Source organism: Penicillium psychrosexuale (genome assembly GCF_028828465.1).
Source record: "Penicillium psychrosexuale strain IBT 29551 chromosome Unknown utg000002l, whole genome shotgun sequence".
Lineage (NCBI taxonomy): Eukaryota > Fungi > Ascomycota > Eurotiomycetes > Eurotiales > Aspergillaceae > Penicillium > Penicillium psychrosexuale.
Window position 1 is genome coordinate 4,225,915 of NW_026643187.1, and position 1,070,528 is coordinate 5,296,442.

The following is a 1,070,528-nucleotide window of genomic DNA, read 5'->3' on the forward strand; positions in this document are numbered from 1 at the left end:
TGAACAGCCAATATAAAGGAGCTAGGATACACATGATAGGCTAGTAGTATTACTCATAAAGTCGTAGTCTAATAACAGGGTTCTTCGGGCACATTGAACATTCTGGTATAAATAGGGCTTCCCTTACCACCCTTCCCTATATTTTTGGCTCCTCACGAAGCGTAAACATAATTTAACCCTTATCTGCGTCCTCAACTACGATCGTAGGTATTTTCCACTCAAACCTTTTTCTATAACTATTTACTATTCCCAAGAGCAATTGCTATTAAAATGGATAACGCGATGGTATCATTTTACTATAGCCTATCGGAATCCAACGGTGCCTCTTATAAGTGGCCGCTTTATAGTAACATCTACGAACTCCAAGATCAGGGTCATAGAGCCGTCTAGCAGCAGCAGCAGTAGCAGTAATGACCATTCATTTACCTGAAAACATCTACCCTCACAAACCGTGCACTCTCTTCTTTTACAGAGCCACATTGATATACCATTCAAGGAAGATACCACCTTGGCGAGAGTTGGGGCGAATACATATATATAAATGAACGCTATAGCCCAGCGCAGAATAAGGCTACGTGATTATGTTCGATCTCAGCTCGTACCATCCGCGCTATATCCCTTAGACCGTACTATAACTCGGATTCAACACACATTATCTCTCTAAGCAACTAGTCAGTACTTCTTAACTTAGTTGGATCTTTCAGAACACATACTCGGTTAAGTATATTAACGTCAGTAGCAGTTAAATTCAAGAGTCGGTTTAATTGGGCGTGGTCGACCGTCGATTAGCAAAGATATATCAGGACCGCATCTCGATCCCATCCCTTTTCCTTCAACCAGAGTTAAGGGTTTCGGGCTCGAACCTCAGTCAATTTATTACACACAGCCGACACTGTCCGCATATATGACGGCAAGAAATCTGTGTTAAGAATACCTCGGACCTCCGCCCGTCGATTAGTCAGAATTTCTGCGATTGCCTCATGCTTATAGCCCCACATTGCAAAAACAAGCAGCACTGCTGTCTCTTCTTCGGTCCATATAACGCCCGCCATATCAGAAGCACCAGACATGTCCAAAAAAAAATCCAAGACCTACGGTCAGGTCCCTTTATCTATCTCATGAGCTAAGTTGAAAAACTGTGCTGCACTGTTGCGCAGGAGTTGCGCAGCAAGTCTACCATCGCACGGGACAACGACAACCACTGAAATCCTGGTATATGGCGCCTTGAAAAGACGCCATCATAAAGTCTATAGAACTAGTTAGCGTCTTATAATTATGATTAGATACAGGACTTTATCCTATAGGATCGGAATCCTTACATAGGAAAGTAATTTCAGGTGATCAGCCTATCATATTTCATTGACAATGAGAGGCAAAAACTTGCTTCCCCTCACAGTACCAACAAATAGGCCGCAAAAAGCAATACACAAGAGAACAAAGAGATGACCAGCAAAAGTAATAAAAATTAGATCAAAGACAATCAATAGTCCACCCAACGCTCTACTCACGGGCGATCAATGATATTAATGTCAAACTCGCCGTCGGTTACAGAGGCTGGGGGCTCATCCCCTAAACACCCTAGCCCTCGAAGTGCATTGTGGACATCCTCAACCCAGGGATTAAGGATTTCTAATTGGTACTTCCGGATTTTTTCGACAGTACTTCAAAAATATTAGCATTTTATAGCAACCATAGTAAAACGGGATACCATGACTCACGACTTCATTGCATCTAATCTGTTTTTTATTCATTATTAGAATATCCAAAAACAAAAGAACGACTAGTAGAGATATCCAACTCACTCTAGCTTCATAGCCTCTTACTGCGACCTCTGTGATTCGACTAGGAACTTTACCCAATATACCATCTCTAGAGCCTCATTTATCTCGGGCGCAGACGTAGGGATAGAATATACCGAAGACAGTTCATCCAATCGTAGACAAGGTAACGTATCGGGGGAAGAGGACACCTCCTCTTCAATTAGCGGGAGAGGGAGAAAGGAGAGCAGGCTTTCCGGATCATTTGCAATTAGTACCAGTGTTAGATCATAAAAAGAGTTAAACGGTACGATATCGGGCATCTCTTCTAGGTTACTCAGAAAGGTTTCAAACGGCTGAATGTCGCTGCTCTGATCCAGGCCTTCCAAAAGGCGCTCAAACTGTTCATCAGTGAAACTTTCTATAGTTGATCTTGAAATAAGTAGTAGTTAAGGTAAATAAAGTCATCTAGTGTATTACTCCGTCTTTTAAATCTTTTCGAACCACAATTTACTAGCTAGCCACTGCTAAAAAAAGCGTGGTCTTCAAAGCGGCTCTATGATGAGTCTAACATACTGCCAACACAAGTCCTTGGTACATTTTGGGTTAATCACATACATCTAGTTATCACATCTTATCACTCTTAAAAGACTGAAGCGCTTCCATAGGTTGCTTTCCAGGACCCTTCCGCCCGCCTCGAGAGAACCTTTTTTTTTAGAAATCATAGAATTAGCCCAGATTGCCAATAGTACACGCTCTTGCGATATCAATTATTAAAGTATCTAATTTGCCACAGATATAGACCCCGCAAAGCTACTTAGCAACTTCCAATCTCTACGAAGACTGTATATAGAAGACCAGAAAACTATCGATAAATTAAAAAAGCAAAATCAATTTCTACAACAAACGTTAGAGGAATATAACACAGCACTCTTACAATGCCTAGCTGCCCTTAAGAAAGATCAGAAATAATATCAGATATCTATATATTTCCTCTTCCTAGGTCTCCCGGCTTATTGTCCTTCGCATATAGGACAACCCCTCTACAAGAAGTTTGCATAATGGTCTAGAGATCCAAAACTCTACTCAAGCCCTTACTACTCGGTAAACCATTGCATATTATTTAGAAATGCGCTAAGATGGTATTACTCGCCGCCGAACCGCAGTAATAGCGTTATTATATCTCCGATATCTTGGATAATAAATCGAACTAGTCGGAAATATCGGTCGCAATATTGGCAAATATCATTAGTGGTCAATAAAAGTCCTAGATTAATTATATCCTTATAGAATTCTTTAGGGGTAGAATCCAATTTATCTAGACATTTAATAATATATTGTACTAGAGCACAGCATCGAATTGAACCAGTACATTATAGTAGACCAGAGAAGTATTCTAGCTTAGTATCTAAGTAAAAGAAGAAGGATATAGCTAGTAATAATATAGCTACCTCTATCTATATCCGATCACTTAGTAATATATTAGTATAAACAAGACTAGACAGTCTATCCATACATTCAGTATTATCTAATCTAGGCAGTCCGCCAGGAATCGGTAAGTTAAAGCGGAAGTAGTTGTCTCGAATCTTTTTATCTATCACACCTAGGAACTCCCTCTAGTTATTTTATCCTTTAAAAGATAAAGATACTGATCGATACACACGCGGAAGCCATCTATCGAGAAATATATTACGGAATTTAGAAACTATTAGAGACTAGCTGTAGGTAATAGATCCTGTTCCGAGAGAAATGAAAATATCTGGGTTAGGGCAATTAGGCCATAGATATTTTGCCTTAGACAAAGCTAGATTGATAGGATTATTATATCTTCTTATACCGCTATCTTAGAAGGCTCTAAGCCTAGGGATCTTAATGGTAGGGAACAGCCTATAGCGGGTCAATATTAAATTAAGAGAGTTAGTAAATAGTCACTTACTATGGTACAGCTATAGTAGTACAACCTCTAGGATATATTAATAAGAAGTATATACTGTAGGAGCTTAGATAAATCTACTTACACTTACTAGATAAATAGCTTACTCTTACTATTAGGTCTAAGCCTACCGTATACTATAAAGACCTTAGTATAATTTTTAGCTTAATAAGAATAATTTTAGATAATAGACCTGATTAGACTCTGTAGGGTACTACGCTATTATAATTTATGAATATAAACGGTATACCTGCCTTAATCTCACTTGCCGATACAGCTACTTTCCCAGATAATAAATAAGCTTATAGTATATCAAACATTCTCCTAGTTAGGCTGTAGTGATCCTAGAGAGTACTTTTAAGAGCTTTAGTATTATATAGACTATTAGAGAGCTATGATCGGAGTAGGTACTTTTTCTTTATTAGTGAAAGTACCTTCTTGGCCAAATCCTGAAAGAGTTCTTTATAAGATATGATATCTATACGAAGAATAAATTTAGATAGTACTATTAGCCTACTAGAGCTACAGCTAACTGTAAGGTCAATTATATTATAAAGAGAAATGTCAGGCCCTAAGAGCCCTTATAAGATCTTGAGATTCTTAAGGGGGATAATGCTACGTGGTCTACCGCTATTAATACTTAAAACGCGAGTAGCACAAGTAGCTAGTTTCATATAAACTGTAAGAAGCTTTTTAGCTCTATAAAGTTTGTATCTTAGAATAACATATTCTTCCTCTACCGATATAGAAAGCTCCCCGAAGATCTTAATATAGATATCATAGATAGAGTAGCCGTATAGGAGTATATACTCTAGACTTCGCCTAATATATATAAAATATATCCTATTAGACTTCAGCTATCCCTAGTACTTATTTTAGCCTCTTAAATTATCTTTATAAACAGCGGCAGACCACATATATCCTACTATCATATAGTTAAATAGGATTTAAAGACAATCTCTAATTCGTTCACATTAGATTCTTACAAGCTTATCTATACTATATACCATTCGATATACTAGATAGTATATATCGTAGTAGAGCCTTTCAAATATTATTTTAGGAGAAAACACTATAGTATTATTAGTCATAAGCTATATAGGTATATCTAAGGGAAAGAGTTACTAACAATATATTCCTAGGGGATATATGTCTATCAGGATAGCAGAGGCGATATAAGATACTATACCATCGTAGGGTAAGGTAGCCTTCCCACTTAATTTCAGGAAGTTAGTGAGGTAGGAACTAAAAGCTCTATCGAGGGAATTTTACTACCTGGTAGCAGCGATAAAATCGAATTAACCAGAAGGAATATAACATATTTGTTAAGTGGCCAATTTAAATAGGTCACTTAGATAAGTTACTAAAAATATTAATTTATTCCTTATACAATTGAAGCGTGTATTATGAAGTTACTTTAAAATGTCTGAGCTGAGTGTTAGGAACCAAGCTTTAGTAGACAGTTCGTCTAATAGGAGATAAGAAAATCGGATATCAGAAAAGACGTTATATAAATCTAGGTACATCGATTGAAGTTTAAAGAAGAAGTCGGTCTTATTAAGTATATCTTAAGTCACGCTTTTATTACTATTACTACTTATAATAACAATGACTCTTAGTCAGATAGAGTATAGAAGAGAAGATCCCGATCCGATACATACCTATACTAATAATATATCATATATAGTATTAAGGCCTCTAAGATCATCTACAAAAATATAAATCATATCGATAAATATAAATAGTAGGCGGCTTAGGATAGTATCATACAATAAGTAGTCCTACAGCAATTCGCCTATTAATAAGATATAATCTTAATAATAGCCTCTATTCCCTACTATTATTAGCTGTAAGCTTTGTAATACTAGGTCATAGTCGGTAAACAGGTAGGAATATAAAGTATTAAGAGTGCGATTATCAGTCCGGATATTCACAGTATATTTCCGTCTTAGCCCCTTATAGTTGCTATCATACAGTATTCTCAGTACTTTCTCTTTAAGATAGCGACCTAAAAAGAAGGTGATCTGAGGCGATTGCTCAGAGGGATTAGGTAAGCCTTTTACAATTTGCGGAAGTCTCCAGCCATAACTTAGTAGAGGCCCTATCTCACCCTGCCAAAGCTCAAGCCATACAGTATGGTCGCACCTCGCCATTGTAAAAGATCGGTTAAAGATCAAAGATGATAGAAGGTAGAGCAAAAGACTAGTAATTTATTTGTTTGCCTACCACGACTTTGACACCAAACCACGATTTGCACCCCACACCACGGTTTTGAGCCCTACACCACGACTTGAAAATATACCCAAAAATAAATTCAGAATAGTGAGGTAGGACAGAAGTTCGGAATGCTACCAAATCCAGAAAAGCACAGATCATAAGAGAGAGGTTGAAGAGATACGCGACTAGGACTATATTAGGGTGGATCCCTGAACCATCACTCCAACTCTAGCCACACGCAATGTCCCCTAGGTCGGCAAATACTGCGCTTTAGTATCTGAGAACATAAGAACCACAAAGCTGCACTACCCCAATATAACTTAGTCAGATCTCGTATTGAAATAGATCCAGAATGGAAAATCACCTCAGGGGCACTAGGTAATTGGCTGTGAAATTTCTGGTTCCACTTACAATAACAAAGGACTATCCCAGTCAGTGAACGACCTCTCCAGGGCTACATAGCAGCCAGAGAGAAAGGGTATAATACATAATCTTATTTAGGTTCCTCCATCTCTTTTACAGCGCGTCAGAAGATCTTTACCGCTCCCTAGGAACATAGGTATTGAATATCAAGGTCAAGTTCTCCCAGGTCTCATATAGAAATTAAGCGCGGAGTGAGACTAGCAGACTCGCCTCAGAAGGTAACCATTTCATCATGACTTTGGGAGGAAACTGGTTAGAACTTATCGTTGAGGTACCTAGGTAGGTGCCCTTGATTATAAATCGCTGGACTCATAATGGGTATCTGCGCTAGAGACATAAAGGGGAAAGTACCAAGAGCGCTACAAAGAAGTGGGGGCACAGGTTGAGATAATCGGCGATCCATTCCAACGGCGCGTGACGGATACATGTCGAATGATCCGGCCGATCAAGCACAAGCTAACTCTATACCGCAACTTCTGTTTCGGGTCTAGCGGTACTATCGCGGGTATTCAGTATAAACGCGCTAGCAACAAAAGGAGAAAAGCACCAAGAATCCATACAGGGGTATATATAAGAAACCATAGTGACATCCTTATCCCGTTAGCCTCTTAAAAAGCAATAGAAAGTGGGTTACATAAGACCATCGTCATATGACTAAGTGCTATCCGCCATACTATCAGCTTACCTCCCGCTGATTTAAAAGAAAACGTTAACTATCCAAGGCCAGATCGATGGCTGGTTATTCCTAGACCGAAGAAGAAAAAGCCCTTATGATATGGTTTGCATCTATAGGGGTAAATCACACAAATATCGCCAAATTACTATATAACTGTAACTTTAACCGATCTATAACAGCTATTCACAATAAGATCTCCGAGGTCTGTAAGCAGTATAAACTAGGAGACGCTTTGAATAAGTTAAACTTTTGGGAGGTTGATGAATGGATAAGGCAGTTATCTCTAAATTATAAGCCTGCTGCTTTGCTTATGCCCACACTACTCGACTAATAGTTTATTTCTGAGGTATATAGAGATCGAAGTATTGATTCAAAGCGAGGGCTAACCCTAGTATAGTGCACAGGAATGGACGCTATTTCAATTCACACCCTTCGTTATAGTCCGACAGAAGATTCCTGTATCTGATATAGAAGAGAGTCATGGCTCATAGCTTGAGGATTGGGGCTTAGGACACTTTCATGATTCTATAAGGACGAGGCTTTGACTCTATTTTCTCCTTTTTCCGCTACATATCACCGAAGTTTGATAGTGTCCAAAGTTCTGGCCTAGGCCAATGATTCATCTATTCAATGTCAGTAAATCGATTCTCTCAGAGAGGCTTTTAATATCATACCACATTTTCTATGTCAGGAACCCAATCCTTTTTAGGGTGTGAATTGTACGTAGTATAATAAACCTAGGATTGCTTTGTACTCATAACCAAAATATAGACACAACGATCACAGCCAGTGTCTAGTCCATCAACAAAAATATCATTTGCTTTCTTAAATGAGGACTTCTTAGCTCGATACCAGCACATAAGATCCGCTTTCTTTCGTTTATATAGGTCTGACTGTGCACCATGTTTTTTTCTATTATCTCTCCAAAAGGTTGTGGGTTTAGGTGTTTTCGGCATTGTATAACTTGGGAAATAATATTGGGGTCCATCAATACTATAGCTTTGCTTTATATCTCCCAGCAGCATTAATTAAAACGGGCATAAAACACATACTATTTTTATCATCGGCGTAACGATCATCCCTTGTTCAGCGTAACGACCATAAGTCTTGGGTAGGGCTATCAAGTACTTCTGCTTCAGGATTTAATAGAACAAAAACCATGGTTCTCTCTATATTTACAATAAATAACAGTCCACAGATCCTAATCCTTTACTTCTTTTGTTCTTAAGACACTAGCGGATATAGAGGACATCGGACCGTTTCGGATACATCAATGGATTCAGCCTAATGCAGTAGGCATGGGTAAGTATTTGTTCCTTAGAAAACGTTGAAATGCTTATATAAAAAAGGTTATCACCGAGAGACATCTGAAGAAATTTCGGTCAAAACCGAAAATATAAGCTCTAAGCTTAATCAGGAAGTAAGCATCTTACAAACCCTCTCCGGAGGTATCGGATTCCCGATACTTTATTGGTTCAGAAAATCTTCTAACCAAAAGACTATGATTACCGATACGCTTAGCCCTTCTTTAGAAGAAGTCTTTAACCGATACAATCGATATTTCGACATACAGCTAGTACTGGAATTTACTAGCTAATTCATCTTTCGTCTAGAATAGATATACTCGCACAACGTCTCGCATAGCCAGTTGACTCCGGCTTCGTTTACTATAGGAGCCTTAACATAGTAGATACCGCAGGTCATTCTTACCGAGTTTAGAGATATTAATATATCTAAAGATTCAGCTAAGAAAGACCTCGAAGCAGTGGCAGATATTCTTATCTATCTTACTATCGGTTCTCTATCATAGGATCATTTCTAAGCAAATAAGCCAAAGCATTCTAATATTCCACCCCTTTTAAAGGGATTCCTATTAATAATACCCAGTAGAGAGATCAACCCCGCCGACTATATTATACCTTAGACATACTTTCATACAGCACGTCGAAGTCTACCAGGACGGACAATTCTCAGTAGACTAGGTTCTCCAAAGGAAAGGAACCTCTGCTTAAAATATCTTACTAGTAGAAGTACTAGTAACCTATTTAAAGCTCTTAGATCCAAAATAGCAGCCGTTAGGAAGGCTGTAGGGCATATAGTATAGGAATAAGGGGAAGCCAAGTTCCTAATAGGGTCGCTTAATGAGATCATAGGAATTTATTTTATTCTTTTGATATAAGATAAGCCGTCGCAGAAGCGAAGCCGCTACCTAATAGGCGCGTTTCATCTACCTAATAAACTATAAAGGGACCTTCGATGGTATCTATACATAGCGAAACACGGATCTCTCCCATTGCAAAGGCTAATAACTATCACCATCTATAAGTATATAGGTATTTTGCTCGAAATGGTTCCAGCCTACAATAAACATTGGATAAAGATACTGTCGGACACCGCTTATTCACAAATGAATATCGATAACGACTGCTCCCAGATGTGGAAAGATACATAGATCTACTGGAAAAAGAGTACTTATATCTTAAACGAAAAATAAACAATCCTGTATACTTCAATTTATAGCAATTCAGCAGTATTTTAGGTTAGTTCTATCCAGCAGCTATAGAGAGTCACCATGAATGATTTATATCAGTAAAGAGCAAACCATAAGTAGAAAGTCGTTAGTGATAAAGCGGATAGATAGGTGAATAGATGATTTAATTTACACCGGCCCTTAACAAAGCGAGATACGGGCTAAATTACTATATCTATCCGTATACATACACGTAAGGTCTGAAGAGGCTTACCGTGACCTAAATCCACCTCTATTATCAAACTACCCCTATGGCGCGCGACCTCTAAAATATGACTCTCGGCGAATTCTAGCAAAACTTGACTGTCTAAGGCCGTAAAAGGTATGTAGTTAGTCTTCCTCGCCCCCTAGCAGACTAGCCTCACTGTTAAATCCACTAGAACATAAATGGCGTTCTCTTACACTAAGTTCGCGCACTCCTGGCCTATACGCAACTGACAAACAACGGAAAATCATAGCTCGAGGTCGAAATCGTGGCTCAGGGTCAAAATCGTGGCTCGGGGTCAAAATCGTGACTAGGGGTCAGAACCATGGCCATAAAGATAATTATTTAAGACACGTACTCCATCGTTCCTTTTAAGAAGCGCAGAAAGGAAGAATATGTCTGGGCAACCTAGTGATAGGCCCTACAAGGGCATTCTACCGGAGGGTTCTTCGTCATCTTCGTCTAAGCTAGAAGGGCAGGGTTCAGGGGCGATGCAGCCTAGGGCGGAGTTTCATCCCAGTACTAACGGAGATAATAGGGTAACGGACGAAATAGGTAGAGCTAATAACCTCACCCTAGCACAACGTCAAGCGATAATTCAAGATATCTTGGCAGCTCCCAATAACGTCGCCTCTATTAGGCACACGTAGGAGAAGAACATTCCCCAAAACTTGGACATCAATTACAAACAACTGAAAGTTGTTCTTCACCCTAACAGGTTCCACGATACTCAGGATAAAGAATCGGCACAATCGGCGTTTCAGAGTAAGACAGCGAACAAATAGGATACAGGATATTCACTGATCGAATAGTAGGAGTACAGTAGGCCGAAAACGAAACTTCGCGACTCTTTCCGGGTAAGGTTAATAGGAGTCAGAATTTCTTTCAGGGAGGCCCTTCAGCTGAAGAGCATATTAAGGAAGAGCTGTCCGAGTATCACAGGGAGGCTCATAAGCAAGCTACTCCCCATTTAAAAGAACTATATCTTAGGGTCCAAAAACACCCACATGCAAACCCCTCGGCGGCTAACTGCACGAAGGAAGTTGCATTACCAGCCGCAGTTCTCAATAAGATCAATATCAAGATCAAAGAAGAGAACTCCAAGAATCAGAAAGATCCCGACCTTGGCATTATCCGTTACCAACAAATAGCGGGATTATGGAGAACATCGATTGCGGAACCATCTATGGCCCCATTCCAGGCCCAAACCCTCAAATTATTTTGCGAAAAATTTGCATATCCAAGTCAATAGGCCAACTTAAATGCTAGTGAATTACGGGGTAATACACAGCCAGTACAAACACAAGCACAAGCACAACAAACGCAAGGGCCGCAGATACCACAGATACAAGCACAGCCATCGAGCGTAACAGCCCTTCAGCTAAATCATAGATACACCGGTAGTCAGATACACACAATCTCGTTAACACCCCGGAAAGTTATACGTTCAATCAACCCTAGGTATACATCGACTGGGGAGAAAATTCGCATAATTCAGCCTCTTGGACGACAGATAGGTGCACGATTTGTGATTGAGGATGCCACTGGAAAGATACGCCTTATATCAAGTACAGCTGCTAGTGGCCAGATAGCTATCGATGGAGCTAGATCAACCGGCATCCCTGATACCATACAGAAGGAACAGGAGATAAACAATCTTCGGGATTACGTCAGGACTAGGGCTCGAGGTACACGCGGGTTAAATTAGGTAGCCGTCGGGGAGGTTGACGCTGCCCATAACAAACTGTTGAATAAAAGAGAGGCTGTTTTGTATGGTACGAGTAGTAGGATACTGGACCAAAGGGTAAAATGAGTATAATTGTGAAAAAGGAGGGTTCTCCTCCGAGATCTATCTTAGTGTATATTTATATAATCGGTACACGTGGCTGCTGACTACTAATATACCACCAGATATAAGGAATGTACGGAAGTGCGTTATTTCTAGTCGATATATCCCCCTAGAAGCCATATTATAGCTCCTAAATTCGTCTCGTCTATTGTCAAGCTATCTGTCTATCTACTAGATCCTAGATATCCACTAATCCTAAGGACTAAATAAACTTTTTGTAGGACTATACTAGTAGTAACTTAGTAAGCCTATCTACCTATATATTAGTAGTGGCTACCTACTGGATTGAGATATAGCCGGTATTAACCTCTTAGTATAGCTAATGGTTGTAAATATCGATATAGCGAAGCTTAGTTTATAATTATGGTTATTCGCGGGTAAGTAAATTAACTATCTATTAGTTATTGTAATTAACGATAAGATCAGTCTAGTAGTTAAGATTAACTGTGTAGAGTAGCCGTTCCTACTATATTACTGACTTTCTAGCCTTAGAGATAGTAAGAAGCTTAGCCTTAGTTATTAATATTATAACTATATATTACTTACTAGCCTTCTAATCTATTACTACGCTAAATAGTTTATAAAGGAAGCCTTCTAAGCTTTTCTAGTCGGAATAGTCGCTAAATAATATATTATTAGAGAAGTAAAGTACTGGTTATTTATATAATAGATAGTACTTGAGAGCTATATATTATATATTATATAGATATTAGATTAAGCGATTAACTACCTTATAATACTTAGGTCCTAGGTTAACTAGGAATTTAGTAAGATAATTTACTACCTTTACTATATTAGGATGAGTTATAACTATTAGATAAAGGGCTAAGCCGAGCTTTTATTAATACTTGTAGATCTACTCCTTTATTATAATCCCTAAGAACTTAGTTATTTTATTTATAGGAAGTAGGGTTTTATACTTATAACTACTAGTAAGTCTATACTTAGTTACTATTAATAAGATATAAGAATCCTAGTATAACTATAGTTTATGATTTATAGTATCTTAGAGAATATAGATTCTAAGAAACCAGCTTACTTCCCCTATCTTATAAAGCTCCTAGTACTATTTTAGTTCTTCTTTAAGCTAAAGTACTTCCTAGAGCTAAGATCGGTAGTAAATAATAATAATATTATTAATATAGAAGAAGATAATTATTCTATTATAGGTAAAGAGATAAGGATCTTCTAGAATAAAGATAAATCCTAGCTTTTCGAGTACCTAGGTTACTTCCCTTTACTATAGTCTAGGTAACTTTCTAAGTCTATAGAGTACTTTATAAAGCCTCTATAATATACTACTACTTCGAAATCCTTCTAGTATTTAGATATAGACTATATTATTAAGATCGCTATTTAGGAATATATTTATAGTATCTATCTAGATTATACTAAGATTAAATGCTATAATGAGTATAAAGACTACTTATACTATATAGGCTGCTAGTATAGCTGTATACTTTTTGTTAGAATTAATATTCTATAAGTCACTATAAATATAGATCCTTGCTTTTAATTTTATAAGAAAGCTATTACTATTGTATTTATATATAAAGACCTAGGTTAATAGTAGTACCTGAATTGCCTAGTCTCTAGGTTAAGGTTTAACTTCGAAGGTCCTATATTACTTAATCGATTAGACTTCTAGTCCTACTATAGCGAGGAAGCCTTTATAAAATAGATGGTTAAGTATATCCTTCTATATCTATGGTTTAGGAGGGAGGTTATTATCAGGACCCTAGTACTAAGAAGGCTGATGCCTGAGGTATAAGCCCTATTATAGGGTATAGAGCACCTATCCTAGGTATATAGGGGACTAGGGACTGGATAGGAGTAATATATACTACCTATACAGCCTCCTTAGGTTATATGACCTATAAACCTATATATTATCCTTATATACTACTTCTTTAGGGAAGTAGCTATTAGTTCTAATATACCCTATATATATTACTATCTCTATTTCCTAATCCTCTATTATATATAATATTCCCTTAGGTATTCTATACCTAGGGGTCTTATAGTTCTAATAGCTCTTAAATACTTAGATTACCCGATAGAGACTACCCCTTATTTATATTATATCGAATCCTTATAATATATAGTCGTAGGGACTTCCTATAATACTATAGCCTAATAAATAGGCTTTAACTGATTAAACCCTTCCTCTTATTATAAACTATCCTCCTATAGATATCTTAGAATTAATATAGGAAACTACTATACTACTAGATCTAATACTAGTATAGTACCCTATAAACCTATCCCTATTAATACTTAATTAACTAAGGAAATAAGTTAAAGAAGCTAAGGTAAGAGAGGAATACTAAAACCTCCTTATAGAATTAGAAATCCTAGAGTAAGCGAAGCCTCCTACTCTAATAAGTATAAATAACTGTATTATACTATAGGTTATAGAAAAATACTATATTTATATACTAAGAAAGCCTATAAATATTAAACTATTCTATAGAAATATAACCTAGGAATACTATACCTTTATTAACTAACTTTAGTTATACTTCGATAAGTACTAGTAATAGTACAATTTTGGCCTATATAAGGTAGAGGCTATAGTCGAATAATTAGATAACTAGAGGAATAATAATTAGTAGTCTTATATAAAGATATTTAAAGAACCTACTACCTAGTAAGACTTCTAGGACTTCTACCTATATCTTATAAATAATCCCTAAAATATCTACTAAGATAGTATACTAGAGTATAGTACTCTATAGTAGAAGTAATATTAATCTATATAGATATTTATAATATAGCTTAATACTATCTATTATTACCTAAAGTACCTATATAGTTAATAGTACTAAAAGGAGTACCTTTAGGCTAAAGTAATCGATACTATTTATACTAAGTTATTAAAATAGCCTACTAAGCTAGAAATATATAAAGTATATATTAGATACCTTTCTATAGTAGAAAGCTAAATCCCTAACTAATAAAAAGTACTTTATATATAGAAAGAGAAAAGCGCTAGTAGTAGTAAGAATAATACTACTAAAATAGATCTAAGCCTAGATACTAGTTTTAGCTCTTATACCTTATTTATATTAGGTATAAAGAAATATAAGGATAAGTCTAAAAATAAAGGTAAGGATAAGTAGGGCGAAAAACCTAATAAGAAGTATAAGTATAATAAATAAAAAATAAACCCTAATAGTATCCCTTATAGTAGCTACTTTAAATATAGAAAACTAGGTTACTATATAGATACCTATAAAGAGACTAAAGGGGATTTATAGTTAAAAAACTAAGTACCCTAGTATTTATAGTATTAGTAGCGTTAGGGCTTAATAGTATTAAGTAAGAGTTAGAACTTACTTTCGCTTATAAAGTTAGTATTAAAACTAATAATAGGGAGCGAACTATATAAATACTAATAGATAGTAGGGCTAAGAAAACCTTTATTAGTTAGAACTAGGTTAAATAGTACCTTCTATATATAGATATAGGCCCCCCGAAACCTATTATAGCTATAGATAGTTATATAGTCTATTCCTATAGCTCCTATAAGCTAAATAGTAAGCTATAAGATAATAGGGATATAGTATATAACTATATACTCTCCTATAAAGTAGTTAAGATAATAGGTTATAATATAATTATTAGCTATAACTAGCTAAAATCTATTAATCCTAATATTAATTAGAAAAACTAGGTATAGTATTATCGCCTATCTAGTAAGAAGATTAAAAAGATAACTATAGTAGCCTTTATATAAGAGATCTTCTATAGGGCCCTTATACTTATAATATATCTTTATCTAATTATAAAAGGTAAGCCTATCCTACTCTTTACTATAGTATAGGGTATAGAGAAAGCTTTACCTATCTAGTATTTAGACTAAGCTAATATCTTTAATCCTAAAGAGATAGGGAAGTTACTAAAGAGTAATAAGTATAATTATACTATTAAAATAGAAGTAGGTAAACAAATTCCCTATAAGTTAATCTACCCTCTTTCTAAGATAGAACTTATAGTACTTTAAGATTATATTAAAGAATATATTAAGAAGGGCTAGATTAGGCTATTATAGAGCCTAGTAGGTATACCTATTTTATTTATACTAAAGAAGGATAGAGGGTTATATCTATATATAGATTACTAGGAACTTAATATATTAACTCTTAAGAATCGGTATCCTTTACTACTAATTAGTAAGACTATAGATTAGCTATCTAGTATAAAGATCTTTATATAGCTTGATTTAAAAGATATATATTATTATATCTAAATTCGTAAGGGTAACGAATAGAAAACTATATTCTAGACCTAATATAGTTATTTCGAGTATATAGTTATACTATTTAGATTAGTAAATATACCTATAATATTCTAGTTATATATTAATAGAGTATTAAGTAATCTACTCAATATCTACTATATTATATATCTTAATAATATCCTTATTTATTTATAAACTAAGGAGTAATATATATATAATATATATAAAGTACTAGATAGACTATATATATATAAGTTATATATAAAAATATTGAAATATACCTTCTATATAAAGTTAGTAGCTTTCCTTAGCTTCCTTATTATACCTAAGGGTATATCTATAGAGCTAGAGAGGATTTATACTATCTTAGAATAGCTAGAACTATAATACTTATATAATATATAACAATTTATTAGCTTTAGTAATTTTTACTAATAATTTATTAAGAATTATTTATATATTACTATATCCCTATCTAAGTTAATAAAGGGTACTCTAAAGAAGAAGGGTATAAATCATTAAAAGTAAGGCTTTATCTTTATACCTAAAGTAAGGGTAGTTTTTAAAGAAATAAAGAAACGTTTCTTAAGTATACCTATATTATTCTACTTTAACCTAGAGAAACCTATATAAATTAAGCTAGATACTTTAGGATTTACTATAGTAGCAATTACTATATAGCTAGATTCTAAAGGTCGCTAGTACCTAATTACTTTCTAATCTAGAAAGATAATTAGTACTAAAATATACTATAAAATATATAATTTAGAACTACTTATAATTATTAAGTTATTTAAGTATTAGAGATACTATCTTAAGGGTAGTAAATTCCCTATATTAGTACTATCTAATTATACTAATCTATAATACTTTATAACTATAAAGGAGTTAACTAGGTATTAGGTAAGGTAGGTAGAGAAGCTTACTATATTTAACTTTATTATTAAGTACTGCTTAGGAACCTTAAATCCTACTAATATACCTAGTTGCTAACTAGACTATATACCTAAGGAGAGAGAGTTCTTAGAGAACTTACTTTTACCTATTCTTTAGGAAAAGCTATAAAAGAGTCTTAGTAATAATAAAGAAGTAGTATAAAGGTTATAATCTACTCTAGTATATAGGATCGCGGTAATACTAGACCTAAAATCATATATCTCTATAAGGGTAGCTAATATAATATTAGTACCTAAATCTAATTATCTATATAGTATAGTAGAGGACTATAGTAATATAGTATATAATACCTATAATATAAGTATTATAGATAAGTATTATACTACTAATAATATAGGAATTCTAGACTCCCTAGTACTATACCTAATAGCTATAAGAGCTTTTTAAGGTAAAATAGTATATATACTAGTACTAAAGAACTCTATAGTAGAATTACTCTATATAATATAGGATTATAATCTAATATTATAGGATATCTATATAAAAATAGAGGAAGATAGTATTAGTAAATAAAAGCTAAGTAATATACCCTAGGGATTAATACTAGATAGGCTACTTAGGTTTAATAACTATATTTATATCCTAAGAGAGACTATAATCTTATATAAAATCATAAAGATATACTATAATAACCCCTAGGGGGGGCTATTATATTAGTAAATATACCTTTAAAGCTATCTAGTATAAGTTCTATTAGTATAGAATTATAAAGGATATAAAGGAGTATATATATAACTATATAAGTTATTAATATAATTCAGTTTGTAGATATAAGCTATATAGATTATTATAGCTACTACTAGTACCTAAGAGGCCTAGTAAGTAGCTTAATATAGATTTTATTACTAGAATACCTCTATTATAGTAGAATAGTAAGGTATATAATATAGTACTTATCTTAGTAGATATATTTATAAAATATACCCTTTATCTTCCTTATATAAAAGAAATTAATATACCTAAGTTAGTAGATTTATTATATAAATATATAATCCTAATCTTCGGTATACTAGAGAACCTAGTAAGCAATAGGGGTAGCCTATTTACTAGCTAGTTCTAGTTAACCTTCTATTTTCTTCTTATAGTTAAGCGCTAGTTATCTACTATATTCTACCTATAAACTAATAGCTAGACTAAATACTAAAATTAGATATTAGAGTATTTCCTTTAGTTATATATTAACTAGGAGTAAGATAACTAGGTATACTAGCTACCTATTATAGTATTTATATATAATATAATAACTTATAGTATAACTAGAAAGTCACTATATAAAGTATTAATAGGTTATAACCTATCTATCTAAGATAGTATTAAAGAGTATCCTAAGGAGTACTATATAGATACTATATAGAGAGTATAGGAAATCTAAGAAATAAGGGGCTTTATAAAAGAGTAACTTACTAAGGTAAAAGAGTTAATAAAGTACTATATAGATAAATATTATATAGATAAATCCTTTAAGGTTAATAATTAGATATATCTTAAGAGTAAGAATATAGAAATAGATAGGCTAAGTAAGAAACTAGATTATAAAATACTAGATCTATTTCTAATTCTTAAGAAGATCGGTATATAAGTATATAAGCTATATCTATCTCCCTATTTTAGATTACTATACCTAATATACTATATATTAGTATTAGAATTATATTATAGTAATACTCTAACTAATAATAATACTCCTAAACCAATTAAGATTAATAATTAGGTAGAGTATAAGATTAAATATATCCTATCCTATTAAGGTAAGAAGAATAAGTCTTACTTAGTTAAGTAATATAGCTATAATAATATTAAAGTAACCTAGGAACTATAGTCTATAGTTAAAGAGACTAAGGCCCTTAATAACTATAAGGCTAGGTTAAATATAGCTATAAAGATACTAAAGAAGATAAGGACTAAAAATATATACTTAAAATATAAGAAGCTTTAATTATAAATTAAAAATTAGTACTATACTCCCTATACTTAATAGGATTTATATATAAGTATAGGTAAGGTTAGTATATCTAGCTAGACTTAAATACTAATAGGATAGTATTAAAAACGCTATAGAGTAGTAAAATAGACTCTATAATTAGGGTATCCTAAGAGGTAGGGGCTAAGTTTATAGGGGTAAATAAAGTATTATTAGGTATACCTATATTAGGAACTATACTTTCTTCTACTAAACTAGTAGGGATATTAAAGAATTCTTTAACTTTAGAGATATCCCTTACGTTTTTTATAACTTCTAGGGCTATAATAACTTTAGTAATTACTATAACCTCTATAACCTCTATAGCTTCTATAATAGTAGTAGCCTTTTTAGCCTTATTAGCTATATAGGTTAAGCGCTTAATACTCTACTTAATAATATATACTTAGGGTATATAAGTAGATATAGGTAATATATTAAGAGTAGTATAGGTAGTAGGCTAAACCTTAATAGGAAGCTATATTATTATTAGTAATAGATTCCTCCCTATAATAATATAGCTAACTTATAGGTATATAACTATACTTTACTAAAGTATAGTAAGTACATTTAGTATAACCTATAAGGGTCTTATACTTATAGTTTAGATAGCTTTATAGCTAGAAAAAGTACTACTAGTAAGGTAGTAGTTCCTTAATAGGCTTAGGAGTTACTAGATAAGGTAGTAGAGTTATAGGCTAGCGGCCTAATATATAATAGCGCTATACCTATAGATATAGAGTTTTATCTTCCTTAGAGAAGGGTGGTATAGGATAATAATATACTATTACTATACTATAAATATAGTTAGTATATAAACTAGAAAATAAGGCTATTTCCTATAAAAAAGGGATAGATATAATATTAAAAATTCTTAGTATACTATATAGAATATAATACCACTAAATTTAAATATATCTACTAACTAATAGTAGTATTCTAACTAGAATAGTTTTATTCTAATAGAAGTACTATTAAATTAATAGAATTTTAATAAAAAAACGAACTAGGTATACTTATAGATTAAGTAAGATAAGAGGTTAAAGAAGAGAAGAAGATACTAGGGTATACCCTAGGTATATATAGGTATAATATCTCCCTTTATCCTAACTATATTCTCTTACTAGTAAATAACTGCTTAGCTAACCCTTATATATATAAGATACCTAAGTTTATAGGTATTAGAGACTATAGCTATCTGATTTCTTAGTATAGTTATATAACTATACTATATATAGACCTTATTATATATACTATACCCTCTATTTATACTTCTATTATATTACTTTTTATATTTTTAGAGTATTAAGGCTAGATACCTTTCCTTATATACCTTTTTACCCTTACTATAAGGTTTTTTAGATATATAGGTTTTAATAGACTAAGCTACTCCTTTATTCTTCTCCTATTCTAAGCCTATAGGGACTATATACTATAAGGAGGGGGATATTATTAGGACCCTAGTACTAAGAAGGCTGATACCTAAGGTATAAGCCCTATTATAGGGTATAGAGTACCTATCTTAGGTATATAGGGGACTAGGGACTGGATAGGAGTAATGTATACTACCTATATAGCCTTCTTAGGTTATATAACCTATAAACCTATATATTATCCTTATATACTGCTTCTTTAGGGAAGTAGCTATTAGTTCTAATATACCCTATATATATCACTATCTCTATTTCCCGATCCTCTATTATATATAGCATTCCCTTAGGTATTCTATACCTAGGGGTCTCATAGTTATCTTAGTAGCGCTATGGTTCTAGGTATCCTAAGGATAGTATGGTTACAAATACAGCGAGTACTACTGTATAGTCATCTTCAGTATTATATATAAGATAACTTACCATATCATAATCTTCATATGGTTTCTACTTATATTTTCTATGAATAATATTCGATAGGGTGATATCTCTATAAATAGTTCTTCTATACTATTATTATAGGAAGCTTCCTAGTATTTATAGAAGAGGAGATAATTGTTATTAGGAAACTACTTACTATATGGCTACTTACTATATAACTATATACTAGTCTTAGCTATGGTAGACTAGTCTATATATTAGTTTTTTAATTATAAGTCTTTATTAACGTTCGCATTCTCTTAGTACCTAAATTTAGACTTAGAACGGTCGGTTAGGAGTGACTGGTAAATATAGTACTACTATTAATAGTATAACTAGTTAGTATAGTACTACTATTAAGGGTATAACTACCGCTAGGGGTAGTATTTCCTATAGTATCGTTAATTCCTCTTAAGTAGGGTATAGTAATCCTAATGGTATTATTAAAGGGGAGACTTACTTACTTAGTAGGAGTAGAAGATCGGCTAGGCTTTATAGAAGTAGAGGAAGAGAGGATATACTTAGTATTAGTGATAGCGTTATATACTTACCTAGGGGGTTTAGATTTCTATAGTTATTAGAGCTACCTATTTTTTAGGCGAAAACTAGGCTACCTATTTTTCGGGTAAAAATATACTAGTCTTCTATTAGCTAGATAGACCCTACTTCTTATAATAAAGAAATTTCCTCTATTATTATAGTCGCTTCTTCTTCTTCTCTATTTTATATTTTATTCTAGATTATTAGTATTATACTAACCTAGTGAATTACTCACTCTAGTTCTATATCTAGTTTATCTTTATTAAGTACTTTAGTAAAGTCTATAATCTGGATTCTTAGTAGTTCTATAGGATAGTTCGTAAAGTTAAGATTCTTATTAAAGGTAGTATCCTAAATATACTTACAGCTATTTATATATAGGAACTAGACCTTCTAGATATTACTTATATAAAATCCTACTAGATACCTAATCTCTACTTAGTTATATATTTTATCTAATAAAGGAATTCCTTAGATCCTAATATAGGTATAATACCTATAAACCTTTAGATTTAATAGGTTAATTAGAATAAAGGTACCTATTCCTTATTAGTAGAATTTTTACTAAGATATAATCTACTTTCCTAAGTTTAACTTTATTAGTAATCTATTAATAATATAGATAGTAGCTTATACTACTTCTAGTTAGAGGTTCTTTAGAAGCTTCGATTCTTAAAGAAGTAACTATACTCTAGTAATAATCACCCCCCTAGATTATTTAGTGAAACCGTTTTATTCTAGTATACTAACCATAGTCTATTAGGTAATAATCCTATTTTCTTTTATAAAGTCTATTATCTTTTAATTAATTAATCCTTTATTATTAGAATAGAAAATATAAATTAGTAAATTAAACTATATTTATATTTATAAGATAAATTTAATAATTACCTATTAGTAACCGCTCTTCTTCTTATATATTAAGGCCTAGTAGTATCGGATACTATTAATATAGAAGTAAGAGATCTACTTATTACTATTATATACTTTAGGGAGTATAATAAGATCGAAATATATCTAACTAAGTAGTCCGAAATTTATACCTTAAATATAACGAGAGACTTACTTAGGTATTCTACTAAGCTAATATATCTTATATAACTCTAGGTTATTTACAGTACTCTTAGTATTTATATATAAGGAGGGTTTTATAATCTAAATATCCTTAACTATTTTAGTAAGCTATTCTATATACTCGCTAAATATATAGCTAAGTCGCTAGTACTATCTCTCTACTATTACTTTTAAGACTAATAGCTATACTAAACGCTAAGTTATATTAAAAGAGGTTATTATAAATATTACTAGAAATATAAAGTCGGTATATAGGAGTATAAAGAAGTTCCTAATCTCTTCTATTTTTATAAAGGTCCGGCCTATATCTTTATAGATAATAGTTAGATTATTAAAATCTACTTTATACCCCCTCTATTTAATTAATACTACTAAGATAAGATTATAGTAGAAGCTAGGAGAGTACTTAATATTATTTAATATAAGATTAATAGATCGGCTATAATAGCTAATAGTTTTAATCTAGACTTTACCGGTACTATAGACTTTAGTAAATATATTACTAACCTTTAGCTTTCCTATCTTTTTATAGAATTTAATAAAGAGGCCTTAGTTATTTATAATATATCGGCTAGTTACTAAATTAATTAGCTAACAATCCTATAGGGTAGATTGTGAGTTTATTAGGAAAGTAGTATCTTTAATAGCTATTAAGTAGTCTTTATTATTTAGATCTACTTCTATAAAGTATACTTAGTCTATATCTTCCTCTTCTACTAGTTTAGCTAGAAGTTAGTTTATATAGTCCTTTACTTTTCTAGATAACTTATTAACCTTTCCTTATATATTCTTTTAAATATTAGGATTAGGTTTCTAACTAGATAGGTATACTACCTTAACTAGGTATAGATATATACTAAAGTAGTGGTTTTCTCTATATATATAAGCTAGGAGAGATATTAATATCTTCTTTCCCTTTATAGTTATAGTAGTTATTATAGTTATAGTTACTAGTTTTTTAGCTTCTCCCTAATCCCTAAGAGTTATAAAAGCAGCCTATAGTACCTTTAGCTTTAATAACTTCTTCTAGTTAAAGAGCGACTATTCCGAATGGTATATATTTACTATACTAGTAAATATATATTTTCTATTTTATTTAAAGACCTTCTAGTACTAATAGTAATAGAATTAAGGCTTAATAGAATCGAGTACTATTAAGAAATTATAGATTATATTTTGGTTATTAGTTATAAAGCTTACTTTTATAGCTGTATATTCTATATAGAGATTCTCTAATTTTATTAACTAGCTATTAATTACTATATTTTTAATTAGTATTATTACTATAACTATCTACTATCTCCTAATAATCTAGACCTACTTTATATCTATATAAAAGAAATATAATTATAGGGTAGCTAGTAGCTTACTAGTCTCCTATACTTTAACTATTAGATTCTAGATCTCGATAGTAAGTATATTCCTTATTCTCTCTAAGACCTTATTAAATACTAGTTTAATTATCTTATACTTAGATAGATTATTATTATAGTCTTTCCGATCGTTATTATAGTTAAGTTAGCCGTTTATTATTAATCGACTTATTATATTATAATTATACTTTTTATTATTTTTATTTAGTCGAATTAGCTTTATAGGTAGGATAGGCTACTTTTCTTCACTAATATTTAGATTAATATAATCCTAAACGTCGAGATTTTTAGTAATTATCTCTACCTATATAAACTAGGTTTACTATTAGGTTAAGTTCCTTAGAATAATATATACTCTAGGTATACTTAAGACCTATTTAGTGATCCCGCTAGGATTATCGTAAAGGAATAATATCTCATTTTCCATAGCTTTCTTATATAAGTTAGTAGAGGACAGACAGGAAGTGCTAGGTAAGCAAAAGTACTTCTATACTCAGGGGTACAGTAGCTCGTGGAGTAGACCGCGGTAGTATTTAATTGCAATTGATATACTAGTGAACCGGGCTTATAACTATTGAATAAAAGAGAGGCTGTTTTGTATGGTACGAGCAGTAGGATACTAGACCAAAGGGTAAAATGAGTGTAATTGTGAAAAAGGAGGGTTCTCCTCCGAGATCTATCTTGGTGTATATTTATATAATCGGTACACGTGGCTGCTGACTACTAATATACCACCAGATGTAAGGAATGTACGGAAGTGCGTCATTTCTGGTCGACACAAACTTCCATATATGGTTGTCGGCTTTTATCTTAAAGGACCCGGTGGAAACCCTCCCCAACAAGAATATGGTCTCTCGCGATCAGCCCTCAAGAAAATACTGTCATCAAAGGAAGCAGACAGACTCATATCTGAGGCAATTACTTATGATCCTGATATGGCTTTACAAGATACTATTTCCTCTATATCTGGCCTAACTATAAGGTCTAGGATTGGGTTATCCCGCAGTTTTAGGGCAAGCAACAACTATTGGCATCCAATGCTCGACCCAGCTTCCAATATGATCCAGCCAGCGCTTTTGCAGCAGCCAGGATATCACAGTCTACCCGGCTATAGTTCATCCAGGGCCCCGAGATCATATGACCAACAGCAATTTATGCAGCCATCGTTCATACAGCAGGCGGGCCCGCAGCATCTAGGCATACAACCGCAGTCTATGATACCACCACACATGCAGCAGCCGGGTGCGCAGCATCTAGGCATACAACCGCAGTTTATGATACCACCACACATGCAGCAGCCGGGTGCGCAGTATCTAGGCATACAACCGCAGTCTATGATACCACCACACATGCAGCAGCCGGGTGCGCAGTATCTAGGCATACAACCGCAGTCTATGATACCACCACACATGCAGCAGCCGGGTACACAGTATCTAGGCATACAACCGCAGTCTATGATACCACCACACATACAGCAGCCGGGTACGCAGTATCTAGGTATACAATCGCAGTCTACAGCATTGCCATTCATACAACAGCCGTTTTTGCTACCGCCATCCTCACAACAGCAGGGCGCGCAGAATTTGGGAATGCAGCAGCAGTCTTTATTGCAACCGTATAGTGAGGACGTAGATAAAGAACTCTAGATGATCCGACCGGGTAGAATAATGGGTGGTTTTCGGTAATCTCTAGGAATTATCAGAGTAAGAGGGACGAATAGCTAGATAACCAAATTGAAACTCGCAGCACTTCTTCGTGGTATAGAGATACTAAGAGCGATATATAGAAACTGACCATCTAGGAACTGTAAGCCCTTGACGTGCCTTAGATAGAGGCACTGATGTGCCGGCATCATTGCAGGTATATACTGTCGAGCATAGGTTGGTAAAGAGAAGGAATTTGACCAAGAGATTGAAACGCAGTTCTAATTACCTTGAAAGCCTGTTCTAGATTGTAGGAGTAAATAGGGAGCTTTATCTTAGTATAGGCAAAGCAAGGTACATAACTAGTTACATCATTGGTCTCACGGCCAAGAGCATCATATCTCTCATGTCACACGAAGACGTTTCGAATCAATTATCTCTGGTTGACGTAGTCGTTTTAAGGCTCGCGGCCGCTGCAAAGTCGGTCGACATTTCAATGTAGAGCGGTAAAAGTCGATGATCATCGCCCGCCCAAGCTCTTCATTCCACAGGACATTATCACGCCGAAGGTCTTCATAGATGATTCCCAAAGCTCTAATTTCCTTGTTCGATTAGTGGATCCCTTATAGAAGCTGGGGCGTCAACTCCATCGATACCGTGCTTTTCCCCCCCAGCCCATCACGAGCATATGGCGAATCTCTCCAGCCCCGTAAAGGAAATAAATTTTCGCCAAGTCGATCGTACCCAGGAAAACGGGCACAGCGGATCCTTACGCCTTCTGCAGAATTCGGTATACCTTTACTTCGCGAGAGACTTCTTTCCACAGCGCCGACGTGGTTCCTTTTCCGATGACGGTATAGCCGTATATAAGACAAGTAAGTTTAAACAGCGCACCGTACGCCCCGCAACCTCCAAGGGGTATACATCGGTCAATGTTTTCGTCCAATTGTGCTTTTAGTAAATACACCAAATCTTCGGAGGTGATCGGATGCTGCGGATCGTCATTGCTTCGACGATAGAGCATCACATTTGGACAACAGTTGTCTAGAAGACCGTCAGACTGCAACCCGAGTAAGCATCGCTGGGTACAAAATTGCGCATCGCGGTAGCGGGACTGGCTGTCTGGTTTTCTATCATTATTTGTGTGTCTTTGTCGAGCCACGCGTTCGGCAGATAGAGAAGATAGAACTTGGCTGAAGGTCCGTTTATGGTATATTACTGGTTTCGAATCGGGATCTGGCGATTGTAACGACTGTGAGCGACGTCTCACGTCGGATGGGGCACAGCTAACTCCAGATCTAGTAGACACTTGACAAGCTGTTAAGTCAGGGGAATCTAGCGGAGATAACGATAGTTCATATATCGAACCAGTATCTAGGCTTGGAAATTCTAGGGCGGTACTATCAGAGTTAAGAGGAAGTTACCGGAATTCGTCTTCGGGAATGTGAGAGCGAGTGTGATCGAAACTGGTCTTCCATATTGGAATATCTGGTCTTACAGAATTCCTCCACTCCTAACCTCGCACAGGCGAGTGGAATGCCATCAGACACAAACACAGTGTTCTTATAACAGAAGTATTTGCAAAGGTAGCTTCCACTTCCATATTCACTTCACTGTTAGGGTCACATAGAAAGTAGTAGAGTATACCAGGATCGTTTTATCGCACACGGAGGAGGACCCGGGCAATCCCATTAGTCACATAGGAGTACTCAAGCCCTTCCTGGATCATTACATGATACTCCTAGACAAGAGCGGAGCAGACAAGTCGCTCTGCATTATACCGTAGCTTCGCTTCCTGGTTTATCGGAATTTTGTTTGATCTGACCATATTCTTCCATAAGTACATTGGTCGGAGCCCCATACGAAAGGTAGCGACAGAGAGCTTGTAGGGGGGCTTATACTCGACAGATATAAGGAGAGTGGTTGTGTTGTCGTCGACACGATAGATGCAGAACTGATCGGGTCTTAGGTAGTGCACATTTAACGGTTAGCTTACATCCGCTTCAATAGTATCGTTCACGTTTAAGGAATTCGTATAATTGCTGAACTGGATTCCATCACCGAGGCCGAACTCATCACGAGCAGCGGGTAGTTTACACAACTCTATTATTATATCGTAGACGTGTTCCTCCACGGCGAACCGCTCATAAGCCTCCAGTTCTTGTTCGCTACTTATAGGCTTACAACCCAGTAGTCGGCCTAATCCTTTTAGCTCAGGCAAAGATAAGAATAAACGCCGCGCCCCCCTAGTGCCAACTGCAGGTAGCTGTAGACAGAGCTGTAGAGCTCAAACTGTTACGCTAGGCAGTCTGTCCAATGTTCCAACCGTGTCGGGCAATATTTCCCCGTGGGAATGGGTATTTTCCCGGTAGTCAAGCGAGATAGTGTCTCGACTCTCAGCGGTCGGGAGAGCAAGTCATAGGAATAGTACAAGAATTCCACAAAAGTGGTCGGTCAGCTGAGCTCTTGAAGTTGCTCTCATCTCTCTTTCTCCTGTCTTCCTTCATCTTCGGCCTACTTCTATCGCTCTTCAGCCTACCTCCTCCTCTCTTCTTCTTACTTACGTCTCTCTTTCTCTCGTCTTCCTTCATTTTCTGCCTACTTCCTTCTCTCTTCTTCCTACTTGCGCCTCTCTTCTACCTGCAGGAAGAGAGCCTTATAATCTAGCGAGTTGTCGGCCATCGATCTGTCAGAGGGGAAATCGCTTGAGATAACCGCGACAGGTCTCGATTGGTAGGTGCCTTATCTAGGAGGCTGATGTCAGTTGGTCACGGTTTCTGGTAGAAGTATTTCCCCGAGAAATGACGCAAGGTTTCTGCCGGTTAATTTTGGTATCTCGATGGAAATAATATCTCCCTTATCAACAGACACCGCTGCACTCACCAAAATTGGATTTTCTTAGGTTCCAAAGGGACTATGCGCTGGGGTCAAAGTCGGTTCACTGGGTTAGTCGCCTTGTACTGAGTCGTGGGGGTTGTATCCGTCTTAACTCAGATTGCTTGGGATCTGCTGGCTGGCGGGTGGAACGTAGGAAAAATGCGCCGATTTGGAGTGGAGACAATTGTCTAGCTAATGATATTCAATCAACACCCTACTTCTTTCAGTTATTTAAAAAAGAAAATTAATTATATATAATTCTGTTTCAACCCTCCTATTTCTGACAACCGATCTTTTAATTAATAGCTGCAAGTTTGCTTGCCGTTGGCCCTCGTTTCTCATCACTATAGGCCTTGTACTTCCGGTTAACCCCCAAACGATCGTTGGTTGCATGTTATTTATTGTTTATTAATATCATGTCTCTTTAACCGGTATCTTTGTACTTAGCCCGCGTTTTAATTTGTATTCCAAATATTGATTATGTATAGTTACCAGGTTCCGCTTTATAACTATCCGTATGTGAGAACCTCATGTTCCTAGTATTATATTCGAATCTAGAATCCATAACATAGTTCCTAGAGGGCCCACAGCTCCCATAAGTGGACTGTATAGCTCTGGGGAACGAGAGGTAGTACCCTGGGAGCGTTGATTACTACTTTAGGGGGTAACCGATAGTATGCCTAGGAGTATGGAACCCCAGAATCCAGAAGATTTAGGCCTTTGCTTCAATTAAGCTGAGTCGGAGCTCATCTAGTATTGAATATGTCTTAGGATCTCCTAGTTTGAGGGCACGGTAAAACTTTCTGTAACCTACTTGCAGCTGATTTTTATCCAAAATATCTATACCGTCGATATACTCCAACATATAGCTCAGAATAGCCAACTAATAAGTCTCGTAGGAGGAATCGTAGTCACGGCAAAGCAACAGAATCAGGGCTTTACAATAGATAGGACTGTACAGAACACCGTGCTATTAATCACATGATAGTCCAAAGTGGCACGTGATGAGGGGTTATGCTTTGGGGCGCTGACCAGGACACGATAATACAAAATATTACCTGCAATGGTTCTACTACCTTCAGTAAGTGGAAAGAGGCAATAAATCAAGGGAAAACTGATTATAGTAACTATGTATCTACAGGATCCGATCAGCTGAACTTGCCCCTTTAAGACATATTTACCTTTATCCTCGGATAAGCGATGCCATCTAACGAAACGACATACTCTTCCATCGATAAAGGTCGACGAAAAGCATTCTCACACTGGTTCAGTACTGTGTCCTTTGAAGCATTTGCGAAAGGTGTATCCTTATGTAACGACCATGAACTGGGACGGTGGGTTTGGACTCTTTTAGTTGACAGCGGGGTTTACGAAGAGGTATCTACTGTAACAAATAGTACATTATGTAGAAGGCTGACCACTAAAGCTATAGGGATTTGAATATTCTGTATGGAGAACTGAGGTATCATCTCAATTTAAGAGTAAAGCAGGCTCTGGCGATCTTATTGTTCTTTCGGGGACTCCGCGAGTGGGATAAGGACACCCTCTACTACTGGGATCAATAACCTGTGTAAGTAACGAAGATATTATACACCTGCCTATGGACTGCATTTATGTTTCTAGTGTAATAAAGAAAAAATGAATATATGACAACTATGGCTAGGAAGTGAATGTGGCGATTCGATTCGGGAAGTGTTGGAAAGTCTATATCCCTTGGCATGACTGCGTGACCGAATCTTGTATATGCCGATTCTCTCCATTTGTTGTTGCTAGGTGTTGAATTGCGTTTGGTAGGGTATATCGGAACCAGGCTGTTGTTGTGATTGTTCAAACTGGTCCAGAAGATCATGTAGTATGTAATGCGACCGAAGGGATATATCAATTCTCTAGGGCTCGGCATCGATATATAGGCCTTCTTGACCCTCAAATAGCAATGAAGACAACATATTATAAGAGCAGAGTGATGTATCAACGACTTACAGCTCACCGACCCCTGCATATTGAGCACCTTAGCCAGCCGTAGAATACTGTGACAGATATGCGCCAACAAAAATTTGGTTCGATAGAGTGAATTGAGAATATAGCTCCAGAGAGCCATCGCTCGTTACCAAGTTGCCATACAATCCGTTAGCCACACCAGTCCTTCCTATCGGTAGAAGAATTACTTCATCACAGACAGCTGCATTCGACACATTAAGCATTTCGCTGATCGAGGTACCTCGAATTCCACTAGAGGTAGGCAAATCCCGTTCGAGAGATCCTATAGCAGCTCGTCGGAAGTGTAGGGGAGATTGATAGTCTGTAAAGCTTGGTAATGGTTCTAATAGGAGGATAGCAGGAGATATTATTTATCTAACAATGCCTACTTGACGTCCTGGTCTATAGTAATCATTCATCATTATCGATAACCTACGTGAATCATCTTAGTAAATTTGGGGGAGCGAACATACTGTCTAACGCCCGCGGACTATATATCGGATCTGGACTAAAAAGCCGAAGTTAATAGTCACATGTCACTTACTATGGGAAACCCTCAGGGCTTAGATTCCTACTCAAGGAAGCTCTCTCCTGGTCTATAGGAGTCAGCATCATTTTGATAGATCTCATTACCCGGAAGGCTCACCAGATAGATTTAGAATGAAAGCATTAGAATCTTCCTCAGAGGTTGTCTACAGTTATACATTGGCCGACAAAATTGGATTGAGAGACGGGTCGTCTAGATTTGAATCAATCCTACTGTCAACGCGACGTCTTTTCCGTGCTTCGTACAATAAATCTCTTACAGGCTGCGAGTCCTTTTCAGTTTGGGATTCAACCCCAAAGTCAGCTTGCCTATCCAAGGAAAGCTGATGCACAGGAAAGAAGAGCCTTTGTCTTTCCAGTTCATCCATGGCATCTGTACCAAATGGATCTAGGTACCATTTTGCAAACGATTCCAGAGCAATATCAAAATTGCAGTATAGAACATTATACACGTCGGAAAATCTAGGCTAATTATAAGTAAAAGGCGACAGGCAAAACGGTTTATAGACGTACTGGACACTTTTGCCAAATATACATTTAATAATGCACAGAACAGAGAGATGGTTTAAGTGCAAACTCGCTAGGCCTTTCTTATATTAGTCTTCTTTCAGACAGGTAGTAAATATAGGTATCGATTTGGTTGCTTTCGCCCAGTACCTCAATGAAGTAAAGGTCGGGGTAACTAGATTCATTTATCAGCTCCGTATAAACCAAACTAGCAAAGAAGCCTAACAGTAAAACAATATATCACCACTTCTGATATCCCAACCGCTCTCAGTTTAGAGGCGGTCAATTGCCTCGACCCCCCAAGCCGCACCATGCCGAAGTTCCTAAAGATAGTTGGCTCCGCCTTTTAAAATACATCTCATCATCTTATTCACCAAATCTAGGTCCACCCCTAGACAACATGCAACATAGCAAAGCGCACCTAACAAGAAATTCTAATAGGATGATATCAATCTCGCCCACTTCGCATTATTAGCGCATTTTTGTGCGAGTGAAGCATAAGCCCCAAGAGTTTGGATGATATCTAAGTGACGAGAACGGATAGCTGATATTAGGGAATCACTGTCTTATAGGTAATCTTCGCTTTGGAATAGTAAATCCAAAATGGAAATTCGAGGGGAAGATACGGCACTAGACTACTTGTCTGCGTAAGGAATCTTGTTGATAAAACTTTCTAATGGCTTTATCTACGTTTCTTCTGACCGAGATGAACCTGATAGCGAAACCCTTTTACACTGGTTTACTGAAAGTGTTTGAGAGCTAGGAGGCTGGAGAAGTTGAGATGGTATGGTTTCGAGTGGAATTTGAGATTGTGTAAGGATATCAGGTAGGATGTAAGGCGTCCATTTTCTCAGTATCCGCTGAAGGTAATAAATGTATCTCTCCAAATCGGCGACGTAGTGGATAGTATTGCTGGATTCCATCTTATAGACAAGCGAAGCTATTCAAAGATAACAGTATGATATAGAATAGATGATTCAGTCCTCTTAGGAAATAGCGGGGAAGGAGAGTTAATACAAAAACTACTAACAAAGATTGATTGGGCGTGACAGGGGTATAGGCTCCCAGCCCATACCCCTGTCACGCCCAATCAATTGCGGCGCATATATACGCCTACCGAATGAGCTCACATACGCATTAGCAACGTTAGAGAAGCGAAAAATTGACTCAAAATACGTGGACAGAGTATAATACTAGTGCCTTCGGACTTTCGAGACTACCCAAAAGAATGGATCAAAGAGAGTCCACTCATTATTTCGCACAATATCTCGAGCATCGCTCAAGTTTTTAGAAGGCTATTTCTCATTAATCTAGAAATTTTGATTAAAACTAACTTTCACCGTCCTAGACCCATAATCAGTGGCATATACAAAAGAAATGACAAGTCTGCTAGATCATCATGATATAAACTACTGTCTCTCATATTTATCTAAATCTTTGACCAGGATTTCACTACTGCAAGACCATGGTCTGCTTGAGCCTACATAGAGTTCGTTATGGTTTTTCGAACTACATATCCTCCTTTTTCTTTTCCCCAGGCAACTCGCGCGAAACGCTTTTATTTAGAGGCCCAGATCCCAATACAAGTAACATACATGAATGTACAAAAGGCACCAAGCCTGACAATAGTATTTCTACCAGAGATTCAGCGCCAATTTACTTGCACGTAAGCTGTCCTTTTCCCCATATTGACCACTGAGACCTAACCCAACAAGACTGTGCGGATTTTTTTTTCCAACGACATAACTCAAATTATAAAAGATATCAAAAGAAATAGCCTCGAGGATGTGGTTATTAATACCGTTCCCTTCCAAAATCTTAGCGCTCAGCATCCAGCCCAAGATGGGCATAGCAATACGAAGAATACATTTCCAATAGATCTTACGGTACTTGAGTCTGGTATTATACAGGTTCGGAGGAAATATAGGATTATAAAATTCATTCCCTTAAGCAGCGATAACCCAATTATCTTACAACAACCGGCAACGGACCCTAACTTAAAGAAAGCTCTTTATTACCAGCACCTATACTCAAAATACCTACAGGAATATAGAAAAAGGCGAGACTTAGCAGAAGTCTTAGGATACGAGATACCCAAGTATTTAAAGAACTGGTATAATAACTGTCTCCGAGACATTATAAGGCGACTAGAACAACTCGGATATTTTTAACCAAAGAATATATAATTCAATTCAAATAAGCAAAAAGTCAAAGTTTAGAGGCGCTATTTCACACATAATGCTTTGGTATCGATCTTAAAGTATTTTCCTAACTTCACTATCGTAAGGCCAATTCAAGAAAATAATCAAGCCCTACAATGCTTCAGAAGATGAAGTATTAAAATGCCAAGTCATTAGCGCTAGTATTAAAACAGTACCATAACTGAGATCAGATAATATATTTCCCACGTGAAGGTGTAAGTCATTTTCAAGATAGGGTTCCTAGGTCCTCCTGCGTTTCAGAGTATTACAGGCATCTAGCAACATTTCAGCATCTTAGCTAAGATTTTCCGAGGGCCTCCGTTCCAAGAGTAACGGAGATACAATTCTCAAGAAGAGCATTGCCTCCAAAGCAATATTTGCCGGCCCATAGAGGATTTGGGCAGGAATCGGGGCAGGCTTCTGATATAAGCATACCATCGTCACCAGAGAGAGGGACGGGTACTCACCATAGCTAGATCTTTGGTTCAATAATAAGGTACGATAGATAGCGCCTTAGACAGTAGAAATAGGCACCTTCCTAACCTACTAGACTTAAACCAAGAAACACAGCTAACATTTGAAGCCTTCCATCTCTTTTGATATTTTCTACTATATATTACTCTACATTACTCGAAACTGGTTGTCCAACTGGCCTTATACACTGTCTTCCTTCTGGGTGGCTTCGGGCTCCTCTTCTAAACTAGATACAGTGAATTATTGAACTTCCTGATATTGTATTCATCGAAGGTAAGGCTTATTTGTACCGCGAAAGAGGAACCTAGATCGCCCGAAAAACAAACGTCTAATTGTGATTATACTCATTTTAAGAGTGCCGGGGCTTGATTTTGTCACAACTTACTGCAAAAGTAGCCAGTCTATTCAGTCTCATACATCTTAAGACTGATTTAATTGATCTCATAGCAAGGACCATAGGATATAAATATGAAAACGTCCACTCTATAACTATTCCACATGAAATTTTTTCTCAGTCTCCTTTATCTTCGGCCGTTCACTTCTCGTTACTTGATATGGATAAAAACAAGAAAGACGAACACTCTCAAGGTAGCGCTCCTATCACTTCTCAGCACCATACGAAGGATATGGCCCTCTTTTTACAAGATAAAGTAAGTTTTAATCAAGAAAACTCTAAGAGCTTATCTTCTAGCTAACTAATTGGCTTTAGCTATAGAACCATTCCCTAGACCTCGTTCCTCAAGGCGAGGAGGAACCAAGTCGACAAGGTATCGCGATATTATCCCATTCCTTACTACCCTTACTTAAGAAGACTCCTAATATTAAGCCCCCCACCCTATAGGTACTTCCTCAATCCACTCTGCGCATGGCTTTTTTAGAATGAAAATAGACGAAAGTTCGTTTATATTCAATGGCGACACCAGAGGCAGACATCCCAATAGGACTCAGTTCCACGTGATCAGTGGTAGGTCTATAACGAAGAACAGCACCCTAGTCAACGGCGATTTAGACGCGGACAGTTTAAAAAAATTTATCAGCAAAGAGAACTAGGATGACTGAATCAGAACAATATGTAGCAGGTCATCTAAGATTTACAGGGTCGATTCAATTTACTAAAGGGTTGTAAATATATCTGAAAGGGTCTCGTTTACAAATAAAGCCCAATCACTATACACCTAAAGCAGATAACGTACAAAACTGTAGTGGTCTAGCTCATAATCTGTTCCAATCCAGTCATTTCTTCCACATTCTGGTTAAACATTAACTATTCAATACTTGCTCTTCGAGTTTAAGTAGACCGAAGGGCAATGGAAACCCATAGCATTATTGCTTCGCCATATAGGACTTCGTTAAAACCACTCTGTAGATTATTTCTCCTTCGACATAGCTTGATAATCACTAGAAAAGAATCAAACCATTAGAAAGTAACAATACATACAAATAATACTCTCAGCTAGGAGGTAATCTATTTTAGCAAGATCGGTGCCGGTAGGCGATCAGTAGGGTATCCGTCTAAAAATAATGGCCTCATGTTTTAGCACAGGCTTTTAAGCTTCGAGCAGGCTTAATTTTTCCATCGCAAGCCAAATACATCGGCTTATTAGAACTTCTATACCTATTTTTGTGATGTATCAGCTCGTCTAGGCCGTTCTAGGATAACGAATAGCTCCAGTATATAAATAGAGCAAGTGCCATTTAAGTATATAAAAGCAAAGACCTTACCTAGCGATATTCTTAAGAAAAGCAAGCGTCAGACTAATAGAAATGGACTTCGCTCCTCATAGTATACTCTCTAACCACATTATTGTTATAAAGCTAACTTAAGACCCCCTAGATCCTGATAAATTCTTACAAGAATTTAGAAGAATAAGAACGGGAATTTATAATACTCCAGATGGTTAGGAAAAGTATATCTATTAGGTTAGACTATATTAGCTAATAACTCACAGACTTTATTATAAGATACAATACAGACAAATCGCCCTCATTTAAGCCTATCGATGAAGAATTATAGAAAGCGTGCGCTAGAAGCAGCGTTATTACCCATTTTACACTTAACCAGGTATACGAGGCCCTCCAGACCTCTAAGGAATGTAACCACATTTAGACACTATTCGAACGCATTTTTTCAATTTCCCAGAAGTCGAAGAAAGAAGAAATATACTCGATTAGGCCAGGTATCTACCAAGTTCCCAGTGGTAAGAAGACTATTATAACATTGTTAAGTTAGAGCTGGAGACTAATATATAATAGACTTGATAATAATGCGCACGAACAGACAAGCCCTAATAGGAGGATGTTCTTATAAACTCATTTCGAGGAAGATACAAAGCGATTGTCAACGCCTTTATACACTTAACCGAAGTGGAGATAAACTTAGGTTTACTAAGATTTACGCGGGCCTATGGATCCTCGGTAGACACTCGAGGTCTATATTCTCAGAAATGTCAGTTATCATAAGGGACTAGCTTCAAAATCAGGAGTTTTCTATTACAGAGGAAGGGATGTTAACCAGGCTTATCCTACAACTAGGGCGGCCTATCAAAACCCAGGGCATTGCCAACCTTATAAAAGGGCGGGTCGTCGAAAGCAGATATCTTATAACTAAACTTTTGCGGGACAGAGGAGACCATTAGTATGCCAAGTGCCAATCTCCACACTATTAGCAGAAACCAAGTGCAACCTTGCGAGAACTTATTAATACTTTGTATTAAACGACCTCCTTTTATATCTCCTTCAGTATTTTAAGTCAGTCTATACAATCTTATCTCTCATTGCCCTTTTGCCCCACAGAAGAATAGGTGGTTTATAAGAGGCTCCACCGGGTCTAGTAGATAAGTCAAACCCAATTCGGGGAATCCCTCACGAACTAAACCAGCTTTACACCTTCTACCCGTCATCCTTCTGCCCGTCATCCAGCTGCGGTAATTCACTTCAGAAGCGTATAGTCGTTTTTGTATCAGAAGATCGGCCCAAACTAAAGTGAGGGCTTACATACAGTCGGTCTTTACCCTCACAACCCGTTTGCAGGTAATACATTCTGAGGAGATCACTGTCGGCCATACAGTTTGTAGACCTCTCCGTGCGGCATTCCTTTCCCTTTATTTTTCTTCCTCTAGCAGACAACTTACCGGCAAACGCGCAGCTTGCCGCATCGGCGTTCTCTTTATATATCTGCAGAGATACTTCTTATAACGGGCCAGGGCCCACACGGGATCACGTATCAAACACGTGACCTTCGTCTACCCTTATTTTCCCCCGTTTATCGCCACGAACTCCATTTCCTCTTATTAAGCTTTTAGACAATAGCAAACGGCTTAGTTAGCTTGAATCCAATCTAGCTTCGTCCCTTCACACTTTTCTCATGTTCTAGTAGATAGAATCCGGCTTACTTTGTGGTACAAAGCTATATAGACAGGCTTCAGTATAGTAGCTAGTTTGGCATCTTCCATCATTATCAACTTTTGCCATCTGGTTAATCACTTCTTCCCTCGTAGTCAGAACCTCTTATCAGCAGGTCTCTGAGCCTTTAGTCAAATCATGACTGCGAGCCAAAAGAAGCTGTAGCCCACTTGGCAAAATGAAGAAGGCTGAACTGTTTGATAGTCCAGGAGTAAATTGAAGCACCGAGAGCAATATTTGATAGACCATGAGGCGAGATCATAGGGGGCACCCTCTTTTATTATATTCTGGCGGCTTATGGCATAGTTGTAATCTCGGAAGAGGTTCCACTGAACCTCGATCTTCTGCCGTAGTGATTGGCTTTCTAAGGCAGTTTTAATTGCATTCTTGATCAAATATTACGGGTTATCTTTACTGAGTTCTTGAAGAAACAAATGGAGGGCCTCGTGGGAGCCGAGAGGTTTTAGAGAGAATGTCGGACTCAATTGCAGACTGTATAAGATCTAACGGTAGTCCCTCAATTTTCTCGAAAAGTGAAGGACTTTTAAGGGGCATTTTAGGGGACTCATCATAAGCAGGCATTTTTCTCTAACAACAATAGTATAAAACAATGCTAAAGTAGGTTGAAGTATTGTTACGAAGGAGATTATCAGTGGAAATTAAAGGTTTTATAGTGGATTCCAAGCAAGGGATCAACGCTCAAAAGACAATACCATTCTCAAACATATCAGTCTGTGCTCTCGTAGACCATCTGATAATACAGGACCTTTTACAACATTGCCCCTAAGAAGCACCATATTCCAGCGTCTATCATATATATCTCAGGGCGTGGATTGCCCCACTAAGCGTTCCACTCCACTAGCGTAGATACCAGAGTTCATACTTTTATTCCTACACGCCAAATGTTTGATCAATCTATACTACCCTAGCTTATAAATAGATTATAGTACTCGACATAAGAGCTACACTTTATAAATATCTAGTTTTTCCCATTAACACGCTTAGTCTACCATAACGCAACCCGCGGCGAATCTGTTTAAACTACAGAAACTAAACCGTAAATAATCTAGATAGTATAAACAATCTGCTGAATTAAAAATATATCGAAAGACCCTCCGTTAACGCCATATAGGCAAACAAGCGTCTAGTTTACAAGCAAAAACAGGCATCCACGGAGATTAAATGATCTTCAGATACATATTTTAGCCCCTAGCTTGGCCGAGTACAACCACTAATACTCCCCTATTATATAAAAAGCCCCAGAGATTTTGTCACCAATTCCAGGCCAGTTTCCCCCGCTTGAGCCTTAATGTCAGCCACTCGAGCAGTCGTATCCAACCTATGAATTACTTAGATCTTCTGAACAGCAACCTTTTCCAAACATACTTTCTCCCTTTGTAAGCGATGCAATTCATCATTGGAGCATTCGCCCGAGAGCATCAAATCACACACCCAACTATTAACACATGTTCTCCCGACAATTGTGATTAAAAGATCCTCAGAGAGTGTACGGCCCGTGCGGCCCGTATCGTCTCTTCTATATCCCGGAGGCGGGTGTTATATAAGGAATTCAAATATTTCAGCGCTCTCCCGCTCCTTTTTGTCGGCAGCTGCAGATAGAGCTTGGCGCCAGTCGTCGTAGCTTTTAGAATGGCACGAGATCCACCTAGCTCCGGCCACGCAGTTGCGTCTCGCCGCATAGGTCAAGAGGTCTCCGGGGAGCTCTTCGTCATGGCCCCAGAACCAATCTAACATTGGTTCAGGGTTTTGTTAATATAAAAGGTAATGCCAATTCGGAAGTCCGTTATTTAGATTGGGGATTCTAAGATCCACACCTCGACGTAGCAGCTAACTTACTAGATCTATATCGGCAAATTTGCACAGATTCATTATCTCCGTTGGCCCAAGTCTCAATTCAATTTCAGGTATTGATCGAAGACGTTTCCAGCAGCCCTGGAACAGCTGGGCATCCTTAGTAGTAAATTGTAATATCGTCTTGTGTCCCTCTACCGAGATAGGTTTAAGGAGGTCGAGGAGCTCTATCTCAGACATTATCCGCTCTATCAAACTGGGGTTTTTTGAATTTACCGCAATCAGATAGAAGGATTGCCCATCCCGACAAAAAAAGGAGGGACAGATTGTTTGATAGTCAAGTAGAAACGTAAAGCACTGAGGACAATCGATGATCGCTTTTAAGGCTAAATCATAACGAGCGGTCTTATCGAAAATATACCGACACGTCTTCGTATGATCAAAGTCAGGGCAGAGTTCCCAACTAGTCTCAATTCTCTTTCGAAGCGAAAGGCTTCTAAGAACAGTGTGAATCCTAGTCTTAAAGATAGAATCCGTCTCCTCCTGGCAAAAGGCTTATAGAGTATATAAGGCATTATGTGATCCAAGCAACTCGGAAAAAACACCAGCCTCGATAATAGAATCTATAAGCTCTGTTAGCAGTTTTTCGATTCTCCCAAGGATACTGTCTAAACCTAGAGAAGACTCTGCATTCTCTATGCTTTTATTAACAGCAGTATCTGCTAGAGGCTCTGGCATTTTCCAAAAGTTCATGATATTTAGAACCTCGATATTTAGAAGCTCGAGTATACTGTCTGACTCAAGAGATGATTCAGCGTCCCCTATATCTTACAGTGAGTAAGAATTCCATTCTTACGTGGGCTTCTCCAGCTTACTGTTTTCTTGATCTCCCCAGACTAATAAGGGATTGTCTTGAAAGAAAAAGGGACCAACCCACTTCAGAAGTAGGCTTCGTACTGAGATAATAGGGAAACAATCCATGGGCCTTTTTTATTATAATTATCCAGAGGAGCAAATGAAATCAGACTAGAAGAGCAACTCCATTATATTTATATATTCACAAACTAGAACAGTTTCCCTTTAACCATTTCAATATAGAGATATAAATCCGCCACTTACCCAATTGTGGGGATATAGGGCTCGAACTTATCTCCCACCGAGCATAGAAGGCCACACAACTCATAACGTGATCCATCAAATCATATTCATTAACTAGGTAATAGTCCTAAAAGTCCATTCTTTCTCCATTCATCGGAGAATCAACATCTAATTATAAGCTGAACAATTTTCATATAAGAAAAAATCATCTCCCCTAGGCATTCAATGATTCCACTATCTTAACGGCTCAAAATACAGTGGCTAAATTCCCATAGTCGGGCTAACAGAGATATTATATCCTTCCTAGTTAGTATTCTATCTCAATATCCACATTATCCACAAGATAACGCATAAGGTCCTCCCCATTATACGAGTAAAGTATACGCTTAATTGATATACGTAGAGAACTGGGCGGCAGGATATCCATCATCAGCAGACTGTATAGCACAACCATACATTCCAAGTCCGTATTACCAGCATTTGACCCCATTAGATTCTTAATAAACGTCGGAGGGGCATATCCTATATACCGAGAAAGAATACAGGATAGCAGATCGGTAGTAATAGGCCCATCATCACACGGGGCCGAAGAGACGATATAAGTAGCGACATCGCTGTGTTCAATCATGAACTAAGGGTGATCCATTTCACAGACTAAATAGTTAATTAGATATCTGCTACGTATTAGATCAAAGAAAAACATACAGAATTGACTTATAACCCATAGCAATTGCGCGGTAAGGGGCTTAGTAGGTATTATTGGCGTTATTAACATAACTTAGGAAAAGAGGAGGTAAAATGCCATATAACTGCGATAGCTAGGAGAATATTTACCTAGGAATAGAAACACTTTATACCTTTCTACAGGTTCGCCTAATTGATAGATATAAGCAACTGTTCAGGCTTCTTTAATATAAATCGCACGAAAACAGACTTAGGCGCTAATTGGATAAAGAAATGGCGAGTTCTTATAAAGATACAATCAACTCCAGGAAATTAAAGGGTTAAGATCTATAAAGAGTATAAAGGAGGGAACACCTTTTCTAAAAACCTTAAGTGGTTATTTAATTAGATAATTCCTACATTACTTAACAAAACTTTAGAGAGCTGTTATCTCGGTGTTACCAGTCCAATCAATGTCTTATCATTCAGATTCACACCATCAATTTCCTTATAGCTTCACCGTACTCATCAATAGAGGCGAGAATAATCCTCGGCTTCAAAACTCAAGCCTTAGCCACAGGGCACTCGCCACATCGATGCTTAAAATTCTGTTTTCTTGGTAGCACTTCTCCCATTATACAGAGACCTCTGGTAACCTTATCGATACATGGGAATAGCACAGTTTCCACGCATCCGCATCCATATATGTAGGTATATTAAAAGCACATGATACTTCACTATGATCTATATTAGCCTCAGTCTATACACTTTAGATTGATGGTATCGCGAACCTCAATTATAAAGGCCTATACAACAGTCTGTTGATTGCTTGCGTTAATTGCTTTCAATGGAGATCTAAGGCTCGAACTAGTTGCAGAAGAAGTAAGTCAGCACATATCTAAACACATAGCTCGCAGGCTCTTATATACCTAACTCCAATTGTAGAGAAATGAGAGACAAAAGTGCATATAATATAAGTATAAAGCAATAGGAAATAATGGTCCTTCAATCCGGATATAGGGCACGGAATATATATAACACAAGCGAGTCTCCTCATTCCAGTAGCAGGGCCTACTTTGCGGCTATAGGACCTCAATCAATCTTGAATATCAACCAAGTCTAACATCTCAAAATTATTTTGGCGGTAGAGGCGGGACGCCCGGCTTCTTGACTCCCGTTATATCGTATGCGCCACATCTATAAAGCTCAGCTTAGCTTAGTTGAAAGACTCTAGTAAAGACACAACCTACCTAGCACTAGACATACTTCCGTTAGGACTAATCATAACTAGTTGGGCTCTGCGTTTTACGTGACTATCGAATAGATAGCGCAGAGTGATTTACCCAAGGAATAATGATAGAAAAGCCTGGCTCCTTCTTTTACTTCGTTGATCTCTCTATATACGAAGTCAAGTAAGTTTAGATTCAAGCATATAGCTCACCGTTTTATATAATGGAGGTCGATTGTGGAGCAAAAGGAGGTAGTAAAGTATACATAAAACTAGAAAATAGCAGCAAGAAGGATCGTAAAATGTAATCCTATAGTGTTTAGCTCCTTCCAGGAATAAGCAAAAATCAGACTCAATATGATTGCTGTCTCAAGTATAATGTTCTATATGATTGCAAGAGCCAAATTATAGCGACCTGCGTTAGATTGACCTCGGGATTACCGTTTTGGGGTCTAAAGGTAAATTGGGGTAGTCATAGTATCAATCATCGAAGATCGAGCCGATTTGATGGGAGTAGGCTGATTAGTAATATATGAAAAAAACCGCATTAACATAAATGAAGGAGTATATCGGTGATATGGTTTTCGAGTAACGGATACTTCCGTGAAATAGTGGCTAGTAATATTTTGACTAAGTATTGGGGTCCACAAGAGCTTTTGGGTTTCTCTGGCGAGCTAGGAATCGTCTAGAATAAAGAGAAAAGAATCAATCTAACTGGGAAACAGGACTTCGTAGCGAGGAACCTACTGGTTATCATACAGACCTTTTAATTGAAATTTCCTTCTTCAACCACAAAACGTAGAGACAGAAAGGATTAGCAACTACTGATACCAATCAAATGATTAGTTAGGAGAGTCTACTAACATAACTATTTGAATCAGAACCCTGTAACTTCGGTTTGATTTTACTTGCCTATATCTAGCAACCTCTACACAAACGGCTAATCAAATTGTAAACCGTTAGGTCTTAGCACTAACCCTTACGACTCCCCTCAAAGTAGCATATCATCTGAAAATGCTTCTATCTAAACGACTCTATAATGATCCTACGAGTTACATCATTTCATCATATAAAAGCAAGAATATACCGCTCATTGTAGGGATCATCTGCTAGTATACGTGCAAGATCTCCACGAGGTATCGTAGGCAGATATAAGACTGATGATAGCAAGCTGGTTGAAATGTGACTTAAAGGGAATTCTACTAATGATTCCTAAAGAAAGAAGGCGAAAGCAGATAGCTGAATTGTCCCATGATACAGGACCAGGCGTATCCCCGGAAACACAGGATAAGAGACGGGATAAGACACAGCTGTAATCTCTTCAGCCTTTCTCTCAGGGCCAAGAAACTCATAGAGATCTTAAATCAGGTTTTCTAGCGTACCGGGTTCTAATATCAGAGTCTCGGGAACACGAGGCTTACGTGATGCGAGCTGGCGCCAAGTATTTTCCATAGGTATGATTTTCGGGATATATATCGTTGTAACTGCACCAATCCGCCCAACAGTCTCCTACTAAACCTACTTCAAGAAGCGCTGAAGAGTTGCTTTAGGCCCATATAGAGTAATAGTCTCTTATATCCAAGGGGGTACGCCGACCGTCCCACAGTCAAGCATCAGCATTTACATTTCAAAAAAGAAAGCTATTAGAGTATACCTACTAGAGTGATAGTGATTGGATATATCATCGATTGGTGTTTAGGCCTTTTGAGAGAGCCGGCAGGGTCGCTGGCATAATCATCGGATGGCATAGCCGTAGAAGGTCCCATAGCCAGTCACATATCGACCTCGTGGTAATAATAAAGCGTTTAACTTAAACACCAATTTCAACAACAGGAAATTGAATCTCTAGAATAGAGAGTAGTCGATACCTTCCTCTTTAGATAGCCAAATGAATGCTTCCGGTGTTTGGGCTAGATGACCTATGATCTACTTTAAAAGAAGGTAGTTTAGCGGAATGAAGGCAGAGTCCGTAAAATGTAAGATTTCCTTTCGAAGGGTCAATACCTTATAAGGGATCACATAAAACAAGAAGATCCACAATCCACCAAGAAATATGATAAGAGATCTAATGTCTGGAGAACACCCGCAAGGTAAGCGGAAGTGGGATAAAGAGGGAGGTATGCGGCAAAAACCTGTATTAAACCGAACATGACAGAGGAGCGAAAGTGCGATGAATAGATAATAGGAGGTTTGATTTTAATAGTACAGATTAGGCTTAAGCTAGTTTAAATACAGGCAGAGCCAAAGGGCGTCTATTGATATAGAAAGCTCTGCTGACATTATTTGCTAGAGGGGCCATCGCTCACTAGCTGTAGTATAAACAGGAGTCGAAGTAGGTCATTGTCATATCAATTTTCTTATATATCACTGGCTAACGAAGACCTGTCGATCAACCGCACTAAAGTCAATAGGCACTCGCTATACTCTGCACATGGTACCCAACTGTCTGTTATAACTAGAAGGTAATTCCTGCTCAGATTGGGTAACACTGCCGTATAGCTAGTAGCTGGAGACATTTGTTTTCGAGATACAAAGGTAATTTCTCCAGATTTTCAACCTCAGTTATTAATCCGCCAGGCCAACAAAATGAGGATTTTGAATAGGTGAACATAATTTCGAGTTTCTCAATTGCCAACTTTTCGCATTCAACTTAGCCCGTTTCCTCGCTTCGAAGTACTTGGATCTAAAAGGATGCGGACTGAACAGTCAGATTCAAAAGATCTATAATAAGAGTAGGAACGTAGGAACCTTTAAATCTGAGTCAAGTCTATCCATTGCTTCGAGGAACATTCTTGTACTTTCTCTATTTTGGTATTTTGCGATTTGTTTAACGGCATAGCGAAGATCACGCGTCTCCATAAAATGACTTGTCAACCAATCCATAACTCCTAGTCGATTTAAGAAGAGCGCAGCGTTGTACAAATTGATCTTAGCGATGGATTTGTAATACTCATGATCTTTCAATAGATACTCCAGGAATGGTTTTGGGTCCACACGGTATACCATAATGCTTTTCAGAAAAGTAGTTCTTTTTTCACCTTGGCCCGAAAGCAACGTCTCTTTCAGAGCGCGAAGACTGTTAGGGGTATAGTGTTTGAGTCGAGGGTCATATTAATATAATACACGCTCTTCTGGAAAGTCCATATCGACTAAGCCTAGTATCTAATATTTAGGTGATAATGAAAATGAGGACTAGATACTAGTCCTGTGGGTGAAACGAATTATATATCAATACTAGTACCGAATGGCGCTCGCAAGCTGCATTAGACTACCTACTTTCTCTATAACCTTTCCATAGTACAGCATTGCCTACATTCTCCAAGACCCCAGAAATTGCAGGTAGAGATCTATCACCTATCCGTATTCACCAAAACTTTAGCTTCAGGGACAAAAAATTCACAGCTTCTAAAAAGGACAACAGCCAGACGGACGTAACAGCTTTCATCGGAATCATAAACTCCATTGGCGAGGAGTCTGTTCTGTGCTAATTGAAAAGGAACTAAATTTCTAGATAAGGCAAATTGCCATAGACGGTCTGCGGCCCAATGTATAGTTTCTGCGAAGGTTCTTTTCAGTTTCACTAAAAATACACAATTTCATAATCTCCAACAATTAAGATAAAGTCGTTTGTAGGCGAAGTTGGGGAGCCTCAAGAGAAGAATTCACTCATTCATACAACAGGCTCCACAGTTTACCACACCGAGAGATAAAAAGTGCGCCAGCTACAAAGAGAATAGCGGGGGCGACGGCCATAAGAACTCTAGATTCCTAGCACAGTATTTTCTATGGTCTTTCTTCCAAATCATATTAGAGCTGCCCAATATCCTTATATTGTAATATCCAGCATTTGTGAATAATCACCTCGTAGTGATTCCCTCTAAGACATAGATACTGCCCGATAGAGTAAAGATACTCTATCCTTTCAAATTCATCGTCGGGGATCTCATTATAAGGGCGAACACCCGTAGTAATCTCAAAAATAAGACACCCAAGAGCAAAAATGTCAGTCGCCTGAGACCTCGGGGAGTCAGGTATCGTACAGTATCGATCTTCTTCCTCTACAAGGGGAAGCTAGTCGCCGATCGAAGAACCAGAGAAATCACAAAGTTTTATCGATAAGTCGCCAGCCACAAGGAAGTTCCAGGCGCTAATATCGGCATAAATAACACCAATACTATGAAGTGAGGATATAGCACTCACGGCCATTTCAACCCACCGCTCTCGAGTTTCGGTTTCGACTTTTTCGTTATAGAGTTCAAGATATTCGCGTAGATTGCCGAGTCGCAAGAAGGGGAGGTGGATAGACGCATCCGTAATCGTGATAAAATCGAGTATATTATCATTCTTTAGTAAAGCTCGGTAGATAGACTTTTCACGCTCAAAACATAACTGAGCATACTCCTAGTTATACAGAATTGTAGCCCTAGTTTCTGTATCACAATTGCAAAGGTCATATCTGAGAGGGGCTTTAATAACTTGGTCGGGAAGACAGGAATTTTGACAAATGATCCCTATAGCCCCAGTAGCTATAATACAAGAGCCACCCTCTGGTCAAAGAATTATGGGGTATTGGTCCATTATGAATTTAGCTCAAGTGGTCCGAAGTTGACCTGGGAGAGGATTAGACCAAGTAGTCTTTCTATATCTAAGATCATATGACTATCATTTACCCCTAGCTAGAGGCAGAGGGCCCGTGCTAATATTAGACCATCTAATTAGGTTTAGTGCTGTTTCTCTTGAGTAGGGCCGAAATAATAGAGATTGCCAATCAAGGGGAGAAACGAGGCTCAGCTTTCACACCCTTAATTCATTGATACATATCAGAATCTAGGATAAATACTGTCATTTTTCATCCCTGATACAGTTAGGTCACGTGACTGACCAGGCTGGTTTGTTCTGCAGAAAAACCAACTCAGATAGTTTTTCTCCCGAAAAACCAGTCCCGCAGTTTTTTCGCCCAAAAAACATCCTTTCATTTTGTTTTGTTTGTTTGATTACTAAGTTATCCATCAGATTATCATGTTTTCCGGACTATTGTCATTTTTAGAGAGTTAGAGAATTGATTGAGATTTTTCTGCCACATATACATTCGCCTTACCACCGTTTTTCCGTCAATACATACTAAAATCGACACTAACCAGTTTTTTAACTTAAAGTGAAAAACATTAACTCTCAGTGATATCAGAAACTAGATCGACACTTGGTTTGATTGCAGTTATTTTAAATACAAAACAAGGGCAATTTCCAAAGGTAAGCGCTGGCCTAGCCGTATACTAGTAAGATAATGCTTGGATTTTAGCCGAGTGACCATTTCGTCGAAGTTATTTCAGCTTCTCGTCCTCAGGAGCTCCTCTGACTGGGGTAAGCGTATGTATTGGTATAGAGAGAATTGGCTACCTACAGGGCAGTCGGGACAGTTTTGCTAACGGTTTATTTTAAGCCCAAGCCATTTTTCCTTCGTGATAATACCGCAGTCGGGGTCATCGCATGGCTCCACTGAGCTTATATCCTTTCTATAGCCACATTTGTATTTGGTAGGAGCGTGAACCATAGTGCACATATTGGATATCTCATACAGGAGTTAACTGGTAAGGGGAAACAATGACAGCCGTAACGTGTGTCTTTAGGACTTCGGGGGCGGGCTCACAATAATGAAAGATATTGTGTAAAGGTAATTTTTTGCCTTAAGTGATAATAGGTATAGCGATCAATTTATTTGATACCTCCCTAACAAGCTAGTCAGCTTATGCTTTAGGCTATTGTACTCTAGCCATTATAACTTCCGCCTCCAAATTTCGGTAATATTTAAAAGCGCAATGACTTCTTAGAAAGGTTACATATTGTCGGAATAGGATTTAAAGACGGTCTCATGATTGTGTAGACCTTTGATAGGCAGCTCCAAGTTCCTTCTAGCAGACTTGATATTATGTAAGCTTTGCGAAAAGTGATTGAGCAAGATAGAAGCTCTCTAGCTCATTAGTGACTATTATTAGGTCGATGCAAATATTTGAAATTATAATCACAGGAAAAGAAGACGTTAATCATTGCTACTTTTGAATTTCAAGGCGGCTACAGCGGAGGTCCTCGTAGGTCTAGACAGGGGAGATAATGCGTCTGAGTGGCACATTTGTAAACTTAGGATATAGTGACACGTCATAATACATATCATAAGGACTAACCAATTTCAGATACCCGCAATGCGTTCATCCCAAAATGGACTTTCTCTCAAGGCCAGATATGTAGTATTTGACTGGCGAGTGGTGAAACCAAGAATCTCATCTGAAAATATCGTATTAAACTCTTCTACCAGTGCAGTTTTTCAAAGCCAGGGCGGACTGCTCTGCTTTCCACTCGCACACCAGCAATCATAGGGATTAGAATGATAATCCGTGGATATATCAAAAGATAGTAGTGAAAAAGAAATCTAACTACTTACGTATAGATCGAAGCGTGAGTAAAGGCGGGTGGTAGAGCCTTTAAATGTGGTCAACCTACAGCTAAGCACGGCGCACGGCGCACAGACCCTCTTTCCCCGCTTAACGATCCATGAATCGCACAAAGCTTCCTTTCCCTTTACTACTCAGTGCGTCCTAATAGGTTCCGCACGATTTTTACAATATCAGGGTAATACCCCTACTTATATCAAGCATCTTAAGTTACGCGTCATTTATTTAGAAGCCACACGTGATACCCCCTCCTATCTGGATTCTCAAAATAGTCAGCACCGGACAGACGAGCAGACCAAGTTATGCGATATTTGCCAGACCCCCGATCGTTACACTGGTAGTTCGAGTATTTATGCTACTAATACCGCTCACAATCAACCGTATCTAGACGAAACCTGCAGTAACAACTTACAAATTGAATTTTGGAAACCCAAGGAACAAGTTAGCGGCAAGTCCACTACAAAGGGTAGAGCCTCGACAGTAGATAATACTAAAGATCTACCGGAGCTTTATTCCAAGTTTAAATGCCTCCCACAATCTGGTAGTTAGAAAGTTTTGTTATTTTCCGACGATATTCAAAAAAAGGAGATTGTTCATCACTTGATATCTAGCCTAGCTCCATCAGAGAGCATTTCTTCATCCAAGCCATCGTCTGCTCCTCTGGTATTAGCCTTATCGGATTACAGCAAGTCTATTAGTACAACAAGTTCGGCAAAAAAAAATCGGTCATTCACATATTTTCGAGAGCTTGTCTTCTGTTCCATATATACTGTTGCGAGAACTGTTATACAAAGCGAAACCGTGTATAACATCATGCGATCCGTTTATAGGTCTGACGCAGGCTCGCAACGGTTCAGAACCCTCATTCATGGTACAAAATGGGTCAATGAAGCTATTTACCATCTATCTCGGACTACATGGGGTTCAAAGAGTTAGGATATTTTCTACACCGGTATAAGGCCCTTTCAGGAATCATGGTAGCAAGGCTAACTCAGAATGATCTTAAAGTTGAACGGCAAGTTGACTTCTTCACTCGAATACATTCTTCCATCAAGCCAGATACCTTCGCGAAAGGGCTGAAGAAAGACTTTTACCCTAACAAGCCTTCGAAAACATCAATGCCCTTTGCAATTCCTTCCATAATAAGAAAGATTTTCAATTACAAAGTGCCGTAAGTCACCTGCTCGAGATGTAGCGCATTGGCTGATATCATCGCTTCAGCCTAGAGCATATTTGTGAAGTTTTGGGTCATCCATTTTCCGATTACCAAAACCTTGACCTTATTAGTCTTAACCAGTTTCTCGATGGCAGCAAAAGACGAATGGCGGAGACATCTGACACTTCGTCAAAACGGCACTGTGGCAGTCCACCTTCTTCATCGGAAGGTAAAAATAGCCTCAATTTTCATTACCTTCCTAAGAATATCTGTACTAACGATTGATCACGACATTTTCACAGATTCACCGCATTCGTTGAGCACTACCGCTTCTTTATCAGCACTCCAGTCACCTATACCTTCAGAATCACTAAGCTACATCGACGAAAACCAGACGAGCGCATCGACCTTAATGGAAAGTCTACTTATCAACGCTACAGTCAGATCAACTGAGGAGATCAGAGATACAAATATTAGCGAAAGATACCAGACCAGCAATTTCCCAACGTCGGATAGCATACCTTCCGAGCATCCCACTCCAGGGAATGACCTGCCAAGATTCTCTATATCAAGAGATATACGTAGACAATCATCTTCTCCGGTGGCCTATTTGGAATCAGGGCCCCAACACAATCAGCCTTTTGTAGAAGGGAATCCCGCTACTTTTTCACCCCAGCCAGAAGGTATGGCCTAAAAAATCGTCTCTCAATCGTAAATATTTAGCTAACATTTCCAGCTTATAACAATTGTGTTTCTGAACAGATCGCTCAAGGCCTTCTCCAATCGACTGAAAATAGAGATTGTTCTAAATCTTTGTTTTCAGGGGATCCTGGCCAGGAGGATGGGCTATTGATTTCTAGGTCTACATTCGATACCAATACACCTGGCAGACTGACAGTAGATTCTAGGATATTTAGTGGGATTCATGGTCTAGTAGAGAAAGGATCATTCGGAGTACATAATTGCCGCTCTCGAGAAATTCCAAGGGATTATCAATCACAATTACAATCGCACTATCTTGAAAAAGGCGCGCGGCAAATGCTGGCTTCCGCCGCAAATCTTCAGTTCACAGATACAAGTGACACATCACCCAGTCAAGCATATTCTAGTCCTAAGACTTCACCCACAGCGGATAGCAGGTACAATGAGGGGCCCTTAAGCCATTGTCAGGTATCGAAATCTCCGATAGACTTCGCGCGCGAACGCAATCTTATCACTAATGACACTACGATATCATACCATCCCTTCGATACGTCAATACCGAGTATCTCTGACCTATCACCTTCAGTTCACTAGAGACAGGAAGATGTATTTGAGAGGAGGCTCAACCTTCCGCAGCAAGGTTTAGATGGTTCTTCGTCAAGCCCACATAGCGCGCTACCGCCGGTAGACCTGGATCAGCTCTATGATTTCCGTATCGATGAGTTCAACCCAGTTTCGAGTACGCCTTTAGTAAGCCCGCATAGCGTGCTACCGCCGGTAGACCTGGACCAGCTCTATGATTTCCGTATCGATGAGTTCAACCCAGTTTCGAGCATGCCTTTAGCGGGCCCGCATAGCGTGCTACCGCCGGTAGACCTGGACCAGCTCTATGATTTCCATATCGATGAGTTCAACCCAGTTTCGAGCATGCCTTTAGCGGGCCCGCATAGCGTGCTACCGCCGGTAGACCTGGACCAGCTCTATGATTTCCGTATCGATGAGTTCAACCCAGTTTCGAGCATGCCTTTAGCGGGCCCGCATAGCGTGCTACCGCCGGTAGACCTAGACCAGCTCTATGATTTCCGTGTCGATGAGTTCAACCCAGTTTCGAGCATGCCTTTAGCGGGCCCGCATAGCGTACTACCGCCGGTAGACCTAGACCAGCTCTATGATTTCCGTATCGATGAGTTCAACCCGGCCACAAAGATACCCCAGCAACCTCCAAGCCGTCTTTTAGCAGGACAGCCGCCCCATCCATTCGCTTAGGACCGTGGTCCAACTATATTTTTCGGTAATAAGACTTCGGTCTCCATTCCTATTACATACAGAATTTAATTTGTATAATACAGAGAATTATTACATTTATGGGACAGATTACCAATGAAATTTCTGGGAGTAACGCGCCCAAATTACTCGGCGCTCAGATATTAGTTAGGTACAAGAAACAATCCAGTAGCACCCGCACCCAAGACTGGCTCGTTATCGACTCGTATGTAACGTCCTACCTCTAACAACCCCCCGGGGATCACATTGATTTCATCAGATAGTAGTATAAGGTATCCTTGCTTTGGGTGATTCACTAATTTTGTGGACTTGGACCAATATCTTAAACGCCCTTCCCATATCTAAAAAGATGAAAAGAATCAGTACTTATTAAACATCCCGTCTATCCCCCCCAACAAAGGAACAAGAAGACTCGCGAACCGTACATACCTCGTCAATGTTTAATTCAATTTTAATCCGAGAAATCAATTCCGAAAGAGCATCCCCACCATACTTTTTGTTTCCACTATCGTCTTCGTGGACCACTGTTACTGGTGATAGCAAGGCCTTTATTTATTTTCTGATCTCCTCGGCTAGAGCAGGTAATAGTCGGGTTTCCATCAAATACCGAAGAATTTGATCACAAATAGGTGCTTTATATATCATAAGTAAATAACCATCAGTTGCAGGATATAGACGTACATTTTAGGGACCGGAAATTCGAAAGCTATTATCACATCGCTGTGAGTTAAACTTAGGAGGGGCAAAAGATTTCTGGGCAGCCAGACGATATTAGGTAAAAGATCACATAACGTTTGAAACCACCTGGCACCTACCAAGACCCCGCACCGCGTGACCTACCCCTCATATCCACATGACAATAAATCCTATGGTGCTTTGCTTAGGCTTACCAGGCATATAGCCGTGCCTTCCCATGCCACCCCCCACCGCCTTCGTGACGTCCGAAACCACCACATATCCCACCGGCTTTCCGATTAAAGTCGCCAATACCTAGACGAGCAGTCTGTGCAGTCAGCCCATGAAATCCTCTCCTGCTCACCTAGGCAACACCCACCGAACTTTCATCGAGCATATATGATTACCTGCTTTATATAAGAGATGAATCCATCGACTTGATTATAGAACCCTAACTTAAGATATTGACTGCGTTAACGATAACTGGCGCTGGTAGGGGAAATAGTTAGGCTCTATCGGTACGTTGCGCCAAAAACACGGTAAAACCGTCCACCGGATATAACTCACTGCAGCGCTTTATTATCAATACCCGCTTTATTATCAATGCCCGAAAATAATAATATTACCATACTTCAGAGCAAACTCAAAGTTCCAAATAAAGGCCAACTTAATACATTCGGGTCATTGCGTGCAAATGCCAAGAGCCCAACTGTTTCCAGATCGGGCTCATGGCCCAATGATGTGCTAGCTCAGCTAAGAGGGTCAATACAGCGATCGCGCCGGCCCGAAGGTTCTTTCTTCTAATACCCGTTCAATATCCACAGTGCAAAAATATATGCACAACAGGCTCATCATATAGGCGACCACCAAGGAAGAGTCTCACGATTTGCGAAACCATGGTCTCAAAACCGTGGTCAACCACGGTTTTTATATACCTCGCATAACAGTTAAAGTTAATACTGCCGTTTTCAACTCTTCTCAATACACCGGGTATATCGAAAAGCCTTCCTACAAACCTCGGCAAAATGCTAGCAGGTCTCTATCAGGACCAGATTCGGAACGCCGATAAAAAGGCTAAAGCAGTTAAAGTTTCCAAAGGTAAGTCTTCTTCACTACGATCATTGACGTTAGCTTTAACCACATAATAGGTCGCCCACAGAGACTTAATAAACCAAAACTATCTCAATATCATCTAGAGGCACACCATAAAGCGACTCCATATCTATATACTCTGTATCTTACTTTAGTTAACAATCCATTTATCGGCTTTTACAACCCAATCACAGAAAACCAAATTCCACCTAAAGCAGCAAGAGACGCCATCAGGGAGCTTAACAGAATCAATATCCGCCTAATAGACAGAAACATTGCCAACGATTTAGACCTAGGTCTCGGTCAAATCCAGTGGCAGTGCTTTATTAAAAAATGGAAAACGATCATCTTCGTGCTAAAGAACACTCACCAAACCGGAGAACCAGAAATAAAACCATTCATACTCGCCCTCTCGAATATATATAAAGAATACGACTATCCAAACGCATGGGCCAGTATACCTCCTAGTGAGCCAGCAGAGGCCCATAGAGTTAACAAGATCAAGACCGAGTAAGCATTACTCGGTTTCTACATGACTCCCTTACGAGCTTTCGTTCAGATTCTCTGGTCTTAGTATAGAAGAGGTATCGAAATATATGAATTTAGTACATCGTGATCGTTATTCTATACCGCTTAGTAATATAATTGAGTTTTTCACGATAGAATAGGTATGCTTAATAATACTCGAAACAACGTCTAAAATTTGGAGATAAGAATATCAACTTGAAAAGGACTAAGCACAAATATAATATCGCAACTTCTATCTGATACCGCATACATATCTTACCCTGCAAAAGGGTAGCATCTAACATATCCTGTGAATGGTACTCGACAAAAAGGACACATCTTCGGCGTTTCAAGATTTCCTGCGCATGACTCGCAAACCATATATCCACAAAGAATAGTCACCCAGTGATCTGGCTACATATAGCAGATCTTACACTCTAGTTTAGGCCTTTCCCTTTCCTAGGAAAGCGCCCTTTAGGTATGTTTGTGCGCTTCCCTCTCGAGGTAAAGTACATCTTGTAATAGTTGAATATCACAGTCAACTGCCTTTCGGAGCTCTTCAAAAGCGTTATCCTAGCAATTGTTAGTTCAGAAAGAAGAAGATACTGTAATCAGGGGGAATTGGTACCATTAATAGCTCCTTTATTTCGGTTCTTTTGCATTTGCGTAAGGGTATTGTATCCGCCTTATCAGCATTTAATTCAACGATCATACTCTCAAAGTCCCAGTATCTGTAATCACGGCGTAGGCCCCTTCGAGGGCATAAACTACCTGGCTCGAGCCTATGAATCTCCTCGTCGTCATCGATAACAATCGTATCAGAAGGGCTTGCCATTTAGGATCTTTAAGATAGGGGAGGAAATAAGCCGGTCGGATAAGGGGAAAGGATAATCTAAGAAAATATCACCAGCGGGGGAAAGGAGGCGCTTTATATGCCTAAGGGTCAGCGTTAGTGGAGTCAGCCTCGGGGAACCATTAGATAAGATACGTTCGTAATAGTTCCAGCGGCATTGTAGGATTAGGCCTCGAACCATAATAGCATAAGACTAGGATATAGCGCTATCATACACTACCCCAAGGCAGACAATATATGCCCATACCGATTAGGAGAACAAGTTCCCCGTTTAAACTGAGGCCATGGCTCTTTCACCACCTCTAACAACAACGAATCAGAGCCCTAGGGCTACAGATAGAATCTAGTCGTTTTACCTTCTATCTTATCTCACAAAACGACTAGTACTTAGGATACGCGCAGAGAGCAGGGCTGTATTTACCTAGAATAGAAGTAAGGCTTTATGATTTCAAGCCTACCTTATCATAGATAAAACGATTGGCAAGCGGTCCCTTAACAGTTCTTGCCGTTTTAGTTTAACGCTTACTAGAAGGTGTCTGCCTTACTATCTCGTTAGCAAGGCGCAAATGACCCTGAGAGTCATATAAATATAGGCTTTCTGCACATGATTTCCAGCCATCAAGAGTTCAATTCAATTGATTTTTTCCCTATGCATTCTCAAACAAGCATGACACTGGAAAGCCGAGGTATAGGGATCAATCCTCTACAGATATATCTTAATAACCTAAGTTCTAGAACCTTATTGTTCTACAGAATGTATGATCTACAACGCGATTCACCTAGCCGATTACCGTAGCTCCAATTATAACCCAATCGCGGTTATCAATAAGAGCCATTATAACAACCGTGTCTTTGACCGTAATGACTGGCGTGGCACCAACAACATGCAATCACCGGCCTTTCCTTTAGGTTCAGTTCCCAATCATATCGCAGTTCCTAAGGAAAGCGACGGTTATCACAGAGACTACGACACCGGCACCAGAACTTATGGGCACCAGAATGATTTCTTTAAATCGAGCTTTGATCCCTCTCTTTCTGTTCCTCCTTACACTCAAGGGCCTCAATACTTTGATTTGAGTCCTTTGGGCTATACCCTTAACACCTGGAGTATAATGACACCAGAGCTCTATCCTCCTTCTCCTTTTCCTTTAGGTGGAAATGCAATAGATCTGAACGAGGCCAGCAAAGACTATTCTAGCTTTTATACCAATGGTAGAAGCCAGGCTATCTCTTTCCCGTTCATCCCATTACCGAATGCAATACTAGCCTACGAAGACCATAAAAGCCTTCAGGTCTTCGGGCAATCACCTACAAGCAATCCATGCCTAGTGGATGAAACTCTGGATATTACAGGCATTTTTGATTTACAAGCCTATTACTACGACACGGGGGCTAACCCGTTTCAGAAGTCTCCCACCGGTAAGCTGAAGCTAGAGTCATATAAAGAGCTTTTTTTAACAGGTCTTAGAAAGCAGATACACTTGGTCCACAAACGAGAATACCACGTCAGAAGAAACCCTTCAAGTTACTCCGCCAAAGCTTAGACGATCACAGCGTTTAATCGAAAAGTCTAGAGCAGCCTAACGGCCTTTCTGGTTTTATTCTCTATCTCATTTAATTCGTTATTTCTATTATCACTTGAATATATACTACATTTAGATCTACTAAATAAAGAATATGTTATTACAGCCCAGCTAAGTAGCAACAGAGGAAGGTATATATTTTCGTGGTTACCTCGGCAATTGATAATATCCATGTCAAATATAGTTTAGCTACATAATGCTACTCACATAAAAAGCGTGGTTTAATTTTATAAATAAAAGATAATATCACTTCAAATAGAAGATTTAACATAGCTTTATAGTTACACTCTAGCACCGAAAATGTGATTATACATAATGGACTCCCTAGGCCACCACTTCTGACTCATTATATACCCAAGCTGATACTAATAAAGCACCTGTCACGATTAGCACGTGTAGAACTCGTACCTTCCCGTTTGGGATCGTACCGTTGGTCGTTTGCGCAAGCAATCGTACCTTCCTTTATGGCTAAGCGAGGATAGGGCTTTGCCCCCGAAGGGGTATAAGGACCTGTTTGTTATTTTACGTTTTATTTTCTTTTCCTTTTTTCTTTATACTTGATATTTGATTAGAATGTACTTCTTTTGTTAAAGAGAACCTGGTATATAATATAATATCAAGTATCACCCTAAACCCAAACTTTCGAAGCCGTATAACTGTATAGATAATCATTATAATTAGTCCTAGTCCGGTTTTACCCTACCTATCCTAAAACTAACTAGAATAGGACTAGCTATAGTTCTACTATAATAGATCGCTGCGATCGGTAAGGGAAAATAACCTGTAGTGCCGGATTGTCTTATAGAAGAAGCTATAAACCTTAAAACCCCGACTCCTACTAGAATATAGGACCTAATTAAAAGTATTAAATATAATAGTCCTGAGGAGGGTCCTTCGACTCCTTCTATCTAAGAGATTATATATATAACTCCTAGTAAGGAACGATTTGTTAAGCTAGCTAATTGGTTCTAAATAGTTAAAGATAATAACTAGATAATATAAGATAAAATCTAAATCCTAATTATAGAGAATAGAAAGTCCGAAGAAGCTATTAAATGAATTATAGAGGAATATAATCGATTCTATATAGAAAGGAATTGCCTTATAATAGAATATAACTAAGCTATAGAAGAATATAATAAGGCTACTACTTATAGAGATATTACTATATATAAGTATAATAACCTTACCTACTACCTTATTCTTACTTAGAGCGAAATAAACTAGGCTTAAAGTAATATACCGATTATAGGAGTTACTGGCTAGAGATCTATAAAGATACCTAATATACTAATACTAAAGGATAGAAAGGAAGTCTATTTCGAAATATAAGAAATAGTTATTAGATAGAAACTTAAAGTAAATACCGATTACTACCTACTACTAGTTTACTAGAAGCTATATATATAAAGCTAATATAAAGGTAAAGTATAGCTATATATTACCCTACGAATAAGTGTAACCTCTAATAACCTATATATCGATATAGAAGATATTATTATCTACCTCTATACTATCTTTATAAACCCGAATCGTTATATAGAAGTATATACAGCCTACTATAAACTTAAGATAAAACCTAAGGAGGATTTTACCGACTTTTTAGCTAAATTTATATAACTTATAGAGGAAGCTACGGTTATTAAAGAAAACTATAAGTATAACCTATATTTAAAACTTCTATATCTATTATAGAGCTAAGTTATATAGGCTATTAATTAGGAAACGGTTCCTTTCGATACCTTTACCTAAAGTTATTAGAGTATATCCTATAAGATTAGTCTCTAATAGGAAGTAAAGGGTACTATATATACCTATATAATAACTATATTTAGAAGTAGAGCTAGGACTACTACTAACTAGTCTAGTTTTATCCTATATATAAAGTATAAAGGGGCTACCTTATCGTCTAGCCTATTAGCTATAGAGTAAGAGACTCTTATAAAGGAGGGTCGATACTTCTACTATAAGGAGAAGGGGTATATAATGTTCGAATACCTAAAGAAAAAGGCGAATATAGCTATAAGTACTGTTACTATAACTAACTAGACCTATAGCTAGTTGTATATAACTAAACTCGAAGAATTAGAGGATAATATAGACCTAGGAAAAGTAATAGCCTAGGAGAAGTCTTAATCTATAAGACCCCTAGGTATAGAATACCTAAGGGAATGCTATATATAATAGAGGATTAGGAAATAGAGATAGTGATATTGTGATCCTAGACCCCTGTCATGTGATCATATATAAGCACGTGCCTCGTTATATGACCATTACGTGCCTGTGCGGTCCTATATAGACCATTCTATATACTTAGGTACTCCTAACTCCTATACTAGATTGTACTTAGTTATTAGCTTACCTAACCTAATAGAAACTATACGATCCTCTCTGTATTATATCTAGTAGTATATTAGTTTAAGCTAACTCCTACGTTAGCCTAGGGAGGTGTAAGATAGTAACCGCGGCTGTACAGCTAAGGTAAGATCAGTCCCTCTTATACCATCCCGATATATAATCTAGTAGACCTAAATGCTAGGTATTGTAGATTCTTATCCTATTGCTTCTCCTATATACCCTCCCGAACCCTTATAAGATAAAGAGGGCGTTAGGGCTATATTACTATAGCTAGTACCAGAGAATAGTAAGAGAATGGTCGGTAAACTGACTATTATTAGCTAATATTAGATTCTAAGGCTATAAAGGTATCTATAGATACATACCCCCTAACTAATACTAAGGTGTATAACGGCTACATATAACCTAATCCCTCCTCCCCTTATATAGCGGGAGGGGGGGGAATACTATATATAGCTAGACCATACGCTGTTAGAGTATATATTATTATAAACTAGGTTATATAACCTAGGGGGATCCTAAGCGGCAGCCTATTATCTAATACCTAGCTATCTAGCCAGATCTATATCTAGGCGCTACCACTATAAAAGGGTAGCTTCCTAACCTAATAAGAGGAATAGAAACCAGTTAATTTCTACCCTCTAAGTAATAAAAAGCTCTAACCCCTAATAAATATATCTATATAAGTCTCTAAAGCCCCTACTTTAGCCGAAATCTATGCTAACCTTCTAGATAGTATTAATAAAGCCCTTAACCTCCTAACTGAGATAGAATGTGATATCTATATTTAGATATATAGGAATCCTATAATAACTAATATACTAGTCTACCCCGCTGTTATTTCTACTACCTAAAAGGCCTAAAGGGCCCTAGAAGTATAGGAAGAGACTATACAGCTAATTGCCTAGTATACTAAGGAATAGGCTGTATAATAAGCTACCTACAAAATAGTCTAATAGGCTACCTAGTAGGCTGCTTAGTAGGCTGCCTAATAGGCCTAGTAGGCTGCTTAGTAGGCCGCCTAATAGGCCTAGTAGGCTACGAATAAGGCTATAGATAGGGAAATATATAAGTGTTTTATTAACAATATATACAGTATCGCTAATTATAAAGGCGAAATTACTAAGGATAGTGCCTAATAATAGATATACGACTACGACTGCTACTTCTTAGAGCTAGCCTAGCTTATAGGCTATATAGCTCTGGATAAAGTAAAGATCCTCTATATATCTAGACGACTTATAGTAAATATATAAAAACGTCTGGAGTAATATAAATAAGTTTATATACTAATTAGAACAACCTATTTCGAATCATAGTAGGTATTTAAGGACTAGGTAGAATAGGAATTTACTAAATACCTAAGGTTAGTAAATATTTACTAATACTAGAAAGAACTTATATAAGGAAAAATATCTATCTAGAAGTATACTATAACTCTATAATAGATAGCCGCCGATCTACTATATACTATTCCTAAAGGACTTATAATAAGCCGCTTTATCGATAGAACTAATAATATATATTATACTAAGTAGGCAGAAGAATAGAATAAGCCTAAAATAATAAGAGAAGCAGTCTTACATTTTACCTAGTATAAACGGGGGCGAATTATAGGCTATATAGTAGGAGCTACCTTATTATAGGACCTAGATATAATAGAACTTATAGTAGCGGAAGTAAGGCTAATAAAGAAGCGTAAGGATATAAAGTACTTTAACTATAGTAAAAAGGGCTATCTTACCTATAATTATCGCTAGCTAAAGATAGAGGAGACCTAGTAGAAGTAAAAAGAAGCTACTGAATGATCTAAGGTAAAAAACTAATATAGCTATATAACGTCGAAGTCCTTATCGGCTATATTTAAGAGGCTTCTAAGTAACCGCTATTTAATATAGATAACCTCCTTGATCCCTATTATCCTATAAATATACTAGTACCTGCTTAGCTAGAGTTATCCCTATAGCTATAGGATAGGGGGAGGAGTAAGAAGAAAAGAATTTAAATAAAATATAAGTACTATAAGAAATAGCGCTATAAAAAACAGTTATTTCTTAATACCTCCCTTAATATCCTAGGTAATATATTAACGTTCTATTAGGGAAAGGTCTTTACTCTTAACCTAGTATAGGTCTATATACTTCTCAATAGTAGATTAAGCGATATATTTATTATTCTATAAGTCCTTAAGAAAATAGGCGGTAATATTTAAATCTATAAGCCTAGGATACCTCTAAAAGTCACTATTACTAATAGTAAATACCTCGATACAGCTAGTTATATCTACCTACTAGTTAAGATTAGAGACTAGACTGGTTAAATTAAGGTATAGGTCCTTAATATAGAATATAACCTGATCCTTAGTCGCGATTTCCTCTATAAAGAGAACCTAAGGATTAACTAGCGGATATTAGTTATAATGCTAATAGATCACTACCACTATATATATATAGTATACCCTATAAATAACGTTTATATAATTATAAAGGGTAACGTGTATACTAATTTAATATTAGCCTAGTATATTAGCCGGCTAATATAGAAGGCTAATTGAGAAGCCTACCTCTTTATTGTCTACCTAATTAAGGATAGGGCTAGAATAGGAAACCTAGCCTTATTCTAGTACTAAGATAAGGAAATTAAGTGTATTATATAGAAGTATAAGGACTTATTCTATATAGAGCTCCCTATAGTACTACCCCTAGAACGTAATATTATATATAATATCGATATAGGAATAAACTAGCTGGTAAATATTAATATATACCCCCTTTCTACTAAGAAACTTAACGAGTAAGTAAAATAAGTTAAGGATCTTATCTATAAGGGGCTTATCTACTACTCTAATAGCGCTTAGGGATTCCTAGTAGTCTTTATATAGAAGCCTAATAGGAAGTGGTATATATATATCGATTACTAGGCCCTTAATCAGATATCCGAAAAGAATAGATACCCTCTCTCCTATATCTAAGAGCTACTAGATATCATAGGAAACGTATAAGTCCTTTCGAAGATTAACTTGACTGTAGGATACTAGTAGATCTATATAGGGAAGGGATCTATTAAAAAGATAGTATTTAATATAATCTAGGGTAAATATAAATGGCTTACTATACTATTTAGCCTATATAATATACTAGCTACCTTCTAGTCGATTATTAATAATATATTATGCCTACTTCTTAGGTAGAATATAGTAGTTTACCTAGATAATATCCTTATCTTTTTAAATTTAATAGAGGAGTATCGAAAATACCTTAAGTAAGTGTTATTACTCCTCTAAGAATAGTAATTGTATACTTTACCTATAAAGTATATATTTACTATAGAAGAACTCGAGTTCTATAGATATATTATTAGGAATAGGAGTATTTAGCCCCTTCCCGCAAAAATTGAAACTATTAATATATAGCTATACCTAAAAACGGTCTATAATATATAATAATTCGTCGGACTTACTATATACTACTAGAGATTTATTTATAACTTTATAAAGATTTATATCCCTCTCTATAAACTTCTTAAAGAGAGTGATACTATATTATAAAAGAAGCGCTTCTGACCGATTATCTGGTTAGAAGTATATGAAAGTATATTCTAGAAGGTAAAGGAACTCTTTACCTTTATACTAGTCCTAAAATAACCTAACTAGAATAAGCTATATATAATTAAAACCGATACCTTAGAATAGGCTCTCGGAATAGTCTTAATATAGAAGGATAACGAAGGTAACCTTTACCTAGTTACCTATAATAGTCGAAAGCTCTATAGCGTAGAGCTGAACTATCCTATATATAAGAAAGAGCTCCTTACTATTAAGGAAGCTATCTATATATAAGATAGGTATATTAATAGTAATCGGTTCGAAACCATTATTATTATAGATAACGCTAGCTTATAATACCTTAATACCACGAAGGAGTATAATAAATACCTTATATATTAGGTTACCGAGTTTCAGTAATATCGGCTAGCTATCTATTACCGAAAAGGGTTAGAGAATATTATTATAGATATAATTAGCCACTGTCCTAACTTTATCGGAGACTTATTAGCTAATATAAGTAAAGAACGCCCTATATAAGACGCTTATTTAGTAATAATAAGTATAGTTTATAATATTCTAGAAGAAGACTAGCTTATAGCTATAATTCGGTTCCTTAAGGATAGAACTGAATCTAAAGACTATATAACTGCTTAGGTTATAAAGAAGTTTACTATATACCTAAGCTTTTAGGATACCTAAGCCTTCCTAAGGGTATCCCTAGAAGAGAATAAATAGATTATATATATATATAAAGATAGAACAATTTCGCTATATCTTAAGCTCCCGTTTTAAGCTAATCTTCTTTATAATACCTACTACAAGTTCGGCTACCTAGGCTTCCTAGGCCTTAACGGTATTGTCTGACCTTATAGCTAGTAGCTAACGATCTATACTAATATAGAGGATATAGTTAAAACCTATCTAAACTACTAAGTATCCTAAGGCTCCTATAAAAGCCTAGAATATAAGGTAGTGTAATATATAGTTATAAGCGGTATCTGCCTATTTAAATAATAGGGAATCGACCTTATCGGCTACTTACTAACCACTCTAAATAGTAACCGATAGATTATAACTACAATCGACTATATAATAGGCTGGCCGGTTACCTATATAGTCCTAGATATAATAGAAGAGGCTCTTATAGAATTTCTTTACTATAATATCTATATATATTATAGAGTGTTTAATAAATTACTTTCTGATAATAACCCGAACCTCTTATCTAGTGTAGTGCGATACTTTATAGGCTTACTGAAAGCTTATTACTATATAACCACTCTATATTACCCCTATACTAATAGGAAAGTAGAAAATTTTAATAGGTTAATTGGTTATATACTTATAAAATACCTTATAGAGAAACCTATATACTTATAGGATAAGTTCCTTACAAAAGCTATATTTACTACCTAGGTATATAAATATATAATCACTAGGAAAAGCCCTTATTTCCTAGTTTATAGGGTCTACCCCTATATTATTGCTAACGGTAGTGACTTATTAGATAAGTTATCTAAAACTAACTATAATAAGTAGATCTAGAACCTTATAGATATTCGCTTAAAAGTAAACGAACTCCTTCTTATTTATATAATTAAAAAATAGAAGGTATATAATACTATAATTATAAAGATATCCTTTAAGTTAGATAATTAGGTCCTAGTAAGAAATAAAGCTAAAAAGAAATTTGAGAATACTTGGTTTAGGCTATATAAGGTAATTCAGTTATATCCCTTAGGTATATATACTCTAGCTAAACTAAATAACTATATTCTAAGAAACCTTATTAATAGTATAAGACTAATAGATATAAACGTTAGTAATAATCCTAAATTATAGGCTTTACTAGCTAGCCGTTCTATACTCTACTATATAGGGTAGAGGATCGGCTACCCTAAAGAAATCTGTAGAATCCTTAATAAGGTTAAACCCCCTCTGCTAACTTATACAGACCTTTCTATATTTATATATAAAGAATGGTAGGAATTCAGGCGTTTAGGATAATATACTGAGTTTATAGGGGAGGAAGTTATAGCTAAATGTATTATTACGAAAACACGAGTAGCTATATATAAGAGATAGAGAGATATAACTATCGACTAGATACCTATATAGGGCCTACTAGATACTAATAAGTAGAACTTAGAAGTAAATAACTATAAATCTAAAGACTTAGACTCTATAGAGGATTCTTATAAGTCTTTAGGGTATAAATCGATAGAGGATACTTATTAAGAACCTATATAAGGTTTAGATTAATTAGTATACCCCTTTACAGTCGTTATTCTACCCCTATTAAGAGATATTTAGAGATATATAAATATAGAGAGTTTATAAATTTAGAAAAGTATTATATTACCTACTCTATAAGGGACCGGAAGGGCCTACCTAGAGGGTATAGGCTAATATAAAACTAACGAGAATATAGGTAATCGGCCTAAGAAAAATAGAAATAGTAAAACCTATTACTTATAGGTATTTAGAATATCACTATTATTATCTCTATCGTCCTTTCTAGAACCGCTATAATCGGAGTTATCTACTATAGTCTACTAACTATATACCACTATTACCTCCTATAATTGTCTATAATTGTTATTTATACGATAATATATAGCCTAAAGATATATAAAAATATCAACTACCTACACTTAGTTATATATCCTATATACTGTAAGCTAATTAAACGGAGTATAATATATCGAATTATTATATTCTAGCCTAGAATACCCTATTATCATTTCTATAGGAGGAGGGGGAGGAGTTATTTTCTTCCTAGATATCTTCTACCACTTTAGTGACTTAGCGACCTCTATAGGAGCCGTAGGTACCGCTATAGAGGCCTTAGCGGCTATATACTTCTTTAATAACTCTTTTATTACTATTAGAGGTTATTAGGTAGTAGTATTAGGCACTATACCGCTAGCCTTCTATCCTACTATATCCTTTATAGCTACTATATCCTTAATAGTTACTATACCCTTAGTAGCTACTGTGCCCTTAGTAGCTACTAGTTCCTTAGTAGTAACCGCTTCTTTAGTAGCTACTTTATTTTTAGTATACTATGGTCGCTTTTTATAAGTAGGCCTAGACAGTCTAGCCGCTAGAGTAGGAACTACTCTAACTATATTTAGACCTATATCCTTTATATATTATACTATAGCTAGATATAAAAGAAGATAGGAGTCTAGTTAGACCTAATAAATAAGGTTAAATACCTATCGAGAGGAAGTTATACCTATATAATCGGCCCCTATACTTATAATTAGTAATATACTAGTATAGTCCTAAATAAATACTTATATAGCGAGCATTTACTCCTATTACTAGAAAACTAATACCTAGTATAGCTTAGTTTCTACTAGAAACCTAAACCTATAAGGAAAACGATATAATAAGATTAAAACAGCCTATTGGTTTTTCGATAGGCTGTATAACTCTCCCTAATAGGAGCCTTATAACTAATTAACTGCCTAAGAGTAGTATGAATTGTTATAGTAGTACCTAAATGTACCTTTATAGTTACCTACTAATCGATTACTCTATATCGCGATTATATAGATACCTAAACTTAATCGCTTATACTGCCTAATAGCTATATTAATAATAGATACCTATCCTAATTAAGGCTATCGCTATTACTAGCTACCTAGCCCTAAATAAGAGTTATAACCTCCTTACTAGTCTATATAGAATAGGACTAGCCTATTAGACTATTATTATAATCTAACTATAGAATTAGAGATAATATAGGTACTGTAACTATACTGTTATTTCTATTAAGAGGGAGAGCCTTAGGACTATCTGAAGATATAGTATCTCTATAATCTATTAAGAACAGTTAGTATAATACTATAAAGAAATGGATAAATATATATAAAAGAGACTTATAATATCTATGATTAATAATAAAGATATAGAATTTTTTTTTCTAAAGCGAAATAGAGTAGTGGTTAAGAATTAATTTAAGTATTTATAGTAACGAACTTAAGGGGATTTATAGGAGATTCTTATCTCTCCCGTTATCTTACCTAGAAGAGTGTTTCTTTATCTATATTTCCTTATAACTACCCCTATCCTTTAAAGCCGGTATACTAACGCATTCGCTAATATAGCCCCGTTTAGGCCTTTAAATACGAAATAAGGCTTTATACCTAAGAGCTATTTATTAAGCTCCTTTTGACTTTCCTTTTATTAATTAAATATAGTATTTTAAATTTTTCTTCCCCTTTTATTATTATTAAATATAATATTTTATTTTTATTTTTTTCCTTATTATTATATATAATACTGAACAGTCCTGGTCTAGTCTATACTGACCATTCCGTCCCTTTTATATACCCTTATTGTTCCCTTTTAGACCTATATATAGGAACTTAATACCTTTCCTTTTTAGTTTCTTCTGTTTATATGCAGTTTGAAGAAACTGAGGTAGTTTCTACCTTGGTAGGGGAGGATGTGATCCTAGACCCCTGTTATATGATTATATATAAGTATGTACCTCGTTATATAACCATTACGTGCCTGTGCGGTCCTATATGGACCATTCTGTATACTTAGGTACTCCCAACTCCTGTACTAGATTGTACTTAGTCGTTGGCTTACCCAACCTAATAGAAACCATGCGATCCTCTCTGTATTATAATATATATAGGGTATATTAGAACTAATAGCTGCTTCTCTAAAGAAGCAGTATATAAGGATAATATATAGGTTTATAGGTTATATGACCTAAGGAGGCTGTATAGGTAGTATATATTACTTCTATCTAGTCTATAGTCCCCTATATACCTAGGATAGGTATTCTATACCCTATAATAGGGCTTATACCTTAGGTATTAGCCTTCTTAGTACTAGGGTCCTAATAATATTCCCCTCCTTATAGTATATAGTCCCTATAGGCTTAGAATAGGAGAAGAATAAAGGAGTAGCTTAGTCTATTAAAACCTATATATCTAAAAAACCTTATAGTAAAGGTAAAAAGGTATATAGGGAAAGGTATCTAGCCTTAATACTCTAAAAATATAAAAAATGATATAATAGAAGTATAAATAGAGGGTATAGTATATATAATAAGGTCTATATATAGTATAGTTATATAACTATACTAAGAAATCAGGTAGCTATAGTCTCTAATACCTATAAACTTAGGTATCTTATATATATAAGGTTTAGCTAAGCAGTTATTTACTAGTAAAAGAATATAGTTAGGATAAAGGGAAATACTATACCTATATATACCTAGGGTACCCCTTAGTATCTTCTTCTCTTCTTTAACCTCTTATCTTACTTAATCTATAAGTATATCTAGTTCATTTTTTTATTAATATTCTATTAATTTAATAGTACTTCTATTAGGATAAAACTATTTTAATTAGGATACTACTATTAGTTAGTAGATATATTTAAATTTAGTGGTATTATATTCTATATAGTATATTAAGAAATTTTAATATTATATCTACCCCTTCCTTATAGGAAATAGCCTTATTTTCTAGTTTATATACTAACTATATTTATAGTATAGTAATAGTATATTATTATCCTATACTACCCTTCTTTAAGGAAGATAAAACTCTATATCTATAGGTATAGTACTATTATATATTAGGCCGCTGGCTTATAACTCTACTACCTTACCTAGTAATCCCTAAGCCTATTAAAGAACTACTACCTTACTAGTAGTACTTCTTCTAACTATAAAGCTATCTAAACTATAAGTATAAGACCCTTATAGGTTATACTAAATATACTTACTATACTTCGGTAAAGTATAGTTATATCTCTATAAATTAGCTATATTATTATAGGGAGGAATCTATTATTAATAATAATATAGCTTCTTATTAAGGTTTAGCCTACTATCTATACTACTCTTAATATATTACCTATATCTACTTATATATCCTAAGTATATATTATTAAGTAGAGTATTAAGTACTTAACCTATATAGCTAATAAAGCTAAAAAGGCTACTACTATTATAGAAGCTATAGAGGTTATAGAGGTTATAGTAGTTACTAAAGTTATTATAGCCCTAGAAATTATAAAAAATATAGGGAATATCTCTAAAGTTAAGGAATTCTTTAATACCTCTACTAGTTTAGTAGAGGAAAGCGCGGTTCCTAATATAGATATACCTAGTGATACTTTATTTATCCCTATAAACTTAGCCCCTATCTCTTAGGATACCCTAATTATAGAGTCTATTTTACTACTCTATAGTATTTTTAATACTATCCTATTAGTATTTAAGTCTAGCTAGGTATATTAACCTTACCTATACCTATATATAAATCCTATTAAATATAGGGAGTATAGTACTAATTTTTAATTTATAATTAAAGTTTCTTATATTTTAAGTATATATTTTTAGTCCTTATCTTCTTTAGTATCTTTATAGCTATATTTAACCTAGCTTTATAGTTATTAAAGGCCTTAGTTTCTTTAACTATAGACTACGGTTCCTAGGTTACTTTAATATTATTATAGCTATACTACTTAACTAAGTAGGACTTATTCTTCTTACCTTAATAGAATAGGATATATTTAATCTTATACTCTACCTAATTATTAATCTTAATTAGTTTAGGAGTATTATTATTAGTTAGAGTATTACTATAATATAATTCTAATACCGATATATAGTATATTAGGTATAGTAATCTAAAATAGGAGGATAGATATAGCTTATATACTTATATACCGACCTTCTTAAGAATTAGAAATAGATCTAGTATTTTATAATCTAGTTTCTTACTTAGCCTACCTATTTCTATATTCTTATTCTTAAGATATACTTAATTACTAACCTTAAAGGATTTATCTATATAGTATTTATCTATATAGTACTTTATTAACTCTTTTACCTTAGTAAGTCGCTCTTTTATAAAGCCCCTTATTTCTTAGATTTCCTATACCCTCTGCGTAGTATCTATATAGTATTCCTTAGGGTACTCTTTAATACTATCTTAAATAGATAGGTTATAACCTATTAATACTTTATATAGTAACTTTCTAGTTATACTATAAGTTATTATATTATATATAAATACTGCGATAGGTAGCTAGTATACCTAGTTATCTTACTCCTAGTTAATATATAACTAAAGGAAATACTCTAATACCTAATTTTAGTATTTAGTCTAGCTATTAATTTATAGGTAGAATATAGTAGATAACTAGTGCTTAACTATAAGGAGAAAATAGAAGGTTAACTAGAACTAGCTAGTAAATAGACTACCCCTATTGCTTACTAGGTTCTCTAATATACTAAAGATTAGAATTATATATTTATATAATAAATCTACTAACTTAGGTATATTAATTTCTTTTATATAAAGAAGATAAAGGGTATACTTTATAAATATATCTACTAAGATAAGTACTATATTATATACCTTACTATTCTACTATAATAGAGGTATTCTAGTAATAAAATCTATATTAAGCTACTTACTAGGCCTCTTAGGTACTAGTAATAGCTATAATAATCTATATAGCTTATACCTATAAACCGAATTATATTAATAACTTATATAGTTATATATATACTCCCTTATATCCTTTATAATTCTATACTAATAGAACTTATATTAGATAACTTTAAGGGTATATTTACTAGTATAATAGCCCCCCTAGGGGTTATTATAGTATATCTTTATAATTTTATATAAGATCGCAGTCTCTCTTAGGATATAAATATAGTTATTAAACCTAAGTAGCCTATCTAATATTAATCCCTAGGGTATATTACTTAGCTTTTATTTACTAATACTATCCTCCTCTATTTTTATATAGATATCCTATAATATTAGATTACAATCCTATATTATATAGAGTAATTCTACTATAGAGTTCTTTAGTACTAGTATATATACTATTTTACTTTAAAAAGCTCTTACAGCTATTAGGTATAGTACTAGGGGGTCTAGAATTCCTATATTACCAGTAGTATAATACTTATCTATAATACTTATATTATAGGCTTTATATACTATATTATTATAGTCCTCTGCTATACTATATAGATAATTAGATTTAGGTACTAATATTATATTAGCTACCCTTATAGAGATATATAATTTTAGGTCTAGTATTACCGCGACCCTATATATTAGGATAGATTATAACCTTTATACTACTTCTTTATTATTACTAAGACTCTTTTATAGCTTTTCCTAAAGAGTAGGTAAAAGTAAGTTCTCTAAGAACTCTCTTTCCTTAGGTATATAGTCTAGTTAGTAACTAGGTATATTAGTAGGATTTAAGGTTCCTAAGTAGTACTTAATAATAAAGTTAAATATAGTAAGCTTCTCTACCTACTTTACCTAATACCTAATTAACTCCTTTATAGTTATAAAGTATTATAAGTTAGTATAATTAGATAGTACTAATATAGGGAATTTACTACCCTTAAGATAATATCTCTAATACTTAAATAACTTAATAATTATAAGTAGTTCTAAATTATACGTTTTATAATATATTTTAGTACTAATTATCTTTTTAGACTAGAAAGTAATTAGATACTAGTAACCCTTAGAATCTAGCTATATAGTAATTACTACTATAGTAAATCCTAAAGTATCTAGCTTAATTTATATAGGCTTCTCTAGGTTAAAGTAGAATAATATAGGTATACTTAAGAAGTATTTCTTTATTTCTTTAAAAGCTACCCTTACTTTAGGTATAAAGATAAAGCCTTACTTTTAATAATTCGTACCCTTCTTCTTTAGAGTACCCTTTATTAACTTAGATAGGGGTATAGTAATATATAAGTAATTCTTAATAAATTACTAGTAAAAATTACTAAAGCTAATAAATTATTATATATTATATAAGTATTATAGTTCTAGCTATTCTAAGATAGTATAAATCCTCTCTAGCTCTATAGATATACCCTTAGGTATAATAAGGAAGCTAAGGAAAGTTACTAACTTTATATAGAAGGTATATTTCGATATTTTTATATATAACTTATATATATATAGTCTATCTAGTACCTTATATATATTATATATATACTACTCCTTAGTTTATAAATAAATAAGGATATTATTAAGATATATAATATAGTAGATATTAAGTAGATTACTTAATACTCTATTAATATATAACTAGAATATTATAGGTATATTCGCTAATCTAAATAATATAACTATATACTCGAAATAACTATATTAGGTCTAGAATATAGTTTTCTATTTATTACCCTTATAAATTTAGATATAATAATATATATCTTTTAAATCAAGCTATATAAAGATCTTTATACTAGATAGCTAATCTATAGTCTTACTAATTAGTAGTAGAGGATACTAATTCTTAAGAGTTAATATATTAAGTTCCTAGTAATCTATATATAGATATAACCCTCTGTCCTTCTTTAGTATAAATAAAATAGGTATACCTACTAGGCTCTATAATAGCCTAATCTAGCCCTTCTTAATATATTCTTTAATATAATCTTAAAGTACTATAAGTTCTATCTTAGAAAGAGGGTAAATTAGTTTATAGGGAATTTATTTACCTATTTCTATCTTAATAATATAGTTATACTTATTACTTTCTAGTAACTTCCCTACCTCTTTTAGATTAAAGATATCGGCCTAGTCTAAATACTAGATAGGTAAAGCTTTCTCTATACCCTATACTATAGTAAAGAGTAGGATAGGCTTACCTTTTATAATTAGATAAGGATATACTATAAGTATAAGGGCCCTATAGAGGATCTCTTATATAAAGGCCGCTATAGTTATCTTTTTAATCTTCTTACTAGATAGGTAATAATACTATACCTAGTTTTTCTAATTAATATTAGGATTAATAGATTTTAGCTAGTTATAGCTAATAATTATATTATAACCTATTATCTTAACTACTTTATAGGAGAGTATATAGTTATATACTATACCCTTACTATCTTATAGCTTACTATTTAGCTTATAGGAGCTATAGGAGTAGACTATATAACTATCTATAGCTATAATAGGTTTTAGGGGGCCTATATCTATATATAGAAGGTACTATTTAACCTAGTTCTAACTAATAAAGGTTTTCTTAGCCCTACTATCTATTAGTATCTATATAGTTCACTCCCTATTATTAGTTTTAATACTAACTTTATAAGTAAAAGTAAGTTCTAACTCTTACTTAATACTATTAAGCCCTAACGCTACCGATACTATAAGTACTAGAGTACTTAGTTTTTTAATTATAAATCCCCTTTAGTCTCTTTATAGGTATCTATATAGTAACCTAATTTTCTATACTTAAAGTAGTTACTATAAGAGATACTATTAGGATTTATTTTTTATTTATTATACTTATATTTCTTATTAGGTTTTTCGCCCTACTTATCCTTACCTTTATTTTTAGACTTATCCTTATATTTCTTTATACCTAATATAAATAAGGTATAAGAGCTAAGATTAGTATCTAGGCTTAGATCTATTTTAGTAGTATTATTCTTACTACTACTAGTACTTTTCTCTTTCTATATATAAAGTAATTTTTACTAGTTAGGGATTTAGCTTTCTACTATAGAAAGGTATCTAATATATACTTTATATATTTCTAGCTTAGTAGGCTATTTTAATAACTTAGTATAAATAGTATCGATTACTTTAGCCTAGAGGTACTCCTTCTAGTACTATTAACTATATAGGTACTTTAGGTAATAATAGATAGTATTAAGCTATATTATAAATATCTATATAGATTAATATTATTTCTACTATAGAGTACTATACTCTAGTATACTATCTTAGTAGATATTTTAGGGATTATTTATAAGATATAGGTAGAAGTCCTAGAAGTCTTACTAGGTAGTAGGCTCTTTAAATATCTTTATATAAGACTACTAATTATTATTCCTCTAGTTATCTAATTATTCGACTATAGCCTCTACCTTATATAGGCCGAAATTATACTATTACTAGTATTTATTAAAATATAACTAAAGTTAGTTAATAAAGGTATAGTATTCCTAGATTATATTTCTATAGAATAGTTTGATATTTATAGGCTCTCTTAGTATATAAATATAGTATTTTTCTATAACCTATAATATAATATAGTTATTTATACTTATTAGAATAGGAGGCTTCGCTTACTCTAGGATTTCTAATTCTATAAAGAGGTTTTAGTATTCTTCTCTTACCTTAGCTTCTTTAATATATTTCCTTAGTTAATTGAGTATTAATAGGGATAGGTTTATAGGGTACTATACTAGTATTAGATCTAATAGTATAGTAGTTTCCTATATTAACTCTAAGATATCTATAGGAGGATAGTTTATAGTAGGAGGAAGGGTTTAATTAGTTAAAGCCTATTTATTAGGCTATGGTATTATAGGAAGTCCCTATAACTATATATTATAATAATTTGATATAGTATAAATAAGGGGTAGTCTCTATTAGGTAATCTAAGTATTTAAAAGCTATTAGAACTATAAGACCCCTAGGTATAGAATGCCTAAGGGAATACTATATATAATAGAGGATTAGGAAATAGAGATAGTAATATATATAGGGTATATTAGAACTAATAGCTGCTTTTCTAAAGAAGTAGTATATAAGGATAATATATAGGTTTATAGGTTATATAACCTAAGGAGGCTGTATAGGTAGTATATATTACTTCTATCTAGTCTACAGTCTCCTATATACCTAGGATAGGTACTCTATACCCTATGATAGGGCTTATACCTTAGGCATTAGCCTTCTTAGTACTAGGGTCCTAATATAATCCTAGGTAGGAAATAAGTATCGCTATATATACTAGATCTATATAAGCTTTTGGGAGGTCTACGAGATAGTTTAGTATTTAATATAAGATTGACTTATAATAGACATTCCTTTATAATCTTAGTACTAGTAGATACTAGAGTAGATGGCTTAATATTTATTAATATAGAACTGGTCATACTACTCGGTAAGAAATTTAGATTATATACCTATAAGCTAGACTACGAGTATCTGGTTAGAGGATTTAATAGTAAATTATCCTAACTAATTATATATACTATTATCCTTATACTAAGTATAGATAACTAGATCTAATAGTAGATTCCTATACTAGTAGTGGATCTAGGCAGATATAATATCATTATTAGATATATATAGTTCGCTGAGAATGATATCCTCCTTAACTACTAATAGTATTATATGATCTAGCTAGATAAGAATACCCTTTTTAATAAGGTAGTAGGACAGTTAGCCGTACTAGTACCTATAATAATCCTTAAACGGCCTATATAAATTAAGCTAGATTACTAGAAGGATATAGAATAATACGATTATCTCTTTAAGAAATAAGTCTTAAGTAATCTATAGTAGGACCCGAAGACTTAGAAGCTATACCCTATTATAAGGGAGTATTAATATAGATACTAGTAAATTAAAGAGTATTATAAGATAGTATAAAACCTAAATAATAAAATCGAACTAGTACCTCTCTAAATAGAGGTACTAGAGGAGGAAATAAAGGAAGTTCTCCTATTAATAGATATTAGTATTATCGGCTAGGTAGGATTTAATTATTTATAAATATAAATGGTTATCGATAAAGATATCGAAGTCTTCTAGACCTTACTCTATAAAATCGATTAGATTATTAATATTAAATCTATAATTATAAAGGATATAGAACTTAATAAGATTAAATAAACCCTTCTAAAGGAATACTATAATCTTATAGAAGTATTCTCTAAGAAGAAGTCTAATAAACTACTACTATATCGCCTAGAGGTAGACTATAAAATTATCCTTAAAGTAGAGGTATAGCTAGGATACTATCTACTCTATAAATTATTATTAGATAAACTAAAGGCTGTAAAATAGTATATCCTTAATAACCTCGAAAAAGGATTTATTATACCTAGTTTAGCTCTATATACCTTACTAATCTTAATAGCTAAGAAGCTAGGTAGTGGTCTATATTTCTATATAGACTTCTAAAGATTAAATATAATTATAAGGAAAGATTATTACCTATTATCCCTTATCGATAAAGTACTCTAATAAATAAGTAAAGCGAAGTTCTTTATAAAGCTCGATATCTATTAAGGTTTCTACTATATTAGATTAATACCGGCTGTAGAAGATCTTATAATATTCTATACCTAATATAGATTATTTAAGTATAAAGTAACTCTATTTAATCTTATAAATAGTCTAGTAATATTCCAGCGATTTATAAATATAGTACTTAGAGACTATATAGATAACTATATAGTTACATTTATAGATAATATTATAATCTATAGTGAGATACTCGAAGAATATAAGAAGTATATTAAAGAAGTCCTTAAATAATTATAAAAGGTAGGATTATAGGTTATACTATCTAAGTATAAATTCTCTATATAGAAAACCAAGTTCTTAGGATTTATTATAAGTACTAAGGGTATCGCAGTAGATCTAGAGAAGATTATAGTTATTAGGAACTAGAAGATACTATTAATAATTAAGGGAATATAATCCTTCTTAGGATTCTATAACTTCTATCGATAATTTATTAAGGATTATAGTTTCCTTTCGAAACTATTATACTATCTTATATAATATAATATAGTATATAAATAGTTACTAGACTATAAGTAAGTATTTATATAATTAAAGTATAAGTTAATAACTATATCTATCCTATAGTACTATAATCTAGACCTCTAGACCTATATAGAGATAGATACCTTAAATAGAGTTATTAGTACTATTCTCTTATAATACTATAAGGCTAATAATTTTTAGTATCCTATTACCTTCTTCTTAAAGACTATATAACCTATAGAGCTTAATTATAAAATTAGGGATAAGGAATTCCTTATAATCATTCGTATACTCTAGGAATAGCGCCTAGAACTTAAAGGACTCTCTTATATAGAATATTTCGAGATCCTTATAGATTATCAATCTCTTAAATACTTTATAATAGTATAATAGATAAATTAATGATAAGTATAGTAGAGTGAGTTCCTCTTATAGTTTATAAGACCCCTAGGTATAGAATGCCTAAGGGAATACTATATATAATAGAGGATTAGGAAATAGAGATAGTGATATATATAGGGTATATTAGAACTAATAGCTACTTCTCTAAAGAAGTAGTATATAAGGATAATATATAGGTTTATAGGTTATATGACCTAAGGAGGCTGTATAGATAGTATATATTATTCCTATCTAGTCTATAGTCCCCTATATACCTAGGATAGGTACTCTATACCCTATAATAGGGCTTATACCTTAGGTATTAGCCTTCTTAGTACTAGGGTCCTGATAATATCCCCCTCCTTATAGTATATAGTCCCTATAGGCTTAGAATAGAAGAAGAATAAAGGAGTAGCTTAGTCTATTAAAACCTATATATCTAAAAAACCTCGTAGTAAGGGTAAAAAGGTATATAGGGAAAGGTATCTAGCCTTAATACTCTAAAAATATAAAAAATAATATAATAGAAGTATAAATAGAGGGTATAATATATATAATAAGGTCTATATATAGTATAGTTATATAACTATACTAAGAAATTAGGTAACTATAGTCTCTAATACCTATAAACTTAGGTATCTTATATATATAAGGTTTAGCTAAGTAGTTATTTATTAGTAAGAGAATATAGTTAGGATAAAGGGGAATACTATACCTATATATACCTAAGGTACTTCTTAGTATCTTCTTCTCTTCTTTAACCTCTTATCTTACTTAATCTATAAGTATACCTAGTTTATTTTTTTATTAATATTCTATTAATTTAATAGTACTTCTATTAGGATAAAACTATTCTAGTTAAGATACTACTATTAATTAGTAGATATATTTAAATTTAGTGGTATTATATTCTATATAGTATACTAAGAAATTTTAATATTATATCTACCCCTTCCTTATAGGAAACAGCCTCGTTTTCTAGTTTATATACTAACTATATTTATAGTATAGTAATAGTATATTATTATCCTATACTACCTTCTTCTAAAGAGGATAAAACTCTATATCTATAGGTATAGTACTATTATATATTAGGCTGCTAGCCTATAACTCTACTACCTTACCTAGTAACCCCTAAGCCTATTAAAGAACTACTACCTTACTAGCGGTACTTCTTCTAGTTATAAAGCTACCTAAACTATAAGTATAAGACCCTTATAGGTTATACTAAATATACTTACTATACTTTAGTAAAGTATAGTTATATCCCTATAAGTTAGTTATATTATTATAGGAAGGAATCTATTACTAATAATAATATAGCTTCCTATTAAGGTTTAGCCTACTATCTATACTACTCTTAATATATTACCTATATCTACTTATATACCCTAAGTATATATTATTAAGTAGAGTATTAAGTACTTAACCTATATAGCTAATAAGGCTAAAAAGGCCGCTACTATTATAGAAGCTATAGAGGTTATAGAGGTTATAGTAGTTACTAAAGTTATTATAGCCTTAGAAGTTATAAAAAATATAAGGGATATCTCTAAAGTTAAGGAATTCTTTAATATCTCTACTAATTTAGTAGAGGAAAGTATAGTTCCTAATATAGGTATACCTAGTAATACTTTATTTACCCTTATAAACTTAGTCCCTACCTCTTAGGATACCCTAATTATAGAGTCTATTTTACTACTCTATAGTATTTTTAATACTATCCTATTAGTATTTAAATCTAGCTAGGTATACTAACCTTACCTATACCTATATATAAATCCTATTAAGTATAGGGAGTATAGTACTAATTTTTAATTTATAATTAAAGCTTCTTATATTTTAAGTATATATTTTTAGTCCTTATCTTCTTTAGTATCTTTATAGCTATATTTAACCTAGCTTTATAGTTATTAAGGGCCTTAGTTTCTTCAACTATAGACTATAGTTCCTAGGTTACTTTAATATTATTATAACTATACTACTTAACTAAGTAGGACTTATTCTTCTTACCTTAATAGGATAGGATATATTCGATCTTATACTCTACCTAATTATTAATCTTAATTAGTTTAGGAGTATTATTATTAGTTAGAGTATTACTATAATATAATTCTAATACTAATATATAGTATATTAGGTATAGTAATCTAAAATAGGGGGATAGATATAGCTTATATACTTATATACCGACCTTCTTAAGAATTAGAAATAGACCTAGTATTTTATAATCTAGTTTCTTACTTAGCCTACCTATTTCTATATTCTTACTCTTAAGATATACCTAATTACTAACCTTAAAGGATTTATCTATATAGTATTTATCTATATAGTACTTTATCGACTCTTTTACCTTAGTAAATCGCTCTTTTATAAAGTCCCTTATTTCTTAGATTTCCTATACCCTCTATATAGTATCTATATAGTATTCCTTAGGGTATTCTTTAATACTATCTTAGATAGATAGGTTATAACCTATTAATACTTTATATAGTAACTTTCTAGTTATACTATAAGTTATTATATTATATATAAACGCTATAATAGGTAGCTAGTATATCTAGTTATCTTACTCCTAGTTAATATATAACTAAAGGAAATACTCTAATACCTAATTTTAGCGTTTAATTTAACTATTAGTTTATAGGTAGAATATAGTAGATAACTAGTACTTAACTATAAGGAGAAAATAGAAGGTCGATTAGAATTAGTTAGTAAATAGACTACCCCTATTACTTACTAGGTTCTCTAGTATACTAAAGATTAGAATTATATATTTATATAATAAATCTACTAACTTAGGTATATTAATTTCTTTTATATAAGGAAGATAAAGGGTATACTTTATAAATATATCTACTAAGATAAGTACTATATTATATACCTTACTATTCTACTATAATAGAGATATTCTAGTAATAAAATCTATATTAAGCTACTTACTAGGCCTCTTAGGTACTAATAGTAGCTATAATAATCTATATAGCTTATACCTATAAACCGAATTATATTAATAACTTATATAGTTATATATATACTCCCTTATATCCTTTATAATTCTATACTAATAGAACTTATATTAGATAACTTTAAGGGTATATTTACTAGTATAATAGCCCCCCTAGGGATTATTATAGTATATCTTTATAATTTTATATAAGATTATAGTCTCTCTTAGGATATAAATATAGTTATTAAACCTAAGTAGCCTATCTAATATTAATCCCTAGGGTATATTACTTAGCTTTTATTTACTAATACTATCCTCCTCTATTTTTATATAGATATCCTATAATATTAGATTACAATCCTATATTATATAGAGTAATTCTACTATAAAGTTCTTTAGTACTAGTATATATACTATTTTACCTTAAAAAGCTCTTATAACTATTAGGTATAGTATTAGGGGGTCTAGAATTCCTATATTACTAGTAGTATAATACTTATCTATAATACTTATATTATAGGCTTTATATACTATATTATTATAGTCCTCTGCTATACTATATAGATAATTAGATTTAGGTACTAATATTATATTAGCTACCCTTATAGAGATATATAATTTTAGGTCTAGTATTACTACAACCCTATATATTAGGATAGATTATAACCTTTATACTACTTCTTTATTATTACTAAGACTCTTTTACAGCTTTTCCTAAAGAGTAGGTAAAAGTAAGTTCTCTAAGAACTCTCTCTCCTTAGATATATAGTCTAGTTAGTAATTAGGTATATTAGTAGGATTTAAGGTTCCTAAGCGGTACTTAATAATAAAGTTAAATATAATAAGCTTCTCTATCTACTTTACCTAATATCTAATTAATTCCTTTATAGTTATAAAGTATTATAGGTTAGTATAATTAGATAGTACTAATATAGGGAATTTACTACCCTTAAGATAATATCTCTAATACTTAAATAACTTAATAATTATAAGTAGTTCTAAATTATACATTTTATAATATATTTTAGTACTAATTATCTTTCTAGACTAGAAAGTAATTAGATACTAGTAACCCTTAGAATCTAGCTATATAGTAATTACTACTATAGTAAATCCTAAAGTATCTAGCTTAATTTATATAGGCTTCTCTAGGTCGAAGTAGAATAATATAGGTATACTTAAGAAGTATTTCTTTATTTCTTTAAAAGCTACCCTTACTTTAGGTATAAAGATAAAGCCTTACTTTTAATAATTTGTACCCTTCTTTTTTAGAGTACCCTTTATTAACTTAGATAGGGGTATAGTAATATATAAGTAATTCTTAATAAATTACTAGTAAAAATTACTAAAGCTAATAAATTATTATATATTATATAAGTATTATAGTTTTAGCTATTCTAAGATAGTATAAATCCTCTTTAGCTCTATAGATATACCCTTAGGTATAATAAGGAAGCTAAGGAAAGTTACTAACTTTATATAGAAGGTATATTTCGATATTTTTATATATAACTTATATATATATAGTCTATCTAGTACCTTATATATATTATATATATACTACTCCTTAGTTTATAAATAAATAAGGATATTATTAAGGTATATAATATAGTAGATATTAAGTAGATCGCTTAATACTCTATTAATATATAACTAGAATATTATAGGTATATTTACTAATCTAAATAGTATAACTATATACTTAAAATAACTATATTAGATCTAGAATATAGTTTTCTATTTATTACCCTTACGAATTTAGATATAATAATATATATCTTTTAAATTAAGCTATATAAAGATCTTTATACTAGATAGCCGATCTATAGTCTTACTAATTAGTAGTAGAGGATACTGATTCTTAAGAGTTAATATATTAAGTCCCTAGTAATCTATATATAGATATAACCCTCTGTCCTTCTTTAGTATAAATAAAATAGGTATACCTACTAGGCTCTGTAATAGTCTAATCTAGCCCTTCTTAATATATTCTTTAATATAATCTTAAAGTACTATAAGTTCTATCTTAGAAAGGGAGTAAATTAGCTTATAGGGAATTTATTTACCTACTTCTATCTTAATAGTATAGTTATACTTATTACTTTCTAATAACTTCTCTACCTCTTTTAGATTAAAGATATTGGCCTAGTCTAAATACTAGATAGGTAAAGCTTTCTCTATACCCTATACTATAGCGAAGAGTAGGATAGGCTTACCTTTTATAATTAGATAAGGATATACTATAAGTATAAGGGCCCTACAGAGGATCTCTTATATAAAGGCTGCTATAGTTATCTTTTTAATCTTCTTACTAGATAGGTAATAATACTATACCTAGTTTTTCTAATTAATATTAGGATTAATAGATTTTAGCTAATTATAGCTAATAATTATATTATAACCTATTATTTTAACTACTTTATAGAAGAGTATATAGTTATATACTATACCCCTACTATCTTATAGCTTACTATTTAGCTTATAGGAACTATAGGAATAGACTATATAACTATCTATAGCTATAATAGGTTTTAAGGGACCTATATCTATATATAGAAGGTACTATTTAACCTAATTCTAACTAATAAAGGTTTTCTTAGCCCTACTATCTATTAGTATCTATATAATTTACTTCTTATTATTAGTTTTAATACTAACTTTATAAGTAAAAGTAAGTTCTAACTCTTACTTAATACTATTAAGCCCTAATACTACTAATACTATAAGCGCTAGGATACTTAGTTTTTTAACTATAAATCCCCCTTAGTCTCTTTATAGGTATTTATATAGTAACCTGGTTTTCTATACTTAAAGTAGCTACTATAAGGGATACTATTAGGGTTTATTTTTTATTTATTATACTTATACTTCTTATTAGGTTTTTCGCCCTACTTATCCTTACCTTTATTTTTAGACTTATCCTTATATTTCTTTATACCTAATATAAATAAGGTATAAGAGCTAAGACTAGTATCTAGGCTTAGATCTATTTTAGTAGTATTATTCTTACTACTACTAGTACTTTTCTCTTTCTATATATAAAGTGATTTTTACTAATTAGGGATTTAGCTTTCTACTATAGAAAGGTATCTAATATATACTTTATATATTTCTAGCTTAATAGGCTATTTTAACGACTTAGTATAAATAGTATCGATTACTTTAGCCTAGAGGTACTCCTTCTAGTACTATTAACTATATAGGTACTTTAGGTAATAATAGATAGCGTTAAGCTATATTATAAATATCTATATAGATTAATATTACTTCTACTATAAAGTACTATACTCTAGTATACTATCTTAGTAGATATTTTAGGGATTGTTTATAAGATATAGGTAGAAGTCCTAGAAGTCTTACTAGGTAGTAGGCTCTTTAAATATCTTTATATAAGACTACTAATTATTATTCCTCTAGTTATCTAATTATTCGACTATAGCCTCTACCTTATATAAGTTAAAATTATACTATTACTAGTACTTATCGAAGTATAACTAAAGTTAGTTAATAAAGGTATAGTATTCCTAGGTTATATTTCTATAGAATAGTTTAATATTTATAGGCTCTCTTAGTATATAAATATAGTATTTTTCTATAACCTATAGTATAATATAGTTATTTATACTTATTAGAGTAGGAGGCTTCGCTTACTCTAGGATTTCTAATTCTATAAAGAGGTTTTAGTATTCCTCTCTTACCTTAGCTTCTTTAATATATTTCCTTAGTTAATTAAATATTAATAGGGATAGGTTTATAGGGTACTATACTAATATTAGATCTAGTAGTATAGTAGTTTCTTATATCGACTTTAAGATATCTATAGGAAGATAGTTTATAGTAGGAGGAAGGGTTTAATCGGTCGAAGCCTATTTATTAGGCTGCGGTATTATAGGAAGTCCCTATAACTATATATTATAATAATTCGATATAGTATAAATAAGAGGTAGTCTCTATTAGGTAATCTAAGTATTTAAGAGCTATTAGAACTATAAGACCCCTAGGTATAGAATACCTAAGGGAATACTATATATAATAGAGGATTAGGAAATAGAGATAGTAATATATATAGGGTATATTAAAACTAATAGCTACTTCTCTAAAGAAGTAGTATATAAGGATAATATATAGGTTTATAGGTTATATAACCTAAGGAGGCTGTATAGGCAGTATATATTACTCCTATCTAGTCCACAGTCCCCTATATACCTAGGATAGGTGCTCTATACCCTATAATAGGGCTTATACCTTAGGTATCAGCCTTCTTAGTACTAGGGTCCTGATATAGTTCTACTTTATAATTAAATACCGCCCTAGGAAACAGAATATCATCGCAGATATCCTTTTAAGAAAGGAAAGTCCCTATATAGATATCAGTCGATACCTTATATTACTCCTTAAGGAATATTTTGGAGAAGAAATAGAACTAGTACCAGAAATTAAGGTATCCCCCTTATAGATAGAACCTATATAAGATACTAAGGTTCCCTTCCTATTAGTTAAGACTATATAGGACCTAGATATAACTAAATAAATCTAGTTAGTAAACTGCTAGAACCTAGAGCTAGAAGTATTCTAATAGATTGTAAGAGATTAAATGGATCCCTATTAGGTAGTATAAGACGAATTACTACTATTTAAAGATTGTCTAGAAGTACCTAATAAAGGGGATCTTCGAGTACAGTTACTTAATAAGATATACTAATAACTACTAACTATATACCCTAGTATCGAGAAACTTAAGAAGCTTATTATAACTAGATACTATTAGCTAGGATAGGTTATAGATATAAAGTAATATATAGATAACTATCTAATATATAAATATATAAAGACCTAGAGAGATCGTATACCTAATCTCCTATACCTACTACCAATTCCTAAATAACTGTAATAATATCTATTAATAGATTTCCGTTCTTTCCTAAAGGATAGATATAGCTATAATATAGTATTTATTATTATTAACTAACTAAGTAAAAGACCGATATCAATCCCCTATTATAAAGATACTAATATAAAGTAGATAGTATATCTATTTATAGATAATATTATATAGATTATAGGAATCTCTAAAACTATTATATTAGACTAAGGAGGATAGTTTATCTCTAAGTTCTAGATAGAGTTCTATAGAATCCTAGGAATTAAGTAAAAACTATCTACTATATACTACCTATAGATAGATAGCTAGAGTAAAATTATAAATTAGTTTATAGTATAGTAATTAAGACTATATATTAAATATAACTAGGATAACTAGTTAGAATACCTACCGATAGTAGATTTCGTGGTATCAATTCTTCTATAGGATATAATAAAGAGGTCCCCTTTCTTTATTAAATAGGGTTATAAACTAGTAATATCTTTCGACTAGAATTATATAGGACTAATATATAATAAATAAGAAGCGGCTAATTGACTCTTAAAGTTATAATAAATCTAGGAAGATATATATAAATAAATTGTAAAGTTATAGGAACTATAAATATAGTAGGCTAACTATTATTATTACGAAGAGGACTTTAATATTAGTAACCTGGTCTTTATTACTATAAAAGATTAGCTATAGGACTATCTAAGTTAAAAACTCTCCTATATAACTAGTAAACCCTATAAGATTATCGAAAAGGTTAGGAATATATATAAGTTAGAACTACTATAGTTAATTAATATCTACCTAGTATTTAACCTAAGTAAGCTGTAGAAGGTAGCGAGGATAGAACCACTTATAGGATAATATATAGATCCGCTACCTCCGATATAGATAGGATAGACTAATAAGTAGGAAGTTAAAAAGATCCTAGATATAAGAAAGTATTATAGGAAGCTATAGTACTATATATAGTAGTTAGGATATAACCTAGATCCTATATAGTACCTAGCCGGTAACTTTAAGAATACTCTGGAGATAATTAAGGAATTCTATAATACCTATCTAGCGAAGCCCAGACTGCCGATATATCTATAAGAATAGATCGAGGCCGCGCGGGATAATCGAATATTAGATAACCACGTAGATAATAAGAAGCTAGTATTTAGGGACTAAATGTATTCTCGCCTAGGGGTTATATCACAATTAGTACGTATAGAACTTATACCTTCCCGTTTAGGATCGTACCGTTGGTTATTTATATAAGCAATCGTACCTTCCTTTATAGCTAAGTGAGGATAGGGCTTTGCCCCCGAAGGGGTATAAGGACCCGTTTGTTATTTTATGTTTTGTTTTCTTTTCCTTTTTTCTTCATACTTGATATTTGATTAGAATGCACTTCTTTCGTTAAAGAGAACCTGGCACATAATAGCACCACTACTATTTATTACACTCTCAACTTTCCACCCAGGGCCAAACTCCTGGGATAAAGGTCTTCATTCATCCAGGTATAAGTCTTAAATCATTTGTAGCAATACCATCTTCCTTCGTATCCAAGAGTGACTGCAACTACAACCCCGCGGAACGGCAGTTTTCTTGAAGTATCATATTTTATACTGCTGCCATCGTCACTTACAACGTTCTAGTATCGGTAGCGTTTATATAATGTATATATATATATATATATATATATATTTCACGATTCCTCGTTTTCTTAATCTCTTGAATTGGTCGGCAAACTATATTGCAGCGGCACAAGTTTGTATCAGGGCCACTAAAATCGGTGAAGTATTCCGAAAGAGGCGAAACTACGATATTTTTCTCGAAAATATCCAACTTATTCAAGAACACGATAAAGGGCTTATACTTGAATTGTTCATTAGAGGACAGACTCCTTCCCCATTACTACATATAAGGCTAGTAGGGCTCCTAAAAATGCAGCAACTTTTGAAATCCTTCAGATCGGACACTTCTCATGGGAGCACGCAGCTTCTAAGTACTAGACAGCTTTAGCCAATATCGGAATTCAGCACAGCTCGACAAAAATCAATATTCGATAATCAATCATCAAGACCCTAGTATCTAGCTACAGTCCACATTCACTAGGACTCCCTATTGGTTACATTATATGGCATTGAATATAACGACAAATCATCTCACTAAATCGACATTAAACTACGAAAACGGAGGATGTGGCCAACTTAGTCAAATCAAATTCACATTACTCAATACTAGTATTACGCCATCTAGTTAGAATGAGCTTGGTATTATATTAGGAAAAAATCGAATTGGTAAAAAGGATAAAAACAATACGGAGACGAGCATTGCCATAAATGCAATAAGCCAACGCAAGGCGAATTCACATTCGAGTCACTGACTATCTGACCCTTTTGGTCAATCGTTTAGACCGTCTTAGTTCAGGGGAAACGCCGTCAGTATCTAAAAGTTTGCGTTTGGCTGACCATCTGCCATAAGAGCCATAAGGTAGTTTACTCGCAATACATTTAGTGGTACTATATAGTGCTTCCTGCGTCTAAGATTGATCCGCTATCGGGCAGGTATCCGGTATATCGCAAACCGGACAGTTATTATCTTTGTACTTATTTTGCTCAGTTTCTAGCAAAGGTTAACGAAAATTATATTAAGAGCTAATGGCTATAATATACCTACTTAGCTAGTTTAACCATAGAGAGTAACAGAGTGATCTTCTATTACCTTAGGCACTCTGTCCTTAGTTGCTTTATCATCCAGGTAGGGATAATTCTACTTAAGGATTCGAGGCTCTTCTAGATCCTCGCAGCCTAGTTATATAGTAGGGGATAGAATAGAAACAGAGTTAACGTCTATACGCTCATTTACTAGGATAGGAAAGCTTTTATCGATCAAATTCTCCCAGAATTCCGGTATAGCTATAATCTCAGTATCAGCATTAGAACTAAGTTGCTCTGCCTTATCATAGCCACAATCCTTATCAACATAAATCATTATAGGGTTAGAAGCCAAGCCTAAAGGTATAGGATCATCTCTAATTACTATAGGATTAGCCTCAGTGCCTAAATCAGGAGAATCGATAAATTCGTATATGGCCAGTATAGGCTAGTCCGAACACTTATTGGGGATTGATACTTCGCAATATAAAGTTAGTAAAATCTATAAGGCTTCTAGAATATCCCTTACCGGAGGCCTCGCGCGCATTATTTATAAAAGAGCTCATACTAACTAGAGTAGAAAGAAGAGGCAGGAACAAATACTTAATAATTGTTGAACAAAAGAGAGGCTGTTTTGTATGGTACGAGCAGTAGGATACTAGACCAAAGGGTAAAATAAGTGTAATTATGAAAAGGAGGGTTCTCCTCCGAGATCTATCTTAGTATATATTTATATAATCGCTATATATAGCTGCTGACTACTAATATACCACTAGATATAAGGAATATACGGAAGTGCGTTATTTCTAGTCGATATACCCCCCTAGAAGCTATGTTATAGCTCCTAAATTCGTCTTATCCGTTATCAAGCTATCTATCTATCTACTAGATCCTAGATATCTACTAGTCCTAAGGACTAAATAAACTTTTCGTAGGATTATACTGGCAGTAACTTAGTAAGCCTATCTACCTATATATTAGTAGTAGCTACCTACTAGATCGAGATATAGCCGGTATTAACCTCTTAGTATAGCTAATAGTTGTAGATATCGATATAGTAAAGCTTAGTTTATAATTGCGGTTATTTATAGGTAAGTAAATTAACTATCTATTAGTTATTATAATTAATAATAAGATCGGTCTAGTAGTTAAGATTAACTGTATAGAGTAGCTGTTCCTACTATATTACTAACTTTCCGGCCTTAGAGATAGTAAGAAGCTTAGCCTTAGTTATTAATATTATAACTATATATTACTTACTAGCCTTCTAATCTATTACTATACTAAATAGTTTATAAAGGAAGCCTTCTAAGCTTTTCTAATTAGAATGGTTGCCGAATAATATATTATTAGAGAAGTAAAGTATTAGTTATTTGTATAATAGGTAGTACTCGAGAGCTATATATTATATATTATATAGATATTAGATTAAGCGATTAACTACCTTATAATACTTAGGTCCTAGGTTAACTAGGAATTTAGTAAGATAATTTACTACCTTTACTATATTAGGATAAGTTATAACTATTAGATAAAGGGCTAAGCCGAGCTTTTATTAATACTTATAGATCTACTCCTTTATTATAATCCCTAAGAACTTAGTTATTTTATTTATAGGAAGTAGGGTTTTATACTTATAACCACTAGTAAGTCTATACTTAGTTACTATTAATAAGATATAAGAATCCTAGTATAACTATAGTTTATAATTTATAGTATCTTAGAGAATATAGATTCTAAGAAACTAGCTTACTTCCCCTATCTTATAAAGTTCCTAGTACTATTTTAGTTCTTCTTTAAGCTAAAGTACTTCCTAGAGCTAAGATCGGTAGTAAATAATAATAATATTATTAATATAGAAGAAGATAATTATTCTATTATAGGTAAAGAGATAAGGATCTTCTAGAATAAAGATAAATCCTAGCTTTTTAAGTACCTAGGTTACTTCCCTTTACTATAGTCTAGGTAACTTTCTAAGTCTATAGAGTACTTTATAAAGCTTCTATAATATACTACTACTTCGAATTCCTTCTAGTATTTAGGTATAGACTATATTATCGAGATCGCTATTTAGGAATATATTTATAGTATCTATCTAGATTATACTAAGATTGAATACTACGATAAGTATAAAGACTACTTATACTATATAGGCCGCTAGTATAGCTATACGCTTTTTGTTAGAGTTAATATTCTATAAGTTACTATAAATATAGATCCTTACTTTTAGTTTTATAAGAAAGCTATTACTATTATATTTATATATAAAGACCTAGGTTAATAGTAATACCTAGATTGCCTAGTCTCTAGGTTAAGGTTTAACTTTAAAGGTTCTATATTACTTAATTAATTAGACTTCTAGTCCTATTATAGTAAGAAATCCTTTATAAAATAGGTAGTTAAGTATATCCTTCTATATCTATAGTTTAGGAAGGAGGTTATCTTAGTAGTACTATGGTTCTAGGTATCCTAAGGATAGTATAGTTACAAATATAGCGAGTACTGCTATATAGTTATCTTTAGTATTATATATAAGATAACTTACTATATTATAATCTTCGTATGGTTTCCGCTTATATTTTCTATAAACAATATTTAATAGGGTGATATCTCTATAAATAGTTCTTCTATACTATTATTATAGGAAGCTTCCTAGTATTTATAGAAAGGGAGATAATTATTATTAGGAAACTACTTACTATATAGCTACTTACTATATAACTATATACCAGTCTCAGCTATAGTAGACTAGTCTATATATTAGTTTTTTAATTATAAGTCTATATTAATATTTACATTCTCTTAGTACCTAAATTTAGACTTAGAATAGTTAGTTAGGAATAACTAGTAAATATAGTACTACTATTAATAGTATAACTAGTAAGTATAGTACTACTATTAAGGGTATAACTACCGCTAGGAGTAGTATTCCCTATAGTATCGTTAATTCCTCTTAGGTAGGATATAGTAATCCTAATAGTATTATTAAAGGGGAGACTTACTTACTTAGTAGAAGTAGAAGATTAGCTAGGCTTTATAGAAGTAGAGGAAGAGAGGATATACTTAGTATTAGTAATAGTATTATATACTTACTTTATAGGTCTCCCTAGGGGGGGTTTAGATTTCTATAGTTATTAGAGCTACCTATTTTTTAGGTAAAAACTAGACTACCTATTTTTTAGGTAAAAATATACTAGTCTTCTATTAGCTAGATAGACTCTGCTTCTTATAATAAAGAAATTTCCTCTACTATTACTTCTTCTTCTTCTCTATTTTATATTTTATTCTAGATTATTAGTATTATACTAACCTAGTGAATTACTTACTCTAGTTCTATATCTAGTTCGTCTTTATTAAGTACTTTAGTAAAGTCTATAATCTAGATTCTTAGTAGTTCTACGGGATAGTTTATAAAGTTAAGATTCTTATTAAAGGTAGTATCCCGAATATACTTACAGCTATTTATATATAGGAACTAGACCTTCTAGATATTACTTATATAAAATCCTATAATATACCTAATCTCTACTTAGTTATATATTTTATCTAATAAAGGAATTCCTTAGATCCTAATATAGGTATAATACCTATAAACCTTTAGATTTAATAGGTTAATTAGAATAAAGGTACCTATTCCTTATTAGTAGAATTCTTACTAAGGTATAATCTACTTTCCTAAGTTTAACTTTATTAGTAATCTATTAATAATATAGATAGTAGCTTATACTACTTCTAGCTAGAGGTTCTTTAGAAGCTTTAATTCTTAAAGAAGTAACTATACTCTAGTAATAATTACCCCCCTAGATCGCTTAATAAAACCATTTTATTCTAATATACCGACTATAGTCTATTAGGTAATAATCCTATTTTCTTTTATAAAGTCTATTATCTTTTAATTAATTAATCCTTTATTATTAGAATAGAAAATATAAATTAGTAAATTAAACTATATTTATATTTATAAGATAAATTTAATAATTACCTATTAGTAACCGCTCTTCTTCTTATATATTAAGGCCTAGTAGTATTAGATACTATTAATATAGAAGTAAGAGATCTACTTATTACTATTATATACTTTAGGGAGTATAATAAGATCGAAATATATCTAACTAAGTAGTCTAAAATTTATACCTTAAATATAATAAGAGACTTACTTAGGTATTCTACTAAGCTAATATATCTTATATAACTCTAGGTTATTTATAGTACTCTTAGTATTTATATATAAGGGTTTTATAATCTAAATACCCTTAACTATTTTAGTAAGCTATTCTACGCGCTTACTAAATATATAGCTAAGTCGCTAATACTATCTCTCTACTATTACTTTTAAGACTAGTAGCTATACTAAACGTTAGGTTATATTAAAAGAGGTTATTATAAATACTACTAGAAATATAAAGTTAATATATAGGAGTATAAAGAAGTTCCTAATCTCTTCTATTTTTATAAAGGTCTGGCCTATATCTTTATATATAATAGTTAGATTATTAAAATCTACTTTATACCCCCTCTATTTAATTAATACTATTAAGATAAGATTATAGTAGAAGCTAGGAGAGTACTTAATATCGTTTAATATTAGATTAATAGGTTAGCTATAATAGCTAATAGTTTTAATCTAGACTTTACCGGTACTATAGACTTTAGTAAATATATTACTAACCTTTAGCTCTCCTATCTTTTTATAGAATTTAATAAAGAGGCCTTAGTTATTTATAATATATCGGCTAGTTACTAAATTAATTAGCTAATAATCCTATAGGGTAGATTATAAGTTTATTAGGAAAGTAGTATCTTCGATAGCTATTAAGTAGTCTTTATTATTTAGATCTACTTCTATAAAGTATACTTAGTCTATATCTTCCTCTTCTACTAGTTTAGCTAGAAGTTAGTTTATATAGTCCTTTACTTTTCTAGATAACTTATCGACCTTTCCTTATATATTCTTTTAAATATTAGGATTAGGTTTCTAACTAGGTAGGTATACTACCTTAACTAGGTATAGATATATACTAAAATAGTGGTTTTCTCTATATATATAAGCTAGGAGAGATATCGATATCTTCTTTTCCTTTATGGTTATAGTAGTTATTATAGTTATAGTTACTAGTTTTTTAGCTTCCCCCTAATCCCTAAGAGTTATAAAAGCAGCCTATAGTACCTTTAGCTTTAATAACTTCTTCTAGTTAAAGAGCGACTATTCCGAATAGTATATATTCACTATACTAGTAAATATATATTTTCCATTTTATTCGAAAACCTTCTAGTACTAATAGTAATAGAATTAAGGCTTAATAGAATTAAGTACTACTAAGAAATCATAGATTATATTTTAGTTATTAGTTATAAAGCTTACTTTTATAGCTATATATTCTATATAGAGATTCTCTAATTTTATTAACTAGCTATTAATTACTATATCTTTAATTAGTATTATTACTATAACTATCTACTATCTCCTAATAATCTAGACCTACTTTATATCTATATAAGAGAAATGTGATTATAGGGTAGCTAGTAGCTTACTAGTTTCCTATACTTTAACTATTAGATTTTAGATCTTAATAGTAAGTATATTCCTTATTCTCTTAGAGACCTTATTAAGTACTAGTTTGATTATCTTATACTTAGATAGATTATTATTATAGTCTTTCTAATTATTATTATAATTAAGTTAGCCGTTTATTATTAATCGACTTATTATATTATAATTGTACTTTTTATTATTTTTATTTAGTTAAATTAGCTTTATAGGTAGGGTAGGCCGCTTTTCTTCGCTAATATTTAGGTTAATATAATCCTAAATATCGAGATTTTTAGCAATTATCTCTACCTATATAAACTAGGTTTACCATTAGGTTAAGTTCCTTAGAATAATATATACTCTAGGTATACTCGAGACCTATTCGGTGATCCTACTAGGATCGTTATAAAGGAATAATATCTCGTTTTCTATAGCTTTCTTATATAAGTTAGTAGAGGATAGATAGGAAGTACTAGGTAAGCAAAAGTACTTCTATGCTCAGGGATACAGTAGCTCGTGGAGCAGACCACAGTAGTATTCAATTACAATTAATATACTAGTGAACCGGGCTCATAACTATTGAATAAAAGAGAGGCTGTTTTATATGGTACGAGCAGTAGGATACTGGACCAAAGGGTAAAATGAGTATAATTGTGAAAAGGAGGGTTCTCCTCCGAGATCTATCTTGGTATGTATTTACATAATTGCTACACGTGGCTGCTGACTACTAATATACCACCAGATGTAAGGAACGTACGGAAGTGCGTCATTTCTGGTCGACAATAATTAATATAGGGTAAGAGTAACGGCTATAATCAAGATCAAAGACCTAAACCAATTCTTAACTATTATTATCAGAGAAACAGTAGGCAAGATACATACCTTTATATCTCTTATCTAGCGGATTACACCTTATTCAGCCTATAGGCTGAACGGGCACCTTCGTCTAGGTCTCAGCTTCAGACGACAAGATCCAGTAAGATCGCTTCTAGACGAGGCCCATCTGTCAATCGTCTCTATATCCAATGCATATTACATAGGAATACCTTACGAATGACCAGCTAATCGTCCATTTGATCCAATAACATCACAAAGCACTGTTACTATTTACGGAGGACTGCACTCCTACTCATCGGCCGCGCCCTATAACATCGCTACCGTTTCGATTAAGCTATATTTGCCAGTCATTCCATAGCCCAGAACAGAAGACGAAACATACGAGACAGACCAACACAGAGACTAAGGACCCCCTTATCATCTCCAGTCCACACAAGGCAGAGGCTATAGGAATGAGTCTTGTTTTCTTATTGATCCATATCGCGCTCTATAGAAATCAACCGTAAAGCCAACGAGGATTACAGCCACAGAGCGCCTTCAACGAGAGGGGTCAGGACTACGGAGATATCTAGAATAAGGATGACGACAACCCAGCGGTCATACCACAATATTGCTACTATTCCTAAAAAACTGCAGGTATACGCATCGTCTGCGCCCAATGTCATCACCACTGGATTGATTGAGCTCTGCTCGCCGGTTCTTCCATAACTCGAGACAAAAGACGAAGCGCAAAAGAGTGGACCAATGAGGAAATACACGCTACCTCCATCTCCAGTCCGCATGACCTATTCCTTGTCCTTCTATCTCGTCCTCTGTGCCAATCGATCGTAAAGTCAATTAGTTCGGTTACAAAGGCCCCTTAATGATATGGATCGAGACGGCGTAGATCTCTAGCATCGACTACGGCGTCGCCTCGCGGCTTTGTGGACCTGAACGCCGTGGATATTACAATCATCGAAATAATAAAAAAACTGCCCCCGGGTTAATCGCTAGGTAAGTCATGAATCGCGGCCGAGAAATCCGATCCCGGTCATCTTCGGTTTTGAAGTAGGGCGAGCGCTATCAGCCAAGGTTAATAAAGCTCTCACACTGTATATCGGCACCAAGGCAAATTAGCAGCCCCGCTGCATAGGGACGCTTTCATGGAAGAATGTAGGGTGACTGCGCCTACTTACGCAGAAGCTCAATTGACATCCCGGGCGGTGAGCCTGCCGGTCGGTGTCTGCCGGTCGGCGTCGCGCAACAAGGGTAAAGGCGGTCTCATCTTAAGCGTACCCGTCGGAGCTGAGGAAGACAGGGAGGGGCTAGACGAGGGCGGGCAACGCAGATTGCATTCGCACGATCGCAGAATAGCCGATGAGTCACATCGAGGGATAGGGGGTGGCGGAGCTCAGGAGCTCGGTGATCCGGATCAATAGCAGAAATGCCTCACCTGCAGAGCACGGACGAAGACGAAGAGAAAGGAAAAGCGGGCGGGCGAAAAACAGCGAAAAGTTGAAGGGGCTATGGAGGGATTATATAGAACCACGCACGGGAACGCACACGGACAAAGAGCGCTAAACCCAAGAGGTCAGAACTAAACCTAAGAGGGTAATTCGCAGTCCCCCTCCGATATGGGGTAGTGGTTAACCTAGCGGATTTTCAGTATCTGACCTCCGCGGCCCCGGGTTCGATTCCCGGTATCGAAGTTCTTTTTTTCTTTCCTCGCCTCTAGGCGAGTCATATGATTTAGTATGCCGTGGACAGCTACTGCTTAGCGTGAAAGATCTAGTTTTTATTGCTCAGTTGGACAAATCAGATTCACATATGTGCCGGATAATAATTAAGAGGAGTTCGCAGTATACCAAAGCCTTGACGAACTTCGGGAATTTGTCCACGTGCCCGAGTCCAGGGCTGGCCCGTGATATCACGGCATGTCCAATGCCCCCTCACATCTATACAGAGGGGTTGCCTGAAGAACCGACCCCAGTTCCCGCATGGGGGGCTCTTCCACTCGACTGAATCATGTCCAACCGGCCAGCTTCATCGGTGTTTTGGGCGAGAGCTCGGATCTGAGCAATAATGGAGTCCATATTGACACAATCCTATATTGTAGAATAGAAGGTTGATGAGTGAATATGAAATTTCTAGTGTAAAGAGGTTTTATATACCTCGTCTCTCTCATATAGTTCCTATAGTAGATATCCATGCAGGCCGCGGAACTTCCGCGGATTCGCCGGCCTTTGATTGGTCGGTTCTGTCAATTGTCGGCATCTCGCCACCATCTCACACACAACACCTAGAGCCCAACGGAGATTGCCTTAAACAATATTCGGGGTAAAAATGTCTCGAGTCGAGAAACAGTGTATTAGATCATCACGCTCGCGACCGGTGTCTTGCTACTTCTGTCGATTGAGGAAACTCAAGTATAGCCGGCAATTCCCTTGCTCTAACTGCACTAGTCGGGGCAAGACTTGTCAGCTCTATCCTACTACAGAATTGCCTTCTAGTCCTCAGAATCAGATAGATATATTACCTAGCAATGATCATTCAGATATACTAGCCCGCTTGTGGAGGCTAGAAGAGATCGTGATTACCAATGGACTAGTACCTAGTCCTGCGGCATAAGATACTACCTAGGCTTCGTTACTCTATTCTCCTCCTACCTAAAATCGAATCAATTATCCATGATTTATAAAGGTTAATCATATATATTGGCTGTAAATTGGCTTAAAGGCTAGATATTATCGTTGGGCTCGCTGGTACGCCGGCCTCGATCGAATTTATGGGAAATCGGCTGATAAGAGTATATAGGGTAATATTTTTAAGTATGAGATCGAATTTAAAACTTACCCTATTTGTAATATAGTGGGATCTGAACTAATTATATATTAAGCTTAACCTATAAAAAGATGTATCTGGCTGCTACTTTATAATGAAGTGAAGATAATAGTGGAAAAGTATATCATAGAAATCACTTTCCTCTACTATGTGGTTTATATCCCCTTAGTGTATACTATGGTAGAGGAACTGTATTATGATCTCTTAGAAAGTAAGCTGGTTAAGATTGGGTACATTTTATTGCTCCTTAGTATTCTCGCTAGTACTATATCCCTCTGGATTAAACGCGATATATATAACCCTATATTTTCGACTGTTGAAGAAGCAGTTGTATAATCTATATAGTAGATGAGACTTGTGTCGGAGATAGTCGATTACTTGTATTATAAATACTTTAAGTCTATTAAGGATATCTAAGCGATGATTATCCTTATATTTATAACTGCTAATACTATAGGGATTACCCCTTAAGCCTAATATATAGTCTCTACTGCTATATTATTTAGAAGAGAACTTTCCTTATATCGGATTGACTATCTATATAATTCCTACCTAGATATACCTTTGCTATCCTCTGTAAAAGTAGAAATATATAGAAGAGTATGGTGGTATCTTATAGCGACTGATTAGTGAGTATTCCTCCTTCCCCTCTTATTCTTCTATAATTATAAGCTTATAGATAATAGGTAGATATTATAACTATCTAGTCTATAGAAGGGTATATATTTAATTGATCTATGCTATATAATGACTAATAAACCTTATAATGTGAATGACGAAGATATTGTGGATAGGATGGTTAGAGTTAGAAAGCCACTTATCTACCTAATATCGATGTCTTACTATCTCTAATAGATTCGATTAGGTGAATTTTGCCATGAAATCATAGATTATACTCTGTTTAGAATATTAGATCTAGGAAGCCCGGACTATAAGTATATGAAATAAATTGATAGTAAGATTTATAAATTTATAGATAGTCTGTTCTTCTTATTAGACTATAGGTCGGATGAGCTACTAAATAGCGATCCTTGGAGATCTCCTGGAATAATCATATAATAATATATTATTAATTTTCTGCTTTATATCTAAAGATATAGGCTTTACTTGCCTTATTTATCGCGAGCGTCTAAGGATCGTTTATACGATTACTTACAGAAAGTATACCTAGAAGTAGCTTAAATAGTGATTTGTACTAAACGCTAACTCTTACTAGAGGTGGTTCCCTTTATAATAGTGCGGCTAAGACTTCTAGGCTTACTATATTCTGTCTATATAGCGATTATTATTCTCCTTATAGACTTTAGTAGGAGTGATTACCTATAGGAATAGGAAACGGAAATCTTAGAGGTATTTTTAATCCTAGAAAGGGCTAAAGAGGAACTCCCTTTTATAGGAAGGCTGTTTAAAACCTTTAAGACAGCTCTCCGTCGGTATAGTACTTTGGGCTCGGCTGTTAAAGAAAGTATAATAATGTAACCTACCTTTTAAGGCCCTGAGGCTTTATCGGGTCTTGCCTATGCCTCTCTAGTACCTATAAGCATATTATATCCGATAGGTAGAAGCTTCGATGAGCTTATTATAGACCCTGCATTGCCTTCTCTAGATGACCTCTGGCAGGTCTTCAATGAAAATGTGGACTTAGGGATAGTGGATTGGGATAGCTTCTTTGCCGAGTCGGATAGTGCATTTCTATCTATGTAGCATTAGTAGTAATTTTCGATAGGTCTTGGCACTGGGAATTGAAATCTATAATATTATGACGTATGAAGGCTCGTCATTACTACAATATTCTAATTCATTATGCCCCACTTAGCTATCGAGTCGTTTCCACATTGAGATCGACACGGCACATCGGTTTAATCTTGACCGCCGTATATAATACTAACGGGTGGAGGCGATCAGCGAAGTAACATATTCCGTACGCTACGGTGTATAATAACAAAGATGAGGTTGTAAATCCACAAAGTCAATTTTAACCTTGTCTGACATACTCTCTCTATCAGATCTAAGACAGCCGGTTCTACGCCAGCTTTTCGATCGATTGGTCGGGTTGCATGGGGGATTGATTTAGTTCCTGAACACATTCGTACTTTGCCCCCTGTATACCTATGTAGACTGCCTCTTGTGTCAGCTCCTTCTGGGATCTTCACCTATCATGTCCTAAATTTACGGAAGATATTATATAACAGGTATTATAATGTGACACGATTAATGAATCCCAAGTCGGGGGCCTCGTCGGATGTACGATGAATAGAGACACGCGTCGCTGTGGACTGTGATATGTATTCGCTGCGGAAAAAAGCTCAGTCTTATAGAATAAGTATAGAGCAGTGCAAATGGTAGGCGGCTAATAATTCCAAAATGAGAGACTGTTGTAAATGTGCCATGGTTGAATGATATAAAAATAGGGGTCGAATCCGGGGGTCCACTTCCATATTGTTTAATGATGACACCCGTGGAAAATCCGATCCAATCTCTTGGTGCGTCTTTCATCATACTTATAAGGTGATTTATGCTGTACTAGTGCCTCTATCCTTTGCTATACAAGTCTAGATTGTACACTTAGCGGCTATCCTTCATATGGATAACACAAAGATCTGCAGTTGTAATATAACTGACTGTCTATATGTACGATGTATACTAGCTACTGGATCAAAAATTGGAGCATTAGTATCTTGACGAATATATCCTCGACTACCTAATAACAACAATGGCACCCAATTGAATGGCTTGAGCCTCTTGGAGGACTCAAATTGGCAGTAATATATGGGAAGATGCATATTGCCACTTTCAATAGGGTTGCCTGGGCGTAAGCAAGACAGTAAGTCTACATCTTTCTCATAGTGACCATTGTCCATGTCCCCAGATCCTGCTCTTAAGTGGAGAAACAAGCATAGTCTTATACTCTATCTCTCCACACCTCTATCAACTGGGTCTCTGTTTAATATGACGTTTGTGGATGTCCCAACGTATCTCGCTCCGGCTGGTTCGGACCTACTATTGTCTACTCTCTGAAACCAGGGTTGGTCTATCGGAGTTCTTCCCCACGGTCAACGGCATGAATAGCTGACAGTATGCAGTTTCTCTATGTTTTTATCTCGGGGACTTTGGCCGGCCATATAAGCCCTGATGTTATATTCTGTTTGATTCGTTTGGGATTTTAACCCCCACTGATGCCTATAAAGATGTACTCTCCCTAAAACCTTACTTCCTAAACTTAAGCCACTCTGCCACCATAACTCTACCGGTATATATTGTTAGGTCGTTCAACTGCTTACGATATTCTTAAGAAGGGGTGCCGTGTTTATTTACTAGCTAATTAGCTTATTCACATTCGCTGAATAGTAACTATAAGGAATATTATTACCGTCGCTGCCTTTACTGCCGGCTCTAACGCCCTTGTTGGCCGTGCCGATAGCTGCTGCTTCTACCTTACTTCTTCCAGCGGTACCTCCGGTATACTTGGCTAGCTAGGTGATAGCTAGAACCGTATTGGCGATAGTAATCTGCTACCCGTATAGTACTGTATCGACGCTAATGGTAGTATCACTGACTCTAGTGGCCGTAGGTGCATCCTTACTCGTAAGTGAATTAATCTATATCCTATATATCAACTACTTAAGGATATATATCTAATGATATGACAGCTCCTACCACTTAACTCTAATGTGATAAGGGTGTAACTGCTATACCCGGTTTCTCTGTCAACTCCTAGGGTAAACTCGAGTATCATAACAGCCCTGACTTCATTGCATGTGCTACCGGCGAGAACGCTGGTCTGAATGTCTATACTACCCCTAATAAGATGGATGTCACTAGATATATGAATGTGCAGATGTCTGCCGACTCTTGCTCGGGCACTGGTCCCACTCCCGGTCCTATACCTGGTCCCGCTGGTCCTGGAGGTGGTGGTGGTGCCGGCCCCGGTCCCGCTCCTGGTCCTGCTCCTGGTCCTGCTCCCGGCCCTGCACCTGGTCCTGGAGGTGGTGGCGCTGGCGCTGGCGCCGCTCCTGGTCTCGCTCCTGGTCCCGCCCCCGGCCCTGCTCCTGGTCCTATACCTGGTCCCGCTGGTCCTGGAGGTGGTGGTGGTGCCGGCCCCGGTCCCGCTCCTGGTCCTGGTCCTGGTCCTGCTCCCGGCCCTGTACCTGGTCCTGCACCTGGTCCCGCTCCTGGTCCTGCGCCTGGCCCTGCTCCTGGTCCCGGTGGTCATACTGCCACGACCACGGTCACTGTCACTGACTGCAGCTGCCCTACATCCGGTGCTCCTGGAGCCCCTGGTGGTGGTGGTGCCGGGCCGCAGCCCCCTACTACTGTTACAGTAATATATCCTACTCCCGGCGGCGGCGGTGCTGGCCCTGCTACTGTGCCTACTCCTACTGGCGGTGGTGAATCGCAGCCTGGTGCCTCTCCTACTGCGCCTTCCCCCGGTGGCGGCGGCGGAGGTGGAGGCGGTGGTGGTATCTCTGTTAGTGTTCCTCCTTTCTCCGGCGGCGGGGGCTTATACCCTGGTGGCTCTGCTACTGTGCCTGCTCCTACTAGCGGTAGTTCGCGGCCTGGGACCTCTCTTACTGTGCCTCCCCCTAGCGGCGGCGGAGGTGGTAGTGGTTCGTACCCTAGTAGATCTGCTACTGTACCTTCCCCTACCGGTAGCGCACGTCCTACTAGGTCAGTTACCATTCCCACTACCTCCGGTGGTACCTCTTATCCTACTGGCTCTAGTAGCGTATCCGTCCCTGCTAGCCCTGCCTCTCCTACTACGGGCACTACCTCGGCTACTGGGACCTCTGGTAGTGCTTGTCCTACTACCCTCTCGGGTAACTATAAGATCCCTTACCTTATTGTTCCCGTCGACTCGTCCTTACCTAATACCCCCGCTGGAACTGGGCTTAACGGTAGCGTGAGCTTGACTACCTCGACTGTGTTTAACTTCGATATCCTAAATTCTGACTCTGGTAAGACCTGCAGCCTTATATTCCTCTTCCCTAGGATTGATGAGCTCGAGACTTTATCTTATACCTTTAATAGGGATAGAAGGATTGACTTCGCTTAGCTCTCTTCTCCTACTGATTCTTTAACGTTATTTAGTAATATGCCCTCGGTATCCTAGGACCTCGGTACAATTACTGTCTTCCTAGGTAATGTATACGTTATCTCTACCTTCTCTTATCCGGCTGGCCAGTCTGTTACCTATAAGATAAAGAACGCTAGTAGTACCGACTTTAACTTCTTTAAGGATTAGAACCCCTCTCTGTAAGTTTTCTTACTACTTTTCCTTTTTCCTATATATTAGCTAATAGTACTTTTAGTCTCGGCCTATTTATCACTACTTGCTAAATAAGGAATATATGCAATTTGGCTGTTGACGACTATGGTCATATGATTCCTAGGGCCATTTTTTGTGCCTTGTAAACTTCTATTGATACCTCTTTTACGTCGATATATATTTGATATTTTTCTCCTTTTGTTTTCAGATTTCATGGTCGGGTATCTATACGGAAGTAAATCTTTCTTAAAAGCTAACCGTCTATTTGAGGGATCGGAAAATATAGCCATTTCTGGTTGATGTTGAAAGTTAGGCGCATGTACATAGCGTCGACGTCCCTTCAGTTTGTGTAGTAGTATAGTGAATTCACTCCTTCCAGTTTTCAAGTAAATAACCACAGAGAATATGTATATGTAGCTATACGTATCCCTCTTCCTGGAGATGAGTTCCCAGTGATTCCGGACTATCTAATTCCTGGCGAAGAAGCCGTAACAGTATAGTAGCTGTGACGATCTACTCGTCTTCACATGCTCCTGTTTGACTACATGCTTGCTAGATAGTTAAGCGAGATGATTCGAGGTTTGCATCGTTTGCAAAGGGGGCAGCTATATCAACTAGCTGTTTCCCACTTTACAACTTGCTTCCTCTCTCTCCCTATCTTAGTTATTTTGAATTCAATGCGCTCTTCCTTTGCAAGCCCTGGCACGTTACAGAAGCTTAGGCCTAGTCAATTTCGCAAATTTCACCTATATGGAGGCCCTCTCACACCCCCAGGAAGATTCCAGGATAAACCCAGCCATCCTTCCAACTCCCTTCAGACCAAGCTCCATCAAAATTGTCAACCTCATTCGAATCCACCCTCATCTGCCTAACCACGTTCCCGCAATCGTCCAAAAACACATGTAAAACCCCTCCGCCGCACTGAGCCTTCGCGTCCTCAATAAACGCATGAGTCACCACACAAGTGGCGTGATACATCCAGTACGTCTTACACAAATCATCAGAGTTCAAGGAAAATTCCTCTTCGCGTGTGCCTAAAGTCTGCCCCTCCGCTTCTTCGCGCATTCGTAAGAGATCTGTAGCTTATTCTCACGCCCGTCGAAATCCTCTAGCACTGAATTATTCGTCACGCGCTCTGGGAATCGCTTAAGAACACGAGCAATATCTGCATTCGCAAATAACCCTTCGTCCTCGAGGACTAGCGAGTCGGGTCCGATGAGTTGAGAAATGTCCACGTATTCATTCCAGAGCGTTTGGTGGGCTTGTTCGTTTTCCGCGTCATAGTTCGTGTGGATCCACATGCCCTCGGCACCTGTCCATGATTCGTATCTGGCGGCATAGCGGCGGAGGGATTTTGGAGTAGTGGGCGGAGAATAGTATCAATTTGTTGCTGTGTGGGCTGGGCAGGCGCGTACGTCTGCGAGTCCTCTCTAGTACGGTTATAGTAGGGCTAAGATTTGGGATTAGAGGATCTTTAATAGAATAAGAAGCGATACAGAGGCAGATAGGAAAGAGCAGCGAAAATGTGGCAATCAAAACTAACCTCTCTACCCATCGTCCCAATAGTCAGCCACTGGCGAACGAGGCGTTCGCGAGCCTCGTTCGCGACGCTGGTCGGTAGTTCATTAAGCGAGTCGGGATAAGGAGTATCCCATTGTTCCTGGATAACGTTAATCAACTTGACAGTGCATGGAACATTAGGAGAGAAGGTACATACAAGAAGATAGAGGTCCCTCGCACGATTGAAAATTGAGCTTCAATCTCCAAAAGATATCATAATGGAGCTAGCAGTACCGGTTAGTGGGCACATAATGCAATTTAGGGATACCAAAAGTGCTGATAGTTGTAGGGATTGACGAGTGCGATACTCCGAATGAGTGTAGATCTAGGACTCCTTCGCTTTCTTATAAGAAGTGATGCCTCCCTGACTATCATAAAAATTGCGGAGCTAACTGGAGCGTCTCCTCTATTATTAGGTAATGCTATCTGAGACGACTGTATTTACGTCGAGTTCTAAAATAATTGTTCTATTTAGAGAGAATTCTTCGGTACCTAGCTGTAATAGATATGATTTAAGAGACCGGAGTTAATGAATATACTGTAAATAAGGTCACTTATATCTTGGCTGATCCTAAGGGCGAGGCTATAATATACCACGGGTAGGCTACAGTCTCCTATATCTAGTAAATATCCCTGCTTACTAGCCTCCTTATTAGATATGATACGATAGGACCTGTGTTATAAGCAATGCCTATATTCTTCGCTGAAAATAACTATCAAGATATTACCGTTAATACCAATACTCTATTCTAGAAAGCCTATAATATAAAACTTACTTCGTTCGAGTGGCTTATCTAGTAACTAAAGTAGTTCGAGAACCTGTAAAAGATCATGACTGTACTTTAAGGATCAGAATGGACCGAAGGGTTCAAACTTTTTGACGATAAAGCCTATAAGGTTCTATTTAAGGATCAAGAGACACACAAAAATGTCAACCAGGAAAGTGGATTCGACTAAGGATAAGAAAAGACCAGCCCTCGAGGAGGCCGGTGGGATTGAGAAAAAGCTTATGACTAATCCAAATCTTAACCTACACGCAATGGTAGAGTCATATCCTATATCCCTTCGCAAGAAAGATTCAACTAATTCACTTATACTATAGAGTCACTCCCAGATCGCTTACCATAGCTCACTTGAGGTTAAGGATAAGGAAAACCCTCTGCCTGCCTGTGTGGACAAAATGGTACAGGAGGCGCCATTTCTCAAATACGATACTAAGAAGAATATGGCTGCCAACGAAGGCGGTTTCGACATTTTTACAAGGATCGAGAAGCTCGAATCCCTGACCCAGAAGCTCGAATCCCAGAACCAGAAGCTCGAATCCCTGACCCAGAAGCTCGAATCCCAGAACCAGAAGCTCGAATCCCAGAACCAGAAGCTCGAATCACATCGTCAGAGCCATTTGGACCTTCGGCAAAGGGCTATCTCTACATGGGTACGAGATGCGTTTAGCAAGGTCACAGAACGTCGGAATGAGGAAATCCGCAGATTGAACAGAGATATTATCCATGGCGGCGATGTTCGATCCGATGCTATGGTAGTCAATGAGCGCTATAGCAGAAACAGTACCGAATGGAAAAGATTCAGTACTCTATATGGCCTCACCCCGGACAATGTGGAAGACCTCGGTATTGTCTACAACTTCTCTTAGCGCTGTTCTTATCGCTAATATATTCTAGACCAACATAAGTGCTATAGTTCTCTACAGGCCTTGGATAGAGCAGCCTCTATCCTACTGAAAAAAGCTCAGACAAACCTCCCTAACGAGGCGATTCGGAAGGAACGCGAGGACCTTGTCTCCCTGCTGCTAGAGAAGAGATATAAAGAGGCTGAGAAGATGAGTAGCAATTTTCTTTGTGAGAAAGAGTCGTCTGTGGCTGAAGAGTAGTCCTAGTCTTGGTCAAATGCTAGATATTGCTATCCAATGAATCGCTTTCTAAAAAAAGTCCATCTTATGATCACTTATAGTATTTCCTTCTTCTATTCCTAGATCGAGAGGGCGATCTCCTCGGTTGACCATATTCACACCTCTTCTAATATATAAGTAGCGCCAGCCTCTATCAATCTTCCTTTCTCTCTAATACTTCACTTTTTTCCCTTGATCTAATCTTCCGTAAGGTATGCCGCGCTATCTCGTAAAGCGTTACGGTTTTAGATGCTGGCAATACTATACGGTTAATAATTAGAAGTCGATCTGGAGGTTAACTAACTTTCGGTTTAATATTAAAGAAGATGCTAACTAAGAAACAATCTTTCAGGGGGAGGAGTACATTTCATTCAATCGATCGATGTATTCCGTTTTCTGAAACTTCATCGAACCGGGGCGACCATATACTGATTTTCATTCGGGACACCGAGTTTTTCCTTCAACCAGGTATGATCACGAGATTTCCAGGTAATGATACGCCTGTCAGCTTCATGCTTTCTCACCAACCTATGCCAAGCCTGAGCCCCTAAGCCTCCAGGTACTTGTACATTCCCTATGTCGATCAAACCCATTGACTGATGACCAACGACTATCAGTCCGTCTCGTGCCCGGCTAAGGCTCACACATTGACGGGGAAGGTTGTTAATAAACCCCATTCCCCACGGCTTCCCTGGCCGGGTGGTCGATAAGATGACAAACGTGCTTTCCGTTCCTTGGGCAGCATCTACACTCGAGATGCGGATTTTTTTATACCCTAATTTCAGGCGGATCAGCTTATCGAGAAGGTTCCTTTCCTCACTGTAAAAGGAAAGGATGAGGATGTCTTCTTGCAAGAAATTCTTTAGCATAAGCTTCTCTACAAGCTGGCCGATGAATTGAACGTAATCAGGGTTAAACACAGATGTCCCATTCTTCTGTTTCCAGAGAATTGAATTGTTGACTGACACAAAGTAGGACGTACCAGGTTCAATTTGAACGAAGGTTTTAGTCATGAAATTTGCGAAGTGTAGTGCCTTTGGCCTGCCAACACAGGAAGTGTGGGTTTCTAGCCTCCCATGATAATACTGAGTACTGACGAAGTCACTGATGTTCTGCGCCATCCGATATTGGGTATTCAGTTGGACTGTTGAACACCCGGTTTGAAGCATGCGCTCGAACAGGGACATCCTGTCTGAGGGAAAGCATTCATTTTTGCCGGCTGAAATCACAACCGGCGGGAGTTGTTGCCTATCGCCACTCAGAATGACCTTTTGCAGCTTTGAGTAATTCCTCATGACTGCAATGAGGCATGTTGGCTCTATGATCTGTGAGGCCTCTTCAATGAGGACAATTTGGGGTTTGAATGTTCGTAGAGACTTCCGTCCGGCGGTAGAGGCCGTGCAAAGAACCACCTTAGCTCGGCTCAAGTAGAACTCCTGCAAAGCGAGCCACCATCTTCGGTAATTTTGCACAATCATCTGATGAAGACTTTGTCGGTCGTCTTGATCGCCTTCTCGCGCACGGCCATGTACCTGTACAGCCAGAGCGTCCTCGTAGTCGGCTGGCTCCAAAAAGGTCCGTCCCTCTCGACGTAGTAGTTCCTGGAATGTGAGGAATTCCAGCATCAACTGCGATTCTTCATCTAGTTTGGCCTGCCTGAGGCGCCCGGAACTGACAGCTTCGTTGATACGCGACATGATTTGGCGCCCGAGAGATGAGCTTCTACCGGGAGCGGTCATTGAATTAATTGCCGATGTCAAAGTCGTCCAAATGTTATCGGAAATCCCACGCTCTCGAAGCTCCTTTTCAACCTCCTGAAATCCAGGACACGAGCTAGGATTTTGGCGCGTTGCATCAGTTCCCTCGGCGCCTTCCATCTCAGGAGACATCTGCATCTCCGGAGTCTCTCCGAAGTCAGTGTCCAGTCGGTAGAAACCGATGCCTGTAGGGTCATCAATGTTCAGCACCTCCCGAATGCGGTTTGCAATGACATCCAGCCCGTAGTTGGACCCACAGACAATCAAAAGAGGCTTGTTGTGTTTGAAGCAAAACTTAGCAATGACCGCTGAAATCTGCGTCTTGCCTGTGCCAGGTGGGGCCTCAATCAGCCCCATGAAACTTCGAAAAGTGGCACCAAAATTGAAGGCAGAGCTGACCGCCCGAATCTGTTGGGTATTCAGAGTTCTCTCAGACCGTAAAAAGATCTCGGCTTGACGGTCGATTTTCAACTGAGACGGCATAAAGAACTCGATGTTTGTGTTTTCGTTGCCCAACAAAAGCTGCTTCATCTTGTTCTCTCTTGGGATTTCGAAGTGATCATTTCCGTACATTGCATATCTGATTGCCTTGCGTGCTTGGACGATTGCCACTTGTGGGTATCCAAATCGAACATGACCTTCGAGCCTCAGAACCCGTCCAATGGAATCTCGATCCTGGGCTCTTTTGATTTGAATGCAAATAGAGGTGAGAGGGGTCTTCTTCACGCGATCAAGTACGGAGCTTGATATGACTTTTCCTACCCACTTTCGACTCTTGGAAGAGCCTCTCATCTCTGGCGAAATTGTCTCACAAGGATCGATCTCTACTGGCGTTCCAGGCTCTGGAAGAGGGAGAATTTGTTCCAGATTGATATCTTCGTTGTGTATTGTCATCACCTCTAGAACAGCGTAGTAATAGTCGGAAGGCTCGCCTTGCTTTGTGTTTGATCCGGGCATGGGAATCAGCTCAAATTCGTATGTCCTGTTGAACTGGTGTATGTACGCCTCTTCTTGTGCTGCGGTCTCCCGAAGGAGGCCGATCATCTTCACAGCCTCGTACTCCCTTTCGTTGATGAATGTGAGAGGGGCGTTGAGAAAGAAATTCAGCAATTGCATTTCCGGCTCGTATTTGTGGTCTCCCAAGGGGGCATTTTGCCAACCTAGCTGTCTTTTGCGATGATGGATTTGGATGATCTCATCAGACACCGATGGAATAGTATCAATAACCGAAAAAATGTCGCTGGCTTTGACGTAGGAACAGTTGTAATAAGGGTACGGAGGTGGTGTTGGGTTCGGCATTGCAGAAAATGCGTTCCAGTCCATCAGAAGATGTGCTCGAGCACGGGTAGTCACTGTGATCGACCAACCATTTCGGCCCAGTTCTTGGAAGTCGTGCACGCTTTTTCTCTGTCCGGAATCGAGGCTTTGAAGGACACTATTCGGAAGCATATGATCGAAGCAATGAGGGCCTTTCGTCCACGCCCATGAGATAACGTATCCTTCGGCACCCTCTGACCCTTGACATAGCTTGGCCGTCTGATTGTCAAGGATGGTTTTGGAAATCGTGACACTTGATAATCTTGCCGACAGTGTTATCGGAAATTGAGTGTCCGCATTGAAAGTGGGCACTCGGTTGGTCAAATTGCCGTCACCGTCCCATGCTGTCCATACCATTCGGAGGTTGTTCGTAACTTTCTCTCCTTTCAGCTTAAGAACAAGCTGGAGATACGGGATCTCCGCCCCCCCACGGATTGAGAACTCGAGGGGTGCGTTTGAGATTGAGGCAATGATCTTAGGTGTGGTCGAATCGCGTACTTTGAAGGTCAAGTAGCACCCATACGTGTCGACCCCGGATTGGTATCGGTGGAGAGAAACCTGACCAGCCCTGGAAGCGTGGAGCTTTTTGGGGCGCATTTGTGTGTAGATATTGGGATCGACAGGCGCGTAGGCATTGTACCATCGCAAATTGGACTCGGACCGCGTTAGGTCTCCCGTAAAATTGTGTTTCCCATTCGAAGTCATACTGTGGAAAGCATGTATGACCTGTGAAAGGAAGATTGTCCTGAAGAAACGATGAATGCACAACTTGAGTGTGAAAATGGTGAGTTGTCCGGATGAAGAGACGAAGAGAACAAGAGAAGAAGAGAAGAAGAGAAGGTAGAAGGGGAAAGGGGGAACAGACTAAGAAGAGAAGAAGAGAAGAAAGAAGAGGGAGGGGAGGTGGGGGACAGACTAGGTACACGTTCATTGAAACAATGCAAAGGTTTCCTCTCTCGGCTCGAGTCCTGCTTGTCTCCGTCCAAGTCCTCACTGTCTCGGTCCTCTCGGCCTCTTTAGATCTAGGTCCTCATATTTCTTGAACAAACGCTATGAACTTATAAGATGACAGCAGCCTAAGTATATTTTCTCACGATATCTTCAAATCGTGTTCTAAGACGCTATCATCTTTTCCACAAACAGTGAGAATCTTGAGATGCTTAAGAATGCTAATCTTACCAGGAAGCTGAGCCAGGCTCTCTACAGTGGAAAAGTCGCGCGGCGGTAATGAAGATGCACGGGGAGTGGGATGATAGACTATAAATAGCAGGGAGAGTAGTTTGTTTGATACATCGCTTGATAGAGACAGAACCAGATTCCCACGTTCTTTCGCCTATAAGCCAAATCGTTCAAAAATATTTACTAATCCCCAATTTTCTATCCTGGCTAGACCCCTCTCGCCTCCATCCTGGCTCGCATTGCCCAGACCTATGGAGCCCGAGGGAATTGTTGGTCCTCGCTCGTCAGCTAGAATAGTTGGCCGCATGGAAGATCTTCAGCAGTGGTATGAGGAGTACGAGGAAAAGTGTCCTATCTTGACCCGGAAAGATGCGAGATTCATGATACAGTTCCCACCGGAGTTCAAGCTTTGGCCCACGATGTTTTATGAGCGGTACCCAGGGCTCCGGCCAACAAGGAACCCCCAGCACTATTGCTACGGAACAAGGGAGGAATTCGGTTATGGATGGCATTTACGTCCGGGAAGATACCTGGCTACGTACGAGGGTGAATTCTACGACGACTATTCTCGATTTGTCCGGCTATGGCCTACGCCAGAGAACCACGGGAGAAGAGTCAATTGGAAAGAAGCACAAGCAGCAGTCGCTAAGGACGGAAGTTCAATCGTGGGAACCCTCCTAACTCGAGATGAAGTTAAGCAAATCCCACCTCAGGTGATCACTAGGAAGCGGTCACAATTCCCAGTCTACGATGGTTGGCAGGAGCTGGACCCCACGTGTGACCGAACTGTGATTATTGGAACGATTGGGTCCACCACGTCTTCCTCCCCTATCATTGTATCTGCTGATCAAGATCTTCTGGATCGACTGCGACAGGCTAGACTCTTAAGTCTGTCAACCTCTGCAACCCTTGACAATAGTGGATCCCCTTTGTCCTCAGGACCATTTGACCCCTCTGATAGTGGAATAACAACGTCTTCTGCTCAACCTCGCTCGTTCCAATCATTCTCTTCTGGTAGTGGCAAGTCTCTCTCCTCTGTGGTTCATCCAGTAGGAGACCTGCTACTCACGTCTTCGCCTATCTTTGCTAAAGCTCACACTCGCATCATCAGGCGAGACCCTGATTGGGGAAAAGGACTCCGCAGGCTAGCTCCTCATCAAAACCTCAGAACGTCAATCGATCATCTCAAGAACAAGAGGCTGGCTGAAGGACGGCCTCTTATGAGTTCTGAAGGAGAAGTCAGTGAGCGGCAAGCAAGAAGCCCCTCAGAGGACCAGACACCTCCAGAATCCCTTATCTACATTAGTTCCGCCTCCATTCCTTCTTACTCCGCTCCTGAAAGAGATTCAGATTTCCCCCACCCCTCGGACAAATCCAAGCCACTGGCTCAACGTGATCCTGTCTCAGAGCGTTGTCCTACTCCTGGAGCAGCTCAACCACCAATGAGCGGATTTACCAGTCCCCCAGGTGCAGCTGCACCTGGTGAAGATTGGGATCCCGACCATGGTCTCATCTTCAACCCAGATATCCTCAATAAGAGCTCAGCCGAGATTTTTCCTGTTCGAGCTGCCACCAGAGGTGGAGGAAAAAGCCTCCCTGCCTATGACCCTAGCTACGACCATCGTCTCCGTCAACCTTCTCGAACTCCTACGAATCCATCGCCTAGCGGTCTTCAGCACGACCCAGCCACCTTCTACTCGCACCCTCAGATCAGCCAGGATCTTGGCAATCAGCTATTCGCGAACCCCAGCTTGTTTGCCGCCTTCCTCCAGTTCCAATCCAGCATGAATAACCCGGAGCAACTCCCACCTCCACCCCCTAAGGTCCAACCTGAATCACTACGAGAGATCCCGGCCCGAGAGGATGACAATGTCAATTGGACGGAGGTGGTGAAGCAGTTGACTACCAGGATCGGGGAGCTAGAGCAGAAGAACCAAGCTGGACCCTCTAACAAGGACTCGACCTCTACGGCGTCGAAGCAACCTCCTCCGAAAGAAGTCCAAACTACTCCTCGTCGACCTACCCCAGCAGTTTCCGAAAGGTCTCGACTCAGCGACACAAGATCGGTTCCGAGGACCTTAATACCCCGTGACCAATCTTCAGCAGAAGAGGAGCGAGGGTCTGCTTCGTCTCCAGCTTCCCCCCTTCTTGTGACCCCGAAGTCATCTACCCAACCAAAGAAGCCACCCAAGTCACAGGGAAAGCACAAGTCACGCCAGTCCAGCTCCACGAAGCTAGTCAAACGATCCGTCAGTCCTTTTGACCCGAACCTGATGCCCAAACTGAAGAAGATGATGTTCAAGCCCAGAGAGATCGTCCAGAATCAGGAAGTGATGAGCATCTTGGACAAGAAGGAGATCGGGAAACCTCTAGCTGCCTACATCCGTGACATGGCGGCTCCTAATCGACCCACCCGATTCAAAGGCTGGAAGGGTAGTGACTCGTTACCGGTGTCCCTAGAAGGCAAGAAAGACAAAGAACTTAGCACTGGAGAACTACAGACTCTGATGGATTACGGTCCAAGTGTCCGGAAAGAGTTCAAGAAATCCTTCAGAGGAGAAGGAAACTTGCGGAAAGCCCTTCACGACCAGCTGGATTTAATTGAGGATGGGAAATTTAACCGCCCAGCTTTAGCCCTCAATTCTCTGAACTCGGATCTTATTGCAAGCTTTGTGTCTCGTTACACTGCAGTGCCCCGGGGAGATAGTGACGAAGGGAGCGACCAGGCTGAGGAAGAGCGAGAATCAGATGGTGTTGGAATATATGTGTTCCTGTTTTAATGATGTAATTGATGATGTCATTGATTGCTTACTTTGTTACATCCCATCTTGCTTTGTTACATCTGAAGAAAGTCATGATTCATCTGAAGAGAAGTCATGAATCATCTGATCTTTGATTTACCGAGTTATCCGCGATGTTTGATTGCTATAAGAAAGCCCCAAATTGTACTGAATGTTAGTTAGACAAATTGACTATTTCATCCCATGATATACACTTTGATCTCATCTTTGACCTGACACCTTGACCGCCTAGCTGTTTATCTGTTTAAACACTACGCATTTGACCCCTCGAGAGTGCATTACAAAGCATTGTGCCTAGTTCTACCACACTCTAACAGTTATGAGCCCGGCCTGACCCTTTTATCTAAAGCCAATATTAACTGTCCATCTGATCTTATCTTATCCAATCTTCTTCTATCTGATTTTGCCACCATGATAGAAGTGAAATCCCTAGTTACACTTAGTCAGTAATCTAATTGGCTAGTCTGGTATATATATATTAGATCAATTGCCGTTAGTTACCGACTATGGGATTATGTTAATCCGGAAGAAACAATGACCTAACCAATGCCAACTGAACCTATTCGTCCCATCTTTGCTGAGACATTTGCAAATAATGAGACAATATTTACTTTGACCAATCATCAACTTTCTCTCTAGTAAGAATTGAGATAAGAATACGAGATTGATTATAAACGATTTGAGACGATTGATAATAGGGCTCGAGCCCTATTCTATACCATTATTGGATTAATTTCAATAAATAATAGACGACTAATTAGTAACGCCACAGCTAGTCGAGATACTTTATCTATACTATATAATATCTATGTACTAATAAATGAATCATAAAAACGTCACGTGATACGCTAATAGTACGCTTTACAGTAAGGACTATTATATAATCGATTGATCGAGAAGTGGCTTATAAATTAGGAGAATATCTATATAGAAGTATCCTAAACTGAAATCGCTAAAGCTATAGGATCATATGCTTTATACAACTTTCTTGAAGCTGTGGGATTGTTATCCCTATATTTTACTAAGTATTAGACTAATCATTTTATAATAATCAAAGAATCAGGTAGAATATTGCCCGATTTCTATTTACTGATTAAAAAATACTGCGATTCTATTTATCTGAACCTGCTAAAGATTGTAATAAAGGTTGTATATACCACTTTCTAAGGTAATAAATAAAGCGGTAAAGACTAAAGCAGTAAAAACCAGTAGAAAGATCAGACGAAACCGATATATGATCTCTAATGCCCTTACTAAGAAGACCTAAAGTAAGGAAACCATATATTTGACGACTGCCACTATATTAATCCTAAGAAGAGACTAAACGATTGGAAAGCGTTACCTGATATAGAAGAATGCTTCGAAAAAGCCTGTTAATATGAAGGTTTTAATTATATGTATCAAAATGCCCTAAAAAAGCATGCTTTAGATAATAAAAAGAATAAAATGACGATAATGATAATACGATTTAGTAGCTATACTATTATATAAATATAGAAGTTATATAATAATCTCTTACGTAATCTCTAGGTATTTAATATAGGATCTAATACCTATCTGTGTAATAATATAAGCAAGTTTATTAATTATATACCGAATTCATCCTATGTTTCTATCGGAGATATAATTATAAAAATTGATAGTTTTAGGACCGTTTTGGTGGAACCCACTGAGTCATCTGATTAAACTGTGTTTAAATTGATAAATATGGTATATTCCCTAGGTTTTTATCTTAACTTGATATCAGCCGGATTGGTAGAGAAAGTAGGTATATGGTATAATAGATGAAAAAGCTGCCTTAAAAACGATAAAGGAAGCCTTATTTATAAGGTTAAGAAGGATTCTAACCTGATTTTCGTCTAATGGCACTAAGATTCCCTCAATTACCTATTAAAGATTGATAATTAGATTGATATAATTGATTCATCTGATCTTATTAATCATATGACTGTACTTAATGTCTTATATATAATACGGTTAGCTGATCCCTATATAGTAAGCGGGTCATATGATCTATGGTATACCCGTTTAGGCCATCCTAATATACAAGTGCTCGACTATCTCGAAAAAGTAGCTGAAAACGTTAAAATTAATAAGAATTTAACCCTTTCTTCTTATGAAATATACCTGATTTCTAAGGTAAAAAGATAGATATCCTATCGACCAATTATAATGGGAGAAAACCTATTTAAAGCTGTTTATTAGGACTTGATTTATATAATAGAAGTATATAATCACTATAGATATATCTCTTATCTAATCGATCCCATGACTAAATACTAGATTTCGTCTAATCTCAGTTGTAAAGATCAGGTAATAGACACAGTTTGGATGAAATTTGCCCTTATTGATACCTAATTTAATATCAGACCAAAGGTTTTGTATTGCGACAGAGATAGGAATTTACTCCTATTCCTTATAGAATGCGAAGAAAAAGGAATTGAAGTTTATATGACCCTACCTTATTAACCTGAGCAAAATAGCTACGCTGAGAGGTTAGGTACTTTGATCTTAATTATAGCGTGTACCATGCTTATTAATACCAATTTATCTGTATATTTATGGCCTAAGGTAGTTAATACTACCGTTTATATCTAGAATAGGCTCTCTAATAAGTAGCTGAACTGGATATCTCCCTAATAAGCGCTAGTTAGCCGAATGGTAATACCCCTGGTTTATATGGTAATAATCCTATCTTTATTAAATATTAAGATTTATGGTTATAAGGCATACGTTCGAATCCTATTAATACCACGTTTATTTAAAATAAGTGTATATATATAGATCGGCTATCTCGTCGGATATAATGCTTCTAATATATAGTGTATTTAGATACCCTAATCTAGGAAAATTATATACGCATGTGACGTTGTCTTTAACGAAATAAGCTTCTATACCCTGGAATGGGAGAACAATGTTCTAGTGGTAAATGAGACCAATGAAGTGATCTTAACACTAATTTAGTCTGAATTCAACCAACTAATTAATGAAATTGAGGTTACTAAAGAAATCGATATACTAGATGAAATATATGACGAATAAGCAGAAGATTAATTAATGACTAAGGCATCCGAATAACCTAAGGTAGAAGAAGTAGAACTAGATAAAATCCTTGGCAATCTACTAGTAATACCAGATAAAAGCGAGCCAGACGAAATCCTTGGAGATCAGCCTATTATACCATTGGAAAGCATTGATAATCAACCATATAACGACGGTCTAATGGTATTTATTGATAATTCTAACTTTAATGGAGATGATTATATATCTCTAAAACGACTATTCTTACTAAACGATGACGACGAAGACGAAGAATTACCTAATAAGAAATATCGGACGAATCTAATTCTAAGCTATTTGTACGTGTTTTTAATAGTATTACTCTCTTAACCAAAGAAGATACCGGTTGATAGTTTGCTAAAAGAACCAGATAACTGGTCAGAAGTACAAGTTCATACCTATAAAGCTAAATAGTACTATGTAATATAAGTTGAATACAATAAGCTGAATAAGATAAATGCTTGGATGCCTGAAAAAACTGATCATATAACGCAATTACATTCGTCTGAATGTAGAAATATATCTTAGAATACCTGCCCTAGGCATTAAATTCTTCTAATCCGATGGGTATTTAAATATAAATTAGACGAAAACGGCTTTTTAATATAGTTTAAAGCTTATATTTGTGTTTATAGTAACCTTTAGATCATTGAAGATAAAGAAGACGTTAGGGCTATAACCCTAGTAGCCTATACCCTGTGTATATTGCTAGTAATAGTAGCTATATTTGATCTAGAAACCTTCTAAATAGACGCGGTGAATGTATTTCTTAACAGTTCTCTTTTACCCTATCTATACTACCAGTTTCTACTGGGATACCGACGATAAAGGTATGTTTTACGACTAAACCAAGCTCTTTATGGCTTACGAATCTTGCCATGTTTATAGGAAGAAATAATTAAATTAAAGCTTATTAAGATAGGCTTTTATCCTATTCCTAAAGACCTATGCCTTTTCTTAGATGGAAAGGTTATATTGATGATCTTTATTGATAATCTTCTTAGTATATATCTTGTAAAATATTAAAAATATGCCGAATTCGTTAGAAATTGTCTTTATCAGAGCTTTGAGATGAAAGACTGTGGCGAATTGACCTAATTCATTGGTATATATGTGATTAGAAACTAGATGAAATGGAAAATCTGGTTGAATCAAGATATATATATTGAGAAGATATCCTATCGATTCTATCTAACTAATAGGAAGCCACTAAAGATACTACTTCCTAGTGAAAATCTTATTTATATATCACCTGATACGTTATCATCTGATATATTATCATCTGATTATAAAGCTTATCTATAGCTAATCTAGTACTACCAATTATTGGTAGGATTAATTGGTTTTGCTGCGGTTATGATATAACCCGACGTTGCTTTCGCATATCAGATGCTTTCTTAATGGCTGATAAAGCTAGAAAGAAGTTATATGATCGCTATAGAGTAAATAATCTCATACCTTTATAGGACGAGATATTATTCTATTGAATTTAATGGGTCATATGATCTATAATATATCTTTCGAGTAGCTTTAGATATAAGCTTTACTAATAATATTGGACGAAAAAGCTTGTAAGGCTTCATTTTCACCCTATTTAGTAGTCTAATTGATTGGTTAGTAAGAAAACAGCGAGTTGTTATAACGTTAATAATGGAAGCTAAATTGGTTATACTTTTAGAAGTAGCTAAATACCTTCTTTAGATGAAAAGACTGCTTAATTTAATTGAATTTAACGCCTAACACGATCTAATACTGTTATATAATAATAAGCAAACGATCGATCTGATGACGAAATCCAATTTGCTGTATCAGACGAAACTGCGTCACGTGGATATTAATAAACATTGGTTGCGAGAAAAGGTAAGAAATAGAGATATATATCTCTAATGGATTCTAATAAATACCATGATTGCCGATGGATTAACGAAATACCTTTCGTCCCAAAAACACCTCGAATTCTTGAATCAGCTGAATTTGAGACGATTGCCTAATCGGGTAACCGAATTCGACAATGTTTGATCTGTTCTTCTCTCTTTCCTGTTTTATCCCATGTTTACAGCTTTTGACTAAGGTCAAAATCTGAAGGGGTGTATTGGAATATATGTGTTCCTGTTTTAATGATGTAATTGATGATGTCATTGATTACTTACTTTGTTACATCCCATCTTGCTTTGTTACATCTGAAGAAAGTCATGATTCATCTGAAGAGAAGTCATGAATCATCTGATCTTTGATTTACCGAGTTATCCGCGATGTTTGATTGCTATAAGAAAGCCCCAAATTGTACTGAATGTTAGTTAGACAAATTGACTATTTCATCCCATGATATACACTTTGATCTCATCTTTGACCTGACACCTTGACCGCCTAGCTGTTTATCTGTTTAAACACTACGCATTTGACCCCTCGAGAGTGCATTACAAAGCATTGTGCCTAGTTCTGCCACACTCCAACAGATGGGGAACCAGAAAGAGAATCAGATGGAGAATCAGATGGAGAATCAGATGGAGAATCAGATGGAGAATCGGATGGAGAATCGGATGGAGAATCGGATGGAGAAGCAGGTCGGGAATCAGAAAGCCCCCCACCAATCTCGAAGGAGTCTACTCCCAAGAAGTCGACCAAGAAAGCCCTTCCTAAGGAAAAGGCCACCAAACCCAAGGGAACCAGGTACGAGGAATCCAAGCTTGGAGACCCATCCAAACTCCGAGCCAAGCTCAAGGATCTTCGTCGGCAGTTAGTTGACACTCGCAAGCTGGCCTTAAGCCATGAGGCACTCATCCGGAGCCAATGGAAGGAAAACAGGGAGCTACGAGATCGCGTTCTGCAGGGAGAAAGTCTACTGAAAGAATACCTGCATACCAAGAATCAGGTCAAGAACTGGGGGCCGGTCCCACCTCGAACCACTATGCCAGAGTTCATCAACCTGGACAGTGATGACGAAGTTTCTTCTCAGAATTGATGAAAAGGACTCGGTGGAAGTCAAGAACTACGGATTCCAGGTTAATCCGTCCCGGCGGAGGACCCGGCAAGATCGGGAGTATTTATACTACTGGTTGTTTTCCCCTCGCTCAGTTAATGCTTGTTTTTAATTTTATCCATTTAGCCATTGAATTCGTGCTCCGTATAGCTGGCTTAGCCTGGTTTTGCCTAGTTTGTACTTGAAGCCTATCCTGAATGATTCGTTTGCCTTGTCATCAGCGGTATTAAATTAGGGGATTGGTAATATCACCCCTCCCTTGAAATTACCCCCCCTGCCTGATCTTTCAGGCAATTTTACCACCGCCTTCCTAATCGAGTACCGCATTTCCTCCGCCACCAACTCCTATCTTTCCCTCTCTATACCGCCTTCCAATTTTGTATACCGCCTTCTTAGTAAACCTAGGTACCTGCACTTTGTATGTAAAATCAAGTCAATTTAGATCAAACAGATTGACACCTTAATTCTGCTTTATGCCTTTCAACCATAACACCCAGCAAGGCAGTACACAGCAAGGCAGCACCCAGTAAGGCAGCACCCAATCTTCGGCAGACCCTCTTACCCAGGAACAGGATCGATCTACACAACGAGATCCCTCGGGATTCGAATATATACTAGCGCAGAGACGAGGACGAGGTCGGGGAGCTACCGCTACTAAAGCTACTGCTACTGAAGCGACCTCTAATACGGGACGTGGCTGTGGCTGTGGCCGAGGACGTGGTCAGGGACGTAGAGCGAGTATAACTATGACCGAGGGTACTGAGGATAGTACTGAGAGCAATGCTACCGAGGCCAGAGGTCGGGGACGTGGTCGAGGACGTGGTCGAGGTCGGGGACGTGGAGGAGAACGCGCGTAGGGGGCTGATTAGATCAATTTAGTAATCAATGAAATATATGATTTTTTCTGACCAAAATGCATATTTTTTTTCTATGTAGGCAGAATTCGTGGCAAAAAAAATAAAGTATGGCAGTATTCTTGGTCGTGATTAATTAGGAAGGCGGTACTGAAAAATCAGGCAGGGTGGGTAATTTTAAGGGAGGGGGGGGTGATATTACCAATCCCCTTAAATTATATAAAATATAAATGCTAGTATTATAAAAGTTTTGTTAGGACTAGCTACTAGCGTATCCTGAAATGGAGGTCTGAACTAGAGTAGAGGTTCCCAAGATGGCTCATACAATTGAGTAGACTAATCGCTAAGGTTCTAATTAGACTTCGACACAGCCCGACTAGGCCCGACCCGACCTAGCCCGACCCGTGGACGGGTTGGGCTTTGGGCCTGACTTCTCGGCCCGTGGTCGGGCCACGGGCCTGACCCGTTTTAATTCAAGCACCGAATTTCTACCGTTATAACCGGGTTATCATTTTATCCGGTATCGTTATAAATAGGTTTTACTACAAGTAGTCCCGACGCCGCGCCGCGGCGCGGCGGACTGGCTGCAAGTATCATACTCAGCGTCGAGCAAACTATCCAGTTAGTTATCTATATATTGAAGAGCAAGAAGAAAATGCAAATAGCAAATAAGAAAGAGGCCAAAGAAGGCCAGAGCGTGTTTTGATGGGGTGCGCAAGTGGTCTGACCGGGCCACCGTACGGCGGTCTGCAGACACGACAGCCAATGAGAGGCACGTACCCGGTTCTCGCCAAGCAACCCAATCCCCATTCGGGTATTGGGTTACCACGGCTAGACAAAAACTCTTGCTCAACGCAAATTTTGAAGAACGCGTCAATTTTTTTCTCCCCCAATAACGCCTATAAAAAATCCTAGAAAATCCTAAAAAATACTCAATCGATATTTACATCATCCATAGGTGGAATCCATGGAATAAACCGGGGTCCTGGGGTAGGGGTTTCGTCTAAATCAACAGGCTATATACCCTGCTTTTTTAACTGCCTTATTTCTTGCACGTATTCCTTAGATTCTCGCTCTCGGATCATTCGATTTACATCGCTAGCAGTAAGTAGACTACCTATATTGATCTATCGCTTGGTGATACGGGTCTCCTAAGCTAGTTTATTATATAGAAGGTAGGTATTGTCCTCGGCGAGCTGAGTAGCTAGCTTAGCCGTAATTCGAGTACTTTGATATAATAACTTTACATAATGTTAAATAGAGGTATAAAGCTTACTATCTAGTAATTTAATGTCTGCTTCCAATTTGCGAGTACTTTTAGTAATACGAGCAGGCCATAGGGGGGGGAATTAGTGATTAAACTTAGGAAATCAATCTTAGAATTATCGTCTTTACCGAAAATAACGAGATCTAGACTATAATCCACGGTTTTTTCGAGGGGATCGAGCACCCTATAGTAGTCAAATAGGTAAATACCATAATTTATAAAGCTAGATTTAATTACTTTGGTTATAAGGGTGTTTCGAATAGAGACAATTTCCTGGAAAAAACGCATTTTCGTTCGATAGAACCACCCATTAAATAACGTTATTATTATTAGACTGGTAGTAACCATTTTAGCAGTAGGCGGAGAGAAAGTATTATCTAGCATAGTGATCCAGCTAATTATTACTTCTTCTTGATCGGGATTTAATACTAAATTGGGGGGGTAGCGCGTCGAGCGAGAAGGCCGCCCATTTATCCTGGCGTATAGGCGAGTATAAGGAACGTCGAATTCACGCGCCAATAGCGCGATTTTTGGTTTTTTTCTAGAATTCCAGGCAGAAATAGCAATTTCTAACCGAGTCTCCAAATCTTGGGTTTTTTAGGTATGCTGGTGGGTAAAAAAATGGTATAGAAAATGGTAACTCTTCAAAATTTGCGTTGAGCAAGAGTTTTTGTCTAGCCGTGGTAACCCAATACCCGAATGGGGATTGGGTTGCTTGGCGAGAACCGGGTACCTCGCGACTTTCCGAATAGATAATCGTCTTATTGTGCACTAGAATCTGTCACTAATTCATTGCCTCCCACTACTCATTATCGGAGCCTAGTCCAGTCTTGGTTCCGTATGCCTGTATTTGCCCCAAAATTCGTATCCCCTTGGCCTAGAAGCCCGATGTGATACAGACACTGGCAAAGAGACACTCCAGTCGCACCTGTCAAGCTCCCTTGGTCATCGTTGTAGATAACAGGTGAGTACTCTAGAACCCATTTTCTGTTGATGTCCACCTTGCGGAGAAAGATGGTTTCGTGGTAGAGCGTCAGAACGCCATGCTTGATCTCCGTCTCAAGCATGTACGTCGCGACTTGACCTATATCAATCTATGTTTTAGTAGGTAAACAGATGTTGTAAGGGATTGGCTTACCTAGCAAGTGCCAAAATGACGTTTCTTCAAGCGCGTCAAAGCGATCAATCGCAGCGCTTAACAGATGCTTCGGTATCCATGGTACCTTGGCTTCCTCAATGACCTTTATCAAGCCGGATCGATTCATGATGACAAAATCGGGAGCCTTGCGATATCCAGCATACGGCAGCTTGGCGGCTTTGAAGCTGCTAAACGTAAGGTCCTGCTGCTGGGCTTTGAATACGGCTCCGAGAACTTGACCTGCGCGCCCGAAAAATCTCCCTTGGACATCTGTCTCGCATGAAACAACGACATGTTCCTCAGTGGTTGAATTAGACGCATTTGGCCCTGTAAACTTGGCGTCTATAACTTGCTGGCTCCAGGTCTGAACATTGCAAGTATTCAAGACCTCGGCCTGGAAATTTGGCCATAGCCGTAGGGCTCCTGTAAAATAGATGTCATGCAGGGCGGAGCTAGTGGTGGTCTTAACGCCGATGTTCAGGTCTGGTAAAGGCTCCAGGAGGGCGTTGAGTGGGGCGAAGGAGGTGAGGTTGTCCATCGTGATGATTTAGGACGAGTTTTCAGCTAGACGGCGAGTTGACAAAAGATAAGGACGCGTTGGTTACGAGCAGAATATTTTTCAAAATAGGACGAGCAGTTCTGATGTCCTCTATATGCGTACCTTCCATATTGGGAAACAACGTAGATGGCAATACTCGAAATGGTATGGTTACCCCAGTTAGAAAGGCTTGAGCATGTCTCACCGCCTGTTGTTATTAATTTCTTACAATATATGCAATACGAAGAGTAACGAGGCTATCCGGAAGGGGAAGGGGGGGGGGTCACACAAAGTTGCGATTGACTAGGGAAATAGACGAGGGATAGGCGGGACGACGAGGAAGGCCGAAAGGGGTGAACGCAGACCGAGTGTAATACGCCCTATAGTCTTAAGTCACCCACATCCAAGGTTGCCAAATCTCCATCAAAAGACCTCTATAGATGACATACAAACATAGCTCAACCTAGCTAGATTGGCCATAGAAGAGCTATATGAACCTACCAAGAACCACCAACCTAGAAACCACCGGGATGTTGCCCTCAATCAGATTGCCACAGCAAATGCTAGCCTGACCTTGACGCTATTTTCAATGGTCAGACGTCAATCAGGGTAACAGCCTGCAACCAAGCTCAGAACGATGTATTATGGCACAGGTGGTCCTTGATCGGGATCCCCTTTTTCAAACAGGCTGAACAGTCCGATTCAGATATATGCCCGAGGACAAACGAGTCAACTACATGGTCAAAAAGGAGTATTGAGCAGCACTAGAGATGAATAGCGGTCGCTCTTTACCTGCTGCAAGGCTATCCTGATAGTGAGAGCCTACTAGGATTGGAAGTAGAGTTGGAGTACTCAGCCCAGGTAGGTTCTTTCTAAGGGGATTATGCGATATCCGCTATCGAAATTACGAGAAGTGAGGAGTGTTACTCCCAGACGCGAGATATCAAATCAATGTACTGGTATTCAACTAAGCAACTAAGCACAAGACTAAGAGAGAGAAGGGAGGAGGACAGATGGCCAGCGAGCTATGTGAATAGTAGGGATCTATGCCTTAGGAACCATACATAAACATCAGGCATTAATTGACAAGTATGTGAATCATAACACGGGGCTCTGTGGCTAATTTAGGGACTAGGAGAGCACCTCGGCCTACGTACCTATAATGACTTCGCACGGTTTGCGGCTATAAGCCTTTGATCTTGCAGCTTATTGTTGCTAGAGGGGTAAGTACTGCGATAGGAGGATAAGGAAGACTGGTTTAAATTCATTTAGGAACTCTGCGAACTGATTAAGAGGTAATTACACTAGGTCTTCCTGCAAATGTCTTCTTTGCCACATACTTCTTTATCTAGCGAAGAAAAGAAAGCATGATAAGACCTTGAATCAAGCTTGACTACCTCGAAAGGTCGCCTTCCTACAGCGAGATCCATTGTTCGGCTACTTCCAATATCGAGATTCTGCTCTGGGCTGGAAAGAATACTGAGAATTAAAGCATTGTGGCAATTGTAATGCCATTCCTAGCGCGGACCTCCTATCTTTGAACCGGCCCAAACTACCATTTCCATTTTGTGGTATCCCGGTCCCATCCCTCTTTGAGCCATGCATGAGAGTTCGGCTCGACGAGCTCGAAAAATGCCAATTGTTTGGTTATGTCAAGAGCCGGAGGTGGGGTTTGGGTCTTGGTTATGGTGCAGCGGAGGCGAAATCCGATAAAGTAACTAAAGATTGTCAGTACGAGTATTCCCTGGTACATATGGCTCTGCTTCGACAAGTAATAGGTAATGCTTCAACATACAGGGTTCTTGAATCTTTATTCCATACCAGGCTAGTAAGCCCGACGTTATCAGGGAAATACCCGATTGCCTGGATCGCCCTAGTATCAGTGTTAGTTTGTTAGTTATGAATGTAATGAAGGAGGGATGGCGACTTACTGGATATTTTTCACGAAGCATTGCCGGATTTCCTCTCTCTCGGGATATTGTAAGGCCCAGAACTCGTTCGACCCATCCATATTACCGAGGCGTACTCCTGGCACTTTCTCCCATACTAACCAGACCGCGAATCCTCCCGGAACTGGCCCCGACTTATCCTGTGTTGAGATTTTGTATCCGAGGAGCTTCGGGGTAAAACCTAAGTCTTGGGCAGTAAGGTCCTGGTAGGCGAGTAGCTCTCTCGGGATGTGTGTGATAGCCTGTTTAGCTCTTGTATCCGCGTTATCTATCTCAGTACCACTGTAAGGAACCTGGAGATAGATTCGCATAAAGGCAAGGTTTTTAGGGTGCTTTGGGTCACAACATAGGAGCTTGGTGACAGCGAGAGAAAGGCGTTCACCACGGCGATACTCAGCTTCGGTAAGTTGCCGGTCATTCTCACTCAGCTTCTCGACAATTTTCCATCTTGAAGGGACGGGCTTGTCGAGGCTGATAATTGTGCCAGGGTCGACGCCTTTCCGAAACCAGGGAGGCATGCTGAAAGCGAGAAGGGCGTAAATGTAAAGGTTGATGACGTATGGAATATGTAACTGTAAGCTTGGAAGTGGGATGTGGGAAAGAGGGCTGTTGAGGGTGAAGGGACTGAAGGGTGGGGAGAGGAGAGAAAAGAAGAGAGAAGTGGATTGGAGAGCTGAATCAACAGGGAACCTAGATGTTATGAGGTGACCGCATATGAAGCTATCGTAGAGAGAAAGTTGTGGTGGCGGGGCCAAAGTTACGGGTGGAAAGGCAGCCGTTTCTGGCAGAGTTCCGCCCAGGAACCCGACATTTGGCGGCTCTGCTATGTCAAATCCGAATTAGGCTTAGTTGCTTTTCTTATACTCTAGCTTGGCACCCTCCATCAGTACATTTCCTTCCTCCCTTTTCATCACTGGCATCAAGTCTGTCTTACCTTTCATCAGCTTATCGCCTTTTTTTCATCTAGCTTATCTACTGGTATTGCTCTTCTCCCAGCACCTCAATAGCCTGTCACCTCTTCTTTCATCCAGTTTGATCAGCGCTTCGTGTTCTTACCTGCATGATACCGTCAACATGTCAACCCTTAATAAGCCTGCCGAGCCCCCCGTAATCCCCGAAAGAATATCATCTCTTATGGCGCCTTCTCGTCAGTCGGCGTTATGCACTTATAAGCAAAGGTCTGTGAGTATAGTATCCCGCCTTTCGGAGATGTCGGTCGACTCCATAACGTCCGATATTCTTGAATTGAAACTCGCTGTAATGGAAAGCGAACTCGAGTACATTCGTTGTGTCCGAGACGGTCTGAATAAAGCAAAATAGATGGGAAGGATCTCCTATGACGCCTTTTAGTGAGAGATTCAGCCCTTCTTGAAGTCCTTCCGCACGTTATTAGCAAATATTTAAGTCCTGAAGATACAGCGCCTACTGATCATCGAAGATATTGATAAAGAAGTTTCAGCGAAACGGCAGAGGATTGAAGGACTGGTTGACTAAAGCCTGCTTAAGTATACTTACCGCGATGCTATAATCTCCTGTATGCTGGGTGTAAGTGTAAAACAGAAGGGTCCTAAGTTTGATCAACCTGCGTTTAAGAAGGGAGTTTATGTGTACTATGGTATCAATGAGTACTATCGCCCTGGCTTTAGGTAGTGTTATGTATTAGGTACTGTACTTCCCTAAAAGTATATTAAAGCTGCCTATCTTATACCCAAATCTATGATATCCAAGGAAGTTTCCTACCTATTTGGAGTTAGTAATAGAGTTCTTGGTAACCCCCGAAATGGTAGGAATATTCTCTTTGTAGTAAGGGAAATGACTGACTTATATAAATTAGGTATCACACTGGTAGATAATATTGAGCTACTTTTCGACTAAGGTACCATCGCGATTGTACCTATGCCCGGCCTAATGGAAAGCCCTACTTAATAGGGGTATATTGTCTTAGATGAATTAAAGAATAAGGATACTATTAGTATCTTTGGTGGATCGTATATAAAACTAAAGGTCAGTATTATAAAAGCTAGAGTTAAGTATTATATTAATGATATAATAGGAGATTGACAATAAGCTACTAACGTTCCTTTCCGACAACCGTCCTCGCTGACAGTATTTATACTTCTGCTTCATTGTTGCGTACCTGAATGTAAAGAGCCGAGGCGCCGGTAACGCCGTTGCGAAAAAGGTTGAAGCCACGCGATTTTGGCCCTCCGCCGGCGAGTACCTTAACCGGTCAATACTGGTCACATTAGCCCGTTGTGTTTTAGGATCGGAACTCCCTAAATCCCTTATTTAAGATAAGACGTTTGACTCCGGCGATACCTCTACTCGTGACGCTGACGCTGGAACTGTGCTTGGAGCTGATGTCCGTGACGCAATTCTTGCCATGAAGAGTCTCTAGATCATTGCTATACTGCAGCCCTGGAGGACAAGCCACGGATTGCTTTTTTCTTTTCTTTATTTTTACTTTCGCTTTTGCGTTTATTCAGCAGCTATGATTATTACATTCTTATTTCTCTATGAATGGATAGTTTCACTTACTGACAAAAGTTATATCTAGAAATGTCGTTTTCACCGTGTAGCCTTTTTGTAGCCTGTATTAACGTCATCCTCGATTCTTACTAAACAATATAGTCATTATCACAACAAGTACCCGCAATTGATTCAGCTAATATGTCCAGCTGTTTGGTTTCAACGACTGAAATGGTGATTGAATCAATGGCCGGTACCCAAAACAGCCAGTTTTCCACAATCACTTGGGGAACTTACCAAGTAGGGGCTTAAGTTATCCAGAGAATAGTACAAGGCCTAAGTCATCCTCCGGTTCTGTATGTGACGATCGACTTGCACACTGGCGAGGCCGAGTAGGACGGTATTTATGGTATATGGTATACACAGTAATATTGAAGGCAACACTAGAACGAAAAAAAGATACCTAGTGCAAGACTAAAACTCAAGGAACTACCCATACTCCTGGCCCAGCTTACACGCTAATATTGCTAAACCCCGGACCAGAATGGAAACGGTCACTCATTCAAGAATACATAGGGGATCTATAGCATGCATGATAAGGCGGTTGAACGTCTCCTAGCCCACTCTCGGGTCAATCACGACAGGGTGGTTGGGTGCTTGGCACGGTTACCACTTGGTCTGATTAACTAGAGGGGAAAGGGGTCTTAGTCAAGCAGGAGCCCAGCGGTAAGTTTTCCAGGTGCATCCGAAACCCCGAGGTATCGGGAGTCCTTCCTGCTCCTCGTGCATGATCTCTATGGTCATTCATTATACAGTAAAGATCACGATAGGATAAACCATTGGCTAGTAAAACATGGTCATTCATTATATAGTAAAGATCACGATAGGATGAACCATCGGCCAGTTTTACTAGCCAAGTGATATCAAGCATTACTACAGGACTTGCCCGAATTGTCAGTTTACCTGCCCAATCTTCTTCCTAAGACAGTGCTAGAACCGATGGCCCTATTCCCAATCGACTACCTCGGGCCGCTTTCTCCGCGATACTCAATAGAAACAAGTATATTTTTTTTTGATCGAAGCAGACTACTTCAGCCAACTCGCCATTGCTCGAGCAGTTCCAGACGCTACTACCGATATAACCTACAACTTCCTATGTAATGACGTTGTATCCTGTCTAGTACCTCCCATCCAAGCTCGGCTTCCTATCCAATCTCGACCAAACAATTCTAACCCAGGTACAGAGAGTCCAAGTAGCAAAGGCTTTCTCAGTTCTTTACTGCAAAAAGGCCAGAGTCGAACCTGGCAGCATCAAGCTTTCGGCGCATCTCATTGGGTGACCCCACTTCAGCCCAACCTGGGTCATCCTATCTAGGTGGTTCTTCCCGCCTGGAACATTCGACTCCCTTACCCGGCCTCGAGTATTACTACCCATGGTCCTATCAACCCAGGTCCTGCCACTCTAGATCCTCCCACTCCAGATAATTATCGATCCGATCTCTTTACCCTAAGACCCCTGGTTAATATTGCTGAGCCCTCTCTGCCTTCATCCAACCCCATTGTTTCTCCCTCGTCCCACACCCCACCCGCACTTCAAACTTATATCAGATCACCACATTGTGATGTCGTCAGTCCTGCCATTGTCGTCCGATCTTAATAAACTGTTTTCTTTACCAAATGGTCAACAGGTACTTGGCAAATCCGTGTTCGAAATGAGGGACCTGGGTCCAGTCTCCGGTGTTAGCAAAAAGGCCAGCCGAATAGGTGGTGGATTGTCATAGGTCAATCTTATCTCAGTCAGCAAAGGTTTACACAAACTGGTATTAATTCCTTCGTATGGCAGTGCAGGCAATTCATACCCGAATTATAGACATACACGGGTAAAGCACTACTCAGATCCTATTCGGGTTCCAACCCCGTTATGGTGGGTCAAGCTCAGTTGAAGACCAGTTACTAGCCCAGGATATTACCCACAGCTGAGAGCTGAGATGCGCTCGCCGAGGAGCAATGGACCTAGGCAATGAATGAGTATATGTACTAACAGTGATATGAAACTACCATACGGAGGAGAAGCCGGAATGAGTGATACATGGTATATTCATAGATACTGAGGTGAATCAAGCAGAGAATAAGGAGCCGACTGATCTCCACAGTAAGGTATATAATGGATGCTAGATACCAAGCCGTAAGATGAATGAGGGTGCAGATAGGAGATCTTCATCCAGCGCGGCTGGTGGGTGGATAAATTGACCGGAAGGAGCTGGATTTCGTGGACATGCCGCCGAACCTAGCACTTCATGGAGAGAAGGCGTGCTAGGGTCCGATTGAAGACCAGACACCTGGTTATTCATATAGCCGGTTTGCTACCAGACTGTTGGTGTTGGAGGTAAAGAGCGGACCAAGCATCAGTGGGAGTTACTTGCAGAAAGTGCGGGCTTGCGTGTGGAACAGATTTACACTTATGTTGCTTCAACTCATACCGCTCTTCTCGTTTTGGCCGCCCAGTGAGACAGACATCGCCTTGAGCGGAAATTTGGACTTATCTAGCAAGTTATCTTATCACTCTCCTCTCTTCATTTGTGCCCTCTTATTACTCCGAACGTGGCTTTTTTCGAGATTGATGAACTCCTGCCGTGCGGTTGGTAGGGTTGTATTGTAGTCTAAACCGTTATGATCACCTTTTGGTAGATATGGAGTATCTCGGCGGCACATTGTGAAATAAAGGAGATCGAGGATGGGGCTATGCAGTATCGCCAGATTATCGAGTCTATGAAGGAATTTTGGTGTGATGTTGACGAAACGACGGGAACGGGGTAGATACTAAAGGCAGGCCTTGACTTCGCTAAAGAGCTTAAGCAGACGGAGAAGTCACCTTAGGCTGATTCAATATTCGTAGGATTCGGTGGTATGTGACGTGGTTATAGATGTGTGGATGGGTATCTAAGATGAGGAGGTGTGGCGAACTGTATACGCCTAAGAACTGGTAAATATAAGTTAAGTATATTATATGATATCTATTTCCTATATATATTGGATACTGTAGATATATTGATAGTAAAGACCCTCTGTATATCTTTATAGAGCAATATTCTTTATTAGCTACCTAAATTCAAAACGCCTTGCTAGCTGAGTAAATCACACGAAATGTAAAAGGCGCTGGGGAGGAAGAGGACGAAATCTAATAAGTGAAAGAGAGGACTGAAGCCTCTGAGACTAATGCGAATATAGGTTGTGAATTATGCTAAGTAATATATTATAGGTTCTTGATAGGGTCTACTTAATGGTTACTTTCGGAGGTGGTCGAATCATGGAGTATGGGTGGTGGACCACGGGTAGTAGTCGCCGATTCTGCCGATACCATTCGGATTCCCGGCGTCCGCTCTGTCGGCGTTAGAGGTTTATTATTGTTGGTATCTTGGGATTGCGACTGAGTCGGTGTTACCGGAGAGGCAGTTATGGGACTGGGCATATTGATGTTGATTGAAGGCGATTGGTCGATAGGTGGGAGTTGTTCCGGTTGTTTAGTCTGCTCTATAATAGGACTTTGATATATAGGGGCGTTACCCCAGTCTAAGTACTTGTAATCTGGAGGTGGAGGTATATTGAGTATCCCTAGATCTCTATCGTTAAGTCGGCCTGAGTCGTGTATTATGGTCGGAGCCAGAGTTAATTGTTTAAGCTTAGTTGAATTCTGTAAGTCACTTATGATTAAGGAAGAAACGGATTGTCCTTGGGTGGATAGTTTAAAGGATTGTGTGGCGGAGTCGGTTTGTAATAGCGGTCGGCTGTCTGAATCGTTTATATCAGAATTGTACGAGTTAGCTCGAAGTTGTGATCTATTATGGCGAATACGTCTAAGTTTAGTATAGGTAATACTAGCGATATGTCGGTCCTGCTCTCTTGACTAATACTCGGTTAGGACTGTGGATATATTGACTGTACTGTTGGTTCCTGCCTGGTAACGTTCTGTCTAAGCCTAAGTCTTAGTATTAAGCTGCTCTAGGTAAGTAAAATCCCCACGCGATTAGGCTTCTTATTACTCCTAACGGCGCGCTTCGCGATCGGCTAGTTCTTAATAGTACTGTAGGCGAATCTGGTATATAGCCTCTATCTGTTCCTCCTAGCGAGTTTCCTATTCCTCTGCAGTCTCTAGGTATTCTATAACTATATCTATTCTACTGTATTTACTCTCTTAGGCGATAACTTATTCGGTTGGCTTAGGGCTTTAGGAATAAGGTAGGAGGGTTATAATCGAATAGATTAAGGTATCGCGGCGGATGCTATCAGTTATCTGCATTTCTGGTACTATAGCTCTACGATAAGAGGTATCTTAGCGACTTCTTTGATTTAGGACTTAGCTGTATGATATACTTCCTAGGCCCCAGTTTTTCTATTTTTACTTAAGGTATTTTCCTAGGAGGTATTTTGGTTCGTAGTGATATTATCGCATATAACGGAATAGGAAGTAGATGCCTATATAGACCGCGATTGCAAATATAATGCTTACATAATACTATAGGTAATAAGGTTAGCGTTAGGGGAAGAGGTTGGAAGGGTCGGAAATGACATATAATGATAACTATGTTGTTCTTATTCGAGTTATTTTAATGTTTTTATGGAATGTATATAATTGTTGGATAGGCAACTGAGCCTAGAGATTCTTAATAGAAGGTATAGAATAAAATCCCTGGATTTCAAAAGAGTCGAAGAATGAGAAAAAAGACAAAGCGCGTCAGCCTCGGAGGGTCTCAGAGGTGGCTGGCTATTATTATACGCCAAGCAATGAAACGTTAGCGTGGCCCTGCTGTGGAGGCTGGACAACTTCGGCCTCTCGCTGAAATCAAATTCTTCTTCGTAATTTACTGGAGTGGCAATGCACTTCTCTGCTGTTCTCTACCATTATTATGAATTCATATCCTGTCATTTATCCTTGTTTTGACTCGTTTCCCCGGCGATCGTTCTGCGGCAGATCCCTAGCCGTTCTAGCCTCTAGAGACCCTCTAGCAGCTCAAACTATTTATTGACCTGGATTTCATTATTGATTTTCGACCGTGGGAGAGGAACTGCACAAGTCCCTTGGTTGCAAGGGAAGACCTTATACAAAAATAGATACGCCCCTTGGGTTCGGAAGCAGCCGGTATGAGTCTTGAGATCGGGCTGAGCATCAAATCTCGATCGCGAATCGCCAATTTCCCACCGTTAGGGAAAGTATGAGGAGCACCCATAGAGAATTTGCAACAATGAATAATTTAGCTGCTATTTCCATTTCCGATGAGTCTAGGAGGAGAAGATGAAGAGAACTGATAATTTCTTCGAATGGGAGTAGATAAATGCGGTTTTTAACCCTAGCTGGTTCTTGGCTGCATCAGAATTTGGCTTGATACAGGTTGAAAGTAGCTGGCCAGAAGTTCTGGCAAAGTATGCGCAAGACTTTGATGTACCTACTCATATTCGCCAGATGCTGGGCTCTATACCTGGCAATATTATTATTATTTAATAAGTACTTCCTTTCCATCTTCATTAGAAAAGAAGTTATTCCCGAACCTGCTTCCTCTGGTTTTTTCCATGGATCTCTTAAGACTGATCTAATTCCAAGCTGCCTGACGAGTAACGCTTCTTCAACCCGGGGAAACTGCTGTTCTGGCTCCAACCAAGATCTCCAAGACGCACAATCTATCGATTTAATCGAGGCACCACGGGCCAAGACACCCAAACGGACAAGAGCCCATCCAAAAGTTCAGACAGTACCTTTGAGCTCTACAGCATACCATCAGTTATCCAAGTCCTGGAAGAAGCAACGTCGCGTGTCTGTCAAAGCCAATAAAATCGGAAATGTCTACCCAGACTCGGTCAAGTACACCAGGCCCATACCCAACGACCAAACCGAAGGGAATCAGTCCACCCATTGAGATCGCTAGTCCCTCCGTAAGTACGCCTTCTGGCTCGCTTATTCTCGTTCCTGTCCAGATTTATCCCTAACAGCTCTCCCATGGTAGGCTAAGCTGCTAGACATAGGTCTTCTTAAGGATGTAAGAAAATTCATCGAATATTGCGGGATTATGTATGATCATAACTCAGTCGATATGAGTTCTGTCTACAAACCAGACATTATTTTTCGTGTGGCTTACAACGACGGATCTTCTGGCATTGTGCGCTGTGGTCCATGGATCCACGGGTGCATAAAAAGCATGCAGGAACTTTTTTCGCTTCATATCAAGGTTTGCCATGCTAAAGAAACGGTGAATTGGGCTTACTTGGGGAAAAAGTTTGGACTTAGGAAAGAGAATATGCTACGCCTTTCATGGCCGAAAGCAGACGAAGTCCCGTGTTCTAATTAGAGCTTCTATTACTGTTACTGGAGCAAAGAGCCTGTTGGTCTTTTCTCATCCCAGTTATCTTTTTCTACAGCTTCCTTACCTGCCTCTCCTTATACCTTATAGCTATTGAGTAACACCGTTATGAAAACAAAGCCCCTAGGTAGACGACAACAATACTTTGACAAAGACAGTGCAAGCATAGAGTTTCGCGGTGTGATCTGTTAAAGGCATATGAATACGATAACGCGGATGCCAGTATGTTAAGTGATATTTTAGCAGGAACTATAAAGTAATAGAGTGTGAGTAAAGAGGTAAAAATAATCAAGTGCTATCAGGCAATTAACAAATAGTAGAGCAGGCAGTGCATCCGGACAGGGAAAAGGCCTATCCGTAGGACAATAGCCTGACATCTCAAATTGCCAAATCCAATGTATTGCAGTTATATTTTGGAGATAAATTTATTTTGGTAGTCTTAGAGCTCAATTATGCTTGATTTTCGTGGATCTTTTACCACTTGTAGAAAGAGCGTCGTGAAATTCCTTTAGCCGAAATAGACCTGTATGTCACAACCGGGTTCTTTTATGCCAAGATATTCGTTCAAGCTCGGTCACTTCATATGCAGCCGTGTAATTTGACTGTTTTGTTACGACTTTCGGCGCTCTAACGCTAGACTATATAAAGTGATCGTTCTTTCCTGGACAACTCGCACCGGCCGTCTGCATCCTGATATTCCAATCCAGTATTGTTTTGACATTAGACTCCTTAAAGCCAATAAATTATCCACAGATTTCCCTGCTACCTATACAAACCACGATTTGTCGATATATTATCGCTATGGGCTCCAATGAACTAAATATCCCAACGCGTGGGATGAAGAGGTCTGCTTCGGCCTCCGAAGAGCCCCTAGGCAATGAGGTTGCTCTTGTACGCTTGCTTTCTGTGACTGCCAAACTTGGTTTATTCTTACTGACATGGTGATACAGCCGGCCACACCTCATTATCACTCGTCATTTCCTTTTCCTTACACTCACTACGCAATGATTTATCTCGATAACGAGAGCAAGCTCAAGTATTACGAATCTCAGTCTATTCAGGAACAAGACGCCATTGTGTTTACTTCGGAAGTCTGCCAGAATTTTCTCGATATTCTAGGCAAACCGCTCAGCTATCACCAGCCCGCTCACCGTAATAAAAGCCGGATTCTGATTACAGAACCCCTGCTAATATTATATTGTAGAGGAAATGGATCTATCTTTTCGTCGGCTGAGGCACCGCAAGAGGAAAGCATCTGCCAAATCTGCTTTCAAAAAGCCACTGGATAAACAGGACAGCGAAAAACCTTTTACTGGTTCGACCGAACTAGTCCCTCTCAGAATTGGACACCAACGGAAGGTTATGGATTATTATGAAGGCGCCCTCGGATACTTTCAGCAGCTCAACTGCCGCGTCATCGCCAAGGCATTTATCAGGTTCATCGAGCCGGGCAAACATATCAAACACCCTTACAATAGAGGAAAACCACCCCCAGGATCCCCCCCAGGCACCAAGGGCGACCCCGAAAAGACCAAACCCAAATGGTGGCCCTATACTGTAATACATAGGGAACCTGACCACTTGAGGAAAGGAGGTAATCTTATCTGTGAAGTGATATAGCATATTTCCTGCTAACATCTTATCTAATTAGACCGCATCAAATTGCTAGTTCACATTATCCGCGAGCTCGGTGGCCGTAAAATTACTGCTGACAAGTTGAAGGAAGTTGCTGGAGATACCAAGCGGAACTTGGAGCACCCAAGCGATGTCAAGATCATCTATGAGATCCTTCGGGTTCGAAAGACGGAGGAACGATTTGAGCGAAGTGAAGTTAGTAAGTGCCGAGTACTCCTAGAGAGTGCTTTTCGGTAGCTAACACTTATCAGGTGCTGACAAGGTCGAATACGTCACGTACTATAATCCTAGCCCCACGGATGATGATGAGGATGAGGAGGAGGAGAAGGATTATTTTGCTGAAGCAGCCTCAGCAGCTGCCGGAGAGCCTCTACCAAGCAAACAGGAACTGGCTGCCCTGACCACAACAATTGAGCCTCTCCATCCCACACCAGTCTACTCCCTCCTAGGTAGCCTCTCCATGCCCAACCCTCTGAACTTCGGGGTTAGCGGTCTACGAAATAATCCTTACTACAATGTGGTACCCCAATACACTAACGCCTATCCTATGCTCGGCACTCCCATGGCTTCAAATATGACCAATTCACAGGACACTCCGGTCTTCGAATACTCTATTCAGAACCCTATCCTAGCATCCACCTCTGTTCATGATCAAACTAGAGATCCAGGTTACTACGGGCGCAGGGTCAATACAGACAGTGACCAGGACGTCTCCAACCGAGCGGACTACAGCTCACCAGAAACCGGTCAAAGAGTTCCACCTCATCCGATGCAATACCACCGATATATAGCCCGTGCGCATTTGCACCACAACCATTCCCAGATCCCAGGGGCTCTATAAGTCAAAGCTCTTAGTCCCTCCCCACAGGATCAATGGGTCACCTAGGGGCTGCTACTCTACCACACCTTTTAATATTTACTGGCACTGTGACATCATAAAATATGAGGAACTTTCTGTTTTATTAATGTTTTATCTTATGTTCTTGCTTTCTGGTTCCACATTTTTCCCACAGTGCAAGTCTCTTGTATATTTCTTATTCCCTAATCGAAAGTTAATAGAAGTTTTTACTTGACCTAAGAGGATTTACTTCAGAGGAGTCTGGCTGTATCTTAATCATCCGAGGAATGCTCTTAAGGCATACAGTTTATATGTCTAAATGATTATTTGAGACCGAAAGCGGAAAGCTGATAAACAACGTAGGACATATATGCTATTGGAATACGCTACCAAGTGAAGGAGCAAGTACCAAAGCAAATCCATATGAATGGTAGTTCCATGGTTGGTTTACTAGAAATGAACATTATCAGAGAGCGTTCCGGGCCATCGCAACATTTAAAAGTGCATAGACATACTTTGACCCCACTTCAACTTCGACTGTAACAGCCTCCCCCTCCCATATTAGTATATCATGAATACAGCTGTCCCGTTCTGAACCAATGCGAGGATAGGTCGCCAAGCAGACCCTCAGCAGTAACTGGTGGGTTTTGGCGATTAGGCACTGTCGATACATGTAAGGGAAAGTACATGTAGGTGCCCAGGTGGCTTAAGTCCTCCCGTGCTGCTGACCCAGAAACCTGGAAGGTTACCAAATGGGTATAGGATAGAATGCATTCCCGCAGAGTTGATTGCGCGAAATCCAGGCCCGTTCAGACCCTGTGACAGTTGATACATGCCCCTGAGACAGGTATCTCTTTTGTCATGGCTCTAGTATATAAGGTATACGTCTCAGGCCGACCCAAGAAGGTTTGGATCCATATTACACCTACCAACGGAAGATTCCATTGCTTCCTACCTCAAAATCCTTTCTACTACACACCAGCGTTACACGTTTCGACGAAATGACCACAATAGGATCACTACCATTTGATATCATATCAATAATACTCCATACTCTCGATTACCCCGCTCTCAAATCACTTTGTTGCGTCTCCCAGCGTTTTCGAGTTTGGACGCAACCCCTCCTTTTCAGGAAATTTCAATCAAGTTTCAACCCAAAAAAAAGATTGATCCGGCTGCAAGCGTTTGGGAATGCTCTTAAAGAAAAACCATCTCTTTATAGAGCGATCCGCATCATCCAAATCACCGACTTCCTAGGCGACAATGCCAAAGTTGCTTGCCTACTCGATCCAATCCTCGCTGAAGCCTCAAATATTTGCAGTCTTACCATTCCGGTTAACCAACATACCTTGAAATCGCTTCAGAATACCGTGTTCCTATGCCTTCAGGAGTTTGAAGGCAGAGATTTTAGCAGCTGCTCAAAAGAAAATAAGCTATGCCAATTGCGGCCGTTCAAGCTTAGTCCAGCGTTATCGTCAATCCGTTTATATGGCCTCTGCCAGGACGAGGCTCTCGAGTTACCTGGTAGACTGAACCTCTGCCATATTAGTTTTACGGAGAGTCATTTCAACCATAAAGCTATCCACAAACTCTTCGAGAACTGCCTATATCTGCAGTCTTTTGCATATACTTAACCTATAATTTATAGGCTTCGAAAAGGGACCCACTTTACTGCAGCCCAGATCACCCAGGCTCTTCACGCTTCTAGAGACAGCCTTAAGAGACTCAGCTTGAGAATTCCTTGTGATAATGATTATGATTTTTCTAATGACGATTATTTTGCTTGGGAGTATGATGAGTATATGGCTACTAAGGATGCTGACTCTGATCAGTACCTTGGTCCACTCACAAGCTTCTCCTCTTTAAGATATCTGTCGGTGGATCAAAATCTTTTATCTAGCGAAGCGGCACTGCCTGATTGTCTAGAAGAGTTGGATCTTATTTTGCGAGATCCTCTCAGGATGGATCTTCTTAGCCACTTGGCTCGCGCCAGTCATACATTACTGTCACTCAAATCAATTGATTTGAGAATTGACGATGATATTGATGGTAGTGATATTGATTTAATCTATTCATCGTGTGATATTGATTTCAAGACCGTTGGATTTCGTGAAAGAACCATTGCTGCCACTTTACGGAAGCCCGGCCTCAGTTCCTCAACATATCCAACTGCTCAATAACTGTATTTTCGATCAGTCCGTTACACCCAAAGTGCTTCCTAATTCACAAGCATCCTTCTAAGACCCTCGAATAACATAATTGACTGCCTCCTCACTCGTGTTGAAATTTTGAATATCCCATATGAACAAACTTATTTCTTCTGGCGTTCCAGAGCGAAGTCTGGCCACGGTACGACGGAGAGCAGTATGGAGGTTCAAAAGCTTGGCAGTACAAGCTTTTCGCCTACGATCACTGCGTGGGTCGTATGTGCATTGTCGCTTTTCGGTCGCGCATTTTGTACATGGCGTCGTACCGGAGCACTATAATAGTTCTATCAGCGTTATCGTCAATCGTGGGATTGGTGGCTCTGACCTTCGTTTTTCTCTTTTGGCACTCAGCGCAGGCAAGAGAAACGTTATATCGCTTCCTCTTTGGGGGGAAGTTTCTCGCGAGTAATTTTCTTCTGTAGGCAGGAGCTGGCGTAGCGCCCGATATTACGGCATCTTAGGATAAGATGAGACGTAGGCAGATACCTTGGAACGAAATCGATAGACAGGGAGAGAAGCTTAAGATTCTAAGGCTAGATTAGGGGATTTTCAATGGGTCGCTTTTACTTAGCTAGAAGTTACATTTGTTTGCTAGATAAAGAAGCAATTTCTTGCTAAGATAGTAATTAAAGAAACCTAGGGGACTGACCTACTTTGGCCATAATTCTAATATATTATTAGCTGTATTCCCGTTATATATCGACTCTAATTAGCCATGCTTCTCCGACCTAGTAATGCAAATTATACTTATTAGTTCTATATGATACGACGCAGCTGGTTGACAATTTAATGTCCCTTTATTAATTAATCATTAGGGTCTAAGGATTACAGCCTATAGATTATCTTGAAATTTAAATAGAGAATACCTAGGTAAATTAGCTTTTTGAGGGAGTTAATAGATATATTTATATAACCTAAGAGGATTTACTTTAGAGGAGTTTAACTGTATTCTAATTAACCTAGAAATACTCTTAAAGCATATAGTTTAAATGTTTAAATGATTATTTGAGTCTAAAGTGAAAAACTGATAAATAACTAGGATATATATACTATTAGAATATACTACTAAGCGAAGGAGTAAATACTAAACCAAATCTATATAAATAGTAGTTCTATAGTTAGTTTACTAGAAATAAACTATTAGAGAGTATTCTAGGCTATTATAAAATTTGAAAATGTATATATACTTTGACCCTACTTTAACTTCGACTATAATAGTCTCTCCCTCCTATATTAGTATATTATAAATATAGCTGTCTTATTCTAAACTAATATATTCGATTGTATATCTAGATTTGCCTTATTAGAACGGCGCCCTCTAAGACATTTTCTAACCGAGAATTATATATCCTACTTCTGATCTAGCGAGTTAGTATATTAAATTCCTTATATTAGTAAGACCGTTCGGAATATATACCTATATAATAATATTAATATTAGCGGCAGTTAAGTTTAAGAGTCGGTTTATATATATCAGGACCCTAGTACTAAGAAGGCTGATACCTAAGGTATAAGCCCTATTATAGGGTATAGAGCACCTATCCTAGGTACGTAGGGGACTGGGGACTGGATAGGAGTAATACGTACTACCTATACAGCCTCCTTAGGTCATATAACCTATAAACCTATATATTATCCTTATATACTACTTCTTTAGGGAAGCAGCTATTAGTTCTAATATACCCTATATATATTACTATCTCTATTTCCTAATCCTCTATTATATATAGCATTCCCTTAGGTATTCTATACCTAAGGGTCTTATAGTTCTAATAGCTCTTAAATACTTAGATTGCCTAATAGAGACTACCCCTTATTTATACTATATCGAATCCTTATAATATATAGTTATAGGGACTTCCTATAATACTATAGCTTAACGAATAGGCTTTAACTAATTAAACCCTTCCTCCTACTATAAACTATCTTCCTATAGATATCTTAGAATCGATATAAGAAACTACTATACTACTAGATCTAATACTAGTATAGTACCCTGCGAACCTATCCCTATTAATATTTAATTAACTAAGGAAATATATTAAAGAAACTAAGGTAAGAGAAGAATACTAAAACCTCTTTATAGAATTAGAAATCCTAGAGTAAGCGAAGCCTCCTACTCTAATAAGTATAAATAACTATATTATACTATAGGTTATAGAAAAATACTATATTTATATACTAAGAGAGTTTATAAATATCAAACTATTCTATAGAAATATAACCTAGGAATACTATACCTTTATTAACTGACTTTAGTTATACTTTAATAAGTACTAGTAATAGTATAATTTCAGCCTATATAAGGTAAAGGCTATAGTCGAATAATTAGATAACTAAAGGAATAATAATTAGTAGTCTTATATAAAGATATTTAAAGAGCCTATTACCTAATAAGACTTCTAGGACTTCTACTTATATCTTATAAATAATCCCTAAAATATCTATTAAGATAGTATACTAGAGTATAGTACTCTATAGTAGAAGTAATATTAATCTATATAGATATTTATAATATAGCTTAATACTATCTATTATTACCTAAAGTACCTATATAGTTAATAGTACTAAAAGGAGTACCTCTAGGCTAAAGTAATCGATACTATTTATACTAAGTTATTAAAATAGCCTACTAAGCTAGAAATATATAAAGTATATATTAGATACCTTTCTATAGTAGAAAGCTAAATCTCTAACTAGTAAAAAGTACTTTATATATAGAAAGAGAAAAGCGTTAGTAGTAGTAAAAATAATACTACTAAAATAGATCTAAGCCTAGATACTAGTCTTAGCTCTTATACCTTATTTATATTAGGTATAAAGAAATATAAGGATAAGTCTAAAAATAAAGGTAAGGATAAGTAGGGTAAAAAACCCGATAAGAAGTATAAGTATAATAAATAAAAAATAAACCCTAATAGTATCCCTTATAGTAGCTACTTTAAGTATAGAAAACTAAGTTACTATATAGATACCTATAAAGAGACTAAGGGGGATTTATAGTTAAAAAACTAAGTACCCTAGTACTTATAGTATTAGTAGTATTAGGGCTTAATAGTATTAAGTAAGAGTTAAAACTTACTTTTACTTATAAAGTTAGTATTAAAACTAATAATAGGAAGTGAATTATATAGATACTAATAGATAGTAGGGCTAAGAAAACCTTTATTAGTTAGAACTAGGTTAAATAGTACCTTCTATATATAGATATAGGCCCCCTAAAACCTATTATAGCTATAGATAGTTATATAGTCTACTCCTATAGCTCTTATAAGCTAAATAGTAAGCTATAAGATAGTAGGGATATAGTATATAACTATATACTCTCCTATAAAGTAGTTAAGATAATAGGTTATAATATAATTATTAGCTATAACTAGCTGAAATCTATTAATCCTAATATTAATTAGAAAAACTAGATATAGTATTATTGCCTATCTAGTAAAAAGATTAAAAAGATAACTATAGCGGCCTTTATATAAGAGATCCTCTATAGGGCCCTTATACTTATAGTATATCCTTATCTAATTATAAAAGGTAAGCCTATCCTACTCTTCGCTATAGTATAGGATATAGAGAAAGCTTTATCTATCTAATATTTAGACTAGGTTAATATCTTTAATCCTAAAGAGGTAGAGAAGTTACTAAAGAATAATAAGTATAATTATACTATCGAAATAGAAGTAGGTAAATAAATTCCCTATAAGCTAATCTATCCTCTTTCTAAGATAGAACTTATAGTACTTTAAGATTATATTAAAGAATATATTAAAAAGGGTTAGATTAGACTATTATAAAGCCTAGTAGGTATATCTATTTTATTTATACTAAAGAAGGATAGAGGGTTATATCTATATATAGATTACTAGGGACTTAATATATTAACTCTTAAGAATCGGTATCCTCTACTGCTAATTAGTAAGACTATAGATTAGCTATCTAGTATAAAGATCTTTATATAGCTTGATTTAAAAGATATATATTATTATATCTAAATTTATAAGGGTAATAAATAGAAAACTATATTCTAGACCTAATATAGTTATTTCGAGTATATAGTTATACTGTTTAGATTAGCGAATATACCTATAATATTCTAGTTATATATTAATAGAGTATTAAGCGATCTATTTAATATCTACTATATTATATATCTTAATAATATCCTTATTTATTTATAAACTAAAGAGTAGTATATATATAATATATATAAAGTACTAGATAGACTATATATATATAAGTTATATATAAAAATATTGAAATATACCTTCTATATAAAGTTAGTAGCTTTCCTTAGCTTCCTTATTATACCTAAGGGTATATCTATAGAGCTAGAGAGGATTTATACTATCTTAGAATAGCTAGAACTATAATACTTATATAATATATAATAATTTATTAGCTTTAGTAATTTTTACTAGTAATTTATTAAGAATTACTTATATATTACTATATCCCTATCTAAGTTAATAAAGGGTATTCTAAAGAAGAAGGGTATAAATTATTAAAAGTAAGGCTTTATCTTTATACCTAAAGTAAGGGTAGCTTTTAAAGAAATAAAGAAACGCTTCTTAAATATACCTATATTATTCTACTTTAACCTAGAGAAGCCTATATAAATTAAGCTAGATACTTTAGGATTTACTATAGTGGTAATTACTATATAGTTAGATTCTAAGGGTCGCTAGTACCTAATTACTTTCTAGTCTAGAAAGATAATTAGTACTAAAATATACTATAAAATATATAATTTAGAACTACTTATAATTATTAAGTTATTTAAGTATTAGAGATATTATCTTAAGGGTAGTAAATTCCCTATATTAGTACTATCTAATTATACTAACCTATAATACTTTATAACTATAAAGGAGTTAACTAGGTATTAGGTAAGGTAGGTAGAGAAGCTTACTATATTTAACTTTATTATTAAGTACTACTTAGGAACCTTAAATCCTACTAATATACCTAGTTACTAACTAGACTATATACCTAAAGAAAGAGAGTTCTTAAAGAACTCGCTTTTACCTACTCTTTAGGAAAAGCTATAAAAGAGTCTTAGTAATAATAAAGAAGTAGTATAAAGGTTATAATCTACTCTAATATATAGGGTTATAGTAATACTAGACCTAAAATTATATATCTCTATAAGGGTAGCTAATATAATATTAGTACCTAAATCTAATTATCTATATAGTATAGTAGAGGACTATAGTAATATAGTATATAATACCTATAATATAAGTATTATAGATAAGTATTATACTATTGGTAATATAGGAATTCTAGACTCCCTAGTACTATACCTAATAGCTATAAGAGCTTTTTAAGGTAAAATAGTATATATATTAGTACTAAAGAACTCTATAGTAGAATTACTCTATATAATATAGGATTATAATCTAATATTATAGGATATCTATATAAAAATAGAGGAGGATAGTATTAGTAAATAAAAGCTAAGTAATATACCTTAGGGATTAATACTAGATAGGCTACTTAGGTTTAATAACTATATTTATATCTTAAGAGAGACTATAATCTTATATAAAATTATAAAGATATATTATAATAACCCCTAGGGGAGCTATTATACTAGTAAATATACCCTTAAAACTATCTAGTATAAGTTCTATTAGTATAGAATTATAAAGGATATAAGGGAGTATATATATAACTATATAAGTTATTAATATAATTCAGTTTATAGGTATAAGCTATATAGATTATTATAGCTATTACTAATACCTAAGAGGCCTAGTAAGTAGCTTAGTATAGATTTTATTATTAGAATACCTCTATTATAGTAGAATAGTAAGGTATATAACGTAGTACTTATCTTAGTAGATATATTTATAAAGTATACCCTTTATCTTCCTTATATAAAAGAAATTAATATACCTAAGTTAGTAGATTTATTATATAAATGTATAATCCTAATCTTTAGTATATTAGAGAACCTAGTAAGTAATAGGGATAGCCTATTTATTAGCTAGTTCTAGTTAACCTTTTATTTTCTCCTTATAGTTAAGTACTAGTTATCTACTATATTCTACCTATAAACTGATAGCTAGACTAAACGCTAAAATTAGGTATTAGAGTATTTCCTTTAGTTATATATTAACTAGGAGTAAGATAACTAGGTATACTAGCTACCTATCGTAGCGTTTATATATAATATAATAACTTATAGTATAATTAGAAAATCACTATATAAAGTATTAATAGGTTATAACCTATCTATCTAAGATAATATTAAAGAGTACCCTAAGGAGTACTATATAGATACTATATAGAGGGTATAGGAAATCTAAGAAATAAGGGACTTTATAAAAGAACGACTTACTAAGGTAAAAGAGTCGATAAAGCACTATATAGATAAATACTGTATAGATAAATCCTTTAAGGTTAGTAATTAGGTATATCTTAAGAGTAAGAATATAGAAATAGGTAGGCCAAGTAAGAAACTAGATTATAAAATACTAGGTCTATTTCCGATTCTTAAGAAGATTGGTATATAAGTATATAAGCTACGTCTATCTCCCTATTTTAGATTACTATACCTAATATACTATATATTAGTATTAGAATTATATTATAGTAATACTCCGACTAATAATAATACTCCTAAACTAATTAAGATTAATAATTAGATAGAGTATAAGATTAAATATATCCTATCCTATTGAGGTAAGAAGAATAAGTCTTACTTATGAGATCTGACGGCCACTGCTCCGCACGGTTACCCATTAGACCAAAAGGTCATAGCAAAGTCAGTTTATAGGAACTGACTTTACTGCAGTGGTATATATATATAGGTGCCCCACTACATGGGATCACATCCTCCCCTACTAAATGCAAATCATACCTGGGATTTTTGCCTAATTTTTAAGGTTAATCTTATTAATCCTTGGGCCGGAATCGGTCAACCAAGCCGGAAGATTACTATCTCTGGTTTCTTAGTAAGAGAGGCCACGTGTATATATATATCGCCCTCTAAGGGACCCATGTAAGAGCGAGGCAGAACTCGAAGCAGCTTAATGTGGACCTTGTCCGGGTTGAGTATTAGAGGCTATTATATAATCAATCTAAAGGCATGATTATAATAATAGGTAGATAAATTCCATACGCGCCGGAATCGAACCACAACCCTCTAAGACCCGGTCATGAACTGACTTTATGAGATCCGACGGCCACTGCTCCGCACAGTTACCCATTAGACCAAAAGGTCATAGCAAAGTCAGTTCATGGGAACTGACTTTACTGCAGTGGTATATATATATAGGTGCCCCACTATATGGGATCACACTTGGTTAAGTAGTATAGCTATAATAATATCGAAGTAACCTAGGAACCGCAGTCTACAGTCAAAGAGACTAAGGCCCTTAATAACTATAAGGCTAGGTTAAATATAGCTATAAAGATACTAAAGAAGATAAGGACTAAAAATATATACTCAAAATATAAGAAGCTTTAATTATAAATTAAAAATTAGCACTACGCTCCCTATACTTAATAGGATTTATATATAGGCGCAGATAAGGTTAGTATACCTAGCTAGACTTAAATACTAATAGGACGGTATTAAAAACGCTATAGAGTAGTAAAATAGACTCTATAATTAGGGTATCCTAAGAGGTAGGGGCTAAGTTTATAGGGGTAAATAAAGTATCGCTAGGTATACCTATATTAAGAACTACACTTTCTTCTGCTAAACTAGTAGGGGTATTAAAGAATTCTTTAACTTTAGAGATATCCCCTATATTTTTTATAACTTCTAGGGCTATAATAACTTTAGTAACTACTATAACCTCTATAACCTCTATAGCTTCTATAATAGTAGCGGCCTTTTTAGCCTTATTAGCTATATAGGTTAAGTACTTAATACTCTACTTAATAATATATACTTAGGGTATATAAGTAGATATAGGTAATATATTAAGAGTAGTATAGGTAGTAGGCTAAACCTCAATAGGAAGCTATATTATTATTAGTAATAGATTCCTCCCTATAATAATATAGCTAACTTATAGGTATATAACTATACTTTACTAAAGTATAGTAAGTATATTTAGTATAACCTATAAGGGTCTTATACTTATAGTTTAGGTAGCTTTATAACTAGAAAAAGTACTACTAGTAAGGTAGTAGTTCCTTAATAGGCTTAGGGGTTACTAGATAAGATAGTAGAGTTATAGGTTAGCGGCCTAATATATAACGGTACTATACCTATAGATATAGAGTTTTATCCTCCTTAGAGGAAGGTAGTATAGGATAATAATATACTATTACTATACTATAAATATAGTTAGTATATAAACTAGAAAATAAGGCTATTTCCTATAAGAAAGGGATAGATATAATATTAAAAATTCTTAGTATACTATATAGAATATAATACTACTAAATTTAAATATATCTACTAACTAATAGTAGTATCCTAACTAGAATGGTTTTATCCTAATAGAAGTACTATTAAATTAATAGAATTTTAATAAAAAAATAAACTAGGTATACTTATAGATTAAATAAGATAAGAGATTAAAGAAGAGAAGAAGATACTAGGGTATACCCTAGGTATATATAGGTATAGTATCTCCCTTTATCCTAACTATATTCTCTTACTAGTAAATAACTGCTTAGCTAACCCTTATATATATAAGATACCTAAGTTTATAGGTATTAGAGACTATAGCTACCTAATTTCTTAGTATAGTTATATAACTATACTATATATAGACCTCGTTATATATACTATACCCTCTATTTATACTTCTATTATATCACTTTTTATATTTTTAGAGTATTAAGGCTAGATACCTTTCCCTATATACCTTTTTACCCTTACTATAAGGTTTTTTAGATATATAGGTTTTAATAGACTAAGCTACTCCTTTATTCTTCTCCTATTCTAAGCCTATAGGGACTGTATACTATAAGGAAGGGGATATTATTAGGACCCTAGTACTAAGAAGGCTGATACCTAAGGTATAAGCCCTATTATAGGGTATAGAGTACCTATCCTAGGTATATAGGGGACTAGGGACTAGATAGGAGTAATATATACTACCTATATAGCCTCCTTAGGTTATATAACCTATAAACCTATATATTATCCTTATATACTACTTCTTTAGGGAAGCAGCTATTAGTTCTAATATACCCTACATATATCACTATCTCTATTTCCCGATCCTCCATTATATATAGCATTCCCTTAGGTATTCTATACCTAGGGGTCTCACAAAAAAGTAAATAATAAAGTTAAAAATAGCGTTAGAAATAGAAAAAATATAGATAATTGTCTTATTAGTATGATTATAGGAAATCGATAATACTGATATTAAACTTACTATCGGTTATAGAGGCCGGAGGCTTATCCTTTAGGTAGCCAAGAGCCTAAAGTGCATTATAGACTTCTAAGACCTAGGGGTTCAGACTTGTAACTTAGTATTTGTAGATTTGTTTAAAGGTACTATAAGATTCTATGATTAGTAATATATATAGCGATTATGATATAGAACGCTCACGCTTTTAATTTATCTAATCTAAGTTATTGTTAGAAAAGTGGAAAAAGACGATAGGGATGCCTAACTTACTCTACCTTTATAGCTTCTTACTATAACCGCTACGACTCGACTAAGAATTTTGCCTAGTAGGCTGTCTCTAATACCTTATTAATCTCGGGCACAGATATCGGAATAGAATGGGCTGAGGTTAATTCATCCGATGGTTAGATAGGTAGTGTATTTGGAGAAGATACCTCCTCTTCAATTAGTAGGAGCGGGAGGAAGGAAAGAAGGCTTTCTGGGTAGTTACTAATCATCGGGACGAGGGTTAGGTCGCAAAAGGAACTGAATGCCGCAATATCCGGCATATCCTCTAGGTTGCTAAGAAAATTTTCAAACGGCTCGCTATCAGTATTCTGATCCAGGCCTGCCAAGAGGCGCTCAAATTGTTTGTCACTGAAGCTTCCCATGGTTGATCTAGTGAACAGAAAAAGCGTTATGAATCGGATGATTGCAGAGTTTCTACCTTTTAAATCTTATTGAGCCACGATTCCCAAGCGGCTGTGCCGCAAAGATCGTGGTCTTTACAGCGGCCCCTTCCTGAGTCTAACATACTGCCAATATGAGCCCTTTGCATATCCCTGTCTGTCACATGCAGGTGTGTATCACATCTCACCACTTTTAAAGACGAAGCGCTTCTATGAGTCCACGAGATTTCCAGAACCCTTCTGTATACCTTCCTAGAAAAAAATTGTACCCCTCAAAGATTACGAGACATCCGCGGATTGCTGAAGGTTTGCATTTCCTGGGCCTAATTCCTTCTTATAGATTCTGATTTCTTTTATAGCTATGGACTCCATAAATCCAGTATCTGAGCTCTAATATTTACGAAAAGCGCTTATAGAGAACCAAAGAACTATCGATGAATTGAATAAGAAGATTTAATATCTGAAACAGACATTGGAGGGCTATAACGCAATACTATTGCGATGTCTAGTTGCACTTAGGCAGAATAAGAAGTAATCAAATATCTGTATACTTCCTTTTCCTTGGCCTCCCGGCTTACTGCCCTTCATATATAGGATAACCTCCACGAGAGTTTAACTTATGATCAAGAGACCTAAAACTCCATTCTAGTCCTTATTATTCAGTAAACCATTGAATCTTATTTAGGAAGGCACTAAGTCGGTATAGCTCGCTACCAAACCGAAGTGATAGTATGAAAGTGTCCTTTATATCCTAGACAATGAATCGTACTGGTCGGAAGTATCGATCGTAATACTGGCAAATATCCTCAGTCATTAATTAAAGACCTAAATTTATTCTATCTTTATAGAATTCCTTAGCGGTAGAATCAAGCTTATCTAGACATCCAATTATATACCGCGCTAGAGCTCAATAGTGAATTGAACTAATACATTGTATTAGACCAGAAAAATATTCTAGCTTAGTATCTAGGTAAAAGAAGAAAGACGTCGTAAGTAACAAGATAACCGTATCTCTCTATATTCGGTTACCTAACAGATTATTACAGATAAGCTTTAACAGCCTATCTATATATTCGGTATCGTCCAGTCTAGGTAATCTACTAGGAATAGACAAGTCAAAGCGAAAGTAATTCTCTCGATAGGTATCATCGACTACCCCTAGAAATTCCTTCTAGTTATTTTAGCCCTCAAAAGATAAAGAGATAGACCGGTAGATATATAGAAGCTACCCGTCTAGAAGTATATTACAGAACCGTAGGACTATCGGAGAGAGGCTCTCAGTTTCAGATCCTATCCTAAGGGAAATAAAAATATCAGGATTAGGGCAATTCAGCCATAGATACTTTACTTCTAAGAGAACAAGGTTAATTGGATTATTATATCTTCTTATACTACTGTCTTAGAACAATCTAACTCTATCAATTTCAATAGTAGGAAATAAGCTATGGTATATTAATATAGTATTATTAAACTAACATTAGAATCTACTTACTATAGAGTAGTAGTAGTAGCATAAGCTCTAGAATCAATTTAGCGGTAATTATAGTATTAGGAGATTATTTACTTATACTTACCAAACAAACAGTTCGCTTATACTATTAGGCCGGAGCCTCCTATAAGCTATCGATATATTAGAATAAAATAAGCTTAGAAAGTATAACCAGAAATCAAACCTAATTAAGCCCTATAAGGCGCTACCCTATTATAGTTAGTAAATATAAACGGAGCCCCTACCTTAATCTTACTTACAGATACAGCGACCTTCCCAGCCGATATATAAGCCTGTGGTATATTAAATATACGCCTTATCGCGCTATAATGATCCTATAAAGTATCTTTAAGAGCCTTAATATTATATAAACCATCTGATAGCTATAATCGAAGTAATTATTTCTTTCTTACTAGCGAAAGCACCTTTTTAGCCAAATCTTGAAAGAGGGAATTGTAAGATATGATATCTATATAAAGCATAAACTTTAAGAGTACTATAAGCCTACTAGAACTGTAACTAACTATAAGATCAATCATATCATAAAGGGATAACTCAGAACCTAATAGTTCCTATAGGATCTCAAGGTTCCTAAGTAGGATAATACCACACAGTCTACCTCTATTAATACTCAAAACCCGAGTGGCGCATATAGCTGGCTTTATATAAACTGTTAACAGCTTAGTGGCCCTATAGAGAGTATAGTATAGAATAAGATACTTATCCTCTGCTAACAAAGAGATATCTCCAAATATCATAGCACAGATATCATAGATAGAATAACCGCAAGGAAGCATATTATCAGGACCCTAGTACTAAGAAGGCTGATACCTGAGGTATAAGCCCTGTCATAGGGTATGGAGTACCCATCCTAGGTATATGGGGGACTATAGACTAGATAGGAGTAATGTATACTACCTATATAGCCTCCTTAGGTTATATGACCTATAAACCTATATATTATCCTTATATACTACTTCTTTAGAGAAGTAGCTATTAGTTCTAATATACCCTATATATATCACTATCTCTATTTCCTAATCCTTTATTATATATAGCATTCCCTTAGGTATTCTATACCTAGGGGTCTTATAGTTCTAATAGCTCTTAAATACTTAGATTACCTAATAGAGACTATCCCTTGTTTATATTATATCGAATTATTATAATATATAGTTATAGGGACTTCCTATAATACTATAGCCTAATAAATAGGCTTTAACTAATTAAACCCTTCCTCCTACTATAAACTATCCTCCTATAGATATCTTAGAGTTAATATAGGAAACTACTATACTACTAGATCTAATACTAGTATAGTACCCTATAAACCTATCCCTATTAATACTTAATTAACTAAGGAAATATATTAAAGAAGCTAAGGTAAGAGAGGAATACTAAAACCTCCTTATAGAATTAGAAATCCTAGAGTAAGTAAAGCCTCCTACTCTAATAAGTATAAATAACTATATTATACTATAGGTTATAGAAAAATACTATATTTATATACTAAGAGAGCCTATAAATATCAAACTATTCTATAGAAATATAACCTAGGAATACTATACCTTTATTAACCAACTTTAGTTATACTTTAATAAGTACTAGTAATAGTATAATTTCGGCCTATATAAGGTAGAGGCTATAGTTAAATAACTAGATAACTAAAGGAATAATAATTAGTAGTCTTATATAAAGATATTTAAAGAACCTACTACCTAATAAGACTTCTAGGACTTCTGCCTATATCTTATAAATAATCCCTAAAATATCTACTAAGATAGTATACTAGAGTATAGTACTCTATAGTAGAAGTAATATTAATCTATATAGATATTTATAATATAGCTTAATACTATCTATTATTACCTAAAGTACCTATATAGTTAATAGTACTAGAAGGAATACCTCTAGGCTAAAGTAATCGATACTATTTATACTAAGTTATTAAAATAGTCTACTAAGCTAGAAATATATAAAGTATATATTGGATACCTTTCTATAGTAGAAAGCTAAATCCCTAATTAATAAAAATCACTTTATATATAGAAAGAGAAAAGCGCTAGTAGTAGTAAGAATAATATTACTAAAATAGATCTAAGCCTAGATATTAGTCTTAGCTCTTATATCTTATTTATATTAGGTATAAAGAAATATAAGGATAAGTCTAAAAATAAAGGTAAAGATAAGTAGGGTAAAAAACCTAATAAGAAGTATAAGTATAATAAATAAAAAATAAATCCTAATAGTATCCCTTATAGTAGCTACTTTAAGTATAGAAAACCAGGTTACTATATAGATACCTATAAAGAGACTAAGGGGGATTTATAATTAAAAAACTAAGTACCCTAGTACTTATAGTATTAGTAGTATTAGGGCTTAATAGTATTAAATAAGAGTTAGAACTTACTTTTACTTATAAAGTTAGTATTAAAACTAACGATAGGGAGCGAACTATATAGATACTAATAGATAGTAGGGCTAAGAAAACCTTTATTAGTTAGAACTAGGTTAAATAGTACCTTCTATATATAGATATAGGCCTCCTAAAACCTATTATAGCTATAGATAGTTATATAGTCTATTCCTATAGCTCTTATAAGCTAAATAGCGAGCTATAAGATAGTAGGGATATAGTATATAACTATATACTTTCCTATAAAGTAGTTAAGATAATAGGTTATAATATAATTATTAGCTATAACTAGCTAAAATCTATTAATCCTAATATTAATTAGAAAAACTAGGTATAGTATTATTACCTATCTAGTAAGAAGATTAAAAAGATAACTATAGTAGCCTTTATATAAGAGATCCTCTATAGGGCCCTTATACTTATAGTATATCCTTATCTAATTATAAAAGGTAAGCCTATCCTACTCTTTACTATAATATAAGGTATAGAGAAAGCTTTACCTATCTAGTATTTAGACTAGGCTAATATCTTTAATCTAAAAGAGGTAGAGAAGTTACTAGAGAGTAATAAGTATAACTATACTATCGAGATAGAAGTAGGTAAATAAATTCCCTATAAGCTAATTTACCCCCTTTCTAAGATAGAACTTATAGTACTTTAAGATTATATTAAAGAATATATTAAGAAGGGCTAGATTAGGCTATTATAGAGCCTAGTAGGTATACCTATTTTATTTATACCGAAGAAGGATAGAGGGTTATATCTATATATAGATTATTAGGGACTTAATATATTAACTCTTAAGAATCGGTATCCTCTACTACTAATTAGTAAGACTATAGATTAGCTATCTAGTATAAAGATCTTTATATAGCTTAATTTAAAAGATATATATTATTATATCTAAATTTATAAGGGTAATAAATAGAAAACTATATTCTAGACCTAATATAGTTATTTTAAGTATATAGTTATACTATTTAGATTAGTAAATATACCTATAATATTCTAGTTATATATTAATAGAGTATTAAGCGATCTACTTAATATCTACTATATTATATACCTTAATAATATCCTTATTTATTTATAAACTAAGGAGTAGTATATATATAATATATATAAGGTACTAGATAGACTATATATATATAAGTTATATATAAAAATATCGAAATATACCTTCTATATAAAGTTAGTAGCTTTCCTTAGCTTCCTTATTATACCTAAGGGTATATCTATAGAGCTAGAGAGGATTTATACTATCTTAGAATAGCTAGAACTATAATACTTATATAATATATAATAATTTATTAGCTTTAGTAATTTTTACTAGTAATTTATTAAGAATTACTTATATATCGCTATACCCTTATCTAAGTTAATAAAGGGTACTCTAAAGAAAAAGAGTATAAATTATTAAAAGTAAGGCTTTATCTTTATACCTAAAGTAAGAGTAGCTTTTAAAGAAATAAAGAAATACTTCTTAAGTATACCTATATTATTCTACTTTAACCTAGAGAAGCCTATATAAATTAAGCTAGATACTTTAGGATTTACTATAGTAGTAATTACTATATAGCTAGATTCTAAGGGTTACTAGTATCTAATTACTTTCTAGTCTAGAAAGATAATTAGTACTAAAATATACTATAAAATATATAATTTAGAACTACTTATAATTATTAAGTTATTTAAGTATTAGAGATACTATCTTAAAGGTAGTAAATTCCCTATATTAGTACTATCTAATTATACTAACCTATAATACTTTATAACTATAAAGGAATTAACTAGGTATTAGGTAAGGTAGGTAGAGAAGCTTACTATATTTAACTTTATTATTAAGTACCGCTTAGGAACCTTAAATCCTACTAATATATCTAGTTACTAACTAGACTATATACCTAAAGAAGGAAAGTTCTTAAAGAACTTACTTTTACCTACTCTTTAGGAAAAGCTATAAAAGAGTCTTAGTAATAATAAAGAAGTAGTATAAAGATTATAATCTACCCTAGTATATAGGGTTATAGCGATACTAGACCTAAAATTATATATCTCTATAAGGGTAGCTAATATAATATTAGTACCTAAATCTAATTATCTATATAGTATAGCGGAGGACTATAATAATATAGTATATAAAGTCTATAATATAAGTATTATAGATAAGTATTATACTACTAGTAATATAGGAATTCTAGACCCCCTAGTACTATACCTAATAGCTATAAGAGCTTTTTAAGGTAAAATAGTATATATACTAGTACTAAAGAACTCTATAGTAGAATTACTCTATATAATATAGGATCGCGATCTAATATTATAGGATATCTATATAAAAATAGAGGAGGATAGTATTAGTAAATAAAAGCTAAGTAATATACCCTAGGGATTAACGCTAGATAGGCTACTTAGGTTTAATAACTATATTTATATCCTAAGAGAGACTGTAATCTTATATAAAATTATAAAGATATACTATAATAATCCCTAGGAGGGCTATTATACTAATAAATGTACCCTTGAAGTTATCTAGTATAAGTTCTATTAGTATAGAATTATAAAGGATATAAGGGAGTATATATATAATTATATAAGTTATTAATATAATTTAGTTTGTAGATATAAGCTATATAGATTATTACAGCCGCTACTAGTACCTAAGAGGCCTAGTAAGTAGCTTAGTATAGATTTTATTACTAGAATATCTCTATTATAGTAGAATAGTAAGGTATATAATATAGTACTTATCTTAGTAGATATATTTATAAAGTATACCCTTTATCTTCCTTATATAAAAGAAATTAATATACCTAAGTTAGTAGATTTATTATATAAATATATGATTCTAATCTTTAGTATACTAGTATGATCCTAGACCCCTATTATGTGATCATATACGAGCATGTACCTCGTTATATGACTATTATATGCCTATGTGGTCCTGTATAGACCATTCTGCATACTTGGGTACTCCTAACTCCTATACTAGATTGTACTTAGTTGTTAGCTTACCTAACCTAATAGAAACCATGCGATCCTCTCTATATCATATCTAGTAGTATATCAGTTTAAGCTAACTCCTACGTTGGCCTAGGAAGGTATAAGATAGTAACCGCGGCTGTACGGCTAAGGTAAGATCAGTCCCTCTTATACTATCCTGATATACGATCTAGTAGACCTAAATGCTAGGTATTATAGATTCTTATCCTATTGCTTCTCCTGTGTACCCTTCTGAACCCTTATGAGATAAAGAGGGCGCTAAGGCCATATTACTATAGCTGGTACCGGAGAATAGTAAGAGAATAGTTAGTAAACCAACTATTATTAGCTAATATTAGATTCTAAGGCTATAAAGGTATCTATAGATACATACCCTCTGACTAACGCTAAGGCGTATAATAGCTATATATAATTTAATCCCTCCTCCCCTTATATAGCGGGAGGGGGGGGGAATACTATATATAGCTAGACTATATACCGTTAGAGTGTATATTATCATAAACTAGGTTATATAACCTAAGGGGATCCTAAGCAGCGGCCTATTATCCGATACCTAGCTATCTAGCTAGATCTATATCTAGGTATTACTACTATAAAAGGGTAGCTTTCTAACCTAATAAGAGGAATAGAAACCAGTTAATTTCTACCCTCTAAGTAATAAAAAGCTCTAACCCCTAATAAATATATCTATATAAGTTCCTAAAGCCCCTATTCCGGCCGAAATCTACGCTAACCTTCTAGATAGTATTAATAAAGCCCTTAACCTCCTAACTAAGGTAGAATATAATATCTACATTTAGATATATAGGAATCCTATAGTAACCAATATATTAGTCTACCTTACTATTATTTCCGCTGCCTAAAAGGCCTAAAGGGCCCTAGAAGTATAGGAAGAGACTGTACGGCTAGTCGCCTAATATACTAAGGAATAGGCTATATAATAAGCTGCCTATAAAGTAGCCTAGTAGGCTGCCTAGTAGGCTGCTTAGTAGGCTGCCTAATAGGCCTAGTAGGCCGCTTAGTAGGCCGCCTAATAGGCCTAGTAGGCTATAAATAAGGCTATAGATAGGGAAACGCGTAAGTATTTTATTAATAATATATATAGTATCGCTAATTATAAAGGCGAAATCACTGAGGATAGTACCTAATAATAGATATACGACTACGACCGCTACTTCTTAGAGCTAGCCTAGCTTATAGGCTATATAGCTCTAGATAAAGTAAAGATCCTCTATATATCTAGATAACTTATAGTAAATATATAAAAATGTCTAGAGTAATATAAACGAGTTTATATACTAACTAGAATAACCTATTTTAAATTATAGTAGGTATTTAAGGACTAGGTAGAATAGGAATTTACTAAATACCTAGGGTTAGTAAATATTTACTAATACTAGAAAGAACTTATATAAGGAAAAACGTCTATCTAGGAGTATATTGTAACTCTATAATAGATAGCCGCCAATCTACTATATACTATTCCTAAAGGACTTATAATAAGCCGCTTTATTAATAGAACTAATAATATATACTATACTAAGTAGGTAGAAGAATAGAATAAGCCTAAAATAATAAGAGAAGTAGTCTTACATTTCACCTAGTATAAATAGGGGTAAATTATAGACTATATGGTAGGAGCTACCTTATCGTGGGACCTAGATATAATAGAACTTATAGTAGTAGAAATAAGGCTAGTAAAGAAGTGTAAGGATATAAAGTACTTTAACTATAGTAAAAAGAGCTATCTCGCCCACAATTGTTACTAGCTAAAGATAGAGGAGACCTAGTAGAAGTAAAAAGAAGCTACCGAATGATCTAAGGTAAAAAACTAATATAGCCGCATAATATTGAAGTCCTTATTGGCTATATTTAAGAGGCTTCTAAGTAACCGCTATTTAATATAGATAATCTCCTCGATCCCTATTATCCTATAAATATACTAGTACCTGCTTAGCTAGAGTTACCCCTATAGCTATAGGATAGGGGGAGGAATAAGAAGAAAAGAATTTAAATAAAATATAAGTACTATAAGAAACGGCGCTGTAAAAAACAGCTATTTCTTAATACCTCCCTTAATATCCTAAGTAATATATTAACGTTCTACTAGGGAAAGGTCTTTACTCTTAACCTAGTATAGGTCTATATACTTCTTAATAGTAGATTAAGTGATATATTTATTATTCTATAAGTCCTTAAGAAAATGGGCGGTAATATTTAAATCTATAAGCCTAGGATACCTCTAAAAGTCACTATTACTAATAGCGAATACCTTAATACAGCTAGTTATATCTATCTACTAGTTAAGATTAGAGACTAGACCAGTTAAATTAAGGTATAGGTCCTTAATATAGAATATAACCTAATCCTTAGTCGCGATTTCCTCTATAAAGAGAACCTAAGGATTAACTAGTAGATATCAGTTATAACGCTAATAGATCACCGCTACTATATATATATAGTATACCCTATAAATAATACTTATATAATTATAAAGGGTAATATATATACTAATTTAATATTAGCCTAGTATATCAGCCGGCTGATATAGAAGGCTAATCGAGAAGCCTACCTCTTTATTATCTACCCGATTAAGGATAGGGCTAGAATAGGAAACCTAGCCTTATTCTAGTACTAAGATAAGGAAATTAAGTATATTATATAGAAGTATAAGGACTTATTCTATATAGAGCTCCCTATAGTACTACCCCTAGAACGTAATATCGTGTATAATATCGATATAGGAATAAACCAGCCGGTAAATATTAATATATACCCCCTCTCTACTAAGAAACTTAATAAGTAAGTAAAATAAGTTAAGGATCTTATCTATAAGGGGCTTATCTACTACTCTAATAGTACTTAGGGATTCCTAGTAGTCTTTATATAGAAGCCTAATAGGAAGTAGTATATATATATCAATTACTAGGCCCTTAATTAGATATCTAAAAAGAATGGATACCCTCTCCCCTATATCTAAGAGCTGCTAGATATTATAGGAAATGCGCGAGTCCTTTTAAAGATTAACTTAACTATAGGATACTAGTAGATCTATATAGGAAAGGGATCTATTAAAAAGACAGCGTTTAATATAATCTAGGGTAAATATAAATAGCTCGCTATACTATTTAGCCTATATAATATACCAGCTACCTTCTAATCAATTATTAATAATATATTACGCCTACTTCTTAGGTAGAATATAGTAGTTTACCTAGATAATATCCTTATCTTTTCGAATTCAATAGAGGAGTATCAAAAATACCTTAAGTAAGTGTTATTATTCCTCTAAGAATAGTAATTATATACTTTACCTATAAAGTATATATTTACTATAGAAGAACTTAAGTTCTATAAATATATTATTAGGAATAGGAGTATTTAGCCCCTTCCCACAAAAATCGAAACCATTAATATATAGCTATACCTAAAAACGGTCTATAATATATAATAATTTATTAGACTCGCTATATACTACTAGAGATTTATTTATAACTTTATAAAGATTTATATCCCTCTCTATAAACTTCTTAAAGAGAGCGATACTATATTATAAAAGAAGCGCTTCCGACCGATTATCTAGTTAGAAGTATATAAAAGTATATTCTGGAAGGTAAAGGAACTCCTTACCTCTATACTAGTCCTAAAATAACCTGATTAGAATAAGCTATATATGATCGAAACTAATACCTTAGAATAGGCTCTCGGAATAGTCTTAATATAGAAGGATAATAAAGGTAACCTTTACCCAGTTACCTATAATAGTCGAAAGCTCTATAGTATAGAGCTAAACTATCCTATATATAAGAAAGAGCTCCTTACTATTAAGGAAGCTATCTATATATAGGATAGGTATATTAATAGTAATCGGTTTAAAACTATTATTATTATAGATAACGCTAGCTTACAGTACCTTAATACTATAAAGGAGTATAGTAAGCGCCTTATATATTAGGTCGCTGAGTTTTAATAATATCGGCTAGCTATCTATTACCGAAAAGGGTTAGAGAATATTATTATAGATATAATTAGCCGCTATCCTAACCTTATTAGAGACTTACTAGCTAATATAAGTAAAGAATGCCCTATATAGGATACTTATTTAGTAATAATAAGTATGGTTTATAGTATTCTAGAAGAAGACTAGCTTATAGCTATAATTCGGTTCCTTAAGAATAGAACCGAATCTAAAGATTATATAACCGCTTAGGCTGTAAAGAAGTTTACTATATACCTAAGCTTTTAGGATACCTAAGCCTTCCTAAGGGTATTCTTAGAAGAGAATAGATAGCTTATATATATATACGAAAATAGAACGATTTCGCTATATCTTAAGCTCCTATTCTAAGCTAATCTTCTTTATAATACCTACTATAAGTTTAGCTACCTAGGCTTCCTAGGCCTTAATAGTATTATCTAACCTTATAGCTAGTAGCTAACAATCTATACTAATATAGAGGATATAGTTAAAACCTATCTAAACTACTAAGTATCCTAGGGCTCCTATAAAAGCCTAGAATATAAGGTAGTATAATATATGGTTATAAGCGGTATCCGCCTATTCGAACGATAGGGAATCGACCTTATCGGCCGCTTACTAACTACTCTAAATAGTAACCGATAGATTATAACTATAATCGACTATATAATAGGCTGGCCGGTCGCCTATATAGTCTTAGATATAATAGAAGAGGCTCTTATAGAATTTCTTTACTATAATATCTATATATATTACAGAGCGTTTAATAAATTACTTTCTAATAATAGCCTAAACCTCTTATCCGGCGCAGTGCGATACTTTATAGGCTTACTGAAAGCTTATTACTATATAACCACTCTATATCACCCCTATACTAATAGGAAAGTAGAAAATTTTAATAGGTTGATTGGTTATATACTTATAAAATACCTTATAGGGAAACCTATATACTTATAGGATAAGTTCCTTATAAAAGCTATATTTACTGCCTAGGTATACGAATATATAATTACTAGGAAAAGCCCTTATTTCCTAGTTTATAGGGTCTACCCCTATATTATCGCTAACAGTAGTGACTTATTAGATAAGTTATCTAAAACCAACTATAATAAGTAGATCTAGAACCTTATAGACATTTACTTAAAAGTAAATAAACTCCTTCTTATTTATATAATCAAAAAATAGAAGGTATATAATATTATAGTTATAAAGATATCCTTTAAGCCGGATAATTAGGTCCTAGTAAGAAATAAGGCTAAAAAGAAATTTAAGAATACTTAGTTTAGGCTATATAAGGTAATTTAGTTATATCCCTTAGGTATATACACTCTGGCTAAACTAAATAGCTGTGTTCTAAGAAACCTTATTAATAGTATAAGACTAATAGATATAAATATTAGCGATAATCCTAAATTATAGGCTTCGCTAGCTAGCTATTCTATACTCTACTGTATAGGGTAGAGGATCGGCTATTCTAAAGAAATCTACAGAATCCTTAATAAGGTTAAACCCTTTCTACTAACTTATATAGACCTTTCTATATTTATATATAAAGAATAGTAGGAATTTAGGCATTTAGGATAATATACTAAGTTTATAAGGGAGGAAGTTATAGCTAAATATATTATTATAAAAATACGAGTAGCTATATATAAGAGATAGAGAGATATAACTATCGACTAGGTACCTATATAGGGCCTACTAGATACTAATAAGTAGGACTTGGAAGCGAACGACTATAAATCTAAAGACTTAGACTCTATAGAGGATTCTTATAAGTCTTTAGGGTATAAATCGATAGAGGATATTTATTAAGAACCTATATAAGGTTTAGATCGATTAGTATACCCCTTTATAATTATTATTCTACCCCTATTAAGAGATATTTAGAGATATATAAACGCAGAGAGTTTATGAATTTAGAAAAGTATTATATTACCTACTCTATAAAGGACTAGAAGGGCCTACCTAGAGGGTATAGGCTAATATAAAACTAATAAGAATATAGGCAATCGGCCTAAGAAAAATAGAAATAGTAAAACCTACTACTTATAGGTATTTAGAATATTACTATTATTATCTCTATCGTCCTTTCTAGAACCGCTATAATCGGAATTATCCGCTATAGTCTACTAACTATATACTACTATTACCTCCTACAATTATCTATAATTATTATTTATATAATAATATATAGCCTAAAGATATATAAAAATATTAACTACCTATACCTAGTTATATATCCTATATACTATAGGTTAATTGAACGGAGTATAATATATCGAATTATTATACTCTAGCCTGGAACGCCCTATTATCATTTCTATAGGAGGAGAGGGAGAAGTCGTTTTCTTCCTAGATATCTTCTACCGCTTTGGTGACTTAGCGACCTCTATAAGAGCTATAGGTACCGCTATAGAGGCCTTAGCGGCTATATACTTCTTCGATAACTCTTTTATTACTATTAGAGGTTATTAGGCAGTAGTATTAGGTACTGTACTACTAGCCTTCTATCCTACTATATCCTTTATAGCTACTATATCCTTAGTAGCTACTATACCCTTAGTAGCTACCGCGCCCTTAGTAGCTACCGGTTCTTTAGTAGTAACCGCTTCTTTAGTAGCTACCTTATTTTTAGTATACTATAGTCGCTTTTTATAAGTAGGCCTAGACAGTCTAGCCGCTAGAGTAGGAACTACTCCGACTATATTTAGACCTATATCCTTCGTATATTATACTATAGCTAGATATAAAAGAAGATAAGAGTCCGGTTAGACCTAATAAATAAGGTCGAATACCTATTAAGGGGAAGTTATACCTATATAATCGGCCCCTATATCTACAATTAGTAATATACCGGCATAGTCCTAAATAAATACTTATATAGCGAGTATTTACTCCTATTACTAGAAAACTAATACCTAGTATAGCTCAGTTTCTACTAGAAACCTAAACCTATAAGGAAAATGATATAATAAGATTAAAACGGCCTATTAGTTTTTCGATAGGCTATATAACTCTCCCTAATAGGAGCCTTATAACTAATTAACTGCCTAAGAGCGGTACGAATTGTTATAGTAGTACCTAAATATACCTTTACGGTTACCTACTAATCGATTACTCTATATTACAATTGTATAGATATCTAAACTTAATTACTCGCGCTGCCTAATAGCCGTATTAATAATAGATACCTATCCTAATTAAGGCTATTACTATCGCTAGCTACCTAGCCCTAAATAAGAGTTATAACCTCCTTACCGGTCTATATAGAATAGGACTAGCCTATTAGACTATCGTTATAATCTAACTGTAGAATTAGAGATAATATAGGTACTATAACCATACTGTTATTTCTACTAAGAGGGAGAGCCTTAGGACTATCTAAAGATATAGTATCTCTATAATCTATTAAGAACAGTTAGTATAATACTATAAAGAAATAGACGAATATATATAAAAGAGATTTATAATATCCGCGATCGATAATAAAGATATAGAATTTTTTTTTCTAAAGTAAAACAGAGTGGTAGTTAAGAATTAATTTAAGTATTTATAGTAATAAACTTAGGGGGATTTATAGGAGATTCTTATCTTTCCCGTTATCTTACCTAGAAGAGCGTTTCTTTATCTATATTCCCTTATGACTACCCTTATCCTTTAAAGCCGGTATACTGATATATTTGCTAATACAGTCCCGTTTAGGCCTTTAAATACGAAACGAGGCTTTATACCTAAGAGCCGTTTATTAAGCTCCTTTTAACTTTCCTTTTATTAATTGAATATAGTATTTTGAATTTTTCTTCCCCTTTTATTATTATCGAATATAATATTTTATTTTTATTTTTTTCCTTATTATCATATACAATACCGAATAGTCCTAGTCTAGTCTATACCGACTATTCTATCCCTTTTATATACCCTTATTATTCCCTTTCAGACCTATATATAGGAACTTAATACCTTTCCTTTTTAGTTTCTTCCGTTTATATATAGTTTGAAGAAACTGAGGCAGTTTCTACCTTAGTAGGGGAGGATATGATCCCAGACCCCTATCATATGATTATATACGAGCACGTACCTCGTCATATAACCATTATATGCCTATGCGGTCCTGTACAGACCATTCTGCATACTTAGGTACTCCTAACTCCTGTACTAGATTATACTTAGTCGTTGGCTTACCCAACCTAATAGAAACCATGCGATCCTCTCTGTATCATACTAGAGAACCTAGTAAGCGATAGGGGTAGCCTATTTATTAGCTAGTTCTAGTTAACCTTCTATTTTCTCCTTATAGTTAAGTACTAGTTATCTACTATATTCTACCTATAAACTAATGGCTAAACTAAATACTAAAATTAGGTATTAGAGTATTTCCTTTAGTTATATATTAACTAGGAGTAAGATAACTAGGTATACTAGCTACCTATTATAGCGTTTATATATAATATAATAACTTATAGTATAACTAGAAAGTTACTATATAAAGTATTAATAGATTATAACCTATCTATCTAAGATAGTATTAAAGAGTACCCTAAGGAGTACTATATAGATACTATATAGAGGGTATAGGAAATCTAAGAAATAAGGGGCTTTATAAAAGAGCGACTTACTAAGGTAAAAGAGTCGATAAAGTACTATATAGATAAATACTATATAGATAAATCCTTTAAGGTTAGTAATTAGGTATATCTTAAGAGTAAGAATATAGAAATAGGTAGGCTAAGTAAGAAACTAGATTATAAAATACTAGGTCTATTTCTAATTCTTAAGAAGGTCGGTATATAAGTATATAAACTATATCTATCCCCTTATTTTAGATTACTATACCTAATATACTATATATTAGTATTAGAATTATATTATAGTAATACTCTAACTAATAATAATACTCCTAAACCGATTAAGATTAATAATTAGGTAGAGTATAAGATCGAATATATCCTATCCTATCGAGGTAAGAAGAATAAGTCCTACTTAGTTAAGTAGTATAGCTATAATAATATTAAAGTAACCTAGGAACCATAGTCTATAGTTAAAGAAACTAAGGCCCTTAATAACTATAAAACTAGGTTAAATATAGCTATAAAGATACTAAAGAAGATAAGGACTAAAAATATATACTTAAAATATAAGAAGCTTTAATTATAAATTAAAAATTAGTACTACACTCCCTATACTTAATAGGATTTATATATAGGTATAGGTAAGGTTAATATACCTAGCTGGACTTAAATACTAATAGGATAGTATTAAAAACACTATAAAGTAGTAAAATAAACTCTATAATTAGGGTATCCTAAGAGATAGGGGCTAAGTTTATAAGGGTAAATAAAGTATTATTAGATATACCTATATTAGGAACTATACTTTCCTCTACTAAACTAGTAGGGATATTAAAGAATTCCTTAACTTTAGAGATATTCTCTACGTTTTTTATAACTTCTAGGGCTATAATAACTTTAGTAACTACTATAACCTCTATAATCTCTATAGCTTCTATAATAGTAGTAGCCTTTTTAGCCTTATTAGCTATATAGGTTAAGCGCTTAATACTCTACTTAATAATATATACTTAGGGTATATAAGTAGATATAGATAATATATTAAGAGTAGTATAGGTAGTAGGCTAAACCTTAATAGGAAGCTATATTATTATTAGTAATAGATTCCTCCCTATAATAATATAGCTAACTTATAGGGATATAACTATACTTTACCGAAGTATAGTAAGTATATTTAGTATAACCTATAAGGGTCTTATACTTATAGTTTAGATAGCTTTATAGCTAGAAGAAGTACCGCTAGTAAGGTAGTAGTTCTTTAATAGGCTTAGGGATTACTAGGTAAGGTAGTAGAGTTATAGGCTAGTAGCCTAATATATAATAGTACTATATCTATAGATATAGAGTTTTATCCTCCTTAAAGGAAGGTAGTATAGGATAATAATATACTATTACTATATTATAAATATAGTTAGTATATAAACTAGAAAACGAGGCTATTTCCTATAAGGAAGGGGTAGATATAATGTTAAAATTTCTTAGTATACTATATAGAATGTAATACCACTAAATTTAAATATATCTACTAACTAATAGTAGTATCCTAACTAGAATAGTTTTATCCTAATAGAAGTACTATTAAATTAATAGAATATTAATAAAAAAATGAACTAGGTATACTTATAGATTAAGTAAGATAAGAGGTTAAAGAAGAGAAGAAGATACTAGGAGATACCCTAGGTATATATAGGTATAGTATCCCCCTTTATCCTAACTGTATTCTCTTACTAGTAAATAACTACTTAACTAAACCTTATATATATAAGATACCTAAGTTTATAGGTATTAGAGACTATAGCTACCTGATTTCTTAGTATAGTTATATAACTATACTATATATAGACCTTATTATATATACTATACCCTCTATTTATACTTCTATTATATTATTTTTTATATTTTTAGAGTATTAAGGCTAGATACCTTTCCCTATATACCTTTTTACCCTTACTATAAGGTTTTTTAGATATATAGGTTTTAATAGACTAAGTTACTCCTTTATTCTTCTCCTATTCTAAGCCTATAGGGACTATATACTATAAGGAAGGGGATATTATTAGGACCCTAGTACTAAGAAGGCTGATACCTAAGGTATAAGCCCTATTATAGGGTATAGAGCACCTATCCTAGGTATATAGGGGACTGTAGACTAGATAGGAGTAATATATACTGCCTATATAGCCTCCTTAGGTTATATAACCTATAAACCTATATATTATCCTTATATACTACTTCTTTAGAGAAGCAGCTATTAGTTCTAATATACCCTGCGTATATCACTATCTCTATTTCCCGATCCTCTATTATATACAGCATTCCCTTAGGCATTCCATACCTAGGGGTCTTATACATATGCTCTAGACTTCTTCTAATATACATAAAACAGGTCTTATTAGATTTCAACCATCCCTAATACTTATTATAAGGTCTCAAATTATCATTATAGACTTAGGTAGACTAAGTAGATTCGAGCCTTATATATTTAAAAAGTGTTTCGACCCATTTCCCAATTCATTTATATTAGAATTTCGCGAGCTCCTCTATAATATATACTTCTCAGTATACTAGGTAGCAGGTCTCGTAGTAAAGCTTTTCAAATAGGGCCTAAGGAGAGAAAACTATTATATTATTAGTAAGTAGGCAACATTATATAAGGAGGCGCCATAGATAATACATCCCTGGTAGATAGGTATCTATAAGGATAGCTGAAGCAATATAGGATATTATGCCTTTATACAGTAGTGTGGCCTTTCTACTCAATCTAAGAAAGTCTATAATATAGGAACTAAAAGCTCTATCGAGAGGGTTTTACTGCCTTATAGTAGTAATGAAATCAAATTAGTCAGTAGGGGAAAGGCAGACATTTTTAGTAGCTAATTTAAATAGATCACTTAGATAAGTAGTAGAGAATATTACTCTATTTTTAATACAGGTAAAGCGTGTGTTATATAGCTGCTTTAAAATATCAGCGCTAAGTAAAAGAAATCGAGCTTCAGAAGATAGCTTATCTGATAGTAGACAGTAGAGGCAGATATCTAAGAATACTTGAAGTAAATCTAGATAAGTAGAGTTAAGTTTAAAAAAGAAGTCTATCTCGTCAAGTATATTATAAGTCATACTATAGGCTGTGTTACTAATAACAATGATGACCCTTAGTCATATGGCTAGTAGAAGGGAAGATATAGATCCAACACATACCCACTTTAATAATATATCATATACAGCATTAAGCCCGCTAATATTATCTACAAAAATATAAATCATATCTACAAATATAAATAGTAACCGGCTTATAATAACATTATATATTAAGCAATCCGGAGGCAACTAGCCTATCGATAAGATATAGTCTTTATGGCAGCTCCTTATACCCTCTATAATTAGCTATAGGGCTTACTATATTAGGTTATAGTTAGCGAAAAGCCAGGGATATAAAGCATGCAGTATGCGATTATTAGTCCTAATATTCATAGTATATCTCCGTTATAGCCCTTTATAGTTACTCTTACAAAGGGAACGAAGTACTTTCTCTTTAAGGTAGCGACCTAAAAAGAAAGTGATCTAGGGTATTTGCTCTAAGGGGCTTAGTAAGCTCTTTATAATCTATAGAAGTCTCTAACCATGGTTTATTAAAGGCCCTACCTCACTTTACCAAAGCTCAAGCCATACAGAATGATCGCATCTCGCCATGATTGAAAAAGATATGAGGTTGTGTAGAATACCAGGAACTTTTTGTAGCGGGCAGAAACTGTACCTTTATTTGTTTTCCTACCACGACTTTCTTGCACCATGGTTTTGAATCTCACACCATGAGTTACACTAGGACCTCGGAGAGAAATAGAACAGAATGTATTTCTCGGCCTTATAATAAAACCAAACCAATAGGAATCCTCATCTATATTAAATCAAAATTGGGTACCCTGCAGAATTTCTAACCCAAAAAAAAAAAAAGAAAAAGAAAAAAAAAAAGAAAGAAATTATAGTGAGCCTATAAGAGCGGTTCCCTATATGACTTGATTAGTGAATGAATTCTGAGAACAAGAAAGAAGAAACCAGAAATAGTATGAACATAGAAGAAAATTGCGCTCTGTACCTCGGGTATAAACATGATTGAGGGTTTCTCTAGTTCCATATTCACGTGCAAGGGACTGTGTATTATGTTAGCAAACAGCTGGGCAATTAGGGAGGGGGGAAGGCCGGGTGATCAATGAAGGGAGGAATGGTATGGTACATAAATTGGCTCGATTTCTTCCATTTCTTTTTTAGCCCATCAGAAGACCTTCGTCACTAAACAGGAAGATAGGAATTAAATAAGGACGCCAGTTCCTCCCAAGTATGATATGGGAACTGAGTTCGCAATGAGATCAAAAGGCTCGCTTCAGAAGCTGACCAGCGAGGTGGTTTCATTGTGCAATTTGAAAGGAAAGTAGCTTTTTTTTTTTGGCTAGCAGACCTGCCCTGGCCCTGGGTCTATCCTGTTTATAACATACTGGACTCATTATGAGCTTGGCGCTAGCGCCGTAAAAAGGAAGGGATCAAGAGGCTTTAACGCCACCAACAACGGAAGATAGCTGGGCCTCTCCTGAGACGGTCGGCAATCTGTCGCGCGCATCATAGCTGAGGTGATAAACTGGATTTGTGGAGCATACCAGCTATCACCAACACAATCATTCGCGGTAACTCTCTTTTGGTGGTAGCGTTGATTTACCCCCTCATACTAGCGGCTCTACATATAACGCTAGTAGCGAAAACAGAAAGGTACCAAAAGCTCCCATAAGGATAGATGTAAGCCAGAAACCTAGCCCTTGGGACTTTTGCCCACTTAAATTAGTGCGACGGCGTAGGCGCATAACGATAGCATCAGGTGACCGCGATCTAACAGTACCTACATACAGCGTGGTTTCCCAGAGTTCAAGGTCACTGCCAATATCCCCACCCTCTGAAATCTAATGACTGGTTATTCCTAGACCGAGGAGGAAAAGGCTCTTATAGTCTGGTTCGCATCTATTGGGCTCACTCACTCAACTATATCCCAACTCCTCCGGTACCGCAGCTTTAAGAGATCCATAACGGCAGTCCGGAACAAGATAGCTGAGCTCCGCAAGGATTTTAGACTTGGTTGTGCTTCGAATAAGCTAGACTTTTGGGAGGTCGACTGTTGGATAAGACAGTTACCACTTAACTGTGATCCCGCTTACTTGCTCATGCCTATACCGCTTGACCGACAAATTATTTTAGAGGTACGACTTGTGATATTGACTCAAAACTACGGACTAAGCCTAGTATAGTGCGCTGGAATTGAAGTTCTTCCTATTTATTACCTCCGCTATGGCCTTTCAGAAAACAATCACCTCTGGTATATTCAATATTCGCATCGACTTCACAGATGTGCTAATATATAAGGATTAGTGACTATAACAGCTTCGCATATCATTTGATTTCGTGGTATCTAGTTCCTGTGTATATTGTCCGAATCATAGTCAAGGCTTAGATCTTAAGAATAGGTGGCCGGGACACTCTCATGGCTTTTTTTGTTCGACCTTTTTTGGCTTCTACTATTTCTTTTTGTTGCTGAGTATCATCAAAGCTAGATAGGTCCCAAAGTTCTGGTCTAGGCCAGTGGTTCATCTAATTAAAATGAATAATATGGTTCTTTAAGGTAGTAGCTATTTGATCTTACCACGTCTTTAACATTTGGAATCCATTCCAGTTCAGGGTAGGAATTGTATGTTGCGTAACGAACCTAGGATTGCTTCGTGCTCATGACCAAAATATAAACACGCCGATCACAGCCAGTATCTAAACCGTTAACAAAAATATCATTTACTTTCTTGAATAAGGCCCTCTTGGCTCGATACCAGCGCATGCGATCTACCCTTATTCTCTTATAAGGGTCTGGCTGTGACCCGCGCTTTCTTCTGTTCTCTCTCCAGACAGTTATATTTTTAGCTGGTTTTGGCATTGCGATTGATTTAAGTCTTGATTTCTCATTGAGCCTTCTCCCTTACTTATATCCTCTAACCCCTTCATCGAAACACGACCGAAACGTGCTTGCTATTTTTGATATCAGCGTAACGCCCATACCCCTAAGGCGTTACGCCCATTTCCCCTTAGGCATAATGACTTTTCCCCTAAGGCGTGACGATCATAAGTCTATCTATGGGTCTATCATAAGTCCATTCATTTCAGAGTCCCGTGGCGATAAACCACAGCATATCAATTGAAAAGTCGTGGTGCGTGAAACTTATAATAAGTGACCTTGCCGGGCCAGATATACAAATCTAAGAACTCTTGACGATATCTCCCGATATAGACGATATTGGACCGTTTCGTGTGAGCCAGTGGCTCTAGTCCATGGGGGTAGGCATAGGTAAGCTCACTTATTTTCAAGAGGAACAAAATTCTAATATTTTAAAGGTTACCACAAAGAGATATTCGAAGAAGTCTTTATTAAGACCGAAAGGATGGCTTTAACCCTAGATCACGAGGCCACAATCTTACAAACCCTGTCTAGGGGCATTGGAATTCCAATACTCTATTGGTTTAGAAAAGCTTATAACCAAAAGACGATGATTACCGATGCGCTCGGACCTTCCTTAGAAGAAATATTCGACCGATCCAATCGATACTTTGATATGCCGTTGGTACTAGAAGTTATAAGTCAACTTATATTTTGACTTGAATGGATATATTTACATCACATTACATATAGTCAGCTTAGTCCATTTTCATTTACTATAGGAGCCTCTACATAGCAGATACCATAAGTGATTCTTACAGACTTTACAAATATCAATAGTTCTCAATTTTCAATAAAGAAGGACCTCTAAGCAGTGGCGGACATACTGGTCTATCTCGCCATAGGGCCTCTATCATAGGATCTATTCTAGGCGCGAAAGCCGAGTTTAACAGAAATTCTATCGCCTTTAAAGGGATTTATATCAATAATCTCCGATAGGGAGATGAATCCAGCCGACTATATTATACTTCGGAGGTACTTCTATACAGCACGTCAGAGTTTACCAGGGCAAACTATTCTTAGTAGGCTGTGCTCCCTATAAGGAGAAAAATTATCCTTGAAGTCTCTTATAAGCAAGAGTACTGGGGACCTATTCGAGAATCTTGGTTCCAAAATATCTACAGTTAGGGATAGCGCTGGTGATCCAAAAGCACTATAGGGCCGAGAGCAGGCGAAGTTCCTTCTGGGATCTCTGAATGAGATAATGACGATTTATTTCGTTCTTTTGATACGGGAAAAGCCGTCTCAGAAACGCAGACACTATCATATAGGCGTATATTATCTTCCTAACAGGCTGTAGAGAGACCTTCGTTGGTATCTATGCATGGCAAAATGTGGCTCCCTCCCTTTGCAAAGGCTTATCGTCCTCACAATCTACAAATATGTGGGAGTCTTACTAGAGGTGATCCCAGTATATAACAGGTACTGGACCAAAATTTTATCGGATGCCGCCTACGAGCAAATGAAACTTGATGAGGACTGTTGGCGGATGTGGAGAGACGCTTGGATGTACTGGAAAAATTGTGCCAACCTGCTGACGAAGAAAGATATATAATTCGTGTTCTGTTCAATGTTGCAAATTAATGATCCAAACTTGTTGTATTATCACTGTCTTTTTCACTTTTTTTTTTATTTTTCCATTTTCCACTTTGATAAGGAGATATTGCTAGTCTTGCCAGAGGACACCCGTGGATATCTGTGCCAACTTAAATAAGCCCATCATGCATGCTGCAGGCTTTTACAATAACCATTGAATAAGTAGTGTCTGATATTGAACGTGGGCAAAATAACCCCCCTTTTGTCGAAGGCTTGGTAGCTATAATTAGCGGATGACGCAGAGTATTGGATCATCCGGCTCCCACCCTTTTGCAACTAGCCCACATTATCTAAAATCCAACTGATTTCTTCTATTTTGAGGAAATAGGCAGACGTATGAGAGTTCTGTCTAATGAAAATATAAGACTCTAGTTTACGGGGATCATTTGTGATTGTGCAAAAAATAGAAACGCGCCGTAAGACTCAATAAAGGATGGCAAGTACGGTATCGTTCAAAAACCGTTACTCGAGGTCGAAAGCGTGGTTGTCGAAGAAAGCATGGTTTTCGAAAAAAGCGTGCTCCAGCATCATCTATTTAAGACGAAGCCCAGTCCTTCCTACTACTCCTTCTATTCAGAGTCAGAAAGCAGCATCAAAAGAAAAACAGAGAGAAACATGTCAAAGAAGCCAAGCAATGAGGCGAGGGCCGGGGGACTTCCCGCCCAGGTGGTGCCCGAACCGACTGCACCTCCTGCGATAGCACAACCCTCTCCTGCTTCAGAGTCAATGTACCCTGCTCTTCCTTCTCTCTCGGAAGAGTCTTCCTCGGGGCCATCTACTCAGGATGTTAACAACAAGGACGCTGACGGGGATACAGACATGGGATATAAAGACTTCAGTCATAAGGACCGTGTGAAGCTGGTCCAGGCGATCCTCAGTGCTCAAAAAGACCCATCCGAAATTAGGCGTGCGTGGGAAAACGCGATGCCTCAGAATACGAGCGTCAAGTACAAGGAACTGAAATTCATTCTTCATCCTGACAGGTATCCAGATCCAGAGATGAAGAAAAAGGCAGATGCGGCTTTTGGATGTAAGTGACTAAATCATTCCGCGGCGCTTTTTAACAGAGTACCAGTGGTACAGTGGGCCGAAACAGGGTCCGCGCGACTCTTCCCAGGAGAAATCAACAAGAACGACCAATTCTATCAGGGAGCAGCTGCAGCTAAGCTACACGTTGAAGGAGAGCTCTCTCCATATCATAGAAAGCTTCATACCGATGCAACTGGTACCCTGAGAGTCCTTTACTCCGGAGTCCAAGAGGACCCAAGACTTGATATCAAGAGCGCAGCTTACCCGGAGAACATCAAAGCTTCTGTGAAAACTCTCGACGATGCGAATGCATACATGAGAAAGAAGAACATCGAGGGAGGAAAAGATACAGACCTTAGGATTATTCGTTATAACAGCTTATTAGGGCAATGGAGAGTAGCCGCTCTTCAACCAGAACTGAAGCATCTCATAATGCAAGCCGTCGAACAGTTCTGCCAGGCGCAAGGATACCCAAGTGAATGGGCAGACTTATCTCGTACAGCTACCAACTCGGCGGAAGGTTCTCAGAGAGGACCAGCAGCACAAGCATCTCAGTCACTATTGGCAGCACAAGCATCTCAGCCAGGATCGGCACCACAAGCATCTCAGTCAGGATCGGCACCACAAACATCTCAGCCAGGATCGGCAGCCCAAGCATCTCAGCCAGGATTAGTACCACCAGGATCTCAGCCGGGGCTGGTGCCACAATCGACCAAGTCAATGGGGCTTCAGCTACATCATACATCTGCAGGAGGTCCAACACGCACAATTACATTAATACCACGAAAGGTCAGCCGTTTGATCAATCCTGGTTATACCTCTACCGGGGAAAAAATTCAAATGGTGCAGTCTCTTGGAAAGGTCGGCGCACGGTTCGTGACTGAGGATGCAAACGGCAGAGTACGTCTTGTGTCAAGTGCAGCAGCTGGAGGCCACATAGCTATTGAAGGGGCAAAATCTGTCGGTATTCCTTACACCATGAGAGGCGAAGAAGAAGTGAGGGACCTCAGTGACCACATTCGGAGTAGCAAAAATTGCGAGCACGGCCTGAAGTGGGTCGCAGTTAGGGAAATAAGCCCTACACGCGATAGATGTCCATATATCGTCGTTGGATTCTATTATCAAGGGAATGACGGGAACTTTGAGGGTCCGGTTGGCCTCTCAAGATCATCACTGAAGAAGGTTCTCTCGGCAAAGGAAGCGGACAGAATGATTACGGAGGCTATGGGCTTTGATCCTGATATCTGCTTAGAGGATGCTATATCGGGACTGTCTGGCCTGACGTTAAAGCCCAAGAGATACCAGTCACAGCGTGGGATATTGGGCTTACCTAGTACAGGAGATGCCAACTACTTCCCTCCCATGCAACAACAAATTGAAGCCGGTTCCAGCGTACCCCAGATGCCGCAATTCCCGCAATTCGGACATAGTAATTCGCAAAATGGTCTGCCGATAAGCACACAGCAACCGCTTAATATGCAGTAATTCATGCAGCAGTTTATGCAGCAATTTATGCAGCAGCTGAACATGCAGCCAAACATACAGCAGCCAAACATGCAGCAGCCAAACATGCAGCAGCCAAACATGCAGCAGCCAAACATGCAGCAGCCAAACATGCAGCAACCGAATATACAGCAGTACCCGTTCCAGCAGCCGCAACCATTCCAGCAGCCGCACCCGTTCCAGCAGCAGCAGTTCCAGCAGCAGCCAATGCAGTATACGAATATACACTATCCGAATATACAGCAGCCAGGCAATAATGATGATTCGGAGGAATTATGATGGATTTAAGAAATGATGTTCGCTTATCATGTCTACGCTTTGGAAGGACAGAGACTTGGATATATAACACTTGATTTAGCTCAACCAGAATGAACAATGCAATTGCAGGCGTGCCTAGCCAAAAATGAATAGATGTCAGTTCATAAGATATTTGAGCATAATAAATATATAGTATCGTTGATTTCTTGGATGCTCGGTAGACGCGGCGGGAGAAGATAAAATCGTAATGCGAGTGAAACATGTATTGATGTTAAAGCTTCGGCGGAAAGTAGATTCAATTGCAACATAATATTATAGGTAATCTCGTAGCTTTTATGCCAGGTTAGAATTATTTGTAGTTGAGTCTCTCTTGTATGGTGACTCATAGTACATACTCCAGAGAACCGCGCTCAAGACCTGGAGCTAATATAGCCCTCCGATTAGCTCCGCAACCTGGCATAACATGAGCGAAGGCATAGCATACAGTATTATACAGTATAAGTCAGATAGATCCCTATTTTTCCAGTACAAGCAAGTTGTATCATCCCCTAAACCACTTTTCAACGTATGGTTTCCTCAGCCCTCAAGTAAAGCCTTCAAGGTATCAGCAGGTGTACGCTTTGGAGCAGCAAGCTTCAGAACCTCCTTGCTTGTAGTAGAAGTCGAGCATTTCCCTTCCCACACGGTCTCGGCGGCCCGCGTCATTGAATAGATGACGTTCTTCGATTGCTTGGTTGCTGCATACTGGTACTCATACAGCATGTCGATAAACGAGACATCTTTGTAGCTAACATCTTTGACGGGCGCACCAATGTGCTGCTCAACCATTGCGACAATCTGCCTTCCAGTGATGTCCTCGGGTCCATTTAGAACGTATTTGGCCTTGTTATGGGCGGAAGTGTCGTCCTGAGACAAGAGATAAGCTAAAATAACACCAACCTCGTCAGGATCGATAATGCCGATGGGTGCATCCTCCGATAGCACCAACCGAAGTGTATCCTGCTCTCCAGTTTTGCGGTATCTCTTGATGAATTCCGCAGCAGGTGACATAATGAATTGTGAGAAGATGTTCGGCTGAAGAGAGGTCCACTGCAAGTTGTCGAACTCAGGTGAGCCGAGGAGAGCCTCGATGGCCCAGTGCTGGCGCGGATAGTAGGCAGGGCAGTCCGGGCGGACATTTGCAGCCGTAGTTGAGATCCGCACGACATACTTAACGCCGGCGTTGAGGGCATTGAGATGGAAGGTCGACTCTTCCGCAAATTGATTGGGCTCAGGGTGGGATGCAATGAACGCTCTAGCGACTTGATGTTCGCGGAGCCAGTCCGAGGTGATCTCAACCCAGTTCTGTTCGATCACTTCGACTCCCTTTATTTTGCCAAGCTCTTGTGCCACTGAACTACCCGAGGAGCGAGTGAGAGCAATGATACGGTGCTTAGACAAAGTGCTGCTAGATCGAAGCAACTTTGGCAGTGTTTGGGCGACAGCTCGGCCGGTATTACCGGTGGCGCCGACGATGAGGATGGAAGGAGTCATGATCTCAGAAATGTGATATAGTTCACACAGAGCAATGGGTCTATGGGTCAAACATCGAGGAGTTTACTTGATATTTATACCCGGCTTTTGCCCTAGTAATACATCTCATAATCTCAATGATTAGGAATCATAATAAAGGGATAAGAGTTCGAGGGATTTGATTCGTAGAATTACTAACGGCCTCACGCTGCCCGTCGGCATCCCACTGAGCTGAGAATGTATGAGTGCTCGTGCTTTGCCGATGCCGAAGGGAAATTATCTGCAATGCGGCTCCCACCGGTATCCCACCGGCTTCCCACTATCAGGACTCCGCTCAGCCGACTTTCGGGTGCTGCCATCTACTACTGTACGTGCGGCCTTTTCGTAGGAGAGATATTGTCCGGCCATGATTTATGGCAGGATATTAGCAAGACTGGCTTAACAGACCTTCTTTATTGGCCATGAAGTACGCCATAAACATAGCCTTTTTCCCTTTAAGTCTGCATTGAATTTTTTATATCGAAATTACGTGCAATATCGCCAATTAAAGGCATAAGCTCTGTGGTGGAATGTTTCTTTAAGCTATCTCATTTATATCGAGATCTCAGTAAGGTTTGACATAGTATATCGATATGAGGATTCATCGAAAAGAATAATCGTATCTCTTATTACATAGCCCTACTAGTCTGAGATTTAGCAAGCATCCTTGTGATCTAGAAAGCAGCTGAAGCTCTGTGTGCGGCATTCGTAAGGAATAGAGAGGTGTATATCGACCTAGAAGCGTATGTAAGCTTTCAAAATCCCCACGAAGGTAGATAATAGGAGTGCGCACATCTATCGGCGAATCTAAGGGGAATTTTGACTCAGTTACACGCATTGAGCCGTGCTTCTCGCGAACGATAGTAACATATACTGCCACCAGCCCAAATTTTCGATAGACGCGAGCAAGGAGGTTCAGCATTTTCATTCAATCGAATATGTTGTGAAAGTAAATCTAGTGGATCTCTAGCAGGTATAAGTAGAGTTATTTCCAATATACAAGAAGGAATAAATGCCACGGTTTTTATCACCCGAAAGCGCGAAAGCGTAGCGGGCGCTAAGCTTGCCCTAAGGCTAATAGCTCAGTGACAAATGTAATAAAAGCGTGGTTTATGTACCACTCCGTTGGTGGTTTCTAGCGTTATTTTTTAGCTTCGGGGCGCTATGCAGAGGTCAGTTTGAGAGATTTTCATAGACCTAGGTGACCCGCGCATAGTAGGAAGTGTCGTTCACTATAAGTAACTGGTAAGTAAATGGACTGACCGGCTACTCTACTAATAGTATGCGCTCTAAAATAAGCGTTGAGTCCTAAAAATTGTGTCAGCATCAAGCCTGTGAGGGCAAAAGTCTATTAAAGAATACTGTTCACTATAGGGAGGGAAGATGGTTTGATAGAGGTATAAACTAGCAATTCTGATTCCTGCATATTTATCTGTCTAGATCAAGTACTCTCATTGAGTAGATGAGATATCTCTGATATATAACCGAGCATTATGCAACCAAAGGAATGTTGTTATCCGGTATAAAGAGGTTTCTTATTTGCTTTGGGGGTTGAAACTTGTGCTCAAAGTAATCGACACGTTTTCCTTTACTTAAAGCAAAGCTTCTACAGTCATCTTTTGTATTAGAACTCGCGGATACTCCAAATCATCAGGATAGATTTAGATATATGGTAGCTGTGGTCTTACCTGAAAGTAGAACGTTGCCAGAGAATTTCCTAAACTCTTCTTCCAAAACCGTCTTCATATGCGGGTTGCTAAATACCATGCGTCCACGATGTGCAATATAAGTTGTATCTATCTTGGTCTTGGAATAAGTGGTCTAGTGGAAGAGCTTTTGAATCAGTTTTAGGTCCTCAGTAGATTTGATTAGAATACCCGCTTACCATGTATGCCGCGTCCACATCTAGTAAGTGCTGTACCTCATCTGTTACCCAATCTCTGTGCTCTTGATTTCCTTTTGTCAGCGCCTTCCTTATTTTGGGATGAAAAGCAGCCTACGGTCATCCTCAACAACCCAGATGATCGAAACCCTACTTAGACGGCAAGGATGACGTTATAAATCAATCAGCTCTTTCAAGTAAGGCATTTGAGCCGATATACCAATATCTGTAGCAATAAAAAGGAAGTTGTCCCAGTATCTTATGTTCAGAGCTTTTCCGTATGGACTGTCCACCAGTACCCTAAGTGAGCCGTACGGGATCGCCGATAAGTCTTTAGTAAATCCGGAGTGGACCCTAGAGATAAGCTGGATCCTGCTTGCCCTACCAGATTTGTCTTGGTCCTACCATATGATATTGAAAGGATGAGACTCCGCGAAGGATAATGGATGAATACCTGGCGCTCTGAGATAGATGTAGTTACCCGCATAAACTTCCTATAGACGAGGAGGCGTAAAGTCTAACCTCACAGTACCTGCTAAGGGCGTGCGCTGGGTAACAGTCATAACTTGACTTCTCGTAATATTGCGAAACAGCTCGCGAGCGCCATAAAACATAGTGCTGATGATAAGTAGGCCAATAGCAGAGATCAAAAGCTTGCCATTTAAGCTATATCTGTCTTTCATATAAATCTAAACCATCACCACGGCAAATACCCCTATAGAGAGATACAATTTCATACATACTTCGTAAGTAAGATAACGGATGAACGGAACCACTGCTACAGTCGATACCCTAATAGAAACCATAGCCTAGTTATATATGATTAGTACCACCCTTGAAGATAATAGGATTACTCACAATCAGTCTATTCTTCTGGTACACTTCTCGTAAGTCAAATAGGGATATCTAGGTAGATAATATTATATGCAGCACGCTCTAAAAAATAGCCATAGTACCTATTCCTCTATAGAGCTGGTGATAAGTATGAATAGAAGTTCCAAAAAAGGCGGTACTAAATGCCAAGCGAGGGACCACAGGCAAAAGAGATAGATGTAATAGGGCAAGTGATCCAGCACGAGCCCGAGCTTTATCTAACTCTGTAGCCCCAAGTATATTGCATGTGACAGTGCCACCGATGTAAATAAAATATACCATTGCTTGTAGCCTCGTCATAGGACCCCATAGTGCTCGCCTTCGGAGTAAATAAGGGAGTATTATATGTCGCCTAACTAGGCCGTATATGCGACGGATACGGGAAGTCGGCCGAGGATGAAAATATTGCTGAAGAAAAAGTAAAGATAATAGTGCTGCCATGACATAAAGGTAAACTAAGAAAATATCCATTTAGATGAATAAATTTAGTTAGAAAAAGGACTTTGGAAGGTGATGACCTTTATTTAAAGCGTACCGCCTGGAAAGTAGGGCAAAACCACAATTTTAAATCTCAAGCATTGCGTATATCACTGATAAAAGCCCACCATTTCCCTTATCCTTTTTAATACAAAGTTTCAGCAAAAATGTCCGCTCAGGAGGGTACCAATCCCAAAGCCTCCTATAATCGGGTCTCTGTCTTTCCTAGGTCCGATGCCCGTTTGAAGCGGCCTCTAGCAGAACCTAAATCGATAGTCCAAGGAACCAAACAGGGTGCGCTTAAACTTCAGAAGCAGTGTCAGGGGGCTTTCACTGCACTGTCAAAGACAGCTTGCAACCCTTGGGGTCGATATCGAAAGAGCTTTAAGATAAACCAAGTAGGACGCGGATGGGTTATTCATGCGAACAACAATACATTCTCGGAGGCTATTATTAAAGAGGTGAAAACCACAAAATCAGAGCTATCAAGAGTGATCACAAGCCCCCATAAAAACTTTGTTGAACTACAAGAGGCAATATATTACGAGGGCGCCATATTTCTGGTCTATGAGATCATAGATATTTCCTTAGGTCAAATTTTCAGCTTACCCCTTGGTCGCCTTCAGCTTTTTGAAGTGGCGGCCTTTTTACGGGAGATTTTGGCAGGCCTCGAGCATATTCACAAACGTCTGAAGATAACCCATGGAGATATATCATCGAGCTCTATTCTTCTGTTAGTAACGGGTGCCGTCAAGATAGGTATGCTGTCATGATAAGAGAAGTCAATTAAATACTAAATGAACTAGGAAATCTAGGAACCTCTATGCTTCAAAATAACGATATTAGGGACTCACAAAGTGACATTGAGTCTGTCAGCAACATAATCATTGAATGTCTTGAGCCGAGTACATTCTTGCGAAAAGTTGGCTCTCTCGTGTCTGACTGGGGATCTAACGCTATAGATTTTGTTGAGTCTACCAGATCACAGCCTGCCAGTCAACTCCTGAAAGTCAGTTTTCCTTCTTGGGTATCCTAAATCCAGTTTAACGATGACTAGCATGATTTTTTACAGCTCTCTCCGGGAGCCGCGTGCCTCAAGCCATATATTCGGTTTTCCCGAGAGGTAGCTGCTAAGGAAGTAGAAGTTATTTCTGAAGAACTTAGGATGAAATAGAGAAGAATACATATAGCTTGTTCATTTCTATGTTTTCCAAACGTGAGGAAAAAGAAGAACTCTATTTATTCAGTTACGCAATACTTGCATACAGCCGATCAAACAGTATTTTAACTAATCAAGTAGTATATGAGATATACATTCAGTGGGCGGAAATCGTGGTAAAACTTGGGACAAGTATTATCTCATGATCCTTTTGATTCGTGGGATTATCAGCGTGGAAGAAAATCGTAGACTATTGATTGCAAACCAATTATATGGTAGTTGTAACAAATTAAGTATTATCTTAGATACAAAATCAATTCTTGTTTGATTCAGCAAATGATTCAAGTTGGGGAAATGGTGGTAAATCTTAGGATAGATATCATCCTATGATCTTTTGGACCCTGAGAATATCAAAGTGGACGAAAATCGTGGTGTTTCTTAAGATACCGGTAGTCTGACGGGTGCTTGATTCATAGGGAATCGCCGAGAGTTACAAAGGATTGTGACATTTCTTACGACAGAAATTGTCGTATGATCTCGCGGTTCGCAAGAGAATCAGAGCTCGTGGAAACCGTGGTCTTTCCTGTGATAGCGATAATCAAAGGACCCTCGGGTTCGCGAGAAGACCAGATTTACAGAAACCGTGGTTTTTCCTATAATACAGATAGTCTGATGATCATTCGGTTCGTAGGAGCTTAAAGCGCGCGGAAACCGTGGGGTTTCCTAGGATCTGCCTAGTCTAACGATATCTAGGCTCCCCCGAATAGGCTTAGAGTAAAAGAAATCCGTGGTTTTTCCTATAATAGAGATGATCAGAAGACCCCGGCCTTCGCGAGAAAATTATAGTTCGCGGAAACCGTGGTTTTTCCTAAGATAAAGAGAATCGGACGTTCTTTTGGTTCATGAGACACTATAGGCGCGTAAACCACCCAACTAATTGGTTCATTAATATATGGCCCATATATCGCCAGTTTTTATGGATTACCCAAACCACGACTTTGATCTATAAGAACCACGGCTTTCGTATTTAGAATGAGATTTCCTGTATTATAGGATACTCCAGATACCTTTACGGCCGGTTCTTAGTTATCGCACAACGCTATCCGACTAAGTGCTAAGTTTTCGGCATAGCGACTAAAGATCTAGAGACTACTTGCAAATTAACCGTAGCCCACATCGGCTCTTTCAGAGTCAGAGAACTAGATCAACTTTTATTTGAGGGAAGTAATATTTATAGGTCTCGAGCCTTTAGACAGTTATATATTGATCGTCTTATTCATCGATTCGAGCATAAGGGGTATTAACGACTAGACCCTCTTACCTAGATCCTATGCGAAGTGTCTTCTACAGACCTAGGCCACTTACTTAGTAAAGGCTTACCCGTTAGTTATTTTAAGGATTTAGAGCTGCCACAGGGTCAGAAGCTACATTACTACTAGGGGCAACACCGGATTGCTACTACGCTTTAATGGCTCGACCTAGGCGATTACTAGTAGGCTTTCGATTTATATAACTCTGCAAAGTTAGACGATGACTATCATAGGAGATTACGCGAGTATGATCAAAGCTCCCAGAGCTTTACAGATAGAGACATTTTTCGCAATACACGTTACTACCAGTAACGAGGAGAGACAGAAGCCGCTAAGGAGTGGCTTACAAAATAGTTACCTACCAAGTATCGCGAATTCAACAGAATTTACCACCCTAAGGAAAACAAAGACGCTTTTCTCAATTTAGGGCAAAAGCTAGACTTACTTCTTCAGTTCCTAGTGTTATAGAAGTCTTGGTTCATAGGGACACACCTCCCTAGCCTCAAATGCCCCGAGGTATAATATTCCTATAAGATATTATCGCCATACTAATGTTAATAGGAGCTTATAGATTCTTTGGGAGAGATTTTTGAGGTATGGCAGTCACTAACGTACCTCAATCCCGTGATCCTAGATCTAACAACCCTTACCTTATTAGAAGGTAGATACCTACAATTATCTATTGCTGATTGTGAGTATATTAATTAAATATTCTAAGATAGGAGTGCCTTTTAAGATATCAGAGACTATGCTATAAGGGCCCAGCTCCGATACGCCGCTTTAGGATACCTAAAAATCATACCTTCACTTCAAATATTTCTCAAAAACACTAAATACCTCAAGGCTATAACTGATATCATTAAGAGGGTGCTCCCTCCAAAATTTAAGGGCACTATAAGGGAGTTAATGTTCAAGTACTACGTCTGTCCTTGCGACTTGAAACATTAAGTTCAAATTTCAGAAAACGATTATATTCAAAAAGTAGGGTTAAAGGAATACAGATTTTAGGCAGCCTACAGACAGTTATTCCTTTTCTCTATACGCTATTTCTATGGCCTTACAGATTCTCGGCCGCTTGGCGTAGGCCAATCCCCTTTAAAAGGAAGGTTCGATACTTCTGAGCTATAGACGCGGTTTAAGCTGTATATAAACAATATTGGATTTATCTTTCTAGGATCAAAGTTCCTTAAAAATTCTCATCCAACAGGTTCTATCGAATTTGCCACCATATATGGAATCTTAACTCAGCTACGCCCCCTAGAACTCTTTATATATAATGAGTTTAGAGTCAGGGAATGTAGTAACCATATTACCGCTATTCTTAGGGACATGGTTCCACGTAAGATTGACAACCCGCTAGTAATCCAAAGTTTAGACAACCAAGACGACTGGGCTTTAGAGCGACACTGTGGGATAACAACCTTAAGCACCTTCCTCTTTGACCAAAGGTACCTATTCCTACATAATGTATACTCAGCAGATCAGCCTGCTCGCGTAAATATGACATCGTTCACCGTTAAGCGCGATATCTTTAGGTCATTCTTTCTAGATTTCAATAATAGAAATGCTCTAGACCTACCGATATCTTCTATGCCTAGGCCTACTAATAGTGGGTCAACTCCTGGCCAGATTGATAGTATAGTATATGTTACACCAGTGGATCCAGTGCCAATGAACAATACGCCAATGGATGATGTACCAATGAATGTTACACCAATGGATGTTACACCAATGGATATTACACTAATAGACAATGCGCCGATACAACTTGTGCTAATAAACACTGCCCTAGTGGTATATAAGCCTTAGCGTATACCTCAGTCAACTTTACTTCTTCCAAATGTTAGGCCTTCCCACAATAAAATATCCATTATCAAGCAGTTATCGAATATCTGCAGCTATCAACTCAATATGACCCCTAAGTCATTTTATGCTTCGTTCCAGCCACTTTCGGATAGTTGCTAGTTTATTATCTTCTTCTTTCTGTCGGACAGTATCGTTGACTTTGTCCGTCACTACAAAGACGGCGTACTTGCCAACCTATGTGAGGACGATCGATGGTTTGCCTAAGCCCGTGAAGACAGAGAAAAACTTCAAATACTTTCCGTAGATCAGGTCTCTAACAGGTGCCGCTAAGGCCCTTATCTGATAGTTAGTGGAAAAGGCTATTTTAACAGCACATTACAACTGGGTCCTATTAAGAAGCTGTTTCTTCCGATATATAACGAAAATACAAATCACTGGGTACTGCCAGCTCAATAAGTCACTTAACGTTTAGTTCTACACCTTAAATCCGCATTTCGTTCTTATGCTATTCGTTAAGCCACTTTCCTAGTCTAACCCTACAATCGAAGGGCTCAACTGATAGTATATATAGATATAAGCAGTTCGAATTCGTCATACAAGAACTCTGCCATTTCATCTAAGTATAGGTCCGGTTTCTCTAGCAAGTAGTGGTATAGCCCTTCTAGCATAACGGGTATGATCACACAAGGACAGCTACCGGGAATCAAGGGTGCTCGGACATTGCTAAACATTCTTAGGTTCGCACTAATGGTTATAATTGAACGTATACTACAGCCAGCCGCTTCGGCTATCTAAGAAGTAGTCAGCGATCTACTACTAATCGTATCGCGGATCATCTCAAGCTAAGAGGGTGCAAGTTAGGGCGCGATAATAGTCTTTATCGCGCTGTTAAGCGACGAAGTTAGAAAGGTGGCTACAGGCTGTAGGGTACAAGGGTAGGACTCTCCCGGGTCAGTTCGGGCCGACAGTCGAACCAATAATAAGCATCCACTGGGTCTGTGTTCTTATTAAGGCATGATTAGTCAATCATATTAGCACCTGAAATAGAGTCTCCTAAGCTTACCCCTCTTAGTCTCCTCAGATAAGCCCTTCCTAGAATCCCAAACCCTAATTTTCAAACTTCAGTCGCTATCGCGCCTACCTTGGTTAGCATATTGGCCTTTATACCATATCCTTCTAAATGGATGGAATATCCTCGGCTGCGAGCGTTATCGCGGTTATTCAACTGACAGGAAGCCTCGTAAAGCTTTATAGGGGCTATATTTAAGAGCTTAAAGATACACAAGACGAAATTCTTTCTCTATAACGGTCGATTAAAGGCATCCAAAGGACGCTCTAGGACCTGCAGAAATTTCTTATGGGTAACGACGGAAAGACCCTATCTACCTCCTTACGACTAGCAAATACTATTACCAATTGCCTCTCCGACCTCCAGGGTTTAGAAATAAAACTTGATCCAGGAAAGGGAAAGAAGCTGATAAGAAAGGTGGGACTATAAGCATTGAAGTGGCCCCTAAAGCGCGCAGAGGTAGAAAGTATGATACAGAACCTAGAGAGATATAAATCTTTATTCCTTTTATCCCTACAGGTGGATCAAACGTATATTTATCCAACACGAGTTTATGACTCTATATATTAACTTAGACTTCAGATAGCTCTCTGATCGTCGGTATGGTCCAGAATGCCGATCGGATTAACTAGAATATAGATCTTACAAAGTTAGACGGTGCGATAGAGGTAGGGTTTGAGTCATTCTCCAATCGGAACGAAGCCCAATGTCTCTAAGGCACTAGAACCGAGCTCCTTCAGAAGATCACAGACTAGGCTTTATCACTATCTTATAAAAAATGCATTTTCTGGTTAAAGGGAATGGCGGGGATAGGAAAATCCACAATATCTCGGACTATAGTAAGGTCGCTTAAGGACACCAACTATTTAGGCGCCAGCTTCTTCTTCAAGAGGGGTGAAGGGGACCGAGGTAACACAAGGAAGTTTTTTCCGACATTAATAAGGCAATTAATTTTCAGGATCCCTAGGCTAAGAGCTAGCGTACAAAAGGCATTCGATAAGGACCCTAAAATTGCGATAAAATCGCTTAAGGAGTAATTTAAATAACTACTCCTCTAGCCGCTACTTAATCTTAACTAACCCAACCGATACCCTAAAACCACTGTTATTGTGATTGACACTCTAGATGAATGTGATCATAATCAAGATATCCGAACCATAATTCAATTACTACCTGTTCTATAAAGGGTGAAAGCAATTCACCTTCGTATCTTCTTAACCAATAGGCCTGAACTCCTAATCAACCTTGGCTTTTTAGAGATTGCAAATCATAAATATCAGGACCTAGCTCTTTATAAGATACCAGAAGAAGAAACAGAGCACGATATATTTTTATTCCTATAGGACCAATTTGCGAAGATCAAATACAATAAGAACATTTCTGAAGATTGGCCTAGCAATAACGTTATCTAAGCATTAGTCAATATATCCGTTCCACTGTTTATTTCGGCTGCTACTGTATGCCGTTATATCGAAAATTCAAGATTAGAACCTAAATCACACCTCTCGGAACTCCTAGCGAACCAAGCTAAATATATATTAAGAATAGATAAGATATACCTACTAATCCTAACTCGATTACTGGACAATCAAGATAGTAACGAGTCAGAGTAGCAATAGCTCTTACAAGAGTTCCAAAAAGTAATCGGTATTATTATCCTTCTTACCGTCCTGCTGTCGATCAATACGCTGTCGCTGTTTCTTAAGATAGGAGTAGATCAGATTAGTAATCTATTAGATTTATTTCAATCGGTTTTAAGTATTCCTTCTAACCGAGATCAGCCTATTCAAGTTCTATATCTATTATTTCGGGACTTTTTAGTCCGATCTGGAGGCGAGTTTCATGTAGATGAGCTAAAAATGTATAAAGATATTACTAGGTCCTGTCTCAAAGCTATGCGGAGTCGTCTACAGAAAGATATCTACAATCTAGTAAGCCCTAGAACGTATAGGGCAGACATTAACCCTCAATATATCCACCAGTATCTCCTATAAGAATTACAATACTCTTATTACTACTGGATACACCATCTCGAATAAAGTCGGGATTTATCTTCTAAGATAGAAGATGTACAGTTATTCCTCCAGAAGCATTTTCTACACTAGGTGGAAGCCATGAGCCTACTGGGTCTTATATCGGAGGTAGTAGGTATGCTTAATCATTTTTATATAATGATCCTAGTAAGTAATGTACCACATAGCCATTTAAGATATATACTAATATATATAGGGTGACGGCAATTTAATGATCTCGGATTTTTTATATAACATAAAGCGCTTTGTTCTGAAAAATCGCTAGATAGCCGAAGAAGCACCACTCCAGATTTATTGCGTAGGATTAGTATTTATACCTCAGACTGTAGTTATTTGTAGAGAGTTTAAGTCAGAGCTTCCTGCTTTAATAGGCCAGTTGCCATAAGTTAACGAAAAATGGGGTATGGAATTATAGGCTCTAGCGGGTTATTTAGACTAGGTTATATCGGTAGCCTTCTTACCCGATAGCCACCTACTAGCGTCCGGCTCTTAGGATAAGACAGTATGGCTCTGGGATATAGCGATGGGTAGCATATAGCAGATTCTCGAGGGTCATTTAGACTAGGTTATATTAGTGGCTTTCTTACCCAACGGCCGGCTACTGGCGTCCAGTTCCGATGATAAGACAGTACGGCTCTGGGACATAGCGATAGGTAGCCTATAGCAGACTCTTAAGGATCATTTAAACTAGGCTAGATCAGTGGCCTTCTTACCTAATGGCTACCTGCTGGCGTCCAGCTCTTATGATAGGACAGTGCGGCTCTAGGACACAGCGACGGGTGGTATATATTAGACTCTCAAGGGTCATTTAGACCAGGTTATATCAGTGGCCTTCTTACCTAATAGCCGGCTACTAGTATCCGGCTCTTAGGATAAGACAGTGCGGCTCTGGGACACAGCGACGGGTAGCATATAGCAGACTCTTAAGGGTCATTCACACTAGGTTATATCAGTGGCCTTCTTACCCGACGGCCGGCTACTGGTATCTAGTTCTAATAATAAGACAGTGCGGCTCTAGGACCCGGCGACGGGTAGTATATAGCAGACTCTCGAGGGTCATTCGGAATAGGTTATATCAGTGGCCTTCTTACCCGATAGCTAGCTACTGGCGTCCGGCTCCAATAATAAGACAGTATAGCTCTAGGATATAGCGACGGGTAGCATACAGCAGACTCTCAAGGGTCATTCACACTGGGTTATATCAGTAGCCTTCTTACCCAACGGCCGGCTACTAGCGTCTAGTTCTAATAATAAGACAGTACAGCTCTAGGACACGAAGACTGAGGGCCTATAGTAGACTCTAGAAGGCGATTTAGGATCGGTTCAGTCGATAGCCTTCTTACCCAACGGCCGGCTACTAGCGTCCGGCTCTAATGATAAGAGAGTGCGGCTCTAGGAAACGGCGATAGGAGTCCTACAGCGGACTCTTAAGGGTCATTTAAACTAGGTTCAGTCGGTAGCCTTCTTATCTAATAGCCGGCTGTTAGTATCCGGTTCCGATGACAGGACAGTACAGCTCTGGGATCTAGCGACTAGCGCCCTATAGTAGATACTCGCGTGTAATTCTAACTCGGTTATATCGGCGATTATATCGGTGGCATTCTCTCCTAATAGCCGGCTATTGGCGTCTGGCTCCAATGATAGTATAGTATAGGTCTAGGATACAGCGACAGGAGGCCTTCAGTATTCTTTTAAGGGCCATTGGAGCTCGGCTTAGTCGATTGCTTTCTCGCCCAATGGCCGCCTACTAGCATCCGGCTCCAATGATAGGACAGTACAGCTCTAGAACCCGGCGACCGGTACCCTACAGTAGACTCTCGAAGGCCATTCGGCTTTAGTTCAATCGGTGACCTTCTCGCCTAACGGCCGGCTACTGGCATCAGGCTCTTATAATAATACAGTGCGGCTCTAGGATACATCGACAGGCGTCCTACAAGAGACTTTGAATACTAAGGGAACTGTCAATAACCTCGAATTTTCTCAAGATTGTTCGTATCTATTTACCGATATAGGCACCCTCGATATTCAGTGCGGACATGAAAATTATGCTTCTCATTCTACCTATAGGAACCTGGCGATCTTTATTAAGCAAGGACACTGGATAAATCTAAACGGTAAGAATATACTGTGGCTTCCTCCTAACTTTCGGCCTAGTTATTACGCGGTTAATAGGGATTTACTCGCCTTAGGGCACGCATTAGGGCAGGTTTATTTCATACAATTTAGTATATAGTAAGTATCAATGTTATCCATTTTCCTTCCTCTATTTTCAAATCTCAGAAGAGCCTGAGAGAAAAACAGAATTTTTAGGCCATATAGTGCCGATGGAAAGTACCATTTACATAAATTCAGCAAGTTTCTAAATCCTATATAGTCTATCAGGTTATGGTTTACCATATATCTGGATACCGAGTCAGTAACTAGATCTAGAGTGCTCTACGCTAGCATAAAAGTAAGTATATGTCATACCCTACTAAGCAGCACCCATTTCCTAGGCTAGAGTCTTAGCAGTAGGGCGCAGATCTAACGAAAGAGTATAGATTAGTGAAGCTGGTTTTACACTTCTCTGTATTAATTATAGATAACCGCTATATATATTAGTAAGCGCTGGTAGCGTGGGAAAATCCGTAGGGACATTTGGGTATACACTACTACTAGCGTAGCGCGTAATCGGCCTAGACCACTATAGTAAACGGGCGGGTAAATCCTAGTTAGGGAACCCGCAGTGATTATATAGCACTAGGGCGTTATGGCCTATTAGAATTTCGCTCTCAGTACTACTCTTAATATATAAACCTTTCTTTCTAGTGTGCTACTTATACCCTTCTATTTCTCTATTTGGGTTTATATAATTGTTTCCACTTAACTCCGATCATATCGGATAGTGTAAGAGAGCAGATAAATCTTAACAGTCCCCTACTACCACTACCACCCAAAATTCCTGGCTCAAAAATCTCTAGTTATATCTTAAAACTCAGAACTGCCCCTTTAGATTACTTTTTCTAAGCACCAAACCCACCCCAGTATATGGACCTGTTCGATACACCTACTAGACCCTATTTCTTCTATGGTACGTTGACCGATCTGTCTATGGTTCGTGAGATTTTAGGGCTGGAAAATGAGCCCAAGCTGCGCCCAGCACATTTATCGGGCTATAAGTATATATTGCGGGGGTAATACCCTGTACTATTAGATGCTCTAGACTCCGTTATCAAGGGCGCAGTATATCATATTAGAACGGTTGAATATAGGGAGAGGCTTGCTGCATATAAAATAAAAAACTACCAAGCTAGCCCTTACCGTATCTACTATACTAATAGGAAGGAGCCTACGGACGATATAGGGTATATATTCAAGTTTAAAGGGGATCAGAATAATTTAAGCGATAGAATATTTGACCTAAGGGTCTGGTTAGAAAGAATAGGAAGAGTGGCTACAGTAAAAAACCTCGATACAAAGAAAAGCATAACATAAGGTAGATAATACATTAAATTCTGTCGAAATAGTAATATTATCCCTGTTCAGTGGTAACCTTTAGTTTATCTACAGTTAGATTCACTAGGTTCAAACCCCGTTATATAGTTTTACACTAAGCTCAGAGTTTTATTAAATGTAACTCGAGCTACTATGAAAGGGACTCGGACCAGGGGTTTAATACCTTCTTAGAATAGTGTATAAAAATGGTCGGCGTAAAAGAAGAGAGTACCAAAGCTAGATTCGACATATAGGCTTAAAGTAGAAGCTTAGGATAAATAAGTCTTATCTTATATTCAACGGTATAAAGTAGAAGTAAAGCGCGATATAAGATCAAAGGGCGTTAACAGAACGTACCATATGCCGAGGCTAAGTGCCTAGCCCCACCAGGATGGCAATTAACAAATACCTTCATAGCACGAGCTTTTTCGTGGCATAATGCGCCGTAGGTAGCTGTCTATATCACGGATAACAAAACCTACTGGCTGCAGCAAACACGTATCCTAAATTTCTCTTCCAATTAAGTACGTTTATCTACATCAAATATGAAATCTAACCGAAAGTGCTACTATATGTTCGATCGTAGGTATATCACCTATAAGGAATCCCATAGTGGTCTTTCTATTAAAGGATATGGCTTTTTATCTAGCTAAGTAAAGGCTATATAACCAAGCTAACGCTAGATAAAGGTGGTTATCTACGAAAGATCAGTCTACTTTTATTAGAAGCTCTATAATCTCTGGCTTGAAAATTATACCTAAATCCTATTAAGATAGAAAATTTATAGTGAGTTTGAAGCTCAACTAATAAAGTCTATATTCGTTACACTTTTGCATTTAAAGCTAGCCCTAGTATTTCGAGAAAAATTTAGCTTTTAAGGCTAAGCCTAAACTTATACCTATTCTCACCAAGTTCTCTTCTATCTTTCAAATATCGACCTAATTCATAGCTAGAAATTTTAAGCAGAAGTATTAGAAATTAGGAGAAACAGCTTACCTATAGAATGTATTTCCTATATAGAGCTCCCTGCCACATTAAAGATACCTTAATATAGCAGATCTCGTTTATACGTCATCAGAAAGAGAAATGAGGCGCTCTGCGTACTCTTCGAAATGAGTAAATTCAGCTTTTACCAGGCTAATAATAGAGTTTACTGCTAACTGGAGATCCAAATTTTGATAGTATGCAATAAGTGGTACGATATTATCAATATGGCCCGTGGCCTACTCTTATCTTAGCTACCAAAATATGTAGAGGGTCTTAAGAAAGGGCAGTTTACAAATTCAACGCTAAATAAAAACAGGTCATTGATACTTTCAAGTGGACAGTTAGATTAGTAGGGTTAAGTAATATAGGATTATGGCCTTACTAGGATATAATTCTAGCCACACAGTCTTTCAAAATATATATTACCTTATGCCCTGCGATCCAAGCGGGAACTTCAAAGTCATTGGCGTATCTAAGAGATATTAGTTAAGGACTATATAATAGAGAACCTTTCATAACGTACTCAAACAAAGACATTATTAGCTTTATAGCGGACGAATATTTTCGAATTCTCCAATATTCATTAATACTTGATATACTCTCCGATTCATGGTAAATTTGCATGCCCTATATAGCGTGAACGCTGTCTAATAGGTCATCCTTAAACCGTTATACACATTCTCGTTAAATATTAGCCTAGAGACTTAAACTCTGGAGGAGAATAAACAAGAATTAAGGAGAAAGCATATATACCATTACTATACGCAGCCCTGATTACTTTACCTATATCACTGAAGCAGTTAACTGTATCCCATTTAGAACTGAAGTGAGTTAGTGCTAAGGATATATTATTTATTGGCATACAAGTCTGTAGACAAGCAATCATATCATTGGTATACCTAAGCAGTCTAGTATTATCAGCAGTTAGTAGCCTACAATCAATAACTAGAGATAGCAGAAGTCTATTAGGTTAAAAAAATCGGGAAAGAGGATAATTTATTACTATACCATTATCATATAAGAACTCCTACTTATATATTAGCTTACTGGGCCAAGTCAACTTCATATAGGAAACTCTAGGTCGTAACCCTTACCTAGACTATACACTTTAGAACAGTCAAATATCTATCTATTAGGACGTCCGGGAAAAAAGTGGTACCGATAAGCACTAGGTTTCTAGCAATACATTTGCGTTATAGCTTCTTATCTTTGATCTAACTATACCGGTTAACCTACTGCAGTCTCATTTACGAAGGCAAATACACTAAGTCAACCAGTCATACAATTGCCTCGTCGATTTTTCGTGATTTTTATTTAATTTGGGTTTCTAGCCAGGAAGCAGGCAATATAGGTCTAGTAAGGTATACTCCTAGCCGTTAAGCTTTTCGAGAAGTTTCTGCTTAGGCGATCGAGGACAACCAGAGTCCTTAATTATAATCATAGGGGTTATAATCATAGGGCCTAGGAAAGATAAACGGCGACAAGGTGTTATTTTAGTAAATAGATAGTCTTTCGAGTCTACTGGAGGATGCTAAGGTATTTCTTATACGTCTTCCCCTTCAAACGTCGGTGTATTGGCTAGGCGTGATGGTAGGGGCCCATAAGTCATCTAAACAATACAGGGTGCCTCAGCTACTCCACCTTCCTATAAATAAGGATTGGAGCGGTAAGACCATATACTTCGATAATCCCTAGAAGCAGATCACCTTAACAGACCCACAAAATGCTATAGCATTTTTCTCTCTAGGCACCTATCAACTATTAACCCTATAAAGCCTACCTTATATCTCAATTCTGTCATAAGTACCCTAAGACAACTTCACTCTAAATTTCAGTCACACATTTTGTAAGATACAATACTTTTCTTTTCGAAAGCCCTCTATTAATTTGGCGCTTTCTATATCTAAAGTCTTCCCACATGATCACTGACCAATTAGGATCATACATGGTCATAAGTGGATGATCTTAAGAGGTAGACTAGATAATATATCATAAGACCCATAATAAGTGAATTTTCGATTGCAGTTATAGTACTAACGTATGCGTTATATAACCGCAAACAATTTTGCGCCCGGGAATAATCTATTATTGGGCATCAGTTCATACAGACCCCGTAGTGATACAGCAAATTGATATAATATTACCAACCCTTTATTACATAGCTCTGCCTATTATGCGTTATATAGCCCTAAAGTCCTTTTAGGCTTAATGATAAAATAGAGTAAAGTCCACATCTACTAAGGATAATTGCCCTTATATCAGCTACACTTACTTTACTCGTTATAGTCTCCAAACAACATCTCCACCTATATTATTAGTATCTAAGTAAGTTTAAAAAGCAGCCTTAAGCAACTTTCATTATTATCAAATGCGGCGGCGAGCTGTTGTGATAATTATTCTAATCGAGCGAAATTCGCTACTATAGCGGTGAAAGGCCTTTTTATTAGTATATTCCGAGATTTTTCGATACTAAGTAGCTCTTACTTTAAAATAGATAAACGAATAAACCTTATACGGGCTCGCCAAAGGTGAGATCTAAAATTGAGATCTACCGAGAAGCTTAAGGTTAAAAATATTTGGCTTTATCGGGGTTGTTATAATAACTTTAGAACTATTCAGCTTCAACCGACCGCGATAGGGCTGATGAAACCGCAGTATTCTTTCATGATATACTCTGATACATTTATCAATCTCTTTACATCCCTTAGTATCGTGGTCAGTCAAAATCATCTACAGGTCTCTATAAAAGCTTCCTAAAGAAACGGCAGGGCGCTCTGATTGCTTTAAACCTAACCTACAATCTACTTTATCACCCTCTCTATTCATTTCTAGGCCTATGGTACTGCAAAGTATCTCGACTATGGTACTGCTTTTAGGTCGCTCAAGGGAAGCTCTCCTTAGAGATAAGACGTCTCTATGATATATACAGAGAAGTAGTGCAAATTACACCGAATAAACTTTTATATAGTGCTGCTGATACTTGGAAGTTAATATACAGTAAAAAGAGTTTCATCGTTTGACCTAAAATAGCTGACTGTAGATTAAAGGTCGAAATATATAGACAGGTGAAGGTTATACACCCTCGACTATTAGAGTCATTTTCTCGAAGGAGCCTACTTTATACAGACCGGTATTCGAATATTCTAAGACTTTAGTAAGTCTTTCCATATTTAGAAGAAAGCAATTTTCCTAATATCCCATTTATTCTAATAGGTTGATACAGAAGGAGACGATTATTCCTATCAGAGGCGAGCGATTGAATAAGCTTTTACCAGAAAATCGCTACTTTTAAAAGAAGAAACTCTAAAGTTCTATATGAACCAGACAATTGAAAATACCCAATCCTAGCTCGAGATAATGGATGTGGTTAATATTGTTTCTTTATTCAGAAATACTCTACTTAATATCAGCTGTAAACTAACTGTGAACGAAGACCTCGGGGCCATCAATCCTCACGGTAAAACTCACTACTCTATCAACTTACTAACCTTGGCATTAGAATGGCTATATATTCCGGTAATGGTCCAGCGGCTCCTAAGGCCTTTTACGTATACTCTAGAGAAATGTATAAGATTCTTTGGTAAAGGATTATTATACCTTAGCCCTATCGGGTCATTAGTATCAAAACGGCTAGAACAGGGAGGATCTAACAGTGACTTCAGTATCAGTTTTCTGTTCTTACAATCGAATACTTTTCACTAATATGATACTAGTATCCTTTATAAATCGGGACACAAAGGATGGTAAGACTAGCTAAACGCATTTTATTAGTAATACCACTATTTTAATAGCAGCGAGCACTGAAACTACCGCCTCCCTGCTATGTGGGGCTGTGTATCATATCTTATCAAATCCTGCAGTTTAGACAAAACTTTACCAAGAGATCCGATGTGCGACTAAAGATCCATCCGAGTTAAACTTAGAATTGATCGATAGCATAGACTACCTAAGTGCTTGCTTAGACGAGGCAATAAGGGTATATCCTCTAGTTCTAGGAACCTTACCTCATATTGTCCCTAGGGGCAGAGCATTTATTTACAAGAAGTATGTCCCCTAGGGTACAGTAGTAGGTATTAATCAGTGGGCTACTTATCACAACCCGAAGAATTTCAAGAACCCAGACGAATTTAGGCCCAAGAGATGGATTATTACGGAAGAGAGTGAATATACTGGAGATCGTCGAAGGGCCTTATAACCTTTTAGCTATAGGCCTCGAAGATATATTGCCAAAGAGTAAGATTTATCTCGATACTAGTCGATTGTTTTAGGCTAAATTTCTCAGACTGTCTACAATGAATTTAAAATTATTACTGGTGAGGCTTATCTAGGAGTTCGAGATGGACTTGGATTCTATATCGCATGATTAGGCGAAACAGAAAAGCTTTATGACCCCTTATAAGCCCCCTTTATAGGTAAAACTCAGATCACGCGCTAAGATTAAAGAAAGGTCCTTCCTAGGGTGAGGAAAAGCTTTCGCGCGCTGAATAGTATATTGCTTAGCATTAGACCATAATACTCGATATCACAATAATCTGTTAATACTTAATTCTATATTTTTGGAATTCTGTATTCATACACTTGGACGTCCTGCTTCAAGTGAGCTACTAACAAACACATAAAACTATATAAACCAATGAGATTAGAACCACTTAAATAACAGGGGTTTAAGATTATCCTACCTAGTCATAAAACTATACCTGGCCAGTCTACTAAGATAATTAGACATTAGACTTTATCATATTATTTTCTGAGGTCTTTAATAGGCAGCTGAACCAATACAAATAAATAATAAGGTAAAATGACATATATATATAATTTATCCTCTTAATATATATACTGTATGCTACAGCGATATTCGAAAACAGTTTACTACTATCTTCTATATAGTTTATCGATATCTATAGTCGAAGCTTCTTACTAAGACGATACAGGTGGCTCTACGCTAGCAGCTGCTTCTCTACCACTATCCAATCAATACCATTGCCTTCAAAGTGCTTGGTAAGATCTCGTTTGGTACAGTCATTAACAGATAATATTAGGGCGGTATCATCGAGTCTAACCTATCGACTACGGGCTATCTTCCGTCATAGAATACCCTCGGTATCCTCCTTGATTTGCTCCTAATAAGAACTAGGAGGGAGAGTTAGTTCCTGTTCTATATCTTTAAGAACAACTCGGTTATTTAATTTAACCCTCCACTCGATCTAGTAGTGAATACAGTCCGAAGCTTGTTCATTCCATACACTTCTATCTTCACCTTCAACTGCAGAATAGAAATTCAATTACTCGGACGGAAGTGATTGCAAGGAAGGTAAACGTTCATGAACTATTTACCAGTTTCAGGACGTACTGTAGTGCTATTACCCTAGATCCAGTCATTCTATGGACAGAAGACAAAACGCGCAGGACGGAGCATCACAGAGACATACGCCCTCTTCATTATCTCCAGTCCGTATGACGCTGCTATTATAGGAATAAACCGTATTTTATCCGTTTATCTTATCCTCTACGCCAATCAATCGTGAAGCTAACGACGATTTTAGTCACAAGGCGCCTTTTAATAATAGGGGTAGGGACTAGGCAGATCCCAAAAGATGTATGCGACCGCGTCCCCGAGATCATACCATAACGATGCTACTATTCCTAGAGAACTACCTGTCTATGTATCATCTGTACCCAGTATCACTATCAATGATTTGAAGGGGCTCTGTTAGCCAGTCGTTCCATAGTTCGAGACAGAACATAAAACGCGTAAAACTAGACTAGCACGGAGACACATACCCCCTCTATCTCTAGCCCGTATAATAGGTTCCTTATCCTTCTATCTCATCCTCTATATAAATCACTAATAGAACTAAGTAATACAGTCACAAGGCGCCTTGATAATATAAGCAGGGACGCGTAGATATCTAGAATAGAGTACGCGATACATTAGTATAAAACGAGGGGAGAGGATGTTTACGCGCCACCTTAGGCGTTACCTCGCTGCTTTATAGATCCGAAAGCCGTCCTAGGCCCCGATATGACCACTGTGAACTATTACAGTTATCGTAAAAAAAAAAAAAAAAAAACTGTCCCTATTTTGTCACTTAACTACACTAACCAAGCAAGAACCGGCTGACACGACTCACAGCTAAGACAGTCTAATCAGCCTATTAAACCGAGTAATCCGATCCGGTCATCTTTGGTTTTAGAACGCTATCAGCCAGGGTCGACAAGGCTCTCGCGCGGTATATCGGCCATAAGGCAGATTTACAGTCCCGCTACGCAGGGATGATTATCCTGAAATAGTATAGGGCGAATGCGCCTATATACGCGGAGGCCAAATATAGGTTAGCCAATTGACACCTAACGCCGTGGTCGGGCCTAAGAAGGAAAACAGGGCCAGAGGAGGGAGGGCAGTTCGAATTACAGACGCCGGGTCGCAGAAGAGCCGACGAGTCAGATATAGAAAAGGGGGTGGCGGAGCTCAGGAGCTCAGTGATCCGGGTCAATGGCAAAAATGCCTCACCTGCGAGGCATAGGAGAAAGAAGGCAAAAAAGAAATTAGGGGCTGTTAGATAGAGGGGGGAGAGCAGGGGACTATATAGAACCACGCACAGGGAGGCATAAGGACAAAGAGCGCTAAACCTAAGGGGTCAAGACTAAACCTAAGAGGGTAATTCGCTGTCCCCCTCCGATATGGTGTAGTGGCTAACATCGCCGTCTCTCACACGGCAGCCGGGGGGTTCGATTCCCCCTATCGGAGTTTCTTTTTGCTTTTTGTTCTGTTTCCCTTCGCTCTTGTCTTTTTGATTATTTTCTACAGGAACGTAATGGTGAAGAATCGCTTACATTTCAATTTTATGCGTGCCATTATTATCCCGTAAAGTTCCTCCAATCTTAGGTTCACCGCCTTCGATATCGCAACAGGACCGCAATCTGGACCCTTGAACTTTTTGGAAGATCCATGGATGTGACGCGATGCCTATTTGCATCGAGTGCTCCTATCCAGTCTCTCACCTGTACAGCGCCTACAGTCGTGCTGATGACCGGTCCCAAGGCAAGGGCGTGCGACTGACGCAATGTCCCCGGTGCCAGCGGTTTGCCGATAAATACGTTGAATATGACTTTGTCGTGCTCTTCATTGATTTGGTGCTCATTAAGCCCCAGGTAGGCATTATACATGTCCTCCTCGCGACCGGGCTGACCTATCTGGAAACAGGTCTACCGACATCTCCTCTTCAATCGGCTCGGGCGAGACGACAACAAATTCGATGTGGGTATACCATCTCAAACGATTGTGAGCTACTTACTGATAAGGTGACCTTTCAGCGGTCCATCATTCGCCTCGGAGTTCTTCTGCTTCTCTTCGACGTCTACCTGACCTGGGCACGCATCGAGAAGGACCCATCCCTCGCAACAACCTTCCTGTCACGCTCCCCTATCATCGTCCAGTACCTCTTCTTCCTCAGCTTGAATGCAGCCGCAACCCTAGCTCACCACCTCACCGTGCGCCTTTTGGCCTCAATGCTCGTTCCAAAGTCTCGCCGATACAGCGGACCAGACAGCAGCAATGCCAACACCAATCCTAGCACAAAGTCTACTGGAGATGCCACCCCTTCCGCTCCCCCAACGCCAACAACGCATCCCTCGCCATCCGGAGTCTCAATACACCCGCACGCCCAGAACTCCGCCAACCCCCCCGCAAGCCTGCTAAACCCAAACCCAACCCCAACCCCTAGCTCATATAGCGAGGTCACCTCCCCAACAGACCTGTCCCCACTACCGCAAGGTACATCAATGGGACCATCACCCTTACCCGCGCCGCCCCTGCGCCGGGCATCAACAGCCCCGCTGCAGAACATTCAGCCCCTACCTCCTCCAACAGCCGCAAGCCCAGCAGCGATCAGCACCGCCCTGCTCGTCAGCAGCTGCGCAAAGCTCTTCCCAATCCTGCTAGTAATCTGGGGCGCTGACGGTAGCGGCAACCTCTCCGATATCCCAGCGCACAGCCATACAGCAGCACAGATCCGGTCCGCGACGCAGTCGGCTATGGTATCGAGCGCGGTGCATCAGAGCCTGTTCGCCACAGCCACGAAAACGTCTTCCCTGTGCGCGACAGCGGCTATATCAAGTCCGCCGTCGGCTGCAGTTAGTTCTTCTTCGTTTCTGGAATCGTGGCTTGGTGTCACGGCTTCTTCGCTTCGGACTTCTACGCCGACTAGTTATCTGACGGGGCTTTTTGACTTGCTTGCTTCGTTGCTTTCTCTTGGTGTGGTTGATGCGCACCTGGTGCTGCTGAGTAATATTGAGGCCTTGTATATCTTGCTTGGTTGTGGGTATCTGCGTGCTGTTGCTGTTGCTGTTGCGGGCCAGATCGCACGGTGGGCGGTGCAGAGGGTGATTCTGGGTGCTGTGGGAGTTGGTTAACGGAGTGATTCTGATGAATACTTAGGTACTTGATATGAAACTAATTTCACCTAGCTTTCCTAGCGTCCATGTTGCTTAGGGTACTCTACGGCGTAAATCCATCGGTCGACCTCGCCGATTAGTACATAGATATAGTCGTAGGCAGTATTGGACTAGTAAAAATGACCTAAAAGGGTATGAATGCTTTCCATACAAAAAGAAACCGGCCAACTAAACAAAACTGAATCAAACTGAATCAAACAAAAGCATACACATAAAACACTGCCAAGAAAAGGACATCTAGGGAAAGCTATACAAAAGCATGAAGCAGCTACGAACTCACACAGGTTCGCAATACAGACCAATTCCACAACCAGCCCGGTACCAAGCATACGGACAGAGAACGAGAAGCAGCCTTCATTCCCCTCTAACCCAGGCGCATCGCAGAGCGGGATGGGATAAATCTAACATCATCTTATAATATCCCATGACAAGAGGAGACAATATCTCACAACCGACAGTCTCCAAAGTGTCAGTTGACAGAATTGACGAAAAACGCAAGAAACCAAGGGAAATGCCTTTATTGCGGTACGCGATCAGGTCTGATGTCTGACCGCTTTGGTGCGATGAGAGGGTGCCACTGTGAGAGGAAGACGATTGCTATATTGATTATGTTAGTATCTACACAGATCATAGAGATATGTGGTTAAAGAGCATGGGTAAGAAGAAACGTACCCCACATCAAATAACAGGAAACGAAGGTAAGGATGAGCGTGCTGCGGAAGAGGCTAAGGAAAGCAGAGTCAGTATTCTCAAGTGCTTGCAACTTTGAAAGGAAGGGCCGCTGGGCTCGCCCAGTATGCAAAGAGGGAAGCATAGACCCACGTCTGATTATCGCCCTTCGGGCTCAGGAACCACGCTGCTGTCGAGAGCGCGACAATGATAACCAGGCCAATTAACAAGCTCCAGCTGTTGAAGTTTATGTTAGCGACTATAGTCTTTTATCGAGTAGAGTATCCGGGGGTCGGGGCGTGGCGGGATAGATCGAACAATGCGAACACCCTTAAGCAAGTAATCATCGATCCATTGCTCGAGATAGATATGCATTGTTTATCCCATCACTCCGACAGAGGGAAAACATACCCGTTTGCCATTTTGTCGGTATTTTGTTATTATCTTCGTTCGTCGGAGTAAAGCACAGCCCAAGTGGAGATCACTCGGTATGTTATGCGATTGTCGATAGGGCGAAGAGCGGGCGAGCTAGGGAGGAGACCACAGAGGAGGCGGATCGTTTACTTGATGGTATAAATTCTGCGCACGAGTGTTCTTGAATGTCCGGGTCTTTTGACGGCGCGGGTAGACGGACAAGTAATCGATTGCTCGTTGCAGCGTGGCACGATTAGGATCGACTCGATGGTATTTCGGGGACGTGTTCAAGAAACCAAGTATCCGGAGGTCCTTCTTGGGAATGATGTAGCTGTTAGGTATGTTGCGAGCTAATAAAAGGCGACCTGGCGAGTTGGAGTATCTCCGTTGATGTCGGAGCTCCTGGAGCTAGCATGCCTGAGGCAGAATTGGCGGGCGGTGGACCATACAACATCTATACAGCAATGAAGATGCATCTTTTCTACTCCGTACATTTCCTTACAATATTAATTTTATGAGAATACACATAGGAGCTTCTTCTAGGTCCAAAAATACAGACTGAATGATCTGTTGGGTGGGCTCAGCTGAAGCAAAGCGGCTTAGGTACAAAACACAAGGCCATGGCTCGGGATAACAGACAAAATCGAAGCCAGACAGAAGGATAACAAAAGAAACATGGCATTCAAAACAACACTTAAGCACCCTCACGGATCTTGCGGTAGCTGGCCTAAGAAAAAAAACTGGTTAGATGTGATAGACATGTAGAACGAGCATCACCGAGAACTTACCTCCTGCTCGACCTGCAGTGCATCTACGGTTGGAGCAAGCTCACTGAGAATCTCATATGATTTCTTGTGGAACTCGAGCTGAGCGGCGATCAGATCGGCCAGGTTGCGCAGGGGCTCGGGGGTATCAAGGACCTTGTTACAAGCAATGTTAGTACCACTGGACAGATTTCAGAACACAAAAACAGAAGATCAACCAGCACTTACATTTTTCATAACGCTCACAGCCTCCTCAGTCTGGCCAACAAACTCATCTTCGGCCTGCTCGATCTCCGCGCGGGCATCCTCGCTCAGGTTATCCAGGTCGCCGTGGGCGCCGGCCTTTTTGCTAGCCTTGATGGAGTCAAGCATCAAGCGGGCGTTCTCAACATTCTTGCGCGCCTTAGCAGCGAACATCAAGTTAGTGTTGAGGGTGGTGTTCCAGCCGGCCAGGAAGCGAGACTGGATCTGAGCATCCTGGGCCAGGCGAGCCTCGCCCACCTGCTCCTCAGCCAGAGCATACTTCTCCAACGCAGTGGCGAGTGGGTCTTCACCCTCGGTGCTCTGTGCGAGTGTCTGGGAGCCGGCAAGGGAGGCACGGGCGATCGCGTGGTTGAAGGTCTTGGGTTGGGGCTTTGCGGAAGGCGGGGCTGTCAGAGCAGCTTGTGCCTCAGCAGGCGAAGCTGCCTGGGACAGGAGCTGGACTTTCTCGCTGATCGTGCGGCCCAGGTCATTGAAGGATTCGCGGATGTTTGGAGGGTAGTCGTAGGCCTCATTGGAGTATTGGGAGCTGCTCGCGAGAGATGGCACCGGTTAGCACCAGTGCGGAGAGCCATCCAGAGCGCAGAAAGCAACAGGAATTACTCACGTCACCTGCAACAGCTTCTGGTGGACAAGCTTGAGCGCATCGACGCGCTTCTCGAGCTCGATGTATTCATCGGGGAGTTGGGTCTTGTCGTCGGCCTGGCCCAGCTGCTCCTTGATCATTTGCTGAGTACGCTGCGCAAAGGGTGTGAAACTCGCACTGTCCGTCAGAAAACCAAAAGGCAAGAAGATGTTAGCAAAGCGACCGAGCACAAGTCGAGGGGGATGGAATGAGGTCCGCGGGATAGGGGGGCTATGACGGTGTACTCACCTGAAGTTCTTTCCGAATGCCTGCATTCGATCCATGATTGATATATTTTTAAACGTTTTAAGTTAGAAAGAAAAAAGGAGGAGATAATGGCGAGAAACGGATGGGAGTGTTGATGGGATATTACCACATGTGCTACGCGGGCGGGATGAAGCCTCGACCTTGCACCGCCTCATTTACGCCACTTATCAACTTATCAGGCACTATCAGGCACCTTCCTTTTTCCACCTTGATACTAGAAGACATTCAACTCCATGTCAAATCCATGTTTCCTCTAAAAGCAACCCCCTGTAAGTATCGAGTGTTTGAAATTTCAATATTGTACTTGGAGATGGTCTGCAAATTGCTAAAAGATACATAAAAAACATCCGGAAATCCCCATCCAGAACCCAGAACCACTGAGTCAAATTAAAATCATAACATCGTAATTCGCTGGTTCAAAAGCAAAGCATGAAAGCATGAAAGCATGAAAGCATCAGGGAAATTAGGTTAGGTCAGAGTGGCCATCATAGCACGCATGATGCGGGAGTTGGGTTCTAGAGAAGGTCAGAATCACCGAAGGGGTATGTATAGTAATCTGTGGCGTCGTACCTGAGCGCTCCTGCCTCCGGATCTCAGTAACCTCCTCCTGGTTGCCTCTTTCGTCAATGATATCTGTTTCGCGTTGCCGAGTGATCTCAATCCCACCCTGCCTCTCTATACGAAGAAGTCTTGTCTCCTCTTCCAGATTGCGAATGTACTCATTCACGTCGTCATCGCTGTCCCGTGGACGAACGACAACCATCGAGCTCGTACGAGGACTATCCAATTCCCGCTCCTCGATGTACTCCACGGGAGACAAGATACGGGGTCCGCGGTCATGGACTGATACAGCTCGTCGCCGAGAGATCCCTCGCCTGCGCGGCCTCTCGACAATCTCCTCGTACTCATCTGCATAGTGGCGTGACCGTGACCTGTGTCGGGAGGGTGATGCTTCCACGATGAATGCCTGGCTCGTGCGGGGAGAAGCATCGACACGCAAGTGTTCTGTCGTCACCCGCTCGCGTGTACGTTCCCTTAGCGGAGGAGACGGGGCAAATTCGACATATTCGGCTGTTCGAAAAAAAGGCCAATTAGTATGATCTTCCTCATAGACTTGGGGATCCGGATACGCATGTATATGCCACTCACCTTCCACGGACGGAGGCCGCCTGAACTCGCGGCTCAAGCTAAGAACTTCGTCGATTTGTTCCTTCGACAATGCCTTTTGAATGACGATCACATCATCCTATCTAGGTCAGCAGCCGACAACAGCACTATCGGAAATCAAAACACCAACCTCTTCCTTGAACGGGTACCCTAGATCCATGATGGCGTGAATATGAGCAAGGTGACGAGGAACACGGGTCTTCCCTTTGCGTGGGTAAGGTTTCTCCTCATGATGTCTGCGAAGAGTACTGCTAGACCGGCGGCGACGATCAACCATATCTCGCTCACTGATATCTCTAAATTCTTCATCACCATAGTAGTCGGGTTCGGCGATCCTTATATCTTCGTAGACTTCCCGTTCGCGATAACGGCCCGGAGAGGGGAGGTGACGAGGCGGAGCAACAAGAGGTACACGGGGAGCGCGGGGTCCAACATCTCGGGCATCAAAGTGTTCCATATTGCGCCTTGGTATGCGGTCAAAGGTATCCAAAGACGACTGCCGCCTAAGAAGTTGAGGACGACTGAATGAGGGACTATCGTCACCGCGCCGACGCCGATCATGCGCCACAAGAGACATGGAAGGGGGTTGGTGGTCTAGATGGTCATCCTCATAGAGTCTCCCGGGTGCACGAGCAGGGGGCCCATATCGATCTTCCTCATGGAGGCGTGATTCAAAGCGCTCTTCGACATGGCGGGGTCGTTCGGCCACGGGGGGACCCCGTGAGTATCGATCATATCGATCGCGAGAGCTCAGTGTCCCCGTTGACGAGCGGTAGTCATCATAGCGAGACATCTGAGAAAACACAGCAAGGATGAACCGTGGATGACGCGAGCGGCTGACTTCCGTGCCGAGGGTGGGGTAATTCGAGTAACCACGGGTGAAGAGAGACCTCGTGAGAATGATAGGAAGAGAGAGAAAGACAGAAATGAGCCGGGAGGCAGCAATGAGGAGAGAGGAACTGAAAACAGAAATCAAGAATCAGCCTTGGGAGAGAAGAAGAAGTAAGATAAATAAAACGTCAGGCAGAAGTCGATCAGTGATGACATTGGGTCGGATGTTGATTGCATGTGGGGATACCCGGACACCTATTTGCGCCACATGTTTGGACAAAGTACGGGCACTACTGTATGATGCGACTGTATGTTGCGCTTAATGTATGTACTATGTATGTAGACACGGATGCATTGTGTAGTTGATCCAATCCTAAAGCTCCAAATTCGCAATGTCCTCTTCCAAGATGCCCATAGCCCAATGCGCTCGGTCCGACTTGACTGGCACAAACCGACGATCTTTTACCTCATGCAGCACCGCCTCAGACTGTGGCGCATACATTAGCTTGGATGTTGAGGGCCAAAGATATCCAATAGATGTACTTACCTGACGCTCCTGTTCCCTTTCACGATCTCGGTCAGTCTTGAATGACTGTTGATAGGGTGGCCCGCGACCTTGCTTGGCAGCGGCTATCCAAGCTTTCTCACAGCCACCTGCGATAGCGTCTGCGCTCTTCCACCCGGTCAGGCGGGAGATGTCACGTAGTGTTGAAATCGTCCAAGCTCGCTGTGTGGGATCACTATATTGCACAGCTGCAAAGAATAGCGGCACCGACATGTCAGTCAACGAAGAACCCAAATTCGGATTCAAGCTTCCGGCTTCGAGGTTAAAACGTTGCGGGTAGTAGACACCCGCCAGGATCTTCCCAACAATCTGCGAAAATTCAGCTGTCGTGGGAGCAGAGACTCCAGCTGCGACCATGATAGCCGGTGGCATAGAAGGATGAATCCGGTTCAGCAGCAGGCGCATGGCATAATAGAACCCCCAGATCACGGCGATGGTATGGGTACGGTATTGGAGGGCAGGACCGAACGGTGTAGATATTGGGGGCGCGACGTCTGATGGCAAAGGCTGGAAATCGCGGCCCAGCGCTTGGTATAATATTTCCATGGCGACGAGGATCTCTTCCCATTCTTGTTCGGCTTCGTTGTAACTCACGTCGTGAGCGGGGTCATCCTCGTCCGGTGACAAACGAGGCTCACGCGGTCTATCTTCGAATCCCCGGGGAAGACGTGCAGGCGGTTGAGGGGGTATCATTCCGTACATGGGGGGACTAGGGGCCGAGGTCGATCCAGGGCTTGAAGAAGGAGACATCCCAGTAGGTGGGCCAGGTGGACCCCCTGGACCGAGGCCGCCAGATGGTCCAGGTCTTTGGCCGGGAGGGCCGCCAGCGAACCGACCCATGAATTTAAACATCTCAGGGCCTGGCCTCCAGTTCACCCCGCCTGCCTTCAGGGTTCTCAATTTTCGCTTACGGTCACGGAAGCCAAAGTCTGTGACCCGAGCGAGCAGCAGCCACAGATGATCTGCGGAGCCGTATATGGCATCTAAACGGCCAATACCTGCTCGAGGTGGGCATTGGCCCCATTGAGAGTAAGGCATTCTGGTTTGCCGATGAGCAAATCGCCTGTCTAGTAGCCGTAGGTGTAGACTTACAATAATTTGTTTCCGCCGATAAAACTCTGGAATGCATCTTGCTTTGCGTACCACCAGTATAGATCGCATTGAATCCGGAAAACCTCAATGTCCTTGCGGGTGAAATGCTTCTTGGAGTGCAGCATACCCTCTTCATTGATACCTCCAAAATCGTCGTAATTCACTGCTTGTCCCATAATGGCGCCTATGAGATCTTCGTCGATGCTTTCCTCTTTCTCGGAGAAGGGATCGTCTTCAGAGACCTCACCAGACATCCCCCACCACGAGTTCGCCCAGCCTGACTGGCGCCGCTGCTCGTGAGATCTACGTCGATAGGCCCGTAGGTCTCTGGTGGTCTTGGCGAAATCGATCTCTCGGATCAAATGGGTGGACCCACCCAGGTGGTTATTCCATTTCGAGTGGTCGGCAGATATCACCTCATAGTAGCCCAGTAGAAGAGTGGCAGCCAAGGTACCGACTTGTTTGCGTCGGAGAGGAAGACCAACTGCGGAACTAACTCGTTTCAGGGCGTAGTGATAGTGCTTCAAAGATACTGTCGTGGGAGCTTGCTGTAAATAGGCAATGTGTAAGCTGCTGACAGCCAGTATTGCCTGTAGAAGAGCTGGATGCTCTAAAGCTTTGAGGGCAAGCGTATAGACCCATAGACCCTGCTGTGCAGATGGGACAGCCGCTCCCAGAACAATTGAGGAGTCAGTAGGATGCCGTTCAAATATAGACAAGGATGGACCAGTCGAATGAATGAAGTGAGCAAAGATGCGGGCAGTCTTTGGGTTGTTCAGCGGAGAAGAGCCAAGTGTAGGACGGTATGAGGCAAGCACATTGGGCTCGTTCAGGTAAGTCGTGAAGGATCGAAGTTGTTGCTCGTCGCGGTTAGCAGAGGCCATAATGAGACTCAGCTGGTTGAAGCCTTCGGCCTGCGATTGATCCACCATCTCATCATCCGAGTCCACGTCGTAGTAATCCTCGCTTTCATCCTCCATGTATATCATTTGTTGTTGATGGGGTATTTGATAGGGTATATATTGCTCATGAGATCGTAATTGCTGCGGTAATTGCCCCAGCGGTGGCTGATAATGATATATCGTCGGCAGCGGCTGGGTCATCTAAGAAATCGTACTCAGCATACCAGTTGCTAAAGACAGAGATAATGACAATACATACCTGAGGAACCGGGTTGGTCTCGCTCTCCCTCCTTCCATGCATTGAACTGGAAGCTAGCATGGGCGAGAGATTGGAGGCGTATTCTTCAGCTGTCTGACCGATCGGACTGGCGATCTGGGGCACATTTTGTACGCTTGCATGGGGCCTATGTAGAGCGCTTGTCTGGCCTAACTGAACTGATTGCTGTCCTTGCGAGAAGTCAGTCACATTTGGCGGAACTAGCGTGTTCTCCGTTTGAGCTATCGGCTGGATGTGCCACATATGGCTCGATGGCTGCACATGAGCTGGATAATAGAAGGAGGGTGTATTAAGGGGCTGTAGTTGAGCTGACGAATGCATTTGGGACGGAAATGAGGGATATCCCATCACGGCTGGATCAGCAGGTCGCGGAGCTAGCATTGGATGCTGAGCAGCGGCTGCCGCTTGTTGGGGAGGGAGTTCAGAGCCATAGTCGTTGGGCATCGGCCCCCTCATATGTTGTTGATCTATCTGCAAATCGTGGCTGTGGCCATTATTGAAAGATCCGAAGAGGCCTATGGGGTTCTTGAACACGACCCGCTGGGCATATCCCTCGCAGATTCGCTTGGATTTCACGCAGTTGGTACATATTGGCTTCTCTTCGCCGCACTTGATCCGGCGCTTTCGACAAGCTATGCTTCGTCAATGAGGGAACCCTATCTCCAGTGTTCTGCAACATACTCAAACAGCCAGTCTTGGTTCGTTTTTTCGGGAGTCTGCGGGGACCTTGTCCGGTTGAGGTTCCCGCAGAACCGCCAACAGTAAGATCTGCTGGAATATCCAGCTGATCCTTCAGGTCGTCAGCCATAACCTTGGAAGGACTCAAGATTGCGGAGTGGACATGTGCGAGGACATTGTGGGGCTAAAAGACACAATAATCAGATAAGTAAGAAACAGAGCTAGGAGGGAAAAGCTGCCTAGCAACGCAGATCACCCGCGATACAATGTGGTTCATCAAGGGGGGATATACATATTTGCAAGGTTGCTCTTAACACAGTCAGACTGCTAAGTGTCCACGGATATTGACATTTATAATTACAACTTACGAGACGCTTAGGGGCGTACAACGTTGTCTTTGTGGCCCAAGAAAGTCACACTATAGGCATACATCAGTGCCTGAGGCACCAATGTGTATGTAATCTGATAGTAAAATTACCGATAACGAAATTTTGAGAGTTTTTTTTTGGAGGTACCGTTTCCCCTACCTCAAAGGCATTGGACATTTACAACCAATCCTTCGGAATTAATTATGTTCGCTGTTCCAGGATGGTCCGTTGAGAGCTCTGCTCTGAAGTCACAGACTCAAGCGGCACAGCCTAAAAACGACTCTCAGCCGGAGAAGAATGCCTCCAACGATGCGAAGAACAATAAACGCAAGCGTGCCAATGACCGTGTCACTGCGGGAAATGTGGATGAGATGTACCGCAGACACATCGAGGGTACCTCCAGGAGTGGAAAGCATGGTGCAGATGATTCTGTGAAGCCAGAGAAGAAGCAGAACAAGGAAAAGAAGCAGAAACAGACACTTGAGACTGCCACCCAGGAGACTACAAGTGAAACTGCCACTACTGCCGAGGCAGATGCAGATCAAGCCGAGGATAAAGCACCCAAGAAGAAGCAAAGGAGGAACAGGAGGAACAAGGACAACAAGGACAACGCAGAGGACAAGATCGAGGCAGACGGCGCTACCACTACCCCGGCTAAAGAAGCTCCTGCTGCTGCTCCTGCTCCCGCTCCCGCTGCACCCGCACTCCCACCAACATCGAACCTGACTCCTCTCCAGCAGGCGATGCGACAGAAGCTGATCTCCTCTCGGTTCCGCCACCTGAATGAAACCCTCTACACCACCCCCTCCGCGAAAGCACTCGAAATGTTCAGTACCAACCCGGAGCTGTTCGACGAGTACCATGCCGGATTCGCGCGACAGGTGAAGGAGTCCTGGCCCTCCAACCCGGTCGATGACTACATCAAGACTATCCGTACCCGCGGTGCAATTCCGCTCCCAAGGCGAGGAAATCCCATTAACCCTGCTAAGGGCTACCCGCTCCCTCGTCGTCCCACTGGACTATGTACATTCGCAGATCTGGGCTGCGGTGATGCACAACTCGCGCGCGCTTTGACATCCTCCGCCAAGAAGCTGAAAATCAAGCTTAACAGCTACGATCTGGCAGCGCCCGATCCACTGATCACCAAAGCCGATATCTCGAATCTTCCTTTGGAAGATGGGGCGGCGGATGTGGCTATTTTCTGTCTAAGTCTGATGGGAACCAACTGGGTTTCGTTCGTCGAGGAGGCATGGCGTATTTTGCGCGGTGACGGCAAGGGCGAGTGCTGGGTCAGTGAGGTCAAAAGTCGATTTGGAAAGGTCCAACGCAAGAAGTCTCAGATCGGTGCGATGAAGCCCGGCAGCAAGGCAGACAAGAAGAAGCCCAAGAAGAAGGGCGGCGCCGATTCTGATGACGATGAGGCTGATATCTTTGCTGAGGATGCGCGACCGTCTGACAATAACGATGAGACTGATATCTCGGCGTTTGTGGAGGTGTTCCGGTCTCGTGGGTTCATGCTTCGCCAGGAATCCGTGGATAAGTCCAATAAGATGTTCGTGAGAATGGTGTTTGTTAAGCAGGGTGGTGCGCCTACCAAGGGTAAACACGCTTCGGCTCTCACTGCGCCTGCCCCTGGTAACAAGAAGCGCTTTGTCGACCGCAAGCCTGATTCAGAGTCTGGCATGTCGGCTGAACAGGAAGCCCAGGTGCTGAAGCCTTGTGTTTATAAGATCCGCTAGACGTTGCACCGGATCTATTTATATGTCATTGTACATAACCAAAATCTACCACACATGACCACTATGTTTGTGGATCATATCCCGAATGCAACATACGACGTAGTTAGACCAGCATGTAAGCGTTGGATGGCATCGTCATTATTTTTCTATTGCTCCCGACATAAATACTAGCCTCCAAATCAAGTCCAAGGAGCCTCTTCGAAGATATCTTAGACACTGATCGCCCTTATTGGTTCCCACCGAGCTGTGTGACAGCTTGGCCCATCTCCTCATCGTTGTAGATACGGAAACCCTTCTCCTTGGTGACACTGGCCAACTGGACATTCTTGGAATCAAGCTTCTCCTCCATGACCTGCTTCAGTGTCTTGAGTACCAACGTCTCGGCCTCTGCTAGAGTCAAAGACCGATGGTATTCATTCTGCAGCTCCGCCTGCGCACCTTCGCTTCCCGAGCCGATGGCCTTGGCATCATACCGGTAGAATGTGCCGGACGGTTCAGCGTGGTATCTAGCAGAAAAGATGAGTCAGTGAATATATCAGACAAAAGAAATCTGCATATCTTACAGTTGGGGCCCGTCCTCGTCATAACCAGCGATTAACAGCGCAACACCAAACGGTCTGCTCATGACACTCTCCTCGTCATCACCGCTCTCACCAAATCGCAGAGCCAAATCGCAAATTGCCTGCGTGGTGCTCTCGACCCGCAGAGGCTCGGCATAGTGGAAGGCGTGGTTTTGGCACTCGACTCGGGCGTGCTCGACTAGGTTGCGGGCATCGGCTTGCAGACCGGACATGGCACAGCCGATGTGCTGGTCAATTTCAACGATCTTCTCGACGGACGACGCTTCGAGCAGCGTGGATGTGACGCGCTTCTCGACACCGAGAATCACACCCTCGGAGGTTGCTACCTAGATGAGTATTAGAAAAAACGGTTTCATAATCGCATTATCCTTGGTCTTGCGCTCCGATAACAGTACAAAGATCACTCGGTGTAGTGGTTTGAGGACTTTCTTGAAATCGTAGAGCAAAGAGGAACTGAGTTGTATGACATACTCCGATCGCGGTGGAGCCTAGTTTGATAGCTTCAAGAGAGTATTCGACCTGGAACAAACGACCTTCGGGGGAGAAGGTGCTGCGGAGGGGACATTGTCAGACAGCGGGTCGGTATAAGAGCGCGGATTGTTATCGGAGAACGTACTTGATTCCACGGTCTGTCCATAGCTGTTAGTTGATTCCGCGGTGAGGGGAGGCCCTGATGAAGCTTACCATATTCTGATCGTGCAATGAACATATTGGATTATCTGACGGGATGGGAGAGACTTGTCAAAAAGAGAAGCAATGAAGCAATATAGAATCACGATGGAGGAGATAATCAGTTGGAACGAAAGAGGAGCAGAGGTGGATGTCTTAAGTGAAGCTCGGGAAGGGAAGCTCTCGACGTACGCAAGAGGTGAGGTGCCTGGTTGATGCCTTTGTGCCTGAGGCAATTATCGGCCCAAACCAAATGTGGAGTTGTTTGGATACTTGCATCTTCTCCTCATATACATTGTCTCTGCTATTTTTGTTGCTGATTTTTCGATCTCGCGCCTTTCAATCGCCTATGCTGCATGATTCAATTGTCGCCCTCGCGGGATTATGTCTGCCAATGACCGCGCCGCGTATATGAACGCTTCACGACCCCGCGCGGTCTCCAATCGCGTCGATTCCGAAACTCGCGGAGCATCGCCGTTACAGATCGAGAATAAGGATCCCTTGCGCCGCAGCAGCTCAAGTCAAAAACACAGAGCATCCCGAGATCAGAAGAGCATGGCCGATAAGCGCTCAGAACGCATGGTAATCACATCACGGGAAAGGGCAGTGCGAAGGAACCCTGTGAACCCTGTTAAGGAATCTATCAATGCGGCTAGCAGAGGCGATTGGGATAAGACCCGGCCCAGGAAGCCTGTTCAACTTGATGATGGGAATTCCAGTTTCCGAACTGGGGAGAAAGACCTGGCTGATTGTGAGTGCTGCGTCGCAGTTTGTCGTGGAGTGCAATGGATTTGCTGACCATGATTTTTCTCTTTACAGCACCATGGAATCCCCAAGCATCATTGATTACTCACTCGACAGCTCCCCTCGCATGTCGTGTATCAGTTCCTCCTCTAGCTTCGACGGCTCCGCAGGCCCTTCATCCTCGGCCACTTCGAGAGCTCTCACCCGATGCCCAGGAGGCGGCGATCTTGGAGGACTTGTTGTTCGTGTTCATGGGATTCGAAGGTCAATATGTTCACTACGCTAGCTCATACGACCCATCAATCGAGAAAGACCGCCTCACGGGCCCGATCTTCCAGATAGCCCCAGGCCTGGACCCGACCCTCCGTGATCTCATCCAGTCCATGTTGAAAATGGCGACTCACTACAGTGCCATGGAGGCATTTGTGGAAATTCAAAGTCGCGCTGAGTGTGGTGCTGTCAGTCACTCACTATGCGCATCTATTCGAAAGCTCCTCAAAGATTACCTGATCCTTATCGCCCAGCTCGAAGGCCAGCTGCTGAACAATCCTACATTTACCTTACACCTTCTTCATCTCCACACAATGCCTACCAGTCAATGTTTATCTCAATTATATTCGATGGGCCAGGAACTGTTGCTCAAAAATGGTCTTCTAGATGAGGAGCTCGAGGAGTCGATTGATGACTTCGATGAGGATGTTGACAATATACTTGAACAACTCAAAGAAGGGGGGGACTTAGTGCCAGGTTCTATGGCCCGCAAGAAAATGTGCAAAGGAGGCAATATTCTCGGACTCCTAACAGGGCGTCTGGCTTCATTCTCGGGTGATCCGATCACTAAAACCTTGCTTCAGACCTTACTGCGTGACGCCAGTCGGCCTTACATGGCCATGCTGAACGAATGGTTGCACCATGGCGGTATTAGAGATCCCCACGCCGAGTTCTTGGTCAAGGAACAAAAATGGATCAAACGCGAGAAACTCGAGGAAGACTACACTGATGAATATTGGGAGAAACGCTACACGATTCGAGAGAACGAGGTTCCTCCTCAGCTGAAGAGCGTGCAGGATAAAGTTCTGCTGGCTGGAAAGTATCTCAACGTGGTGCGTGAATGTGGTGGTGTCGACGTCAGCAAAGAGGTCAAAGATGTGCCGAAGACGCTCGACGATCCACGCTTCTTGGACAACGTAAATTCTGCCTACACCTATGCCAATGCTTCCCTGTTAAATCTTCTTGTCACAAAAAACTCCCTCACTACTCGATTCCGCTCCCTGAAACATTACTTCTTCCTCGATCGCTCTGATTTCTTTTCCTACTTCCTCGAGCTTGGTGCTTCCGAGCTACGAAAACCGGCACGTGCCGTCAACGAAGGGAAGCTGCAGTCACTATTGGATATTGTCCTTCGACAGCCTGGCAGCGTTGCAGCACTGGACCCGTTCAAGGAAGATGTCAAGGTGCGGATGAACAAGATCGGCCTCACGAAATGGTTGATGCAGGTTGTGAATGTTTCAGGCGTCAACCAAGAGGGCGCAGAAGCGGAGAAGCAACAAGTCTCTGCTGTCCATTCCGCTGATGAGGACAAAGATATTCTTGGATTCGATGCGCTTGAGCTGGACTATTCAGTTCCGTTCCCCCTATCGCTGGTCATTAGCCGCAAAACCGTTCTGCGGTACCAACTTATTTTCCGCCATCTTCTCTCGCTGCGCCATCTCGAGACGTTGCTAGTCACGTCCTGGGCAGACCAGAACAAAACCATCAGCTGGCGGCATAAATCCTCCGATCGACGGCTTGAAATATGGAAACGGCGGGCGTGGAACTTGCGCGCGAAGATGTTGGTTTTTGTTCAGCAGCTTTTGTACTTTTGTACGGCTGAGGTCATTGAGCCCAATTGGGTGGGTCTGATGGATCGTGTCAACAGCGTTGACGCCGACGCATCGGAGGTGGAGGAAAATTATATGAAGCAGGTCAACCGGACAGTTGATGAGTTGATGCAGGATCATGTGGACTTCTTGGATACATGTTTGAAGGAGTGCATGCTCACACAGGCTAAACTGTTGAAAGTACGTTTCTCTATACAGGCGGTGGTATTCATACTAATAACTATATAGATCCATTCGAAACTGGTGACTTGCTGCACCATGTTTGCTTCCTGGACTGCGGCATCACTTTCACGCGCCTTGGCTTCAGCCGATCCTGACTTGGCTGGAGGCAAAGTCCCTGGTGCTGATGCCAGAGGATATGATCCAACGCGGATTGGAAAACTCGAGGACACACTGAAACGATACGAGGACCATTTCTCGCGCCATCTCCGCATTTTGATGGACAGGTGAGTTATTCCCTCAAGAATTTGATTTGGTTATGTGTTCTAACACGATTATACAGCTTGAACTACTTCGCCGCAACGGAGAGTGTGGTGCTCCTGAAGCTTGCACATTCTTTGACCTCTATTAGCCGAGAGGAGAGTAAAGAGGATTGAAAGCTTGCAATGCCTTGCTCCGTGTCTTTCCCACCTCGATATCATTATCACCATAATCAACCCCCGACAGAGATGCGGTTGAGTGCTTTGATTATGGGCACAAGAAGCAAAGTGCTTCAGACCCATAATGCTTGCTCGCTGTCGCCTAAAACTCGGTGATTCCGAGACATATGCCACGGACTTCGGACTGTGGATTTTCGAACTCCGCAGCACTGAGACATTCACCGGACTCTCCCAAATAGGTCCCAATGGGCTATATCACACTCTATCAAGCCTCTCTGTGGGGTCGTGGAAACCCAGATCACTGTACTTAGAGCCATGAACCGAGTCACACCAGACATCGGGATTAATGATAATACGAGTAGCATTTCGGAACGAAATCCGGACTTACAAACAACGTGAAGTGAAGTGTATAACGAAATCTCTCAAAAGACGGAGCCCGCAAATTCCTCGGGATCGCGTCAGCAAGCGGCTTCTCACGTCAGCCGGATTTGGCCATCCAATGCCGTCAAGGTTCTTATTATTTAATTTCAATGGAATCTCTGAGATATTTGTAACCAAAGAGAAATAATCAAACACCCTACGGGACTCCAACAAAGCCGATCGACGCAAACACCACAAACATGCCAATAACCACCCTCACCTCCGTCCTCCGCATCCCATTCCCGCACCCCAACACAGCACAAGACCGCCTAACCTTGGCCCTCGGCGCCGCAGCGCTAGTCCTCTCGACCCTCGTCCTCCCCGCCGCCTACCGCGACTACAAAATCTTTAAATCCTACGGACCGGGCGGGCCACCGAACAACGCGCTGGGATGGGTAATCGTGCGCGCGCTGTTCCAGCCATTCGGGCGCGAAATGTTCAGCACGGACGAGTACGTGAAACGCGTTGCGGCAGCCGATGGCCACGGGAAGGGCGATGATGGGTTTTTGTTCTTGTCCGAGGAGCAGCTGGGGAGTCGACGTGGGGAAGAGAGGCCTGTTGTTGGTCCGCACGTTGCACCGCAGAGGCAGTTGACGCAGGTACCGGATAAGGCTGTTATGGAGGTATGTTGCGTGCCCCTTTTTCGATTAGGAAAGAGAAGGCGAGGGGTGAAGAGCTACTTGCTGATTATGTTCTTGTGCGATAGAAATTCCGTACTGTGTTCAGCGCCTTCGGACATCGGAACCATCACCTCGTGAAATTCCAAAAGTCCAATCTGGAACGCCATGCTGATGGGCTCTTTGTCGCGGATCATCTTCCTGTATTCGGGATTGCGAAAACTATGGAGCGGGAGATTGCACATGTTCATACTGGAAATGACCACTCGGTTCATGTGATTCTTGCGCCAGCTGACTGTATGATTTTCTCAATTCGTTTATTTGTTCGTGTGCTAACGTTCCTTAGGTATCAAGGTTATTGAGGCTGGTTGGGGCCAGCGTCATGCTTTCTCGGGTACATCTGCGATCTCGTTTCTTTCGCTTGGTACGAGGCCTGATATCCCGGTGGAGTATGTTTTGATATATGCGCCGCGGACGGAAGCGGAGATTGAGACGGTTATGCAGATTATCTCAGCGGGTGTCGAGTTTATGACGGGGAGGGAGGATGTGCGGTAGGTCAACGAGTGCTTTTTGGACTGATCTTATACTTGAAGGGAGTACTGGTGGTGTTCTAAGGTGGATGCATTCTTCTTCCGGTGTATGGGTTGTGCTTGGTTTCTTCCTGTTCTCTGTCTAGCTTTATATACCCTCACTCTTCGATTTATAGAAATTCATGCTGTTCATATGAGCATGTCGCAGCGACATTGCTCTTAATTGAGACTAGTACATCCTGTTGTTGGTGATGCATGTATAAGCTAATGCCCTGGAATGGCTCTATGGATATGGCATTGTATCATTGGTAGGAGTGTCTGGATATATACTATGATTAGATAGTGAATATTATGTATAGTTCTATACCGAGGAATCTACCGACCGTCATGCAATGTGATAACTATATTTTTCTCTCCTCTGTGCTAGTATCTTAAATAGTACCACGGCGACGCCTCCACGCAAGTGGATCTATAGCGCGATTGCACGCATATGGCTAGTGGAACCGAGGGAGTGGTCAAGTTCGTATTTAATAGGCAAAAAATACACATATCCACCCAGCAAATGAGACTACGAATGATATTTATCTTTTCTTTCATTTTACTACTCCATACGTATCATTGTGAAAGGAAATGTGCTTGGCGGTTGTCATGCCCAATTTAGAATGGGGCAATGAACCCGCTAGGAGCAATTCCAAAATTACCCGTTATATTCCGACTTACATCCGACGTAGGTTCCGATACTTTTTTTGGGGTTTCGGAAATAGGAAATAGGGGGGACCTTTGAAGTACAGGAATGATATTGATCTAAGAACTCCCCCAGGTTGAAGCCGAAAAAGTTAGTAGGTGGCTCCCTTACCCGAGAGATGAACCATGGCGCTGGGTTTTGAGCCAACGGCGGAGCCGGACGGGTAAGCCCTTGTCGAAATCCCGACAGTATGGATCTTCGTATATTGTACTTTGTATATGTAGGTTTCTTTCTTCCTTGCTTCGACCTGAAGAGTCTTTTTGACACGAACTTAAATAGTGCTCGGACCACATATTCTTGTATGGACCCGAGGTATAAGCGGCACTTGGATGGAAGGAACGCGTTGACATGTCGTCATGTAACTAAGTGTTATGTGAGAAGTAACCACATGCAAGTCTTCGGAATATACCCCACGACCGCAACTGAACCTTGCCTTTGTTATGGACTGTTGCTGCGGCCATGTGGGACCCGATAGCCTCGGATAATTGACCTAGAGTGAAGAAAAGCTAGTTAGCAGTACCTGCACTTAGGCATTAGGCCAGTTGAAAATAATTTCGAAGATGTTTTCTCTCGGTGAACTCGGACACCGAAGTGGATATCGCCGACGTTGTTGTGTTGTATGTTGTATGCTGTAATGTAATATTGCATACTCCGTATCTTCTCCTAAAGGCAACAAATATCCACACACGGGATGGGTATCTTTCCCGCTGCCCATCACTCGCTTTGCACCAAGCAAACAAGGTAAACGGGTGAAGTATCCAGAAGAGGGCAACGGTAATATCGATCCCTTGCCTCGGAGGTACTTCTGTCATATTGTTTTGCAGAATCTGGAGACAGGCTAAAAAATCCCTGTAGCAAATCTCCATAGTGTCCGCCACCCGGGCCAACAACGTTGCAATCTTGAAACGCAAAACCTCCAGACAAGCGGTGAGAGCGAGAGCAAAATAAGAGGGGCAGGAATAAAATCAATAAAATCCAGTGTCCAGCCCATCTGAATCCCGAGGGAATGGATACCGTAACGAGGAAGTTGCTGATCTCGTCTGTCGAACCCCACTCAATTTGAGGGGCTGTTGTTGGGGCAATTTGGGGCGTGAGATTGGACTGAACCAGCCACTTTACACCCACAGTACTGCACATTGGGCCAAGGACACGGGGCGTGGCGAGTGTCAGAAACCTGTCAAGCCGTTCGATCCAACTGTTGGGTTCCTTGTTTGCATTCCTTCACTTAAGTGACAGCGGGAACCGACGGTGATCCGTTTCCATGCCTTTGGAATCCGTGATGTAGGGCTCATTTGGCCTGTACAAAGTACATACGCAAGGGCTGGTGTGAACTCCGATCCCACGGGCTTTTCTTTTTGTCCTTGTTCTCAGTCGGCTCTCTCAGAGCCAATTCCTAACCCTTTTGTTCTCCGTATGGTGTCTCATGTCGCACAGCGGCTGTGTTGTCATTGTTTCAACCTAACGACGAAATGTTGCATAGTTTGCTTCAATCGATGGGTGGCTTTTTTTTTCATTCTCCACCGAGTTCTTGTTACATTCTTCGCTAGTCAACCCCTAGAGACCCATGGAATCATGGCGAGCAGCCTGAGCAAGGTGCGATTCAACTTTCTGTAGACTCGGACTTTCCAAGGTTAACCGCTCATGACAGCCGCGGAATTACCCACATATTACCCACCATGTTTAGCAATGCAACGATTCTTTGACGGCATGGAGATCCCAGTCTTATGGGTTTAGTCGTGGCCGGATTTGTACTCGATCCACATCGTCGGGCGCTCTTGGACCCTCCAGGAAAGTAGGTACTATGCGAGACGGCGAACTGTGCATTAGTTGACGGCACCGCCACCTAGTTTCAAGGTTCGTTAGCTTGGCTTTAAGCGGAACCAAGTCATGTCTATTCTGATACCTACCCATTCTGGTGTCAATAGCCCGGGATTATTCGTGAACTCTTCGGCTAGTCTACCGACCCGCATTTTTTTTCTTTCGTCAAGCCTTGTTGACGTACCAGTGTCCCGGAGTAGCAACAAGAGCCTCCCGTGAAGATTGTCTCACGCCATGTTTAGTAGTTCCGCTAGCAAGGATGTGTGTTTCGGAGTTGGCCCCAAGGAACGACATGAACGATCCGGAGAGGAGTTGGGAGTCCGCATTGATCGTATTTGGTTACCCATTCAGGACCCATCCGTGCCAAATCTTCGCCCGTTAAGCACCTCGTGTCTTCACAAATCCAGTATTGCATCTGGTGTGATCTTTAAAAGAGGAAATTCGATTGGGTGGACCGCTGGCCCTCCCATCCGCACAATTTGGTACGTCCCTTGTATAATTAGAAGCCCCTCCATTCAGCCTTCGCGAGCAGACGCCCAAGAGCGAATAATCCTCGCGCGAGCCGCCATCCTCTCCGAGGGTACCGCCGACGTCTTCAAGCGGCACCCGATCGCTCCAATGAAAACCCCAGCACATCAATGATCAAATCTCACTCCTTTTTCGGATATTGTGATTCGAAGCAAGATCTTGTCCTCGGGCAATTCAACCCCGCCTTGGCCAGACAAATCAGGATATATCAGCTCGGATTTTTCCTTCATCCACAACACCACTCGATTCAGGGTGACGATGGCGTATGCTAGTTCTCTCCGTTCTTTCGGGCCAAGGGCAACTGACGTTCATGGCTGCCAGGAGTCCCGATTCTGAAACGATAGAGTTAGACCGTGAATACCTCGATACGGTCACAGTCCAGGGCCGTGAGTATCAGAAATATTCGATCGATCATCGTACGTACTTTGGACCGGTCGATGAGGTAAGTCGTCCAGATTTATGTCGTGGGCTTCTCACTGATAGGCTGAACCAGGAAGAAGCACAACGACTCGAAGACCAGCAACAAGTTTTCCAAAGAATTTTCGATAATCGTTTGATCTTCCCCCCAATCCATCGACTGAAAAGAGTTCTGGACTGTGGGCATGGATCCGCATCCTGGGCCGTGGATGTTGCTGAGCAAAACCCTGACTGTGAAGTAAGATGTCCCCTTGACTGCGCCCGACGACATCCTAATATTTGGTGTTTCATAGGTCATCGGCGTAGACATTGCCCCTCACATGAGTCCAGACGACATGCCTGACAACTTATGGCTCCAGGTAAGTCAACCTCACATTTCACCACGGGGTACGGTGTGGTTTACATCATGAAAAGGCTTGACACTGCCTTTGACTCATGACTTTGTGCTTCGGGACCTCTGTGTGATCTGTCAATCTTGAACAACAGTTCTGTCCAAATGTGTAACCTCCTGAAAGACATTCGCTGACTTGTGCCGAATAGGTCGATGACTTGAACCGCCGTTTCACCTTTCCTGCAAACCATTTCGATCTTGTCCACTCTAGACTCCTTGCGACCGGTATCAACAGATCGCGATGGCCATCCTATCTTCTTGACATAGTCAGGTGCGAATACTCCAGAGCAGGTTGACCTTGCCGACATTCCAAGAGGCAGAATTTCTCCAACTGAGATACCAAGACTAACGTCAGCGGTAATCAAGGGTACTGAAGCCAGGAGGCTGGGTCCAAATGGTGGAAATATACTTCAATGTTCAATCAGACAACGGCTCAATCACTGATGAGCATGCTTTGAGGAGATGGAGCACAAAATACATGCGTGCTCTGGAGGACAGGAAAGATCTTCGGATCGGATCGAAGCTGAGGACTCTTATGACCGAGGCGGGGTTCGTCGAGGTAGACACGAAGATGATTCCTCTTCCTCTGTCTGCGTGGTCGACTGGTCGGTATTGGCTACCCAAGAAGAACGAACAAGACTGATTGAATCAATGCAGACCAACGGATGCGAGAAATCGGCCGATACAATTGTCCAAACATGCAGCAACTTCTGCGATCACTTGCACTATATCCATTGACTCAACGCTTGCATATGTCCCCAGATGCTTTCAATTCTTTGGTGGACCAAGCGCAGCAAGAGGCAGCAGACCCCACACTGAAGGCATATTTCCCACTGTAGGTATTGCTCCAATATGAAACCGAGAGACAAATTCTGACAGAGTAGGTATGTTTGCATTGGCAGGAAGCCATGAAGACATCTGTCTGGGGAGATCGGCAGGTGCGATGGCTCGATAGAAGCAACCTCTGTCGGAAGGGGGAAAAATGCTCGCAAGACAACTGGGCCGGTTATCGATGCCATCCCTCACCCAGCATATCGTACAGCTTTGGTTGTTTTGCTGTGCGCATCCTGCATTAACATGTCGCATTAGCGGAAAGATGGTTAGTTGAATGAGTGTTTTCTAATTCCACCTGTTCTTTCCTTTTGCCGTTTGTAATGCAACGGGGATTCGTATCAATAACCGTCGCTGTATGTTTGCTGAAGTCTAGCGGAGAGCTTGAGAATCTCGGTATGATTCATCGAAAGAGGACTGCATGGTCGCACAAGAACGAGTGAGACGACTCCACGGCGAGTGGAGTGAGAGAAAGCTCGTAGTCCACCGTGGTTTCTGCGGGAAGCCAACAATTCGCACATGCATCGAGTCTTGGCTTTAAGAGCCTCGTATCCACTCGATATCGGTGTTGGGGTACTGCCCAACGCGGTGGGAAAGCGAAGGTGTATTGAATGGAACACGGGGTCGAGGCATCGCTACCCTGCCTAGGGTAAGTTGAGCTTTTAGTTGACTGCTCCCAGGCAAAATGGGAGTGAAACGAAACAGGAGAAGGTTTTGAGCAGGAGGCCTGGGGGTGCAGATTAAGCTGTTGAGATCGTGCCTAGTGCGGGATACCCGACACCGTTGGCTCCCGATCCGACCTTACCCTTTAAAGAAGGGGGTTTTCGACCTCCTTACACTCCAAAGGATATACCCGATGAGCAAAGTTTGTCACGACGAAAGATGAAGAACATAGAGGAAGATGAAACAGGAGGGGACTTACCGGACTGACGGGAGAGCCAGGGAACCACCGACTTCCAGGAACACATGATTTACACCCATCTCAGACAGTATATACGGTTTGACTGACCTCAATATCAATACTAGCTGTTAAAAACGTCCATACCGACTTGACAATTGGACAGCTTCGCGCCGTCACGCCATCACGCTCTCAGGCTTCGGAGCAGACTCTCATGTTGAGAGTGATAGCCCTGAGCGACGAGCTCCCTCAAGCCTTAATGAACATCCACAACATCCGTTACACATTAAAGAGCTATCAATCTCGTGTCTTACCGATATTCTCAATGGCCGCAGGAGCTCTTATAACCAACACCCTCTTCACCGTGTTTCCCGTACGGATGTACCCAATCATAACCTCCAAACAACCAACAACTAGGAATCTAAGCTGCATATCGGGATCTAACTAGCGCTGGATCCTTGCTGATTTGTTGATTTCCTTCTTTCCTTACTCGCGAAGCGGCCATGTCGCCTCTTAGTTTCTTATTAGAGTTCCTCCCGGATGCCCCTGGCGACGCTAGCTCGAGGAGTTGCGGTATGTTGATTGCCGGAAAGACCCACAGAAGCTCGAAATGCATAAGCTACACTCTCTCCTCTTTATGGATGTGTTGGGGAGCCTTGAGGCGACAATTGGGCACAGATCTACCGAGAATGCTACCTATCGCAGTCCTTCCAAGATTCTGATTGGTCTCCTCCAGGGGCTCTAAGGCCAAATCAACAATGAAGCGGAGAATTCAGACTAGACAGCTTGCAGTTTCGATTAGTACCATCAACTAGGGAATATTGGTGCTTGGAAAGACTGTACTAGTCGATTTATGCCGAAGACTTTTCTTTTGTCTGATATTCATTTGTTTGTCTTTCCTGTACGGAGTACCTGAGACCAAAGTACCCCTACTATATGCCGATAATGAGTGACCACCAACTTAAACTACTCTTAACCATCGTTGTAATCCTTATACATACTCCGTACGCAGCAGAAATTAGCGTACAGCTAGCTAAGAGGAAGATACGCAGGCTTGACCCTGATCTAGATGTGTTGGTGCCTGAACTGCAAGGCACAAAATCCTACCCAATCGGGGAAAGCGGGGAGAAAAAAAAGTTGGCGCGGATTTTCATTTGAGCTCCGGAACAGTCGCCCATTCTTTTTCCTATCAAGTCACCACCAACAAGATGCCTTCAACACACAATAAGGAAAAGGCCTGGGATACGGATGACATCGATAAGTGGAAGGTAAGTCCAAAGCTGTCCTTCTTCCATTAAAAAATCGCTACTGACGGATCCTCGCAACAGATCGAAGAATTCAAACCCGAACACAATGCCGGAGGCAGTTTCGCCGAGGAGTCATCCTTCATGACACTATTCCCCAAATATCGTGAACAGTACTTGAAGGAAGCATGGCCGGTGATCACACGAGCGCTGGAGAAGCAGGGCATCGCCTGCACACTGGATTTGGTCGAGGGTAGCATGACAGTGAAGACGACGCGAAAGACCTACGACCCAGCAGCGATCATCAAAGCCCGGGATCTGATCAAGCTGCTTGCACGAAGCGTACCCGTGACACAAGCGATGAAGATCCTCGAAGACGGCGTGGCATGCGACGTGATCAAGATCCGCAACCAGGTGCGGAACAAAGAGCGATTCGTGAAGCGGCGACAGCGCATTCTCGGCCCGAACGGTTCAACCCTCAAAGCGCTCGAGCTGCTCACCGGCACATACATCCTGGTGCAGGGTAACACCGTGGCTGTGATGGGTCCGTTCAAGGGACTGAAGGAGGTGCGACGCATTATCGACGACTGTATGGCGAACATCCACCCAATCTACCACATCAAGGAGTTGATGATCAAGCGCGAGCTCGCCAAGGACCCGACGCTGGCGGAAGAGTCCTGGGACCGGTTTTTACCTAACTTCAAGAAGCGCACGCTGTCCAAGCGCCACGTGCCGTTCAAGATCACCGACAAGGAGAAGAAGACGTACACGCCGTTCCCGCCTGCGCCGGAGAAGAGCAAGGTCGATTTACAGATCGAGTCTGGAGAGTACTTCTTGTCAAAGGAGGCCAAGGAGCGCGTTCACAAGGAGGAGGTTGTCGAGCGACAGCGCCTCAAGCGGGACGAGAAGATGCGAGAGCGCGAGAAGGATTTCGTGGCGCCCGAGGAGGTGACGCCGGCCGATCTCGAGGAAAAGAAGAAGAAGGAGAAGAAGGAAAAGAAAGAGAAGAAGGAAAAGAAGGAAAAGAGCAAGCGGAAACGCGAGGCCGAGGAGGATGTCGACGCCGACGAGGCTGCCGAGCGCAAAGAGAAGAAGAAAAAGAAGAAGAGCAAGTCCAAGGAAGTCTCTTCCGATGGGGAATGATCTGCTCTTTGATTGTGGTATCGGTATCTTGTATCGGAATTGGCGCTTATGGCAGTGCATAGGTCTGGCGTTTAAATGTCTTGTCTCCTGGTTCTTCGTTGCAACGTTGCAACCCGTGTACGCAGCTGGTGTGTACATTTACAAAAAATATTGTTCAATACCAAGAAATGATCTACTCTACGCACACTGTTGGAATGATAATTCTGTAAAAAGCATAGACCTATTCATCGGAAAACGACAGATGTGGCTAGTCTAGCCTTGTTATTCTCTTAGGGCTGATGGCCGTTGAAACAATGAGGTCCGTCCTCTATATGTCTTTCTATGAATCGTGATATCAATGATTGTCGTGTATGAATGTCCTCTTTCCCATCTATTTCCCAATGCAATTGTGCATGTATCCCAAAAGGTATCGGAGTATCTCCAAAAACCGCAGTGTCTATATAGACAAAAACCAGAAAAGGTCAACCGCCCATGACAAATCTGAAGACAGTAGTTCAGACTGCCGCGGAAGTCTCGTCATCAGAGGACGAGGCGCTGGCATTCAGGCGACGCAACTTATCGGACAAGAACCTCTGCTGCTCTTCCTGGCTCTTCTTTAAATCAACACCCCAGAACAGAATCAAAAAGCTGGCAACGCTCAACCCAAACAAGAAGTAGAATGGCAACGAGACATTACCCGACGGGCTCGCGTCGATAATTGCACTTGAGACGATGGGTCCAATAAAAGATGAGGTTTTGCCGATGATGCTGAAGAGACTGAAGAATAGGAACTCGTGACCGCGGGGTGTAACCTCTGAAATCATAATTTGCGAGTAGCTGTACCAGGGACAGATGAAAAGGCCGTAGAACGCTTGGTAGACCTATAATCAATCAGTTAGATATTACGCACCATATGGCAGAGCGGGATTGACATACCCAGACTTCCCATGCATGATGGAAGCCGAACCTCTGGGTCCAGATACCGATCATGCCCCAGCCATCAAGTAGGATGATTCCAACGGCGACGGCGTTGAACATAGTTTTGGTTCCGAGCCTGAAGCGTTGCTGGATTGTCCAGAATGCGTATATGCCAGCACCCTAAGAGAGATTTGTCAGTTTGGAACAAATTCGCTCGCGGAATTAGAGCTCACCTGTGCAGCAATGCCAACAATAAGCAGGTATGTCAGTTCCAGAGTATTATACGAAACGATGCTGTTCTGCAAAGTTCCAATAACAGTCACAGTGGTGTTGAGAGAGTCTCCAAGTAAGAAATAACCTATTGCCACCGTTAGCCCCGTATAACCACACAACAGATAGTAGGATAAAAGTCTTACCAACTAGATAGCACAGACTCTGCTTTAAATGCCAGATCTGCTTCATAGCATGCCACAGCTGCCACATGCCTGCAACAAGGATCGACCGTTTGCCAGGGTCTTGACCCGGACGGCGTTTCTCAAGAATAAACCACGGAATCGAGACGAGCAACCACACACCAGAGACGAATGCGATCAGCACACTCACTCCCCAGTTGTTATTAGTCTCGCTATCATTGACCTTCAACCCGAACATGATGCCCACGATAATGGCCAAGATAAAGATTTCTCCGACGGACTGAACATAGAAAGCGACATTGGCAAGTTTGCTGCGCATCATGGTGTCCGCATAGTCATATTCCTCACGAGTGATGCTCCCGGCCACATATTTGTCGGCCTCTTCCTTCAATTCGATAGAGTTGCGCGCTAAGCCCGGGAACGCAGCGGTCCAGAAAGTGAGCGTGGTTTGATAGGCGATCAAGCCTACCATATATAGACCCACGCCGATACGCCACTTATCCGGGGTATGGACACCCAACCAGCCGAAGCCAATGCCCCAGGCAATAATCGACAGCGCAATCAAGATGTTGGGTCGCCAGTAACCGAAATCGGCGAAACTGCCGATTATGAGGAACACCACGACTTGGATGGCGAACGAGATTCCATTGGAGAGGAGCACGATGCTGTTGACATTACGTGGTCTACCGAGAAAGTCGAGTAGTCCATCGGCAGGGACTGCCTGGGAGAGCAAGTTTTGAAAAGCAGTCGGTGCGAAGTCTAGAACGGGGTCAGCTCCTGCCTCATATTAGATTGGGGAACGCGGATAGACCCACTGAATAGTGACAAGCCATTATTTCCAATGTAATAGCTGCAATCGTGGTTTAGTTTCCACACAGGGTCAATTCAACAAGCCACGCACGCATAATAAGCCCAGATTTCCGTCCGGGTCGTGCGATATCTCTCGTCGAATACATCCGGTGCAATCGGGTCGTCGATCTTGTTTTGGGGAAGACCATCCACCTCCACAGTGGAATGGATATTGTCTTTCTGTTGATCCATGACCGAGAAAGATAAAAGGTAAAAAGGACAAAGAAAGAAAGAAGAAAAAAAAAACGACGGAATTGGACGGGTTAAATGAAAGGCCTACAAAGTCGCCCCGCGTGCTAAAGCCATCTTGAGATGAACCAGTTGCATTGCAATTACAGTGCCGATCACGATAACCTGGATTTAGTAGGTTGGACTATATCGCGTCGGGTCTAGTTAGGGCTATCACTTGCAGAGACTTGAAAAAAGTTCCGGCCTCTCCGGTCTTGAAGTGCTTGACTACTTTATCTCGTCCTATCAGATCGTCGGATTTTGCATCTTCCGCATTTGGTGGGTTAGGTGGGTTTGGTGAGATTCGGTGGCTTCGCGAACGGACATCGAATGTCTCAGCGCCGATATTAGGGCAGGCAATAACTAGCTACGGTGTGGGAGTGAGAATATTGTTCTCTGCATCCGGGCAGTCGCTAGATATCGAAGGATTGAAGCTACAACATAAAATGGCGTGGAGCCCGAGTGAATGGACTTGAGAATAAGGTTGTCGGTGTAAATCGTATGGATACGAGGAGTTAGAGGCTAGCTGAAACATAACTGGACAGTGGCGGTGGGCTCATATCCTATCAACAGTCCAACTTCAACCTCGCGCGTCATATATGAGTAGAACCTTGGAACTACAATATCTCGTCACTAAGCGAAGAAAATAGCCCTAGGCTACATGGACTCAGACCTAAAATGTCGCGAGATAGGACTTGGAATTGTTACTTTTAATATAAACCATGTTATAACCTCAGAAGTATAATTCTAGACAGGAGTAAACAAAAGCAAAAAAATATTACAGAAAACCAGCCGATCACCGACCATCAAATGACAGACTATAGTATAAGTGAGTGAGTATCATTCAACCAATCACTCCGAATCGCCCAAGGAAAACGACACGCTTAGAAAGTGAAAGCGAGAGCGAGAGCAGCAACCAGGGCACCGGCAGCAGAGCCGGCGACACGGGTAGCAGAGCTGACGGGGACGCTTGAGGAGGCAGCGGCAGAGTCGGAGGAAGAGGAGCCGGAACCAGATCCTGAGCCGGACTTGCTGCCACCAGTGGCAGAAGCGGCGGATCCAGAGGCAGTGCGAGAGGCGAATCCAGCGGAAGCGCTCTTGGACTTGGGCTTGGTGGAGGGACGGGCACCGATGGTCACACCAGGGGCGGAGGCACTGACGGAAGAGGCAGCGGGAGAAGAGCCGGAGGCAGAGGCAGAGGCACCAGAGCCGGAGCCGGAGCCGGAGCTGGAACCAGAGCCAGAGCCAGAGCCAGAGCCAGCAGTAGTGGTGGAGGCACCGGCGGTAGCAGTCTTGTCAGCGGCCGAGGTGGAGGAAGCAACAGCAGAGCTGGAAGATGTGGAGGCCTTGCAGCTCAGGTCGTACAGAGGGGTGGTGTCGGTGGATGAACCAGTGACACCGAAGCTAGGGGCGGTAGTACCGGCATCCTCGAGAATGTACCACCAGGTGTTGGTGTTGCCCAACAGGGGGCAAGCAACCTCGTCCCAGTACTGCTTGGCGTTGGCGACGCTGGCGACAGCGAGGTTCTCGGTAGAACCGGAAGTGGGCCAGCCGGTCTCGGTGATCCAGATCTCCTTACCACCGGCAACAGCCTTGGTCTTCTCAACGCCCTTGTTGAAGAGGGACTTGGCGTCGTCAATGGAGTTGGGGTCGGTGTTCTCGTAGTAAGGGTATCCATCGAAACCGAGCCAATCAACGGCCTCAATGACGGCAGAGTTAGAGCTGTTGGTCCAGGAGTTCCAGGTGTCGACGTGGCCGATGGGGGCACCGCTCAGGGAAGTGCCGGAGATGGCGGAGCGGACCTGGGTGATGTAGTCGACAAGCTCGTCGGGGTCGATACCGAGACCAGCCTTGGCCTTGACACCAGTGACGGAGTTACGGTAAAGATCCTCACTGCCGACGGAGATACCGACGACCAGGTCTGTGAAGTCATCGCCGTAGGTGCTGATGGCGGATGTGAGGGCAGCAATCTCGTTGCTCATGTCACCGCCGGAAGCCCAGAGACCCAGGAGAAGGGTGGTCTTCTCCTTGATAGCGGCGGGAATGGCTGAGATAGGGGTGTTGGTTGTGTCACCCTGGATCATGGTGTACAGACGGGCACTGGTGAAGGCATTGTCGGTTCCAACGAGATTCTTGGCAGTTGTAAACTCGGTCTCAAAGTCGGATTGGGTCTTGACGCTGCCATCGACCTTGGTGGAGCCGTAGTTGAAACCCTGAGAGATGGCGTCGGAGGTAGCGACAGCCATCGCGAGGGCAAAGAATTGAGCGGAACGCATCTTAAATGATTGAAAAACGAGTGTTGATATGGGAGTAAGTGAAAGAGAAAGAGAGGAAGAATATATGAGAAGAAGGACCTGGATTAAAGGAGTGTAACCAGGGAAGTTCTGTACAGTTAAGATGAAGGTAGAAGTGGAAGAAGAAGTGAAAGTGGGAAATGCAAACGGAACAGAAGTAACCCTCTAAAAGCCCTCGAAAGACCGAAAGCAAGGCTGGTTCTGGCCATGAAAATTCAGTCTAGATTTCGCCACAACGTAGTTGAGTGGGTTGAAGTGGGTCCGAACACGTTGGCTTGTCCACTTTAATTCTATTTTCCGCCCTTCCATTGGTGGAACCACCGGTGGACTGATTCCAAAAATATGCATGAGAAGTGGATCTCGATGAATCCCATGGGTCCCGAGGCTGCATTCGATGATTTTGTCCGATCTCCCCGGATCTTTCCATCCGGCTTTGGAAAGTTTTTCGCATTTGAAGATGAAGATGAATAAAAGGAGATCTCATTTGTCGCAGTTGCTATGTACAGTAGTGGGTCATAGACACCTTAGAATACTAGGTAGACCCTATGCAAAGGAATATGATAGAGACACCTTGGTGGAGCACCGTGTCGTTGCATGATCGAATCCAATTCATTCCCTGGAAAGTTCCATCAGGGGTTTACTCCGTACTAATCTCCCCTATATTGTTCTACGGCAACACATTCGGTCTATTATTAACCCACCCCTATTAACTAAGCTCAACCCGTGATACTCCCCCGACCTCATTGATTTCCAACCCTTTGTACGGGGTCATTTAGAACGATCTGCTCTCGGGCAATCCTTCGACTTTACTCCGTAATGAGGTGTGATTATAGATTAATTATGGGCCGGTAGGGGGCAGGGCGTTGTCTCAACGCTGTGTTGTCGATTCTAGATGTCGAACAATGGCATTCAATTTGGATTTTCTATATGTCATCCCGTTATTATTGTTCCCTAACTATAAGTGACTATGCAGATGACCCCTTGCAGGATATTATTTTGATCTTACCACACCGGTTAGAACACGTTGTAGTGCGGACTACGTGTAGACTACTCTGTTCTTGCCCAAGTCGACTTGACCGATCATACCTGTTCTTAAGATGACCAAAAATAGGTATTCACACTTGTGTTCGAGGTCAGCAGCGTTGGTACCGGAATGTCTTACCCAGCGACTTTGGCCTTGCCGATCTTTGCTTGAGTCAAATAACATTATTTCAGATGTATGTTGTAGGTGAGGGCTATGAATAGTTCATAGGAGATATCTCCCTGTTCGGCTCTCTCTACATGTATTTTCCATCTACTTCGTGCTTCGTAATCCGAAATGGATGGGTTACATTCTTCGATAGGGGCCTCAATGTCCGTTACCCAACCCCAACACGAGCCTTTTAGGTCATTTCCGTCCAAATTCACATTATAGTCTCGCATTGAATCGAGTGACTGGTAGTCCAATACCAATTTGTTCATCAATATTTGTTATGTATGATTAGGCATGTATTGTTCACTGTAGCAAAATGCCTGCTATCGGCGATAACCAACTAGAAGTGGGGTAATTGCCCACGGGGACCTAAGGTAACATCGAAGGTGTCTCAATTCCCCTTTCTCTACGCCCATCTGAAACCATGGCAATTGACGAAAAGGTTCAAGCGGTCTTGAACAAAACGGTCCTCCGTTATCGCGGCCCAGGAGGTGCCATCGCTGTCGTCAAAGATGGCGAGGTCATCGGCCAGCGTGTCTGGGGATTCGCCGATCTCGACCAGCGAATTCCCATGACAGCTCAAACGCAAATCCCCATCTGTTCGATTACAAAACAATTTGTGTGTGCGTTGTTGATCGACCTGGAGCGCAATCCAACCCCAACACTAGCTGCAAAGGGCGATGTCCGGAAGCAGCTCTCAGATCATCTCGCCGAAATACTAAGCCCGGAGCTCACTTCTGACGGTGAACTGACAATTGATCGCTTATGCGACATGCAATCCGGCATGCGCGACTACTGGGCTATGACCACACTATGGGGGTCCAAACCCGACGATGAGTTCCTGATAGCTAGAGACTGCGGCCCACTGCTTGCCCGAACCAAGTCATTCATGTTCCAGCCGGGAACGGAGTATTCCTACTGCAATGTCAATTTCCACGTCCTTGCCCGAATCATCGAGCGAGCTACGGGCGAGTCTCTTGCCAAATTGCTCGAAGAGCGGATACTCCGACCGGCTGGTATGAGCACGGCATTCCTTTGCCCCAACACCGCACATCACCCACCGCCCTGTGTCGGGTATGAGGGCGACGAGCAGCACGGCTTCACAGCCGCTGTCAATAGGATGGAATGGTCCGGTGATGCTGGACTAGTGGCTTCACTCGCTGATATGATCGAGTACGAGAAGTATCTCGATCGCTGTTACGCTGATCCGCAGAGCTGGTACCACACCGCGATCGCTGCTCCGAAGTTTAAAGATGGCACTCCTGCAAAATACCGTTATGGGCTAGATCACGCTGACATCGCCGGCGTGAACACCATTGGACACGGTGGAGCGTTGCGAGGGTATCGACTGCATCGGCGACACGCTCCACGCGAGCGTTTGTCCGTCGTTGTTATGTCTAACAGTGACTTCGGTGCATTCGGCCCCAATATGGAGATCCTCCACGAGCTCTTGGGAATACCTAAGCCTGTGGCATCAACCGTCCAGCCGGCCGCGGACTGGGTCGGCGCGTTTCTTGATCAGGATACTCAGCTGTCGATTGTCATCACCAAAGGCGCACGGGATGGAGAGGTGGCTATCAGATACGACGGGTCGTCCGAGCCTATCAAGCTTAGTGCACCGAATCATGGGAAGTCTGATTCCATGGTCGCGACGATTGATGGAGATTTTTTGAGTATTCATCGTGTGGTAGATAACCGGATACTCAGTGCTCGGCGTATTGTCCCGAAAGAATCGATCCTGAAAGGGACTTCTTTCCAGGGTGTCTATCACTGTGCCGAGATTGAATCTACCTTCCATTGCACTGGCGAGGATGGCATGCTATACGGTGCGTTTGATGGATATCTGGGTCAAGGAAATGCAACTCCCATGAAATATCTGGGAGATGACGTCTGGGTGTTGACTTGCCCACGTGGTTTGGATGCGCCAGCTCCGGGAGACTGGACCGTTGTCTTTTCTCGGGATGAGCATGATGCAATCCAAGGGTTTACTATTGGTTGTTGGTTGGCGAGGAGGCTTGACTATGTGAAGAGAGCCTGAGGCTTCTATTCTACTATGCAGAGAAACGATTATTCATGTCCTTGATCCTCTGTCCCTTTGTATATATGAATTACACGCAAATTCCAAGATGCTAGCGACTGACAGCGACGCACTAAAAAGTGTCAAAATCGCAGTCGTATTTAGTGCCTACATATAAAAATATATACAGTATCAACGGTCATTGTCAGAAGACACTTTCTGCATGTTTAATGCTCAGAAACAAAGATACCGGCCATCCCCATGCCCTATTCAAAACAATTAGTATATTTCAATACTTGAGGTCGTGATAATCGAAGGTAACTTACAGTGCCCACACACATCGAAGTCACAGCAATCCGCTTATCCTGTCGACGCAGCTCAGACAGAGCAGTGACGACCTGACGTGCACCAGTGGCGCCCAGAGGGTGACCAAAAGCACTTTGAGACATCAGCACGGCGTCGATCAAATCTGGTCGGAGATCACTTACATAGCACCACCACGCGGGTTCACCTTGGATTCATCCAAGCCTAGCTTGTTAACACAGTAAACACCCTGTAATGACGTATGTTAGTCTTGCTTAATGTAAAGTCACATGGTAAACTTACCATTGAGGCAAAGGCCTCGTTAATCTCAAAAATATCAATGTCATCCTTGCTCAGGTTGAACTTATTCAGAATCTTAGGGATGGCAAGGGATGGGCCAATCCCCATGATCCTAGGCTCCAGACCAGAAACAGTAGCACCACAGAACTTGGCAACAATCGGCTGACCGAGCTCCTGGGCGCGCGAGCGTTTCATGAGAACCAGCGCAGCAGCACCATCGGTAATCTGACTGGCGTTACCGCCGGTGGTGGCACTAGGGGCCCACTGCGGGAAGGCAGCGCGGACCTTGCCGAGGGACTCAGGGGTCGTGCCGTAGCGGATACCGTCGTCGCGATCAACGACGATATCCTTCACCTCGCCGGTCTTGGGGTCCTTAATTTGAGTCTTGACGGGTACAATCTCGTCATCAAGCCATCCGGCCTTCTGGGCGCGCTCAGCCTTCTGGAAACTGTTGGCGGCGAACCTGTCGTGCTGCTCGCGCGTGATATTGAACTGGTTAGCTACATTCTCCGAGGTCTGGCCCATGGGTAGGGAGTTCTGGGATGCGATCGGGTGCTTGGCGATGCGCTCGGACATTTCAGGGGCGCCGCCGTCGGCGTTCTTGCTCATGCTCTCGGCTCCAACGGCCACTCCGACATCGATGGATCCGGCGATGATTTGGTTGGCGATGTTTTGCACGGCTAGAAGTCCCGAGGAGCAGAATCGGTTGGCGATGGAGGCGGCTGCTGTTACGGGATAGCCTGCTGCCAGCACCGCGGAGCGGGCGACATATGCCGAACCGGGGCAGAGGACGTTGCCAACGCAGACATCTTCAACGAGGTTGGGGTCCAGATTGGATTTCTCGCGGACGGTCTGCTTGATGAATTAATTACTGCAATTTTCGCCTCTAATCATGGAGGAAAAAGTACCGTGAGGAGTGAGATGAGGAGATCATCTACGGAGGTATCTTTCAATCCACCTTTGCGGGCCTTGGTGAGCGGCGTACGGGCCAGGTAAGTGATAACCTGCCGATTATTGATTAATTATGGCAATGAAGTTGTAGCTGCAATCGACGACATACCACATCATCTGGGTTCTTTGCCAAAAGCTTCTGGCGGGCTGAGCCAGGAGCTGCCAACTGGTTGGCGACGGAGCTTAAACGTTGTTGCGGTGAAGACATTGTAGGGTATCAAGCAGAATTATGAATGAGCTCAAGAACAAAACAAAGAGAAAAACCGTTTTTAATATTCGCTGCAGATATATATCTCTTACTAAAAAAGAACCGCGGCTTCTCCAGACATCTTCCACTCCGAGGACTCTCATCGTACAATTTGAGCCGACTGGAAGTGCCGGGACTTCGGGGGTCACACGGTGTATGATACTGTAATTTAGCGATCCTCGGCTTGTAATGGAAGACTGTGATTGGTAAGTTTGTGGATTCGTAGACGTTTCATGGTCCCACATGTACGTGTACTTTGGCTTCAGTGTTGATCAAGGGGTGAGGATATTGAGAAAGACATGGGAGAAGTCAAGAATACTCTCATATCTTGTCCTTAGTACCTTGATGTGACCTCATCTCCCAAGAACAATCTTGAAGCCCTAGAAGAAGTGTTAAGCTCTTAAAACCGGGGAAATCTTAAGCTTTCCCGGGGAGACCTCGGGAGGATTATGGGGGATTTCCCGTAGACCCCACTGTGAATTACATTGTAAAGAGAAGATCCTTTGGTAGGAACGGCAGATCAAGTCTGGCTAGCTTCCGTTATTAGGGCTATGCTTGAGCATCTTTATATCCCTTGCCATGCCAGTTCCTGAGAGCTTCGAATTTCCACTAGGCAGAGAATAGGGGAGACACCTGCGAGGCACCCGTTGGAAAGAAATCACCCATTTTATCGAGAAATTTGTCTGGTGATTGACTTGACAAGTATTTGACTAGAAAGAACTCGGCCTTCTCTCTCCCAATGGACATTTTCTCTGAAGTCAGCGCGCCTGCTGTAGTCATGGCATCCGCCATGTCGGTGGCCGCTGGTGCTTATCTGAATGCGAAGCTTGCCATTGCCACTGATTTGCGAACAATATACAGCGACAAGGCTACTGCGAAGCGGCTAAACGAGCGCATTGCGGAGCTCGACGGCTCAACAACCATCTATAAGATACTCGAGCGGGCGGTGGAGGTTGAAGGACGGGCTGCTACCGATGCGCTCTGGTTTGAGCAGAAGACGTGGTCATACAGTCAACTGAAAGACTGTCAGTATATGCCTCTGTCGGGAGAACACATCGCATCTGATTGCTAATGCGCCTGTCTGTAGTGGTCGACAGAATGGCTGCTTTTTTGAAGAGCCGTGATATCAACCCCGGTGATACAGTGGGTGTTTTCACTACCAACTCACCGGAGATGGTCGTGACTGTGTATGCTCTGTCAAAATTAGGTACTGTGGCAGCAATGATCAACACCAACCTGCGAGGTTTGTTAACCATCCAATTCCAAGCTAGAAGAATACTGTTGACATTAGTGATAGACGATACTTTTATCCATTGCGTCAACGTCTCCGGCTCTAAGTTGATCATCTCAACAGCAGATTTGTCTCAAGATGTCTGCGTCGACCTACCACACTTCACACTCAACCTGCACTCATTCGAAGGCACCGAAACAGATCCAGTCGAGCTGATCTCCTCGGAAACTCTGCAGCAATTCTCTCCATCAGGACTTGCAGCAGCCAAGCGCAGCCCAAAAGACCTCTCCCTCCTGATCTACACATCGGGAACAACTGGAAAACCCAAAGCCTGCGCGATCCGCAACATGCTAACCCTGATCACCTCCACCCCGCTCTCAGCGGACGCCAACAACCCCTCAAAGTACCACCCATTCCGCGTCTACTCTCCTCTACCCCTCTTCCACGGCACGGCCTTCTTCATCGGCCTATGCACCGCCCTCGGTAACGGAGGCACATTATGCCTCGGGCGAAGATTCTCCGCCTCACGGTTCTGGAAGGAGGTACACGACTCAGGTGCAACCCGCATACTCTACATCGGCGAGTTATGCCGGTATCTTCTCGCAACGCCGCCATCACCGTACGACCAGGACCACAAGTGCATCGTGGCGAGCGGGAACGGGCTGCGCGGGGAGATATGGGAGAAGTTCCGTAAGCGCTTCAATGTCCCCGAGATCCGCGAGTTCTACCGCTCAACCGAGGGGGTCGCCAAATTCGACAACCATGGTGTTGGAGCTTGGGGTGCGGGCAAAGTCGGGTTTTCTGGGCCCATCCGCCGCTTCTTGGAAGATGATACTTTCGTCGTCAAGTATGATACCGATACGGAGATGCCGTACCGTGATCCTGTCACTGGATTTTGTGTGAGGGCTGCTCTCGGACAGGAGGGTGAGGTAATTGGGCGCGTCCGGGACCGTGGGATGCTGATTGAGTATCTGGGTAATGAGGGTGCGACGGAAGAGAAGCTTCTGCGTGATGTGTTTCGGAAGGGGGATCTGTTCCAGCGGACTGGTGACCTGGTTGTTCAGGAGAAATCTGGGTGGGTGAAGTTTCAGGACCGGGTTGGTGACACTTTCCGCTGGAAGGGTGAGAACGTTAGCGCAGGAGAGATTCGGGACCATATTTGCCGGATTGAAGGTGTCCATGATGCTGTGGTATATGGTGTAAAGTTGAGTGGGTATGTATTCAGGCCGTCTTGTTCTTTCGTTTTGGTGAGATCGCATTACTGATAGTCTCCACCAGGTATGATGGTCAAGCTGGAGCCGCTGGTATCACGCTGGTATCCCCAGCAGCTGAGACAGAATTGATGTCGACCTTGTACAAGGCACTCAGGAAGAAGGGTGTTCCTTCGTACGCTTTGCCTCGATTGGTCCGACTCACTGAGAAGTAAGCATTCCCTTGATTGCAATAATTTGGCCGTGGCTAATCAAATTATAATATACAGGGTTGCCACAGGTGTCACTTTCAAGCAGGCTAAAGGTGATCTGGCGAAGAAGGGCTGGAATCCTCGCCAGCATTGTGGCGGTGATATTTTGTACTGGTTGGATGGCACAAAGTATCAAAAGTTGGAAGAACAAAGTTGGGCAGAGATTGAGAATGGCAAAGCCAAAATCTGAACCTTGACTCTTTATGATAAATCCGATGCTTGTCGTCTTGTTAAACAACCATACCCATAGACTCGGATGAACAGAAACCATATTGTATCTGTCGCAAGCAAATACTAATAAGGTTTTAGTAGGTGGATCTATCCAAGTGGGTCCAGTACATCCATCCATGGATACTGTAGGAGATGAATGGCAGCGATAGTGGAGTCCGGGGATATATATCCATGATGTAGTACTACATGTAGCAGTGCCTACATATGTAGATGCTCCTGAAGATCCTCTTCTATCGAGATAAATCGTGCCTAAAAAGTCGTGTAGACATGTGGCACAGAAACTCGCACAGAAGCAGCAAATCCATGATGCTGTATAGGAAGATCTGGACTAGTAGTTCCATCATAGGCTTTCTGCGCGGACATTACAAATGCTGGCGAAGGAATTTCAGAGAAGGACATTACTGAAACGTTGCTTCTGCATTGGCTAAAGAACTGCATCGTGACGGAGGCCTGGTGCAATTTTGTTCTCTGCGTTGAGATGACGGAAGTAGCCAAGGAAATCAGTAGTGCGCTGGAGCTAAGCAGTCCATCGAAAGCTAGAAATTTATTTTACCTGCAAAGATTGATCACTGAGGCATCTTCCAATGATGGATCCTCTATTCATTGTATCTTCTATAGCGGCCGGATACTCATAAAGTTCGAAGGAATACTAATTCAGATTCCGTAGCAAGACGAGAATGGCTTTAGACTCCTCCTACGACGAGTCATCACCGAATAAAGGCTGTACATACACAAGTACCTATTGTTCAAGGTGTTTCTCGACTCATGGTAGCTTATTAGGTACTCCGTAATATTTCTGACGTCATCTTTAGAGAACGCGGGCGAAGAGCTTTGATTCGTCTAGAAGCGATTTCTGCGCCCATCTCGCTCTTTTTTCTGAACTCATTTCTGAAGCAAGTTAAGCGCAGCATGAAACTTCTTCTTCGTATTAATCGACCACTGACTTTGATTCGTGATTTCATTCTAATATTCTGGGGTACAATCTCTAAAAGGAGTATTAATTAATCAACTCGGCCTTAGTGAGACTACCTGTCCTAGCGGCCTTGTAAATGAGCTCATCGATGGTCGATCCGACGTAATAAGATGTTTTCTTGTGGTGGTTGTGGGTGGCCCACCCATGTCAAGGGATGCTCATGACTTAAGTCGGATGTTCGAGTGATGCGGGAAGTTCAACAACTAAGAGAACAGCTTCCGTAGCTTGGAATGGATGTCACTTTAGAAATGAGATGATCAATAAAAATCCCTGGCATGTTTAGGTGCTGTGCCTGGCATTCGGATGCCGATCATTGATAAGGAACTGGAGTTCGGAGTACGGAGTACCTATAGTGGGTCGGATCACCTATGTTGTAGCATGGGACGAATGTTCATGTGTAGTAGAATAAGATGAAATTACGGACTGGTATAGAGATAGAATCTCTCTAGCAAGGATTCTTGTATCCCTCAGCCACACCCTGCAGGTACATGAGGCGTAGAACCATGGGGCTACAGAAACGGTATAGATCTGCCGCTGGGATCACGTGTGGAGGCGTCATCAAGTGACTCTCTTTCTCCTCAACCCCAACTTCTATCTCCTAATCCCAACTCCACACCTTGTCTGAGCTGGAACCCACTCTTTTCCTGACATTCGACTGCACATACCTGAGTGACTTACCTTCGTGGCCATTTTCCCGACCGAACTACAACGGTCACAGCCATGAAGTTCTTATCAGCCGCCAGCCTCCTGGTTCTTACCGCTCCTCTTGCAAATGCAGCCGCGTTCTCTATCTTCGATCCTACGCAAGCTTCACTCAAGGTGACCGATAATGGGAAGTATCCAGTCAATGGTGAAAATCCCTTGCAGTACTGTGCCAAACCAGACAATTACAAGCTCGAGATCGAGTCGGTGGATCTGGCACCCAACCCGCCTCTACCGTACGTCATCCACGAAGATTGTTCTCTAAATGTAGTAGATTTAACTAGCTAACACTTTGGCGATAACAGAGGGCAGAAGTTGACAATCTCGGCCAAAGGTACCTTGCTCGAGAGAATCGAGAAGGGCGCTACCGTGAACCTGGAAGTGAAGTGGGGTCTCATCACTTTGATCAAGCAGACCGTCGACCTATGCGACGAGCTTAAAAATGTGGATATGGAGTGCCCCCTAGAGAAGGGCGAGATGATCTTGACGAAGGAGGTGGAACTGCCTAAGCAGATCCCACCGGTACGTTGTCTTTACAACCGTTTGAAAGTTAAGCAAGCAGCTAATGTGTTCATTAAAGGGCAAATACTCCGTTCTCGCCGATGTTTACGACAAGGACCAGGAGCAAGTCACCTGCCTCAAGGCAGATGACATCGTGTTCCACCTTTAATCCTGTCTATCTTAGACATTGCTTTGCATCCACTTACCAGGTGGCATCTCTCGATTTGCTGAACTGTCAATGTCATTAGCTTATGTGCTTGACTGGGGTTCAAACATCCGCAATGCTCTTTCCATGCCCCTCTCATGACTACTTCAATATTCGCATCTGTTATTTCAAGTTCTATAACGCTTTGCAGTACATTCGGATATCATTTGGATTTTTTCATTTCTACGCTCTTTGCATCTGCTATCTTTTTACAATCGTCTGTATACACTTTAGCGAGTACGACTGTAAACGTGACAGCTACTACCTCTGTCCGTGGCTACAATTTACAATCACATCTCCACTGATTACGCAACGTATGTTAAATCAATTCTGTATACGGAGTAGGCGCAAAGAGAATATATGTAAAGGGTACGCAAACTCGTTCCAGTTGCGTTGGGTATCTTCCCTATCTGATATTTCCATGTTTCCTTTCCAATTATACTCAAGCGCCGACATCGTCAATGATGGGACCGCAGGTGTTGTAAACCCTGGAGGCGGAACGGCGCCACCAAATCGCGATTTCCCGGCTAAATGACAAAGACAAAGACCCATGTAAAGCAAGCCTACTCTCCAAACAGACGGCGGACACGCTTGAGAACACTGTCCTTCTCCGGGTCGTAGGGGTGGTCTTTACTGGGAATTTCAAGGACAGCTGGGAACGGATCGGCGAATGCGTCGACGCTATGGCGGATGCGTTCTGCGATCTGAGGTTGAGACACTCGTTAGCGGATATGTAGGCAATGAGATGGGTGCACTGAAATAGTGCAATCTATCGAAAAGCAACTCACATGCTGGTTAATCAAGAGCACAGCAATGTCTTTCCTCTCCTGGGTGAAGTTCTGGAAGGCCTGTTCGATCTCCGAGGTCTCGGTCTTGGAATCAACGACAAGGAAGTTTCTCTGGGAGCCTGGTGGTTCGGTAACATGCTATTAAAAGAGCCAGCACATTAGAATGGCTTCTCATATAAATGTCATAGAGACGTGACGTAGATGGGGTAGTGAACATTATCATACCCCGATGCCTGCGAGCAAAAGACCAGTAACCGAGCTGCATGATAGGTTGAGCTAGTTAGCTGGGCGCGATCTTTTGGAAGACAAGCAATCTGGACGAAGGGTCTTTACTCTTCATCACCAATGACAGCAAGGAATTGCCGCTCCTGGTGTACCGAGTTAGCGATCGGAGGGGTCATTCCATTGAATCAATGCCAGGTACCTTGTATGTTGCGGCCGATACCGCCATGACGAGAAAAAAAGAAAAGAAGGACCTGAGATTTCCGAGATACACAATCTTCGAACTGGCAGTTCGAGATGGATCAAGTAAATGACAGATCTGGTGCAGCTGTCCGTTGATCGCCGTGGTTATCGCCGGGAGCTTCTCATTACATAAGCTGATGCAATTTCTCAGATTTCAATGTTGTTTACTCCAGGGCTTCATCGTCCGCAACACAATCGTGCAATAACTCTTGACTCAACTGCTCCTCACCTTTGATGTCTTTGAATTACCTTCTTAACTAAGACGAAGCTGCTGAGGAACAGCTTCCGTCTACTACGACCCCCGTCCTCCGACATGCCTCGACTTGTACGCCGCCGCCCGCTCTCCGAGCGCATACTAGCACGCCTGAACCCGTATGACTTTCTGCTTTGGCTTTCCGAGGAATTTGAAGGTGGTGATTGGGACCAGCTAGAGAAAAACTGGGCTTTTCCCATTGGTATTGCGCTCAACGTGATATTCCTCATCGCGCGAGCAAGTAGCCGATCCGGTGGTGGTAGCAGGGCTTTTGACGATGTGTTCGGCGAGGACGATGGCACATCCCTATTTGGGTGGCTTGTAAGTCATTCTTCCCGGCTTTGTACCTTTTATGTTGCCTATCTTTTCACGAGATTCATGACAAGCTAATCGGCCGTGGTTGTTCTACCTAGGCCTCATTCATCGTCCATCTGATGGCCCTTGCCTCTACGGGCAATGCTATCTACACATTCCAGAAGAAGAGACGCTATCGCTTGTTTGAGAACTCTATTGATAACAACCCGGCGACACCATCAGCACATCGTGTACGGGTTGATTCAAGCCCCGTGATGCCGTCTCCGCTGCGCTACATTGCCAAGGCGCTTTCAACAGAACCGGCACACTCGAGGGCCCACCCTGATGCACAGCGAGATGTCTGGGAGCTTGCAATCTGGGACCCTTCGCCACTTTGTCTCCGGCTCTTTTGCCTCTTCAGCCCAGGGCACGTCTTGGTATATTGGCTGTTCCTTCCGACGCAGCTCTCAGATCCACGCCCCAGCGTGACGATTGTGACGACGATCGTTTTGACCGCTCTTCTGTCCGTGCAGATGTCCTTCATCTCTTCTTCTTATACACAGCAAGCTAAGGACCAGAAGATTGTACACCAAGAGGTCTTCAAAGAATATGACACTAAATATGTGCAACCTCGGACACATCCGTTGATGAGAGATGTTGGGACGCAGTTCTCGGATGAACCACCAAAGACCGAGGAGGAGTGCAATAGGGTTGAGACTTATAGCCCGGCTCACATCATTAACCGTGGTTTCAAGACCAGTCCCAACCCTAATTACCTCAAGCACGTCGATCCAGAAGGTTTCACCCCAGTCCGTCAGCCAACTGCATCTACTCCCACCTCTATATTCCAAGGCCCACCCACCTACACCCCGAGCATGTCTCGAGATGGCTCGCCCATAGCTCGAGGCACTAGCCGCACAACAATGCGACAACCGCAGTTCCGATCTACTGCAACAACATCAACAGGTGATGGAGGAAGTCTTGGTATTTACAGCCATGCTAACTCTCCACTGAGGAAGTCCGCGACAACTTCATTTGATCGCCGCTTACAAAACAACGGAGACTTTGTTTACAAGGAGCGTGGTACAACTCCCTTGATGCGGAGTTCCAGTCCGCTGAAGAGAAGCAGTGTACCGGGAGGAATGAATCCAGGTGGCCCAGCCACCGTCAATAGATCAGATAAGCTCAACACTCGGTACTAAGACGAACGAATGACCAATTCCATCTCCACTAGCATGAAACGTCGTCGATCCAGATACGTCAGATGCGGAGTCTTCTCCAAGCCATGCGCACCAATGACACGATAGCAGCACCCTTCGTACATATATCCCATCGTTAATTGAGGCTATACCCAATACAGTCCATTTGACGTTTTGTTTCATGGCATTCATTCAGGTCCACCACGCTGGGGAATGCAAGCTGCTTATCTAGAGATTAGGGTCCAAGGCATTTGCTTTCTTTGCGATCGCTCGATTTTGATCTCTGATTTGATTGACTTCGTTCATTGTATTAAATCCATTGGGCGGCTATCTTGCCTCGGAGTCCTTAAGTTTGCAGTCCACTACGTCCACTAAGTCTGGATCGTGCTTTCTTTTCAACGTTCAGTCTTCGCAACTTCCATGCACAGATGATGCAATCTATTTTTAACATGTGGGAGGAAACTGTCATTCCAGATGCCGGTGGGACATTTCAACCGGCATTCACCCCAGGGGCTGGCATTCCTAATCACCGACCTGGCATTCCGATAAACCAGGGTCCAGAGCACATTATTCTTACGCGTTATGAGCACGATCACCTATGAAGATCTCTCAATAGCCAGTCTTTTTGGATCGCCCCGCTCCCCTGAGTCTCATATCCTCTGACTGTCGCCGACCGACATACATCTTTGCTCAGAAAAACCAGCACAGGGAAAGACCACTCTCTCCTCACTCCTACACGGCATGGGCTAGGACAACTAGACTGTGCTGTGCCCGTAGCATTTGCCACCCCGACCACAATCGCTGCCAGCTTCAGCCCAAAATGGACGATGCTCATGTCAAATTGCCCGATGGACACCTGGTGAATCTCTCACCACGATCTATACGCCTAGGTGCGTACAAAGCGTATCGAGTTGAATACAACCCCTCGAAAGAGCTCTCGGCAACACCTCCACCTCGATATCCGCAAGAAAAAAGATCACCAGAATATGCCATCGCAGGAGGCACACCGGCAAATATATCTCAACTGCCAAAAGCTACCAAGCTGCCTATTCCGAGGAGTTTCACTGAGAGGCTTAACGATAATTCGAGTCAAACGCCTAGTCCGACTGCACTTCCTAAACTGACCCCATCCAGCCGCTCCCTGGGACGGCTCGGTGATCAGTCTAAAACATTGGACAAAGGTCATGATCAATACTGGAGAAAAATCCGGGATAAATTGGAGGATTCGCCGTTGTTAGCAAGACGTGCCAGGAGCAAGGGCAGTGACATTAGCCAATCTCCTAACTCGCGCATCTCCTATCACCGCAGCAGACTCCCGGCAAGCACTAGCCAAGATCAAACAAGCTCCCGGGCAGGTAGTGCACCATCAGGCATTCCGGGTCCAAACACTGTCAATACCGGTCCCGCACAGGGGTCGAGGAACGATGCCCCCACTACCCTTCCTGTGGACGGCCAAAATAAATGGCGGAAGGAAGACGACCAATGGGTCATCTTGGATGCCACCGAAACATCACCCCATAAATCTGTGAGAACAGACGCAACGAGCAATTCCAGCCTTCGATCTCATCCTTCCGTTTCGCCAGTATCCGCCGAGGACAGTTCTATCACCGACTGGGAAGACCGATTCGTTGTGAATATGCCAACTGCAAAAGATCCCAATCCCCCAACGATGACGGCGCAACAAATTGCCGAGTATCAAAGAAGCATTGAAAGAGTACACCGGGACGGTGGCCAAATGGCAGACCCGAACACAGTGCCTAGTCGTAACGTGTCTCCTGAGATCAGATTCAACCCTAGCGAACAAAGAATCCAGAGCCCAAGGGAAATAACCACATATGATGGGGCATACGAGAGGCGTCAAGTGCCGATCTTGTCGCAGGAGGAACATTACTCCTCGCCGCAGCCTCAGCAAAATTCTCAGCCGGAGCAACTTTCACAGCCTCAACCCCAGCAACCCCAGCCCTTGACTGCATCGCAACGCCAAGTAGCTAACCACTACTACAGCCCTGATGAGATCGGGTATAATCGAATTAGCACAATTTGGGAAGAATCGCCCACAAAGCTCAAGGATAAGCGACACCCCCAAAACGCCGACGGGTCTTTTTTAGGGTGCCGGGAAATATCCGGGGAGAAGAATCCAGACGAAATCCTCAGGTTCGCTTCCCTAGACGATGCGAGTCTGCATCCACTCCCATTGGCCCTGGGTTCCAAGAAGAAGCAAAAGGCGTCGAAGGAAGTGAAGATAGCAACAGACCGAGAAACCACCAACAGAGTCGAGGAGACCGTGATCTCTCAAGAAGACCGACTACAAACTTCTCAGAATTCGAGACCTGCCCAATGCTCGAAGCCGTCAGCCATGTACCAGGATCGGAGTTTCTCCCAGAACCCGTCCCCAATCCCGCGGACGAGGTCACAGGACTCGAGCAAGGAGAATTACCATCCTACCAGCAATACACCCGAGCGATCCGGAAGTCTAGAAGAAAGTCGGGGAGACGACGATGTGTTCATTATCACACCCACTATCACACGCACTATGATTCCCACGCCCGACAAGAAAGCATCTTCGCCAAAGCCGCAAGGGTTGCGTCGTCCTGGTGGCACAAACACAGTCACCGCCGAGGCTATCAAAGCCGTTCGGGCAAAGGCCCAGATGGTCTCTACACCGTCGGGGTTGCGGCCCGGGGGACCCAAAATGGATATCAAGCCAACAGGGCGTACCTTGACAACTTCCCAAACGTTGCCACTCAGCAGCACATCCGCCACACTGAAAAGCCAAGACGACGAGAGTCGAAACCAAGATCATCCGCAAGATCGCAATCCGGAACGAGCAGCAGGTACAACGTCGAATACTATCCGTGGCTTCATCCGTACCACCGGGCGGGCAAAACCTTCCGGGCTGGCTAGATCATCTACAGATAGCCTTGCTACAATCCTGCGCAACAGGACCGAGTCCCTCCGTACACGCGCCGAGTCTCTGCGGAATGGTTCGGGGTCGCCCCAGCGTGCGAACCAGAAGCAATCGCCAAGTCCTCAGCCGATTCTTCCGTCCAGGGACAATTCGGAATCATCACGATCGGAACGGTCATTTCAGTCCAAAGAAACCCCAACCGCCACGCCAAACAGGCCCCCTTCGCCAAACAGGCCCGCTTCGCCGCCCAAAACTGCTTTGACGGAAAACAAACCCGACGAACCTTCAGCACGACCGACTGCACCAAGCAAACCAGTTAAGAAAAAGGTGACCTTATCGGAGGGATCCCCTTCGTCAACGAAACCCGACAAGCCTCCTACATCAACCAAAAAGATCTCCGCACTAGCAAAGCCGTCTAAGTTGGATAAAATCCCCAAGCCTACAAAAACAGCCGCGTCTGAAAAGCCTCCTCCCCCGAAGACGAAGACCCCTGATACTTCACCAAAAAAGGAAGTGCAGGTGAAGTCCCTGCCTCGTCTCCAGACCTCCGGTAAAGTTTTGGAAATCGCGGAGCTCGATGGCCTTCAGGTTTCGAGTCCCAAGGAGTCTCTTCAATCCAACATTACAGACTTCTCTACCGATATAGGCGACATGCACTCCGAAGACAAGGATAACTCCGAGGGCCAAGGACTCAACCCTTTGGCCCTTTCACTTATTTTCAATATTCTTGTCGTTGCCGTCACCCAAGTGAACAAAGCTGTGCGAATGGGCACTGACAACCCTTACGTCAAATGTGTGGCCAATAACACCCTGAACATGACCAGTCACTGTTGGCATGTCTCCAAATGCATATATACCGTGGTGTCTCGCTACCGGGCCACAGGCACCTGGCCCAAGCCTCGCAGTGACCAGGCTATCAGTCGGTTCATGGTGGAGCTTCTTCAAGCCATTGTGTATCTCTTGGTTCTTGGGTTTGCGGCTATGCTAATAGCCCGTACTATTGGCTACGTTGTTCTCGTGAGCAGCTGGATTGCATGGTTTGTTCGACCGTTTGCATGGGCCTTCCAGTGTGTTGGTCGTGCCCTGATAATGTAAAATTAGACAGATATTTAGCTCTATGCTTGTACAAGATTGTTTCTCTGGGAGTCTGAGTTTGGAAGGGGGACGTTCGTCGTTTTTGGTGCTTTCGGGTCTTTGTCCTGGTCTCAAGCGGTTCTACCTACTCACCTAATTGTGTCTTTCGGCTGTATTCCTAGCTTATCATTAAATAGGTCTCAAACTTGGATATTCTATATGGAATCATTCCTCCTGTAGTAGTAGGAATTTATATTGATCTTGATCTTCTTGACTTAAAACCTAGAGACAGAAGCCGAAGACCCATGTTGAAGAGGGAAATAAAATGACATCTAACTTTTCTCGTGTCCCCCAAATCCGGAATTCAATCTTGTGTATGATATTCTCTCTCTTTTTCTCTTCCCGTCAAAAAAAAAGAAAGCCAAAACAGACCCAACTCCGTCATCCTGGTGTCGAATGGTCCTGTATGCTAGCCCGGGATAATCTTGCAAAACCAATGCCAAAGCAGAGAAAATAGAAGGAACTTAAAACATATAAAGTTGCTTTCAGAAACATTTTTCATGTGTGGAAATGCGTTGAGCAATTCTTTTTTTTCGGTTCATGCGAACGAGGTATCCATCTAGCCGAGCTGCAACTCGGCGTTTTGTGAGATAAAAGGAGCATTCTAGAAAAAAGCAAGAACCGAAAGATGAGAAAAAGAAAGCAGAAGGAAAAAGCAGGGCTGGGCTACCGTGGGCAGTTCTAGCCGTCACTGCGAGCTCTATGAAATGAGACCAAGCGCAGAAGAATAACGAAGACGATAAGAACGAAATAGGCCGTGAAGGCATAATTATGTTGAATTTTTGTTCTTCTTTCATTTTTTTTTGGGCCATCCATTCTTCTGGATTGTGCTAGTCCAAACAGAAAATATGATATAATCCAGAAGAGAAGCACTGGGCTTGGAGAAGAATAGACCCGAGAAAATAAAAGAGAAGCCGATCGATGAAGCGCCATTGTTAAAAGAGACGGGGTATCGGTACATTATGTTGAAATGAAAACGCTGAGGAAGAAATCGTTGAGAGGTCTTCAGTCGTGACGCCATAAGACATTGCAGGGGGAGCCCGAGATGTGTTGGAGTAGTTGTTTGTATGGGCTGTGTTATCGTTGAGATGAGTGATGTTGAATTAGGTTAGGATGTTGAGTTGGTGTTATGAGAGGTTTGCAAAGATGGCATACGACCGAGGTAGGGGGTCGAGGGTGTGAATGGATAGCAACCAGTTATGAGTTGAGGGAAGCTGCTTTAATTGCCAGCAACGCCATTTTGCTCGGCATTGCCGTTGTCCAAGGGCACTCCAGGCATCTCGACGTTGAGATCTTTGACCTCGAGGCCATTGAATAATTCGAAGACAGCGTTAGATCTGTGGAAGTCGTTGTCAACGATATTGACCAGATACCAGTCGTCCATCACCTGGTGAATCAGCTTGCGACTAGGGCTCGCTGCGTCATAACATTTGGACCAGTGCTCGCCCAAGAGGTATGCTTCATCCTTCCAGGCCAAGAAACTGACTGTCTCGACGATTGTAGGCTGGATGATCTCCCGTCCGGCAAAGATACCCCATGTGAGGGCATTCGGGCTGTCACGTGTGTTGGTCCTGAGCACGCCCTTCTTGTTAGTGGCGTGGTAAGTCAAGTCATCGTTCTTCTCGATGCGAGTGATGAGCTCATCGATCAAGTTGGAGGGGACCAGAAGCTCAAGGTAGGCTTTCTGGTAGACGAAACCGTTCTTGGGGCCCCATCCGTGCACAGGATGGCACGACTTGACTCCATTGACAGCGGGCTGAGAGTTGATTGTCAGGAATCCGCGCTGGTTTAGGTTGAGCAAATCCTCCTGAATCTCGCGCGCTTCGGTCGTGATTGGCGAGTCACTCCACGGCAGTCGGTCGAGCTTGCCGGTCAAGAACTTAACAAAGATGTCCGAAATATCCTTGATCGATTTTGGCTCGCCCCAAAGTTTGATGTTCTGTTCATTTGTACCCTTCAGGCCCACGCCGTAAGCGTCGAGTTCACCGAACGCAGGTGAACGAGAATCGGTCCAGCGACCGTTAGGGTACTCATCCCATGTCTGGGTACGAGCAACGTATGATGAGTTCCGGTTGCGCCAGAATACTGGTCGCACATCCTCTGTCCTTCGGCCGAGGCCAAGGGAGGGCCGCCAGGGCAGCGCACGTTGAATAGGGGAATCGTCCGACGGGCAAAGATCGAGCTCTTTGAGAACCAATTGAGTCGCCTGAGCCAGGTTCATGGTATAACTAGGCATTGTTAGGACATGTCGGAATACCAGGATTGAGAAAATTAGTGGAGCCAACTTACAAATGCAGGTGCTTGATACCAGCTGTGACCAACTGTCTGCACATATTGGCGATCAGAGTCTTTCCGATCTCTCGAACCGCAGAATCGTCGTTCTTGACCGGCTCAAGGGCCTCCATCCACTCAGAAGGCACCTTGACCTTAGTCCAGTTGGACCGACGAATGAAAGATGCGTATGTCTGGATAGGCATGATACCGGGGATAATGGGGACAGTGATGCCCTTGGCTCGGCACTTCTTCACCCATTCGATGAAGTTATCCGCATCATAAAACATCTGTGTGACAACAAAAGAGCTGCCCGCATCAACCTTCTCCTTCAAGTGGTCGATCAATTGGTCCACATCGGTGTTGTCATCGGCACCCTCGGGATAGCCACCCACACCAATATCAAAGTGGTTGCCATATTTGTCCCGTATGTATTTGACCAGATCCTTCGCATAGCAGAATCCATTGTCCGTGGCCTCCCATGTCTCCTTGTCTCGCGGTGGGTCTCCTCGAAGAGCCAGAATATTGGTGCAGCCAGATTTGTAGGCAGCTTGGAGCGCTTGATCAACCTTCTCTAATGGCATATCCGTGCAAGTCAAGTGCATGCAGGTCTCCAAGCCATATACCGATTGTGCCACGCTGACCATCTCGCAAGTCAGATCCGATAAGCGACCGCCAGCACCCCAGGTGATATCGATGAATGAAGGACCTAACCCATGCATGCGGTCCATCCGGTCGTAAAGGTTCTGTACACCCTGGGCGGTTTTAGGAGGGAAGAACTCGAAGGAAATTCCAATCTTTCCTTCCGCCTCATTTTTGGCAAGCTTCTCTCGGATATGCATTTTGTTGTGTTAATCTAATATTTGTAAGTATACCAACATGCCTAGGTAGATTCCATCAAGGGTCTTCGTGCTCTGAACAAACATACCGAGGGCAATAACTAATTAGATCTTTTGTGGAACTGGAACACCCGTGCAGATGAGACAGGCTTACTTCTGCTGTCCGAGAACCCGAGCACAATCCCTGTGTACTGTGACACCTCAATGTCTAGTACCGAGGAATAGAGGGCAACGGATAAAACACAAGAAAAGAAATGGAGAAAAGTGAATAAAACAAGAAATTGTGAGGCTCCAAGGAGAGTGAAGGAGAGGAATTGAGGAACCCGGTGAGCGGAACATTTTGGGGGACAACATTTGGCGGGGAAGGCCGGCCATCGGAGGCACGTGGTTTATTTCTTTAAAGGGATATTAGGGGTCCAATTGGCAGGTGAAATTAAGAAAAAAGGGCATAGTATAAGGGATCATATGGGTTTCTTTCGTTTTGAACTCTTTATATTAGAAAATAACTATCAATTGGACTTTTATAGCAGAAATCCGTTTCTCAGACTTTATAAGGCGCGATATGAAGCCATACCGCCTGCCCCTCCATAGACCGGCAAAATTTTCTAGTTCGGGTTGGTTTCGCAATTTGACCTTGTTGACTCTTTGACAACAGCTTCAGTTCTCTAGAGAATTACCTACGACACCCCCAACTCCAAAATGTCGACTGTTACTCCCCCATCTGCCGATCAGGACTATAAGTCCACCCTCCTACCCCTCCTCATCTCCAACAATGTCCTCTCGTTCGGCACCTATGTTCTGAAGTCTGGCCGTGAATCACCCTACTTCTTCACCTCTTCCCTCCTGCACACTGCACCATTGTTACGCGCCTCCTCTGCCGCATACGCTAGTGTCCTGTCTGCCGAGCCCTTCGTCACCACCAACGCCGACGGCACCGCTCAGCCCAACTTCGATATTATCTTCGGACCCGCATACAAGGGTATCCCCATTTGCGCATCTGTCACCAACGAGCTCGCTGTGCGGGACTCCCTGTCTGGAAAGACCACTTGGGACAATGTGAGCTACTCCTTCAACCGCAAGGAGGCCAAGGCGCATGGCGAAGGTGGAAACATTGTCGGTGCCCCGCTGAAGGGCAAGCGGGTCGTCATTGTGGACGATGTCATCACTGCCGGCACTGCACTCCGCGAGGCTGTCGGTATCATCGAGAAGGAAGGCGGTATCGTCGCCGGTGTTGTTGTCCTGCTGGATCGGGAGGAACGTGTCAGCGATACCGAGTCCAAGAGCGCCATCGGCGTTGCCCAGCGTGATCTTGGTGATAAGATCCCCATTCGCTCAGTTATTGGTCTCCACGACCTGATTGAGAAGTTGGGTGATAGCATTGGCGCCGGCGAGGTCCAGCGGTTGAAGGACTACCGTGAGCGCTACGGTGCCCAATAGACATCGGCTTGTGGAATCCGCCAAATCAAGGCATGATGTATGAGCAAAGACAGCAGGATGGATACCAGGATATTTTGGAGTTGCTCTGAATATATTATTACTTGAACATTACATTACATATATTCAAATCAGGAGACGGACACCTTCCTTGTGGGCTATTTGACCTGTCCTCGATAATTGATCTAACCATATTTAGACTAGCTAGCAGATGGCTTTCCCATTGGCTCATCTTGGGCCAATATGATATAATGACAAGCAAACTTACTTACACTGTTGCCCGCGAAGGTTCCAGGGAAAACAGGTGATACCGGTGCTCAACCGGAGGTATTCAAAATATACTCCAATCGGGAAACATGGAGCTGAGTATGCAAGCTCCCCGGTCTTCAGTTTCGCTAATTATGTAGCGAATATATTCATGGGTGTGTTTTGTACTCTCTGAATACTTTACCTATGTTGTACTCCAACACACCCCTGAACTGACTAGTTCCACTCGGACGCCGGAATCCCTGCCAGCAAGACAATGTTCCACATGAACTCGAAGAAATAGATTGTCTGGATTTAAGTATCTTGGCAAGCCAATAATGATGATTGCGCGGCAATCGACACGCAGCACGGCAGATGCTACCACTGCTAGGTTGTTTTTAACATCGTGCACATAAGCAGCAATACAATTGCCTCATTGAGAATGAACTGGACAGTCTATATATGTAGCAAGATGTATTATCAAATTCTGCACTCGGGCAATATGTATCTACTAAGTTCATAACTTGGTCATTAAATGATTGGGACATACCTTGACGCAGTAATTCCTAAGAAGCTCAATAGACAACACGTTTGTTTTGCGCAGCTTCGATCTATAACAATGTGGAGATCAACCGCTGAGTACATATATCTCAATAGTCAGGTTTTTTATGCAACCTCCAAGGTTCCCCCTAGATCCTAAGTGAGACATCTAATTGGTGTTATGTATACCTCTAATATATGTTCTACGGTAGCTCCGGTGATATCCCAATGGCTGTCTGCGTTTCACAAAGAGTAACAGCGAGAACCAAGACTATTTTGGTATTTTCAAGTTATTTTCGAGTCATTAGAGATCACAAACAATTATTGCTTAACTATTTCCAATTAATACGTCGAATGGCGGAAGCCTTTCAAACATTCGAGATACCATTGCCTCAATTCAACAGCAATTAGATAGTGAAGAGCCTCATTGCTATATATATCTTCAGAGCACAAAGGCCCTCTAATAGCTTCTTCTCAACTAGTAAGACAAGGGAAATCAACATTGCAGCTCCAGCCATCTGTAATTATTAAGGAACTCCCAAGACAAACTAAAACACATAGACCATGATTCAAGAATGGAGTGTCTAAGGAAACTAAGAAACTAATCAGAGCGTCTTTCAATATTCTCCCACTTGAGGGTTGGGAAAGCTACTTGAGTAGAAGTGAAATTATTCTATGCAATAAAAGCTCTCCATTTTGTCACTATTTTGTTACATTCCGTATTCCAGAGTATAATATGCCGTAGAGTTCGTTAGTGTGGTTAGTGAATACACATAAACCCATGACCCTTTTCGCCCAATGAATTACAGGTAACATGGTGTTACCTCTGTGCTATTGGGCTCTATACGTAGGGAAAATCTCTAATGTAGCATCACATGCCATCTTACACTTAACCCAGATCCCATCAACAACTGAATTGTTTATATATATTGCTTCAACTACCGTCCTCCTCCTAGGACAGCTCCGCCTAATCCTAGAACAACTAATAATTCCGGTGTCCAACATGGAGGTCAGCTTGCATTTAGAAATAGCAGCATATTTAGTTATTATTCCCTTGTTCAGAAGGCTTACTACTGACTTGAACAACTATTAAAGCGACTCAGCTTTCACTGGGATAGAATATAGCTAGACACAAGTATTAGAAGTCCGTATAAATTAGTACAAAGTGCAGGGTACAGGGAGGCTCGGACCCTGTACACCTATATACTCCATACCTTTATGCAGGCCGAATAATAACTTTGGAAATGGGGACTTACCCCAATAGAAAATGAAGATAACTTGTTTTTATATGCACTCACCACTGAGCTAACCTGTTATTTCTCTGGTAGACACCATTCTAGAGTTGCTGCACGTTAGACGGAATTCCTGATACAAATGTTGTCTTCACACATCCAGGACTGTAGAGGCAATGTTCGAGACCGCGTCGATGATTCAATATCAACGATTTAGTACTCAGGTATGTACTCCAACTAAGCAAGCAAATTAGTTTAGTTTGTCTACCGTTGAGATTTCAATTGGACCAAAATAAGACTCGATGTGTATTCCGCGCGGCTCGGGATCCCCGCTGCTCTAGACACCATCCATAAGGTAGTCTCACCGAATCGCCGTGATACCTGTAATGCATGGATTACTCTATTAGCCTCGTCGAGCCACGGCCATTCCACGACGGCCGTCCCATGCAGAGATCTATGGTTATTGCTCGAAACCCGAGCGATGGTGACGCCTCGTAAGACATAGATATTCGCCGCCTGAGTCCCATGGTCTCTGTAAATAGCACACAGCGGTAATTAGGATGTCAATCAACACGCGGGCAGAGCTCCGTGTACTTTGTATCTTTTTGCCTCCTATCAGCTGCGCCTTCGGCTCTAACCGTTCATTCCGGGCTTCAAGGAGAATTGTCGAAGTAGCCTATGCCTAGTTTTTGGAACCAGAGAGAACACCAGGAGACTTTGTTGGGAGAACCAGACTGTGGAGTATCATGCTCCCTTTGAACCACGTCGAGTGATTTTACCACAGCTGGCAGTGCTCTACTATCTCTCAAACATTCCCAGGTTTCTCTTATTTCTATTAGCCATTCCGCAGCTCTCGATTTCCTTTCTTTCTCCACCTTTTCTACTTAGGAGAGCTCCTATAGATTGGAGACTATTGGTCATATTCTACTCGATGGAAAATGCTTAAAGTCTCTCGTTGATATTAGTCCTTTTTCCTCGTCATCAATACACCACCCTTTCGCAACCCCTGCGACTTTCCGAAAAAGCAAACTGTCGATTATATGCCCTGTTAGTATCGTTCCTTTTCAGGATACCTGAGTGGCAAGATCCGATTTGGCATTGGTACCTGTCGGGTACATGAGCCTCTTTCTCATATCCCTTTGAAGCAATTAATGGACCTACTAACAGGGAATGGTGAAACATAGTAGCTGTTTCTCGGAAACCCCAGTCGGATCAACGGTCTTCCTCCAATTCTACCTCATATTCGACACATGCTACGATCCTAAGTTTATCTGAAGCGGCTTAGTACATTGTTTGTCGACCATGAATTGGAGATATAAGATCCCAGTCCTTGCTCTTCTCGCAGCTCCAGGAATCAGTTGGCCCTACGACGAGACTCTCACTGATTATAACATCAACGAAAACCAAACAGCGACCGACCCCTTAGACTACTGGGGAGAATGGCCCGACCACACCTACTTTCCTTCTCCAGAAAATTGGCGCTTTCCTGTATATACGCTTTTCCTTGACCGATTTGTGAACGGTGATCCAACAAACGACAATGTAAATGGGACACTCTTTGAACATGATATCAATTCGAACCAAATGCGACACGGAGGTGATGTGGTTGGTTTGCTGGACACTTTGGACTATTTACAAGGAATGGGCATCAAGGTTAGCTTCATGAATGGACCTTGGTGCATATCTAATATCAACTGACAGTTGAACTTCTAGGGACTTTATCTTGCAGGTTTGGTATTGATGAATCAGCCATGGGGGTCTGATGGTTACTCAGCGCTTGACACTACTCTACTCGACCAGCATTTTGGGACAATTCAAACGTGGAGAACAGCTATAACGGAGATTCACAAGCGCGGCATGTACGTTATTTTTGACAATACGGTCTCAACGTAAGTCTTACGTCTAACCATCTTCTCTTATCGTGTGACAAGAATCTAACAGCACTAGCATGGGAGATCTCATTGGGTTTGAAGGGTATATGAATACAACCACACCATTTTCGGTCAAAGAGCACAAGGCTGCCTGGAAATCGGACCGTCAATATGTTGATTTTCGATATGGCAACACCTACAATGAGACATGTGAATATCCTCGCTTCTGGAATGAGACCGGATACCCCGTGGACGAGTATGTCAATTATGAGCTCCGCGGGTGCTACGACAGTGATTTTGATCAATATGGTGACATCGAGGCCTTTGGTGTCTATCCCGACTGGAAACGAGAGCTCGCTAAATTTGCATCGGTGCAAGATCGGCTGCGCGAATGGGTGCCTAGTGTCAAAGAGAGAATTATTCGTCATTCGTGTATGATCATCGCCTCTTTCGACATCGACGGCTTTCGCTATGACAAAGCTACGCAAGCTACCGTCGATGCCCTTGGGGATATATCAGAGGCATATCGGGACTGTGCTCGCCGTGTGGGAAAAGACAATTTCTTCCTTCCGGGTGAGATTACAAGTGGAAATACTCTGGGCTCTATCTTTCATGGGCGAGGACGTCAACCTGATATGAAGTCCCAGACGCTTGATGAAGCGTTTATGATGACGAATGCCTCTGATCCAGATTACTTTATTCGTGACCATAACAAGCAGGCGACCGATGCTGCCGCTTTTCATTACTCCGTCTATCGCTCCCTCACCCGGTTCTTAGGTATGGATGGTAACTTGGCTGCTGGCTACGACGTTCCAGTCAATTGGACCGAGGCCTGGTATCAAATGGTCCTCACCAATGACATGATAAACGCCAACACTGGCAAATTTGATCCACGCCATATGTATGGAGCGACAAACCAGGATGTGTTCCGATGGCCGACCGTTGAATATGGCGTTGAAAGGCAACTTCTTGCTCTTTTCATCACGACATTGCATATGCCCGGCATTCCTATGCTTCTATGGGGCGAGGAACAAGCGTTTTATATTTTAGATGCTTCAGCTGCTAACTATATCTATGGCCGTCAAGCGATGTCTCCCGCGACAGCTTGGAAAAATCACGGATGTTTCCAGTTGAATTCGACTCAATATTTCCAGTGGCCCATCAAATCGGGACGTTCGGGATGCCACGATGAGACAGTCACGTATGACCACCGTGATCCAGCTCACCCCGTGCGGAACATTATCAAACACATGTACCAGATGCGACAAGACTTCGGTGCTCTCAATGACGGATGGTGGATTCAGCTACTCTCAAACCAAACACGCAACATATATCTCCCAGGTTCTGACGGAGTTGCAACAGAAACTGGCATGTGGTCTGTCCTACGCAGTCCATATTACCAATTGCAGGATTTAGGAGAAATGGGCAATCAAACGGTCTGGTTTGTATATCAAAATGACAACCGAACGGTGAACTATGAGTTCGACTGTTCTGACCCAACTGCCGCATTAATTGCTCCATTCGGTATCAACACCACGGTGAAAAACCTGTTCTATCCCCACGATGAGTTGACACTGCAAGAGGGCCCAGTCAAACTTGGGTTGAACGGCTCTGACGAGTACAACGGTTGCCTTGACAGTATGAGGCTTCGACCATACGAATTTAGAGCCTACATCCGAAAAGAGAGATTTGTTTCCCCTCGTCCTATGATAACCAAGTTCATACCTGGACACGACACTCCGTTGCTATCTGCTGTCGCGCCAGATGAAAGTGAGTCAGTGGATATCAGTTTCTTCTTCTCCACAGAGATGAATTGCTCTATGGTGGCCGAGTCAATATCGCTTGAATCGTCCACTGAGACTGGAGAACGGCCTTCTTTGGACCTTGCCAGTGTTAATTGTGGGAGTGTTGAACCGGAGATTACTTCTTGGACAGGACAAATTCCATCTACTTGGTCTTGGACAGGTACCCTGACTGGTGTCTACAATGGCGTGCATAAATTGACGGTGAACAACGCGACAACTCCCGATGGGAGGGCAACCAACGCCGTCGACCATTTCTTGTTCCGAGTCGGGCAGTCTGATAACCCCATGATCTTTACCACGGCAAATTACTCCAGCAGCTTGCTTCACAGCCGCGATGATGGTACTCTTTTCATTGCACAACATGCAGCAGGGGCAGATCAATATCGGTACTCTACAAATTGGGGTAGTACTTTCACTGAATGGCTACCATACGAGGGAGGAAACCATACCATTGAAGAACTGCCTTGGTCTGGAACAAAGAAGCAGGGATGGGATGGGAAACACGTTCGGGTTGAGTACTGGAGTCGCCTTACAGGTAGCAGCGACTACGTCCAAGAGGGTGACGGACCGGGCTGGAGTCCTGCTATCCGACGTCGGTTCCCTCATCTCTTTTTTAATGGACCTTTCAACAGGTACGGATATGATGCCGGCTTGGATAACGTCGTGAGACAAGATACCGATGGCCTGTGGAAATTCCGCTTTATGACTGAATGGCCTGCCCAGGGTCAGCTGAATGTCTGGGGTATCAACCCCGATAATCAACCGGACCAAAGTTACATCTACGGAGATTCCGATGGAGACTCAATCCTCGACCGTCTACCGCCCTCTTCGCTAAGTGTGACAAGCATAAACATCACTCGGCATCCACCGAGCCCGCACCTCGCTTGGAGGATTCAACTCGATGACTCAAATTTACAGTTCAAGCTTGTTCCTACAGGCTCCAAATACGTTCAAATGGCTCTTTTTATCCTTCTTTGCATTGTTCCTGTCATTACAGCGTCAACCTGCGCTTATGTGTTCATGAAAACATTCTATCGGATCAAGTTCAACCAAGTCGGCGTGAGTGAAAAAAAGACGCTCATTTCAATGGATTTCATCAATAAATTCAAGGTAGGCCACGTGGAAGATGGACAGTCTAGAAACCCATTCAGACGACTTGCAAGTAGGTCAAACTTCCTTCAAAGTACTTCTGCTTTTGGTAATCGCACTGCCCACCGACGAAAAGTCCTGATTGCAACCATGGAATATGAGATCGACGACTGGGCTATCAAGATAAAAATTGGTGGCTTGGGTGTTATGGCACAGTTAATGGGCAAACAACTCGGACATCAGGATCTTATCTGGGTTATTCCCTGCGTGGGTGGAGTGAAGTATCCTGTCGATAAACAGGCAGATTCGATGTTTGTCATGATCTTGGGGAATTCGTACGAAATCAAGATTCAGTACCACCAACTGAGGAACATCACATATGTTTTGCTGGATGCGCCTGTTTTTCGCCAGCAATCCGTTATAGAGCCCTACCCAGCCCGAATGGACGACCTCGACAGCGCTATTTACTACTCTGCCTGGAACCAATGCATTGCCCAGGCGATGAAGCGGTTTCCAGTTGATCTGTACCACATCAATGACTATCACGGCTCGGTGGCACCGTTATATCTTTTGCCCGAGACTATTCCTATTTGCTTATCGCTTCACAACGCCGAATTTCAAGGTCTATGGCCTATGCGAACACAGAAAGAGAAAACCGAAGTCTGTTCTGTTTTCAACCTTGATTTGGATATTGTCACACGCTATGTTCAGTTCGGCGAGATCTTCAATCTTCTTCATGCCGGGGCAAGCTATCTGCGCCTTCATCAACAAGGCTTTGGTGCCGTTGGTGTGTCGAAGAAGTATGGAAAGCGGTCATATGCTCGATACCCGATCTTTTGGGGCTTGAGAAAAGTTGGAAACCTACCGAATCCCGACCCCTCTGATACAGGCGAGTGGGATAGAGCCTTACCTAAGGAGAGAGATATTAGCATCGACAATGACTTCGAGATCCGCAGAGCCGAGCTAAAGCGCCAAGCTCAAGAATGGGCTGGTCTTAAGCAAAGACCTGACGCGGATCTGTTAGTCTTCGTTGGAAGATGGTCGATGCAAAAAGGTATCGACCTGATAGCTGATGTCTTGCCTGGTATATTGGAGAATCGAGGAAACGTTCAGCTGATCTGCATCGGTCCCCTTATTGATTTATATGGCAAATTTGCCGCGTTGAAACTGGATCGAATGACGAAGCTTTACCCTGGTCGAGTATGCTCTAAACCCCAGTTCACGGTATTACCCCACTTCATCTTCTCTGGTGCAGATTTTGCACTAATTCCATCACGCGATGAGCCGTTCGGTCTTGTCGCTGTCGAATTCGGTCGGAAGGGTGCCCTTGGGATTGGCGCCAGAGTAGGGGGACTTGGGCAGATGCCTGGCTGGTGGTATACGGTTGAGTCCACGACTACCTCCCACCTGTTGAAACAGTTCAAATTGGCCATCGACAGTGCGTTAAACTCCAAGCCCGAGGTGAGGGCGATGATGCGCGCAAGGTCTGCCAAGCAACGATTCCCAGTTGCCCAATGGGTCGAAGATCTTGAGATCTTACAGTCCACATCGATTCGAGTCCATCAAAAGGAACGAACCAAATCCCACAGCCAGTCCGCTGCTGCTGGCGCATATAATGCCATCTACGGGATGATGACGCCGCAAACTGCGTCAACAAGATCGGGCGTATCAACACCTCCATTACAACCCTCAAGTCGCCCGGGTACTGTAGGGTCACTACAGCGAAGCTCTATAATCTACAGCCGTGATGCAAGCCCGGGATTTGATGGGAGACCTAAATCGGGACTAAGTCGCCAGATATCTCATGGTGTTCAGCCGGTATCCGGCACCATTGAGCCTCGTGGTCGGCCCGAGGTCGGGAAAGTCGGTGTTATCGAGGGTGATGACAGCGCTGGTGGAGCCTCCCCAGAGGCCGAAGAAAATAGCGACGATGAAATGATGGCTACCTGCTATAGCGATGAGGATTATTCCATGCCACCCGAAGGAGCAGACCTAGGTCGTGCACAAACTCCTCAACCCGGTGTGACGCTCACCAAAGAGGCTCTCTCGGCCCAACGCGCGAGTCAAAGCTCCTTGTTGGCTCGATGCAGCAACACGCCCTCTAGTTCAGCGGCACCGAGTACTGTCGGGACAGATGATACCCTTGTTCCCCCTTCTCGTCCATGGGCGGAGCCAGGAAACCGTCTCAGTAACGCCTCAGTCTTGTCTGTCGATTCAGTTGTTGGAGAGAAGAAAGACTTCAAACTTCAAAAGGTTGACCCGTACTTTACCGACAGCAATGGCGAGTACTACAGAGTGTTTGAAAAAAGACTCGAGGAACTGAATGGGGCGAACTCAGACACCCAACTGTGCATTGAGCAATACCTCGAGAAAAGCGAAAAGAAATGGTTCAACAAATTCCGTGATGCACGCCTTGGCCTCCATCAAGGATCGCCAGCTGTGTCAATGAATCGTGGCAAAGCAGAGACATCCCCGACGGGGTCAGTTACCAACGACGATGCGACATCCCATGAAAGTGGTGAGCGCGTGAGAAAAGGTGCTCCGCCTGATGAATTCCTTCTTGGTGATGACTACGTGCCACCAACAGGGCTGAAAAAATGGATGCAAATGCGCATCGGAGAATGGCCGGTATATTCTCTCTTCCTCGGACTAGGCCAGATCATTGCTGCCAATTCCTACCAGATTACCCTTCTCACCGGTGAGGTCGGTCAGACCGCTACAAAGTTGTACGGAATTGCGACGGTTTACCTGATTACTTCTATTCTATGGTGGTTTTTCTTCCGATACTACAAATCCGTACTCGTTTTGAGTGTGCCGTGGTTCTTATACGGAACAGCCTTTTTGATCATCGGAATGGCACACTTTGAGCCCGACTCACACAATCGCGGATGGATTCAAAACGTTGGAAGTAGTGTCTATGCGGCTGCATCATCGAGCGGTTCCATCTTCTTCGCCCTCAATTTCGGCGATGAGAGCGGTGCACCGGTCAACCAGTGGGTATTCCGTGCTTGTCTTATCCAGGGCACGCAGCAAGCCTATGTCATTGCTCTTTGGTACTGGGGTTCAACTTTGACTAAAGCCACCAACGCGGGAATTACGGATGTGCAGGTCAGCGTCACCAATACCTGGAGGATGACGTGCGTATAACATTGAAATCTTCATCTCAAGGATCGGAGAGTTGCTAACCATTGTCATAGAGCAATATGTACACCAGTCGCTCTCTTTTTATGGGCAATTGGCCTCATCGTATATTTTGGCTTGCCAAACTACTATCGCCAAACTCCCGGCAAAGTGCCATCATTCTACAAATCTGTCTTCCGGCGCAAGATTGTACTTTGGAACTGGGTGGTCGTTATTCTCCAAAACTTCTTTTTGAGTGCTCCATATGGTCGAAACTGGAATTGTGAGTATCCATTGGGCAGACAGTCTATACGGGTCTTCTTCCTTCCTATTCCTCGAATTACGCTAATGATTATCACAGTCCTGTGGATTACCCAGCACGCCAGCTCGTGGCAAATCCTACTTCTCTGTGTTGCATTCTTCGGCTTTGTCTGGATAGCAGTTCTCTTCCTGCTGGCTAGGCTATCTAAGTCCCATAGTTGGATCCTCCCGGTTCTCGCATGTGGTCTGGGTGCACCTCGTTGGGCCCAGATCTGGTGGGGCACATCTGGGTCTGGGCTGTTCCTCCCCTGGGCTGGAAGTTATACCTCGGGAGCTCTTATATCCCGCAGTCTTTGGCTCTGGCTTGGAGTCTTGGACGCATTACAAGGCCTCGGATTTGGTATGATTCTGCTGCAAACACTGACACGTATGCACATCTGCTTCACCCTTCTGGTGTCACAGGTCCTGGGCTCTCTCGCAACTATTTGTGCAAGGGCCTTCGCACCAAACAACATTGGCCCAGGGCCTATCTCTCCAGATATCACGGCTGGTGCGGGCGCTTTGGGTAACGCTTGGTTTTGGGTTGCTCTTTTATTGCAGCTCTCGATCTGGTATGTGCGCCCTTGTAAGGATATTGAGAATCCCGTCTAACGTCTAGATTGAAGTGGTGGCTTTCTCCTTTTCTTCCGACGGGAGCAATTATCGAAGCCCTGAACAACAGCGCATTTGTTTTTGCTGGAAGTGGGCGGAATGGATTGATGATTCAAGCTCTGCAATTGTGGTTTCGGATTTCCTTGCGTACATTGATGATATAGTTGCGTGTTGTTCGAGTGGCTGATTTGCTGTCAAGCAGAAATGGCCCGAAGTATTTAGTGTCTAATATAATGATACAATATCTGACAAGCGACCGTGGCCACACCTAAATAAGAGTTGAGACCCACTTAGTGGGACCCACTCAACCTAACCGTAAAATTCTAAAATACCTTAATATATCTTATTTGTGGTATACTAGTTGAATTGAGAAGTCCTTAGTGATGGTAAATGATGACGATAGTGTGCCAAAAGGGCATTCGAGACCAAGAATGTCTCGGTACCATATTTGCGACGTCTGGGATATCAGTTGACGACGGGGTATTCGCCTTGGCGACGATGCTTGGCAGGACGAAGCACGAAGCGGGGGGGAGATCCGATCTGACAACGGCTACTGGCCAGTTGTACGGAGTAGTATCAGACTCCGTTGGTTACAATTTCGAGGTGAAATAGAAAGTGGGAAGAGAATTGGTAATAAGGGCCATTCCAAACGGAATATTCCTCAACTAGGGCATCCTATCTTTGATTTCCTTTTCCATTTTATGAATCCGCCTCCACAGTAACCAAAGCTTAAGGTATTAGCTTGGTTTTCAGATTAGATCGCAAAGCTCATACCTCAATGCGCTGGTATATAGAGGCGAACGCCACTGAAAGAATAAAAAAATAAAAGATTTTGACAGTCAGGTCATCGTCCATTGTGACGGTGAAGGTAGGGCAGGGATAAAGGGATTCTGGCAGCTGGAGCGCAGAGATAAGGGCAAAAATGTGTAGTTGAGCGAGCAGAAGATAACGAGGAGTTTGAGAATGGGAAGATTGAATTATCATAGACATCAGTATAATTCAATAGTTGCAGTCTACAGGATAACCATGACTTGCGGCAGTTTCCCAATTGGGATTAGTCCCACAAGAACAATTTTAGTTCGCCCTACACATTATTTACGCAACAATGTAGAACGAGGAATATTGTGTTATACAAAGTACAAACCCACGATCATAATTCATTCTCGTTGAAATTCGTAGGCTACCCAAATTATAAAATAGCCCATGATTAGCATAGGGCAAAACAAAACACAAACAGTAGCCGCAACAAGTAGGGGAATATGATTCTAAAATCCAAACATGACACAAAAATGAATTGCCGCAGTGCCAAGAGCCAAACCCAGGCACTTGACAAACACAAAGAACAACTTTTACCACTCAAGGGGCTCGTTCTTCACATCACCGCGGTTGGTCTTGGGGACGGGAGCGGCCTCAACCATAGTCGCGCCACGGCGGCCACGGCGGAGGTAGGCACTGCCATCCAACCAGGGGGTATCGAGGGTGCGCTTGGCCTCGAAAGTGCGGATCTTGGACTCCATCTGGAGAGTAAGACCAATGTCATCCAGGCCGTTGACGAGACAGTGCTTGCGGAAAGCTTCGACCTCAAAGGCAGTGATCTTGTTACCCTGAGCATCCTTGATCTCCTGGTTGACAAGGTCAACCTCGACCTCACGGCCGGCACGGGCCTCATCGGCGATCTTCTGCAGCGCAACCTCATCGGAGACGATAACAGGCAGCATGCCGTTCTTGAAGGTGTTGTTGAAGAAGATGTCAGCGAAAGAGGGGGCGATGATGCACTTGATACCGAAGTCGAGCAGAGCCCAAGGGGCGTGCTCGCGGGAGCTACCGCATCCGAAGTTGGGGCCGGTAACAACCAGGATCTTGGAGTTACGGTAAATGCCCTGGTTCAGGATAAAATCGGGGTTCTCCTTGTCGTCGGTGTAGCGGAGCTCATAGAAGAGCGCAGTACCGAGACCTGTGCGCTTGATGGTCTTGAGGAATTGCTTGGGGATGATGGCATCGGTGTCGACGTTGGCGCGCTCCAAAGGCGCGGCGATACCCTTCAGGGTGGTGAACGGGGGAAGACCGGTGCTCTGGCCACCGCCGCTAGCAGGCGCCAAAGTGTTTGTGTGGGGCTCGTTGTCTTCAGGGAAATCCATGACACGCTCGAGTTCGTCCTCGCTGTCGGGCGATTCGATCTCGGGCTGGACGTCGACCTTAGGCGAGGCCTTGCCGAGGACGGGGCTGGCTACGATGTGCTCACGGACATCAGCGAGCTTGCCGACAATGGCAGCAGTGGCGGCCATGGCGGGGGACATGAGGTGAGTACGGCCCTGGGCACCCTGGCGACCCTCGAAGTTGCGGTTGGAGGTACTAGCACAGCGCTCCTTGGGGGACAGGATATCTGGGTTCATACCCAGGCACATGGAGCAGCCAGCCTCACGCCATTCGAAACCGGCATCAGTGAAGATCTTGTCGAGGCCCTCGGACTCAGCCTGCTCCTTGACGAGACCAGATCCAGGGACGATCATAGCACGCTTGATGTTGGAGGCAACCTTACGGCCCTTGACCACCTTGGCCGCGGCACGCAGATCCTCGATACGAGCGTTTGTGCAAGATCCAATGAAGACCTTGTCAACCACAACCTCCTTCATAGGAGTACCAGAGACAAGACCCATGTACTCGAGAGCACGCTTGCAAGAGTCCTTGCGGTTCTCATCCTCGAAGTCATCGGGGCTGGGGACAACACCAGTGATCGGGACCACGTCCTGGGGAGAGGTACCCCATGAGATGGTGGGAATGATATCCTTGCCATCAAGGAAGACCTCGGTATCGTACTTGGCCCCAGTGTCCGACTTCAGGCTGGACCAGTAGCTGATGGCCTTTTTCCACTCTGCGCTGCCGTACTTGGGGGCCAGAGGACGGCCCTTGAGGTATTCGAAGGTGATCTCGTCGGGCGCAATCATACCGGAACGGGCACCACCCTCAATGGACATGTTGCACATCGACATACGGGCCTCCATGCTCAGTCCACGGATGACGGATCCGCAGAACTCAATAACAGCACCGTTACCACCAGCAGTGCCGATGACACCGATGATGTGGAGAACGACATCCTTACTGGTGACGCCGGCGGGGAGCTCGCCATCGACCTGGATGCGCATATTCTTGCTGCGGCGGGTAATGAGTGTCTGGGTAGCGAGAACGTGCTCGACTTCACTGGTTCCAATACCGAACGCGAGGGCACCGAAGGCACCGTGTGTGGAGGTGTGGCTGTCACCGCAAACGACAGTTGTGCCGGGCAGAGTGAAACCCTGCTCGGGGCCGATAATGTGGACAATACCCTGGCGCTTGTCGCCCATACCGAAGTAAGTGAGGCCAAAGTCCTTCACGTTCTGTTCCAGGGTTGTGCATTGGAGACGCGAATCATTCTCCTTGATGAAGTCACCGGCATTTTTGAAATTTTTTCGTGAAGTGGTGGGAATGTTCTATCCGAAGAAAACGTCCAATTAGTCGCGAGTTATTAGTAGATATGGGATTGAACATACGTGATCAACTGTAGCCAGAGTGCAGTCTGGTCGGCGAACCGTGCGGCTGGCGTTTGTGAGTCCCTCGAAGGCCTGAGGAGATGTAACCTCATGAACCAGGTGTCGGTCAATGTAGATCAGGCAAGTGCCATCGTCTTGCTCGTTGACGATGTGGTCTTGGAAGACCTTGTCATACAAGGTCTTGGGTTGTGAGACGGCAGAAGGCATGGTGGTGGAGAGTAGAAATCTGCTGGGAGAGAGGATATAAGAGTACAAGATTTAATGAAGAGAGAGAGCAGATAATAGGGAGCTCTGATGAAGAGCAATATAGTAGTAAGTAGTAAGTACCGAGATCTGGGCAACTGGAATGGGAATGCCTGTTATATTTTTCTGCGCTGAACATCCGCGATGTCGCTGGAGAGCTTCTTGAGGGGCAAGGCCGATCTCGGCCGGTCAGCGGCGAATGGTACCAATTTTATTGGCCGATGTGGTAGCACAGCGGATGGCCGATATCGGTTGGCGTTGGACGATCCAAAAAGGGGAACGCGGCTAATCACGCTTTGTGGCGGATACCCGTAGACCGCTCCGGCCCAAGTAATGCAGGCGCACTGATTGGCTGTACTTTCGCAAGGTTCCGCCTCCGATCGGCCCGCCATTTTTTGGCTCGACGCTTATACGCTTAGCACTGTGAATACGCATCCGGGGAGCCTCAATATACTCCTTCATCGGCTGAATATAGGTTGTATACGGGGTACTCCGTACGTTGATCTGGCTTCTCATTCGAGAGTCATTTCACAATATCAGATGCATTCATATTCTCGGAAACATAACTGTCAAGTTTTTTGAACTTGTTCATGATCTAACGATCTACCTAAAGTCAGATATCAAAAAACGCCAATCCTGTATATCTCTAAAGCAAAATTTCATCAAGGAAGAAAGCACGCAAGCCCGCTGTTCATAGGCTACCGAGACGAAGCGCCCAGGTCGACCACGATCCTCTTTCCAGACACTGAGCCACTCCGCAATGTCTCGAGTGCCGCATTAATACCCTCCAACCCACCCTCTGCATGAACAATCTCTGGCAATGTAAGATGCGTCGATTGCAGAAGATCTTCCAACCAGCAGACCATAGCTTCACCCACTGTGGGGGCTGTATGGAAGAGCTTAATGGGCACAGTGTGATATTGTACACCGGGATTCTTCTCTTTGGGCAGACCGGTTAATCCAAGGAGGTGAGCGTGGCCATCAGGATTCAGCGCCTTTTCAAGCTGTGTTGCTGTCTCTCTTCCGACTATATCAATGGCATATCGCAGCTTGCCCCCGGTGACACCGCGGATAATTTCCACTGCGCGATCAGGGTCATGTCGATCGACTATTAGATCTGCACCGGACTGTACAAGCTTGGCACCATGTCGAGCTGCATCGGCCACGCAAATCACGCGTAACCCGGCGAGTTTGGCGAGCTGAAGAGTAATCAAACCAGTCGTTGTTGAGGCTGCAGTATGAATGTCAGTGGTCAGTTCATAGGTAGTAACATCGGATTGATTCTTACCTCCCCAGATAGCAACCCAGTCTCCGCGTTGTGGCTTTTCTGAGTCCAATAATGATGCGAAGCATTCTTCATGTATGTCGGCGGGTATATCATTCTTATTGAGGTTTTTGATGATATTGGGCAAATTAGGACCGGGCACTTGTGTGATGAGTGAAAAGTCTAATCCAAATGAGACACCCAAAGCCAACACAGCTGCGACGAATGCGACTCCGACAGAAGCTGAAGCGTGGATAGATGTTGAAGCAGGAATTCGGGCAGCATTGAAGTCGGTGGCAATGGCGTATTCTTGGAATGCTGCTTTCCTAATATCCCGGTAATCTGTTGATGGGACCATCACAACATCGCCTACACGAAGACGGGATGACCCTTTGGGGACTTGCAGCACAAGGCCAGCCAAATCCCGCCCGTTGATCCATGGCAGGCTAGGGATACCAAAGTTGAATGCACTGATCAATTCGTCCGTTAGTCATGCACTATAATTGTCCAGAATAGTACAACTTACGGTCCCTTCCAGTCGATGGGGTTGAGGCCGATGGCAAGAACCTGCAGATCAACAGTCAGCATCTCGTGTTATACAAGATCCAGTGGCCTGTCGTACCTTGACAAGGATCTCTCCCTCATGCAAAACCGAAGGAATGGCATGATCATCTACCAGGGCGTACTGTTCACGGGCCCCCTTGAGAAGCAAGACTCGTTGTCTTGCCGCCTCAGACCGCGGCGACGGGGGTTCACTCTCCGACCTTGACACATCAGAGTAATCTGAGACAGACTCCGAAAACAGAGTAGTCGGGGTCTTCTGCAACTCTTCGAGTTGGAGGCAAGTAGAGGTAGTCGACATGGTGCACGGGGGTAATAATGGCATGACTTGGAAGGTAGATCGCAGAGAAAACGCCAACCCAACTATTAGGCTTCTATCTATATTGCGCTTCGTCCCAGTCTATATAATCTCTCGGGCGAGAAGATAAAGACAAAGCACGCCTCAATTTAGGGCGCGGGGCAGTGGTCCGAATCCCTCCCATGAGCACGTACATAGGGTTGGAGTACCTCCACTAATCGCTTGGCTCTGAGATTTCTTGCAAGATCTATGGGATAATTTCGTCTCACATTCGCGCAATGAGGACATTTCCGCACTTCCGGGGGCCTTATTCGTAGTCGTTATCCATTGCTCATGGCGGGGCATCTATGGCGTGATAAACTAGATGGCCGAGGGTCGATCCAACGCTCTTATATCTGCCGAAAGATGGGGGACTGTAAGGATTGGAATGACCAAAGGATCTAATAGAAATTTGATTGGCTATATATATGCAATAGATCAATAGAAATTGAATATTCTCGACTCTGTTGAAGTACAAAATCGAAAAATTGGATTCTCGAATCTCGAATTTCTGAGTTTATCCAAACTGATGTGATCGCGGCTTGCGATGACGAAAACTCGCAACCTCTAGCCCTAAGATGTCAACACCAAGGACCTGAATCACGAATATCCGGGGCTTCTGAGATCTGCTGGGATATTAATTTTTATTTTATCTATGGAGTACGGAAGAAATTATTTACCGACTTAAATCCAAGGTACTACAACATACGTAGTTGATGATTGTGGATATGGAATATATATGTGATCCCTCAGGTTCGTTGTAGCTGTGCAACATAAGTTGTAACTGCATATCCTTTTATAGTGATTGGTACAATAAAGCTCCGAATATCACTTGCGTATACTAGTAAGGAGTAATTCGCGTCTACTTTACGTACTTATGTTGTTTAGAATACAAGCTGGGATTCAATCGGTATCTCCTCCATGTTCCCATGCATCCATACTCAGAATTCCTTGGATTATTATCAATTCCATTGATATTACCTTCATTGGCAAGCATTGGCAAGCCTCTTCTTCACTAGACCTAAGAACTCTACTCTATAAACTTTCCAATTCGGGATATTCGCCTGCAGGATTTCTGCCCATCTCCTAAGAGTCCCGTGCGAGCACGTAATTCCACCGTAGAACGACAACATTGACTGGGTGTCCAAGCTCGAGCCGTTGGAAGCTAGACAGGGGTCCAGCAAGGCGAAATAACCAGTCTTTTCCGCTATTGCCATTCGCGGAGCAGATCGTTCGGGGCAGTACAGCCGACAACGTGGTATAGACCTCGTGGGCGCGAAGGTTATAAACCACCACAACGCCTGTGAAAAAAAATAATTATTCACTACTCAATTATATCTTCTATTTTATTATGACGAACTCAGAAAAGGACGCTGTCCCGAGTGAGAAGGTGGACAGTGCAGGTTCTATCACCTCGCCCGTTGGTGGGCCACATAAAGGTGAGTTTGGAACAATGTTCCTGTCTAACGTCGATGAAGCTGACTTTGACCCTGATAGTCAAGTGGTACCGATCGACATTCTACAATGCCTTTATCCTCGGTCTTTGCAACTTCCTCGCCCCTGGAATCTGGGGCGCCATGAACTCTTTGGGTGGAGGAGGTGAAGAGAAACCCTACCTCGTCAACGCAGCGAACGCCTTGACCTTCGGTCTTATGGTCGTCTCTTGCTTCTTCAGCAGTGTCCTCGTACGATTCATCGGCATCAAATGGGCACTCATCGTCGGAACAATGGGATACGCACCTTACGCAGCGGGGCTGTACACAAACAACCGATTTGGCGTCGAATGGCTGGTTCTCCTGGGCGCGGCACTTTGCGGCATCTCGGCCGGTATTTTCTGGATGGCAGAGGCAGCAATTGCACTTTCGTACCCCGAGCCATACAACCAAGGCCGCTTCCTGGGATTCTGGCTCAGCTTCCGTGTTGGAGGACAAATCCTCGGCGGTGCCATCAACCTGGGCATCAATGCCAATAGGTCGAACTCGGGCTCTGTCTCATACACTGTGTACCTGGTTTTCATTGCGCTGCAGGCACTCGGCCCCTTTGCTGGTCTGCTGTTGAACAATCCCTCTCAGGTCCAGCGAAAAGACGGAGTCCCTGTTAACCTGCAGGTGACAAAAAGTATCACACATGAGCTGAAGAGCATGTGGAAGCTTTGGATCAATCGCAAGTTCCTGTACATCATTCCGTTCATCTGCCAGGCTGTGTATACAGAGGCCGTGATGTTCTCATACGAGGGATTGTGGTTCTCGGTACGAGCCAGAGCCCTCGGGTCATTCCTTTCCGGTGTGGTCGCTGTGACTATCGGCAACATTCTCGGAGCCTTCCTTGACAGCAAGCGGGTATCTCTGAAAAACAGAACTCGATACGCGTTTTACTTCGTTGTCGCATGGCAAGGCATGTGCTGGATCTGGGCTACGGTGGTGACAACCGAGTTTAACGAAACACACCCGACATATGACTGGTCTACTCCAGGCTTCGGGAGAGCCTTCGCCCTCTTCCTGTTCTGGGTTGCTGGCTTCCAGCTCAACTATATGTACCTGTAAGTTGAATTTCCATGGGTGACTATTCAGTCCATGTTACTAACTGATCAGGTTTTTCTTGGTGGGCAACCTTGCCGATGATCAAGAAGAAGTCGTCCGGATTGCGGGCTTGTTGCGTGGAACTGAATCCGCAGCTCAGTGTGTCAGCGTACGTACACCTCTTATCTCGCTTCCGTGCAACATGAATACTAACGAGCTATCTCTAGTATGGTCTAAGCAGCGTGAACATCATGGCCGCGGTGGGGAGTATTTATCTCAACTTTGGCTTGTGGGCTATCGCGATAATCCCTACCTGGATCATTATCAAAGACATCGGAACAGCCTTTGAGGATAAAAAGATCGCTAGAGAGACTCCTGGTTTGCGCGAGGCCGTCGATCAGGAGTAATTTATTTGGAGCAATTTGTTTGGAGCGTATACTGGCGCAAGTCTATTAAAAAGTTGGTACAGCACAAAAACATATAATTTAGAATTTGGTGTATCACCTTGTCCGTGTTCAAAATATATACATTGAAATGATGATGCTTCTATGATGAGCCTGTTCCCGGGGTTCTCGCCACCCAGGACACTTTTAAAGCTATGCGATAAAACCGAATTCCCTGTTATCGTGATGGAACACGAGCAATGCAAGGCGATGTCTGACGAACAGACCGAACATCCCACAGGCAGTTTGTACTGCAACCATGTGCCACGCCAGTTGATCTTCTCGCATTGGACCCACCCACACCAGCCAAAGATTCAAGATGGTAAGATTACTGGATTCAGTAATTCGACCATTCTTGTCTTGGGTGATTCGCACCAGTTTCAAGGTGTGTAATAAGCGCAGTACGGTATCGATGAAGTGCGAAGGAGGACTCGTCCACTCCGTGACTGAAGCGTCCAGCAACCCAGTGGAAGCGTGGAACTTTGGTAACCGATGGCGAGGACAAGGAATGAGGTGGAAGAGTTGGGGGGTGGAGTAAAGGAAATTGAAGATCTGCGGAATGAACAGCAGTAACAGGGTTTTGCTGAAATGCCCTAGGATACCAACCACGGCAAACACCATTCCTGCGAAATAGCAGTAGGTATCGCCCACAAACACCTTTGACGGATACCAATTATGGCATAGAAGGGCTCCGGATACACCGATGAATGGAAGCAGGAAGTACATCGACAACAAGTGCGAGTCGGTGGCAGGATGCGGGTATGGTGTCATAGGTGCAAGGTACATCGCATCATTGAATAGCAATTGGATCGCAATCACCAGTGACTGAGCTACCTCGATACCATTAATGCCTGCCAACATGTTGATCGCATTTGGACAGAAGATTGCCACCGCTGCCATGTACATGTAGTACAGCCATCCAAGATCGACAACATCACCTAGGTAAGGTTGCAGCGGCACCGGCACGACGACTTGAGTGACGCCAAAGTCGACAAAGTACACAATGAGCATGGGGATTGCGGAAAAAGCAGGGATGAGGACTTTGTGTCTCCAGCGAATGTCGAATAGATCATCACCGATTCCGAGAATCACGACGGATTGCAAAGACAGAAGACCAGAAAGGTAGGACGCGAGCTATTCAATTGCACATTAAATTGGGTATGCCTCAGTCAATAAAAATCAGAACTCACCTTGCCGTGTGGAAATCGATGAAGGAATCGGCCGTTCTCAATATGTTGCGATGGAACCACAACGTCACGGTTTCCGCCTCCGGATGTGGCTGCAACGATATCCTTGTAGAAGGCAAAAGGAATGAACATAATGAGCGCCATCAGATACACAACTGCGCAGACTGCACCCATAGTTTCAGGTCTAGATCAAGATATTAGTACACGCTATGAATATGATCTCAAGTTCAAGAGCCATATACATACATCTCGGGCCGGCTAGGCTTTGCCATATCCTTGCCTTTAAGTCCTGCTTTCAAAAATACAGGCCCGAGCCACCTGATCAGACTGAAAGCCACAGCAAACACTATGCCACATAGTGCAATTGAAGCGACTAAAGGCGCTCCATCGCCTTGGAACGTGGCGTTGAGTATGGCTAAACCGGCCCCCACGAGTGCCAGTAGACGCCAAGTCTCCTTACGCGAGAGGGTGCTTGGGTTGTTCATGGCGGACACACGACCAAAATTGCACGGACAAGGTCCCTCTGCTGCAAGGAGAGATTCACAAGAGATTCACAAGAAATTAACCTATACAACAAGAGGGAAAGTCCACGTCGACCGCAATCTGTCTTCATTCTTCGATAAGCTTATCGTGTTCTGCCAGAGTTATCCTACCGCCAATTTTAGCGGTGAGATGATATCCCGTGATGCTTGCAACCAATAAAGGTAAGGCGACGTCAACCAACTGTTTCATACCTCATACGTGCAGATGCATGAAATCCAAATCCTCATTGGCCGAGCTATTTAATTCGTCAATCTTCTAGCCAAAGTCCGTTCCGATGGGGGCAGTGGAGCGCCCCGAGGTAACGGCCGGATTTGCCGACTTCGACGCTGGCCATCGGGATCTGGTCACCGTCACCAGGTTTAACTTCTATGGCAACCGTATTGTCACCGCTTCTTCTGATCACCGGATGAAAGTTTGGGATCTACAGGATGGCAAATGGCAACCGATAGACACCTGGCGCGCGCACGATGCCGAGATTCGCGATGTATGTCCCCAAAGAAGCTAGGGCCAAGGCTACCATTGCGGCTCGTACTAAACTACTATTTCAGGCCACATGGAATAGTCCTTTCACAGGCCAACACATTGGCAGTGTTGGAGAGGACATGAAGTTGAAAATCTGGCAAGAAGATGTCACCCAGCCATTAAACACAGGACGGCGGTTCAAGTCAATCTACCGCATGACTGCACCACAAAGGCATCCATTTGTATCACTCGACTTTCGCAACATTGACCTGGAGTCATGGCTGGCCGTGATCACACGGGACGGCTACCTGATGGTTATGGAACCTGTCAGCCCCGATAGCCTTGCAGATTGGCAGCCTATTGACCAGTTCCGTGTGTGCACTGCCCCGGAACGCGGCGAGGAAACAAGTTTCAAAGTCCAGTTCCATCACGATCCTACCGACATTACCCACACTGTCTTACCGGAGTCCGATCGGAAGAGCCTGTCGCTAATTGTGGCTGCCATGGACACCATCAAGCTCTATCGCACTGATGCAAATCGACGATTCTACCATGCAATTGAACTCAATGGGCACAGTGGTCTTGTGAGAGACATCTCCTGGGCCAATGGTTCTGTGCGTGGTTATGATCTTATTGCGAGCGGCGGCAAGGATGGTTTCGTCCGCATCTTTGAAGTGTACACGACACCAGCTGGCCAAACACTACAGATATTCAACGGCCGGAAGGCAGAACTTCGCAAGCAGCCCCAATCGCAGTCACAGTCGCCCCGAGCGACATCGCAATCCGGGATCGGCTCTGCTCTAGCAAACCGTGTGCCTGCGTCGGTGACTGATCGCCAAGCCAGCGGGGAGCCACAATTTCGGCACTCGTTCAAACAGGTAGCTTGCATTGACACCAAACACCTCGATGTGTGGCAGGTTCAATTCTCGTTTTCTGGTGAGTATTCTTTATTTATCTATTCAAATCTTTTCGCTAATATACTGCCAGGTGACTCGTTGATCTCCTCAGGAGACGATGGAAAAGTTCGGTTCTGGAAAAGATCTTTGTCTGGAGAATGGCTCGAGTTCGCCGAAACAGACATGGCGTCTCAGTGATGTTCTTCCAAACACTGCAAGACCTTATTCGGGATTCTTGAAAATGCCCAATACTTGTCTCTTCCTACGCTCTCAGCCATCAGGCCCATTTATTTTCTTCGCAATCAATGATACCCTCTACCTTTGATTTTTGCTTACTCCTGTGATCTCACTTGGTAGTATTAGTGGAACTAATGTGCTGGATTTAAGGTCGATGTTTTTGCTTTATCTGTATCTCCATCATACGAGGAAAGAACGATGTTAGGAGATGCCGTGGTTGGTCCCTTGACAATTTTCCTCTCGAGCCAAACCACTCTCAACTCTCTATCCTCGTCCCTATAACTGCTTTATTATCTATATTCATTGTTAATTCACTATGGCTGTCGGTCCGACCATCGGCACTGGTTTGTTCATCGGCGCTGGCCAGGCCCTCGCGGTTGGCGGACCTGCCTCGCTACTCATATCGTACATAATCCTATCTTTTTTGACCTTTGCTATGACCACGAGCGTGGCCGAAGTATCCAGTCACATGCCATCGCAACATGGCACACTCGTTACCAATGGCTACCTGTACATGTCAAGCAGTCTGGCATTTGCTTCAGCATACCTCCGCTGGTATACCCTCGCTTTGTTTGTCCCATACGAAATTACATCGGCGATGGTCAATCTTGGCCTATGGAAACCGGGTTCCACTATCGCAATCAGATTGACTATCATCACGACCATCGTTGTTGGCTTCAACTTTCTGCCAGAAAGACTCTTCAAAAGTTCCGAGCGAGTATTCACTATGATGAAGATCGGCACAATGGCGACCCTCTTCGTGCTCTCTGTGGCCCTGGGTCTTGGGGGTGTGGATGCACAGCCCCCATGGGGATTCAAATACTGGAAAACTCCGGGTGCCATGAACGAGTATCTAGTTCGAGGCATATGGGGACGACTCCTGGGTTTCTTGCAATGCCTCCTTGATGGCTCCATCGCTTTCACGTTTGCCCCTGAGCTGATTGTGCACCGAGCGGAAATGCCAGCATCACTCGTGCCAGCATCACTTGGCGAAACAGCGATGCTAAGCGCCGGCATCGCCGGTAGAGTCACGTCCGACGTTGCTCAAACGGCATTGCCGTATATCATGAGCTCCCTGGCCATGGGCGTTATGGCTCCTTTCAATGAGACGCGCCTAACGAACAACGGAACAGGTTCTGGGCTTTCCCCTTACCTGATCGGACTCAGAGATGCAAAAATTCAAATTGTACCTACGATCGCGATGATTGCAATCCTGCTCTCCGCGGTGGCTTCTGGGCGATCCTTTTTGTATCTCTCTTCTCGCACACTTTGTGCAATGTCAGAGCTCGGTCATGCGCCCTCGATATTTGCCACTCGCAACCGTTGGAACGTTCCGTATTTGGCCGTTGTAGCATCCGCCCTGTTCTGCTGTCTTGCATTTGCTTCCGTGAAAGTGCCGAGTACCATCATGAACACCTATCTCCTTCGCCTCGTCACGAGCGCCGGTTTCATTTCCTCGCTTGTGTCATGCAACATCCATCATCACTTCAATCGCCGGCTCCGATTGAACAACATCGCCAAACGGTATAGTTTCTCTTCACAGCCAGTCGGTACATACTTCGGGATGATCGTCAGTACCCTACTGCTGCTGGGCGGCGGATTGTGGGCAGGACCGAAGGGAAATATTATTGGGTCCCGAGCAGCCAGACTGATCACCTCATATGTCAATATCGGGGTATTCGGCCTGCTGTTCTTGGTCCATCGATTGCAAGACTCTTTGCCCGCTGTCGAAGTTGGAAGACAAGAGGATCTGGGTGGACATAACCATGGCGACCATGAAGGACCAAGAGATTCTCGGACACAGAAGACATATCCGCATCGAGGGAAACTCGACGTAATCCCAGAGGGTTCCGGGACATTTGAGTTGCGACTCAGCCAGACCACGTTCTCGGAGCCTTGAGTGTACGACATAATCGCCGACGGAGATTAAGCGACATGCGCGATGGTATAGAAGGCTGCGACCTAGCATTGTTATTGTTATGTGTTATTATTGTTATTATTATTAGCGATTAGTTGTTCCGATTCAGTTCATTCTTTTTTGTTATAATAACATAAATAGAAGAACATGCCTGATTTAACTAGTGAATGCCAAATATAGAATACAGTAACTTTTATATACAACAAACATACTAAAACTGACCGGACAATTTTTTATTTTTGTTGTACCTTTTGTAGTGGCAAATGGCGCCAAATCACAAATCATATCGGAATCCTAACAAAGCCCCCCCTTTTACCACTTGGGACAACTCCGAACCTCTCCAACTTCCTTTCCCTTTTCTCTCTGCCGGCTTTTCACGTTTGATATACAATCCACGCCTGAAACCTTGTCGTACAAGAACAGATGACCCCTTTGCCCCCCCCCCCCTCTTTGAAACCATAACCTTCCCCATCTCCTCCGATCCCTCCCAAGCATTTTCCGTGTTTTCCCATGTCACTTTTTACTTTGCTTCTTCATACTTCCTATACTCCCTCATACTACCTGGATACTTCATCGGCCCGCCGGAACTCTCCCTCATTTGCACTTCTAATACTTCCCCACAGGTAACCCAAGTCGCCTCCTATTCTCCCTTACTTTCTCACGGATTTCTTTCCCGAGCCGAGTTTATGGGATTTCCTTTGTCCTCCCTCAAGCAGATTCCCGTCTCTATGAGATTTGAAGGACGGCCGGATCACAACCCTCCCAGCACATTCAAGACCTATATCATTTTTTTGGGATCTTGGTCGCTGTGAGATATCTCGCTTTCCAAGGTTACTACATGGCCCGACATGGCTTTTATTATACCCAGGCTGCCTCTTGATTCATTTGAGGATATATGTATCCTTCATTTTTCATATCAGTTTCCTACTCACCCATCTAGATGCTAACCTTCACGATTGCCCCGTTGATTCCCACTGGGATGCCTAGGGCACCCAATGACATTCCCGTGACTTGCCCCACTGCGGTGAATGCCGCTAGTCCCTATTCTGACTAGCGTGTTCCATGGCTTACTGAGAACAGTCGGTTTTGCAGATTACCAAATTACGATACCGGTAACCTTGGAATTTTTCCAAATTGCCAGGAAACCTGCCCGGGGGTGTCTTTCTTTTCACAATGAAATCCAAGAGAAAGAGACAGAGCAAGAGAGAGCGACCCCTCGGATGGTTGTTTTCGGGTCGAGTCCTTCCCCTCCTCCCCCACCGCCCTCGAAGTCCTCTGGTTTCTCCCAAGTCCAGACATCGCCCCCTTTCACCCTTACGCACATGGTCTCTCTACCAGCCCGGACCGCCCATTCTCTGCCTTAGGCCCCCGTAGCCTCCTCCTTCCTCTGTCTCCAGTTCCTCAAACTCGCTCTCTTTTTCCTCTCCTTTCCCCTACCCTCTCTTTTTTCGCGCTTTTCTTCCCTTCTTCCTTGTTTTCTCTCATTTAATCTTTGCGCCAACCTCTTCTAATCTCTTTCCGATCATCGATTCTACGACTTCCTCACCCCCCTTTCGCTTCCTTCTTGTGACCGCACCGTCTTCAACTTTCCAACGCGTTCACTGTCCTAGCGAGACGAGATTGGAAAGCGACACGACCACGAGAAAAACTGATATGCGACTGGAATAGTGACAGCCTGGCTACGCCTCTGTCGAGAAAACATCATTTTGTCTTCGCCTGAGAGGGGGTTATCTGTCGGCGATGACAGATACCTCCTCCCTCGCCATCACGCACGCCACCACGGATTCCTATCCGGTCCACGCCCATCGCGGGTCCCCTGCTGCTGTCGACGGCGCCGCCTCTGACTCCGGCGCACCCGATGAAGAACCTTACACCATCAAATGCATTTGCTCGTTCGATGAAGATGATGGCAACACGGTGTTCTGCGAAGGGTGTGAGACATGGCAGCACATTCTCTGCTACTACCCGGATAAGAAGGTACCAGATGTGCACAACTGTGTCGACTGCGAGCCACGGCCCCTTGACAACCGTCGTGCCCACGAACGACAACGGCAGCGGCGGATTCGAGAGAAAAGCGAGGACGGCGACCGGAAAGCAAGACGATCTGGGCCCAGAACACAAAAGAGAAAGTCCAATGATGCTGATGTGAATGCCTTTGGTCATAAACGACATGACTCGGGTTCCCGTGAGCAGCCACCGTCGAAGAGAACAAAGGTGTCTCGCGGGCCATCAACTTCACTGAGCGGTATTTCGGTTCCCCCGGGTCTGTCGGCCGAAGCGCGAAACCGACGATCCTCTACCTCGGTTGCGGTGAGCCCAACAGGCATCCCTGGCCCTCCTATTCCCCATTATTCGGAAGAATTTATCTCTCTTTACGACCGCGATGATCAATTTGTTGAATCGAAGAGTATTCTCAATTACGGCGTGGATTTTGTGAATGAAATTGTGGCGTGGCTGAAGGACCCACAGATCTTGGCCCGAGTTACCGATGGACTCAGTGTTGAAGACTTCGCCAAACGGTCCGAAGAGGCCATGGATCGGTCTCATTGGCCCTCATTGGTAACGGAAACTGTCACGGACTCGACAATTGAGATCGGTGGTAAGCACCCCGTCCACAAGATCTTGAAAACAAAGGATCCAGTTCAGAAGGACGATGTCGTCGGTGAAATCTTCGGCAAACTAGGCCACGTCAAAGATTACAAAAAGCTCCACAGCAACCGATGGAATGAATTGGGGCACGCCCTGCCTTTCGTGTTCTTCAACCGACAGCTGGACTTGTACATCGACAGTCGTCAGGAGGGAAACGAGCTCCGCCACGTTCGGCGGTCGTGCGAGGCCAATGTTAACTTGAAAATCTACATCACCAATGGCCGCCAGTACCATTTTTGCTTCGTTGCGAAAAGAGACATACCTGCCAATACGGAAATTACTACCATGTGGTATTTCGACGATTCTTTCTTTCCTTCCGATGCGACAGTGAAGGAGGAGTTCAAAGACAGGGTGGTAGACCCGACGGACGCCGCTATTTGCATTAGCACCACATTGGCGAACTTCGGTGGTTGTGCTTGTGGAAACCCCCAGACTTGCGTATTGAACAAGCTTGATCGTCGCGCCAAGCCCCCTCCCAACAAACGCTCCAAATCGAAGCTCAAGGGCAAGACCAGGAAGCCAAAGTCCCTCGGCCTCCCCGCTGATATCGGTCGCGCCGGCAGCGAAACCACCAAGCATGTTGATGAGCACGACCCTGCGGCCGACGCCCGATCAACTTCTGGCTCCGCGCGTGGTAGACATACTGGCAGCAGTCGCGATCTCAGTCCCACGGCGTCACAGCTAACTCTGCCAGAGCTCTCCAGTCGCGAAAGACGTAAGATAGCGGATGCCGAAAAACAATTTCAACAGCTAGAGCAGGTTAGGAACGTCAATGCCAAAAGGAAAAGGCGCTCTAATCGCCCTCCGACACGGTTTACCCCCGCGACACAGTCGAGCTCAACTCAAACTGGCGAGGACTTCAAACCTTACCACGAGTTTGGCCCTGATCGAAAGACCCGTCAAGTTACCTATGTTGACGCTCAAACTGAACTCTACGCCGATGATGTTGAACGCTCGTTCTTGCGCGCAGAACGTCTGAGGCGAGGATACAAACTCGACATGATCCATCCTACACTTATGCATAAGATTCGGTGGTGCGCGGGGCATCACATCACAGAGGACTTGGCCCAGCGAAATGCATGGGAGGCCGGGGACTTGAGTGTCGTGCCATCTGGGGTCATCCCCTGGTGGTACGGTTGGTTCCCGCTCCCAATCGACGACAGGTCTCATATCGAATTGCTTAAGGAAGATTCCGACCGAATGGGAATACCTGCTGATCACGGTCCCCTTGCGATGCCCCCTCGGTGGTCTTTCCACCAGTCCAAGTATCTCCAGTCTGAATACAACTACCATGGCATTGCGATCAGAGGAATGCATTATGACCCTCCAGCGCGACCAGTCCAAGGTGATGTTGATACTCGGGGCGCTCTCTCATACAAACGAGGATCCTTCGCATCTGGCTCTAGCAGTGATTTGCTCAAGCTCTCCATTTCACCTTACTGGCCATCCACTGCAGCGCATACCTTAAGGATTCCGGGGGCTGGCAATCGTGGCTATCTGCGTGTTTCCATGCCACCACCATCGAACATTCCGTCAGTCCTTAGTCCTGGTTCCATGTCCACAGGGAGTCTCGCATCACCTAGTTCTCGTGACACGGCCTCCCCAATCTCTCTTGTGCCATCCTCTGGTTCTACACTCGCAGGTACGCCTGCCAAGAAGAAACTCAGTCTTGGTGATTATCTGATCCGACGTGGCACAATGACAACCACCCCGACTTCGGAGCCAGCTCCTGCCCCACCTCCTGGTCCGCCTCCCGACGATTCACGTCTACGTACTCAACACTTTCTGGCTATCACTTCGGTTTTTGGTGATAATCATCAACCTCCTAAGACCGACCCCGGAGACCAGAACCAGTCTCCGGATATCATTATGACGGACGCACCGGAGGCAACACCCACCAAAAATCCATCTATCTCTTCGTAATACGACCATCCACGTGGTAGTAATGGTGGGCCTGTGATAAAGGGAAAATTCCGCAGTGGATTTAACGTTATCTTACGACCCAAATTTCTTTTCTCGTGTGATTTCATTTCGATACCTTACAGCGAGGCGGGCACGGCGTTCGGACTTCAACTTTTTTTTGGCTATCTGTGCCGGCTTCTTTTTTCTTTTTTTTCTCTCCGACTTTTCGGACTCTGGATGGCGTATGGCGTGGTTTAGGATTGGTTGGGAAATACCATTTGGGTCAGGGTCTTTGGGAAGTGTGTCTGCCTGAGTTGCAGCACTTGATCTTTCACGATTTGTCCAGTTTAGTCTTGGATATGTATGGCCTCTTTTCGAGATGCTAGATAGCTTGTATGAACAATGTAACTTTTTCCGTCTAATGTTTTCGACTTCGCATGTTTTATTCTCTAGTATTTCTCTCTGTGTGGCTTTTCCTATTCAAATTAAGTGGAGCTTCTTGTTTGACTACGACGGTGATGGGTAAGATGACTCAATCATCATGAGGGGAACGGGGAAATTCCTCACCCGGCCCTCGTTTCTTCTCTTATTATCTGTGATTTCTCCAACTCATATCCAATGCTTATGCCATTGATTCTAAAGCAAAATGAACAATTCCAACGATGAAGGCCTCGTGCTGGACGAGATGCATCCCAGACCAGCAGAAGTCCCCGAGATCGAGCAGCCCGCTCTCCCTCCAGCAGACGGAGGGAAAGCCGCATGGCTGATGTTAGCTTCATGCTGCTTCATCCAGCTACCAGTCTGGGGTCTGTCGTGACTGAACCAAGACTCTATCTGCATGTAAACACTAACACAACATCTAGGGTTCTCCACCGTCTTCGGCGTCTTCCAAGAGTACCACTTAACACACGACGTCCTAAAGGGAAGCAAGAGTGACCTAGCGACAGTTGGAACTACTTCGACCGTACGCAACTGATACATATGTCAACGAGGCCGGCTGTGCTCTAGTCTAATGCTTTATGTTATCCCTAGGGACTGCTCTATCTTCTCTCGCCTATCACTTTTACGCTTTTAACGAGATACCCGCGTCTGCAGTATTATTGTGCACCCGCGGGCTTGGTCATCACCGTGCTGGGATCTCTGTTGTCCTCGTTCGCGGTGCGCGTGTGGCAGTTGATCGCTACCCAGGGTGTCTTGTGTGCCATCGGCAATGGGCTCTTGTTCAGTCCGTCTTCCTTGTACCTTGATCAATGGTTCTTGCGCAGGAAAGGCCTTGCGCTTGGGACTATGTGGGCGGCGAAGAGTATCACAGGTGTTGTTTTGCCTTTCGTTGCTAGTGCTTGTCTAAATAGGTTTGGCTCGAGTACTACGCTAAAGGCTTGGACTGTCGTCACGGTATGAGCTACCTCTTTCCTCGGTTCGATGTTAAGCATAAGATGTGTCTTGGGTTTGATACCGAACCATGGCTGACAAAATCCATCAGTTGTTAACCACCCTCGTCGCCTTGCCATTCATGAAACCCCGTATTCCAATATCGCCATCTGCTTCAGCCCGTCGCTTGGATCTGAGCTTCCTCACACAAACCACTTTCTGGATGCTGCAAACGGGCAATATCATCCAGAGTTTTGGATATTTCTTGCCGACGACATTCCTCCCTTCTTATTCGACAAGGACGGTCGGGCTATCCCAGAACACCGGTACAATGCTGGTCTCGTTGTTCAACGCAACGTCTATCGTTGGCGGGATAGCCCTGGGAGCACTCTGTGACCGCTTCTCCGTCACAAACATCATGCTGCTGTCCTCGGTTGGCTCAGCGTTATCAGTTGTTCTCTTCTGGGGTCTGGCATCATCGGCAGGCTCGGACTCGTCGCAAACAGCCATTGCCCTTCTAACTGTCTTCTCCATCACGTATGGCTTCTTTGCCGGTGGGTTCAGCTCCACCTGGTCTGGGGTTATTACTCAGATCAAGCGTGACTCGGCGCCATCCCTGGATACCGGGCTTGTCTTTGGTCTTCTTGCTGGTGGACGGGGTATTGGAAATGTTATCAGTGGACCGTTGAGTACGGTGCTGATTCAATCTGGGTCTTTGGGAGAGAGTGGTCTGAAGGGCAATACTGGTTTTGAATCCCAGTATGGAACGCTGATTCTTTTCACTGGCATCACGGCCTTTTTCGGTGCCTGGAGCTGGATGTGGCGGTATATCAGCCCTGCACTGCGGTGTCTCTGTTGATCGTTCGGAACAGTCTCGGAGTAGGAGCAGAGAATAGGGGTTGGTAGTGCATAGTAAATTTGAGGGAGGAAAAATGTAAAGCGCCGTGAGTAGAGTCAAATAGCAGCTATGTATCTATGGAAATGTTTTATTCAAACTATTATTTTCTGAAGAATGTCAAAAGGTGACTCGAGATGATAATACCGTGTCACGTGCAGTCCGCGGAGCTTCGACTCCAAATGCGCGTTCCTCAATCTCAGCCCCGACAACTTTCTTACATCTACCTGCTGCAACCAAGGGCCACTGCCCTATTTTACAACAATGGCAACCGAGGCCGCACTCCAAGATCCTCTCCTGGCACTGCGACGTGCGATTGCCTCTGGCAACCTCCCAACGCCGACGACCTCGTCCGAGCTCTCCGACCAACCTGCCACAGACGACCTGGCCAAAGCCACACACCTCTACTTCGCCCAACCAGCCCCTCAAACAATCGCTTTGTCAACCCTTACACGATTCATCTCAGCATCTACCAAAGCCCCTGTTGACCTGCGCAGTATCCTTTTCGCCTGGCAGAACAAAGATGTCGCTATCCCCGAGTACATCGCCAAGGCGCAGGAATTCAACGAAGCGCTGAAGAAGCAGACGCCAGAGGGTGGCAAGGAGGAAAGTGTTCAGATTCTTATCTTCCTTGAGCGCCTCGACCTTTTCACCTGGCTCGAGGGTGCCTCCGACGACAGCGAACATATCAAACCCCTCGAGGGTGCTGCTGCCGCTGCTGAGGCCGCCGCCGCGGCTGCAGGTGTCGCGCAGGCCGATAATGCCGCGGGAATTGCCGCCGGAGCCATTGGCGGCGTCACGTCCGTCCCCAGTGGAACCGCAGGAGCAGTCCAGGCTGGAACTCAACCTGGCCGCCCACAAAAGCAGATTGACCCTCGACTACAGGAGATTTACAATGGGGAGCGCAAGACCGGCGACCGCAACACAGTGCTACGAGGAATCAAGCCGACAGTGAGTTACTCTGGCAGGATGCGATAGACGGTAGCAAGCTAACGCCTCACTTCCCAGGACTTCTCACACGTCCGCAAGAGCGCCGAGGTGTTCCTCGACCGCAACCGTAATCGTCCCGGGCAGCCAGGCGTCAAACCAGGCAGCAAGGGCTCCATCCCAGCTCCATCAGCCGGCCTCTCGATGCCATCATCGCGCAAGTCGAGCTCCTCCCACTCTCGCCCTGACCCCATCATCCTAATCTCACCCTCCGCCTCCTCCCTCATCCGCATGTCGAACGTCAAATCCTTCCTCGAAGAAGGCATCTTCGTACCCCCGGACCACCCAACCCTCACCGGCACCACAGACGCCAACCTCGTAAAGCTAGAGCGACCACTCCGTCTCAACGGCGACGCTTCGAACCCCGCGAGCGCAAGCTCCCGCGCCGGCAAACCCACCCGCCCAACCAAGTTCATCGTCGTCGACGGCACGACCAACTTCAAACCGGAGTACTGGAACCGACTCGTCGCCGTCTTCACGACCGGCCAGACCTGGCAGTTCAAGTCGTACAAGTGGTCTTCGCCGCCGGAGCTGTTCAAGCACGCTACCGGTGTGTATATCGGATGGCGCGGGGAGGATATCCCTAGCCAGGTTAAGGGCTGGGGACGTGGAGTTGACACCTTTGCTGTTGAGCGCTGGGACGAGAAGAACGGTGTCCACGGTGGTGGGCGTTGGCGGGATCGGGAGGTTGTTGAGGGTATTTGGACTGCTATTGAGGAGGGCATGAGACTTCGTGGATGGGGAACTAAGTAGACTTTTTTTTCCTTTTTTTTTGGTCTCGGTTCCTCTTTCTCGGTTTTCCTGTCATCTTGTTTATCTCAATACCCTCAATTCTCTAAGAATATGATGACCATCGGCATTCAAGGCGCAGTTTTAGGCGTTGTGGTTGTCTTTTTTTCTTCTTGTTCCTATCATGTTTATGTATTTATAGCTGATCTGGATTTTCAATCTGTAATTTCGATTCATATCTGGTATAATTCGTGACAAGCACTTCTTCCTCGGGCCAATATAGCCTTATCTAACTCCTAGAACACAACATCTGCCTACATTCCTGCATACTCCATTAACCATTTACTTGCAATATATGATAATATAAGACCGTATTCATTGCAATTCCCAATTGAAGGATAATATGACATACACAAGCAGACCAGAACTCACTCGCTGTGCCCGGATAGAACGATGCAGGGAAACTTAAGGGAAAAATGACAGATAGGAAAAATGGAAATCGAGATAAAAGAAAAAAAAGGACAAAGAGATATGGAATCATATAACATGCTCAAATGAAAGCAATAAATGCAAAAGATAAAGATGATGCGATGTATGGGGGGACAAGAAGGACATGCAATAAACAATCAACGCCGGGTCTGATGCTCAAAAGGAAAAAAGAAATATAAAAAGAAACAGCCTCCGATCTTTCAGGTTTTCAATGTTTTGTTTTTTGTGGTTTTCTGGTTCTGTGTCTGTTTCTTTTGGGGGGAGGGAGAGATGGATATGGATATGGGGGAAGAGTGCGAAGGGAAGAAAGAGTAAGGGAATAAAGGAAAAGGAAAATAAACAAAACAATGCCATCCAAATATTACAAATATTTTCCAGTTCCGGCCTTTCTCTATAACATGAGCCATCGATCATAACGTCTTTCGTTCAACTGAGAATCTCGTGACGAGTGGATTAAAAAAAGGAAAATGGAGATGGCAGCCAGCCCTCATCGAGAGAGACTGTGGCTGGACTGCATGCGGAGGAGAGAGTAAATAACTTCGTGATCGGGAACGATCGTGGGGCGAGATTGATCAAATTGGGTCTCAAGGTCGACCGGATATTGTGTCCCCGTTTTGTATAGGGTGCGGGGGTTTCCGTGTTGGGGCCACAAGCATGAGAGTGCAGGGTTGCAGTGCGGTTGAATTCGATCTATGCCTTGGGGAAGGCGTTCGAATCCGGGTTGCTGGACTGCATGTGTCGAAATGATTCGGGCTGCTGCAATGCACCGAAGGGCTCATGAGGAGTCGGAATCGCAGTGGTACGAATCGTCTTCGAATGGGTTGCGGGCTATGTCAATGCTTGTGGGCGGTGATTGTCAGGCACGGGCAGAGCGGCTCATGCTGCGTTCTGGGATGGCGGGCGGAGCGGGAGGAGCGGGTGGTGTGGGCGAGTATGAACGCGAGCCTCCGATGATGTCGACGTCGTGTTCCTGTAGAACAACGGAGTATTTGGGGTCGCGCAGGAATTTGGGGACAGAATCGCTTGACATCAGCTTGAACACGGAAGTTTGAGCAAGCTCGAACAGGTGCACCACTTCTTGGAGACTCTTGAACATGGACTCGTCGTCTCCCACGGCCTTGGTCATGCGGCTGGCGAGGCTGTTGCGGAGGGCATGGTCGATGTTTAGCTCGCAGGGTGAGCCGGGAGCCAAAAACGCGTTGTACAATCCGTATGCTGCAGCCAAAGTTTCCCGCACTGAATCGACCTTGTTGAATGTACCCATCTTCTCGGCCTTATGGTAATTGGTGGTGAACTCCGATACATCGAGGTAGAAAGACAAATTCTCTTCACACAGCGAGTAGCGAAGGAACTCACGGAAAAGCAAACGCAGAGCGGGATCCTGAAGGATATGGGTCAATCGGGCGTTATTGGAATCGCGTGGCATCCCACGACTGTCGTACGTTGGCGCAACCTCGCGGGTCTTCTCGCGGGCAATCCATCCACATACGCGCTGCCCCCGTTCGGTAATGCCGTAGATGGCATACTTGGAAGGCTGGAAATGAGCATTGGTCCCAACATCCGGGAATTGTTTGTCGTCTTGAATCATCGTGATCAAGCCATACTTCAGGAACAGCTCGGAGATCAAACAGGTCTCCCGGCGCTCGATAGTAGTCGAACAATCCATCAACCAGTCCACCGATGCCTTTCCGGTAAATGTATTGCTATAAACCTTTCCATCCAGGAGTTTGCGCTCCCGAGCCACCTTCACTCCAACCAGGCCGTTGGTGTAATCACTAAGCGAGTCCGAATCCGAGGTTGAAATACTGCTTTTGATGTTCGGGCCATCCTGACCAGCAAAGCGGCGGAAGATCACCTCGATCGTCGCGCGATCATGGGACAGCTTGTCGGTATCCGTGTCCCGCTCTAGATTCACCAGCTGCATGGTATTGCGTGGCGACTCCAGTACATCCATCACGTGACGAGCGGTAATGCCGTTACGCTGGCAGAAACGCTGCAAGATATTGATACCCTTTGGGGTAAGCTGGAAGAGGGCGCCCTTGAGCGGGAAGATCAAAAGCTCCCTGCCGTCAACGGATTCGATGAAGCGCGCATCGACAAATCGCTGGCAGACGGATCGGGCCATTTCCTTGGCCATAGAGAATGTAGTGGTCGTAGTAGTCGTAACTATGCGGGATGGGTCCTTGGGATCGGGCATGCGGTTGGACTGGGAGAATTTGAGCGAGCCCAAGTTGTTGATGGCCTCTTCCGAGGTGAATGTGTGGTCATATCTGGTGAAACGAACGCGGTGCGAATCCAACTTCAAGCTGACCATCAATGTGGAGAACAAGTCCATGAAATCCTGCGCTGATCAGCCCAATTGTTCTAATTTTGCAATCGCATTCCAATGTGAGCCTACCTTTGTGAATGGGCGCTCATCCTCGGTCATGCGCAACAACCTTGACGACGTCTGATGCATTTTGGGTGCGGGCGGGGAAGGACGGGTTTCGTGGGGAGGTGTAGGAAGACGCTGAAGAGTCAAGCGACGCTTGAGCACCGAATTGGCAGGATTGTCGACCAAGGCCGGGGACGAAGGGCGCGAGGTTCCCGTCAATTGCTCGTAAGTGTCGCTGTCGAATGGTGGGGTCACAGGGGTTGCGGAGAGCTTATGCGGTCTCGACAGGCTACCGTATGAAGTGGTGGAGCGTAATGTACTTCCAGACAGACTAGCAAGAGCGTTGGAGGTCTTTTGAGCTAAGGCAGCAAAAGAACGACGATTGCGTGAGATGATACCGCCAAAATCAGAATCAGGAACTGAAGGGAGAGAATATTCTCGGCTGTGGCTCCCGGTTTGGGTTGGCATTGAATGGTTTTGAGTCTTCGGGTTGAACCAGAGGGAGGAAAAAAGTGGATTATGCCAAACACCTGATACCGGAAAAAAACATGGGAATTTGGTAAAATAAAAAATAAAAAAAAATAAAAAAGAATTAAGTGGACTAAGTCCTCCAAGGCAAAAATGTAAAAAGGGTAAGAAGGGGGACAGCAAGGAAATTATACACTATGACAATTTCCCATTAGTATTATTTTCTCTTTTTTTTTTTTCGAATCGATTTCAATAGAAAAGAAAAGGAGGAGTAGAGGGAAGATGGGGCTAAAGGGGGGAAGAAAGAGAACGGGATTGAAGAGAAAATAAGAAAAATGATTTTTGCCCGAATAATTGAAAATGGAAATGAAAAAGAAAAAGAAATTAAAAAAAAAGAAATAAAAAAGAAAAGAAAAAGAAAAGAAGCGCCATTCGGCCTGTCAGCCTACAACATATGATCCACAGCCCACGCGTGAGCCCCGAAAGAGTTTGGCCTGATGCATCCAAACAACGTGGGCCATGAAGATCGGTGGGTTCTGGGGTCTGGTATTATATGTATACCATACCATACCTGCATATTGTTTCCCTAGGTCTGCAACGGATTTTAGCTAATGAATAGCTCCCTGGTAATTGCATGCAAGGGGGGTTATAGTATACCAGAGCCAAATGGCTAGGAGATGTGAATACCCTCTCTATAGTCCATAGTCGATACTCATGGTTTGGGCGATTCCAAATCAACCTATGGAACCAGAGAAAGAAATTAATTAAAATGGATCCGCAATCTTTTTCCAATGATTTCATTGATTTTTTGCCCGAGTTCCAAGGTCGACCGAACAAATCCGTAATACGTGGTACTGGTAATACCTGTACCCTGAACATTCAACGTGGCCTACCTTACTGCCTTAGGACTAGTTCTCTGCTTTTGAGCATCTGGAGCTTCGGAGTATTAACGGGTGAATCCAGATCTAAATCTTCAGTGTTACCATATTAGTTTGGTGTCTTTCAATAGCCTTCTCCGGCTTCAATGGGATAGATCTAACTATGTCATTTCACATTCGATGTGTAAGCTAATCCCGACAAAACAGGTAATGATGTGAAAGCTTGAATCCACGTGGAAATCCCTACACTTCCCGAAATCTAAGGTTATATTGCTAATTATGATACATATCTATGTTGAATAATCATCAATAATAGCTACCATGGGAGTCATTCTAACCTTATCAAGTAGCCCTTGGCAACCTAGATATGACAACGGGACATTCTTTGCTTGTTCCTCATCCAAGCCACACCAAACCTGGAAATAGATCAGAAACATTGTTCTATATTAGACACATGGTTCCGGGCTGTTGCCGGAGAGTGGGCATTATTGTACCTATTTATGTTGTCTCCAGAGAATCAGAAACATCCTCGTACATACATTGTTGTATCACATGTCGCCATCGGATCAAAGACCCCCACTTCACTCCGATCGTCCAATGGTGGGGCAATTAGGAACTTGGCACGCTTTCACACTTCTTCCCTGTTTCGTACCGAGCATTGCGGTGTTTCGTCTTGTCGCTAATCCTAATTTGGAATGTCAGGGAGGTCCCAATCCGAAACTATACTAATTGTACAGCGCAAGAAGACAACATGATGATTAGTTAATAGTCAATATATAGTTACTAATCAATATATAATCCTCATTGTCATACACAAGGTTAAACGTTCATAGTGGGGGGAGGGGTATATTTCCCCTTTGAGGACCTTGCGTAACTAGAAACATCTCAAGGCGGTCAAAATAGATTAATAATAATCCTGATCTCCAGGCTTCCATGGCAATTCCAAGCGTCTTCTTTTCGTTTGGTGTGCATAACCCATGTGGTCCCACGTGGGCACACGTGGAGAGAGATGCTTAGCGTCTGACCGCCGAATCCGCTCTCAACTGTTTTGCGCATAGAAAGGAGGCGCAGCCTCGCGAATCTTTGCCGAATGTCTCAATTACGGGTCGCGATGGGCAGCTAGCGCTAACAAGTTCCAGGATTTTAAGCGTGAAATTACCCTATCATTCAACGGTTTTGGTTCGCGTCTCCGGTTCCTGGAAAAAGCGGGTTTCAGGTTTCCCGTCCAGTTTTCGCGAAAACACGGGGTTTTACCGCCTTGACGAAACAATTGACGCCATCCAATAATACCAGAGACGCCCCTAGTGTCGCATACCCGCGGATCATGATCGTCAATCATCGCGTTATCATTTCCTCATGGCTTGAAATACGTGACCAATACGCAGTGAGGCAGGGGTCGCTAATCTCCGCGGTCGGGGACCAACGTCAGCGAGATAACGCTAAGGGTTAACACGAGAGCCTCATCTTACACCTTGTCCCCGAAACAGCGCCCCAACACGCACAAAGACGGCCCTAAGGATTTCACTTGCATGAACCGCATTTAATTGGAGGTTTCAGAAAAGCCATTCAACGCCCGGGGTCAAGCTATCAGACACGTTAGCAAGACCCGTGCTGACCAAGAAACAGTACTGGCCAACCAAACCTCCTGGAACATGTCACGCGAAATGCAAGACGTTAGTGCGAGTTTCACCCGCCATATGCCGACTTTCCCTTGACTAACCAACAATTTCCTACGATACGAATTACCAGTTTAGTACTCGCTATGGAGTAGTACTAAAAAAAAGAAGGTTTGGACTCCGCTCAGACGCGGCCGTAGAGACAGATTGAGCAAAGATACTCCGTGATATGATAGCATATGATATGAGATTGGCTCCCCCGCAAGACGAGATTAGCCAACGAAAGTTAAATTGGATAGCGCAGATCGAAGAACTCATTCTACTTTGTACAACACAGGACAGAAACCTTGGAAGGAGATAAGAACATTCGAATAAGCGACACGTCATATCGACATACTTTGCACTATGTATTGAGATCTATCGAGCAGGATCGATCACAAGAACGCGATCAAACGGTGCCACGTGTATGGAAGGGGGATAAAACAGTTTCTCTTCTAACACGGGCAGCTCGCCGGAAAGGGAGTCTCCGGTCGCATCATCTCGGCTCAGCCCTGTACGAGCAATGCCGATTTGGCTCATATCACTCCCGTGTGGCTCTATTGAGAATGATGGGTTTGCTAGTTGGTTTCAAGGAGTCTGACAGAACCAAGTGAGCAATTCAAGGAGTGGGTTAGCCAATAATTCGATATCATCGTACGGGGTAACTCCGGAATTCGTATACGTATATACTATGTAGATTACTTTCAATACGATTAGTGCTCGCACATCAGGTCCATTATTGCGAGACGCTAAACTCGAAGAGAATTGGTGGAAACTATCCCTGTCGCTTTGTTCCGCCAGGCATGTCGAAGTGGATTGAAGCTATCCAAAATTTAGCCCCGCTTACAGATTGGCTCGCGGAGGTTTTGCTGTTCAGAGTCTAAAATTGCGGTCAGACGTTCAACGGTAAGTAGAAAGATATCACTTGAGCCGAAGGAGACTCCAGGGACCCTCTTGACGTGATGAGGTATGTATCGTTGTATCTAGCATTACCTCTATGTAATTTAAGCCACATGGTATTGTCTTTGTCCAGGGTGTCAACATCCCTGGCGGCCACGCGACAAGGGACTCCTGCAGGCTTGCATTGTTCAGGGGTAAAAGACACCATCTGCATATATGTAAATTATAACGTGGATTGTACAAGATATACGTTTTGACACGAGTCATGAAAACTCAAAATCACCCTAAATCATTTCAGCTGCCAAGATGTCAATCCTATTCTTTCGGACAAGTCTGCATCCTTTGTTTCAGGGCCAGTGCTGTCCCTAGATGTCGATCCGCCAAATGAAAAGCTTATGTACATTAGCTAGCTCTATGACATACCTTGCCTAAAGATAGAAGGGAATCTCATATTGTACTCCCGTATTTGACACAGGCAGCTTACTTTCCTAGCCACATATCACCTCCTTGCCTATTCGAGGGTCCCTGCACGTAGCAGGTGTGCTTCGTACATACTCCGAACTGCATGGTTGTATGCAGATCTCCACGGAATTCAGGGACTCAACATCCGAGAGTTAATTCCTGTTCTGTAGGAATGTGGCTTGCGCGATTGGGATCCGAGCTATGCTCTGATGCTCCTTGGGCTGACCATGCTAAACCCTAAACATCTAAAACCTGGCTCCGGGGTGATTGCTGAGTAAAGGATTTAGGTTTTGACCAGGCCCGGGGTAGAGAAGGGCCTAGATGAATCTCGACCTTCGCCTTCACTGCCCCTTGATGCACATCCTATACTGAGCTCATTTAGATGTTCTAGATCGCAATATCATATCAACCTTCAATATAGGGTCGATCTTCGCTCCCGAAGACCCATCAGCAGTCCAAATTTAAATAGGCCAAGAAATCCCGAGGCTACGTATCACATTGCAGAGGCCGAAGCTGCCGAGAGCTACGAATGTGGGGGAAGCATGACTGATGTTACAGTGCCACGTGAAATGCCGGAGAGGTCGACAATTTAGACCTCGAGCACAGATCTATCTGATCATCCTCTAGTAACAGTAGGGCGAAACTTGTAAGCAAGGTGTCGACCTATCCTTCGCAAGTATGACCCCGTAATGGGACCATGTGGCTTGCGCAGCGGCCTACCCATGTCTAGTGAAAACCCTGACAAAGTATGTTGTAATGACAGAAACTCTCCTTGCGACTAGCGAAAACACTAGTAGAAAACAATCGCGTGCACGCAGCACTTCGTGAACAGAGCCTCATGCCTCATCGGATCTGTTGCCTATTCGGTAGCATGCTGGGGGAGATTGCACATATCTATCTCTCTGGTACGGAGTAGCGGCGGCGCTGATCCTTAATTTTTTGAACCCTCAACAAACTTAGGGCTTTCACCGTGTAATTTTGCCTCACCTCAGTTCTTCTCGGACATCCCGATTTTTTGCAAAATAGTCTGAGTGGGTCTTTTCACATATGTATATGGCAATGCAAAGACCAAGGTTCTGATCTGCGGCCAGATACGGAGATAAGAGAAGGATCTTCGATGTAGCGAAGTTGAACTCTGTTTTTCACAAATGGGAGCAATTCAAGTGCACACATCATACTCCCGAGGTCCTTATAGGCCGTTTGTAGTAATATCCCTTTTGCCGTGTGTATTATACCGGTGTATCATACCGCCACCTGTATATAGAATACGAGGAATTCGACTTTACCCGTTCGTGATGGGCTCCACCTGCTGAAAACAGGTAGTGTAGGGTGGAGTGTAGCAGTGAACCACGTCATAGACTTTGGATAGTTAAATTATTGAACCAAGACTTTAAAAAGATGGCCCTGAATCATGTACGCATCCACAGTCCCGGGTTTACGTTAACGGCGAAGTCCGGCGTGGCAAATCTGTGGAAACGCTAGAAGCCTTCTAGAAGGATTCTAGAAGACGCCAAGAAGCCGCGTTTCGGGCGATCCATGGTTCAGCGGGCCAATATATTAACTGTTTCATCTGTTTATCCCCTTTCTGTTGATTATGGGGCTGTATTTTGGGAAAAGTCTATTCTGGTTCCGATGCGTTGTTTCAATGTTGTTTTTCTCCTGTTCCTGAATTCCGACTGATCTCGGAATACAACTGAAGATGAGGGCTTGGCAAGTGTCAATTGTAAATTGTCGAACTATATCCGCGCTAAGGATTACTTAAATGTCTGTCAAACCAATGAGACATCTAATAACATACGATACAGAACAAATTCATACCCAAGAGTCTCATGTTGGATCTACGTTACTTGTAGATCTACAATGTACGTAAGAATAAGGCCGAAAGCGAGAAAACAACAAACCTCTGATGGGGTTACCATACGATCTACGGAGTACCTCTTACGGTATGGAGTACTTTGTATACCCACTGGTCCACCTTCACGGTAGACACGGCAGAAGAGCCACACGGGAACAAAAGGACCTTGAAGTCCACGTGGCAGATCGGCAAAACACCGGTGACAGAGAGAATAATAGCCGACCTACATATCAACTATAGCCCTAACCTGGTTAGCCTGTGAGGTACTAGGGATTAGCTAAATTATGGCATAAACGCGTGTATTCCGTTCTTTCCATCTTTATTTTCTTCATGCTCTCATCTACTATGTTCTAGTAGTATATTCAAACAATCGGGACTCAAGTCAAGTTCTTTCTTGAAGACATTCATCCAATACTCATTTTTCATGACTCCGCTCATAACAATGATATCAATTTATAAAAATATGTGTTGGGCATCCCAACAGCCGCACGAGCCCCAGGACCAAAACAAAATTACCTAAAAGACATGTATCGTTCCAAAAACGCAGCTTCACCGCAAGACCAAAGCAAATCTAAGGCCTGGTGAAAGTCTGCGGGGCCTCTCCAACACCCTTCCAACACCTGCCCTATCCTTTTTGGATTGAGCAGCCAAAAGTGCCTGCTCAGGAACAGCATGAAATTGTGCTGCTAACTAGGTAGCGAATTGGTCGGGTTGCGCGCTACCTTTTTCGCAGCCATAAGCAGATTTGACCTTCCAGGATTCCTTATATAAGCGTCCGCAGCATTGAGGGCTTTGTACATGCCATCACCCGTAGGCTCCCGTAGCTTGTTACACATACTTGGTGGGCATTGGTAATCTTTAGTTTCCGAAATATCCGTCATTATTTGTCTCTGTGTAATGCTTGAGGAAGTGAGGAATCTTACGAAGGTCTTGCTGGCGCATCAAAAGCGCATGCTTGGGTCTGCCGCTGTTCGGATTGCTTGTTCCACAGACATTCGAATAGAAATTGTTCCGCATATCAAACCCCGATGGTCCTATACGCGAGTGACATCTCACCTAACGACGAGATTGGATTCTGCACTCGGAGAGCCAAAAAAAGTACCTGGCATTGAGTCAGGTTGGAGTAAATCATAGAACGCATTAATGAATGATGTGATCCTTCTATTGGTCGGTGGGAACGGACTGTCGCTATCCTTGAGTGGAGTCTCAGCCGTCGAGCGAGAGTCGTGAGTGGTTTTTTGGAATCATATATACGGAATCGAGATGCCGGTGAAGAGCCAGAGAGGGACGGGAAATTAGTTCTTCATTCAGTCATTATGATTTTGCCTCACGAAATGTCCATATCCAAGCTGATACAATGTTTACTTTACTAGGTTTAGTGATCTCATATCGATCTTACATTGAAATCCTAGTTGAGAGAAAAAGCAAATCTGTATAATGAAAGTTCGGCCTGAGATGAGAATATATACTAACCTATAGTGTGGCAGGCTAAAAAAATCAGGACTACTAGCTGTGAGATAGCTCTATGTGAATTGATATAAAATTGAGGTGTCTAATAGACAGCCTTAGATGATAATTGCTAATCTGTTATGCTTGTTAATAAGCTACGCATTCTGAAGTCTCTGTAGACCTCTCCTAACATGCCATAAAAGCTCCATTCAACTTCCTCTTTGCGTTCAATTCAACCTCCAAGCGCCTTTGTTGAGACCATTTCTGCCTCAGGTTGATGAGACCTGCTATCTACCTTGTTTGATCTTCCTTCTTCTCTCTCTCTCTTAGCCAGCTGACACAACATAACCCATGGTTTCCGTTATCAACAAGCAGGATCATTTCAACAAGCATCCTATGTCAAAGTAAGTTCTACTCCACTGGCATCAGGGCCACTGTCTTGTTAACTGATCACCTATTCTTCAGAGGCCACAATCATGGCCTTCGCCAACCAGAAAAGGAAAACTACAGCCTAGAGCGACAAGTGAAAGGTTCTACATCTCGTCAGACATATCTGATTGGACTGAGCTTACGTGCAAACGTCCCAATCTCTCATTCAGCTACTATAGTCCAACAACCCCGAGCAACCAGATTCATCTCACCTCGCCGCAGGTGTCGATGAAGCAGTGCATATTCTATTTCTGTCGCTTAGCCAGTATCGCCAACCCTAAAAACTCCATCTAAGACCCGAAATCATTGCGTCCTCTTCTACTGCCTCCGAGGCTCATATGCTGCGATCTTACATGACTCAGATGGCCCAGCACATTCTCTGTGGTCTTCGGCTGGTCAATATGTTGAATCGAGTGGTTCCAATCAGCCAGTACTGCAAACCAGTGCTGTTTTTATATGGCGGGTGTTGCAGCCTACCAGGGCGATTAAAATGATACTGGATGGCGGGTTGGCTTCACCCACTGCCTTTTCACGCGAGGAAGCAGTCCAAGGAGGGAGCGCTTTGGAAGACCTTACAGAGTCTCGTCAAGAACAACTAGCTTGTTCAGGTCGTCAGGCTTTTGGATGATATGTTTAATTAATTTTACTATACTTATTTTACCGCTAATTTTTATCGTAGCTTGCACCAATAAGGGGGAAAGTATCCAAAAAGACCCCTAAAGTGTACCGAAAAGACATGACAAGGCCGTATGACAGTATCATTTTATCGCGTGGATCCCTAGTGGATTTTGAACTATATCAGTATGAAGGTTTCAGGGATCAGCATGCAGTTATCGCATTTGCGATAAATGAGTGGGACTGTCGTTGCCGAATACACCAAACTCTCCAAATGACTTGCATCGTTATCTTGTGGAGCTTTCACCTATGTGGGTGCTGAAGAATGTAGATCAGTCGGCATTGTTTGATTTGTCATTCCTCAGTCACTCGCATTCGCACCATGGTATGACCAGAGACTTGCTCTGCCACGTCCAGCGTAGAATTCGGTGATGACAGCCTCGACTTGCGATACAGTAGTTTTGCGAACAATCTTTATGCAGATAACCGTGTCTAGGATGTACCTCGCAAGGGGACCTGAGAAGTTGTATACGTTATATGATACTGCAGGTTTGGAACTATAATCCGTACGCCATACATAATAGTCTAATTCGAAGCTTAATGCTATTATCGGTACGTGGCAGGCCGCTCAATTACTATTGACGGAAATATTTCCATCAACGACATCAGCCCATTTGAAATACGTCGGTGATGCTTGACCGTCGTTTTCCGCTACTGCAGGGAAGACGGAAGTTGGCCGATGATCCTAAGGAAACCAAATCCAATCAAATCACACTCCGTGCACGCTCTTCAGTTGCAAAGTGCCGAGATCGTCGTTGATATCTGTCCGACTTGAGATATACCTCCGATCATCCACTTAATTTGACTTTCGTTATCCCTGCAAGCGCAAAACTAGCCGTCTTAGCGGGTCAAGCCACGAAGCCTGAAGAAATGCGAAAAAGGACCATTCTAACTAGAAGGAGACGTTCTACTTTTGTCTCTTCTGACAAAGCGGGGCAGTCAGAGTGAAGCCGGTGAGGAGGAGATGCTTGACGTTCGCTGTTCTCGTACGGCATTGCAGTGGATTATGCATTTTGCTATCCTTCCCTAGCATCTTTGCATAATTACCTATACGTTGCACAAAAGCTCCTTTTATTAACATGTCGTGCCAGGTCTAATTTACCTTCTGAAACCGAGTCTCCTATTTCTGTCGCAACCGCAGTCCGGCCCCTATCTCAACTGCTGCAACATACATACTCGGAAAGGGTATTTTGGGCTATCGCATGGTCCAATGCCATTCGGGATTTGCTTTGCACAGCCAGACTGCGTTAGACACATGGTCAGCCATGCTTGGTCATGCTCAGCAATGCCCAGACGGAAGCGAGCATATCGATCTCGACCGACAGCTGGTCGAATGTTAGAATGGGACCGCTAATTTTTAGCGCCTCTTGGCCCAGAGGAACATGTATTAATCCGAATTCCGAGAGCTCGGCGAATGTCAGACATCAGCGAATGTCGGGATTCTTTTAGGGGTTATAATACCCTAGTACAGAAGAAGATAGGATTTAGTAGTAAAGATAATACTGTAAATAATGATCACGGGGTCTTTATGAACGTCTATTATAAGCTATGAAGACATCCTAGTGTAAAGAGAGATCTCGACATTCGCTAAGACCCCTCTGAGCAGATAGATGGTCGAAACGCGGATTAACACGGATTAATATATTTTCCTTCACGCTAAATTAGCGGTCCCATTCTAACATTCGATCAGCTGTAAGCCCCATATCGATCTGCAACCTGCAGCATGACCTGATTATTAACAACTAGTTGAGCTCTGGGCTCAGAGAGCTAGATTACTCCGTATACATCGAAGTGCATCAGAGCCATGCGAGTATTACAGGATTGTGGAGTCTACAACTTCCTCGCTGTATTTGGCTCCACTACTCTTCGTTTCACTTCCAGTTATCACGACGTCACACACATCCAATGAATTGTAACCTAAGTATCAAAAATAAAGCCTCTCCGCCATGTGAATTGCCCTTGGCATCCTGCAGATATCGCATGGTACCCCAGTGGTCGGCGTCCTATGTTGTACATGCAGAGTAATATATGCTCAACGCACAACTTACCATACTAACACAGCAGCCCCTCCTTTTACCATTTGTGGATAAAGATATGAGAATCAGCCATGTCACTTTGAACACATGGCAAGCCACATGCATATGTCCAAAGGCCGCGTGTTTGAGGGTCCAATTAAATAGAGTACAGAATGTCAACGTAGAAGGACAGCATTTACGGGGTACACATTCCCACAATAAATACCTTTAACTTTTAAATGACTGTATCGTGAGCAAGGAGATCAACATAAGGCAGTAAGATTCGAAAAGCTGCCAGCATTCCCATTGGCACAGTTGCCTATTAGAAGTACAGACTACTAGAAAACAAAGAAGATGAAAGATTTGTCTTTCTGAAGAATCAACCAGCCAGTTTTGAAACTATCTATGTTGTACATGGTATCCATATCCAAATCCCGATATCGCTATCACTCTTTTATATATGTCATAGGCCTGCGCAGATCATCAGATCATCAAAGGCTAATCAAATGACATCCACTGCACTGTCTATCATCTACAACTAGCTTGAGTTATAGCAGTATTACGTACAGACCCCCTCAGAGCTCACGGGTACATGTACTCCGTATCCCAACAATGCGGGAGTGTGCATATCCCATCAAAGACAAGGATGACGTGACTGACCATTCTCAACAACTAGGATAGACGATGGAAAATGATGATCGCCAGATTTAAATGGTGGTCAGGTAGGTTTGGGACTAGTGAAGTTTTCTAATAACTTGAATCATGGAGCTGGGGGGTACTTGCTTGGTGTTTGTTGTACATGTGGTTATGTACGAGTACATCGTGTTTTGATATATCCGATACCGGCCGTCGGCTTGAGTTCGAGGCATATGTTGGGGCTGATATAGATCCCTTAGGCTTGGTTGAGATGTGTATATTTCCTTCTGTAGAATTCCGGGGACTGCTTGTGTGTGTGCGATGTGTTTTATGTTGTATTTGGTTGTGTTGTGTTGTTCTCTTTGGGACAGCATAGGAGCACTTGATATCGATTCCAGGCTGGAGAATTGGGAAATTAATTAAGATGTTTTCCGACTAGCAACTCATATCATGATAGACGGATAGTCAAGGCCAAATGCCATGCTTGTCACCGGCCCAAATAGCCCAACACAGTTACACATGCTCGCAATATCCAATTGCTGACAGGTCTATCCGCGCCACCACTGGCCCAAAGCACCCCCGGAGCCAGCCATTTCAATGACCTCCTCGAAACTGATTTCCACACGGAACATCTGCCCGTCAGCAGTGCCGTTCCCACTGCCCACGGGGGTCACGAGTCCCCAGCTGAGCAGTCTTTCCCAGGACTCTCGGGCCACATCTCGGCCCCAGACACGGCCTGGTGTGGCAGAAGCTCCCGACACCGAGGCAGATACCTTTGCGGATGTTAGGAGCCGAACGTATTCTGCATATGCGGCGGGGAATGAAAGCGCAAGTGGTCCCATACTCTGGGACTGGGACCCGTCGTTTCCGGGGTCGAACAGGGCTGCCAGGCGTGTTGCGGCTACCAACAAAGCCAGTGGCAATGACGAGGGACTGGATGATGTGATGGATGTGGAGAATGGGAGAGGTGCTGGGTCTGGGCACTCAAGGGATTGGGAAGAGAAGCTTTTCGGGGTTGGGACTTCGGGTATAGGTGCGTCGGCGGTCGAGACACTTTGTAGTAAGTCACTGATGGGGAGAAGCGCGCTGTTGAAAAACTCCTTTGCTGATTTGGTTTGGTTGTAGATACGCTTGAGGTGGAATTGGAACTCGTTGTCATTCCACAAATGCTATTTTCAAGAGAGCGATTTAGCAAAGATGCAATTGATTGGATAAAGGAAAATACAGATCTTACCTTCAAATATTCCTTCCATCCCCCAAGCAGTGTATTCCACTTGTTCGACTCTACTAGAATGCGTTCAGACCCAAGTTCATCTGCAATATCAGCCATTTCGGCGTCACTGAGATCCAGGCTCCCTAGGCAGATATCTGAAAAGGTCTCGAAGGATCGAGGTAGAGGAACGTAAGTATAACGATGACTAAATCGACTCTTGACACGCTTCTCGAGCATTTCGGTTACGTCGACCTTTGTCGTGAGCCCAATCACCGCGATGGGGGCTTTGCGGGCTTGGGCAATATCGAACAGATTATACAACAAAGTCTGTCGTGGGTGAGTGACGAATAGGTCGAACTCATCCAACAAGATCACAATGGATTTCGCAGCAGTCTTCGATCCTGGGTCCCCAGAAGTCCCGAAGAGTTCCTCTGGGTGTGACAATAAAGCCAAGAGCGTGGCCATCGTATCCGCATAAGAACTGACCTTAGCCGCATCTTCCTCGGTATGCGTCTCACGGCCAAGTTGGCGCCACATTTCTCGCAAAGCTAGACGGTCGTCTGTGTGCAAGAACCCATTGAGACGAACGACGTGGAACTCATTGCAATGCTCCTTTCTAAGAGACGAAATGATAGATTCCACAATCGCCGTCTTGCCGCATCCCCTGGATCCAAGAAGAAGCATGGAGTTGCCCTCTCCGATAGAGACGGTCTGTTCAATGAGCTGATGAACCTTCTGGTATTCAGCTTCGAGTCCCCGCACTGGAATCTGTCGTTTCCCTGTCAGCTTTTCGAGAAGAATAGTCGAGAGAATGCGCATTTCGTCCTCAAGGCCCGTCTGACAGAGCGCCTGGAATTTTTCAGCATATTCTGGCAACGGCTCGGAGACATCGATAGTCTCATGCGCCTCCGGCTGGTCATGATAAAGGTCTTGCTGGAGTTGTATTGTATCGATGCCATCCAAGCCGTCCTGATACCCAGGCGAAGGTGACTTCTCTTTCGGCTCTGCGGCCAAGGCTTTCTTAGATCTAGGCTTCGCGGTGCTTCTCTTCGATCTGGTCCTTGTAATTGTACGAGGGGCGGGTTCCGGGGACGGCTCGTCGAGGTCCATGTCATCATCGTCATCATCTTCCTCCTTAAATTCAGGCTCGTCTTCTTCTTCGTCTTCCACCGGGAATTGTCGCGGCTTTTGCGCGCTTCGTGTGGGACGCGCACTTCTCGAAGGAGTGGCTGCTGGTTTTCTCCTCGATGAGGGTGTTACGGCTTCTTGGTCGTACCTTTTTGGTGTTTTGCGCTGCCGCCCACTTGACCGTGTCCCAGTCCGTGCGGGAGTTTGTGCCTCATCTTCCCCAACCTCGCCGCCTTGGCCTGTCGTTACGGGGTCTGGGTTGTCTCCGCGGGAAGTTTGACGCCGCGATGCACTTTTCACCGGTGTGGGGGAAGTTCCGTGATTGTCGGGGGATGCCGGGACGGAGAATACGTCTTGATCATCATTTCCCATATCGATGTCTCCATCAACGTCCTCGGAGACCCTTCTCCTCTTCGATGCTCGGGGCATGGTTGTGGTTTGAAGAAATGGAATAGCTGGTATCGGGTACTTTCCAATTCGGTGGAGAGAGGATTTCGTGAGGGTAAAGGACTCAAACCGGGAAGCTCTGGCGGTTTCCTGTCGGATAAGTGTTTGCGCCTATGTCAATTAGAATCAGATTCAATCAACGCTGTTTATTTCCGACCAGCCTGAGTCCAGAGCTGTCCCACCGAATGTAACGACTTACAAAGAGAAAATCAATAGCGCATTTGTCGTTAATCAAGGCCAACAGGCGCAGCCCGTCTGAATCAGATTCCAACAGAAGACCGGGATTCAATTGCTGGTCAATTGCTCAAAGGGTCGGCCCGGACAACAATTGGCCGGTTTTCGCCTCAGGCCGAGACGCGTGACGCGAAGTCAGGTGCTTCCCGAGGTCACTTCGACAAGTCGCAACTTGGAATTGCTCTTTCGTTAATATTGTCTTACTGTATGGACCAGAAGTCTCAATAATCGGAAGTCACAGACAAACCCGAAGAACTGGAGTCGAACTTTACCGACTACTAGGGGGCGGGTATAGCAATTCTCCTGAAGACCGCGACATCATTTGTCAACGCTACAAAAATATGACTGCCAATATCCCGGAGATCATCCTGCTCTGCCAGGATGCAGACTTTATCACCGCCTTTAAAACAGCGCAGCAAGAGCACTGGCCCGAATTACCATCAAAGCTCACGATCACCCTTATCAACTCGCGCCTGAACCGCCTCGACCCCTCAGTAACCTTCGACCTGATCGTCTCACCCGCGAACTCATATGGTCGTCTAGATGGAGGCTTTGACGACGCCATCTCATTAGCCTTCAGCCCGCGTGATGATTACGAAGCTCTAACGCGCGCAGTGCAGCTGGAGCTGTACGAGAAATGGCGAGGATTCGCGCCGCCAGGCACATGCAGGCTCGTGCAGTTCCCTGTGCCGCTTTTGCAAAATCCCCGTCGCTGTGCCTGGGTGGCTATCTGTCCAACTATGCGAGAGCCGACGAATGTCGTCTGGGACCGGGAAGTTGTCTATGAGAGTGTCTGGAGTTTGTTATGTGAGGTCGAGGGGCGTAATCGGGCTTCTGAAGAGAAAATTAATCGTCTCTTGATGACGCCCCAGGCTGCTGGTATTGGGAAGGTTAGTAAGGAGCGTTGGTCGGCACAGATGGTGCTTGCAATGAAACATTTTGTGGACGCAGTCGTAAGGCCGGAACGGTGGAGTCGAATGCAGTGGAATGAGATCATGAAGGATTGTGACGAAGTTGCGACGACATGGAAGACAAAGGAGCAGCATAGATAAACTCGTTCCCAATTGTCCTTGTCGTCTTAGGTCTGTATGTAAGATCATGGCTAGCCTGAATGTTACAGTTCTGTTTCCTACATTCATGAGATGGAATTCGGCCGTGTTGATGAGGCGCTGTGAGAAAACGATGACAGCCCAAAGCTACTAACAAGGCCACTCATTAGTATCCATGGATTCTATGTGTTGCGGGAAGATTAGGTTCTCTATAGACTGGGCCGGGGTTGAGCCTGGGACTCTACAAGTGGATGCCAAGTATAGCTTTGCCGTTCGTGGAAATCAGATTCGCGAGGAAAAAGAATTATCTCGATTATTTGGGATATCCAGATTTGTTATAGCACAGCTGGTCTTTGTGGAGTACTAGGAAGTGAGGTTACTCATGGCGGATATGTCCAACTGCTCCTGCTGTGTCAATGTACGATGGAGTTGGAAACTGCGTAAAATGCGACAGTTGGGGAGATTCTGTGCCTGAACCGAACCAATGAATTCCGTGACACTAAGATCTCCTGTAGAGTTGAGCTTTGTCCAGCCAATATGTTGAATTGGAGCAGAAAGCATCTAAAGCTCGTCAGCGAAGCCGCGAGAAGGGATATTTCATCTACTGCGTGGATGGCAGGCTGAACGTCAGGTCAAGTCTGGGAGTAGCTGCTATAGTATATATTGAATTCGGAGAGATGAACTCATCCCCAATTTAAGCATATCTGATCCGTTCGAGGTCGGCTTCACCACAGCCGAGGTCCAATATGATGATCCGAGCTACGGCTGTGGGGTTTAGCCTTAAGCTACTTCTACTCCAACATTTCTTCCCCCTAAACCTTTCTAGTGCTCTTTGCATTTGTCATTCCTTTCAGATACCATGTCACATAACGCAATAAGCGCTCCGCCCAGGCAACTGGACGAGTTCGAACAGCTCGTCTATGAGTATACGGCGCGCATGGGCCTGGGGAACGAGGAAGTAAGTACCATACGCAGCAATATTAAAAAAATGAATTGCATCCCCCGCCTATACAGCGCCAGAGCGCATAGTTGAATCCCATCGCTTACCCTTATTGAAGCACTGGGACATCGATGCCCGCGGCTGTAACCTCCGCTTCGAGTCCGCAACCCGTGGTCCTCCGGCTACAGTGTCGTTCCTCTTGACGATCACTCCTGCACTGACCAATTACTTTGGTAACCTCCATGGGGGCTGCGCTGCTACTTTGATCGATGTTCTATCCACCGCTATCTTGTTGGGCGTTTCCGAGCCGGGCAGGTTCTCCTTCGGAGGTGTCAGCCGCAACCTCAAGATCACATATCTGCGCCCTGTGCCTGCGGGAACTGAGGTGCGGCTCGTTTGTGAGGTTATCCATGTTGGCAAGCGGTTGGCATTGCTTCGGGCTGAGATTCAGAGGGCGGAGAATGGTGATGTTTGTGTAATTGGTGAACATGAGAAGGCCAATACCGACCCGGAGGTGACACAGAGGATTTGATTTGATGTGATGACTTCGTTTCTTTTTTTGGGGGTACGTGTGGAAGACAACATGGATCTTCGAATTTTTAGGAGGCAGCCACTGGGATATAAATTTATATAGATCTCATTTGCATCAATAAAGGTGCCAAATTCAAGCCATTGTACGAGCGAAGAGCATAGTAGTGACCAGAATATTGCGCTTCGTTTGCTATGATAGGGAAGGACGGACAAAGAACAGAGAGGCTATCGCACATTCTCAAGAGAAATATAATCAACCAATCTAAGCAGTACTAGATTATCCGATTGTAAGTCAAGTATCCCTCTTTACTCTGTGGCCAGTTGCTGGTCTTCGCGCAGACCCTCAACCTTCAACTCCTCGCCAGTGGCACGGCGGTACACATCACGGACATCATCTGGGGGAATTATTAGCCAGCTATTAATATATTTTCAATCACAGAATAGCTTACCGGTCGTAGTCTCGAAGTGTGATGTCGCGTCATAGCTCTTAGAAATGAAGATGTTGGACTCCTCGCCATTGTCGGTGGGCTCGTAGAGAGGAATGGGAGGTCCCATGAACTTTTCTTCGATCTTGCCCAGACGCTCGAAGCCAGGCTCAAGCTCAAGGTGGTGGTTAGCATCGTTCTCGGCGATGGTAGACACAATAGCGACGTAGTAGCCCTTGGGGCAGACGTTATGCGCGGACGAAACCATGGCAATGTAAATATCTGGAGAGGTGTTAGTGCCTGTTGATAATGACCGTATATATATAACTCACCGTGCTTGCGTCCAACCTGGGACTGGGGAATGATCAGCTGCACAGAGTCACTGCTGTCGGTCTTATCGATAGGGTGGTTCAGAATGCAAATAGCCTTGAGCAAGTATCCGGTGACCTTAGTCTTGTCGGGGAAGTAAGAAGGATCAGCGATGATCTTCTTAGTCTTAGTCTCAAACTTCATAGCTTCGGATTGGTCGTCACGGTCCTTCATGGTGGCCTTGATTCCGGAAACCTTGCCGTTCTCGTAAAGCACCTCGTCGACGTCGGTATTCAGCATGTAGGTACCGCCGTAGATGGCAGACAGACGAGCGAAGCCCTGGGGCAGCTCGCCGAGGCCGTAGAGAGGGTAGATATAAGGCGACTTTCCGTAGCGTGCCATAGAGTTGACATACAGACGGATACGGTTAATGGTTTCAACGGCAGCGCCAGTCTGGTTGATATATTCGTCCGAGGGGTACAAAGCCATGGAGTGACCGACGAAATCACGAGTGTTATCCTCCAGGCCAAACTTGTCGTAAACATCCTTCATCGTGCACGCGTGAATGTCCAATCCTGATCTCCATTAGCTATCCGCTTCGACGAGCCCCGAATTGACCTAGGTTGCAAATACATACCCTGGTGACTGGCTGGGTCGTCTTCCTTGAAATCACCAACCCACTCGAGGAACTTCTTGGCGCGTCGCTTTTCGAACAAGCCCATGAGCGACGAGCGGAGAGCTTCACCAGCATCGGAAGGCACCTTGGCCACGGTCGCCTTGGGACCCTTGCCTTGCTGAACGTAGCTGCCAGCAATCTGCTTGAACTCGAGGTATCGGGTAACGTCCGTGGACACCAAAATGTTGGTCAACTCTCCATTGGACATGAGCAGCTTGGGGACCAAGTCGATGTTCCAGTCATTGACCCTCCCGTATTTCTTCCATGGCTCCTCGCCGGGGGCAACGTTGCCGTATTTCTTGAACAGCTGCAAAGGGTGTCAATAGGGTAAATTGGGAATAAATCGGTGCACATACTGCTTCGATGTTGACGGAAGCTGCTTCTCTGTGGACATTGTGAGCTATTTTGATCCTGGTGCCATCATCGTGAGCTTCGCCGACTTACCCTCCATAGTGATCATTGCGATCGATGTGAAGGACCTTGTTACCCTTCACACTGAGGACACTGTAGTCGAAAAGGATGAGCAAATGGTGGAATCATCAAAGCCCAAGCTCAAATACCTACCCAGACAAAACACACTCGGTCAGACCTAAACGAAATTGGTCAGTTGTTGACGTTTTGAGGGGATGGCGGGGTAGCAACATACCAGTGCCGAGCACCACAACATCGTATTCTGGGGCGATCTCATCCATAATGAATATGGAAGTTACTAGAGGTAGAGAAAAATAGAGAGAAGATTCAAGAGAATGAGGAGAAGAGAAAGCTGACTATCTCCCCGCGGATCGGTGAGAAAGGGGAACTATTTGTCGGATCCGCCACTAGTGAATTACCTCATGATATTAATGACATGGGATATTTTGGCTTCAATGAACCCCTGAATATATTGGATTGTTTCAGCTCAGGGGTAAGTCTGATTTGATTCCCGATATTCTTAGGTACCGGGATAAGTTAAAAGGGGATTTGTAGTGTCAGATGATGGACCATCTCTTATATATTCTATGTATAATTTGACATGCGCACTACTAAAATCACCTTGGAAAGCTAATGTTACATACTTATTACCCCTGGAGATTCGGCTTAAGTCTCCCTCGACCGGGGCTGTGTCTTAACCCTCTGGTCATGCTTATTGTTCCTTGCCTTGGGCTGCTTCGTTGGGCTCCTGCTCGATCTCAGCATCATCGAGCCCGTAGAAGTTCTCAGGGCGGTATCCGCGCTTGTACATCCGTGAGGCGTCCTCCCAAGCATACCAGCGTTCACGCAGAACGTGCTTGATGTTCTTCATGGTGCTTCGAATCTATGATGAATCAAGTGGGTCAGTCGAGTTCAAATAATCTGGACCGTCAATTGATGGTCGGCTCTGAAGTAACGAGGGAAAGTCCTCATGCAGCTTTCCAATATATGTAGATGAACGAGATGGCCTATACAGCCGGGGAAAAACTTACCACCTTGTCCCGTTCCTGAGATTCGAATCCACCGTAGCCAGCCTGGATTCTTTCTCTTTCGAAATCTGACGTAGCAATGCGGTTTCGTTCACGGACGCATACATGCCACAGACCGTGCAAGTCCTCCCAACTCCGTTCGCGGAGTTCTTGGATACCCCACGGACGACCTAGATTCCTAACATCAGCACTGTCCATAGAACACTATAGATTCGAGATCCAGCAAACTAACCATGAGCGTTGTCATAAGCCGGGGTAGGTAATGCCTGCCGGTTGGGGGGGAAGAAGGCCCAGAGTCCATGGTTGGGGTTTGTTTCCCGCGGCTGCATATCTTTCGGCGACACAGGTTTGGGCAATGGCCATTTTGACACAGTGAATGGTGTTCTGGGACCGGTTCGATGGATGGCCGATACACCACGGTTTTTGCTCTTGTCGCGTCGAGGGTTGGCGCCGACGGAGGCAGTGGAAGAAAAGCTCGAAGACTGGATGGCTGACAGGGTCACGGAAGGGTGAAGTGACGGCGCGAGGTAAGTGGGAGGCAATTCAGCCATAGCCAGCCCTCTCAGGCGGCTAGCAATGCGTGGAACCTGCTGCATGATTGTGATGGCTTTCCCCAGGACGGTCCGAGTCGGAGATTGATGGCCTTTCTTTTCGCGAAGGCGGCAAGGCTGGTCACGTGACAAACCAAACCAAGACCAGCTTGGATGCTATTAGCCTTGGGTTCATCGGGTTCTTCACGTCTTTTTTCCCCGAGTCACTCTTGCTTGTTTTGATTCCATCTTTAATCCAGCAAACGACAGTTTCAAATATCTATCCTTAAGATATCTTTAATCTTTACATTTTAGGCCTTGAGCTGCGGTTAATTGCAGACTTGGCCTGTGCACCCGCGCGTCTAATCACCCAATCGACTACTCGGCGGAGCAGTGCCGCATCAAGCGTGAGCAAGAGGCCTTTGTGGATTGCTCTCCCCTCCACAGATTCACCTCCGGTCTATTACTCGGCCAGTCTGCTTTTCTGATTTTTGACGACTCCTGGGGTATCGGAAATTACCCTCTTCTTAAGAAACATCGACTATGAATAGGCCAGGTTCGTCATTTTCCTTCAATGCCTTCGCGATCCCTCATGCCTCTCTTATCTTGCACCTACCTCCGCGGAATACTTGATATAAGTCGTACTTGCTTCTGTGCTGCGATATACTCTCCTTGGTAGTGGGAGTTACCCAGCATTGTGGAAGCGCTGGGGAGTCCAATGGCAAGCCTTGGTGCATATTGTTCTACATTTGCGACCGAGATATTCGCAAGGACATGCCCACACATTCCTATGGTGTTGATCTGAGCAGCTCTTGATGCGACGATCGTGCTGACTTGTCACGCGTGTGTCAGGACCTGGCCCGCAGCCGCTAAGAGGCATGTCCGGATTCCCCACGCAACAGCAAGCACAAGCTCGAACTGCATCATTAGCATCCACGCGATTGTCAAACGGGAAACTGGGTGCGATTGCCTCGAGTCATACTTTCTGGACACTCAAGATGATTTGTATGAAGGGATGCTAACATGTGACTCGAATAGGCGGCGGTGCCAATTGGAGCTTCAACCTACCTGTTAGTGGATCATCTGGCCTACCGGGCAGTCAGCAACGCACAATGGGGACCATGGGAAGCTTTGCGCAAAGTCTTGGAGGATCTCAATCCGCAGCACCACTTGATCTCTCGTAAGTGCTCTTTTATCATGGTTTGCAGTGGTCTCCTGTATCTCTAGGCCTTCCGATTTGTCTCCGAACTGACTAGGTCGGTGATTCTAGGGAGTTCCCTTCGCTATCAGGAGCATCACAGCAATCACAGTCACAAACTCCCGGTCAGCTAATGTGGGCCAACGCAAGTCAACGCGCTGCTCAGCAAACACCTGTTCAAAGGCAACAGCTCCCCCCAACATCGCAAACCCCCTCCCGTTCCTCCCAACCCCAAGGCCTTCCTACACCCCAACAATCTCAACCGCAGCATGATGACATGTTTCCCTCTGGCTCGCAGTTTGCCAATCGACTCGATGACTTTAGAAATGGTGGCCAGGGTATTAGTAGTCAACTTGGTGCAGGTGGCCAACCCCAAACAGGCAATATCGAAGAGTTTCCCCCTTTGGGCCGCAATGCTGCTGCGGAGCTTCCTCTCGGTCGGACTGGTTCGTTGATGCAAGGTGCAGGCTTTGGGGGTTATGGAACTGGTCTAGGGGCACCCCGGTCACCAGTCAGTCAAGTGCCTAATGGCATTCTAGGACAAGAGAAAGCAGTATGTGTCTACAATTGACTCACTTTTTAGGCAGCACTAACTTCACAACAGGACTTGAACAACGGTGTGCTTCCAGGCCAGCGTAACTTTAGCGATCCACAACAACTGCAGCAAAGGCAGCCAGAAAATATTGACGGACAAGATGTTTCTAATGCGGCTCAGAATACTGAGCAACCACCCCTCGCACAGATGAGTGAACTTGACAGGTTTGGGCTGGCGGGTCTGTTGCGCATGATTCACAGCGAGAGCCCTGATGTTGCAAGTCTGGCTGTTGGCCAAGATTTGATGACACTAGGATTGGACTTAAATCAGGCAGAGTATGAGCTCCTTTGTTCCCATACCATCTATAATACTAATTCTTTGCATAGGCCTTTGCACACATCGTTTGCTTCACCATTCGTGTCGTCAATGTCAGCAGTCCCTCTGGAACAAGACTTCTCTTTGCCGGGTTGTTATAATGTGGCCAATATCCAACCCCTCCAGTCTCGCATTCCTGGGTTCAGCGACGAGACACTATTTTTCATCTTCTACAGCATGCCTCGGGATATCATGCAGGAACTAGTGGCCGAGGAATTGATGGGCCGCAAATGGCGGTACCACAAGCTTGAGCGGTGCTGGCTAACTCGTGATGAGACATATCCTGGGCCCGTTGATGTGGAGCGTGGTGTGACGGAACGCGGCGTGTATCTTCTATGGGATTCCTCCGCCTGGAAGAAGGTCCGAGTAAGTAATCTTCATCCCTTGTTGGAACTTGAAGAACTGGTTGAACTAATTTTTATCACAGCGTGAATTCATCCTTCGATATGAAGACTTGGACAACCGGTTGGATCCTAATCGAGGCGCCGCCCGCCCACCTGGCGTGGTGCATCATGCCTCATGATTTGAACTTGATACCAAGGCGCATGCAGAATACAAGCAATCAACCATGGCGTTCGGTTTACTGGTCTGTGTTATATTGCTCAGGGATGGCCAATAGTACATTAACCTTCGGGAACAAGGCGTGTTGATTTCTTTGGTATTAAAGGGCTATGTGGGAAACCAGGACACGATATTTGAAAATCAACAGCCTGTGTGATTTTGGCACAATGCTGTAAAATGCTATACATCGCTGTAGACCACTCTATCCACTACCTGAATGGATTATCCATCTAGCAAGACTTGCGCGCTGTAGACAGAATAGCCATCCAATCCGTATCGATGTTCCCATGCCCGTAAGTGTCTTCCAAGTACTTCTCTACCGCCGGGCGGACCTTATCCGTGTTTTCCTCCCGTTGCTTCTCAGTCCAGAAGGATTTCATCAACACGGGAAGCATCATCATGATCATCTCCACCAAGATAGGAGATGTCAGGGTCAGTTTTGTTGTTATTTCGCGGACATCGATGTCTTGAAGCCCACGCTCCTCGAGCTGGGACTCGATCCAAGGCTTCGAGTGCCATTGCCCATCAGTGATGACCCCCAAGAGTTTTGGGGCCTCGGCAAAAGGCAAGTTGTCTGGCATGCTTTCAATCACTTGTCGAGCAATGGAGATCCAGCCGGCTGTTTCATGTCAGTGAATCTATTACCCAAGAGAAGTGTTCCAATACTTACGTTGGATCCAAGTTGAGAAAGCAATAGTCCCGCCGGGTTTCAGCATTCTGACCGTCTCTAGTGGTTTCTATTAGCCTTGAATATAATAAGGAAATGGGAAATGATATACTTACCATTGAGAGCCTTGAGAGACTCAGGGAGTGTCATATAGGCTGCAAAAAGGACATAGCAGTTAGCCACTGTCAGAATAGACCGGAGTGCATCCATGAACCCACTCACCAAAAGCAGTGAAGATGTGAGAGAATTGACCGCTAGGTAGCTCAGGATTCTGCGCATCCACAATCTTTGTCTCCGTGTTCTGCCAGCCCTCTTCTTGCATACGGTGCATAGTGTACTCGATCATTGCCGACGAGATGTCTCCACAAGTCAACTTCCACATCTTCTTGACAGTGTCATCAAGCTTGCCATTGAGGGTACTGGAGATAACACCAGTGCCACAGGCATTGTCAAGGACCACTAGAGGCTGATCAGGGTTGGCCCTGGACTCGGCGGCCACCTTGCTCTGCTCAACCAGCATTTCCGCGAATGGCCGGGTGACCATCTCCGCGCGTTTGAACGAGCTGGCATATTCTTCGCTCTTGAAGAAAGTATCCATGTCGACTTTTTCAGCCATAGTTGGTAAACTGCAAGGTAATTGCGTATCGTAGTGATTGAAGTTGAAAAGTGCCTGTTTAGAAGGAACCCTCAATGTGATGTGATGTGATGCAAGACCGAGATCATGAAAAGATAGAGGTCCTTCTGGGTCCAGGCTGTTCTTTAAATAGTCTGCGGTCGCCTAAAGCTCACATGGTTTCTGTACCAGAAATTGTTGTACGATATAGAAAGTGTCCGAGAATGTCTCCGCGAGTGGATTTCAGTTGAGGCATTTGTAAAAACGCACCTTCAAGGGGTATGTAGTAACTAGAACCCCTTACTGCGCCATATTTCAATGCTACCAATGGAAATTATTGGTTGGGGGCGACTCTTACGCAGTCAACCCCAGGGTTCCCTCTTGGTAGATCGTGATCATTATGAGTGTATTGGCAAAAGAAGGAGCCATGCGGAGTCGAAGTACAAGCGGCAAAGTCCTTCTCGGACACCAGTTATCAAATCCACAATTTTAATCGTCCCAATGTCAGTTAATGCAGAGAGGTTTAATCTCCAGTCGCCGAGTGCCATTTTTTCATACTTCGATATCACGTGAGAACAAAGCCCCCGCGCTGACATCAGCAAAACGACGCCAGACCCAAATGGGCAAACCATCAACAGCGGGTGCGGGAAAACAATCAATCCCCTCCACTCCCCATCTGGTCGACCTATGCACTCTGCTAGCGAGCAGAACGCCGTTTCGGAGTCGCAATCATGAGGATTACTGAAATTGTCATAGATGTGAGTTTCAACATTGCTCCATCGTTATTCACTGCGCTAACTAGGTCGTCAGGGCTTCAAATCGTACGCTGTGCGTACGGTGATCTCGGGATGGTATGCAATCCACCGCGTCTAAGCATGAATGAAATTATAGCTTTGGCTTAATCTTGGGCCGATCGGATTTGCTAATCGCGCAATACAGGGACGAAGCCTTCAACTCGATCACCGGCCTTAACGGTAGTGGTAAATCCAACATCCTCGATGCCATTTGCTTCGTGCTTGGTATCACCAACATGACTACAGTGCGCGCGCAAAACCTCCAAGATCTCATCTACAAGCGCGGCCAAGCTGGTGTCACGAAAGCCAGTGTTACAATCGTCTTCGACAACCGGGATACTGCGAAGTCGCCGATCGGATTCGAGGAGTATGCGAATATCTCCGTCACCAGACAGATTGTGCTAGGCGGCACAAGCAAGTATTTGATCAACGGCCACCGGGCGCAGCAACAGACTGTTCAGAACCTGTTCCAGAGTGTCCAGCTGAACATCAACAACCCCAACTTCCTTATCATGCAAGGTCGCATTACCAAAGTCCTGAATATGAAATCGGTCGAGATCTTGTCGATGATCGAGGAGGCAGCCGGCACACGAATGTTTGAGGATCGAAGAGAAAAGGCAAACAGGACAATGGGAAAGAAAGAACTGAAGCTGCGCGAGATCGAAGAACTGCTGAAGGAAGAGATTGAACCTAAGCTCGAGAAACTTCGGTCGGAGAAGCGAGCCTTCCTCGACTTTCAACAGACACAGAATGACCTCGAGCGCTTGACCCGACTTGTTGTTGCCCATGACTATGTTCGTGGCGGCGAGCGGTTGAGAGTTGCAGGCCAAGAGTGCGAAAACAAAAATAACAGAGCGCAAGCCCTCGAAGATAACGCGAACAAACTCAAAAGTGAAATTGCTCATTTAGAGGAGGACGTGAAACGGGTGCGCACAGCTCGCGACAAGGAACTTCGAAAGGGTGGCAAGTTCCAGGCGCTTGAAGATGAAGTCAAGAACTACTCACACGAGTTGGTCCGACTAACCACGGTCTTTGATCTGAAGAATGCAAGCATGGATGAAGAGAAGGAGAAACGACAGACTATTCAAAATACTGTCACTGATCTTGAAAAAGTCTTGAAGGAGAAGCGCAAGATCTACGAGAAGCTACAGGCCCAGTACGATACCGCCAAAGCCGAGTTGGACGCACAAAACGTCGAAGTAGAGCAAAAGGAGGAACTGCTTCAAACATTGCAGACTGGTGTCGCCTCAAAGGAGGGCCAAGAGAGTGGTTACCAGGGTCAACTGCAAGATGCTCGTAATCGCGCAAGCAATGCCGCCACAGAACAAGAGCAAGGAAAGCTCAAAATCAATCATCTTGAGAAACGAATCAAAGAAGAGGAGCCTCGCGCAAAGAAGGCAAAGGAGCAGAACTTGGGGCTTTTGCGTGATCTCGAAGGGTTGAAATCGCAAGCGAACAAGCTAGAGTCCGAGCTGACTCGGCTTGGGTTTGAGCCTGGGAAGGAGGAGCAAATATACCAGGAGCAAACCGAGCTTCAGCGGGATATTCGCGACCTCCGCCAGCGGGCTGATGGGCTCAAGCGACAGGCAGCGAATATCGATTTCAACTACGCAGACCCTCACCCCAACTTTGACCGGTCCAAAGTCAAGGGCTTGGTCGCTCAACTTTTCACCCTCAATAAAGATCAAGTTCCGGCTGCGACTGCTCTGGAGATCTGCGCCGGTGGTCGTCTATACAATGTGGTCGTGGACAGCGCAGAGACCGGCACTCAGCTGCTTCAGAAAGGCAAGTTGCGAAAGCGCGTGACTATTATTCCCCTTAACAAGATTTCTGCCTTCAAGGCATCCGCGGAAAAGATTGGAGCTGCTCAAGACCTTGCCCCTGGAAAGGTTGACCTCGCTCTGTCCTTGGTTGGATACGATGAGGAAGTCCTGGCGGCGATGAACTATGTCTTCGGCAACACCCTTATCTGCCAGGATGCTGAGACAGCTAAGAAAGTAACATTTGATCCGTCCGTTCGGATGAAGAGTGTCACGCTGGAAGGCGATGTGTATGATCCGTCCGGAACACTTTCCGGTGGAAGCTCCCCCAATTCTAGCGGTGTTCTCGTGACTTTGCAAAAGCTTAATGAGATCACCAAGGAGCTACGGAGCAAAGAACGACAGCTTGCGACTTTGGAAGATCACATGAAGAGGGAAAAGAAGAAGCTTGATTCCGTTCGCTCTATCAAACAAAATCTGGATCTCAAGAACCACGAGATTAAGCTTACCGAGGAGCAAATTAACAGCAACTCTTCGTCTTCAGTATGTGTTTCTCCTAATCTATCCCCGCAATTTTCAATTAACCTGAAGTAGATCATCCAAGCCGTTGAAGAGATGAGAGCAAACATTGAACAACTCAAGAAAGACATCGCCGACGCTAAGTCTCGCCAGGCCGTCGCATCCAAGGATATCAAGCAAATTGAGAAAGACATGAGTGAATTCAGCAACAACAAAGATAGCAAGTTAGAGGAACTGCAGACGACACTCGATAAACTCAAGAAAAGCTTCATCAAAAACTCTGGCTCGGTCAAGGAGCTGCAGAAGGAATTGCAGACTTCCAGATTAGACTCTGAACAGGTTGGAAGCGACTTATCCGCGGCCGAGGAGCAATTGGTTGAGTCAGACAACACCCTCAGTGCCCAACTAGAAGAGATTGAAACACAAAAACGCGAGCAAGCACGGCTGAAGGTATGCCATGCCCTCCCAAGACTACTTAATAATCATATAACTGACAATTCCAGGATGCCCATGACATCGCGCAGGCTCAGCTTGATGATGAGAGGGCCAAACTGACCGGCTTTGACGAGGAGTTGCGAGAATTAGAATCAGCCATGAAAAGCAAATCCTCCCAAATCACTGAGGATGGACTAGAGGCGCAGAAGCTCGGCCATCAGCTCGAAAAGCTCCAAAAGGATCAGCACACTGCTAGCCAGGCCGTGGCTCACATGGAACAAGAACATGAGTGGATTGCGGACGAGAAAGAAAATTTCGGACGCGCCAACACTCCTTATGATTTCCAGAACCAGAACATTGCCGAGTGCAAGGCTACCCTACGCAACTTGACAGAGCGATCCCAAGGCATGAAAAAGAAAATCAACCCGAAGGTCATGAACATGATTGACAGCGTCGAGAAGAAGGAGGGTGCTCTGAAGAACATGATGAAGACAGTCATCCGTGACAAGCGAAAGATTGAGGAGACCATCATGAACCTGAACGAATACAAAAAGGAAGCTCTCTACAAGACGTGGGTCAAGGTGAATGGCGACTTCGGGCAGATTTTCAACGAGCTTCTACCAGGAAGTTTTGCCAAGCTCGACCCTCCCGAAGGCAAAGACATCACAGACGGTCTCGAAGTGAAGGTGTCCCTGGGCAAGGTCTGGAAACAGAGTCTGACAGAACTGAGCGGTGGCCAACGTTCGCTCATTGCTCTCTCATTGATCATGGCGCTCTTGCAATTCAAGCCCGCGCCAATGTACATTCTAGATGAGGTCGACGCCGCGCTAGATCTGTCACATACGCAAAACATCGGTCGACTGATCAAGACCCGTTTCAAGGGATCTCAGTTCATCGTTGTCTCGTTGAAAGATGGCATGTTCCAAAACGCCAACCGGATTTTCCGGACGCGCTTCAGCGAAGGTACCAGTATTGTTCAGGCGTTGACCCCTGCGGATTTGAAATAAGCGTGCACATGAGCTTGGTTGTCTATAGTTTCTTTCTTGGTGTCCCCGGTGGAGTGAGATGATTATGTCCGGCCTTGGTGTTTGGTTGTCTTTGGATGGGAATGGACTCTCTCTTATGAATTATGTGTAAAGACTATTTCAATTTGTTCATAAATATAAGATCCTGCACAATATGCACAATATCAGTGTCAGCGTCGAAGACTGGAAACTTCCAAACTCGGAAACTCCGATACCCGGCACGTGCTCGATTCTCGACCTGACCCGTGCCGCCTTCCAACGCGCATGGCGATTTCATTGAAATCACCTCCATTGCGCCAATACCTAAGTGTCTCACCTGAACATCACCTATATTAGACCATATCCGACTCAGTCTTGCCTTTTTCAAACCCGTTACGGCCAGATATCAACACTGGGGACCTTGGACACCTCACTCAACTTGTGCTCTGCCAAAACAAAATGACGGACGAGGAACCTTCGCTGAACATACCGTCGCTCCTCACTCTAGCGGTTGTATCGTATTTTGTTCTCCGATGGTTCTTTAACCGCGACGAAAGCTCCGCGGGGGAAGCCGAGGTAGGGGGCGTGGCAATGTCGTCGATCCGGCGCAGGTGGAACAGATCGCGCAGATGTTCCCTCAACTGAACACTCGGGATATAATGTGGGATCTGCAGCGTAATGGCGGCAGTGTCGCCGCAACGACAGAGAGAGTCCTGACTGGACGGGGGCTGGAAACGGTACGTGTTGCGCTGATGCTGTCATTGATTTCCCCACCTTATCTGTGTCTCAGACAACTCGACTCGGCCACAGGCTTCAAATATCAACTGCAAATAGTCAGTCATCGAAGCATTGACTAATCCACTTTCTTAGCCTCCTCCTTCGTTCCAACCTCCGGTCGCAATTCCCCCCACCAATATCCCGATGGCGCAGACCGCCACGCCCGTACAGAAAGCGGACGCACAGGACTTGATATCTCGGTACAATTTGAGTGCAAAGGTCGAAAGCCCTGCTATAGAGTCAGAACCCGAAAAGCCTTCCAAGTCCTCCTGGTCCCAGAATAAGGAAGAGCGCCAGCGGATACTGCAGAAGCGTCGGGACGACATGATCTTGGCGGCGCGGAGAAAGATGATGCAAAAGAGCCAGGGCAATGTATGATATGAGAATTATCACGCTTGCCTGTCGACAACGTGACTTTCTGTACACTGCTTTTGACGACGATAAACCTGGCCGAACCCGGCACCAGTGTTTCCCGGGGGCCAATATACCCTCTCCATCCTTTCGGTTTTGTTTCGCGACATCGGTCCTCTTTGTATTAAAGCGTTCGCATGCTCTATGGTGTTAGTCAAATTGGAATAGTTTCGATTATAACCGTTGGTCATTGTATACGGAGGGTATATTGGATTATATACATGAAAGTCGTTTTGGGCATTGGTCTGCGTCAGGTATGCACCGAATAACTCCGAATGAAAGGTACCGCCAAAAAAGGGAAAAAAGCAACAGCCTGGGATGATTAGAACTCCATGTAATCTTCTTCGTCATCTTCGTCCCGGGTGCCATCGTAGCCACCATTTGCTCTCTGCTCGGCCATCTGTTCACGCCGAGCCTGTTCCTTGGAGGACCCAATTCTTCTATGAGCCAATTAGCAACGAAGCCCCCCAAATATTCGGCTATGCAAGTATTCGAGAATGGGATCACATACCGAAGACCATCCACCACACCAGTAACAAACCCCCGCTCCTCTCCCAGCTCCATAGAACCGACACCCGTCAGAGCAACACCACCACCACCTGTCGCCGCAGCATCCAGCACATCAACACCCGACCTCATTTTCGCCATGCGCACCTCACGCAGGTCCTTCAGCAGTCTCCGTATCTGATCCGGGTCCACGAGATCATCGCTCGCGGCGTCAAGCAGCATATTCCCAACCTCAACCCAGTGATATGGTAGTGAAGGGGGATCCCGTGAAGACGCCACGGTCTGGGCTGTGTTTTGGAGTAAGAAAGGCGGCGCTGCATAGTACCGATTACCGTCTGGTGTATATTGCGGCCGAGCAGATGGCAGTGCATCGCGGTCCAGAACACTCGGTTGACCAGGCAGGGGAGGAGGTGGGGAGAAAGCGTTTTTGTAGTCTTGGTGCTGGGATTCTACTTCGAGTATGAGAGCTAATGGCTCTGGGTGTAGCCATGTTGGTGGGATGATGTTTGCGCGGCGTTGGCGTTTGAGAAGGATGGCGAGCCAGAGGGGGAGGGATGCGCGTCGGGGCGGTACGAGAGGTTCAATGGGGCCCTGGGGATGGTTAGCTTTGAGTATTTCAGATAGAGCAGTTCGGAGGCGCATACTCCTAGTAGTTCGAGGCCTTCTAGGCGCTGGCGAGGCACAATTGTTACTGTTTCCATCTCCGCCAGGAAGGCGATTTCTGACGCCGTGACGCCCCGGGGAAGAGGAAAAGCCATTGGGCGTGTGAATAGGAAAGCGAACGCAATTTCAATTAATCACCAGAGTCGCGATCTCATCTCTCTTAGGATGATCTAGGTCTTCTTGATCGTGCGCTCGACTTTGACCGTTTGCTCTGCGTTTCTTTCCTTTCACTTTTTTTCTTCTTCTTATTAGACCGTTTCTCTGCTCTTAAAATGTTCAATTGACTTTTATTGGATGTCTTCTTTCAAGTCGCGTCGAGATGGCGACGTCGAAACGTTCAAAACGTTTGAAACGTTTGCATCGGATGAGCTCCACAAGCTCCGACTGGGACCCGGTGGCCGAAGAACTGAAGATCGTCTGGCAACTTTACCTGCTTGCTGCAAGTGATTATTTGCACAGCATGGCCAATCCTCTAGAATCAGACCTTAGCCGGAGTGCTCGATGGTTCGTTCCGTTTGGCTTGGTCTTGATTCTTTTGTGGGTGATTCTTGTCAATAAGACTGTCCCCGAAGCCTACCTCGACGAAGTCTTCCACGTCCCGCAAGCACAAGCATACTGGTCGCATAAGTGGACGCAATGGGATCCAAAGCTGACAACACCACCGGGTCTATATCTGTGCTCATATGTCCTCTTCGCTATTGTGTTGCTGCTGCGCGGAGAGCCGACAGAGCTCACTCCACAGGTCCTACGCTCGACGAACGTTGGTGCGACAACCGTTATTTTCCCCTGGAGACTCCAGAAGTTGCTTGATACGCTACAGAGAACGACAAATACTCGGCCATTGGGAGCGAACGTGTCTCATACCGTGCTGAACATCTGCTTGTTTCCCCCGCTATTCTTCTTCTCCGGTCTGTACTACACAGATGTTCTTGCTTTGGTGGTTGTCGTGGAGGCATACAATTGGGACTTGAAGAGAGACTTGGAGAGAGACCAGCAAAGCGACTCTGGAAACGACGCGACAAAAGCGACTCGCAGTGGTATTCAGGAGACACTGGGATTCCTGGCTTTCGCGCTGGCTGCATTGGTCTTCCGACAGACCAATATCTTCTGGGTCTCGGTCTTCCTAGGTGGACTTCAGGTAGTCCGCAAGATTAGAAAGTCTGCCACGCCATGCATGTCATCCGATGTGTCAACTATCGTGAAACAAGGCCTGCAGAATGAGGTGTATGATCCTCTCGTTTCGGAGGCTTCCTTGGAAGGTGAGTTGATCTGTTGGATATACAATATGAAGTAAGCGGGAGACCATTCTAACTCAATCTATAGATTACCTGAAGACCGCCGTTTCACTTGCGACTGTCAGTCTGAAGCAGCCTTTTTCTCTCCTGGTTTCTGTCATTCCTCACATCATCGTCCTCGCGGCCTTTGGTGCATTTGTAGTTTGGAATAATGGAGTCGTCCTAGGTAAGGGTGACTTGTTTTGTCACATCAAGTGCGATTTTACTGACGGTTACTATTCACTAGGCCACAAGGAATTCCATACCGCGGGTATCCACCTGGCTCAGATGCTCTACATCTGGCCGTACTTCATCTTCTTCTCATGGCCTCTTTTCGTCATTCCTCTGATCAATATTCTCGCCCTCAAACCACTCCCCAAATACTTGAACCTCGGTCTCCCGCCGAAACAGAGGAAATATCCCAAGCTCAAGGCTGCCCTGATTGTGATCCCACTTATGCTTGCCGTGGTCCACTTCAACACCATTGTGCACCCCTTCACCCTTGCTGATAACCGACACTATGTGTTCTACGTATTCCGCATTCTTATGCTTCACCCAGCAATCAAGTATGCTGCAGTGCCAGTGTATTTCCTCTGCGGATGGGTCGTGATCTCCGCCTTTGGGTTTACCACCATCCAACGTCCGCCCAAAACCTTGCGAGTTCATAAAGCTGCCCCAGCTGCGCCCCCAGCTCCGACTCCGGCTCCGGCTCCGGCTCCAGCCCCAGTAGCACAAGAGCCCAAATCTACTCAGTCTTCTGCGCGCAAGCCTTTACAGGCGCACCAACAGCCACCAAAGGGAACGAAGAAGCCTAACAGGTCCAATTACAAGAAAATCAAGAAGGATGACCCAGAAACCAAGAAGACTGACTTAACTGAGCTACCAGCGGAGATTACGGATCCAAATGATCCCGCGGTCCTGGCTAGAGTCCAGCAACACATCTTCACGCGCCAGAGACAATTACTGGAGGCACCACGCGTTAGCTTTGTCCTTGTTTGGCTGGCCGCTACCTCCTTGTCTCTCATCACCGCACCCCTTGTCGAACCCCGCTACTTGATCATCCCGTGGGTTATGTGGCGTGTGCACCTTCCTCCTACGCCATGTCTGTTCAGGGACCGAGATATTCGCCCCCGCACAGAGGAAGCTAAACGTCGCTCTGACCTCATTGTCAACGGACCGAAGTTCGTGGAGACGGTTTGGTTCTTGATCATTAATTTGATCACTGGGTATCTCTTCCTGTACAAGGGCTTTGAGTGGCCGCAGGAGCCTGGCAAGATCCAGCGCTTCATGTGGTGATATCTCTGAATCTTTTTCTTTTGATATTAGTCTTGGCCTGCCTTGGTCTGGTCGCTTGTACAATAGAAATTTAAATTTGCTAGTTTACTCTTTAAAAAGCCATTGAGTTTTGTTGTGGTACGTTATTGAACTTATCTTGGTGTATCCAAGGCGAGCTTCATTATGTTCGGTGATACCTACATGTCCCGCATTCCAATCAACTATCTACCAAACCAGAAAGTAGACACTCTTCCCTTCCATCGTAAATTGCGTCTACTGCTGGCTCTTCCACGCGTTATATATGCGGTAAATATCATGGCGGAATGTTTGCTTTAGCTCAGCCACCAACTCTCCATCGACCGGCAGCGCAGCCTGGATGGCACCGACACCACAGAGGTTATTCTTCCGATCAATGAACCAAGTGAGAGTCAAACCACCACCCCAAGTCAACGTCCGCTCGCCATACCAGCCGTCAACATCCTCAAGCGTCAGCAAACCGCCAAGGCCATAGCCAACCTTCAGTTCCGGGTCTGTTCCAACGCGGAAATAGGGTCCAAGAGGACTAGCAAGCGCAGCTTGGTGGCTTGCCGCCGCCTCGGGGCCAAGGTGTTGCTGAAACATATTGTCGACGACAGCAGGCGTGAGCAACTTGCCATCATTAGCTAGCAGCGAGCGCAGAACCTTAACAAAATCCGAGCCAGGTAAGAACAGCCCATGACCACCAAAGGCACCACGGCCCCGCAGGTTCATCTCGCCGCCACCGCCGAGCACGGCACTACCAACAGCACCGGGGTCACTGGGATTGAGATCGACGAGACGGGCGCGCAGGTCCTCACGGGTAGCGGGATAGAACTGAGCATCGTTGATACCGAGCGGGTCGAAGATACGCTTCTGCATGAAGTCTATCAGCGAGCCGCCCGTGACACGCTCCACCACGCGGCCAGCCCAGTCAAGACCGGGCCCGTACATCCAGCCGGCACCGGGCTGGAAGCTGAGCGGGTAAGTGAACATCTCCTCGACGAGGCGGGGGTCGTCATTCTCAGGGTTCCCAAACTGCGCGCGCCACTTGGCGATAGGCGGGTTCAGGAAGTGGTAGGAGGTGCCGGAGCTGTGCGTAAGCAGCATCCTGAGGGTGATGGGGCGGGCTGGTGGGTCGAGCTGAGGGCTTCCATCGTCGGCAAAGCCAGTGAGAACTTGCTTTGCAGCGAGTTCTGGGGCGATGGATGATAGGTCGCCATCTAGACTTAGTAGGCCGTCTTCGACGCACTGTAGGGCGGCGATGGTTGTGATCAATTTCGTGGCTGAAGCTAGGTACAGCACGTCGTCGAGCTGCTGTGGCTGCTTTTGGCCTGAGAGTAGAGTGCGCTCTCCGATCGCCTTGTTGTAGACAAAGTGGCCTTCGGCATCAGTGGCACAGATAACAGCGCCGTGGATCTTGCCGGCGTCGATGGCGGATTGGAAACTAGCTTCCATATTTTTTGGAGAAGATGATATTGATACAGAGGGTCTACCGAGTCAGCAGGAGGGCTTAAATAACTATGTAGAGTACCTACAACACAGGTATCAGTTCGGCGTCTCTTTTTGGATGCTCGGGCTCTCTTTTTAGACTAAGTCAAAAGGTTATTGTAGTACAATATAGTTACATCGCATTTTTAGGCCGTTCTCACCGCCTATATTCTACCTATAACCCCAATAAGGGGAGAAGAGATATCTAAACAGAATGTCTGATCTAAGAACATTTATAAGCACAACCCAAAACATAACCAAGATAGACAAGCGTATATGTGTGAAGTATAGTGCCTGCGTGGCACAAGCCTGTTAGGCGGTCTGGTTCTGCCATTCTACTACTATTTACCTAATCTAGAAGGCGGTATCTCTATGCAGAAAAGTGGGGTTGTATTGATCTATAAGGATGTCCTTTCGCCCTTCGGGGCATACGGTGAAAAGAAAATATACAGAGAAGATTAGCATGGCCCCTGCACTAAGGATGACACGCTCAATCAAAGAGAAGTAACCCATTTTTTTTTTCTTTTACACAAGCTTTATTGATGAGATAGAGTGTAGGCTCTTTGTATACATTAACCTACTACTCCGTATATTCATACTACGTATACTGCGTATATAAGTCACGTGTTCGTCGCCGTTCGACTCTGCACGTTGTCGGAAATGGAAGTTTTATTTAAGCTCTACCGGGTTCACCTGTTAACTCTTACTCCCAAAGATGAGTACGCCAATAGGTGTTCCAGCCCTATCCAAGTTTTGTTTATACATTCATTCTCATCCCATTGTTTGTCATATAATCCAATACCAGGGTAGGGACTAAAGTGATGCGCTCTTCCGCCAGAAAAGGCTGTGAAAAAGGTGTAAGATATGTAAATTGAATTTGTCTCTGCGATACACCAATAATCTCGTTGATCTGACCATCATCAGAACAGTATAAGGAGCCCAGTATATATTAGTACAAGAGTTCAAAGTATAGAGAATGATTTGGAGTATAGAAATTAAGCTATGGAGAACATGTATCACTGGGTATACTCCGTACTGGGGTCTGTTTTAGAATAAGGTTGTTTTATGTGGGTCCCAGGGCCACGGGATAACCTTTGAAGGAGATTTACATGAACCTTGTTAGGATATTATTCCCTAGCTAATCATTTGAGTGCTGCATCATGGTAAAGTGTACAACATACTTCCGAATGTCATTGAAATTGTTTTGTTCTCATATTTCCAAAACTTCATAACGGACTAGTCATTAACATGCAAAACCCAACAGCAAATCTATTTTTTGGCGCACACGAAACGGAAGATTCCACGGGTATCTGTGTCCACCTAGTCTTCATCCATCGACTCCCAGCCATCACCACCACGGGGCTCACCCTCATCACCCTCCTCTCCCGAATCATCAGACTCGTCATCATCAGCATTGATACCAACCGTGCGCTCCGGGACATCACCAGCAAGGTCAGGCATGCGAGACACAAACGCACGACGGACAGCGCCGTTAGTCGAAGCATCCCAGATCTGCACATTACCCTTGCTACCAGCAACTGCCAGCCGGAAGCTGACCTCCTGGTCGGGCGCGAAGGTAGTAGAGAACACCTTGCCGACCTCAAGCTTGCGCGTGACAACCAAAGTGGGCTTGTCATTCTCGACGCTCCACAACTTGACGGTCTTGTCTGTTGAGCCGGTCACCAAAAAGCCGGGGATAGAGCTGTTGATGTCGAAGGATGAAACGGAGGAGTCGTGTGCTTGCAGAGACCAGACGGGCTTGGACTCGGCAGGGGTGGCGGGGACATTGCGCATGTCGTAGCGGTAGACCATGCCGCCGTCGGTGGTCACGTAGAAGAAGTTGGTGTCATGCGGGTCCCAGCGCACACACTCGACGTCTGCGTCGACGCCCCAGCGCGCCTGGGCGTCCGGCGCACGCATGTCTGCTGCCACTACGGTGCGGTCGTAACTGCCGCTCAGCAGGATGGTGGACTCGGTTGGGTGCCAGTCTAGTGAGCATACCTTGTCCTTGTGGTTGGAGTAGGACTTGGCGCAGGTGGCGGTGTTGAGATCCCAGAGCTTGACGGTCTTATCGGCTGATGCCGAGGCAAGCAGGTTGCGGTGCTGACGGTTGGCGGCCAGCGCCAGGACGGCATCGATGTGGTACTCGTCGTTAGCCTTGGCCTTCTTCTTTTGCTTCTTCTTTGGCTTCTCGGCGTCCTGGCCACCCTGTCCGAGAATCGCGTTGGGGTACATGCAGTCCACGACATCCAGATCCCAGATCTCGATATCGGGCTCCATGGTTCCAATAGCCACGAAGTTTCCTTGCGTCCGACCTTCTGGGTTCTTGCCAACGGGGATATCAAGCCACTCTGTGCAAAGTGGGATACCGGGAAGCATGATGTCGTGGTGCACATAAAGGTTGTCCGCTTTGTCTTCGTAGACGTAGACTTCCAAGTGCGCAACTTCGTCCTCCACCTTTCCGGCCAATAGAAGGTTGTCGTAGGGCATAATCTGGAGCTCCTCGCGTTCTTCATCATCCTCGTCTTCGGGGATCACGAGGTACGGGTCTTCCTCGTTGGGCTGGTGGTAGGCCAGGGATTGGACATTGCCGAACATGGTGATCTTCTCGCCATCGTCATCAATCTCCTCCTTGTCGTAGTTATCCATGTCGAATTCCTTCAACACATCATCATCGCTGTAAAATCCGATTAGCATGAGTTGAATCTGCGCTGCGCTCAACATCACTCACGTCTTTGAATCGGTGTCCTTGGCCGAGGTCTTCTCCTCAGCATCATCCTCCATAGCATCGTCACATTCATCTTCAGAACCATCCTGGGCAGCATTCATATCATCCTTCGCATCCTCGAGCTGCATGCGCGCAAGCTTAGATATACGGCTCATCTCGGCCTCGTCGATCTCATATTTGGTAGGGAACTGGGCAGCGACACCACGCCGCACCCATGTCGTAGTTGTAATCATGGAAGACATTATGAAAATGTTGTGACGAAACTAATCACATCCGTCCACTTTTTTCTATCGGCGATATTTTTTTTTATCGTGCCTGAGGGGCTGTCCGCCCGGCAGAATCCGGCCGATCTCCTTACCGCCCAGACGTTTTGCGATGTTCTTGCTTTCGTTGATCATACGATTGAACTTGAATTATCTTTCAGTTTTTCAGACCAGTGCCATTGAAATCATGCATTCCCATCTTCACACCTCTTACAATGCCAGTACGTCGAGTCGACCATGCCCGGGAGATCCATCTCGCCATCCCATACCGCTGTCCATACTGACTGATATCACACAGATTGCGAAGAGATCATGACTGCTCTAGATGAGTGTCACGCTAAGGGATTCCTACACAAAGTCATCGGGAGCTGCAACGATATCAAGGTCGACGTGAACAAATGTCTCTCCGCGGAGCGATACGAGCGTGCAAAGCGCAACCGAGAGGAGGCGCGCAACAACCGCCGGCGTATGGAGGAGATCTGGGCCAAAGAGCGCGAGCTTGATCAAGAGCAAGGAGGGCCTGCGCTTGCGGCTGCTAGGGCGGCTACTGCGGCGGCGGCGGCTAATGCTAGTGCTAGTGCTGCGAAGCAATAGACTGTGTCTTGGATGAGCATATGCCATCATGCCATCATGTTTGGAACTGGAGTTTGGGGTGTGCTTTCAATGGCTATTCTTCGATTTGGCTCAGACTTGAAAGATAACACTGCTACTTTTTATTAATAGCCTTCGGCATGGCCCCGATTTTAATATGTTCACATGAGAACATTGAATGCACGGGACAAGCAGACCGAGGCCGAATTATCTCCTCTCATTTCATCTGGGGAAGAATACTTTGTACGATATCTGAACGTTTAAATGTACATATAGCCGACTGGCCTTCGCTCTGTCTTGTTTGCCATATTTCATCTGGCACCAATGTCCAACACTTAATCTACGATTTGCTGAGATTATAAGATCTCTTGAATGATATCAGATGTACATTACTATTATGCACATCAGCTGAACTTTTAGATATAACCCATCCGATCTGAACGCCGCACCCCAGAAGTGAAATAAGGTTGAGAATGCATGCAATGATAACCAGCATCATGAATCGCCTATGCCGTAAAGATTCAATCAAGCGTCAACCTCCGTGGCCTCATTAGGCTCGGCGGCCTCCTCGAAGTCTTCACGGGGACCACTCTTAGCATGACGACGTTTCCTCTTCGGCTTAGCCGCTGCAGTATCATCGCCATCATGTTGCTCCGTTGCATCTGTGACATCAACCTCCTTCCGAACAGGCTTATCCTTCTTCGGTGCAGGCGCATCAGTCTTCTTCTTAGCCTTCTTCACACTGAGAGGATTAGGCGCCTTGACCCTAGGACCGCGCTTCTTCTTAGGTTCCTCCTCATCAGCACTCTCTCCATCAGCCTCGCCATCCCTCTTGCGCTTGCCCAGCATGGGATCCGCATCCAATCCAGCGCGGAACTTCCCACGCTCAACACCATCCCGCACCATCTCAGAAGCACTGCTCATCGGCTCGAGGACCATAACCGAGCGCTTAACGTATATGATAGGCACACCTGGAATAGAGCGAGCGCCGGCGCGTAATGCGCGGGAGCGGCGCATAGCCTCCTCTTCTTTACGATCCTCTTCCGTCTTCCGTCTGCGGGGCTGGTTCTCGCTATTGGTCGTCTTTCTCAAGATTGGATCCGCACATGCGAGAATGTAGTGCTCCTTGTTCTTCTTTGAGTCTGCGTTGGGTGAAAGCAGCGAGAGGAGACACTCGACTTCGTCGATGGGCGTGGAGTCCGCGTTGTGCGAGCAGTGGCGGAGAGGGAGTTCTGTGGGCGGGGGAAGGAAGAGAGGTCGGTATGGCTTTTCGGTTTTGGGGTTGATGGGTTGTGCGGCCATGATAGCGGCGAGTGAGCACTTTGTTAATACTGTTGAGATGGTTAGTTGGGATGTGTCTTGGCGGATGGGAACTTTGTCTGGTGAGACTCACGAGGCTTGACCTTGCCTTGGATCGTTCGTTCAAGTGCAGGAATTAGTTCCATCCTGAAGGAGTCGGTGGCGCGAAGGAAATTCGAGTCAACTGTTCGAGCGCAAGTCAGTACTGTACATCAGAACAATACATTGAATGGGACATACCTAGGACCTGATAGGCCTCTCGGAAACCGAAAGTGAGCTCATACTGGTGCATAAGCTTGCGATACTTCTTTGAACGTTTGGCCCTCATTGTGAATGGTGAGTATCAAGTATTTGAAGATTAAATGCAGCAAAAGACATGAGCTTCTGCGTCGACCGAAACTTTTTTCATTCTGCCGGGCGGGAGCGGCGGTGATGTGGTCTGTGCTGATGGTGAGGTACCCAATACTTTGTCAAGTGGGGCGTCTAGCCTTGAGATTAAGTACCCTGTACTTAGCATTTACTGATCGCTGCAGACTTGAATACATGTAGTTATGAGAATGTATTGACTCAAGGAAATATTATTATTTGTCTTGTTTAGACTCAAGTAACTATAAACGATGGACAGACTAGCCACACCGCGTCAAGTAATGGAATCCCTCATGGGTAAATCGTAAGGAAATTGGTCTCAAAAGTGATAGGAGGGTTGCCATAGGAATCATCAGCTTGACCGGTTGGCATCATGGCTTCGGTGCAAAATATCAATACACAATGTGGGCTGGTTAGAAAGTTGCCTGAGCCGATTGAAATACCAACAGGTGGGGGCATGATGATGACCAGGCATAAGCAATCAAGCTTCGCGCTGGAGAACTCGGGGATACATAGAGTAACCCAGCTGACATGGAAGCCATTTCCCGTGGTTTGATGGGGTGAGTGTTTCACTGCAATGCATGTCCGGGTCCTGATTCGACGCTTGCAAGGCATCATAGCTGCGCAAGAGCGATGTAGTTGGGACAAGCTTTTGGCGATAGATATGAGAATCTAGATGCTAGACGGAGAACAAGAGCTTGCCTCGTGCGCCGATGTCCGTCAATGGCAACTGGCACACGTCCGAGGCAAGCAGATCAAGACGCGGAATTCAAGATGGATATTTGTGAAAGCCTGATCGTAAAACCAATGGGTGCATCTCATCCATCCCGTTTCTTGCAAGATGCAACCACAACAGAGATATCGTCCATTTTGCCTCCTTGAATAGCCAGACCCTCATCCACTGCCTTCTCCATGTAGGGACTCTCCGCAAATGGATCCTGGGCAATCGTGAGAGCAGCATTGAGCAGTTCCCTGGCGACATAGACATTGCGGCTATCAGACAGATGAGCGTGCTGCGCAACATTTGTTGGCGCCGCGCGCTCTTCCTCCCATTTGTCAATACTGTCCATAACGATCTTCAGGACCTCATGCTCCCATAGGTTATCCATGACGCCATCCGAGAAGGCCAGGACGATGTCGTCCTCCTGCACCTCAATTTTGGACAAGACTGCATCCTTTCGGGGTGTGTCGATACTGTTTGTTCCAAGCTGCATGGGACAATCGAACCAGTGCCACTGCTCGGCTGTGCGGAAAATGACCTTTTTCTCGCTCGGTCGGATCACGAGGATCTTGCAATCGCCCAGGTTCGTAACGTATAGCAATGGCTTCTGTGTGCCGTCTTCGCCCTCGATCCAGTGTATTATGGCAGTTACCGAGGTTGTCGTGCCGAGCCACTCGGTAGGAGATGTGGTTGCCCGCAGGGTCTCCTCGAATGCATACTGCAGGTATCCGACCGGGTCGATGGCAGGCGTGCTGTGGTCGAGATTCCTTTCGACCTCGAGGGCCCAGAAGTGTAATAGCAGTCTAGACCAGAGTCTGTATCGGGGAAGGAAAAAGTCAGCGATCGTGGCATAGGATAGAAATTGAAATTGAGACCACTCACGCAGCATGACCACGAGGTTTCGTAGCCCAGGCGCCTACGCCATCGTTGACACCTATGAAGTTCTCTGCGACGATGATGGCATCGTCTCCGTTGTTCAGGCCACGGATTAGCTCGCCCTGGACGGATAATCTCTTATCCTGGCTTAGCCCGTGTGTCGTCAAAGGATCCGAGAAGGATGAGGAGGGTGGGGAGAGGAAAGGTGGAGGGAAGGGTCGTGAAGGTCGTTTGGCACATAGAGCGTAGCCAGTCTCGAATCGAAAAGGCGATTTGGGAGAACCGACTGGCTGGTCGGGAGCGGGAGTGGTGACGCCGTAGGAGGGCCACACTGCCGCCGCGTGATATGGCCGTGCTGTGCTCGGTTGTCGGAGGCGGGCACTCTGGACTGTGGCTTGATTTATGCTTATGTTCACGATCCACTTGCTAATGGACGTCCATGATGATGATAGTGAGTGTGACACGGCTGCTGCCTTGGTCACCATCCCTAACTTGGCTCTTTGTGCACCAAGATGGGCTCGGCGAAGGGGCTCTGGGGCATTAAGGCATGAAAGGTGCAAAATGAAGAGACGGAGTACAAGAGAACAGTAGAAAAGAAGTTTTGACTCAGACCTGGGCTTGAGGGAGAGAAAAGAAAAGTGCGACTCACCGGTAAAGGCCGAGGGTGTCTCGAAGATATCACTGGTCTGCGCCGCCGACTGTGCCTTACACTACGTAGTATCTCTGAGAATATGAAAATCTTTGAAATCGCGAGTTTTCTGGGATTTATTCTTCTTCTTACTTCATTCTTTCATTCCTTTTTCATTCTTTCTCTTATTTCAGTTACATTTGTCCAGAATCTATCTTTTTTTCAGAGCAGTTGAACCCCGCCACTCTTAGGGCTACATCCACTTATCTATATCCCTGCCGATCCAATGATCCGCTCAGAACTTGTCAGAACTTGTCTATATATATCCCTGATTCGCCCCATTGGCACACATGTTGCAGAAGAGAAATGAGAGCAATCTCATAGTTCACATGCTATCAGCCAAATCAGAGCAACTACATCATGACCTCAAAGTGAACCACAAAAGCATACATAGCGAGGAATCCGACGCTAGCCCAGAGAGCCCAATAATTCTGGATAAGAACAGACTAATGATCATCGCCCACTTTCGCGGGTGGCTTCAAGCAGCAAATCTATAAATGTCTTTTGGTCTTCATCCAATTGCGTCATACTTAACCACTACTACTATATTTTAGGCGGCGGCGAAGCCTGAGCTTCCGAGGGACCCTGTCATGTCACATTCTTTCTGCTTCATCCATTGGTCTCTTCACTTATTCTATCATACAGGTACTCACCAAGAAGTCTTTCTCTCCTTATTCTTATACTAACCTTAGAAGCCTTCTGCGAAAGAATCGTGGGATTCTCGAATAGGAGTATGACTTGGCACTTCGCGGGCGAAACGGATGTCTGTCTACAATACGGGTTAAACACAGAATATCTCTTCCGGTTCCGAGCCACGGACTTATTTCTTGCAGAACATGCCCTACGTGAAGTAACGCAGCGTGAGGAAACGTTACACCATAGGGTTATAGCCTTACAAAAGGCTGTAGCTATCGAGTCTAATAGGGCAACTTGAAGAAGCAAATAAACAGCTCGAAGAGGCTCAAGCGCAATACCTAAAAAAAGAATACGCCCTTTACCAAGCAGAGTATGCCCTTGATATGCACGCTAAAGATGCTTATAATAGCTTAAGGCGTGATGCTAAATGGTTTATGCGCGAAGAAATGGTTCAGGATTGTTCGGATCGAGGCGGCTGTTGTAGCCGGGAATGTGGATGCTGTGAACAGAGATATCTTTCTGAAAGGAAGAAAGGTAGAGGCCATTGCACTGTAGAGTGCGGGTGCTGTATCAGCTTTCGAGGATTCGAGCTTCCGAAGAAAGACAAAGAAGAAAGGAGCAAGGACTTGAAAACTAGTCTTGAAGGATTGTATTCGGCCTATGCTTTACATTTGGCAAATTGCTATTTTTGCCCATTAAGGAAACCCTGGTCTACCTAACAGATCCTCATCATATGCTTCATGTTTACTTCCTCGCTTATTGGCTTACTTACTGTTATCTTGTTTACTTGAATAGATTGTTTGTTAGATAGCTAAGCGAGAAGCTTTGAGGATTGCAACATTTGCAAAGTAATCAACTGGCTGCTTCCAACTTTACAGCTTGCTTCTTCTTTCTCTCCATCTTAGTTATTCTATATTGAAAGCGCTCTTCTATCTTTGCAAGACCTGGCACGTCACAGGTGCGGTGAGAAATAGTTATGATGATACCTATACCTTGCTTCAGAATCATTTGCTAAAATAATGGACTCGTTTTATTGCTCGAATTATACTCTATACCTACTCACTATGATACATTCGGCTGCATAGATGTGTTCGTACTTACACTTGAAAGAAACCATCGCCGGTATGATCTCTGGTTCTTCATCTGCAGAACCTCAAGAATGTCAGCAAGGCCAATCCATCTATCACACCGCGATAACCATTGACGGTCTGATTGGTATTTCCAGAGACGGCAAACCTGCTCTTAACGCAGATATGGTCCAGTCTGTCGACCCATCTACACAGGATGGCATCGCAGTTGTCAAATAGCGGGAGTGTCCGCCAAGGCGCCCTTACTCGTAGAGGCGCTCTACCAGTGCGGGTTGAACGCTATCGATGGCAGCCATGGTATTCTCGCCCCGGCTATATACACCTGTTACCTCTCTGTATACATGAGAATAGAAACCAAGAAGAACAATCAGGGAATCAAAATTCTATTAATGATACCAAATGAAAACACAAAAACCAACGAGGCCTTGGGAGACTATGGGTATATAAATAACAGACAAGAAACACCGAGGCCAAACCAGGCCAAACCAATAATATGTACATGATGAGCAGGGGGTGACGGCCTGCGGGAGGAAAAGGATGAGCGGATCCACCATTCGGCCGGTTCCGGGGTAGGCGGTTGGAATAAGAAAACAAAACAGAACATAATCTTTTCTGAAATATCCTCCTCTTGCTAGTGCCGTGGACGAGGTAGTGGAAGACGTAGGCAGCATAACAGAACCACCCCGACCACGGCACCACATCCTTCTCCCAACACCTAATCACGCCCTTGTCTTTGAGGGCGTGGAAGATGTCGGGAATGGTTCCGAAATCTCCGGGCTGAGGAGCCAGGCGGCATCCCTGCGGTGGCACGGCAAACTCCACTGACTCACAGTCTGCCTTTTGCACCAGGGGGAGATCGTCGCCGGCGCAGTTGTCGTACGGGACGATAAGACGGGGAGGGGTAGGCTTCTTCTCTTCCGCTTCCTGCTCGTCCGCGTCCATCTCGCTTGTCGCGGGGGACTGGGCCGTGCCTGGCTGAAGAGATGGGGCCTCTCGGGCTAGAGTCAGGCACTTTTAGTGAGTATAGGTATCTTTTCCAAGGCCTACACCTCCCACGGGCACTTTCAACTTACCTCATCAACGACTTTAGCCCAAGCTCCTCGTCCTTCTGTTCGAAATAATTCCGTTGGTAGTTCAGGAGGCCCTCTGGCCATGGAACCTTCAGAAATAACTGTTAGCACGACAGACATAGCAAGAGAGAACGAATGAGACATCACATACCGCACCACCAATATCACAACCAAAACCACAAAAGCGAGGCCAATTAGGCTAATGAGGGGGGCTTTCCACGGCTGTGGGTATCTCTCCGGGCATCGGCATTGGTTGGCATTCGACTCCATTTTGATATGATAGATGATGTGACTTACAGGCCTACCTATAGTCCACGGGGGGTGGTCTTATATACCCATGAGCAGGTATACCCAGAGGCAGGTACACCTGGAGGCAAGTGCACCCGGACCTTCAAATCAAAGTGAGTATCGCTTGGTTTGATCTCAGGGCGACTAAGTGTGCCACCGGTATACTTCTAAGGTTGAGTGTTTTAGATACAATTGCTTCAACTGGTACATTTTCTATTTAAAGACCAATAGGTAGTACAAAAACCAAATTCGAAGTCAGTATAGACACTAAAAAAGACATCAGAAAAGCCATATATTGAATCTGTTAATCATACTGTCGAGTCGTAAACAATTGAACCGTGGGTAAGCTTAATAAATAGACGAGGCTCTAGATACCGACCAATCAAAATGCAATTATCTCCAGGGTTGGCCGACCTTATTTTGACCTCATCTCCACAGTAGTACGGTTTGTCTAACTTCGGCTGCATCCTAACCGGCCTGGCATCAATCGTCGATCTGACTGAAAGCTGGAGAGAGCTTCAAAATACCACAAGATACCGGCGAAGATTATTTCCTCGTCAATACTGAGCTATTATTATTATTAAGGTAGGGGATTCGTGAAGCCGGGTAATCCAAAATCTATCACTTATTATGGGTCCCACAAGTACAGCCTCGTGCTCTATTGTTGATGAAGTTAAACCGTCGGATATGGGATAGGTGAGTCTGTACGTAACATGGAATAGCATCTGGGGGTTAATCAATTCATTTTGAAAATGGATATGTAGACCTCTCGTGGTCACTTCATCAAATAAATGACATGGTTCATGATCAGTTTCATATCTGTCAAATGATATTATTTCCCCTTGGCTTCCCCTTGCTTCCCTTCGATTGTTTCTCCCCAACAATCCCACGGTGAGATTGACTAACCTTTCCTCCTTTCCTCCTTTCCGTTGTGACTTTGTTGTTTGCTTTGAAACGCCACTTCTCTGGGAATCCTCGCTTGTAGTCCATCAGCTGAACTGAAATGTGAATCGTAAATCGTAGTCATAGCTGCAGTCGTAATCGTAATCGTAAGTCGTGGTTAGAGTGACAGGACTGCGATCTTAGAAGCTTTCCTGGGAGCCTCCCCTGGAAGTCATCTCGCGTTCCCTTGCAATCAACAGAGAAAACAGTTCGAAAGCATGGTTCAACACATTGGCGATATCAGCAGCCTTGACATCACGTTTGAGCTCAGCCAAACCTTCGAAGAACATGCGAGCAGTGGTAGAAGCAGTAGCAGGGAAAGCAGGAGTTGGTAGATTCCGTCTGTATGCAAGTCCACGCTTGGCCGCCATGATGCGTACATGTCGTTCTGCACAAGGACAGTCGCGGCGATTCTTGTCGGTACACTCCCAGGAACATCCACAGATAGAGTTGCAAATGCACTTTCGTCGCCTGGCAAGGTTGTAAAGTCTGGGGATAGACTCCGTCCTGCGCAATTCTCCGATAGTTGTTCCCAGACCTTTAGCAGTATCCGACAAGCGGTTATCTTTCACAACATCCGTGTCCCAGACAGCCGTTGGCACATCTTCCAAGGGGATCCATGGCAGCTCCTCGAATGGAACGTCGTCAGGCGGAATACTCACTGGAGTCATAGTGAGATACTTCTCCGACATTACTGCCATGGTCTCTGCTGGGATGAGGTCAAAGAATGGAATGAGTCCCTTCCATTTCTGACAGTAGGCCCCCTGTCTGTAGGAGACAGTTCTCATTGCAAATGGGCGGTATCCGAGGGGGTCAAAGAAAGGGACATCGTTCTGGCTCTTCTTTTTCATAATCTGGTTGATGTATCCTTGTTGGAAGTAGGCGATAATGTCTGTCCGAAGGATTGCGCAGATCTCTGGAGAGTCCAGTACTTCCTTGAACGCTAGGACGATGCGGTAGAGATGATCAGCCTCTGGCATAAGGAATGGCATCTCAACCCGCAATGCACTAGTGTCGACTGGGTAGGAACCGCAGAGCTCAATGCAGGCCAGCTCAATTGTGATGCGGGCATATAGGGCATAGTAAAGGTTTTCGACGGTGTCAACTAGCACAGCAATCTTCTGGGAGCGAATGTTTTGCTCGCTGCGTCTGATCCAGTATGGCAGACCGGTCTGGTAGTTGTCCGGCTAAGAGTGGAAACTCGGTGTTAGCTGTTATATTTCCAAGAAAAAAGGCGTAAAAGTATGGGACAAGAGTAAAGTTGTAAGCTCAAAATATACCTCGGCGCCGTAATACAAGAGGATAATCTCCATCATCTTCGACATTGTATACAACTTGCCGAAAATGCGCACGATGACACCGAGATGAATCGATTCCTCAACAGGATCCATGTTTTCGGGGACCACGAGCTTGGTTGGGGTTGTGGGCGAGGGCACTGATGGGACCATGACCCAGTCGTCACTACTGACGGTGTAGAGACGAAGACGGCGCTGGCCGCTAGACGCGAGCTATCACAGGTCAGGGTCAAATCTCTCAAAAGTGAAACCAATGCATGGTGCCAAGTCAGTTACCAATGTCTCAGAGAATCCTGATCTGTCAACAAGCGAGCCAAATTGGAAGGGTGTTCTTCCCTCAGATATAGTGGTTGAAGTTGAGGAGATCATTGAAGGCATGGTCGAGCTGCTGGGAGCTTCGGCCTTCCGGGGGTGATCGGTACCGTCTGAGACTATGGACAATGCTTCCTCCACAATTGACTGGCAGTATTTGTAGAAGCGTTCCTTCATCCGTTCAATCTCCTCATGTGGAGGGGCCTCTCCATCTTTGACGCGGGCACAAGCCTCTTCCATAATGGCCTTGGTGGCCTGGGCATACGCATCAATACAGTTCTTACCCCGTTGGATAAACAAATCCAAGTCCTTTCCGGACTTCAGAGCATTCAGGCGAGCCATGGAAATGGTAGAAGCCATTGCTAGAGGATCAAGATTGGCATTGTCCGCCATGGGGACAGTTGGGAGAGGAGTAGGTGGGAACATGAATTCAGAATAAACAGGGGCATCGTCCGATACAGGGCGCTGGAAACGAGGATAAACAAGCTGCTTGTCCTGGGCAAGCGCACGGGGAGTCTCTTGCTCACGTGTAGCTTGGGTTGCAGACTGCGAAGACTGCGAAGACTGTGAGGTCTTTCGTAGTTTGCCGAGAGCAGCTCCCCATATACCAGGTTTGTGGTTGTTAACCATGTTGAATTTCTGGTGTTTTTGTTTTTCAATCACAGAATCTTTGCAGTGTGGGATTGTTGGAAAAGGAAGAAAGGAAAGGGCAGGTACGTGGGTATTTATACTTGCCCAGATCATCAGTACAATTGTCCACTCACTCGATCAACTATGGCGAACGGTCCATATCAGGTAGGCGCGACTCACCACGGCAAACGCCGCAACACATTTAACCTTAAATGGGCAGGACCAACTGCGCGCTTCGAAGCCTCACGACACATTGTGCACATAATACAAGTATTCATAGATGTAAATAGGACATGATCTCGTAAACGCGTTCTTCGAACACTGGAAGCGGCTGGAGAACCTATTCGAGTGTTGGCTAACCTTATAAACCAACCTTACAACCGAAAATACCTAGGTAGATCCATGGATGTATGATGCTTGCCAAATATACCGGCAAGTCAGTGCCAACACCTTTCCAAGTCAGGTCCGTATGAGACTATCATCAACGGAGTGAAGCAAGAATACCAGACACCAACACCCGGTGCCCATGGGGCCTCATCTTTATCCCGAGCTTAGCTTTGGGCTCTTTTTCGGGGCTTGTCTCGGTTCCACGCACCTGTAAGGCCGATGTTTCCCCAGCCCGGTGTTTCAGAGGCTGAAAATCCGCAGATCAACGCAGTTCAATACCACATGCTATATACAACCACCCTACCAGCTTATCAGAACCGGAGACTGTCTTCTAAGAGGGCAACATGAACATCCACCTGTGTACGTTCCAGATCGCCTAGGAGCAAATGTGCTGCTAGGTAGCATGGGAACAAGGAAAAAGTATATAAACAATAACAATAAACTTGAATTGGCTCATACAAACAAAGAAACTCAAGGCTCTAACCCTGCACTCGGAACGTACGACCACTAGCAGTCTTGCGCTCACGTTCTTCATTCTCGGGCCGAGCTCGGTTGAGCACTGTTGTGAGTTAGCAGTGAACATACTTTCTTTGCTCGGACGATACATACCCTGGAGGAAATCCGCTGTCCTCTTCCTCATTCGAGTGTGGATGTAGGCCTGCAAAATGTTTAGTGATCAATCCCTAAACAAGACCGAGAGAAACCGCATACCTTTGAGGCTTTGATGTGGTAGTGGAAATAATCACGGAAGGTCTGGATGTGAGAAATGTTTTCATAACGACGCTGCGGGGTCAGGTGTCGAGGGAATAGAACTGCAAGCCGAGTCAGCACTAAAATGGAGATTGATAGCGCAATATGCATCCATACCGAAGGTGACATAGCTAACTTCGCCTCCAGTAGCATTCAGACCAGGAACGTTTGCAAGCTCAAGAGGAGGGTCGTTACGGAACAGGACCTGGGGGGCGTTCTGAAGTGTCAAGACACGTCGCCGGGCGTCGACGAATTCCTATGGGCTGTCAGTCAGGGGTTCTCATGAATGGACCAATTGTAGCAAAGTACGAACCTGCAGGAAGACCTTTCCAAAGATCCGGTCTGTCTCTTCGCGGAACACGGTGCTGAAGATCACTGTGACTCGGTCCCAGTTGGCCTTGATATAGATGGCCTCCTCTTCACGGTAGTGAATCGCCATAACTTCACCGCCTTCCTGGATACCCTGTGGTGCTGACTCTGAGGTGTACCTGGAAGCCTCCTCGGCGAGCTTGTTGAATTCGTCGAATGCTTTCTCAAAGGGGGCAGCCATTGCATTCCGTTTCAGGAGGGCAAGGTTCATAATCAGGTCATTTCGGGCCTCCTCCTCTGCGGGCAGGTTTTCAAGATCGATTTGTACCGAGAAATCATAGCCAGGCTCCGGAGATACAATATAAGGACCGTATTCTCTCTCCAATACCTCCTGAGCTCCATACTGGACCAGTTCCTTGTAGCATTTCACATTGATCGAGATGAGGATCTTGGTCTTAGACTCGGGGGTAGAAAGGTGAAATGTCACACCGTCGAAGTCGGAAACCACTTGGTCAATGGAGGTTGGGGGTGCTCTGAGTTCGGCTTGTTAGCTGGGTGCCTGCTTCGGGGTTGTGTGTATACAATGCGCAGGATCGCATTGCCGAGGAGGAGGAACAAAACATACCCAGAAAAACGCTCCGTAAGGAGTGACTGGATCAAAGCATTCTGATAATCTAAGAGTAGCATGACGGGCAGGACAATGGATGGTATTCAGTGCAGATAGGTGGCTGTTGTGAGGTCGACCGTGATCGTCATGGGCGGTGGGGGAGCCGGAGAGGTCGCTGTCGCCGACCGTATTAATTTTGTCCTATCGATAGCAATCGGAGATTCCAAAAATTTTCCCATCCACCCTCAACGATGGTGAAATCATACTTGTACGTGCGATTTTCTGTGGTTTGGAATCCTCTGATCTGAGCGCTAACCCTTACACAGTAAGTTCGAGCATTCGAACACATTCGGGCTCATCGCCTCGGCGTCTTCGAATGCGGTTTGGGCCAAAGATGACCAGATTGGCATTGCACGCCAGACGGGCGCCGGACGAGCAATTGTCGGCGCAGGTGAGGAAGTTCTGTGTTGGGATGTGAAGAAGGGAGAACTTCTTGGAAGATGGCGCGATTCTGTCTGCAGAGCGCAGGTTAGTGTGATCACTCAGAGCATGACAGATGAAGATATCTTCGCGGTTGGGTGAGTGTCCTCTGGTGTGACCTAGTCGGATGGTTTTCTCTAACTATTATGTCCCTTCTCAGCTACGAGGATGGAAGTATTCGTCTTTGGGATTCGCGCACCGCTACGGTCATTATTTCTTTCAACGGTCACAAATCCGCCGTCACCAAGTTGGCCTTCGACAACGCCGGTGTGCGCCTCGCCAGTGGTTCGAAAGATACCGATATCATCCTCTGGGATTTGATCACTGAGACTGGTCTTTTCAGACTTCGCGGACACACCGATCAGATCACATCACTACACTTCCTATTCCCCTCCCCAGAATTGCTCACTGCTTCCGGATTGAATGAACACTCGGGATTCCTATTGACCACCGGAAAGGACGCATTGATCAAAGTATGGGATCTTGCCTCTCAGCACTGCATTGAAACACATGTGGCACAATCAAATGGCGAATGCTGGAGCTTGGGTCTTTCGCCTGACCAAGGCGGATGTATCACAGCCGGTAACGATGGTGAACTTAGGGTTTGGTCGATTAACGAGGCGGCTATGATGGAGATCTCCAAGGAGAAGGTGGGCGCGGATGGTCGCCGAATTCTCACAGAACGAGGAACTTTCTACCGACATGGCAAAGACCGCACAATTGGCATCCGATTCCACCCCCGCTCAGACTACGTTGCATTCCATGGTTCCGACAAGTCAGTTGAGGTTTGGCGCATTCGCTCTCAGTCGGAGGTACAGAAGAGTATGGCCCGGAAGAAGAAGAGAAGAAAGGAGAAGGAGGCTCGCACCGAGGAGAACGCACCGGAAGAGGATAACGATAAGCCCGAGGATGTTTCCGCCGCTCCTGTATCAGAAGTCTTTGTCCAACATGTCATCGTGCGAACTGGTGGAAAGGTTCGTTCCTTTGACTGGATGACCAATAAGTCAAGTGGCTTGAACCTTCTTGCCGCAACAACCAACAACCAGCTTGAAGCCTACAACATTGTGCCAGCGAACAAAAAGAACACCGACAGCGAGGATCCGGACTACACTCGGAGCTTGGCAGTGGACATTCCTGGTCACCGAACAGATATCCGGTCAATTGCATTGAGCTCCGATGACCGAATGCTTGCCTCTGCTTCAAACGGCACTCTCAAGATTTGGAATGTTCGCACCGAAAGCTGTCTACGAACACTTGAGTGTGGATATTCCCTGTGTTCTGCATTCCTTCCTGGTGATAAGATTGTCGTTGTTGGTAACAAGAACGGAGAACTCGAGGTATTTGATATCGCATCCTCAACATTGCTCGACACTATCAAAGCCCACGACGGACCCGTGTGGTCACTTCACGTGCACCCAGATGGCAAGTCTATGGTCAGTGGAAGCGCAGACAAGACAGCCAAGTTTTGGAACTTCCAGGTCGTCCAGGAGGAGATCCCGGGAACCAAACGTACCACTCCCCGTCTCAAGCTGGCACACACCAGGACGCTGAAGGTCAACGACGATATCCTCAACCTTCGTTTCTCTCCGGATGCACGACTTCTGGCGGTTTCTCTCTTAGACAACACCGTGAAGGTCTTCTTCGTCGACTCCCTGAAGCTTTTCCTCAACCTTTACGGACACAAGCTTCCTGTTTTGAGCATGGATATTTCTCATGACAGCAAACTAATTGTCACTTGCTCAGCTGATAAAACCGTTCGACTCTGGGGTTTGGACTTTGGTGACTGTCACAAGGCCTTCTTGGCCCACGAGGACAGTATCATGGCAGTGGCATTCGTTCCTCACAACAAGGATGGAAACGGTCACAACTTCTTCAGTGCAAGCAAGGACCGCATCATCAAATACTGGGACGGTGACAAGTTCGAGCAAATCCAGCGCCTTGTTGGTCACCACGGTGAGATCTGGGCACTTGCCATGAGTCGCACTGGTGATTTCATTGTCAGTGCCAGTCACGACAAGAGCATCCGCATCTGGCAGCAAACAGACGAGCCGCTGTTCTTAGAGGAAGAGCGTGAGAAGGAAATGGAAGAGGCTTACGACAGCACACTCACCGCGTCCCTCGAGCAGGAGGACGGCGAGGACGGCGAGAAGGCCGAGGCCGTCGATGCTGGCAAGCAAACGACCGGCACTCTCATGGCCGGAGAAAAGATCATGGAAGCTCTGGAACTAGGCCTCGAGGATCTCGAAGTCGTACGCGACTGGCGCAAGGTCAAGGCTGCCAACCCCAACGCCGCCGCGCCTGATCGTAACCCAGTTTACCTGGCTCTCAACAACGTCTCCGCCGAGCAGCACGTTCTGAACACCGTCCAGAAGATCCCCGCAGCTGCGCTCCAGGACGCTCTCTTGGTTCTACCATTCTCCAAACTCCCCGCTCTCTTCACCTTCCTCAACATCTGGGCTGATCGCGAATGGAACGTGCCCCTCACCTGCCGCGTGTTGTTCTTCATCTTGAAGACCCACCACCGTCAGATTGTTGCCAGCAAGATGATGCGCCCTATGCTCGACAGCATTCGGGTGTCGCTGCGTCGGGTCCTTGCCCGGCAGAAGGACGAGATGGGCTTCAACCTTTCCGCACTGCAATTCATCGGCAACCAGATCCGCGAGCAGAGTGTCACGGACTATATTGATGAGGATACCTGGGAGGAGCAGCAAGCCTCCAAGGGCACGGGCAAGAAGCGCCAGTTTGTCAGCGTTGCCTGAGTTTAGGATTAGGTTTGTGTACAAGCATGTCTATTGGCGTTGTGATCATTTTCGACCTCGTTACCTTGGAGGTTTTCTCTATGTTGGTTTCCATATAAAAGTTTTATATCCTTGGGAGTTGAAGAGAATATAAGGAATGTATTATAGTTCAATTTCGAAGTGAAATATAACCTTTTCTCTGGGATAATTGTCTACTGAATTTTCATAGACCCAAGGGTATCAAAGTAATAGAATAATTTATTCAATTGGTCTAGCTATTATATTCTTCTACGTGCAACAATCCAAGCAATCGATAATACCGGAAACGAATCAGAAATCTGAATTGCGAGAGACATCGTTAGCGATTTACTCCAAGCAATGTTGATCTGTCCAAGACCACAAAGAAACAACAAGCATCAAAGACTCTACTCAGGAGAACCAATGTAAGCATCGACGACAGGGATTTCAGCCCCTGTCATACCTCTTCCGGCTCTTCCTATTAAAATTCCGGTTCTAATGCGAATCTCATCATGATAGAGTCTGTTTGGTGCGATGTTTCCTTGTAGTCCTGTCAGGGGAGTTTAGTGCCACATACCTATTAGTGGGTTCTTCCAGCTTGGACCGAAGGTCAATCTCATTTATTGATCTTGGCCCACGCTGGACTTTGGTGTTGGTTGGAGCTAGAGAAAAGGAAAGAGTTTGTCGGGAGTTTTGTGAGAAAATTTGGCCCGGTGGAGCTTTATTAGTCATTCTGGTCACGTGTTGCTTTTGTATGGGGCTCTAGGTACTAGTGGATACGGAATTTGTATAAAGATTTGGATAATGTTCAATATTCAATCATTATTCATTTATATACCGGCATTTATTTCATAACGGTCATGATTCCATGTACAAGAAATGTGGTGGTGAAAAATCTCGAGGTATGGTCAAGAGGACGGCTTCATAGTCCCACAGCAAGAACATGTCCACCACTGGGTCTCCATAAAGCTACTGCACGATATGCAAACCCATCCAAGAGGCTTCTTATCTGCACCCCGGTCCAAGGATTTGAGGGTATCCAGTGCACGGGTTCGGTTCTTGAAAACAAATGTATCCCCGGGACTCGCTTTCGTCTCTTCCTTTCGACCAAGAGATAAACGCCTTTTCTTCGAGTTTCGTGACTCCGAACGCACTGGCTGGGTAGAATGGCGGCCAGAGGCGGATGTGGATGGCGTGTTGGTCGGAGGTGGTCGTTCTGCTGCACAGGCGTCACAACATAAGAAGGTGGACGGGTTCTCGAGCGTGCACATTGGGCAGATCCAGGGTGTCTCGTATGAGCTATTATCGGCTGTAAGATCAACAGCTTCATTGCGATCTGATGACGGGGCTTCTTTTGGAATTACAGGCAAATCTTCGGAGACTGCAGGTGGAATGTCGGAAGCAGCAGGTGGCGGTGACGATTTTGTCCGAGGTCCTGCCGGGTTTTCTTGACTTGGCGTAACATACGACGACTCATATTTCTCCCTCTCTTCTTCCTGTATCAGTTCAATGAAGGCCTCCATGATGGCCCGCTCGTTTGCGTCATCTTCCTCAGCCTGGGTTCTGAACCCATGCGAGGCCTCTTCCGCAAGTTCGGTGCTTCGGTCTGTACCAGAAGCACAGCCCTGGGTCACTTCAATACGCCGCTGGGCAGCGTCAGCCCGGAGCTTTCGCATATCTGTTCCTCGGAGCACGCGGGTGCCGCCTAGCTTCTTGCCGGAATTTTTGGCAAGAACCCTTCGCTGTTCAGCAGCGGCACGAGCTTGACGTCGAGCTTCATCCAGCGGAATTCTTTGGCCACCCAGACGCTTTCCTTGAGATAAAAAGCCCTCTCCAGTGTAGCCTTTTTGGGCTAGTTGCTCATGCTCATCGCGAAGTTGATTCCACAGCGCATGAAACTGCTGGTTGTGAGGACCGATCACGTTGTGGCAGAGTCTAAACTTTATTAGATTTTGTATTTGTAGGATATTTAGATGTAAAATCACTCACTCATGAAGCATGGTATCCAAAATCTGTTCAAAGGGGAGAAATTGCCGTTGGTCCGAGGGATACCGCAATCTTAGACAAATCTTCTGGCCCGCGTTGACGTTCAGACCCAGCAGGTTTCGCTGCCGCGGATAAAATTCACAGAGCGTGGCCACTCTCCAGGCGCGCTGTCGCATGATCGGTTTGACCAACGATGCGACTTTGCGCAGGATCAAGAGAGCCTCGGCTTCTCGGGGGAGGTTCTTTTCATGGCGATATTCTGATATTAGAGGGTCTAGCTCCCGCATTTTCGAGATTTTTGATCAAGACCTTGCACGATATGGTAAACAGTACACTGCTGGTAGGTTACTGCCTTCGTTGGGATGGCCTCCTCCGAGGCCAGGATCTAAGCAAGAAGATTTCATCAGAGCATGACCTATATGGCGGTGTAGGCAGCCAGGAACAAGTCAAAGGAACATAGCCAGTGATGGAAATTCCAGAATGAATCCAAGTTTGGAACATCCATGGATGCCCTGCATAACTAACGTCTGGATTCACCGCCTGAGATATCAGGTGGTGAATTCGATCACGTGACATGAATATACATCAGATGATGTTTTCTCAGTCATATACTTGTAGACACAATTCTGAATTTAATTGGAAGTGCGCTATATCTAGGTAACACTTGAGCTGGAGGATACTTGGAATGTAATTTCTATCATTTTTGGAGTCTCTTGTTTGCAGTTGGGGCCATCTTGTATTCAGATATATATTCACAGTATGTCAAATTAATACGATAGCTAAGTTCTTAAACCCAACAATCTGATACATTTCACTGCTTCCAAGCAAGAAAAAGCATAAAAATCAGGGTGAAAAAGCCGTAAGACAATGACTAGTCCTGTATACTTCCGGCGGCTTCCCGCCGTCGACTGTTTTATACAACCCGCTGCTCATGTGACCTTTCCGATAACACCGCGAGTGTTATCAGCATCCATCTTATCGAACTTTCGCTCTTCTTTTTCATTCCAACTTGTTCTCAAATAAACAAGATGACGAGCGACGACAAGTTCTTTTTTGACTACGTGAGTATGATAGAAGAAGACAAAGAATGCTTCCGGCGCTGATACTTCCTTACCCAGCTCTCGTCTATCTCCAATGACGTAAGGCGGTATTCTCTCGACGTCGCAGACTCGATCGACCGACAAGTCGACTATGCCGCGCACGCGATCAAAGATACGGTAGCCCAGCAGTCATGGATACCAGCCACTATTCGTCCGGGTCGTGCTCCCCCAAGAGTGCGATCGCAAGGCATGACGGACCGAGTGGAAAGCTGGATGACTCGGAATCGCGCATGGACGGCGGCTATCCTCGCATTTATCGGAACCGGCGTTGTCTTGTACTATGGAAACAAAAAGTTGCACGGAAAACGGAGAAAGGCCAGGAGGGCGAGCAGCGGCGCGAGGAAAGAGATTGTTGGTATGTGTTGCTTGCATATGATCTGCATTAGGATCCGCGTGCTAATTCTGCGATTATAGTGGTTGCCGGATCGCCGCACGAACCGATGACAAGGGCTATTGCCATGGATTTGGAACGTCGAGGATATATTGTATATGTGACTGTGACTTCCGCGGATGAAGAGCATATCATCAAGTCTGAGAACCGTGTGGACATCAAGGCTCTCTGGTTGGACCTTACAACTGTAAGTGCTGTTTGTGTATCCTTTATTCGCGAGAAATCAACTAACATTGTAACTAGACATCCTCATCGCCGGCCGAAATCCATCCTTCGTTGCAAGAGATTCGCTCCTTGATCAGTCAGCCACAATCACCCATCGCCGGAGTGCCCCCGCACACCTGCCAACTGAGTGGTCTTATCGTGGTCCCATCGACCAACTATAGCGCAGGCCCTGTCGCAACCATTCCGCCGTCATCGTGGGCCGACACGGTCAACACCCGTCTCCTCTCGCCTATTCTCACAGTGCAGGCATTCCTCCCCCTGCTGACTCTCCGCAGCAATAGCAGCACTATTGTCTTTGCCTACCCCTCCATATCATCCTCGCTTTCCGCGCCATTTGCTGGACCTGAAGTCGCCACAAGCCGAGCAATCTCAGGCTTCGCGGCCTCGCTTCGTCAGGAACTCCGTCTCCTCGAACAAGGCAATGTGGATGTCGTCGAGCTGCAGCTGGGCAATATTGACCTAGGACCTACATACCGACATGGTCAGAGTCAGATAGCAGGTACAGAAGTCCTTGCGTGGAATACCCAGCAGCGAGCCCTTTATGCCTCACAGTATCTGTCCAGCGTTGAGCAGCGCCCAGTTGCCTCTGCTGGTCCCAGCACCATACGCGGATCCCCGGCGCGGAAACTCCATCACGCTATTTTGGATGCTTTGGAGCCCACCTCGCGGGATATCTTCGGCCGTAAAGCGTCCAAGAAATCTGTCATGTATGTGGGCCGGGGAGCTCGGTCGTACAGCCTGATCGGGGCCTGGGTTCCCAGTGGACTCGTGGCGCTGATGATGGGGTACCGCAGTGGGAATGGGATGAATCCCGAGAGCCCGAGTGGCAGCGGCAGTGAAACCAGCTGGGAGCGGGTTTAGACCCGTGTACACATCTCGCTTCATTGGCACTCCCATCTTTAATATATCAAAAGCACTCGCTTTGAATAATGCTTTTTCATACATAATATCATTGGAAATACTCTTCGCTCTTAATGATTTTGTTATCCACACCACATATTGACATAGTCTTAAAAGCCATAGAAACTTTTTAGATTAGTCGCTACCTAGTTGGGATATCATTGATATGATGCAGCGCCATCCCCTTTGCTATCAGAAGAAGAAAGAAAACAGACCTAGACCGGCACAACCTTCCTCTCATTGGACGACTCACCAAAACACGCATCGCTAAAAGCCTCGTGCGCGCACAGCGGGTCCCGTCTCGCCCGCTTAATCCCACCGCGCGTCAAACGACGACGCAAATGAATCAGCGCCCAGGAAACGACGAAGAAAACCAAGACCGCAGCCAAAACGCCGAAACAGTATCCCGTCACAAGATTGCTCTTCTGCCCGTGGTTGCCGACGTCGAGGAAGGAGTACGGGTACCAGCCCTCGGTTTCGTGCGTGATGTATGCGACGCAGAGGTACAGCAGGAGTATGAGGAGTAGGAACGGGATCGCGATGAAGGGGTGCGGAGCTGTGGCTGGGAGGATGATTTCCAGTAGGGCGTAGACGGAGTTGAGGACGTGTTGGGAGATCTGGAGATGTGGGTTAGCTAATGTGCCTTGTATTCGATCCTTTTTTTTGCTTTTTGTCTCCACATCTGCGGAGTAGAGGAGTGTTGCGGGGTTGGGGTGGGGTTGGATTGTGATATGAGCTCTGTTCATGTGGCGGGGGATATGTTGGAAAGGAAGTATAGAGGCAAACTCGAAAAATATACGTACATTTTGCCAGCGGGTGAATGGCTCCTTGTACCACGGCCGAGCGAAGAGGATAGCCCAGAAGACAACCGTAACGAGAATCGGGAAGGTTGTGACTGTCACATACAATAGACTGTGTAGCACGCGGAAGACCCGTGGCCAGCGGTCGAGGAGAACCGAGTGACCCGTTCGTACGTAGTAGGCTGTATGGATGGCGGCGAATAGCATGTAGAAGCCAGTACCCCAGTAAGTTAGCCAGGTGAAGTAGCTGAAGGAGTGACCAATGGAGGCGGGGTCATCGTGGGTGCCATACCAGCACCAGAAGATGAAGATGGAGGCGAAAATGTACAGTGAGATCAGACCGCGAAGACCGGCGAGGACGGCGGGGGGTAGGATCCAAGATGTCTCGAAATGGTGCTTGACATCGGTAGTCTGGTCAACCCCGAAGAGAGTTGCCAGCGAGCGTCGAGGCATGTTGTTGCACGTCTTGCGATTTCGTTGTGCACTGGGAGGATTGAGGCCGAAGAAGTAAACAAGCAGGAAAAGCAAGATTCAGCTGTACATGTAGGTAGGCACTGTTGGGATTGGAACTGGGGTAATTAATGCTTGCTTTTTCCCGCGATATAGGGCGACCTCGCAAGCCGTTTTGCGCCTTTAGGCGTTTGTTCACGAGGACTAGAGCCAGTCGTGCAGGTGCTTTGCTCCCGGTCTCACCTCTATCCCCACAAGCGCTGGCCATACATAGCGAAATGACTTTGAAGGCTTGTGATTGAATCTGACATTGAATCAGAATCAGGGGTGAGTCTTATAATGTATGACGACATCCGAGACTTTGTCTCTCGGACATATAGCAATAAGTTAGATACAGGAGTAATTTATGCCATACTACTACTTATAGTCTCACGGTGGATACAGACTGGAGTATAGTCTGAAACAAAGTCTACGTCTAGTCAGGTCTACAGGCCAAATATATGCGAAACAGATTGGTGTATTCACGCAGTAAGATCCTTAGCCGTGAAAATAATATCTCTTTCACTCATACTAGGATCAGGCGGGTGCCGCACAATGGATTTGAACTCTAGCTCTAGCGGAGCATTCTGAACAGTTCCTGAGGTAATAACGCTATCAAATGGCTTCAGCGACATTTGAATGCAGAGAGAAGCTGCTACGCGTCGATCCAGCCAATCTGCTCTGAATCGGATGGCCAGACATCAGAAAGAACCTCGAAGAACATGTCTCGACGACTTCTTGGAACTTGTTCACCGGCCGCGGTCTGGGTCGTAATGAAGACGCCCCGGTTGTCTCCCTTGAACATCCGTCTCCTGCGAGATAAACAGAAACTCTTTAGAAGTTGAGTTACCCGTTTGGCATCGATAACTTACTGATTCCAGGAAGTCGTTCTGAATGAGAGCTTCGATTGTCTCAGATCTGAGATAGAACATCGGCTCTTAGGGCGGCTATCTCATGATATTTGAGATTGAGTTGACCGAAAGATAGGAGGCCCGCGCGTGAACCTAACCCAGCCTGAAGCTAAAGGTTTAGTGTCTTATAAGAAAATAGTGTGTGATGTGACATACTCTGAGGTATAGTTGGCGGCTATCTCATAATATTTGAGATTGATCTGACCGAAAGATAAGAGGGTCGCGCGTGAATCCCACCCACCAGCCTGAAGCTAAAGGGTTAGTATCTTATAAGGAGATAGTGTGTGATGTGACATACTCTGAGGCATAGTTGGCGCAACCTCCGGTAGAAGTTAATCCATTGTTCGGTACTTGAATTCATCAAATCATTTGTGTGATGGTGTGTGCGACGATGTAAGCGATTGGAAACATCCAGAGAGAAAGAGTGCAAATAAATACATTTATAGTTTGCTCAGTTTGTCGTTTGCTTACTATGGCATCACAACACAATATCTTACTAGCTCTGTATTGTGTGGTATGTGTATCTAATCATCACGGGTTTCAATACGGTAGGTGCTTCTAGGCTTCTACTTCTATAGAGCTGATCTTATGCAGTCTTACTTAAGGTTGTTATCAGCTCTACTCCGTACAATAGACGGTATAACTAGGCAACAATTATACAGTTATGTATTTTTCAAAATGATGTCTCATATTATTTGATGTTTACCTGTAATATCCATTATTAACTGGTGCAGTGGTTAATGAGCAAAAGCCTTCTGATAGAGATCCTATACGCTTTTATCGGCTGTTCGGAGACAAACTAGAAAAACAAATAAGCCAAGTAAAATCTATAGCAAAATTATTTAAAGAACTAGAAGAAGTGAAGCAAGGAGGGTCTATTTGTCACTTCTCCCATGCCTCGGCCATGATCCATCAAGGTTGGCACTTCGTATACAAGGTTTAGGCCACCCGTGGACCCGGGGGTGTTGCTGAGTAACCTGCAACATTATGCCTAATTGGGGATAGTGCAAATCACGGACCATGGTTGAGTTAACTCGCAAAGGCCGCGTATATAATTTCTATGGCGACATCTGAGGTTGTAATATAGTAATTGCACTATCAAAATAGAAAAGAAGCCATTATACAACGGCCGGAGGATAAATCCCTTGAGGCTTTATATCCCCATCCCATTCGGAACCAGTTGAAACCCTTTTAGTAGTGTGGTACCCGCTCTCGTGGCTTGCAATCTAAGTAGGGGATGGTCTCACTTCTCTCAACCATTGGTAAAAGCTCGCCCGTCCTGATTTTTATATGTGACTAGGCACCAGTTTCTTCCATGTCATAATCGAGAGCAGGCATAACTCATGTGAGGTGGTTTCTTCAGATCAGCATATGATGAAACCACCCGTGTGGGGAGAGACGGCAGAGCAACTAGGATTCTAGAAGATAGCGGGTCAACAAAACACTCAGTCCTAGGGAGTAGGAGAATACTTAGGGAAATCAATAGTAGGCTTCCAAGAGTATATGTTCCAATAGAAGAATCCGTAGCCAATAACAATACATAATATGCGTCTGAATGTTATTCTTGGCGACCCTCCCCCCTGAATAAGTGTCCCCCCTGAGACGATCCCTTGTCAAATGTCGAGACACAGTGGAGTGCGACTGTTTTATTTTAGTGCACGGGGCGCCTCTATTTACTACTTGCCCTCCCAAGGTTTGGCAATTATGATCGTCCGCCCTTCATTTTTCTCCTTTCTCCTTTCTCTCCTCTCTATACCTCTCCCCCAATGCCCTGATCTTTCATTTGGCTTCGATTCTGTCTGTAGGGCTGTCATTCCTTTGGCTCTATTTTATCGCCTCCCCCGCCCGAACCCCCTTTGTGTGATCCGCAACCCCGACCTCGTTCCAGACACTCTTCTAGACTACTTCGATGCTTCCGGCGCAAATCTCGAATCCAACCGAATCGGGATACATGATTCACTAGCCGACTATTAAATATTCATATACTCATCATGGATATGCGAGGAAAACTGGGCGAATATCGCTCCAACTCCCACGATAATACCCTGCGGAGTGGCTCCCCACGGGTGGCGCATTTTGACGGCGAAGTTCCTCCCGCACTTTCCCCCCCTCGACGCATTCGCCGCTCAGAGTCGATTTCTTGCCCGACAACTCGATGAGTCTCGACGGGGAGACCGCCGTATGAGTCGGCTGCCACCGGCGAGTGTAGCTCGATCTCTTTCGCAAGGCCGGCCGGGCTTCTACCGCTCCAAGTCGTCGGTTGATCCCCGCACCCGCACCGAACTGACCCGGAAACCTACGCAGAAGGGACTCCCAGAGTATGAAGAGCCCAAGCACCGCCCTATATCCGAACATCCTCGATTCAGCTCCATCTCCAATGCTACCACCGAGGCTAGCTTTTACGAGGATAATGATAATGTGACGCCGCGGACAACGACGCCTAATATTAGTGAGGAAGCGCATGAAATACCGCGCACCGAGTCACCAGAGGATTTCACGTCACGTCCGAGTGGAGCGGAGGGTGCGCCTGTTGTTGTGGCGGTTGCGGATCCGCAAGGTTCATCGATCGACTCATCAACTTCGCGACTGCACATCCCACGCACCTTGGCACCGCCGGTGTCACCGCGGACGCGTCCATCCAGCAGTGCCAAGGTTACACACCATGAGAGTTCTGATGATGAATACAGCAGCTCCAATGGTGGGTCGACGTTCTCCAAACCTCGCAAGCTGTCAGACGGAAGTGCTGTGTCATTGCCGTATTCTCCCATGTCGACATTCCCTGCACGACCACACCCTCGATCGCCGTCCTTGAGCTCGGAAACATCAGGAACGGGAACGAACCACCTACCCCGCCCTTCTTTTAATTTCTCTCGACCGCTGAGTCGATCAAGTACGACCTTGTCTGCTCCTGGATCTTCGACGCCTACTGAACCGATCCTTGCCTCGGAATCGAACCATATGACCCGTCGCGGCAAGCCGACTCCGCTTCTCTTGCAGCTTTCGACCGAAGATGCTGCTGCAGTGGAAGCCATGGACGGCGAGCCGTCGTCCGCCATGTCGTCTTATATGTACGCCAAGTATGCGCTTCCGCGCGGACGCTTCCTTTCACGGGATTCCGTGGTCTTTGCAGGCTTGCAAACGCCTCATTTCGAGTGGGAAGAGCCCATATTTGAGAAAACGCCTCCCCGGCATTCAGAGGAGCCAATACGTTTGGCACGGACGCCATCCCCTACGCCCCCTCGCCAATTAGAGCACTCGCCCAAGCCTCGCTCGATGCACGAAGTCCCAGCTTCTAAGCCTCAATCTCCACCTCAATCCCCGCCTCACCCTCAGCGCCAGCCTCAACCTCAACTTCAACCTCAAACTCTCAAGTCTCGGCCTGTTCCCGACTCACCAGTGGAGCCGGTATTACGGCCCTCTGCTGAGAGCACCCGACCAACGAACAATGACAGGGATGAAACTGTCTCTTCTGCGGATTCGGCTAGCACAGTGCGACCCCAAGCCCCCACCGCTCAGGTCTCAGCTTCCGGCCTTACAGCCGACGAGCACGTGGCCAAGGGTATTGAATGCCACGAGCGAGGATCTCTGAGTGAGTCGACGTATCATCTGCGGATTGCCGCGAAGCAGGACCATCCAACGGGAATGCTGCTTTATGCGCTGGCCTGTCGACACGGTTGGGGCATGCGATCCAATGAGAAGGAGGGGGTACGATGGTTACGCAAAGCTGTGGATTCTGTCGGATTGGATATGTTGGCCGATCCGGATGCTCCCGGTGCATCGAAGGCGAAGGAATTACAAAAGGCTAACCGGGTTCAATTTGCTCTGAGCATATATGAACTAGGCGTCAGCTACTTGAATGGTTGGGGTATCAAACAGGACAAGGCTTATGCTCTGCGCTGCTTCGAGATCGCCGGTCAATGGGGCGACGTTGATGCCATGGCCGAAGCTGGATTCTGCTATGCGGAGGGTGTTGGCTGTAAAAAGGATATGAAGAAGGCGGCACGCTTTTACCGCCAGGCTGAGTCCAAGGGTATGAGCATGGTTGGAAACAGCTGGTACGTTCTTCCTGATATTTACATCCCGATCGACGTCATTAACAAGTATAAAGGATCTACAAGGACAAATACAACGAGGAGTCCAATGGACGCGCCCCCAGTGGACGCTCCCGTGGCCGAAATGCCAGCGGAGAGAAGGACAATAAGCCACGCAGCAAGTCCCGCACTCGCAGTATCTTCCAACGCAAGAAGTCCAACATATCAGAGGCATAGACTGTCTTCTGTTCTATTCACATTCCTTTATCTCGACGCGTTCTGGAGTTATCGAAGTACCATCCATTTTGCATTTTGCATTATGTTTGGAGCGTTCTGAGCTGATCTTTGATTTTTTTTGCTTTTTTTTTTATAGTCGATTCTTCGACTTACATTCCTTCACTTTCTCATGTTCAAACTTTTCCTTTTATTTTCACATTTGCATCTTCATCCTTTCTTAGCCGCCTGGGCAGCTGTTATCGAGCATGGACCGACTCTGTGGTCCACATGTCTCGCAGGCTTAATACTTCACTTCTCCGTGTATACCCTTTTTCGTTTCCTCCCATCATTTGCCATTTTTGTCTCTCTATTTTCATGGCACCTTCTCTTACCAATTCTCTTCTTGGTCATATTTCTTGGGTATGACCCCCTGGACAATTTTGTTTGTCATATTTGTTCTCTTATTTTGCTGGATGCCTCAGTGTGGCGACTCATGAACTCATGACAGAATCAAGACAGCGTTGATCTGTATCTTTTGGACTTCCTAGGAGCATTTACTTGATCTTCTCCAAATTTTCAGTATAGAAAGCAAGTAACAGGGTCTCAACACCTGACCCCCCGCATTGTTCCCCGGCTTTTGTCTCGGAGCATTGACTAAAAAGTGTCTAGATCGGCCTCTTCTCCGGGCTTTGACGCCCTAAAACACACTGGCGTCCTTGGGGTTATGTTTAGCGCGGATTATTGTGGATTAGCGGGGGTTCTGACTGGACTAGCTCGGCTTTTCTCGCCGTATAAAACCTGTGAATACGGGGGCACGCTCCTTGCATCCAGGGTCGCCTCCCTTGGCAGCACGCTATGTTGCTGCTAGTGTCGCCGTCCACCAATGAGGATCTTGCTCATTCAATAATCAAGTGTAACGGTACTCTATATGAGTATTTCTGAAAAGTCTTAATCTCCCACGACATTTAGGAAACGCCCCGGTAGGACAGATGCACGCGTCCTGGAATTGTTGGTATTTTAGTCCACCTCGGCTCTTGTCTTTCATGTGGTGATGATTACTCGTACTCGTAACCTGATTCTAAACATCTTGATCGCGTCTTCCCGGAAATCTGGAGTTCCCCGCTAAAGTGCCACCTGGACTTCTATTCTCCATATACAATTGGAGAAATAACAAAACAGCAAAATAAAAGGAAACCAGAAGAAGACTCTATCATACTGACATGCATCATATTTCCCCTTTCTTTTTGTAATTGCATTTGGTGGCTTTTTTCAGGTCTATAACATGTGACGCTAGAATATACCCTGTTAGTTCTTCATTTTAGGTCTCAGTCTTTTATTATAAAGTACGGATTACTACCCACGCTCTTTCAGGGGTGCTTGTATCACTCTCATTGGTTTTCATTCTTTTTTCCCCCTCGCTTCGAAGCTCTTCTCTCTTTTTATAGGTGTTTGCTCGACTCGACTCGGTTTGTACATGTCTTGCGTAGACTCTTACAGTTACAATCCCTAATGCAAAAACCACAGTAACAAGAAGATGTCGACTACAAAGCCCTCATTCGTCGAACAGGAAGCCAGCGTAACCCCGACGCAAACGAAGAAGAGCTTCGGCGCGCGGCTCGTCGCCCATTTCAAGAAATGGTGGTGGGTGCACCTGATTATATTCATCGCCTGTTTCCTAATCATCCTACTACCGGTGTAAGTCCACCCTTCCTGATATTCTCAACCGTCTTGACCTTCAGACGGCCCGGAAGGAATCATCCCACTCACATACAACTGCCCCGTCTAGCGTCTACGTCGCCTACCCCAAGATCGCACAAGACGCCGTCAACGACTCGACCCTCGCCATCACAGAGATGATCCTCAGCGACCCAACGCCCAACTCCTTCTACCTCGAGCAGAGACAAGTCCTCGGCTCGAAAAGCTCTTACCACCCCCAGATCTACGCTTTCAATTCGTCGGTCTCGCTGGCCGGTGCGGCGGCTCCGTTCGCGTATGTTACTGTCCCCGCTGTGCAGTCGAAGGACGGGGCGGAAATCCACTTCGAGCAGAGGGTTGATCTGACGGATGCCGATGCGTTCGCGGATTATACTACTGCGGTTATGTTGAATGAGGAGGTTTCGTTGAATATCTATGGAAGGCCCGGGTTGAAGCAGGGTGGTTTGCCTAAGACGACGGTTGATTATAACAAGACTGTTGTTATGAAGGGTATGTTTTTCTTTCTGGTTTCGTGATTCTGGGAGTAGAGGAGAAGAGGAGGGTGTGCTAACTGACTCGATTAAACAGGCTTGAATAAACTCAAGGGCTTCAATGTGGCCGAGTTCTTCATCATGTTCCCACCAGTGAACGGATACGGGATGAACGGCACCGTCATTATCCCCAATGCCTCGGTCATGACCATTCCAATGGTGATTACTCCTCTTTCCGTACATCACATCCCATTATTCATCCCCACGACACTAACCCAAAGAAATAGGGCAACGTAACCCTAGACCTCCAGCTAGACGGAAAATCAGTAGGAACAACCTACCTAAACAACCTCGTCCTCAAACCAGGCAACAACAGCGTGCCAATGCTCGGCAAGGTCGACCAAACCGCCATCATCACCCTGCTCACATCAAAGTCGAATCCCTACAAAGACGGCATCCTGCCCTTCGATATCACTGGAAATGAGACATCGTATAACGGCAAGGACCTGCCGTACTTCACCAAGGCGCTGGCTGCGAATACTCTGTCGATTAAGTTGGATGTTCTGAGTGCGCTGAAGGCGGCGGGCATCAATCTTACGCTGTAGTGTATACCATTTCTGTTTATGCTCATGGTTCATGTTCTACGTTCTACTTTCTATATTGCACTACCGTGACCGGTAAACAGATTTGGTGGTTGGTATGTGCTGCTTGGAGGTTTGTTCACGTTTGTGTATATTTAATACCCTTTTTTTGTTATCAGCATATACGATGGATATAATTTCCAGTATCTGGGTTGTTCCTTAATAAGAAGTCTAGACTGAGGGATATGGTGCTCGAGGTTTTGTGGACCATTCATGAAGGATTGGCCGGCGTAAATCGAGTAACGAAATATCCCGCTCTAGCTTGTCCAGTATAAAAAGACCCATCGTATTTCCAATTCTCGACTTCAAGTAATCAAGGGTGTCTCTGTAAAACAAAATGAAGTAATCTTGAAGCCAAGAAAAGAATAAGAATGACCAGGAAGAAAAGAAACGGAAGCCGCATGACTCTCCAGTCACCCTGGTCTCCTATCAGTTGGCATGTGCGGTTGTCTGATTAGTCGAAAATAGAACATATCCCACAAACCAGCCTGCAGGAACTGTTCGATATCTGTCCCCCATCCCCCTCGAGGGATTTTGGGGCACTGCACTTGATATCCCCCAATCCATGAGATGACGCTCAACAACTCATCCATGAAGAAAAGGGTAATTGGGGGAATTTTGGGACGGAGCTGTTGAGATCGATGGAAAAGAAGTTCAAAGGGATATCACAAGTCTCGATCGATTCCCATTTGTTGTATTATATTCAGTAACCACATGCATTCAAGGATTGCTGCGTCAAATGTGAAGGAGTCAACTGCTGTGCTGCTTCTTGCAATCGTTTCTTCTTGCAAAATGACCAGCTAATCGGGCCCGGTCCGTTGCGGTGGCGTTCACTACGGCTTCCTTGGCAAGCTGCATGAACTCAGCCAGGAAATCGGAGAAACTCCCTCTGGGTTTCATCTTCAGAGTAGTGCACGTCTTGGCATGGTGGTTTGGGTTCACAAACAGTGTCCTTGGAATCAAGGTGCTCGAGCTGGAACCCATGCATCGAAATCTTCCTCACGGCGATGGCAGTTCGTTTGCTGTATTTGCAACTCTTGAGATTTCGCAATCCGTTCACGCGTGTCCCGCCAGATGTCTCGTAGCTTCGAAAGGATATCCATTGCTTCCTGTTCGTTGTGTGTCGGGTTCGTATCCCTCCAATAAAAAGACATTGTGGGCTCGTATCCTCGTACGATGAAGAATAGGAAAATCTCGTGGTACCCTGTGGGAAGATCAATGCTGCAAAGTCCACCATGGGTAGGAATTCTGACAAATTATCCTGGTTGGATTCCACGTACGGCCGTAGTATCTGGGCCATATGCTGGTTCGCGATTGCGCTCCGGCCATCGGTCTGCGGGTGGGAAGTTGTTGATGGTTTCTGCTTGACACCAGGGATTCTGCAGAATTCCGTCCGCGGAGTATGATGTGGAACTAGGATTCTCCTTCGTAACAGCTCTGCACGTAGGCTCTGTCCTTCTCTTTTCAACGCGATCGAGAGTTTTCGGTAGACGGGGAGATGGGTGATCCGGGTTGGCTTCTAGCTTCTGGCGGATCACCGTCTCCCAGGTTTTGAAGAGAACTTGGGGCGTCTGGCATCTTGTCTGACAGAGGTACGTGATTTGGTACAACCTTTTGCAGCCTCAACCTAACCACAGACACACCCCGGCTCGTTCATGAAACAAAGTATGTGAAAGCTCTGAGGAATCTCAAATAGTCGCAGATCCGGACAATCTCAGTTTATATCAATGGAGTACAACAGCTTCGATCATGGGACAGGCTGAGGCCCGACTTCGGAGTTAGCATGAACGCTCGATTTGGGGAATGGGAAGCCAAGACGATGAAATGGATATTGCATAGATTCTCGCTGTCAGTACCTGGCTTCAAGTGGAAGTTGGGAAGTCAGGCTTGGAAGTGGAAATCATCATGGCCAATGCAAGAGTGGGAAAGACGATGTGAGAGATGAAGAAGTGGAAATCTAGAGAGATGGTATTTATATGGCAAGGGCAGAAAACCAGGCAAACATGGGATTATCTTACATGTGATTTTTCTTCCACGTGAGCAATGTGAAACAGAGGTAAATCAGGGGATATGTAGTTGTCAGTGAAAATCCAGGTATTTTACAGCAGCCTGCATATCCAGAGACTGTCTCTCATAGTTCTACCAGGAAGATGGTAGGTACGGCACGTTTTAGATGTCATCGCGCCAACCCATATAATTTCTTTACCGCTTTTTTTTACCGCCTTGGTCTCATGACTCTCTCATCTGGACAGCGATTTTACTACTGGGACAGAGGTCGTTCTTGGTACTCCATTTTCAATATGAGTGCCCTTTATTATGGTATCGCCACTGTAAAAAGCACAGCATTTGAATAACTAGCATGCTTAGCCCTATTATTAAATGATCTGATCACCCGATCTGCTAAACATGATACGATCTGTCAAAAATGAAGCTATTCAGAGCTCACCTGATCTGTCGAAATCACCCGATCTATCTGAGATCGATCACATGATCTCTCGAACATCAAAAATCACGTGATCTGCCGGGGATTACCTGATCGATTAAATACGAGTGATCTCGCCGGCCTACGGCCGTCGAGATAGTCGTTGCAGAGCAAAGCGACTGATTCCAACTTCTAATGCTGCGCAAGGCCCCCCTCTTACTGGCTTATTGGCTTTACAGCGACCCCTCGGCTAGATTAATTCCCCTGCTTTTGTCATAATTCTATGGAGAAACTTGGTCAGGTGACCGGGTAATGTCACGTGAGTATGATTAAAAGTCACGTGATATTATATTATTTCTGGCCCCCTGAGAAGAAAATTGGCCACGTGACACGTACGTACATACCTAGGTACGACCTTCTGATTTATAATTGCTTCGCTTCGCTCCGCAATGAAGCTATTCTGTGATCCCAGACCCCATATGATTATGTGCGAGTGTGTGCCCTGTTATGTGGCCATTACGTGCCCGTGCGGTCCCGTACGGACCATTCTGTATACTTGGGTACTCCTGTACTAGATAGTACGGTACTTAGTCGTTGGCCTACCCAGAAACCATGCGATCCTCTTACCGACTACTCCGAACGGTAATCGTTGGATTATCACAGCGATCGACTATGCAAACCGCGCATTACATTCCTCTTATTGTATCATTCCTGCTAAACTATTCCAACGCCCTTCACCCACGAAAAATTGAGCTAATAAGAACCTCAACAAATGCCACCACAAATTTCTGTCCGTCCTTCTGAACCTATAAAGGCCCCCAGATATCCCGGCCATTTTCAACAAGAATCCGTACTTCTTGAATTCAGGACTAGCACATCATTGTCTTCAAATTACGGTCGCACTACTGTCGGGTATGGGTAACGTAATTCACAAGCGAGTGGCCACCACAAGCGAGTGGCCATCTCCAAAACACATAGTAAATGTGATAAATTATAACTTAGTATCTCAATAACGGTAGTCTATAGGGACTTGTCTTTATAGCATAGTACTTTATATATGGTATCTAGCATATCTAGGGAGCTTCAGGAAAATTGATGGCTTTATAACTACGATATATATATTTCTAGCTTTTAGGGACGTAATTTTCGGTAATTTTTGAAATAATAGTAAGATAGTATTCTATTCTCTTTGAAATTGATATATAGTACTAATAATTCTTATCAATAACTATCGACAAAAGGGGAGATAGGATGAATACATGGTTGTTGAGATATAAATGTGGAATATGCTGCATTTACTACGTGTTTTGGAGATGGCCACTCGCTTGTAGTGGCCACTCGCTTGTGAATTACGTTACAATCAGCGCGATTTTGTATAACGTAATTCACAAGCGAGCCGCCACCACAAGCGACCCGCTATCTCTAAAACATATAGTAAAAGAGATAAATTATAATATGATATTTTAACAACGGTTGTCTATAAGAGTTTTTCCTTCTAGCATAATGCTTTTTTCGTGATATCTAGCCACTCATTAGAGTATGGGGGGATTTAATAAATCAGTGATTGAGATATATATACTTCTAGGGTTTAGCGATGTACATAGTGTTCAAAAAGTCTGTTCCCACTGCCCCACTTGCTATCTCCCTAACAACCATCGTGTTTTTTTTTCTTCTTCCTACACACCCCCTAATGGTATTAACCAAGGATATTCTTGGTTTAGGTCGTACAAAATCAGGTGAGCTATCCCTAGCACAACGCTTAGCTATTATTTATAGCTATCAGGCCGGTATTACCCAGTCAAAGCTAGCACTCGATTTTAGGTGCTCCCGCCGAACGATTTACAATACTTTGAAACGGTTCAAAGAATATAATACTGTTAAATCTCTCCCTCGAACCGGTCGCCCAAGGATCTTTAGTGATCGAACTCGCTATTTACTTTTTATACTCGCCCGCCGACACCCCTTTTAGTCCTATAAAACGCTGAGTTATACTATACCTGGTCATCTATCCCGCTCTACTATTATTAACGTTTTAAGGCTAACCGGTCTTCTAAAATATAGGACAAAAAGGAAGATTCCAATCGGAAAGGAATTAGCTTAACGACGATATCGTTTTATTTAAAAATGGCGCTCTGAGTGGTCTAGAAATAACATTCAAAACTAGGTCTTCTCGGATAAGTATTCTATATAACGAACAATAAACTGCGGACCACAATGGTATTAGCGCTTTCGGTTAGAAGGCTATAGAAAAGATCTTATAAATGCTAAGGTATACGTTAAAGATATTTCACAAATGGTTTAGGGTACAATCTAGTTAGGTGGTCGATTAGAGTTGATTATTATAAGGTAGGAGAATATTATTAACCCAGAATTGAAGAAGACAGGATATACTGCTATTTCCTATATAGATACTCTCAAAGAAGGTCTACTTCCATTCTATCGACCCTACTCTATCTTTTAGTAAGATAACGCTCGGATCTATACTACTAAAATCATATAGGAATGGTTTAAAACTTATAGGATATATATAGAGGAGTAGCCGCCGTACTTACCGGATTTAAACCCAATTGAACCTGTATAGCGGTAGCTAAAGGTTAAACTTTTTGAGTTATTTCCTAAGCTAATATATATAGGAAGGTCTGAGGAGGATTGGATAGTATTCAAAAGGTGTATAAAGATAGTATAGGATGCTATTCCGCAGTCGAAGATTGATTCATTGATTTTGAGTATAGGGCGCAGATATATGGCAGTACGGAAGGCAAAGGGGTATTATACAAAGTATTAAATTTAAATTTTACCCGAGATTGGCATAGGGTTTAACCCTGTTTTATTCGAAGTAAATTGAGTAAAGTATGGTGGTGCTATGCATAGATATATAGATATATATATTTCAATGTTCATGGGTGAAAATGCGGGTGGGAACAGACTTATTAAACCCCACTGTATTTTTCGATACCATAACAATGCATGTTCTCGATTTATTCAAAACTGAGATATAATACTAAAAATGCTTATCAATTGCTATCAGCGAGGGATGAAATTAAATAAGAGCGTTTGTTGTTGAAATATCATGTTGTAATTTATCGCTTTTACTATGTGTTCTAGAGATGGCGGGTTGCTTGTGGTGGCGGCTCGCTTGTGAATTACGTTACGAACCGATATGAATGTTCAATGAAACTCGTGAATTGATTTGAGGTATGAGATCAAATCTAGACAAATTGATCACTTCACTGGACTGTTTCAGAGAGTGCACCTGCAAGCTGCCGTAGACCAACACTGACATCGCCGGGCTGAATGCAGCACTCCAAGAGGGCTAGTTTCCATGGCTCAAAATTGATCCGATCTAATGCTGATAGTAGATCGGCTTGTGTTTTGATTTGCATCGAGAAAAATGCCGGATTGAGACCCCGGTCTTTGTCCAATTGAGATGCGAACGGGTCGTTGCATGTTCTTGTATGCTTGGGTGTGCACATGGCGGAAGCGAATTTGGCATAGTTCCAATTGGCGATGTAATTATAGGGTCCATCATGAATGGCAGACTAGAAGCCGACAAGAAGGATGGAAAAAAACATTAGTAAAAGAGTCTTGCTTAATTCAAAAATGGAGAGGAAAAAAAGAGGATCTAGAAGCAGGATATGTAGCCTTGAAATGAATCGTAAGAACTTACCTCGATCTGATAACCCAGATTGTTGAAGACAAAGACTATCATGTTGGCTCTACTTCGGATGGCAGTACTTAGCTCTTGAGCAGTCATTTGAAAAGCGCCATCACCAATCATGAGGATTGTTCGCCCATCTGGGCGAGCTAGTTGGCAGCCAAGCGCAGCAGGTAGGCTCCATCCTAGAGACGCATAAAGTAGCTGAATTTGAAAGTTCGCTCCCATGGGGAGCGAAATATCGGCGGCATTGAACCAAGCATCCCCCGCATCAGCTATCAAGGTATCTTTGCTTGTAATTAGCTGTTGGATAACATCCACGATCCCACGCACTGTGAGAGCTTCGCCAGGCGCAGGACTGTTGACTCTGGTCTGTTCACGAGACTTCCATTGGAATGAAAGAAGTGTTTCTCTTTTGGGGGGAATTGAGGACCGCAGAAAAGCGCCAAGAACATCGGCTAGGCATAAATCTTGAAACAATCGACCAGACGGCATTCGTATGGATGTTTCCTGGATATTAATCATACGTCGGCGCTCCTCTTGGATATTGAGACCTCCCACCGTGTGCAAATCAGACCAACGGCCTCCAACTACCACCCAGAGGTCAGCGTCCATCACAATATCTCTACATTCGGGCTTGGAAGCAATGGCCCAAAATGTGCCCACAAACTGAGGGTGTGACTCTGGTAGCGTTGATTTGGCATCCGGCTGGCAGAAGACGGCGCAACCCAGCTTTTCGGCAAATGCTATCAGAGCTTCTGTCGAGAGGAAGAAGCGTGCCAGAGCACCAATGATCAAAATCGGCCGGTGCGCTGCATTCCAGATGGCAATCAGTGGGGATATAATTTCATCGACGGCCTCTGATTGAATTAATGATGGAGGCGGTGAAATCTGCAAAGGAGTTGCTGCATTGCCCACAACCCCCACTATATCGGTGGGAATCTCAATGTAGACTGGCAGTGATTTATGAATGCAATGAGAGAGGGCTTCATCTAGGCGGAGTGCGGCATGTTCACTGGAATCTAGACGGATTGAGGTAGCTGTGAACTCTTGGAATACACGCAGTGCTTGGTCCTTGCTCGCTCCACCTGTCGTATGATGAAGGAGACTCCCCTCTGTCAACAATTTTGAGCTTGGACAGCCTGAGATAATTATGATCTTAAGTCGCTCAGAATAGGCTCCTGCAATTGCATTAAGCAGTGATAGGCTCCCAACAGTAAATGTGACTACCACAACCGCAACTTTGGTAGGGGAACTTCGCGCGTACCCATCTGCAGCGTAGCCAGCATTCAACTCATTGCAGCACCCAATAAGGTGTAGGCTTGGGTTTTTCAAAAGTTGATCAAGTAGGGTCAGATTTGAGTCGCCTTTCAATGATAGTAGTTTTAGTAAGCTTGAATGTTGTGAAATATATGGGAATCTTGGCGCAAGTACCTGGGACGGCAAAGAAGTCCTTAACTCCCAGCTCTTCCATTCTATGGGCCAAGAGGGTGCCGATATTATGGTCTTTGGGTGAAAAGCTCGGGGTGATCAATGGTGGCATCAAGCTCGGTCGGGCAAATAGCTCAGTCATGCCCGCACTTTCAGGCATCCTCAAAACTATTCGACCTTTGATACTTGCTGAAGAGAAGTTTACGTTCCATGGTCAGCCTGGAGCGCGTAAAGAATTTAGTCAATTGAGAGTAAGGCCTCACTTACCTTTCTCCATCATATCATAGACTTGAGGTAATTGCTCAAGTTCCATGATCTGGCATTGCATGGCGAGGTTTTTACGAAGGAAGAATTTCAGTGCCTCCTCGGTATCCTCTCTGGTGCCAACATAAGATCCCTTGATAGTGATCATACGGATAACGACTGAGAAGAGGTCGGCCTTTATGACTGCCCCTGGCGGCAAGCCAACTAACACAATTGTTCCCCGAGATCTGATGTACTGCAAAATTCAGTTTAGCTAAATCACTTTTCCGGACGACTTATTACGTGGGTGCTGTTAGGAAAAAAAGATTGGAAGAGTTCATGTATCATCTCACCTCAACAGCCTGGGAGATGGGACGATCATCTGATGACACCACTACCACAGCATGAGGACCTCCGTTGGTAAGCCTCTGGATATCATGGGTGAGATCCTTGGAGCTTCTATAGTCCGCAAAATAGTCCACGCCCAATTTCTCACAATGCGTTCTCTTCTCAGCTCCACTTGATATTGCAAGTACTCGAAAACCCATCGCCTTCGCATATTGGCAAGCTAGGGTCCCGAGCCCCCCACCAGCACCAGCAATGGCTAATATAGCTCATCAGCAGTGAACGTGGATAGTTATAATTGATAAAATCACGACGAAATAAACGAAATCATACCAACGATATCACCCGACTGGGCGCCGGTCTCTTGAAGGGCGCGATAGACAGTTACCCCAGCGCAAAGAATCTATATTCAGGCGATTAGAAACACGCCATATTTGAGCTGGATATTTAGGTAAAAGAAACTAGATCACTTACGGGAGCAATCTTGTCTAAAGGCGCTTCTGGAGGAATTCGAACGGCACAGAGTTCCTTACAGACGACGTATTGCTGAAAGGTGCCGTCTCTGGTGTACCCAGAAAACTGAGCACCTGCACACGACCTCTGATCATTGGAGTCACAGGACACACAAGAACCACAGATACTGTTGATCCACTTTATGTCAAGTGGGCTCATTTAGTATACTTGAAAGAGTGGAAAAATAAGCAACAGGGACAAGCATTCTTCTCTCACCTGTATTCCAACATGGTCACCCACAGCTAAATCTTCAACTCCCTCTCCTGTCTTAACAACAATCCCCACGCCCTCATGACCTCCTTTAGGATGTCAGTATGGTCCTTTTGACACTTAAAAACTGGATAACGCCAATCAAGGGCATTGAGAGATCAGGTGCTTACCGATAAGACCTTTCTTCGGATCAAGTGGCCAGCCCCCTTTCCACGCTTGCAAATCCGAGTGACACACTCCGGAGTATTTGATATTGACGAGCACCTCGGTAGCGCCGGGCACGGGAACAGGTACTTGGGTAAAGTGCAACGCTATAAATATTAAACAACGAACGTAAGTTGTAAGGAAGAATGGGGCTTTGAAAAGGAGTAAATTTATTACCTGAACCACTGGTCTCAAAGACCTGAGCCCATTGTCTCTTTGGAATTTCAGTCATTCTTCCTGCTTTCAACTCGAATTATACTGTATCTGTCGAAAGGCTAGAGAAACGAATGTTGGAAATCGCACCAATTTTCGAGTGGAACTGATGGTGGGATAAGGAAATGGAATGTTGTCATTAAAACCAAAATTGGCCTGAAAAGAGTCTTCTTATAAGTTGAGCAATAAGTATGACCATGAATCCTGGGATGCAGGTCGTGCTATCACTATTGGATCGAATTGAGTACTCCGGTCTTACCACCCCTCGTCCTACCCTCCTCCTTAGATTCTTCTGCATTATATACCAAGACTGGAAGTGATTGTCTTGATCGACACCGTTTCAGTTCCTTTATTTGTAATACAACTTACTTATCTGCGGCATTTATGATTCAACTGTATACATGTGCAAGATAGAAGTCTTCAAAAACACCTCATTGAATGATTCGTTATCAAGCTAGATGCTATTTCTGAGATCCTAAAGATGGACCTGGGCATCATACAACAGAATTTCCGCAGTATCAAAGTCAAAAGTATTATACTCTACTTTTAATGGCCTTCTTGAAACCGTTTGATGTTACAAAGTAATATATTAGTTGGCCGTTCTACTGCTATCTCTATGTCTTTGCACATCTAACCTCGCTACCACACTAACGTGCGTGCCTACTTTCGGTACCACGCGAATGCACATGTCTAGTTTCGGTTTCTGGAGGCGGACCATCTCCTGCAATCGTCCAACAACAGCATAGACAAGAGAATTGAACCACATAATGATATCATTTACACATCTAACCTTGCCACCACACTAACGTGCGTACCTACTTTCGGTACCACACGAATGCACGTGCCGAGTCTCGAGTTTCTGGAGGCGGACCATCTCCTGCATAATGATATCAGGTCGTGTAATGGCTTTCGTCGCACAGATCATTCTCACGGCTTCACGTTTTGTCTGCCGATCAAATCAAAATGCAAGTCAAGAATAGCTATTAGATGAGTCATGTGTATTGAAAGTAACTCCATATTCACAAGCGTAACATACATCATTGAGGCTTGACCGTACACCATTATAAAAGTAGCCTAAAATATTCCCTCATATGTTTGAAAAGTGAACCCCATCATCCCCCCTCGCCGTATAGACTTTACGTTTTGCATCCAGACTTGAAGGCGGTATCAGCACCTTTGCCCAGAATGTTTCCTCGGTCACTCAAGCTTCTACGTGATGAGAGCTCCGTCAAGTACAAACACGTACATTGTACAACTATTGCAAAGAAGGCATTGCAAGAATCACTCAAATCGCCAGTTCAATCCTCGGGGCTTCATACTGGGATCTCAAAAACCGTCCAGATAGCCAACTTACCATCGAAAACGACCAAGGTTCTTGAAATGAAACATCGAGTGGTGCCAGTTCGTCTTTCGGGGTCTTCTATATCTACCAAGTCAGGTGGACAACTTAAGTATACCCTCGATCGATCTCTGATGAGTATGACTGGTGGCCAGATTGTGTGTGAGATGCTTCGAAGGCAAGAAGTTGATTCTATCTGTAAGTTGATCCTAAGCAAGGGAGAAGGAATTTGCTTCCTATTTTCTATGCACATCTCGATGATATAGGAGCTGACTATATAAACAATGAGCAGTTGGGTATCCCGGCGGGGCTATTCTGCCAGTCTTTGATGCTCTGCACAACTGTCCTCATTTCCGATTTATTCTTCCGCGACATGAGCAAGGGGCAGGCCATATGGCGCAAGGATATGCCCGCACATCCAGGAAGCCAGGAGTTGTTCTGACCACTTCGGGGCCGGGTGCGACGAACCTCATCACGCCTTTACAAGACGCGCTAAAAGATGGCACTCCACTGGTTGTTCTCACCGGCGAAGTCCCAACCTATGCCATGGGCACGGATGCCTTTCAAGAAGCAGATGTGATTGGCATTACGGGCCCTTGCACGAAATGGAATACTGTGGTACGAGACATCCGGGATCTTGCCACGCAGATCAATGATGCTTTTAGAATTGCCATGAGTGGACGACCGGGCCCTGTTCTAGTGGCGCTACCCAAAGACGTGACCAGTGCGGTTCTTGAAACCCCCGCTAGAGTGGCTTCATCCCAATGCCTCCCTAAATTGAATAACCCCATTTTACGATTTGATGCTCTCAAAGCCAACCGATCAGCGAGCATCAAAAGAAGCGCAGATCTTATCAACAAAGCTCAGAGACCTGTTCTTTACGCAGGTAATGGAGTGATTTCGTGTGCCGAGGGCCCGAAAGTGTTGGCACAATTAGCTGAAACTGCCTGCATTCCAGTTGCCACTAGTCTTCTTGGTATTGGATGTTTTGATGAGAACGATCCAAAGTCACTTCAGATGCTAGGAATGCATGGTACTGCATATGCAAATAAGGCGATCCAAGCAGCTGATTTGGTGATCGCTTTGGGCGCACGCTTTGATGATCGTGCCATCGGCGACCCCGATTGTTTTGCTCCTGTTGCAAGAGCGGCTGGTAAAGATCAACGGGGCGGCATCATACACTTCGAAATCCACCCCCCTCATATCAACAAAGTCATTCAGTGCAATGAATTCGTCCAAGGAGATGTTACCGCCAGTCTCACTGAGTTACTTCCTCATGTCCGGAAGGTGGAGAGCAGACCGGAGTGGATGGGCCAGATTTCTAAATGGAAGAAGACATTCCCGATCAAGCCGACGCCTCCAAAGCAAATGACACAAATATCTCCTGAGTGTGTTATTAGGCTTCTAAGCGACCTTACCGAAAAATCAAGGAAACAAACCATAATTACCACTGGTGTTGGGTCCCATCAGATGTGGGCGGCTCAGTTTTTCCGGTGGACTGTGAATCGCTCGCTGATCACTTCTGGGGGTGCAGGAACCATGGGCTTCGGGCTTCCTGCAGCCATTGGCGCCCAAGTCGCACGGCCTGACGCAATGGTCATTGATATTGATGGGGATGCATCGCTGAGTATGTCGATACAGGAGATGGCCGTGGCCGCGGAGTTTGGGATTAACATCAAAATCTTGGTACTCAACAATAATGAGCAAGCTATGGTCACACAGTGGCAGGCTCTTGATTATGACAAGCGATACTCCCACGCGCATCAACGAAATCCAGACTTTGTGAAGGTGGCTGATGGAATGGGCATCAAAGCTCAGCGATTGGATGCTGTGTCTGATGTCGCAGATAAACTTGAGTGGCTTATTCGCTCGGAGGGCCCAGCCTTACTGGAGGTGAAGGTGGAGGAAAAGGTTCCCGTGCTTCCATGGGTTACTCCCGGCAAGGCATTGGATGAGATGATCATCAATGCCAGCCAGATTGACACTAGTAGGAAATAGGTTGAAGATCATTTTGCGATAGTTCTTGCTGCGCGATTTCTTTTCAAAGCAATGAATAGCATAGTTTTATTTGATGTCATATATCGGAGACATTTAGGCTGATCTTTGCCTTATTCATCGGACTAAAGCATATTTGCTGCACAGACGAGCCGAGCCGAACGGCACAAAGTAAAATACTACGTCGGAGATTTGGCCGGAAGGGAGCTAAGACCGAGATAGAATCTAGAATCATCGGCAGACCACACTCGGCTCACATGCGAAGCCTGTGTATCGGGCCGGAATTGGCAATGAAATGCAGCTCAGATTAGCCTCGCGCATATGTAAATTACGTTGCGCAAAATTTAATATGCCGTTGGAGTGAACCTGCATATTTAAAGGCATAGTATGGTGTGGACGAATTAGTACGACATCTACTATTACATATATCCTTGTCTAAAACAGCCTTCATTGGTCCAGTACCAGAAGCCTTGCCGTCGCAGGGAGGCAATATTAGCTCGATATAATGGTTGTTCTCCCACAAAACCTGCATCCTCAAAATTATTGGTAGCTGGTATGGGGGCATAAGAATGTGAAATACTTCTGCAGTCGAACCTCGGACCGCAAAAGTCTCCGTACGGTCGACCTCTGGCAAGGTTTCAGTGGTTGGTAACGGCCAGACCGTAGCGTCATTTGGGTCCACTCCACCAAGGCCAGGGCAAACCACACCCTCTCGCTAAGTGGTGCAGTTGTCGTCCCGTCTGCCGTTTCGTGTAACGGCCACGGTCTAGAGACCCCGGAGCGTCTCACCTATCTCCGGGGTCAGATTTTCGGCTAGGTCTAGCTAGGTCTTTTAATCTCAAAGATTGCTTGGCACTTTAGTTTATCTAAATCCACAATTCAGTATACCATTGACTAAAAACTTCTTTGCTCAACGCAGCGCTACTAGCGCAAGAAAACACCAATCTACGCGCAGCGAATGAGAGGAAATGCCAGAAACGTACACGGTCAAATCGACAAATCCCACATGAAGGGGAGCTATCGGTTGAAGAAGGTCTACAGCTAGCTCTACAGCTAAACCAGCTAGTTGAACGTGGCTAGGTAGTATCGCTAGCGCAGGGCGATTTGCCTATTCAGCAAGATGATAATACTTTAGTAATCCCCCTTGGCAGCCTCAGGCCTTAAGGCCCTCACAAGAGTTGACGGAGATAGAGCAGATTTGCTTCATTATTTCGATTCTGCTCTTTGACATCTGCGTCACCTGAGCCACTTTTAACTACAGAGTGAAGAGAAATGCTCATCACCCAAGTTGAGAAAGGGCGTTGATGCCAACGATGGCATATTATTTGGTGTGAGGCTCAGGAAGCTGAGAGAGTGAAGAAGAAATTGATCATCAGCAAACAAACAAACAGAGAGCTATCTGGTTGGATAAAACTTATCAAACAGGACAAAAATGGTAGGTCATTCAACATTACTTAATGAAATTGTGGTGCTCTTTGCTCTTCCCTTTAGCCCTGTATGAACTATGGGTACTTTATACTTCTGATGACTAGTATTTAACTATAAGTATCCTGGGCACTTCCCTACTTGCTTCTTTCCTTCCTTCCTACTTCCATCTCTTCTCTTCCACCCATCACCATCATCACCATCATCTCCTTTCTTCCATCACTTTCATTGTCGCTTCACATTATGGCATCAGGACTTCCTACACACGAGCTACTTCTCATCTCGCCAAAAACGAGTCCGATAGATTCCTCGCCTCGTAAACGGAGGACGACCCCGTCTCCCGAGTCCATCCTGCCCAAAAATGTTGTGTTGTTCTCTCTCCAAAATTCCCATCTACAGCCCCTGGTAGCTCCGCCCGGGTATGATTTTCAAGTCATTGGTAAGTGATACCGACTATTTCAGACATGCAAAGCTAATTTCATATAGATTTCAAACCTCCCCCATCCTCTTCAACCAATCTTCACCGGCATCCCTCACTACATAGTCATCCCGATCCTGCAGCAGAACCGTGTTTACCTTCCTCGCGTGAAATCATTTTTCCTTTCGACCTGCGCCAATCTCCGTGGATGTTTTCCGAATCTCATATCCTCAAGCTTCTGATAGATCTTTTTCCAACTACACAGGCGGTTGAGTTTGATGACAGGATTCTGATCTTTCGCGTCGAAGTACTGCCACCGAAGCCCTGGCCAAAGCGAATTGCAGGTGTTCCGTGTTATCTGACGGACAATCCGAACGATAAGGGCCCAGCCATTCCCTTCCGCTATCGAAGTCGTTCGAAAATCCAAATCTCACAGGACCTTGATCTTCGAAATAAGAATGACTCACTGAACCTCATATCCGATCTAGTACGCCAGTTCTTTGAACAAGCTCGAATCCCAATCACTGAGATTCAGGTGTGGGGCCATATCGTCGTCATTGTTCTCGAAGATCGAATTGACCACGATGAAAATGCTATGGATAAAATTTTGCGGTCTGTTCCCCGTTCTGTTGCCCGTTGCACCTGCTTGTACCTTTCAGAGCATCACATGGATCGCCCCCGCACGCTGCCTGCTCAACGACTTCAAACCGCCTCTCCATCGCGATCTGACGGCTCCCAGTACGATATACTGAGACCAGGGGTGATGGTCAGCTCCGGTATAAATCTCAAAGGAGAGTCAATGCGTTCGTCCTCCGGTGTCCTTGTCCAAAATAATCTGGGCCAGAAATTCATGACTGTTGCTGCGCACGGGTTCCCTGCCGATGGAACCGTTTACCATCCTCATGCCGGTGGCAGGACAATCGGCAGACTTATTATGGAACTCACGCATACGGACGTTGCCTTGGTTAAGCTTGAAGATGGGGTGGAGTTTGTAAATGAACCATTCGAGAACACCCTAACGCCAGCAACTTCATTCCGACTCCGAGATTTCATTCGGATTGCAGAGACTCAGCAGCATGATCTGGTATACTTTGATAGTCCCTTCTCCGGTCTTGCTGAAGGCGAGCGAATGTCTAGAAACACCATGCGGGTTCCATCCGACGACCCCCAAGAGCCCCAGCAGATATGGTTTACGACACAATGGAGCTACATGGGACAAGATTCGGCTGCTGATATGGTTGACGGTGTTTGTGGTTCTGCCATTTGGAACGATGACCATAGAGTTCTCGGCTTTTTCTGTTACGCCCCGGTTGAAGGTTTATACAAAGATTATTGCCTGAGTGTTGCTGCAGATCATCTGATCGACGGAGGATACAGTGTGGTCTAGCCCCGTCCTTTCTTTCAGTTGTTTGCTTTCTTTATTCGAAAAGTCTGAGATCGATGGAGCCTGGGATATTCTTACTGTTTGCTGCGGAATTTGCTTAGTGGAGGCTTGCATTTTTTTAATTTTCCAGTTCATAATTTGCCCTTAGGGAAGGAATACAACTTACCCACAGAGATCTACCCTTGCTCGGTACCCCATTGAGAACGGAAGGGTTTGAAACTCATTAGTTTATCTCTCACTTATCTCCTACTTATCAATCACCTCATCTTCACTGTTGTGATCCTGCTCCTCTAAATTGGTGACCGAAACCCCAACGAAGCTCGAAGAAGTTTTATAACACTATATTCTTTGCGAGATGGTGGTCACCTGACCACTCTGACAGGTGCGGAAGGCACCAAGCCCCTCGGACTAGATAGTGGGCGTTTCGCCTAGTAGAAATACAACTCTCTCCCTCTTTCTTCCGCGCCACACATAGTAGCCCCTCAACATATATCAATAAGCCTTGATACCCTTACCTAAATGTCGGTGCCCTTGCTGTCCCTGTTGCAGGGTCCCCTGTTCACTATAAAAAAACGAACTTTCTGCCGCGATTCTACTCACCTTATATAACTATTTCCTAATACGAAGAAAATTGTATTTCATAGCTATCCCTTGGTGTTTTTGCTCGGCTACCCCTAAAGCCGTGGCCGGTAACTATTGCCGGAGTCTAACCATATTTCATAACGGGCCCGAATGATAAGGGTCTGATGACTAGCTTACAGCCGCTGTCGCTTCCTCGTAGATCGATCTTCCAAGAAAGTCCACTCCTCAGACGGCAATATGTGCTTCGCCTAGCGGCTTATATTTTGGTCCAGCAAGCACGACGATCTGTCTCTTTCCAATACCCGACATATTTCAATACGCACAGTCTTGCAAATTCCATCATCCATCTTAGTATAAAAAAGTAGGAAATTTTGAGCCGTGGGGTAACACTCTAACATCCCTCTGTATTCAATGAGGATTGCGATGCGGGGCGGCGTCGTAGGTCTTATGTCTTGGTTGGTGGTATCCATCAATCTGTTCACTTAGCTACAAACATGGACAGTGACTTAGGGTAGAAACATACCCTTGTAGAGAAAGGAAGGCCATGATGTCCAGGTATATTCGTCTGGCGGTTCCTCCGGGAGAAAGATATCAAGTTATAGAACCACGAGGTGAAGGATAAGACAGGCCACTTTGCACAGGTGGGATCTTAATGATTGAAGGCGTATCGTATGCTAGTAATCGAGGGTATGTGGATCGTTCGAAAATGTCTATCTCGGCGACTATCTCTTACCCCGACGTAACGTTCTCAATCCCTAAGAAAGACTCAATGGAGGTATTCCAATGGCAGGTCGAGAATATAGACTTGGTAAAAAGGAGACACTCAAAGAGTTTGATGAGAAAGCCCATGGACTCTGAGCCTATAAGGTGATCTGCCTTGTTGATGGCGATAGGAGAACTCGCAGACGCAGCACAACACGGTAAAATGTCCGAAGGCAAAGAGGCTGCTATTAGTACGCGCGATCAATATCCCTGGATTGTACTAGTATCCTGCATATTACCGCAACTATCGTAATTAGCTATGGTTCTCCAGGCTCAGGGCTCGCCGCTGTATGGTTGTTGTTTTCTGCGTGAGGCTAGCCATACGGATTTGCTTTCTTATGGCGGTCAAAGCGGGATTTTGATACAGACTTTGATGTATCCATCGTCGAAGTTCCGGAGGCTTAATCTCCATCTGGTGATCTAAAGATCTGACAGGCTACACGGCTTACTACATACACTATTGAATTCGTGGCGGACACAGTAGAATTCCAAGACAGTATACAGTCTATACCTTAAGCACACACACTTTTTTTCTCGGTCTGCCTAATAGAGACTCGGGTACTGTTTACTCCGTACTGCCCTATCAACGCATTGTCTCCAACTCATTGTCCCTCACCAACTCGTTATCCCCCGACAACGAACCCCTAACCGTTGTAGAGAACGAGAGTCAAAATTCTGTTATTTTGGTAAGATCTTGTTTTCCTTTGAAGTTCGACATGGTAGTATCTAATTCTTGAGAGTTTTCGAGTTTTGTTGTTTATGTTGTAGGGTTTCTCGTTGGGCAGCCATGCCTACGGAGAAAGGATCATCCGTTCCCGCCAATTTCTCAACCTCTGTAAGTCATGTGATCTCATTGCGCAATTAAACACCGAATAACTACACATAGTGTCAGAAATGGCATTGATCATGCCAAGAAGATGATATGGGAGGACAGGTCTTGGTGACAGGAAGTCTATACATGGTAGAAGCCACCCTGGAGATAGTCAAGAATGAGCCTTTCTAGAATCAGCTTGTGCCCTGTCATCGAGGACTCCCGAATGATAGATGGATTAGCGCTAGCGCTATATCAAAGTCACTCCCCAGATTTTGAGAGAAAGATAAAAAGCGTCATATTTTCATTTCAGTCTCTTGCTGCAATAGCAGGCCTTCCACTTTCCTTCGCAAGCTCGTCAAGTTTGTCGAGCCAGGCAGTTCCCTTTGAGATCAACAACAGTTCTCGCGGTAAACCAACTTTTTACATCTCATCTTCCTACACCTTGCTGTCATATTCTCGCCTTGTAATCATCTATCTCTAGGTAAGGCTCACTTCTATCTCCTTGTCAGGTTCCTACCCTGTGAGCACTGCATATTTCCCTTCTGAGATCAATGCTCACTTCTCTAACTATTCTTTCATTTAGATCCCATGCATCACGACTTGAGCCTTTTCATCATCGTTGATCCCATCGCAACTCAAGCTCCTCACTCCCAATTACTTCCCGTCACTTGCTCATCCACGCAGCCCAACTTACACCTTGATATTTACAATCGGGCCTGGAACAGACAGTTCCTGAATCCTCTGCATTTCTTCAATATTCACACGGCAATCTAACAGAATCGCCCAATATGTCTTCTAATGGGCCACTGACACCCGCCCCGCTCAAGATGGTCCTCACAATCACCACCAGGATATTGCCCCAGAGGACGAGACCTAGTGAGTACACATTCCAGGTATATTTAGTCCAATGGCTAATGACACAAGCTGCCAGGCCGAGGAACCCGGCCACCACACTGTTGGGGCTCCCCTAAGAATCCTTGCTGGACAGGCTGGCGACGCAGATATTGCTCCTGATGCCTGGGCTAGGTTTGCTACGATGATACCGTGGCAGGTGGCTCGAAACGGGCGCCACATCAAGACCAAGGCTATTGCCTTGCTTATCAACGCCGTGCCAGCGAGAGAGCCACTTCAGCGATCAATCACTAGAGAGCGATTGGACGAGCGTATTGGAAGCAAGGCCGCAAAGTTTGAATCAGTTTTGATTCAGATTGTGGGGGAAATTCCGGACAGGAATGCACACACTGCTCGCGAAACAATGGGCCCTGAGCAAAATGCATTAGGTTTCTCGACATCGACCGCATTGTTACAGCCTGTGGTAACTGTCAGTGGAATGTCCAGGAGAAGCGTTGTGACTATTACAGCCACCCACTAGTCCTAGATACTCCCCGAGGCCACCAGCGCGGCCGCTCGTCGCGCTCCTCAATCAGCCCTCTGAAGCTTCGACTAAACATAACCACGCAAAAGGCCGATGCTGGCATCGCTCTGATTAAAAGAATGGAACAGGCTGTTCGCAAATTGCAGGCCGAAATTGCCATTGATGACCGCAACGCAGCCATCCATGAGGCGATACACGCAGATAACTATACCGAGCTGATCGTTCCAGCTCGGGCGTTGATCCCAGCGACAACTCCCGAACAGCGTACAAGGCAATTCGACGATATCCTAGGAATGATTGCAAACCTGAAGGAGCTTTACTCCACGATCCAAGGCATCTAAGGGAACAGAATGCAAGGACATGGGGGATTTTCACGTTTCGATCATCCTATTGCTGCTCGGTGTCTACGGTTTCGTCGACAGAGTGACTACCAATTCACCATTCGACCAAGCACTATCAATTTTGCCCCGGATCAAGGTCTCTCCGTAGTATTCATCATTCTCGAATTCCGCAGTGCTGGCACCCTCCGGTAGTAGGCCCCGTTTGTTTGGGAGTGGATCTCCCTTGAGGGCACAAGAATCAAAGTTGATTATCACTGCCGTCTGGCCCTCTCGATCTGTAAACATAACTTTGCTTGGTGGATATCGTTATGGGCACATTAAGGAATGAAGATGATTGATGCCCGCCTTAACCTGCCGGAAGTTCTACCGAGCGGTCTGCGAGCGTCTCCGCGTACTTTTGGAAGCAAAGCCCAGTAATACAGCCAGAGTTTACCGTACAGCCCAGGGCGACATTTTCATGATGATTATTCTATCCGAAGAATTGAGTTCATTGGAAATTATATTGAAATGATAGTAAGACGCACGTGGGCTATCACAATCATTCTTCACGTATCTTTGCAAAATGACCTCGCACTTGCCAATCGAGTCGTTCCTTCCTGAACTGTAAGCGAGGTCGGGGCTTGCATGGTTTGTGGCGAGGGAGAGCACAAAACCCAGTTAAGGAGATCGTAGATTATTTTCTTTTTCTTTCCCTTCTCTGTACTTAGAATTCAGAATTGATTGTACTCTTTTCTTCTGGAAAGAACTGGCATATAACACCTGGAATGAATATTCGATCGTACCAAGCTGATGAGATTTCTATTAGTCTACGCAGAAGCGTTCAGGGTTCGAATCGGCTTTTAGGAAGTATTTTGATGCATAAATTTTTTAATTAGCACCGCTCGTTATACCGTCTATACAGGAATAAATGATCTTTGTATTAAATGAAGCTTTCGGCACCATAAAATTCATGTATCTCAATTTTTGGAGGTCATTGGCAAGCTCTCTCTCTGAACCACTTTGATTATTAAGGCTTATGGAATGGTATTTCAGGCACAAAATAAGGCATCTAGGCATCAAATCCTTCCTGAAGAGGGTTTCGAACCCCGAACGCTGTGTCTGCGTACCCCGGGGAGGGTCCTCTGACAGAGAATTAGGGCCCACTACTCCGTACTCTGTAAAGAAACCGACCAAAGAACCAAAACATCTGAGTCAGAAAGTCGGTCTAGGCTTTTGGAGATGAGTCATTGCCAAAAGCACAACTGTCAGTACTCCGTACATCAAGAACTGGTTATGAAAACGAGATGAAGTCGAGGTCGCCATGTAAAGGATACTGGCACCTCCCGTCTTAGACCAATTATCAAGGATATTGAAACCAACGTGCCACTAAAAATGTCAACCTAAAAGGCTCTCCAGCATAAGGTACCAAGGTTGACATGTCAATAACCCCACCTCTGTGTTTCGCCTGCATCCACATTTCGGCATTCTCGGAGATGGCTCTATCAGGTCGGTCTCCAGTGGCGACCCTAGACCTTCTTCTCGGGATGGAAATCAGTCAACTATCATGATTTCATAGCAACACGAGAGGCTTCCGTAGACTCGGAAGCTGTGTATCTAGGAACAAGCGAGATTAGGAGCCTTTTGATATAACTTTGTATGTAGACGTAATATACAAGTTGTACATCGTAACCTTGGAAACCATAAAGCCCTCTAAGAAGTGGACCGAGCTTTTAAGATGTGGAGAAGAGATTGGCGACGCAATGTGATTGGATCAGATTGGCTGACTCAGCTTGGATCGTACGAACGTTATGGCATTATCTCGGATTATTGACCGGCCCGGTATTTGAGCGGAAAAAAACCGGGTATTCGGTAAAGTCGATGATCGGTTCTGTTATATTCTTTCCTCCTTAACAGATTCATTGACCTCTTTCCTCTTTGTCTTGAAATCGAATTTCCTAATCCCTGAATATTCAAGATGATTACGTCATACTTATTGCCCGCCGACAGCTTGGTGCTTGTTACAGGTGCCAATGGTTTCATCGCATCCCATACCATCGACCAGTTGCTTGCGAAAGGTTTCAGAGTGCGGGGCACAGTTCGCGCTCCTAAGCCTTGGCTCAATGCCTTTTTCGATGAGCGATATGGAAAGGGGCGCTTTGAAACCCTGGTTATCACCAACCTCGGTGATGCCCAAGAATTGGACAAGGCAATGAAGGGAGTTTCAGGTGTCATCCACATGGTCAGTTCTATACACAACCATTTAAGAAGGCAATAACTTTAAGTTTCTAATCATTTTGTCAATAGGCATCTGATCTGACTTTCAGCTCCGATCCTAATGCCGTCATTCCTTGGGTGAAGGATTCTGTGCTCAAGGTTCTTGAAGCTGCATCTCGGACTGAGACCATCCAAAGGGTGGTTCTCACTTCGTCGTCACGAGCTGCCTTTACCTCCTTGCCCGGTACCACCAAGGGTCTTACTGTAGAGGATAGTAAGTATTTCGCGCATTCAAGTCTTACCCATTGCAAGAGACGCAAACTAACACCCTTCAGATACATTCAACGACGATTCAGTCAAGGCAGCATGGGATCCAGATACCCCAGCGGACGTTAAGCCTTTTGCTGTGTATTCTGCGTCTAAGACAGAATCTGAGAAGGCCGCATGGGAATGGATGAAAGAGAACAAGCCCCACTTCGACTTCAACACTGTGCTTCCCGACTTCAATGTGAGAATTTCCAATCCTAAAGAAAGCCACGAACTTTACTGACCAAATGTCTTTTCATGGTTTAGACCGGAAAGGTCCTTCACCCAGAGATTGGTGGCTCGACCATGGGCTATGTGCGCAAGCTTCTCAAGGGAGATAGCAGCCCCTTCGAAACTTTCCCTCCCCGTAAGATCCCTCTTTCTCATTTCCCAGTCTTTTTGAACATTATCTAATATTTGGTCCCTACAGAGTGGTATGTCGATGTTGAGGACACTGCTCGTCTCCATGTCATCGCACTGCTCAGCCACGAAGTGAAGTCCGAACGGCTCTTTGCTTTCGCAGAATCTAAGAACTGGACAGACCATGTTGAAGCTCTTAGCAAACTGCGCCCCGACAACAAGTTGATCCCCAAGCCTCCCGTGAACGAAGCTCGCGACGAAGCAAATGTCGTTCCAGCTAAAAGAGCCGAGTCTCTACTCCAATCATTCTACGGCCGGCCAGGTTGGACTCCATTCCACGAGAGTCTCGCAGCTGGCATCGAAGGCTTGGAATAGATGTGCGATGAAGAGTTTCTTATGTGTTGGAAATGAGGGTACCAGCTAGTATATACTAGTATTCATTTTGAATGCTGCATGACCTCTGCATGGGAAATAGCTCACAACAATACATATGTACCGGATAATGCCTGGCACTCAAAACCTTTCCCTTTCCGTTTTAGTGCTCACCTCTTGCCACTTTTCGATCACTGAGTAAAACTGAGCACGCCCCTGAGTATTCTGGCTTGATCACGTGCCATTACATAATCAACCTGATCTGCTCACTGAGCATCACCTGATCATCCCTGAGCACCCTGATCCACTCACTGATCATCATCTGAGCACTCTGATTTGCTCACTGAGTGCTCGCTGAGTATAGGGATAAGCGGCATGAGTAAGCTACATCAATAAAATGCGACACGCTAATCCCATCACGTGCAACCATTCCCATGCCCATCAAAAAATGTTGGGTGACCGGAAGGCGGTCACCCATGTGGGTCCAGATCACTAGATAGCTCCGCTCCCTCTTTCTCTCTCTCTCCTCGTCCATCAGATCTTAGCGAATCCACACTAGTTGTTTTCCCTTTTCAGGCACAACGTAGTTAGATACGCCATTAAAAAAGGACAGGCACAATCAACGTGACCGTTCGTCCTAGCGGTCTCGATCCTATCTAAGTAAAAAATCTCACAGTGGGGCTATTCAATTGACCCGCCATTTTACTATTTCAGCCTATGTTCCTACTCCTAAGCACGGAATGCCAAGAGATCAATCAACTGATAATGGATAGGGGAGAAGTCTGTCTTAGTATCTACATGGATATATTCGTACTGTAAACGGCGGACCTGTGAATTACTACATCGGGTTAGTTTTGCCTTTTTGGGCTTAGCGCCCCAATACGCTGTCAACCAACCTTCAATGCCGACATAAAAGACCCGTCTTGGCGTCCTGTTCTCTTCTGCACCTTCGGCACAACAGGACGCTAACCCCACGCGTCCGCCACTCGAACCCAATAATCGTTCGGACAGTGGGTCAGGTGATCAGCTTATGCTCTCGCCACAGGTCGATGGCACGGGAGATTCAGTGTATACCGTCACATTGACCATTCCGTTGAGCGTTGGGACATTGAATATTTCCCGCACAACGGAAACGAAGATGATGGCTCAGCTGTTATTGTGTCAATTGCAAAATTTACATCAGGTATGCCAGGGTCTTGATCGACGGGTCCAGGGTGCTGAGAATATGCGGGGAGAGAAGAACCTATGTGCAGGGTCCAATGCGCAGCTCCTAGAGAAGGTGGACGAATTGCAACGTGTGTTGGCGGCGGTCTGTACGCAGATACCGATGTAGAATATGTGTGCGACTTTTCAAGAAACAGGAGTGGCATATTGATGATCTGGTCTGTAGTCTCCAGGCTTCCTCTTTATAACGTTCTTCTTCTTTTAGGCTGTAGTCATGGTCTCAATCGTTGGCTATCTGCCCCGGATTCGGACGCCTTTTGGCCACCTGCGCAAACCCGTTTCATTTCATTCCTGACAAAGCCGCGTTCAATCCTGGACACACTCCAGTTAGCCAAGACGAGCGTGGGAAAAGAGGGACTCGGCACAACGAAAGTGCGTTGGCGAGGGCTATCTCGTGTTCTGGCTGGGTCTAGCACCGCTCGCGTTGGCTGTGACTTGGCTGTGACTTGGCTGTGACTTGGCTGTGACTTGGCTGTGACTACTCATATGATGAAGACGCCGAGATCGAACCCCCCATTTAGACTGTCTGCTTCTGCTCATTGAATAATCCAGACTCAGCCGCAATGGCGGCCTCACTGCGCAAGCTCATGGGACGAAGGCATTTTGGGGCGAGGAACAACGGGAGATGAACTTAAGTAAGCTCCATGTGGCCTTGGAACTACGCGAAAGACACCTACGGCAGCGATGGAGGTGTCGAATCGAATTGGGTGGCTATACTTTCCACTGCAAGCAAAGCTAGCTAGGTAGAGCAATGATGACAGGTATATATCTCTTCAACCTCCTACTCCCACTTTCTCCTTCTTTCTCCACTATATCCATGGACAGCTCGTCCTTCTAGTATAACAGCGACACAAAACTGGGAACAGTAACAGCAAGTATGACTTTCTGAAGCAGCTGACCGGCTCTTCCTCTCGGACAACGTTAGCTTGAAGATCCCCGCAAATAGTTCTTCCAGTTGCTCCCTTGTGATTCCTCAGAGGGAGTTGCATATCTTGGCGGCAAGTCAACGATGAGATCCAAAGGGTTTTCGTAACTACCGGCCATCAACCCTAGCAGAGAAGCGGTCTTTATTCGATTGTAATACCATGCACGGATAGATTTGTAATCAAGTTTGAAGGACTCCCGGATTTGGGATTTCTGCTCAGGGTCGAGTGCAAACCCCCGGGCTCTCTCGCAACAAGAACATTCCACGGTGCAATGACCAACTGCAAATTTCCGTTCTGACTGGCGATGAGAACAGCATCCACAGTCTCTGCCACAACAGCCTCCTCTCCCTATGCAATCTTCCACAAGTACTTGATGCATGTACCATTTTGGCTGTGAACGCCAGAAATCGATACCTCTGGTCAGCGGGCCGTCGTCATACGAAGACCTAATCTCCCACCAACGTCGTTCTAAGGCCCAATATTCCGTCGAAAGTGTCGACAATTCCTCCTGTAAGTCCTGAAGAACAGTCACGTATGTGTCTTCCTTAGCGAGATGCCCTATTTTCTCTTTCAAGGCTACCTCGCGTTGAGTATTCTCCCGAAGTGCAACTTCTGTCTGCAATAGCCCCCTTAGGTTAATGGGGCACATGGGTGGATTATCTTCGTCGGTGAAGGTAGCGTATCGGTATCTTTGAAGAAGACATATATCTCCAGAGCTTTCTAGATCAAGCTCTTCGTCGGATTTGTCACCCCACATGTAGTAGCGCATCTTGAAATATCGTTTTACTCAAGAATGTTAGGATGTTGGGTCTGCTAAAGGACCTTCGGATTGGAGGTTGATGTGGAATCGAACAGATTACCTGTTGAGTCCTAATTGCAGTGGAGACATTTCCAGGGATATCGGCTAAAAGTCAAATCGCCGGGCCTAAAAAAGGAACCGGCCGTGGGCTAGTATTATCATGAGAGCAATCGTCAGGATGACGGGTATATAAAATTGAAGCCAGTGGTGAGCAGAGCATACATAGGCTTCTGCAACTCTCTAAGACAGAAATTTGAGTGACACACACGTAATAACGAACCTATCTATCAGAAGTGGCGGCAAACAGACACATCAGAACGCATGATGTGAATACTGATGTCTTTTCTTTCTCCATGAAAGGAGAGAGGGCGCTGCCATGCTACAGGAACTAAGCAAAACGTGACATTATCCAACATCGTCAAAGACGAACCCTACCTAGGTAGTGAGATGCCTACATAGCAGGACATCCTCTAGTCCGGATTACGGCTACACCACAGTTTTACTTCCTCGAGGGTTGTATACTTTACTAAACCGAATATTACTCTATAACATAAACGGGTAGCTACTATCAATCCCCAAAATATAACGTGTTTACCAGTACGGTTAACAGTGGTTTATGTGACTTTTATCACAATTGGTCTCACTATGGTACAAAGGTAACCTGGACTAGTGGACTTAACGCTATGTACAAGTAAGGGTAAGAGTGAAAGAAAGACTATAGAAGTCAAAATAAAAGTAAAAGAAAGGTGAATAAAAAGTATAAAAAAGTAATAAAAAAGTGAGTGAAAAAGTGAAAGAAAAGTAAAGAAACACTGAAAAAACTTGGCTTTCGGCATTGACGGCTCATCGAACTCTAGATCCAATGTTAGTCGTTTCCATTGCCAGGCAATTTCAGATAGAGGATTTCGCCGTGTTCAGACCTTGGTATGTATGTTTTATAAAATGCAAGTAAATGGCTTTTATATCTGTTTCATGTTAATGCTTAAGTGTACTCCTTACTTACAATTCAGGCCCAGCCTTCCTCCATCGGAGTCATCCGGTTAAACCGGCGATTGCGGCAATCTTCGCAGCCGCAGGTTACAGAGTGGCCGAGAGTTATGGCTGGCAGCTCGTTAATGCGCCGGAGGCGATGTCGGAGGTGGCTAGAGGTAGATGCAGACGCCTGAGGTTCGTTCCGAACGGCGTCTGGAGGGCGGATGGGTGGCACTGGGGGTATGTCGGCCACGACAACGATGTCGGAGCACTCTGGTACTGGTCGGGCTGGGGGTGCCTCAACAGGCAGTCATTGCTCCAGGTTCTATCCGGTACGGATAAGTGCATATGTACCCCGTTTTAGTGCTCACCTCTTGCCGCTTTTTGATCACGGCACATGTACACTAGGGCATGTGTTGATAGTTCAGTGATAGTTGCCCTCTCGGCTTAGGTTTCTGACGTGACGCGCTGATCACGATCTGTCCACGTGGGTCCCCGGATTTTCGTGGGTCTATATATTAAATCGTGGATGATTCACGACCTACTTGAACTGAGGGTGAGAAGTTATGATTAGTTACTCTTTGGAAAGTTTTCGACGCATCGAAATTGAAATCTAGCATCTATGTCGCGTACTAGACTCGGCCATTCTCATTACAGACCATAGACAATAGCAAGCACAGGCCCAACAATTGCCAACGCAGGTATTTCACGGCCAGCAGCTAAGCCAGTCGAAGTCGCACTCGCTCCTGTCTCTGTAGCAGCGCTGTGAGAACTTCCAGAGCCATCTGACCCGGTCGTAGCTGTAGCTGTAGCTGTAGCTGTCACAACATTATCCGTCGACGACACCGTAATCGCACGCGCGAGTGTACCCAAAGTCCAAGTAAAGGTAGCCCCACTCACAGGAGACGAGACAACACCACCGGTATTGTACAACTTCTCCGTCCCATTTTTAGGAAGATTGTCCGGCGTGTAGAAAGTATCTGTACCGCCCGCAACCTCATCCCCAAAACCAAGTTTCTTACAAGGGAATTTTTCCATGTAAGTACTACATGCTTCCCCATCTTCTCCATCCTTCAACTGTTCAAGCCAGTAGTCCGCTCCCAGAACACCCGGATCTGTATTAGGGCATTCGTCCCAGATGGTGGACACAATCGCGCTGTAGGAACAGCAAATGCAGGCCCGGCCATAGTCGGACAATTCGTCGGCTGTAAGCTGCTCCAGTGCCTTGTCGTCATTCCCGCACGTCGTCAAGTGGTTGTTTATCTGGGTGGCTTTGAGGTCGATTTTCGCGAAATTGCAGGAGCAGCCGCCCGTCGCGTTTCCAGGAAAGGGCCAGAAGGGGATTTGTTCAAGGTCGACTTTCGGGCAGAAGTTGACTAAGTTTTCGCCGGTTTTTTGATATTCGCAGGAATAGACCTAGCTGTAGTGTCAATTTATTGCAGGGTATTCTAGTTTGTAAGAATTACCTGGTTCCAGCAGCTCTCAGCCATGCAATCGATCTCATTGGCATTCTTGATGCATTCGCAAACATTGATGCAGTCAATACCTAGGTTTGGGCATTGAGAAGCCATGCATGAACTATCGCCATTGCATGCTTTGTAGCATGCAGGGTCTCCGCCAGCGCAGTTGTTATTGATGCAGCTGGCGTACCTGGTATCCGCGTCTTCGTAGCATGTCTTTAGACCTTTTGGATCAGCGCAGACCGACGAATCGTCAAAATACCCGACTTTCTCGGCTAGCACAAGTCTGGAGGCCGCCAAAGACAGCAAAAGAGACAATTTGAATGCCATTTTTTAAGCGCACACGAGATACAAACACAAAGGATGTGAATAGGGTATTTATCTAAAAATTCATGACCTGTAAGCCGCAAGGTCCAAAAGGCTAAAGGGTCCCAGGATCCAAAGCGTGGCTAGTGCTTACGCCCAACACCTGACCAATGGGGCTCTAAAAAGACTTGGCACTCGGCGATCTCAGTTTGTTTATAGCTAGTCCGAGACGCTGCTTCGTTTGATTTTGCCTGAACTGGCTTAATTAGACGCTTTGCCAAGATCAGGAGCCAATTCCGGGGCGGAAAAGCCACGTCTTGGCACGGGATTTGAACTGACTGATTTTTCTACAGCCTCGGGCAAGTTGCTGCTTTTAAATGGCTCGCAATGTGGTTTCAACATTGGTAGCTTTAAGGCTTGTATGAGACTGATAGCGATTTTAGGGTTCGGAAGAGGAAGGCTTCGGAAGACCATCTACCTAGGGCTTGGATGTGGTCATCCTTTAAGCCTGCGTTGTGGGTGTATTGTGCTGGCCCCTCCCGGAAACTGTAACCCTTTTATCCCCGTAGTATCTTCCCCGGCGCGGTTAAGCCTGGAGATGACCGCAGTTGAAAGGCGGGTGACGTGAAGGGGCCGGAAGAGACTGTAAATAAGGGAGCAGTCGTAGGCTTTGAGTCATGGAGGAATAGCCTAGAAAGGCCTTCGACGGGGCAGGCTGCATCTTTTGTCGCTGCAAGGACAATACTGACACTTTCGTGGTTTCGGTCGAAGACTTCGGTGTTTCTAAGTTCGGCAGCTGAGTATGTGAATTTTCCGACTCGGAGGAATCCCGCGAAGGCGACCCTGGCAGCGGCGGCAAGATTAGAGTCATTTTTCTGGGCTGCTGAGAGCCTTAGCAATTGGGTAGGGAGGTGTGAGATATTCCCTGGAAGGGTTATGACTGAGGCGGGTGAGATTGGGTTGCAAACTGCGCAGAGCGATATCCTCTTCTGGTTGTCTGTGCAAGGCCATTCCAGACCAGCTTTGCATGGCCAGCATTCACGAAAATAGGCTGTAGGGAGAAATAGGTAGGCAGTGGCGCCTTTCCTATCTGGGCTTGCCCCTGATTATGACGATCAAAGAGAAAGGCTTCACAGGGCTATTTATTTTGTGTTGAGTTTGTGTTTGTGTTGAGTCGTTCTGGTATTGAGTGTGTTGCAGATATTTGGCTGTACTCGTTTTCTGGAGGATCCCATGCCACCAAAAAATGCGTCGTGTCTATCAAAAAGCAAATAAAATAGAGAAGGTCATCATATTAGAATGGTCTAATTTTAAAAAGAAAATATCGAGCCGCTCGCGCACGTTACGCTGGCTAATCAAATGACATACTTTAAAACTGTTAGCACCTCTCCACCCAGAATAGCGGTATGAACTTACTGGAATGAACAGGTAGGGGACTTCTTTCTCGTAGCGCTTCCAGGCCTCGCCGTACTTCCTACGGCATCTGTTGCTGTCCCTGTTGGTGCGATGGATGATCATAACCATGAAGAAAATGAAGTAGAACCAAGGGAACGGGCTCCTATCAATAGTAGTTAGTTACCACAATATCTCGGCTTTTTACACGAGAAGTCTTACTTGAAACCGGTAATCAGACCCCAGGACATAGAGAAGAACATGTCAGGAACGTAGTTCGGCTTTCGGATAATCGCAAACCAGCCATCGACCATGATATGGTCGCCCGCATCGGTTTGGATGGTTTTGGGGTTCTCGATAGCTTGCCACGGTACTTGAGGGAAGGTGTTCCGTGTTATGAGCTGGCCCTTTTCCTTATGGCGGAATGCATTCTTCTGACCATTGGCACTGTCCCACATCCAGTAGAAGAAAATGTACAGAGCAGAGAACACTGCGAGAGCGTAAGGATTCCAGTGGTATTCGGATGGGTGGTGGTTGGCCAAGTAGAGAGCACAGTGGCAATATGTGAAGGGCACACCGGCCATATTCCAAAAGGTGAGCAAAAAGCCTAGCTTTTCAAAATACATGTCCCTGGTAGGTGTAGTGTCAGCTCAATTGTAACTATTACTCTAACATTTTATTGACTCACCAGCTGGTAATAATCATCTGCTCAGCTTTGGCACAAGCATTGGTATATAAGTAATGTGCTACTACTAAGAATATTACCTCGGGCGAAACGTAGCCGTAAGTTTCGTACTGGCGAGCAGCCACGGAGCAGGTGATAAGGAACAGAATGAACCACGGGATCCGGACCTCGTAAAACATTTTAAAGTCCAAGATTCCAATACGGGGATTCAGCTCAGCGCCCATAAAGAAATCGTAGATTGGAGAGCCCGACAGTCTGTGTGTTCGACCGCGTACGATAGCTTGGATATAGACTATAAAGCTGTTCAAGAAGCCAGAGAGGATAGCGACACTCATGATAGGTCCAAACTCGTCAATCAGCGTGTACAAAGGGAATACACGAGTAACGTGTAGGATAACAGCGATGGCGAGCGTCGCATAGAAGCTGCAATAAGCGGAGCAGTAGTAGGGGAGCCTCTTGCCGCCTTCGTGCCTCAATGGCCGGCCGAAATTCGAAACACCGGGCATGTAGCAATACATGAGTGCCTCGAGGATAAAAAATGTCCAGTATATCGCCCAGGCTTTCGCGCTTGGATAAGCTCCCTCGTAGACCAGCTGACATAGGTGACGGCCAAAATCAGCCCAGGTCTGGTTGGGCTTAGGCATAGGAAGCATGCCATCATAGTACGTGGCACCGATCCACATGTACCACATCAACAAAGGAAATCCCGTCATCAACAGCGCAGCACCGAATGAACCACCGAATTCGAATTCATCTGACGCGCCGTCAGTAAACTTGGTCGGGGTAGTTGATCCATCCTCCTTGCTCCTATTAGCTGGAATAGAAGCAACCGGTTGGGTTCTCTGTCTTATGGTCATTGCGATTGATCGACGTGGGTGAGGGAAGTTGTCAGGATGTCGAAAGAGAATTGGCCCCTGATATTTTTGCTGGGATTAGATATTTAAGGGCATCAGGTGACCACGCGTGCACTCGGGTATTCTTTGGTGGCTTGGGGGCCAAAACATCATTTCACACAAAACGAGTACCAACTCAATGAAACCATCATTTCAACCTATTCCCCTATAGTAGCTATAATAAATTTATATTACATAGGTCCCTGAGATCCCGCTCTATCCTTCTGACTATCAATTTCCTTGTTTTTCTATACGCGTGCTGAGAGATCGGCCCGAGTAGTGGCGGTTGTAATATACGATTTTCGCGCCGACCGAATTACTCGGCGCATCCCGAGCAAAGTGGCGCTGGGAAAACGATTTCAATACGATAAAAATTAATTTTCTGGGTGGCAGAAAATAGTCAGCTCGCCATTAGTCCGCAGCTGTAATGAGTAGACAACAATTTACCCCGTACATTTTCTCTAATTACTAACTTTCCTACGGTCGCATTGAGCTCAGATCCTAAAGATATAATTAAAATACCTTTCCTAACAATTGTATACGTTTTGAACTAAATGCGACTAGTAGAAGCCGATCAGCAAGCACGGAGCAAGCAAGTAACCAAGTAAGGAAGTAAGTAAACCGGGCGTCGGGGCCGTCCCGAGGTCTTCCAAGGTTCCCATCCACCCGTAGAGGTAAATGTGGGTGGAGAAGAAGAGTCTAATATTACATACCGGGCCGAGACCATAATTACAAAGGCGGTGATTAAAGCGGTGAGCCAAAAATAGCCATCCCTGACTTTAGCGCCCTTTTAGGTAATCCCTCTTGGCATTCGGAATCAAGAGATGACAGACTTCTCCCTTTTAGTCCTATAACCCTGGCACCCCTATGGCCATAGGATAGCATTTCCTGCGCAAAGCTGTTAAGTAATCAGAGAAATAGTGGACTTTTGTTGCCTTCACTTATGACATGGTCTACCATTAAGTTAACTAATAAATTATTTTAAGTGAAATAATATCTAGTCCATATTCCTGCTTCACACCTCACCCCTGTGTTCTGCCCATCTCATACTGCCAATTGGAACAACCGGCCCCATTCCTGGACCGCCGTCGGATCAACCTCACACAATAGCAACATGTCCCAAATGACTGTGCTCACCGTATCCAAAACCACCACGCCGTGCGTCTTTTCCCAGTAGTCCACCCGCTGAGCAGCTCGAAGATTGGTACAAAAAGTCGAAATCACCTGCACCTGGCGGCTCGCGAGATCGGCTACCATCTCGTCGAGGGTAGGCTCGTCAACGTCGGCAAATGAAGTGTTCCTCGACAATCCAAGATGGCGTTCCTTGCTGCAATCCACGCCAATTGTCTTGTATGTCTTTATAATGGCCTCCTGTACGTTGTCCATGTACGGTGTCACAAGCCCCAGTTCTGTAGCCGAGAGCACCTTGAGAGCTTTGTTCAAGGCCAATACGGATGTCGTGGCCGGTATCCCCGTCGCCGCGGTAATGAGTGTGCACAGCTCTTCATCGGCGGGGAAGCCTAGCCACCCAGATGACGTACCACTCCAGCCAATGATGTCGACGTTGGCGTCCGCCAGCAGCCTTGCCGCGGCCAGAATAGCTTCGTTTTGAAATTGCTGGAGGGCATCTTGCTCGAGGCTGATCTTCAAAACGGTAAACCGAGAAAAGTGAACCGAGACATTGGGGATTTGAGCGACGACTGCTTGCGACAAGGGCTCGAGGCTGGTATTGGAGGAGGGTGTGAGAATTCCGAGGCGGATACGCTTAGCCATTGTAGAGTGATGATTTATGAATGCAATAATTGACAGCTGAAGAATTGGAGCTCAAGAGGAAGAAATAGAACTAGGATTGTAATCAAATCATGAAAGATTTCAGCTTCCGCATTCCCCCACGCGGGATACAATCAGGAAATGTATATCGCCCGATCTTTCAATCTTTCATCAATTTTCGGCCTTTCACCGAGATATTATTCCCCCACATTTCTGATTGGTCTCCCAAGTTACTATCAGTATCAAGACTCCAACTAGTCAGAATGACCCCAATCGTTCTTTCAGGAAGTATGTTGATGATTGGGGTTAGAGATGGCTTGATAAGAATCACACTGTCCTCTTATTTCGTGGGAGTCATCGTCGTTGAACTAAACAACCCAAAATGTCGACAATAAGGCAGCGATTTACAGGTGCCAAGCGGGCCTTCTCCAGCCGGCGTGCGCTATTGGAAGCAGTTCGTACAGAAAACGACGGGGAGGCTGGCCTCTTCGGCAGCTGGTCAAATAAAGATTTGGACCCGTCTCCTCCTTCTCAGAGAATATGGACACGTTGGTCCTTTTTTGCTTTTCAGTTTAGCATTGCTTTTTCGCCAACCACGTACAATGTCGGGGCTAGCCTCTACGCTGTCGGTCTCAACTGGTGGACCATCTTGATAGCTTCCTGTGAGACCATGTTACATACCTGGTGGCTCACATCGCTAACTAGAAACAGTCATCGTTTCTTTCTTAGTGGGTGGAATGCTTTGGTTGAACTCTCGTGGAGCTGCGATGTATGTAACTTCACATCTAAGTCTAGCATTCCATGTCTAACGATGATTTCTACAGATACCATGTGGGATATCCAACTTACGTGCGGGCTTCCGCCGGTATCTATGGATCCCTTGTATTCATCTTCCTCCGAGGGGTATGTTGCAGCACTAGCGAGACTTGAGAGCACATCTGATTCCACTCTGCAGGCGGTCGCCATTTTATACATGGGAATCCAGACTCTATACGCCAGTTATTTTGTGAACGTTATGCTTCGTTGTGTCTTTGGTCACAAGTGGACTGACCTCCCGAATCGTATGCGTGCCTGTCGTGTTGTCCGTTCCAGAGCTAACTATGTCTTCAGATCTTCCCAAGTCAGCCGGTATCACCTCGGGAAAGTTGGTTTCCTTCCTTATTCTTTGGCTTCTCCAGTTCCCGTTTGCATTTGTCCACCCGAGCAAAATGTCAAAAGTGTTCATGGTGAAGTCGGTTATTGCACCAATTGGGATGATTGTGACAATGATCTGGGCAATCGTAAGCATACTCTTGACCTTATTTAGGTGTCGTGGCTTACAATCTGTTAGATCTCTAGCCATGGTGTCGATTTCCACGGACTCGGACCTAGCAATGTGTCTGGTGCCGTCTTGGGGTGGTCTTTTATGAAAGCTATCAACAGTATTGTTTCTAATGTGATTCCTCCGTTGGTTAATTCTCCTGACCTGACGAGATATGCGAAGTGTCCACGCGACACTTTGCCCTTGTCCATTGGAATTATCTTGAGCAAGCCAGTTGTGGTGTTTTTGGGAATGGTCATCACAGCCGCTGGATACAAACAGTTTGGAGAGGTAATCTATACATCCAGTGCTTGCTTCAGGAATCCGATACTGACTTACAGATAGGCATATTGGAATATGTGGGATCTCTATTCTAGTATCCTGGACCATTACTGGAGTCCAGGAGCCCGAACGGTTGTGTTCCTTGGTGCGGGTATTCAGGTCAGCAACCTATTCCGCAAGATACAATTGCCCCTACTAATAACCTTGACAGGCATTTGCTACCTTTGCTACGAACCTCACTAGTAACTCAATTCCAGTCGGATGCGATCTTGCTGGTCTGTTCCCACGGTACATGACAATTATCCGTGGCCAGGTGTGCTGCTTCTTATTGGCGTGGGTAGTGGGTAAGAAATCAGACTATCACCATAGAAATCCACCAGTCTCAAGCTAATCACATTGCACAGTTCCATGGAAAATGACCTATTCCGCCGCGTCCTTCCTGACATTCCTCAACTCATACCTCTGTTTCATGTGCCCCATTGTAGCCATGATGATGTACGTTCCCATATTTGCCCCGGAATATTCAACCACTAACGAACCCTCTATCAGTGTTGATTACTGGATGGTTCGCAAGGGAAACATCCATGTGCCTTCCCTCTACAACGCAAAACCCGGCTCTCCCTACTTTTATACTGGTGGCTTCAACCTACGCGCATTTGCAGCGTGGATCGGGGCAATCGTCCTCGTCATTCCTGGTGTCTCTGGCGCTCTTCACCCTGGATCGATCGGAGACGCTGCTGTCAAGATTTACAACATGGGCTTCCTGATTTCTACCACTTTCGCGGCGCTGTTCTACTATATATGCTGCAGGATTTGGCCAGTGCAAATCTATCCTACCGAGCTGGGGACAAAAGACATTAGTTGGGAGGCTACGAGGTACACAGAGGGCTTTTCCCCCGAGGATGAAATCGTGCCGGACTATTTGCAGGAAACTGTGATTGAGGGGGTGACAGTGGGGCCTTCAAAAGGCTCGTTGGAGGTGGAATCCGTGAACATGCGGAAGGAGGGAATGTTGTAATGGCTGAAGGGCGATTTTATGTGTTTGATGGATTTTATGGATTCTATGGATTTTATGTAGCTTTTGGATTTCAACCTACGAGTTCGATACTAAGTGCCTTTCTCCAAACCAGTACGTAGTAATAATAATTGTTAATCATATTTCCTTGTTAATCGGCTTCTGATAATTTTGACTTCTTCCCATCTCCATTGCTCGTAAATGTTCTCTTACGTTTCTACCGTAGCCCCTCAGCCTATCCTGATAATAATGCCTCGAGACTGTCAAGGCAATTACCATCTAAATGTCCATATGAGGCAATCGGGTCTTTCCGCAAAGATAAGGCCGTGTCCTTGGCGAACGATCGGGCGATCGGGCGACTGATCGGGGAGTTGATAATTGTGTAGATAATCGGATATCGGACCGAGAGAGTATTTAGCACCAATGAGACTAAAAGCTAAGTTTTCTATCAAAGCCTCAAAGCAAATTCGCAACAATGAATTTGCCCTCAATGGCTAGCAAATTCGATCTGGTGGTGCTCAACGGGAAGGTAGTCACTGCCAGTGACATTTGGTATGTTGTTCTCCCCTCTAGACTGTCTATAACGTACTAACAAAGCGAAGCGACTATTGCATTGGGATTAAAGATGGGAAGATCCAAACCCTCGCCGAGAGCTTCTCGGAAGATGAGATAGCAGGCGCCGAGGTCATCGATGCTGAGTTCGTTCCAAGTAGGCCTCATGACGTGGATGTGGAACTCTAACCATTGCATCTATAGAGGGGCATATGTGATGCCTGGTGGAATTGACGCTCACGTCCACTTATGTCAAGATTTAAAAACTGGTGAGTTGGTACCTCGTTTACAATAGACTTTTTCTAACGTTTTACCAGGACCACACGGTCTAGGAGGTGAATGCGCCGATAACTTCGAGACGGGCTCCCGGAGTGCAGTGGCCGGTGGCACAACGACGATTATCACTTTCGCGACACAGACCAGAGGAGAAGAAGACCGAAGCCTAATCAAGGTCGTAGAGTCTTATAACGCGCGTGCCGAAGAGACGGGCAGCTACGTGGACTATGGGTTCCATATCATTATTGTTCGCAATGATGCCGACGTGCTGGAGACCGAGCTCCCAGTTTTGAAGAAGGACTGGGGCATTAGCAGCTGCAAGCTCTTCCTGACGTATGAGACACAGCGGTTGACGGATTCGCAACTTTTGGATGTCATGTGGGCTGCTAGGAAAAACTCCATCACTACGGTAAGCATATTTCCTAAGAGAAACGAACGACGCTGATTTTGTAGATGATTCATGCAGAGAATGGGGACATGATTGCATGGCTTACACGTAAGAGCGGTCGAGCACGGTGGAGAATGAGAAGCTAATCGGATGATAGAAAAACTCGAGGAGAAAGGCATGAATGGTATGTCTATTTACACTCCGGTCTGTTGAACTTCTGCTGACATGTTATAGCTCCATACTACCACGCCTTGTCTCGCCCACCTCTTGTCGAGGGCGAGGCGACTAATCGCGCCATTGCCTTAGCACAATTGATCCAAAATCCGATTCTTTTCGTGCATGTCGGCTCTGCAGTATGTCTATCTCTTTTCATTCCAGACCGAAGCTAATTCTATCAGCTTGGGGCGGCCAATGTACGTCGAGCTCAAAATATGGGATTACCGGTGTATGCTGAAACATGCCCTCAATATTTCCACCTGACATGGAACGACCTGGTAAGGCTCCTACATCAATTGACAATTGGCAAGTCCTAAGAGAAGCTCTAGAAACGGTTCCATTCACCAACTTGTTTCGAAAACAGCAAAATGATCTGCTCGCCTCCTCCACCCCCAGATGCTTCTGACCAGGAAAATTTGTTTGTGTAAGTCTTGTGTATAAGAGTTTGACCAGTGAAATCCTCTAATTTGCATAGTGGCCTTCACAATGGAACCTTCACGATCTACTCATCCGATCACTGCCCTTTTCGCTACAATGACCCCCACGGCAAGGCTTCTGGAGTGCTTGAGCACGCCAAAAGCATGGAGGGGGAGTCACCGCATGCCTGCGATGATCTACATGACCTCTTGACACGCAAGGAAGGGTCATTTAAATTGATTCCTAACGGCATTCCTGGTGTTGAAACTCGACTCCCACTACTCTACTCTGGGGCACTATCGACCGGCCGCATATCGCCACAACGCTTTGTGGAACTTACGTCTACAAATCCAGCAAAACTGGTAAGTATTCTTCAAATTAGTCTGTCAACCCATGACATCGCTAATTCAATATAGTACGGGTTATATCCCAAAAAGGGGACACTGATGCCAGGATCTGACGCCGATTTGGTGATTGTGAGTTTCACTTTCCTGCTACAACCTCCGATTCGAGTTTCTAACATTGCGAAATCAGTGGCACCCTGAGAAGACGTTTGAGGCATTCCATCTCACCAACGCCCAACTCCACCACAATGTCGATTGTAAGGGATAAATTCACACCGTATTTATGCATTTAACTGACTCTTTTTACATAGACACGCCATACGAAGGATTTAAGATGCTCAATTGGCCTCGTTATACGATTCTCCGAGGCAAAGTGATGTGGGCCAACGGTAAGATACTTGGTAAGGTCCGGGATGGCCAGTACGTGAAGCGTGGTCCAAGTCAACTGAGCCAAGGCCTTCCTGGAGCCGATCGAGACCCACGACGCGTTGCAGCTTGGCTCTATGAATGAAATAGGGTGTAATGATGCACATACTTTGGCTTCGTCATGGACTTATCTAGCTGAGACAAACACGATCAATATAGACAGGAAAAATAGAGAATACAAAATGGGATTATGCCTATCCCACTCATCGTGGAAAACGGGAACATTGGCTCTCCTTCTATAGTCCAAACTTCATCCTTATTATTCTTCTTACGCAAAAGTAAGAATTACGTAAGGTCGTACCTTCCGAGATTATTCCGCAGATAAGAAGCTTATCGCCCGAAAGATAAGGTTTCCCGTATCCATGGATATCGCGCGAAAGAGAAAGTCAAAATTCCCCTATCACAGCACCTTCCGGGTATGGCATGGTAATTCGGGTATGTGCAGGAAGAACTGTCAATCGGAAAAGGAAACCTTGGAAGAATCATCCAACTATCTTACTATCAGGTCAGCCTTCTAATAGATCCATGGATACTTCCAAGCTCCTGCGGCTATTCCAGCAGACGCGGTCATGTTATGTGGCTCACCTCGGCTCGTTTACCATATAAGCTTATCTTCCCAACTTGCCTAGCCTGCACAACAATTGGGTGGCAACCGTTAGCCTCGGTCGCCACGACCGAGGCCAGGCCCATGTAGTAGATAGCTCCCTCCTCATTTCTCTCCCTTGATTTTCCCTGTCTGCTCCACTACATACTGGAGCAGCACAGTTCTTCTCTCACAGAGATCCTCATTGTGTAGCAGTCTCTAGAACAACGGATCTCTCGTCTTCCTTCGTGCCGTCGATGGCCTGTCCAAATGGATCACTCTGGTCCAACCGGGCGTGCATATAGATCGAAGATCAAACGGCCTTGTGACCGATGTCGACTCAGGAAGACAGCCTGCGTCCTTCCAGAGGGCCCACCCTGCAGGAGTTGTTTCACTAATAACAAAGAATGCACTTTCAAACTGCGTCCCAGATTGAAAACCCGGCGCATGAGTACAGAAAATCAAGCTCCTCACGCTACTGCGTCTTACGAGGTGCCAAATCCAACATTGCAACCCAGTCCTAATAGTACTCGATTGCACCACGACCCGTTCGACCAGGACAGGGGCTACTCCTACAATGATCCAGTCCAAATGTGGCCGGGGCAACATGCTCAAAATGAGCCTCAACCTGATCTCATGACCCGTCATACCTCAATGGAATCTATGGATGACCATCCTATCAGTCCGGATCAAGAGTCACCACAGCAAATCGGGGCCATTACCAGTCCTGCATCGCAGCCAGTCCAGCGCATCCGGTCGCTAGATCTCATTGAAGGATCGATCGCGCAGTTCTACGGCATGTCCTCGGAGTCAGATCCGTGGCTGCTTCGACATTGCCGATACGATGAATATGGCATGCGCAGCCTGCATCGGACTCACATCCGTAATGTCGGCGGCGTCCCGGTTGAAGGGCTGGTACCGGTCCATTTTCTTGAGACCGAGAAGGATCTTATGCTGCCAAAGGGCTCAGATATGGATACTCGGTCTCAGAAGGACGTGATGCAAGACCGGAACCAACTCAATGATATGGTCTCCCCGGAACATGGCAAGAGGCTTCTATCCTTATTTCTTCGATTCGTGTTCCCAGCCGTCCCAATAATATCCAGGTCCCAGCTTGGTATTACTTCAGGAGTGTCGACTGCTGTGTTGGAGAAGATCCCCGTTCATTTGCTTGCGGCGATTTATGCCTTGGCCATCCCTTTCGCAGTCCATGACTCGGTGCTGTGTGTATCTGCCGCATATGGGGAGCTCTTGTCCGAGAAGCTGTGGCATACGGTCTACGAGCTTATCCTCCAGGAGACTCACACACCAAAGCTGGCAGTTTTGCAAGCATCTTTGCTCTATCTGCAACAAATTCCCGCCGGAAGCCTGAAAGCCCTCCCTGATGGGCCATTCATTTGGTCTTTCCTTGGGTCTACAGTGGCCCTGGCTGTCTCCCTCGGTCTTCATGTTGAACCCCGGCCATGGGGGATTCCCCCGTGGGAGAAGCGCCTGCGGAGAAGACTGTGGTGGGCAGTCTACGTAGAAGACAAATGGCGGAGTCTTCTTACGGGCCGGCCTTCATTTATCCACCCTGATGAGTTTGATATCTTTGACCTTAGTGCCGGTGATTTCATCCAAGATGAGAAAGCCGACGAACATGACCATAATTGCCAGCCGCTTTTCTACTACACTACAGGTTTGGCTCGGATCATCGAGAATCTGTATCGGACATTTTAGTAAGAGCAATCCTCCACCCTGGTTAATTCTGCTATTAATTGAACAGTACCATAAAAGCCTCTCAGAGAGTATCAGATGACTTTCGCGCGTCCATCGACGCTGCACGACCCATCCGCGCCCAGCTTCAACAATGGTACTTATCCCTTCCCGATACTCTTCGACTCAAGCGTGGCTCCGTTTCAAATAGCCACATAGCATCTGACCCAGTAAAGGGTGCGTCCGACCTTCATTTCTCATACTTGGTTCTTGAGATGTTCCTTTACCGCGCCATTCTCCGTCCTCTTGCCCAATCACCGCCACCGCCACCGATATCAGACGACACAGATCCAACCCCGATGGGAGCTTTCTGGCTCGTTGAAGACCTAACGTTCGACACTCACGGCTTCGATCAACTCCCAGCCATGAATTCCATGCAGCTTGGCGAGGCTGAAGAGGCTACCCTCAAGGCTGCGGAAAAGTGTGCGGCCATAATCGTCAATTTTGTAGGAGCCTTGGCGCCCCATGAGTTTGGCTCCTTCTGGCATCCTTGTAGGTTATCCGTTCATCCGCTTCTAATGTAATGATTGAATTGTATACTGACTATCTATCTGCTAGGGAACCGAATCTGCTTTGCCGCAGTATCCAACTTTGTCACTCTGCTCCTTGTTCAAGCGCCGACCAGGCAACATGCATTGAGATCGAGGGATTTGCTTGAGCTGTGGTCACACACGCTTCGTTGCCAGCATTGGAGCCATGAAGGCCTAATGAAGCTCGGTCTGGTACGACTAAATCAGATGCAGATCGAGGGATTGGAGAACATCTTCAATTTGCCTGCGCATGTATCCGAGATATTAAGGGATACACAGCATGCTTAAATCCCCGGTTTCGGATATATGGTGTACAATAATGATAAAAACACAGGCAAGCTAGTCCACATTTTCAGAGACGACAAAGGATATGGAACGATTTTTGCCGAGAGACGCAAGATTGCAAAGTTGAGACGGTCTGATTATTCTGATATATTATGCCTAATATGACTCTAATTCAAGCTGTACGATACTAAACAGATAACTGTCTTTCCATAGCCCAAAGAACAAACCCTTGATTGTAACCCCAGGTAAAAGGAGGATAATATTGTTCCCCCACGACGCGAAACCCCCTTTTCAGCCAATAAGCACCCTGGATCTCGCGAATAGATCTGAGCGTGATGCACAAGCGAGACAATTCAATATGCCCCACAAGAGCCATTCTCCTCTTGAGCTCCTCTTCACAAGCCCTGATTAAGCATTCCGCAATGCCTTTCCTCCTATATCGAGGATCCGGCTTGATCGCAACAGCTACAAGCTCGAACCCTCCCTTCCAATGCGCATCCCGATGTTCATCGCCAGAACTATCCAGCACCGCAGGGCTCGCGGAGAAGATCTCATCCGCAGTGAATTGTTCAAAATAGCCCGGAAACTTCCACGCGTCATCGGGGTCTGGCGAGCAGGCTTTCAAGCTCGCAGTACCGATGATGGAATTTTGAGCGAATGCAATCGCCGTGAAGCCGGTTTCCTGGAGCTCGTCGGCAAGTTGCGTGTCGCTTTTGAGTCGAAGTCCGTTCTTTTTGTAAGAACTGGCACCCGTATCGTAGTAGCTGGCGTTGATGACATCCTGGAGCTCATGCAGGAAGGTCTGCTTGAGGAGATCGCGTTGTGTGAAGGTTTCAGTTCTGTAAGAGGGTGAGCCTTCTACAGTGGTAGACATTCTGTAGACGAGAAAGACACCAAAATGGAATTCGGCAAAGGGTATAGTTGTATGATATGATATTTTATTTCTGTTGGAACTATAATTAGAAGAATGCAACTTGTCAAGCGAAGAGTCATAAACCGTAAACCCCAATTACCCCAATAGCAGCGAGTCTGTGCGCTTCTCCACGGTTTCAGAATAAGCAAAGCTAAAAGTACAGGCCAAACTATGAAACTCTCCTATAGTCCCTCTGTAAGGTGCTTGAGAAGACCATCAGAAAGGAAAGAGCGATGGAACCAAGACATACCAACGTTATCACAGTCTACAAGGCTTGAAGTTGTTATACATCAAAACGAACGAAAAAGTAAATATTTCATTAACTAACTATTGCACTATAAATCCTTACCCATTGGTATCTCCAAATACTCAACCATTCTCTCCCTCGCACGCTCAACCTGATCCCGCACATCCAGATCCCAAAGCCACTTAAAACGCCGATCAAGGGTATCTCTCAGCTTTACCGGATCATCACGAAACCCCCTCAAGGCACAAACAAAGAATATCTGCATTCTCCTTGCTGCTAGTAACAACCCTCTGACTCCGCGGCCGACGAATCTCATCATAAGCCTTGAAAGCCGCGACCACGTCGTCGACAGAGCCGACACGGGAATCACTCAGTAGTTCGGCGAGAACATGTGCATCTTCGATAGCCTGGCCAGCGCCGGCACCCTGGTGCGGCGTAGACGCGTGCGCGGCGTCGCCGAGGATGGCAATTCTAGAGCGGGTATAGGTTGAGAGGTGTGGATGCTCGAAGATGGCCCATTGGGATGGGTCGGGCATATGCTAGAATAGATAAGGTAAGTTATTCAGACCAAACAGAAACGAAACATAAATCATACCTCAACAAGAGCCTTCACATACCGCCCCATATTCCTCGTATCCCGCTCCATATCCTCCCTCCTCGCAGGCCTTACCCAAGACTCATATTCCCAATCCTCCGAACTCAACACATAAATACCGACATTAACCAAACGAGCCCGCATAATAGGATAAGAAATAGCATAAGCGCCCCGCGCGACATACATCGTCGCGACTCTCGCCCTCCTCTCCCCAACCGCACTCACCATATCCCCCATATCCAGGACAGCGCGGTATCCATACATACCACTATAAACCGGTTTCGCGCGCAGCGAATATTCCACCGGAAACATGCACTCCTTAACCCTCGAGCGAATGCCATCACAGCCGATAACAACATCAGCATTCACGACCTCGCCATCCTCGAACTCCAAAACAACACCGTCATCACCTTCAACGAGCGTGCTTAGCCTCTTCCCGAAATGCACGATTTCAGCCGGGACGAGCTGAACAAGCGCGTTTAGAAAATCCGCTCTTCGGAGCGCTGTCTGACCTGAGGGTAGGGCTTTGAGATCCATTAGCACGTCGCCCTCTTGTGGACCTGTGGCCCAGACGAGCTCGAACCAGGTTTGTAGGTAGGACTCGTAGCCGGGACTGTCTGCGTGGGTTGTTATGAGGGAGTCGTAAATTTGTTGGATTTGGGGGTGGATTAGTGGCATTGCGCGGTATGCGGCTAGGCCGAGGGAGATGCCTAGGCCTATTTCTTTGAAGGTTGGGGCTGCTTCGTAGATTTGGACGGGGATTTTGCGGAGGTGCAGGCCGGCTGCTAGGGTTAGGCCGCCTATTCCGCCGCCGATTATTGTTATTGTGGGTTTGGACATGGTGGGTTGGAGATAGAGATTAGGATGGGGGATGTGTTGGTGATTGGAGGTGTTAGTTAAATATTTCTGCGAGTTGTTCAATTAAATTTGTCGGGGATTTTCGTGAGAGTTTACTTGTGTATAATGTCGATAAGGTTAGAGCCATAATGTATGTACTCCTTATATCCCACATGAGCGTATGGTGATATACAACCGGACTAGTACCACAATGACTGTATGTCCGACGTCGCGGAGTCAGATAGAGGGGTGCAAGCTTTCGAAAATGGGAAATTTTCGAATGGAAGATAGGGGATTGGACAGGCCAGGGAAGTGGGCTATCAGACATCCCGCGGTGGCCCTTGATCTGCACTGTTAGCGCGGTGCGTGTAATTTGCCGGGAAGTGCACGGCATGGACGAGGGGTCTACATCGTAGGACGTCAACGCTGTTACAGGGATTGTCTTGAATGGAGAAATATGACATTAAACCTGGAAGGTAAAAGATATCGCCAATCGTCACGCGTCACGAATCGTGCGTTTGCGTGTGCAACTCTAATCTATCGTGTGTATCCCATTCCATGAGACGAGAGAGCGGACATGTGCTCGACATGTAGCGCAGCGCGGTGATCGAAGTCGCGATCCTGTCGCGGGGATGCCCCTAGGGGTCTGAAATGGCGCATTGGCATGTGCAAAAAACGACAATCCTGAAGTACATTGTACTCTTCAGGAAGTCTAGATATATGGGAAAGAAAAGAAAATCCGCTATAAAAAAACGGGGAAAGTCGCGTATGTTGCAACATGAAGAAATCAAATCATAGGAGCGGTCACTACCCGCTGACGCTCCCACTTTGGAGGACCGAATGGATCATCACGGGAGTATATATCCGACCGATCCCAATCGGAGTCGCTGTCCGCAATACCAGTGTGCTTATCATCCGACCGCAACGGGGGAGAACTGTTAGAGTCATCTAGCGCGCGACGGAACCGAAGGAACTGCCGCGATTCCATATTCGCGGGCTGCATCATGCCCATTCCCATGCCCGACTGCATGGACTCGAGTGCTGCACGCTGCAGGTCGCGAATGTCATTGCGCAGACCGCCGACCTGTGTTTCTAAGTTTCTGCGGGCTGTTTGTTCGCGGCGCAGGAGCGTGACTAGCGTGCTATACTGCTCGATTGAGACGCCGTGGTAGTCGGACAGGGATGTGGCTGATGGGACGGGGCGAAGGGTGCGCGTGTTCATTGTGTCTGCGCGGATTGTGCTCGTGCTGGAAGGGCGGGCGGGTATGGTCGGGAGGGGGCTTGGGGAATCGTCGCGGTCGCTGGTGGATAGGAATGCAGTTGGTTTGCTGCGAGGGGGATAAGATTCTGCTGAAGGGGGATGTCGTGGGCGGGATAGCTTCTCGGTGGGCTCGGGACCGTTAGTTTGCATTCGCGCAATGGCGAATTCCAGGTCGATTAGTTTCACTTCGAGCGTGGTCAACCGTTGTTCTAGGGTGACACCGTCATCTTGGTGCATTGTGTTGACTAGATTTGCGACATTTGATGGAAGGCTGGGTTGTTCTGTAGGCTGCTCGACTTCCAAAGATGGTGCAGCGGACATTCGCGTCACACTCGTTACTGTTGTCCCCGACGACCGCCTCCTCGACTGCTCACTATTAGAACTTTCATCTAATGGCGGGGACTGCGAAACAACCGGGGCTGGCCGCGCCGGGGCGGATGGTGTGGGTTGCCAAGAGCTTAGGGTCTCTGGTAGGTTATTTGTCATTTCGCGCAATCCATCTGCGCTCCTTGATAAGCGGTGCGAGAGCAAGCTGTGCCTTCGCTCTGGCATGTAGCCCCTATCCTCTTGCGGATCAGATACTGCCGACGCGACGGCAAACCGAGAGTCATCATCCGAGAAGACCACACTGGGAAGCGTTGCCCGCCTTCGGCGTGGCATGCTACCGGGAACTGAATCACGAAGTGTTGCAGAGGAGAGGGGAGACAGCGGAGACAAATGTGTCTCTGCGATCTGGAGGTTTTCCGCCGAGAGTGGACTGCGGTGTGAATTCGAATTCAAATTCAAGGGCGGCGGAACAGCCGACGGTGATTTCCCTTTCGGTTGTCCACCTCTCCGCACCGGTGGCATGGGCGGCACCGCAAAAGTAGATTCGTATGGGTGCTCCTCCAATTCATCGGCTTGACTTTGTCTTTTGCGATTGAAGATCTTGCGCATGACCGTCTTCAAGGTGCTCCCGGTTCGGCGGTGGGCAATAGAGGGCTGTGAGTGATGGGAGTGGAATTCCATTGACGGCAGCGCCGTGTCGTCGTCTGTCTTGTACGATGTAGGGTTGGCGGAGCAGTCTGCCCGGGCGGGAGGGGTTCGCTGTATACTCCGAATGGACTCGCTGCCAGCGCTTGCTATGGATCGGGTGGGGTATCTCGACATGGTGTGTGGAGGGTCGCAATGGACAAATAGGCATAGAAGGTAAGGGTAAGGACTTGGATCATTACAAGCTGGGTATATGGCGCAAAAGAAAGAAGGAAAAAAGAAAAAGAGTTCAAGCGAGTGTGAGAATGAAGGGTATAAGGGTATCAATTCGAATCAAGGCTGGATTTTAGTCGAGTGAGACTATTGAAAGCTATCAAACGCATGTTAGCTGAAGAACCAGGGTGGGACAAACGGAACATACAGTGTTATAATCAGGAACATAATGAACACCCAGATCTTCCCGTTTGCTCTGAACAAAGAGAAAAGAATGACTGAAGAAGAACAAAGGGGAAGAGAAGTTGGAGAAGATTAGGGAGGGAGGAAGAGGGAAGACAGCTATTATCCCCACACCGGTCTTTCTTTATGCCACGCCAGAATAGATGTGTTGACTACAAATACAAAGTGATAGTTAACTATTTAGTTAGCTAACTAATTGCTAAATGCTTCATAAATGGTTTATAGAATACTAAATACTCTACTCTATCCCATTCTACCTACTTCCCTCCCTCCCGTGAAAGATATCTGAAACACGCCGTCCCCAGGTGACACGATGCAGTTTCAACTTCAACTTCACTTCAACTTCATTTGTCCACGTAGGGTCTTTGATTAATGTCATGCCCCTCAGTAAGAAGAATCTTATTCTCCATTAGGAAATCCATCTCCGGCATTCTTATCTTCGTGTCAAGTCAGTATTTGAGTTCTTTAGGTTCCTTAGGGTGTTCTACCCCCTGTTTCTCCCTTGCATAGGCCGTGCACTAATTTATTTTCGACAGCGATCGGCGTTGTTCTGGAACTCCCATCTATAGCAAATCTCCAGCGTCGGGATATCGCAGATCGGCATTTTCTTCGAGAAACGCCATCCAGTGCTTCAGGAAACTACTTCCGCTGTAAAAAGATCAGCATTAAACCCTCAAACTAATGGTGCATCCTGTACGGAGTACTTACTGACTGATCGTCTCCGAGTCTCCGCAAATACACAAATGTCGCTTGGGGCGCGTCATGGCGACTATACACAGCATGGTTAATATTTCCGCTGTAGGTACAATGCCTACACAGTGGGCAAAAAAAAAAGAAAAAAATAAGGGAAAATCATACCATTCAATCGTCGTTTTTCACCCAGGAAACCCACTTCGTGCTCCGTATTGCTGCGCACTAGACTTACTACAACGGCTTCTTTCTCGCGGCCCTGGAATCCATCCACACTGCCAAGTTCAAGACCGGGATATTTCTCTCGTAACATCCGCGACAGTAGAGCCAATTGCCCGTTGTAAGGGGTGATCACAGCAATGCTCTCGGGCCTGACGCCCGCATCGATCAGATTATCCACATGTCTAGCAACGACCATAGCTTCCATCTCGTTGCTTTTGCTGTCTCCAAGCAAGGCTCCTTTCTTGCTGATCTCATCCTCTGCTTTTTCGGGGAAATCTCCGCCTTGCGTGTCCCAGAATACGAGAGGTTCCTGCGTGTCGTCTGTGCCCTCTACTTCGTAGGGTAGGTCGATTAGTAGACGGGCTTTCACCGCGTCGCTGGCTATCAACCTGCCCTCGTAGAGTTCATCCGAGGGGAATCGCATGATCTTCTCATGCATGCGATATTGCGTGGTCAACATGCGTTTGATCCCCGGTCCGTGCAGGGCTAATAAACGATCAAATAATGTGCGTTCGAGAGAGACACCCTTCAATGTCTCGGTATCGGTGTTCGTGTCGGTCTTTTCCTCGCCCTTGGAAGTTTTATCTTTCTGTCCGGTAGATTTGACGGTCGGTGGTAATTGCAGATGATCACCGGCAAGGACCACCTTCTCCGCACCCAGAAGAGAAATCCAACATTGTGCTTCGAGCGCTTGACTCGCCTCGTCGATGATCACAACATCAAACTTCTGGTTCTTGAGTTGGTGACCGCCAGCCCCGTGAAGAGTAGCCAACACCACGCTACTCTCGCGCACCAGATTATCCACGCATTTAGACTCGCGCTGTCGGAATTCTTTCCGTAGCAGCTTCAAATCATCGTAAATACCTCGCCGTTCGCGACCAGACCTGGTTTTGCGAATACTAGCCTGTTTTTCATCAATCTCTTTGCGGATATCTTTCACAATACCCCCAGCATCTGAGGTCTGCGTAAGAACTTCAAGAGAATGCTCAAGAACAGAAGGAAGCAGACGAGCCGGATGCCCGATGCGCACAACAGGAACCTTCTTAGGAGCCAGACGTTCCACGATATTATCAACAGACACGTTCGACGGTCCGCACACAAGAACGCGCTTTTTCCGCTGAACCAATTGTAAAATCAATTCAATGAGCGTATGTGTCTTTCCCGTCCCGGGCGGGCCATGAATCAAAGCAATATCCCGGGAAGCCAGCGCAAACCGAATAGCATCCTTCTGCGAATCATTGAGCGTGGGATCAAGAAACTCCACAGTTCCACACGCCTCAGTATCCAGTTGCAGCGGCGTCGTATGTCCAAACGCAACACGCATGAAATGCGAGTAATCAGACTCTGTCATCTTCTCCATCTTCTCCATAGTCTGCCTCATCCTAGCCAGGAGTCAGCAACCAAGCAATCCCGAACCCAATAATCCAACAACATACCTCCTATACGTAACATCATTAGCAAGCTTAATAGCCCACAGCTTCTTCCCCCACAGCTCCTCAACCGCCTCATCATCCTCCTTAGACGTCGCCCCACCCTGCCGCCCAAACGCAATCCACACGGCGCGATCACCAGTCCGCGTAACAACACCCTCAACTCCCTTCTCCGCATCTTTCTCTTTCTCCTTATCTTTTTCCTTCCCCGCCTTCTTCCCCGCTCCCGCAACATCACTAACACGCACAACGTCCCCGACGCGAATCCCATGCGACCCAAGACGAGGCGTCCCATCCGCTGCCCGTGACTCATCTGATGCGATTGCTGGGTCTGGCGCGAACTCGCCGACGACGCGGCCGCCGAGGCCGGTTCGGCATTGAGAGAGGATGAGGCCTGTGAGAGCGTAGCCGGTTGCTTGGAGGGTTCGGCGGGTGGAGGGGGAGACTGTTGCGGCTGTGCTGGCGAGTTTGGAGGAGGAGACTTCGGCGGCGTGTTCTTCGAGGAGGAGGTTGAGTTGGGTTGAGGCGAAGAGGGGGATTGGGATTGGCGATGGAGGGGGCATTTTGGGCGGCGTGGGTTGTTTGGAGGTTGTAGATGGGATCTTTGGAGAGACTGCGCGCACTGGTGGACTGGCACTAGGTTTGGTTGGTGCAGATTGAACTTCCACTATAGAGGAGTTGTTGAGCTTTCGAAGTGCGGGGATAAAGAAGCTTTAGTCGCTTATATCCGAGCTCGGGATGATTTTATTGGCTGTAGGTTTAGGAGCTTCACATGTATTCTACAGCAAGAGAACAACCACAACCAAGAGCCAATGAACTGACGTTTTTCGTATCCGAGACAGCACTACTGGGGTGAGAAGCCTGCCAACCGTGCCAAGTCCGCATTCGATTCACTAAGTCACCGACTTTCATGTTGCCCGGCATAATTTTAGTCATCCACGACCTGTATAGACCGCCTTGTATACCGCCTTCCCATTTAATATACTGCCAGGGTGTCCCGAGGTTCATAAGGTTGCCCCACTCCCCAATTCCCCAATTCCCCAACTCCACAACATACCTCCCTACAATATACAGTTCTTTCTGCGACTTCCAAACCACATCCCCTAGCGCAAGCTGATCATGGCGCTCCCTTCGGAATTCGCAGCGCATCTGAGCCCCAACTGAGTTTCCACTCACGGGGAAGAGAAATTGAGGAGACTTGGTAGACGACGTTCCTATCATTTCATGACACCAATACCTATCAGATTTCTAAAATCCTACGTCAACTACATTCCAACTATCTATCACTTCCAATGTTTACAAGGCAGTCTTGAGGAGCACGCAAGAACTGCATCATTCAATCTATCAATAGACATGACTAAAATGTCTTATTTACAGGCACTGCTCTGGCCTGTAAGTTTCATCGCCTTTTTGGTTTTGTTCTCTTTTTTTGACGTCTTCCTAACGTGTCTTAAGAGGAGCGCCCAGTGATGCACTATTCTGAGGCCGAGCGCAATAATAGCGTAGGCCAACTTGCGAGGCTGGTTCGTCGAGTACAGTCGCATACCTGCAATACATGTTGCCAAAGGAAAAACAAAAGGTATACCAAAAGATGCCGCGAAAGAAGAAAACTGGGTGGCCGAATTGGTTCGCCTGGCGGGAGAGGAGGGCCCCCGCACCATCGTCCTCATCAAATTCATAGTGGTGGGTGGCACTCTCAAAAGGAACTTTCGTGGCCAGCTGAAGACCCTCCCTGTCTGTCGAAAAAAAGTTCCAGTGCCCCCTCAAAGCTCCCAACTCTTTCTACAGCTGATAAGGCATTACTACAATCAGACGACGCAAAAAGATTCATGTACTTCATTGACACAGTCGCTATGGTTACTCGCTTAGTGCTTTCCCTAGCCTACCAATTTGGGTAGGAAGCCAGTACGTCCATGCAAGCGAAAGAACACCAATAGCCGAAGTTGTCTAGCAAAAACCATCCCTTGCGGAATATTGGTGTCTTGACTTGTGATGAACATGCACAACCTGATATACGCGTTAGCACGAGTGAGTTACCATATACGCTTCTCTTAATCGACTCTTTATATACTAAATTTCTACAGCACTTCAGTTCACTGGGGGCCCTTACCGTTCTTCACGTACGGAGCCAGACCTCTTTGTTCGATCTTGCTACGACTATCTTCCGCCTTTTATTATTGAGTCAGATCGCATTCATGGTCTGACGGGCGATCGAGAGAAGACCTGGACCGCCGATGGTCAATCCATGCCCTGGCCGAGAGCACTGCTGCCACGAGGCTACGATTATCCAAATCAGACTTCTCGTCTAATGGACTGGTCGACCACGCTGCAAATCTCCTAGATAATTTAACATCGGACCGAGAATCCTGCAATGCATCTTCCCGCCCGCTCATTTTCGTCGCCCATAGCCTTGGAGGGCTGGTCTGCAAGAAGGCGACGCTACTATCGCGAGACAGTCCGGAAACATACCTCTAGGGGGTATTCCGTGATCTCAATTCCTGCCACTACGTTTGGTTTCGTGGAGTCTACCAATATGAAGTTGCTAGATGTCGGCTATGCGCCCCGTATCATATGGGCTGATCATACCGATCATAGGAACATGGTCAAATTTGTGTCGGTGGAAGAGACTGGTTTCAGGAGGTGGAATTATCAACGAGCTAAATCGGTTGACCCCTGAAACTGTTGCTGTCTCATGTCAGGCCACGGACGCTCGGTTAGACCTCGTGGCTACAATCCTTTGCGGCCTGATGTATAACGATAGCATGATAAGACCGGAGAAAGGGGTTGAGGATGTCCAGGGTTCAAACAGTGGTGAACAGTAGCCGTCCAATACCATTCTTAGGCTAGGGTGCGAGATTGTATAGTTTCAAGTACAAGAAGAGGTGGGGATGGCTTAATTAATAGAGATGGTATTTTCTATGTGGCTTCCTTTAAGGATAGCCACTGTTTCTTGATACAGTAAACCTCTCCTCTATATAGACCCTTTAATCCTCCCGGGGAATTTTTGTGCGAAATGTCTCGTCGGCGCCGAGCAAGTGATGTTATCTTCTTCCATGAGCTTCACGAAAAAACGGCCGTCTGTAACAAACTATGGTATTCATTTTCTAGTGTATCTCCTAACCTGTCTTGTAGTGGAATGTCCTCCGAGAAAAAGACTGGTGACAATAGTCCGGAATTTAGTCGCCAGTCGGTTGAGCATTCTATATTCGGATGACATTCACGCATATCTCCGAGGAGGCGTCGTGTAGTTTAGAGATTGGTTCCTTGCTCAGCCCCGTCCTAGGTTCCAGGGTTGGTTGGAGCACAGATTTCATTCGTCTGTCGGCCATCGTGACCTGTCATTGGCGACGGCGAGGTGCCGAGTAATTGTGCGTGACAGCCACCAGCGGCAACGGTGGCCCAGGAACACAACATGGCTGCTCCCGTGGGCACAACTTCCAAACAAAGGAATCTTCGACGGTTGGATCAAAGAAAGATTAGCGTTGTCTGGTCCGTGCGCCATGTGATGATTCTAATTCGAAGCGACAGTTTCAAAGGCTGGAGTTTCTTCGACGAAGAATCATACCAGACCATTATAAGAAAATCGTATGACGCCAGGTTCTCTTATCCAGAGGATGAAATGTATAAAATGAACCAGTAATCCACAAGTAGACAAGTCAATCAAAGAGCCTCGATTTTGACCTTCGGCTCATCGACCGTAGGACTCCTCTTAACCCTCTTCACTGTCGGCTCAAGCCCTCGAATCTCGCTCTTACAAAGTCCCAAGCCCGCAAGATCACAATCGCCACAGCGACGCTTAACGGGCAAGCAAACCGTCTGCCCAAGCCCAACAAGCAACTTATTGATCTCATGCCACTTCTCATGTGGCAACCACGACTGCAGCGCCTTCCTCGTCTCCTCCGGCGTCTTAGTTTTATTCCAACCCCAGAGATTGGTAATGCGATGAACATGCACATCGACACCGATTCCCAAGTGTTTACCCCATGCCGCGCTCAGACAGAGGTAAGCCATTTTGGGTCCTACACCGGGGAGTGCCATGAGACCCTCTGGAGTCGAGGGGATATCCCCGCCGTACTGGTCTCGCAGGATCAGGGCGGTGGCTTTGATGTATTTTGTTTTGTTGTTGTGGAAGCCGACTGTGCGGATTAATTCGTTTAGTCGCGTTGGGTCCACGGCTAGGATGTTGGTTAGGTTGAGGGTGCTGTCGGTGGGTTTTGAATCCTCGTCTTCTTGTTTGACTTTGATGTCTAGGGCTGGGGAGCCGCCATCTCCGAGCTCGGTGTGAAGACGTTGCATCGCTACTGCCGTGACTGTGTCTTTCGTCTGGGATGAGAGCATCAGTGCGATGAGGGTCTGGAAGCGACGATCTTTTGGTGATGACGCGCGCCAGTATAGCTCTGAGCAGCCCATTGTGTCTACCGGTGCAGTTGGGTTGTTTGCCCTCATTTCTTTCACGATGTTGTACATCGTCTCCCAGTTGGACGGGGGTTCGACCTTGACCGAGCCATCTTCGTCGCGGGTTTTTCGGGCAGGGAGTCGTCTTTGTTTGGGTGCCGGTGTTGGTTTCTGATCGGGCTCATCCTTCACTATGACCTTTTGTGGTTTGCGGGGACTTGTGCTCTGCTTGAGGACGCGTGAGGTTATGGGGCTCGCGTTGCGCCTTTGGCGCTTCGTTGGTGGTTCAAGGAGGTCTTCGATGTCGGCCGTGTCGGCCTCAGAGAGATCGGAGAGCTCGGAGAGGGAAGATTCATCCTCACTTTTGACGGCAGACCAACTCGGAGTCACTGAGACAATTTCTGGTTCTATCTTCACGGTCGGAGTCGCGTTTGGGTTGTAGGCGAAACTTTTCAAAGCGCTGACATTGCAGCTACGCGTCTGTCGTCGGATAGGGGGCGAGAGGGCCTGCAGCACCTTCGCCGTGTCTTTTGAAGTGCGAGAAGTGCGCATGTCTATTTAACAGCAGTTGAACTCTAAGACAGTCAATAGCCAGTCGAAACGGTTGGAAAGTAATTTCACGTGAGTGTCCTCGGATGATCGATCCACGGGCCGGCCAGAACTTCCCCAACCTCGGTGCTTACAGTGCCGACCGACTTTCCCAACTCCGTGGGGGCGCACTTCAATACACGTCTAATTTATACCGTCTACCATATTCGACATGCAGTCTCAGGCCTCTCCTTTTATGGCAGCAAAGCGGCTCTCGAAAGAGCTGGAGACTTATCAGGAGGAGGGAGAGAATGAAATATTCCTATACCTACGTCCCGTCGATGAGGCCGACCTACTACTCTGGGAAGCTGTATTGAAGGGCCCAGTTGGGACACCATACGAGGGTAAGTTCACGAAGTCCAGATCTCGATCTCCGGTCGGGTCCATTCCACGCAGTCAATCTAATGTGGCAACAGGTGGACTTTGGCACCTTACTATTGAAGTCCCGCCGACCTACCCTAATGCGCCGCCGACCGTCCAATTCACGACTAAAATCGTGCACCCGAATATCAAATTCGACACAGGCAAGGTCTGTTTGTCGCTCTTGGATGACGATTGGAGTCCGCTTGGGGGTCTCGCGGCCGTAGTCAAGGCTGTTCAGCTGCTGTTGACCGAACCAAATCCGGATTCGCCGATGAATGTTGAGATTTCGATACTACTGCGCGATGGGGATGTGGCTGGTTATGAGAGTGTTGTCCGGTACTTGACCGAGGAGCAGCGGTGGGTGGAAGATCTGGCTGTTGGACGGTGACGATGGTTTCTCGAACCAGACATACCCTACCGCTCTGCACATTCCGATCATCTCATCTCGTCTCGGATACCCTGCGCTTATTATACATACGAGTCCCCAAATCCTCACATTCTGGGCCACGGAGTTCACTTTTGGCATTCCTATCATCTTGCATACCTTGCACTTACCCTACATACGAATCGACGAATCAACGAGTCAATAAGCTAGGAGTTTAATAATTGAGCACAATTTTTGCATTATCTTCAATTTTAAAGTGAAGATTGAGACTAAAAGTAATCACATGAAGACTAGCGTGTGCTATGCGCTGTAAATGTTCGAGACCGCTGTTAAAACCCGAGAAACAAAAGGTCAAATGCGGCGGAATAATGAATGCCAGCCATAAACGCCCAAGAAAATAAGGAGAGACAAGAGCAGGGGTCGTCACGGGTCATGCGGAGAGATAGTACAATGACAATTGTCATGAAGATGCAGAGCCAATGCGATGTGCTGAAAAACGCCGTTCGAAATGATAGAGATGCAAGTTAGGCGAGAAGGCAAAAGGTGTTCATCCATTAGAGGGCCATTGCGACCACGACGGCGCCACCAACCATGGCGACGACCTCACGAGCCATACCGGTAGCCATCGCGGCGGCATTGGTTTGCAGACCGGGCTTGCCGACGGTGGTAGTCGAGGTCTTGTGGGCGGCCGTCGGGGTGATGACTGTGATAGAGGTGATGGTGCTCAGGCTGCCATCGGGCAAGGTGCTTGTGCTCTTAAAGGTGGAAGTGCTCAAGCTGGTCTGCTCAGTGGTTTGGGCAGAGGTAGTTGACTGATTGGTGGTGGATGAGGTGGATGAGGTGGATGAGGATGTGGTGGATGTGGATGAGCTAGACGAGGACGAGGACGAGGTGCTCGTGGCAGTGGACAAAGTCGAAGGGACACTGGTAGTCGACTGAGTGGACTCGGTAGTGGTAGTCGAGGACGCAGTAGTGGCAGTGGTCGGCTGAGCAGTGGTGGAGGTTGAGGCTATGGTAGAGGTTTCAGTGGAGACCGATGCAGAGCTGGTGGAGCTGGTCTCACTAGTAGAGCTGGCATTGGTCTCAGTGGTCTCACTGGTGGAGCTAGCCGTGGTTGGCTGAGCGCTGGTAGTTGGCTCAGCGCTAGAAGTGGTCTCACTAATCGCAATGGCTGAGCTGGTCTCACTAGTCTCGCTGGTCGCACTGGCTGAGCTGGTCGCACTGGGTGCACTGGTCGCGCTGGTCTCACTGGTCGCACTGGGCGTAATTGTCTCAGTCGCACTGGTCTCAGCAGCCGAGGTGGTGGCGGGCTCAGAGGTAGATTCGGCGCTGGCTGAAGTCACAGTAGACGCCGGCAGCGTGGTTGCCTCCGAGCTAGCAGTAGCATTGTCCTGGCGCTTGGCCAGTCTCATCAGGCTGGCAATGACGGGTTCCTCACCTTGCAGAGCTTCGGCGGCATGAAGGTCAGTCTGGAAGATTCCATGACGGAATTTGGCGGAGAGAGCATGCAAGGCATCATGGAGCGAGGCTGCCTTGATGTCGGCATCTTGGAGAGACTCACGTTGCGAGGTCCCCTGCACTAACTCTGCTGCAAAGACTGCAGACAGAGCGAGCAGCGTCACAAAGAGCAATTGAAGCAAGCTGATACGCAGCATGGTGAGTAGTTGAAGATCGGCCGATCTACTGATAAGGTGGATGGGTGAGAAGAAGAGGGGGAGAAAGAGCAAAAGAACAAAGGTGAGATTTTAGGAGAAGAAGAGTGGAAGAAAGCACCCAAGACCCATAGTGGCGATTATATCGATTTTTCGTGTCTTTCCTGATTTTTCGTCGCACTAGTGAAGATACACCCGAGCATCATCGGCGTGGCTGATTTTTTCACCAGTCACATATGTCGGATCGGCCCCAAACGAACGCTTATACAGAGCCGATGTGAACTATTTTGGACGTTATACTATATTTGTACTATATTTGTGCAGGCCACGACTACAGCGCAAAAGTAAAAAGAGGCCGTTCTCTACTATAATTGGCCGGGTCTCAGCCCTTTAGGGGGCTAACAATAGCAACCGTGGAAACAAGAATAGAAGTGTTGTCATGCAATATTTCCTTTTTACTCCATTGGGAGATTTGAGCGGCAAAAGGGGTATGTATTTCCCCTGGAGCTCTGATTCGAGCGTCATTAGTATAATATCAACTTGAGTCATAACACCCTGAACTAGTTAGGACCTAACTGTACGAATAACAATATCGGAATCCGGTCGGATCCATGACCTCCCCGACCGATCGAGACCGATCAAGAACCCCGAACTCCATCTCCATATCAAGCGTAACAAGCGGCGCATCCGGCGGATTCAGAATTCGATTCGTACCGTTGAGTGCGAACCGATGCTCCTCGGCCTTCGCCTGCCAGATACTCCACGTCCGATCGATCATACTGTGGTGCAGCATAAAAGCCGGGTCCTGTGGAGACGTGAACAGATCTTGCAGGGTGGCTCCGAGGCTGAAATGCCCGCCGCCGTGCACGCCCAGCACCCCGCCCGGCCGTGCGGGCCAGTAGTCCATGACGGTTTGGAAATCGGAAATATTGGGCGCGGCCAGGAGTCGGTCGACGATGGTCTCGTTGTCGTAGTTGCTGCTGACGAAATTGTTCAGACTTCGGTTGAAACAGTGCGGGTTGTAGTCGAAGCCTGGCGCGGGGAGTTTGGTTAATGAGACGATGTTGCGGTCAAATGGGCCCATGTGCACGATCATGTCTTTGAAGGGTCCGCATCGCACGCAGCCACCGCCCGATCCTCGGGGTATGGTTATTGTGCCGCCGGAGAGGTTTTGTTCGTCGGGATTGTGTTCCCCGTCGCCCGAGAGGGAGCTGTCGCTGCAGTCGAAGAGCGGGCTGGCCTTGAGGTTTTCCGACCATAATGGCCAATTCCAGTACCTGGTTCGTGTTATTATAATTTGGGATCGTAATCAATGAGTGACACTTACGGCAGATATCCAGAGTAACCACACTCGTCTCGCAGGGCTTTCTCCCAGAGCCAGAGGAAGTGACGGTGCCACGGGAGAAACAGACCACTCAGGTGGACATTGAGTGTGTAATTGACATGGGTGCTTATGGTATGTTAGTACTCGGTCTTCAGCATCGATGAAGCAGGAACCTACGCCACAAAATCATCGAATCGGTTCCGCACGCCTGGGTACTCTTCTCTTGGAAGATGCTGGGGCTTCGCTTGCAAACACAATACCGCATTGGTATAGTCGATCCGCTCAGCTCGCTCCAACTCTCCCCTATATAATATCAGTCTCAATTGGCCCTAAAAAATACCAGAAAACACAAACCATTCCTTCCGCTCAGCAATATTCTGACTTCCACACAATTGTTCCGGCAGCGAGATGTCGATATCGATACCGAACAGGGAGGACTCCGCCGAAACCAAAGCCCCCAAGACAATAACCAAGAAAGACGGATAGAAACCAATCATCCTGCCAATCCCACAAAAATCCCGATCTGCGTTTAAAATTGTCGCAGGATCTCCCTGCCCGGTCCATGAACAACACTATTTATAAGTAACCCCCGACCCCCCACTATCGAGCCAATAAATCCTGCTCGCACCCCTTGTATGATCTGTAAGTAGACGGATTATTTAAGATTAGCCTCTTTAATGAACTGCAAAAATACTTGGCGGTGCGGGTTCCAGGCCTGTTAGTGTGAGCTGTCACTCGGGGCCAATGTGCCTACATCATACATGCCCCATAAGTGGCGATGCACATCTTCCCCTGCATGAGACGAAGCGATAGGGGCTCTAGTTGTGCACTGAAGACCCTCCCCAAAGCCTAGCCAGCTAGCTCCAAGCCAATTATCTTACTTGTTTATGAGATGCTTTATCGTCAGATCTATGTTGTACCTAGGCGAACTGTCAGAATTTGATGTGCATACTTGGCCCCATATTCTAGCGGTGGGGGAGAGGGGTGGTCTAGTCGGATTTTAAATTAGCTGCATTTATTGTTACGCGACAGATTCTTTCTAACAGAAGAAGTGCATTGTCTAACGAAATAACAAGTATAGAGAGGAAAGGAAACGAAAAGGAATCGACAGGGCCGTAAGGGAGTTTTGTGGGGTCCTTCTAAGTAAACGATATAAAACTCGAACGCTCATTTACATTCGCTTACGGATCGGGAAGGTACTAGATATGACCTACTAGACGCTGGATCGTGATATAACCCCCGGGCAAAAGTATGTTTAGTTCCTGAATGCTAGCTTCTCGTTATCCATATAGTCGTCTAATTGTAAGGCCCTTAGGTGCAGTTGCCTAAGGATACTTAGGGATAATGGTGGATCGGGAAATAGAGATAGAACATACAAGGGTGGTTGTATGTGAATTTATAGCTGCCTCTCCAGAGAAGCAGCCTGTGGGGATAATACCGCACCGACGGAATCAACTCCGAAGTGACTATACGGACGACCAAGTTGATTTCCAATCAACTTGGCTCAAATAACAACTCATTTCATACCTCTGAATTACAACCGGTCTGTCGGGCGAATCGCCATTCCGAAATTAGTCAGAATCCAACTGGCGCCTCCCTAACAGCAGTAGTCCGTGGACCCATTTCACTAAACGGAAACCAAAGTCTTGTGGAAAAGGTTATGTGTGACATCCTCGGCTGTACTAGTAGTCCTCATGACTCTTCTCTGCGAAAACAGGCTCTGCTTTATGTAGGAGGTGAATGTGGGGTGGGAAAAGGCCATATCAATAGAGCGATTGTCGCAGCGATGGTCCTGGTTCACCGCAAGGAATAAGTCATCCTTATGGCGCCCACAGGAGCAGTTACTGATGCCATTGATGGTAGCACGTATCATACCTCACTCGGAATTTCGCTCAACCGATACAGACGTGATGGGGTTAGTCTCCGAATTCGCAGACTATGGGCTCGGAAGACAGTCATGACTATAGACGCGATCAGCATGGTCGACCTGGCCGCATTGTCTACACACTGCAAGACTGCTCGATCCCTGGGTAGATCATCAACCGATCAGGACTACCCTTGGTGATTCTCATGGGAGACTTTCATCGATTTCCTCCAGTTCAGGGCCAGCCCTTATGGAAACCTCCGAGGAACGACACGGAACAAGACGGTAAATTAATCTGGGATCGATTTGACACCCAATTCAAAGGCCATTTCTTCGCTCTCCGATCCACAATTCCAAACATCACCGGCCATCGTCAAATTGAGTTCGTTGCGGCATGTCATAAAACGTCTGCAAATTGAACGTTTTGCTCGTGCCAAACGTCAGAAAATCTTCGTTTTTCCAGCCCTCCACACTCGAGCAAAATCCTTGGGCCCTTCACCCTTCGCCTGCGAGCTGATGACTTGCTTGGTTTGATTAAGGCGCTAAGGTCCCATTTCCTGGGTTCATTATACACTGCTTCCATGCCTGATGTTGATGTGCCAAAAGCAGATTGGCCGGTTCATAAAGGAAAGGTGGGGATGTTTGATGCCAATATGACTTATATTGAATACAATTGGCTACCAATTTATTTTGTGGGCTGGTCTTTCGCTAGAGGCCACTCTGCTGGCCTCCGTCGCTATACACCACATTATCTCGCGGATCTCTTGAACCCATTCTCGATTTTTACCGGTCTCTTAAATATTCGGTGGCAATAAGACAGCTCTAGATTTGAAAGCCTGCCATTTGCGGCTCATTGCAGCTTTTACCGATGATGTAATAGCTATCATCGTATCAAGTAAGTGATGAACCAATCTTAGCCATGCAATGGTAGCGGCACCCACTCCAATAATCTGGGGATCTGGGGAAACATCCATGGCTAAACATGTTCGGAAATGGGTTTTATCCTGTACGAAGTATATTATTGGACTCCGTTCTCACAATAGAATCCATCACGATGGAATGTTCCAGCCGCGTCATCATGTCATATATTGTGTTCCTCCACACTTCTCTCAAATCAAGAGAAAAACCAAAGTAATTCTACCAAGGAATACCATAGGTAGCGCGATGTCACGAGCGAAAAATTTGAATATATATTCGTTAATCCATGTTCTAGCTGTCCTCGATAGGAATTGAGTAAAATTGAACATCTCCCATCAATTACACCTTCTCAAAAAATGTTCTTCCAAAGATCCTCACTACTTGCGTTCATTTCACTGTATCTGGGCTTCATTCCAAGGACCGCCGGTCAAGTGCAGGCCAATTGCCTAAGTCAACAGATTTTGAAAAATGATTTGAATAATTGTATATGTGCTGGGGGCAACAATGAATGCCAGAATCAGTGTCCAGTTGGACCTGTTGCGCCAGTTATGCCAGCTCCAAACTGTGGGAGCCATCTACTCGGACACCTGCACTTGGATGACTGTGAACACCATTGCTTGACAGAATCAAATGACCTCTGTAAATCCTGTTGGATCTGGAACCTACCTCTCTGTCTTTGCTTGCAGAATGGTGGATGCCTGCAAAGCTCCAAAAACGCGCCTTACTGGGTCAAAATCACCTCGACACTAGCGACCACGAATTTAGCAATCCCGGACATTTTGAACCTGCAAGAAAATCACAAACTCCTGGCTGGATACGGGTGGGATTTTGGGCAGGAGACGGCATCCGACCCAAAAACCGAGTCGCTGGTTATCAACTCAGCCTACTCGATCACGGAGAATCAAATTCACATGCACGTTTGTAACATTAATACCAAGATGCGCGACTGGTTGGCTACCCTCTATCAAACCTCCCCTTCAGCCTATCAAACACTGGTTGAAATTCCACCACCATATCCTGCTGGAGAGAAAATGTTCTGCCGTGCGTCGCAAACCGCTGATCAGACTATCCCGGGGGATTCGATCTCCGATGATATCAACTCAGTCATTCAGCAGCAGCCTGTTTGCAAGTACTTTGTGGGTGCGGCCGTGATCAGAGATTCGAAGCACTATACTTGGGTATGTGTGACGGCCGATCATCTTAGTGCAGAATATGGAAGATTCTGTGCCTGATTTTGCTGGAGGCATCAGTCAATTGTCGGAGTATACGGACCGGCATACCGGAGGATTAATCCCATGTGTTTTGTAGGGAATTGCTAAGGGCACAACAGCTTTTTGTCGGAGTATACGGACCGGCATACCGGAGGATCAATGAATCCCATGTGTTTTGTAATTTAGTTTTATGTAGTTAATCATGGCCCCGTATAAATTGTGCAAGGGGGCCAATACGGATATTTTTGCACATACAGCCCAGCTGACAGTTATGAGCCCGGTTTGCACTGGACGAGACTACTATTGATTGGTATAGTATCTAGCACCCAGCTAGAAGTATCTCGCGAAGCCACAAGCTATACGAAGCTACCCCTATCGTCTAGTAATAGGAGCGGTATCGAGCCTCTCCGCCATAAAGGGCGAAAAACTGAAGGACGTACCTCAATAGCGCATCTAGTGAAGAACCTCCGGCTGTGTTCTAGATAGTTGAGGATTTTTGTGGGTGGCCTGGATATCGTAGGGTCATCGAGGGAACTCGATTGCGTATTTTCATATTTGGTTTCGACGACTGAGTATGAAACTCTATGCCAACCTTGGGTTGATCTCTTGTTTTATAGTGTTAGGTCGCTCTTGCCTTCCCGGCTTGATAGCTCCTTGCTCTCTGTATCTCTCACTCTGCTTTTTTGTTTTGTGTCGCAGTTAAACATTCTCGTGTGCCCTTGAGCTAGGTAGTCTAGTATGTGAGCGTGCGTTATAGATAAGCCAGCTTTAAGCTTTCTTTAAACATGGGATAGAGCAGAGCCCCTGCGAGGAAAATGGTCTGCGGAACCAAGAGGAAGATACATGGAGAGCGTCATGAATACATATTTAATATTGACCCAGATCCTGCGAATTCTTGGACGAAGCCATTAATGGACAAACTATCATCGATGCCCCTCAGAAGGCTTTTTAGAACAGGTTATACCCCAAGCCAAAGTACTCGCTTCGGAAAATCGAGTTTGTGGGCACACTTCTTGCCCAGGTCCTTAGGTGTTCTTGGCTCATGAGATTGTGAATACGGCGATGGTTCTCAGTGGGTATGATTTTTTGTCGCAAGGCTAGGGCTAGGGCGCACGATCTTCATGAGAGTCTCAATTTGAATTCTGGATCGTAGGTGTTGTTGAACGCGGCGCCCTGTGTCAAGCTCTGTTATTATTGGATCGGGTGTAAATGAATCTGGGGATCTCAAGGCCAATGGTGAACCATGGATTTGTCTTGTGTACGGGGTTGTGGTCTTGAGATGGCCCGAGGGATGTTCTATGGTTGTTGCAGCTTGGCAAGGCGGTGAATAGAGACAGAATAATTACGGTCGCAGATTCTCCCAGCGCTAGCGAGTTTCAGGTCCAACCCACAAATATTCTAGAAGCTCACCCGAGTTAGCTGGGAGGTATGGCGTCGAGTCTGGGCTGGGAGTTGACAGCTGAAAATGGCAAGAATACCGAATTGATGAGACGATCTGAACTCAATATGGCCATATCTACTCCGTCGTGATTTGTCGATCTGGTAGAGGTCATGTTATAAGTAGTACGTACAATGTACGATGTACATCGGAAACAAAGCGATGCGTTGTACAGGATAAGAGGAATAGGAATAGCATATCATTTTGATATACGGAATACGAGTCTGGCATTGTTCAGGCGAATGTCTCAGGTCTATGTATAGACTGTTTGAGGCGAGTGGCCATACCTTGGCTTGGTGGCGTCGAGACAGACGGTTTTAGCGAGTAAACAAGTAAACAGTCGGATTAATTTCTGATTGGAGTATTCTAGAATCCGAGCGCGTTTGATGTTGACCCCTATGTATGTTGTAGTTTGACCCCCTTAGACCCTTTTAATAACAATAGCGTTGGACCCCAGACCCCTGAAGAGATCGACTTGCCTAGATGGAGATGCGTCATGCCAAGCTAGTGTTATCCACCAGAGAATATAGTCGGGGTACTACTAGTTAAGTTATGTTGTGTAAAAGGGTATACGCGTCTATATAGGTGTAATGATAAATATAGTCATACATACATGCCAGTCGTGTATTGTAGGTTGTACTCGTAAGTTGGATAGGACCTGACGATCCAAGAAACAAATAAATAGATAATATAAATGAAATATATCGAATTGGCCAATCAAAGCTATGCATCGAGGGTCATCCCCACTGTAAATCCACAGTCGACCCTTGCTGATCGGAACAAAACAGCGAGGATGTGCATAGGACCTTGGCGTAGCACAGCCCACGGGTCTTGGCCCAAAACCCTTTATCCCTTGCTCTTGCTGTCTTCTCTTCTCCTTCCTTTCAGATTTCGTTTCTCAGTCTGTCATTCACTCTCTTTTAATCCGAGCGCATCTTTCTCCCACTCTCGTTCATCCCATCGCTCTTTTATTTATTCTCACATTATGAAGTCCACAGTAGCTTCCATGGCTACGGCCATCACCTTGGGTGCCTCGACCGTCCTTGGTGCCGCAACCAACCTCCAGGCCCGTAGCAGTGATATCACTCCGATTACTGTCAAGGGTAACGCCTTCTTCAAGGGCAGCGACCGGTTCTACATGCGCGGTGTCGACTACCAGCCCGGTGGTTCTTCCAACCTCACCGATCCTATCGCTGATGCCGATGGGTGCAAGCGTGACATCAAGTACTTCAAGGAATTGGGCCTGAACACTATCCGTGTCTACTCCGTCGATAACTCTCAGGACCACGATGAGTGCATGACTGCCCTCGCTGACGCCGGCATCTACCTCGTTCTCGATGTCAACACCCCCAAGTACTCCATCAACCGTGCCGAGCCTGAGATGTCCTACAACGATGTCTATCTTCAGTACATCTTCGCCACCATCGAGATGTTCGCCAAGTATGACAACACCCTGGCCTTCTTCTCTGGTAACGAGGTCATCAACGACGGTCCCTCCTCCAAGGCCGCTCCTTATGTCAAGGCTGTCACCCGTGATATGCGCACTTACCTCCGCTCTCGCAAGCTCCGCTCCGTCCCTGTCGGATACTCCGCCGCCGATGTCGACACCAACCGTCTCGAGATGGCCGAGTACATGAACTGCGGTACCGATGACGAGCGCAGCGACTTCTTCGCCTTCAACGACTACTCCTGGTGCGACCCCTCTTCCTTCACCACCTCCGGCTGGGACCAGAAGGTGAAGAACTTCACTGGCTACGGACTCCCTCTCTTCCTTTCCGAGTACGGCTGCAACATCAACACCCGCAAGTTCGAGGAGGTCAAGTCTCTCTACTCCACCGAGATGACTCCTGTCTACTCTGGCGGTCTGGTCTACGAGTACACCGAGGCGGGCAACAAGTACGGCTTGGTTACTGTCTCTGGTGACTCCGTTACTACCAACTCCGATTACAAGGCTCTCAAGACTGCCTTCGATGGCACCAAGAACCCCACTGGCAACGGCGGCTACAACTCCACCGGTGGTGCCTCCGGTTGCCCTAAGATGCAGAAGCCTAACTGGGACGTCGACACTGATGCTCTCCCTGCCATGCCCTCCCCTGCCAAGAAGTACCTGACCGCAGGTGCCGGCAAGGGCTCTGGCTTCGCCGGCAAGGGCAGCCAGAACTCCGGCACCAAGTCCACCACCACTGCCACCCAGGGCTCCGGTGACGTCGCTGCTGCCACTAGCGGTTCCACTACTTCTGCTACTAGCACCAGCTCCACTGGTGCTGCCCCCAGCCTCAAGCCTTTCCAGTTCAGCTTCGCCCCCGCTACCGTCGGCCTAGTCACTGTCGTGTCGGCTGTCTTTGGCGCCAGCTTCATCCTTCTGTAATGCTCCTACCTTCATGAAGGGGCTTCATACTTTTTTCGATTCTCCCTGACTTGTATCTTTTTTAACTGGCTTTCATCTTTTACCCCGTGATGATCATCGCTTGGGCTTGGCAAATTGGAGGACGGCGGGTTGCTTTCCAGTTGGTTTATTGCAGCCCTTGGTATCTAGTGTTCAATGAAACAGAGCTTAACTGCTCATATATTATCTTGCTAGTAACTGGTATAGAAGGAAATCTCACTAAACCGTAATTCCAATCAAACCCCCTCAGCAAGAGCTTGTCTCCGCGACTTCGACAACGGATCAAAATACGGGATCTCCCCAAGCGAAACGACCCGATTACCCTGACGCTTCCCATTGTAGTCACTGTCCTGTATCAGCATCGTGGTTCTAACATCGTAAAACAAAAGAGAATAGTCCCACTCACTTGGTAGCAGTATGATAAACCGACCGACTAAACACACCAACGTCAGCATATTCCCCATCTCCTCTTCACGAAGTAACTAGTATCATACTTATCCCAAATAGCAAGATCATTCCTCCCCCACCTAAACCGAACCTGCAAATCATGATTCTCAAAAAGAAGCCGGTTGACTATATATCCAAATAACTCATATTAGCAAAGTATCTTTCCAGCTTCCAGCCTTCAGCCTGTAACTAGTAAGTAGTCAAACTTACACAGTTTCTTCAAGACCTCGCTTTCAAGCTGCGTCACACCCTCAATCCAGCCATGCTCGACCTGCTGTCCCGCGCCGAAGAGACTCTTCCAGCCTGTAACCGGGTTCGTTCGGATGAGGGGGCTGTTTGGGTTCCATTGGTTAGTTTTTGCATGATCATTCTTGGGTGACAGTCAGAAGATAGGCAAGTAGTGTCTTACTGCGTCGCTTTGAAATCAAACCCTGTGTTCTCCGGTGCGCCTCTATCACCTTCGATTAGGTCTATGCCGTGTTCTTTGGCGACTTTGTTGAATGCAGGCTGTTTTGTTATTAGTACATATACTTGTTGCACATTTATCAATATCCATGTGGCCGAGTCAGGTGAATACAGTGAGTGCGGGTCACGTAGTTACGTACCTGGTAATGCACGACCTTCAACTCCTCCGCTAACTTCTGTATACTCGGCGAGAGTCGATCGTACAGCTCATACCCCGATGCCCAGAGCGTATCGCCGCCGGATTGGTCTTCGGGGAGATCTGTTATCTTTAGCAGGGCGTAGTCGGATGGGACGCGTTCAAATGTTATGCTTTGGTTCTTGTTAGTCTATTTCCGCGTTATGGGTTTGGGTTCAGCACTGGGGAGACACTGGAGAGTGAGTGGGAGGGAAACATACTCTGCGTGCCATCCTTGGCTTGCGAGACGGCCGTTCAGTGGCTTGTATCTCTCGCCGTATAGTTTGCGGTTGACCTGTGGCTGTCAGATATAGTACTTTATACTTTATTCCCACATGGCTGCTGAGGAAGTCATAGTCAGTTACCTCAGAGGAAATAACGGAAATCTCATCGTCTAGATGGCCGTTCTCATCGACCGCGATTCCCCTCTTACTATTTGCGACGGCGTGGCGGTGGAGCTGTACATAAGCATATGTTTTTCAATAGTTAACTAGATCTAGTACGATGGGATCTGCTCACCTTTGATGTGCTCGGCTTTCCAGTCAGCTCGCCCAGCTTCTGGCCGAGGACCTTTTGCTCCTCGGAGGAGATATCCTGGTCGCGGAAGAACACAACGCCCCGTTCGGAGACTATGTGGTGTTAGTGTTTGGTTCATTTGGTGGATCTTTGGTTAGTATAGGGTAACTATAAAATGGACTCACCAAGAATCGCCAGATCCCGGATTTTCGCCTCGTCTTTCAGGATCTCGGTGAGTTGCACACGTGGGAATTCAGTCCCGATAATGGGTGTCGTGTTGAAGTTCTCGTACTCATTCAAGCTTCCTGATGACTTGAGTGGTGAGCGAAGAATACTGGGTTGCGGGGTATCGGTGGCCTTGGCTTTGATATCTAGATCCTCGGCGTGGTCCTGGGTAGTGATTGCTGGCGACATTGTGATGCGTGTGAGTGGTATATCGTGTATTGTTCCAAAATCAATTACCTCTCCTGTTTTTGAGGAGTATGCACTCCTTATATGTGCGATTTGACAAGTATATTTCCCCTCGGAAGTCGTGAGAAGGTTCGTCTATGCCGGGCTGTGATCTTGCACCATCGCCTCTAAAGTTTCATCTTCGAGGCACGGATTGGCCTATCTTGTGATGACGACACAGTGCTTACAGTTTGGATATTGTTATGGTGGGATGGTGTGATCTCCATCCCATGGAGTTGGTCAATTGAAGGTTCTCCGTGTACATGTAGCAATCTGTGCCGTATATGGCGTATAAGAGGGTGATGAGGAGTACGAAGTGCAAAATCAGGATTTCATCTTATAGCTACTATTGATAGGCATAACAATACGAGTTGTTCTGTGAATTCCGAGGTCACAGACACATTGATACTCCATGTTTTGTTCTATAGAAATCTAAATATCGCTGTAGCTAAATATTACCTATACAAACTTGTTATATATCCAACACAATGCTTAGTCCAATAAATAAGCAAATCAAAGATCTATGTTAGTCAAGCAGTCATTAGGGAATCTATCACCCCGACCCACCAAATCAAGCTGCTTCTGCAGCCGGGGCAGGAAGAGCACCAGCCGGAACAATCGGCTCAATATCAAACCGCATATGCAGGTCACGTTTCAAAAACCAAGTATGGATTCTAGTAATCCGATGCGTACCCATAGGCCAAGCCCCTAGAACAAGACAAGCCACCGCCCTGCCCAGCTGCGTTCCCAGGATCTGCTGGAATTCAGGAGTATTCATATCCCAAGCATAGATCGTCGGTGTTGTACCTCTTGTCTCAGGACCGGGAAGATCGTTATTTCGGTAGAGCACCTTCCCCACCAAGGGGAGGGTCTCATCATTCTCAACTTCTACCATGAAAACATACCGGAGAGTACCAATCGCGGCGTCCTGTTTGTATAAAGCTAGCGCAACATCAGACCATCGGGGTCCCCACTCCATTCTAAAAATCGAGGTGGCAATGATAGCACCCTTGACGATGCAATGGTCGTAAGAGGACACATGGTGTACTTGTTCATTTCTCGCATTGCGCTGTAGAGATGAATGACGGTATTTCTTCAATCTCGGATTCTTTGGAAGGTCAGTCGATTTAAGACTCTCTCTGATCTCGATTGGTGGGACAACGAACGAGGATTCCCATACACTGAATAATGGCTCGTCCGGGGGATTGGCTTCGACTAGAGCGGCGATCGTTAGTGTGGACTGGGTCACTGGGCATGCTGGGCCAGCTGGGTTGGTGTTGGCCATCCAGGCTTCATATTGAGCACCCGTTGTTCGATACTTGTCGATTTGTGCCTTTTCGGGTGTTGGTTGTAATATGTAGATTTGGTCTGGGTTTATATTCGCGGAAATATTACCCATGTACATGCTAATATTCCCGGGACTCGTAGGTAACTCAGGAAGGTCTGCCCTGGGATCTTGCTCGGCGGTGTTCACTGGTAACGGATTAAGATGTGTCGATATGCCCTGTGATTCCCTGGTCTTTAGCTTGGATCGAACTTGTGCGAGTTTTGATTGCATAGGGGAGCTACGTTCGGCCGGAGCCAGTCTGTCATTATCGCCGTCGTCACCGTCGTCGTCACGTTTCCGCTTTTTGTCCCCAGAGGTGTCGGCTTCAGTAGACGCGGTGGCACCCGCTCCACCTTCTGGTACTGGCGGTGGTGCTTCATCATCATTTCCACCGTCGGTGTTATTACGACGGAAGAAATTAGCGACTTTCTTGAAGGGCGAAGAGTGAGATTCGGACATCGTGTTGAAAATGTCAAATTCTGATCTTGTTAGCCAGGAGCTGATATGCTTGACTGGCTTAGCTAGATGCTGGACTAAGCAGGTATTATATAGTTCGAAACAAAAGGTCATTCTAAGAGATGTCGAGTCAGTGTTTACATCCAGTCTATGTTAAGATGAAACAGACAGAACAATGAAAAAGATCTGAAGACAAGAAGGCTTACACAAGTGACTTGATAAAGAACAAAGAGAGCCGAGACAGAGCATGTGAATCAAATGGATGGGAGATGAAGTCCTCGAATGTAAGCGTATGATGCAATGAGAATCACATTATGCAAACAAAGCAGTGTCTAGTATGCTAAATTTAGCTTGAAGCCAAGAGTCCAGAATTCAACGTGAAAGAACTCGATCCGCCAAGGTCAAGTCCTGAATGAACATGTTGAGAGTGATTTCAATCTCCCAGGAAGCATAAAACGTCACGAACTCGCATGTATAGATTCATGATAATATCCAAAAGTAGATCAGTTGATGGAGGTATTGAGAAAATGAAAGTCCAAAAGAATTGACTGACATCTCGTTAGCCCTGAAGAACTTCGCGTAGTCCCTGCCACACTGGAGCAATTAACAGCAGACCGACATACTCACAATTAACTGTTAGCACCCCATCCTGCAGAAAATCTCCAATCTCGCCCAGCCTCTCCGATCCCTCTCACCAAACCTACAACATTATCAACAAACCCAGCTTCACCGCGATTTACCCTCTCCCGGCGCTCGGTCTCAGTATCCGAACTCGCAGCACGAAGATTAACCAGCTGCTGCGTACTATATCCCTGCAAGCGATCCGCATCCATCCTCGTCAAAATACTACCGTCCCCACGCCGCTGGGTCCACGCCGCCTGCTTAACAGCTGGGGCCCAGTACTCCGCCAGGGTAGACTCATCGCGACCAAATGCGTAGCACTTAACCAGCGGAGAGTCAGAATCCTCTGGTATAAGCGACGCGTTCCAGCGCGTGTGGACGACTTCGTACCTCTTCTCCATGAAGAAGATAACTGGCCACGTGATAATCCAGAGCTGAAGAAGCACGACAACCCACCAGACGAAACGGTTTGTGCGGAGGCGGTTGATCCAGTGCGGGGAGTATATTGTGACGGAGCGTCGGCTGATGGAGAGACCGAAGCTTAGGGAGCCGCGGTAGTTGAGTTCACGGATGTGGGAGGAGAGGACGTTCTGCATGGCGTTGGAGTCGAAGCCGGAGACTTCGCGGTGCAGTGTGAATCTGGATAGGGAATCGAGATTAGCTGTGTATTTTGTGCGAGTAGGAGCAGAGCATACGATTTCACAGAAGCGGGGTCACTGCAGAAGCGCTCGCACCACATCTGTAGGTTTCTCGCGTCTGGAGAGCTGTTGTTCTGCTCGTCGGCGTTATCTCGGCCTAGGAGGGCATCGCTGTCCCCCGTGAGACTGATAGCGGCACGCGACTTGGGCGGCTTGTACGTGCGCGAGCGGAGGATTCCTCCCCGATACGCCGGTCTGAGATCCTCATCGCTGAGGACTTCCACTTCTCTCCAGTTTGTGACCATGTATCCGCCCTCCCAGCCGGTCAGCATGGTCTCGGCCAGATCCAGTCTGAACTGGAAGTCTGTGACCGTGTTGCTCTTCTCTTTCTTTTGGTCATTGCTCGTTTCGGTGTGGGTGCCATGGATGGAGAGTAGCGGCCGTGGCGGCAGCTTTATTTGTAGGCGGAGGACATTGTACAGCTCATCGCTGTTGCTCGAGAGCGCTGGTTCGAGGCTGAGAGAGTCCTTGCCGCCGGGGAGACAATAGGCCGAGTCGATTAGCCGGAGCGGTCGGATGCTTTGGGGAGGTTGTACAGGCTGAACAGGTTGGACAGGTTGGACCGGGGCGAGAATGGGTTCGGGGTCATCGGTATACGGAGGCGGCGCGTCGTCGTCCAGAGAATGGAGTGAGTGCGACGATGACGCGTGTTGAAGACGACCCATCACTTCGGTATTTAGAGCGAAGTAATCAAATTAATGAAAGTGATCAAAGGGAAAGATATTATAAAGAGAAAAGAAAGTAAAATTGAGAAAGAGAGGGGTTTTCAATGTTAGAGGCTCTAAGACCTCGTATTACACAGCCCAGCACCAGTTGACTACCTATTCTATTTATACCACCTTTCACCTTTCACTTCATCCAACATAACACTTAAAAGATACAAATTTCGGGTCCATCTGTTGGCGATCATGGCACAAACCAGGACCCCTCCAGCCATAAGTTTGGGAAATGTCGCTGACAAGATCGCACGTCGGATTAGGAGAGACGGTACAGAGACCATTCGACATACGCCATGATTTGGGACTATTCAGAGCATCGCTGTGACAGTCCCGCCACTCCCATTTACCGTTTTGTAGAGTCCACCAGCGACATGAAACGGCTGTGTTGTTGACCACGGTCGCTAAGTTGCTCGCCGCGCGGAACTTCATGCAGTCACTGTCCTCCAATTTCTTGTTGTGACCTTGGACCAACACGTAGCTGCCAGTGCAACCAATCCCATCGAACATTTTCAGTGACCATCCGTTGGATACGGTGACGATACCATTCACGGTTTGTGTGGAGACTGGGACGGTTGTGGTTGTAGAAGTCTTAGTTGTGGAGGTTTTGGTTGTTGTAGACTTAGTAGATGTAGCCTTGGTAGTACTTGAGCTTGTGGCGGCTATAGAATCTCGCATCTTGCTCGCCACAATACTGAGCTCATTGGCTACCATATAGAGACCAGCAGTGCCAGTAACAGTGACAACAGAAGCCCTAGTAGTAGTGCTAGTAGGAGCGGCAGCTGACATGGATGTGGTCTCGTGTAGATATGTCAAGGGTACATCTACCAAGGGTATATCTGTCGTGAAAAAATATGGATCTTTGTTGGAAGTTGTCGAGGATACATCTTTAACTGTCAATGATACAGCTTTGGTCGCAGGTGCAGCTTTAGTTTCAGATGATTTTGACGTAGCTTTAGTTGTAGATGTTTTCACAGATGTAGCTTCAGTTGCGGATTTAGTTTTGGTTGTAGTTTTCACTGTAGTCTTCACTGATGCTGCTTTAGCTTCAGATGTAGTTGATATGGCTTTAGTTGCAGGCACAGGTGGCAAGGCAGCTGCAGATACAGATGAGACACAGAAGTCTGCACCGGTACCACATTGACCACTTGTAGAACACTATAGATATAGTCAGTCTAGACTGCGAGATCAACATCCAATATTGGTAAAGCTCACACATTGACCCGCAGGGCATGGATTCAAATAGGGAATGTCGGTCCACAACAACGGACGTTCTGTTCCGGGCACTTGGGGACCACAGACTGCATCACCAATTGCAACTGGCATTGGGGGCTCGCCGGCACTGAGACAAACCTGGCCTCCTTGCTGCAGATTATTGCATCCGTACCATGCCGAGGTATGGGTGTTCCAAGTCTCGATATTGGCAGTGGTGATACTGTACCCCTCGGCAATCTTCGCGCAGGTATCGCCAGTGCGGATAGTATAAACGTAGCAGTAAGAACCACTGTCCGGTGGAAAGAGAGTTTCTCCGTCCCCGCAGCATACGGGTTTCCCGTGAGACAAAGAGGAGCAAACAGTAGTCGGGTTGAAGGAAGTGAATGATGCTACCGAGATACTACACTTGGCAGCCAGATTGTCGCATGTATCTCCAGTTTCAACAAGAATAGAGCGACATGTGTAGGGATAGTAAACGGACCGGTCTTGGATCACTTTGTACTATCTTGGGTTAGAATCTGGGGTACAGGATGTGGAGTTGAAGAAGTAGGCACTAACCTCGGGTGCAGCTACAGACAACGCAACTATTTCATGAACCAGAAGGAGACTGCATAGAGCGAGAAAGATCCCTTTTTGAAAATACCCCATCTTGTGTAGACTTGCCTGAGAGGACGACACTCTGAAGAACACATCGCGCAGCTATATATATATCCCTAAAGAACTACACCACAAATGTCACGCCTGAAAGCAACATCGCGGAGGTAACGTGCATTGATGCAGCCAGTGAATAATATGAAACACAGATATGCTTCATACAGTAAGGCGCAGGGTCTAAGAGTCCCCGAAGAGCCACTTGAAATCACTCATTCTCGAGGACACCATCTTGAATTGTTGTAAGAACAATCTAAAGTGCCTCCTCCGCCACCGTCAACAAAGAAGGTCGTTGCATCCGAGGAGCCCCCGGTAAAAATGTGACCTCGAATAGCCTTTGTTCGAATCCTTCTCTTTCCTCTTCGGAGTTTGGATAGCAGATTCTCTTTGAAGAAGCGATATAACTTACCATACTGCCAAGAGTCTTGGCTACCAGGGTAATAGATGCATCAAAACCACCAGTTTGTGGGAGTTAATGACAACAAAACAAAGGAAAGACTCAAAGAGAGACAGATAGATGTTACAACACTTTATATCTCCTTTCTCAATCAGCCTCAATTCTATTTGCTGTAGGACAAACCATCAAAAAGATAGCGCTCATCCCTGGGACCAGTCCAATGCCGTATATATATTGGACGAACATGATTATTAGCGAGGATTCCAAAGCTGAGTGCCATTATAGTGCGTGTGACCGAGTCAAAGAAGTAATATCCAGGGGTTGGAATAACAAGACTGGCTAAGGGCTTATCGTCTTTGTGCCACAATTCAAGGGTTAGGGACAGGGTTTCAGAAATAGCTTCTTGGAATTGAGACATCCTAACTGGGTAGCATTGGAAATCTGGAGATACCCAAGATGGCGTTTTGAGAGTGATATAGATATTCTCCAGAGCTATTCCTCATTCAAAGGCTGACTCTTGACATGCCCATACATCGACGTGCGACCAGCAGAGATGGGAGTATATGGCTAGGAGCAAATCTAGACTTCCAGATACAGCATGTTTGTCTTAGGGTGACGAAAGTGGTATGGCCTGAGCCTACATACTAAGTTGCGCTATATGAACTCAACTAAATATTGCTTGAAGCCCAAAAGGACCCCGGCGGTTGATGCATATAGACCCTCTAAGATAATTCTATCTGTATTCAGACTTGATTCCTTTTATAGACTCTTGTTAGCTTCTTTCTTTTAAATATCTCTTAGCCATCGAGAAAATATGCACTCTCTAGCCGTGGTTTATATAAAACTCCTAGGCAATAAATGCTTAGAGAGATATGTACGGCTTAGTGATGCATTCAGGTATGCTCTGATGTATTGAATGTCTCCATGCAGGTTGGCAAACCTCTCTTTGCTTGCTGTTTTGGCACCTAAGAGCTTTGTGTCTTTGTACTCACGAAGCTATTAAGAAAGCTCATGGCAGTATCTAGATGATCATCAACATTTTATCTCACATCATTCTCTCCTCTTCAGAAATGTAGACAGTATACGTGCATCACGTAGAAAATGTATTTTACGAACAGTTGAATACACCTGGATTGCAGCCTCTGACCTATAGCGCTTCAACCAAACAGATATCTGCTTCATGGACACACTACTCGATGCATCCGAGATTGAGCACACTGATATTGTAGCCCCATTCCCTAAGACAAGCTCTAGAAGGAAGTGCAATGGCTAGAGCATTCATATTGAAGTAAAGTGCCTCAAGCTTCGACGACATCATAGGTATACACCTAGGCATATAACCTCCTTCCTCGTTTTGTTAATCATCGTGTTAAACGTTTAACGCGTTTGATTCCTACTTATTTTGATTTCTTTTTTCCCCTGCACGTCTCCTTGTTCAATCTTCACGTATCTATTTCCCAGCTTTGTATCATTCATCCTCTGCTTCATCACCACAATGGCTTCTATCCAGAATGTCCCTAACAAGGACGTCGCTCACCCGGACGTCGCTCATTCAGACGTCGCTCACCCAGACGTCGCTCATCTAGGCGTCGCTCAGCAGGATGTAGCTCACGAGGACATCTCTCACCAGGACGTCACTAACCATGTCGCTCAACATGATGTCGCTCACCAGAGTGTTGCTCGACAGGATGCCTCTGCCTTCAATCAGGCTCCTTTTAACCAGGCTGCGTGGCTTACTGCCAAATCAGGCCGTCCCCTCAAGATCGGCATCGCGCCATTCACACCTCCGTCTGCCCATCAAATCGTTGTCAAGAATGGTGCTGTGGCTGTCAATACCGTTGAATGGACCAAGAAGTTGATGGGCAACATGATGTCCCCCTGGGTCAAGTACCCGTTTGTACTCGGAAATGATTGCGCTGGTGAAGTTGTGCAAGTCGGTGACATGGTCAGTCGCATCAAGGTTGGTGATCGGGTTCTTGCCCACGCCCTCTCCATGGATCCAGCTGTCAACAAATCTTCTGAAGGTGCTTTTCAAATCTACACTGTGATCCGTGACAATATGGTCACGGTTATTCCGGATTGGCTCTCTTACGAAGAGGCTTGCGTCATTCCCCTCGGACTGTCAACCGCCGCGACCGCCTTGTTCCACCGAGACTTCCTATCTCTCAGTCTCCCTGGTACTCCGCCGGGCACTGGCCCAGAATGGCTTCCCGAAGTGGTCCTGGTCTGGGGTGGATCGACCAGCATCGGTTGCAGCGCCATCCAGCTCGCCGCCGCAGCTGGTTACGAGGTTATCACCACTTGCTCTCCCAAAAACTTTGAATATGTCAGTAATCTTGGCGCATGTGCGGTCTTTGATTATCGTGACAAGGCCACCATCCAGCAAATCGTTGAGCTTCTCGAGAACAAGAAAGTTGTCGGCGCCATCGCTGTTGGGGACGACTCAACTGATGCTTGTATCGAAGTCCTCGCGAAGACAAACGGCTCGAAGTTCGTGGCGCGGGCCAGCTTTCCACCCCCGAAAAGAATCATAAGTACAACCTTCCAGCTATTCCGTGCCATGGCAGCCTCGGTTCGGTCGAACATCAAAACTTTCATCAAGGCGAAACGCAGTGGTGTGAAAACGAAGTTCATCTCCGGTACCTCTGCGGCCCATAACGAGGTTGGTGCTATGGTTTATGACCACTTTCTCCCTGGAGCTCTTGCCACTGGGGTTTTCGTTGCTGCTCCCAAGCCGCGCATTGTGGGGAAGGGTCTGGCCCAAATCCAGCTTGCTATGGATTGCCACATGAGGGGTGAGGCAGCTCAGAAGGCTGTTGTCTCGCTTTGAATTTGTCACGAGCCGGTTTCGGGTGTTGTTCTTGTTTGCTCTCGTCTGAAAGGGCACATGCAGGACCTAGGAGACTAGGTAATCAATATGCAATGAAATCCTAATTCAATCTGAACACAAAGTGAGTAAAATTAAAGATCAAGGTCATACTTGTAGTGAGAGGAATACATTCTCAAGAATACCCGCCTTATGATCGATATGTAATATGAATGGTACTTGACTCAAAGACACTGACTACTTGAATACTACAATACTACATCTGTATACGCATACAAGACCAAAGAAAATAATTGAAAACAGAAGTATCCCAACGCCTCCCCACTCTCGATATGGTGAGCTAAAACATATTCATTTCCAAGAAGAAAGGTGGCTCCGGCTGACCTGTGACTTCAGACATAGTACACCCTTGAACAGTCGACAGGTTGCACACTTTGTGAAACGAATCATAGTCCGAGTCGAGCAGCTCCAAGTAGCTCGTAGCCAAATTATTCCCACCTTGCAGAACTCGCAAAGCTTTTTTCACATCCTCCAACTTATGCTGTTTATCCTCCGACGCGGAGACACATGTACTCGGTCGATCGGCATGTGTCTTGAGAAACTTTGCCGAGAGATAGAGTAGCATGGGAGAAAATGCATGCGCCTGTACAACCTTGTCAGACACAAAACCACCGTCAATTCACGGGGAGCAAAGGGGGTGGTCTCACTTTAAAAAAGCTGGATCGGGTGAGCGGCTTCGCTAAACCTACTATCTCGTACGCGGAGTAGAGAGGAACCAGGATAATCTCATCATCAATTTCCACATGCAGGGCCTCTATTATGTTGTAGAGCCATATCACAGCGGCATTGGCGAGCATGTTTGTGAAGAGGCGCATGGGGTCGTGGAGTTCGGGCGAGGACGGGGGTAGTGAGATCAGCATCAGCCGCTGCTGTCCCATTTGGTATAGTCGAGTATGGCGTTTCCAGCTATCTCCCTGGCTCGGAGACGTCTTATCACCGTGCGCGGCTCGCTGGAATGCAACGCTGTGCCAGCACAGCGTGATCAGGACAATTGTCTCCGCGAAAGGCGGTAGCATTTTCTGTCCGGAGGCCTCGATCTCGTCATATAAGGAGTCCATAATGACTGGCCTGCTGTGCTGGAAGTCTGACTCCGAGACGGGGAGATATATGCATAGCTGGAGATGTTAGTGTCACTCAGAGCATTCTGTAAAAAAGGAGTAATTGCTCACTGCTTCCTCGTGCAGACTTAGAGGCCACTCGTCAGAGATATTGAGGAATCGATCTAGACAATATGCTAGCCAGTAGGTCCGTCGCTTTTCCTCGGCCTCGGCCCAGGCTTCGGGGTGTGCCATGTTTATACTAATGTCATTGAGCCGATCAATCTCGTGCAATTTGGCGAGTTGGATAATGCGAAATGCACGTCCTGCGGTAAGCCAGGCTCGGCGATAGCTCATGTAGCGGAACTCATAGTGGGTTAGAAGAAGCCACGCTTGGGCTGCCTGAAGACAGGCCGCACCGCTAGATTCAATATCGTTATCAAGGGCCTCAATCCCGGACCGCGCACGGCTGTAGAGAGACTCTCGCATGTGCTGTAAATGGGCAGATGAGGCCGCTGCAAGTGTCCACATTGCAAATTGCAAGCAGACGTGAGAAGCTAGTTTGTTAAATCTCTGTGACCAGGAGAAGTACCGGCCCTGGTGGAGCATTGGCGCGACAGGGTGTACTCTGTCAAAATATAGTTGATCCCTTCGCTAGCTGTTAGAAATATCCGGACTTAGAGGGTAAGCTTTGCATACAGATCTGCCTCGATTATATCTGAGCTCTCATGGTCAGGTGGGGTCATTGGTGTAATAGGTGAAGTTATTGTCGATGCCTCAATGGAGTAAATAATGTCACGACATTCGTCTTTTGTGGCATTGGGGATGTAGTCCTGGGGCGGGCTGAGCATTTGAGTTGTCTCGTCGGAGTGATATTTCTCACTGCCGTCCAATATTTCGTTGGGACAGAGATTGCCCTGATCACAATTTATGATGCTTTCCAGTGTGGCTAACGATAGAATTAGCAGGGAAGGTGTATAGGTCACATTTTGAACACACCAATGCGATTGCGCAAAGCCTTCAGATGTCCCTTCTTGGGGCCCCGTGGCGAGCGAACCTGATTCACAAGGCAGGCCGTACCAGAATCCTCGCACTGGTCACATTGAGGCCGTCGTCTATTGCATCGAAGTTTCTTTTTGCGGCATTCCTCACAAGCCTAAGTTGTCAGCGCCAAGAGTTACTTTATGAGCTAAATGGCTATTGTCTCACCAGTCCAGGCTGCTGTCGTGAGCCTGACATATTGAGGAGTTGAATAGAATGCTGATGTGCTGATGTGCTGATGTTCTGATGTTCTGATGTTCTGATGTTCTGATACCACTGTGCCTCCAGTAAGAATAAGACTATCCGAGTCAATGACACAGGTATATGTAGTGGATATTTATAGCTGTCAACTAAGACTATTGAGTGCACTCCAGCCTGAGTCGCTCAAGCGTCGGCAATTATAGATTAACTATTGGTTTCGCCAGATACCCTCCCCTGTAGAAAGCTTCTTTCACGATCTTCCAAATTTGGCAACTTGTACTTGTCGAAAGTCTACTCCTCTTCCCCGATGAAGTCCGAAGAGAACTCCTACGTATGGTGTGATCAGCACTACATCCGAAATGACCCCATACTCATGACCTCACGTCTTTCAGCTAACCAAGATAGTGCCTGCCAAGGGTAAATGGCTAATGATCTAGATAGCTTTGAATAAACTTCCCCGCCTGCGCTGGGTGCAGCGTTAGTATTTTTATCACGCCACTTGGGTAGCATAGATAAGCTGGATGGTGGTAGTAAGTATCAACCAGTTAACCATGTTTGTCGATTGTTGATCAGAGGTTGAATGATCTGTCATCTTGGTGTTAGGTCTGTTAGCCGAATCGGTTAGTTGCTCAAGATTGAGGTTCGGATTGTTAATCTAGTGTGGCAGGTTGTGTGGATATGCCACGCCGACTGGCTGTTACATATCTCAACCGCGGCACATGCAGCACGTGGACAATGATTTGGAATTGATAATTCAAATCACACCTACTACGCAACAAGCTGAAATGGAAGTAAAGCTGATTCTCGGCCTAGTTGAGCCAAGAGAGTGTAGCACAAAACAGTTGTGAAATGTACGGGGCATTGATTGTATCATTGGCTCGTTTCAGAATATCTTCTTCGATCTCAGACGCAGAAGTAGTATGGTATCTAGAGTGTTTGGCGGTTTGGATGTATCTTTCATGGTTGAGATAAGGGTCTTGGATGCAGGTTTCCGTAATAATCTCATTGACTATTGGACAGATATAAAGATCAATTGACAGGATGAGAATCTCGGCCCATGACTGCCTAAGCGTATCAGAAAATGGATTGGGTTACAGCTAGATCAGGTAGGACCGAATATCCGGAAATCTCACATATTGATCTGCTCTCCGCGACATGATAAACTGAACCTGATCGAAAGGGTCTCTTGCAGCAATTCCAATGGCACCTAGTACATTTCCCTCGTGGCTACAAATTGATATTGTTGCAACCGGAAACATCAACACAACGTAACTTCAAGAAAAAAGCTTGGATGTGACTTAACCTGGTCGACTGATCATGGTAGCAATAAATAGATGCACATTGTACGCCTTTGCCCCACATTACAAGTTAAATCTCTCTCTTATTGGTGAATATTCCCCTGTGAGAGCCACGCGAGGCTATCGCACACACCGGGGGCTACACTAACCAAATACGGTAGGTACAGCGTAATATACTATCATCTCAATGTAATAGTTTATTGCTGATTGATTTCCAAACTACCATTTGCTCGGGGGAATTAAGCACAAAGGCAATCAAGCCAAGTGCTATGATGGACTGCACCATCCGCTATCGGGACCTGCGTCATCCTACTGCCACCGCTAGGACTACGCGGGGCTTATCTCGTGCACTTCAGCTAGTTCCGGCACCTACTCACGGCAGTAGATATTGTGAGATTATAATGTTGATAGGCTCCCTATCGCCCCGGGTCAAAAAAAAGGGTTGTACGTATTTGGAATTGATAAAAGGCTATAGTCCTTGAACCCCATGTGACCTTCGGCGCGCGGCTCTGCTCCCCATTGTGTACCTCGGCAGTGATATGGTGCTTACTCATCGGTCATTATTGGAATCTCGACTAGCCAGATTCGGTTTCTGCAGGATCTGTCGATATGCAATGTCGCAGTAGGGTGTGGCTCGGCCACCCTATTGCAGTCCTCGAGTTCGGGCTAACGGAATGTCCCAGGCGGAACAGAATTGCACTAAATCTCACAAATTCTAGGCGTAAAATGCTTCGTAGCACGTGTGCCTCGAAACCCACGAACGAACACAGTCATATCGCGCTTGATCCAGACGGGAATAGATTCTGTTTATACAGCTGTTCAAAATTTCAATCCCATCCTCAGGCACGAAATGCGGAGTCCAATGCCTATACTGGGGGCATCTTACGACAGACCCGATAAGAATTTAGATAACCTCCGATGATCAACGGTTCTAGCCTGTTAGCGCCGGGACGGGCCGGACTGTGGGTAAGTCCGCGGAGTTACCAAACTGGAAGGGGGTAATCCGGTTTCCGTACCGAGCTGTATAAGCTTTCCATAATACAAGGCGAAAACGGGTACATAACTCAATTACTATGATCCAAGTGGCGAGTGGCGGCGTCGGACAGACATGAATTATTTGGTCTCAACTTGTCGGGGCTGAGATGTCCGCTACTTCTGAGAAATGCAAACCGCTAAATTACGCCGAAAAGCGGAATCCCTACCATGTCGACATCCCATGTTCAGCCGCAGGTCGCCCCTGATCGAGCTGCAATAATCTGGGGCAATAGCGCCTGCGTGAATTTCCAAATAACCCCTCCATTGTGAGAGATCAATGCAGCGCCGGTGTACCAAGTGCTACGTTTTCCCTGCAACGCATACAGGTCACTGTAGAAACCGTCGCGGATAGCTTGAGCCGACACACTTAGCTTGAATGGCGTGTGAGAGTTGAATTTGATGATTTGGGGAGTTGTAATCGTAAAGTTCTGTGCTTTCTGCAGGTTCTGAATGGCCCGAATAGTCGCTTGCTCGACTGCCAACCGCGTCATGTGTGACGGGCTACGGTACCAGACGTAGAACACTCCCGGAATGCGGGTGCTCATAATTTGGGAAGCTCCAGGTTGCTGAGGAATGTGGTATGTTGCAGATGAGTTGTTCGCATTGATCCACTGGTACCCTTCGGGCAAACCAGTGTTATTGAGTAGTAGGGTATAGTAGCCCATATAGGTCCACTGTGAGAACATCTGAAGCTCCTCTAGATTTAAGTTGAATGGCCTCATATTTTCTAGAGTCGGGGGAATGGTGATCAAAAGCTTAGATGCTTGGACGAGCTTGAATCCCGTGGGCGTCTTGACGACGAGTGAGACGCCTCGTCCTGTTTGTTGTCTTGCAGCAGCCGTCACGGTTGAGGAGACGAGGGCGTCTGATCGCAGCTCAGCAAGAGCCTTGACGTATAGCTCAGAGTTGTTATTATCTGCGGTGCTGAGCCCAGCACCTGCTATTTCTCTCAAGTATGCAGCGTCCACCATCTTCATCACGTTGACTGTTAACTGCTGTAGTGGATTTGAAATTCCCTGGGAGCTGAGATAAAGGTTAAAAGCAGCATCCGAGATGTTATATTTGACAAGGAAGTCCCCCAATGGTAGGAGCAGGTCTGGAGGAACAGGCTGTGGGATTTTCCAGGTAGAGTCCAGCCAAGGGTACTGCGCGAGCTGAATGGCCCATCCGGTCAGGTTTCGACTGGGGTTGAATATCACAGGGTTTCCTGTATTAAAATCTGCCAACGAGATAGTGGCACTGGGCTCGGTAGACTTGACAAGGGAGATGTTGAAGTGGGCAAAATAGTCAAGCGTGATAGAGCTGTTCAGGAACGAGTGCACGCCATAATCCACAGTGAGACCAGTAGATTTATCAGTGTAAGTGTTTGTGTGGCCACCCAGGTGCTTCTTTCTTTCCACAACCACTACGCTCTGGCCCATCTTGCGCAGGTTGATGGCGGCATATGTTCCCGAGGATCCCCCTCCAACCACGGCAACATTGCAGACTATGACATCTGCTTTGGCGTAATTTTTGGGATCGAACGTATTGCCGGTGACTGCCACGGCTAGCCAAAATGTGACCACGGAAGGAAGTTTTGACAGAAACATGATTCAGGAGACAGCTTGTTGTATTCAATTGAGGTTATGTTTTAATCACTTGGTATTTGAACACTTTTGGCGCGATATGTGTTAGCATACAGCTCTTTCAATTAAAACTTATATCCGTCAGAAGGAGGTGTTAGTCGGTAGATGCAATCCAGGAAGCTTCCGACTATCCAGTGGCGACTGCCGTCGAATCTACACTAAGGTATTAGTGTCACTCACGCTTCCTGATGGGGTATATCTCACAAAGTTCGTTGTTCAACAAAGCCCAGTTCGTCTATTTTATTAGTTTCTTGCAGCTCAAGAGTTTAGTTTCTTGAAACTCCCACTTCTTCCGCACTATCCGTCACTGGCAACCATCGCAAGAAATAGCACTTCTAGCCTCCCTCACATTTCTTGTATTCAAAAATCTGACAAGGTACCGATCTGGGGATGTAGCGGAAAGTGGGGCCGTCAGATAAGCGTTCGGTTGATCGTCTGCAGGTGATAAACAGTTGTCAAGAGTGGAATAGTTTCGATGGTAATGTTCAATGTGAGGGAGTCGAGGATAGGTAGGGAAGGAGCGGAGTTCTGCTTTGGGGAAGCTACAATCGGTTTTGACAAATGTTGTCCACAAACCCCAACACCTAGGAAAGCCGCGCTGGACCCCAAACTCCCAACCTTCCAAGTAACCACCCCAATTATTCCCTGCCAGCACACAACTCTTCGTTCTACACCAGCATCAAACCTCAAAGCAAGATGAAGCTCATCCTAGCTGGCGCGACCGGTCTCCTGGGCACTGAGATCATGAAACAAAGCTTGCAAATCCGCGAGATCACTCAGGTCATCGCGTTGGCTCACCAGCCCGTCCAGCTCGACAAAAGCATCGACTCGTCGAAGCTGAAGATTATCGTCCTTCGCGACTATGGCGAATATCCTGACGACGTGAAGGCTGAGTTTGCTAACGCGGACGCGTGTATCTGGTATGTCTCAGGCAGCACCCTCATTGCCTAATTCAGACTGACCACAACACTTCGTGCGTACTACCTGTAGGGCTGTCTCCGTCACACCCTTACGTACCAGCAAAGCCGAACTCAATCGTGTATTCCATGACTGCACCAAGCTTGGGTTTGAGGCCATGTACGAGGCTGGACCGGCACGTCCCTTTCGCTTCATGTACTTGAGTGCGGATGGAATATTTCGAGACCCGACAAAAAAGGCAGTCATCATGGCAGATTACCACATGATACGAGTAATGGATTCAAATCCCAGAGCCCTGTGAAATATTCTGGATCTTACGCTAATGTCGTGCTTTTGGTGAGCTAGTGCAATGCAGAGCTCATGGTGCTCAAATTCCCTACCGAGAATGAAGGAGTTGAAGTTTGCATCGCTCGTCCCGGCGTGATTGCTAATCCCTCGACATGGTCGAGAGCTTTGGTGGCCAACCTTTTCCGTATCGTCGGTTTTTTCGGACGGTCCCTTCCGAATATACAACGCAGCGAGCTTGCAGCGGCGGTGTTGAACCAGGTCATGGATGGATTCGAGAAGGAAGCTCTCTTGAATGCCGATCTCGTTCGCATTGGACAAAGGGAGCTGAAATTTCGCAGTATGCCCTACCGATTCTGAAGATAGAAAAGGAAGCTGAGTGCCAGATTTGAAGCGTTCTCCTCTTCAAACTGAAAATTTGGGTTTTCTTTGATTTGGAATGTCACAATGTGAGAAAGGGGCGTTGGTGGCAATCCACACGATAAATCCTTTTTTATCATAGTCGACCTGTTCCAAACAAACCAATTGAGTCCAAGTTGAAAAGTCTCTAATCGAAGCGAATTATTCCGCGATCCATCACTTTTCGTACACAGACATACCTAGAACAAACACATAGACGTATTTTCCTAGGTGATAGTGGCCAATTCCTGATCCAGTGGCATTGAGGCAAATTATATATTATCTCCCAAGTTAGGTGATCTTGACAGTACTAGCCTTTGTCCTGCGAGGTTTCAAACATGGACTACGGACAATCCTTTTGATCTATTAGACCTAATATCACTCACGGCCACCTTATAACATCAACCGATGAATAAATTTGTAGTCCAGACAACTTCCCTCCCCCACGGAGCGGCGAATTTCATGTGGGCGACTCCGCAAAATGTCATGAATAGTCATAATGACGATGCAGAATCTCCCCAGCCTATAACTAAGGCCCCATCTCCATGCACCGGCAAATCTCCCAACAGACGCTCGATAATTCCTGCATTCAAAATGGTCACCCCCAACGATACCCAAGCCCTGAACCTGGAGTCACGGGAACAGGAAGATGAGACCTCGGATATGAAAGATCCTGTTGATGCCGGTTCCTCTGACATGGACGAGGAAATGAGTACGCACCTTTCTTCCTACTTGACCATCTCCAGACCTGCTAACTAGCAAAACCAATCCCAGTCCAGGACTATAGGACGCTTATGGATAAAACCAACCTCGTGGACAAAGACCGTGTTCACCGCGCAAAGGCCAGGGTATCCAAGGCCTATCATCAACCAAACGAGGAGGCAAGTGATATTTCTTGGCGGCCTGATCCGTCGGGCCATCCGCGGAGGACTTTCTAGGTGGTTGTATAGGAGTATTGTTGATTCCTTGTCAGAGAATGAACGATGTATTTTTCATTCGCTTTGTGCACGCTAGTATTGTCTCACGGAGCATAGGCAATTGAATATTCAGGAGTCTCCATAGGCCTGGACTATGTGAGATTGAAAACTGCTCTGATTGTAGAACCTTTGATCCTAGTAAGAAAGTAAGACTGCCTCTATATCATTGGTGGGAGAATGTTTTACTGGCCAAGTAGACGTTAAATCCTACTGGTCAATATATGCTGACCCCGGATTCCGAGCCAGGGTCATCATGCAGCTAAAAGTTAAGATGTGGCCTGCATAACGGGAGATCTACACGATCTAGCCACGCGGGCCTGGCCAGGATGCAAACCTTGAACGTTTAAGGCGGCAACACAGGCCTTCTACGCGACATCAATGTGTTGGAAGGAAGCGGAAGAGATAAATAAATCGTGTAAACGTGAAAAATCAAGTAAATGCTATATGTACAAGAGTCATGTCGAACGCCGTCCCAATTTGTGCAACCGGTTTCCACCCGCTCAAAGCTTTCCCTGTGCCTCTTTGGCCGCCTTGGCGTGACGCTCGAAAGAGGACACGGGGGGAGCGGAGTTGGGGTTGGGGTGGTGCTTCTTGAGCGCCATCCGGACATTGTACTCCAAGTCGAGGGAGGCCTTGGGGTCGTTGGTCTTGGGCTTGAAGTCTACGACGAGATCATCCTTGACAGCGAAGACGGAGTCGATGGCGAGATGAGGGTCGTCGCTCGGGTAGATCTGGTTGATGACGGTGGCGTAGTCGGGGTGGGTAATCATGAGGTGGATGTGGGCGGGACGCATGGGCGAACGGTCCATGAGGTTGAGGAGGACACCGGCGGGGCCGTCGGTGGGCAGGGAGTAGGGAGTGGGGTGGTAGCAGTACCAGTTGAATTCTCCCTTCTCGTTTGATCGGAACTTGCCGCGCAGGTTGTTATCGGTCTGGGTGGGGTCCTGGAAATCGTATTGGCCGTTGGCCGAGGCTTGCCAGATGTCGAGGACAGCGCCGGCAATCGGCTTGCCGGTCTCCATATCCGTAATGGCACCGTGCATGAAAGTGACACGGCCATTAGGCTTGGGATCCTGGATGATGCTGTCGCCGAGAGCGCGGAAGGGGGCGTTGGGAGACCAGAAGGGGCCGAGAATGACGTTGGATGTAGGGGGAGAGACCGTCCTCGGTGATGATCTTGTTGGCGATCTCATCGACGAGACTGATTTGAACAGTTAGCTTTCGGTTTTTTTTCGGTTTTGTTTTCTTCTTTTTTTTTATAAAAAGCAGATGTGAAACTTACGACTCAAGGCCGATCACGTCACAGATACGGTGGCCTTCGTTACGGATAGGAGTGCTGATCTGGCCGATAGAGTTGATAAACTCAACGCCGAGCATCCACTCAGCGGAGGTCAACTCAACCTCACGAGCAAAGTCATGGATGTGCTTGATAAGAGAACCCAAGACAACGCGAGCACGCTCGGGGGTATTAGGGCCCATGCCATTGATGACAGAGGGGGTGAAGTTGGGGTCGAACTGGCGTGTGGAAGACATTTTATATTATTGAAGAGAGCTGTATAAGTCAAAAGTCAAGGAAGTCAGGGCGGCCTTTGCAGGTCTATATACACGATAGACGACGGCATATTGTTCGGCTGGTCGTGGATGTGGGGAAGTCGCAACGGTGCCAAAGCCGCAAAAATCCCGTTGTCACCTGCCGAATGTCGCGATCGCGTTCATCCACGATGGTTCCATTCTGGCATCGGTCAGTCCTCAACAGCCGAGGGGCGGCTGGTCTCCTATTATATCAGCGCGGGGTGGCCGGGGTAGCTCTTATCCGCGGGTAAGCCCCGGCACCTTCACGTACCTGCTTTCACCGCCTTTTGATTGGTTCGGCTTTTGGTTTTCCTCACGTGCCGACTTGCCGATATCTGGAGTTTACGGAGTTGATATGCAATGAGAGGGCAATAATACAGATTCTATTGGTATAGATCTAATTCAGCTATTGGTCAAATCTTCATTAATACTGAATTTCTACCAAATCGCTCACCTCGTAATGTCCTACATCAAAATCCCCACAGTCTACCTGCTGATTGATCTTCCGATATAATGCCTTCAAACCCTCGCGGTCTTCGTCATCACATTGTGGCCAATCCTCCCTATCTTCCCCCCCTCCCCTTGGGTCAAGAAAATGAGAAGGTCCTGTACCGCTATCAAACTTCATATACCGGTCACACATCAATGCCGGCCTAAGGTCCAGTTCTTTCTCAAAAGGCAACTCATTGTACCCTGAATCCCATGCTTCATTGTGACCAATTGCAAAGCGACGGAGATATGGAAGACCTGTTTCAAATGAGGCAAAATATTCATTCCACCGGCGTGGATAATGATAGTGCCAGGCCTCGCCCCACCTGTGCTTGCTAGTTTGCCATTTCATTTTGGATATCGGTACTGGGCAATCGTCAATGTAGTATTCGACGTTCGATAATCTCACTTGGAATAAAATCGTACAATCGTCAAGGTAGAGTTCATGGAGTGTTGACGAGTGCGAGAGAATCCAATCAACCTGCTGGTCTTCGAAAAAGGAGAAGTTTCCCAGAGTGAGCGATTGCAAATTTGGAAAGTGAACCCCTTCGAGGCTGAATTTGGGATAAAATCCCCAGTAAAGGTCGGAGTATAGAGACAGCTTCCGGAGTGATCCCATCGTGGGTTTCAGCCAGACTGATGACAATGTATGTGCGTAGAACTCACGCACTTCCTGTTTCTGTTATATCTCGCCGAATTAGTATAAGATATTATACTCAGCATATGTTGAAGCTGTAGACTGGCTTGTGTTACTACGTACCTCGAGTTCCGCTTCAGTACACGCAGGGTCGCATTCATGCACAACATTCAGTCTCAACGAACTCAGCGTACTCAGTACTTGCTGTAAATCCTCGCTCAATGGTGTCACCTTCTGCTGATGCTGAATCCCCAGTTCTTCCAACGGTCGCTTTAAAGACACTAGCCCCGTACCCAGCCATTCTAAGATGGTTTCTCGGTAATCAAGTGACTGGGATGGATAAAACCAACTATCTCCGCCCATCGCGGCATATTTGTCGAAGCGCAGAACAACGCTTTTGAGATTCGGAATATTTGGAAGCATAAGTAGGAGCTCCTTCCATTTAACAGGTGGTTCAAGCTCATCGTTATCTGTGTCGGGGTCCTAATGTGTTGCGTATTAGATACCCATTGACTGCATGACAGTGCATATCTCACGCACGGATATAAACTCCACAGTATTGAGGCGGATCTTGTGCACGTATTCTTTCAACTGCGGATGTGTTATGATGGACTCGAAAGCCTCACAACTTATATCCTCCGTAAACAGTGAGACTGTGGAGAACAGATTCTTCGTTGCAGAGGCGCATAACATGTGGTTTGTCAGCCTCAGGGCCTTGAGCGTTTCCGTGTCCGACAGAGACGTGATGATCGCAAGTAGCTCTGAGGGAAGGGTGAATAAGGCCATATTCTTGCAGTGGAAGATATAATTATCGATCAGAAAAGGAGGTGTCAGACCTTCTTATAGAACATCTGGTCCGATATGCTAGACCGAAGGGTGGCGGTTAGCTTATGTCGACGGAAAATCCCGCAGTGTCTCAAAGTTCCCCGATCTAGCTACTGATCGGTCTTTGTCCTTTTTATTCTTTCGATTTTCTTCGTTAAACTCCGGACAACACCTAAAGATTTTCTGGGAAAAAGTTGGCGGCCAACTGGCCATAAGTTCAGCAGACCTGCGATCCCATCAATCACGTGATCTCTCTTATCTTATCTACACGGGTTAGCTCCCGAGGTCACCTGGGCAACCTTCTCCGTAACGCGATACTCATACTACTGCGAGTTCATAGGATTACTGTACTCTTCCTGACGAAGATATCAGCACAGACATGATCCGTACGTTTGGAAATGATAAGGCTAAATTCATTCAAGGATTTCCAGTTCATGTTCAAAGATCATAGGCTACCCACAAGAAACCAATGCAATAATCACCAAGCTAAAACCTCTTTCTGAGCTCCACAGGCCAAGGCCGCACAGATCTGCTCATCCTTCTCACTGACATCTGCATTGCATGGCACTTTCGGTTTCGCCGGCCAGATCTCCCGGCCCGCGGATTTCTCACGCTCAAAGTGCTCCGTGATGACATCGCGGACTGTGCTCTGGAAGAACAGCGGGGCCTTCTCGTACTTAGGGTGAAGCTCGCCGCTCGTAAAGACATTCCGGTCGAGGTTCTTCTGTGCGTTGTTGCAGAGGACTTTGTCTTCTCCCATGACGCGCGCGTACATCTCACTGATAAGCTTGAAGTCTGTCTCAGAGGAGTTCCGGTTCCGGTAGATCTCGTAGTCCATCTTGGAGTTTTTCGGGCTTGAGGGGAGGAATTTCTGTATCATGATAAAGTGCGGCCTGTGTGTACATGTTAGACGATGTACTATTTGAGAAAGCACGGACTGGAAACACTCACGAGACAACCATGGCAGACATAGGGAAGTAGTAAGTACTGGCCGTGTAAAGACCCTTCTCGATTTGCTCCGGTGTAGATTCGCAATGGTGTTGGATATGTCCATCTTTGAGATCGCTGTCGAAAGATTCCAGGTTAAGGAACTCAGGAATATCGGCGTGTGTTGTAGGGCAGTGGTAGCATTCGTTGAAGTTATCCGCCAGAATCTTCCAGTTATAGTCGCCCTCGAGCGCATAAGTGTGGTCAAGATCGTAGTCGTCGAAGTTGTAGGCTTTGTACCGTTCTTGCTTGTCGACGTCTCGGAAATGGTCTTCCCATGACACTTCTGGGACTTCATTCGCATCCATGTTGACCCAGATGAAGCCATTGACGTCGACCTTGAGATGGATTCTGAAGAGGCCGTTCTGCTCCTTGTCGAAGTTGCTCAGCTCTTGGTATTTCGTGGCTTTGGCGAGTTTACCATTCAGTCCGTAGGACCAGCCGTGGTATCGGCAAGCGAGGATTTGCGAATTCCCGGATCCTTCTTTCTCAACGACCGGGTACGCACGGTGTCTGCACACGTTGTGGAATGCGTTGATGTCGCCCTGACGGTCGCGAGTGATGATAAAGTCAAAACCTGCAAGCTCGTAGCGGAGCCAGTCTCCGGTGTTCTTCAACCGCATGCTGTGGGTGATGAAGAGCCATCTCTTCGAGAATATGGCTCGGCGCTCTAGTTCGTACATCTCTGGTGAAGTGTACCATGATGCAGGTAAGGCGCGAACGGCTGAAGCTTTTGTCTCTTCCTTAGAGGCAGGAGCATTGAAGCCGAAGTAGTTGAGCATTGAAGCCATGATTAAGTAATAAGAAGGTACAATGGAGAGTGTCTTCCAGTCTTTGTTGCTTTAATGGTAATCATATCGATCCCTTTATATGCTCCGGAACAATTTGATATTGGACTGATAGCCACGTCTATACAGCGATCATATGAACGATCTGGTTCCAATTTGGTAGGACAACCCATCGCGAGGCGGGTTGATCTTCCAAGAACAGACATCGAACCCGCCAACCCGCCAACCCGCCAACCCGCCAACATAGTACTACAATCCGTACTACAAGCCGGGGGACTTGACACTATTGTTGATTATTGGGTCAAATGATATGAAACCCGACATGTGCTTGGGCAGGCATTATCTAGTTCCACGCTACAGTGGCTTTGTTTGCAACATGTCCTTCCGAGTCCATAGATAATGTGGCTGGAAATACTTCGCATCACCTAAAGATAGCTTGCCAAATCGATTATTGTTATTGTAAACGAGAGAAGCTTAATAAATAACATATACACATATACCAAGTCAACAAGCACAATAGAAGTTTCCCTCGTGTTACAACGTGCATATACCGGATTACCCCGCTAACCTACTAGTTGAAGGGGAGTATCGGAGCCTTGCAATTATCTTTCCTATACATGTAAAAAGGCCCTTCAAACTAGATTCAATATCCTTCCTTTATACCCCAGCAGAGGCACTGAAGTGGCTTCATCTATGGTGCTCCCACTTTACATTCCACCTTGCATCCACACACCCGCCGGCCAATATCACCTCCCACCGTCCGATCAACCCCTCAGAATCCAAATCGAAGGACCCCTAATCGCCATAGAAAGGCTCCTGCCAGATATCCCATGGCGTCTTGATTCTCGAGATCGAGTATTCCCACAGCCAGCAGGCCCAGAGCTAGCACGGTTAACGTATCAAACCATATACGGACGGGATATTCATCCAGAAGTCCTTGGTGATCTAGTTGTGCAGGATGAGTACCTGGGTTGGATGCCAGAGGAACGCCCAGAAGAGTAAGTATCTATCAATCTCCGAGGTCCTAGTGGAAGCAACCAGCTCTGATATTCCCTCCTGCTGATCCGACTAGGCTGATTGACTATTATGGTGTAACATTTGACCATCTCGTCCCGGCTAGTGCTATCAACCCTGAGGTGTTACAGATTAACATTATTGAGATTGAGGATGATGGTGGTGTTTATGCAAATACATGGCTTTTGTTTGCGGTAGATCCGACTGAGTTTATTGGGAAGAAGGTACTAGCAGTGCCGAGATGTTGCCAGAAGAGAAAGGGGACTCAGGATCGCTGGCGGGTGAATGCAATGGTGGACCAGAGGGTTCATGGGCGGGAACTATTGATGGGAGCTAAAGAATGGGAGGATTTAGTTAAAGGTCTGGAGAAGGATCAAAAATCGGACGGAAGTTGAGAACTTGAATTGATATACATGCGCTGAGTTCTCTTCTAATATGATTAATACGCTGATGCCAAACACTGGACATGTTTTGTCTTCATCGAACAATAGCCCTTATCGTTGTTTTTCTCTTTTTTCAACAGGAATTTGGTCGTATTCGTACAACATCGTCATTGGAGAAGAGTAAATTGCTTTCCGAGAGCCAGCAGACGCAATGTACTAGAAGATTCCTTTGAATAATGCCATGCTGAATCCTCATTCCAGCATCAAGAGTCTTACTTCTTTGCATCATGCAATTCCCCTCGCTCTTTCACTAAATTCGAAATCGCAATGCTGGCATCATCCCCCAACTTCGCGAATCCCTGAATCACACCCTCACGGTCCCCAGGCCGCATTTCCTGGCTCATCTTGAACTTCCCCTGAAGCTTGGTGATCCGAATCTCAATCCCGACAATGTTCTTCTTCAGGAGATCAGTGTATGACTTAGGCGCATCGGACACCTCCCACGGCTCCGGTTTATCGCCACCAGTATACCCCATCGACTTCTCTGAATGCTGCGACAGATCATGCAGCTGCTTGGCGAGGAATGCGCCGGTCTCGGGTGTTTTGGAATCATAGTATAGCGACATCTTGCCGTACGCCTGGACGGCGGAGTAATTCCATGTAGGCACAACCCTCCCGGTATCTGGCTTTGTCTCGACGTAGAATTTCGGAGTCACGTAATGTTCGTATTTGCCATTGAAAAGCACTAGGACGTCATCGTCGAGTTCGAGAACGTTCGGTGGCTTGTCATCCACAGCCTCCATCATTGACTTGACTTGTGGATTCTGCTTGGCGATGTGGGCGCGGAGATAGGCATCTGTCTTGCCTGTTTCCTCGGGGAAATCCACCACGAATGGGGCATGGGTGCACTGTAGGAAGTCTTGCTGGGAGGAGTTCATGCCGGTGATCAACACCCCGAGTGGGTGTTGCCGGATGAAATGGAGCAAGGCCTCTTTGTCCTTCTCCTCGTGGGCACTTTGGAAGAACATGTTGAATAGTAGCTGGGAGGTTCAGAGGAGGATGGAGTTGGAAGACGAAGAGGCGTGAAGGCAATTGTGTAGGGACGAAAGACCCCCCAAAATCTCACATTATCGGATCGTTGATTTGTTATCAATGGCCAAGGATTCGTCCACTAAAGGCATGTGTAACCGGCTGCAGAGACCCAGCGGGGCGGGAAGGCGCAGGGACTTTGGCATTTCCCCACCGGATTATCGAATTCCCGAGACAAGGCGAGGAGATCACATAAAAGTTGGATTACATCATTGGCAAAGGTCAGACTTGATATTTATATTGCACTCCAAAGAAAAGCAGTGTTGTCCTGGGGGATATACACCAGATTGGGTATAGCGCAATCTAGCAGAAATATGAAGGGCTGCCATTGGTCATATCCAGTTGGATCCACTTTTATCTGCAACACAAATCCACACACAACTTGATATACGGCTTGAGACACTACCAGCAGATGTCAGTATAAACTGGGCGCGAGTTTGTAATAAAACCATTCATTCGATATATAAGATAGGGGGATAGAAAGAGGGTATAGGTTGAACGCAATAAACCGTGAAAAAACCACCATAGAAGCCACACAAGGGGAACTAGAACCAAGACTCCATCGCTCCAAAACAAAAGCCACCTGCGTAAACCCTCAAGATACGCCGATTTTTGAGTGCCAGCAGGTCGCAAGACCCCGCATATAACAATCGAATCCCAATGACTATCTGTCAATGAGATGAGAGTAGAATATCAATCAAACAGAAAAACATGAGGATAGTCTGGCATGCGGGTCATCGTTCAGAAAGCCAACGCAGCTCGAGTGGCACATCCTCCATATCATCGTAATGTGTTGACATCGTCTTCGTCATTCCTGATGGAACATTACATTGCAAGACTGGCTGAGCCTGCAGCCGCAGATCCCCAGCGCAGTTTTCGCAGCCCGCCGCGGACCGCTTCCTGGCCACACCCCACTGAGGGGCGAGGGGTAGAAACACCATCTCCCACCATTCCGAGCTCGGCTCGCCCGACCTCACGGCCAATCATATACCCCGCGGAAAAACTGATTGCGGAGAATAGAACGACAACACCCGCGCTGATGACCCATGTCATGACCGTGGGGCTCATGGCCGTTGTTGGATCCGTCATACTCACGCGACGACTCTTTTTCGAGGCAACACCGCGGTCTTTGGGGGAACTTGAACGACGCTTTGCTTTGGAGGCAGAGTCAGCTGATACCGCCGGTGCTCTTACGCGTCTCTGTGGTACTCCTATAGACGGGCTTGATTCTGGATAGCGTGGCGAGGATGGGCTCTCTTCATCGCTGCTATCTTCTCCCATGGCAACTGATGGGCCGACTAGTCGGAATGAAGCAGGTTGTCCGCTTCCAGGGGGAGCCGCTGGGGTATCTGATGGTCGACTATCATTCTTCGGAAGGCCTCTGGCGGCAGCCGCACATGAAAGAAGTGTAGATAGGCTGGCACGAAGGGCGGCATCGTGGTCGGCATGATGGGAAGGGGAGATCATGTTGTAAGGGCTGTGCTGATATGGAGATCTCCGCGATGACCGTGGGTTGGGGTAGGATTCTCTTCGAGGAACAGTACGGCGAGTAGAGGCAGACGGGACACTAGATTGTGGACGCCGTGCAGACCATCCAGGCTCCGACGTCGCTGGCGGGTGTGTGAATATGTTTGGTTGAGGTACGAAAGGTGATGTGTTGATTCCCATCCCTAGGGCAGTAGAACTATCATCTTCATCATCGCTGGAGGCAGCGTCTGAACCTGAGAAAAGGGGTACAGAGCGCGCAGATAATGCAGTTCGCAGCCTTGGGCGGGTCATATCTTCATTTGAGCTGCTGAGAACATGATCAGACTCGCTTTCGCTCTCCTCATATTCCTCTTGACTGCTACTGGTTTGGCTGGCATCCTGCGACGCATAGGCCACCTGGGCGGTGGTAATAGCGGCAAGATGTTGCAGATGGCGTCGGCGACTGCGGCGCTGATATGCGCCCGCGCCTCTTTGCTCGACCCGTAATCCGGTGGTAATTATATCTTCATTTGTGGCAGCAGAGGAAATTGAGGAAGAGGAGGGTTGGGAGGACACGTCGATCCAGGAATCTATGTAGTATCGCAGTGAGTACATTATGGAGATCTGGGAGCGATTTTGTATGCATATTAAATTTCACCGGAAAGGGGGTACCGGTCGCATTATAACTACATACCCTCTGATCTCATGGGCGCCGCACCCGATGGCTGAGGCTGACCGGTATCTCGAAGCGGCTGATGGCCATCGCGCGTCATCCGACTTGCGGCTCTAGACTCACGCGCCTGACCTAGTAGGTCGCAGTGATTTGGTTGCATATTGAGGGTTGGAGGAATATGGGAGGATATGGGCGGAGACGAACAGAAATATAGAAAAGAGGGGGTCAGGCCACCCTGGAATGGAGCACAAGAGAGCGGTCAACGTGGGGCGGGAGAGATTATCTTATCAAATGTGGAGTCGATCGATCGATGCCCGACACAATGTATACTCCTTTCTGCTAACAAAAAGCAGGAGATGAAAGGGGTTAAAAGTAACCAAGATGATTATGTTTCTCTGTAGGAGAGAATGAAAAGAGACAAAAGGAAGATGAAGAAACCCAGGCGGAAAGAATCGAACTGATGAGGTGATCAGCGGACCGAACAGGTGATTTGCAGCTCGTGACAAGGGGCGAAAGACGATGCGAGGGGTTGTCAGAGGTAAAGGGCGGGTGTTGCGGTTCTTATTGTAGATTTTGAGATCAGACCTTCTTTCATCAATAATCCGATCAAAGAAGCTTGGAGCCTTGGAATGAGTTGTAGGCAACACAAAGAATAGTCTGGGCAAGGCGGTTTCTAGTGGCAATATACTTAGTCGATACGAAGAATGAAAAGGAGCAAAGTTGATCAAAATGAAAATGAAATGATGTATCAAATTTAAGATACCTGAGCTAAGGTCATATTACACATAATTAAGCACGAACTTTTTTCTCTCAAAGAAGACCTGAGACCCATGGGACACCGATATGATGCGGAAATCAAACGTTTAAAGGAAAGCACCTCAAGTTCAGAAAGTGACCTTGGTACCCTTGAACTCAGGGATGCTGCCCTTGCCCTTGTTAAGGCCACCACGGCCGCCACGGTCGCCGAAGCCACCACGGCCACCGCCGCGACCACCACCACCACGTCCACCGAAACCACCGCCGCCGCCGCGGCCACCGAAGCCACCACGGCCACCACCACGACCACCACCACCACGGCCGCCGAAGCCACCACGGTCACCACCGGCAGGACGGGGAGTAGAGAAGTCAAGACGGATAGCACGGCCCTCGAGCTCGTGGCCGTTGAGAGCAGCGTGGGCAGCCTTGGCCTCATCAATGGAAGCGAACTGAACGTAACCGAAGCCCTTGGGGCGTCCAGTCTCCTGCTCAGTGGGGAGACGGATTCCGAGAACGGAGCCCTGGGCGCCGAAGACCTCGTGGAGAGCATCCTCAGTAGCGCTGAAAGGAAGGTTGCCAACGAAAAGAGTGTCGCTCTCGGGGCTGGTGGTGTCACCGTATGAGCGAGCACGATCCTGGGAACGGTCGGCACCCTGCTGGGGGTTGGCCTGGCGGGGAGCGGCGTAGTCGAGGTTGATGGTACGACCATCAAGATCGGTACCCTTCTTGGCCTCCATGGCCTTAGCAGCATCGGCGGCGCTGGTGTACTCAACGTAGCCGAAGCCACGGGAGCGGCCGGTCTCACGGTCGGTGACAATGCGGACACCGGAGAGCTCACCGAACTCGGAGAACTCACGCTGGAGCCACTCCTCGTCGACGTTCCAGGACAGGTTACCAATGAACAGGTTGGCGACGGCACCCTCGGGGACATCCTCGGTCTTGGACTTCTTGGCAGTGGCGGCAGGCTCGGCATCAGCCTTGCGCTTCTTGGAGACAGGGGTCTCCTCGGAGTCAGAATCAGAGCTGTCAGAGTCGGAACCAGACTCGGAGTCAGAAGAGGCCTTCTTGGCCTCGGCCTCAGACTCAGACTCGGATTCAGAGTCGGAAGAGTCAGAAGACTCAGCCTTCTTCTCAGTCTTCTTGGGGGCGGGCTTCTCATCCTCGGACTCGGAAGAGTCAGAGTCAGAGTCGGAGGAGTCAGAAGACTCAGCCTTAGCAGCAACAACCTTCTTCTCGACCTTCTTGGGGGCAGGCTTCTCCTCCTCGGACTCGGAAGAGTCAGAGTCGGAAGAGTCAGAAGACTCAGCCTTAGCAGCGACCTTCTTCTCCACCTTCTTCTCCACCTTCTTCTCAGTCTTCTTGGGGGCGGGCTTCTCCTCCTCAGACTCGGACTCGGACTCGGAGCTGGAGCTGGAGGAAGCATCCTTCATATCCTCATCAGACTCGGACTCAGACTCGGAGGAGCTGGGAGTAGGCTCCTTCTTCTTGTTGGTCTTCTTGGACTTCTCCTTGGAGATGACCTTGCTGGCAACAGCCTTGCTCTTGGCGGCGGGGGACTGGGAAGCCTTGGTGACACCGGCATCCTTGACCTTGTTCAAGGCCTTGCTGGCCTTACCGGCCTTATCGGCACCCTTGGTAGATGTCTTGGACATATTGAACTAGAGGAAAAATGAATGTTAGCCAATGCTCTTCGATCAAATGGAGGGGACTCAGGAAGAGGGCTTGGAGGCTGGCTTGTAGCTTGGGTAGGGTGGCACATACTTTAGTGACAAGTGAAATTCTTGTAGTATGTGCGGCAAAGCCCACGATCCCTCAAAGCACCCGTGTTTTGGATGTGTAAAATGGAACAACAGCCCTCAGAAGAACTGCCAGAAGTGAACTAAATCACAGCTGGACGTTAACCCACTACCCACGGACGGACAAGTTTTCAAGCCCACAAGCAACCGACAGCTGATACTGTCTAGAATATGTAACCCACGAGGAAGATGTCCCACAGAGCCCACAGAATAGATGTATGTCAAGCCCACAGCCCTCAGAGTGATAAGAAGCCCTCAGAGTATCCGAACGAACTTACGAGATAGAACCCACGCGACTGCGTTAGTTAGTGTGTAGAGGTCTCTTGGGTAGTCAAGAGATGAGATAAGTAAAGCGACCTGATACGGACTGCTTTTTGAACGGGGGATGAGAAAAAGAAGTAGGGAGGATGGAAAGAGGAAGAGAAAAAAGTGTGAAGAGCTGGGGACCATCAGCTCTGATAAGGAAAAATTTTTGAAAAAAAAATTCGGAGGCTGGCAGAACCACTCCGCCTGCCTAAAGAGGTTAGTGCAGGCACTCGGTCCCAACACTATGTGGGTACCTTGCCAGTGGCTGTCGACGACTCACAATCGCGTGTTCACTTGGCGGTGCCTTTTGCTTTTGTCTACGTTGTACCTGCTACGTCAATTCTTCTGCTATCACTATACTCGTCCAGGCACCGTTCGACTTTTTTTTAACTCGATAGTCAATGGGACGATAAGTTTCCATTGGCCTTTAACGTGATGGCCCCTCCGACACCCTCCTCGCACCGCCCTCGCAAGAAGAGAAAGGTTGCGATCTCCCCCGGCTCCAACAATAACCTGATATTAGATCTAGGCGATGGGAAGCAATCTCCAGCGTTTCCACTAGTCTCATTTTTGTGGGCTGCTCGGGCCGGTGTGTCTCAATGGCTGATTCTCCCACTTGTCCTCATGGCCGTTGGCCTGTTCCGATGGGCTGTGAGCTTATGGGGTTACTCTGGTATGCGACATTGTCTCTTCGGAGGTCGGTACATATTTTAATATCTTCTAGGGTTCCAAGTTCCCCCGATGCACGGTGATTTTGAGGCGCAACGGCACTGGATGGAAATTACCACACATCTGCCTTTGGCAAAGTGGTACACATACGATCTGCAATACTGGGGTCTCGATTATCCACCATTGACCGCATATCACAGCTGGCTACTCGGGAAGATGTACATTTCCCTACCTGCCATGTATTGTGGAATTCCCAGGCCTCCTGCTGACCCGTCGACCTCTCTAGTGGCTCTGCCTTCGAACCAGCCTGGTTCGCCCTGGACGCCTCACGAGGTTTCGAGGACCCCCGTTTGAAAGTTTACATGCGCGCCACCGTCGTGGTGTCTGAGTACTTGGTGTTCATCCCGGCCGTGGTCAACTTCCTCCGCCGCTACACTCGGATGCAGGGTGTTCATGCTTGGTCCGCCTCAATTGCTCTCGTAGCAGTCCTCCTTCAGCCAGCGAACATCCTCATCGACCATGGCCATTTCCAATATAACACAGTCATGCTGGGATTGGTGGTTGCGAGCTTAGACGCTATCTTGGCGGGGCGTATGCTCTGGGCTTGCATTTTCTTCGTTGGTGCACTAGGATTCAAACAGATGGCCTTATACTACGCACCAGTCATGTTTGCCTATCTTCTTGGTGTCTGCACCTTCCCTCGGATTAATATCCCCCGTCTCGTGAGCATAGCCCTCATAACATTGGCTAGTTTTGCTTTGCTGTTAGCGCCTCTTCTGGTTGGTGCCTCCAATTCCGAAGCTCGAAAGGCATTTGCATCTTCTCCGGTGCCGCCTATGTTGCAGGCGCTTCCTATCCACATGGACAAGAACTCTGTTACATATGGGCTATTGTTCCAACTAACGCAGATCATTCATCGGGTGTTCCCCTTTGCGCGTGGGCTCTTCGAAGACAAAGTTGCCAACGCTTGGTGCGCCATTCACACTTTTTACAAGCTCACCCGCTTCGACGCTACATTGTTGCAGCGAGCATCGCTCGGTGCCACATTGGCGTCAATCATCGTTCCATGTGCTATCATCTTCCGCCACCCTCGGGCCTCGCTTCTCCTTCCCGCCCTATCTGCCGTCTCCTGGGGATTTTTCTTGTTCTCTTTCCAGGTCCATGAGAAGAGTGTGTTGCTGCCTCTGTTACCGATGACCCTGCTGCTTGCTGGTAACGGTGGACTGAGCAAAGAAACACGCGCCTGGGTCGGCTGGGCCAACGTGCTTGGCTCATGGACCATGTACCCCCTCCTCAAGCGGGATGAGCTCCGCGTTCCTTACATAGTCATGACTTTGCTCTGGGCCTATCTTCTCGGCTTGCCTCCTACTTCTTTCGAGACCTACCGAAGTCGGCCATCCCCCGAAGACTCCAATGCCCAATTCGAGCCTAGCACTCTCACAACTCTTCTACACTTCTCTTTCTATTTGGCCATGATTGCCTGGCATATCCTGGAGGCATTTGTGGCCCCGCCGCCTGGAAAGCCAGATCTTTGGGTTGTCTTGAATGCCTTGATCGGAGCTGGTGGGTTCGGAATTGCCTATTTGTGGTGTATGTGGAAACTATTTACCCAATGTCGCGAGATTAGTCGGCAGGCGACCGAGGAGGAAAGCCAGAAAAAGAAGCAGTGATTGTTCGCCTAGGTGGAGGCTGTATGATTTTCAGTGATACCCTATATTGTGAGATTATCCAAAATGAAGCAGTAAAGCTGCAAATTGTTTCATTAATATGATTAAGTTCGATTTTCATTCTTTAAGAGGTGAGACGTTGTATTGGGAAACTAGTGCCAAACTTTATATTCCAACATGTCACAAATAACCAAACATGTCCTCAAACAGACGACATCCGGAGAAAACAAAAACTCCCGCCAATGAATGCTATAGTACAATGTTGTATAGTGATAGTACAGCCGAGGGCATTCGGTCAGAGATCAAGTCTAGACCTTGAAGCCAAATCCAGCCATGCAAGTCTTGTACTCCTCGATCGTGGACTTGCACTCCTGCTCGGGGTTTTCGGACTTGGAGAAGAGCATACAGTCATCGCGAGCGGTCTTCTCGGGTTTGCAGACGCAGCAGGGCTAGAATGAAGGCAGGATCAGTCGCTTGCGCTTGCTGGGTCGGCAGTATCGGGTCATACCTTGGGCTTTTCGGACTGGGCGGGCTGAGCGGGTGCTTGCTCAGGGGCAGCGGCACTTTTCTCTATAAAGCATTGTGTAAGCGAGGGTCAAGGTCTTTCTCCGACACTGATATGTAGGACTGGCGCATTGCGCATGTATTCGGCCCGACTAGGTGGAAAGAAACATTGATTTACCTTTTGAGGAACCGAATAGCCAGGACATTGTGATGGATATGCAAATATGCTTGGTAAATATTTCCAGTAAGCGAAAGACGGAAAGGGAGTGTCAAGTATGAAGTTGTGAACAAGTCGTTACACGACTCCAGGGCTGACACCATCGGACATTATTAATGGCAAGTGCTGCGCAACTGGTCGCTATGCCCCGCCGAATTTATTCTTTTTTTTTGTTGTCAACAAAGTCGCCTCTCCGGGGTCGCCTCCTACACTGCAGACTGTTTCGGTTCTTTTCTGTCTATCATTAGGTCTTGGGTCTCCTCGTTTCTAGGATATTGTCTGCCATTGACCTCGCGCTTACCCTATTCTATTTCTATTTCTTATCTCATTCTCCCACTTCAACAACTACCCCGCCATGGCCCCTCACAAGGTCTTCTCCCTCGAGGGCAAAGTCCTCAAGCTCGATAGTGCAGAGGACATGAATGCACACATTCAGCCCTTGATTGACAATACCGACTACACTGAAATCCGTCTCGGTGGAAACACTCTTGGCATTGACGCCTCCAAGCGCCTGGCAGAGGTTCTGCAGAACCAAAAGTGCCTCGAAGCTGCCTACTTTGACGACATCTTCACCGGTCGTCTCCTGACGGAAATCCCCACTGCTTTGAACTCGCTCCTGAACGCCATCCTCAAGATCTCGACCGTCCACACCGTAAACCTTAACGACAATGCTTTCGGTCTGAGAACCCAGGCCCCGCTTATCGAATTCCTCTCGCGCCACGTACCCCTCCGCCACCTTATTCTGAACAACAACGGACTCGGCCCTGCCGCCGGATCTCAGGTCGCCGATGCGCTGTCAAAGCTAGCTGAGCGTAAGGAGGAAGCTCGCAACTGTGGCGAGGAGGTCGCGCTGCTAGAGAGTGTTGTCTGCGGACGAAACCGCTTGGAGAACGGCAGTATGGAGGCATGGGCTCGTGCCTACAAGGCCCACGCGGCCGGCCTGAAATCGGTTAAGATGACACAGAACGGCATCCGATCGGAGGGTATCTCCCACTTGTTGTCCGAGGGTCTCTACCACGCGCATTCCCTGGAGGTTCTGGATCTGCAGGACAACACTTTCACCCATGTGGGTTCCACCGCTCTGTCAAACGCCTTGTCCGGCTGGCCGTCTCTTCGTGAGCTTGGTGTCGGCGACTGCTTGCTTTCTGCCCGTGGTGGTGTGAAGGTGGCCCAGGCTTTGGCGCAGAACAGGAACCCGAAGCTCCAGACTCTGCGTCTGCAGTACAACGAGATGAAGGCGGAGGCTGTCAAGAGCTTCACCCATGCAGCCAAGACTGCGCTTCCCAGTCTCCGTCGTGTCGAGCTCAACGGAAACATCTTCTCCGAGGAGGATCCTCACATCGTCGACCTGCGTGAGCTTTTGGAGGCTCGACAGGGAGAGCACGGTACCGACGATGACCCCGAGGATACGTGGGGTGTTGATGATTTGGATGAACTCGAGGAGGAGGATTCGGAAGAAGAGGAAGAAGAGGAGGAAGAGGAGGACGAGGAAGAGGCCAAGGCTGACAAGGACCTAGAGGATGCCGACCTTGCCGAGGAAGAGAAGGTCGCTGAGAGAGAGGATAAGGACGTCGATGACCTGGCCGATGTTCTGGGCAAGACAGGTATCTAACCTCTGGAGCTGTTGGATAATTGTCGCTTCTATCAGTACCTGCCTTCCATCACGGACGGATCATGGATCCAATACCACGTTGATATCATCAATGGCTGAGAAACCCGCGCCCTCAGCTTAATTGGTGTCCTCCTGGCCATCCATGGTCCCTTTCTGTGTCCACGGCCACACAAGCTTCGGGTATGAGGATCTCACCGACGACGCTTACGCTTTGCCTTCAAAAGACCCCGATTTTTATACCCCCAATCTCCAAAATGGAACCCTAGCTTGCACATAATTCCCTTTGCTTTGATCCTTATTCTGTTTGCATAGCCATGGACCCCCGTGTTTGCTTCGGAGGATACACAACCATATAGATGGAATACATATCCGGACAAGCATGAACATTCAAATACTCACAAGTTCAGAAAACAAGTAGTGTGTATACAAAGTTGCATATAAATGGAACGAAAATAATTTCCGAAAATGGAACCCAAGGCTTGGCGCAGACCTCGGACATCACAGCTCATCAAATTCCTTTTACCTCGTCGCCTTTGACATATTCCCTCTACCTCACCTGTCACTATTGGCGCTTCCATTGCCGTCGCCTTTCCGCTCTTTCATTTCTTTACAGGTTTCATCTCGCAACACTATACCGTGGACGCGACCGTGAAATATCCCCAGGTGAGTTCCGCTAAACACCCCTCACTACATCTTGCTTTGCGCAACTACCCATTGCTTTTCATGGTGCAAGCTATGACAGCCACATGTGCTGCTGCATGCCGTTGTTTCCAATCTTCTTTGTTTGTTTTCATCGAGTTTCCGAGGGCAAATGAGAGAAAAAGCGGACACGTGCAGTTGACAGTACCACCTTCTCCCGCATTGTCTCTATGGTGGGGTATCTAAGAGCCATGTTTTGTGTTACCTTTGTTGAAAGCACGTGTGCTCTATGATCTGTGATCCCAACCGGGAGACAAACGTGCCTGCTGTGGTTCTGGAGAATGCGCCGACATCCGGGGCTTCTAAAGACCCTGTGCTCTGTGTTTTTGCGATGACATGCTGACAGTTAGGACTCATAGATCGCCTGGAACATCCTCACCCGGTCCTCCATTGACCCCGTCAAGCACTCTGATCGCGTCATCCCTCTACCCCGCACAACATGGCGATGGACGCTAAAGAGATCGAAGCTAAGGCCAAGGCCTTGGGCAAGGCCGCGACTTCGAACGAGTCGCCAGCTGTGATTATCGGCCTCCTGAAGGACATCCAAAGCGGCGTCCGGGCAACCGAAGACCTCCTCCGACAGACGCGCATCGGAATCATCGTCAACAAGTTCAAGCAGAGCAAGACCCCAGAAGTCGCGCGGCTCTCCAGCGAGATTGTTTCCAAGTGGCGGACGGAGGTGAACAAGCAGAAGCAGGCTGGTTCGGCAGCCGGTCGTGGTTCGAGCGGCTCTCCGCGGCCAGCGCACAACGGTACAGGGGTGTCCACTCCAGCCACTGCGACACCCTCAGACAAGGCGTCGAAGCTGTCTGTGCCTCCGGATAAGCGAACATGGAAGGCAGACGGGGCGGATATCAATCATACCGGGAACCGAGTGCGTGACAGCTGCACGGGGCTGATGTACGATGGACTGTGTGTGGGGTCGACCGAGTCTCCCAAGGTCGTTCTAGCACGCGCTATTGCGGTGGAGATTTCTGCCTACAAGTACCTGGGACCGGAGACGAAGGAGGAATACCGTACGAAGATCCGTAGTCTTTTCCAGAATCTGAAGAACAAGTCCAACCCGAAGCTGCGTGTGCGCGTTGTCGAGGGAGAGATTACTGCTGAGCAATTTGTGCGCATGAGCCACGATGAGCTGCGCTCTGTTGAGCAGCGTGAGGCGGACGCTAAGATTCAGAAGGAGAATATGGACAAGGCTATGGTTGCCCAGCAGGAACGCAGTATCAGTAAGAGCTTGCAGTGCGGCAAGTGTGGCCAGCGCAAGGTCACCTACACCGAAGCTCAGACTCGTGCGGCTGATGAACCGATGACCCTGTTCTGTACGTGTCTGCACTGCGGCAAGTCCTGGCGGCAGTGAGCTCGGGGGGGAGCGGAAATGTATTATTTTGGGGGACTCGGTGTTTCTTTCTTTCTATTTCCCTTTTCTCTTTCTCGGTTTTTTCTATCAAGCGAAGGTTATGAGGCCGAAGCTGGAGTTCTACTGTGGGCCTTTGATTTATGTCTTCCTCTACATCTCGAAGCTCGTCTGGGCAAATGGATGGGAAACAGTCGTGAACTATCTACCAAAATGCAGATATCCGAATGATTGATCTCAACTCTTTCAAGTACTCCGTATAGGTGGTCGTTCTACTATATAAACACAGCAACGTCATATGATGTCAGTATGCACTCCACCGCCTAAAGGATATCAAACCCGCCCATAGCTCTGATGACTCTCACAATACCACATCTACACTCCAAAGCCAACATGACCACGCGCTCAGACCTCCTAAAACCAGTCCAGGCCCTCATAGAAGCCCTAACGAACCCAAACCCAACAAACCCCCACCAACTCCTCTCAACCTTCACCACCCTCCCAAAACCTCTAGCCTACGAACACGGTCTCCCACAACTAGCCCCCTTCCTAGGCCGGCCCTTCAACGGCCAAGATGGGGTCGCAACGTACTTCGAGCTCATCTCCTCGCTGCTGGGAATCAAGAATATGGCCTTCGAGCCCGAGGAGAGCTGGGTAGTTGACACGAGCTGCATGGCAGTTTCGCTGCGCGGAACGGCGACGTTCGTCTGGAAGGAGACGCGGCAGGCTTGGGATGAGACGTTCGTGTACCGCATTAAGCTTGCTGTTGATGGGTCGAGGGAGGGGGGGAGGTTGGCGGTTTGTGAGTACCACGTTTGGGCGGATACGGGCGCTGCGTATCTTGCTAGGTGTGAAAGGTTGGGGGATTTAGTGGGTTCTGCGAGTGATGGTGAGGGGATTCATCTAGATTACGATATGAACGGGGAGGACATAGAATAGGGAGAGATATATATCAGCCAACAGCAAAGATATAGCACTGGTGATTGTGCCAATCATAAGGAGAGAGTGTCATTATTTGAGAGATTTTTCTAGGTAGGTCCGGGTGGTATACATGTATTCTACACTCTTTGCCGTTCTCCTCGGATTATTCTATAGGACTGGGGCAGTCTATCCCTCGAAGACGCTGTGGTTCAGCTCAACACCCATATCCTTGGCCATATTCTGCATCTGGGCCTCTATGTCATCCTCCATACCACCACCCAGATGCAAGAACTGGCGCACTTTGGTGAAATAGAAGAAGATATCAGTGCTAAACAGCACCATGCGGAAGATAAAATGGCGCCCGATGTTGCGGATCTTCTCGGCCAGCGGCAGATCCGGCGACTCGATAAGCGCACGCGAAGCCCAGATACCAGTGATCTTAACACGGTTCACCGGCGAGCCCAGGAACTGGTTATTACCTTGGACGATGCGCAGATTGCGACCGATGAAGATCAGCTCCTGTGGCCACTTGGTTTCATCGCCTAGCATATCACGGACCGCCTTGCGCATCCCCTGTTGCATCTCGTAGTGCCGCTCTGCACGCTCCGACTTGCTCAGTCCCTGGAGACCGCGCTGCGTGGACTTGTCTCCGCCGCTGTAGGGACGCATCAACGTTGCTGATGCGAAGATGTCAGCGTTGTTCACGCCCCAGTCCCTGGCAATCTCGCCCAGCGTGCGATTGTCGAAGGTAAGGAGAGCTTTCCAGAACCGCGCGTATTGGTGTCGGAACTTGGGATCCATGTGGATGTACAGGCCGTGGTCGATCAGAACCAGCTCTGCCTTTCCGGACGGCTTGCGGCGGATGAAGATGTTGCCTGGGTGCGGGTCGCAATGGACGTATCCCCACATGAACATCTGGGCAGAGAACAGATCTACCATGGTCGTCATCACGTCCTTGACTGACAGTCCTAGTCCGCCGTTGTGGTTAGGGCCTCGCCAGTAGTCACGCTTTGGCTTGGTACTCGGTCGATTCGCAGAACCCTCCTGCGGTCGGTCAAGCGGTGTACCGTGACAGCCTGGACTTCCCTGGTGCCAGCCGCCGCGCCAGGGCCGCGTGATGGAGTCTTTATCCCAGAGTCGTACGCCTTCCACCCATTCAGCAGTCATGACGCGCCTTGAGCTCAGTTCGCGGAATACTCGAGGGATATACACGCGGTCGCGCAGACGGGGTTCAGCGGCCACTAGCCTGGCCATGTTTTCCGAGTTATCTGCTTCATTTACGAAGTCTGTTTCGAGCGATAGTCTCTCACTGATATAGGGAACAAGACTGTAGAAAGGGATGTCGAACATTTTGCTGTAGACAAAGGTCACAACTCTTTTTCAATGTTAGCACAACATTCTCTCGCAGCTGCAATTCGGACAAACTTACTTGAAGGCCCAGAGATCCCATGCCAATTGCTGTACGATCTCCCGCTTTTGGACCTTGATCGCAACCTCCGTGCCATCCTGCAGACGAGCCCAGTGGACTTGAGCAACACTGGCACTGGCTCTGGCTCTGCGCTCCATCACGCCCTTATCAGGGTCTCCTGTAAACGAAACACCGAATACCTCTTCAGGCGACTTCCCAAAATCCTCACGAATGACCTTCTCGACATCCTTCCAGTCGTTCTGCGGCGCATCATCGAACATTCGCGAGAACATCTGCTGGAATTCAGGGGGCAGAATGGCAGATTGCATTGCAATTGCCTGACCCATCTTCAGGTAGAGACCACCATTATGCCTCAACAGATGCGACAACCGCTCTGCGGTGCGGGCGTGTACGGCAGTAACAGAGCTAGCCAGTGGTGGGTGTGCTCGGAAGTTAATTTTGTAGTCGAGAGCGACGAAGATACCGAGGGAAAAGGTCCGGGCTGTTCGAGTCAGCGATGAGGCGTAGAACTGGCGGTCGATGCCCCAAGCGACGCCTGTTGCTAGTGAGACATAAATGATTCGGCGTAACCATTTGATGGTTCGTTTGTAGGTCTTTGCTTCTCTAGGTTTCCCCAGGGAGCTCGGTGACGGCGGCACGAAGGGTTGGAATTGGCTTGAGTGAGCATATCGGTGCGGGCGCCGGAGTGAGGGACGGATGACGGTGGGCCGCACAGAGCGGAAGGTCGCGTACGCCATATGAAATTGTGGGGAGGCGGATGCCCAATCACTGCATGGTGTTGGCAATCAAATCCAGTCTGATCTGAGGTGAAGGCAAAGGAATGAGAAGGTCAAGTGTCAATTTATCAAGTAAGCCAGTAAGCCCTAGAGAGGTCGGACTGTCGTCATCGGTAGCTCCGCATGGAGTCGGAGTCGGAGGAATTCAGCGATGTCTTATTCAGCTACAGGCACATTATTAATTGAAGAAATCGGATGTATCTGACATTAATTGCATTTACAGCACTATTTACGTTGAATCAGGGTATAATTCATAATTCATCATGGTCATAAACCCCCAAAGTATCACACACTTTCGCATAATCTCTCATATTCTGGGGAATCGTAGTATCCCACAGTTCGTCACTCTCCAAGAACCGAAGCTGCTCCTTACACGATTCCTCTGAAGCCATTGGAATCAAAGTAGGAAGATGTTTGATCGAAGCCTTGAGGAAATTGCGCTTGAAGCAGTTGCCAAACCCAGCCAGAGTCTCTGGATCAGAACAGATATGTACTCCGCCGCCCAGCATTGTTCCACAGCTTTCCTTGATCTTGAGCGCAACATCGTCGCCCATTTTCAGGAGAGCCTCTTCCTTGTGGGGTACATTCATGCGCTGCATCAGGCTGCGAACGGCTGGGACAAAGGTGTTGTTGCGCGTCCATAGATCCCAGTGGGGGACGGTCGGCTGGCATCCAACGTCGCAGATTTCACTCTGGAATTTACCGAAGAGGTGGCCTGGTCGGCTAACTAGCGCGGAGACGACTTTGAAGCATGATGTGCCGAGTGCTGTAACGGGGGAGAAGAGCAGGACGAGGACGAGGAAGAGGCAATCGAGGAAAAGACGCATTATGTGGGATACAGAAGACGAGAGGCTAAGGAAGAGAAGACCGAGATCTTCTGAGGTCTTCCAATTGCAGTTTTGGTGAAGAGAAGAGAAGACGTGAGATCTGACTCCCCCGCATTTGTGGAGAACTCGGAACTTCGTCATTTGATGTTCACTGGTGTTCATTTCATAAACCAGCAGATGGACTTGCATATTAGCCATGATCCTTTCAGGTATCTTTTATATCCCCTGCTCGAGCCATGAAAACCGCTGATTCTAATCTAGTGACTCTATCGAGATGCCCGTGCATCTACAAGAGGTAGACTCTCTCGAAGCCATTGTTATCATCGACAATGAGCTAGATCCGCTGTCGCCCGCAGCTCCGGATACCGTCCAAGTCTCGGGGAATCTGGGGGCGATTGCCATGGGTTCAAAGCATACGTTGACAGACCGCGGAGAAGCCTGCAAGGAATTAAGGCTGGAAGATGTCTGCTGCGCAGCACATGGCTTGTCAATTCTGGTGGTAAGATGTTCTACCACTGGACTCTTGAATGCGTTCTCATTAAGCCTATATTAGACTGCCACTAAAGGCAAGAAGAAGCACGTCATTCTCTTCGATGCTGGTCCCGAAGAGGAGGCTTGGGAGAGAAATGTGAAACGCCTGGGACCAAATCTCTCCTCTGTGGAAGTGATTCAGCTATCGCATTGGCATCGAGACCACTCCGGTTCGTGATTGAATGAAAAGAAGCACATTTACGCATACTCCTCAGTTGTTCTGACATTCGCTAGGTGGTCTTCTGCGAGCAATCCGCATGATAAACAATGCCAAACAAGCCGAGAGCCGCTCTGAGCACCTGGTCGTGGACTTACACCCAGACCGACCAGTTTACAGAGGCCTTGCTTTGCCCCAGCAGATCATTTCCCTCGAGGCTGACCCTACCTTTGAAGATATTGGAAGTGCAGGTGGGGTGGTCGACAAGCGGAGCGAGCCACACACCGTCCTTGATGACTTCTTTCTTGTATCTGGGGAGATTCCACGAGTGACGCCGTACGAGACAGGTCTGAAGAATGCAGTGCGATATGACCCTGATGAGAAGGACTGGTTCTCTGACGAACTCATCATCGATGAGCGCTCTCTCATCTGCAATCTCAAGGGTATATGCAGCCTAAACCCTCACAGGCTTGTTGAGCTAACATGTTATCAGGAAAAGGACTTGTTGTTTTCACTGGGTGTAGCCATGCTGGCGTAGTCAACACCACCAAACACGCCGTCGAGCTCACCGGTGGAACGGTACCTGTCCATGCCGTTGTCGGTGGGTTTCATCTCGCCACGAGTGAGGCAGATCAAATCCAAAACACAGTAGCCGATCTCAAACGGCTCGATCCCGCCGTGCTGATGCCCGGTCATTGTTCGGGCTGGCGGGCCAAGTTTGCGATTGAGAAACACATGCCCGGGTCATTGGTGCCCTGCACTGTCGGCTCGAGAATCACATTCTGATACCCCTTGTGACTGTTTCATCTGAAACTCTAATACCCATTCAACCGGTTCCTGTAGGCTCGTTCTCCACGTGGACGCAGGGTCTTGATGCGAAACTGCATGACATGGGTTGCTCGAGCAACGAGTTTCGTCAAGGGGCTATCTCGGACTCAGCTCGGCATAAGTCGTTCTGTTGACGGATTCCGATTACTGACATAACTCTATTCCCTTGCTGCATTTTCTTGCGATCGGAAGAATGCGGATGGATGCAGTTGACTGTTTCTAGACTTTGATTACGGAGTAGTAAGCGTGACATGCTAGACATACAGTCAAGGCATTGATACTTCTAGCTGATTGTAGCGACGGTTTATGATAGTTGAATAATATATGTCGGAAATGAATAATTCACTTTGGAGATTTTCAATCAAATAAAACATTGAGAAGTTCGGAGCTGCATAAGATCTGTAGTTGGAGAATCGAACCTTATATATATTTCCATGTATCCAACGACACTTGTATGCTGGCAACGTATATTTCCTTTGCGTCTATAGGACGCGGATGTTTCAATTTGCTCTAAGGATCTATAATATCTTGCATATACTGATGAACCTTCGATATATATGTTCTACAACTAAACAAGGTTAGATGTAACTTCCATCCACTACATCATCAAGTCTCCAAGAGGTCAGATCACCAAACATCAACCATTCCATGCACATTAGTTCTACACCCACGTCAGATAAGCCAAAGTACCTCACCATCCACAACATACAGATAGGATACAGTGTAACCACCACCAACGACACCAAGACCACCCAACGTCAGCTGGACTAATCCTCCACCGCTCCGTCGTGCATTGTTCTACAGCCAAGATCCCTTGGTAGTAAATATCTACCGAATCGTCGAGATACGGCATCCAACACTATCAGCAAAACAGTCAGTTTCCGTCTTGGCCGACGAAAATCCCTCAGCGGCAGAGTAAGTAGTAAGTAGTAACTAGTATATCGATCAACATGAACAAATCTAAATGCGCCCCTGACAGCGCCATGCCATGCCACGCCACGCCCCTCACAGACGACACCTCCGATAAGAGCACGTCCTAAGTTGTATATTTCACATTGCTACTGCTACCTACATACATACTCATGTGCATTACTCCGTTCGTACCTAGCACGGAGTACGGAGCACCCCGTACGAAGTACAAGTACATACAAGCATGCACACTGCCCCCGCCAAGACGCAACCACAACAAGCATTACCAACAACCACCCTTGCGCTCGTCGACTCCCCTCTCCTCTCCACCCCGCCCCACGAATCCGATCACGGTCGCCCGAATCATGACATGACCTCACGCCGATAAAAAAAAAGGGGGCTGGCCAGAGGCCAAATGCCTGCCAAGACGATAATGCGGGAGGAAGGGATGCACGGCCTGGCTTGGCGTCGGTGGACAGGTACGAGATGAGGGTGATCAGCAGATCAAGGGAGGGAATTTTCTATGTAGATTGTCTTTGATGAGCCGGGGGAAGATAGTTGACATCATTGAATGACTTTATCGCGTTGTATGCGGAGTATAGTCGGTAGTGTAGGTAGATACGTGCCAAGAGTATATTTGGATAACGTCGGTCTTCGTTCTCCGAGATCGAGTCTGGGGAGACAGGGATAGGACGCAATACTTGGGATGATTGTGCATTGATGGTTTCGGTCACTGGTTTATCTTCTATTTGGGGTATCTGAACACATGCCCAGGCGTGATCTGTACTATACAGGATCCGTATACTTCCCTTATGGGGTAGTCGTAGGTCACCAAGACTCCGATTCTAGCGAACTATCAATATCCAAGACAACGAGAACGGGACGCAAGTCGATCCCGCACCCTGTTCTGACCTCACTCTCATAAATAGGCAATGCCCAGTGTCCATACAGCCAGCCAAGAAACCCTAGTGAAACAGAGCCGTGAAACTCGAACATAATCGCGCCTCTCCTTCTGTTATCGGATCTTGGCTTGTGCCTGTCTATCGTCGATCATGAAGTTTAAATCCCACATTAGCCATCCTAACCCGCGACGAATGCTATTGAACAATAACACACTGCACGCAGGCAGCATGTCGATCCCCTCGCATCCCCCCCGAATCTATCCCTGTCTTGCTTGGCATGCCTAGACAAGGTATCCCGGGACAAGCTCGCAGTACGCAGATGCGGGTATACGGTACCTGTAAGACGGGGAATAGGATAACAAAGGATACTGAAACGGTGTCTGGGCTATTTTATGCTTGACTGTGGCCCCTGTATTTAAACCAGGTAGGTACTGGCTGAGATTGATAATCGGCACTGGATGGCCGGGGAGTTTAACGGTGGCTATGCAGATGCCGACGGAGGTGTCATACAAAGAACAAAGAGAGATATTCCGTAGCCTAGCAGGCACTCTCACACCGTCCTTCTAACAATAGTAACAGAGAAGCAGAGCAGGTAGCAATGGCGACACCATCCAATTCGTCTCATAGCCTCCGATCTGGAGAAAATTGGGATCAACCAGGTATCGTGAACACCGCCGATGACTCGCCCGAGTGGCAGAGACTGACAGTGACAGTGACAGCCAGTCCGAGACGCAATACTGTAACGTTTAATCTGTCTGTAGCAGTCTGTGTTTCAACATTGTATCTAGCACAGCCAAGAATATCAATACGTCACATACAATTATTGAGCATATACATCGCAGCACGGGGAGAGGGGAGCGAGCGTGTGCATTATTATTGTGGACTCGACTGTTTTCCCGCAGGGTAGTTCGGGCCACTTACCAAAACGCAGGGAGAGCAACAAATCTACGAACTGGGTGTATTACCCCGGAGCTATACTAAAGAAGGCAATATTTAGGTCTGTTAGAGTCATACCTATGTCGTAGTAACATGCATACTTTCCTTGCGTCACAGGGGAAAAAGAAAAACAAAGCGACTGTCATTCACTGATTAGTTTTTTCCTAATCTGGAAAGACAACACACACCTCCCCGACACCGGACTCAGGTCGCGTCGCGCTAATGGCTAGCAATACTCCGGAGTAGTAAATAGTGATATGCAAGTTCCCTTGCGACCAGTAGCAAGCGCGGAAAATATATCACTTTGCATGATCTCCGAAATGCGACTTGCCAGTTGTGAGGTTCGCGTCGAGGGAGTGTGGGGTGTTTTGTTCTCCTGTCGATCGCTGCCGGATGGGGAGGACGGAGACTCTCTTAGCTTGCGGTCTGGCTTGGAGGGGAATGATTTGGTCGATTATGGGGATCTAGACTATGCTGATTATGTTGCTCGACGTGGCGTGAGTCGTCTTATGCCGTGGATGGATGGCCTGTGTGTTTATTTATTGCTTGTTTGGGTATCGTGCGATAGCGACGAGGACGTAGAGTGTATGTCATCATAGCTGTCGGATTCGTGAAAGGCTTAGGGGAGGTGACTCCGTGATCACACTATCACACACCCGGTATCGTATGTTTCTGTGTGCGATCTCCACAGTCCAGGGCCGGAGTTGCGGTTTTTCCGACGTGGGATTCCGAAGAAGAGCTGTCTGGCCAGGATATTGACCATTGTTTGATTTTGCTTTCTCATCGGTGCGTAGGGGGCGTGTCGGTACCTGACTACTAGGATCTGATCGACGCAGGGTTATATGCAGCCAAGAGAAAATGTAGCATAAGATCTCAACATAATATACAACATATAATCCGATGCACACGACCTAGAAATTAACTGTGTACACAATTCACATGAGGCTGACTGGATGATTTTCCCACTATTACCTGGTGGCGCGTAATGGATTCATCCATACAAAGTAACAGAGAAGAAATTACCAGCCCTGCCAAGAACTGCAGACAAAGACCCTGGAACTACGAACCAAATGAAGCAAGCGTTCAAAGTTGGCAATGAGCAATTAAAATCCGATATGTAACCATAGTCGACGACGCCTCACGCCCACACAACGCTCTTCCCAAACCGAAATCAGACGTGCCGAGTTCCCGCGTGCCGCGTCGGAGTTTCGACACGGGATGCCCGACTGGCCGAGTCTACACCTTACAAACGATTATAGCCAAGACCGAGAGGGGACCGACATAATGGGAAGGCGATGGTCCAATCGTGGGGCGGGAACGAGAAACCTCAATATTCGGGGGATTATCTGCATGAGGTAAGGCAAATTGACAACGCCTGACGGGCACAGACACGCGGGGCTGAGGGAATAATGTACATTGTACGGAGTACGGAGTACGGAGTACATAGTATGTACTATGTTGTACGCACGGAGGACAGGTATTAATTCCATGGGGTTGAATAATATGGAGTCCAGTACGGAGTATACATTACCTACCCCCGTAGCAAAAGAAGCAGCGGTGATAGTCGTTTTTCAAGCTATGACCATCCTACGCCCTGGGAAAAGGAAAGAACATAACGTCATACGTCATACGTCATACACGATTAGCCGCCGAGTCTGAGATTAGGCCAATATACCACGCCGATATTTCTATATTGCGATTGCGTCTAGGCTGTCTAATTTCCGAGCAACAGCGCATTTCTCGTTTCAAATTGCTTGAAGCTCTTCCTGCAGGTGCGGGAACCATATCACGCTAGACCAGAACGGGAATTGGGGTGAGGTACGTGCACGGTACTCCCGAGGTTCGGTCTTGGGTGTATTGGGGGATTGTTTTTTTCGTTTCATTCCATTTTCCGTGTTTTTTTCATTTCGGCCTTTGTTTTCTCCATGGGTAGCCGATTTCTGGGGTGAGCAAATCTGGGATAGCTTGGCGAACAGTTAGGGTAGTACCTTTGGTCTCGGTCTTTGTCTTTATGCAACATAAGCAATTTATTACGAGAATACGGAGTAGCGCTGTGCTGTCAAAGGACGGACCTCGCGCACAGGTGGGCATTGAATCCCGTTCTCCGGACGGAGTGACTAGTCCCAAGGATGATAGTAACAAGCCTTGTCGGTGTGAATAAAGGAGCTAGAAAGAAAATGCCTCACGATCTGAGATCGGCAAGAAAACCGCGGAGACCTTTGTCCGTACAAGCTAGCTACGCGACGCTAGCCTCCTTAGTGGTAAGCTATACTCCGTAATCAAGGAACGATGTGGCAGGCGGGCGATCATTCAGTGGGCCGCGAGGGTTTGATTCAGATGAGAGCTTCCTGCAAGCGTATTTCGCGCCCGCTGATTGCTGGACGGAGCTCTGGTCCCCATCGCACTATTCGCGCTACTGTAGGTACACGGCTGCGAGGCGAAAGCCAAGCCGGTGCTAGGAGAGGTGGTCGATACCGGGCCAGTAGACGCAGATGAAAGGGGATGCCAATGGAAATCATGTGGATTCAGGGATCTGGGTTCGATAATGGAGGGGAATTAAGAAATAAGTTGTGTGTCCCCGTCACGAGTTGGTGATATTAGACATAACCCTTCCACTATATTAACTACCGAGTCGTTAACGAGTGTGATAGACTTTTCTTTAGGGCTATTTATTCAATACGGCATGTCCAAGCTGAAGGAAGGTCCCCCGTATTTTTCATTTCAGTGGAAAATTCACCCCGGTAATTAACTGACTCAGCACTCCCTAACGATCATGATTGGTGGGGGACTGGGGTAATCTCGCTACTCGGGCGTTCCCCGAATCAGAAATGCGCTTTTATGGATTTTCAATGGGGTATAGAAGAACATCGGGTTAGTCTCAACACAAAGCGAAAGCGGCATGATAAGAAGTCATGACGTGATACTGTTATTCTTATCATCCATGGGCTGTCAATTCGCATTGTGCCGACATCCGTCTATTGACAAGGATAAAGCAGAGGCAAGGGAGGGAAAAAGGTAAAAAAAAAAAAAAAAAGAAAAACCACCTGCAGCAAACCTGCATTGCATCCATGGGACGGTGACGCTCGAAGGAAGAGGAAGCCTTCTAGAAGCCATCCAGAACACCCTAAATCGATAACCACACGCACCGGACTCGGATCCACTCCGAGAAATGTCCAAATGGAGAAGATCACCGACTCGGCACCGAAACCTCTCTAGCTCGATTCCTCTAGGGCCAGCCTGCAGTTTACTCTGCACGCAGCAGTTTTGATATCGGCCTCATGCCTCACCGTCCTTTACGACTTACGATATCCAGCAATTGATCTTCAATTTCTCTCTTTCGTTAGTACGCCCGGTTCGGTCCGGCGTGTGGCAATCATAATCATCTGAATGCGAATGGACATTTGCGGCATTTTGTTGCATGACGCAGGACAAGACACATCACGATCGGAAAAACGAGAAAAAAAGCCCGTGCTTCTCGCCGTCAGCACGCTGAATTGATCTAACTATTGATCTCCAGCCCAAGCCTGCAAGCGAGACGGCAGCAGCGGCGCGATCGCCCGACAACTGCGAGGAATCTCCGATGTCTTTGAAGGTTGGTTTCCGGGAATATACCTTCACTAACTACATATCGGGCTTGAGAAGGTGGCGGCGTTGATGTAGAGCCCATATCCGACCGGGAAGAGGTGATTCGCCACGGGCGCATATAGATCAATTTTTATATGGAGTTCTCCGTACTTCGTCTCCGTACAATAGGTATTCTTGGGGTGTGTAGCTTCCGTTCCGGTGGAATGGGCGATCGTGGAACGTCCATGGATGTTTCCCAGCCCCCCAATATGGGCATACCGTGAATCCCCGATTACGTCTGTGATATAATTGGAACTGGGTATTGGGTGCATCATCTGTACGGAGTAGAGTGCAAAGTACGGTACTCCAGGTACAAAGTACACATACAAAGTACAGTAAAGAATAGTAGAATTGACTGTCCCAAGATATATTGATATCTACTATACTCTCGTACCTACGGCTACGGATCTCGTCCCACACCCTCATCCATGGCTCGCCGTGGGGGAAAAAAGCAGAAAAGTCGAAATTTGCCAAAATCCCAATTCTCGATGCTTCGGTTGCCCCATTCGAGGCATTTTCGCATGTTCCCATTGATTGGGATAGACAGCTCTCCACTATGCGCCTCGGTTTTGGGGATTTGGTTTGAACGGTCCTGGACCCGACAGATTTTTTTTAATCAGAACAATGGCCCGATATTCTGGTCCTGATCCATGAAAGAAAAAATTCGGCCAGTGACCTCGGCGGCGTTGAGAACAGTCCCTTCTCAGGATCGTGCACTGCTGGCCTTGGCTGACGTGGATTTTCGAAAGGCTAAACAGCGAGAATCCCCCGGAATGATCGCAACTCAATTGGCCTTTTTTTCCTTTTTTTCCCTTTTTTTTTCCGTTTCCTTTTGCGTTTTTCCTTCCTTTCTCGCACGGGGCTGCAGGGGGACGAAGCGCAGACTGTCCAGCGAATAGGGGCTTGTAGCGGGATTGCCAGAACTCCACTGGCTTCCTAAAAGAGTTTGGCCCATGAGCTATCTGTCTCTGGAGCTGTTCTTCGACCGTCGAGTATGGAGGAGATGAGACAGGGGCTACAGAGTGACGATAGCGGGCTACGGAGAACGGGATTGTCTTTCTCTCTATCTTTTGCGGGATAATCAATAGCTCCCACGGAGGACAGTTCAAGAATGGAAGGTGATCTTTTCTCCGATAGATTATATTACCATGGCGAGGATATGGCCAGACCGGGGAGCTCCATAATTTATTCGCCCTTTACATGTCCGCAATTGGTTCGCGTTGTGTCGGTTCGCCTTCCGCGTAAAGCGCCGGGCACCGTTGATGGGAAGTATACAAGACGGGACGACCTACAGGATTCATTATCGCAAGCCATCGATCGACGTAGCGTCTCTACGGAGGATATTGTACGATGTTCGGGAGACGAGAACGAGAACAGAAATTGTCTAGATCGCGGAGACTCGCGATAATATATCGTTACCGTTACCTATCTCCAACGGCGCGTGCACGATTTCAACCCCAGCCCTGAGGAGATTGGAGATTGGAGATGGAGATAGATGGAGATTGGTCTTCTGGGGAAGACTTGCCAAGGGGACATTCGCCGGAAAGCCGGGGGGAGTGCGGGTGCATCAAAGTATGGGAAACCAGTGACTGTACAGAATATGTACAGACTCCGTCCTTAGCTACTCCATCCTAACTATCATATACATTTCCTACATCCTGATTCGAAACCCTGTCTCCATCCAATCGCAGTCAGCCTTATTCTATTGTATGCACCGCGAAGCTTGACGGTGTCGATGGAGGGTCTGATCGTGGATCATCTCCAGTAATATACATCCGATGACCCCTGCTATGTACATATGCTTTCGAGGATTTACCCGCACTCGGGCAACCCGCATTTGCCATCGTGAACTAGGTTTGTGATTGAATTTTCCGTTTTGGCCATGTACAGTAGGCGATCAATGTATGTATGTGCTGGCCGGATAATAATAGTAGTCTCTGATTGTTGCGACGACGTACGGAGTATAGTGAACTTTATCGATGCCGTCTTTTCTCGATTAAGATCTACAATATATCATATTATACGAGCAAACAAGGTTGCCACTGAGATACCTTGAAGCATTCCGCTGAACTCCGTATAAACACATGTTAGAGTCAGTGCTTGGGAACAGCGTCGGCGATCAACAATGATGAAATCATCGGCCGGCGTCTGCACGCGGTGATTCGATCAAAGCCTTAGTGTAGCTGTTAGTGGGCCTACATGGTCCTGCTGGCCAATCCGGAGCACCGAATTAAATGCCGCTTCTGGGGACGCTCTCCACGAGGCCAGGGGGAAAGAGAGGGCGACGATCGACCGTGGTCAGAGGGACGAACGAGGCAGCTGCAGCGAGGGCAGTGGCAGTAGGACACAGAAGTGCGTGCTGATACCAGCAGCTGAAAAAGAAGGCCCGGGGAAGTTCGACATTAGCTAATTGATGACATAATAGTAAGGTACGGCGCAGGCGTAATCCGTGGGTAAGAAACGGGTAATTTTCAACATGCTTCAACCTCACAACATTGGCATATCCAGATCTGTCAACCGTTTCCGGACCCCTTGCTATGTTAAAATCCCATGCGATATTGGCGTCATCACAGGAACAGTGGCATTTTTTCGTTACCTTGTGCGTTTAGTGTTTACGGGCGAAAGCCGGACTCGGTCGGCAAGACACTGAAGTATATACATATGTCGCTAGCCCTGACATGGGCAAATGAAGGCATATCCGTATCAATGGACTATCTTGGGACTATCTCGGGCTATGTCGCTAAATAGAGAAACATTCTCCTGCAAGGGCATTCCTGCTCTATTCCTTTTTGCCAAGGCCGTGAATTCTCCGTGAAAACACACCTAACCTGCGCGGTATCAGAACTGGTCGTAGTGTGTCTTTTTTGCTGCTATGCTTGGGGTCGCGGGGCACACCCCAGACACAAAAATCGCGCATAGTGTCAGGACCCGGGGCAGAGACTTGCGTAAAATTGTGTACCGATTTTATACGAAAGTGATGTCTGTGGAGGCCAACTCGGCAGCGCGGTGCCGGTAGCAGAGACCTCTAGAGTGAGAGTCGTATCGGTATCGCGTTTTTTCATTGTTTTGATGCTAATCCAAAGGCGGTTCCTGATCCACTCCCTCGACCGTGGCTGCAATGTGACTGGCTGCAGCTGGCTTTAGCTGGCTTTCCGGTACCAGGTTTCTTGGTAGGGCAAGGGGTAAATATTGGTATCGACCGAGATTCATTACAGGGCTAACCCTAAACGGGCAGGAAAAGTGGAAATAAAACAGAAAAAAGTCTAATTATTCCCAAAAGAATGGCCCATGAGCAGGTCGAGCAGTACCTAGCTTATAGCTTCCCCAGCAACCAAATCCACAGGTATCTCTCCCCTCAAATTGACAAACGCGGGATTTCATGCAAATACCTTTCTCCCCCATTTATTTTTTGATTTCTTTTATTTTTTTAATTCCCAATTTTGCAAATTCAATTCCCAAATTCTTTTTTTCTTTTTATTTTTTTTATTTTTTAATTTCCCTCACTCTTTTCTCTCATTATCCACCTACCCACTCCGGTTTTGACCCCCCCCCCCGTAATCCATTATAAAACAGCCCTTCCTTCACCCATCTCATTTTCTTCCTTTCTCTCTTTACATAGGATCTATTCCGACTCTGTCATATCGCCATTCCGTTGTTCTTTCTCATATCGTTGGGTTCCAAGGCTGTGTGAGCCGAAAGCAACAACAATGGCGGAGCGGAGAATTTCCTATGCTGTTGATGTCGAAAATGGTGGTGAGCATCGCACCCGTGAGGCTGATGATGGCAATCTCGACGAGTACTCTGCTTTGAACCGATACATCTCCACTGCCCAGAACAACCGTCGTGGCTCGACCTCCAGCGCCGCTGGCAAGAGCGGTGATGACTCCGAGAAGAAGAAGCCCTGGTGGAAGTTCGGAGGCAAGGTCGTCGGTGGTGTCGAGGAAGGTTTCGTTACCCCCGATGACTGGCTCGAGACCGACCTGCGCGCTGGTCTCAGCAGCAGCGACATCGAGCCTCGTCGCAAGAAGATCGGCTGGAACGAGCTGGTGACTGAGAAGACCAACATCTTCCTTCAGTTCCTGAGTTACTTCCAAGGTCCTATTCTTTATGGTAAGTGGCTTGGACTTCCGTCTTCAGGACGCGTTTCCAGCCAATCAGCCCACTAACGCGTGCTCTCCCACAGTTATGGAACTTGCTGTCTGTCTCGCTGCCGGTCTGCGTGACTGGATCGATCTCGGTGTTATCTGTGGTATTCTTTTGCTTAACGCTCTCGTCGGTTGGTACCAGGAGAAGCAGGCTGCCGATGTCGTGGCTTCTCTGAAGGGTGATATTGCTATGCGTGCTCTCGTTATCCGTGACCGTCATGAGGAGGAGATTCTCGCTCGTGAGCTCGTTGCTGGTGATATTGTTATCGTCGAGGAGGGTACCGTTATCCCTGCCGATGTCCGCCTGATCTGTGACTACACCAAGCCCGAGATGTTCGAGACCTACAAGGAGTACCTCGCCAACACCAACTCCGACGACCTCAAGGAGAAGCACGGTGACGATGAGGATGATGATATCGAGACCCACCAGGGTCCCTCCCTCATTGCTTGTGATCAGTCCGCTATCACTGGTGAATCCCTCGCTGTCGACAAGTACATGGCCGATGTCTGTTACTACACCACCGGTTGCAAGCGCGGCAAGGCCTACGGTATTGTCACTGCTACTGCTCGTCACTCCTTCGTCGGTAAGACCGCCGCCCTTGTCCAGGGTGCCAACGACACTGGTCACTTCAAGGCTGTCATGGACAACATCGGTACCACTTTGCTCGTTCTCGTCATGTTCTGGATTCTCGCCGCCTGGATTGGTGGTTTCTTCCGTCACTTGAAGATCGCTACCCCCGAGGACAACGACAACAACCTGCTCCACTACACTTTGATTCTCCTGATTATCGGTGTCCCCGTCGGTCTCCCCGTTGTTACCACCACCACCCTCGCTGTCGGTGCCGCCTACCTCGCCGAGCAGAAGGCTATTGTCCAGAAGCTCACTGCTATCGAGTCCCTCGCTGGTGTCGATATTCTCTGCTCTGACAAGACCGGTACCCTCACTGCCAACCAGCTTTCCATCCGTGAGCCCTACGTCTCCGAGGGTGTCGATGTCAACTGGATGATGGCTGTCGCTGCTATTGCCTCTTCCCACAACATCAAGAACCTCGACCCCATTGATAAGGTTACTGTCCTCACTCTCCGCCGCTACCCCAAGGCCCGTGAGATCCTCTCCCGCAACTGGATCACCGAGAAGTACACTCCCTTCGACCCCGTCTCCAAGCGTATCACCACTATCTGTACTTGCGATGGTGTCCGTTACATTTGCGCCAAGGGTGCCCCCCGTGCTATTCTCGCCATGTCCGACTGCTCCCCCGAGGAGGCCAAGCTCTACCGTGAGAAGGTCACCGAGTTCGCTCGCCGTGGTTTCCGTTCCCTTGGTGTCGCCGTCCAGAAGGAGGGTGAGCCCTGGCAGCTTCTGGGCATGTACCCCATGTTCGATCCCCCCGTGAGGATACCGCCCACACCATCGCTGAGGCCCAGGTCCTCGGTCTCTCCGTTAAGATGCTTACTGGTGACGCTATCTCCATCGCCAAGGAGACTTGCAAGATGCTTGCCCTCGGTACCAAGGTTTACAACTCTGAGCGTCTGATCCACGGTGGTCTCGCTGGTTCCGCCCAGCACGACCTTGTCGAGAAGGCTGATGGTTTCGCTGAGGTGTTCCCCGAGCACAAGTACCAGGTCGTCGAGATGTTGCAGCAGCGTGGTCACTTGATTGCCATGACTGGTGACGGTGTTAACGATGCTCCCTCCCTCAAGAAGGCCGATTGTGGTATTGCCGTCGAAGGTTCCACTGAGGCTGCCCAGGCTGCCGCCGATATTGTCTTCCTCGCCCCCGGTCTCTCCACCATCGTCGATGCTATCAAGTTGGCCCGCCAGATTTTCCAGCGTATGAAGGCTTACATCCAGTACCGTATCGCTCTGTGTCTCCACCTCGAGATCTACCTCGTTACCTCCATGATCATCATCAACGAGACCGTCGACTCTTCCCTGGTTGTCTTCATCGCCCTGTTCGCTGATCTTGCCACCATTGCCGTTGCTTACGATAACGCCCACTTCGAGGCCCGCCCCGTCGAGTGGCAGTTGCCCAAGATCTGGGTCATCTCCGTCGTTCTTGGATTCCTCCTCGCTGCCGCTACCTGGATTATCCGTGGTACCCTCTTCCTCAAGAACGGTGGTATCATCCAGAACTTCGGTTCTCCCCAGGAAATCCTCTTCCTCGAGATCGCCCTCACTGAGAACTGGCTCATCTTCGTTACCCGTGGTGCCAAGACATGGCCCTCGTGGCAGTTGGTTATTGCCATCTTCATCGTCGATGTCCTCTCCACCTTGTTCTGTGTCTTCGGCTGGCTCGCACCCGACTGGAAGCAGACCTCCCCCTACGATGCTGGCGGTCCCGGCTTCTCCCACAACAACGATGTCGACATTGTCACCGTCGTTGTCATCTGGGGCTACTCCATCGGTGTGACTATTATCATCGCCGTTGTGTACTACCTCCTGACCATTGTCCCCGCTCTTGACAACCTTGGCCGCAAGACCCGCTCCAAGGCCGACACCAAGATCGAGAACATGATCGCCCACCTTTCCAAGCTTGCCATCGAGATGGAGCACGACGCGGAAGGAAAGACTCGTTACACCCTCGGTGCTCGCGCCGAGGAGATCGAGGACAACGAGTAAACGCTCGTCCCTTAGCTTTTTTGCAACTCGTTACTGATTCGAGGTCTAATTTCTCTTTTTTATCTCCCTGCGATTACCCGCAAATTTTGCCGTGCCACCTAATTGAACATGCATGCCGTGGGAGTCAAGAAGGTCGAGTTCCGACTTTTTTCGCTTCCTTTTACCCGTATTATAGACTTTGTGTGTTTCATTTACCCCCCTGGCTGTGGTTTGCTTTCGAGTTGCTAGAGTCATGTTTTTATTCTCTACGTGTATGTATGTCGTTAATAGTGGCACTTAGTCAATCTAAAGGGATTCTAATCATTTCTGTTCCACATTGTAATCTTTCGTCTGATCTTCTCTACTATGGTTTCGTCTGATCTTGTCGTTGCCCATTGTTTGTCTAAACTTGTTTGTCTGCCTTTGGTCTCGACTCTCCCAGTCTCATAGGTGGAAGTAATTCTCCGTTCCCCATACTTTCCCCGGATGAATTCCTGGAGACAAGCTTCACCGTCTCTTTGCATCATGCAGGAAGTATTGAGAAGTACCACAACACTCGACTTCCTACTTTCACCACCGGACTCTCACCTATCCTGGCACTAGTCTTGCTCAATATGAATCTCTAATTTTCCGTCTCATGCAACTAGCTAAGCATCTATACAATCCACTCCAAATGCCTTATAAAAGAACAACCGTAGATCGTGCCCATCGGAAGTAAACAATCACCCACACAACCACGATGCTCCCATACATCCTCTGCCTTCTGTGTCTCCTCCTCCACACCCAAGGAGCCACCACCCCCATCCACCCCATCACCAGACAAACCTGCCAATCCACCGGCCACTGTCCACCAGGAACCCTAATCGTCAGCCGAACCCCCAACGACAAAAACACCACGCACCCAACCCTCCAATCCGCCATAAACTCCCTCCCCAACGACAACACCCCACAAACAATCCTCCTCCTAGCAGGCACTTACACCGAACAAGTAAACATAACCCGCCCAGGCCCACTAACCCTCCTGGGCGAAACAAGCAACCCCAGAGACGCATCCCGCAACCGCGTGCGCATAACCTGGGCCGCCGCCAACAGCGACAGCACCGGCGCTGTCGACAACGTCTTCTCCAGCGTGCTGGTCGTAGCGCCCACGCTCGAGGCTAGCCTCACGGGCTCGGGCCCGACGGGGTATCCCGTGCCGGCGGACACGCCGTTCGGGAATACGGATTTCCGCGTGTATAATGTTGACTTTGAGAATACTTGGGCGGAGTACTCTGATGGGCCGGCGCATGCGTTGAGTCTTAGTCGGGCTAATGGGGGGTTTTATTACTGTGGGTTTTATTCGTATCAGGATACGGTGCGTTTTAACTTCTTTCCAACTGTGCTTTTGGTCTTTTATTCGTTATTCGTTGGGAGTACACTATTCTCACACCAACACCAACACTAATCCCCCACAGGTCTACATAGGCAAACTAGGCAACGCCTACTTCTACCAAAGCATCCTAGCCGGCGAAACCGACTTTCTCTACGGCTTCGGCACAGCCTGGATCCAATCCAGCGCGCTCCAGCTGCGCGGCTGCGGCGGCGGCATAACCGCCTGGAAGGGCACGAACACGACAACCCCGAACAAGTACGGCGTGTACATTGTCGACTCGAGCGTGCGCGCCGCGAACGCCTCCATAGCGACTGATATCCAGGGCGCGTGTGCGCTCGGCCGGCCGTGGAATAGCCAGCACCGGTCGATCTTTGCGCGCTGTTATGAGGACGGCAGTGTTGATCCGCGCGGGTATGTTGATTGGGTTGTTGGTGGTGTTGGGCGCTTCGAGGAGGGCGTTACGCTTATGGCGGAGTATCGGGATTTTGGGCCTGGGGTTAATGTGACCGCGCGGGTTGAGGGGGGTGTTACTTCTGTTCTTGGATTGGGGGGTTGGGAGGCGTATAGTACTCCGCTGAAGGTTTTTGGGGATGTGGAGTGGGTTGATTGGGGGGTTGTTAGGGGGATTGATTCAGTTGGATGGGTCTAGTGAGTAGTGAGATTCTTGTATGAACAGTGCTTGCTTAACTTCTACATCCCAATCCTAATCCTATCAGGCTCCTGACGCATCTCCCCAATAGCCTTCCCCTCCGACGTCCCATAAGTATCAGCATACCTCCCCGCCATCCACTCATGAACGGTAATCGGGGGATATCTACCGCTCTCTGATGTATCCGTATCTGCATCCTCACACCCAGGAAGACACCGAATAGTATAGTTCGGATTCCCCGAAAAGAAGAACGGAACACTAAAGCGCTCCTTGCCACTGGTATTAATCACGCGGTGCAGATTCGACAAGTACCGATCATTCGTCCAGCGCATCATCATATTCCCCAGATTGACCACATACGCCCCAGGGACCGGGGTGACATCAACCCATTCAGAAGAGAGGTTATTCCAGACCTGCAACCCGCCTGTGTCATCCTGCATGAGCATGGTGATAGCACCGAAATCGGTATGTGCGCCGATTCCTGTATTCGACTTGTTAGTTCGTTGGTATTGATTGAAGAATTCACATCCTAAACTAACCTCTCTCTAGATCCGACGCATCATCCTCCTGGGGCGGATACCGAAGCAGTCTAAGAATAGAGACGGGGTGATCACAGAAATCACTAAAAGCATGCTCGTCTAGACCGAGCGTGCGCGCGATGACTTGCATGATGGCTACAGCCAGCTCGATCATCGCGTCGTGGTACTCGTCCATGACGCGGCGGAAGCCCTGAGCGTCGGTCACTTCGGAGGGATACTTATTCGGTCCGTGGCCGAAGCGGCGCTGGACGACGTATGGGTCGTTTAGGGGGAGGTCTTTGCCTAGATAGAAGCCTTCTTTGAGGTCGCCTTTTGTGCGTTTTTCGAAGTTTTGGGAGCGGAGGCGCTCGTAGCCGCGGTTGAAGCCGCCGATGGCTGGGGGTTTTAGTTATGCATGTTTCGTTTTTTTGCTGTTTGATGGAGTTGGGGAGTTGGGGGAGGCTGTATTACCTTGGTTGTATTTCTCTTTTGTTTCTAAGGGGAGGTTGAAGAATTCGCTTGAGTGTTGTAGGACTGCGGTTTGGAGTTCGGTTGGGATGGCGTGGTTGATTAGCTGGAAGAAGCCGAATTGTTCGCATGCTTGTTGGATTTGGTTGATGAGGTCTTCTTTGGTTGAGTCGTTGGCGTAGAAGGCTATTGAGGGGGTTAGGTATTCTCGGCATATAGGATGCTAAGGGCACTTCTTACGGGCGAAATCAATGATTGGGGGTTCGTTAGGCTTCATCTTGGAGGTAGTTAGGTGTAGGAAGTGAGACTATAAAGTCTTTTTATAGCTGTTTATACCTGATCTTGGTCTTATATCTTCGAAATGCGGGGAATTCGTTATCTCTTCACTCAATTTTGTACATGTACTTTACCTATCTGTCGGAAATCCCCGCTCCAGTGCAATGTCTCGAGGAATTTGCAGGACTCGTGATGGTGGAAAACTGTCGTAAAAGGGTCTCACAACCGCTACGTATGTTTAGTCTGCATGGTTGACCTGATCGAATTGCTAGAGAGATGGAAAAGATAAGACAGAAGACTGTACGGTACATGCACATGTAGTACAATAAAACTCAAGGTTCAAAAGAACCCCGAAAGGGAACAATGGGTATCATATTCGCTCTAATCAAAATGCTAGAAATGCATGGGCTTCCACTCCTGTCCGGGGTAGGATGTGGGGGACATGACGATCTCCTCACTGGAGTTGTCTGCGGTGATGGCAAGCTCTACTGGCTGAGGTGGGTCGTTGACTACACGGACCCGGTCCTCAATGCGATGAGGATGCGCGGATATCGCGTTTGAAACGGCAGTGTTGCGGGATGCATGGTTGTCCAAGGCCGGGAATACCGAGTATGTAACCGCTGGCTTTCGGGATCGAATGCTGAGCTGAGAAGCCAGGCTTTGTTGGTTGGGATTGCCTGGTAATTCGTGTTGTTGCCCGTGGTTTGACGCCTCGGATCTCTCCCCGTATAGTTCGTGTCGAAGGGGCCCCCCATGAATGTGCTCCTTGTCTTCCTCATCGCCCCGCTGCTCCTGGTTTTGGTCTTGGGTGCCTTGCTTGTGTTGCTCCTCTCCCTGCAGTTGATGTATTTGGTGGTCTGGTAACTCCTCCAACGGTGACTGTGGACGTGGAACTCTATCCTCGTAGAATGACCTGGGAGACGGTGACCGGGAATGACTAGGGAGAGGCGGGCCGAGTGTACCAGCAGGGTGAGACCCGGGGGTTTCATTCATGAATTTAGGCTGAAACTGCGAGTAAAACCGACCGGTCGCCAGAGAGGATGACAAGCTGGGTGGGCGTGGAGTCGGCAAAGGCTTTTGTTCAAATGGATTGCTGAGGACCGGTGGTCCATCCTGTGTAGCGAGACTAGTATTCACATTTCCACTTGGCGACGGGTGTGTCGGCGGGTATTTGTTCTTCAGCTGCTCCGACATGGTTCTTGTGTGGTCTCTCGATTTTCTCTCAGGGTCGTGAGAGTCTTGCCGGCCAAATAGTCCCTGTTTAAGTCAGAAAAAGAAAACAAAAGAACTGTCCAAGTTGACATACGCTAATCCTGTTGAACCGTTTCCGCTGACCTCCCGGGGGCGCCTGAGGTCCTTGCGGTTGAATACCAGAGAGGAGATCTCCCACAGAAGCGCGTCGTCGTCTCCCAAAGTCCTTCAGTTTTCCAATAGTAGATCCTCCATTCTCTGCAGGAGATCCCGATCTTGAAGCTTGTGAAAGACCGTTAGCAGGTGTCGACGGGCGAGTGCCTTTGCTATTGGCGCTGCGCTTTCCGAAGCTACCAAAGCTCAGCATACTGCTTCGGTTTGCCGGCGAGTATCTGACTTCATTTCTCAAGGGGCTTTGCACATCTGGAGCAGATGGAGGTTGGCCGTTGATCGATTTTCTTTTGGCTTCGAGAACCTCAGCAGAACTTGCGAACCCTGACGAATAGAAAGGTATGAAAGACCTTCTCTTCACTTGAACAGATGGCTGGTCATCCACAGAATGCTCAACCGGTTTATACCGGGGTTCTGGGGCTACCTCGTTTGCTGCATCTTGCAAAGGAGAAGGGGGATCCCTGTCGAGTTCTTCGTCAGATGTACGTCCGGCTTGCTCGTCAGCTCCGAGTGTGGAGACGGAGGGATGGCGTCTATAATCCTGGCTAGGTGCAAGCCCATTATCATTGTCCTTGGGAGGAGGCGGAGGAGGTTGAGGACTTTCATCAAGCACTGGACGGATCGACGGGGTAATAATCTCCGGTGTGGACTTGCTTGGCTGATGCCCCCGGCGGTTCGTAAGCGGGAAAGGTACGTGAAAAGGCTCATTGGGAATGACTGGCAACCGATTTTCTGCGACTGGGGCTTTGTTCGCCAGCACGGATTGATTGCCAGTTGGGATCTCTCCTGGTTGCGGTATTGGCTCTGTGAATTGACGTTTCCCGCCATATACCTGGCTAAATGCATCCAACGACATCGGTGTACTTGCCGCCCTTCGGTGGTGAGAATCTGTAGGCGAAAGACCAAGCGCGGCTATCATCTCCTGCTCTAACTCTCCAGTAAAGGCAGACTTCCCCGGAACTTCAGGTCTAGGAGGGACACCGCTGGAAGAGGACAGTTGCTTCGGTTGCACAGCTGTCTCGCTAACACGGTTGTACGACGGGTAGTTTTCCCCCGACTTGGTCGCTTTGACAGGTTCGCTGGAATTGTGTTCATCCTGTCGATCTAGACAGAAACTGACCCCCGGTGGATCAGGATCAGAGCTGAGCTCGGTTCGCTCAGATTTGAACATGGGTAGACTGCCAATAGCGACAGAATTCCGCAGAGAAGAGTTACCAGACACCTCACCCGGCCTTGAAGGGAAGGATAAGTGAAAGCTGCGCCGGGAAGCACTTGGAGTTGACTGAACCTACAACATTACCAACATCAGAATGTAAACAAACAGGGGCGGAATGTTAGATTGTAGCAAGGAAAGACGCATCAATCGTGTCTCATTCTAGAGCTCAATGCGAAAGGTGCGCGGAATTACATCGTGGTATCCAGAAAATGAAGCAGCGCAGCGATATCGAAAGGGAAACATTAAAGCGACGGCCTCCACCGTGCTTACCCAAATAAACGACTCGCTCAAACGAAAAAAAAAATCAGGCATCTACCTTCTCAGAACCGCCACTGGGTCGGAACCTGCTTCTGCCCTTAGCAAACAGCCCCTTGGCTGCTCCGGTAGCCTTGCCACTAAACGCTCCCGCAGTATGAAGGAGCTCCTTTCCTTTCTCCCCGACTTTCTCCTTGTTCATCACGGTACCCAGGTGGCCTGACGGACGTCGGATATGGGTGACACTAGTTGGAGTACCGTCATTCAAGGAACCGAGACCCCCAAGAGTACCTAACTTAGGGAATCTGATGCGCGAAGGGTCTGGCACGGTAGGGGAGAGATTCTGGCTCTGTTGGACCACGTCGGCATACTCTGGGTGATCATGAACCATAAACTCTAGCCAATGATTCAAACCAGTATCAACGGTGGCAAACTGGTCGCGGGTGTGTTCGAAAGACCTGATACGCTGGTTGACAGATGTGATACCGATGATTTCACGGAAACCCAAAAGTTTGGATTCATCAAAGGATGAGCTGCCGGCGTTAGAAGAGATATGGAGGGGCGGAGGCGGCGTAGCTCCTGGTCCCATTATTTGCTCCGGTGGTGTAATGTTCTGCGGAATAGGTGGAACAATCGAAAGTCGAGGCCTTTCTACAGCACGCTGAGTAGTTCCTTCTTCATCAGAAGCATGCGGGTCGTGCAGCACATCCGACAATAGGACGGGCTCCTCACTTATCGGCTCAGGCTCTTGCATAGATAACGATTTGGCTAAAGGAGGGGGCGATGAATAGCCGCCAGGCATTTGAGGCGCCTGTAGTTCTGCCGAATCAGAGGATTCCCATGAAAACCGTCTTTCTAACTTGGGCTTCTTTAGCGGATCAACGTTCGTGCTATCCGCGTCTTGACTGGTCGCATAAGGGTCTTGAGACACCGAAGGAGCCAGGTTAGTCCAGTCTGGGTGGCTTTCAGAAAACAACTCAGCGGGTGCCTGCGATTGAGGTTGGTTGCTGGGCGGGTCCTCCGAGGGGGTGGCTTCCCGACTTAATGATCGGATAATCTCCTCCCTCAAGCGATCATTATCGGTATTCTGGGGCGATTCTTCGGCTCCCATGATGGTGGGGATTTCGCCATGGAAGGCGTCAGAGCCCGATGCGCTTCCGAATTTGAGAGGGGCAGGCATATCCTGCCCATTGTTCGAGTATGATTGCATCAGTGCGTTCGGAGGAGAGATTCCCTCATCAGATGAATCTGGTGAGAGATTCTGGAGTAGAGGAATGGAGGATAATTCTGCACGGTCCGCCGTTGGGGTGTCCTGGTCTGTGAATTGGGGCCTTCTCGAAGGACTGTTGTCTGAACTAGGAAGGCTCAGGTCCCGGCGATGACCTAGGTTTAACGCTGGAACCGCATTGGCAGTTGCCTTCGGGGAGTTTGACTCATTCGGCTCCTCGAGAATGGTAGGTGTTCTTTCATCAGTCATAGTACGACTGCCCATGATAGGGCTGATCGTCGAAGTGCCATCGCTGTTCGACCGTGTGAAACTAGTGGCAGTAGATTGTGGAGTTTCTGGGACATCAAAGGCCTGATTCACTACCGATCGGAATCCCGTGGAGGAGTTGTGGTGCAAATAGGGCTCCTGAGATGCAGAGCTATCCTTCGGCGGGTTGGAGTCTGCACCACCCAAGAAATCGGTACCAAAGCTAGATACGCGCTTGACTTCCGGTAGACCCAAATCGAGCTTTTGTTGATCTGTTTGAGGCGGAACTCCAAACCCGTCAGGCTTGGGATCATTGCTACCAGTGATAGGATAATGCTGTGCGGCTTTCTCCTCGCGCATGCGTTTATAGAGGTCGGCCGGCCTTACAAAGGGCAAGGCCTTTTGGTCTCCTCCACTAAGATTCCTACCTTTGCCATCAGCCAAGTGCGACTCGCCGGCTCCGAGTCCGATGCTAGACAAACGCCTCGAGGACAACTCGGATGAGCTGCCAGTGTTGCGGGTGACATAGGGCGGCCGATGTACTACAGGAGGCGCCTCCTCCTCTTCGTCGTCGTCGTCGTCGCTACCCCAGTCACCTCCATCATAAGAATATTGCTTCGCTTCCACCCAGCGTTTTGTTTTGGAGCGGTTCACGTTTGTTTGGAATGAGATCGGGGTTCCGCTGCCTGACGAGAGCGGACTGAGCACAGTTGGCGGGGAAGGGCTAAGGCAGGTCTTAGTATTTGAGGACTAGATATGCGACTAGATTTGGATAAATTGTCTTACAGTTTTGGGGCTCCATGGCCCTGCGATTGGGTTGGGTCTGCCATTAGGGAACAGGATCAAGGTACTGAGTCGCGCGCGATCACCAGCATCGACTGTTGCCTGGTGGTCTCTGATAATTTTGCGCAAGAGAAAGTTGTAAGTGTTAGAGAAGAATGTGAGCAGCAATGTTCTCTTAATGATGTGTATGGGGAGAGAAAGGTGGCGATTTGGCCCAAGTTGGGCAAGCACCAATCAAATAGGTTGGGACAATTGGATGAAACAAGATGTACAAGAATGACGTGTATCCACAGCGGAACACAAGATCAAGCCAGCTATATCAAGAAGAATAGAATAGCATTAGTATCATGAAACGAGCTAAGTTGTATATTCCCCTGATCTAACGACGTCAAAGGGCTGAATTTGGGTGGCGGTGCGGGGCTTATGTAACGCGTTTCGGATTCCAAGGTTTAGTTACGTGGACGAACGGGGCTCATTGCGACAAAGTCGACCTTGTGGACCTCGTTGGCCTTGACCCTCCATCTTCTTACTTGACTGTACGGAGTATATCCGGTCTGCTTTGTTCCTGGATTCAAGTCACGTTGTACCTCGGAGCTCTTTACCTGCAACCGGACACGTCTTCACCTCGCCCCCCTTATCTATTGCAGATAGATCACACTTCAGTTCCAAAACCGAGTTCGGCCTTTGTCGACATTAATTTACATTTGCTTCTCAATACTGGTGCTCCTTGAAAGACTATAGCTACTTGTCTCCCACGCTTCACATCTTCCACATCGCACAATGACCGGCCCGTCGATACAAGACAGGACCAGCGAGTTCAGCGCGATCTTGGGCCACGCCCAGAAGCGCCTGGGGACATCGAAAGTTGGTTCGCAGCGCCAGGCATTGTTGACTGATGCGCAAAGGCGACAAGCCAATGTGTCGCCCCAAGGTCCCGTACAGGAGGCGAAGGCGGCAAGGTCGGAGTTCGCACGGCGGGCGCGAGATATCGGAAGGGGGATAACTGGAACAATGGCAAAATTGCAGCGATTGGCTGAATGTAAGTCTGGTCACGTTGCTCAAAATGCCAGCAATCTAACGAGGAAACAGTGGCGAAGCGGAAAACACTCTTCGACGACCGGCCTGTCGAGATCTCCGAGTTGACATACGTGATTAAGCAAGACCTCGCTGCTTTAAACCAAAACATCGCCTCGCTACAGGCGCTCACCCAAGCGCAACACCCCAAATCGAATCGCTCGAAGACAGACCAGGAGGGAGAACACAATGACAATGTGAGTGAGGCATGGGAAAGGCCGCGCACGGACAATTCGCTGATTACCCATTTCAGGTTGTTGTTATGCTGCAGGGAAAGCTGGCCGATGTAGGCGCTAGTTTCAAAGAGGTACTGGAAGTCCGCACGAAGAATATTCAAGCATCCCGAACTCGAACCAAGAACTTCGTTTCCTCGGTATCGTCCAAATCACACAGCGCCCTCGACGCACAGCGCTCAGACTCGCCTTTGTATAACACCGCGGGACGACGGACACCTCAGCCCGGATATCAAGGCAACTCCTCCGACCTTTTGACCCTCGAGCCCTCAAACCCTTCGCCCTTGGGGCGTCCGTCCTTCCAATCAGATCAACAACTGATGGTAATGGAAGAAGGAGAATCGAGTAATACATATGTTCAAGCTCGAGGCGAAGCCATCGAAGCCATTGAGCGAACCATCAGCGAATTGGGTGGCATTTTTGGTCAGCTGGCGCAGATGGTTAGCGAACAGTCAGAAATGATTCAACGCATAGATGCCAATACCGAAGATGTGGTCGACAACGTCCAGGGAGCACAGAGAGAACTAATGAAGTATTGGACGCGTGTCTCCGGCAATCGCTGGCTAATTGCCAAAATGTTTGGTATTCTGATGGTATGTTCACTCATATTAAATTTCTTGTCTGCTCATACTAATGACCGTTATAGATTTTCTTCCTTCTCTGGGTCCTGATTTCGTGATAGACATGATATCTGCCCTTTTTTCATGCTGTACTATAATACCTGGCCCGTGTGTTTCCACAGATCATGGCCCTTCTGCATATCCGCACTCGCTGAGCATTTTCATGTCTTTTACTGCCTGGCTAGACTCTGGGATGTCTAATTCATCACTCTCTTTATCTTCGTTTCCACTTTTTTCTGTGCTCTGTGCTCTTTGTTGCTTGGGACTGTGTCCTCATGAGCCACACGCGTAAATACACCTCAAGTACTATTTGAATTCAATGAACCGAGATCATGCGATAGCCATGAATCACTTCTACATTTTGAAGCCAGTATTCATTCTATTTATGTCACGCATCAAACTGCGTCATCACATTCCACAGTTCCGACTCCGCCCACCCCAACGAGGGCTGATTATCGAACAATTCCCACACAAGACTGTCATCCCATCCCCCCACAGACGGTGGCGCAGTGAGTTCTCCGGTGGAATCTGCACCCCCAAGACCGACAAAAGCCGGAGGGTCATTGCTAGCACGGCCAAATATATCTGTGTAGGACGCAATATTGCCCTCGGTGTTTCCAGCTGTGTTCGCTTCGGGGAGTGCAGCTGTTGGCTGTTCTGAGCGGGAAGGTTCGGGATTCCCTTTGACCAAAGGTGCACACAGGTCCAGGAATTTGGAGAATAGCTTGTACAGCTTGCCGATCGAGGCATTCGCCTCTGCGAATTGATGTAGGTCGCCGGTGATGTTTTTGATCATATTGAAGTCTTTCTCGTTTGATGTTGCGATCACGTTGCAAAACAGGACAAAGAACGGTGCTAGAGGGAATAGCAGCATTGTCCTGTTAGGGTCATTAGTTTCGACTGTAAGGTATTGAGAGTGGCTTTGAAATAGCTATATCATACCAGGTAAGAAAGTATGGATAGGAATCGATAGAATTGATGCGGCTTGAGCATGCTTCCTGTAAAGCTCGAAGAGTGGAGAGGGCTTCTCGGGCAGTGTACAGACAGTTCTCGCAAACCAAGCGAGACTTGAGTACCGAGGAGCGGGCTTGGATGATTGTCGTGAGAATAGAGTAGTAGTTGAAGTCAATTGATAGCCATTCGCGCCGCAGATGGCTCCATGATTGTGGGAATTGCTGTTCTTGGTGACGACGAGACTGAAAATTGGGTTAGCGGTTATGCTGGCGGATCCTTGATTTCTCTTACTGTTTGCATATTGGAGTGGATTATTTGTGCCCGCGCCACAAGATCAGACAGTATATTGGCCTTCTCCGTGTCTCCGGTTGTCTTGTTATCGAGCAATATGTACAGTAGAGTATTCTTCAGCTCTGAATACTCCACTATGCCTGTCATCATAGTAGATGTTGGTAGATCAGGGTCGATGTGGATCAACTTGGTTGGTTTGACTTTCAGATTCGGTAGAGACGGTGGTCGGAGGAGCAGGAGGCTGAGTGTTTTGTCGAAGTAGTAGCACATGTACACACTAGCGTGAATATTTTCCTCTATCTGACTTCGAGGACTGGTATCTGTGATGTTGTGATAGTTCAAGGAAACAATCATCCGTGACGCTAGTGCTGTCAACATCCAGCAGCGTGTCATGTCTCCTAAATATTGCATCAAACGGGTCTGTCGTGAGTCAGAAATGAGTCAATGTATATAAAGCCACGCGGAAGAGACAGGAGAAACATACTGCAGACAGAACCGATTGAAGCAAAAGAAGACTAGGTTCAGCTGCGAGTGGAATTTGATTCAAAATCTCTGTGGCAGCGACTTCATACCTCTTCTTGAGTGACCGAAAATGATCCCTCAAAGGCTCGCTTATAATGAGAGGGGCCATTTTTGATATACAAATCATGGCCTTCACCCAGACAATGATCCGGTAATGCTGGAGCACTTGCTCACATTCTGTGCCCTCGATAATTGCAAGGCCCATTTGCTCTAGTACTTTGTCGGAGATGTGATCAGGCCAATTGATTGTTCCCTGAGAGTTGGTTTTCTTATCGGATCCTATAATGATCAGTATCATTGACATCTGACCCATTCTCGATAACTTACCAGGTAGCATCATGTAGAGCAATTCCGGTGTGAGAGTAGGTGGTTGTATGGTTTCTTGAACATCCATATCAGGCATAGCCGCAGTCTCCTCCCAATATAGAGTCGGATTGGATAGCTGACTGACGAACTTGCGCGCTGATTCAAGGGCCGTACGCCTATCTTTTGATAAAGCCGGGTTGCATTGGAGTTCATGCTCAATGTACTCCCTAGCCTCACTCGCGTGATGTGTTGAGCCAGGAGAATGTGCCTGGTGCGCCACACTCTGAGACTTGCGGTGCTTACTTAGTGGTGCCTGCAGGGCAGCTGTGTCATGGGGCTCATACGCTCGATATCGCTTCTGATTGTCGTTGAGAATTTCAGTATTACTTGTTAGGTTGCCCGAAGGCGAAGAAGACGTTGTGCTAGTGGCGTAATTCTTTGCTGGAAAGTATATTGCCTCTTTATTGCTTGACTCTTCTAGCCTCGCCAACCTTTGGGACAATGTCTCCAATCTTGAAAATGTCAGCTATAGATTTTAAAGACGCGCATCGTGAATTGCACGTACCGAGAGACCCGTGGTCTATGAACTCGTGCCTGGCGATTGCGAAGACATTCTGCACCTGCATCGGTACAGTTCATGCAAGGGTCCTGGCGATCGCATTTCACCTACTCCATACAATGACCCGAGATAAGCATCCGTCAAAGAATCATATGTGAAAAACGAATGGTTATACCTTCCGAGTATGACATAAATCGCACTGGTAGCCGATTAGCTGAGCTACATTATGTTTGTTTTAGAAACAGCCTATGCCTTTCGCGACGACATTATTCAGGCAAACTTACCGCAGACATATTGATCTCGGAACTCGCAACGGAATTTCGGAATCAATATTAATTAGGCACTGGGGGAGAGAAAGGTGTCGGTTGAAGTTGTGTGCTCGGCGCCCGAACTGCCGGGAACCGAGCGGAAGCGGTTTAGCGCGGAGCTTCATCTCACAGGCGCGAAATATTTTCTTATTAGTATTATAGCTAGAAGGATAAGAGGAATTAATTGTATAGTATATCCAAGGCGAAAGGAGTATAAAATGTGATTTACAATTTGCATTGAAGACTTTTGTACTATTCCAAGCTATCATTCGTCATAACAATCATAGCAATATTCACATTCCAATCTCACAATGGACCCGTGGAGAACGTGCAATTCTGAGTCCTGAACAGTATGCGGAATAGCCCCTCGTCGGTCCATCTCATTTTGTGCTGCTTGGAACCATATATGGTTAATTTTTGGCTCGAGGTCTGATTGTTCGCCATGATCACTGAGAGACGCATTGTACTCGTTCAGATCCCATCGCATCGCCCACAGAAACTCCTTTCTATGAGACCACGTGGAATCATGCTCGCCCTTTCTTTTTCTTTGGTTATCCTTCGCGATGGAAACAAAGAAGCTGACGATTCTCTCCATGGTGGAAGTGGTGAGAAGGAGACTAAACCAGCTTTTCGCGGAGGAATGGGGGATTTCCGGGCCCATCAAGCGCTGGACCGTCGAAAATAGAAGCTGCATGCAGTGATGGGTCGACAGAAATATATGTGTATCGTCAAAAGGCGCATTACGGAGAATTGATTGCTGTCTTTCAATAGAAGATGCCATATTTTTGTGGCGATGACCCGAGTGATCAGAGTCAGAGTCTGAAGATGCGGATGATTCTAAGAAGAATATCGCGTAGGCTCTATATTCGAGTTAGTTAGTAAGATTCCAAGAAATAGTTAACTAACTAGTACAGTGGGGCCATACATCGGATACAAAAGCTTGGCCTGGAGCGAGGCTACAGCTTTACTGTAGACAACTTCTTTCTCTGTTTGGGAAGACGACCACAAATGCTGCGCAATTGTACTGGTCTCCAGATGATGTGCGACCACATGATCAGCCAGGTGGTGGGAGAGTCGGATGCAAGTATTCCAGCATCGTTTCAGATCGCCGAGATATCCCAGAGAATAACCTGCATTGTCATGAGCCACGCCTTTGCTATAATGAGGAGGTGGCGGAGGAAATAGCTCGGAGACGAAGGCAATATCATCACCCGGCGACAGGCTGCCATCAATACAATGGCCTGGATGCTTCTGTTTTCGGAGTTGAATATATGCCCATGCTATGGCAAATTCCAGCTTAGAAACCCGGTCATGGAGCGCTCGACAGGAAAGAGACAAAGACCCAATATCCTTCAGATCACAGGATGCTAGGATCATAACAAAGATATGAGATGGGAGTCGCTCCCATCCCGAAGCTTTGGACTCTTTCGACCCAGCTGACATCGAGCCCCGTTTACCCCTCCGAAGGACTGTTCGGACTCGATGGATAAAATGCGTATGCGTCATAGTTCATACATTTGGTGAATTATTTGAGATATTCTTTCATGTACCTCTGAGATCTTTGAGATGGAACTGTAAATAAGACAAATGGATGATAGAAACTTAGATGGAATGGCTCCAGCTGTGATTTGAGTGTGCCCAGACTGTAGAGACGCAGTTAAGGGACCAAACAAAGTACTGCAAAAACACCATTTGATCCTTTCGAGCGAAGATGTGGAGTTTGAAACAACCGAGATTGGGATGATGCCGGTGATGTGGACCTCATGCCTTATATTCAAGGCATCAGGATATCACGGACATCTGCCTTCCCGATCCTTATCCTTTCCTCTCCTCAATACCACCAGAGATCAAATTGCTTTAATCAAGCATGCTAGTCATCGATGTCTAGCTGGGTTGTTTTTCAAAGAGTGTGCTGCAGCGATGGTTTGTCCAAATAGCTCCTTGGATGGTGGCCGGGCAATGGACTCGCCATCCAAACAACCCGCATCGTTCGCATGCGTGGTCTGTCACGATCGGAAGGTCAAATGCGATAAACAAGACTCGTGTAGTCCCTGCTCAAATTGCGCCAAGGCGAATGTGGAGTGCATCTACCGTGCTCCACCACCGCCTCGTCGCAAAAGGGACCGTGAGACAAATGAAAGTGTGTCTCATGGACGCGGAAAATATCTTAGACGCAGCACGGAATTCGAAAGAAATCCACTATTCACTCAGAATAATCATGGTTCTGCTGAGGGAAAGCAACGGATTGAAGCAGGGAAAAGTGGATCTGGGAGGATGATCACGAAAGATGGCAATTCCATCTATCTCGACACGTGAGTTGCTTTGCACTGCATTTGACCTAATGTCAAAGTTGAAGTTCTGACTTGCACATCAGCGATCTTTGGACCAGTGTCAGCAATGAGGTTAGTATTTTCTGACTCCCGAGTGCTGTCGATGCTGACCATCTTTGCTAGCTCCCAAATGCAGCGGACGTATTGAGGGATGGATCGGATGGTGGTACCGATGACTTTTCCCAGGATGTGAGCGACGATTATGCGATACTCTCGACATCTGCAAAAAGAGACATTCTCATAGAACTCCACCCAAGCCCCCTGAATATCTTCAAGTTGTGGCAGGCATTTCTCGAGAATGTGAACCCACTCACCAAAATTATACATGCCCCAACTGTGCAACAACAAATTTTGGACGCCATGAGTGATCTGCCAGGAGTAAGCCGGGAGGTCGAAGCATTGATGTTCGCAATATACTGCATAGCATTGATTTCCTTGCAAGCAGAAGATGTCGAGAAGTCATTCGGAGAAAGCAAGAAAGCCCTCCTGTCAAGGTGCAGACGAGGAGCGCAACTCGCTTTCAAGAATGCATCGCTTCTTCGCACATCAAGCTCAGTGGTTCTCCAGGCATTCATGCTATATTTAGTATGTCTACATTCCTTGAGATCTAATCCCTTTCTAACGATGTTTAGCTCTGCATGCGCTCGTTCTCTGACCCACATACTGTCTGGACATTATGTGGCATTGCAGTAAGAATTGCGCAACGAATTGGGATTCACCGTGACGGGGCTGCACACGGACTTTCAGTATTCGAAACCGAGATGCGCCGTCGCATCTGGTTCCAGCTCATGATCATAGATGGCACATCTGCACAGTTCTGTGGTGTAGCAGCATCGCCGCTCCCAACCACAATCGATGTCCAACCACCAATGAATGCAAATGATAGTGACCTCGATCCTCGCATGACGGAGCCAGCCTACGAGAAGCCAGGACCGACAGAAATGATGTTCGTTCTGGCTCGGAGTGCATTTGGAAAATGGCTCTTTCGTGTGTCAAGCCAGGCTGAGAATTCTAATACTGGGCCATGGGCCTTCTTATCATCGTCATCGATGCCCTTGAAGGACAAGGATAAAGCAATTGATAGACTGGAAGCACACATGGAAGATACGTTCTTTCGACACTGCGATAAATCCATCCCGCTACATATAGCAACGACAATGATGGCGCGTTCAGCTATATACTATACCCGGCTGATGGCACACCATCCTCGTCTATACAAGGATCCCAACAACATCTCCCAGGCAGAGAGAAGGATCATCATCGACAATTCCCTCAAGATGATAGAGTATGCTGACTACGCCCAAAACAATCCAGTCGTACGGAAATACTCGTGGCACATGGTGAATCACATGCCATGGGACGCCATCATATTCATGCTCACGGGGATGCGGCACTGGACTGATTCCGAAGAGAAGGACAAAGTCTGGCAATTGATTGGAAATGTGTACTCTGGGCATATCGGAACGATGAGCAAGAACGCCCCAACACCTCTTCACATGGCCATTGAAAATTTAATTGTCAAGACCTGGCGGAAGTACATTGACGAGTGTAACCTCAACCACCGCACACCAACGCCTTGTCCAACTATCGTTGCATCCTTGCTAGCCAAAGCAGCAGGAATTTCTAGTCCGCAACAGGAAGATGAAAACTTAGAAGCTGTCGAGCGAGGTGTTAGGCCACAAGATCAATCCAGGCACGACCGTTCTAGTTCACAATTCGGACTAGATGCCGAAAACTTTGACTTCCTGCTTGATGATGGCCCGAAGACTTGGAATGATTGGGACAATCTTCTCGGCAACTTCCAAGGTTCTTTTGCAGATGATGCAACATATTTGTCGTGACATACGACGCTGATTGCTCAAAATTCGTACACCCACCATTTCTAGCGAATCAAGAGGTATGGGAGCAATGATCGTATTCGAAATCCAGGTGGACCCCCAAGTTGGAGAGTCTCACGTGCGAGGTACATGACGCGAGTAAATGCGATATTTTACGACCTTATATCCCAACAGCCAAAGCTGTTATTTTGTTCCTGTACTTGTCGATAGCTATTGATAAGCATTTTTGGTAATGTATCTCAATTTCTAATAAATAGGAAATTTGTAATATTATAGTATCAAAATATACGGAGTACGATGCTATGAACTAGAAATATATATATCCTCGTCACTACACAGTTCATTCAAGTTTCCGAATCCCCTAAAGTAAATAGATATCATATAAAAAGCATTAGCGTGTGGAAAGTCTATATAGCTACATGTAGATAGTTAGTGTGGGTGTTGCGATATCATCTTAGCATTTACTATGTCTTTCGCAGTGTCTAGCTCGCATGTGAGATGCGCTATATGAAAAGCTTCATTTTCACCTGCTAACTAAGTTGAACTAGGTACTGGCTAATAACTAGATAATAAATAGCTTATTAAGTCTCTAATTTGGAGTCCCAGTCTAAATCATCCTCAAATGAGCCGCTGGTCGGTATACATCTTCGGACTCGCGCGGATCGGCACGCGACGCTCCGATGCCTCCACGTGTCTTGGCGTCTACGATCCTCGGGGTCGGCGACTAAACAGCCGACCAGCGATGATCATCAACATTTTTTGGAGTCATGTCTTTACACAGCGCTGGTATGTGCTTGGTCAAATTTCTATTTAAAGTCGCGTTCCGCGCGGTGCCGATTTTGAATATGACTACTAATTTCCCACCTGCAATCGTCTGAGCACGGTATTCTGCCATCAATTCCACCTACAGACCCCCCAAAGATCGTTCCGAAGATCTCCAAAGATTGTTCCAAGATGAAGCCCAAAACGGATGTTCTCATTGTCGGTGCAGGCCCAACTGGCCTTGTCCTTGCCCTGTGGCTTCACCATCAAGGTGTCAATGTCCACATTTTCGACCAGGCGGAGGCCCCGGCGCAAAACTCACGAGCGATCATTGTTCATGCGCGCATAGTCGAGCTGTATAGACAGCTAGGATTGAGCGAAGCCTTGCTGGAACTTGGGTACAAGCTGCCGGCCACGAATCTCTGGGTTTATAGGCAGCATAAAGCACACGTCCCGCTGGAAGACTTCGGTCGCGATTTGACTCCGTACCCGTTCATGCTCAGCGTACCGCAAGACGACCACGAAAGGATGCTCGAAAAGCGACTGAATGACGTGGGCATCCATGTCGAACGAGGGACAAAGTTGCAAGGATTTGTGGACCACGGGTCTAGCATCACTGCCACCTTGTTCCGCGAATCTGATGGCAGCTCAACCACACACGAGGCGTCATACATAGTGGGCTGTGATGGGGCGCACTCGGTTGTTCGCCACGGGATTGGTGCCAAATTCGAGGGCGAAACGTACAAACCGCTGTTCTATATTGCCGACGTTGAAGGCAAAAGCGAAAAGCACTTCAATGGCGAAGGGAACGTGGTGTTCACGAACGACACTTTCAACCTGGTTGTCCCGTACAACAAAGCCGGCCATGTGCGATTGGTTGGTATTATCATGCCGGATGAAAACGACAATGACAACTCTGAATCGCTAGTGCACCAGCACCAGATCACGTTCGACGACGTTCGACCCCAGATCATGCAAGCCATGGATATCGATATCACCAAGGTCAACTGGTTCTCCACTTATCGCAGTCACCATCGTGTGGCCGACAAATTCCGCAGCAATCGGGCATTTCTTGTTGGGGATGCGGCTCACATCCACAGCCCAGTCGGCGGGCAGGGCATGAATACCGGCATCATGGACGCGATCAATTTGGCGTGGAAGCTCGCAACGGTCCTAAAACAGACAAACATGAGCGAAGATGCACAAAACCAGCTTTTGGATTCATATGAGAACGAACGCCGCTCATTCGCTATGATGATAGTCAAGTCCACCGACGCGGGTTTTACCACGTTGACGTCAAAAGGAATCTTCCCGCACATTCTTCGAAATTGGCTGATTCCGTACCTTGTGCCACTGCTCTTGAAACTTGATTTTGCCCGGACTAGAATCTTCCGCGGTGCTTCCCAGCTCGTTTGCCACTATAGGGGCAGCAGTCTTTCTCTGGCTGGAGAAGGGGCCGTGCAGCCTGGCGACCGTCTCCCATGGGCTGCAATCAACGAGGTGGATAACTTTTCAACCCTGCGAGAAGTCTGTTGGCAGCTCCATATCTATGGCGAATCCCTACCACAAATTGAAAAGTGGGCCCAACAGACGAGTGTGAAGGTCTTCGTCTTTCACTGGCAGGATCAATATGCCAATGCTGGGTTGATTGAGAATGCCGTTTACTTGCTCCGACCTGATCAGTACATTGCAGGGATTTTCAAGGACCCCTCTGTTGAGGGGCTGAACGAGTACTTTGCTACTCGGGGGTTGTACCTAGGTCGAGACTAGACTGTAAATACCAGCTCCCCACTATCCAGTTCATTATCAGCTTGTACCCTGAGACCACGTGCATTGCCATCGCATGTTACCGGTAATTTCCCGTTTGAGATGCGGGACATCATGTACATCTCCGATCTAGTTGACTCCCCGAGAGCACCAAGTCACAGCGTGTGAACGGGACATGGGGGCCACATGGTCTGCACACCCCTACGGCATGCCAGAGAACTGGAGTGTGATTGGTGACTTGGCACATATTAAAGCCCGTTGACGCCCGCTGTGATTGGTGTACCTGTGGGGCTAACCATGTTCCCCTACTGGGGTGGGTCTGTGGGAGACCCCACCTATACTTTCGCAGGGCATTCTCCCCGGCACTCGTTCTCTATGGCATCCAATCTGTATACGACAATTGATGATTACCGACAGCCTCCGAGTTGTTGCAAACTCCACCTATGTTGTGTCGGGCATTGTCGCTTACACCCTTGTCCGGCCGCTGAGAACTCCCCGGGTGAACATGTGGCAGCGACGGCCGCTTCTCATTTGCTCGAGCGTCTAATTCCAGGTACAGGGCTCAAATGCCAAGCGTCTCTCCTGATGCATTGGCATGTAGGGAGGGAGATATAAAAGCCTTGCGACCACCGAGGGAAATGATCTTCGTACTCACCTCAGTCCATCTCTCTCTACCACACTTCCCGACACGATGAAGACCACCGCTCTCATTTCCCTGATCGGCCTGTCCGGCACCGCCCTTGGCGCCGCTGTGGACAAGCACACCAGCACCCCCTTCGGCTACAAGCCTGGCTCCAAGGAGTCCATTGCCAACATGAAGGACAAGATTGAGAACGTTGTCTGGATCCTTCTCGAAAACCGTGGATTTGACAACATTCTGGGTGGAGTCAAGAAGCAGGGTCTGACCAACGTTGTCAACAACGGTCCTTTCTACAACCTGCAGAATGTCAGCGATCCCCACAGCACCAAGTGGGCCAGCCAGTACAAGAACTACGACTCGGTTATCAACGATCCCGATCACTCGCTCACTGGTACCAACTTCGAGCTCTTCGGCCAGTACAACCCTGACAATGCCGCCATTGCCAACGGCACTTTGACCCCCAACCTGTCTGGCTTTGTCGAGCGCCACATGCTCGCCCACCCTAAGATCTCTGCCCAGCGTGCTGCTGACGAGGTCTTGGGATACTACTCTGAGAGCCAGATCCCCACCATTGTTGACATGGTTGATGAGTTCACCACCTTCAACAACTGGCACTCTTGTGTCCCTGGTGTAAGTCTTCCATGTTGCACATTAAACAAACATCAAACTGACCATCAATTAGCCTACCAACCCTAACCGTCTCTGTGCGGTCTCCGGTTTCACCGATGGCCACGGAAAGAACGACAATGATTTCGATGTCTCCGCCATCGAGACCGGCAGCATCTTCCAGACTGCCTCTGAGAAGGGCATCTCGTGGCTCAACTACGACGGTACCAACGGTGCCTTCCTCTCCGATGCCATGTTCTTCGACTGGACCGCGAAGAACGCCAAGAGCAACGTCGTTCCCCTCGAGAACTTCTACCAGGACGCCTACTTGGGCGTTCTCCCCCAGTTGTCCTACATCAACCCCTCCTGCTGTGGCCTGAACACCAACTCTATGCACCCCTCCGGCAACATCTCCTACGGTGAGGTGTTCATCAAGCAGATCTACGACGCCGTCCGCACCGGTCCCCAGTGGGACAAGACCCTTCTCCTCGTCACTTTCGATGAGACTGGTGGATTCTTCGATCACGTTGCCCCTCCCCTTGCCGTCCGCCCCGACAACAAGACCTACACCGAGAAGGCCTACGATGGCAGCTCTTACACTTTCAGCTTCGACCGTCTCGGTGGTCGTATCCCTACCTGGTTGCTCTCTCCTTACACTCCCAAGGGTCACGTCGAGGGATACGGTACCGACCCCGCCACCGGCAAGACTACCTCTTACAGTGCTACCTCCGTGCTCAAGACCCTCGGTCTCCTGTGGGATCTTGAGGACAGCAGCCCTCGTGTTCAGCACTCTCCCTCTTTCGATCACCTCATTGGACCTCGCATTCGCTCTTCTCCGAAGACCCTTGCGAACCCCCACATCTTCCCCACTGATGTTTAAGAGGTTCTCCTACAGAGTGGCACTGGCTTGATGAGATTAATCTTCCGCAAGTTGGAGCTTATAGACACGCGCTGCAGATTTTGCAGCCGATTTTCTACTAGACTGGTTGTTTATAGTTGTTCGAGATGTTGTTCGAGTACAGTTAAAATATAATACAAAAAAAAATTGCTTTCAACTTCTTTTCAAGTGTCTTTCCAGATGTTCTTAGTTATATGTCTCTTGGGATAATAAGCCGAAAATTGTAGAGCATGGAAAAGCACAACTCGGACAAGGCAACTGTTAGTTCAGAGAAGCTTCAGCAGGAATCAGCTACTATTTTGATCAGTGTCTCAGCTCGTCTATGCCATTCTTGGCCAATTTCTTAGTTTGGCCGAGTGGAGTGGGGGGATTATTTAACCCCGACACGATTCGGCAGAATAACTTGGCTTTGTATACATACTTGATCCTTCATTGATGTGAGAGTAAATGTCTTGAACTCCCCTTGAAGCTCTTTCGCAATCAATTCTAGAGTACAAGTTATTTTATCATAGAACACAACGAAAAATTCAAGAGAGAAATATGCAAAATATACAAAAGTCCGAATTTGTGCCTAAGGCAGCAACCCTAAACCCAATTGAGCCGTCGATCTGGAGATTCTCGAATTCCGCTCCGAGTTGACAATAAATGACCAATCTTCCCTACGAGTTCTCCCCAACCACAGCTTCGCAACAATCAAAATGCCTTCTCCTATAAGATTGGCAAATGGGCTTCTAACCCGAGCCACCCGAAATATCACCCTCGAATCCGCTCCAACACAACGCATCCTCCCTCTCCTCCGAAACAACACCGCACCACAATGCAGAGCCTACACCCAAGCACAGCGTCCACGATGCGACCAAAACATGCGCGCCATGGTCTCCACACAGAACAACTTCTCAACCTTCGCCTTCCGAGCAGGCCCCAAGACAATGGGCCAGATGCGTCAGCGCAACTCGACCGGCCCGTTCTCGTGGAAGGCCGCACTGCTCTTCGTGTTGACCGGCGCCGGCATGATGCTCTACTTCCGTGTTGAGAAGGCGCGTCTGGAGCGCAAGCGCATGACGGAGATGAGCAAGGGCGTTGGCAAGCCGAAGGTTGGCGGTCCGTTTGTCTTGAAGGATCTTGATGGGAAGGAGTTTACCGCGGAGGACCTGAAGGGCAAATACAGCTTCGTGAGTTGTCCCGGAGGATGGAATAGAGAGCATGAATGGATTCGATGGATTTATCATGTTGGAACGGTACTCGCTAACATGATCTCGCCTTATTTCTTCAGGTCTACTTTGGCTTCACTCACTGCCCTGATATTTGCCCCGATGAGCTGGACAAGATGGCCGAGATCATCGAGAAGGTCAAGGCTGCTACCGGGGATGAGAAGATCTTCATGCCTGTTTTCATCACTTGCGATCCTGTCCGTGATACGCCCGAGGTGCTGCGCGAGTATCTGAAGGAGTTCCACACTGGCATCGTCGGCTTGACTGGTACCTACGATCAGATCAAGCACGTCTGCAAGCAGTACCGTGTGTACTTTAGTACTCCCCGGGATGTGAAGCCCGGCGAGGATTACCTCGTGGATCACAGTATCTACTTTTATCTGATGGGTGAGTGCTGATAAGACCTCATACATAGCCGTATGCTAACCTTTATCATAGACCCCGACAATGACTTCGTCGAGTGTATCGGCCGACAGGATACCCCCGAGTCTGCATCCAAGGTGATCCTGGAGCACATCAATGACTGGAAGAGAGAGGGAAAGCCACTCAAGACGGAGTAAGAGTCTCGCGCCAGGTGTATGTATGGAAATTGTACAATAGAACCATTCGAATATCTGAATACCCTACTCACGCCGGAACCGTGTCCCAATGTTCCTGTTTTTCGCGCTTTTGCTCGTATACTCGGGCATTCCGGCCAAAACCCGTCGAATATAGAGGCCCAGAAACCAATTAGTTTTAGTCTGGACGACACCTGTAAAAGATACCATCAGCATAACCCACAACCCACACTCGAGAAAACCACCAACCAACCAGTCCACCAACACCATCCCTAAACAACACCCTCCCCCAAAACCCTCCCCTCAGCATCCCTCTCCGCATTAGCCCTCCACTCCATCCCCCCATCAACAAACTCCTCCCTCTTCCAAATCTCCGCCTTCTCCTTACAAGCCTCCAGCACCGCCTCACCAGCCCTCCACGCCGCACCCCGATGTCCCGCACTAACAGCAATAGCAATCGAAGCCTCCCCAATCGGCACAGTCCCAAGCCTGTGCGCAATACTCACGCCCTCCAGCCCATGCGTCTTCACCGCGGCCTCGGCGATCGTCGCCAGCGTCTTCAGCGCCAGAGGCGGGTACGCCGTGTAGCTGAGTTGCGAGACGGAGCGGCCTTCGAAGGTGTCGCGCGTCGTGCCGAGGAAGAGGATGTTGGCGCCGGCGGCGGGTGAGGAGGTTTGGGATAGGTAGGTGGTTGCGTCCAGGGTGTTGTAGGTTAGTGTTATGTGGATGTTTTGTGTTGCGGAGTGGTGGGTGCGTGGGTAGGTTTTTGGGTCGAGGTGGGCTGGGAGGGGGGTTTGGTCTTGGGATGGCATTTTGGGCGCATTTGATTTTGAGGTTCAGGATTGATGGGGTTGAGGGAAGTTCTTTCAATGTTGTTGGAGTTGGAGCTGGGATGTTCCCCCTCGATGCTTATCTACTGCGGGGATCGGATAAGAGGTGTCCCCGATTTGCGGAGAGCAAGTCGTGGGAGTTGACAGCTTGCCGATGTTGGTTCTATGATCTGGATTCTATTGCTTGTATGTGTTCACGTCTCTTCATTGCAGGAAACAGTCTAGGTACAATTTATGGAGTATGGAGAAAAAGGCTTGTGGCCAACCTCAGCTCTCATATCAAACGAGCAATACAACAGCCTCATAGGGCCGAAGTGTCCACTTCTCACCGGAGAATCGCTTGAAAGCCTCCTCAACACCTTCATAAGTATTGAGCAAGACCTCCTTCACGCCGGTGATACCGTTGCTGGCCGCATCCCACTCTAGTGTCTTGTCTGTCCAGTGGCACACAACCAAGGCTTTTTGGTCGCCATACTGGCGAGTGTACGCAAAGACCTCCTGGCTTGGCTTGTCCAAAAGTGTGAAATCACCATACACAAAGATATCAAGGTACTTCTTGCGCAGTTTCAGCACAGTCGCCCAGTAATGGTATGTTGAGTTGGGGTCCTTGATTTCCGCTTCGGCATTGACCCGCACATAATCGGTGTTGATAGACATCCAGGGCTTGACGCCAGGTCCGGTGAAGCCGGCATTCTCAGCAGCGGACCACTGGACCGGGGTGCGTCCGTTGTCGCGTGACTTTTTCTGATATTCTTGCAGGGCAATTGCTTGGGCAGCAAGGTCGTCCTTGGGTATTCTATAGAATACTGTCAGCCAACATCCGCGAGTTGCACCAGGAGAGCGGGATTACCTTTTCCAGTGGTTCAGACAATCAATGTCTTTGTATTCTTCAATACCCCATTCTTTGGGCACATTTCGGGTTCCTATTTCCTGTCCTTGGTAGACGAACGGAGTACCAGCCTGCAATGCCAGTGCAGTAGCCAGCATCTTCGACGCGACCAGTCGATACTCCTCACTTGCATGCGCGAAGCGGTCAATAGAGCGCGGCTGGTCATGATTCTCCCAGTAGAGCGCATTCCAGCCATCATTGGCATACATAAAGGTCTGCCACCGCTCAAAGAAGTCCTTCAAGTCAGTGAGTTCCCAGCTGCCAGGTTCAAACTTATCAAGCTTGCCATGGTCCAGGTCAACATGTTCGAAATTGAAGATCATATTGATCTCATGGCGGTCGAATTGCACCGCACGGAGCACTTCCTTCTCGTCGGTGACGAACGGCATCTCACCTACGCTGAAGGCATCGTAATCCTGCAGAATCTTGCCCAGATCCTGAAGGTACTCGTGCAAGCGCGGGCCGTTGGCGTACCACTTGTCGCCCCACTGCCAGGGAGTCCGCGGGTCTTTGATGGGTCCGTCGGGGAATCTCTGGTCCTTGCTAATGAAGTTGATCACGTCCATGCGGAACCCGTCGCAGCCCTTGTCGAGCCAGAACCGCATGATATCGTGCACGGCCTTGCGGACGGGCGGGTGTTCCCAGTTGAGATCGGGCTGCTCGACTGCGTACAGGTGCAGGTAGTATTCTTGGGTCTGCTCGTCCCATTGCCAGGCACTGCCTATAGTGGAGTCTTCATTAGATGGATATAGTTAACCGGCGAGGATAAAGTACGTACCCTGGAAATGAGAGACCCAGTTGTTGGGAGGCTGGCGGTTGCCTTGTTCGTCGTACTTAGCCGGCTTCCAGATGTACCAGTTACGGTACTCGTTATCCTTGGAGCTGCGCGACTGCTTGAACCATTCATGCTGATCGCTGGTGTGATTGACGACCAGATCCATGAGGAGCTTCAGACCCCGCTCGTGGCATCCGGAAATCAATTTCTCGACATCTTCAACTGTGCCGTACTCATCGGCGATGCTGTAGTAGTCGGAGATATCATAGCCCATGTCCACCTGCGGGGATTTATACGATGGACATAGCCAGACGATATCCACGGCGAGGTTCTTGATGTAGTCCAGCTTGGAAATGATACCGGGGATATCACCGATACCATCGTCATTTGAATCCTTGAAGGACGCAGGCCAGATCTGGTATACGGAGCTCTCTTTCCACCAGGCACGGTGGTTGGAGTTTCCTGGTGTAGCCATGGCGGTTTGAATGCAGATGACAATTAAGAGATGAGATTAGGATAGTCTGAGAGGGAGAAGAGGGAATTTGTGATTCTGGAGCACTGCTGGCTATATATATGTATTATTCGCTGTAAGAGATGTGTTGTTAAGGTCACTTGAAGCATGTCCCACCGTGGGGCAGATGCGGACAATTATCGGGGTCCTCAGCGTTTGATATGTTCTATGTCGGCCCGAGATCCCCTCAACGATTGATACGTCGTATGTCGGCCCGAGATCTCTCGACAGGGGTGAGCCGACGGAGTACTCTGCATGGGTTGAATCACCACACACTGTTGTGGATCGTCTCCACCTAGATGACAATGGGTCTAACGATGATGCAACTGGACTGGATGGGCTCTTGGCGGACCATGCTTCATACAAATTGAACAATGAGAAGTAGAAGTATAGTTACTTGTTTAAGACATCAAGTAAACCACTGTTTCCGAATTGAAATTGCACTTATGCTATCTACAATTTCTATTTAGATCTCAACATACATTGTACGGGTACAAATTCCCACCTAGGCGGGCTTTATGTTGAATTCCAAACATTGAACTGAGCCAGCTTGCTTTGCACTAATCCGGGGAGGTTTCTGGAACCCTATGAATGTTATATGTTCGCCTTGAGTCGGTTGATGGAAATTGGGGGTTATTTTCGTCAATTCAGCCAAATCTCCAAGCCGTTCTCAAAAAGTCCGGAGAACGAATGCATATGGAATGTAGGACAGGCCTTTAGAAACGCCGCTATACCTCAGACGAGTAGAAACGAGTAAAGACGAGGTAGAGATGTAAAGAGACAAGATAGAAACGGCGAATCTCAAGGCGGTGTGACGGGAGATATAGCGGAATCGAGGTAAATCGAGAGCGGTGGATTGGCCATGTTATCGTTATCGTAGCTTAGATTATTCTATCTCCGGCTTTTGTAGGCGATCCTTTCGCTCAGTTCTCCTTTTAAATGCTCATCAATCATGGCGCCTCCGTACCGGAATGACAAGTTTTCTTCTGGCTCATCTAACCGACCGTTCCCTTCGCGAAATGATCGCGATGGCCGCATGTATGATGATCGATCCCGATCTCGCTCGCCTGGTAAGCTTCTCCCCGCACGTCAATGGTGTTAAGCCCATAGACGCCTTCGGCACGGGCCCAATTCTCCACATGGTATTGAATCGTGGCTAACTTTATTGTCATTTGAATTGATGAATAAAGGTGGTGCACGCTCCCCTCCTCGAAGACTAGCGGCCGACAGCAGACTCGAGTACCCCAGAGACCGAGAATCTGGACAAGGCTACCGAGGCCATGATCGAGATGATAACCGCCGTCGAGCCTCGCGCTCATCTCCTCACAGGGGCAGAAACGCGTACAAAGACCGCGATCGAGAGGGTTATCGAAGCGCGAGCGGCAATCGAAGCCGGAGTCGCAGCCCTCGTCGAGGCCAGCCGAATATGGGACAGGTGAGCCGAGAAGTCATGATGGATGGACTTCCGGTGGATATGACCGAAGAGGATGTGAGTCGTTAAATCAATGCCCTGATCAGGCGTTTCAATATCTCTGTGGCCGGGGACAAATACTGACAATGCTCTATTATGTACAATTAGATCGCGACTGAACTCAGCAATGCCTATCATACTGACGGCCTGGAAGATATTCGAGTTATTCGTGACCGACAAACGAGTATGTGAAAGAAACAGACCATTTGCAAATATGCGCATCGTTTTAACCTGGTATTGTGTTCAACAGAGTTGTCGCGGCAACTAGGGTTCCTGCGATTTTCCACGATTGACGCATCACGCGAATTTGTCGAACGCAATCATCCTTCCATATTTTTCTACGGTCCCACAAACGACCGAAGTACTCAAGTTCGCATAGCTTACAGCCGTGAGAGGGAAGACCGAGCTCGCGCAAAAGGTGCGAGTGACTGGAACTGCAGAAAGGTAAGTCAACGTGGTGGGGACAGGAAACATGCTTTCCTACCTCGTACTTAGGTAATTACTGTTACTGTTCTGTGCTTACAAAACCAGTGTCTCGTTCTCAACTTTTCCACACGTCCACACTGTTTCAAGTGCGGTAACCCACGACCCGGTATGTATACCATCCCCCACCCCTCAATCCTCATCAACACTAATCATCCACGCAGATATGGATACCGGTCCCCCAGGAGTTCCGATTCCCAAGATAGCTAACGATGGTGACAATGATGTCGCTCCTGAGAGCCAGCCTTCCCAATTCTTGCTGATCCGTGGTCTGGAGGCGTCTGTCACGGAGGAGCTTCTTGCAAAAGGAGTTGCTAAACTGTATCGGCCGTCTGTCAACAATGACAGCGCCACTGACAATCAAAAGAAGGGATCGAAGATAGCCTCGACCACTGGTGACAGCAACTTGGGAGCCCGCGAAGGCTCTCTCCGCCGCGTGCTCCTTGTACGTGATCGCAGAACCAATGAAAGCTGGCGTTACGGATTCGCAGAATTCGCGGGAATCAATGTACGGTTATCATTCATCTCTCATATTGTTTCCTCTTCTAATACTTGTCATTTCAGGATGCCCAAGCTGCCATGACGCGGCTCAAGTCTTTCGAAAAGTTTACCATCTCCTCAAAGCCGGTGTTGGTCACCTACATTCACGGTGGAGTTTTTGTTCCAGTCATGAACGCCTCATCCAGTGCTAGTCACTTCACATTCAGCCCATCTAACAACCCATCGCTGAAGTTGATGTACTGGGATGATGCAGCATACGTGAAGGAACTCGTGCTGTCAACAGAGGAAGACGATCCTGTAGCCAACAAGACAACTTCCAACCATGGAGACGTCCAAGCCAAGGGCACGAAGGACGATAAAGGCAAAAAGAGAAAAGCCGATGGCCCGCCTATTTCGAACCCCAAGAAGCTTGCAATGCCATCCCAGCTCCAATTCTGGAGTGACCGCCACGCTGAGCTGCATGGGATTAACAGAAATGATGCCGGAAACCCCGCAGAGGGCTCGATCTCCGCAACTCCGGCGACTGACTCGGCCGCTCCACCAGCTCCATCATTCGCAGACTACAACCAGAACCGCTGCCTCCTGTGCATGCAGCAGCTTGTGGATGCGGGTCATCTTAGATACCACGAGCGCACTAGTGATATCCACAGCGAAAACCTAAAGGATGTCAAATTGAGGGAACTCGGCGTATGCTGGTTGATGATCTATGGTATCGTGCCCTTGCCTACTCCGAACTATCAAGACAGCAAAGACGAATATCGTGACGGACTCGAGCAAGAATACTCCATCCCTCCATCAGCTCGATCCTTTGCGGACCTGAATCGCAACTGGTGCCTGTTGTGCTTTAGCAAGTTTGATACTCCGGCAGAGGTCCTCGTGCATGACCGCGTCAGTGAATACCACCGAAAGGAATTGAAAGATGAAGAGGCGGTGAAGTGGGGCTTGAACAAGCTTAAAGAGGCGGATATCGCGCAGGATATCGCGCCGGCGGCTCCAGAATACAGAGACCGCGCAAAGGAGCGTCGCAAGGCATTCGGACGTAACGATGCCAATGCCCGCCCGAGACCCTCTGAACCAGAGGAAGAGGACGAGGCACCCGTGCAGACAGCCTCGATCGGTGCTTCTCTTCTCAGCAAGATGGGCTGGTCGGAAGGATCTGGCCTTGGTGCTCAAGGAACCGGTGTGACTGCGCCGATTGCTACAGAAATCTATGCCCAGGGCGTCGGACTGGGTGCGCAAGGAGGTCGACTGGGTGATGCAACCGAGGAAGCTGGTCGGAACACTCGGGGACGGTACGATGAATTCCTGGAGAAGACCAAGAACGCCGCACGCCAGCGCTACGAGGAGATGGACCGATCTTGATCAATCCAAGACGGTTGAATGTACAATAGGGTGGAAGTGGTGGGGGTGGTTGGGATATGAGAGGGGGATGAATTGAGAGTGAGGGGGAGATATCTGATGTTCACCTTGTGCCATAACTGGGCAGCCGATTCCATGTATGATAACGACAACTAATGAACTTGTACGATGTACTTAGGTAGTTGATTTCCTCTGCCACTTCTTGGCTATCCCTTTCCGTTTTAGTGCTCAGGCTTTGCCGCTTTTTGCTCACTGAATTCCAAAAAGCGCTCATGAGTCGTAGTAAAAGGGAATATCTTGGCAAAGTCGGTTAATAGGCCTTGGCATCTCGGTCTTTTCCGTTCCTCTCTCCTTCCACTTAACCGCGCAACCACACATCTCGCCTGCAAAAATGGATGAGCTCCGTAATCTTCACAGTCACTGGACTGGTGCCCATGTGGCTAGTTTGAAATTCAGGACCATGTTGCCTGGTAGGGGGAATAGGGGCACGTTGACAGTTTGCGAGCTGTTGAGCGAACCGTGGGCTTTTGACCCTGTGGCGTTTTAATGGCTGACGATATTATCCTCGTGTGCCCCTATTTCTACCTTTCAACTGACAAACTTTTCCAACTTCTAGTCATTCTTTTTTTGATATTTTTGGTTTAAATCACTTTCTTTGCATCATCAGTCACTCCTTAGAACTTTTCGATTGAGCAAAAGAATACGACAATCAAAGATGATGCGCTCCGTGATTTCTCTGGTCGTCTCGCTCGCTTCGCTTGTCGCTGCCATTGAAATCACCAGTCCCGCTGCGAACACGACCTACGCAGCCGGGTCCACCGTCAACGTCGAGTGGACTAGCGTTGATACCGATCCTACCAACTTCAGTCTTTATCTCTGGAACTTTGTCTCCTGGCCTCCATCTTATGTTCCGCTGGCCATCGACGTCCCCACGTCGGATCTGTCTTACTCTGTCCAAATCCCCTGCGATACCACCCCCGACTGGGGTTACCAAATCAGCGGTATCAACGGCACGAACGTCTACATCATCTACGCGCAGGGTGATAAGTTCACCGTCTCCAATGCCGACAACAGCACCGCCTGCGTGGACACTCCTTTGCCGACTACATCCATCTGCCCCAACGCTGCGGCATCTACCGTTTATGTCACAGTGAGCTCTACTCCCAGCTCCCGTCCTTTCTATCATCCATCCCACGCCCATCATCTATCCCACGTCCATCCTTCTCCATCACCTAGCACTGCCAGCATCTTGACCTCTGGATATACAAAGCCTGGAATTGTGCCTAAGACTATAGGTTGGTGCTCAGACTATTCCCACCCTGTAACCTTGGACAAGGTTCCCGCCCCGACTCCGACTCTTTCGGCGCCCAATGATACAAATGGATCTGATGCTTCGCCGGTCTTCACTACGGCACTGGGCCAGGTCACTGATTCCCCTGGCATCCTCACATTGACTATCACTAGCACTGCGACCGTGCTGGCTTGCCCGAACGTGCACACAATTTGATAGAAGTTTCTTTATCTGAGCAACCGGTGACTAGTTCTTTATGTCGATGTATTTTATGTAATACCGAACGAAGGAATTTATTTAGGGTAGATCGAAATCAATTTCCCCCTTGTACTTTTTGATTGTTTCTCGAATTCTGATCTTCTTTATTATTATTTTTTAGGTGTAATTTAGTGAAACATGGAGTCACGCTCTAGCAAGGTACTGTAAGCTAGTTAGCTTTCTCCGCGGTTATAGACTTCCTGTCGGCATTTTGGGTTTTAAGTAGCTCAATCCGACTTCTAATCTCCAATAGTTCTAAGTTCTCTAGAATTCGGGTATCTTTCCCTTTCCATTGCAATCGGCAAGCCATGCCTACTAAATGCATAATGTACAGCTGGTATCAAATCATGAGTAGAGTGTAGTGAGTGTAGTTGGTATGTGTAAGTATTTTGCAGAGTCCCCCTTCAGTTCTCTTTCGTATCCTGGTTCTCACGGAACGCCCTCTTCATCTTCTCCTTCTCCAACTGCTTCTCAAACTTATCACCGAGGATCTTAGCAACCCACTCAGTGACGTCCTTCTCAAGCTCCTCATCACTCTTCACAGGCGTATCACTACCACCCTGCAACCCGTTCCGCACGAATCTCCGCATATCCTCCAGCCCATTAATATTCAAAGCATACCCGACCGCACCGCCCGCCATCAACCCAAACGAGATCACATTGAGCGTAGCCAAATTCAGAGCCTCGAATGCGTCGCCCGCGGAGTTCGCGTGCGGCTGGTGGTACACCGAGCTTGTGTGGAAAGGCGGGATGCACGCGATGCGTTTCTTATTGAAGGAGCGGCGTGTGATTAATACCGACAGCGCGAAGAACGTCATTCCTCCGAAGAAAAGTTTGAGGTTTGTGTTTGTTTGCGGCGGTGGTTGCGCTACTTGTGTTTGGGCTGGTGGTGATGGGTTGGCGGGTTGATCGGGTGTCGCCTTGTCTTGAGGTGTTGGTTGGGGAGTCTCGGGTTTTGGGCTTGAGCCCCAGCCGAATAGTGATACCATTTTTATGCGCGGGGTGTGTGAGGGCGAGGGTTGTTTGGTTGGTGATGCGAATGCGAGGCAGAGCTGAATAAGCTGGAAAAGGATGAAAGTCGAACGATCGAGAGTTGTAGGATTGAACGGAGAGGATGACTGGGTATGATATTTTTCCGCGAAAATAACTCGAAGCACTGTATCTGTGTGGGACTTGTTTTGCTGTTCTCGTGAATGAAGCAAATCCGCGCGGAGGATATGGCGGATGTGCACGTGACCCGGTTCTCATCGAAGGTTCCAAAGTTGACTGCCTTCACGTTACGACAATTTTGTGGAAATTTGACTCATACTTCGGTGAAATGATGCCATTGCTTTCAGATAGACAGTACGCACAGGAATATCCCGTTCCGGAACTATACGAAGCAATGAATGGCTACATCTTAGATGAGGCCGAATGATAATCGAAGTTTTTAGGGCTAGAGCGTCGGCTGACTCGGGTTCTCTTGTCCTTGGGCGATTAAGTCAGATCGAAACTGTCGACCAGGCTGTCATTAAGCAAATTATCTTCTATGTATCATTAAAGCATAACGCCAATCAAATCGGAAGTATATAAAGTATGCAAAAACACCGTGGATGCAACTGTCAGAATAACAATGGCAGAAACCGAAATCCATTCAAACCATTTCAAAAAGCATTCTCATATGTTCATAATTCAGCGCGCTTCGTCAATATACTGTGCTCATAAAAAAAGTAAATCATAATAACATCAGAATAGATGCAATCCAAAAAGTCGTCAGGAAATTAATTCATATCGCCGGTGGTGATAAGCATATCAGCACGACCAGGCCGATGGAAGCGATCGATACCAAGATGCTCCTTGCCATCACGACCGACATAAATGCCAAAGCCGTACAAAGGCAGGTGGCGCTCCGAGGGCGGAGCAACAATAAGACGAGTAACGAGGTCAGTTTTGCTCCTCGGCTCGCGCAAGATTTTATCAGACAGCAGAGGCGACTGGTAAAGATAGCTCATCAGATCAGCCAAGGTTGTGATATCGTGTGGGAGATAGCGACGACGGCCCGGCCAGATTGCTATGAAAGATACGGCATATAGGCCACAGAAGGCAATCAAAGCGTAGAATGCTGGCAAATAGGCAGCGATGCGGATCTGGTCGTGGTCGGAGAACCAGAGGGCGATGAAGACGCCACCGGCGAGAATGGGGATGGCGAGAGATAGCAGGCTCATGAGGGAGATCCAGGCAACTTTGAAGTGGCGGTTGATTATGGCCTGGATGGTGACCTGGAATGGGTAGGAGGATGGGTAGGAGAGTAGAATGCTCCGTTCGGCAGATGCGCCGCTGGGGGATGAGAGCTCGGCGTATGGTTGGAGAGCTCGGAAGTATACGTCGACGGGTTGCCAGGCGAGGAAGAAGACGTTTCCGATTAGTGCGGGGATAAAGCTATATAGAAAATTGGAGGAGGAGAATGCACTTGTCGATGGGAGTGTTGGCAGCTTGGGAGGGAAGCCGCCCTCGATGGCGCTGTTGATAAAGCTAACGGCGACGAAAGCGATGAAGAGGGCGAAGACAATGAGAGTCCAAATAAATACTGGGACGTTGCGCAGGAACCAAGGTGTCCAGCGATAACGGGTGGATGGCGAGTATAGGTGGTGATCTTGTGGGTCATTGGCGAATGCACCGTTGTGCTCAAGATCAAAGCGAACCTTGGTAACTCCGTGTGGTTGATCTTCTCGGCTTTTGCCGGTCTGATGGAGAGATGGGGTGCGCACTGGAGCATCTACTTCGCCGATTCCATAGAAGATCTCGGCCTTGCTCGAGAGTTTCCAGTATCCCAGTCGAAGGACTCGGGGATCGAGGGATTCTCGCACTGAGGGAACTGTCTCAGAGTGCTCAAAATCGTGGAGGATATTTGATCGCTGAATGATCGAGACCAAATCTGCGAGGCTGACGGGATCCCACATCAAGCCAGACGAGCCACGAAGGAAACGGATGAAAAGCATGATCAGGCCTAGTGTCAAAACACCATATAATCCCACCAATGTCCAGCCCACGGATTGAACCGAAGCCCATCTCCAGACACCTTGTCCGTCAATGATATAGTACTTTGCCTGGAAGAGACAGCTGAGCAGAGGGATGGCGAAGAAGTTCGAAAGCCAAATTGTGAACAAAGAGAATCCAAACAAGGCTTCACCATGGCGGAAATGGGAGAAGTCGGGGAAGATGAAGTTCTGCGAGAGAATAGGCAGGCGGTTCATCACCAGACCTTGCCCTCGCTCTGCTGACATCATAGAAAAGGGTGCGATGCGATATACCGCAGCCTGAATAACGAATAACCAGATGATGATGATTGCGGCAGCTATCTGTGGCAGGAACTGCAGCACAAAATATCTCGAGTCGCCTTGACGCACGTAGTTCCACAATCCCTCTTCACCACGGGACCAAACATTGCAAAACACTATACCCGCTATCATGAGCAGACAGCAAAATATCGTGAGTGCCAAAGCCCACGGCCGCAGAACAAGAGGCAGGTAGTCCAAGGGAGGATACAACATGCTCTTCTCCGGCGCATCAACAGCCATGAAGGACTCGGGGTCCACTGACATTGGCGTTTGCGGCAAAGCCTGTGGTGAGGGAGATGTATACGACGGTCTCACTGGTGGCGTGTCATGTCGAATGGGGGTCCGCGTGCGGGTGAAATAACCGAGTCCCTCGTCCCATATAAGTCTATCGGTTGGATAGTCACCTGTCGTCGTGGTGGAAATAGAGTCATTCCTTTGGAGCCCCCGAGTTCTGTCTTGGGTGATCTGGTCGATTGCAAACCGGACGTATGGGGAGTCATCTGTACCTGGAGTCGGAGATGGTCCCGGGTAATCACTGGGGGATCGGCGAGAAGTCCCGTTTGATCTTGATCCATCGGATGTGGGACTGATGTGGGCCGCTCTGTCGTCTACGAACCGAACTGTGCTGGATGTTGGTGGGCGTTGGGACTCGCGATCTTCTTGGGCAAGCTGTATTTGCGACATGGCGGGTGATGGTGCATGGGAGTCTGGAGTCCTGAATCGCATGGCTGTTGCTAGACTCTCCGGACTAGAGGTTCGTTCTGAGAATGAATAGTAGTCGTCTGATGCAGCCACGGACTGTTGAGATTCTGATCGGGCAAGTTGCGGTTTGCTTGCTATATAGGAATCAGTTGACTTGAGTCCTGGAAGTTGTGCAATGTCTGTAATTAAAAAGACAACGGGGGAGGGGTTCTTATATGCACGTACTGTTAACGCTGCGCAGGCTGAAGTTTCTCGCCTGGTTCATCATGCTGGCTGGATATTGATCCCACGCGCAACGATAATTAATCTAGAAGCATTCCTCGACTCCCTTGAGATGCGAAGGGATTTTTCGAGGGCCAGCAATCGCTGCCCAGCGGGATTTTGTCTGCCATAGTGCTGGGTGACGTCTCCCAGCCACCCCAGCCACACACACTGAGATTTGCACTCAACAAACCAATAAAGATGAATTAAATTGGAGAGTTGAAACTCAGGCACTATCAATTTGATGAATCATACTAAAAATTCTATCGAATCAAAATGTGAGGAAGAGTTACGGAGGTGGTTGAGTTGTTTCGCGGCCCGATCACCAGCACATCCATCGCCTAAAGCTTGGCCTTCTTTCTCTCCAGGTCTCACCAGGTCTCACACCCGATCACCTTTCTTTTCAATTTTCCAATTTCAAGAGGTCAATTTCCACGGTAACCATCTCAAAGCCCTATAGTTTTTCTTGAAGGACCCCCCAGAACTACAATATAACCATATGGACTCTGCCTCGCGTCTACAAGTGCCACACTGGAGCTAGAAGGCAATAATTGCCAACAATTGCTGCTCTAGATAGCAGCTATACGCAATAAAAAAGCAGGGTATGTTCAAAAATTTGTCAATGGTTGCAGCACACGGACGCAGCGTGGTGTTGCAATTGTTGTTCTCCCTTGCAGGTATAAGTGGCTGGAACTAGGGCTTCACGGTCCGCCGAGCACATGAAAACATAAGGCTGTATCCAGGGCAGTATGAAACATGATCGAGGGCAATTATGTCTATTAGACAATGTTTAGGATTCGCATATCTGTCTTATTCAAAAGGAAGATTTCTGGGTTCTCGTTCGGTTATGGATAAACACGTTCAGAAAATCCTGACGTATGAATAGTTGGTCCAAGGGAGTTAGAAATCGAGAAACAGAGAGATGAACACGACTAATTATTCCGTTTGTTATTAGGTGCTGGATTTGAAATCGTCTGCCTCTACTCTGTACAACAAATAGTTATATGTGCTTTCCCGGTTCTGTTTGAAGCTTGCCATGTACCAATTGGGTGTACTGCGTAGGCTCGTTCAATTCCGATTGGTGGCCTCGTCATTTTATTTGGTGCGTCGTAAATTCGCACCATGTCCTGGGACTCTCCAAGAGATGACACTACCATCCTCTATTTGATTCTATTGATGCTATAAGCAGGCCGGGGTTATTGATTCCCTGCGCTCTGTGACTCCATTTGATGTGGATCTACCATTCTTGATCTCGAGGCCAATTCTTAACACATTCAGTGTGAAATTATTCTTATTTCTCGGCCATTATGGGAAAGGACTCTGTTCATACATGTCATGTCAGTAAGAGGTAAATCTGGCAAACTTGAGAGTCGATCAGCACGGAGGAAAGGGAAGCAGGACTTGCGCAGATTGCCAGCACCTCCAATCCCGATTCTAACATAGCGCTCTTGAATACCAGACCTCGATCGAGTATCCTGAACCCCATTGAGCCTAGGACTCTGCACTGACTGTGACTGGAGAAGAGTTACTCCGTCTAAGGTTTCTAACGGCAGTTGCCCTTCGTCGTCCTCGGATTTCTGCCGTTTTGGCCAACCGAGAAACCTCCATAGGCAGCGCATGGTTTTCAACCGGAGGAACGAGTAAACAACCTTGGTCGAGGGTTTATCAAATCAGTATTCTGACTCTTAATGTCTTGATAGATTTTACTTACGCTTGCTTCAAGGCTTCGACCAACTTCAAATGATCTTTGCATAACCCTGTCTCGTCCGGGAATAATAGCTAGTTATACGCCTAGCTAGCCGGTCCCTTTCCGTGATGCAACGGGTTACGCAGAACGAACACTGTACGACCATGAGCTTCAAATTTCCCGGAACAGCCAGAGTGGCTACTGTTTATTGATATAGGATGATATAAGAGGAAACTATGACATATCCTATATGATAATTTAGCCACCACCAGGAGATAAGTCAGTCACACATTTGAGATGGAGTAACGCATTCACTATGTGTGACAACATATGCCTGTAGTTTTTGCACGATTCACTAAAGCCTCTAAAGCCTCTAGAGACCAATGTGAACAAAGGGTTTGTCAAAATGGAAAAAATCCGGAGGACTCCTATTCTATTTACCTCAAAAAAGATCACCGTTGATATACTTCTATTTCATTCTAAAGCAGTATCTTGGGGATCAAATGATCTAGTGGTGTGTCCAGGTTGCAATGGTCACACGACTGTGACGCGATAGTGAAACCCCATTAGGAACTATTGGTCCATGTGGTCACAAGCTTAAGGTTAATGACCTGAAGATATCAACTGCATTCGGAGAGAGCCTATGTAGTACCTTGCATTAGCAAAAGAACGGAAGCTGATCATGATCAAAGATGATCAACCTTATCTGGTCTCCAACAAATAGAATGACATTTGGATATCCAGTTAGGGATTTGAGGTGGACCTGTTTCATATTTTTTAAAAAAGGTGGGACTGTGGGCCTCCGACGGTGATACTGAGAGTCCGGAGTTCAGGCCCAAGCGTTTCCGGGGCTAAATATCCCGGCTGATAGCAGAAATTGCTGTGCCGCGTTAGTGGATCAGACGGTGGCGAGATTGCGAGCAATGTTTGAAGGGTGTGCCTATGGATCGTAATATATGGCATATCATATGGAGACTTTTTAGAAACACAGATCTTGTTTCACCATGGATAAGATGAGGCTTCTGAAACCATGTACATATTGGCTCTTTGAAGACCCTAATCCGAAAGGAGAAATGAACTTCAGTCACTTGGTAGGAAAGGCAGGACCCAATCAAACACGGCAGAGAAAAAGTCGTGTTTCCTTACGCCGGTACAAGAATCAAGGATTCAAGAAGTTGGCAAAATAGCCAGCGGGTATAGCCAATGATCTTGCACCAGCCCCGATTGCTCCGACGGCCTTGGCAACCCCGAAGTGGCACTTCAACCGCGAAGGACGAATGAGAAGGCAGAACAGCTCTGCGCCAACGTCCCCGGCATTCCAGAGGGGAACCGTGCAGCGGGGCAAATTATTTAGCCTCGCGTTTGGATGTTCAAAGGATTGGAAGAGGAGGTCAAGAGAGAATAGAAAGCTTGATACGAGGAATGACAGAATAATGTACAGAGTAGATAGGAGGGAGTACGTGTGTTGTAGAAATAAAGTGGCATCATCTGACTGCTGCCTGAGGCCAGAAATCCAAACCTCCTCTTCTCTCTCTCTCTCCGCAGATTCTCTGGTTTATCTACGCTCTCGTCATTCCTTTATTCTTTTTGAGTCCGTCGATTCTTTTGCTTCTTTGAATTTCCTTCGACTCTTAAATTCTTGGCTTTCCCCTCATTTGCTTCTTCTTTACCCCTTCTTTGCTCAGAAAGCTTTTATTTCGATCACGGGTTCAGATGTCCCCAGCCAATGTGGTGTTAGAACCTCAGCTCTTGCGTCGCGTGTGCCATTAGGCCATTAAAAAATAATCGCTTGTCTTGTCCCTATCGGATTTCTCCTTTGGCCTGGAAAAGAGAAGGTTGGCCTCTTAGGGTCTTCCCTCACCATGTTGCTCAAACCCGCGACACCCCTCACCATCTTGCTGCTGATCGCCTTTGCGCTTTTGCTACTCTCATGTATCTCAACACCTATTGTGAAGGGAATTCCTTTAGCAACTTTCAAAGATGTCGATTATGGCGTCTTTGGATATTGCAAGGGTAGTACCTGTACCAATATCCATGTGGGATACACGAGCAGTAAGTCTCCCCCCTGCGTGTCTGCCTATTCTCCGCTAAGTTTCATGCAGATGATATAAGTAGCACAGGCGATGATTTCAATCTCCCTTCCGGTACTCGAAAGTCACTGTCCTCGATCCTCATTATCCATCCAGTCGCCGCCTTCCTGACCCTCATTTGCCTCTGCCTGGCCATTGCGGCCCACTTTCATGCGCCCTCCCACTCGCCGCGCTTCCTGTTGGCGCTTCTCATCTTGTTGCTGCCAACACTACTCGTGTCTCTCCTCGCATTCCTCGTCGATATCTTGCTCTTTGTACCACATCTAGGATGGGGTGGTTGGATTGTGCTGGCCGCGACCATCATCCTCACCTCTTGTGGAGTGGTCACCTGTGCCATGCGCCGAACCCTTGTGAGTCGGAAGGCAAGGAAGCGTCGGATCGCGGAAAATTCTGAGATGAGCGGAGAGAACTATTATAACCGACAGAATGCCGCTGCGGCTGCGGCTGCGCCCCCTGTTCCGGCTCCCATTGACCCCAAGGAAGCCTTTGTGTCGCACTCTCTCAACTCCGACTCGGGCCCAACATTCGCATCCTTCCACGTGGAAACGCGCGACAGTGATGACGATCGAACACCCCTCAACTCGCGGACTCCCATGAGCGATATCCCAGCACAACCGGACCATCACGGTGCTCCCTATCGCGGCCCGCAAGATGAATTTGGCAATATCCCGCCTCAGGGCCCGGGCCCGTACGGTGCTGGTCTAATGTCACGGAATCCCTCCGATCCCCGGGTTCGCCCCCAATATTCCGATGGCAGTATGGGTTCTCGAAGAGGAGGCGCGCCGCCTGGCTTCAATGGACGCGGGCGGGGTGGGTACCCTCCCCGGGGTGGACGTGGTGGACGCGGTGGACGTGGAGGACCTTACATGGGACATCCTCGCGGCCCCCCTGGCTCCCAGGGTGGCTACATGGGGCCAAATCCAGGCCGTGGAGGTCGCGGTGGAATTATGCCACCCCGGGGACCACCAGTCGGCTATGAGTCCGGTCCAGGCGGCCCCAACCGCGGTTTCGACGCATATGGTCGACCTGTGTCGCCTCCCATGGATGATCCTTACAGTTATGGGCCACCAGGTCAGATGCACCAGCCACCTCCCGGGCCCATTGGCATGGCCGTGTCACCGGAGACGGTAGGCCAAGCCATTGAGATGACTCCGCAATCTCGCCCGCAGTACGATATGCATGAGTCGACTCAACCAATGAGCAGCGTACCGCAAACACTGTCGATCGAAAACCACGGTGCCGTCCCTGAAAGCCCGACAAGCATATACAGCCGACCGAAGTAAGTCGGAATGCTACGAATACCGTTCCTAAGTTGACCACTAACCTTTGTTTAGTTCCTATGATCCTCCTCGCTCGGGCTGGGGTGCAAATGATCCTCGCACTGTGACCCCGCGGCCACCGCAACAAAACAACATCAGTACCAATTACTACGAGGACGTGGATCCCCGTTTCGCCCGTCGGCCATCGCCCCCCACTAACCCTGGGATCCCCCCCTCTCTGACGCCTGGAGCTACTCACTGTACGTACACTCACAGATCACACGTGTTGAAGGAGCCTTGCTGACATTCTCCTAGTTTCATGAAATCTATCGGTTTCTAAGTGTTAATCACGTTTGACACGATTCTTCCACCTCTTCTATGCTTTGCGATACCCTTTGCTTTTCTTCTTTTCTCTGGCTAAATTCCGATTACTTTTTTTCCTCCGATTTCATGGCACACTAGGTCATTTTGGGGAATGGAGTTATGGTGTCCTTTTATCTTCCCATTCCTCTATAAATGCCCTCTCTTGAGACGGCAAAACAATCCGCCACAAAACACGGCGTTGAGAATAGTAATTCTTTTCGCTGCTCAATTGTATTCTGCCTGGACTTCCATGTATAGCAGCAGGCAGATACGATGTACAGAAACAAATTTCTAAGATGTCTGGCTTTATCCAAGATCAACAGCATATGACGCTGCTACTGATTTGAACTTTTTTGTGTTTTCTTCCACTGAGTGGACTGTGAATTTTATCTTACCCGAATCCATGTACATTTCTGGTCTCTAGTACATTTGTCTATTCGCAATTTCCAAACATAAATAATTAGCTCTTCTGTGATCTCCGCATATGATTGAAACCTTCTCTCTCCAAAAGAAAGATAACCCTGTGCTATAACATAGATCGAGATCTTCAATCCTCCTTGCCAATCATGAATGGGAGTACTAATTCAGTCTGAATCGACATGAGAACAAGCCCAATGTCTCTGGTGGCGAAGATGACGACGAGGTATAGATGATTCGTGAGCGGAGCTGGCTTGATGAGATGAGCATGTTGCTTCGAGAGAAGCGTGAAGTTGAATGTGTGCTTAGGGTATTTCTAGAGGGTCTAGATTGGGAGTTGAGGAAGGCTCAACGGGATTATTGTCTGTCCGAGAAGGAGCAGGGGTCTAGGAAAATGATAGCAAGGAAGGGACGATGAATGATATCCTTGTTCTTTCCAAGTCATAGCTCAGGTTTGGGGTTATTCCTCTTTTGTTTTGTAGAGTTGACAGGAAACAGGGGGAACGGACTGCTTCATCGCGATAGACTAGGTAATCGCAAACATATTACGCTCATATTACATTTTTCATGGTTTTAGAGGCTCTAACTGGCTAGGCACTATGTACTGATTCTCACTTTGCCCTTACTTTTTGTTGAATCTATCGAATATAACTTTCATATCAATTATGACTTACTCCGATACGGTCTTACATTGTCACTGGATTTGAATTCAAAGAAGTATACAAACAATATCAGCTTATGGCTATTGATACCAGGCAAGCATTGGTTAGGCTGCACTAACATTATTCTATTCATTTTATAGAGTCCCTGAATTACTATTTAATATGCTACCCAGCACGTTGAACTTTCAACTCCTTCAACAACCACGATCACATTGGATACCTACTACAACCCAAGAACACAACCAACAAGGTATGACCCCTTAGCCCATGGCCAAGATTTGGTATGAAACAATGAGCTAACTAGGTCTCTGGTTACATTGCAGGTTGAGCATCATCAACCATTCTCCAAGTCACAGACATAGCCTATCCAATATTCCCCAACCAGTGAGATAGAACTATTTCTCATCCTTCAAAAACATAGCTAACAAGCTTAAAGTGACCGATACTCGGCCCATTCCGTCGCCCAACAATGCGCAGCTAGAGCATCTAGCAAGGCTCACAAGCCGTGCAAATCATCGCGCTCGTGAGTGCCGAAAGATAGACCAGGAGATATCGCGGATTACGAGCAACAAGGAAGCTACAATGACCGCGAATCCATACTTCCACTATACTCATAATAATGTCCTAGCGGCCATGGACAGAGAATTGGTGTCTCTCTGCAGAGAATTGAGGGATATGAAGAAAAAAGAAAAAAAAGAGGCCATGATGGAGCAGGAAATCTGGAACCAGATTGGTTGAGATGCCGAAAATGAGAACCAAGGCGTTAAGAGTTCGACGCCTATAATGGACAATGCCCTTCCCGGCTCTATCCTCGATATTATTGCGTTTACCAATAGTGCTACGAATTCATGCATTCATAGATGTATTTATTTGAATCTTCCATGGGTAGATCTATAAGGTCAATCTTCTATGCTAGACCGAAGCGTATATATCGTTTCTAGTTAATACAATGACAGCACACTCAATAGCGCTACTATTTCCCTTTGGGGTGGCATTCTCACAGATATGGGCATGTCTGGTATAGATTTACCAATCATGAGAAGTTTCAGCTCCAGTCAAATTATCGTATGCTCGTAGCTCGCATTTGATACTGAGAACTGAAAAGCTCTAACAAATGCTAGAGCTATGTGACAGCTGGTAACTACATCACACGGCAGTCTAGATTGAAGTACCGAGAAATCCACTATCTAGTAGACTTAGACCATTAAATTATATTGAGATGGTGCGATATCAGTGTCTGATATGTAGAATACAGGAAAAATCCGGTACCATGCCATTTCTGCGCCACATCAACAAGTCCACCAGAACAACTTGATGATAAAAATTACCACAGGGTACCTGTGTACTGCCACTCGACACCGCTCAGGAACCCCGGAAATTTATTTTGGTTACTAGTCTCCATTAGGAAATAAAGAGTATAAGGATAAGAGATTTGTTGATGTTTAGATTACTGAGTATGGGTATAATGAGATTGGTTGTTTCATAATGTATGCATTGCTTGACTATCTACAATATATCGGAGGTTTATCTGTTCATTGCGCATATGGATCGTCGGCCCGATGCTGGGCCGTCGGACATCTCCTCAAGTCACTTGATATTCGATCATTTCAATATGATTCATAAATCCACTAGTTCTCCTATCAAAATGACGATCTCCTTAGCCACTATGAGCACCTCTCTAACTTCTTCCAGGACGTTCTTTAAAACATCAACGACCGCCAGTAAATGTCTCCATCTCTGTTGAAGTCAATGCATCGGGGGTGGCGGAAAGTGGCAATATCATGGGCGTAGATAATCAGTAAATTGATCGTCCAACGAATGCTGGCTTCATTAAGTGGACTTTTGGAGCGGGCGGCATCGACTTTCGTTAGGACACTCTTAAGCTTGGTCGAAGTCGGAATAGAAAGGATATACGCAAGCTCCTCGTCTTCTTGGGTTGCGTTCAGATTCAGTATATCGACTTTCTTAGTATCAAGGTCGCCGACGGCGAGGGTTGGCAGCTTCTGAGTTTCCCTTCGTGAGTCGTCTCGAGTCAGGCGACCGTCAAGAAAGTCTTGTACCATGGTGGATACCTGCTCAAGTTCATTGTGATGAGCCTTGAAAATGAGGTCGAAGACCTTTTGTCGAAGGTTGAGTTTCAACGGCAGGATGGTTTGACTTGGAGGATTAGATGAATAGGAAATAATACGGTTGTGCCATCTCACAGGATGGAGCTCCCAGCGAAGGCGCGTTTGATACCACGGAGTCGACGCTGCTCTGAACCAGTCAGACTATTTCCAGAAAATTTGCCCTGGTATCCTTACCATATTTTATATCGGAGTGCAGTTTACTAGCAACATCTAGTGAGAGGTGTGCGACGTCGACAATGTATGCAAATCCTCGGGGAGGTACAATACACGAATAACATATCGTACAGTTTCAAGCACTGAGCTACCATAGGTGGTAACTTGGAACCCTGTTCATAATCAGAAATCATCTTAGCTCAGAGACATCGATAGTAACCGGTGGGTCGGCTGTATCAACCAGCCAGTGCGACTGAGACCATCTCAATTTCTGCTCATTTGTTGAATTTGACCTATTCGGAACAGATCCATTGTGTAACGGCCCGATCACCTTGATGGGATGACAGGCAGAGAATCTGCTGGAGAACCTACATTCATTCTTCCAATCCCCACTGCAGGACACTGATACTGAAAGGCGGGGCCTATTGGAACCCCGACTTGTGCATGCGATTCGAGGTGTCTCTTCGAGCATAGACTTGTACTTGCTCTAGCTCCTCCTCCAGATGTACTGGATGTTCCTCACTTCTTTCTCCTCGGCATTTTGTTTGAATGCAGTTAAAAATGCAGCACAGGATTGTAACTTACTGACCATTCTATAGTAAATATTCGGACTCTTGGTGGTTTTTATATAATGAAGGAAAACGGCAAATGACCAAAAAGTAAGAGAGCAGGGAAGAAGGATTGATTCCTAAAAGAAAAAAGAATCGGCTAAATAGCCAGTGGAAGCCTAACAAACCAGGCATCAAGGCATCTTCAAAAAGGAAGATCCCTAGTTAGGTACTCCGTGCAGTTCGGATTTTCACACACACCACCACAGGCTTAGTGAATCAGTCGTCTCTAGTTATAATTGCTTCGCTTCGCTCCTCAATGATGAATATAGTTTGAAACTGCCATAGCAAAGCCAAAGTTGCGAGTACACTCTCGGTCGAAGCATATCCAGAACCCAGATTATTTTTCTTTCCCGAATCCACGTTCCTATTTGGCCTTCTTTTTCGACACTTCCAGGCAAAGGCTCCAGTGCAAGCTTTTATTAACCTCGCTTCCTTCACTCGACCGTCAAAATGGATACGCAATAACAGCAGCTTCGTGCTGAGCTCAACCACCCTCTGTTAACCCTCTCTTCTTCCTTCTTCTTCCTTCTTCAACCTCTCGCACTTCCAATAATACGCCTCCCACCAAAGGTGAGATCCCGCAGCCCATGGCTAAGACTTTCGGCGAAACAATAAACTAACCGAGACTAATCTTTTGATAGGCTAACTACCTTACTACCTCCCCAACCAGAGAGGTACACCCCGCGATGCACCGTTCTTAAGCGCGGTTAAAACATAAAGCTAAGAAGGAGACAGTCACCGACGAGAGGCCAATCCTACCACCGAACGACGAGCAGCTATACCAGCTTGAAATAGCTAAGGCTTCGGGTAACGAGCTCGTCTTCAAGGAATGTTGCTACGGGAGGCGATATACCAAACGGGCTATCTCGAGAATTTCCACATACAACCAAATTGTATGACGAGACCCAGGCTGAAGTGACCACCAACCATGCCGTGCTCAATAAGGGAGTGCGTGGTGTGCCAGACAAGAAATGGTACGATCTGAGAGATCTCGGGAAGGACCGACGGACCGTTCTTGCCTGTATTCCGTCCACTGCGATTGGTTCCCGTCCGGCTTCAAACCCACAATCCGATTTCCGAACCGAACTCGACCCGACCAATCACAATGGTCGGCCCGCGACGAAGCCCGATAGTCTTTCCCGGGAGGCTCCAAATCAGCCTCGCTGATCTTGAAGGGGAAATAGTACTGGTGGTCTTACTAGATATACTCTTGTGAATGTTTGCTATCGGAACTCTGACTCTCTACCTACATCATGGGGAGACACAAATTTCACTTTACTTTTACCTTTTATTAAGATTATGTTTCAACGAGCCCATCAAGAATCCCTTCTCTATCTATTATTTACTCTGTATATATTCAAGCAATATACCTAGCTTCCAAGAGATCAAAATGCTGAGAACGAGGTTGTGGCTACAAGCATTGACTAGGCTTTCGTTCTTGGGGCAATATTCGCGCTCACTCCTTCGCGTGTTTGTTGGAAGATCCCACACAAGACTCTTCTCTTCTTCTCTCAACAACCTTGGACTGCTCTACATATACTACTGTCGCCACATTGCAACGACTCAAGGTATGACTGGTTGGTACATAAGGATCATTTGTGATGAAAGAATAACCTAACATTAGTAATGGTATAGATCAAACTTTATCATACCTCTCAAGGCCGCAACACTCATCTATCCCACCCTGCCAAAAGTGAGATACACGCCCTCATCTCGAAGCTGTATTCCTGACCGTCTTCAGAGAGCTGACAAAGAAAAGTGGCCGATAGTCAGCCGATTCCGGGCCCGAACAACGGGCAGCTGGAGATGCTAACCCAGCTGCGCCTTATTCGGACCACGCTAGCTCACTCTCGAAGAACGACAATGCGACAGGCAAGGATGATAATTCGCCGAGTACAACTTCTGACAAGCCAATGTGCCGCTGACGGCCAGGCCCCTACTCCTCACGCATTGTGGAGGCTCGAGCGAAGGATACAGTCTCTATTTCGCAATATTCTCAGATTGCAGGCTGAACAAGAGGCTGCCCGTGAAATTGAAGTGGAGATATGGAGGAACGTGCGATAAATCACCAAGTCAACGATCTACAGCCCTATAGAGCCTTGAGTGGATCACAATATCAACATTGAATATTGGAGCAAATGCCTCTTTATCTTTCATTAGTTGTTTCTCTTTGAAACGGATATAGAATACGAGAGAATTTTTGCATTAGAACCGGAGAGCAAGCTGAGCGCGCCTTAATATGGGCTATCTACATACTCCGTCTTTACAAAGTAAGTGCTATTGTTAGGTATCTCAGGGCATTTTTAATGATATAATTGCAGTTCGAAAAGTTCGATGACTCTGAGCTTGCGCTCTGGATGAAAAATTCCCCTGATCATACAGACATTGATTACGAGTACCAACCAAAACCAATGGATAATACTCCTCCAATATCAGAGCACGAATCCACGAAACGATTCTACGCTTGTCACAAATCACGGCAACCCTTTCACCTGCATCGTCGATGTTAAATGCTGGGGATACATTCTTCTGACATTTCAAAGTTTCCCCTAAAGAAAAAAACCTGGCTTGAAGAAGCAGGTGATAAGCGAGAAAATTTCTGGGGGATCTATGCGCGCGAAATCATCAGCCAACGGTGGATCATCTTATAAACTTGTTTGTGTTTTACCTCTGTTCGCATTCTTCTTGGCATGGATTGTACCCCGAGGGCTTGACACAGACTTATAGAACCTATCTATCCCGCTCTCGCATTGAAAGATCAGCTGTCTATTAGAATTTAAAAGATAATGTGCGATATGCTTTCAAAGAAAATGGGTCTGGGGGAATCTGTAAGATTTATATGCGGTTTACTGTACGCGATTGCTATGCTGTCTCTATCCCGAGGGCGCTTCCTCAGCTCGATATGTGAGCTTATGATTAGCTAACCTCTATAGATAGAAAGCTCTCGCAGCCGCATAACTGGGCGGCTACCTATAGCATCCTACTGGTTATGGTCTTTTTGCTCTTCATTAGCATGCTGCTGAACCCGTTCTGAGCCTGCGAGGGCTTCCCAGTCTTTAAGAAGAATATCGGAATAGCAGCCACGTACCAACTGTTATCGAAGCCCCGTATGGCTTCTAGATTGTCGTACCGGATACTCCATATATGACAGCAACCGGCCTGAACAAATTGTACTTTATCGACACCCGTTTCAATTATAACACCGCTCAGCATATCAAGACTCAGATTGAAGAAGCAACCATACCAATCCTGGATGAGTATACCGCTATAGACGAGATTACGGTCACAATACCGCTATAGACGAGATTACGGTCACAATAGAACGGAGAAATGGCGAAACCGGCGAAACGACATTTGTATTCTACCCTCCTACCCTAGGGTTTTGTTTGCGAGTGGGATAAAGAGGCGTAACCTAGAACACAAATTACCTAATGCAGTGGGGGTTTCCAGAGCAGGATGACTAAGCGGCTATGTGACATAAAAGCACTCCCGAGGCATAACTAGATAGCAACGCAGACACCTTTCCACCTTCACTTCTCAGTAGTCATGGTGTTCTCCTCGCTAGCACCCTACTACTCCCAGTGATGGTTCTGCTCTCACACCTGTTTCGCAGGCAGGGCTGTCGGTGCCCCTGTCCCGGGGTCCCCTCTTCACTAAGTATGAATTTGCTGGCCTACAATCTGGGTGAGATAACAGGTGAGACAAATACTACTTAAAAGAATAAGATAAAGACTAATATTAGTTAGTGATAGAGGCTTATTTCTTGATAGGCAATATTTTGATAAGCCGGGTTAATAAATAGGTGGAATGTTCAGATTATGGATGCTACAACGACGCCCACTGTAGAGAACAATCTACAGCATGTGTTATCTGCCAAAAATTGGAGTCGACAACGAGTGTATCGCGGGCGCCAATATTAATGCTATTGGGACGTGCCATCGGCTTTGTACGAGAGCTATCGACACACTAAAGGAAGATGGTGAGACGGATGCCAGCTATCATGCACGGATGGACAAATCGCACTGGCATTGAAGACATTATGTGACGATATGGGCGGAATGGTATCATTTTCATTTGTGGACGAATTGGTATGTTTGCGGGTAGATCAGATGAGTTGGCATTTGTACGTAGATTAGACGAATTGGTGGGGCAATCTCGGAATAGCATCATTTTTGACATGTATGGGCAGATTGGCATTTACATATAGATCAGACAAATTGTCGAATGTTTACAGATAGATCATTGGTATGCTTGGCAATATCTATGAGTTATAATTGGACGAAAGCGCTGTAATAAGAATATAGGATGAAATTGCATTAATCATATAGTGGCCTGTTTGTCTTATTTGCCTTAGATTTCGGCCCGAAGCCCGACCCGTCGACGGGTCGGGCCGGGTCGGGTTTTGGAGAAGTCTACCTCTTCTTACCTCAATTCTAGTCCTCAACAAAACGCCGGTAGCTTGGGTTGGCCCCTTTGTCTTGCATTTAATGTAACGTGGGACAGGGATAATGCCATGGCAGCATCTTCGCTAGACCCAATTTTTATTGGCCCCTTATCGCGCCAATTATATTTCTCTAAAGCTGGGTTTGCCTGACAAAGCTCTTCTTCGTAAAAAGCAACTGGCTTTCACCCTGGCTTTCAACACAAGGAAAGAATATAAATACTATAACCCGAGTCTTCCAATATTCACTCATCATGACAATAATCTATCTCCGGTTCTCGAAGAACCCTGCTCCTGTTGAAGATATTGCCCTCGTCACCAAGACTCTTCGAGACATCAACCCAGGCCTAGACGAGACCGAGCGTACCGAGGATACCATCACCTTCTCTTCTCCAGACCACGACGTCGACATCTTTGGCGAAATCTTCGAAGAATGGCTGCATTCAGAACCCCCAGTCATCACAACGTTTCGAATGCTGGCCGATTCTTAACGGCTGCCGTCAGCCTCCTGACATTATTCGGATCCGTGTCAGCGTTGGCCCTGCCTCCCCTTCTCGAGCTTACGACGGACTCCGTGGATCTACAGTCTACATATACTTTCAACTGTTACTCTCCTGGCAAGGCATGCAGGGGGAATGGGGACACTACTGGTGGTGGTTCTTCTACGGAGGGCTGCACGCCCATCAGTGCGAATGGCTGTAGCCAGTATTCTTTCAACAGGGGTGGGCAGTTCAAACTCTGTGTCTATGATAACAGAGGATGTACCGGTAACACCGTTACAAGTGTCAATGGTGGCTCAGTGACCTGTCTTGGAATTGAAAATGCGGGTGGTTATAAGGTGATCAGAAGAGATACCAACTGCTAGAAAATTCCGGACATCAGGCTAGCCGAGTTCCACGGCAAGGTGCCTTGCAAAAAAACCCATTATCATGATGGTCCCTAAAAGCCCTCGTAGAGGCCGTTTCTGGCGTCAAAGGCCGTCATTTTCGGCGTCGATTTCACAGGTCCCCATATTCTAGTTGTAATTCCTTGGCCAAACTTCTTAGTCTCTACCACTTAGTCTTTTGAGTTATTCAATTAGTGAGCTCACATTCAATGATATATTCAGGGAGCCTAGGTGGTCGAGAGTTATTAAACTCAGGCTTACATTGTATCTTTGAACCTTTGTTGTGGGGCTCTCCATTGTCTACATAGACACCATTGAGTTTCGTCTGTTTTTGAGAAATGGGAGTTTAACTATCATTACTGGGGTATAGGCGACGATTCGGTCCTCTGGATTACACCTTTCCTACTATAAGGTTTTAGACTTGTACATTTTGGATTGAGCCAAGAAAAATGGAGGAAAGCCCCCGAATCTTGAAAAGAGGAGTTCTCTCCGGAGATGGCGGCCTATTAATCACCACAATCCTGGCCCCTTTGAATAGATACCGGAATCTATCACCTGGAGCTATATCATCTGGAAATGAAGTCACTTTGCGGGTGAATGACCAGGATTCCCCGGGTTTGAGCGTGCAGAAGTTATCATCGTCATTGCGGCCAACATTGAGTGGGGTAGGTTCAGTGATAAAAAGGCCAAGCTGGTGCGTTCTCCATTCACACGGAGTCCAACCATCATTTCCTTTTCTATATAGCCTGTACCCCTCGTCATGATTATCGGATTGTTTGAAGATGAATGAACGAAACGCCAATGCTCTGCCGCTGTGTGGTGAATATGCCTCCACGTTATATGAGACGGTGACAGTGAGAGGGTACCGCGGCATCGTGGGAAGTTGGTCTTTCATTGATAGGGTGGCAGGGCCGGCGATGCTAACACTGAAAATAGGGACACCGCTTACACGGGCAGATGGTGAAATGGCGCGTGGTGAAGTTGGAAGCGGATAATCAAAAAATTCAGGATCACTTTCGTAGTTCAGCGTCATAAATGACAGGTATGAGGGACCGGGAAGTACTACTGGGGGGGATTTAGGGACCAGTGTACGTCCACTATGTTCCGCCAGCGTCCCCCAGTCCCAGAGAGGGATTTGACCACCTGGCCAGAGGATTGAATAGGGTGCATCCGGACCAGCACCGACAAAATTTACAGCTGGAAAGGGCGTCTTCCAGGAGACGCTACTACCCGGGATGAGCTCCCTAAAGCAAGGATCCAATGCGGTTACTTCTCGTGGAATGAGGAGCTTTGTAGGCAGTTTTTTTGGGTCTTCTACCTCTTGAGCTCCAGGCTGTGCGTTCCATGGCTGTCAGTTTGATGGTAAAGCAATATCGTACCCGACGGACCACAGCCGTCTTCGAGGGGGTTCCAATGAATGATGCATGGTCGTGTTTGGGGATTGTCTGCAGCCCGCGTAATTGTGAAGAGGATATTGTAAATTGGGTCGTCCACCCCCACGTCAGCAGTTGAATCTCCTTCAATTTTGAGCGTGAGGTGGGGTGTGTCTGATCTGTTCTAATTAGTCTCTTTTTTTCTAGTTTCAAGGGGGATCTTCTTACATTCTGTCTTTCTTGGAATATTTCACGAAGGGTAGCAACTGCTGATCATTCAGTTCTTCCATGTGGATAATTTGCCAGACTTGCGATTCTCAGTGTCGGAGAGTTGAAAGGTCGGAGTTGAAAGTTGGACACATCACATGACCATGGTAGACCTCGGCATCAGCTACCATAGCCCTGTTGATGTTTAGATTACTGAGTATGGGAATAAAATGATCTTAGTTGTGTATTGCTCAAGACTGTCTATCTATCTGGGAGGTGGATCCTCGGCCCGATGCCCAGTTCCACTCAGTCATATCCCAGATTACTTGGTCATTTCAACAAGCCATATATAACAGAAGGGTAGATCTCCCAATAGAAAGGAAAAGGAAATTGAGCATGGGCATAAGCAGTTGAGGGCCATATAATAGGTCAATAGAATCCGTTTGCCTCAATGCTGCCTTTGTTTGTCATTTGTATTCTGCCAGTGAGCAACAATAACCAAAAATGCAAAATGAATATTTACCTAGGTTGAGATTGTGCTGAAACAGCCCATGATATAGTCAATCCAGGTGTAGTTCTAGTATCCCCTTGAATAGGTTACTAGCTCTTAGTTATGCCCTGATGCCCTGGTCCATGAGATATGGTATTGCTTTGCCTTTAGAGACTACAGTCCACATATCCTTTCTTCATAGGTCTTTCAAACAGCACATCTTCATTATCTTAAAACCGCCTTGTCTGATAGATAATAGAATTATATACAACTCATCATTCTTTCATTCATAAATAAGTTGTACAGTGAGGTGAATAGCAGTCATAGAACTCTTAGCGCGGTACACACGAGTTCTTCTATGCATCATTTGATTCAAACTGACATCCATAGACCTGATCAAGTGAAGAATAAGGTGTTTACCTATACCGCCCCCAATGAAATACCATGCTCTCTCACTTCTGATCAAATACACAACACTTGCCACACTCACCATCACACAATCAAGTGAACTTTCTACCATCTCAACGCGATTCTTGTATGCAGAGATCTCACATGAGCTTCTTCCATTCCACAAAGCTCACACACTCCAGGATACCATTCAACAGATACCATCCAACATCCCACCCACTCCTCCACAATGAAGTACAAAAGACCAGGAAACGGTAAACCAAATGCACAGCAGCCCCAAGACACGGGCTATCACTGCACCGTGTGCAAAAGCCGGCAATTCAAGACAGAGCAGGGCCTAAGTGACCATTTCAAACGTCAACACAGCATCTTCCCATGCCCTGACTGCAACGAGATCTATGCGGCTGCAGTTGAACTAGCCGAGCATAGATACTCAGCACACAACAAGGGAACCTTCAACAAACGATACAGAGTATCACCCAACAACCACTTGCCAACAGCCAAAGGCAACGCAACAAGCCGACCTAGGGCTGCTTCCTCGCCTGCCATACCAGGCTTCCTTTCTACAAAGGTGTCTGTGCATCTCCGTCTCCCACCTTCTCGCACCCGCTCAGCTTCACGCGCGTAATCGCGCGTACCTTTCACACACAGCTGTGATCCAGCAATGCATGTCCCTCAACTACCTAATCAGGTCCCCCGGGAGACTGAGTAGGGGCAGTACGCACGCGCTTCTTCTGACCATACGCTGGGGTCTTCGGACCGCGCGATGAATCCGGTCAAGGCCCTCATCCATCAATGCAGGGCCATCAAGTCTTCGTGGGTATGGGCTTCAAGCCACTAGCACCACCCATCGAAGGCCTTCACCACCTGGTGCAAATGTACCAGGTTCCCAGCCAGGTAGGATGGCGATTACGACTGGGATATCAAGCACCCCCACACATCTACCATACAATACACTGGGTTAGGGATTGCTGAGCTGGGCGTGGATCTACCAGATGCACGTGCCGTGCTTTGCCAGTATATAATCCAGGTCGCAGTGCAAATCGACCACGCTCTGTACCACAACCCGTGAGCCCTAGCCCTGGCCCTGGCCCTGGGGCTAGTTCATGGGTGTGGTGCTGGATACGTTCGTGGTAGCCGCTGAGGCATGTTTTCCTATATTTCCCGCACGGGTAGGCGCTGAAGATTCTTACGCGCGAGCTGCTGGGGATGCGGCTGCGGCTGCGGCTGCGAGGGGAATCATGTGCTAGGCGGTGCGCACGCATAGCTGAGGCTTTGATATGGTGTTTGTGTTCGCTGGAGTGTCTGATGACATGGGCGGAGCAGGCCGAGTGGAGTGCGGCATGGTGGAGGGTGTTGGCGCTGAAGATATTCGCACGCGGACTACTGAGTATGGAAATCCTGTGCTAGGCGATGGATGCACTTCCATTGCTGAGGCTTTGTTATGGTGTTTGTTCGCCGGAGTGTCTGATGACCTGGCTCGATGTGACTTTGAGTGTATGGCAGCATGGCGGTGCTTGCACTGTTGCTGTCCATGCCTGGTCCTAAGGCACTCCGGCGAATTGACAATGAGGGTGTGTGGTTCTCGGGTCGCTCTGAGCCAAATCATCCATCCCCGTACTGATCGTTGTCTCTGGTCGATTGGTCCGGCTAGGGTGGTGGATCATCACGCGGATTGACAGTGAGGATCACAGTGATGTTTTGAATTGTTTGAATGAAGAAAACCAATTTCATTGTCTCCTCGTAAGTGGAAAACATGAAAAGAATAACCACCTCCTGTATTACTACGTGGAAAAACAAATGCGTAATTAAGTATGGTCACTATTGAAAACGGTACTAAATCACAACGGAAACAAAAGAAAGAAACATTGCAATATTGGTGATGGGGGAATTAAACGCCAACTTTACAGAAACAGGTAAGAAAAAGACATGTAAAGCACAAGCAGACAATCAGACAGTCAAGCCAATAGGAGTAAGACTGCTTGAAAAAATAAAGAAGCAAAACACTTGATATAGATATGAGAACACCTCCATTCTCTATGCATGCATCAAAGAGCCTAGAAACCAAAATCCAGCGCTAAACACCTTGATCCAGATGGATACATAACAAGGGCATTAACGTGTTCAAAGAATACTCCGACTGGCCTGGCTACGGCCTGCCTGGCTGCGGCTAGCCAAGCTAGCACGGCTGGGAGTCGTGCGACTATGCTCGTCTTCCTCAAGAACATCGCTCAGACGCGTGGGATGACGATGGCGTGGTGTCACAGATTCCCACCCAGTGCCGGGGCCCCATCCAGCGCCGCTGTAGTCCGCGGCGGAGGCCGGCGCCGGCGGAGGGACGGACGAGGGGGCAGAGGTATATGCGCCCTCGGGAATATAGTGTTCGTCTAGCAGAGAATGTTCATACTCTTCGCTTTCCTCTGAAGGAGGGCCAGGTGGGTAGCTTAAGGAGTCACCATGGGGATCGTGGGGGTAGGGGGCATATTCTTCATCGCCCGCTTCGCTGCTGCCGACGTAGGAGCGCGCGTCGGGTTCTGAGGTTGCGGGGTACGGAACCGTTGTATTGTCGTGTGCATACAGTGGACGCGGATAGGGGACTTTTGAGGTAGGTGGGTCAACCTTTTTGGGTTCGATGAAAGGGTCGGATCCCGCGGGAGACATCGGCGTACCATCTTCGTAGTATTGTCCGGCGCTCCCTGCAGGCTTGCCGTATGCGTCGGTGCCTACGGTTGTGGCTGTCTGTCTGGGGTATGGGCCCTCGCGGGTTTGTGGGCGAGTGGTGTTGTGCCGACTAGGGAGGCCAGAAACCATAGGCACAACCTGGACGCCTCCAACAAGGGTGGGCTCTCCGTTGCGCAGGGAGTTCGTTCGGTCTCGCTCTTCCTGTTCACGACGGCCAAGCTCCTCCCAGGCACGGCGTGCCTCCTCCTTGGAGATTTGGAGTTCGCGGCGCATCTCCTTCAGCAGTTCCTCGGCCTTGACTTTGTCTTTTTCAGATTGCTGGGCGGTAGAAAACGCATCGGCTCGGCCTTGTCGCTCTTCCTTGAGCTGGCGTTCCAGGTCCGCCTTCACTTCCTTCGAGCGTTCCTGCTCGGCACGGGTGTCAAAAAACCAGCGCTGGAACTTGCGTTCGGAGGAGGCGCGAAGACGTTGCAGTTCAACCACCGCGTGGAATAGATTGGCACCGGCGGCAGACAAGTCTGTAATCTGTCGAGCCAATTGTTGGCTAATCGGATCACGCTCTAGATCCTCATTGTTCTGTTCGAGTTTGCGCATCCAATAACTGGTGAGACCCTCCCAGTGTGAAGACAGCGTTTCCCATCGCTCGAATGCATGCGGAAACCCAACTCGTTTCGGCTGCTGAAGAGCTTGAGGAGCACCTTGTCCTGCGGGCAGGGCCTGGGCGGATTTGGAGAAGCCACTAGGTTTAGGCTGACCTCCAATTTCTGCTGCACTCTGCGAGCGACCGTGTTGAGGCTGCTGAGCGGTTGCTTGTGGCGGCCGTGACTGGTTTGCTTGCCCCGTGCCAACCGTCGGCGGTGCGGTCTGGTATTCTGATGGCCTGGTACTCGGTGTATTATCTGGTGCTGGTCGGTAACCAGGCACAGCCCCTGAAGCGACGGGCACGGTCTGGGGTTGTCCCTCGGAGCCCCTTGGTGGTCGTGGGGCTCTGATTCTTGATTGGGAGGTGTTTTCGACGGCAACGCCAGCAGCGTACTGTTGTGCCTGGGCCTGGGCATATTTCTGGGCTTCTGCCTCAGCTTCAGTCTGTTTTTCCTCCAGTTGTTGCCGTTCCAATTCTTCTTGTTCTCTCTCTCGAGCCTCGCTTTCTGCTTTGCGGCGAGCCTCCCGATCCCGGCGCTGTCTCATGATATCTGTAGGTGTCCTCATCCCACTCGGTGGTTGTGATGTCCCTGAGATGGGGTTCTGGGGTACACGGGATCCGCCATTTTGCCCACGGCTATTGTTCACAGGCCCAGCGGGCCCAGCGACGCCTACCATCTCTGACATAGAAGCATTCACTTCGTCCCAGTCGGTGGATAGCTGCAGCGGTCCACGGATAGCTTCCTCGAGGGCAAAAAGGATTGCGGATGCGGTGCGCGACGAGACTCCGGTGTTTCTCTGCGGCCAGTATGAGGTATGGAGAAGCTGGTACGGATCGTCGATTGTAGACCCGTTGTCGTCGGTCTCCGCTTCGGAAAGGGCCGGACGTAGGTCTGCGATGCCACTGGCTGGAGCGCGTTGTACAGAGACTGGGGTTGTACGCGCCGGCTGGTGTCGGTGTGGAACTGGGGCGCGTAACGAGACAGCTCGACGGTGGGGCGATTGGCGGACCTCTGCCTGACGGGGGATACGCCGTAAGGGACGCTGAGAGGAAGCGCTGGAGGGTCTCAATTGATGACCGGATGAATTAGAAGGGCGTTGAACAGTGGGCTGGCGTTGCCGCGCAAAGGTCGTGAACGTTGATGGGTCGTAAGAGTCGTGGACTTCGTCAGGGGCTTGTGGAGTGTGTCGAGACACCTCTAAGAATGGTGGATAAAATTGTGGATTGGGCGACAATGTGAGTGTGGCGTCACTGCTTGAAGCAGAATAGCTTCAAAGATCGCGATCGCAAAATTATCGATCGCTCACAATTCGAGGATTTACAGCTCCGATGGCTGTACAGACCAATACTCGATGCACAAGGTAAAGCAATTGAGAGAAAAGCGAAAGCAATTCGAAATCTGAAATGTGAAAAAACGAGGAAGGGTCGGACGAGGTGGCTGGTTAATTGAGATGGCTGGGGTTGCCGCAGCTCGAGCTGCAGCGCACCAAACGTGTGTCGGGGATGAGCGCCAACTCTTCAAGTCCGACTGGCCGGATTCAATGCAAACTGATATACGGAGTAAAGACAAGAAGATATTGGACCTGGGGGAAGCTGAAGGGTATTCCACGTTCTCCCAAGGCAGGAATGCCAGCCCAGTGCCTGCCCTAATTGACCCAAGTCTGGGCTTTCCTTCCTTTTTTGATTTTTGCTTTTTCAGGCTATTACGAAGTAGATCCCTAGGGCCTTCTATAGGCTGTATGTCAGATCTCAATATTGCACCGTCATGCGTCCAGAATCCCAATGTCGCTGCGCAACCAGCCCGGGAAGCAGTACCTCAATAATTAGCTGCACCTGTACTGAACCGGTCACACGGACCGCTGTAGGTAAATGGAATAGCCAGAACATGCAGTGTCGGTGTTGTGTATGTTGTAGGAAGCCCGAAAGATAGGAGAACCCTGGAAATCCTTCGGGCTACAACCTGAAATGGATTCGAGGCAATTTTAGTTTGGCTATCGTGCCATGGTTGGCATTCAGGGCTAACAATGATACAATAATAGAACTGAATATGTATTATGTAGTGATGTGTTGGCAGAAGTGCTGTACGTTCAGTCGGGCAACAATATATATCCCGGTCTAGCTAAGATATATAGTCACCATGTCATCATCCATTCAGGGCTACCAGGCTGTTTACTATTTATTATGGGCATTCATACTCCTACGGAGTCCTACCGTCTGTTATATCCACAATAACGTCGTAGTTAGGCTCCATCTGATCCACTGGCTCGTTCTTTGCTACTTCTGGAACGAACTCCTTTCCCCACAGCTGGTAACCGTGGAAAGCGTAACCGTGAGAAGTAATGATATTCCAAACATCTAGGTACATCTCTACATCTCTACATCTCTACAGCATATTGCTAATTATTCTACTTCTAACATGATTAAGATTTTCCAGTCCATATACTTTACAAGTTACAACACACTGCCCGGCATTTCCCCGCAATGACATCTTCTCGAGCCCTGGAGTGACGATGACAAAGCAGAGGTCCTCCCTGGAAACTTGGAACCTTGGAAGGTTGAAAGCTAAAGATCCAGTCCACAGCCGGAATAAGCCAAATGGCCGGGGCCCCAGTGCCAAGGGCCCCCCATAATCCAAGCCGGGCGTCGCGGAAGCCCCCGAAGAGACCCGTAACACTGCGCGGGACGTTATAGGGGCTCTAAAGTGCGGTGCGAGGAAGCAACTAGTACCTACTATCAGAATAGGAGAGGGGATCAGCCTGGTCGAAATATACGGTGACTAGTCAACCACGTCTATACATACCCACCGAGCCCATCTGGGTGCTAAAACTACACACAACAGTACAAGTGGCTAGAAACTGCTCCGGGGGACAATTTTTGTATGGCGATGGTCTGTGCACGACAAAATCAGCATCCAAAGTGGACCAGTTTTTCGAATCCAGAGTGAGAAAAAGATCAACAGGTCTCGTAGTGCGGAAAATATATCCGGTGGAATCTATCCTACAGGAGTACGGAATAGGCTCACATATGGTGGCCTTGTAGACTATCGATTTTCAAGCAACCTGCAACTCCATTGGCATTATTGCACACATTTAGTGTATAAGGAGTGGGTATAAATTCTATCGGGAAAGCCCTTCTCGGCCGCCCGAACCTCCTCCGGTGCAAATCATAGTGGTATTTGGTTTGGGACATTCCATTTCTTCCTACAATATTAAGGGTAGTTACCCGGGCGATAAAAACATATGCAATAGTGAACACAACCCCTAGCTATCCCCAATCCAATACCTCAAGCCAGGAGAACCCAATACAAGACCACACCGAGACCCCAACGAGAGACACACCCGCGCCCTAGAAGCACTACGACCTTAGAAGTAATATTAACCCCCCTGTCCCAAGGCCTGGGCCTCAGGAGCGAACGAACAGTAAGGGCCACCCAAGGAACCGGGGGATTTGACACCTCAGTCGGGTCGGGGAAGGCCTTCCCGCAGAGTCGCGGATGCACGAAACACGAAACCCGGACGGTCGCCAGGAGGGAGCCGAAACCCAGTATTGAGGTAGGTTTCAAGCATGCCTTGCAGCCTGCAGCCGGGGTTCGCGGGAGCTTAGGTGTTTGGGCTCGGGTGTTTCAGTTTCTTTGTCCACTGTCTTGGGATGGGGCTATTGGCCAATAATGGAAGGATGTTTTGCAAGATGCTTCCGCGGGGGTGATCATCGAGATCCTTTGGGAAGGGATCTGTTCTAGGTCTGTGGATCGGGGAGATCGAATTGTGCGATCGTGAACGATTAATTTGGATTCTGGTTGAGGCTCTTCAAGGAGTTTGTTCTATCGAGGGAGTTGGGATGTCCTGGATTGTTGTTCCATCGCCCCCTATGTAGGACCCAGAACTCGATGGATGGGCTGTGTTGCACTCGAGAACAAATCTATTCAAAACTCTATGTGTCTGCACTCAACATCCAACGGGGAAAGAATGTGACCGGGAGGACCGGAGGCGAGGGTTTCAGCGACGCTGCGTCCGCGGTGAGCTAATCGCTCAGAGATCGCGCACAGTGCATGAACTGGGCGATGGAGAGCTATTGGGCCTGCAGATCAGGGGTAGTACTGGGGGATGCGCTGATACTTATACATCGGCGGGATGGCTGCACTTCGGCTGTAGTATAGCGGGATGCATGCAAGTCAGACTTTTCGATGGAATGTGGGGTTTATTGGCTTAGCTGAGGACATGTCTCTACTAGGTAGTTTGTTTTATTTTGGGCTGCTTTAGGGCTTGCAGATTTGCCACAATGCAGAATATAGCAATTTTGGTTGTACACAATACGGAGCTGAAGACAGATAAGATGGAGCGAGATCTGGAGTTGGATACGGCAAACACCTTGATATAATTGCTGGATCGAAGTGAATTTGTATGCCAGGTCAGAAGATAATAGAAAAAGAGTTCCTCGATGAACCAATGGCAGCACAATGTCAGAGTTACAGACGCACAACATTTGTGATTTGTCAACTGTCAGGGTATAACTCAGCGCCTTGGGTGTCCGACCACCTCTAGAAAAGTTAGGATGGCTCATCCGACTAAATTCAATCGAGGCATCTAAAGAATTAAGGCAAAACTAGGGGAATAGGAGAAATAGGAAACTAGGAATACAAGGGAGCCAAGTAGTATAGCTCCTTTCACTCCTGCTAAGTGCAACGATCCTTGATAACTATTACTAAGATAGAAAAAGCATTAACTAAAGATATCTAGCTAGCTACTACTCAAAATAAGGAAAAACAAAATACGATAAGCCCATGACGTACGTGATAGGGATGAAACGTTGCGATATCGAATTGTGAGGCTCGAATTTTAACGTTAGGAAGATTAGGAATGCCCACACGGTGTTAAGCCCTAACACCAAAGTACTGCTCATCCAAAGTACAAAGTAACAGAGAAACATAAACCATATAGATCACGACGATCGGCGTTAGTGGCTGATCCCGGGAACTCCGCACCAAATTGGGCGTGATATCTCACATTTTCTGTCCCAGCCCTCTTTCTGCACATTATTTTTGGAGACTGCAGATGTAGCATTATTTCTTTCGACTTTCGCTTCTGACAGGCTGAGAATGATTTCAAATATTGGAAACGAGATCTGGTGGTACGAATACCTCGTGTCACTTCCTTGGCTTCCATAATCCGTATCACAGATCACAGACACGCAGGCAACAAAGAACACAGCACAGCGACACAGACACGTACAATCCACATTGTATTCTTCGGGATGTTTCTCGGTGCAGGCGTACGGATCAAGTTCCGCGCGCCCTTGCTGGGCCCAATCGAAGGGTCCTTGCTGCAACCCCATCCCTACGGAAGGGGACATGCAAGGTCAGATAGGTCATGATCGTCTGTGCTTCTGTTGTTTACATTGTGCATTGGCATGCATCTGCGTTTCGAGCTAGCCACCGGGTCATTGTTCTAAGGCTCTAGGTCCTCGGGGTTATTTTTGGTATAAACATATCCCCTTCACCCTGGCCTCCACTTCGGTCATTTCATTCCTCATTCCATCTCTTTCTCTCGTCCTGTGGCAATTCTGCTCTCTAGACCTGTCGAACTGTGCCTAGATCCTAGAGATCTTGCTCACTCGTGTTACTTCTCCTTCATATTACTCGAGCTCACAGTCCCATGGATCACAGAGGTCTTTATTGTCCAGGCGAGTTGGACGTGTTGTATCAAGATCGGAACAGATCAGAGACTACAATTTGTGTCCCGTCGCCCTCACCTGCAAAGCGAGGATCATCTTACTACCCCACAGCCGGCCCAAAGGTCCTGGAAGAGTCGAATCTTGATCCCTTCTACCTCGAAGAATCATTGGCCGCTACGCCGTCTTGGAATCATTATACATCGGACATGCGCAATGATAGTTTTGACGAAAGCCAATACTATCCCCTTTCCTTGAACCACAACAAGGATATCCGGAACCCATTACAATACCCCGGACCAGATCGCTCCACACTTGCACAGGTGGAGTTCGAGAACAGCTTGCGATTCCATCGATACACTCCATCCACAGAGGAGCACAGTCCGCTGCACAGTAGCCAGCTGTCATTCAGCTCCGTCCAAACAGACAGCACCACTCCCGACTTGACGCCGAGCAGCTCCTTTTCTTCTTCCTACGATTCACCTAACTGCCCCGACGCCGTCTTGGAGGCGACCCAGCAGCTATACAAGCACGCGAACCAGGTTCAGATCGAGCCTCGTCGCCGCCGCTTCTATCTGCCTGCATCTACACCACCAACATACTCTCTTCCTCCGCCGCCTCCCCCGCCGGTGGCTCCTATCAACCAGGATACTTTCCAGCACTCAAACGATTCAACTACTACCATCACCATGGTCTACGAGGACGTAACAGGATCCTGCTCATCGCGGTCCCGCCGCAGGAAGCAGCCTCCTGCTGTTCTCGATCTGTCGCGTACCACCAGTTCCCCAACCAGATCTCGCCGGAAGCAATCCAGCCCTGGAACTCGCCCTCCCCTGGACACTTCCATGATCTCCCCTCCATGCTTAATCAACCCAATTACCATGGAGCCTCACATGACCCACTTTGATCACCCTCTCTTCATTCCTGCCAACGACGGCCCTAGTCCCGTTCCTAGTCCTGTGGCTAGCTCCCCACCAATCTCCCGCCAGTGGACCGCAACCTCGATGGAGCGGCCCTCAATCTCTACTATCGACATGTTCTGTGAGCAGTCCGTATGGGAGTCTGACTCCGATTCCGAGTCTGCTGGTCGTAAATCCATGTCCCGTCGGCCAATAGACACACTGCGCAAGGTTCGCAGTCGTGCCAAGCTCCGTGCCGCCAAGTCGCAGCCGAGACTTAACCAGACTATGCCTGATGGCAATGTCTTTGAGCAGTTTCCATGTATGCCAGAGGATATTTTGGGAGAGCCTATCCCTGAAGCTTTCCGTCCTAGCATGGACCGCCCCAGCACTAGCAAAGATGCTGTGCGGACACCCATCGGCCTGCAGACATTGCGCCTCGTTGACCCTTCCTCCACCTCTCTGACTCGCCCTCGTTCCCGCAAGAACAGCAGTCTCAACAGCTCCGACGTTGACCGCTCCGCAGCTGCCGCTTTCCAAGCCCAGTTCCGCCGTCGCCAGCGTTCCGAGTCCACTGAATACACCAACTCTGACAAGGGTGACAAGGAGAAGTTGACCTCGTTCTGCTACGATCACTTCTCCTCAGCCCCCATCAACGGATCTCGCGAACAGCGCCCCCTCTTCCAGCGTTTCATGAACTCCCTGCGTTCGTTGAACTGCCAGAAGCCCCAAAAGTCTAAGAAAACCAATGTTACCACCATCTGATGCATTTACACTCGGCGTTCCGGTTCTCTGGGTTCAATTTTAACGGACGAAACTATGATACAACATACCGACTTTACCAACGATCCCTTCAACGATTTCATATCATTGTCTTCATGCCTCCCATGTGTCTCGATTATCACGAACACGTCCATTCTCTCACGCTATATCTGATTCTGCTTCCCGCGCACAATGAAAATAATGAATCTCCAGACCCGACTGTGGATGGACATAGACGCGCTCAACCACGTTCTTTACATGCGCTATCTCGCGCCACGAAACGAACATCACGCCTGGTCCTACGGACCATGATTACCGACTCATGACTCGATACCCTCGGGCTAACTATCTTTAATTTTCCTACCTGTCATCTCTTGCATTCTTTTTCTTTCCTGTCTTGATTGCGCCTCATGCGTGCTGTATTATCATCGCTCTGTCTAATTACGAAGTTACTATTTCGAACGGTCTCCATTTTTACCATGTTTGACTGAATTATGTCTCGCCATCGCTGCTACGACAACCATTTTCTTATTCACCTTGTGATCTATAATTACAAACTAGCGGAACACGCCTTTTAGGTCTGTGTTTCTATGACCAAAAATTGCATTCTCTGCACTATTGCATTCATCAAAAGTCGTTCCACTACCTCATACTCTATGAATAGACAAAAATAGAAATCATCACATTTTACCTCAATCATGAATGATCCTTTGTTACTTCGTTGCCTAGGGGACGGGGCCGTTTTCCGGAATGCCAGATTGCGAATCTCAGACGATCCCCAAAGGTATCCCGAATACTACAGAGTACCGCAACCTAACCTCCTTAGACGACATCCATCCGACCGAGTAATGACGAGCAACAAGATCTCATCTACCTAGATAGTTACGTCTCATAGCCCTACACCATGCACGGGGACCCAATCACACTCGCAAACCCTGGACCACCACCAAGGGCGAAGGGAGCCACCAAACCTTGCCCTAGGCCAGGACGAAAGCTAGCAGATTTTGACTTCTGCCTCCGACGACCGACTCATTGCGCGGACTGGACACCCCGACGCGCCACGTATGTAGTGTGTGTTACGTCATGGTCATTCCTAATCCAGAACCATCCGCAGATTCTCTTTCGGCTGTTTCAGAACACTAATATACTATATAGCGTATCCAGAATTCCGGGTCTGGTCTGCCAGCTTACCTGTCGAATTCTCGATGCAGCTATTCGTATGTTTCCCCACAGCGGCTGCACCGGGGAACCGCGGCGGGGATCCACTGGCTGCGGAGGTGGGATGCTCTTGGATCGACATGTCGAGGCGCGTTCGGATTTGGGTACTTAGGGCTTGGGATGGCACAACTTCCGACCGATACTTGCGCCTTATGTACATGGCCCAATTCACGTCGAATTCCTCTTATTCAAACACAAACCTTCTGACTAGTGCATTCACAAAATAAGTGTATCCTACGCACAAAACCCAAATAGGATAAGACACATACATCCCTTGCATGCGCCCCTCAACGGCCGCCAAGCGTCCGAGACCTTGAATCTCACCTCGGTTGAAAAGACTCAACAGATACTTCCACCTACGGACTACTTTGCTCCCTTTGCTTTGTGATAGAAGCTTAAATCAAGCCTAACAATCTGACCCGCCAGACAAAGCTAACCAACCCGTCCTCCTTCCCGTCTTCCCCTCAACCCTCGATCTGATATCACAAGTGCATTCTCTCCTCTCCAATACTGCTCCGTACTCCAACACGACCGATCTTCAAATCCCCACTTTGACAGGTAGCGCTAGACAGGGGTTTTATTCGAGCCGGGCCAAATATAGGTATCTCCGTCCTCTGGGCCGGGGTTCTTCCGTGGCCACCTCACACGCAAGGTCGCCGATCCACCGGCTGTGGGTCCTTTGCATCCCCGAGACCCGCCAGCTTGGGCGGGTTTCAGATCTATCGGACTTTGGGCTGTGGGGCTAGGGGGCTCGATTTGGTATCGCGTCTAGGCTTTTGTGCTGTTTTGTTTTGTTGGAGGTGCTTTTGTTTTGTGCGATTACACGCTACAAGATGTGACATGTGACTTGTCATTTCTGCCTCGTGTTTGACAGGCGCGATTTGTAGGTTGCTTTTTTTTTTTGCTCTGACGAATGGTGGTCTATTGTAGACTACATCGATAATTGCGCTGGTGGCTATCGTTAAAAATTCGGCGAAATGTCTCTGAAATCGTAGAATAAATCCGGATATCTAATCCGACGCGAACACCACCATGGCAACAGCCGTGCATACAGTAGTGTGCAGAGCCCCAGCGTCAGTGTGTCTTAGAGAAGCACGATCATTATCCCAAGCAACCGAGAACAGCAGGTCGGACCGGTCTTCCGCTTAGCCCTTCCGCCGCATCAACCTTGCAGTGGCAGCGGAGACTGTTCCAAGGTTCTGGATACTCACATCACCGCCGCAGGGATGATCCTGCGGCGGGGAACGAGCAGCGGAGACCCCGAGAGACAGTGGACCGCATCTCTGCAGGAACTCAATCCTGCATTTGCACCTGCAAGACGAGAGGAGACCTTTTCCCTCCTGCGTCCCTGTATCTGGAGGGGCATTGTTATGTAGATCTCCAGACAAGCACAGCCAGCCCTGTGTCGTATCCATGACAAAGACATAGTGCAAGCCGCGAATATATCTGCACAAATCCAAGACAACTTCAACTGTGCTCCACAGCCTGGCCCTCGCCCTTGCCCTTGGCCTTGGCTTCCTCTTCCTCCTCCTTCTTCTCCTTCTCCTTCATCTCCAAAGCCTCCATATTCTCCTCCCACCTCGGAACCTCAACCATCCCCTCCCACCTAGCAACAACAACATCCCCCTTCCGCCCAAGCTGCGTCTCCGCCCGTTCCTCCTCCCCACCCTCCGCTCTCGGCGCAGCCTCCGGCGCGCCATCCGCCCCAGCAAAAACAGCCTGCACATCCAGCTCCTTAAGAGCAGCTTCATACAGCACCCGGATCTGCTCCCTCTTCTGCCGCCTCAATTCCCCAATTTCAGTATTGCCATCCTTGTCCGTCCCTGTAGATGCAGCAGCAGAATGACCCGTCCGCACAGCCGGCTTCCTCACAACACCAGGTCCACTCCGCTCCTCGAACCCGCGTAGCAGTCCCTCCATAATTCCTAGTACAGTACCGGCACGCATACCCAGTTGCGCGCCGACGGGGAAGCCTCCGTCGAAGCCTTCTTGCACGTGCGCGCCCTTGGAGGCGGACGTGCCGTCGCGGTAGCCGGCTGTGACGTGTTGGCGGCGGAGGCTAGGGAGATCGGAGGGTTCGGTAGATTGGGGGAGTGGGCTTGTAGCTGATGGGCGTGGTGCGTTGAGGGTGCTTTCGTAAGGTGGGGAGGAGCCGAAGATGTCGTCGAGGGAGTTGTCGTCCACTGCGGGGTTGTCTTGGGTTGACATTGTTGTTGCTGGGGAGGGTGGGGTGGAGTGGGCGGATGATGAGTCTGTGTGGGCTGTCATTGCCCAGGTAGTATGAGTTTTGACTTCGATTATGACTTGGGATTGTACAGTTGTTGTGAATTGATCTGAATTGGTGAGGTTGAAGTTGAGAAAAAAAGTTAGCGGGTCGGCGGGGCGATCCGTTGATCCACAGAAGCCTGCGGAGGACTGCCCCATCTAGTATCAAGGTTAGATCCAATCTTCTAAGCGAAGAGATTTGCATAGTTATACTATATGAGCGTAGTAGAAACATAGGAAAAGCTACTTTGACTGGGAGCACTGAGCTTGTACACCGGTGGTTGGCGTTAACACTCTCTTCTGTTTTACGAGCTACCCGTAAGCGACCACTCGGGGTGGTGACGCATACGGGTTATAGTTTGCTGAGCGTAGATGAACCAAAGTCTGTCCTAATGTGACCTACTGTACGGAGTAGCCTAGGTTATATACTCTATATGAGCCTTTAGGCATTCGAACCTACCCCTGCGGAACAAGCAAGAGTTGCGAAGGGGCATAGCGGCCAAAGGTCAAATGCCTGATTTCTCGGGTTTGGTGCCTGAATATGCCGGATATGCCTGAATTTTAGACTGGCAGAGATCAAAATACCGGAATTACCATGACAGCGGGCTTAATAAGCAGAGTATCCAACCTTGGAACCTGTCCAAAAAAAAAAGAAGCTATTCCCACTATGCAAATTTCTGTATGCATCCATTTCTCGGCGTTGAAGCTGTTGCGATTGTACGAATTTCTCCGATAAAAGAATGAAGCTATTTCCCACCATACAAATTTTGGTATATATCCATTTCTGAGAGTTAAAGCTGTTGCAAATCTCTCCGATAAAAAAATGAAGCTATTCCCACCATGCAAATTTCCGTTTCCGTATACACCCATTTTATGCGGTCAGAGTCGGTTCTTAACGCCCAGGATTCGAAGAAACTGATGATTTATGGGGTGGGAATAAATAATTTCAATCCAATGGTTTATACAGTCGGATACGGGTCTTAACGCCCAAGATTCGAAGAAATTGATGATTTGTAGGGTAGGAATTCAATGGTTTAACGGGTGACGCCCAGCTGATGATTGGCTTCAATTTACAGTACACGGTATAGAGCGGTGTGGAATGCGGTCAATAATTCAGACATATTCAGGCATATCCAGGCATATTCAGGCACCAAACCCGAGAAATCAGGCATTTGACCTTTGGCCGCTATGCCCCTTCGCAAAGGGTCACACTATTTGGCGAATTTCGCTTAGACAATGATTCTTTACTCTACTCCATAGCGGTTCCCTTTTTTCCAGAGCGCTAAGCTATTTAGGTGCCGGAGTTTCCGCATGAAATCTCGAATATTGAACTAAGCAAAGACTAAATCCACTTGTTTCACCTTGTAAACCTTTTTTTTTTTCATCAGTTCGACGCGCATTCAGTTGGAAGGCTCCTCATTCATCTACCCCTCTAGTCTCTTCCTTTGACTTTTTTTTTCTACCCAAATTGAATTTCAAAATGGCACAGTCGGCATCAGACGCGTCTTGGCCAGCGGGCATTCCCGAGATCCACCTTCATCCGACAGATTTACCCTCAGATGAGCTCCCGGAAGAAGCCAAGGGATGGCTGCTATTCGTAAAGGTAGGGTGTCCTTGGAATGCTCTCGTATAAGCATTTGTAATATTAACTGGTACATAACTGCAGGAAGTATACCAACCAGTCTCAACCCCAGAAGAGGGGCTGCGTCAACGGCGAGCCCTAATTGAGAAAATGGGCTACCGCCAGTCAGGAATTCCGCGAGGTACGTACAGCCAATGCTGAACTCACCTTTCTTCAGGTCTAATTATTATTTGCAGTCTTACCATAGCCGTGCCCCAGCATATACCTCAGCTCGCGACTACCCGGCTTCATTGCTCTCGCAGCAAGCCCCACGACCTGACAAGAGGTTCCTTTGTCTACCACCAGTAGACTCACAGACTCACCCCCGGAACTACATTCATCTTGTAAAGCTCCTGATTATGATGTATATCCATCAAGATGAATGGAACGGGCAGCATCCCTTTGACCAGGCAGGGCCGGGCCATGCACCGCGCAGCCATATCCCAGAATTTCTCAACCTCGCGACACCTATCGCGCTTAGCGATATCCTCTCTGAGCTGTACCTTTTCTCAGCGGATTTCCACGCTCTCTCGATGACCCAGAGTGGCACAGTAGTGTTCGCCGATGGGCCAGACTACACGTGGTATATGATCGAAGAGCCGGAGCTTGCCACAGGGCGAATGACGATAGCCGAGTTTGGCTCTGACGGCAGTGTCCGCGATTCGATTGTTCGTCGAGCCTGGAATATGGGTCAGGTAATGGCCTTTGGTCAGAGTTTGGGCCGGCGTGTCGCGGATTTAGAAGAATCGTGTATTGGGGGCCCGCCGCAGTATAACGAGCCGTAAGTTCTTTTCCATGTGCAGTTTCCAACGTGAATTTTCTAATGGGAATAGATTGAACATGGACCGTCCTATTATTGAGCTCTTGGAGGCAACGAGAATGGACAGCAAGTTTCTCTATGAGGGATTCGGTTATATGGACCTGTGGGTGCGCCTTATTGAGCAGAATGCACCTGGGTATCTGGACCTTGAGGCTCAGGGGCGGGAGGTGGAATTTAAGCTTGACAATCTGCGTAATGTTGGTATTGATACTCTCTAAGGTATGTCCTGCGGTAGTTGGTCCTGACAGGTATTGTATCTGACCATTCCATCTTCGAGCATTTTATCGGAACAAATACTCCTACCTGCATCCATGTATTAAGGCTCGAGAATTGGCTTGGAGAGCACTGATGAAGAGGACGAGTATGAGGATGCAGAATCAAATATAGGCAAACGCCACAGTCAGAGCAATTTGAATGCTGAATCGATGATATAGATATCCGGGTACATATAGCTAATACTACCTAGTATCTATCCTCGACTCTCTAAACTATACCCAAGTGAAAGAAAAGGCCTGTTCGTGGTCCTCGATGGAAGACATGACAATTATGTAGCCTCGCTCTGGTTATGAAAGCGACCTAGCACTAGTAGTACCTAGTAGCAAAATACAGTGATTGTACGGAGAAATAGCACTTGAGAAGGTCAACTAGTATCGCAAGCATTCATCACACATTTATCTAGATGTCCATAAGCCCGTTACACTGCTTAATTCAGGGATTCTCTCTAATGTTAGGTTCTCGGTTTAGCCATCGACTCTCTTTGAATATACCTCCCAAGTCATTTCTGCCACCCTCATCTATAGGGAAGATATTGAAGAAAGATAGACGAGATAGAGTAGTAAGACGTGAGTTGAAAATGCTGAGGACATGCCTAGAAAAGCCTTCGTTACAGATCAACGGCCCACTCATATCATCAGCTAACAGCCATTTGATTTGGTATGAATCATTTACTTTGACCGGGAATGCCTTCTGCCTCGATCTTCAAGTGGAGAGATTTCTTTGCTGAATAATCTAGCCCTATTGATGAAATGGAGATTAGCGGATCCGGGCCCTGCCAAATGCCAAAAAAAAGGTTTCACGTACAGTTCTGAACCTTTTGAGTGATTATCTTTCTTGCCGGCTTCCAGAATAAATCCAAATCTGCACCTAGGCGAGGTTTAGAGAAATCAACCTCGACGACTTGAATCATTGTATGCTTGCTGAACCCCTCAGTTTTATCAACATCGCGGTTGTCCTGGGTATTGGTAAATGCAATAAACTCCCTGGTTCCAACCCGAACAGCATTTAGCCATTCTAGCTGTTGCTCATTGCCATAAAAAGCCTTCGACATGATTTTCCCGATAAAAAACCAGAATGGCCAAGGCTTGTTGAAGTCGTAAGAGATTCCGCAGACAGACTGCATGATTGAGTCTAGTCTCTTATCGGAAAGCCTTATGTAAAAAGCCATTATTAGTTCCTGGCTAGTAGAGAAAGGAAAATCCATGGGGACATCACTTACTGGACAACAACATGAGTGATATCTGATAGGAGGAAACTTTTGAATTTGTCTTCAACGGTTATATTGACGGAAGGAACTGGAACTGTTATGGCCTGATGATCCGGCAGTGTTTCATCCATTGTTTCCAACCCATAGGCCCTAGGGTCAAAATTGATGCCAATAACCGCAGATTTTGCTTAATGAAGAGTAAGCTGGTATTAATATGAAGATGCAGATGCAGATGCAGAACCAATAGTTCGATGACGTATAGGTTGAATGTTTGTCCACGTCGATACGAAGGGATGGGACTATACCTAAACCAGTAGATCATATGCTAGATGGCGCGACATATTCTACCTGTATCATTATTCGCGGAGAAATTAAGAAGAAATGCAAGACAGCATGAATGTTGTAGGTGGGGTAGCGTCAGGTGACATATGGGTTCAACTCCATCTCCCTCCATCTCCTCCATCTATTCCATATCCCTCGACCTCACTTCCCTCTATCCACTCTATCCTTGTTTCTCATTTGTCGTAGCGTCATAAATAGTACAGCGTAGGCTGGACACATAAGGCCCCTCTTCCTTCTGCCTAAGCTCAAAAGCGTAAATACTTCCCTGGTCGGACTAATAGAGTCGCCGGACTCCAAGATTGTCGCGATATTACGTAGGTTAATCACACGTTTTGGGCACTAAAGTCTGTGCCACTGCATGAGAAATTTTTGAGAAATCTTCGTGGCCTCGCAATCAACACTAGCAGATTCTCTGTCCATCTTCATCTCACTAGTCGATGGACATATTAAAGTTCTTGGAATACATTGTCGTCTACCCCTCTATCTTACTACACCGTCTAACCCAGAACCCCTCGTTCACCCCCAGTTCTTTCACATGTTTTGTGAACCATTTTCATTCCACAGAGTCAGAACAAATTTGTACCTTTTTTGGTCGTTTAAAATTTTGACGATGCCTCTAGACGAACTGATTTCGCGCGTGAAGAACAGCCAATCACTAAATCCAATATCTTTTTATAAGAACGAGCAATGGCCGATAACACTTCGCCACACACTGCGGTTGAAAAATTGAATCCTAACGAACCAGTGAGCTTTGCCACATCTGCAACATTCCTCAGTACAACTAATACATATTATACAGACTATCTACAATATATGGAAGGCAGCAGATGGTTCATTTGCAGAGGAGCCTGTTGGCAAAACCATCAAGTTCAAATTGAGAAGTGGTAAACCATATGGGTTGGCCAGGGTCTTTGGTAAAGAAGGCGAAGAAGATAAAACAAAATGGGCAAGCGATGAATCACAGGAGCTTTACATCCCACCGCATCGCAGATATGAAGTGTTTCGATGTATCATCAAGTTCATTCCAGCCTGAGCTCCGTCATGTTGAATTTATAGATTGTCTCTATCAACATGATTCGGTTCACGCTTATAGTGCAAGAGCCGTCTTGGTCCTGGCTGCTGGGGATAAGAATAGTCACACAACCGGACGTATTACATCCCTGTCTTTCCTCTTCGGTCCACTGTTTACTATTCATAATACCTTGTAAGATTTCATCCAAAAACGCTTTAACACGCTCACAGTCAACGAGTGAATACGCAAATTGGATATCTATGACGAATGAGTAAATATTTCAACAGGGAGTAGAAGATACGCTCACATCTGGTTTCTTATTCAGGAAACATAGATTGTATGAAGGTAAGGTAAGGTAGCTTCCCAGCGAAACCCTGTTCAGCTACCGTTGACTGTAGAAACCTCTTCGCTCCAGGACCAAGCTGAAATCGAAAATAATCGTAAGTGTCGAGGTTCGTCAGCTTGTCCAATACGGAATGTCCTTCTCTGTTTATACAAATTATGGGCGGAACAACCAAGAGCACAGCAAGGAAAAGATGATTGCTTGTACTTTGAATCCCGTTATAGTTACGTCGAGCACGAGATTGTCGTGATTTTGTCGAAGATACACCAGGACCGCCAATAGGTTCTACCCAGAGGAAGTTGAACCGATGACCGAGAATCTCTCGGTCATCGAGAGTCAGGCCTTCCGTTCGCAATTGTGTGATTTTAGTGTTTATTTTCTCGATAAGGTCTTGTCCGGAAGGCGAGGGCGAACTCATGTTTGAAAGAGGAGAAAGTAATTAACTAGAACAATAAGCAATAGTATAAACTGAATACGAAATAGAAAAGATGTGATAGAGCGAAATGGAAGGTATGGAGTAAGATAGGGAATGGAGTAAGATGGAGGGAATGGAGGGAATGGAGGGAATGGAGGGAATGGAGGGAAATGGAGGGAAATGGCGGGGATGGAGAAGAATCAAGAGAAGCTAACAGGGGTCGATAAGTGATCGAGTAAATATGCTCCTTTCATTCGTCAACGGCAGCTGCAAAGATCCGGCATAAAACTATTCCTGAGTTATATTCGAGCTTGCGCAAAATTGCAAGGATGTCTACCTCCCCCTCACTAGACCTAGTACGATTATTGAGCCTATTATATAACGAATTTCAAGGCAAGCGCTTCATCCGCTTTATAACTTCCTTTACCTCTGACCAGTTATCTGCGGCTGCTTGGCTTAAGATACTACAGGGCCGGGGGCATAGAACAAGAGGGCCGTGCAAGCAAGAAAGTACATAAAGCAAGCGTGTCGACGAGTTGAAAATCCACAAGAACAACACTTTAGATCATTCCAGTGATCGCTCTATAAATTTTGACGTTTTTCCCCTCTCATCTTTCTCATCCAATCCCTCCGTGCATCAAGTCGCTCCAAGATGTGTCACTATACAACAGCGATAATAATCTTTCGTCTATGTATCCGTGCAAACAAAACACACGACCGGCATACGCTATTATAAAAAATGCGATACAGCAAAGATATCAGGAATCTACTGCGAGGATGCAACCTATGAGCCAAGTCTTGGGATCTTGGGAAGTAGTAGTCGTGCTGGCCCTTGCCCGTACTGTCGTGATTCGGGCGTGTCCATTGGCACCGTGGTTTACGAATCTGTAAATACTACTTCGAGATACCATTAAGGAATATTATTGACGGAAACAGCGATCTCTGAATAAGACAGCCTAGCACACCGGGTTATGCAGGTTCGGGAATGAGCTCTATGGGAGGGTATGGATATTGGAAAATGAACTTGGCATTTAAACTATTAACTGGAGAGTGGTTATTCCGCCTGATAAATGTAGAGTCTAGGAACAATTTGGCTTGTTTGTTTCATTTATTTGAAGCTATCATAATCCCCAAGCTTTAGGTTGGTTTAGGAGCGCTGGTAAAGAGGAATAAAGTGCGATTAAAGCAAATGTGGATAGGGGCCAAATACCAGCTAAGAACGTTCATGTAGATGGAGTTACTTATGGCAAGAATATTGATTGATTATTACATACCTAACTAGGTAGATGGGTGCTCTCTAGTTATTATATTGTGACCGTTCATGATATCTCCCTGCACGTGATCACATGTATCCCTTTCATTTCAGCAACTCCCCCTTTCTCCTCTTGACATCCCTTCTCGAACCCAACCAGGTATTCTGAAAATGGGGATTGCTATCTTTTCTTCTTCAAACCGCGGCGATTCCTTCATTGCAGCCGGTACAGTCTCAGCAATATATGCCGTTGACGAAAACTTTGTCATCAAACTCCATCCCTCATCAGGGGGTTTCGAGCGCCAAGCTTACGACATTGAAGTTCGCTCTTACAAGCGACCTGGGCACCATGAACACATTGCATCTTGCGAAGTAACCGAGGAAGGTCTCCTACTGGAACGCGGGATTTGTCTTCGGACCATACTTCAGAGTGCTGGAAGCACTTCTGATGGACCGTCAAAAGCCAGGGAGTCTCCGATCTCTTTATCTATGAAGCTTCGGTGGGCGCAGGAAGCCGCGGATGGTCTTGCATATATTCATAGCAAGGGTATTATCCATGCAGATGTTGGTTGTCACAATATGATTGTGAACAACTCCAACCACGTCAAGTTCATTGACTTCGCTGGTTCCGGCATCGACAGTGAAGCCCCTCTAGTCTGCTACGAGTGGTGTAGCTTCCAACCTGGTAATGAAATCAGTGTATGCACGGATATATTTGCTTTCGGGTCAATGCTGTTCGAACTTGAAACCGGGCGTGTCCCTTATAGCGAGCTGGAAGGGACTATGGAGATGGGGAGCCTAATTACAGTTGTTGAGAACTTGTTCGCACAGCGGCAGTTTCCATCTGTGGAGACTTTGGCCTTCGGGTCAGTCATTTCTTGTTGCTGGAATGGCAAATACAATTCAATGGAGGAAGTGTATCGAGATATCGCTTGTCAATGTGAGAATTATTCGGAGGAAAGCCTGTAAGATGTTGGCTGTTGTGAGTTCGTCTAAGCGGGTCGGGGCGATCGACAGAAAAAGTCAACGATGTATAACGATGGTGTGTTTATATCTCTACAATTTGCATCATTGCATACTCAATATGTTGTCTAGTTCAATTATAGACTATAGTATTTGACATTGAGATGCCAGACCAATGTTATGTCGGGCCATCTTCTTTAAACTTTGGCCCCCAATCGCATCAGATGATGTGTCCAAAGAAGTTAGCAACCACAAGCCTCATGTTTCCATCTCAAATGTACATGAAGTCTTTTAAGTGACCTACAAATTAATAGCCATGCCCAGACGCACCCTCCGCCTCCTAGGCTACACCACCGCCGTCACTGGCATAACCGGCTACAGCATCCACCGAGGACTGAGCCAGCTGGAAGAAAAATACCCAGAACTTCCCCCCGCAGCCGGCAGCAGAGCTCTCCGCACACCAGAACACCCAAATACCCAGCGCTGCGCGTATACCGACATCTACGCAGCCCAAATACCCCTACAAGCCCTCGAAGCACGCATCCCAAGCGCCAAGACACCAACAAAAACAGAGCTCGAATATGCCTGGGCTCGATCATTGCTCGGGAGCAAGCTCCTACGAGCCGAGGGGTCTATCCTCGGACTACTCACGAGCTTCCGCTTCACACCGTGCGATACAGGCAGCTCAACAGACGGGTTCTCGCCGGATAAAACCACCGGTGCGCCGCGCGTTCTGCTGAATGGTTTATTTCAAGTACGGCGCCTTCCCGCTACTGAGGCGGATAGCAATGGACTGCTGGTCTCATCGGAATTGCCCGACAAGCCCCGCGTGTTCTTTGAGATGATTGCGCGGTGGGGGTATCCTTGGCGCTTGATGTCGTGTATGAAACATGAGATGAGTGTTTCTGAACCGTTCTGGAGGAATAGTCAGGGGATGTTTGTTGAGGTGCGGTTTGCAAGTGCGCATGATTATGAGATTGTGGATGCAGAGGGTGAGCTTGGGAAACAGAAGATTATTCCGGATTGGACTCTGAGGCTGCATCGTGGGTATGCTAGGTTAGTTCTTGATTCTGCGGTTCGAGAGCTGCAACGGGATGTTGAGAAATAATCCTGTTGCTTTCGAGCTATTGGGCTCTCTTTTCATACCCTTCACCTTACACCTCGGAGAGCTGGGTCAGCTGCGGGTATACCCCAGGCCTGCTAACGTCGGACACTTTGGTTTAAGCCGTAATTTGGTCATCAGAAGATCTATTGTACACTCCCAGGGAGCAATGCGACAGCCACACCTTGGACTTGCGATGACATTCATCACGTACTTAGCTCTTCAACAAGCACTATATCCAAACTTATACACATTTATCTGATACACCCTATTTACCACGCGGTATCAACATATCTCCAATGATCAGATTCTACCCTATTCCTCGCTTCCATCGTCACCCGCATCCTAAACACAAGCACTCCCATTTGGAACAACAGTCCACGACTCGAACCCATTGTACAAATAACACACATCCCAGCCACTGGTGATGCTCCCTAGCAGACCATCCGCCCCACCGGAGCAGTCAGACGAGCTGAACATGCAAAGATCATACCGGTTCACGTCAGAGGGGCTCTTCCACGAGAGACTCTTGACATTCGTTGAATTGTAGTAGGTAGTATCTAACCCCTGACAGTCGAGTGCCCTGGCGCCGGAGTAGTGAAGAATAGAGTATTGGATATTGTTCACGGAGCTGTTGCAGGCCGGGGGTGCTACGCCGAGGAAACGGAAATCCCACTGTGAAACATTAGCAGGTTTAATTTAGCATACGTGTCGGAATCCGGCGCGTTTGACGTACGGCTCTGTAGGCAAGGACTGTGAGATCTTCCGGGTTGGGCAGTGCGTTGACGGTCCAAGGAGCGACGCCAATGAGCGTCAAGCATGGAAGGAATTTCATTATTTTGGCAGAAACAAGACTAAAAAGCAGGACTTGAAATTATGCAAAATGCAGATATAAGTATAAGCTGGAGGGAAATGTTTATTTGAAATATTCAGGGCATAATTGCTTCTTATTATACGGAGTAAGCCAAGGTGCGTGGTCTTTTGAGGGTGGTCTTTCCACCTAGCGCAACTAGCCCAAGTTAGGTTTAGCGCATTACAGGAGTATTCATCACACATCGTCCTCGACACTCTTCACATCCATCATCAGTTAGCTGCGTCAATCCCGTTTGACCCATTATAAATATTCAACGGTCATGGAACTCCATATTCTGTCAGGAAACTCGTCTACTCTCCTCTCACAGTTACCAAGCGTTCCAATACGGTCGCCCATTGAGATGGTCGAGAATTTACGCTTGCTATATGATCAGAAACAGGTTGAAACCTTTCAGAATATGTTGGACTTACTTGCTTGTCTTAGACGACAAATTCTGCATATTTGATTTGGATCCAATCATGATAGATGCGATTAGACATGATGATACCAAATTCGCCGAGGCGCTTCTTTCCCATGGACTACCCTTGCACCCGGATTACGCCTTGGAAGCAGCGAAGTGGAAGGCAACGAATGTCCTTGAAGTGCTTCTTAAGAACGGCTTCGATATCAACAAGCCAATAAGTGACGGACAGCTCCCGGTACTTGGGTAAGAATCTCTTTCCTCCAAAAGCCGAACCGCGTAACTGAGTCATTTTTAGTCACATAGCCCAGGACCAAGACATGGTGTTATGGCTACTCAGGCATGGGGCTGATCTGAATCAAACATGTCTGATTGACTTGACACCACTTTCTTATGCTGTTCACTACGCACCTATCTCAAATATTAAACTCTTTCTTGACAATGGAGGCGACACCCAACAAGGCCAGCTTCTATTCCACGCGCTGAATAGGGAAGCTGAAGTGATTGAAGTCTTAACACTTCTTCTTAAGGAAGGTGCTCCATTGAATGGGACATTATATCAGAATCATCCCCTCTCCCGGTCTCTTTACGCTTTTATGGGACTTGGTACTATTTTACACAAGGCGGCAAAGCTTGGAAAGGTCGACGTTGTACGATTCCTGGTTTGTGAAGGGGTAGACTTGAGCATTAAAGATGCAAATGGTAACACCGCTTTGGATTGTGCCAGGGAACGAGGCAAAATTGAAGTTGTACCATTGCTCGAGGGCTCAACCGATCATTAATCTTGGAGGATGGTGTTTTTGGAAAAAATGAATGGAAGCGAGCTTGGGGATGGTTTAGAGCTGATCTGGGTTCTGAGTAAAATTTGCTTGTTCTGAAGAACTAATTTCGAAATTGAATTTGCTATCAAATGATTGTAAAAGTGTGAATACACAAAGGAAGGAGATCGCCATCAAAAGTCTGCGTCTTTTTGACAGTCGCTTCGATCGTCTCAACGTAGTGATATCTTCATTTCCGTTTCATCCCTGCAACACGGGGTCCACGCGGCGAGATCTGGCCATTGGAAAAACAATCCTCGGCCCTTGTTCGATATGTAACAGAGTCGGCAATGGTACTCATGGAAGGCTTTGTAAGTACACAGTCGGCGTTGCTGGATGCTTCAGGCAGACAAACATTGCCACGCACCGCAGAGTACGGAGTACCACCACTCGCCATCCCAGTCAGACTATTTTAATCCCAAACTAGTCTGCACCTACAGAAGCGGAGCCTGCGCCTCCAATCACAGCCATCGACGGCCAGGCGAGACTCGATCGGCTCGATGGCCACTCCTTTCAGCTGCAGCCAGAGAGCAGCTGAAAGAACATGGCCAAGGAGAAGCCAGGACGGAGTAACTACGGGGTACTCCACAGAGGGGTCTCGGGTGAGTTTTCTCTTGGCGGGGGAGAAGCACGATGTTGTTGGGCTCTCATTGGGCGCGATATTGGCGAGACCCTGGTTCCTGTGTTCCTGAATCTTGAGGGTCCGATCGATATTCTGCGGTGCGGCTCACCTGATCTCGGGGGAATAGGGTGAGGTATATTGGTGTTGTTGGATACTCAGTACATATTGGTGCTTGTCTCGCCGATTCAGGAGGTGGATGAGGGCTTGCTTGGCTCAGGGACGACTGGACGGGATTTTGTCTTACGTGCAGCCTACAGTGTTAACCTCGGGGACCTCGGGAGATGAGTTCGCTTACATCTGGTTATGTAGTTAATGACCGTGTGGCCAGACGATTATCGAGACACCGAGCTGAGGAACCGCGAGGAAAAAGTACAGAAACTGCGAAAACCTTCAAATTGGACAAAAGAAGCTTTGTTTTTGAAATGTACTATCTTTCCGGAGTAACCTACGGAGCATACAATAATGCCTCATGCATTGTGCTTCGTAACAAAAACCATACGTTGGTCCTTCAGGACACTGTAATAAAACCCAAGCTGGCGAGAAAGACGCCTCGTCTAAATTATTTATCTATTCAATCTATAGAATATCCCAGACAGATGGTATACAAAGACATTATAGGCCGTCACGACACACCAAAACCACGGAGAACTGTCTCACCCGCGCTGGGGATTAGACGTCAACCGCCAAGCCCGGAGAGGCAAGTCCTGTAGCTTCTGCGCAGCCGGCTTGATAAACATAATGAACGTGAGCGTGCCAATGAGCACACAGAGTATGTTGGTCATATAGTACCCGTCACGGTCGATGTGGCAGGTACCGCCGCCGTTCACGCAGCGGTTCTTCTCTGGCTCGAGCGCGCAGGAGAATGCCGTCGTGATAAGAGTGTCTTTGAGAGAATCGGCGGGTGGAGCGATGGTTGGGGGAAGACATGTTGCTTGGGTGAACATGTCGACGAGTTTGAGGACGAAGATGCGGGGGAATGTTCCACCCAGGTTGCAGACGCTGAGGTGAGGGGTTAGTAATGTGCATGTTGGTTGGGGGGGAAGTAGGACTTACGTTGCAAGGAGGGTCATGTACGTCCCGCCAATGGCTGGGTCGGCGATTCGGGCGTGGAAGGCCGAGATGGCCACGAACATGACCGTGTTCATAAAGGTTGAGAGAACATGCTCGCCAATTACCGTGAGCATGTACCACATTGGCATCTCCGAGGATGTGGGATAGATCATGACCGTGAATTGAGCGAGCACGGCGGCTGCTAGTCGTCCGATAAAGGCCCAGCCCCAGAGGCGCATTGCTCCGTAGTTGGTTGACCACTGGCCGGCATAGTAGCCCAGCATGATCTCAAAAGGGAAGTCGATCAACACGACTAGGGCCATGTTGTCTTGGCCAAAGCCCTTGTCGAGGAGCTTGAGACTAGTGACTCCGTCATTGGCCTGGAAGCCGATCTTGGCAATGAGGTGAATCAGGATAATGGTCTGGATGTTCTTCAACTTCAGAACGCTCCACATGCTTTTATACACATCCATAATGCTGTCGCGTTCCTTGCTGCGTTCTTCCTTCTTGAGGAAGGCCAGACCACACGTCACGATCAGATAAGCCCAGCCCCAGAAGTTGAGATAAGTGCCGAGAGATAGCAGACCTTCCTCGCCTGGGATAGTGCGGAACCATCGATTCGCAAAGTCCTTGGAGTTGAATGCCAAGAAGACAGTGTAGGACAGGAAATGGCCCGCTGTCAACCCGACCGTTTGGGCGGTCGAGGCGTAGGAGATGTTCGGTGGGGACATCAACGTGATCGCCCATCCATCTACAGCGATATCCTGGGTGGCACAGAAAAGCACTAGCATAAACCACCAGTATGTGAATTTCCAGACGCCCGCGCCATTATCCGCGCCGGCCTCGATCATCATATTCTCGATATGGCTACCCATATAGATCATAGCTAGTCCGGCAATCACCTGCACGGGGGTGATCCAGCTCTTGCGCCGACCAAAGCGCGTACTCCACACGGCATCCACAATAGGACTCCATAATAACTTGAGCGAGTATGGGTATGAGGCGAGCGAGAAGATTCCGATCTGGCCGTATGAGAGATACGGCTTGAGCAGAAAGGGCACGGAACCGGTGGCCAGGCCCATGGGGATTCCTTGGAGGAAGTATAGCAAGACCAGCAGCAGAAAATTGCGGCGATCACTGCGTGGTAGATTGTGGAACGTTGTATTTGTCTGGATTGGGGTTTGCGGCACCTGGTCGTTGTCGAGGGAGAAGCTCGGTCGCGACATGAGTTGGGCTGTTCTATCGGCTGAGGTCTCTGCGGAGGGCGTATCCCTCCTGCGCATTTCGATATTGTTATTCATCTTGCCATTCGCACGTCCGTTTGACCCGGTAGAGACTGTCAGGTTCGCTTTGGAACGCCGCTTCGAGAGGGTCGCGTGCTTGCGTGTCATTGAATGCTGTGTTATGGTAGGGAGCGATCGCCTTTGTCAGCTTCGGCAACTTCGTCCTGATTGGATCGAGGACTGAAGTTGGATATTATGTATTGAATGGTGAAAGGGATGGATCGAGGGTTCGGCTTCGAAGAGGCTGCGGGTTTAGATGCCCAGGGTGTGCTGTATGTTTAATTCCACTGAGAATGAAGGAGTGAATGAGGAATATAAAAGAAAGAAACTTCAGCGAATCTTTAGTGGGGGATCGTTGAACCGTAGGATGACAAAAAACATGAGGCAAGCTGGCCTCTTGGCTGGCTGCAGATCCGGGGACCCGAGGGGTTCTATTTTAATCTGCCTGGATGGAAAATGGTCGATGGGAATGGACACAATCTGAATCTGAATCTGATATTGATCTTTGATATGTATATTCTCTCTTGTAACACATATAGCACGTTCACACTATGAGGTCACCACATCAACACGGTAGGACTGCAGGGGTCAGATCTATAAACCCAAACTCCAATTAAACACCTTTGAGGCTTAGTTTCAGGATTTCTTCAGATCTTGCATAAGAAAAGAACAAACTGATGATCTCAGCCCACTCCGCCCACTCCGTAAGCCCAAGCTTCTGCAGAATCGCGTCAGATGTTGATGAGATCACGTGCCAAAATAAACTATGACAACATCGTAGGATCAGGATCACCGCGCGCACCTCACCAGCTCCCCAACCAACATCCAAAATGACATCTCGCGTTCCCACATCACCAGAGCCAGAAGAAGTGGAACTAGACACAGAAATTGCCTCAATCCGCGCAGAAAGTAAGCATCCCGTATCCCAATCCCAATCCCAATCCAAGCTAACCCAACCAAGTCCAAACTCTCCAAAAACGCAAACGCATCCTCACATCCAGCCTAATAACAACCGACGCAATCCAAAACCTCCTCAAGAAACCTCAACCTCCAACTACAAAAACAACCCCAACCGACCCCCTCACAACAATCTCCCCGCTCGTCCACGCCGCCGGCGCCCACACCTCCTCAAACCACCACCGCATCGCCTTCGGCGCAACCGCCTTCCCATTCAAAGACCCATCCCCGACAGCCAGCGCAAAACCCCTCCTCGGCGTGCGCATCGACGTATGCACGCGCAATGGCCGCTTCGCGAAACCATACTACATCCTCCTCAAACAGGAACGGGGTCGCGCAGGGCCCGAGTCGGGTTCCAAGATGTTGAAGGTGCATCGGCATACCGTGCCGGGGTTTATATCGATGGCGAAGCTGGAGGGTGTGTATCTACCGCGGCCTGGTGTGACGCGCGACAATGGAGATGCGGATGGAGGTTCATCTGGTGAGGACGAGGATGAGGACGCTGAGCCCGCGAAGCCGTGGAAGAAGAGCGGTCGGAAGCAGGATCTTCGCGGGTTTGTGCGCGAGCTTCGGAGGGAGCTTGTTGCGTGGCATATGCGTGTTGATGCCGTTGAGTTCCTGCGCGAGAAATTGGGGCTTGTTGGTGAAGACGGCGGGTCCTTGCCGTTTGATGTTTCGCCGGATCGCGATACGGGCATTGTGTCTTTGGCTGCTGTTGCGGTTGAGGCGCGGTATGTGCGCGTTGAGTGGGCTGATGGGCGGGTTGGGCGGTTCAAGTTGTCTAATGCTGGGGTTGTGGAGCGGGCGGTTGTTATTGGTGATGAGGGTCGGGATAAGAAGGTTGAGGATGCGATGACTGGTGGTGGTGGGAGGGTTGAGACGGTTTTGGATAGGTTACGGGTTGATGTGTTGTCTGGAGCACCGGCGCTATGAGATGTTGTTTTACTTTGTTTTTTCAGCAAGAGATACCCCAATGTCAACTTTGAATGTTCGAAGCGAATTAACTTGAATTTCAGAGCAGCTAAATTATAAACAGGTTGGTATATCTATTCAATGGTCTCCACCAAATGCTACGCAATCATGAGACCCAGAAGCCGTCGTGATGCGTGAATGTGTACTCCGTACGTGACTGTCAATCCAAAGCAGAAAGATTATTACAAGGGCAAGGGGCAACATGGACAGAAGAATGGGGTATTATAAGGGTATATAGAGTAGATGTCGTGTCGTCGTCTCCAATTAGAGAGGCACACAATCCTTGGGATGGATTGTATCGGGGGTTGAATCGGGGGTTGAAGTTTCTAGTGGTGAGCGTTCCTTAACAGAAATGGGGGTATTGGGGGCTGTGAAAGCGACAAGCGGCAAAGGAGCATATGACTGGCCATGTCGCACCTCGAGATGCCGACGTAGGACAGCCTCTTCCAAATACCAGCGATGCCGTAAAGTCGTCTTCTTCGTTTCCAGGGCTTGCATGAGAGAGGTTACTTCTCGTTGGTGCTCAAGTTGCAAGGCCGCAGCACCTTTGATGTGTCGTTTACACATATCATCCAGTTCTTTTTCCATACGCGCGGTGGCTTCCTGGAGCTTGAGCTCTTGGCGGTCACGGAGGACTTTGATGCGGGCGTGATGGAGCTGGTCCATGGTCTTGTGGGAGTGGTATTGTTGTTCTAGCTGCTCCATGTGTCGGCGCGTGAGCACACGAGCTGGCGCGGTAGAGTCGGATTCTGAGAAAGATTCCGATGACCGTTCGGATCGTTCGGATCGTCCGGCTCTGATCAGTGTTCCGGCGGGAGATGACGGCGGGCTGGCATTGCGGAGATATCCTTCCATATGCTTGATGCGGGTGCGCGAGTTCATTTTGGCGCGATCGAACTCGCGTTGCTGTTCGATTTCTACCGCCAGCTGTCGCTCTTCGATTTGGGCTATAGCTTGGATATTCTGCACAAGCGCTTGTTAGTAAAAATAAATTAAGATCCCAATTTCGTAAAGCGAACCTTTTCGCGTTTCTCATCCTCCTGGCGCTGATTGTCAGACTGTTGCTCCGAGACAGCGGTCTGGTGCCGACGCCGGAGGGTACTGAGAGCGGCGTGTTGGAAAGCGAGATGTCGGTTCCTTTCCATCTGATGCCGCTCATGCATCTCGCTTAAGTCCGGATCCTCCAGACTTCTTTGTAGTTCTTCTTTGCTGAACCGAGGTATTTCCAACCGGGGAAGTGTTACCTCATTGCTCGCGTGGGGTATAACATTTTCATGGGCAGCAATGACAGGTTCCGGCTTGGGTTCGAAGAAAACATGTTCAAGGTTTTTGTCGCTCGTGGATACAGTTATGCGACCTTCCGAAGGCAAGAAAATGGCCGAGGACGTGCGTTTCTTGCGGAAATTAATCCTCCCGATAGCAGACTTGAAGCTGCTCCGTCGCCTCCCCTTCTTGTCGTCCGACGCGACGCTGAGAATTGAATGCCGATGCAAGTTGGCAAACGGATCATTATACCCCGGCGCTAAAAGGCCTGTTCTCCCCTCACTAGAGCAAAACGAAGTCGGGCGCGTAGACAGCGAAGCGAGCGATCGCGTACTGCCAGTCTTGATGCGATCCGAGGAAAGCGCGACATCCGACAGCGACGAGACAATATCATCGAGCACGGATGGGACGGGGGAGGACGGCTCGTGGGACGGAGTGACGGAGCCGCACACAGAATTCCGATCGGTCGACGATCCAGAAGACAGGACTGGCGAGGAGAGATCGACCATTCCTGAGGTGATCGAGGCGGCCAGTGGCGCGGAAGCTGCGATCTCTGGCACTTTCAGACCCAGTTGTTGAGCCTCCTCGGCTAGGTGCTGCGCCTGCGCTGCCTCGGATTCCGGGGAGGGGTGGTGGAGGACATCGGTGCGATATTGGGCCTCATCGAAGATGGGCCCGGTGTGTGACTCCATTGTATGTACAATTATAGGAGGTATGTGGCGCCTAACCAGCGGGCGCACATGAAATTCCAGGTCCGGGAGAGGGCTAAGAATAATACCGGTTCCACATGGATGCGTTCTATGACGGCATCCAGGGAATCTAAGGATGAGGGGTTGTAAGGACAGTATTAAGAGTTGAAGGGTGGAGGTCAGAGGTCCAAGCTAAAAGGCTAGGGGCCGAAAAGGGTAGAAAGGGGAAAACAAAGCGCAGACGACGGTTATGGCCGTTTCCTTGTTTCCTCATGTTTGGTCGTTTTAGGCAATTTGGGAAAAAAAAGAAAATAATCACCTCCGACCCACGGGTGGTCCTGACGCCATCCATGGTTCTACGCCGGGGATCACAGTGAAACGGGCAATTGCATGAGAGATCGATCTAGCTCTTAACGGTTATATCGGCTTTATGCTTTATTTACACATCCCTGCACCTGCATTCCCAAGGTATACGCTTCTATACGCTGGATCCCGGTCATCCCTAGATAACGCCCCTCGATCTAGGCCATATGAAGAAGGTAGGGCTTAGGGCTACTTAAATTACCTCGGTCCCATGGAAAGGACGGATCAGCCCATAGATCAGGCCATCTAGAGACCTCCTATCTAGGTAGTTCAATATGTACAACATATGTAGTCAAAGAATAACCCTACTCGTTCAACATGTCGCATGCCAGTTGATAGGCCCGCTCTTTAGCTTGGTATTGCGGAGTCCCCGCCCTCGTCTTTTTATCTTTATCCCATCCATGACTACAACCCCGCATGCGCTCACTGACCACATGCCGGCCTGGCAACGTCTTGATCCTCTCAGCCAATTCCTCGCCCTCGGGTGCGAGAGTATCGCCATCAGCGGTGATCATAAGAACACGTCGTGGGAATCGATCCGCCGGAGCATAAGTCGGTGAAATGCGTGGGTCCCGCTTGTCGAAGGATGAGGGTACGTAGCAGCGGTCGAAGAGGCGCATGAGAGCAAGAGGAATTACGAAATCTGCACGGGCCGGGGCGATCTTTGCTCCAGGATCAGGGACTATGTCGGTCACAGGATAGATTGCTAGCAGGGAGCGGAAGGTCTCGGGAGGGAAGAGGCTTGACGCAGTCGCCAGCGCAAGGTTGGCCCCAGCACTAAATCCAGATATGGATACTCGGGTGAGGTCGAATTCATCCGGACGCATGAGCACATATTTGACAGCGTCTTCCACGTCGTTCAGTGCGGCGGGGAACGGGTGTTCGGGTGCCAGACGATAGGAGACGTCTAAGACAGTGTGCACTTGGTTTCCTGCTGACTCGTCGACAAAATTCATCGTCGCCGCCATGGAGCGGTACCAAGAAGCCACCCTCGTGGAAGTTGAGGAGAACGGGTGACGGGCCCGAGTCAGAGGACTGATACAGATGAATCTTGATGGTTCGGCCAGCATCCCGGGATTTTATATGGCGGACTTCATCTGGACCGGCCGATACCTTCACGGTAAGGCGCACTATTGTGCGAAGGAGAAATGTAAAGCATTTGTTATAGTAATACATGAGAATATCCATGGTTGGCGTGAGATGATGTATGGCATTGGCGTGAGACGATGTAGTATGTTGAAGCTGAGTCTCACCGGAGGCCGGGATTTGAAAGGCCACTGCTAATCTCCACCTTCTTCTAGTCTATTCTAATTTGTGACATCTTGCAGCCCGTAGATATTCAATTAGAAATGATTCACATGTACTTTTTCTTATTTCTACCTAATATATCCTACCCAATTATAAGGCATATTCATGCTAGAATCTCAAGGCACCCCTGCATTACACAGTGTAACTTTTCCCGGATAATCTGATACCTTCATCCCATTGTTTGCAAATAATCTACTTGTATAATCTCCGTGATGTGAACCATAGCTGTTCTAGTGCGTTGGTATTATCTCACCGCTCGTGGCCCCCTTATCAATGAGCTCTCAATTCCCCGCATTAGGAAAATTCCACGCAGAGCCTCATTGCCTTCCACGCACCCGTCTACCAATCAGAATGACCGCCTTCTGTCGTCACGCTCATCTCCAACACCCATCGCCATCGCATCTATTGTTCCCCTTTTAGAGTCCCAAGTTGTCTGGGAAACAACCATCCTAGTTTCCAAGCCCACGACTTTTGAGTTTCATTAACCAAACAAAGACTACTTATTGAGCTTGGACAGGAGTCCTGAGAGACCTCGCTTTCAACATCATATCATCTACACGCGATTTATAGGATGCCCGTCAACACTAATTTCACAGTCTTCATACGCTTACCATTTCCAAGAGGCGACTTTGTCGATCCGCCGCCTGCAAGTCTCCCCCACAGAGACCCCTGGAGCATCCACTGACATAAATAGGTGGAATGGAATGCATCCAAAGACCAAGCACTATGGGATATCCTTTCTCGGCCATCTAAAGGTGACATAGACTGTATGTATTGTTGTTGCTTTGAGACCTTGCTTTGATATCGCTGACATCATCACAGGGAAAGCTCTGTAACTGCACTCTGCCCCTGACACTTTAGCTTGGAGCTGCTAACACGCTTGTTTAGGGCAGAGAACTTCGATGTCACCTTGCAGTTCCTCCTTCAGCAGGCAGCATGGCTCTATGATCGCCAGCTGTCGCAGGTTCGGGCTCAAATGCGCAAGGTCGGCACTACACAGTCAAACTCCCCTTCCCCAGCTCCAGGATCTGTATCTGGTAGTACGGCCTTGGGTGGACAGTCACAGAGAGAAACACCAGCACCAGGTATATCCTAACTTGCTTTATATTCTTTCTTCTCTATGGTCTGAGACTGATGACCAGCAGGTTCTCGGGCGCCATCCTGGCAAGTATCTCACCCGAAAGATATCCCTCTACGAGGTATGGACCGAAACCCTACCTGTCTTCGCACAGGCCATTTGGTACCGCCGATGGATCGATCGCGTTTAACATTGACTGCAGCCCCTGAGAACCGACGTACGAGCTTTACATCAACGACGCCTACTAACCTCACTCGCGGACCTCGGGACCCTACACGCACCGCCACGCCGACAATCGACGACAAAGAATCACGCTGGGATTCTTTGGCTCACCGGCCTTCGGCTGTGAGACGAGAACAACCACCGGTCGCGTCTTTGCCCAGATCTCCGCCACTCGAGGAAGAGTCTCTGTCCTCGAGCTCATCGGAAGAATCAGCATCCGACGACGATAACACAAACAGACGTGCACCCCTGTTCAAACGGTTTGGCAAATTTTCTACTCATCGTCTACGGGATGATGAGGACGACGAAGAAGATACTCCAGCCTTCCTGCCCCTATCCCGAGAACATGAGCGTATCCATCGGGACCGGTCAGGCCAGGAACTCAGCGCCACACTCCGTTTAGATGCCGAGCGAGCAGCGGCGCTACGGCGACACCCCGAGCAGCGGCCTAACCCTAGGGTACCGGCACCAACGGACTCATCTACAAGCTCAATCAGCTCCGGTGGACGTAGCAGCCTACCCGGTGGACCCAGGCGGACCAGCCAGGGGGGATCGACGCTGAGCCCTGCCGAACGCCAGAATTCGCGCAAGTCCACCGCCTCCGGTCGCGAAGCTAGCGATGGTACTCCCAGCATGGGAAGCAGCTTCAGTGACCTCGACGGTATGTGTCCCAACCCCAGGATTCTGGATTCCAACTGATCGACTCGCAAGATGCAAGCGTTACCCAGTCAGCCCTAGAGGAGGCCCTTCTAAGCAACATGCAGCATGGTGGAATGGCGAGTCGGATGAGCACTATCAGTCAAGCCTTGCGCAGCCGGTATCTGCAGTGAAATGCATCTTACATAGGAATATCTATTTTGACAGGTTGCACTACGACGTAGTATGTGTACAACATATGATGTAGCTTATGTGGGGTGCCTAGCTGTGTTCCGCATATGGCCTCCACGTGACCGAGTGGCGCCTCGGCATCTCGGTGGTACGCTCCAGTGACATAGTGGCATTATGGATATCTTCACTTTGTCCGGAGTTCCCTATACTCAGATATTCCAGGTATTCACTGTCACGCATCGGTCAGACGGGAGCGCTAGTGCCGGATCAGGTCGTTCAGTCTCAACGCCCAGAGGAGACATATGATGGAGGGGTAGCTCAACCTGGCTACCTAGTTACCTTTAAAACGTTGAATGTTCAACATAAAGAACTGTTGGATATTGTGAATAACGAGACTCTTGGCCGATCCTGAAAAGCTGACCGGCATCAAAGAACACCGACTACAACCCCACCAAGGTTAGGACGCCGAGCGGCATCCTCGGCATCTTGTCGACTACACTCACCGGCAGATCTTCGATTCACAATTGTCCAACCCCTTTTCTCCGTTGCAAAGCGTCTATACCATCATTCAAAACAATGGTACCCCCATTAGTGGGCGACATGCCCCCAGCGGAGGCAGAGTCGGTCTATTTCAATGAATACCCCCCACCAAAGGCACTGCCGCGCCATGAAGCGCTCGCGCGCGCATTCATTGACCTGCACGTGGAGGCACACCGGCGTGTAGTGCTCGTCACATCCGGAGGAACAACGGTACCACTTGAAGCGCAAACCGTACGATTCATCGACAACTTCTCCGCCGGCACTCGTGGCGCCACATCGGCCGAGTACTTCCTCGAGCAGGGGTACGCAGTGATCTTCCTACACCGACAATACAGTCTGCTACCGTACTCGCGGCACTACAGCCACTCGACCAATTGCTTCCTGGACTTCATGGATGAGAAGCCGGCGTCGGCGGACTCCTCCAACCCTGGCCATGGACCCATCATGGTGCGCGACGAGTACCAAGACGAGATGCGCAGCGTGCTGCGGAAATATCGGTACGCGAAGCAGAACAACCTCCTCCTGCTGCTGCCGTTCACGACGGTCTCGGAATACATGTTCGAGCTGCGGGCAATTGCGAAGCTGATGCGGCCGCTTGGCTCGAATGCGCTCTTCTACCTCGCGGCTGCTGTCAGCGATTTCTTCATTCCGCGCAGTCGCATGGCAGAGCACAAGATCCAGTCTGGGGAGTTGCCTCCGCACATGCAGGGCAGTGCAATCTCATCGGATGAAATCTATACGGGCGAGAATGAAGAAAATCCTTCGCATAGCCGGAAGCTCGTCGTCAACCTCGACCCCGTGCCCAAGTTCCTGCACCAGTTGGTAGATGGCTGGGCTCCCGAGGGGAGTATGGTTGTTTCGTTTAAGTTGGAGACGGATCCGTCGCTGCTTGTGTACAAGGCGCGCGCTGCGCTGCAGCGCTACTCCCACCACTTGGTGATTGGCAATTTGCTTTCCACGCGCAAGTGGGAGGTGGTTTTCATTACCCCCGATGAGCCGTATGAGCGCTGGCTTCGGGTTCCGAAGTCCAAACGCAGCAAGAGTATCTCTGGTGTTGAGGATCAGGTTGGGTTGGCGGAGGCTAATAAGGCGGATTCGTCGACGGTGGAGCAGACGGAGGCTAAACAGATTGATGAGAACAGTCGGGATGGGATTGAGATTGAGAGTCTTATTATCCCGGAGTTGGTGAAGCTGCATACTAAAATGATTGAGAAGAACAAGCAACCTGCGCAGTGATATTTCTTGGATGTACAATTCAATGTGAATAAATAATGAGTCTTCTCGGGTCTTGTAGTTGAATTAATTAATACTGACATGGGTTCGATGTAGTACTATGTATCTCTATGACTTTATATATCATTCTTACAACTAGATCCTTGCATGCACTCATTTTTTAGATATTCAACCCGCTATCAGTGTTACTCACACACTATGAACTAACTAACTATGTGTCTTTTTTTGATGTCTTCTATGCTGCTTTTGAAGGATTTTATCACCATCATTGAAAGACTGTACACGACTAAATCGTGTACACTTCGGTACTTTCTGTATATGTATATGTGACTACCCTCAACTCTTGAATGCTTCAGATTCGACTCCTCAACACGTCATGATATCTCCGTGCTGATCCTGGTGGACCCTGACATCGTGCGGGACCCCGGAGCTCTTCACCCCTGAAGTGAAGCCTTGGAATATCTCTCATTTATAGCAAGGGATCACCATATCTCAAACACCATATATTGGATTCAAGGGGCAGCTATTTAAAACCTCCAAATTCCATCTGGGCTACGCGTCCCGATGTGTCAGCGGCAAACTTCGGCGGCGATCTTCCTTAGCTCCGACCTTTCCCCAGTTCTTTGCTCTTTTGGTTAACAGGAGAGGGGGGAAAAGATCTATTTTCAAGCACTGTTCTGGAGAAAAAATGATCAATTGATCTATTCTCTGTTTGGTGTACTCAATTTTCTCAGGATGGTGTCCCGCCGGTTCAGCCGTCGCCTGATTGCAGTTGCAACCGTCATTGCGCTCTTCTTCCTCTACAACATCGGTTTCCTCTCCAGTCACAATCGCCAATGGCGCCCTCACTTCACACCTACGCCGGAAATCACCCCGGCCCTCGACGAGAACGGTGAACCAACCACATTCTGCCCACCCCTACCCGGCGTCGAAGATGTGCTCGTGGTAATGAAGACCGGAGTGACCGAATCGCGCGAGAAAGTCCCCATCCACTTCCGAACAACCCTCCGATGCATCCCCCACTTCGTAATCTACTCCGACTTTGCCGAAGAAATCGAGGGCGTCCAGATCCACGATGTCCTCGGCAACATGGACAGCGCCGCAAAGAAGAACCCGGACTTCGACTTCTACCACCGCATCGTGAAATACGGCCGCAAGGGTCTGGAGCAACACGATTTCTCCGACGAAGCCAACTCCGCCATCGGAAAACCCAACAACCCAGGCTGGAAGCTTGACAAATGGAAGTTCCTCCCGATGGCCCAGGAAGCGCTCCGCTACAAGCCAGACGCGAAGTGGTTCATCTTCGTCGAAGCGGACACGTACATGTCATGGCCAACGGTCCTAACCTGGCTGGCCCGGTTCGACCACACCAAGCCACACTATCTCGGCACGGAAACTCAGATCGCGGACGTCATCTTCGCCCACGGTGGCTCGGGCTTCATGCTCTCCAATCCCGCCCTACAGCGCGCCTCCGACGAGTACACCGCCCGCGAGGTCGAGCTGAACGAATATACAGACCAGCACTGGGCCGGCGACTGCGTGCTGGGTAAGGTCCTCAGCGACGCAGGCGTCAACCTCCATTTCACATGGCCGATCCTTCAAAACTCCAACCTCGGCGAGCTGGACGAGTTCACTACGGACTTCTACCGGAGACCATGGTGTTTCATCGCTGCAACCCTGCACCACCTCTCACCAACCGAGATCGAGAGCGTCTGGAAATTCGAACAAAAGCGCTGGCGTGATGTGAGTGAACCCAATCCATTCTACCATTCCATAACATTGAAAAAAAAAACCCTAACCAATAACCGATTATAGAAAAATAAACGCATCCTCCTGCACAGCGACCTCTTCCGCGAATACATAGCCCCGCAAATAGAAGCACAACCCGCACGTACGAACTGGAACAACATGGCAGACGAAGAACAGCCTTTCGCACACACACCCGACGACTGCCGCTTGATCTGCGAGACGCAGACCACTTGCGTGCAATTTGCCTTCCGCGAAGAGAAATGCTTCACGAGTCTCAACCCGCGTCTCGGACATGCCGTTCCGGGCGGCGATGCGACGTCCGGCTGGAATACTAGTCGGATTCGCGACATGACGGCGAAGAAGGGAGTTTGTCGGAAGCCTGATTTCGGGGATTGAGCTGATTTGACCGTACCGTGCTTAGATATTTTTGGGGTTTTTTTGGTTTCCGGGGGTGCGTGTTATTATATGTTGGTTTTTTGCCATGTATCTGGTTTTCTGATTTGGGTTTATATTGCTTTGCATCGAGAGCGAGAAATGGGCACGATTTGGCGATTGCTTGGGCTTGGAGCCCGGTCTGATATTTGGCATACGGGGTGATTTGGCTCGGTTGGAACCTGCATTTTTTTCTCCTCTGTGCATGTACTACCATCTTCTGGGTTCTGTGGCTGATGATGAGCTTGAATAGACAAGCTGTGTTAGTGGCGTTGGTGCTTGGTTGAACCCTTTTTATATACTTGATCGCTCAATACACATCTTGATCAAATTACAGAGACCCATTTTGTTCCTGTGGAATCACAACTCTTGTGGAATCACAACTCTTGTGGAATCGTAAGTGCTATTTGCTTCGTGGTTGATCTACTGTTCGACAAGGTAACCGAAAAAGAGCAAGAAACGAATAAGAATAACATTGCTCGGGCGATGTCAACCACCAATTAGGAGAGAGTATACACTAAGAATACATACAGGAAAAGTCCCGCTGTGCGTCTGTACAGATTTCACGGCGTTCCCCATTCACAATGGTGGAGCGGACGCATCCTCCATACACTGATCAATTCGCATGATGTGGTATCCGGCTCTTTTGACATGCCGAATGAACTCCGGTAGATACCCAATGGTAGTCGGATTCAGGTAATGCATGACGGCAAGATTCCCGCCCTTGCCAATACTGCGGACGAAGGCTTCAAGCTGCTTCTCTGGGGTAGTTGTGTTTGCCCATAGCCAGTCTTCGACGTCCACACTCCAGTTCACAATGTACGGGTTTGATATGTGTCGGGCTAGCTCCTGGCGCATCCGGGCAGCTACTGTACCGAATGGCGGGCGGAAATACGAAGCTGCAAATATTCACTGTCAGAATGATTTTCAGGGATACATCAGGGGCAAGCATACACTTGATGTCTAGCCGGTCCCTAAAGATTTGCATGGACTGGATAATCTCGTCATCAATCTGGCTGAGGGTTGGCAATGCTTCCATCCTTGAATCACCATGTCAGCCTCTTCACATGAAATCGAATATTTGGAATAGACTTACTTTGGGTGAGTGTTCGAATGGAGCGCCACTTGGTGACCCTTCCTCAACATTTCCCTATAAAACTCCGTGAAATTGGTCGTCCGATCCCTAAGCCCAGCCCCAACAACGAAGAAAGTGACCCGCACATCCTCGTCGTCAAGGATACGCATGACCTGCTGAGAGTACTGCGGCTGTCCATCATCAATACCAAACGCAAATGAATTCGGACGCGAACAACGGAGAACCAACCTCCCACTAGGCAGCTTCCTAGGAACACGATAATGACTATTCTCCTGCGATGGCGTTGGAACATTAGGCAAGATCTCCACATGATGCAGAGTGAGAGGTTCCTTAGTATAGAAGCCATGGAACGAAATCGACACCACGCGATTGAAATCGATATTGAAATGAGACAGAGGTATGTAGAGCTCACGACGACCTGCTGGAATGTGGGCATTGCCATGGGGGCGCTTGCGTCGACCGCCCTTGTGTTTTCTATGCTTGTGCTTGTTCCTTCCAGCATCGGCCTGCACATCATCGTCGTCATCCGAGTCATCGTCACCATCTTCGTCCCAATCATCATCCTCGTCGTAGGCTTCAGAGGCAGGGTGAACCACGTACCGCTCTGCCTGGACGGAGTCTGCAATGCCGGGGAAGGGACTGCGTTGGGAACTGCATTCGTCGTTATGTTGGTTAAAAGAGATGCTGTACTTATCCGTGCCTTCGAATATGACATGCAAGTACTCGTTGTGCCAGGGAATCAGGCTGTAGCAGGCATTGGAATCGAACTGGGTATGGAAGTTCTCGTCCGGGTCTGTTGGGAACAGACGAATGAAGCCCGGTCCATGTTCCACGGGTAAGTTCTCGCCGGAACCGTGCCAGAATCCCAGGTCGTTGCGGGTTGGGTTTTTGAAAGTGTCGATGACAAAAGGAGCGCTTGACTTCTTTATCTGCGAGGCATTGGACGAATCTCTGTGGGTGAGCCCTCGGAGTTCATTCCAGTGCCCATGGTCAACATTTCCGTGAAATACAGCTGAGGTTGGGAGGGATAGCGAAAGAGCGGCACAACCTATAAATAACCAATTCATGATGAAAAGCTGCCTTGAAAAAAGATTGAATGTGCTTTGAAGAGGTCAAGGTGGAAGTTGTAAAAGGCATCGTTTATGTACTCGGCGCAGTCTACTTGGGCAAAGAGTCAAGAACGATTGACTACAAAGCTAAACAGGCAGGAGCTATATGTCCCAAGTATGTACATCTCTACATCTCTACTCTCTACAATTTACTAGGGAATTGAAAAATGAAACTAGATAGTTGCATAAAACCCATGAAATCCGTAATGCGGCACATATGTCTGACCTTGCCATCCATATCACTGCATTGGCACTCACGCTAAGACCGATCCTGATCCAAGATCAAGGAGGAAAGGTCTTATGTTCCACAGATCCAGGTTGCATATGGTCAAGAGATCAAGCCCTCAAAACTTCTTCGGGGTGTGAGATCTGATCCTGGTCATCCAGGGTAAAATTTCGAACTTGGTAAAAATCATCCTCTCCACCGTGGACTTCTTTCGTTTCCATTTTTTTGTTAAATTTTCTGTTTTTTCCTTGCCATTGTCGTTCGTGTTTGTTGAGAAAGGTCCTCTAGGCCCAGAATTCGTCATCTTCCTTGGGGGCAGGGGCCTTGGGGGCCCAGTGAGAACCGGCCAGACCAGCCTTGTCCTTGCGCTTGGCTTTCTCATCCTGCTGCTTCTTGTGTTCGCGAACGGGAAAGTTCAAGGCAGAAGTCTCCTCTTCCTCGGATTTGACAGTGGGCTTGGGGACAGCAGTGCTCTTGGCAACAGTGGGCTTGGCAATAGCGGTAAAAGCGGGATCGTCGTGGTAAACAAAGTCGTCATCATTGACAGGCTCGTTGTTGGCCTCTTCAGCATCGTTTGCAGCCCCGTTAACACTCTCCTCAACCTCGTCAGGTTCAGCGAAAGAAGTTTCTTCCTCAGCTTCAGCATCAGCGTCAGCATTGGATTCAGCATCAGCGTTGGATTCAGCGTCAGCGTTCGATTCAGCTTCACCATCAGCGTCAGAACCAGCGTTAGATCCGTCTTCAAAGAATTCCTTATCAGAGTCATCGTCAAACTCCAGAACATCGTCCTGAGGGCGGTACGATTCGAGGAACTCCGGGACGACTTGATTGCACTCGACCAGGATCTTCACAAGATCCTCGGCAATATCCTCATCGCGTTCATTGTAGAAAGAGGTGGCGATGCCTTCGTTTCCAATGCGAGCAGTACGACCTGTGGATGGCAAAGAAAAGATTAGTGGCAAGTTCATCAGGAGCATCGGGAAAAAGCAATATCTGGAGTAACACATACCAATACGGTGAATGTATTCAGTGATACCTCCGTGCGCCGCGCTGGGAAGATCGTAGTTCACGACGTGGAGCACGTTGATCACATCGAGTCCACGAGCAGAGACGCCAGTAGCGATCATGACGGGACACTTCGCAGATCGGAAGGCACGCCTAATTTGGTGGGTCAGCAAAGCAAAATAAAAGAGCGCAGGGAACAAATACTCACATCGCATCCTCACGCTCACGCTGAGTCCGTCCACCGTGAATCGAGGTGGTGGGCATTCCAGAGTTGTAAAGGTAATCATCGACAAAGTCAACCTGATCCTTGCTGTTGACAAAAATTAAGGTGCGAACAGGAGGCATGCTGATCAGAAGGTCATAGACGGCGCGCATCTTCTTGTCCTTGTCAACCCAGACGATCTTCAAGTTTCACTAAGCGTTAGCTGGAATTCCACAAGGTTTCTCCCAATCTCAGTGGTTCACATACATCCTGCACAACATTGTGGTGCGAACTGCCGGCTCGGCCAACGCGAAGGCGCACATGGTCCTGGCTGAGGTATTGCTTTGCAAGTTTCCGGAAGTCCTTGTTGAAGGTAGCGGAGAACATCAAGTAACGGTGATCATCATCCTCGTTGATATCTTCCTCAAGTTAGCAACACTGAAACGCATAAAGGTGGGGTCAAGAGAGCGCCATGGCAAACACTTACCTCCTCCAGACATGATCTTCTTAAACTCGTCCTCCCAGTCGGATTCGAGCATCTCATCCGCCTCGTCAATGACGGTGTATCTGAAACCTCATTAGTATCCAATACCTATGGATGCATATCAAGTGAGTTGCAATCATACCTAACGCGGCGCAGAGAAAGAACATGGGTCTGTGCCATGAAATCGAGAAGACGGCCAGGAGTGGCAATCAGAATGTCGCATCCTTTCTGAAGCTCCTCACGCTGGACGCGAGTAGGGGCACCGCCATAGACGACACACGGACGCAGCATGGAGCGGTAGCACAAACGACGCGCTTCATCAAAGATCTGAGTGGCCAACTCTCGAGTGGGGCAGACGATCAGAACCAGCGGCTCTGCTCGAACAGCATCCTCCCGGAGGCTAAAGTTCGCCGTGGTGTTAGGACGAGGAGCAGCCAGCTTTCTCACCTTGCCCATCAACTTGGAAAGAATCGGAATGAGGAAGGCCCCCGTCTTTCCAGAGCCTATGAATATTTTGTTAGGACCAACTTGTGTCAAACATCAGACTGCGCAACACATACCAGTTTGAGCGACTGCAATAAGATCAAGGTTGGCTAGAACAGCCGGGATTGCATAAGACTGCACTGCAGTAGGTTGGTCATAGCCGCAGAGACGAATGTTGTCGAGCATGACCGGATGCAAGCCAAAGTTTGCCCACTATAGATCGTTAGACTGGAAACCTGTCGCTAACTCATCTCGCAGACTGACCTCGGTAACTGCCTTGATCTCGTTAGGACTTTCAATGTTGACCTTGTATCTGTTCAACCTGGAGAAGAAGTCATGTTAGATATCAAGTTGATGTCCCATCGGATATGTCACTTACTCGTCGAGCTTGGCGCCAGCGCGAGTAATCAGCTCGCCATGGAAAAGCTGGTCCTCCAATTCAGGGACGGCTGGGCCGACATCGCCGTAGTCATCCTGCCATTCGTAACGGGCAGCAACTCCAGCCCAGTCACGATGATCCTTGCTGTTAGCAAGCTCAGCATACTCGAAAGGAACTGGATCAGTCCAGCCCTTGTCACGAGCGACCTTTTGAGCAGCCTCGGGGTTAGGACCGACACCAGAAAGAACGCCAGCAGGCGCCTCTTCAGCGACGGAACCATGAGCAGAAGCAACATCAGCGGCCAAGACGGAGCCAGCAACTGAGCCAATGGCTGAGCCAGCAACTGAGCCGGCAGCCGAGTCGGCAGCCGAGTCGGCAACCGACACAGCATCAGGCTCGTCGTAAGATGAATCCATTGTCTACGAAAGTGTCTCAGATGATTGTGGTCAAGAGAGGCGATGAGGTAGAGAACAGGGTGGTGGGGAGAAGAGGAAAGGAAAAGGAAATGGGCGACCGTGGGGTTTTATTTCTGTGCAAGAGCAAACGCAGAAACGCGTGTAGGGCTTAAACAAAGTGAATATGGCGCGCATTGCTTTGTCGGTCGCCGACTCAACGAGTACTCGATTGGTGACTGCGATATTGCGGGAAGTCCGAAGTATAGGGAAGTGAACCGGATGTACCTTTCCCGACTAGGAAGGAGCGATCCAGGTATACTTGCACCCTCATACAATTTACTACTGGTATGGATGTATATAGTCTAACCTTTGCTACTATTGTGCTAACCATTGAGCTTAGCACTTTGATATATGCAGAGTAGTTTGCTTTAACATTTAATATCAACCGTCTTTCACCTACTTTGTCTTTCTATACATTCACTCAATATATGCACCTATACTCATGCTATATACTATATCGGTTTTAAGTACTTCATTCTCGATTCTGAATGCGACCTTATGAAAGAAAATGGGCTCCTTCTTAGCAGCATATATATACTTGCTAACCATTGAGCTTAATATTTTGAGATCAAGCCGTCATTCACCTACTTTGTCTTTCAGCTACATATTCTACTGATATATGCACCTATACTCGTGTTAAACCGGTTTAAGTAGTCATTCTCAATCCTGAATATGAGCTTATGAAAGAAAGCAGACTCCTTAGCACCATGTGTATACTTCCCCAGGCTATCCATTAGGGCACGATCGACAAACCTCGAGACGTTAGCTCCTCGGCTTCCCAGGGTGAGAAAGTGGACCCTCCCGTAGCCCGTTTCGGGTAGAAGGAGATATACGCAGTAAGCCTGGGAACGGGTATCCTCTTCATCTCCAGTGATTCCACCTAGGTAACCCCTGCACCACACTCACCATGGCCTCCGAACGAATGGAGGTCGATACCAATGCTCGCCGCAAGCGTCCGAACCGCTTGGAAGCTGCCATCACCAATCCCGGCGCTGTCAAAATCAACGTCACGGGCGCATTCATTGTCGACGACGAACCCCGATCCAAGAGTCCCGTCGAAGCAGAGGGCGTACACTATGAGAACAAGGACATCCGACTTCCGCATCATACAGGCGTCGTGAGCCATGTGGCTGTCGATGTGAGTTGCCCGGAATTTATTTTCTCTCGTGCCCCGCACTGCGACCGGTTCCCCCGCAATCTAGCGGCCTGCAGATAATTTGTTCACGATGCTAGAAGAAGGCATGGCTAATACGGCATTGGGACCTGGTAGATTGGCGGAACACTTGCGAAGCTTGTTTATTTCACTCGAGAGCTGGAAACCGCGGACAACGGTGGCCGGCTCAATTTCCTCAATTTTGAAACCCACCGGATCGATCTGTGCATCAACTTCATTCGACATCTTAAGGAGGAACACGAGAAGCGCAATGGCTCGACACGGGAGGGACTATGTGTGGTAGCTACTGGGGGTGGTGCATACAAATACTACGATCGGCTGAAAGAAGAATTAAACGTTAATATTCTACGGGAGGAGGAGATGGAATGTCTGATCATTGGTAGGTCGTGGAACCTGCGCAAGCATAGAGCATACTATCTAACATCTCCAAAAGGACTGGACTTTTTTATTACCGAAATTCCCAACGAAGTCTTCACTTACAGCGACGCCGATGCTGAGCCACTGCAATATGCCGAAGCTCGGCCCGATGTCTATCCTTACCTCCTCGTCAATATAGGATCAGGTGTGTCGATGATAAAAGTCTCCGGTCCGAGGCAATTCGAGCGTGTCGGTGGAACACATCTCGGTGGTGGAACGTTCTGGGGCATTATGTCGTTGTTGACCGGCTCCCGGACCTTCGACGACATGCTAGCAATGGCCGACCGCGGAGACAACAGTGCAGTGGACATGCTTGTTGGAGATATCTACGGCATGGACTACACCAAGATTGGTTTGAAGAGCACAGCTATTGCCAGTACTTTTGGGAAGGTGCTGCGGTTGAAAAACGATGCCGAACAAGTGGCCGAGGACGGCGAGGGCTTGATTCGCGACGACCCCAGTGAAGCTAGCGAGTCCAACCATGGAATCAAGCCCAAACCGGAAGATATGAGCAGGAGTCTCCTCTATGCCATCAGGTATGTTTCATTATTTCCATTCTTATTTCCATTCTTATTTCCATTCTTATTTCCATTCTCCGACGGTCTCCGTACTAACCCGGATTAGTAATAATATTGGTCAGATCGCATATCTGCAGTCAGAAAAACACTCAGTGAAGCATATTTACTTCGGAGGCTCATTCATTCGGGGCCACCGGCAAACGATGAACACCCTCTCCTACGCCATCCGCTTCTGGTCCAAGGGCGAGAAGCATGCGTATTTCCTGCGCCACGAGGGCTACCTAGGCGCCGTTGGTGCCTTCATCCAACGGCAGCCGCAGAACTGGGGCCGCAGAAACAGTGTTGACGACGTTGTCGCACCGCAGGCGGTCCGGAACATCGTTCAAAATAGCCATGTCCTTCAGCAACATGGCAGGTCGTCCAGTGATCTATAAAATTTGTGCCAGACTAAACCATTGTGACCCTACCCTCTCTTTGCTTTGAGTCCTGATACCCCTTGCAAGCAATCTTTGAACTACCAATGTTGTGCCGAGTTCTTTTGTGCACCCAAAGTGGCTGCTTTAATTGGCCACCTGTGAAAAACCAACGTGGCGATTCCGGGCATTTGTGCATGTTGTACATTTAGATCTATCTGAAGCCTTCTAGCTTCCTGTTTGAATTTCAAACATGTTCGGTTATCATGTTAGAGAAATAAATCTCATATTTCATTCCTTTTCCGGGCGTGTACCTTGACATTCGCCTATGCGAGATTGTCCAATGCGAAGACTGCCAACGCAAAAAGACAGATGAGCTATTGATGGATGAGTTATTCATCCAAGGAACGGTATACGGGAGCTGCGACATTTCTTCGCCAATCGACCATATTTCAACGTCCGCTGAAGACGGGCAGAGGCATCTGCTCCCGGGACCAAGAGATGGTATTCAGCGACCACCTAAGTGACGCCAATAGGCTTGCACAGTGGAGCCTATGCCACCCAAACATCCGTCCAGCTCCAAACTTGCCATTCCATGAGAAGATCGAGTTCGATAAAAACGGTGACTTTCTTACGCCACCGCCTGGTGTTGCTCTATCGGATACCCTAGTCTTCCTGGCCATCACATACAGCGTGCCCATCCGCCAGCGCAATGCAAAGTGGCCGGCTGATTTTCATACCGACGGGGACGTTTACTCGGAGAGGCGGCCGAGGGGATGTACCGTTGTGCTTTGGGCTTTGGGATTGTCGTTTATCCGGAGCTGGACCTCGGAACGGATGTCTCCCATCAGTCCTTCCTGGCGGGGTAGCTCTCTCTTCGCAAGTTGCCACAATGGTACCTCATCCACCGTTTGATCCAAGATATCGCACGAAGAGTCGGCTTCTGTCTTCAGGCTCGGGGCTTTCCCTTAGATGATGAACAAGGGAAGCTGTGCCAGCCGAATATCGACGTCAAGCGAGGGCTATCTGCACTTGGTAGGTGTGATTGATCCCTTTTGGCAATCCTGGAACAAAGATTAGCTTGCGCGGTATATCTCGAGGTTTTGCCATCAGATTTGATTTGTTTCGTAGGCTTGATCATCTTCCTACCTAGCTATAACGCTGAAATGTAGGAAAAGATATCAAACAAAGACGTCTCTTCTAAAAAGACATCTTGAAAGACATTTAACACGACATATTGAATAGTCATTCTTGGTCTACAATGTAAAACATCACGTTAGAGAGACAATGATCTCGCCTCAGTTCTCTCAGTTTGCATCTGATAATGGATTGCTTGTGTTTGCAATGCATGTGATGTTGTCTAGGTGATTCCCATTTTTACTTTCCTGATAAATTGTTTGTTCCTGTCCGCTGTCACCTAAGTCTCACTTTCACATTCATTTGTGCGTCTCACATTCACTCTTATTACTGTTGCTTCTCGTGTATTTCCCCGCGCGTCTTTCTACCTTTTACTTGACTATTCTATCCTTATTCTTACCAATACGGAGGACTTCTCTCAACTTAAAAGCCTCATGGCGCAATCTCCGGCTGCTCAGGATGCATCTCGTGTGTCGCCTTTCCAGGTTGAGGTGACCGAGTATGCTTCTCCGGACTCTGTTCTCGAAGCACCGGAAGAAACCCACGCACGACTACGAACTTCAACGCCATCCGATCTCACTGAGATGGACGAGTCGATGCTGGAAGATCCGTCGGATACTGCCACGGTATTACAGTCAGTCTCGACGGAAAGTCATTTCATCAGTTCTACAGCCCCGCGTGTCAGCTACGAAGTCTCCGCGTCTGGTGAACTCATGATAACGGAAGGAATCCAAACTTCCAACCCAACCACACCTGCTCGTGGGCCCCGGCCTAGTCCTCCTCCTGCATTCGTATCCTTCGATAGGCTTGCCCAGGGATTACCGCCAAAGCCGGCATCATCATCTACCACAGCAACAACTCACCCTCCATCCCTGTCAGTCGAGCGCCTCATCGGCCCAAAGCAGCCGATCCCCGCGCGAATCCTCGATCTTCTTGAGCAATGGCATGAGGTTGAACCCAACACCGAGCATCCCGCTGCTCTGACTGGCCGTGCTCCGTCAACATGGAAGAACTTCAGGGCTTTCAGTGATGATGCTGACGAGTGCGAGCTATCAGTCTTCCAGATATTGCTCAAATGTCAAAACCGACGCATCCTCTCGTACCGCATTATGATACTTCATTCCCAGAATGGACCAGAGGAGCTCGTCGTCTTCGGCCAACCCCGGCCGAAGTTCAAGGGACCCTGGAACAAGGGTGTCAAGGGGCTGTACCTACTAGACTGGTCGGAAATCGAGAATAAAGGAGAGGTTCGGGCGTGCGGTATCAAGCTGTGGAGAACCGATGACAAGAATATTGCGTTCAGTGCGTACATGTTTGACGATGGACGAAAGTGCACCCGGTTCCTCGATCACAATGCTGGGAATAAACAAGTCTCATCTTCTACTCCCAAGAAACAGCCTGACGGAAATGAGCATGTCGAGGATACCCAGTCCACCTCATCCGAGCCACCGTTTTCCCCCTCGAGATCTGGACACCAAATTTCCAGCAGTCTTCTCAGAGCTGAGAATGAAGCTGAATACAGAACCCCACGTGCCTCACGGTGGGATTACCCTCCCCCCATGTGGGCTAAGCCCATCTCACTCATCCCTACTTCCAACAATTACGATGGATTCCGTTCTCTTGCGAGCCCTTGGAACCCCCAAAAAAGGCGCCGTAGCTCATGGAGCTCCAATGACCAAGAATCCGACCCTATTCGCTTCAAGTTGATGTCGGACGTGTCTGATCAAGTCCGCGTCTTCAAGACACATGACGCGAAGGTGTTGTTTGAAAAGGCCCGGGAGTTCTACAAGGGCGTGGACAGCCGCACAGGACTGTTGTGTACTGTTTCTGGTCTCGAGGGAGTCAGATACGTGGGGGATGGGTGTGTGGATGAATTTGATATCCTTCAGGAGGATATTCGGAAGTCTTCTGGTGGCGATGAAGATCGCGTTGTTGAGGTGAAGCCCGCAATGGGCTTCTAGATGGCCAGTTGAAATGGGCTTGTGGGATTGTGTGTGGCGGTAACTTTGGCCGATCTCTGCTTCTCGTCTTTCTTGATGTGGTTGACCTAGTGTGGTGGTTGGCCTGATGGCCATTGTGGTGATTTCGGCCAGTTTATTCTGCGTCGGAAAGCTTCATCCAAATCTTTTGTATTTCGCCTGTGCGTGTATGTATGCGTGCCTAATTCAAAAAAATGCAAAAAAAAATACATTTGTCAGATTATCTCATGGCCCATATAGTCATCTAACAACATCCCTCTCTTCATTAATCGTGTCAAAATGAGGGGGGTTCTCAGAATTCATTATCCTAGGCATGTTTACTATTTCTTCCAAGGTTAATGTCTAGATAGATGACTGTCTTGATACTTTTTGGTGCCTTTTATATAGTTATTCCTTGGCATAGTCTACGTTAATGTCTAATATATATCTTTGAAATGAACAAGTTGTATATAAGCTGGGATGGGATATGCATCTTTGACCTCGCTATACCGGGATATACAAGCTAAATAAAACCTACACATTTGAAATTCAAAACATTTGAGGCCTTCTATCCCACTAAGAAGCGAAGCCCAACGACTCGTCCAACCTCGTACACCAAGGGCTGACATGGTCACGTGCGGGTATAGCTCACTGCTGAATCAGCATCTAGATGTACGCGGGTTGCGCTCTCGTCGACAACAGCCGTCACATCTACTTCACACATCGGGCTTAGTTTCTTCTTGCACCATGCCGCGACGCTAGTTCTACCTTTGCCCGATGACGTCTCCTCCTTCGCTAGACTCCTTCCCTCCTCCGATCCCCGTCGACACCCATCCCAACCGCGCCCCGGAGTCTCCTGAGCTCGAACGGTCCCTCCCCGACCCCAATCGACTAGCGCCCGAGGATGCGTACTTCGCAAACCCACTCTTGCGCGCCCGATCGGCGCCCAGCAACTACCCGGAAAATTTACGGTCGTTGAACGGCGATAGCAGTGTGCATATTGGGTCTGCCGCGGCGTTGCGCAAGAAGTTGGGCGGTGCTGGACGGCGTCGGAAGCGGAAGGGTGCTTGGAAGAAGTTGCTATGGGTTAAACAATCGTGTATGTCTGCATGTGGGCCGAGGCCCTGTACAGGGCTTGGGCTTAGTGTTGCGCTGTTGCTGACGGCCGATTCATAGATCCGGATAACTATACCGATACGGAAACGTTTCTAGACCACCTCCAGCGCAATCCCCGAGTGCGGCCGTATGACTTCTGGCCTCTGGTGGCTGATTCAACTGTGATTGTGCAGCATGTGTGCTCGGTGGTCATCTTCGTTTGCTGCTTCGTCGGCATTGTCCAAGATCGAGTGAGCCCTGTCTCGATTGTCTGCTGGGGGAGTGTTGGTACGGCCGTGGGCTGGATTCTGTGGGATAATTGGATCTGGAACGAGCATCAGGAATCCGTGCAAAGTGCAGATGGAATTACTGGAGGTGATGATGGATCCAGTTCGACTTCATTTGCTAGCCCCATCGATACACCCTCTAATGACACACAATCCGATGATCCGAAGACGAATGCCATTCATGGCCTGGGGCTGTCTATTTCCGGGAATGAATCGAAAGAGCAATTAGCCCGCCGCAGTGCGGATTTCAGCGAAAGCATCGAGGCTGTGGCTCATTTGACAACGCAAAGTGCTGTACCGTCTGGCCCGGGCAGCTCCATTGTTGGCACTACGGACCCGTCGATATCGCAATATACCCACCGCGTTTCGATGCTATCACCGCGCAACCGCCAGCGCTTGACTACAGTCAAGTCGGCCTTCCTTATTTACTTCGCCCTCCTGGGCCTCAGTCCCATCTTGAAATCTCTTACCAAGTCCACCGCCAGCGACTCTATCTGGGCGATGAGCTGTTGGCTTTTAATCATGAATATATTCTCTTTCGACTACGGGAGCGGGGAAGGCGCAGGCGCCACCACGAAATTCCCTGCTTCTTTGTCCACGAACGCAGCTGTGATGGCATCGACCGTGCTTGCGTCCCGGCTACCGTCCACGACACATGTGTTCAGTCTCATGCTGTTCTCGATGGAAGTATTCGGGCTATTCCCCATCTTCCGGCGCCAACTGCGACAGAAATCCTGGACTGGCCATGTGCTCCTGACACTGACCCTTGTGATCGTTGCCGGTGGTGCTGTTGGTGTCACGCTGAGTGGCGGATGGGCAGCAGCCATAATTGGATCAGTCCTGGGAAGCATCTTGACCGCATTTGTCATGGGCGGGTGCAGTTGGTGGCTTATCAGCTTGCAAAAGTACAAGAACGTTGTGATCGGTCCCTGGGACCCTGCTCGGCCGATCATTCGGCGTCACTGGAACTAAGCCCACATGTGATGACTTTTAGCGCCATTGTAATATAGTTTGTCGGCGTTTGGTTGGATCTTCTTGTTGCTTATACCCCTTGATCAGTCTATCCATTTGAAACATCGTGGAGGTTTCAACTGCCTTTTCCGTGTGTCAGTTTTGCCACGGCTCAAGCCGGTGCTCGTAGAGTCAGATCCTGACGTGATTCATATTCTTCAAAGAATACTTCCAGAAATCCTGGGCATCAAATCCGGTTTTCATTTCAATGATCATTGGGTTCAAATAAGGGGGGAATGCGGGTTCAAGAGGAATGCAAGACACATCTGGCATACTAACCTTGTACATTGTCCACCGTTGAACTTGCCGCCATATACCTGCGAAGGAAAAGCGTTTGATATTTGAAACGTCTCAATCAGGGTCATGGACCCTTAATCTATTTTTGTCCATTGTCATTGGGGGCAGTATCTCGTTCGAACAGCCTCAAGGGACTTGGCATTCCGCAGCCACTCATTTAGCGCCTAGAACCCTTTTTTTCCCCAGGGGGCTTTCTGACTCCATTGATTGACCAGACAGCTGGACAGTGATACGACATTCCCAAACGGAATGGTCCACATGCCCCGCATGTACAGAGACACATGTTCGACGGCCCTGAGACGATTATCCTGGCATGTCTTTGTGCAGAACTGGAATATAAACCCGACCTTCTTCTGTTCCTGTTGTCTGTCTCTATTCTTCCTTCTGTTTACTTTGTTCGCGGCTTGAAGCTGCTTCTCGACTCTCAACGACAGGCTGGATATCTATTTATACATTCTTTCCTGATCCCTGGATCTGATAAACATATCGTAACGACCGTCATCTAATTGATTCCCATCATGTTAAAACGACTCGCACTTGGCCTGCTGGCCGCTCAGTCCGTGGCTGCCACACGGTTTGCCATGTACATCGACGAGTTAGTACAAACTTGCGGAATTGATCTACATACCCTGAACCCACAGCTAATACTTACCCAAGATACCATGTAACCGCTCTCCCGGGCCAGAACCAGACCGAGGGCATCGACTATGCAATCATGAGCTTCGCTGCCTCGACGCTATTCAACTCAGACTCGCCCGCAGCATACAAGCCATTTGAGTCTCCCGAGACCATGCGCAAGCGCTTCAGCTCCGGTACCAAGCTAATGGTCGCTATTGGCGGCTGGGGTGACACCGCTGGCTTCTCCGATGGAGCAAAGGACGCGGCTTCGCGCACGCGATATGCCAAGAATGTCGCTTCCATGCTCGACGCAAATGGATTCGACGGTGTCGGTAAGATATCCCAACAATCCGTTCTGGATATAAAAGAAGAAGCAAGGTACTAACCTATATGAACAGACATTGACTGGGAATACCCTGGCGGTAACGGCCAAGACTACAAAGACGTGCCTAACTCGAAGAAAGTGGACGAAATCGAAACCTACCCTCTTTTCCTCGAAGCTGTCCGCAAAGCAATCGGCAACAAGACCCTCTCTATCGCAGTGCCCGGCCGTAAGCAGGACTTCATTGCCTTCACTAAGGAGCAGGGTCCGAAGATCTTCAAGTCTGTCGATATGGTCAATGTCATGTCCTACGATCTGATTAACCGCCGCGATAACGTTACCGGCCACGCTAGCGGTGTCCAGGGATCCTTGGATACCATTAACGAGTATCTAGCCATCGGGGCTGATCCCGCAAAGCTCAACCTTGGCTTCGCGTACTACGCGAAGTGGTTTACCACCGACCCCAACTCCGATTGTGATGAGAACCCTCTCGGCTGCCATCTCGCCAAGCTCGAGAACGACGATGGAACAGACAATGGCAAGTCCGGTGCTATGACTTTCGAAGCTAGCACTGCTGCTGCGGCGCCTAAAGATCTGAAGCAAAGCACTGATGGATTGTGCGGATTTGGAGCGAAGGCCAAGTGCCCATCAGGACAGTGCTGCAGTTCTTCCGGCTACTGGTATGCATAATCATCAATTAATTCCGATTAGTGTCTAGACTAACCTCCTACAGCGGTACTGGCGATGATTTCTGTCAGGCTGGGTGTCTCTCAGACTACGGTACCTGCAAGGGTATCTCCATCACCGACTCATGGCGCAAAGCCCAGAAAGACGGCAAGACCGATGAGAAGGGTGGTGGTCAGTACTACTTTGACAGCGATAATAACCTCTTCTGGACCTGGGATACACCCGAGATGATTGCCCGCAAGTTCAAGGAAATTGTCGCGGAGAAGAAGCTTGGTGGTGTCATGGCTTGGAGCTTGGGCGAGGATACCTACAAGTTTGAGCACTTGGAGGCTATGCAGAAGGGTCTCAAGTCTCACTCTCCCAAAGTTGCGGAGCCCCCAATGACCGACAGAGACTGTGCCTAGTAGCTAGATGCAGTTATCATTGATGGTGAGTCGGAGTTGGAGCTAAGCTTGTGAAATATACCAAATTGCTTTTACTGTCTATTCGATTCCCCTTTTTTGCATTATTTTATCTCTATTGCTCATATATCTACACCATTAATGTCCCCATAGTCATCTTACTATCTCTCTTCGGCTGGATGTCGTGGTAAAATTCAAATCACCATCATATTCGCTATTTGCTATTCATTCGGTAGTCCACCGACCCATCCATGACTCAATATACCTCTGTACCAAGCCACCGGCAACGGGATCCTCAACACGTGCAAGATATGGGCAGTCCTGAACCGTCCGCTCAGTCTCGAAAGTAAGACCAGCGTCTTCGATCCTCCCTGGTCCTGTCTCTGACAGGCCATGACTTGCATACTTAGCCGTCCAGAAATCGATGAGCTTCATGCTCGGATTTTTCTCCGGGTCCTGCTCACTACTCGCCAATCTCCTCAGCCACTCCTGCGGAGATACAACCTCAAACTCCGGCAAGGTCGATCCATCCCTCAGAGCAGGAAGCAAATCCTCCTTCCAGCTAAATGTCCGCGGATTAACCAAATGGTACACCATATTGGCATCGGAAGATTCAGCGACATTCATGGCGATATCCGAAATAGCCCGAGCACACTGATCAACAGGCAGCCAACTCAGCCGCTCATTCAGCTCTGGCAATGCACCAGTCGTCAATGCACTTCGGAACATAAGCGCAACAGCTTCCGTTTCATTCCATTGCGCGCTAACCGTATCGCCACCAAGCTGACCGATTCTCAGAACGCGAGCTTGCATGCCCGTCTGCCGCATAGCGTTACGGGTGATGTGTTCTGTAACCAGCTTCGACCTGCCATATCCCATTTTCTGTGCGTGCTCCAAGTTCTCCAGTATCGTCTCGGGAATCGATGCGGGTTTGGGTGTGTTGCTTGCAGCGCTTACACTGGAGCAGAAGAAGAAGCGCGCAGGGGACGGTAGGAGGGAGCGTAGGCAGAGATTGATGAGGTTGTGTGTTCCGCGTATATGCTGTTGCTCGAAGGACCGTACGCCTAGGTTGAAGTTCACCGCCCAGGCACTGTGGATGACGCATGTCAAGGATGACAGTAAGTGTTGCAAATCGTGGTCTTTGAGACCGAGGTTCGACTGTGACAAGTCACCGGGGACGGCGTGAAGCTTTGCGGCTTCGGCATCGGTGAGAGTGATGTTGCGATCGGCTAGTGATTTGTAGAGACGAGCTCCTGCCGCTGCTTGTCCTGGTGCGCGCACGATTGCCCAGACTTCGGAGACTGTTGGTCGCCTTAGTAATTCCGAGACGACGAAGGCTCCCAGGTTGCCGGTTGCGCCGGTGACCACCACAACCTCTGTTTCTGGGCTTTGGGTGATGGTTGGGAAGTGTTGAGTGAAGTGGGAGTACTTTTCGATCATTTCGCGCATGGAATCAAGCTCATCTTCCTTCTCGGATTCTTCACCAGTTCGCAGCTGATAGAGGTGCTTTGCAAGTGCCTTGACAGTGCCTTTTTCGAACACAATGTTCTGGGAAAGCTGATCTCCTCGCTCGGCGATATCAATATCGCGCATGATGAACCTCCAGATTTGTGTTGTCTGCAAGCTGTCCACTCCTGCCGAGAAGATGTCGGCTTCGGCATCGGGTATTGGTACGCCCAAGTCTTCCCTGAATCTTGAAAGCAGCCAATCCTCCAGTTCTGAGACATTGAGTGAGAGGGAACCTCCTTTCTGGCCACTCCCCTCGAACTTGGCATATACCTGCTTGATATCCTCCTCAAATTGCTGATAAACCTGACCTCGTATACAGGTTCCTTTATCAGTTCTGGGGTATACAACATCAGCACCCTTAATTATGACCAACTCCTTTGGGATACGGGAGAATGTCTCGGCGCGAGAATTTGCTACTTCAACCGCTGGCCAGATAGCTTCCAAAAATTCCTCGTCGCTCAAGTGAGGCACCTTGCCAGGAGCACGGAAGATTAATGCACCAGGCACCGTCCGCTGGAAGCCGAACACAACGCAATCACTTACGATAGGCTCTTCTCTAACGCGACCCTCAATAGGAATAGGAAGCACCTTTTCACCATTGACCAGCGTGATTCGATCATCAAGCCGACTCAAATACTTGTAATAATTGCTCTTCGCTGGATCCGGGTGTCTGGTGAACAAATCGGCTGTTCTGAAAGAGTTTTCTGGGTTCTTCGCGCTATACGGTGGCTTTGAATTTGACGGACCCTTGCTCGGCAGGCCGTCCAATGCAACACATTCAAAAACCCCAGGCGAGATCTCATCCATTAGAGTGAGGTCGGCAACGGGACGATGCAGTCGTGTATACTGCCACTCTTTATCTTCCGGAGCTCGGAAAGAAGTCATGATTTGTCCTGTCTCCGTTGCTCCATAGTTGGCAACTAGATTCACGCCCTGTGCCACAAGACGGTCACCAAGGTCGTCTGGGCAGCTGGAGCCACCATATAGCACAAGCTGCGGTCTGGCTAGTGCTTGGATACCTTCTTGCTTCTCTGCCAGTAGTTTGATGACATATGGCACGGCACTGATTTGCTGTGGATGTGCCACCTGGAGCGCATCGAAAAGATTTTGGTATGTGACTGGAAGAGAATGGTTTCCCAGGTACGCTGTCGCTCTTGTAAAAAATGCTCGTCCAAACTCCATCAGAGCATGGGAGTGGAAGAGTGGGCTGATAGTGAAGAGGCGTAGGCCGAAGCTCTTGCGGAAATTGGCTAGAGTTTGAAGGTTGGTAAGGAAAATCGGCTTCGGGAAACCGGTACTCCCAGAGGAATGTAGGATCCAAGCAATCTTCTTGCCTTCTCGTGATGGATCCGCACCCGGGCGTTCAAATAGAGGCGTGCTAACAAGCCGATTGAACCAGTCCTCTCTTTGTAGTAGAGAGAAGCTACCGTAACCAGGACGCTCGGTACAAATTTCAGTTACAACTTGCTGAAATTGCTTCGTGTTGATAATCTGGTTGCAATTTGCCATCTCCATTAGCCGGGCATAAGCCGGGGCTGTAAGACGTGTAGACAAGAAAAGCACAGCATAGCCAAGACGATTCAGCGCGAAGAAAGTCACCATGACCTCAAAGCTAGACCCAGCTAGCATAGCAATAACAGGCGCCTGATCGAGCCTCGGGTCCTAGGGCATAATTAGTCTAGGTTGACACAGAAAAATGGCTTTCTTCTTACCGCGGGTAGGAGACCTTGCTTCATGTAAAAGCGAACAGCGATATCAGTATACCGATTGATGTCCCCGGCTGTATGCTCTTCGAAATCAGCCGCTTCACGAACCGGATAGCATATCAAAGGCCTTTGTGCTTCATCTTGCTGAGCGGCATGGGATTTCAATAGACCATCGATGGTGGCGAACTGTTCAAACGCTGGCCACTGGGAATGAAGCGTCCCGTTTAACAGGCGAGTCGCGATATCTTTCTGGAGTGGCTCCACGCCCCCTTGGGTAGTCGTGATGGTTACTGTAGTCATGATTGTTGTGTAAAATACCATTAGCAGTTCATTGACTCGAGATCGCTTTATACCTGGCGGAAAAGCCCCACGTTGGGGTAATCCCACGCATCGCGGGTGCTTTTCCGGGTTTCCGCGTGGATGCCCCCGGAAAACACTTAACCCCAGATTTGGATCTCCGCACTATTTCCAGGTCTCAATCGAGGATTCTCATGTGAATGTTGGTGGAATTGGCCATATTGTAATGATAGGTGCGGATAACTTCGCCGTATGAGATGAGACGAGGCGTTGATTACGTTGATGGCTCGGATATCCGAGATCGACAATGCAGATCAGGCCAAAATAAGACATCAAGTTAAGGCATAAAATTCAGGCAGGGATATTGTGATTACATAATTTCAGGTTATTAGCCTGAGGCCACACGCCAAGAGTTCACATATCACCTCCCTACAACTTGCAAGCGAGAAGATTCACAGTGAAGAGGGAAATGCACGATGGGCAGCCTGGCCATGCAGGCAAGACGAGGACGACACAACAACACCAACCATCCAGGACGATCAGCTAGCAAGCATAGGGATCACGTAGACCACACCATAGCATACAATCTCCTAGCGCACAAACATCTCGCAACTCGTTTTTCATTTCAGGGGTGATGATCCTTCTAGACTATCTGCTCCCCGAGACTCTACTTGACAACCAGGCTTTCGTTTTCTCTGCCTGAGGGACAAGGCCGCTAAACTAGGCATCCCGACTTTCCCCACTGCAACAGATATATTAAGCAAAGAAACCAAAAAAGGAACGCATAAGAGATATAAAGTAGCCAACATATTGTAAGGATCTTTTGTTTCTTGGCGCAAACAGGATAGTTCTTCCAAAGCTGCCTCAAGCCCTATATTGACTACTCAAGGCTAGGAAAAGACAGAGACATCACATTTGCCATCACTCCACTTCACAGCCTGTTCCTTGGTAGGATACACATCGACAAATGCCAAGTATGGTGATTTATCCGAGCCTTTCTGATCACTGCACGCCTGCTGGAAGCGGGCGGTCAAATCCTCCTCCTTTGATGCTGGAGTTGTCAAAAAGCAAGCGCGTTCGCAAAGTTTTCCTTTCATATTGTCGCAAACAGCCTTTCGCTTTTCGGCGACCGTGTCTGGTAAGTCAACACCAGTACAACGGGCTTCAACATAACGAGTCGAATCAAGAGTGCTAGGATCGCAAACCATCCGCACACCACCTGCCTCCATCACGACGCTCCATTTGCCTCCTAGACAATTAGCATCGCAACCTTTGTTGGTGCGGCAGTCTTGACCAGGGGTGTATTTTGCAGTAGCGGATGCAGCAAAGAGTGTGGTGATGGCGAGAAACAGCTTCATGATGCTTTTTGGTTGCACGAAGGTAGGGCCTGTGGTTTAGTTAGTGAAATGCATGGACGCAGTCAACGAGGCTTCAGAAGCTTACTAGGGGCGGAGGATGGATAGATATGTTGCAAGTCAGGAAATGGGTAGAGGATTCGTTATATTGGGGAAAAAGGGCTATCAGAGGACGGAGCCAGACCTTCTTATTTATAATGAGAAAGAGCGCTCCATGTTGAAGAAAGCGAGTGAGTTGCTTTTTCCTATACCTAATTTGTTAATTGCCTCGCATTTCTCATCCAGCTGAAATATGGGACTAATCCTAGTTAGGTACCTGGATAATGCAGGGCAAAAGCTTGAGTAAAGATATTCATGCCGGTAACTGTAAGGGAGAGGTCCGGTCAAATCGTGAATACTCTACAATAGGAAGACAGGTCCTATGGTGTCGGCTATCTGCCTCCTATGTATTGTCGATCGTTGTCGATCGTGCATCTTAATCTATGGAACGCTGGCAGGAATACTTGCAGATCCTTCAACCTTGCATGATCAGCGGGAAACCACTCAAAAACCATCAATAGTCGAACCTTAAGAGCAGAATCGGAAAGCTAAGAATAATAATACAGGCTACAGGGGATTCGAGTACAAATACCCCGGCGACAATCATCTGGTTTCTCTCCCTGCAGACAAGCTCCAGTCATCGCCTTTTCTTCTGTTACAAAACATCTACCTCTTCAAGTCAATCAACATGAAATCCACTTTTCTTGTTTCTCTTATACCTTTCGTACAGGGTGTCCTGGACTCCGCAGAGGTTGTAGGTGGCTCACCTGCTACGATCGACGACCTTCCCTACCTGGTCAGCATTTCGAAATCAGGCGTCTATAGTTATTATCAGCAACGACCGTGTTGTTACTTCCGCGCAGTGCGTATATGGCCTAGAGGCATCACCCACGATTCTTTCCGTGAGGGCAGGCTCAAGCAAAACGTCTTCTGGGGGATCTGCATGGACAGTATCGAAGATTGATCGGAATACTCGGTTTAACACTGACACCAATGATTTCGACGTTGCCGTGCTCGAGCTATTTTCTCCTCTCGTACCCGGCCCGACTGTCAAGCCGATTGAATTTATTCAGTCTGGTCAGGAGCCAGAGGATGGGACTGAATGCGTGGCTTCCGGCTGGGGTGACTCGGGAGGACAATTACAATCGGTTACACTCCCTATCGTGAACCGAGAAGAATGCAATCGAACTTATGCCGGCCAAGTCACCGACCGTATGATCTGTGCTGGCTCGGAAACTGGTAAAGGTACCTGTCCAGGAGACCGTGGTGGCCCGGTTACTTGCGGTGGTACATTTGCTGGAATCATCTCTCAAACTAATGGATGCGAACTACTTGGTCGTCCAGACGTTTTCACCGATGTTGCCAACTCTTATATTCAATCTTGGATACAGGATCAGTAATGGCAACTTGCAGCAGGTATTTGCCCACTGAAGTTCTGCGCTAAAAGACAGAACGGGGTGGATGAATACTGTAGAGTTTCAAGGACCGTCACAATTTCAATGTTGTATTTAGCAAACAGTGTTTATTTAAGCCCAAACTAGGAGCACCAACGTGAGCATTTGACTTGATTGAGCATCTATTAAGAGAATGTAGCTTCCGCAAGTTCTCAATATAATATCTAGCCTGGCTGCAATATTGTATCAAAAGTATCGAAGTATAAAATATGTGGCAGAAAAGAACACTTGCATACCAATCGAGCTCAGTTGTTACGTAGTTATATGGTCCAAGTCTATTATTAGTAAAAGATTCACTGTACACATCTAAATTCTAATATACATCTTGTCACTTTAAACACGGCACAACCGACCGTTCTGATCTGGAAGACCGTCAAGGCTCTTGACAACCCAATCCTCACTGCCAACAGCAGTAGGCGCATAGAACAAGCCAGTCGGGTCATTCCGCTGCTTAATCTTATACAAGCGGCCATAGTTGGTACCATAGAAAGCCTGCTCGAACTTCGGCTCGTTGATATCCGACTCGGACATGTACGCGCCAGAGTCAGGGCAAACAGCGCGCCACTTGCCAACGGCATCGGTGAGGCCCTCCATCTTGACTTTGATATCGGCATCGGAGGCGGTATCTGTCCAGGACGTCGACGTGATGGCGTGCATCACCGCCTGGCGGAAGGCCGGGTTTGCAGCATTGGGGGTGAAGCCCTCTTGCAGCTCGGCTTTCAGGTTGAATGCGAGCAATGCGAAGCCGTCAGTAAGAGTGGAGCGCAGGGCAGCGAAGGTAGCGTTGAATGAGGCGGGGGTGGCCCAATTAGCCCGTGGGAAGAGGCGAGAGCCGGTCATCATAGTTGGTGAGGCGACTGATTCGAGAGGGAATCCGGCCATCCAGGCGTCGTAGAAGTTGTCGTAGTAGGTCGTGTTTGGCTGGATTGCGATGCCTAGCTCTTGGAGGTCATCGTACCATGGCTTGACTAGGGTGTTGAACTGGTCCACAGTGTGGTTGACGGCGAAGAAGGGGTTCATTATGAAGGTGAAGGCGTCAGTGCCTGTGGGCAGCACCCAAAAGTAGGCGTAGGTGCCGGCGTCGGCGTGGGTGGGGAAGCGCTCCAAGTATGATCGGACGCCAGCAAAGAAGGTGTCCACAGAGATATTCTCGCTAGTTGAGAAGCTAAATGTCGAAAGAGTCACACCGACCTTAGGATAAACACGAGAGATAATCGAAGTGACGACTCCATAGGTTCCTGATGGGAATATGTTAGATGAAATATCGAGAAGAGAAAGCGAGAAAAAGTACACATACCGCCGCCGCCACCACGCAGAGCCCAGAATAGATCGGGATTACTTTCTTTGGTCACTGTGACGAAGCGTCCATTGGCCAGCACGACCTCAAGGGCCAAGACTTGGTCAGCAGCCAGGCCGTACACGCTAGACATGGGCGAATGACCGCCGCCGAGAACGTAGCCACCGGCAACACCGACAGTCTAATAAAGTCAGTTATCTCACCAAATGATGATACTTTCGGAATGACCAACTCACCTTGCCTTCGCCGCCAACAGCGGTGAATCCGAGTTCCTTACTCTTCTCATAGACTTCAAATGCCTGCACACCTGATCCCAGCTTGACAGCGGGACCCCGATAGCCGGAGCCGCTATAGTTCTCAATGTAGTCGATGTCCTTAAGGTGGTGGGTCCAGATACCCAAAGCACCAGCACCGGTTGATTTTCCATTGAAGTCATGACCGGTGTTCTTAACCACTAGACGGATGTCCGCGTTGCGTGCGAAGTTGACAGCAAGCTGGATTTGAGCTACAGTGCTCACATTCACAGCATAGCTGCTGTAGCCACCAACTGTGCAAGACGCAGAGGCATTGGTAGTGGGAAGGCAGGTTCTTCCCTCAAACAGAGGCCACATTGCCGAGGCTGGGTCAGCAGCACTAATCGTGGAGTCAGTATAAGTCCATGTATCATACATGTGTAGGGAGCGACTAACTGAAGATTAGAGTCGTTCCAATCCGAGGTAACTCTCTCGCATTCAGCGCTGTCATATTCGGGCCATGAAGAATAGCAAGACGCCGCTAGGGGGACCGTCTTGATCAGCGCGCCACCGAGGAGGTTGTCCAAGGTCGACCATGCAGACTGCGACGGCCAATGGCGGTCACCGGGGAAAACCTTGCATTGCCCTGAAGACAGCGTGGTCTTATCAGTGCCATTGCTGTCGCCAAATTTAACCAGGGCTGACTGCTGTCTGTTGAGCTTCGCAATGTCGCGATCTGTCAATTGAACCTTCTCACTGTCAAACAGCGGTGCACCAGCTGAAGCCTGACCAACGCGGGCATCTCCGGGGGTGACCAGCAGGAGAGCACCGAGCAAAACGCTCGTTATAGTCGAACAAGGAGACATGGTGAGCGCGTGAATGGGAAGAAGCTACACCGGGGATCGGCGTGATTGGGAAAAAGTGGCCAATGGAGACCTTTTAAATCAATTCTCCGGCGCTCGCCAGCATAAAATGTGCATGGTACGATACTAGTTAGTTAGCGCAACGTGGATAGTACTTTCGTCGCTATGAGGTTGGCATCCAAGAGGAAATGGCGCTTGTTTACTTCGCCCCCACAGCAATTTAGAATGTCTCGTTCCAGCCCTCTCCCACTCCACTTCTCGTGTATCTCTTCCAGCGAAAATCGAAATATGTATGAAGCTAGAGCTAGAGATGGTCTTTTCTCCGGGCCTCCCCGTTCGGTAAAAAATTTAAGCCACACTTTACCTGTGACGCGCGGAACGAGTTCTTGCCGTGTTATTGAGAATACAAGTCCAACCGAGATTGTCGCCATTAGCTTATTTCCATTCAGTGCGGAGTACTCCGGATAGCGAAGCAACCGTGCCTATTCCCACTCTACTCCGTACCGGTCGGGATGATCAGGGTTTCGATCTTCTCTTGTTCTCTTGTTCTCTTGTTCTCTTGTTCTCTCGTTCTCTCCACGGCCGAGAGAGTGTTGCAAGGAACAACGCAAGCCAAGAAGTACTCCGTACAAAAGACGTGAACAACCGCTACTCCGTATACGAGCGGAGTTTTTCCTTTCGGCTTGACTCTATGTTGTACGGAGTAAACATGGTCTAGCCGGGCTCCATGCTCCATTCCCCGTCCGCGATGGTCCACTATGCTCCACCTAAGTACGGAGTACTAGATCCGATCTGTTTTCTGAGCAATGAGAACCTTGAGCGCAAGGGACTAGGAGGATGTTGCATTTCATCTAATTTTGCCAAGGGTCAGAACTAAAAAAAACCAATGAAAACTTGTTAAATGACGCAGAACCGGGGATTTCGTCGTGGGGGCCAAATATATACGGAGTGTTCTGTCCGAGATATCGAGCTAGACCGATGCACTCATACATACTATCGCTGACGTTTGATCCTTGATGATCCACCATCGGGCACATTCCTGTACTTGCTGAAACAACCACTTGGACACATTCAATAACACCGGCATAAGTGTATAATTGGAGGAGTTCTCACTCCCACCTGTTGTATCCCCCTTATACAACATAAGGATGAGCTGCAGATGTAACGCTGCAAGAAACGATTAAGCTTTGACTAGTTAGCTTGCGAGAGGTGACTGCTCTCGTTATGCAAGTGGTATCCCATCAGTGTACTCCACCCGCGGCGCTGATTACGAGATGGCAGATCCGCTGGGCGGGCCGCGTGTTGATGTTGTTGGGGATTTTGAAATGCGCAAGTATAAGCGTGGGGGTAGTGATAGTGCGTTGAGTAGTGAGGATGGTAAGAGCATTATGAAGACGACTGATATCTCGGTCGGATATAGTATGGAGCCCCGGGTGGAGGATGGTCGGTCGCAAGATGGTAGGCCGGCCAGTGTAGATAGTATAGTTTAATCACCTTATATACATCATAGATACGATTTACGAATTCAAATGGCCAATAGCCTACTTGAAGAAGAAGGATATCAAAATGGGCCGAGGATCTACTCCAATTTCGGATATGAGGGGTTACTCTGCATACATAAGGTATGGGGTTTCCCCTCTTATAACATCACTTACCTGGTCAATTTAGTGAATTTACCTTGTTTTCATATTCAAATCATTCTTGATTCGTCGATATGGCGACTCACTACCAGCTACCATTCAAGGTATGGCTTCTATCCCTCCCCGCGGGGTTCGGCGAGATGTCCGAAGTGTTGAGCTAACACTTTTTCCAGCTCGCGGATCCCAGTCTGCTGAAATTTGACTCCATTATCGGCGACAAATGGGTCGGTGCAAAGAGCGGAAAGCGGTTTGAAGTACTGGGTAGGTGAAAGTGCATTATCCTCCAAGAGCTCACGACTAACATATCCCACGCAGACCCCGGCACCGACAAAGCGTGGGCCAGCTGCCCCGCCAACGCAGCAGAAGATGTATCCGCCGCCGTGGAAAATTCCCACGCAGCCTTCGAGCAATTCCGAAAAGTCAACCCACGCCAACGCGCCAAGTGGCTACTAGCATGGTACAACCTAACTGTAGCGGCCCGCGACGACCTCGCCCAGATCGTAACATACGAAACCGGAAAGCCACTAGCAGAAGCATACGGCGAGATCGACTACTCTCTCGGCTTCCTATGGTGGTTCGCCGGCGAAGCAGAGCGCATCCAGGGCAGCGTATCAACAGCCGCCGCGCCGAACCGTCGCCTATTCACCATCAAGCAGCCGATCGGCGTAGCAGCCGCTCTCGTTCCGTGGAACTTCCCCGTTGCCATGGTTCTACGGAAAGTCGGTGCCGCACTGGCGGCTGGCTGCACGATGGTCGTCAAGCCCAGTCCCGAGACGCCGATTTCGGCGCTGGTGCTGGCAGAGCTGGCGCATCGTGCTGGTATCCCTGCTGGTGTGCTAAATGTGCTCACTACGGACTTGGAGAATACCCCGGCGCTGAGTGAGGCGTTATGTAAGCACCCGCTTGTCAAGAAGGTGACGTTCACGGGCTCGACGCGGGTGGGTAAGCTGGTGGCTGCGCACTGTGCGCATGGTCTTAAGAAAGTGACTCTCGAGCTCGGCGGGAATTGTCCGTTCCTTGTTTTCGACGATGCGAATCTCGATCAGGCGGTTGAGCAGCTGATGTCGCTGAAATGGCGCCATGCGGGCCAGGCTTGTATCACTGCCAATCGGATCTATGTGCAGGCTGGGGTTTATGATCGTTTTGCCGCTCTTCTGAAGGAGCGCACTGCCGCGATTGTTGTTGGTCATGGTGCTGCGGCTAACACCACGATGGGACCGTTGACGACACCTCGTAGTATTGACAAGGCCTCCGCGCAAGTTCAGGATGCTCGTCGGCTCGGTGCTGATGTTATTTTGGGTGGTAATTCTCTGACGTCGAAGCCGGGTTATTTCTTCGAGCCCACAATCTTGTCAGGAATGACAGCGGACATGGCCATCTCGCATGAAGAATCATTTGCGCCTATTGCTGCGCTATATCGGTTCGAGACTGAGGATCAGGCTGTCAAGCTGGCTAATGACACCAGCATGGGTCTGGCCAGTTATGCTTTCACCAAGAATATCGATCGCATGTGGCGGCTCTTGGAAAACTTGGAGGCGGGAATGATCGGAATGAATACAGGTGGGTTTCCTATGATCAAGTCCAATCATTCTAATCAATCTAACGAATTCGCACAGGCAACTCATCGGCTGCCGAGTCGCCTTTCGGTGGTCTTAAGGAGTCTGGTTATGGCAAAGAGAGTGGAAAGGACGTGGCTGTCAATGAGTACTTGGTTACCAAAACAGGTACCTTGACAATTGAGGGACAATATTGAGTACACATCATAGTACATATGCATTCTTTATAGATCCTCTCGATCATCTCGAACTGAAATGAAATTTATGTATTCTCTTGATTGTGATTGGTCAGCTGAATCCACTTCAAGCACTGATTGGCTACAATCCGGGGAGATCTTTTCAATATCAGATTTTCTTCACTACACCAACTATTCTTCTCATCATGGACCACCTTAGTCCGCTACGACACCTGATTCGGTCTCACCCGCTTATTGACAGCCATTCCCACAACCTACTGAACCGCGAATCAGCCGCCGACTATGAAAATTACCCGTTGGAAGCCATCGCCTCCTCAGCAGACGGTCGGGCCTTAGAAAATGCACGCACCACCCTCCCCTCGCTGCGGGCCATAACCCAGCTCTCCGAGCTATACGACCTCCCATGCACAAACTGGAAAGACATCCAAGCTGCCCATGATCTCTACGTGAGCGAAGACTACGAAAACTTAATCCGGAACTCTCTATCAGGCACGCACGCACTGCTCCTCGATGATGTTCTCAGCTACGACGAAGACATCGCATCATCTATCTGGCACGATAAATTCACCATCTCCGGGACAAAACGGATCGTACATATCGAAGCCATGGCCGAGGCCACAATCCTGCAGGTATCGAACTCGCGCAAGAACGGCGAATCAGTCTGGAACAGTTTCCGACAGCGATTCCAGGACGCTCTCGGCGAGGCCCTGGACGACGCCAACATCGTTGGGTTTAAATCGGAAATTTGCTGTCGGACCGGACTGGACGTGGATGCTTATTCCTCCGATGACACCACTCTGGGCGGGTCATTGATTCGCATCCTCGATTCTGGCACAACAAGGTCTGGCTTCGCGGTCGATGATAAACATATATGTGACTGGATAGTCCAGCAGACGTTGAAAGCGATCTGCTTTAAAAAAAGAGCCGGTGTTGTGAAACCTTTGCTGTTCCATACCGGCTTGGGAGATAATCGGATTAATCTTTTGCGAGCTAACCCTGCGTATCTGCAGCCTTTGATCGCGCAGTACTCCGACGCGGACATCGTGTTGTTGCATGCTGGATACCCCTACACCCGCGAAGCGGGTTATTTGGCATCTGCTTATCCCAATGTCTATCTTGATCTTGGGAAGGTCTTTCCCTTGGTTAGCCGAGAGGCGCAGGTGAAAGTCTTGAGAGAAAGTCTAGAACTTACGCCCACCAACCGTCTGCTCTGGGGTACCAGTGGCCGGTTTCACCCGGAGACGTTCTGGCTGGCTAATCGACAGTTCCGCCAGGCTCTTGAGACGGTTAGTTCCAAGACTTCTTTTCTATTAATTGCCTTTTCCTATGCTCATTTTCCTCTGCTTTGCAGGTTCTCATGGGTTATGTTGAATCTGGTGACTTCACTACGTCCCATGCCATGAAGATAGCAGCAGATGTTCTGTTCTATAACTCCAATCGGCTTTACGGTCTTAACTTGACTCCATCATACACACCTGGAGAGTAAACTGCTGACTATGCGAGGATGTTGAGCCCCGAAGGTATGTCCATGTCTTTCATTTATATTCCTCAGATGCATCCTGACAATTATCTTGTCAGCTGGTGCTTTTACTTTCACGCTCTCTCAATGCACTTGGATATTTTCTGTCGAGGTTGATCCCCGATCACTGAGTCTCAGATCTCCCAAAGGTGATACGGGCCTGTGAGCACTGCTAGTGCCAGAGTATAGGTAGAACTCCGTTTCGTGAGGTAACTGAATTTCATATCCACTCCGAATAAGGCTATACTGCTCCGTATTAAGACGAATGTTTGAAACCGTTCAGGCGATGACGTCATTGTAGTATTGTAATGTTTATACTAGCAAGTTGCAAAGACAACCGTCTCTCCAATAACCCAAAAGATACCGGCGGTTGCTTCTTTCGGCGGTTGAGATTCATATTACGCAAGGGCATTATCGTGATGCTGGTGATAGTGCTGAAGAGTTATTAGCCATTTAAGGAGCCTGAACCAGATCGACATAGTGGATCATTTAGACGTCCGAGCTTACATCGCCTTTGCACGTTTGTCCCAACTACAGATGACACTTGCAAAGATGGTCAAACCTCCTTGCGTGGAACAAATTCTACAATCCACTAGAAAGGGGCACTTTCACTTGTTGCATCCCATCCTATATTACGCGATTTCTATACATTGGACGTTCTCGGAGACGCAAATGGGAGCTTGGGAAGTTATAGGAATCGTTTCATCTGACATTAAACTCCGAAGCTATGCGTTATGAGGCACTTGCTGGCAGTATGAGAAGATATTCATAACCCTCTGGGAGCTTACCCAATGGCCAATCCCACTTCTTCTCGACCACCGCCAGCGCCTTCAATGGCTCTTTGTGGTCCACAAAGAACTTGGTATTCACGCCCGAAACAATCCCAGTCGTATCCTTGCCGTCGAATATGGTTCCACGCAGCTCGGCATCTCGAATGTAAGGCACCGGGGAAGTCGACATGGTTTCATTGGCGTTCTTAGCAATGAAACCAAGGTCTACCTTTTCGATAGTCCCTACTTAGGATAAGTATCACGCCTCCAGAGCTTTTTGTGTGATACTTACTATCAAAAGCTTTGACGGCAGCCAGACAGGCAGCTGGATGTGAGCTCATCACGCCGTAGATATTATCGTGGTCTTTCCTGAGTGTTCGCAAAAGACTCGTCGCAAGTCCTTTACCACGGTGGTACCGATCGACCACCAATTGAGTGATCCAGCAAACAGTCCCACCCTTGCAAGTCCAGCGGCAGCCGAATGCATGTCCGACAAGTTTTCCTTCGATAATCACCCTGCTGTAAAAGCTCCCACCACTTTCGTTGGAGCTTGTGGGTAGGTACTGTTCGCGTAGTCTTCGCACATTTAACTTAACCGGCTTTCCTACTAAAAGTTAGATGTTTTGGAAAGAAAGCTTTTGACTTACTCACCGGGATTACTTGAAAACTCGCCCCATGTGCCATAGTTTTCGTTGAAGAGCTGAGCGGCTTTGATCAGTATGTCGTCCGTAACGTTCTCCGCAGGGATAGTCTCGTAGGTTTGTGACGCCATGCTGAAGTGTCTTTGAACATGAGTGTTTTCAATTAGTTTTAAGTGAGTTAACACCGCGGGGGTAGGATGAGTCATGACGATGGTTTAGTTATGCAAGTCCCCGTTGACGTACATGTGAGGGGGTCGTTTATGTACTACAAAAATAGGAATCTTTCCATGTAAAAGTTACCAGTATCATGTATGTATATTGAATTCTCATTTCTCATATTAGAACGGAATGTGATCGTGATTTTTTTTCCATGCCGTCCTTCCCTCGTCCCAAATCGTATACATATCGCAAGGTCAGCAGAACAATCCAGCGCCCACCTGAAGTAAAAGACATCTATGTGCGTGTAAATTTTAATCGCCAAATCAAATCCAAATATAAGACACGCGTATACCACCGCGAGGGTATATCGTTGCACGCCGTCCGATTTTGAGCGTCGTGGAAGAAGCAAAAGCAAAAAGAAAAGGTATACCAACTCCAGCCGTCGCTTCCCGTGTATCCAGCTTTGGTCTGGCACAATGCAGTGTTAATCAATAAATAGCTCAAACAATAGCAGTTGTTGGAATGTGTATGTGAGAGTGGGATATGGTAGGGGAGAGATAGAGGGAGGGAGAGAGAGACAGAGAAGGAGAAATCAAAGTGTCCATTGTCTGATATGATAGTATTGATAATGTTATAGCAACACGATCAACACTGATCACTTCTTCAGGTCAACGACAGATTGATATCATAGGGCTATGATGAGTACAAAAAAAAGAAAGAAAATAAACGCCAAAAAAAGTGGTACATGTCGTGTGCGGTTTGGTAGGGTGTCAGGGTGTGAGAGTGAGAGGGTGAGAGGAAGAAGAAAGGAGTAGGGAGATAGATGGTCGAGACAAGAGATGCTAAGAGCCAGGGCCATCGGACACATCATCGCAAGCAAAAACGAAGGGAGTAAAGGCTAAAAACCAGCAAACAAAACGAGGGTTTCAGAAACAAGCTCGCACGCCGAACCAAAATGGACGAAAACATGCTAGTTCAACATGCCATCTTCCGTTCTGTTAGCATTTCATCCCTTTCCCACTCATCTAGTAGTCGTGCTACTTCTCTGAAAGATACCGGCTTGGTAAGGAATAGATCCACACCAGAAGCCATAGCATCCGACTCATCGCGAGAGCTGCTGAGTCCGGTCAAGGCAATGATGATAGCCGGCTTGCGGCCATCTATATCCCTCTCCAGCGAGCGAATAGCACGGGTAGCCTCGAACCCATTCATTACCGGCATCGACATGTCCATGAAGATGATATCATAACCACTCTGCATGCGCTCGACTGCCTCAACGGCCACTTTGCCATTATCAGCTGGGTCCAGTTCGGTCAGCTGGCGCTTTCTGAGGAACGTCATCATCAGGTTGAGGTTTATGCGATTATCGTCAACCACAAGCACTCGGGCTAGTCGTCGAGGGCGGATTTCACCCTCTACCAATGGTGCCGGTAGAGGGGATTCTCCAATCTCCTCGGGCAATGTGCTGATTCCTGGGGGATGTTGCAGTGGTGATATCGTCATGGGGCGGACTCCGGGACAGTCCGGCCCCAGTTCGGGGGCGCTATGGGCATCGGCAGGGGAGATGAGGGGCGAATCGAGTGCGGATGGCAACGAGGACGTCCTAATCGGTAGACTCGTTGGTTTCAGAGCGGAAGACGGCGTCACAGATGTCGATTGGCCGTGGGTCAAACACCTCATGATGCTTCGGGCTAATTTGTGTGGCCCACAGGGACGCCGGATGATATTCACGGAAGCAGCAAGAGGCATCCACTCGGATTTGGCACCAGTATAATCCATCGACTTGTGGCATAGGACGAGAAGAGCAGGCAAGGTGGCAGTGGGTGCAATGGTGCGGAAATTTGGTAAATCATTTTCATCCATAAGCACAAGATCAACATCGGCTTCCGGTGTCCATGCGACGATCTCTATAGCATACCAGTCTGAAAGGTATCGAGCAATTTCAGACCAGTTAGAGTCGGCAGTCACGTCGGTTGGGTCGACGCCCCAGATGGAGGCTCGTCTACCAGGGTATGCTTCGCGTAGTAGAAGAGTTTGCGCCAAAGTTTCTCTTTGTTGGATAAGCTGACCAGATGGTTCGACGGGCGGGCTTTCCTTGCCAACAGGCCGCTCCAGGGGTAGAGATACATGTACAACAGTGCCCTCCCCAGGATGGCTACGAATTCGAATGCTTCCATTCAGAGCTTTGACCAAACTGCGAACAATTGAAAGTCCCAGTCCAGTACCGACAGCCAGGGAGTCTTCCTGAGCAAAAGGCGTGTAAAGCTTGCTGCGCAAAAACTCTTCTGATATACCTTTGCCCGTGTCGGTTACTGTCAACGTGACCAAGTCTTCGAGGCCTTGCCGCCGGGATCGTCCTTCAGATTGACTAGATGCTGACAAGGATAAAGTGACTCGGCCAGAGTCTGTGTATTTCATGGCATTCCCAAAAATATTCATGATGATGCGCCGCAAAGCCCCCGGCTGAGTCCGGTAGACCCAATCCCCGAATGAGACATCGATTACAACTTCGACGTTGGACCGGTGATTCTGCGACTTTGTTTGATGTGGCATCAATACAGGCAGGTCCGCTGAGGCGGTAGAGCTCTGGCCGTACACATGGCCAAGACAGATGCCTTCAACGACTTCCTCGGCGAGAATAGCCACATCGGAAGCCACGAGCGTATCCAGATGATGCGGCAACTTGTCGGATCCTTTGAAATCGAGCGGCGACTCTTTCTTGCGTTTCATTGTCCGCCAGGTCCGTTCCAAAGATACCACTTTGCTGAAGTCAAGTACCTGATTCATTGTATCCAGTAATGTCCGGCCACAGGAATTGACGGTTTCAAGCAATGAGTTCTGGAATTCATTGAGATGGGTGCTGTTCAAAAACTCGGCAGCGGCCAAGATTCCATGAAGAGGACTACGGAGTTCATGTCTAGTGAAGGATAGTAATTAGTAACTGCTGTCCGACATGTCGAATATCTCCTAGAGGCTAAGAAAACTTACGAAATACTCCCAATGAAATCACCCTTCTGGCGATCTGCGATGAGGGATTCAATGCGGCTATATTCAGCCATTATAGACGATGAAAACCCAAGCACTGAACTGAGCTCGACTGAGTTGGTGAACACCTGGGTCTCAATTGTGCTCCAGCAGAAACACCCTCCGAACCACTGCGAAGAAACAGCATTCCATAAAGGCACGAATATAATTTGCGCGGCATGTGGAAAATACTGATTGAGTACCGAGTTTTCCGCAGCCTTCCGTCGCTTTCGCGTTGCCTTTGAGAGCTGTGTAGCACTAGGTGGAGACCGGCTGGTGGTACTGGTGCCACGAAGGGCCTTGTCTTGGGATTCTTGGTCGTCATCATCTGAGGTCGAGAGGAGCCCATCGCGGTGAAAGGACCATAGCTTTCCTTTGGGATAGCGTCGAAGCAACAATTGCAGGAAAGATCGGTCTAGGTTGGCCGCAGGGCATGTGGCCATCGACCCTGCTTGGGGAGCAAACGGTTCTTCGTTCGTTGATGCTGACAGTACAGAGGCGGGTCCGCCAGTGTCGGAACAATCACTACCCATTTCGGTATCCATCAAAGGGCTATTGTTGGCTTCTAGAAAAATGACCCCACCGTCGCCACCCAGGTCAAGACTCTCGCGAAGTAAGTTGGCTGCTCTGCGGAAACACCAAGAGTTGCCTTGTGAATCATCCGGTGGTAGTTTATTTCGGCTGCTGCTTGTCAGCCATTCTGGCAGAGAGCTCTCTACTGTACCCGACTCTACTTTCGAACCGTTGTCCAATTTCGAACTATTGCCCAATTTCGAATCGGACGAGACAGAGCTGAAGGAACGCGCGTCGGTGCTGAGTGATCGATCGTTCGGTGGACTATTGGACGGCGCTTGCGATGCGTTTTCTGAGCCATTTCCACGAGAGCCACCAGAGCCACTCATTCGATTGTAAGAAGATGCCGGAGTTGCTGACGAAGGGCCGATACTGGCGGTACGCGATGGGTCGATATTATCCACGAAACTAGAGCTTCCTTCAACAAAATAGCTGAGCCCGCGGGAAAGGCGCGCGGCCCGGCGTCCTTCAGACGCCTGTCTGCAAATCTTCAAATAGTCCATCACAACCGTCGACAGAGATCCCAGTGTATCCTTCTCCAGCGGTGTCAATCCATCTCGGGGTTTTGTATCCAGCACGAAAAAACAACCCAAATTGATATTCTTCTCGGTTGTCAAGGGAGTTCCGGCGAAAAAGCGGAAGTTGGGTTCGTTTTCGACGAAGGAAAGGTGTTTGTAGCGCTCGTTTTCGGCCATGTCGTTCACGACTAGAAATTGGTAGTCTGCATTCTCGCGGTCATTGGGGGGTAATGAAACAGTGTCCTGTCGAATGGCGTCAAAATCGGGAATTCATAGAAATAAACAATGCGGTTGAGCTCGACAATGGCTCCGGTTCAGCCAGCTCGTCGAATGAGCAAAACTTACCTTGCATAAACTCCATGTCTTTCGGGTGTCGGGTGCCCCCAACCAGACATTGTCATTGTCGTCGTGAATTGTCGGATCGTTCAAATTGAGAGATTGTGTTGCTTCGGCAATGATGTGTTGCTTATCACGGTCTAATACAGTTATAAACACCCGCTCCACGTTCAGGCGCAATGCCGCTAGCTGCGCAAACGATGTCATGGTACTATTCGAGGTGCCTAGAATGAGAGCTTCTGTGCCAACTGCGGTCGCTGGTCGGAAAGTTGCACTGCTGTGTGAAGGCATTGAGCCTTCGGACATCGGTGGAGTGATTGTACTTCCTGAAAGTGAAGAAAAAGGGAATCCATCATTCACCGGAAGCCAAGATGGAACCACCTCGGCTTGGGAACTAGGCTGGTAGTAACGGTATAGCTCCCTCGCCCTGCGATCTGCATTGTGTAGGCCATCATGGCGTGCTTTAGGAACAGTCATGGTTTGCTGCTAGCGTTAGAAGACTGAGGATACAGTGCTGCATCCTCGGACTCCAAGTCGAGATTGGCGAAGCTATCACGCCGGTGACAATTGAGGCAGGGTGGTGAGGGTCGAGAGAAGTCGAATTGTACAAAGGAAGTGACTAAACAGGTAGGAAATTGTTGGAGGGATGAGTGTAACTATATTAGTAGATTATCTGAGAATTGGGAGGAAAGTGGGATTTCTTGATTTAGATACGGCTCCCCACAATAGAACAGTAAGTCAGGTGAAGCGCAGATAGGCCAGGGAAGACTGGGTGGAAAATTCGGCATGCACAGCCAGGACCCATCAGTCAAGGTACAATAAGGACGGGCATTGGCAAAGGATAAATGCACAGAACATGATTAGTGGGAACGAGCGATCGGTACACATTGGGAGTTATGTATGGGGTACACCTGCTCCACCGTTTCGTCGCCTCTCTCTTGGGACTCGTCTTGGAATTGACCGGCAACTTGGGATCGTCGCACCAAGATGGCGCAACTGTCGCTGGATCAGCATATTGACTGGAGCACGATGGAGTAGACCGGCCATTGGGCAGTACGGATGTGGACAAGATGTGGACAGGAGTAGGTTTCAATGGCTGTGGCGTGGTCCTGTGGCGTGTTGAGGCTGCATATCATTGGCTGACGGCCTCAGATCACATGATTTTTAAGGGTATTCCGATCAAATCCAAGTGGACCAATGAATCTTCACGATCGTTCTACTAGAAGTCACTACTAGTTGCAACTGGTTACTCCTTGCTTCATGCTTCCATGGCGTAGCATGTTATGCCCACAGTTTCGATACTGTTGACCAAGGCTTCCACATACATGCCAATGCCATGATCTGACACAGGCTGAAATTAGCGTCGCAAGCCCTATGACGACAGTGGCAAATTCTTGAAGCAGATTTATTTTTCACTAAGGAAAGCGATCGTCTCTTCCGTCATGGGCCTGAACACCTAAGATGATCAAAGACTCACAATCTTGTATTTGACAACTCCTCCAAACTTAATCCGACTACGAATTATGACCGGTCACTGCACCCCAGATATACGCCACCCACGACCCTATTGTCAGCAAGATCAGAGCACTGAAGCAAATTATGGAGACGTTCCGGGTGCGCCGGTGCTGGGTTACCAAGTTGCGTTCTCGAATCCGATCGATGATAGCCGCACCCGATGTCAACCGTTTGTGCCGAGTCCACTGTAGCGGCGCCAAGTTATCAGTCACAAACGAGCCAACGAGGATGGCTGCACCGACAACCATAGCACCGGCAGCAAGAACTAGGTAGACCTGCACTACTCGGCGGTATGAATCGTCATCTGCGTCCTGCAAAGCTCCCGTGATGATCCGAATTATGATGCTCATACTATTACGATTTCCAATGTCAATTTGTGCCTCGAACCACTTTTTTTGATGCAGGGATGTTGGATCAAGCTTACGCATTGTTCATGGTGACTTTCAAAGCATACGCGGATCCAAAAACCGATTGGTGCCAAAGAGTGGTGCGAATGCTATCGATGACCGAGGTTGGTCCGAGGGATACGGCAATGGCGTAGATGCCGAATGCAGCCCCTGTTCCTGCCTGCGATGTTGCAAAATTGATGAGAACCATACTCAACAGCATACCAAGACCGCAGGTAAACACTGAAGTAGTCAGCATTGGGCTTTTTTCTGATCTTTCTGATCTTTGCGATAAAACTCACAGACGGACGCCCGGTTACCGAGAACATCAATGAACACGCCCAGGCAGGGAACGAGAAAGAAGCCTGGTTAATGTCAGCTATATCCAGCCATAATGAGCATGCATTCCCCCAATACCATACCTGCATACTGCGAAAGAGAACTATACCACCCGGCTTTGATGGAACCAACATTGAATCGTTTTTCGGCCAGCTCGGTGGCATTTTGGCTAAAGACTGTCGCAGCACTCGTTTGAAACACAGAGAAAGACATGACAGCCCAGAACATCCATGGGAGCTCGAACATCTTTTTGAATTCGAACTTTTTGTTCTTCTCTGTGAGTTGCTCTTTGGTTGCTCCATCGCGTCGTCCCTTGTAATGGCGATTACAATACTGGTTAAAGAACCAGAACGCTGCGCTGGCCGCATTCGTGAACAGATTCATGAACACCGAGGTCCAAAAAACCCACGCAAAGTTTCCAGTTTTCTATACCCTTGTCAGCATTGCCTTAACCAAATCAACCGGAAAAAAGCAATCACCTTTGCAATGATATTGGCCGTTGACGTGCCAATAAACCCGCCTATCTTGCCGATAGCGAGCTCAAAGCCTAGAGTGGATGCAAATCCATTGCTAGGGGGGAACCAAGAAGAAAACATCTTATACTGAGCGATTTGTGTGGCGATATCGCCGAGTGCGAGAATGACTCGACCACCGATCATGAAGTTGAAAGAGCGCACGGTCGCGGCGGCAGCGACAAGGATAGAACCGATGGTATAGACGATATTTCCATAAACGATCATCTCTATTCGAAAAAACTTGTCAGGATATTCCTCGCTGATTTGACAGACTCGACAACATACGAGCTCCACCGACTCGGTCGGTGACCACACCACTTATCAAAAGCAAGACCGTTGCCATGAAATTCTCGCTGGCTTCCAAAAGCGAGAATTGAACATTGTCTATGTTCATTTGCTGCCAGACAAACCCATCAGTGAAATTCTGCAAATCGACGTTTCCATGACATTCAGTACCTTTTTGATCGTGCTCTTCATAGCACCCGTCACGCCAGAACTCCAATGCGAGCCAAAGCTAATGCACGATATCAGCGCGACCGCACATAACTTTGCTGCAAGCGGCGGTGGCTTCTTTCCATCAGAGTCATCGCCAGGTTCTTCCGGTACAGCGCGGATGTCTTCACTGACAGGCGCCGACACCGCGTCCACCGACTTCGAGTCCGAAGTATCGACTGTCATAATCACAACTCAATGCTGGAATTATATAGCAAACTTCTAGCTCGGGCTGTCAAAGGAAATAAAGTACTTTCAGGCAAACTCAAAAAAATACATTCACGCCGTTGAAGAGGACTTAAAAGAATGTTAAATTCACCGACGTTGCCCCGAACTGGAGGATATGCGCAGCGCTAGGCTCTTTTCGGGACAAGGCCCCTATCTCAACCATCTTATCTGATGTGCCAAGCGCTTAGGGGATGTTCTTCTTTGCCCTTTACGTACGTTCGAGCTGATCAGCACCAATACCAGCTCACCGTAGGCTGTAGCACCGACTGGCAGGGCTCCGCTTTGTCTTAAACATTTGCCAGTCTCAGATGTCCGTAAATAGTACGGAGTAATGGTTTTAGGAAGGCCCTGCTCATGCCCGCAGTGGAACCTGTTACGGCCCCGAGGGTCACCTGCACAGTTGGCCCGTATGGCTCGACGTACTCGCTAAGTAAGCGCCAGGGGTATTCATAGGTACACCGCGCACACAGGATTAGAACCTTAGCGATTAGTCTACTCAATTGCATGAGCCATCTTGGGAACCTCCACTCTAGTTCGAAACCTCCATTTCAGGATACGCTGGTAGCTAGTCCTAACAAAGGCTTTCCTCGGTTTTCTCGGCTTCTCTGAGCTGTCGTCAACTTGCAAATGCCGTTGTATTTTGCCCACGGTTAAACCCGCTTGGAATCTTTAAACGGGTTACACCGGGTAAGTTCAGATTATTATTTCGTGCACTCTAACCAGATCAGTTTGTCTTTGTCGGTTCTCTTGGTCTGTCCGAGGTACAATATACGAGGGTGATGCGAGCTAGTCCCGTCATCACCTTTGTCGACTGCTATAATTTGCATAAGGACTGAGATATTGGAAATTTCAATTGAACAGCCTCCAGATGTGGCATCCCAATAGGCTTCTAAAACAACTCCGGCAGTGGGCCTATAGTCTAGTCTAGATATGTATGCAGTCATAGAGAAAAAGAAGAATCCGATACAAAATATTCCACAAATATTCAACGAGCAAATTAGAACCGTTCCATGAGCTGCTTGCGCACCGTCCACATGCGAGCTCGTTTGCCGTAGATGTACATAGGAATGGACATGAGCATGAAGAAAAGCTGTATACCACCAATAGACAGGAACACAGTGCGTGAACCATCAGAATCGAGCCAATCCACGATGAAAAGGGAGAAAATCAGGCCGTGGAGAACATCTGCAAGAGAAAAAGGCGTTAGACCAGACTAGCCGAACAAGAAAGGGATAGTTCAACATACTCTTGCTAAAGTTCAGTGTCACTAGCGCCTCGCCAGCATACTGGCGATAGCTATCTACACAAAAAGTGATAGCGGTCGTGCTGCCCAGGCAGCAACCAAACGAGATCAAACCAAAGAAGATAGTCGGGACAATCCAAGAGTCACCGATCTCAGCACTCCACCCAAACGCCATCAGGCCGATGACAGTAGACAAAGCGATAGGAATTGTCATCACGAGACGGAATTCAGGCTCGTAGATGCCGCCATTGCGCCTGGTCATGAACCGCGCGATAATGTCTGATACTTTGCCCGCCACTCCGGTTCCAAGGAGACCGCCGATAAACGGCGAGATGTAGATCAGGCCTGTCTGCAACGGGGTAAAGTTGTACTGATCTTTGCTCTCGAATATGTGTGCAACTGACTCCGAAAGTACGATCAGCCACCCGACCGATAGTGCGTATACCACTGTTGACCACAGCACGGCTGGATAGGCGAATAGGATGAATGGTCGCGCGGCAACTCGGTACCAGCTGTCGTGAGCGATTCGCCCGTTCCAGACTCTAAGTAATCGGGAGTAGGGGATCTTCGGCCCTTCACGTAGTCGGTTTGTGTATTGTAGGGTTGCGGGCAGCGGTGGCCCGGTAGGCTCTAGTGACTCGGTCCTCGCAGGTGATACGGCACCTCGACCTACGGTGGCTGGTCGAGCTGCCTCTAGGTCAGCTGCCTCCAGATCATCTGGGTGTGCGCCAGGCACAAGTGCGTGAGGTGGTGGTTGGAGGAATTCATCGCCTTTTTCATTAACCGGGTTCGGCGGTTGAGTGTTGATTTGGTCACCATTGGTAGCATTACCGGCCTCGCAAACAGAATCGGACTTTTCAGTCTCGACTGCCTGACCTCCGTCTTCTAGATGGTCATCCGCGAATCCAAAATGCGCATGCTTGGACTTCTTCGGTGCCAATTCTGGATCTGAATGGCCCTGTTCGGCGGACTCGTCCTGGGGTTGGACATACGGGTGCCGCCCGCGGAAGCCGTGGGAAACGAGGTCGGAGACACTCTGACCAAGGCCACGCGAGCCCTTGTGTTTGTGCACACGCGGACGGGGTGTGCGATCCCAAAATGTTTCGGGCACGAAGAAAAAGAGCAAGACTAGACACATGCCTGCAACCATGGCGACAATCCAAAATACCCAGCGCCAGCTCAGGCCCTCAATGATGGCGGCACTCACGAGGGGGATCAGGTTCTTTCCGCCTAGTAGCAAGAGTGTGTATATCCCCACTCTATAGGCTCTTTCGTGCAAGAAGTAGATCTCTGCAATTGTGGCAGATGGGAGACACTCAACTGGGCTCACGGCAAATCCTTGGAAAACACGAGCAACCACGAGACTTGCATAGTTCGGTGATGCTGCGCACCAAATTGCCGAGATCACAAACAGGATGGCTCCCAGGAGGTAAACCGGTCGTTTCCCGTATAGAATAGCCGTGGGCGACATCACAACAGACCCCAGGCCCAGGCCTAACATATACAACCCGGTGGTGAAAGCAACCTTCTGTGTACTGGTATCGTACGTGGCTGCAACCTCATTGAACCCAGCCGCCAAGATAGGGGTCATGCCGCCTCCCATCAGGCAATAGAAGCCCAGCGAGACCAACGCGGTATCTCTTTGCCAAACAGGCCAGTTCAAAGGGTCATTTGCAGAGTCATCTGGTTGGGGATCAAGCACGAATTGTCCGTCCGCTGTTTTCTTCTGGGTTGGAACCGTCGACCGCGTTCGAGAATTAGATCGCGAGGGCGGATAGGACGAGGCTATAGAAGATGTCGATGTCCGGTGCGGTTGATGCCTCATTCCCAAAGGTTCATTGCGATTTGAGGATAAGAGAAGTACTGTTCCTAAATCATGCCAGCCAGTTGTCAGAGCCGTTCCACAATATCATCTCTCTGTGACGGGGGACTCCCTACTCACCAGGAACTTCGTCTGTCTCTCGATCACTTAGGATTCCCAGTGTAGATTTGGCGCGATAAGTCTGATTCTCGCTAGGCTCGAAATCTTCTTTGGTCTTTCCTCCAAAGAGTCGTCTCCAGCGCGAAGCAGCTGGCTGCTGCTGGACGCGGTCCACCCCCGTGTTTTCCTCCATTGTAGAAGAACGGTCTTCTGCCGGTGAGGCCATGTTCTGTTCGAGAACTAGGAATAAAGGGTTCAAGATAGTCCCTACAAAAATAAGTGAAGTATGTCGCCGAGTCTTGCGAAAGCGATCAACGCTTCTGGATCAACGCAGGAGGCAGTAAATGAACACCACTCAAAGGCATAGTTTGATGGAGCGGGAAAGACGAGGGGCGAGGTAGTAGGGAAAGAGAAATCTCTAAGTGGCGGGTGATATATAGTGTCCTAGGGCCATTCGGGCTCCATGCGATAAGCTAAAATGGTGGAAACACAAAAAGAGACAAGCGACGATCCCAAAGAGGCAGCAGGGGGAGGCGGTGAGAGGGTCTGAAGGTACTCGCTGAGTACCGTGACTGTCGCCCAGTCGCCAAGGTTAAATCAAGTCGCCTCGAGGTACTATCGTTTTGATCTTATCGGAGATCTTCTTGCATATCTGCATTCTACACATCCCTGCCTGTGGACAGAACTGCTGGAACTGTCCGAGAATGACGGGGCAGATAAGCACATCATTTTCGGACAATGCTAAGCTCCCCACAATATGTCGTTGATAATGCACCTCGTGGGTCAACAATCCGCGTTGACAGGTGGATCTTTGGGCCACGCATTACACGCAAGATAACGTCGAGAGAACAATACTACACTCACATATCTGTCGACAATCTACTCTATACAGTGAAGGTTAATTGCACTAGGCTCGAATATTCCCAATCGCCGAATGCGCCCGGCCATTCCTGGTATATGCCAAGCCACTCAAATCCGGCGCTTGTCGCGAGAGTTTTACTTCGCATGATCTGCCTATCCATAAACATATCTTTCGACGAGTTCAAGTGTCACTCACTCAAATCATGTTTTGAATACCCCAAAATTGTCTCAGCTGACCACCGGGAGATGTTGGCTGTCGTCATTGTGCAGGCTAATTGCGGGGGAAAGGAGCCCCAGCTTTGATGAACTTGTCATACCGTTGGATGTCAGTGCTCGAGCTAGCATGGCGTCATGTGTCAGGCCTTGGCTACTGATTTGCAACCTTATACTACATCATGTTTGGAAGAGGAAGATACAACACGCCAGTTGCGTCCACGGTTATCACTACTTCTAGGGAGCCATCTGATGTGATTTCACGAAGGATCGGCTGGGATCGACAGACTCGTTTTAGGGTGCTTTGATTTTTGATTGCCATTTGCTATATGCTGTGGGCGGATTAAGCAACTTGCCAATATAAGTCAAGGCTTTCTATTCATTTGATAGCATTGTCTGCCCCTCCATCTGAAGTAGGAGGAATCTGGCAGGTCCCCGGGAAGTATATACTCCAGTCCCTTGTCTTTTATGCTGTAGCATTCTCATCAAACTTGGGATTTACTAATAATATGGGAAAGAGCGACTGCGTATGAGGTTGTACCAACGTGATGGCATAGTTCTCTTGACAGAAACCCTTGTTTTCCGTCTAAAAATTCTTGTCTAACCTAATTCAGGCATTTACACATAGGCTTCTTCACCTCAAGGCCTACCTACGTCTAGTATAGTCCTTTGACTTGATACTATGTTGCTGTTCTAGGGTTCCTATACAGGTGTGTAGGGGGAAATGGCTAATATTACGACCATAGCATACTACATAAATACATAGCAGACCATTAAGAGTACAATTCTCCATTCGGACCATGCACATCTACGTTGATGGCCAACTGCGTCCAGGGGTGAATCAAATCCCGCCGATTTCCATTACAGGGGCCGTTTGCGGGCAGTCACGTGTGAAACCCCTTTGGCAATTCTAGACCAATTTCAACGCCAGTGCCCTTTCTTTGCTTTGAATTCTTTTGTCATTTGCTTATAGTTACTTCGTCTTAATATTTCTACTTCTTTCTTACTACTCCACATTCATTGCGATATCCATCTTTGCCCTCGAAAAATTGTCTGGTGTCGATCAAACCGTCCCACGCGACTTAGTGTCGTGTCATCACTCGAAGAATTCTCCCACCTTGGATATCGGTTCCTCCGCTTTATTACGGACTATAAATTCAAAGCGCAATTTCAATTCTTATTCGCTCTTTCTGTGGGAGAAACCGCCATTCATCATGAAGATCAACCAGTCGCCCCTCCTTCTCTTCCTTCTTCCTGCCATTTCGGTCGTGCTCGCCGACACATACAATGACAACATAGACTCTAAAGTCTCGCGGGAGACTGTGGGTAATAATGCTCGTCTCGTTGACTCGGATATAGTCGCATCCAATGTCGCCAAAGGGGCGCCGGACGTCCCCGTGGATGGCAAGGATGGCAGACCACACGCTGGTCCGTGGGTGGAAACCAACGCAGACCGGGATCGTACAGGTGTCCAGGGAGGCGATGATGTTGATCCGGTTTCTGTCAAATATGATACCAATATCCCCTCTTCGGAACACCTGAGTACCGAAGAAGGGAAAATGATCCCGCATTCAAACGGCGGCGTTATGGATGATCCGCATCGGGCGGGCCCGAAAGAAGGGACACGAGGAACCGAGGGTGGTGTGTCTGAGAAAGGAAAAGAAAGCCAATTGGCCTCTGAAAAAGTCCCGGGAGGGCCGAAGGAAGCGCCTCCGTTGCCGCATAGTGAGACCAAGAAGTTGGGCCCCGACAGCGACGACACAACAACCGGGGGTGGAAGTCGGTCTGCGGAGGGTCCGGGAAGTCTTGGAATGCTCGGGGTAAGTCTTTCTTTATGTTGCTCGAGTCCGAGGTCCTTCGTTGAGCAAGTGGGATTAATGTCCATCTAGAAACCCGACGACCTGCCTGAAAAGCCACACGATATTCCACACCCCAAGTCCCCGGGTACAGCCAAGGAGGACCCTATAGGCCTTGTACACGACAAAGTCACCCCGGGATCGTCTTCGAGTTCGTCCTCGTCCTCGTCCTCGTTGGGCCACGGCCACGACCACGACCACGACTCTGGTATCCATGATGCTGGCAGCTCACTACACTCCCTTGTCTTCTCCTTCACCATGATTCTCGTCTCTGAAATCGGCGACAAGACTTTCCTCGTGGCTGCGCTGATGGCGATGAGACATCCTCGCTTGGTGGTGTTCAGCGCCGCATTTAGTGCCTTGGTTATGATGACTGTTCTTTCAGCAGTCCTGGGCCATGCAGTTCCTACTCTTATCCCTAAAACGTTCACCAAATTCCTGGCTGCCATTTTGTTCTTAATCTTTGGTGCGAAGATGCTCAAGGAAGGCCGTGAAATGTCTCCAGATGAAGGTGTGGGTGAAGAGATGCGAGAGGTTGAGGCGGAGCTCGAAGAGAAGGAGCACGAGCAGCTGCGTATGAACCGCCGTCGTTCCTCGGTTACTCCTCACAATCTTGAAGCAGGTCGCGCTGGAGGCCGTCCCAAAACCCGCGGCTCCGGAAACCGCCTGCCTTCGCCTCCGGAGAGCTTGTCCTCGTCCTCGTCCCGTGGCTCTTCTCCCCAGCCCCGGCAACGGCTAAACAATGTCGTTTCCGGATTGAGCAATCTATTTTCCCTACTTCTCAGCCCCGCGTGGGTTCAGACCTTTGTCATGACCTTCCTCGGCGAATGGGGCGACCGCAGTCAGATTGCCACTATCGCCATGGCAGCTGGCCAGGACTACTGGTGGGTGACAATTGGAGCTAGCGCTGGTCATGGAATCTGCACCGCAGCCGCCGTGCTCGGTGGACGGGCCATCGCTGGCCGGGTCAGCATGCGTGTTGGTATGTATCCTCTGCTTGTTTTCCTATATATGGCACATGCTAATCTTGACTTTCATAGTGACTCTGGGCGGCGCTGTGGCATTCCTTCTGTTTGGCGTCATCTACTTCATCGAAGCCATCTTTTGAAGCGCTGCATATCCGCGGTTGTATGTGTCCCTGGAAACTTATCGTTATAGTTTTTGGCGGTTGATTTTGTCTAAAAATCGAATGAATGTATCTTGTGACATACCTACGACTGTTTTAATACTATAATTACGTGTCTGGCCCACGGAATATCCAGGTTCACAATCTTACATCAAAATAGAAATCCAAGCTCTGAGTACTTTGACCGTCTGTTGATGCATCAAGGTGTCGTTTTCTACCAATTACATAGAGACACGGGGCATGCGAGGGTATGAGAAAATGCACGAGCCTACGCATGTGGTCGAGAAAATGTTGTGATGGCCGATCTCTTCAGTCCTGGAGGAATTCTCCTACAAATGAACATTCGTAGTTCCACCACCCGCTCTTTTGAATTTGAGTATCCATTTTCCGGCGTCCTAATAAACCTAGATATGACGTAAATTAGGCGCCCTGTGTATGGGGCTAGAGATCGGCGAATATAAAATACGAGGTAAATATCACTGATCCTAATTCAACCTTTGGATCTTCCCGTTCAAGGTCTAGCGAACATTTCAAGATGTCATGGTCCAAAGTGAGCGAACAACGATGTGAACGTCTACTCGGCGAAAATGAAACGTTTATCAAGATCCTTGGTGAAGCCGCCCGTCCGTTCAATCGTGAACACTGGGCTATCAACATCATTGCCTCGGTGACCCCGCTAGGGTCACTCGCCAAGGAAAATCAATCCTCTCTCTTCCGAGATGCATGGAGGGCTTTGCGTTTCAAGCACCCCACGATCGCCGCCTATATCGTAGACGAAACCAAATATGTCTACGATATCCCCGATCCTACGGCACTTGAGAAATGGACGGCAGAAACCTTCCAAGTGATTGAGGACAAGACGGTCGATGAAGTCATCGCATCTGCCACACGTGTTCCCTACGCTACTATGACCTTTTTCCCCAAGACGGGTGAGTTATTGGGCCGCTCGCAACATTGGAGAACGGATGGCATCGGTGGCTTGATTCTGATGGACGACTTCCTTGACCTAGCCGCGCAGTCTGCTGTAGATACTTCCTCCCTGCCATGGGGTGAAGAGACCGGCCGCTTAGCGCCGTGTGTTGAGGAAGCATCATCCAGTTTTATAACATCGGAGAAGCAAGATAAGCAACTAGCCCAGCAGTGTGTTGCAAGTTTCGGTCATGCCGCTGGGGCCATCGGAATCGCCTCTCACGCACCAGCCGAGACTTCCCCAGGTGGTACGCGCATTAACCGTCTTCATCTCACCGAGCAAGAGACAAAGGCCGTAGTGCAAGGTTGCAAGGCTCGGGGGCTCTCGGTAACAGCAGCAGTACACGCATCAATTGCCGGAGCCAACTATGCGCTAGCTACTGCTGAGGATCAGAACAAACACTATACGAGTACGATACGGTACAGTTTACGTCCGTTCCTACCAGGGCCATACTCTGGTCGCCAGTATGCCAGCACAATCCTCACGACGGGTTGGATGTTCCCTGTTTCGTCCGAGTCGTTATGGTCAGATCGAGCAAGGGCATACCATGACGAGTACCGCAAAGGTCTGAGTCATGCATACATTTCCGCGCATCGCGAATACGCCATTGGGCTATGCAACCTTCTTCGCAGTTTGCCGAAGAACACCCCTTCACCGACCGATGTGGACATCAGCAGCCTCGGTGTGTGCGAGAGGTTTGTGGCGAGAGAAAAGGGAACTGCAGAGCGGGGAATTCGCATCGATCGAGTCTCGGGCGGCTTGGATATGATCAATAGACAATGCGTGTGTCATGTGTGGACTTTTCGAGACCAGCTTTGTTTGAACTTGGCATACAATGAGGCATTTTATGATAGGGCGGAGGGGGATTCCTTTTTGCAGATTGTAAAAAACTCCCTGCTGCATGAATTGATACTATAGGGTCCTAAAGTTTTATAACTCGGATGTATTTAACCCATGATCACATGATTTCGTCGAAAATTCAGGTCTCACGCCAAGCATTTACGTAAAAATGTAAATGGGGTTTAGGGTTTTTAGGGTCTTGACCTGATAATCCAGGCATCAAATTACCGAAGACGGACTAGCGTGTCTCGCTTTATAAATAATCCGTTGTTCCGAGTACCGCAGCCCCGAAAACCCTGACATCTGGCCACTCCGCTCCCTTAATTCTCCAACTCTTTCATCAAATTCGTACACATCTCATCAGGCGACCATCAGAAGCCTTTCGGTTTCATCTGAAATTATTTTTTTCCAGTTACATCAAATTTCTATCAAATCACGCGAAAGTGAATAAATAACAACAAGGCTTGTAGGGGCTTGATTCCTGCCCTACATTGCCCACCGCCTTCCATGGCACGCATCACGGGGTCCCGCATGACGCGAAGTCGGAGCCGAGAAGCAAATGCAGGGTTTATGCCAAGTAAAGAGTCGTTGGAGCGAAATTGTAGGTAATTTTCCGGTTGTTTTGGTGTAGCCTCAGCAGCCCTTGAGGCGTTCGTGTCGCATAGTGGGTCAGGCAACTACGCATTAGGGGAACATATGCATAGTTGTGTATTCCTTAATGCGCGAACTCGCTCGATACTCCTTTCATCTGCTTGTCCCGTTCCCTCACCTTTCATCCTGTTGCCTCTATCACTTCTGACAGTTGAATGTCTTCTGACTTTATTCAGGGTTAAGTGGGCTGGCTGAGGAGCCTTCTGCTCCTTCTACCGGGTTTATTGCACCCAGAGATGTGGTACCAGAATCGCCTGAAAATCAGGAAGGTAATACCAATGTGTCTGGTACAACCTTGTGTCCCAATGATGCGGAGCCCGCCTATTCTCGAGTCACCGATGCTCGAGTCGCCGATAAAATCGCGACTCACTTGCCGTTCGTTCAACAGCAGGCGACCCTTGTCATGAGCCTGTTGGTTCACCCAGACTTGAACCCGGACAGCCTTGCAGCCGAGTCGAAAAAGCTCCTCGATTCTGGCCACCCGAATCGCAAACGATTGAGGCGATTCGTGGAAGGGCTGACCGATGAACTGGAAGACTGTCCTCTTTCTCGTGATGGCAAGTCCCTATTGGACGTCTCCCAGGCTCGTCGTTTGCTTTCTCCCGCGCAACTGGATGCGTCAATCACATATATTTACATGACAAATTGCGCTCTGTTGACCCTCAACATGTTCCTCCCCAGCATCGGCACCGAGTCCCAGTCGGAGGTCATCCAACAGCTGGACTCCCAGTTTCCCGCATGTGTCTTGGGCAACCTTCCGGACAGTTCTACGCCAAGGGAAGTTGGGGCGAGTGATACCAGCGAGACTACTTTCAATCTTGCCTTGAGTATCCGCACACAGTTCTTCATCATGGAATTAGAAAGACGCCAACATGAGCAAGACTTCAGCCCACTTTCCATCTTGAGACAGGTCTTTGCAATAGACCTCATTCCTAGCGAAGATTACTCTCAGGATATCCCCGGTTCCTTCCGGGGGTTCAACTTGCCGGGTATCTTTCAGGACGAGGATGGCCATCTCCCTGAGAGTCTTCCTGAGAAGTTTCTCATCGCCGTCAACGACAGATTCAATGAACTTCACGAGGAACTTTCTGAGTGGGATTCCGTTGATATTGGTGGTCTGAAAAAGGCATACAGGTGGCGGTCGTTTGAACGAGACCTTGCCCGTTGGATCTATGTCCGTGACAGCGAAATTAAGGAAGACATCAGACGCTTGTCAGAAAGAGTGCATAGCTCATCCACACCTCGTCGCCTTACTTCTGTCCCGGTCGGAACTCCCAGTCGACGAGTATCGACAGTGCCTCCGTCTCCTCAGAAAGACCGACTTGTGAACATGGCACCGGATGCAGGTAGAGTGCCCCCGTCTCCTCAGAAAGAACGACTGGTGAACATGGCACCGGATGCAGCCAGAGTACCCCAGGCAGAGACGGCAACGCAGGCAGGACAGACAGCACCGGTGGATAAATTGCCTGAAAACGACGCTCCTCGGCCAAGTGCCGCTTCTCAAAAGGTTCCTGAAAAAAGTGTCTCCGACCAAGTCGCACGGCTGGCAGCAAAAGATCCAGGACGGCGCAAGTCCAAAAGGTATGCTCGCTCTACTCCCTCTCTCTGTGGCTACTAACTTTCGTCTATAGCAACTACCGAGACCCGGCCTCGTTCGCGGCACTCATGAGACGCCAGGCTACTAGTCATCAGCAACCTGTCTCGAACGGATCGCAAGCGCAAACTATTTCTACAAAGACAAGCATTGTGGCCCACGTGATTAATCCTGGCCCTACTGCTAGTCGCGCAACCGAGGCTTTTGAAATTCAACAATCCCCTGAGCTGGGATATACAGACATCGGGGATGACTCTACATACGTAAACAATGACGAGGACTTGGATCTCGGCCATGGCCCAGGACCAGATGTTATAATATCAACCAGTCCCCCCAACTCCGCTAGAATCAGTCATGTCAGCCACAATCCCACTCCTCGGTTATCTGATTCGCCCAGAGATGGAAACCCACAGCGATCAGTCCCGATCGCTCGGCGCTTCCTCGATAAGCAGAATAACGCTAGGGTTGTGTCGCCGATCAGCCAATATGATACTCAAAGTACTGTACTGGGGAAGCGAAATCGGAATGCTGATGTCCTGGATGATGACTCAACTGACGGGTCAGACGATGAGTTCGAGCAGAATAATCACAACGTCGATGCGAGGCGCAGGGTCGAAAAGTCTCCGCACAACGAGCCTGCCGCGAAGCGACACCACCCCCAGGACACCGCGTGGTCTGGTGGAGAACAGTCGCAATCAAGTATCAATAGATTGTTCCACCACAACCAGTCTAGCCAGACGCAAGTTTCTCGAAGGATCCAGGCGGTTGAAAGTGACGATGCCGCCACTGATGAAGAGACCACCGTTGCACAGCTCGAACCGCCCCCTAGTACCCAGGGTCGCTGGGCAGCCTCCCAGGCTGCGATGGCCAGGAGGGGAGTTCTGAAGACCAGCCACAGGTGGACAGATGAGGAGGATGAACGTTTGCTTCATCTCATGGGAATTTACGGCACTGCCTTTGCTACTATAAAGAAGCAAGACAACGCTTGCCCCCCGTCTGAAGGCGGTCCCGTGCTTGAACGTCGTTCTCAGATCAATTGTAAAGATCGTGCTCGCAATTTGAAGAGAAAATATCTCAGGTAAGACATCATACTTTTTCGTCCTTAGTGTGATGTGCGTGGCAGTTCTGACGCATTGTTTTACAGAGAGGGCCGAACACTTCCACCGAACTTGGATAAGGCAGCAAGTTGATTTGACGCATTGATAATTACAAGCAGTCGTGTTTGCTCTTGCGTTTCTTAGCGTTCATCGAGATACCCAATGAGCGTATAGGATAGCTTTTTTGAGCGTTCATTTCTAAGCTTCTGCTTTCGTTGTTTCTTTTCGTGTATGTTTTTTTGCCTTGTATAGGGCTCTTCTACGAAGAAACGTTGTTAGTTGTTGATTATTCGTTTACTGTTGTTTTATTTTCTCGATTTTCAGTGCTGTCAAGATTAAACGAATTGCTGTTTTACATATTCATCGCCACAAGGACCTTTTTTTTTAATATATATTAATAACTACACCAGGTACGCTCTCTAATTCAAAAGACGTGCAATGAAGTCAAAGCAATACTTTCAGCTACTTGGCATTGTCCATCGTGTCCAGGTGTTCGTTCCTATCCTTTTCAGCAGATTTTGTCAGCCTTCTCCAAGATCCCTTCAGTGCTTTTGTTCGTTTAGAGAATGTCCATCCACCAGAAAAAGAAAGGAGTATAATGGAGCCAGGGGAAGTGTTTTACACTGAGCTCGTGAGACAAAATCCAAGATCAAGTAGAACCTGCAATGAAAAGATACACTGACTCAAAATCAAGGCCAGAATACAAAACTTCAATCGCTTTGTATGAAATGCATGAGTTAGAAACACAAATCTAAGATATTATGACATATTGCCTGTCTCGGCTCCGCAATGCCCTGCTAATTGCTTTGTTGGGAAGCTTTCAGGTCTTTGATATATGGCACTGATAGCTGTCATAGTGTCTCATTATCAAAGAACGTTATTCATTTTACGAGTTTCGGAGTGCATCCGCTAGACAAAGAAATAAAGATTCCATACAGAATACTCTAACAAGATGCTAGACTTACGGATAACTCCTACACGGTACATAGCGGATGACGAAATGACCTCTGTATAAAAACAGATGTATTTCTTAAGTCTAACTCCCCATATCAATTCAACACCACCAGAAACCGGCTACTTGCATCAAACCAGACATTCAAGAAACTTGTTCACACGTTATTACATTGCACCTCTCAAAATGGGCAACGGCAGGGGCAGAAACAAGGGCAGAGGTAGGGGCAAGAAAAGAAGTCACATTCACAGTCTGAAGGAAAACACCGTCGCAACGACGGTCGCAACGAAGCTCGAGAACAAGCCTGAGGGCGAGATCTCGGACAAGCATCACTGTCTCAGCAAGCGACCGAAGCATGTTCGGACCTCACGATGCCTTCGTTTAGGCCATGTGGTCCAATGTCCGATTCATTCTGACAGCTTCCCATTACGGTTGAGCGAGTGCGTGAAGTGCAACAATGCTGACAGGCGACAAGTGCAGCAGGAGCACAAAGATAGAAAGAAGTAGAGCAAGCCATCTTTTTGGTCTTTGAGGTTAGATAGCCCAGGTCAACTCTTTTTATATGTCTCGTCTTACCTATCGGACATAGTTCTTATATCGGCTGATCACCCTTTTCTCTTTAGACACTTAGACAGAAATTCCGAGTCAATCAAAATCTTGATGCAAACTTCATTGTATATCCACTCCCGCCACCATCTGAGCACATTCATCTATCAAACGTGCAATGCCCTCGGTTGCCGCAGCGCTCCGTGGAATACTATGTCCTCCCTCATGTTGATATGTCAATCGTTTCATAGACTCAGATAAATAAGCTAATTGCAGTGAAGCGGGCAACCGAGGATCAACTCGCCCATAGACATGGAGCGTTGGAATTTTTATCCGCAGCTGCTCGGGCATCTGGACAGTATCCAGTCCGAATATGTCCGAGGGGTCAATTGGGGCCGACGGATTCAAATGGAGGTCAGCATCACCATTTCCCCCGGGAGTGGTCCATCTATCTCTTCCCCATTTCAGGATCGCTTCCTTGGATGCTCGTTCACGCAGAGCTAGCTTGGTCCGTTTATCCCACTCGCGAGCTTCGTCGGAAATTGTCATTCCCAGCGTTTCTAACACCGACAAGACTGGTCCGCCGCAAATAAATACGACGGCTTTGAAAGGCAATGGCTCGGTCGGTTTTTCTATCTGGTGGAACCAAATATAACTGGCAATCAGGAGGCACCCTCGAGAAAAGCATACCATTCCGTCGTATGGGACATTGTTGTGTTGGGTGAGATATTTATGGAACTCTTGACAGGCAGCCCGAATATCAGACACAGATGCCTTTTGCCACCATGTGTAGTAGGGGCCGTCTGGGTAGCGGAGATCCAGGCCGGCGGCTGATTTGGACGTGAAGGGGCCGTCGATGAAATGAAACGCATGCTCTAATGGCGGCAAGTGGGCGGTGACGGCCGCTACAGATCGGTTAAATTATTTTTGCTTGCAGGTTTTCATAGTCAGACAACGCGTACCCAGCTGGTCCTGGAAGATGGTAGCAGAGGACCCTGTGCCGTGGATGCATAGCCATTTCATATTGTGTCGATTCAAGACAGGCCGAGGTAAACTGAAATCAGGTCAAGGCTAGGCATCATGCTAGAAAAATATATCAAATCTGTATTGGCAGTACTCTGTATAGAGGTGGGACTCAGCCAGCCACTGGACATACGGGGAATGCATGTTGATCTGCGCTGATGATACTCCTAGGTTCGTTACGCTTCTCTTCGAGCTTTAAATGTGTCAGCTTTGAAGACAAACTCTAAAATTCCAAAGTTCTAAATTTCTAGGCTGTGGACCAAGAAGCATCAACGGCAACATAAACATAAACATACTCCGGTATACAGATAGGTTGGTTTCAAAGAGAAGTAATTGTTCATAGCTAACAGCCCATGCACGTACGAAGGCTATTAGATTTCTAAGAATGTTGATTTAATCTTCTCTAGCCTTTCCCACCGATCTGGGAACCGGATCCACAGGAAATACCTGCTGGCCTTTCCGAAAACCTTCGTCAAAAATCAAGTTAGAGCGATTGCGCAGTGGCTCTGGTATGACCCATGAGTTTTGGGGATCGCGAAGCCACAAACGAAGCAGGTGACGGCTTTGGATATTTTCAATTAGCCAATTTTCATATACACGACCAATGCCAGCTTACCGATTTTCTGAATCATCTATATAGCTGTTTCGAGCATGTATCATGCTTAGGTTATTGATGAATTGCATATCGCCTCTCTCCAGCTTCATGGCTACATGAAACTTTTCTGCAAGAAAGTGGAGAGCATCTAGTACCTCCACCTGGATAGGGCTTAGCAAATTCATCTGGGATCGAGCACCAAATCCAGAAAACGAGCGTCGAGAGAACTGCAAGATGACTCGTTCCGGAGCTCCATCGCAAGCTGGTTGGTAGAATAAAAGCGGCCGGTGAGTGATCAGACCGGGCTGTTTTGCACTAATTAGGGTTCAATGGCACGTCAGCAAATTGGGTCTTTTTCCCTGGAGCATCGGATTATCATCGACAAGGTTTGCACACCTGGGTATCGGCCAGTCCTCCGCCAATACGCGGAGTAGATCGGGGCGGGTCTCCGCCAGAGAATTGTAGACAGTCCACGCACTGGCGAGCAGACTTTCACCGCCATTTACGGGCCCACCTAGGACGAAGAGAGAGACGATATCCCCCACATCCGTGTGATATACCACTTCGCCATCTGAATATGCTGCCAGGGAAAAGTTTTGTGCCTCGTTGGGACGTCGCATGTCGGTTATGTGGGCCAACATGACATCTGCCCGCTGCCCCTCGAATTGATGGTCTTGCCGACCGCGGGTGGCGGCAATGTGCGAAGAAATCCCGACATAGATGATCATATTCTCTTGGCGGGAATAGCGTTCTACTGGAATTCCTCGAATGAGTGTAAACCCATAGCCTGAGTGCAGATTGTCTGATGCGGACCGCAGGATCGAGTGCAAGTTCGGCAGAGGAAACGTCGACGGGTCCAGAGTCTCCATTGGCTGATTCAGTTCTGCAGTATAGTCATCAGTCTTGAGCTAGAAATACGAGGGTGGCTGGCTGACTTTGGAAATGCTTGAGTGCTGCATCTATCTCGACCAGCTGCGGAGCTTGTAGAATCAACAGGTACGGACTCTCAGCGCCTGCGGTGGGATTCATCGAGATATTTCCTCCTTCCCAAGCCATATCTGCGGTCAATCTCTGGGGAAATCCACGAGGAAGGATTTTTTCCACTGGTCCTTCATGTGAATAGCGGAACATACGAGTGTCGTACTCATCGCGGTCTGGCAAATAAGGGAGTTGGTCGAATGATTGCGCCATGGTCGCAATGAGATGAAGTATTACAGTTGGAGGCACAAAATGTTGAGGGCATGAACAGAGTGAATGCTTTATAATTACATGGGATGTCTCAGGATCCATCTCTCTCCGAAATATTTTACAGTTTTGATCATGAAGGGACGTATCTCGAATGTGCGGCCGTATACTCCGTAGTCCCGCACCAACTCCTCGACATCACCTAATGATAATCCGTAAATTATTGTAGTTCGGTGAATGTGACCTATCGAGAGAACACACACTACGGATCGTGATAAATGTGATGATCTACATAAACTGCAAGATAACTGGCAATTCAGTCCCGAGCTCAGCTCTGGGGTTCCAAATGGATCAGACAAAAGCAGCCAATTGCGAAGCTTCAAATAAAACTTACTATTGTGGAAATGCCTACCGAGGCTATTTGGGATTATTTAAGAAAGACAAAACATGAATAAGTAGTTAATACTTGGGAACATATTCATTTTATCGTCTGAAGTTCCTAACAATCACCAGAAAACATGACCATCCTCTCTAGGCACGATCGAGCATTATTCGAAACAACGAAACGTGTTCTTGCCGAGATTGTGAACGAAGGACTAGTTTATGCAAAGCTAGAGTCCACTGCGACGGGAGAGCCACAGATACTGTGCCTACAGAGTATACTCAACCCCCAGGATGGAAGCTTGGTCAAGGTGCCAATCAAAGCCGGCACTATCATCGAGACAAAAGATGATCGCGTGGTGTCTGTTGTACGACCAGACAGCTTACAGCCACCTGTGATTATTGCGGATACCGGGCACGGAGAGTTGGACCCAGGGACACTATTCAAGTTCCTGAGTACCTCGTTCAGCGATGTCGCTGGTGAGACAGTAGTGGATGAGATTGTTCAGGAATTGCGCAATTCAGCGGCAAATCAAGGTGAGATGGCATCGATGTCACACTGTCTTCATTGTACTAAAAATATCCAGAGAAATGGCTAGAGATTAGCGAAACCCAGCCATTGTTGAGCCTCAAGGATAGATCTGCTAGCTGGGAGCGGACATTGATCTATGGCCACCCGAGTCATCCCGTAGGATTTCTTGATAACCAACCTGCTGGACTGCACTCTAATTTTTGCATTGACAGTATCATCGATTGTGTTTTGCTCAAGCACCACTGAAGCCCGTCACCGCCGCAGATATCCCTGGGATGCTCAAGCCAACACTGGCGTTTGTTTCTGTTCCACGTGCCAATCTTCGTGTCACAGGCTACTTTGAGCAAGAGCTGCAACCACTCCTGGAAAGGCTTGAAATTCCGAAAACAACCAGTGACCGAGTGGTTGTCCCTTGTCTCGCTCAGCAATTACCCTCTATTCACCAGAGGTTCCCGGACACCATCGTTCTAAAGCTTATCGCGGACTGTGCCGATGCGCAGGCATCAATGCGTACTCTCACCATACGACCAGAGTTGGAGTTCAAGTATCACTTGAAGCTCTCATTGGCTTGCCAGATAACCTCCGCCCTGCGAACTATCACTCCGTGGACAACTTGTGGCGGCCCGGTCCAAACAGAGATCTTGGAGAATTTACTTCCAAAGGACCTCTGGGTTTTCCGAGAGGTAGCAGCTGTATCAGGCAGCCAGGAAGATTTCAACGAGGCGCGCCACCTTTCTTGTATTTTGCGAGATAGCCTGGAGACCAGAGCTAGGGAAAATGATGAAACTCTTATCATTGCCGCAGCATTGGCCCAGAAGCCTGGTGGAGGCAGTCGTACATATGCGGAGATTTTGTACAGCTTGGAAACAATCTCCCAGAAAAAGGAATGGTTCCGAAGGTAAGTGCAACGATCAGCCACAGATATCATAACAGATGCTGATTCCCGTACCAACAGATACGTTACGGTCCTATTTGAGCTTGTGCTTCCCCCATTGGTCCAATATGGAATCGGACTAGAAGGCCATGGGCAGAATCTTGTGGCCCGTGTTTGCCGTCGGACAGGTCAAATCAAAGGATTTGCCGTGCGCGATTTCGGAGGAGTGAGAATGCATGTCCCGACGTTGCGAAACCATGGCGTGAGATATGATTCGCTGCCCCCCGGAGCAGCCACCTTGACGGATGACTTGCAGAATGTGTGGAGCAAGGTAGACCATTCACTTCTTCAGAACCACGTCGGGCTCCTGCTTGAGTCATTGGGATTAGAGAACCATGGAGGATGGACAATTACCCACGAGGTCCTATCGACAGTCTTGGGGTCAGATAAAGGCTCTCCCGGGTATACCTTGTTCGAATACTTCACCAAGGACACAATGCCCTTAAAATGCTTCCTGAGAATGAGAATGGAGGGTAAATACCGTGATGTGAGTTTTCCGATGTGGTCTGTTGCTCAAACTATTACGAATTCCTGACGTTTTTCCCGCAGTACATTGAGAGGGAGGTTCCTAATTTGCTTCATGTCACTTAGCAAGGTCAAGGTGGATGAAAGAGAACGCAAGGCGAGTATATATCACTGGGTGAATTGGGAGGTTGATTTGGTCAATACATGTATTTCTTTCGAAATAATACCCCGCAGGATCGCCCCTCTTCCTTTCTCTTTCTCTTTTTCTTACGATTCCCCGACTTCTACACCTTGAACATACAGCGAATATCTTCGTTGTGCTCTCGTAAACCTGATGTGGAAGAATACAAAACCGACGCATCTTGCCTTCCAAGCACACAATCGACATGTCCTGACCTCTTTACAATTCGATGCCGACAAGATTATAGTCGGTAGTGACAACGCCAAAATCAGCGTGTATGATACCAAGACCGGAGCGCTTCGAGCAACACTGGAAGGCCACGAGGGTGGTATATGGGGACTTGAATACCATGGAAATACTCTGGTCTCTGTGTCAACTGACCACACCGTCCGAGTATGGGACATTGCAAAAGCCAAGTGCACCCACGTGTTCAAAGGTCACACATCCACAGTACGGACCGTACAGCTATTGCTCCCGGTTCAAATTGGCCAGCATCCAGATGGTACTCCAGTGATGATGCCCGAACAACCTCTAATCATTTCGGGATCCCGTGATTCAACCATGCGGGTTTGGAAACTCCCTCAACCTGTCGACGAGGAGTATTTCCCTCCCGCTCAAAGTGACGAGGAGTGTCCGTATCTCATCCATGTATTGACTGGCCATCAACATTCTGTGCGAGCAATTGCAGCCTATGGGGATACCCTGGTTAGCGGTAGCTATGATAGTACCGTACGAGTTTGGAAAGTATCCACCGGAGAATCACTGCACCGGCTAGAAGGCCATCAATACAAGGTTTATAATGTATCTTTGGACCATGAGAGGAACCGCTGTATTAGTGGATCAATGGACAATATGGTCAAGATATGGTCTCTTGATACAGGTGCGTTGTTATATAATCTTGAAGGCCACTCGTCGTTAGTGGGCCTACTTGATTTGAAAGATGATCTGCTCGTGTCGGCGGCTGCGGACAGTATGCTTAAAGTCTGGAACCCTGCGGATGGCCATTGCCAGCACACGCTGAGTGGCCATACTTCAGCGGTCACAAGCTTCCAGCACGATGGTCAAAAAGTAATCTCTGGTTCCGATGGGGAAGTGAAGTTGTGGGACATACAGACTGGTGTGTTTGAAAGGGATCTACTCACCAACCTTAACGGTGTCTGGCAAGTCCAGTTCGATGCCCAGCGTTGCGTTGCCGCGGTTCAACGTGGAAATATGAGCTATATCGAGGTAAGTACTCATATAAACTGATGTGCTGTTTTAATTTGCTAATTTATGAAGATTCTCGACTTCGGCACTTCCCCTGACTCCATACCAACTGGCCGGCCGGGGGAGCGGATCCTAGTCGATGAGCTAGGTCATGAAATCGGAAGCCGGAAGAGACAAAGGCAGAAATAATCTAGTGTTTGATTATCTTCAAATATTTGTACTATCTTCAATATTACTTTCCTAAGAATGCCATGGGCAAAATCGTAAATTTTCCGAAAAGGATATCGGAGTCCATCCGGTAGTAAATAATGAATGCTAATATAGTCTGCTCATGCAACCCCAAAATAAAAACGAGTGTGGAATGCCTATCCCAAGACAGGCAGTAAATGCAACACAAATCCGACCAGCAGATCTAACACAAGGAACAGAAACAGTATATCATCCCTAATATCACAAACGCCCTGTTGACGAACCAGCGACGGTATAACTGTACATGCAATGTAGAGTACAGGGAATCAAAATGACAGTATATGCAGCTTCTATCTCAAGACCTGAAGGTTAGGAGCTTCACAGAAGCAAGCCCATGCCCACAAAAACAGCGCCAAGCAGCGATGATCCCGCGCAGACTGTTCCAGCAGCGTTGTTTGTGGGTGTGGGGGTGGCAGTTGCGGAGGCAAAGACAGCAGACTTCGATAAAACGTTGCCACTCTTAGAGTTTGCAGTTGATATCGCGGTCACGATGCTGGTCGGTGGGTTGGCTGTTGAGGCAGCGACAATGATTCCGCCAGCTGCGGTGGCAGCAGTGGGTGCAATAGTAGTGGAGGCATTCTCAGATGCAGAGGGTTGGAGATTCTCAGCTGCCTGGATGAGGTTAAAGGTATCGGCACCGCCACCTAGATAAGTATGCTGTCAGTCATGATCTTGTTTCCGTACAGAATATTGTGGGTGACTCACAGCTTCCTGCGGGCCATCCAGCGCAGGGCACATCGCATTTACTGTCGGCGATCTTAGCGGAGTCTGGGGGCATTTCGTTGCCGCAGTAGCACATGTTGCCACGGCTCAGAGCAGCGACCTTGTAATTGTCCTCTGCGCATTGGGCCTGGCAATATCCTGGTGATTGATAGGTGTAGGGGCCCTGGTTCTTGAATGATTCGATAGCAGAGTAGCAGCCCATACTGGCAGTGGAGCTAAGCGAGTATACGGGAAGAGCTAGGGCAAGAGCCGACCAAATGTAGTTGGAATGCATAATTGGTAGGCGAGGTATTCGATCAACGAATTAAAGAGCGAATAGTTGTTTTGAGAAATGAAGGAAAGTATACGCAAAAGAGAGAGTTGTTTCGGGTGCCAGGGAGGAAAAAAAGGGTCCCATCAAGCATCTTTAAGGCGGCCGTTTGTTTGACACCCGTCGGTTCCATTTTTACGAGTGTTTTTCTGTGGAGTAAGGCTGGGACTGACGACATCGATGTCCAATCGATCGACTAAAAGAGGCGAAGGATTATTCTGAAACACTAAGCGACATGTTCTATTGAACCCGCAATGGGGCTTCATAAGGTTCATTGGCTTGCGAGCGGACGATCGCCGATCGGCATCCCCAGGTGTGGCGTCTCGTTTCCCTTTTGAGCGACCAATGACGGCGGACGGCTCCTCCTGAGTCAAATGGGATGAACTTGAGAAGGAGTTCGCGTGTTTCTGGTTTGGCGCTTGCCTTGATCGAGCATAGGTAGAGTGGGTTTAGGGTGTTGCATTTGTGAGGAATCTGGCATTGCTGGTCATCGCTGGTCATCGCCGGTGACCCCTTGTTTCTCCTTTTCTCCTTTTTATAGTATTCTGGTATCCTAGATATTCCAAATCCTCTCCATATTCTGCAAGATATCAGGACAGTCATTGATTTGTCTGGCATAACCTAGTTGGGAAACTGGACATCGAAATTGAGTATCAAAATGATTTTGGATCCATGGTTGACCCGAACCTTCCGCAATGTGGGATGCCTCGTTTATCAGGCACTTTTCCTTATCTAAGACATCTCAATTCGACCTCGCGGCCCAATATTCGGGCACCCTTTTTGACCCAGGGATACGGAACCTCCACAGGGGGAGGCAATAATGATTATTTGGTTATTTTAATCGTTCGTATTGCGATATTTGTACGTTGTACCCGCTGGAATCTTCCCGTCAAATGCCGGTGAGCTGAGCTATATATTGTCCACGGGTACTCCGTCCGTACTCCGTATTCCGCATACCTATCAATGCCTATATCAATATAGTCGACGGTTCGGATTGAAATACGAGCTAATAAACTAAGTAAGGCTAGGTGCAGGGATCTGCCAATAATTCCAGTTGATAATGAAATCCGACAGGAAACATCTCCATCGCATAGCGATTAAGCTTCGCGGTACATCAACTGACATTATACGATACCGTTGACAATTATTCATGGCTGAGACATTAAGGCTTTCTTTACCTTAGCTGAATACTAGCTCCGATCTATTACACGGACGGAACCTTGAGCTGGGCTGAGACATTTCCTAACTTCAATACACTTGAACATGGAGAATTAAAGTTGAACTGTCCCAAAATGATCAACATGTAACTATACAGCACACTTACCCCAACTCTCGGCAAAACAGCTACCCTAATAGGGCAATTCACATCGGCAACGGCCGCCAGCCGACCTCGGGAGAGGGGAAGATAGCAAGAAGATAAGATAGGCCTTGACGTGCTTTTGACGTGCCCTTTCTGGGCTATTGTGAATCCCTTCACGTCAATTTCCAAGACTTATAAATATTTTGACTCGGAAGTATTGCTACAACTTAGTCCGACCATGAAAACCCTCGCTCTCCTCGGCCTGGCCGCAGTGCCATCGCTAGCTCTCAATATCCCCACACAGCAGCATCTCTTCTCCGACAACGATCTGTCGGATCATTATAACCTGCTATCAGACCCATCTACACGGGAAACCTGCCCACAGCCGCCCAAGGTCAGCCTCCCTGATGATGGCCTGCACTCGTCGCAGATCTTCCTCACCGATGATGCCTTCCGTGCCCGCCAGGCAAAGCGGCTCTCGCGCGCGGTCCAGATCCCAACTACTGTGGGTGATTATATGGAAGACCCATACGATAAGGCATTCGAGCCTGTAGTCAAGTTCCAAGCGCTGCTGGAGGAGCTGTTCCCTCTAGTGTAAGAAATTGACCAATTGTTGAGCATGACCCGCCATGACTGCGAACTAAATCAATCACAGACACGGCCGGGGCAAGGTTGAGCACATTAACCGGCTCGGTCTAGTCTTCACCTTCGAGGGTGCTGACACTTCACGCAAGCCGTTACTCTTCATGGCCCACCAAGACGTTGTCCCAATCGACGACCCATCAGACTGGACTCACCCGCCCTTCGAAGGTGTCTTTGATGGCGAATGGATCTGGGGCCGCGGCTCAAGCGACTGCAAAAACGTCCTTATCGGGCTATTGTCTGTAGTCGAAGATCTGCTCTCCCAGGACTGGAAGCCAAAGCGCACGGTGCTATTTGCCTTTGGGTATGACGAGGAATCACACGGCTTCCTAGGTGCCGGAGCAATCTCAGCAGCTCTAGAGAAAAAGTACGGCAAAGACTCTTTCGAATTTATCCTTGACGAGGGTGGAATGGGACTGCAGAGCCTGGGCGATGATTCCGACCCTAACGGCGAGATCTTGTATGCTCTCCCGGCTGTCGGCGAGAAGGGCAGTCTCGACCTCATTATCAACATTGCCGTGCCTGGCGGCCACAGCTCGATCCCGCCCGCGCACACCGGCATCGGTATCATGGCGGAGATTTTGTACGAGCTCGAGCGGAAGGAGCTGTTCCCCGCCTGGCTGGATACCGACCACCCCGCCTACGGGATGCTGGAGTGCCAGGCACGATACTCACCCGACCACGTTGAGCCCTGGCTATCCGAGAAGCTGGCAGCACATGATCCTGCCGCTCTCGGCGAGGCCGTTGCCAGCTCCCGCGGGCCCGCAGTCCGGTACACAATGCAGACATCACAGGCCGCAGACCTGATCCACGGAGGTGTCAAGACAAACGCGCTGCCAGAGAAGATCTCCGCGGTTGTCAACTACCGCGTGGCACTACACCAGACGCCCGATGAGCTACGTGAGCGCGCTATCCGACTTATCAGCCCTATTGCGGAATCTCACAACCTTACTCTGCATGTTGTCTTCCCCGGTGTGGCGGAGTCTACGGAAGGAGATGCGAGCGACCGTACTCTCAAGCTGTCCCCTCTTAGTGTTCCTCTTTCCCCGGCTCCGATCTCCCCAACTGATCCGCTTACATCGAAGGTGTGGGCGCACTTTGCCGGAGTGGCACGTAGTGTTTTTGAGTCGCACCCGAACCCACTTGCCAAATCTGCGTCTGGTTCTAAGCCGACGGTTGTTGTCTCGGGAGATGTCATGACCGGAAATACTGACACGCGCTTCTACTGGTCTTTGTCGGAGAATATCTACCGCTGGAGTCCGTCGCGGGCTGGCGGAGCGCTGAATATTCATACTGTGGATGAGCGGATTCGCTTGGATGTGCATCTTGAAGGCATCATGCTTTACTACGGTATGTTATTTTTTTTCGTTCGTTGTTCCATTTGGGAAGTTTGCTAATTTATATTAGATCTGATTCGGTCTTTTGATGCTTGGGATGGAAAATCCGAGTGAACATACTTCTCCATTGTCAGAAACTTTGACACGTAGATATGAAGGTCTGGTATATACCTCACATTTTTGAAGGGATATAAACATATAGTCATAACTATTGAATGTTGATATGATCACCTTATACTTCGGTGTATGGGATACCGCAGCACGGATTTGTTATATAATTGATATTTCCCAATGTTAGAGCATCTGAACCTATCTCCAGATGACTGGAGAGGGTGTGGAAGTCACAGATTCATGTATATCCATCAAATACTCAAATATAGTATGTATATGCGAGGATTTCAACAAAACTCGCACAGCCCATGCCAAAAAGCAAGGCAATGGATGGGTATAAGCAAGAAAAAGACATTATCAAGTGTGGAGTCAACGAAGCGAACGGAAGGTATCTGGCACGTCTTCCACCACGACTGGTGGCAGCTATACTGGGCCAGGTCTTTAAGCGAAAGTCTTTGCGAGAGAAGAAAAAGGCGACCGACGGGGAAAAGACCCGAAGGCATTATAAGTGAAATAAATCAACAAGAAGCGAAGGGGTCCGCTAGCGGACGAGGATAGGAGCGAAGGAACCACCGATAACGGGGCGAGCGATGAAAGTAATTCCGGGATAACTAGGTTTCATCAGCAAGGAGTATTACAGGCTTGAGAGCTGGTTGACTTACTTTCCTGAGATAGTGTCGTACAGATCAGTCAGGGCTCGGTTGGTCGGTGTCTCATTGATCCAGGTCGCGAGATCCTTGATAAACATAGACCGAGTATCGACTGAACTGACTGCTGCCGCAAAGCATTCCCAGTCACCTATCGAATTGTGAGTACTTTTCCAATGTATGAGAAGTTGAGGCTTTTACCTTTTGTGTATGTGTGGCGGGTATCCAGAGGCACACCGTACTTATTTTCAACAGTCGGGTAGAAGTCGCTCTGCATCTGATAGACGGACTGTGGAACAAAGTCCAGGCCCAGCTGGGCATCAGCGAAGATATTGTAGAGCAGACCTGCAGGAATGGTAAGCAAGGCTTAATAGACTGGAATAGCGCTGGAGCCTACCATGGCTAGCGTTGTCGCCGTACGACAAGGTGGTATGGGGAGGATTGGCATCCTTGGCAATAGCCAGGTCCTGCCACTGAGTGATGTAGTCTCTGGCAATGCTCGAGAAATTAGCAGCGTCGGCGGTGTGGCCAGTCTGGTTGGCAATGACTGCCATGGCCTGAATACCGATCATGCCCTTGAGTGCGAGGTTGGTTTGGTTGCTAATTATGCCCGTTAGTTTTGAATTTCAGAGAAGGAAGGGCTTACTCACGCTAGAGAGCCAGCAAAGTCGTCCGTAGAGATCTGGTTCGCAGGATAAAGTGAGTCCTCGACTAAATAACTGGTCCACTGCTTGAGCAGAGTGTAGTGGTTATTCAAAAAGTCGGAGTCACCCGACTTCTGCGCATAAGCCAAAGACATGATGAGCATATCTCCGCACTCCTCCAAAGGCATTTTCTCGTCGTTGCCATTGGGGTGGCCCGTGGCGTTCGGATAAGCCGAGCCTAGGTCGTGCATGGAATAGTTGTTGGGATACTTTCCAGCCTCCTGGTTCTCAAACAGAGGGGTGAGCACGAGTTTCAGGAGTTCGGGGTTAGTGTACAGGAAAATCGGATAGGCTGGGAAGATAACATCCACAGTGTTCATGTTGCCATCGGAAGAGATTTCCTTAAGGAACAGATACTGTTTGTCTTGTGTACCACAAAGCTGGGTAGCAGCGAATGCCTGCCGAACCGCGAGCGAAGTAATAGTGAGATAGTCCTGACCAGCTGTTTCAATTGAATCCTGGGCCACCCTACTATCGAAAGAGCTTGCGAGGTTGCTCGATTCCGCATGATCGTGGTGGAAGAACGAAAGCGCGGCCAACTCTGTATCGAAATAACTCTTCCACAAGGACGGTACCGGGGCATACTGCGAAGCGCCTTCGTACTGAATAGCTTCGTCTTGTGTCAGACCGAGTGAGAAGAGCGTGCTAACGGGCGAAGAATCGACCGAGCCCAGATCGGATGAGAACCCGAATACGGGCCAGGTGGAGGAGATAGCTCGGAAGTTAGTGTCGACGCCATTGGTGAGTTTTCCATTGCTGGCGAACTGGCCCCGGACGTCGGTATCCGCACCAGACTGGTGGGTCATGTCTTTCGAGTCGTCGGTGGCCCAGTACCAGTTACCCCATTCGCCCTGCTCGTTGTTTTCAGAAAAGGCCAGTTGAGTCTGTCGGTATACCTTGTGGTAAGCCACACCGTCAGTGGTCCCATACTCCCATTCTGCGATGGCATTTCGGTCACCCGATACCCATTCTAACATGTCGTCAGCCGCTGTATGTCAGAAAAGAGACCAGAGCACTAACCAGCAGAGATGTCCGCGTAGACCTGTACATCATGCGCCTGGCCATCAAGAGAAGAGACCTCGACATTAATATACGAGAAAACGAGGGACTGGCGCTTGAAGTCGGTGGGTGTAACAGGCGACAAGAAAGTAATGTTCATTTCAAGCTTATTCTCCACGTTCATAGTGAAGATGCTTTTAGTCGAAGTATACTCAAACGCGGTCTGATTGACGGTTTTCGACCCAGGAAGGCCCATCCAAGTATAGGTATTGCCATCGACGCGGATCATACCTGTCCACCCGGTGACCTGATTCCTGTATATCATTAGTATAAAATTCACATATAGTTCAAAGGAGGATATTGATCAACTTACTGCCAAAATACAGGCCATTGACCAGCCAAGTACCCACCGTTACCACCATCACTCCCTACATCAAGCCAAGTGCTTAGGTACGGTGACCTAACAGCGAGAGGTATAGCCGGGGGACGGGCAGGAGAGAAGGTCGATTGTGCTCCAATAGAAGACACAAAGGAAGCAACCAGCAGACTGAGGCGATACAGCTGCATGATGACAGAGTTTGATGGAAGATGGGATACACAAAGTCCAAACAAGGGCAAGATTGCTCTGTTATTTATTTGCAGGAAAGGGAAATGAGCTCTAGGGAGCTTGACTGCATAGCACTCTGGTGGGGCTGAAGAAAGGGATCGGCTTATGTTTACTGAAGAGGAATGCTAGTGACATTTTTATAGTCGGCCTCTATCTACGAAGAGAGGGGGGAAGTCAAAGGCCCGTCCGAGACCCGCATGCCAGAATGTGCTCTCTACGGAGGAATATCAAAGCGGCTTGGTATATTTGTCTCAATAAATCCGAAGGGCTCTAATCTGCTGACCTCTCTCAAGGCCCGAGTGGAAGAAGATTCATGCTAGAGGGACAAAGTGACGTTAGGGGGGATCAGGACAGGGGTATTCAAGTGGAGTGGCCGTGAAATGGTGGTGGAAATGGCTCAATTCAAAGTCAAATCCCAAAAACGCGGTCTAGCATCTTCCGGAAGTAACGGCATACCTTCACGTCGCATGGAAGACAAGCAGCGGTCTATGCGGATCGACAAATCGAGTGGCCCAGTAAACAAGCGCATCGGAGTAATCCCGACTTCTAGTTCGGTGCGCGCCTTGCAGGTGACAGACTACATAGCGGCATGGCGCAAATAAAGGTGTGGAGAAGAAGACTGTGGTGAGAAAAAGGGCTGCAGCTGGGAAAGAAACGGAGGTTTGAGGGCATCGCCGATAGGCCCAGGACAAATAATGAGGCACGAGTCAAGCGAATTGCCAAGTTGATGTCCTTCGTGATAGTATCATGCGGACAGATCGTTGGCCTTTTCATGCATGTAATATCCGATAAATCTGCGGGGAAATGGCGATCAGCAGCGTGGCATTCAGCCCATGAGAGTACGGAATGAAGATATTTGAATAGCCACGGTATCTGAAGGACGGAAGAATTCGGGAAGCTGCAGAGAATGATCATGGTTTTTGTTCTCAAATCAGATGGGTTCCCCTTGCAGAGTCTGCGTGTCTCTGCGTGTCAGCTTTGGCAGCGGCAGTCCGATCGGAGACAAAAATGACTTCAAATTTCTATCAGACCTAGACTCTTGTGTTGCATGAACCTTGTATGAATACAGAGTACATGGGCCGAGGTCGCGTGCTCAAGGTAGTACAAAATATTTAGTTTGGAGTTCACGATCCACTTCCTATTGAACCTCCTTGCTGCATATGTCGGCATATTCGGTTGGCGACATACATTTTCCAAGGCAAGAACATAAACCTTGCAATTTAATAGAACTACGCTTTCGGTGGCCTCCGGATATTATCTTCCTTTTCGTCCTCCGGTGAAATACTTCGTATATCAGATTCTAGCCTAAGACCGGCCTTGCTACTGTGCCATCGCTCGAAGGGTTTTATTACACCCCGTGATCTTGCATTGATGATTATTTACGTAAGAACAACAGAGTGGGATCGTGCTCTGCAAGTCCAAGGGCTTCTAGGCAAAAGGCAATGTCCTCAACCTCCAATCTTCCGGAGTAATGGTCTATTATAAGCGAACTCGCGGGTTTGTTGTGGCATGTGGAGTTCCCCCTATAGGGTTTGATACTCCTGCCGATCAAGAATCCACCATCCCACTAAATTGCTTGTATAGCATATAGCACGTCTATTTAATATGCTTCTGTATAAGAGAAATTTACTAGGAAACATATATGAGATGGGCGATGAGCATTATCCTACACAGTTGCACATTGGTTGATCACCTCCTCTTCTTAGTCACCCAGATTGTATAACTACCTAACTACGTACATCAGGTTATGAGGCCCTTTATTTTGCTATATCTTAGTAGTTTACCCTGGAGCTAGCCTTCCAGCTCTTTGCACGCCCATCTAGCCTCTCTGAGATTCTAGCCAGAGAAAAGAGAAGTTAGATGGCTGTGCAAAGAATTGGAAGGCTAGCTCCAGGGTAAACTGCTAAGATTATAGCAAAATAAAGGGCTTTATAACCTGATGTACTGATATAATCTGGGTCACCAAGAAGAAGAAGAAGAAGAAGAAGAGAATAGATGGAGGATGATGATCTAGCCACTGCCATGAAGCTTCTCTAAATAGCTTCATGTGGACAAAGACACAAAGATCTCTTCCTCTAGAATCTAGGAGAAGCATCTTCTGCAAGATGAGCAAAGACAGAGACCGCCAAACTGCGTCTCTGCAGGTCAGATAAAGAAGCTGCCAACACAACAGGAAACATGTAAGGCGGGTAAGAGACTGCCAAAGAGAGGTCTGTAAAACTGCATAGGAAAGAGCGAATGCCCAAATGCATAAAATACCTACCACTCACCATAATTGCTAGAAAAACGACCCTGCAATGGCAACCGTTTTGAGGCCTACTTTTACAATAATAGCGTGGAGAACTACACATAGTTGTAGCCATTTCCATTGAGCACACCACGTGCTCGCATTGTTACTAAGCATATCCATCGGGCAGCCCTACTTACCTAGGTAAGAAGCAGCTATGTTGTACACGCAATGCACGTTAATATTAGAGCAGACAATCAAAAGTAAATATACACAACCAAAGCCAAGGATATAGAGAGCATACACGCAATAACCAAGCAACCAGGTACAAAGTAAAAAAAACACACGCCTTCAGCAGGATCCGAAAAGCACAATCAAGCATTCCGCGCCAACTCAATACAAAACTCCCCCCAATCCTGCCCCCCATTCAGCGACAGAATCTCCTCGGCAATAGCCTCCTCCAGACGCTCATGGTATCGGCGCCTGTACTCATTCTTAACGAGATCGAGATGCCTAGGCTCCCAATGCAGCCGCACGAGACGGGAAATCAGGAGCTCTGAGCGCTCGCGGCCGGTACGGGATTCGCGCAGGGCCTGGTGGAGGAGGAGGGCGTCGCGCATTGGTCTGTTAATTGCGCCGTTGAGGATGTGGGCTAGGGTTTCGCCCTGGTGTGTATGTTAGTAAGGATTCAGAAGTCGTATTGACTGGAGGGGCAAGTATTAATTAAGTACGTACCACCAAATTCCGCGACTTCGCAATCATAGCCTTCGCAAAATTATGCCGGTAGATATCCTCATACGAGCGCAGCACCTCGCGCAGATGCGAATCACTCCTCAAAACAATAATATGAATCATAGCGGTCTCGCCGCCCTCGCGGACAATCGCACGATGCAAATCCTGCACGTCAGCGCGAACGAGCCGTCTATCCAGCGGGTCGCGATCATCCTGGCGCTGGCCCTCGAGCGCGAGCAGAATCGCCATGCGGAACTTGTCCGCGCGCAGCTCGGAGCGCATGCAGCGCTCGAGACTGTTGTCGTAGCGGCTGTCGCGAAAGGAGTGTTTGATTTCGCGGATTGCGGCGTTCGTCCGGCCCATCAGGGACTCGATTAGGAGTTCGCGGCGGGATGTCCCGGCTTGGTAGTAGCAGTTCGCCCAGTAGGCTTCTGATTCCCAGCGGCCGAGGGCGGTCGCGTAGCAGACTTTGCCGAAGGAGGAACTGCCGAGTTTGAGGCGGAGGTGTTTGGCGATGTTGATTCCTTTTCCTTGTAGGCGGACGCGGTTTTTGTATTCGTGGCGCAGAAGGATGATTTCGTCGCTTGTTAGCCGGGGCAGGATTTGGATCATGGGTCTGCTGTCGATGTTGCGTGTGTGGCTGAGGGCGGCTTGCAGGGCGGCGGCGTCGGGGCCGGCGTCGTAGAAGGAGACGCGTTTCCGGCCGGTTGTTGGGGAGACGAGGACTCGAGCGTCGGTGCTGCGGGTGGAGGAGCCTGAGTCGTGGCGGCCGTGGCTGGTTTTTGGGTGGGTGAGGCGTTTGTCGTCCTTGCGGTTGTCGCGTGAGGAGCTGCGCTCTTTGTCTTTGTCTTTGTTGCCGCGGGAGCGGGAATCTTTCTCGCTGACACGGACAGATGAGCGCGAGCGAATGTGTTTGTTGCGCCTGCTTGAGTCCGATGCCGAGTTTCCGTCGAGTGGTTCAAGGTCTGAGATGTCATCATCGCGGATGGAGGGAATGATGATCGCGGATGGCATCGGTGAGATGGACTGGTAGGTGCCATGATACGGCTCCAGCAGCGGACTACCCGGGGGATGAGCCGAATTAGCAGCACTAGCTCTTCCAACAGCGAGATTATTCGACGAGGACGCAGAGTTACTGTGTGGACGAGCACTGGACCGACTCTTCGGCGCGATCTCCACAAACTGAGGCTCAGGCTCGTGTTTATTCCGAGACGGCTGTGCTGGTTGTTGCTGCGACTGCGACTGCGGCTGCGACTGTCCCTGCGACTGTGACTGCGCCTGCGATTGATACGGATACAAATTCTGCGACGACTGCGGAATCGGCCTAGAAAACTGCTCATGGGTAGCAGCCGGGTATATAGGCCTAGGCGCCGGCGGCGCGGGCGGCGGCACAGGCACCGTCTTCGAAGAATACTTCACATTAGGATCAAGCTGCGCATACTGGTACACGCCCGGATTCGCATACCCCACAGCAGACTGCGAATAACCAGTCTCACTCGAGGGGGTACGATAATGCGAAGGCGCATAAGCGGCACTCGTCGGCGCATACGGGGCCTGCTGGGCCGGTAAACTAGTATACTGCAGCGACGTAGCTCCCGAGCCAGCGGGGTAATTCGACGCTGCAGGGAACGCGCCGGGCATAGTAGTAGCCGGGCCAGGCTGCGAGGAGGGCGGCACGAACCCAGGCCGTTCGCATTCTGGCACTGAGGCCCAGTCTACTGGCGCGGTAGCGTAGGTTGGTTGTCGCGGCGCGGACGCGGAGGCAAACTGCGTGGGCTGGGCATAGCTGTATAGATTCGGGCGCGCGTAGCTGGGATGGTTGCCTGGCGCATCGCCGTAGGCTAGATCATCTGCTGAGTCGGAGTCGTGGTGATTCTGATTCGGATTCGGATTCGGATTCACGCGGTCTGGCGACGGGGGTCGTCGATGCGACCGCGACGAAGCGACGGCAGAACCGCGCTCCTCGTCTGAGTGTTGGTAGCGGTCATCGCGAGGGTCCACATCGTAGCGGGCGCTTCTTGGGGCGTGCGAGCTGCCGGGGCGCGACTCGTCTGTGTTTTCGCGACGGCGCGAGCTGATGAGCTTGTATTGGCGCTCTATTTCGGCTTCTTCGTCGGGGCTGTAGGTCTTTGCTCTGGAGATTTCGACGGCTGGTGAGCGCGACCGGCGAGAGGGGGAGGGAGAAGGAGAGGGGATTCGGTTGTCGCGCGACCGCGATCGCGACCGTGAGGGCTCGCGGGCGGGAGATTTGGATCGGGTTTGCGACCGTGGGTCGTTCACTTGGAGGGACATTGTTGGTTTGGGATTTCGATCTTGGTATGCAATGTGTGTTCAACGGGTTTATTTATTTTCTTCTGCGAGGTCTTCAGTCGCACAAAGAAGAGTTGGACTGGGGGGTTTCTTTGTGTGAGGTTCACTAGGCCATTCTATAATTATAGATATGAAGCCTCTTTGTTCAGGTGAATTGAAAAGAAAGGAAAGGAAAGGAAAGACAAAGCGAGGTTTAATAGCCGCTGGCATTCGACGGCGCCAACTTACCTCGAGCTAATCTGTGACTCTTCACCCTCATGTAGCAAGTATTAGCGGCTCTTATTGGCTTACAGCTGGACTGAAGATCGTCGTGACCAGCGCTTCAGCCGCAGACATCTGACTAATGCGCATGTCAGATTGCAAAAGAGGAGGGTCATTCATGGAAGGTTAAGGTTACTGTAGAATTACGCGGAATTCAAGATAAACTATCAAATTACCGTGCAAACAATAGATGAAAAGCACTAGTACAGGTTTCGGATTTCGAACCGTTTTGTCAGAAGAGAAAGGAAAGCAAAGGTATGACATAAAAGAAGCCCTGCGAGGTGCCAGGCCGCGAAGAATGGGGGTATGTGCGGAAGAGAAAGCTATGGGAACAGAAGAAATGGGAGCCGTTTATCGCTTGCGACGGCCATCGTAGGGTCCCTGACGGCCACCGTAGTTTTGCTTCTGGGACTGCGTCGTCTGTCCGTTGCGGTTGAGACGGTTGGTTCTCCAGCGCTCATACCAGACCACGCGACTAGCCTCCCGCAGCTCGGAGCGCCAATCGGAAAAGACGGAGTCCTTCAAGCGGACAAAGTCACAGTGCTCGGCATCATATGGATCTGCGAAACCCCAGGGGAATCGGCGACCGACGGGTTTGTCGCCAGCTGCCAGGGAGTGAGGGTCTGGAGACAGAATCGAGAAGGGAACGTGCTGGTTGGTGGCCTGCGACGCGTTGGACCGGCGAGTGCTCTGGCTGCGCTGCGACGGCGAGCCAGGGACATTTTCGGCTGCGGCCTCGGATTCTTTGGCTTCGCTGGCTCCATTCTCAGTCTCGGGTTTGGTCTCAGGCTCTTCTTCATCTGCACTTTCCGACGACGAGTATTCATCCTCCTGGTCCTCCAATGTCAAGATCTCAAGGGGGTCGATATTGGCCTGCTTCAAGCTGTTCCAGACCGCCTTGCGGAGGTAGCTCATGTGAGCGGAGGTAATCGTATCCGCCTTGCTAATCACCGGCACCACAGTGGTCTTGCCCAACACGGTGCGCAACACCTGAATATCCAAATTCTTGTCCAGAATCCCAATGACAGGTGCATCAGTGGGCTTGGACGTGCCATTGGCAGCACGCTCCGCCATGGCGATGTTCTCATCAAGACGCACAGGATCCAGAAGTAGGAAAGTGCAGTGAATGTGGGTATCACGAATACCGGGAGAGCGGACAACCTTCATCTCCTCGGCGAGGGTCTCCTCAAACTTGCTTTCCAGGAAGCCTGTCACGCCGCGCAGCTGAAGATCTGCGATGTTCCGCTCCAGGCCTACAGAGTCCCACAGGGTAAGTCCGACACGTTCTCCGTCAAACTCCGTTTCCAGGTATTGCGACGTGAATCCTTCCCAGGCTGAGGTTTGACGCTCAAGCTCTTCGACCTCCTCAGGAGTGCGTGAGGGGTGCTTGTGTGCGGGCATGGTCAGGGCACTGCGGAGGAAGTTGAGGAATGAGGTTTTTCCCGAGTTACGAGCGCCGATGACAAGCACACTATACAGATTCCATTATTAGCTGGTCTGGTTATTGACATCACCTCTTCGCGACTCACTTGTATGGGGTAGGGTCCTTGCGACGGCGCACACGACGGGGGCTGTTGACGGTGCTGACAGCACTACTAGCATAGCTGTACCGACCACGGTGGGTCATGCTCTCAGAGCGCGCATAGGGATCCACGGTGTTTGTTGGCGCAGCCATAGATGGCGCGGGAGCTTCAGGCTGGCGTGTTCGGGTTGCGACCTTATCGCGTTCCTCGCCTCCAAAAGTTTCCAGTTGCGGGGCGGGGGAAAGATCAGGCAAGCGGGGAGGGACTTTAGGGGCATAAGACTCGCGCTGACGACGCATCTCATCTTCCATGGCTTGGGTTTTAGACATCTTCTTGCGAGCTTTGTCGCCTAGGGGTTCGGTGGATTTAGAACGACGAAGGAAGCCGAGGGAGGTGCGACGGTTGATGTCTGTTTCAGGTCCCAGGCGCGTGGAGGTTGCCATTTTGGGATGGGCGTTTGTCTGTTCTTTCCTGATTAGGTTGTTTTTCTTTTCTTTTCCTTTCTCTTATTATTTGCTCTTATTACCAGGCAGTCCTGAAGGCATCTCTATCGGGGGATCTCGATATCGCATAACCCACCACCTGATGTCAGGGGGAACCTCGGGAACTGCCACTCACCAATAGAACGAGATATATCGGAGTCCAACAGCGCTTATAGTGCAGGTCAGATCCGATGGCGCGATTTGAAACTGCTCTGAAACAGAATCAGACGGAATCAATCCACCTGGTCTGCGGATGTATCGGGTTTCTCAAAAACGAAGGTATCTGCAACAGAGAAAGGAAAGGGAATAAGCGAGAGTGGAATCAACACAATACAAGTGCCCAACCAGTGGGTGAAGGATGGGATTGAAATTCGGCCTTGAAACAGAGTTCGAACTTCAAGCTCTTTTTTTGGGGATGTTTTTTTTTCTTTTGGGGAATTGTAAATAAGCCTGCTCACAGCATCCAGCAACAGCGGCGCTTGGAGTAATGTTTGAAAAGGGGAGGAGAGAAGAGAAATTCAATTCACACTAATTCTATCGGGAAGATCGAGATGATATTGACCATCCGACGTTCAGACATTCAGCATTCAGGGGTAAAAAAGACCATCCAGAGCTGTTCCCCACTTGGGAGCTTTGGTCTCTCTTTGTTGGTTGGAGAGCTAAAGACGGGATGTATGGGTTCACTTGTACGAGTATGGAGTACAACATACATACAATGTAAGTAGGTTATCTCCTTACTGAAAGCACGTTCTTGTGGAATACAACGTGGGCCATTAGTCTCCACTTGATATTCCACTAAGGATATACATATAAACAGTTGATGCGTGGATGTGTTGATGTATCGGATATTACGGATTCAACGTGTTTGTCTGGTTTGCACTCGTCGATTATTCCCCAGTTCGGTCCAACCGCAGCTGAAACTGGACATTGTCCGGAGCATCTCACCAAAGCTAACCCATCTGTCTCTAGGCCAAAGTTATCGGCTCATACCTGCTCGAAAAGCCGAGAACGAACACCTAATCAAACCAATGCGCCAACTAATAACCATGAACCTGGGCGTCTACAATACGAGCTAGACCAAATTCTGAAACATGCAATTTGGGATATCAGCCCAACCACGTGACATCCTGCATGTTGTGACGGGTGGGGCCATCGCAGGACAATCATGACCTTCTTTGAGCATTTCGTCAAAGTCTTTATGCATTGTATCTACGGAGTGCTACAGTTCGAACTACGTTGGTCCCTCACTGAAGCAAGTATATACAGAGTACTCCCTCCTCCTTCTCTCAAAAACTCGCATTCCCCTCGAGAAATAACGGAGTGGAGCAAAAGTGGGGTGGATTTCCATTGCGTGCAGGAACTTTCTTTTTGAGAAGAACGGTAAAAGGACGCGACGGAGTAAAGGGGGAGAGGAACCAATTCCCTCCGATCCTAGAACTGCGAATTACCTCTGCTCTTCTTTCAATCGTTTGTCGTGAGGAAACCGAGCTTAAACCAAGCTGAGGCGGCGCATTTAATTTTTACTAATATCACCAGGAGCACCAAGCTCTCAATCCGAGCGTCTTTGCACTCTTATCATTATACCGAACTATTCTCATATCTTATCGCCATTGCAATATCCACAACCCACCTCTAAGGCTCCAACCCCAACTTTAAGCCGCATCCACGGAGAAAGTCCTGAACGGAAGCACAAAGCACGGCTTAGAAGGACACACCAGCTGTCTATCCAAACTCTTGAACCTAGGACCATTAGGACCAGCAACATTCTTAGCCTCACCGAAGAGCGTAGGCTCATTAGGCGGCTGGTCGTCACCCCATCTCCCATTGAACCCCAACCACGCCACAGGATCTTTGGAGTCCACCGCCTGGAACGCAGCTGTTGTTCCGTCATAGGTATAAGTGTATACATTGAGCATGGGATCCCACAGCATGCCACGGTCCGTATAGTCCAACAGAAACCCTGCAGGCAGGTTGAAGCCCGGGAAGGTGTGGTCGTGTTTTCTGTGTGTATAAGTACTGACATCCGCCAACAGGCTACAGAAACTTATCTGGACTTACCCTGGAATTGCATAGCTTGCATGCGTACCCACTGCAGAGTACACATATGGCCGCTTGTCCTTCTTCTCGACGGCGTCGTAGGTGAATGCCTGCCCGCTAGCATGCTGGCTGTACCATATTGCGTCGGGTGTGCCGTTGACGAAGCGGATCATGTTATGTTCCCTTTGTTGTCAGCTACAGCGACTCTACACAGGCATTTCTTCACACTAACCAGTCTCCGATGTGGTCGCCGAATTCCAGGCCTAGGACTTTACCGCCTTTGTTGAATCTGGATCGATCAGTATAATGCAGACTTAGATACAATCGTGCGTACGCATAGAAGTAGAAGTAGAACGCATCAACGGTTCCGTTGCCACGGTCTGCGATGATGAGAACACTCGATGTACCGTCAACTGTTCGTCCCTGGGCGTCCGGTCTGATCCCTCGGAACCAAGCTGGCTCTGGGTTGGCTTCGATGCCCTCTAGGGAGGTTAGGTAGACGCTCGTATTACCCATTGAATTGAGAGTGTCGAGGTTGTTGAGGGTCAGGGGGGATTCCACTCCCTCGATCGCCGTCCAGTTGACATTGGGTCTGGTGTGATCGAGCTGCTGTTGAATATCGCTCGGCATGTATGTTTCCTGGCTATGGAGCCAGACCAACGGTGCTGTGGAGCAGAATAAGTAAACTCAGATCATCATCAATACCATGTATCGCATGGTTTGTTTACCATATTTAAAGACATATGGCGGGACATCAGTAGCCCTGTCGCCGAGGGATGCCCAGGCCGGTTTGGTTGAAGATAGACCAACTAGGGCTAACGATATGAAGAGACGCATCTTGTGTGGCTTATCCTCGAGTACTGGAGAGCGACAAGTGCCCTTTTGATCCTTATGAGGACAATCATACATTTACTTACAACGATGTTTAACCTAAATGTTTATCGGCATGACCTCGTCGTGGGCATCGGATTCGAAGATATACTGCGGGGCGAGAAGCAGATCCGAAATTTGAAGTAATAGAAACCCATAATCACAAGGTCTTCTGCTATTCCACGATGACATTTATTCCTTGAAGTGAGTGCATCTCCTTGACGGGGATCATGCCAGTGTTCCGAGCAGCAGATCGGGTTTTTCAATCTCAGGCACAAGACAGTAAGGCCGTGGACAATCCCAAGGTGTACTCAAGTGGTATTTCTCCTGCAATAAGGTGTGATTGTTGAAAGTTCCCTTTTATCCCCCGGCATAAAGTATGCAATATGCAACCCTCAGGAATGTGAGCCTTATATCAGGTGCCTCGTGAATGCAGTACCAACAGTCACAAATTGTCTTTTAGTGCCCAGGTGGTCATAATAATAGTGCGATCTGCATGTCAGATCCCATGGCTGAATATCATTGCTCTAAATTGATGTCACCTGCCCGCGAAGCCATCACGACGAATGTTCGGGCTTGTATCAAATCACGCTGAATAATAATATCCATGCATCTATATAAAATGGTGAGACCTACCAATGGCATCGCGTATCTGTACCAGCCGTTGTACTCTGTTTAATCCTACCTTTTTGTTTTACTCTTCATTATTATTCGGCTTTTCCCGTCATACATGACTCGAAACCATGTATACTACCAACATGTCGGCCACGAATTGAGATCTAGTCGCTCCTCACGATCGCGTGTTGATCCCATGATCAAAGACAATAGTCCATACTATATAGTGACTTGGACATTTCTCTATATAGTGCATTTGTACCTTGCTAACCCAATTCATGAATCCAGCCTCTCCTGCTTCTACTAGTCCTTCCTCAGCTTAAAAATTCTCAAATCCAACGGAATCCGATCCCCAAGCCAAGTCGCACGTTGCGTGTGATTTTGCTCATCCTCCGATGCCACAGTATTAGGATGAATGAGAGCACTGAGCGGACCGCGGTTAATAACCAGCCAAGGAACGAAAGCTCCAAACTGCGCAGGTGTGAACAAATTCACTTCGAACATGGCCACCGGGTGCGGGCCAATCGGCCTGTCGAAGAACCTATAGATGCGAAGTTCGGGGACTGTTTACGAAGCATAAGCAAGAGATCAATTGAGATAAGCAAGTCGACCCCGACCCCGCGGTAGACGGCCAGACGATGCAGTTCTGTTCCTGGGCTGGAAGAGTGCGCTGCTTACATTCTCGTCTAATTCGTTCCCAGAGCGCTTTGGCGAATGCGGCTTGGTCGGGGTTGTTCTGCTCGATGCGTCAGTTCCGTTCTCACTTGGCTTGGCTTTATGTCCCGGTGGGCCTGGCGGCACCTGCACTTACTTGGAAATGATAGATGTGGACGTCGAAGCCACCTTCCCGGCCTTTGGAAAGAGGGTCGGGGAATTCCGAGTAGGCTTTGCTTAATATGCCATGTTGGGGATTTTTCATTGACTTGCCGTCTTCGGCGCGCTCGCTGCGGCAGATTGTAAGTGTCTTGAGTTGAATGTGGTTGCGGGACACTTACTCGGATAGCGGCTCGAGGTTTTCGTACCCCGCTAATGGAGATGGGTATGAGAATGCGAATGCGTTTGTCATTGTGAGTAGAATGGGGTTATTGAAGAAAATGAGGGGAGAGTAGTGGGTATGTAAAGAGATTGGTGTAAGACTACTCCGTGCAGGTAGTTATGTGGCGTATTAACTTGAGTTGATCAGCGGTTGCAAATCAATGCAAAGATGTCTAGTAAGCATTCAATCCTCAGATCAAAAATGTCGTCAGCTAAACCTGGAGTATCATCATCTGTCAAAGTCTGCGGGTGACTTTCCGCACTCTGACAAAGCCGCGGAACGGACCTCGGTGGTCAAGATGGTCAAGGTCAACTACGATGTACATCGATGTACGATAGATAATATATCAACTACAATTTTCAAGTGAGTATACAAGATAGCAAGTACTAACTATTGGTTTTCTGTCAAATAGAGTGCTTATTTAGAAGCATTATTGGCTTAATCAATACACTTTGGAAATTTCATGCTTTCCTCTCCACAAATATATTTCAAGGCCATGATTATAGAAACAACGATTTATTGAAAGAATGTGATATTGAATATGTAGCTATTTCGTATAGCATAGACAAGACAGCACAAAATATGAATGAAGTCCAGACTAAAAAATGAAAGTTACAATATACACCTTGGTATCACCCATAGCACAATCCTCAAACGCCGATCATCAAAACATCCAGTAAGAAAGACTACCAAGCAGCCCGAATGTCAATATGGCCATCGCCATCCACGAATTTGCCGCGATCCCATTCCCGTCCTTCACCTTTCTTCGACCACTGTACATCCTCTGGTTTGCCTTCTCCGTCCACGCCCGCAAAAGCAGTGTTGTTCTTCCATTTATCAATGACGGCCTCGTCGATTCCTGCTGTACGTAGCCTCTCCTCGCCCTTACTCCTCCAGCGCTCACGATCGCGCAGCGCCTCCATTGCCATGTCCCAGTCATCGTCTTTTGTCATGAGCCCCGCGACAGGACGACGAGAGGATTCCTGGCCCATGGAGTCTAATCTGTTTTCATCTAGATGCACATCGGTATCCGGGTCGTAGCCGGGTGCAAAATGAGCATCGATATTGCTCATACTGTGTTTATAGGCACCTCGCCCGCGCGAGCGGATAGGTGGCTCGTTTTGTCGAGGAGGGAGTGGTCCCACAAGGTCTTCTAGGGGATCGGATTCGTTGCCCATCTCATTTTGGCGTGCAGTTATAGTAGCCAACGGCGACAGTCGTCTATGCCGCGTGCTGGGTTCAAGGCGAGAACGGCGGGAGCCATGTGGCGATGCATCTTCCCGCTTTGATCGTCGAGATTTGTACGACTCTGGTGAGCGGGAACGGGAAATGGAGCGAGCAGAATGTCCAGATTGACGTTTTTGTCTTCGATGGCGATGACGGTCGGTACTTCGGTCCCTGCGCGGAGAACGACTTGGAGACCTCGAGTATGACCGCTCACGTCGCCGCCTGGTGTGTTCCTTATCTCCGTCCCGTTGATCTCTCATAGATTCGTGATCCCTGTGTTCACGCCGATGTCCATCGCGGGATTTGTCTTTCTCTCCAGTTCCGTCATACTCTTCGTTTCGTCGATGCCTCCGCGACCGGTCTCGTTCCGCCGAAGGGGAGCGACTTCGAGTTCTTTTCCGATGTGACCGATTGCGATCTTCCCGATCTCCTCTCCGGTGGTCTCTTGATCCTCGAACTTTACTTCGATCATCAGATCGGTCCGTCGAAGTTGGAACCAAGGCACCTGAAGCACCCGATGCCTGATATTTCAGCTGGCGCATACGCTGTCGTGCTTCTCTTTCTTCTTTGAGCTTGAGAGCTGTGTTATGGCTGTCTGTTACTTTGATGAGATTTCGTAGGAAGCGGGTATTGGGTTTTGGGGCATTGCTTGTCGGCCTGCAGGTGCTTGTCAGTTTCATGATCATGCAAACCGCAGATTATGAGAGAAACCAACCTTGAAGGCATGAAAGCACTCATTCCTTGAGATGCATACTTGATAGAACTCTCCTTAGCCTCCTTGGCCAGGATCTGTGCAACATACTCGTCGTCCATGATCCAGATGAGCCACAGATCGTAGGACTCTGAGGGTGTAAAGGAGTGCACCGAGGAAAGTGAGGAATTCAAAGAAGAGCAAGTATATACGCTAGGCCATATTAAAATAGAACAAAGGCCGGATCCTCTTTAGTTGAAAGAAAACCAAACGAGGCGAAGAGTCAAGACGAAAGCGCCTTCCCAAAGTCGTCTGACCGCCTTTGATAAGGCTGTTTACTGTCCCGCAAATGTTATGCCCGCAGTGGACTCGGCCCCTCCAAGCTCTCTACATTCGCAAATCTCGTCGGCTTCTCTTGTCAGAGGCAGATTTTCGATGATAAAGCCCTACAATATGACAAACTCATCAACTGAAGCGCTTGCAGCACTTCAGCAGCTGGAGGAGAATGGCAATTTGAAGGACCGACTCGCGATTATTCGCATCAGCGAGCCAATTTCCACCGAAGTTGGGGGGTCTTACCCATCTCCTTCAAAAAGAACCTCTGATGTTTCCGTGTCAAATTTCGACGATCCTACTCCTGCCTCATTGGAGGCTGATCTTGCACATTACAAGGTCCGCGATGAGGCCGAATGCCCGCTATCCAGACCAGCAAATACTGATGTTCGCATAGGAACTATTCTCCAAACTGCGATTCTCCTATCTCGAGCAAGTAACGAAAGAAAAGTTCTTGCGCGCCATTGTTGGCGACCCGCCTATGGTTGTCGGACACAATGAGAACATGGAACTGGAGACGCAACTAGCGGACGTGAAAGCCCAGCTCAAGGCACAAAAAGAAGACGCACGGATTATGATTGAGGAAATGGAGCTGATGGGCCGTGATTTGGCAAGCCGTGAGTAGTCAATCACCGTGGAATTTCAACATGTTGACTGAAGCGTCCGCGGCTATGACAGGTTACAAAAATGTCGAACTTCAAACTACGCAGCTCTCAACCCTGCCTGCTTCAATCGAGAATCTCGAGTCCACCATCGCCGAGCTGCGTGCAAAGCAGATGGCCACCATGGATCCTTCCGATACGAATACTTCCTCCTCGCAGAACCTTCCTCTTCCCGCGACCTTGGCACTGTTAGCAGAACGTGAAGCGGAACTGGCAGCATTGAACCGCCAGCTAGCCGCTGTACATAACACATTGCCTCGGAAAACTCGAGAGGCCGAGGCTGTAGAGAGAGAGTGCAGCGTGCTCGAGCGACGGAAGTCAGATGCGATCGCGCAAGCCCGTGAAGCCCAACGCAAGAAGCAACAGGGCGAAAGTGATGGACTCGAAGAGATGGGACGTTGGTACAGGGGGGCAGAAGAGACCTTGAAAGAATTGGTAGGGACCCAGGCATGACAACCTGCAGGCCAAGCCTAGGCTTGTGTACGATGACATGAGGGACGAACAATTGAACTTATATTAAGTGGGGACTGGCGTTTAAGATCTACTATGCATATATGGGTCCGTGGATATTATAATTCCAGGTTAAGAAAGTATGGTAATGGTATCATTAAATCGGGTTCCAAATTGAAGCCTTGCGGCTGTTTTAGATTCATTGTATTGCATGATCGTAGAACATGAGACGCTATGCAGTCATTTTGAACCTCCATGGTATGAAGGCGCCCCAAGCGAAACCCGACCGTACTCCATTTTTTGGGGAATATTGGGAATAATTTATTCCTCCTCCTCCTCCTCGGCGTCCTCACCACCAGCGGCGGCGGCGGCCTTCTTGCGGCGAACACGGCCGGGACGGCCACCACCGAAGGGCGAGGTGAGAGAGAAGTCGATGTGCTTCTGGGAGTCGAGACGGACCATGAACGAGGGAACGTTGACGATCTGCTTGCCGACGCGGATGTGACGCTGCTTGATCAGGACACGGGCGTGGTGGATGGACTTGGCGAGGCCGAGCTTGTAGACGCAGGTCTGGAGACGGCGCTCGAGGAAATCGTCGGCCTTGAGAGCCAGGACGTAATCGAGCTTCATGCGGGCCTCATCGAGCACACCGATGCGGACAAGACGGCGAATGAGGGCATTGCCTTCGAAGAGACGCTTGGGGTCCTTCTCATCGAGAGTAAGGAGCTCACTGTGGGGAAAATGAAAAATTAGCGCTATGTCCACCAAATTCGATTCGCCTAGGCCCGATCGCTCGAAGCCTCGCATAATCGCAGATTGTTCCTTGCACATACCGAGCAGCACGACGGATCTTGGAGAGGGTGAGCTGGACACGCCACACCTCGCGCTTGTTGCGCAGGCCGTACTCGCCGACAGTCTTGAGTTCAGCATCACTAGTAAAAAAAAGGTTAGGAATATGAACACGACATAACCAGAAGCACGCTTCTGGTTAGTGGCCGGAGAGTACTAACAGACGAGCCGACTCGAAGGCTATGATGGAGTTAGCATTTAGATATTCAAATCGATCATGTTGCTGGGACTTCACTTACGACGACGGGGGACCTTGTAGGTCTTGGAGGAAACGCGACTGCACAGAAATCGATTAGAATGGTCTGATGCCTTCAATTTCGTTGATATACTCACGGGGCCATGGCTGCGGTTAGATGGGCGGAGGTTGTCGACAGGAGGTCGAAGGATCAAATGAATTGAGAATTTGAGTGTGTGTGATGCGAGCCCTACCCTAGTCCTAATTGGGAAATATAATTATGTCAGCTGATTATGTCATTGAGCCTCTCCAGGTCCATGCCCAGGTCCACCTTCTCTTTTCAGCAACATTCGGAATAGCCGGCCCTTCAATCGCCTGGAATGGATGCTTGTATGCATTCTTTTTTTTGGATATATTTGTCTGGATTACTTGGTTTTACTATTACAGCTATTTGTGTCAAAGAACGTCAAATTCGGGACATTTTATGCATCGCTGTGACTCGGGATCTTTCTTGATGTTGCAGGTAGATCGAAAACTGGCATTATGCTTTCTTGCACCATAGCAAGTAGGCGAAGGCGATATGAGCCCAAAATACTTGGGTTGTTGATATTCATAGTGAGTCGCTAGAGTCTGAATTCTGGAACTGGCTGCTGGCTGCTGGCTTCTAGATAGCTGGCATCGTGATTCCGGTGCGTGAGGATGATATTGTTGTTGCCATTACAGTTCACTACACTGCATCCCCAATTGAGGCATCCAGGATATAAGTGTATTATATTGGAAGATCCCTTTGAGACCTGCCAAGCAAGATCGATGGTGTAGTCAAGAACACCAATAGTATCTCCCCCAAACGTTACCACCTGCGCGCTTTGTTTTTGTCTGGTAAGTCAGTCACTGTACAAAATACTATATGACTGGACGAGATAAATTCAGAAAGGAATTAAAAAAATCCGGCAGTTTCTGAAGCATTGGCATGAGGAGAAGAAAAGCATTGCATGTTTATGCAACAAATCTCGAAGTCAAAGGAAAACTCAGGCTTTGATTGGCCGGAGGCTGATTATTGCGCTAACCCAAATTTAGAAAAATATTTAATAATCCAAGAGTGGCGTAGCGTGGATTTAGCGAGAGTAGACATGATTATGTCATGTCAATCCCACAAATTGTTATCCGACACTCTAGTTTTTCGTGTTGAAGGCCCCGTCGACAGTTAACCACCAGCACCAACCACAACACCGCCGTCATGCCTCACTCGTACGGTCTGCGCGCCGGCACTCGGGTACGTTCTGATTCCATTTGCGACACGCGTCTTTTTCATACTGGGAGGACGACCTGGATCAACTGGATACGCCTCAGGGAGGATAAGTGCTAACGAAACGACGAACAGTATGCCTTCGCCCGTGGCTTCAAGGAGGCCGGTATGATCCGTCTCTCTACCTACCTGAAGACCTACCGGTATGCTCAAAACCCTCGAATCTCGAATTCACGACAAGAATGGAAATCTGACGGATATTTTTAGTGTTGGTGATATTGTCGACCTCAAGGTCAACGGTGCCGTCCAGAAGGGGTCAGTACAATTCCAAACTTCCTTCCTGCGCTCTCACCCGACCGCCCAATGCGATCATACACCATGAGCCGTGCGAAACCCGGAAAAGAGGGCGATAATCTAACAGTTGAACAGTATGCCCCACAAGGTCTACCACGGTAAGACCGGTGTCGTCTACAACGTCACCAAGTCCGCCGTCGGTGTCATCCTCTACAAGAAGGTCGACAACCGCTACCTCGAGAAGCGTATCAGCGTCCGCATTGAGCACGTCCAGCACTCCCGCTCCCGCGAGGACTTCATCAAGCGTGTCAAGGAGAACGCCATCAAGAAGCGCGAGGCCAAGGAGAAGGGTGTCCACGTCCACTTGAAGCGTCAGGCCGTTGGCCCCCGTGAGGCCCACTTCGTCAAGCAGGCTGACAACAAGCCCGAGACCGTCGTCCCCATTGCCTACGATACCCACATTTAAAGGGCTCGCTATCGAATTGGGACGGTGTGTGCGGTTGTTAGGTGTTTACTGGGTTTTCACTCCATTTTTGCCTAGACTGAAATGGACTTTGATACATGAGACGAAGCGCAAAGGGTTTCGGATGCCCTGGCACATCTCTCGCCTGTGCATAGATTCCCCTGAATGAAACAAAATCAAAAAATTTCCGAGTTCATGTCTACATTTTTCCCTGTCCAACATAACTCATATTTGGTGTATTGTTCTAGGCCTGTGCTGTAGTGCTATTCGTTCTCGCTCTTGGCCTTGGTCGGCAGCCCCATCTGAGACCAGTGTACCTAGATCAAGTATGGTTCGAACTTTGATTCATAAATTATAATCGCTAACTAGATATAAATGTTATTGCGATGATCATTGATACTATGCTGTGGCGCGGATGACTTTACGAGTGTGGCAGAGCGAAAGGGATGATCATGACATAGATGCACTGCCACCGCGACACAAGCTCTCTCAAGCTACTCCGTATAGCTTCAACCAACATCCGAATCGGCACAAGTTGGGTATCGTCGCACTAAAGGCCGCCCAGGTGCCACACCCAAGCTAATGACCCGAACCCACTCACCCAGTTACCGCGATTCTCCTGCTTTCGTCGAACGCCCAAACCCCCTACCTTGGCATCATATAGGTGAAGTACCCGATCTAAAGCACCAGCTACCCGCCGACATTTCGCAAGCAGCCCCGTATTCCGCAGACCGCCTCTTTCAGCTGTGGTTGGCTACTCTAGCCTGTTCTAGACGATTGACTATCTCTTGCCCCCCTATCTAAGGGAGAAGCTCCACATTCGATTTGAATTTGTCTAATGTTGCTCACTTTAAACTTCAGGCAAGCACTTTTACCCGGTAACGTGGACTACGGATGAATGGGTTTCTTGGTGATGGGCTAAGTTTATGTTGCATTGTAGGCGAACACCTGGGGCGAGTGAACATGTACCCGATTGTATTAATCTTGTGGTATGTCTAACACGGAAAGGTTCTAGAAGTTTATCTGTTTGATATGTTGTCGAATACACGAATACCCCTTTGTGTTTCAGACCAACCATGCAGTGGAGGTTTCAAGAGTTCATGTTCGTATATGACCGTAAAGTAAAGAGCATGAAAGTATGAGCTTATTATTACATTCAATCGGTCTAGATTGTGATCTTTGTGGCTTGGCTAAAATATGGTTCCTACATAATGGCTTAGATCGAAGCATCTTGGATAATAATAAGGGTCTAGGGTTGGGTACACAGCCACATTGCAGAGTCCGTAGATCACGACACATGACGACATTCGGCAGTAGAACTGAATGTACGAAGGTGAAGATTCAGGAACAATGAATACATGTACCTTCTGTCGATTATCAAGGGCGGTATGATTGCTGAACAGATGACCTTTGTCTGATGCATGTCCCTTCCCTGTACGGCATGCGATGACAAGCCACTCCCCCGGGTTTTACGCCTCAGGTCATTTAGACCAAAATCGGATTTTCTGCTGTGAGTAGGCCTGGATGCCGGACTGAACAGACTACCGAGCTATCATTTCCCAGTTCATGTGCAGCAATTGATCTATTTCTTTTTTTTAGTGAACAAGACAAGAAAAAGAAAGCCATACTAGCTGCCAAGCTCCTATCTAACTCTAGCGCCGGTCAGCACTATAACTACTGAGGTTCTGAAAATATTGTTAAATATGCCTGGGTTAAAAAGGCCTGGGTATACAAAACCTGGCGATTCAATCGATCTCCAACCTTACCCAACAACACCGCTGCCACTCTGCTACCCGGGCTTTCTTCGTAGGCAATGAGATAGTCAAGGCGTGAACTCATTTGGCTTATAACTCCTGCTTCTCCCCTTCCTAGAAGTCATCAATCCACACTCTTCGGAAGCATAGCTCGTACCTTGATTACTTCTGCAGGAATCTGCACCGCTCACTTGCATTACCGTTGAGTAGCTTGTCTAGCTACGAAGAAATCCATTTTATCCCCCTCTGTCAAAGGCCGTGTTCACCACCGCTTTCGACTAATTTCAGTGGAGATGGGCTCTAATAATAAGTAAGCCGGCTAGTTTGCCCAGGTGATAATATATGAACTCCCCTGCGATACACCCAATTCAACTCAGTTGTCATTGGTGTTATTTCACTAAGAATCTGTCTGACTTTTCGCTTTATCTGTTCCATCCGCTAACCTTGACTTTCTCTCAGAGTCTCGTCGTCCGACCTCCCCGCGACTAAAGACCCCGGCACCACTAGCAAAGACACAACATCCTTCGGTCAAGATAACACCTCGAAGAAGTCTGCATCCGCCTCCAATGGCAAGTCGAAAAAGGGGACCTCATACATGCTAGAGTCGTGGGAGAAGGCAACCCCCTCGTCGGAGCCGTGGTCATCAACCAAAGCCACCTACTCGCCAAAGCGCTAGGCTTTGGCCACTGTTGTTCGTTGAGATTGGAGATCGGAGATTGGAGCTTGGACATTGGAGTTTGTATCAGGTTATTGTGTAAAGGGTTCCGGGGGAGATCGGGGCTTGGTTCATCTTTTTGGTTTGGGGTGCTATTTATTGGGAGGGAAAGACTTGGGAGTTAACTAGTTAGTGAACTACGGAGTACGGAGTGGGGCTCTGGAACTGTCTTGCTGATCACCACTTGATGAACCGTTTGGTGTCGTTGTCTGTTCCCCTTGCAGGTACATATATATACTTGGATTTGCGTTCCTTTTGTTTCCATTTCACTTCCTCGATCTAGACAAGGATTGTAGTCGGGTACTATTGTGTTACATTGAAGAAATGAGATTCCTTTACATCCATCCAGGATATCTTAACAAAGCAAGTTGCAGTGTCGTTCAATCTTGCATTGAAACTTTGGATGAGCCATGGTAGATATGCTGTACAACCCCACTTGGTTCCAAATCCAGTAACTCTACCGCCGGGAGTACGGCTACCATCACTGCGAACCCCTTTTCTTTTTTTTTTTCTCCCTCTCCACCCGGATTTATGCATAATTATTCTTATCTAAAGAATAAGTATCAATATCCATCCCTCCCAGGCTTTTTAATAAGCCGACAACCACTAATATAAAAATCAATGTCTGAATGGGGATGGGGGATAGGCGAGTATCACCACAATTGCCCAACAAAAGTACATCCGTGTATTATTGTTGGCCTAGGATAAGACTGTTTGGTTCAAAAGGGCAGCGGTTGGGCTTGCCGTTCTAGACTCATCTTAATCAACCAAAGCGTTTACATCCGAGTGGTCTGGAAAGGAAATGGTTGGTTTATCCCGCAGCAGTAGTGCTGATGCTGATTCTGGGATTAACAGGCCTTTTCTCCCAATCACCCTGGCAGAGCTGCGCGTAAATGGTGGGATACCAGTCATCCGATTCGCCATATCCTGCGTTCCCAATCCCCGTATTACCTTCCCCGCTCTTGCCGATCAAATGTGAGCATTGTACGGAGTAATCTACTCCGTACCTTTTGAGCATTAGACTTTCCAACATACGGAGTAGAAAAACTCAACTCGCCCTGAGATTTCTCAACACGATCGACGTTAGTTTTCCGCCTGGCACTTCCGACAATGGTCAAGTCCGTGCGCCGTTGGATCCATACTGCATTGCTTCTATCTTGTGCGGAGTATATATGTCCGGAGTATGGCATGATACTTTGGATTCGGCGATGATTATCGGGTAGTTTCTGTTCGTATTAATTTCTCGAATATTATTTTCGGCCATCCTATTGCATTTCCCGCCTGCTTCGTCCAAGCTTCTCGGAGATCGAATTGATACGTCCAGAGACATTTCCAACCTTTTGTTTTGAACTCCAAGTAACCGATGGCGGTGGATTTCATATGGATTTCATACCCAACTGGTCAGCTATATCGGGTTAGATGTGCCTGTATGATTATTACTACTCCGTACAACAGTTCTACCGCATAGGTTTCTACATGTTTCCACACTGGCCTTTGTGTATTTTCATCACCAAAAAAACGGGTGTAGTGAGGGTTTTAATCATGTACAATATATTGATCTATACGATCTCCTTTTTTTCCTCAGTCCCAAAACCTCCTTCCCCCGCGAATGTCCGAACTACACCATAGGAAGAATCCAACGAGTTAGAACATAGGCCTAAGCGCCCACTGTTCTAAGGAGCCTTTGGACTGCATGACACCTGTCATTCGTTGCACTGATTTTATTTAGCTAATCAGTTGCATACCGAGGTGAGGCACTGCCTCACTGCTTGCTGAATCGCGATTTCAATCCATTTCGACCGGATAAACCCCCTGCTCGGTTGCCAACATCCCAGAAACGGTCCCTCGGTGGAAAGCCAGCGTCTCTTATTCGAAAATGTCTCCTTCCCAATTTGGCGTTAGGCTTTGATTTCTTTTCTTTTCAATCTCGTTCTACATCATTATTTAATTGATACTGGCTCTGGCACTGGTACCCGGGCACGAGCGGGCGTAGGCTAACCACTTCTACCTACTTAAGGTCTTCTTTTCTCGTCTCTTGCTCTTCTCGTCCCCCCTTCTCGTCGATGAAACCTACTCTTTTGACTCAGCTTCAAACACCATTTTCTCTGCTTAATATTATTCGCCTTCCCAAAGAGATCTATTCGCTATGAACTCCACTCTCAATAATGAGGAGGACGATGAGATGATACATTATCCTGGACCTTCTGGCTCCCTTGCCTCTTCGGAGGAGTTTACTGGTACAGATAATGATCTAGTGAGTTTTCATCCAGAGATCCTAGCTTCAGGGTCCTAATACTTGACTAGTATTATGGATATTATCCTTCAGGAGCCTACTCTTCTGCTGATGTGACGAGCTTCCCGAATACGGATGCCTTTCAGGACTCTGGATGGATCAACACCGAGCCTATTAGTCAAATTCCAGAACCTCCACAGCAATACGAAAATGATCTGGCGTACATCAACCCGGGATATCCCCTGGGGGATGATAATATCCCTCAAAGCCTAGAAGGTGATTTAGGAAGTTCAATTATCACTCAACGACCAGCTCATCCCTCGGGAAATCTTGATCGGACCACGATTGGAATACCAAATCCCACGCCGTTCTCTCTGCAACCTTTATCTGAACCACCTGCCGGCGTCATGGAACAGGTTAACAGCACCTGGAGAGCTCTCAGATCCAACCAGCGATGTAGTTCTGATCAAGTCTCTCAAAGCATGCAGAACCTCGAAACGATCAAAACCTTCTTTCAGTCAAAGCTCCCGGCACCTCCTGCTGCATCAACTGAGTACTCGTCGGAACAAGAAAAAGAAATGTATCGATGTTGGGTATGCGATCCTCAGACAGCTAGAGCAACCTTTCCAACTTTTGGTACCCTGAAGAGACATTTGGCTCAGCATAGTATACGCGACTGCGAGTGGTCCTGTACCGAGTGCTCCAAAGTCCTCCAGCGGCGGGATAGAATGCGTGATCATCTTATGCACATACACAAAAAATCCGATCTGCTCCCGGCTGAAGTGGAGGCAACTCGAATGAGACATCCATACCCAACTCACTGCCCCCTTTGCCCGGTTGAGACATCTTCTTGGCTTGTCTATTTTGATCACGTCAAGCGTCACTGTCTTATTTCCCCTGGTTCAAAGAAGTCCTCTACCAACGGCGGTCGGTCTCGTCGCGGCAACAATGGTGGCAGGAATGGCGGGAACGGTAATGGCAATGACCATGGCCATGGCTCTTCTTCAGCCGGGCCAAGCAATTCAAACGGAGGCTCGCAGCCTAAACAATCAAATATTAGGACTGTAATAATCCATCCGCACTCTGTTTCTGATAATCGGCTCAACAGCAGCCGTCGTCAAAGCGTCATTGATGCCATTGAACAAATTCCTAAGGGATCATCTCGCGAGTCCAGGGCTCACCTCCCCGGAGAAGCCAGTGCGACGCCCAATAACCCCCAACCCTCACAAACTCCCGGGTTGCCACGAACCGATCATTCGACCAAGCGCAAGCACCCGGACGAAAAGGAAGAGAATCTCCTTGATTCAAAGAAATGCAGATGGTGCGATCATCACATGGCAAAATGTCGACAGTGCCAACCTGACCTTTGCCACAAGTGTGGTGACGTGCCCCGGAGTGCTATTCAAATTGGGGCTTCCTCGACAACGCCTGTACAAGACCTCCCAGATACATCTTCTACCATCATCCACTTGGACGAACCTTACTTTAACCCTGGAGCATTGGCAAACTTTGGGCTACCTCAGACTATGCCCACCCAACTGTTTGACGATGATATACAGTTCTTGGACCCACGATCATTGGACATGACCAACACGTTCATGAACGATCTTTCCCGGAACAATCCGTTTATCAGGGTTGTAATGGATTCAGAAAGTCATCCATCTCTGAGTGATCTCAGCAACAAGGTCCAAAAGTCGCCTATTTTTGAAAGCGATACCACGTTACTTCGCAGCATTGGACTTGGCACATTGATTGACCCGTTCTTCGTCAGAAGACAGACCAAGCAACCAAAAGCGAAAGCATCAGGAGGTCCGAATCTAGGCTTATACAAATATCTTGTTCTCAAAAACACTCCTTCGCCCATTCTAAACCCTCTTCAGCTGGTGTCTCGTTGCAAATGCGCATGTGTGACCCCAACTGTCGACTATGAAGCCCACGAAAGCCTCCAATTATCGTCGAACAAGCGCATCGAGATGACACTAACAATGTCTTGGGCGCACAAATCGGGTCATCGCCTCCACACTCGAGTGCGACTCTTCGTGAGGCTCTTTACTATCCACGCATCTGCAGCAGCAAAGTCAGACACCCAGAAGCAGAGGACTCACTCTATCGCACCCGAAACTACCGACGAGGATGCTGAGTCTGATACCGATTCAGAGCAAGAGCTCACTCCCCCGTCGCCGTCCGGATCCGAGCTCACTCTACGCCTCTACCAGACCGAGGACGTGCAAAACTGGTCATTCAGCTTTGACGTCAAGTGGGCCTTGACGAAACTCGCCCAGTGGACCAGCGGCATAGATGCCGATACGTACCAGAAGCTCCTACTATCTGATCCTCGCTGTATACTGGACTTGATATCGAAGGATATTATGTATAAGATTTTTTGCTTGTTGATGGGTCACAATGGGCTCCTTCTGTTCTATACCTCATTCATACGCACGTCCTTATGATCATATGCTCTACGACTTGCCAAATATTTGGTACTCCTCCTGTCTTTCTTTTCTATCAATTCTCCGCGCTAGATATCCAGATCCTCCTGTGCAAGTCTGCATCCAACTTCCAGGAGATGCATAATGTCCTCATGTGTTTAATAGGGGGGGCATACTACTTACATGACTTTTCATGAATCACGAGATTGGACTTGAAATGAAATATGATTCATGCGCTGTAAAAGCCCTTCCCAGTCTCGGTTTCAGACATCTCCAACTATACCCTTTTTCAAGAAGCGGTCTGCGCCTTATCCAATGTAGCGTTAATTACCAGCTTTACTTGCACTGCCACCGTCAACTATCTGTACAATGTTGTGTAGTCTGCCTTGGGCAATGCATGAAAAGGACAAGCTCCCTGTATGAGCTAGGGTGTACCTTGCTTCTTTTTGATAGGAGATGTTTTGATCGCGTGTCTGATGCAGGGGTATTGCATTGCATAGCAGCGCATGTAGCTTGAGCACAGGTGCACTAGCTACTGCGGACATGTGAAAGGTCTTGTATATCGACCGTGTTTCAAGTGACGATTAGGTAACGTCAAAGGTCTTAGATATCGCGTTTCAACTGACGGTTAAGTAACGTGAAAGATCTTGGATACCGCGTCTCAAGTGACGGTTGAGTAACGTGAAAGTGACGTGAGAGTATTACATCTCACTCTGCGCGCACTGCCCGAGCTATGTAATTACATGGATGTACGAGTACACGCTGTCTAGAAGACGTACATGTGGAAAATGGAATAAAAAAAGATATCCTTTGCTAATACGCCGTTGAATTAAAGGGAGGAAAGCGAATGCCAAACAGATCCAGGACAAGTAAGATGATCTCGTGAAAACATCTTCAGTAGTTCGGCGTTTCTTCCATTCCCTTCTCCCGATTTCGTCATTCCAGCTGGACATAAAAAAGCAACCATGAAAAAAATTTGAAAAATCAATCCCTCAATCTGAAGAAACCTCACCACGCGCAAAGACCATCAGGTCTGTAGCAACAGGCTCTAGGGACACCACGAGGCCAAATGACGTGTGGTTCCCGAGCAACATGACGTTGGGGTTCTTAGTCTTGGCGGCTACGCTTCGCGCCGTGGGGATTCCAAGAACCTGCGTCGGCGCCACCAGCCTGGTTGTTGGGGTTAGGGTTGTAGTAGCCCTGATTGAATCCGGGGTTGGGGCCCTGGAAACCTTGTTGTCCTGGAGATTGTCAGTATTGAGGAACGGAAAGAACGATCAGTGTGTATGCCAGAATCACTTACCTTGCATTGGCATGTTGCCTCCCATGCCACCAGGCATGCCGCCGCCCATCATGGGGTTCATACCAGCCATCGGGTTCATGCCCATGCCACCCATGGGGGGAGCCATACCAGGCATACCCATCATCGGAGCACCGCCCATGTTTCCACCACGACCGCCACGCATACCAGCACCGCCGCGCATGCCACCCATCATGTTGCCGCGATTGTTAAATCCGTAGTTCTGCATGCCGCCCATCGGGGCGCCCTGGAAGCCACCCATCATGGGGTTGGGCGCGGCACCTTGGAATCCACCCATGGGATTGAAGTTGTTGCGGTTATTGAAGTTGTTGTTCATGTTACCGCCCATGCCGCGGTTGCCGAAGCCGCCTCGGCCGCCGCGGAATCCGCCAGTGTGGTTGTTCATGCCGTAGTTGGGGTTGCCATTAGGGTTGTGGACAGCACCACCGCCGCGACCGCCGGCATTGCGCATCGGGGTATCCTTGGGGAGGGTCTTGAAGGGATTCTGGTGAGGGCTGGTGTAGTGAACGGTGTACTTGCGCTTGGGGGTATTTTGTCTCTCAATGTTGTGCTTAGTTGCAGTAGCCGCCTGAGCCGTAGTGAACTCAACAAATGCTTGACTGTGAAAACGTTAGTATCAATGCTCGACATCGTATTTGTTCACAACCGAGTCTGTGATGTTCTTACCCCTTGCTCTTGCCGTTCACCTTGTGCTCGCTGAAGGTCACATCCTTCAGCTGGCCCTCAACTCCGACCTGATTCGACCAGCTTCGGACTTCGTCCTCAGTTGTCCACCAGGTCAATTCAGAAATCAGCAACGCAGTGGTAGCATCGGGATCCACGGATTGATCATCGTATTCCTTGCGCTTGATTCCCTGGGGGGAGCAGGCAGACCGTGGTTGAGTGCGGGCTGCTGAGGTGCTGGCTGAGCTCCATTGTTGTTCGCCGGGTTCACCTGCTGGGTCTGAGCGGGAGCAGGGGTCTCCTGCTTGACGGCGTTGGATGATCCGGCGCCGGACTCGGGCTGGTTCTCGGGAGCATCCAGAACAAGCTCGGAATCCTGCTTGAAATCTCCGGGCTCATTGGCATTGTAAGTGCCGTCGCCGTAGATGTCAATGTCGAAGTTATCGTCGTCGGTAGCCATTGCGAGCTAGATTAGTATCCTTCGGGGATTTGGATCTCGAAGAAATTATTGAAATTGCCTGAGTATCTGAGGTTCGATAGTACAGGCCCTTCTTCTTCTTGATCCTTTCCGCTTCTGAGCAAATCAAGAAAAGTGCATGTCTGCAGGCACAAGCCACCAATTAGCATTGAAAAAACATCACGAAAGAAAGCGCAAGTAGTGCAGGGGTATCACGATCCCGTATTAGCTCCCAACAGCCTGTTGGAAGTCTTCACAGGTAAAGCGACTGGAAATTTGGCCAAGCCCCCGAAGGGTAACATAGGAAGGACAGACATGAAAACAAAGAGGCCAGACAATACGTACAATCCGAAGCGAAGCGCTTCCGGTAGGCACAAGACTTGCGCGAGCTGCAGACGCGGTGTACAGAGAATGGGAATCAGGGTTGTTCCACGACTGTTGGATACAAAGTAATAAGAGGAAAAGGAGAAGAGAAGGATGCCACAGACAGGCAATGAATGTAGTGACGGACGGGGGAAGAGAACAGGATCCAAAGCAAAAGGAAGGGGAAGAAAACTCTTATAGGGGGGTATAAACGCGGGCGCCGAGAAAGGGATTTGGTCAATCACGACGTCGTGGGCTTTCTCAAGTTCACCAAAGATCTTAGGGCCGACAATGAGAGCAGCTGGGGCGATGGCGATGTAATCGCGCGCGGACGACGGGCCAGACCTTGGGAGCTGGAACAACTATTCTCCATTCTCCAGTCCCCCGGAGAGGCCAATTGGTCATTCCGGAGAAACCACCTGTTCTTCTTTTGTTGCGACTTCATTCTTCTTCAAGTTCTTTAATCTTTTTCAATAATCCTTCTTTTTCGCAATCATGTCTGAGACTTTGCAGGAGCTTGCCGATATCCCTAAGGACTTCATCCGGGAGGGTTCTCAATTCGTTCGCCGCTGCACCAAGCGTATGTCGATCGGTCATTTCGCGAGCTCCTGACACGCTGACATTTCCAATAGCCGATAAGCGTGAATTCATCAAGATCAGCCAGGCTGTTGGCATGGGTTTCCTTGTTATGGTATGTGCCATTGTGGCAACCCCTGGATCGCATCTTAAGGCGGAAGAACTGACATCGCCGATAGGGAGCCATTGGCTACTTCGTCAAGCTGAGTGCGTGTTAGATTGCGGATATCAGTCTGCATATTCATTGCATGTTTGTTGTATTAACCTGCTTGTTACAGTTCACATTCCCGTCAACCAAGTGCTGGTCGGTGGCGCTTAAGGGAGAGGCACTCCCAGGAGATGTTCAGATCCATTTGATAAGTTTGGGGAGATGGAAACAGTTGATAATGGGAAAAGCCTGCAGAGAGAAGAAAGGAAGAGCGATAAGAGGTGGTATCAGGCAAAATGCCCTTATGAATGACACCGCTCTATCAAATCGACTGGGCACTATGACCTACCACGTGGGACTCCCCAAACAACCCTGGACTACGAGCTTTTTCACACTGCAAAGCATTGCTCCTTTTACGTTTTGAATTCCCGTGGCGATCACCATCGGCCACTTGGCGCTTTTTTTTGGCGAGCGATAGGAGACAGAGTATGATCGCTATCTATGAGATACCACCATTTTTCACATCCTGTATCAATAGGGGTCCTTGTTTTACTTAATATACACCCTCGAGGCATTTATTCCCATCTACAATATCTTATACTAGGCTTTTGGACAGCCTGGGTCATATCTACAGTCGTGGACCAGATGACATGACGTATTGTATTCGTCAAAAGAAATGTGTCTACTCCTACTGAGTAGATATTGTGAGATATATTGAACACGAACACCCCCAGGGTGTGCACGAAAGCCAACTTTGAATGCTTTTGAACCAAAAAGACATCCTTCACCTACCATATCGTATCTTCAGCTTCCTCATCAGCCCATCGACGAACAGGTCGACTGCGCAATGGACGTCGGGGTCGAGCGTTTACTGCATTTTCGTGAAATCGGTTAAACTCAGGGATATATCGTAGTCTGTCATCATAACTCTTGCCAAGCGGTGGATCTCCCTCGTCTTTAGTAGCACCGGCGTTCCAGGAATGCACAGTACAAGTGCCAGTAGACAAGCCCCAGCCATTCCAAGAAGTTGCTGAACACAGCATTAGCAATGTCTACTAAAACGAACGTTCTGGGATATAGTTACCTGCTAGCATTGGCGCACTTGGGTGCCAGCTTGCATCGCGGACGCAAGTCCTCCACAGCATCTCCCCACTCATCTCATACGCTGTAGCATAGGCATCTGGATCACGCGGCCGCGAATTGAGTGTCGCTTGACCAACGTCAATGGTGCCGGCTAGTGTGGCATCCAAGTTGTACACATAAACCTTGCCATCCTCACTCCCACTGTAAACATAGCGTGAGTTTGTGCTTCCCTGTGGCGAGAAGTGGCAGCGGATCAAGGTTTTGAGGACTCGGTGGCCCCGATATGTAACAACAGAACAGTCATTCTTGGCATTTCTGCGGAACTGGTCTGGATATTGCTCGAATCGGTAATCGAAGCCAGTTGTGTAGTCGACAGGGTCGATGTTTTCGATATCGGCGGTGGTCATCATCTTCCGCAGATCCCAAAGCTTCATCGTTTGGTCTTTGCTGTTTGATAAGACGTATCGGCCGTCGCCTTTGCTGTCAACGTATGTTAGACCCTCGGTATGGCCCATAAAGGCACCGGCTTCACGCCCATCGCCCATTGACCGTCGGTCCCAAACCCGAATTGTCGTGTCATCTGATCCAGAATACAGGATATGCGGTGATGATGTGTCGCCGTAACACACAGCATTGACATGATGTTGATGCCGATCTCGGAGGTTTAGAACTGGCTGTCGTGTTTCCAGATCATAAACGATGACCGAGTCTTCTGATGTGCCAGCGACGACTTCACGTCCATCTCCGGAGAATCGAAGAGACCAGATCTATCAAAAATGCACTAGGTTAGCCATTGAAATGACAATTAAAGCATCACTTCACATACCCCGAAGTGTGAACTACCCCAACTCCGTCTACTCCTTCGGCCCGGTGGAGCAGAAAAGTCTAAAACAGTAGGATCTGAATCATCCTCTGGGTCTGTGCTGGCCATATATGCCTGACTTCGTATCGAACTGTAGACAAGGAAACGGTTGTCGGGGCTTAACGTCGCATCTGTGATAGTCCACTGGCCGAATGGATAATCGACGGTTTTGTAGTATTTCCAGTCGTAGGGGTTGGATGTGTCGTACATCCGAACCTTGAAGTCTTGTGCGCAGCAGAAAAAGAAATTGCCATCATCCGAGAACTGGCCTGAATAACTTCGTGTGTCATAGTGAATGATCATGTCCGCAATCGAACTTGGAATGAGGCCCTATTAGGCGTCAAACGTACGCGTTAGCCCCGCTGACTGTTTTATGATACATGTGCCGACTAAGTTGGCCTACCTGAGAAATAGACTGGTTGGCTCTTTTCTGGACTCCATCAGTATCAATGCCTAGTTCTCGCCACATTAGGCTTGTCGCGAGAGATTTCTTGCGCTGTCTGAGGCGGTCAACATAAAATTTATCAGTTCCGAAATGACCTTCGCTCATCAACTTCTTGCCCTCCGGGTTAGGAACCGGTGGCAGTTTAAGGGTTTCTGCGGATCGTCTGGCTCGGAGGCGATTTCGGAACATGGGCAGGAAATCGTCGTCGCCTACAAAATCATCTTCTTCATCTTCCATCTGGTCTTGCTCTTCTTCCATAGCGCTTGGCCAACCATTGGCTTGGAGGATATGTTGTAAGCCACTGGATGCAAGTAACTCGAATAATCGGGAAGCCGGTACTGTAATTTGTGAGAAATTGTACTAATACCCTTTGAGAATTTCCAGCGCAACGTACTACGAGTGCGCCCCTCATTCAGATTGCCTGTGTCCTCGCTCTCCGAATCGTCCGCTGTAAGTTCGATTTGGATGTTTTCGAGGTTGATGTGGTTATAGCCTATCACAAGGTAGCGGTTAGTGAATTTGTATAGTATTTTGAGGACGTATATTTCAGTCCTACCGCTTGCCCCCTCCGATCTCATTTGCTGATCATTGAGTGTGTCGTCCTCCCATGCGCCATCGTCCTGGGATGGCTCTAGCGCGGGGTGGTATTCGGGATCCAGCTCGTCGTCTTCCAGCCATTCGTGGGCAGGATGCCAGATCCCTTCTGAGCCCCTTGGAGATTCTCCCCCATTATCAGGTGTCCTTGAACTCATAGTTGTATGTATGCGGTAGTGATAGATGAGGAGATATGGTGCTTATCGATACATAGATGATAAGTCCCGACCTCGGTCACGGGCGCTGGCTTTGGGTTATGTCATTCACCTTAACTCCGAGGCTAAACGCCGATGACATCTTGCACTTCCTTTGTATCTCAGGACTTATACCTTCTGGATTGGTGTATAAATTTGCCTCTTGGTTTCACGCACTCCAGTCTGTGGCTTATTTTGAGAGCATAGTACTCAATTTGTCCTTTAAGAAACAAAATGGGCATATTATATGCAAAGAAGTAGAAGCCCATGGTGAATGCATCTCTAGCTTTGCATATGCGTGTTATACAGCTATCATATGTCAACGAAAGCACTATCCCGAACCCCTTATAATAATGCTGAAGGAGTTCAGATCTCTCCATTGCAGGATATTGAAGCTCCCTCTCGATATCTGAATACAAAAGAGACAAATACTCAAGAACTGGTACGTAACATTTTGTACATCTTCTCTATAGAGCTATAGCCGTATCATCAAGCAATTTAAAGTAGTCCTCTAAGCAAATATATGAAGGAATAACTTAATGCTAATACTAGCAATATTTACTTTGATAATGACACTAGTAAGGACATCCATGGAATCAATCAATTTTCTTTAAACCCTCATGCACTTCCAACTCACGTCCAACTAACTTCCAACTCACTACTAATTCACTCAAATTCACTTCTGAAGCTTATCTACTTCTAAACCGTAGTAGAGAACTAGAGCTGCCACTCAAGATGCGTCCTCTTAGCCTCGAAAAGAAGGCGATAAATGAAGTAGTCTGATGTTAAAAAAGTATGTTTTATATATCCTTTTGAGCAGTTGCCTGTCCTCTTTCCTACTCCCTCCTAGATAACACCACCCTATCACAGACAGTTGTTTTCGCCCTTCTATCCCCATCTCAGCCATCCCTGTTAGGGAGCACATACACCAACCATGTCAACCAGCAATGTGGATGGCAAGAAAAGACCAGCCCTTAAGGGGGATTCATTAAAAAAAGTCAATGACTAACCCGAATCCCAAGTGGACAAGAAATGGTAGGTCCATCTTGCATCTCCCTTCGTGAACATTCAACTAATCCGCTTATATTATAGAGTCCTACTCAGATTGAATACCACAGCACCTTCGATAACAAAGAAAATACCCTCGACTCCTGTTTAGAAAAAAAGGTCAGCGAGGCGCCGTCTCTACGCTATGATACCGAGCAGAAAGAAGCGTTGCGTGGATATCAGAAGCAATGCACTGGCATAATTTCTTTTTTGGATGTCTTTTTATTAAGTTTGAGTATACGAAGAAGTTAGGGTGAAGGCTACAGATTAATAGCGTGGAACAGCTTCATAGTAACAGACTAGGTGATCTCTAAATAGGTAAGCTGATTGAGAATTGTTGCCAGCAGTGGACATACGGAGTGTGTCGCTGTGTAAATAGTGTGTCCGTAGTCCTTCTTTTTGATGATTGCATTGAAGGCAAGTAATCCTTTACGCCCAAGACTTCAACACGATGTTAATTTCAACTCCCCTCGACGCCAATAGATCAGACAAATTAATTCAAATCCAACGCCCATATACTCCCGAACCCCGTGCTGGATGGAGGACTAGCAGCTGTGTTTTCGGTCATTGACGGACATCAAATACAGACAGCAACCTAGGTCTATATTCACAGGCTATAACTATGAGCGATTCTCAGCCGCCCGATGCCGAAAGCAAAGAATTCTGCGGTGGAGTCTCTTTCGCCATTGCCCCACCCAGCGAGAAATTCGTCGTAAGCCCCCAAGTACGAGAAAGTGGCTTGCGAGTATGGATCTCTGCGACTGTCGACTGGTTGCTGGCACACGCGTCATCAGCTGTCATCCGTTGAGAATATTAAACAAAAAAATCAGAATAAGCGCGGGCTGACACCCGGCGTATGTATACATGTGGCTGTCAAGAAGATAAGCTAAAAGGACGGATCAATTATTTCCCCGGTCTCCATTGATAGAGATGCTTCTCCAACTCCCGAGGCTCGGGTTCCTCAGGATCTGCTCTGTGGTATTCAGGTCCAAGGAACTAGAGTGAGACAAGCTGTCTAATTGAATAGTCCGCACTCGATTCCTCATCCAAGCATTCTCAATATAAAAGCCCGCTCGCCTTCCCCTCAAATTTTCCCTCCGCATCACCCCAACCCCACCACGATGCAGTCCGTCCCAGAATCGCGACAGCAGTCCTTCGAGGAGATCTACGGACCTCCCGAGAACTTCCTCGAGATAGAAGTGAGTTACTTAGCGCCTAATGCCCAATATCCACTCCCGAATCAATCACCTACCCCAATACCCCAGAGTCTCGTGCCCATATCTTCCCCTAATCAGCCCCCATACATCCCCACCCAAAACCCGCGTCATCAACCCCCATCGGGCACCAAGAACAAAAAACTCAGACTAACAACGACTGCAACAGGTCCGCAACCCCCAGACCCATGGCACATCCCGCAACATGTACACGTCGTACGAGATTGTGTGCCGGACCAACATCCCCGCCTTCAAATTGAAACACTCCGTCGTGCGCCGCCGATACTCTGATTTCGAGTATTTCCGCGATATCCTCGAGCGCGAGAGCACGCGTGTCACGATACCCCCACTGCCCGGGAAGGTTTTCACCAACCGGTTCAGCGACGACGTCATCGAGCATCGCCGCGAAGGTCTGCAGCGCTTCCTCCAGATCGTCGCCGGACACCCTCTTCTGCAGACGGGGAGTAAGGTGCTTGCTAGCTACATACAAGGTGGGTTTATTCTAGTCACTTGTGCGGATTATTGTTGAACGTCTGCTAATCTCATCTTGCAGATCCCAACTGGGACCGCAATGCGTGGTAGATGACTATTGCGACCATTAATTCATTAACGAGAAGCATGCCTCATTCCCTAGGATGGGATAGGCCTTCCATTTAGCCTCCTCGGACTTCCTTTTTTCACCTTTATTTCCAGCTCCTCCTCCCTTCTTCTTCTTCTTCTCCCAATCCTCACTTCGCACTTTGATATCCTGTCCGCGGCTGACACCTTTCGTGATTGAAAATGGGTACCCCGCAGTGTATGCTATGTGATGATCATTGCTTGATCTTTTATGCTCGTTTGATATCCGAATCCACCGCTTCTTTCTCCCCACTCAGATACAGATACAAGCAAGTACAGGTTTTATTTGGCTTAATTGGACAGGCGCTTTTTCCTGATTTTTCTTTTTCCGGCAATTTACCAATATTGTTCCATTGGCTCTCATCTTTCGCGATGCTATCTTTATGCATAGTGAGAATACCAGATTCGTTGCATCTTTTGCTCCTCAGTGTCACTTTGATTGTCAATAACATTCAAATTTGAAAAGAGAACTTTTACTAAATAAGGGTTGTAGCAAAAACAACCGTGTACATACTGTGGGATATAGATCAACAATGAAAACAGAGCAGGAAAAAACAAGAGGCGATACAGTAATGCTCCGCAGAGTACCAAAAGCAAATCAAAATGAAATGAGAAAGAAATCCAAAAAATTCAAGAAATTCAAAGGTTCATAACATGCGTTGGCAACACAGCCCATCCAAGGCTTGTCCCGATTAGGTCAATTCATCCCAAATCATAGGAGCGAGGGTATTATCTTCCCACGGCGTCTCCACCGTGGAAGCAGCACCCGCCCCAGATCCATCATCCAAAGAGAAAGAAAGCACACCGGCAGCAGCAGGCGGAAGATACATCGAGTGCTCCGAAAAGCCCTGCGGAGGCGGGGGCAAGAGCGCGGGATCAATCTGGCCAAGACTGGACTGCGAAGGGGTAGCAGTGTGACGACTCCTCGACCCCGAGTTGCGGGAAGTGTTAGCCGGATTCGGAGTTGGAGTTGGAGTCATGGCATAGGCCTTGCTTGGAGATTGGTCGGTGTTGACAGGAGGTGGGCGGGGGGTCGACGCGCCTGCAGCCGAATCCTGGCCCTGGCCCTGGTTTGGGTTGGTAAAGGCCTTTCCATTCACAGAGCCACCATCACGATAGGCGTGTGGGAACTTGGTTCTAAAGCGGTCGCGGATGTCTGTTGCTTTGCGGTGGCTTAGGTTCAATCGGGAATCTTGCTGGATTAGAGTCCATTGGAAGCCGTGTACGGCGTAGCCTTTGAGGAGGGCTTCGTCTTCGACGGCTGTGAAGGGTCGCCGAGAGCGACGTTTAGATTTTACGACGTTTGCGGGAATTCCAAGAGATGCGAGGGTTGTCTGGGACTTGCTCGCGGGAGCGGGTGTGCTATTTCCCGATGAGGGCGACTGCGATTGGGGGATGCTACTACTCCCGGGATCTGTGTCGGGCGTGGATGAGACGGTACTCGAGGTAGAGGGTTTGTGTGGACTGGGAGCCGGGCTTTTTGCTCCAGAGATTGACTCGGAGCCTTGACTGGAGGGCATTATATGGGAGAGGTGGGGTTTGCCGGGTGTTTCGTCAGAGCCCTCTCCTTTGGCTTTGAGTAGGGTGTTAGCGAGAGTATCATGTAGTTGTTTCGCAGCTTCATTGGGATCGGATGTACTGGAGTAATATTAGCTATCCTAGTTGACTTCAGAGGATTTTAACGAATCGCTTACCGGTACGCCCATGGACATAATACTCGGAATCTTCATAACGAAACTTTAGCATAATACCATACAGTTGGCCAAGAACAAGCATACCTGTCTTTCAAATTTGAGGCAGTTCGCTGATTGAACTCCAGCCCCGGTTGAGCAAGGATAGCAGTCCAGTTGCCAATCCCACATTTGACCACACCCCGAAGTAAAGTAGCCGTCTCTTCTTCGGTCCACTTTCTCACGTTTTTACGGGACCGGCCACGAGTTTTAGGAGACATTGGCGCATCCTGTCCAGAGGGGAATAGCAATTCCTTACTGTTACTGGGTATCTCTGCGTCGCGAACAGCCAGGGCGATCTCATCAGGATCCACCGGGTTAGTACTTTCAACATTTTCATCATTATCATTATGGTCGTCGTCTTCATCCACATTGAGAGACATTCTGAGGATATCCTCGAGTCTAGTATCTCGTCTTTCAGCAGCAGACTGTCCATCTGAGATCGCGACATGAGCCGCAACTAGCGTCCCAGGGTCAACAGCAGCACCGCCTCTGGAGGGCTTAGTCAAAAGCTGGGAGATATTAGACCCAGCCTCAATAGGTGGAAGCAGGGCGGCATTAGGTGGAGGCTCATTCAATCCATTCAGAATAGCAAATGGCCCAAATGGAGGAGGTCGCTGCTCCTTCTGGGCCTGGGGGATAGGTAACTGTAGATGCTCGCTGAACGAATCAGCCTGAGGGTCTCGGCGTCGACGTTTGCGAGGTCCTTGGAGGGCGTCGTCATCGAAAGATGACGAGAATGGAAACTTTTCTAGGGCACGAAGATTCACAAAAGCGGGAAGGATTGGCCTTGGGGGACGTTCCACATTCGACTGCGAGTCTGCTGACAGTTCGGTTTTCCTGATGCGCGCAGCGTTCAGGAACTCCGTAACGGTCGGCAGGCCTGCTTTTGCATTTGCTGGGATCTTCCCGCTATTGCTGTTTGAATTGGGGATATTATTCGGCTCCCGTGTCCCACTGGCATTGGGTTCGAGGGGCGATGGGACGCTTAAGGTTCGTGATGATACTGGTTCTCGTAGAGGGGCGATACGGAGAGAGAGTTGGGGGAGGTCGCGGAGTATTGATTCATCGAGGGGCCGCAAAGCGCTCGCAGATTCCATTTTGGTCAGCTCTCACAGAATTCATCTCATCCTGGATCTGACATATCATCCATCTTTGGGGGGTCAGATGAAGCTCTGATAAGATCCATGCGATAACGGCTAGGCTCGGGGCGGTGACGGGCGCCAGTAAAGTGGGTCCCGGGAGGTGTCTACGTCAGCTTCCATTTTTGTCCAATTGCCGAGATCCCCTGGCAAGGGAAACAATTCCCTTTCGAAAGATATCCCATTGGACTTTCTTTCACTCGTTGATTTGATCGGATTCTATCATACAATTGATACGCTATACTTGATATTGGTCCTGGTCCTAGAACGTGAGTTGTCTGCCTCTCTATGCAAGTAGCAAGTAAAGCTACCGGGAGCTTTGTTTATGCCGATGCTCCGAGCGAATTACAGCCAGGACCAAAGCACAACAATTGAGAAGACACAAGGGAATAACATTGAACGCCACAGGTCCTCAAAATGCCCACCATCTTTCCACTATGGCCACACATCCTCTTTGGCGTCCTTGAGCCTATCTCCCTGTATGACCAGCCCAACCATTTTCCCGACAATGCAAGAATACTACTGACTTACTATCCTTAATACAGGGCCCTCGGTAGTGCCTACCCTATCTACAACCTCCAAGGCTTTATCGCCGGGCAAACCCCCAACATCGCAGCCCCGGCCACCCTGCACCCAAGCAGCGTCGCGCTCGCCTACCAGCTCGGCAATGTCTACTCGCTCCTCTTCCTAGTCGGTGTGGGTGTCTGCCACGCCACAACGGAACCAAGAGTACTCCGCAACTATCTTATCGGGCTGGCCATTGCCGATATTGGCCATGTCTACGCCACGTACTTGGCGATGGGCTGGGCCGCATTTGCAGACGTTGCGGCATGGAACGCTTTGACCTGGGGTAACATCGGGGTCACGATGTTCTTGTTCGTCAATAGGATCGCTTATTTCCTGGGCATTTTTGGTTATGCGAAGGCGCCGAAGGCGGCTGCAAAGCGGGACTGAGGTGTGACCTGCTCCTTTGGTTGGCCAGACCAATATGCACTCTATCATTTTGCTAGATCTCAAAAAAGCAAAGAAAGTTAAGGCGGGGTCTTTGGCTTTGGCTCGCTCCTCTCCACACTCCACTCCCTTGCGTTTGCGCGAGACTGCACGTCTGCGCAGTTTAACTTTAGCCCTACTCTTTCCTGTGGCGGCTCTTCGGATGGAATGGGTTTCATCTGATTCGTAGGTTCTTGGTCGGCGCATATGGGATGAACATGGTTGGGATGTGGTCGGGTGGATATGCCGGTATGCTTGTATTTGCTTGACTGGGTTACTAGTGGGGATTATGGATGAGAATGGGCTGATCCGATTACGTTTTAAGCTCCAATGAGCATCCACTGTTAACCAGCTGTAAATAGAACCTGAATGTGGAAAAAAAAAGAGAATTAGATTCATATTAGCATAATGCAACGCCGGACTCCCCGGTGCTGCCGGATGCTAGCATGGGTATCAGAATAGAAATACAGATCATAAAATATTATAGGAGGTCGTCATCTGGTTGTAGATCACCTACCCCGTGGGAAGACTGCCAAGGAAACCACCCCATCAATGCATTAGCTGCTGACCAGAGAGGCAAGCAATCGAAACAGCCCACCAGTCATACCACCTGCAGCCACATAAGCCAAGCACACACCGATGTTGATTGCTTTACTTCTCTCGTCGGACCCGGACCCGGACCCGGAGAGGATCCTAGCAGGCCGCTGATCCGGTGATCACCTCTATGGGCCTATTAGGTGCTTTGCAGGTAGTGGAAAACCGGTTGAAGGACTGATTCGCCGTTTTCTTTGTGGTCGCGGATGTGGGGGACCAGCCAGGGGATGCCGGGGAAGTTCTGGTAGTGCTGGCGATAGACGGCGAAGTTGTCAGCCGGGCTCATGAGAGAGACGATTTCCCGTGGAATCAGAGCCTCGAGCGTAATTGGGTTCCCTTGGATGTTGCCGGGGCGCGATGTCAAGATGGTATAGATGTGCAGGCCTTTTATGATAGCCGTGAAAGAGTGGTAATCACGGGTTGCTAAGAGGAACTGTCCGGATGGTCATACGGTTAGAGGGTGATATTTGGACCTCGGCAAGTTTAGGAGTAAGGACTGCTCACCTGTGTACATTCCTGCAGATATGGAATCAAGTCTGGGAGTGCGGCGCAGCATTCCCAGACTGAAACGCTTAGTTCGCGCCACTGAATCTTCAGTTGTTCCACGATGAAATCCTCTGTTATTAGGCTTTGCTGGGTCAACTCGGCAAACTGGTGCTCGTCCAGGCCTCTCATGCTGTCGGCCAAGTCTTTCGGAGATGTCGACTCGAGACAATCGTCTAGGAAAGGAAGAGAGGTGTCAAATGGAGTCTGCCAATCCATGATAGGAGCATGGATATACTGTCGGCGATATCGGATTGTTAAGACAGTCAACATCTTGAGCATGGCAGTAAGCCTTCCTGGCTGGTCCTTGAATAAGGCCTGAATAGGCCCTGCGATGAATTCGAACCCAGCGGTATTGGGCTGAGGCAGGTCACGATTTGCGCCAGGTCGCACAGCCAGAAGGCACTTGACCAACGCTCGGTGTGCGAATGGACTACCCGACCGAAGATACTATAAAAGTCAGCTCAGGCTCTATGTAATAATGAGTATAGCCGAATGAATTGACGAACGTACCTTTTCCACTTCGGTGTACAGAGGAATGTCCTCCGGATAGGCGCCCAGATGATCCTGGAGCATAATATAAAGAGCCGCGTGCTGCTGCAGGAACCAATCGACGAAGACAGTATTGTATCCGAGAGCAGCACGTACAAACTCTTCAAATGGAATCTGCCTAAATTGGAAATGGCTCTCGGCCTCAATTGCAGCAGCGATTGCCCGCGCATCTAGGGTAGGACTTGACTGCGGCGGGAGCCAACTCCAAGGAATCTCCTGGAAAGGAGATATACTCGACCGGCGCAGGATCTCCTCCACCCTCTGTATATGAGAAAGACTCTCAAGGAGCTGGGACTCGTAGGGTTCGGACAGCGCGCTCAAAAAGGTTTCTATGGTGTCGACATTCCGAGTGCAAAGCGAAGACCTTGGGAAGTTTGGGTCGCAAAAGAGTCCGAACTGGATCACACGCTTTATTTCTTGGATGTCGAATGCCCAGAACACCGTTGTGGCTTCGTCTTCCCACCAGCGATAAGGAATGAAAAAGGCGGGAATTTCCAGGTCGAGTTGGAAGATCGCCGGATAAGAATGGCCCCAGTCCGAGGCACCAATTCTAGACTGAGCAGACATGTTCATTTCCTTGAATAGTGAATATTGCATGTCCAAGGTCTGGGGAGGTGGTCCAAAGACCGATTCTTCTGGGCTGGTCGATTGCATTTATGCGGTTTCCAACGGGACAGAAAAGCAAGACCAACACATTGGGCACAGTACACGCTGGACGCTCATGTAACACGGCGCTTGAATAGAGTAATTACAGGGCAGGGATACCCTGGTGAGCGATGTATGCCAGGCGCGACGCGGGAGAGAAGGGAGTAAGTATGGGAGTACTCGTATGTGTACAAGAAATAGGAAAATAACCAATAGCGCACAGATAATAAACAGGCGGGTTGCTCGGAAAGGTGAAGATGATTGGTTTTTCACTATAAGGCCAGAGCCGATGGACTTCTTTATCCCTGTTACTCGTTCCGCCACGTTCGACACATCACGAGGGGGGGGGGAACTCTGGGCACATTACCAACAGGGGCGCAGATCCCAGTTCCCAGCTGAAAGGTTCCTTGACGGGAAGAATCATCGGGAAAAGGGGGGAATATTGTCATTGGGAAGTAAATAGGGAGGGGGCGAGTTACTCAATTCGGATCCCAGGACCGGACCTCCAGGGGCTCTAGATCGGGGATAAACTAGTGAACTCCATAAAAAGGAATGAGATCTGCAAGTTGGGCCTCTCTGCTAGTTACCGAGATTGTTATATGCCGAACACCCGTTGACCGTTGGGCTGCAGAAAGGAAACGATCTGGGTCAGTTAACAATATGACAAGTAGATAGTCTCCCAAAGGAGTTGCGAAGCGGTCAACCTACAAAGGAAGGAAAGATTTAAATCGCAAAGGCTAATTAGTCGGTCAAGGGTGGATACACAAAGTAATCAATGTGAGTACTAGTTATAAGATATATATGAGAGAAAGATAATCTAAAACGAGCATTGGGCCAGGCCCTCCCAATGTACACCAAATGGACGCTAACGTAGGCTAACGTAGTGGCCGTAATCCCATGTGAGTGGAGTCTTGACGATCAAAGAATATTTTTGGAATTCGACAAGGAATACTCCGTATACGAACAGAACACCGAACACCTTGGAAGCTTTGCTTTTTATGGAAGTCCGCGCATTGGTTTGTCCGTCAATCTAGGGCCGGAGTATAGGCCATAGAAGCATCACACAGATTGCTGGGCGGATTTCCAATTCAGGTAATCAGGAACAAGTATTGAACTTTGTGATTTGAAGTGGCGGATCTTTTATCATTATTAGATCATTATTGCCATAGCCTTGAATATAATCGCCGATTAACCTTTCGCTCTCGTTCAATTGAAAAGAACATGGCCTTGATCTGATCGGATCCTTGTGAGATTTTAGCACAACATACTATGTACACCGCTACACACTGACCCCTCCAAGGTCTGACATGATAACATCTGAAGCCCAGAGTATTGGCATATAGCATTCCCACTGCCGGTGGAACAATCCCCACTAGTTACATAACAAGCGTTGTTTTAAGCAAGATAGTTAACTACCGGCAGGAAGTCCAATGTAAGAAATTCTACGATGGGTATATTCTCCAGTCCAATCAGTTCCCAACCTCACCACGTGAAATCCCAAGATTCTCAGACCCAGTTCCTCGGAACTGGGACGGATCTCGGTAGACCCACGCCAAAGTTTGTGGGGAGTGTCTTATAAAATGGTGATGTCCCTGAGTTTAGTTCGTGAGTCTATGAGTTTCTGAGTTTCCGAGTTTAACTTGAGATCTGATTTATCCAAGGCCCCATCTATAATAATTAGAGCATATGCAGGGAATGCTAGAGCGAGCCACTAGTACTAATACGTTCTAGGCCCAACGTTCGCATTTCCCAGAAAACCACATGACTAGCCACATATATAGCCTCCTACTCTACATGCAGCATGGACTTGCAGACTCTACTTCCGTCGCCTGATATCACCAACGACATATACGAGCTTGCTTGATTGGTTGCACATTGAACAAAAGTACACATTCCAAGTGGGTCCCCACTTAAGGAGAATCCACAACTGCATTGTCCTGCATCCCCCAGATAATAAATACATTGTGCGTCTTGTGTAGCTCAGATTCCAAATTCCATGACAAATGCTAACATATTAGCCAGTACAGCCAGCCACCCAACCACCCAGAATGCATCAAGCCAAGATCCCCCTTACCCACTTGGTTACCACCTCACCTTGACCATTTCCTTGAATCCACCCCTACAACCTTGGAAAGGCCAATTGATCGGTCTCCACGGTGCATAAAATGACGGGTCAGGAATCCATCCTACAGCCACATGCTGTGCATATTTTGGATGGCGCTTGGAACACGGATATATTATCCTCCGTATCCTCAGTGGAGACGATCCGAACGTGGCACGGCCGACTACCAGGATTGAGTTTGGATCTATCTGATTATCCTATTCTCTCACTATGATAAGTTGCCCGGGAAATTTAACAGAGAGAATATACTTCCAATGACTGGATGCGCGAGACATTTGGCTATCTCAGCCCTTGCTTTCTTTCCCTGTGATCACTCGGGATGATGTGGTAGGTGCGTCCGGATTGAACGGAACAAGCGCCGATTCCATAAGGCCATTGCTTTTCCTCGAGCCGCTCCAACGTAAGAACAGCCCATCCGGAAGAGAATGGGAGGATCCCTAATCCGACACCGGAAATGAGTGAGTTATTCTTAGACTCTTGACCCGCTCTCACTATTCCTTCAGATATATATTCAGAACAACAGTGTAGATATATATATGTACCTAACTTTCTCCACAAATACCCCTGTCAAACCCAAACAATCCATGTATAGATGTACTAAACAAAAGACCAAGTTCTACGCACGGCCGGTGGTAGGGCAAATCTGCGATAACTCCACATCGCTGTTGCATGAGCTAGCTCCACATGCGGGACACACCTCGATTTTCATCACAGAGCACACAGCACGTGCATGTCAATCCCCATCCAAGTCCATGATGGCCCTGATCGCCAGTACTGACGTCTGGAGGTGATACTCGGTCTGCTATAGCGCGATTCGGGTCAATAATAATGCGTAAGCATGCGGATTGAAACACCAGTCGAGAAGATCCAGACTTGAGTTTTCTGATCGCCATCTCAGTATGTAAGCAATCTCCGCGCTCGCCTTACGTGTACTACGCACACCGACACGGGTCCGACACGGGAGGACCGTTGCATCGGATAAGCCGAGGTGCGGTGATGCGCTGGTGCTGTGGATTGATCGATTCGGGCTAACGGGGTTGCGCCGGAGATGAGTATGTATGTAGGCAATATATTCCTGAGCGGGATGATGCATGTCTCAGATCTTCAGCTTGAAACGGCTTGGGCGGGTTCAGCCGGGGGTTTGTTTGTAGTAGTAAATTTTGGTACAGACGAGCTGGATTGGTGCAAGTAGGCTTCGCGCCGTAGTAGCATCTGCGGTTCCGATGCATTCGCATGTTGACTACAAAGTACAGATAGGAAAGGAAATTTACGTGTCCCTGGATCTTCATGAGCCATGATGGAGAGAAAAAAGAGCAGATCATCCAGAAATAGGTGGAAGTGTTGAAGATCCAGGGAATAAAGTAAATACGGTCATTAAATATTCGAAAGAGGTAACGTCAAATGGTATCATATCACTCGGAAACGAAGCGGTTAACCCGTTCCTGGTTTGTTTGCTATGGTTCGAACCTACGAGAATGCATTATCAAAGCCCGTCAAGCAAGACAAGACGCCGTTTCCCAGCTACTGTTTTTGTTTGTTTTTAAGCTGTCAGCTAATTCACGATATCAGAAGATATTGCGAATTTAGTTAGCGAGCTCGTGGGCACGGCGGCGGTCACGCTCCTCAGCAATGGAGAGCTAGAAAAGAATGTTAGGGTAATTCATATACACACAGTATTAGGGAATATAACATACCTTGACACCCTTGCCCTTGGGGAGGGAAACCCAAGGCTTCTCCTGTCCAATGACGAAGACGTTGGACTCACGGGTAGCGAACTGGTTGTCAAGAGCATCGCGAACGTGGACGATGTTGAAACCACCGTCGTGACGCTCACGGTGAGTGATGACACCAACACGACCCATGTTACGACCACCAGTGGCCATGATGACAACACCGGTATCGAACTTGACGAAGTCAAGGATCTTGCCAGTGGCAATGTCAACCTTGACGGTGTCGTTGACCTTGATGGCAGGGTCGGGGTAGCGGATGCTGTAGAGCACAAACGCAAGTTAGCAAAACCATGTCCTGATCTAATGGGATCTTACTGTTTCCATTGTCCTCCGCCGATCAACCAAAGCTTGGTCCAACGACTGAATGACACGGAACTTGTGGAGTGTGGAACTCACGTTCGCGCATCGTGCGTAACCAAGAATGGGATCCCGCCCTTGCCGAGCTGAACACGCTTGACCTTGCAGAGCTTGAACTCAGCCTCCTCAGCCTGGATGCGGTGGACGGTGAAACGGCCCTTGGTATCGTAGATGAGACGGAAGTGCTCGCCGGTCTTCTCGAGGGAGATGACGTCCATGAATCCAGCGGGGTAGGTGGTGTCGGTGCGGACCTTGCCGTCAACCTTGACCAGACGCTGCATCATGATGGCCTTGACCTCGCGACCGTTCAGGGCGTACTTGAGACTATCAGCAAAGAGATGTTAGTGATTGTTCGTCGCGTGTCGAGATATTCAAGGTGTCGCGTGCGTACCGGTTACGGATGAAGACAATCAGAGGAAGGCAGTCCCGGAGCTTGTGAGGACCGGGGGAGGCCTTGGGCGCATAGGTTCCGGACATTTTGTCCAAGAGCCAGTGCGAGGGCGCACTGAGGCGCTTCTGGTGCTTTCCGCTGCAAAAGACATTCTTGTTAGTGATGGTGTTCCATTTCGAGAAATTTTTGATCACTCTCGCAGGGACTGGCTGAACTCGCAATCCGGCAGATAGACGAAACCAGTGTGCTGAATAGTGATGTAGAGGGCGATCTCATGATACTTACGGGCCGCGCATTTTGACTGATTTGTCGACTGAAGGTTAGGTGGTCGGAGTGTCGAAAGAGAAGGCTCAAGCCGAGAAGTGGTGATCCAAATCAGAGAGGAATTCGCTTAGTGTGTGGTGATTGTGAGCCCTATTCTCCACTCCGACCAATCAGACTCCACTAGTGGGATTTTAGCACTTGCTTATGTCATCTCCGTTCGGGGCCCTGATCCACCCGTGGACACGTGAATTTCCCCTTTAGAAATCGAGACCAATGAGATCTAATTCATTTGTACGAAAATTTGTATCTATTTGACATGCGCTGATAATTCCACTTTTCCGTATCCAATTTAAATGTAGCCCTTGATAACAGCGACCTCAGCGTTGAGGATGGATGACCCAGCAGCTCCAATGACAGTGTTGTGAGAGAGGGCAGCGAATCGGATATCAAAGTGACCGCCTGGGGCACCCTCACGAACTCGGCCCACACTCACTGTGTAACCGCCGCAGATGTTGCGGTCCAGGCGGGGCTGGGGACGGTCGGGCTCATCGAACACCTTAATCGCGGGCTCCGGTGCGGAAGGAGCACCCAACTTCTGTGCCTCGGACTTGTACTCCCGCAGAGCCTCCTTGACTTGCTCGGCAGTTGGGGTCTTGCGGTCTTTGAAACGCAAGGAAACGAATGCCATGTGGCCGTCAGTGACACCAACACGGGTGCAGGTGGCACCGATGCGGAGACCAGTCTGCTCGTCGAAGCCGGTGGCGTTGGCATTCAGTGAACCCAGAATCTTTTGTGCTTCGTTCTCGAGCTTGTCCTCCTCGCCGCTGATGTAGGGGATGACGTTGTCTAGGATGTCCATGGTGGGTACACCGGGATAGCCAGCTCCAGAGACGGCCTGCTCAGTGAAAACCTCAACTTCCTCGACAGGGCCAAACTTGGCCTGGAGAGCTGCGAAGGGAATGACGATACCAATAACAGCGCAGTTAGAATTGCAGACCAGGAAGCCCTTCTTGAGACCGAAATGCTCGCGCTGGTGAGGAATCAGATCAAGATGTTGGGGGTTCACAGTGGGAACCACCAAAGGCACCATAGGGTCCTTGCGGAAGTTCTTTGCATTTGAGAAAACAGGGATCTCAGCCTTAATGAATGCCATTTCTGCGTGAAATGTCAGTGCCGGGTCTAGTTTGTTAAACCTGATATCACATACCGGTCTCGCCAGCAACATCGCTGTTCAGTCCAGAGAAGACAAGGTCACAATCTGAGAAATGCTCGGGCTTGCAGTCACGCATGATCAAGTTGCTGAGCTTCTCAGACATGGGAGAAGCCTGCTTCCAATTCACGGCATCCTTGTACTTCTTGTTGGCTGAACGCTCAGAAGCACCCACGGCCTGAAGCTCAAGGAAGGGGTGGTCTGCCAGCAATAGGATGAAGCGCTGGCCCACAGAGCCAGTGGCACCGAGAACACCTGTAACATGTTAGACTGAACGATGCATGGAATATCTTGTAAAAATTTGAGGCCGTACCGCACTTCTTCTTTGGGAATGAAGGAGCCATTTTGCTTTTGAGTTTTTATATGAAGACGGGTATAAATCTTGCGTAAGTTAGCAAAGAAAAGTTCCACCAAGTCAAAACTAGCGATCAATCAAAACATATATAGAAGAACAAGGGTTCCATGTCGAATCATGACCTGTATGAGTCAAAGCGTTCCCAGAGCCCCGCAGGCAGTATATACGAGGCTCTGCCGGCTTCAATACCTCACTGACCACATGGCTCAGAGTCGCAGGGGATTTTCATAATAAAATATCAATATGAAACACGATTGTACTTACCGCTTAACGGGTGATGTGGTTGAAGGCTTGTAACATTTCACTCCGACAGCGATATCGCTCTCAGCCAATTGCCTTGCCCCGCGATTAGTCAGCGGTCTACATCCGGACAAGTGTACTACTCCCCGATTGGCTGGGATATGTGGGTCTTCAGTCAAAGTTTAATGTCCAAGGGTTTGGCTTGTTTGCATTCTTTCTTCGGCCTGTGATATGGCGAATTTCTTGACCCTTACGCAACGTCTTCAAATAGGATTCCTTTTGGTTTGCTGCGCTGTAGATAAAGTACTAATAGAATACTTGTATCTTGGTGCTTGAGAAATTTTCGGCATCGGATAGAATGACATATGCTTTTAGTCCTGTGTTATTTAGCTCTTTTGATATTGATCTTATCACCATAATGCCGATTCTAAAGCGACTTTCCAAAGGGAAGTAGTAATATGATGATGCGATGTACTCCGTCTTGAAGTTCCCGGAGCCCGCCTTCAGAGGTATATTCTTTTGTAAGGTGTATAATGCTAAGGAGTAATGCTAAATCACAATCAATGTCCTGGGCCCGGTGTCTCGTCGTCGTAGTCGAAGATCTTGCCAGGGTTCAGCAGCCATTTCGGATCCAATGAGCGCTTGATACTGCGCATGACATTAATTGTGTCCGGTCCAACTTCCTTTTTCAAAGATCCCTTCTTGCCCAGCCCAATGCCGTGCTCGCCCTGTAGTACCGAATTAGCTGATATTCCGGTCTCTCCAATATGAACGACTTACCGTGCAAGAGCCCTCCATTTCTAGCCCACGATCGACCATGTCGTACACTACTTTCTCGACCCGCGCCCTCTCGGCAGGATCGGTGCGGTCATACATAATGCTTGCATGGAAGTTTCCATCGCCGATGTGGCCAAGGATACTGGCGAAAAGACCGAGGTCGACCAATTCCTTCTTAGAAATTTCTGGCAGGAGTCAGTATACATGCAATGAAGTCAAACTTGAAGAGGCCATACCAATGATATCAGGCAGTCGAGAAATGGGCACAGCCACATCAGTCGACCAGACTTCTGATCCCTCCTTGCGCAGCGCCAACATACTCCACAGCGACTGTTTTCGCGCCGACCACAGGTCATGAGCTTCGCGGTCATCACGAGCGAATTCAACAGACTGCGCATTGTTATTCTTGGCGAGCTTCGTCGTCAGATCGATGCTATCCGCGACACCGGCGACAGTTCCCGAGAACTTGAAGAACAGCGTAGGAGAGACCTTCCATTCACGGCCCGTTCCACCCGCGCGATTGATAACGTCCATTTGAACATCATCCATGATCTCCATGCACTGCACAGAGACACCCTTCCGAATGACCTGCATAGCAGTTGAGGCCGCATCACGAATAGTCGGGAACGCGACAACTCCAACGCGAGTCTGCTCTGGGAGCGGGGCGAGCTTCAAAGTAGCTTCAGTGACGATACCAAGCGTACCCTCGGAGCCAACAAACATGCCGGTGAGATTGTAGCCGGCGGAAGTCTTGCGCGGACGTCTGCGGGTCTTGATGATGCGGCCATCAGCTAGGACGACCGTGAGGTTAATCACCCAGTCCTTCATAGTGCCGTAACGGACGGCGTTGGTGCCACTGCAGTTTGTGCCAACCATACCGCCAATCATGGCAGATGGGCCTGGGTCGACAGGGAAGAACATGCCTGTATCCTTGATCTTCTCGTTCAGATCCATCCATTGAATGGAGGGCTGCACGACGATGTCCATGTCGTCTGGGTGGATTTCTAGGATCTTATTCATGAAGGCGAAGTCGATTGTCATGCCGCCGAGCGGGGCGGAGAAATTGGCTTCCAGACTCGATCCGCCCGAGTAGGGAATCATGGGCATGCGGTATTTGTTGCATATCTTGGCGATCTCGGAGACTTCTTGGGTGGTCTTAGGGTATGCAATTGCGACCGGAAGACGGTCAGCATTTAGGCTGGACCATTCTGAGAAGCCGTGTTGGTGGAGCTCGTCTTGCTCGGTGCTGATTGCGTCCTCGCCGAGCTTTGCTCTTAGCTCGTTGATGGCCTGGGGTGTTGTTAGTTTGAATAGTCCTGGACTGGTGCGAGATTACGCTGTTGCAATTGAATGATCTACCTTTTCAAAATCCTTCACTGAGCCATATTGTGGCTTCTTGGAGGTCTGTGTCGGTGTCTGAGTATATGAGGAGACGCCGTAGCCTAACCCCGCAGCAAATGCGGAGACGAGTAAAGCCTTGGCGGGGGTCCAAAAGGGCGAGGGCGGAGCGTTCGTAGATGAGGAATTGCTCTCTTTTGTGTGCTCTGTTTTCCCAGCATCGGAACTGTTCAGTCTAGCACCGCGAGCTACAATAGCGCGCGAGACCTGAGGCCGACAAATCGGAGCCGGTAGCCCTCGTGAGACCCGGAGGACTGGTCGCATTGTGGACGATTAGAAGATATTATAGGATTAAACCTTAGGAGCTGTTGTGAAAAGGGAAGAAAGAATTCGATATGCGAGCATGAGGTGATCAGCCTTTTGTACCTTGACCTTGCACCTCGGACTTCGGCCGAGAAAAGCAGTTAGATTGGTCCTTCATAATGCCATAATCCACTATAATTTCACTCTCTGGCCATCTTCTCATTACCGAAGATGTGGAGAAGAGCCGAACGTGGGGGCGAATAGGAACAGAAACGGAGTTGCGTGCGAACTCCGGTGAGCGGTAGCTGCCGCCAAATGTTCTGCCTGCAGTATAATAATTGTAAAGTATTTATACTGAATCAAAAGGTAAAGGAAGTCTAATGCTCCATATTGATTTAAATTTCCTCCCGAGGATAGAATGGCTGAAAAGATTCATAAAAAGGACACGATATAGACATCGAGCAAGTAATTCGAAGGTTTTGCCCTACAGAACAAGCAATAAAGTCCGGCGGTGAGCCAGGCGGTCAGGATTTACTATGGGATCATCTACTCCATGATTCTTCCTTTTCTACAGCTGCACTTACATATTTACTGTACGTTGCGTTCACAGTTGAATCCTCTTTCAAGAATATATGTCTGACTATATATATGTAACTAATAAGACACTGAACGGAGAGAAAGGTAGAAAATTTAAGGTGTCAATGGTTGACGGGGCAACCGAGGGGGGTAGAGAACCTCACAACATCAACCTTACAATTCAGATGCATCGCGTACAGTCCACCAAATCCACGAAACTAACATCTATGCAAATCGTGAAGCTATGGCAGAGCAACTCGCTCAACTAGTGTGCGAGGTAGAACGCCTAGTCACCGCGCCTTACGTGCCTTCGTTACAGGTAAGTCGGTCGGTTGAGACTTTCATTGGAGTATACATACTGATAATACTAGGATCTCTATGATTTGGTGCAGCACACCAAATCTTCGACAATTGGCACCTGGGCATTGTGTAAACCCTGCCAAGTTGGCTTGTTGGCTGATGTTCTGATTGAAGCCTTATCGCGGTCACTCGTCGCGCTGCCTCTGATCACTGCATTCGGTTTGTGCTGGCTTAATGGAAGTCTTGTTGGAATTCGACTCTGACATACTATAGCATCTACATCATCGGCTTTTAGGGATGCGCTGCTTGAGCGACATCCGGTGATTTTGGATGCCTTCTTAGAAAAGGCAGTGGACACTAATGGGGATGAGGTGAGCTTCGTTCTTAGCAACAAATGCTAGCCGAAGGGCGTCAGCTAACTAGTTCAGTATCTTCCGGCATGTATCGCGTTATTCTCATCGCCCCTGCCAGCGAGTCTTGTACCGCCAGCTAGGGTTGCCCCATTCATCAGGAAGCTTGTCAGCCTGATGGCAGCAAATCCCTGTGTTAAAACTGTAGCACCTCTTCACACACTCATCTCAGGACTCAAAGGCTCGCCAAGAATCTTGAATGACATTCCGTCCGAGGTCATGTCCAATCTTCAGCTGGAGTTCACTAAGACACTGCGCAACCTCGACGATCATATGGGCAACCTTTTGTGTCTGGCAACCTTCGCGCAAATCGCGACAGCACTGGATACAACATCTCAAACTCAACATGGATCAGAAATGCCATGGCTACTGAGCATTAAGCATTTCTTTGGCCAGAAACGGGGCCTCAAAACACTTGACTTGGTCGTATTGCGCGTTATACTAGCTTGCTCATCCAGTTGTAATCTGGCGCCGTCCGAGGCGGCCGAGAGTATTCGGCTGGCGATTTGCATAGCGGACGCAATTGAGCCTGAGCAGAAACAAGCTTGGATGGCAGGTAATAATCCCAAGATTGCTAAACTGTGCGAGAAGGCTGTCAAAGACGTTCCCTATAGTCAAACACAAACTATGGTTAGTATTGGCTGTTCCCGTCGAGACGAAATACTAATTACTTGATGATAGGTAATTGTCTTCTTGCACACACTTCTCCCGGCACATTCATTGCCATCCCAGCTACGGGAAGTTGGCATAAAGGTCCTTTTGTCCAAGAATAGCCAACAGACTATTGAGACGGTACCCCATCAACTGATTCCACGCCTCGCGAAGTCTTTAGCAGTAAGTATAGGAGCTCCTGTTCATGGGCAGATTTTGACAGCTGATATCAATAGGAATCTGGGGAACATGCCACTCGTCAACTTTTGGCCTTTACGTTCGATGTCTTGAAAGGTAGTAAATGCACGGGGGCAGAGATCATAACACTGCACCTGGCACACTTGGTATTAGCTGGTGTGCAAGAAGTACATGCCGATATCATGCTTTCTAATGTCAAGCATTCCATGGTCCCTATGAGGGAAGTGCTTGGGGAGATGGTTGAATACTTTCCTCGACAGCCAAGCGAAAGCCAATGCAGTGGTCGAGCATGGCGTACATCCGAGCTATACACAAAGCAGAACAGGCTGTTCCTATCTCTATTGGGACTTTACAACGTGGCGTCGGCGCAATGCGGAAGCGACATTATCGTGCAAACATTCATCAGACGAGTAGAGCAATCAATGCCGAGCCTCGACTGTGCCTTCTCAACAACAACCCCCAAAGCCTTCCGTGGCTCTTTCGCCTTGCGCGACAGACATGAGCTTCCTTCGACCCAAGTGAACCGTAATTGGCGCTCTGGAGTGACTGAGCTGTTCATGCAGAATGCCCAGACCTCTCACGACAATATGATGAGAAAGATCGAGGATACGTGCTTTGACCTAGAGCGTCGCTGTCACGATGTTGAAGGACCCCTACGAGCTGCCGAAGAAGAGCGGGACAGATATGCGAGAGAAAACGAGCAACTGAAAAGGCAAAACGAAGAGTTAAACGAGCAACTCAAAAGTGAAACCACAGAGATGGAAACTAAGTTGCGGAACTCACACGACTGTTTTGTTGAACTTGGCCACGAAAACACACGCCTTGAACAACTCCTTCAAGGTCAATACGCATATACCGAGGAGTTGAATATGTCGCTTAACTCCGCACGCGAGGAGCTTCAATATCAGCAGCAAAGTTCCGAGAAGGCGCTTCACTTCGAAAAAGAAAAGGCCCGCTCAAAGGAATTGGAGATGATGGCTACTATTACTGGAAAGGATGACCAACTGGAAGACCTTCAGCAGGAGCTATGCAGTTTGCAAATGAAGAACGAGGAGACACGGCAGAGTCTAGATCAAATATCGAGCGAAAAGGCTACTTTATCTGAAATCTCTAGCTCTCTGGAGCAAGAGCTTGCTAGTGCTAGAGAGGCATTAAAGCAGGCCAGGCTTCTTGCTGATGAGAAAGAAGATCAAGTGAATCGCTTCATGGCCCAAGAGGAAGAGTTGCGAAAGAAATTGGGATCTGCGGAAACAACTGTGAGTCTTTCTGCAGTCACCAATCAATACGAATTGGTCATACTGACCCTTCTAGGTTGCGCAACAGAATTTGGAAGTTGAGAGGCTATACTCTGAATTAGAAGAATCCGATGAAAAATCGCGGAGTGAGATTGAAAAACTGAAACATGATCTTGAAGCTGGAGCTTCTCGGGCCACATCTGATGTATGCCTACATAAGCGTCAAATCCGTGTATATGTGAAACTAATCTGTGCCGAATAGATAGCAAAGCACGAGACAGAAAATCGGCGATTGCATGCTGCTATGCAAGCTGCCGCTCTTGATGCTTCCAGAGATGTCCAATCGAAAGACAAACGGATCCAACACCTGGAGAGAAAGGTAATAATTACCACCCTTATATGCAAAATCTACACACTCTAACGTCAAGTCTAGGTGCAAGCTTTACGAGACGAACGTGCTGCCAAGGCCCGTGAGTTCTCAGAGGCACAACAACACATCGGTCGATTAATGGGCGTGATGGGCTTTTCCGCCAATGCCCCTGAGTCAAACACGCCTGCCAAACACCAGCGAACTAGGTCCTCTGTTAACGCCACTCCAGCTGCAAGGATCCCTCAAACCATAAGCGATGATGAAGATGGTATACAGCTGGCACAGTCCTTTGAATCCATAACATCCAGCTTTAATGGACCTACCCCAAAAAGGCCAAGAGGGAATCGCAAATCAACAAATCAGCCTTATGCTTTGAACACTACTGGCTCCAAGGCGAAAAGCCCGCCGCCGGCTAGCGGCATGTCTCGCTCTGTAAGAAAGCCACTGGCAGAGGCTGACCGCAACAGCCCGACCAAATCACATTCAAGCAGTGGATCCAAACGCAATCAGGTGGATGACTCTTTCCAGGAGACACAGGCCCAAGGGAACTCCGAGGAAAACCGGTTTCACGATCTGGACCTGGATATGGATCTTGAGTTTTCTAAAGACTTTCTCTTCTCAAGCACTGCTTTTACTGAGTCAACAGATCGGATTGCCCCGTAGTGAGAAGCTTGTCCGGTGTTGTGTGACTAGCCCTGGAGATACCTATGTCTTGAATAATTATGATATCTATCGTACATGTTGCTTACCGATGCGTTTATCCTTGGGATATTTCTTCGTAAGCAATAATCTACACCACGGACCCTAATTGCCTTAGATAGTCTTAGTTTATTTTTGCACCATTTGAAAGTCTGCCACTACCCTAAGACAATTGTTTGAAACTTCAGGGAGGTTTCCTTTGTTCCTTATTCCTTTCTATCTCGGCTTAGAGTGATTCATTTGCTTGTGCCCTTCTTTTTATTTGTCCTTCACCTTGCCAGTATTGAATTTACTCAATGTATACACATAATACACTATTGCTGTCACAACCTCTTCGGCTTTCTAAAGGTAGCAAATAATTTATTTTCCACTAGAATATCACTAGGGCATTAGAAATATTTCACCACGCCCCGTAAAGTAGCCATGTTTAACCAATTGGACTATATGTACAGTGAAGGGATTCTCAGTCTCAAATCACTTTCAAGAAGGAGAATAGAGCAGCAATAGTCTCATTTGCAAGTCTATATTAAAACATCTTATCCTCGCTTGACTGAATTCAAACTGATCAATTAAACTCTCATATGCCATCCCTGCCATGTCTTTTATCCCTCATTTTATAGTCAGTTCTCTTGCCCCTAGGGCCATTACAGGTTAAGACGGTCACTTTTTCGTACAAAACGTGTTTCCGTGCGCTCTAATGTTCTATATAGACTCTTAGAATATAGTTATTCACGCGTATTAATCTTTCAGTTTCCGTTAGTCGCTCATTTCTTTTTTAGTCCTCCTTTCCGTTTCTTATTTGTCCCAATCCTTCCTTCCGACCTTGGAAGGGTATATAACGTACCCTTTCTTCTCCTCTTCTTCAACTTCTTCTGCTTCTTCGTAACACATCCTACTCTCTTGCCTGACAACCAAGCGCACAATGGCAGGCCCTGATATCCCCAACGTGCAACCCCCGAGGTCCAACCCGCCAGTCCGGGGTTGGACGACCTGGAGATCATGGAGGACCTGTGCAGTGGACTTGCTGAATGTCCCAAGGGAAATGAATACCCACGACATCTACGACGCTTTCAACAAGTACGGTAATCTGATCTCCATCGATCTCTGGGAGGACACCTCGGGCCGGCCTATTTCCAAGGCACGCATTCGTTTCAAGTAAGCATCCTGTCAATTCACCATGCTTCTTACATGCTTTTTACTGATCATCTATAGGCCACCTCCAGATGAGGATTTCTGGAGAACCGGCTCCTTCGGGGTGAAGCTACGGAGTGGCCGTGTCACAGCGTTAGCGCTGTATGTCTGCTGCGGTGATTCGAACGGGACCATCCAGAGCCCAGTCCGCCCAGATGTTCAGCTTCCAGGTGAACTGGTGAGTGCATGCATAACATGAAGCTATCTTACAATACTAATAGTTTTTTTCTTTGAAGGAATTGAAAACCGTTCAAGTTGACATCGGTGTCCTGCTAGGTCCATCCACTATCCATTCTATGCAAAGCTTTAACAACCTGGCATACCCCAGATTTGTTGTGGATGTCATGCGCAAGTGCTTGTTCCTCTACTTCAAAGTGGGCATTCGCGGATCGGAGACTGCTGCCGACGTAATCCAGCATGACTATCGTGTCAAAATCACGTTTCTCCAACTGTCCCAGATTTACCAACAGTACGACAAAGCCACGCGAGAACATTCCTTTGTGATCGTCCTAGGCTCCGCCGCCATTTGGCACCGAAAGGCCAAAGAAATTCGGTCCACATTGACAGAGCCGTTGAGCTGGAGAGAAGAGGATAGTTGGTATCGCCAAACCTCCGTGACACATAACCCGAACTTGCTAAAGAATCTTCCCACAAATTTGAAGAAGACGGGACATATCATTGACTTGGGTAAGTACCGGTATCCATTATGATATTGTACGCTAACCAGTTTTTTTAACAGGGCGATGGAACGTATTCAAGATCTCATTCGCACCGGACGTACATCCCGATATGCGTCGTGTCGACGATAACAGTCACTATTTGATGCGCGTTAGAGAAATCTTCAAGGATTATAACATCAACGTCAAAGATGGAAGTCACTTTATCGAGAAAACAGACCGACCGGTACCAGTGTGGCATTGGATTGACTTTTCGGAGTCCAAGTCTAACAAGGCTTCCGCATTGCTGCAAGATCTAGGAGACCAGAACTATCTCCATCTTCCTTTCAAGGTGCGGTATCAACTGGAGGTTTGTTTGTCCCAGGGATATCTCTCTGAATTCACCATGACCCGCGAATTCGTAGAGAGATTGAAGGATCTCGGGGATGACCAAGCTACAAGACTCCTAGAGTTCGTTGCAACTGAGAAAAAACAGTACCTTGAGGCCATGGAAATCTTTGGTCTCAAATTCTTCAGAGGAGTGACTGACTCGAAGATTCCGAGCTACTGTTGCTTCATGCACACAGCACGAGTCACTCCGACTACAATTTACTACAATACCCCAACTGTAGACATCTCAAATCGTGTCGTCCGCGAATGGTCTACCAAAGGTGCACCTGGGCGCTTTCTTCGAGTTCGATTTACAGATGAAAGAACCGAAGGTCGCATCAATGCTTCACTGAGCGATTCCAACGATGAGATCTACACCCGTGTCAAAAGGACACTGGCCAACGGTATCACTATTGGAGACCGTCGCTACGAGTTCCTCGCATTTGGTAACTCCCAGTTCCGCGAGCATGGCGCATACTTCTTTGCACCAGATGCCGGTATCTCAGCGGGAACTATCCGGGCCTGGATGGGCCAATTCAACCATATCCGAAATGTAGCCAAATACGCTGCAAGACTAGGGCAATGCTTTTCAACAACCCGAGCTTTCACCGGATCATCCGTTCAAACTGTTACATGCGATGAAATTGTTCGTAACGACTTCACGTTCTCGGATGGTGTTGGAAAGATTTCCAAATTCCTTGCCCAGATGGTCACCTCTCAGCACAACATAAAAACTCTCACTGGAGAACCTCCTTCGGCTTTCCAGTTTCGACTTGGAGGAGCCAAGGGCATGCTTGTTGTCTCTGGAGACCCTCTGCCTCAGGAGGTACACCTTCGACCAAGTCAGCAAAAGTTCGAAACCAATCAAGCTGGCTTGGAGATTATTCGCTGGTCCCAGTATTCTCTCGCAACTTTAAATCGCCAGTTAATTCTTGTGCTTTCTGCTCTGAATATACCAGATGAAGTCTTCCACAGTAAGCTCAACATCATGTTGAGTAGCTTCCATCGAGCCATGCGCAATGATTCGAAAGCAATTAACCTTCTTCAGAAGTACGTCGACCCAAACCAGATGACCCTCACCTTGGCTCAGATGGTATCTGATGGCTTCCGACGAAATGAGGAGCCGTTTGCCAATACCATGCTCGAGCTTTGGAAGTCCTGGCATCTGAAGCACCTCAAAGAGAAAGCAAAGATTGCCATAGACCAAGGAGCCAACCTTCTCGGTGTCATAGACGAGACAGGTGTTTTGAAGGGCTACTTCAAAAGCGCATTGCCGGGCAGAAGAGCCTCTTATGAAGAGAGGCTGGCCGCTCTTCCTGAAATCTTTGTCCAGATCTGCCGGTTAGATGGAGATGGCGAGTACGAAGTCATTGAAGGTCTCTGCATTCTCGCTCGCAACCCTTCTCTTCATCCTGGAGATATTCGTGTGGTTCGAGCAGTGAACCGACCGGAACTGCAAGCGCTTCGGGATGTGGTCGTGCTTCCCCAAACTGGCGACCAGGACATTGCGAGCATGTGCTCTGGGGGTGACCTCGACGGCGATGACTACCTCGTTATTTGGGACCCCGATCTGATTCCCACAAACTGGTTCGTCGAATGCATGGACTACAAGGGTTCCAAAGCGCCAGACCTTGATCACGATGTGACAGTTGATGAGATCACTTCATTCTTCGTCACCTATATGAAGAATGACTGCCTCCCCCGAATTGCACACGCGCATTTGGCCTGGGCTGACAGACTCCCGAGGGGTGTATGGGAAGACAAGTGCATTCGTCTCGCTCAGCTTCATTCTGACGCAGTTGACTATAACAAGAGCGGTGCGCATGCGAGAATGACCCGCTCTTTGGATCCCAAGTTCTGGCCCCATTTCATGGAAAAGCGGTTCAAGAGACCATCCAGCATTTACAAGTCTACTAAAATCCTCGGCCAACTGTACGACGCAGTGGTAACTCCGGACTTTGTTCCCAAGCTAGAGAAGCCCTTCGACTCTCGTATCCTGGAATCCCCGCTGGCTGCAGCAAGTGAGACCTACATGGAATACGCCCGCGAGCTCAAGGCGGAATTCGACATGAACATGCGACAAATCATGGCTCAGTATGAGATCAACACCGAGTTTGAGGTGTGGTCAACTTTTGTACTCCGCCACGGCTTCGTGATCAGGGACTACAAGATGCAGGAAGACCTTGGCAGGATTGTGGGTACACTCCGCCGTGGATTTCGCCACCAGTGCTATGACAAAGTCGGCCGTCAGGGTGGAAACATTCCTGCCTTGGTCATCGCCATGTATCGTGTTACTCAGGAGCAAGTAGCCGCGGCTCTGGAGGCTCGACGCAAAGAGGCACTGCAGAGAGAGGATATTACCATTGTTGAAGTGAACTTCACTGAGCTTCCACTCATTAGCTTCCCTTGGATTTTCCCCGACGTCCTCGGTGATGTTGCGACGGGCCGGGCGCGACAATCTCTAGTCCCGGAGGGACAAGGAGGCGGCGATCCTGCAAATCCTAACGATGGCACAATCTTCACTCACAATCAGATCCTCAAGATTATTGAAGATATGGATGAGGAAGCGAAGCCGAAGGCTAAGGAAAACGTGGAGCCGAAAGCTGAGGAGAACACCAAGCCGAAGGCTGAGGCGGGCTCTGGCTCCGCGCCCCCAGATCAAGAACCCATGGCTCGTCGACGCATTGACAAAACCGAGCCTAATGCCAAACCCGACGACAGAAAAAAGGAGGTGTGCTTCGACGAGGACGATGAGAAGGAGGGAGGCGTGGAGATCGCCGCTGCTGAGGCCGGAGAAAAGATTCGAAAGCAGGCTTTAACGGAGGATATTGTGGAAATGGAGGGCGATGTGCAGCCTTCAGCGCTTGACATTTTGCTTGACATGATGAACAGCTGATCGTTCGCTCTTCGCTTTACGAGACAAGAAAAAAAAAAAAAAGGAGAAAATCGAAAAAACTTACACAAAAAACCGGAGGCAGGGTGGAATCAGACCAGCGTTGTAACTTAGTCAGGTGATGAGCTGCGAGTCTGCGATGCGAATGAAACTGGACGCTCGAATTTCCTCCAATTTGTAGAACTAAACAGCAAAACAACAATAGATTCTGTAGGGTATATCCAGGTTAAAACTCCAATTGCTTCAAAACACTACCAATCCAATCCCTCATCCGCCTTCCGTTCCAACAATTCGACGACAGGCTCCAAAACAGCCTTGGTGTGTCTCCAATTAGCAGCATCTCTGGTCCTCGAGTAAAAGACAGGGCAATCCAAACTATCACAACTAACCTCGTCACCAGGAGAAACGCCCATACAAGAGCGACAAATGGCTTCCAGACCAACGACTCTCTTTTCCGCCTTTCGCAGCCGCGAAACAACATCAAGCATCGTAAGATGCGGCTTCTGTAGACAGTTCTCACACACCGGAATAGTAGCATTAGACAATCTCGACCGACAGACAACACACGAAGACGAGCGCATATAAGACTCAAGAGTCTTCTTGTTAACCCCAGCAGAATTCGAGAGCGTCGATCCTTCAATACGCCGAATACGCTGCACCTTCGGCATCTCATCATACCACTGCCGAACATTGGCACCCACAAGATTGAAGATCCTCTCCAGCGGCGGAATAATATTCTTTGTGATATAGTACTCCGCATCGATCTCGAGATGCGCGTCATGCAAAATCTTCTGCGGCGCAACACAGCGGTCAATAAGTCTCGCGCCAGGCGCACCAGTGACAACCACGTACGGGACACGCTCGCCGGTCTGCGGCTCGGAGCGCGGGTCCTCCATCATGCGCTTTGTGCTGATCATCGCGCCGGCGGGCAGGCTGCGCTCGGAGTATGTCCCCAGTCGGACTTCGCGGGCGAAGCAGAAGTCTTGGATGGAGACGCGGCCTTGCATGATCTTTGTGCATTGGCGTTGGAAGTAGGATTTTACCTGGGAGAGGTCTGCGGTGCGGAAGAGCATTTTTAGAGCATTTTCTTCGATTTTTTGTTCGGCGGGTGTGCCGTCGCGTCGGACGGTTTCGATGCCCTTTGCGTCGAATTCGGGCTCTTTTTGCGCCCGGTGCTCGTATTTGAAGCCTACATAGCGTTTCTTTGCGAGCAGGATGCACGGGTGGTAGACTTTTTCGAATTTTAGTTTGATCGGGCGTGGGTTCAGGTCTGTTACTGCTTCGGCGATTTCTTCGCCGATGTCGAAGGCTTGGTCGCGTGTGCGGCCTTTTAGGTAGATGAATAGACTGTCGGTGTCGCCGTAGACGACTTCCGCGCCCCAGCGTTCGATGGAGTGGATGAAGGCGATGGCTTTTTCGAGGGTTTCTCGTCCGGTCTGTACGATGCTGTCGGCGATCTCGGAACAGGGCATTCGTCCGGAGAATGAGGCAGATGTGTAGCCGTATGTGACGTTTGCAATCAGCTTGAGTGCCAGCTGTCTGTTGTTCAGAAGCCGCTGCAAGACCTTATCGTCTTTGTCGGCCTTCATGCCGTTTTTGACCATCACGCGAGTTTCAAGAATCTCAGAGAGCATCTTGGCCAGCAGCGACTGACGCGCTTCTTGATTCGCATACATCATACCATTTGGTGCGATGTTGATATTGTTCTTTAGTAACCCGAGCAGCCTGGGCTGTCGCTTGTAATCTAGGAACCCCATCTTATCTCGCCCACGCCAGTGCATTGCTCTGCCGAGGAAGGTTGAGTAGCAGTAGTTGTACGCGATCATGACACTCGGGTACAGTGACTGGAAATCAAGCACCAAAAGTGGGCTAGTGTAGAAGTCACTTTGTGGTTCCATGACCAGGGGCAAGCATTCTAATGCGTTCTGTTGTCCGACCTGCTTTTTGCTTGGTGAGACGAGGAGGAAGTTCTCTGGCTTCGCAATTCGGAACATCAGAGACTCGACTTTGAACTGGGATCCCCGGGAAATCACAGAGGCGAAATCAATTCCCAGCAATCTCGCTTGCTCGCTTATCCTTGTTGTCAATTCATTGGCCTCGATAATTTCCAAATTCATTTGCACACGAGAGGTGAAATATTCCACTACTTTGAAGAGATTGCGAGGCTTGCCACTTTGGTGCCATTGCGTCAAGTCTTTGGGGGAATAGTGAGGAATTCGGCGATGCAAGACATGAAAGACAACGTTCTCCATCGTGTACTGTAGCAGGTTGAGCTCGCTTTTCATGGCGCGCCAGATGTTAAATATGTGTCGCCCAGTGATGCGAATGGACGAGGAGTGGTTGAAACCCCACTGATCTGCCTCTTTCCCAAATCGTCCATTGGACTGCGATTTTGTCCTTGAGAGCTCCTCGCATATGTCAAAGTCATACTTCTTGCGCGCTCGCTCGATCACATATCCCCATGAAGCGTTGTGGACCTCGTAGCCGGCGATTATGTCCGGATCGTAGTATCGGACAATATCTATGAGTCGGGTTATCAGGTCCAGTTCCGTGGGCTCACACTCGACGTCAATTGTTAATGCCTTTGATATTTTGGCTTCCGGCCTCTCGCCTTCGCCATGGTATACCATCCCAACCTGGACTCCCGGGAGATGACTATTGACCTCAAAATCCTCGTCTTCGGATTGGATACACCAGAACATACAAGTGATTTCGTCCTCCTCGGGGTTGGCCATGAGTGTTCCGCGCGTGTTTACATGCACTTCTAAGCTCATTGTGCTCATGTGCTGAGCTTGGTGTTCCACGCTAGTGGACACTCCATGCTGTGAGTATTTGAAGCCATGTGCGTTCTTCTGTGTTGGGCCCTCGATCTGCGAGAGAAAGATGGATTTCCTCTTAGTAGGTATGGCTTGGGCTGCGTTTGGGTTGAATTCTTTCGAGGCTTCTAACTCTTCAAACCACTGTATGACTTCCGACCTGCTTGGCGGGACAGGAGCAAACTCCCAGACCCTGGCGGTACACTTTTCTCGGAGTTGCCGATCAACCTTTTCTTGCTGATCTCGGTCGTGTGCTGTTGGTATCTGCTCACCAAAAATTGCAGGTGCCTCTGCTGTTGGGTCGAAATTTGGTAGATAGTGAATTGTGTTGCTCCCTAGTCGAAATTCTCGGCCGCCATAGTCTCTGGGCCGTTCAGGCACATCCCTTTCGTTCCTGTAAAATGCTTTCTGGTATACAACTGAAGGACGCCCATATTCATTTAGTGTTGAACTGACTTCGCTAGAAGTTGGGCTCGCAAAATTGAAGAAACGCAATGAGGTGTTTGGTGTAAAATTGAATGACTGCTGAATGTTTTTCATGGTCTCAGCGAGGCGTGGATCCAAAGAGACTGGACCCGTCACTGTTGCAGACGAATTTAGCTCTGAGGAGCTCTGAATTTCACTTATTTCGCCTAACAATTTCGTGCCAGATCTAGAAGGGAGAGAACTTAAGAGGGGCTGGAATGACTCCGGATCTTTTCTTGAAGAATTTGGCTCATCTTGGCTGTACCGCAAAATGGTCGAAGGATCATTAGGATCCTTGACCACCGGGAATTTCAGGCCGCTGGTGTAACTATGCGCCTTTGGACGGGGTGTTCTCTGCGAGGAAGATGATTTTGGTTCCGATGACGGCGTTTCCGCGTAAGAATCCAAATTGCTATCAAAGGAGACACTTTTTTGTTTGTTGTCTTGCTGATGCTTTCGCGTACTGGGCGATTCCAATGGCCCGTCAGGCAAGCCGTGTTTGGCCATGTGTCTAGCTCTTTTGGTAGACGAATAATGGCAATCGAGGGCTTCAAAGTGTTGTCTTTTGGGTGTTACACTGCTGCTTTGACTCTGATTCCTGGGCCGTCTTTCTTGGACTACACAATCTCCTTCCTTGTAGACACCATCCATAGTTGTTTCTGCGTTGTCGGTCTCAGCAGGCTCTTCGGGTGCAAACAAATCTGAGAAGCGCATTTCGTCAAAGACCTCATCGTAAAAGCTCTCCTTCAGCGTGTCCTCTTTCATTTCAGTCTCCTGTTCCGTTCTCCCTTCCAATGAGGACCCTTCTTGATCAGAATCCGAGTAATACCGTCCGTCAGGTTGAGATGATAAAGCTAGACTCTCGTCAACCGAAATTTCCGGCACTTTTTGCTCGGCTGGGTCCTGAGAACGGCTGCTATCAAAGGTCAAAGTACTGATTTTATCAGGAAAGAAGTCCTCAACACTATCCAACGCAGTCTTCACATTTTTGGCTTGGGCGTCGGTATTCAAGAATGTCTCGAATGTCGTGTCTTTGTTGTCATCGTCGCGTTTCTCGTTAGCCTCAAGCTCAGATGCCATCTCACGGAATTCTTCCTCGTGTATCCAGCCAGCTCTCGACTGATCTCGTGGATCTGCAGACATTGAAACCAATTCCTCGGGTCCAAACGGAGTGCTTCCGGGGTCAGTGATGCCCATCCTCTTCTTGCGTCTGCGAGTTTCGTCCTGCCACAGTCCAGCCATGCTAGGGACGAGCCGCTCGTTAACCGCGACAGGTTTCAACAGCTCGGTGAAATCGTGGTGCAAAGGCCGTTCCTTTACATCAAGACGGTTCAGGATATCTTGAACACAGATATCAACCTCCAGCGCGCAATTGCTTTGTTTCTGTAAAGCAGGGTGATCGAGTATGCTCTCGGGTGGGACTGAACGATCGTGCCAGCGATGGGCTAGATTGCTGAGCTCGAGATACTCAGGTACTGGAGCTCGGAACTTGACTTGACTACAGTTCATGGTTGCACATCCGTACAAATTGTAGTCGCACATCCATTGCGGGATGTATTGCATATGTGCCTCGTAGGGTTGAAGTGAACGTTTCATAACAGCTCCCTGGTGCAGAAGATCGACCAGGCGATTTGTATGGAAGGGGTTTAAGAGATAAATTTTGAAGAAAAACCGCCATCCCACATGGTATCCGTAGAACGGGACTCCTTTCACCAAGGTGATGTGCGCCACAAACGCTGTCCTCCGGTCATATGCATTTCGGCGAAAGCTGACCGCCAGAGCATGATCGATTGAAAGATGGATAGATCGGATTGCCGTGTTTACTACAGTTTTGGTAAGTTAACCCTCAGATCACCAATGACTATCACTAACCATCTTCTGGCGCCAAAGACCCGGTGTATTCGATGTAAAGGTATGGAAATGCGCCATGGACATGTACGCAAACTCTCTGGCCTGTCTCGGTAGCTCCAAATATTCGAATCACAGGCACCTTGGGTTGAAAATCTTTCTCCGAGGATTCATCACGAAAAGGTAGTGGAGGATCCAACTCCGACGCGGTCGCTTGGTAATGATCGATACAGTTGAGACGCACACGGAATGGCTCCATCGCTCTGGTGTGTGGCGACCAGAAGCCACAGCAACATTCCGAAGGATAAATAAATCACGCACCGATTATCGCATGTGTGTCCTCTCTGGCACCTGTAAGAATATGTGGTTGAGAAAACGCGACATAGATACGTCCTTGACAACGCGCGATAACGCCTAGTCACGTGTTTCATATCAAGTCCACCCGCCAAGCTCGGGCCTGTCGCAACTTCACTCATCTCATCTCACGACAAGAGAGAGCTACAGGTGGCTTAATCTACTTCCTCCCTTGCTTTCCTTTCTTCCCAAGTCCAATTTTACCCCTCCTCGTTGAACATCCCAGTCATGTCACGAAAACCCGCGGATGTGGCGTCAAAAACGCCTAACGAGTACATTCCGTCCTTCATCTCAAAAAAGCCATTCTACGTCGACGATGAGACAAACAACGATTACCTAGAACATCAACGCCTTCAGAAAGCTATTCCCGATCAGTCAAAATGGTATGATCGAGGAAAGCGTGCGGGCCCAGCAGCCACCAAATACCGCAAAGGCGCATGTGAAAACTGCGGCGCGATGACACACAAAACCAAAGAGTGTCTGAGTCGACCCCGCAAGCAAGGCGCCAGATGGACTGGAAAGGATATTCAGGCAGACGAACTTCTCCAGAAGGTCGACATGGGGTGGGACGCGAAAAGAGATCGGTGGAATGGCTACGATGCCACCGAATATCGCCAGGTCGTCGAGGAATATGAAGAGATGGAGGCCATCAAGCGAATGGCGAAGGATGATTCAAAGCTCAAGAAACTTCAAGCCGATGAAGATGGCGATGAGGCTCCCGATTCGGATATTAGGTACGCCGAAGAATCCGACATGGGACGACAACAGAGTACCGCAACCCGCAACCTACGTATTCGAGAAGACACCGCCAAGTACCTGCTCAACCTGGACCTTGATTCCGCCAAATACGACCCGAAGACACGCCGAATGGTGGATATGGGCGCGCAGGATGATCAAGCCGCTGCACTTGTCGCAGAAGAGAATTTCGTCCGTGCTTCGGGCGATGCTGCGGAATTCGAGAAAGCCCAGCAATATGCGTGGGAGTCACAAGAGAAGGGTCTGCCTCAACTACATATCCAAGCCAATCCGACATCTGGTGAAGTTCTCCGAAAGAAGGAGATGGCTGATAGTGAGGCTAAGCGTGAGGCGCATCGCAAAGCTCTCCTGGATAAATACGGTGGTGCAGAGCACTCAAAACCAAGTGCGCTACGAGAGACGATGGTCGTTGAAAACGAGCGGTTCATTGAATATGACGAGAGTGGTGCCATCAAGGGTGCGCCCAAGAACGCAACTAAATCTAAGTACCCCGAAGACGTGATGGTCAACAATCATGCTTCCGTCTTCGGCAGCTGGTGGTACCAATTCAAATGGGGATATGCATGCTGTTATTCCACTGTGAAGAACAGCTACTGTACAGGGGAAGATGGAAAGAAAGCCTTTGAGGAAGAAGGCAACATGTTGATGATGGCTGGAGCAGTCGATGATAATGAAGAGGTTTTCGAGGACACTGGAAATGCGGATCCCTCTCACGAGTCTGAGCAGGCCGACGGCAGGGATGAAGAGCAGCTTTCAAATGCCAATGGTAAAAAGCGGACCCTGGAAGAATTGAAGTCAGGTATCACAGAGGAGGAATTTGACTCATACAAGCGGAGTCGGCTAGCTGCCGAGGATCCTATGGCGAATTTCATAGGGAAAGATTGATTCTGATGATGTTCTCCATAAACTACTTGCATGGGCGTTCGGATGTACTAAAATACCCTCTTAATATGCTGTTTAAACAGTGAACAAATGCACGACGCAATAATTTGTGTTTACAATCTTTTCGTATATAGTCTTAAAACCACCTCAAAATAATATGCACCAACGGGATATCTAGAATGACCATGAATCAATAGGATATGCTATCTACAACTCTGTAATTGGTCGACTTTCTAGGATGATGGTTATCACGTGATTTATGGGCACGGACCGTCTGATTTCAATGAGGGTTGGTCGGTCACGGGATCCGGTTAAGCCCTGATGGGTTCACGTGATTGACTAACGCACTCGCTTAGTGCACAATCGCCAGATCTTGGGCAAGTTTCGAGACGCTTAGCGACGACGACCCGACAACCAGCCCCTTCAACGGAATTGCCAGGTACGTCCGCATACTGGTCCCTTGACTAGTGTTCACTTCAACCGCGTCGACTTACTAACACATATCCTCATCCACAGTTCCATAATTCAAGATGAGTACGTCCGATGCCGACTCATCGCACCGCGATCCTCCGCAGCGTCGAATAACTCCAAACTAACAACCGCCACAGCTAAGGGTACCTCAAGCTTCGGAAAGCGTCACAACAAGACGCACACTCTGTGCCGTCGTTGTGGTACGTATTACACCTATTTTTCGCGATTTCACCCATCCGACCCGCAGTCGCAAAATTTCTACATCGAAAGACGGAATTAGCGACTACGCCGAATAAACACACAATCTAGCAAGGACAAGCGCTAATCTGTGATATTTACGACTACAGGCAAGCGGTCTTTCCACATCCAGAAGTCGACTTGTGCCAACTGCGGTTACCCTGCTGCCAAGACCCGCAAGTGTACGCAAATACCCCTCCCGAGAACGTTGATGATATGAATGGTGGCCATTATTTGGAATTTGGGCACCAAGTCGAAAACTCTAGCTTACATGCATTTTCTACGAACAGTCAACTGGGGTGAGAAGGCTAAGCGCCGCAAGACCACCGGCTCCGGCCGCCTGCGCTCCCTCCGCGATGTCCACCGCCGCTTCTTGAACGGCTTCCAGACCGGTACCCCCAAGGGTGCCCGTGGCCCCGTCACCAACTAGATTCCCTTTTTCGTCCGCTCGGCGTCGCGTTTTCGTTATCGGAGAGGCTGGAATAGGAATGAGGGGAGGGATCCTGGCATGACATGAATTAGCATTACGGGATAGCATTACTCGAAATGCAATGGCAGTTCCGGACTCTTATCGCTTTCCCGTGGAGTTGGTGGTGTGTGCAACTGTCGATCACGTTGGTTCTCTTTGCCACGTCAAGGATGACAAAGTAGGACTTGCAGACGATGGGAAAAGTTTCGTTGAGGGGCTCTTTTCTACGGAAACGAGCTGGATTAAAAAAACCCCGGGAAAGCGTGAATGAATTTCCTTTTTCTTCGTTTATGGCTGGCGAATATCCCATGTCATGACAGATACAATGTGAACACTCTTCCTACCATTTCATGGTCTGTTCTACTCAGTACGAGCCTCTTTGAGGACAAGACGCAGAGACTTGAATTGGACATGATTCAATGGCTGTTTCTGATAAGCTCGTGATTCTCGTGAACATCTAACCCATAGTATACAGCTTCGGCTCATGATTCTCCACGACCAAACACCCTGACACCGCCATCCCGTTGAATGAAGTACAACGCTTCTTTCTCCTCGAGGCTCTCTTTCTCACTCATGCTCACCCCACCACCTCGGCTGATTCTCAGTACGCCGCTCACATCTTTTGCGGCTCCAGTATCCAAAGTGCGGAGCTGCATGACCGACTGAGCCCGATGCGCCAGCCCAATAACAAGTGCCGCATGTTCCGTCTCTAATGGTGTAGCCATCGTCTCACCCGATGTAGATGCATTGTGTATTAATGGGGCATCTGTAGCCAACGTTAAAACCGTAGCATGTGCACTCTGTCGAACATAGTCAGCCTGCCGTAAACTTCGATTTTGCCTATCAAGTGATAAGCCTTACCTGTTGTAGCGCTGTGATCCACTCCAATATCTCTGTTGCTCCAATGCCCATGCTCGGACCTGTCGCAGCAAGGAGCAGGTCAGGCTGGTCTATAATGAGGAGAAGCTCATCACCATCTTCCATTGAACTTTTTTGCTGTTCAATCACTGATGAGATATCTTTCTCCAGTGCGTCGAGGGAGGCGAGACCGTGGCCAGAGAAATGGAGCTTCTTTGCAATCCCAGGTTCAGCCTTCGGCGTCACATTTCCTCTCACTCCTCTGGTTGTTGGCACCGGCTGTGGTGACCTTCCAGGTACAGCACCAGGCGGAGACCGCATTGAGAGCGTTGTGCGTGGACTTCCCAGACCAGCCGGTGAGATACTGGGAGGAGTGGATGTAGCTTGCTGTGCGTAGAACAGCTCAGACAAGCCATCTATGAATGCAAACTGTTGCTTATCTGCCAGGCGTGCAAGGTCAAGGCCCTATAACCTTGGTTAATGATGTCGAACAAAGTATGTATCAATACATAATATAAGAAGTAGAACACAAATACATGTTCCAGTTCAAATATCAGTAAGGCTGTTGGCTGAACTTACCAATCGCTTTGCTTCGGTCCTCCAGAACTCATAGCTCCGCATGAAGCTCACAAGCACCACTTTCTTCTTGATGCCATTTTGCAGCTCGTCTGAGCCAAATGCCGCGTAGGGACTTGGTGCGCTCAGCGCAGCGTGAAGGAATCTCAGGACCAGCCAGTTTGAAGTCGCACCAAGGACAGAAGAGACTAGTGTCAGAGATGAATCAGGCAAATTTGATACATATGAGGCGAGGAGGGGCGGTAGTGGGGGTTGAGAGGGCATGGTTGCGCCTCGATCCGGATATCGATGCTATCCTTTGTTCCTAACAAGTTGAAAGTGTACCGGGCTGAATCCCAATCTTTCCTCTTCAATTATTCAGTCTTTGTTTGAAAGTGTTGCTGCTGGTCAAGTCGTGGAGATGATGTCGAGAAAAAATGTCTCCAGCTTGTGATTGGCCCCTCAGGTATAGCCATGCCAAGACATTGCATAGAATTTAGTTCTCGTGCTGTTTCTGTATTTGTATTCTCTTGGATATATAGGTAATATATCACATAGTCTAGCACTTGATTCCATCACCGTTTATCACTTAAAGTCTCTAAGTTTGAGGTTCTCAGAATGATGTGTGCAAGCAATATATACCTATAGTTCCAGCTCCATACTACCTCAATTGGCACACCAAACATCTGAAACCTAGATCGATGCAGTTAATAGGAGTCAAACTACCAGGAAAACCACATCTGAGTTTTGAAACAACATACCAAACCGTCAACAAGGGCTGTGATCAAATTCTAGATAATGTATGCCTGAGGCACCAATATGAGTTTTCTGCACCATCACCTGACCGTTTTCCCCACCATGGAGGGGAGCGATGGATGCTTCTTATCCATCGCATTGCAAGAGGCTGTGCTCTAGCGCCGATCGTGAGTACATTCTATACTCTAGAGATCACTTCCCCACCGCTATGTGTATGCGCACCCTAGCCCTATAATGCTTATGTGCTATACTGATACCCGATGTGGAGGTGTTCTCGCGAACCATTTTCCGTTCATCATATCAAATGCATTGGCTAACTGTTATAGATGACTGCCGTTGTATGGCATCAAAGCGCATTGGATACAAGATATAATATATCTAACTTGCCTCGATAAAGATGGCTAGCACGCGTGATTCGCACTCATTTGCTGTATGTATTGATCGGCCTGCATGATAGTTGAGATAAAAAGCAAGGGTTGAAGTCTGACTTTCTAAATAGTGCGACGAATGCCGCTTGCGCAAGTCAAGAGTAAGTGCCTTGTATTGAACCCCTGCAGGCTCCGGCCCATTTAACCCGGGTATTATAGTGCTCAAAAGAGCGGCCAGTTTGTCTGCAATGCCGACAGCTGAACAAAGAATGTGTATACAGCCCCAAAGTCAGCAGAAGTCCTCTGACTCGGCAGTAAGTGGCCAGAACCAAAAAGTTGGTATTTAGACAAGGCTGACTGACTACCCAGACACTTAACCTATGTTGAAGATCGCCTACACTCATTTGAAACAGCCTTAGGAAGGCTGTTCCCGGGTGGTGATCTGGATGCTACACTTCGTTCTCTTTTGCAAAATCCGGAGGTCCCGAGGGCCCCTTCATCCAAGTCCTCTTCGAGGCACTCAACCCCCAAGCATGAGCCAGAACGGGCTGAACCAGCACCAGAAGCTCTCCCACAGCAAGCCGATGGCTTTGACTGGGCTGAAAAAGAAATTACGCTTGGTGATTTGACAGACGGTATGGCTGCGCTGTCTATTAAGCCCGAAGGAGCTGGCTACTTTGGTTAGTTATATCCATTATAGATTAACTTTCATTTCCGAACTGACACAGATCCCAGGTGCGTCTTCAAGTGTCGTGCCATTACGAGCACTTTTTGATCATGGATTTGACCTGAATATACCTGTCCGCTCGGCAAGGTCGGGAGGCGTGCCTCTCAAAGCACAGCTTCTGGAAAGTGCCCCATCCGGACTGATCGAACAAGCGTTTATCGACGCTTTCTTCCTCAACTATCATACCAGCTATCCATTCATCCACGAGCCTACCTTCCGGATGCAGTTTAATGACCCATCTCTACGCCCGCATGGTACGGCCTGGCATATCCTCCTAAACACGATCTTAGCTCTTGGAGCCTGGTGCATCGGCGATGACAGCTCAGACCTCGATATTACATTCTACCAAGAAGCCAGAGGATACTTGCAGCAGGCGTCTGTCTTTGAGAGTGGAAATTTGACATTAGTCCAAGGATTATTGTTACTGAGCAACTATGCACAGAAACGGAACAAGCCCAACACCGGATGGAATTATCTTGGTCTGGCAGTTCGAATGGCCATGAGTTTGGGTCTTCACAAGGAGTTCCCTGGCTGGAAGATCAGTCTGCTCCAAAGAGAAATCCGCAGAAGATTGTGGTGGGGAGTTTTCATCTTCGACAGCGGCGCAGCCAAGACCTTCGGAAGACCGATCCTCCTCCCAGAGGACAGTGTCATGGATGCGAAGCAGGTTCGGAATATCCACGAAGAGGTATTTACAACCAAGATATAACATAAAAAAGCAGCAATGACTAATAATTACAGGCCTTGACTCCCACAACAACAACTCTGCCGGCCGAATCGGCCGGCCCAACCATCTACTCCGGCTTAATTGCCCAGGCCAGATTCCACCTCCTCACCAATAGCGTCTACCAACGCCTCATCTCCAGCCCCAGCCTCACCCCAGAAGACACACTGAACCTGCAAAAACCTATCGAAGAATGGTACAACGGTCTTCCATCTTACCTCAAGCACCCGCAGTTGCCTATCTCCATGCAGCCAGCGAATATAGACCCAGACTCCCTCGCACTCGTGCGCAACCGCCTGCTATGGCGAAACTGGAATCTCACTATTCTGATCTACAGACCAATCGTACTCCGCTGGGCCGCTAGACGCTGGGCCCCACATAGCGGCAGTCCAGGCACACCGGACGCAGGGTCCGAAGACCCCTTCGAAACGGAGTGTCGATTACGCTGTCTCCAGAATGCGCGTCTGACCATCTCCTCCATCTCGGAGTACATGGCGAACTACATGTGCACCAGACTTGGAGCCTGGTACATGCTGTATGTATTTCCATACTAATACTCCAGTCGACCGACATCTAACATAAAAATAGCTACTTCCTCTTCCAAGCAGGCCTCATCCCCATAGTCTTCCTAATGACCGATCCCTCAAATCCAGAAGCCGCCACCTGGCTACAGGACATCGAAACCACAAAATCCCTCCTAACCCACCCCTCCCTCGGCACAAACCGCTTCGCAAGCCGCTGCTTCGAAGTCATCAACCGATTGCTCGGCCCGCCAACGCACACAGTGCCAAACGGACTCCCGCCCGACGATGGCCAGCTCGACTCCCAGCAACTCCAGCACCAGCACATGTCTCCGCAGTTGCAGCCGAACATGATGCCGTTCCCCGGGCAGCTCTTTAATGATCCCGAATTCGGCGGGGTCCTGTTTCCGGTCGAGCAGCATATGCAAATGCCTAATACGGGGGTCATGGATTTTTCGGAATGGGTGAATTTCCCCGCGACGGAATAAATGGCTGTAGTTTTGATATTGATTTCTTTTGTTTGTATGTATCTTGCATTGTAGGATGGGTATATGGAGAAATGGGATTAGGACTTGGAAATAGTCATATAGGTTTCAGCGAATACTCCAACGCATGACTTTGATAGTGGATTTAACGTGGCATCCTATGTCAAGAGTTTCATCTGTCGGATAATGGGAATGGTAAATAAGTGTTTATTTCTTTTCCCGGGTCGTTCGATCAACCGACGATCCTTGACAGGGATTCCCCGCAATATCAAACTCACCCACCTCGGGCCCACCAAACTCGGGGAAACGCTTTGTCCCAGGCCCTTCCCCCTTTCAGTTGGAGCGGAGTAGACCTCTCCGTTGATTTTCATTCTATCAGACCATGTGCCTCGATCTAAGCTTTCGGAGCACTGTATTCCTTCATCTATACCCCAGACGGAGTCCTGTGTTCCTAAACAGAGGGCAGTTCCGATACTTAGCTTGGAGTCATATACTACGATATAAAGCCTAGCGACAATCCTTTCTCATCTGTTCAGAAAATATTGACATATTATGGCTACTACTGCAGATAGCGCCCCGAAGGGTGGCTTTGCGCTTGTCCTACAGAATCCCTTTCTCTGCGGTGTTGCATCGGTAAGTTTCTGCTCTTGACATATCGCTGTTCATTCATTGAACTTGGTACAGTTCTCGACCCTAGGTGGGCTGTTATTCGGCTACGATCAAGGAGTCATTAGTGGTGTTATCACCATGGAGTCCTTTGGAGCTCGGTACCCCCGCGTCTTTGCAGAAAGCGGTTTCAAGGGCTGGTTCGTGTCAACCCTATTGCTAGCAGCTTGGGCTGGTTCCTTGATCAACGGACCAATCGCCGATCGAGTTGGGCGGAAGATGTCCATTAACCTGGCAGTAGTGGTCTTCGTCGTTGGTTCTGTTATTCAATGCGCTGCTATGAGTGTCCCGATGCTATTCGCCGGTCGAGCTATTGCTGGCTTGGCTGTTGGTCAACTGACCATGGTTGTGCCGCTGTATATTTCAGAGGTTTCTATTCCGGAAATTCGCGGGGGACTTGTGGTTCTACAGCAATGTAGGTTGTTCTCGAGGTTGGAATATGGCTCGTCGGCTAACTTGTGTTAGTATCCGTGACTCTTGGAATCTTGTTCAGCTACTGGATCGACTATGGAACGAACTACATTGGTGGCACCCGATGCGCTCCTGAAATCCCGTACTCCGGTGGTACAATCTCAAACCCTACCTTCGACCCTTACCATGATGTCCCTGCTGGTGGCTGCACCGGGCAGTCCGAGGTGTCGTGGCGTCTCCCCCTGGCCCTGCAGATTGTCCCAGCTGTTATCCTCGGTGTTGGGATGCTGTTCTTCCCAGACTCGCCCCGTTGGTTGTTGATGAAGGAGCGTGATGACGACTCGTTGCACGCACTCTCAAGGCTGCGCCGCATGGATCGCGATAGTCCTATTCTCCTTAACGAGTACCTTGAAATCAAGGCCTCTATCATGTTGGAAAATTCCTTTGCGAGGGACAATTTCCCTAATCTCTCCGGATACAAGTTGCACGTTGCTCAGGTTTGTTGCCAATTCCCCATACAACCGGCTTCGCTGACACTCTTCAAAAGTACATGTCCTTCTTCACAGCATGGTCCCGCTTCAGGCGGTTGGCTATTGGCTGCATCGTGATGTTCTTCCAGCAGTTCATGGGTTGCAATGGTATGTCATTTCCCCTACTACACACACTCATCCATCTATAGCAGTATCTAATCCACACAGCCATGATCTACTACGCACCTACGATCTTTGCCCAGCTTGGCCTGGATGGAAACACCACCTCCCTCCTTGCTACTGGTGTTTATGGCATCGTCAACTGTCTTAGTACCCTCCCCGCACTTTTGTTCATCGACAAAGTCGGTCGTCGACCCCTGCTCATGGCAGGCGCTGCGGGAACTTGCATCTCGCTGGTCATTGTAGGCGGCATCCTGGGTGGCTTTGGTTCCTCACTCGTGAGCAATAAATCTGCTGGTTGGGCTGGTATTGCCTTTATCTACATCTACGATATCAACTTCTCCTATTCCTTCGGTGAGATCATGCCTTGTACTTTTCTCCGACATTCAACTAACAACATCTTCACAACAGCCCCTATCGGCTGGGTTCTTCCTTCGGAAATTTTCAACCTTTCAATTAGATCCAAGGCCATATCCATCACAACCTCGGCAACATGGATGTGCAACTTGTAAGTAACATTATTAATCAGGCATTCGATTCGAATCTAACAACTCTGTCTTGCAGCATCATTGGCCTTGTCACGCCTGATATGCTCGAGTCCATCACCTGGGGCACATACATCTTCTTTGCTGCCTTCTGTCTTCTTGCGTTCGCATTCACCTTCTTCTGCATCCCCGAGACCCGTGGAAAGGTACGTTCTGCAACCAGAGCGGACCGCATTATCCATGGAAGATTGACGATGCTAACTATTTCCCAACAGACCCTCGAAGACATGGATCTCATTTTCGGTGACACAGCCGCTCACGAAGAAAAGAAGCGCATCAAGCGTATCGAAGCCGAGTTGCGCGGAACGCCGATTGAAGAAGATGATCTCATCAAGCCGGTTGGTTCCCATGTGGAACAGGCATGAACGCCAACGTCGGCTCAAAGAGAAGGTTACCCGTACATAATGATTTATTCGAAGCAGGACTTCAATTGCACTACAAGAAATTGACATAATGTGACATTGGCTTCAGGGCTCCTTCCCAAGTTCCCCGTGTAAACAAAGAAGGCAAACAATGTAAACTGGAAGGCGCCATGTGACATTGACATTGACAAAGCAGGTGCGAGGGACCTGTCGCACGTTAGGAAGGCACGTGGGTTGGGGGTATAAAAGGGTCCCTCCCCCCATTTCTCTTCTTCTCTCCTCCCCATCTCTCTGGCCACCATCTCTCCGTCCACCCCCTCCCCTCCCCTCCCCCCTCCCCCCGAGACAGCGTTGACAGAGGGTACCGTAGCATATGCTGCTTCACCTACCACAGGGATCATAACATTACCATTGTTATGAGGTCCATGTAGGTCTACATCAGATACCAAACCTAGCGTTCTCGTGGACGTTCCTGAAGTCGTGGCTCTCATTGCCATTTGACAAGTCCCACGGAATACATGTAGATAGCCATAGCTGAGTTGAACTCCTAGACTTAATCTCTCCACGTATTCTCTGTCTCCTTTGTATCACAGAATCGTTGGCGACGAGGTCCTCGCAGATGGTTCTAGCACGACGTGATCCCTCTCGAACGCGTAAACCAAGGTCTCTGTAGCCTTGCCTTGGTGCTGGATTCCTGTTATGTATCACATGCCAAAATCAACAAATGTGAATACACCTTCGATGTCAGTCCTGTAGATAACGGCGTCAGGTTGGAATTTCTGGCTTATTCCGATCGATCACCAAAACCGGGGTTTATTTCAATATCATTGAAGCACGGATGGAACTGTTGAGAATCGATCACAAGATGGCCCATGAGCGAGTACTGGAATGGGACAATGACAACGGTCATATCGACTCTGTGCAGCCCATGTGAAACCCATCTTCACTACCAAAACCAACACAACTTGCGTGATTATTGCGCAGATTCGCCAGCGGACCACCAAGCCCTGCAAATCCCATCGCATCCAGTTACCAAAGAACAGCAACCTAGCCTCGAGACGCACGTCAGCTGCTAGACAATGGTTTCTCAAGAGCCATCAGGTGCAAAAGGCAGCATCTGACCTATCCAGCACAATGCAATAAATACTCACCCTGCTGGAATCAAACCCCAAATCAATCTCCCAATCTCCCAATCTTCCAAATATCCCATCTCATCCCAAAGTCCAACCCCAACCATGCCACCCCCACCCTCAACCCCCCTCCACATCGGCATCCTCCTCCTCGAAACAACCCAACTCCTCGACCTATCCGCCATAGACCTCCTCTACATGACAACGCCCGAATACCTAACCTCCTGCCCCCTCGCACTCCCTCAATCCCTAATATCAATGAGCCGACCCTGCAAAATGCACTACATAACCGCCAACACCGCAACCCAAATCCACACAACCTCCCAACTCTCAATCCAACCAACCTCCTCACTAACCGACCCCGCCGTATCCCCCGGAACCCTAGACCTAGTACTCATCCCCGGCCCGTCGCCGAAATCCATGCCGCCGGCGAATGAATACCTGGACTTTGTGCGCGCGCATTTCGAGGCTGGCACGCTGGTGTTGGCGGTTTGTACGGCGGCGTTTGTTGCTGGGTATGCCGGTGTTGCGGATGGGCGTAGGGTTACGGCGCCGAGGTTGTTGGTTCCTGAGATGAGAAGGATGTTTCCTGGGGCGGACTGGGATGAGAGGGTTCGTGTTGTTAGGGATGGGAATTTGTGGACTTGTGGTGTGTTTTTTACTTTCTTTCTTTCGGGTTCGAGTTTGAGTTCCGGCTTGAGGTGATGTACATGTATGTGCATACTAATACTGCTAGGCGGAATCACCAACGGCCATGATCTAGTCATAGCCTACCTGCGAGACCATTACCCAGCCGCATTAGTGAATACGATCCTCGCCGCTGCGGATATCACTCCCCGTCCGGCGGCGTATGCTACTTCCGCGACGGGGGAAACAGATACCGTGTACGTCCTGTGGCAGGTTATTAAGGCATTTTCGAAAACAGCGGTTTGGTTCTTTGGTAAGAAGTGATTGTTGACCTTCTACTTCTACCTTATACCTTCTAGAAGTGTGGTAACATTCCACCGACGTCATCCCGAGGCTTAAAATGAGGATCGAGGATTAAGGTTTCTTGTTTCTTTTGGGATAAATTTAAAAAAAACTAAAATGTGACATCTGGTAGTGGGTACTCGTACTACTATTTTGGTGAAACGTGTTGATTCAAGATACGGCAGTATACCGAGTCGGACCCAGTTCTAGAGAGGATCCCATCTCCAACCTTATTCTACGTGTCGACGCGAAGCACACAGGTATGGTTCAATAGTAGTGCATTCCTTGCAGTTCCAAAGCCTAAAAAAATGGAGAGAAGAGGAGAACAAAAACGAACACAGACCCCAAGGTTTGAGAAAAACGAGAGAAGAAAAAAAAACCAATCAATCTGGGCGAGAACGCTCGTACCATGCAACGCGCTGCACCACGCTAAAGAGGACAATCATAGAGAAGAGAAGTGAAGAAGAGGAGGAAGAGAAGAGAAGAGGAAAGGAAAAAGAAAGAGGAAGATATGAATCATGCCTACCCTAGACCCGAAAGGGAAAAAGGTAAGTTTCATCAGAATAACTTGAGAGCGATGTGCTGGCCTAGTCCCTGACAACCCAGAACCATAATACGAGTCGAGCCAATTAACCCAGATCATTAAGAAGAAATGCGACAACGTGATCCACTGCTCTTATCATGCATGACCGCCCAGTTTTATCGTCGTTCATGCGGTTCCCAATGGATCGGTTCAAAGTCGGAATTCTGGAAATGGGCTTGGTTGTACGGGGAGCTAAGAGAAAAGTTAGTATTAGTAATGAATGTGGACCTGAAAGTTAAACTTACTTTTTGAAAGGTGGCGTGACTGGTAACGATCGGCTGAGATTCGGCTTCATCACCAACGGGTTTAGGCGGATCTGCGGGCCGTCTGACGTTCGACTGGGCAATGAAGTCATCGGTGGCGGGGCGGAGGACGGTGGCGCCATATGTGGAGCAGGGGAGACAGGAACCGACGGGATGGGCGCGTGGGTTGGCATAGGCGATTGATACATGTCTTGTTGCGGGGACATGCGGAATGGACTGGCGGGAGTTGGCGAGACAGAAGGCATTGGAGACATGGGACCACCCATTCCAAAGGATGCGTCCTGCATCAGGTTGGGAATGGCCATTAAGCTGGGATTGACGTCGAATCCGAGAGCAGCTTGGTCCCAGGAGGAGTAGTCGGACGTCATCCCGTATTGGAGGTTGACTATGGGTGCCATATTCAAAGTTTCGACCGGGTAAAGGATATCATAATGGCCGCTGTGGATGTTAAACGTGGTCAACACATACTGACTGGAGAAACTCACGGTCGGTATAGGAGGCGGATTGTTGCACCACTGGGATTATGAGAGGACAGTTGATGAGGTGTCACGACGTCGCCTTCACTTCGGTCGAGGTAAAGGATTTCGACTCCAAATCCGGAGCCTTCGATTACACCGTCGATCAGTGCCTGCAGGCCAACTTCGTCGATTTCGGTCTTGACCGGGTCTATCCGCGAGCTGCAGTACTGATTGAGTGACATGGGAAGGAAAGCCTGGTACCGGCTCGGGTTGAGCTTCATCCAGGCACTAGTCAAGATCTGAGAGAATCAGTTTACGTCGGAGGGAAGGGAATGGCGCGCATCATCCGAGACATACTCGGAAGTGGGTAATGATAGCATCAGAGCAGTAGCCCTCGTTAAAAGCCTCGACGAGGAAAGACTCGTCCCGGGCGCCATTCTGGATAGCAGCATGGGTTCGGTTGAGGACATCCTCCGTAGCATCGACAAAGATCTCGTAGATAGAATCCGACAGACCGACCCGTTCCAAAAGCGAAGTAAGAGACTTCATTCTCCGGATCTCGGTTTCAATACGGAGCGTGTCTCTGAGGGTGAAGAGGGTCTCGAAATAACCAAATGCCACAGCTGTAAGGATTAGAATAAGATACACACGATATCAAGACATAACCATACCTCTCCAACCACAATTCCCGTCGCCTTTCATGATTCGGCATTCGGGATGGGTGATAGAAAGCGCCTGGGCAAGTTAGACGAGACATGGTAACGGCTCAAACCAAGCTTACATTCGTCTTTGTAGCTAGAGTAGGATCCGCATTCGAGTAATCCAAGGCGATGCTGTGGCTAGACTGTTTTATTGAGACAAGGGGACCCTGTCGACACGGTATCAGCCAGGGCTGCAGAGGATAGTCGAAACCAATTACCTGGACTTCGGGCTGGTAGTTGTTGGACAGCTTCTGGAAGCGCTCCATCTCGTCGGCGGAGAGCGCATTCATATTGGCGGGGTGAGAGGAGACTGGATGGGAGAAAGCAGTTGACAATGAAAGCGCTACAGGCGAGAGAAACGACGAGGGAAGGGCGTCCCGGTAAAAATTGACGGGATTCTGCTTTTCCGGGAACGGCTGGTGAATACCGAAATGATTCCAAGTAGGTTTTGATAACATCGCATACGGTGGAGTTGTGCTTATTCGAGTCGAAGAGTGCGCAGTTATGTCAATGTTGTCTGAGGATGTTAGATGACAGAGAATAAAATAAGAGAGAAAAAAAAAATAAGAAAATAAGATGACATACAGCTCGAATGGACATTTCCTTTGGAATATTCGGGCGAAATACGGCTTCACACTTTTGGCTCGTACGACAGTGTGTCCCAGAATAGCGGATCGGCTTTTACTATCAGAGTCTCAGCATGACGATCAGACGCAAAACATGCAGAGCAGCCATTGATGGGTCGAATGCAAATCCACGAGCACCCGGGGGACGAATAGGGACGAATAGGAAGATACAAGAAGTAAGACGGGTCAAGGGAAGGTGTACTACAAGCCGCTAGGACTCCTGTGATGCCAAAGAAGTTTTGTGATGAAGAGCCCAGAAGCGTCCACTTGGAATATCACAATCACATGGGAAATCAGAGTTCTATGATGTCAGGAGGATCATGGGCCAAGAGGCTATAAGCGACCCTCTTCAATGAGGGGGTGTACGAACCACACGAGTGAGATTTGACAGGGATGGAGCTGAGTTTCCAGAGCGGATATGGATTCCGGGAAATTATAAATGGAGGAGATGGTCCCCAGAATGGAAATAAGGGCGTGTGTATGACACACAATGACAAAAGAAAGAGAGCGATCGGGGGAGGTGCCCACCTTTGAGGATGCAGATGAGATAATCACGGAGGGGCCACGACCGAGTCCGAAAGATCAACGCTGGAAGAACGCTGAAAGACTGAAAGAGTAGAGAATCGATTCTCTCCAGGTCGAGTTGGAGGAGTTGGAGGAAGAGGAGAGATTTAGGGGGAAGAAGGGAGTTTTTGCGGGGACAGAAGAGAGAAAGAGGAGGATAATTGGTGAATGGCAGCCAAAACCAAGTCAGTTCGGAATATAAAAAGAAGAAAAATAAAAAGAAGAAAGGAAAGAAAAGAACAAAAAGAAAAAAGAAAAGAAAACAACGAAGTAACATGCACCGCCTACAGAAGAGCTGAACAACTCGCGTAAACGCCCTGGATTTTGGATTTTAATTTATGAAGTTGGACACAAGTTGTACATAGTTAGGTTGTACGATGGTAGTATACCCCACAAACATATAGATATAGTTACTCGAATAGGAAGAAATATATCCGTATATCGTATATCGTATATCGTATATCTTCCTATCTCAACTACTTCCAGCTACGCCTACGCCTATGCACAACCCTTCTACTATTGAGTATTTTAACTATGTTGTATCAAATCCCTAGTATCACCCCCTACTTATTATCCACCCAATTGCAGCGTCGGACTAATCGGAGCTCTATCATTCTCCACGGACTCGCCCAACGCATACATAAAACATATATAAAACATAGAAAAGAAATAAAAAACCCAAGCGAAAGGGAAAAACGCCAACAAACCCAGGGTAAAAGCAAAAGGCCCCAAAAGCGGGGTTTGCGAAAATCTCCAGAGCGACTGGGATAATTCGTTGGGCTCGTGATTGGTGCAGCGCCCCGATTTGATGCAACGGCCTTTTTGCTTTTTCTGCTTTTCCTTTCTTTTTCTTGCCTCGTTATTTTCGGCGATGGTGGCATTGGCTTTTGTTTTGTTTTGTTTTTTTTTTTTTTTTTCTTTCTTTCTTTCTATGTAATCCTATCATTTTACCCGAGTCGTTAGTTGTGTTGGTGGTTGTGCCTTGATTCTTGAATTGTCCATCACCCGACCTGCCCTCGGATATTCTATTCTATTCTATTCCTAAACCTATCCCTAAACCTATTCCTTGATAGGCTATTCCTATTTCTTCGATGTGATTTCAATTCCTACCGGCCCAGGCGCAGATAGAGCTCATATGCCGGCAGAACAAAATTACATCCAACGTCGGACCCGATCTGGAGAATGAAAGAAATCGGGAACTGCCCGGGACAAGGGCCCCATAGCTGATGCACATCTATCATGCAATCCTATAGGAGATAAGGAAATGTGTTCACATGTCTTTGGCCTTACGTTGCTTTGCATTTTACCTTTCTTTGTATCGGAGTGTTCTTTTTCCGATTGTAATCTCGCCTGTTTTATCTGATGTATATATTTTACGGCAGTCCTGGGTTCCAAGGTTAAACTTCCTACTTACTTTATACTACCAAGGGATTTAGACTTACAACATGCAACATACAGTATTCTACATATATTGTATACCTACCCTAGTACCCTAGTACCCTACTCCTACATCTATAAAACATACCATAAACATAAACAGTTCATCTTATCGTCATTTTAGCGCTGTCAGACCAACTCTAAATAGCGGGTCTGCTTCTCAGGACTCAACCGAACAAAGAAACGGTGAGTTCTTCTCTTTTTGTTTTCCACGCGGCTCAGCCATATATGCACACGTGGAACCAAGGGCGCTTACAGACCAACCGTTGGAAAAAGCCTAGAACAACCATTTGGTAGGCATCTTGCCTCGCCCGTCCTTGCGTGCACGGGGCGCCGTGGGTCGCATACCCTCGTCTCCAAGACTCGATTGGAAAATCGAACCTTGCGAGGGTTCGTTCGCCCGCAGCCCCTCACCGTTGAGTGTTGTTTGCCAGAGGGTGCGCAGCGCGGAGCTCCACTCTCCCACAGCTCGCAGCCGCTCCACGTCACTCGCACTCTCCACTACCACCGTCCCATTATCCTGGTCGATCTTGGCGTTGAGCTTTTTGTCCAGGATGAGGAAACTGAGAATGTCCAGCACCTCGGGCACAGAGACCTTGATGTGTTTGGAGATAAATTGCAGCGAAAACCGCGTGTAAGGCGCAATCAATTTGAGGACTGCCTTGGTGCGCATGTTGCGGCTCACCTCGTCGATGTTCTCCGCAATGAAGGGATCGGCCAGGACGTCGGGATTTTTGCTCAGCACGTCCTCGTATGCATGGATGTCGTCTCTTTGGAAGGCGTCCACCAGATCGGTCATTGCGGAAATCCGGGGGTCATTCTTGTACGGTTTAGTCTCTTGAGAATCGAACGGGTTGATGTCGGACTTCATCAGCATAGTCGTCAAGACAAGGTATTTGAGAACCTGGATTCGTTGCATGGAACCCGCCTCGTCGTAGTTCCGGAACGACTCGAAAAAGTCACTTTGTGCCTCCTTCCAGTTTTCTTCGCTCATGTGCATCTTGCCTCCGCATTCACGGATAATGCCCATGATCTTGGGATGGGGCACGGCCGACCGCACTCGGAGCGCGCGCTCGTACAAGGCCTTTAGTCGTTTGTTATTCTTCGTCTCCGAGGACATCTGGATCTCCAGCGCGTAGAGCTCGAGCAGGTATGTTCCTTTGCTGGTGTCATCCGACCCGTCCTCTCGTTGGCACGCACGGTGTAATTCCCGCATCTTCTTAGCCAGCTGTCCGTATTGCTTGCGCTCCAGCCACAGACGAGCCAGTTTAATATTTGTCTTCAGCCAAAGCCGCTCGTTGTTTGTGTTTTGGAACGATTCGAGGGTCAACGAGTAAAACTCCTCCATGCATTGATACGCCTCTGCATTATCGGATCCTTTCTCGATAAAGTCGAGCATATTGTTGATCGATTTCTCCGAGTAGTTTCGTGTAACAGCGGATTTGACGTATGTGAGCAGTTCCCGGTAGTGTGCGACGGTCTAAAAGATGGAGTCAGTATTATACAGCTAGATCAGCGAGATGAGCTTACATCGCTGTATCGCCCGAGCTTGAATTCCAGCTTGATAGCCTGCTTAAGACCTTTGAATCCCCTATATCCCATAGTTAGCATTGTCGCGATCAGCCCAGAAGCAACAATTACCAGTCGCCTTTGTCTTGTTCCATGGGCGCTATGCCTAGGAACTCGTCGACTGCCTCTTCTGGGTTGTCGACCTTGATTTGCTTGGCATTGTAGTATTTATTCTCAATTCCGATATCACCGGAATCGTCGTCGTCGGCGTCTTCATATTCAAAGTCATAACTGTGATTCCGGTCAGCTAGTCTGGTAGGTGAAGTAAACAAGGGACCGTACTCCTCATCCGCAGAGTCCTGCATAAAATCATCATCGTCTGACATCTTGGGCGTGTAATAGTTTGAAAACAGCAGAAGCGTGGTTAGGATAGAGAGGACAAAGTGGTGGGGTTGGAGTGTTGGAGAAGCTCGGTCGGATAACAGCTGCGAGCTTCCGCCTTGACTATCGTGAGGAGAGCACAGTGAGCACTGACTTGGAATTGTATTCACATTGTGCATTGACAGTATACGAACAATGTATTCAGTGTGTTTGAATAATGATTTTGTTCAATAGGTCTATGCTCATTCAATGCTAAGCTTGAATAGTTTGTTTCTTATTGTTCTACTCCGTCGAATCAGCCTATCTACGGAGTACCTACTGGTGGTTCAAGTGCCAAACATACATACACGAACTATTCCAAGCATACGAGGCGTGGCTGATAACTCAGGCTATTTACAGCAAAAAGGAAATTAAGAGTTCCACCTAGATAGTTGTATTTGACCGTCAGGGGCTTGGTATGTGATTTGTAGTCCTAATAGGCTCTCTACATGTTGAAAACGAATTGAATGTGAGCTTTAACATAGTAGGAATAGGTCCAAGCCAGACTTGTTGAAAAAAGCAAGAGACCCTAAGCTGTATACAACTTGGTAGTCTTTTAGGTCGATCCCTTCTAGAAGGTAGGAGTATAACGCTCAAGATCTAAAACACCCAGGAACATGCGCAAAGAACCCATACAATAGTTATAGTATGAAACAGTTATAAAAAGATCCATTTGACAGTCAAATCTCAAATCTCAAAATAAAAAATAAACCTCGGTGGACCAGAAGGGGGCTGATGCCATTCGCCGATCCCTCAGCCTTCAGCTCGATGTCATTGACTTAGCCAGTCCTGGAATCTTCCCCCGACAACAACCTCTCTCTTCTACTGTCACCTAATTCTCCCAACTCTCACACGCGTACCACCTCACGCACCAAACGCATAATACGCGGACATACTGTCCCATTACCCCCTCATCTCCTTACTTGGGAGTCTCCTGAATCACTCGGCGCCATGCAGCTGTGCGGCCGGCAGAAGGTGGTCCAGCGCAAGATGGTGCTGCTGTTAGTTTTGATCGGAATTTCCCCGCTAATTATTGGCGACTGGTCTGACATTATTCCAGAGGCGATGGTGCCTGCGGCAAGACATCGGCGCTGAATGTGTTTACTCGTGGGTGCGCAATCTCCCCCTCACCCGTCCCCGATGATGACAGCAATGCTAACGGACTTTGACAATTAGCTTTTTCCCGACGGTCTAGTAAGAAATCCTACTTCTTCGGAGCATATTTCAAGTGCAGGTTACTGATTCTGGTTATTGTCTGTGCTCAGCGAGCCTACAGTCTTCGGTATGCGCGCATTCCCCCGGAGTTGAATCTCCTGAACCTGCAGTGCTAACCTCGGAGGAATATAGAAAACTACGTCCATGGTACATAATCACCTCACTCTACTCCTCTGACCACGATCCCAGAAACTCACATGCCCTAGATATCTTCGTCGACAACATACATGTGGAGCTCTCGCTATGGGATACCGCCGGCCAAGAGGAGTTCGACCGACTGCGTGCGCTGTCCTACGAGGACACACACGTGCTCATGCTCTGCTTCAGCGTACGACAATCCCTCCCTGTACATCCCCGCATAGAACCTAACATGTTCCGATAACTAGGTCGACAGCCCTGACTCCTTCGAGAACGTGGCGTCGAAGTGGATGGCCGAGATCAACGAGAACTGCCCGGGCGTCCCCGTGGTCCTGACCGCACTCAAGTGCGATCTGCGCAAGGACGAGGACATGAACGACAACCCCAATACCATCAGTTTCGACCAGGGCCTCGCGAAGGCAAAGGAGATTGGCGCTGTGAAATACCTGGGTGAGTGCTCTTCGATCCATGTATATCCGATCCCCGGCTCACATTCTTTCTAGAGTGCTCTGCGGTCCAGAATCGCGGTATCAGAGAGAGCTTCTACGAGGCTGCCAAGGTTGCTCTTGCTGTTAACGCAGGCAGTGGCTCGTCCTCTGGCTCGTCTTGTGTCATTCTGTGAGGTGATGCATTGCGGTCTGTTTTTGATACACATGGTATCGCTCTATGTCTGCCATATTGGCCTTCGTTTATTTGCTGGATATCTATCCTGGAAAGGCCTATTTCTTCGCCATCTGCTTTTTTTTCTTGTTTCTCACCACGTTTCTCCGTCTCTCCCGGTTGGGTTTGTTGATTCCCCCATGCATTAGGTGTTCTGAGCTTGCTTTCGACTTTTTTTTCTTCTTCTCCGGGCAGACTATGTCTGCTCCATTCAGACCGCATAGATATTGGTCTATGTTGATTGCATGATTGCATAGCTCTGGATCTCCCTGTTCCGAGCATTTCAGCGAGGTGGTTTTTTGGCTCTTAATTACGATACACAAATGCAATTTTTCTTAGATTTTGCAGACTTGGTACTTTGTTTCAATATTTTCTACAGCCGAGCTATCAAACAGCATCGCACGCCCAAGCAACAGAAACATAGCCCTATACTAGACGGGTATCGTTCATCAAATCCTCCTCCGTAACCCTATAAACCTCATCAATCCCCTCCCCCAGCGAATTCCCAGCAAAATCCGCATTAACCCGCCCAACAAACTTCTCCACAAACGCATCAGCAACATCCCCAATCTCCAACCCCGAAACCCCCACACCCTGCAGACTCGTCGCCTCCCTGCCCTCCAGCCCACAAGCGACAATCTGCTTAAAGAACCACATCGGCTCATCGGTAACATTCAGCCCAACCCCAAAGCTGCTAATATTGCGACGCAGATGCACCCCCACAGCCGTGATCTTCCTCGGCTGCGAATCCGATTCAGATCCCGATCCCGATCCCAGCCCAGGCTTCACCCACACGCCCGGGTCTTCCGTCGTAAACCCATCCACCCCGTAGCTTTTCAGTAGGTCGATGACGCTGTTCTCTAACACACGGATGTGGCATCGCGGCGTGAGGCCCAGTCGCTTGAGGTCCAGGATCGTGTATGCGACCATCTGGCCCGGCCCGTGGTAGGTTGTCTGTCCGCCGCGGAGGGTCGGGTGGTACTCTGCCTTTGCGGGATGCGTGCCGTGCGGGACGAAGAGGGAGCGGATGGGTTCTAGCGGTGCGGGGAGGGAGAAGTTTGGGTCTGTTGGGGAGGGCGGGCGTGTGTTTGAGGGTGGGAGGTCGCGGCGGCCGGTCGTGTAGACGGGGTTTGGGGTGAAGGTGATGATTGTTGGGTCTGGGGGCGGGGGTGGGGTTTTGGATAGGGTGGAGCTTGGGTTGCTCAGCTCTTGGGAGGATATTGAGCCTGGGGAGGTGAGCTTTTTGTGTGCGAGGAGCCGGGTTGTGAGGGCTTGTTGGAGGTGCGAGACGCGGCTGAAGGGCGTTGTGTGGGGGAGGTGGAGGTGTGCGAGTCTCATTTTGGGGTTTTGATGGTGAGATATGGTGAGGTTTTCGGTATATAAGGATCGGATTTCTCAGCGCATTGTAGGTTGGAGAAGAGTTTGCGTTTTCCACGGAGTACGAGGCCGGTTGTTGCGGAGAAGCTGTGAGCTCGCTCCGATAAGGTTTGATAAGTGCACATGCCAATGGCCTCTATATTCTCTACTATTTCATATCGACAGCTGTTTGTGTTGATATGCCTCCTCTAACATGCGAGCCCAAGCCAATTGTTAAGCTGACAATTTTAGACCAATCAGCGCAAAGGGAATCATACATTGGCGTAGAGTGGTCTAAATCTAACAGCCAAATGGTACAGTTTGGCGGGGAATAGTACTAATGCGGTAGGATTCATAAGTCCATTGCTATACACTAATTCATTCATCCAATGGAAATTAAAGTCCAAACTATGGAGATGCCACGCCATTGACCAGCTCAGAGTTTTGCTCAGCAGGAAGCAGAGCCCAGTCGCGCACGCCACCCTTCCAGTCCGCAATGCGACCCTCGGTGACTCTTACAGTAACGAGTCGCACATCGGTGTCAATGGAAACGCTAGGCCGTCTCGCGTTGGGATCCTGTTGCTGCTGCTGCTGGCCGAAGAGATTGATCTCCTCCTCCTCGAAAGTATTATTCTCCAAATGACGAGCCTTACACCACGCTTCCTCCTCCGAGCCGGGCTCTAAGAACCGCGCCTCGCCCGTAATGGTAGTCGAGATGCTGGACAGCGCGCTAGTGTTCAGGTTGAGCAGCAGGCTGGCAAGGGAGGAGCGGGTAGCGGCGGGTGGTGGAGAGCCGTCGCGGTCACCTTGCGTCGGGGCCCGGGTGGGTGGGCGATGCGACACCCAGTCGTGGACCAGCAGTGAGACTCGCGGATTGGACAGCAAGTGGTTTGTTTTCCGCGATGCGGGGTTTGTGGTCATGATGATGGTGGGGTGGGGGTCGTATGGGGTCGAGGGGAGATAGGTGTAGGACATCAGTGAGATGTGGGGTGTTTTATCATCACATGTTGCCAGGTGCAGCTTGATTGGGCGATATGAGGTTAGCTTGGTGGGTTGGTTATATGTTTAACGGTGTTATACTTACGAAGCGGGAGTTCTTAAGGCACGAGACGACCTCGGATGGCAACGAGGTAGCGACATGGGGATGAGTGGTGGTGGCAGATGCCTCGTAAGACAGCGGGGGGTTGAGTGATTCGGCCATGTTAGAGATTTGAGAACCAAAAACGGTAATCGTGAAGGTAGAGCCTCGGGAGAAGATCGAGATCTGCCCACCGGGCGGTGTGCTTAGGCACTGTTTGGCCAACAACGTCATCACTTCACGCCTGTGGATTTCCAACTTCCAGGCAGCTTGCAGGTTACGCTCCGATTTACGGATATTGGTTATTCTGTGCTTATTATTGGGCACAGCAGAGAGCACTAGGCAAGTGTACACAGAGCAGTATACAATCAGTGTACAACATACACTGATTAGGTGTGCAATAGCGTGGAGACACTAGATAACGTCATAGCGGCAGATATATTGGATCTTATTGTTATATGATATTACGCTCGAGTACAAGAAAACGACTGTCCACAGCTCTGTAATACTCATAATAAGTGGCGATGTGCGGAGTATGAGTACGCTATCCATGTACAGATCCCTGCAGAAGTCCAATAGTATCGAGTACATCTCGCCGATGTCATCATTACCCACATTTAGCGCGAGATCAGCTGTAAACCGAGCCAAGTGGTACCAACGCCCCTCGTCACAATTACTCCCCTACCGAAAACTTGGGGAAGCTCCCTCCCCGCACATAAGCTGCAACCATTTGAAGTCAGCGACTCAACAGCATTGCGATTGACTCGGGGTGTTTCACACTGTAATCAATTCGCAACTGGGGCAGGTTAATTCTATAGATATTCAGCTAATATTCCCTGGCTTTCATTACTGGTACTGGACATTCCCATACTCTCCGATCCGAAAGGTACTCCGTACACATCCACCCGATCATCGCCCCCTTCTTCAACTCCTCTCCCTGTAACTCCAGCCTAATCCCTGCACTTACCTCTCCACTCTTCTATCTCCCCCCTCTTTACTTTGTTTCTCCATATCTCCCACCCTAAACCTCTTCTCCCAGCTCCCTTGATCCTATATTGTACCTAGCTTATTGCCAACGTCGGATTCATTGTCAAGCTCTCTTCTGTTGTTCTTTCCACATACCATCATGTTGGCTCCACGCGCAGCCCGCTCAGCGCGATCCGTGACTTCCCTCTTGCGACCCTTCAGCTCGTCAGCTGTGGCCTATCGTTCTCCCTCTATTCGAGATATTACAGCCCAGTCGACTGAGGAGTACCTCAGACGGCAGAAGGAGTTCCGCGAGAACTTAGAACAGGCTCGTTTGAGAAGAGAAAAGCAAGAGAGTCAGTCTGTCAATGCTTCTGCTTCTGCTTCTTCCCCCCTCCGTGAGTACGCTCCCACTGCTCCGCAAGTGAGCAATGCGAGCAGTCAAGACAGTATCCGCCCTTTCGATGCTGCCACGCCACTTGATCACAAAGGCCTAGGCTCACTCTCAACGCACCGCTATCTAGGGGATGACCAGCACCAAGATGGTCTGGCCAAACGTGGCCCTTTGTCCTCGCTCATCTACGGCACCAAGGAGGGCCAGCATTTTGATAAGGATATGGAACGCTCCTTCTCAGAGGTCCTAGCCCGCGGCAAATACGTTCATTCTATCGTGATGCACGACGTGAAGCCCGACAAGGTCGATGAATATGTGGATCTGGTGGGCCAGTGGTACCCTCGCATGGCGCGTACCGAGGAGAACCGTGTCAACCTGGTGGGCAGCTGGCGGACGCAAGTGGGCGACAATGATACCTTTGGTAAATCACGATCAAATAACCCAACCATTCTGTGCGCTGACTCTTTCCTTGCTTAATTAGTCCACATCTGGGAATACCAACGCTACGAAGGCTACCACGACTCTCTTCACAGCATCTCGGAACACCCAGAGTTCCGCGAATTTGATGGCAAACTCAAGAGCCTGATTAAGAGCAAGAAGACTTCATTGATGCAGGAGTTCTCGTTCTGGCCCACGAGCCCGCCTCGCCGCCTCGGTGGACTGTTTGAGCTTCGGTCGTATACACTGCACCCGGGCAATCTTCTGGAGTGGGAGACACACTGGCGCCGTGGCCTGAAAGCCCGTCGCGAAGTGATGGAAGGTGTAGGCGCATGGTTCGTGCAAATCGGCGAATTAAACACGGTGCACCACCTGTGGCAGTTTGCCAATTTGGAGGAGCGCAAGATCTGCCGCGAGCAGTCGTGGAGCGTCCAAGGCTGGGCCGAAACGGTTCACAAGACTGTTCCCTTGATCCAGACCATGAAGAGTCGGATTCTTGTTCCTATGCCCTGGAGCCCTGTCGGCTAAATTGAGAAAGCTGAAACGTTTCCTTTGGCTTATTCCTTGGATATTGGCGTCCAGGGAATCTTCATTGTTTGAATGAGCCGAAATTTGCGAGGTGTATTTCCCGAGATTGGTCTTACCTCATACCCTTATTTATCTACTGTCGGGATGCATGTGTATAGGGAACTAGGCCCTTTGCATCCAATTCTGTATTGTGACCTAGGCATTAAGCGTCAAATCCATTAGTCAAGCATCAAACCTCTTTCTTACCTATTAGTTAGACCCCTTTCTCCCCGTATTATTTGAGCACGGATCTCACTCTCAGTCCTAAGCAAAGGCTCTCGGATAACCCCACTTTTTGTTACTGTCAACTTGAGGCCTTTCATTGGCAACGCTTGGGACTCGTAGGCAGATACGTTGGTTGAATATCGACCTACACGTCGATTCTGAGCCGACAAGAACCGAGGGAATAAGTTTGTAGTCAAATCCAGCGTATATCCATCTCGAAACTAATTTAAGACCTCGTCACTTCTCTCCGCCGGCAGAAAAAAAAAGTCAACAAAATACCCAAGTGGCCTCTTTCTCTCTTCAACGCCGATCTTTAATATCAAGCCTCCATAGACTCCTGTCTACGGCTGTTCCTCCCTAACGGAGACGTTTTTTTCTTCCTTTCTTCATCCTCTCTTTCTTCCCTTTGTTTCCAGTACCCTTTCCCGGCGATACCTTCTCCGATTTCCTTCATTATCACCTCTCGGCCCTAAACGTGCGTCTACGACTCGCAGAATTGCCTGAACAGCACGTATTGGCAGGCACCGACAACTCCACCAAATATATGCCTCGAGGTCCGAACCGAGTACCCAGAAAATAGATATCCGCGCGTTCACCGACGCGCAAGACAACCGAAACAATGGTGTACATCCGGCAACATGAATTGGCGAATCTGAAGAACTACAAATATGCTGGAGTCGACCACTCGCCTGTCAGCCGGTTTGTTCTCAAGCCGTTTTACAACAAATTCGTGATTCCTTGCTTCCCAATGGGCATGGCGTGAGTATTTCCCTCCCCTTACTTTTCCCCGGACTATGCATGCATGGGTTATACATTCTCTGGTGGCCTTTTCTGAATACCCGGACGAACTATACGCAACGCAACATGGAACATGGCTGACTTGATTCTTCTTTTTGCGCGTCCACAGACCCAATGCCGTAAGTCTTGCCCATGAGACACTGTTACAATTGCCACGTATAAGAAATATCCTAATCTCGCTCGCTTCGGTAGATCACCCTCACCGGCTTCATGTTCGTGGTAATTAATTTCGTCACCGTCATGTGGTACAACCCGAACTTGGATACGGACTGCCCGCCCTGGGTCTATGCCAGTTGTGCGATTGGCTTGTTCCTGTACCAGACTTTCGATGCCGTAGATGGCATGCAGGCGTATGTCTACACTTTTCCTGAGACAGTTGAGGGTGCTTTAGATACTGACTGCGTTTAGACGGAGAACCCGACAGAGTGGCCCGTTAGGCGAACTCTTCGATCACAGTGAGTTACTGAAGATAGTATAAAACGCTGGAGTTCATGGATTGCTGATTATTTGTTTCTACGTTACTAGGCGTCGATGCATGCAACACCGGTCTCAGCGTCTTGGTCTTCGCTTCGGCAATGAACATGGGCCAGTCCTGGATGACCTTCATCGCTCTATTCGGATGTAAGCCCAGCCCTCCCCTGCCCTTCCACGCATAAATAGTCTCTGACAATCGTAGCAACCATCACCTTCTATGTTCAGACATGGGATGAATACTACACGCAAATCCTCACCTTGGGCGTGATCTCCGGCCCCGTCGAGGGAATCCTCACTCTTTGCACCGTCTACCTATTCACCGCTTACATGGGTGGCGGTAGTTTCTGGCACCAGTCCATGCTGGAGACCATCGGCGTGCCGAAACCTAGCTTCCTCTCAAGCCAGGTGTACAACATGCCCTTCACACAATGGTATCTTGTGTATGGCTCCGTTGTGCTCTGCTTCGCCATCGGCTCGAGTATCATGCACGTCATGAAGGTGCGTCGCGAGCGAGGCCAGGATCCCTTCACACCGCTGTACGGCCTCCTGCCCTTGGTAGCCATCTGGAGTCCCATTTTCGCCTACCTATACCTGCATCCGATGATTTTGGAGAACTACACCATCCCCTTCGGGTTGTTTGTGAGTCTCGTCAATGCCTACTCTGTTGGCCGCATTATCATCGGCCACCTCACTCAGACGAGTTTCCCCTACCAAAACGTCCTGCTGTACCCGCTCGCTCTGGGTGTTTTGGACAGCGCGGGTGCGCTGTTCGGCTTGTGGTCCGCCCCTGTGCTTGGGTATGGTGTTGGGCAGGTGGCATTCGTGTTCGGGTTATTGGGACTGGCTGTCGGTATATACGGTAGCTTCGTGGTATGTTTCCTTCATGTTTCCCCTGCGCGCGACAAGTTGCTGATCTTGATCTTCTTCCAGTTCGATATCATCACCACGATATGCGACTATGTCGATATCTGGTGCCTCACGATCAAGTACCCCTTCGTCGAGGAGACCGAGCGCAAGACCGGTTTGTCGAAGAAGACCAAATAAAGGGATGTGGCGCGATTGGTGGCGCAGTCGTGAGTGTTTCATGGGCTTGTGGGGAATGGCAGTTCAGTCTCTTTCGCCACAGGCGAAACAGCTCAATTGAGGAGGAGTCGGGTATCCGGATTGAAGAGCGCGTTGGACAAATGATGCCTGGCTAATGACTTTTCCAGTACATACTTTAGTTTCCCTTCGGCACATAGAAGTAGCTTGGAGTGGCGTTATAGCGATAGAATATGAGAGTTGTAATATTGCCGTTCGTTTCGAGATTGTTGTAGAAGAAAGTCGAAGCACCTGACTGCCTGCCGCAGCGAGTCCATGTCTCCACTCGAACCAGCGATTGCGCGCGTGCTTACCTCAGTAGCTTACCTCATCAGCCTTTCATTGGTGGAAAGTTCGCCGCCTTCCCGAATAAGGACAAGCGAGGGCACAAAGCGGCACAAAGCCCTACCTCCACCCAAACCGGTCCAAATCCCTCCAGACTTCTCTTAGAAGACCACCTCATCCGCATCACACAAGGCCATCGCCATCAGCGCCATTTAATCAACTATCTCGCTGATCGACTTTCACTCGTCAAGATGGTAAGCCCATTTTCGCCCTTTTCCGCTCGGTCCCTGTTCGATGCGATACACACGGACATGGAAGACCCATACGGATTGTCGATTCGAAAAATTCAACGTCCACCGACGCTAACATGTTGTCCTCGATAGGTTCTCGCGGTCGATCTCCTCAACCCCACCCCCCAGGCCGAGGCCCGTAAGCACAAGCTTAAGGTATGAACCAACCGACCCCCGAAAGAAACACGAAAGAAGAAGTGAAAATATCAACCCGACGAGGGGCGAAACCTGGATATTCGACCTGGACCTGGACCTCCGATGCTCACCATGGAGCAAATGGGAAAGGCACCGAACGACAGGATGATATGGAATTCTTCTGGGAAATGGAAATGGAAATCAAATGTTGGATGAACAATGATGGCTGATTATTGAACTTCTCTCGCCTACAGACCCTTGTGCCCTCGCCCCGCTCCTTCTTCATGGACGTCAAGTGCCCCGGTTGCTTCACCATCACTACCGTCTTCTCCCACGCCCAGACCGTCGTCATCTGCGCCGGCTGCTCGACCGTCCTCTGCCAGCCCACAGGTGGTAAGGCCCGTCTGACCGAGGGTTGCTCTTTCCGCCGCAAGTAAACGAGAAACGAATGAAAAACTTTTTTTTCTTGTTATGTTCCGGTTGAAACGTCAAAGAGAGAATTAGCATGGAGAGAAATTAGGATGAAAATACCAAGACCCGGGGTTGACCTCTTACCTTTTTTTTGATCGTCTCGGCTTCGGTTTTCGGTGTTTCGGGAAGAGAGTTGCTATTCTGGCCCAGTTCCATATACTGGGCTTTCTCTCTTTCTCTCTTCCTACCGGGCTTCAAAATGTCACATACCAAACAACCTTTTTTTCAATATCACCCTTCCCCTACCGAACCACACGGACATTTTTCTTAACTGTTTTTTCGACTGGTGTTGGGTTGTGAGGGGATGCGATTTGCATATGATGTGATATGGCTCTTTTTCCATATTATATCAGTGTACTGGATCCCCTCTTGAAGAAGACAAAATTTGAATGTGGCCTTTTGGGCTCATTTCTCATCCTATTTCCACCCATTGCTTGTTCTTTCTTTTGCATTTCACGGTGATGATTAAAATCTCAGCGTTGAATTCTTGTTTTCTTTGCGCGTTATGACAGATAGAAGATGGAGTGCCCCGACCCTGTCAATGACCCCCACAAAAGATTCAAAAAAAAAAGCAACTAGCATTCTGCTAAGGGAGTTCCGGATATCTGGCACAAAAAAGGCACCTTGCTTGACTTTGTGCTCTGTTTTATGTTTTGATTTTCTGCTTTCTTGTGCTTGGTGTATTAAATGTATCTGCGACTACTGTATATCGGGTTCTACACCTCTATATCATGAGTTGTACCTCACATGGCTGCCAGTTGTAGATGTATAACCGTAGCTCGACACTGTCAAGCACTGTATACCGTTGGACGGAGTAGTTGTACCATAAGATATCCAATATCCTCTATGCCGAGAGTCTAAGATTACCTGGGGAACTCGATTGTCCTAAACAAGAGTTGCAATACAGATATAAGCTGTATCCTCCTAAGGATGTAGTTATCATTACCCCTCAGGATGACTGCGGGTCCCGGTGTTCCCCACCTCGCGCACTGCGCTTGTCTGCTTTGGTGTAGGTTTCAAAGTGACGAGACAAATTTATATTCTTTGTTATCTTGTCTGATACTCTATCTTGTTAACCTTTGTAGAATGTATACCACCTCAGGGATATATATGTTATGGGTGGGAATCCCTGTCAAGAATTGCCTGCGAATAGTTTGATGTCTCGAGAAGCGACTCGGGAAAAGATATAAACACTCATTTACATATATATTGCTATTAAAGAACTACAGACGAAACCCGAAATTGCACTACAAGGAATTGACATAATGCCCTGAAGCCAATGTCGCTCCTTCCTCTGTGACAGATGTAAATAAAGAAGGCAAACAATGTAAACTGGAAGGTGCGATGTGACATTGACATTGACATTGACAAGGAAGGTGCGAAGGAGGGTGTCGCCCTTGAGGAAGGCACCGTTTGTTGAGGGTATAAAAGGGCCCCTCCCCCCATTTCTCTTCTTCCTTTCTTCTTCTCTCCTCCCCATCCCTCTGACCACCATCTCACCGTAGCCCCCCGAGACAGCGTGACAGAGAGACCCGTAGCACATGCTGCTTCGCCTACCACAGGGATCATAACATTACCATTGTTATGAGGTCCATGTAGGTCTGCATCAGATATCAAACCGAGCGTTCTCGTGGATGTTCCTGAAGTCGTGGCTCTCATTGCCATTTGACAAGTCCCACGGAATACATGTAGATAGCCATAGCCGAGTTGAACTCCTAGACTTGATCTCCCCACGTATTCCAATGTCTTGTTTGTATCACAGAATCGTTCGCGCTGAGGTCCTCGCAGATCGTTCTAACACGACGGATCCCTCCCAAACGCGTAAACCGAAGGCACCCTCTTCTCCTCTGTGCATATTAGAAGAAAAATACCAAAACTTGAAGGATCAAAAGAAACTGAGCCCCTAGTTTCAATCAAGGTTGTATGTACATATGGATATGTCATGATACGTTTCTGTTTGTGTACTTTGTGTACAAGAAGCCCCTGGACAAGAGTTGCCAGTAACGAAGAGAAGATAGAAACTCAAGCAGAGTAAAGCCCAGCCTAGCTCGTCTTGATCTTCCCATCCCCTTGGATGGATATGTAGAAATAAATAAAAGACTAAGCTTTGAACTCTTACTGAATCAAAATGAGCGCCTTGGCCTTGATCTCGGGGCCGAAATCAACAGGGTTGGAGGGGTCGCCGCCGGTCAGCATGGCCAGCTTTCCAGTAGTGTCATTGATAAGCGTATTAGCAAACATATTGCGGCCATCGATCTCGTCTACGGCTACCTTGGCAGCGTTGTCGCCGGCAGCGTACTTGGCAGCGTCGACAGCCTTCAGCTGGTTGTGGCTGTTGCGAACAAAGTCGTACAAGAAGTAGATTGTTGGGTGCCGGTTAGGGGGATTGCACTGAGGGTGGGCTTCAAAGGCACTGTTTCAACTTGTTAGCAACATACTACTATATTTCTGCGTGGTGGGGTTGTAGGGGGGAACATGCTCAAGTAGAGCCTGCATCTTGGCATTCATGTCTTGAATGTTGATAGTATCAGACATGATGGCAGGTTGTATATGGTATTTGTCAGAATGGAAGGTAGAATTGAGACCTGAATCGGATGTTTGCTGATGTGACGAAGCTGTTTACATTTGGAATTTCCTAAATAGGACCCCCGCACTCCGCCTTCCTCTTCCTTATCTCTTATCGGGCTTACATCGGAGAAAAAGCGTCCTTTTCTTCCAAGGTTCTACTCTTTCCTCTTCCAATGTATAAAGCATCCCTCTGCTCCCAGCCTTCAAAATCCCTCCTACTCAAACCTACCCAAACCCGCCTCCTAGAAACAATGGCCCCCACCACCCCAACCCCAACCACAACGCGGAAACCGCTCAAACTGCTAATGCTCCACGGCTACACGCAGTCCGGCAGCATCTTCAACTTCCGCAGCCGCGCTCTGGTAAAACACCTCCAAAAGTCCCTGCCCCTCTACGAAGTCTCCGCCGCATACCCAACAGGCCCGATCCGCCTCCAGCCCAGTGAGATCCCAGGCTACGAGCCCTCCCCAGAAGTCAACCCAGACGACGAAATCGAAGCCTACGGCTGGTGGCGGCACTCCACCAGCGCGATACCGCCGCTATACGCCGGCATCGAAGAAGGGTTCGCGACTGTAGCGCGCACACTGAAAGAAGAGGGCCCCTTCGACGGCGTGATCGGGTTTTCGCAGGGCGCGGCGCTGGCCGCCATGGTCGCCTCGCTGCTGGAGCCCGGCCGGAAGGAATCGTTCGAGCACTTTTCTAAGATAAGCGATGAGGGGGGCGCGGGCATGGATTTCCCCGCGTCGTTCGCGGAGGACGGGTTCCAGCATCCGCCGCTTAAGTTTGCGATTTCTTACTGTGGGTTTAGGGCGCCTGGGGCTCGGTACAGGGCTTTCTATGAGCCGGCGATTCAGACGCCTGTGTTGCATGTGCTTGGGTCTTTGGATGCGATTGTTGAGGAGGTGAGGAGTCGGGGTTTGGTTGAGGCTTGTGCTGGTGATCCGGACAAGAATGGGTTGGTTGTTTTCCATCCTGGTGGTCACTTCTTGCCGAGTAAGCGGCCGTATCTTGATGCTGCTCTGACTTTTATTCGGGATGAAATGGATGGTAATGGCGTCTTCTCGAAGAAGAATGAGGCCAAGGAGGTGGAAGAGGATGTGAATGACATGGATTTGCCATTTTGAGGACGAAGGCTGTACATATAGACGGAGCTAGATTTAGATTTTTTAGACCATGCTTACATGTAGCACATATACACCCCTACCCTAAGAATAAAGACTTGATGATTGGTACTGTCATGAGACTGAAATTTGTTGTGTATGGGTCATATAAAGGTCAATGCTGCGACTTCACTACTCATGGGTCTACCGGCGAATTATTTTACACGCGGTGGCAGCAATCCCCGCGCCCAAGTCCTCCACATTCATCTCAAACAACTTAATGCGCCTTGCCCATGTCACTGCGAGTGGGCTGAATACGGGCCATCATCTCCTCCTTGGTGATCAGATGATCGATCCGCTCGAGCAGACCCAGCAGATTCTTCATGTCGCTGCTCCACTCGTTCAGAACGTCATCGGCATCCCGGGGTTTGGCAAAGTTGACCAACCGCGCGGGTCGGTCGATCTTAGCGTAGATGGTCTTCGATGTGACCAAATCACTAATGTACTTCTCCGTCTCTTCCTCGGTCAGATCCAAAAGCTGGGTCAGACGGCCCATTTGAATGCGAGTGTAGTACTTGGCCACTACACGGACATTGTGCTCAATGACACGCTTCCGCAGGTCTTGCCACCTCTGGTTTGCTTGGTTCTCCGTAGACTGCTTTGGCTCGGCGTCGAACACGTCTGTGCTGCATAGATGGGGGCCGAACTGCTCAGCGACCATAGGCCAGCGCATCAGCTCGGGGATGGTGAACAGCTTCAACAAGCGGGATTCCTCGGGGACTTGTGACAGCCGTGAGTCTTGCTTGATGCGGTGCAAGAGGTCGGATTGTTCATTATCATAGGGAGACAGGACGACGTAGTACACAATGCGGGCGAGTGACTATAGTTGGGTTAGTGGCAACCTAAATTTGAGACAGGTAAGTTTACTTACGGCACGCAGCTGCTCTGGGTTGTTCTCGACTGCTTCCGTGTCCAGGACTTCCCGGTAGTTCTTGCAAACCTCGAGATATTTGCTATCATGGTTGGCCAAGATAATCTGCTGTTCGAAGTAACGAAGCTTGAGATCTGTGACGTCGTCATCCACCTCTATGGGTGCCTCATCAGGCCCACGGGTCTTCTCTCGCTCCTCTGCCTCCTTCTTGAGCGTCTCGATCTGCTCAGCCGACCTCTTCGGCTTGCGGTTGAAGTACCGCTTGTTGATCTTGCGGCTGAGAATCTGAGCCTGGGTCCAGTCTCCGCGCTCAATGCACAAAGAGACCTGCTCCAGAATGAATTCTGTCTTTTCCCGTCTCGTCATTGACCCAAATGTCTCCACCTGCAACTCACACAGGATGTCTGCTGCCGAAGTGAGATCACCTTGGGTCTTCTTGATATTTGAAAGTATGCGGGTAACGCGGGCACGCTCTACTTCAACAAAGATCTTTGCGAGAATTAGCACCACTTCGGTCAAGATCAATGGTTCTCAGCGTACCTTTCCCTCGGTCACTGTGCGCAGAGTTTCGATAACAGACAACTTGACCTCCAGGCTGGGTGTGTCATCCAGGAATGTCATCACCGTCTGCACCATCTTCGTTGTGGCCTGCTTGAGTTGGGCATGTTTCTTAGATAGGAGCAGCACTTGGTCGTTCAGAAGGTTCCAGTCGCCGGAGTTCTTGCTGATGGTGACAATGGCAATCAGGAGTCGCGATGTAGTGGCAAGATCGGATGCCTGAATAAGAGAATCTTGATTAGTTTGGGTGGAGCAGTAATGGAGTGGCACTCGGCGTCATACCTGTCTGGATTGCTTCTCCAAGCCCAGCAGCTTATCGACTGCTCCCTGGACATCGGTCTAGAATCATATACGTTAGCATCAGCTTTGATATGGATATCGTGTCCGGATGTACCTTTGCGAGATCTTCCGCCTCCGGGATGAGCTTGTCGGCATCCTTAGTGAAGTCCTTCTCGGGCTTCAGCAGGCCGGACATGATGACGAATGAGGCTGGGGGGCCGGTGAGTCAATTTAAAATATTAATAGGTTAGTTGGTAGAAAATTTCTTTGAGCAGGTTTGTTGCGCTTGACAACGTGAGATTCGCGGAATGAAAAAGGATGATAGAGATGATGCTTGTAGCTCCGGTGTTGCGCCCTTACGAGCTGGAAGCTCCGTCCCACGTGACCGAAACATCGCCTTCTACTCTGTACTTCCAGTTGTCCTCTCGTCTAGCACTTTGGAACATCCCACGAGTATATTCCAGTCTGTTATGGAAACATATGTAACTGGTCATTTAAGCCAGAGTTAACAATCTATATATTGTTCTCTCATCTATGTTCCTGTTCAACGAAGTTAAACATGCCATAGCGACCAATAGAAGAGGCTCTAAACCGAATTTTCAATACCATCTGACCAGCCGCCAGAAGCCTCTACGGCCATAAATAATAATCTTACTATAAATCGTATAAATCTACATTGTACCTGGCTGCAGCGGCATATGATTGTGCGTGGCCTTTGGATCATAGATCGTGGTGTTTTCCCGAGGTTACCCTATGCTTACTCGGGCTATACCTAGTTAGAACTAGTGTCCAATGTAGCATATCATATCCCGATCTATATCCCGACACATGTATGAGCGACAGAAGAGCGATTGGATTAAACAATGAAACAGGAGATACGCTATCACTGTTTCCATGAAGCAAGAGTTTGCCCATATTGTTCTCAAGAAGAGGTCTCGACTCGTTACATGCGACTTGACATTTATGTGCACGTTAGGCTACATACTGCGTGAGTAGTCATATCGCAGATTGTACCTTAGTTGTAGGAAGGAATATATCTGAAGAGATACCATTCTACTATTCTTTCTGATGTCCTCAATCTTATTTTGAGCCAAATGGATCAGATTTCCAAGTCCTACGTCGTCAAGAAAGATGCATATGCAGTTAAAGACCACGCACATCTCTTACTTGCGCACTCCCACTAAACTACTTTAGGTAAGTATCCCTGCACTTCCCCGGTATTCAGAGTCACGTGGTGACAAGCACGCAATTGCCTTTAACCGTTTTAGGCAATAAAGATGTATAGAAAATTTTAGAAAGAGTTGTGCGTTTGCTATATATGAGTCAATGTATAAGTTCGACCTCAAGGACCTTTTTCTGACTCTTGATCACCTTTACAAACCTTAGGGTTTCCTCTAAGACCGTCAATTGTGCCAGGATCATCCCCCACTTCGATAATCCTTATCGCCCGTTATCACCAATAGTGACAGGCCTTTTACTCAGTTTTGATATTCGTCGCTTTCTCCGCGGAAGTCTAGAAATCACTTCATTGGGTGGTCTTTTTGTTAAATACAAGCTCCAATTCTCTGGGAGCCCCGGAACTCAAGATCCTTCCGCAATTCGGTCTCCATTACCTCTCTCAAGCCGACATATCTCTTACTAGATTTATTGGCGGGGCTTGACATTTCGTTCTACTATACTTCACCATGAAGGACGCCTCATGCGATCCTAGTCCAACTGCGCCATTTATGGTTGCGTGGAATACCGACTCACAAGTCCACTTGATTGTCGGTTCAAATCCTCTTGCCGCCGCTCGATGTGCGAGGAGCCTCGAGGTCGGCGCAAAGCCGATCATCATTGCGCCGGAGACCGATGACATGCATTTCACTCTATCTGAACATATTGCCAATGGCTCTGCCCAGTGGGTTCGTCATGGATTCCAAGACGAGGACTTGACAACCCTGGGCAGAGAAGAAGTTGATCACATTGTCGACTTGGTTTTTGTCACTTTGGGCAGCAACAGCTCATTAAGTATGACCTGCTTGTACAGTTCACCAACCGCTCTTACTCACATTTCCTACTAGGTCCACACATCTCGAAGCTTTGCCGGCGGCTCAGAATCCCAGTGAACGTATCAGATGCCCCCGAATTATGCTCCTTCACCCTACTTTCCACCTACTCAGACGGCCCCCTTCACATTGGAATCACTACTTCCAGCCGGGGGTGCAAGCTTGCATCCAGGCTGCGGAGGGAAATTGCTGCCTTCCTACCCCAAAATCTTGGAACGGCCATCGACAGAATTGGTGCTGTGCGGAGACGGCTGTGGGAGGAGGACAATGCCGCTGGGCTCGCAGAAAACATATTCGACAGAGAGGACGACGATAGTACAGGCCAAAAGCACACCTTCAACAACTTGGTCACAAAAGGCGATGCTGCCGCCGCAAAGACAAGAAGGATACGCTGGCTGTCCCAGATCTGTGAATACTGGCCTCTCCGAAAGCTAGTATCTATCACCGATGCCGATATGGATGCCATTCTGAAGGCCTATACATCTGGCAATGCCACCATAAATGGCACAAACGACGTCGATACCCCCTCAAAGAAGGGGAAAATCGTCCTCGCAGGCTCTGGCCCCGGTCACCCAGATTTACTCACTCGCGCCACCTACTACGCAATTCACAATGCCGACATCATCCTCGCAGACAAGCTAGTCCCCGCGCCAGTCCTGGACTTGATTCCTCGCAGAACGGAAGTCCACATCGCACGCAAATTCCCCGGCAACGCAGACCAAGCGCAGGAAGAATTCCTCATGATGGGTCTAGCAGCTTTGAAGCAGGGACGGCAAGTCCTTCGCCTGAAACAGGGAGACCCATACCTATATGGACGCGGAGCGGAAGAGTTCGAGTTTTTCAGAAAGGAGGGCTATTCCCCGGTAGTGCTACCGGGAATCACCAGCGCCATGAGTGCATCCCTCTTTGCCGATATCCCAGCAACCCACCGCGGCGTCTCCGACCAGGTCCTTGTTTGTACAGGAACCGGCAGAAAGGGAGCTGCTCCAAACCCTCCCACCTACGTACCTACTCAGACTGTGGTCTTCCTCATGGCTCTTCACCGACTTTCTGCTCTTGTGGAGTCCCTCACTACCTTCCCTGCAGAAGACGCTGGTTCGCAGTCGCGCAAACTCTGGCCCAAGGAGACACCCTGCGCGATTGTCGAACGGGCATCGTGTCCAGATCAACGTGTTATTCGCTCGACCTTGGAGCACGTGTGCTTGGCCTTTGAAGAGGCAGGATCACGGCCACCGGGGTTGCTGGTCGTTGGTGCAAGTTGCCACGTGCTGCACAATCCCCAAGGCCAGCGATGGGTGATTGAAGAGGGCTTCCATGGACTGGATGATATCCGCAACGAAGTGGCTGCGCAAGTGGACGCCGTCGCTGTGTCCGTGGACGAGAAGCAGTGATTTAAAAATTTCTTTATATATATTTCCGAGCGACGGTTGCATGTACATAGACAGCATTCAGATACCCCTAGAAACGAGATATACATGATCATTGAAAAGTATCATTATTTGAGACCAATTAGTATTTTGAAACACGTAGACTAATGTTGTATACAATGTACACCTACTTTACTCCGTATACTACGTACTAGTACTACGTGGAAGAAAAGAACAGGGTGAGGCTAAAAATAGTGGAACCCCGGCCCGGCGACGTTGATCACTCCACCTCATTCACATCTTCAATTCTAACAACCACCCTCCACCACAACCATGTCTGCCAAAACCCCAAAGCCAGTCTATTTCTCCAACGGGGAGGCTCTTCAGAGGTGATTTTCTTCCTTTTTTGCAATGACTAGAGACCCGATTTGCTGACCAGTGTGCCCACAGCCCCCCGCTCACCGTGCGACTTACCCGCTTTGTCGAGAGCATTTACTTCTTCCTCGGCCTGTACTTCACTACGCTGTTCTCGGTAGGTACCTCTTGCAGACGTGACTATACGCGACATATCTATACGCGACATATTGTTTTCACCTTTCTTCTCGTTTCAGCCTGCCTCTCTTTCATATTCCGCAACCGGATCAATCTGACCTATTCTAGCTCGACTCATACGCCGCTGCCGAGAGCTCCTCGTTCAACATCAAAAACCAGGGAAACAAGTATACTACTCGCCCTCGCTGGGGAGGTAGCACAACCTCATTCGGTGGAGGTGGTGGTGGAGGAGGTGGCGGCGGTGGTCCGGGATCTGGTCCGCGGCGCGTGGGACGTGTGGATGATGTTCGTGGACCGGAGTGCAAGAGCTGCCAATAAGCGAACAGTCAACGCGATTGAATCGCCGCTTAAATATAGCGCCGAGGAGAGAAAATAAGTTAATGGACCAAGATCTCCGGTGTCAGGGTCCTTCGTTTTGTCGTCTTTTTGGCCAGGAAGCTTGTGATATGCGACTACAATGCACTTTTGATATTCAGCGGAACCTTGTACTATGCTACAACAACCTTCGAAATACATATACTACGGGTTAATGCTCGTCTATTGAACTTGATACATCACCGGAACTTACCGAAAGTGATAGCCCAAGACACTCCTTAGCGCCACAACACCGCCTCTTCAAGGTGACATCCTGTCAACGGGTCGTCATGATGATCATAGAAGGCCCACGTGATAGCCCCTCTGTCTATGCTAGCCTTGGATAGTGTAGTAGGAGACTTGGAACACATTCCCGGAAGGAATCCCTAAACCTAGCCGGCGACGTGCTATCAGCCCAAGGCATACTACACAAACCGCTAGCATGAGCGCCATCCCATCAACAGACGCCGAATGGGCGCAAAAGATAGCCAACATGAAGGAGAAACTGCCGAAACCCTCGCTGTCCCAGCCGCCAATTCCAACACAAATCAACCGCACAATAGACCACACCCTCCAGATGAGCCCAGTGGAAGACGCACAGATCGAGAATCTGTGCAAAGAAGCCCTTAAATACGAATTCGCCGCCGTGTGCGTGCTACCCGAGCACGTCGCCCTCGCAGCAAGCCACGTCAAAGGCAGCAACACAGCGGTCGCATGCATAGTGGGCTTCCCGGAGGACGCGCACAAGACAGCCGATAAAGTACGCGACGCCAAAGAGGCCGTTGCGCAGGGCGCCACCGAGCTCGACATGGTGATCCGGTACAACCTGCTCAAAGAGGGTCAGTACACGGAGGTATACAAGGACATTCATGCGGTGCGTCAGGCCGCACCGTCGCCAATCATCCTCCAGGCGATTCTGGAGGCGTCGACGTTTGAGAGGGACCAGCTTATCGATGCGACAATCGTGTCGTGTATGGCTGGTGCGGACTTTATCAAAACTAGCACGGGCCGGGATGGCGGTACGAGTACTGAGCATGTTAAGCTTATGCACCATGCGGCGGAGATGTGTGGGTGCTCTTGCAGGATCAAGGCTAGTGGCGGTATACACAATGCTCTGACTCTGTTACGCATGCTTAAGGCTGGAGCATATCGCATTGGAACTACTGACGGGGTTAAGATCATGAAGGAGATCGATGAGGGGGAGATTCTTGAACAAGGATCAAGCCATGCGGTGGCGTGAATTTTTCCTTTTCCGAGTTTCTCGGAGTGCGTGTCTTTGACGTTATCAGGTTAATTTTTTATGTTTGGCAGTGCTATATGCTTCATGCCCAACAGGGCATCGAAAATCCTTACTGTTCTGCTTGGGACCCAATATCTCTGTATGTAGTATGTAGTTGTGAATAGATCGACCCCCTGCGCATAGACCCGACGGGAGGGACCGGCGCGAGAAACGGGAAAGGAACCTAGATGATATACACTCAAGGGTTGAGACCTTGCTAAAGCTCGATTGCCATAGAGATGCGCCCTTGGTAAACAAGAGAAGAGAAGCTTGCAGAGCTTCTGTGAGACAATTGTACCCACCCTTGCGCATCTTGCCATGAGAGCCCTGCAAGCCCTGCATTACCCCTTTGGGGTTGCCTCGCGAACACCCTGACCGAAAATGAGACCATCCCCTCCAAGGTATTTACCTCATCTTGTAGATGTGAGACCCTGTTTTCAGAACCAGCTGATTATTGAAACAGCATACGAAGTAGCTCGTAAAAAGTTGGACATAAGCCTAAGCTGCTGCCCAATGAAAAGAACACACTTAGGGTTAAGGCTCATCCATTCAAAGACATAGATGAGAACCGTCTCAAGGCGATACGAAAAAAATATTGGGTAATGAATTGCACTCATATGCATAGTCATGAACGTGGCGGACATTTTTATTATTGACCTGAAAGCTCCAAAATGATATAGTATATACTAATCCAAAACCCTGCGCCGATCCATTGACATGCCAATCAAAAATCCAAGGCTTTTTTTATTCGTCGCTCTGATCATCCGAGTCACTGGTCACAGCACCATCAATGTCCATCTTTTGAATGACTGCATCACCATTGCGACCCTTCTTCTCGGCAGCGAGCCAAGCTTCCCGTTTCTTCGTCTCGTGTTCCTGCTTCCTTGCTTGCCGCAGGACCTTCTCCTGTTGTGCGGCCTCCTGCTTCTCATGCAGCTCATTGACATAATCCTGCAGATTGGTGAGCTCCGAGCGCAGCTGTACAACCTCATCGTCCGCATTATGGCGAGCAGTCTCATTCACCGCAACCTTCTTCTTGAGCACAGACACCTCATTTTCTAGCTCGGCGACCTGCGAATCGCGGGCTGCTGTGTCTTCCAGGGTCTCCCCGGCGGGCGCGGTGCTTGAGGCAACGCGGGTAACTTCCGCATTAGCAGGCTGGCGGAATGCCGCGAGCTCTGCAAGACCATCTTCGATCATGGAGGTAGGGAAAGAGGAGTGAGTAAGCGCCTGAGAAAATTGTGTTGGTTTGCGGGAGTCGGATGGTGCGATGATCTGCGTGTGGAACATATATTCTGCGGGGACGGCGCCAGGGGCATGATTCGCAGCCGAATGGCCACTATCATGGCGCGGCTTGACAATAGTGTGGGCCTTCCTCTTCAAATCCGAAGAAGGGTGAGGGATGCCACCCGGAGGCAGCATGACCAAGTTAGTGATCGGGTGCGTGTAGTCGGCAACTGATGATGTGTACTTCCGTCGAGCGACATTCCAAGAAAGCACCTTGCCATTCACGTGGCCCGAGAGTAACGTGGTTCCATCATATGTAAGGGAGATTGTCTTCACGGAGCCTGTTTCAGCCGAGGGAGGGAGCCAGCGGTCCTCCATGGACACCTGCGCGGGTGTTGATTGTAATGAAGGATCGTGAAGAGGATGCTGCGCAGACTGGCTCCGGTAGAAGTCTACCGATTGAATGCTGCCGTCTTCATATCCCACGTAGAAAGCCCGGTCGACCGGGTCTAGAGCTACAGATGTTGCGGATAAGGGAAGGAGGAAGGTTCTCAGTGCACGACCGGTATGATAGTCCCACGCGATCGCAGTGTTGTCTTTTGCGGTTGATACCACGATGTTATGGCGGCCATTGCTATGTCCTACAGCCAGGGAGGTGATGCCTGCGCGGTGGTTGGAGAAAGTTCGGATTGGCGAGTTCGTAGGTTGGCGAGTCGCGCTGAGAGCGGGTTTGGAGAACGAGAGAATGCCAGGCAAGGACCAGACATGTACACTGGCATCAGCGGAGCCGGACAGGATAAAGTTAGACGTAGGGTCGACGACGAGTGAGGTCACTGGTTGCAGATGGGAGGCGGTTGTGGCTACTTGGCGTCCTGTACATGTCTTAAAAAGTTGTTAGACGCGTGGCATTAGGAAATGTATCAATCAGATCTGACATACCTCCCAGACAATTAATCGACCACCCTCGGTGCCCAAAACCAATACATCACCATACTTGCCCCCAGCGACAGCAATGCTGCGTATCCGCTCTGGAAATGGAACAATGCCCTCTTGGTTACCCTTCTCCCGGTTGTACACGTGAATGACAGCCTTGTCTGCCTGGGCGGCAAAAATATGCGACGGGCTGACAGCTAGACAATTGGTCAAAGTTGAGCTCTTCTTGAAAGTCGATCGCAGTATCGATGAAGGTTGCAATTCATGGACGCAGACCCCTACATCTCTGAGTGAGGCTGTCGGAGCTTTGGCGGATGACAGCGTCGACGCCACAAATGATTCAGAAAGCATCAGGAATGGAAGAATGAGGCTGTCATACGAAGTATGGGAGGTTGGTTTCGAAGTTGTCCATTCCTTCCGAGGGTTTTTTTTTCTTAATCGATTGATAACGAAATGTTTGCACTGTTTGGACTATAATCTCCGGACTCCAACCATCCACGGGCCGGGTGTGATCTATCCTAACTAACCAATTTGGCTTTCTAACTAATGCAACCTACTTAAGATATCCCCGATCTTTCTTCATCATTAGACAGAGCGAGTGTTTCAAATGCATCTATCGACTGATTGTGCCGTGTTGTGTATGAGACCCACCAGGGAGTTCGATCTATCATTATTAGTCAGCGTCATATAGGTCAACCAAGCTCAGCTGCGCCGGTCTATCAATCAAGATGAATCTGTTTATCAGGCTATTCAGACTCGAATTGCGTGCCCATGGTGACCAGGTCAAGCCCTCATCAGGCATTTATATCCAACCCTCCATGAACTATGCTGATATGTACAACATACAATAACATCGGTATGAACCAGATTCATGCAAGGGATAGCCCAAAGTTGACAAGAAGGGGTGGATTGCCGTTGCGATGAGACACCAGATCCAATGAAGACCCGCTTTAATACACCCTCTGGCCGATCCTGTTGCCCTTCTCAAGGGCCTGATTCGCCATGGCTGACTTCTCCCCCCTCTTGCATCCCAAATGTCTCATTCCAAGTGCCCAGTCGGACCCAGCTATGACGAGCTGAGGCAGCGGATGGGGTCTCTCCACGTTGACGGGCTCCCGCAGGACGAAAGATTGAGATCTGGAGCCAATTGTTGCCCATCGTTGTCCTGGTAGCTCATCTTCTTTGGAATGCAAGGACGACGCGACCTCATTCCCACTATTATTACATTGGCCCGTGCCTAACACAACCCGACTGCAAGTGTTCGTGCCAGGCGACGGACCCTCTTTTTATGCTCGAAGGGGGAATCGTCCCGTTGAACATTTTCCGGCTTTCATGGCAGGGTTGTAGTCCTGTCAAGGGATGTGCATTTGAGCCCGATGACTATACCCACCTTAAAATTAGCTGACTAGCGCCACACTCGCTGTATAAGGACATATCGAGCCCCTGCAGGGACTGATGCCCATTTGTTTTGACTTCAACAATAAACAAACTGGATTGCAATCTCATCTGGGTCGCTCTTGTGCAACACGTTTTGCTTTTTTTCTTCGACATTTCAGACCAGGATTCTTACTTCAGCCGCGAATACCATTGTCCAATATGGACTCTGGTGCGACAGAGATGCCTAGCCATGCATGGTTTCCGGCCCGGATCCAAACGCATATAAAAAATCAGGGCTCCAACTCGTCCTCACTGAGCCACGATACGATGCCAATGGCCGAGCCAATCCCGTCACCGCGCCGATGGTCTCCCACCTATACACCCCGCAGGCGAAGCAGACAGATGCCCTCACTATCATTTGTACCGTCACCAGTGATGCCGCGCATTGAGTCGCATGACTTTTCGACCTCACAACCACGGCGACCCGCAGATCGGGGGCCAGGTTGCATGTCGCCTTTCCGCTCTGTTCGAAGAATGAAAGAACCATTTCAATTAATGCTTCCGACATCACCGGCGTCTCTCGATGGTCCTCCTCCCAACTTTCCTGAAAGGCCAAGCAGGCCGTTCACAGCGGCGGCGGATCGCACATTACGAACATGGCGCTCAGACCAAAACCTGACTTGTGGCAGCTTGGAGGGATTTGGTCTTCTACCCAGCCCGCCTATATCAGAATCACGCCCCGCAAGCACGGGTCCTGAATTATCTTACTTTGATGCGCAGTCCTCGGATGGTTCAGGTCGATCAAGTGACGGGCAGGATAAGTCTGGTACCAATAAACAGGAAGTTTCTCCGACGGTCGCGACGCTTGAAATCGGAGAAAGAATACAATACACAGCATACCGTCCCCCAGATTGGAAGAACCACCCGCGAACAGATGTCATGAATGTTCACGAAGCCCACTCAGAGTTCGTACGCCAGTGCGAGTCCAGCAATGAACGGGAGTCATACGTCCAGTCTCCGAAGAAGATTGCACCTTCTATAGCATCCCCAAAGTCAGTGTATAGCGAGAGAGTGGTGGTTCCCGGGAGCTCGCCAAGACCACAAAGACCCCGGACTGGGACAGTCTCGAGTGAAGCTAGCTGGGTGCCGAGTAACTTCTCATACTGTGAAAGATGGCTGCAAGGTGTTCCCGTTGACAAGGTGGACGATCGAAATACCATTACAAAGGAGTTCACCAATCGGCGTAAGTGTCAGATTGTTGAGAATGATCCTCCAATGCCAAAACTGGACATCATCCCGGGAGCAAAAGCCCTTGAAGAACCTGTGGTAAGTCCAACAATCTCTTACTGTGAGGTACCACTGAAAGCTAACCCCCATCTAGAGATTTGTTGTCGCTAGCAAGACGAAACCGAAACTTGTCGACATCGCTCGACAATCGTCACCATCGCCTCCACTGATTCCACCGCCATGCTTGCTGCCAAACACCGTACCGACAACCCCAGATCAGCGTCAAGAGGAAGTATCCGCATTTAGCCCGGACACTCCGCTCGATATGTCTGATAGTGGCTATGGGACTCGCAACTCTGGGTTTTCCTTTGATAGCTATGATGATAGCAAAGTGGATCATGACGACGACGATGCGTATACCGATCCAGGGTCACTGACCTCTTCGGACAGTGTCGGATCGACTGTGATCTGCGAGAAGCCTGAACCCGCGCAGGGAGAGCGCGGAACAAGCCCACAACCGGAAATCAGATCAGGCAGCGTGAGCCCCAAAGCATCATTCCCAACAACGACTCACTTACCGGGGCCGACGTCTATCATATCCGAAAAGGAGGAGGAAAAGCCTCGGATATGGCACCATGACTGGACCCTGGACGATCATGAATGGACCCTAGATGAGTTGGAACACTCTGTCAAGGATTTCCCTCGCCATATGCTCCGCCTCGCCTCCCCTGTCATGGTATTCCTTCGCAAAAACGACGAGAAGACCCTCATTAAACCCTTCCGCACTATATTCCCCGATGTGACAGAGAACCTACTCGACTGTCTCTGTGCTGCGCTCCTCGCTCGAAACTACCTCCTCTCCCTATCAACTATCCACCGAAACAAGCCGGCCATCCCACCGCGCGAAGATGTGTACGCCATCGACGGCGTCCCGAAAAAAGCATACACCACCCTAGGAATTCAGCTACCATCTGGCTCTGCAACCAAGCCCAAAGACCCCCTTTTCAGCTCTCGCAGCACCGAGCTCCAGGGCCAACTCGAGCGGATAGTGGACAACTTGCTCTTCGCCATCTGCGGCCGATCAGATCCTACTCTGAAATCAGCCGTCGAAGTTCTCGCCCAAGTCCTCGAAAGCACTGCTTAACATTGATCACTCCTTGCATCTAAAATTTCCTTGCCCCTGTTCATCTCATTCTCTCTCTAAAACAGACTGAAGCTCATACTTCGTTTTGACCTCTCCTTTTCTCTGCAATTCTTCCCTGCACTCTTTTCCTCAAGACCCTTTTCCTACTGACTGTCCTCCTTATATCCTTTCATATCTGTGTCCCTACCATTACTCGCTCTAATCATTGAGTTCTCTTTGTCCTTATCTGTCCACAATTTCCGCTCTGTCCATCTTTCTACTCTCTTTCCATTCTCTTTCTACTCTCTTCCTCTTTTTTTTTTTTGCTTTTCTCATACCCTTGCATCGCGCGGTACTTGGAACTTTGATAAATTCGTGCGTTTGGGATCAAGCATTAGTTAGTGTTTCAATAGCATAGCAATAGCAACCATAATAATAATTGGCATCATCATCAACTAGTATTACAAGTCCCTAGCCATGCAAACAAAGTCGCCTGTACGTCTTATTTTTTCAAATGACTTCCAATATTCCCCCTTAACAATTCGAGGAAAAACAAGATATCGTATTTATTCCAAGTATAACGTCAAGGATAGACTCTCGCCCATGGATACTTTCCCGATCTGATGGGCGGCGAAATTGCTTAGTCATACTTTCCCGCGGGATCCATTGCGCAGACAAACTCCAGTTCGGCTTTCACCGGTTGAACTTAGCACACTCACACATCATGGCAGCTCCAACAAGAAGTCTACGGCATCTGTCGTCTTTCAGAACCACCATATCCCCGGCCTCAACAGTAATTACTCCCATTGGCCGCCGAGGTTATGCTACAACGGACTCCTCATCCGCCACGAATACCCCAGGAACTACACGGCGGAAACCTACGAAGTTCCAGGATAAGCTGAATGCAGGACCTTCATTCTCAGACTTTGTTTCAGGAGGCCAAGATGAACTCCTTGACCCAGCGGAAGCCTACGCCCTTAAGACCGCGCTTGTCGGCCCTGCCGGCCGCAAGAAGGAAATGACTCGTTTGCCCGAATGGCTGAAGACTCCCATCCCAGACTCAAAGAACTTCCAGCGCTTAAAGAAAGATTTGAGAGGATTGAACCTGCACACCGTCTGCGAGGAGGCCCGATGCCCCAACATCTCCGACTGCTGGGGCGGCAGCGACAAGTCCTCCGCCACAGCTACAATCATGTTGATGGGCGATACCTGCACGCGCGGGTGCCGCTTCTGCAGTGTGAAGACATCCCGAGCCCCCGCCCCGCTCGACCCGCACGAACCCGAGAACACCGCTGAGGCCATCTCCCGCTGGAGCTTAGGGTACGTGGTGCTGACGAGTGTGGACCGCGACGATCTGGCCGACGGCGGCGCGCGCCACTTTGCCGAGACAGTTATCAAAATCAAGCAGAAGAAGCCGAGTATGCTGGTCGAGTGTTTGACGGGTGACTTCCGGGGTGACACGGAGATGGCGACATTGGTCGCGAAGTCTGGACTGGACGTTTATGCACACAACGTTGAGACTGTCGAGGAGCTTACGCCCTTTGTCCGTGACCGCCGCGCCACGTTCCAGCAGTCTATTCGTGTGCTTGATGCTGCGAAGAAAGCTGTTCCCGATCTTGTCACGAAGACCTCGCTCATGCTCGGTCTCGGCGAGACGGATGACCAGCTCTGGGATGCCCTCCGCCAGCTCCGTGCTGTCAACGTCGATGTCGTGACCTTCGGCCAATACATGCGCCCTACGAAGCGTCACATGGCTGTTCATGAATACGTGACTCCTGATCGGTTCGAGATGTGGCGCCAGCGTGCCCTTGATATGGGCTTCTTGTACTGTGCCTCGGGCCCCTTGGTGCGAAGCAGTTATAAGGCTGGCGAGGCGTTCATCGAGAACGTTCTCAAGAAGCGTCGTGCTGCCCCTGGCAACGCTGAGCGCACTGTTGATAAGAGCGCTGCTATCACTGACGAGGCTACCCAGTGAGATGGTTTGCATCTGAACAAATCGATTCAACTACTCTGGGAATCTTGTTTTCTTCTCTTCTGGCCACATATATGTCATTTAACCTTTGGCGTTGTCTTTCTTGCATCTTCTGGGTTGTTGGTTTCGGGGTTTTATAGAGGGATTTGTCATTTTCAACAGTTCAACATTTTAACACAGGAATTGTACTTTATATGAACATTGGAAAAGTCATTAGTGGCCTATTTCTGTCTATTCCTAATTTCAAGCCGTACGGAAAACAACCCAGTGATGCTTTTCTTATATCAAATCTCAAAATGTGGGCCTGCTCCGTTCCTAACCCACTACATCCCGCCGCCACCCGCCGCACGTAGAAACCGCGCTAAAATGCATACGCTATACAAGGATTCCATACTCCGTACTACATATGTTTTATCCACGTCGGCCACAGACTCTGCTAAAGGCAAGGACCGACATAAACTCCACAACTCTCGGACACAAGAAAATCTCCAAGTCCAGCCCGGCAACCAGCTATGAGCGCCGATTCAGGCTAGACTTTTCGAGGGGTATAGTTTATCCAAAAAAAAGTTATATCAGGGCAAGATTCGCCAGCACACGTAGTGTATACTCTACTGAAAACGGCGTGTTGCCTATTTAACTACTCAAGGACTTATTGCACGTCGGAGGTCAGCTCCGCGATGTCCTCGTTGTCCATGCCGAGCAGGTAGAGGATATCGACAAGGCTCTCGCCGTTGATGCGGACGGGAGCTTCCAACTGGACCTTGGACTTAGCGCGCCAGGCGACGCCGAGGCCTGCAGTGTGGAGCATGAGGAGATCATTGGCGCCGTCGCCGACGGCTAGGGTTTGCGAGAGGGGGATGCCGTGCTCGGCGGCGATGGACTTGAGCAGAGCGCGCTTGTGCTCGGCGTCGACGATAGGGTAGGACGGCACCAATTTGCCGGTCAGGGTTTGGGTGGCCTCGTCGATTTCGAGCTAGATGAATTGTCAGATCGGACGAAATGGAGATAGTAGGAAACAGGAGAGCCTTACGTGATTAGCAATGGCAATGTCGATACCGAGCTGCTCGGCGAGCCATGCGGCCAGGGGCTGGAACCCGCCGCTCACCACTGCGATCGTGAAGCCCAGAGTCTTCAATGCGCGGCAGAGCTCACGGGCGCCCTTGGCGATTGTCAGGATAGACTTGAGCTTCTCGAAGACGTCTGCGGAGACGCCGTTGAGAAGACTGACGCGTTCCTTCAGTGACGCGGTGAAATCTAGTTCGCCGTTCATGGCGCGTTCAGTGATTGCCTGCGGTGATGTTAGTCGCTGGCATAGAGAATTGAAGTATGTCAAGAAGGACTTACGGAAACCTCCTTCTCGACACCAATAAACTTGGCAATTTCGTCAATGCACTCATTTTCAATCAAGGTGCTATCCATGTCAAACACTGCCAGGCGCTTGTGTCGACGGAAGACGGTCTCCTTTTGCAGAACAACCTCGACGTTCCACTCGCGCTCAAAGCGCCAGATGCTTTCATGCTTGCGCAGATCCGGGAAGGAAAGATAGTCCGGGTTTGGCGGAGGAGAGAATGTGACCTCCACGACGCGGGGGTGTTCGTCGCGGTCAAGACAGCGGTGCGAGGTGTTCATGCGCTGATAGGGCGTGGGGAGGGTTTCCAAGATCTGAAGGAAGTTGGTCAGGCACAGCTGAGAGACGTATGGCCCGTACAGGTGATCCAGTGGCTCCGGCTCTAGGGCAGGCGGCTCCCGTGGGAATTTGTCCATGTCTTGTGTCGGGGCAGAGCCTTTGGGCACCTCGGGAGCTGGGATCTTGTCGCCTGGACTATTCTGGGGCCCTAAATCGGGATGGTAGTGGGGGTGAATGGGGTGGTTTGATTTGTAGTAGATGGTCGCGACGATTTGCGACGTGCCGGTTGGAAGAGGGTTTTCTTGGTGGTTGAAGATGCTATGAATGATGCCGCTGTCGGTGACCCTATCCGGATCTGGCTTGATTGGATTCGAGCTAAGTATCAGGCGATCGTTCACCTGGTTAGCCAGAACCTCACCGATGGTTTGACTGATTGGAGTGATTGGAGCCATCGGTTTGTACTGCTGGTGGTCCTGCAGGAATGAACTGCTGCGCATTTGGCCGAGGGACGGCCTGGTACGGGTAGAATCTGCCATAATGTACTACTAGTGAAGCGATCTGGTACAGAGTTATTCGCGAGTGGAAGCTATCTTGACAGATCCCACACTTCCGAAGTCAAAAACGACTTGCGCCGGATCGGCACGTGGGACTCGGTCCCACCAATACACACGTGACTGATGTTCCCCTCTCACGTGAGCTACCGCTTGGCAGAATAATTGTCAATGAGGTGATAGAAATGGACCACCTCCAGGAATAAGATGAGCTCAATTTTGGGTATAAGCACCCCGTCAGATCCACCATGACTTCAGGAGATGACTTCAGAGTCAGATCTATCTATTTATGGATACAATATACTGCCCAAAATACGTACTCTATACTCCGTACATAGTATAATCACGATTCTCCTAACTATCCGGTATGCTCAGGTTATTGGCGATTCAAGAAACCTGCTAACATTATATGATTAGGAAGATCCAAACCTTGGAAGAATACTTTCAGTCATAGGTATCATCGACTGGGTTGGTCATCGTCAATTACCAATATCCGGGAGGTTACCTCCATGGCTTCCCGAGGTCGTTGGAATCAATAAGCAACCATCTACGCCATTCTATAGAACATGGGCAGAACCGTCTCCGATATCGTGGGTCTGGCCATACAACGTCTCCCATGGCGCCACCGCCTTCAGAGAATGACCCTCTCTTCCATCTAGGAAGGCGGTGAGATCAAAATATTCGAGCACGCAATCGATGGCGATGGCGTGCTTGGGGTCTTTTCAGTCCCCACTCTGTCCATTGGCCAATGGCATTCATGGAGGTTTGAAATGAAGAATATCCGATGAAGACTATGTTAGGGACGGATCTCCGGATGATGTGATTGCCCCTGCTGTTCTTATATTCTCGTCTCTCATTGTCATCTGTGACTTTGTTCTTCTTACTCTCCTACCTCTCCGCACATTCAATTCTATTTTCAACCATCCATTCACTACCAACGTCATCACAGTGCCACCCCATCTTACATTATGCCAGCTAAGATGCCCACCAACTACTCCTCTGAGATGGAGGGCATTGACAGCCATGATAACATGACTGAGTCTGGTTATGTCAGTGCTGGTTCTGGTTCTAGCGAGGACTATGTCCCCGAGATTGTCTTCACCAAGCCCCATCTTCAGTTCCTCAACCGCCAGTTGCAGTTCCTCGAGCCTCAAGGTTCGTACTTGATATCCATTGACCCCTCTTTCTGAAGACCCTTCATCTGACTCTTCCTTACAGAGATCTTGAGATGGTGCATTACTTCACTTCCTCATCTCTTCCAGACCACTGCCTTTGGTCTCACAGGTCTCGTCACCTTGGACATGTTGTCGAAGCTGGAGGTGCCACGTCCCCAGATGGTTGATCTCATCTTCCTCGACACTCTTTATCACTTCGATGAGACCATGGCCCTGGTCGACCGTGTGCGCCGCAAGTACCCCAACAACAATGTGCACATCTACAAGCCCGCTGGCGTCGACACCACTGCCGAATTCGAAGCCAAGTACGGTGCCAAGCTCTGGGAAGTCGACGACCAACTCTACGACTGGGTCGCCAAGGTTGAGCCTGCCCAACGTGCCTACCGTGAGATGAATGTCCACGCCGTTCTTACTGGTCGCCGTCGCAGCCAAGGCGGCAAGCGTGGTGACCTCGACATCATCGAAGTCGACGAGGCCGGCCTCATCAAGATCAACCCAATGGCCAACTGGTCCTTTGCTCAGGTCAAGCAGTACGTGCAGGAGAACGATGTGCCCTACAACGAGCTCCTTGACCGTGGTTACAAGAGCATTGGTGACTGGCACTCCACCCAGCCCGTTGCCGATGGAGAGGACGAGCGCGCTGGTCGCTGGAAGGGACAGCAGAAGACTGAGTGTGGTATCCACAACCCTCGGTCCAAGTACGCCCAGTACTTGATGGAGATGGAGCGCAAGCGTCAAGAGGAGGCTCTCTCGCAGGCTTTGCACACCCAGTTGACTCCTGTTTGATCTGTCCTTTTGAATCCTTCGGCTGCATACCCTTCGGCGTTCTACGTGATACCTCTCCGTTATTTTTTCCCTGTTCTTTAAGCGGCTTTATTTTTCCCCAGAGGCGGTACAAAAGTACTCTTTGCATTTACGTCCTCCCTGCACAGGGAGTTGAGTTTAGTTCTCGGGCCCATTATGGGAATTGTTCTTGAGACATGATAATGATATTCATATGATGACAAGAAATAAAAAATGAATATTTCATATTAATATTTACTCTCCATCTAAATAGTTACATGTAATCTTGTAATAGCCTCAAAATCCTTGGATCTTTGATTTGTGTGGCGGTCACGTGCGGTGCCAACCCTAGTTTACCCTGCATCGTGGTATCATTTCTGATCCACACAAGAGACTCAAATCTTGATTTTGAAGAGTTGTTTATCTTTCAAATATCTAGAAGATTGACATGATGAGATAAAGTAGAAAATGGCCGTCACCATCAAAGCCTGTGACATCGGGCGAATATCGTAAAGACATATTAAGAGAAAAAAAGGGTAAGGAGTTTCGAAAACCAATCAATAGCACGCATTCTCGGCCATGAGACTCAGCGTTCGCGGCTTGACACTCACTCGAGCAATACGAGACTTGCACGTACCTCGAAAACGTATACAGGGGCTTATGTAAAACCACAATTCAGACAGCTCATCTCAACATATCGACTCCATCATCCGGGAGATCATACAAGGCCATTGCATCCACCAAAGCTCTGCTCCACTTCATCCAGCACGCCTCAGCACTGCGAAGTTCTTCCGCGGTAGTGACAGCAACCTCACACAGATCAGATCTGACGCCAATTGCCCGACATCTACGGGACACAGCCTGCGCAAGGCTCTCGTCAGTGGTGCTCCAAGTAAACGGCGCGAATGGTTCCATATTGCTGCCCATCTGGGGGATTATGCCCTGCTCGTCGAATCGGTTGACGAATGCCTCTAGTAGCAAAGGGACGATAATTTTGGCCTGCTCGTCTGGTGAGAGAGGGGAGATTCTGGATCGGCCCTCGCAATCGTGGTGGTTGTTGTATGGATTCGCGGAGAATACGGCTTCGCCTGAGACGCCGGGGAGAGCCTTTACGGCGAAATGGTAGTGGTTGCGTCTGCCGGATGCGTCCCGCTCCGGGCGCTGGAGGGCATTAAAGCTCTGTAATTGTGAGGCGGTAGCACTTTCCATTGTTGTGATGATTTATGGGAAAAGGAAGGGATGTTTTGAGTTTTCCATATTACGTTCAATTAGCCTTGGATGATCCACGGGTGGAAAAGCTTGGCGTCCCGGGGACGAAATGCCTTAATTCATACTTTTCTTCCCTCTTTCGGCTATGCTATCTTCACGCCGCAATCCCCGCAGGGCTATCAGAAAGCCCAGCTTCTTATCAGTATACTTCATCGTTAACAACTGCTTCAAAAACTGGTCCATTGGAATGGCCCCTAACTGTTCGCAGCTCCGCCGGTCTGGACATCTCAGAGCTTGACGATTATATTTTACTTGACAAGAGCTTATCTCAGTTGCTAAAGGCTTTCGTGATACTATGGCTACAACTGCATGTAGCATATTGAACCATTCTTCGACTTCTCTCACATTACTCTCACTTACAAAGACCCCACCTTCGACTCCAGACGCCGTTAACCATATAGACCAAAGACCCTCTCCATATTTTCTTCTTCCCCATTCACCCATCTCCACTGGAGATTTCCTTCATCCATCTTCCGATGTTGGATATGGTGGTCCCCACAATTCCACGAGAACAAAACCCAACAAGTAAGGGGAAAACCGACGGAGAGAACTAGACAAGCAAACTTCGACGCTGTCGCTTCCTCAGCAACCGCAACAGACGAGAGAGTGTACGACTTCAGCGGAATGGGAATCGCAAACGACGACGGCGATAATGAAAGAAGATTTGCCGGGTCAGCGACTCTCTCAAACGAACCGACACGTCGACTTTGTGTAGGGATTACCTCTAGTCGGTTAGGCGGTATTTCGAGGCATGTCTTATCCATGAAGGCAACGTGGGAAAAAGGGAATGGCCCTATTCGCTCTCTTACGGCAAATATCCGCAAATAGGCTAGAGAACATTTATCGTTAAACCAGTTATGGTTTCGAGGATTGAGCTTATATGCTTTAAAGTTAATACTGGCTTTTTATCCTAGTAATCACTATATCTAATCGGGATAATGAGTTTAGGCCTAGGTTATATTATAGGAAACGACGGAGTGAATTGAAAACACCTGACTATACCGGATGGGATGGATCAAAATTATCATCACAGAAAGGCTACGGAGATGTCTTGAAATTTGCTTATCCCAATGTGGTTACAACTTACATTCGAGTGATGTCCTCAATCTTGACAGGGGTACGTGTCAGGCGCTAGTCCTAGGCCAATCATTGGGTCCGAAGATGAGGTTAGCTTTAGGACGTGTTTGTTGAGTGTAAGCCACCTACTCCGTCTTCTCATCTCTACTATCACCCCCAAAATAGATGTCTTAAGCTGAAGTTTGTCGAAGGTATTGTGGAACTGTTGAGAGCCCGAGAGAAGAAACAATAGCGGCTTCCTCTCCTGGGGCAATTTCACCCCTGAGGATCAGCCTGAGATCTCCAACGTCTCAAAAACATGGAAAACTGCACCTACTTATAGCTCTATGTTATCTTCGAAATAATCAAAGAGGATATGAGAAGCGACTCAGTATCGAAAGACTGTTGAAAGATCAGCAAGGTTATCAGAAATTCGTTGCATTGCTATCATAGGGCCGACGCCACGAGGAAAGGGAAACTTGATGGCACGGCGCTCGATGCGATCAAACAAGGCCACACAGAGATTATGGAGATGCTAACTAAGAAAGGCGCCGTGGCTTGATCTAGCACGCAAATCAACAAGCCAAATCAAACTGATGCATGGCTGTTTCGTGGCGACGACATGAGACAGACTGTTCTATCCCTCAAGTGCTGCGACTATCCTTTTCAAAGCCAAGGTCAAAAATTCATGGCCCTGTGTAAACACAAGTCGAAACCACCCATCCTTCTCAGATCCAAAAAGAAAACCGCTGGCCAAAAAGACCTTCTTTTGCAAAAGGTGTTGCATGACTTGTTCCCCAACGTTCTCGCACTCATTCTCCGGGTGAAGCTCGCGGTATCTCTTTCCCAGGTTCATCCAGACGAAGAACGCAGCATTGCATCCTGTCGCATATTCGATTCCGTGGTCTTTCAGGTAGTTCGCTGTGTACGCATAGGATTCCGACAGCAGCTTCTGATTTTGCTGAATATACCGGTCGGTGAAGTTGAAGTCTTCAAGCAGAAGAGAGGTCAGGTGATCCGTGATCCCAGAAGCAAAAGAATAAAGCGATGGGCCCGTCATCGCCATATGGAAATCACGGTTGGCCTGGGAAATGATGACACCGAGTCGGATACCGTTCGCGCCAAAATCTTTGCTCATACCCCAGAGGACATGAACCAAACGGGGGTCGATAATGCCAGTCAGGTCGATGGAGAGGGCGGATTCGAATTTGACAGGTGGTGGATATTTGTCGACGGTATTCTCAAAGACCGAAAGCGCATAGATTTCATCGCTGACGAAATGGACCTGGTATTTCTGACAGAGCCGCATCAGCTTGACGAGCACTTCTTTGGGATAGCAGCGTCCAAGCGGGTTGTGCGGATGCGCAAGCATCAAAGCCTTGACTTTCTTACCAGTTGTTCGGTGAAACTCCAGCAATGCTTCTTCGTACTTATCCACGCTTTCGATGCTGAGAGGGTCATGTTCTCCGAAACTGACAGGAACCACGGGACTACGCGAACGCAGTGAGATGTCGGGGATGAACATGCCGTAGTACGGTCTTCCTAGAAGGATGCCCTCGCCGGGATCTGCGAATGACCATGCAACATGCTCGACCGCAGACGAGACACCGTTGGTGGCTATGATGTGGCTCGGCTCTAGGGGCGTGACTGGCTTTAGATGGCGGTTCAAGAACGCGGCGATGGCTGCCTTCAGTCTGGAAGAGCCAGATCCGCCATCGTTGTAGGTGAGGTACTTGGCTGGCAGCTCGAGCTTCTTGTTGATGAATTTGAGGAGCTCGTCGTGCATTAGTGTGTTTTCGGCTACGCCCACGTTGACATAACCGTTGGGGTTTGTTGACGCGTCCCACGCGTCCTTCATCACGTCCCACATGGGGTTATCGGATCCGGCGTCGACGACATCTTGTGCCCGACGGGAGAGAACCGATTGGGCCATTTTAGAGGTCGCGAAAGAGTTTTCACAGAGATGAAGTACGAGGAAGTACGAGGCCAAATGAGTGAGTGAAGAGAATGAGTTGGAAGAAATTGGTCATGAGGCAGGTCCTTAGATATCGGTTACTAGCGGCTGCCGCAAATGGCAAGTCTGGGTTATCTCCATGCGGAGAGAGATATGAACTGTCATATCCGAAGGGCTTGGGCGGTGACAGGTAAAGATATCATCCAGGGCATTTCAGCCTTCTATATTGATCTTCACAACAGGAAGGCATAAATACTCTAGTTTATTTTTCTAGCACAACCTTATCAAACCCATTCCCGAGGTCCAATGGTTTTTGCCTTTCTTGACGTCAAATGCCAAGCTTCGACGTGAAGATATCATCATCCCCACATCAAAAGCCGAACACCGAACTACAGTCCATGAATATTTCGAGAAAGACGACAGTTGAAGCTGATATTAAGATTGAAATATGCGTCTCAAATTCATAATCAAGCGCAGACAACACAGAATTCAAGCCCATTCTATCTGTTAGCATTGATTGCCTAGCACGACGCTCTAGCCCCCGTACATCAAACCTCGAAACCCAAGAAGTATTGCTCAATCAGAAGTATGTATCACACGTCTTCACAGTTTTAAAGTAACCTCCACAGCACAGCTGAGCACGACATTTTGAGGCGTCAAATTCACGCCACTGGAGTGACGGTAGGCAGGCATCTGCGGATACGCCGAAGGATCCAGGGCTCAGATTCAATTTCCCTGATATTCACGATATGCATAGGTGTAACATGCTCACAGGAAACAGCTCTCGCATACTGATTCGCCTTCGTGACAGCATCGCGCACAGCCTCCTTGCACGACTTGACAAGTCAAGGAAGATAGCGTTGATCTTGACGGTGGCGCACACGTGGGGTTCATCAATATTGTTTCCCATTCGGTCGTATGCGGTGGGGTTTTGGGATGCGATGTCGATAGGGCTGGTATCGGCTATTGCCGTTCCGAGGCTTTCTTTCAGGCCGTTGAAGGTCTTGGTGACCTCTTTCGAGACCGTCGCTTCTGACTCGCCTGTTGATTATATGGTCAGGTGGACTGTGGCTCGTTCTGGGAAGCGACGTGCGGTGGAATGACCTCGTAGAATGATGTGGAGGGACATGATGGATGGTTTTGGATCAGGAATCAAAGTGGACGATGATGAAGACGAGGGTAGAATTAGGAATTTGGGGGTTTAAATGGCCCTCAGGATACCAGACGGTGGAACAAACATTGGGGACTTTTATACAGTCTCAAAAGTTTGAATTGATTCTTCTCGAATACAAACCAATTTTTATCATTTCCCTTGACTTTCCATGTCAAATGCTAACTATAAGCAAGACCACTCAACCAAGCAATTGCTCCTGCTTAGCGCCCTCAACAGCAACGAGATAAGCCGGACGGTCCTTGACATAGAACTCGACATCAACCTTTCCCTTAAGATTAGCCTCTCCACCGTCCAGGGTCCCAGCCTTGATGCAAGTCGTATCGGGCATGATCTCCAGTTCTGTGTAGAGACTTGAGCCGCAGGTCGGGCAGAAAAAGTGCTTGTTGATCTTTCCACTGTTTCCGATCCCATCGTAGGAATTGGGGGTACCTATGCAGAAAGAAATGTGGAGTCAGCAACTGACAAGCGGATTGTGGGTGTGATTGTGATCGCGGTGCGAGGTGTAGATGTAGTTACCCTTTGTCACTTTGAAGCTGGCGCGGGGAACGACTGCGTTGGAGGTAAATGCACCGCCAGACCACTATTTGGTATTAGATATTATGTTTAAGGCCCATTAGCATATATGTATAAGTCTTGGGTTTCACCTTCTGGCAGTCGGTGCAGTGGCACAGGGCGGACACATACGTGTCGGCTAGGATGTTGTTAGCTTTGGATGTGGTTTCGATCAGTTGATATACCTTCAACGGTGTAAGCAATACCGCCGCACATGCAGCTTCCAGTTAAAGTCATGTTGGATGCAGGATATACTTAGTATGCGTGACGAAACACCTTGGTGGAATCGAAGTGCAAAAAGCGGGGTTGGTGGCGGCTTTTATACTCGGAGTCCTTCTGGGGTCTTCTCCGATCGCGGGTTTAACCCTCAATCAGGTAAATGGTCAGTTTACTGCTTAATAGTCTAGAAAGGCAGGAATCGATATAGGCAGGCAGAAAAAGATTGGCATCATTCCTAGAAACAAGAACCTGCTTTATATACATCATCCAAGAGTCAAAAGCAGTCAAAACGGACTCGACACCAGGTCTCTACTAAAACGCAAGATTAAAAAATCAGAAGATAAGAAATAAATGAAGGTAAAGATGAGACAAGACAGCAATGGTGTATATCACTTTAGATCCACGCGAGAAACATCACTGAAAAGGGATAAGACAGAAGGAAAATGGCGAAAAATGAAGGGATGACAAAACCGGGGTATAGAGAGGATACATAACTGCAAGCTTGATCGAACTAGAAACGAAGACATTCAAATGCCCCCGGGGCAAAAGGTGTTATGGGGTATTGAGAAAGTGAGATTGTATGTCCACAAGGACAGTCTCTTGGTCAAAATGCCAGCACTTTACAGTATGGGAACAACTCCCCGAGGAGAGCCAAGTTTCATCAGGTTCTCGGCTTTTTATATGCACCTTCCCCTGCGGATCCATCGTCTGGGGATTTTCTCTTCTTGTCTTGTTCGTCTTCTCGAGAGAAGCCGGGACCGCTTTGTACTGCCGGAGTCGGGAAGGTGAGGGGACTGGGCAGCATGTTGGAATCTGGGCCTGACCGGCCAAAGCCCCATTCGGGGAAGAAGCTGGAAGGCGACGGGAGGAGTGCATCGGATACAAAGCGACTCGGCAAGGCGGATATGGGCGTTTCGATGTTATTTGAGTTATTCCCATTGTTCGGGTTTCCGCTGCTGCTGCTGTAAGAGTCGTTTCGCGTGGTTGAAACAGGAGGAGGCGGGCGCGCGAACGGATTTGGAGGCCCCTGGGCTCCCGCACTCAGTATTGCACCAGCGGAAGGCGACGGAGGGGGTAAGACCACGCCCGGGGGCCCGTTTTCGGCACCTCCTTTCACAGGCGTGGAGGTTCTATTCCCAGCGGAATCGCGTGATGAGTCGGCCGTGGCACTGCCACCATCGGAGGTTTCACTGGGAATCTGCACTTTCAACTGTGGTCGTTTTGATGGCAACGGTCCACTGTTAGTTCGGGATGGTGGTTTGCTTCTTTGCGTCGAAGCAACTGGCCCTGCACGAGGAGCTTCTGTGGCAGCTCTGACAGGCATTGACTTGGTACCAAGGGAAGCTTGTGGGTCGACCTTGAGAGAGTGGTTATTGTGAGACTCATATGACCCCGCTCCAGCTCCAAAGTGGCGGGCGAGCACAGAATCTCGATCATCAATAGGGGTGAAAATACTCCGTGATTTTGATAACGACTTCATTTGAGGTGGCGACTGGCTGTGCTCTGGTTTCATTGCTCCCGAAGAATCATCTTGGGGATGCTCCGAGGCAGGCCGTTCTTGGTGACCATCAGGCGCGAACCCTGGAGGCATCGAATTTCTCCCATGTTCCGGCATATATGCTTGCATATGCTGGTGGGGCCCCGGAGGCATTCCTGCATGGCCGTGCTGTTGGAAATGCTGTTGGGCCTGATGCTGTTGGCTCTGGTGCTGTGCCTGTTGCTGCGCCTGCTGTTGCGCCTGCTGTTGAGCCTGTTGCTGCGCCTGGTGCTGTGCCTGTTGTGCTGCCTGTTGTTGTGCCTGATGCTGTTGTGCCTGGTGCTGTGCTTGGTGCTGTTGGCTCTGGTGTTGGCCCTGGTGCTGTGGCGGCATTTGCTGTGGCGGTAAACCATGCGGGTGCATAGGAGGCGTCCCTTGGTGTTGTCCAGGTGGGTGTCCGTAGTGCGCAAACTGTCCCGGTCGAGGTTGTTGGTTCATTACATGAACATTCGGGTTGTACATGGAGGGATTGGGCATGTACGTGAACCCGCCATTTTGGGGGCCAGGGGGTGCTGGCGGGGGAGGTGTCCCATGTTGCTGGGGGCCTAGGTTTGAACTGACTCGACGGATATGATTTCTTGAAGAGGGACGGGAAGTGCCTTGCGGTTGCGGGGTGCCATGGCGGGTCATGGCATGATGGATCGGGGGTGACGCGGAGGGTGCATGGTTCATGTGCTGGAAGGCGGGCTGGTTTTGGAGGTGAGGGGGAATGGCGGGGTGGTTCTGAACTGCTTGAATCTCGTCGGGAGCCGGCGAGGCCTCATATTCCTCGTCATCGTCATCTCGCTTACCCGCGAAATCTTCCGGACCTTTATGCTCGTGGGGAGGACCGAACTGAGATGATTAGTTAGAGATTGTCGGGATGAATCGAAGAGACATCTACTCACATATTGATAGCGACCAAGAGCCTCGTGCATGTCGCATGATGAGTACTCGTATAGTTTCTTGTTGTGGCCAAAAATAATGACAGCTACGTCGACGGAGCAAAGGACAGCAAGCTCATGAGCCTTCTTGAACAGACCCCCCTTTCGTTTCAGGAACGTGCTATAGCCGAAGAAGCTTTGATCAGCGACTGGAACGGCTGACTGGGATGATTAACTTACACTGAGCGGTTGCGGTCATCTTTGATGGCCTTGATCTCAATCTTCCTGCGACCCATGATGGATGGCTAGGGTGCACCAATCGCGCACCGGTAGCAAGATTGAGAATAAAGGTACAAGCAGCCGCGGGGCGACTTGCGAGATACCTCGCGACTATATTTAATTACCCAAGATACAGAATCGACGCGATGGCGATTCTAGCCGGTGCCGCACGGGGTGGATGTGTACGTGAAGAATCTCGGTTTCTTCCGAATGAGAAGATCCGAAGAACGGTGTGACTAGTCAACAAAGGGATCTGAAACCAGAAACCAGTTTGTTTTCCATGTAAGAAACCCTGTAGATACTGGAAGAGGGGGTATGGACGCGACTTGAAAACACCCCCCGAAGTTCAAAAAGAAGTTGAACCCGAGGAGATGGAAGGGTAGGAAACAAAGGAACAAATAAAAAGACAAACACGAAGTAAATGATGGAAGCTGCGGAGAAAGGATGATTGACGATGCAGGAAAGGTTGATTCTAAAGATAGAATCGAGGGAGAGGGAGCCTGAGAAGATTTCCTGGCTGACTCAGCAGGGCCTTAGGCGCCGGGTTCTATATTTATCTTTTGGCAGTCGCAGCGCGAATATGTCGACTGAGCACACGGTAACTCGTTGTAGTTAGTCTTGTCCCTGTGGCTTGTGACAGTGGAGTCTTGTCCTTGGGATCCTATTGGCAAGACAAGTTGCTGTGATAGTATTCTTCGCTCTCAGCTTGGATGGGTTTACCGTCTATGCTATGATGTCAACCCGGGGAAGCTCAAGCTCAATATATACAACAGATATATAATGACATAGAGGTGGAATATGATCTATAGAATGTCACATTTACATTTTCAGGGCTATCTCCATAGGCTATTTACCCCGTAGCATAGCTTATTTATGTCCCCGTGATATCGCCAACCCTATCTCCCTACAATATATAAAGAGAGCCAGATCTTATTCTCAAGTAAACGTCAAAGTAAACATTCAAGGTTACATATGTATATGTAGAAGTATATGTAGAAGTATATGTCAAGTATGTCCCTACATCCCCCACTGATTGGTCCATGACATATTGGGCAGATATACGCTGAAGACATATCGACACGTCTAATGACCGTCCTCCAATAGAACATGTCAATAGCCATACACAACCTTGGATCCCCTAAACCCAGATCAAACAGATAATCATTGTATCATTTCTTTTTATCCTTCAAAGTTCCCAAAATTTAAATCGAAAATCTTCTTTGTGTGGCAGCTGGGCATCTAACGCAGTCGAGATTCGCGGGTAAGTTTAGTTTGGTAGTTTGGTTTCTGGTTTACCCCTGAGCTTGTGAATCGCTTCGTTTTTTTTCCCTTCTCCCCCAACACTTTGCTTTCTTCCGCTCTTTTCCTTTCCTCTCCTTTTTCTTTTCTTCCTGAGGTCTCTTGCGCGGTTTCCACTCTGAGAAGCACAGACAAATAAGATCCTAGACCAGGGATTCTCTTACTTTGTCCTGCTGTTACCGGGGCTGCAGGACATCCCGGACACGCCTAGACGTTTTAACTATTCGCTCGGTCGAATTGCCGTGTCGGTTATCTGCATTGTGGTCTTTTGAAATCCCTACTAATCTGTTGTCGATTAACAGAAGTCCCAAAAAAGCGGACCCTTAATCTCTCCCCACAGTCCGTTTTCTGACGCGCAAATTCAATTGCCAGTGGCCGACCTTCCGACATGTCCTTCCTTTCTCGGGTGTTTCGGGGCAAGGACTCCACTGCGACGAAGAAGCAGGCTAAACCTACCGCGGCGCTCAACACGGGCCCTGCGAAGCCTAAATGGACTGATGCGTGGCAGCGGACAGAGGTCGCCCCGGAAGAGGTCCAAGACCTTGTACGAGGGTGCGTGCATGAGCTCAAGGCCCGAGGTAAGTGGTGGATTTCCAACTCGACCGTGAGATACGGACATGGCATGGTGCGTCGGATTGCTGATCATTCGTCGCTGCAGCTCTTCACACGCCATTCCTCCTCCTACCGTTCCGTCCTAGCTCCGACCCCAGCGCAGCTCGCACGTTCATTCGCAATTACTTTAATCAGTCTTTCGAAAAGGGCTCGCCCGTTAACGGAAATGACTTGTCGCAGGAACTCCGGCTCACGGAGCCGATGGTGAGGGATAATGTCTTCCCAGGGATTATTAGGGGGTCACTAATCTCATTCCTATGAATAGGTCCTTTGCGGTGTGATGAAATGGTGCTGGAGCAGACTCCCTGGCGGTGTTGTCACTTGGGAGGCGTACGAAACCTTCAAGATGGGCGAAAATGGTATGCGATATTCTTTGGAATGCGGGGAACACACGCGCTGATGCAACATTAGATTCGGATATGGCCCGCGACGCTTTCTCAACTTTCATTCCGATCGGCGGCGACTCCGATGCACGCACCAGTATTATTCTGGACTTCTTCGATCTTTTGGCTGCCATTGCGGCCCATGGGAAATCCAATGGCTTGGGAGGTCGCAAGCTTTCCCGATACGCTGGCTGGTGGGCGTTTGAGCATGTCGATACAGGCAATGGCTTCGAGGCCGCCTATAAGAACTGGGCTGTGTATGGACTTCATTGATCCGATGTTTCGGATGGTATTCTAACAATCTCTAGTGCTGCCGATGCTACCAGTCACTTGTTCTTCGCCTACCTTCGTTCGTTGTCTCCCGATGTCCCTCGCGGCGTGAGCGGCATCTCATCGCTGCCAATTTCTCTTCATTCACTCGTCGAAGCGACCGAATACCCTCCCGAAACCCCGACCTTGTTGCAAGTTACGACTACAAAGGTGATTATGATTGTGGAGAATGTCTCCCCGACCCCATTCTCCTTGTTGCGACGCGCAAAGAACTTTGAATACCGCGACGACGACTGGCACCTGCAGGAATTTGCCAACTACGAAGACCCAGTTGATGCATTGACCGACGAGTGTCTCCGTGTTCTTAGATGTATCTCATCTACGAATCAATCCAGCGTCTCGAGTACCAAGCAGTCAACAAGTTTACGGGATGCATCTTGGTCTCGCTTCGAGGATATTGGGTTCGGTGGTTCGATTGACTCTGACCCGGAGGACGAAGCCAACGAGACTGCTTCGCCGGCGACTGCAAGGAGTGGATCTGGGGCGGGCTTGAGCTCCATTCCTCAATCTGGAACAGGGGACTTTGGCCGTCCGACCACCCCATCGTGGGCAGACTTCATGTCATCCGGATTCCCGGATGAAAACAAATTGAAGGACCACGTGGGCCCTCTGCTCCTGACACCTGACAAGTTTCTGCCCCCCCTTGCCTCTGCACGTGGCATGAGCTCTCAGTCGCACAAGCGCTCCTTGGATATCGAGCCGGCTCTCGAGCCTGCGGAGTTGGCGAGCATCACCTCCCTAGACATGGACGATTCGTTCTGGTGGGTTTGGATCAGCAGTTTATCTGGCGATGAGCCGTCCGCACGCAAGGCTGTGTTTGGTCGATGCGCTCTCCTGGAGACCAAAATCCGGGATACCAAATGGCTGATCCTCGAAGAGCAGATCAAGGGTGCTGCTCCAGAGCCTGAGGCCGGTGCTCAGATTGTCGAAAAGAAGCGATTCTTCAGCTTTGGCAGCCGCAGGGGAAAGCTCAATCGCCGCAAGTCGTTGGCGAAGAAGGTGCCTTCTATTGAAGACTCATACAAGCGACCCAACAACCAGGGAACGCAAAGCAAGACCAGCATCGGACCGGATCAGCACAAGCGGATCCAGGAAGCTGCGGCCGCTCTGCAAAAGAAGCACCGCGAGCAAGAAGCGGAGGCGAAAGAGAACCGTGCAATCCCTAATGATAACCGTTACTCCAAGACCAACTCCATCATGACCCTTCAGCCTGCCATTGTGAGCGAGGCATCCCAGGCCATGAAGTGGACTAAGAATTACGATAAGGGTGCCTTCAGGGCAGCATATCTCAATGACAACCGCGCTGGCACTGGTGAAGAACCCGAGGACAAACCCGAGCCGATTTCGAAGGACACCGAGGAGAAGTCTACCGCGCCGTTGGCACCTCTTCCAACCAACACTTCAAAGAGTGTTCCCCCGCCACTTCCCAAAGAAGCTGCAGCTGCTGCTGTGTCCACTCCTCTTCCCCCTTCTCCTAGGGAGGCGCCAACTAAAGCTGTTAATGTCGCTACTCCCGAAGAGAAGAAGCCCGTCGCAAAGCCTGCCGTTGTTGAACAACCTACTGAGCGTCGGGACTCTGTGGACGAGGGGGGCAAGAAGCTGAAGAAGAAGACTGGCAATTCCGGATTTAAGAGCATGTTTAGTGCCAAAAAGAAGCCCGAACAGCAACAGCCTCTCGTGAAGACCGGTGATTCTAAGGAAATCTCCACTGTGGCAGCTACTCGTGCGGCCCTCGAGGCCAGGGCGAAAGCAGCTCAGGAGTCCGGTCCCATGAAGAAGAAGCCTCTCCCGAGTACCGCGTCCGTGGCTAAATTGCAAAAGCCCTCGCCTCAGTGTGTTCAACCGACCGCCAAGGAACCAGTGGCAAACCCCTCAATCCCGGCTCAAGCCTCCGCTTCTCTGGAACAGAACGGTGAGCCGCCCAAGACCAGACGCGCCATTGAGTATGATGCTCTCTCGCGCGTTGCTACTCACGAACTTAAAGCAGCCGATCAGGAGTTCTCCAAGTTCGACCAGGGCCCCCTGGCTGACCAGCCTGCTTTCGTCCCCGGAGATTCTCCCGTGGACGTCACACCTGTAGCGCAAAAGTCCCAGGTTCCCCAGAGCCCGTCCAACGGCAATGGTGTTCGCCATGAGGTCGCCAGTTCGCCTGAGTCACCTGAAGCTACACATGATCGCTGGAAGGCGATCCGTGAGGCTGCTGCTCAGCGGACTGCTGCCCAAGAGGAACAGGTGCACGACCACGATACCGAGGCCAACACCCGGACTAGCCAGTCCGAGCGCACTGACGAGGGAGATACTAGTGGAGAAGAGAGTTAGTAACTTCATCCCCAACACTGACCATACACTAACAGTTGTTTCCACAGCCATCGAGGCCCGTGTCGCCCGCATCAAGGCCCGAGTGGCTGAGTTGACCGGCAACGCGGAGGACGGTCAAAAGCGCTAGCCTGCGACGTTCCCGGACCTGTTTTCTTTTGTTTATTATTCCTGCCATTTCCCTCTGGCTCTCTATTCAGTATGACCCAGGATGTATCTTTGTTAATCGTATACCCTTCTCCCGACCAGACATTGGTCGTGTTTGCTTTGAGCGCGGTCCGATGACCGACCAAGGTCCCCATTTCCATATCCTGGAGATGAGCAGACTGACGAATACTGCGATACGATTGATGGATTCTTTATTTGGTTGCGACATCTGTTTATTTTTTTCTTTGATTTCTTGCCTCTTCTCCGTCGATATTCGATTCGACTGGACAAATATCCTCCTGCCTTGGCTTATTTCCTTTTCCCCCATCTATCGAATTTGGGCTGCTTTTTTGTCTGTCACTTGCTCTATTCCCCTTTCGCTACTGCTATTGATTCTGGTTCGCTGCCAATATGAATCGCTTTGTGCCTTTGAGTTGAAGTACTATCAATGTAATATGGAACTCTTACTTATTCCAAGCATACAATCAAACCAGACTAATTCACTAATAGGAAATAACATACAATATGGACTCTTAATCCTACTGATTTTAATCATATACTAGATCCTAATTCCAAACCCGAACTAACTACAACCCCAAAGCCTTCAAAATCGCCTTCCCAACCCCCGTCGCCGACGCCGGATTCTGCCCCGTAATAATCGTCGACCCCGTCCCAGCCGCCTTCCCAATAACAACCATCTCCTCCCAAGGCTTCGCAGCCTTCACATACTTCCCACCAGTAACCCGGCCCAGCTCCGTCTCCAGCATAAACGGCATAGCAGACGACAGACCCACCGCATCCTCCTCGTTATTCGAGAACCCAGTCACGCCAACGCCAGAGATAAGCGGCACGCCGGAGGGCGCCGTCGCATTTAGCAGGACGCAGGGACCGTGACAGACGGCAGCAACGGGCTTATTGGCTGCAGCGAAGGCCTGGATTAGAGCAAGCGAGGTGGGGTTTTCGGTTAGGTCGAACATTGCTGATGTGTATATCATTAGAGGATGTTATTTGCATAGATGGGATGATAAAAGTATATAGCTAGGAGCTGGGAAAGAAGGACGGGAGTATGGGTATGGGTATGGGTAACTCACGTCCATGACCGCCGACGTAGAAAATGGCATCGAACTCGCCGGCGCGCGGAAGTACATCGGCTAGCTTTTCCGTGTTCGTCCAGAGGGCTCTTTGTTCTTTCAGGAACTTCTGCGATATCGGGTCTGACTCGCTCATCTTTATTGAGGATGGACTTAGGGGTGCTTCGCCGCCTTTTGGCGAGGCAACGGTTAGGGAGACCTTGTCGTGGAGGACTTCGTAAGGATGGGCGAATTCGGACTTTGGGATGGTATGGTTAGTAGAGGGTTCATTGTGGGAATTGTCCTATTGTCAGGATGGAATGGGATATGGAGGTATTTGATTCAATTGAAGCTAGAATTGGTGTTGCATACTAGAAACCAGCCGTTTGGCTTGCCGGTGGTGCCGAGCTTGTCTTCGGAGGTGAGGACGACGAGGACTTTGGGTGTCATTTTGGTGAGTAGCTGAATGGTCGTATAAATGTAATAGTAGGGATAAGTTGATTGTGTTCAATATTTCCTTTTTTAAGTCGGACTGAGGGCGAAGGGTGGCTCTGGGCTTTTCTATATGATCAGCATCAGTGTACAATGTACATTATGTATGTATCACTATCCCGTCATTGACTCCACCTGGAAGGTCAATAGATTGTTACATGAGCCAATGAGATTTGTTAGAAGAAGCTCTCCACTGCAGAAGATGTGCAGCTCCCGATGTCAATTGTATGATGATGTCATACCTCACATGCTCAAGTCTCCTGATGTCCATTCAAAGAACTGATATGTCAGGAGGTATGGTTGCTCGATTGCATAGACATGAGCTCTAAGGTAAGTAGAAACAAGTTAATAGCACGTTATGTAGTACGTTAATATACTAGATATCGTAAATTTGGTATCTGGCCATTGAGAAGAAAGAAAAAGAAAGCATCAAAATGCGCAGCAGTGTTCATGCTGGTGTTCTGGCTACTTTCCAGCGTGCTCATAGACTCGCTTCTTTCTTCGTCGATCTGTTTGAGACGCTTCTCGGTCTTCATATTTCCCGTGCCCTTGGTGTGGAACTGGTGACTGAGTTGTTTGAAGGCTTCCTTTTGGTTCATGTTGCGACGAAACTTACCTATATACCACAGTTGGACGTCGGACTTACATTCACGGTTGAACACGTCGGCCATATTGTGACGATCTGACCTCCTAGTTACTTGCCCCAGCTGTACCTTCCGCTTCTGACAGAATCGCTCCTTCCTCGATTGGAAGTGGACCTAAGCGAGCTGTCGTCATTACATGGTTTGCAGAATGAGCTCGTAAAAACCCCGGTAAATGTAGCTCGTAGATATTATTCCTTTCCTTTCTCTCTCTATACTTAGTATCTTGAGAAAATGCACTCGTTCTTTTGAATTTAACTGGCATGTAACACATATAATGTACTTCCTGCTGGTCACACTGCTTGTGTAGGTGGGGAGATAGAAGAAAGAGGAAGAGAGCTAAGGGACGAGATTATTCTTATACACCTATTCTCCCAGCGCGCGTGCTCCTCACGCCGAGGTTGAAAGGTGCTACAGTGAAGAATATATGAATACAAGAGCATAGGCGCAGCACGCTGCGGCGCAGCGCTGTGGTTTTTGTCAAATTGCGATAAAAGAAACCCGTATACAGTTCATTACGCACACTTAGTATTACCTAGTTATAGAGTGAATAGCATCTGATAACTTGTCATCCTAGTAGGGCTAACAGAGCTCTGGACCAATGAAACGTCATGAAGGGGGTTATGTAAAAAATGTATAATTATGTAACTAGTGCTACATGCATAACTAACTAGTTAAAGGATGTATTACATACCGATTACGGAAGCTAAGCCGATTGGTGGAGATAAGATAAAGATGGATCACGTGATTGATAGGGTCAGCCAAACTCCGGGGAAGACTAAACTCCATTTTGTACGACAATGCATAAGGTGATATATCAAAAATGTCCGAATCACTACGGAAAATCAGCTCCAAACGCGACCGCCCTAAAGTACCCTTAGATCAACGCAAACGCATTGTCAAAGCCTGCACCCAATGCCGCCTACGTAAGCGTCGATGCACACTGCAGTCGCCCGAGGGATGCTGGAATTGCAGAAAAAGCAGTATGACTTGCATTTTTGAGACGAGGGAGGACAGCCCAGCCGAATCATCATCTAGGTAGCCCATGAGACACGGACTTCCCTTTATTTGGTGCAATCTAATTCGCACAGTCAAACTCACATCGATGACGATGTTGTAGCACGGTTCAATAAATCATATCCGGAGGTCGGTCTCAAAGCCCACCATATATCTTTTCTTTTCGAGATATTCAGGGACTTGAACCAAGACTCTGGAGATCGCTCTTCAAAGCGGAGGAGTCCATTTTGGCATACTAGACCTTCATCACAGCATGGAACTAGACCTATGTCTGTGGAACGTCACCTAAATGAAGGACAACCGCCTGGTAGGGCAGGATTCAACCGCAGATGTGTACTTACTCGGACTGACAACCTCACTGAAGGTGACGATATACTGTCACACAGAAATTTTCTCGCACGCGCTGCTGCTGCAGTCTCCCAGTCTGACAGACTGGACCTTCCAGAGGATACCGTATGTTACATGAAAACTTCATAATGGGTTCTTCTTCTGCCTATTGCTGACTTATTTCTCAATCAGACTTTTTATCCCACAGACGAATCATATTGTGAAAATGAAATCATCCTCAGACAGCAGATCTTGAAAGATTTCCCCTCTCGAGCCGGGGCCGAAGTTCTCATGGCATCATTTTTCTCCTATGCCGAGGCCAACTGGTACTATTTCGACGAAAGCTCGTTTAGAAAGCAGCTGTTTGAACTCTATGACAGTGACCTATCACCGACCTACTCCAGTCTCAAGTTCATTTGTTTGGCCCTAACTGTCTTCGCCATGGGCAGCCAGTTCGTTCATCTATACCATACTGACAATTCGATTGCCTTGGAAGCCATGACTGTGGTTCAGTCAGGAATTCCAGGGACGCGGTACTTCCAACATGCGCAGAAACTTGTGCCGCAGATAATAGCTTCTCCTTCCCTGGAAGGCCTGCTGAGCTGTCTACTACTCGCCTTGTATGTACTGCCGATTCATAGCACTGAAACTTGTTACACCTATCTTGGGCTTGCTTTGCGCATCGCGATCAGCCTCGGCCTTCATCGAAAATCAACAAGGTCGGCATTATCTCCGTCACTTTCGGAGCTCCACAACCGTGTGTTCTGGACTACCTACAGCATTGAACGGTATGGCTTTCTATATAACCCTGATTCTTATCTTTCTCTTAATAAGATTCCAGAATGGTTGCTCTTTCTCTTGGATATCCCGAGACGCTTCAAACCAAAGATATCGACTGCCTCCTTCCTCATCGACAGCCTGACCTGGATGTTCCGGGCTCCTATAGAGCCGAGAGACTACTGGCAAATACAAGGTTGACTCTGTTGCTCAACGAAGTGATTTGCTTAAGGTGAGAAGGCTATTGTAATCTGGACGAAGGAAGCCAGACAACATTCCCGGCTGGTATGCTAACCGTCAATAGGTCCTTGAAGCACGGTTCGACCGAGGAAATCCGAAGTCAACTTTTGGCTTGGAAGGCAGACCTACCCGCTCAATTAGCCACATTGGACGATAACTGTTTACGACTGAACGTGCATTTACAACTCCACTACTCTATGATCTGGATCTATATCGGTCGCGCAGCCCTGATCGACAAAGTGCGACGCTTACTCAGCAAGAAAGAGCCCACAAAAGACGACCTTGACATAGCGGGCGACAGTCAAGAATTATCAGACGCTTGCGCAGAACACGCAGCGCGGATAATCGATCTCATTGATCTGCTCAGAAGTCGCGGGCAACTGAGTCTATTCTCTTACACTGATTTCCATACCTGCAGCTCCGCAACCATCATCGTTCTCCTGGATAGTATCCTGAACCCACGACTGTCCTCGTTTCCGAAAGTCCGGACCGCAATGGGCGCTCTGCAATATATGGCTACTGGCAGTGATTTGGCCAGAAATAGCCTCAAGTATGTCCACAATTTCCAAAACGTGGTCAACAAAGCCTTGGCGTCTATTTCCTGTTTGGATAATGGGAAATCTCGCCCTGAGGGAGAGACTGGTCCACTTCCGCTTGGGGAGCCACGTGAAGAGACGTTTACCGAAGGATTGGACATGTACCAGCATGAAGGCGAAGAGCCTAACCTGGCTCTATTTTCTGACATAGGGATTGCGCTTGAAGACTGTTCATTTACAGAGCTACATCTCCTTGGGCTTGACAGCCTATACTCGAGTGATGTACAAAATTGGAACGGCAGTTAGAAATAAATCCACGTCTTCTTTTCCACTTCAATCTCAACAGAACATTCTGTCCTCCTTGATTATCCTTTTGCTTCTTTTAAACTTGTCAAAATGCTATATGATGCACGTAGGTGTCTGCGTGGCCGAGAGAAAAGAGGGATCAACAGCAGTGGGGTAATATGATAATGATTTAACTACTAGTAAATAGCTTCATCTCCAGGAGACAAAGAATAAAGCAACAAGGCCTAAAAGCCACAAAGGGCAAAGAAAGTTCTGACAAGCTGCTTATAAACAATTCCCCACCGCATCAACACATCACATTAAATCAAAGGTTATACCGGAAATTCTTGTCTTCCTTGTCCGTCAAGTCCTTTCCAGTGACCTCCTCCGCGTACTCGAAGATATCCATCCCCATTGTAGACCGACGTTTATTGTCACGAGCACACGTGAACCAATACACCCCGACGGTCGGAATGAACACAAGCCAGCTAACCAGAGCCAATACGAGACCACTGCGATACCTGGGTGCATTTTTCGTGTTCCAGAGTAATGGTCCAACTATAGCACCGATAGCGTAGCCAACGAAGAACAAAGCGTTGACGATGGCCTTTTTGGTATTTCCACGAATATTGGAAGCGTTTAGACTGAGAATGACCGTTAAGATGTTTGAGATGACGGAGGCCTTTGTAAAACAAGAATTAGCAAAATTCAGTACAAGTACGAGGGTGTAGGTTCAGCCAATTTACATACCAACCACGATGCAACAATCATACCCCATCCCGAGGACAAGGGGAGCGTGAATAGTAGAATGATTCCGACGAGCGGGATGATTGTAAGCCCGATGGTGATCGCACATCGACGATTCGGCCAAATGTAGCAGAGACCTATTCCGACCCAAATAAAGAACATCTGAATTGCACCTGCTGGTGAAGTGTATAGCATGGTTTCGAAATTTGTGTAGCCCAAAGAGTAGATGATAAGGGAAGCGAACTGTCACCGGAGTATAGTCAGTAATTGCACACATGTCTTCTTGTAAGAGAATACGCGACTTACTGCAATGACTGGCGAAGGTAGTGTGATGAGAAGCCCAAATAGGAAACTCAAATATGCTCTGATATCCATAGCTGTCTCTTTCAATTGTGAGATAGAGAAAGTTGTCTGGTCTCCTCCTTCGGTTTCCGCCCGCAATCGTTGTGTTGCTACCTGTCGCTCTTCGGGGGTGAGAAACCACGCTGAGTCGGGACCAGCGGGCATCAAGAAGAAGAATAGGATTCCAAAGAAGACCGTGAGAGCTCCACAGATGATGAACATCGCTTTCCATTGGGCAATGGCCAATGCCGTGTTGTGACCGATACCATACATCATTAGAGCACCGATGACCTGAGCCAGCCCGTTGCAGCTGATCCATAGACTAGTTTGAGAATTTGATGGTTAGATAGAGAAAAGGTAGATTGGGGGTTATTAGGGATATCCTACCCGATGCGCATGGGATGCTCGCTTTTCTTATACCAGAGACTGGTGAGCGTCACAAAGGCAGGCGAGACCGCACCTTCAGCCAATCCAAGGGCGAATCGAACACCCATGAAAGATGAGAAGGTTGTTGCTCCTGCCAGACACTATCTTGATATCAGTATGCCTTCAAACAAAATGTTGGTGACTGGGTAAATTACCATGCAAACTCCACCCCAGAGTATACTATACTCGGTCAGATTTCCCGAATAATCATCATGAGATTGCTCGAAACTCACATAAGACAGGATACAAATTTGGCAAGCGGAAGACGACTCATCAAGTAGATGGCCGGGAATTCTGACGCCAGCTGCCCAACGTAGAAGATGGACCCTAGCCAGGCGAACTGTGTGCCCACAAGGTGTAGGTCATCTATCAATCCGAACACACCAGCGTAACTTAGACTCTGCTTGTCAAGGTCTAAATGCGGGATATTAGCGGTATCCAAAAGCAAGAGGAACCAAAACATGAAACAACTTACACTGAGAGAAGTAAATCAAGCACATCTTCAAGCCTCTCACGATCAGCATCCATTCCCATGATATCGAACAAGGACAATTGCTTACCAGTGGCAAGACCACCAAATCAATCTTCCACCTGACCCGTCTCTCAATCGCAGGGTCAATGTGGATTGCCGAAGTGCCTGTTTCCATAGCAGTCTTCGGATTGGATTCGTCCAATTGCATATCTGCGGTTTTGGTATCCGATTGATTCATCATGATCTGAGTGAATTGGATAAGGAATGGACATGCACGATGTACGAAATATCACTGGGAGGAAAAGGAGAACAATACCCCGGCCTTTATATATGACAAACTACCCCGGATTTGGCTTATCTCTCGACAGCCGTGAATGCATGTAGTGGGTAGGTGCGTGCGATCCACTTCTGGCTCTATGGAAACGCGACATCTAGTCCAAGCCACTGAGCATTGGCGTTATCTTTCATTGGTTTGTTTTATTAATAAATCGTTTATAGGGCAGGATAAAACCTGTGGTAGGTAGGCTGTAATCGTGCCAAGCACCAACACATCTATAGTGGGCCCCACCAGATAGTCATTTGTAGAGGCAGGTATCTTTTGTATATCGACTGCATACAAAAGGTACATAAACATAGTCTCAATATCTATAAACCTCGAACTAATTAGGGAGAATGTAGGAAGATAGTTGTAGTGTAGACAGCGTCTTGATTACTTAGTATCAATGTTAGTGGGATTATTCAGTATAGAGAATAATAAACTTTTCCACATGATGTCTATATCTGGTGATTGCTAACGAGTGTCTTTACACTTTGATATCATATACTCAGGATCAATCTTAGTGGTAGATAACTTGAACCAGGCTTTCGCTATATCTTTATCTCTTTAGATTTCCTGAAGCCGGTCTGATAGTTGAGAAAATCGAGAAGATGACTCTATGTTGCTCATGTACCTTTTGTATAGAGTCACCATACAAAGGATACCCAATCCTTACAAGCACCCGGTGATTAGCCGGTGAGATCTGCGGGTACTTGTACCCGCAGGGCCGGTCTCTGTTGCCACCGAAGTAGGTTTGGGATGCGGGTACACGTACCCGCACGTCAAATGATGGCGAGTATCGATGCCAAGACAACGCTATCGGCAATTGTAATACGTCCAGATAGACTATCATTTGGTAGATCATGCTTAGTCTACAATACAAGAGCTGATCCCACTGCGGTGGAAATTGCAAGTTTCTTGTTCATCCTATTACCACCTTGGAATCAAGAATAAGGCTTCAATATCTTTAAACTTGCCTGATCATCGATAACTTGCTTACGTCTTTCTCCTTGTTACCACTACCACCATGACAGCCCGGAAACCCGATCTTCAGCGTATTGCCAAGCCTTGGCTGCTGGGTCCTCAACGGACGTACATCTTCACGTCTGCCAACTTGATTGACCTTGACGCTGGAACAGTCATCAAGAACACGACCATCAAACTCTCCGGTGGCCTTGTATCATTAGTCGACACCTCCGGAGTAGAGACTGGCGACAATGTTGACCCCGACGCTGTACAAATCGACCTGAAAGGCAAATACGTCTGCCCGGGCTTGATCGATAGCCATGTCCACATCGCTGCAGTACCTGGTTCTTTGAGCCTCCGAGAACTGAAAGAGGTAAGCAGCACCCAGAGTATGCTACGGCAACCGGGTGTTTGCAAGTCCATGCTGGACCGTGGCTTCACGACGGTCCGAGATTGTGGAGGAGCGTCTTTTGCCTTGAAAGAATCAATCCAGGAAGGCATCATATCCGGGCCGAGATTGTTCATTGCCGGACATGCCCTCTCCCAAACAGGAGGCCATGGAGATCGTCGTCAGCAGCACGATCCCAATGAGTGCTGTGGAGGGCATGTGAATGGGGTTGGTCGCATCGTGGATGGAGTTGATCAGTGCTTGAAGTATACCCGCGAGGAGTTGCGGCAGGGCGCGGACTTCATCAAAATCATGGGTGGTGGCGGGGTTGCTAGCGCCACAGACGAGATCCAACACCTTCAATTATCCAATGATGAGATAAAGGCGATTGTTACAGTGGCCAACAATGCGGGGACGTATGTTACCAGCCATGCGTATACGCCAGAGGCGATCCAGCAGGCTATCCGACAGGGAGTCAAGGGGATTGAACATGGCAATCTCATTGACAAAGCCACAGCCGAAATGATGAAGGAGTACGGCGTCTTTCTTACCCCCACCCTGGTGACATACGCTACGATGGCCGCTCCCGAGTTCAGCGGATTCCTCCCCCCTGTTTCTGCGGGCAAAAACCGTGAAGTCTTGGACAAAGGCCTTCTCGCCCTGGAGCTAGCCAATAAAGTTGGGCTTGATATTTGCTTTGGCACGGATCTTTTAGGTCCCCTGCATTATGCCCAAAGTAAAGAATTTACCATTCGGAGCACTGTCCAGACACCACTGGAGGTCCTTCGAAGCGCTACCACGACTCCTGCGCGGATGTTGCGACAGGATAAATTCCTGGGCAAGGTTGCTCCAGGGTTTGCCGCCGACTTGCTCGTCTTGAACGCAAACCCCTTGGATGATATCACCGTTTTGGACCGACCGGACGTTCATTTGCTAGCAACCATCAAGGAAGGCCGAGTCGTGAGCTCCCGTTGGAATGTGTTGGATGTTGAAGAAAACCGTTTGCCAAAGATAGAGTGAGGGGTGAAGGGGGGAGAATATGTACAGTGGGAATGAAGAGAAGGTTGGTTCCGGAGTTCATTGAAGGGTGCTTCGTGGTGGCGGCGAAAGTTTTATTGATAGAGTCGATAAACATGCACGGTGTGCAAGAAATGGCACCGTAAACGGGAGACCAAAAGATAAATTACACAGAACAATACTTTCCTCGATAATGCGAGCCATCCCGCAATAATAATATGCTTCGAATCGCGGCTATTGCTGGCAGATAACTAGGCCAAAACGAGATCTTCCTTGATACGGTAGTGTATAACCGTTAGCAGGTCCTCGTAGGCTCTGTTCCCTTTTCGATAGCCGACAAAATAAGAAAGAATGTTGGACAGACTTACTTGTGGGCTCAATTCCATTCTCAAGTACACTACGGAGTAGACGGGGAGGGGTTTAAGGTAGTGTGGGGAGGATGTGTGGGGTGCCAGAGCCTCCCACTGGTCCGTGCGCAGATTTTGGACTAGCGTCTTGGCGCAGAATGTCATTACATAATCGTGTCGAGGTTGCCAGCACTGTATCTTCTATATGGCAACTCCATACAAAAGGTACATGAGCACAACATCGGAAATAGTACGCACCGCTAAGCTATATTCATGCTAGTCACATCACGGGCAACACTTCTTTACGGCCCGATAACCCCTCTTACGTCTGTGTTTGGTTTGACCTCAGACTTCCGTATAAATGATCTTTGCATTTTCAAATTCCCAAATTCTTCCATCGCCTACGTTATATACCTTAAAAAAAAACCGAAAGCCTGCGTACATTCAATCCAAACCTCATCGCCAGCATCAACTTCAATCAAAAACCCTATGGCGTCTTCCCCGGTGCCCTCTCATGTTATCCACACGTCCAAAGGTCCGACCACATTCAGGACACACGATGGAGCGATGTTTGACATGCTGTATTTTGATATGGCGCATCAAGGTTGAATGGCTGCTAAATGTCGTGTGGTTCGTGCAGCCCTGCCAGAAGCATTTGAAACGGCCGTCGGAACTAAGGTAAGAGGAAGACTGCTAACTATGAAGTGGGAAGAATGAGAAATTCTGACTCACACTCGTCCCTGGTCTTCACTATGAGCAGAGGCTGCTTCCACGTGAGCGACTTGAATGTTGGGGTTCCGAATTGTGGTTTGACCGGGACGGAGAGAGTCTTCAGCTCTATACTGCCCGGTCGAGGACACCGGACCTTGATGATCTTTTTCCAGCTTCGCAAGCCATGCCTTCAGCGACATTAACTTTGGGCGTTGTCCAAAACAATCACCACCCTTCAACTTTTCCATGAAAGCAACATGTTTCGCGATAAACAACGAAACGTCATCCCTAGACTTCGAGATATAGATATTCAACGAAGCATACTCGTTGCCTTCCAAGCGAAAAACAGCATACGTATGCTTACAACTCCACCCGGGTTGTTTCTGAAGTTTCACCAACACATGGTACTGAATCCCTTCGGTTACATGTTCTTCACGACAACCATAGTATCGAGCAATAGGAACACCCCTCCTTTGCAACATACCACAGAAGAGTTCTTCGAATTGACTTTTCGACTGCACACTGCATCGAGAATATATCAAATAAAACCATCGATGATGTACTCTTACTTCAGTACCCACCGAAGGCACAAAGATGGCACTTCCCATTCGGGAAGCAAGCGAAGCATCAATAGGAAGGGTCTCAGGCTGCCGACTAACAATTACTCGAAATCGACCGAACATTTTGTTACCCGAAATAATAATCCACATCTACGAAGAGGGGGTACACCCCTCCTTTATCTTATTGATGAGGTCACGTGCATTGGCACATCGTACCAAGAATCACTGCTTCGAGTAATTTCTCAGTCTTCCAGGCTCGCCAAGACCAAAATTACTTGATAGAGTAATTATTGTCACATGCCCAATTGGTGCCCAATTGGTGCCCGAATGATGTAGTCATAGGTAACAAGTGATCACACGTGCTCACGCTACTGAGGCGGCACCAGGCTGATACATGAAGAGAGCAACCCGCGGAGAGTACAGATCCCTGTCCAATAGGAGAGGCAGATGGTTAAGTCTGCGTATCCCAACCACGGTTAAGAAATGCAGAGGCATGGTTCATAGAAGGGGTTTGAAGAGGACAATCCGCAGAGGGTAGAGGTGGCTTTCCGACAGTAGAGGCAGATAGTGGAGTATGCATAGTCCAACTGGGGTCGAGAGATGCGGAGGCATGGCTCAGACAATGGTTGCAAAGAGGCCAACATGTAGATAATACCGGTGTCTGTCCGACCGTAGAGGCAGGTGGTTGCGTAGTATTAGAAGGTCCAGGATGGTGATTGCGTTGCTCAGAGCCACAGCTAAGCTGAAGCATTCTTCTCATGCTCCAATCATCGAGGTTAGAAGTGTATGCCATAATAGAAAAGAAGAAGTGAGGTAGATGTCTATACTAAAAGTGAGTTGGGTGTTTTGTCTTGAATGTGCTAGGAAATAATCTATCACGTAGAGATACTGTCAAAGAGAAGTTAAGGTTAAGGCGCCTGAGGTGGGTCCAAATTTACTCCGCTCCCTCCACTCCCTCCGCTCCCAAAGTCTATGAGTCCAAATTCAGGTAACAAGGTCTCAATACCCGGTTCCTTGGCGAGAAGGGTAGTTAACTACGTAGTTAGTTAGTTAACTAGGTAACTAACTAGTTACTAACTAGTAGGTAACTAGTTATGGTGGATGACTAAATTACTGCCAAGCAATATTCATGTACATTCAGACATAATCACGTGATAAGCAATGTGGTGGAGTGGACCCACCTTCCCTTTTAGGAAGTGATTGTTCCTATATATTTCATAGCAACTCCTTCCTCCTAACCGACATTCCCCCCAGTGGCTGAGTGTGTTGACACGCGTTTAAAATGCTAGGTTAGGTACTAGCTGTCAGCGTTCGACCCACCCAGTGCACGGTCATAAATGTTCCAATTATGCTCCCCTAATTGGCCCACCTTGCTTAGGCGCCGGTCAGGACCTCCAGTAGGTCCGGCAATGTGTGCGCAGGTGGGGACGACTAGATCTTAGGGTAAAGCTGGTTGGGGTTACTTAAGCATTATGATCCCCTAAGTGGCGACCTGGGAGTATAACCCCAGGCACTGGATGGGAATGTCCTTTTTTGCCTTTTTTTCCCCTCCTTCTACTGTCCTCTCAAGTCTGTCTCCAAAACCCTGTCCCTACCGTTCCTCTCCCCCACAAAGCTTATTGACGCTTACTTCAGGTATCTATCATGAAAACAAGCAGTATTAATGCTATCCAATGAGAGACATAGTTACTTAGTCGCCCGTAATAGTTATGTTCCTAATTTATCTTAGTCCAGTATATATCGAACTTGTGTTTTTGTATTATCTCTTCTACATTGTACTCCGTACCATCTACCTGATTCCTATGTTTAAACCCCTTCACGGGGAAGCAGTTGAAGCGAGTCCCGTAGAATAAGATTTGACAGGAGTGACTTATTTTCGTTAGGTGTATACATACAAATTATAGGTACCTGCCACATTATATGGGTGTTTGACTAAGGCAGGAGCGATACCCAATTAGGAAGGTGCACCTAAGATGTCATCCAAAGGGGGGAGGGGGGGAGAGGGCTCGCTATAGCACAGCCCTATGTATTATGTATGTGCAGAAGCCAAACCAAAAAAGAAAATCGACAAAAACTCCTTTTAGGGAGACAGACGAAAGGCCCAGGTCGCTATACATATAGACTCTCTCTGCGTGTACACAAACACACAATCCCAAGCCAAGACAAGGCTCGCATGCAATATACACCGGGTATCGAGCAAAAATCAATAGCAATTCATCGCAACGGATCATAATTCTGCAGCGTTCGCAGCTTTCGCTCTGCACTGCTTGCTCATAGTATAAACCGCAGACGACGGGTAGCCTCAGCCGCCACGAGAGCACTTATTGCCCCGATGAAGAGACATATGGAGATGGCGTTATACCTCTCCTTGTCCAGGTTCATCCACTGCGTGTCCGAACTGTTGTTGGCCGCGGGCTCGGCGCCTGGTTCGAGGAGGCTGAAGACGATCCAGCTGATGAAGGTGCCGACGAATTGGGGTAGCGTCGTGTACACATTCAGCACGCCCAGGTAGATGCCGGCCAGTTCGCCTGTTGACGGGATGTTGGAGGCGCGGTCCTCCTCGTCGGTGTCGCTGTCGGTGGAATCGTGGTGGTTCAGCCGGAGGACATCCAGCTCGGTGTCGGCGGCGGAGTTGCGGAGGCTGGCGGAGGTGATCATTGTCACGCCGGATCGTGAGGATGGGATTGCGGGGGAATAGCCGCCCATTGTTAGTTTGTTGATTTCTACGCCCATGAAGGCGAAGGGGGCCCAGCCGCTGATTGCCCAGGGGATACCGCATACTGCTACTAGGAAGGTTGCGAAGGCGCGCGAGTGTGCTAGAGGGGCGAATATCATTGTGGCGGCGAACATGACGTGGGATATCAGCCAGGCGGTTTGGAGGTCTGGTCGGATTGCGCTGATGGCTTTGAGAACCGCTGCGACCTTTGGCGGGGGTCGTGCGGTGAAGCGTGTCCGCTTGCTATCGGGCTGCATGATGCAAAAGGGTAGGAGTACAGAGCTGAGGACTGTGATGGATGAGAAGACCGTTAATGATAGACTGCCCACGCGGCCGACTTCACCAAGCATATCGGTTGCTTTGGCCATGTCGTCTTTTGGTACTTCATAACGGAAGTATGTTTCACCAACCCAGGTCGTGCTGTAGAAGAGGAAGGGGAACCATCCTAGTTAGTGTTAGTTTGTTGATTTCCTAGTAGATGCAGAATTTCATACCAATCCAAGCCCAAAACTGGGCCCAGCAAATTGCTTGGATGCGAGGCGGTAGTTCGAAAGTAGTTTTGAACAGCTGGGACAGGACCTGAATAGCACCAGCACTTCCGTCATCCCTATCATAAACATTAGTTGATGACAATAATAATCGGTCGAGTTCAACCCACCTTGCCGAGATAAGAACTCGCTCTTTTACCGAGTATGAAGTGACTGCCACAGCCAACACCAACGACAAAGCAGCGATCACTGTCATCTGCTTGAACTGCGTATCTCCAAGGAAAGTACCAAAGATGCTCACGGTATCGATAGCACCAACCACATAAGCAAAGAGCTGGCCAATGGCGGACATTCTCCCGGCTAAAGAAAGGTCAGTGTGTTTTGGGCGGAGACATATGGGGAAGCGCCATACCCCATGCGGACCCAGCTTGTTGCGATGGAATCGGTAGCGTATCCACAATCAGACCGCGACAGCATGCTTGAACTGAGACATTGTAAGCCACCTTCAATTAGTGCGAGTACATGTGCCACTTACCAACGTTGATGGAGAAATCCACCGCATAAATACTCACTACAGCCAGGGCAATTGTGCCATTCTTAGCCTGTAGAAAATCAATATTAGCTTCCACGTAAATAGACTTAGCCAGGTGAGGGTTCCAATAAACACGATATATACCTTTTCCGGATCTTTTACAAATAAACCAACAATCTCAGCCGTCCACCCTAAGACAAGCAGACAGAAGGCGACAACAAACGACCCAAAGATCATGAAAGGTCTACGCCGACCCCATTTCGATCGTGATCGATCAGCAATAACTCCAATAAGAGGCTGGATAATCAACCCAGATAACGGGCCAGCAATCCACACCAACGAAGTTTTAGACTTCGTCAGACCGAGCTGAAGAAGGTAAGGTGTACAATCTAGCAGCGATCAAGTCAGCGATCATTCCCTAAGCACCTAAGCACTATCCGGAACGGGATGTGAATAGCTCTTACAAGTCATCTCAGTACCCCACGTGAACCTAGAAAACACAAAGTCAGCCACAGACACAACACAACGATCCATGGAATCCTCCAATTGCGATTGCGATTGCCTCCAAAAAAAAAAAAAAAGACGCAAGCTAGACAATGGAATGTCGCGCAACATCTACATCCATATATCCAAACGCCGAAACAGAGAGGGACGATACGCACTGCAATCCGACCAAACTAAACGTCAAAAGCGCCATCCTCGTAGACTGATTCCGGCCCTTGATGGAGGGCGTCCCCGCCCACCTCGCAGCCTGCGGCATCCTGATTATCCACGCGCTAGCACGCACTCAACGGGTCCGCGCTCATGCACCTGCACCGGTACCAAACCCAAAGTGCGCTGATGTCTATGTCGGCCCAGCCAGTGACAGAATACCGATTACCGATTCGAAAGTCGAAAGCGCCAGACAGGAAGCTCGTCGCGACGCGCAATTCAGAACCAGACAAATATGTAGAACGCACGATACAGCAGTCCAGGTTCAGGTCCGGTCCGGGAATACGTTCCGAGGACCAAGAAAGGGGCCGGCAGTAGTCCGCTCGTATCGGAGAATTAGGAATTGAGTCGCGTGCTCTTTCGGGGCCAGCTCGCGGGGGGCTGAAACAGCGCACGGTACGTCGCGGGTTCGTCGCTCGTTGACGGCGCGGAGAGCGGGGAGGATGCGTGGGTTGCTCCGGGGGTATCGGTGGGCGTCTATGTCGTCGAAAGGCGTCTATGGTGGATTTCAGAAAGACGTTGAACAGTTCGAAGGAGAAGGAGAGAAAATCGGCGTTGGCCTGAGCGCAGCGCCTCTATGCGGGCCCCGGCCTTATCGATTTAATTAATTTACGAGACAGACCCGCTGGGCTTCAAGCCCTTCTCTGCCGATCCGGGTTTTTTGTTACGACAGCTAGGGTCCAGGGCTTTTATTTGTTGTCTGTGTACGGGTTCTGTTTCCACTTTCAATGCTTTAGGTTTCTTTGCTCTCCAGTTATTGTTGCTTGCAGCCAAGGGCTGGGTCGCCTTATGTCAGCCTCTGGGATGGACCCTTTGCTGCTGATTGGCCCGTGTGGTGACGTAATTCAGGGCCCTGTGCGCCAATTTTAGAAACATAGGGGAATTATACGAAGACACGGGATATAACAATGTGCAATGTACGTGCATTGGGCAAAAGAGCTACAGGGGCTGATTTGATAGCCTACCTGGTAGGCAAGTACTTTTACTGTAGTCCGTACATATTAAAAAAAAAGATAGAAATATGTGGATGACAGCTAATCTTATAGCAATCCCAAGATAAAGGGACATATCCACCGAACAAAATAAGGGCGTAAGTATCTTTCTTGCGTTGCATCCAATTCTAATTCGAATTGGTCTCGAAAACCTAAGTATCACAGTATGACGCGACTCCTGCCTGCCGGCCGACCAACCAACCAGAGTCAGAAAATAGAGATTTTAATTCCTTTGTATCCCAATCCGCTTCCCATAATCATCGTAAACAGCTATACTCCGAAGACCTACAGCCGGTTGGGGGCCGAGGTGGTGACGGGCCACTGGTAGCCAGCGGCGTCGCTGAACTTGTAGCCGTATGAAGCAGTGAAGTCATCAAGAACGGCGGGTCCACGGGAGCCTGGAACATGAATTAGCTAGAGTTAGAAACGAACGAAAAGGGAAAACTCACCGTAGGGGTACTCCATGGGGATGATTTCCTTGTTGTCATCCAAGTAGTGCAGGAGAGGAGTGAAGATACGCCAGCTGGCATCCAACTCATCGTCACGGACAAAGTTGGAGTGGTCGCCCTTGAAGGCGTCCAGGATCAGGGACTCGTAGGCCTCAGGGATCTTGAGGTCGGAGAAGCGACGGCGGTAGGTCAAGTCCAGCTCGGTAACCACTGTCTGCATGGAGAGACCGGGCAGCTTGGAGTTCATCTTAATATAGACGGACTCGTTGGGCTGAACACGGATGACAAGCTCGTTACGGGGAATGTCCTTGAAGATACCGGAAGTGACATCCTTGAACTGGATGCGGACCTCGGTCTTCTGCTCGTTCAGGGCCTTTCCGGCCTTGAGAATGAAGGGAACGCCGTCCCAACGCTCATTCTTAATGTATGCAACCAGAGCGCAGAAAGTCGGGCAACGTGAATCCTTAGGCACAGTATCGTCCTCGAGGTAACCGGGCTTGCTGCCTTCGAGGGAGCGGCCGTACTGGCCGATGATGACGTTCTTGGGCTCAATGGCGTCCATAGCGCGAAGGACACGGACCTTCTCATCACGGATATCCTCGGAAGAGAAGGAAATGGGGCGCTCCATGGCGAGCAGTGTGAGAACCTGCAGCAGATCTATCAAATGTTAGCATCTTTCTATATCCATTCAGTGTGCTGAATTACTTACGGTTCTGCATAACATCACGGATAATACCGAACTCATCAAAGTAGCCGCCACGGCCCTCGGTACCGAAAGGCTCCTTGAATGTAATCTGTAGCCGGTATTAGAACCCGAACTTCGGACTGAGATCGCTTCACATACCTGAACGTTATCGATGTGGCGGCGGTTCCATGTAGCGTTGAAGAACTCGTTGCCGAATCGCAGAATTAGAATGTTCTTGACCATCTCCTTACCAAGGTAGTGATCGATACGGAAGATCTCCTCCTCCTTCCAGTTCGGCTCCAAAGCCTTCTGGAGGTCGCGCGAGCTCTGTAGGTCCTTTCCGAAGGGTTTCTCGACCTATAAGAAAGAGTAGGCGTATCAATACGAGGTTCGTTCTAGGCAGCTTGTCCCGAGAAACTCACAATAATGCGAGCGAGACCTCTCTTAGGATAGCAGTTGCGCTTCAGCTGCTCGGACACGGTGGTGAAGACACTGGGCGGCAGTGCCATGTAGAACACGCGGTTCTGCTCCTTCGATTGGCGTTGGTTCTCGATCTCCTCAAGGTGCTTGTTCAGGTTGATGAAACAATCATCTTGATCATATTGGCCGGAAACGTAGGAACACATCTTGCAGAACTGATCTAATTGATCCTCAACCTCCTTTGTGGGGATCTTGATGTACGAGCGAACGCGCTTGAGGTATTCGTCGTGGTCCATCTTTGTCCGCGCATATCCGACGATATGAATGTCCTTGGGCAGGAATTTGTTGCGGAACTAGGCCATAACTGTCAGTGGATCACCGGTGGATGGTCGGTGGAAATAGCACATACAAGGCCAAAGAGTGCAGGGAACTATAAGCTGGTCAGTACGTCAAGAGTCATCACCACCTATGGAAGGGGTACGCACGGTCTTCTTCTTCGCCAGATCACCAGATGCGCCTAGTACCACGATGATGGTATCATCTTTAAGTTCGACGGTGCTGAATGCCATCTCCATTGTCAGTGTTGCGTTTAATTGACTGAGAAAGAATTTTGCATTGGACGCGGAATCGAGGGGTTGAGCGGGGGAGCTCTCTGAGCACAGAAATTCTGCAAAAGCGTTCCAGGGAGGGATCGACTATGGGGAAGAAGGCAATAACGTCCACAATAGCACAATGTTGAGGGGATAAGTTGAGGTTGAATTGAGCTGGAGGCAGCCGGTGGGCTTCCGCAACCGTGGAAAGAGTGATGTCAGAGACGCAAGAGGGGAAACTCACCCAGCACCATGACGGTCATCAGTTTTGTTAATCACAGACATCTTGCACCAACCGCCTAATACACAAAGTGAAGAAGAAAAGTCGAGCGGAGTTTAAAGAGAAAGAGAAATATTGTAGAGAACTCCAACAGGACCGGAGTACTTTTTTAAGGAAGTTACTCACACAGCTTCGGCTGGTGGGGCTTTGGCTGGGTATTGATGTATTTTATGACTTCAAATACAAAATGGTTTTGAGTAATCTACTTGATTCTGATATTTACCATGACTATTTCGATGCCGACCTACCCTAGCCTCGTGGCGAATTCAGTCACTTTTCTTATATCAAGTTCTTTCTGTCAGATCTTCATGGTCATTCTTACTGAAATCTAGCCCGGATCTTACCCGTGATGATTATCAACCCCACGCCTACTATCAGTCTATACAACATACAGAACTGATTCGGCCTCGGGGTAATACAAAGTACCTCGGGTCAATTGTCAATAATATCGGACATGAGCCTGCCGCTTATTCTTATTCTAATAACAGGCCAGAGAGGTCATCTGATAAGAAGTGCGGTTTACTTATAAATGCGGATCTATATAAAGAGGCTAAATTCGAATATAGAGTAAGACGTGTCCATAACACTGTCCTATATTTATGTTAATAGTGTAAGTAGTTACTCCGGAGTTACTCCGTACTGTTAGTTATAGTATGCACAACTTTGCGGTCTACCCCGTATACCCTCGTATAGTATGCATGTATGTTGTATTCAAAGCGGAGCAAAGAAGCTATCGCATCAGGGTAAGGTTGCAGTGTCCACTAAAATCCTTCAGTGTATCTAATGAAAGTACTGCGTACCGAACACAATACAATACCTTCGAGCACGCAACTTGATAAGACTTCGTTGTACCGGTGACCCAAATCGTGGGGGATGGATCGGCATGTTGGTCATTTGGACTTTTGGACCCAGACGGATTCTATTTTCCCGCGAGAGGCCACTTTCTTAAGTCCGGTTTGGGACTGGTATTAACCCCATCTCTAATTCTTCCCAATCCGGAACATACTATTAACCGTTGCTACTTAGGGCTATACCAATATTATACGACCCTGTCTATACTCTACGCGATCGGTTGTCTCTCGGTCTCTTGAAAATTGTCCAAGTTTTCATGAATACATCCATGGATACATACGGTCCCAAATGTAATCGCGGTGGGGCAGGATACAGGAACTTCTAGATTTCCCAATCAGTGGTCTCGGTCTGGATGAAGTATATGATGGACCGGAACGCTACCCGGATCATGTCACTGTCACTGGTGATCAGTTGGAGATATGATTGTTTCGATGTTCTCAAGGACACTGGCTAGGTTGGATAAAAACAATTATTCACTCCCTAGACCTGCCGACAATACCCTCTGCAATTTGCTTTTTCCTGAATGAAACCTTCCAACTTTGAAGGTTGGAACCCCTGTCGTCATGGCTGGAGTTTGTCAGCTGGGAAGCTCCAGGCTTGAAGCTTGGACGTGTCGTTCGGACTACTGTAGCCCGAGTGGCAGTGGAAAGTACAGGCGGTAAATGGTCGGTAAATGACCTCGAGGGCGCGGAGCGGAGAAACAAGAATCCCCAAGCTTATCTCATCCCAGATTCTGCCTATCTAATCGCTGATGTAAGAGAGCGGTGTGTCATCACGGGATCTCGCTTAGCCCTGATGCGTCACGTGGTCGGTGGCTCGCTAAGATCCCGTTTGGGCTAGGGCGAAAACCAACACACGGCTGCCCAAATTGATTGTGCGCCTGACTCTATCGAAGCGACGACAACCACGACAAACGGGAACGACTTTTGATCTTGCGGGTCATTCCTTCGACTTTCTTTCCTTGCCCGCTCCCCACAGAAACGCCGACACAATGCCTTCGGAACAAGGACACCGCCGTGAGTGAATCCCTCGATGTCTTATCGATCGTCGTTTTGGCGGTCTCGAAATCGCAAAGCCGCATCTCGAGCAGGCACATTGTGTGGTCGCACACTGGATAAAAGACATATATGCTAACGATTTCTTCTTTTCTAGTCTACGTCAAGTAAGTTACCACCGCACTTTCATCGCATTCAAGGACACACAAGTTCGACATGGAGGACCGATTTGGGGGACCCAAGACATCGCCACTCAAATCGAAGCACCACACGATATGAACAGAGAATTAATACGAATTTCTTTTTACAGGGGACGTCACCTGAGCTTCCAGCGCAGCAAGCACGCCCTCACCCCCAACACCAGGTATCTACACCCTGCGCACCCAAATTGAATGCTCGGATGGAAATCTGATATGGTTATACAGCTTGATCAAGATTGAGGGTGTTGATGACACTAAGTCCGCCAAGTTCTACCTCGGCAAGAAGGTCGCTTTCGTTTACCGTGCTAAGCGTGAGGTCCGCGGCTCCAACATTCGGGTGATCTGGGGCAAGGTCACCCGGTCGCACGGTACGTGAATACAACAGACAGTTCCATGGCCATATTCGAATGGTCCTCTGGGAGAAACCTCGAACTCGAATTTCCTGTATCTGACTCTTTCCAGGCAACTCCGGTGTTGTGCGCGCCAAGTTCCGCAACAACCTCCCCCCCAAGTCCCTCGGCGCCACCGTCCGTGTCATGCTCTACCCCTCCAACATCTAAACGGCTTCTTTGTGTTGTTTTCAGTGGGCGATTCCCTTCTTCGCACAGACGGTCGGTCAGGCAAGGAAAAGTCGACGGAACGAGCCGATGTTGATTTGAGGTGATGGAGTTGGCGGGTGGATAACGTTTTGTTCATGGGAGAAGGCAGGGCCAACAAAGCCCTACGAATCAAAAAATTACACTTTCATAGCTGTGTCGGCCCAAGATACTGGGAACGAGCTTCGTCTCGATATTTCTCCTTGTTCTTACAATTGGCGAGCATGATGTGTCTGGTCGCGCAGCGTCACTTCTCCCATTTTGTATCTGACGCTTAAACGCACCAAATTCCATACCATTTCAAATTTCAACAGACCGGTCAATCGATCCGCTTCTTCGTGCGTCCGGCTTCCGTTTTTTTGTTCTAGAAGAAATTGCATTTCTGCTCTGGCTCCAAACTACCATGGCATTGTTGCGAATTGTTGCGAATATAATTATACTCCATGGCACCGGATAAACAGACAAACAGCTCGTATTCAAAATCAGTAACTCTAGCACCCAGCCTGTATGGCCAGATCCCCAGGTTGTGATGTGGATCCCCATGTCGAAGTATCAGTATATATCGATTCGATGTTATAATTCTACGATGTAAAGCAAAATCCCACCGATATTCTCCATTTTCATTGTCTAAATAAACCCACAGGAAAAAGATGTAGAAAGTATATGCCAACATAAAACCCAATCCGAACTCCACTCTAGCCGAAGTATATATCTCCAAGTATACAAAACAAACCAAGTATCCTAAACCGAAATGCCCAACACCAAAATTCCATCATAAATCTTACAAACTCTCCCTATGAACCGCCTGCCTATGCGCCTTCAAATTCTCCCGTCGACTCGAAGCATGGTCACACGACGGACACTCAAAAGCGCGCGGAGTGACATGCTGAGTCTCGATGTGTCGCATGAGCACTCCCTTGCGCGAGAACAGACGGTCATATCGACAGCCCTCCCATTTGCATTCGAAAGTCCCGTAGTCATCGTCACCCCTGGATGAAGCGAAGCACGTTTAGAACATTGGTTACGATAGTCCTAGAACACAAGAAAAAAGAAAATACATACTTCTTGGCTGCAGGGCCACGGGATCGACACGGCATTTTCGTCCGGCTAGGCTCTATGCCGGCATCATCCTGCCGAAGCGGCTCTTTTATTATAGGTGCCGAAACGGGGAGATCATCCCATCTGGTGTCGTACAGGCTTGCTGGGGAGTGTACGGCGGTGGTTGCTTGGGATGAAACGGATGTCGGGCTGTGATTGGTAGACCGGCTGATGGTGCCTGGGTCTAGATATGATGGGGAGGGAGTGAGAGAGAGTATTCTGCTGGGGATAACCGGTGTAGAGGGGAAATACGAGGAGGCGAAGGGGGGCTGTGTCGAGGGAGGTTGCAGCTGATAGTTGTATGAAAGAGGTTGAGGGGTGATCGCTCTCGTGGTGAGCGATGGATCAGTGGATGGAGAGGTGAGAAGATACTCGTCTGTCCAATCCCTTAACGCAATGCCAGACCACGGAAATGCGGACTCCGAGATACTTGGGATGTTGTTGCGTGTTGGCCACGCCATCTTGCGTATAATCACCGATCTGGGTCTGGATGTAGAGAGTAAGCGTTGGGGAGGCAGAGACAAGATCTAGAAAATGCTAAGTGAGTGTCTTGAGCCGATGCAGCATGGAGTATTTATAAAATCCGAGTCGATGTGATTTGTGGTATGCAGCGGTCAGATTCACTCGACGTCACACCGTTGGAGACTACACCTATAAAAGAGGCCCGGGGAAAGTGACGCAACAGGTTCGGCCGAACCCTAGGTTTGTCCTAGATAACCTGGCTTAGATCCTATAAGGCCAGGATCTAGATCTTTGCATCGACTCCAGCTTCACATCAGATGAGACAAGCGCAATCTCCACGAAACTATATGATCGTGGCGTTTTTAGCGGGCTGAGCATAAAACCCCGGGTTTCTGGGCTCTCAGGCTCCTTGGCAGGGAACTCATCATTTTTATTGTTGGATTCTTAGTATCCGTTTCAGAGAGGTTCTAGCATGTTGGGAACAAAAGCGACAGAAGGATTATTATCATTTAAAAGTATTATCATGCTGCAGGCCGTGGCCAACCGTACCAATAGGATGAGGATGCAGTGAGGCTGACTGGGAATATACGAGAGATCGGCACGTTATGATGTCTATTCTCATATTTTCCCTATTCACCGTACTATTTCCCGTTCCTTTTTTTCATGCAGCTGGCCGATGACAATGGCAATGGAAGATAAATCCGAAAAGCCTAACCGTCTACTGACAGGGATCGGGGTTCATTAGCACTTGGGGCAGTTGAAAGCATTAAAGTTAAGATATTATCACTATCTATTCCAGGGACTCTAATTCAGTTGTAGCCATAGCACAACGAGAGACCAAAGATCTGACTTTCTGTAAAGTTAGGGTTCCAGGAACTGTACATGATGCTGGTACATACATCTACTGACCCGACGATCTCGTAACCCGGTATCCCGGGATATCCCCTAAATATTAGAGAAATCCTCGAATATTAGGGCTAAGCACCGGGTGTGACATGCACCCGATGTGGCGCAGTTTAGTTGCATGTCCCGATTTCCTGCCCAATCTCATCATTTCTTACTCTCAACGAAAATATATACTAGGCTGTGTCTATGCGTTGGCATCTACAACTGTTACTTGCCAGATGTTCCCAACAAAGAGTGGATTCGTTGAGTCTTATATGGATACTGATAGACAAAAACCGCCGTACACGTCCAGGAGCGAGGGTTGGGATAACATCACCACACAACACAAGAGAGCCAATTTCCTTGCGACCTACCAAACGCACGACCAAATACCATCATAAGAAAGCGGTAAGACTGGAATTGGCTGAAAGGGCAGATGAACAACTTTCAATGCAAAGGGCGCAGCAAGGTTCCTGGCGGTTGCCTTTGGTTGCCTTACCAATGAAATCAAGGTCAAGGTGATGGCTGAAATGGGCCCACACCTCCATGCTTATCCTGACCAGAACAAGGGCGGAAGCATCTGTTTCGTAGGCGTCAACAAGCTTGACGCCCAGATGGCCCGGGAGATTTTGAATGATCTCCTGAAACTCCTTTGTCGCGTCCTTGTGTCGACCATCGAGAGTAAGACTGACCAGGATATTCTTGTCGCGATGGGTCGCTCTGGTAACGACATGAGATTCTGCTTGCCGGTGATGTTGCTCTTTTCACAAACGCCAGGGCGATTGGGTGTGACCCACCCTCCTGAGAACCATGTTACGCGCCGGGCTTTTATACAGAAAAGAGTGCATTCTAACGAGAACAATAAACATGGGGAAGAGAAAGAAAGGAAAAGGAACTCAGGACAATGGTGGGGTCCTTATGCCCCTGTGGGCTTTGCCATACTCTCGCTTGTCCATTGGGAAAGAATGACTTCCCCCGGAAAGGAAGGAACGACCAACCAACGACCTCGAAAGGGAAAGAACGACTCTCGAATGAGTCCCGATCGTGACACCCCAGGGGATTATCTGGGCGCTGTTCCCTAGAAGCCCGGCGCCTGAGCGATGTCTTTGAAGACTCGATATACTGGGTCGGGATAGGTTGTCCCTTTGTTTGGCTCATCGGGGGGAGGGAGTGACTACCTTGGCCAAGGTCTGAATCAGCTATGGTCCCATTCGCGTGCTCTTCGGTAGCTTGACCAAAGCGTCGAATTGACGCTGCATCTTTCAATTCTAAAACGCCTTTCATCTCAGGTCCGTGGTCTCATTCCAGGATATCTTCTGCAAGTCTCAAGGTTCTTGGCTCTTGCTGGTCCAATCCTCCGCGAAACCCAAGGGGTCAAAATGCCCGAAAAACAGCGCGTGACCAGGAAGGAACCGGGTTCTAGCATGTGCTGAAGCTATTGATGTTTTCTTTGGCTTTGGGCTCAGGAGCCCGACGATAGATCTTTCCTTTCTGAGAGGGATGGTGTTTCCAAAAACAAGTCTGCCACTGTTGAAGTTGGCCATCTTTGACTCCCACGCCGCATTGTTAATTGCCATCTGCGTGACGGCAGTGGAATTCTTTGCCGGTCACCACGTTCCCGCTTCCGAACTCCGTATTTCTTGGCCTGGCCCTAACGAGGGCGAATCCGTCCATAGAATCGGATCGGCGACGCCAGCGATTTGAACCGTCCATGACAGAGTCGCAGGGAGTGATTTCAGCTGAGATGAAGGTTGAGATTGACCAGCAAGGGACCAGGGATTGGACAGACGAAGTATCTCTCTTGATCACCGGAAGGAGTCATGTTGGCTTATCCGTAGCAAAACCAAGCCTATCAGCAGGCTGAAACAGTGATACAGAAAGATGTTCGATTTTCTCACTCTCTCCAATCCCTAATCCCGGCGAGCAATAAGTTACAGGCCCGATGAAGTTTATGCGCACACCTCATGTACCAACGCGGTAACATCCTTCTTCCAGGTGTTCTTCCAGGCCTTCGAACTTGCACCATCACTAGCAGGCACTCGCCAATGATGACCTGGTCCTTCGCAAGAAGGGATCCCTCGAATACCAGGGAGACAGCCGCCAGTTGAGTTCCAGGCCCCGTTTTCTCTCGAATCACGCTGTCGTGCCTCCGTACCACGGAGCTGATGAAATTTCCACCCTTGTTCGTGCATCCGATGGTCTGGAACACGCTGCTATAGTCCTCGGCTGCCTCCATTAGGGACGATGTGGCTATAGTAAGTGTGCATATTTAACCAAGGGCGCCATGATTGATTGCTTGTGGTGAGGAGGGGAACAGTCGTGGTGCCGGGAGCTGATGAACAGGTCGATTTTCCAGTCCATACCATAGCAGCACGATTTCGTGCCCCTGGCTTGACTTCGACGATAGCGAGCCTCTCGGCGAAGGTAGTTTGCTATAACGATAGCTTTCATATCGGTACCAATGCTATCTCCCGCCAACGCCTGCGCTGGTGCTCGGTTCGAGCCTATCAAGTGAAGAAGCCTTCTCCAAAAAATCCCACCGGAGGTCCGCGATTGCAGGAGAGCCTCTGACGATCTATCCACCCGTGAGTGCAGCCATCACTTTGTCACTGAAGAATGCCTTATTGGGCGACGAGTGAAACAAAGACCGGAAACGATGCATATCGGGTGGATGTACCACAAGGGAGTTCAGGAGCCAAAGTAACGATTCAATCACTACTTGTTCGTCTTTTGTTTCTTCTCCGTGATCTCCACATCGGCCGCAGCTGCAGCGGAAACAACGCATCACTTGCTGTAGCTGCAACTTCCGACTCTAGCGTCATGCACGCACTTGTGGGTGATGCTGGTGACAAACGTATGGACTGAAAATCTTCCATCATTCGGTGTCGTCGACAATCAAGGAGAAGGTCATGTTCTGCGAACCACATTCGTCCAAGGATCAAGTCGTGTCTTCCTGGGTCTGCAAATAGTATGTGATGTTGCTGTTGGATAGGGTGAGAACGATAGCGTGCGTGCTAGCGTCCAATATATAGCGTATGGATAAGCATCAGGTCATGGGCTTGAACTGTAGCTGTCGAGTTATTGTCAGTTGAGGCAAAATATTAGACAGCAAATTTATTCAGGACCTACCATGGGTATCATATTGTGATAGATGCATCCGCCCATCCCCTATTAGAAGAAGGGGAAGACCGGACATTGTTGCAGTTCTTGCGTTGATTCTTTTCCCGATCATTGTGAAAGGAATCCGCGGCAATATTTGGAGGAAGGCTGAGTATAATGGTAAAATATAGGAATGAAAGCTGAGAAGTCATCGATCAAAGTGCTCATTGTATTTATCGGGCGATCGGGGGGGGGGGGGGGGGGTGTAAATTCCATGAGGTGTAAGAGACCAGATAACCATGAAAGAGAAGTGAGAGAGATATACCCTGAAAGAGAAGTGAGAGAGATATACCCCGAAATCGAGGCTCAAGGAAACTCTGCCTGCTGATGACCTGAAACGACCAACATCGTATTTCGAGACTCAAGTAGCTTGGAGATATAACGGCGAAGTGAAAGAGGAAGAAAGAACGGTGATTGAGCTCGGCTGATGCGAGGAGAGGGGGATGGGGGAGAGACGTCACTCTCGCTTTGATTGTTTGTGTTTGTGCAGTTTGAAAGCATTTGACAAACATTCACAATGTCCAGCTGTTGCTGCCTCTTTCCGGTGTCTAGCAAACCCGCTTTCTGGGGGGTTTACAAAGATTGAACAGCCTCGCCAATAAGGCTAATTGCTAGGCGTCCACCAGTGCATGGTGGTTGCGGCCCGAGAGATGAGGCATGGACAGGCCTTCACAAGGTATAAGAAAGGCTGGAGGTGTAAATCAGCTTGCTGTGTGGGAGAGAAAGGGAGTCAGAAGTTGTTGAATAACTCACCTTTATAATTATAGAGAATTTCCTCGGTATAAGTCCAAATTGGTGGTCATCTTTATATGGCGTGTCTTCAAGATCGCCTATCCCAAGCAATGTAGCAGCAGTTGTATGGTTTTGGACGAGTTCGATCCTTGAAGAAGGGAGGCATGAGGAGCTTGATAAAGAAGACACAGTGATCAAACCTGGTATAGAATTATATAGATTTTGGTGGGCTGGCTTTATTTATTATACATAAAGGCTCAACATGCATCATGACTCATATCAAACAGTAACAAAGAACAACTCCATGGCAACCCAAGTGAGAGGCATTGCGACTATAATAACAATTAAATAGATATGCATTAACTTTTAAGGAGAATGTGTGCTAAGTAACACTCGCGCACGGGGAATTAGTACGGTATCCAGAGGGAGAGAGATTAGGCCTCGATTTCGGGCTTCGAGTCAGCCTTTCGCTGAGAGTCGATAAGCTCCTGACGGGCACGCTCTTGCTCAGCAAGACCGGTCTTCTGGACGGTGTGATGGCGGGTCAGCTCACGGCGGCGAACTAACAAAGCGAGAACGAAGCCAAGGCAAGCGATGGCGGTGTAGAAGATCCACATGCGGTTCAGGGCATGTGTGAAGGCTTCCATGACGACCTTGCGCTGGGAGGGAGTAAGCCTCTTGATAAGGGCCTTTGAAGAGCTGCTAAAGGAGGCAGAAACAATTGCAGCGTCTTCAGCGCCTAGGGCGGCGATGAGCTTGGCTGATTGTTGGCTCATGACGTTTTGGTAAATGACAGTGCCCAGAACAACGGACATGGAAGTGGAAAGTTGACGGACAAAGCCGAAAGTGGCTGTTGCCGTGGCCATGTCGGCAGGGCGGATGTTGGCTTGGAAAGCGACCAAAGGTGCCTGGAAATTAGGACCAATACCGATACCAGTGATTAACTGGTAGATGATGATACGGGGCCATGAAGCGTAGGCCTTGAGGTCGATGAAAAGTCCGAATCCAAGGGACATCAAGGTCATACCGCCGATGATCAGCTCGCGGAAGCGACCAGTCTTCTTCATAACGACACCCGTGGCCGCGGAGCCGATTGCAAGAGATAACACCAGAGGCAGGACATACACACCACTCAGAATGGGAGTCGCCTGGAGGACTGTTTGGAAGTAAAGCGGCAGATAGTAGGTAGCGGCGATGAAAGCGAAGCCGTGGCAGAAACAAACGAGCAGGATGAGAATGTTGTACCACTCGTTGAACAGTCGCGGGGGAATGATTGGGAACTTGGCAACCTTCCATTCCAGGAACATTGCCAGAGCCCAAGTTAACACACCAAAGACAATTAGACAGATGACAGTAGGTGAGGCCCAGGGGTAGTTGACACCTCCGAACTCCAGCCCGAAGAGGAACATCAGTGTCCCGCCGATGATCAAGAACGTTCCTGTCCAATCAATGCAGCGCAGACCAGCCCAGAATGGAGTCTTGGGCGATTCAATGTGAAGGAAGAGGACAAGGATAGCAAGCGAGACACCTCCAACCGGAAGGTTGAGATAGAAACACCAGCGCCAAGTCACTTCAGTCGTGAAAGCTCCGCCAATAACAGGACCAAGAGCGCCTGCGACGGCCCAGGTTGCACCGAAAAGACCATAGTACATAGGACGATCTCTGTATACAAGTTAGCCTCGTTGCATCCCAGACCAAAAAGTCATATCATACCTCAAGCTGAAGAGATCCGAAACACTGATATTAGCCAGGATAATGATACCACCACCACCGACACCCTGAACCGCTCGGCCTGCGATAATCGTGGCCATATTATGCGCCAAAGCGCAGATCAGACTGCCAACTAGGAAGACAACATTTGCCAAGACAATGATAGACTTTCTTCCCCAGATATCACTGATCTTACCCCACAGAGGGATACAGGCGGCATTCGCTAGAAGATATGACGATGCGATCCATGAGAAACCGCTCTCAGAGGCACCAAACTGCGCGGCAATAGTGGGAAGGGCGGTGGAAATAATAGTCTGCAAGATCAACGTTAATAAAAATCGAAGCAAGGGGAATAAAGTGAGCATATACATACCATATCCAAAGCTGCCAAGAATAGAGCCAACTAAATACGAGTTCGAATTAGCTTTCTGCACTTCACGAAGTTTCCCCGCGCCGGAGGGTTTCTTACACATAGCGCCATCATCACGACAATGATCTTTTTCTTGCCCATTTTTGCTGCCTGGGAGGGTGCGTGGTCTAGAGGCGCACCCTCTGTTGTCTTTTCCGTCACATTCTCATCGTTGTGTTGGTCGGCTACCTCAGCTACCTGGTCGGGGGTATCGAGGGACTTTTCCACGTGGGATTGATCGATTTCAGTATTACTGCTCGAGGCGTCTGGTTGCTGGCGCTCCCTCATCATGATTTGTGGGGGGAAAAGAAAGGGAGAAAGGGTTTCTAGAAAGAAACGGCGTTAAAGGTCCGTTCCGTCCAAGCTAAGAAATGTCCGACCGCGGAAAATATTTTTTTGGCTGCTAGAACGGTAGAATCGATAACTAGTTATGATACATATATTATATAAAGGGGTCATCGGATCTCGCATTTTCGGGGTTTAAAGTTGAAAGACGAGGCCGAAGTGCTAAATTGTCGAATCCAGTGGATCGTCGGTGTCGGCGCTCGGATAAGCCCCGATGCCGAGCTTCAGGGCTTGTTTTTACGAAAACGTGAGTCATTGGTTAGGCATCTTGTTTTACAAGGGCCAAAAATGGACAAACATATTTCTAACATATCGCTGCTGGACGGAGTGGAGGCTGATCGCCCTTATTGTCAACTTGAAGTGGCCATTTCCCCTGATCTTCGACGATAGAAACATAGTATGAAGGAGAATACCTATTGCGGAGAAATATCTACAATGGGACCAATGCGATGCGAAGAACACGTGGTTGTCATTTGAAGGAGAGCCAGCTCGCAGCTCATGCAGAGAGCCTGACCGACTTTCAGATTTAATTAGAACAAAGTGCAAACCATCAGAATCAACTCGCTCAACCACGTGAGATAGGCAGCTGGCAGCCCCTAGTCATATCTCGACACGACACAATAACGATGCGGTCCATGAGAAACCGCTCCCAGAGAAGACCCACCATTTAATCACAGCCTCCACTGGCCAACTTAGAGAGCCATTGCCGATGTTGAACATGAGGCAAAGCAGCGAAGTAGTCTGAGAGCTCGTGGAATTGTAGTTAGAGGAGTTTCTTTAGAGCCAGTGGATTGCATCTGGGCAATCTCAGACCATGCGATTTCGATGGCGATGGCGGGAATAATGCGAATTATTAAGAATTGAAAGAGTGTTCCAATATCGTGTCCATGGCCTTCCCCGGGAATACGTAATGGAATCACTCCACGCCGCTACGTTTTAAGCGGCAACCGTAGCTTTGGATACTCGCATGACGCTGCCCTGATCTATAGGCTATAGCTTCAATGTCCGCGAAATTGAAGACGGGAGCGGTAAGACTTGAGGCAGCCAAAGCTTGGAATCTGACGGTAATAATTCGCTCGTGGGTTTGTGAGTTGTGTGTATAAATATCAGCCCACGGACGATAGCAATGGAATTCCGCGGATGTCGCGCATTGGAAAGGGCGTAGAAGATATATTCCTTGGGGAAGCCACGAACGGTAACTCGGAGGGCCTGTCTTTGACACCTTGATTCTCACATTTTGGTGACCCAGGAGAGTTCGCGTCGAATGCGCTTTATAAGTATCAAAAGGCGCCTAACCCTAACGTTAGTCGCTCATCGCTTTCTTGGGGCCTCTCAAGATGATGCCAAACTGCACAGCCCTGGAGGTACGGAGTAACTACTAACTACAACATACGCGAGATCTTGGTTATCGGCGGGGCCAGAGATGACGCTAGACCCGAAAGAGGCTAGCGTAGCTTACATGTGGGAATAGGTCGGGCCTTTACAACATACGCATCGTAAGCTTCCAAGGTTGCGATGCGTGATGACAATCTCACCGTCCAAGGCCCCGAGGTCTCCCTCGCCTTCGATTCTAACTCAAGTCCAGCACTCAGCTTGGGCCATCTTCAGTGCGGAGCTCATCTTCAATCATGGTACACATTCAGAGCCTTCCCATAGAGCTCCTAGATCTCATTGTCTCTTTTATCCGCCCAGATGATGAGCTTCCAAGCGGAGATCGAAGAATGAAAGATGGAATTGAGACTCTGCGCAATGTGTGCCTAGTTTCGCGGAAGTTCTATGACGTGGGCCAACCGTTCCTCTTCCGTGTTCTTTTTTATGATGGTTCGCATGATTATCGAATGTTTACCAGAACAACTTATCGTCGTCCAGATCTCGCAAAGCATGTGCATCAAATCTGCATCCTGCCTACTCCACCCCTCTGTTACCGCCCTCGTAACGCAGACTTCCAGTTGTACAAAAGCATAGTCAAGGATCTTCAGTTGAGAGTGGATTAGGTCTATGAAGGGATCCCGCGACCTAGGCGTTTTCACAGCATTGGTAGCCAACAAGGCCCCCAATATTCGTTGCCTACATCTGCCAGTATCCCACTTCTGGGATACGCCATTCATCCAGCTTTTCGGCCACAATCCTGAATTTTTGTCGAACCTCGAGTCTGTCTGGATTGAAAGCGATGAGGAATATCGTAACGGGGACACGTTTTTCAGAATGGACATTGCTACCTAAGAGAAACTCCTCACCCTTCCCAAGGTCAAATCCTCGACGTTTAAGTACGGTGCTCTCAGCCATGATTATTTTTGTCCGTTTCCATCTTCCTGGCTTCCTGGAACATTGGAGACGGAGAAACTGGCCTTCCACCACTGCGCAATCCATCCTTTCGCCCTCAAAAAGATGATGCAAGCGTGCAAGAAGCTAAAGGCCTTCACCTATAGCAATTTCAGCTTGGACCCGGATAAACGACGCCGTGCGAAAAGACTAGTCAAGTTCAACGCAAAGCAGGCCTACGAAGCCGTCCTCCTACATAAAGACACCCTCGAGCTCTTCCACCTCGACTACACGAAAGGCTTTGATATCTTCGAGCACACGCTTTATGGCCACATCGAGGTTGGCTCATTCCGCGATTTCCCCGTGCTGGAGACCATCGTCATCACACACGATTTTCTTCCACCACATCCCGAATTCCCCAGCTCGTTAAAGACACTCCATATCATGGACTGCAAATCATCTGTCGGGGAGTTGGCTCGGAACATCGCGGACGATTGTGAAAATGGTCTTTATCCGATGTTGACTGATGTCAGTGTATTCGCATTCGACATCACTCATCTTCCCCTGAGCTATCAGTGTAACAACGATAGAAGTCGAGATCATCATAAATCATCAGAATCAGGTAATTCATACGGTGAGATCTGGAAATTCACTTTGGTTCCTTCGAACATCTCCTCTAGAGCAAGCAAAGATTGCTGTAGGGTTTCCGTGGTGGCCAGCATTATGGTCGAGTTCGGTTATGAAGAAGATTTCCAAGAACCGCCAAGAGCGAATCCTAGCATGGATGCAATCCCACCATATGTTTTGGATTTGCTTATGGAGCGGACAGTGAAATCGTCTAGTCTAGTTACTTCGGCCATCATAATATCCACGATAATATTCCTTATAATGTAATAGTATCTCTGACCGACCATGTGAATTTTACCATCTACTTTGATGGACGAGTGTATGCCTTATTTGGAGAGAGATGGCCAATACTTGGGAAATCTCAATGCATTCATGTTCCACGCCTATTCGTGGCTCGATGATTCCTCGATGAACAAGTAATGGCCAGTGTTCTGGAAATTCTATGACAAAAGCAAATGGGGGGTTGGGTATAATGAAAAGAGCCAGAGCGTAGAGAGAACATCACGACTAGGAAAAGGAAATCGAGAAATACACGTATGGTAATGGAGCAGAATGCTTTACTCCTGCAATAGAAGAATCTCTGTGAAAGCGATGCCCAGTTAGCCACTGGTCCCCAACAACACAACAGACACCAAAACCTACCAGTCAAAGCCTCTTCAAAGCTCAGGGTAATATACCCATCCCGATCATCATCATACCGCTTAAAGACATCCGTCATACGCTTCAGACTGATACAAGCCTGAACGAAAAGATCAAAGCTCATACCAGTAGACCTATAGTCCTTAGGCGCATTGCTCATCTGTTTAGCCTTGGCTTCAAAGACACCAAAGATAACAGAAATGAACTTCCCGCTAAGACGATATCCGAACGCAACAAGCGCGTTCTCGAACTCCCGCTGGCTGATGCGTCCACTGCGGTCTTCGTCAAAGCGATCGAACAGCTCCCGCCACGCAGCCAGATACCGCCACAGCGAGACAAACTCGTCGAAGTTGATTGTCCCGCTGCCGTCGCGGTCGAACATCCGGATCATCAGCCGGACCGTCCGCGGGTGGAAGGACGTGTAGTCGCCGTTCACGAGCGCGCTGCCGAGCTCCCCTTCAGTCAGGGTGCCGGAGTGGGACGCGTTCGCGGCGCGGAAGAGGGGGAAGAGTTGTTGCGGGTCATCGCTGGGTGCTGTCAATGGCGGTGGGGCGGGCGATTGGGGAGGCCGCGATGAGGGCGGTGGTCGGTTGCGCTGGGGGTGCACTGGTGGGGGCCCGAACCCATAGTTCTGGGGTGGCGGGGAGGGGTGGAGGGGGTGAGGACGAGACTGAGACTGGCTGAAGTGTTGACTTGGCGGGGGCGCGTTTGTTGCCGAGGGGCGGCCGCTGTAGGAGTTGGAGTGGGAGTGGGAGTGGTAAGGCTGGGAATCAAGGCGTGGAGGCGCTGAGGCGTATGCGTGCTGGGGAGTGCTGGCGCTGGATACAGGAACACGTGGAGGGACACCGCTGTGGGTTCCTTGCGGTGACGGGCGAGATGGGAGCGGTTTTTGGTTGAGGCTCTGGGTGTGGCCTGATACACTCATGTTGCTCAACATCTGCGCCGCCTAATTGAGGGTTAACGAAGGGAATATAAGTCGTGTAACAGATGTTGTACCTCTTCTGGCTCAGCATGACTGTATTATTCCCAAGTCAGTAATCAGTAGCTGTAGAAGTTGGCTAGATGATTCACTTACGCTGGCAGCGCATCGGGGTTGTAGGATTTGTTGTAGGCCATAGTCGGAGCACTCGAGGTGACACAATCGAGAGAAAGAATGCGACACAGGAAGTGCAAAGGTATATGAAGAAGAAGAAGAATAAAAGGAGGCACCTGAAAGCGGAGCCGGGGGGGGGGTATTGATTTTTAGCGCATGTGAGGAACCTTGTCGGAGGAACTGCGGAGGGTACATGACGAATTGAGAGCTACATATTGGTTTAGAGGCCTTATACTGTCGAGTTTATAAATATTTTTAGTATGTGAGATAGCTAGACATACCTACTTGTAGGCAGACTGTTTCTATTGATTTTGTTCAATATAGGTCCATGGATTTGCTAGGAAGAACCTTGGAATACCAGCTTCACTATGAGGCTCTGCTCTAAAATTAACAAAAAAACATATCCAAACTACGGAGTACATGAATCTATCGAATTAACGCCCCTAGATCCACCTAGCCAGCGCTATGTTAGAACTAATACGAATACGAGTTTCGAGAAGTGCGTGGTTTCTATTCCGGACCCCTCAGTATACAGCACAGAACTCGAATCCCCGCGTTAATACGTATAGTACGGGTGTACCGCTTGCATTGTAGGTTTGGATAGTATTAGAGAGACAAGTCTCCAAATTTCAGGGGCAAAATACGCGACGTAATTAAGATTGAAAGAGGCTGAGTTGTGTGCCCAACTCGAACGCCCTGCTCCACCCTATGGCGTACGGAGTACAGATATCCACCGCGTTCACTTAACCACTACAGACCTTCAATTACAGCATGCTCACGCTTGACGGCACGCTATAAAATGGATCCTACTCCAATGATGTCACCTTGGCTATCACGAGATAGCTCGTTATAGTACAATTTCCTAATGTATAACCACTTCTAGATATATAGTCTATGACTTCTTTTCTCGTTGACTGTATGCGCTGTGTATATATACTGGATATAATTCAGCTACGGGTCACTGACTACGATTGCTGTATATTCTATATTGTAAACAAGAAGTAAGCTTGAAAGATTTCATTTCTCATTTCTCAGTTAACATTAGCAGGGTATCTCAAAGGCAAGAACGCTTGATATTCTGCAAAAATGCGCTAGGCGCATGAACAAACCACTCCTCGGTCGAACCTCGTTGGCTTGTCGTCGGCGTCGTGGAATTTAAACGCCCTGGTACAGGCCACGAGCGACGAGGGACACCTCCGGCGCTTGCTCCTCGAGCACGGCGATGATCTCCTCCCAAGCCTTCTCCTGGAGTTCCTCTCCCTCTAGGATAGTAGTCAGCGCAGTCGACTCACTATAAAATCATTAGTAATGGTCAATTGAAACGGGGTGAAAGATGGTCTTACTCAAGATATCCCTCACTGCGCCAGCATTTTCCCTGCGATTCGAGACTCTGGAGGGTAGCACTGACCAGCGAACGGCTTCCCTGCTCAGTAGTACGCGCGAAAAAAGTGTGCATAACCCAAACGATACACTTCTCCCACCAATGAGAATACTTGCGACCCAAAGCCGAGATGCACAGTCCGGGGCTGACAGTGTTGACAACCAGAGTGTGAGTGCCGTCGTCGTTGTACACGATATTGGCGATTTTCTTGATCACGATTTCGAGCAGAAGCTTCGAAATGCCGTACTGCTTGGGACCGTTGAAGTTGTCCGGGTCGTTGACGTAGGCGAGGATCGAGCCATCGGTCTGGATACTTGCGGGCTTGACGCGAACGAATTGCTGGCTGGAAACGAGAGTTAGGTGGGTGGGGTTATCGACGTAGGAGCTTTTCTTTAGCTTAGGAAGTAGAAGTATGGCCAACATCAAGGTCGACAGGGTGTTGACCTGCAGGGTCTCCTCCCAGCCCTCGGAGGATTGATAGTATTCGCGATTCCAAAGTCCAGCATTAAGCAACGCGACGTCAACACGGTCCAACTCGACATGGACGCGTTCGGCGAAGTCTTTGACGCTCTGGAAGCTGTTCATCTCGAGCTGCCACACTTTGACCACGTTGCGTCGGTTGGTGGCTCGTTCGAGGTCAACTTTGGCCTTGTTGCCCTTTTCGATGCTGCGAGATCCGATAATGAGCGACTCAACGCCGAGATTGAGGATTTTGATGGCTGCTTCAAAGCCAAGGCCAGAAGTGGCACCTGTCAAAATGACGATCTTACCAGCGAAGGACGCACCTTGAGGATCAAGGGGAGGAGTGTACTGCATCTTGAGGAGGCGAAAGATGGCCGCCATGATAAAAATTGGGATTCAAAAGGTTGGAGGGATAAAACAAAGTAAACAAAGTACCAAGGGTGCGAGGCGCGTGATGAATGTTTTGGGGGAAGAAAAAAAGCCGATAACACCGGGGCCGATAAAGAATAGCGATAAGGATAAGCGATAAGGATACGATTAGTGCAGATCTACCAAGGTACGAAAGCGGTGTATAACTATACCCGTACACGGACCTCACTTGTAACATGTCAAATAATAGGAGTATGAATAACTGCAGATCCTTTTGCCGAGTATGGTTCGCCTCTTTCGTGTTGACCCTTGCCATAGTGCAGATCATTGATGCCAACCTTGGAAGATGAACAGGAATGACATATCACCGTTTGGACTGTTCATTCGGATCCGCCAGGACCTTCTCATATCGAGCGACATCGAGCGACATCGATCTAGGATATTTGAGTCAGCAAGAAGACTGGTGATGACGGCAATTCTGGACGCATTCTTTGGCAAGACGTGTTGGTGTTCATGAAAATGGAACTGACGATACAGCACGAGGATAGAAGCGAGAAACACCCGAAGAACGCGCGTTGACGTTGTGTCTTACAACAGACTCAGTCAGTTCGGCACCGTGATATTGCCGGGAAGAGGGGTATGGCTCAGCATGTCATCTGTCGCACCGAATATCTGTGCTTTCAGGATCCTATCCTGGTGATTGATTGTCTTGATGGCCATAGCATCTGTGATATTGAAATTGTTCCAACTGATCTATATGATATCAGAACATTCAAGGCACAGGAGTTAGCCCAACGAGATCCAACCCCATTCCAGTGATTATCTCGCGGAGAGAAGTGACGTCAAAGCTAAGGCGATCAGTGCCCTGGCGGCTCGGGTCAACCACGCCGTCAAAAATGTCTTCTATGGTTAGCTAAATAGGCAGTTCCACCGGGCCCCGAACCAGGAAGATCTATATCCAGATCATTTGTGCCTTGCCCGTCGCATTTCGGCACCATAGTTCGATTGTACTGGACACTCCTCTCTTACGCTGGAAGAATCTGATAAGAATGACCTTGCGTACATTGACATCAACACCCTCTAGCCAAAATTTCGCATCCTATACCACGATTGAGTAGGTTTGGTTGAAACCAACCTCTATGACCACGGTTGGTTGATGGGTTGTCATAGGGAATGATGAATGTGTTCGGTTTTTTTGATCTCCAACATAATTTGAAATTTAGAACTTCTTTATGAAGAACCCTTTCTGGACAAGTGTGTATTTCTGATCAAGAAGAGTAAGAAGGCAATTTCCAACCTCCTCGGTCACGGAGGTTGAGACAAGGACGAGTAAAGTGACTGGGTGAAGAATCCACCAGCTTCAATGGTACTCAATGCCTGGTCTGCTTTTTCTTCAGGGTCCTTTGTCGAGGTCCACATCATCCTTGGTATCAAAATCAGTCTGCTTGGCTGATTCTGCGCCCTTAGCAGTCTGTGGGTGATGCTTGAAGAGTGGTGAGAAGGAGAAGGAGAAAGTGCGATGTCAGCATATATAATAGCTAGCTACCACGTGACCCCCAGGATAATATCATCATTCTCCCTACTATCCCTAGGTATCAGCGTAATAGATATCTCAAAAAGCATCTAAATAGACCACCAGATTAATATGAGAAGGCTATTCTTGTTTACTACGTGAACCGGAATTTAAAGGTGCAAAAGATAAGGTAGAATCAAAGTGAGTCGATATACCAATCCCCTGAAGATATTTCCTCTACTCTATATATAGACCATCTCACTTGTATCGCACTTGTACCTCACTGGTGCGTTACATGTATCTCACATGTTGTGCTTTGAAAGTGTTGAAATGCCTCATCCATCACGCAGATGGCGGGATGCCCAAGAACAAACAATGCAAACAAAATCAGTATAATCAATCTTGGGCAACTTCAACATTTAAAACGTTCACAATTGTGGTCAAATTCAATTTATAACAGCATCCTCTTTAGCAAAGAATTCAAGACCCTGGTTTTCTTCTCTAAAGTTGACGTGCTGATTCACAGAAATCAGCCTTGGAGCTGTCGGAGCGCATTATTAATCCACCACCGCCAGGGCTTGGAAGGTCGGAAACCCGCAGCCAATAAACTCGCTGGAGCGCATTTGACATTGGCTATTTGATATGGCTGCCATTGCACAAGGGCACCAGGTCCATCCGGACGGTCGGACGTGGAAGAGTCATTTTCCCAAGGGCGATCTTTGGGTATTTGGTTACGGGTGAGTTAACTAATTGTTCCGAAATTGTTCCATTGAGCCGTCAAATATCGAATACTAATTATGATTATAGGAGCTTGATCTGGAAACCGCCTCCACACTATGGTACGTGGAGACTGCAATGTAAAAGTGCAGCGCTAAAACGAGACATTGTGTTGGTTGCTTTTGACCAAGAATCAATCGACTAATTACACCATCTAGACCAGCGTGTACCGGGCTATATTAATGGCTATGTGCGGCGTTTCTGGCAGGTGCGTGGGAAAGGCTTTATATTTGCCCACATTCGAAATAACCAGACTAACATCGTGGCTATTGCCCATGAATTCTAGGCCAGGTATGTCGTTGACTATGTGCAATATGCAGACGTCGCCATATAAACCTGCCGAGAACCTTAAATCACTAACTTGATCAAAGTACCGATCACCGTGGCACCCCCGAACAACCGGGCCGAGTAGTCACCGTAATTGAGCGAAGCTTCTGGGAGACCTTGAACGATCCGGTATGTTCCGCATGCGCCTCTAATTGATACACCCATATTGATATAACCCTTAGCTCGCCCACCTAGAATCTGAAGCTGCCTCCACAGGCAAAGTCTGGGGCGCAGCGTATCACATCCCCGCATCTCATGCCGAAGAAGTCCACGACTACCTCGACGAGCGGGAAATCGATGGGTACAGTGCACACTACACACCATTCCACCCGACCGTAGATGTCGAAGGAGCAGCCGGCTCGACCGGGCCTTCTCCAATCATCTGCATGGTCTACATCGGCAAGCCGACTAACCCGCAGTTCCTGCGTGAAGCAGCTCAGCGTGAGCCGCAGAATGTGGCGCAGGTTATTAGTGCTGGGCATGGGTTGAGTGGCAAGGGTTCTGAGTATTTGTTCTTGTTGGAGAAGGCTCTTGAGGGTCTTGGGCTTGGGACTGCGGATGTTCATGTTACGGATTTGGTTAAGAGGGTTAAGGCTATTGAGGCTGAGGGGCTTGCAGACGCTGAGGAGAAGGAGGCTGGACTGAAGGTTACTAGATCTTTGGAGGGCGAGGGTGATGAGTCTGATCGTGAGAACAGCCATTGAATGAGGTGTATGGGTCAAGGCTTTGTTGGTGACTTTGAAGATTTTTGGTTGCACATATATAGGTTACATATTTGCCTAGCACAATAGATAGATAGCGAAAGAAGCGACTGAATAGATGGCATAGGTTGCTTTTCCTAAATATAGGGGGGGCGTATGGGCTTTGGTATAATTCTGGTTTTGTCCGATCTTGTTATAGAGTACATTGAGGCTATTCTTGCCTGGGCGGGAATGACTGTTTCTACAAAGCAAGGGTGCCCAACGGGAACTGTCTCACATGTATAAATGGTCGCCAAAAATAATAGAATATTCAGTAGCAGTAGCAGACGATGTCTGATTTTGTTCCCCGGAAAAAACCTCGTGGTTGTAATACATAGTTCAGTCCGTCACCCGTGACCCTTCCTGGACATACATGCCATCGAATCACTACCCTTGCTCTATGTACTCAGTCATAGGAAGGATATGCCGTGAAACGAAAATAGGCATTGCAGATATGAAACCATATGGTCACTCTCCCAAAGAGAGAAAGAAGACATCAAAAGTTCGTAGGTGAAACAAGTCGAAACGCAACCGTATAAAAGCCCAAATCTGCGTCCAATAAAACAAATTCTCAAATAATAAGCCCATATTCCCTTCCTAACAAGTCGAGCGCGAAGGAAAATAACAATATCCTGTAACAAAATTCAATGGGCAGGACCCCGCTGTTTCATCTTTCGCCATATTCTTTTGTAGATCGTTACTTCTTTTGGAAAGATTTGCCAAAGAAAGGCGCGTATGAAGAAATCGAAAAGACCCCATCAGCTAATGGTAACCCTCTTGAGGAGCCTGCTCGTGGCTGTTTCCGCGCCAGCCTTTGGATGTTAGTTAATATCAGGATCAAGATAACACAATAACTCACCTCCACCACCGCCATACCCAGAGTTTGGGCCACCACCTATAATTAATTAGCAAAGCAACAAGAAAGAGGAATCAAAAACTAACCATAGCCGCCGGGACCAGCTGCGCCATAACCAGCGGGACCGCTAGGAGCGTAGTTGCTGTACCCACGGTTGTAGGGCCCACCGTATCCACCGGCAGCGGCAGGACCGTTATTGTACCCGCCATGATTGTGATTGTAGCCACCGTAAACACCACCACCACCGTGGTAACTAGATTGAGGCTGGGCATTGTATCCACCACGACCGTGGAAGCCAGCATCCTGGCGTTGTGGGCGATCAAACGCCTTGTCAACGCGAATGACCCGTCCGTCGAATCTGAACAACGTATGAGATCTTGAACTCATAAAATGAATGTGAGGTTGGATGGTTACTCTTGGTTGTTCATAGCGCCCATAGCAGCATCCGCCTCGGCGTCAGTAGCAAAGCGAACAAAGCCGAAGCCGCGGCTGCGCAAAGTCGCACGGTCTTTCACGACAATCTGTACTCATGGTCAGTAGAAGTCCAAGAAACATGTGGTGTACATCAGTCAAGGGAGACTGACGGCTTCTTGAATCTCGCCGAATGGTTGGAAACCCTCGCGCAAGGTGTCATCGCTAGTATGCCAAGAAAGGCCACTAAATCCCATCGCAGCAACGGTTAGACTGGCTCCAACCAGCACAAATGTGTTCCCAGGTATATATACACACTGAATAAAGAGTTTAGACATCGTGTTCGAGGTGTAAGAGAGGAAGCTGTAAGAGAGACAACGCTCGAGCTGACTTGATCCGAGGGCGAGGAGATGAGGGTTGAAAAAAGGAGACGATCAAAAAGAAAGGAAGGATAAAAATATGAACCCGTCCGGATTGTGAGACGACAGGGAGATCCTAGCGGTTAAGAGGCGAGTCAGCATCCAGTCCCGTGTAACAATCACACTGCGTTAGGGCTTGCACATTGCCGGGGATTTTCCACTGGTCGGACGCCAACGGCAAGTCCACAACGAGTAATATCTATTTAAGCGTACTCTGTACTGTGTCTTTGTCTGGAATCTTGACTAGAGCGAGAAAGGTCCGGGCTTAGCCTCAAGCGTACTTCGAAGTGGGGGAGGGATGCTGCAGAGATAAACACGCCAAAGCCAGTCTCACGGCCCTAAACCTTGAGCTGATACAATTGCGGGTCGTCGGGTTTCCAGCAGTCAATCAGATGGTATCCGATGCTCCGTTTGGATTGGCGGCACTTAGGGCAACGGCTTATGTACCTTTGTTGCCCCTCACTTGGTTGAAGATCCGAGGAATTCTGCTTTGGGATTCATAGGGCTGGACTAGCACCTAGATTATATTGTGAATCTATGCACTCCATACTGAGTATATGGCTAGTCTATCCTTCTTGCCCCGACGGCCGGGATATGAGTCCATTGATGAAAGCAACATTATTCGGGTGGAGTCTTCACGCGTGGACTGTGGAATTTTGTCGATTCCCCGTAGCTCGCTTCATGCCTGATTGGTCGTATGCGTGTGTATGCATTGTGGACTTTTGTCCTCATTCGGTCGGGAATCAACCGCTAGAAGTTGAGGAGGATTTGGCAATGCAGACTTGAGATCTGCATTCGATTACCACCGTGGGTCTAGCCTCTCAGTTCGGGCCATCGTCAGTCTCAAAGTGGCTTTGCGCGCGCGTGCATCGGGCAGAGAGGGCAGTGCTCCGTAGGCCCACATGCGGCTTGGGCCGTCGGCCTTGTACTCCATGTGCCGGGAGAGATCGCAAATGGCGACGATCGGCACTGGGATTGCGTCTATACGATGTTGAAATCCGTCTCCGATAGGTTGATGGAGGTAGGTATGGAAGAAAAGTACCGAAAACATTTGAACAAAAGCAATTCATAGATGACCCAAGGAACACTTCTCATTTAAGCGCCGAGAGAGAGCATTAAAGAGCAATAAATGGGCAATAAATGGGCATTGATAGAAAAACAAGGAAAAACGAGGAAACAATGAAAAGACAGGAGGACGAACTTGAGATGGTCGCGCTTTCTTCGGCGGTGACTTGGATTTGTGTGCTTTCAGGTCACCTTACTCTGTCCAGTTGCTTCAAGTCGACTTTATTTCTACAAATACGGCCCAGTTCTCGGAGTTCTGGGAGCTTTCTCGATGGAAACCAATAATCCAATTTATCACTGGCTTTCCACTGTTGCGAGCCAGCAACAAAGGAGCCATCAAGATGGAGGCATGTTGTCGTCGCAAGAACTATGAAGTCTCTGCGCTAACATAGCTTTAGCTGAGAACAAGGAACAAGCGAAGGACACAGCTCCTGTAACGAGCATACCGCAAACCCGCATCCCATTTGAGATATCCGATAATTTGCGTGGGAATGGACATTCAGCTAGCAGGAAGAGAGATTCAGGCCACAAGGGAACGAAAGCACCATCTACGCACGAAACCATACCACGAAGTGAGAGCCATAAGAGATCACGACATAGCTACCAGATAAGGCCCAGACACAAGACTCGCGAGGATCGCTATGAATACAAAGGCCCATTATCGGCGGCGGAGACTCAGTCGCAGTCTCGCAAAGGAAGGACTAGGAAATCCCGGGGCAGGAAGCACACCATCAATGATGACTTCCATGCCATCAATATCACAGGAAACAGATTGACAGTAAGTATCGCTCTGCAACTTCTCGCTGAATGTTACTCATGCCAAATAGCTGCGCAAAAACATGAACCTGGGTATGTTCAGCAAGGGACGGTCTTCGTGTATAACCAACCACACCGGAAATACCCCGTCAACCGCTCTTGGGAGACCACCAAGCATCAAGCCTCATAAGTGGACCGCAGAATCCGATCTTGCCTTTTCCGAGATGAACTTTCTGTCCCGGAGGAATAATCCCAGCCCGTATCCCACGTCGACCGCCAGAGATACTCTGGATAGACAGCACGGGAGAGAGCACCACCCACGAGAGCTACAGTTCGATTATCTTGCACATGACTCCAGAATCAACAGGTCTCACCTAAGCAACAGGTTTCTTGATGTGGAACGCCAACTTGACGCCTCAGTCACGCCGCTGTTTCCATTTGAAAAGGCGCCCGTCAGCGAGATGTCCGCAGTTTCCGGCCACTCTTGGGGCACTTCCTCTATGTTCCACAATAAAAGAAGAAAGACATCAAAACAGTCATCAATTCCATACACTTGGACTGAGACTGAGATCGACCACATGGAACAAAGCGACGCCCTCGAACAACACCTGCTGAGCCTGCTGCATGTCGGGGTATATCCCCAAGCGCTGTGCTCTGATATCACAAATATTGTCTCGGGCAGACGGTATTGGAGTCTCGCTGAATTATGGGAATTGTTGGAGGCGAGAAAGGCATCATGGTCAAACGAAGCCGACAACAAAAAGCGAACTTCACCCGAAGCGAACATGGGACAGGTAGCTGCATCCGAAGCCGTTCCACAGGGGGTTCCCGAGATCGTTGCATCAGACACTTTGGATCTTGCCAATGTCGGCAGTGTACAAAATGAAATATCCGAACAATCCCCAGATTCGAACGTCGCTTGTGAAACGGCCCGCAGTGTGAATAACAGACCACACCAACAACCTCCAATTCTCGAGCAACAACAAGACCGAGAACGTCAAGCTTCAGATAGACCGGACTGTCTAAACCACCAAGTTGCCATGACATCAAACAGCCCAGATCGTTTCATAGACATCTGGAGTGAAGATCAGTGCGAGCCTTTCTCTCACGAATCGGGAGAGCATGCAGTATTGTTTCCTACACCTGCACCGGGGGTCAAACAGCCGCATATGTCTGACATTGAATTTTATGAGCTGGATCGAGTTGATGATGATGATGATGAGTTCTATCGTACGCTGGATGCTGCTTACTGCGCCATCGTGCGCCCTGAGGTTGCGGCAGAAGTTGCATCAAACTTACAGCGGTCACTTGAATCTCCCGAACTTGGCAATAATATTCCGAATAGTCCAGAATCGACTGGCATTCGGGACTATGATATTCCTACCCGACAGGCAGAGGCGGGAGAACCAGAACATCTCGCAACGGTCTCCCAGGATATCATAGAAGAGCGGTATGATGAGTTCCCAACGGAGCCTTCTCATCAAACCAAACCACCCACGAGTCATTCGATCTATCCTGGTGTTGACCCGAACAATGATATGCCATGGCTGACTACTGCATACGGCCAGCCACTAACTGGAAACGACGCGCAACAGAGTCAGCACCCAGAAATACCTGACTTCTGGCGACAGAACAAACTCTACTGATCTTCACCGGCAACGTGGTTATTAACTGGACAGTCGAACGTGTCAATAGCAAGCTTGGCCACATTTGCATCAATCATTCAACCATATCAAAGCGAAGTAGCGCCATCTTCATGTACATACCTCGCTAGCTTGAGTTCAGCCGTGAATAGAGATTGTGAGCACCTTGAATCCAAGATAGCATTAGGGTAACCTCCCCTCCGAACTTGTATGATCAGACCAGAGCACATGTATTGTAGTAACAAAACACATTCCCATTGTCAGACAGAGATTTCAGTATCGTGAAGCCCGAAGCATTCTTACTTCAAACGTTCCGACATTGGCTTCATGGCTCCTTCCCAAACCTTAGCAGTTCCCCGTGTAAACAAAGAAGGCAAACAATGTAAACTGGAAGGTGCCATGTGACATTGATATTGACAGGGCAGGTGCGAGGGACCTGTCGCACGTTAGGAAGGCACGTGGGTTTGGGGTATAAAAGGACCCCTCCCCCCATTCCTCTTCTTCTCTTCTTCTTCTCTCCTCCCTATCTCTCTGACCACCATCTCTCCGTCCACCCCCCCTCCCCTTCCCCTCCCCTTCCCCTCGCCCCCCCCCGAGACAGCGTTGACAGAGGGTACCGTAGCACATGCTGCTTCACCTACCACAGGGATCATAACATTGCCATTGTTATGAGGTCCATGTAGGTCTGCATCAGATATCAAACCTAGCGTTCTCGTGGATGTTCCTGAAGTCGTGGCTCTCATTGCCACTTGACAAGTCCCACGGAATACATGTAGATAGCCATAGCCGAGTTGAACTCCTAGACTTAATCTCTCCACGTATTCCAATGTCTTGTTTGTATCACAGAATCGTTCGCGCTGAGGTCCTCGCACATGGTTCTAACACGACGTGATACCTATCGAACGCGTGAACAAAGGTCTCTGGTGCGCTACACTTGCCTTGGTGCTGACCAGATATGTGGTGACTCTTCTATTTGTGACAATAATTGGGCTAATCGAGCCCAAGATTTGACTCAAATGCAGTTCAGCTCAGTCGGGTTCTTCAACATGTCACCACAAACTGCCAGTCAATGATTTAGAAAGCGCACTGGCGCTGGTTTATGAGGGTTGATGAATTCATTGGGTATATAACAGTCTTGGACAGAGAAATTGAACACATCATCAGATGGCTCAAATCCAAAACCTTGTCTCTATTGAAGTTGACCTATCCATTTATCTCACTGTTGGACGAAGAACAATCGCGAAACACGGGAGATCGGAAACGACGGTCCCCGTGCAACGCCAGATACAACCAACGCCAGAATTGTTGGGAGTTTGAATTCGATGAGGCAATCTTGTAGCTTTTAAGTCGTGGATATGTTGCGGAGTCCACGAAAATAAGTCGGGTCGGTTTTGTAAAGGGATTGGAACGCTGAGAGGTGGGGCGGTTGACAATGACACGCTTGATAAAAATGACATGCAGCAAGTGCTTGCAAGGCGATTGGGACTATAATCTATCATAGAGTCGCAGCCGCCTCGACCACACCCGCTGCTTTGAATGCGCCCGGGTTCTGCATCACCACCTCAACGGGGAACTTCCACTCCATGAATCGCGTCCAACCTAAAGGACCAGCCCATTAGCATGTTGTTCTCTCGCACGGCAAGACTGTGAAGCTTGCTGGTGTCACATACTCCAATATGCGCATCGTCGTCCCAGGTATTTCCCAAGGAAGGGTACCAGGACCATACTCAGAAGAAGCTCCAGTTGTTCAATGCTTTCCTGCCATTCTGCCTCGGCATCGGACGAATATTCGGACAAGGTATCGAGGTCGGAGTCGTTTGTAGATTCTGAAGGGAGAGAGGCGAGCTCATCGTCGGACTGGGACTGGGAGTATGAGGATTGTCGGGAGGGAACCATGTACGCGGACATCGAGAAAGAGGGATTCGAGCTGTCTTGAGAGAAAGACATGATGGAGATTGTTGTAAAGAGAGGTGGGGTTGAGTGAATGAGGGGAAGCGATGTTGATCAAGCAGCGGCCTGCCTACTGCGGTTCTACGTAAATGTGAGAGCAGCCTGGACTGTTTCCCTTGATCGACCGGCACCGCCAAGCTCCGTAATTAAACACGTGACCGTGTAATCTGGTGACTCAGTTGGCGGTCACGTGCCAGTACCGCGATAACAGAATTGCCTTCAGGCCTGGCGATATCAGATTCCAGCGACAATTTTGCCATCTGACACTCTTGCTCTAGCTCCTCGAATTCGCAACAACCTGACCTCATCTCCAACGAACTGTGGTGGAGTGAATAGCATCTTTGAAGCCTACGAACATGGCGGACGCTGTACGTCACACCCTTGTCTTTTTACCGACCCTCCCACATTTTCTTTAAGTCTGCACAATATCGACCCCTCGGCCGCCAACCACTCTGATCCAAGAACGCACATCGTTTAGCCGGGTTTAAGGACTGGCACTTTTATTGAAAAGCCAGGCTATACGATTTCTTCTGCTATTTCTCTTTTTACTCAGAACTAACACCGCTTTTTGCCGCTCCGCTCAGGAACTCGAAACTAAACAGCGCAAGTCGGTCGCATTCAGCGAAGGATCGGTCATCATGGATACCAATGGCCAAGTCACAGATGCCCCTCCGGCTGAGGCTCCTACAGCCGGTATGCAATAGCTCTCCGATCCCAGCAGTCCCCCAGTCGCCTTTGCCACAGCCCCACTAACGATGTCTTGAATATACAGAGAAGGATGTCGACGAGGTTACCGAGATGTTCAAGGGTCTCTCAAAAAAGAAGAAGCCCTCCAAGAAGTCTAAGACCACCGAAGCTGGCGATGACGACGAAGCCCCCGCCGCCGCCGACGGCGAGTTCGATCCCTCTGCGCTGAAGAAGAAAAAGAAGGGCAGCAGCAAGTCTAAGAAGGCCGACCCCAACGACTTCGACGCCAAGCTCGCTGAGGCTGGTATTGCTGAGGAGGCTGGCGAGGATCAGCCCGAGGAGCTCCCCGAGGGCGACCTTGAGGCCGGCACCGGTATCTGGGCTCACGACGCCACACAACCCATCCCCTACTCGCTCCTCGTCTCCCGCTTCTTCTCCCTCATCGAGAGCCACCACCCCGACCTTCTGTCCAGCGGCGCCAAGTCCTACAAGATTCCCCCGCCCCAGTGCCTGCGTGAAGGTAACCGTCGTACCATTTTCGCCAACATTGCCGATATCTGCAAGCGCATGAAGCGAAGGTTCGTTATCTCCTTTCCCATGTACTCGTTGAAATTTGTTTCTAACTGTCTTTTTTAATTAGCGAGGAGCACTGCACCCAATTCCTCTTCGCCGAACTCGGTACGTCAGGCAGTGTCGACGGTAGCCGTCGCCTGGTCATCAAGGGAAGATTCCAACAGAAGGGTATCGAATCGGTTCTGCGTCGCTATATTGTGGAGTACGTCACATGCAAGACGTGCCGCAGCCCCGACACCGAGCTCAACAAGGGAGAGAACCGTCTGTATTTCGTTACTTGCAACTCCTGCGGATCCCGTCGTTCCGTCGCCGCCATCAAGACCGGTTTCCGGTCCCAGATCGGCCGCAGAAAGCGTGTGGGCTAAGCGGTGGAGCTGTGCTGGCAATGTGCGAAGGAAGGGCTTGTTTTTATCTCTTCCTTATGGCGTGTCACTTACTAGAGCTTTTGCGGGGTGGAAACAAGGCACTGATGCTTCTCTTTCTACCCTGAGGGGCTTGAGATGAGGAAACGATTTGAAGAATGAAAAGTAGTTTCGCATGAAATAGACTGATATCACTATGTCTTGCCTTCGAGGCTGTATGATTTTGTATCTAGTTGAACGTTAGGAATGTGGTAGAATCGCCCACTATTAAATTTCTTTCTTTTGCCTTTTAAACCTTCGGTCCCCACGAGTCTGATCTGCTCCGCGGGGTACTAATTAGCAAGCACTTGCCTATTTTAAGTCTCAAGCTCAAGATCTTAAAGAGATATCGGATACTTTGTTTATTGCCCTTCCTATGGAGTAACAAGGATAGGCTCGTAGGTGTGTAGTATATCAAACTCATTTATAATTGTGATGATATCGCTGCAAAAATTCATAAACAGTTCTACATAAAATGTACTGAGCAAAATTGGTATAAAATGGAGAGCAGCCCGTGATTGAGCATTGCCCGATGCAATGAAGAGGTATACAACAAAACCACATGATGACAACAAGCAAGGGGACATCTTCGTTTGAGACGAAAGTAAATGTCAACGTACAAAATTCACAAACTGGCCTCTTCTGACCGAATCGGCATGGTAGAATCAACCCTTTGCAGCACTCAACTTCATCTGGGCAGAAAAGGCATTCAGGTTTCTGGTCTGTAGGTAGACAGTTCCAGGCCCCGTAAATCTGCAAGCAAGACCCTCGCCAGAGGTAACGCCGGAGACGATACCTCCAGAGGCCACACGCTCCATCTTGTACTTGCAGTCCCAAGCCACAAGGTGGCCATTGTCGACAAAGTAGCTCATGCCTTCCTCAAGCTTTGTAGGTGTCAGATAAAACCCCCGATTTCAAATTACCGGGCATGATCGACTTACATCTTTCCGGATGATTGCACCAAAACTTTGCATCCAAAGGATCCCACTTCCTGTGATCTTGTAGACGAAGAATCCCTCACCGGAGAACATACCCTTGGATAGACCTTGGGACTGGTGCTTATGCCCGATACCAGCGGTATATCCAAGCAAGGCGTCGCGTCCGATTTTCCATTCCTTTGGTTCGTCTACGTGGAGGGCTATAATATCTCCCAGCATGGAAGGTGCCAGCAGGAGCTCACCAGGACCGATGTAGTGGGACATAGTCATGCTGCCCCCAATGAGGAGTTTCTTCAATGAGAATGAGATGGTTCCCCTCAATGTGATCGTTGTAGACATTCCAATCATGGCACCTAAGAGGCAAGCAAGATTAGCTCTATGGCAATACATGCTTTGAACGAAGATATCGATTACAGCATATCCGCGTATAAGAATTGTTGGACTGGATAACTTACCAGGTCTGATATTCAAAGGACAGCCCATTGCCAGTTGTACGGTCAAGACAGAGTTGCTATCTCGGTGGCTGATCCTGTAACTTCCACCATTGAAGACGCCAGTATCATCCAGGTTCATTCCACCTGTCCCAGTGAGTTCTCCATGTTCTGAAGCATGTTCTGGGGTTCCTCCAGACACTGTTTGCATTGCAATAGCATGATTTTGTTCGAAAGCCGCTTGGTTGTAGGCGATTGGATCTTGCTGAGGCGGACTCACTGGCTGCCTTCCAATAGCGCTATTGTAATTGAAAGCAGCTTGATTGTAGGCGATTGGGTCCTGGGGCGGGCTCGCGGACGTCGGAGGGGCTGCATATTCCCTACTTGGGGTTTGTCGATGGGGTTGGGGGCTCTCTGCCGGTGGAGTGGCTGGGGTATATACTCCATTTGAAGGCTGCTTTGGCGGGGGTGGATAGTAGGGAGCTGCAAGGGATTGTGAAAATGCTAGAATATTTAGTAAGATAGCAAAGACAAAAGAATTGGATTAATTACAGGTTATATGCGCCGGAGCTAGACAATTAGTTAGTAACGGATTTCTGTAGTTTGTAACTTTGTAAAGGCACTCACCTGTCATGGGTGGTGGGGCATAATAGTTTGAATCTTGAGACATTGTGGTGATTTTGGTGTCGCTGAACACCAATGTCTGTTTATTCTCTCAAAAAAGTACTTTTAGAGTCAATCCGAGTGTTCACTGGCAGATTGAAGACACCAGGGAAGTCAGACTCACCAATATCGTCACAGCAAAAACTCGTAGTTCCTCCCGTATTATTTTGCGTCAATGGGAAGAATAATGGGTATCTCAATGGCCTGGCTTGATTTAGGGAATAATAACAAGGGAAATAAAATCAGACCGGACTCTACGGGGTTTTCTCTTTTAAAGGGGAGCTAGCTTTTCCCCTCACCAACAGCTCATACTATTACTATTCTTAGAGAGGAATTCCACTAAGAGATTAGGCGTGTGATGAGGCTTGCAGCTCGCAGTCAATCAGTCTCGAGTCACACGCAACTGTGACTATGTGCCACCGATCTTCCCCACCGGGCGCTAAAAAGAAGTTGCATGTGCGAGAGTTGATAGGCGTGTCCTATGCATGCTATTTACCGGGGATAGCTCATTCGTCGGAATTATATATGCAATAGACCGTAAATCCGTAAGTCTAGGTACCAAGAGCGACAGAAACCTTGCCCAGGGCTGGGCAAATATGAGGGGTTGATCAGCACTTTGCATTAGCGAACTCGATACCGAATAGTTACGGAAGAGTAATGCGAAATGGTAACGTTCAATGTGAAACCATTAGGCAATATGGACAAGATTGATACAAAGCAATGTTGAATTTTTCTGCTACATACAAATTCCCAGAACTAAAGGTATATATATCTCACGGCTCCTTGGTCCCCCCTTCTGATACCTGGCGTAGAAAGGACAGTGCCTTAGTATAACCGATTTGCAGGGCGTAATCCAAAGCCGTTCTTCCATCATCATCGCGCAAGTCAATCCTGGCTCCGTTATCCACGAGCAACTGGAGCATCGGAATCGGATTCATTGCAGGGGTAGCGAGTATAAGTGCATTGCTGCCTTCGGCATCTCGAGCATTGACGTTCGCTCCTTCTTTGATCAGCAACTCAGCCATCTGAAGCTGGTTCTTCATGGCGACTGATAGGAGCGGTGTTCTATGGCCAGACCCCTCAATATCTGCGCCATGGGATAATAACAGCCGGACAGTATCGAAATTATTATTTGCGCATGCCCAATGTAGGGGAGTGTGGCCGACCTCGTCTAGAATATCGATGTTTGCTCCGTGCTGTAGAAGTAATGCGACAATATCGTCATGGCCTTCATGAGCAGCAATTGTAAGTGGACTGATCCCCGAGTGTTGCGCTGTAATGTTTGGGTCGGCTCCATTTTGCAGTAGCAGTCGAGTTCCCTCGAGATCATGGGCAGAAACGAGATCACTTAACGCGGAACAATTGTCTGGATCTATCATATCAATATCTGCGCCCTGTCGGCGAAGTATGCCAAGTGCTCGTTGAGACCTAATCCGGGCTGCAAAACTGTACCCCATCCTAACAAGCATAGGAAGGTCTTCATAAAGCTCCACCCATCGCAGCAGAAGGAAATGCAATAAAGCATGGAAGTTGTTCCTGACCAGCCATTCAAGGCATGCTTGTTCATCCTCGCCGTCTCCTTCGCGGTCAATGTCATCGAGCTTATACAACGTCAGCCAATCTTTCAGAGCGTGAATCGCCCCTTCGATTGTGTCTGGGTCTTGGTTTTGATCGTTTGACCCCTGTAGATCTTCCGTCACATTCAGTGATCTCAAGGTGGGTTTGCAGTATTCCATTCCTGGAACATTAGCGGAAAGGTTCCACGCGATCCACCCAAGCTGACGCGAGAACGAGTTCCACCATTCGATACGATCATCGGATACGGACTGTTGTAAGGGTGGCACATGCTTGTGGGCTTGCAGAAATTCAGCTCTGATGTCAGACGTGAGAAGCTCACATGTCTGTTCGAATCCTACTTTGCGAACATCTTTGTTGCTGTCCGAAAGTGCCCGGCGGCAAAGGAACCCCAGTTCATGGACTGATCTCTCAAACTGGGAATCCTCTGATCGCTGGCAAATCCAACGGACAAGCGTAAAGGCACCTTTCCAATCACCTTTCTCGATCAACCGCTCCCTGCGCGCCCTGACCTTGGTCGAGTCTGCCGCGAGATCTGGTAATAGATGGCGATACCTGAGGACGGGAACAATGCATAGCAATGCATCCTCTCTTGAGCCCAATTTGCTGTTCTCAAAGCAACGTATGAGATCATCAATGCGGGTACTAGATGCTAAAAATGAGTTTTGCAATTCGGGAATAACATCAACGTCCCCGCCCAGATCATCCAAGTTGAGGAACACCTCCTTGAGGAATTGAATGTAGATATCCTGGGCTACCATAGCCTCGAGCTCATTATCTGTCCTGACAGCCAGGACTTTCCCATCGTAGGGAAGGCTCTTGGGCTCGAAACTGAACAGGCGTGATGAATTATCATATCCTTCAGATGGTACTAGTCTCGCTTCCGTTTGCCTGAAGATCCATTTGTAAAAGTAGAGGAATGTTTCATCTCTTTTTGCCTCATCTTCACTCAATCCAATGAGGCGGCAAAGAGTTGAGTTCTGCCAGTTTTCATCTGACTTATAAAGTGACCAAGTCCACAAGCCAAGAATGGCTTCTAGCTCGGCGACATCCAGTTTCCACTGCAGAGCATCGCCGCTTCGGATGAGACCAATTGAATACGTTCCCGGAGCTTCAGTGACAGAGCCTGGAGAGGCTCCCTTGCACTTAAAGCCAAGTCGGAACTCAAAGGTCTTTCCGAGGTTAACTCCCCAACTCGACATTAGATCCATCGTCGACTCGATCGTCTCTGCGAGGTTGGAGGCAATTCGGCGAATAGGCATTCCATTCCAATCAACGCCCAGGCTTTGTCTTGAGCTAGTCGTGAGCCTCGCGAGCTGAGTTCTGGTGCGGATTAATTGTTTGGCCAAAGGTGTTCCAAGATGGGGCATGAGTCTCGGTGAGGGCATATTTGGTGGCCGATCTGGGATCGAGGCGAGTTCAAATGACTCTACTTGCTCAAGATAAAATGCAAAACAATCTATCTCTTGCTGCTTGTGAGACGTGAGTTCCCGGTCGTCTTTCATCTTATTTTCATCTGGCTTCATCCTTTCCGTGCGCAGACAGGTACGTATAATAGCCATTAGGAATGTTGATCCCAGTTGGGCTAGGGTGACAGATGAATGGAGACCTCTCAGTCCGACGAACTGACATATGAATCCCAAAATTGTCGATATGAGGGTAGAGTAAGTCTCCAAATACTTCCTGTCAAATCTTCGATCTCTGATCGATTTGGTATAGCGGAGTTTGTCCGTCATTGAAGACTCGGGCCCTTCATTGACAGCCAAGAAAGCATTGAAGACCTGGTCACCCACGTCTTGATTACCGGGCTGCAGCCAGTATATCTTGCTTGGCTTTTCTGCCTTGAGATAGAACTCCTTTGAGGAACGTTCCATAATGAATGCGCAGAAGAACATTCCGAGAAACAGAAGGGTTGTCCCGATTATATAGAGCGGGAATGCGTATGAAGCGACAGCTTTATCGTTTTTCTGGAAATCCTGAGGATACACAAACACCGTGAGTGTAGCAAAAACAACAGTGCCTTTTTGGATCGTCAGCATCATTTCAGGCTCAAGGGAGGAGAAGCACTGACCAGTCTGCAGTATACCACCAAGTATTGCAGCACAATGAAACCAAAATTGATCTCTCCTTTTGATTCCCTTGTTCAATGACAGATTAGGCATGTCCAGCTCAGGCAATTCAGTAGGTGAAACTTTGCTATTGCAAGACCAAGCCTTTTCTTCAAGAGCATCTCTCAAAGTGCCAATCTTCGTCTCCTTTTCTCCGGTGGTCTTGTCTACATCCTCCCAAGCAACTATCTCCACGATCTTGGGCCGGCCAAAGACTCGTGTAATGCCGCCATCGTTGAAGACCTCCGCAGTGGATTCTGAGACACAAGGAAGCAGCTCGCTTTCAGCTTCAGCAGGACCTTCTTGTGCTCGTCCGACAAATGCCCTAAGGGAAGAACTTCCACAGACCCTGATCACCGACACGACGGCAGTCAAAACCCCTAGTGGTGAAAGGGCGAAGATGACATTATCAAGAGTGCTGATGGACTCGGAGAGGAATTGTTTCGTAAGTCGTTCGCCGAACAAGGTGATCAAAGGAGCCTTGAAGATAAACATCAGCACATCCACTTGAGGCCTCATTCAGACAATATAAACATAAACATACCAAGTCCGTAGCAAGATTATTTGTGAAATCATCCCAGTCATCATCAGCCTTGACAAGAGGTAACAAAGATAGTAAAAACAGTATAGAAAGAATCATAGAAAACATCATAAATCATCAACATCAACACATCAATTCGTAATAAAATAGATCATAAAACAGCACTCAGAGAATACTCTCCAGCATGGCCGAAGGCGCGCTCTCTTAAAGAAAAGACCCCTCCATCATCCTGCGCTATCGATGGGCATCTTTTGCCGATCCTCACTCGATTTAGAGCGAAGTACAGAGCCCCCATGCTTCCCCCATGACAATAATAGAACGCCCACTAATGATATCAAGAACACTATGACCATGGTTTTAATCTTGTCGGGGTATGAAACACACAAGGCTAGTGCGGGCGCGTAAGCGCTGCTGCGCTGGTGAGTGTCCCCGTTGTCACTGCACTAGTTGCGGCCCGCATTGCGCTATATCACGGACTGCGGGTCTGGATGGGGCTTTTCTTGGACCGGCGCGTAACTTACCTTGCACATAGGTGGCTTAGAGGGTTGATATGGATATATATAGGATGTCTGTTATGCGGGGGACGTTAGTAGCGTGGAACGGTTCGTTGTCGGGATATCAATGTTTTCTTGGCGCCTTCAGTTCTTATTATGGCACTCTGGGATGCGACATGTATCAAATTTGGGCAAAGACGAGGAGACAGACAAATCTAGGGTTAGGAATATACGCTCTTCCCCTGCAATAGGGCTGGGGGTGTGGAAAATGTGTGAGATCAACGGAAATTGTGGCTATGGCAACCATATGGTCTACCTTGGCAGGGTGACGATGTGGCATCATTGCAGGCAAATAGAGACTTTGACTCTATCAAATGGTGGAGATTTCAAGATATTGGCCCTGCTCAAGTCGGATTTTCGTGTTGTGCATTGAACTCCGTGTGATGTGAGGTGAAGATCGATTCCCCTGCTTATATATATTTTTTGATTCATCAAATCCAGAAAAAAAGGTGCTGACTGGATATAAAGGCAATTCAATCTATTATATTAAATCAGATGGAATCAGTGAGTGTTCACAGCCCTGTGGAGTTGATGTAAATGTTAAGTCAATGTCCGGGGCGGAGCTTCTGAGATCTTGGCCAGATGATTTAGGCTACTCGATAACACCCGACCTCAACATCCACTCTCCCAACTCCCCCTACTATCGCTTTTGTCGACTTTTCTTGGTTCTGCCGTCGTTCCCTTCAATCCCTACCACCCGTATCCTTTCACAATGGCACCCACTGTCAAGTTCGCGTCTGCTATGACCACCCGGTCGCTCCGCATGGTCCGGACGGTATGGCTTCCCGGCTTCCTGTTCCTGAAATGCGATCGAGACACTAATTCAACACCATCCAGGAACTAGAATTCCTTGCCGATGCCTCTGTGATCACTCCCAACCAGCTCTCAACCATTCTATCACAGTTGCCCGCCGATTCCGAGGTCTCTCGGGCGTTGCAGGCATCACCATCGGAGCAGGCACAGCCTGTGCCTGTTCAACAACCAGTACAAGCGCAGCCCCCTCCAGCTCCATACAACAACACACCCTCATACTCGGCTCCCGTCTCACAAATGTCCAATATGTCGGTGAACGAGAAAGCCGCGCTGAACAATCAATATGCCAGCCCGCCCCCTCAGGCGCCGCCATCTTATCTCCAGGCGCCGCCGCTCCGTCTGGCGGTGGCCATGTACGAATTCAAATCTACCGACCCGGGCGACTTGGACCTGAAGCCGCATGATCGCGTCCAGATTACCGAGGAAATCAACGCGCACTGTATGTTCCCCTTCTATCGGATATGTAAGCAAAACTGACTAGTGATTAATAGGGTGGCGTGGTCGCAATGAGCGAACTGGTCAGGAGGGTATCTTCCCTGGAAGCTACGTGGATGAAAAAGCTGCGCTTGCCTCGCCCCCGCCCCAGCCTACAAACTATGGAAACATGCCTCTTGCGGTCAGCCAGAGTGGACAGCCCGAAAACCCCGAGGACCCAAAGAAGAACAAGTTCGAGGAAGGAGGCAAGAAGTTCGGAAAGAAACTGGGCAATGCCGGTACGTCTTATATACTTTTGGTACTCGTTATTTAATTTCTAACTTGATATTAGCAATCTTCGGTGCCGGTGCTACTGTTGGCTCCAACATCGTGAACAGCATCTTCTAATCATGCGGCCGGGCTATTTTGCTGGGCATTTTGTTTCTTATTCACTCTCATTGATACGGCGTTGGTGGCTTGGGTTTTGCTTCTAATGGATTGGCTAGGCTCAATTACATCGCTTATTGGCGGACTTATGGCCAGAAATTTCAGGGTCCCCAGTGTTCAGATCCTACTTAGCTCTTCATTGCGATAGATCACTTAGGGCTACACACATACTTACCTCAACCAATGACTTTCCTGGTATTTTGGGCAACCTCATAATTGACCTAGAGCTTGAAGTGCAAAAAAAAAGAGGATAGAAAGCATAAGTTCGGGTTGGGAATGACATTCTGCTTTTTGGTTATTCTTCTACTTCTTGTGTGGGCTATAGAACCAGACTGAACTCTTCGAGATACATGATTTCATGTTGTTATATAGAAAGTATGTAACTGACAAGCAACGAAAAGCAACATTTGAATATCTATGCCTCATACGTGTCGTCAACCAGCCCTGGAGTCTGAAGATCCAACTTGTGCAATGTACAACATATGATGAGCAAAGAGGCTAAGCCTAACCTGGTGCCCGATCAGCCCCATCGTGGGGACCTGGGTTGAAGACTCATTGTGACTCTTGTGCTTACTTCGGTATAATCAGCGTCTGAGAATGGCGATTGGTTGTTGAATGCATATTTTGTTGCTCTTCCCTTCCCCTATGATATCAGTGATTAGGGCTAGGAATGTGCACACAAGGCCGTATGACATCAAGTTGTGGGTCAAGTAACAACATCATTGTCTTGCCGATGGCTTAAAGCGGACTATATCAGTATGTTTTATATACAAATTACCGGGGAGACAGTACTGTTAAAGACTATATATACTTTTCTTAACCTCATAATTGTCGATAGGAGTCGTGAATTTGTGAAATAGTGTGTATAATTGCAAGTAGCTGTGGCAATGTGGTGGGAGAATGGCCGATGGATATAGCGAACTCCAAAGATCCATTGTAACCCGTATAAAGGAGGCAAACCCCTACAAACTGAGAGCAGCCATGCAGAACTGATAGAAGTAGCAAATGATTTCAAATATAAAAGAGAGCCGAGCCACAACGAACAAGAGTAAGACGCCTTTGACCCAGATACACGCTAGGCCCAATCCGGACTAGCGCATTATCCCCTCCCTCGAGAAGCTTCTGTGTCATCGATATAAATTGCATTTCTCTCTTTACCCTCACACGACCAACGTCATCTCTCTCCACGCTCAGCTCTATTCCTACCAAACTCAACCACCAAAACCACCAAATCCAACCTCATTTCAAAATGTCTGACTGGGAAAGCACCACCAAGATCGGCAGCAAGTTCCGCGGAGCAGGCGCTCAACCCCGCGAGGTCGTCGTCAAGGGCAAGAGTGCCCTGAACGCCGCCCAGCGCTCTGGCGGTGTCGTCACCGAGAAGAAGTACACCACCGGTAACATCGTATGTGGAATTTCCTTCGAATCCCGGAAAAACACCATGAATGTAGGCTAACCCACTCTCCAGAGTGCCAAGGCAGGCGCCCCCGAAGGCCAACACTTGACCAAGGTCGACCGCAGCGACGACATCGTCAAGCCCAAGACCATCGGCCACGCCGTCGCTGATGCTATCAAGAGACGTCGCACAGAGGAGGGCTACAAGATGACCCAGAAGGAACTCGCCACCAAGTGCAACACCACTATCACCATTGTCCAGGACTTCGAGCGTGGAACCGCCGCTCCCGACCAGAAGGTTCTCGGAGCCATGGAGCGCGTGCTGAACATTAAGCTGCGTGGTTCAGACATCGGCTCTGAAAAGTTCCCCAAGAAGAAATAGACGGGATTGAGTCCGTGGCCTTTATCCCTTGCGGGATGGGACCGGGGCAAATCTCAAGTTTTCTGCATTTGTTTTTTTTTTGCGCTCTATGACTGTCATGTTCCTCCTCTCTTTCATGAGACGTCACTTTTTTTTTTAATTTTTTTTCTACGGGTTTCTTTTCTGCTGGTCGGATTAGCGCTGGCCTTGCATGGGAAACGGGTTTAGAGAAGATATCACGAAAAAAAATTGTATAAATGAGATACCTCGGATTTTGATATTTATCATCTGGTTTTCTACTTGTAGTTGGCATCCAAGTGTAAATTTGAATACGGAGTAGATGGATGTTGTTCTCATACTTAGCGCATCATCCATGCCATGCGATATATACATGCAGTGGGGTAAATATACTCCTTCCCTATACGAGGGACTATGCCAATCCTGCTCTGCTCCATCTAGCTGAACTGTCAGAACGTAATTTGAAGATTTGCAAAGCTTTGATTTCGTCTATTGACCCGATTTCATCTCTTTTGCGGAGGACCAGGACAGACATAAGAGCTCAAAAAAAGAACCATGTCATCTTTTTATTAAACAAAGACACAAACACAAGGTACCAACTCCGATTGATCATGGAATCAATGAAATGAGAAAATCGTGGACCGGAAGGTCATCCCATTCCGTATGCGGGACTCGGGGAATTTGCCCCAAGTCTTTTCGCCTCGTAAACACATACACACGACGCATCCCAACTTTCTTCACCACATCCCCTATTTACTTCCGCGCTTGCTCCCGCTCGACCTCGTACATGAAGTCGAAGTATGCCTTGTCAAAGTGGTGGACACGGACGTATCCGTCCTCACCACCGGAGGCGTATGCGGTGCCTGCGGGGTGAACATCGATGGTGTTAAGGGGACCGAAATGGCCACGAACGCGGCCGCATTCATCTTCGAACACCTGAGTAATAAGATTATTAGTATATAAGTTAAATCGTTTGAATGCATATTTGTACTCACTCTGTGGTAGAATCGTGCCTCGAATTTACCCTGGCGGGCGGAGGTGGTAGTAACATCCATGGCGGCTTGACCACCACCCAGAATGACAAAGTCCTTCTTCGGTGTCACGCTAGCAGTGTTGAGAGGAGTGTCGGAAATATAGGTTTTGAGGATGGCGAGGTTGCGGGAGGACAGGAGCTGCATAATATTAGCCGGGGTTGCCTTATAGAATAATCTGCAAAAGGAAGAACGTACCTTAGCTGACTTGTCTTTCGACGCAGTAATGAAAGACAGGCGATCAGGCGCGAACTGAATGTCAGTTATTTGGCTGTCGAATTCGTGAATCTGCACGTTCTCGACTTGTTCTCCAGACTAAAGATGGTATTAGTATCCCACATTCCTCCAACCACCTCAAAAAAACATACCTTAGGATCATACTGGCTGACGCTGCCGTCCTCGTGCCCCGCAATGATGTACTTGCCCAGGAAACTCCACCCCGCCACGGTAGCCTTGCTCTCTTCACAAACGATGGTCAAGGTAGGCTCGGTGGCCTGCGCGCTAAGGTTTTCGCCGTAGTTGATATCGAGAACGGCGATAGTACCATTGAAACCCATGCGCTTTTCCGTCACGGCTAAAAGTCTGCTTCCATCGGGGGAGAATGCCACGCGCTTCACGGCTGTCGAGAACTCCCACACCTTAACACACTCGCCGGTCTTGACGTTCCATAGACGCACGGTGTTGTCTGCTGATCCGGTTGCAAGAAGAATGGTGTTGGGGCTGACGTCGACTGTCCAGACAGCACCCTGGTGGCCGTTGTAGGTACCGAGACGCTCGCCGTTGGCGGACCACCATGCGCACACAATCTTATCCTTCGAGACGGAGAAGAGGAGATCGCCATCGCTGTTGAACTTGATCTGGGTCAGGGACCGCTCCTGTTGTTATAGTTGGCTGCGGTCAGTCTCTGTGGATCCAGCAAGATTTCGAGGAAGTCAACGCACATGGCCGGAAAGCAAAATGGGGCGCATTTCGAAGGGTGAGGTGATAGGAAATTCGAGATGGAGTATCGGAGGGGAAAAATCTGAGACGCTCGGCTCAGAAGGGGTAAGGCGGAGTGGCTTTTTTGGGGGGGTCAACCTCGTCAACCTCACTTTCTTTGACTAGTGAATTTCATCGCACACTCGGCCCTCAATGCCAAGCCTTTATCGGAGGCCAACATATTCCGCATTCCGGTATCTACACGTGACTATTATCTGTCTACCCTGAGCCCTAACTAGGATTCCCGAAAAGGTTAATGCGGCTCAGATTTATGGATGCCTCAGGCAGAACAAACAAATATGTATATTTCCGGAGTCACGTGCTTTCGGGAAACCGGGAAACTCCCGGACTCTCCGCACGAGCTTAATTACCGAAAAAAAAAAGAGATGAGGTGAATCTGAGGGAATTATCTCAAAATTGACAGGGCTGGCTTTAACCCCAGTATATCTCTTGAGCATTGCAGGTGAAACCAAGGCCTAATTGTTGATTTCTTCTCGCAACGCCGGTACCAACTCCGCGGGTTCGCCCCAAACAAGCAATAATTCATGCCATTCGTCCCCGCTGCCCTACCCCGCTGCACTTTTTATCTCCAAGTGCATGGGGGTATTCTCCGAAAACTTCCTATCCTATCCCGTTCTTTGCTCCATACCTCTTCCTCGATCCAAGGAGTCAGACGGCTTCGTTCATTGTCCATTGAGTCTCCAGTGAACGCCGATTTTTCTCTTATCAGCTCCGCTATCTCACCACTCCGAAAGTTTTCCGGGTCAGCAATGGCTGCCGCGAAGATTGATGGCACTGCCATCGCGAAGAGTATTCGCCAAGGGTTGAAGTCCGAGATCGAGCAGATTCAAGTGACGAACCCCAGATTCAAGCCAAATCTGGTTATCTTCCAGGGTAAGCGTGACCCGCTCCGAGCATGAATACATGTAATGTAGTGTTGAATACTAACATGACGATGCTTATCTAGTCGGCAATCGGTCGGATTCAAGTTGGTTTACCTACAAATAGTATTGAAGATCTTGCGGACTAATTTTACTTAGGCACCTATGTGCGCATGAAGCTGAAGGCCGCCCAGGAGGTATGACTCGTTGTTCGGGATATCCGAGGCATTCTCTGACCTTATTCCTAGGCCAACATCATCTGCACCGTGATCAATGTTCCCGAATCGAGCACCGAGTTGGAGCTCATCCAAGAGATCACCAAAGCCAACAATGACCCCGCTGTCCACGGTATCCTCGTTCAATTGCCTGTCCCAAGCCACATGTCCGAGCATGCGGTCACGTCGAGTGTTGCAGATGAGAAAGATGTCGATGGTTTCGGCGCAATCAATATTGGCGAGTTGGCGAAGCGAGGCGGTCGCCCGTTGTTCACTCCGTGCACCCCTCTCGCGGTTATGGAACTACTCAAGGCAAGCGGCGTAGACCCCGCCGGTAAGGAGGCAGTGGTACTGGGACGGAGTGACATCGTCGGCAGTCCGGTCAGCTATTTGCTTAAGAACGCCGATGCTACCGTTACTGTCTGCCACTCAAAGACACCGGATATTGCGCGCATTGTCAAGACCGCCGACATTGTTGTCGCGGCCATTGGCCAAACCGAGCTTTTGAAGGGTGAATGGTTGAAGCCCGGTGCTGTGGTTATTGATGTCGGCATCAATTACAAGCCTGATGCGACTAAGAAGTCCGGTGAACGACTGGTTGGCGATGTGGACTTTGAGTCTGCTTCCCAGGTGGCCTCACAAATCACTCCCGTCCCCGGTGGTGTTGGTCCTATGACAGTGGCTATGTTGTTGAAGAACGTGGTGGGTGCCACAAAGTGCTACTTCGAGAAACAGAAGGACCGCCACGTCACTCCTCTTCCCATTCGCATACAAAATCCCGTGCCTTCCGACATTGCTATCTCGCGGGCCCAATACCCCAAGCCCATCACCCAGGTTGCCACCGAGGTCGGCATTGCCCCTCATGAGTTGGAGCCCTACGGCCACACCAAGGCCAAGATTAGTCTGAGTGTGCTGGAACGCCTCTCCCATCGCCGCAACGGAAGATACATCTTGGTTTGCGGTATCACACCCACCCCTCTTGGTGAGGGCAAGTCCACCACCACACTAGGTCTCACTCAAGCACTTGGTGCCCACCTGAACCGCATTTCCTTTGCCAACGTCCGACAGCCCAGCCAAGGCCCCACATTCGGCATCAAGGGTGGTGCTGCTGGTGGAGGCTACAGTCAGGTTATTCCTATGGACGAGTTCAATCTCCACCTCACGGGTGACATCCACGCCATCACCGCCGCGAACAACCTTCTCGCTGCGGCTATTGAGACTCGCATGTTCCACGAGTCCACCCAGAAAGATGCAGCTCTCTACAAGCGTCTTGTCCCTGCCAGCAAGGGCAAGCGTGAATTCAAGCCCATCATGTTCCGACGTCTGAAGAAGCTGGGCATTGAGAAGACCAACCCAGACGATCTCACTGAGGAGGAAATCACCCGCTTTGCCCGCCTAGATATCGACCCAGAGACCATCACTTGGCGCCGTGTCCTCGATGTCAATGACCGTCATCTACGTGGTATCACTGTCGGCCAGGCCCCTACCGAGAAGGGCCTGTCTCGCGAGACTGGCTTCGATATCTCCGTCGCTAGTGAGTGCATGGCCATTCTTGCCTTGAGTAACGATTTGGCGGATATGCGTGAGCGACTGGGCCGTATGGTTGTTGCTACTTCTAGAAGCGGCGACCCCGTGACTTGCGACGACATTGGTGCCGGTGGTGCCCTTGCCGCCTTGATGAAGGATGCCATTAAGCCAAATTTGATGCAGAGTTTGGAAGGCACTCCTGTGATGGTGCACGCTGGTCCCTTTGCCAACATCAGTATTGGCGCCAGCTCTGCCATCGCCGATAAGCTTGCCCTGAAGCTTGCCGGTACCGAGCCTGATGAGGACCATGAAGCCAAGACCGGTTTCGTGGTCACCGAGGCTGGCTTCGACTTCACAATGGGTGGTGAGCGCTTCTTTAACATCAAGTGCCGCTCCTCTGGTCTGGTTCCGGACACCGTCGTTATTGTGGCTACTGTCCGTGCGCTGAAGGTTCACGGCGGCGGCCCCGAGATCAAGCCCGGTGCCCCTCTGCAGGAGGTCTACCGCACCGAGAATGTGGATATTCTCCGCAAGGGTTGTGTTAACCTGCGGAAGCACATTGCTAACGCCAAGCTGTACGGCGTCCCGGTGGTGGTGGCTATCAATAAGTTCGACACCGATACCGAGGCTGAAATTGCTGTCATCAAGGAGGAGGCGATCGCCGCTGGTGCCGAGGATGCCGTCCCTGCCAACCATTGGGCTGAGGGTGGAGCCGGCGCTGTTGATCTGGCCAAGGCTGTCATAACCGCCAGCTCCAAGGAAAAGGACTTCCGGCTCCTCTACGACCTGGATGGTACTATCCAGGAGCGCATCGAGCGCATCGGCCAGGCCATGTATGGCGCTGAGAAGGTCGAGTTCAGTGAATTGGCTCAGAAGAAGGTCGACGCCTACACCAAGCAAGGGTTCGCGAACCTGCCGATCTGTATCGCCAAGACTCAGTACTCACTCAGTCACGACCCAGCCCTCAAGGGTGCCCCCACCGGCTTCACTGTGCCCATTCGGGATGTCAGATTGGCCGTGGGCGCTGGATACCTGTAAGTTTTTATCCCCGCATTTTGTGGGAATTCGTCACGCTAACATAGCTATAGCTACGCTCTGGCCGCCGATATCCAGACCATTCCCGGACTACCCACTGCCCCCGGCTACCTTAATGTGGATATCGACCCCGAGACTGGCGATATTGACGGGCTGTTCTAGGTTACGATATAGATAAAGGAGATATTTGGAGCTTGCATATACCACTGTTCGAATTTCGATTCTTCAACACATACAATTGGCGTCTGATAGTTAGGGCCCTTAGATGGATTTTTCAACACCGCGCAATCCGGGGCAATTGGACACGCGAAATTCATCCCGACATATTATTTCATAATCAATATCAATTTTTTTCTCTCTGAATATAGATCGTACAATTCGGTTGGAGCTCTTCCGGGGTCAAAAAGAGGGCCGGTCAATGGCCGGAGTTGAGCTCCGTTCTCCGGGAACCGCTTTACCACCGCGTATAGACTTCTTCGGCGGGTCGATTGATGGAGCTTGGAGGTAAAAAAAAGGAAATTTTACCTGAGAAAGGATTAGATCGATGACTCAGGACACTTGGAAGAGAAAGATATAAAGAAAAAGAAAAGTCCACGTGGAATTGTCCCAAAACATTCCCAAACCAAAATATCTTGATATCTCGTGACCGTCCGGCTTCGGCGCTTCTTCTTGCGGAACTGTTCATAAAGTCGCCAACCTCCATTACACCGGACAAGGCTTTTTCCTCTTCCACTCCTTCGAACCCTCCAGTTTCCTTGCTATTCGGTAATTATCCCTTGGCTTACTGCCTTCCTGGTCTTATTCCGATCAATTCCCGTATTGCCCCGGTGCCTTAACCCCCCACGTACACCCCCATCCCCGAAGTCGCATCTTCTGTCAACCGGGAAATTTCCCGACTCCACATCTTCCTTTCTGCCGAACCTCATTCCCTCGGTAGTAAACCAGCGAGTGAGGCGACTCGCATTCCAGCCAAACAGAAACTGTGAAACTAGCGCTGACGTCTTTAGCCACTATCCCACGATGAACGCTCTCCGGTCTAGTTCCGCACTCGCTCGTCGGTCCCTCGCGACCCCTCCTGCCCCTCTCTCTCCCACTTCCCGTCTTATTTCTTCCTCTTCTTTCACTTCCTTACTTTCTAAGAGATCTATCTCCTCTACCTCTCTTTCCCAACGAACTAATCGAGTTGTTGCTTGTTCCCGCTGGTCCGGATCGATCCCCTCGTCTTTCACTCAAACCCGCACTATGGCTTCCGAAACCAAGATTAAGGTCAAGACCCCTGTGGTCGAGTTGGATGGTGATGAGGTATGGGACAACCCCCCTTTTATAGTTCAAGCTTTCGATCAGCTGGCTTCACAAACCCGCGTATTCTCGTGCTTGGCTGCCGCATTTTCGTCGAAAACGCGGGGAATCACGGGGAATTTTACGATAATTCATGTGTCAAGCCGACGATTATGCCGCCCAAGGCATTGAAGCTAGACATTGGCATGTGCTAACCGGACGATCTTCCTCAACATAGATGACCCGTATTATCTGGCAAGACATCCGTAACAAGGTAAGCCTATCGTCCCATCCTCGCTCGGGTCAGACCTAGATGATCGCCCACCCCGGTTAATTCTCGATACTAATGATCTGCCTATAGTTGATCCTGCCTTTCCTCGATATCGATCTCAAGTACTACGATTTGGGTATCGAGTACCGTGATCAGACCAATGACCAGGTCACCATTGACTCCGCCGAGGCTATTAAGAAGTACGGTGTCGGTGTCAAGTGCGCCACCATCACCCCCGATGAGGCCCGTGTTGAGGAGTTCAAGCTGAAGAAGAGTAAGCTCATCAATGGAAGTTTGTATCGTGTAACACTAAAGCTAACCATCTCTAGTGTGGCTCTCCCCCAACGGCACTATCCGTAACATTCTGTGAGTAAACTCAATCCAACTGGCTTTGACCATCACTAATAATCTATCTAGTGGCGGTACCGTGTTCCGTGAGCCCATTATCATTCCCCGCGTTCCCCGCCTGGTCCCTGGCTGGACCAAGCCTATTATTATTGGCCGTCACGCCTTCGGTGACCAGTACCGTGCCCAGGACCGTGTCATCCCCGGCCCTGGTAAGCTCCAGTTGGTCTACACCCCTACCGGTGGAGAGCCCGAGTACCTCCAGGTCTACGATTTCGAGGGTGGTGGTGTCGCTCAGTGCCAGTACAACACCGATGATTCCATCGCTGGCTTCGCCCACTCCTCCTTCAAGATGGCTCTCAGCAAGGGTCTTCCCCTCTACATGAGCACCAAGAACACTATCCTCAAGAAGTACGATGGTCGCTTCAAGGACATCTTCCAGGAGATCTACGAGAAGGAGTACAAGAAGGACTTCGAGGCCAAGAAGATCTGGTACGAGCACCGTCTCATTGACGACATGGTCGCCCAGATGATCAAGTCCGAGGGTGGCTTCGTCATGGCTCTTAAGAGTACGTTTTTCCGTCTATCTTGTGTTAGTTTATTTTATCTAACGTATGTTCAGACTACGACGGTGATGTCCAGTCCGATATCGTCGCCCAAGGATTCGGCTCTCTCGGTCTGATGACCTCCACTCTGAGCACCCCCGATGGTAAGGCCTTCGAGTCCGAGGCCGCCCACGGAACCGTGACCCGTCACTACCGCGAGCACCAGAAGGGTAACGAGACCTCCACCAACCCCATTGCCTCCATCTTCGCCTGGACCCGTGGTCTTGTCCAGCGTGGTGAGCTCGACAACACCCCTGATGTTGTTGCCTTCGCCGAGGAGCTCGAGCGCGCCTGCATTGAGGTCGTCAACGACGAGGCTATCATGACTAAGGATTTGGCTCTCGCCTGTGGCCGCAAGGACCGCGAGGCTTGGGTCACCACCAGCGAGTACATGGCTGCCGTTGAGCGGAGGCTGAAGGCCAACCTCAAGGCTCGCCTGTAGATTCCCATTTGCTGCAAAATTTGATGAGATACTCCCGTCTTAGATTCCCTAGAAGGACAGGCATTGGTCTAGCTTTTGGTCACTTTTGTATAGTATGCAATTGAATTGTCATTCTATATATTATTTTCTAAAGTATATCGTAGACAAACAGGTTCTCAACGGTAGTATCTAGGTTCCTGCGCTTGTTTCAGGTGATACAGTTTTCCATTAGCCCGGCTCAACCACTCCCTGTCTACCTCGCTACCACAGGGGTAAAAAGTTCTCCTGTATCGATTATGGGACGTAACATATAACACTCAAAACGTCGCTCACGCCACAATCTGCTTGGGGACAAAATGGAAGATTAACAGGAATCGGAGTGTATCCAAATCAGGAAATAATGGCTTCATTCTCCTAGCCAAACATCAACTTCAAACCCTAAGCAGGACAGCAACCATACAGAACGTGTCCCAAGTATGAAGCAAACAAGGATCTTCCACCTGATAATGTGATATCTATCCCAAAGCCGTGGTAACTTTCTCTAAAGTTACGGGAGGTCGTTACCGAACAATCACCAAAAACCTAGAACCAATTAGGGTATGATTCGGAGATATGGGATCCACAACTTTATTCGGACAGCCAATCATATCCTCTGATTTTAGTTAGCCATCGAGGTCTTGACGCAAGTGGTTATCGTCGCTTCCCGATGCGGCCAATTCCTCTTTTCGACGGTCGAACCAACTCTCATACAGGGAACTTGATTGGAAGACCAGGGGCTTGGGTGAAAACTCCTGCCAATCTGGCTGTCAAACTCGTTTGTTCGTCACAGGGTAGCCGGCGCCAGATAGATCTGGGTTAAGACAGGCGTTTTCTTTCTTCCTTTCATCTTACCTTCTACTTGGGATTGGAATTGTACTTCTTTGCTTGAAATAAGACTACCTACCAATAATCATCCGCTGTGTGATGGCGGTGCTGTTCTACTGCATTCCGTTGAATACGATGCCACACGTCTACGGCGGTCTCCATTAGGATTTTGCTGGTATCTTCGAGACTTGTCAATTGGTCCTTGCCGGTCGAATGTACGTTGTGGCCATCTCGTCGGTCTTTACGGGGCTGGCGGTTCTGGTTGTTGCCCTGCGGTTATACACTCGGATCCACCTGGTGAAGGCTCCTGGACTGGACGATTTGATTATATTAGTTGCATTGGTATGTATTCCCATATGATATGTACACCACGAGTGCATGCTTCCGGGGGAGGGAGTGTATGGAAAGTGAGAACCCAATACTAATCATCCAGCACAGCTCGTCGACGTGGCATTCTATGCCTTTACGATGCTTGGTAAGTGGTCTACTCCAGCAATGCCTTGACCGAAACATATCCGAATCTAACAAGTTCCTCCACAGAACGATCATACGGCATCGGAATCCGCGCATCAGAACTCTCTGAATATGACATCGAGCGCCAACTATTTGTACGGCAAAAGTCCCTTCCGTCATCGAATGGAACAAGCCACTAATGAAAACCAATCACAGTGGTTGTGGCTTTCGGTCCCTTTTTACAACATGACTATGATCCTAGCCAAATTCTCCGCACTCACACTCTACGCCCGCCTCTTCAGGCCCCGTCGCTTCCTGCTAATCACCTACAGCTTAATGGGCTTCCTCGTTATCGTAGGTCTGTGGACGAGCCTGAGCGGCTTTCTCTTCTGCATTCCTCTCCACGCCTTCTGGAGTCCATCGGCAGAGGTTCGCGACTCAAACTGTCTACCTGCCAGCCCTGTCTGGTTCACCAATGCGGCACTCCAGACTTCTACCGATCTGGTGATATTGGTTCTTCCCCTGTCGCTATTATGGAAGTTACAGCTACCGAGAAGACAGAAGTGGGGGATCCTGGTGGTTTTCGGTCTTGGAATCTTGTAAGTCAAAGTAACATAGTTTGTGGTTGATCTCGGGAAATGAAGCTGACTCTGCTTACAGTATTGTTGGCGTTAGTGCCGCTCGCATGTATCCATTAAGCATCATGGTTGGCGGAGGAGATTTTACGCGTAAGTATATACCATCTCTCCACGTCTTGCGATGCACGAAATCAACAACAAGACTAAAACACCGATAGAGGCAAATGCCAAAGCAGCCCTTTGGTCCTGCCTCGAAGCAAACGTATCCATCATCTGCATCTGCCTACCACCACTCCACCCGCTCTTCTCTCGCATCTTCTCATTCTTCTTCCTCCCTCGACCGATCCGCTCAAGAGCCTCGAGGTGTCATTCCAGCAGATCCCCACTGAACCGGGATGCCGGGATCTGGTGCAACGAACTCTTCAGTCCCGGAACAGCAAGTTACTCTGCTAGCATCTCCAAGGTCGATACGAACGAAGAGGAGCAAGAAAAAGCAGAGGGGATTCGTGTTAAACGGGAGCTGAGGATGCAGTCGAATACTGTTCCTTCTTTCTCCCGACCTCAGTCTGCCAATGGTACCTATCCGGATATCGAGATGACAGAGGGGTCAGTCTGAAATCGTCTGAGAATCCATGCTCGAATGCTAGTTTTGAGAGGGATTTCGGGGATTTCGAGTTCCCGGACTATAAGAATCGAATGAATGCTCCTATTTGAAATTGTCGGGAGCTTGGTTTGTATATATGGAGCATCACCAATGTCTGGGATGTGATTGCATATACTGATGATATGAATAACGATGTTGATTTTATGAGTTTTATTGAGTCATGTTTGATGCGGGTGGAATATTTAGAAAGCTTGATATATAGTACCTTGTTATACCCCGTTCGAGACTGGGGAAACTTCTGTGGAAACCTCAAGAGTACCAAATATAACTAGTGCGAATAAGAAATAAATATCAACCCTTCCGTCTCAAGCCTAGAACGACTCAAAGATTCGCCCGCGAGATCATCTTCCTCTGCATAGCCTGTTCAATCGCCTTGGCCGCAGCAACACACTTCTCTTCACCGAACCGGCCGCCAACAACCTGTATCCCGACAGGCATACCCTCCACCAGGTTGATATCATCTAAAAAGGAATTAGCACCGTCCTCAAAGGCTCTAATGTTATATACTCACACTGCTGCTTATTAAACCTATCACTATCATTCCTCGGAACATGGGCCAGCCACTCTTCATCCGGAACATCCTTCGTTCTCGAAGCAGTAGTTACAGGCATTGCCAACGCGGCATAGCCAAGGAAATTCCAGATACTCGTGTAGCCCACATATGCACTGGATTTGACCCACGTCCACGGTTTGTACCCCACCCATGAGGTATTGGGCATGATCAGTGCGTCGATATCGGAGGATATCCATCTATCGAGATATGCAGATTCGAAGTTGTATTTATCCGCATTGAGCTGCGAGATATGTTAGCAGATAATAGCCACCGTGCCAATATGGGAATTCCTCACTTGGTGCGTTTGACTGGTCGTCAGAGTATCCTCGGGCTTACCAACAAGCATACCCTCAACAAGCGGCTCGCCGGTTTTCTCTATCTGTCTTCGACAGCCCTCACCGCCATCAGAGAAGATAGCCTTTGCCCAGAGGTCATATGCATAACTGTGCGAGGAGGCATCCCACTCGAACACTGGGATTTGTCAGTACGTCGTACAGAATACGCATTGGGAGTGGAGGTTGTCAGTTATAATACATACCTTCATGCCCGGCCGCTTCCAGCGCCTCGACAACCTCCCGCATAGCCCTCGCAATCGGCGGCTGAACCTTGACAACACCATCATCAACCAAGAACCCAATCCTCAACCTCTTCGCACCAGGCGAAGCCAACTCCTTCCTCCACGCCACAGGCGCGACATGCTGATCAACCTCCCACGGCCTCGACTCCGGCAAAACCTCCATATACCGCTCAATAGTCACCAGGCTACAGGCCATAGGCCCAGCAACCGATCTCACAATATCCTGCCCGGGACTAGAAATCATCGAAATCAGCACCCCCTCTAACAAACGCAAATAGAGAAAAATAAACTTACTTCCCCCGTTCATACGGATGTCTACCGGGACTAGGCGACAACCCGTAAAGTCCACACAAAGCAGCCGGGATACGAATCGAACCACCCAGATCAGTGCCAATACCGAGCACGCTTCCACGCGCAGCAACCAGCGAGCCCTCGCCGCCGGAACTCCCGCCGGAAATCAGACTGCGGTTGAAGGGGTTGACGCACTGGCCGAAGACGTGGTTGTACGAGTCGGACATCATCATTGACTGCGGCAGATTGGTTTTCACGTAGAGGACGGCGCCGAGGCGGCGGAGTGTGCGCGCTACGGATTTATCTGCTTTGGCGGGGTTGTTGGTGAGGCCGACCCAGCCTGGATTTTGGGGTTTTGTTAGTATATAAGGATAGGTGGCTTTTTGCTATATGGAAGTGGAAAGGGAGATTAGGTTACCGATTGAGGTGTCAACTCCTTCAACGGAGAATAGATCTTTGATGGATACTGGTAGTCCGTGTAGAGGACCGACAGTCTTTCCCGTCTGCGCGAGGTAGTCATCTAGTTTCTGGGCAACGGCAAAGGCCTCCTCGAAGAAGATCTCCGTGCAGCATGTTGTGAGTTGGTGGGCGAGAGCGGCGCGCTTGGCGAAGACTCGAGTCAGCTCTAGGGACGAGAGTTCTCCAGATGAGAGCTTGCGGAGAAGGACGGCGATATCAGTCTCTTCCGTGAGAGCCAGTTCCTCTGGACTGAGAATTTGGCGCAGATATGCCAGAGCGTCTGGGGTGGATTCTATAGAGGGAACGGGATCTAAGCGCCATTCGGGGATGATGAGCGAGAGCTGGTCGGCGCGCTTTTGAGCGCAACGGTCTTGGTACGAGGTAGAGGTAGCCATGGGAAATAATTATATTGTATGTTTATGATTGAACTATGGAGGTAGGAAACTGGATTCTCAGAGGACCTTTATATGCTCACCAACAATGTAGATAAGGAATGTGATACCTTACCCGATTAGGAAGGCAATCTAACCGAGACTAAACCCCACACCGCATATCCTCCACCTCCTCTCGCACTGCGCCTCTCCGTCCGGATAACGAGGGAATTCACATGACTGGCAATTACGCCAGTAGCCTCGTATTATCTCGCATTGCCGTGCTATCGAGGCACTCATCCCTATCAGGTATGCGGGGGTAGCTAGGTGCACGTAGAACCTCGATGTAGAAGGGATCTCCGCGATAGCCTGGCAAGCTCGATCCACCATGGAAGACACTACGTTCGACTGATATGTCGATGCAGATGAATCGCCGCCCGTGGCCATTCCTGCGCGACCGAACGCCATGATTGCCGCGGCGCCTCTATACACGGTCGCAGCAAGATTGCGGTCCGTCGAGTCGCCCGAGTTGAGCTGTAGAGTTTGGGCTATTGCTCGAGCACAGAGGTCCATAGCGCAGGTTCCATTGCCATTGCGGTGTTTTGCAAGATAAACAAATAAATCGAATGTATCTGCTGGACATCCGACTGAGTCGAAGAATCCAATAGTTAAGGTCTCACGATGCCAATCCTCGAAAATTAATGGACTTTCCCTGACAAGGGCGCCTGTAACATCAAACCACACTAGATAGGCTAGGATATCCGCTAGAGCGGAGATCTCGGCGCAGAGGTTGTCGAGATCGGCCTTGTCTCGGCAGTGGAGATCTAGCAGCGAGCGCGCGCCTTGAAGATGGCAATGCCAGTTGCCAAAGGATCCGCAACATACTTCAAACATAGCGAAAGTGGCGATGCCGAAAAGCGCAATTGGGTGTGCGGACTGGACAACTTGATTCAGGTTTGTCAAGGCCACTAGATGCGACTGGAGGGATTCTTTGTTGTTTGCATCTTGGATGCGCGAGCGGGCGAAGTTTAGCGTGCGTGAAATCAGTTGGATTCCTTCTTCTGGAATGTCACGACTGCTGGATTGTATTTGTTGGCAGAAAGTGTCCAGGAGGTCGACGAAGCCGTATAGATTGATAGATGCTGACTTGTAAACTTCGACATTTGGCGATTCGTCATTGGGGGTCTGTGGTGAGGTGCTTTTTGGCGATTTCGACTTCTTCTTATCATCTACCCATATAACTCGCTGTGGATAATTGCATGCTTCTCCACCCTGGACACAGGCTTGACATCGGGGCCGGTTCAGGTCACATTTGAGCCCTCGGGCTTTGCAATGACCACAGTCTCGGTCGTGCCGAATGCCTCGGGGCTTTTTCACTTTCATGGTGTGTGTGAAGTTGCCAGGCTTGGAAGGCTATCAAGATGTATAGTGCGGGGGTTGCGGACACTTCCCCGATTAGTCTTGGGTGGAGCTCTCGTATCTTCGATGTTGATCCTTTTGGTGTTTTGGTTTCGGCTGTTTCTATATCTTCTTTGGTGCCAGAGGAAAAACAAGAAAAGAGTGTGCATTTTATCTAGCATTAACCCTGCAATAATTGGGTTCAATTCTGGTTGAGGTCAACAAGTGAAGGACACACGCTGCGAAGAAAAGTGAAAGACAATATCATCAACCGGGAGCCAGTTGGAAATGATCAGAGACAAGATAAAACGAGGGCAAAGTCACAGCCGGTCGAGAAAAGCAAAATGAAAACAAAGCCTGCAGCAAGAATAGAGAAAAGAGCGTGAAGGGAAACGAGAGACAAATCTGCTAGCCATGTGCTAGCTGAGAGCAAAAAAGCAATCTCGCCAGCAAGAACATAATAACCCAATGAATAGCCAGACTCAGAAAAAAGCAACAGAAAAGAAGGACATCTATCTATAAACCAGAAACCAGTCAAATAACTTTTGTGAATAATAACATCGGTCAAGACAGTGATGCAGCCTCACGTCTTGTTCAGACCATTTCTTTTTGAGTAACTTAGTGCTTGCACATACCCGGGCTCCAATTCGGAATCCGCATCATGTTTCGATATGGCTGCTTGCCGCGATCGGATTGCTTCCTGCGTTGCATCATGCGCTCACGTCGATCGCGTCTCTTGGTAGCCGAATTCGGTTGCTCTGGCTTCAGGTTCAGCGCCTCCATTGAGATCGCTAACGGTGATTCTGAGAACTTCCTTTCTTCCGCGCGTCGACGACGTAGTATAACCTTTCGACGATGTCTTGAGATAACACGGATGGAGGAGATCTTGGAGACCTTGGAATTCCTTGAAGCCTTGGAAACCTTTGACACCTTTGAGTCTGAGACTTGAGAAAGACTCTTTGCTTCTGCAACACTGATGCTTGCATACAAACTGCTTCCACGGGAGAGCTTTCTTCTTCGCATCCTCTTCATTTGCTCGATGGCAGCAACTGTGAGAGATCGAGTGGACGCAACGCTTCCACTTTGCATTGATGCAACGCTTTCGTTTTGTAGGGATGCAACGCGCTGGGGCTTGGCAAACGGTCCATCATGTGCATGTGGATAAGGGGACTCAGGCCTGCGAGTGTTCACCGAGTTGGTCGCGGACAGAGGAGGGCTGCCAACGCCGACTGTTCCAAAGATGTGAGGAGGAAGCGAGTTCTCGATGCTCATACGTCGTTGCATTCCAGCAGGGCCTGGTGCAATATCCGGATAATGCGAGTTCATGTCGAGCACACACATTCCAACAAAAGGCGCCTGGAGGATCGCACTGAAAGGAGGCTGCTCCAAGAAGTGGCTTGGGGGGCCATGATGGAGCACCGTAGGCAAGGAAACAGCCTCAGTGTGCTGGGTACTTGGTGAGGCGGGTTGTTCCTGACAGTCTTTGGTCGGGCAGGACTTATTGGCAGCCACAGGAGAATCATCTCGTGAGACACTCTGGTGCAGTGAGTCGACACCGTGCGAGCAGTGATGACAGACAACGTCATATTCCCCTTCTCGTGGTATGAAGGTCATTGACGCCGGGTACATTCCCATATACATGTCAGGGGCCCAGTTGCAAACCTCCAACCAAGAAGGTAACTCGTCGAGTGCGATCAGAGGCGTCCAAAAGCCTCCGGGACGCAGGACGCAAAATCGTGGACGTGGGCGTAGAAGAAAGCTTGGAGGGTGCTGCTGAGATTGGACAAAGTCCGGACGTGGGGTAGTATACTGCATTTTGAAGAGACTGGAAGAAGATGGAAATGAGTGTAGTGGAACAATGATTGTATAATGAAAGAGTGTTGTATGAAAGAATGTATGGGTTATGGAAGAGGAAGAAGAAGAAGAGGAGAAGGAAGAAGAAGAGGAAGAGGAAGAGGGGAGTGATGAAGTTCTGTCGGTTCTGAGGAAGGAACAGCATAGACAGTATTGCAGGAAGGAGCGATGGGTCAAATGTCAAAAGGAAAGAACGATAGTGATGACCATTCCCAGTAGGTATGAATCTGATTTCTAGCAGATGTTCTTATACTGAGGAGCGATTAGCTAGAGTACTATATTCCATCTTGTCATGACTGCTGGACAATATATATCGGGCACGAGAGAAGTCATCAAGGTCAATGATGCCATATGTATATGCGATGATATAGCGTCAGATTGTTCACTTCCTTCCAAGTTCTGCCATGGCATCACCATAATGTCGCCTTCTAGATTCTCTTCGTAGTCAAGTTGAGTCAGAAACCTCCCAGGCTGATTGATACTAGGGCTATTTTCTCCTTATCTTCACTTATCGCATGTTATCGGCCCTTCAAAGCTTATCGGCCCGGATGCAAACAACATCCGAGCTACTCTGGCAGCCAAGCCAAGTATTGTACACAACTTATACTCCGACTCTTACCTACTTACCTTCCCCTCTCCTCAACTCCCTTCCTCCTCAATTCCAATCTTTTATCAACAAAACCGACTCCATCATGACAACCATCACAGACCCAACGAACGCCACCCGCGCAACCCCAAACATCCCCATCGAGAAAGCAGTCCTCCACATCGGCAGCTCAACCTTCATAAGCGCCCCCAGCCAAGAAGTCTGGGCAGCGCTAACGAACACTTCAACATGGCCAAGCTGGAATAGCTTTGTGCCACGGGTAACCATTCGCTCCCAGCCAACCCCAGACCCATCTCAATCCACCTCTGCACCGGACCCAGCACCAGCGTCAATACCAGCATCAGCACCAACACCAACCTCCCAATCAACAGATACAAATACAGAACTATCTCCAATCCTCCAAAAAGGAACAAAATTCACCCTACACGTCCGCATGGACCCAACCTCAACCTCCACCAAGCCCCAGCCGGCAACAGACGTACACGCTCTCATCAGCGAATGCAGAGCGCCGAACGCGGAGACCGGCGAGGTGGGCCGTATCGTTTGGGTCGCGGACTCCGAAGCGCCGGGTTCGTTTTCGCCATCGCTTTTGACGGCGGAGCGCGTGCATGAGATTACGGGTGTTGAGGGTGGGACAGAAGTGCGGAATTGGGAGGCACAGGTTGGGTGGTTGGTTTATGCGGTGCGGTGGCTGTATAAGGTTAAGCTGCAGGCGAACTTTGAGATGTGGGTGGCTGATTTGAAGGGGTTTGTTGAGGGGGGCAGTATTGCTAGTTCTTCTTGATTACGCGTTGGAACTGTTGCCCTGCGAGCTAGGCTCGAAAAATCTGGATATTTCCATAACATGATCAATAGTTAGCCACCTGGGCACTTTATTTCGCATGATTCAACGAAAAGTGGCATGATACGAGGGCTTGAACATCCCATTGATCCTGCTCCTTGACACCGGAATCGGATGAGAATGGCCTGAGCGTTGAGCCAAATGGCATTTGCGATGGATTCAGATGGTCAGTAGACCGCAAACGCGGCCGACGTGTCATGTTATTTGATTAAATATTATGTTCCTCCAATATGCAAGTATGCAAATATGCAAATATGCGATCAAAATGTACTCCAATGCCATACATGTTCCGCCAAACTCCATCTAAACAGGGTATATAGACAATGCAAATATAAACAAATAACCAAAAGAGTATAGCAAATATATCCCGTCCAACATCAAGCAGACGCAAGCTCAACCCAATCAGGCGTCGTAATGCGCATCGCCGGATCCTTAACAACAGCCGGCTTGACAATGCGCTCAACGAACCCATTCCTCGGCACCCGACTCCCATTCATACCCGACCTCGCAAAATCCACAATCTGATGCCCAGCCCTCGCCATCTCGAGCCTGAGCCGATGATTCATATTAGGATAAAGCAGCAAATCGCCCGTCGCAGTTGCAAGCAGCGTAGCCGCCAGCGAGAAGACATCCGACGCAGGCGTCGGCGCCATCTCAATAGATGTAAGGGAAGCCAGCATTTCCGGCGCCGTGAACGGCGGCGTGAACGAAGGCATCGATGCGCGCGTCGTATCGAGCGGCGCATCGGCCGTCGGGATATCAACGGTGGCGGAGAAATCCGCGAAAAGAGGCTCGTAAGGGAACTCGGGAGTCTCACTGCACTCGTCTGTGTCGACGGGCCGGAGGAGGATGTTGTGTGGTTTGATGTCGCCGTGCACGACGCCGGCGACTTGATGCAGCCAGTTCAGGCCGGCGATTAGCTTGCGCGCGAGCTCTTGGTACGAGGTTGGGCCTTGGACGGGGTCGAACATTGTTGCTGTTGCGGGTTTGCGGGTGCGCGCGAGCTTGGATTGTTCTTCGATGTATAGTGCCAGGGAGGTGGGGACGGCGGTCATTACTAGTGCGCTGAGGTCGGCGCTGTAGCCGTGGAAGGGGACGATGTAGTGCTCGTGGCCTTGGGTGAAAGTGAGGCGGGTTAGGGTTGATGCTTCGGCTTTGAGGACTGGGCGCGCATCGCGGCGCAGTGGTGCTTTCACGGCTAGAACTTGCGATCTTGAGGTTGGGGAGCTTGGGGGTGTGCCGGGGAGATTGGTTTGCGGGCGTGGCAATGAGCGCGCTTTGTATACTATGCTCCAAACGCCGCGGCCGAACTCGACGGGGCGGTTGTTCTCGTCGTGGCAGATTTCGAGGTCGTCGGTGAATTGTAGAGTGCCGGCATTGTCCTTGGAAATGGACGTTTGCTTTGCCAAATTTTGGAATGGACTTGGAGTTGATCTTGGAGGCCTTTCTTTGGCTATAGGCGTCACCGGTGGGGTGAGACTCGATGGGGCTTGAGCCGATAGTGGTGGGCTTTGGCCGGCTGTCTGAAGCGACAATTGAATTGGGGAACTGGCCATATTTTCAGTGCGCAATACCGGAGGAATTCGCGAGCAGATCAGGGTCTATATGATCCCGGGGGAACGGGCGAGACCCGCGTAATCGTTCTGATATCAACAGCGCCACCGGGACATGCGATAGGCAAATTAAGCCTCACCCACGGGTGCAAGTATAATAATGACGGAGTGGCGAATGGTGTTTATAAGATTGGGCTAGAAGATAGACAACGAATAACAGGGAAATGGCCATGCTAAAAGTACTCAAACCAACAGCAAAGAAAAAAAAAAACAACCCAAACCGGCCCACTTCCGGTCTCGAACATGCAAAGGGAAAAAGATAGAAAAGGGAAAGATACAAGATCGACGGTGACATCCAGATACTACGGTGTCACTGGATAAGTGCAAACGGGGGGGAACTAATCTGGAGACGGGTCCAATTCATTTCCTTTGACTTTTTAAGATTAGACAAGTAAATATTCAACGGTTCGACTTATTTCGGCCACTTGCGATTTGCCGCTTCGAGTTGCGATCGGCTTCCGTTGGACTCACCCGAATCTGACCAGTCAAGGGCAACCGTTGAACACATGTTCGATCCTGTGGATCACGTAATCACGGCAGGGTCCCGAGGTCAGGTGATTGACCAAAGATCACGTGGACAGGATTAGTCATCCTGCCCTAAGCCGCCTATGGCTACCAAGGCCACGGGCTGATTGCACCGGAGACGAGAAGGTTCAACCCGGTCATGGCGAGGGTCACTGATCGCTTGAAGACAAACGACTAGTAGAATGAGGCAATCAAGTCCATCTTCAAGCGCGCCAAGCTCATCCCTTGGTCAGTAATATATGATATCCAATCCCAGATAGCCATGATGCCAACAATGTTGAGGCAAAGTCGAATCCATGGCTCCCATTAAGGGCTCGTCTGTTTTTGGAATCTTCTTAACCAGCGAGCAGATACAGTAGTGCTCTAGGGGCTTGGGTATGAGTCACACTCGGGAAGCGGCCTGTGACAGCAAAGCGCCAGCACGATCTTGTCGTCACTGTCAATTCCCGAAATGGCGTCCAGGCGCAGTGACGACGAACCTGGAACACGAAGTTGGCCGCCATGCGACAGCCTCATTTGTAGCATGGTCGAAATTCCGACATCACACTGCACCAGGTGATTTGTCTTTCGGGGATTTTGCCCTGGGCAGTCGTCGACACCATAGTGGAACTGGAAAGTGGGATATCGGGCGCTCTTCCGCTTCATGTTATAACTTGGCTCCCTCCATTCTGTCACCTTCCATCGAGTCGGTGCTTATTGGGACAACTGACATCATGGGGTAAGCCTGGGGTTTATCTAGTAAACCCTACTTTCCTTTTACCATGTATGATTGCCTGGACAATGACCCGAATATGAGGTTAAGAGAAAATCCATGATTCTGGTTGTTCCGATCGGATTGTGGGCGAAGTCTGTCATAGTGTGCGTCCACTTCGCATATTTAAACCACAATAATACTCGATTTCGCACAATATCATGGGGGTATCAACTAAAAGAGCATAATGTGATTTTCCAACGGGTTCTTCGCCAGGGTTTACAGTTTCCGTAAAAATCCGATTGCTCAGCCAGCCTACTTTCTAGATACATATGCAAAAATGGAACCAGCCTATTGAAGCTTTCAATTCAGCTCTCTGAACCCCTGTTCCTAAGGCTTCTTATTTCTTCAATCAAATCGATCTTCAAGCCACGGAGTAGTCATCCGTATCACCCGGGTGAAAACTGGGTGAAATCTGGGTGAGACGGGCCGGCGCGACCACCACACGTGGCTCAGCCAGTGTTTAGTGCTATATCATTGGGTATGAGTGCAAGGTCTGGAACGTTTGATATGCAATGTGCTCCGTATAGATATCAGATTTTCCCTGACTGGGGGGGCTGCTGCCGCACATTTTATTGAAATGATCCCCTACAGTAGACTTTGGGCTCGACTTTGAGGGTGGCTTGGAATGCGCGAGATTTGGGCGAAGTGTCGTTTGGCCAATAATATTCAATCGGCACCCTGCATCTCTATGTTCAAAATGGTAACTAATGTGTCAATCAATTTATTCCACATCGAGACAACCAATTGAAACATCAAGTGGTTGTTGGTGGCTGTTGGTGCCCGAGCCGAAAGGGCTCCTGGGGTCGGGGATTACGGGGGATCAGTGATCCCCGCTTACCCACTGATTCCCGTTTGCTTATAAATAACCTTATACCGACTTAGCACAGAGGCTTGGCATATGTTAGTTACCGTACTTAACTAGTGCTTATGTTGTATGCATGCGGTCATCCTTGGCCGGAATACCGAATTGAGTTTAGCGGTGAGCACCAATGAGATAGGGAGATTCTCACGATTTACCCTTGAAAAGATTATAGTCAATTATGGAGGCTCTTTGAACTCATAGCCTCCATTTTCAGTACTGTTCTTAGTATGTTGTACGTAGTCACAGATTCATTAATGATCTTTTGCGCAGTAGCGTACATTAAATATTATTGCCTAGCAACCTATCATTTGAATATGACCTAAACGGTGCAAGAAAGGAAAGAAAATAGCAAGCAGAACTGTCAGAACATAGGTAACAGGAAGAAAGCAAAATAGACCGACAAGGAAAGGCCAGGAATAGGAATCCCATTCTACCCTTGAACCTGCCTCTCCCCGGAAGACATCATTCCAAGGGAAAACATAATTTCCCCTTGCTCAGCGTATTACCTATCTTCTTCTTCCCCAACCCTTCCTCAAAGGTCTTCCCATAGTATGCCAGGCTTGGACCACATACCCAGCCGCTCCCTCTGGCGTCCGCTGCACAAAGAGCACCCCCATCGAGATATAGAATACACCGACAATACCAGTAAGAGCTCCCTGGTACCCCAGCATTCTTTTGCCACGGGATATATACAAGGAATCACCAAGATCTCTTTGCTCCCCAGATGAAGAAGTGTCAAGCAACGCATTCATGCCCTGTAGAGTACCGAGAACGGTCACTAGAGCGAGGGCAAGCGAGAAGGCACTGAAAGTGATTGCGATCACTAACATTGCCTTGTACGACTTCCTCTTGGATGTGCCCGTACGAGCAACGAGGAGCATAATTCCCGAGATGAAAAATAGGAGGGCATGAACGAGAGGAGGCTCACAGAAGAAGACATCATTTTGGAGGTGTTTGAATTGTGGGAGGGTGGTGTTCAGAAAAGTTTGAACGTCGGATTGAGCACCAGAGACTTCGTGGTCTAGGTGCTCCCAAAGATCTTCGCTTAGGTCGTCCAGATCCTTTCGGCGCATGTTCGAGACACAGTTGGTGAATGTTTGTGCGGAGGAATTGCCATCGGAAGAGGAGACGGCAGCTGCATCGGTGACTGATAGACATCCTCCTACATACACTTAGCTAGGACGGCTCTTTATTAACGAAGAAATTTGGCTTTTTGTCCACTCACCAAAGTAGCCCACCCGAAGTGAGATATCGTAGGTCGCGTTTGTTGAGAGCTCAGCGAGGTAGGTGTTGTTGTAATCTGCCATTGTCCAGGCGCAGCTCGTCAGAATATAAACTGAATGCTGTTAGAAAACACACTGTATCACGCATTTTGTCCAAACTTACGACCGAGACTGATTGCCAGCAGATAGGAGACAACCGCTAGGAACACGAGTGCACATATGGGTTTTTTTCCTCTTCGGTTACCCCCTACTATAACCCATGGACCATTAGTATTATTCTCAAGATGTTGCAGTCGCTAAGGGAAAAGTCAAATTTCTTACTTGGTTTCTCAATAACCACCGTCTGTGGAAGAGGCGCATAATTCGGTGCATACTGAGTGTTCGCGGGATAAGGATTATAAGGAGCGGCAAGGTGAACTGCACTGGTAGACGAAGTTGGCTTTTTCTTGCCAGTGGACTTCTTTCCCGTCTTCTTTACCCCAGTTTTCTTCACCCCAGTCTTGGCCTTCTTTCGTGGAAGTGTTGAGGAGCTGGAGTTCTCCATGGTGCACAGTAGGTAATGGCATGGAATAACTTCAGAGCCTGCCTGTGGATACGTCTTCCAGGCTCTCATATACCTTTTATATACCCCGGTTAAACCAGGGAAGTCGGCCTATTGGCTGAATAGTAAGATGTATGACTGGTGGGAAGTAGGTTCTCCCCGAAAGTCTAGCCCTCGTATACAGACTTGGCAGAAACGTGTATCAAATGGGGGCCAAGCGCCATAGCCCTAACAAATTAATATCAAGCAGTAGCCTAGCCTCCTAGCTCGTGTCTTCGAAAAAGGAAATATCGAAAGCCAAGACTCTCAAGCGGGCAAAAAGAGGGGTGGGCTGTGTTCAGCCTCAACACATGCAATTTAGACCTGTAAGTTGTAGGCCCGACTAGGCTTCCTACATGTCTACTTTTGGTTGATTTAGCCTTGGCAACCGGAGGCTACTAGCATATTTCGGATGAAGTAGCTCAATATACAGTTTTGGTCTATTGACGTGGTTTGCTCCTACGTATCGGTACACTGTGTATTATGAACATGGGGTAAATATAGCTAAACGCACCAACAAGAATGTGTAAGTTTTAACTCGCAGGCTCTTAGGTGAGGAGGGTGGTATACTGATCTCGCCTATAGAGTTTGAACGAGTATTGCGCAGCTCTTGGTCGTCGTGGCGAGAAGGTCGAGTTGATGGCGGGTTGCAGTCACCTCTCCATGGCAAGTTTCCAAAGCAGGGAAGATGAGAACTACAAGACAATTATCTCTGCCATTAAGAAGATCCGAAAGTTGGCACTGAAAGATACAGCACCCACTTCATCTGGACTGCACGAAACGGCTCAAGAAATTCAGAACCTCCAGGTCATTCAGTCATCCCAGGCCACGACTATACATGCCGTCCAGAATACGGTCTTGAACCAACAGGATTTCAGCTTGCAGAATGCAGTTACGGCCACTCACAATACATCTGGTGCTCGTGAATTAAGCTATGGCTCATCGCAAGGTACCATGATAGCGCTTAATCAGTCTAGACCGACGTATGGCAACATCCAGGATCCGTCAAGGGCCTATTCCGCCACTCCATAATTCTCACAATTTGACGCGAATATGATGAAGATCCGCAGGCGCCCTGTTGGACTGTCCCCTGTCAATCAAATATCCAATTCAGCTGGTCACGAAACCCAGCCTAACATACCATCACAAAGACTTCAATTTGCATCGGGGCAATCGGGACAGCAAACACAGTACCTCGCCAACATTGCACCAACCACTGTGCTAGAACCGAAATCTTCCACAAAGTCAGGCAAGAAGCCCAAAACCCCACCAGAGGCCCTCCACATCCCGCAAAACTACCATTGAACCCCGGAGATGCGGCACCCAGACCAGCAGTCGTCCGCCAACTTATCGGTAACGAGGGCATGCTCTCCACTTCTAGCAATATTCACAGAACAAACCAGCAAATGCATTATACAACCATAAATAGCATGGCAATCGGTTCATCCCAACACATCGCTCCGCAGCCTAGTTCAGGGACATACAACTACCCTCCAGTCCCGCATCCATTCCCTACCAATCATCCTACGACCCTTACAGCTGGGGCAATGCCTGTTCAACTGACATCCCCACAGAAAGTGACAAAGCCGCCGAAGGCATCCTCAGGCGAGCAACGCCCCAAACCTGCAAAGCTACCAGGGACGAACCCGATGCCGCAACAGACCCGCCCCAATAAGGTTAATTCAGGACTTAGAGGACTTCCGATCCCGACTACCACAGGTGGAACCATACCCAAAGTCGCTCCAATGCAGGCTCCCCCCACCGCACAGCAAGGCCTGCGGGAACTGCAGCTACAGCCTAGCTATACTCCACCCCCCAAGAAGCCCGGGTTTTCAAGAGGATTTTCTCGTCTAGCAAGCTATCGGAACCTGCCCCTGCCACAGGAGGCCCTGGAGTATACTCGGGACCACAAATTGGTCCACACCAGCCGTTGAAGCCGTCCAAGCCATCCAAACCTCCGTCCGAGCCAACCAGTTTGGGAGGCCCTGGAGTATACTCGGGACCACAAGTCGGTCCACACCAGCCATTGAAGCCGCCGAAGCAGTTGAAACCGTTGAAGCCGTTGAAACCCTTGAAGCCATCTAAGCCTTCATCCAAACCTCCGTCCGGGCCGACCAGCTGGGGAGGCCCGGGAGTACACTCGGGATCACGAGGCCTTCCGCAACAGCCGTACAAGCCGTATAAGCCGTCCAAGCCTCCGTCCATGCCGACCAGCTTAGGGGGACCTGGAGTACACTCGGGATCACGAGGTGGTCCATACCAGCCGTACAATCCTCTATCACATACGCACTTGTCACCGTATGGCCCGCCGAGACCGGGACAAGGCCCATTAATACATGGTCACAATCCTAATGACCACTTCGGGCCAGGGCAGCATCAAATTTGGGGCCACGGTGATGGCTTTTATTTTGCACTAGGTCAAACTTCTAGTCACATTACTAGTAATGATCCAATCGAGCCCACAGGTTTAGTCGAGCATCCAGCCGAGCATCCAGCCGAGCCTCCAGTTGAGCCCACAGGCCCAGTTGAGCCTACCGGTCCAGTTAAGCCTCCAGTTGATCATACAGGTCCAGTCGAGCATACGGGTCCAGTCGAGCCTATAGGCCCAATCAAGCCTTCGGGTCCAGTTGAGCTGGTAAATCCAGCTAGGCCAAGAGGTCTAGTTGATCCTACACCTTCAGTCGAGCCTATAGGTCCAATCAAGCCAATAGGTCCAGTCCAACATACAGGTCCGGCTGAGCCTATAGGACGAGGTTTTACTCATGATGAGAGTCATGGCCAGGCCCGGAAGCTTGATCACAGTGACGATCAGGCTCGCCAGTCCCAGAATCAAAGCAATCGAAGTCGAAATATAGCCGCTGGCCTTGCAGGTTTAGCTATAGGTGCGGGCGGTGCAGCTCTTATGATGGCTTCCATGAGCCAAGGCAAAGAAAATGACGAAAAAAACGTTAACGACGACAACAACTACGGAGGAGATGACGACAGTGATGAAGATGATAGTGATAGTCAAGGAGAAGGGGGAGGTGACAGTGACAGTGACAGTGACAGTGGTGATGATGATAGTGATGGTCAGGAAGCAGTGGGAGGTTATGGTGACAGTGAAGAGGGAGATGGTGACAGTGATGAAGAGGATAGTGAAGAGGGAGGTGGTGACAGCTATGAAGATGGAGGTGATGGCAGTGATGAGGATAGTGAAGAGGGAGGTGCTTACAGTGCTGAAGATGGAGGTGACTACAGTGATGAAGAGGCAGATGGCGGATGGTAGTGATGAAGATGGAACGTAGCCTTAGTTTGATATGTCCTTGCATCTATCTGTATGTCGATGTTCATATCTGTACTCCGTATTGACAATCTTCACTTAATGCGCTCATGCAACCCTAAAACCCCCAGACAATTATGTATTCCCATCCTTGTTTACATTCTATAAAATTCTATAAATCCTTTTGTCCAAAATAATATACAGTTATATACACAGTGCCAATCCGGCCCTATTTGATCTTCAAGCCAGTAGGGTTATTAGCCCCATTACATAGCTGGGCCTGGGTCAATGTCCCACCTAGAGCTCGGCTGAAGGAGAAAGCAGGGAGCTTATCCGGAAGCTTCTCATACTTGATCGCGATATCCAACAGGGTTTCTGCGGAAAGAATGCGGAGTCGAACACCGCTCAAATCATAGTCCAAGTTCTCCTGGTAGCTGAAAGCTGGGTCTGAAGTTGAACCATCCGGCAAGGGCATCGGCCCATAGCCAGGCTTGAGTCGTCTTTCGGCAAAGTTCGCAAGGCTTGGAATATCCCGCACATGACTATTGATAGTCTCATTCGGGAAAAGTGTTGTGAGGAGTTCGGCAACCGGCATCTTGTTGGGCACAAATGCTATCAGTGCATAATACCGGTCGAGGACTGGTTGTACCATTGCGCTCGGTAGGTCAAAGACCTTCTTCAGAACGGGCGGGTTAGGGTCCGCTTCGAAATATATGACTCCGCGCCCGCTCCCACGAGGATAAATCTCCTCTGGGTCGATGTACAGGGGTTCAAATGGTCGTCGGTCATGTACCAGGCCGCCATTTTTGGGGGCTTCAACCGAGCGGAAGCGGAGATCATCGATTGTGAAATTATGTTTTTCCCATATCGTCCAGTGAGAAGTTGAGATCAAAGTAGTATAACTTGATTTGAGAGATATTATCTGATCTTCCAGAGCCTTCAGACTCTCAACACTCTCCTTAGGATCCGCAGCCGCACGTGCAAATGACCGGCCCAATTCGTCAAGCTTAATGATTATGTCGACAAGCTTTTCGCGAAACTGATGGGCTGAATTTTCCCTAGTGAGGTGCGTGAATGCTATTCCTCGCCGTCGAATGATGGCTTTGATATTGGGGTCTGTGGTCTCGTGGCTCGAAGAGAGACCCAAATCGTCTGCTGCCGCGATGTCCGCCAAGAGCCTCTGGTGAACATCACTAAGCACTCGCGGCTGACTTGGTATTTCTATTTTGCCGCGGTGAACAACTTCTGGCACCAGCTTTAACGGAGGAAGCTCTCTGTCGGGTGGAGTGATAATATTATTCGCCGCAGCTCTTTCAGCCACGAGCTTCCTGTTGTCATTTAAGTAATCCCAGCCTTGCCATCGAAGGGAGTTTTCAGTTTCGGCTGGACTGGCAACCTCTATGTTGTGCAAGCCTATGGTCTCCGCGAATACGCCAGTTCGTGTGCGCTCTGTAGTGGACCGAGGTAGCATATTCGAGACTCCATTGAAGGGCAATGAGGCAATGACTCGCACGGCCCCGTACAAATTCAACCCATTCTGTTCTAAGCAGCTTTTCATGAAGCTGAGAAACCAGCGGTTGGGTTTGAAATGATCCGTTGGAGAGACAGCATCAGGCAGATTAGCCATGATGAGAAGTGTATCGTTCCTTGGTATAATCGCAGAGCCTTCTCGGTTTCCAGGCCCTTGTTCTGGAAGATGAGTTGCAAAGAATTCAGACCAATCAGCTTTCCCATATATGCGATCATCGACGAGCTTATAACACGGCTTGCTCTCAGCGAGGCGTGCGAGAAGGCCGTGAAAGGCAAGATTTGGTTCAACAAGCACATGACGGCGTGGTTTAATAATTTCATTCAGTCTAGATGAGCAGAAACCACCCCCAGGCCAAAGGTCCAGAATGTCTACCGGCGGGTTTCGACGAAGGTAGGGAGATACGCGCTCGAAAACATGGTCTGCAAAGTTCAAGGCGTATAAGCATATTTGTACCCATTGTGTATAAGAGCTGAGATTCAAGACTTGCCTAGTAGCCCTGGACTCACGTATTGCGGTTGATCCTTGGCTTTCCCACGTTGGAGGCGGATCGCCGAGTAAAGCGTCTCCGTGACCGGAAAACGCGCCAGCGGCATTCGCTCTTTCCTGATTCGCCTCATTATGAAGATCTGGCAAATGCCAAGGTGATTCTTGCGTATGGCATTAATGGAAGGAGAGTACTAATTGAAGAGAGGAATGTGAGGGAATCCCTCGAAATTTTTTTGACGTTGAAGAGCGGAGAGCGGAGAGACCAAGCTTCCCGCTCTCTCATCCCACCTCTTCTCCCCTCACCAGGTTTATCTTCCAGGTCGCCTAGATGCAGCTCCCACAATTGCCGCTGGTCTTTCCAGGTTTCGGAGATTCCTATCATCGCACTATGCTCTTTGAGGCTTGATTTAGGCTCAACTTCATCATCTTGGCTTTCTAATCCTCGTCTACCCTTGCCTTAGCGCACCTTTTTTGTTATGGCTTCCAATGCGATAGGAGCCACTGGAGGTACTGCCCCTCAAAGTGTTGAGCATATTACGCGGATAGCACAGAACTATGAGTACAACTCTTCAGTTCCTTTGCGGTACTGGCTGAGGACCGCCGCGACACTTTTACGTGAGGTTGGTTATACCTGTTGCCTGCACGTGGATATCGACTACTGCAGACTTGTTGACTTTTCTTCATTTGTTAGGCTCACATTTATGAACGCGAAGGACACGATGAGCAAGCCTATCTCATTCTATTTCGACACGCTCAGTTGATCCTGGTCCATCTTTCCAAGCACCCCGATGTCAAAAAGAATGAGGAAGATCGCAAGGCATTGGTGGCAGCCGAGAAAGAGGTTGAGAAAAACCTTAGCAAGCTGGAGATTCTGCGGCCGCGTATCAATAAGCGCTATGAACGTTACACTCAGCTGATGCGGGAGCGCGAATCTCGCCAACAGCCCTCACGAGCCAAAACCATCCCCGAACCACGAGAACAAGTTCCGGATCCTGCTCTCGCCGGCGTGGCAGAGCCTTTGGAAGCTGGAGAGAATCGAGATCTCGCCGTGCAGTTAGCCCAATCAGAGCTCAATCGCCGAGCCACCATCAGAAACTCAAAGGGTCTTTCTAGGCCATCTGCCGAGGAGATTGAAACACGTCGCGCAGCTGGCATATGGAGGGAGTGGGACCATTCTATGAAATCGGACTCTCGCGCAGGTGATCGCGACCACACAAATCAACCTTATAGCCAACACCCCGAAGAGTCCGAGGTTCCTTCATCAGCTGCTTCTGCGTACAAGTATCCAACTGTGCCCCGTCAAAAGCCCCTGGAACCCACTGTGTCTCCAGGCCAAATCGCCATACTCGATAAGAACGCCGAACGCTTTGCGCCCCCGATATTGCCTCCAAAGGAACACCTTGAGCCTAGCCGGGCATCTATTATCGATGATTCTGCAACGGCTGTAGTGCCATCGCGACCGGCAAAGGTATTGCCAGGCCCGGTGCTGCCTGAGAAGATCCAACCTTCTGAACAAACCACCGCCACGCGTTCAGATCTCGATCCCTCAAGTTACACCTTCAAACCCTCCGCCTATCTCGAAAATGGCACCCCCTTGCGCTCGGTATTCTTACCAGCGAACCTCCGATCCCGCTTTTTATCTATGGCTGCTTTTAACACCCGCGCCAACCTTGAGACGTGCGGTATCCTGTGTGGTACTCTTGTTTCCAACGCGCTCTTCATATCTAAACTGGTAATTCCCGAGCAGACATCGACGTCAGACACCTGCGAGACGGTTAATGAATCCGCCCTCTTCGATTACTGTGACTCCGAGGATTTGATGACACTCGGCTGGATCCACACACATCCGTCACAGACCTGTTTCATGAGCTCCCGTGATCTACACACACACTGCGGTTACCAAGTGATGCTCCCCGAGAGCATTGCCATCGTGTGCGCTCCGAGCAAAACCCCCGATTGGGGCGTATTCCGACTGACTGATCCCCCGGGTCTAAAAACGGTCCTGAACTGCAACCAGACCGGTCTGTTCCATCCACATGCCGAGGAGAATATCTACACCGGGGCATTGCGACCAGGACATGTCTTCGAAGTCAGTGGATTAGAATTTGAGACGGTGGATCTCCGTCCGGATGCCTTAAAGAATTAATAGCGTTGCGCTTGAATTGTTCAATACACTGAGATACCATCATCGTCGCATTGATCTGGCTTTTTTCGTGTGACATTTTATATCTTCTAGAAGGGGAGTCTCCAATTGAAATATTTTCTTTCTAGTTCATATTAAAGACATGAGCATGTAGATAGTAGGTTCTGCTCAGATATATAGTCAAGTTCAACCTTATTTGACGACATTTATGATTTCAGCGACATTTGGAGTGTATCTAGATACTATTTAGCAAGACAATTGCTACTTATATATGTATGATCTCATCCCAATAGTTAGAGTCAAAACTTCATTGTTCTCTGTAATCATGCCACGCCTTACAAGGATGGCCAGGTGTGACATCTTAGATTTCCCCACATGATAAGTCGATAACCATCTCAACTTCCCCTCCGCATTCGTACCTCTACCATCAGCTTAACATCCTTCGTCAATTGATTTTGAATTGCACGAATGTCGTCCCCATCACAAGAAAATATCCCCTCCGACACCCCCACCTCCTCCACCTCCACCCCGGGATCACCATCCCAGACACCCACAGAAAAACCACCCTACCAATCCGCTGCCTCCTACTTGTCCTACCCAGTCAGCCACGTCGTCTCAGGAATCTATCGCCGCATAGCAGACCCAGAGACAACCAAAGAAATGCCCTCCGTCATGCCATGGTCGCGGTCCCCCTCATCCGAAGCGTTCACACCGCGCCGAACAGCCTCACCCTTCCAACCCCCACCACTCACACCCATCACCCTCGGGATCCCCACAGGGGCCGACTCGCTCCAGCAGCAACTCCTGACACGCCCACTAGCAGAAGAAATCCGACTGCTAGTGCCGCCCCGCCTGCAGCTCGCCGAAACCTGGCGTCTAGCCTACAGCCTGAACCGCGACGGCGCCTCCCTCTCCACCCTCTACGAGAACTGCGCCGAGTTCTCGCACCGCAGCCCGCGGGCGGGCTACGTCCTCGTGATCCGCGACTCTTCCCCCTATAGCTCCGTCTTCGGCGCCTACATGACGGACGCCCCACACCCAAACTCGCAGTTCTTCGGCACAGGCGAGTGCTTCCTCTGGCGGGCTAGCGTGCTCCCGCCCCCGGCAAGCTTCCCCCTTGCCCTACCAGGCGAAGGACCCCAGTCTGAGGAAGCCCTCGAGCGCGCTGGCCTGCCCCCTCCCCCCTCGGCCGATACCACTACCGCCGGCCGCTGGAGCACCCTGCGTAACGACAAGTCGAAACCCCCGCGGGCGGAATCACCGGCTCATAATCTCAATATGAATATTAAAACTAATCTCGCCGCTGCGAGTGGCGGAGTCCTGGCGCCTCCGTCGCCTTCCTCGATCCATAGCCCTTCGCGGAGCGGTGCGAGTACCCCCGAACGCATTCGCTTCAAGGCTTTCCCGTACAGCGGGGTTAATGATTACATGATTTTCTGTGAGACTGGATTTCTCAGTCTAGGAGGCGGGTAAGTGGTTGATGTTGCTAGAAGGATATTGATATTGTTCTTGGCTAATATGACGTAGTGACGGCCACTACGGACTGTGGCTTGACAGCAGTCTCGAAAAAGGTGTGAGTTCACCCTGCCAGACTTTTGGTAACGAGCCTCTCTCCGATGAAGGCATCAAGTTCGATGTACTTGGAGTGGAGGTGTGGTATGTCGGTTCTTGAACAACCGCATATGTACAGCCTGACACCTTAAACTTGATGTATAAAGAATGCCTGTGTCGGGGAGGATATACGTATGGAAGGGATATTTATTTTAATATAGACAGGGCCGACAGGAGCGGACTGTGGCATCCATCGAGATTGAAGACCCGGATCACGAAAAGTAGTTCATCTTAATGGCCTTTCAAATACCCAGACGGCGATGTGGTGCTGGCCTCCCTGCATTGTTGATTCTGCTATTGTCATTTGCCTTAATCTAGTGTTGCTTGTTTTGCCTAATAATTTATGTCTTGAACTTTGGATAATTCACACAAACAGCTTTGCTTTTTTGTTATCATCAAGCTAGATCTATTTTTTGGATGGTTTCACCTTTATATGGCAATTCCTTTACAATTCCTTCACAATCCCGTCACTTGCCACTCAATGTTAGTTTAGTTACGCGTTAGTTCGGTTACGCGTTAAAAAGCACTACTCAGATCGAAAGTGAGGAATTGAAAAGTAACGATTTCTATTGCTGATTCAGGAACTCTGTTTGAAATTCCTGAACCAGGTCAGGAAGGCTGCTTTGAACATGGTCCACAAGAAGACTGCTGAGACGACGCCGCAGGTTGCCAGCCCCCACGGATCGCCGTGCCAGCGTCTTCCAATCTCCTCGGTCGAAGAACTCCTTCTCTTTCTCCTCCCTCTCCTCATCCAGCAAATGGCGTGTCTCGGAAGACTTAGTACACACCAAGTGCAACCCCAGTGGCACTTCGGATGCCGATCTTTTGATGGCATTCAGCCATAACGCTTCCTCCTCTGGCTCCTCGAGTGTGTCAAGATGGGTGATGATTCCCAAGATCCGTTTCCGGTTAGGATCATACTTGTCAGCAAAGTCGATTAACTTTTGAGGGCAGATGTCGATTTTGGCGGAGACCACAGGGAGGATGATGCAACGTTGATTCAGCACGTAGTTTTCAATCGTCCGACGACCAGGAGTCTTCTCTCGACCTCCATTGTTGATGCCATCTGCGAAGAAGAGCCTGGGCATGTCGATGAGAGTCAGGTCAGGTTTATCGGGACCAGAGACCTCAACTCTCATGATATCGTCACTGAATCCATCCTCGAGGGAGAATTTAACGAGTTGCGTTGCTTGCTCAATCAGCGCGACTGACTGCTCAGTGTTGTCGTGAACAGGGGGATCAAATGATTCTAGGTGCCAGAGGTCGCTTTCGTTTATTCTCGTTGGACCAGGCCGGATGCTCACTTTGAAGCGAGGTGTTGGGTCATGGCGCAGTATGATCTCAGTAACGAAGCCAGTGTAAAAGTCATTCCTCGATGGAAACCTCACGCCGGAAATTGATTCGATAACAGAGCGTTTGGCGTTGGACTTGGAACCACAGATAATCATCTGTGGCAAATGGACATATTTACTAATGCTGATGGTACGGAGGTCGTCGACGATGTTAAGGATACTGCCTTCTTCTGTGTATGACTGAGGCGGACCTTCATCTGGCTTGGCCGGATTGGACATGGTAAGGTTTGGATGTAATAGGTGTGAGGAATGAAGATGGAACGAGCCGTATGTATTTGATGGCAAGAAGGATGATGAAGATATGAAGATAAAAGATGGGAAGAAGAAGAAAAAAAGAAGAAAGGAAGGGAAGAAGAGTCCATCTTATATATTGTCCTTATGCGTTTAACGTTAACAGCGCGCGATGCGGCGACTCATGCGACTCATAGATGCGACTCACAGATGCGACTCATAGATGATTACCGCGACGATGTGATGCGATGGACGGTCATGCGCCTGGACATGCCCTACTCCCGCGTTTTCTTTCACACTTCTGGTTAATGCTATTAGTCGTTTGTTCCTTGCTCTACTCAAAGGTATGTAGAGACAACAATGCTCACGTTTCTTTATCCCCGAATGGTAATTAGGGCATTCCGGACTTTATGAGAGAGCAAAATGTATTGGACGATATGCTAACTTTAGGGACTTCAAGAATAATTGCTGCTTAGTATCTCAGACCTATGTTTGATTTGCATTTCTTTGTAGACTAGGACTATAAGGACTTCGGGTGCTTCTTAACAGCTTCAGGTGCTCGCCGCCTTCTCCAGTAAACCCCGATCAAAGTAACAGTTCAGTTGCCAGATTTGTAGGCCATCCGTGCCGCATCCCTCCTCGGATTTGCCAATCTCATAAACAAAGGCTTGGGGCAGAGGTACTATTCCCTTTCTACCTTTGAGATGCAAGTTGTTCGTGGTCTCCACAATCACGGTATGTTTGCCAGACGTCTCATCGCTCAAAACGACGATTGAAATCACGTCATGCGCACAACGCTCAAACTGTCCGTAGAGATCGATGTAGTAATCCCAGATCTCTTTGGCCCCATGGATGATAGACCGATCAGTGTTCACCAGGGTCGCATTGGAGGCGTAATATTTGGTTGGGGGTGTGGTCGTCTTAGCAATGCTGAAGTCCACCGCATATTTAGTGTACCATGAGAGGACGGGATTGGTTGAAAATATTGAGGGTGGGTTGGCGAGATTCAAAGGCCCTTTGACCACGGTAGTAGTGACGCTCATGGTTAAGAATATACCCAATCGAAGTATAGGCTGTGGTCAATGGAAAGAAATTGTAAGAGCAAGGGTAGTTCAAATTATTAGTTTCCGAAAGGAATATTGTGATATCAAAGCTGTTATAACCCTCGGGTCGTCGTCGGGATGATACCGAGGAACATCCGACCTCGGGACTCGGGAATCTCGGGAATCCCGACTCGGGATGACGTAATCCATATAGATTCAACACTGACGGAAAAACGGTGGTAAGGCGAATGTATATGTGGCAGAAAAATCTCAATAAATTCTCTAACTCTCTAAAAATGACAATAGTCCTAAAACATGACAATTTTGTGGACAACTTAGTAATCAAAACAAACAAAACAAAATGAAAGGATGTTTTTCGGGCGAAAAACCACCTGAGTTGGTTTTTCTGCAGAAATACCAGCCTGGTCAGTCACGTGACCCAACTGTATCAGGAATGAAAAATAACAGTATTCATCCTAGATTCTGACAAACACACCTGGAGCATGAAGGCAGAATTGAATTGTAATCAGGGGAAAAAGATTGGATTAAATTACATTTATATCAGCTATGTACCATGAATATCTTCGTAGCTTTCAAGGAGCTTTGACCTCGACAAGCAGTTTTCCTGCGAGATGTTTAGTATAAATTCATTAGTGTGCAGAAATCAAAGCTTACCTGTGTTTACCCCCTTATACAGTTGCATCAAGGCAGTTTCGGCTTGGGATAAACCGCCATGCACAATCGTTTCCCTCCGTTGCAGCCGACCCTCCGCAAGCCACTGGCTGAGCTTCCGTCTGATTTCGAGTTTCTTATCCATGTGATCGAAGACAATGAAGCCTTCCATGCGAATCCGCATCCTCCATATCATCATGTAGTTCTTTGGTCCTTTAACCTCCTGTTCATTGTATTGACTGACTCCACCGCACATGACGAATCGAGCGTTTTTGTTGGCACAAAGTAGAGCTAAGTCGAGAACTTCTCCTCCGACATTGTCATAAAAGAGGTCGATCTTTCCTTGCATCAAACTCTTGAACTTTTCGGCGAAATCCTCGCTCTTGTAGTTCAGCGCCCCGTCAAACTTGAGGTCCTCAACTAACCAACGACACTTCTCATCCGAACCTGCGATTCCATACACAGTGGCACCGTGGATCTTTGCAATCTGTCCAGCGATAGACCCAGTCGCTCCTGCTGCTCCAGAGACAACCACAAAGTCCCCAGGCTTGACATGGCCAACCTCGACCATGCCCCAGTACGCAGTGATTCCTGTCAAGCCAAGGACGCTGAGGAAATCGGTCAAGTGGCCTCCATCCGCAGGATCAGGCGTAGGCACGGATTCCAAAGAGCTCTCATTGATAATTGCGTGCTCAGTCCAGCCTACCATACCGAGAGCATAGGAGCCAACTGGAAACTTCTCTGACCGCGAGGCAGTTACACGGCCCACAGCGTAGCCACGCATGATTTCGCCAATTGCAACTGGAGGAATGTATGAAGGTCGATCGTCCAACCACCCACGCATCGCAGGATCCAGACTTAGGTAAAGGCTTTCCAAGACAACCTCTCCATCTTCAAGTTCTTCCGAAGTAGGAGTTGTATGCTTTTGTACAGCAAATGTTTCCCCGGGGACAATGTTTGTCTCCGGGCGCTGTTGAAGATGGATTGCGATATGTTCGGAGGACATCTGTAGATAAACTTATTATGAGTATGATGAAAATCAAAGCAAGGCCTGTAAAACCGTACTGTTCAAGTAGTCGCTTATGCGACAAAAATATATTTCAAAGAATTAGAAAGCGATAGCCTAACACCGTTGTACAGAGAGAGTACGAAGTAGACAAGAATAAACTGTTTCTTTGGCCCCTTCGACAGGACATACCGCTCTATCATCGACTACGCGCTACCTCGGGAACATCCCGAGATCCTCGGATTATGCAGCCGCTTTACCCGTACGGAGTAACTATACGGTTGGGGTGTCCCTTTAACAATCCCCTATATATATAAGCTTATATAAGTCATATAATGAATAACTATCTACGTCAGGATACATCTGTTTCGATACGGCATATGATCATCCGGCAGATAGACGTCCTTATAGTTCGGGACCCCCCAAGGATCCCCAGCGATCTAGCAAGAATTAGTCTTGGCATACCATCAATACATTGTGTTCCTCCCAACAAGCCTATTGTAACTTACCCGGTTGACAGGCCTTACACCTGCATAACGTATACCCTTACATACTGGTTTCATGGTCTCTTGGACAGGCAGGGTAGGAGTGCTAATCCTAGAGCGATTGCATGAATCTACTATAAGACCCTAAATCTTACTAAACCCCAAGAAAGACTCTACTAAGAAAATAATATTCTACATAATAGCGAAGCATAGGTTCTCTCTACATTGAGCACGCGCACCGGAACGCATGTTTAACGAACCGCCAGATCCTCCGGGCCGAGAAGCCCACAAAAGAGATTGCTCCCAGGAACCCGCTAGATAATTGATTAATCAATCTATTAATTTACAGTATAGACTGATTCCATCCGAGGAATCCACTGAGGTGAGGATGGGGTGACCTACGATATCAACTCATTGGCAAGCAAGGCTGTCCTTGGAGAGACACGAGTAAGGCGTATATCTAGTCTGCTATTACTTATTGCCTTTTGACTTTGCTTTGACTACGACACAATAGAAGAGTACTTTGAGCGGGAAAATGGGAACTTTGCGAGGGAAGACTCTCGCCCAGACATAGAAGAAACGAATTTTCGATCTCTCACAACACAAAGTCAGGATCTCTCCTCCTTCTTTCTGTCTGCGTCATAGCCTGGGACCACTTCCTTGGAGATTTCGTGAGTGATCGCGGATATTAAAAACCCGAAGAGAAGCATATCTCCACTCTCGAAGATGTTGAGAGGCCCGTGCAAGTGGATATGGAGAAACGCTCTGGGCCTTTTTTCACCGCCATTTATCAGGAACTTCAGGTACTGAGGCGTAGGCTCTGCGAGTATGATCCACATCTCGAAGCCAAACTGACCAGCCAGGACATATCTATAAAGTTAGCATTTGACTGACTCATAGTGAGGAAGGCGCTTACCGGCGCTGCGGTTTCTTAGCCTGCTCGCAGTGAGAAATCCAGGTAACCATTTCCATGCCGATTTGTCTCATCAGAGATCCGAAATGGGATGACCGCAAGTGGTATGGCTTGACCTCAAGTATTACGTACGGAAACTTGAGATCTTCGGGATTCCCTCTAAGCTGGCCATCCGCAAACGCGACAATTTCCGCCTTGCCCTTGCAGAACCTGAACTTAGGCTTGTCTACTATCCATGACAGGGGAGACTTGAGCGATAGGCATATCTCGCTCAAAAGAGAGACAAATGATGCATTCACATTGTCTTCTGATATGCCCCCTTCGGGCTGATCTGCTAGAGTAGGAGAGGTTGGAGACCATTCTTTCACAAGTGCTGAAGTGCCGATAGAGGTGTCGGTCTCATCGGAAATTTCCTTCAAGTGTTTCCTCGTGGTGCTAACGTTTGACCCGAACTCAGCATATCTGTCGTCCAGGTGCAACTTCGCCAACTTACGAGTCACATCCGAAAGGGTTTCGCGGTCGGTAGCGATGGATCGGAGTAGCGGAGACGGGACTTTAGACGTCGATACCATATCCGTGGAAGAATCAGTCTTCTGGCGTTTTCGTGCGCTTTCCGGGGAGGGGCTTCTTTGAGCGCCTCCTCTAGCCTGACTGCGGGTTTGACGACGCGGGCTACCTTCATTGGCCGGCGGAAGAATCCGTAGCTGGGCTTGACGTGTAGATGTAAAAACGCCGAGGAAAGGATTTCCTGATGGCCGTCTCCCGAAAAGCTCGATCTCCTCGACGTATTGGACCCAGTCGCGATATTTAGCCAACTTATTTGTTGTACTGGTCAAGGTTCTCTTGGCGATAGCGAGTATCTTCCCTGTGGCAGTGTGGTTGAAAAACAGATCCCTGAGGTCTGCGTACTTGAAGACGATGTTCAAGGTCATGAAATGGCCAGCTTGAACTTTCGAACCCGAGCCCCAACCAGGGATATCGCTGAATCTCGCCTTGGAAGCGGATTTACCAAAGGGAGCTTTTTGCTCAGCCGCCTCAAAGTATGCCTTTTTCATGGCCTCAAACTCCTTGTCGCCAAGCTCCTTCTTCTTGACATTTTTTTCCTTCAACATGACAGCCACGTCGTAGCCTTCCAGTCGGGGTTGAGAATTTTGATTGTGCCTCTCAGCTCTTCATGTCGCCGATGGGTCGAGGCGAGTCCTGCCTCCTTCATCGCCGTCCTAAACCATTCTATATATCTTGTCAGCTTTCTGATGACATTTCGATCAAGGTCGGATTATTTGGTACCGTTGTCCATTATGGTATAGGAGCCGACTCTTGGCTTCGGCACAGTTCGTGAGGCTGGAGCTTTGACCGGTCTTGAGACGGTTAGAACTTGGTACATCGGACCAAACTGGCACTGAACTTACTGCAGCAGGCAAGGTCGACTTGAAGCGGCAGAGCAAGAGCCTTTCTAAAGCACCCAGGGACGAGAAAGGGTAGGGCACAGGGCAGGGGACAGGGCAGGGAAGAAAGGCTGAACAGTGCGAGCTGGCAGAGCATCCAGCAGCACTCGAAGTCTATGAACGGTTTCGTCAGTAACCTCGATAGCTGTGACAAGGTAGGAAGGCTTACAGACACTTTGTGAAGCTACGGTCGGTCGACGACTCGTGAGAGCAAAACGTATGGGAGGAGCAAGGGTTGGGAGGAAAAGTGAGATGGTTGACAGAGGACATGACTTCGTGGGGGCGTGTCCTGTGACTCGCGCGTTATGTTATCAACTTTAGGAAGGCGCGCGTTATGTTGTCGGCTTTAGGAAGGCGCGCGTTTACCTAGTGTTGATGGAGCGTTGACTAACCGATCACCTCCTCATCCATCCTCTTCTCGTCATCTCCTCTCCTGTTCACAGCCATCGAATGATCCTCGCTTACTTGCCACTCGCTTGCTGCTTGCTGATATCAAACTCACGGCATGTCCCTGCCCAGTGATTCCCCTGCCCTTTCTCGTCCCTGAGTGCTTTCCCCCGTTTCTCCCCCACCTTCGCCTTCGCGCAATGGAGCTCGACACTGCCGCCGAAATGGCCAGAATTGCACTCCCCGCCTTTCGATAAGCCACTTGGTCACGACTGCCCTCCCGAACTGTGGGCCAAGGTGATCACCTGGAGGCCATGCCAACTGACTGTTGGCGATAAGCTCTTCTCGGGCAAATACCACGTTGTGCTCAAATTCCAGCAACCCCGTGTGGCCTTCAAACTCCACAACAAAGCACGAGGCCAAGTGATATTCACGGCCAAGAACTGCTCAATCGAGACCGGCTTTGGGCAAGATGAAGCAGACTTTGTCAATCAGCATCGTGGCCAGTTCGATTTGAAAGGCGGCTTGATCTCGTTCATCAAGATTCGGCCCTCGGCCCCGGCAGCAATGCCTATGGGCGACGAATCGTGCCACTACGACAATGGGACTTTTTCTGCCTCGCAGAAAATTAGTTAGTTAGTTAACTAACTAACTAATTTTCTGCGAGGCAGAAAAAGTCCCATTGTCGTAGTGGCACGGTTCGTCGCCCATAGATTAGAGCGGTGAGCCAAAAAGTCCCATTGTCGTAGTGGCACGATTCGTCGCCCATAAATGCCCTCCAAAGCAACGGATGGGCCTAGCGTTCAAGCTGAGCGCGAGAATTGGCAAGCCCTTAATTCTGTCCATTGGCAAGACTCTGAGACAGTCATCTGGGTGCCTTACGAACAGAAGAGTATTCGAAACGGCCAAAGCGTCTTTGATGGAGTTGAACAGCTAGCAAAGCTAGTCCGCAGAACCGTCGATGGTCAAGAAGAGCCCGTTCCCCGGGCCTGGTGGTTCTACGAACGTGACTACCAGCGTGCGTCCATCAGCGAAATCTTCAATTTAGAGCGAGTCCACAAAGCTCGCCTTCGCAAGGCCAGCTGTAACGACTGGTGGTACGTCGGTGTGACTCAATGCTCAGCAATTTCCCACCCTCTCCGCCTCGACAATGGTGAAATTTGCGATCAGAAACCCAGACATTCCAGACAACACATTACGGGTCCAGGACCTCAATCCCCAGGGTTTCATGATAAACGATGATGATTCATTCAAGGTCGATTTCACTATGTTTATTCGTGGTGAACTTCAGTATATTGATGCCACCCAGGATCTCGCAATCACTGCCTTCGTGTCTCCAAATTTGCTTCCGGCTAACGAGCAATTAAAGGCCCTGGAAGCAGTCAGCCGGACGAAGTGCTTTGGAAATTTGCCAGGGAACAAGCAAAACGGATACTCGTTGAGAAAGATGGTCATTGGTCATGGAAGTGTTGGCCCCCCTGGTACAGGAAAGACCAGAACCGCGAAGCGCATTATCCTGACCCTCGCCTCACTCGGCCTGAAGGTTTTTGTAACGGCAGGATCCAACAAGGGCGTAAATAACCTATTCCATCCCGTGTTCCAAGCCACCAGGAATGATCAAGAACTCCGAGCCTGGTGTGGCCCAATCGTTCGCTTCAGTTTGATACTACCTAACTCTACCCGCAGATTATTTCGCCCGCTCTGCGCGAACAAGCTTCAGGCCTGCCCGACATTAGGTACCTAAGTGCGGCTAGAAAGAACTAGGTCAGCCGATATTGTCATTGATGGGTATTACTCGACACTGCTATGTGCATCAGGCCCCTAGGTAGTAACCAAGAAATCGCTACCTATCAGCGGGTACATGGTTCTATTCTGATAACTAAGACAATTGTAGTTATTAAATTAGCCAGCTGAATGCTATGGGTCCGACAAAAGATGAACCATGCCATCAAATCTCCTCCTTTTCATCTTCTTCTGCTTCTGATCCATTACCGTCGCCTGTGACGTGCCGGGTCTTGCAAGATAGAAGAGTGCATTAAATTCAGAATAACTAAGATAGGGAGAGAAAGGAAGGAAGCAAGTTGCAAAGTGGGAATGAGCCAGTTCTTATAGCTGAGTCCTGACCGCTTTGTAAACGATGCAAACAACCAACTCTCGCTTAGCAATAGCAAACAAGCAAAAAAACAAACAAGCAAAGCAAAGCAAACGTTGGATCGTAACATCGCCGAGGGGACATCACCTTCCCCTTAATCAGTCACACCTTGGACAAGTAGCCAATCATCATCAGCGAGCTCCGTGTCTGGGTGATCATGTGTTGGAAGATCCAAGATTACCGCAGTGTATTCCTTCGTGGTTGCCACTGGGATGGGCCATGACCATTTAGCAAGCATATTTAGCATGTCATAAAGCTTGCCCTTGTCGATAGTATCAATGTATGGCGTGTCCTCGGGCGGTATTACGGCGTATTCCTTGAAATCCAAAATGCGGGTGAACTGAACATGGAGTTGCCCATCAAAATATCCAGCTAGGACCCGAGAGTGTCCGTACTCGTCGAAAATGATAAGCAGTGTCTGCATCAGGTATGAGTACTATGAGGCACCAAAGATGTTCCTGACGAAGTAGCTAGCTTACCGGAAACATGTCTTCTCGGCGTGGTTGTTCCTCGCGGATTGATAGGTACTCTTGCCACATAGAATCCAACATAGTACATGCTAGGGCTGCGACTTCATCTCTCGAGGGGCGCGAATTATCGCCACATGTACCGACATCAGCCATAGCCCATATATAAGTCTGTTTGTCTGGTGTACCGAGTTTTTTTGGCCAATAAGGCCGTAGGCTAAAGGGTACCATTTTCAAAGCTTCGAACTTTTCACCTATACAAGAGCCGTCACGAGCAACACATACCCTGTGGAAGGTCTCCCTGAAGAAGAGTAAAGTCAGGAGAGTAGCACACATTTGCGCATAAAGGTAGAAACTTACTCATCGCTACTCCAGCCGTAGTTATTGGGTATCCCGTTCTCCAAATCTCCAAATTTATCTTGGAGGTCCTCGCTTCCCTCGAATGAAAAGGCATTGAAATCGAGCGACAGGCATTCCGGGAAAATATCAAGGCTACCGGCACTACGATTATTATCTCTCTTCAAATAGGATAACATCTCCTCTGCACCTCCAAACATATCAGGGTAGAAATCATTTGCCTCCAAAACTTCGGGAAAATCGGTCTTTGGAAGGAAGCAAGGAATAGACGAGGGTGAAACGTCGCCGGTCTCGATATCTAGATGATGAAACTGGATCCGAAGGTCTAATAGTTCCTCATCAGAGATGACTGGATTGTAGTCAGGTGAGTAGAAATACAACGATTTCGGGTCCGAAGGAACAGGACGTAGGGCTCGGAGAATAACCCAAATCTCATTGCCGGCAAGCGCAGGACGCCCCTGGCCGGTGTCTAGCTTAGGACGTCCCTGATCGGTGTCCAAGTTGAAAAAATGATCCAGGTCATATGAACCAGTTTCCATGTTGATGATAAGCGTTAGTTTGTATGAGAGTGTAGTAGAAAGACACAAAGAATGGGTGACGAGGCTGTGCGGGTAAGTAGAAGAACACCAATCGGCGTGAAAACGCTGCTAAAAAAAGGTGAGTCCTTGAAAACTAAATCCCATCTAGATTCTACGTCAGAATGGGATACTAATCCTAATTCGAACATTCATGCTGCTGAATTCGGTAAAGTAGGTCACTGATCATCACGTGATGACTCTGAGCAACTCAGTGAGTCTGGGCCCGGACTGATATTTACTCGAGCCTGACTCTAAGCGCCCTCATAAAAGCGGCAGCTATGATAGGAAAGCCCCACCTGACAGAGATGATCTTTACTTTTCGCGAGCTCTGATTCGGGGTTTGGATATACTAGTGAGCGCATACTATTTGCAGTTGACAGGAATTCGGTTGGGATTCGGATGCAGAGGTTCTTTGTGAGGTCATTCTGATACAGAGCTGTCTGCAGTGCCCCTGGATTGTATAAGAGATTTGGTACCTTTCTATAGACATACACTTCTCTTTGATCATTTCATTTCGGGGTGTCTCATCACCTACTTTCATATAGTAAACATATATTTCTCTCTGATCTCCATATCGCCAAAATGGAGCAACACGACTTACTATTCATTGTCGATGCGTCAAGCCATGAAAACTGCTATCTACAATCGCTGAACATCTCTCTCCCTCAAATAATTTCGATTTCCGATCAAAAGGGCTACTTTTCACGAATCGGGGTTCTCATATACCGCGACTACGAATACAATAGGGTCACCGAATGGTCAGGATGGTGGAGTCAAGGGCAACATGAACCTTCGCAAGAGCAACAACCCGACCTAATCGCTTTCGTTAAAAGATTCTACATAACTAGGGAACGCAAGTGCCATACGGCCGTCAAGACAGCTCTTGCAAAAGCCTGCGAAATTATGCGCGCGAATGCGAAAACACTGATATTTCTTTACGCTGAGAGACGCCCTGATCTACATCAGTATCCCACGTCAATGGAGAAAACTGCCCTGCTGGCCCCGGGATCCTACTCCAAATATGGTCCCGCATGTGTGGATTGGGTGTCAGCATGTAATACCCTTCGAGATGGGCCGAAACAAGCACAGGTCTTTTCTATCCTTAATGAACTTGTGACGGAAGGGAATGCTGCCTGGTACACCTATCTGTCTACCAGGACAGATGGGACTTGTGTGCAAGTGAAAAGTTACTTTCCGAAGGACATTGCTAAGGTGACTATTAATCTGCTTCTAGCATGGATGGGAGTGGAGAAAGCTCCTTTCTCCATCGACGAAGACCAAGAAGAGGATTTTTCTGCAGAGCTGTTACGCTATATCTCGGTCAGCGAAATTGAGTGTCTTGACAATGAAAAGGGTATGAGCACCCATCCATATTTCTGGGCCATTGTAAGGTGGATAGATCGCAATGAGAACATCACCAGGGTGAAGTTGACTGGGAATGTCATGAAAGAATGTGTTCCCAGAAAGACAGCCCCTATGCCAGACTTTGCTGAAGAGATCGCATCTCTCATCAACAGTGTTCCTGACACAGAAATGTATCCTTGCGTCTTCCTTGACCCGACACTGAGCTTTGCCAGCATAAATTATGGCGCAGAAGAGAGGAGGAAGAGAGACATCTCAGATCTGACTCGATCTGAGCTTTTGCAAATTGGCCGATCTTGCAACCCCGATGTCCTTCGGCGGTATGGTGCTATCCTGACCAGATTGACTATCGTGTCATCGGCGCGTGATATGCCTGACCATATATCCAATACTAATTCCGATCATGTGCCCAAGATTCCATTGGTACTGGTAACGGGAAAATATAATAAACAGTTCTGGAAAGTCCTTCTCCACACCATTGAACCGGGAACGAAACTGCCCTCGATCTGCTGCTCTTCTCGCTACCCTCAGTCTGCGTATGGGGATTGTGCCTCTTTTAAAAGCAGCAGAGCAGGAGATGCTCGCATTCAAAGATAAATGGAATGACCTTTTGACGCCGCAGACATGGAATCTCGGATGCTTGACACTTCTCATCGACGCCGATGAAGCACACCAGAGACATCTAGATATGGATCTGACCGACAACCACTCCCGGATCTTGAATCCCACTGACAGAATACTGTTTGAACGTCTGGTTACTTGCAAACTTCTGGAACAGGCGATCTGGATTCAACTAAAAGCTCGAGTGCCATGGATTCCGAACAATACACTCGCATCAGTTGGACCACTAGTGACATGCCGAGAGTGTGAGTATCCTAGATCCGTCACTATAATGGGAGCCGATGGAAAATGCGGTCTTTGCCTCGGCGAATACGTCGACGAGAAGGAGAAGGAAATATGCATCAATACAGGAGTCTCAAAGGACGTAACCGCCACTTCCAGAGTCACCTGGGTCGAATGTACATCAATCTCCTGCCGAGCCCAATACGTTATCTATAGCCCTTATTTGGTGGCCTCTCTCGCGAAATGCCATTACTGTCGAAGCCAAGGGTCTCCTGCCCCAACCGTCCAGTGTAAAAAGTGCTCAAATCATATGATCTGGCCCGAAGAATACAGGCCTTCCGCGTTCAAAGAGTCAGACTTCATCTGCCCCCCTTGCACGTCAGGCCTTGTCCCAACAGCCAAGATCGAAGTGACACCACATGCACTATCAGCCGAGAACACATACTCCTGGCTAGTCCAAGATGCAAATGACCGGCAAGCATGGCCCTTCCGGGACGACTCCATCTTCCAAACCATCAGTAGAATGGGCAGTGAAGGATTCCTTTCCAGAATCAGTCTTTCCCCTTCATCTAAGTCCCAGCTACGCTACAATGGAAAACTGATCCACAATTCCAAGGCGCTAATCTCAATCCTCCAGGACCGAGTCGCAATCAGCAAAGCAAGCAACGCAAAATGTTCGATGTGCTTCCATAGATATATGTGCTTATACCCAGCCTGTGGACGGGATGGCTGCCGCCAAAAAATGTGTAGCGTCTGCTTGTTAGTGTGGTACAAGTACAACTCTGCAGGCTGTGTGATCAACCCTGCGGTGCTGGGATGTCCGTTCTGTCGTCGATACCCCACTCTTCGCCTAGTAGTGAAGTATGGATTGGGTATTCATACAGTTAAAGATTTTTCCAAAGCAGTCTGTGGCAAGGGAAAGTTCATTTACGCATGGTGCAGGAAATGTAATACTGCCAAGGTGGTGATGGAGCGGAGTTGTATGCTTGGCAAATCTCTCGAATTAACGGACTGGGTTTGTCATGAGTGTCGCGAAGCCATAAAGAGAAGGCAGCGCCAGATGGTAGATAATGACTGACGAGGATGGTTATCAATGGACAAGAACCCTCCAGGATAAGTAATTAATGGGATATTTCACTTGTGAATTGTCCGAACTAGCTAGCTACCTTGCAGGAAAAGATCTCGTTTAATGAGTACCACCCTCGAGCTCCAAACTAACATCACGTAGGAAAAGGACTCCCAAACAATGGGAGACAAAGTACTGAATGTGAAGAAAACCCCACGTAGAGGAGATCTCCAGCGGCGTTAGAAGAGCAGAAAACCCCCCGCAAAGAAATCACGATATTGGAAAAGACGGGAAAGCACAAAACATCAGGGGGTATGGGTAATGGTACAAAAATAGGAAAATTAGGGGCCGATGAGAGACTGGGGAAAATAATTTGCAGACTAATAAGGCGAGTTGACAACTTCATCCCTACCAAGACGACTGCTCCATCCACTGCGCGCACGGTTTGGTGTGGCAGGACCAGCGATGCTCTCGCGCGTAGGCTTCATGAAGGTACGCTTGGCGACCATGTTGACCTCGTTTGGCAGAGCAACGATGACATTCTTGTCGGAGCCGAATCGGAAGTTATCAGCCATGACATTCTCACCATACCGCTTGATGGTGTACGGGTCCTTGCGGTTGGCAATAACCTTCTTCATACTCCATGTAATGATGAAGGGACCGGTAGCGGTGACGATGCTAGTTTCCGTTGAGTCGACACCAGTGTTGAAACGTGCTGTGGTGAACGAAAGAGGCTGTTTCGTCTCGTGCTGGAACTGGGCAACGTGTGCGGGCTGCAAGCCAAGACGGCGGGGTTGAGGCTTTGAATCCTTCGCGAAAGCACGCTCGAATCCGAGCTTGCCCTCATTTTTGCCTTCCTTTTGGAGCGAATCAATGAGGAGAAGGTAGGTACGGCAAGTTGCCAGCACCCAGCGTCCATCTGCGGACACATCAAGACCGATAATCGGCTCGCCGAGAGCCGGGATATGAGTTTTAGCATTGATGCCCAGACGGTCGAACATGCGGATGTCACCCTTGTTAGAAGCGACAGCAAGGTATCCTTTCTCAGTAGTAGCCATAGCTGAGAAGTCATTCTTGCTGGCGTACTGCTTGAGATCAGAATCGACAAGCTTGTTGCCAGAAAGACGAGGGTCGATGCGGAAGAGGGCGTTCTTGGAGACACCAACGAATGGCTGCGCCGCGGTCATTTGCGCGAATTTCTGCGTGTTTCGTTAGTTTTATCCAGAGATAGATTTCAGATGGCGAGACAACTTACATTCTCGGGAGCGAATGTCTCCACGGCGATATCGTCATGGACCTTCCATTCGTCGACAATTTTGCCGTACTCCAGATCCATCTTGAACAGCGAGTTGGGATCATCTCCATTCTGAAGAATCATATTCTGATCCTCGGCATGGAGCATGACCTTCTTGGGGCTGAAGAGTTTGCCATTAGGGGTCTCGACCTTTGAAATAGTCGTGGAGAACTCAAGGTTGTTGTGAGCGGTGTGCTTGAAGACACCGATCTTGGACCCACGGACAACGAATGATCGATCATGCTTATAGCCGACTGCCAGTTGCGAGTTGACGTTTCCGTCTGCATCACGCGTGACAATATCTTCTTCCTCTTCATCGCTGTCATAGTGTTCACTGCGCTGAGCATCGTCCTGGTCGCCATCGTATTCCTCTTCGGCCTCTTCTTCTTCTTCCTCGACCTCTTCCTCTGGCTTGTCTTCGGAATCTTCCATGGTAAGGTCCTGGAAGGCATCAAGAACATAATCTCTGTCATTCTCCTTGACTTTAGTCCACTTCAACTCGTTCAGCTGTTCCCATAGCGCCTGCATCAGACCCTCCTGGAACCGTTCTTCCGAGGCTTGGTCCTTGAATCGCAGGAGCCATGAGTACGCCGAGCCATCTTCACTGTAATGGTTGAAGATAAATGAAAGATACTCGAAGTTAAAGACAGGGTTGATATCGGCGACGACAGCTTGTCCTAACCACTCTTTATCCTTGCCAGAAATCTGGAGCCAGTACTGCCAAGTACCAACCTCTGAGACAGTCGCAACAATGTCCGACTCCTGGAGCACAAAGGTTCCCGTGGAAAAGTCGAACAAATGCAGCTCGGCGTTTTCCTTGCAGAGAATCTCCTTGGCTTCGGGGTGGGCTGCAGATGGCGGGGCAGTAGTCGGTTCCTCCTCAAGAGTGGCAGTCTTGATCTGGCCCTTGGATTGAGCGTATTCCACGTCTTTTGTCATCGCTGCAACTGAATCCTCTGCTGTAAAGGAATTTCTGGTCGGCGAAGAGACCGGGCTCGCAGTTGGAATGGGTTTCTCTTCGTTGTATGAGAACTCCTGTAACTCTGCCTCGGTAGCCCTCTGTGCGCTGCGACGGTGTTTGCGTTCGTATTGACACTGGAGGGCGGCAAGCTCGAAAGTGGCAACTTTATCCGCTGGGACCGAAGGGTCGCAGATGAATTCAAAGAGATCACCAGCGTCGCCGCTCAGGTCATCCCAGGCCAATATCTTTGCGCCTCCGTCGCGGAGTTCAGAGCGAAAGTGGAGGGTCTGGTCCAGGAGGAAAACCTTCTCGTCCTTATCGAGGCCGTCGCCGGCGCCTTGCTCGCCGTCGTCGTCCGCAAGTTCTTCCTCGCCCTCTTCATAGGCTCTCTGGATGACAAGCTGGTATTGGAAGTCCTGTCCGGTACGTCGGATCGTGGCAGCGGCGTCCTTGAAGATAAGCTCAGAGTAGCCTTTAGGCGACTGTGGGCGGACGAGATACAGCTCGCCTTGGGGGATTTCGATGATGGTTTCTTTCGAAGCGTCACCAAACAAAAATTTGCTCACTATTGAATTAGAAGAAGAGGCGGAGATCAGTTTACTAGTTCAAAATACTAAATAACAGAAAAATGGCCTTATATGGAGGAGTTTGGCGGGGCATGAAAAGCGCGTTGCTTACCGTTGCGGAGCATAAACATGGTTGCGAGGGGCAGCTGCCAAACAAAAATTCGTGAGGCAGTTGAGAGGAGGAAAAGAGGTAAGAAGAACTGAAGGAAAAATGAGATAGGAAAGAGCGGAAGAAATAGGCACCGTAGCAAAGCCTCTTCTGCCTACAAGAAAAGGATAGGAAGAAGCAAAAGCAAGTCTTCTCAAGTGCAATAATCACAATAAAAATCGCTTCCGTCATAGATTGCAGGGTCGTGGCTGTTGTGGCTAATTGCTGAGGTAAGCATACCGCCTGCCTGGGCAACCTAGTCCGAAATAGGCAATATGCTTTCTACATTCACGGATGTTCTATCATTGTTCACTGTCTTTTGTTACCTTCTAGTCAGGATTTACAGAGCTGGGAAAGGTTAGTGAAGCATTAAAAAGGAACATTAAAAAGGCATAGCAGAACTTAAGTAGATCACACCTTGCACACGACAACCAATACCAGACTATTGATACAAGCTTATGTTCATCCATGGATATCTCAACCGCTAACTACCTCCCTTTGGGCATTAAAATATGTACAACATGTTCGTTGGATAGTTCACGCTATTCTTTCTCTTCGTTTTCGTCCTCGCTTCCTTCCTCAAAAGCTGCAATCTCCTCTAGCTGTTTCATCTGTTCTGCTTCGGCATCTTCTTCGTTCACATCTTCATCACCATTCTCGACATCTTCCTCGCCCTGCTTCTGATCTGCCCTCAAAGCGCCACCTTTCCGGGGAGGAATAACCTTCATGAACGCCTTGCCCCAGTCACGAAGTTCCAACCACTGAAGCATAATCTCAATGACATGGTTGGTGGCCAGTACCGGACGATGGGCCATTTGAATGTACTGCCCGATAGGCAATTTGGCAGTTTTGATGCCCTTTGCAACCGCTTCCTTGTAACAAATTGCCTTGTGTCGGTTTTTATCCACTAGTGCTCCAACAATATAAGTGCTGTAAGGCTTCAGCTCAGTCAGAGTATTCTCACTATCACTGCTGAGATATATGATTTCACCGTCCTCAGGCTTCGCATCAGTTTGTTCAGCGAACGGTCCGGCGAGTTGACCTCCTCGCGGGGCTGTCATCTGTTGTTTGGCCAGCTCGCCAGCACGTACAAAGTCATCCTGTAGAAAGCGAACCCGTTTCCAGTTTTTGTGGCATGCCAGTACGGTGTCAAATCGCTCCTTCAGTATTTTGTTGAATGACGAGAATATCATGTGCCCATTGTAGAGTGCGCGGCTGTTGTCCGAGTATGAGCGCGTGAGCTGACCAGCTAATGAGATGCGCTCTCTATCAGACATCAGATCGTCGTAGCCGCAATCCATCACGAATGTAAGAGGTAAGAGTGTTGACTTGGTGTGCTTGGCTTTTTTGCCCCGCCATAAGACCAGGAGCTTGTTGGCAGCTTCCTCGCCGCCTTTTTCTCGTGCCTCCGCGATCATAGCTTTGCGACGCTCTCGCTTTTGTATGATCTTGTCCTTCTTCTGGGACTTTTGAAGCGCGCGCTTTTGCTGATGAGCTTCCGCGCGGCGTAATTTCTTCATTTGATTTTTCGACATAACAGCAGGGGCCCCCTGAGCATCTTGAGTTGTAGGTTCATTGGCAGTTTTTGTATCATTGTGAACTGTGAATTCCGAGAGATCGAGAGGTTCGTTGCCAATCTGAGCGCACGCGGGCTCCGGCTCGTTGCTGGCAACATCATGAGTGCCAGTCATGGCCGGGCTGAGCTCCTCGTGTGTGGTATCTTCGTCGTGATCGAGTTTGGCTAATTTTCGAGGCCGCTCTTGCGCCTCCATAGTGGTGTAGTGGAATTGGCAAGCAAAAAATAAAGGTGGGCTGTCGACTGTAGATCAAAAGTTCAAAAAGCGCCCGCCCCGAAACCCATCGACCAATGACCTGCGCCGCAGCCCTCATTACTGTGCACAATCCACGTGACTATCCAGACCCAACTTCTCCAATCGTCACAGCGACTCCACGCTATCCCTCTAAGCCCCTTACCAGCTCATTACCGTCACAATGCCTCAGGATATGCCCCCAGCGGGGGGCTACGCTCAAGTCCAGTACAAGGTAAGCCATGCAACCGAGTTTCCGGGCTCCCAAGGCCCTGCGCACCCAGCACACAGACATCCAAGCTAACGGTTTCGTTTCTTACTCTCTATAGCGGAACCTCCCTGCCCGCGGCTTCAAGCCCGCCTACTACATGATTGGCATGCACGTTATCATGGTCTACGGTTTCTACAAGTACTTCCACGGTGTCCGTGAGCAGCGGTACGTTTCACCCAGCAAGAGACTCCCCTCCTGCCTCCGATCGATCCGAAAGAACGAACCGCAATTGGAACCCGATGCGAACCTGCTAGCTGAAGAAATAAGCGAACTAAATGGCTGATAAGTGTTTGAACGATAGTGAGCTCGCCCGTGAGAAGATGTGGTCTCGTCTGCACCTCACTCCGCTCCTCCAGGCAGAGGAGGACCGCGACCAGGTCCGTCGGCACTACGCCGACAAGGCGCGCGAGAAGGAGCTTCTTGGTACCGATTCCAAGGTCTACAACTCCGACCGGTATGTTTCATGAAAGCGCAATTGGACGCTATATCATTCTCTCGGTTTATACTGATTTCGCTTGCCTTGACAGCTTTATCCGCCCTACCTTCGCCTATACCCCCTCCAGTCTCACTCAATAGACAGCCTGACAATGTCACCCTTATTCTGAGCGATATTGTACCTCCGTTACCTCCTTTTGACTCTGTATGATGCCGGTGTTTTGGGATGCTTGGTTGGGTGACCCCTTGCCTCCATGGTATACGGACTGAACTGGGCTTTTCTGATCGTTTGTGGGAGAGCTAGAAGCATTGTGGTGGAAGCTGGGGTGACCTTCTCGAAGCGAATTCGAGGAGAACATTGTAGATATTACTTGCCTAGTGAAGGCTTCAGTTTGGTCTTTTGCAATATGTCTTATTTCTTTGCTCGTTCAAAATCTTCATATCCTGTTAGAACTACAAATAGGCTGATAGTAGAGAAAGTGATATATTTGTGTCTAATAATATGTGTTTTTTATAATATCGTCTCTTGCGAAGCGCCGCTGGTTGCTAACGACGGGGGTAGTTGATAAAGCTGCAACGCAGATCTAGACAGAAAGCAGGGCGAAATGTGACACTGCGAAAATAGGAGTCGGGCCGTCAATAGTGTACAGAATAGAGAGGGACCATTCATCGTGTAGAATGAAGATTAACAGGCCCAACAGCACCACAGCATATCCCAACCTTTCGCAGCCCAAAAAGCAGATGATGTTTGGCCTATCCGAATAGATCAGCAACACCACCAAGATCGGGACCATCGTTAATATCGACACGGTGGTTCTGCTGCTGAGTCTCCATCTCATTGGTCATGTACCTCTCCTGCAATGCTGAACGAGCCTTACGACGTTCCTCGCGAGAACCCAGCATCTTCCCTTGCTCGGCAATACTGATGCCACGCAAGGGCTCAAGAAGATCCAAGACTAATCCGCGCTGCAGCCTTGGTGAGGTAGTGAGATGAAGTGCTTTTTCCGTATTGATCACTTTCGCTGCGCTAATTCCTGGCAAAGTCAGGAAAACAGCACGAGGGGTCTCGCTGCAGAAGCTATAGAGACACCAAATTGATGCAATTAGCTGAGCCAGGTCCTTTTGCATATCGACAAAGTATGATTCATGTACGGATGAAATGCATGCTGTGAGGACATCAGTACATATGAACTCGCGGATGGTCGCGATGGTTTGGGTGTCCTGGGTATCGTTCGTGGGCACAAAGTCTTGCAAGATTGACCGAATGACGCGGGTGATAATGCTACCGCTACGCGTATCGCGCATGCGAAGAGCATGCGTACAGAAGAGCATGACTGGCTCAAAGATCTGGGGGGAGGAGAGGACGAAATGGCGGATAGAATCAGAGAGGTTCGGTGTCGGCAGGGGTGCGCTAGGATCCGATTCAGCCCCATCTGGGTCTGAGAAGTCACATTCCGTCAGTATCGGGTCGTTTATCTCTATGCGTAGCTGGCGGGTCAGGGAGTGTTTACCACCTCTCTGTGGATCGAATAGACTGGCTACCATGATCACAGCAGAGTAAGTCAACTGGCGAAGGACACTTTCGGACTTCATCTCCGTAGTGAGATCTCCGTCCGAAATTCCATTCCTGCGTTGTTCAATGATTTCCCATTCTGTGGTGACTTTACGATCAATATTCGTGAACAAAGCCGATAGCATAGGAGGCAAGAATTGGCTGCGGAATTGCACAGGGCAGTCGTCAATCAGACAACGCGAGATGTTGAGAAGAACTGAGAACTGGTGGGAGGATAGATGCGGTGAGTCAACAAACAATGCTTCAGATAGGGGTCCTGGGAGTTCGGCGAATCCATAGAAGTGCTCTCGCATCCTGCTCATGCTGAACAGCATGGAGTAGCATGCTTCGCGGACAGCTCTGACTTTTCCTCGAACCGATGATGCAAACCCTTCAAGTGTAGACTTTGATGTTGTGATTCTGGCGTAGAACTCGTCGCGGCTACCGATAGAAATACCAGCCTGCCAAAATCGATCTGTGAGGATACGTTCGACTACCGGTTGCATGCCTTCGACCATATTCCAATTGGCAGGATTGTGGAAGGCATGGGCGTGTCTTAAAATTAAAAGTTAGCTTGGTGGCATGAGTCAGCGTTAGCATAAATAATTACCTGACAAGCTGCAGCAGAGTGGGAAGAATGAGAGGGATCAATTCGTGCCACATATCGCAGGCGATCACATAGGCTGGCGCAGATTTTTTGACTCGATCTGTGGAAACGGCCAACATAGTCTTAGTGCCACGCAATGGCAACAGCTAGAATAGAATGAATCAGATTGGCCCTAGCACGGGGAATGAGATTTGTGCTTCTTACCTGGAACTTTCTGGTCATCTCTTCTTGGACTAACCTTCCTTCATTATCCAGTGCAACCTCGGACCAGTCTGCCAGTTTCTGTGCTTGTTTAGATTGCATGTATGGACCGACATTTTCCAGTCCAAGCATATTGCAAAACCCGGGGAAAGTGGAGCTACTCTGGCGAAATTGGTCGTCTTGCCATGACTCTCGGATGGGTTGGAGGAAGGCTTCAAGTCGGTTTTGGCGCAGATAAGGATCCGCATTGATTGCGCGTTGCCTGTATTGAGTCAGTATGAATCAATTTTAGATAGACAACAGGAAGGGGAAGAGGAGTTACATAATGATGAGCAAGATAGAAGTCAATTCCATTTGCAATTTATCATCGACACGGTTAGCCAGCGTGATTTCTTTGATCTTTGGCTCGAGAAGGTCATAGAAGGTCTGCAGTGGGCAAGGTTAGAGAGTACTGGACGATCGGGATGTGGAACATGACGTACGTAGAAATAGTCTGCATAACGCATAGCCAACCGACGAAGTTCAGAGCTTGCCAATCCATGAAGTTCTTTGACAGCCTCGGAATACAATGGGTATTCAGAATGATCTGGTAGGCGTGACATTAGAATGTGTTCCAGAACCTTGAGCGCAAATCCTGGATGATTGTCCAAAGCCCTTGAAGAGATGTCGACAGCCAATTTGATGACTCTTTGTTTAAGGACCGGATCCTATATGAACAGATGAGTTGAAAAATCCCTTGGGTTTGGGAAATATGACATACCTCAAAAGACCTTAGCATCAGACTTGAAGCCCAGTTTTCCACCGCATGTTCTAATTCCATTCGTTTAGACTCCTGTCAGAATTAGCAACCGATGATTCATTCTGCGCTTCATCCTCTTACATCACGTTGTGGTGCTTTTCCGTGAGCCGAAACCCACTTGTTGTAGCCCTTGATGACAGCCTCTACCACTGCGAACTGAGCATCCGCTCGCATAAGAGGAATCGAGGATTTGGTGAAAGTTTCCACTGTAAAATTAATGAGTCGCAAAGTCCATAGTTCATTAGATTGTTGACACTCACTGCTGAATGGCTCAACGCCGCTATACAAGTTGTCGAGATTGGTGTCCACCCGGGCCAGAATTTCACGCACCGCTTCTTGGGGCCGCTTGAAGGTGATAATTTCGATGATCGAGGAACAGTAACGGCGGTAATTTCCAACAAATGCATGTCGCTCGGGAACTGTATCAATGTCCTCGAGTAAGAACTGCACCGTGGGATCATCGGATTCAGTCGGGAGACACTCCCAACGAAGAAGCCTCTGGGTACAAATGTTCAAGAACTGGGGAGTTTGTTCTTGCACAAAGTCCATGTTACTGATTTTTGAGTGCTGTAACAGTCTGGACCAAAGATGCAAGCAAGGTATGGAGACCGTCAGGCTCTGGTGTTGCATGATGTTGACCATGAATTGCAGGAATGGCGGCAGATTCAAACGGTCCATGGTAGAGGCCAAGAACTTGGCATCTTCCAGGCATCCTGCAATATATGAGACCATCTCAGAGAGCTTTTTAGAGATAAGATATTTGGGATCATCAACGTCATCCGGTCCGACGATTGACCATTCGTAAAGCCCCCGAAGAACAACAAGGTATTCTGACTCAAAAATCAGACATACTAGCTCGTGGGAGTCTTCGGTTCCGATGTTGGTCCTTCCATAAAGTGCATGAAGTGCTTCGATTGCAGAGAGAACCACCTGCTCATCTTGACAAGGCAAAGCCCGGAAAATGCTGGGAACAACCTGGGAGGCAATGACAGCTTTATAGACGGACCATGACAAGGCAGATCTCAAAGTGGCCAGAGCCTTTATGGCCGCATCACGGGCCTGTTTGGAGCTAGAGACATTCTGGACGCAATTGTCAAGAAATTCGCCGATTCGAACGAGCCAGCCCTCCTCACCACAACGTGGAATGGTGGGGCTAGTTTTATCCCCAGTGATTTGCTCTACGATGCCTGCAGGGGTAAAGATCTCGATGAGCGACCGATTGAGCTCACCTCCCCGTAGTGACGAGGCAATGTCTTCTCGGAAAAAGACATCCTCGGAAAGAGTCTCAAGAACAGCGAGGATAAGCTCTTTATGAACGAGAGATGCACCCCAGAACTGAACCATGTTGGCATCCATATCCATCCAATCCAGCCCCCAGGTCTTCTTAGCAGCCTCGGCCCACAGCTGGGAGATCTTATTTCGGAAATAGGCAGGGTCTTCGGGGCGGACGTTCTCGGCGAGTTGCAAAATCATCATGCGTAAGGTCTTGGCTTCTTCGGGATTGGTGAAGTTGTATTGGCGAAGAACGTGATCGAGGAGAGTCAGACCGAAGTATCGGACAACGGGCTCATACTCCATACGAGAAGCCAAAAGGAAGCCATTTCGCGCCGCGGAATCAGACGCTTTAAGGTTCTCCACGAACTGCGAAGCCTCCTTTCGTATATCGTTTGACGATGCAGGGTTGTGAATGAGTTGCAGGGCACGGATTATGTCGGCCATGCCGCCCTCCGACAACTCCTCCGCAGCCATCTTGTCGACGCGTTGTAGAAGTATTTGATGAACAAAAAAATTAAGTCTCAATCCCGTCCTAATGTAGTAGGCCGCGTCTCATAGCTCAGAGAAGATAGGTAAGACTCGTCCGGTATTAGTTTAGCAGTCGGACACCGCAATGGCCATCCACACGCGCCACTCGCTCTTTCCGGGGGTAGGGTGGTTCGAGGTTGAGGACCGGACTCGAAGTTATGAATCGATATATTTGCAATGCACGTAGTTGGCGAAGTAAGGTCGCGAAATGGAAGACTCGCAGAAGACAATTGGTGACTTGTCGGCTGAGAATTTTCCCTGAAGATCAACAAGGGCACACCGCTCACCGTTGATGCTCCGCTGAGTCCGCTCTTCCTCCACCTTTGCGCACTGGATAGATGACTCGATGGAGGTATTTCAATGTTAAAGAGGATCAGCTAGGTAACAACTCGTACGATATTTTTTGGTTTCCTTGCTAATAATATATGCTGATCTACGTGATTTTGGTGTCATCATAGCTAGAGCTATGCCCCTCATCATTGTTTATCTTATCTCCCATACCCGCTCGTTGTATACTCCGACAGACCTGTCACATATATGTACACTTTTGAGTGAGCTTCAATATCGGTCGGAGGACCATTTTATGCCCTTGGATCTGAAGAGGCAGTAGAAATTAATACAATATAATGAAGCAATTGATTTCAAATTGGCAAATAGGAACTTCAACTCTCGAGATACAACTAGCAATTTCACATTATGACACACTGGCCCTTCTGGCATTGTTCCAGATAGCTGACATCTTGGCCTCCAGGATTAGCAAACTCCCCAGGTTTGCGCTTAAGTCCCTCAATCTTGATATCCTGTTGTCCTTCGGCATGCCACCATCGCAGGCGTTGTAGCTTGACACCCTGGATGTCCTGGACGTCAATGTCCCACTTGCCGCCGCTGACTGCAACCACGATGTTACTCCCTGGGAAATGGAACTCGGGAAGATATATTTCGGTCGGGGCAGTCGTGGCGGTTGCCCCTTCAGCCGTCAGCGATAGAGTAAAGGCACAATTCCTGAGATCGAAAACATGACTATCCAACTTTCCGCTCACGTATGTTGGACTCGGGCGGATATATGCCTCTGCGGCACGATAGCCTTGCTGTCGTAAGGATGACTGGGAGAGGTCACTGGAGATCGAGGGAGTTGACAAAGCACCTTTGAGATCACGAGGTCCAATATTTGGCTCTGTTGAGCTACTCTGACTTTCGGAGTAGGCCGGGGAATGGGTGTCAAGTGGGCAGGTGGTGGATCCTGCTGGCAGTTCGAGATCGTCGCGAGAATATATAGACAGGTCCTCCCCATTCCAGTGATCACCCCATTCGTGGTCGTTCTACGCCGTGTCAGTACCGTTCATGTTCTGAGGGGCAAATACACCTACTTGCGTGACATAAACCCACAGAGTAAAGCCATTGGAAGTACTGCCCTCCAGTGCAAAATGATTTGCATCCATAGCGCTGGTTTGGCTACTATAGTCTCCAGTCTTGTATGCATTTTTGTCGTCCATGTCATATGGAATCCCAATCTCCGTAAATACCACCGGATGACTGCCCATGTAAATTCGGCTTTCATCGCGGAGGAACTTGAGCTGGTCACGCAAACAGTTGCGAATGGCCGTCTCGCCAACTTTGAGCGCAAAGGCAGGGGTGAGGTACTTGCCCCGGAGAACACCAATAACATCCACATTGTAGAGTCGGTTCCTACAGGAGTCAGTACTGCCGACATCCAATTGAAGTACCTCGACCAAAGCTTACCAATGTTTTGTCAAAAGAGTTAATCCATCATAGAAATGAACCGCATGGACCATATTAGGGTCGTCATCAGCAGTGCCGTTAAGATCTGGCGGTACCTCCATCACAGGTGGCTGGCAGAACATTATTGCGTCCGGCCAGATTCCTCGAATGGCATTTTTGTATACTCGGTAATGATTCAAGAAATATGTGTTGGTAAATCTGTCATAGTCAAGTGGCTCACCCGTCTGAGGGTTCTTTGAGAAGTAATCTTTCCGTAGAAGGGTGTCTGTGGCCGGATCCCAAACTCCATGCTGAGCCCAGATGCACTCTCCAAGTTTCCACCCAGGGTCTCGTTGCCAGCCATATTTGCTATCATCGTAGTCAGTTGGCAACCAGGCTATCTCGCCTGCCGGGTCTACAAGGTTTGTGCCAGTCTTGTAGGGACCGAAATTTCCAAATGCCCATGTTGTCTGTTCGCAAGCCTTGCCTGAGCCGGTGAGCATTGCTTGGAATGCGGTTGGTGAAGTCCCAAGTTGAAGTTGCTGCTCCGGCGGAATTACTGAAATGTCTTGAAAACCAATGATACCACGATGAGGCTCATTCATGCTTTCCCAGCCAATGATCACTTCGCCATCAAGATCACCCGCTTCATGAATTCTTCGTGCTAAGTATGCACATGCATCAATAAAGTGGTTCTGGAGATAATCTTGGATGTTCATCCCATCGATGATTGCCTTAGGAGCGAAGTCCCGCCCAGCCCAAAACAAGGTAAACATGGTTTGACAAACCAGTCTAGTATAATTTGTGCTCCAGATCATCTTGGGGAACTCGGCGGGGACATCGTATGTGTTTTGTACCAAGGCGGCTTCCGTGTCTCTGAAGCTTTTAGGGTTTAGTCCCGCTGCATAGAGCGTCCACATCGGTGCCCCAGATCCTCCCGAGAACCTAGACCACTAAGAAGGGGTTAGCATGAAGTTGTAAGCTATTAAGCTATTACCCGGGTGATCATATATACTCACCACATCCTGATGCGGGTCCATAAAGACCCAGAAATCGTATTGCTTAGCTATCCGGAGAACTTCTATGGTGTATGCAACCCACTCATGGTCGTAAACTCCCGGTCCCGCATGCTCAATGGCTTCCCAGGTAAAGATGTACCTGATAGTGTTATAACCCCATTTCCGAAGCCGTTTGAAATGAATATCGGCATCTTCCAGTGGAAAGGGACGTCCAACAAATGAGACATTGTCCCCGTCAAAGAACTTCTCGGCAATGTATGAGGGGATGTCGGGTGTCTTTGGGTACTTCGCATCAGCCGCAAGGTTTATCCCTCTTAGCGTAACCTCCCGATTGTGAGGGTCTCGAAAGGTCTGTCCCTCGACTCTCAGATGTAGAGGGGCCATTGTTGCTCTAGTTCTACCGAAGGTCGAGTTGAATGAGGTCGTAGTGTCACGCGGGAGTTCAAGGGTGGGCAAGTTGAAGAAACGAAGTATAGAAAGGTCACAGCCGGTGGGTCTGAAAATAGGTAACGCTTTCCGATTCAACTCGACTAGCAATATTGAAATGCGTGCGAGCGAATCTTGGTAACCTTTCACCAAGGTCACAAGTGCCAAGCTTGCCCGATACTTGCGTGCAAGTCACCAGAACACGTGATTCTGACCACTTCGAGAAACCTCGCAGAAGACTTTGACTCCTCAAGTTGTGTTCAGCACGTCTCTTGTGATATCTTCAAAGTGATTCTTTCTTTTATCTGTCAATCCAGACGTCCAACCCAACAGTGAGCTCATTGCCAACTCGAAGATCACCTGTGTCCACCTTTGATAACGATAAGAAGTGACGTATCGCGAGCTAGCCGACCGCTTTGCTCCACCACGACAGATTCTCCCCGCTGTCTCTGCACAACGGGAATAATGTCGAGCAAAGCGGCATTGAAAGCCGTGCGAGCAGCTTTGGAATCGAAAGATTACCAAACTGCTGCTGAAAAGGCCAAGGAGCTTATCAAGAGCGAGCCGAATAATTACCACGCGTATGACAATCCCTGATCCTTCATGAAACATGACTAACTCAGTTTGTTATTTTTTTCTAGGAATGTCTTCCTCGGTCTCGCCAGCGATCGATTGAATAAGAATAATGAAGCGGAGGACGCTTATTCCGCTGCGACCAGTATCAACCCCAACGATAAAACGGCTTGGCAGGGCTTGATCTCCCTGTATGAGAAACAGGGTGACTGCAACGATGATGGTTATCACAAGGCAGTCATTGCTCTCGGAAAGATATTCTCCGACAAGTATGCATTGATTCCTTCTTAATTCCTGTGTACGAAAGACATAGTGCTGATGACTTCTAGCGACGAGCAAGAACGCTGCCAAGATCTGATTAACAAATACACGAAGTCGATGAAGAACAGAGGGACCTCTCAACACAAGCATGCATTGGAACTTCAGATACCGGGCTCACCCCTGTACGATTTTCTTGAGGGGCGGTTGCCCCGTCCATCCCAAACATACCAGCGATTGATCGAGATTACCGAGCGTCAAGAAAGGGAGTTTATCAATCGTGAGATTGGAGAGCGCCGAACGCGTCTTGGTGCTCGCATCGAACAAGTCACCCAGGAAGTTCGGAGGGAAGCAGCGAACAAGAGCCGATTGGACCAATTTTACCAAGGAATGATTGATTGGACCAACGACGATACAGTACGCCGTCAATACGAGGAGAAGTTGTTTCAGCGTGCATATGAGGAACTCGGAGTTCTGCCTGACGCCGAGAAGGGGGCGAAGAGAGCAGCCGTTTTTAAGGCAGCACATGACATGGTAATCATAAAACATCCGTTCGAACCTGCATGGAAAGTTTTTCTGGGGTGGCAAGATGTTCAGGATCTCTTCCAGTATGACGTTGGCCATCTGCGCGAGTACATTGAGTTCTTTCCAGAATCTGGGCTCTCCCAGGTTCTCAAAGGATTCTTATTGAGCGAACTATCGCCATTTCCCAAGGAGCCCACGGACGAAACAAAAGGCAAGGATGGCAAGGAAATCACAGCCAATCAACCCGATAATGAAAACGATGACGATGCAACTGTTACCCAAGACCCTCTCGTACTTATGGTCGAGGGCTTGGATTCCGCTCGCGATTCAATTCTTGCCCACCGCATAATGGCAGATGTCTACCTCTCTTTCGAAGAGTATGAGAGCGTGGTCAATGTTGCTCGTAAGGGGCTACTGTATATCGAGAACTTGATAAAGTACAGTGGAGTCAAGATCCCCAACACCATTGATGCCTTGAACAACGCACTTGCCAATGCCATGATTTATTATCAATCCCCCCGGTATCACGCAGATGCGAAAAAAATCTTTGAGGGCATCCTTGAACGGAACCCAACCTCGTCCAATTGCCTACTTGGGATTGGTCTGATTTTGAAAGAGGATCAGGACTACGCAGAAGCTGTCAACTTCCTGCGGCGATCACTTGCACGCGATTCTTCTAACCTCAAGATTCGTGGAGAGCTTGCTTGGTGTGAGGCATTGCATGGTGACCTTGAAGGTGGCCTAGCCAGTCTTCAGGCTACGCTTGAGGATCTAAAAGAAGCTCAACCGGACAACAGAGAGTTCAAATCTGAGCTTCTTTACCGCATTGGTTACTGCCAGTGGGAGCTTGATCCGTCCCCAGCTGCCCGCAAAGATCGCAGTGGTGCTTATGCTAGCCTCTTTGCTTCCATTCAGGCGAATATGAACTTCGCTCCAGCATATACCATTCTTGGTTTCTACTACGCAGACTACAAGAAAGATAAGATCAGAGCTCGTAGATGCTTTCACAAGGCTTTTGAACTGTCAACCTCTGAGATTGAAGCCGCCGAGCGTCTTGCTAGGGGCTTTGCTGACTCGAAGGAATGGGACCTTGTCGAAGCAATTGCGCAGCGAGTGGTTGACTCCGGCAAGGCTAGGCCTTCCCCTGGGTCAAAACGCCGAGGGTTTAGCTGGCCATATGCGGCATTGGGTTCGGTTCAGGTCAACAAACAGCAATACAGCAAAAGTATTGTGTCCTTCCAAGCAGCGCTTCGACTCAAGCCAACAGATTATCACTCATGGGTCGGTCTTGCCGAGAGCTACCACCACTCTGGTCGATACAACGCCGCCACCAAGGCCTTTGAGCAAGCAAAGCTATTGGAGCCAGAGCTTTCAGCTAAAGACCAGGAATATGTATGGTTTGCAAGGTATATGCTGGCAAACGTCAGGCGAGAGCTTGGTCAGTACGATGACGCTATCGCTGCCTACGAAGATGTCCTGAAATCTCGGCCTGGTGACATTGGTGTGACTCTCGCACTTCTTCAGACCTTGACCGAGAGTTCGACGAAGAGCCTTGGCCTAGGTCTCTTCAATGATGCAGCGGAGCTCGCATACCAATCTATTTCGGTGGCCACCTCCCTGGTGCAGATTAAAAGCGACATTTTCAACTTTTGGAAGGCTGTAGGCGATGCCTTCTCCAACTTCTCATACATGAAAGCTAAGGCTGGAAAGCTATCTGCTCCCAGCTGCAAGGCTTTACTGGCAGTCGATCTGGACCCTATGGCCCTTGATGTCATGACCGATGTTGATGGTGTCGGAACTGATTGGCTCGCAGCCAATGAAAGCGAAGAGTCGATGCCAGCTGAATTCTACGTTCACTTATCCATAATCGCATTTAAACGTGCGCTGCATATTTCTGCGCATGATGCTCATTCTCAAGCAGTTGCCTGGTACAACCTTGGTTGGGCTGAATATTTGGCCTATCGCACTGTGCAGCCGGATCCAACCAAGAAAGGTAAGAAGTCTCGCAAGTTCCTGAAAGCAGCCATGCGGTGCTTCAAGAGAGCAATCGAATTGGAGGCGAGCAATTCCGATTTCTGGAACGCATTGGGTGTTGTCACTGCAAGCATGAGTCCCAAAGTCTCCCAACATGCATTTGTGCGAAGTTTGCATTTGAATGAACGCAACGCGCAAGTTTGGACAAACCTCGGAGCACTATACCTCCTCCACGAAGAAGGCCACCAATCATACAAGACGTTCTTGCGAGCGCAGGCCACCGACCCAGACTATTCATTGGCTTGGGTCGGCCAAGGCTTCGTATCACTTATTGTTCGCGAGACACAGGAGGCGAGGGGTTACTTCGAGCATGCCTTTGACATCTCAAACTCATCCGATATTCTCACTAAACGCCAGTTCAGTCTGACCCACTTTGATCATCTGAATGCGGCCTCTTCATCTAATGTGTCCGAACTCATTCAGCCATTCTTCGCACTGCACCAACTCTGCATCCAGGATCCGTCAAACCTGCCGTTTGTGCACCTTTCTGCTCTGTTGGCAGAGAGAATGGGCGAGACCGCAGATGCCGAGTCTAGCCTGGAGGTTGTCTGTGCAGGCATGGAAGACGAGTTTGAAAAGACAGAGTCCCCAGCTTCCCTTTCGAGGTATTCCCAAGCAAACGCAGATATGGCTCGTGTCCTCCTTGCACGCCATTCATATGAAAAGGCAGCAGAGAAGGCCGAGCTCGCGCTTACCCTCTCTGGGGAGGAAGACGCGGAGAAATTCGATCCCGAAGCCTGCAAGAAGCTTCGTCTGTCTGCGCATCTGACAGCTGGTCTAGCATATTACAACCTGAAGTCTATGGACCAAGCCATCGATATGTTCCGCGATGCCCTCGAAGAGGCAGACAATGCTCCAGATGTTGTCTGTCTTCTTGCCCAGGTCCTGTGGGCCAAGGGTGGTGAGGAAAACCGGTCTGTTGCTCGGGAGCAACTGCTTGACTGTGTGATGAACCACCCTACTCACATCGGAGCAGTCACCCTTTTGGGTGCCATCGCTCTCCTCGATGCGGACCGGGACGCTATTGAAGCAGTTGAATCAGACCTTAACAGCATGATCTCGCGTGATGACATCGATCTCCACGACCGAGCTAAAATCATCAAACTCCTGAGTGCCATCTCAGCAACGGGACTCAACGATAATGCAGCCGTTCCCGAAAGCATCAGGCGCATTGGTGATGCCACTGCTGCCGTGATGCTTACACCGGGCCAACCTGCCGGGTGGATGGAGTTGTCGGCAGCATCGCGAAACCCGTACGCAGCCGCCATGACTATCAAACGCGCTCTGCGGAGCGTGCCTCCTTACGGTAATCTCGGGGCTGAGGACCTCAGTCAAGCCTACTCGCAAACCGGCAAGGTCGGTGACGCCTTCCGAGCGATCATGATTGCCCCGTGGAAACGCAATGGATGGGAGGAACTGAGCCACAATGTGCCTACCCGGAACATGTGGACACGCTGTACGGGCCATAAATCAGAGGAATCGGACGACGACAAACCTCTCCTGCCATGGAAGCGCCGCACAGGCCATGGACCTGAGTAGTCGGACGACGAGTTGACTACCCTGCCACTCCACAACAACAAGCGCCGTACAGGCGCTAGGGCTAAATGAACTTGATGCACAGTGTATTTAGTTGAAATGTACATCAGCTTTTAGCGAATGAACATCACAACATCAAATTCATAAGAAATATATCCACAATAGACTAAGAGAAATGCAAAGTCCATACCTTAATAATAAGTGCGAAGTAGAAGAAGCACACTCCGCCATCTGTTCAGCCGGTTGAGCCCACGATGACTCGTGTTTCCTCATTCCCCTTCGACGCCTGCGGTCTTCTCCAGCAACCTAGCCTTCCTACCCTCCCTCCACGGTTTATCCAAAGCCTCGATCTTCCCCCCGAGCAGAGTAACAGACCCCGGGGAAAGCAACACCATACCTCTCGCGACAGACGGATTACGAAGCAAGAGCTTCGCCCCAATAGCAAGTTTCTCCAATGCTATGCCATCGATACGGTGCATTTCAACACCCACCGCCATAGTTCCCGCCGCATCCTGAAGAATCAGGCGGTGCGGCCCATACCCACTGTTCCCGGATGCAGTCGCAGCACCGTTCGCAGGATTGTTATTCGCGCGATTATTCTCCGACGCCTCGGGATCCTCGCCTACAGCGATTGTGCGCACGATCTCACGGCCGCGGATCGCTTCGCCCCGCTCAACGCGTTCAATTGCTTCGATCTGGCTCCATAGACTCGTGCCGATGTCTTCGATGTCTAGCACTTGCACGGGGATTGAGCCTTGCAGCCGTCGCTCTTGGACCGCCGGGTCGTGAATATCGACTGGGAGTACGCATGATCTGTGCTTGGAGAGTGATTCTCTGATATCAGAGGCGAGGAGACGGAATATAGCCGTCTTTGTGAGGGCGGATGCGGGGATATTGCGTTGCGCTGTGCTGGACGATGATAGGAAGGCACTGAGCCAGGGTTGGGCGACTGAGAGGGATTTGGTGCTCAGTATCTGAGCTGCAATTTGATCAGGACTAGTCATGATGTATTGGACACCCTCAGGATCATATTGGCGCGTATGGTAAATCTAAGGGAACCATCGAAGTCGGGGAAGCTCTCAACGCGAAAAGAAAGCACAGACCACCGCTTAAAGCAATTGACCTGGCCCGACTCTCTTGCCTCCGACAACTCCGACACACCTCACGAGACACCGCAATGTCGACTATATCATCTCCGCGCCAATCCCTCGCCTCCTCTAGAGCCCTTTCCCCGGGTCCAGCCTCCTCCCGCCCATCACTCGATGCCTTGAACACCAGCGTCAGCGGGGGGCTCAGCGCCGCATCTACCCCATCCACTGCACGAGCTATTTCCCCCTCACTCCATCCCCGACGCAATCGAAGTGCCTTGCGAGACTATTACAATCTCAAGCCACCAGGGGCGGGCACATCTGCCTCCCGGGACGCATCTCGCACGCGGAGTGAAGCAGGAGACATATCCGACCCAGCCAGTCTAGCGTCAGGGACGGAGCTCGACAGTGCAAACTTCGACCCGCAGCGATATGTCGAGCATCTCTTGTCATCATCGTCGCTGTCTACGGTGCTCAAGGCGGAGAATACGTTGGTTGGGGATATCCGCACTCTCGACGGCGAGCGGAAAGCGCTGGTCTACGATAACTACTCGAAGTTGATTCGCGCTGTGGAGACAATTGGGAAAATGCGGCGCAGTATGGATGATCGCGGTGCGCCGTTGACTATGACGAAAACGCTGGGTCCGGCTATTGCTTTTGTTGCTGAGACTGCCAGTGGGCTTATTAAAGAAGGCGAGGAGCAACGGCGGCTAATGAAGGAAGCCAAGCTGGAAGATGGGACTTCGAGCAAGAAGAGTGAGAAGGATACTGTTCGGTGGGTGCTTTCTTCACCGCAGAGATTAGAGAAGCTTGTGGCGGAGGGTAAACAGGAGGATGCGCAGAAGGACTGGAAAGAGATCCAGCATTTACTCGACGCTTGGGGTGAGGTCAAGGGGGTTGCTGAGGTTCGGACAGCGTGTGAGAAAGTCATGAACCGGGCACGCAACGATGACTGAGCACCTACTTATACATACCTTTCTTCGACCATGATCCATGCGATTGAAGCTCTTGACAATTGACTTTTGTCGAAGCGAGCTCTCACTTTTGACTGGAGCAGCGGTTGCCGCCATGAATGAGCTGGCTCATTCATGAAGACAGATCGTTCCTGATCTATACAAGACATGATCAGTCATTTGTCCCGACGAACATTCTACAAAACCACCGCTGCCCCGGCTGTTGGGAATGCCTTGGACACACAACCTAGACAGAGACAAATACAGTACATGTTTGAAAGATTGTGCGCTAATCCTCGCCGAGTCACGGCTACGTTTTCCTATCACCGACGACGTCGTAGCTGACACGACGAAAGCAAGGAACCCATGTGAGCGGAAGAGAAATGCTGGAAGAAAGATGAAGTTGCCTCTTGGAGACCACACGGGCAGTTGGCGGCTAAGTCCTGGCAGTAACGCTCCTACAAGCGCCTAACGTTAACTCGCCACCTTCGAGGGCAGACACCCAAACCGCCAACTTTGTTTCCGCCTTCTACCATGCAGAGAGCGCGGTAGTCACCTGCTGTTGGGCAAAGGTTACATCTAAACAGCGTTCCAACCAATCAAAGCAAACTTCTCGAGCCTCTGTGGGCAAAGTTTCATCGAGTCCATATATGATGAAGCTTGCAATCGCATTCAGGGACTTTGTAGTCGTAAAATCCTTGGTAACTAAATAGCCACCCTGCAGAGTGAATGTGGCATGAGCACAACCTGCCGGGATGAATATCGCATGTGATGATGTCGCTGACCAAACATTGTGCCTTTTTGGCCTGTTAGCCTAGTGGTGAAACCCAAGCAACCGCATCCCTGACACTCTCCCAGGCATGTATCATACAGTTCCCGGGAGCGACTGTAGGCGCTCCTGGGAGTGTAGTCACTCCGAGGAGCTTGACCTTTTGCTCCCAGGATCACGTCACGCTGCTCCTGGGAATTGCGCGCTACTCTGTGAGGATCTCACGTATGCGCAGTTGAATGATCAATATTGAGGAAGCTATTGTCTATTCTAGATACAAGATATAGCGCGAGGAAGCGAAGAAAGGAAGCTTCCTCGCGTTCAGGGGAACCCATATACACCATGTAGGTCCCGCAGATCATATCTCCATCCGTCCTGTATGCTTCATGTATATATCCCTGACATGCTCCCGGGATCTACGGATACGTTTTGTGATAGATGCTTCCATATCTAGTACTGTTGGAACACCACGTGGCTTGAAATAAGCCCTGGATATATGATCTAAGTGAGTACAGTAAAATTCGACTACTTTGAAGGCCATTTAAAAGCCGCCGTGCAGCGAGGATGCCTCTTCTCCGCGGTCTCATTGGCAAAGCTTTTTCTTGCTCAGTGGCCTAGCCTTACCAGCAGCCTTTCGGCGCGCTCAACTGCCCTTGCAGAGTCGCACTGGACGAACTTCGTAAAATCCTGCCCTTTGCAAACGCCATTATGATAGCAGCCATTAAGACGAAGGGCCAGTCTTCCACCCTTAGCTCTCATGCCGGTTTTCGTTCACCGCACAATGAACTTCAATCATTCTCTCAAACTTGTCCAGCCCCATACATAGCCCCATACACAGCCCCGGCTGCGAAGGAATTCTGAAAAACATCTGAACTGCCACAAAACCCCGTACTCTATCGCATGATGAAGGGGAGTCTGGCCCAACTTGTTCTTGTAATTGACTATGATTCGAGGGACCGAAAGGAGAAGTTGGAAGGCCGGCAAATGTTTGAGAAAATCAATTGATGCAAAACAATTAGCTTACGTCCGAGGTTTTCATCTCAAACGATGTCATAGGCCTGAGAGGACGTGAGAGCTTCAGCCAAAGCTCATTATCCGGATCATCATCATCAATATACAAGTAGCCAGTATCCACGCTATCACCGTAGATTCCACTGTATGCCCTGTACTCATCTTGAATCTTCTGCGCAGTCTCAGTTGACAGCCACATGTATCTCTCCACAATTCCCGGGTCGACCGGCAGACCGCCATAGATACCAGGGGAGTCCCATTCGCCTCTGGGATGCTGCCCCCAAGGAACAGCCATATCAGAAAATTTGACAGACGAATGGGTCAAAAAGTACCTGGGCTCCAAATCAGGCTCCAAACTTATTTTCTTGGTGGTATCATAAGGGTCGAACTCTGAGATTTTTCCGCTTCCAATTGAACGCTCCCTGACAAAGTCCCCCAGATATTGCAAGTAGTAAGGGTTTCTGCTCTGTTTGGCAGCCTCGAAATAGGACTCACGTGGAGGGGGATTCAACGCCATGAAAAGCGATTGGTAGTCACAAAGTATGGAGGTGATCGCAATTTGCGGTCTCATGGAAGGGCACTTGCCAGCCAGCTCACGCAAAGTGTTCTCATGAGGCCGCACCGGCCACCAGATAAGCCAAGGGAGACAGTCAGAGTCATCGTCAAGGTCAGAGATATCATTGTTCATGATTTTGCGAGCATTTATCGCAGTACGAATCTCGCGACGCTCGCGCTCATTGCCTTCGCTGAGCAATTTACCTGGGAGAATGATTCGCCCAGGGTTGGTTTCCAGCTGATAGGCCCACCATCGGGCAAAACTTGTATGGTGATAAATCCCACGAAGAATACAATTGTATTCAATTTCTGTTCTGAGCCTCCGTGGGTGCATGAATCGAGCGTATCTATCCACATTACCCTCCCATGCAGCCATTTGCGTTGGAAGGCGTTTGTCAAGAACTGGAAGATCAGGCGAAAGAGGCATCCACAAATACTCAGAGTCTCCTGGGCCGAGTATCGCATCGCGATCTATTTCAATTTCTTCCTCGAACCCAATAAATCCATCTTCCTCGATGTCAATATCATCTGCAGTTGTATCTGGCAAGTTCTCTGGAGGAAGAACACGCTGGCTCAAAGCCCGTCGGGGCTTCATATTGCCGTTTAGAAATGCGGGTGCTTGTGGGCTTTCAAGATTAACCGATCGAGTGAAATCATCCATAACAGCCCATCTTTGAGGGGCCGACATGATGATTTTGTAGATTTCGGCGTCTTCGGCAGCATTACAGGCTTCTTCAGCAATAGAGACGTCTGGTAGAAGATCCAATTCTTTGTAAAGATCCGTATACAAAGCAGCAGCACACGCGCGGCCGACTTGATAGCGCATAGATGGATACCGACTAGCGAGCTCGCGATAGGTTTCTTCCGATGCAAACTCTGGATACCAAATGCAGTATGGCTCGGTGGCAGGTTGCATATCGGGGATGACGTTACTCATGATCAGGCGAGCATTGCGCGCGCGAGAAAACTGATGTGCATCGTCGCCGGAACATAGCTCAATGATTGTCGGGCTTGTTGCAAATTGAAGTGAGTCACGGATCCCGCGAATGACTGCTCTACGATGCCAAAAAGAGGTCACATCAGACGGGACTTTTTCGCCCTTTATTGCCGCGATGCATTGGTCGAGGTCGTACTCAGCGGGTTGTTGCTTGCCCGCGTGGACTGGGAGGTCCGTGGAGGAAATGACAGAGCTTTGCCCCGCAACCTGAGGAGCTGCCATGAGGATAAATAGCGCAGGGGGCGTCAGGCTGACGATTTACAGAAGGGGCGGCCCCCAATGCCGCATGCCCTGCATACGCTGTACTGTAAAATTACAAATCAGTCCTAGTACGTAAAGTGGGCTGTACGGAATTTATCGTTGAGTGAAAATTATCGTTGACTGGGCACGATTATCATAAATATGTAGATGACTGCGTTCAGAGATACCCACTACAGCAGAACATTAATCGTCAATCAATTCTTCAATCATAAACAAACTCATAATCCCTATTTCCCTTCAAGCAGCTCCCGACTCGAATACATACTCGCCTTCAGTCCATACTCATTCTTAGAGGTAATATCCAGATGAGTGAACGCATCAGACTTGTAGTAAATCGACCTCGGCCCTTTCCCAACAAGCCCAAGATCATCCAATTTACGCACAACCCGCTTAACATCCTCGACATCACCGAAATCAGCTGTATAGACACAAATCAAACGACTCGCTGCAGACCCACCATCCGTAGCAACTTTCACGGCATCCCCAAGCTCCCCTTTCTCCATCGCCCTAACAACGACGCTCCAGAACTCATCAACCTGAGCCACACTCGGAAAAAGCATCCACTTCCCATTCGTAACACCCGTCTCCCTCGCCAGATCCAGAATATCCTTCTCAAGTTCTTTCCGCAACGGATTCAATTTACGCGTCAAAGCAGCCGTAGTCTTTGCCCCGGACCTATCATGCGCCTCGCGCAGTGTCGCACTCTCATTTTCGTACTCCTGGAGAAGCTCCCTGCCTCTCCTAAGCAGAGCGGGAACGTCCCCGCTCGTCTTCGACGGCAGATGCGGATTGTACATCCAGATCCAGGGGCCTACGACCGTGGTTTCCGTCGTCGATGGCGGAAGACGCGATAAAAAGTGATCTACCGGCTCGGTCTTCCCGCGTTTGTTGCGCGGCATGCTGTCTGTTTCTGGTGGGGCATCGCCCATACAAACGTCTGGTGATGTCGCCTTTGCGCGAGTCAGCGGCGCGCGGAGATGCTGCTGCATGGTGGATAGCAGCTTTGGGTGGGTTCCTACCCAGAATGGCTCTGGGTCGTAGGATGAGACTTGTGCTTCTAGTTTGGTCCTTTCGTCGTCGTCGCCTGATATGGATTAGCTGGGGTTTCGAGGATGGGTTGAATATGGAATGGGTTTACCGTAGAAGCTCGATTCGTCGGAGAATATTTCATCGGCTGCTGTGGTTGATGGCATTATCTAGGCCTCGCTGGATGATAGTATGATACTCTGGTGGTTCTTGTTGAGATGTAGTTGGAGATGGGGGAAGTACAGGTTGAGAAGTAGAGGTGGGCCCGCATTTGAATTTCCCCTCTCACGACTTTACGAGTTCACCTGTCAATGTCTCATAGTAACTAATACTTTGATTCGAAGTAATAGGAAGTCTACTTTAATAAGTATGTCCTTATTGGTCGCACCGAATATGATACTCTTTATGCATTAGCTACTCATAGTCTTTAAATATGTTTCACGTAGCATATGTTCTACTATCCTACTTAGTCTCAACGTATTGGCCACTATTAATATTAATTCATCAGGCCTCTCTTGTGCCGTGAAATGACCACCCTATAATATTATGCCAGGCGCATAGTAGTAGGAAATCTCCAATTGGGGTCTTTAGTAGAGAGCCTTTCACAGCTTACACGCCAGATATCGTAGTAAAGCAATCCATTATTGTAGCAAATGATTCTCAAGCAAAGTAGAGCAGAGCATTCTCAATCCCTTTTAAAAGGTCGTCTCCACCGAGACCGAGGGGGCAATGGGCAAAAAGAGCAATTTGCTAAATGTAAAGCATAGGCCGAATGCTGTTCTTTCACCATCATTTCGAAATCTGTTCTCATCTTCCGTTTTTGTTCTTCTGGAAGCTCGAAGCCCCGAAAGCCAATACAGCACCCACACTCTACGGTACAATGACCTCTCCCTTTCTTCCTTTCAGATAGATGCCTCCGTTCACAGCATCCACATCCCCGGCTGCAACATCCACCTCGATCCGAACACTCCTGAACCATTTCTTCGCGCATGAACCATTTAGAATCCCGCCTTAAGCTATTATAGATGCCTTTAAGATTGGAATGAAACCTATACTCCGCTTGGTAAAGGGCGTGCTCCTTTCCGGGATATTGCGCTTGAATCTCTTCAAGCTGTTTATTTGCGTTCTCATATTCAGTCTTCCGATTTGATTCGATAGCCATAGCCTTCTGTAGAGCGATAACCTTATGTTGTAGCCATTCCTCACGCTGTATTAGTTCACGTAGAGCATGCTCGGCGAGAAATAAATTGGTCAGTTTAGACCGATGGACGTAGGCTGAATCGTATTTCAGGCATTCACTTTCGGTGTAGCAAAAGGCTTTATGCCTATCCAAGAACCCCATAATTGTATACGGAAAATCTGTCAGGTGAATCAATTTGAGATGAAAGACAGAAAAGAAGTTACTGGGGTCCCATCACCAGGCCGCCGCCCGAAATAGATCAGAGGACGTTTGCATATGGATGCAGTCCTAATTATGACGCAATTAAAGTTTGTAGTTGTATATAATGCGCTTAAGACGCTGAATGATATAGGGCTTGAAAGCGGTCATTTTCGGCATCAATTCAACCTCAGATTGAATGTACTATTAATACTAGCATTCTGGGCACCTCGGGTTTTGTGATGCATTTCGCCAGCTTCTTAAAGCAATCTAGGACTGGGCTTTTGGAGAAATTTCAATGAGAAGGGCTAGCAGGTTTCAGTAAGTCTACAAACAGCTTGTGTATATTACTATTGTATCCCTATACTACTGGCAGTCCAGGCCCCCACAGTATTCTCGGCTGAGCAGGGCTACTGACACAATCTTCATCCAGCGACAACCTTAGGTATGTCTACTGCTGGCCGTAATTATTATGGGATTCATGACATTAAGTATTATATATGTCTTTTTTAGCGTCTTTTTTGGCGTCTTTTTGCTATCTTTTGTACTACCTTTTGAAGGATAGGAAGACTCCGTAGTGGCAGTTCTGGGCCAACAAGAGTGAGTAACACGAGAAGCGCTTGTTGTTACGATCTACTATAGATCACCATCATATGCTTACACGTTGCTCACTTCCGAGCTATATAAGCAGGCCATCTCCTGCGTCTGCACTTGCTTCTTCCTTCCTTCTCCATCTTCCTTCCCTACCTTACTTATAACTTATTTCGTTGAATGAACTCTTTCTCTTCTGATCGATCTAGCATCTCACACTTGCCCTCTCCCAGACTAGCCTCCCTGCCTCACCTTACAATCCCTTCGAAGGCCCGGCAGAGGCAACTTCAGTGGGCTACTACGTCGAACGGCTAGCAGATACTCAAGTAGAGTTCGTGACACCACGGGGCCTCTGCCATCCTCCCCGCCTCGCCTTCCAATCTGCTGCGAGGGCCCATCGGGGGCAACTTCAGTGGACAATTAAATCCAGCAGCCATAAGATACTCGGGTGCAGTTCGTGGCTCCACGGGGCCTTCGCCTCCCTCGCCCGGAGCTCGATACAGACGTCGTCTACCTAGACGACGTCGTGGCCGCATTCAAGACTATTCTCAAGGGTAAGAGCCGCGAGTAAGAGGAAAGAAGAAATGCTCGTGGACCTCTTATTCCAATCACCTACCGCGGAACCGAAAAGTGACGCAAGTATCTCCCTATAAGTCATACACCCACACGCGCGAAATATGTCTACCAACACCACATACCCCGTGTGCCCCGCGAACTGCACAGATCCGAATGCCTGGAAAGGCCAAATGGGCGCTTCCTGCGCTGGGTGGTTGGCCTCGCGCTAGTCATCGCATTAATCATTTTTCTTGTTCGGCATGTATAGTCTGATTTGCTCTCTCTTGCTATATGCATCTGTCACAGGCCTAGCCTGCTTAGTCATAGTTTAGCTATAACTAACTAGCACCCCCACCAAGGGGGTCATAATAGGATCATCTTTCTTCCCCCCATCAAGCTTACTGCCACAGCATCATTCTAATAGATATATGCATAAGTATAATACCAGACAAGAGTAGGCAAAGGACCCCCAGAGGGCTTGTAAGCTTGAAGATGGGATCGAAAGTGTTGGACATGGTGGTCACATGACCATCAGCCCGGTGCGGCAGGCACCAACCCCCATAACTAGATAGTTGGGCATTCTGCCCTTTAGGAATTGACAACTCTCTCCCTTTTCAATCGCATCACTACACTGTAGTCACATCAGGTTATGAGACCCCTGCTTTTCAAGCTAAAATCATTGCAGCAAAGAGGCATCTTCATTCGTTAATTTAAACGAAGTCTGACTCGCGCAGAGAGAGTCGCGACCAGACAATACAATTGGTAGGACGAACCGCTGTGGGACATATAACGCAATAAATCAAAAAATTCGCCGGCCCCATAAAAACGGATCGATCTAATAACACCACCACCTGATCGAGAAAAAGATCAATATTTCAACAATACAATAATCCCAACTCCATAAGAGGTCGCCTATAATAGTAGATCTAGGAAATGGTATAGGACTAGTACAAATAGTTAACCAACCTCTTATAGGGGTTGGCGCACCGAAAAATAAGGATTAGGACGAGGTAGAAGATACCTTATACTTAACTAGAGACTAGAGTAAAGGTCTCCTAGTCGTTAGCAGCTTCATCTTATATAAGATAGAACCACTCCTAAAGGAAAAAGAAGATTTTAATAATTAGCTCGGAATAGTAACTAAGATTCTCAAAAGTCATGGTTTATACCGGTTAATCGATAAAAATATTAAGAGACTAGACCGAGATACCACTAATGCCGAAACTTAGATAAAACTAAGTATATAAATTAGTACCTAGCTATAACTATATATCGACCTAGATATCGCTAAATATATTATATTAAGCGGAAAAAGAATAAAATAGGCCGATAACTTTATATATAAGTATAAGCTATATATATAAGGAGAAGGATATAGAGCCCTAAGTACTATAATCATTCGATTTATTAGAATAAAGAGAATAGATTTCTCAATAATAATAAAGTTTATTAATATACTAAAATAACGGTTTAAGACAGCTAATAATCTAAAAGCCGCTATACCACTATACTAAGCGATCGTTATTATAGTAAACTAACTATAAGAGATTATAGAACTTTAAAGCTTAATTAAAATCAAAAATAACGAACTTAAATCAATTAAAGACCCTATAGTAGAAATAATAATCTAAGATTTCTTCCTATACTACTTAGAAATATAGGATAAGGTTAAAGAGCTTAATATTAATAGAGGTATATTAGTATCGGCTATAAAAGTACTAAAGGGATTGTGAGACCCCTAGGTATGGAATGCCTAAGGGAATGCTGTATGTAATGGAGGATCGGGAAATAGAGATAGAAGATATACGCAGGGTATATTAGAACTAATAGCTGCTTCTCCAAAGAAGCAGCATGCGAGGATAATATATAGGTTTGTAGGTCACATGACCCAAGGAGGCTGTATAGGCAGTATACATTACTCCTGTCCAGTCCACAGTCCCCTACGTACCCAGGATAGGTGCTCTACGCCCTATGACAGGGCTCATACCTTAGGCATCAGCCTTCTTAGTACTAGGGTCCTGATAATATCCCCCTCCTTATGGTATACGGTCCCCGCAGGCTTAGAATAGGAGAAGAACAAAGGAGTAGCTTGGTCTATTAAAACCCATACGTCCAAAAAACCTCACAGTAAGGGCAAAAAGGTATATAGGGAAAGGTATCCAGCCTTAATGCTCTAAAATATATAAAAAATGACATAACAGAAGCATGAACAGAGGGTATAGTACGTATAATAAGGTCTATACACAGTATAGTTATATAACCGCGCTAAGAAATTAGGCAGCTATGGTCTCTAACGAATGCGGTATATTAGTTGGCCTATAAACTCAGGTATCTTATATATATAAGGTATAGCTAAGTAGTTATTTACTAGTAAGAGAATACAGTTAGGATAAAGGGAGATACTATACCTATATATAACCAGGGTGTACCCCCAGTATCTTCTTCTCTTCTTCAACCTCTTATCTTACTCAATCTATAAGTATACCTAGTTCGTTTTTTTATCAAAATTCTATTAATTTAATGGTACTTCTATTAGGATAAAACCATTCTAGTTAGGATACTACCATTAGTTAGTAAATATAGTAGATATATTTAAATTTAGTGGTATTATATTCTATATAATATACCGAGAAATTTTAACATTATATCTACCCCTTCCTTATAGGAAATGGCCTCGTTTTCTGGTTTATATACTAACTATATTTATAGTATAGTAATAGTATATCGTTATCCTATACCGCCTTCCTCTAAGGAGGATGAAACTCTATATCTATAGGTATAGCGCTATTATATATTAGGCCGCCAGCCTATAACTCTACCTCCTTATCCAGTAACCCCTAAGCCTATTAAGGAACTACTGCCTTACTAGTAGTACTTTTTCCAGCTGCAAAGCTACCTAAACCATAAGTATAAGACCCTTATAGGTTATACTAAATATACTTACTATACTTCGGTAAAGTATAGTTATATCCCTATAAGTTAGCTATATTATTATAGAGAGGAATCTATTACTAATAATAATACAGCTTCCTATTAAGGTTCAGCCTACTACCTATACTACTCTCAATATATCGCCTACGTCTACTTATATATCCTAAGTATATATTATTAAGCAGAGTATTAAGCGCTTAACCTATATAGCTAATAAGGCCAAAAAGGCCGCTACTATCGTAGAAGCTATAGAGGTTATAGAGGTTACAGTAGTTACTAAAGTTATTATAGCCCTAGAAGTTATAAAAAACGCAGGGGATATCTCTAAAGTCAAAGAATTCTTTAATACCCCTACTAGTTTAGCGGAGGAAAGCGTAGTTCCTAATACAGGTATACCTAGCGATACTTTATTTACCCCTATGAACTTAGCCCCTACCTCTTAGGATACCCTAATTATAGAGTCTATTTTACTATTCTATAGCGTTTTTAATACCGTTCTATTAGTATTCGAGTCTAGCTAGGTATACCAACCTTACCTACGCCTATATATAAATCCTATTAAGTATAGGGAATGTAGTACTAATTTTTAATCTATAATTAAAGCTTCTTACATTTCGAATATATATTCTTAGTCCTTATCTTCTTTAGTATCTTTACAGCTATATTTAACCTAGCTTTATAATTATTAAGGGCCTTAGTCTCTTCGACTATAGACTGCGGTTCCTAGGTTACTTCAATATCGTCGTAGCTATACTACTTAACCAAGTAGGACTTATTCTTCTTACCTCAATAGGATAGGATATATTTAATCTTATACTCTACCTAATTATTAATCTTAATCGGTTTAGGAGTATTATTATTAGTCGGAGTATCACTATAATATAATTCTAATACTAATATATGGTATATTAGGTATAGTAATCTAAAATAGGGGGATAGATATAGCTTATATACTTATATACCGACTTTCTTAAGAATTAGAAATAGACCTAGTATTTTATAATCTAGTTTCTCGCTTAGCCTACCTGTTTCTATATTCTTACTCTTAAGATATACCTAATTACTAACCTTAAAGGATTTATCTATATAGTATTTATCTATATAGTACTTTATCGACTCTTTTACCTTAGTAAGTCGCTCTTTTATAAAGCCCCTTATTTCTTAGATTTCCTATACCCTCTATATAGTATCTATATAGTACTCCTTAAGGTACTCTTTAACGCTATCTTAGATAGATAGGTTATAGCCTATTAATACTTTATATAGTGACTTTCCAGTCATACTATAAGTTATTATATTATATATAAATACCGCGATAGGTAGCTAATATACCTAGTTATCTTACTTCTAATTAATATATAACTAAAGGAAATACTCTAATACCTAATTTTAGCGTTTAGTCTAGCTATTAGTTTAGGGGTAGAATATAGTAGATAACCAGTACTTAACTATAAGGAGAAAACAGAAGGTCGACTAGAACTAGCTAGTAAATAGGCTACCCCTATTACTTACTAGGTTCTCTAATATACTAAAGATCAGAATTATACATTTATATAATAAATCTATTAACTTAGGTATATCAATTTCTTTTATATAAGGAAGATAAAGGGTATACTTTATAAATATATCTACTAAGACAAGTACTACGTTATATACCTTACCGTTCTACTACAATAGAAGTATTCTAGTAATAAAATCTATACTAAGCTACTTACTAGGCCTCTTAGGTACTAGTAGTAGCTATAATAATCTATATAGCTTATACCTATAAACCGAATTGCATTAATAACTTATACAGTTATATATATACTCCCTTACATCCTTTATAATTCTATACTAATAGAACTTATACCAGATAGCTTTAAGGGTATATTTACTAGTATAATAGCCTCCCTAGGGGTTATTATAGTACATCTTTATGATTTTATATAAGATCGCAGTCTCTCTTAGGATATAAATACAGTTATTAAACCTAAGTAGCCTATCTAGTGTTAATCCCTAAGGTATATTACTCAGCTTTTATTTACTAATACTATCCTCCTCTATTTTTATATAGATATCCTATAACATTAGATCGCGATCCTATATTATATAGAGCAATTCTACTATAGAGTTCTTTAGTACTAATATATATACTATTTTACCTTAAAAAGCTCTTATAGCTATTAGGTATAGTACTAGGGGGTCTAGAATTCCTATATTACCAGTAGTATAATACTTATCTATAATACTTATATTATAGGTATTATATACTATATTACTATAGTCCTCTGCCATACTATATAGACAATTAGATTTAGGTACTAATATTATATTAGCTACCCTTATAGAGATATACAATTTTAGGTCTAGTATCGCCACAACCCTATATACTAGGGTAGATTATAACCTTCGCACTACTTCTTTATTATTACTAAGACTCTTTCGCAGCTTTTCCTAAAGAGTAGGTAAAAGTAAGTTCTCTAAGAACTCTCCCTCCTTAGGTATATAGTCTAGTCGGCGACTAGGTATATTAGTAGGATTTAAGGTTCCTAAGCGGTACTTAATAATAAAATCAAATGTAGTAAGCTTCTCCGCCTACCTTACCTAACGCCTAGTTAACTCCTTTATAGTTATAAAGTATTATAGGTTAGTATAATTAGATAGCACTAATATAGGGAATTTACTACCCTTAAGATAGTATCTCTAATACTTAAACGACTTAATAATTATAAGTAGTTCTAAATCATACATTTTATAGTATATTTCAGTACTAATCATCTTTCTAGACTAGAAAGCAATTAGGTACTAGTAACCCTTAGAATCTAGCTATATAGCAATTACTACTATAGCAAATCCTAAAGTATCTAGCTTAATTTATATAGGCTTCTCTAGGTCGAAGTAGAATAATATAGGTATACTTAAGAAGCGTTTCTTTATTTCTTTAAAAGCTACCCTTACTTTAGGTATAAAGATAAAGCCTTACTTTTAATAATTTATACCCTTCTTCTTTAGAGTACCCTTTATTAACTTAGATAGGGGTATAGCGATATATAAGTAATTCTTAATAAATCGCTGGTAAAAATTACTAAAGCTAATGAATTATTATATATTATATAAGTATTATAGTTCTAGCTATTCTAAGATAGTATAAATCCTCTCTAGCTCTATAGATATACCCTTAGGTATAATAAGGAAGCTAAGGAAAGCTACTAACTTTATATAGAAGGTATATTTCGATATTTTTATATATAACTTATATATATACAGTCTATCCAGTACCTTATATATATCGCATATATACTACTCCTTAGTTTATAAATAAATAAGGATATCGTCGAGGTATATAATATAGTAGATATTAAGTAGATTACTTAATACTCTATTAATATATAACTAGAATATTGTAGGTACGTTTACTAATCTAAATAGTATAACTATATACTCGAAATGACTGTATTAGGTCTAGAATATAGTTTTCTATTTATTACCCTTATAAATTTAGATATAGTAATATATATCTTTTAAATCAAGCTGTATAAAGATCTTTATATTAGATAGCCGATCTATAGTCTTACTAATTAGCGGTAGAGGGTACCGATTCTTAAGAGTTAATATATTAAGTCCCTAGTAATCTACGTATAGACGCAACCCTCTATCCTTCTTCGGTATAAATAAAATAGGTATACCTACTAGGCTCTATAATAGCCTAATCTAGCCCTTCTTAATATATTCTTTAATATAATCTCGAAGTACTATAAGTTCTATCTTAGAAAGGGGGTAAATTAGCTTATAGGGAATTTATTTACCTACTTCTATCTTAATAGTATAGTTATACTTATTACTCTCTAGTAACTTCCCTACCTCTTTTAGATCGAAGATATCGGCCTAGTCTAAATACTAGATAGGTAAAGCTTTCTCTATACCCTATACTATAGCGAAGAGCGGGATAGGCTTACCTTTTATAATTAGATAAGGATATACTATAAGCGTAAGGGCCCTATAGAGGATCTCTTATATAAAGGCTGCCGTAGTTATCTTTTCAATCTTCTTACTAGATAGGCAATAATACCATGCCTAGTTTTTCTAATTAATATTAGGATTAATAGATTTCAGCCAGTTGTAACCAATAATTATATTATAACCTATTATCTTAACTACTTTATAGAAGAGTATATAGTTATATACTATACCCCTACTATCTTATAGCTTACCATTTAGCTTATAGGAGCTATAGGAGTAGACTATATAACTGTCTATAGCTATAACGGGTTTCGGGAGGCCTACGTCTATATATAGAAGGTACTGTTTAACCTAGTTCTAACTAATAAAGGTTTTCTCAGCCCTACTATCTATTAGTATCTATATAGTTCGCTCCCTATCGTTAGTTTTAATACTAACTTTATAAGTAAAAGTAAGTTCTAACTCTTACTTAATACTATTAAGCCCTAATACTACCGATACTATAAGCACTAGGGTACTTAGTTTTTTAACTATAAATCTCCCTTAGTCTCTTTATAGGTATCTACGTAGTGACCTAGTTTTCTATACTTAAAGTAGCTGCTATAAGGGATACTATTAGGGTTTATTTTTTATTTATCACACTTATACTTCTTATCAGGTTTTTCGCCCTACTTATCCTTACCTTTATTTTTAGACTTATCCTTATATTTCTTTATATCTAATATAAACGAGATATAAGAGCTAAGACTAGTATCTAGGCTTAGATCTATTTTAGTAGTATTATTCTTACTACCGCTAGTACTTTTCTCTTTCTATATATAAAGTACTTTTTACTAGTCGGGGATTTAGCTTTCTACTATAAAAAGGTATCTAATATATACTTTATATATTTCTAGCTTAGTAGGCCATTTTAACGACTTAGTATAAATAATATCGATCACTTTAGCCTAGAGGTACTCCTTCTGGTACTATTAACTATATAGGTACTTTAGGTAACGATAGATAGCGTCGAGCTATATTATAAATATCTATATAGATTGATATTACTTTTACCGCAGAGTACTATACTCTAGTATACTATCTCGGTAGATATTTTAAGGATTATTCACGAGATATAGGTAGAAGTCCTAGAAGTCTTACTAGATAGTAGGCTCTTTGAATATCTTTATATAAGACTACTAATCATTATTCCTCTAGTCGTCTAATTATTCGACTATAGCCTCTACCTTATATAGGCCGAAATTATACTATTACTAGTACTTATCGAAGTACAACTAAAGTCGGTTAATAAAGGTATAGTATTCCTAGGTTATATTTCTATAGAATAGTTTAATATTCGTAGGCTCTCTTAGTATATAAATACAGTATTTTTTAATAACCTATAGTATAATATAGTCGTTCGCACTTATTAGAATAGGAGGCTTTACTTACTCTAGGATTTCCAATTCTATAAGGAGGTTTTAGTATTCCTCTCTTACCTTAGCTTCTTTAATATATTTCCTTAGTTAATCGAGTATTAATAGGGATAGGTTTATAGGGTACTACACTAGTATTAGATCTAGTAGTATAGTGGTTTCCTACATCGATTCCGAGATATCTATAGGAGGATAGTTTATAGTAGGAGGAAGGGTTTAATTGGTCGAAGCTTATTCGTTAGGCTGCAGTATTATAGGAAGTCCCTACGACTGTATATTATAAGGGTTCAATATAGTGCGAACGAGGGGTAGTCTCTATTAGGTAATCCGAGTATTTGAGAGCTATTAGAACTGTGAGACCCCTAGGTATAGAATGCCTAAGGGAATACTATATATAATAGAGGATTGGGAAATAGAGATAGAAGATATACGTAGGGTATATTAGAACTAATAGCTACTTCTCTAAAGAAGCAGCATGCGAGGATAATATATAGGTTTGTGGGTCATATGACCTAAGGAGGCTGTGTAGGCAGTACGTATTACTCCTGTCCAGTCCACAGTCCCCCATACACCCAGGATGGGTGCTCCACGCCCTATGACAGGGCTTATACCTTAGGCATCAGCCTTCTTAGTACTGGGGTCCTGACAGGGATAGTAGAATAACCGCTAAGTCTTAAGTAAAAAGACTAAGTTAACTAATACTCCGCTATATAGAAAATATATAAGAAAGTATATTAAAGAATAGAGAAACCATAAGATATAGTATACTATTAATAGGAACTGTTCCTACTATAGAGGATAGGGTTATAATATAAAAGATTATTTCTATCTAGTAGTAGATAAACGACTATAAAACTAGAAGCCGAAGCCTAGCCTATAGTACTAGAAGATATTAAGCTAATTTTATAAAAATAAGAGTTAATAGGTTAGTAGGAAGCCTACCGATTAGATATAATAGGTAAACTTTAATACCGTCGCTACGTTAGTAACTACTAATAAAGGAAACTATAATTTCGGAGGAATAGCGATAGTATAAGATAAAGAGGGCTTTAGCGGAATAGTAATAATAAATAAACTAATATAACCACTCTAGAATGGTATCGATTAGATACTTAATTTAGGATCTTCTTAGTATATCTATTTAAATAGAGAACTTTTTATTACATTTAAGATATATAAACTAGGAATAGCAATTAGTTAGGATTTAAGTATTAGATAGTAAGTAGTCGCAGAAGGTTATAGTAATATTATATTACTAATCTAGAAACTAAATAGAATAAGATATAAACTATATATCTACTATATATATAAACTAGGGAATAAGTTTAATCTCCTTAGTCTATTAAAAATATACTAAGATTAAGGGATAAGATAGAATCCTAATAATATAGTAATTAAAGATAGTAACTAATAAGTAATAGGATATATATTTATTATAAAGAATATTCCTATTATCGAACTAGTAGATAAGCCTTACCCTATCTATTATAAAGAAGGAGAAGGTCTAGTATATATCCTAATCTTAGCTAAACTTATATACTAGAGACTTAGATATATAGGAAGCTATAAGGGATAAGTTAATAAGGATAAGCTAAGATATAATATTAGTACTAAATATTTTGATTATAAATTATATAGAAAAGGGAAGTCTAAGAAAATCATTTCCTAAGACTAGTAAGTAAGAGTAATAAAGGTTAGGTAACTACTTTATATCGACCTATACCCTATTAAACCAAAAGGAATCGGTAAAGATAATAAAATTAATAAAGAATATATAATAATTATTATAGATAATATATCTAGATTTCGAGTTATACTCTATATATCTAAGAAAAGTAATATATTATTAACCCTTAAGATATAGACTAAATAGTTTAAATAATATACTGGTTATTACCTAATAGAATAGAGATATAATAATAGAAAGGAATTTTTTTATTTTACTACTTAGGTAAAAACTGTATTAATAACTATTAGTACCTTAATATTATATACCTATAAATAAAACGGAGTTTCTAAATATAGTGGCTACTATATTATATAGATAGTAAGGATAATATATATTAATATAGGAATTACTCTAATAGAACTATAGACTAAAGTAGTAACTATAGTAGTATATATTATTAATTAACTAGCTCGCTTAGGGGGTAAAGCCCTAATATTTACTTAGAGAAAAGTAATAAACCTATAAGGAGACTAAGAGGTAATAAACCTATCGTTTCTCTAAGTATAGTATTCTAAAGTATATATCTATAAACTAAAAGAAACTTAAATATAAGGAATAAAGATAGATCCTAGAGTATAGATTAGATACCTTATAGGATATAAAGGAGATAACAGATACTATTACTATATCTATAATCCTAAAATAAAGAAGGTTTCGATTTATAGAGATATCGTTTTTTAGGAAATAAGAATTCCTAGGATATATAATAGAACTAATAAAATTAAAATAGGAGAAGAGATTATCGATAGCTCTTTAGTAAAGAAAATATAGTTTATAATCGGAGAACTACTCTTTAAAAATATAAGAGTAGTAATAGAAATACTATTAAAAAATTTCTAAAACCTTTACCTTAGGATAATTATAGAGTATACTAGCTTAGGGAAAGAGTATTAATAAGACTCTAAGATAAACTCTATAAATATAGAGGATATTAAACTATTCTATAATATCGATAAGGAAGTTCTATAGGAAGAATCACTTAAAGATAGAGTATAAGTACTTATATAAAGAGTACTAGAGATACTAGCTTAACCTACTTAATAGATATTACCTCTATAATCTAGAATTATTTATAAAGAACTAGTGATATACCTAGCTTTCCTAGGAATATTTAAAGAACTAAACTTACTATCTCCTATACTAATACTATTAAGATAACTAGAAATAAGATAGGTTAATATAAACCCTATATACCTCAACCTACTATAACTATTATACTAATCTAAAAGATCTATAAAAGGTTACCTACCTAAATACTATAATAATATAAAATAGGGAAGGTATAGAGTATATAACTAGAGTAGAGAAGGAGGATTATAATATACTATAAATAGAGATAAGGAGATAGAACTAGTACCTAAGGATTATTAGATAAATTTACCTTTTAGGGTAAGTTTTACTTTATTATTTACTGAAAAAGGACTAGAGTAAGGAATAGTTACCCTACTTCTAATAGGATAATAACTTAAGTTATAGAATATTAAGATCCCTTAGATATATATAAAGGCTATAGCGTTAAAGTAGAAAGACTAATAGTATATTATAATAGAAATATAAATCGAAAAGCTAAAAGTAGCTAAGATATATAAAATTATTAAGTAACTACCTACTAGAGTAATAATCCTATTAGGAAAATAGGTCTTTAACCTTAAGATCGATAAAGAAAATATAGTCTAAGAGTTTAGAGTATACTAGGTAGTCTATAGAAATAGGTAGAGACTAAGGATCGATTTTAATAAAAATTATATACTAATTATATAAGGAGAGATAATAAGACTATTTCTTAGTATAGTAGTTATAAATAATATATTTCTTAAATAGGTCGATTATACTATAGTATATCTAAATGTAATTATCGATAATTATATTATTTTTATATAGTAGTTAATAGGATTTAAGAAAAATAACCTAAATTAAGAAAAGGAGGTCTACCTCCTCCTATAAGTAATATATAGACTCTAGTAGGTAGGCTATCTTTAGTATAGTATAATTGTAGAAGTACTAAAAAAGATAGGATTTAAACTACTAGTTAATAAACCCTATATTATAGTCTATAAGGAACTAAATATCTAGATCCTACTCTATATAGATAATACCCTAATTATATTATTAAACGAAGAAGGAATTAGATAGTTTAAAAATAAAATCCCTTTTAAGTACTATAATCTAGGAAAACTAGATCGATTTCTAGGGAGTAGCCTCTCCTAAGGAAAGCTTAGAATATTCCTAAATTAATAGGCTTATATAAAGGAGATCATTATAAAAGCCGGCTTATAGAGTATAGTATAAGTCTATCTCCTAATAAAAATAATATATAAGTCTCTAGATATCACAAACTTAAGAGAAGATAAAGATATAAGGAAGATAGAGAATAATCTTAAAGAAGATTAACCCTAGGTTATAAAGGAGGAAGCGAAAAGATTTATTAAAGATATTAGTAAGCTAAGATAGCTAACCAATAAATTAAGACCTAATATTACCCTTATAGTTAATAAACTATAGAGAAGAGCCTCTACCCTAAAAGAAGAAGATATCGATATACTTAAATAGCTAAATAGATATATTAAGGGGATAATAGACCTAGGCATTCTTCTTAGGAAAGACCTATCGACTAGCTTAATTAGATATATTAACGCATTATATCACAATTATAAGGATAGTAAGAGTACTGAGGCGTTTATCTTTTACTATACTAGGGGACCTATTAGCTAGTCCTCTAAGAAAGAAGAAATTATTACTAGAAGTAGTATAGTAGCAGAGTATATTGCCTTTAATACCACAATTCGCGAGTATATATAGCTCCTAAAGATTATAGACTAGATAGGAAAACGATAGAAACTACTAATTACTATCTACTTAGACAGCGATAATATAGTATCTATTATAAAAAAGGACAACTACTCGAAAGGAACGAAGTAGGTAGATACTAGATACCACTTTATTAAGTATATAGTTAGAGAAGGGATTATTAAACTCGAACTTATCGTAAGTATATAAAACATCGTAGATACCCTAATAAAGCCACTAGCATAGGAACTTTTTGAGCTAATAAGGAAGAAGATAATAGCTAAGATACCTAACAAAGAAACCTGATAAGGTAAAAGTTGGACGAAATAACTTAACATCGAAAAAAAAAAAAAATTAATAATAGTAATGGCAGTTTTTACTAGACGATACAGTTTCTACCCAAAAAAAAAAAAAAAAAAAAAAAACAACGAATAAAATAGACGAGTATATTCCTCGGGATTATACCTAGGGGGGTGTGTTGGACATAGTGGTCACATGACCATCAGCCCGGTGCGGCAGGCACCAACCCCCATAACTAGATAGTTGGGCATTCTGCCCTTTAGGAATTGACAACTCTCTCCCTCTTCAATCGCATCACTACACTGTAGTCACATCAGAAAGTATCCCATATGGCGCAGGAAAATACTGAATAATTCAGATACTACACAATAACAAGAATTCAAAAGCTGGTGGGGTCGTCTACACAAACTGTCAGATTCTCCAGATGTCAGTACAACTCAACTTCGAGATTTTATCGGAAAACCTCCCCTTGAGCCCGAAATCTCTACACTCACGGCATCAGATATGACACCAACTGATGTCAATGAATTCTTTGGTCTCACTGAAGCCGAGGGTTATGAAGCATGGCAATTTCCATATCCACTCATCACCCTTAGGCCAGATTTCGGTACTTAAACTATCATCTGTTAGTATTTATAATACTATTATTTGACAGTCGACCTTATTTTGACCTCATCTTCACTGTAGTGAGATTTGTTTCACTTAGATCTGAGAAATGCATGAAAGATCAATGAAATATTTCCGTTAGCTTTGGAGTGAATTAACTTTTTAGATCCATCATTGTGACATTCTATAAAAAAAGAAGAAACCTACTTCACGACTCAAGCTAGGGTCTGGTGTAAGAAATCCCCGCGGAAGATCTGAAGAAAAGCTGAAAATCTAACTGCACTTTGTAAAATGAAGCTTTTCATATACAAAATCAAATAAAGTGTAGTTCTTAAACCACCCCCGAAAAAAGAAATGCAAGATTTTGTATGTGATGAATAGTTATGTATTCCATCCCGAATGATATAGTCTAAAATCAGGCAAAATCAACGCATACTTACTTGAAACTTAAGTGAAGTTGGACCGCGCGTACCTGCTGCCTCTGGGTATATAAGTAGAGCAACCCCCCATCATACACTTACACTCACTCACATACCGGCACGAAAACGGCCAGGAGTAACCTACCCCGTGTGCCCTGCACACTGCACAGATCCTAATGCGTGGAAGGGCCAAGTGGCCGGTTTCTGCGGTGGGATGCTTTGCGTCGCACTGGTCTATCGATTGATCTATGTTCTTATTCGGTATGTGTAGTCTGATCTACTCTCTCTTGCTACATGCCTCGTTCTAATATATATACGCATAGGTACAATGCCAGACAAGAGCAGGCAAAGGACGCCCAGAGGGCCATGACAGAGGAGTATCTCGCTGGAAAGAAAGAATACCTCCGGTAAAAGAAGAAGCACCGAAGGAAGAAGGAGCAGTACCTCCTGGATAGGAGAGAGTACCGCCTTCAGAAGAAGGAGAGGGAGAAGCAAACTCCATGGTGGCAATTCTGGCAAGCCAAGAAGGGTGGGTAACGCGAGAAGCGCTTATGGGAAGTCTCACCCATACTGACCAGGAGTGTTTCTCTAGCCAGCAATGAGGCATCCCTCCCGCTAAACAATGGGGTGCCAGAGCAGACAGATGCCGCCCCGGCCGTGCCTCCCTCACCACGGCTCAGAATCCTCTGCGAGGGAACGGCGGAGGCCAGTGGAGTGGACGTCGAACGGCCAGCCAATACTGGCGTGGAGTTCATCAGTCCACGGGGCTCCGCCTCCCTCGCCCTGGGCCGGAGTACGAGAAAGACGTGGAGCTCCTTAATGAAGTGATGGCCCGTTTCAGGGCCCATATCACGGGCAATGCCAAGGAGCCCTGAGGGACAAACAGACCATTTCTAACCACCTACCCCGGAACCGGGATGGTGGATTCGCTGATCTTTCTTCTCGCGCGGGCCGATACCCCTGCCGCCCAAACAGTACACATAGATGTACTGTTAGTCTTTGTTTTTGTTTTTTGTTTTTTGTTGTTTGTTTGTTGTTTGTTTTTCTCTTTTATATTAGGGGTTTTCATGATATACCCTTATCCCCGGGGCCTTGTTGGTTTATAAGCTTGGTGTTTTTGGTTTTTTTTTTGGTCTTTCTCTTGTTTTATGCCTGTTTTGTTGTGACCCCAGCCAGCGAGGCACGGCAGAGTCTGAATTCATCCATCTTGCTCATCATTACATGATCGATTCCATCTCGTACAGACTTATAATTAAGCTGGGGTAGACCAGTTCCAGTCTAGTTTGTATCCTGGTTCAGGAACCGGTTCAAGTAATTCTTTATATCAAGACGCAGGCTTGCAGTAGGTGGCCTCTCAAACTTCCATCATCTACGTGCCCCGCTTGTCCAGGTTCTGATGCATTTGGGCGCGTTCACTGTTACCCCATGCAGTTTGTAGGACCCTTCTGTGGCATTCCTTTCCCCTTCTTTCTCTTCTCTCGCAGGCAGCTTGCCGTTCAGCTTGCCGTTCAGCTTGCTGTGTTGGCAGTTCCTTTGTTCGCCTGCAGAGATGCTTCTTCTAATTTCTGGAGGATGAGATCTTGCGGTTTTGCAGTATGAAGTTATTTAGAGAGCCTTGTGGCAGTAGCTAGATCTTCATCATCCATCCATTTCATATCATTATTCCTGGTTGATCACACCTCCTTTCGTAGTCTGATACTTGCATCAGGTTTTCCTGAAAAAATTGGGGTAGTTAGTCTATCTTCAAAGGCTGAAGCCAAGTGGAGAAGGCAGCCAGGAGCAGTACTCGAACTCGGATAAGAAGAGGCTCGTGGAGAGCGATCGCTCAAACTTGAATCAACAACCGGCAGTTTAGGCCCCCATAGTATTTCCAACTACCATCTTTAGTCGACTAACCCATTGACCGTCGACAACGACTAACCAACGAGGACAGCGGTCAGTGATTCTCCCGTGCCCCTGGCTCGCCTTAGATAACCGGGTTACGCACACCGTCTTGGTTCAGATGAACCAGACCTAGTAGGTGGTGAGGTGAACATGGCTTAGCTATGTAGACAATCGCAAACCCCAATTCGGGTCGAAGGTCTCGACTCGACTCAAAGCCTAACCCAGACTGGGTCTTGTGGAAGTCGAGGCTTGATATTCGAGATGTAGCTGGAGTCTGGAGATGGGTGAAGTAGTTGAGAAGTACTAGTGGTGGGCCCGCATTTGAATTTCCCTCTCGCGACTTTACGAGTTCACCAACCTATCAATGTCTCATAGTAATATTTCTTGAAGTAATACAAAGTCTAAGCGGTGGTTCTTACAACCTAATAAGTATGTCCTTATTGGTCACACCGAAGATGACACTTCTTTATGCATTAGCTACTCACAGTCTCTGAATACTTTTCCAACGTCAGACATTTATATTTTGCTATACTATCTTATTTACAGGTCTCAAATTATTCGCCTCTATTAATATCAATTTAATCAGGCCTCTCCAGTGCCGCGAAACGGCCGCTCTGTAATAAACCAGCTTATCATCAAATCTCGGCTCTGTTTAAATGCTACATTGCATGCCTTCTGGTACTATTCCAGAATACCAAGTCTCCGGTGGTTTCAATCGACGAATGCGGCAGTCAAACATACTCCATAGTTCCAAGGATCCATTGTGACACACTGGTAGCTCAGGGGAAGGTAGTTAGTCGCCCGTAGACGTTGCACAATCGGCGATTCGTGGTTGGTGAAGATAGCGGACTCCACCTTACCCCGCGAGGTATAAATCGGCAGTTTCTCTATCTCTCTTGGAAGCACACAACAATGATCGAGCCAAAGACCGAGAGCTCGCAGCTCGCTGATTGTAGTCATATTCCAATTATCGACCTCTCAACTTTGGATAGTCCAAATTTCGATGAGCGACAGAGGCTTGCTCAATCGATCTATGATGCCTGCACTCAGGTTGGCTTCTTTTACATCAAGGTGTGGCTCTTAAGGCACTCTCGAACCTGATCAGTTATTAATTGTGCCCGTTCAGAACCACACGATCCCAGAGGACAAGATTAATGGCATACACGGGTCCGCGAAGCGATTCTTCGATCTCCCCGAGGAGCAAAAGATGAAGTTTTATATTGGAAACTCCCCCGTACGCCTGAAAATCTGAAATTCAAAAATATATCCTAAGATTATACTAGAAATTCCGCGGCTACAGTCCCCTGGGTGCCGAGAAATCCACAGGGACAGACGATGATCCCATTGCCGAAGAAGATGCTGTCAGCGCTCTCTCTGAAGCCTTTGACATTGGATACGAAACTGCAATGGATCCTCAAAAATCGAAAGATGACCCTCTTGCCCGTGATCCCTATGGACTGTATGGAGAAAATCAATGGCCCGGCCAAGATATACTTCCAAACTTCACAGAGACCTATGTTGAATATTGTGCCATGATGCTCGGGCTCTGCCGAAAGTTGATGAGAATCTTTGCCCTCGCGTTGGGCTTGCCCGAAGAACACTTTGATGCGATGACTAAGAACCCAGGGGTCACGTCTAGGATGATGCATTACCCGCCTCAGCCAGTGAAGGAAGAGGTTCGTGAAGGACTCGGGGCTCATACGGTAGGCAATTGACCAAAAGGCAACAAAGATACCGAATTATTTACTTATCCGCTGTCAGGACTTTGAATGCTTCACCATTCTCTCCCAGGGTAGTGTCCCGGGCCTGCAAGTCTTGAGCCACAGTGGTGAATGGATACTGGCACCGCCATTGCCGGGAACGTTGGTCGTCAACATTGCAGATTGCTTGTCAATTTGGTAAGACTGGCTCGGTCATTTATGAGAATGCGTGCTGACTTGTTTAGGACGAATAAAAAGTTCAAGTCGACTATTCATCGGGTGACAAACTTGACCGGACAAGAACGTTATTCCATTCCCTTCTTCTTCGGAGTCGACTATGATACGACAGTGTCGGTTCTACCGAACCATATTTCGGATGATAGACCTGCATGCAAAGAGCCCTTCAAAGCAGGCGAGGTGAGTCATAGAATGGGTTTAGTACCAATGTGATAACTAACGAGGGAATAGTGGGTTCGCGAAAAGCTATCAAAGGCGTATGTTGGCTATGAAGGCTAGGATAATGAATTTTATTGAGACATAATTTCTACCTTGCTTGCCCTACTATACTTAAAGTAGACAATTATGCACATCGCTAAAACTTATTCAAATCTGAATATCAGAACCAAGACATGTATGCCTAACATATATATTGAAGAGGGACCCTGCAAGGGGACAGCAGAGGCACCGACAGTCCTATCTGCGAAACAGATGTCAGAGCACAGTCGTCACTGGGAATAGTAGCGTGCTAGAGAGGAGAACACCATGGGGTGACTACTAAAAAGAGAAGGTGGAAGGTGTCTGCGTTGATATCTCTGCAGGGATGCTTTAAACCATTGGATCACATGGCCGCTTAGTCATCCTGCACAGGAATCCCCCACCCCCCACTATCCCCACTGCAATATGTTGTTCAAAGGTTTGATAACTACGGAGTAACTTCTTCCCAGATAATTAATCCCAACCTTCAGTCTTCTCTAAATCCAACCCTACAAATCCAAGAACTAGCCCCGGAGAACAAGAGGAGTTTGTAAGCATAGTCGCGAAACCCCGCACATGACATGACGCAGTTGCCTGACCGAGCTATGTAAAAGCGCAATTGCTGACACCCAGTGGGTCCCCTTATATATAGAGATTAGGTAGTCTCCTCCCGCTTCCATCTTCTCTTCTCCTCTCCTTGTCCTCCATCTTTAGCTGAATGGATAAAAGCTACTTACTTCGCAATGTCATTACTATTCAGTTCCCCACCTTCTAAGGCGACGGCCTCCCTTACACCGTTCAAGGCCGCCATCCCTAAGGCCAAACTCGTCGAGCTCGAGACGTTGATAAAGATAGCGAAAGTAGCACCACCCACCTACGAGAATTCCCAAACAGACCACCGTTATGGCGTCAATAGGGATTGGCTAGTGAACATGCAGGATCAGTGGCTTCGGTCTTACGACTGGTAATGATACCACAGCCCACCATATGTGCATCCCAATGCATGTTGAGACTGAATTATTATACTAGGAGATCCTCCGAGGATCGAATCAACAGTTTCCCTCAGTACACGATGGAGGTTGAAGATCTTACAATTCATTTTGTAGGATTGTTTTCGGAAAAGAAGGATGCTGTTCCTATCATTTTGTTGCATGGATGGCCTGGTGGGTCTATCTTGGTCTTAATCTCACAACAGGAAAATGAGCAATTCATCGAGACTGACATATCATTAAAGGGAGCTTCCTCGAGTTTTTGCCTATACTGCAGAGGTTCCGAGAGGAGTACACGCCGGAAACCTTGCCCTATCATCTGATTGTACCTTCATTGCCCGGTTACGCATTTTCCTCTGGACCCCCATTGGATAGGGACTTTGGAACAGGTGACATCGCCCGTGTTTTGGACCAACTGATGAAAAACCTCGGCTTTGAGAGCGGATATGTGGCCCAGGGAGGTGATATTGGAAGTCAAATTGCCAGGCGTTTGGGCACGGAGCATGAAAGCTGCAAAGGTACAGAAAATCCATGGTATTCCTACTGGGGTGATTGAGCCTTCTCTGACAAGTTGCGGTATAGCTGTACACGGTAAGTCCTTTCTTCATCAAAGTTATCTAATGACTAGAATACGAATATCAGCTAGTCAACGCGGTTTTCATGAGGAAGCCGGATGGCATGACAGACGACCACCTGAACGCCTTTGAAATACAGGGCATCGAGAATATGAAGAAATTCATAAGTACGGGCGTAGGCTATGCGATTGAGCACGGCACTCGACCCAGCACCATCGGGCAAGTTTTGTCATCGAGCCCTCTTGCTCTACTAGCGTGGTGAGTCGTGCAAAGCGAAGCGTAGTCAGCAGGAATCGCAAACCTGACACCTGCAGGATTGGAGAAAAGTTCCTGGATTGGGTCGACGATCCGCTTGCCCTAGAAGATATTTTGGAATCTGTCACCTTGTACTGGCTGACGGAGACGTTCCCGCGGGCGATCTATACTTACCGACAGGTGAATTTCCCTATTATTTTCGACTTCCATGAGCAGATATCTGATGTGGGTAAATAGAGCTTTCCTGCGCCACCGGTTATGATCGCCAATGACCCTCGTTGGTATATCCACAAGCCATTTGGATTTTCTTCTTTCCCTGGGGAGCATGTTCGACTGCCGCGCTCGTGGATTGAAACCACTGGAGACTTGGTATTCTGGGAGCAGCACCAGAAGGTATACGATGTGGCATTTGAAGAGCCGAGATTTGATACTGACGCTGGTTTATTATAGGGTGGTCATTTCGCGGCACTAGAGAGGCCTGATGAATTGAAGGCGGACCTAGTCAAGTTTGTAGACCAGGTCTGGCCAGGTATTAAGAGAGCCGACTAAGTTGAGACTAAGGAGTAGGGTAGTAGAGTATTTGGTAATGAGTTAAAATTGTCTGAAGTGGAAAGCTAGCTGATGCAATATTAACAAATGAGAGTATATTTAGTCGCCCGTAAACGTCGATTCCAATAGAAACATTGATTCAACCTATATTCGCGCTTTGTTTATTGATATTTTTGCATTTCATCTTCTATCTCATATGTACTCCGAGGCAAATCAACCTTACTAAAGTACTCATATCAATAAACGATTCTTGGGACTAATTTGAACGCATATTTATCAACTAGCCAATGTTTAAACAGAAGCTTCGGGGGCTTCAGGTGAGGCTAAGGTATCCAACCAAAGCCAGGAAATGACGGCCTGGATGAGGCAGGTAATGGCTGCACCGGGTGAGTGAATTGAACGGTACATTATTAGAAAGTATGACTCACCTAGTGCCACAGTCATGTAAAAGAAGCCAACTCCTTCAAATAGCGAGCCAGTCAATAAAGGCCCGAGCATCATTCCGAGACTATATCCCACTTCAGTCATGGAAAAGACTCGCAGGTTGCTTCTGTTGGCCTCGAATAGCTGCGCATCTTTAGTTTCCATGTCCTTGACAACATCTATTGAAAGTCACAATTGTTAGTGGAGGGATGAACAACACAAAATGTGATCACTCACAAGCCAGTTGCACGGCTCCTACGCCGCGCACAAGAGGTAGGATACTACCCAAGGCAATCAAACCGGTGGTAAAAATAGACTTTCCAGCTGCATCTCCTCCGGCCCATGGGAAGTGGGAGTCCCCGGGCATCCCTAGAAGTAAGATGAGAGGGATCATCGCAAGCCAGCCGAAGACGGTAGGTCCCCGTATTCCGACTCGATCGCGAAGCCATCCGGATGGGCCGCTAAGAACGATATTCGGGACTTGGAGACAGAAGAACATCATACTAATGAGCAAACTCTTCCAACCGAATGCTTGTCGCAGGTGGACAGGGAGAGTGTTGTTAATGCCAGACATGAGGGAGGAGACAACGACGACGTTGGTCAATCCGGTCAAAACACGTGGATCGGAGAGCATAATTCTGTAGTACTCATGTTTGAGGTCATGCTTGTTCTCCACTTTACAGTCATCTGGATTGACGGTAGATGGTGCCTCAGAAAGCAGTGCAGTCGTCTCTTCTGGGTCCACCTCATTGCTGACCACTGACAAAATAGGCTTGCTCAAAGAATCAATTTTCTTTGAAGATTCGAGACCAGGCTCAATCATTACCAGGCGGGCAATGATATCCAGGACGAGTACGATCAAGGGAAGTGACCAGGCGGCCCAGTAGCCAAATAACTGGAGCAATGCGCCACTCACTGTTGGTCCGCCGACCATTCCTGCAGTTACAAATGACATGGCCATGCCCATCGACTGTCCAAGGTGTTGCTTGTCCACATTATTTGCCAATAGAGCAAATCCAACCACCCAAGTTCCGGCACCTGCCATAGATTGCAGGATGCGACCAAAGAAGAGGATCCAAACTGTTCACGAAATCAGTTTTGTAGAGTCATCATCAAGATTAAATATGCTCATACCGGATGGGGCAAGAGCAATCATAAGGGTCCCTATAAAACATCCTGCCAGGGCGATCAATAGTGGTTTCTTTTGGCTCGGAGTCTTCTCGGCAAAATGCGCGACAATCGGAGCAGAAACGAGACCAATGAACCCATGAGTGGTGAGCAATGCCGTAGTGAATGTCTGAGTCTGTGATGGATCCAGATGCAGTCGTTCTTCAAGCATATAACTCAAGATCGGAGTAAGAAACCCGTAGAGAAATGTCTCTAGTGGATTGTTAGCATGACTCAGAGTGAGAACAGTGAAGCAACCACACACCTGCGAATAAGGCAACCGTGATGGACGAAACCACCAAAAGGCGAGATGAACGCCACCTGTAGCCCCATGGCTTTGTATCCTTGTCCATTTTAATATATTGAGAGTTTGACAAGAGAAGAATGAAAAAGTGGGGGGCAGAGAAGAAATTAGTTAAGTAGTTTTCAGGCGCTATGATCACAAATAGAATCCCATTATATTAAGCTAGCTCATGGAGATAACACTATTGTCGATTTCGTTTACGAGCCCTGCATGTTTAGTTCGTCTTTCTAGTGCCGGCAATGGCTTTCTATTGGTAATGAGTCAGTTCAGATCGTGCTCGCGTCTGAGCCGAACACCCTGATCGATGCCTCAATGCACCTCTAATGCACCTCCAATGCAGCTACAAGGAAGGCAACACGGAAATCACAACGAGTGTGTCACACTTAGAGTTCACGCCCTTTTTGCAGATCCGTCTTATGTACTATGTACTATGTACAAGCATACACATCCTGCAATGGTATCCCGAACAGAACTTCAAGAGCTCACGGAACATTTACATTTCAATCGCGATTGATCCACTTACCCCATAAGTGTCGAGCTATTACGCAAATCTGCCAATGTATCTAGGCGCACATAGCCCGTCGGCAACCGTCGGACCTGCCGCGGTCTTATGTACCAAGTATGACTAGGCAGATCACAGTAGTATCGGCACCGTAGCTTGCGTGTTCGGTCCTCTGATCTGAAACTGGTAAACGGCTGAATTCTCGCGGGGTAGAAAAACGGGGTCTACATGCAATGCACTGAAACAATAATAGTTCGAGGGATAAGCCGCGGCGTGAGGCATGCATGAGACAGATCTTACTGCAAGTCCAACTTATGAGGGTGTATATCAACTCATATTCTGATAGTATTGTATTGTTCTATCTAATATATAATCTCTCGTTGGTATTTACTTGGTAACTCCAAATGCAACCAATCCGGCATACCATCCCAGTAGGAACTATATATAGCGACTATAATGTAGTATCGGTTCTAGGCAATCGCTACAAACAGTGAGTCTTATTGGTGGGATACTCCGAAATGGCTAAGACCACTCCATAACTGCACATATAAAACGCCAAGTATACTTAGTACATATCCAGACTATCCTCCGTAGACGCGATATCCTCGACTTCAAGGTGGATATCTCACCGCCCCACTATGTGATTTTTGACTCCAAATCCTATCAACGCAACAGATTGAGAGCAACTAGATTGTCAAAGGATCTCATTTCGTTCACCGTGTGCATCGTCGGAGTGGAAATAGTGTGTCACGCGACTTGGACTTTTGATATACATACCCTGCCGCGGTGACATTTTCGGACATATTCAAGACGCCACATTCCGCCCCCTCCGGAGTCGACAGCTAAACTCCGAGACTTGCAAGGGCTAAAATCATTCTAAATTCGGACTAGAGCAAAATGGGAAGCATTCAACATCCCCAGTCGGCGACTACAGTCTTTCTAGACCAGCCACCCAGTTGCCTGGAGTTCTGTCCCGAGGCCCCAGACTATTTCATCGTGGGCACCTACCTTCTATCAGAGAACAAAACTGAAGATGGAGGAATCGAGCAGTCCAAAACTGGGAGTCTACAACTATGGAAATTAGACCCTGTTAGCAAGACATTGTAAGCTAACCACAATCAATCATATTACCTAGTATAACGCCCTCATAACAAACCCACTAACAGCACTTAGATCCCAAATCCAAAGAATTGCCGTCCCATACGCAGTCTTTGACCTGCATTTCCACCCAAGACACAAGAACCTATTCGCAATTGCAAGCAGCGTGGGATCAGTGGCTCTATTCCAAGTATCCAACCCCACCACCGGAGACACATCCGCAACTCCAACTCCAAGCATCACCGAGATATGGACGAAGCAAGTACACGAAGACCCCTCAATCCCAGCCCTATTCCTCGCCTGGGCACCGCAAAACTGGTTCCCGCAGCTCGCAGCCGATGGCTTCGCCGTCACATTCTCAGACAGCCGGACAGCCGTCTTCGGAACAGAGGCCGACATCCGCCAAGAACATAGTGTCGCAGAATGGGGCAAATACGAAGCCAAGCAGATGATCGAAGTCTGGTTTGTCGCATTGTCAACAAGCACCGGGACCCCAGATGCGAAGTCCCAGATCCCGTTCATGTTCACGGGGAATGACTTCGGCTCGCTACACACGCGCCGATTCGATAATACCACCGAGTTGGATGATCCGGACGAGCATATCTCGCCCATGATGCTCGAGCATGATGATCGCGCCCGCCACCACACTGCTGGTGTCACTGCTATCTTGCCTCTTGATGTTCCCTTGGTCGATGATGCGCCGGTTCTTCTGACGGGGTGCTATGATGAGAGTCTTCGTGTGTACCATGCTACGCGGCGGGGAGAGGTTCTCGCTGAGGAGGGGCTTGAGGGTGGGGTTTGGCGACTGCGGTTGTTGGATACGACGAGGATTCCGGCCGAGGATGTTGCGTCGAAGGTATCCGAGTACCGCTTTCTGGTGCTAGCGAGCTGTATGCATGCCGGGACGAGGCTTGTACGGGTTACGTGCAAGTACGAAGATGGGGCTCCGAATTGGGGGATTGAGGTTCTGGCAAAGTTTACTGAACATGAGAGTATGAATTATGCTAGTGGCGTGTGGGAGGGTGGACAAGATACTACTGAGATATTGTGTGTCTCGAGCAGTTTCTATGATCGCAGGCTCTGTGTCTGGACTGTTGATCTATAGTCAAATAAAAAGCCATGCCAAATTGGGAAGGCCATCTAGACGCTGAGACCGTACCGTATACAGGTCCCGGTTTGTCGACTACTAAAATGCTACTGGAGATTCGTAAGCCGAAATTATTCTAACATGATTGTAGTCATGAACACGCTAGAGAAAACACGATGCATAAGCGACAGGTATACAAGTACAGCCGCGCCCGAAGACAATAAAAGAGTCATTCATATCCGAAGAAAGTATATCGTTCCCATTGAGCGTGTAATTAGACAATAGTCTCCAGCTCGCGAGCATAACCCAAAGCATTCTCAATAACGGTACCGCTAGCCACCAGAATATCCCGCTCAGACCTAGCAGTCGCCTCGGGCTCAACAGGGAAGTATATCCGACCGTCGCGGAGGATCCAGCCGCGCTGCTTGGCAAATTCGATCACTGCACCCTCAGACTCGAGGAAGAGGAGGTTCTTGGCGTTGGAAATGGGGAGGGAGGGGTATGCCTTCTCTGAGCAACCTGCGATTTCATTGCGGATAGTACCGATGAGAACCTATAAAGCTCATGATCAGTATGCTTGCCGACAGAGACATTGAGCTCGAGCTGAGCACGCATGCAACTTACATTCGAAAACAGACCAAAGTCTTCCGACGGAACACGTTCGGACTTCGTCTCCCTCCACACCTTGTCATAGCTTCCCTCCATCAAGTTGCGCTCCAGCTCAACGGGATACTTGATGCACGCATCATCCTCAACACTGCCACCCTTCAAGCACGCCTCTTCTACCAATCCCTCTAGCACTGTGTGGAAGTTGGCACTGTCGCCCATGCTCAAAAGAAGAAGCAGATACAGCCCCGTAATCTTGCTGCGTTGGCTAGTGCTGAAGTCGAGTTCCGAAGAGCCCTGCCCGGGCAGACCGGCATGTCTCTCAAGATCGTAGAATGGCTGCAGTTGCTGGTAGTACCGTGTGAATAGCTGCGCGTCAGTCTGGCGGATGGAGGCGAGTGCTCCGAGTTCGAGGACTTGGCGGGCAAGGACGACAAGCTGGGGAGGTGTGGAGGAAGTCGGAATCAAAGCATTTTGCATAAGGAGAGCTCGCTTGGAACGGCTGAGGAGGTCGTTGGCGACGTCGAACTGTTTGCGCTCGATAGCACCGTGGAGCTCTGACACAAGGGACTGTAGATCGGACATGATGGAGGTTGTGTGGGTTCAGGGCAATACCGAAAGGGAATAAGGCAGCCTAGCCGGTGTATGGCAAAGGCAGTAATTAAAGCAGCGGAAACGATAGAGAATTTGGATTTTGATTGATGATTGTTGGCGACATTCCGATGCTCATGACGGAGCTGTGGTAGGCGGTCAGCGTGCAGTCACGTGCGGGCATTTTGATAGTCGCCGATGTTGACTTCTACTACTACCACCACAAGCCAGGCTATATAATATTTGTTATTGGATTGAACCAAAAGATGGCCCAGTATTTTGGCAGCTATATATACTATTCAAATTGATGTCTACGCATGGTCATCCGACAATGCGTGTCCCGGGTGGCATACGGATGTTTTAGCCTAGCTAGAACAGGTATGGCGCAATTCAAGCTTAGGTATCCAGGAAAACAGCAAAAGGTAATAGGTAATAGGTATATGCATATCAACTCGATAGAAGTCTAAGAAGGTAATTCGTCACTCATCGCAGGCCCAGTGAGCCCGGCAAACCGAGTGATACAACGAACGTCATAGAATGCAGTGACAAAACTTCTGATATATATATCAATAGCCCATCGAGAGAGACCGCCTGTATATGTACTACTTATGTACTAATACCTAAAGCATACATCAAATTTATACTCGGTACAAGGTGATATGCTCCTGTTTGACTCCCTGGGAATTAGAGACCGGAAACTATCAGGATCCAGCTATAAGGAGACTCTATCAATCTAACTTCGTGAACAGTCTCATACTTGTCCGACCGAACAAAACCTTACGTTGTAATGGTTTCAGGCTAGTGCTCCCACTGTATCACCCCCAAATGGAGTATGATCAGCCCTCAGGGCTCGGAGCTTCTCACTCTTTGTCAATCTAGTAATAGAAAATAATCAAAACAAACCATCCCATGTGGCATCCTCGATTTTAGGAACTTGCTATCTCTAGTCTTTCTCCAAACATCCTTGAAGGGTAACATATATATTTGGTACAGTACGAAAAGACGAAGTATAAAGTCAAGTTGATGCCTTGTAGCCTGAAATCCACCCGGATCATCTGATTTCCGACCTCCGTGCGATGCGGGATGATCGACGTCACAGTGAAGCGCAGTGAGTATCGCGTCAATCTGACTTCAAAATAAGAAAAATTATATTGGATACTGTGGGATTGACTTTAATACAGCTCGACTTCTCGGATATCCGAACTTATTCTAGATTTTGCGCCCAAGGTGATTTAAATAAATATTTGGATGTGGGGAAATACAGAGTGCCAATCATCTATCGCAAACAAGCTCGCCAGAATTCATTTAGCTTCAATATCGTGCGGGGTGGTATGATCAACTCAGATCAAATCGACGTCATTGTTACATTCCCACGTATCTCACAGAGCCTCGACCTTCCCCAGTCTTTCATCTCCGCTTTCAATCCTGAACCAACATTTTGCATACGCCATGGCTGAAGCAGAAACACAACCACGTCGACTGTCGGCAGATAACCAATCAGTTTCGAAAGCCGATGTTTCTATGAAGGAACGCTTCTTCCGCTACTTCCAGCATGAGATCACCGGTATGTTCCCGTTGGTATTCAGGCGCTACATCATTATCAAGCCACACATCTTTAAAAGCCCCTTGCTAATGACATTCTTCTAGATTTGCAGCAGGAGATGGATCGGCTTGCAGATACGTCTCTCGTGGGTGGTGAACGTGCCGATGCAACAGACCACTGCCTTGCCGGGATCGTACGGTTATCCAATGAGGTCAAGGATGCAGCGAGCTATATCCCCACTTATGATCAGAGGGTGTACGCAGAGGTAAACACGACTCACAATATACCCGATAGAGCAGAGCTGACATATTTACAGGCAATCAAGGCTTTGCAGGATCGATTGAGCGAAATACGTGCAACATTCGAGCCCCGGTCAAAGTTTAGCTTCAAGAACAAGAAAAATACCTCTGCTGTATCTTTGTCTGATGCTGCCGTGCTGGCAGGTGAAGGACGGCTCAGCATCCCTGGGTACCACTCTCCGGGTGCCTCGTCTGTTGACTCGTCCGCGAACCACACACCCAACTATCCTTCCACCCCACTGAACGAGCCAGACAAGCAGCAACAAGAGCGACCGGAGCTTGCGCCCACTTCATTCCCAGGTGGCCCGGTCGGGGACTTTACCACAAATTCCCACTCGGAGAATCCTCCCACTAGTGCCTTTGCGGCCACCGGCATATCCTCTGTGTCGGTCGATGACCATTATGGACTTCATATTATGCTTCCGGCCTCTGGGTCGTCACCCACAGTCCCGGTATCAATCACCTCCTTGAATCGCTGCATCGTGGATATGTCTATTCCCACTGCCAACGGAAAGCCATATGCCAGTCTGACTGCCAAAGGGATCAAAGAAAGCTTATTGATCTGTGGTCAAGTCAATGGCCCCGCACACATCACCGGTGTTAAGAATAGCGTGATCGTGGTCTCATGTCGCCAGTTCCGCATGCACGACTGCAGCGACGTTGATGTCTATCTCAGCTGTTCTAGCAACCCCATTATCGAGGACTGTTCCAATATTCGGTTTGGTCGGATCCCGAAGGCCTATGTCAGTTTTCTCCTCGTGGCTATATATTCTCTTGGGTATTTTACTTACATTCTTCTATCTAGGCCTTGAGGCATGACCGTCCCGATCACGAAGACCGTTGGAGCCAGGTCGAAGATTTCAAATGGATTAAGCAGGAGCCTAGTCCAAACTGGAGGCTACTCGACCCCAACGATGCCGTTCCCGAAGAGGTCTGGGCAGAGATTGTTCCCGGCGGGCCGGGATGGTCTCTCGAGGACATCTTGCATGCCATTAATGTAGTCCCAAACTAGTTTTATCCGCTTGATCGTTCCATGTCTTACTTCCTACTTGAATGGACATGTTCCTATAGGACGCATCCTCGATATCAATTGTCATCATGCGCTCACGAGATTGATTACGCCATTTCTACTTCGAATAATTTTAAGTTCTACTCTTTTATTTTTTATGCCACCATTATCAATTACGATTTTTGCAATTATTTGAATTTGGGGAAAGATTCAAGGTTATTGCGTTACTTCAGCCATGTACTTGTAGACTCAGCTATATATCTGTAACTACAGACAGAAATATACGAGATTGACGAAGGAGCATATACTGACTTGAGTGTAATGTACAATCTCTCATTTAGTGGGAGAGGAATATATATTTTCGGCGCCTATGCAGCCTAATAGTCCGACAGTATGAAACGTTTTTCAAGCTAACATTAAGCTGGCCTTTTGGATGTCGTTTATAGCCCGGAGGATGAAGATAATTGGCAAATTACAGAATAAGACATAAAATGCCTTTCCAGGTTTAAATGTGATCAATAACATTACTTTTGAGAGATAGACTAGGTCACTGTTTGTGATCTGCAAAAGTTCAAGGATTACGCGTTCCAAGTTGTGGGCACTTTGGGGTAATTCTTCGCGTGGTAGCCCAGGTCTTCATAGACGGTTGCATCTCCTAGGATTCAGGTCAATCTCAGGATCAACAGAAAATTAACGTAGCAACATACCTTGGAGGGAATCAACCCGGTGCTCGTCTTCGTCTGCCATTTTCTCCAATTCCTGACCAGGCTCTTCCTCCTTAGGCTGTTTATCACCCATAGAAGACGCAGCCTTGCCAAGGTCATTCTGCGCCGAGCCGATCATGAGGAATTGAGAATAAGGATAGTCCAGGAACTCTGGCTGCAGAGGCACCCATCGGAGATCTCCGAATTTCTCAAGTACCCTAACGAGAACAATGTTAATATGAGAATATTAGAATCACTCCATGGAAGACAGCTTACGATGGAGGGAATTCTGGATTCTTTGGTAATTGACCAACTGGTGGACCAGGGAACTTGGGACTCTTCGACTGAACGATCCAACTTCCCCGTTCTTGCAGGCCGAAGTCCTCCTGGACATCACCCAACTCGGCCGGGATGGTCAGGATATAGGCGAGATGGGATGCCCGCGGTGCGGAGGTGATCGCGTAGACACCTTCCGCGTAGGGTCTGGCTGCCTCGGTATGACGTTCACCTCGAGTGGAAGTCTGGTATGTTTTACCAGCAATGAAATTATCATGGAGAGCTTGCATGGATTGTCCAGCCTTCTCCACAAATCCCATTTCTCGTTCTCTGGAAGAGGTCGGAAACTTTTTTTTCGGGAGTATCATCAACCGACACGAGGCGTCTTTTTCGACGGAGCCTTGGCCGTGGTCGAATTCCGCTCCAAGGGCGGTTGGACGGAGGACAAAGAAGCTCCGGGCGACATCGCCGAAACTTTCAGGCTCGTCTACATCGACGCGTGGGCGGAAGAAGAAGTAGATGAAGCCTTTTTCGAGGATGTTGGAGGGTATTAAGTTTTCCCTCTCCTCGGACTTATGAAGACCTCCCTCAATTCCTTGCGGTTTCTCCGGATGGCTTTCGACTGGTTTCACCGTCGATGCTTGTCCTTCGGGTGGTTCTTCTGTCTTGACAGGTGCTTCCTCTGTCTTCTGCACTGGACGATCTACCGATGTACCCGGTACTTCCTCCTTTTTCAATTCGTCTGGCTTTATATCCTCCGTTTTCTCCTTTTTCGGCTGTGGAGCTTCATCGCCGGAAGCTCTCCGCTTTGTTCCCTTGGAAGTCTTGCCGGTCGGCTCGGCGGAAGTTGAAATGGCTTCCTTGGCCTTCTGAGCAGCGTGGCGTGAAGATGTTCGTGTAGCCATGATGAATGGTGGATTTTGTGGACGATGGTAAAGATCAAATCTGATGAAGCAATGGGATTTAGCCCTAGGGCTGTAATGAGATACACATGACGTCATGTCGTACGTTACAAATCCGCATCCGTGACTTTGCTAGGAATGACCGCTCAGAATGCCATTATAATAGAATTTTCAGTCGATATCCATCTCATCGGCTATGGGCCAGTTGTTCATGGGGTCGTTGCCATTCAAGTCGATCGATGCTGTCTCCGAACCGGAGCTCTCATTCTCGTTGGCTTCCCGGAAAGCGCCAAATGAGTCTATGTCTTGAGCATGCCACTTTGGAATTTCGCTAAACCTTTGCCTTTTGGGACGATGCTCATGAACCTCGGGCTGGGTCTCGGCCGACGCATGTCCTTGTGCGAAAAACGGGTAGCACTGTTGTGTAGCGAGAGTGTTGTGGGCTGGCTTTCTCTTCTGTCCTCTCTTTCGCGCCGAAGGAATTGTATTGCTATTCGATCCATCGGGTTCGTAGCCCATGTCATTCAGGTAGTCTGTCAAGTCGCGCTGCCATCGTTCGAACCGATCCGGGAGGCATAGTCGATCTACCCTGGGTAGGCTGGTTTCTAACTCATCATCAGGCTCTTCAATATCGTAGGGCTTGATGACTCGAATTTCGTCACTGTCCTCGAGTGGATCCATGTCATGCGCAGGCGTTGAGGGTCCTGAGTCGTCCATACTCTGCTCCCTTTCCTTGGGCTGATGGTCTGCTGCAGCATCAGAAGTAAGGTCGGCGAAGTATTCAATGGGCTCCTTTAACTTGTCAGGACTCGTATCATTCATTGGAAGGTCTTCCATTATCTGATATCAAGTCTTGAACCCAAACGGCGTTGACATGTCAATCCGAGGTAGACGGTCAAGTTGCAAAAACCATAACTGAGCTCTCAAGGAAGGAATGATGGAGTATGTGACTGGAGAAATGTATGCTATTAAAAGATAAAGTACAATGAAGAGATCAGGAAAATCGCACCAGAATGGAACGCGCAAGAAAGCCATGGTCGCTATAACATCATGGCCTTCCAGATGCTTCTAACGTGGGGGTGATAGAGAACCGCATATATGTCCACTCGACGTTGAACTTTGGATGCCGGTTCGAAAAAAGAGAAACCATAATAGGAATTCAATATAATATGAGAATATATCACGATTCCACTTCGACCCTGATCTAAAAATAATCAAGTCTCTTTGGACAGCGTACAGCATAAAGATCGAGACCAGCTCCCCTGACCGCTCACCGCCCGGCAGCATGATTGGCCGATGTCATTCGCTTCCACAATAGAGTCCACGTTTAGTTAACTGCTACACCAACACCAGCTTCAAGTGTTTACCTTTCGCTCTTTTCTTTCTTTCAGGTGGATGCGGTGGTCGCCTCTGCCTTATATTGCTCTCTAGTGTGCGGAGCTTGCTACTTTACAGTGCGGCTCCGGCCAAATCTTCAAGATGCAGTCCTCCCCAAACATGCTCACCAAGGTACACCCCCTCGGGCATCTTAATGCGCCATCGAACAATGGGACTCAATTGAAGTTGCTAATCATTCTCTCACTTGTTTAGTTCGAGTCCAAATCCTCCAGAGCTAAAGGAATCGCGTTCCATCCCAAACGGTCAGTCAATCCCGCGGAGGGACACCTAACACCTCAAAGTGCTCAATCTGACCACAAAACAGACCATGGATTCTCGTCTCCCTTCACTCATCCACGATCCAACTGTGGGACTACCGCATGGGAACTCTTATCGACCGATTCGAAGAACACGATGGCCCGGTTCGCGGCGTTGACTTCCACCCAACCCAGCCCCTGTTTGTATCGGGAGGTGACGACTACAAGATCAAGGTCTGGAACTACCAGACTCGGAGGTGCTTGTTCACATTGAATGGCCACTTGGATTATGTGCGAACAGTTTTCTTCCACCCCGAGCTGCCCTGGATTCTGTCTGCGTCCGACGACCAGACCATCCGAATCTGGAACTGGCAAAATCGGTCACTCAGTAAGATGCATTGGAGCTACCTGCAATAACATCGACTAACACGTCTACTCTTTTTAGTCTGTACGATGACCGGTCACAACCATTATGTTATGTGCGCTCAGTTCCACCCCACCGAGGATCTCATTGCCTCGGCCTCGTTGGATCAGTCAGTTCGCATTTGGGATATCTCCGGCCTGCGGAAGAAGCACTCGGCCCCAACCTCGGTTTCGTTCGAAGATCAAATGGCAAGAGCCAACCCAAACCAAGCCGATATGTTCGGAAACACCGATGCAATCGTTAAGTTTGTGCTGGAAGGTCATGACCGTGGTGTTAACTGGGTCTCGTTTCACCCCACACTACCCTTGCTCGTGTCAGCCGGTGACGACCGGTTGGTTAAGCTCTGGCGCATGAGTGATACTAAGGCATGGGAAGTCGATACTTGCCGCGGCCATTTCCAGAATGCCTCCGCTGCTCTGTTCCACCCGCACCAAGACCTCATCCTTTCCGTCGGCGAAGATAAGACGATTCGCGCATGGGATCTCAACAAGCGTACATCCGTTCAGTCCTTTAAGCGCGACCTTGATCGATTCTGGGTTATTGCTGCCCACCCCGAGATGAACCTGTTTGCCGCGGGTCATGACACTGGTGTTATGGTCTTCAAGCTCGAGCGAGAGCGCCCTGCGTCTGCTATCTACCAGAACCAGCTGTTTTACATCACAAAGGATAAGCACGTCAAGTCATATGACTTCAGCAAGAACGTCGAGTCGCCGCCGTTGCTTTCGCTGCGCAAGCTGGGTTCCCCATGGGTCCCCCCACGTACCCTCTCTTACAACCCCGCTGAGCGTGCTATTTTGGTTACCACGCCCGCCGATAATGGAACTTATGAACTGATTCATCTCCCCAGAGATGGTACTGGGGCTGTTGAGCCTACAGATGTTAAACGTGGACAGGCTACTTCGGCAGTCTTCGTCGCCCGCAACCGCTTTGCCGTCTTCAGCCCCTCGACCCAACAGGTCGATATCAAGGATCTTAGCAACTCCACAACGAAGACAATCAAGCCCCCCAGCGGGCACGACCGATATCTACTTTGGTGGTACCGGATGCCTGCTCTTCATCACCCCTACACATGTTACTCTTTTCGACATTCAACAAAAGAAGCAGCTTGCAGAGCTTGCTGTCAGCGGGGTGAAGTACGTGGTGTGGTCTAACGATGGATTGTACTGCGCTTTGCTCAGTAAACACAACGTCACTATCGTGACCAAGACACTCGAGCAGGTTAGCACCTTGCACGAGACTATTCGCATCAAGAGTGCTACCTGGGATGACGCCGGTGTCCTGCTCTACTCCACCCTTAACCATGTGAAGTACTCCCTTCTCAACGGTGACAACGGTATTATCCGCACTCTCGACCAGACCGTGTACCTCGTTCGCGTCAAGGGACGCAATGTCTATGCTCTTGACCGCAACGCCCAGCCACGCATCTTGGAGATTGACCCGACTGAGTATCGTTTCAAGCTCGCCCTCGTGAAGCGAAATTACGACGAAATGCTTCAGATTATCAAGACCTCGAGTTTGGTTGGCCAGAGCATCATCTCTTACCTGCAGAAGAAAGGTTACCCGGAGATTGCTCTGCAATTCGTTCAAGACCCTCAGACCCGCTTTGACCTTGCCCTTGAATGTGGTAATCTCGAGGTCGCCAATGAGATGGCACGGGAGCTCGACCGTCCCAACTTCTGGACCAGGCTTGGAGCTGAGGCATTGGCTCATGGTAACCATCAGATCGTCGAAATGACTTACCAAAAGCAGCGTAGCTTCGACAAGCTCTCTTTCCTGTACCTCTCTACCGGTGACCAAGAGAAGCTTTCTCGTATGGCTAAGATCGCCGAACACCGTGGCGACTTCACCTCTCGTTTCCAAAACGCCATCTACCGTGGCGACGTTGAGGACCGCATCCAGATGTTCAAGGAAGTGGACTTGTGTATGTACAACCCTAGTGCCGATTTTTTTTTTTCATACTAATTCTCGCAGACCCTCTCGCCTATCTTACTGCCAAGTCAAATGGTCTGATTGAAGAGGCCGAGTCCATTTTGGAGGCGGTTGGTCTCACCGAAGATCAGATTGTCCTACCCACACTCGACCAACCTCTGAAGGTTCTCCACCCTATTGTACCCACTTTCAATTCCAACTGGCCCGTTAAGGCTGCCGGTCACTCCTCCTTCGAGAAGGCTCTTCTCGGAGAAGTTGGTGTCGTCGACGAGGAGGCTGGCGCTGTTGGATTCGAGATTGAGGAAGAGGAGCAAGAAGCTGCTGTTGCCCGGGAAACCCTCGATGATGACGAAGAGGCAGTTTCCGGATGGGATATGGGTGATGATGTTATTGTTGAGGAAGAAATCGACTTTGTCAATGTGGAAAGCGCCGAAGCTGGCGCGGGCAGTTCTGAGGCTGATTTGTGGGCTCGTAACTCCCCGCTGGCTGCTGATCACGTTGCCGCTGGCTCTTTCGACACTGCCATGCAGCTCTTGAACCGTCAAGTTGGTGCCGTTCAGTTCGCTCCTCTCAAGGCTCGCTTCCTCGAAGTTTACAAGGCGACTAAGACCTACCTCCCGGCGACTGCTGGTCTGCCGCCTTTGATCAACTACGTGCGCCGGACCATCGATGAGACTGACTCCCGGAAGATGCTTCCCATCATTCCCCGAGACCTAGAGACGGTTGCCAGTGTTGACCTACAAGAGGGTTATGCCGCTATGCGGTCCAACCGATTGGAGGAGGGCGTGGCAACCTTCAAACGTATTCTTCACACTGTTCTCGTTAACACCGTGTCATCCGAAGCCGATGTGGATGAAGCGAAGAAGATCATTGCCACTGCTCGGGAATACATTCTCGCCATGTCGATCGAGCTCGAGCGCCGTACTCTCTCCACCAACTCCCCTGAGGATCTCAAGCGCAGCCTTGAGTTGTCTGCCTACTTCACAATTCCCAAGCTCGAGGTCGCTCACCGACAACTAGCGTTGATGGCTGCCATGAAGTTGGCCTTTGCCAACAAGAACTACGGCTCAGCCTTGAGCTTTGCCAACCGAATGCTGGTTAATGGAGGCTCCGCTAAACTTTTGGAACAGGTAAGAATTCCTAAAATTGAATTTGCCACTTATAGTATCCCAATGCTAATTATGAAAAACAGGCCAAGAAGATCAAAGCTCAATGCGAACGAAATCCTCAGGACCAGATTGACATTGACTTCGACCCCTTCGCCGAGTTCGATATCTGCGCTGCGTCCTTTACCCCTATCTATAGCGGCTCTCCCAGTGTCTCAGACCCCTTCACCGGCGCCAAATACCACCCCCAATACAAGGGAAGTGTCGACCGGATATCGGAGGTTACGGAGATTGGTGCCCCGGCCAGCGGCCTACGCCTGTTCGTCCCCAGTCAGTTTTAATTGCCGCATGACGAAGCATAACGGTTTTTTGCCTTTTTTCTCTTCTTGAAATGAAGTTACAAAATGGGTACATTTTCATCTGCACGAGGAGAAGTTGTGTTTGGTGGCGCTTTTCATTTTTTTTTCGGCTGGGAGAAAGACAAAACTTCCTGCACACAGTACCAGTCCCCTTGTCTAGATGTCTTTTTGTATCCAAGATTATAATTGCTTAGCGATCTAGTTTGTATGCGAACATGTTTTGTCCAAAAGCTCTATCTCCTAGGCACCCAAAGGTCTTGTCTTCACCTGGTATCTATGTCTTACCTGCTTAGTAGTGATAAAAGTAATCCGTCTTGATTTGCCAAATATGCATATCTAATGTACAAGGGAGATCTAAATCGAAGAGTAGAGAGAAGACCACTCCAACAAAAACACCATAAACATACAGTTCAATTACACCGACCATCTTTCCACCCAGTCCGCCACCTCTCCTCCCACAATCGACAATCAAACTCCTTCTTCCCAAGCTTCCGATTAACCTCATTATGCGCCTCGCACATCCACCACCCAAACTCCTTCCGGCTCTCCAGTCTCGGCTGATTCCGCCCACTCGGATGCGCCATCCATCTCTGGAAATCATCCGCGCACACCCAGCACGGGTACAGCTTTGAGAAGAACTTCAAGAACCCGCCCATATTAGCCTGGTGTTCCGTATCTGCCTTTTCAGGGTATGTGGCTGCCATCGAGTGCAATAGTGTCCATGTTGAGCGACCTAGCTCTTCGACGTCTGGCGGGCAGTCTGAGGGAATTTCGCTCGGAGAGGGAGTTGCAGCGGCGGCCAGAGCTGGCGTTGAGGTCGTCATTTTGCCTGTGTTTGAATTGGGGGATGGGGTAGTGTTGGAGTTTGCATTTTTGAGTTCGGCTTGCTTTGTCAATGCTCGCCATGAGGCGACGGAGGTGCAGGTGCGGCAGCTGTAAGGTGGGTATATTAGCGCCGACCTCGGTTACCGCTAGTCGTAGATACGTACGGCTTTCCATCTTTGTCCAGGACTACACCCTTGGGCAATGGCGCGGCTTTCGAGTCATCGTCTCCGGCTGGCTTGGAGGAGCTTGCGGAGTTCGCGGGGGTTTGCTGGTTGAATATGGACCCTGCGCCTTTAAATTGACTACTGACTTCCGGTGGAGCCGATGACATTTTTCACTTGTAAATATTTGATTCCCTCGACAAATCGGTGATTTGGAGTGGTGAAAGTGATTCGAGGTTGATTTATAATGGATTGCGGAGGATCACCGGAGGCGAGAAAGAGGTAATAGTGATGGATATTTGGCGCAACAGTTAGTAAAGAGAACTTGAAATAAGTGAGCAAGATCCTTAGAATCAATGAGCTTTGAATATGTAAATCCAGAAGCTGAGCCTTTGAGCAAGAGTCTCAAATGACATACATACAAGTCAAATGTCACGCCGATCAATCTCGATCCGGCTTTGTCATCCATTCACGCGCGCTCGCTCAACTCAGACGGCTCAAGTTCGCAGTTTGATTGAGATAAATAAATATCTTTCTTCTATTACTCTGCTCTTTGGTATTTATTTCCTCATATACCGTCCGAGGAACTGGACGATTGATACGAACTCACTCCTACACTATTAACCTCCTTTCAATCGCCATAGAGTGACATAAACATGCCGCCGAAGTATGCGCTGTCCGACTCTGAAGCTGAGGGTGAGGCACCCAGCACTCCCTCTGATCAGATTCTCGGGAAGACCCTTCGTGACCAAGTGGCTGCAATCTTCAAGGCGGGAAATTTGGAGGAATTGACCGTGAAGCGCGTGCGACTTGCTGCGGAAAATACACTAGGTCTCACAGCGGGGTACTTCAAGACTACAGGTGACTGGAAAGCGCGGAGTGAAGATATAATCAAGGACGAGGTGGTGAGTCTTGTTTGCATTTGCAGTGCTTCTTTAGCTTGCGCAGCTTCAGAGGAAAGGCACTGATTGCGATGCTTTACAGGGAATACAAGATCAGGCAATACTAGATCCACAATCACAAACCCCTTCTCCCTCGAAGGCCAAGCCTACTACCCTTGCGAAGCGAGCAAAATCCGAGACCGCAACAAAGCCTAGGAAGCGCCAGAAGACTAAGATGCCGGTATCCGATGAGGAAGATGAGCTACCGGCCCCGCCATCCGAGACTCATGAGGTCACAAAGCCCAAGAATCGATCGAAGGCACCTATAAAAAAGGCACCCGGGAAGAAGGTCTCTGTACAAAAACACAAGGACATGTCAGACGCTTCTGATTTCTCCGGTGATGAGAGTGACGATGTCACAAAGCCGAATAAACGATCGAGCACGCCAGTGACAAAGTCCCCTTTGAAGCAGTCGCCAGTGAAGAAGTCGCCAGCAAAGAAAGCCTCCGTACCAAAACCCACAAAAGATGTATCAGATATTCCCGATGACGCTTTGAATGCCACCAACCCGAACAAAGATACCAAGGATGATTCGGAAAGCGAGATGTCGGTGGTGCTTGACGAAGAGCCCCAGCCTAAGGCCCCACGCAAGCGACAGAAAAGTGCCGGAGAAACTGCAACCAAGACGAAGAAGAAAGCCACCAAAGCCACCAAAGCCAAGGAGGAGGATATTAGCCCGGACCAGGCTGAAATCAAACGACTGCAAGGGTGGCTCGTCAAATGCGGGATCCGTAAGCTTTGGGGTAAAGAGCTGGCGCCATATGACACCCCTAACGCCAAAATCAAGCATCTCAAGGGGATGCTTCAGGATGCTGGAATGACTGGCCGGCCATCTCAAGAAAAGGCAAACCAGATCCGCGAAGAACGGGAGCTGAAAGCGGATTTAGAGCAGATCCAGCAAGGCGCAAAACAATGGGGTGCTGTGAGTGACGAGGATAATGATGAGGAGGCGAAGCCTCGGCGTAGGCTGGGCCGGGGACGACAGTCGCTTGCGTTCTTAGAGAGTGAGGGCGAAGAGACTGATTGATGGATAGCATGGGGTCCGTAATGAATGAATTTGTCGGACCGATGAGCTGCCATGAAATCGGATGATGCGTTCTATCACTTTGTATTTCATACTTCATAGTTCATAATGTCCAAATATATAGCAATAGGAGTCTCCCTCATCACCCGACTTTCGGTCTACTCATGCGCTGCGCAGTCAGGCTGAAGATGGCAACAGAAGAGATGAAGAGGACGAGATTGTAAAACTAAACTTGTTAGCATGATCAAATCAACTCGAGGGGTCCAATGACATACAGCTTTTCGCGAGTACTCGTTCTCCTCCGCCTCGGTTCTAGCCTCGACAAAGAGGCGTCGCAAGTTAGGGAGGTTAGCCTGCAGAAGTGTTAGTCTTTGTAGTTGGATAGTTTGACTGATGTAGAATAAATACCATTTACACCGTGATGGTCTGGACTAATGGCAAAATAAATGAAAGGGAGAGTTAATGGCCATAGAGCGGGAGAGTCCAGAAGCCACCATTTGTGGACAACTTTGATCGTCCGAAACACCCTTTCTCTCCTTCGCCCCCATTCCTCCTCGAAATCTACCCACCCCGGATTGTTCACGCACCTCTCTGTGTTTGCGGACAAAGTGACGAACAATCTCGACAGATTCCATTCCCTGACCTCGCGCGACCGTGAAGCTCCCAATCCCCCGCAGTCGCCAAACGCTGCTCGAATCCCACCCCAATCCCATATCTCTAGGCGGAGGCACGACCTAGTCGTTGCTGAAGCTTATACATCCTCGCCATGGCGATGAACAAGATCCGCGGCGCCTTTGCGGTGCCTCGGAAAGGAGAGACATTTGAATTGCGAGCTGGACTTGTGTATGCGGCCCCCTCCACCATGCGCTGGCCACCTTGCCATGGCGAATGATGGATGATATTAACTATTATGACAGTTCCCAGTATGCGTATGAACGGTATGTATGGCAGTGAATCCTCAGTCTGGCCTGGTAGTATATGGCGAAGACGTGGTTTGGCTGACAATGCAACAGGAAGGAATCCATTCAGAAGACAATCATGGCCATGACCCTAGGAAAGGATGTTTCGGCCCTGTTCCCGGATGTTCTCAAAAACATTGCTACGTCCGATCTCGAGCAGAAGAAATTGGTCTATCTCTATCTCATGTGGGTACCACCGTACAACTCAGGGTGGCTACGTATGCTGATCGGTCGAATCTCACTTTCAGGAACTACGCCAAATCGCACCCTGATCTATGTATTCTCGCCGTGAACACTTTCGTGCAAGATTCGGAAGACCCCAACCCACTGATTCGTGCGCTGGCAATCCGGACAATGGGTTGTATTCGGGTGGAGAAGATGGTGGACTACATGGAAGAACCGCTGCGCAAGACCCTCCGAGACGAGTCGCCCTATGTTCGCAAGACCGCTGCAATCTGTGTCGCCAAGCTTTTCGATCTGAACCCGACAATGGCCATCGAGAACGGGTTCTTGGAGATGCTTCAGGAGATGATTGGAGACCCCAACCCCATGGTCGTCGCCAATTCGGTGACCGCACTTCAGGAGATTCAGCACACAGCACCCGAGACACACGCTCTACAGATTACCGGTAACACTCTGCGGAAGATGCTGATGGCTTTGAACGAGTGTACGGAATGGGGGCGCGTGACTATTCTCTCAACTTTGGCCGAGTATAAGACTACCGACGTGAAAGAGTCGGAGCACATTTGTGAACGAGTCGCTCCTCAGTTCCAGCATGTTAATGCCGGTGTGGTTCTTGCGGCAGTCAAGGCAGTGTTTTTACATATGAAGAACGTCAACCCTGACTTGTCGAAGACCTACCTAAAGAAGATGGCTCCGCCGTTGGGTATGCTCGCTCGCTGCTCTCATTACATTTCTTTTTTACTAATTCGATATAGTTACATTGGTTTCATCAGCCCCCGAAGTGCAATACGTTGCATTAAGAAATATCGACCTTATTTTGCAAAAGGAGCCTGACATTCTCAACAAAGAGCTCCGCGTTTTCTTCTGCAAATACAATGACCCCCAATATGTCAAGTTCCAGAAACTTGAGATCATGGTACGCATAGCGAACGATCGCAATGTGGACCAGCTCCTGGCTGAATTGAAGGAATATGCCCTTGAAGTCGATATGGACTTTGTCCGCCGAGCTGTCAGGGCAATCGGCCAGGTTGCCATCAAGATTGAGAGCGCCAGTGAGCGTTGCGTTAACACGTTGTTGGATCTCATTAACACCAAGGTGAACTACGTCGTTCAGGAAGCGATTGTTGTCATCAAGGACATCTTCCGGAAATACCCTGGCTACGAAGGTATCATCCCGACTCTATGCCAGTGCATTGATGAGTTGGATGAGCCCAATGCTAGAGCGGCACTCATCTGGATTGTTGGAGAGTATGCCGAGAAGATTAGCAACGCGGGTGATATCTTGAGTGGCTTTGTAGATGGTTTCAACGAAGAATTCTCTTCGGTTTGTTCTTCCCTCCTGGTATATGCTACCACCTCGACTAACCTATCTAGACACAATTGCAAATCCTCACAGCTGTGGTCAAACTCTTCCTCAAGCGGCCCGAGAAGGCACAGGGCCTGGTGCAGCGGGTACTCCAGGCTGCGACATCCGAGAACGATAATCCCGATGTCCGTGACCGAGCGTATATCTACTGGCGTCTTCTTTCCAATACCAGCGATCCAAACGCGACAAAGAACATCGTGCTCTCGGACAAGCCCCCTATCGTCACCACGATACATTCACTGCCACCGGCGCTCCTCGACCAACTCCTTTCCGAACTGTCTACTCTCTCTTCCGTCTATCACAAGCCCCCCGAGCAGTTTGTCGGCCACGGCCGATTCGGCGCTGATGCTGTCATGCGCGCTGCTATCGAGTACGTATTCAATCCCCTGTGTTCTTCGAACATGTCGCTAACCACTCCTCAGGGAACAAATCCAAAACGCGCGCGAGAACCCATTGGCCGCGGCTGCTGCCGCTGCCGCTGGCGGCACCGCAGGCCCCGCACAGTCGCAAAACAACGTCGAGAACTTGCTGGACATCGATTTCGACGGCGGTGCTCCTGCCTCCGCACAAACCGAGCCATCCGGCGGTCTGTCTGGCCTGGAGGGTCTGGCTGGTACCCCCGTACGTGTAGCGTCCCCTACAGCTGGTACCCCGACAGCCCAAACAAGCAACAACCTGGATGATCTCCTGGGCGTGTTTGGAGACTCTGGTGCTGCTCAGCCCTCATCGAGCGGTGCCAACAGCAGTGATATCATGAACGGTTTCTCTGGTCTTGGTCTCTCTGGTAATGCGGGTCCTTCTTCAAACAACCAGACTAAGAAATCCAACGACGACATCTTGTCACTCTTCTAGAGCAATGACAGTGATGATATAGCCAAGTGTGTTTAGCCCACCTTACTGGTTGATGTTATTTCGGGTGTTTTCGCAAGCGAGCATCTGAATTGAACGAGATAGATTGTTTTCTTTTAGTTGTTTAATTTTGCTTGCATCTTTACCGGATTTCAAAAGGCCTGTACATTTCTGCCCCGAATATCAATTTCTTTATGAGTTTTTGGCAAAGCTGCCCTCATAGAATAGCATTTACCGAACATCCCTTGTAGTGGAGAGATAGGCCAGCGAGATGCAAATAGCCTCCTGCTTTTTCTCGGCCGATGCAAGCCACAACTCCACCGCGTGCGAAAAATAGGAAAAAAACCTCATCCCTGCGCTTTGACCCCACAAATCTCTGACATCTGTGCATGAAGTATATCGTCCAATGTATCACAGCAGACTCTGTCTATGCAGGAGATATGTACTATGCAGATGCTGCTATGCTAGCTCAACTTATCTCCCCTACTCCACCTAGATAGACATCACACACGTTATGGGCCCTTCAAATTGCGAATTCACACAAAACGGATCCATCGGATAAGAACGCGGCTTACCAATTAGTGATTATACCGAGGTTTTTCCTTTCCAGTGTCAAACGCCGAGTTGGAATCGGGGTTCGGACCTGTCCCGCGTCCAAGAGTATAAATGGGGCAAAGCTCCCGGAAAAGTTGTGCACGGTGAACACTTTCAATCGGACAACATGGCGGAAACAGACTACAAATTCGAGGGCTGGATGGGTCTCGACCCTAGTGCCGGCGAGGGCAAGATGGTCTGGCAAGAATTCGAGCCAAAACAATGGGAGGAAACCGATGTTGATATCAAAGTGTCTCACTGCGGCATTTGTGGCTCTGATTTACACACTCTCCGGAGTGGCTGGGTATGTTTTATGTTTTCCGTACAGACGCAGCGTTGTGCAATATCTGTATAAAAAAGTATTAAAAAAACCAGCAAACTAACATTCCACAGAGACCTACTGCCTACCCCTGCTGCGTAGGCCACGAAATTGTCGGCACGGCCGTGCGCGTGGGTAGCAAGGTATCCAACATCAAGCTCGGCGACCGCGTCGGTGTCGGCGCGCAGAGCGAGTCCTGCCTTGGCCGTCTCGGCGACTGCGAGGAGTGCGCATCAGGCCTGGAGAACTACTGCTGCAAGAAAGTCGTCGGCACGTACAACAGCGTCCACTACGACGGCAGCAAGTCGTACGGTGGGTATGCCCGGTACCACCGTGTGCCTGGCCACTTCGCCATCAAGATCCCCGATGCCATCTCGTCGGCTGATGCTGCGCCCATGCTGTGCGGCGGTGCCACCCTCTACAGCCCGCTGAAGCACAACAACTGTGGTCCTGGCAAGCGCGTGGGCATCATTGGTGTTGGAGGACTGGGTCACTTTGGCTTGCTGTTTGCTAAGGCTATGGGGGCTGATCAGGTTGTTGCTATCTCCCGGAAGCTGGCTAAGAAGGAGGATTCGCTGAAGATGGGCGCGGATCTTTATATTGCGACTGATGATGAGCCGGACTGGGCTACGACTCATGCTCGGTCTTTGGATTTGATTGTTTCGACTGTCTCGTCTACTAAGATGCCGTTTAACGACTACCTGGGTCTGCTGAAGACTGCTGGGTCTTTTGTGCAGGTTGGTCTTCCTGAGGATGGTGGACTGTTCGCTCCTGTTCGGAGCTTGATGCGTCGCCTGAAGCTGCAAAGCTCCCTCGTTGGTAGCCCCAACGAGATCCGGGAGATGTTTGAGCTTGCTGCTGAAAAGGGAATCCGCCCGTGGGTGGAGGTCATCCCAATGAAGGATGCGAATAAGGCGATTGTAGATATGGATGATGGAAAGGCCCGCTATAGATACGTGCTTGCTAATGAGTAAGAGCTTGTAATTAGACAGCTAGAATAGACGAGAGATGTGCCCACGAATGAAGATCGAAGTGTTAAAAGTATAGCCGTCTGGTGTATCTGTATAGATTGGTCTACATTAGGGCCAATCAAATCACGCACGTGAGCGCCGTTCTCGGAGGCGCTATTCCATTTTGGGAACTCAGATTTCCCCCGCGGTGGAATGAATCATTCCGCCTCTTCTTCTCTACTTCGGCTTCAAAGAATTTCTGTCTGAGTCAATTGACGGTCGCATCATGTCTCCTACACTATCACAACAGTATTTAAGTACCCGCGGTGCTGAGTACGGGGTGAGTTGGAAAATAACAGTTCCAAGTTTCATTGCAAACATGTTACTCACCAATCTGTCTGTCTCTCTAGAGAACCTTTGAAGATGTTGTTCTTCAAGGCCTGGCCTCGGACGGTGGTCTCTTCATCCCCGAGGAAATCCCTGCTCTCCCTAAATCATGGGAGACCGAATGGCGCGATCTGAGCTTTGAGGATTTGGCGCTCGAAATCATGTCGCTCTATATCTCTACGGACGAGATTCCCCGAGAAGATCTCAAGAGCATTATCTATAAGTCCTACTCGACTTTCCGACACCCCGAGCGCACTCCATCCGTCCTCCTCGAAAAGAACCTCTACTTGCTCGAGCTATTCCACGGCCCGACCTTTGCGTTCAAGGATGTTGCGCTAAGTTTCCTCGGAAACCTGTTCGAGTATTTCCTTGTTCGAAAGAATGCTGGAAAGACTGGCAAGGACAGGCACCACCTTACCGTTGTCGGTGCTACTAGCGGCGACACTGGTTCGGCTGCTATCTATGGTCTTCGCGGCAAGAAAGACGTCTCGGTCTTCATTCTCTTCCCCGATGGCGGCCGAGTCTCGCCTATCCAAGAGAAGCAAATGACAACTATCTTGGATCCTAACGTCCACACCCTCACCGTGGCGGGCTCCTTCGACCACTGCCAGGATATCGTCAAGGCGCTGTTCGCCGATGCGGACCTTAACTCCACCCACAACATCGCCGCGGTCAACAGCATCAACATGGCCAGAATCTTAGCCCAGATAACCTACTTCTTCTACTCCTACTTCTCCCTAACCAAAACCCCCTCGTTCACCAAGGAATCCAGCGTGCGCGTGGTCGTCCCGTCCGGCAACTTCGGCGACATCCTTGCCGGTTGGTTCGCTAAGCAGATGGGTCTCCCCATCGAGAAACTGGTGATTGCCACCAACGAGAACGACATTCTCGATCGCTTCTTCCGCAGCGGCGGCCACTACACAAAGAAGGCCCTCGACGCGCCCACCGACCACGGCGTGAAGGAAACCTACAGCCCAGCCATGGACATCCTCGTCAGCAGCAACTTCGAGCGCCTCCTATGGTTCCTGTCATACAAAACCTCCAGCGGCAACGAAGCCGAGCGCCGCAAGATCGCCTGCGAAAACGTCAGCGGGTGGCTGAACGAGCTCAAGACCAACGGCGGCTTCCAAGTCCCCAGCGCCGTCCTCGAAGCCGCCAAGGTCGATTTCGAGAGTGAGCGCGTCAGCAACGACGAGACCATCGCTATGATCCGTGATATCTACAAGACCTCTTTCCCTAAAGGTCTTGGTCCCGGCTCCGCCAAGAGCTCCAAGACCGGGGGTTACATCCTCGACCCCCACACTGCTGTTGGTGTTGCTGCTACGCGCCGCTCATTGGCGCGCAACCCTGAGGCTATCCATATCTCTCTGTCCACTGCCCACCCGGCTAAGTTTGCCAGCGCTGTGGACCTTGCTCTGCGTTCCGAAGATGGTTACAACTTCACGGAGATCTTGCCCCAGGAGTTCATTGGTTTGGAGCAGCGTGAGAGTCGGGTAACCCCTGTCGGCGAGAGTGCTGGGTGGCAGGGTGTTAAGGAGATTGTCAAGGCGGAGCTTGAACAGGAGTTGCAGGGTTTGCGATAGATCCGGACTTGGCAAGAGAAATAACGTGTTATGAAATTCACCGAGTTGGTGAGATTCAACGGGAGGAGCACGTGTATGCTGAGAAAATCTTTTGTTGTAGTATACACATGTTGGAAACGTTTTCACTGTTTCCTCCCTTCTATTAAAATATATTTCCGGTTTTTTTTACACCTATAATCTGAGGGCTTGTTGAATCGATACTGAAAATGACTGCTCAGATCGGACGAGTAGTTATGTTATCCTAAGTATTAGTACTATTGATGCCGGATAATGCCTGAAGAGATGAAGCTATTCAGAGATCACATGATCTGTCAATATCGGCGTTATTCATCAAGTGGGATGACCGGTGGAACTTCATTGGTGACTTTCCTCGCCCCACCGGAGCTGTCATTACCTTCTCTTTTCCTTTCGCCTTCACTTTTGCCATTTCATTTGTGAAATCGAAAGGTTGGCAAAGATTCTGCACAATGCCACCTCCTGCCGATATTATCCCCTGGTTCCAATGTGGCTATCCAGATTGCAACGCTAAATACCGGCGTAAAGAGCACCTGAATCGACATCGTAATCATCATGATACGGAAATCAATCTCGCCTGTCCTTATTGTGAGAGTGTCCTGACCAGGAAGTGAGTAGTTTCTTCGATCCCGTGGGAAGACTCTCAACTTAGAGAGTAATCAGTGACCTGTTGCGACGCCATGTCCGAACTTACCATCCGCAAAGAGAACTGCCTCCGTCTCGAAAAGTTAGGGCATGTAGTGCATGTCATGCACGGAAAGTCCGTTGTGAAGGTGTATTACCATGCAATGCCTGTCAACATCGCGGCGTCCTCTGTGTGTCTACTGGGGGTGAAACCGTAAGCGACCAACAATTTTCGATCGATGATCTCTGCCCTTTGCCGCCTGTTTCCACGATTGATGATTCCGTTTCTGACGCTCCCCGGTGGATTGCTCATGACTATATTGATATTTACTTTAATACTTTCCATCCAAGATGGCCGTTTCTCCATCGAAGTACATTTGACTTCGCCAAGGAACCTTGTGTACTTGTTCAATCCGTTGTCGCAATCGGACTTTGGGTGAAAGGGACTCAGGAGGCACGAGACGCATCGATACGTCTACATAATCGACTATGTTCTGCATTTTACGCTCAAATGGTGAGAAGAAGAAGCATTATAACATTAACTGCATATAGAATTGTGTGTTGATATCGTCCTTTTGCTCTAGGACCAATGGTGCATCTCCAACTCGAGTTCACGCCAACACACATGGCCTATAACATCATTTCAAAGTGTGCTCATGAATATCATTCTTTCTCTTTTCATTGCAAGAGAAAATGCTAGTACAGATTTGAGCATGCGATTCCGATTACCAGACGACAAATACGACCTCTTGGCTGCGCTTGTTCAAAGCTGTCGAAAGTCGGGGATCTTCTACTACCCTAACATGCTTCTGCAACACGATGCCGATGCACCACTTGCGCTTGTATATGTGAGCGTTGAAGAGATCAAGAGATTTGGACTAGCCCTCTATAAGGTGTGCCGATTGTCCACTCCCACTTCCTTTGACTTGAGCGGGGAATGTTCCAATGGTGGCAGAAACGATCTTTTGACCCTGGCCGATTTGTCCTTTTGCATGCCAGACAGTGATGAGCTGTGGAATGCTCCATTGGGCGGGGAGTCCGAGGTGTTGAACAAGTCTGATTCATCCGCGGTCGGACGGGATAATGGAGATGCGAAAAACTGGATATCTCAAGCATCTAATCTTCTACATGACGCACGAGTTGGCTTTGATTGGATATAGCAGAACTATCATAGAATATGCGGCTATTTCGCCATATATCAAAATGCAGCCTATAAATGCAACGATCGAACATATTCCCTCACTATTTTCTTGACAAATACCTTTGTAATATTTTTTGTCAATAAACGTACATTGGACCTGCACCTTCGCCACCCCGAGGTCCACAGTCACCGATCTATGACCGGGTGGGATGGCCGTGAAGTGATCGGCCTGTCCAGGTGGGATGGCCGACCCGTTTCCCCGCAAAACCATAGGGTTTCTAAGCAAAGCGTAACGAAGTACATATAAACCGACTCTTCTTTTTAATATCGAGAGTTCCTACTGCAACACAATCCAATCCTCCATTTTCCAAAAACCTCTTTACTATACAATGGCTTCTACCGCTCAATCCTTCCGTGAGATCGTCGGGATTCCCCGCTCCTCAGCTTCCCCAAAGGACTCAACCCTCATCATTATCGACGCCCAGAACGAATACGCTACAGGCGCTCTCAAGACCGAAAACGTTACAGAAACCCGCAAATCCATTGTCAAACTACTGGAACGTTACCGTCAAGCCGGTAACGGCAAAAACATCGTGCACGTCGTCCACGAGGTGCCCGAAGGCGCACCCGTCTTCACGCCAAACACTCCCTTGGCACAAGAGTTTGAGGAACTCACCCCTAAAGCGGGCGAGAAAGTAGTCACCAAGAACTTTCCTAGCTCGTTCGCAAAGACCGATCTGCATGCCTATCTGCAAGGTCTAGGCGATGTAGGAAAGAAAGTCGTGTTGGTTGGCTATATGGCGCATGTCTGTGTCTCCACCACTACCCGAGCGGCTGCTGAGCTTGGATATGATGTGCTCGTCGTGAGGGATGCAGTTGGTGACAGGGATATCCCTGGTGTAAAGGCCGAGGATCTGGTGTCTGTTGTGTTGAGTGAGCTGGCGGATGGTTTCGGGACTGTCGTCTCCGAGGAAGATATTCGTGCATAGGCAACTGATGCAATCTGAAACCGCGAGGACTATTGGATCATATTCAAAATCTTCGGACTGTATGAAATTCTTTCCTATTTCCGGGCCTCTAATATACACACATTGTGCCGTGTTCTGATAAAAGATTCTTAGTAAGGGAAAGTGATCATCGCGTTTCGGGTAAAGGATTGCCAAAACATGCCAAGCACGGACGGGTTTGCGGGGCAATCAACGGCTTCCAAGAGGTTCATGTCAATGGATGCCGGTCCATACCTTAATTGTCTCATTTCCCCATTGCCTTTCGGATAATTTCCGAAACCCGTTATGTCCCACTACCGCGGAAGAACTGACAGTCTTGGCAATGGAAGTACAACGTATAGATAGTCGACATCTGTTGAACACGGAGGAAAAGGGTTGAGCTGGAACCTGCAGTATGCAATAACCTTGGAGCTGCATGTCTCAGTTCAAGGCTAGAATTTGAAATTTTTTTGCCGACATGTGGCAAGGGGTGTGACCCTGGAAGCACCGGCGATGCCGTCAAATGAGAGAAGGAAGTAAGCGCGTGGACCCGAGATCCAACCTCCCTTGACGCTGTTCCTCGTTCCTTCTCGTGTTCCTTTGGCCTTGGATTGTGCTGGTTTGATGGTCGATAGAAAAATCTGGAGTTCATATGACTTGGTCTAGAAAACAGAGCGAGGGAAAGAGATGTTGGCTTCCAGGTTGGGTTTGATATTTCTGAGCCCGGTTTCTCCCATAGTCTTGCCCGTATGTAGCTCACCTTTGTTCTTTTGTCCTCTTTTGCTTCAAGTCAATCATTCCAGATAGCCCAATGCATTCGTATTGATCTCCCAGCTTCCTCTCCGAGACTGTTCATTTTTAGAGTATTCTCTCGCAATAGGATTCAAGGTAGCGAACGAGCAGGATAACGGTCTAACTGTATGTAGTAGCGAGTAGTATTGGTTTATGTAAGAGACTTAATAGTAATAGTGATAGTTAATCAAGAGTTATATCTAAGGAAGAGAACAGATGCGTGGATTATTAGTAAGAACCCGGAACGATAGGATGATAATTAGTGAAGATATCATTAGCCACCGGTATAAGTTTCGGCTACTGTATAGTTTAATGCGGTCTTCGGAAGCTTACTTTACTTAAATTGAAGGAGGAATATGATAGAGTCCTACTAGTATATGCAGTTGCAACTCTGGTAACCGATATTCCGAACCCTAAAACCATGGCCACGTCCGAAAGTCGAGCCGAATCCCGACTTATTTGCCTGGGTTTACGGGTTTGCAGGTTCTGGCGCAGTCTAGACTCTGGACTTATATGGGCATTGAAGGTGGGAAGTCATGACATCATTCTCCATCTACGTCTTTAGTCTATTAGACTTGATTGCTTTATCAAACGGCTAAAATCTGTACCGAGTTAGAGGCGCACGTTCTAGAATTTTGATATCATTTATTGAGAATGTCCTAATCTAGACCTTTCTGACGATAATCTCTCGGTCATACCGAGTGATAGGTTCCCTTTACCGAGTTCCAACCTTAATATACATATTGGAAGTTTGGTCGAGCCTCACAAGGCTGGCCAGTGTTGTGGGCTTCGGAGTCTTTTTACCGCAAATTCTTACTTCAACTTGATGGGCATCAAGCTTTTCAGTTGTAGAAATCAGGCCATGATAGATAGTCGGAACCGGCAAAGCTTCGGAAAAATCGGAAGTAGTAGATGTCAAGCATACATTTTCCATCTATAAATCAGTATATGTTCCACCTCAAGTTCGCCTTTGTGCAATTGTTGAATCGTGAACTTTTACAGAATTCTGAATATACCTTCAATATGTGTTTTTGCGGGATGTGCTCTTGCAACTCCGGTTCGAAATCAGTCGGGTCACAATCCGTTGAGAACCTGGTCTATGAAATTGTCAAACCGAGCTTTCCTTGCGGTGAGAAGCTCAGCAACAGAAGATGCTTCCGCAGAGCTTCGAAGATCCTTCTCATCGGTGAGGTGCCTGGCTCAGAGTTATAAACAATCCATAACCCAACGCAACAGGATCCTCGGGGTGTGGGAAATCGACCGTGATCAAAAAGCTACGGATGCGGTTCGGTCGAGACATTTCTTCTCGCGAAAAAGAGGAAACCCGTATTGTTGTTTACGAAAACATTTACAGTGCTCTTGCATGTGCTATTCGTGAACTACAAGCCCAGGGCCGTCTCCTGGACAATGCGGACGATGGTGTACGAGTTCAAACTTCAAAAACCCCATGGCAATGCACTGACGCTACTAGGTCATTCAAACATTTTGGAGCTCAAATCAGGAATTCGGAATGACCCAAAGTCGATGGAACTGCGAATTGCTCTTATCGATGCGGGAATTGTGTCATAGAGCAATTGTTCTGGCCACTGCTCTTCGATTCATCAATCCGGAGAGCTATCTCAGAATGTACGCAGCTGGGTCATCTTGCAACCAATTTCCCCTCTCGAATTCCATCATGGACCCTTGCTAATGTATGACAGGTTTCTTTCTTCCTACAGCCACGTTCTCCAGCCCGAGTGGAATCCTACCGAAACAGACGTAATACAATGCTATGTCCCAACCAAGTCGTTGAGTGGTGCATGGATCAGCAAAGACCTCATAGCATTGGAGGCCAATACTAAACATACGACACAAAAAGAATTGTCCAAGATTATGCCATTAGTTGACGGTATTGTGTGCGTCGCGGATATTTCAACTCTCGACTACCGATATATGGTAGACCCCGGGAAAGTGAGTCTAACTATGCCACTCCCCTTCGCTTCTAACCCAGTTGCTCACCAAATCAAGACTCAATTCAATGAATCACTGGGCCTTCTCGAGGAAGTCCTAGGCAGCCGGGGTCCACAGCGGAAGCCAATCCAGCTCTTACTGAACAAAACCGACATACTGCGCAGGAAGCTAAAGCACCTGGGAGTATCCCTATATTCCGAGGGCGGACTCTTGCGGTATTTCCCTGGTTCGGCTGAATCCGTGGCTAAGTGCTTCAAGGAGCATTTGGGATACTGCGACGAGTATTATCTACGGGAGATTTGTGCTCTGGACGCAACATGGATGAACCACTTATTCAAGGTGTGGCGCGAAATGATGTTCAAATCAAAGCTTCTCGCTGCAGGTGTTATGTGAGAGACCAAGAATGGCGATTTTATCTGTATATACATGTTACATATCCTTCTCATCTGACTTTAGCCAGGTTTCTTAGACATCAGTTAGACCTCCCACTTCTCATGATTAATGAACAACCAACTATTTGAGAGATTTATGCTTGACAGTAACCGAATTCCAAGTGATTTCATAAGTCTGAGCCATTAAATAGCCAATCCAAGTAAGTCTATGTGGCAATACTCTCTCCAGCCACAGATGTCATGACGTGGTCCACTTTTCAAGTAAATCATAGTTAAGTTTTATCATCTTGAAACCTACCTTACTTCTTATTTTTTTTTTCATAAAGTCTGAATCTCTATCGTTATCCATCTCTACCTACCATCCCTAAATCTGTACTGAATCGGCATGCTTTTTCACAACAGAGACTCCTCCTTTCACTCGACAGATACCGCCCAGAATTCGCCGGATTCGGCATCCTATCATGAAAATGATAAACCTCCATCATCGCCATCTGTCGAGCTCGTGCCAGGTCAAAAAGGTCGACTAGCTGGTGGGAAGTATCTCAAACCTTCCACCTCCCACCATGAACACTTCACAACCCTTGATTTCGACTTTCCTTTAACTGGCACCAAAGCGATAGTCCAAGGTGGTAAGCAATATATCTTGATTGACTACACCTTTGGAGACAAAGAGAATCCATTCAATTGGAGCCCTTGGAAGAAGGCATTAGTCTCAGGCCTCCTTTGTTTGATGACCCTGTTCATCGGCCTAGCGACTACCGCCTACAGCTCTGGTATCACCCGAATGTGTGCAGATCTCGGCGTCTCCTTGGAGCTCGGGCAATTGGGTCTGTTCACCTTCAACATGACCTGCGCATTGGCACCATTGTTCCTAGCACCTTTCTGCGAACTTGCTGGGCGACGCATTGTCTACGCGGGTGCATACGTGGGGTTCTCGATTATGTTTATCGGCCTTGCACTAGGCAAGAATATTGCAACCATTCTCGTATGCCGAGCGCTGCTAGGTCTGTTTGGTTGTGTAGGGACTATTCTTGTCGGAGGTACCTTTGGCGACATGTACCACCCCGAGGATCGAGCTATCCCTATGGCCTCGTTCTCGTATGTCGCAATCCTCGGTACCGTTGCTGCTCCAATCTACGCCGGCTTCATCGACGAGACAATTGGCTGGCGTTGGATTGAAGGAATCCAAGGTCTAGCGAATATCCCTCTTATGGTCATCATCGTATTCTTCTTTCCTGAGACTCGGGGCAGCATGATGCTTTCTAAAAGGGCCAAGATTCTACGTTCAAAGACGGGTGATCAACGCTATGTCGCTCTAAACGACCTCGAAGCACCTAATTTGAAGCGTATGCTATACAACTCTTCCGTGAAAGCAGTAAAGATGCTTATAACGGAACCTGTTGTTTTCTTCTTCGGTCTTTGGATTAGCTTTGCTTGGTTCTTGACTTTTCTCTTCTTATCCGTGATTCCTATCACCTATGAAGAAAAGAAAGGCTGGAGCGAGGGCGTTGCCGGCCTCCCATACATCGCGCTCTGCATCGGAACGACCCTCGGCTTCATGATGCATTTCCTCCAAATCCACAAATACAACACAGTTCATAAAGACAAGACCGATGAAGAAATGCGTCCGGAAGCCAGACTTTACGGTGTCATGTTTGGAGCCGTCGCGCTCCCAATCGGCCTGTTTATCTACTCCTTCACACAATACGCATATGTACATTGGATCGGGCCTATGATTGGGCTTGGTCTGATTACTTTTGGGATTTTCTTCATTTTCGAGTCGTGCTACAGCTTCACGTCGGATTGCTACGGTGAAACTTCCTCTTCAGCGATTGCTGGACAGGGATTCATGAGAAATACGCTCGGCGCCGTGTCGCCTTTATTTGCTTCCCAGTTCTTTCATAATGTGGGCAGCCAATATGCAGGCCTGATTCTGTCGATCATTGCGGCTTTCTTGACTGCGATCCCTTATGTGTTGTTTGTTTATGGTCCGGCTATTCGATCTCGATCTAAGCTGGCGAGTGTGCCTCGGCGTCGGCCTAGCTCAGGTCTTTGAAGACTATCAGTGCGGTGGAGAAGGTCCGATGCCGGATGAAGAATATTTGAGTCACATTTTCCATAGGGATCTACGTATTGGACTATTGACCCACTCAGAGGAGAAGAGAACGTAACAAAAACAGAAAGATCTACATGTGGGCAGAGTGTATAATTACTGAATAACGGTATAGTTAGTGGCAGTAACGTGGATAATTTAAGATTTACAGATTCTGAAACATTTGTGATAAGAATTTCAGATATTTGCATTGTGGGAATTTATTACCTTGACTAAGCCATGTAAAGCTCACTTTGTTGAATGCAAATGTATCAGAATTTCAAGCAGAACACACTGTACAGGTTGTCAAGCGTTAAGACTTGTCATTCTTGGACTCCGAAATCCAGGCCTACCTTCAGGGCCTGATGCGTAGATGCAGCCCCAAAGGTGTCGTATGCGGTTGTTGCATCGTCGAACGAATAATCTGCAACAAACAATCAGATAAAATGTCGTCGGGGTCAGGTTTAGAACTTACGATGCGTGACTAGCGAGTTGACGTCCAACTTGCCCTCTTTCACTTGCTGCAACAAGGAGGGGATTGAAACCGCATTGACCAGCGACATGTGGATACCTAGGACAAATTAGCAAAAGAAATAAAGCATCAATCAACACTTGACGGACTTATGTTGCGGTCCCATAGTTTTTCCAAATGTAAATCCACCTTTTTGCCATGGACTCCCATATTCGCGATGCGCCCGCCAACGGCCACCAGCTCTTGACACAATTGGAAAGTGACTGAAATGCCAACCGCCTCGATGACAGAGTCAAATCCTTCATTTTTGGTCAAGTCCAGGAGCTGTTTCTTTGCGTCTGGAGCACCAGAGTTAACCGTATAATGCGCACCCAATTCCCGCGCCTTCTCTAAACGCGTATCGTCCAGGTCAACCATAACAATCATGTCAGGGTTCTTTAGACGCGCAGTAAGAAGAGCTGCGATCCCCACCGGACCCGCGCCGACAATTACCACGGATCCTGCTGAGTGGACGTCTGAACTGAGCACACCGCATTCATAGCCTGTCGGCAAGGCATCCGAGAGGCAAACCGCATCACGTGCGTCTATAGAGGAATCCAAGCGGTGGAGCGACCGAGTTGCGTGCGGTACGCGTACGTACTCCGCCTGGGTTCCATCGAGATGGTTGCCAAGAATCCATCCTCCGGATTCGCAGTGGGCGGGAATACCTCGCTGACAGTAACGGCACGACCCACATGATGTCATGCAGGAGATAACCACTCGGTCACCTACTTGCAATCCTTGCACGGTGGAGCCCAATGCCTCAACAACCCCAACGCCTTCGTGACCCAAGACAACGCCAGATTCTGCGGTTTGGATGTCGCCTTTGATGATGTGCAGATCTGTTCCGCAAATGGACGTATGCAGCATTCGCACAACTGCGTCCGTGGGCTCCTGGATGGTTGGCTTGGGTCGTTCTATGACTTCAATTTTGCCATTGTTGCAAACAAGACCCTTCATGGTTTCGTGGATTAAAGTGTAAGAGGTGTGGGAAAATTGTCGGTGCGGGTTGAAGGAAGGAAAAGAAGTCGACGGCGTGATAGGAGAAATGGAAGGGTTGAGTCTTTGGGAATTTATATACCAGCTCTGGAGGGGTGGAGAACGTGGTAATCGTCGAGGATAGAAAGATATGGCCTTTATTGACGTCAGGCAGCCTGACTTGGTGGACCTAGAAAACTAAAACAAGGCATTAGTCGTGATAGATATGCTTATGCATTGTGTGTGGGACTCGTACATTGTTCATGATGTGGATGTTGGAAACAGATCGCGGTTTCGGGGGCACCTCGGAAATATATCAGCCAGATCAGCTGATTGTAGAGAGTTTCGAGTAATTTCAATAGCTTCGGGCGGAGGAAGGTGATTGGTTCAGCCGTAAGAACTAGTTAACTAGCCTGACTCCTGCTCGTACGTTATTGAGTTATCCTCGTACGTTTGCCGTTAGACGGATAAGGAATGTCTTGGCCGGCCTAACATATCCGAGAATATGCATCTTTGACTTTCGCATGATTCAAGCACTGAGTCATGACGAAGAACAATAATATTTTCTTTGTGCATTATCAATTTTGGATCCATTTGGCCGGAACCGGAAGAAGGTGGCTTCATTGGAATAGGTGGCCTCTACAGTATCAAATGAGTTATACAGTTGCCGTTAAACTATATACTGCGAGTGACAATATCACAAGTTTCAATCAGTCGTAAAATAATACCTCATATCATGATCATAAGACATACTATAAGAGAGGCATTAAAGAATAGAATCATGATATTTGCTAACAACCTTTCCGTTCTCATCTTCTATCTATACGCTTGAACCGAATTTTCATATGCCATTCATAGTGAACTGGACAAAAGCGTCAAGTGAATAACAGAATATCAGTGCAGCTAGAGAGAACGCCTTTGGAAATTCTATAATCAACGAATTCGAATATTCCTACAATTAGGGCTAATGTGTGGAGTTTCCTCGGAAATTTCTTAAAACAAGATAAATCGACTTTTCATTCAATGCATATGCTTCTCAAACGAAATATAATCTTCAAAACATACAAAGAGCAAAATAATCCAAGCAATAGACACTATATTACTATTAGTATACTTAAAATAAGACCGATAAAGTTCACAAAAATCTCGAAATGACCAAGCAACCGTTCTTCTTTAATCCTTCGGCCCTGTTAAAAGCAAAAGGAGAAATTCCAAGCGGGGCATAGGCCAGGCATCCAAAAAAAAATACTGAAGGTACCATGAGGTCTCTGATCCACACCACGAGGACCAGAGAGGTCAGGAACCGAAAGGGATCCGGATCTCAATAAAGAGATGGATCGACCGTCGAGGCTTCTCAACTGATTTACAGGAGAGCCATGAGGGCAACAACACCAGCAAGGAAGCCAGCAACGGGCTTGACGCTGGAGGCAGCACCGGTGAACTCACCAGCGGAGGGAGAGGCGCCGTGCTGCTCAGGGGTAGAGGGCGCCTCCGGGGCGGAGGGGGTAGGAGAGCCGGAGGGCTGGGCAGCGGGCTGGGACTTAGCAGGGACGGCGGGGACAGCGGGCTGGGACTGTCCAGGAACAGCGGGGACAGCGGGCTGGGTCTGGCCAGGAACAGCAGGAACAGCGGGCTGGGTCTCGCCGGGAACAGCAGGGACAGCGGGCTGGGTCTGGCCAGGAACAGCAGGAACAGCGGGCTGGGTCTCGCCAGGAACAACGGGGACAGCGGGCTGGGTCTGGCCAGGAACAGCAGGAACAGCGGGCTGGGTCTCGCCAGGAACAACAGGGACAGCGGGCTGGGTCTCGCCGGGAACAGCGGGGACAGCAGGCTGAGTCTCACCAGGGACAACGGGGACAGCGGGCTGAGTCTCACCAGGGACAACGGGGACAGCGGGCTGAGTCTCACCAGGGACAACGGGGACAGCGGGCTGGGTCTCGCCGGGAACAGCGGGGACAGCAGGCTGAGTCTCACCAGGGACAACGGGGACAGCGGGCTGAGTCTCACCAGGGACAACGGGGACAGCAGGCTGGGTCTCGCCGGGAACAGCGGGGACAACGGGGGTAGCGGGCTGGGTCTCGCCGGGGACAGCGGGCTGAGTCTCGCCAGGGACAACGGGGACAGCGGGCTGGGTCTCGCCGGGAACAGCAGGGTGAGTCTCACCAGGAACAACGGGGACAGCGGGCTGGGTCTCGCCGGGGACAACGGGGACAGCGGGCTGGGTCTCGCCGGGGACAACGGGGACAGCGGGCTGAGTCTCACCGGGAACAACAGGGACAACAGGGGTAGCAGGCTGGGTCTCGCCGGGGACAGCGGGGTGAGTCTCGCCAGGGACAACAGGGACAACAGGGACTGCGGGCTGTGTCTCGCCGGGGACAGCGGGGTGAGTCTCGCCAGGAACAACGGGAACAGCGGGGTGAGTCTCGCCAGGGACAACGGGAACAGCGGGGTGAGTCTCGCCAGGGACAACGGGAACCACGGTGGTCGGCACAACGGGAGCAGTGGGGCCTGCGGTGGGGCCTGCAGTGGCAGGCACAGTGGAGTTGTAGAAGGTCAAAGGCTTCTCATCGCACAAGGTGCACACGGTGGTCTTGGTGATGGTGATGGTGCTTGTTCCGGTGACGGGCACAGTCCAGGTCTTAGAGCCAGAGGTGATGGTAGACGAGTAAGCTGGAGATATTGTTAGAATGTGTAGTTCAAGTGGTACGAATTTGGTAGAGGTTATAGGACTTACTAGGGCAGGTGGTGGTCACATAAGTGAGGGTCTTGGTGGTGCCAGGCTTCACAGGGAAGTGAGGCTTGGTGGTCTGCTCGGGCACAGTAGTGGTTCCGTTGGCCCAGGTGGTGGTGCTGTGCTCGGGCACCGGGGTGGTCGAGGTGGTGTACGGGGTGGTGGTATTGCTGTACACCGGGACGGTGGTGCTATACACCGGGGTGGTGGTGTTGTGCACCGGGATGGTGGTGCTATGCTCGGGCACCGGGGTGGTCGACGTAGTGCACGGGGTAGTGGTGTTGCTGTGCACCGGGATAGTGGTGCTATACACCGGGGTGGTGGTGTTGTGCACCGGGATGGTGGTGCTATGCTCGGGCACCGGGGTGGTCGAGGTAGTGCACGGGGTAGTGGTGTTGCTGTGCACCGGGATAGTGGTGCTATACACCGGGGTGGTGGTGTTATGCACCGGGATGGTGGTGCTATGCTCGGGCACCGGGGTGGTCGAAGTAGTGCACGGGGTGGTGCTGTTGCTGCTGTGCACCGGGATGGTGGTGCTATGCTCGGGCACCGGGGTGGTCGAGGTGGTGCACGGGGTGGTGGTGTTGCTGCTGTGCACCGGGATGGTGGTGCTATACTCAGGGACCGGGGTGGTCGAAGTAGTGCACGGGGTGGTGCTGTTGCTGCTGTGCACCGGGATGGTGGTGCTATGCTCGGGCACCGGGGTGGTCGAGGTGGTGCACGGGGTAGTGGTGCTGTACACCGGGGTAGAGGTGGAGTGACTGTGCACCGGGGTGGTGGTGGTAGAGTGCACCCGGGTGGTGGTGCTATGCTCGGGCACCGGGCTGGTCGAGGTGGTGCACGGGCTTGTCCACGACTCAGACGACTCAGTGGACTTGCTCCAGGACTCGTAGGTCGAAGACTGCTCGGCCGGCTTGGACCAGCTCTCGCCCCAGCCCTCAGCCTGGGCAGGGGTAGCAACAGCAGCAGAGCTCTGAGCGGCGGGACGGATGAAGTCCTCGCCACGAGCCTGCATGATACCGGCAAAGGCCGGGCTGGCAAGAGCCAGAAGAGCAACGGAATTGATCATTTCGAGAGAACAAAGTCTTAACAAACAAACTTGGAAAGATAACGAGTGAAGAGATGATGAAGAAAGTTTCAATGATGGACACAGATGAACGATCTTATATGCCCTGTTTGAGAAGACTGGTTCCAAGTCATGACGGATATGGTGTGCCACGGTCGTGTCCAGGTCAGAAAGGTAGACCTGAATCACAATGTCACCATATGAGGCCGAATGCAGGTACTAGGACAGCTCAACTCCAGATGGCAAAGGCACAGATGGAAGGCCATTGGACAAAATCCTGCGCAATGATACATTCATATGGCAAACTCAGATGCAAACGTGACAGACTGTAGTTTCATTGGGGTAAGTGGTGCAGGAGGTCTCCATCTTCATCCACTAGAGTAACCTAATGCGGAAGCATGGAAAGAGCTTGGCAATCTCCATACGTCTCCACAAACTGCGAGAGTAGTGAGCAAATCCCCGGCGGGACAGCATATTGCTTCATTGCGATAGAGAAAATCGTTTAATAACGGTTCAAGACACATGTGTTTTGGATTATGTGGCCAGCAAAATGCTCATTCTGGATCTCCAGGGTTAGCAGGGCGGTAGCCATGACACCTCCGGACCGGGGGATAGTAGATCATATTCAAACGGAACCACAATTGATATGACAAGGTTCCTCCGATTGGGGCTACAGACCCCACGGAGACGAATAGCCTCGCGGGCTAAGCTATTGGACCAGAAGCAGGCAAAATCGCAAGTACGAATAGGCGTGATTCCATCCAAGATTGGATCTCTGGAATGTGGGAATAGCCTCCGATTGAGTATAGGGGCGTTCCATTGGTAGGTGCCACCTTGAAAGAATGTACGCGCGAGCTCGACGTATTTCCGGAGCACAACGATCCTATAGGCTCGCAAGACATCTTTTCTTTGAGTTATTAATCGGATGTGGCCCATCGTAGCATCGGCGGCTGCAATCAATGACGGGGACATCTCAATCTAGTATGTTGTACTGGGTTAGGCCAAGCCCCCACTGCGCGAAGATGGGGCTTTTGCCGCATTAACAATGTGGCTCTCATCAGAGATTGATATCGGATAAGTCTTCAACCAATCCGAGAATGTGATCTGTGCAGCCTGCACGGTTGTTATTCCATTTTTTTGGAACAGCAGGGAAGTCTAGATGTCATCCACGGATCCTGGTGAATGAGAGGTACAGCAGTGAGGTACTACGCAGATTTGGCCGCAAGCGGTAAGTGGATGAGCATAGTACCTTGATATCCTGACTGCCCTCCATAGTAAAAGCAAGGAACAACCCGCTTTCGGTCATATATGATATTTCCATTTTAGGATAGCACGTGACGTAGGGCTTAGGGCAGACGCGTGCACGGGGCATCGCGCGTCGCGCGTCGCGCCTTCCTGTTTGGGTCCAATTAAGCCCCGGAGAATCTTGAAAAGAGCATTTGCTTTGCCCATTCGCCCACAATGCCTCACTCAGTATCATCTGGCTCTGCGCAGAATGATGATGAGATGCCGGATGCCCCTCCAGTCGAGACCTCAACTGAGACTCGTGTCAGACTCGAGGATATGTTCGACGGCGATGATGATGATGATGACGATGAGGAGTTCCCGGCTTCCGCAGATGTGAAGATGGATTCTCCGCCAAAGGAAGAGTGAGTGCTAAGCTCTTGTACAGTAACATTGGACTCGACTGCTGACAGAGGCTCGCAACAGGCCTCCAGCACCAACACCATCGGGTGTGGACCCAGATATCATGCTCGCCTTTTATCAACGACTTTTCCCCTTCCGATACCTCTTCCAATGGCTGAATCATGGAATTGTACCCACAAAAGACTTCGGCAACCGCGAATTTGCATTGACACTGCAAAATGACGCCTATCTCCGGTACCAATCATATCCAACTGCTGACCTGTAAGGCCCGTTTCAACCTTGATTGTCGGATCCCGTTTGAGCTAACACGTATGCTCAGGTTCCGGAAAGACATACTTAAAATGAACCCTTCTCGTTTCGAAATCGGACCTGTCTATAGCACCAACCCACGCGATCGGAAAACGCTACGAGGCGGTCAGATGAAGCCAGTCTCGAAGGAATTGGTTTTTGATATTGATTTGACTGATTACGATGATATTCGTACATGTTGTGTCAAGGCGAATATCTGTGCTAAGTGCTGGTCATTTGTGACAATGTCAATCAAGGTCATTGACACCGCACTACGGGAGGACTTTGGGTTTGAACACATCCTCTGGGTTTACTCTGGTCGTCGTGGTGCTCACGCCTGGGTATGCGATCCCCGTGCGCGCAACCTCACAGATGACCGACGCCGAGCCATTGCTGGTTATCTTGAAATAATCCGCGGGGGGTCACAAAGCGGGAAAAAGGTCAACATCAAACGGCCACTACACCCCCATATTGTACGCAGTCTTGAGTTGCTCAAACACGACTTTGCCCGGACTACACTCGGTGATCAAGATACATTCGAATCTGCCGAGCAGGCAGAACGCCTTCTGTCCTTGTTGCCTGACAAGACCTTAAACGACTCCTTACGGAGGAAATGGGAATCCTCTCCAGATCGTGCCAGCACCAGCAAATGGGCCGATATCGATTCACTTGCAAAGACCGGTAAGAGCAGCACGTTAAACCCGGCGACGCTCAGGGATGCGAAGCAAGATATTGTCTTGGAATATACCTACCCACGCCTGGATGCCGAGGTCAGCAAGAAGATGATTCATTTGCTCAAGAGTCCCTTTGTTATTCACCCCGGCACTGGCCGTATTTGTGTTCCCATCGATCCTCGCAATGCGGAAAACTTCGATCCTCTTTCCGTCCCGACGGTGATGAACCTACTTGCTGAGATTGATGAATATGACGCGAAACACTCTGCCGGCACAGCGGAGGCAGATATCCCCGACGTTGAAGGCAGTGCGATGAATGGCTCCGACATTAAGGGTAGCCGTAAGGTGCAGGACTATGAAAAGACCAGCCTGAAACCTTATATCGATTTCTTCCGTTCCTTCATCGCAGGCCTCATCAAGGAAGAGCGTGCTGGTAAGCGTGAACGAGATAATAGTGGCCCTGTTGTCAAGGCTGATCCTATGGAATTCTAACCGCATCATGTTCATGTTTGTTCCATTTGCCTAGCGTTGCCATAGGATTATGACTTTATGTTTTGTTAATTACCTCCACCGAATTTTACTTTGGACTTATATCAAGGGATCGCGCTTGGGAGTTGGCATTTATTGTGCATGGAACCGAGTTATTTGTTATCAATCAGCCTTATTCTACCTTTATTATATTCTCATTCGAAACTATCAATTGAATAAAGATAGGGTGTGTTGATGAAGCAGTTCGTGAAGTAGTTTACGATGAAGCGAGATATGATATGAGTGACACTTTTTGCCAGGGGTTTTCATACAAATTGTAGTATCTACAATTATGAAGGCGCTACTGAACATTTAGTAGGGGGGATGGTCAGATCCATGGGATGGCTGTATCAATACCCTAAAGGTAATCACTCGGTTGTGGAACCTATCAACTTGGAAGATGTGTAAATTAAGCTAGAGTTAGGAGTACGAGTATAGCCATGTAATAAGTGAAGTGATTGTATATTGGAAATATTGGTACAAATAGAGTCGTACAAGTAATTGCACTAAAGCTAACCATGATATGTTGGCACGCGGGTGGTACCTCCATATCAGGCAGACTTCTCATTATCAAAAGGCGCCTCCGACAGGATTAAAAAGAAATGGGCCAAAGGTTGAATGGGGTAGTTAATTTAAGCACCAATGAAGTTCTTGACGGCTAAAGAAAGGTATTGTTAGCACGAGTCACGGAAATTTTATATAGGAAGGGAAACATACTCTCCAACCAGCGCAAGTACTCCTTCTGCTCCTTGACGGAGATGTAGTCAGGAACCATATTAGCGAACTCGGCGTTAAGGCCACGGTCCTCTAGGTAGCGGTCCCAGAGACCCTGAAGGTCCTCATCGAGGTTCTCGAAGGGGGGACCGGCGTAAAGGCTCTGGCGAGCCCAGTCCTTCTCAGCAGTCTGGGACTGAGCGAGCTCGGCGTTGGCGAAGTGGGAGACCTCCTCGATCTGGAACACGCCGTCCTGGACAACGGTCTGGATGAGAAGGGCACCGTTGTTGGGTTTCTCAACGGTGATGGTAACACGGGCAGGGAAGCTAGGCTCGGGCTGCTCGATGTCCTCGGCGGAGGCCTCGGCATTCTGGCCGCGGGACTGGTTCTGGAAGTCCATCTCGTCGGACAAAGAGGCGTCATCAAAGTCCTCCTGTTCGCTGATGTTCTGGATATCGGCGACGGTAAAGCTAACACGGATGCTAAACAATCATATGTATTAGCATTCATTGAAGGGAAGAAAAAGTAGAGAGGGATTGTATGAATCGTACTTCTCGGTGCCGAACTTCTTGGTCAGGATAACCTCCTGCTCGCCGGCAACATCCTTCACCTGCCACTCGCCATCCTTAATAGTCTCCTCGATGGATTCTAATTGCTCCTCGAATTCGGGAATCTCGGAAGACTTCTCGTGTCTCAGCTCATCCTCGAGCTTGGCGAGAAGCTCGATGTCGACTGTAAAAAAGTAAAATCCAATATCAGCGTGAGGCCACATACGAAGTCCGCCACCAGACAAGCTCGGATTTCGGCGGACTCTTCAACTATCATCAACGCATCTTACCTTCAGACGAAGGAGCCTTGAAGATGCTGGAGGTCGAGAAGGCAGCGTAGGCGGGCTTAGTGGCCTGATTCCATGATTGCCGGAGAGCGGGCTTAGGGAATGCTGGGCGCAGAGCCGAAGTGGCAATGGAGCGCGAGAAAGTGCGCGGGATAGAGCGGGTGATAGTGCGAAGAGAAAGCATTGTGAATGTGGATGGGTCTAAAGTTGATGAAGATGAGAGAGCTTGGGAAAAAGTAAATGGAGCTAAAGTTATTACGAGTGCCAAGACCCGCGCTTCTGTTTTGGCCGACTTTGCGCGGCCACGCAATTTCATTCGACGTTAGGCAAAAAGGATATATAATTTTAATTGACCTTGATTGAAGAGGACATTGAGTAATTTGGATTGAGTGGAATTCATATCGCGACTCGCTGTACTATACGGAATGAAAGACCTTGCGCATGGAAGAAACATAAAATTGATTCCATAAGTCCCTTTTTGTATGACACTAGGCTCGCTGACCCTTAGTCCTCATTGCAAGATACATCCACCATCTCCCCAGCTTCTCGAGGTCCACTGCGTCATTGTGCTCATAAGCGGCGCAGGTGAATACTTTAAGTCGGTCCCCCGGGCATGGAGGAAGTGAAATATCCACCCCTTGCTTGAATCGAATATATATGGAAGCGTGGATGTGGTATGTATACTATTATACTATAGGTCCCTTGCTATTTCGACCTATTACATTAATGCGCTTTCAAAAATTTCAGGTTTTTTTGTTGTGCAATTAATCAATGCACCTTGGCTAGCCATACACATGTAGTTCGGCGCAACATAACATTGAAATGGTCGTGGCATTAAGTTGCCGCTCCTGTGCCGTGACCTGAAGGCCTGATGAATTCCCACGCGTTACCTGCGAGGTGCGCCGTTTCAGATGCTTACCCACGAACTAAAACAGCATAGTAGTTTCTGTCTAGTTTTTCGCCACGCTTCTGGCTCAAAAAATCCTGTGGCCTTCTACGTATTCAAAATCGCCATTGCACTTGTGCTCTTTTGCGCTTTCATGACGTTTGACGTTCTTTGAAAGCTCCTCCCTGGCCAACGAGCCTACGACTATAAGAGCACCTACTTCAACTCTACTTTTCAGCAAGTCCAATTCTAGAGTCCCGAGGCATATTTTAGGCTACAAACTGGCAGATGGCGACAACAAGCCCTGGTCGTTCAAATAGCTCTTCTTCGAAAAGAAAATCAATGCGTCAAAAACAAGTTCGTCGCAAATCCAATTTGATGAAAAAGGCGCGCGAATATAGTAAGTTATGTGAAGCAGACGTCTGTGTGCGGATTCGCCTTGGGAAACAATATAGACTAAGGACGTCGCCTAAAGTCTAGCGGTCACTCCGCAAGGGCAGTGGTCACTTTATATCTAAAATACCACAGCTAGTCCCAGAGGCAGTCTACGTATCAGGCGAGGTCGGCGGGTGAGATCTCAAAGTGGGTGCCAGACGGGTCCCCCTCCGAAGGCCCTTCAGGATCTCGTAGGTCTTGGCGCCATTCTTCTCCTGGTGGCACTCGTCCCGAAAAGCACAGCCCTAGAGGGCACCGCATACCGATCTCATCACCTTCACCTCCGGGATGTATCCTCCGCCGTGGCTTCGCACTCCAGGGCATCAGTGTTCCACTATTGTCGCCCAGAAGTAAATTGTACTCTTGATTGTCCATCACGGAGTACCTGAAAGCGTACCCACTACACCACCTGGGACCAACGAGAGCCGCCAAAATCACGCCCAGCGTGTTCACTGGGGGCCTTGTCTAATATAATAATTAAGTCATTCCGGAAAATAATTCCTATGAGAAACGATGTCATTTTGATGTTGTCGAGAGCTGCAAGCTGAGGCAGCTTATTTTCTAGAGGAGGTGGTGGCAAACCTTCAAGTATGCTATGACGATTTAACTGAATGTCTCAACGTACGAAATGTATACATCATTATAGTGGGGGCCTTTACAATATGTACTTTTAGTGGACTGCAGCAAAGACCAAAGGGTTCGTTTCTATCCTTTCCCCATTTATCAGAGCCATTTGTCAACCAAAGTTACCAAAAAATGACTATCCCAGATGAAGTCGATATCATTGTCGTCGGCGGTGGCAGTGCTGGCTGTGTTTCCGCTGGTCGTCTCGCCAATCTCGATCATAATCTTCAGGTTCTGCTGATCGAGGCGGGCGAAGATAACCTGAACAACCCACAGTACGTAAATATCACTGGTGTATTGACTACATGCTAATGCTTAACAGAGTTTTCCGACCTGGTATCTACCCACAGAATATAAAGCTTGATTCTAAGACAGCCACCTTCTACCATTCTCAACCATCGAAAGCTATAGATGGACGGAGAGCCATTGTGCCAGCTGCGCGGGTCCTTGGTGGAGGGAGTTCAATCAACTTTATGGTAATCTGCACATGTCATTTCTTGTATTAAGGTTCATCTAACTGAATAGCTAGGTGTATACGAGAGCCTCGGCCTCGGATTATGACGACTTTGAAGCCAAGGGATGGACAACGAAAGAGCTTCTGCCTCTCATGAAAAAGCCTGAAACCTACCAGAGACACAGCACGAAGCGAGACATCCACGGCTTTGACGGTCCAATCAAGGCCTCCTTTGGAAACTATACATATCCAATCATGCAAGAGTTTCTCCGTGCGGCTGAATCTCAAGACATTCCAGTCACTGATGACCTGCAGAACCTACAAACTGGGTAAGAACTCGACATCCTAAGCAGTAATTGCATTAGTACGTTTCGGTTAAATATTGACTTGCTGTGGACCTCTAGCCACGGTGCCGCGCAATGGACTAAATGGATCAACCGTGATACAGGTACTGCAATCTATCTCTTATCTAATCTTGCAACGTATCATACTGATTACTTTGTGGATTAGGCCGCCGCAGTGATGCCGCTCATGCATATGTTCACAGCACTCGAGAAGATTACGAAAATCTTTACTTGAAGTGTAATACGAAGGTGGTTAGGGTTATTATTGAAAATGGAACAGCAGTCGGTATTGTAACCGTCCCAGAGAAGCCTCTGAAAGATGAAAAAATACAAAAAATACAAAAAATTTACAGAGCCCGCAAGCAGATTCTTATCTGCGGTGGTACCCTCAGCTCACCTCTCATACTCCAGCGATCTGGAATTGGTGACCCTAAAAAACTTCGTCAAGCGGGTGCGTCCGACTTCTCTCATCCCCAGAAACCTTGAGATCTGTCATTCTGAGAAGCTTCATACAGGCATCGAACCTATTGTGGACCTGCCAGGTGTTGGTTGCAAATTTCAAGATCATCACCTTCTATTTTCTGCCTACAGAGCGAGACCTGACACTGAGACATTCGATGAATTCGTTCGCGGAAATACCGATGTCCAAAAGGCAGCTTTTAATGAATGGACCTCTAAAGGCACTGGTCCGTTGTCAACAAATGGGATTGAAGCAGGTGTGAAGATCCGGCCAACTGAACAGGAACTTGAGGAGATGAAGAATTGGCCTACATCTGATTTTCTGAGTGGTTGGGAGAGTTATTTCAAGAATAAACCAGATAAACCGGTCATGCACTACTCCGTCATTGCTGGGTAAGAATTCAAACCCTCTGTGAGCTTCTCTCCGGTTTCTAATAAAAGGTCACAGCTGGTTCGGCGACCATTTGCTTATGCCTCCTGGGAAATTTTTTACGATGTTCCATTTCTTGGTAACTATAATGAAGCATTTGATCCTATCTAGCTCCTAACAAGAAATGCAGGAATATCCTTTCTCCCGTGGATGGATCCATGTGAAATCCCCGGACCCCTATGAGGCTCCGGACTTTGATGCAGGATTTTTGAATGACAAACGTGATATCGCTCCCTTGGTTTGGGGCTATATCAAGTCTCGTGAGACAGCTCGCCGTATGGATGCATATGCTGGTGAAGTGACCTGGATGCATCCCAATTTTGCCTCGGACTCGCCTGCTCGAGCACATGATCTGGACCTTGCAACAACTAAAGAATATGGTGGTCCTGCTCATATGACAGCTGGTATCCAACATGGTAAGGAAATCGCAGTGATTGCTGTCGTCCATCCTTTACTAAACCATGGTTATAGGTTCCTGGACCTTACCCGTCGATCCTGGAATGCAGCTACCAGAGAGCGTGATCAGCTCCAGCCGGCAGGTAATTCGGGAGCCCATCAAATACAGCCGGGAGGACATTGAGTGTATTGAGCTCTGGGGTGAGTATACCTACTTCCCCTCTTCCTTCATATTCTAAGCACAATTCTCAGCGAGACGTCATGTAGAAACAACATGGCACTCCCTTGGTACGTGCAGTATGGCTCCTAAGGAAGGCAACTTCAAAGTCAAGCATGGAGGAGTTGTCGATGAGCGGCTGAATGTCCATGGTGTCAAAAACTTAAAGATCTGTGATTTGTCAATCTGCCCCGATAATGTGGGTACTAATCCTTACAGCGTAAGTCTTCCTTGTCGTTGTCTTCTATCTCATTTCCTTCAGCGAAGTCTGGTATTAATGAATGTTTTTTTAGGTTGCTCTTTTAATTGGCGAAAAATGCTCTGTCCTGACCGCGGAGGATCTTGGATATTCGGGCTCTGATCTTGAAATGAAGGTGCCCACCTACAATGCCCCAGGTGAAACTGTTAATCTCCACCGAGTTTAACATGAGGACAACGGTCCAAAGAGCGTATTAGATAGTTTTGGGATTCTAGAATTTCACTTTTCTTGAGACTGTATTATCTTAGTTTTGAGAACGGGACTTGGGCGAGGTCGTGTCTTTTATGTCCGGATGATGTGAGGAGAGTGTATTGGGGCGCCAACCCGGAAACAGCAAAACTAACCAGATGTAGTAATTCACAGGTCCCTATATTACTAAATCAAAGCTATTCCCTCGCGCTCGATACGCTCCTAAGATAGATTCTATTCAGCGTCAGCCATCTCGACCTCCTACTATATGGTGTAACGGAACACCCGATTGGACCACTTTTAAAAGACCAACCTATCTATCTGTACCGTCTTCTAGATCCTAGTCCGATCCAGCGGTAATCCCTTCTTCTCCGCCGTATCCTGAACCAGCGCAGCTAAAGGATCAAGACCAAGCTTGGAAGATTTAGCCGGTCTTCTAAAACCTATAGCTGACGTATGAGGCGATTATAGCGATTCCTAAGGGCAGTCCGTCTTCCTGGCCCGGCACAGAAATAATAAAGTAGCGCTAGTCAATATCTACCTTCTGAAGTAGCAGTTTTCGTCTGTTAAGCTACTATTAGAAACCAGGAGTCAATTCTCTTATCCTAGCTTTCTGGATCTACTGGGGTACTACTATTAGGAGGATTAGGTATTTTTAGTCTGGGAGTCAGTAGAGCTCTTAGTAAGTCATATCCTCGTATCGAGGTATACTATCACTAAGGGTAAGGTTGCCGCAACTATTCGGCAGGTAAGTGCTAGTCTTAGCAGCCGATATAAGAAAGTGGTGCTTATACCGTAACCTAATAGGTCCTCGAAGGAATTCAATATCTACGCGGTCGCGGGAGAGCCCTCGCCGCCTTAAGTACCGATACCATATTGCTCACGGAGTCCGGTGGAGTCAGGATCGGTAAGTAGGGAAACTAAGCGCACCTGGCCATATAAGTATAGTTTACTAACGGTGATTAATGTTATAGTAGGAGTGGAGCACAGGCTACAGCTACCAAATCGATACAGCCGAGATAGACGCGGTAACTCTGAAGCTATTCGCTTTAGCTAAGGTTATAAAAAGGCTGATTATAAAGAATCCTCCGCACTATCACACTCTTATAACTTGGTTCGCGAACTCGAAACACGCTGGTCCATATTTGGAATTGTATTCGATCCATGATTTCCAAGAATAGACATTGTATTTTACATGACGCGGATGGGACCCTGCCATGTGTATTTTACTCGAAAATGCCATACAATCGCAGAATTGTATAGTAACGGCTGTATGTAGATGGACGATACAACAGCATTGAATTGAAATGGTATATTCGAAAACATTCGGCTGTACAGAATCTAGAAGAATCAATGTACCCATAATGCGCCAACCCAGTCTTTTTGGACACCAGACAAAAAAATATAGAAAAAAGGAATCGTGAGATCATGACATGCTCTTCGGTGGGAAAGTAGACGCAAGTTTGTTTCCGTCTTTTGTGAACCGCATGAACTTGATCGCGCTGAGACCCGACCAGTGTCCATTCCAGTTCTTCATTGCGGTCATTGCATATTGATCGCCTATATCGGGCATCCACAGTCCGGTCTCGAACTCTCGAGCCTCGGTTTGCACCCGCTGTTTCAAGGCCTCTTCGCGCTTGCTAGGAGGACGTCCCTTCCGGCGCTCTGACTCGAGCTGTTTGATTTCCTCGGTATCACGGTCAATGTACCTGGTTTGGATTAGCCTTGGGTTTGGTAATGGATCATCGGTGGTACATACTTGGAGACAAACTCGGAAATCTCTTCGGTAGAAAGGGCCTCAGTAAGCTCTTGGATAGCCTCATGGATGTAATCAATTCGGTCCACTAATCGAGTCAGCTGGGTGGCCTTCAATTGAATGGGCAGTTGTCTCACAGTATGGCTGTCTTGCACGGTTCACAGTGGCATTATGGCGGGACAATCGATCATCGCGAGCACCAGCTTTGCGGAGTCGGTGGGCATCCCGACTGTTCTCATGAAGCACATTAGTAGAGGTGCGCTTCTTAGAAATCTGCTTGTGCACCTTTGTCAAGGTAACAGGCATGGTTGCGGGCTGATGACAAGAATTACTCCAAACACTCCGCCGTGGATTTCGACGATAATTTTCGTGGATGCAACGGCATAATTAAGCGGTGAACCCCCAAATCACCGCCTTCCCCACTCGAGGAAAGCGCGTCTGCGCGTCGAGATAGGCATTCCAGGAGTTATTTACTCCCTCAATCCTTTAACCGGGATTTGTTTTGGACCTGCTATTGCATTCAACATTCATTAGTCTTCTGCCGGTGAAAATCTCAACCTATGTTATCATTCATTGCTTGAATACGAGGACCCGCCTGTCCCTCGAACGGTGTCCACAATGGGCATCAAAGGTATGTTAACTTTGTGACTGTCTAGGGGGAGATGAATGGCAATTCTAACACAGACAAATAGGACTGCACGGGCTTCTCAAGTCCATTCAGAAACCATGTCACATTAAGAATTTCAATGGGCAAACGCTTGGAGTCGATGCATATGGATGGCTGCATCGAGGGACTGTTGCTTGTTCAGTGGATTTGGTCCTGGACAATCCGACGAGAAAGTATGTCTTTCGGTATTTTATCCCATGAACTGTTAACTGACAGTTCCATCTTATGACAGACACATTGATTTCGTCCTCAACCGAGTCCGCATGCTTCTTTTTTTTGGAGTGAAACCCTACCTCGTTTTTGATGGCGACAATCTGCCCAGCAAGGCAGGCACTGAACAGGATCGCTACAGACGGCGCCAGGAAAGCAAATGCCTTGGACTGGAACTACAACGGAAAGGAAGAATGGCGGAAGCTTACCAAGAGTTCCAAAAGGCCGTCGACGTGACACCCTACATGGCTCGCCAGTTAATTGAGGAACTGAAGCAAATGAATGTGCAGTATGTGGTGGCCCCGTACGAGGCAGATGCCCAGTTGGTGTACTTGGAGCAACAGGGTGACATTCATGGAATCATATCCGAGGACTCGGATTTGCTTGTCTTTGGAGCCAAGCGATTAATTTCCAAATTGGATCAACACGGGGAATGCATTGAGATAAACCGCGCCGATTTTACTGCTTGTCGCGAAGTCAGTTTGGTTGGCTTCAGTGATCCCGACTTCAGAAACATGTGCATTTTGAGCGGTTGCGATTACTTGGCAAATATCCCTAAGCTGGGGCTGAAGACTGCCTACCGGATTATTCGCAAGCATCGGAACGTTGAGAAAGCCCTGCGCATGCTCCAGTTTGAGGGTAATTTTCGAGTCCCAGCCGACTACCTTGCCAACTTCAAACAAGCCGAGTTGACCTTCCTTTACCAACGGGTCTTCTGCCGCAAAGCTGAAAAGCTAGTGACTTTGACACCACCTGAGAAGGATACCAATTTGGCCGCGCTTCCATATATCGGCGCCGATATGGAGCCGGAAATTGCCATCGGAGTTTCTCGTGGCGATTTGGATCCAACCACTAAGGAACCAATTATCCTAAAGCCACTGGCCGCAGGTAGATGGTCCCTTGGTATTAATCGCCGCCAGACATTGGGTACTTCCTCTGAGTTGAAGCCAAGGAAGTCCATCAATTCGTTCTTCACTCCCAAGAGGACACCGCTGGCCGAGCTGGACCCTAACAGCCTAACTCCGTCTCCAAGCCAGCAGCGACTCCTAGAGCGAAATGTGAGCAACAGCTGGCAGGTCAATGCAGCGCCCTTCCGCTCCAACTCGGTCAGGTCCACGCCTCCCAGGGCGTTTTCTGACCAAGGCCTCAGCCCTATGGTTCGGAGTGTGGAACGCTCCTCTTTTCTGGCCCAAAGTGCAAGATCGTCGGCCTTGCAGTGCACAAAGAGGCAGAGGCTGTGCTCTGAGGCTGAGGGGGATTCTCTGCCTGCTTGTCCCCCTGCTCGCAGTCGGTTCTTTGCTCAAGCCAGCCCTAGTCCCCAAGATCTCTCCCGGTCTAAACGGTCACGCAAATCAGTGGTCGGTGTCTTCTCTGATGAAATTGCAGAAGACATCATGAGCAGCATTCCAAATCCCAGTACTACCCCTGGGCCTGCCGAGTCTACAACTGAGAGAAACCTTGAGATATCCGACAAGCCCAGTGAAGTTGATACCCCTTCTAAACCTACCTCCGACAAAGTCCTTGTGACAGAGAACCTCGATGTATCTCAGAATAGTCCTAGGGATAACACACCGAACTCCCCAGGTTTTAGTCTGGCTCTTGACTATCACGTTGACCGGCAAAACTCGAATTTACTTTCCAAGTTTACTTTTCAAGCTGGGCAAAAGCCCGAAACAACCGCAGCTAGCTCTACCATGACTAAGATTCCTGCGGTTCAGACTTCCCATAGACCTTCAACGCCCTCGACCCCCAGAAGCCCAGCTGCGATTGCACGGAGCAACGTCTTCCATCGACGCCTGACGCCGCTCCAGCGGATGGGACAGTCCGCTCTCAGTCGATCTAACAGCATCAATATTCCTACTAAACTCCGGGATGCCGAAGCTGTTGAACCTCGGACTGAAGCTTCTTCTCCTATCGTGCATAAGGTGTCCTCTTTCGCGGGAATCCAAGGCAGCGAAGATCTCATTGTCCCAGACAGTGAGGATGAAGAGGACGAGGATGAGCCCAGCACAGGGTACTCAACCACTCTTGATCTGAAACGCTTTGCTTTTGCCGCGAATTAGGCTGCACCTCTATCTGATTACGGAGCATAGAACAGGAACATCGGATTTTGGTATCCGGGGTAGCATTGGACCACTGATTTGGTAGGTTCCACTTTAGCGCGTAACTTGTGTTTATACGGAGTACTTTAGTTGGGTTTATTGTTTGACATAGCGTTGGTTAGAGCATACTGGAAAACCTGAAACATTGAAACGTGCCCGATCGCTAGCTTGTAGGTACTCCGTGCATCGAAGTGCATCATGTAGACGGCCCAATATTGAAGAGGCTGGATGAATCGCGTGGCTTGTGGATGTGGGGCGAAGGTTATCGAGATCTGCACTAGTCCAGATCGGGACTAGAGCGGCCCTGGCTTTCCCGTGTCCGGCGGCAGAAATACCCACACGGAAGGCGGTCTGCGCTGGTTACCGGGGAAGCGGGCGAGTAAACAAGGGCGTTGGCCCAGCCTCCCAGATTTTCCTATACAACTTTGCCTCATCCCCAGCCTCCAGAGAGATTCAGAGAATCGGTCAATTAGCCTGACGTTGAGTTTTGTGCCATTTACGATCCCTTCTTTCCATCCCTTCCATTCTTTCTACACATTCTATCTCTCCCATATACTTCCCACCTGTACTACACAGGCGTCAAGTCATATCATAATATCTGACCCATCTGGATAATCCACTCTAGGTGCAAACCGGATTCCACAATAATATCAAACATCTTGGAGTTTGTTCTAGGTATTCTCAGCATTGAATACGTCAACGATCCGATCTTTATCCTACTCTCCGCATTCTTCATCTACATTCCATTCCAACGATCTCGATCTCGATTCAACGGTCATCGCAATCACACGAACCAACAACAAGTGTGCCACTGGTGTACAATTCAGTTCGGTGATCGCATTCAATTCAGGCAACTCCTTCTCGGAGACCCGAGAAGCGAGTCAACAACAAATTGAAGGAGTCTGACCCCGACGTGGTCTTAATTGCACACAATGGCTGCTGGCTTTGCTCAAAGATGGGCCCGTAAGTGACGACATATCGAAAGAGAGCAAACAATGGCATTGTTGCTAATTCTCTATACAGGGTTCATTCCAATGATTGGGTACCACCACGTGTTGATGATTATTATCGCAGTTGCTATTATCATATTATGTGAGTGCTTGTCCATTGCGCCCTCTACTGGAAAGTCGCTAATACAATGCAGCACTTCTGTTGGCCGGCTGCTCTTCATCATCTCCACAGATGCCCACCATCTTCCTTATCTCCCTATACTACGAGAAGTATAACCCCATTAGGGATCTTGCACAAGTCGACCCAGGGGTTGTCACTGCCCTCTCCAATATTGTCGGCGGTGCGGAGTTGGAAGTCCGAGTGGGATACTTTGGTATCTGTATTCAGCCTGATAAGGGTTCTTTCATCTGCAATGCCAATGCGACGGCGCTGGCTGAGATTGTCACGGTGGATCAAGATCCACTAAATCTGATCTGGGTTGCTTCAACGTTCAAAGATGCCGTTGTGTTTCCGTATCTCCTGTGAGTAACTGCAATTCCTTAACGCCAGACAAAACTAATTCTCGTGCAGGATTGTTGCTGTCATTCTCGCATTCTTCTGTTTCATCCTTCTGGCGACATTCCCTGGCTGGCACGAGGAGGTCGACGAAACTGGATCCGAGCGCGAAGTCAAGCCTTTCCCCTCTCGCCCCGTCTCCCAGGCTGCGCTAGCCCTCATTTTCGTTTCCTCGGTATTCGTTCTTGTGTCCGTATTATGGCAGCACACGGCATCTGTCGCTGCCAGTACGATAGCCCAAGACATGGGCAATGGAAGTGTGAAAAGCGGCGTCGGCTCTTCTGCAATGGTGCTTGGCTGGTTTGGCTTTGTACTACTGGTGATAGTCACTGTTGGTTTGCTGGTCATGATCTTAAGTATAAGTCTGATTCGCAAACTGACCGATGAGGAATAATCAAACCATCCTCAACGCCGACGCAAAAAACACTTGCGCTCTTTGCTTTTTTTTTTTTCGCGACTTGCTTACACCTACTTCTTCTTTGCCTACGACATACCCTACCCTTATAACGGGACGACACAAATGGAAATGAATAATACCTACGAGCACACGACACTGGCTCGCAATTCACGGATGGATGGGAACGGAACACACGACACTTGGGACATTATGATTTCCCCAAGGGGAATTTGGGACTTGCACACTTGGATTTTACGAACATATTTGAGGACATGGATCCTCGCAGGCTTTTTATTCTTAGGATCTGACTGAGATATTTTTGTCGTTTCATCTCAAGACCATATTTGGCAGCTCTGCCGATCTGCCGATCTGCCAGGATAGAATGAATGGAATGCGATCGAGTCACATTTTGTACAGATCTCTTTTGCTTGAGTGGACTTCCGTTTTACGTTCAGCACACGGCGTTTTTTTTTTTTTTTTGATCGGATCATGTATACCACAGCCTCTTGTTCATTCCACGCTGTGTTCACTTTTTCACTTCTCACGCAGGACTGCAAATGCTAGATTAGTTCTTACGACACAATGTCAAAAATGATACCAAAGTCAAGCCTCCATTCATAACTCAATCTCTCCAATAATCTCCAATAAGTGACATTGGATATCAAAAGCCCTTTCGCATTAGTTTATATCTACAGGAATGATGAATGTTCTTGGCTACCATTTGCTACAAGACTACGTTTGGATATCATCTATAACATCAGGAACTATGAATATATTCAATGTCTGATTATCATCTGCTTCTAGAAAGTTGTGCCTCAAAAACTCGTCAAAGAGATGCCAGCTGTTAAAGAGCACTCCCAGTAACCGGACGCTGGTGACAAGCAGGCTTTCCTCGTCAATGCTACCTGCAGGACACAATGCAGGCAAAACCGATCAACAACGAAGAAAGGATATAAAGCGGAATCAGTATATATTATAGACGTCAATCATTGCATGATCCCTTGCCATCAATTTGCGTGAATTCCGACAAATGGCAGCTCAGAGCTCATCACTAAACCCTATTTCTGGATATACTAGCCTGCTGCCAATTCTGACAGCTGCAGCAGCAGAAGAAGCGTCCTGCAGAACGTTAGGCGAACAAATCGTTATGAGTCCCTCATGAACCTAGTTAAAGCCCTAACAATCAACGTTCCGAGTCTGGACTCCCGATGGACTTCACCCCACAGGCACTGTGTCTTTGGCGTATACAGCCCACTGCGTATAGATTTCATTCGACAACAGCGAAGGTTTCTCTCATCCTTCAAGATAACCATTCGGTGGGATGTTTTTGGTCGTAACCGAATGAATCTCACCAAATGGCTATCTCGAGGGCTGCAATATCCGTGAGACCTGTCTCGTTGTAGAGTGAAAGCCGTACCCAGTGGGTGCCAAATGGTTTACGGGCGGAAGCATCGAGAATCCAGACTCGGAACGTTGATTGTGAGAGTTTTCAGGAGGCTGATCAGCGACTCATAACGACTTGTTTGCCTACCGTTCTGCCGGACCATTCTTCAGCTGCTGCAGCTGTCAGAATTGGAGGCAGGCTAGTATATCCAGAAATAGGATTCAGTGCTGAGCTCTGAGCTGCCACTTGCCGCACCACCTCACGCTGCTGATGCATGGGATAGAGTCGATCGATTCTCTCCATCAGACACTTTCAGCCACTGGCCAATTAGATTTGGAGGTGATCGATTAAATACCTGGATGAGACAGCAGATAAGCAGGTAATCGACATTTGGTAGAGCCACGATGTGCTCGGGTGTAAGATGGAAGTACCAGAGCATTGCCTTGGTCGGTGCGGGAATGATCTCTTGGAAGATTTCAAGGATCTGCAGGCGAACAGTTCCAAATTGATCCGTAAATTCACCACATAGCCATGCCTCCTCATTTTCCTCATTTTCCGGACATGAACTTCACGGATTCCTCTGTCGCATCTGTCAATTCGGACAGCTCCGACTCATCGTCAGGATTGACGATGGGTATTTGGGGGAAAAGTAATTCAAGGGTATGTAAACGAAAGATTGAGGTTGATTCCGTTATCCTTATCGTCGTCGTCATGGAGAAGATGATCTGCGGAGCGGACTATGAGTCGTCCGTGGCATCAAGTTGATATAAATATATATGTATAGAAAGACATCATTCTTCACACCTGCTCAAGCTTTGACGAGAAGGCAAACTGGGAAAGAAACCATGAGTCGAATCGAGCGAGCTGACTGTGTGTGTGTGTGAGAGAGAGAGAGAGGGAGAGAGGGAGAAAGGAAGATCAAATAGAGCAGAATTCCTATCTGCCCTAGGCAGCAAGGCTGCCTCAACAAACAAAATTCTCTTAAGATAGAAGTTGCGGTGAGAAAAGTGTTTGCCAACCGTCTGACATATTCTAGTATTGACTGACCACTGCTTCACCTAGAAAAGAGAAAGAAAGAAAGACCAGCCTTCAGACCACTTCTATCATATCCCACAAGGAGATATAGTTCGTACAGCGGGAAATGACAAGCTGCACAACCAGCAATTCATTGACGAACTAGCACTCAGGATCCTGGCACTCCTGGATGGCCAGGAACTGAGGCAGTTTCGGGAATTTCTCTAGGGTGTAGGTAGCATTCCGAGAACTCGCTTTGTTCCCAACGGGACCGAACGTTATAGGTTTCACGAAAGTGAGGGAGGAATTCATTGGCCAATTCCTGGTTCTGCTTGTTGTAGGGAGCATTCATGCGAGACATCTGAGCCTGTTGGAAAATGGTGTAGTCGGTGGCAGCTTCCGAGTAGTCCTCGATGAGAAGGAAGTGCTCGATCTCGGTATGAGCAGGACGTGGCGTCAAATACTTCATCGTAGCAAATGTATTCCTTCCTGCAGTCATCGCAGCAGTTGGCGCAGTAATTTAGAGTGTAGTTTCGAACGCCGATGTAGTTGGTCGGCTCCCACTAAGAGAGGAAGTAAGTAGGCTCGAGATCGCATCACTGTTGACTACACCTATGAAACTGTCGCTCACGCTATTAATAAGTACCGAGAACATGCAATCTGGCAACGGTCTTGGAGGCTCGATCCCACCGACTCGAGTGTCTTCCCACGTCATGACTGTCTTTTGCGCCATGGCTTTTAAGATTCTGATGCCGTTCTGGCAGACTTCCATCCTAGGTGTTCGAAGTACTGATAACCGAAGTCTAGCATCGATCATGCGACAGGAAACTTTTAGTTTGGACCTATTTTGGGATGGCCTTGAAGTTGGCATATCGATGCAATAGACTACAAGTATTCAATGGAAGCCGACTTGGGATAATAGAAAGTTACAGGTAATGCCGAAGACCAGCCCGCGGGTCAGCCTTCCGAAACTGCGGCTTTGGAGACTCCAAATACAGGTTGAATGATCAATAGTCCATGGAGTAACCCCCCTGCCTGCACCTCCGCCACCATTGTGTCCATTCTTGCTGTCGTGTTGCCCGTCGTTTCCAGTGCTATGATCATCCAGCGACCTGTACTGGTAGTATTCACCTCGACCACGACCTCGGCCGCGGCCTCGGTTATTGTTACCGCGCCCGCGTCCGACACCTCGGCCACGTCCACGATGAGCTCCTCTTCCTCGCGGACTATCATCATATTGGTGACGTCCATCACCTCCGCCGCGCTGGGAGGAGTGATAGTTGCCGCGGCCATAAGATGGGCCATCAAAGCCGGTGTTTTGATTGGGCCAGACGACATTTCCGTCGTCCGGCTGAAAGCGTCTCTTTTGACTCCTGTTCAAGGGTTGCTCTCCTTGACGATACTCTCCACTGTCCTCAACTCGTAGGACAACCTTCTCGCCGACCACAGTCTCAAAGGTCATGGCTTTGTCAGCCGGAATGGGGTGCCAGTTTTGGATCTTCCCTGCATCGATGAGGCGAGCACCTTTGCGAACAGCCAGTACTACAATTGGCAGTGGGTTCTCCGTGTGATAAGGCTCCGTCGCTGGGATAGGTGCCACGCGGGCTGCCCATATCTTGTTGTCCAGGTTTCCGGTTCCGGTAACCTGCCACTTTAGTTTCTTACCCAGGCCTCCAACCTTGTCCAGGATTGAACGAGGTGCTGGGCGTGGGGTGATTAGGATGCTGTTAGCCATGTACTTCAGGTCATTTGATTCACCAAGCCCTGGGGGGAGTAGTGGAGCCAGCAACTTCTGCGTCATGCTGTTTGAAACCTCTGGAGAAACCAGATACCCCGTGTAGAAGACGACCCGCTTGATATACATCCGCCCTGAGCGGCTCTTGGTTACATTCAAAGCAGGGTTCCGCAGTGTAAGGTTGTGGGAATTGACCATGCGCTGCACCTCAGAAGCCTCAGTTACGGGGTCAAGGTATGTGCTGCCCTCGGTTACCTGGATAACTTCAGCAAGGATAGGCATCCGTGCAGTAGCGGGTCCATTTTGAAGGTCTCTGTTCAGACACTCAAAGAAGTCTCGGAAGCCTTTCACACTAGCAGAAGGTTAATACTTTGATATGCTCGGATTCTCCAACTCAGTTGCCACAGGACTTACTGTCTGATACGGTCCTCGTAAACGCGAATTTCCGCAGCCTGCTCGTAAGTGAAAACAAGATCCTCGAGAAAGTTCTGTTTGAAGTTCATTGTCGTCGCAAACCGTTGACCATGTGGACCAACTTCGGGTTTGAGACCAATTAGGTCGAATTCAAGACTTTGACTAGCGACCATCCGCTTGATGACTTCTGAGAAGCCGGCCTCACTTCGACCGGTCAGCAACACCGTGAGCGCATCTTTCTGCTCCATGCTATTCCTAACCAAACTAAGCTTCAAAAAGTCAGCTCAAAACACCCGCAACATGTAATATGTGATAGAAGGCACACAATTTGCTCATTCCACCAGCCTTCCCATTTGCGGGGCTCTTCTATCTCCATGCCTTTTCCTGTAGCGGCGAGAATGTTGGAGTCGTGCCACCATCCTCCAGTTGCGAAACTATCATTGGTTTGAAGGAAGCCGACTGAAGAGCCATGCCATAATTGTGGGTTTGGTAGAGGACTTAGAAATACTGAAAGTGCGAATGTTAGAGTCGAGTGTCAGACCATCCTAAGCTTTGCATATGCTCACAGGTGTTGTCGAAATCGTAGACGTGAATTGCGCGAATTTGAGAAACAGCTGGAAAATAGGGGAGCTGTTAGAATTATGACAGGAGAGTGGACCGTAGTGAGATCGAACCTGGCAGCTCCTTGTTCACAATAGACCAGCGCCGTAGCGAGGTGATCGTATGCGGACGATTAATCCCGCTTCCAGTGCTGTACGACATATTGGCAGCAGAGCCAAATCGTGCAAGGTTCTCTGAAACGACTGCTTTGGCAGATCGCATTCTATCAGGTTAAGGGGAGATATGTCGTTAGCGCATAGTTGGGGGAGAAAGAGGGTTGAAGTCGCAAAAACGAGCAGGCGCGGTGACGGAGCTCCCGAGAAATCGGGTTTGCCGCCGAGAACGCGATAAACGGGACAAACGTGACTTCGAGAATTCAACACCTGCAACCCACCCCTAGCATGTCGCCTGTATGGATGATGTCGATTTGCGACAGGAAATCCTCCAGCAGACTCTTAAAGAGGTAGCTGGTGAGGAGAAAGAGGCGGCAAATCCTTGTGTTATTTGCCTAGACACTATCACCGAGCCCTGTGTGGCACAGCCATGCCACCATGCCAACTTCGACTTCCTCTGCCTTGTTAGTTGGATCGAACAGCAGCCTAAATGCCCGCTATGTAAGAAACCAGTGGGCAAAATACCCCGACTAGACCTGACTGACAATCCAACAGGTAAAGCCGAGTTGACAGCGGTGCAATACGAACTCAACGCCACACAAGGTCCGAAGCTATACAAGGTCCCGCCTCCGAGCGCAACATTCCCGACAGTTCCAGTTACTAGTCGATCACGTCCTGGCAATCGGTACGGCCCGCGAGGAGGGCGACGTCCTCCGCCCCCGCCGCGACCACAGCCAGATGACCCGCTCGAGCGCCGGCGCAATGTCTATCGCAACCAAACATACTCCATGCGAGTCGGGTCCAATCGGTTGTCTCAGTATCGAGAACTGACGCCAGACCTCTTCGCTCGTGACGAGGAGCTCGTCTCGCGTGCTCGGAAATGGATTCGCCGCGAACTACGAGTCTTCTCCTTCCTGAATCCGGAACCGGAGCATGAAGAGCGGATATCTCACCAGGTTTCGCGTCCTGGACCTCAGCGGCTAGAGAATCGCAGGGCGAATAATGCCGAGTTCCTGCTAGAATATGTCATCGCTATCTTGCGCACGGTCGATCTCAAAGGCAGTGCTGGACAAGCGGAGGAGCTGTTGCGTGATTTCATCGGCCGCGAGAATGCCTGTCTGTTCCTCCACGAATTGCAAGCGTGGCTAAGAAGTCCATATAATTCTTTAGAGGACTGGGATCGTCATGTTCAGTACTCGAATACTCCGCGAAGTATGTCTGACGGAGGATATAGGGATGGTCGCTCGGGTCATAGACCGACTCCTGTGAACAATCGGAGTAGACCACAGAGGTCCCGAAGACCATACAGGTCCAGGTCCCAAGATGCGATTGATCGCTCCAGACGGCTGCAGCAAGCTCAACAGCGATATAATCCATATTAGATGTGCAACTAGAAGATGTGCAACTAGAAGATGTGCAACTAGAAGATGTGCAACTAGAAGATGTGCAACTAGAAGATGTGCAACTAGATATGAAGAAGCAGTTACATCCATATTATTGTTGATAATTGTCTAGGGAAATAATCAATCTCTGGTTCCCACGTTAAACCGTTTCAGAATTTGTGCTTTTCATTTAGGAACAATATTTTTTCTCATGCCAACTCTCTCTTCGAGACTTCGAAGTCGATGAAGTACTGTACCTAAATCTGGGGGATGAACATAATCCCGGATTATGGGCTCCGCCGTGGGAAATTGGACATAGCCAATGGGTAAAATACTACTAGTTTTTAGGCTGGTTCTGCATTTCCCTGGCAGTTGAGCTGGTACTATTATTCAATTGCGGTATCGATTATTTCAGTGTTTAGTACGTAGTTCTCAGATCTGGACAGGCAGGGTAGAGGGCTCGGGGGTATTGATGCGCTATGAATATCTGAGATATGAGATGCTATGTAGTTATGCTAAATATGAATGTATTGATGTAGTCGTCTCTCCATCCACGAATGAAAAACAAGTAGGGCTGACCGATTCTTACTTCCGGCGGAAACGCCCTCTACCCCGAGAGGAACCTCCTCTGTTGATGCTTATTGATCGATAGTTCGCATGAGCTTCGGCTTTGATCTTCCGAGGACGAGGTTTCTTTGCTTCAACAGTCTCAGCAGGCTTCTTCGGAGGTTTCCCCATGGGTTCTTGTTCCTGTGGCTTCACGGAAGAGGATGAAACAGCTTCCTTGATTCTCTCCGAGAAACTCTTCGGTCTGGCAACAGGCTTTGGCTGTTCTGCGAATTCAGGGTCATTGTCCGAGTCGGAATCAAACTCGGCCTCGGTATCAAGCTCGGGCTCCGACATGGTATGAAGGGAAGCGGCCTCATCCGCCCGTTCAATGTCACTCGGGACATCATCCCAGCCGTCACTAGCAGCAGGTGGCTGTTGCGTCTCCGGAACTGCTACAACATCATCTTCATGTTCCGAGTCCTCATTCGCAGGAGCTGGGTTTGGTTTGGGTTTGGGTTTCGGCTGATGAATAACCGGCCTCATAATCACTCGTCGCGTCGTCCGTTTCTGGCCCTTCTTCTTGTATTTCCGGTTCACATCTGGTCCTTGACTATCCTCAACCTGGATCTTGGCAGCTTCTTCCGCCTCTGCCTCTTCCTCCATCTCGCGCATCACATCCCAGTCGTCATCCATACGCTCCTCCTCCATATCCCGCAGTCCTTGGACTAAATGCGTTAGCCCCTTGCTGGCAAATCTTTGCGGCTTACGCGAGACAATAGGACTGAGTCCTGGACCACCATGCTTTGCGCTAAGTGGAGGATATCGACCAGAGTTGGACCGACGGAGGAAAGATGGTGTCCCAGATTGCGCTTCCTGGGGTGATATTTCATGCGCCGGGTTTAGCAGATTTGTGCTCTGTGAATCTGCATTATCGGTCGCTTCCACCATGGCGGCATAACGCATTGTCGTCGGTGTTGCGAATAGATTTGCAAGATAGAACTGTTTGGTCTCGGATGCAGGGGTTCGCGCAAGCCTAGGCGTCTCCTGCTGAGGCTCTTCTTCCGGGGCCTCGGGGTTTGTGCTTACGGGCTTTCGTTTGGAGGGTGTGCGGAATGCGGCAGCTAGGTTATTCGTTCGCCTTGTGGCGGAAGGCGTTCCACCACTCCCGCCAGATTCAGATAGCATGTCGAACAGGCCCAATGTCTTTCCGTCACGCTGAGGCGTAGGCCCAATTGCGGCCTTTAATGGCGATGGTGCTGGTAGTCCTTGCCGGTGTGTACTGGGACTAAAGAGTCTGCGAAGAGTCGACGGCGAGTCATACGGATCCAGTTGTGCAGGGTGGTGCTTGGTACGATTGTTGGATGGAGTCGCAAAGAGCCCTCTGGACGATTTGCGGGGTGTGACTTGGAGAGATGTACTATCCTGACTGGGGGGAGATGCATGTTTCCGCTTTTTCGAGTGGCTTTCATATCCCTCCTGTCGACTGTTTTCGCGCCGGCTTAGAGATGCTTCAAGGGCCTTGAGGCGACTGTATTCCTTGTATTTAGCAGCTAGTGCATCGAAAAGTTTTTCTAATTAGTGATTTATCTTTTTGAATATTATGCAGCACGAGATTATCGACCTACCGATATCCGCGTTTTGTTTGATATCATCGCGTCCAGCTTTGCGGCCCCTATTGGCTGACGAGAAGGCTTTCTCCCACGTTTTCAATTCGGCGCGAACATTGACAGCTTGTGCACCGACCTCAGCACTGGAAGTCAGAACGTTGCCGGCCATTATTGCATTGTATGTGGTATCAGACAACCTAGAAGAAGAGCAGTCCGTAAATCCATCGATGCGCGTCACGCGACGCGAACTGATTAACGACAAGATTGGTAGGCGGTCTAATTCTGCAATTATCAATCATTTCAATCAACACCACGGAGTAACTACTCCTTGGAAAGGATATGTTCATCGGCTTAAGTTGCCCAAGGTAATAAAATTGTGGCTTTTAGGGATATGTACTTTCACCCAGGAAAAGGAACGCCGAGGATCATCCATCATAAGTGGTACATTGTAGCGCATTCCCTACCAGCTACCCGTACGACCACTCGGGGTGGTGGCGCATACGGTTTATAGTTTGCTGAGCGTAGACGAAGCAATATTTATCCTAATGTGACCTAATATAGCTCAGACATAGACCTTAAGGTGTTTGAACCTACGCCCCCCCCCCGGCAAGCCTAGGGGGGTACGTAGATAGTCACTACCGGCAATGATACAGCGAATTGGAAGTATTTAAGGGCTTTGAGATCTCCAGCGGCCAATGTCTTGTCTTTTAAGTACATATCTAGGCTCATACGTGTGGATTGATACGTAGTTAGGTTTTGTGTTGTTGGTGTCTTTTTCTAACTGACTAAAAGCTTGTCGTAACAGCACTTTGCTCTAGACGAGACACAGCTCTGGCATAATGGCTTTCTAAGATCGCATTTCGCCCGGCGTTGTTTGCAAGGATAATACGAGCCTTGAACTGTACGCTCATTTCGGGGGCATAGTTGTACGGTTGTCATTGTGGTACAACACGAAGGAAGTGAGAAAAAAGTGGGAGTCATCGTACTAGGAACCTGGGAAGGCCTTGGTCAAGATAACCGAAGCAGAGACGCGAAGAACGGTACCTAGCGAAAATTGACGGATGTTCCAACTGCTCCACGTGCGAAGGACTAAAGAAGTGAAGCCATCCCTCCTTTCGTAGTCGCAACAGAAATATTGGGATTACGGGGCGATGACCCCACGAAAAACTGTTGCCTCATCTTCATCCCCGACAAGCGAGCCATACCAAATACCAAAGGCCGCTCCACTGCCGACTCCACAAACCAGGGACCCCATGCGACCCCATTCTCCGTCTCCATCTGCATCTCCACGTTAAAGCAAGGAAGAAGATCCACAGCTCCGTCGGCACCACTGATCTCTTCCATCCAAACCTGAGGCATGTACGAAGGGCATATCATCGCGAGGCTCATAGTCTCGTGCTCAAAGATTGTGAGCATGTCACTGCCCGTATCATTTAGCATGCTGATATGGAAAAGGGCGCCATTACCACCTTCCGATAGCGGAAGACGGATACACGCTTTGAGCTAAAGCCAAAACCGCGTTTAGAGGATAGTTCAAAAAAAAAAGGGAAAGGGCGACCTCGTGTCCATGAATGTAAGGGCCATGTCCATAGCTGGCCTTCTGTACACATTGCTGCGAGGTATGGTTCCCGCGCTATGTTATATTAGCGATAACAGAAAAGATAATAGAGATTAGATCAAGCTTACCTCGCAGAAATACGGCTTCTTGGCCGCAATACACTCTTCTTGGCTGGCAACACGCCCGTCGACCACAAATACCTCGTCGTTCACCGTGATTGTTCCGTTTTGATAAAGCTCAATCACGGTGGCGACATTCTTCGCTTGATTTGGGCGGTAGAGAGGGTCATTCGGATCAAGCACGCGCGCAAGAGCGGCAGCTCTCTGCTCGTTGGTGGGTGGAGGGCGAGGCAAGCGGGGCCGCTCCCAGAATTCAGCGGGAGATTGTTTCTCGGAATTCTGATCGGATTCTTCGGGGGTTGGCGACATTTTGGATTTTGTAAAATGGAAGAGAAGAAGCAAAGGAGAAGGTCTTCACTGAGTTGACGAAATGGTTAGATTCAGACCGCCTACCAATTGTAGGTCGCTCTTTACGCATGTGACGGTTTCCGAGTAGCACGGCGAGGAGCAAACATCGTTCGATAAGAGAATGAACTGCCTGGCTTCAGTCGGGGAGCAGCTTCGAAATATTAATTATAATCACACGTCATTTTCGCTTCTGTTGGTCGCAGTCTTTCTGCTCTATTATCTAGACAGCTATATCGAATGTGGTCATCAATCTGCGTCTACGGCACCTCTCCCCCGAGCAGTGCCTGTTCGAGGATAATTCACTCGGTACTAGATTATAAGAAGCAATTCGTACCGTAGCGACTCCAGAAGAAGGATATTAGAGTTTAAAAGAGTGAAAGTTGCCTTGAAGCATGCTCCGAATAAAAAAAAACGATCTGATTTGATCACTGTGGTTCCTGGTGCAATGCAAGAGACAGAAAAAGAGCGAAAAGGATTTGATACATAAAACTGACCATTCAACTCTCGCCCAAAGAGCCCTGTCTTCCCCTATTTCCCTCGCTATGAATGCATTAAAGATCGCCATTTGAATCAAAGCTAAATCTAGCACTATTATCTTCCCATTACCAACTCGTCAACCCTTTCACCCGATCAAACCCACCCCTCAACTGCGACTCAGGATGCACAACCTTCCCCTGAAGAATAGTGTACTTAACAATGCCCTCGCAATGCTCAGGCCGCACACGCGCAAGCCAAATCATCTGCTGGTCCTTCTTGCGATAGATCAAAACATTCGCAGAGAACTTGTGCCCGCCGACATGCGATACGAAGAAGATGCCCACCCCACCGTCCCGGGAGTCATCCGGATCCCGGTCGAGTCCCAGCGGACGGAGATGTCGCTCCAGCTCGCGCTTGATTAGTGGTGCTGTAATACCACAGCGCGCGTCTCGGCGTCCGTGCGAGCACAGTAATACCACGTAGTCGAGTTCACAGGCTCGAGCGCTCATTCCATTCGCGGGAGAGCCATTTTGCTGGTCGCTAGGATGATCGATGTATCTAGCTATCAGATCTGGGACGTCTTTTTGCGTGACGGAGTCGACGTATGTGAATGACGGGAGAATTAGTACTGTGGTGGCTTGGGTGGGACTTTCGTCTGTGGTTGGCTGTTCTGGAGGGGTGAGATTTGATGCTGACACCTTGATACGCTAGATCGGGTGTTAGTGGTGGTAGGGTATATTGGTGGTAGGGTATATTTCAATTAGAAAGCTTACACCGTGGTCTGATTTTGCCCCGTCGAATGCTTCCATCAAGCTTCCTGTCACATTTTCGACATTCTTCTCCTTCCAGTCGGATTGCCCCGTTGCGACGAGAACATGGGTCTGGAATTCTTTGATATCGCCATAAAGAGGCCTTGAAGTCTCGACTTTGACTTTTGACGGGAACTTCACTGTGCAGTCGGCGCAGTCATTTAAACATTCGGGGCCGTCCGTTTTGGGATCCACTTTAGGAAAGAGGTAGTCGTGGGTGCCCGCGCGGCCCAAGGAAAGCAAGGAACGCAACATGGTTGGAGGTCTAATAGCGCTGTGAAGGCAAAGTTGAAAATTGAAAGTTAAGGCTATGAGACGTTTTTGAAGTTCAGGGTTGCCTCCAGGGCTGGAAATGTGGAGATAGATATAGAGCTCAGTATCTCCGAGAGACTATACTCCGTACTCCGAGCCGGGTCGAAAAACCCGAACCCCGAGCTAATAGGGTTATCTCCAGACTTGGGTCTCTGGTGTTAAGTGGAGATGATTATACGAGACCCTTTTTTATCTCGGGGCTGGCTTTTTAGTTTAGACTGACGGCCACTTAGAGTCCATGTATTTGATCTACATCTAGCATGTGAAAGGAACCTTGGGAGCTCGCATCCTGCTAACTTCAGGGCACTGCATTGATCCCAATGAGGTGTACAGCCCAATCTTATCAGATCCCTCAACATCAACCTCAAGTTTAGCCACGTTGAAGAATGACACATACTGCTATCTGTGACATCTATGAGCATTAGCACTTGTGCTTTGTATCGCATCGAAAATATTGTTTGAAGCAAGGTATAATAGAACAACTGGCTCCCGACGAGGGTAGCACTGGTGTAACGGGCTTGACGCCCGATCCAACCTCGGCGTCGGGGTGTGTTCAGGCCAGGCCCATAGTCATCAGATGGAACAATAGCTGTGCATGGAGTACTATACAGTTACTCTTACGAGCAAGGCGAGAAAACCAAGGGAATCAGGTTCCATGTACGTATACAACATATAGGGGCAGTGTTGACATGGACCGTGGTGGTGATTATGGCTATTCTCGTGATTCGAAACTAGACCAACATCGGGAATATCGCGTGTCGTTGGTGCCCAGATATTGCCAAGGGATGCAGTTGCCCATTCGCAATGCTTGAATGCTTTCCGATAGGCCTTCGGGGATTTTCAGTTCCGAAATGGCAAAGAAAGGAAGATACCCATGTCCATTCCATGCAAGCCAGTAAACCCCTTAGTGGGGTTTGGATTGTTCACGGAACCATCGGGACTGGGATATGTGGGCCGGGGAAAGTAAGCCCGATAGACAACACGAAGGAAATTGTGAAAGAATAAGAAAGAAGAGAAATTGCTTATTCTTTCATCATTCGAGTGAGATGTATAAAGAAAAGAAGATGAAGACAAACAAAACAAAAAAAAACAAAAATTGCCACGCGACGTCGGTCAGACTTTCCAGATTGGGCGGTTCCACGGGCGCAGAGCGGGACCACGTAAGCGGGAGCTGGAGCCTTATTCCCAGAACTTCTCAAACATCTCGGACGTAAGGTCTTTCCTAAGTATAACCCGAGTTTCCAAGGTTATCTTCAACACCGAGTGCATGGATGTTCAAGGGAATGCCCAGCCCGAACGCGTGCGGAAGCGTCGCCGCCGCACAATGGCGTGCACGCAGTGTCGCACGCGCAAGTTGCGATGCGATCGCGAGTATCCCACTTGCAGTCGCTGTTTAAAAAGCAGAACACCGAACAAATGCACATATGAAGATGGCTTTTTATGGCAGCAGCCCACCACCGTCCCGACTAATGCATTTGCCTCCGACCGAGGGTCTGCGGTACCTATGCCTAGAGATACACCAGTCGACACACCTCGGGATTCGGGGATACCGATGGTGTCAACCCGGCCGGAACCTTTCCCAATTAGTGAACCGTTCCCAACCAGTGAACTACCTCATCTAGCGAGGGCTGGCGGTCCAATGCATCACGAGTACCATGGTCTTACCGGGCATGCCCTTGCGCCGCCCTATCGAAGTCGACCACACGACAGAGAGCGAAAGGACTGCTTTTTGGAAACTGTTCTCGGTGCGCCTAAGGCTGCTGTTAATCAGGAACCTTACCTGAATACGGGTCTTTTACAGCGTCCCAAGCGCCCAGCGCCGGCAGCGGAGCACGATATGCAAACACCGTCGCAGGGCGACGATCCGCACATTGACGAAGAAGAGGACCCATTGTCGCCTACGGACCAGCTCGACCTCTCTCCTCGAATGATGATGAGAGGGCGTGAGACCAAAACGCGGTTTAGCGGATCGGGCATCTTTGCCAGTCTAGTAGCACAGGTCTGCTCTCACCATTTAGATTCTAATTACCAAAATACGGAGGCTGACTATTATTAGTTTCCGGATATAAAGCTATTTGCAGATGAGGTCAGGCTTTCTACCCCAATCTTCACGCAACTTCAGTCAGACCTAAGAAGGGTTAAACGCGGGCTATTGAAACATATGGTGCTCAACAGGCCCTTCCCCGACCCTACGACGGCTTCGCTAATTAACATGCTGCCCTCGCGTGGTGTCGTCGATGAGCTTGTCGGGTTGTACATCACTTATATCGAGTCTACTCACCGCATTCTTCATGTTCCATCCTTCCTACGAGAGCTTGACCAATTTTGGGCCATGTTAGACAGCCCGACATCAATATCTGCTGCCTTTACTGTTCAGGTACTGTTGGTCCTTGCCTGTGCCTGGAACCTTGCAGATTTTGCTAGTCTGCAATCAAAAAGTGCGGGCGAACTCAAGTGCCAGTGTGCAGTGGAGTGGACGTTGCACGCAGGACAGTGGATAGAGAATCTTCACACAAAGCGTCCAGAGATCACATCAATGCGACTTTCGATTCTGTTAATTTTGGCGCGCAACGCCCACGGAATGAAACGCAGCCAGGCTTGGCTCACAACGGGTACATTGGTCAAGCAAGCAATGATGGCGGGATACCATCGCGATCCAAGCCGGTACACACGTATCTCTGCATTCAACAAAGAGATGCGACGGCGAATATGGACAACCATTGTGGAACTGGACCTGCAAATTGCTCTTGACCGGGGAATGCCACCGTCAGTACAAAGCTTTGACTACGATGCGGCTCCGGGGCTGAACATTTACGACGACGAGATCCATGAGGACAGTACTGAAGTTCCCGGAAGCCGGCCATTGAATGAAATTACCGACTCATCGTTCCAGTCTGTTCTGAGTCGCTCACTACCTGTCCGCCTCCAGGCATGTTCCCTCATGCACTCCCCACGCATTAACTGTCGATATGAGAATATTCAGCGCCTGGACGGTGAGCTCAACTGGCATCTTTCTCGGATTCCTGCGTGGGTTGCAGCAGACCCCAGCGACATCATTACACAAAACAAGATCATACTGTGGAAAGGCTTGATTGAGACCAAACTTTGCCAGTCTCTACTGTCTGTCCACACCCCTTTCGCCATTGAAGCACTACAAGAAACACTCTTTGCTCCCTCCGCGCGTACTCGCATGGATGCCGCAACCAGAATACTGTCAACCCAGCGCCGGCTACATGACATTTCGCGCACGCTGTCGCTATGTATGCTTGGTGAATGGACTATCCAAGCCTACATTTCCATCTGCCAAGTGCTACACACAACCGAATTCGATGCCTGTAAGTTTTTTCTACCTACGATTCAATACTTGATATGAGAGCGAAACTGATAATTTGCAGCCCAACCCTCCTCCATCTCCTCTGCCTTTATTATCCACAATATACCCGGTATCCCGGAATCGCTCCTATCACTCGTTGAAACAGCCCTGATTGCCTTGGAGGAGCGCTCCCTTTTGGTGACCAAGGGAGCCAAAGACTATTATTTTCTCTCAACGATCGTCGGACTAGTCAAAGCCCGACTTTGGCCCGCACAGGCAACTATGTACAAGCAGCAGGTTGTCGAGCGGGTCCTGTCATTTGCGCAGATTCTCTTCTCTCGACATATGAACTGCGACCACCTTGGCGATAAGGGGATGGGCAATTTCAAGGACAACCAGGTGGCTGCATTTATGGCGGCTCCAACAATGGTGCCCGTGATGCAGGCTGAATTTGATCCCAGTGGGATGCACCCGCCGCTGCAATCTGGCGGAATGGTGAGTTCCATTATCCTTGGTTCTCGTCTTCTTTTGTGCTAACTGTGAATTTCTAGCCATCTGGCGATTTCGATCCTTTCTTGGACATCTTCGATTGGGAGGATCTGACAAGCATGACATTTCCCTGTTGAATGGAACAGTTCGGCCAAGCTTTGCGTTTTTATACGGACTGTACGATACACGTTTCCACTTTCTGCATTTGCTGTACTCCTAAAATTTGTACAATAGTTGAGCTTGCTCAGGATACCCATGGTAAATACCAAGAAATCTAGTTATGACAATGCGGTTATTCAAACTTCGTTGCGTAATCATGAATATTGTGACTCGATCGGGTCCACCATGAGATCATGGTCGAAGGCATCAGGATTGACAGCATGCAGGGGGTGCAGATCGGACAGAAGAAGATCAATGCCATGCTTAGCACGGATTCTTATTTGCACCCTTACTGACAAGTGCCGAGTCTTATATGGGACTATTTTTCTCTAGCTTTGACGGTTTTGCGTTGCTTTGCCTTGTAAAGTGAAGCCTTGTTTGTTACTGATCGTCATGCTACGTAGCTATTGTGGGGATGATATTCAATAATCGACTTTGCAGATCGGGGTCCAAGGCCTATGCTGTACGAACAAGCTTTGTAGATCATACCGCAGTGTCTTTGCAAGGACAACATGAAACAGAGATATAAGCAATAGGATGGAATAAAAATGCATCTGATACTAATTCATTCTAACGAAAGCCAATCAGAGGACCCTGTACCTGATACTTGCGGGTCTGGTACCTGGCAGTACCTCAGCTCAAGGCATAAAATAGCCCTGGATCAGGTACCCTCGGGTACCATTCCAAATATAGCGACGTCTAAACCCCCTAAAACACTTGGCTTTGGCGCTAACTTGAGGCTCGAGGGCTGTGCTTTTTGGATTTCGCTTTTTTCCTTGCGAGTTGCATATTTATACGGGGTACCATGTGTATCTCTCCGCTTTACTCCACCCGTTCTCTTCCCCTTTTCACTGCATTGACTGGACATTAACCAGAGAGCCATGTGTATCGCGGTCTAATAACCCCTAATTCCCCGGCCAACCAGGCCAATCCCTCTCATGGATATAATCCAATGTACATAACCCGACGATGCATCACCTCCCACTACTCCTATCAATAATCATCGCGGTCGCAGCCCCACTAGCAGGGGCCATCCCAGCCCAAGCCGGGACACACAGTGCGACACAAGTATACCAAACAACCGACAAATACCCACTCGCAAACCCAGGCAACATCCCCGCCCACGACCCAAACATCATCCTGCACGATGAGCACTACTACCTCTTCAAAGGCGGGATCAACATCCCAATTTTCAAATCCGCCAACATATCCGGGCCATGGGAAAAGCTCGGCACAGTCCTAACCGGCGACAGCATAATCCGCAAAGGCAACCGGGCACGACCCTGGGCGCCAACAACAATTGAAAGAAACGGCACATTCTACTGCTACTACACGCTGAGCGCACGGGGGTCCCGTAACAGCGCGATTGGCGTCGCGACGACAACAGCCCTCGACGGCAGTCCCTGGACTGACCACGGCGTCGTCATTAACACGGGCACGGGCGCTGGGTCGGGAGTGTGGCCATACACGATTACGAATGCCATCGATGCGTCTGTGGTTGTTGACCGGGACTCCGGCCAGGCGTATCTCAACTATGGAAGCTTTTGGCATGATATATGGCAGGTCCCGCTGGCGGATGATCTGCTTTCTGTGAAAGATGCCGATAAGCCGGATGCGGTGCAGTTGACGTTTCTCCCGCGTGTTAAGCCTAAGCCTGAGGAGGGGTCGTGGATGAGTTTTCGGGATGGGTTCTATTATGTCTGGTTTAGTCATGGGAAGTGCTGTAACTTCCAGGGTGGGTTCCCTGCGCGTGGGAAGGAGTATAGTATTCGTGTTGGAAGATCGAAGAGTGTGCGTGGGCCTTTTGAGGATAAGGATGGGAGGTCGTTGCTCGATGGGGGTGGCACGGTGGTTTATGGTTCTAATCATGGGGTTGTGTATGCGCCTGGTGGTTTGGGAGTCTTGGCTGGGAATAATGACTCCGTGTCGGATATTCTCTACTATCATTATTTGAATACGTCGATTGGTTTTGAGCATGCGGTGAGTGAGTCTTTGTTCTTGTTTTTGTTTTAGGGTTGGGATTTGAACTGATATTTCTCGTTCTCGCAGCAAGCTCAGCTCGGCTGGAACTATCTAGACTATGAGGATGGGTGGCCGGTGCCTACCGGAGGCCAAGATGCTACCACGGCCAATGTCGCCTTCGGTTATGGACCTCCTAGCTGGGGTTACCTAGCAAGTGTTTTGGGTAAGAGGATAATCTCCTATTTTATGTGTGTTGTATGCTGATACTGAGTTTAGGTGTATGGCTGTGCATGGGGCCATAGCAGTCCTCTTTCTTGCATCAATTCCCTCATATTCCTTTCTTCGTGATTTTCAGCGGTTGTACTTATATATCCTGACAATAGCGTTTGGATTCCCAACATTATGCCTATGATCTAGCGAGCATTTCATCCAATATATGTCATTAGAATATCAAGCCATGGCGCTAAACCCAATCCATGCCCTAACCTTGTACTCTCAAACTTATTCCCAACCACCATCCACACTAACAATCTGTCCAGTCGTATACGACGAAGCATCACTGAGCAGAAAAACAACCGTCTGAGCAACCTCCTCGCCCGTCCCAATGCGCGGGATACTAGCCGGTGGCATACTAATCCCACCCTGAGTCTCCTTCGCCATGTCCAGCAAAGGCGTCTGAATAGAACCACTACCACAAAACCCAATTAGCAAAACCCACCGAAAAGCACTCTTCCCCAAATACTCACGGTGCAACAGCATTAACCCTAATATCCGGCCCCACCTCCTTCGAAACCGACTTCGTCAACCCAGAAACAGCATGCTTCGTAGTCGAATACGCAGCATGCAACGCAAACCCCTTAATCCCCTGAATACTCGACGCATTAACAATACTGCCCTTCCCACCAGGCGCAGTCGCCGTAATCGCCCGCAACTGCGCGCGCAGACAGTACATCAACCCGGTGACATTAACGCGCATCAACATATCCCACTCGGCGTCGTCCTGGTCGACGAATTTGCTAGTGCCGTGGTTCTTGCCGATCGTGCCGGCCATGTTGGCTGCGCCGTCCAGTCGGCCGAAGTGCGAGACTGTGCTGGCGATCCAGTCTTGTACGGCGCTTGCGTTGCTGATGTCCAATGCCGTTGTAATGATTGTCGAGGCTGTGGAGGAACCGGAGTCGGTTTCAATTGTTTGTCGTGCTGCGGAGAGGACTTTTTCACTAAGGTCGGCGAGGGAGAGGAGGGCTCCTTGCTTGTGTAGTTGGCGTGCTACGGCTAGGCCGATTCCGCTGAGGCCGGTTATGGCGTATACTTTGCCTTTGACGGAGTCCATTGCGGTGGGGTTCTTGATATGTTTGGTCTGGGAAATGAGAGATGTTGTGGACTTGGAGAGTAGCTGTGTTACTTGCATGATCGCAGGGATCGGAGATCCTCCGTGGCTAATATGTATGCATGTCCGGGTATATTCGAGCTGCATACAACATAGACAATAGGCTAAATGATGTACATATTTAGAGAGTTGAATACCCGTCTACCCCACGAGCTCCATTCTTATATAACCGAAAGGATATACATACCCTATGAAAGCAAGTATGGAGTTTGAATAAGATGATGATAGTAGCCTTGGCTTATTGGTTTGACCAATGCATCAGTGCATTCTACAGACCTAAGCTATATTAATTGAATATATATCCACGACTTGTCTTGCATATATCAGCTTTCCAGATGTACATCAATATGTCCACATCTAACCAACTCCAAAATCACAAATGGGTATCTCAAAATGCAAAATCAACACTCCAATCTCAAATAAACATCCCCGACAGAAGCATTGTCCCAACGACCAAAGCCACCCACCCCACCGGCCGCCTCACAACCCCAGAATTCTTCTCCGTTTTGGTCCCATATACAATCCCATGAGCATTCAAGCAGTACATGACTTTTTTCGCCTCGGCCGAAGAAGGCACATCACAGATCGCCGTACAAGGATCGGGATCCTCATATATCCACACCCCATTCGGGCAGCAGGACTGCAAAACAGCCTTCATATCTCTGTCCGGGGCTTTCGTCTGGTACAGCGGCACCTGATTATAATATTCGATATTGGCGGGGATGGCGGGCACCGCGTCGCGCAAGTCGTAGCACTCGGCCGGCTGTGTGAATCGTGTGACGTTGGAGTCGCTCATTATGGGGGGTGTCATGGTGTTTTTTTGCCCTTGCCGGGTGATCCGGTGCGAATGCTTTCGCGACGCGACCCGAAACAGTATTTTAGCTGTTATTTATGGCGGGGATGTGCAGTGCTGTTGATCGCGGTTCGTGGAGAGAGAGGGAGGCGTGGTTCGGCAATGCAGAGAGGGGAGGGATAGTCGGGGGAGTAGAGAGAAAGCACAGTCGGGGATTCTTCAGAGCATATGGAACTAGTAATGTCTTCAAAACCTCTCTTTTTTTACTCCTGAGCACGGGGGGGCAAAGCGCCAAGCCCGCATTCCCGGACGTTGGAGATATTTGCCTGACAAGTGGAGATGCGGGCCTGAGTATTCAGCTTGCAGCGAACTCCTTTTTGGGCATCAATTTAGGTAATGCTGTTAAAGTGAGACAAAAAGGGGAAGTGGGAACTGATATTTCGGTCTCTCCTTGCTGGGCTATTTACTTGGTAAGCTATATTGCATGTCTTTCTATATACGGACTAGTACGGAAGATTTCTACTCCTTTATCCCCTCGAGGGCAACGACCCTACGGTCAGATTTACAACCGAGCGGTTTCATTGGCTCGCTTCCACATTTTCTTCCTGCGCTCATGTCCTTCGTTGAAATCAGACAGCCATTTCTGATCGAACGGAGGTAGGCCCCGTCCTGCACCACCACGAGGTTCCCCGGCTAGATGGCGGAGGCTCTCGAAGTAGGGCTCGAAGTCGGGGTTGATGACTGTGAACGCGGGGCCATCGCTCTTCTCCGCGATGCGGTCGGTTTCCCATTTTTCCTGCTCGGTGATCGAGGGTAGGGTTATTTTGCCGGCTAAAAAGCGTGCGGCGGCAACAGCCTGCCATTCGAAGACTTTGAAGGTCAACCCAGCACCAACCTGAGAGTACTTCGTTAGCTTTTGATCCGGGGAAAATTCCTCGACTTGATAGACTTACAGCGCCTACAAAAACAAGTGTTGGATCATGTCTGTAGAAGACATGTTGGTATAGATCCGGCACACGATTGTTCCGCGTGGCAACCTGAGGCAAGAAAGGCAGAGTCCAGCTGAAGCCAGTTCCAAAAATCAAATAGTCGACATCAGTCTCAAAGGTGCCGTCTTCGAAATGCACGGTCCGTTCGCCTTGGTCATTACTCGTAATGTGTGAGATAGGCGGGCGACGCTGAATCTTCGGGTGCTGGAAGGCGAGATCTCCGAAATAGGCGTTGTAACGACCACGAACCACAGCAATGACTGGTGTCTGAGCACTATCAATCAGGCTGACTGCAGTATCAGCAGCAGAAACAGACGCTCCGACGGTGATGACTTTCTGCGATGTGTAAGCAGGTGGTAGAATGAAAAGGCAGGAACTCCATTTACCTTTCCCCGATACTTCTCAGGCCCACGGTAATGCTTCGTATGTTGAACACTGCCGGGATACCTCGCAGCAAACTCCTTCAACCCGGGAATCACAGGGATAAACGGCACTGCGTAATGGCCCGAAGCCACCACAACTGCATCATACTCCTCAGACCACCAGTAATCCGACTTGACACCGTCCAGCACTTCCGTGCTGCGGAATGTAAGCACCCATTTCTTGCTGCTGGGATCTTTGATGGCGCGTTCAACGGTAGTATTATACTGAACAAGATCCTGGTACCCCTTTCGGTTAAACAAGTCCTCAATATACTTCCGGATAACCGAATGGTGCCGGAAAGGCGTGTCTGCACCATGGCGCTCGATCGACCACTGGGATCGAACTGTAGGAATCTCCTCTTGCGAGAAAGACATGGCTCCCGCGTTCACATTAGTCTCCAGTGTCGGGTAGACGGGGGAGTCCGTGAAACGGTCCTGGGAAACTACAGGCGTCCGGCACGGGAGGTGCTCGGGAATTTTGAGAGGCGCATCTGCTGTTCGCGCAGCTAGACCGTCAAAGTCGAACTGCTGTGACGGTTCGTCATCTCTCGATACCCTTTTATTTATTAGCGGGAATCGGCGAAGATAGTAGAGTAACATAGTGACATACCAGCATCCGCCGGCTTTCTCTTGTCTCTCGAATACATGGATGACATCGAATGCTTTCTCTTGTGCTAGTGCATCGACTGCAATGGCGCCAGCTGGGCCGGCCCCGATGATGGCTACGCTCTTGATCTGCGGCATGGTGTGATATTTATGTTTGGTGAGAGATTGGGCGTGTAGCCGCTCTTTATCATCCAATGCTGTCTCGGCCGAGCACCCGAAAAGGCAATATCTGGGGTGCAAATCGTTCGACTCTATCACGCCATTTGACTGTGTTTTAGCGCAAAGTTGGCATTGGCGGCCAATGAGGGCTCTCGATATCGTATATAGGATAGCCGAGGTCAGACTCACGATATGTAAATGAGAACCGCTTTCATTTAATACATTAATGCCGAATTGAACATGCTGAATCACTCACATTACAAGTTTTTTATCTTTCTCCATCGGCCTGGCATTTCATCCGTTGATCTGATTGGCTGTCGGCATTGAAGTTTTGAGGTCACGTGAGTAAATCCCGGGATTCTTCAGGAACTTTATTCTGATTGGTTGGGAGTTTATGCCTTGGAATTCAGGCCATAAAGTCATACTTCTGTGTTTGTTTTTCTAGTTCGGACGTTGAACGGGCATTATGATTTGCTTAAATAACAAGAGATAATGCAATTTGTAAATGATTATACAACGGGATCGAAACCCAGGGTGCAAAAGCCGCTAAACTAAGTAAACACATCGGTAGCATACCGCTCCTTCGTCCGCAAATTATCAAAGAACTTCTCAGCAGCCTCATCCTCCCCAAACTCAGCACCAGGCGGAGTCTCTCCCTTGGCCTTAAGCTCGGCGTGCACAGCATGACGCCTCTCGAGATACATATCCTTGCAAGCCTGGCGGATACCAGCACCAACCCCAGTGCTACCGCAGACATAGATTCTCGCGCCTTCTTCAAACAGTTTCACCAGCTCTTCACGGTCCTCGAGCATGACATCCTGGACATGCTGTCCCTTGCTTCCATCGGCAGGACGACTGTACGCCCAGCGGACATCGACAGCGCCCAGCGCAGCCCACTCGGCAAGTTCAGCAGCGTGGATATCGTCCAGGCCCTGGGTGCGGCAGCCGATGTACAGCACTGCCTTGGCGGGCTTCACAGCCGCGTTCTCATGCAGCTCATCCGAGTCAGGCGAGCTGCGACGGCCGCGGATCTTCTCCGCGCGGTCCATGACGAATCCGCGGAACGGTGCGAGCCCGCTGCCAGCGCAGGCCATGATCATCGGTGTTTCGAGATCAATCGGCGGCTTGAAGCCGGAGTGCGAGGGGCGGACGGTGATGTGTGCGCGTTCGCCGGCTTGGAGCTCGGAAAGGTAGTTTGAGGCGACGCCAAGGTAGAGGTTTTCGTTGCTTTCTGGGGTGGGGTTGGCGAGTGCTGGAGCGCTGAGGACGCTGAAGGTAATCGAGCATTCGGATGGGTCGACTAGCGGCGACGAGGAGATGGAGTACTGTCGCACGCGCATGGGTGGCAGCATTGCGAGGAAATCGCCGAGGGAAATCTTGATTGAGGGATAACGGGTGAGGAGATCCAGGGCGCTGACGCGCTTCTTGACGATTTCTTCGGTGAAGCGGCTGGGGCTGGAGGCGAGATAGCGCAATTCGGCCTGGAGTTCTGCGTCCGCAATTGCGGCATCGGCGAGGACATTGAGATCGCGTTTCGAGGCCGGTTGGGATAGCTCGATGTAGGTGGATAGGAGCTCGAAGGCGGAGATGGGCGTGTCGATGGGGATCGAGGGGGAAGCTGTCGAGCCTGAGGGTTTTTGGATTTTGATCACGGCATCCCAGGGGAGGTCGAAGCGGCGGATCGCGCGACGGACGACTGAGCTTGGGTTGACGGGTAGCACAGCGAGGTAATCACCGCACTGGTAGGTCATGTCCGTTGGCAGCTTGAACTTGACCAGGCGTTTGGCTGGGGCTCCGGGTGGCGTGAGGAGCTCGTTCTCAATGACGAAGCCCTCTTCGAGCTGGAGACCCAGTGTGGATGCACGCAAACCCGAGCTCACTTCGACCTGCAAGGAAGACTTCGACTTGGCAGCGTTTTCAGGGGTGGCTCCACCGAATTTAGCCATCACGGCCGGCCAGAATGAGGTCTCGCCCCAACCGTCGAAATCGGTGAACATGTCTGAGTTTGCTGCGTCGGCAAGACCAATCTCGCAGAGCTGATTAGCCCCGTTGTCCTTGGCGATTTGGTCGATGGCCTTGGGAATACGGTAGAAGGTGGACGACCAATCATGATGGCCACAGCCGAACACTGCGTAGTTGACACCTTCCAACTCGCTGCCCTTCAGCCCACTGATCCACTGGAAGAAGTGAGCCGCGTTATCTGGAGGCTGTCCTTCATAGGAAGCTGAGATGAAGACCACAGGCTCGCCCTTGGGGATATTCTGCATGGCTGAATCCAAAGAACTTGTCTGCGCAGCGTACCCGTAGGCAGTGGCATCATCCGCCAGCCTGCGAGCGAACGCCTCGCAGGTTCCTGTGTTGCTACCATAGAACACGTGCATGGGCTTCAGCTTACCATCCGCGTGTGCGGCGACCTTGGGCTTGCGATCCCGGCTGCCAGCGCCAGTCTCTGGGGGCACAGCAGTAGAGCCGCTGAGTTTAACGCTGAGTTGCGTGGGGTCAAGTCCATCTCTTAGGGTTGCCTTCATGTGGAAGTCCTTGGGCTTGATGGTAAGTGTCTGCTTGATGCGGAGGTCATAGCTGGGGTTATCCATCTGGAAGTTGAAGTTCTGCAGCAAAATCGCAACCACGAGGAGAGCCTCCTGCCATGCGAACGGCCGTCCAATACAGCCGCGCATGCCGTTTCCAAATGGCTTCCATGCGTTCTTGGGCAGCTTGTCGAAGTTCTCATCGAGCATCCGCTCTGGCCTGAACTCCTCGGCGTCGGGGCCGTAGACCTTCGGGTCGCGATGCATTTTGGTAAGCATGATGGCGATGACCTCATCTTTATTGAGCACATATTTGCCGCCTCCAAGTGTAACAGGATCTTCGTGGTTCTTCTCGGGGTGGGCGTGTAGGGCAATCATCGGGGCTGTTGGCTTCAGGCGCAGCGTCTCGCGCATGACAGCGTTGATGTATGGCAGTTTGGACATGTCATCGACGGTGATCTTGCGTTTACCAATCACACTGTCGACTTCCTCTTGAGCCTTTCTGTATGCGCTCGGGTTCTTGAGAAGATAGTAGAACAGGAATGACAGCATGCCAGAGGTGGTCTCGTGGCCTAAGAAAGTCAGGGCTGAAATATTGCGTCCGTTGGAGGAATCACTTACCAGCGATGAGGAACGTGATCATGTTGTCCACGATCGACGCATCTGTCATACCCTTGCCAGTCTGCGGGTCCCGACCCAGGATAAGCGCATTGAGAAGATCCTTCTTGTCAACGGGGTTCTCCTTCCGCGCATCGACCAATTCCTGAGATAGGTTGCGCAGATACTCGATATCACTCCAGTACTTGTTGTTCTCCGAAGTAGGCAGACTGTTGAGCAAAGCAGGGCGAAGACTGCGATGTCCAGAACCTAAGAGCAAACCAACCATTGCCTCGACGAATGGGTGCATTTCATCATGGTAGAACGAGTTGAAGCGAGTGCCCATAGCGCAAAGAGCAATAGTATCCAGTGTCAAGCGAGTGAAGTCATCCGTAACCTGGATAGGAACCGTAGGGCCAGCCCGAGCCCATTTCATAACCAGTTGAGTCGCAATATCATACATCTCTAAAAGTAAGTTAGCCAAACTCGTTCGTTGGCCTGCGTGCCGCATAGCTCTCTAACCCGACGGAAAAGGGATACCCACCATCGAACATCCCGCGAATCATCAACGGACCGAAGGCAGGAACAAGAATGCGATGGGCAACCGCCCAGTTCTCTTCGCCGGGATAGTTTGCGGTGAAGAGACCGTCGTTGACACCGTTGCGAATCTCATGCAGACCAGCGGAGACCATTTTGCCGAAACGTTCCTCATCGCAGACTTCATCTACTAGCTCGTGGGAGCTAACGAATACTCGAGGTTTGCCAAAGATGGTCAATCGAAAGATGGGGCCTGAAAGTGAGAAACACAAAAATTAGCCCATGATTTCACACTATACGTCCCTGACCTGCAGATCTAGGTCCATACCATAGTTATCGGCCATCTGCTCGAAGCTGTTCACAGGCACCTCGGACTCGATGTCGTAGATGTTGCCCAAGAATGGGACACCCCTGGGGCCCGGAATCGGGACCTCTTTGACTGAAGCCATGGCGTATAAAGTCCGCCGTTCAATTGGGGAGTTTGATCAATTTGAATAATTGGTGTCGTGTCACAAATTGGAATACGTAATGATGTAAGGTAGCAATGGCGGGGTACCTGGTCGAGGTCGTAATCTGGTCAGCCGCTGTACACTATGTCGAAATGTCCCTTGGAGCTGCAGATACAATAGGACGAAGAATTAAACCAAGCTTGGAAGATTAAATCCTGAACTCAGGAGGAATTGCAAAGGGTTATAAACGAAAAAGTGTGACCTCACGACTGTCAAGCCTCGGTTCCTTTTTTAGTGTGCTCATAACAGCGTTCATCTTTCATATGGGATCGCTGCACAAATTACATAACTTCATTTATGTTGCAATTCATTTGTTTCATCCGTGTCGCAATGCCCGGATCTGTGACGGGGCATCGGTCGAAGCCCAATCACGATCGCCGTGTATTAATCGGCGCCGAGAACTCGTCCACCGCCTGTCGGATTTGACACGAATCCCGAAGACACGGCATTGTATAAAGGCACATCCACACAGCCGAATCCACTATAGTATATCCACATGCTTAGACTGTTTAGAGAGTCGCCTCGCGGGAATATCCCTCTTGGGACTTATCTAACTGGGTCCGGCCCATTAACTATCGCCCCGACTCTGGTGTTGGGCCCACATCTTGGCTATATAAGATAAAGATGTACTCCGTTTTAATCCGTCTTGCTTCCAGAATGTAGATGGTCCAAATACTGAATGGGCTATCAAGTTCTCGGTAATAAGATACTAGTCTGGGCTAGTTTCCCCTCATCAAGATCAAGGGGTAAAAGAATTGAAAGAAAGGGTTTGTATGGCAATATATTTACATGAATGGAGAAGCATATTGCAAAGCAAAAGGCGACCTAAACAACGCCAACGAAGGGAATTGGGATTCAAGGATCAAAAGGGGATATCAACAGAATGGAGCGGACGCGAGACAGAGGCAAGCGACAGTAGGAAAAAACGACGGTAAGCCGGAAAGCCGGGACGAAAAGAAAAGGGACATTATTCCGGCTCCTTCAGCCACCACAGATGCCCAGGATTCATGTCATGGTGACAATCCGTGAGACCGGACACGGCGCCGACCGAAAGGAAGAAGAATCACGGAACTATTCATTATACAGGTCCAAACGCAAGTTTGTGGGTTTACTAGTGCGGTTGACAAGCCGGCTAATTGTGGACCTGCTGATAACCACCGTTCAACTTCCACTCGCTCTGCCTCCAGTCTTTCTGGAAGTTCTGCATCTCATCGCGGTTAAGAGGAACCGGGTTGTTGCCTAACGCGTTCTCGAGACGGCCCTTGCGGCGCTGACGCAGGCATAAGAACAGCAGCGCTGCGATACCAATGGCACCGGCAGCGGCGGCGCCAACGTAGACTCCAATGTGAGCTCCCTCGCCGAGATCATCCCATTTCTCTGATAGAGACTTGGGTTCGGGCTTGTTCAGTTCGGTCAGTACGGTGGAGTTTCCGCTATTACATCTCATTAGTGATATCCTGATCGGCTCTAGATTGGGCACACTTACTCCACCACTTTGATGCTCTCCCATGAACCTGTCTGGTCCCCGTAGGTGTACTCCTTGCCAGTGTGGAAATCCTTCACACGCAGCTTGCCAAGGGTCATAGTGAAAGGCGCGGAATCCCAGTCGACAAGGCCACCAGCCCACTCGATAGTACCCTGCGCCGCGCTTTTCTGACCAGCAGGCCAGAGACTGAATTGGACACGGCAGGGTGTCTGTGGGTAGTTTTTGCCGTACAGGGTGGACTCCTCAGAGTATTTGAGTTCGCGGACCATTTCGCCATCGATCCACCATTGCAGTTTATCCTGGGCCCAGTATGTGGTGTAGTTATGGAACTCAGTGTCCGCGTTCGGCACATAGTGAAATCCGCCGCGATCGAAGGTGGTATCGTTACCCTTGCCAAAGAAGTTGGACTGCACTTCGCTAGTGTTGTATCCCACCCATTCCCAATCAATCTCATCTAGATCGTCGGACTCCAAGACTACACTGCTGACTAGACCTCCGCCCTTGGCCATCTTGACGTGAGATTCGACGACACCGAAGAATATATAGAAGGTCGACTGTAGAAGCGTGGACTCTCCCTCCTTGGAAAGAGTGAAATTGGCTCCATCGTCACCGTACACGTATGTTCCGGTCGTCATAGACCAGACCTTTTCGTCCAAGGTCGTGTTAAAGTCCCATGTGTGTTCAGTGCCCAAGGCGGGATCCGCAGGACATGTCTTCTTCGTTGGGTCACAGTCGGTCGATGTTTGAGCGGTGGCGTAGCTAGCCAAAGCTGCCAGAACGGCAATGTGGGAGAGGAACATGGTGGGTTGATGTATAGAGGATTGGTCAGGGTTCTGCTGTGAGACCGTCCAAAAAAAGGAATGGACTCGAGACTACTCGAGATTCGATAAAGAGTGGATGTGCGAGTGCACGGTAATGAGTGGAAGGCAGTCTGCCAGCAAGATCCTAACAGTGTGTTGAAGGAAGGAACATCGAGAAACGGGGGGAAATCAGCCACGACAGTCCAATTTAGGCGCCGAGTGGACTCGGGACATTATGGGCTAGTGGTGTCTTGGGCCCTGATCATTTTTGTTGTGCACCGTTGGAGAGGCGTAAGGGGAAGGCTGCAGAGATTATGGTTGAGTTTACTAGCTAGCCGGTCTAGGCTAGGGGTCCCGTTTTTGTGCATGACGCTAGCTTAATTTTAGTCAAGCTCCAGGGGCCCTGTGCATGACGCCTAACCTGTTTGGGCTCGCCCAGTGGTTTCTGATAAAACTACTTTTAGGCGGGCGATTCTGATTGGCTGCTGACCATCCACCGATTGGCTGTAAAGGACCCCGATAACCTTGGATCGAACAGGCCCATGGATGGATTGCCAGGTACAATACGGAGTACAACAACATGTATACTCCGGATTCTATAACAGGTTTATACGACATCAACAGTGTGTTGTAGTATGTCATTTTCCATTTTTAGCTGCAATAATCCCTTGGCTCAAACGCAGGACAAGACTGGCTGTTTAGCTCACGCCTTGGCCATTCGAGGGGAAGGGAAACCTCTGCAATGAAGATCAAAAGCCCAATTGATAAGAATCGCCACGGGGTAAGACCAGGATTGGACTACAGATAGATCATCATGCATGTGCCCCTTGAAAACAACATCTTCATAATCATAACAACAGTGTAACAATAACTTATTTTCAGAGTTCCTCCAGTTCCTCCGACCCTACCAAACTAGTATTCCGCTCAGGGGGTCCAAAACAAAGCCACTAAGAAGCCAAGTCCGCCCCGTCAATGAGTGGAGATGTCTAACAGTTTTGCTTTTTCTTTTTTTTCTTCTCCCCTGTGGGCCCTTTCCCCTGTCTTACCTTCCTGCCTGCAAACCCGCTCATTATGTACAATGTAATACATAATGCACTTTCCCGAACGATCGCCTCCCCCTCTTATTCGTCGAAATGGTGAGATCACGGCTGCGGCGTTTTTCGTTCGCCGTTGGATGGAGTCTGCTTCGCTGGCGAAGAGTTCCCTTAGGGGAAACTTCGGGAGTTCTGATCGATCGAACGCCACTGCTCGGCGGTGACAAACAGCCAAGTACCCCGTCAGCAAGTCGTCCGACTGGATTACGTAGACATCCGCCACATGTGAATGTGCATTACAAGGGCTGAAAAAGATTCTGGCCATGCACTGGGATATAGACTCGGAAGGCTGGCGTCTACAGCATAGATCGGATTCCCAATTCAAAACAAAGGAAGTATCACACGCACAGACCAAGTCCATTTCAAGTATTTCTCGTCAAGTCGTAAAAGCGTGCAATCACATGTATGCTGTCATGCCTCATAACCAACATTGCTCCGTCAAACATGTCCGGCCATTCCTTCGAGAAACCACCCAAAAATAGCAAACGCCAGTCCCAATTGATATGTTCGAGACCAATGGCCAAATCAATTCCCCCACACCAGCAATTCCACATTTCTCATGTATGATCCCCACCATAATACCATAATTCACCCCTCCGTCCTATAAACCCTAGCCGGCCGGCGCAAATCATCGCGATCGCTATATCGGCGTGAACTGCGTACACTAGCCGGCTTCTCGACATAATCGACATACGTCGCAGAAGGGCGACGGCGATGTCGCCGCCCGCGGGTCTTGGTGCTGCTGCGAATAACCGGGGCCTGGTAGACGACCTCAGACGCATCATTCTTCCACACGCCGGGAAGTCGGAGTATTCGCCACAGCCAGAGGATCAGGAGGGTCCCTGCGATCGAGCCGATAACGATACCCGCAATCCCACCGCCGCTGATTGTGCTTGGGCAGTTATCGTCGCTTGACTGCCGGGTCTCGAGCATGGAGTTTATAGGAGCCTGGAGAAGCGGAGTTATTAGCTTTTATGAATTCCAGACTATGCGATCCGTGGTTCTTTGTTCGGCCCGCGCGGGTGTTACTTGGGTGAGCCATGGAAGAGAGCTTCAGTAACGACCATGGATACCTAGGTATGCGCTTACCATAACTGCAGCCTGTGGACTATCTATTTAGCAATGCTTTTGATTTGATATCGTGAGATTTGAGATTTCAGTCCCTGGTGGCTGGCAATTGCATGCAGTGCTCCGTACAGTGGGTCTCGATGCGATCTTGACTCCAGCACCCGAAAAAAAAACGTGGGTATGAATGAGACGAAATCACCCATGCAGCAGATGAGAAAGGGAAAAAGGGAAACCCAGCGCAAGAGCCTCAAGTCTTATTCAACCAAGAATCTCGCATTTCCCCTCTTGACTGCGCACCCCAACCTCCTCTTATCCCGCTTCTGACGTCAAGCGGCTGTCGGTCTTGGCGGCTGGAAAGAGCAGCGATCTTCTCTTTCGCACAGCACAAACTTGGAATTTAGTTGCAGTAAGTTCTTGTTTGATGCCATGATTGGCTGCTGACTTTCATCGTTCTCGTAATAAACCGGCCCGTGAAACTTCTTTACAAAAGATACTGACTCTCGGAAGCGAGACCCATATGAAACAGGTCACCCACATAGAACATTCTTTCTACATTTTACATCTTTACTATGATCCTCTGCCACACCACCAACCATGCCTAAAACAAATAAAGATATAGAGCAGCAGATCCAGCTGGCCATGGACTCTCTCTCAGACCAATCCAAGCCTAATATTCGGAAGACTGCGCGAGAATTCGCGGTTCCCGAAGGCCGCCTTCGTCGGCGCTGGAGAGGTGGAAAATCGCTTTTTGAACGACAACCCAATGGTCGGAAGCTCAATCCTGCACAGGAGAAGGCTTTATGTGCAATCATTGCTTCTTTTCATGCGGTCGGAGCATCAATAACTCGTCGACAAATAACTGACGCTGCCGATTCAATTCTGAAGGATGACCACAACGACCCTACCACAGAACCCCCAAGAATCGGCGACCACTGGCTAAAACGTTTCCTGAAACGTAATCCTAATCTGTTTCCTACTGAATTAGAGTCATCCAATCCACATGATGATAATCTACCCCGGCCGGATACCCCGTCAGTCAGCTCTCAAGACACCGAGTTTAGCACTCCAAAAACCGCCGAGGAAATTCGAAGAATAAGCGATCGTCTCAATCGAACCGACCCAAATACTCAGCGTTTCAAAGATGGGCTAGCAAAGCTTGCAAAGGGTGCTGAGGCCCAGGCTACTTTGGCTCTTCAGCTACAGCGGGAACTCGATCGTACACATGCTATTATGGGGGCACGCAACGCCCGGTATGATGCACCTCGCCGGCATATTCCAATTGCTGGTATAATCAGTTCATCCCAGGTCAAAGAAATGAAGCGAAAAGAGTATGCATTGAGCGAGAAAGCCGATCAAGAAAAAACGAAGCGGAAGTGGAAGAAGGTCTTGATCGAGATTAGGAAGCGTGGAAGGGCCAAAAAACTTGGGAATTAATTTGGTCTTGTATTCTAGTAGTAATTGGTCAATGAACACAGTTCTTTTATTAGATCATTTCATTGACTACGAGGTGGTGTAGTAAATGGTACTTGTAGTAAAAAGTAAACAGAATGTTCCATATGGGTGATCTGTTCTCGCTTGCAAGGGTCCGTATGTTTTGTAAAGAAATTTCAAGAGCCGATCTAAATTGGGAATATCGTGCCGACCTGCCGGAGTCCCCAGCATTGCAGCAAACCCACATGCATTTGCCTAGATATGCATGTCACACCATGAAGAGTCTTGTCTTGTTAGTCTGACATGCGGGGAAGGAAATCAACGGATGATTCGGGCCATGTCGTGGATAAATGCCCAGAAACAGCCCTAGAGCCTACATAACGAGTTACCCTTGTAGTATACTTGGTTCCTATGTTCTATCGTAAGTAGCTCAAACAGGCTCAAGCTTGAAACATTATCCAGCCACTCTAATAATACACCCGAAAGACCTAATAATCCTTGTCCAACCACACGTGTCCGGGAGATGGCGGAACCTGCCCTTCCCAAGCTCATATACATATCGTACCACCATTCGTCATAACATTATCGTGTTGGAGCCGGTTTCACCTAATGCTTACCATTACCTGAAGAATCCGCACGTTGTACCCGCTCTCATTCGCATGGACAGTTTCAAGGATACGGCCTGGAAACAGCGACTCGGGCGCCATGAACTCCTGGCTCTACCCTATCATCACACAACCCGTATATTCTCCTGTCTTCTCTCTCATCGTCGTGGTTCCGGATCTCAGAATGACGATCAATCGATATGTATGTATAAGACACGCATCTCCGTAACCGGGTTAGAATTGTCAGCAAGGGCCTAGATACATAGTAGGGTTGTTGATATTCTACGTAGTTGCAAAGATAAATTTTATCGTTCGGCTCTCGGCTGTAAACTAAGCCTTGCATGGTCTCTCTCTGCCCCTTTCATGCATAGCTGAAAACTCATGGTCCAAATTATCCCTTGATCTGAATACCGTACTACTACTAGCAGATAAATGACTATATATCGCCAATCATACGCTACCAGATTGGATTGACTATAGCATTTCCTGAACAGAATGAGGCTTATTTTCTAGAATATAGAGTAAGTAGCATCTCATCCCCTCATCTTCTAATTGGCGTAGTACGAGCGTAAGCATAGTAAGATTTATCTTCTAAATTAGCTCGCAGCACCTCGCAGCACCTCGCAGCACCAAAATTGCGCAGGTGCTGCGGGACAAGGTCATATTATCTATGACCTCTGATGGGCCCTCTTCAAGCCTGGATGCTACATGTTTACCAAGTGTCTGGGCACTGAAAACCCGAGGCGTGGTATAGGCGATCATGCGCTATGGTGTCACATATTACAAACTCGAAGCCCGCTATCTTAACCATGAAAGAATATGTATCAGCACCAACGTAGCTGTTGATATTCATTTTTATGGGGTCACTATCCTTCATGATAGAAGAACTTCCATCATACCGCTGGCCCCTGGGTGTGCGTACCGACCAGGCTTCGGAATTTGCGACTGGTTTCAACCAGTTCTTGGCAAACTTGGTCATGGCTGGGGTGGCAGCGAAGCATTTAATCGGTTTGGAACCGCGGAACTTCAAGATACCCAAGACCATACCGAACTCTACAAACTTTCAACATTCGTGTTCACGACAAATTGACCTCAAACCAGATGGAGCATCGATCATTGATATAGACTCACTAATCGATGCCAATCGAACGAGGGACATGGAGAAATTGAGAGTTAATAGCACGGAGCTACACCAATTGAGCGAAGATGGGCTCTCGATCTATTGGCTCACTGTACGTGGTTCAGCTTTCAGGAAACCTTTTTCGAGTCTTCTGATACACAAGCCAGCACTCCTCGGGTTGCTACGAGGTCATCTTTATTGACTATATAAGCAGATACATCTACGGATGCGAGTCTTTGTGATAATGATGAGAGCTTTGGGCCGCTGTTGATATATACAGTTGGCCAGGTTGGTTATATACAATGGAGGCCAACCCTCCCTCCTCGCCAATGAGCATATCATAATTATATGAGGGCCCACCCCCCTCCTCTTCCTCCTATACTCCCCACGACAGCACCTCCTGGCTCAATTTCCTTGGCCCGCTTGTCTTTGAGTGCCATTGGCATTGGCAGTGCGCGTGGCATCACGGTTGGCAGCGAGCTCGGCAGCGCGAGCATCCGCTCTTCTATAGCGGCTATATCAAAGAACCAAAGATCAGCATATTATTCCTACATATCCCACACAACGACCAAGTGACATACCGCTTGGTACAGAACTTGATCCACCAAGATGTCAAGAGGACTGCCTCCCTTAAGACCAGGGCAAGCGTCACAACCTCGACGACTTTCAAGCCGAAGGAAAGTCCCTTCTCATGGTCAAGATAGCGGGCTTCGAGTTTGTAATATGTGACACCATCGCACATGATCTCTTCGCCTACATCAAATATACCACGCCTCGGGTTTTCAGTGCCCCAGACACTTGGTAAACATGTAGCGTCCAGGCTTGAAGAGGGCCCATCAGAGGTCATAGGTAATATGACCTTGGACGAGGTCAGCTGCTTCGCCCGCTCGGGGTTGGAGAGGCACTGGGGCTAGAAAAAAAGGTTAGAAAGAGGCCAAAAAAGAGGCCAGAAAAGAGATCGAACTTACAAGCCCAGGCCACGGTAAAAAAAAAGACAATAAAAAAAGGCTTAAAACAGACATTTCTGATCATGAATGTTGATATTCTGAATTGATATGAACGTGAAGTTCTTACATGGACTACGAAATTGGGTTATTGACTACAGGGCAAGCAATGGCTTCTAGGAAGGTACGAGCCTCCTTATCGGGTACATTCATCAAAATACAGCAATAATATAGTGAGCAAGATGCAATATCCATAAATTGAAGCCAATGAGCCAGTTGAATTAATCCCTCTTTGTTGCCAAATCTGTGTCTTTTGCAATCTGCCCATAGCTCGGTGGCGCGTCAATCATATCAAACGGGCTGACATAGCTATCACCGACAAGCCCCCATATTGAGACTCGCGTGATCCGGTGCCTGCTGAGTTTGCTCACGTCTTCACGACGTTGTTCTTTCAACAATCTCCTATCTTCTTTGGGGACGTCAAAGCCTCGAGCTCGCCGACAACACCCACATTCGAGAGTACAATGTCCAACTCCAAGCCTCCGCGTAGGATCGATCTTACGGTCAAGACAACAGCCACATCCACGAGCACAGCATCCTTGTCGGCTAGCACAATCTTCAACGAGAACGCGATGCATATACCATTTAGGATGGGACCGCCATAGCTCAAACGCATTTCGTTCATACCCATCTTCCAGACAGGAATGATAATGCCACCACATTTACTCCAAGAGCCAGTATTTAGCATTCAAAATATCAAGCCTCTCTTTGGCATCTTTGAGCAAGTCAAGCCCCTCCTTAATAGATATCTCTTCTTGAACAACTTCCCGGAGGTCTTCCTCTGTAAAGAGAAGCTTATGTGAGATAAAACCAGGCCTGGTATTAGGGCTGTCTGCTTCCCAGTATCGCTGCAAGCGATATCTTTGGAGAATATTTATATCCCCATCTTGTTCGAGACGCTCTTCCCAAGAGAGTGTATCACCTTTCAAAAAATTCCCCACTGTTCTGGATACTCGCTCACGGCTCGATTTTATTTCAGGGGAGGATTCTGTTTTCGCAGATGATTCTGTCTTCCCAGAGGATTCCGTTCTCCTAGAGGATTTCCTTTTGGGACGGGACAAAAAAAACAGCATCTTTGATGTTTGAGTGAATTCGAGTATGAAGGATGATTGCTCGGACTCATGAAACTCATCCACAGTGATGTCAGCTTATACCTCCGACACCTAAAAGGTTGGGTGATGACTTAATCTTTTCACAAAAGAAGTTCGCTTAATTAGATCCGATCCCAAAGTGATTCTTAGGTTTCCGATCTACGCAAATTCCCGAAGACTCTAAAAAGCTGCTCTTGTCTTTGGCCAAGACTAGTTTAGGTGTACTCCGATGGTTCCGTTTGACTTTGTCGCAGGGAAGGGGCGTATCCTGTTACAGTGAGTGGTCATAGGCGCGAATACTGTCGATAGTGGCCCGCCAGGAGTAGGGAACCCTCGACAGTTGAAGCCGCAGCAGATTATCTCAATATAGCCCACAAGCTTGGTATGTAGCGTCGTTTCCGGCCTAACCGCTTGCCTTCAGATGTTCCTGGTTCTGCTGAAATCTTACTGGGCAGAATATCGTTATTGAATTACCGGAGGTAGATATATGTAGATTGATGGGTTTATGTAAAGACCAATCCAGTGCTATAACACCAGTAAGGGTGGACAATATATGCACAGATGTACTCAAGTTCTGATTTCTAAAAGTGCACGAGCATGAATGTAAAAGGAAAATATCCAAAACTCCCCGACCCATGATATCATCGAGAAAAAAAAAACAGCATACAACCCTATTCATCCAGGCAGGAGGCCGAAAGTCAAAATAACAACGCGGTATTTCATCTCCAGTCATTATCGACCCGTGATATAATCCCGGTTCTCGATCGTCACACTCTTGGTCATGTGGTTAACCTTATAGACACCGACAAGTCGGGCAGCAAGCTCAAACTAGACAACATGTTAGCTATGTCAACTTGAAGCGGTCATCAACGGCACGTACCATATTGTTTCTCAATGAAATGACAATGAATTGGGCATTTTTCGTTCGTTCCTTGATATACGAGGCGACAATGGAAACCTTAGAACAAGAGTTAGCATACGTGTCCATCATAATTCGTATAAGATCAACTCACGTTTCGGAAGTCTAGGGCAGCATCGATCTCGTCCATGACATAGAGCGGAGTAGGCTTGTAGTGGTGAAGAGCGAATACCAGCGCCAAACTGGACAGGGTCTTCTCTCCACCAGACAAGTTGCTAATGTTCTTCCAGCTCTTCTTAGGAGGCATTACCGAGAACAAGATGCCTTCCGAGAAGGGGTCCAATGAGTCAACCAGCTCCAACTCGGCGTTACCGCCCATGGTGATCATCTGGTACATTTCTTTGAGGCGCAGAGAGATAATGCCAAATCCTTCCATGAATCCATTCAAGCGAGAAGATCGAAGCCCGTCCAGGCGTGCCTTGGCACCGTCTCGGGATGTCAAAGCGTTGGTCAGATCGGCCGAGCGTGATTCGTGCTCGGCAGCTCGGCGGCGGTACTCCTCAATGACTGACAAATCGATAGAGGCGTTTTGAACTTTCTCCTCCAAAGCAGCAATGACAGCTTTCAGAGAATCCTTGTTCATAGCCTCTAGCTCATCCTTGGTGTACATTTGAAGTTCAGTAGGCTCCTGCTCTTCGCCAATATCGCTGATGTTCTGGACGGTCAGCTTTGAAAGCTTTTCCTCCCAGTAACCACTGCGTTTTTGGTTCTCAGCCAGGGCTTTCTGGTTCTCTTCCAATTTATTTCGCATCTCGATTTCAGCAGCTCTTGTCTCATTGAGCTCAGCCACCTTTGCGTCAAGCTCGTCCTTCATGGCCTTCAGCTCGCCCTTTTTAGACTCCAATGCCTAATGATGGTCAGCAGCAAATTCAATACACTCGCGGATCTTGGGTAAATTACCTCCTGGGCTTCGTCGGCCTTCTGTCTCCAGTCGGCAGATTCATTGGTCTGGTTGGCAACAGCTTCTTCTAGTTTCTCCAACTCCTCTGCGATCTGACCAATCTCCTTCTCTGAGATATCGCGGGCTTTGGAGTGCTTCTTGATGAGTTTGTCGTTCTTGGACAGCTGCCCCTCCGCGTTTGAAATCTCCTCAGCAAGCATGCCAATCTGCTCTTTCAGGCCATCTACCTTTGCCTTTTGACCGCGAAGCCGAACACCACCGACCTCCATGATCTTGCTCTGCAAGGTCTGGATCTCTTCCTCGATGCCACTCTTCTCGTCATTGAGTTGAGCGATCTGCTTTTGGGCTTTGGCAATCTGTTTTTCCAGGGCAGCAACCTGGGCTTCATCCAAATCAGATGGCTGGTGCTGTGCGCCCAGCTCTTTCACGCGTCGCTGGGCATCAGCAAGGCTGCGCTTGGTGCTGTCAATCTCGATCATAATCTTTTGGATCTTAGTCTCTAAGCGTGGGATTTCCTCTGATCTTTCCTTCATCTGAGACTCCACGTGTCGCTGCTTTTCCTGGAAAGCCTGGAATTTCCTTTCCAGTTCCTCGAGATCGGATTCCAAGCGAGATACCTGCTCCTTTGTGGTGTCTGCGACTTGCTTTGAGGACATACCGCCTCGGGCAACACGGGTACCACCACCGCTCATTGTTCCTGACACATCAATCAACTGGCCATCTTCTGTCACTACTCGCCACCGGCGAGCACCATAGGCAATACGATTCGCCTGCTCCAAGTCCTTAGCAACCAGCGTGTTTTGCATCACACTGTAGAAAGCTGGGGCGAACTTGGGATCCTTCGGCTTGACAAGATCAAAGAGACGAGGAACGCTTTCAGGTGTGTAGATCGATGCCATGTCACGGCGAGGAAGACGGTCAAGAAGAATGAAGTTCGCTCGACCAAGGTTGTTCTTGCGCAAATAATCGATGCATTGCTGGCCGACTTCCACGGTCTCCACCACCATGTTATCGAGAGCAGGACAAGCTGTAGAAATAGCCACATCATACTTCTCGTCAATTGTGCCTAGGTTACCAAGTCGGCCATGGAAACCATCGATACGGCCAGATTCCTTGAGACGCATCAACCCAGTCAAGACACTTCCACGGTTTTGTGTGCTTGCGAGACTGACTCGTGCCTCGTCTGCTTTCTGACGGGCACTAGAGACATGCGAACGAACCTCGGGCTCCCGACCAGCGTATTTCTTCAAGTCATGTTTGAGCTTCTCCACTTCAGACTCCAAGGTCTCTTTCTGGGCTTGTCGGTCTTCGAGTTCGTTTTGTTTGGCTTGCAGACTCTCTTCGATGGTAACAACCTTGCCCTGTGCTTCTTCGAGGAGGACAGCGCCCGCATTACCACGCTCTCGCAAGATATCTAGCTCACTCTGAGCTACTGCAACTGCGGACTGTTTCTCGTTGATCTTCGCGTTCCATGGCTCCAGCGACTTTTGCTTCTCAGCAATCTGGTCAGATAGGCCTTGCGTCTTGCCTTTTAGCCCCTCGCGGATGGAGTTCAGTTCCTTCTCTTCTGTCACCATCTCCTTCTCGAATTGAGTGGTTTCGGCAGTCTTCTTCTCAATGTCGTAGGTAAACTTCTCAACCAGGCTCTGGCATTCAGAAGCAGCAAGGCGGCTGGTCTGCATGGCTTTCTCTAACTTTTTCTGTTTGCCGAGCAAGAATTTCTTCTTCTCCTCAAACTTGACAGACTCCTTGTCGTACTTGGCCATCTCCTTGAGCAAGGTTTGAGTCTCCTTCTCCATCGACTCGTAATGGCGAACCCCCTTCTTGTAGGCTTTTTCGAGCTCTTTGATACCGGATTCGTTTCCTTCGTGTTTCTCGAGTTCCATGTTGAGTAGCTCCTGCATTTGGAGAATGGCCTCTTCCGTAACACGAACATTATCATTGCACTCGTCAATGTAAATTTGATATAGCGCTGATTGTTTCTGTGCCAATTCGTTCTCCTCACGTATGTAAGCCAACGCTTTGTTTTTCTTATCCTCCAAGGCCGTCTTCTCCTTCTCCACGTGCTGGACACGGTTGTTCTTCTCCACGCATACGTCGTTGAGAGCTTCGAGCTCTGTTGCCGCTTCATCGATAGGTGTCTTGTACTTGGAGGTTCCAATAATATCTTCCAGGTATTCTAAGAGGCCTTCGTCGTGTTCGTTGGAGGCTTTGGGTTTCATCTGAGCGATCGACTCGACCTCACCCTGCAAAATCAGGAACCGCTTGTGGTCGAGATCAATTCCGCGATCACGGAGGAAGGTCGTCACAGCGGTGAAATTGGTTTCTTTCTTGTTCATGTAATATTTGCTGGTGTTATTCTTGAACGCTCGCCGCGAAACAATCAGTTGGGAATCTGGGACCACTTCCTGGCCACCTTCGGGCAAATCGAGGACTTGTGAGAAATGAACCTCGACTTCACAAAATGCAAGGTTGGGGTACTGAGCAGAGTTGTGAATCAGCGCAGAGATTTTGCCCTGTCGCATCTTGCTGGCGCGGAAACCAAATACAAACAGGAGGGAGTCAATCACGTTGGACTTTCCGGATCCGTTCGGTCCTACGACAGATGAAAAGGAGGCGTGGAACGGTCCAACGATCTGCTGCCCAGCGTAACTCTTGAAGTTTGTCAGAATAAGGTTCTCAATAATCATTCGGGGCTTGGGCGCCGCGGGCTCCTCGGGCGCTTGAGGGGCCTGTGTTCTAGACTTGGCCACAATGTCCATAGGCCTCTCCAAGACTGTCGAGTTCGGGTTTATAATGGAAATTTGAGATGTGGGCACTTCCAATTGTCTCGATGGCGACTGATTCACGGCAGATTCGGTGATGTCGGACAACGGTGGCACGCTTGCTCGGTGCGCTCTTTCATGAGGCTCTGGCGATTGGGATGGCTCTGGAGTTGGAAGTGAGCCCTGTGCCGGCTTGAGTGTGATTGAGCCGTGACTCTTGCGGGGATGAGCCATACTTTTTCTTTTCAACGCCGCTTTACTGGAAGGAGATTCTGGATCTACTTCCATTGACGCCATACTAACTCCCTCGTCGTTCTCATCATTTTCTTCGTCGATATCCATCGCATCCATGTCCATCGCGTCGGTGTCGGTGTCCATCGCATCGGAATCATCTGTTGGCGCTTCTTGGGTCTTGCTAGCAGCGCGCACAGTAGAAGGTGTGACGGGGTCTATTGTCATTCTCTTGCTCGACGCTCTCTTTGCTTTTTTAGGGACTGGAGTGTACTCCTCCTCGACCTCGTCATCGTCATCGTCATCGTGCGTATTGGGTGTTGGTGTTACATTTCCGGGGTCTTCTGATTCAGATGTATCTTCAATGACATAACTCCGGCGGGGCGCAGAGCGGCGCGAAGCCCTGCCCTTTACGACTGAAGCCATTTTGTACAGATCAGTGGGATGTCTGCTGCATGGAGAGGGGCGATAGTGTTGTGCGGAGGTTTTGTCAGTTCAAAGTGGGTTGTTTACCTCGTGCCCAAACGGGTAAAGTGTCCGCTGTTCTGCCACAACAAGCCCTTCACCGCCATGTCCCGCTGTAATTTACCGTACGGTAATTACTCCTCCGCGGAGCTTCATGGGGATCAGCTTGGGAATTGTTCACACAAACCATCACTTCTCTCATTATGCCCAGCATGGCTCCATGGGAGAGCTTCGACCAGGCCTTCTCATTTAATAAGAAATATTCATATGAGCCAAAGGTTTTTGACCAGATTCTATCCAACCGGCGCTCGTTGGACCAGCTCTTTGCCGATCGACTCTTGGGACTCGTCGGCATCCAAGGAGGTATTGTGACTTGAAGCTCTACGCTTGAAGCCTCGGGCTAATCAACCACTTCTCTGTAGTGACCAAGATCTACCCGCCGAGGACCAACTCAGATCTCCGAACACTGTTCGGCCACATCGTTTCCTCGGACCTCGATATCCATCACAAACAGTCCTTGATCTATTACATCCTGAAGGACTGCCGCACTGCGCCAGAAGCTTCGTCTCAGTTTGCGCAACAATGCCACCTGCCAGAGAAGTACCGTTTCTTCATCGAAGGTCTTTGGCATTTGGATCGACTCGATTTCAGGGTGAGTTGTGAACCATCTTGAGGGCGGTCATCTTCTGACAATTCCATGATATAATAGCGCGCAGTGGAGCATCTGACTGAACCCTCGCTCATTCCTACCTTTCCCGATGAGATTCTCTACGTTCTTACCCTCACAAAGCTTCCCAAGCATGATGACAGCCTCGCAATCGCCTACTACCTCACTGCGGCTCCTCCTCTTGTAAGCACAAAGATCCGCAAAGCTTTCTTCGATACACTCGCCCGAGCAAACCTCACCGAGGCATTCTACTTCACGCGCAAATACGACGACACTCTTCGTCAGAGCTTTTTTGAGCAGTTGGTGGAATTTGTTCACAAGGCCACCCCTGGCCAAACCAGAAGTAGACGTGCGATGGAACTCGTCGGTCTTCCACTTGATGAAGATGAAGAACAGTGGTTTGAGCACGTATTACTGCAGGGCAACGCTAGTACCCTTTCTGGAGCTAAGGATACTGTGATGATGCGACGCCTTGCAACTGGGCGAACTGGGCAACTCAACCCGGAGCTCGAATCCTTGGGTGGCAAAAAGGTCGATGGGTTGAATTGGGATGACCTTCGGGGGAGCATACGACACACGTAGATGATATACCCAACCAGTGATCTATACTGGATTCAATGTTTATTGGTTACTCAAAAATGAAATAGCAATCAGCTTTAATGGTTTTAATGGCTTTGAATGATTTTCTCATGGTACTTTGTTTTCTGTCGGTTCTGTGCTAATATATACAACTCTTTGTTAATGAGATTGCATCCACTACATGAGCTGGACTGAACTTCTATATCTCAACTCCCTTTAATCTCATTTCGAGGCAAAGAATAAAGTGATAAAAATCCAATCTCGTACTCTCAAACATTAAAGAATCGTGCTATACAAGAATGCTGTGAGTGTTTTGTAGGCGTTCCGATAAGATACGGACCAATTCCGCGAAAAGTCCTAACCACAGGAGTTCAGTGTTTCTCTCTTCGCGACAACCAACCCTATTCTTGATTTTCTCTCAAATTGCTTGATCAAATATCGAAGGACACAGATTCATCTGAGAGACGCCGTTGAGATACAGGCCTTGCTTTGGAGGGGAGCAGTTGAGCAACCACCGAAACCGCGAAGATGGTGGTATGCAACTTTTTTCAGCAGGGTCGCTGCAAGTTTGGAGGTATGAATCCCTTGTGTGTAGAGAAATCAAGGCACTAATGTATTTGAAGATCGCTGCAAGTTTGAGCACCCTGGCAAACCGACTGCTGGTCCATCGGGGAATCGATTCGGGGCTTTATCAGGAGGGTTTGGAGGTACGTTCAATTGGATTGTTCTTATTCAGCGTTGCTCAATGCGGAGAGTCCATTTATTGGACATATATTGTGTCGTGAGATTGATTGTTCGATCTCTATGTTCATTTGTTCCCCCCATCTCTTTCTCTTGCTCTTACCCTTCTACCTGCTGGGTTTACCCCAAACTCCTTCGAGTCTGAAGTGCAACGAATGTTTCCCTGTTCAAAACTATGATCAATCCTGTGAACCACATGCCCCCCCTTCGGGCTAGCCTTCTTCCAAACCCTAACGACAAATTTACAACAGGTCAAAACCAGACTCAACAAGTAGCCGAGTAAGTCGCATCCCCAGCGCCTTGAGTGGATTCAAACTGACAACAGGCAGCCCAGTAGTGAAGGCAAGCGAAATCAAGCAAGATTTGACCGCTGGCCAGGGCCGTCCGGAATGGATCTTCTCCGCATATGCGCCCCACAGAGATGTTGCGCGCCAGCTATTCGGCGGAGCTCACCGCGAACGCAGCATGGAAGAGATGCGCTTGCGCCATTATGAATTAGCAGCAGCCGGTAACCTGAACGAAGCGGTCCAAGAAGCCTCGGCTCTGTGGCAAGAATGCGTGCAACAGATGGAAATCTCACTGAATGACCTCAATGGTGCCGTCAAATATATCGTTGACGGCAAGAATGAACATCCTAATCGACTGGACATTATCGAGGGAAAGACCCAGACTGTTAACCAAGCTCCAGCACCATTTGGCCAACCCTCTCCATTCGGCCAGGCCGCGCCTACACCCAGCATTGGTCCTGCACCTGGAGCGTTCGGTGCTCCTTCCTCGACATTTGGCCAGCCATCAGGAGTTGGGCAGTCAGTCGGATTCGGTAGGGCTTCAGCACCAGCGCAGCCGTCTGGCTTCAAACAGACTTCTGCCTTGGGTAGCTCAGCCTTCGGCCAAACCTCCACCTTGGGAGGTCAGTCTGCTTTCGGCAAAACACCTTTCGGCCAGCCAGCTCTTGCTCAGCCAGGAGTTAACCCAAGCCCATTCGGTAAGCCGTCAGCGCTAGGAGGCGCGGCCCCATTCGGGGCTCCATCTGCCGCTTCACCTTTCACCCAGGTAGCTCAGAACCAGCCTGCTGGTGGTGGGTTTGGCCAGAGCGCCGGACAACCTGCTCCGTCGCCTTTCGGTCAAACCGCTGGACAATCTGGCCCGTCTCCATTTGGCCAGCCAGCTGCCAATCCGAGCCCATTTGGTCAACCTTCAGCCCCGGCAGGCGCTGCTCCATTCGGCCAACCCTCAGCTCCGGCGGGCGCCGCCCCATTCAGTCAACCTTCAGCCCCGACAGGCACTACGACATTCGGCCAACCGTCAGCTCCGGCAGCCGCCGCCCCATTTGGTGCTCCATCTGCCCCTTCTCCCTTCACTCAGGTACCTCAGAATCAGCCTGCTGCGGGTGGGTTTGGCCAGAATGCTGTACAACCTGCTCCGTCTCCCTTTGGCCAGCCTGCAGTTCAAGGCGTGCCGGTGCAGAGTACCAACGCCGGCCCACGTGCATACATCAAAATCGAAAATCCTCAAGACCTCAACCCTCTTCCACAACTGGAGGGCGAAACTCGACATAACCCATCCACTAAACAACTAGTCATGTGGAAGGGCCGCCCTGTCAAGTATATCAACGAGCATCCGTGCTACCTTCACCCGCAAGACAACATAACCTTTGTCCGGATCAACTTCCCTAACGGGCCTCCTGATGCAGCTGGTTTGAAAGACGCACACGGCAAGCCCGAGGAATACACACCAGAAGTCGTTGAGGCATATCAGTTTTTCCTTCAGAATGGCTACTTCAAGGACGGCAACATTCCCGCAGTACCTCCCAAGCAGGAGTGGCTCAGTTTCGACTTTTAATCCCCGGAGAGAGCATTTTCTTGTCCTTCTTCATTTTATTGTTATCCTATCACACGTCTCATGGATTGAGATGACGTTTCATTCTAAGCAACATGTTCCGGGCGTGCGGAACATTGGGACTGGCGCTTAGGAGCTCAACAATCAATTTACGCATGTAGCAATTGGAAGTGCTTTAATTTCACTTTCAACGCACAAATTTACGGTCTAGGTCCACTAATGAGACTCTTTTTTGTTTCAAGATGTTTCCATTTTTTATTTTTTAAATTCCAGGTTCGAACGGAATCCCCCGCAGCGCGAAACAAGTCATGCGGGCCAGGACTAGCTCCAAAGTCGTGCTGTGCACTCCAAATTGGCCAGTCCACGATCCCTCCCTGAGGCAAGCCCAGCCTAGCGCATTTATGCGGCAATGGTGACCTCAACCTCAACACCGGCCTCGATGTTGATGATGATCTGCTTGACGGTCTCGGTGGGAGCGAGAAGACTTAAGTAGAATGTCAGTAACTGCACCTGCTATACCACGGCGATACTGCCACAACTGAATGGGCGGGAAATACTCACTCGATGAGACGCTTGTGGATGCGCATCTCGAACTTGTCCCAGGTCTTGGAACCCTCACCGTTGGGGGTCTTACGGGTGGAGATCTGGAGGGTCTTGGTGGGAAGACGGACGGGGCCCTTGACCTGGAGGGACTTGGAGCGGGCACGGTCGATCAGCTCCTGGCAGACCTTCTCGAGGGAGGCAACCTTGCGGGAGGTGAGGGTGATGCGGATCTTGTGGACCTTCTGTAGAGCGGAGAAGCAATTAGTACCTAGTTTGCACTGGCGAGGTCTATGGACACATTGCACAAAGCGACAGCTGCATCAAGGTGTAGCAGCGATTGCGACAGTGACCATTGGATCAGGAACAACGTACAGGGCCCTCGCCGAAATCCTTCTCGGGCTTCTGGAAAGACATCTTGAATTTGTATGGACTGAAACGGGTTAGTAAGTCGATTAGGGAATTTCAAGAGCAGAAAAAAGGGAGCGCGCACAATTTAAAAGGCGATTGCCGTCAAGACCTGAACTACTAGGCTCGGTAAAGTGATGATGGCTGTTGGAGTAATGTGGATCGAGAATTCCATATCCAAAATGTTCAGTGCGAAAGTCTTGGCGCTTCGGCTATCGCACGCTAAACTCCTTTAGGTCCCCTTTCAGTAATTGCTTATGTCATCACCAAAAGAGGACAAGAGTCCGCCAAGTGATGGCATTCGAGGTGATAATCAGGGCTGACAGGTGGCTACGCGTTTTTCCTTTTGTTCTTGCTTTTCTCCCCTTGTATTACTCTCATATTCCCAGCCATAACCACCTTAGATCGCCCCAATGGCGGAGTTTCCGGCGCTGGCTCCAGTGCCATCCCCCGCAGTGCGGAGGACAATCCCATCAAATGACTGGGAATCTTGTCTAGATGCATGGATGGCCCTGTTGGGGATCCGCCTGAATGCATCAGATCAACAATTTAAGGTTGCAGCAGCTGAAGATCCATCAATACCCCCATTCCTGGGATCTTACTACCAATATACGGCTGCGGGGGATTCTAGTCTACAAAGTGGACCTAAAGCTCGACAGCTTCGGAAGCTGTGCTTTCTGGCGACAAGAAGATACATACTCGATCTCTCCAATCCACCAGATGGAATTCTGGACTGGAGGCTTCTCGGCAATCTATGTTGCTGTTACCCTTCTAGCGCGGCCCTGAAGACGTCATTATCAAGTGCCTGGGATCTGCACCAGGGCAAGATCACTTCCAGTATGGAGAGAGCAAAAGCAATTGTGATTAAGAACCTCTCTTCGGCCAACTCATCGTCAAAACCCGAAGTAATTTCTGACATCCGCCGTCTGACCATCCTTGCTTCAGTGCTGCCAGCGTGTGGCCAGGAGCTCATGGCAGGCTCCGACTTCCTGGATACGATATCGGAAGCCTACCAGGCAAGAGGTGCCCGGGAGGAGTTTCGTAAGATTCTCGTTGCTAACATCTACGTCGGGCTCGTCTCCTTATTGAAGGAGCCAGTCAATTTGTCTTCGTTATTGGATCAGCTGTTCAGCCTCAAAGCCGCTGCTCGAGTGGGAGCGCCAAAAATGAAGAGGGAAGCAACTCTACTTTCTGATCTCATCTGCAGCTCGGACTTGCTTATTCGGCTGGACAAGTATCTGAGCATTCACCCCCAGAAACGGGGGCAAGATCTTCTTGCCAGCTTGCGCACCTATCAGGTGGAATCGAAGTCACTACACCATCGGTATCAAAGACGCAAGAAAGTGGACAAAGGAAAAGAAGTATCCTCGCATCCGATCGTTTCAGGAGAACTTCACGCACACAAGATGTCACTAGTCACTCAAGTACAAGACCTCTTCCCTGATCTTGGCTCGGGCTTTGTTGTACGGCTACTGGACTGCTACAATGACAACCCGGAAACCATCGTCGCCCACCTTCTCGACGACTCTCTTCCTGTTGAGCTCCAGTCTCTAGATCGATCCGAGCAACTACCTCCCACAGCAGAACCTCACCATAGCCATATGTCACCCCAGCCAACACCACCCGAATCACCTACGTTGGCACCACTACCAGCCCGCAAGAATATCTTCGACGAAGACGTGGACATCGCCGAACTAAGCCGCTCTGGCGAGGCGCAAGGAAAATTGTACTTCGGCCGCGCCGACCTAGACCAAACAGCCGACATAATCCTCTCAGACCACAGCAAACACGCCGCAAACAAAGCAGCGATCCTCTCCGCGCTCGCAACATTCGACTCAGACGACGACGAGCGCGACGACACCTACGACGCAGCCGACGTAGGCGGCGCTATCGACGGAGCCACAGGTGGGGCAGACGGCGAAGCCGATCCAGCCGAGCGCAACCGCCGTGCAGCCGATACCGAAACAATTCTCTTCCGAACATACAAGTCCAATCCAGGACTCTTCGCCCGCGACGTGGCGACCCGCCGCTCCCAGCCGCGCGCATCGTTGAAGCGCGAGACCGAAATGACCGACGAGGCTATCGAGGGCTGGGCTCTCATGCTAACGCGTGATCCCAAGCGTCTCGCGAAACTCGAAGATCGGCTGGCCATGGATGCTGGCGCGTTGGCTGGTGCTGGATCACTTAACCAGCCTGAGTTGCGTCCTACGTCTTACAGGAGGCCGCAGCCTCGTGAGAATGGAGACGAGGGTTCTGATGAGGGCGAGTCCTCTGGCCATGCTGGTTCGCGGGGTGGTAGAGGAGGCGGTGGCCGTGGTGGTCGGGCGCGGGGTGGCGGCGGTCGTGGCGGTCGTGGCCGTGGTGGTGATCCTTCGTCTGGTGGCCAAGGGCAGCCAGATACTACGGTGTCGAGACAGAGGAAGGAAGAGAATAAGGGTAGTCGGGCGAATCATAACCGCCGACAGCAGCACGCGAAAAAGATGGCGCGTGGCGGTGGGTTGCCTGGCTAATCACACGAAAGGATCAAGCTGGCTTGTATGGATGCAATGCGGCATAACAGCTTTGGTCATTCTCTATTTTTGATATCTAGTAATGACTGTGCATGTAATTTACATAAAATTTGTTGGGCTTCTATAGAAGAGCCACGACGCATTGAAACAGAACGCATTCAAGTAATTCATTAATATACCTCAACACATATAGAATGCGGTATAGACAGTCATCATAACATGTTCACACAGGGAACTCACTTGGCCAGCAAGGAACTGACGCTTCGTATCAGTGGTGATCTGAGAAGGCTCCGCCCTCGGCAATGGACTTGCGGCACTCCTCCATGAGGCGGACCTGTTTCGCGACGTCGCCAAGCCGGCTGATAACCTCCTTGTTACCATCGTAGAAGGTAAAGATGGCATAAGGGATACCAGTATCGCGGCAGAACTCGATGACAAACTTCTGCGTACGACGTAGGTTGTGACGCGGGATCCGCGGGTAGAGATGGTGAATGGCTTGGAATTGCAAACCACCGTGGAAGAAATCCAGCCATGTTGGGCAGTCGACGTCCATAGTGGTACGGAGCATCTTCTGCGCGAAGGACTCACCGACTCCTAGGTCGGCGGTTGACATAGCGAAGTGGGATAAGGTGATTTGAACGTGTAGTGGCGAGGAAACAATATGTGAGACGAGGAGGAAGATGATGCGGCTGCTTGCATCGGGAAGCGTCTTGTACATCACACCGTAGCCAAACCAGGTCCAAAAGAAGACCTGTCCGACCAGCTCAAACCAAACATGCCACCAAGCAGGGCCTCGTCTAGGAGCTTGGCCCTTTAGTAGATACTCCCAACTCAAGGCATAGAGATTGAACCGAGCGAGCATCATAATAGGGTAGTAAGAGTAATTCTGGAATTTGAGCAAAAACCGAGCCGGGGCGTCGAAGGTCATGATTCGATCGTAATAGGTACTCCGTAGGCTCGTGAGGAAGCGGTGCGAGATAGCGAAGAATGGGATATGCTCGATATCCGGGTCATGCTCTGGCTCATTGGTCACGATGTGATGAACGTTGTGGCTTCGTTTCCACCACCCGAGACTTAATCCTCCGAGATAGTCTGCGATGAACATTCCAATAAGGGTATCCACATGGAAATTGTGTGTAATGCCCATATGACCAGCATCATGGGCGGTGAAAACAAGCTGATGCCAGAAACAGCCGAGGAAGAATGCCGAGGTCGCCCACCATCCCATGCGGAGGAACATATAGGAAAGACCGGCAAAAAGGGTATACCGACAACATTCAACGAAGTAACAAGAGTAGTCGCAGTCGTAAAGTCCCTCGGCCTTGATACGCTCGTTCAGTTCGCGGTATTTTCGTTTGATCTCTTCCTGACTTGCGGTATCCAAGGAGGGGTATTTGGCAGTGTCCAAGACGATTTCCTCCCGTGTTCTCGCATCCAAGAAGGCAGGCTTGGCTTGAGGTTGGTCGGTCAAAGCAGATCCGGCCGGTTTCCGTTGACGAACTGTGGATTTCGAGTCGACCGCATCGAATATCGGCGAGGGAGGAACTGATCCATCTTGACTGGAGCCACTGGAGCATTCTTGTGCTGTTGAATCCTCATCACTCGCGCACGTGTCTTCGGCATAAGCACGGAACGTGCCGCCCTGGATCGGGGGTCGGAAATTGATCCATGTCCCTTCAATTCGTCCAATCTGGTATGAGTGCATGCGCTTGCGGGCTTCTTCGGAGTGTAGCCTATACGAGACCGGTGTCAATTAGACTGATCAGAGGTGGTGGTGTTTGCCGTTCCAAAACATACGCGTTGATCTCATCTGTCGCATCCCTGCCCACCATGTGCTTGATTGGCTTCTCCCCTCCGGGATGATATCTGATGAATGAGTCTACCTTCAGGACACGGCCCTCGAAGATTATGACATGCTTGCCCTCAGCTATCAGGCCTTCAATATATCGTCGAGTCAAGAGGGTATCCTTCCGGGACGGTCGGGATGCGGTCTTCTCCATCGTATGCGGTGCGGTGAGAGGGTGGATGTACGTAGGGTCAGATAACATGGGGTTACAGTGACATTGCTGAGAGTTGAACTAAGCAACTCACCAAAAGCATGCAAAATGCAAATAAACAAAGGAAACAAGAATGAGATTGAAAATAGGCAGAAACATTGCAAGGGCTATGGGGCGGAGGTGGATAACAGCGGGGACCCGATCAGCGTGTGTGATTGTCCACCTTCACATTACCAACATACCGAGGCACGTACCTTTTTGACATGGCAGTGAGTCTCGCTATAAATTGGTGTTGACTACATTGTTCTAATCATTCTATACCTATAGCAATCAATTTCCTCCTTGACTGAGCAATGGCTTCAATGGGACCAGGTCAATATGATTCATGTTTCATCTCGTGGCATGATCCCGCTGACTCGGGTATATAGGATCATACAACTCGCGTGGAAATAGAACAACTTCGGGACTCTAACGCCACCGATGAGCTGGAAAAGCGCCTTCGAAATCGTACGTCCTTCTATGTTGATCCTCGGCGCGTATCTAATTCGTGTATACATCTAGGCATTGAATTCGGAACAGCTGGTCTCCGAGGCCGCATGGCCGCGGGGTTCTCCTGCATGAACTCGTTGATAGTCATACAAGCCTCCCAGGGGCTGGCCAAGTTCATTCGAGACAAGCGTCCTGAGATCGCTTCGAAGGGCGTGGTCATTGGACATGATGCCCGTCACAATTCTGCGAAATTCGCTGCACTCGCGGCTAACGCTTTCGTCGCGCAACGCATCCCTGTTTGGTTTTTCAATGTGGAAGGACCAACACCCATGGTAGCGTTCGGTGTGAACCATTTCGGTACGGCCGCAGGTATTATGGTGACGGCGAGCCACGTAGGTCTACCCCGAAACTACTTTTATCGATGGATTGGCTAATCGGCTCGAAGAATCCACCCCAGGACAATGGTATGTTACCCATTTCTGATGCTGTAAAATAATTGCTGACTGTTTTATAGGCTACAAAGTGTAAGAACTATGAATGTATATTATGGAGACTGCTGACAAGATCTGCCTTGTAGCTACTCGAGCAATGGTGCCCAGATCAACCGACCCGAAGACGGCGAAATAGCACAGTCAATTCAAGAGAACCTCGAGCCATGGCCGACCGCATGGGCGGAATTACAGCCAGGCGAATTCCTGCACGCGGATTCCTATCAGAAATTGCTGCCTCACTACAGTAACCGAGTCGCAGAGTTCACGGTACGTTGTGGGCTGTGCTTCAGGAGATCAATCTAACGAGTTTACTCTAGAAATCTACGGTGACCAATTGGCAGCCCTCAAGACCGTTCGTTTATACACCTCTGCACGGCGTCGGAGGTTTGGTTCTTCCAACTTTGTGCCACTCACTTGGAATCAATGACTTTGTATCCGTTGCTGCCCAGGAAAAGCCAGATCCTGAATTCCCCACTGTGAAGTTCCCCAATCCGGAAGAGGCTGGAGCTTTGGATCTTGCTATCGAGACTGCCGACCGAGAAGGAAAGACCTTGATCATCGCAAATGACCCCGATGCCGACCGTTTCGCCGTGGCGGAGAAAGTGGAGTAAGCCTCGATTTCTGACTACTGTCAATTGATCTGAACTAACATGTTTCCAGTGGGAAATGGCACACTCTAACTGGAAATCACGTCGGTGTACTTCTAGCGTCCCATATCTTGGATTCATTCGATGCCAGCAAAGATTGGTCCCACATCGCGGTGTTGACTACAACGGTGTCGAGCGGGATGCTCGGAAAGATGGCAGCTGCAAAGGGAATTCACTTCGCAGAAACCCTGACTGGGTTCAAGTGGATGGCTAATGTCGCCCGGGACTTGGAGAAAGAGGGAAAGACCATTCCTTTTGCATATGAGGAGGCACTGGGATACATGTTCCCAGCTGTCTGTTATGACAAAGACGGCATTACAGCAGCTACCGTCTTCCTTGCAGCGGAGGCGAAATGGAGAGCCCAGGGATTGACTGCATATGCGAAGCTGCAGCAATTGTTCGGCGAATTCGGCCATCACGAGACCTTGAATAACTACTTCCGATCACCCAATCCACAGCTCACTTCAACATTGTTCCAGGGTATCAGAGGCAGCCCGGGCCTCGCAAATATGCAGTTTGGCCCCTTCAAGATTCTACGATGGAGGGATTTGACCCAGGGCTATGACTCCAGCACCCCTGATAACAAGCCGGACTTGCCTGAAGATCCAACAAGCCAGATGATTACGCTGTGGTTGGAGGGCGGGGTACGCTTCACATTCCGAGGTTCGGGCACAGAGCCTAAGGTCAAGTGTACGTTTTCCCACTCTCCTTCGAGCGAACCAATTACTGACAGATGGACACAGTTTATATCGAGAGTTGTGGAAACTCTCGCGAAGACGCTGTCAAAGCAGTCTGCGATGCATTCCTCACAATTCGGGAAGAATGGGTACAGCGCTTTACACCCTCGATGACATACAGCAAGCAACTTTCGACATCATCTGGTAATATTCTGACCTTTGAATAAAGACGTGCGTCAGATCAATAATTGGCTGAGATTCTCGAATGACCGGCAGGTTACCTGATGTAGCCAAGGCGCTCGTCGCGTTCGCAATGCAGAAAAATGTGGTCAATATATTGTGAACGAGTGTAAAGCTGGCAATTGAACTACTGTGACTAAAGAGATCGACTGCCTCCCTTTCATATATGTACAAAGGGTCATAGCGAGTGTATTCTCTAATTTACTTCCCCCGTGATGCTGATATTAGCTTCGAAGGAACTCCGGTGTCTAGGGGAGCTGAGCGAAAGGATTTGAGGCAGCCAATATTGCCAGCACATTTCAGGACATGAGCTGGACTATCTCAATTACGTACTCATATCTAGAACCCTGATCTTTTCTTTTCTTTTCTTCTTGAATCCTCTTATTCATCTTTTCGACCTTTCCAGGCAACGGTTCCAGTGCCAATCACGACAATTGCGAGATGACGTTAAAGCTCTGGCCGAATTGAAGCCGCATGTGTTTCTGAACTCTAGAACAGCTTCACTATCCGTTATTATATTATACGGCCTTGGGTTAGTGTTTGCTACATGTTCTCTCTCGAAGAGTCACCTCTCCTGGCTTATTTACTTGTTCATATCAGACATTTCATATGATCCTACGTGGCATCATCGCCTCCTATTGACTTCATTTATACTTCTTTTTGATTTCACTCGCTTTGATTCACTCGCTTTGGTTTCACTCGCCTTGCTTTCACTCCTCTGATTTCACTCCTCTGATTCCACTCGCTTTGGTTTCACTCGCTTTGGTTTCACTCTTTCTTCTCGCGCTCCTCTTGAATTGGCTGCAGGGAACGGGCCCGTACCGGAAGCTTTGAACCCGATGCCGGACGCGAGGCTGGGCGTGAGGCCGAGCGCTCCTGTAGGAAAGTGCAGAGGCAAGCAAGGAGAAAAGCAATCAGTGCTCGCGGGAGATTGATATAAGCCATCATATAATGGTGTTGGTTGTAGATTGATAGAAGTGGTTGGATGTTGTTCGATGGATTGTGATTGTTGAAACTACTGAGTCGACTACTACATATTGGGCAGTCTCATATTACGTGTTGACCCCGTTCCTTCCTCAGTAGACAATATAGTTCCCAACTAGGAAACCACCATGACAAGACATAAATTGGACAAGAGACCTCCGCCACCGGAAGCATCCATGGCCCTGGTGTCTTCGTGACTTGGCTGCTTCTCGTGTCTTGTGAGAATTCCACTTCCAACACGTTACTAATTTACACCTTCCTTGCAATAACTTTGGTCCATTACGATATACCTTCGGTCCCAGTCTCGTCCACGATCAGACATTTCACAGTTTCTATTGAATATCTTCTTTGCCTTTTCATCTACACCCTGGTCATGGACAATGCTGTCAACATGGAAAAAATCCCGCAGTTTCACCAAACTTTTATGTTTGCCCAGTGGAAGAGAACAGATTCAATCTCCTAGACCCAATAAGCTAGGAGGCCTTGTCGTTGAGCTACTGCTATCGATAGCGGACTTTCTCTCATCCGAAGACACCTACTGTCTTTCGCTTTGCAACCATCGACTTTTCGCAACATTTGAGAGCTGGAGGGATCGAAAACAACTTGAGAATGAAAGCCGGTTGTCCTTTCTGAGTCGACCGGCACGAGACGATCGACATTACTTCACATGTTATGTCTGCTATGTTCTTCACAGATTTGACTGCGGGTCAAAGAGCTTTGGATTATTAGGGCCAAGCAATCAACAAATGTCGCAGTCCAAACTTCCTTGTGCGCGAATGGGAGACTGGCAGTCCATTCCTGAATTGACGATGTGTATACATAGTAAGGAAAACTATTACTACACTCATCATACATTCTGTTTCCTTCATTTGCAACTTGCAATGAGGCGCTACTACTATAGTTCTCGGTGCGGTCTTAGCGCATCCTCACTATCCTTCACCGAAGTCAATCGCTACATCGCATCAACCGCGCTATGTTCTCTCGAGGCACGCGTATGCCGCGACTTATTGCCAGCATTATGCTTACGGATCCAAAACATCATGTCAGTTAGTGGCTTAGCCAAGCGGCTATTATCGGACAAGGATAGACAAGTTCCTCCACAAATTTACCAAATTTGCGCGCACATAGGAAGCGCTGATTTATTACTTTCGATTAATAAATTTGTCGATGCTCATCACAAGAGGGAAACTTTATCACTTTTGCGAACAACATGCGACAAGTGCAATACCGAATATCAGCTTGAGCTGCGTGTATATGGGAAACGGAATATCGCCCTCATGATAACTAGGTGGATTAATTTTGGTACTGGAAGAAGCCCGGATGATCCTCAATGGAAGGTCCATTCGCTGGCATCACAACACGCCCCTCCCATCTTACGCCCTAGTGATATGATGGCGAGCCCTCGCCTTCTCTTTGAAGATTCAACTACTAGGACGTTCGAGGAATTGTGCACCCAGAACCTGCACTATCTAACTGGTCGAACCTATGAAAGTGAGATGACGCGGCTCAGCGGGTCTCTGCCCTCCTGGGGTAAGCCAGAGTGAAGATGGATGATCTCATTTGTATTAATGTCGACGGTTGCTTATGCAGAGTTTCGTCCCGTCTCTTTTCCGGATCCCGACTCCACACAGTCCCCAGCCAGAGTACTGACTACATTTGAAGCCCATGGACAAATTCTTGACTCTCATCTCCGCTATCACCAGCGGAATGATCTAGAGTGGATCAAGTCGGGCAAATCAAAGGCGGCGTGCAAGTGGGCAGTGACTCCCTCCTGGCTCAATTTCTGCTATCATCTGCCTCCACCTCAGTGTCATCCGCTTGTGCTTCAGTGCCATCGGGACTGGCAGTACGGAGGTTGATTGCAAAAGTTCTGTCTCACTCATTTTCACGCTAGTATAAATTTACTCCTAATACAATGAGGTTGTTTTAAACTGCTGTTTCGATTCCGTTCCAATTTGATTAAATACAACATACATTATGTAGTTTAATAAAGCAACCAACTACCCTTCCCCCTTCTAAAGCAAAAATAGAGTTAATGCAGAACTTTTGAAGTCGACCTCCGACCATCACGACAACCAGCCTAATCGGGTTACCGCTTTTACTACCGCCTTGGTTATGTCGGGCTCACTGCGTATTCCATATACTTCGAAGTATGAAGCTATTCAGAAACCACCTGATCTGTCAATATGAAGCAATTTAAATTATTGGAATCATTAATGGAATTGCTGCTCGCACCCCCCAGGATGACACCGGCCTAAATTTTCAGTACCGTTTTCCTAAGTTGGTTGAGTACCTAGATCTATATACCAGTCGAACAATCCGAGGGCCTTTCAGCCTTCATGAATTTGTCCGAGAACTCCGGGAGAATGAGAGCCCCTTGAATCTTGTTGGTGCTGTACATGTCGCCGAACTGAATCCCTTCTTTTGATTCATATCGCTTTCGTGAGTAGGCTCTGTAGATCGAGCCGGACATTTCGTAGACTACGGTGGTTCTTTGGAATGCGAAGTCATCTTCGGGACCTCCAAAATCTTCGGAGTATTCGAGAACATACATTTTGAAGGGGGCCACGCATCAGGTAAGAGAAAAAAAAAAAGCAAGGTCGATTCAGATAGGTAACCGGTCTGAGAGTCACAAGATGAAGCGGGTGCCGACCTAGTTGCGATTAAAAGGGCTGTTTGCTCTTCCTCGTCAGCCAAGGCTTGTGAGAGGAGTCAGGAGGAGCATCCAAATTGGGATTCCGCCTTCAAGGCCGAATATATCTCTCGATCTTGGGCGTATCCTCAAGTCTCTTTATTCATACATCAACATGCATCATCATATGTATCGACAGAGCAAGGCGAGGAAGAATATTATCCCACAATGCCATCGAACAGAAACCCAACAAAACACCGACTGCTATGACCATCATCACCTGTGTCACGTCCAACAAGCTACGCCCTGCCCAAGAGACCATCACCTCCATCTGAACAACACCGATATTGATACCGTCAAACATCGGGCATATCACTTACGTCAAGCCCCAAGTACCAAAGAGACAATTCATTGTTATTTTTGTCCTAACTTCCAAGGTCAGAGTTCTCGCCTCAAAATGTAAGACTGGACTTGTACTTGTGTTGCGTCGGTATTTCTTCACCGCTGAACGAATTGTAGGAACAACGTCGATTCCGACCCCCTTGTACAGCACCATGAGATCTGCTGCCATAACCGACATAAAAGCCAATATATCCACCCGCAATCCCGGTCTCGATCTCCCGAGTCGAGTGAAGACGAAGAACACCGCTACCACACCGACCATTACCATACTCAAGGGATCCAGTCCAATGAGCGCCAACATCATCCACCTACAGTCAAGCATGTCCACTCAAAAAGTTCCACTAGCATGTTTGACCATGTCCATCATCACGCTGTAACACCAGTACAAGGTAGTTGTGCTCGTGCTACCGTGTTCAAGTCACATGATGACGGATGCGGTAGCAATATGAAAGCCGTTAGATTCGAAGAAGATGACAGGCCTGAGACTCACCATTCTGATTGTCCCATACATGGTACCCCGTCCCATGGAGAAGACCGGTATGGTCCTCATCGGAATTCCCGTCAATACCAGTCCCAATGTCGAGAATCGAGAACTTACAGGTGGGTTTGGGGCCCTCCTTTACCCGTGGTGGCCCCTCGACGTGAAAAGACTTATTATGCGGAGAAATATTGAGAAATCGTCATAGATAAATTGAGTGCGTATTAAGTAGAAAGCCACATTCTACAAATTTCAGCTTCCATTCTTGTACCTACTCGCAGCAACCTAAATTCCCCCGTCTGATGACTTCACTTTTGTTCGAGCACGCCACCTTTGTCTTTTGGTTCGGAATGGAACACATAAAAAGAAGGGGAAACTTAATGAAGCAGCTCACGACCCTGTTATATCTCGTCGCCTGTTGGCCTTTCCCAAAGCCAAAGTCCAGCTGCCTATTGTGTGGGCATTTTCGCAAATATTTCCACCAGGCTAGGTCTGTTGGGCGACTTTAACGCGATGTAGGTACGTATGGCTCCATGAGATTCCATGCGGGGATCCCTGCAGATAGAGGATTACATGGGCAGCTAGGCCTAAAGGAGTCGGGCTCGATTTCCAGGACAAATAATAAGGAATACCTCCAGAAACTCTGGATAAGCGTGCAGCATTTCCACATAATTCTCAACTAATAGGTATGACAGCGAGGCGACATGAAAGAATAATAGATCGTAGCTACGAGAGATGGAAATATATCGCCAGGAGAAGATTCCGAAGATCAAACAGGCAGGAAGACCTTAGGCAGCAATGCTGCCAATGGCATACATACCATGCGGGGTCTGCCAGCTCATCATCGCATACAAAGCTGAATGCTACCCACACTATCGATAACAAGTCTTGTTAACTCGGCTGGAATTATTTAACATCTGACTAGCAATGAAATGCTGCAAATTATGTGATCGGTCTTTTAGTGACCGGCAAGCTTTTCAACAACATATGCGAGATGCTCCGGTACATACTTTGACATTTCGATGCGACCCCTGCAATCGTACTTTTGTCGACCGAAGCGCCCTGGATCAGCATCTCCGAGACTCGCCTGTGCATATCATCACATACGACTGTGAGCCTTGTAGCAGGTCTTTTGGCAGTCAAAGTGCCTTGGACCAACATGATCAAAACTCACCGGCACATGCTGTATCATTCGACTGTGAGCTTTGCAATAGAACCTTTGGCAGCCAAGACGCCCTGGATCAACATATCCAGTATTCAAAAGCACACATCGCACCGACCAGCACGCCGCTGGACAAGTTCTTCCAATCCTTTCCGAGCTTCAGATACAATCCAAAATTACCCCCTTCGGAATCATATGCCCAGCTCAGGGAGTTCTGTGGCTGGGAAAAAGAGAATCCAGATGGGAAAAAGGCCTGGAAAAAATATCAATCTGCCCTAGAAGTCGAGGTGAAGATGTGGTTTGGAGCAGAGGATGACCTTGACGCCTGGCATTCTCTTTGTCGAGCTATCGGAATCGAGCCTTTGCCTGCAACCTGTAAGCAAGCTGTGGGGGTAAGTACTTATCACGCCTGTATATTTACATGTTTCTTTATGATTCAAAACGGAGATCGTAAAGGAATTATTATTGAGATTAGCCAATAAATTGATTTAGGTCATCCGAGGTGTGTTCGTCAATATCATCGATTTGATCGACTGGGCTCGAAGTGGAAGCACAACCAATCGAGTGCAAAGGTTCTCGAGCTTAGAACAGCTACGAAAATATACCAAACAAACGGGAAAGGTATTCCACAATCGGCTTGACGAAGATGATGATGGAAATGTTGTCCTTCGGCATCTGCTTCGGTTTCTTTTCAATACACATCGTCGTTATGACTATTGATGAATTGCAGAAGGAGGCTGGATAAGATGGTCAATTTATTTCATTCTCACTGATGTAGATAAGAGATCATCTGCATATATGGGAATTTGAAGCTCGAGAGACAAAAGGACCTCAAGTGAATTCCTAGTGGACCTCGGGAACTCGTCAACTTGATTAAAAAGATCAGAACTCAACCTAGAAGTGTAACTCTTGAACATTTCCCGATCTGGTGCGAATCAAGATGCCGATTCATTTGCAGCAAGGGAGTTCCCTGATTATAACTTGAGAAAATTAAAGAGAATGACAATATGTGAGAAAGCATTGAAGCTTTATAGAAATGCCATTATTTCTTCATCTTTTTATATCTCGCTTTCACATTGTCATTACTCGTCCACGATGAGTTTCCCGTCTCTTTTGGCAGCATCAGCATCTTAGGCTAGCACTTTCTTTGCGCCTTCACAAGCCATATATGCTAAAGTACGACTAACCATTGATCGGCTTTTTGGGTGCTGATTCTTTATCTAGTTTTGGTGCTACTTTTGGTACTACGTGATTCCGGGTTTCCTCGATAATAATTAAGTGAAATGTGGCATACTTACAACAGTAACAACAGTAACAACAGTAACAACAGTAACAACAGTAACAACAGTAACAACAGTAACAACAGTAACAACAGTAACAACAGTAACAACAGTAACAACAGTAACAACAGTAACAACAGTAACAACAGTAACAACAGTAACAACACATAACTAGCAGCTTCCAGATCGAAGCACATACAAATGACAATCCTGGAATGACATTGGAATCAATCCATTCAATGAATGAGGGATGACTTGTTCTTTCCACACAATCCAAGAGGGCTCAGTTCATATAATACAAAAGACCTTCCCAATTGTATGAACATGGCCCCTAGAGTAGCTTTTCCTTAGCGCCGCCTGTGGGCACGTCTTGCATGTCTCGGTAGCGTGGCCAGTTCGGCAAGCGCCGTGTCTTGAAAGCGAATTTGCTGGACATATCTTGGTTCTCTTCGGTGCTCGTCGATGTCGGAGTCGTCAGATGATGACAACTCCAGTACAGGCTGGAATGCGGACTCGTATCGATGCCCCGAGGGATGAAGTTGGGTCCTACGCAATAGATCTTCTGTTTGCACCTGCGCAGTTGGAGCCATAGCAATATCACTTCGTCGAGATTGACCGACAGCAGAAGGGTATCGAGGAGTACGATCCATCGCCCTATTGGTAAGAATGGTGCTACGCCAGTCGTTTCCTGGCGTTTCGGGGAAAACATGACTTCTATCCAAGAGTCTGGAGGGGACTCTTTGTTGGATCACCATGCCCGTATGACCGTGGTTACGTGCACATATATCTGCGTAGTTCTCACTGGTTGTGAAATAAGCCGCAGCTGCTGGGTGTCGATGAAGGTCCCCCGCACCCCCGGTAATGACCTCATCCGGATTTCCCGTTCGAATGTACTCTTCAGCCCGCTCTCGGGCAGACCCTCGGTAAATTACACGGGATGGTCTGGACCTCATATAGTTAGCACTATTTAAGTGAGGTATCGGAGGTAGTTTCACTTACGGCCCATTAGCCGTAGCGGGATATGCCGAGCTGGTTTCACGAACTGTTTCAGGACCGTAAGGACCGATGATGAGTCTTGACTCGCTCGATTGCCATGATCCATAGGGGGTATCATAGTAACTTATGAAAGAATAGATGAGTACCGTTTGAAATAATATAGATGATGGCATGACTTACTATAGCACAGTGCGGGTTCGTGTGTCATATCGTGGCTGTCCGTCTAAGATCCGTCGATGAGACATGTGGGCAATTCTCTGGAAGTGCAAAGATATCAGCTCTTACACTGGGTTATGCCAAGAAAGGGCTATAGGAGATTCGATACGAGAGAAAGACAAGGAGGATTTCGAAGACCGTGAACAATAGAAAGCTGTAAGGATTGAATCAAGAACGGCATCCCTTAGTTTAATTATTATATGTCTTCTACAACCATCCCAGAAGCAAAGGGAGGAGAGGGGTCAGACAGACGCCACTGAAATCGAAAATAAAGCGATCTAATTTAGGTGCTTTTTAACGCCAGCTTGTGTTTCAGTATGTGTTTCAACGGGTATTAGTTGAGATTACTGAAAGTAATACTGCTAGACTGACACTTCTACTGTGCTAATTGTATACTTGAAACTAGCCCTGCATGCTCCAAGCGCTCTCAAATTGTGCCAGAGCTCAGTTCCTCGCGTGCTATCTTTAGAAACCTCGCAGTGTGCTGAATACTGCTCAGAGGTAAAGAGGATGCCAAAACAAGGATTACTGGAAATTCCATGGAATTGTGCTAGCTTTTTATCCGATGCGAGAAGCAGGTAAAGGTGTTTATGAAGGAAAGACGGCCCGATAGGGTTCTTTCTAGAAAGACATCCAAGGCCGTATAAGCGGGTGACTATTTTTGTCCTCTGTATTTCATGTTCACGGTACTTGAATTCTTAATGATTGAATTCTGCATAATATTTGTTATAACGACACGAAGAGGGCACAGGAAAACAAGCAGCACCTTGGCAGACTCCCTAGCGAACCTCGAAGCCAAAGCGACGGGACATGCAGAGAATGCAATCCAGCCTTTGACGCAATATTTCATGCCGAATTGAGAAATCAAGGCCAAGCCATCGTTGTGCTTTTCCAGTATCCTAGTGGCAAGTGGTCTAGCTCCGTCTAACCACGTTTCACTCCTCGACATGGTAAAACAATGGTGTTTATGATCCTCGCAATTCAGAAATCTGAGTGGATGGGCAGGTAACCGGGCTTCTGCCAGTGCATGCTGACATGCATCGTAAAATCAATGGGCGCTAAAGTACGGGGTAGATGAATGTCACATGTCATCTCCCCGGGCCGTGCGGGCGCTTATTTATTTTAGCCCGCGCCACTGGGCAACCTTCAGGGATGGAACCTTGGCACATTTGGCACATGATCGCAGTACCCCGCACTTAAATACCCCTTCCATCTCACAATTCTAAAGGTATTCACACTTTGACTGCCATCTCCTACTCTTCTGCTTTACTTGTTAGTGTTCCAAGATGACTGACGCTGAAGATCACCCCAAACGGGAAGATCAACCCGAACCTGAGAACCAACCTGAACTTGAGAACCAACCTGAACCCAAGAACCAACCTGAACTCGGGGATCAAACCGAACATGACACCGAGATCAAACCCATCAACTTTGAATGGACTCCTGAACTTGTGAAGCTTGCCACCGCTCAAGGCTTGATACACCCATCGCTCGGCCTTGTCGAGTTCGATCGCGGCCTTGCGGACTGTAAATACCGACCCGGCATGACCATACCAGACCCTGCGGATACGCGGGAGTGTCTGAGGTGGGTTGGACTATCCGATAAGAAGATCATTGAGATGGAACAGAAGTTCGATGATCTTTATCAAGGACCAAGCCGTGGATATGACGAGAAATTTCAGCAACATGCACGTGCATACAATGATATTACGTTTCCACAGATTGAGAGAATCTTGAACATGTTCATTCAAGATATGCAGGATAATCATGATGAGTTTGAGCACACTCACAGTGAGTTTTTTAGTCGGTGTGATAGGCATTTCTCGGCTGACAAAGTCAATACAGAGGCCTACATTGAACATGGCATCAAGCTAGGACTCCGGCCAGAATTTGCGGTATTCTGTGGACTACATGAGACCGATTCCCGAGCTATTGACTGGCCGTGTCTATTCAACAAAGATTGGTTTTATAGAAGCCCAGCGACTATCATGAGTGAAAACCTTCTCAGCTTCTGGTTGCCTCTCAAAGAATTCATGAGGAGTAGGTTATTGTACGAGGGGAAGGCATGGACTGATCGTGATGGAATGTGGTTGGTTCACGAGGGGGAAAGTATGGATAAAGCAAAAGCGAGAGTGGATGATCGAGAGAGGCAGAGGCTAAAGGAGCAAGCGATAAAGGAAAAAGAGGAAAAGTTACGACTTTTTTACGAAGATCAGGCCAGGGAGCACGCGGAAGACCTGGCAAGATGGGCAGAAGAAGACAGACAGGAGGCGGAGATGCTGAAGCAACAAAGCATCGACAAAGCTGCTCTGCAGAAGGATGAGGAAGGAAAGGAGTAAATTGATGTTGGCATCGAGGCCGGGTTCAGCCAGAAATACCATGAATGACATTACCATCCCTACCGAGTTCTCTTCCAATTTAAAGCGTAGACGGCTGGTGTCTGACGGCCTCCGATTTCTCATTCTCAGACATGAGACCCGGTGAATACATTTCTGTTGCAGGAGAAAGAACCGAATATCTCGACTCACTTAAAGCTCGATAAACCACTTGGTTACTCTCAAATTTTCAATTTGGTGGATAGTAATGGCACCTGTCTCAAAGTGTTTCTGTGACTGGAGCCTCCTACCTTTATTTTTGTCAAGAATTATTTGTTTATCCACTAAGCAGCAAAGATATAGCCCGTATGTATCAATTTGGCTCAAACGCATACCAGTTCGCATGAGTATTTGCTACAATGATGTTGGGAAAATCCCCTTAAAAATAACACGCTCATCTGGGTAGGTTTGAGATATATAACATTAGAGTATATAAAATTGTAAACTCATTACGAAGCATGAAAGGATACAAGGGCACAGGCCAGGAAAAGCAGTCAGTCTCTGGATAGATAGGTGCTGAGAATAAGGAGGGTAAGGATATTGGTGGCATAGTATTGATATTGACTGGCGCATATTGTTCATATATTGTGGATCAAAGATTAGGGACACCCCTGGTGTAGGGATCAGAGACAGCGACAGTAGACCGGCTTTGCAATCCCGGAGACATCCATGTACAACATTCTGTACAGGTGTGGAAAATCAAATAAGCGACCAATAGGCACACCGATAGGCAGGCCGATGACCCTAGCGTGAGCGGCAAGAAAAGCAAAAGTTGCCTTTTCTTTGAGCGCATGTACATCATTCCGAATTAGGAAGGAGTGCTGAGTCGTAATCTACACATGTATTAAGATTGTAAATTACACGCGGCTGAAGTTACAGCCAAGCCATGTGATTAGCCGCATGGCGGATCACGGGCCACCTCACCATCTCCATTGGGAACAGTGGCGTTTGGACATGAGGCGAGTCATCCTGCGCGGATCATTATATTTCCGGCTGGCGTATGCGGCAACATCCTAAAACTCGAATCTGACAGGCGTGTGTTTCCGATTGTCTTGATTCCTCTCTTCGCCAGCCAGGCCTTTTCGCAGAATGTCCACAGCATGCTGGACATGCCGCAATCGCACTATCCGATGTGACCAAACCAGCATCCCCTGCGCCAAGTGCGAGAAAGCTGGACTGGAATGCTTTGAACAAAGACCGCTACGATGGGTGAAAGGTGTAGCAATTCGGGGTAAAATGCGTGGACATATATTTGGAGAGGACCGCAAAGCCTCTGATGAAAATCCACCTACGCAATTAGAACAGAAACAAGTCATACATTCGCGCACGAAGTCTTTGACAACAAATATTACTCCCTCGTTCGCCTTGCAAGATCCCTGCATACACAATCTCGATCGGTCATCGAGATTTTATCTTGATTATTGTGGGTTCATAGCGAGCTGAATGGTCCCGTGTGTGCACTAATGTCAGACAAGATAATTTACGCGTCGCCAAGTTGTTTATTCTATATGACAGTGAGAGCAATCCATTTAGAAGGTTGCTCACTTACGCGATGGAAAATTCAACCTTGCGAAAGACTATAGTTGCCGTTGCTGCAAGACACTTCGCTAATGCAGGCCAGTCATTTGATCAGGTCAATGATGGCTTGTCGCCTCGGTTTATCAATGCCAATTTGCATGCATTCCATTTCAAACAGCAAGCCATCAAGGCATTATCATTGTCATTATCCCATCCAGAGCCTTCTCAAAAGGACGCGATAATGCCAGCAATTCTCCTTCTAATTTTTCTTGATCTCCTCGAGTCCGGCATCGAAGGTTGGAAATATCATCTCCGTGGTGCAGAAGGGGTCGTCAATCTTTCTCACTCGATGCTGGAGCCTAGTGATAGTGAATCTATCAACGGCAACCCTGGAGAGACGGTAGAGGAGACAAGGCGATTCATCACCCGACAGTTTTCGCTGTATGATTCCTTCTTCTCTACGGTTTGTATTGTGAGGTCGCTGACAATAGTAGTGTCTCAACCCTTGGAGGTGCACTCTCAGGTTCAAAGTCGAGTCCTGAATTTTGTATGAACTTTGACGAAAGCAGGAACCATGAATCCATTATTCGAAGCTTTCTGGGATGCCCTGTATTCCTTCTTAGAGCTATCCGTTATTTCTCCAACCAAAGACACGTGATTAAGAGCTTAGACATGCATGATGACCTCTCGATTCATGGGCATATGCAAAATACTTTGACTATGCTTGAGCTGACGGCAAACTTTGATTGTCTGGAATGGGCGTCAAACTCCGTGGAATCAAGCGTTTCCTCAGCAGTGGAGATTCAAAAGCTTTCTTTGCTATCTCAAGCATACAAAACTGCCACCATGCTCTATGGAAAACGAGTGCTTCGTGCTTTCAAGACATCAACCGAGCCGATAACATCTGGCAATGAGGAGTTGGTGTTGCGATTACTTGACGTGATTGACTCTCTCCAATGCGACCCGGCTTTGTTCAAGTGCCTACTGTGGCCGACCTTCATTGCCGGTCTCGAATGCCGGACTTATAGTGAGCAAAAGCTGGTCATTGGATTTCTAAAGATGCTTTGGAACCTCACCAGTTGTTTGAATGTGATAAGCGCTTCTAAAATGGTGCATGAAAATTGGAAGCGAAAGAGTTTCGATGGCAATTTGGCGTCGGGGGAATCTGAATTATATGTAATCGAACAAGGCTGGCTGCTTATTTGATCTATTGTATTGCTTCTATGGAATATTTGCAATGAATACACACGGAAGCCATCACAGAAAGCCAAAGGGTCATCAGGGTAGTTGCAAAGCCACTAAATCCTAGTGGACTCTACAAATATGTCAGTATATCTAGCCCAATAAAATATCGGCTTAGTACTTCGTAGGTTGGAGATTACTGTTGGCTATTAAAGAATAGAAACTTATTTGATTATGCCCAAATATTGTTTACAAATACAGCTTTTAAAGAAGTAGTTATATCTCAGCCATCTACCTGGACTGGCATAATTTAATTTGAGCACCACATGCCATAACTTCCTATTCAGGCGACTAGGGCTTACCAATCTACCCCTGCTCAATAAATACTTTTCTCGGATAGTGTCTGACATTTTGAAGATTTTCCCATAGATGCGAAAGAATGTGAACGACATGTGTCATTGCGCGGAAATTTGCCCCGGATAGCCCCACCTGGCATAACTTCCTAATCGGGTAAGTATAGTTCCACTCTCAATCGACTTCACCAGGTCCGGGAAATATCCAGCTCACGAAAGACAAATTTGCCAGTGAATTATCGCTGATAGGATGCTTTCAATCTCTGTCGGACCGAGCAAGGATTCCATTTCCCGAATTTGAATTAATAACGGGGTGAAATGAGTAATATTTAAAGGCTATATATCCCGTCCATTTTCATTACTCTCTCAACCACTATCAATTTCCCTCCATTTCCATTCAAAGCTTCCCTCGTTCTTCCGACTCTTTCCATTACACTATGTGCCACCAGGAAATTGACACCAATGGCTGGACCAGCATCGCGGCTGATGCTGGCGCCATCTTCGGCGACCGGCCTTTTATCAATAAGCCAGAGTCTCTCTCTATCACCGATATTGAATTCCCATTTGATGATCCTGTGGTCGCGAAGACTTTGAAGTATGCAAAGGAAACCCTGCATCCCGGAACCTTCAACCATTCGATGAGGGTCTACTTCTACGGTATGCTAGATGTTGCGCATAGCCCTAGTAATGCCCAAAAATCGCATCTAACATATGCTTAGGAATGGCCATTACCAAGCAGCAGTTCCCCGAGCGATCTGCTACTCTGAACCCAGCGACTTGGGCCTTGACATGTTTGCTGCACGATATCGGCACGGCCGAGGAAAACCTGACGGCAACCCGGATGTCTTTTGATATATATGGGGGCATCAAGGCCCTCTCTATCCTTAAGGATTTTGGCGCCACTGTAGATCAGGCCGAGGCAGTTGCTGAGGCAATCATCCGACACCAGGATATGGGAGTGGATGGAACGATCACATACATTGGTCAACTTATCCAGTTGGCCACGATTTACGACAATACCGGTTTCCATCCGCACGTCAAGGATTTTGCCGAAATGATCCACGAAACCACCCGCACGCAGATCAATGAGGCCTATCCGCGCCTCAAGTGGTCTACGGTCTTCTCCGGCGTCATTCGCAAGGAGGAGAATATCAAGCCCTGGTGCCATTCTACTCATCTTGTCAACTTTGGCAATGAGATTGAGGCCAACACCCTCATGAAGCAGTGGGAGTGAGAACCGAGCACTCAATGCTTATTGATTTATATTTGAGCTTTCGGGTCACAGTGGCTGCACCTACTAGACATGTAAACTTGCAAACGAATTCACCTCCGAAAATTGAGATGCACGAGTTCAATTTAATACATGGATCATTTATATCACGTTGTATTAAACACAATAACCCCCCAAAAGCGGGTTTTCACGTAGCTTCGTATCCAGATCAAGAATGTCATCATTCCGAACATAGACTTTCCCACCTCTCATTTCTTTTCAGCACTTCATACAATCTCATTCGTAAAAACCCTTCTTTCTATCTTCATTCTCCTCTAAATCAGAAGATGCATCACTGACTCCCTGTCCCATCAGTTATCAAGCTTATCATCCAACGCTTCATTGCCCGCTCGCCTCTACAATGCCCACCTGGTTCCGGAAAGGCATCAGCCCGGGAACTACCATCACCCTTGATCAGCCCGTTGCTTCGAAATGGGAAGTTGTGGAGAGGCTCAGTGAAGCTGATGAGCAGCTATTCGAAGCCGATCGTCGCCGTGGGGAAAAACTTTCCTATGCCGTCACCAAACTGCTTTGTCGCGACCCTAAAATTCCCAAATAAAAGCTTACATGCGAATATACCTTCAAGTTCCTTATCGTGGTACTGAGATGGATGGTCCGGATACAAGAGCCCGTCAGGCCATAAAGCACGTCCCCCCGGAATTAACCGCCTATCAAGAACTTACTGCGCTAGGGTTAAGTTTCACCCCGAAGCTCTTGGGGTAGAAAAATACTGCACAAGACAAGTCGGGGCTTATCCCGAATGGCTTCGCGGTCTACCTCGTGTGGGAGATGGTACCAGGACTCCATCTCGGTAGCAGGGCTAGCCCCGATGCGTTCTGGGATCTAGATCATGCCGAAAGAGAAGAGATTCGTCAAAACTCCTTGAGGAACTTCTCGTAAGTGGGTTACAGATTTTCTGCCTTTCATAACTAACGTCGATACTAGTTTGATAAGAGAAAATGGATATTTCCCTGATGTGCGTGCGTTGCGTAGCCTGGTCTTGGATAAGAAGTCAAAAACCCTGTACATCTAAGCACACAGTCTTTATTTTCAACGTGACTACGCAAGCTAGTACTAATGATCTCTAGTTACTTCGTCGGATAAGACGGGCAAACCTAAAGAGATCTTCCCCGACGTTATGTGGATAGCACACTTTAAGCTCGCCATACCAAACTCGAATGTATGGCTCAAAAATGAATGGAATCATGATACCTCAGGATGGAAATGGTAGTCCGCGCAGTAAATTGTTCTAATCCCTTTGCTTATTTCAGTTAGGTACCAGAAAATGCATTGAGAATTTTCCCTAGTGGAATAAGATTCGCAATTTGGGGGTGATTCTAGGAAGTCTTAGAAGTTGAGAGACATTCTCCGAAAATAGTTCATCTCCTCAGGCACCCTAAGTTTCATGCGCTGGCGTGATGCACAAAGGTCTCACGACGAAACAACATCGCCGCCCATTCCAAGCAACGCACAGTTTCATCTAGCGCCGACCGTCCCAGTAAAGAGATTTACGGCTCATGTGGTACGTCAGCCAAACATAAGCCGCATCTTCTAAATAATCTTAGATCAATCCCCGGCGATGGGAGGGATTTGAATCTATGCACGGGGATAAGGGCAATGAGCGCTAAACCGAAAGGGTTAGGGCTAAACCTAAGAGCGTGAGATATGATGGATGGAACAACCTATCTAATGAAAACTAGTAAACATGCAAACAGTAAGCGAGCAAACAAACATGAAGCATACGATAATGATCTGTAGTGGATCGTCATATAACCCCGTGAAAAGATCCATCTATTCTCTAGATGCTGAAAGACTGGCAATGGCAGTTATGGTTGCCATTGGCCTTCGAAGAAGAACGTGGCGTGCTCGAATGCAGAGAGAAATAATAACTGTCAAGTGGTTGAATAAACAAATTTTGAAGAACTTTTGTATAAGTTGAAGATCAAAGGAAGAATTTCGGTTCCGAAGTGAGAATTTAAGCGGTGCGTAGATCGGTGTCCTGCTTATTCGAAAGGGAGATAATCTAGCTTGTTGAATCTTGTTGTGGTTGTCGTACACACGCGAAGTTGATCAATAATTGTATTATTATGTACGTTGGAATGATGGCGCGAAGGAGCTGGCGAGATTGAGAAGTTGACGTTGAATCTCGGAAGGTGATCTTGCACGAATAGCAGCATCCATGTGTTGTACTTAGATGAGCGGTAAACTTCTAAGGGAAGTATTGGAATGTTTTGGCGGTATGGAAATGAAGAAGTAGGTTGGTGTTGAACTTGGACCTGATATGTCTTGAAAAGCTTAAATATCAACTAGAGCTGCTGGATCTCGCTATGAGGTTGACGAAAGTAGTAGCAAATTCAGCGCGAAACTCTGTACAATTTTGTTGGTATTGGTGATTTATTTTGACGAAGATCAAGAGGAGGTAGCGAGGTTCAAATTTTGCACTGGAACCGTTGCCTGGAAGTTTCAAAAAGAAGAAGAAAAGTGGATTCAGAATTCAGGATTCAGGAAAGAAGAGAAAAAATCAGGATTCTGGATATGGAGGATCTGAGCAGTCTCTCGCACATGGCTTGCTGTAACGTCTCGGAGCAGTCCAATCTCTAGCTCACAACCTAAGGTCTGCTGCCGGACTGTCCAAAAGAGAAAAGATGCTTCGAGTGAGTGAGAGCGTACTCGCAATGAGACCTCTGTGCAGTGTACGAAAGCGTGCCAGTACCCAAACCACAGGGCTGCGTAGCTGAGGATCTTAATTGTCATATGCTTACATTTTTGTGAGCAGTGGGCTACTACTGCGTTATTGGGCGGCAGTTTGGTATATATGTCCTCCTTTCTGTTGCTTTTATCACCCAGAACCCGTACATCTTTCCACCTGGGCAAGTATACTCATTTGCAGTCGTGACTTCCACTCTACTCTACGTCTCTGGGACAACCAGCACCTGGGGACTTGCCCTAACCAGAGAGTTGTAAAGCCACTTGTGCCTGCCTATGATGAATTGAAAGGCTTTTGTTAATTTCCCTGTCTGTCTCCCCTCTTCTCTTCTCTTCTTCTTTTCCTCAACTTTCTATACTTTCTGCTTAAGTTACAGAAAAAACGACTTATATAATTTGTTTAACTCCTCCTGCCTCACGACACCGACGCCGAACCCTGAACCCCTCTGTCGTACCAGAAATGGACGACTCTTTGTAAGTAAATCAAAGATGGCCGCAAGCAAACTGCTAACATCTCATACAGTCCGCAGACCGACTGCGAAGCGCGGACCGACCGCAAAGCTAGGTCCCCCTCTCCCCCCTCATCTGCTAACTATAGTACAGATACCACCACCTCCCCGGTAAAGCCCGCGGGGCCCATGGGGTTCTTTGCTGCAGTTGGTGATTCGTCGTCGTCTGCACCGAGTTCGTCAAGTCCCACTTCCGACGGCAGCTTCGCTCCGCGAGTTGACGGACTTACCCAGGTCATTACGGCTATCGGTCTAACCTTTGGACGTGAATCGGGGTCACCCGATGAGCTATCCTTTGGAGATGATGGCGGGCCGGATCGAGGGGCGGAAGTGAGTGTTGCAGCAGAAACGGTCAGGCAAGTCCGATTCCTTCTGCGGTATGGTGATTATGCTGGCATGGTGTGGAATGTTTTACGTAGGATCTCGCGACTTTCCAACACGCCTCTGCCAGACACCGTTGTCGCATTTGATGCCGAACTCGACATTGGTGAAGAAGACCAGGCCGTCGAAGAATTGTCAGGGCCCCCTGGGGCCTGGCAAATTCTGAGGCGACTGGTCGATCTTCTCAACAACAGGGAGGGGATTCAAATCGACGAGTCTATGGCAAGGTCGGCAATCAAGGCGTACGCGTTGCGGAACAAGCTCTGCCACAGCAGCAACCTTCGAGGTAAGTGTCCCCCGGATATCGCCCGCGATGCCGGCAAACTCGGAGATGTGTTGCCCGATGAACTTCACCAAGATCGTGCTACCTGGGAACGTATTGTGAGATCTTTCGGAGACCTCAGGAGTTGGATGGCCGATGCTCCTCTTCCTGGTGAGTTAATATTCCACGATGCCATGCCTAATTCCATGCAGCAGGAGGAGTTGATGCGCGATCTCAACCGGGGATTGCGCCACGACCGGCTGGACCAGATGTACGGCAAAGACGGAGAGGCAAAGCGACTGAACCAACCACGGCCGGGCCGGGCAGGTTCAGATCCTTTACCTTACGTGCCAACGATGGAACCGACTTACTCGCCATCGCGCCGTTAACGAACCCGTCCTAGCGGCACACGGAACAGCGCCCCTTTTTGCATTCACAACGAAATTCAAAGGTAAGTAAGAGGTAGGTCAAGGTAAGTATGGTAAGTAGCCCCTCCCCCCCAGCGAAGAGCTCGTACCTTATCGTGGTGCTGGGGTCTAGTAATCCTTTATGGATGAAGCTAAGACGAGCTCATATACAGTATTTATCTAGTAACAAATATACTTCATTCGTATTTGATGAGCATGCGATCCCTTTACTTCTTATAAGAATCACCGTTTCTTGATTACTGTTTTCTTCGTAGACTGTGTTTCCCAGTATTGATTTCAATCACCATGTAACTTCGGTTGACGCCTATTTCTAACATTCTTTCAGCTCCCAGAAAGATGCAACCAAATGTGAAACACAATGTTTCATAGACCGAAGTTCAAATACAGCAGTCTGTGTTTGCCTTTGCCGATGAAGATCCGAATCTTCTGAATATTACACTCATAAAAACCCGAAACTGAAATTTCTCAAGCATATCTGTTGTTTGATGCTCTTTGTGTGTGTTGCTACGGCGGGTAAGGCTCATTTATATTAGCATTTCATGTTAGGCATTTCATTCACATAGTGGAAAGGGGACCCGATCTCAAACAACAGCAAGTCAAATGATCTTGAACAACAGATCAAGTTATGTATTGCCTACGAGCCTTCGATGCTCGGGTCATTGCACTGATTCTCCGATGCCACCTAGCCATGTCCGACGGATCTCGAGACTGGTCAGTAATGTGAGCCCCAAGGAGCCTGGTGGTGTGTCAAGTAATAGATCTATGTACAAAAAAGTGTGACCAGAGAAAGTAGTAGAAAGTAGCTCACCACAAGCACAAGCTCTTGTGACGTGCCAGGTCTTCCAAAGATAGAAGAGTGCATTCAATACAGAATAACAAGATGGGGAGAGAAAGAAGAAGCAAGTTGCAAAATGGGAGGCAGCCTGTTGATATAGCTGTCCCTTTGCGAACATTGCAAACCTCGAACATCTGGCTTAGATATCCAGCAAACAATATATCTAATGCAAATAGTAAGCAAGCAAGCAAACGAGCGAGCAAGCAAACATGAAGCATATGATAGCGACCTGTAGTGGATCGTGACAACTCTTGGTAAAGAGACAACAGATACAGGTCGTTCTCGCCGGTAGACGGGGCGGCAGCGGGATGTGAAAGGACTTGGTGACTGGGAGGAAATGTTTCAAGCTGTAGCCTTGAAAGGCTCATGGGCTCAGTTTTCATAGGCCGCAGACTCCGGATCTCACAGCTCATAACTCAACCTCCAGCTTATCTCGTTCATGTCGCTTTAGCTCGGCAGAACGCATGGCCTGCAATACCGTATAGTGGTAGACCGGAATGATTAGGCATGGACCGGGGGGATAACCGTGATCACGAATGTCTGGACGATGGCGGCTCCGAAACGGCACAGGCTGCCCCGGGAATCTTTCATCAAACCAGTCCTTTATCACACCGCTCCGCGTTAGTCCTACTGTTTGCTCTCGAAGTAGAGGGTAGGGATAGAAAGTATTGAATGTGATGTTTTTGCCGTTCGGTATGAGTTTCAAAGTGTCGACGACCCTGACAACACAGTCCCACAGCTCTAACTCTTCGCTGGGGCACAGTAAACAGAAGTAGTTGACGTGAATCCACGGCCCACATTTCTGGAATCTCCAGCTTGGAAAATTTCGGACAAGTCGAAGAACATCATCAAGGCAGCTCAATCCCATGAATTTGACCCCCATTAGTTTTCCCGCACCCTTTGCCGCCTTCACGATAGCGTGGAATTCTGGTGTTCTTCCTCCTTCAGGCGAGCAACGAATGACGATAGTAAGAGAGAGGACGCGACGTTCGTATAGAATACGAGTTGTCTCCTCGTTGAGGTATCGATTACAAGAAAGAATGGATAGACCACAGGGTGTGCTGGGCGTATTCCACAAGAAATCGTCAAAGAGACAGTCCCAGATCTGGAAGCGTAGCTCTGGTGGTAGCTTTGAAAATTCGCCGAGTTGGGCGAAAAGTGGAGGTTTGGACTCCTCTCGGGAGCAATCTGGATTCATTTTGCTTGGTGTTTGACTTGAAATGGGGTGATGAAGAAGAAAGAAGATGGAAGCAAAGAGAGATGAGACTTATCCATGGATCGATGAGTTCCGACGCCCAGCTCTGACTGGCCCGATGCCGAATTAGGCTGTACTAGTGATCTCGACGGCCTAAGGCCTCCAAATAGTCGTTGCAGAGTGATTCTGACTTCCAATGCTACGCAAAGCCCCCTTTTGCATATTCATTTCAGTACCGCCTTCCTAGTTAGGTACATTTCCTGCCTCAACACCTGGCCCACATGCGTTTATTGCGGAGCGAAGCGAAACAAGTATAAATCAGAAGGTCTTACGTACGTATCACGTGGCCAAGTTTTTTCTCAGGTGGGCTGAATTATGACAAAAGCAAGGGAGCTAATCTAGCCGAGGGTCGCTGTGAAGCCAATAAGCCAGTAAGAGGGGGGCTTTGCGCAGCATTAGAAGTTAGAATCAGTCGCTTCGCTCTGCAACGACTATCTGGAGGCCTTAGGCCGTCGAGATCACTAGTACCCCCATATAGTAGCAAGACAGCAGGTACCTACAATTTGTATGTAAACCACTAACAAAATTAAGTCACTTTTACCACCACATCTACTTCATCGTCAACAACTGCTCCAACAACTGCTTCAACAAACTTCAGAACTTCAACATGTGCTCCAAAACTGCTCCAAAATTGCTCTATCGACATCAGGATTAAAACATGTAGGTATGAGATAAAATACGCATTTCTAATTCTTTCTAATCAAAATGTAGGGTTTTTTGAGTATGTAAACGGCGCCTGTGAATTACTGCCTTTTTGGGTTAGCGCCCCAATACGCTCCGCTCCTAATCACAAAATTAGTTAGAACATGAGCTACCAAAATCAAATAGGAGTGTCCATGGGCATGGGTATATATTGGTTGGGAGAGTTCTTAAGGGAATATTGCTCTATAATCGTATGTTATGTACGCACATATTAGAAGGGTCTATAGTGATACTTGCCTTATGCTTCTCAGTCTTTTAGCATAAACGATCTGTCTCTCAACTGTACCGTTGCCTCGAAGGCCTTGTATGGGCCGAGTCCTTTTAGGGCATCGAGGAGCGACGCTAGGCAGAGCGCTGGATAGTTCTATACCGAAGTATTGGACTATTTGTTGTGGTTGTCAAGTTATAATCAAGTAAAGTAAATAGTCACGAAGTTACGAAGTATGATTGAAGACGAATAACTAAACTAAGTATATAAGTGTCTAGATACATATATCGGGATAGACGACTAGTTAGTGGAACACTAGAATAGTTCTATTTTGTGACTGTTGGCTACCGGAAATCCAGGAAATAGCCATGCCACCTGCTAGGCACGTAATCTGCCAACTTGCTAACCAGAGACCACCAGCACGAGTTCGCCTGATTTCCCCCATTATCCAAGGAGCAGCCCAGGTGGGGCCCAGGTGGCCAGCGCCTCAAATATGACAGACAAGATTCTGGCAATAGCGATGTGCGTCGAACTATAGCCTGCCGACAGTAGCCAAGTGACAGAACTGTCAAGCAAAGCAGATAATTGATCACGAAGTACGCACTCGCAAGCCGTGAAAGCTGTGCCAAGAGAAATAGTTGACAAAGGATGGCGTATGCAAGATGGCTGTATATGAAGAACAGCGTCGGAGAAACACTCGCGAAATCGAGATGAGGCCAATTATTACATCTTATAGATGGGACAATGAGATCTATGACCTTTTTGTCAAACAAGATGCCAAGGAGCGCCAAGGAGCCAAGGCCAGCCATGCGGGATATTGAGCTTGTTTCGAACCGTCCCTAATCTACTGGATCTGAGCAAAGGGTCGAGGTCAAGTCTACGTTGATCGAGCTGTGGCGCTTGTACTACTCTAGATATAATTGGCGTAGGAGGATGCATGCGATTACCATTATCAGCAGGGTCCATGGGTGCACAAACCAGCCATATGGGATATAGAAGAAAATGAAACGCCCAATGTACGACAGCTAGATATACATGAGGTGAAAATGGGGAAATAGGAGTCACATCGATTGTGCTTTGCCAGTGCGTGGAAGAGAAGATGGGAACAGACCCACTGGCCATATGAGCGAAATAAATTAGAAAGTAGAAACTAGAAGTTGGAGGCTGAGAGGATTCTATCCAGACCCCGTTCTCTCGAGCGCTGCAGGCGCTCCGGGGCAATACACTTCGGCAGATGCACCAAGTGCCCCCGCTCGATCCGTACGAAGATCGCGTACAGCAGACTGGCAAGGCCAACAGCAATCACACTGATAAGGGCCGGCCACTTGAACTGTTCCGGCCGTGAGAAAACGATCGTGGAGACATAAGAGCAAATCTCGAAGAGGTTCTGCCAAGCAGCTTCTATCGACGAAAAAGAGCCTCGCGCCTCGGCTTCAATACCCTGTAAAGTCCCATGAAAGTCAGGGCCTGGCTATATATTGAAAGAAGGCATTGGCAAGGCCGTGAATAACTCACCTCCTGAATAAGAATCTGTACACATAGATCGAACCCTCGCAAGCCTACCCGGCTGAGAATTGTACCACCCACGAGACCCGATGCTGAAAGGAGAGGTTGGCTAGCGTAACTCCAGAAAATAGCCATGCCACCTGCTAGGCATGTAATCTGCCAACTTACCAGCCAGAGACCAGCACGAGTGGGCCCGATTTTCCCCATCAGCCAAGGAGCAACCCAGGTAGCCAGCATCTCAAACATAACAGACAAGGTTCTTGCAACGGCGATCTGCGTCGAACCATAGCCTGCTAACAGAAGCCAAGTGACCATCTGTCCCGCAAATGACAGAACTGTCAAGTAAAGCAATGCTCCAGCAAAGGACGGGAGGAACACTTGATGCCGAAAATAAAAACCGAAGTCTCCCAAAGCCCGCCGTACACCTTTACAGCAAGCTCTCCAGACGCTGATAAAGAAACTTTGCTGTGCTGGTTTTACCCCTCGAAATTTAAGCAATGAATGTTTCGCTTCTTGTAATTCTGGCACTTCATAATACACCTAAGGTAGAATGTTAGAACAGTGCTCTGCGAGGCTGAAGGCTACGTTCTAGAGATCATACCTTGGCGATCGAGAAGTACTCCACCACGACCGAACAGACATTCATCCCGAGATTGACGAGAATAGCGACCTCGGTTGATATACCATCGATAAGAGCGATGAAAAGAGGCCCAATTAGTTTGCAGACCAAGTCAATTCGTCTCATTTGGGCGTTCATCGCTGTGTTAAATGGCAAGTTAGCATGGAGATGGTCAATCTATATTGAATCTGTATAACGCACTCCTGAGGCATTCATAATCTTCTCCGGCAATGATCAAAACCTGCAAAATCATGTCAGTAGTGATAGCATTAATTAACTGGCTTATATAACCCTACCCAGTCTTTTTCCACAGAGACCAAGTTCAAGACAGAGCATAGCTTCTCAAAACAAGCCAGCAGCGTGAGAATTACCAGCAAGCAGGTGTTGGCCACTCGTGTCATTGGTAGGCCGATCGCTAGCAGATAGAAGATCACACACGATGCAGCCACAACAAGCCGTTGTAATACTAACGTAGTCAGTGGTTTTGACCGACGGATGCGCTTGTCTCGGTCTGGTCGATAAAGAGACTTACCGATTGAAATCCGAATGACCTGTAAACGGTTGCCGACATCGATGTAGTATCCCACCGCCGGGGCGAAGATGATTGCCGCTAGTCCACGAGAGAGCGCATAGGTAGACATAGGTAATAGTGTTCCTGGATAGACTGAGGCCAAGTACAGAACGGCCCCGAATTCGAAGACGCGGGAATTCCAGGTTGACAGGAAATGTGACATGTACAGGCGATAAGCTATCCTGGTCGGAATCCGACCTTGTGCATCATCCCTATTAGGAGTAGAACTCGGAGCTTCAGCATTTTCAGGATCGTTGATGAGGGGTGTGCGCTCATCAAGAGCCGGTTGCTCTCTTTGGCGGGGGACCATTTTTCACACGACTTCTGGGAATCGTTGTCTGAGAATCTTTTTGTTGGGCCAAAGAATTTTGGGGATGAGAGTCAAATAAAGAATGACATGTACCCAAGGGTAGGGGCCTTGGTTAAAGTCCGGCATAGTGGCTTCCGAGATCATCGGTCTGATACGGTTCCTCCTGATACGTCAGGTTCCGTTCGCCGCTGTGATCTGACAGTTGAAGTAAAGCGGAGAATCTAAGGCAACCGGTAGTGGCTCTGAAAGTATCTCAGACAACCAATGACAGCCGCGTCAATCGGGACCCGCATCACATGATCCTCACTTAGCCCTAGGTACCCACGATTTTCAAGGCTAAAGAAAGGGGGACACTGAGGACCCTGGTCGTTAGTAAACCTTCGGCTGGGAGCGCTTTTGCTACTTGAAAAACATGATTTATGCCAAGTCTATATACCACTAAGAAGTGGTGTCAGAGCACTACCAATTACTGAATAGGTTCGAAATGTTGAGCCATTCTCGCTCTGGGCGCAAATAATCGAATCCAGCAGAAAGAAAAAGATGAAATGCAGCCGCTGTGATTGAAAGATAAGAAAAAAATAATTGCTCAATAGGTTGCCAATTTATCTAGTATCACTTCACGTGGCCGAACCGCTAAACCTTGTTGTGATACGATACATGTATTGGCGTAATAATTTTCCATATCTGGCAGGTGTGGATATCCATTAAGATGTTGGCTTATTAACGACTCTTGGCACAACCGCCTCTTTCAACTTCCGGCATTGCTAATTGCGAGGCGCAGACACGTCTGATACTACCCAGGCCAAATATGCCGATACAGGTCGAGTCTACCGAGACCCTCAGGCTACCTAAAATTCGACGTACCCATACAGGTTGCAAACCATGCCGCAGAAGAGCCAAGCGAGTCAGTGTGGTTTCCCTATGTCCCTGGTTAGCCATATTCTGAACTTCTTCAGTGCGATCAGACAAAGCCCTGCTGCCAAGCCTGCGCAAGATTATCGCTGGACTGCACTTATGGTATCGATTTTAGTTTTCGAAATCTGAATGGTGCATCGTTCCAGCAACAGCTTACTACGGCTAAAAATACTTCATCTCGACCAGTGACGGATTTCAAACCTAGCACACTAAGCATCGCGTCAGGCACAAACGACATTGCTTTCCCGCTCCACTCGCTCGGCGGATTCTCTTCCGCGAAAATTCCGATGGCTCCGAGTTCCGAAGACATCCATGAGGCTGGCTACTTCAACCATTTCCATAGCCATGTCCGCCATCTTCTTCCTGCAGCTTCTCTTCGATTCACAGAAGGATCTCTGCAACCTCTCTGTTTACGGTTTGCGATACTTTGTATATCTGCATCGAATCTGTCCATGCTAGATGCGCGAGTCCAGAGCTGCATTTCGGCTATCGATCGCCGAAGATCGATCTTCAGCCCGCTTGTCAATGCCTTGCATCACCGTCATGCTCAAAATTATCAAGATTTGACGCTCTGGCATTTCTGCAACGCGCATCTTGATGACATCAAGCGTCAAGCACCTGCGTTCCTTGCTGCGCTCGTCCTCATCGCCCTTTACCATCACGCATCGACCAATCATCTCAAATTTCGATTGGCGGTAATGGATTCCGTCCGGTTTGTTTTAATTTATAGGACACAAATAATGGACTCAGTGGGCGGCACTGATTCTTTGCAAATGTGGTTCCGCCTGTGCACATCGCACCGACCAGCAAAGCCGCCTGCTTTGCTTCTGGAAGGTCAAGGAGCTAGTCCTCTTGGACCTAATCTCCTTCCGGATATCACCGAGCGCTTATATCTTGACTGTATCCTAGGAATGAGTGCAGACGACCTGATATACGATATCCTTATCAAGTCGTTGGAAATTCGGACAAAATTGGTAGTATATCGGTGCGTTGCAGACAGCCGCCAGATATCTGAGCTGTCTAGTGAGGTCGGCAGCCTTGCGTACGAAATACTGAACAAAATGTTGGGAAGGCGGTGTGTACCGGAGGAGTACGCCGAAGCTCGGGAAGGATTTGTACAAAGTTCACACCTGCTGGGTTTGTTGGAGGTTCAAAAGGAACGACTAGAGGTGTGGAGATCCCAACTCAATGCAAATCAGCTACCGAAAGGTTCCCTTGCCGACCTGGGTACACAAAAGGAAATGAGCTGGCGTACCTCATTTTCTCGAATATGTCAAAGCTTTCCGAACCACCGAGACACTATAAATGCCCTGTATTGCCTGCTCTGCAAAACCATTTTTGAAGAAGCAAATGGAGCAGATACGTTTTGCTTGTCTTTTCCGGTCGTGGATGAGCGTTCGACTCGGCTTGAAAATCTAGCGCGCAGCATGTGTCAAATTGCTGGTGTAGTGGATTTCAAAATTTCGAACACCTCGGATGTGTACACACTCAGCCTGGCAGAAACAATGCTTCAGATGGTGCTACTTTGGAGGTCAGATGAGATCTTCTCTTATGTCTTGGACGTCCTATGGCCACAACTTGAGATAAATGGGAGGGGTTACGAACACTCCCACTACCCGACGCATCTCGTTAAGCGCATTATCACCCAAATTGCTGCATATTGGGAGCAAGGTCGAGCGGTAACCATTGCATTGCCGGCGGTTCCGGAAGAAATCCCAAAGTTTAGGTTGTTGGACATTAGCCATCCAGTGGACATGGTTGTCTGCGGTTATAACAAGCACGGTAAACATTTCATTGAGAAAGTTTCACTTCCATGAGATATGACTGGTTTGGCTACCTGGGTCGGTAACATTATTCGAGCTGAACTCCCCTTTGCTGAAATCCGATGTTTATTAGAACATAATCTTTACATGAAGACAGTGATTAATCAGAAGTCTAAGTAATCGCCCTCAATTAATCGTTATGCCCCAACACACGAAATACTACGGGTTTTGTATCAATATCTACGCTCAATCGCTTGTAATCAGGTGCCAGGAGGTTTCCCGGTGACTAAAGCATTGAGATACTCGCTAAGGAGGGCAGGTCCCGGAACGAGCTGTCAAGGAGTTCGTATCGGAGAAATAAGTTCTCCGTTGGATGGCAGACAATCGTGGAAGTTACGGTTGGTATAGGTAAAAGCTATGTAATCACCACACTTACATCTAAATTAACTATCAACCATTTCCACGAGACCTCGGCGATATGTTGGTGAATACCGACACCATTTGTCATGTTAATTAATAGGCTTGCGTGGAGGTGCGGGGAAAACCTAGGTCTTGAGGGAACTCTGATCCTGAACGTGCATTGAGATAACCTTTACGCTCGTTCATGGCCATCTGTTGCCATTCTTCATAAACCAAGAGGCACGTGTGTGAAAACATCACTGATATTCACGTTTTTGTGGGGACTATCAAGCTCTGTCCATAGGTCTAGTCCGCGGAAGGGGTAATTTTACGCCTGTTATAGAATTACAGATGTGGTATCCGCTGATCGCTTGGCTAATTTGATTTTAATATTCCTATGTGGAGAATAATCTTATTTTTGATCCTCTTTGGGGCAAAATATACGCGCTGAATGATAAATACCATTTTGCCGAATAGCGAATCCTAATATCCAATAAAAGTCGCCATCCGCAGGTGCAGTGGGTCCAAAATACAAGGGTAAAGTCCCTTTGCGCCATTAGTGAACGCCCAGCAAACCAAGTCCAATCTCTATGCGGTCGAGGCTCTTGTCTAGCTTTATTAGTCTGGTTTTCTGTCTAGACTATACATAAGTAAGGTAAGTCTGGCCGGCTAGTACTGTCTTATTTGTGCTTCTATCACCTCTTTCTGACTGCAAAACAAAATATGTTATTATTACCACTCTTCATTTTACTTTTCGCCCCCTTCTCCACTTTTCATTCTTCCGCTGCGCCTTTGTTACCAGTGTTCAAGCATATTGCAACGGCACGAATGTAGCTGCAGCGACTGACCGGCGCACTAGGACCCTGTCCTCTGGAATTTATCGATTGCCACAAAAAGTCACTGAAGCCACAGGTCAATTGTTTGCATCTAATATCTGGAAATACCGAGTGCCGCAAACGTGCATGTGAAAAGAAATTGAGTTGGCTAATGGAGATGGTTATTTAGTTAATGTGCTGATGAGACTCCCTAAATTGTTAAGGTAGTTGAAATGAATTAGAAATTTCGATCAATTTCTTGATCTAATGTTTCTACCGCGTGGCCGGCCATGTTTGACTTCGCCAACTTTATGATCCTTTTGCACCGTACCGTTTCTTCAAATTCTTGACCAGGATCTGGTAAATGGAGCCAAGCTATGGAAGTGTGAGGCTCTGGCCCGCCTCAAAAGTCCCGCTAGTTTCATGCTGCCGATATGTTTCCTGGCAGTGAATCCATCTCTTCCGCTAGTAATTAGGTGGTTTACTTTTCTAAAACAATCGCTGTTCGCATTCACTGTATTGATGTAAGGTAAACCCACATAGTTCACATCCCAAAAGCAATTACTGCACACGAGATCTCAAGGTCCAGCAACAGCCGATAATTTTGAGCCTTTTTATAATATGCATCTAAATCACAGGGTCATTATTTTAGGCTTATCTCTTTTAACCAGTTGGTCAACGGAGAATTTAGATGCATAAGTCCAGGTCAGGGGAAAGGAACTCCTCGCCGACTGTAGTATTTCAACCTCATCTATTTCATGATACATATTTTTCCAAAGACTAGACCCATAGCAAGCACCAACCACCCATTAGTTTCCAATCTCATTCCGATATTTTCACTATTCCCGGTAGACGATGATGAGACAGTTTCTACATCGGAGGGTGACGATTCATTTGCGTGGATGGACGAATCTTTGAGTTCATACACTCGCATGCGTAGGAAAATAACTAGATCAATGTAGTGGGAATCGAACACCAACAACACCCTGGAAAGGATAGGTGGTGTCTTGACACGGGTACAATGCCAACCACAAGGACAAAAACAAAAGTACAATGTCAGAATAAGAAGGGAGAAAGAATCAGACGCCGTAGAATGTATATTGACGATTGCAATTCTATAATATAGTAGTGTATAGATCCGGCTCATCTGAAGCAACTAGGAATCCGATAAAAGAATGGCCAAGGCCAAGATCCAGGGTATCACGGCGTCACATGAAAGAACGCCAAACAAAACACCGCCCTTCAAAGGAAGCAAAGGAGAAAATCCACCCCTACAGGAAAAATAGTAAGACGACAAGACAATCACACCACCAGGTCAGTAGCAACAGTCGGCCGACTAGAGTAGCAGCCCCGTTCAGGACGATTCATATAACTGTGAACAGAGAAAGACTTTCCACAGCCAGCATGAGTACAGCGGAATGACTTCTCGCGGGTACGCGAGTGGAAATGGGTGTGTAGCCAAAAAGGGCACGAGGAAGCCTTACGGCAGGTGCGGCACATATAGCGATCACGGTTCTTCTGGAAGAGATTTGAACTGGAGCGCGGGGAGTAATGGTGGTGATGCCAAGTGAGAGTAATAGGGGAGGTCAGAGCAGAGGATGACTGAGACCTAGGCTGCTGCTGCGTTTGGGCCTGGATGTGCGGTTGAGTCATTTGCGGTGCAGTCACAGTCATGGCGGGCTGGAAGGATGCCGTTGCTGGAGGGCGGGTATAATACTTTGTTGGTTGAAGGACATCGACGGTGGATAAGTGGGAACTAGCACTTAGAGCGGGTGGGGCGTATGGTGCTGCTGTGCTGTGCGGGGGGTGTATGAATCTCGTGCTGGAGATGGAGAAGCGGTGCGGGTGTGTGTCCGGCTTGGTGTTAGGCTCTGAGGGGGAGTGGCTCTTGCTGTGGTCGTTTCCGGAGCGCGGAAGCAGTGGTGGTGGCGGGGGCAGTCCGTAGGGCTGAATCTGGACATCTCGGTCACGGTGAGATGGAGCAAGTCGTCGGCGCTCTGAGGATAGGTTAGTTATGTTGCTTAATATGAGATTGATATGATATATTGATATGATAGTGAATTACTCACTGACTGCGTGCCGAGCACTATCGGCATCCCCGAACAGAGTCGATATGGACGGCAGCGAGAATTTGGGCTGCTCCTTGACCGGCAGTGGCAGAGGCAGATGCGGCTGCGGCGAGCGGTTATAGTAACTTGACTCGAGGAGAGTATAGACCGGCTTGACAGCAGGGGTGCTGTGGGAGATGAAAAAGGCAAGATCCATATTTGCCCTTGAAGCACCAGAGAGTAAATCGAGGATTTGATCACGGTTCGTTTCAAACCAACCAACTTCCAGAGAATGGGGGATGAGACGAGGTTTATAGAGCAAGCACCTGATTCTCTGGATGATCGTTGGCGGACGATGCCGACTGGGTAAAATTACGAGCCTTACCTGGAACGATTCTTTTTTATATTTTCCGTTCCGAAGCTTTTAATTCAATTAGTTTTGGCGCATTTCTTTTGGTCTTTCTTTTCCTTGGGTTTTTTTAGGGGAGGCGGGGTAGAACGTATATAACTGAAAGATGATAATAGTATATCCTGGACCCATTGGAGTTGCGGACGGCGATTTTCATTGGATACTGAATAGATTATATTCTGTGAAATGGTATTTATCATTCAGAGCGTAAATTTTGTCCCAAAGAGGATCAAAGGTATAATTGTTCTCCACATTCGAATGTGATAGATTAAAGTAGCCAAGCATCAGCGGTTACCACAGCTGTAATCCTATGATGGGCGTAAGATTATCCCTTTCGCGGACTAGACCCATAGACAGAGTTTGATGGTTCCCACACAAACATTCCCAACCGCTTCAGGCACTCCGTTCCCACGCTCGTATCCATTCACAGTCATCTTCGGGTAGACCCGCGTTAATCCATCCGTCTCTGCCCAACTAAGACTGGCGTTCGAGTCTTCCGTTCTCGAGGCATATTATCACGTCATTTCCCAATATGGTCATGTGTATTGATCAGTGCCTTTCTCGGACCTCGTTGTCCATCGAGGCTTACCTAATACGTCCTGATTCAGGACCGCTTAATAAGCGACCTTCAGCTCCAGCGTACGTACGTGTCACGTGGCCAAGTTTTCTTCTCAGGGGCCAGAAATAATAGCGTTTTAATGGAACATCAGGTGACCAGGTAAGGTCACGTGGCCAAGTTTCGAGCTGAATTATGACAAAAGCAGGCGAGTTGATCTAGCCTACGGGGGTAGCTGTGAAGCCAATAAGCCAATAAGAGGGGCTTTTCTCTGCAACGACTATCTCGACGGCCGTAGGCCGGCGAGATCACTCGTATTCCCAAGAGAGGCAAAGCTCTGAGTCCAAATCTCGGTGGCTCGAACAAATAAAGCAGAACCAAGGACCAAAATTTTTCAACACAAATCGAATAGAAAGCTCTAGAGGGTATTTTTGCTGACAGATGCTGCCAACTGCTTCATTTTCCCGCTGCTCGTGCTCGTTCTTCTCGCGCGCGGGATTCGTATGGAACTTCTCTGGTCTATATTCTCGCTGGGCACGGCAAATGCGATTTCATTCCAAATTGGAAGTAAACGGATACCGAGTCAATGGCTTCGTTGATCCATGGCCGGCCTATTCTTGTTTTTGAAGTCCCTGCATCGGATTCGGGCATCGCCAGCGACTCCGCACGCGATGCACTTCCGAAGCATGACGCTGGAACGCCATTCGATGTAGCAAGCCTACTTCACACCAGTTCCATTTGAGTGGTTCTTCTTTAAGATGAATAGCAGCAAAGTGGCGCGTAACACACCCGGGATCATGAAACATCTGAAAGCGAACCTTGTCCGGAAGGCCTTCACTTGCGAAGCATTGAAAGCATGCCTCTGGCTGCTTAGCAGTTTCAAGGTACTCCCTGGTGGCACGTAACTTCAGCTGCCATCACAACCAGGAACCACCAGGTTTCTGCTCCATATTCGGCGAGGCCTTTATCATCGGAATGAAAAGCTCATCATTCCTTCACATCCTATGCCTACAGTAACGATCGATTTTGCCTTCCATGTCGGGCAACAGAGGGGGTCTTTGTCAAACCCTAATCACATGCTTCGCTAAGCCGTATATGGCTAATGTCGTATTTAAGGATCCGGTATAAGGCCGAATTGTATAAGCCATCACGTCATTGCAACTCTCCACAAACCACGTCCTAACCAAACTAGAGAGCTATCTTCCAAGCTATAAGCCAGTCCAGAGAAGGCGTTTAATGTCTTCCATCAATGAGCTCCAGCATCCGGAGACAATACTCCCGGAAAATCCATCCTTCCCTCCGAACGGTCGTTCTCTTAAGAACGATGTCGCCTTTCAAAGCACCCGGAGCTATTTGTATACCTCAAACGGGTTCATTGTCATGCGATCCCATTAGCACAGCCATCCTTTGCCGAACCTCCAAATACGTTTCATGAAATTCCCATCAGTAAAATACTAAATCCGATCCGCCTCAACCAAAGCAGTTATGTCAGCCGGAACAACAAACACCAAGCTCTCTTGATTTCACAGAGTCTTTCAAGCTGGTAAGGAACTATTACCCGGGTCGGCCCCTTCAACAGCCAGTGGGTCCCTCTCCAAAACTTGTTGATAGCTCAGGCTTATAGATGCTAATCGTGAACAGATCGAGACCGTCAGCGCACAGGCCTTGGCTTTAGTGCGGTATCACTCCGCGATGAGTCAGTCAGACAACCATCAAAGATCCCTCCTCCCTGGACCATCTATCACTGAGATAAATGGCCTCCTCAGTCAGGAGCAGCAAAAGCAGGATACCTTGATTCATATTAGGAATGAACTTGCGTTTCGACCAAAACCAAGCCGTAGCGTAGCAGAATACTCGGGCACCCGGATGTATGGCGGATGAGGCTGACCGAGGTCTTTGTTCATCAGTCACTAAACGGAGCAAGACCCATAAATTCACTAAAAGAAAAAGATAATGGCACTTTCAGGATACTCTACATAGCTCTATCAAGGAATTCTCATTGTCTGCTTTAAGAGAGTATGCGAATACACGGATGGAAAGGAAGAGCGCGACACTAAAACTTGTGTTGCGCTCATTGCCCCACCCCCAGGTTCTCCATGTGTCGTCTAGTGCTTAATATAAAACATTAAAATGACTAGTCATAGATATAGTAGTTAGAAGACCGCCGCTCACAGAATTAGCCACGCTTCCATACGCCGCTCCCTTTCCGGTTACGTCCCGAGGTTAACAATTCATTACACTTTTCTACGAAAATAATAACGTCACTGCTAAGCTTCCTTCGCTGACTGACTGGCTGATTTATTAGATAGTCAATCAATGAGAAATTAGTTTCCTGGATTCTCTTTGACCGTATTTCACCCGTCTCAGGACTATCATCACTTCTCTGTGTTATATGTCTACGGCCCGATACCCGTGGAATTTACTACTACGAAGATGTTTTCCAGCTCATGTGAACTCCCTCATAGGGACAGTTTCTTACAAGACCTCCCTTCGACTATACCAAGGTATAAATATGAAGGAGGAACGCAATTCTGCATGATCATGGATATAGAGCTCCGCCGGCTTGAAAAGTCCATGATTGCTCAATCCCAGCAACTGACTGCTCCTCAGGAGATAGCCGACCATCCGGGAATTAAGGACGATTCCCTGTTATCTCGTAACATCCAAAAGGGGAATAGACAGCAGACCTATTCACGTCCAGTCACACGTTCCTTCCTAAAAAAAGAATCGCCCAACTTCATTTCTGTCCACCAGCCGAGCGACTCACTTGATCAAACAGACAATATTCCAGACGGCGAGCTTCCCAGTGATTGCGTCCTCTTCTACATCCCTAGCCGTTCAATCCAATCCGATATTCTTGATTCCTCTGTGCTCTCTAGCCCCAACCGCTATTCCTTCGATCTCGCAGCAAACCTTCTGCTTGTCAAGATGGTCACAATAATCCACTCTGACATCGGTCAGTTTGTCAACCTGGCGCTGACCCGCGTTATTACCCAGATGGGTCTTGCAGCCTGCGTTCGCTTTTACGCCGGGGCCACAATCAGGGAAGAGGGCCGTGGCAAAGAAGGAGATCAAGGCTGGGGACCTCTTCCAGCCCCTCAAGGCTTTCCAGATAAGCCTACGGTGACCCTAGAGGTGGGAGTTTCCGAGTCTCACATGAAGCTCCGGGGAGACGTTGAGTGGTGGCTGCACCCAGCTAAAGGCAATGTCAACACAACAGTCACAATCAAGGTCGACAGGATGCGTCCCCGGCTTATGATTGATCGATGGGAGCGTATTGATGGAGGGGTTCAAAGCACTCAGCAGATCGAAATCTCAAAGGTCAATGGACAAATGGAATTCACCAATGACTTTCTGACCATTCCCTTTGAAACTCTTTTCCTACGGCAGCCAGCTGGAAATGAGAACGACATTACTCTAGATAGAGAGACTCTTCAGGAACTAGCTGATAGAACATGGCGTTTACAGGGGCTCTAGGATGGGGTTCTTGGATTGTTCCTCGCTAGTTATTCGCTGGATATTGTACTTA

The 1,070,528-nt window shown here is 46.8% G+C and overlaps 394 protein-coding genes across 394 annotated transcripts, besides 2 other annotated features; 196 read left to right on the forward strand and 198 right to left on the reverse strand.

Annotated features, from left to right (window-relative positions):
* Nucleotides 1-1,504: 1,504 nt before the first annotated feature.
* On the reverse strand, nt 1,505-1,726 carry N7518_002762 (uncharacterized protein; the record flags this gene model as incomplete). Its single annotated transcript, XM_057183690.1, has 2 exons — nt 1,505-1,661; nt 1,719-1,726. The coding sequence occupies 2 exons, from the start codon at nt 1,724-1,726 to the stop codon at nt 1,505-1,507; spliced, it is 165 nt and encodes a 54-aa protein (XP_057045140.1).
* Nucleotides 1,727-24,645: 22,919 nt separating this feature from the next.
* On the forward strand, nt 24,646-25,233 carry N7518_002763 (glutamine rich protein; the record flags this gene model as incomplete). Its single annotated transcript, XM_057183691.1, has 1 exon — nt 24,646-25,233. The coding sequence occupies one exon, from the start codon at nt 24,646-24,648 to the stop codon at nt 25,231-25,233; it is 588 nt and encodes a 195-aa protein (XP_057045141.1).
* Nucleotides 25,234-32,633: 7,400 nt separating this feature from the next.
* N7518_002764 (uncharacterized protein) lies at nt 32,634-33,308 on the forward strand (the record flags this gene model as incomplete). The annotated part of the gene is made up of 2 exons (XM_057183692.1): nt 32,634-32,803; nt 32,915-33,308. 2 exons carry the CDS (start codon nt 32,634-32,636, stop codon nt 33,306-33,308), a joined length of 564 nt encoding a protein of 187 aa, XP_057045142.1.
* Nucleotides 33,309-34,366: 1,058 nt separating this feature from the next.
* Nucleotides 34,367-34,653, forward strand: N7518_002765 (uncharacterized protein; the record flags this gene model as incomplete). Its single annotated transcript, XM_057183693.1, has 2 exons — nt 34,367-34,462; nt 34,528-34,653. The coding sequence occupies 2 exons, from the start codon at nt 34,367-34,369 to the stop codon at nt 34,651-34,653; spliced, it is 222 nt and encodes a 73-aa protein (XP_057045143.1).
* Nucleotides 34,654-35,576: 923 nt separating this feature from the next.
* N7518_002766 (uncharacterized protein) lies at nt 35,577-36,062 on the forward strand (the record flags this gene model as incomplete). Its single annotated transcript, XM_057183694.1, has 4 exons — nt 35,577-35,595; nt 35,647-35,709; nt 35,775-36,010; nt 36,039-36,062. The coding sequence occupies 4 exons, from the start codon at nt 35,577-35,579 to the stop codon at nt 36,060-36,062; spliced, it is 342 nt and encodes a 113-aa protein (XP_057045144.1).
* Nucleotides 36,063-38,771: 2,709 nt separating this feature from the next.
* Nucleotides 38,772-38,969, reverse strand: N7518_002767 (uncharacterized protein; the record flags this gene model as incomplete). Its single annotated transcript, XM_057183695.1, has 1 exon — nt 38,772-38,969. The coding sequence occupies one exon, from the start codon at nt 38,967-38,969 to the stop codon at nt 38,772-38,774; it is 198 nt and encodes a 65-aa protein (XP_057045145.1).
* An 11,686-nt stretch (nt 38,970-50,655) lies between these two features.
* On the forward strand, nt 50,656-51,585 carry N7518_002768 (uncharacterized protein; the record flags this gene model as incomplete). The annotated part of the gene is made up of 2 exons (XM_057183696.1): nt 50,656-50,756; nt 50,991-51,585. 2 exons carry the CDS (start codon nt 50,656-50,658, stop codon nt 51,583-51,585), a joined length of 696 nt encoding a protein of 231 aa, XP_057045146.1.
* Nucleotides 51,586-51,746: 161 nt separating this feature from the next.
* On the reverse strand, nt 51,747-52,131 carry N7518_002769 (uncharacterized protein; the record flags this gene model as incomplete). Its single annotated transcript, XM_057183697.1, has 2 exons — nt 51,747-51,944; nt 52,033-52,131. Coding segments are annotated over 2 exons (297 nt in total), but the record flags the coding sequence as incomplete, so codon positions are not given.
* A 2,220-nt stretch (nt 52,132-54,351) lies between these two features.
* N7518_002770 (uncharacterized protein) lies at nt 54,352-54,712 on the reverse strand (the record flags this gene model as incomplete). Its single annotated transcript, XM_057183698.1, has 2 exons — nt 54,352-54,450; nt 54,506-54,712. The coding sequence occupies 2 exons, from the start codon at nt 54,710-54,712 to the stop codon at nt 54,352-54,354; spliced, it is 306 nt and encodes a 101-aa protein (XP_057045148.1).
* A 31,640-nt stretch (nt 54,713-86,352) lies between these two features.
* N7518_002771 (uncharacterized protein) lies at nt 86,353-87,170 on the reverse strand (the record flags this gene model as incomplete). Its single annotated transcript, XM_057183699.1, has 5 exons — nt 86,353-86,508; nt 86,554-86,591; nt 86,660-86,738; nt 86,808-87,071; nt 87,153-87,170. The coding sequence occupies 5 exons, from the start codon at nt 87,168-87,170 to the stop codon at nt 86,353-86,355; spliced, it is 555 nt and encodes a 184-aa protein (XP_057045149.1).
* A 6,962-nt stretch (nt 87,171-94,132) lies between these two features.
* On the forward strand, nt 94,133-94,408 carry N7518_002772 (uncharacterized protein; the record flags this gene model as incomplete). Its single annotated transcript, XM_057183700.1, has 1 exon — nt 94,133-94,408. One exon carries the CDS (start codon nt 94,133-94,135, stop codon nt 94,406-94,408), a length of 276 nt encoding a protein of 91 aa, XP_057045150.1.
* Nucleotides 94,409-96,557: 2,149 nt separating this feature from the next.
* N7518_002773 (uncharacterized protein) lies at nt 96,558-97,514 on the forward strand (the record flags this gene model as incomplete). The annotated part of the gene is made up of 5 exons (XM_057183701.1): nt 96,558-96,608; nt 96,666-96,745; nt 96,911-96,983; nt 97,143-97,275; nt 97,303-97,514. The coding sequence occupies 5 exons, from the start codon at nt 96,558-96,560 to the stop codon at nt 97,512-97,514; spliced, it is 549 nt and encodes a 182-aa protein (XP_057045151.1).
* Nucleotides 97,515-99,618: 2,104 nt separating this feature from the next.
* Nucleotides 99,619-100,863, forward strand: N7518_002774 (uncharacterized protein; the record flags this gene model as incomplete). Its single annotated transcript, XM_057183702.1, has 1 exon — nt 99,619-100,863. The coding sequence occupies one exon, from the start codon at nt 99,619-99,621 to the stop codon at nt 100,861-100,863; it is 1,245 nt and encodes a 414-aa protein (XP_057045152.1).
* A 1,247-nt stretch (nt 100,864-102,110) lies between these two features.
* Nucleotides 102,111-102,377, reverse strand: N7518_002775 (uncharacterized protein; the record flags this gene model as incomplete). Its single annotated transcript, XM_057183703.1, has 1 exon — nt 102,111-102,377. One exon carries the CDS (start codon nt 102,375-102,377, stop codon nt 102,111-102,113), a length of 267 nt encoding a protein of 88 aa, XP_057045153.1.
* Nucleotides 102,378-102,854: 477 nt separating this feature from the next.
* On the forward strand, nt 102,855-103,239 carry N7518_002776 (uncharacterized protein; the record flags this gene model as incomplete). Its single annotated transcript, XM_057183704.1, has 3 exons — nt 102,855-102,872; nt 102,926-103,052; nt 103,154-103,239. 3 exons carry the CDS (start codon nt 102,855-102,857, stop codon nt 103,237-103,239), a joined length of 231 nt encoding a protein of 76 aa, XP_057045154.1.
* A 325-nt stretch (nt 103,240-103,564) lies between these two features.
* N7518_002777 (uncharacterized protein) lies at nt 103,565-104,524 on the forward strand (the record flags this gene model as incomplete). Its single annotated transcript, XM_057183705.1, has 3 exons — nt 103,565-103,678; nt 103,739-104,264; nt 104,316-104,524. The coding sequence occupies 3 exons, from the start codon at nt 103,565-103,567 to the stop codon at nt 104,522-104,524; spliced, it is 849 nt and encodes a 282-aa protein (XP_057045155.1).
* A 422-nt stretch (nt 104,525-104,946) lies between these two features.
* N7518_002778 (DEAD/DEAH box helicase) lies at nt 104,947-108,321 on the reverse strand (the record flags this gene model as incomplete). The annotated part of the gene is made up of 1 exon (XM_057183706.1): nt 104,947-108,321. One exon carries the CDS (start codon nt 108,319-108,321, stop codon nt 104,947-104,949), a length of 3,375 nt encoding a protein of 1,124 aa, XP_057045156.1.
* A 725-nt stretch (nt 108,322-109,046) lies between these two features.
* N7518_002779 (uncharacterized protein) lies at nt 109,047-111,396 on the forward strand (the record flags this gene model as incomplete). The annotated part of the gene is made up of 2 exons (XM_057183707.1): nt 109,047-111,331; nt 111,387-111,396. The coding sequence occupies 2 exons, from the start codon at nt 109,047-109,049 to the stop codon at nt 111,394-111,396; spliced, it is 2,295 nt and encodes a 764-aa protein (XP_057045157.1).
* A 5,776-nt stretch (nt 111,397-117,172) lies between these two features.
* On the forward strand, nt 117,173-117,618 carry N7518_002780 (uncharacterized protein; the record flags this gene model as incomplete). The annotated part of the gene is made up of 2 exons (XM_057183708.1): nt 117,173-117,220; nt 117,256-117,618. The coding sequence occupies 2 exons, from the start codon at nt 117,173-117,175 to the stop codon at nt 117,616-117,618; spliced, it is 411 nt and encodes a 136-aa protein (XP_057045158.1).
* A 2,948-nt stretch (nt 117,619-120,566) lies between these two features.
* On the reverse strand, nt 120,567-121,433 carry N7518_002781 (uncharacterized protein; the record flags this gene model as incomplete). The annotated part of the gene is made up of 2 exons (XM_057183709.1): nt 120,567-120,841; nt 120,896-121,433. 2 exons carry the CDS (start codon nt 121,431-121,433, stop codon nt 120,567-120,569), a joined length of 813 nt encoding a protein of 270 aa, XP_057045159.1.
* Nucleotides 121,434-122,985: 1,552 nt separating this feature from the next.
* N7518_002782 (uncharacterized protein) lies at nt 122,986-123,900 on the reverse strand (the record flags this gene model as incomplete). Its single annotated transcript, XM_057183710.1, has 3 exons — nt 122,986-123,151; nt 123,229-123,306; nt 123,365-123,900. 3 exons carry the CDS (start codon nt 123,898-123,900, stop codon nt 122,986-122,988), a joined length of 780 nt encoding a protein of 259 aa, XP_057045160.1.
* A 556-nt stretch (nt 123,901-124,456) lies between these two features.
* N7518_002783 (uncharacterized protein) lies at nt 124,457-125,032 on the forward strand (the record flags this gene model as incomplete). Its single annotated transcript, XM_057183711.1, has 3 exons — nt 124,457-124,682; nt 124,788-124,867; nt 124,889-125,032. The coding sequence occupies 3 exons, from the start codon at nt 124,457-124,459 to the stop codon at nt 125,030-125,032; spliced, it is 450 nt and encodes a 149-aa protein (XP_057045161.1).
* A 66-nt stretch (nt 125,033-125,098) lies between these two features.
* N7518_002784 (uncharacterized protein) lies at nt 125,099-125,780 on the forward strand (the record flags this gene model as incomplete). Its single annotated transcript, XM_057183712.1, has 4 exons — nt 125,099-125,185; nt 125,312-125,386; nt 125,490-125,637; nt 125,677-125,780. The coding sequence occupies 4 exons, from the start codon at nt 125,099-125,101 to the stop codon at nt 125,778-125,780; spliced, it is 414 nt and encodes a 137-aa protein (XP_057045162.1).
* A 3,348-nt stretch (nt 125,781-129,128) lies between these two features.
* N7518_002785 (uncharacterized protein) lies at nt 129,129-129,320 on the reverse strand (the record flags this gene model as incomplete). The annotated part of the gene is made up of 1 exon (XM_057183713.1): nt 129,129-129,320. The coding sequence occupies one exon, from the start codon at nt 129,318-129,320 to the stop codon at nt 129,129-129,131; it is 192 nt and encodes a 63-aa protein (XP_057045163.1).
* A 3,682-nt stretch (nt 129,321-133,002) lies between these two features.
* On the forward strand, nt 133,003-134,677 carry N7518_002786 (DUF2841 domain-containing protein; the record flags this gene model as incomplete). The annotated part of the gene is made up of 5 exons (XM_057183714.1): nt 133,003-133,092; nt 133,152-133,353; nt 133,406-133,795; nt 133,853-134,035; nt 134,088-134,677. The coding sequence occupies 5 exons, from the start codon at nt 133,003-133,005 to the stop codon at nt 134,675-134,677; spliced, it is 1,455 nt and encodes a 484-aa protein (XP_057045164.1).
* An 11,522-nt stretch (nt 134,678-146,199) lies between these two features.
* N7518_002787 (uncharacterized protein) lies at nt 146,200-146,860 on the reverse strand (the record flags this gene model as incomplete). The annotated part of the gene is made up of 2 exons (XM_057183715.1): nt 146,200-146,280; nt 146,645-146,860. The coding sequence occupies 2 exons, from the start codon at nt 146,858-146,860 to the stop codon at nt 146,200-146,202; spliced, it is 297 nt and encodes a 98-aa protein (XP_057045165.1).
* A 23,706-nt stretch (nt 146,861-170,566) lies between these two features.
* N7518_002788 (putative glutamine rich protein) lies at nt 170,567-172,465 on the forward strand (the record flags this gene model as incomplete). Its single annotated transcript, XM_057183716.1, has 2 exons — nt 170,567-170,981; nt 171,027-172,465. The coding sequence occupies 2 exons, from the start codon at nt 170,567-170,569 to the stop codon at nt 172,463-172,465; spliced, it is 1,854 nt and encodes a 617-aa protein (XP_057045166.1).
* Nucleotides 172,466-172,468: 3 nt separating this feature from the next.
* Nucleotides 172,469-172,762, forward strand: N7518_002789 (uncharacterized protein; the record flags this gene model as incomplete). Its single annotated transcript, XM_057183717.1, has 1 exon — nt 172,469-172,762. The coding sequence occupies one exon, from the start codon at nt 172,469-172,471 to the stop codon at nt 172,760-172,762; it is 294 nt and encodes a 97-aa protein (XP_057045167.1).
* A 555-nt stretch (nt 172,763-173,317) lies between these two features.
* Nucleotides 173,318-174,274, reverse strand: N7518_002790 (NmrA-like family protein; the record flags this gene model as incomplete). The annotated part of the gene is made up of 1 exon (XM_057183718.1): nt 173,318-174,274. One exon carries the CDS (start codon nt 174,272-174,274, stop codon nt 173,318-173,320), a length of 957 nt encoding a protein of 318 aa, XP_057045168.1.
* Nucleotides 174,275-177,691: 3,417 nt separating this feature from the next.
* N7518_002791 (uncharacterized protein) lies at nt 177,692-178,297 on the forward strand (the record flags this gene model as incomplete). Its single annotated transcript, XM_057183719.1, has 1 exon — nt 177,692-178,297. One exon carries the CDS (start codon nt 177,692-177,694, stop codon nt 178,295-178,297), a length of 606 nt encoding a protein of 201 aa, XP_057045169.1.
* A 4,682-nt stretch (nt 178,298-182,979) lies between these two features.
* On the forward strand, nt 182,980-184,211 carry N7518_002792 (uncharacterized protein; the record flags this gene model as incomplete). The annotated part of the gene is made up of 5 exons (XM_057183720.1): nt 182,980-183,039; nt 183,139-183,285; nt 183,541-183,658; nt 183,709-183,901; nt 184,055-184,211. The coding sequence occupies 5 exons, from the start codon at nt 182,980-182,982 to the stop codon at nt 184,209-184,211; spliced, it is 675 nt and encodes a 224-aa protein (XP_057045170.1).
* Nucleotides 184,212-184,727: 516 nt separating this feature from the next.
* Nucleotides 184,728-184,932, forward strand: N7518_002793 (uncharacterized protein; the record flags this gene model as incomplete). Its single annotated transcript, XM_057183721.1, has 2 exons — nt 184,728-184,799; nt 184,825-184,932. 2 exons carry the CDS (start codon nt 184,728-184,730, stop codon nt 184,930-184,932), a joined length of 180 nt encoding a protein of 59 aa, XP_057045171.1.
* Nucleotides 184,933-185,617: 685 nt separating this feature from the next.
* N7518_002794 (WD40 repeat domain-containing protein) lies at nt 185,618-186,652 on the forward strand (the record flags this gene model as incomplete). Its single annotated transcript, XM_057183722.1, is given in 6 exon segments — nt 185,618-185,683; nt 185,759-185,935; nt 186,046-186,159; nt 186,172-186,194; nt 186,448-186,544; nt 186,569-186,652. 6 exon segments carry the CDS (start codon nt 185,618-185,620, stop codon nt 186,650-186,652), a joined length of 561 nt encoding a protein of 186 aa, XP_057045172.1.
* A 157-nt stretch (nt 186,653-186,809) lies between these two features.
* Nucleotides 186,810-186,850: a sequence feature (Short protein (N7518_002795, KAJ5800727.1) was converted to a misc_feature.).
* A 55-nt stretch (nt 186,851-186,905) lies between these two features.
* Nucleotides 186,906-186,939: a sequence feature (Short protein (N7518_002795, KAJ5800727.1) was converted to a misc_feature.).
* A 9,386-nt stretch (nt 186,940-196,325) lies between these two features.
* Nucleotides 196,326-197,774, forward strand: N7518_002796 (sterol homeostasis protein ARV1; the record flags this gene model as incomplete). Its single annotated transcript, XM_057183723.1, has 3 exons — nt 196,326-196,514; nt 196,567-196,620; nt 196,677-197,774. The coding sequence occupies 3 exons, from the start codon at nt 196,326-196,328 to the stop codon at nt 197,772-197,774; spliced, it is 1,341 nt and encodes a 446-aa protein (XP_057045173.1).
* A 559-nt stretch (nt 197,775-198,333) lies between these two features.
* On the reverse strand, nt 198,334-198,907 carry N7518_002797 (uncharacterized protein; the record flags this gene model as incomplete). The annotated part of the gene is made up of 4 exons (XM_057183724.1): nt 198,334-198,413; nt 198,489-198,541; nt 198,639-198,722; nt 198,897-198,907. The coding sequence occupies 4 exons, from the start codon at nt 198,905-198,907 to the stop codon at nt 198,334-198,336; spliced, it is 228 nt and encodes a 75-aa protein (XP_057045174.1).
* Nucleotides 198,908-199,593: 686 nt separating this feature from the next.
* On the reverse strand, nt 199,594-200,838 carry N7518_002798 (BAR domain-containing protein; the record flags this gene model as incomplete). The annotated part of the gene is made up of 5 exons (XM_057183725.1): nt 200,799-200,838; nt 200,532-200,687; nt 199,892-200,453; nt 199,688-199,819; nt 199,594-199,626 (listed from the first exon to the last, which is right to left on the reverse strand). The coding sequence occupies exons 1-5, from the start codon at nt 200,831-200,833 to the stop codon at nt 199,594-199,596; spliced, it is 918 nt and encodes a 305-aa protein (XP_057045175.1). The 5' UTR covers nt 200,834-200,838.
* A 446-nt stretch (nt 200,839-201,284) lies between these two features.
* Nucleotides 201,285-202,776, reverse strand: N7518_002799 (uncharacterized protein; the record flags this gene model as incomplete). Its single annotated transcript, XM_057183726.1, has 4 exons — nt 201,285-201,331; nt 201,387-201,887; nt 201,966-202,062; nt 202,114-202,776. 4 exons carry the CDS (start codon nt 202,774-202,776, stop codon nt 201,285-201,287), a joined length of 1,308 nt encoding a protein of 435 aa, XP_057045176.1.
* A 411-nt stretch (nt 202,777-203,187) lies between these two features.
* Nucleotides 203,188-206,458, reverse strand: N7518_002800 (uncharacterized protein; the record flags this gene model as incomplete). Its single annotated transcript, XM_057183727.1, has 5 exons — nt 203,188-203,301; nt 203,362-204,418; nt 204,472-205,574; nt 205,633-206,282; nt 206,332-206,458. The coding sequence occupies 5 exons, from the start codon at nt 206,456-206,458 to the stop codon at nt 203,188-203,190; spliced, it is 3,051 nt and encodes a 1,016-aa protein (XP_057045177.1).
* Nucleotides 206,459-206,899: 441 nt separating this feature from the next.
* N7518_002801 (25S rRNA (adenine645-N1)-methyltransferase) lies at nt 206,900-208,435 on the forward strand (the record flags this gene model as incomplete). Its single annotated transcript, XM_057183728.1, has 1 exon — nt 206,900-208,435. One exon carries the CDS (start codon nt 206,900-206,902, stop codon nt 208,433-208,435), a length of 1,536 nt encoding a protein of 511 aa, XP_057045178.1.
* A 226-nt stretch (nt 208,436-208,661) lies between these two features.
* pup2 (proteasome core particle subunit alpha 5) lies at nt 208,662-209,725 on the reverse strand (the record flags this gene model as incomplete). The annotated part of the gene is made up of 5 exons (XM_057183729.1): nt 208,662-208,941; nt 208,999-209,342; nt 209,488-209,566; nt 209,633-209,645; nt 209,701-209,725. 5 exons carry the CDS (start codon nt 209,723-209,725, stop codon nt 208,662-208,664), a joined length of 741 nt encoding a protein of 246 aa, XP_057045179.1.
* A 344-nt stretch (nt 209,726-210,069) lies between these two features.
* Nucleotides 210,070-212,905, forward strand: N7518_002803 (gamma-tubulin-complex subunit SPC97; the record flags this gene model as incomplete). Its single annotated transcript, XM_057183730.1, has 4 exons — nt 210,070-210,436; nt 210,505-212,489; nt 212,538-212,755; nt 212,812-212,905. 4 exons carry the CDS (start codon nt 210,070-210,072, stop codon nt 212,903-212,905), a joined length of 2,664 nt encoding a protein of 887 aa, XP_057045180.1.
* Nucleotides 212,906-213,528: 623 nt separating this feature from the next.
* Nucleotides 213,529-214,500, forward strand: N7518_002804 (uncharacterized protein; the record flags this gene model as incomplete). The annotated part of the gene is made up of 3 exons (XM_057183731.1): nt 213,529-213,951; nt 214,035-214,242; nt 214,292-214,500. 3 exons carry the CDS (start codon nt 213,529-213,531, stop codon nt 214,498-214,500), a joined length of 840 nt encoding a protein of 279 aa, XP_057045181.1.
* A 2,772-nt stretch (nt 214,501-217,272) lies between these two features.
* On the forward strand, nt 217,273-217,680 carry N7518_002805 (uncharacterized protein; the record flags this gene model as incomplete). Its single annotated transcript, XM_057183732.1, has 2 exons — nt 217,273-217,520; nt 217,545-217,680. 2 exons carry the CDS (start codon nt 217,273-217,275, stop codon nt 217,678-217,680), a joined length of 384 nt encoding a protein of 127 aa, XP_057045182.1.
* Nucleotides 217,681-217,876: 196 nt separating this feature from the next.
* N7518_002806 (class I SAM-dependent methyltransferase) lies at nt 217,877-219,329 on the forward strand (the record flags this gene model as incomplete). The annotated part of the gene is made up of 7 exons (XM_057183733.1): nt 217,877-218,008; nt 218,060-218,221; nt 218,277-218,342; nt 218,524-218,645; nt 218,741-218,979; nt 219,032-219,209; nt 219,254-219,329. 7 exons carry the CDS (start codon nt 217,877-217,879, stop codon nt 219,327-219,329), a joined length of 975 nt encoding a protein of 324 aa, XP_057045183.1.
* Nucleotides 219,330-221,311: 1,982 nt separating this feature from the next.
* N7518_002807 (KRR1 small subunit processome component) lies at nt 221,312-222,490 on the forward strand (the record flags this gene model as incomplete). The annotated part of the gene is made up of 2 exons (XM_057183734.1): nt 221,312-221,371; nt 221,432-222,490. The coding sequence occupies 2 exons, from the start codon at nt 221,312-221,314 to the stop codon at nt 222,488-222,490; spliced, it is 1,119 nt and encodes a 372-aa protein (XP_057045184.1).
* A 494-nt stretch (nt 222,491-222,984) lies between these two features.
* On the reverse strand, nt 222,985-224,841 carry N7518_002808 (putative autophagy protein (Atg22); the record flags this gene model as incomplete). The annotated part of the gene is made up of 6 exons (XM_057183735.1): nt 222,985-223,350; nt 223,406-223,567; nt 223,621-223,745; nt 223,804-224,559; nt 224,616-224,650; nt 224,702-224,841. The coding sequence occupies 6 exons, from the start codon at nt 224,839-224,841 to the stop codon at nt 222,985-222,987; spliced, it is 1,584 nt and encodes a 527-aa protein (XP_057045185.1).
* Nucleotides 224,842-225,761: 920 nt separating this feature from the next.
* Nucleotides 225,762-227,153, reverse strand: bgt2 (GPI-anchored beta-1,3-endoglucanase EglC; the record flags this gene model as incomplete). Its single annotated transcript, XM_057183736.1, has 1 exon — nt 225,762-227,153. The coding sequence occupies one exon, from the start codon at nt 227,151-227,153 to the stop codon at nt 225,762-225,764; it is 1,392 nt and encodes a 463-aa protein (XP_057045186.1).
* A 1,634-nt stretch (nt 227,154-228,787) lies between these two features.
* On the forward strand, nt 228,788-230,401 carry N7518_002810 (uncharacterized protein; the record flags this gene model as incomplete). Its single annotated transcript, XM_057183737.1, has 1 exon — nt 228,788-230,401. One exon carries the CDS (start codon nt 228,788-228,790, stop codon nt 230,399-230,401), a length of 1,614 nt encoding a protein of 537 aa, XP_057045187.1.
* A 206-nt stretch (nt 230,402-230,607) lies between these two features.
* Nucleotides 230,608-232,142, reverse strand: N7518_002811 (putative peroxisomal 3-ketoacyl-coA thiolase (Kat1); the record flags this gene model as incomplete). Its single annotated transcript, XM_057183738.1, has 6 exons — nt 230,608-230,646; nt 230,707-230,818; nt 230,869-230,933; nt 230,987-231,835; nt 231,892-231,987; nt 232,044-232,142. The coding sequence occupies 6 exons, from the start codon at nt 232,140-232,142 to the stop codon at nt 230,608-230,610; spliced, it is 1,260 nt and encodes a 419-aa protein (XP_057045188.1).
* A 778-nt stretch (nt 232,143-232,920) lies between these two features.
* On the forward strand, nt 232,921-235,064 carry N7518_002812 (putative bifunctional fatty acid transporter/acyl-CoA synthetase (FAT1); the record flags this gene model as incomplete). Its single annotated transcript, XM_057183739.1, has 5 exons — nt 232,921-233,206; nt 233,269-233,424; nt 233,479-234,625; nt 234,691-234,834; nt 234,893-235,064. 5 exons carry the CDS (start codon nt 232,921-232,923, stop codon nt 235,062-235,064), a joined length of 1,905 nt encoding a protein of 634 aa, XP_057045189.1.
* A 1,734-nt stretch (nt 235,065-236,798) lies between these two features.
* Nucleotides 236,799-237,450, forward strand: N7518_002813 (ML domain-containing protein; the record flags this gene model as incomplete). Its single annotated transcript, XM_057183740.1, has 3 exons — nt 236,799-237,016; nt 237,086-237,302; nt 237,361-237,450. 3 exons carry the CDS (start codon nt 236,799-236,801, stop codon nt 237,448-237,450), a joined length of 525 nt encoding a protein of 174 aa, XP_057045190.1.
* A 599-nt stretch (nt 237,451-238,049) lies between these two features.
* Nucleotides 238,050-238,725, reverse strand: N7518_002814 (H(+)-transporting V1 sector ATPase subunit F; the record flags this gene model as incomplete). The annotated part of the gene is made up of 5 exons (XM_057183741.1): nt 238,050-238,190; nt 238,275-238,412; nt 238,500-238,533; nt 238,608-238,642; nt 238,699-238,725. 5 exons carry the CDS (start codon nt 238,723-238,725, stop codon nt 238,050-238,052), a joined length of 375 nt encoding a protein of 124 aa, XP_057045191.1.
* A 327-nt stretch (nt 238,726-239,052) lies between these two features.
* Nucleotides 239,053-240,488, forward strand: N7518_002815 (Nur1/Mug154 family protein; the record flags this gene model as incomplete). The annotated part of the gene is made up of 2 exons (XM_057183742.1): nt 239,053-239,313; nt 239,406-240,488. 2 exons carry the CDS (start codon nt 239,053-239,055, stop codon nt 240,486-240,488), a joined length of 1,344 nt encoding a protein of 447 aa, XP_057045192.1.
* Nucleotides 240,489-241,305: 817 nt separating this feature from the next.
* On the forward strand, nt 241,306-244,488 carry N7518_002816 (putative NTP binding protein; the record flags this gene model as incomplete). The annotated part of the gene is made up of 1 exon (XM_057183743.1): nt 241,306-244,488. One exon carries the CDS (start codon nt 241,306-241,308, stop codon nt 244,486-244,488), a length of 3,183 nt encoding a protein of 1,060 aa, XP_057045193.1.
* A 1,258-nt stretch (nt 244,489-245,746) lies between these two features.
* On the reverse strand, nt 245,747-247,640 carry N7518_002817 (methylenetetrahydrofolate reductase (NAD(P)H) MET13; the record flags this gene model as incomplete). The annotated part of the gene is made up of 2 exons (XM_057183744.1): nt 245,747-246,755; nt 246,817-247,640. 2 exons carry the CDS (start codon nt 247,638-247,640, stop codon nt 245,747-245,749), a joined length of 1,833 nt encoding a protein of 610 aa, XP_057045194.1.
* A 696-nt stretch (nt 247,641-248,336) lies between these two features.
* On the forward strand, nt 248,337-249,074 carry N7518_002818 (orotate phosphoribosyltransferase; the record flags this gene model as incomplete). The annotated part of the gene is made up of 1 exon (XM_057183745.1): nt 248,337-249,074. One exon carries the CDS (start codon nt 248,337-248,339, stop codon nt 249,072-249,074), a length of 738 nt encoding a protein of 245 aa, XP_057045195.1.
* A 3,317-nt stretch (nt 249,075-252,391) lies between these two features.
* On the forward strand, nt 252,392-259,886 carry ags2 (alpha-1,3-glucan synthase Ags2; the record flags this gene model as incomplete). Its single annotated transcript, XM_057183746.1, has 5 exons — nt 252,392-252,742; nt 252,803-252,978; nt 253,037-258,991; nt 259,052-259,257; nt 259,336-259,886. The coding sequence occupies 5 exons, from the start codon at nt 252,392-252,394 to the stop codon at nt 259,884-259,886; spliced, it is 7,239 nt and encodes a 2,412-aa protein (XP_057045196.1).
* A 1,349-nt stretch (nt 259,887-261,235) lies between these two features.
* Nucleotides 261,236-263,620, reverse strand: luA (3-isopropylmalate dehydratase LEU1; the record flags this gene model as incomplete). Its single annotated transcript, XM_057183747.1, has 2 exons — nt 261,236-263,353; nt 263,414-263,620. 2 exons carry the CDS (start codon nt 263,618-263,620, stop codon nt 261,236-261,238), a joined length of 2,325 nt encoding a protein of 774 aa, XP_057045197.1.
* Nucleotides 263,621-264,354: 734 nt separating this feature from the next.
* N7518_002821 (zinc-binding alcohol dehydrogenase family protein) lies at nt 264,355-265,782 on the reverse strand (the record flags this gene model as incomplete). The annotated part of the gene is made up of 4 exons (XM_057183748.1): nt 264,355-264,887; nt 264,945-265,390; nt 265,447-265,487; nt 265,543-265,782. 4 exons carry the CDS (start codon nt 265,780-265,782, stop codon nt 264,355-264,357), a joined length of 1,260 nt encoding a protein of 419 aa, XP_057045198.1.
* A 1,387-nt stretch (nt 265,783-267,169) lies between these two features.
* N7518_002822 (DUF895 domain membrane protein) lies at nt 267,170-268,744 on the forward strand (the record flags this gene model as incomplete). The annotated part of the gene is made up of 4 exons (XM_057183749.1): nt 267,170-267,257; nt 267,316-268,357; nt 268,410-268,506; nt 268,565-268,744. 4 exons carry the CDS (start codon nt 267,170-267,172, stop codon nt 268,742-268,744), a joined length of 1,407 nt encoding a protein of 468 aa, XP_057045199.1.
* Nucleotides 268,745-268,933: 189 nt separating this feature from the next.
* N7518_002823 (UDP-N-acetylglucosamine--dolichyl-phosphate N-acetylglucosaminephosphotransferase) lies at nt 268,934-270,452 on the reverse strand (the record flags this gene model as incomplete). Its single annotated transcript, XM_057183750.1, has 3 exons — nt 268,934-269,914; nt 269,971-270,151; nt 270,214-270,452. The coding sequence occupies 3 exons, from the start codon at nt 270,450-270,452 to the stop codon at nt 268,934-268,936; spliced, it is 1,401 nt and encodes a 466-aa protein (XP_057045200.1).
* A 332-nt stretch (nt 270,453-270,784) lies between these two features.
* On the forward strand, nt 270,785-272,066 carry N7518_002824 (putative nuclear pore protein (SEH1); the record flags this gene model as incomplete). The annotated part of the gene is made up of 3 exons (XM_057183751.1): nt 270,785-270,994; nt 271,059-271,908; nt 271,960-272,066. The coding sequence occupies 3 exons, from the start codon at nt 270,785-270,787 to the stop codon at nt 272,064-272,066; spliced, it is 1,167 nt and encodes a 388-aa protein (XP_057045201.1).
* A 355-nt stretch (nt 272,067-272,421) lies between these two features.
* Nucleotides 272,422-274,005, forward strand: N7518_002825 (putative proline permease; the record flags this gene model as incomplete). Its single annotated transcript, XM_057183752.1, has 1 exon — nt 272,422-274,005. The coding sequence occupies one exon, from the start codon at nt 272,422-272,424 to the stop codon at nt 274,003-274,005; it is 1,584 nt and encodes a 527-aa protein (XP_057045202.1).
* A 1,758-nt stretch (nt 274,006-275,763) lies between these two features.
* On the forward strand, nt 275,764-278,595 carry N7518_002826 (putative PHD finger and SET domain protein; the record flags this gene model as incomplete). The annotated part of the gene is made up of 1 exon (XM_057183753.1): nt 275,764-278,595. One exon carries the CDS (start codon nt 275,764-275,766, stop codon nt 278,593-278,595), a length of 2,832 nt encoding a protein of 943 aa, XP_057045203.1.
* A 625-nt stretch (nt 278,596-279,220) lies between these two features.
* Nucleotides 279,221-280,804, forward strand: N7518_002827 (putative MFS monocarboxylate transporter; the record flags this gene model as incomplete). Its single annotated transcript, XM_057183754.1, has 4 exons — nt 279,221-279,380; nt 279,438-279,538; nt 279,607-279,969; nt 280,058-280,804. 4 exons carry the CDS (start codon nt 279,221-279,223, stop codon nt 280,802-280,804), a joined length of 1,371 nt encoding a protein of 456 aa, XP_057045204.1.
* Nucleotides 280,805-281,104: 300 nt separating this feature from the next.
* Nucleotides 281,105-282,580, forward strand: N7518_002828 (RNA polymerase II accessory factor CDC73 family protein; the record flags this gene model as incomplete). Its single annotated transcript, XM_057183755.1, has 2 exons — nt 281,105-281,791; nt 281,849-282,580. The coding sequence occupies 2 exons, from the start codon at nt 281,105-281,107 to the stop codon at nt 282,578-282,580; spliced, it is 1,419 nt and encodes a 472-aa protein (XP_057045205.1).
* A 1,321-nt stretch (nt 282,581-283,901) lies between these two features.
* flbA (developmental regulator FlbA) lies at nt 283,902-285,887 on the reverse strand (the record flags this gene model as incomplete). The annotated part of the gene is made up of 2 exons (XM_057183756.1): nt 283,902-285,386; nt 285,444-285,887. 2 exons carry the CDS (start codon nt 285,885-285,887, stop codon nt 283,902-283,904), a joined length of 1,929 nt encoding a protein of 642 aa, XP_057045206.1.
* Nucleotides 285,888-297,389: 11,502 nt separating this feature from the next.
* N7518_002830 (origin recognition complex subunit 4) lies at nt 297,390-299,611 on the reverse strand (the record flags this gene model as incomplete). The annotated part of the gene is made up of 2 exons (XM_057183757.1): nt 297,390-298,010; nt 298,076-299,611. The coding sequence occupies 2 exons, from the start codon at nt 299,609-299,611 to the stop codon at nt 297,390-297,392; spliced, it is 2,157 nt and encodes a 718-aa protein (XP_057045207.1).
* Nucleotides 299,612-300,204: 593 nt separating this feature from the next.
* N7518_002831 (uncharacterized protein) lies at nt 300,205-300,915 on the forward strand (the record flags this gene model as incomplete). Its single annotated transcript, XM_057183758.1, has 1 exon — nt 300,205-300,915. The coding sequence occupies one exon, from the start codon at nt 300,205-300,207 to the stop codon at nt 300,913-300,915; it is 711 nt and encodes a 236-aa protein (XP_057045208.1).
* An 856-nt stretch (nt 300,916-301,771) lies between these two features.
* Nucleotides 301,772-302,384, forward strand: N7518_002832 (PaaI family thioesterase; the record flags this gene model as incomplete). The annotated part of the gene is made up of 2 exons (XM_057183759.1): nt 301,772-301,870; nt 301,971-302,384. The coding sequence occupies 2 exons, from the start codon at nt 301,772-301,774 to the stop codon at nt 302,382-302,384; spliced, it is 513 nt and encodes a 170-aa protein (XP_057045209.1).
* Nucleotides 302,385-302,689: 305 nt separating this feature from the next.
* N7518_002833 (secretory pathway gdp dissociation inhibitor) lies at nt 302,690-304,485 on the reverse strand (the record flags this gene model as incomplete). The annotated part of the gene is made up of 8 exons (XM_057183760.1): nt 302,690-302,778; nt 302,833-303,090; nt 303,141-303,692; nt 303,755-304,100; nt 304,150-304,177; nt 304,238-304,297; nt 304,358-304,382; nt 304,440-304,485. The coding sequence occupies 8 exons, from the start codon at nt 304,483-304,485 to the stop codon at nt 302,690-302,692; spliced, it is 1,404 nt and encodes a 467-aa protein (XP_057045210.1).
* A 431-nt stretch (nt 304,486-304,916) lies between these two features.
* mrpl4 (mitochondrial 54S ribosomal protein uL29m) lies at nt 304,917-305,828 on the reverse strand (the record flags this gene model as incomplete). Its single annotated transcript, XM_057183761.1, has 3 exons — nt 304,917-305,087; nt 305,236-305,402; nt 305,465-305,828. The coding sequence occupies 3 exons, from the start codon at nt 305,826-305,828 to the stop codon at nt 304,917-304,919; spliced, it is 702 nt and encodes a 233-aa protein (XP_057045211.1).
* Nucleotides 305,829-306,640: 812 nt separating this feature from the next.
* On the forward strand, nt 306,641-308,398 carry N7518_002835 (NOT2/NOT3/NOT5 family protein; the record flags this gene model as incomplete). The annotated part of the gene is made up of 6 exons (XM_057183762.1): nt 306,641-306,767; nt 306,801-306,942; nt 307,033-307,513; nt 307,565-307,830; nt 307,882-308,236; nt 308,298-308,398. The coding sequence occupies 6 exons, from the start codon at nt 306,641-306,643 to the stop codon at nt 308,391-308,393; spliced, it is 1,467 nt and encodes a 488-aa protein (XP_057045212.1). The 3' UTR covers nt 308,394-308,398.
* A 263-nt stretch (nt 308,399-308,661) lies between these two features.
* Nucleotides 308,662-309,714, reverse strand: gtmA (gliotoxin thiomethyltransferase; the record flags this gene model as incomplete). Its single annotated transcript, XM_057183763.1, has 4 exons — nt 308,662-309,050; nt 309,102-309,158; nt 309,215-309,253; nt 309,321-309,714. The coding sequence occupies 4 exons, from the start codon at nt 309,712-309,714 to the stop codon at nt 308,662-308,664; spliced, it is 879 nt and encodes a 292-aa protein (XP_057045213.1).
* A 728-nt stretch (nt 309,715-310,442) lies between these two features.
* On the forward strand, nt 310,443-314,226 carry N7518_002837 (condensin subunit SMC2; the record flags this gene model as incomplete). The annotated part of the gene is made up of 5 exons (XM_057183764.1): nt 310,443-310,469; nt 310,522-310,562; nt 310,651-312,808; nt 312,860-313,234; nt 313,288-314,226. 5 exons carry the CDS (start codon nt 310,443-310,445, stop codon nt 314,224-314,226), a joined length of 3,540 nt encoding a protein of 1,179 aa, XP_057045214.1.
* Nucleotides 314,227-314,682: 456 nt separating this feature from the next.
* On the forward strand, nt 314,683-315,378 carry N7518_002838 (CUE domain-containing protein; the record flags this gene model as incomplete). Its single annotated transcript, XM_057183765.1, has 3 exons — nt 314,683-314,799; nt 314,835-314,960; nt 315,094-315,378. 3 exons carry the CDS (start codon nt 314,683-314,685, stop codon nt 315,376-315,378), a joined length of 528 nt encoding a protein of 175 aa, XP_057045215.1.
* Nucleotides 315,379-315,733: 355 nt separating this feature from the next.
* On the reverse strand, nt 315,734-316,676 carry psf2 (DNA replication protein PSF2; the record flags this gene model as incomplete). Its single annotated transcript, XM_057183766.1, has 3 exons — nt 315,734-315,851; nt 315,923-316,509; nt 316,563-316,676. 3 exons carry the CDS (start codon nt 316,674-316,676, stop codon nt 315,734-315,736), a joined length of 819 nt encoding a protein of 272 aa, XP_057045216.1.
* Nucleotides 316,677-316,900: 224 nt separating this feature from the next.
* alg10 (dolichyl-P-Glc:Glc(2)Man(9)GlcNAc(2)-PP-dolichol alpha-1,2- glucosyltransferase) lies at nt 316,901-319,151 on the forward strand (the record flags this gene model as incomplete). The annotated part of the gene is made up of 3 exons (XM_057183767.1): nt 316,901-317,840; nt 317,905-318,042; nt 318,103-319,151. 3 exons carry the CDS (start codon nt 316,901-316,903, stop codon nt 319,149-319,151), a joined length of 2,127 nt encoding a protein of 708 aa, XP_057045217.1.
* Nucleotides 319,152-319,403: 252 nt separating this feature from the next.
* On the reverse strand, nt 319,404-320,603 carry N7518_002841 (serine hydrolase domain-containing protein; the record flags this gene model as incomplete). Its single annotated transcript, XM_057183768.1, has 1 exon — nt 319,404-320,603. One exon carries the CDS (start codon nt 320,601-320,603, stop codon nt 319,404-319,406), a length of 1,200 nt encoding a protein of 399 aa, XP_057045218.1.
* A 1,353-nt stretch (nt 320,604-321,956) lies between these two features.
* N7518_002842 (rRNA-processing protein PWP1) lies at nt 321,957-323,606 on the reverse strand (the record flags this gene model as incomplete). Its single annotated transcript, XM_057183769.1, has 2 exons — nt 321,957-323,313; nt 323,368-323,606. The coding sequence occupies 2 exons, from the start codon at nt 323,604-323,606 to the stop codon at nt 321,957-321,959; spliced, it is 1,596 nt and encodes a 531-aa protein (XP_057045219.1).
* A 208-nt stretch (nt 323,607-323,814) lies between these two features.
* N7518_002843 (COX assembly mitochondrial protein) lies at nt 323,815-324,221 on the forward strand (the record flags this gene model as incomplete). The annotated part of the gene is made up of 2 exons (XM_057183770.1): nt 323,815-323,848; nt 323,926-324,221. 2 exons carry the CDS (start codon nt 323,815-323,817, stop codon nt 324,219-324,221), a joined length of 330 nt encoding a protein of 109 aa, XP_057045220.1.
* Nucleotides 324,222-324,743: 522 nt separating this feature from the next.
* N7518_002844 (rRNA-binding ribosome biosynthesis protein UTP23) lies at nt 324,744-325,886 on the reverse strand (the record flags this gene model as incomplete). Its single annotated transcript, XM_057183771.1, has 3 exons — nt 325,758-325,886; nt 325,612-325,701; nt 324,744-325,549 (listed from the first exon to the last, which is right to left on the reverse strand). The coding sequence occupies exons 1-3, from the start codon at nt 325,843-325,845 to the stop codon at nt 324,744-324,746; spliced, it is 984 nt and encodes a 327-aa protein (XP_057045221.1). The 5' UTR covers nt 325,846-325,886.
* An 815-nt stretch (nt 325,887-326,701) lies between these two features.
* Nucleotides 326,702-327,965, reverse strand: N7518_002845 (uncharacterized protein; the record flags this gene model as incomplete). Its single annotated transcript, XM_057183772.1, has 2 exons — nt 326,702-327,419; nt 327,487-327,965. The coding sequence occupies 2 exons, from the start codon at nt 327,963-327,965 to the stop codon at nt 326,702-326,704; spliced, it is 1,197 nt and encodes a 398-aa protein (XP_057045222.1).
* A 1,963-nt stretch (nt 327,966-329,928) lies between these two features.
* On the forward strand, nt 329,929-330,111 carry N7518_002846 (uncharacterized protein; the record flags this gene model as incomplete). The annotated part of the gene is made up of 1 exon (XM_057183773.1): nt 329,929-330,111. The coding sequence occupies one exon, from the start codon at nt 329,929-329,931 to the stop codon at nt 330,109-330,111; it is 183 nt and encodes a 60-aa protein (XP_057045223.1).
* Nucleotides 330,112-330,134: 23 nt separating this feature from the next.
* Nucleotides 330,135-331,232, reverse strand: N7518_002847 (uncharacterized protein; the record flags this gene model as incomplete). The annotated part of the gene is made up of 3 exons (XM_057183774.1): nt 330,135-330,204; nt 330,392-330,903; nt 330,966-331,232. 3 exons carry the CDS (start codon nt 331,230-331,232, stop codon nt 330,135-330,137), a joined length of 849 nt encoding a protein of 282 aa, XP_057045224.1.
* Nucleotides 331,233-332,332: 1,100 nt separating this feature from the next.
* Nucleotides 332,333-334,429, reverse strand: N7518_002848 (uncharacterized protein; the record flags this gene model as incomplete). The annotated part of the gene is made up of 3 exons (XM_057183775.1): nt 332,333-333,379; nt 333,473-333,700; nt 333,764-334,429. The coding sequence occupies 3 exons, from the start codon at nt 334,427-334,429 to the stop codon at nt 332,333-332,335; spliced, it is 1,941 nt and encodes a 646-aa protein (XP_057045225.1).
* Nucleotides 334,430-335,295: 866 nt separating this feature from the next.
* N7518_002849 (actin-related protein 2/3 complex subunit 2) lies at nt 335,296-336,562 on the reverse strand (the record flags this gene model as incomplete). Its single annotated transcript, XM_057183776.1, has 6 exons — nt 335,296-335,375; nt 335,426-335,474; nt 335,528-335,628; nt 335,684-335,822; nt 335,880-336,408; nt 336,501-336,562. 6 exons carry the CDS (start codon nt 336,560-336,562, stop codon nt 335,296-335,298), a joined length of 960 nt encoding a protein of 319 aa, XP_057045226.1.
* A 171-nt stretch (nt 336,563-336,733) lies between these two features.
* Nucleotides 336,734-339,721, forward strand: N7518_002850 (snoRNA-binding rRNA-processing protein DIP2; the record flags this gene model as incomplete). Its single annotated transcript, XM_057183777.1, has 3 exons — nt 336,734-336,750; nt 336,809-337,060; nt 337,123-339,721. The coding sequence occupies 3 exons, from the start codon at nt 336,734-336,736 to the stop codon at nt 339,719-339,721; spliced, it is 2,868 nt and encodes a 955-aa protein (XP_057045227.1).
* Nucleotides 339,722-340,626: 905 nt separating this feature from the next.
* On the reverse strand, nt 340,627-341,991 carry N7518_002851 (metalloendopeptidase WSS1; the record flags this gene model as incomplete). Its single annotated transcript, XM_057183778.1, has 2 exons — nt 340,627-341,653; nt 341,708-341,991. 2 exons carry the CDS (start codon nt 341,989-341,991, stop codon nt 340,627-340,629), a joined length of 1,311 nt encoding a protein of 436 aa, XP_057045228.1.
* Nucleotides 341,992-342,732: 741 nt separating this feature from the next.
* N7518_002852 (DUF1776 domain-containing protein) lies at nt 342,733-344,281 on the forward strand (the record flags this gene model as incomplete). The annotated part of the gene is made up of 4 exons (XM_057183779.1): nt 342,733-342,765; nt 342,823-343,159; nt 343,219-343,382; nt 343,439-344,281. 4 exons carry the CDS (start codon nt 342,733-342,735, stop codon nt 344,279-344,281), a joined length of 1,377 nt encoding a protein of 458 aa, XP_057045229.1.
* A 254-nt stretch (nt 344,282-344,535) lies between these two features.
* On the reverse strand, nt 344,536-345,573 carry N7518_002853 (uncharacterized protein; the record flags this gene model as incomplete). The annotated part of the gene is made up of 1 exon (XM_057183780.1): nt 344,536-345,573. One exon carries the CDS (start codon nt 345,571-345,573, stop codon nt 344,536-344,538), a length of 1,038 nt encoding a protein of 345 aa, XP_057045230.1.
* Nucleotides 345,574-346,264: 691 nt separating this feature from the next.
* On the reverse strand, nt 346,265-346,541 carry N7518_002854 (uncharacterized protein; the record flags this gene model as incomplete). Its single annotated transcript, XM_057183781.1, has 2 exons — nt 346,265-346,441; nt 346,482-346,541. The coding sequence occupies 2 exons, from the start codon at nt 346,539-346,541 to the stop codon at nt 346,265-346,267; spliced, it is 237 nt and encodes a 78-aa protein (XP_057045231.1).
* A 2,160-nt stretch (nt 346,542-348,701) lies between these two features.
* N7518_002855 (tetratricopeptide repeat protein) lies at nt 348,702-350,788 on the forward strand (the record flags this gene model as incomplete). Its single annotated transcript, XM_057183782.1, has 2 exons — nt 348,702-350,575; nt 350,629-350,788. 2 exons carry the CDS (start codon nt 348,702-348,704, stop codon nt 350,786-350,788), a joined length of 2,034 nt encoding a protein of 677 aa, XP_057045232.1.
* Nucleotides 350,789-352,301: 1,513 nt separating this feature from the next.
* Nucleotides 352,302-353,558, forward strand: N7518_002856 (DUF3712 domain-containing protein; the record flags this gene model as incomplete). Its single annotated transcript, XM_057183783.1, has 4 exons — nt 352,302-352,462; nt 352,554-352,972; nt 353,051-353,172; nt 353,241-353,558. The coding sequence occupies 4 exons, from the start codon at nt 352,302-352,304 to the stop codon at nt 353,556-353,558; spliced, it is 1,020 nt and encodes a 339-aa protein (XP_057045233.1).
* A 995-nt stretch (nt 353,559-354,553) lies between these two features.
* Nucleotides 354,554-354,894, reverse strand: N7518_002857 (Retrovirus polyprotein; the record flags this gene model as incomplete). The annotated part of the gene is made up of 2 exons (XM_057183784.1): nt 354,554-354,815; nt 354,875-354,894. The coding sequence occupies 2 exons, from the start codon at nt 354,892-354,894 to the stop codon at nt 354,554-354,556; spliced, it is 282 nt and encodes a 93-aa protein (XP_057045234.1).
* Nucleotides 354,895-359,243: 4,349 nt separating this feature from the next.
* N7518_002858 (Thiamine pyrophosphate enzyme C-terminal TPP-binding) lies at nt 359,244-362,849 on the reverse strand (the record flags this gene model as incomplete). Its single annotated transcript, XM_057183785.1, has 10 exons — nt 359,244-359,555; nt 359,684-361,038; nt 361,106-361,291; nt 361,370-361,601; nt 361,699-361,949; nt 362,024-362,093; nt 362,165-362,341; nt 362,420-362,502; nt 362,584-362,724; nt 362,795-362,849. 10 exons carry the CDS (start codon nt 362,847-362,849, stop codon nt 359,244-359,246), a joined length of 2,862 nt encoding a protein of 953 aa, XP_057045235.1.
* A 1,460-nt stretch (nt 362,850-364,309) lies between these two features.
* On the forward strand, nt 364,310-366,167 carry N7518_002859 (Thiamine pyrophosphate enzyme C-terminal TPP-binding; the record flags this gene model as incomplete). Its single annotated transcript, XM_057183786.1, has 2 exons — nt 364,310-364,367; nt 364,462-366,167. 2 exons carry the CDS (start codon nt 364,310-364,312, stop codon nt 366,165-366,167), a joined length of 1,764 nt encoding a protein of 587 aa, XP_057045236.1.
* A 1,665-nt stretch (nt 366,168-367,832) lies between these two features.
* Nucleotides 367,833-369,394, forward strand: N7518_002860 (uncharacterized protein; the record flags this gene model as incomplete). Its single annotated transcript, XM_057183787.1, has 2 exons — nt 367,833-368,028; nt 368,076-369,394. The coding sequence occupies 2 exons, from the start codon at nt 367,833-367,835 to the stop codon at nt 369,392-369,394; spliced, it is 1,515 nt and encodes a 504-aa protein (XP_057045237.1).
* Nucleotides 369,395-372,456: 3,062 nt separating this feature from the next.
* On the forward strand, nt 372,457-373,265 carry N7518_002861 (uncharacterized protein; the record flags this gene model as incomplete). Its single annotated transcript, XM_057183788.1, has 2 exons — nt 372,457-372,829; nt 372,928-373,265. 2 exons carry the CDS (start codon nt 372,457-372,459, stop codon nt 373,263-373,265), a joined length of 711 nt encoding a protein of 236 aa, XP_057045238.1.
* A 63-nt stretch (nt 373,266-373,328) lies between these two features.
* Nucleotides 373,329-373,550, reverse strand: N7518_002862 (uncharacterized protein; the record flags this gene model as incomplete). The annotated part of the gene is made up of 1 exon (XM_057183789.1): nt 373,329-373,550. The coding sequence occupies one exon, from the start codon at nt 373,548-373,550 to the stop codon at nt 373,329-373,331; it is 222 nt and encodes a 73-aa protein (XP_057045239.1).
* A 1,669-nt stretch (nt 373,551-375,219) lies between these two features.
* On the forward strand, nt 375,220-376,499 carry N7518_002863 (uncharacterized protein; the record flags this gene model as incomplete). Its single annotated transcript, XM_057183790.1, has 5 exons — nt 375,220-375,483; nt 375,549-375,732; nt 375,794-375,966; nt 376,032-376,131; nt 376,195-376,499. The coding sequence occupies 5 exons, from the start codon at nt 375,220-375,222 to the stop codon at nt 376,497-376,499; spliced, it is 1,026 nt and encodes a 341-aa protein (XP_057045240.1).
* Nucleotides 376,500-378,787: 2,288 nt separating this feature from the next.
* N7518_002864 (uncharacterized protein) lies at nt 378,788-379,415 on the reverse strand (the record flags this gene model as incomplete). The annotated part of the gene is made up of 2 exons (XM_057183791.1): nt 378,788-378,994; nt 379,017-379,415. 2 exons carry the CDS (start codon nt 379,413-379,415, stop codon nt 378,788-378,790), a joined length of 606 nt encoding a protein of 201 aa, XP_057045241.1.
* A 1,653-nt stretch (nt 379,416-381,068) lies between these two features.
* Nucleotides 381,069-382,207, reverse strand: N7518_002865 (uncharacterized protein; the record flags this gene model as incomplete). Its single annotated transcript, XM_057183792.1, has 2 exons — nt 381,069-381,833; nt 381,884-382,207. The coding sequence occupies 2 exons, from the start codon at nt 382,205-382,207 to the stop codon at nt 381,069-381,071; spliced, it is 1,089 nt and encodes a 362-aa protein (XP_057045242.1).
* A 1,331-nt stretch (nt 382,208-383,538) lies between these two features.
* Nucleotides 383,539-385,117, reverse strand: N7518_002866 (uncharacterized protein; the record flags this gene model as incomplete). The annotated part of the gene is made up of 4 exons (XM_057183793.1): nt 383,539-383,550; nt 383,600-383,741; nt 383,798-384,205; nt 384,264-385,117. 4 exons carry the CDS (start codon nt 385,115-385,117, stop codon nt 383,539-383,541), a joined length of 1,416 nt encoding a protein of 471 aa, XP_057045243.1.
* Nucleotides 385,118-386,197: 1,080 nt separating this feature from the next.
* N7518_002867 (maleate cis-trans isomerase family protein) lies at nt 386,198-386,926 on the reverse strand (the record flags this gene model as incomplete). The annotated part of the gene is made up of 1 exon (XM_057183794.1): nt 386,198-386,926. One exon carries the CDS (start codon nt 386,924-386,926, stop codon nt 386,198-386,200), a length of 729 nt encoding a protein of 242 aa, XP_057045244.1.
* A 379-nt stretch (nt 386,927-387,305) lies between these two features.
* On the forward strand, nt 387,306-389,523 carry N7518_002868 (nucleobase cation symporter-1 family protein; the record flags this gene model as incomplete). Its single annotated transcript, XM_057183795.1, has 10 exons — nt 387,306-387,585; nt 387,635-387,692; nt 387,748-387,826; nt 387,879-387,984; nt 388,034-388,203; nt 388,254-388,514; nt 388,569-388,664; nt 388,717-388,849; nt 388,910-389,000; nt 389,055-389,523. The coding sequence occupies 10 exons, from the start codon at nt 387,306-387,308 to the stop codon at nt 389,521-389,523; spliced, it is 1,743 nt and encodes a 580-aa protein (XP_057045245.1).
* Nucleotides 389,524-389,995: 472 nt separating this feature from the next.
* Nucleotides 389,996-392,224, forward strand: N7518_002869 (uncharacterized protein; the record flags this gene model as incomplete). The annotated part of the gene is made up of 13 exons (XM_057183796.1): nt 389,996-390,072; nt 390,123-390,218; nt 390,277-390,341; nt 390,390-390,757; nt 390,802-390,844; nt 390,894-390,920; nt 390,971-391,089; nt 391,135-391,230; nt 391,282-391,376; nt 391,428-391,731; nt 391,786-391,845; nt 391,904-391,970; nt 392,025-392,224. 13 exons carry the CDS (start codon nt 389,996-389,998, stop codon nt 392,222-392,224), a joined length of 1,617 nt encoding a protein of 538 aa, XP_057045246.1.
* Nucleotides 392,225-392,992: 768 nt separating this feature from the next.
* On the forward strand, nt 392,993-395,295 carry N7518_002870 (Zn(II)2Cys6 transcription factor; the record flags this gene model as incomplete). The annotated part of the gene is made up of 3 exons (XM_057183797.1): nt 392,993-394,440; nt 394,488-394,969; nt 395,036-395,295. 3 exons carry the CDS (start codon nt 392,993-392,995, stop codon nt 395,293-395,295), a joined length of 2,190 nt encoding a protein of 729 aa, XP_057045247.1.
* Nucleotides 395,296-395,479: 184 nt separating this feature from the next.
* On the reverse strand, nt 395,480-396,166 carry N7518_002871 (uncharacterized protein; the record flags this gene model as incomplete). The annotated part of the gene is made up of 1 exon (XM_057183798.1): nt 395,480-396,166. One exon carries the CDS (start codon nt 396,164-396,166, stop codon nt 395,480-395,482), a length of 687 nt encoding a protein of 228 aa, XP_057045248.1.
* Nucleotides 396,167-396,676: 510 nt separating this feature from the next.
* Nucleotides 396,677-397,887, reverse strand: N7518_002872 (uncharacterized protein; the record flags this gene model as incomplete). Its single annotated transcript, XM_057183799.1, has 2 exons — nt 396,677-396,991; nt 397,048-397,887. 2 exons carry the CDS (start codon nt 397,885-397,887, stop codon nt 396,677-396,679), a joined length of 1,155 nt encoding a protein of 384 aa, XP_057045249.1.
* A 784-nt stretch (nt 397,888-398,671) lies between these two features.
* On the reverse strand, nt 398,672-400,294 carry N7518_002873 (uncharacterized protein; the record flags this gene model as incomplete). Its single annotated transcript, XM_057183800.1, has 1 exon — nt 398,672-400,294. The coding sequence occupies one exon, from the start codon at nt 400,292-400,294 to the stop codon at nt 398,672-398,674; it is 1,623 nt and encodes a 540-aa protein (XP_057045250.1).
* An 842-nt stretch (nt 400,295-401,136) lies between these two features.
* On the reverse strand, nt 401,137-403,478 carry N7518_002874 (putative DNA helicase; the record flags this gene model as incomplete). The annotated part of the gene is made up of 4 exons (XM_057183801.1): nt 401,137-401,221; nt 401,282-401,342; nt 401,432-402,867; nt 402,922-403,478. The coding sequence occupies 4 exons, from the start codon at nt 403,476-403,478 to the stop codon at nt 401,137-401,139; spliced, it is 2,139 nt and encodes a 712-aa protein (XP_057045251.1).
* Nucleotides 403,479-406,575: 3,097 nt separating this feature from the next.
* N7518_002875 (endonuclease III domain-containing protein) lies at nt 406,576-407,862 on the reverse strand (the record flags this gene model as incomplete). Its single annotated transcript, XM_057183802.1, has 1 exon — nt 406,576-407,862. One exon carries the CDS (start codon nt 407,860-407,862, stop codon nt 406,576-406,578), a length of 1,287 nt encoding a protein of 428 aa, XP_057045252.1.
* A 208-nt stretch (nt 407,863-408,070) lies between these two features.
* Nucleotides 408,071-408,649, forward strand: pex4 (putative ubiquitin conjugating enzyme (UbcJ); the record flags this gene model as incomplete). Its single annotated transcript, XM_057183803.1, has 2 exons — nt 408,071-408,242; nt 408,315-408,649. 2 exons carry the CDS (start codon nt 408,071-408,073, stop codon nt 408,647-408,649), a joined length of 507 nt encoding a protein of 168 aa, XP_057045253.1.
* A 551-nt stretch (nt 408,650-409,200) lies between these two features.
* N7518_002877 (putative GPI anchored cell wall protein (Dan4)) lies at nt 409,201-410,301 on the reverse strand (the record flags this gene model as incomplete). The annotated part of the gene is made up of 1 exon (XM_057183804.1): nt 409,201-410,301. One exon carries the CDS (start codon nt 410,299-410,301, stop codon nt 409,201-409,203), a length of 1,101 nt encoding a protein of 366 aa, XP_057045254.1.
* Nucleotides 410,302-410,869: 568 nt separating this feature from the next.
* Nucleotides 410,870-412,119, reverse strand: N7518_002878 (tyrosinase family protein; the record flags this gene model as incomplete). The annotated part of the gene is made up of 4 exons (XM_057183805.1): nt 410,870-411,575; nt 411,626-411,748; nt 411,800-411,925; nt 411,977-412,119. 4 exons carry the CDS (start codon nt 412,117-412,119, stop codon nt 410,870-410,872), a joined length of 1,098 nt encoding a protein of 365 aa, XP_057045255.1.
* Nucleotides 412,120-415,034: 2,915 nt separating this feature from the next.
* Nucleotides 415,035-415,636, forward strand: N7518_002879 (uncharacterized protein; the record flags this gene model as incomplete). The annotated part of the gene is made up of 2 exons (XM_057183806.1): nt 415,035-415,043; nt 415,091-415,636. 2 exons carry the CDS (start codon nt 415,035-415,037, stop codon nt 415,634-415,636), a joined length of 555 nt encoding a protein of 184 aa, XP_057045256.1.
* Nucleotides 415,637-418,038: 2,402 nt separating this feature from the next.
* Nucleotides 418,039-419,421, forward strand: gel1 (1,3-beta-glucanosyltransferase gel1; the record flags this gene model as incomplete). The annotated part of the gene is made up of 1 exon (XM_057183807.1): nt 418,039-419,421. One exon carries the CDS (start codon nt 418,039-418,041, stop codon nt 419,419-419,421), a length of 1,383 nt encoding a protein of 460 aa, XP_057045257.1.
* Nucleotides 419,422-419,675: 254 nt separating this feature from the next.
* On the reverse strand, nt 419,676-421,456 carry N7518_002881 (TauD/TfdA dioxygenase family protein; the record flags this gene model as incomplete). Its single annotated transcript, XM_057183808.1, has 9 exons — nt 419,676-419,808; nt 419,934-420,012; nt 420,097-420,218; nt 420,296-420,393; nt 420,492-420,660; nt 420,748-420,827; nt 420,892-420,984; nt 421,046-421,155; nt 421,228-421,456. The coding sequence occupies 9 exons, from the start codon at nt 421,454-421,456 to the stop codon at nt 419,676-419,678; spliced, it is 1,113 nt and encodes a 370-aa protein (XP_057045258.1).
* A 607-nt stretch (nt 421,457-422,063) lies between these two features.
* On the reverse strand, nt 422,064-423,278 carry N7518_002882 (uncharacterized protein; the record flags this gene model as incomplete). Its single annotated transcript, XM_057183809.1, has 1 exon — nt 422,064-423,278. The coding sequence occupies one exon, from the start codon at nt 423,276-423,278 to the stop codon at nt 422,064-422,066; it is 1,215 nt and encodes a 404-aa protein (XP_057045259.1).
* A 626-nt stretch (nt 423,279-423,904) lies between these two features.
* N7518_002883 (uncharacterized protein) lies at nt 423,905-425,259 on the reverse strand (the record flags this gene model as incomplete). The annotated part of the gene is made up of 2 exons (XM_057183810.1): nt 423,905-424,535; nt 424,592-425,259. 2 exons carry the CDS (start codon nt 425,257-425,259, stop codon nt 423,905-423,907), a joined length of 1,299 nt encoding a protein of 432 aa, XP_057045260.1.
* Nucleotides 425,260-425,448: 189 nt separating this feature from the next.
* On the reverse strand, nt 425,449-426,099 carry N7518_002884 (uncharacterized protein; the record flags this gene model as incomplete). The annotated part of the gene is made up of 1 exon (XM_057183811.1): nt 425,449-426,099. The coding sequence occupies one exon, from the start codon at nt 426,097-426,099 to the stop codon at nt 425,449-425,451; it is 651 nt and encodes a 216-aa protein (XP_057045261.1).
* Nucleotides 426,100-429,068: 2,969 nt separating this feature from the next.
* N7518_002885 (zinc-binding alcohol dehydrogenase family protein) lies at nt 429,069-430,403 on the forward strand (the record flags this gene model as incomplete). Its single annotated transcript, XM_057183812.1, has 1 exon — nt 429,069-430,403. The coding sequence occupies one exon, from the start codon at nt 429,069-429,071 to the stop codon at nt 430,401-430,403; it is 1,335 nt and encodes a 444-aa protein (XP_057045262.1).
* A 337-nt stretch (nt 430,404-430,740) lies between these two features.
* Nucleotides 430,741-432,736, reverse strand: N7518_002886 (Zn(II)2Cys6 transcription factor; the record flags this gene model as incomplete). The annotated part of the gene is made up of 6 exons (XM_057183813.1): nt 430,741-431,043; nt 431,108-431,575; nt 431,630-432,125; nt 432,197-432,446; nt 432,497-432,653; nt 432,707-432,736. 6 exons carry the CDS (start codon nt 432,734-432,736, stop codon nt 430,741-430,743), a joined length of 1,704 nt encoding a protein of 567 aa, XP_057045263.1.
* A 2,521-nt stretch (nt 432,737-435,257) lies between these two features.
* N7518_002887 (amine oxidase, flavin-containing superfamily) lies at nt 435,258-436,661 on the reverse strand (the record flags this gene model as incomplete). The annotated part of the gene is made up of 1 exon (XM_057183814.1): nt 435,258-436,661. One exon carries the CDS (start codon nt 436,659-436,661, stop codon nt 435,258-435,260), a length of 1,404 nt encoding a protein of 467 aa, XP_057045264.1.
* A 624-nt stretch (nt 436,662-437,285) lies between these two features.
* N7518_002888 (uncharacterized protein) lies at nt 437,286-438,260 on the forward strand (the record flags this gene model as incomplete). The annotated part of the gene is made up of 3 exons (XM_057183815.1): nt 437,286-437,617; nt 437,688-437,886; nt 437,961-438,260. Coding segments are annotated over 3 exons (831 nt in total), but the record flags the coding sequence as incomplete, so codon positions are not given.
* A 633-nt stretch (nt 438,261-438,893) lies between these two features.
* Nucleotides 438,894-439,237, forward strand: N7518_002889 (uncharacterized protein; the record flags this gene model as incomplete). The annotated part of the gene is made up of 2 exons (XM_057183816.1): nt 438,894-439,011; nt 439,059-439,237. The coding sequence occupies 2 exons, from the start codon at nt 438,894-438,896 to the stop codon at nt 439,235-439,237; spliced, it is 297 nt and encodes a 98-aa protein (XP_057045266.1).
* A 539-nt stretch (nt 439,238-439,776) lies between these two features.
* On the reverse strand, nt 439,777-440,809 carry N7518_002890 (putative catechol dioxygenase; the record flags this gene model as incomplete). The annotated part of the gene is made up of 2 exons (XM_057183817.1): nt 439,777-440,464; nt 440,559-440,809. 2 exons carry the CDS (start codon nt 440,807-440,809, stop codon nt 439,777-439,779), a joined length of 939 nt encoding a protein of 312 aa, XP_057045267.1.
* A 463-nt stretch (nt 440,810-441,272) lies between these two features.
* Nucleotides 441,273-442,760, reverse strand: N7518_002891 (uncharacterized protein; the record flags this gene model as incomplete). Its single annotated transcript, XM_057183818.1, has 3 exons — nt 441,273-442,016; nt 442,098-442,457; nt 442,515-442,760. The coding sequence occupies 3 exons, from the start codon at nt 442,758-442,760 to the stop codon at nt 441,273-441,275; spliced, it is 1,350 nt and encodes a 449-aa protein (XP_057045268.1).
* Nucleotides 442,761-443,277: 517 nt separating this feature from the next.
* Nucleotides 443,278-444,577, reverse strand: N7518_002892 (aromatic ring-hydroxylating oxygenase subunit alpha; the record flags this gene model as incomplete). Its single annotated transcript, XM_057183819.1, has 2 exons — nt 443,278-443,692; nt 443,751-444,577. 2 exons carry the CDS (start codon nt 444,575-444,577, stop codon nt 443,278-443,280), a joined length of 1,242 nt encoding a protein of 413 aa, XP_057045269.1.
* A 690-nt stretch (nt 444,578-445,267) lies between these two features.
* N7518_002893 (uncharacterized protein) lies at nt 445,268-445,983 on the forward strand (the record flags this gene model as incomplete). The annotated part of the gene is made up of 2 exons (XM_057183820.1): nt 445,268-445,572; nt 445,647-445,983. The coding sequence occupies 2 exons, from the start codon at nt 445,268-445,270 to the stop codon at nt 445,981-445,983; spliced, it is 642 nt and encodes a 213-aa protein (XP_057045270.1).
* Nucleotides 445,984-446,243: 260 nt separating this feature from the next.
* N7518_002894 (FMN-binding negative transcriptional regulator) lies at nt 446,244-446,999 on the reverse strand (the record flags this gene model as incomplete). The annotated part of the gene is made up of 1 exon (XM_057183821.1): nt 446,244-446,999. One exon carries the CDS (start codon nt 446,997-446,999, stop codon nt 446,244-446,246), a length of 756 nt encoding a protein of 251 aa, XP_057045271.1.
* An 886-nt stretch (nt 447,000-447,885) lies between these two features.
* Nucleotides 447,886-449,360, reverse strand: N7518_002895 (uncharacterized protein; the record flags this gene model as incomplete). The annotated part of the gene is made up of 2 exons (XM_057183822.1): nt 447,886-449,117; nt 449,222-449,360. The coding sequence occupies 2 exons, from the start codon at nt 449,358-449,360 to the stop codon at nt 447,886-447,888; spliced, it is 1,371 nt and encodes a 456-aa protein (XP_057045272.1).
* Nucleotides 449,361-450,084: 724 nt separating this feature from the next.
* Nucleotides 450,085-451,608, reverse strand: N7518_002896 (putative nucleolin protein Nsr1; the record flags this gene model as incomplete). Its single annotated transcript, XM_057183823.1, has 1 exon — nt 450,085-451,608. One exon carries the CDS (start codon nt 451,606-451,608, stop codon nt 450,085-450,087), a length of 1,524 nt encoding a protein of 507 aa, XP_057045273.1.
* An 885-nt stretch (nt 451,609-452,493) lies between these two features.
* N7518_002897 (dolichyl-P-Glc:Man(9)GlcNAc(2)-PP-dolichol alpha-1,3-glucosyltransferase ALG6) lies at nt 452,494-454,397 on the forward strand (the record flags this gene model as incomplete). Its single annotated transcript, XM_057183824.1, has 3 exons — nt 452,494-452,731; nt 452,783-452,945; nt 453,014-454,397. The coding sequence occupies 3 exons, from the start codon at nt 452,494-452,496 to the stop codon at nt 454,395-454,397; spliced, it is 1,785 nt and encodes a 594-aa protein (XP_057045274.1).
* Nucleotides 454,398-454,702: 305 nt separating this feature from the next.
* On the reverse strand, nt 454,703-455,104 carry N7518_002898 (copper metallochaperone COX17; the record flags this gene model as incomplete). Its single annotated transcript, XM_057183825.1, has 3 exons — nt 454,703-454,843; nt 454,903-454,964; nt 455,077-455,104. The coding sequence occupies 3 exons, from the start codon at nt 455,102-455,104 to the stop codon at nt 454,703-454,705; spliced, it is 231 nt and encodes a 76-aa protein (XP_057045275.1).
* A 366-nt stretch (nt 455,105-455,470) lies between these two features.
* N7518_002899 (GTPase-activating protein RNA1) lies at nt 455,471-456,727 on the forward strand (the record flags this gene model as incomplete). The annotated part of the gene is made up of 1 exon (XM_057183826.1): nt 455,471-456,727. The coding sequence occupies one exon, from the start codon at nt 455,471-455,473 to the stop codon at nt 456,725-456,727; it is 1,257 nt and encodes a 418-aa protein (XP_057045276.1).
* A 1,138-nt stretch (nt 456,728-457,865) lies between these two features.
* Nucleotides 457,866-458,783, forward strand: N7518_002900 (transcription elongation factor DST1; the record flags this gene model as incomplete). The annotated part of the gene is made up of 1 exon (XM_057183827.1): nt 457,866-458,783. The coding sequence occupies one exon, from the start codon at nt 457,866-457,868 to the stop codon at nt 458,781-458,783; it is 918 nt and encodes a 305-aa protein (XP_057045277.1).
* Nucleotides 458,784-459,173: 390 nt separating this feature from the next.
* On the forward strand, nt 459,174-459,719 carry N7518_002901 (uncharacterized protein; the record flags this gene model as incomplete). The annotated part of the gene is made up of 1 exon (XM_057183828.1): nt 459,174-459,719. The coding sequence occupies one exon, from the start codon at nt 459,174-459,176 to the stop codon at nt 459,717-459,719; it is 546 nt and encodes a 181-aa protein (XP_057045278.1).
* Nucleotides 459,720-459,887: 168 nt separating this feature from the next.
* Nucleotides 459,888-461,867, reverse strand: N7518_002902 (ABC1 kinase family protein; the record flags this gene model as incomplete). Its single annotated transcript, XM_057183829.1, has 2 exons — nt 459,888-461,076; nt 461,131-461,867. 2 exons carry the CDS (start codon nt 461,865-461,867, stop codon nt 459,888-459,890), a joined length of 1,926 nt encoding a protein of 641 aa, XP_057045279.1.
* A 290-nt stretch (nt 461,868-462,157) lies between these two features.
* N7518_002903 (uncharacterized protein) lies at nt 462,158-462,733 on the reverse strand (the record flags this gene model as incomplete). Its single annotated transcript, XM_057183830.1, has 1 exon — nt 462,158-462,733. One exon carries the CDS (start codon nt 462,731-462,733, stop codon nt 462,158-462,160), a length of 576 nt encoding a protein of 191 aa, XP_057045280.1.
* A 144-nt stretch (nt 462,734-462,877) lies between these two features.
* On the forward strand, nt 462,878-464,207 carry N7518_002904 (MBL fold metallo-hydrolase; the record flags this gene model as incomplete). Its single annotated transcript, XM_057183831.1, has 5 exons — nt 462,878-462,942; nt 462,995-463,232; nt 463,287-463,434; nt 463,499-463,864; nt 463,915-464,207. 5 exons carry the CDS (start codon nt 462,878-462,880, stop codon nt 464,205-464,207), a joined length of 1,110 nt encoding a protein of 369 aa, XP_057045281.1.
* Nucleotides 464,208-467,316: 3,109 nt separating this feature from the next.
* Nucleotides 467,317-467,766, forward strand: N7518_002905 (uncharacterized protein; the record flags this gene model as incomplete). Its single annotated transcript, XM_057183832.1, has 2 exons — nt 467,317-467,581; nt 467,693-467,766. 2 exons carry the CDS (start codon nt 467,317-467,319, stop codon nt 467,764-467,766), a joined length of 339 nt encoding a protein of 112 aa, XP_057045282.1.
* Nucleotides 467,767-474,327: 6,561 nt separating this feature from the next.
* Nucleotides 474,328-477,384, forward strand: N7518_002906 (uncharacterized protein; the record flags this gene model as incomplete). Its single annotated transcript, XM_057183833.1, has 3 exons — nt 474,328-474,730; nt 474,804-476,155; nt 476,212-477,384. The coding sequence occupies 3 exons, from the start codon at nt 474,328-474,330 to the stop codon at nt 477,382-477,384; spliced, it is 2,928 nt and encodes a 975-aa protein (XP_057045283.1).
* A 718-nt stretch (nt 477,385-478,102) lies between these two features.
* Nucleotides 478,103-479,384, forward strand: N7518_002907 (putative pectin methylesterase; the record flags this gene model as incomplete). The annotated part of the gene is made up of 2 exons (XM_057183834.1): nt 478,103-478,717; nt 478,818-479,384. The coding sequence occupies 2 exons, from the start codon at nt 478,103-478,105 to the stop codon at nt 479,382-479,384; spliced, it is 1,182 nt and encodes a 393-aa protein (XP_057045284.1).
* Nucleotides 479,385-479,425: 41 nt separating this feature from the next.
* On the reverse strand, nt 479,426-480,647 carry N7518_002908 (isopenicillin N synthase family dioxygenase; the record flags this gene model as incomplete). Its single annotated transcript, XM_057183835.1, has 4 exons — nt 479,426-479,865; nt 479,924-480,298; nt 480,374-480,556; nt 480,611-480,647. The coding sequence occupies 4 exons, from the start codon at nt 480,645-480,647 to the stop codon at nt 479,426-479,428; spliced, it is 1,035 nt and encodes a 344-aa protein (XP_057045285.1).
* Nucleotides 480,648-481,039: 392 nt separating this feature from the next.
* N7518_002909 (uncharacterized protein) lies at nt 481,040-485,783 on the reverse strand (the record flags this gene model as incomplete). Its single annotated transcript, XM_057183836.1, has 4 exons — nt 481,040-481,903; nt 481,953-483,296; nt 483,541-485,677; nt 485,740-485,783. 4 exons carry the CDS (start codon nt 485,781-485,783, stop codon nt 481,040-481,042), a joined length of 4,389 nt encoding a protein of 1,462 aa, XP_057045286.1.
* Nucleotides 485,784-486,516: 733 nt separating this feature from the next.
* On the forward strand, nt 486,517-487,722 carry N7518_002910 (t-SNARE syntaxin; the record flags this gene model as incomplete). Its single annotated transcript, XM_057183837.1, has 4 exons — nt 486,517-486,775; nt 486,826-487,007; nt 487,064-487,636; nt 487,690-487,722. 4 exons carry the CDS (start codon nt 486,517-486,519, stop codon nt 487,720-487,722), a joined length of 1,047 nt encoding a protein of 348 aa, XP_057045287.1.
* Nucleotides 487,723-488,051: 329 nt separating this feature from the next.
* On the reverse strand, nt 488,052-490,375 carry N7518_002911 (fungal specific transcription factor domain-containing protein; the record flags this gene model as incomplete). Its single annotated transcript, XM_057183838.1, has 6 exons — nt 488,052-488,541; nt 488,606-488,859; nt 488,909-489,328; nt 489,393-489,709; nt 489,758-490,248; nt 490,302-490,375. 6 exons carry the CDS (start codon nt 490,373-490,375, stop codon nt 488,052-488,054), a joined length of 2,046 nt encoding a protein of 681 aa, XP_057045288.1.
* A 493-nt stretch (nt 490,376-490,868) lies between these two features.
* N7518_002912 (uncharacterized protein) lies at nt 490,869-492,109 on the reverse strand (the record flags this gene model as incomplete). The annotated part of the gene is made up of 2 exons (XM_057183839.1): nt 490,869-491,463; nt 491,529-492,109. The coding sequence occupies 2 exons, from the start codon at nt 492,107-492,109 to the stop codon at nt 490,869-490,871; spliced, it is 1,176 nt and encodes a 391-aa protein (XP_057045289.1).
* A 414-nt stretch (nt 492,110-492,523) lies between these two features.
* N7518_002913 (putative C6 transcription factor) lies at nt 492,524-494,774 on the forward strand (the record flags this gene model as incomplete). Its single annotated transcript, XM_057183840.1, has 4 exons — nt 492,524-492,915; nt 492,978-493,005; nt 493,057-493,518; nt 493,566-494,774. The coding sequence occupies 4 exons, from the start codon at nt 492,524-492,526 to the stop codon at nt 494,772-494,774; spliced, it is 2,091 nt and encodes a 696-aa protein (XP_057045290.1).
* Nucleotides 494,775-495,725: 951 nt separating this feature from the next.
* N7518_002914 (putative FAD binding monooxygenase) lies at nt 495,726-497,303 on the forward strand (the record flags this gene model as incomplete). Its single annotated transcript, XM_057183841.1, has 1 exon — nt 495,726-497,303. One exon carries the CDS (start codon nt 495,726-495,728, stop codon nt 497,301-497,303), a length of 1,578 nt encoding a protein of 525 aa, XP_057045291.1.
* Nucleotides 497,304-497,991: 688 nt separating this feature from the next.
* On the forward strand, nt 497,992-499,426 carry N7518_002915 (putative phosphatidylglycerol specific phospholipase C; the record flags this gene model as incomplete). Its single annotated transcript, XM_057183842.1, has 2 exons — nt 497,992-498,570; nt 498,623-499,426. 2 exons carry the CDS (start codon nt 497,992-497,994, stop codon nt 499,424-499,426), a joined length of 1,383 nt encoding a protein of 460 aa, XP_057045292.1.
* A 716-nt stretch (nt 499,427-500,142) lies between these two features.
* Nucleotides 500,143-501,215, forward strand: N7518_002916 (SCO family protein; the record flags this gene model as incomplete). Its single annotated transcript, XM_057183843.1, has 3 exons — nt 500,143-500,616; nt 500,718-501,042; nt 501,094-501,215. The coding sequence occupies 3 exons, from the start codon at nt 500,143-500,145 to the stop codon at nt 501,213-501,215; spliced, it is 921 nt and encodes a 306-aa protein (XP_057045293.1).
* Nucleotides 501,216-501,484: 269 nt separating this feature from the next.
* Nucleotides 501,485-502,024, reverse strand: N7518_002917 (molybdopterin synthase catalytic subunit; the record flags this gene model as incomplete). Its single annotated transcript, XM_057183844.1, has 1 exon — nt 501,485-502,024. The coding sequence occupies one exon, from the start codon at nt 502,022-502,024 to the stop codon at nt 501,485-501,487; it is 540 nt and encodes a 179-aa protein (XP_057045294.1).
* Nucleotides 502,025-502,321: 297 nt separating this feature from the next.
* N7518_002918 (glycoside hydrolase family 13 protein) lies at nt 502,322-504,181 on the reverse strand (the record flags this gene model as incomplete). The annotated part of the gene is made up of 3 exons (XM_057183845.1): nt 502,322-502,838; nt 502,893-503,652; nt 503,710-504,181. 3 exons carry the CDS (start codon nt 504,179-504,181, stop codon nt 502,322-502,324), a joined length of 1,749 nt encoding a protein of 582 aa, XP_057045295.1.
* A 988-nt stretch (nt 504,182-505,169) lies between these two features.
* N7518_002919 (putative G-patch domain protein) lies at nt 505,170-508,034 on the forward strand (the record flags this gene model as incomplete). Its single annotated transcript, XM_057183846.1, has 7 exons — nt 505,170-505,287; nt 505,408-505,706; nt 505,797-505,872; nt 505,939-506,132; nt 506,220-506,280; nt 506,336-506,679; nt 506,736-508,034. 7 exons carry the CDS (start codon nt 505,170-505,172, stop codon nt 508,032-508,034), a joined length of 2,391 nt encoding a protein of 796 aa, XP_057045296.1.
* Nucleotides 508,035-508,746: 712 nt separating this feature from the next.
* Nucleotides 508,747-509,538, forward strand: N7518_002920 (GPI anchored serine-threonine rich family protein; the record flags this gene model as incomplete). The annotated part of the gene is made up of 1 exon (XM_057183847.1): nt 508,747-509,538. The coding sequence occupies one exon, from the start codon at nt 508,747-508,749 to the stop codon at nt 509,536-509,538; it is 792 nt and encodes a 263-aa protein (XP_057045297.1).
* Nucleotides 509,539-509,984: 446 nt separating this feature from the next.
* On the reverse strand, nt 509,985-510,569 carry N7518_002921 (uncharacterized protein; the record flags this gene model as incomplete). Its single annotated transcript, XM_057183848.1, has 1 exon — nt 509,985-510,569. The coding sequence occupies one exon, from the start codon at nt 510,567-510,569 to the stop codon at nt 509,985-509,987; it is 585 nt and encodes a 194-aa protein (XP_057045298.1).
* A 771-nt stretch (nt 510,570-511,340) lies between these two features.
* On the reverse strand, nt 511,341-513,867 carry N7518_002922 (DUF3433 domain-containing protein; the record flags this gene model as incomplete). The annotated part of the gene is made up of 2 exons (XM_057183849.1): nt 511,341-513,733; nt 513,825-513,867. The coding sequence occupies 2 exons, from the start codon at nt 513,865-513,867 to the stop codon at nt 511,341-511,343; spliced, it is 2,436 nt and encodes an 811-aa protein (XP_057045299.1).
* A 3,542-nt stretch (nt 513,868-517,409) lies between these two features.
* N7518_002923 (putative pH signal transduction protein PalI) lies at nt 517,410-519,219 on the forward strand (the record flags this gene model as incomplete). The annotated part of the gene is made up of 4 exons (XM_057183850.1): nt 517,410-517,599; nt 517,650-518,916; nt 518,972-519,156; nt 519,212-519,219. 4 exons carry the CDS (start codon nt 517,410-517,412, stop codon nt 519,217-519,219), a joined length of 1,650 nt encoding a protein of 549 aa, XP_057045300.1.
* A 1,281-nt stretch (nt 519,220-520,500) lies between these two features.
* N7518_002924 (uncharacterized protein) lies at nt 520,501-521,076 on the forward strand (the record flags this gene model as incomplete). The annotated part of the gene is made up of 2 exons (XM_057183851.1): nt 520,501-520,588; nt 520,775-521,076. The coding sequence occupies 2 exons, from the start codon at nt 520,501-520,503 to the stop codon at nt 521,074-521,076; spliced, it is 390 nt and encodes a 129-aa protein (XP_057045301.1).
* Nucleotides 521,077-522,038: 962 nt separating this feature from the next.
* N7518_002925 (uncharacterized protein) lies at nt 522,039-522,644 on the reverse strand (the record flags this gene model as incomplete). The annotated part of the gene is made up of 3 exons (XM_057183852.1): nt 522,039-522,495; nt 522,543-522,589; nt 522,642-522,644. The coding sequence occupies 3 exons, from the start codon at nt 522,642-522,644 to the stop codon at nt 522,039-522,041; spliced, it is 507 nt and encodes a 168-aa protein (XP_057045302.1).
* A 1,273-nt stretch (nt 522,645-523,917) lies between these two features.
* N7518_002926 (uncharacterized protein) lies at nt 523,918-524,398 on the forward strand (the record flags this gene model as incomplete). Its single annotated transcript, XM_057183853.1, is given in 3 exon segments — nt 523,918-523,924; nt 523,952-524,124; nt 524,141-524,398. 3 exon segments carry the CDS (start codon nt 523,918-523,920, stop codon nt 524,396-524,398), a joined length of 438 nt encoding a protein of 145 aa, XP_057045303.1.
* Nucleotides 524,399-527,926: 3,528 nt separating this feature from the next.
* Nucleotides 527,927-528,163, forward strand: N7518_002927 (uncharacterized protein; the record flags this gene model as incomplete). Its single annotated transcript, XM_057183854.1, has 1 exon — nt 527,927-528,163. One exon carries the CDS (start codon nt 527,927-527,929, stop codon nt 528,161-528,163), a length of 237 nt encoding a protein of 78 aa, XP_057045304.1.
* A 1,709-nt stretch (nt 528,164-529,872) lies between these two features.
* On the reverse strand, nt 529,873-530,221 carry N7518_002928 (uncharacterized protein; the record flags this gene model as incomplete). Its single annotated transcript, XM_057183855.1, has 2 exons — nt 529,873-530,110; nt 530,160-530,221. The coding sequence occupies 2 exons, from the start codon at nt 530,219-530,221 to the stop codon at nt 529,873-529,875; spliced, it is 300 nt and encodes a 99-aa protein (XP_057045305.1).
* Nucleotides 530,222-531,265: 1,044 nt separating this feature from the next.
* Nucleotides 531,266-531,664, forward strand: N7518_002929 (uncharacterized protein; the record flags this gene model as incomplete). The annotated part of the gene is made up of 1 exon (XM_057183856.1): nt 531,266-531,664. One exon carries the CDS (start codon nt 531,266-531,268, stop codon nt 531,662-531,664), a length of 399 nt encoding a protein of 132 aa, XP_057045306.1.
* Nucleotides 531,665-533,160: 1,496 nt separating this feature from the next.
* Nucleotides 533,161-536,612, reverse strand: N7518_002930 (uncharacterized protein; the record flags this gene model as incomplete). The annotated part of the gene is made up of 2 exons (XM_057183857.1): nt 533,161-535,559; nt 536,573-536,612. The coding sequence occupies 2 exons, from the start codon at nt 536,610-536,612 to the stop codon at nt 533,161-533,163; spliced, it is 2,439 nt and encodes an 812-aa protein (XP_057045307.1).
* Nucleotides 536,613-540,012: 3,400 nt separating this feature from the next.
* N7518_002931 (uncharacterized protein) lies at nt 540,013-541,692 on the forward strand (the record flags this gene model as incomplete). Its single annotated transcript, XM_057183858.1, has 1 exon — nt 540,013-541,692. The coding sequence occupies one exon, from the start codon at nt 540,013-540,015 to the stop codon at nt 541,690-541,692; it is 1,680 nt and encodes a 559-aa protein (XP_057045308.1).
* A 901-nt stretch (nt 541,693-542,593) lies between these two features.
* Nucleotides 542,594-543,019, forward strand: N7518_002932 (uncharacterized protein; the record flags this gene model as incomplete). Its single annotated transcript, XM_057183859.1, has 2 exons — nt 542,594-542,751; nt 542,845-543,019. 2 exons carry the CDS (start codon nt 542,594-542,596, stop codon nt 543,017-543,019), a joined length of 333 nt encoding a protein of 110 aa, XP_057045309.1.
* A 1,355-nt stretch (nt 543,020-544,374) lies between these two features.
* Nucleotides 544,375-545,175, reverse strand: N7518_002933 (Yae1 family protein; the record flags this gene model as incomplete). Its single annotated transcript, XM_057183860.1, has 1 exon — nt 544,375-545,175. One exon carries the CDS (start codon nt 545,173-545,175, stop codon nt 544,375-544,377), a length of 801 nt encoding a protein of 266 aa, XP_057045310.1.
* A 1,477-nt stretch (nt 545,176-546,652) lies between these two features.
* N7518_002934 (uncharacterized protein) lies at nt 546,653-547,831 on the forward strand (the record flags this gene model as incomplete). Its single annotated transcript, XM_057183861.1, has 4 exons — nt 546,653-546,775; nt 546,839-546,935; nt 547,013-547,574; nt 547,627-547,831. The coding sequence occupies 4 exons, from the start codon at nt 546,653-546,655 to the stop codon at nt 547,829-547,831; spliced, it is 987 nt and encodes a 328-aa protein (XP_057045311.1).
* An 854-nt stretch (nt 547,832-548,685) lies between these two features.
* Nucleotides 548,686-549,227, reverse strand: N7518_002935 (uncharacterized protein; the record flags this gene model as incomplete). The annotated part of the gene is made up of 2 exons (XM_057183862.1): nt 548,686-549,040; nt 549,109-549,227. 2 exons carry the CDS (start codon nt 549,225-549,227, stop codon nt 548,686-548,688), a joined length of 474 nt encoding a protein of 157 aa, XP_057045312.1.
* An 898-nt stretch (nt 549,228-550,125) lies between these two features.
* Nucleotides 550,126-550,471, forward strand: N7518_002936 (uncharacterized protein; the record flags this gene model as incomplete). Its single annotated transcript, XM_057183863.1, has 2 exons — nt 550,126-550,182; nt 550,238-550,471. 2 exons carry the CDS (start codon nt 550,126-550,128, stop codon nt 550,469-550,471), a joined length of 291 nt encoding a protein of 96 aa, XP_057045313.1.
* A 2,160-nt stretch (nt 550,472-552,631) lies between these two features.
* Nucleotides 552,632-553,429, forward strand: N7518_002937 (uncharacterized protein; the record flags this gene model as incomplete). Its single annotated transcript, XM_057183864.1, has 1 exon — nt 552,632-553,429. One exon carries the CDS (start codon nt 552,632-552,634, stop codon nt 553,427-553,429), a length of 798 nt encoding a protein of 265 aa, XP_057045314.1.
* A 310-nt stretch (nt 553,430-553,739) lies between these two features.
* N7518_002938 (uncharacterized protein) lies at nt 553,740-554,531 on the forward strand (the record flags this gene model as incomplete). The annotated part of the gene is made up of 1 exon (XM_057183865.1): nt 553,740-554,531. The coding sequence occupies one exon, from the start codon at nt 553,740-553,742 to the stop codon at nt 554,529-554,531; it is 792 nt and encodes a 263-aa protein (XP_057045315.1).
* A 339-nt stretch (nt 554,532-554,870) lies between these two features.
* On the reverse strand, nt 554,871-555,360 carry N7518_002939 (uncharacterized protein; the record flags this gene model as incomplete). Its single annotated transcript, XM_057183866.1, has 2 exons — nt 554,871-555,200; nt 555,262-555,360. 2 exons carry the CDS (start codon nt 555,358-555,360, stop codon nt 554,871-554,873), a joined length of 429 nt encoding a protein of 142 aa, XP_057045316.1.
* Nucleotides 555,361-555,857: 497 nt separating this feature from the next.
* Nucleotides 555,858-556,581, forward strand: N7518_002940 (ankyrin repeat domain-containing protein; the record flags this gene model as incomplete). The annotated part of the gene is made up of 2 exons (XM_057183867.1): nt 555,858-556,045; nt 556,098-556,581. The coding sequence occupies 2 exons, from the start codon at nt 555,858-555,860 to the stop codon at nt 556,579-556,581; spliced, it is 672 nt and encodes a 223-aa protein (XP_057045317.1).
* Nucleotides 556,582-557,892: 1,311 nt separating this feature from the next.
* Nucleotides 557,893-559,680, reverse strand: N7518_002941 (SD08430p; the record flags this gene model as incomplete). The annotated part of the gene is made up of 2 exons (XM_057183868.1): nt 557,893-558,238; nt 558,293-559,680. The coding sequence occupies 2 exons, from the start codon at nt 559,678-559,680 to the stop codon at nt 557,893-557,895; spliced, it is 1,734 nt and encodes a 577-aa protein (XP_057045318.1).
* Nucleotides 559,681-560,402: 722 nt separating this feature from the next.
* N7518_002942 (uncharacterized protein) lies at nt 560,403-561,462 on the forward strand (the record flags this gene model as incomplete). The annotated part of the gene is made up of 2 exons (XM_057183869.1): nt 560,403-560,481; nt 560,534-561,462. 2 exons carry the CDS (start codon nt 560,403-560,405, stop codon nt 561,460-561,462), a joined length of 1,008 nt encoding a protein of 335 aa, XP_057045319.1.
* Nucleotides 561,463-561,765: 303 nt separating this feature from the next.
* N7518_002943 (uncharacterized protein) lies at nt 561,766-563,456 on the reverse strand (the record flags this gene model as incomplete). The annotated part of the gene is made up of 2 exons (XM_057183870.1): nt 561,766-562,464; nt 562,521-563,456. The coding sequence occupies 2 exons, from the start codon at nt 563,454-563,456 to the stop codon at nt 561,766-561,768; spliced, it is 1,635 nt and encodes a 544-aa protein (XP_057045320.1).
* A 665-nt stretch (nt 563,457-564,121) lies between these two features.
* On the reverse strand, nt 564,122-564,784 carry N7518_002944 (putative esterase/lipase; the record flags this gene model as incomplete). Its single annotated transcript, XM_057183871.1, has 1 exon — nt 564,122-564,784. One exon carries the CDS (start codon nt 564,782-564,784, stop codon nt 564,122-564,124), a length of 663 nt encoding a protein of 220 aa, XP_057045321.1.
* Nucleotides 564,785-565,695: 911 nt separating this feature from the next.
* On the forward strand, nt 565,696-567,254 carry N7518_002945 (uncharacterized protein; the record flags this gene model as incomplete). The annotated part of the gene is made up of 6 exons (XM_057183872.1): nt 565,696-565,770; nt 565,819-565,891; nt 565,947-565,956; nt 566,013-566,209; nt 566,270-567,085; nt 567,136-567,254. The coding sequence occupies 6 exons, from the start codon at nt 565,696-565,698 to the stop codon at nt 567,252-567,254; spliced, it is 1,290 nt and encodes a 429-aa protein (XP_057045322.1).
* Nucleotides 567,255-567,828: 574 nt separating this feature from the next.
* On the forward strand, nt 567,829-569,028 carry N7518_002946 (phosphopantothenate--cysteine ligase CAB2; the record flags this gene model as incomplete). The annotated part of the gene is made up of 1 exon (XM_057183873.1): nt 567,829-569,028. One exon carries the CDS (start codon nt 567,829-567,831, stop codon nt 569,026-569,028), a length of 1,200 nt encoding a protein of 399 aa, XP_057045323.1.
* A 732-nt stretch (nt 569,029-569,760) lies between these two features.
* N7518_002947 (glycosyltransferase family 31 protein) lies at nt 569,761-571,170 on the forward strand (the record flags this gene model as incomplete). Its single annotated transcript, XM_057183874.1, has 2 exons — nt 569,761-570,768; nt 570,841-571,170. 2 exons carry the CDS (start codon nt 569,761-569,763, stop codon nt 571,168-571,170), a joined length of 1,338 nt encoding a protein of 445 aa, XP_057045324.1.
* A 615-nt stretch (nt 571,171-571,785) lies between these two features.
* On the reverse strand, nt 571,786-573,369 carry N7518_002948 (polysaccharide deacetylase family protein; the record flags this gene model as incomplete). The annotated part of the gene is made up of 3 exons (XM_057183875.1): nt 571,786-572,105; nt 572,161-572,246; nt 572,303-573,369. The coding sequence occupies 3 exons, from the start codon at nt 573,367-573,369 to the stop codon at nt 571,786-571,788; spliced, it is 1,473 nt and encodes a 490-aa protein (XP_057045325.1).
* Nucleotides 573,370-573,921: 552 nt separating this feature from the next.
* Nucleotides 573,922-576,606, reverse strand: N7518_002949 (DEAD/DEAH box helicase; the record flags this gene model as incomplete). Its single annotated transcript, XM_057183876.1, has 9 exons — nt 573,922-574,568; nt 574,647-574,795; nt 574,851-575,044; nt 575,112-575,263; nt 575,332-575,411; nt 575,471-575,831; nt 575,889-576,024; nt 576,076-576,133; nt 576,191-576,606. 9 exons carry the CDS (start codon nt 576,604-576,606, stop codon nt 573,922-573,924), a joined length of 2,193 nt encoding a protein of 730 aa, XP_057045326.1.
* Nucleotides 576,607-577,552: 946 nt separating this feature from the next.
* On the forward strand, nt 577,553-579,188 carry N7518_002950 (pantothenate kinase; the record flags this gene model as incomplete). Its single annotated transcript, XM_057183877.1, has 4 exons — nt 577,553-577,783; nt 577,916-578,198; nt 578,253-578,772; nt 578,861-579,188. The coding sequence occupies 4 exons, from the start codon at nt 577,553-577,555 to the stop codon at nt 579,186-579,188; spliced, it is 1,362 nt and encodes a 453-aa protein (XP_057045327.1).
* Nucleotides 579,189-579,668: 480 nt separating this feature from the next.
* On the forward strand, nt 579,669-580,082 carry N7518_002951 (uncharacterized protein; the record flags this gene model as incomplete). The annotated part of the gene is made up of 1 exon (XM_057183878.1): nt 579,669-580,082. One exon carries the CDS (start codon nt 579,669-579,671, stop codon nt 580,080-580,082), a length of 414 nt encoding a protein of 137 aa, XP_057045328.1.
* Nucleotides 580,083-580,738: 656 nt separating this feature from the next.
* On the forward strand, nt 580,739-582,265 carry N7518_002952 (uncharacterized protein; the record flags this gene model as incomplete). The annotated part of the gene is made up of 1 exon (XM_057183879.1): nt 580,739-582,265. One exon carries the CDS (start codon nt 580,739-580,741, stop codon nt 582,263-582,265), a length of 1,527 nt encoding a protein of 508 aa, XP_057045329.1.
* Nucleotides 582,266-583,039: 774 nt separating this feature from the next.
* Nucleotides 583,040-584,616, forward strand: pigc (phosphatidylinositol N-acetylglucosaminyltransferase; the record flags this gene model as incomplete). The annotated part of the gene is made up of 2 exons (XM_057183880.1): nt 583,040-583,361; nt 583,439-584,616. The coding sequence occupies 2 exons, from the start codon at nt 583,040-583,042 to the stop codon at nt 584,614-584,616; spliced, it is 1,500 nt and encodes a 499-aa protein (XP_057045330.1).
* An 854-nt stretch (nt 584,617-585,470) lies between these two features.
* On the forward strand, nt 585,471-586,983 carry N7518_002954 (CAZyme family GH18; the record flags this gene model as incomplete). Its single annotated transcript, XM_057183881.1, has 4 exons — nt 585,471-585,547; nt 585,610-585,902; nt 585,969-586,572; nt 586,626-586,983. 4 exons carry the CDS (start codon nt 585,471-585,473, stop codon nt 586,981-586,983), a joined length of 1,332 nt encoding a protein of 443 aa, XP_057045331.1.
* A 222-nt stretch (nt 586,984-587,205) lies between these two features.
* N7518_002955 (putative NRPS-like enzyme) lies at nt 587,206-590,495 on the reverse strand (the record flags this gene model as incomplete). The annotated part of the gene is made up of 2 exons (XM_057183882.1): nt 587,206-590,151; nt 590,202-590,495. 2 exons carry the CDS (start codon nt 590,493-590,495, stop codon nt 587,206-587,208), a joined length of 3,240 nt encoding a protein of 1,079 aa, XP_057045332.1.
* An 887-nt stretch (nt 590,496-591,382) lies between these two features.
* On the reverse strand, nt 591,383-591,850 carry N7518_002956 (uncharacterized protein; the record flags this gene model as incomplete). Its single annotated transcript, XM_057183883.1, has 1 exon — nt 591,383-591,850. One exon carries the CDS (start codon nt 591,848-591,850, stop codon nt 591,383-591,385), a length of 468 nt encoding a protein of 155 aa, XP_057045333.1.
* Nucleotides 591,851-592,574: 724 nt separating this feature from the next.
* On the forward strand, nt 592,575-593,286 carry N7518_002957 (serine protease; the record flags this gene model as incomplete). Its single annotated transcript, XM_057183884.1, has 2 exons — nt 592,575-592,644; nt 592,712-593,286. 2 exons carry the CDS (start codon nt 592,575-592,577, stop codon nt 593,284-593,286), a joined length of 645 nt encoding a protein of 214 aa, XP_057045334.1.
* Nucleotides 593,287-593,673: 387 nt separating this feature from the next.
* On the reverse strand, nt 593,674-595,736 carry N7518_002958 (FAD-dependent oxidoreductase; the record flags this gene model as incomplete). The annotated part of the gene is made up of 4 exons (XM_057183885.1): nt 593,674-594,578; nt 594,638-594,818; nt 594,874-595,270; nt 595,327-595,736. The coding sequence occupies 4 exons, from the start codon at nt 595,734-595,736 to the stop codon at nt 593,674-593,676; spliced, it is 1,893 nt and encodes a 630-aa protein (XP_057045335.1).
* Nucleotides 595,737-597,447: 1,711 nt separating this feature from the next.
* Nucleotides 597,448-599,126, forward strand: N7518_002959 (NAD-dependent succinate-semialdehyde dehydrogenase; the record flags this gene model as incomplete). The annotated part of the gene is made up of 4 exons (XM_057183886.1): nt 597,448-597,477; nt 597,547-597,634; nt 597,689-598,933; nt 598,990-599,126. 4 exons carry the CDS (start codon nt 597,448-597,450, stop codon nt 599,124-599,126), a joined length of 1,500 nt encoding a protein of 499 aa, XP_057045336.1.
* Nucleotides 599,127-599,311: 185 nt separating this feature from the next.
* fluG (uncharacterized protein) lies at nt 599,312-600,612 on the forward strand (the record flags this gene model as incomplete). The annotated part of the gene is made up of 2 exons (XM_057183887.1): nt 599,312-600,412; nt 600,478-600,612. 2 exons carry the CDS (start codon nt 599,312-599,314, stop codon nt 600,610-600,612), a joined length of 1,236 nt encoding a protein of 411 aa, XP_057045337.1.
* Nucleotides 600,613-601,377: 765 nt separating this feature from the next.
* N7518_002961 (uncharacterized protein) lies at nt 601,378-602,187 on the reverse strand (the record flags this gene model as incomplete). Its single annotated transcript, XM_057183888.1, has 3 exons — nt 601,378-601,658; nt 601,708-602,019; nt 602,067-602,187. 3 exons carry the CDS (start codon nt 602,185-602,187, stop codon nt 601,378-601,380), a joined length of 714 nt encoding a protein of 237 aa, XP_057045338.1.
* A 1,003-nt stretch (nt 602,188-603,190) lies between these two features.
* On the reverse strand, nt 603,191-607,143 carry N7518_002962 (uncharacterized protein; the record flags this gene model as incomplete). Its single annotated transcript, XM_057183889.1, has 3 exons — nt 603,191-605,132; nt 605,204-606,573; nt 606,676-607,143. 3 exons carry the CDS (start codon nt 607,141-607,143, stop codon nt 603,191-603,193), a joined length of 3,780 nt encoding a protein of 1,259 aa, XP_057045339.1.
* Nucleotides 607,144-608,180: 1,037 nt separating this feature from the next.
* Nucleotides 608,181-610,099, reverse strand: N7518_002963 (putative MFS transporter; the record flags this gene model as incomplete). The annotated part of the gene is made up of 7 exons (XM_057183890.1): nt 608,181-608,532; nt 608,606-608,810; nt 608,870-608,932; nt 608,990-609,332; nt 609,386-609,648; nt 609,707-609,818; nt 609,878-610,099. 7 exons carry the CDS (start codon nt 610,097-610,099, stop codon nt 608,181-608,183), a joined length of 1,560 nt encoding a protein of 519 aa, XP_057045340.1.
* A 1,039-nt stretch (nt 610,100-611,138) lies between these two features.
* Nucleotides 611,139-613,531, reverse strand: N7518_002964 (putative MFS transporter; the record flags this gene model as incomplete). Its single annotated transcript, XM_057183891.1, has 3 exons — nt 611,139-611,326; nt 611,388-613,253; nt 613,327-613,531. 3 exons carry the CDS (start codon nt 613,529-613,531, stop codon nt 611,139-611,141), a joined length of 2,259 nt encoding a protein of 752 aa, XP_057045341.1.
* A 2,062-nt stretch (nt 613,532-615,593) lies between these two features.
* On the forward strand, nt 615,594-617,343 carry N7518_002965 (TMEM165/GDT1 family protein; the record flags this gene model as incomplete). The annotated part of the gene is made up of 3 exons (XM_057183892.1): nt 615,594-616,199; nt 616,269-617,217; nt 617,276-617,343. The coding sequence occupies 3 exons, from the start codon at nt 615,594-615,596 to the stop codon at nt 617,341-617,343; spliced, it is 1,623 nt and encodes a 540-aa protein (XP_057045342.1).
* A 553-nt stretch (nt 617,344-617,896) lies between these two features.
* On the forward strand, nt 617,897-619,249 carry N7518_002966 (uncharacterized protein; the record flags this gene model as incomplete). The annotated part of the gene is made up of 1 exon (XM_057183893.1): nt 617,897-619,249. One exon carries the CDS (start codon nt 617,897-617,899, stop codon nt 619,247-619,249), a length of 1,353 nt encoding a protein of 450 aa, XP_057045343.1.
* A 429-nt stretch (nt 619,250-619,678) lies between these two features.
* N7518_002967 (uncharacterized protein) lies at nt 619,679-622,606 on the forward strand (the record flags this gene model as incomplete). Its single annotated transcript, XM_057183894.1, has 4 exons — nt 619,679-619,772; nt 619,999-621,403; nt 621,454-622,494; nt 622,561-622,606. The coding sequence occupies 4 exons, from the start codon at nt 619,679-619,681 to the stop codon at nt 622,604-622,606; spliced, it is 2,586 nt and encodes an 861-aa protein (XP_057045344.1).
* Nucleotides 622,607-623,651: 1,045 nt separating this feature from the next.
* N7518_002968 (uncharacterized protein) lies at nt 623,652-623,972 on the forward strand (the record flags this gene model as incomplete). Its single annotated transcript, XM_057183895.1, has 1 exon — nt 623,652-623,972. The coding sequence occupies one exon, from the start codon at nt 623,652-623,654 to the stop codon at nt 623,970-623,972; it is 321 nt and encodes a 106-aa protein (XP_057045345.1).
* A 162-nt stretch (nt 623,973-624,134) lies between these two features.
* N7518_002969 (uncharacterized protein) lies at nt 624,135-625,034 on the reverse strand (the record flags this gene model as incomplete). The annotated part of the gene is made up of 2 exons (XM_057183896.1): nt 624,135-624,916; nt 624,974-625,034. The coding sequence occupies 2 exons, from the start codon at nt 625,032-625,034 to the stop codon at nt 624,135-624,137; spliced, it is 843 nt and encodes a 280-aa protein (XP_057045346.1).
* Nucleotides 625,035-625,427: 393 nt separating this feature from the next.
* On the reverse strand, nt 625,428-626,820 carry N7518_002970 (TauD/TfdA family dioxygenase; the record flags this gene model as incomplete). The annotated part of the gene is given in 4 exon segments (XM_057183897.1): nt 625,428-625,596; nt 625,651-625,944; nt 625,966-626,537; nt 626,548-626,820. The coding sequence occupies 4 exon segments, from the start codon at nt 626,818-626,820 to the stop codon at nt 625,428-625,430; spliced, it is 1,308 nt and encodes a 435-aa protein (XP_057045347.1).
* A 512-nt stretch (nt 626,821-627,332) lies between these two features.
* Nucleotides 627,333-629,252, forward strand: N7518_002971 (uncharacterized protein; the record flags this gene model as incomplete). Its single annotated transcript, XM_057183898.1, has 4 exons — nt 627,333-627,732; nt 627,992-628,625; nt 628,683-629,148; nt 629,211-629,252. 4 exons carry the CDS (start codon nt 627,333-627,335, stop codon nt 629,250-629,252), a joined length of 1,542 nt encoding a protein of 513 aa, XP_057045348.1.
* A 208-nt stretch (nt 629,253-629,460) lies between these two features.
* On the forward strand, nt 629,461-630,702 carry N7518_002972 (WD40 repeat domain-containing protein; the record flags this gene model as incomplete). Its single annotated transcript, XM_057183899.1, has 2 exons — nt 629,461-630,534; nt 630,586-630,702. The coding sequence occupies 2 exons, from the start codon at nt 629,461-629,463 to the stop codon at nt 630,700-630,702; spliced, it is 1,191 nt and encodes a 396-aa protein (XP_057045349.1).
* A 378-nt stretch (nt 630,703-631,080) lies between these two features.
* On the reverse strand, nt 631,081-631,759 carry N7518_002973 (WSC domain-containing protein; the record flags this gene model as incomplete). The annotated part of the gene is made up of 2 exons (XM_057183900.1): nt 631,081-631,406; nt 631,468-631,759. The coding sequence occupies 2 exons, from the start codon at nt 631,757-631,759 to the stop codon at nt 631,081-631,083; spliced, it is 618 nt and encodes a 205-aa protein (XP_057045350.1).
* Nucleotides 631,760-632,035: 276 nt separating this feature from the next.
* On the reverse strand, nt 632,036-632,296 carry N7518_002974 (uncharacterized protein; the record flags this gene model as incomplete). Its single annotated transcript, XM_057183901.1, has 1 exon — nt 632,036-632,296. One exon carries the CDS (start codon nt 632,294-632,296, stop codon nt 632,036-632,038), a length of 261 nt encoding a protein of 86 aa, XP_057045351.1.
* A 1,037-nt stretch (nt 632,297-633,333) lies between these two features.
* cps1 (Gly-Xaa carboxypeptidase) lies at nt 633,334-635,188 on the forward strand (the record flags this gene model as incomplete). Its single annotated transcript, XM_057183902.1, has 3 exons — nt 633,334-633,689; nt 633,751-635,087; nt 635,145-635,188. The coding sequence occupies 3 exons, from the start codon at nt 633,334-633,336 to the stop codon at nt 635,186-635,188; spliced, it is 1,737 nt and encodes a 578-aa protein (XP_057045352.1).
* Nucleotides 635,189-635,726: 538 nt separating this feature from the next.
* On the reverse strand, nt 635,727-638,102 carry gta1 (glutaminase GtaA; the record flags this gene model as incomplete). The annotated part of the gene is made up of 7 exons (XM_057183903.1): nt 635,727-635,796; nt 635,848-635,983; nt 636,034-636,177; nt 636,230-636,432; nt 636,483-637,506; nt 637,557-637,849; nt 637,909-638,102. The coding sequence occupies 7 exons, from the start codon at nt 638,100-638,102 to the stop codon at nt 635,727-635,729; spliced, it is 2,064 nt and encodes a 687-aa protein (XP_057045353.1).
* Nucleotides 638,103-640,743: 2,641 nt separating this feature from the next.
* Nucleotides 640,744-643,393, reverse strand: anxc4 (annexin ANXC4; the record flags this gene model as incomplete). Its single annotated transcript, XM_057183904.1, has 2 exons — nt 640,744-641,034; nt 641,105-643,393. The coding sequence occupies 2 exons, from the start codon at nt 643,391-643,393 to the stop codon at nt 640,744-640,746; spliced, it is 2,580 nt and encodes an 859-aa protein (XP_057045354.1).
* A 630-nt stretch (nt 643,394-644,023) lies between these two features.
* Nucleotides 644,024-645,638, reverse strand: aspE (septin; the record flags this gene model as incomplete). Its single annotated transcript, XM_057183905.1, has 2 exons — nt 644,024-645,143; nt 645,202-645,638. 2 exons carry the CDS (start codon nt 645,636-645,638, stop codon nt 644,024-644,026), a joined length of 1,557 nt encoding a protein of 518 aa, XP_057045355.1.
* Nucleotides 645,639-647,329: 1,691 nt separating this feature from the next.
* Nucleotides 647,330-648,551, reverse strand: N7518_002979 (uncharacterized protein; the record flags this gene model as incomplete). Its single annotated transcript, XM_057183906.1, has 5 exons — nt 647,330-647,678; nt 647,736-647,897; nt 647,947-648,003; nt 648,049-648,379; nt 648,443-648,551. 5 exons carry the CDS (start codon nt 648,549-648,551, stop codon nt 647,330-647,332), a joined length of 1,008 nt encoding a protein of 335 aa, XP_057045356.1.
* A 951-nt stretch (nt 648,552-649,502) lies between these two features.
* Nucleotides 649,503-650,265, reverse strand: N7518_002980 (DOPA 4,5-dioxygenase family protein; the record flags this gene model as incomplete). Its single annotated transcript, XM_057183907.1, has 4 exons — nt 649,503-649,762; nt 649,878-649,935; nt 650,011-650,143; nt 650,195-650,265. The coding sequence occupies 4 exons, from the start codon at nt 650,263-650,265 to the stop codon at nt 649,503-649,505; spliced, it is 522 nt and encodes a 173-aa protein (XP_057045357.1).
* A 656-nt stretch (nt 650,266-650,921) lies between these two features.
* N7518_002981 (uncharacterized protein) lies at nt 650,922-652,275 on the reverse strand (the record flags this gene model as incomplete). Its single annotated transcript, XM_057183908.1, has 2 exons — nt 650,922-652,119; nt 652,178-652,275. 2 exons carry the CDS (start codon nt 652,273-652,275, stop codon nt 650,922-650,924), a joined length of 1,296 nt encoding a protein of 431 aa, XP_057045358.1.
* A 331-nt stretch (nt 652,276-652,606) lies between these two features.
* Nucleotides 652,607-653,601, forward strand: N7518_002982 (uncharacterized protein; the record flags this gene model as incomplete). Its single annotated transcript, XM_057183909.1, has 3 exons — nt 652,607-652,825; nt 652,884-653,103; nt 653,165-653,601. The coding sequence occupies 3 exons, from the start codon at nt 652,607-652,609 to the stop codon at nt 653,599-653,601; spliced, it is 876 nt and encodes a 291-aa protein (XP_057045359.1).
* Nucleotides 653,602-653,919: 318 nt separating this feature from the next.
* Nucleotides 653,920-654,788, reverse strand: N7518_002983 (40S ribosomal protein uS4; the record flags this gene model as incomplete). Its single annotated transcript, XM_057183910.1, has 5 exons — nt 653,920-654,328; nt 654,432-654,530; nt 654,609-654,627; nt 654,687-654,724; nt 654,781-654,788. The coding sequence occupies 5 exons, from the start codon at nt 654,786-654,788 to the stop codon at nt 653,920-653,922; spliced, it is 573 nt and encodes a 190-aa protein (XP_057045360.1).
* Nucleotides 654,789-655,859: 1,071 nt separating this feature from the next.
* On the forward strand, nt 655,860-656,628 carry N7518_002984 (60S ribosomal protein eL21; the record flags this gene model as incomplete). The annotated part of the gene is made up of 4 exons (XM_057183911.1): nt 655,860-655,895; nt 656,004-656,071; nt 656,136-656,183; nt 656,298-656,628. The coding sequence occupies 4 exons, from the start codon at nt 655,860-655,862 to the stop codon at nt 656,626-656,628; spliced, it is 483 nt and encodes a 160-aa protein (XP_057045361.1).
* A 2,044-nt stretch (nt 656,629-658,672) lies between these two features.
* Nucleotides 658,673-659,055, forward strand: N7518_002985 (uncharacterized protein; the record flags this gene model as incomplete). Its single annotated transcript, XM_057183912.1, has 2 exons — nt 658,673-658,689; nt 658,839-659,055. The coding sequence occupies 2 exons, from the start codon at nt 658,673-658,675 to the stop codon at nt 659,053-659,055; spliced, it is 234 nt and encodes a 77-aa protein (XP_057045362.1).
* Nucleotides 659,056-661,240: 2,185 nt separating this feature from the next.
* Nucleotides 661,241-663,777, forward strand: N7518_002986 (putative C2H2 zinc finger domain protein; the record flags this gene model as incomplete). The annotated part of the gene is made up of 2 exons (XM_057183913.1): nt 661,241-661,348; nt 661,399-663,777. 2 exons carry the CDS (start codon nt 661,241-661,243, stop codon nt 663,775-663,777), a joined length of 2,487 nt encoding a protein of 828 aa, XP_057045363.1.
* Nucleotides 663,778-664,863: 1,086 nt separating this feature from the next.
* Nucleotides 664,864-666,200, reverse strand: N7518_002987 (uncharacterized protein; the record flags this gene model as incomplete). Its single annotated transcript, XM_057183914.1, has 4 exons — nt 664,864-664,997; nt 665,060-665,676; nt 665,744-665,931; nt 666,012-666,200. 4 exons carry the CDS (start codon nt 666,198-666,200, stop codon nt 664,864-664,866), a joined length of 1,128 nt encoding a protein of 375 aa, XP_057045364.1.
* An 855-nt stretch (nt 666,201-667,055) lies between these two features.
* On the forward strand, nt 667,056-667,455 carry N7518_002988 (translocon subunit SSS1; the record flags this gene model as incomplete). The annotated part of the gene is made up of 4 exons (XM_057183915.1): nt 667,056-667,140; nt 667,193-667,251; nt 667,316-667,343; nt 667,415-667,455. The coding sequence occupies 4 exons, from the start codon at nt 667,056-667,058 to the stop codon at nt 667,453-667,455; spliced, it is 213 nt and encodes a 70-aa protein (XP_057045365.1).
* Nucleotides 667,456-668,072: 617 nt separating this feature from the next.
* Nucleotides 668,073-670,426, reverse strand: N7518_002989 (WD40 repeat domain-containing protein; the record flags this gene model as incomplete). Its single annotated transcript, XM_057183916.1, has 6 exons — nt 668,073-668,314; nt 668,369-669,134; nt 669,194-669,559; nt 669,633-670,012; nt 670,069-670,167; nt 670,231-670,426. The coding sequence occupies 6 exons, from the start codon at nt 670,424-670,426 to the stop codon at nt 668,073-668,075; spliced, it is 2,049 nt and encodes a 682-aa protein (XP_057045366.1).
* A 1,705-nt stretch (nt 670,427-672,131) lies between these two features.
* N7518_002990 (uncharacterized protein) lies at nt 672,132-672,317 on the forward strand (the record flags this gene model as incomplete). Its single annotated transcript, XM_057183917.1, has 1 exon — nt 672,132-672,317. The coding sequence occupies one exon, from the start codon at nt 672,132-672,134 to the stop codon at nt 672,315-672,317; it is 186 nt and encodes a 61-aa protein (XP_057045367.1).
* Nucleotides 672,318-672,630: 313 nt separating this feature from the next.
* On the forward strand, nt 672,631-673,305 carry N7518_002991 (sorting nexin-3; the record flags this gene model as incomplete). The annotated part of the gene is made up of 3 exons (XM_057183918.1): nt 672,631-672,708; nt 672,893-673,214; nt 673,277-673,305. The coding sequence occupies 3 exons, from the start codon at nt 672,631-672,633 to the stop codon at nt 673,303-673,305; spliced, it is 429 nt and encodes a 142-aa protein (XP_057045368.1).
* A 728-nt stretch (nt 673,306-674,033) lies between these two features.
* N7518_002992 (telomere repeat binding factor family protein) lies at nt 674,034-676,171 on the reverse strand (the record flags this gene model as incomplete). The annotated part of the gene is made up of 3 exons (XM_057183919.1): nt 674,034-674,979; nt 675,036-675,065; nt 675,120-676,171. The coding sequence occupies 3 exons, from the start codon at nt 676,169-676,171 to the stop codon at nt 674,034-674,036; spliced, it is 2,028 nt and encodes a 675-aa protein (XP_057045369.1).
* A 459-nt stretch (nt 676,172-676,630) lies between these two features.
* N7518_002993 (uncharacterized protein) lies at nt 676,631-677,167 on the forward strand (the record flags this gene model as incomplete). Its single annotated transcript, XM_057183920.1, has 2 exons — nt 676,631-676,692; nt 676,759-677,167. 2 exons carry the CDS (start codon nt 676,631-676,633, stop codon nt 677,165-677,167), a joined length of 471 nt encoding a protein of 156 aa, XP_057045370.1.
* Nucleotides 677,168-677,936: 769 nt separating this feature from the next.
* N7518_002994 (uncharacterized protein) lies at nt 677,937-679,546 on the reverse strand (the record flags this gene model as incomplete). The annotated part of the gene is made up of 3 exons (XM_057183921.1): nt 677,937-678,230; nt 678,302-678,790; nt 678,854-679,546. 3 exons carry the CDS (start codon nt 679,544-679,546, stop codon nt 677,937-677,939), a joined length of 1,476 nt encoding a protein of 491 aa, XP_057045371.1.
* Nucleotides 679,547-683,242: 3,696 nt separating this feature from the next.
* On the reverse strand, nt 683,243-684,433 carry N7518_002995 (40S ribosomal protein eS4; the record flags this gene model as incomplete). Its single annotated transcript, XM_057183922.1, has 5 exons — nt 683,243-683,296; nt 683,354-683,648; nt 683,786-684,070; nt 684,138-684,275; nt 684,423-684,433. The coding sequence occupies 5 exons, from the start codon at nt 684,431-684,433 to the stop codon at nt 683,243-683,245; spliced, it is 783 nt and encodes a 260-aa protein (XP_057045372.1).
* Nucleotides 684,434-684,750: 317 nt separating this feature from the next.
* Nucleotides 684,751-685,955, reverse strand: N7518_002996 (aspartate-semialdehyde dehydrogenase family protein; the record flags this gene model as incomplete). The annotated part of the gene is made up of 3 exons (XM_057183923.1): nt 684,751-685,556; nt 685,609-685,866; nt 685,925-685,955. The coding sequence occupies 3 exons, from the start codon at nt 685,953-685,955 to the stop codon at nt 684,751-684,753; spliced, it is 1,095 nt and encodes a 364-aa protein (XP_057045373.1).
* A 15-nt stretch (nt 685,956-685,970) lies between these two features.
* N7518_002997 (Aspartate-semialdehyde dehydrogenase) lies at nt 685,971-686,556 on the reverse strand (the record flags this gene model as incomplete). The annotated part of the gene is made up of 3 exons (XM_057183924.1): nt 685,971-685,992; nt 686,231-686,375; nt 686,514-686,556. 3 exons carry the CDS (start codon nt 686,554-686,556, stop codon nt 685,971-685,973), a joined length of 210 nt encoding a protein of 69 aa, XP_057045374.1.
* A 210-nt stretch (nt 686,557-686,766) lies between these two features.
* N7518_002998 (FAD-binding oxidoreductase) lies at nt 686,767-688,645 on the reverse strand (the record flags this gene model as incomplete). The annotated part of the gene is made up of 4 exons (XM_057183925.1): nt 686,767-686,934; nt 686,987-687,168; nt 687,220-688,273; nt 688,343-688,645. 4 exons carry the CDS (start codon nt 688,643-688,645, stop codon nt 686,767-686,769), a joined length of 1,707 nt encoding a protein of 568 aa, XP_057045375.1.
* Nucleotides 688,646-689,444: 799 nt separating this feature from the next.
* Nucleotides 689,445-693,027, forward strand: N7518_002999 (uncharacterized protein; the record flags this gene model as incomplete). Its single annotated transcript, XM_057183926.1, has 9 exons — nt 689,445-689,519; nt 689,572-689,719; nt 689,774-689,871; nt 689,929-690,540; nt 690,592-690,744; nt 690,798-692,015; nt 692,071-692,199; nt 692,257-692,373; nt 692,428-693,027. 9 exons carry the CDS (start codon nt 689,445-689,447, stop codon nt 693,025-693,027), a joined length of 3,150 nt encoding a protein of 1,049 aa, XP_057045376.1.
* Nucleotides 693,028-693,985: 958 nt separating this feature from the next.
* On the forward strand, nt 693,986-698,196 carry N7518_003000 (uncharacterized protein; the record flags this gene model as incomplete). Its single annotated transcript, XM_057183927.1, has 4 exons — nt 693,986-694,218; nt 694,276-694,432; nt 694,491-694,941; nt 694,994-698,196. 4 exons carry the CDS (start codon nt 693,986-693,988, stop codon nt 698,194-698,196), a joined length of 4,044 nt encoding a protein of 1,347 aa, XP_057045377.1.
* A 248-nt stretch (nt 698,197-698,444) lies between these two features.
* N7518_003001 (DNA-directed DNA polymerase zeta catalytic subunit REV3) lies at nt 698,445-703,581 on the reverse strand (the record flags this gene model as incomplete). The annotated part of the gene is made up of 2 exons (XM_057183928.1): nt 698,445-703,297; nt 703,347-703,581. 2 exons carry the CDS (start codon nt 703,579-703,581, stop codon nt 698,445-698,447), a joined length of 5,088 nt encoding a protein of 1,695 aa, XP_057045378.1.
* A 323-nt stretch (nt 703,582-703,904) lies between these two features.
* slu7 (mRNA splicing protein SLU7) lies at nt 703,905-705,317 on the forward strand (the record flags this gene model as incomplete). The annotated part of the gene is made up of 1 exon (XM_057183929.1): nt 703,905-705,317. One exon carries the CDS (start codon nt 703,905-703,907, stop codon nt 705,315-705,317), a length of 1,413 nt encoding a protein of 470 aa, XP_057045379.1.
* A 527-nt stretch (nt 705,318-705,844) lies between these two features.
* Nucleotides 705,845-706,452, forward strand: N7518_003003 (60S ribosomal protein eL37; the record flags this gene model as incomplete). Its single annotated transcript, XM_057183930.1, has 4 exons — nt 705,845-705,848; nt 705,923-705,985; nt 706,133-706,204; nt 706,313-706,452. 4 exons carry the CDS (start codon nt 705,845-705,847, stop codon nt 706,450-706,452), a joined length of 279 nt encoding a protein of 92 aa, XP_057045380.1.
* Nucleotides 706,453-706,973: 521 nt separating this feature from the next.
* N7518_003004 (uncharacterized protein) lies at nt 706,974-708,189 on the reverse strand (the record flags this gene model as incomplete). The annotated part of the gene is made up of 3 exons (XM_057183931.1): nt 706,974-707,291; nt 707,353-707,814; nt 707,929-708,189. The coding sequence occupies 3 exons, from the start codon at nt 708,187-708,189 to the stop codon at nt 706,974-706,976; spliced, it is 1,041 nt and encodes a 346-aa protein (XP_057045381.1).
* An 845-nt stretch (nt 708,190-709,034) lies between these two features.
* N7518_003005 (putative C6 transcription factor (Gal4)) lies at nt 709,035-711,488 on the forward strand (the record flags this gene model as incomplete). The annotated part of the gene is made up of 7 exons (XM_057183932.1): nt 709,035-709,090; nt 709,160-709,189; nt 709,248-709,342; nt 709,398-709,708; nt 709,764-710,443; nt 710,497-711,014; nt 711,068-711,488. The coding sequence occupies exons 1-7, from the start codon at nt 709,058-709,060 to the stop codon at nt 711,486-711,488; spliced, it is 2,088 nt and encodes a 695-aa protein (XP_057045382.1). The 5' UTR covers nt 709,035-709,057.
* A 549-nt stretch (nt 711,489-712,037) lies between these two features.
* N7518_003006 (sugar porter family MFS transporter) lies at nt 712,038-714,122 on the forward strand (the record flags this gene model as incomplete). The annotated part of the gene is made up of 8 exons (XM_057183933.1): nt 712,038-712,118; nt 712,170-712,566; nt 712,617-713,059; nt 713,110-713,200; nt 713,261-713,566; nt 713,624-713,720; nt 713,777-713,903; nt 713,973-714,122. The coding sequence occupies 8 exons, from the start codon at nt 712,038-712,040 to the stop codon at nt 714,120-714,122; spliced, it is 1,692 nt and encodes a 563-aa protein (XP_057045383.1).
* A 1,232-nt stretch (nt 714,123-715,354) lies between these two features.
* N7518_003007 (uncharacterized protein) lies at nt 715,355-716,200 on the forward strand (the record flags this gene model as incomplete). Its single annotated transcript, XM_057183934.1, has 2 exons — nt 715,355-715,898; nt 715,986-716,200. 2 exons carry the CDS (start codon nt 715,355-715,357, stop codon nt 716,198-716,200), a joined length of 759 nt encoding a protein of 252 aa, XP_057045384.1.
* Nucleotides 716,201-716,917: 717 nt separating this feature from the next.
* On the reverse strand, nt 716,918-718,513 carry N7518_003008 (OTU family ubiquitin thioesterase; the record flags this gene model as incomplete). The annotated part of the gene is made up of 6 exons (XM_057183935.1): nt 716,918-716,993; nt 717,047-717,502; nt 717,550-717,821; nt 717,880-718,145; nt 718,194-718,257; nt 718,304-718,513. The coding sequence occupies 6 exons, from the start codon at nt 718,511-718,513 to the stop codon at nt 716,918-716,920; spliced, it is 1,344 nt and encodes a 447-aa protein (XP_057045385.1).
* Nucleotides 718,514-721,127: 2,614 nt separating this feature from the next.
* Nucleotides 721,128-722,745, reverse strand: N7518_003009 (uncharacterized protein; the record flags this gene model as incomplete). The annotated part of the gene is made up of 4 exons (XM_057183936.1): nt 721,128-722,330; nt 722,381-722,441; nt 722,492-722,650; nt 722,702-722,745. 4 exons carry the CDS (start codon nt 722,743-722,745, stop codon nt 721,128-721,130), a joined length of 1,467 nt encoding a protein of 488 aa, XP_057045386.1.
* A 985-nt stretch (nt 722,746-723,730) lies between these two features.
* On the forward strand, nt 723,731-724,754 carry rho3 (Rho family GTPase RHO3; the record flags this gene model as incomplete). The annotated part of the gene is made up of 7 exons (XM_057183937.1): nt 723,731-723,780; nt 723,840-723,890; nt 723,956-723,973; nt 724,045-724,061; nt 724,105-724,322; nt 724,381-724,582; nt 724,636-724,754. 7 exons carry the CDS (start codon nt 723,731-723,733, stop codon nt 724,752-724,754), a joined length of 675 nt encoding a protein of 224 aa, XP_057045387.1.
* Nucleotides 724,755-725,218: 464 nt separating this feature from the next.
* Nucleotides 725,219-726,130, reverse strand: N7518_003011 (lipoyl(octanoyl) transferase LIP2; the record flags this gene model as incomplete). The annotated part of the gene is made up of 1 exon (XM_057183938.1): nt 725,219-726,130. One exon carries the CDS (start codon nt 726,128-726,130, stop codon nt 725,219-725,221), a length of 912 nt encoding a protein of 303 aa, XP_057045388.1.
* Nucleotides 726,131-726,556: 426 nt separating this feature from the next.
* Nucleotides 726,557-727,349, reverse strand: N7518_003012 (pyridoxamine 5'-phosphate oxidase family protein; the record flags this gene model as incomplete). Its single annotated transcript, XM_057183939.1, has 2 exons — nt 726,557-727,168; nt 727,233-727,349. The coding sequence occupies 2 exons, from the start codon at nt 727,347-727,349 to the stop codon at nt 726,557-726,559; spliced, it is 729 nt and encodes a 242-aa protein (XP_057045389.1).
* A 1,003-nt stretch (nt 727,350-728,352) lies between these two features.
* On the forward strand, nt 728,353-729,552 carry N7518_003013 (NIPSNAP family protein; the record flags this gene model as incomplete). Its single annotated transcript, XM_057183940.1, has 2 exons — nt 728,353-729,007; nt 729,068-729,552. 2 exons carry the CDS (start codon nt 728,353-728,355, stop codon nt 729,550-729,552), a joined length of 1,140 nt encoding a protein of 379 aa, XP_057045390.1.
* Nucleotides 729,553-730,435: 883 nt separating this feature from the next.
* N7518_003014 (aminoalcoholphosphotransferase) lies at nt 730,436-732,132 on the forward strand (the record flags this gene model as incomplete). Its single annotated transcript, XM_057183941.1, has 6 exons — nt 730,436-730,575; nt 730,724-730,733; nt 730,807-730,964; nt 731,023-731,069; nt 731,140-731,235; nt 731,291-732,132. 6 exons carry the CDS (start codon nt 730,436-730,438, stop codon nt 732,130-732,132), a joined length of 1,293 nt encoding a protein of 430 aa, XP_057045391.1.
* Nucleotides 732,133-732,704: 572 nt separating this feature from the next.
* Nucleotides 732,705-733,315, forward strand: N7518_003015 (40S ribosomal protein eS27; the record flags this gene model as incomplete). The annotated part of the gene is made up of 3 exons (XM_057183942.1): nt 732,705-732,707; nt 732,837-732,899; nt 733,133-733,315. 3 exons carry the CDS (start codon nt 732,705-732,707, stop codon nt 733,313-733,315), a joined length of 249 nt encoding a protein of 82 aa, XP_057045392.1.
* Nucleotides 733,316-735,464: 2,149 nt separating this feature from the next.
* N7518_003016 (uncharacterized protein) lies at nt 735,465-735,884 on the reverse strand (the record flags this gene model as incomplete). The annotated part of the gene is made up of 2 exons (XM_057183943.1): nt 735,465-735,751; nt 735,788-735,884. The coding sequence occupies 2 exons, from the start codon at nt 735,882-735,884 to the stop codon at nt 735,465-735,467; spliced, it is 384 nt and encodes a 127-aa protein (XP_057045393.1).
* Nucleotides 735,885-736,168: 284 nt separating this feature from the next.
* Nucleotides 736,169-737,041, forward strand: N7518_003017 (alpha/beta hydrolase; the record flags this gene model as incomplete). The annotated part of the gene is made up of 1 exon (XM_057183944.1): nt 736,169-737,041. One exon carries the CDS (start codon nt 736,169-736,171, stop codon nt 737,039-737,041), a length of 873 nt encoding a protein of 290 aa, XP_057045394.1.
* A 253-nt stretch (nt 737,042-737,294) lies between these two features.
* On the reverse strand, nt 737,295-738,981 carry N7518_003018 (proteasome regulatory particle lid subunit RPN5; the record flags this gene model as incomplete). Its single annotated transcript, XM_057183945.1, has 5 exons — nt 737,295-737,897; nt 737,949-738,437; nt 738,489-738,725; nt 738,789-738,845; nt 738,901-738,981. The coding sequence occupies 5 exons, from the start codon at nt 738,979-738,981 to the stop codon at nt 737,295-737,297; spliced, it is 1,467 nt and encodes a 488-aa protein (XP_057045395.1).
* A 1,489-nt stretch (nt 738,982-740,470) lies between these two features.
* N7518_003019 (putative siroheme synthase) lies at nt 740,471-742,224 on the forward strand (the record flags this gene model as incomplete). Its single annotated transcript, XM_057183946.1, has 2 exons — nt 740,471-740,795; nt 740,849-742,224. 2 exons carry the CDS (start codon nt 740,471-740,473, stop codon nt 742,222-742,224), a joined length of 1,701 nt encoding a protein of 566 aa, XP_057045396.1.
* Nucleotides 742,225-742,533: 309 nt separating this feature from the next.
* On the forward strand, nt 742,534-743,070 carry N7518_003020 (uncharacterized protein; the record flags this gene model as incomplete). The annotated part of the gene is made up of 3 exons (XM_057183947.1): nt 742,534-742,589; nt 742,651-742,732; nt 742,861-743,070. The coding sequence occupies 3 exons, from the start codon at nt 742,534-742,536 to the stop codon at nt 743,068-743,070; spliced, it is 348 nt and encodes a 115-aa protein (XP_057045397.1).
* A 478-nt stretch (nt 743,071-743,548) lies between these two features.
* Nucleotides 743,549-744,346, forward strand: N7518_003021 (2-deoxyribose-5-phosphate aldolase; the record flags this gene model as incomplete). Its single annotated transcript, XM_057183948.1, has 1 exon — nt 743,549-744,346. The coding sequence occupies one exon, from the start codon at nt 743,549-743,551 to the stop codon at nt 744,344-744,346; it is 798 nt and encodes a 265-aa protein (XP_057045398.1).
* Nucleotides 744,347-745,129: 783 nt separating this feature from the next.
* Nucleotides 745,130-746,896, reverse strand: N7518_003022 (putative ribosomal assembly complex component Ipi3; the record flags this gene model as incomplete). Its single annotated transcript, XM_057183949.1, has 2 exons — nt 745,130-746,494; nt 746,552-746,896. 2 exons carry the CDS (start codon nt 746,894-746,896, stop codon nt 745,130-745,132), a joined length of 1,710 nt encoding a protein of 569 aa, XP_057045399.1.
* A 1,245-nt stretch (nt 746,897-748,141) lies between these two features.
* On the forward strand, nt 748,142-750,293 carry N7518_003023 (uncharacterized protein; the record flags this gene model as incomplete). Its single annotated transcript, XM_057183950.1, has 2 exons — nt 748,142-749,248; nt 749,304-750,293. The coding sequence occupies 2 exons, from the start codon at nt 748,142-748,144 to the stop codon at nt 750,291-750,293; spliced, it is 2,097 nt and encodes a 698-aa protein (XP_057045400.1).
* Nucleotides 750,294-750,996: 703 nt separating this feature from the next.
* Nucleotides 750,997-752,247, forward strand: N7518_003024 (lipoate synthase; the record flags this gene model as incomplete). Its single annotated transcript, XM_057183951.1, has 1 exon — nt 750,997-752,247. One exon carries the CDS (start codon nt 750,997-750,999, stop codon nt 752,245-752,247), a length of 1,251 nt encoding a protein of 416 aa, XP_057045401.1.
* Nucleotides 752,248-752,893: 646 nt separating this feature from the next.
* Nucleotides 752,894-754,413, reverse strand: N7518_003025 (phosphoserine phosphatase SerB; the record flags this gene model as incomplete). The annotated part of the gene is made up of 3 exons (XM_057183952.1): nt 752,894-753,217; nt 753,275-753,532; nt 753,589-754,413. Coding segments are annotated over 3 exons (1,407 nt in total), but the record flags the coding sequence as incomplete, so codon positions are not given.
* Nucleotides 754,414-755,390: 977 nt separating this feature from the next.
* met16 (phosphoadenylyl-sulfate reductase (thioredoxin)) lies at nt 755,391-756,383 on the forward strand (the record flags this gene model as incomplete). Its single annotated transcript, XM_057183953.1, has 2 exons — nt 755,391-755,577; nt 755,641-756,383. The coding sequence occupies 2 exons, from the start codon at nt 755,391-755,393 to the stop codon at nt 756,381-756,383; spliced, it is 930 nt and encodes a 309-aa protein (XP_057045403.1).
* Nucleotides 756,384-757,064: 681 nt separating this feature from the next.
* On the reverse strand, nt 757,065-757,589 carry N7518_003027 (uncharacterized protein; the record flags this gene model as incomplete). Its single annotated transcript, XM_057183954.1, has 1 exon — nt 757,065-757,589. One exon carries the CDS (start codon nt 757,587-757,589, stop codon nt 757,065-757,067), a length of 525 nt encoding a protein of 174 aa, XP_057045404.1.
* Nucleotides 757,590-759,342: 1,753 nt separating this feature from the next.
* Nucleotides 759,343-760,638, reverse strand: N7518_003028 (putative aminotransferase; the record flags this gene model as incomplete). The annotated part of the gene is made up of 1 exon (XM_057183955.1): nt 759,343-760,638. One exon carries the CDS (start codon nt 760,636-760,638, stop codon nt 759,343-759,345), a length of 1,296 nt encoding a protein of 431 aa, XP_057045405.1.
* A 1,373-nt stretch (nt 760,639-762,011) lies between these two features.
* N7518_003029 (GFA family protein) lies at nt 762,012-762,622 on the reverse strand (the record flags this gene model as incomplete). The annotated part of the gene is made up of 4 exons (XM_057183956.1): nt 762,012-762,262; nt 762,350-762,413; nt 762,478-762,524; nt 762,571-762,622. The coding sequence occupies 4 exons, from the start codon at nt 762,620-762,622 to the stop codon at nt 762,012-762,014; spliced, it is 414 nt and encodes a 137-aa protein (XP_057045406.1).
* Nucleotides 762,623-763,265: 643 nt separating this feature from the next.
* On the reverse strand, nt 763,266-765,300 carry rlmA (SRF-type transcription factor RlmA; the record flags this gene model as incomplete). The annotated part of the gene is made up of 3 exons (XM_057183957.1): nt 763,266-764,975; nt 765,029-765,185; nt 765,245-765,300. 3 exons carry the CDS (start codon nt 765,298-765,300, stop codon nt 763,266-763,268), a joined length of 1,923 nt encoding a protein of 640 aa, XP_057045407.1.
* Nucleotides 765,301-766,970: 1,670 nt separating this feature from the next.
* N7518_003031 (DUF1708 domain-containing protein) lies at nt 766,971-770,353 on the forward strand (the record flags this gene model as incomplete). Its single annotated transcript, XM_057183958.1, has 6 exons — nt 766,971-767,160; nt 767,241-767,398; nt 767,460-767,553; nt 767,606-767,834; nt 767,886-770,221; nt 770,274-770,353. 6 exons carry the CDS (start codon nt 766,971-766,973, stop codon nt 770,351-770,353), a joined length of 3,087 nt encoding a protein of 1,028 aa, XP_057045408.1.
* A 604-nt stretch (nt 770,354-770,957) lies between these two features.
* Nucleotides 770,958-771,890, reverse strand: N7518_003032 (ThiJ/PfpI family protein; the record flags this gene model as incomplete). Its single annotated transcript, XM_057183959.1, has 3 exons — nt 770,958-771,349; nt 771,462-771,744; nt 771,813-771,890. 3 exons carry the CDS (start codon nt 771,888-771,890, stop codon nt 770,958-770,960), a joined length of 753 nt encoding a protein of 250 aa, XP_057045409.1.
* A 410-nt stretch (nt 771,891-772,300) lies between these two features.
* On the reverse strand, nt 772,301-772,603 carry N7518_003033 (uncharacterized protein; the record flags this gene model as incomplete). Its single annotated transcript, XM_057183960.1, has 2 exons — nt 772,301-772,548; nt 772,579-772,603. 2 exons carry the CDS (start codon nt 772,601-772,603, stop codon nt 772,301-772,303), a joined length of 273 nt encoding a protein of 90 aa, XP_057045410.1.
* A 1,605-nt stretch (nt 772,604-774,208) lies between these two features.
* Nucleotides 774,209-775,776, forward strand: N7518_003034 (fungal specific transcription factor domain-containing protein; the record flags this gene model as incomplete). Its single annotated transcript, XM_057183961.1, has 3 exons — nt 774,209-774,705; nt 774,759-774,926; nt 774,999-775,776. The coding sequence occupies 3 exons, from the start codon at nt 774,209-774,211 to the stop codon at nt 775,774-775,776; spliced, it is 1,443 nt and encodes a 480-aa protein (XP_057045411.1).
* Nucleotides 775,777-776,080: 304 nt separating this feature from the next.
* On the reverse strand, nt 776,081-777,983 carry N7518_003035 (uncharacterized protein; the record flags this gene model as incomplete). Its single annotated transcript, XM_057183962.1, has 7 exons — nt 776,081-776,437; nt 776,506-776,745; nt 776,809-777,166; nt 777,232-777,371; nt 777,426-777,450; nt 777,504-777,684; nt 777,746-777,983. The coding sequence occupies 7 exons, from the start codon at nt 777,981-777,983 to the stop codon at nt 776,081-776,083; spliced, it is 1,539 nt and encodes a 512-aa protein (XP_057045412.1).
* Nucleotides 777,984-779,085: 1,102 nt separating this feature from the next.
* N7518_003036 (metal-dependent hydrolase family protein) lies at nt 779,086-780,432 on the forward strand (the record flags this gene model as incomplete). The annotated part of the gene is made up of 1 exon (XM_057183963.1): nt 779,086-780,432. One exon carries the CDS (start codon nt 779,086-779,088, stop codon nt 780,430-780,432), a length of 1,347 nt encoding a protein of 448 aa, XP_057045413.1.
* A 1,072-nt stretch (nt 780,433-781,504) lies between these two features.
* On the reverse strand, nt 781,505-782,170 carry N7518_003037 (uncharacterized protein; the record flags this gene model as incomplete). The annotated part of the gene is made up of 3 exons (XM_057183964.1): nt 781,505-781,775; nt 781,972-782,009; nt 782,057-782,170. The coding sequence occupies 3 exons, from the start codon at nt 782,168-782,170 to the stop codon at nt 781,505-781,507; spliced, it is 423 nt and encodes a 140-aa protein (XP_057045414.1).
* A 2,148-nt stretch (nt 782,171-784,318) lies between these two features.
* N7518_003038 (putative sucrose transporter) lies at nt 784,319-786,543 on the reverse strand (the record flags this gene model as incomplete). Its single annotated transcript, XM_057183965.1, has 8 exons — nt 784,319-785,208; nt 785,258-785,370; nt 785,422-785,611; nt 785,664-785,735; nt 785,787-785,853; nt 785,928-786,172; nt 786,248-786,273; nt 786,446-786,543. 8 exons carry the CDS (start codon nt 786,541-786,543, stop codon nt 784,319-784,321), a joined length of 1,701 nt encoding a protein of 566 aa, XP_057045415.1.
* A 1,228-nt stretch (nt 786,544-787,771) lies between these two features.
* On the reverse strand, nt 787,772-789,915 carry N7518_003039 (glucose-6-phosphate dehydrogenase; the record flags this gene model as incomplete). The annotated part of the gene is made up of 8 exons (XM_057183966.1): nt 787,772-787,884; nt 787,936-788,592; nt 788,645-788,729; nt 788,780-788,977; nt 789,043-789,393; nt 789,450-789,470; nt 789,526-789,598; nt 789,875-789,915. The coding sequence occupies 8 exons, from the start codon at nt 789,913-789,915 to the stop codon at nt 787,772-787,774; spliced, it is 1,539 nt and encodes a 512-aa protein (XP_057045416.1).
* Nucleotides 789,916-791,285: 1,370 nt separating this feature from the next.
* N7518_003040 (60S ribosomal eL33 domain-containing protein) lies at nt 791,286-792,922 on the forward strand (the record flags this gene model as incomplete). The annotated part of the gene is made up of 7 exons (XM_057183967.1): nt 791,286-791,334; nt 791,394-791,526; nt 791,603-791,778; nt 791,915-791,924; nt 792,068-792,121; nt 792,183-792,325; nt 792,420-792,922. 7 exons carry the CDS (start codon nt 791,286-791,288, stop codon nt 792,515-792,517), a joined length of 663 nt encoding a protein of 220 aa, XP_057045417.1. The 3' UTR covers nt 792,518-792,922.
* A 412-nt stretch (nt 792,923-793,334) lies between these two features.
* Nucleotides 793,335-794,112, reverse strand: N7518_003041 (transcriptional regulator family: C2H2 zinc finger; the record flags this gene model as incomplete). The annotated part of the gene is made up of 2 exons (XM_057183968.1): nt 793,335-793,542; nt 793,616-794,112. The coding sequence occupies 2 exons, from the start codon at nt 794,110-794,112 to the stop codon at nt 793,335-793,337; spliced, it is 705 nt and encodes a 234-aa protein (XP_057045418.1).
* Nucleotides 794,113-799,323: 5,211 nt separating this feature from the next.
* On the reverse strand, nt 799,324-801,299 carry N7518_003042 (MDR family MFS transporter; the record flags this gene model as incomplete). The annotated part of the gene is made up of 4 exons (XM_057183969.1): nt 799,324-800,551; nt 800,603-800,913; nt 800,973-801,002; nt 801,069-801,299. The coding sequence occupies 4 exons, from the start codon at nt 801,297-801,299 to the stop codon at nt 799,324-799,326; spliced, it is 1,800 nt and encodes a 599-aa protein (XP_057045419.1).
* Nucleotides 801,300-803,351: 2,052 nt separating this feature from the next.
* On the forward strand, nt 803,352-804,509 carry N7518_003043 (uncharacterized protein; the record flags this gene model as incomplete). The annotated part of the gene is made up of 2 exons (XM_057183970.1): nt 803,352-803,535; nt 803,578-804,509. The coding sequence occupies 2 exons, from the start codon at nt 803,352-803,354 to the stop codon at nt 804,507-804,509; spliced, it is 1,116 nt and encodes a 371-aa protein (XP_057045420.1).
* A 290-nt stretch (nt 804,510-804,799) lies between these two features.
* N7518_003044 (EF-hand domain-containing protein) lies at nt 804,800-805,997 on the reverse strand (the record flags this gene model as incomplete). The annotated part of the gene is made up of 4 exons (XM_057183971.1): nt 804,800-804,822; nt 804,885-805,827; nt 805,878-805,896; nt 805,957-805,997. The coding sequence occupies 4 exons, from the start codon at nt 805,995-805,997 to the stop codon at nt 804,800-804,802; spliced, it is 1,026 nt and encodes a 341-aa protein (XP_057045421.1).
* A 1,132-nt stretch (nt 805,998-807,129) lies between these two features.
* Nucleotides 807,130-808,198, reverse strand: N7518_003045 (putative short-chain dehydrogenase/reductase family protein; the record flags this gene model as incomplete). The annotated part of the gene is made up of 2 exons (XM_057183972.1): nt 807,130-807,265; nt 807,318-808,198. The coding sequence occupies 2 exons, from the start codon at nt 808,196-808,198 to the stop codon at nt 807,130-807,132; spliced, it is 1,017 nt and encodes a 338-aa protein (XP_057045422.1).
* A 2,143-nt stretch (nt 808,199-810,341) lies between these two features.
* On the forward strand, nt 810,342-811,507 carry N7518_003046 (gamma-glutamylcyclotransferase; the record flags this gene model as incomplete). Its single annotated transcript, XM_057183973.1, has 6 exons — nt 810,342-810,436; nt 810,507-810,538; nt 810,635-810,684; nt 810,763-810,767; nt 810,848-810,932; nt 810,986-811,507. The coding sequence occupies 6 exons, from the start codon at nt 810,342-810,344 to the stop codon at nt 811,505-811,507; spliced, it is 789 nt and encodes a 262-aa protein (XP_057045423.1).
* Nucleotides 811,508-812,305: 798 nt separating this feature from the next.
* On the reverse strand, nt 812,306-813,067 carry N7518_003047 (RNA recognition motif domain-containing protein; the record flags this gene model as incomplete). The annotated part of the gene is made up of 5 exons (XM_057183974.1): nt 812,306-812,355; nt 812,403-812,438; nt 812,486-812,757; nt 812,814-812,920; nt 812,984-813,067. 5 exons carry the CDS (start codon nt 813,065-813,067, stop codon nt 812,306-812,308), a joined length of 549 nt encoding a protein of 182 aa, XP_057045424.1.
* Nucleotides 813,068-814,565: 1,498 nt separating this feature from the next.
* On the forward strand, nt 814,566-816,696 carry N7518_003048 (uncharacterized protein; the record flags this gene model as incomplete). Its single annotated transcript, XM_057183975.1, has 3 exons — nt 814,566-814,641; nt 814,693-815,072; nt 815,122-816,696. The coding sequence occupies 3 exons, from the start codon at nt 814,566-814,568 to the stop codon at nt 816,694-816,696; spliced, it is 2,031 nt and encodes a 676-aa protein (XP_057045425.1).
* A 1,492-nt stretch (nt 816,697-818,188) lies between these two features.
* N7518_003049 (uncharacterized protein) lies at nt 818,189-818,640 on the reverse strand (the record flags this gene model as incomplete). Its single annotated transcript, XM_057183976.1, has 2 exons — nt 818,189-818,292; nt 818,364-818,640. The coding sequence occupies 2 exons, from the start codon at nt 818,638-818,640 to the stop codon at nt 818,189-818,191; spliced, it is 381 nt and encodes a 126-aa protein (XP_057045426.1).
* A 641-nt stretch (nt 818,641-819,281) lies between these two features.
* N7518_003050 (translation initiation factor eIF2 subunit beta) lies at nt 819,282-820,268 on the forward strand (the record flags this gene model as incomplete). The annotated part of the gene is made up of 3 exons (XM_057183977.1): nt 819,282-819,336; nt 819,416-819,908; nt 819,971-820,268. 3 exons carry the CDS (start codon nt 819,282-819,284, stop codon nt 820,266-820,268), a joined length of 846 nt encoding a protein of 281 aa, XP_057045427.1.
* Nucleotides 820,269-820,969: 701 nt separating this feature from the next.
* Nucleotides 820,970-822,343, reverse strand: N7518_003051 (AIM24 family protein; the record flags this gene model as incomplete). The annotated part of the gene is made up of 5 exons (XM_057183978.1): nt 820,970-821,188; nt 821,246-821,595; nt 821,698-822,177; nt 822,226-822,243; nt 822,301-822,343. 5 exons carry the CDS (start codon nt 822,341-822,343, stop codon nt 820,970-820,972), a joined length of 1,110 nt encoding a protein of 369 aa, XP_057045428.1.
* A 766-nt stretch (nt 822,344-823,109) lies between these two features.
* On the reverse strand, nt 823,110-826,668 carry N7518_003052 (ankyrin repeat domain-containing protein; the record flags this gene model as incomplete). The annotated part of the gene is made up of 2 exons (XM_057183979.1): nt 823,110-826,499; nt 826,564-826,668. The coding sequence occupies 2 exons, from the start codon at nt 826,666-826,668 to the stop codon at nt 823,110-823,112; spliced, it is 3,495 nt and encodes a 1,164-aa protein (XP_057045429.1).
* Nucleotides 826,669-827,826: 1,158 nt separating this feature from the next.
* N7518_003053 (SH3 domain-containing protein) lies at nt 827,827-828,822 on the forward strand (the record flags this gene model as incomplete). Its single annotated transcript, XM_057183980.1, has 4 exons — nt 827,827-827,889; nt 827,952-828,366; nt 828,419-828,640; nt 828,694-828,822. 4 exons carry the CDS (start codon nt 827,827-827,829, stop codon nt 828,747-828,749), a joined length of 756 nt encoding a protein of 251 aa, XP_057045430.1. The 3' UTR covers nt 828,750-828,822.
* A 1,215-nt stretch (nt 828,823-830,037) lies between these two features.
* Nucleotides 830,038-830,565, forward strand: mbf1 (multiprotein-bridging factor 1; the record flags this gene model as incomplete). Its single annotated transcript, XM_057183981.1, has 2 exons — nt 830,038-830,193; nt 830,257-830,565. The coding sequence occupies 2 exons, from the start codon at nt 830,038-830,040 to the stop codon at nt 830,563-830,565; spliced, it is 465 nt and encodes a 154-aa protein (XP_057045431.1).
* A 750-nt stretch (nt 830,566-831,315) lies between these two features.
* Nucleotides 831,316-832,561, reverse strand: tif34 (translation initiation factor eIF3 subunit i; the record flags this gene model as incomplete). Its single annotated transcript, XM_057183982.1, has 5 exons — nt 831,316-831,498; nt 831,558-831,734; nt 831,792-831,908; nt 831,962-832,468; nt 832,535-832,561. 5 exons carry the CDS (start codon nt 832,559-832,561, stop codon nt 831,316-831,318), a joined length of 1,011 nt encoding a protein of 336 aa, XP_057045432.1.
* A 555-nt stretch (nt 832,562-833,116) lies between these two features.
* On the forward strand, nt 833,117-836,391 carry N7518_003056 (C-1-tetrahydrofolate synthase; the record flags this gene model as incomplete). The annotated part of the gene is made up of 4 exons (XM_057183983.1): nt 833,117-833,465; nt 833,612-833,649; nt 833,701-836,228; nt 836,283-836,391. 4 exons carry the CDS (start codon nt 833,117-833,119, stop codon nt 836,389-836,391), a joined length of 3,024 nt encoding a protein of 1,007 aa, XP_057045433.1.
* An 858-nt stretch (nt 836,392-837,249) lies between these two features.
* N7518_003057 (NADP-dependent isocitrate dehydrogenase) lies at nt 837,250-839,170 on the forward strand (the record flags this gene model as incomplete). Its single annotated transcript, XM_057183984.1, has 6 exons — nt 837,250-837,531; nt 837,746-837,781; nt 837,869-838,052; nt 838,108-838,144; nt 838,196-838,692; nt 838,746-839,170. 6 exons carry the CDS (start codon nt 837,250-837,252, stop codon nt 839,168-839,170), a joined length of 1,461 nt encoding a protein of 486 aa, XP_057045434.1.
* A 1,056-nt stretch (nt 839,171-840,226) lies between these two features.
* Nucleotides 840,227-841,758, forward strand: N7518_003058 (uncharacterized protein; the record flags this gene model as incomplete). Its single annotated transcript, XM_057183985.1, has 7 exons — nt 840,227-840,355; nt 840,452-840,488; nt 840,554-840,621; nt 840,683-841,065; nt 841,127-841,194; nt 841,263-841,650; nt 841,692-841,758. 7 exons carry the CDS (start codon nt 840,227-840,229, stop codon nt 841,756-841,758), a joined length of 1,140 nt encoding a protein of 379 aa, XP_057045435.1.
* Nucleotides 841,759-842,029: 271 nt separating this feature from the next.
* On the reverse strand, nt 842,030-843,983 carry N7518_003059 (uncharacterized protein; the record flags this gene model as incomplete). The annotated part of the gene is made up of 6 exons (XM_057183986.1): nt 842,030-842,169; nt 842,220-842,502; nt 842,557-842,732; nt 842,800-843,071; nt 843,133-843,469; nt 843,548-843,983. 6 exons carry the CDS (start codon nt 843,981-843,983, stop codon nt 842,030-842,032), a joined length of 1,644 nt encoding a protein of 547 aa, XP_057045436.1.
* Nucleotides 843,984-844,112: 129 nt separating this feature from the next.
* Nucleotides 844,113-845,342, reverse strand: N7518_003060 (Zn(II)2Cys6 transcription factor; the record flags this gene model as incomplete). Its single annotated transcript, XM_057183987.1, has 1 exon — nt 844,113-845,342. The coding sequence occupies one exon, from the start codon at nt 845,340-845,342 to the stop codon at nt 844,113-844,115; it is 1,230 nt and encodes a 409-aa protein (XP_057045437.1).
* A 633-nt stretch (nt 845,343-845,975) lies between these two features.
* Nucleotides 845,976-847,172, reverse strand: N7518_003061 (uncharacterized protein; the record flags this gene model as incomplete). The annotated part of the gene is made up of 1 exon (XM_057183988.1): nt 845,976-847,172. The coding sequence occupies one exon, from the start codon at nt 847,170-847,172 to the stop codon at nt 845,976-845,978; it is 1,197 nt and encodes a 398-aa protein (XP_057045438.1).
* An 88-nt stretch (nt 847,173-847,260) lies between these two features.
* On the forward strand, nt 847,261-847,478 carry N7518_003062 (uncharacterized protein; the record flags this gene model as incomplete). Its single annotated transcript, XM_057183989.1, has 2 exons — nt 847,261-847,426; nt 847,453-847,478. The coding sequence occupies 2 exons, from the start codon at nt 847,261-847,263 to the stop codon at nt 847,476-847,478; spliced, it is 192 nt and encodes a 63-aa protein (XP_057045439.1).
* A 425-nt stretch (nt 847,479-847,903) lies between these two features.
* On the forward strand, nt 847,904-848,602 carry N7518_003063 (SRPBCC domain-containing protein; the record flags this gene model as incomplete). The annotated part of the gene is made up of 1 exon (XM_057183990.1): nt 847,904-848,602. One exon carries the CDS (start codon nt 847,904-847,906, stop codon nt 848,600-848,602), a length of 699 nt encoding a protein of 232 aa, XP_057045440.1.
* A 434-nt stretch (nt 848,603-849,036) lies between these two features.
* Nucleotides 849,037-850,215, reverse strand: N7518_003064 (protein kinase domain-containing protein; the record flags this gene model as incomplete). The annotated part of the gene is made up of 1 exon (XM_057183991.1): nt 849,037-850,215. The coding sequence occupies one exon, from the start codon at nt 850,213-850,215 to the stop codon at nt 849,037-849,039; it is 1,179 nt and encodes a 392-aa protein (XP_057045441.1).
* Nucleotides 850,216-851,160: 945 nt separating this feature from the next.
* Nucleotides 851,161-851,442, reverse strand: N7518_003065 (uncharacterized protein; the record flags this gene model as incomplete). Its single annotated transcript, XM_057183992.1, has 1 exon — nt 851,161-851,442. One exon carries the CDS (start codon nt 851,440-851,442, stop codon nt 851,161-851,163), a length of 282 nt encoding a protein of 93 aa, XP_057045442.1.
* A 1,147-nt stretch (nt 851,443-852,589) lies between these two features.
* N7518_003066 (uncharacterized protein) lies at nt 852,590-854,180 on the reverse strand (the record flags this gene model as incomplete). The annotated part of the gene is made up of 5 exons (XM_057183993.1): nt 852,590-852,629; nt 852,987-853,575; nt 853,639-853,749; nt 853,800-853,835; nt 853,958-854,180. The coding sequence occupies 5 exons, from the start codon at nt 854,178-854,180 to the stop codon at nt 852,590-852,592; spliced, it is 999 nt and encodes a 332-aa protein (XP_057045443.1).
* A 558-nt stretch (nt 854,181-854,738) lies between these two features.
* N7518_003067 (uncharacterized protein) lies at nt 854,739-857,481 on the forward strand (the record flags this gene model as incomplete). Its single annotated transcript, XM_057183994.1, has 4 exons — nt 854,739-854,742; nt 854,824-855,199; nt 855,442-855,892; nt 856,018-857,481. The coding sequence occupies 4 exons, from the start codon at nt 854,739-854,741 to the stop codon at nt 857,479-857,481; spliced, it is 2,295 nt and encodes a 764-aa protein (XP_057045444.1).
* Nucleotides 857,482-857,704: 223 nt separating this feature from the next.
* Nucleotides 857,705-859,874, reverse strand: N7518_003068 (uncharacterized protein; the record flags this gene model as incomplete). The annotated part of the gene is made up of 2 exons (XM_057183995.1): nt 857,705-859,632; nt 859,685-859,874. The coding sequence occupies 2 exons, from the start codon at nt 859,872-859,874 to the stop codon at nt 857,705-857,707; spliced, it is 2,118 nt and encodes a 705-aa protein (XP_057045445.1).
* A 94-nt stretch (nt 859,875-859,968) lies between these two features.
* N7518_003069 (putative endosome-associated ubiquitin isopeptidase (AmsH)) lies at nt 859,969-861,638 on the forward strand (the record flags this gene model as incomplete). Its single annotated transcript, XM_057183996.1, has 2 exons — nt 859,969-860,112; nt 860,184-861,638. 2 exons carry the CDS (start codon nt 859,969-859,971, stop codon nt 861,636-861,638), a joined length of 1,599 nt encoding a protein of 532 aa, XP_057045446.1.
* Nucleotides 861,639-862,103: 465 nt separating this feature from the next.
* On the forward strand, nt 862,104-863,307 carry N7518_003070 (putative oxidative stress response protein Oxr1; the record flags this gene model as incomplete). The annotated part of the gene is made up of 2 exons (XM_057183997.1): nt 862,104-863,104; nt 863,163-863,307. 2 exons carry the CDS (start codon nt 862,104-862,106, stop codon nt 863,305-863,307), a joined length of 1,146 nt encoding a protein of 381 aa, XP_057045447.1.
* A 505-nt stretch (nt 863,308-863,812) lies between these two features.
* Nucleotides 863,813-864,817, reverse strand: N7518_003071 (uncharacterized protein; the record flags this gene model as incomplete). The annotated part of the gene is made up of 1 exon (XM_057183998.1): nt 863,813-864,817. The coding sequence occupies one exon, from the start codon at nt 864,815-864,817 to the stop codon at nt 863,813-863,815; it is 1,005 nt and encodes a 334-aa protein (XP_057045448.1).
* A 563-nt stretch (nt 864,818-865,380) lies between these two features.
* Nucleotides 865,381-865,872, reverse strand: N7518_003072 (uncharacterized protein; the record flags this gene model as incomplete). The annotated part of the gene is made up of 1 exon (XM_057183999.1): nt 865,381-865,872. The coding sequence occupies one exon, from the start codon at nt 865,870-865,872 to the stop codon at nt 865,381-865,383; it is 492 nt and encodes a 163-aa protein (XP_057045449.1).
* Nucleotides 865,873-866,465: 593 nt separating this feature from the next.
* Nucleotides 866,466-867,550, reverse strand: N7518_003073 (NADP-dependent oxidoreductase; the record flags this gene model as incomplete). Its single annotated transcript, XM_057184000.1, has 2 exons — nt 866,466-866,497; nt 866,548-867,550. The coding sequence occupies 2 exons, from the start codon at nt 867,548-867,550 to the stop codon at nt 866,466-866,468; spliced, it is 1,035 nt and encodes a 344-aa protein (XP_057045450.1).
* Nucleotides 867,551-868,643: 1,093 nt separating this feature from the next.
* N7518_003074 (uncharacterized protein) lies at nt 868,644-870,060 on the reverse strand (the record flags this gene model as incomplete). Its single annotated transcript, XM_057184001.1, has 2 exons — nt 868,644-868,905; nt 868,952-870,060. 2 exons carry the CDS (start codon nt 870,058-870,060, stop codon nt 868,644-868,646), a joined length of 1,371 nt encoding a protein of 456 aa, XP_057045451.1.
* Nucleotides 870,061-871,930: 1,870 nt separating this feature from the next.
* On the forward strand, nt 871,931-872,524 carry N7518_003075 (uncharacterized protein; the record flags this gene model as incomplete). Its single annotated transcript, XM_057184002.1, has 1 exon — nt 871,931-872,524. One exon carries the CDS (start codon nt 871,931-871,933, stop codon nt 872,522-872,524), a length of 594 nt encoding a protein of 197 aa, XP_057045452.1.
* Nucleotides 872,525-873,034: 510 nt separating this feature from the next.
* On the reverse strand, nt 873,035-874,295 carry N7518_003076 (uncharacterized protein; the record flags this gene model as incomplete). Its single annotated transcript, XM_057184003.1, has 4 exons — nt 873,035-873,040; nt 873,114-873,350; nt 873,412-873,700; nt 873,760-874,295. 4 exons carry the CDS (start codon nt 874,293-874,295, stop codon nt 873,035-873,037), a joined length of 1,068 nt encoding a protein of 355 aa, XP_057045453.1.
* A 621-nt stretch (nt 874,296-874,916) lies between these two features.
* Nucleotides 874,917-877,617, forward strand: N7518_003077 (uncharacterized protein; the record flags this gene model as incomplete). Its single annotated transcript, XM_057184004.1, has 2 exons — nt 874,917-876,125; nt 876,160-877,617. 2 exons carry the CDS (start codon nt 874,917-874,919, stop codon nt 877,615-877,617), a joined length of 2,667 nt encoding a protein of 888 aa, XP_057045454.1.
* Nucleotides 877,618-877,985: 368 nt separating this feature from the next.
* On the reverse strand, nt 877,986-880,557 carry N7518_003078 (uncharacterized protein; the record flags this gene model as incomplete). The annotated part of the gene is made up of 3 exons (XM_057184005.1): nt 877,986-878,804; nt 878,861-880,425; nt 880,539-880,557. The coding sequence occupies 3 exons, from the start codon at nt 880,555-880,557 to the stop codon at nt 877,986-877,988; spliced, it is 2,403 nt and encodes an 800-aa protein (XP_057045455.1).
* Nucleotides 880,558-881,116: 559 nt separating this feature from the next.
* Nucleotides 881,117-882,346, reverse strand: trm10 (tRNA (guanine(9)-N(1))-methyltransferase; the record flags this gene model as incomplete). The annotated part of the gene is made up of 1 exon (XM_057184006.1): nt 881,117-882,346. The coding sequence occupies one exon, from the start codon at nt 882,344-882,346 to the stop codon at nt 881,117-881,119; it is 1,230 nt and encodes a 409-aa protein (XP_057045456.1).
* A 220-nt stretch (nt 882,347-882,566) lies between these two features.
* N7518_003080 (putative NADH-ubiquinone oxidoreductase subunit GRIM-19) lies at nt 882,567-883,229 on the forward strand (the record flags this gene model as incomplete). The annotated part of the gene is made up of 4 exons (XM_057184007.1): nt 882,567-882,617; nt 882,712-882,818; nt 882,955-883,107; nt 883,181-883,229. 4 exons carry the CDS (start codon nt 882,567-882,569, stop codon nt 883,227-883,229), a joined length of 360 nt encoding a protein of 119 aa, XP_057045457.1.
* Nucleotides 883,230-883,841: 612 nt separating this feature from the next.
* On the reverse strand, nt 883,842-887,996 carry N7518_003081 (karyopherin MSN5; the record flags this gene model as incomplete). Its single annotated transcript, XM_057184008.1, has 8 exons — nt 883,842-885,195; nt 885,251-885,393; nt 885,452-885,710; nt 885,771-885,874; nt 885,931-886,155; nt 886,209-886,280; nt 886,329-886,453; nt 886,508-887,996. The coding sequence occupies 8 exons, from the start codon at nt 887,994-887,996 to the stop codon at nt 883,842-883,844; spliced, it is 3,771 nt and encodes a 1,256-aa protein (XP_057045458.1).
* A 743-nt stretch (nt 887,997-888,739) lies between these two features.
* On the reverse strand, nt 888,740-891,172 carry N7518_003082 (sterylglucosidase 1; the record flags this gene model as incomplete). The annotated part of the gene is made up of 4 exons (XM_057184009.1): nt 888,740-889,369; nt 889,418-889,736; nt 889,791-890,722; nt 890,789-891,172. 4 exons carry the CDS (start codon nt 891,170-891,172, stop codon nt 888,740-888,742), a joined length of 2,265 nt encoding a protein of 754 aa, XP_057045459.1.
* Nucleotides 891,173-891,679: 507 nt separating this feature from the next.
* On the forward strand, nt 891,680-896,143 carry N7518_003083 (SKI complex subunit tetratricopeptide repeat protein SKI3; the record flags this gene model as incomplete). Its single annotated transcript, XM_057184010.1, has 3 exons — nt 891,680-891,795; nt 891,856-892,056; nt 892,117-896,143. The coding sequence occupies 3 exons, from the start codon at nt 891,680-891,682 to the stop codon at nt 896,141-896,143; spliced, it is 4,344 nt and encodes a 1,447-aa protein (XP_057045460.1).
* A 266-nt stretch (nt 896,144-896,409) lies between these two features.
* On the reverse strand, nt 896,410-897,144 carry N7518_003084 (OB fold domain-containing protein; the record flags this gene model as incomplete). Its single annotated transcript, XM_057184011.1, has 1 exon — nt 896,410-897,144. One exon carries the CDS (start codon nt 897,142-897,144, stop codon nt 896,410-896,412), a length of 735 nt encoding a protein of 244 aa, XP_057045461.1.
* Nucleotides 897,145-897,317: 173 nt separating this feature from the next.
* Nucleotides 897,318-898,184, forward strand: N7518_003085 (COG1/VPS51 family protein; the record flags this gene model as incomplete). The annotated part of the gene is made up of 1 exon (XM_057184012.1): nt 897,318-898,184. The coding sequence occupies one exon, from the start codon at nt 897,318-897,320 to the stop codon at nt 898,182-898,184; it is 867 nt and encodes a 288-aa protein (XP_057045462.1).
* Nucleotides 898,185-899,965: 1,781 nt separating this feature from the next.
* On the reverse strand, nt 899,966-901,735 carry N7518_003086 (uncharacterized protein; the record flags this gene model as incomplete). The annotated part of the gene is made up of 1 exon (XM_057184013.1): nt 899,966-901,735. One exon carries the CDS (start codon nt 901,733-901,735, stop codon nt 899,966-899,968), a length of 1,770 nt encoding a protein of 589 aa, XP_057045463.1.
* A 266-nt stretch (nt 901,736-902,001) lies between these two features.
* Nucleotides 902,002-902,967, reverse strand: N7518_003087 (DUF1917 domain-containing protein; the record flags this gene model as incomplete). The annotated part of the gene is made up of 2 exons (XM_057184014.1): nt 902,002-902,858; nt 902,913-902,967. The coding sequence occupies 2 exons, from the start codon at nt 902,965-902,967 to the stop codon at nt 902,002-902,004; spliced, it is 912 nt and encodes a 303-aa protein (XP_057045464.1).
* Nucleotides 902,968-919,493: 16,526 nt separating this feature from the next.
* N7518_003088 (uncharacterized protein) lies at nt 919,494-920,281 on the forward strand (the record flags this gene model as incomplete). The annotated part of the gene is made up of 4 exons (XM_057184015.1): nt 919,494-919,714; nt 919,777-919,860; nt 919,882-919,986; nt 920,032-920,281. Coding segments are annotated over 4 exons (660 nt in total), but the record flags the coding sequence as incomplete, so codon positions are not given.
* A 1,968-nt stretch (nt 920,282-922,249) lies between these two features.
* Nucleotides 922,250-923,553, forward strand: N7518_003089 (isopenicillin N synthase family dioxygenase; the record flags this gene model as incomplete). Its single annotated transcript, XM_057184016.1, has 6 exons — nt 922,250-922,408; nt 922,443-922,571; nt 922,621-923,040; nt 923,099-923,235; nt 923,283-923,454; nt 923,506-923,553. 6 exons carry the CDS (start codon nt 922,250-922,252, stop codon nt 923,551-923,553), a joined length of 1,065 nt encoding a protein of 354 aa, XP_057045466.1.
* Nucleotides 923,554-924,254: 701 nt separating this feature from the next.
* Nucleotides 924,255-925,879, forward strand: N7518_003090 (epoxide hydrolase family protein; the record flags this gene model as incomplete). The annotated part of the gene is given in 7 exon segments (XM_057184017.1): nt 924,255-924,475; nt 924,541-924,674; nt 924,746-925,018; nt 925,129-925,333; nt 925,390-925,555; nt 925,568-925,723; nt 925,781-925,879. The coding sequence occupies 7 exon segments, from the start codon at nt 924,255-924,257 to the stop codon at nt 925,877-925,879; spliced, it is 1,254 nt and encodes a 417-aa protein (XP_057045467.1).
* Nucleotides 925,880-926,170: 291 nt separating this feature from the next.
* On the reverse strand, nt 926,171-927,822 carry N7518_003091 (MFS transporter; the record flags this gene model as incomplete). The annotated part of the gene is made up of 5 exons (XM_057184018.1): nt 926,171-926,256; nt 926,308-926,481; nt 926,540-927,382; nt 927,437-927,682; nt 927,735-927,822. 5 exons carry the CDS (start codon nt 927,820-927,822, stop codon nt 926,171-926,173), a joined length of 1,437 nt encoding a protein of 478 aa, XP_057045468.1.
* Nucleotides 927,823-929,172: 1,350 nt separating this feature from the next.
* On the forward strand, nt 929,173-930,478 carry N7518_003092 (uncharacterized protein; the record flags this gene model as incomplete). Its single annotated transcript, XM_057184019.1, has 2 exons — nt 929,173-929,378; nt 929,449-930,478. The coding sequence occupies 2 exons, from the start codon at nt 929,173-929,175 to the stop codon at nt 930,476-930,478; spliced, it is 1,236 nt and encodes a 411-aa protein (XP_057045469.1).
* Nucleotides 930,479-930,734: 256 nt separating this feature from the next.
* Nucleotides 930,735-931,700, reverse strand: rpnL (proteasome regulatory particle lid subunit rpnL; the record flags this gene model as incomplete). The annotated part of the gene is made up of 2 exons (XM_057184020.1): nt 931,085-931,700; nt 930,735-931,013 (listed from the first exon to the last, which is right to left on the reverse strand). The coding sequence occupies exons 1-2, from the start codon at nt 931,649-931,651 to the stop codon at nt 930,735-930,737; spliced, it is 846 nt and encodes a 281-aa protein (XP_057045470.1). The 5' UTR covers nt 931,652-931,700.
* Nucleotides 931,701-933,106: 1,406 nt separating this feature from the next.
* Nucleotides 933,107-934,511, forward strand: N7518_003094 (putative tubulin-specific chaperone c; the record flags this gene model as incomplete). Its single annotated transcript, XM_057184021.1, has 4 exons — nt 933,107-933,221; nt 933,305-933,465; nt 933,517-934,242; nt 934,305-934,511. The coding sequence occupies 4 exons, from the start codon at nt 933,107-933,109 to the stop codon at nt 934,509-934,511; spliced, it is 1,209 nt and encodes a 402-aa protein (XP_057045471.1).
* Nucleotides 934,512-935,086: 575 nt separating this feature from the next.
* On the reverse strand, nt 935,087-936,393 carry N7518_003095 (uncharacterized protein; the record flags this gene model as incomplete). The annotated part of the gene is made up of 3 exons (XM_057184022.1): nt 935,087-935,163; nt 935,216-935,430; nt 935,489-936,393. 3 exons carry the CDS (start codon nt 936,391-936,393, stop codon nt 935,087-935,089), a joined length of 1,197 nt encoding a protein of 398 aa, XP_057045472.1.
* Nucleotides 936,394-936,561: 168 nt separating this feature from the next.
* N7518_003096 (uncharacterized protein) lies at nt 936,562-937,227 on the reverse strand (the record flags this gene model as incomplete). The annotated part of the gene is made up of 1 exon (XM_057184023.1): nt 936,562-937,227. One exon carries the CDS (start codon nt 937,225-937,227, stop codon nt 936,562-936,564), a length of 666 nt encoding a protein of 221 aa, XP_057045473.1.
* A 512-nt stretch (nt 937,228-937,739) lies between these two features.
* Nucleotides 937,740-941,824, forward strand: N7518_003097 (coatomer subunit alpha; the record flags this gene model as incomplete). The annotated part of the gene is made up of 7 exons (XM_057184024.1): nt 937,740-937,899; nt 937,981-938,030; nt 938,093-938,412; nt 938,470-939,423; nt 939,458-940,369; nt 940,420-941,507; nt 941,570-941,824. Exons 1-7 carry the CDS (start codon nt 937,870-937,872, stop codon nt 941,822-941,824), a joined length of 3,609 nt encoding a protein of 1,202 aa, XP_057045474.1. The 5' UTR covers nt 937,740-937,869.
* A 428-nt stretch (nt 941,825-942,252) lies between these two features.
* On the reverse strand, nt 942,253-942,998 carry N7518_003098 (flavin-linked sulfhydryl oxidase; the record flags this gene model as incomplete). Its single annotated transcript, XM_057184025.1, has 2 exons — nt 942,253-942,775; nt 942,832-942,998. 2 exons carry the CDS (start codon nt 942,996-942,998, stop codon nt 942,253-942,255), a joined length of 690 nt encoding a protein of 229 aa, XP_057045475.1.
* Nucleotides 942,999-943,484: 486 nt separating this feature from the next.
* Nucleotides 943,485-944,796, forward strand: N7518_003099 (putative transcriptional regulator; the record flags this gene model as incomplete). The annotated part of the gene is made up of 2 exons (XM_057184026.1): nt 943,485-943,733; nt 943,813-944,796. The coding sequence occupies 2 exons, from the start codon at nt 943,485-943,487 to the stop codon at nt 944,794-944,796; spliced, it is 1,233 nt and encodes a 410-aa protein (XP_057045476.1).
* A 139-nt stretch (nt 944,797-944,935) lies between these two features.
* Nucleotides 944,936-945,506, reverse strand: N7518_003100 (DUF5310 domain-containing protein; the record flags this gene model as incomplete). Its single annotated transcript, XM_057184027.1, has 3 exons — nt 944,936-945,019; nt 945,069-945,146; nt 945,288-945,506. The coding sequence occupies 3 exons, from the start codon at nt 945,504-945,506 to the stop codon at nt 944,936-944,938; spliced, it is 381 nt and encodes a 126-aa protein (XP_057045477.1).
* Nucleotides 945,507-945,559: 53 nt separating this feature from the next.
* Nucleotides 945,560-948,153, forward strand: N7518_003101 (putative AP-1 adaptor complex subunit beta; the record flags this gene model as incomplete). Its single annotated transcript, XM_057184028.1, has 7 exons — nt 945,560-945,636; nt 945,711-945,731; nt 945,807-945,938; nt 946,001-946,638; nt 946,691-947,259; nt 947,310-947,671; nt 947,724-948,153. The coding sequence occupies 7 exons, from the start codon at nt 945,560-945,562 to the stop codon at nt 948,151-948,153; spliced, it is 2,229 nt and encodes a 742-aa protein (XP_057045478.1).
* A 718-nt stretch (nt 948,154-948,871) lies between these two features.
* On the forward strand, nt 948,872-950,037 carry N7518_003102 (NAD(P)-dependent alcohol dehydrogenase; the record flags this gene model as incomplete). The annotated part of the gene is made up of 2 exons (XM_057184029.1): nt 948,872-949,048; nt 949,138-950,037. The coding sequence occupies 2 exons, from the start codon at nt 948,872-948,874 to the stop codon at nt 950,035-950,037; spliced, it is 1,077 nt and encodes a 358-aa protein (XP_057045479.1).
* A 262-nt stretch (nt 950,038-950,299) lies between these two features.
* Nucleotides 950,300-951,983, forward strand: N7518_003103 (threonine synthase THR4; the record flags this gene model as incomplete). The annotated part of the gene is made up of 2 exons (XM_057184030.1): nt 950,300-950,353; nt 950,424-951,983. 2 exons carry the CDS (start codon nt 950,300-950,302, stop codon nt 951,981-951,983), a joined length of 1,614 nt encoding a protein of 537 aa, XP_057045480.1.
* Nucleotides 951,984-952,450: 467 nt separating this feature from the next.
* N7518_003104 (Zn(II)2Cys6 transcription factor domain-containing protein) lies at nt 952,451-953,782 on the forward strand (the record flags this gene model as incomplete). Its single annotated transcript, XM_057184031.1, has 3 exons — nt 952,451-952,608; nt 952,662-953,136; nt 953,207-953,782. 3 exons carry the CDS (start codon nt 952,451-952,453, stop codon nt 953,780-953,782), a joined length of 1,209 nt encoding a protein of 402 aa, XP_057045481.1.
* A 370-nt stretch (nt 953,783-954,152) lies between these two features.
* On the forward strand, nt 954,153-954,752 carry N7518_003105 (putative isochorismatase family hydrolase; the record flags this gene model as incomplete). The annotated part of the gene is made up of 1 exon (XM_057184032.1): nt 954,153-954,752. One exon carries the CDS (start codon nt 954,153-954,155, stop codon nt 954,750-954,752), a length of 600 nt encoding a protein of 199 aa, XP_057045482.1.
* Nucleotides 954,753-957,051: 2,299 nt separating this feature from the next.
* On the forward strand, nt 957,052-957,884 carry N7518_003106 (uncharacterized protein; the record flags this gene model as incomplete). The annotated part of the gene is made up of 3 exons (XM_057184033.1): nt 957,052-957,167; nt 957,260-957,491; nt 957,549-957,884. The coding sequence occupies 3 exons, from the start codon at nt 957,052-957,054 to the stop codon at nt 957,882-957,884; spliced, it is 684 nt and encodes a 227-aa protein (XP_057045483.1).
* A 384-nt stretch (nt 957,885-958,268) lies between these two features.
* N7518_003107 (uncharacterized protein) lies at nt 958,269-959,939 on the forward strand (the record flags this gene model as incomplete). The annotated part of the gene is made up of 1 exon (XM_057184034.1): nt 958,269-959,939. One exon carries the CDS (start codon nt 958,269-958,271, stop codon nt 959,937-959,939), a length of 1,671 nt encoding a protein of 556 aa, XP_057045484.1.
* A 359-nt stretch (nt 959,940-960,298) lies between these two features.
* Nucleotides 960,299-961,446, reverse strand: N7518_003108 (zinc-dependent alcohol dehydrogenase family protein; the record flags this gene model as incomplete). The annotated part of the gene is made up of 3 exons (XM_057184035.1): nt 960,299-960,399; nt 960,451-960,546; nt 960,597-961,446. 3 exons carry the CDS (start codon nt 961,444-961,446, stop codon nt 960,299-960,301), a joined length of 1,047 nt encoding a protein of 348 aa, XP_057045485.1.
* A 1,381-nt stretch (nt 961,447-962,827) lies between these two features.
* On the reverse strand, nt 962,828-965,264 carry cspA (putative cell surface protein; the record flags this gene model as incomplete). Its single annotated transcript, XM_057184036.1, has 2 exons — nt 962,828-964,134; nt 964,199-965,264. 2 exons carry the CDS (start codon nt 965,262-965,264, stop codon nt 962,828-962,830), a joined length of 2,373 nt encoding a protein of 790 aa, XP_057045486.1.
* A 1,458-nt stretch (nt 965,265-966,722) lies between these two features.
* N7518_003110 (DNA primase subunit PRI1) lies at nt 966,723-968,362 on the forward strand (the record flags this gene model as incomplete). The annotated part of the gene is made up of 3 exons (XM_057184037.1): nt 966,723-966,910; nt 966,972-967,169; nt 967,228-968,362. The coding sequence occupies 3 exons, from the start codon at nt 966,723-966,725 to the stop codon at nt 968,360-968,362; spliced, it is 1,521 nt and encodes a 506-aa protein (XP_057045487.1).
* Nucleotides 968,363-969,030: 668 nt separating this feature from the next.
* On the reverse strand, nt 969,031-970,131 carry N7518_003111 (MAM33 family protein; the record flags this gene model as incomplete). The annotated part of the gene is made up of 4 exons (XM_057184038.1): nt 969,031-969,056; nt 969,116-969,594; nt 969,664-969,844; nt 969,951-970,131. 4 exons carry the CDS (start codon nt 970,129-970,131, stop codon nt 969,031-969,033), a joined length of 867 nt encoding a protein of 288 aa, XP_057045488.1.
* A 1,254-nt stretch (nt 970,132-971,385) lies between these two features.
* N7518_003112 (uncharacterized protein) lies at nt 971,386-971,643 on the reverse strand (the record flags this gene model as incomplete). Its single annotated transcript, XM_057184039.1, has 1 exon — nt 971,386-971,643. The coding sequence occupies one exon, from the start codon at nt 971,641-971,643 to the stop codon at nt 971,386-971,388; it is 258 nt and encodes an 85-aa protein (XP_057045489.1).
* A 381-nt stretch (nt 971,644-972,024) lies between these two features.
* On the forward strand, nt 972,025-974,617 carry N7518_003113 (GMC family oxidoreductase; the record flags this gene model as incomplete). The annotated part of the gene is made up of 11 exons (XM_057184040.1): nt 972,025-972,167; nt 972,215-972,368; nt 972,422-972,675; nt 972,751-972,794; nt 972,857-973,141; nt 973,206-973,542; nt 973,598-973,658; nt 973,710-973,995; nt 974,051-974,176; nt 974,228-974,412; nt 974,486-974,617. The coding sequence occupies 11 exons, from the start codon at nt 972,025-972,027 to the stop codon at nt 974,615-974,617; spliced, it is 2,007 nt and encodes a 668-aa protein (XP_057045490.1).
* An 830-nt stretch (nt 974,618-975,447) lies between these two features.
* Nucleotides 975,448-975,821, forward strand: N7518_003114 (uncharacterized protein; the record flags this gene model as incomplete). The annotated part of the gene is made up of 2 exons (XM_057184041.1): nt 975,448-975,547; nt 975,631-975,821. Coding segments are annotated over 2 exons (291 nt in total), but the record flags the coding sequence as incomplete, so codon positions are not given.
* A 245-nt stretch (nt 975,822-976,066) lies between these two features.
* N7518_003115 (translation machinery-associated protein 16) lies at nt 976,067-976,702 on the reverse strand (the record flags this gene model as incomplete). Its single annotated transcript, XM_057184042.1, has 3 exons — nt 976,067-976,349; nt 976,400-976,484; nt 976,534-976,702. The coding sequence occupies 3 exons, from the start codon at nt 976,700-976,702 to the stop codon at nt 976,067-976,069; spliced, it is 537 nt and encodes a 178-aa protein (XP_057045492.1).
* Nucleotides 976,703-977,014: 312 nt separating this feature from the next.
* Nucleotides 977,015-979,336, forward strand: N7518_003116 (putative exonuclease; the record flags this gene model as incomplete). The annotated part of the gene is made up of 3 exons (XM_057184043.1): nt 977,015-977,027; nt 977,089-977,236; nt 977,296-979,336. The coding sequence occupies 3 exons, from the start codon at nt 977,015-977,017 to the stop codon at nt 979,334-979,336; spliced, it is 2,202 nt and encodes a 733-aa protein (XP_057045493.1).
* Nucleotides 979,337-980,307: 971 nt separating this feature from the next.
* On the forward strand, nt 980,308-981,275 carry N7518_003117 (Fig1 domain-containing protein; the record flags this gene model as incomplete). The annotated part of the gene is made up of 4 exons (XM_057184044.1): nt 980,308-980,338; nt 980,399-980,467; nt 980,520-980,847; nt 980,897-981,275. The coding sequence occupies 4 exons, from the start codon at nt 980,308-980,310 to the stop codon at nt 981,273-981,275; spliced, it is 807 nt and encodes a 268-aa protein (XP_057045494.1).
* A 2,570-nt stretch (nt 981,276-983,845) lies between these two features.
* Nucleotides 983,846-984,145, reverse strand: N7518_003118 (uncharacterized protein; the record flags this gene model as incomplete). The annotated part of the gene is made up of 1 exon (XM_057184045.1): nt 983,846-984,145. The coding sequence occupies one exon, from the start codon at nt 984,143-984,145 to the stop codon at nt 983,846-983,848; it is 300 nt and encodes a 99-aa protein (XP_057045495.1).
* Nucleotides 984,146-984,571: 426 nt separating this feature from the next.
* On the reverse strand, nt 984,572-986,647 carry N7518_003119 (rRNA 2'-O-methyltransferase fibrillarin-like protein; the record flags this gene model as incomplete). Its single annotated transcript, XM_057184046.1, has 5 exons — nt 984,572-985,763; nt 985,826-986,094; nt 986,151-986,332; nt 986,392-986,439; nt 986,500-986,647. 5 exons carry the CDS (start codon nt 986,645-986,647, stop codon nt 984,572-984,574), a joined length of 1,839 nt encoding a protein of 612 aa, XP_057045496.1.
* Nucleotides 986,648-986,837: 190 nt separating this feature from the next.
* On the forward strand, nt 986,838-987,920 carry N7518_003120 (RING finger domain protein; the record flags this gene model as incomplete). The annotated part of the gene is made up of 2 exons (XM_057184047.1): nt 986,838-987,039; nt 987,094-987,920. The coding sequence occupies 2 exons, from the start codon at nt 986,838-986,840 to the stop codon at nt 987,918-987,920; spliced, it is 1,029 nt and encodes a 342-aa protein (XP_057045497.1).
* Nucleotides 987,921-988,505: 585 nt separating this feature from the next.
* On the reverse strand, nt 988,506-990,245 carry sld2 (the record flags this gene model as incomplete). The annotated part of the gene is made up of 2 exons (XM_057184048.1): nt 988,506-990,019; nt 990,095-990,245. The coding sequence occupies 2 exons, from the start codon at nt 990,243-990,245 to the stop codon at nt 988,506-988,508; spliced, it is 1,665 nt and encodes a 554-aa protein (XP_057045498.1).
* Nucleotides 990,246-991,165: 920 nt separating this feature from the next.
* On the reverse strand, nt 991,166-992,062 carry N7518_003122 (uncharacterized protein; the record flags this gene model as incomplete). Its single annotated transcript, XM_057184049.1, has 3 exons — nt 991,166-991,579; nt 991,635-991,709; nt 991,763-992,062. The coding sequence occupies 3 exons, from the start codon at nt 992,060-992,062 to the stop codon at nt 991,166-991,168; spliced, it is 789 nt and encodes a 262-aa protein (XP_057045499.1).
* A 641-nt stretch (nt 992,063-992,703) lies between these two features.
* On the reverse strand, nt 992,704-993,642 carry N7518_003123 (sucrase/ferredoxin-like domain-containing protein; the record flags this gene model as incomplete). The annotated part of the gene is made up of 2 exons (XM_057184050.1): nt 992,704-993,285; nt 993,352-993,642. The coding sequence occupies 2 exons, from the start codon at nt 993,640-993,642 to the stop codon at nt 992,704-992,706; spliced, it is 873 nt and encodes a 290-aa protein (XP_057045500.1).
* A 1,324-nt stretch (nt 993,643-994,966) lies between these two features.
* N7518_003124 (putative C6 transcription factor) lies at nt 994,967-997,638 on the forward strand (the record flags this gene model as incomplete). The annotated part of the gene is made up of 4 exons (XM_057184051.1): nt 994,967-995,698; nt 995,756-997,034; nt 997,095-997,507; nt 997,564-997,638. The coding sequence occupies 4 exons, from the start codon at nt 994,967-994,969 to the stop codon at nt 997,636-997,638; spliced, it is 2,499 nt and encodes an 832-aa protein (XP_057045501.1).
* A 991-nt stretch (nt 997,639-998,629) lies between these two features.
* N7518_003125 (uncharacterized protein) lies at nt 998,630-999,924 on the forward strand (the record flags this gene model as incomplete). Its single annotated transcript, XM_057184052.1, has 3 exons — nt 998,630-999,640; nt 999,710-999,845; nt 999,899-999,924. 3 exons carry the CDS (start codon nt 998,630-998,632, stop codon nt 999,922-999,924), a joined length of 1,173 nt encoding a protein of 390 aa, XP_057045502.1.
* Nucleotides 999,925-1,000,123: 199 nt separating this feature from the next.
* N7518_003126 (SDR family NAD(P)-dependent oxidoreductase) lies at nt 1,000,124-1,001,030 on the reverse strand (the record flags this gene model as incomplete). Its single annotated transcript, XM_057184053.1, has 2 exons — nt 1,000,124-1,000,310; nt 1,000,369-1,001,030. 2 exons carry the CDS (start codon nt 1,001,028-1,001,030, stop codon nt 1,000,124-1,000,126), a joined length of 849 nt encoding a protein of 282 aa, XP_057045503.1.
* A 394-nt stretch (nt 1,001,031-1,001,424) lies between these two features.
* N7518_003127 (uncharacterized protein) lies at nt 1,001,425-1,001,820 on the reverse strand (the record flags this gene model as incomplete). The annotated part of the gene is made up of 1 exon (XM_057184054.1): nt 1,001,425-1,001,820. One exon carries the CDS (start codon nt 1,001,818-1,001,820, stop codon nt 1,001,425-1,001,427), a length of 396 nt encoding a protein of 131 aa, XP_057045504.1.
* A 544-nt stretch (nt 1,001,821-1,002,364) lies between these two features.
* N7518_003128 (uncharacterized protein) lies at nt 1,002,365-1,003,957 on the reverse strand (the record flags this gene model as incomplete). Its single annotated transcript, XM_057184055.1, has 4 exons — nt 1,002,365-1,002,697; nt 1,002,756-1,003,127; nt 1,003,178-1,003,769; nt 1,003,824-1,003,957. The coding sequence occupies 4 exons, from the start codon at nt 1,003,955-1,003,957 to the stop codon at nt 1,002,365-1,002,367; spliced, it is 1,431 nt and encodes a 476-aa protein (XP_057045505.1).
* Nucleotides 1,003,958-1,004,529: 572 nt separating this feature from the next.
* N7518_003129 (bifunctional cytochrome P450/NADPH--P450 reductase) lies at nt 1,004,530-1,008,089 on the reverse strand (the record flags this gene model as incomplete). The annotated part of the gene is made up of 4 exons (XM_057184056.1): nt 1,004,530-1,007,078; nt 1,007,128-1,007,568; nt 1,007,648-1,007,893; nt 1,007,969-1,008,089. The coding sequence occupies 4 exons, from the start codon at nt 1,008,087-1,008,089 to the stop codon at nt 1,004,530-1,004,532; spliced, it is 3,357 nt and encodes a 1,118-aa protein (XP_057045506.1).
* A 1,192-nt stretch (nt 1,008,090-1,009,281) lies between these two features.
* Nucleotides 1,009,282-1,010,435, reverse strand: N7518_003130 (glycoside hydrolase family 16 protein; the record flags this gene model as incomplete). Its single annotated transcript, XM_057184057.1, has 2 exons — nt 1,009,282-1,009,582; nt 1,009,636-1,010,435. 2 exons carry the CDS (start codon nt 1,010,433-1,010,435, stop codon nt 1,009,282-1,009,284), a joined length of 1,101 nt encoding a protein of 366 aa, XP_057045507.1.
* A 1,682-nt stretch (nt 1,010,436-1,012,117) lies between these two features.
* Nucleotides 1,012,118-1,012,621, reverse strand: N7518_003131 (uncharacterized protein; the record flags this gene model as incomplete). The annotated part of the gene is made up of 2 exons (XM_057184058.1): nt 1,012,118-1,012,477; nt 1,012,619-1,012,621. The coding sequence occupies 2 exons, from the start codon at nt 1,012,619-1,012,621 to the stop codon at nt 1,012,118-1,012,120; spliced, it is 363 nt and encodes a 120-aa protein (XP_057045508.1).
* A 2,724-nt stretch (nt 1,012,622-1,015,345) lies between these two features.
* On the reverse strand, nt 1,015,346-1,015,792 carry N7518_003132 (uncharacterized protein; the record flags this gene model as incomplete). The annotated part of the gene is made up of 2 exons (XM_057184059.1): nt 1,015,346-1,015,686; nt 1,015,765-1,015,792. The coding sequence occupies 2 exons, from the start codon at nt 1,015,790-1,015,792 to the stop codon at nt 1,015,346-1,015,348; spliced, it is 369 nt and encodes a 122-aa protein (XP_057045509.1).
* Nucleotides 1,015,793-1,016,158: 366 nt separating this feature from the next.
* N7518_003133 (uncharacterized protein) lies at nt 1,016,159-1,016,600 on the reverse strand (the record flags this gene model as incomplete). The annotated part of the gene is made up of 2 exons (XM_057184060.1): nt 1,016,159-1,016,267; nt 1,016,335-1,016,600. The coding sequence occupies 2 exons, from the start codon at nt 1,016,598-1,016,600 to the stop codon at nt 1,016,159-1,016,161; spliced, it is 375 nt and encodes a 124-aa protein (XP_057045510.1).
* Nucleotides 1,016,601-1,017,148: 548 nt separating this feature from the next.
* Nucleotides 1,017,149-1,017,388, reverse strand: N7518_003134 (uncharacterized protein; the record flags this gene model as incomplete). The annotated part of the gene is made up of 1 exon (XM_057184061.1): nt 1,017,149-1,017,388. The coding sequence occupies one exon, from the start codon at nt 1,017,386-1,017,388 to the stop codon at nt 1,017,149-1,017,151; it is 240 nt and encodes a 79-aa protein (XP_057045511.1).
* A 1,192-nt stretch (nt 1,017,389-1,018,580) lies between these two features.
* smc4 (condensin subunit SMC4) lies at nt 1,018,581-1,023,090 on the reverse strand (the record flags this gene model as incomplete). The annotated part of the gene is made up of 4 exons (XM_057184062.1): nt 1,018,581-1,018,676; nt 1,018,729-1,018,806; nt 1,018,862-1,019,614; nt 1,019,668-1,023,090. The coding sequence occupies 4 exons, from the start codon at nt 1,023,088-1,023,090 to the stop codon at nt 1,018,581-1,018,583; spliced, it is 4,350 nt and encodes a 1,449-aa protein (XP_057045512.1).
* A 242-nt stretch (nt 1,023,091-1,023,332) lies between these two features.
* On the forward strand, nt 1,023,333-1,024,378 carry N7518_003136 (ELYS family protein; the record flags this gene model as incomplete). The annotated part of the gene is made up of 3 exons (XM_057184063.1): nt 1,023,333-1,023,492; nt 1,023,552-1,023,781; nt 1,023,839-1,024,378. 3 exons carry the CDS (start codon nt 1,023,333-1,023,335, stop codon nt 1,024,376-1,024,378), a joined length of 930 nt encoding a protein of 309 aa, XP_057045513.1.
* Nucleotides 1,024,379-1,024,903: 525 nt separating this feature from the next.
* On the forward strand, nt 1,024,904-1,026,958 carry N7518_003137 (FG-nucleoporin nup42; the record flags this gene model as incomplete). Its single annotated transcript, XM_057184064.1, has 4 exons — nt 1,024,904-1,024,949; nt 1,024,999-1,025,082; nt 1,025,368-1,025,395; nt 1,025,446-1,026,958. 4 exons carry the CDS (start codon nt 1,024,904-1,024,906, stop codon nt 1,026,956-1,026,958), a joined length of 1,671 nt encoding a protein of 556 aa, XP_057045514.1.
* Nucleotides 1,026,959-1,027,354: 396 nt separating this feature from the next.
* Nucleotides 1,027,355-1,027,912, reverse strand: S10a (40S ribosomal protein uS10; the record flags this gene model as incomplete). Its single annotated transcript, XM_057184065.1, has 3 exons — nt 1,027,355-1,027,439; nt 1,027,517-1,027,740; nt 1,027,871-1,027,912. 3 exons carry the CDS (start codon nt 1,027,910-1,027,912, stop codon nt 1,027,355-1,027,357), a joined length of 351 nt encoding a protein of 116 aa, XP_057045515.1.
* Nucleotides 1,027,913-1,028,316: 404 nt separating this feature from the next.
* On the forward strand, nt 1,028,317-1,030,413 carry N7518_003139 (ASCC2 family CUE domain-containing protein; the record flags this gene model as incomplete). Its single annotated transcript, XM_057184066.1, has 1 exon — nt 1,028,317-1,030,413. The coding sequence occupies one exon, from the start codon at nt 1,028,317-1,028,319 to the stop codon at nt 1,030,411-1,030,413; it is 2,097 nt and encodes a 698-aa protein (XP_057045516.1).
* A 268-nt stretch (nt 1,030,414-1,030,681) lies between these two features.
* On the reverse strand, nt 1,030,682-1,032,413 carry N7518_003140 (fatty acid desaturase; the record flags this gene model as incomplete). Its single annotated transcript, XM_057184067.1, has 2 exons — nt 1,030,682-1,032,146; nt 1,032,211-1,032,413. 2 exons carry the CDS (start codon nt 1,032,411-1,032,413, stop codon nt 1,030,682-1,030,684), a joined length of 1,668 nt encoding a protein of 555 aa, XP_057045517.1.
* A 105-nt stretch (nt 1,032,414-1,032,518) lies between these two features.
* On the forward strand, nt 1,032,519-1,034,941 carry N7518_003141 (phosphoribomutase PRM15; the record flags this gene model as incomplete). The annotated part of the gene is made up of 9 exons (XM_057184068.1): nt 1,032,519-1,032,617; nt 1,032,839-1,032,917; nt 1,032,972-1,033,291; nt 1,033,345-1,033,363; nt 1,033,414-1,033,423; nt 1,033,477-1,033,657; nt 1,033,708-1,033,997; nt 1,034,051-1,034,727; nt 1,034,781-1,034,941. 9 exons carry the CDS (start codon nt 1,032,519-1,032,521, stop codon nt 1,034,939-1,034,941), a joined length of 1,836 nt encoding a protein of 611 aa, XP_057045518.1.
* Nucleotides 1,034,942-1,038,237: 3,296 nt separating this feature from the next.
* On the reverse strand, nt 1,038,238-1,038,492 carry N7518_003142 (uncharacterized protein; the record flags this gene model as incomplete). The annotated part of the gene is made up of 1 exon (XM_057184069.1): nt 1,038,238-1,038,492. The coding sequence occupies one exon, from the start codon at nt 1,038,490-1,038,492 to the stop codon at nt 1,038,238-1,038,240; it is 255 nt and encodes an 84-aa protein (XP_057045519.1).
* Nucleotides 1,038,493-1,039,442: 950 nt separating this feature from the next.
* On the forward strand, nt 1,039,443-1,039,658 carry N7518_003143 (uncharacterized protein; the record flags this gene model as incomplete). Its single annotated transcript, XM_057184070.1, has 1 exon — nt 1,039,443-1,039,658. The coding sequence occupies one exon, from the start codon at nt 1,039,443-1,039,445 to the stop codon at nt 1,039,656-1,039,658; it is 216 nt and encodes a 71-aa protein (XP_057045520.1).
* A 719-nt stretch (nt 1,039,659-1,040,377) lies between these two features.
* Nucleotides 1,040,378-1,041,332, forward strand: N7518_003144 (uncharacterized protein; the record flags this gene model as incomplete). Its single annotated transcript, XM_057184071.1, has 2 exons — nt 1,040,378-1,041,004; nt 1,041,105-1,041,332. The coding sequence occupies 2 exons, from the start codon at nt 1,040,378-1,040,380 to the stop codon at nt 1,041,330-1,041,332; spliced, it is 855 nt and encodes a 284-aa protein (XP_057045521.1).
* A 907-nt stretch (nt 1,041,333-1,042,239) lies between these two features.
* Nucleotides 1,042,240-1,043,133, reverse strand: N7518_003145 (uncharacterized protein; the record flags this gene model as incomplete). The annotated part of the gene is made up of 3 exons (XM_057184072.1): nt 1,042,240-1,042,834; nt 1,042,892-1,043,011; nt 1,043,069-1,043,133. 3 exons carry the CDS (start codon nt 1,043,131-1,043,133, stop codon nt 1,042,240-1,042,242), a joined length of 780 nt encoding a protein of 259 aa, XP_057045522.1.
* Nucleotides 1,043,134-1,044,390: 1,257 nt separating this feature from the next.
* N7518_003146 (uncharacterized protein) lies at nt 1,044,391-1,045,443 on the forward strand (the record flags this gene model as incomplete). Its single annotated transcript, XM_057184073.1, has 2 exons — nt 1,044,391-1,044,895; nt 1,044,950-1,045,443. 2 exons carry the CDS (start codon nt 1,044,391-1,044,393, stop codon nt 1,045,441-1,045,443), a joined length of 999 nt encoding a protein of 332 aa, XP_057045523.1.
* Nucleotides 1,045,444-1,046,568: 1,125 nt separating this feature from the next.
* Nucleotides 1,046,569-1,048,203, forward strand: N7518_003147 (Zn(II)2Cys6 transcription factor; the record flags this gene model as incomplete). Its single annotated transcript, XM_057184074.1, has 3 exons — nt 1,046,569-1,046,902; nt 1,046,955-1,047,438; nt 1,047,489-1,048,203. The coding sequence occupies 3 exons, from the start codon at nt 1,046,569-1,046,571 to the stop codon at nt 1,048,201-1,048,203; spliced, it is 1,533 nt and encodes a 510-aa protein (XP_057045524.1).
* A 766-nt stretch (nt 1,048,204-1,048,969) lies between these two features.
* On the forward strand, nt 1,048,970-1,049,766 carry N7518_003148 (uncharacterized protein; the record flags this gene model as incomplete). Its single annotated transcript, XM_057184075.1, has 2 exons — nt 1,048,970-1,049,189; nt 1,049,252-1,049,766. 2 exons carry the CDS (start codon nt 1,048,970-1,048,972, stop codon nt 1,049,764-1,049,766), a joined length of 735 nt encoding a protein of 244 aa, XP_057045525.1.
* A 397-nt stretch (nt 1,049,767-1,050,163) lies between these two features.
* Nucleotides 1,050,164-1,051,430, forward strand: N7518_003149 (uncharacterized protein; the record flags this gene model as incomplete). The annotated part of the gene is made up of 6 exons (XM_057184076.1): nt 1,050,164-1,050,319; nt 1,050,526-1,050,698; nt 1,050,748-1,050,782; nt 1,050,891-1,050,982; nt 1,051,181-1,051,324; nt 1,051,368-1,051,430. The coding sequence occupies 6 exons, from the start codon at nt 1,050,164-1,050,166 to the stop codon at nt 1,051,428-1,051,430; spliced, it is 663 nt and encodes a 220-aa protein (XP_057045526.1).
* A 1,538-nt stretch (nt 1,051,431-1,052,968) lies between these two features.
* N7518_003150 (uncharacterized protein) lies at nt 1,052,969-1,054,049 on the forward strand (the record flags this gene model as incomplete). The annotated part of the gene is made up of 2 exons (XM_057184077.1): nt 1,052,969-1,052,982; nt 1,053,032-1,054,049. 2 exons carry the CDS (start codon nt 1,052,969-1,052,971, stop codon nt 1,054,047-1,054,049), a joined length of 1,032 nt encoding a protein of 343 aa, XP_057045527.1.
* A 1,283-nt stretch (nt 1,054,050-1,055,332) lies between these two features.
* Nucleotides 1,055,333-1,056,121, reverse strand: N7518_003151 (uncharacterized protein; the record flags this gene model as incomplete). The annotated part of the gene is made up of 1 exon (XM_057184078.1): nt 1,055,333-1,056,121. The coding sequence occupies one exon, from the start codon at nt 1,056,119-1,056,121 to the stop codon at nt 1,055,333-1,055,335; it is 789 nt and encodes a 262-aa protein (XP_057045528.1).
* Nucleotides 1,056,122-1,058,238: 2,117 nt separating this feature from the next.
* N7518_003152 (solute carrier 40 family transporter) lies at nt 1,058,239-1,060,094 on the reverse strand (the record flags this gene model as incomplete). The annotated part of the gene is given in 7 exon segments (XM_057184079.1): nt 1,058,239-1,058,559; nt 1,058,604-1,058,750; nt 1,058,763-1,059,134; nt 1,059,196-1,059,353; nt 1,059,415-1,059,454; nt 1,059,510-1,059,724; nt 1,059,746-1,060,094. The coding sequence occupies 7 exon segments, from the start codon at nt 1,060,092-1,060,094 to the stop codon at nt 1,058,239-1,058,241; spliced, it is 1,602 nt and encodes a 533-aa protein (XP_057045529.1).
* Nucleotides 1,060,095-1,061,464: 1,370 nt separating this feature from the next.
* On the reverse strand, nt 1,061,465-1,061,686 carry N7518_003153 (uncharacterized protein; the record flags this gene model as incomplete). The annotated part of the gene is made up of 1 exon (XM_057184080.1): nt 1,061,465-1,061,686. The coding sequence occupies one exon, from the start codon at nt 1,061,684-1,061,686 to the stop codon at nt 1,061,465-1,061,467; it is 222 nt and encodes a 73-aa protein (XP_057045530.1).
* Nucleotides 1,061,687-1,065,288: 3,602 nt separating this feature from the next.
* N7518_003154 (uncharacterized protein) lies at nt 1,065,289-1,066,251 on the reverse strand (the record flags this gene model as incomplete). Its single annotated transcript, XM_057184081.1, has 2 exons — nt 1,065,289-1,065,983; nt 1,066,056-1,066,251. 2 exons carry the CDS (start codon nt 1,066,249-1,066,251, stop codon nt 1,065,289-1,065,291), a joined length of 891 nt encoding a protein of 296 aa, XP_057045531.1.
* A 1,204-nt stretch (nt 1,066,252-1,067,455) lies between these two features.
* On the reverse strand, nt 1,067,456-1,067,949 carry N7518_003155 (uncharacterized protein; the record flags this gene model as incomplete). The annotated part of the gene is made up of 3 exons (XM_057184082.1): nt 1,067,456-1,067,518; nt 1,067,722-1,067,890; nt 1,067,921-1,067,949. The coding sequence occupies 3 exons, from the start codon at nt 1,067,947-1,067,949 to the stop codon at nt 1,067,456-1,067,458; spliced, it is 261 nt and encodes an 86-aa protein (XP_057045532.1).
* Nucleotides 1,067,950-1,069,540: 1,591 nt separating this feature from the next.
* Nucleotides 1,069,541-1,070,476, forward strand: N7518_003156 (uncharacterized protein; the record flags this gene model as incomplete). The annotated part of the gene is made up of 1 exon (XM_057184083.1): nt 1,069,541-1,070,476. The coding sequence occupies one exon, from the start codon at nt 1,069,541-1,069,543 to the stop codon at nt 1,070,474-1,070,476; it is 936 nt and encodes a 311-aa protein (XP_057045533.1).
* Between the last annotated feature and the right edge of the window lie 52 nt (nt 1,070,477-1,070,528).